The sequence below is a fragment of the Hoplias malabaricus genome, chromosome 6 (assembly GCF_029633855.1).
Source record: "Hoplias malabaricus isolate fHopMal1 chromosome 6, fHopMal1.hap1, whole genome shotgun sequence".
Taxonomy (NCBI): Eukaryota; Metazoa; Chordata; class Actinopteri; order Characiformes; family Erythrinidae; genus Hoplias; species Hoplias malabaricus.
In genome coordinates, this window is record NC_089805.1 from 30,120,639 (window position 1) to 31,109,344 (window position 988,706).

General features: G+C 39.5%; 5 protein-coding genes across 8 annotated transcripts; 4 read left to right on the forward strand and 1 right to left on the reverse strand.

Moving 5' to 3' along the window:
- Nucleotides 1-92,454: 92,454 nt before the first annotated feature.
- Nucleotides 92,455-223,626, forward strand: trps1 (trichorhinophalangeal syndrome I). Its single transcript, XM_066675819.1, has 9 exons — nucleotides 92,455-92,566; nucleotides 97,724-98,041; nucleotides 129,431-129,783; nucleotides 130,701-131,204; nucleotides 134,826-135,413; nucleotides 137,758-138,293; nucleotides 150,972-151,581; nucleotides 213,136-213,258; nucleotides 219,808-223,626. Exons 2-9 carry the CDS (start codon nucleotides 98,029-98,031, stop codon nucleotides 220,960-220,962), a joined length of 3,882 nt encoding a protein of 1,293 aa, XP_066531916.1. The 5' UTR covers nucleotides 92,455-92,566; nucleotides 97,724-98,028; the 3' UTR covers nucleotides 220,963-223,626.
- A 114,308-nt stretch (nucleotides 223,627-337,934) lies between these two features.
- On the reverse strand, nucleotides 337,935-338,773 carry LOC136700204 (uncharacterized protein PF3D7_1120000-like). The gene is made up of 2 exons (XM_066675485.1): nucleotides 338,258-338,773; nucleotides 337,935-338,180 (listed from the first exon to the last, which is right to left on the reverse strand). Exons 1-2 carry the CDS (start codon nucleotides 338,771-338,773, stop codon nucleotides 337,935-337,937), a joined length of 762 nt encoding a protein of 253 aa, XP_066531582.1.
- Nucleotides 338,774-470,652: 131,879 nt separating this feature from the next.
- Nucleotides 470,653-955,070, forward strand: csmd3b (CUB and Sushi multiple domains 3b). 3 transcript variants are annotated; one of them, XM_066675840.1, is made up of 70 exons: nucleotides 470,653-470,748; nucleotides 552,596-552,818; nucleotides 609,061-609,173; nucleotides 645,647-645,841; nucleotides 689,202-689,409; nucleotides 727,533-727,645; nucleotides 741,455-741,532; nucleotides 761,123-761,210; nucleotides 764,008-764,132; nucleotides 773,443-773,564; nucleotides 787,013-787,116; nucleotides 787,405-787,517; nucleotides 796,221-796,403; nucleotides 797,711-798,037; nucleotides 799,438-799,632; nucleotides 800,435-800,573; nucleotides 801,087-801,274; nucleotides 802,722-802,910; nucleotides 804,719-804,835; nucleotides 806,792-807,007; nucleotides 808,332-808,520; nucleotides 824,492-824,661; nucleotides 825,126-825,282; nucleotides 829,263-829,454; nucleotides 832,172-832,298; nucleotides 833,351-833,553; nucleotides 833,831-834,022; nucleotides 835,176-835,314; nucleotides 839,020-839,207; nucleotides 840,340-840,534; nucleotides 841,643-841,759; nucleotides 862,710-862,823; nucleotides 863,493-863,588; nucleotides 866,728-866,931; nucleotides 869,745-869,869; nucleotides 870,199-870,295; nucleotides 872,032-872,136; nucleotides 873,245-873,363; nucleotides 874,797-874,866; nucleotides 877,627-877,743; nucleotides 878,352-878,561; nucleotides 879,461-879,649; nucleotides 881,258-881,435; nucleotides 883,556-883,701; nucleotides 886,330-886,410; nucleotides 888,149-888,262; nucleotides 889,362-889,550; nucleotides 890,427-890,573; nucleotides 895,189-895,377; nucleotides 898,724-898,909; nucleotides 899,571-899,765; nucleotides 900,223-900,396; nucleotides 901,278-901,451; nucleotides 904,249-904,422; nucleotides 905,046-905,231; nucleotides 906,179-906,352; nucleotides 917,048-917,230; nucleotides 920,969-921,145; nucleotides 923,125-923,304; nucleotides 926,402-926,575; nucleotides 932,854-933,027; nucleotides 938,846-938,919; nucleotides 942,861-942,972; nucleotides 945,613-945,792; nucleotides 946,940-947,005; nucleotides 948,208-948,366; nucleotides 949,430-949,542; nucleotides 950,336-950,423; nucleotides 951,259-951,394; nucleotides 952,461-955,070. In XM_066675840.1, exons 1-70 carry the CDS (start codon nucleotides 470,682-470,684, stop codon nucleotides 952,618-952,620), a joined length of 10,701 nt encoding a protein of 3,566 aa, XP_066531937.1. In that variant the 5' UTR covers nucleotides 470,653-470,681; the 3' UTR covers nucleotides 952,621-955,070. The 3 variants fall into 3 exon arrangements, with proteins under 3 accessions (XP_066531937.1, XP_066531935.1, XP_066531936.1); XM_066675838.1 differs by having other exon boundaries at nucleotides 689,346-689,409; nucleotides 890,427-890,585; XM_066675839.1 differs by having other exon boundaries at nucleotides 689,346-689,409.
- A 12,288-nt stretch (nucleotides 955,071-967,358) lies between these two features.
- On the forward strand, nucleotides 967,359-981,596 carry rad21b (RAD21 cohesin complex component b). Of its 2 annotated transcripts, XM_066674334.1 has the most exons (15): nucleotides 967,359-967,467; nucleotides 968,614-968,802; nucleotides 968,976-969,105; nucleotides 969,362-969,461; nucleotides 969,555-969,661; nucleotides 970,012-970,221; nucleotides 970,329-970,454; nucleotides 970,558-970,689; nucleotides 970,922-971,145; nucleotides 971,570-971,723; nucleotides 972,363-972,407; nucleotides 973,942-974,087; nucleotides 977,485-977,646; nucleotides 977,833-977,916; nucleotides 980,271-981,596. In XM_066674334.1, exons 2-15 carry the CDS (start codon nucleotides 968,659-968,661, stop codon nucleotides 980,460-980,462), a joined length of 1,956 nt encoding a protein of 651 aa, XP_066530431.1. In that variant the 5' UTR covers nucleotides 967,359-967,467; nucleotides 968,614-968,658; the 3' UTR covers nucleotides 980,463-981,596. The 2 variants fall into 2 exon arrangements, with proteins under 2 accessions (XP_066530431.1, XP_066530432.1); XM_066674335.1 differs by lacking the exon at nucleotides 972,363-972,407.
- Nucleotides 981,597-985,544: 3,948 nt separating this feature from the next.
- Nucleotides 985,545-988,220, forward strand: mterf3 (mitochondrial transcription termination factor 3). Its single transcript, XM_066675346.1, has 7 exons — nucleotides 985,545-986,047; nucleotides 986,202-986,354; nucleotides 986,430-986,619; nucleotides 986,743-986,890; nucleotides 987,090-987,161; nucleotides 987,288-987,449; nucleotides 987,972-988,220. Exons 1-7 carry the CDS (start codon nucleotides 985,726-985,728, stop codon nucleotides 988,164-988,166), a joined length of 1,242 nt encoding a protein of 413 aa, XP_066531443.1. The 5' UTR covers nucleotides 985,545-985,725; the 3' UTR covers nucleotides 988,167-988,220.
- The last annotated feature ends 486 nt before the right edge of the window (nucleotides 988,221-988,706 follow it).

A 988,706-nucleotide genomic window follows, 5' to 3' on the forward strand; every position in this document is an offset into this window, starting at 1 on the left:
AGGCTCATTTCCATGCCACAGCCATGAATAAATTGCCCGTGACAATATTTGCACTTTGTGAGTAAACAGACACAGTGGTGGCTCCTCGTTTGCATATCATTAATTTGTGGGTGTCATGGTGTGTCTTGACAGCGCTGGTGGACCCCCGGGTCAGCGCCCCCCTGCTTGCCGCCCGCTGATGCTGTAGCATTTCTGTGAGAAATGCCAGGCCATGGATGTGACACAGAGTGGACAGGAGCTCCGGCCGGACGGGGGTCTCACTGCCAGCGTCTCAACGTGAAACTCATACAAATTGAAAGGCTTTCTGATACGCCCCCGTGGCCCTGATGAGGCACACACTTCTAAAATAAAAATGGATGCTGAGTTCAATTTGGAGCCCTTGTTTCTGATTTTGTCAGGCCAGGGGTGGATATGACAGTGAAGATGAGGCCAGCTGTCAATCTACTAGATCAAGCCTGCTGTGTTCTTGCCCCAGCAGTACTGTAACACAGTTTACATCACCGGCTTAATCTAACATTCCAAAGGAGGGAATGTTAGAACCTAGGCTTTCAGTTTAATAAAACCAAACTTCTTACAAAACCCGTTCATTTTAAGCAGCTCCATGGATTTTACCAAAGGTAAGTAGTTTCTGGTTGCACTTTAGCTCAAATCATTATGTTTTCCTAGTAACAATGCTTTTCCTGGAGTGTGACTTTAGGCTACTCTGCCCACCTGATGCTATTGTTGATTACAATCACACCAAAATCATTTGTTCTACAGGTCAGGATTTGTGCAAACATTGTTGTGGCCAGCTGAAGTGACGTTGCCTTCATAGTCAGAACTAAATCTTGTTTTTATAATTATAATTGTACTATTTGGAAAAAGAAACAAGACTCAGTCATAAACAAGGCCGGATTGGGACAGCTGGTACTACTCAGGTCACATGTGTACTCACAGCTACTGTATATGCATGAATATGACTAGTGTGTTTTTTTTAATGTGTATATTAAAGTAAACAATATATGCTTCATAATTACCCACTCTTTAATTACCAGCTAATTTATCAATTAATTAGAAATGTATATTTACATACAGGTGGCACAGTGGTGCACAGATGGTGTCGCTGTAACACAGCTCCAAGAACCACCTCTCCTCTGTCTATTTAAGCTGCGCTACACACGAACTGGCCAGCTTAATTGAGTGCGTGAATGTGGATAATTTTTATGTTTTTGATCATTTTTATTTGTTTGAACCACTGTGTTTTTCATACCAGCACCACCTGAGCTTAGACTTTTAGTGCATATGTACAGCACTGCGCAGAAGTCAGAGACCACACATTCATTTCCTGTCAAAACATTAAGAACAATGATACAACAGAAACATCCCCCAACAAAAAAATATTAAAACAAACATTCTGATACAAAGTTTGTTTTTGATATAGACTTCTGTAAAAACCATTCTGATCAAAGCAACCTCACTCAAATCTCATCTCCCTCGTTTCAATGCTGTCCCTAATCACGGCGCCATCATCTGATGTTAATTTCCAAAAGTGAAGTGGATGGAAACATGATCCATTTCTCTTTTTGTCTGCATATATCTCTTTACTGTGCATCATACTTGCTACATTTTTGGATGGAAAGCCTTGTGTTTTCACAAGTGGTACTATGCTGTTGAACTCATCAAAAGCATCCAGACCAGGTGACAGGCCAGGCCACTGGGAAATCTCCCGGTTCTCCTGATGGTCAGTCCGGGCCTGGTCATAAACATGTAATTTCTGACCATTTCTACTGGTCCATTTATGATGGAGCATTGACATAATGTTTATTCAGGTGGACTTTTCATCTTAAAAATATTCTGACAGCAACAATTTGCTGTAGTATCTAATTACAGCCATTTACCACCAACTTGTATTCCTCAAGATTTGAAAGGTAAATCTGAAATTCAAGTCACACAGTTTAAAACTAGGAGCTACTAGTGATCCCTGTTTCTGAAAGTCTGATAGTGGCAAATATTTCCTCAAGTGCTATGCTGTCCTGCAGCTAATGCTTTACAGCCTCAAAGTGTATTATATTGCTGCCTCAATATGAGTCTCGCTGTGAGAGTGCTAATTAAATCATTCACTTAAAGCACATTAGCATGCAAACTCCCATATGAATCAAACATAATTCTGCCCATATGTTCCTTTGTGGCTCATTGCATTTTTCCAGCTCCTGGGCCTTGGCACACCCCCGGATTTTATCTGGTGTTGTTATCTGGCAGGAGAAAAAAACTCACTACAACTCAGCAACCCACCTATTTGGAAGCCTAAGAATACACAGTTAGACTCATTTAGTGTTTCCCCTTCTTTGAAACTACTCAACACCACCTTGCTGCATTTTCCTCCGCCAGACACTCAGCCTTTCTTCAATGTCCCCTCCTCCAAAACATTTTAGTGGTTGTTTCTTTTCACCTGGTGATTGGTTTTAGTGCCGGCTTTCTGCAATGAGGCTAGTGAGTGAATGCCATCCCACTGCCTCTCCCCATGCGGAACAGCATTAGAGCAATAAAACCCTCACAGCCACACTTGTGGCCCTTATTGACTTGTCAAAAGAACGAAGGGCTATAATACAGTACACTCTCAACAACATGATAAAGCCTGGAAAAAGTCACTCGCCAGAAAAACAACCCAGCTTTTATGACTTTCCAACAGGCTTTTGACAGACATGGCGGTTTACTTTGATCGTAGCTATTTTTCTGTGGGGTTTGTACGCACAGGGTCAGCGAATGAAAAGCATTTATTTCAGTAATTGAAAGAAAAGAGAAAAAGAAGCTAAAAGAAATCTTTACTTTTACAAATGTATGTTTGGCTTGAATTGAGAGAAAGAAAGCCATATGACCATTACTGTTGAGCTCTCCACTACAGCTGAAGAGTGGACACTGATAGAGAGACTGGGTACTCTATGTTCTGTTGAGGCATAGAAAGGAGTTTGTTTTGTTGTGTGTGTAGAACCTAAATGACGTGAGGCCGACTTAGTGTATTTATTCTTCAGTGCCTTTTGACCTCCTGCCCAGAGACCAAATGCTTACAGACCAATAGGTTTAGCACTCGAGATGGGCTTATGAAACCAGGAAGGCAGGTAAGTGAAGGGCCAAGTGGTTTTGTTTGTGTGTGTGTGTGTGCGTGTGTGTGTGTGCGTGTGTGTGTATGTACCAGGAATACAATGTATATAACAATGTTGTGACCAAATCCGGTTTACACACTCACATTGTGTACACACTTTCCCTCTTGTGGGGACCACCAGCTGATTCCCACATTGGAAATCATTGCATTTTAGGGTGACATGTCTTATGGTTAGTACTTATGGAAAAACTAAGAGGAAGCCGTGGCCTTGAAGTTAGGGAAGCAAGCTTGAGGCCAGAGGGTTGCTGGTTCAATTCCCAGGACTGGCAAGAGAAAATTCATTCACGGCTGAAGTGCCCTTAAGCAAGGCACCAAACCCCCAAGCTGCTCCCCAGGCACAGAGGTGGTTGGCAGCACCTTGCTCTGGTTGTGTGTGTGTGAAGCTCACTATCGTGTTTGTGTGTTGACTACCATGGGTGGGTCAAATGCAAAGAAGCAATTTCCTCAAGGGGATCAATAAAGGTGTTTCTTCTTCTAATGTTAAGGTTAGGTGTCTAGGTTATGTCCCCACAATTCATATATACAAGATTGTGTGTGTTATTTTGTGTGTGCTATATATATGTATATTTTTTTATATATACTTTATTCATCCATTCTCTGTAACTGCTTTATCCTGTTCAGGGTTGTGGTGGATATAGATTATTCATTGCTTAAAACACTGGTTCTCAAAGTTTTTCTGCAGCGCTCCCCTTTTGTAGATATGAATATTTTTGGACCCCCCCCCCGACAAATATGTGCACATTTTTTTGCTACTACACTGCACTGAAATGTATTTTAAACATGCAAAACCTTTATACAAAACTGCAAATTCTTATTTAACAAAACAAAATTTCGTGACAAATGTGACAATTTCAGTGACAATGAACATAGGGTATTTTGCAGCCCTTATGAACATACGGTGGCACAGCAGGCAGTTTTGAAGTCACACAGCTCCAGGGACCTGGACCAAGTCCCACTCCAGGTGACTGTCTGTGAGGAATTTGGTGTGTTCTCCCTGTGTCCGCATGGAATTCCTCCAGGTGCTCCGTTTTCCTCCCATGGTCCACTCAAACACCCCCAGGGTGTGTTCCTGCCTTGCGCCCAGGGTAGGCTCCGGACCCATCGCGACCGGAACTTGATATTCGGTTACAGACCATGAATGAATGAATGTATCCATGTTATTCCATAACTTAGACAGCAAAGTTATCCTGGCCCCAGTCTGGCCTACTCAGATTGATGGCACTTGGGGTAGGGGACCACTCAAACTTGCCACATGAGGACTATATAATAAAAAAATTCAGAAATGTCTTTTTGGGCCTTTTTTGATTCACATCCTATTTGCTATGGCAAGCACAGTCATGTCTTGCCAGAAGTAGGCCAGACCTATTTTGTGAAATGTGAGCCAAAGGAGCATTTTAATATGTAGGTCATTTTAGTTCATATGCAGGTGTGCCATTATCAAGAGTGGGCCAGGGGTATCTTTGCCATAATTGGACCACATCCGAATGATATCTGGAAAAAAATAACATTTTTTAATCATAATGTGTGAAGGTGTGTGTGTATTCTGAAAAAGGTTTGCAAATGGTGCACAATAAAGTTTAGAAATTTTGAACTGCACACTTTTTCACCTGAGTAACTGATCCTCCTTATGATGCCTTTTGGCCTGCGTTGTTGTTTTGTCTCCAAATTAGAAGTGTAGGATTTCTCCTTGTGTGATGTGGATTTACTTTCCAGAGGGCTATTTATAATGGGCCTGAAGTTTTTGCCCAGACAAAAAGTTATTATAGGAAAAAAGGGTCACTATGAAATGCCTCAGAAACTGTCTGTCCACACCATTCTGCTCAGTATTGTTGTCTGTGATTTACTTGCCATCTGTAAATGTGATGGCTTTTCCAGTGTAAATGTCCAGCCAAAAACATGTAACTGAGACCTCTCCTTCCCACCTCATACCCATAGTATTAAAAAGGGCAATTTATGATATGATTTTTGACTACTATAACTTTCTATAAGACTGGCATATGGGAAAATATGGCTGTGTGTTTATTCCCAATAATAGAGTGTGCTGCTGTCTCTAAACACTGATAAATTCAAGCAGAACTGAGTCAATAAAAATAACAGTGGTCCTTTAGATGGCAATATTTCACAGATATAATTATTGTCTTTTTAGGCCCTCATAGTGGTATGCAGTAAGCTGCCATTACTCTAGTGCCATTTTTCTTCTTGCTGCAAAGACAATGGTTCTGATTAATTAGCAGGAACATGGAATATCAGTGGCAGCCACATTTGCTTGACTTGTGGAGAATAGGAAGTATGTCTGAGACCCTGCATGGTGTCTAAGTGCAGCTTGAAAGCAGCTAATTGGCTCCCCGGGTTTCCTACATTTGCCTTTGCTACTTCTTTCATCGCACTGCTCCAATGCCACTGCATCAAACAATTAAGTGTTGGCTTTGATGACATATCATACAGATGCATTGGCAGAACACACCCAAATGCAGCATGATGCCTGTGAGTGTGAGGAATGCCTATCACTGCCTCCCTAAGGGCCTGCTCCGAAATTAATAAACACCTTGTCTGTTTTTATTGGGATTTTTTTGTTGCAGCACATGTGAAATTCTTGTGAAGCACTTGTACTGATTCCTGGACTTTTTTATTACAGCCTGTGGAAACCCTCACTTATATGCAAATGACAGAATTTTTATTTCTTACTGTTGTCACTCATTAAGAAAAAAATCATATCACAACACTAGGTAGTATTTCTGACCTTAATATTAAAATCATTGTGATGTAATAAGGAGAACATAGCTAATGAATGTGTCTCCCACACAGGGGCAGCCATGTTTAAATAGCTATAGAATGTCTGACACTTTAGATGTGAGAATAAGTCTTGTTACACGATGGGTAGAGAAATCATTGGAGAAAGTGACTGATTGCTCCTTGAAGCTATTTTAAGGCAGAGACAATGCTAACTCACCAAACCAAGCAAAGACCAGCAGTAATGAATGGGCTTTTCTTGTTGGTTTAGTCACCAATGAGCTATGAGACATGGGTTGTTTACACTTCAGAGTCTTTTAATTTACCCTGTAAAAGACCTCCTTCTGTATGTGAATCACTGATGTCAATTAGCATGTTTAATAGGGGTCTGTGATTAATACCTCTCAAAAGTTAATGAATAATTCATTTAATTAATATCATCGGACAACTACCCAATAAGTCAAATCATGTTGTGATTATCAGGGAGGTGATTTGTGATGGATGGTGGAAAAAAAACCTCACCTAAATAGAAAAGGTCTGCTGAACAGGCCCCTGTTGCCATTTATCTTACTGATAAGGAACTAGACGTTAATTGCTCACATTATTAAATACTGCTGAACATATGAGATATTTGTGACGTTTCTTCTTCTTCATTTAATTTAAAAACCGCAGCTGTCCTTTAAAAGAAAACTTTCAGAATGACTCTGATTTTAATTTTATTACATTTATTTTCTGTGTAAAACTCCAGGACTGTCTTTCACTCATTCATTCTCTGTAAGTGATGTATCCTGTTTGGGGTTGTAGTGTGTCCAGAACCTACCCGGAATCACTGGATTCACGGCAGGGACAAACCCTGGACAGTGCCCCAGACCACAAATACTCCCTCTTTTAGATCACATAAGGTTTTTATCTTTAAGAAACAGGAGAAAACCAAGCTTCATTCCTGCTCTAGATCTGAAAGTAAATAAATAAATAAATACATACTCAGATGTTTCTGTCTATCCTCTGACTGAGAGAACACACGACAACACTGTGGGACTGCAATGTAATGCAACAGTCAAGACACTGTGAATCTGCCTATGTCAGAAAACATTAGATTCAATGGGTCATTCAGAATATTCTTCACTTCTCATATCAGCAGGGTGTTATTAGAATTGCATACCCAATCAGTCACAGTGCTGGAACTGCTTTTATGTGAAAGCACAAAGGCGGGGTTAAGTGGCATAATACGTGTAAACGTGGACGAATATAAGTACTGATAAAACTGTGAAAACAAAAGATAGAAACAATGGAGTAAAATAACAATGAGAAAAGTGTCAGAAATAACTATTTCTTCTCATCCACTTCTCGCTGCTATGCTCTCAGGGCTGTGTTGAGCTCAATGTGTGCCTCATTGTCATTTAAATACATAGGTCCAGAATCCTGCCATTTTGAATAGGGCTGTTTAGACAGGAGGAGGATGGTTCTGAGGTTCTGCATGCTTTTGGTAGTTTGACCAAAGCATATCACAGACATTTCATTAAAACCACATGGAACTTGGTAGAATATGTCCTCTTTAAGTAACAAACCCTTAATCACTAACTTTGAAATAAGACCACCCAGTCAGCCTCAAATCTCGAAGGCTCTCTCCGTAGCAGTAGAAACAGTCGTACTCTTTATAAAGTGATGAATGTAGACATAATTTATCTTGAAAGACCTTTTCTCAGCTGCTAGTGCATATTGTGATAATCTCTGATTAACTTGAACTTTAAAGGGAGCATATTTTAGTTTAGTTCTGATGACTTTAATCTTTCCTCGTGGAGCATTCAGACCTCATCTCAGTGTTGTGCTATCTCTCTTTTCTTAAATGCTTTTCTCGAGTGTAAGTGCACAGCTGTTCTATTAAGTAACTCTCTGAAGCATGAGCAGTGCAGACTGTTTGTAAAGCTGTGTTGTTTTAACCCTAGTTTTTCCTAGCTCAAACAGGAGGATAGTTTGTTCCCTGTTTCTGAGGACAAACGGCCATTTTTATTCATTGCTTTCCCTCAAATATCACACATTAGTCATTCTGACATGAAAGTGGTGGGTAGGATTGATGTCTCAGAAATGTCCAAGTCTCCTGTTCCACTCTCTGAACTGTCACTCTGTTTGTGTCAGCCTTAATGGTTACATATTGCTTTCTATTGTGATGTACTCTATCCACGGTTCCTCTTACTTCACAAAATGGACAGAGGATTATGTCAGACTTGTAATGATCCTGAGGTGAATGAACTGAAATGCATAGTCGCCATGGAAGGACTCACTCACAGCAGTGTGATTTGTGTAGCCTAAAAAACGCCTGTAAATTGTACATGAACATACAAGCTGTAGTATATAATATTACTGTACGACATTTTACAGATATCTTCCTTTCATTCTATGCACATTCTGTATTATACACAGTAAGTGCCACTTCTATCACAAACTGAGACCCATTGTTTCACTAATTCCATGATGCACTTCTTGTAGAAAAACCAGCAGAGACACACTAAACTACTTCACCCTATAGATACTGTAGCTATAGCTCCACCCACTACAGCTCATGTGCAAAATCACTACTAAAAACTGTTTTGGAGGCAGCACAAATGTATTTGGCTACCAGCCAACAGGTGAAGATGAACTTAGAGGTTAACACACATTGAGTGAAGGTTTTCTATTACATTACTATAAGCTGGTAAAGTTACACCTTGTATGAAAGATGCTTTATAATAAAATTAGCCTTGTCTTGCCTAGACCCCTGTGTTTGCCTGCTCTCACTGCCAGAAATACCTCTAGAAGAAATGGGTGCAATATCATTTCCTTTTATTTACTGACTTAGTTCTCTTTCATATTTTTTTTAGAAGTGCTGCAAAAACTTAGTATTGTGTTTTGCTTGATTGTAACTTCCTGCCTTTAAGGGAGCTGCAGATTGTTATAATCTTTGGGCCAGATTCTGTAGAAGTACATTCCTGCTGATTCACTGCCTCCACTTCTTATTTTTATACAGAAACAGAGACACACTTTTCACCTTGATGGGTATTATTACAAGTTTCCATTATGTGTAATGCATTTTTTTTGTTTTTCATTCTACTTCTATAGGAATTGCAGGGAATTTTGGAATTATTTTGCATGAAGCTACATTCAAATTATCAACCAGAATTCAAAGCAAAATATAACAGCATAGGATATTTTGAGAATACAGCATCCTATTGCAAAAGCAGTATTGTAATGTACTGTACAATTACAGCCATTATTTACAGCACAGTGATAAAGCGGCTTTGTTGGAATCCAGGTAAAATGTTAGACTTCTGTCAGTAAATTGCCTGGATTTCTCCCATGCAGACAGCAGCGTCTATAAGCACACCTGCTAGACTCATTAAGCCCAGGGGATGAAACCGTTCCAAGTCCCAACAATTTGACGATTTAATGGTGATCTATAAAAACGTGTGAGAGGGGCTCTCTGGGAGTGGCTCTATGGCAAGGCTACACTGAAAGCAGAAACAAATACTGGTTCATTGCCTGGATATTATAGTCCAGTGGAGCTCCAGACTGCTGGCTCATGTCTCAGTGACTACCCTGTCTGTCTGAACCTGTCCACACCATTCTGTCACATAGCTTTCTGCTTCGTTCCTACTTTTCTTTATCTGTCTGTTTTTTCTCCCCTGTGATTTCTCAAACTAGTTATGTTTTAGAAAAAAAGAGATTTGCAGTTTTCTTACAATGCATTTACATGCTTGAAAGTTTGGAGACATCAGAAAATATTAGATTTGCATTAATAATGTGATAAATAGTACCTGCAAAAGTTTTGATCAAGTCATGAGTTTTGAAGAGATATGAAATATGTCCTAAACACGATTTGACAGATGTCTTTCCAAACTGAAAACACAAATATACAATCAGCTGAGTCCTCATGAGTGCTGGAATCACACTGAGAGGTAAGTTATGCAAATCCATGCTTGAAAAGTTGGTTGTACACTTTTGAGTTAGCAAACTATATAATTGGAGTAAAGTTTTATTTATAAAGCCAGAAATGTAAGGCCAGAAAACTAGAGTAATGAGGAGGAGTACTGTCTTTGTGTACGAAACGTAATAAAATCTAAATCTTCAGTACATCATTTTGATTGACGGACAACACATGTCCACATGCAGAATGGGCAGCCCCAGCAGTACATGACAAGTCTTTCCCAAAAGGCCAGAACAAACAAATGTGTGAGAGGACCACGTAAAGAGTGTTATGTGTTACAAGCGAAAATGTTTGAAATGAAACATTTGCGTTTTTAAAGATAAAGAGAACAATGTGTTTTTCTCCACACATTTCCAATTTCATTTCCACTTCAAACCCCGGCGGCACATAGCTGTGGTTAATTGTGATCTCTTTCCCATGGTTGGTGGCCAAAAACAATTGCTTGTAATCTTTTGCGATGAGTTGAGAAACAGACGTATGAACACCCACATGACTTTGTTTGCCTTCAAAGGCCAAACTTTTTGGAGAGATGGTTCTGAGTCTCGCCCACAAAGATGCAGAATATGTGTTTGATTTGCAAGCTTTGCTCATGAGTCCATGCATCTTTATTATCCTGTGTTTTGCCATCACCTCTGATGCTTACCGGAAAATAAAAGAAAAAAACAAAGAAAGTAAAAGAAAAACAAAACAAAAAAAAACACCCATGAAGAAAAAATTAACAACAGAATTGAGTGTGAATGTAAATCTTCTTTAATCTAATACTTTGGGCTTTTATGTAAGGGCCCTGCTTTTTCAGAGAAGCTGTCACATTGATTTGTCTGTTGTCTGAGAGGAAAGATGAGACCCTGTCAAGCGTTTATCAAAGGATCAATTTCACTCCAAGTTGTGGGTCCATAACTCAGAAGATAATGGCTGCAGGACGGTGTGTTTTGTACTGAATCTTTCTGCTGCCCGCCGGGATCCGGAAGCTCTGAGCTTGTTAGAGTTTCAGCAGGATTAATTAGCTGGATAGCTGCACAAGTGAGTAATAGTTGGTAGTGGACAGACATCCTAGTGTTTATTGTTAATTGAGGAGCTTCATCGATCGCTGAGAGGTGGGAGTTAGAAGTTGGCAGACTCCTCGCTCGATTGATGCCACAGACTCGCATTGAGTGTAGAGTGTAGAGCCGAGATCCCTTTTCGTAACCTCTGCCACTTTCTCCCTTCCTCTCGCTCACTTTCTCTGTTTCTGGCACTTTCGTATTAAAGAAAGGCCCTCCGGGGCCTAAAGGTTAGTTCTCAGCATCAAATTTCACCATCAGCACGTCTCCACAGCACAACATCATCCATTAATGATGACCACAGGACACAACTTCTTTTTTATTTTTAAAACATTGGAGAAGAAAGTTGGATCAATTCAAGACATTTCTGAGCAGAGTCCACGGTGTCCACCAGTACATAGCACTTCCATTAAAGTAAAATGGAGATTAGATTTTTTTGGAGATAGCCTTCAGTGATTAATAAAGATAACAACGACAAATTGATCTGTGTGTAAGCCACACACAAATGCACATTTTCACAACATGCTGCTAGGTTGAAAAGGTTTAATAGAACAATAACAAAACTTCAGGTCACTTGAAATCGTAGCTATGTTTTTTGTTAAAAGACCTCCATTTTGATTAAGTAATTATGGGCTACACATGGATTTTTACAATTTTTGCATATCTTCATAAATGTATCTTTAAAAACACAATGTCCCTACATTTCATATGAAAATGTTTAGAACAAGCTCAGCTCTGACTGTAATGAAGCCTTTTTTGACCTACAACACTGTAGTCAATCTGTGCATCTGCAATGCATATCATTGTTACATTTGCCAGTCTTTTTGACCATGTCAGGCCCAACTGATCATACTGTGCCTCTTATAGAACTGCTGAAGGGTTTGTTATTTCTTATTTTACTTACCACATCCCAAGATCTACTCTGTCCACGTCGTAAGAGTCAGTCAGTACTTGCACCTGCGTATACAAACGAAAGCAGCTAATATGGCTAAAATGTAAACTTGATTTCATTCTTCTAAAGGGTGCCATGACATGGTAGACTGCATTCATGACTGTTTTATTCAGCCTGCAGTGGAGCCCATTTGTATGATCTAGTGGAGTTTGTATTACCATTATTCAATTAAGATGCAGTCTGGCTTATGGTGGCTGAGCTATCAGAAGCCATTAGTTCAATGGCTGAAGCACACTCTGTCTCGCTGCCACATGTTTAAGCACACAGTGAGAAATTCACCATAGCTCTGTGCTTCCACATGGGGGCCTCTCTCAGCCAGTGAGACTTTACAGTGGGTTGCTAGGGAACCATTGTAACATGAGCCTGAAATCAAACAACTTTGCAGATCAGAATTAAATGCCATTCTTTCTCTCTGTGGACTGTCTCTGTGTGTTGAGGGAAGAGAGGATTTTGTGAGCATATGTTGCATGGTACACTACATGCTACAATGAAAAGCTGCATTACTGAGTTGAATTAGCCTCTAAAAATACATCCAGAAGTTAGCCTCTTTTCTGCTGTAAGCGTGACAGATTTTGCCTTCCTGTCTAAGATAGGGTAGCCCTTTACAGCATGGGTAGCCCTTCTCACTATTACAGGCCATCCAAATAAATACACAGTATCTAAAAAAATGCCAGCTTTACAGGAGAATGCAGAAAGTGTCTTTACCTCTAATGGATGTTAAGAGTAAGTGATTTGATTTTCCAGGTCATTTTGGAGCATTTTTATCCATTATTAATGAAACTTTCACACAATCTCTTTACACAAACATACATTGTGCTCAAATAATCAGGAAAATCCAAGATAGAAAAAAATTGACATACATGACAGAAGTAGCTGAAAGGTAAAGTGAATTTTTGTGGACAAGGAGAACACAAACTGGTTAGGGAAACACTGTAAATGTGTTAAATCCACATGGAACTGGTGGCACTGAGCATGCATTAACTGTGCCAATGGTGCTAGCTTTAGTCACCAGTGAGGCCAGTTTGCATTTACGGTTGTTGATGGTTAAGAATATGATATGGTTGTAAAGCTAACTCAGAGGGTGATGGGTCTGGGATGCCTGACTTTACTGTGGAGCCTTCCAGAGGTGGGTACAAATGAGCTGGGCCCAATGAATAGGCTTTGGTTGTAGGTGTTGCTGGCTGCTGTTTGGAACATTCGGCCACAGGCCAAATTAGTTTGGGATACGATTTAAATGGCCAAACGTAGATAATTACAGGAATGTTATGGTTGCGGGTAGGAAGAGAGTGCTGGGGGCCCTATATGAAACTCTGATGTATTGGCGTAGGATATTACACATCTTATACAGTGTGTAATTATAATTGGACAGTGGTGATACATACAAACCACAAATGCCAAATGCATGTAAAACACAGTATTGCTGACCCATGTTAGCTTGTAGCTCAGCCATTCTTTGATTATCACAGTTTTTTTCTGCAAAAATTCTGCCCACCTTCACCATTTTTAAGGGTAAATCTGGTAAACTATCTGTAAACTGTGCAGATTATGTTTACAAACAATTAAATAGGTTATTATTGATCATAAATGTTTTCATCATCTGTGCAGAATCCAAGAATACTAACCCATGACTACACCAATTATTATATGAATAGTTGTTGTGTTTAATATGTCCTTCACTATATGCCATTTTCCAAGAGAATTCTCCAAGTGACTTTAAAGTTTTCAACACATTCAGGGTTGTTGATGTCTGGGCTCTTGGAAGGACATGCCATTGTTCTGAGAAATTCTTGTCTCTATCTTCTTGAGTGTTCCACATCCTTTGTGACCCAAAGTGTTGAGGTGTCTAGTGGAGCTTGATATTTGAATGAGTGCTACCATTACTAATACATATCTACAGTTTTATAAACACTTTTTTCCCTTTGGAGTTCCCTTTTCTAATGAAGAATTTCCAACTGCCTCAGAAATATGTCCTGAAAAAAAATATAAGGTGCAATAAATAACTATTATTACTGAAAATGTGAATTAAATGGAGTTCACCACTGTACTGTTCTAGATAAAAAGCCCATATTTTGAGTGTACAATATTGTAGTGGCAGAGATCTTCACTTTAACTATGAAAATGACAGAAAACCCTTGATCTGTGTCTAGTGATATGTAGTCATGGTAATATTCCTGCCGTAGCTCCTTTCTTGCAGTGCTACAGTATGCTGATATTAGGGATATAAATAGTTACTATGGAAGTCTATGATTTCACTTGCTTTTTTCAAAAACACTGATGTAAAACACTGTTCTGCTTTTATCCTCATCCAGCTGTATGTGTAAAACAGGCTTCATTTCACAGCAGCTGGGGAGTTGATGGTTGAGATAGCCTGCAGGTTCTTGTGTGGTTGACATGTGAACTTCTCTAGGATAAATCTTTGCGAGGCACACACTTTCTGACAGAGCTGAAATCCTACACAGAGGCGTACTTTATTACTTTTGTGACAGATTAAATCGGAGGATACATAAATACTACTCCTGTTTATCCATAACCCAAAGCGTGTGGAGAAAGGGTGCAGTGTGACAGCGCTGCAACAAGTGAGTGAAATGCAGACTGACAGTAAACTGGACTTCTGGCTGGAGCTGCAGATATTCACCAGCCTTCCACGACTTCACCCATTTCATCACATCGCCCTCACGACTTTAGAAAGATGGGAACATTTTTCTCCTGGTGACGGAAAAAGGCACAAAGAGCTGATTGTGTGGGTCATTAAGTTAACTAGTCTATTTTGCCTCCAATAGGCTCTGCTTTGAGTTAAGGTGAGGTAATGTTTATGTACCATTATACCAAACCACTTTTCCGAAACCCAAATGAGCACAATAGACATATTCACACAGGCTGCTTCACGGGACAGAAAAAACGCGAACACGTAAAAAGCAAAAAGATGAAGGAAAAAACTGAACTAGTGAACAGAAATGAATCCTATATTTCTGGGCTCTAATAGGCCTAATTATATTGCTGATATGGTAATGTGGAGCCGCTCCCCCCAAGTCTACTGCTCAGGGAACAAAGAGGCAGTTGTGCGACGCCGGTGAAAATCAGATGTTAATGATATTTCAGGACCTTGTTGAGTCTGGACAGCGAGGCTGGAGCACCTACAGGGGAAATGACTTCCATGCCTAACCTATTCCAGCAAGTCTGAGTGATACAGAGGGGAGTACAGGAGGGTTGGGGGTGGTTTAAGGGGAGGGAGGGCATGTTGGCAACAGATTCAACCCTTTTTTTTTTTTACAATCTGGGCGAAGTGTGAAGTAAGACTTTCAAGACCATTTGTGAGCTTTTTCCCAGCCGTCACAAAATTTGCAAGATCTTGCTTCACTCCTTAACTGCTTTTAATTTCATGTCAGTGGGAGTGGGTGAGAAAGGGAGAGAGAGAGAGAGAGAGAGAGAGAGAGAGAGAGAGAGAGAGAGAGAGAGATGGGAAAAGACTCTCAAACAAGACCACTGCATGCACCATGCAACCCAAGTCAAATAGTTTGCACCATATACATTTTTTTTTTCCTCATTTTCATTTTTTTTCTGGAGATCATTTGCACTTGGCACAGTGTCATTCCCCAGTGCAGTGAATGCCAGATGGATTTTCCACCGTTCTCCCCTGGACGGGGCGTGTGCTGGACGGTTCTTGCCAGAGACAAATCCACTATGAGTTTCTGGACCACAAAGGGCACTACTGTTCCATAAAGCTGCAGCTCAGAGCCCTGTAAACACAGTGAGGCACGCTCAAGAGTGAGAGAGAGAGAGACATTCCACTGCACATTTACATACAGACTGAGACATTTACCGTAAAATATAACCTCCACCCTGAAGGAGCCGATGATGAAAAGAATTAAAGTCAAAACTGTGTTTTAATTCGAAAAGAGCCTGCTCAGATTTGAGTCTGAGGGTGTTAAATCTTTTAATGTGTAAGATAATATAGACTTCTCTCAAAGAAAGCTTGAAACAGTCTCTATAAGTCAAAGATCTTTAGAAACTGGGCTTAGTCTTCTACAGCGGTGGGCTGAAGTAGTGTCTGCTTTTCACTTGCAGGGCTTGTGTTTGTAGAGTAAGCAAAACTTGAAACATTTCAAAAGCACACCTTGAAAAAGGTTTCTTTAGTAAAGGCAATGGTTCTATTCAGATCCATGAAGTTGTAAAGAACTATATGAATGCATACATTTTTAAATGTAATAAGTAATAAGATGGTAATATTTTAGTAACATATTCATAATATAGAATCAAATTAAATGTTTGGTAATTAGTAGAAAATACTCATTCACTTTGTTCTGCTTTACTTCTGATCTGATATGTTTATAAATGATCAGGTACAGTGTGATGAACAGACACCAGAGTTACTGCAGTTCACATCAAATGAGCCTCTAGTCAATAGTTCTCAGTGAACTGTGCATTACCTGAGCAGGGTAGTGAAATGTAGTCACTGGTTCTTACTGATCAATGTTTTACCTGAGCAGGGAACTGAACCCTAGTCATCTGTGCTTTGATGCCGCAGTACTGTAGATGAACCCTACAGTCTTCTGTGTAGAAGTCACTGGCTGTACCTGCTATATCAACCTCACAGTACAGCAGTTCTCCTCTTTGTTTTGAGGAACCGATTTTGTTACTTGATGATTTATGCTTTCACAAAATGGAAGAATTAAGTTTGTTTTTTACAGCACTACCTCTGTGTATTATTAGGATAAATCCAGATATTCATTCATCACACTCTACCTAACCATTCATAGGCAGAACAGATTAGAAACAAAGCAGAAACAAGGTAGGGATTCTTCTGCAGCACTTATACCACATATTTTCAGCAGAACTACCTCATTGTGTAAGTCTAATATTACATGAGTTTTTGCAGAAGAAATTACAGAATAATTATTTAATAAAAACTAGGGAACATATTAGGGTACATATTTATGGGTAAATATAACTTGTGGCTATAATATTAATATATTATTAACTACTTAGTGCATAAATAATACATTCATAGTATATTAAAACATATAAAATCAAAACAGGTTGAAAATCTTTGCTTTAAGAACTGTTTAAAATAGTTCTATATTTATTACCAACAAAGGATTCCACTATTGCTACATTGTCAGTGCTATAGAGGAGCCTTTTTTGCTGAGAGTGTAGATTTCTGTTTTTCTGATTCTGTATTTCTTCTTTCCTGGTTCTTTGTATTTGTGAATTATTGACCATTAATGAAATTAAAGCAAATCAGTTTGCTATTTATATTTAGAAATACATATACTCATATACTTAGAAATTTAGACATTTTAGACATTTTTAAAGAGATGTCACAGCAGGTCCATTGTATGGTTCTTTAGGGAAATGAAACGGTTCTTCTATGGTATTAATCAAAGAACTATTTGAGACTACATTATTTTAAATAACAGTTAAGGTCATTGTAAAATGTCTAATTTTAAAACATCACTTCACATATTCCATATGAGGATACTGATTAATTCACAAAAGTCACAAAAAGCTAAGTCTGTGTAAATTACTTTTGAAAATCACATGTCTGGAAAGTTTTAGTAGGACAGAGGAAAGACTGAGATGACATTAAAACATGTAAATCATTCATCTGAAGACAGCTCACATAAGCTGCCGGTAAATGTAGAATTTATTTCAGCTACTGTGATTCAATTCATTCACAGTGCAGAGCTGTTAAAAGGCAAGAACAACACTATTAACATGCCGGTTTGTCTTTCTGCACTGTAAAAATAGGCTTGCCGCTTTGCCTCATTTTAGGAGCGGGACATTAATGGTTATTTTGGGTTGTAATTTGCTGGAGAAACTAGATGGAGAATGTGTGCTTTTAATCAAAACAGTCATTCACATTATCTCATGGGCTAAAAATGGCAAGCACTAGCCAGCCTCAACAAATAAACCCAATTTTACCCTTATTTACTTTTCGTGAGTTTAATAATTCCAAGCTGAAAAAGAAAATCGGCAGTGGTTGATTGAATATGCCACTGCCTGATAGGTGTGATAACTGCCAGGCTTATTTAGATATTTTAGAAAATGGGCACCCTGTGTGCCTTAAATTAAATAAAATGTTGCTCTACAGTGGAAGAGAAAAGCATCTCTGAGGAGTTTATTGGCTGGGTATGTACTGTAGTGGCTGGCATAAATGTGATTACATTTAACTAAAAGACCATTCCAATGATTTGTACGTGTAGGAAAGATAATTGCCATGCATGAAATGAGTACTAGTTATATTCATGTTCATGTGCGGACATAAAGTTAAATGCAAACCCTGATACTAAACCTAAACCTAACACCAAGCTTCCAATAGTTAGAAAAAGCAATGATTTCTGCTGGTTTAATGCCATCACTAACAGCTAACCCTAACCCACATCTACTCCATCCACAAAACAGAAAACTGCACTGTTTTTGTAGCTCTTCTTTGGGTATATAACAGTGAATTGTAGAGTATTTCATGAAATAGCACCACCAGTGGTCGGGATCTATATTACTGAACATAAACTCTCAGAAAAAAAGGTATGATAAATGTACATTTTTTCCACTAAAGGTACAAAAGTGTACCTTCAAAACTACAACAGTGCTTTTAGAGTCCAGTTGTGTTCCGAAAAGTTACACTACATTTTCATCTGCAGAAGGAGAGGTGAATATTTGTTTCATTCAACAAAAAGTCATAAGTTTTCATTATAGGACTGTGTAAAATAGAAGGCCATGCTATTTACAAAATAAGTCCTGTGGATGAAACAGTATATATGAAACATAGAATATGGTACAATTATGTTCCCTAGCTAAAGTTACTAAATATGTAAAGGACACAGAACAGTGACAGCAAAAGGCACAGTGACAGTTTTTCAGAGAGTGTACAAACTACAAATTACAATGAAGCAAAACACAGAAACGTTATAAATATCTGTAGTGTTCTTTTTAATAATATATGCTCATTTTTGGAGATCTTGTTTCAAGCTGCAATGTGTAACCAAAAATGACTGAATGCTATAAACCTGCAGATGTGTAACACAATGTGTAAGTATCAAGTGTAATTGTAGTTTTACACAATGTATATCAGATTAATTTGCGAATGCAACAATATACAATGTATCATCCAGATTCACTCATTACAGAAAAAAAAAAAAACATTGTAAATCTACCAGATTGTCTAAAGAATTCCATAGATTTGGACCCAGTAATAAATTGTAAATTAATGTCAGATTTTCTCCCATTGGTTTGTTCTTCAGGAACTAAGCTGAACAACTCTATTTTAGCTCAGTCTCAGTGGTGAGTCAGTGGCATGGAGGTGAGACACTCAGGAGCTTGCAGAGGGGTCAGTGAAATGAGCATGTTCTGGGAGGATGTGTTGGTGCAATCTCATGGTCAGAGCTGGAACAGGCGACAGACAGGCGAGGACGTTCTGCTCGGACAATACTCTACAATGCTACAAAGTGTTCTTTGCATGATGCCACACAAGAACCACTTTTGGTTACATAAAGAATCAATTTTTACTAATAACATTTAGATTGGGAAAGACCTCTACAAAAACTCTACAGGTTTCTTCACATTCAGACATCACTTTAACAAAGCTGGCTCTTTATTCATTTAAAGAACACTTTGTAGCAACATTAGGTGTAGATGGCAGAAAAATACAGAGATAGTTAGGTCCGAATATATGTGCATGAACCCCTAGATATGTACCTTTTATATGACAGGGATCTAATTATCAAAAAGTTTGGCCAAATTCACTCAAACGGACTGGACGTTTCTACAAATATAGATGTATTTAAATATAAATATTAGCTGTGCAAATATGTGTTAAAGCATTTTTAATTTATTTATTTTTTGATGAGTCATAATTGTAATTTTAATAATGCAGACATTTTCACAATCGTTATTAGATGGTGATTCGGACATTTATGATCATGAACATAGCATATAAATACTTCATTATTAGTGTGTTCATGAATAAAATAAAAATTGTCTGTTTTTTTTTTATATACTACACTACACTTACTAAAAAATGACACAAGAGCAGGGGAACGTTTGAAATGTTTATCTTTCTAAAAGTCCTAGATCCGTGAATATGGGTGGTATCCTGACAAATGGATATGTAACGGCTCTGTGCCAGGGAAGGTGTCAATGTTAAACTACAATAATGTAAAATATATATGACATGGAATGTCTTTTATAAGCTTTAAATTAGCTTAGAATGAATATACCTACGGAAACAAAAGTCATGGATAATATCATAGATTTAAGACCTGCGTTTAATAGTACTGCAGGAATATTACACGGTGCAGTAAGCATGAACGATTATAATATTGTTTTTATGAAACAATAAAGTCATTCTGCAGTTTCTTATTTTTTATTGCAGCGGTTTTTCACTTGTACCTTCTCTATTTAAGGCCCACTCAGCCCAGATTCATTCAGGATCACAGTCTGTCTGAATAAGCTTTTACACAGAGACCAATCCTAATCTGCCACTTCATTTAGAATTGGGCCTAGACTTAATCTATATGCCTGCGAGTCTCAGGCTCACTCTGCTTTCAGTTTGGACACGATGCTTTCATGTGGCGCATTGTCTGGTGCACTTTGGAAAGCGAAATGCATTACACCATATGCTCTGCTGTAACTGATTAAGCCCCATGTCTGCTTCAAAGGCCTGTGACAGATTGATCCTCTGCTCTAAGCCTAGCCTGAAATGCATTGGAGGCAGGAGTTTGAAACAAATAAATAGGGTTTGAAATAGCTGAACTTTAAGTGATAATGCTGCCATTACCACCAGTGAATGCTGCACATTTGTAATGAAGGCCACTGGCTATATTACATGGCCTTTCCACAGACCTGTCTCTTCCTTTGTGTTTCTGTTCTCTCTCTCTCCCTCTCTCTCTCTCTCTCTCTCTCTCTCTCTCTCTCTCTCTCTCTCTCTCTCTCTCTCTCTGTCTCTCTTTCTCTCTGTGAAGAAAATTGTCAGTGAAATTTCTTAAGAGGCACACATCACTGGCTGTGCATAATTTATGTACACATAACTGTCCCACACCTGTGAGTGTGACTGGCAGTGTGCTTTCTGCTCACAGACACTGTTTTAATGTGTGTGTGTGTGTGTGTTAACATGCTCAGGACAAAAACTTAATTTTGTATAAAAATCTGAAAAAAACTAAAGTCCACAGTGTTAAGAAAAAAGTCACAACTATCACAACCATTTCTTTTCAATTATTATGTTAAATATTGTTGCTCTCAGATCAAAAGCTCTATAAATGTAACAGGTGTAACTGTAATGAGGAGAAGAAAAAACACCCTCTTAAGTTAAGATAAATGCAGCTATACAATATATTTGAAGTCAATTTAGAGACAGTGTATTGGTTAATTTCTGTGACATTTTGACATAGTAAATAAGTCAACAACTGATTTAAATAAATATAGATACAAAATATTTGGAGTCGACAGAAAAAATACTACAGGACATAATATTACACAACTGTTCTTATATGTATCTATAATGTACATGGGTCATTATGTATATGGGTACTTATGTGTATATTGATGCTGTCAAACAAACTAACCAAAATAAACTAAGTACTACATAATTGTAACTTCATAGTAGAAGGGAAAAATCTTCTGATCCTGTGGGAGTCAGTGTAAAAAGGTTTTATTCCAAGTAATTTTGGGGTATTTCTAGTAGGAAGGACAGCTGCTGAGTTTATGTAGTAAACAAAAAATCAACAAAAACAGGGATATCTCTTTTTCACTGGACAGCGATGATATCCAGCATGTCCCATGATGACTATATGTGTAAAAATATATTAAACGAATATTCATGAAAAATATGAATATATATATGTGTGTGTGTGTGTGTGTGTGTGTGTGTGTGTGTGTGTGGACAGCAGGTTCAAATGTTGCAGGTGAGTATGCTCGTGTGCTTGTCCATCTGGTCTCTTTTAGAGTTTTGTTACTCTACTGCTTTTACAAGCTCATGAAACACACACTCAGTGAGAACCATGTGACTCTACTGTAAACCTGTCACAACCAATTGCCCTGCAAAAAGCATATCAGTTCCTCATAAATTTCTTTAAGAAATATACAGAATAACATTAACTCTGCTACCATCTGGTCCCATGCTATTATTAACACAATGAATACACTGTGATTACACTCATTTTAATAAGTGTGCCTTTCCCTGTCATAATAGTAAAGCCCTGATGAAGGTACAAGGGTAGTACTGTATGGGGCCTGATTTTACATGGTATGCAGTGAATATACTTGAATAAAATATAATGTAATATGCCCACTGGAAAGCATTTTTAATGATTTGGCTGGAAATTTGATAGTCTAAATATTATTTGGATGGTATGCACAGTGTAACACCTGGGAATTTTCATAGCATTTCGTAACCTAGAAGATTGAAGCAATGACCTAATTCTCTGAGGTAGATCACTTTCAGAAAAGGAATAAGACGTGGTGTACACAGCTAGCAAACTTTTAATTTGTTCATTCCAGAGCATGCAAATGCTAAAATATCAGATAAATGAAAGACAACTTTGCCTAATAATCCACCGTGGCATTGGGCTGACTGAGAGAAATTCACCATGATATGTGGAAGATGCTATCTACATTAAAAGAAACAAAATAAAAGACAAGAGAGAGAAAGAGAGAGAGAGAGAGAGAGAGAGAGAGAGAGAGAGGGGAAAAAGCATCTTTATATTTGTTTGTGTGTTACATAACATTTTCACCACAACTCAGAATATCACTTCCATGAGGTTACATCTCCCAAAATGTATACTGTTCCAAAGAATCTCAAAAAGAAAGGCTGGGAAGAAATGAAGACCAATACAAATATGAGCAATATAAATATAAGTAACATAAAAAAGATGTTATCAAATTATGATGTCTCAGAGCTATTGGTTGGTGGGTTCCTCCATTCATCATAACAAGCACAGGAAAAATCAAGCACAGGAAAAGACTGAAGAACAAAGATGAAGAAAAGAAAATATCAAAATCTGTCTCTGTTCAATACGGCTCGATTTATCCCAGAAATGAAACACTTTTATGTCTTTACACGCAAATACAGGCCTTTGCGGGGCCTCAGCCTGGCTGCTCAGCGATCGTCTGACCGCATGTGGGTTCTATTTGGCCTGTACAGTAACATGCCATCTGTATTTGGGCTTGTAATTGTGTGATTAATACTGGGGAGGAACATCACACACTCTGGCTGAGGGATTCCGGCAGGGCTATCAACATGCACGGCTCACTTTGATGTATAGATCGGCAAATTGAAACCAAATGCGCTAATGATGTGCTTTTGAAACAATTCCTTATCTTTTATATGTGGTTACTCGTCTCCAAACAATAGGAATCATATGAGGGTTTTTCTTCTCTATGGCATTTCAACTGAGCTGTGTTCTCTGTTTGTGTTTTCTCTCTCTCTCTCTCTGTGTGTGTGTATGTGTGTGTGTGTGTGTGTGCTATGAACAGCAGCAGATCAGAGAAGATCAATATGATTCAGATTTACTGTAATGTTGAAAAGGTTAGGCTGAATATAATTGTTTATTGGCTTGTTAAAAGGTCACGCTAGGCCTTAGACGCTTTCACCAGCTTCTCCAGACGTTCCATAGTTTCGGCAGATAATCGGAATTGTCATAGATGTACTATGTATTTCTGGAAGCTGAACAGCTGTGTGTATTTACCACAACCCAATATGTGAAATGAGCCATATAATAAAAATACGGTGCTAAAGCTACCTTAAAATTCTGTTGGCTCTACTCAGGTAATATCCCATTTCATGCTGTATATTTTAAGGTCCATATGTTGGAAAGCAGAATTTTACTTGCTTTTATGAAATTAATGTTTGATGTATAGAAATGTTATAACAGTTTAAGTGCAAATTGTCCAAATTAACCCTAAACCTAATTCTGAATCAAACTCTTACCATACCCAAGATTTAAACAAAAATCTAAATCATAAACCTCTGAGCTAAATGTTAATAAACTGTAGTATTTGGTGCTTGTTAATGATACCATTAATACATAACCATAAACCCCCTACTACTGCAAGGAAATGAACTGACATGCAAAAGGTCCAATGACGAATCTTGTGATTGGCCCTTTTGCGTATCAGTCAAATTATTTTCCTGCAGTAGTTTTGGCGTATGTGTAGATCGAGGCACATAGCCAATCAGAATGCAACTGGCAGAATCCTGACAGTGAGGCCAGCTTACCGCACTGAATGCAGCAGACTCTTTCAAGGTGAGGGCGGAGCGATTGTGACTGGGACTATCCCTTACCTAACCGTATATGCTTCTAATATTAGAAACAGTGTTTCTGCTTTCACAGACAAAATGCTGGTCCAATTCTATAGCCCTAGCTTAGATACATAACAAAGAGTCTGAGTGGATTTAGTAAACAATATTCTTTAGTCAAACTTTTTATTGTACAGCAAACTAAAAGTGCCCATTCTTGAACATTTTTGATATTTTGGCCCATCCCCAAATGTCCCTAGAGAATGTACAATCACGGAAAAACGCAGGTCTCTCTGATTTGTTTATGCTCAGCTCTGCATCATTCAAGCTGGAACAGTATGTTTGAGTAAAAGAAAAAACATCTAAAAAATTCCAAATGCCTCAGCCATGAGCAGAGAGACCGAAAGCCTAGCATAGCAGAAAGAGAAACTAGACATTTTTACACATTTACTGACACTGGGGCTTCGTAAATACATTAGACTGCTTTCCAGCACGCAAACAGACTGGAGAGTAGCAAATGGTGAGGAAATATCTTCTGAATATTATAAAAAGTGTTGTTTTTTTTTCTATTCACGAACGTCACCTTTAATAAATCAACATTTTCAGCCTTACATCAGCCCTTTCCATTCCCATTATCACTCTGAAATTCTAAGAAATGTTGTTCAGTGCAAGTCAACTAACCAGAATGGGGTTCATTAATATATATCAAAGATGTAGGATATGGCCCTTATTCAGGAATTGATATGGCCCTTATTCATGCTTATTGAATGTTTGTGTCCGATACCAAAACACATGAACAAGACAGAGGTTTTTTTTGTTTTTTTTTTGGAGGCTAGAAATGTGTCTTATTATCTGGTGTTACCCCCAGGCAGATGAAATAGCCTATTCTCAGGGTCTTTTCATGAACTCCCTCTTATGCCACAAAATAACTAGCCTGCTTCAAAATACCTAGCCACAACCAACATTGACAATATGGGTAATTATGGCATCCGGTCCATTGAAAACTCACAAAACCTGCCTGGCACTTGGGAAGCCTGAAATCAGTAAAATCAGGAAAGTAATTACAGCTTTTGAACAAAGGGCTGTATCTTTTGGAATATACTGTAAGATCCTTTGCAGAGCGGGAAACTTGAGATTACGATGTTTGCAGTCACTCAGAAATCTGAGAGAATGTGGAGGAGGCAAATATCTACAATGGCTTGCTATAGCCCTGCACTCTTTCAAGACAATGCTTCTGAATAACGTCAAAGCAAGCGGCTCTCTGCCAGGAGAACAGACTGAAATTACACCTCTTTGTGTGACTGTGCATGAATGTGTGAATGGAGGGGAAAGAAGAGGAGCAAAGCATTACTGGAGGCCCTTGTTCAGAGGGTCTGGCTCAGAGAAGTGTCTCAATCAGAGTTTACAACAGAACAGGATCATTAAAGCCCTGTGATCTTTACTGGTGGACTTCAAAAATTAGACTTAGTATCACAGCACTGCAATATTCTATGTTTGGAAATGTGGGTTTATACAGAAAACAGCTGTCCAATGCCTTCTGATCATTCTAAAAACAGTCTGGACTGGATATTTTAGTAGTTATTTCTGAAATATAGTTTGCACTTTGTGGCTGTACCTGTGAATTTGAGGCCAGGATTCAGCTAAACAGTGATAAGAACTTGTTTAGTGATCTTAAAATATCTACCAATTACAACAGATTATAGTGTGCAAATATTATGAATCACCAGGCTGCTCATTTTAATAGTATTCATTCATTAATTAGTTTGATTGTACATTAATTAATTAATTAATTTGTTCATTTTCTGTAACCTTTTCCATCTTGTTCAGGCTCACAGTGTGTCTGGAGCCAACCCCAAATCATTGGGTACTAGAAGGAAAAACACCTCGTATGGGGTGCCAGTCCATCACAGGACATCATAAATTCGCTCTCAATCACTCACGCACTCAAACATATTGCCACTTGTTGCACAGACAATGAACCTAACAGCATGTGTTTTGGACTGTGCAGAACACAGCAAACTCCTCAAAGACCAGATCTGTGGTTCAAACCTACAAGCACAAACCCTGGATTTGTCATAATACATGTATTAATTTTTGGATATCTTGGATTTTAAAAATCATATTGTGTCTTTAAGAGTACATTTACCTGGTTAAAATTTTATTTATATATATATATATATATATATATATATATATATATATATATATATATTGTAAACCATGAAGCTATGAAGCTATAGATGACTCAAAAGTAACAAAAATTATAGCAGTCATTTGACTTACTGAACCTTATGACGTGGTTTAGTTTCTGTAACTTTAAAACAATAAAAAAAAGGTATGTGTAATCTGTGTGTGTTTACCAACCTGATAATACAACTCTTCCTGTGTTTCAACCTTTCACTTTTAAAGTAAAGTGATTTATGTATAGTAATTAACTAATGTCACTTTCAGTTATGATCCTATTATAAGCAGCAGAGTATTCTGGACAGTTCATTTTCAAAACTTCTTGAACTCGAGGTCTGTTATTGTGTAATTAAACCTTATTAACGTATATCTTTTAGTACATAGTAATGGATCATTGTCAGCACTGCAGTGACATTGACAAAGTGTGTTAGTGTGTGTTGCACTGGTACACACTCTTTCAAATATCAGAATTTTTTGTATGAGACATTGCAGTGCTCCTGGTGTTTTTAAAGTATTGTGCCCACTCACTCTCCACTAGACACACCTTCTTTCATGGTCCACTTCGCAGAAGCAAATTCAAACACAGTAGCTCATCTGTTGCTGCACAGTTTGTGTTGGTTTGACTTGGTTCTTGAGCAGTGGACAAAGGACCCTTCCTACAGGATGCATTTGGTTGTTGGATGATTTGGGTGGCAGATTATTTTCAGTTTAGTAGTGACATTAAGGTATGCAGAGCAACATCTTGACTAGCGTCTGTAAGTCTAAAACAATGATATATATTTGTGTACCTCCATGGACAATGAATGTAGATAGGAGGTGGGTTTATGGGCAACTTTGGTGTATCTATATCTATGAAACTGAAATTTAACTGAGCACTAAGAAAATGTTCTCTCAGTTTTCACTGACAAACCTTAATGTATGTCTGCAACACACTCAAAAGAAGCAAATTTTAACGGAAAAGTTTATACAAGTAACACCATTCTGGAAGGTCCAACATTTACCTATTTAACTGGTAACAAGAGAGGTTATCAAGACTGAGTATTAAAAGTGTGTGCACCAAAGGCTTAGTCTTTGCAAGCAAGGGTGAGTCTTAGTTCACCACCTTTGTACTAGACTTTCAGAGATAATTGTCAGTCTTGTCAAAGACAAAGTTTCTAAGTGCAAGTTTGCAAAGAATTTAGGTCTTTCACCAATTACAGTTTATAACATCATGACAAGATTCAGGCAGTAAGGGCAAGTTCAGGCCAAGGAAGGGAACACCGGCTGAATTTGCATGACCATCAAGCCCTCAGACGGTACTGTTTAAGAAACTGTCATGCTGCCATGATTGACATAGCTACATGGGCTATGGAGTATTTAGGAATTCATTGTCACTTAACACAGCCCACAGCTGCATCAAGAAATGCAACCTTATAGTATAATGTGTAAACAGAAGTCATATGTTCATTCTGCAAGGAAATGCAGGTGAGTTCTCTCACATGATCATCATGTTTCAGCTGTTTTTGGAGAAAATTTACATTGGATAGCATGTACTGAAGGTAAAGATAAAGAATCCTGAAAACCAGGACTTTTTTGATGTGGGGTTGTTGGGGGGTTGGTGGTTTAAGCGGGGGTGTTGGGGGTGTAGGGGGGGGGGGGGCACACACACACATATACAACTAATGTGCAATTTCTAAGGTAGACCTTTATGTCTGCATCCATACATGCAAACTCCCTTTCCATTAAAAAGTAATGGGATGTATGTTTTTTCAAACATATTAGAAAATATGAATGAAAATGAACACTTCGGCCCTGTCCAGTGTGTGTTATTGCTTTTTGATAGCAGTGATTCTACACAATTGCACAAATATTACATGTTGTACATAGGTACTTAACTCTGAATGCACAAAGCCTTAATATTCAGTGTCAGAACGTTTGCCCGTTGTCTTTACTGGAGTGAAGTTGGTCCTCTGCAGAAAACCAAGAAGAGCTGTAGTACTCTGCATGCAGCAGACACACTCTGTCTTCTAATGTGTGAGCCTTCCGCTTTGTTCAGGCCCACTTTCAGGGGGGTGCATGTGTGTGTGTGTGTGTGCACGAGGGGGGATTGGCTTCCAGGGAGCATGTTTGCCAGCCCTATCGCGTTTCCAAGAAACCTCAAAGAACATCTAAAACATGTTTTCTCTCTCTTTCTCTCTCTCTCTCTCTCTCTTATATATATATATATATATATATATATTTATCTTTTGTTGTCTTCACTCCTCAGTTAGGTGATTGCACATCCCTCTCTCTCTCTGTCTGTTTCTCTCTCTCTCTCTCTCTCTCTCTCTCTCTCTCTCTCTCTCTACTGCAATGGATGGTCTCTCATCAACATTCATGACCTTGAAAGACTGGATGTTGAAAAAACTCAATTGGATTGAATTGGGTTTTCTTCGCTGTGTTGGTGTGTGTTGATTTCTTCAGATCGGCTTTAATTAAAGCAGCATTAACTGATGGCTGCGGTGGGACAGCAGTGGTGGGGTGCATTCATTCATTTCCCTCAACAATGCAATGCTTTTGTTCACAAGAGACACTAACTGTGATGTCTGGATAGACCAAAGAAATGTCCTCACAAAGCTATAACAGGAGTTAAAAGGACCAGGCAAGATCACATGGAAAAAATACTACAATAAAAGCCAGTCTGAAACATTCTTGCTTTTGCCTTTGTCTTAATGGTTTCCCACTGATTTGAGAAGAGAAATTTATTTTAAACTGTGGCAAGGGTTCTGAGGACTTTCATTCTGCTGCTAATAATTAAAAAAATTATTCATTCTCTTTGACAAATTCTTTAAAAGGTCTTTAAATGTCTTTACACTATTCTCCATTGTTCTGGACCCCCACAGGCCCACCACAGAGGCGATATTATTTGAGTGGTGGATCATTCTCAGGGCTGCACTGACACTGATGTGGTGGTGGTGTGTTAGTGTGTCTTGTGCTGTTATGGGTGGATCAGACACAGCAGGGCTGGTGGAGTTTTTCACTGTATCACTGCTGAACTGAGAATAGTCCACAAATGAAAGATATCCAGCCTCTGAGCTGAAAGACTAGAAGATGACTTACACAAAAAGCATTTGATGTTGTCACTTCAGCACTGAGAATAATGCACCACACAAATAATAGATCCTCTGTGGTGGTCGTGTGGGTGTCATGACAATTAAAGAACAGGGTAAAAAGGGGATTAAAAGTATTCATACAACATATGGACTACAGTCTGTAATCCAAAGTGCACCTGTATGATAGGTAGAGGGAAGAAACAAGTTTGTGTTAATGTTATGGCTGGAATGTTTACTTTCAGCTGCATCTGGAGCATATGCAGTTATAGAGTATAATTGCTTTCATTTGTCCACTTTACTTTAGTGCACCAACTTCAATTTCAACTTCTCTATTTCTGCCATTAAAAAGCCAGCAAGTTACTGCCGCACCCTGCAACTAACACTGCTCCCAACAGGAGTCACTGAGGTTATGTTTCCCCTCAAAGACACTCACAGTCACACAAACAACCCTCAAACGCCTCAGCTGCCTTTCACATTCCTGCAAAAGAAAAAAAATATCCATTTATAAAAATGTAAAAAAAAAAAAAAAAAGAAAGATACAAAACAGAAACAATAACGACCAAGCAACAGCTGATAAGGTCTGGAAGCCATTACTGAGACAAGGGAATGAACTCTCTTTTTGCTCTAAAAAGCTCTTATAAAAGAAAACACCTGAATTTATAAGTAATTGAACTACTACTGAGGAGTGAAAGAATGTTCCTGCAGATCTCCTTAAAAAAAAAAGAAAGCAATTCTCGTAAAGAGAGCTGTAGCTTTAACAAATGCACACAGTGAACCCTGTGAATGTTGGAGAAAGTTAGATTCTGTTTAGTCACTGAAGCATCTGTAAACTTATTTTTTGAAAAGCAACATCTTCCACCATGACTGCTGTCAGATTAAAACCAGGCATCATTTCATACAGGCTTTAAACATCAGGCTTCATCCTGCATTCTGTCAATCACTGACTAAAGGACCATAACATAGTCCAATAATTAATCAAACTAACCATGTGACTAATCTATATTTGTATTATATTAGTTACTTGATTAGTTTGATTCATTAATTAACAGACAATCAAACTAAACTAAACTAACTAAAATGCAACTAATGTAATACACCATCTAATAATTATACATTCTAAAAATGATTTATCCTACCAACTGAAAATATAATTTAATATTAATAACAAGCATAATAATAATAATAATAATATTTAATTAAATAATGAGTTATTAATAGCTCTGGATTCCTCCCACAGTCCAAAAACACACATTGGTAGGTGGATTGGTGACTCAAAAGTGTCCGTAGGTGTAAGTGAATGTGTGTGTGTTGCCCTGTGAAGGACTGGCTCCCCCTCCAGGGTGTATTCCTGCCTTGCGCCCAATGATTCCAGGTAAGCTCTGGACCCACTGTGACCCTGAACTGGATAAGTGCTTACAGATAATGTTATTAATAGCATAACTAATTAACCAAATAAAAATATTTATATAAATAAAAATATTAAATAAAATATTTATACTGAATCTAATGTAATAATAATTATAAATTAGAGATTGTATATATATAAATAAATATTAGTTAATAAATATTACTGATTTTGTTAATTATTAATTAATTAACTATGTTCAAAAATGAGTTAACTAAACAATTATATAGAATTACCAGCCTAAAAATAAAATATTATTAATAATAACTACAATAATAAAAATAAATACAATAATAATATTCAGTTATAGTAATTCATATTGTGGCAAGAATGTCTTATATTTACATATTATACATCATTAACTAAATAAAATTAGTCTGACATCTAATGTAATATAATGTAATAATCAATATAACGATTAATAAATTAATTCAGAAACAAATAAGACTGAATCTCATTAATCTAACGCCTAATCCACTGTCTCTGGGTGTTGTGGGTCTGGACAGAATCTGACCAGAAGGCATAGGGAGGGTGTAAGCGTCTCTCTGAAATGCTGATGCTGAAAGGTCTTTGATGAGTGTGTCGAGGTGTGTATGAGGCTCTGGGCTGGTTGTTGTTGTATTCATTGTCCTGGACAGTGCACTGTTGTAAATCTCCAGTGAAGTCTCAGACTCACCACAGAGCTCTGTATTCACAGAAAGATGAAGTCCCTACACAGGCCCAGGCTCCAGATAAAGGAGTGAACCATCTCCCAGAGTGATTAATCTGTCCCTGTCTCTCTCTCTCTCTCTCTCTCTCTCTCTCTCTCTCTCTCTCTCTCTGTCTCTCTCTCTCTCTCTCTCTGTCTCTCTCTGTCTCTCTCTCTCTCTCTCTCTCTCTCTCTCTCTCTCTCTCGCTTTCTCTCGCTCTCTCTCGCTCTCTCTCCTCAGTGTATCTCAGTGTCTCTTTCCCAAACCAGATTATCATAAATGTAACTTACAAATTTTAAAACAGTAGTGAACAGAGGACCAACCCCCCCCCCACACACAAAACACTGAAGGAAATAGAGGAGAGATGCTGAAAGAGAAAAAGAGAGTGACAGGGAAGGAAAGAGAGGGAAGGATTGAGAGAAACATGAAAGCAGACAGACTGAGTGAGAGAGAAGAACAGAGTGAGAGGGACACGGAAACAAGGATTGAGAACAAGAGAGAAAAACGAGTGCAAGGAGGAGACACAAACAGAGGTGAGAGAAAGAGAGAGCAAAAGGGAAGGAACAAGAGAGAGAGAGAGAGAGAGAGAGAGAGAGAGAGAGACACAGGACAGACAGTGAGTGATGTATAGCCATAATTTGAATTCCGCCTTATTCCTGACTCTGAAAAATGTTTAACATCAGGCTCTTAAGGAGTCATCGCAAATCAATAACTGGTTCAGAGGAAACGTTCTGGAAGCCGTATATTCCTTCACACAGGCCTCATTTTATTGCCTTCCACTACCAGACTGTGCAGCAGGTCACTGGAGCTGCCGTGTGATCTTCAGCCATGGGTCAGCAAGTTCTGGTCTTTCACAATTGCTTCATAAAAGTCTTTATTGTCTAATTAAATCTGGTGTGCTACCAAAAAAAGATTATATTATCTGAACATCAGTAGACAGGGAGGTTTCATTGTCACTTTCAAGTGGTTGTTAAAAAAAAAAGCCTTTCAAAGCATTGTTTTGGTGGAAAGGTTCTGTTCTTTTAGAACAACAACAACAACAGAAATCTATATTTTGGGATATATTTGGTCTATTTCATGTGGTAGATCGAGTCTGATAAATAACTCTCATTCTGAGAACTTTGGGTAGTTTGTTGTAGAAGGGACTGTCTGGAAGAGACTGGCTTCTGCTTAGGCATCCAGCTGCAAGGAAACTGTCAGTGCATTAGCTCATCAGTTGTGTGCTGATTGAGGTCACTGTGCTATGAGAGCAGGATATGAATCAGTGCTCAGAACGCTGGAATATATACACAGTGAGGAGTTCTCGTCATAAACGAGGATCCATATAGACACAGCCGGATGAAGACCTTTAATGGAAACCATAATAAGATCATAAGTTGCCGGCATTCACGGAATGATGAATGACTTATTAAGATTTTACCATAAATGTGTGATATGAGCCCATTTTCAGAATAAAAGTGGAACGTTCTGTAAAATGGAATAAAAACAAGACGCTATGATTTGTTAACTCTCTTGCTGGGGTCTGGAGTCGTACGCTCAGTGCCCACTTTGGAGCACTGTCTGTGAGGGTTTGGTGAATTCTCCAGTTAATGACAGGATTTACTCAGCGATTGACTCCCTGCAGCCTGAGTTCCTAAAGCTACACCAGAGATCAATAAATGCAGCGGATCTTAATTAGAAGCTTCTTTTAAGACGCAGTGGTTGGTCTTGGGCAGATCTCCTTCCTTACATGTCAGATAACAAATTATGAAGTGTTCAAACACAGATGAAACAAGTTATACCAAAAAAAAAAAAAAAAAAAAACATGTTTAAACACACCCTGTCTGACAAACACGTCCAATGGAGGACACTGGTTGTTTTAAATGTGAGCAGTTTTTCATTTGACCACTAGGGGCATATACACATACTATATACTGCAGAGGGAGAGAGGAAGATTAAGATTAAGAGAGAGTGTAAGATGAATACAGAAAAGAGAAAAAGAGGAAGAGGTTAAAAATATGAGCATATGAGGTGAGAAGAGAGAAAGAAAGAGACAGAGAGAGAGAGAGCGAGAATGTATACAGTGTATACAATGTCTATTAAGACACACACACACACACACATGATATTTGCATTCATATTCATCAAACCATTCATATTCATAATGCCTACCGGGAATACACCCTGGAGGGGGCGCCAGTCCTTCACAGGAAAACACAGACACTCACACACACTCACACCTACGGACACTTTTGAGTCGCCAATCCACCTACCAACGTGTGTTTTTGGACTGTGGGAGAAAACCGGAGCAGCCAGAGGAAACCCATGCAGACACAGGGAGAACACACCAACTCCTCACAGACAGTCACCTGAAGCAGGACTCAAACCCACAACCTCCAGGTCCCTGGAGCTGTGTGACTGTGACACTACCTGCTGCGCCACCGTGCCGCCCTGTTTTGACAATATTGTAGTTGAATATGGTCATGCCAGTAAAGCTTACTGATCTGAGAGAGAGAGAGAGAGAGAGAGAGAGAGAGAGAGTGAGAGAGAGAGAGAGAACACATTAGATGGTTGTATGTTTATGCTTGAACTGTGTTAAACCTGCTGTTTCTCCTAACTGTGTATTGACCTTTGGAGTGGGGTCTAAACACTTTTCTGTGCTTTCCTCTTGTTGCTGTGAACCAGACACTCATTCGTTGGCTCAGTGGATGCACTCTCTGCAAATACTATGAACACTATCAGTGCCCTGCTTTATATTTGTTTTTTCCTTTCTCTTCTCTGAACAAACTGTACCTGCCTTTCAGATATTTGCTTTCTCACTTTCAGCAAGCATGGGGCGTTTTCTGGACCATTGAGTAACACCATCTACAAATACACATGTTAAAATACACAGTTTTCTTACAAGGTTTTTATCTTTCAACCTACTCAGTTATTACCAGCAGGTGAGAGGGGTGCAGAAGGTGACCTCACTACTTCCAAGTGCGAGAGCACTGTATTAAATTTGTCTTCTTTTACTTGTGTTTACACCCATCTGTCAGCCCCAAACTGAAGGGTGCTGCGAAGGAAACGTTTTGTGGGGTCCACCTTTATATGGTTTAATGGCCCCAGTGGCCAACCACTCTCAGAGTTTTTGGTAAGTGTCCACCCAAGCGCTGTAAATATAGTTAAAGGGCAAGAGCAGGGGCTCCCAAGTAGCACAACAGTCTAAGCATTGCCCCATATCATCCAGAGATTACAAGTTTGACTCTTGGTGAAGTTTCCTGATGCTGGTTTTGCTTAGGCTGGGTAGGACATCCCCTTTCCCATCTCTGCCTGTAGTGCTGGCTGTTCATTTATATTTCCATCCACAGCGGCCATTCATAAAGAAGAAGAGGGCTAGCCTGTAGTGTCTTAGAGAAAGCATGTGTTCACCTCCAATCTCCCAAGACCGGTGGCCCATTTTGTGATCGAGGGGAGAGTCACTTAGCCATTTACCACCAAATGAACTCTGGTCTTTAAACAAGTTCCATGCAGGATTCTTAAATCCTTGGTCTCATCCAGGGAACTGGCCTACATTTCCACCTGTTTTGAAGTGAACTAGGATATGACATCAGCAGGGACACTGTGGGGATCCTCCATTCCAGCATTGCCGTGTCTGAAATCAGCCAGAGAAAAATGAGTCAGGACAGAATCGTGGTTTATCCACTGTTTATGGTTTACGAACAGAGTGATATAAGATACATGTGTAAATGATGCCAAACCCTGCCTGGTAAAACTGGCATATTTTGGTGTACAGAAAAAAAAAACTATCACTGTGGTGGTGCTTTTTGCTGGCAAGCGAACATATTCTGTACTTTTAGTTCTATTATAACTGTAGATTTTAAAATGGTGTTGATTTCACACGCCCCGTTTCATCTCTAGGACATATGTTCTTTTATTTTACACAGTTTTATAATAAAAGATTTCAAATATTCACCTCTCCTTCTGGAGCAGAGAATGTAATGTACTTTAAGGAACAGAACTGGACCAATATTGTACTTTAAAAGGTACATTACAACTGTTTGTACCTTTAGTAACCAATAATGTACCTCGATTGTAACTCCAGAGACATCCCGCTTGGTTTGTGAATTGAACAGTGGAGAAAAGTAGTCTAAAAAAGAATGTCCCTAGTGTCAGTCTAGCCCCAGAAAAACAGACAGAGCATTTCCCTCTTTTTATTTCCTTGTGGTGTCCATGCTTTGAGGAGCTTGTTTAATTTGACATATCCACAGAAACTGTCATAATTTGCACTGATAAACTTTATTATTCTAGGTTTCCAGGGAACAAACTTTTCTGGTTCTTGAAGAACCTATTTTTATTGATGGAAATGCACTAAACTGGTTTCACGTAGCTAGAAAAGGGTTTGAAAAATGGGTGTAGTTGGAGGGTACGGGAGAAATTTCTGCAAAAACTGATGAAAAACTAAATCATTTTAAAAAGTGTCTTAGGGCAAAATATCTGCAGTCAGTGAAACATCTGCAGCCAGGGGTTGGGTTACCATCAATATGATAATCTCAGCACTGAAAAACTCTTCGCATGTGAATGATTCTCAGGCCGTCAGTTGGTGGGGCATGAGTGGAGGGAACAGAGGCAAAATAAATTAAAGTTGAAGGCATGGAGAGCTACATGCTCGAGTGATTGGGCTCTGATTGGGGCCTGACATATTGACAAGGACATTTTCTCCTGGGCTCCTCCCATGGACGTGGTACGGCGTCACAGGGGAGAGTGACGTTAGCCCTCATGAAATTTGAATTCTCATCAAATCCCTGCACTTGCACAGCTGAGACGGGAGAAGAATGTACCTCGCCAGATGCATGGCCTGGCTGCAATTCCCATCATCAGGGAAGATGAATGGCAAATGAGGCGCTTATGGCATTTGTCCTCTGCGTGTGAATTCACTCATCTGTGGACAATCCTATTGATATTCCATAGAGTGATGTGAACCAGCTAAAGCCAGCGGGCTCCAACCTGTATATATTCTGCTATACTGTATGGCATGGTGTGGCCTGTGTGGTCATATATAGCATATCTAATACCTTCCCCTGGAGAATTTATCAACCCTAATAACAATGGAGAACCATTTCATTGCATTTTATACTAATAAGGTCATAAGGAACATGATGAGTATTAAATCCACTCTTAAGCTTTTTCATAACCTTGTCATTCATGGTCACATTTCATGGGATCCTTTTGAATATAAATATATATAGAAACATCATGACCCTGCAGGTAGACTTGCTCCCACACAGCTCCAGGGACCTCATCTGATCACCATATCAGAAACCATGTCAGTGAGGAGCCTGTGTTTTTTCTTTGTGTCTGTGTGTGTTTCCTTTATATGTTCCAATCCCCCTCCACAGTCCAAAAAATGAGTTAGAAGGTTGAATGGCTATGCAAAATTGCATGTTTGTGAACAAGCGTCCCAACCACTGGTGGTGCAGTGGCATGAATGGCATAAAACCTGTGCTGTTGGATATGATCGCAATAATCTCTTAGTAGGAGTAGCTGGAAGATGAAGAAGAGAATATTTTTTTAATTGTTATTATCAACAGCAACAACCACAACAATAATAATAAATAAATCTTACTTATAAAGCACTTCTCAAGAACCCAAAATGCTGATGATATTAAGACACAACAAAGAACTTCAATGGACAAATAGACTCACAGCAACACAAAGAGCACAAAACAGCATAAAAAAAGTACATAGAAGCCAGTGAGCAGCACAAACTCACAGGGCTAAAAGGCTGACACTCATTGGAAATATACGGTATATATTCATTCATTCATTGTCTGTGACCACTTATCCAGCTCAGGGTCGCAGTGGGTCTGGAGCCTACCTGGAATCACTGGGCACAGGGTAGGAATACACCCTGGAGGTCCTTCACAGAACGACACACCTGGAGGAAACCCACGCGGACATGGGGAGAACACACCAAACTCCTCACAGACAGTCACCCGGAGCAGGACTTGAACCCACAACCTTCAGGACCCTGGAGCTGTGTGACTGCGGCACTACCTGCTGGGAGGTGTTTATTGTATCTATGTTCAAGAAACTGTCTAATGTTAATATTAAGTCATGGCAATGGCTTAACTGTCGTCTTCTAATACTTTAAAAAGTTGTGAAAATATCCAAACTGTCTTGTCTTGTGCATTACTTGTGCATGTACTTTTGATAAATCCCATTTCCACAACGGTATATGCATTATTTTAAACGAAGCTACTAAAATGGATATGAATATGATTACTTAATTGCGATGCTGAGATAAGTATCTCCACATTCTCCACAACATTCTTTGGCCAAGGACTGCTTTCCTAGGTCTTACAAAGATGTCCTCATGCTTTACTAACTCATGGCCTTGCATTGGGCTAGAAACAGACTTGCAGTTTTTCCATGAATTTAAGTAGACAACTGGTTGCTATGTATGTTACTGGAGTCTTTCATTAGAGGGCAGACCACTCTGTTTGTCCAGCAAATTCTGCCATTCACAAATGTAATGGTCTCAGATTTGTTCCATTTTTGCAGGTTTCCACATGAAATTTTAAAACAATTCTGATCATCCAGATGTGCGCTACATAGGAAATAAATAACAGAAATAAGACTTCTGTTTATTTGTGTGATGAATGTGTGATACTAGTTAATGTTTAGTACATTCTGAAGCACTTTGATCTATGCCTATAGATGATATAAAGCTCACTGAAGTGTCTCCCTCAGGCCCTCCTCTTTCTCCTCTCCTACTGTCTGCAGACCTCCTCTCCTCACTCCTCTTCACAGATGCTATAACAGGCCGGAGGAGTGGAGCTGTCAGCGTGGCCCCAGAGCACGAGTCCATAAATGTCCCGGGACTCTCCGCCACTCCGATTAAAGAGCCCTCCATTTGCACTTATTCATTTCTCTGATTTATGTGTCGCCGCTGAGCGGCTGGCTTCATATTTTTTCTTGCACCGAGGAAGAGAAGTTCATCTAAGGACCTCTTACGCTCCATCTTCCCTAAGTCAATCCATGAAGTAGCAGCAGTAGTAGACGACTGTTAATAGCATGCTAATAACCTCGCCCTGAGGAAAATGCTCTCATAGCTACTCTGAGCGTGTGAATGACAATAACAAAAAAGCCTCTGGGATGGCTGCTAAAAGTAGACAGCTTCCATTTGCTCTCCAAGCCTCTTAATATGTTGCTCCCAATTGCCTTCCTTTGACACAGTTTGGCGAGCCACACTACAGGCACCTGTAGATACTGCAGGAGTGAGGCTCAGACAGATGTCTTTTACCCTTTGCCATTCACATGACAGAGCAGAGATGTCTCTGCGGCATTGCAGGACCCCAACAGGATCGCTTTAATTTGAGAAACTGGCTGAGAATGCTCTTTTATTGTGCGACGGCCAAGATCATCAATCATTTCCCTGTGATTTCAGATGCATATGAGATCAATTTAGTGCCTCGCAGCAGAGATTCATCCGAACGCTTTGCGTAATCCTCCAGTTACGTGATACAGTGCGAACTGGAGACCAAGTGATATTTTGGCAACTTGACTGATTTGTGGGAATTTACCATTAGAGAGACGAGACTCAACAGACGACACAGCTTCCCCTCCGCTGACATTTATAAAGTCCCTTTCACATCCAAAGCATAATTAAATTCACAATGCTGATAACCCACACGTAGTCGCACACACGCAACTGAATCTGAATGGATGAAGATTCACTGCGATTATGGAGCGTCTGCTGGGCCTTTACTTTTACTGACCTCTGCTCCTGGCTTTATGAAGCTTTCTCCTGGCTCAAGAAACTGGCGGAGATTAATGTCAGAGCTAAGGAAAGAGTTCTGTGGACTGAATGGGTGAGGACATAGGTGTTATACAATAAATTTTAAACTTCTCAAACAATGTCATCTACTGTAAACACAAACCTGCACATAATACATAATATAAGTTAACAGGTTCATTTACAGTGTAGAATAGTAAATGTTTACTCTACTGGCAAAGCGTGACCTTTTACCAAGCATTCTGTAACAAAATCAATTGTCACCTAATGCAACTGATCTTAATATTTTAACATTATATAGATATATTATAATATGAGTAAGTGGCATGGTTTGGTACAGGAAGTGTCATTGCTATGGCAACACGGCTCCATGGTCCCGGGGTCCTGGGTTCGATCCTTTACTCAAGTCACTGTCTGTCAGTTGTTTGATGTTTTCTCCCTGTGTCTGTGTAGGATTCCTCCTGGTACTGGACTGGTGTCCTGTCCAGGGTGTGTTCCTGGACCCTGCTGGCCTCATCTACATACCCTGCTTAAACAATTGTAAGTGACCTAAAACCCCTGGGTGGAAAGAGCTTGAAGCTTTGTTTTTTCCACATTGTACATGTGTGGAGGCTTATATGAAATTTTGTTGCAAAGCTTTGCAGATGTAACAGGATGCTGCCTGATGTTATCTGATTGGAGGATTTCACTTTGCCTCATCTGATATGTCTGTACTTACACCATTAAGTTTCCATGGCCTGGCAGTTAGGGAACTGGGCTTGTAACCAGAAGGTTCGATCCCCAGAGCTGGCAGGTCATGACCTTGGCTAGGGCTGCCCACCGCTCTGGGCATGTGTGCTCAATGCCCCCTAGTGTTCACTAGTGAGTGTGTAAATGTGTTTCACTGCACGGATTGGGTTAAATGCAGAGAACAACCACAGTGGCCAATAAAGTGAGCCTAACTCTAATATATCTAAGGTAGACTGTCAATGCTGATATATCATAGCTGGATTTTATACATCATTGTTGCTTTACATGAGCATTTCACAATGCCTGGACTGATAGAAAGGATAAAGGATTGTGTGGAATAAAATTATATTTAATATTTATTAATATTATAATTATGTTCAATTTTTCCATCACATTTGAAGTCCTTTTAAAAGATGTGAGGCTTGAATTTTGAATCTAGTATATAAAACATGTTAAACACAGACCAGCTTGTGTAATTTCATGAACCAAATTCTTGTCAGTCTTTCAGATATACTCTGTTTGCTTCCTCTGTTTCTCTGCTCCTCCCACGTAGCCTGTGAACAGAGGTAGGCCGGCTTTGTTTTGGTGTATCACAGAGCGCTCTCCTCATGACCTCAGCGCCTACACTGACTCCTGCTGTTGAAATATTAATGGAGAAGCCGGCTCTGTGTCCAGAATCGGGCCTAATCAGTTGCTGGTCATGGTTGTGATTGGACCCGCAGCTCGCAGTTGGGAGTGAAGCTGGGTTTTGGCTTCGTTGAGAGACTGGAGCGCTCTGGCTAATCCAATATAGCAGGCCAGTAAAGGAAGCGGAACTCTGGGTAATTCAGCTCAGCAGCTGCGAGCGTTTCCATTTGAACTGAGGCCCGTGGCTGGCAGAGCATAGGAGTCCTGCATATCCTGGGTCTGCAGGACCGCGAGAAACTTGGGAAAAATAGCGCAAGGTCCAGGGCGTCCAAAGAGATCAAAGCCGCTCCACATCCTTCATGGCTTTTGTTTGGGTGCCATGTTAAATGCACAATCAAAAACCAAGCGGAGGGAAAGAGGGATGGAGGGGCCATGAGAGGAAGCTTTTTAAAAGAAAAGTCTGAGAGACTCGACCCCTCTTCCTCATCCCCTATATCCTCCATCTCGTAGACTTTGAGCAGTTCCATATTTCATTGGGTGTGTCTGGATGAAAGTGAGTGCCTGGCTCCAGGAGAGATCTCTCGTTTCTCCCGTTGTGAAGGGAGGTTTGGTGGCTGATGGCTCATGGTGGATTCTGTGTGAAGATGGAGGCTCTGTTTTACTTTGTATCATTGCTTGTATTTATGTGAGATTTACTCCAGGACACTGTGCCCTCTACACTGGGCCTTTTTCTGTTTATCAACAAGTAGGTATGAGTAAATGAGAATCCAATGGTCTCCACTCAAGCACATCTGACTAATCAAATGTGCTTCAGCAGACAGATGTAGTCTACTGAGTCTAAAAGGGAATGTAAAAGGCATAGTTTAGCAAGAAATCTAATTTTAGCCCATTGCACACGGCATGGTCTTAGACCAGATTTCACAGTTGCAGACAAATGTTTGGGTTCTGCAAACCACTCAGCTTGGTTACAGCTTCCTGCATAACTGCCACTTATGGCATGTGAACAATTTAGTAATGCTCTTTTTCTAGCTTCAGAGCTACACATGGGACTGAGGTCAACATATGCAAAGCCAAGTGTTCAAGGTATAAGGCATCTGCAGAATCGATCCAGTACATGGGATGATTTAGATGATATATCAGGAAGATCTGTACTATGTTTGAGTGGCTGAATTAAATCACATTTAATATGCATATCATCACTGTCCAGAAAAAAATTACAGAAGAAGGAAAACACTTTGTTAACTTTCAATGGAAGCCGATGTAAAAAGATTTAATTCCAAGTAATTTTGGTCTATTCATCATGAAATGTTCAAATAATTTAATAAACTAATAATTCTCAAAAATAGAGCGTGTTTTTTTTGTTTGTTTGTTTGTTTGTTTTTTTTATTATTTCTTTGTACAGTGATTATACATTGATTGCATGGTCAAATAAAATCTTTTTTGGATGCGAATTGTGGCTGGGCACGATGGGAGACATTTGTTTATGGCGGTTTATGATCAAAATAAAACACTAGGTTGCTATCAGCAGTGCTGTGATGCTGTGTGCTCAGAAGTCCTGCAGGAGGGTTAGTTAACAGTTTGGCAGCAGACAGCGCCACTGTAACTGCATTAATTTAATATAGTAGGACCTCAGATAGAGAAAAACTGGCAAAGGTTAGAAAGCTCATTATGTGCAAAAGATCAAGCTTTTAACATGCGTGCAGGAAAAGCTATTAAGTAATGAGTAAATGGAACACATTTAGGGCAGGGGGAGCTTTGTTCCTCATGTCAGAGGACTGAGGCAAGCGATGAAATGAACATAATTTGTTTCAACTGGCTGACACGAGGCTTGCAGCGAGAGAGAGAGAGAGAGAGAGAGAGAGAGAGAGAGAGAGAGAGAGAGAGACGCCCCTGCTTAGTGGCTGTTGGTGTTGTTTAAATGAGCGGTTGATGGTAGTGTTATTGTCACTCAGCTGTCATAATGCGATATTGACTCCATTATCATACTGATCTTCAGAGACCCAGGATTTTACAAAGTGGGCTTTCTTCCTCAATTTGTGATGCGAGAGGGACTGCTTGTAAAGTAGCTCATATTTGTGTGTATGTGTGTGTGAGTGTTTGTGGGTGCTTGTATCTTTGCCTGTTAATGTGGGTGTGTTAGGGTTTAATTCCAGTCTATAAACATGCATATGTCACTTGCTGGGGCCTACATACATAATCTTAGGACTATCAGCCCAATCTTTCTGTAGTATAACAGCACCATCCTATTCAGTGCTATTTCCTACATCTTAATGCTAGTGTAATAGTCTTTTTATAGAAAGTCTTTTTTATTTTCACCAAACAAGCAACAAACCTGAAGAAAGTGAAAAGCTTCTTTATGTGCTCAGGTCTAGGAGAAGTCTTCTTGAAAATAAAAAAAGGCACTTATGCAAATTAGGACTTTTCTTGGGGCAATAAGAAACAACTAATCTTACTATTAGTAGTATTTTAAAGCTACCATAAAATTAAGGTAGATTTGATACTTTTTTACAGCAAACAAAACAAAATAGAACTTCTCAGACATAACAAACAAAATGAAATATATTTCTTTGACAACAATTCTGCTCATTATTTTTAATGAGAATTGCAGAGGTGGGGACATCATGACACCGGGCTATGTCTCTGCACAAGGTACTGGTTAGAAATTGAAAATAAAAGCATAGGTTGAGCATGTTTCAGGGAGATATTATTTTATAGAGTCTAATTTAATTTCATTGGCCTCTATAACTCAACTTAAATAAACAAATAAAAGGCCACAAAAACCTAATTACTTCCCACAATAGATATCATGAATCTGCATTTGCCAACAAACTACAAAATAGCAATGATGCTGGAATATTTTGGTCCCCATCATGGTCATGAATACATAATGTTTTGTTTCTGTTCTTAGGAATAAAGATATTTTAATAAAACATAACACAAACAAAAGTGAATATTTAGTTCCTCCACTGTCAGCCTCCACAAAGCAACATTTGTACCAAATTTGTCTATTTTACTCATCAGGAACAGTGCCCATTAATAAGCAGAATGAACAGAACTGTAATTCCAGAAAAGGCTAATCTGGCCATATGTTCAGAAGCAATTAAACAGCACATGTTAGTCATTTTATCCAAATAATATTATTTTAATGCAACTGTTCACTTTTTAAATGGTGAGAAGGATCTGGCAGAAAAGCTTTAATTCAGTTAGATGCTTTAATTCAGCAGATGTTGTCACAAAGCCACTCTGAGCCAAGTTCCTAATGAGCAAGTCTATGGAAACAGGAAAAAGCTCCCTGAATGGTGTTTGGAGATCCTGGTTTTGGGCTTAAATGGTAGTTTGATGCTTTCTTGTTCCAGAGCCAAGGTGTTTGAAGCTTGTGATTGGGTCTTTATATGGTATTTATTATTTAATTATGTACATTTTATGTCAGAATATATTATTCATATGCCTGTATTATTTATTGATGTATGTATCACTGCAGAGTGCCAAAGGGAAGCGTGAAGCTTTTGATTGTGTAATGTGACTAACTTACATATCCAATAAAAAAACGACACTTTAGAAGAGAAATATTTCTTCACAGTGTCCTGTAATTGAGCAGCGTCTAAAAGAAGCAGGGATGAGCACATGGATATGCAGATTAGCCTAATAGACAGGAACATGTTTGAAGATTTCATGTGAAACCCATCCAAAATCCATTTCTCATGCTTTTCTTCAACGCTTTCCATTCAAATGCCCAAACATGTTTTGGACTATCCACCAGATGCTTCCCTCAGTTTATATTTGTTTGTGGAAAAAGTCCACGCTCTGATGCCAATGGACGAAAACTACAGGGCCGTCTGCTGCTTCTTAAAGCTCAAAAACATTTCAGAGCTTTAAAAGCAGAAGACTGCTTTTCATACAGTAAGCCACAGAACAAAGGACAGTTATTTGATGTTTGCAAACACAGCAGAATTGTTCCATTTGAGCCACTGAGGAGAAGAAATATCCTATAAAAGTATTTATAAATATTAAAACTTAACCAGAGTGGCATTTGATGTGTATGAGTGCTTCACAGAGAGTTTGAAGTCAAATAGTCTGAGTGTCACCACCAAGCCCAGCAAGCTCCTGTGGGCATCAATTCAATTCATTCAATAATTCATGTACTTTAAACATTTCATCCTGTTCAGAGTCGCAGTGGGTCCAGAGCCTAGTCGGAATCATTGGGCCGCAAGGCTGGAACACCTAGATAGGGTGCCAGTCCATCACAGGGCATTACACCCTCACCTCGTCTCTCTCTCTCTCTCTCACACACACACACACAATCCATCAATTCATATAGCATGCATGTGTTTTATATTGCAGGTGGAAACCAAAGTACCCAGAGGAAACGTATGCAGACGTGGGGAGAACACACTGAACTCCTCACAGACAGTGACCTGAGGTGAGAATCGAACCCAGGCTGTGGGACACTGACACCACATGTAGTATCACTGTGCTGCTCCATTTCAAATTGATTTATTGTGTGGTACTTTTTACACCAGACAAATCGAGACTATATTATTCCAGCCACTTTTTGGGAACATCAGCCATTGATAATTATATGGGTTTGGACAGTGAGTTCAGTCACCCAAGATGTCCATAATCACCCACAGTGTTTCTCCTGCCACTGTGATGTGTTGATGAAAACTGTTGAAATCAATTCTAAATTTGTGAGGTCAGTTGGAAAGCACCAGTCAGTGGAAACAAACAGTCTACCTTTCAAACTGTGTTTACTCTTCTGGTAGAAGAATAATAAGTACAGAGTGTAAATGTTTTGGTGAATGGTTATTAGCTTGTTAGGCATGTTTAAAGCACAAACATCATAAGAGCTTAAGGAAAGGTTAATCGAAATCAAAGAAGAGCTACAATGACTGGCAGCCATTTGCCCAGCCGTCATGCCTCTGGCTTTGGGCGAAGAGAAAGACTGACAAAGGGGAAGAGGAGTTTAACTAAATGTTCCCCAAAGAACTAATGCAACTGTACCACCACAAGTTCAAATGCAACATTTCCCTTTGTAATGGATGTTAAGTTACTGCTCTAATTATCATCCCATGGCATTAATTGACAGAGATAACGGGGCACACACAGGAAAACGAGGCAGGTGATTTGGAGTAATTACTGTGCTTTTTGTGTCTAGAACATTTTGATGAATCCATTCAGCTCTAATGGAAATGATTAAAGGCCATTGGTTTACTTAATGATCTAATGAGTCCATTTAATTATGCTCAGGAAAGGTTTATGACAGCACTGTGCACAAACCTGAGAGAACAAATGAATTTAAAGACAATAGAACACGCGCACTCTGAGTGGACTGATTTACTGGGGTAAGACTGGTTTTCTTCAGGTATAAACATGTCTTCCTATACGTGCATATATTTGCTCCTCTCAGAGGAATTTATAATAGAGAGTGCTGAGGTGCTGTGGGAAAGCACTGTATGTAAATATCTTAGGGCATGCGCTGTCTTTAATTTCTCTTATTGTAGTTACATCAATCATACGCATCTAAGCTACCACTGGGAAGAATACACAATAACGAGAATTTATTAACGAGAGAGTAAATGCATATTTGTAATCAATAATATGAAATGTGAAAAATTATTTCTCTACAGCATTTATCTTGCATTTATAAGCATTTTAAAACATGCAAATATATTCTGCATTGGAATTTAAATCTGGCTCATGACACTTTTTTGAATTCATAGATATTGGACTAAAAGACCATTCCCAAGTTTCAAAACAAGTACCGCCCCCCACCCCAACACACACACACACACACACACACACAATCACACACACCCCACATTTAACCATGCCCATAACACCAACCTTAACCAAAAACATAATCCTAACCCTTAACCAAAATCCCAGTACCGTTAGAGACTGTAGTGTTAACCACCCTCTGGTCCCTTATCAGTGGTCAGATTGTGGTAAGAGCACTGTTACTGTTGACAAGATCATTTTGAAAGGTGTACCATTCTCAACCTAGCAGTGAAACCATTTTGTAAAAACCTCATTGACAACACTGTGCTGGCAGTCCTGTTGTCAGAAACAGGCCTGTGCTGATGAACCTGGCCAGTCATGAAAGGGTAGATTTATAATGTGGAATTATTTGTCTTATTAATGTGTCTGCCCTGTGAAGGACTGGCGTCCCCTCCAGGGTGTATTCCCGCCTTGCGTCCGATGATTCCAGGTAGGCTCTGGACCCCCCGCGACCCTGAATTGGATAAATGGTTACAGATAATGGATGGATGGATTAATGTGTCTTCCGCATTTAACCTATCTGGGGCAGTAAATGCACACTGGTGGACAGCCATCCCGGGCGCCTGGGAAGCAGTCGTGGGTTCGGTTCCTTGCTCAAGGGACTTTCACCCGTGGGTTGAGAGAGAAGGACAGTACTGTTCCTCAACCCGGTCTCACGCCTATTTGTGATATAGTCACATATATAGGGAACTGCAACTCATGATATAGTTGCATATTTTCCACATTTTATGCGACAATATCACGATCATAAGTGAATGGGCAATTACCATAAAAACCGTCATATCCGTGCCCCGTGTTATGCGACAGTAACACTCCTCATTAAGCCGTCATTACCATCCGTTAATACCACGGTCTTATTTTTATTTACGGAAAATATGACTTTACTAAATCGTTATTAAAATATTGAAGCAAATAATGGCTAGAGAAATGTCTTTTTCAGTATTAAACTTTTGAAAATTAGTCAGAATAATGTTAAGTGAAAGAAATGTTCTCGTTAGGACACCAATAATAAGCATTGCTTTGGAGAAATATTATAATAAAATAGTTTATGCCTTTGTTGGAATAAGAACCTATGATATGTAATTCGCATTATGCCTTTTTCTATGTTATAAGCAATGACGCCTGTAATGAGGAAGAGTTTTCATGTTACTGTCGCATAGTATTTCTATGATAATTACCCATACACTTATGATCGTGATATTGTTGCATAAAAAGTGGAATTGCAGTCCCTTAACATGTGACTACATCACGAATAGGTGTGAGACCAGGGTGTGTTCCTTCACCCCCACCACCCCCAATGTATCTGCTGGTTGTGGGAATCGAACCAACAGTCCTAAGACCTCTTCTCTAACCATTAGGCCACAGCCTGTGCCAGATTACAGGGCTAAAATCAGTAATTCTGCATCTGTATAGTGGACTGTGATGATGTCAAGACACTAGAAACATCACCACCTACGGTACACTAGCTCCTAGTGTTGTTGAGATACCAAAATTATGAATTTCGATACAATACCTGCCTAAATATCTTGATACTGACACTGAAATTATAACATGGCAAAAACCCAAACCATCAGGAAAAGTAATGTAATTTCTCTACAAGCTGAAGGCGGTCGGCAAAATCGCTGGTATCTGGTTATTAATTGTGAGGCCACACATGACTTTTCCCCCATTTCTGGGTCCAATCGCGCCTTCGGTCCCATGTCATACATTCATAAGACGTGTTTACAGTTTGAATAAAGCTCTCAATCAATTATGTGAGTATATGAGTTCAGAGACAGGAATATGTTAAACATAAAAGGAAGCAAGTGTCTTTGGCAGCACTTTTTGCACATTCACAGCTCATTCTGATCTGTGTGAGCTGCCGTACGAACAGACTGTGCTGGAGCAGAGGAGGGAGCTGAGAAGCCGCAGAGAGAGAGAGAGAGAGAGAGAGAGAGAGAGAGAGAGAGAGAGCTGTCTCTCCTCCTCACGGTTAGTCCTGGTGTTCTACCGAGCTGTGCTACCGGCGATTCTCTTCTATAACAAGTCGCTAGCTAAGGTTTGTACAGAAAGTCGCTGGTGCTGGCTGGTTTTTTATTTTTAAATAACTCGCTAGAAGGTCTGAAAAGTCGTTAAAACTAGTGGCAAAATTATTAAGGGAGGGAGAGGAGGCAAAGCGCTGCGGGCGCACACAGCCCCCCTGTTGCACTCGCTGGACCTGCGGATACTAATTATATGGAGCATTGTACCGTTATGAATGACAAAGTATTGTCATTCATACTTTTCTAATATCGGTAAACTACTAACACGACTTAATAATAATATCTTTGTTTATATGAAGCTATAGCTAGGAGTAAATGCTTGCACCTGGAACAAGATAATTCAGATAAATCGGACGTGATTACTGACCTGGATTGTTAGCTGGGTGCATCCTCCGGGTGGCAGCACCTGCAAGACTGTGTGTTGGGAATAACGATATAAGTGATACCCTGTCTTGCTGTGCTGATCCTGGAGACACCTACATTCGCCTACAACACCGCATGGACCTTTAAAAAAGTAGAATCTCATGAGTGGAAGCAAGATAAACATGTTTGGAGAAGTCAATCCTGACCGTCTAAATTAATCTCAAGCCAGTGCAGTTTGAAACAGTTGGTTATCCTATATTTGGTACAGTATATATGCTAGGTAGGTAGTGTGCTAACCCAGGTGACGTTTTGAAGAAATATGATCTGAAATATCTGAAAACTTAGTTAAATCAGTTAGATTTGCTTGCACCTAAGGTCCTGTGTGGTGCAGCAGTCTAAGTGTGGGTCTTATTATAAAGAGTTTGCTAGTTTGATCCAGGGTGATGCCTTTGTCAAGGCCAGGTGTCCAAGAGACAAAATTGTCCTCAATTTTTGTGTGAGTAGGATGGTCCTCCCTCCCCCTGTCACACAAATACAGTGCTGAGCAGCCCAGGCATCTGTTGACTGAGTTGATAGATCTGGGCAGTTGGCATTCTCCTCCAGCATGTGGAGCTGTCCAGTGGCGTTTGTGCTTGCAGCAGTTTAAAAACAGGAGTTATATATATTATATTATTATATATATATATATATATATTTTTTTTTTTTTTATTGTTTTGCATCAAAATGGAAATTTTTGCTCATGTGCTCCCCCTAGAATTTTAGATTGTTATTCACTTTTCCAGCACAGTCGTAATATCAAATCACAATTGTCTGGTCTCTTGCTTTCAGTCATGCTCTCTTTTTTTTCTTCTTCACTTCCTCTAAAGTTGTTAGTGTATATGGCTTGTGTTGTGAGAAGTTTCCTACCCTCCGACAAAAGTCTCAAAGTCTAGTTTTTACTGTGCTGAACCTGGAGTAGCAACAACATAGGCGCTGATCTCTCTATTACAGGTCACTAAATCATCTGTTATTTTGAAGCTGTAATTTTAAGATATAGAAATGTTACATAAAGATGACGTGGTGGCACAGCATTTAGTGTTGCAGTCACACAGCTCCAGGGACCTGGAGGTTGTGGGTTCAAGTCCTGCTCCAGGTGACTGTGAGGAGTTCAGTGTGTTCTCCCCGTGTCCGTGTGGGTTTCCTCCCATGGTCAAAAAACGGATGTGGTGAAAACAGTAAAGGTGGACTCATCAGAGAACAATACATGTTTCACATTGTCCACAGCCCAAGATTTGCGCTCCTTGCACCATTGAAACCAACATTTGGCGTTGACATGAGTGACCAAAGGTTTGACTATAGCAGCCCGGCCGTGTATATTGACCCTGTGGAGCTCCCGACGGATAGTTCTGGTGGAAACAGGAGAGTTGAGGTGCACGTTTAATTCTGCCGTGATCTGGGCAGCCATGGTTTTATGTTTTTTGGATACAATCCGGGTCAGCACCCGAACATCCCTTTCAGACAGCTTCCTCTTGTGTCCACAGTTAATCCTGTTGGATGTGTTTCGTCCTTCTTGGTGGTATACTGACATTACCCTGGATACCGTGGCTCTTGATACATCACAAAGACTTGCTGTCTTGGTCACAGATGCGCCAGCAAGACGTGCACCAACAATTTGTCCTCGTTTGAACTCTGGTATGTCACCCATAATGTTGTGTGCATTGCAATATTTTGAGCAAAACTGTGCTCTTACCCTCTGCTAATTAACCCTTCACACTCTGCTCTTACTGGTGCAATGTGCAGTTAATGAAGATTGGCCACCAGGCCGGTACAATTTAGCCATGAACCCTCCCACACTAAAATGACAGGTGTTTCAGTTTCATTGTCCAACCCCTGTAGAAGTGTCCATAGGTGTGAATGTGGGAGTCACCCTGTGTAGGACTGGGTGTGTTCCTGACTTGTGCCTAGTGATTCTGCGTAGGCTCCAGACCCACCGCAACCCTGAACTGGATAAGTGGTTGCAGACTATAAATGAAATGTTACAGTGTTGCTTTAAGTGTTCAGCCCACAGTAGAATATAGGGAGTATTTCACACAGAGCAGCAATGCAATAACACTAAAATGCAAAAATACAATTTAGTTGGAAACTCAGGAAGCTGTTTCTAATAAATTGTTGTGTATACTGTACATATTCAGTTAGGAGTTTTAACAACACCTTTATATGATCCCCCCCCCCTGCATTTCATTAAACTGTGTCACAAATGCAAGTCAGGAAGAAGCAAGAGGGAGCTTTCCGTTATTAAAATTAAAACCAAACGTGGCACAAAAAAAAACAAAAAAAAAAACACAAGCACCAGCTAACAGCAAAACTAGAAACATGGCAAAGACAATAACACAAAGCATGAGACATTCAAACACATGGAAGCATTCAAGATCTGACAAAAGAACACCAAACACGACTACTCAAACACAGACAGAGGAAAATGCTGATTAAGGGGAAGAGAACGTGAACTGAAGCTGAAGAGGGTGGAGCCAGGACATGGAAACTGTGACCTCTAAACAGGTACTTCTTAGTATACAGGAAGAACCTCCTGTGTATCTAAAGTACTCTTATCCCAGTGATTAGAAATGCTGAGTGCAGCATGAACATCTGTCCCCTGTTCATGGTGAAGGCCTGAAGAGCGCCATGTGACAGGGTGGCTGACTGCTGGAAATGAGTTTGTGTGTGAAGAGCAACTCCTCTGCTCAGATATAGACACCACCTCGGCCTGTCCTCGCACAGGGCGCCAGATGAAAGAGACTTCACTGTGCTGTCCTTCTCCCTGCTGCCAGCGGGGGTGAGGCCATGTGACAGGGGCTGCTGGATGAACCGATGCAGTGTATATGCGTGTGGCTCAGAGCAGGGATGTGCAGTCAGACGATAAGGCCACATCTTGGGGCTAGGGAAATTAATATCTCAACATGGGAGGCAAAGCTTTGAATACTGAGATGGTGGATGACATTTCTGAGGTCTTGGAAAGAATATAAAGCCACGTGTGCGCCAGACAGAGGGTGGGATTTACTTCAAAGCCTTTACAAGCAATATCAACCCAATAAATGAGAGTTACAGCTAACTGCCTGCATGCAGAGGTGGGCAGTGTAGCCTGAACCCATACTTGGCACACTGGCTTCCAGGAGAGCTGCTTTCACATGGCGTATGGCAGAAGACATACTACTTGCCCTCCAAGGCCCCCTCCAGAGTGCAGCAGAACCCGTGCTGTGAGAGTGGAGGTCTGTCCCAAAACCTAGTGATCTACCTAGGTAGGTACTGACTGCATAGACAGCGTTCTAACGGTCGTCTGTCCCCATGAGGGAGATTATTGAGACGCTCTAGTTAGAGAGAAATTGCGTCACGGCTTGTTCCCGCCCACCGCACGCAACCGGTATTTCTTTTTTTTTTTTTTTTTTACATCAGCAGCTAGCGTCGCCTCAGCGTTTCAGCGTTGTGGATTGTAATCGTACCGTTTTAATCGCGATTTTAATGATTTTGCTCTGGCGGAAGAGCGAAATGGACGGGAAATGTTCTTGCGTTGCATCCTGGGATTGCCTTCGCGTCTAATGAAGGGTTCAATGCTGCCTTAAAATTCGGCTAGAGTTAGATAAGTAGACAGTATAATGAGGTGTCTAAGAATTGTTACAGCCTACGTGTTGGGAGTGCGCACACTCTGATGTAAAATGCTCTCCAGTTAGACACCTCACTATGTTTTGGGACAGACCCTATATGTGGGCTATGCTGGAGGAGCAAGGGAACTGAATATTTAGGTCCCAGCTGAAAGTGGCTATCGAAAGATTGGCAGATATACAACAACCCCACCACCCACCCACACACACTATCCCCCTTTTTATTTGTTGCTCTAAACCAATTCTAAATGATACATTTATACACTTCATATCCACAATTTTGTAGACATTACTTATATTATTGTGGACACAGATGTTCAGTTGTACCCTCACAGCTTGAATCTTCCCCAAAAAGAAAACGAAAAGCATGAAATGAAATGGGATGCTCTGAAGCAGCTGTGCTGTGGAAGTCAGCATGGTCAGTGCCAAGTGTTGGAAGGAGGGGTATGAAATCCCTGTTCTTTGGAGTGATGGAGCTCTGTCCAATACCTCTGGGATGAGTTGGGGTGGCTTTTGTGATCCAGAACTAATCATTCAACATCAGTACCTGATTTCCCTAATGCACCCATGGAAGAATGCCATCAAATTCTCACAGAATTTTTCCAGCATCTATTATAAAGCCTTCCTAAAAGAGCAGAAGCTGTTGCTGCTGCCATATCTGGCTAAACTCTATATTAATTCCCACTGTTTTGGAAGAAATGTCGGATGACAGACTTAAAGGGAATGTAGACGATGCCAGGGAACTCCTCCCTGTTCATATACATTCAAAAGCTCTGTATTGTTTTCAGAGTTCTGTGGTCTTTTCACTGTCCAATACACAGAGAAAGCCTGAGTCATTCCAATGCCCTTCATTTTCTCCTATTTACTGAGCTGGAGTTGCATACAAAGACAGGAGCTTTTTTCTCATGTGCAAACAGACCATCCATTGAATTTTATACTAAGTGTTTTTGGATTAAAACCGCAAACATCATCTTAAACCATCTACTACATACTGCCAAACTGAACTTATAGGACCAGCTACACTATTATTGGTCTGGGCGTTTTCACTATTGTCACTGCTCAATTGAACTGGAGTAGTTTGTTGTATTGTACTGTTATACATTTTGAAAGAGGGCTCCAGGTAACTGCATTTGCACAGAGCCTAGAACGTTCAGGAAGTCCCAGCATGTGTCTGAGAAAGTGGTTATTCAGGACCATGAAAAACTCCCTGAGTTTCCAGCAAGAGCAAGAAGACTTAATCCACTCCATCATCACAGCACTGCATCTCTGCCTCATCCTCTTCAGGGCATATCCGAATGGCAAAAACAGCAGCAATCAGTCACATCCAGCATGCAGAAATGACACCAGGATCTGAGTAATGAGCGGCACACAGCCTCCAGCCACCTCTACCTGTGACCACGCTGAGCTGTCATCAATACTGCATGGCTGTGCCTCTCTTTACTGTTTAACATGTAACTGAACCTTCCCACAGCCTGTTTACACTTGTCATGTCATACATTTCCTGTCTAGATAATGTCCAAATAATATCTGACCATTCCATTTACATCAGGCCTCACAGATGTGCCTTTTTTAGACAGAGAGCATTTCAATACAGTTTTATTAGCCATTGAGAGATAGAGTTCGGCGTAAGTGTAAGTATGTTTACAAGCAACATGTTTACACATAATATGTAAATCTTTTTTTTTAATTTTTTTGCAAAATCTGTAAGTGTTTTTAAAACACACCATGAGCTGGCACCACTGTAATATACTTATTTACATTGATGCACCAATTGTGGATGCAGACATTTATGACTGTAAAATGCAAAAACTGCACATTTTTAATTTGTTTTTGTAGTTACAAATACAGACACATTTACTTACATTTTATGAGACAGAGTGACCCATGGCTCATGTGTAGCTTCCATAGAGCATTCTCTTTCTTTTCATGCTCTTTTGTAGAGATACAAACTGTACATGTTCAACTAAATATCTGTGTCCACACTGTGAACCTTCGTACTGTTCCTTGTGGTAGCTTAATTAATTCGTAATATGTGCTGACATTATTTGGGCAGTGTTCTGTGACCACTGATGACTTACACAAACTATGCAGCAATGTCTCTGACTTTGCATCTAAAAGGTAGATCAAAAGGTGTGTGTATAATTCGGTAGCTAGTAAGTGGCACATCTGCCACTCCAGCAGCCTTGCTGTGTCTGATCCATTTATACCAGCACCACACACACTAACATCCTGCTCAGTGGTGGTCCTGTTGAGTTCAGACCATTAACAAATGGAGACATGGGGATAAGAAAATATGTAGAGCAATTGTAGAACTACAAAGTGCACCTACACTATATTCATTCACTCATTGTCTGTAAGCGCTTATCCAATTTAGGGTTGTAGTGGGTCCGGAGCCTACCCGGAATCACTGTGCACAAGGCAGGAACACACCCTGGAGGGGGCACCAGTCCTTCACAGGGCCACCTGTGACCGTGACCGTGGGAGGAAACCGGAGCACCCGGAGGAAACCCACACGGACACAGGGAGAACACATCAACTCCTCAAAGACAGTCACCCAGAGCGGGACTTGAACTCACAACCTCCAGGTCCCTGGAGCTGTGTGACTGTGACACTACCTGCCGCCAACCTACAGTTGTAAATAATATTATATCAGACTGATGTATGTGAATAATAACATTACTTTCATAATAAAATCTAAATATAAATACTTTCTGAGATAAAATATTAAAATTATAGACAATAAATTGAAAGTTTTGGGAAAAATAAAAACACATGTAAATGAAGTTTAGAGAGGTCCTGTTATATATAATATATGATAAACAATAAAATTAAATATGAAATAAAGATTATGGATACATACTTCGCGACACCATCTAAAGGTCTCATTACATATCAGGTCTTTGTCTACAGTCTTAATGCCTGAGCTGAACATCTAATAATTAGATGTATATTAAATGTATTTGATGGATTATTATCATCTTCAGGTCTGATTAAAAAACCCCCAGAACATTTATGATTGTGGAGAAACAAAGTTCTCTCTGGTTTGTTTATGTTCAGAAGCATCACGTCTTTTAAGGTGGAACAATATGTTTTTTTATTTATTCTTTTACAGACCCTGTGGCTTTGTAAACACATTAGACCTGATTCGAACACACAAACAGACTGGAGAGCTAGCAAAAGGTGAGGAAACATCTTCTGAATTTTACAAAATGTGTTTGATTACAATTGTGAATGTTGCCTTTAATTCAGGGCTGCATTAAGCTTGATGGAAGGATGTGATACCAACACTGGGAAACTTAACTCAGAAAACGGGATATGACTGGAGCAAATACATATTAGGATGCAATATCCTGCCTGACAGTCCAGATGTATCACTCGGTGGGATGTGTGTGACTCTCTAAATGACTGTGAACTCTGCACCACTGCAATGTGGTAATGGAATGAATGAATAATGTGGAGTGCAGAGTTACAGTGTAACGGATGTGGAGGGCTCTTAGCAGCATCAACATCATCACCCTCACACTTATTTTCACATACTTAGTTAAATGTGTCCTAATTGAGCTCACTGTACTCCTTCAAAATTGCAGGGGCATATCACTGCCTACTACCCAGGGCTTAGTGTCGTGCAATTAATTTTGGATCAGACTTGTAGCAAACGTAGCACACAGTATTTACAACAGTGGATATTTATTGTTTTAACATTTGTCTATAAAGAGGCTGAGATGAAGAATGTAGTTGCTTTGTAGTCCCTGAATGGAGTATTTCATGCTCCTTAGAGCATATGAGGTAGCCGTAGTATATAAATAGGTTTAGTACAGAATCTCTGACACATCCAAGTCACTAGATGTCAGTAGTACAAGTGAAAGAATGCTAATTTAATATCTCTGAAGTTTAATCAAGACAACAATGAGATGAAAACAAATGCTTTGGCTTTAGTCTCCTGTTGCTCAGACGATTCTTTTCCAGACTTATAATAGACATCCCACTGAAATCACACAATGAGTTCAGATAAAATAATGCTTGCAAACAAAATAATAATAACAACGGAACAAAAGACAGGAATTCAACCATTACCTATCCCAATGCCAAGAATTTACTCATTTGTAATTTTGTCAATAACTATTATCCTTGGGCAGAAGTATCTCATGTCTCATTGTTGCTGGATGCTATTTCTCAGATTGAATTACAGGAGACTGACCGGTAAGTCTCCTAAACAGTAAATAAGCAACTTTTGAGCAATCCGATTTTCCTCTGGGAGGTTCCTAAGGCCTCAGACGCTGATTGTGGTTTGTTCTTATAATACATGCTCAGTCATAAGTGCAAACTTGGCATGATGGCTGAGAAATGGAACAGTTTATGTGGACCGAAGGTCTCTATGGTAACAGCAGCTATGGGGACCGTGGTCCATGAGCTTACTCTGTGGTCAGAATGGCAGTTCTCCTTGACATGGCATGACCTCATAGCCACCATTTGCATAATGCAAGGCTAAAAATTCTTACACAATTAGAGTCTCCTTTCCAAACGAGTGTGGGCGAAAGAAAATATAAGTATATTTAAAAAAATAAAATAAAACGGGTCTCTCCGGTGAGTGTGTGGTGTCTTGGTGAGTAGGACTGTTGGGTTTGGCATGATGAGTGTGTGAGAGAGATTGAGTGAAGCCTTGTGCTCGCTCACCCCAGGCCCACTCTCTCTCTGCTCCTCCTGCTGCCATTAGTGTAAAAAAAAAGAAAATGAGCATTCCTTAACGACTTCTCTCCTTTAGACGCAATGTTTAATGCTCCACTACTGCATACAGGAGAGTTTGAGAGTTAGTGACCAGTGCAATGAAGTGCCATACATATACATCTCCCCTTATTGCTGTCCAGAAGTTAGCATGACCTCATCTGGTGTACAGTAGGAGCTCCTTCACCATACATCACTGCCCATTAGACCACTTCATTAGTGACTAAAATAGTTGTGGTACAAAAGTGGCCACAAAGCTTTCTCATAGAGTCTTGGAAACAGTCGTCCTGATTTATTATCGCATTCAAGCTTTAGAGCGCCATGCCGCAACAGAATTTTCCGAATATCATGAAATGGCTACATAATACTCCATTTCCACAAGTATCGGTGGTTGAAAAGCACATGAAATGACTGGCACCCTTGGGGGCACAATTTCCCAGCTACTTTTCCCATGCTCACAATGTTGTTATAAATAAGAAACTGATCTGTACCACAGTCCCGTCCAAATGGATGAACGTCAGTCAAGCATTAGTGGCTGAATGAGTGCATGGACATTATTTACTTGTTCTGCAATCAAATGTAGCCCTCATTTTCCTGTTGCTCACTGTTCTTTATGAGCCCTGCCTTACAATTGCATCCACACTCACTCAGATTACCCTCACATGAGGACAGCAAACAGTGGGCATTGTATTTTTTCTCAGAAAAAGGACTTCTTTTAGAGAGTTACCATACAACCTTGAACATAAAGTATGGTCCTTGGCTTGGACATGGTCATCAGAACATTTTTAATTGGTTTAAAAGTGGTTATATAAACATATTTGGAATGTTAAAAGGTTTTTCATCTTTGTGTATATCACCAATAGAACTCCAAATTTAAACTGTGTATTTGGGTTTAGTAGGATAAGAGAAAATGCTTTAGAACTTGTTTTGATTGGTCGGAACTAGAAATTCTCATTCCTGGTCGTGAAGTATCACACCAATGAATTAAATAGAAATACAGCAGATTTTTTTTATGTTTTTCATAAATATTAAGTCATAAATCAGCATTTGACTAATGTGTCTTCAAAATTGTGCTGAGAACTGAGAACCTGGAAGACCTTATAGGACCTTAAAGGACCATCCATTTGGTTCTTTAGGGAATTACAAGTGGCTCTCCCAAAGAAATTTTTTAGGCAACTAAGAACATTTATTCAGCTTTGTTTGAAGCCTGCTTGTGGATTATATGTTGGCTTGCTTTAGGAAAAAGTAGCGGCCTTGACGACGCTGAATGTCTAATTAGTTTAGATCCTGTGCAAAGAGATCTTTGGTAAATTTCTCTGAATGTTGTATTTGAGCAGACTGCGTGTCTTGAGCTACTTAAGTTACTTATGTTTTAGTGTTATGTAGAGCTGCCTGTAACAGTCCTCTTCTCAGAGCTCGAATGTAAATAAAGACAGAAGCGAATGTCAGAGCGCAACATTGGCTCAGAGAGATGTGGTTTTCTTCATGGATATATAATAAGTTAAAGATGAAGTTTGGCCTCCAGCTCCCTTCAGATCTCAGTACAATCAGTACTGCTCAGAGTCTGTAATTCGAGTCCTTCCAGCCCCCCTCTCCACTCCTCTCCGTCCCTCATTTCTCGCTCTCCTCTTGTTTTATGTGAAAGCCACATTGGCATTGTTTTCGTGACTGTTTGCAATGCTGGGGCGCAGAGCCTGGGCAAAGATGGATGAACTTAATGACAGTTTGTGAACATTTATGGAATTTCCTCTGAAGAGGCCCCAGTCACCAGGCCCTGCTTCTGTGAGTTATAAATGACTTGTTAATCCATTCATCACTGTCAGTTCGGCAACATCCCTGTGTATCACTCCATCAGGAGGACTAAGTGAAAAATATATTTATTTCTAAATATAACAAACAGGTTTTAAAATTCAAAGACACCTGTGGAAAGATGATGATTGAGGGATGGAATATTTCTGAACACTTCACACTTACAAATTAGACCACATTCTGATTTATCAACACACTTCCAAGAAATAACTAGTGCTAGGAAACCAAAGTCAACATCAGCAAATCAAAGTCAATCATGTTCTTGAAATGTAAATGGTTACCTATTAATGCACCATTTAACCCTTTAAAATCCCAGAGTTCTTTTATCCTAAGACTGGGGTTCTCAGCCTTTCAACCTTGAAGCCTACCTATAGTATTTATCACTAGTAATTATTTAAGTGGAACTTCTTTGCTTAAAGGGATTGCCTATGATTGTAGCTCTAAGCTCCGCGTCTTTTAATGTGGTACGGTAAGTCTGAGGGAGAATAATGATTGCTGATTGTATGTGGCTGAAGTTTAACTTGTCAGTAAGTTTTTAGTCACTGTTTGAATTACCACAGAATCTCATTTGTTTAGTTTTGTAGCACTTTCGGTAATACAATTAGCATCCCTCTAGTTTGGAGACATTTCCACATTAAATGATCCGAAACTACCACTGAATAACTACAATACGGGAACAAGCTGGTATGACTTTTCATTTATTTGCAGACACTGGGGATTCGTAAACACATTAGACCAGTCTTGAAAACACTTGAGACACAAAGACTTGAGAGCTAGCGAATGGTCAGGAAAAATCTTCTGAATTCTATAAAAAAAATTTTTTTGATTACAATCATGATCTAAACCTTTAACTTTTAATTTTTTAGAAGCACTAGTGTGTTTCAGGGCGGCACGGTGGCGCAGCAGGTAGTGTCGCAGTCACACAGCTCCAGGGGCTTGGAGGCTGTGGGTTCGATTCCAGCTCCGGGTGACTGTCTGTGAGGAGTTGGTGTGTTCTCCCCGTGTCCGCGTGGGTTTCCTCCGGGTGCTCCGGTTTCCTCCCACAGTCCAAAAACACACGTTGCAGGTGGATTGGCGACTCGAAAGTGTCCGTAGGTGTGAGTGTGTGAGTGAATGTGTGTGTGTTGCCCTGTGAAGGACTGGCGTCCCCTCCAGTGTGTATTCCCGCCTTGCGCCCGATGATTCCAGGTAGGCTCTGGACCCCCCGTGACCCTAAATTGGATAAACGGTTACAGATAATGGATGGATGGATGGATGGATAGTGTGTTTCAGAAACACAAAATATCAACTGCGGTAAACTTGAAATGTTGGCAAATTAAGGGGCAGCACTTTTTTTAACCGGTCATTCACAAGTGAATAATTAAACATCTAGGAACTTTTTATTTTTACAGGTGTGAGGTGCAAACTCTAGATGAAGCGACCTGCACCTTCACTGCAGGGCTTGTACTGATATTCTATTCAGTTTCACTTTTTCAAACTCTCCTGCATACCAAATTATTTTTTTTACTTATTGTTATGACAAAATGTTATATCCAGCCCACTATAGACTATTGGGTTACCCTTAGGCCTGAGGACTACCAGACTTCCATGGGTGAGAAACTCTGTCCTAATACATAATGTTCAGGAAAACTGTAGGCTGCAATAACTATGTACTCTAACCTTAAACTCATTATAGTGTGATGTGTGAAATAAACGTTTGGACCCACCAGTCATTTAAGGGGATAATGAGTACTGTTGACTACTGAAAGCTGATTAAATACTGTAGTTGTACATCTGATTACCAGCCAGCCCCTTCCTCCCATCCTTTCTAAGAGGGTCACCACCCAATACTTTCTTTGTATGCTCTGATTGTATGTTGCTTTTGAGAATCTGAGAATGGCCTCTTAAGAGAGGCAGCATACCCACAGATAAAATCCAATCATGGTGTTAGTGGTTGGAAAGTTTTATGGATGAAAAAGCGCTTTGGCTCCAGAAGAAAAAAAAAGCAACTGTTGTGTTTTGATCTTGGGGCATGGAGGGAAGAAAGAGAAGAAGATGAAAAGACTGCATGGTCGCTTCTAAAGGAGAACAATGCCAACAGTGCCAATCCAAATGCATTTGTCATGTCAAAATATAGATGCCATTAGAATGTAATGTGTGCTTTGAGGCTAACATCCCTCTTTATTTACTTTTTAGTAGAACCAGAGCCTTGCTTGAGAATGCTTTCCAAGACGATATGTGCTGTTTATTTTAAACTTTTAAAAAGCCTAAAAACGATTTTGTTCACACTAAGTACATAAGAGCTAGATTCATTTTAAACGTATAAATCTGTCCAATCCAGGGTGTAGTACCAAACCTTGTGCCTCGGGCATTTTAGGTTTGTCTAGGGCCCCTTCTCCCACCCAGCCTTCCTCTTAAGAAAGGATATAAAGAAACAGAAAAAGAAAAATGCATAATGTATTAACACCAATCAGCCATAACATTATGACCACCTCCTTGTTTCTACACTCACTGTCCATTCTCTCTGCTTCACTGATCATTGAGGAGCCCTTTGTAGTTCTGTTTACAGTCAGTGTCATGTTGTTCAGTGGTTAGGACTCCCACTAGGCTTCCACAGTCCACAATGGATTGTTGTCAGTGCTGCAGTGACACTGATGTGGTGGTGGTGTCTTAGTGTGTGTTGCAATGGTACAAGTGGATCAGACTCAGCACTGCTGCTGGAGTTTAAACCACTCAGTGTCACTGCGGGACTAAGAATAGTCCACCAACAAAGAATATCCAGCCAACAGCATCCAGTGTCTTCAAATGAAGGACTAGAGAAGGAAAAACACAAACTGTGCAGCAAAAGATCAGCTACTGTCTCTGACTTTACATCTACAAGGTGGACCAACAGGTAGGTGTGTTTAATAGAGTGAACAAGGTGTTTAAACCCTCCAGCAGCACTGCTGTGTCTGATCCACTCATACAATCACAACACACAGCCACCATGTCAGTGTCAATGCAGATCTGAGAATGATCCACGAGCCAAAAAATTACCCACTGTAGTTCACTATAGCTAAGTTTAAATTGCTTCTCTGAAAAGAGAAAAACAGCTGAGAAGGCAAGTGTGCTTTAAATCAGTAATAACAGTTGTTGAAGCAGGGATTTTGCACTTGCTGTCTGTTCAAATGTTGCCACACCTTTGATACAGCTAGTGCACACTGTCTGCATTATTAGGCCATTTGTTTCCCAAGATAAATTCCACTGCCAGGTCTTCTTTTTGGCAATGCCATTTATCAGACCACTGAAGTCCAACATTTTGCTAACTGGTTTTCAGTTGAGAGGAGTGCAGACTGCTCAGTCTATCTTATTTTAATTACCCCAAATGTTGCTAATCACTACTTAGATAGTTAGCATATATCACCCGGGCATATTTAAAATTTTCAGGTCCCTTTTAATCCTGAGAGAAATATGTCAGAGGTGCTCTTTTCGTTCTCTCTCTCTCTCTCTCTCTCTCTCTCTCTCTCTCTTTCTCCCTCTGCCTCCCTTCCTGATTTCCGTCTGGGGGATTTTAACCTGGGGTTGTTCTACAAAGCAAGATTTATACTATATGATTTTTGTTGTTGTTTGTTTTTAAATAAATAAAAGGCTGGGGAGGGGTTCAGATTCAGAGAGAAAAAAAAATACCCATATTTAACATGCACATAAAATGTAGATGAAGGACACCTTGCAATTGATTGCATCTACGGTTTGCCTAGCTGCTACTGTTCAAACGTTAATTCTAAATAGAGAAATGAATAGGTTAACATTCACTGCCAGTATCGCTAAAAGGTTCTTTTGAAGAAAAAGACAAACTGAGAGAACGGCTCCACAAGCAACTGAAAAGGTCTATGATCCTTCCAAGCAAGCAGGAGAATGCAACAATGAGCTGTAAGTTAGCAATGTTGCTACTGGTCCAACCAAGAAAAAAACAAAAATCGAGAGTGAGGCTAGATGATTTTTTTTTTTTTTGGATTTGGATTTGGTAAAGTAGTCAGAATGAATCAAGATGCCAAGCCAATGTGCTTTATTTGTGGGGGAAAAGCTGGTGAAACTCTAAAGCCAGGGAAGCTACTGTTATTTAATCATCCATCATGGAGGTCTGGCAGATAAACCGTTGTCGAAAGCCCAAGTAATGCAAATGTCAGATTAGGTGTTCAGTAGAGTGCTGTCACACAACATAATGCAATTACGATCACATATATTTTCCATATTGTGTGCCCCACAGAAGGCTGCAGAAAAGCTAAAACAGATTCCTCTTAGAGATAATACTGAATCACACGGAATTGAGAATATCAAACAGAATATCCAGACATCTTGCTCTTCAGCTGGATGAAATCATTGATATTTCTGTGTGCTACATTGTTCACATAAGAATTCACTGTTTGCAGATTTGTTGATAAGAAATGGCTGCTAACTTTTTGTACATTGCTGATGTATTTATGCTAATATTATTTTATTTATTTTTTCATCCTGAACCCAAACTTCCAAGGACCTGACTGTCTTTTCAGACACTGTGAACAAATTCAAAGTTTCCAGAAGTCAATAAAGTTGTGGCAAATGTGAATCAAAAACACATTTTCCTACATTTCCCAACATGAATAAACACATTAAAGAAACTTTCAAAGAAAGTGGTTGTGGGCTTTGACGCACTTCATTGAGACACATCTGGACAAACTAACATGGAATTTCATGCACTGATTTTAGCCTGGGAAGTTTGCCGATAAGAATAATAAGCAGAGGGTGAAAAACCCCTTCGACTCTGAAACAACCAAGATCAATAGGATCGCTAAAGCTAACCCCTCATCAGGAATCAGAAATACTCTAATTGACCTGTGACAGAACAATGAAAACTCGCTACAAAAAACAACAAAAAAAATTATCCTAGTTTTGGATTGGCCTCTTTGGTCAACACCCACTTCGCAGCAAACAAATATTTTATTGCTACTGAATTTCACTGCGATATATATGTGTGAGGTGGGATACTCAGTTGAAACCGACCAAAGACTAGTCCTGACATTGTGCATTGCCGTCTCTTCTTGTGAATCACAGAGAGACCTGATCATATAGATATCATTACAGAACCACATACACAAATAAATAAATAAATAAATAAAAAGCATTGTACACAATAGATATTCATATAATCGCTGTCCAATTAAAAAAATCTCCCAAAATAGTAACTATATAGAAGAAAGAAAAAATGTCATATTGGAGCATTTCTATTAGTTGATTTTTTATGAAATTTTCACAGCTGCTGTTTCCAAATGATGTAATAAACTAAAAAAAACAGATCTTTAGTTGGACAGAGACGATATGCATTGACAGCTTACTATTTTAGTGAAAGGGCTGAGTCTGGTCATGCAGTGGAAGGGACCAGATCAGTGAGCTTACACACAGAACTGGCTCAGCATCCATTTTGTTAAAGTACTTGATCTTGGTCATCTGTCTGGTAAGTGGTAAACAAAGTTCTCACCATTTTCTATGGCTACCTGGTTTTGTATCTTGGAAATTGGAAAGTGGTTTGGCAAATTGGTTTTGGATTGTGGGTGGAGGTGTATGTGCACTGCTTCAGATTTGCCCACGTCTTTTTTTTTTGCCCACTTTTTTTCACAAATTCATTTGATTAAAATTGAATTGTGAAAACTAGAATATATTGTGTAATTAACACATGAAAGTTTGGATTTTCAATTTTTCAATAGTTTTTTGTTTAGATTATTTAACAGACATTTTCAGATATCATCTGGTGTACCCCCAAATAATGATGTACCACAGTTTGAAAACCACGGTCCTAGGCTATTGACAGGCTCCAGGTAATATATCCCACCATTGCCTGATGCCCTGTTTAACATACTGTTAAATTACTATAATGTTAATAATAACCCTAAATGCAAATGATATAATAAATCACTACTGTGGAGTCAAACACTTGTACCTTCACTTTTAGTAACTCCAATGTTACTCCAATTACATTGTGCTAAAATGTTCTGATGAATGGACCAATAGCAATACTCCATATTTACTCTGAGGAAAAGAAAAAAAAAAAAAAATATATATATATATACCATTAAGTCTCACTCAAAGTTAAGACATTTTTCTAACCTGTGAAATTTTTTCTTACTGAGAGACAATGTTTTTTTCACACAAATTATAATCTTTTTCATTATGTTCATTATTGTAACATCATTATTATGTTCAAGCAGGTTATTTAATAATAATAACATTGGCATGTTATTATTATAAAAAACATGGCATTTACAAGAGCTAGAAAACAGTGTTTTTGACCTTCATGTCTTTCAGCGCTCTGAGGTCCTGTGTGCATGTCTGAATCAAGTCTTTCTCTGAGTTTTCCATTGCTGGAGTCATGGAGGTGGCGCGAGAATAAATTACGATGTCAAGAACACAGAACTGTATTTCACTATTTTCTCTGGGGCTGCCAGCCTCATTTATACGTAATGTAAAACGACACAGGTCCAGGTATAAATCCAGGCACTTCTGAGCAGAATATTTATAATACACACCACCTGCCTCTACATACTGACTCCCTTTAGAGAGAACATTTATAAGTCATAAACACACAAGTTTCCACAGCTGATAGCAACAATCAAGTGGTAGGACTTAACAAAAAAAAAAGAAAGAAAAGACAAAACACCCCAAAATAATTACTCTCACATCACAGAAAGCAAAGGTCAGTAAATCAGGCCTAAAACTACAGTAAAAATATTCAAGGCGGTGTCCTTTGTGGAAGGTCCTATTTTCCAAGAGCTCTATACCGTTGTGTGTCATCTCTTTTTAGAAGTGAAAACTCTCCAGATATTTAAAATCTAAACTAATGGTGTTTTTTTTTCTTAAACAGAAAGTATAAAGTCCAAGTTAAAATGCTGTTGTAATGGGCCTCTCATCGTCAGTAAAATCCAAGAATTAGGAATTCCTTTTGTCAAATTATTTGAGGAGAAAATAGTATGAATGAAATATATGAAAAGAACACATTACATCTTTGCCTAGTTGTAAATATGCCATACTCCTCCACTGAAAGATATCACAACTAGTATTCTAATATTTATGTCATAAGGCTATAATACACTATATGGCTGTTATTTTTTTAAAACTTCTGAAATGTAGATAAAGTGTTTTTACTTACATTTTTGCAGTGTGTCCCTACTTTTCTGGGAAAGTTTTACAATAATTGATTAAATATTTCAGTTGTTGCAATTAGATGGCATCATCTGTGTGGTCAGGAACTGATGCTGGATGACTTATTTTTGAATCAAAAGCCCTACCCAAATCCACAAGGTAATGAATGATGCTCTATCACGCCAGAAAACATATTGCTTCTGCTTTGCAGCTCAGTGCCTACACTTGGCAGTGTGGACCATTCCATTTTACTGGTCCATGCTTTTTTATATGGAGGAGCTGTGTGTGCACAATTGAACATCTGTGTCCACAATGGGTGCACAAAGTAGCTGAATTTATGCCTTATACTTATGGAGGTATCATGAACGGATATGATATTTATACATGCTTTATGATCTTCATACATTTCATAGAGCTGTGATTCCACTGTGTCTTTCAACAATAAACAGTGCCCCCGACTTTCTAACCAAGCTCATAAAATGCCATATGCAGAGAGTGTATTTTGGCACTGAGCGACTCTGATTCACACTGATTCACTATGCTTAGTCATGATGGAGTAGCAGAATGCAGGGCTGAGTCATTTGTCAGTGGCTGGCTGTGATGTTGTATGAGTCGTGTTCTGTTCAGTAAATCAATGCAGTGTTTAATATTGATTCATTATGCATTCATTCATGTCCACAGACATTGCGGAATATTCTACCAGAGGCGCAGCTCTAGAAATTGGAAAGAAGACATGGAACCCGAGAGAGTGGGAATCATGAGAAATGTCATGTTTTCAGTCTTCAGGCTCTGATCAATTTCCTGAGCTGTGTATGTGAATAAACTGTGTACTGGGAGTGCCTTATTGACCAGGACTGCCCAACACAGCTCTGATTTTACCACTTAGGCACATCTGATTTACTAACTTGTTAGAAAATCTCTTATCTCCAAATATGTTTGCATTGGTTCATTCATCATGACATCTGAACACGGTTTAAAGAGCAGTAGACATTTCTGAAGTATGTGAAAACACGAAAAAACTGCAAAATTGACATTCTTCCTCAGTAAACAAAGACTACATTAAAATGTGGATTCAAAATATAATTAACTGCATTTCCCTGTAACCATGCAAGTTTTAAAACTAAGTTAAAAACAGAAAATGGTTCTTCTTAAAGGGGAAATTTCATTTTTCCACACAGTTCCTTGGGATGTTAATGAAACATCTGTCACAAAAAGTACAGCACATTTCCTACCCTGTGTATATGCACTGTTCTGAAAGACCATTTCAGTGCCTGCTGAGAACGAGCCTCTGTTTTCTCTAAATGCCAGAGAGCCCAGCAGTGAGGTGCGAGTAGTAGAGATGCAGTTTTTTTAGTCATTTTCACGTTGTTCTTCTTTTTGCCATTCTCATTTTCACCAGCCCTCGTTGTATTCACTTTGCTCAGTTTAATCTAGTCTTTGTGCTGTCACACATGGGTCCAGCTCTGTGGTTGGAAAAACTTGGATGAGGAGTCAAGACAACTCTGAAGTGCCTGATATCTACGTGACATCCAGCACAAACTTTGAACCACTTGTTTTATCCCGTATTTCAGACTTTGGCAGATCATAATAAATCAGCCCGGTCAGTTTTTTTAGTTGGTATGTGCTTTAAATCCCCAAATTACTGTGTACAGGGACTGAAAATGTTATCAATAAAGGCAGTTTTCCACCAATCGAACTGTATGCGGCAAAGGCTTTCACACTTGAACTGTCTAAAAAAAATCTACAATAATCATTTACATTTTAGTGGAAATTAGAATTCCTCTGTGGCTTAGTACCTTTCGCCAAGGTACATTTAGTACTTTAGACTGTTTCATGGCAACTGCTGAAAACTCATTAAAACAATAAAAAAGCAGGACATTAAAGTAAACAAAATGTATTAAAGTTTGTCATCTTTGTATAATAATAATAATAATATTTATCATAATCAACAACAACAAATGACTACCACATGCTATGCAATAGAACAAAGAGAAAAAAAGTAATTTGTAAACAATTTCTGACTGAAATGACAATGACATGCTATTAATGCTACTATCTGCAATACCTGCCGATCCACACAGTCCCTTCTTGTGTTGCTCATTGGCTGGTTATGCATTATTTATTTATTTATTTTTTGTATTGTGTATATTACTATTTTAGGCATTTCAGGATCTAAATGTACAGTATTTAAATGTATAATAATAATAATAATAATAATAATAATAATAATAATAATAATAATGTATCACTATTATTATTATGGAAACCTAAATGTATATGTGGGAAATGATGTCATTACATTTTTGTACGAAGCAGATAGTTTGAGCTGCTTGTAGCAAAACCTGAAAAATGTATTTAAAATACCTTGAAATGGAAACCTGCCCATTGATGTCCGAATGTTTACTTTCCTGAATCTGCTAACCTGTGGTAAGCTGAGCTCCCTGCAGGTGATTTCTGTTCGAGAAATGGAGGGTGTGGTATAGAGAAGCAGGAGCTCAGGACAGATGGTTGTACTTTTGATCGATGTTCACAGCGTCAAAAATGTGCCGCTTCATCTTCTCTGGATTATTCCGCAATCAACAAATGCAGTCTCACAATGAAATGCTGTCATCAGCGATTTCTGGACACACTTTCTTCACATAAACAGCCAAGGGGGAGGATCCCGACCCTCTGAAACACACAGTCCATCACCAGCCTGTGACCAGAGCCGAACACTCATTCTTTACATACATGAATAAAACCATTCCTTGCTCTGCATCCCCTCAGCTCTGAGGAGGTTATGGCCTTGATGTTAAGCCATCCAGACAGTGGGAGATACACAGGAAACTGGTGTCCAGTGCCAGCTGTGGGGCACAAAAACACACAGAGAGAGAGAGAGAGAGAGAGAGAGAGAGAGAGAGAGAAAGAGAGAGAGAGAGAATAGTGCACATGTGCTTAAACTCTTTAGGTGACTAATGATTAGCAAGGAACCATTAATTATATTTTTTATAAATTGTCTCCTGGGAAAGGGGTTTCTTGTTTGATATTTTCTAACCTGCAGTGATGGACAAAAACATATTGTACAGGTACATGTTTGTTCTCTAAATGTACAAAGAGTGGAAATGTGTAATTAAAAGTAAAACGGTGGTGTTAAAGTCCAGTTGTGTTCCGTAAAGGTACATTATATTGTAATGAATATTTGTAAGCTATCTTTATAGAACATTGTTAAAAAAAAACTCTTTAAATCATGAAATCAGTGCAACATAAAAAATCTACAGTTAATATAGAATATGGTACAATTATATTCCCTAAGTAACAGTACTGAATATGTAGTCTCGCACTGCCAGACTCACTAGGGAGAGTCTCTTATATTTCACCACTTAATGTGGCCAAGGACCGCCTACTACTGCAGGAAACGGAATATGACTGACACGCAATAGGACCAATCACAGATCTGCTATTTTGGCCTGATGTGTAGAAGGAGGCAGAGAGCCAGAATCCGGACAGTGAGGCCAACTTAACACACTGAAAGTATCAGACTCTTCACCAAATTGTGGGCATCCCACCAGAGTGATTTCAGATGGTACCACCACAGTGACAGTTTTTCTGAGAGTGTAATATAGCCCCCATGGTCAGTATTCATTTTTTGCATGACTTGAAAACCTGAAAAATTCAGTGAAACACATTCAGTGTTTTGTGCAGTTTGCTACAACTTTAAAACTCTGCACAAGCCTAGCCAACTGCAACAATATTTACCAGTGTTTCAGCTTACTAAAATGTACCACAATTCTGTACAGTATTTGCAACTTTTAGTTTTTCTTTTTAAATCACTACTATACATTGTCTTGTTGGACAAAATTAATGCGGATGTTGCCTCACCACTGAATTTGGGTTTTCTCTTTTAAGTCAAGCCTGTTGACAGCTCCACTATATCACTGGTCCTTTAAACACTTGTGTTTCAAGAGAGTAGTTAGTAGGCATTCCTTCTCACAGTTCCCAGTCATCTGCACAGCCTTGGGAATACAAAGGTCAATTCCAGTTGCACTGAGTGCATAGTGTAGCCGCATCCAGGCTTTGTGAGCTGCACCTGTGCTTGTACACATCTGGCCCTCTGTACTGCTTATGTCTGTAGTCCCACTAGGCCACTGCTGCTGCAATTGCTGAGAGGGATGAGAAGCGATTTATGGACACAACAATCTGGTTGCTAGGGCAGAAGGTCAACCATGTTATCAAAGATATCTTTCATTCTGGATTTAGGTTTATGTTATCCAAGCTTGCAAAGCCTAAGCCATTGTCGGCTGCTTTCTCAGCACTGTCTGTGTTGTGGTGAGTGCTGTGGCGAATTGTTTTCCTGTAGCTTGCTGTCCCTTGTGTCTAGAAGTGGCCTCTCCTCATCGCGTGACAAGCCGACTGGGTTCAGTTCATGCCACAGACGACAACAATAACAACAACAACAACAACTACTACAAGGGATCGACATTTCATATTGTAAATTTTTATAACTTTATCATCTTCCTGCCATGAACGATCTGCTGGACTATAATTATTACAGCAGGGACAGTGCGTAGAGCAGGCCAGTCGGTTAGCAAATGCTACCATCACTGCTGCTGCGACTGACCAAATGATGTAGCGGTCAGCTCTGTCGCCTGGGGCTGGAAAGTTGTGGGTTCCCACTGCGTGCCAGGTTTGAGTCAGCCCAGTCCTAAATCTAAAAAAAGGGGACTTCTCGGGCAGACAGGCTGACCACAGAGACATCAGTCGGCCCAGGGTTTCCCTGCCTTCTCATGAAGTCCTGTGGCCTGCCAGGCCTTAACAATACAGGTTCAAACAGGCCAGCGATACTCGCACTGTAAAAGACATTAGCTGGGAATAGCCGTGGTTCCCGAGCAGCTGCTCGTACGGCAACGAGCGATGGATGGCTTGGCTTTGGGGAGAACAAATACTCCATCTCTCTTTCTCTCACTGTTGTTATTTCCTGCTTCATTTTTTCGTGCGAGGCCGTGCCTGCCTCCCTCTGCTTTCTGGCATTTTTACACATGCCTTGTTCCTTTGAACATGCCTTATTTGTTGAGGTTTCCCTATTTGTTGAGGTTTCTGCGTCGCCCCATTCTCCAGGCTGTTTAATTGGTCCCGTTAAGTCTTTTTCCAGCAGTACACTGAAGACCCAGAGCAGAAACCAGGGGCCACTTCTGCCCCTCTAAGATGCAGCCGAAGCAGCGGTCAGGCCCTGCGTGCATGGGTGTATCGCCTTTCCCCTGACCACAGCTTCTAAAACAGAAAAATCCAAGGGAAGGGAGTGGAAGAGGCTCGGCAGAGATAAAGTCCCGCTGCTGCCTCTGAGAGAGATCAGCTCTGTCTGCCAAACACAGTGTCTGGGCCCTGGAAAAAAAAGAAAGTGAATGGGGCCCCATACATCAGAACAGATGTCTCTGAATGCGCTAAACATTTCGCAAACTCCCAAGACCAATCACGGCACCATTTGTCAAGATAACTCTCATTAAGAAAGCAGTCAGCTTTTTTACACCTTGCAGCATTTCAATCATCCTCCTCATCGCCAAAACTTCATCTCCTCTTCTGCTGAACGAGGGAGAAGCAGGAACGTATTACCGTATGAAATGCAGCGTTTTTGATTCGCCGAATTACTTGCGGCTGAGTGTTTTTCAAAACATTCAGGTTTTTTCCCCCTCAAATCAATTACGACTTGACAAAGTAACTAACGGCACAGACAATCCCCCTGTTTGGTGGGCGTAATTCACTTTGGCAGGCCTGCATATTTCACTTGGCTCTGCGCCTGCCTGCTACAGCTGTGCAGGAGACATTTCCTAAAAAATCTCTCTCTCTCTCTCTTTCTGTCTCTCTTCCTCTCTCTCCCTCTTTCTTCCTTTCTTTCATACTCCTTCTCTTTCTCTTTCATTGTCTTTTTGATGTCTGCCAGTAGATATATGGCACATACTCCATGTTCGCATCATGGTCCCAGTACTGCAGTACACCATGTCCAGAAAAATGAATTGCCCCATCACTTCGCAGGCCTACCCTGGTGGTGCATTATATAACATCGATGATGGCAATCTCTCCCCCTTTGGACGTGGCCAATGATTGATACTGGAAAGCATCCATTTCATGCTCAGTCACTGACGCTTACAGCATGAAGATGATATTTCTCTCAGTCTGCATGGTTGGAAAATAGGCCTGTGTTTCTTTCTTTCCAATTATGATCCAAACCACCCGCAGAATGTTGCACTCAGCAAGCGGAGGGTGAATGTATATGGACAAAGGAGGGAAAAAAAAAAAAAAATATATATATATATATATATATATATATATATATATATACATATATATATATATATATATATACATATATGTATATATATATATATATATATATGTATATATATATATATATATATATATATATATGTATATATATATATATATATATATATATGTATATATAGTTTGGAAGACATAAAGGGAGGCCGAAAGGGACATCAAATCCTTCTACCCATCTGTCAACAAGAACACTGACGTCTCTGAGCTAATTGTGCGGATCAAAGAACAAAGGAATCTGCTAGGACATGATTGAATGGAAGCAGACCTAGAAAACCTGTTTCAATTACCGTAAGCAGGGACATTCCAGCAGCGAGACGGACGCAGAGAAACTGCCCCCAGGGAGATGGCCAGCCATTGAGAAGAGAGCAAGTGCTGAAGGTGCTGACCGGATAGGCTATCGCACACATCCATCTCTCGGCCAACAGGGCTCGGCCAATAGCAGGTGACATAAAAATGTGACGGGGTCAGAAGTGAGCAGTAAATCACTCCAGGCCATCAGCAGCTGAAAGGCCAGTCACCGCCATTTATTTAAACCAGGAAGAAGGGCGATAAAGGACGCAAAGCAAAAGCATACAGAGGAGGATTTATTCCGAATAAATATATATATATAAAACTAGCAACGACTGGTGACTTGTTTCTGTTTTGTATGAGAAATGGTTCAAGGTCAACCTCAGGATAATCAGTGATTTACCCCTAATGATCGGTCATAACATTATTTCAAGATCACCTCCTTGTTTCTAGAATCGCTTCCCATTCTCTTGGCTCCACTGAACATCCAGCAGCACTTTGTAGTACTACAGACTTTATTCCATTTCTTTCCTTGCATACATCTTTAGGCCCTCTTTCACTGTTTCACTGTTCTGCAATGGTCAGGACCACCACAAAGCAAGTATGATTTGGGTGGTAGATCATGCTCAGTGCTGCAGTGACTGTTATGTGTTTGTGATGGCATGAGTGGAGTGGGGTAAATGGGGGTAAAAGTGGGTAAACAAAGTATACAGAGCAACAGATGGACTATGATGCATAATTTTATAAATACAGAGTGCTAATGTGTGGTCAGTGGAACTAAGAGAATGAACAGTGAGTGTAGAAACAAGCAGGTGGTTATAATGTTATGGCTGATCGGTGTACGTTGACACAGAGTAGTACAATAATAGCCAATTAAACTATAAAATGGATGACAACATTTATTGTATTAAAATCACTATCATTATGACAATGCTACCTTTGATTTGCAGCTCTTTGATATTTACAACACCACAGTCATCAAAATCATTCATTCATCCTGATTAAGGTCAGCTCCGCCTGGACTCACTGGGAGCAAGGAAGGAACATAACCTAGACGACAGTCCATAGCAGGGCACAATACACTTGCCCAGTCACACACACACACACACACACACACACACACACACACACACACACACACACACACACACACACTTAAACAGCCCATCCACCTACCAGCAAGTGCTTTTGAATTGTGGGAAGAAAACAGAGCATCTGTAGGAAACCCATGCAGGCATAGGGAGAACAGACAAACCTGTCAAAGGACAGTGCCCTGAGGGGAGGATTGACCCCAAGACCCTGGAGCTGTTTGGCAGTGACACTACCAGTTGCGCCTGTGTGCGGCTTAAAAGGAAGAATAATTAGCATATTTTCACAGGTTCCTCAATCAGTTTGTAATAAGTTCTGTGGCTCTGTGCTTTATTATGGACACATCTACAATCTCCTCACATTTTTTACCGGCATGTGTAAATGCTTTATGAATTATTTGAAACCTGGGATACAGCAAATCTTTGGATCATTGCATGTTATTGCAAATTATGATTCCAGACTTTTGATCAGTTGTGTCCTGTAAGGGACGGGTTCTTATCTGGAAACCGAGTTATATGTTGGGAAAGCCAAAGGGGAACCTGCTGGCTTGTTCTTGGCAGAAATATGAAATGACACTTGTCCCAGCGTAAGAGTGAGTTAGAACACTTCCTTCCTTCCCCCGGACAGAATGGAGGAGAAAAAGATGGGAAATTCCTGCAGGTGACAGGAAGCTCCAGATGCTGTTTGCTATCAGGGAGGAAGAGGCCCAGCATGATGACATGTCCCTTAGAGCAAACCCTGCCACTGATATAACACACACAAACACATATACACACTTTCATGGATCTTCCCTTCACTTCCTCTCGTTTGGCTAAAAGTCTGCTCTGAAATGTGTCTGTATTGGTTTAATGGATTTGTCAACTAGATGTTGTAAATATGAACAAACAGTATATAAACTGGTATTCTAACAGCACTCGACTATCTAAAACTGATTTATAATGATTACATATCCAACCATAATACACTCAGCTGTTATTATTTCACCTGCCTGTGGAGAAATCCAAGTTTACTGAGTGCACTGAAGACACCCAACTCTCAGTTTGTTCATATTTACAAAATACAACCAAGTTGTTCAGTGAAAACTTTGGAAATGTTCTATTAGTAATTTGCTCAGTTAAATAAAGCTTGACGATAATTAACAAACCAGATTCTTGTTTGTGTTGCATTTCAAAAAATCCCAACTTTTTCAGAAAAGAGATTTAAAAAAATGGTGAAAAGGTGTATTCTTCCCTATAAACCACTTTAGTCGGTGTGGAAACAAAACATTATTCCCCTAAACTCTTCCCCAAAGAAGCCCAAACCTATTGTTTATTATGTTTATGCTAATTGCAGGATTTACCAGTAGGATTAAATAAAACAACTGAAGACATCACGATGATGAGGCAAAAACACACAACGTTAAATTACCCCACAACCCAACAGATGTTGGGATATGTAAGGTTTCCTTTGGATAGATATTATATACTGTGCTTTATAAAGAAAAAAAAAACCCATATATGATATTTGAGTACTGTGTTGTAACACATATTATACCCAGAGAAACTGGATAGGTTATTGCTTTCATAAATAACTTTTTAATTTAAAGATAATTTGGCACTGGAGATATAATATAACCAGGTTTATCAAACCTCAGTGTTACCTTGTGCCAGCTCATAGTTACGGGTAAACAGAATCATCCTGAATGGCCAGGTTAGTGAGCTCAAAAATAGTTAAAGAAACCAAAGTGTCTCAAAACTTTGACGTCGTCAGGAATGTTCTATTCTAAAACGTTATATATGTCCATCAGAGCCAATAAAAGCACCCTGCACTGACTAATATGAATCACAGTTGTACGTCTTTATAGTTGTTTTAAGGTGGAATTTCTCTCTTTGTGTGCGGATAGAGAAGACAGGGAGTGAGAAGAGGCCCATGATGCACAGTATTATCATGGGGCATATCAGTTATCCTGGAGTTCCTCCATAACTCAGTTAGTGTCTGGAGGGTCTGGAGAGTTGGCCTGGCAGCTACTTAACCCCCTTCCCCCAGTCCTCTCTGAGCTGCAGCAGCTGAGAGCAGATCTTCTGCATTAACACAGACGTGTGCCTCCGCCACTGCTCAAGATCCTAACGCCTGATCCTCCACCATGACCTACACCACAAACTATTCACCACACACCAGACACTCAGCTTAATGACTATCAGAGAGAGAGAGACAGAGAGAGAGAGAGAGAGAGAGAGAGGGAAGGGGGGAGGGAGAGGGGAATTGTAAAGAGAGAGAGAGAGAGAGAGAGAGAGAGATTGGGAATCATTCTCTCTGTCTGTCTGGCTCAGTTTTCTTCTGTTCCATCTGATTTATATTTCTGTAACAGTCAGTCGCAGGCAAGGATGGACACTCTCTCTCTCTCTCTCTCTCTCTCTCACACACACACACACACACACACACACACTCACACAGTTTGTTTCCATGCATTGTGGGAATTTACATTGATTTGCCTTAAATTACTGTTGACATATCCTAAACTTAAAGATTACCACTAATTGTCTAATACTAACATTAACTTTAAACATGTTTTCACCTTAAAATATAACATTTTCATTGTGGAGACAGCACAACGCAAATGTCTAAATCATGTTTTTCCCCAGAACATTTCTGGAACCTGGTAAACACACATACACACACACACACACACTTACAAATGAAAGAAAAAACAACAATCCATATGTCTTTGACCACTGACTGTATGTCATTCAAAATTGTTTAAGAATGAAATTTAATGAGGCTGTGCGCAGCTATATGAAGTTTTATAAACATCCTAATGGCACAAAATGTCTCCCCACCACTTCCCTTTACAATATTTCAGGCAAAGACACACACTCATGTAAAATAACACAAATTCAGCAGTCCTCCTCTCTCTGTGAGATATAATATGTGTGAAAATGTTGCCGAGTTCTGAGCCGTCCTGCTGAGCTTGTGGACAAACCAATGCCGAGCCGAGGCTCTGGCCAACGCGCATGCTGTCGCTCCAAACACAGCCCCAGAAACACACACAAACGGAGCTATAATTCAGCCATGGTTCGTGCTGAACAACCTACTCTACTCTGGTTTTAGCTGGGAACTAATTTTTCTGGCTTGTGAACCAGTTTATGTTGGTGGAATCGTACAATGGTTCCAAATGGCTGAACTAACAATAGACGGTGTATTAGCGCCAGCTTATGTTCTCTATGTGAAATACTGCTGAACTAACAGTTCCTAATCCCACATGCGGGTTTCAACATTAGGAGTTAGTCAGTCAGTAAGCAAAAATGCTCTTCTAGGATGGCCTGGTAAGCGGTCGGGCAAAAAATAGGTCAAATTGCATAGCTGCATGTGTGATGTAATACTGGAGATACAGAAACTGTTTCAGAAGCATCTAGATTACCAATAGATTTAACAGCCATGTTGTAAAATACGTATAGTAACTTAAAATGAACATAAAACGAATTAACAATAAAGTACTGAAGTGTAATAACAGTGTTATATATTAATTTAAGTACTGATGTGTAATATATTAATTAGACTCTCTCTCTCTCTCTCTCTCTCTCTCTCTCTTTCTCTCTGTGTGTCTCTGCTTGCCTTTGGATAAATGCGTGAATGGAAAGTGATTACTGGTAGAGATTAGCACCCAAGTGCAAAGACAACAATAATATCTTGAAGGATGTGAGTCAGAGTCTCAATTGACTGTTGAATTGCAGATTACCATCATTTACAAAAAAGTGCTCTGATTCATGTGCTGCAGTTCTCATTGTGTAATGTATAGGACATCTCCTGAGGTTTGTTCTGTACTACTCTTAAACAAACTAAATACAATTTCAGATGCGATTTCTTTTATTCACCACTTGGTGTTTATTACTGATAACTGGAACTAAATGTGAAGTATTACATGTATGTGTATTCCTTGTGTCAGAAAGCTTAATTGGATGCTATTTATTGTGCTGCTTTGCCCCATATGTTAGCACTGTAGCCAAGCCTGGTGATTTAATAGTACAACAAATACAGCAGTGTTGCTTTATTATGCTTGGGAACTAGCCAAATGCTAAGCAACTTTCACTGTCCCTGACTGAACCACTCCATATAGTACCTCAGCAGCATTGATGGTCTCTCTCTCTCTCTCTCTCTCTCTCTCTCTCTCTCTCTCTCTCTCTCTATCTATCTATCTATCTATCTATCTATCTGTATCTTATATCCAGAGACACTATAAATCCAAAAGTTTGTAGACACCTTTGTTCAGTGTAATGAGCTACTTTAAGGTACTGGGATGCTGATGTGTACAGGCAATGTTTACACACTCAAGAAAGGCCTTCAACTCTCACCCCCATCCACACACTTATGTATTTGGTCATCCAGAATGAATAGACTTCAATACATTAATAATGCTCACGTGGCTGAATGTAGAAAAGAAATCTATGCTTCAAAATCTCCTGTTGAAAACTGTCTTGAAAAATAGAAGCCAAATCTGAAGCAAGGGGAGTGGGGCAAACTACTTATTACTACTCTCAATTTCAGAGCAAGTGTCCAGTCCACAAACTTATGGTCATATAGTGTTTCTAGATTATATGTAGAGAGGGAGAGACTATAATGAATCATTTATCTTCTTCAGATAATGCTGTTGCATTATCTCATAACTTATCATGGCCTTTTTGCATAAATGTGATGAAGGGTGTGAGTGTATGTGTGTGTGTGTAGCCATCTGTCATATCCGCACACCTCCATCATTAAGAAGACGAAATATGACGAATCACCCACTGGTCTCACTATTTACATGCACTTCTCTCAGCTCCACTGGATCAGAGCTCATAATCTTCCTGCAGCTTCAAATGTGGAGATGCCTAAAGAACAAAGGATGTAGTGATGCAGCTGCTGGCAGAGTTGGGGAGAATAGCTAAAGTCCATACTTGGTAATTTATTACTTAGATAAAATAATGACATGTAGTAAAACTATATGCATCTTTCTTTAAAAACTTAGTAGAAGTAGAAAAAAACCCAGTAGAAATATTCAAATAATGCTTCAGCACCGATTCATTTAGTAACTGCAGAGGAACTTCCATCCAGTATCCATCAGCAGTGGTTCTAAACTCTACAGCTTTATTTAGTTTTTGGGTGGTAAAAATGTACATTTAGGCACATGTAATTTAGTAAAATAGTAATGGAGTTATACTTTCCTTAGTATTTATTCAGTTAGACTTTCAGACACATCTCTGGTTCTATTTTTATTTTCAGTATTTTGGTCTAATTTAAAACTCTAAAGCCACAAAGTGAAAAATGAGATAAAACATATCACAATAAATAAATAAATAAATAAAATTGGGATTATATTGTATACAAAAAGGTTATTAGTATCTACATATGTGTGTCTAAAATGTAAAAATAATAATAATAAATAAACAAAATATTAAGATTTCAGAAAGAATCCAGAAAATACATATTTTTCATATTTATGAAGAAAATGTTTAAGGTATAAGTCACTAGCAGATTGTTCATTAGGGAGATGTGGTGAAGTATCACTAAAAGAGCAAAGGATGACATTTTTCACATCACATTTCTACCACAGTGTTATACTAGCTCTGCCAGTTCTAGATGGCTGTTCCTGCCTCTGAATATCAGCTGGTTTCAAACTCTGATATACTCTCATATTTAGGATCTTTGTTTGTACTGCAGAGGCTGCAGTAAGTCTCTAAGGGTTCTTGGAGGACTAGCCCTAACATGCTTTTGTCCTACATAAATCCGTAATCCCTACATTACTCACTATATTGTGCATTGTCATAAGGAACTGAATTCAGGAGGGTAGGAATCTTTAACTGGTTGTTACAGTGGTACTGCTACATGAGGTGAAAAAAAATCAAAGAAAAAACTGTTCAGTATTATATGACAGTGTCAAGCAGGGCTGCATTGAATGATTATTTTTCTACATGATTAATCTATTGCTTACTGACTGACCCTTTCCGAACACTTCCTCTTTCTATAGGAATTTTCATTACAACATGTCAAATGTTCTGGGTTAAGTCTGGCTTTCTGTTTTGGAAGCTATATTGCCTGCTGTAAAAAACAGGCTGCAGATGGTGTTGATGTGCCAGGGATACATATGTAGGACAGAGCAGGATATGTTCTGAGTCATAGAATTAGCTGTTTTGGAATCAACTTCCCATAGTGGGAATTTGGGAGACAAATGCGACCAGCGCACAGTGTAAACAAATGCAGCATTTAAAAAAGACGAATCAAACATATAGCTATAAAAATCTTGTTAAGTTTGAGGATTTAAAGGAGACAAAGGTGCAGGGATCTAAGGTTCATTCAGAGTTAGTTGCTCTATTTAATGTGTTTCACTGATACACACGTAAACCAAATAGAACTTAATTTCTCTGTGAGATAGACCTTTGTATTAAAACAAGCACAGAATCACACAGATTATATCATGTTCTGTAAACTGCTAATCATGGCCATTGTAATGTGCTAGAGCTGTGATTTTAACACAGCAGTTTGTTTGAATGTTGAGAAAACTGTTAGGCATGCAGACTCTTCTTGAGTGTTCATAGTTTATTATTAGCACTACTCTGCTGGTCCCTCACGGCGTGGAGATAAATCTATTTAAAAATATAAACTATACATATTTAAAGTGAGTAGGCTTGAATATTTAGAGGGGGGGTGCCCACAGTAATAATATTAGTACTAGCCACAGCCAGTGTTTATACCTGCTGTGTCAAAGCAGCTGCACATGGCCAGAGTGACAAACAGAACACTGATATACTCTAGAATAAAAAAAAATAGGCCAATTTAGAAATGTCAATCTTCTCTATACCACATTTCTAATCGATAATGAAATTCATTGCCAACTATTTCTATAATGGATTTTTATTGATTAGTTGTTTCAGCCCTAGTGTCAGTCTGTGTTCTGATTCTTTTTTTATGTCAGTGGTCTAGATTGCTAGCTCTTAGTAAGCTTAATTTACCCATTGAACCAGAAAACTTAACTGTCATGAGAAATGTGGCAGAAGCCACCACTGGCATAAGGGGATATACAAACCCAATTCTAAGACCCCAGACTGTTGAGCAACTGAAGCTATACATCAAGCAAGAATAGGAAAGAATTCCACCTACAAAGCTTCAGCAACTAGTATCCTCATTTCCCAAATGCTTATTGAGTGTTGTTAAAAGGAAAGGTGATGTAACGCAGTGGTAAACATTTTTGGAATATGTTGCAGGTCTCAAATTGAAAGTGAATATTTGTAAAAAAAAACAAAAAAAAAACAATAAAGTTTATCAGTTTGAACAATGAATAGAGAATAGATTCAGATTGATGAATAGAGATGACAATGACTTTTTAGGGGTTTAATGTGACTGGACAGGATTTTTGTGTTGGATTGAATCTGAAATGCTCATCAATATTGTTTCTAGGACTGTAATGCAGCAGCCCAGTCTTCTACTTCAAAAAAGAACTGGAAACATTCATTCATTCATCGTCTGTAACTACTTATCCAGTTCAGGGTTGCACTGGGTCCGGAGCCTACCTGGAATCTTCGAGCGCAAGGCAGGAACACACCCTGGAGGGGGTGCCGGTCCTTCACAGGGTGACACACACATTCACTCACACCTATGAACACTTTTGAGTTGCCATTCCACCTACCAACGTGTGTTTTTGGACTGTGGGAAACTGGAGCACCCAGAGGAACCTCACACGGACACAGGGAGAACACACCAAACTCCTCACAGTCAATCACCTGGAGCGGGACTTGAACCCACAACCTCTAGGTCCCTGCAGCTGTGTGACTGCGACACTACCTGCTGTCAGATATTTACAAATATGTTAATGAGGGCATTCCATTTACAAAATAGGCATGTGCTGCATATTTGCCTACTTAGGTGGACTGTATGTATACTTAAAAATAAAAAGAAATATTGGTATTAATGACAACAATGTCATATTCATATGCTGTCGCTAGAATGTAACTGCTGGACTTTTAAGATGGAACTAAAACAGAGCAAGAAAGCAGAAGTCAACTGCTGCTATTTTACTATTTGCTGTTTACATTTGCAGTGTGCTTTATGTACATTAGAGTAATATATTTTATCTTACAGTTAATAAAGTAATAGATCTTTTTTTATGTTTCAAATAACTGCTTAATTCACTTAAATTCACTGCTTTTATCTTTTAATGAAAACTTCACTGACTCTCAACACCATTAATGCAATAATAATTATGCTGCTGTGTTTTTAACATGTACATTGTCATTTATGTATATAGATATTTTTCACTTGAGTTGTAAGATATCTTGCCACTTGTTATTTAGTGCTATACCTGCTACGGCTGCTCTTGTGTCATATACAGAACTCAAATTTATATAGACCCTCCTCAATTTTAATATATTGAGGTTCATAGCACTGTTGTACCAAACATTTTTCCTTTTATCCCTGTAACCCACTACTATATCTCTGCATTATTTATAGTTATTTCTTTCTGTATGTTTTTTCTTATGCACTATGTACAGTACTGTGACACTACAATTTCCTTCAGGATCAGTAAAGTGTTATCTTATCTTAAATTATCTTATAAGGATTTCAGGAGTACTATTCTTGAATAAATATATCTGCAACCCTTATTTGACTTTTAGGCCCCATAGTGTATGGTGCCATCTTAAAATCTTTATTAGGCTTCATATAGATACTGACATAACTGTACACCCATGACTCGGAGACAGGATCCAGTTTCCCAACAACATAACTCAACAGTTAGCTTCCATCAACACTACAAACATAGCCTTGATCTCTGTTTATCTCTCTGTTACACAGAAAGAATCTCATCCATGGAAACAATTTTCAATAAATGCTTCAAAACCTGCAATATGATACATTCCTTGCTTAATACACTCAGATATAACTCTAAATAGAGAGTGTCGTATTAGTATTTATTTTAATATTACACGTTAACAGAGCAGTGGAATGGCCTCACCATCATTTTTTTTTGTTTGTTTTACAATGAGTTTTTATATTTTAACTTCATTTATGGAATTCAATTTTCATAAGTGGGGATCTTTGTACTTGTGCTCATCTGACTGTAGTTATATGACAGGAAACTGGAGAGGTTTGGTGTTAGTGGAAGGATCATATTACGTATTGTTTTTGGTTTATGTGGAGTGAATCACCTTATTGTTTTTAATGTGGGAGGTGCATTTTAGGCTTCTTTTTTTTACACTGGGATGATGTATTTAATGTGGAGAACCCCAGCCATCAGACAAAAGTTCAACTTGAAATGGTCAGGTAGCCCTAATCATGAGCATTTATTAAGCAGACTCATCTAATTAAAAGGAAGGTTAGTCTTTCTCATTAAATGGTTGAGGTTACAAAGTACCTAGAGATTCTTATATCATTGATTACAATCAGTGAACCTTAAGTCCAGAATTACAATTACAGAAAGAGAATCAGTTGGAATCAGTCACAGAATAATAATCACAGCCCAATCATGATGATAATGTATAACAAATTTGTAACAAAAATTGTAATTTTACAGAGGATATATAAAGCATTGTTAGTGGTAATGTATGTTCATGCTACCAGCTTTTATCATAAATGCATTTGGGTCCTTTCCATTGGTACATTTATCATTAAATATTCTTGTAAAGAGAAGCTGGTGTTTTTAAAGAGTGCAAAAAGTAAAAACAGAGTTATGAGATTTTGGAATAACACCAGTGACATGCAATAAAACTCGAATAATTGCTAGTTGCAAAGTTTCATTATGACTGCTTTCTTCTGGATGTACATAAGTCCACTTCCACAGACAAGAAATGTCAGAGACTTACAAAATAGAGGCATGAGAAGGAGCTATCAAATATAGTGAGAGATCCAGAGGAAATGTCAACTTCTAATATTCGGCATCTGATCAGTATCTCCAACAGAGAACAGATGAGCATGAACCATTCTTTATTTCCATCTATCTTGAAGTCATTTTGGCCAGCATTTGTCGATACCATTTTTTTTTTTTTTTTTGCAATACGAATGCCGGGATGTAATGCTGTTTGTGAGTCGTCTCTACCAACACTGTCAAAGTCACATTTCCCAGATCAAGATAGTATGAAATTGCACAGTGTGTTTCTTCCCTTCATGTCTGTCCTTGTGGCTATCTTGCTGTTCAGGGTTTGAAGGGAAAAAAGTGAGAGATACAGAGAGGGAATGTGTCACAGACTCAGGAAGACACAGCCACAGCCAACATCTGTTGGGAAACATTTATATTTGAACGGTCTTATTTGAGTCTCTCGATTGAAATGATGCTATCTGAGCTCAGAGTGTGAGATGTAACTGAGCTCCATTAGCCACCGTTCTCCTCTGTTATAGGCCACATTCACATTATTGCTCAATTCAGATTTTCTGGTCAGATTTGAAGATCCACATTCTATTTTTTTTTTTTTTTTGCCTTATATAAACTATAAGCAATTTTTGTGCTCATCCAATATCTAATTTAAAATTAAGGATAATCACTAGGTAATTTGTTCCCTTCTTCCCCCAGTAACAGCTTTTATGCTACTGGCATGCTTTATAGTAGATGTGAGAATTTGATTGCATTCAGCTGTTATAGATAATGATGATGGGTTCTTTATTACCAACTCCAACTCATCCCCAAAATAATGAACCAGAATCGAAACTACAATTGACTCATTTCTGGTTCAGTGCCTCAGCACGTGACCTTAGGAACATCCAGTAACCCCTCAGAGAAGAAAGAGGTCAAGATGAAAATGACTAAAAACCAGCATTTCTGTTCCTCATGCCTCAGTGCTGAGAACTTCACATTTGAAGTTAACACCTGCTCATTCTCATTTATAGGAAGTCTTTCTGAATAGGGCTGTTTAGATAGGGGGAGAACTTCTGTGGTATTTGATCCTTGTGTTATTTGGAACAAATCACGTCAGAGGTGTTACATTAAGAAACATTACGACCCAAGAACTGTGTAAACACAACGGTGTAATATGTCACTCACATTTAAAATAGCTGATTTCACTGATCATAAAAGATACTTTGGGCATGCAGATTGTTTGGTAACTGTTATATATAAAACCCCCCTTGCCTATTCTTGGAACAAAAATGTGAATCTAAAAAAATATAAATAAAAAAATCATAACATCAGCTGCTGTTTACACTGTCAAACTTTTATAACAAACAGACCACTAAAATGTTTCAAAATCAAGATCATTGTTGTGTCTGTTGTTCTGCTCCAATAAAGTGGTTTGGAGATTGGGTGTTTTTTTTTTCTTACAGTGATGAAATATTTGATGTGCCCAGAATAAAAGTAAAGATGATAAAAAACTGATTTAAATGTCAAGGCGTAATTATTCAGAGAATTACTTTAAATATATTCTACAGGCCTTCTGATATCGTATTACCGTTAAAACTATACTTAAATTATTACTGAGAAGGATAACATCAATTATTATGACAAATGATTCCAATCTTTTAAGGAGTAATGAATTATGCTGCATAGTTTAAAAAAATAATAATAATAATTAAAAAAAAATAAAGAAACATATTTTGCAACTCTGTCTTTCTCTCTCTCTCTCTACTTTTCTCTCTCCCTCTGCTGTAATGAAAACGTCTGGTTAATGGCTCCAACGTACATGGAATTTCTTGACCTCTGGAATGGTGTGTGTATGTTTGAGAGGGAGAGGCATAGAGCAACAAGTCTAAGAGTTAGTTCATGCTATGATTAAGCAGCGTGAGAGCACTTTAAGTGCCCATCCCTCAGTTCCAGTCACTTGGGTTTAAACACGGACAACTTTTCAGAGTAGAAGCACTGGCAGAAGGATGAGACACAAAGACAAGCTTGTTATATTCCGTATGGAGGAATGGTGTTCTCCTTCTGTTCCGCCTCTCATTAAGAAGAGTGGGATGACCTTGGGGGGCATCATTTTGTCAAGTGACAGAGAGAGAATACAGAGGAGATATGATTTTGTGCCTATTTTAATACTTCCTTTCACTCACAAGGTGAGGAACTTTGCGGGGGTGACGGGTCCATGGAGCTCCGAAAGCAATTTGGCAGCAGTTTACGTTCACTCCCTTACAGTGTAAATTGCTCTTGGATCAATTTGAATAATTCAAAGTCTTTGAATGTTTCTGACCTCTTGTGGAGGTCTGGCAGAATCATCTTAGCATATTCAGGCCTTCTATAGCCTTGGGTGGAAAATGCATTATTTTATATGGCTACAATTCCATGCATAGTCATGATTTCTACAATCTTATTTCTCTCTTTGACTTTTGACACTAGCAGCGCTGCACCCATTGAAGGAGGTACATTTTTCGGATACTGCTCTAATCTCTCAGCTGGTGGAAGAAAATTAAAATGCATCTCTCTCTCTCTCTCTCTCTCTCTCTCTCTCACACACACACACACACACACACACACACACACACACACACACACAGAGACAGACGCTCTCTGAGAGGCAATGAACTAATTGTACTGTTATTCTGATCTTGTTGCAATTTTATTGCAATCTCATCACAGAAAATATTGTATTCTCAAGCAGTGCAAGATGATTTGGGTAAAATTTACAGTTGTGATCTTCCTTTCCAATACTGCGATTGAGATTTAAATGTAAATTATTTTTTGTAAATAAAAGGCCACGCTTCTTTAGCTAACAATAGTTCCACTGTGATATCATGATTGCTAAAGTGGTATTCCATGATTAAATAGTTAAAGCACGTTAGTGACATCAGGGATTTATTTATTTTTTTACTAGAGACACAGCGCCATTATAACTTTGTTTTGAAGACCTGGATGAAGATGAAATAATATAAAAACAACATTTATAAAGCAAGAGAATTAGTTTAAACACTTCTATGTGATTTGTAGGATTTCAGCTGCTGTTCCTTACTGCAGTGTTTTTATATTTTTCCTTCTGCAGAGTTTCTTAGAAAACAAACGACTGTGTTGTGGTTAATGTATTGTTTTCTCTTCTGTTATTATCTTAATTTAATTAATTGATAATTAAACCTTAATTAAACTGTTTATTATGTGTTTATTATCTATCATTTATCATATGATCTCAGAAAATAAAAACTGCTGTTACCTTGAAAACTCCTTCATCTTGAGATGGTCAGATGACTAATTTGTGACGTTGACTAAATGTTATTTTTTAGATCACAAGAATACTAAGATGTGATCTCAAAATAACAGTAAGTTGAGATCACAAGATAATAATATATTTATTTAAATTACTCTCAGACTCTTTTTGTCTGTTCCTCACTCCTTTTTCCTGTCCTTTTTCTTCAGCAGCAAATGACTATACAGATTTCTTTACACAGCAAAAGTGATTTAAGTCTTAATTTGGGTCCACCTTAACTGTGATGTCCTTAAAAAAGAAATATAAAAACTATATAAGCTTTCAGTAACTTCCACAGAATGTAAAAAATGTTTACACAGTATAATTCCAGATTTTTTTTTAACTATTAATCTTTTTTTCTTTTAAATAGTACAGAACAATCAATACATTTGTAGCTTGTTTGGACTCTCTATTTTTGTTCTCATTTCTCTAGCTCTATTTGTCTGCTCTACATTCGGGCTGTACCCAGTCACACTCTCTCTCTCTGTCCCTGCATAGTGCCACTTGTGCGAGGTCTAAAGAGAAAAAACAAGAAGCTGCTGCGTCGATGGCTCCCAGACAAACCCACACCAGGGCTTCTGCCTGTAGCAATAACTCATATCATCTCATTTGTTTTTCACAGGAAAGAACATCAGTATCTTTTCTTGCAGAAATGCATTGCAATATAAAATAAATAGCACTGTCTGTGTTCAGGCCCCTTTCTTAAAATCACTCACCTTTCTGCAGTGAACAGTTCCTCCATTCTGACTTCTTTGTCTTTCCTTTTATTTAAAAGTTACAGTCTGTGAGTTCCATTTAAACTGCATGGATGGAGGCAAACATTAAAATTGAAAACTGCTCATTTATGAATTGGATTTGTTCTGGATATACAGTTCCATAGGAGATGCACTTGGAATAGCTATTTATAGAGAGAGGATAGGCCTGCATTTTAGTGATTCTCTCTCTCTCTCTCTTTGCTTCTGTCTTTCAAAATCTGACACTCTCTGTTTCTCTCCCTCTTCTCACTCTTATTTCTCTCTCATTTTTCTGCTTTTTCTTTTCTTTCCTTTCTTTCTTTTTCTTGCTCACGTATAGTCTCTCTCTCTCTCTCCCTCTCTCTCTCTCTCTCTCTCTCTCTCTCTTTCTTTCTTTCTTTTGCCTATAGGCTATTTTGCAGTGTGTGTGCTTGCTGAAATTAAGATCAAGTTTGTTTGGACATATTCAAGCCCAGATCCCAGATTTTCTCATTTTGATCATGGGTTAACCTCCACACTGGGAGTCTTTTATCAAGTGGCTGAATTCCGAACTGAATTAAAGATTCTTCACGGACTCAAATTCAATTTGCACTGTGCTTTAATCAAACCCTTTTATAAAGGTCATCATTATCCCTGATTTTCATATTGTCGTACCCTACGCTAATTCCAGCACAGGGAAATCATTTTCGTCTCTCCCTCTATGTTTTATTATTTTCAATATTCCGTCCTACACCGAGTTTATAAATGTCAAAATGACTCCCCCTAAGCTTTTTAAATACGCCATTCCATTCCTTTATTTCTCTGTGAAACAGTGTTCATTATGAAGCCAGGCAGGGAATACTATAAAAGGAAGAATATTCACTCTCTCTGTGTGTAACAGTTGGATCTGACTGATAATCCAGGACTAAAATTTTAAATTTTCACACGGGAAACAGTTAACTTTTATTCTGTAAAACCTTTATTTCCAGCACACAAAAATATTGGAGGAATCTGTATCTGAAAATATCTTTCCAGGTCTGTGGTGCAGAGAATTTCCCCTTCATTGTTTCAGTTGTGTTCAATTGAATGATCACTCTGTATGCAAAATAAAAGCCATAAATTCTGCAGGTTTAAATAATACCATAATCTGTGTTATAACACAAAGGATAGAACTGAACATGCCCGATGCCTCTTTAGGGTAACTGTAAAAGTTTATTTCAAAACTGTATTGTTTTTATCATAACACCACATGTGCAAAATGATGAATTTACTGAAAACTAATTTAATTCGTTTTATTTTACCACGTTATTTCATCTGATTTAGTTACAACTTTTCTTCACACATGTTTAGCACATCCTTTCTATGTGAACAAATCAGCCAGTCATTACAACTGTCCCCACTACTGGAAACACAGCGTTGTTGCACAGTTCAACACACTTTGAGGAGAACCCTTATTTGTAGTTCTGTTTTGTCAACTAGAAGAAAGGCTAAGTGTGTAAGCTAAGTTAATAATTTGATGAAATGGCAAGAAGACAATTTTAGAGCCTTTCTGTTGATTCATTCATCATGAAATACATATGAATGTGATTGTATTGGGGACTGAATGGTTTATACAGAAGATAATTTGCCCTATTAAATATATAAGAACAGATGGAAGTGAACATTTGCAAAACAGCTTCTAGCCCTGGTGCTTATGGAAAGCAATGATGAATACAAATGTATTTATTTATTTCAGAATACTTCTAAAGAGGGTTCTCCAAATGACAAGTTAGTTGTTCCATTGCTCAGATAGAGACTGGGATGGAATAAGCTGACTGTTACCATTCATAAAGTGGTTAATCACTACTTGAGCTGAGACAGTGTGTGGTATTTTTCGATCAAAATAAAGTGTTCTGTGGGAGGCAGTGAAAAGCTCAATTGAGGGCAGTCACCTACCCATGAGGAGTTCTAAATATGACCACATGATGTGTCTGGCTGTTAACATGGACAGACGAAAGGCAATACTGAAAGAGTAGTGAGCTGTGATAGGTGACAGTGGTGAGCCAGCTATCAGAGTATGTAATGTATCTTGCAGAATATAGCCACCCAAACTAAAAATATAATAGTGACGGCCACCTCGTGGCATGATATCTCGAAGTGAGATAAACAGCTTTGATTTCACTGCTCTAGTTTCCTCTGGCCAGAAGTATGAGCACCATAGCTCACAGTGTTGGGAGATTATCAAGGGAAAAAGCAAAGTCTTAAAAGAATAAGGACTGGGACTTTGGGTTTGGATAGACTTTCTTAGTGTGTTTTGAAATATATCCATGGAAACATATAATCAGGTTTCTGGAATGCATATCGACTTCACAGAAGCATCATTTTTCGTTAGGTTCCCTAAAGCTGTTTTTTGCACTATAATCAGTTGGCAGAAGTGGATGAGAATTTTTCTGCCCAAGTTATAAGTCCAGCACCACCGCCACTACCAGCATGGACCGAAGAGAACAGAGGGATATTATACAAAACTGCTGGAAAAGATGAGAGCAATCCCCCCTCCTCTCTGTGTGCAGCGTAACTTTCCCATCATTTAAAGTCCCAGGAAACAAATTGTGTGCTTGAACGTCATCAATCAAAACCAGCCAATGTGGAGAATTTTAATGCAATTCATTTTCTATATGGTCAGCTGGATTGAACACAGACAAAGAGCTAGAAAGAATGAAAGAAAAAAAATCCTTAAAAACTTTTATGTGCAAGTATTTAAAAAAAAACTAAACACATGTGTAACCAGGGTATTACTCCACTCGTTCTTTGCCATTTATTCTAAAATGAAAATGCTTATATTCTTGCTGGTGTGGCTGGGAAAAGAAAAACCTGGTGCCCCACGCACCATTTACTTTTCCTTCTTGCTGAAAAATTATTTCAGATTTCCTTAATACAAAGAATGAGTCAGTTGAGGAGGCTGAAAATGCATCAATATTTGCAGAATTTCACCCAAAGCTTACATTAATCTCTTACTTCACTCTAGGTTTTTTGGGGACATTTTTAGAGTAAACACACTGTGGGTAAAGGAGATTTCTGAGCGTCTGTTTTGTGCATGTCGATGTAAGAATTCTGGCACTTTCAGATATTAATATTGCACAATATATAGCTTCAATCTTAAAAAAAATTGTTGTAGCTATTTCTGTGCTTTTTATGCTTACAAATCATTAGAATATGAAGTGCCACCTCACCATTTAAAAACATTTGTTGATAATCACCTAACTCTCAATATCAATATCTAAATATCAGTCATTTAACTCTCTCTCAGAAAATGTTATCAACATACACATTTAAATCAAGTTTTGTAATTTGTCATTTTCTGTTTGGGATTTGCTAAGTTACTCTTTTCTCTCTCTCTCTGTCATATATATATATAAATATTGTAGTAATATAAATAATCTAGTTAGCCACTCTTGAACTCCTCTTGAGGTGACACTGCTGAGTCACCTGTTAGCATTATGTATTATTTGTAAGCTTAAAGGCATTAATGTTTGGACTGGATTACTACTGGATGTAATAAAACATTAGCAAACTTAAAAGGGAACTCCATAATGTTTTTAATACATTTCTACAAAATGTTAATATTAAAACTCAACTAAATCTTTTTGGACTGGTTTAAAGTTAAATTGTCCACTGTAGATAAACATACTCTCATTTATTTATAATGTTGGGCATATAAACGAGTGGTTGTGCTGTTTACAATTCAAATGTGTCCTCTCCAAAACAACCAGTGCAGCCAAATGCCTGCTGGTTTTTTATTGGCAATGCAGATAAAGGGCGAAGTCGTAAAAGTAGTACTCTTTGGAACATATTTTGCATTAGAATCCCATACATCCCCTCTGCCCTGTACTGATTTACTGGATGTATCTTTAAATATATTTAGACCAAAACCTCATCTCAGGAAGTATTGTTCATAAACATTGTGTAAGAACGTTCAGGTGGTTGGTTCCAATCACTGTGGCAGTGAAAAAAGAACTGACCCTGTGGCATGGAGCAATTGACATATAACTACTCTGAAGTCTATGTTTACACCTGAAGCTTTTATTTCTGCGGCAATAAGCTGGAATTCCCCTATAAGGTGTCAGCACACTCGTTCGTAATGGAGTCAGAGAAGAAACACTGAGGCTGGTGTTCGAGGTTCCACGTGAAGAGAGGGAAGCTGTTTGAATGTGAGGAGACTTTCACTGTGGATTGAGACAGTGATGGGAGCCGGGGTGGAGGAGTCTTCCCCTTTAAGAGCGCCCGCTCTAGGGTGGCGCTTCCCTCCGCAAGGGCTTCTTGATATTAATAGTGTTGGTGTCTTGAAACTGACGTAATGCTTAGAGTCTGAGGTCCTGACAAGCGATAACATTTCTGATAAAAAGAAAAGAACTGAGAGCACTGCAAAACTCCACCTTGCTTATTTTATTTCTTCCAAACAGACTCAGGTGGGGTTTTATTATAGCAATTTCATATTTTCACCCTGGTTTCACTTCAGGAGCAATCTTAAATGCCCACAAACACAGAGCCAGTGAGAGAGAGACCCACACACACAGAGGGAGAGCGAGACAAGAAACAATTCCCGAGATGAACAAACAAAACAACACAAAGACGGTGTCAATGGCTCTCGCTAAACCCTCCATCTTTCAGAGCGCGAAGCCAAATGCAGTTTAATCAACAGGTAAGAGAAAGCGAGATGAATGAGCACGGCGAGGAGGAGTAGCACAAAAACACGCGTCGTGTGGGTTATTTCGGAGGGTTTGTTTGGTCGCAGTATAGTTCCTGAACGGTGTTTCTTCTTCTTCTTCTTCTCGTCGTCCAGGCGAGCGTTATGTAATGCCGGTGGAGGCTGAGGGTTTTTCGCGACTCACTTTAGGAGCTAGTTTCGCAGTGAAAAGAGGAGCAGAGAGGCGGCTCGGGTTCCCCATGCCATTTAGCTTTTGCTGGGTCAAACGCGTGAGAAATTGAAATCGGCTGCTTTCTGCTCGGTGCCCCCTCCTCCTCTTCTTCTTCTTCTTCTCCTTCTTCCTCCTCCTCCTCCTCCTCCCGGCTGTGGGGTCATGTTCACACACGGGGGAAGAAAAACATGACTTCCAGTAGGTTTTTACTCCTTTTTATATAAAAAAGAAAAAGTCCGACTGTTAAAAAACGCCGACTCTGTTGGTCTCGTTTTCGTAGCGACGCTGGGTTTGTTTTTGTTGTTATTGTTGTCGCGCGCGGTTAGCATGCGTGGATGCTAGCAGGTACTTTGCTGTGTGAAATGCGCTGGAATATATGTGTGTGTGTGAGAGAGAGAGTGTGTGTGTGTGTGTGTGTGTGTGTGTGGGATGGGGTGGCTTTGTGCCGCAGCGTGGAAACCCTTCTCCTTCTGCTCCTTTTATTGTTTGGAAGGAAATGCGTGTTAGTGGGAGAGTGCAGTTCATATCAAAAGTAAAGTCCGAGCGAGTGGCTAGTTACTTTTGCTCTGGGACGCCTCGTCTCGTTATTTCTCAACGTTAGTATAATCCCGTTAATCCTGGACCCGTTACGCTTTTTTTCCTTTTTAAAGAGAAACTTTCCGTAAGTGATGTAGTGGTGATAAAGTGCGGCAGCGTGCTGAAGGCAGAACTGCGAGAGAGTGAGAGTCGTGTGTGTTCTTCTGATGGAAAACTAAACTTAACTAAGGGCACCCTGAGAAGTTTGCCTTGAGTGGATTAAGTTAGCTCGTTTTCTAGGATTGTTTGTAGCCTGTGTGAGCTGAAGTTTGCTGGGAGCCGTTGTTGTAGTTTCCTCGAGACCTTCGTGAGTGCTACAAGTTTTTTTTTAAAGAAGTTTCTGAATTTTCTGTTCTGGAAAAGGAAGAATTGTAAGTTCCACACGTGATTTAGGTGGATGTGTAATGGTTAGCTTGCTGTAGGACTCTAGACATTTCTTGTAAACTTCTTTCTGGATCACAAACTTAAGCTTCCTATCTAACACGTGTCAGATATTTTCTTTTAATGTACGGACTTGTTTCACTGTTTACACTTTCAGACTTCTTTAATTGTCACCCTTCTCTTTTTAAAAATAGGCTAGCACCTTATTGTTATGTTAATGTTTTTTCAGTGCAATCTGTCATATATTTATTGCACAACTAACTCAACTAAACAAAATATTCCATGGTCCAGAATAAGAAGATTATCTTTATTGTAGTTACGTTCATGTAATTACATTGTGTAACAGCAAATCAAATTTCACGACTTGTGGCTATCAGTACATTTAAGACAAGATTCCATGTAATAAGACATTAAAGAAGAAGACAGTGTCTTTTTGTCATTTTGGACTAAACCATTACTTAACTCAAATAGTAAAGATAACAGTCCATGAAATTTGATTGTATTTCAGTAATATAAATTGTCCAGATTATATTTAAACGTGCATTTAATATAAAGTGTACTTCAGTAAATGTTATTACTGCATTCTGACCCATGCAACAACCGTTTAATCAAAAGTTAGTTTGTAGTAGTACTTTCACTGTTTTATGCTGTAAAGAGCACTGATAGTGTGACCTACTGACTAAAGAGGCTTGTTTTTCAATGATCCAAAATATGTGAATTGAGGTTGAAATGTTATCAACTCGTCTAGTTGCTTTTATATCAAGTGTTGCTTTGCTAAACTTTGAAGAGTGCCAATTGACTGGCTTTTACGGCCCTAACCCACACTGATCCATTATTGGTAGGTTTAAGTGGGCGGAAAAAAGAAACTAACAACACTATTTTACTTTAACCTGAGATAAAAATCACCCGCCTTTTGTGGCACTGAAGCATAACCCATATCTGATTGTTATGACACAAAATTCCCAAGTTGGTTCCAGTAGATGGGTTGTACTGTTTCCTGTAAACTGTGAAAGCAGCCACACTCAGGCAGTCTGGAAATGATGCACACACAGCCGCTGAAAGGGCTGCTTTCTTGTCAGTGAAAGTTTCTTAATGACAAGGCCTGTGCAAACAAACGCCGCTCATCATTTGGTGAAAAGAAGAGAGACACACAGCTGTAAACAGAGTTTCAGATAGCGTCAACAAGGAACCACTGTGTCATGGGTATTGTTCCGCACTTATAGCCATGCTGGCTTATGGCTTTTTGTGTTTTCAGTGTGCTAGTGAATCTTACATTTAAGAAAACAGAATGCTTCATTTTTAATATTGCAGCCGTTAAACCAGCATCTTATTACTGCTTAAAGGAAACTTTAACATTTTTTTTTTAAATCCTCGCCTTTGTTCAGCATATCATTTCACTTCTCCAAGTTTGTCTTTTCACATACGAGTCTTGATGTTGAGCTGAATGTATTGAGACTCACATTGGCGCTTTCAGTTCTCTTTTTTTAAAGAGAAGAATAAGATCTGCATGGGTTGTCTGATAAGGGCTGTTTGAAGTGATTGAAATGGCTGAGGTAGATTTGAAATGTAAATGGGTCCGCATCTGTGAGCCCTTTGGGCGGGATGCAATAGATCAGCGTTGTATAGTCAGGAACTTTACGGCTGACAGATGAATTTGGGCCTGGGCTCTTGGAGAAAGCACCAGTGGGGGGGCTTGCATTTGTTCTACATGGCTTTTGAGTTTGCACAACTTCTTTTTTTGGACTCGCTTCTTATCACAGCAAGATGAGCCCCACACTTTGTCTCTTCCCTGCAGATTCATGTGCTTGCTGTTGAATGAAGAGGCTGTTGAAGAAAAAGGAATTTTTGAGATTTTCCCTTTTTTTTTCCTTTTCTTTTTTGTGAAGAGGTACGTTTGGCATATTTAAGCTTCTGGACAGTTTTATAAAGTAAATATAAATGAAGTTCCTTTGCCCTGCTCTGTTTTTCTCAGCTTGAAAAGATTCATAAGTGGTTATTGTGTATTACTTGTTTGACGATATATCAGTTTTAGATGTGCTCAAACAAAAGTTGGTTCACACACATGCGGTGCAAGGAGTTACGGAATATATGACTTTTGGGTTTTTAATATTTGTTTGAAACTTTCAGCTAGGATTTTAAAGGTATTATTATTATTATTATTTAATATTTTTATTATTATTGATTTTAAGTTTTTGCAAACCTCAAATTTTCTTGCTGATGACAGATGTTAATACTTTTAAACATGTTTGTAATATGCACTCCAGCATGAAGATTACTGTTGTGATGAAGGCTAATTCTATACCAGCAAAACTAACAAGATGCTGTAAGTTAGTGTTGCACCGTTGCACTCTATTGCAATTATTTTTGTTTGTTTTTAGTTATAACCATTTTCTGTAGGAGTTACAGTTATAGGACTGCAGCTGTCTAAGTGCTAAATAGTTTTCACTAGTTGATCAAGTTTTCAATACGTAATCTCTAAGGTATTCAGATACTTTTTGTACGTTTTGTTTTCTGACATACCAGTGTCTGCACCGACAAAACAGATTCTGAGTACATCTGAATCATCCCAGTGTTTTTCTTTTTTTCTTTTCTTTTAGTTTTGCAACACGAGTCGTAGTTAAAGGCTTTCCTGCTCATTTGATTATTCTTTAATGGTTCTTTGTGTGAGTGACAAGGCAGATATATTTGTAGTGCTGTATGGTGTTATCTTGTAATATTAACTGACCTATGTTGTTGTCTTCACTAAAAAAAGTCTGCTCAGTAAGAGTGTGAAAGGTTTGTGTTAGGGTGAGCGGACAGTTTCCTGAAGTGAGGTGTTATATGAATGCAAGGTTGTTGAGATGTCTGTTTTTATCATCCGTGTGTGTGTGTGTGTGTGCATGTGTGCATGTGCATGAGAGAGACCAAAGGTGTTATCAGTGTAATGTAGCAGAAGTTATCAGGTCGGCCTTGTGTGACTATCCACAGGTGGACTGATATTGTGACTGATTTTGCAGTTAAAAAACTTTATCTTTTTCTGTTTGTCATTATGTATTTCCAGCTTAGTCAAACTCTAGAAGCTACCGTGATGATCTCTGATTTGACTGATCTAGACTAATCTGAAGTATTTCAGTCTTCAATCGTTAGTGTTTTGTTTCCTTTTGTGTTTTTGATCAGAATCAGGACCCTTGCAGCATTCTCACTTTCTTTCTATGAAGTGATTTTACTGATTTGGAGTCAATTTTTTAAATTTATTTTATTAATGTGTTTTAAGTGCACACTGAATAAGTTAAGATGAGATAAAACTTTACTAACACCCATAGTGTTATGAAAATTAGTAAATTCTTATGGACAAATGAGCTTATCCTTATATTTTCTGCACTTTTGTCATACATGTGAACTTGTGATGCCTGATAAATAAATAAAAATGTCTTGTAAAGAGTGTATTTCATTTTATGTATAAATACAGTTTTTCAAAACCTCAAGAAAACATGAAAAGGAAAAATGAGAATGGTGGAAGTACTCTGGACATATGAAGTATTTACTAGCCCAACAGTACCATGGGTCTTTGAGAAGTGACTGGTGCGGTACATCAACGTTTGGCTGGGGAAACTTTTAGAAAAGTTTTTTAAAATCTTTTGTTTTTCTCCAACTGTGCTTCCTCTCTGTGGCAGTGGCAAGTTTTGTGTGTGTGTGTGTGTCCGATTGCTGTGTACGGCCTGCGTTCCTCTGGAGCAGCGATGAGTCAGTTTAGCCTTCTCTCCTGTTCTCTGAGTTGTGGCGTGCGTTCCCTTAGCACACTTTTTTCTTTTTTAGATTTCCTTTTCTCTCTCTCTCTCTCTCTCTCGTGCTGTCTCTCTCTCCCCCTCATTGTGGCTGACTATTCCTTCTCCATCTGTGTGGTCTTGGAGGCTTGTGTCATGGCAGTAACATAGACTCCTACATTGTTGGACACAGGTCGGACAGAATGAGTTGGAGGGAACGTTGACGGGGTTTGGAGAGGGGGTGGGGTGGGGGTGGTGAGGACGGAGGAGTATTCCTTCAGAATGTTTGTTTTCCTGTTTCCAATTTGGTCGGCCAGAGGGCCTGTTCTGTCAGAGATCCCATTCATGGACTCCGCCATACAGAGCAGCGCTTTTCTGTCTGGATGTTTATTGTGGTCTCTGTGCTGTAGTTTTCATGACGATGCCTTTTGAGTTGAGCCAAAATTGTTGTTCTCTGTCTCTGATTATATGCTTACAGAGTTTTACGGTAGGCCAAAATGATTTTCATAGCAAAGTCCTGCTGTACACTTTCTTATAGTTTTAGCACCAGAGCTCTGTTTGCCTGATAAATGTAAAAATGTGTATTACAAACAAATGCGGTCATTGTTTTTGTTTGTCTTATTTAATCTATGTCTTTTTCTCTATGTGTGTTGAGGCAGATTTTACTGCAAGAGCAGAGAACAGTGTGATGCAGCCCCCCAGTCCCATCCAGGATCATCTGTGAGCAAGGTTGAAGAACAGACGAAGAAGGAGGGCATATTTTGTAAGAAAAACGAATGCGGAAACAACCCCGATACGAATGAACTCTGCTCAGAGTGATGGTGACAATGGAATAAATTTGAAGTCAGCATGGACGTGGAATAAAGGATACCTCAGAGGCAGGGCAAGGGCTTTGGATTTTTTCAGCCAACTTTGATATCTGCCTCCCTGTGGAACTGGTACTGATAATGCTATAACCCAATGCTCAGCAGAGGTATGTATATGTATTTTTACATGCTGGAAATACTCAGGGTTTAAACACTGTATGTGTGAGTGTCTGTCTGAGAGAGAAAGAGAAAATGAGGTATTATTTGGGTTTTTCTCAATTGCAACTCAAATCCGAGAGGTCTACCAAAGTGACCAACAGTTTAGCAGACACCGCAAAAAGCGAGAAGTTCTTTTGCTTTGCTAAATTCCCACATTGTTATGGTGGTCGGCTAATTAGGGTTATATGATGTTCACATGGCTTTCTAAACTCCTTTATGGTCACTTCTAACCCAGTCTTCCTGTTCTCTGCTTCCTCTGTCATCTTCACCGTTAGAGAACTCAGCCGTTAAAGTGCTTTGATCCTGAGCAAGACCATCGTTCCACGCTTTAGGGTTTATGTGGAGCAGACGTATTTCTTGATGTTCTTTTTCTTGACTGTCAGGTTTTCTTTTTTCCTTAGTATGTAATATTTTACCAGCTGTAGGATGTCTCGGCCTGTGGACAAACTTGCTACTTTTGGAGGTTGGTTTCAATGCATGACATTTACAGTTATCGGACTTAGTAATAAATACAGGTTATTCCCATGCGCTACATAAATGTAAAGCCTTATTGAGCAATATCTCCAATAGTCAATTGCTTGTTGTGGTAATTTCATGCAATTTGGTGTTCTGAAATCCTTGACGTGGTTTTCAGCGTAACACAATGTTCTCCGTTGTACTTTGTACATGTGTTTCTGGCTTTAGTCTTGAACTAATAATGCAAAAGCAATGAGCGTAGAAATCCAATAATCTTATTAAGTTCCAAAACTGACCGCATGCTTTGCAGTCTAGATTTCCAACAGTAGTTGATCCTAAATAAAGTAATGTGAAAGAATGTCATAGTCGACTGCTTTTCTCCTGTGCGGACGTGCATATTAAACGCCCTGTAACGAGCGCCGATTACGAGATACTCACTTTGTTAACGCTGCAGAAATGGAGGCTTCTCTGATGTGCCATGCGATTTCAGCAGATTAGCGTAATGTTAAACATATGCTATCTTTTCCACACTGGGTAGGAAAATCTGTCTGTGCTTTTGCACTTGCAATTACCTCCTCTGCTCACGTCTGTGTAATGTGCTTTGGCTGCTTGCATTTTTAGATCTGGCGAGTTATGCAGGAAGACTGAGAGGGGATGTAGGGATTAACCTTCACGAATCCCTCGCTCACACAGTCTGACAATGGCTCCTAGGTTGAAGGTCACCTGACATCTCTAACTACTAAGATGAGCACCTAGAGGCCCCTGGTGTCTCTTATTGAATGGCTTTGTGTTTGATTGCTTGCCAAGGAGAATATCTGTGACATTCGAAGTGATGATAATATAAATCACAATCTGAGATGGATGATCTTAAAATGAATTCAGATTATACCATAGTTTGGTGATTGGTAATTGTTGGACATTAATAGAAGTTGCACTAATGTTTGTGTTGATGCGAGCAGACCAGTGCACTTTTAAGAGACATTCAGTTTTAGTACTGTACTGCATTCAGTCTGTCTTAGTAAAAGTACTGTATTACTCCATGTACAAGGAGTAAATTATCATATCTGAATTTCAGCTAGACCAACCCTGCCTAGAATGTAACTGACCCAGATATCCACACACATCTGTGGTTTCTGTTTGTCTGTGAAGATGTACAGTGAGTGTGAGATATAAATGTGCATGCTAAAACTTGCCATTAGTATGAGTCATATTTATTTAATCATTTACTTTCATCATTTAAGTGGTTTGTTCTGAGTTAGAGTGCCTTTTTTATTTATGAATACACATCTACTCACCCTTTAAGGTTTGTCTTGTGTGGAGAGATCTCCCTTTAGCATCCATTTTTAAGACTAAACAACATTTTATGCCTAGCATTTCTGTCGTGCTTATTATCTGTAACCTTGCACTGTGCAATCTGTGTGAATTATGTGGAGAAAAGTGCTAGTGGTCTGCATAGTTCCCTTGTAGGTGTCTATGTGATCTATGGTGTGCGAGTGTACCCAGAAACTATCGGTGCCAAATGATGTTGTAATGCTAATGGTAGTGTCTAAACTTTAAAACTCTTAGAATTCTGGAGTAGTGTGGTATTGTGGGCTTACTGCTTCTTAAACCAATGCAGAAAGAAACGATTTTCAAGCTTTTTCAGGCTGAGTTTAAGTCGCACAACCCTGCTTTGGTTTAACTTGTGGCATGCCATGGCAGTGTAAAAGCTCACAGCAGGTGAGTGTCAGAATATATTTGTGACTAATCAGCTCCCAAAAGTTGTCAAGTCTGGGTTTCTTTCAGTTAGGGCTTACATGTGAAATTTTAGCTGGTGGAAAGTCCACTTCTATCTGTAGGCCTGTTTCAGGTCTGAACACAGGCCTTAATTAAGTAGCTCAGGCTTCAGCAGTGAGCATTGTCAGTTCTGAGCATGCTTAATGAGGCATCCAGGTATTCTGTAGCTTACCTCCCCTATGGCTGCATCTGTTAACTTGCCAAGATTGTGGTAAGCTAAGTAAGTATGAAATTTGGAGACAGTTGCAAAATGACAGTAATGAGTGCTGGTTGGTGGGTGGGGTGAACCTGCTGGAGAGTGAGGAGACAAGGCCTGCATCTGCCAACCAATTAAGCCTATATTTCCCTCCTTACACGGCACCTTCTTGTACTAACCCCAAACCCACCACACCAACTAATATAATTAGATCGAGAGCAAAAATCCTGCGCTATTGGCAGAATGCAAAATAAGGGAGTCATTCATCCTCCCGTGGTGTTTTTGAAAAAGAAAAAAAAAAAAGGCGGCGGCAGCGATGGTTGAGCGCAGGCCTGTTGTTTTTAGCGGATTGTTTCCGAGAGGCCTGCAGCATATGGTGGTGGAAAAAGGGCCCTGAAAGGGGCTACAGAAAAGGGGCCTGGACACAGCAATGAAAGTGCAAACAAAACGTCTCAAGTTGGCGAAATGGAAGGGTAATGGTGAACACCAAACACTCAGGGCTTGTTTATTTAAAAAGCTGAACAGCATTAGTCAATGTCTTTATCATTATATTTGGCAGATTGAATAATGAACTATTTTCACCTATTTTTTCCCCTCTTTTTTCTTCTTTCTTTTTTTTTTTGATAATTGCCAAGCCAAAGAGTAGCTCTGACAAAGAGCTCCCAACCCCACTCTTCACACTTGTGAGTGATGTCTGCACAGCATCAAGGCGCAGCACTGCACTGCTGGTTTAGGGCCCAGAATCCCACACTGTACCCTCTGCACTGTGTAACTGGCTATTTGGAGTCGACTCTCGGGTTTTCTTAAAAGGCGCAGATTATGTTGCCTGATGCAGAGGCCTGCTTTGAACTACATGACCAAGCCTGCCACCTTGACAAGACAGTCGCTGGTTGGGTCATTTGCATCTCCCTCTTTCAGGCTGTGGTTTGAGACCCTGTGTTGTAAGCCCCGGTGGGTGAATTCAACCTCCTTGAATAGCAGCCCGAGGCCATTGAGAGTAGCTTCGTGTATCCAGGCCGTGTCTTTGGCAGACACAAACAAGGGCCTTCAAAGATCTCCTCATTTATTTAGACGAAGTCCCAGAGGCTTGTCTCAGTCCCTCGCCCCCTCCTCGTGTGGTTATCAGATGTTTCTCTTTTACAGGGAAAGCAATTTACAAATGTAGGTGTTGTTACAGTGCAGATGAGACAAGAGGCATGGTGTCAAACAATGGTGTAGATTGCTGCAAGGCCTACGTTTCTTTTCTTAATTGAAGGGATCAGATAGTGAAGCTTCTCTAGGTCTGCTGCTCAAAGGTATGATCTAGCATAGGTAAGTTTAGCATAGGAGAAGCCTCTGCTAGGTTTCAGTTACTGTTTCTCAGCCTGTGCTCGATTTGAAAGGGCACTGTTCAGATACCATATGTGCTTGTGGTCACATGCAGCTTAATTTGAGCTCTGTGATTGCACAATCCATCGTAGATGATGGAATAGTGAGGTTTCTGTAAGTTTACCATTTAAGTAAACACAGTCGGCTTAAATGCTTTCTTTCTGATTAGTATTAGTATTTAGGAAGCCACTGCTAGAAACGTCAGGTCAGGGTTCTTAATTAGGCCACAGATTTGGGGAGATGGGGAGATAAATAAATAGAATATCCCATGTATCTTCAGCAATGGGGAAGAAGTAGATAGTTCTCATAATATTTTGACTTTCCACTAAGCTCCCACAGGCCTGTTGCTAGCCCTTAGCCGTCTACGGTCTGGTCTGGACACAGATAGTCATCAGGCCTCGAGGACAGGCAGGCAGTAGAATCTTGTGTAAAATGCAGTGTTGAACAAGCCCATCCCCATCTCTCCCAACCTGAACCCTAGTAGGCTGCACTTTATCTTTGTCGGGGGAGGGAGGGTGGGGGTGTAAAGGAGAAATTTAGCTGGCCTCCCTCCCCTCCTATCCTTTGCTGTGGTCCATAACTCTTCAGCCAGGCTGGGGGAGCTAAGCACAGAGCCGGTCCCCCCCGGCTCGCACCGCTCGCCACTCTCAGCACCTATTATGGTCATCGGGCCCGGGGCCCTGTCAGGCCCTGCTGCCTTTTTGATTCACCGCTAGCCTCGGATTCCGTCTCATTTTTTTATTTTTTTTTCTCTCTCTCTCTCTCTCTTTCGCCGTGTCCTCAACTTCCAGATAGGAGATAATATATCCATAAACAGCACTTGAAAGAGAATGTAAATGTTTATAGGCTTCCTGCAAGACTTATCTGATATTGTTCTTATTTATATGTCGGGGCCAGTTGATTTGGAGGGAGACGGGACTGGCCGATTCTGAGCCAAATGGCTTTAAGTGCTGCCTCAGTGCAGCTTTGCCAATGTCTGTCGGGGTAGGAGGGTAGGATGAGGGGGGAGATTTAAGTGGACAGTTGGACGGTGGAAGAACTAGCCAGTGACACCAGGCTGGAAAGAATGCATAGACAGTACAACACTGATTCAACTCAGCTCCTCTGCCTAGCTCCGAAACCATGAGCAAAGTTTCACCTTTTGAAAGCCTGTACCTGTGGCTTCGGGGTGTGTGTGAGATAGTGAGCTTACCTCTGCTCAGTGGTCCATTTCTTTTTCTATTTTTTTTTTTTGTTTGTTTGCAATCAGACAACCACTAAAAATGCTTTTTGAAGGTTATGTTTTGTTTCTTTTAAGTCATTACTTACATCGACCACATCAGGCCAGAATCCTGACAACTTCTGCCTGGGCTCTTGGGATCAGATTTGAACCCCTCGTGTTTTTGAACAGTGCTTAAAGCTTCACCAATTTCCCAGAGAGCTCAAGCATGCAGTAAATCAGTGCTGTGTTGCCATGGAGCAGCATAAAGAGTGACTGGGTGGGAGGCAGTGGTGTGGAGAGCTCTGTGTTGACGTAGGTGGAAGGATCACACGCTTAATGCTACCTTCGCTCTCCTATTGATGAGTCGGTGCATGCCCTCAGCCCAGAGAGCACCACTCACTGTCAGAGGTGCAGTGCAGACCTAAAACAGTTTTTAGGAAAATGGGTTTGGATTGGTTCACATTCGTAATCAACAAGACAAACTTGAAAAAAAAACATCATTGTTTTACTGGCCAGTTTACTCTGGTGGATTTCAGTAGTTGATTATTAGCTTTTAATGATTAAGCAAATGTATTGATCCGTAAATTTTGTATTATCTTGTTTATTTTTTTTCTGACATTTGTGAATATATGGTGTCTTGTGTGAAATGAGTCTTATGTTTAGACACTATTAAGTGCAGCTTTTGTTTTTTATTGTGTGTATGTATATATGTGATGAATACTGGATTATACATAATATATGTTGAATGCTGTCATAAGCTGAAAATGGACGATGACATTTTAAATATGAGGTCCTTAAACTGGCTGTAAACCATAGAGTAATGAATTCATTTTCATTCATTCATTTTCTGTAACCGCTTATCCAGATCAGGGTCACAGCGGGTCCAGAGCCAGCGCAAGGCAGGAACACACCCTAGGGGGGGTCCCAGTCCTTCACAGGGTGACACACACAAACTCACACACTCGCACCTATGAACACTTTTGAGTCACCACTCCATCTACCAACGTGTGTTTTTGGACTGTGGTAGGTAGGAAACCCACGCAGAGAACACACCAAACTCCTCACAGACAGTCACCCAGAGCAGGACTTGAACCCACAACCTCCAGGACACTACCTGCTGTGCCACCGTGCCGCCTTGTCATATGATATAATTTACATAACAAAATGTATATAAATTAAACATTTTGCACAGTCCACTTGGGCTACCAAGCTTGTGACTTTTGTGGTCAAATTTAAAAAGGTCTGAACTGACAACTTTAAAATAAAGGAGCCCTAGTTAGTACCTTTACCTTGAAACTATAGCTTTAAAATCATTGAAATGCTCCATTGGATTGTAATGGGGAGAACGGAACCTCTGGATTTGCTACTCCAGGCTCAGCACTGCAGAAACTACACTATGTAACTTTTGAGGGAGGGTGGGGAATGGTTCATTAACATAATTAGTTCAGTGTCCAATAAAACTGAGTGTATATATGTGAGGGCATGATCTGGTGATTTGTTAAAATGGAAAAAAAAATTTTTGTAGTGGCCACAATGTGAAATGACATTATTATAAGCATATATTTATCCCTGATATTTACTGATTAATTAAAAAAACACCCAAAGACTATTAACAGGTACTTATTTAACACAAGTTCTATACAGTGGAATTCATAGCAATTCTGCGTTATCTATTTCTTAAGAGATTATTGTTTATTTATAAATACAGCTTGCAAGTGTACAGGTCTGCAGTATGTGTTTGATGAGTGGCAGAAATCTGCATTTGGATGTAAGTTAGTGTTCTCATATCCGTTTTTCTGCTAGGCAGTCTTTGTGTTGTAGAAATGACGTAATGTTATTTAAGAGTTCAACATTGTGGCTGAGCTTTCTCACCTAGGCAGATGGATAGATAGACAGGTTGATAAACAGATTATCATGCACTGCTGTGAACAATGCACTAATGTCATAAATGAGTTTGCATTTGTTTATTGGCAGTGGTTTTTTTATGATTCATGTATTTTTTCACCTTTTGCACGTAGCTACAATTTGTGCAGAATTCTGTTGTTACAACTTAGTAAAACCAGCAATGATTAAATAAAATTTCAGAACAACAAAGATGCAGAAGAAGAGCTTAGAAGAAAGCTGTTGTAGAAGTGACAGGAGTCTTCAGGCTTACCTTATGAATGTCTTGGGTTGTTCCCATGATAAGCAAGATATTCAGGCACACTTTGCTGTTATAGCTATTAGAGATGGTATAGGTCAGGGTGTGGTTGTTTTATCAAACATGTTGGGATGACTAATCAGTCCTAGGGCTATATGGCATATGAAAGGAGAATCTTTGTACAAAGCAAATACAGGAATCTTGTAAAACCAGTGGGAAGCCCTTTATGCTTCGAAAAACGCCGTGCAGCTTCTCTAAATGCTGCACTTTAATTCTTGTAGTATGATGCCTCTGCTGTGATAAAGGGTTGATAAAGAGTGTTTTGAGGTATAGGTACAGTGTTACACAGTAGCAGAGGGAAAAGCAGGACTTTACACACCAGAGAAGAGATACGGGCTGGGCAGACTGGATGTTTATCACACCCCTATCGGATAACCAGGCAAGTGTCTCCTCTCCAGTCTTTATCTCAACCTATCTGTGTCAAAATCTGCAAACTGATATTTGCAGAGTGTTTGCTGAGGTATTAGAATTGTTTGGTGAATCAGACAAGAAGTGTAGCGTGACTGTTAGACAGGACCAGAGCTGTGGATGAAAGATGATCTGCTTATTGACTGTGTATTCCTCTGTGTGTGTGTGTGTGTGTGTACATACACACCTATCAACCAAAACATTAAAATGGCATCCTTGGTTCTATACACATTGTCTGCTTTATCAGTTCCATTTAGGATTGCTGTCCAAAAAAACATGCATCTCCATTTGGGTCCATTTTAAGTTGGCTGCATTATTTAAACACAGCAGCTGTCCTACGCATTATGTGAAATTTTCATGATGAATGGACCAATAAAAATGCTCCAAAATTGGAATAAAATGTATTTACGTTCACGTCTATTAAAATTTACGAATTTTGTTGTTTTTTTTCCCTTTTTTTTCTTTGTCCTTTAAAGTTACTCTTTTGAGAGATGCATGTTTTTAATTGGACAGTGCCGATATGCTGCTCTGCTTGCTTTGTTAGCGCACTAATACCCTGTTCTTCAGTTGTCAGGACCTTCGCAGGGCCATCAAAGACCAGGGATTTTTCAGGTGGTGCATCGGTCTTAGAATTGCCGAGACACTGGTGTTAAGGTGACATGGTGCATTGTGTCGCATGCTGGAGAGGATCAAGCACAGCATTGCTGCTGGAGAACCACGAACATGTGCCAACACTCTTAAAAATAAAGGTGCTACAAAAGATTCTTTGAGCAGTGACATGGAGTATTTTTGGATTCCATAAAGAACCGTTTTTTGCTAATATGTTTCAGTAGGTAAAGAACCTTGAGACAGAGTGATCTATTTTTAAACCTGAGTTCTTCACACTCACACCTTTAACACCTTAATTATTGAGTGTGTACTTGGCGCACACACACTATGTTGCAGTCTGATTCTGTGGAGGAGACAGAATTTGGCTTAACACGTGGCTTCATGCTGCATAAAGCTCGAGAGTGAAATTTTGTTCGTATAGATGCATGTGGTTTATATACGTTGAGCTTGTCTGTCAGTTCATCTAACTTTGTCCATCGGTTTATACAGATAGAGTGTAGATAAACAGACAGGGTGTATTGTATAGTGGATTAGATGTTTGCTGAGATTAAGCAAATGAATCCCTCCAAAGTTTCTACTCTAAAATCTCTAAAAGTAGCAGAAATCACCGACCACAAAGTCACATTTCTAAATGGTATGTGGAGATGCACTCTGCCCTTGCATGATACTATGCAAATCTTTGCCTGAGGTGCTGGTTGGGTGGTGGCAGGCCTAATTTCCTTCACTAGCACGTTGCTGTGTGTAGGATCTAATCACATCAGAGGAAGGTTGAGAGCACAGGGGCGAAAATGAGGCAGCACATTACCTAGCACTGACGCTAGGCCTTATCACGTCTCTCTCTCTCTCACAACCCACCCCCTTTATTCACATGCCCCTTTGCTTCTGCTCCTCCGGGTTAAATGGTGAAGAACATTACTTTAAAAACAGATTGCATTTTCCTGCTGTGGCTAGACAAAGTTTTTTTTTTTCCCTCTCCCTCCCTTTTTTTCCTCTCTTCTTCTTTCTACATTCACTCCCCATCTCCATGTATTGTGCTGCATCTTGCCATGAAATATTCATTCAGACAATCGGGCATGTAATGCCTTGTGTTTTTGTCCTTGTTTTGTGTGGTGAGCTGTCAAGAGTAACGTGTGTGTGTGAGAGAGAGAGAAAGTGAGTGAGTGAGAATGCTGGGGAGTGGCCTTGCTTTGAGATGTGTCCCGTCAAGAATTCTCTCCATGGTGGAGAACCTGAAGCGGGTATTGTTAAGCATTTTTGCTGAATTTGCGTAGTTCTAAAAACGTGAATTTCTGTCTCTTACATATGTGATCTTTACAAGATGTGATGTAAAGTAGCCTTTCATATTATGTAATTGACTTGTTAGCTTTACTCACATCAGGAATGTGAAAGTGGCCTGGAAAATGCCCAGATCTTGAAAGACTGACTACTTTAATGGTGCACCTTGACAACTTCTTTATGCACATGTACACAAGTCATTATCATTTCCAGATGTTGGAGACTTGCTTAGTTGTTGTTGTTGTTGTCCTCCCCCCGCCCGTCCTCCCCACACACACAATGCAGCGTGTTGTGTTAGCTTGTCTTTGTGTTGGGTTGTGTTACAAAGCTGCATTAAGTGGCTTGAGCCTGAGAATGAGGTGGCTGTGTCTTCTTTAGAGAAGCTATAGAGCCATGTCGCAACATTGTGTGATTTTTACTCAGAGGGGAAATGCATCTGACGCTGCGGTTTGCCGTCGGTTTCACACTGTAGCAGCAACGGTTCACTATGAATCGTAGGAAAATTGTTGCACCACAGCAGGGGAATTAACGTGATTTCAAGTTTTTGAATTTTTCATTTATTTTTGTAAATGCTTTGTTGTCATTTTGAATGCTTTGATTTTAGTGGCTCCCCTCCTACCCCTCCCCTAAAGAAAATCACCTCAGAACCTCAAAGTCATAGCACCTTCTTATCACTGGAGGCGTGCTGCAGTGACGGCACGTTTGCTGGCAATTAGCCGTTTCCTCCTGGCTAGGAATGGGAGGGGGGTGTTAGCTCGTAAAGAAAAACAAAAAAAAAAGAAAGAAAGAAAACCCTCATAACATTTGAATCACCAGGTAGAAAGACCTGCAGGGCCATCGCAGTGTCTGAAAGAGCCTTCACTGAGCAGCTAACAAGCAGATCCATTTGGTACTAAATCCACAGCAGTGTGTGATTGGAGGTGGAGTTGTAGAACATAGGTGCCCTAGCAGATGTTGTTTCCCATCAGCAGCACATGGCAGCGCATTGAGCAACACTGCCATCACATCAGGCTCTTTCCTGTTGCTAAATGCTTGTATTTTTAGGTAGGGATCATAGCTCTGCTTGAAGTTTTTTTTTTTAACAAAAGAAAAACATTCCCAACGTTTGTTCTGAAATATAGCTTCAAAATATGAACTAAATGAGAATAAGATTGATGCATGCTGTGAGCGTGATTGTTAAGTTATGATTTGCAGTAAGCATTTTGTAAAACTGTCCTTTTTGGGACCAAAATAATTTGCAAAAAACAAACCACCTGGTTCAGAAGGAGCTAGTAAGAGTGCTCACAGCACACAGCAAATTAAAAGCTGTAATACAGATACTTATATATATATAAAAATAATATATAAATTGTGAAATCAGTTTTCAGAGAAGTTTTTTTCCCTTTTCCTTTCCCCTGTGTTTTCTGTGCATTCTCTTTATTTAATAGATATTTAATAGATCTCACAACAAACTTGGGACAGAGGCATGTTTATCACAGTGTGGTACACAAATGGTTGTATGCTCTGTTTTTAATTGTTGCAAATAGGATTTGTGTTTTGCTTGATATAAGACTATAGCTGTACAATAGTCTTTCACACATATGTAAGTCACCCAGGGCATGGGCACTGATGTACCCCCATACAATGACAGATGTTGGTTCTGGCATGTTTTGCTGATAAAAGGGACTGCATGATCCCTTCCGAGAACTTGACATAATTTTTCCTGAAAACAAACTGAAACATGAGCTCTTTTGACCACAACACATGTTTCCACTGTCTTTGAACCATCTACGATGAGATCGGGCCTAGAGAACTTTAAAGTGTTGTTGTGTAGATTTGATTTTCTATTTCAATAATTCAATGCCTGGTTGCATTTCCTGATGCAGCATTTAAATGTCTTTAGAGAAGTTAGCTCTGTTTAACAGTTGCACAACAATTACACATGCACATACACTTTCAATAGGGATTCCTAGCCTTACCCTACACAGACTTACATTTCTTCAGATTTACTGAAATCTTTCACAATGCTATGTTTTGTAGATGGTGACACATAAATTTTTGCAATCTTGTGCTTCTTAAAACTGTTTAATAATCATGACTTTAAGAACAACATGGTGAGCCACAACTAATATGTTGTTGCAAAAACTAAGCCTTTGTGGCATGCTGCGTTTTAGACTTTTTATTTTTATTTTCACCTGTTCATAGTGCAGTATTTAAAAAACATGGTTAAGCATGGAGTAAATACATAAATATTCTCTGAAAATTTCACTCTTATTTTGCCTGTGTCCCAACTTTTTGGAGTGTGGTGAAGACCTGAACCTAAAAAATTACTATCAATGTGTTCCACCAAAACATTTTTTTCTTTTCGTGCTTGTCAGTTAAATAAGTGTTTTGGAAATTAATAAATCACAGATTATTCATTTAATTGAATTCTAAATGTATCCCAACTATTTTTTTAAACCCTGAGTACATCAGTTGTTACGCTGTAAAATCAAATAATTGTATAGCATTTTGCAATAACACTTCACACTTGCTTACACATGAGCTATATGGCAAAGACAAATACTGTAATAACACTACTCAAAACTATTGATAGATACACAATTCATGGGTTTTGAATTATAACATATTAATACAATACAGGTAAAGGTATATTTTGTCACTGGCCAAAGAAAACTGTGTCATTACTGCATCAAAACTGCTGCTGTTACTCATTAAGTGAAAATTTCATAATGAATGGACCAACAGAAATGCTCCAAAAATATTAAATACTTATATACTCCAAATAAAATATTTATACATTTGACTTCCATTGAAAGTTAAAATGTTTTTCCTTCTCCTATAAAATTAACATTTTGGAGATGTATGTTTTCCTTGGTCAGCGATGATTGACAGGTAGTGCTACAGGACTTTAAAAAGTGACCAAGTCTCAAAGCATATACAGCAGGAAATTACTGTAAGTATTTTAAATATATGATTTATGAGTTTAGAACTTTTTAAATCTTACATTTTTCAGTGTTGTTTAGCTTTTAGGATATTAATCTAGAGTGTATATGATGTTGAACAAAAAATAATCTATTATTATGATTGAGAACTGGTCAAACTTTTGAAAAGATCTAAGTTGATCAGCATTGCAGATGCATTTGACAAATGTGATTAAATTGAATAAAATTTACAAAAATGGCATTGTAGCCAAGTATTGCTTATAATTAAAGGTTTGTTTTATCCAAAAGCGATGGTAGAATCATCAGGTTTTGGTCTCTAAATTCTAAAAGAGTCTGCTGCTGATCATTTTTAATGAATGATTACCTGCTGGCACGGATGTGATTCTGATATGATCTTGTATCATTAATATATAGCGCAGTCCTATGCTGTATTTTCTTGGCTCTAATCAGATCAGTTAAATCATAAGCGATTCCTGCACTCAGTTGTGTGCTAAAACAGGAAGAACATTGATGCAGGGCAGGGGTACTCTGCTGCTGCAGAGGAACTTCTCTGAATAGAGGAACTGGTTTAAAGTAAGTGGGTGAGCAAGACCCACTTTTATCAGCCCTCCTGGGTAAAAATTTTTATACTTACAGACAGTGATGCAACGAGAAGAGTTAGTTTTTAAAGTCAGCTTTTGAAAGTGTGTCTCTTGCCTATTTTATGTAATGAAAGAAGTCAGCTTCCCAATTATTTGATGTTTAATCAATATCGCTTTAGCTGCCAGACTTTTTGAACTGTGATAAAGTGTTAGAACTCTACAGAAGCTGCTCCACAGAACGAACACACACACACTCACACACAATGTCTCCGGACCCCTGCAGGGCTCAGTTTTCTCTCTTTCCTTCATTCCTTTCCACCCTCTTCTTCACCTCTCTCCCTCTCCACTTACTTTCTCTCTTCTTATACACTCTCTTTTACTGTTATCTGTCTCCCCTCTCTCTCTTTTACACTTTCTTTCACTCTTCCCTCTGTTTCTCTTATGTGATTTGTCCCTAACCCTTCTACATCTATCTTTTTCTCTTTCACTCTCTCTATGTATCTTTTTACTCACTCTCCTTCCATCTCACACTCTTTATTTGCCTGTATCTCTTCATCAATGTCTCACTCTCTCTCATTGGTTTTCTCTATTTATGTATCTCTCTCTCTTAGTTATCGGCTTCCTCTCTCTGTATCGCCCTATCTCTGCGTATCTCTTTCTCTCTTAGTATCTCTGATTCTTCGATTGGTATCTCTCATTTTGAGTTATTCTCTCTGTCTGTCTGTCTGTCTGTCTGTCTCTCTCTCTCTCTCTCGCTCTCGCTCTCTCAGCGCGTGATCTCTGGCCTGGCTGGCAGCTCCAATGCTCTGATCAGAGGAAGTGGAAGGGAAGCAGTTGTTGTGTGTTGTCTCCGGTTCCAGTGTGTGCTGATTGAGTGCATAGAGGCCAGGTCACTGAGACAGGAGAAGGGGGAGGGGACATCAGGGGTGCAGGGGGTTCGAGAAAATGAGTCTCCAGAAAGGCTGTTTTTAGGTTGTGTGTCTCCCCCCCCCCCCCTCTTTAATTACCACTCACCATTGGACAGGCTTTGAAGTGCACGAATTAGGCAGGTAGTCGTGAAGCGGTGCAAGGACGAGGGTGACTCCAGTGTAGCGCAAGCTGACGTCACGTGCTGAATGAAAGGCCCGTATTGTTGCTGGTGTGTGCAAACTGGTGAGGAAAAGTTTCTCCCCTGAATGTGAAGTGATTTCCATGCAGGGGCTTTTACAAGGCTTTTCACTGGCGCCTCTGAATTCAGGCCCCTGCTAAAAGAAGGTGAAGAAGCTTTGCACAAATCACACTGATAGAGCTCCCCACTTCCTTATCTGCATTCATGTTGTGCATGTGGGGTTGTGGTTTTGACTTTCTCACGCTGGACTTGTGAAAAGTATTACCAGAGTCATTTCTGTTTCAGGGCTTGTGGCCTGCTGTAATCCCTCATATTCCCACCTCATGCCTTTTAGGTTTGGGTGAGTGTGATTGAGACTTATGACACTTTCACATAAAGGTTTTAAAGTTTTATACTAATATAGTAAAATAATAATAATACATAAATAAATATAAATTTCATAGTTGTATTTCTCTCATTGGTTGATGTATTAGTGTAATAAGGAGATCTTTTCATAATTTAGAAGTTTTATTGTTTTTTTATTTTTTGAAAAATATTCCAGGCCAGTGTTTAGATTTACAAATATATCTAGTCAAGAATTGATAACATATTTATTACGTCCCAGGAGAGCAGAATGTCTAGCTGATACCACTCTGCAGTGCTAAGTCTCTGTAATGCTTATCCTAGTAGATTAAATTCATATTTTTAAAATCTATCGTTCACTCCCCAGTCCACTCAGGCCACACATGGAAGTGATAGAGTTAATTTTGAATTCATTTTTGCAATGACCTGTAAACGAGCTCATCAGTGTACATGCGCTCGAATTCAGCCTGCAGCATGTTAGTTCTGCTTGTACATGCTGAAGTTATACGGAGTGTTTTATCCATTTATGAGGCACAAAGCGTAGAAGTCAGTCAGAAGAGTCGCGTTGTGAAAATGGTCCTGTGAAATAAGTTAACAACACACAAACTTCAGAACTAGACCTTTAGGTGAAAAGTTGGAAGATCCTTCAGCGGGGAAATCTGCAGTGTAGAATGAGTAGGCATTTTAGTTAAAGAAAAGTTATTTAAAACGTTCGAGTAGTTTTTCATTTTTTTCCGGCAACCAACAAGGGCTCAGCATATGTGGAACTTTTTCAAGCCTGTTAGAACAGTATCCCAGGTGGCTCCTCATGAAGCAGCTTGAGCAAATGCCAAGTGGAAGCAAGAAGAAATCAAGACAAAGGCGATAGAGTAACATTTGTGTGAGTTTTGATTAGTTTTGTGATTAGTTGGCTTGTTTGGTAACTGCATAATGAAGTATTTGTTATTGTTGAATTATTAAAATTATTCTAAAACGTGTAAAATAGGAAAAAAAAAGGAAACCCTTAGGAGTGGGTGTGTACAAGCTCTGTGTGTGTGTTATGTTGAATGTGAGGGTTTTGGAGCAGCGACGAGCTCTTGCCCATGCAGCTGAAGGCACAGTTCTAAGCAGCCGCTCTTTGATCTGAATGTGTGCTCATGAATAAACATGACTCGTCTTGCTTGTGTGACGAGTGAAGAGAGAGGTTGGGAGAGAGAGAGATTGAGGGAGAGACTGTTTTTTTGCATTGTACTTGATGACATGCTACATAAAAAAGTCACAGAGAGGCGGTTAGTCACGGACCCTTCTTATTGAGCACGGAGGCATCTTTTCACACTCGTGCAAGGAAACTGGGGGGAAAAAAATAGTGGTATGAAGAATTATGGGAAAAGCTCTTTATTTTTGACATGTCGTCCCCTCCTCCTCCTTTGCTCCACGAGCTTTCATCCTCCTCTCCTCACAAAACTTTTCTCACTCTCATTCTGTCTCTCTCTCCCTCTCTCTCTCTCTCTGTCTCAAACACAGACTTTCTCTTTCTCTCACTTTTCTTTGAAACACACTCTCTCACACAAACCTATTCATTCAGTCTGCTTCCTTTTATTTATATATTTTATCCGTTTTAGGCCCCGTCCACACGGATAAGTTTTTTTTTAAAAACTGAGATTTTCCTCTCTCCATTTTTGAAAATAGCTCCCATTATCCTGCCAGTCCAGTAGGGGGCCATAGTATTTCTTAAAGAGAGGCATCAAAACACCACGATGCATGAGAGAAATACAGGTGTTAATCCTAAATCACTCCATACTCCCTATGTAGTGCGCTACTGAAGTCATGAAATTACTGAATCTAGATCTTAATAGCGTGTTATATAATTCAAATACAGCATCATTTATATTTACTCATATGTGGGGATCTGAAATCTAGTGCTAGCTGCATGTTCATTGTAGTTTAATGACTTATGTACTTCACTATAGAGGGAGTGAAGCCAGAAACATGTGCACTTTGTCACATTAGTGTTTCTGAAAATATCCATTTTCTATCGTCCACACAAGAACAGTGATGCTGACCCAAATGGTGCTTTCATGTGGACGGGAGGCCAAAACACAGGCAAAAACTAAACTAACAGATCTGTATGGATCGAGCCTTACTCTGAATTACATTCTTTCTGCTTTTACACATGGCACATTCTCTTTCTGATTCCCTATTGTTTAATTCTGTCTCTTTTTCTATCTCTCACTTCCGTATGTGTTTATCAATCATCTACATGTGCATTCACCCCCCCCCCCCATGTTTTTTATTACAGAATGTTTTATATATATATTGTATAAATCATCGTTTGTCCTGTTTTATGCTCCACCCCAAATTCTCTAATCCTTTGCCTTTATTTAACTGTTCCTTTTGTGCAAATGTTCTTAATCTCTATTTAAATAAAAATACAATAGAAAAGATTGCTCTGGATTATTAGCTATACAACCAGAACCTTCACGACCAATTAACTGCACAAATCTAATTAAAAACAACATTAGGAAAGACTTGTAATGTAAATTTTCATTTGGATTAAGAACACTTACAAATGAAAAAGAAACTCTCCTGTAGAAAGTAAAATAGAAACGCTTGTCCAAAAGAGGTATCGTGTGTTCCAGTTTCCTTTCTTTTCTGTTCGTCTGTTAATGAGTCCGAACCAGAGTTTGACCAGTGTGAACACAGTTTAACAGATGAAGATGCTCAACTTTTAAATATAGCTTGCTTTTATTCACACAAATAAAACTGTTAGGTGTATTATCGCTTCATTTTTCAATCTTTTATCTTAATTCTATATTTCCACTTTGCATATCGAAAATGTATGTATTTTTTAAATGAATGTAAGAACACAGGCTTGTGATAGATGAAACTAGCGTGTATACCTACATCCAAACCTGTATCTTAAAACATATGCTTAAACGGAACTGAAGTTCTCTGATTTGTTTACAGTCAAAAGCTCCGTTTATGAACGGCATGTACTTGGCTGAAATTGAACTTGTCTGGAAGGTTTACTCACTGTTTGAATTACCAAAGAAACTCATTTGTAACTGGAGTTTAGTTTTGTAGTAATTTTGACCAGTTTAGGTCCATGTAGTTGCATGTCTCCTGAATTTGGAGATATTTCCACCTTAAATATTCAGAAATGGCAAAATAAGTAAGTGTTACTCACCTAAGGAGCAGGAATAGAGCATTATAGTCATCGCAGTTCGTGCTTTTCAACGTTTGGAGTTCTTTCTGTTGTCTAGATGCTGCCAGGAGCAGAGAGAGAGAGAGAGAGAGCCTTTTATTTATTTATTTATTTTTTAATTTAAATTTATTTTTTTTTACATGTTTACATTGATCTGGCTATCAGCAAACCCCTTCATATTTTATTAATTGTGATAAACTCGACAGATAAATGCTTTTAGATGTTAACATTACTTCACAAGCGCTGTAGTGTGGGTTTATTTATTTATTTTGTATTATTAGTTCTTTATTAATTTATTTTTTAAGGGTGGGTTGATATTAGAGTTTATCTCAATAGTAGTTTATTAAGGTATTATGTACCTGTCTGTTTGATTCTATCTTTCCCTCTTCCCTTGTGTCATTCTGTATCTGTCTATTTGCTATACTCTCTCTCTCTCTCTCTCTCTCTCTCTCTCTCTCTCTCTCTCTCTCTCTCTCTCTCCTCAAATTACAGACAGATTAAGGTAATGGGTGTTCCACTGTCACTGACTGTATTATCAGACTGTGTGGGCTCGGCAACAACCTGCTCTTGGGGTGTGTATATGTGTGTGTCTGTGTGTGTGTGTGTGTGTGTGTCTATGTGTGTTTGTGTGTGTCTATGTGTGTGGGGATGGACCATTCCAACACAAACACACAAAAATGAAATCCCAATCATACCCTGCAGGCCTCCAGTTCTCTCTCAGCTTCAAAGGCAGTGTGGTGGTTTAAGAACAGTGAAGGAGGCCGGAGCATGTGGGCAGGTAGTGAGAGTGTTGGAGCCAGCAGATATTGCCTCGTGCTGGAAACACACACTTCTGAAAGTTTTTGGCTTGACCCTCAGTCCGTCTCGCTCCACACTTCCATTTCATGCCTCACTCAGAGCTGTGTGAAGTAAGTATCACCCATGGCTCACCAGTGCAATTCCCTAAATTTCATACATCACCCCTCTGACATGCGTTAGCGCCTGTTTTTGAAGTCTCTGTTTGGGCTACGAGGATTGCGCATGTAGCTTTTTTCAAGTCTAGTTTCCTACTCTGCTTTTAACCCATTCCTGATAAAGCCTAGCTTTTACTGCGGATTTATTACATGTTAAGAAACACAGTCTTTTCTTTGAGTTTTCTCTCTCTCTCTCTCTCTCTCACTCTGCTCCCCCCACACACACACTTTTTCTTGAGCTCAGAGATTTCCAAGCATGTGGAACACTGGGTGTAGCGCAGACTGGTGTGTGTTGGGACGTCTGCAGAGACAGATTTTGGCAGTCTGGGCCTCCTTCAAAGGCGTCAGTGTTGCAGTGGCAGTGTTGGATGTATTCTTTCTTTCTCTCTCTCTCTCTCTCCCTCTCTCACTCTCTCTCTCTCTCTCTCTCTCTCACTCTCTCACTCTCTCTCTCACACCATTTAGTTCACTCATATATCAGGATTGCATTATTTTTAGAACAGTTTATGACAAAAATAAAGTGAATATAGATATTGATTAGCACCTACACCTGTGTATTCCAATATTTATTATCAATAAATCAGTTGTAATTAGTAATAATCAATAATATTATGATCATTTTCTCTCTTATCTTCCTAAATTATCTTGTTCAGATTATCTCTCTCTCTCTCTCTCTCTCTCTCTCACACACACACACACACACACACTCTGAGACTGTATGTTGTGAAGAAAGCTGTCTCCTCACAGGCCTGTCAAGTAAAAGTCCTGGGAGTTATTTTGGTCTCCAAAGAGGCTCTGAAGTGAGAAGATATCTCCTCAGCGCTTGTTTACATTAGAGGCTGAGGCTTTACTGAGTGCCTGCCTATATCTCTCTCTGCTCTTTATTTGATTTTCATGCTCTAGTGCAGGATTGGCTCACTTTGGAGCTGCCACAGAGCCGAACATACGGGCTAATCAGAGGAGACACTGCCGAGATGTCTTTGTTGCAGGCTTCTTTTTGCAAAGGCAAGCTAGGAGTGATTCAGCAGCAAAAGCAAGTAGCAGGGCTTTCCTCAAAAACAAAATTACAGTAGCCAGGAACAAGGTAGCACAGCCCACAGAACAATAATAAAATGTACCAGTGAATTTTGAATGCGGGAAACATAGGTTAAGAAATGTTATTTTCTCTGGGTTAATAGATTTGAATCTACTTTGACAACGGCTATAATTGTGATTATCATTTATTTATTTATTTTAAATGAGTTGGGAGAATTGAAAGCTTGAGACCAGCATGCAGGCCCTGAACTAGCATTTAATAATGTGTGTGATGATTTTGCTCATGCTTACGGACACGTAGGGCTGGCTGGGTTTAATTTGAACATTTTTCCTGATTAAAATTTGCAGTTTTTTTTAAATATATATTCCTTTTTGCTGTAACAGTTGTCAGTGTCATTGAAATTTAATTTACCACAGATTTATAATCCTGTTGTTCATTTATGGATTTACTCCATGCATTGCAAACTAGAGCAAGACATGTTTTGGGATATCCAGCAATACACAGATGACTCAATCAATAAATATGATATAAGATCTATTAAGTGTATTCAGCTGGTGTCTTTGTTATTCCCAACCTGCTTGCTCTATCTGACGTGACTCCCTTTTCTTATCACAGTGGATAACATGCTAAGGGTTTATTGACAGCCAGATCAGTGCAGATATGTCTTGCCACTTGTAAATGTGCAAATTGCTTGATTATAGATTTTAAATGACTGTGTACTGAGCGTAAACAGCGTGACTGCTCGCTTAGCTGATGGCTACATTCAGTTACCTTTAAAGTGGCATTATTCTTAGGAATATTCAGACATTCATAAGAAAATGTAAGGTTTTGATATTCATGATGGAAATGTTGATTTTGCATAATATAAATAAGCCAAATTAGACTTTTATTTGCATGAATAAAGTACAGTTGAGCTTAAGCAGCTTTGTCAGTGTCTGAACTGTTCAACTGCTGGTTGACCAGGACCTCTTTAGTGGAACAGAGCTATATGTATGAACGCCAGCGCCTCATGAACTGACACACACCTATTTTTGGCTGTTACAAAGTGGACTGCAGTATAGAACAACAATTAATAGTTTATACATTTAGCCATTTGTTAACATTATCATCGTAAGCTTATTTGTGACGGATTGCTGCAAGTTCTGGAACTTTTACTCTGTTAATATTTGGACACTAAATGGTTTTCCTTCTGGGAATGAGCATTTATTTTAAAAATAGATAAGATGTCAGAGCACATCTGAGCTTTTGACAGTGGGTGAAGTTGGACTGTAATTTGCAGTTTTTCTTGTGAAGGGCTGGGAGCAATTTAAAAGCTGAAAAATAATCAACATCTACGACTGTTTAATGTGCTGTTAGCATTTTAAAAAGAATCCGGTCACTTCATCAGGATGATTAATAGAGAGTTTAAGCGAGAGAAGAAAGGTCTTTTTCTACTTATGGGACTAAACGCTCATCCGTAATGTGCTGAGACAAAAGGGGTACATGCATTACACTGACATGCAGCTAAAGCATGATTATCCTGTTTTAGAGGCCTTTGGTTTTTTGGAGCATAGGCAGATTTTAGCCCAGGGTCAAGTTAATGTGACACATGGCCACAGGGTGAGTGTGTATGAGTGCGTGTGTGTGTTTCTCTGAAAGTTAGAAAGAGTTGCAGGGAGGGGAAGCTGAGTCATAGCCTGATTCCTCCTCCTGACGTTTGGCTTAATGATAATTAATTGCAGCCCGTCTATCTCGCATCTCGCCTATGTGTTTTCCGTAGACCCTACACATGCTCATCGCGTTACTTCTCAGACACTAATGTGATTTATTCTTAATGGTCCAAATGAGATTAAACACCAGAGGGAGACAGGCCGAGCCGCTCTGAATGCTGTTCCACCGCAGACTCCGCTGCGTTGACATCATACGAGACAACAGGAGCAGTCAGTGAGAGAAAGACCCTGCAAGGTGGAATTGTGGGATTGGCAGGGGGAACACTTTTATGGCGGTGTGCTCTTAGACGTGACTGCACACATATGGTATGCTAGACTAACTGGAGAGGGGGCCATTCGCCATGTGTGCTGCTCAATGTACCATTGTTTTAAATAGGTGGAGGGGGCCTGCTTCATGCAGAATGCATTTTTGGTATAAGCCTCAATGTCACCCACATGAAGTAGTGCAGTCTTAAAGCAGTGGTTTGGCAAAAAAGAAATAAATGTATACATTTTTCTCCTTACCTTGTTGTAACTGATTAGCTATTTATTTATGAAATCTGATTCAGCTTTGATTCTACATCATTCGTTTAGCTTTGACAGTAATTCAGCTGAGGAGTAATGAAACACGGAGCTTATAGGGCCTTTTCACACCCGTAGTTTGTTTGCTCTGGTCTGAATCAGAGTGTTTTCTCCTTGGTTTGGTTTGTTTCCACACAAGGGAAAATCCAAGCGCATCACTGCTAACCACGTAAGAATGTTCTCACTGCTGATTGGTCAGAACTGACTTAAGCATAAACAAAGGAAAAAGGTCCTGTGTTCTGGACTAGTGCAGGTTCCTGTTCTATTTCTTTGGTTAGAGTCTAAACTTTTAACCAGTTCTCTTTTTACCCGCTCTGCTGCGTCCGATACGCGAAGCACTCCTGGCTGCGGGAGCTGTTTAACGCCAACTTGCTTGTTTAGCTTGTTTAGGACCGGCCCGAGACCATCTCCTCTCGAGACAACTACTTTCACACCTGCCCAAACAAACTGCATCAAGGGGGAAAAAATGATCCAGTTTGATTTAACTAGACTAAAAAGTGCAGGTATGAAAATAGAAGTAGATCCAATAGAAGTAGAAAAAGCAGGATTAAATATCCAAGGAAATCCAATCTGTTCCCTGAGCTGTGTATTTTTTTCTGTGGTATTGTAGTGTCTGAGCAGTTTGAATGTAACAGCCTAGTTTTAGCTAGTCCTCTAAAGTGCTTCAGTTAAGCGTAGCTAATTTTAAAGCTTTGTAAATGAGGGAAAAATTGAATAGTGGGAGAAAATATCTAAAAGCTGATATTTTCAGAATGTCAGCATTATATTGGTAATGCAAATGTGGTATTGTTGCATCTATAATGGAATGATTTAACAGCATGTGCACTGTCTAAATGCATCCCTGAATCACACATTTGTTATCTAGCTTTCTGTTTAATTACTGATGTCTGTATTTGAGTTGTGACCCTCGGTTCCTGTCAGCACCATTCCACATTAAACCACCCTGTGAAATATACACCGTGAACCTATTTAAATTTCCCTTTGAGTAATTTAAGTGTTACGTATTGTCAATGTCCAATTAAAAAATGCATATCTCAACTAAGAATTCACAAAAATGGAGATACGTGATTTTAAGTGGACATTGATGATATGTAAAAACAGTAATGCAGTCATTTTCTATACTTTTGTGAACTTTTAAGCCATGCACTTTGCATAATGCTACCTGCTGGTTATAACCTTCCGTTGCTTGTTAGCCGGAATAGGACTGTAGTTCCTGTGCAAAGCCAATTAATATTAATTAATTAATAAATTCATATTAATATTAATATATGAATAAAAAAAGAATCTGGCAGTGGATCGACCACATTTTAAAGAAAAGGGGATTCTGTTGATTTAAATCTTTGCCGACTGAAAATGTTTGTTGCGCCTTTGTCCTTTAAGTAAAATCAGTAACTGTAGTTGGAGGTGTTCTAATGGCGTTTGCTGCTTTGCTGCATGTCGACTGTGAGGTGATTTCTCTTAAATAGCATCAATCAATAGGTGAGAAAGTCTTGTTTTCATTATCGGAAGCACAGGAGTATGTCTTTCCTGCAGCACCGGGCACATAACCCCAGAGTCACATGTTGACACTGCATGAAAGTGTAGGCAATTTTAGAGCCAGGTGAAAATAAGGATATGGTTCACCAAATTGGTGTTTCAGTTCTTTTATATTTTAGAGCTGCAGCTATGATACTAAGAGTTATTTGTTTGGAACCGTGGCACCGTACTCTGTGCCGTCTGCCTGCTGCGACAGAATGCAATCATGTTTTATTTCTTTATCGCTTCAATTTAGGAGACCAGTAAATAAAAGATGCAAAATGAGTCCCATCATCTAAGGAGTCTCGAAGCGCAATTCTCTGCCTGACTGATCAGGATAGCTGTGTGTGTGTGTGTGTGTGTGTGTGTGGGGGGGGGGGGGGGGGTAGTTACAGAGAACGTTTCTGAGATCCCACCCCTCCTCCCCCTCGATGCATTTAAAGTACTGGGCTGAATTATGAGGGTCTGCTTGTGGTAATGTAGTTTTAATAAAGCCCCTCATGTCCTGGGCAGCTCCATGGGGTCCTCTAGCTGGAGATAGGACCTTTCTGCTCTTGTTGTTTGCTCCCCCCTGGGGCAAATGACAGTACTGTACTGGAGTTGCACAGTGAGACTCTGAAAGTCGAGAGTCACTTGTTCATATATAGATATATGTTTATGAACCAAACACCAAAAAGTAATTGTTAAATCATAAAGAATAAATGATATCCTGTTGCGATTTATTTTAAAACCACAATCTCTGTCCGGAGAAAAACACGTATTTCCAAAATAGTAACTTTACAGATTAAAGAAAAAATAAAAATAAAAATAAAAACTTAAATTTCAATGGAATGCAGTGTCAGAAGATTTTCTTCCATGTCATTTTGGAGCATTTCTATTGGTCCATTCATCCTGAAAGTTTTACACAATGTGAAGAACGTCGTCAGTGTTCAGATTATTTAGCAAACAAATTGACAAAATGGAGACACATGTTTTTCTTTGGAAAGCAACAATACGAAGGGTTCTGTATATTAAATAAATTACAGCTTCGTTTATGGTAAGACTGGGCATATCTCAGAATAATCATTTCAGTTACAATTTTAGCTGCCAGTGATTATAAAAACAGGATAATCATTCTGCGTTTAGTTTCGCAGCGATGTTCTGTGTCTTGAGTTATAATTCCAGCGCACACATTTCCTTTACAGCATTGAGCTTTCACCCCTCCCGAAAAACCCCAGTAAACTCGGTCACCTCAGCCACTGTTCAGTTAATGCATGATGCTTACACAGTCAGTGTGTAATTGAAGAACTGTGGTCTGAAGATGAACAAATATATTTGTGATTATGACTTATTATGACTTATGACTTATGACCTTAATCAAGCTTCCCATTGACTGTTTTGAGCTTGTGAAGTAGTGTAGAAAGAAGGAATTCCCAATGATTTATGCATATTAGCTTATACATATATAATTGATAACTGTGTTTGTAAAAGTGCTTGTTGTGATAAAAGTCTTTTCAGTGTATTGTACTTAGGTCTAAAGGCAGTTTACTCTTTAACAATGCAATACGTTTAATTTAGATGCAGCTATTTTAAAGCCATCTCATTTTTGTCCTGATGATAAAAAGCATTTTGTAGTGCCTGCAAGTACGTGGTCAAGCACATTGCTGTGTTTAGAATAAAGTCAACCTACTGCATGTGAACGCCTTAACCTCTAGCATCATAGTTTTACTATCAGGCTATAACTCTCAATCCACTTTAGAATGGATGCGGGACGGAGGATTGTGCAGTAAATGTCTTGATTTACTCACAGCCCTGAGTGCTCTTAATGACCTTAGAGGCCTGCAGGCTAATTCGGAGCACCTGGCCTTTGTCTGGGACACGGCTGGAGCCACAGACTGGCAGCAAAGCCTGGGACCCTTACTGACACGAATTAAAGCCAGCACAGAGAAAAGAGCTCAGCGGACTGGGCCTGGCCCACTAAGGAGATCCCCTCCATTTGTTGTCGTGTGGGAAGAGAAGCAGTGAAACGGGAGCTCCTAAATGAGTTTGACATTTAAGATGACATATTTGGAATTGAGCTGCCTCTTTGCAAATGAGGCTGTCTGTGCCTCGGCTCAGGCCTGCGAGCCCGGGGAGAAAGAACAGGGGACTTTAGCATGCCTGGACCATTTAAACAAGATTTATTGCTATCACGACATGGCTTTCAGGCCATGACACTCGTACCTGTTCCTCCGATCACTGCGAGCTTTCAGTGCATACTTAGATATGTCTTTGAGGCTGTGTCAACACGTTTTAGTGGCCAGATAAACATTCCCTCTGTTTCATATCTTGTTAATTTGGCTGCACATTGGGTTAAGATCTGTGCCAAGTGCATCTGAGGTGACAAAGCCTCTGACAATGAAGAGGAGTTCCTCAGATACTTTTTACATTATTCAGAAATGAGTGGCGCAGATGGAAACAGTGGTCATTTGACAGAAATGGTGCAGTTGTATAAAAACTAAAGGAATGAGAATAGCCCACAGCATTGATCGAGTTTAAGGCCTTTTAAAACTACGTCACGGAATATTATAATATGAAATAAGTACAGATATGTTGCTTTATACCAGATATAATGTTGTATAATATGTTTGAGGTGAACATTTTGTCAAAGCCATCAAAATATACATGCTGTAGGACAAAATAGCACCGGAAATGATTTTATTCATATTCCCACTGCATATTTATATTACAAATTATGTAAATAAATAAACAAGCATAAGACACATGTAGTAAATGGCTTATATCTATATTGTAGGCAAAACTAATTGAGTATATCTACAATATGCTTTTGATCATTCTTAAGCAAGATATATTTACATCTTACACATTGAATTTGTCAAAAAAAGTGGGGAGAACTGCATTTGTGGAAAAGTAGAATTTATTTGTAAAAGAAGTATCTGTGTTTCGTTAACTCCTGGACTATTATTTAACAGAGAAGTGTTAAAAATTGTTTGTACTAACGGACTAGATTTATTTTGTAAATACAAATAAATTTAGAATGTGATGCCTGCAACATGCTCAAGTTGGGGCAGGCAAAATAGGATAAAACAAAAAAAGAAAAATCAGTTTACACAGTTTTTTAAACTTTCTGCTACAAGCAGTTAAATATAAAATGAAAGAGTAGATGTAAATAATAGATATGAATAGATTATCCTCAAAGCCTCTGTCTTTTCATTTTTTCCCTCACTGCCAAATACCAATGAATTTAGGTTTTAACAGTACTGTACATAACCTTGTGAAAAGACTCAGGAGATCTGGAGAAGTATTTGCTCGTGTAGGGCAAGGCTGGAAACCACTGTTGGATGTGTGTGACCTTTGAGCCCTCAGATGGAGCTGCATGCTACTGTGAGAAATACGGCCACATTGGGCTCAAGAGTACTTTTCAAAAAAATCGTCCCATATAAGACAGTCTGCTGCTACATTAAGAAATGCAAGCTACCACTCTATTACACAAGGAGATGCCTTAGATGTGGAGATTAATATTGGGATTTAAGGGAGATATGTCCTGTCATCAAGGCAGCACTTTTCCTCTGTGTGCTTATTTCAGCAGGACAACGTCAGGCTCATTTTTCTGATGATACAATAGTGTGGCTTTGTAGACACACTGTTTTTGAGTGGCCTGTCTGTAGTCCAGATGTGTCTCCAATGGCGCATCTTTAATCAAACAACAGTGACACCAGCAACCATGGACTGTTCAGTAGCTAAAGCGCTGAAGTCTTGTATAAGGCAAGAATTCCAAGCAAGGGTGTAAATACCATTTGAAACCAAGTGTAAACATGGACATTACACAGTGGTAAACATGCCTTTGTCTCAATTTTGCATGTGTTTTAGGAAATACAATTTAAATTAGTTTATATTAACAAAATTAAATTAAGTTGGTGGGTGAAATAATTTATTTTTTAATTTTCATTAAAAAAACAAAAAATCCATTGTTTCTGGAAACGGGATTTGTACATATCTTTAACCACCCTCAAGTAAAATTGAACTTGAGGGGGTGTGTTTTTCTCTATCGTCTCAAGCCCATTATAATAAAAGATAGAAAATATTACTTTTGAAAGGAGCACTTGTGTTGCGTCAGACAAAATGCAAACCTGCTTTCTTTTGTTCTCCTGACAGAGCACAAAAGGATAGATCAGAGTGGAGAATATTTTCAGGGCTGTTGATCTTGACTACCGAGCTTTTGACTTTGTGTGAGCTTCGAGTCGCCTCATCGTCAGGTTTGATGGGTGTGCACGCCTTTTGTGCGCAAAAGTAATCCACAAGAATGCCTCTCTTTTCACCCTGTCAGCTGCGGCGATGATGAAAAGCCTGTCGGATTTTCCTCCTGATAACGTGTGTCAATGTGTCACGTGCTAGCTTTAAATCTTAAAGTACCTCCACAAAGACTGGCATGCCAACCGCCCTATCTTGTTAATTGAGTCCTCAGAATGTGACGCCAGATCACTTGGTATTTTGCTTTTCCTCACCCTAAACTAAGGGTGTGCCATTCTAGGCCTAGAGGGCAACTTAGGCGAGGTTTTCTGCTCAGACCTCATTTTCTAAGTGGAGTAAATGACAGCTGAGATTATTATTACTGTTATTGTTACCTCTTTTCCACCAACCAATGGAAGTGGACGTGGCCTTTTTTGGTAGCTCCTATACTCTTCTTTTTTTGTTTTTCAATAAATATATAATTCGGGTTAGAGTTCTTTGTGTCAAAAAAACCAAAACAAAAACCCATAATTAATACTCCACCCTGTAATCCCTTGCAGTACTGGTTCCTTAGTTCCAGACCAGCAGGTTTATTAGGTCAGAACATCACAGATCTGATCAGCTGTGGGGCAGTTTTTATGGTGAAAATGATCAGAAAGTTAAGAGCACCAGGGTCCTCCAGGAAACTCTGCCAGTGACACTTAGTTGAAGAAGTCACGTATTGAACAAATAGTTGTTTACTTAAAAGTAAAGGCATTCTGCACTGCTCTGTAACGTTCATATGAGGCATGTGGTCGTTCTGACTGATTATGCTTGTTTATGTTGCATTATAAAAAAAGGACTGTACTATATTTGCAAACAATTGACATGTGAGAAGAATCGGAGGAAAAGACTGCGACTTCATTAGCCATATAACTGAGTAATAGTCCATATATGACTCTATTAATAATCAAGAAATAATTATTATTTACATCCCTGCTGAGTGCCTCTCTTATGCAGATTGTGGCAGAAAGAGCTGTGCCAGGATGCCCTCTGATAGAGTTGTGATTCATGTCATTGATCTGCATTAGCGCAGTTGTAGAACAGCACTTCAGGGACAGACCTGAGCTTTGTATCTGCCTCTACCCTATGCAGACGAAGGCAGACATCAATTCATCCCTACCACCCCCCTCAATTTTAATTAAGAAAATTGATTGTACCGTCCTCTTCAAAAAGCATATTATACTTTATTAAGTAAGTTCTTGAGTAGGCACAATAACAGATGAGGAAGAGTATAATGTAGGGGTGTAGGGGAGACCTGAAAGTGAACCGGTGATTTGAATTGACTGGTACAGGAACGCGGTGAATGCCTAGGGGCTATAAAAGTAGATTATTCTGTCTTTTGATGGGGGATTGGAATGGTAATGTCTTACTTTTCCCCTGAAGTTTTAATGTAATTGCGTGGCATATCAAGGATTAAAAACTTTTTTTCTTTTCTTTTTTTCTCCTCTACATTTCATGCTAAATCACCTTCCCTGGTGAAGCCCACTGCTTAGGCGAACTCTGATGTTGCTGAACTTCCTTTTTGAAATGAAAAGAGAGAGAGAGTGAAGTAATGAGAAAAAGACAGTGCTTCTGCTTCAGGTAATGAACAGTGCCTTAAAAGATTACTCCGTCTGAAATGTGATTAAAGTTGGTATACAAATTTTTGGTGGGGTTACGCTGATCCAGAGTTTATTGAAATAAAAATCCTGGCTAGCCATTTTTTTTTCCAAGGGGGAGCTGGAATGAACGTTGTGTTTATGCACAGCATTCTCATCATTACCAGCCATTTTAGATCAGTCATCATGGCACTAATGTGGGTTTATCTTGCCCTGCAGATAGTGCTTTAATACGATAGTCTGTGGCAATGCTTTGTGCGATGCCACTAATGATGTGCTTTATGACGGTTTAGGAATGCAAGCTTACATCAAGAGAAAATAAAAAAAATTCAACCTTCAGTAAGATATTACTCTTAAGTCATTTTGAATATATATATATTTATTTATATTAAATGTGTATATATAATCATTTTCTATGAGCAGAACTCTACACTTAGAATCAATGACAGGTTCTGAAAAGAGTTATTTTCTCTTGTTTGATGTAGTAGAAACAAAGAGTGCTATCAGAAAAGGCCCAGAAGAAAAACCAGCCTGTGTAACAGATAAAGAGAAGATAGAAATTGATGATGTAAAAACGAATGTTTTTATACATAAACCCCCAAAACATTTCTTAGTAAAAATATATGTAACAAGAAGATATATCTTCTAAACTATAACTCTAAGCTTCTGTAACTTATAAAGCATCCCCTAGGTAAGGTTTCACATGAGTGTGTTAGTACTAGAATTGAGAATACAAGCTTAGAACTTTTTCTGGCTCCATGTCTTTATCATGAAAACTGGCAGAGTGAGGAGGGACTGGCAATGTCGTAGTGATTTAAGGGGGTGTGGTGAGATTTGTGAACTGTTGGTTCAGATTAGTTTTTCCTAAAGCTTTTATTAACACAGCCCTGGTTAAGGCGTTGTCCCTTTAGCAAACATAAATTGCTTTATTTCATACCCATTTGCTTTACAGCCTAAATTAGGAAATTGCTCTCGATCGCTCGCAGTAGAAATGAGACAGGCCCTGATTTTGTTAAATTATGAGAAATGGTAACTGCCCGACACACACACACACACACAAATGCGTGCACGCATGCAGACAATGTAATAGCAACTAAATTCAAAGCAGTTTTCAGTTGTATTCACTCTAATTCTGTGACATAAATTGTTTCAGTGCACTTTGCCATGACAGACCTGCTTAATGTAATGTTTCTGAGTGGGGGTTAAATATTTTGGTCCACTCAGAACCAACATATGAGCTCATAGAAAGCTGATGGTAAGTCCTGTTGATGAAGCAGGTTATAAATTTCATTTTTCCCCCTTTTTTGACGTTGATTTGATACACTGGGTGAAATATGTCCGTAAGCCACATCCGTGACATGAATGAGCACATTTTATTCATTAAAATATCATCAAAACAAAAAGAAAAAAGCCAGGCGCCTGCCATAGTCACTGATATTAGGACGACGGAGCTGTTTATGGCTTGAGCTGGAAAGACAGACTGGAAGGCCTGTTGTAAGCAAATTGCTTCTTTTGAGAATGGTTTTGGGAATCGAAGAACAATCGAGAAGCTTTTATGGAGTATATTGTGCGAAGACAAAAGGCGCCACTGACTGCCTGAACATCTGAGCAGACGAAGCCACACGCTGACTGTTTTCACTTTAGCCCCGAAAAGACACTAACTCAGTGCTCAGCCCTCAAAGAAGCTTTATTGACTTAACAGTATTAGGTTACAGTGTTGCTGAAGCATCTAGATTTCTTTATCAGTCTGTTAATTATCCAGTGTATAGATCATGTCATATCTTTTTAAATGTTAGCAGTACTGGAGATTTTAACTGTGAGCATTATATTAATGTTAATGTTATTGCTGACTCCATGGTGTTTATAGGTCAACACACATTCCTCAGGCTGTATCCTTCGTGTGTATAGAAGGAGCATTATGCCATGCTAAAGGAACATTAGGTCTTACTCTGAAGAGTATTCTACATTAATTTAACATTTTTATGAAAGATGTGCTTTTTACACATTATCAGTATTCAGTATAACTTCACATGTCTTGTGTGAACTTAACAGAGCATTATGCTGTTTCTCCATTTCTGTGTTTTAGATATGGTGAGGAAAAAGAATCCCCCTTTGAGAAGCTTTGGCGGTGAGGAAGAGGAAGGTGAGGTGGTCGCGGCAGAGGCAGCAGGAGTGGAGAGTGGCGAGGCCGGTAGCGAGGCCTCAGAGCCAGACAGACTGATGGCAGAGGAGCAGGGGGAGCCAGGTTCCCCTGGCCCAGACAATGCAGAGAAACCCGACTTTTATTATGCTGCAGACACTGCAGCACTGGACACAACTACGTCCCCTGGATGCTCTGACCCTGGTGAGGCAGGGGACAGAGTCCAGAGTCCATCCGAAGAGGAAGAGGTCATAAAGTCTGGGACTGAGGGCCAGCGACCTGGCTGCATTATTGTTCAGGTAGAGATGGGAATGTGAAAATACACTTGTTGTGCTATTTTGAATACTTCTTTATTACATTAGATGTGAATGTTTGATGAGCAAACTTTACTTAAACAACACAGACCAACATTGGGGTTCTTTACAAAAAGAGCCTACTGTCAAAATGAATATTCATAAGTATTAAAGCATGAATATAACACACACAAAGGGTTCCCAATAATATCGTCATAATTCTTAAAACAATTTTAAAAAGTCAATATTCTATATTATTATTCTATAATATTCTAACATGTTTACCTAACGACATCATGCAGTTAACCGTAATATGGCATACAGTCTTTACGTGAGTCGTTTAGGCGCAGTGAAGTGTGGTGGAAGTGGCTCTCAGTGATTGACATTACATTTGTAGTCAATAAAACATTTCAATAAATAAAACCATTTTATACTTTTAATATATATTACATATGTTTAATATAATTACTAATAAATAATAACGTATCTTTTATTTTTTTTGTTGCAATAGTGTGTTCTTGAAATTAATATAAGTATTTTTCATTGTTTCATCATATTGCCAAAGATATCGTTATTGTGAAAATACCCTCAAATATTGTGATATTATTTTAGGGCCATATCACCCACCCCTATTAATTAATTAATTAAATTTTTTTTAAGGTTGTTCTAGAGGATTGTTACTAAGAAAATGATCTAAACATATCATTGGAACTTTGATGTCCAAGCTTTTGCGTGTGACTGTTATTAGACATGCTTAATTGGATTTAGTGCAGAACATACATATTCACTTTATGTGAAATATTGAACAATCCTTTTGCTTAGAATTGTTGATGGCAATATAAAATGGATCTACTTGTGTAGTGTCTGTGTGTGTCAAAATACGATACATCTATGCATTATGATATTTTTAATTCTGTGTTAAGGGCTGTGCAACCAGCAACGGAGATGAGCGGGACCCCTCCCATAGCCCTCTGGTGCTGCTGGCTTCTGATGGTCTCCATGGAGATGTGTTGGATGGCTCCAAACTTCCCCCTGTCCCGCTGCACCCACGGAGGTCCAGTGATGGACCTGAGGAGGCCTCTAGCCCACTGGGAGCTGAAACTGGAGCCCCTCCAGCCTCCTCTCCCAAGCTGCAGGACTTCAAGTGCAACATCTGTGGCTACGGCTACTATGGAAACGATCCCACTGACCTAATCAAACACTTCCGCAAATACCACCTCGGCTTGCACAACAGGACACGGCAAGATGCTGAGCTGGACAGCAAGATACTGGCCCTGCACAATATGATGCAGTTTATGGGCCAGACTCAAACCCAGAATCAGGCCAAAGACTGCTCCAGAGCTGTGACCCTCACCCCTGGCGGCGGAGCTGGAGCTGAGACAGGATCACCTAGAGCCTCACTGCTCAATGGCACCTACGATGTTCAGGTAAAAGGCTGCATGCTATTGAACAAATATATTTGTTTGATTCTTCAGTGATTTAAATTTTTATTGTTTTTTTCTTTAATACATTTTTTTTGGTGCCCGTCTGCCCCATTTATGGAATACTGTCTATTAACACAAAGTTTGTTTTTTTTCTCCCCAATTAGTGAAGTGAGTTTCCCTTTAATTACTAACAGAAGAGAAAATTGCGGGATGATTCTAATCGAAGCCAGTGTGCAGATTCTTAATTCAGTTTGCCAACAACAATCACAGAACGAAAGAAATTTATTCTGAACATTCCATTGGTTTTCAATCATCTGTGGTCTTGGTTGATAACACGTTGATAACATTGTTGTTAGCTCTCAGGAGCATAAATATGAGAATCATGTTTTTATAAGTAGGGCTGCAAGAAAACAGGAGAATAATTATAATTGTAATGAATAAATCATGAACCTCATAGTCGCACACTTAAACTTAACTTGAAATTTATTTATTTATTTATTTATTTTAATGTTAATAAAATCTCATATCAGAACATTCTATCTCTCCCTCAATCACTTGGCATTTATCTACTGTGAGCATCAAATTTAAACATTTTCAAAACTTGCTTCATCAATGTACGCTGAGGTTAAATGATTGTTTCCCTTGTGTAATATGTTTCTGGGAAGTTTTGCTGACCAATAGAAATATTTTTATATTATATTTTTTATTTTATTTTAACCTTTAATTTAACCAGGCAAGTCATTAGGGACATATTCTTATTTACAATGGCAGTCTGGCAAGCAGCAAGGGCTACCTGAGGAAAGAAGGACTTAAATGTTTATTTACATAAAGGGAAAAGGAAACTAAAGTTTCCCTAAAACTAAAGCTAAAGTTTAAAACAGTTGCTACATGATTAGATACACAGGGGTAAATGTAAATATACTAACAAAAAAAAGCGCAAAAATGATTAGTTTTCCAAAGTTAAATGTAAGGACAAACAACATTAAAAATGAGCAGAGAAATAAAATACTATTTAAGTCCATCTCTTTCTTTCTTACTGTTCAGAAAGTAACTAATGACTAACGCCTCTCTGTTGAAAGAGCTTTTACTTGATTTGCTCTTGGAAGGTGCTATTTTCGTTATACCTTCTTTATAACACTTTACTGCCACTGAACAAGTGCACAGTGCTAACTGTAAGTTTGTATGTAGCTACATAATTTGTATATAGTAAAAATATGAAGCACATGTATTCCTGCTATAAGCAAAACTAGATTTTTTCCTATTTCTAATTAGCCTGGATACAGCTTTGCTCACTCGTGCCATTCTCTGAAACAGCTTTATTAGGACATATCATGAGAAGATAATGTGATCTTCAATTCAAGCTGAGATTTTATTGACCTTCTGAACTTCATACCTATTTTTTTAAATAACAATGTTAGGCCTATGATTTAACCATATGACTTTAGATAAAAATATGTTTTAAATGTTGATTAACTGTGCTCTACATTTTTTTGTTTCGTTCGTAGATAGTTATTTATAGTCCCATCTTGTTGGGAAAAAGTAGTTACACAATAATTTATTCATTACTATTACAAATGTGAATGAGAGTGATTTTAAGAAGCCATTTTGAGCTGCTGCCAGAGTGTTCATTCAGTTTTATACACACTTTAACAAGCAGGTTGAATGCGCCGACAACCTATGTATTATGCAGAAAGGTCCTGGAGCTGCATTTTTTCACCTGTCAAACTTCTGTGCCCTCAGTCTTTTTCAATTCAACCTCTAGACCTCGAAATTTTCATTATACTTTGTAAACCTTAAAAAAAAGTGGGGGGATAAATGAATCTTTATTCAGTATTCATTCCTAGTGGAATTTTCCATGCAGTAATATCGAAGACCGATTTCTCATTTAATCTATGAAAAGGGGGGGAGGGAAAGAGCACAGGGGCGTCGGGCAAGGGGTGCCAGTAAAAACAGGGGAGTCGATTTATTTTAAATGATGGGTAATGAACAGATGTCATAGTTATTTATCTGCCTAGCTTTCACTGTGGTTTCACTCTCTGCTTCAACAATGTCGTGTTTACAATTCTGCTGGCGTATTTAACTCCAGTGTTCCTTCAGAACGAGCTGCTTTTGGAGGCGTTTGGCTCTTGCCATGCAGGGCCCATTTGGCAGCGGCTTGGACCAACAGGCCATAATGGCTTTAATGTTGCTCTCCTCCTGAAGGCAGCGAGTCTTTGCCCACACACATTTTTTTTCCTGTAGTTTATCAAGACTTCAACATTTTTCATGCATTTGTTTGTTTTGGTTTAAGGTTTTTGTTATATTATAATTTTATAATGTTTTATTATGTATTTATGTATCTGTGTACTTACTATTATCCAGAAGTTGATAGGCAACTGTGCCCTTCATGCCTTCAAGGAATGCTGTTAAACTGACAAAACTAGAAGTCATCTCTAAATGCCTTGAAGCTTTTAAATGAGACGACGAAAGAATGTAAATGAATCTGGAAAAGTTGCCTTTTGCAAAGTTTTCTCCTAGCAACAGCAGTTTCTGGACTGCTGGACATGTGTGTTGGTTACATTGCTAATGGTCCAGTGTTGCTTTACAACTGAGATATGCCCAAAATACTGTCAGTAATACAAAGATTTTAACAAACCTGTCTGTTATCAAATAAATTATTTCAGTCGTTTTTAGCTCTGTGTGGAAAAATACGGTGAATCTGTTTTGTCTCAATTAAGGTGTAGTGAATGAATAACTGCTGTGCATTTGCTAGTGGACTCAGTCCAGACATCAAATTAGCTCTTTTAACTTGGATGTTTGGAATTAAGAGTCTGTAGCAAAGTACAAGTGGGGGTGATTTGTTTAATCAGCTACTGAGCATATAGCTGTAGGGCTGCTGGTGGGGGATACATACCAGTGTTCTGTCTAGAACTCGACAGTGGGTTTTCTCGGTGCATATGAGGGTGAAAGGCTCACGCTTCAAGCTTCATCAGTCTGTCGTTGCTAGGAGCATGTTGCATAAATGTTACACAAAAAGTTTTTTTGACATTTAATCAAATGTGCAGAGTGATCTATCATAGTGCATTTTTAAATTCTTCACCTTTTTGAAGTGAAAAGTAATTTGTCTTTTTGTAATTATGTAATTTTTTTTTTACTTTTTTCAGCTAAATAGGTATGAGTTGAAATTAGCATAGTCTCTTTTTTATGTGGTAATTAAAAAACCTGCAGGCAGTTTTGGAATGTAGAAGAATTATCTTGCAGAGATCATTTCAGCACTTCCTATTTTCAGTGTGGCGTATAATACAACCGAACACCATTTTGCCTTTTCATGCCCTGTTGCTTTGTTCCTAAGCTGTATTCCACAGATTTCCTATTTCTCCCACCCGCTCGCTGAATGCTTTTCACATTTTTGCTGCTGAAATGTAATAAAAACATTAAAAGTGGCATGATTTGCCTTTGTGTGGAGATAACCGCCGCCTTCCGCTGCTAAATTGGGAGCTTTATTGAAAACTATCCATCTGTTGTCTTTCACATGTCAGAGCTGTTGTATTTCCCCTTATTTTTCACTCATGGATCATTTATTCTCCATTTCTGTCTCATTTTATCTATCCTTCATCTTCCTCTTCCTCTTCCTTTCTCTCTCAGGTGACATTGGCTGGTACCTTCATAGGCATAGGCCGAAAGACGCCAGACTGCCAGGGCAACACCAAGTACTTCCGCTGCAAGTTTTGTAACTTCACCTACATGGGCAGTTCCTCTGTGGAGCTGGAGCAGCATTTCTTGGCTGCACACCCAAACAAGATGAAGAACCCACCTCCTGCTTCAACTAACGCTGAAGAGAAAGTTCAGGAACGAAAAGGAAATTGCCTGTCCTGGCAGGGGTCTGAGGAGCAGGGCACTTGGGCAGAGCGAGTGGCTGTCAGGGCAGAGGATGACTCTGTGGCCGGTTACTCAGTACCCATCCGGCCTCCAGACTCCCAGAGCCGTCCTTCGGGAGACGTCCCAGTGGCATATTACTGGTGCAAGTACTGCAGCTTCAGCTGTGAGACTCCCGGCTCCTCCAGGCTCCTGGAGCACTACGAGAAGAGACATGGTCAGGCGGCTGTACGAGAGGGTAGTCCTAGAGAGAGGGAACGCAAACCACAAGACAGAGGAGACCCCCACACCAGGAGGAAGGAGCACCAGGTTGGCAAGGGTGACACCGATAACATTGTCACCAGCTACAACTGCCAGGTTCATATAGATAAGGTTTTATTTTGTATATTTATTTATTGATATTGATAATATTTTTAATGTCTAAATCGAGAATATGCTTTGACAATTGTTTCAGACTAGAGCAAGGTCTTAAATCAAGTTTCCTGTGCACAAATATTCATGGAAGGTATTTCATAGACCATGTTTACATTTGAGCATCTTTTTAACATTAAGAGTAAAACACCATCATTATGAATGTAGCAGAACTAATTTTGTGTGGACATCCTCTGGGGCCTCCAGTTTCCTCCCACAGTCCAAAAGCACAGTGAGTGTATGATGTCCTGTGATGGACGGTGTGTTCCTGCCTTGCACCCTGTGATTCCAGTTAGGCTAAAACCCACTGTGACGCTGATCTGGGTACTAAGGCTGTCCTGAAAACCATTTTTAGGGCTTTGGAGCTTCGGTCACATAATTCGGCGAACATTTGAATATTCGGTGTGTTTTGTGGCATTTGGAAAATCCGCTCACTCGCTCCATAACTCGCACCTACAAGGTGCAGCTAAGGGTACAGAGTACATCAGTTAACCAGAGCATTTTGGAGGTGATCTAGTCTAATTCGAGGTATAACGCTAACAAAATTAACTGTAGCTTCGCAACACTTCGTTGTAATAGGTTGTTGTTGCGTGTTTTAGGCTTCATTCCGGACTTTTATATTGACAAGGCTGAATACAGGTGGAGTGCCTGGGGAGTTTTTTTTTAAAACCACTGTAGAGCCTGAATAGGGGTGGAGTGGAGAACTGCCTTTATCAATAGCCAAATTTTTCCAAAAAAATGAATTCCCTAATCTCGAAATTATAAACTGAATACCTACCCAACGAATGCATATCCGCACAGATGAATATTCAGGGCCAGCCCTTCTGGATACATGGGTTACAGTATATGAATGGGATATGAAGGATATTAAGTTATCATGGAATGAATCTTTATGAAACAGCTGAATGCATGATTTGATTATATTCATTCATTCATACATTCATTCATTGTGGTCTGTAACCACTTATCCAGTTCAGGTTCGCAGTAGGTCTGGAGCCTACCTGGAATCATCAGTCGCAAGACAGAAACAAAATCTGGAGGGGGCGCCAGTCCTTCACAGGGCAACACACATTCATTCACACCTATGGACACTTTTAAATCGCCAATCCACCTACCAACGTGTGTTTTTGGACCGTGGGAGGAAACCGGAGTGAACACACCAAACTCCTCACAAACAGACCCGGAGTGGGAATCGAACCCACAACCTCCAGGTCCCTGGAGCTGTGTGACTGTGACACTCCCTCTTGCACCACCGTGCCGCCATAATTATTATCATATGATACCGAATTAACTGGTAGACATGTCGTGTAATATAGAAAACAAAAACGTATTTAAGATGATCTTGTTTTACTTTTTCAAATATCCTGAAATTATTGTGTTAAATATTATTAGGGCAGATTACACTGAATGATCAATGGATTAGGAACACCAAACTGTATCTATAATCTCTGTTAGTTTTTTTCAGCTCCATTGATCATAGTGGAGCACTTTGTGGTTCAATTACAGACTGTTGTCCTCCTGTTTCTTTGCATACTTTCTGATCCCCATTTCACACTGCTCTTCAGGGGTCAGGACCCACAAAGGACCACCACTGGTGAGCAGGTATGATTTAAGTGATGGAACATTTTCAGTGCGGCAGTGACACTGGTGGTGGTGTGTTAGTGTGTGTTGTGCTAATATGAATGGATCAGACATAGCAGGGCTGCTGGTGTTTTTAACCCCTCAGTGTCACTGCTGGACTGAAAATATTTCATCAGCCAAAAAATATCCGGTCAACAGCATCTGGTGTCCACTGATGAAGGGCTTGAGTGCGACCAACACAAACTGTGCAGCGACAGATGAACTACTGTGGACAGTGAGGGGACACTGTTTAAAAACCACACACACTAGCGCAACAGCACCACCTCAGTGCCACTGCAGCGCTGAGAACGATCCACCACCCAAATCATACCTGCTCTCTGCGGGTCCTGTGGGGGTCCTGACCATTAAAGAGCAGGGTGAAATGGGGATAAGAAAGTATGCAGAGAACCTAGTGGACTACAGTCTGTAATTGTAGAGCTCCTGTATGGTCAGTGGAGCTGAGCAAATGGACAATGAGTGTAGATACAAGGTAGGCGTTCCTAATCCAGTGACTGTTCAGTGCATATTTGATGATAATAATTGACCAGAATTTCTTAAGTAAGGGAAGTTGAATTGTCAAAGTTCAATTAGATGAATCCTATTTATTCTTCATAGTAGCTGTCATTTGCTTTGATAACAGCTTCCCACACTCTTCCATTTTCTGACTCAGGGTGGAAAAGGTGAGCCAGACACAGTGGTCACCAGCTACAACTGCCAGTTCTGTGACTTCCGCTATTCCATGAACCACGGGCCGGACGTGATTGTGGTGGCACCCCTCCTGCGCCACTATCAGCGAGCTCATAGCATCCACAAGTGCACCATTAAGCACTGCCCCTTCTGCCCCCGTGGTCTTTGCAGCCCGGAGAAACACCTGGGTGACATCTCCTACCCCTTTGCCTGCCGCAAGAGTTCCTGTTCACACTGTGCTCTGCTCTTGTTGCAGCTGACTGCTGCTGGAGGCAGCAACACCCCTCCTCCTACCCCAAGAGCCTCAGTCACTCACCTGTGTGACCAATGCTCTTTCGCCTCAGCAGACATAGACCTTCTGCTGCTGCACTACGACAGCGCCCACGCACCCCATACACTGCTGGATGTGAAAGCGGAAGAGGAGACCACAGGGGAGGGGCGGGGCCAACAGGGAGAGTACACCTGCACCAAGTGCCACTTCTACACTGAGGTGGAGGAGGAGATTTTTCGTCACTACAGGTAATGCCATGTTTTTGAAGCTCACCTTTTGTGGATTACACAATTACGTTTACCTTGTAAACCCAGTCTCGTTTTAAATGTGTGCCAGCCACTCACTGTTCCATATACAAACAGTAAATTATTAAAAAAGCCCACTTGTCATTTCATAACCAAATCAGCCAGCCTATTGCAGTATAAAACATTTCCAAAACACAACAAGTTGAACTTAATCTTTAAATGTTTTCTGCTGGTCATTTAAAACTGATTATGTTTGAACAAATTTACTTCTAATGTTTTAATCCATCCCTAGTAAAATAGCCCCTTTTCACTATTTTTGTTGTATTCTGGTGAGTGTAGGAGATTATTGTACATTCTCAGAAAAATTGCCACTGTGGTGGTGCCTTTTGCTGTCTCTGTGTTGGTACCCTCAAGTGGACACATTCAGTACCTTTAGTTAGGGAACATAATTGTACCATGTTCTATAATTATTGTACATTTTAAATTTGAGTTGATTTCATCTCCAGGACTTAAATTATGTTTTTGTTTATTTTACACAGTTCTGTAGTGAAATTCTAAAAATATTCACCTCTCTTTCTGCAGAAGAGAATGTAATGTACCTTTAGTGAACACAACTGGACTGTATAACCACCGTTATACCATTAAAAGTACATTTACACTCTACCATTAGTGGGTCCATTACCTGAACTAAAATCTAGGGCCCTATGAAATGCATTTTAATTTTAATTTCGCTTTACTTATGTCACCACTACATTCTGTAGCGTTTAAATGTTTTCTTTTCTTTAAGAAAATAATCTGTGCTTAGATACACAATAGCAAAGTGGCACATTTTATATTGAAATCAATAAATTTAGCATTAGAGTTAATGATAAAAATAAAAATTACAAACAGTTCTGGGTGTGAATTTTATAACTGTAAAACTTAAATATTTAATCTACCATTTGCTTATCCCATGCTGGTCATTGTTCAGCCCAGAAGCCAGCAGCTGACTGCTTCAGACTGGAAAAAGCAGATGACAGACATTCAAACCTAAACTGCACAACCTCCAGCTCACAAATATGAAATTGCTAAAAAGCAGGCTGGAGGAACTGAGGCTCATGACATATCAGAAAAACATTTCTTTTAGATTTGCAAATTCTAAGTCTTTATATCTGAAACCTGAAAGTTTTTTTTTATTCCTCAAAATCATAGGGTCCTAATAACACAGCCAGACGTCTATGCTGATGCAGATCACTGTGATTTAACACAATTTTACAATGTAGCTGTGGAAGTTTGTTTTTTTTCTTTCTGTTTTCTAAATTCCAATGAACATTAATGAATTTTGTAAACTAAAGCCCCCAGCATTCAGAGCCTGCGTGTGCAGGAAGCTAAAGCTTGGGTAATTAAATGTAATTAAATCATGTATTACATGATTAGCTTATCTGCTGTTGCTTTCTCATAAATAAGCAGCAGATTTCTGCTGTTGTTGCATCATGACTTGTATTGAGAAACTCTGTTGCATATGTAAGGTTTAAATCTCAGGTAATCTTATCAGTCTGCTTTGATTCATTTCTTTCCTTGGTTTTGACTTAGCTTGTCTTTAATTGTGTGCCTGTGCGCGCATGTACGCGGCTGCGTGTTTTCGGTATGTAAACAATTAAACCATTATATAGTATTCCTCTTCCTTGTACCAACAGTGTGGTGAATGCTGCTACCGAGGACAGGCATCACAGTCCATTACCTCAACATAAGATCTCAATTATTGGGTATTTTCTGTCGTACATTACAAGCATGTGGTGGATTGATTTATTGATAGAAATGAGCTACGTGCACTAGTGCTGTGCTTGACTGCTTGATTTTGGAGCAGAAGCATCAGGAAGAGAAATGCACTTTGCTAAATCAAATCTACATGTTTCATAAACACATCAAACCACCCCAGTGCCCTATATCTTTGATACTAAAACACACCATTAGTCAAAAATATTTCTTCTAGCACAACTGACATCTTGTTTATTTATTGCTCTATGTATTATTTACCACCTAACAGATTTGTATACATAGTACATACATGTGTTTTCAGTATAAACATTTAAACATTGATGTTTGAATATTTAATAAAGTTATTTGCGATACACTTTTTGTAAAATTCAACAAATGCTTCCTCGCATTGCGCTACTGTACTGTTCCGTTTGTATGTTGGAAAAAATTCGAATGTACATATCCAGCCCCAGCAGGAAGCAGAGTGGCTCAGAACAAGAAACACAACACAAAACAAAGCTTCTGAAGCAGCATTGAAAGGAGGGGTGCATTTGTCCCACTGCTGAATTCAAACATCAACAGTCATTTACCAGAATGTTATACAATGACTTTAAGTAGTTACATAATTTATTTTGTGGTTATAAAAATATAGTGAAGCAAAGGTAGATGCCACCCTTCAGAGCCGAGTTGTTTATATATTTATACACTGAAAAGTAAAATGAAAACAGTCACTTATTTATCAATCATTCAGTCACATTTTCTGTTTCAACAAGTTCAATGTGGCAGTGGGGCAGGAACAGACACTGGGCTGGGTGTCATACCGTCACAGAGCTCCACACACTCACATAGTCACACTCTCCCTATTGGATATCTTTTGAATGGCTAATCTAGAGGAATCTGAGGAAGCAGGAGCACCTGGAGGAAACCCACACAGATACGAGGAGAACACACACACACACACACACAGGAGATCCACTCTGCATTTTGGTGTAATTGCATATAAAGTTAAAGTATAACAAATATAGGAAATGTATAGTTGTAACTGAGGATTTATTTAAAACAAATTTTTGAATATATGTAAAAGAACATCAGCTGTGATGCCAAATACCAGAGTCCAAGTAATACACACTAGCTGCAGGGTGTCTGTGTGTGTGTGTTGAGAGGTGACTGTTTTGTGTTTCTGACTGTTGGTGGTGTGTGCAGCGTACATAGTGCAGAATAGGGCCCTGCTTGTATTCAGAGCTTGTAGCACGGATCCCGGAGTGGATAAAGCAGAATATGACCTGCACAGCCTCCCTGGAGGCTCCACCCTCTTCACCTCCAACTATATAGCATCAGAAATTAGTCATGTATGCACATAGTCCCATGGGCCTTTTGCTTTGTTTTGGCTTTAACCTCAATTATGCATGTGTTTGTACGTACCGTGTGTAGTTCACTGCTATAGTGTGTGTGTGTGTGTGTGTGTGTGTGTGTGTGTGTGCGCGTGTGCATGCAAGAAAGTACTGCTTGCTGCTGCCTGTGTCAGAAAAATGACTATACTACATGGAGGAAATGGTATATTGCTGTTGTATTTTTGAATATTACTGTTGCAGTGACTTTGTCTATATTTAAAATACATTGCTGTGCCCTTAATATGGGGTGATTTAAAAATGGGCCTGGAAAAGATTATTTATATTTGTTTCATCAGCTTGCTTCATCAAAAAACCCACAGGAAGCTCATGGACGTCTGAGCTTGAATCACAGCACACAAACACGCGAAACTGTGATTTGATATAGTGCTCATTTGCATATTATATCCCTCTTTACTATGAGTAATGCGACACTGTGCAAAAGTGAGAAGCCACATATCATTTATTGAATATCTACAATAAACTATTAATTTACCATTAAATTATACAATTTTCCCTGAAGCTCAATAATCACAGAAATCATATTAGAAATCAAGACAGAAGATTCAGTAACTAAATCTAATAAAAAACAGTTTTAATCCACTTATTTATTTATTTGTTTATTCATTCTTCTCTCAATCACACATTGATCATGACGTATGATTAAATTCCAGGACCTTGGGTGTATTTTCATCCTTTTTCATCCTAATAAAAATTCCCGGTCTATACACTCCCTCCAACACCCCACCCTCCTTTTATTTATTTATTTAATTATTTATTTTTAGGCAAGTAGTTTATTTAATAAACTAATCCCGTTATGAACTGAAAAATGGGCATTGTACATAATGACTGTAAATTAAATAAATAAAGGAGGGGTGGAGTTTGAGGGGTGGAGTCTATAAAAATGGTCTTACAATTACACTAATCAAATGATATTTTGTGAAGCCCAAGCCTGAAACTTTATTAGCATATTTGAGTTCATTATGTGCATATGGCTGGTAGGGTTAGTTTACAGTCATGTATGTTAATTTGTGGTGTATATTTATGCTTTGTGTGAAATATACATGAGCGTACAGGTGCAATTTCATGAATTCCCAAGGTGGAATATTTTCTGCACGTGTTTTTATGTGCTGGGGCAGCATGTTCCTCTGCATGCTGCAGGTTTAGTGGAGATTTATGAGCGGAGACCTGACCCCTGCTCTCTATCCAGCCAGCCACCCACCACGAACGTGAACCTGATACTGATGCTGCAGCCTCCTACAGCCCACAGCATGCCCAATATATCACCACTGCACCACAGAGAGAAATTTTAACTAGCAAATGGATATAGTTATTTAAATATCCAAACATTTATACAAACAGCCTTTCAATTACTCACTGAGAAAATGTTTAGATATTTGAGAATAAAAATTAAAACACAGAATATTTACTGGTCACTTGTTAGGCAGTAAACAGATAATTGCTCTACTTTATTAACGTATCTGTTGCTTTAGGCACATGTGATTAAAACCTTTTAAATATGGAACTGTAAATAATGTACTGATTTATCTTATGTGTTCTTCTCATACGTGCTTCTGCTTAGATGTCCTTAGATTTAGCTTAACGTGCGATCTGGACCTTGTGTCGCATTACTCCCAGAAGAGTTAAAATGGAAAACTTATTTACAAAAGAACCTGTAATGCACTTTACACTTGTGCATTCATTATTTCAAATAAAAAATGTGTGTGTATATATATATATATATATATATATATATATATATATATATATATATATATGTGTGTATATATATAATGTGTGTGTGTGAATCGGTACTTTATAAACACCCACCTGTATCAGAAATGCTATCTGATATCCATTGTAATACATCTTGCAACCGGTCACATTTAACTTCATAATATGCCATTTAAGATGACTTGGGTAATCATTTAAAAAAAGTAAAAAAGAAAACCATAGAAATCCTGTCTAATCTTATATCATACACATGACATTTTGCTTATGTTAACACCCATAATTTTTATGGGATTTATACCATGCTTGTGGCTAAAGATTTTAACTGTGCTCAGAAAGTCCCGTCATTATTTAGACAGACAGTTTTTAGTTTGAAACATTAATCTGAATCTAAAGTACACTCAAATTACACCCACAGTTTAAGAGGAAAAAAATCCTTATATTTTTACAGCTGTTTTTGTATCATATATAATTGAGTATTACAGAATATTTTCAGAGAAGTCGAAGTGGTTTTTCTCCTCTCCCTAAAGCAAGAAAGTCAGGTGGTTCTGTGCGGTGTCCAGATACCCATTTCCTGCGTGATGTCATGGGGCTGAGGTGCGTCACGCTGTGGTGCTTCAGAGGGGCAGCTCCACTCCTGTCCTGTAAAATGGTCGTATTGAGCAGGTGCACTGGTGCATGGCTAAAGGGGTTTTCATTTTCAAAAGCCCAAATTACTGCCACTCAATACTGTTATTGGCATGGATGTTGGTCGAGGGACGTTTTTTTCTTGTTTTTGCGCACTAAATCAATGTGAGGGTTTTATGACTCCGACTCGAGTGTGGTTAATATAGTATGAGTTTTCAACTGAGATTTTTTGATATGCGTGCATGAAGAAATTGTAGTGATGAAGTTGTTAGTGTCAGACTTGCTTCAGTAAATGCACATACACACATGCTCCTAGACTTAGGATGAGCTTTTTAAACTTTTAGGATTGTGGAAGTGATGTTGAGACTCAATCTGTGTCGTGAATCCTGAATGTGCCGTACACATACACATACGTCCTGAAATGGAGTATAGGAGAGTGGGAGTTAAAGTGTGGGCTTGTGCGGCAAGAGAGGAGGGGTCCTGCATTGTACACTTGACTTTTGCATCACTGTTTCAGGCTTCAGAGAGTCACATGCAGCAATTCAAATTTTATTGTAATAATTTTTTTTTCCATGTGAATATTGTGTAGTTTAAACACGTAAGAATTAATAAAACATAAGACGTATATTTCTACAAGCCCCACTGTATGTTTTCCCCAATATATAATTTACAAATAAGCAGTTATTGTGAATCAATTAATTAACGAATGTGCACATACGGCTTCTGTGTAGATGTGCATTATGTATTTATTCTTTTATTACCCCCCCTCCCCAACTTTTTCTTTTCATTTCTTCCATGAAACGTGTAATTTAACCAGGGACCTGCATACATAATCATTGCTTTTCAAACAAAAACATGTCCGTTTTTGTTGGTTTTTAGTTTACATTAGTTTAGTTTACTTTACAAAATAAAATTACTCCAAAATTACTTGGAATTAAATCTTTTTTTAAAAATGACTACCCTTTAAAATTCTGAAGGTTTTTAATTCCTTCTCCTACTCTCTCAGAAAACAACGTTTGAGGTGCATTATTCTTTAATGTAAATGTACAAACAGTGTAAATGTACCTTTTTAAAGGTACAACAGTGGGGTTAAAGTCCCGTTTTATTTTCTAAAAGTACATTATATTCTCTTCTCCAGAAGATTTTATTAAAGAATTGTGTCAAATAAATGAACATAATAGAAGTCCTGGAGTTGAAACGGGCGTATGAAATCAACATGATTTTAAAATCTACAGTTATAATAGAAGTCCAAATATGATCCCTTGAGGGTACCAACACAGTGATCATTCTTCTAACAGTGTACAGTATAAAGTTACCGTTTTAAAGATAAATGTTTTTCTTTGGATAGTGAGAACATTTTAAATAATAAAACCAACCTTAACAGGAATATAAGTCACAGTTCAAAGGCCTTTTTTTCTTTCATTAATTAAACAATTAATGATTTAATAGTCTGGCTTCTGCATATCTTTCTGACTTTATTTTTTATTTTTTTTATATGGTCCCTCTTGTTATCTCAGATCTTCTAACTCTGCACTTCTTAATGTTCCTCATTGCACATCCTTGAGTTTGTGAAAGGTGTTGTGTAAGTTGAAATAATCACTAATAATAAAAATGACTGTTTCTTAATTTTAGTGCTACTGATAAAACTTGTGCAATTATATTTATTTATATGTATTTCTTTTTAAATAATGATAGAAGCCACAGTATCGCACACATAGCTACAGTTCCTAATGCTGATACATGTCATGCTGTACTGGCTCTGTATTTCATGGGCTAGTGTTTTTATTTCTAGCCCACTGATGCATGTGGAAAATAATGACCAAGGACTAACTAGGTGAACTTTTTTTTTTGAATGATTATAGCATGAAATGGGTAAAATTCCTTCTAAAATGTCTTCAGAACTCAGAATAATTTTTTAGACAGCATTTAGTTTCTGCTATATTTGAATATACCATGTCCAGTTTATGTTTGCAAACATATAGACCAAAGATGGATTTAAGTGTCTAGAGGTGTGTTTCAGCTGGCTGAGCCAAACATGTCTGGGCCCTACAAGACACACGCACACCCTGTCGCTCTCCAGACAGGCCAGCGATCAATTCCCAGTTTGGGGGTCAGCGAAAATATTTGTGTTTCTTGTCAGTGGGGTTGAGCGAGGAGGCCAATTTATGTTGGAAGGGAGCCGTGCTTTGTGCGAGTGCTTATTGCAATCGAATGTTTGGAGAAGATGGAGAACAACAACAACAAAAAAAGCAGCGACACAGGAGTTGCTGCTGTATGTGTGTGTGTGTGTTTGTAAGTATATAAACACTAATGATGAGAAGTCACATCTAAAACCAGCTTCGATACTCATAGTTCACTGTAATAAGGCCTTATAAAATATCTCAGAATGAACTGGAAGACTTTCTCTTTCCTTCCCATAAACTGTAATTGAATTTGTGAGTGATCTCTGCTGACATGGGGGGTAGATTAGTGTGGACAAAATCTAACAAATGACTTGTTTGTTCTGCATTAATAAAATGTCACCCAGACCAGGAGAAAGTCATGTGCTGAACATCTGTGTGTTTTGCTGTAGCTTTGTATGTGGGTGTGATTGTTAGGGTTGGGAGATGTACTACAGGAGCAAACACTATTAGTGTTCAGTGACATGAATTGAATTTATTTTGGACATTGTTATGTGGTGTTCACTAGGTAGTAAATCTGATGTTTTAATTCCTTCACAGTGGTGACATTTAGCACTTTTGCCATAAAGCAGAGAAAGCTAAGTTGTATGTATATTTGCTTTTATAAGGTTCAGAAAGGAAATTGTATCATTTGTTAATCTTGAAGGGATTAGCCGCTTTAATTATTTCCCCTTTTTTGACAATACATGTAAAACTTTTTTTTTTGTTTTCTCAAATGAGAAGAACCTCACATAACTCACTCACTCACTCACTCACTCACATACTCATGCAGGTTTAGTCTGAAACTCTCCATTTGCACACCAGTTACTCACATTTATAAAGTGCTCCAAATGAGTGCTATTCTTTGCTTTTTTCAAAAACATTGTGTCCTTTTTAAAATTATTACTAATACTACTACTGTTCTACTACTTCTGCTGCTACTACTACTGTTCTACTACTTCTACTGCTACTGCTACTGCTGCTGCTGCTGCTGCTGCTACTACTACTACTGCTGATGCTACTACTACTATTCTACTACTGCTGCTACTACTATTACTGTTCTACACCTGCTGCTGCTACTACTACTACTGTTCTACTACTGCTGATACTACTACTACTGTTCTACACCTCCTGCTGCTACTACTACTACTGTTGATACTACTACTACTACTACTACTACTACTATTACTGTTCTACTACTGCTACTGTTCTACTACTGCTGCTGCTACTACTACTGTTTTACTACTACTGCTGCTGCTACTACTACTGTTTTACTACTACTGCTGCTGTTGCTGCTACTACTACTATTCTACAACTACTGCTGCTGCTGCTACTACTGCTACTATTCCACAGCTGCTACTACTCTTCTGCTGCTGCTGCTAGTACTACTACTGTTCTACTACTCCTGCTGCTGCTACTACTACTGCTACTGCTATTATTCCACAGCTGCTACTACTGTTCTACTACTACTATTCTACTGTTCTTCTACTACTACTACTGCTACTGCTATTATTCAACAGCTGCTGCTGCTACTACTACTACTACTACTACTGTTCTTCAATTGCTACTACTGCTGCTACTACTCTTCTACTACTACTCATGTTATTCTACTATTACTACTACTATTACTACTACTGCTACTATTATTCCACAGCTGCTACTACTGTTCTACTACACCTACTACTACTGTTCTACTACTACTGCTGCTGCTACTACTACTACTGTTCTACTACTATTACTACTACTCTCCTACTACTACTACTGCTCTACTACTACTACTACTGTTCTACTACTATTACTACTACTCTTCTACTACTATTACTGTTCTTCTACTACTACTACTGTTCTTCAATTGCTGCTACTGCTGCTACTACTGCTACACTTCTACTACTACTCCTGTTATTCTACTACTACTACTACTACTGCTGCTACTATTATTCCACAGCTGCTACTACTGTTCTACTACTATTACTACTACTCTTCTACTACTACTATTACTACTACCGTTCTTCTACTACTACTGCTGTACTACTACTACTGTTCTCCAATTGCTGCTACTGCTGCTACTACTACTACTCCTGTTATTCTACTACTACTACTACTACTACTACTACTACTACTACTGCTACTATTCCACAGCTGCTACTACTGTTCTACTACACCTACTACTACTACTACTCTTCTCCTACTATTACTACTACTTTTCTACTACTACTCCTACTACTACTGTTACTCTACTACTGCTACTACTACTACTACTACTACACCTACTACTACTGTTCTACTACTACTACTACTACTACTACTACTACTGTTATTCGACTGCTGCTGCTGCTACTACTACTACTACTACTACTACTGCTGCTGCTACTACTGCTGCTGCTGCTGCGACTGTTCTACTACTTCTGCTGCTGCTACTACTACTACTGTTCTACTGCTTCTACTGCAATTACTACTATTACTACTACGTCAACTGATGATACTTCTATTGCTACTGCTGTTAATAAAAATTATAGCAATGCACTAATCATAATATTTCCTGCTGGAATTGATAGCCAGTCATTTAGCAATAACATGGATACAGATACCAGAAGTTTAGTTGTTTTACATTTTACTTATTTTATTTTGTGTAATTTATCTACTTTTAAATGCAGTTTTAAAATTGTTATTTTTTTTAAACTGATATTTGATGTGAATTAAAATGCATAATGAATATAATCATCAGAATATTCCGATTCAGGAATATGCACAGATTAAAAAAAATAATTTAGTCCATATCCTGGAAAATGTAATGTAAATTTTAGTAACATATTTAGTGACGACATGTCCATATGGCTGTGTGTTGTGTGCTTTACAGTGAATTTGTGGGCAGTTACGAGCTTCAGAGTTTGAGCTCTTGTGTGTTGGTGACTGCATGGAAGACTAGTGTGCGGTTTTTGTGATATAAACAGTGTTAGGGAGCCTGGTGTGTGTGTGTGGTGGTGACGGCTGTGTGTACACCTTGCTGTATGGCTCTGGGTGCTGGAGCGTTTGATCTGGCCCTGTCGGTGTGTGCCTAAGCAGAACAAATGAGTGCAGTGTGTGCTGGGAAGGGTGGGCGGCAGCGCTGATGAAAAGCAGTTTTCCTCCCTGTCCCTCATTTGGTGCTGAGCAGAGCGGAGATGGTGTCTGGCTGTTCAGCCCCCCCCACATACACACACAAACCCCCACCCCGCCCCCTCTTTCCAGTTAATATGAGTGTGAGCGGGGAAAGCCAATTGCTGGATAACAAATCTCAGTTGTCACTTATTTTTCTTCAGTCGACTTCAGTCTCTCTTTCTCTACCTCTCACTCTTTTTGTTGATTTATCTACAGTATTGGATTTATTTACAGTATTGGGCAACCATGAGAAGTCCCTTTAGAACTTTTAAAATACAAATACACACAAACCTCAATAAATAACTTAAGCCATTTATCCATATTTAGAATATGCATTATTTGTTATTGTTGAAGCCACTTTTCTTTTTGATGCACTTGCTCTCAGGTTTGAAGCTTTCCAATGTCCTGCATTACTTGTTATATATATATATATATATATATATATATATATATATATATATATATATATATATATATTAGATATGGCAGGCCATAGTGAGCACATTCTGTTACATGTTCAGTTAAGGACATTAAGACTTGAAATTAAATCATGCACAACTCAGTGCTGTTTTCTGATTAATGGTGTTCAGAGATGGGTATAGTGATGATGAAGTGGATTTGAGCATGGCTCTTTAACTCTGCAAAAGATTTTGATAGGCATCGCTGCAGCCTGTCCATTTCCCTTTGGTCGCCTTTCACTGAAGTCATGCCTTGAAACGTCTCCACTGCAGCTCTTTCAGGTTCAGAAGTTAGATATCGATCAGTGGCAAAGGTCCAAGCGTACCCATTGATGCATTAAATATAAACAGAGGCTAGATGCAAAGCCAAGTGTACGACTTTTTTTTTTCTGAATGTATATGAGAGTTTAGTTGCATTGTTTTGTGGTGGTCGATGGCACACAGGAAGACTGAGGTTCATAGGAAATCGTTTGGATTTCTAGTGGGAATATTACACTCATTTACTTAAAGTTCAGCAGACTGTTCATTTACTGCATGTTTGTGGGAGTTTAGGTCTGAATCTCTCTCTCTTCTCTCTCTCTCTCTCTCTCTCTCTCTCTCTCTCTTTCCCTCTCCTTTTTCCCACTCCCTTCCAATCAGAAAGAAATGGAACAAAGAGTCATTACACAGGTGAAAAGAGCTGACCAAGCTGTAATTATACTGCATTAGAGAAATCCAGCCCTCAGTTATAGAGGCAGGCCTCTCAGCTAAAGCCGCACTAGACGTATTCAACAACGGACAAATCATTTACTATGTGTCCCTGGTGGCACACTGGGAAGAATAAATACTTGCACAGTGCAGGAGTGACTGATGTTCACGCTCACTTTTTGCTTACCGGAATGTGAAGTGTGAAAATGACTGCAAATCTGTATTCTGTTTTAGAATCTTTCTCTGTTTTCTGTGACAGATGTTTACAACACCCCCCCCAACACACACACACCCTTTCACGCATTCTCTGTCTTTCTCTCTCAGTCTCCCTCTCGTTCTAGATTTTTCTTTCTATTTCTCTGTTTATCACTCACTCCTGTTTTCTCTTATTCTCTCTCTCTCTCTCTCTCTGTGCATACACCTCTCGATTTCCTCGATTTCTCTCACCCTCTTACATTTTCTTTATTTTTTTTATTCCATCTTGGTATTTTTTTTGTTATTCCACTGTCTCTCATTTATTTATTTGTTTCTGAACACTTTTTATGTTTTTGCATAGAACTTTTCATATCAGGGGAAAAAAAAACAGGATTCTCATTCCAGTCCACGCCTCTACTTCCATTCTCTCTATCTCTTTCAGTCTCACTTCAGTTCTGCTTAGTTCAAGAATATATTGAACTAAATATACTCAACAGAAATGCATTCATAGAGTTTATAGTAATTAACAGTAGCAATTCTTTTTTTGCTTTTTTTTTGCAGGAGAGTTCATGGCTGTTGTCGTTGTCGCCACTGCAGTTTCACAGCAGCTGACACCACAGCCTTGCTGGACCACTTCAACTCCGCTCACTGTCAAGACCCTGTTGACCCCACCTCTGCCCCAGCCAATGGCTGCTCTGCTCCCTCCACCCTGCGCATCAAAGAGGAGAGCAAAGGGGACCTGAAGCTCTATAGCCTAGCGCCTCCAGAAGCCAAGCCAGCTGAGGCTGTGAAGAGCGAGGCCCCAGACGAAAAGGAGAAAGAAAGGGTCTGGGCTGAGGCTCCGGGGCCTGGGGGACGAGGCACAGGGCGAGGAACGGAACAAACAGTCCCAGGACTGGTGTGGGTGCCTAAGGAGAGGGCAGCAGAAGTCCTGAGGGGTAGCCCTGCCCACTTCCAAACCCAGGGGGCTTTGGGCCTGCTGAATGCCGTTCAGGAGCAGCAGCAGCAGAAGGTTCTTCGAGACTCACCAAGCCTGGTGTTCAGCCTCAGCACAGATGCTAAAGGTTACCTGCAGGGGACGCCAACAAGCACCACAGAGAAGCCAGGGCAGCAGTACCCCAGCTCCACAGAGAGCAAGAGCACTAAGGAGGAGTCCCAGTCACTTTTACGGGTAAGTACTAGTTCATTTAGCTTTATTTCCTGTTAAATATTTGGACATTTGGAATGTTTTTGCTTATAATTGGAATGTTTTTTTCTGCCGATACACCACCCCTTAACACGATGACTCGCTTTTTATGCTAATTATGCTTCTGTTGGATCTACTTTGCAGTTCAAGGGTAGTTATGCACATTCCTGTCTGAGCCGTCTAAACATAATGGCAAAAAAAATAAGGCAGAACCTTATCTTGAGGAAAACCAAACTTTCCTGGGATATTTTTGGTGATATTTGTTACAGCAATGACACAATTTATATATATATATATATATATAATGTACACACACACACACAGAGTATATATATATATATATATATATATATATATATATATATATATATATATATATATATACTTTTAAAGGTACATTTACACTCTTGAGTACCTTTAGTGCCTCTACCATGCCTTTTTTTCCCTCAGACTGTAGGAATTGCAGGCTTGGTTTCTGGAGAAAATTGGAAAATTGTACTAATTAAAAACTGATGCAAATTAAGAATAAAGTATAATAAAGTCATGTCAAGAATTGTACAGCATTCCGGGTGTGTTGCCTACTGACTTATAATAAGAAGGTTAAAAGTAAAGCTCTTTATCTTCATGATACCTTTGTATGATATATGTATCTTAACAAAAATAAAAAAAATACAAGGGTTCACTATCTTACAAGTGCCTCTATTTGACCTCATCCATGAATGATTATACAGCAACATGCACACATTGACTGGGACTGCTGGTGAAGCAGGGAATATTGTCCACAACAGAGAACACTTCCCAACAGCAAGGGATCATTGATTATTTCTGTCTGACTAACACCTGGAACTGTTGGTTCGGGAATGTTGTGTTATTCTAGCCTAGGTGTTTTTTTTCTCTCTCTCTCTATGTCTCTCTCTCTCTCTCTCTCTCTCTCTCTCTCTTCTCTCTCTCTCTCTCTCTCTTTCTCTATGTGAGGGAACGTCCATCTTTAGGTCAGTGTTTTTGGAGGCCATTTGGAGCTCTGTGTTGGCTTCTTTTAAAAAAAAAGCATGCCCAGAGAGCAGTAAACCCACCAATAAAGCTGCTGCCGATAAACAAGCAAATAATCTGCACATGACTTGTGCCCTAGCATAAAGGCACACAGCACATAAATGGAAAAAGTGGACTGGTGTGTGCTGTAGACTTGATGTAGATACTCTTTTTGTTTTGTGGCTAAACCTTAAAGTGTTTGCTCCTGCTTTCAGGTCGCTACCTAGATGTAGAGACTTGTTTGTGAATAAAAGATAATTGGACATAAAACAGATGTGCCTTCTTTTAAGGAAAAAAAAATCCACATTTGTGACTGTCTTGGCCGTCGTCATATTAATGTAAGCCAGCGTGTTACGAAATTCATGTGACTGCCGTCTGTTGTGATTCATCCCACAGGCTTAGTGGCTGCTGTATGAACAGGGTGATGCGGCCCTGCTATAGTGCTTATGGCCTCATTAAGTCAGGTTTGGTGAGTTTCATAAATAATCCTGCCACTGAGTTTGGAGTGTCAGCAGAAGTGCTGGTGGAGACCCTCGGCTGTTAAAGACGAGCAGTCGCAGGATGGCAGGCGCACACTACCTTAAGAAGCAGCGTCTAGCAAAGACATGCGCTTCACACAGGCTTTTATGTACCCCATTCACTTACTTGACATTTGCAATGGAATTGGCTTCTGCTGAAATGCCCCCCCCCACCCCCTTAAAAAAAATAAAAAATCCAAGGTCATTTGGTTGCATGTGTACAGATTCAACATCTCGGTGACATGTTATAAGTATTTGTGCGCTCTAAGCATTGCACTCCACCTTTGATCTGCCTGTAGACTGACAGGGTTAAGGATGGGCTCTCCCACAAAACTCTGACATCATTTCCCGCTGTCCGGCCTCTGAGCTTTACCCACGTTTCAATCCGAGTTGCTAACACAGAGCCTGTGAGTAACGGGGGTCCCCACTGGGACGCATGCTTCCTGGCCTTCTTCCCCTCAAACCCGTCACTGTCTGATGTAACGAATTGGCTGGAAATGAAGAGCGATTTCTTCCTATTTTTTTTTTTTTTCTTGTCCACTTGGGGAGTGGGGGTGGGAAGTGGGTTGTGAAACAGCAACTTGGCCTAAGACTGGAAAGGCATGGGATGAATAATCACTATACAAAGTCCCTTTTTTTTGTGTGCTGTCTGTCTTTGGCACTTCGTTGCCGGCCTCGGTGGACTCTTCTGGAAGCTGGCTGGCAGGCCGGGGCGTGGTGCTCTTGGTGGTTAAGTCATTAGCTGAGGCGTGCCGGCGAGTGTGTGAACGGATTGGAGCCGGGGTGGAGGCTCTGCTTCAAACTTCAGGAAACGTTGAATCAGATTTATTTATTGAGGTGGGGGCAGTGATGGACAGAAAGCTTTTAAAGGAACAGTCCAACAACACAATCAAATTTACTCAATTTTTCCTTTGCACAATATTTAGTTGATTTGCGTGTGAGAAGAACTTCGGTGAAATTCGGTGCTGGATCTTGGCTAATTCGAGAACTTTTTAGATACACGCTTCCAGTGAGAGAGTTGTTGTCCATCCTATAATGTTGATGGTCACACTATAGCCCACTACTCTAAACTTTCATAAGCTATTGGATTGGTTTAGAAAATACATTCAGTTTCCATTCCTACATTTTCATCCCTTTCTTAGGATTGTCATGACAGGCCACAAAAGACTGTAATGAGTTAATCATGCAGTTTCCATGATGCTTATAGGTATAGTGTAAGCTTTTATCTTGTTAGCTACATTAGCCTTATATTTTCAATGCGGTCTGATCAACTGGTGGAAGGAAAAATGCTCTAAATGATATTTTTCACCAAAACTGTTCTTTCATAGTACTCAGAAGGGCTCTGAGGTTCATCACAATATTTTTTAAGTTGCCATGTCTGAGCGCATGAGTCACTGCACACATTATAAAACCAGACTCAACCAGGGAGGGGTTCCTTACTGAAAGACCTGAAGAGCCCAGTCTGGAGCCAAGGCTCCTGGAAGCTTTACGAGTGTGAGACGAGCACGGCTGCGCTGAACTCATTGAGGGATTAAAATGTAATCGTAGTATGAACATCCAGATAAGAGACTCTGTGATGAGGCTTGGCCTGGGAGGCGCCCCACAAAACCACATAGCCGCTTCTTTCTTGTCTTTTTTTTTTTTTTTTTCTTTTCCTCCCTTCTTCTCCACCGTGCTTTCTCTGCATTCCAGATTCAGGCATTCTTTTGGTCAGAAATTTAATATTAGACACTCTTTGAAAGCTGTGATGCACTGCATTTTGTGGAAAAAGATTTGGAATAGTTTCTGGAATTTTGGATCATAGCTGGTGAATTCTGATATTAAGATAACAAGCCACTGAAAGCAGCATTTAGAATTTTTTCCGGACAGACACCATCAAGATCTAACTTTCCACATTCAACATTCTTGTCCCACATTCTTTCAAATAATTCCCAATTCTTATAAATTCTTATAAATGAAAAAGTTTACCTCCTGCCCTTAGTTGAAAAGGCTGGCAAGGGCATAAGAAGTAACCAAAACCTTCAAATAAGCTCTGTATTACAGGACTAAACAGAAGAAAGAGAGCCTAATTTAGTTATTCATCCCCGAAGGACTCTTCATTAGAAAGCAGGCTATTGGCTTTTAATTATGTTTTGTAATGCCAGTGTTCTTGCTCATTACCATTTGCTCATTCTGTTTCTCTCTATCCCTCTCTCTCGGTGGCAATGTGTGATATATTCAAACATTTATTATCTGTTTCTGCATGATAAAATGAAGTTATTGTATCCGTATTGCACATCAATGATTCCATTACTCCTCCAGATGTCCTCTCTTCTCTCTTGCTCTTCCCTGGCCACTAGAGTTATTGGGTCTCTGAGGAAGGAGATGAATTCTGATGGATTTGGATCTTTTCTTGTCTTGGTGCTTACTCCCTGCTATTACTTACTTTGGCAAAGATAAGGGCTTATTTTAAGCTTTTGTCTTTCCCTCCATTTCAAGGCTGTGTTAAAGCAGCTAATTAGCTGCGTATTCTTTAACTCGCAGCATTTTCCATGTTGCAAAAAAGGATTAAAGAAATAGTCTTTAGATTATGGCTCATCAGCATGTGGCAATATCAGAACTTCCCCTAGTAAAGAGCAGAATATTTTACTTTGATTACGAGGCAGAGTTTCCTTTAAAAGATGAATCACTGAGCAATTTGTCATGGCAACCAGGCAGCAGGCTTATTGTTTCTGCCAGCTAAGCTGTTGGCATCATGTGACTTGATCGTTTCCCCAATCACAGTGTGCATGATAAAGCTCTTTGCCAACTGTGTGTGCAGACTTTTTTTTTTCCTTTTTCCCCTCCCAGCAAGCTCCCTTAAGCAACATTTCCTAGGACGTCAACAGTCTGTCCCCACCCCCCAAATTCACCCGTCAATTTCGGCTGCATGATGTGCATCTCTTGAACTGAACATCGTGCCCCTGAGGCCTGCTGTGCTGCTCCGTTGCTCTGGAGGCCAGTATGCTGCAGTTTGAGCAGTGCAGGTTGGAGCTTGAAATTTTCAATAAAAACTTAAATGTAGCCTTGCCATCAAGCAAGTGTGATTTAGGGATTACCAGTCGGAACCTTTCTAATATTTCAGTATCTGTGCGAATGAATTAGTGGACTTTTTGATAAACTTTGGCACAGAATACAACCCAGATTATAGGGATACAAAAAACACCTAATTGTAATATCTCTCTCACACACCATAACAACAAAGGTTTCAGCCTTATTTTTTTCTAATGAAGAACTACATATATCTGACTGAATTTAGTATTTAAACACTGACACCTGAATTAGAAAACTCAAATATTCAAGTACCAATGTACATTATACCCACAGAAGTAAACTGATCAAATAAAGGTTGAAGTAAGAGCTATGAGAAAATTAGACGTGACATTTGAAAACTACCTAAGGCTGGCAGTATATTATTGCTATCTTAAAAAGCACTTTCGCTTTTAAAAATGCCATTTTCTTTCCTCAGCATTCACGGAGAAATCTTTACAAATATATAAGTTAAATTATAGTCTCTTTTTTAGTTTCCTTTGAAGTCTCCTTTGACAGCAATGATTTGTGAAATGACATTCAAGTCACAGTAAGGTACCGTCAAATTTGGACATGTGTTTCAAGCTCTAGTGTGGGCAGCCCAGTGAGGGGAGCTCGCCTGCTGCCAGAGCGTTCAAAGCGCCGGTGTGTATTGCGGGCATGGACCTGTGTCAGAACTTGTTACTCCTAGCCCTTTCTACCCACTGGCACTTTCTCCTTACCAACCAGTTATTACAAATGAACCCCCCTGGGGTGTGGCGAGAGCCCCAAACCCCTGCTTAACTGTCTCTGTCCAGGACTGTGTTCAAAAGGATCTCTCTAGTTTGCAGTTGACCTCCGGCTGCTCATGGGTCACACTAATTGCCCTGGATGGATGTTCCTGCTGAACTTAGAAGCCTGGATTCAAACACCCTCCAGAACAAAAAGATATGGGTTGTTGCGTCTGCGATGACTAATCGCTCGTTTAGCCTTTTATGTTGCCTCTTAGTGCACTTAAGCAGCTCTGAAGATAGTGCTATTGTTATTTAGCTCATTAAAAGCTCCCTCTACGGCTTCATAGACAATGCTGAACTTGTTCCCAGAAAAACTAGCTGAGCTGTTTCTCGGTGGCTTGGAGAGAAAGTTGCTTGACTCGACTTTCTGTGCTTTAGTGGTAAACAGTCAGAGAATGGAGAGATCCTGATTCTTCAATAACATCTTCAACATGAGTTTTGCTTTTTGATGCAATCTGCATCTGAATTCTGCCCGAGGCCATCCCTTATCACAATGTGTGTTTTTTTTTCCATACATTTATTTGACTATAGTTTTCTACATTTCCAAAGCACAAGCAAATATATTCACGTACCTTTTTTGTAATCAATTATTTCTCTGTCTTGTCCTCAAAGCCCTCAAAGAAAAGACCATGGGGTGACAGCTAGGCAGCAGTTTACTGAGGAAATACATTTAGCTTTCTGAAATTCTAAGCCGTTTTTGCTTCAACAGCAACTCTGCTCAGTCTGAATTCAATCAAAAAGTAGGGCTGCAACATCTAATAGAAAAATCCATAAAAATCTATTATAAAAATGGTCAGCAAAAAAAAATATCATTATCAATTATTCATTCATTCATTCATTCATTATCTGTAACCACTTAACCGTTCAGGGTCGCGGTTCATTATCAATTAGTTGGTCTATTATTTATTCCATAGTAGCACTGATAATCTCTCTGTTTGTCACTGTGGCCATGTGCGACGGTTTTGACATGGTAGTCCCAACACGGGAGGCATAAACCGACAGAGGTTGTTGCTAATACTAATGTTACTACTGTGGGCTATTGGTGACATTTTGGGGTTCAAGATGGGCATCCCCTCTCTCTAAATATTCAAACCTACTCATTTTAAATATGAATTGATATATTTCATACATTGACTTGTCTCCATGCCACGAGGGAGCAGCAGAATAGTGCAAAGAGTCAGCAATATGTCTGCGCAGCTAACGCTTCACCCTCAAATGAGCTCTAAATCTAGCCACTAAAAATGGCCTCAATTAGCAGAGTCTACAGAAAAGAAAGCAGTCTGTGAATTTCTGTGTTTGTTTGAATCATGAGACGATTAAACAGTGAAATGAAGCTTACATTGGTTCACGTGGGTAAACGAATGCGAGCAATGAGAAGATTCAGAGAGAAAAGTGATGCACACTGGATGAAGAAACTCAAACTGATATATCCTCATACAACTGTGCTTCTCTCTATTGTACAGGTGCATCTCAATAAATTAGAGTAACATTAAAAAGTAATTTTATTTTCAGTAATTCAATTCAAAAAGTGAAACTTGTTGTATAGATTCATTACAAGCAGGATGATCTATTTCAAGCGCTTATTTCTTTTAATGCTGAAGATTATGGCTTACAGCCAATGAAAACCCAAAAGTTATTATCTCAGAAATGTAGAATATTATATAAGACTAATTTAAAAAAGATTTTTAATACAGAAATGTTGGCCTCCTAAAAAGTATGTACAGTATATGCACTTAATACTTGGTCAAGACTTCTTTGGCATGAATTACTGCATCAATGCGGCGCGGCGGCGATCAGCCTGTGGCATTGCTGAGGTGTTATGGAAGCCCAGGTTGCTTTGATAGCGGCCTTCAGCTTGTCTGCTTTGTTGGGTCTGGTGTCTCTCATCTTCTTGTTGACAATGCCCCATAGATTCTCTATGGAGTTTCAGTCAGGTGAGTTTGCTGGTTATTAAACCAGGATACTGTGGTTATTAAACCAGGTATTGGTGCTTTTGTCAGTGTGGACAGGTGCCAAGTACTGGAAAATGAAATCCACGTCTCCATAAAGCTTGTCAGCAGAGAAGCATGAAGTGCTCTACAATTTCCTGGTAGACGGCTGCGCTGATTTTGAACTTGATAAAACACAGTGGACCAACACCAGCAGGTGACATGGCTCCCCAAACCATCACTGATTGTAGAAACTTCACACTAGACTCCAGCAGCTTGGATTGTGTGCCTCTCCACTCTTCCTCCGGACTCTGGGACCTTGATTTCCAAATGAAATGCAAAATTTACTTTCATCAGAAAACAAGACTTTGGACACTGAGCATTAGTCCAGTCTTTTTCTCCTTGGCTTTTGGTGTTGTCTCCGGGTCATGAGTGGCTTGACACAAGGAATGCGACCCAGTTGTGGGCCATGTCCTGGATACGTCTGTGTGTGATCCACTCCTTGTGAATCTCCCCCAAATTTTTGAATGGCCTTTTCTTGGCAATCTTTTCAAGGCTGTGGTTGTCCCTGTTGCTTGTGCACCTTTTTCTACCACACTTTTCCTTCCACTCAACTTTCCATTAATGTGCTTGGATACAGCAGCAGGGTGTCAATGACTGCCTTCTGGACATCTGTCAGGTCAGCAGTCTTCTCCATGATTGTGTAGCCTACTGAACCAGACTAAGGGCTTAGGAAACATTTGCAGGTGGTTTGTGTTGATTATTGTAATTTTCTGAGATAATGACTTTTGGGTTTTCATTGGATTTAAGCCATAATCATCAACATTTAAAAGGAATAAACGCTTGATGAATCTATATAAGTTTCACTTTTTGAATTGAATTATTGAAATAAATTAACTTTTTGACAATATTCTAATTTATTGAGATGCACCTGTATATACTCAGAGTAAACATGATTTTAACAGATATTGTTTGATTTCTCCCGTTATAAAACACTGTTTATTTACACTGCACACTTGTCTCGCTTGTCACCCAAGTGTGAAAATAATGGGGAGTCCATTCCAAAAGAGCTGTCTTTGACTCTGAATGTGTCTAGCTTCGTTCTACTTTTGTATCCCAAGCATTTCAGTACCGTCTGCGGCCTCTTCCAAAACAGAGCCAGCCTTAGCTCAGAACCTGGAACATGTTATAATTTTTGCTCTGTCATGAAAATTACTGTAGGACGAGGAAGGAGTGGATGATTTTTAATGTGTGGATGTGTTCATCTGTGTCACCAGTGCAACCACAGACATTCCGCATAGTACAGTTGTACCTCCAACATTGGCCAAATATTAATGACTATATAAGATTTGGTAGATAATGAATGATGCAGGACATAATGTAAGTGTTGGCTCATACAAAATTACTTTTTTTTTTATTTATGTAACATTTATCATTTAAAACTTTTACCTTGAAATATTTTTGTTTATAACAGAAATAAGAAATGTAAATGCCTGTTTACACAAAGTGCCAGTTTACATTTTATGTTTATCATTTTTGATTGATTTAAAAAAATACCATTGTTTATTAAATTTTCACTGAATTGCCAAAATAATTGTAAATTATTTAAGTATTGTATTTCTATTTCTATATATTTTTTCAATAAACCAACTACTTGACTGTTGAATGAAATATGGATTATAATAAAAGATTGATTATAAAAATAACCAGTAGTTGCAGCCCTTTGCATCTGCTCCATCCTGTTCGTCCCATACACTTCTCAGGACAGACAAAGCATGGAATTTTTCCATGTTCTGGATCCTGGACCGTAAGATATCCCCTGTGATGGGAGCTTTGGCCTTAAAGACTTGAGCATAACCCAGTTACAATCTGTTTGAGTCATATTGAGTGAGCGTGATTGTGTAGACATGGATGAAGTGTAGAATTGGCTAGGGGTCTGTAGATCCACTCTGGGGTCTGTCCCTTCTGGCGTATTAAAGGTGTCCATCTCCGTGTGTGGTGACCTCCAGCGGTGCTTTCTACTATTTATGTTTTGCAGCCCTCGGTTCCATTTAGATGGGAGCCAGCTCGGCCCGCTTTTGATCCTGTTGGAAGCTTGGGCCTGGCTGCCGATTCCATCACCCATACTCCACCTCCTAGCCCACATCAAAGAGACACAATGGACCCCAATGAACACAATCTGCTGTTTAATTTGTGCTGTGTTGGATTACCCCTGTCTTTGAGGAAGGTGACATTTTTTTTTCTTGCCCTCTCTGTCTTTCGCTCTCACTTTTTTTTTTTTTCCACATGCATTCCTACACTTCCCTCAGCGGCGGTTCAGGCGAGTTCAGCCCGGCGTTTAGTGCACATTTAGTATGCTGCTGAGATAGACGATGGGAGAAGGAAAGATGGAGGAGGAAGGGAGGGGGTGCCACTGATGAGCGGCTCTGTGCAGCCTAATGAAGAAGCGGTCCGCTTATTAGTCTAGAGAATGGGAGAATGACGAGTGGCAGGGCCTGAGGATTTGGGCGACGGCACAAACAAATGCAGCGAGAGAGACGAGCACCGCTTCCTCCCTACCTAATGGCCTTCCACAGCACTGTAATGAGAGCCTCTGATGCCAGCCGTTTGAGGTACGACTGGAGGGGGGGACTCTGCGTGGAAACCGAAGAAGGTGGGGGAGTGTGCTTATTCTCTAGTGATGGCGAAGGGGAAGAGGAGGGGCAGACGTTTCTAAACAAACACACAAACAAGCAGCAGCTGTGGCTGGCAGCAGGCGAATTCCTGATTGCCTAACGGAACGTGGCCCAGCCGTGACGCAGGGTGATGCCGGTGTGTGTAAGGCAGACCAGCTGCTGCGCTGATCTGGGCCCAGGTTCACCAGTCACTCACCCTGCCTCTGGAAATGTATTAAACAGGACAGAAAAGTTTAGAAATGATGACGGCTGCTCAAATACATATGAATATCTAAGCTCTAATTAGTACTTCTTTGCTTAGTAAGTATATTTAAATAAGGAAATAAAAGAAATTGGGCCTTTTGATATAATACTGATAAATGTGGGGCACAGGTAGTTGATATAGTAAGCTGTGTATGGAAATATTTTAAACAATATAAAGACCATTTTGTACAGTCTAAGTAAGTGGTGACTCCTATTATGGCAAAGAAATCTAGTCTTAAAAGTCTGATCAGGGTCAAATTTTTCCTCTGGAAGGTCCAGCCTTTTTTGTTTGTTTGTTTTTTTCTTTAATTCCTATGATTTTCATTTATTTCATAATTAGCTGACATTGTCATCCATAGCTGCTAGACTTTATATAGACTACATACATATTTTGACTAGTAAATCCACTATTTATCATTGCTTTAGTTATGGAAAGTTTGACTAGTTTGAATGCCTAGTAAAAAAAATACTATTACTAAATTACAAAAAAAAAAAAAAAAAAAAAGCTAGCCATGCCACTTTTAATAATGAAAAAATAGTTCACAAAATATTTGAATATAAAATAAAAACTGATGTGAATAGTGTTATTCTATTTCATCAGTGCTCTTAAATTGTACTCTGAAATACTCAAAAGTGTAATGATCAATAATGATGCTCATAAATTTGCAAAAATCCCTCACCCTTTGCTAACTGGATATGTACATTATTTGAATAGAAATATCCTTTAGTTAACTGAATATAACAGTATGTTTAGTTTGAACCCTGCTGTCAAACCCAGGTTTTCCTGCTTAAGAAACTTGCTGCTTGACCTTGTTTGCAGAGCCATTGTGCTGCTGTGACCAGTTTCTCACCCTTGAGCACTGGCACAGCTAAAGCCCTGTAGATTACTGTGCAGGTGAATGTGGGAGATTGTTAATGAGTAGCACTGTGTGCTGTGTAGCTGGCACTGTCTAATAGCTGTGAGATAGAAGCCTGGTGATGGAGGTGGCCCAGGTGAGCGTGCCCAGCTGTGCTTCTGCAGACAGATGGTCCCCTATGTCCCAGAGGGTGCAGACCCAAGCAAGCTAGTGCTCCCAACCTCTCTCACTAAGTTCTGCTGCTTCTGCAAGCTCAGACATCTCCAGAGCTTCTCGCTGACGCTGCAGCCAGCTCCCATACCCTTGGCTGAAAGTGAAGGATCTGTTCTGCCCACCACAGGCCTCAGGCATGGACCCCAAGAGCTTTTCTCCCACCTCCCCTGCAGGTGACAGAGACTGGCCCAACTGGTGTCGTCTTCTCTCGCTGATCCCCACAACACCAATTAATTTTTCCTCAGTCTGCTTCTCCGGGACCTGGGTGTCTTCCCAAGAACCAGCAGCAGCTCCAAACTTTTGCACCAGTCTGAAGAAATCAGTGGCTCAGCTCTTAAACATGCCTGTGGGCCTCTGCATACACAATTATCCACAGCACAACAGAGTCGGCAAGCAGCAAAACAGGATGCAAGGGAGTGCAGTATTAGTAGTTGTTCCGACTGTGTTGTACATTTTTGAGAAGGCCTTTTTAAACTTGGGCTCGAAGCATTTAGAAAGAGATATCTGCCATTATTTTATTATGTTTACTACTTACATACTGGAATTAAAGTTTGTGGTAGAGTTGGATATGGCCAAAATTTATATCACAATATTTAAATTTTGTTCAATATATAATACAACTACTATATCAAAATGAGCCAAGAACACCCACAATGGGTGTCTGTTCCTTCAAATATCTTAAAATAAGTGACAAGTCTACAAAACATCCGTCTAATAAACTATATTTTATATATATATATATATATATATATATATATATATATATATATATATATATAGGGCGGCACTGTGGTGCAGCAGGTAGTGTCGCAGTCGCACAGCTCCAGAGACCTGGAGGTTGTGGATTCGATTCCCGCTCTGGGTGACTGTCTGTGAGGAGTTGGTGTATTCTCCCTGTGTCCGCGTGGGTTTCCTTCGGGTGCTCCGGTTTCCTCCCACAGTCCAAAAACACATGTTAGTAGGTGGATTGGCGACTCAAAAGTTTTCGTAGGTGTGAGTGAATGTGTGTGTGTGTGTCTGTGTTGCCCTGAGAAGGACTGGCACCCCCTCCAGGGTGTAATCCCACCTTGCGCCCAATGATCCCAGGTAGGCTCTGGACCCACCGTGACCCTGAATTGGATAAGCGGTTACAGATAATGAATGAATGAATGAATATATATATATATATATATATATATATATATATATATATATATATATATATATATTATTGGTAAAGAGAGAATGAAATGTAATGTTCCATTGTGTAGTTGCCATTTGTATTTATACTGTATCTAAACTTTTGCCACATAATTATATCATTATTACAACCAAAATACAATTCTACAATTTTACAATTTCTTTCTATGAAGGACCTTTAATTTGAAACAACTGCACTCAGTGCTTCTAGTGATAAAAACAAACCAACACACACACAATCTGGGCTTCTAGTGTTTAATTCTCTTTCTCTCTGTCTACATTGTGTTAATGATTGTTGGATTCTCTTGCAAGTCGTTGCAGATCGTCTTTACTTTGAGTTGGTCAGTATGCCAGCTTGGGTGTTTGAAGGGTTTATTGGAAGCAAAGCCAGTCTTCAGTGCACATGCTGAAATATTCTGAAACAGGTATGAAATAGTTGCCTGAAGGGAAATGACCTTCTATCATTTTCTGCTCCACCTTATTCCAGAAAACATTACTTTATTTTCTTTAATAAGTGATTTATGATAAACCATGCACTTTGCTGGGAAAGGTCTGATTAGGCTGATGTGCAAAGTGAAAATCAAAAGAAGCACAATGTTCCTAGATCTGTGCTAAGAAAAAGGAGCCATAATAAACCAGACGTCTGGTAGAGGCAGGCCTGAAATCAAATCCATTAGTTCTGCCACTGTTTACATTTCCACGTGCTGCTGCGAATGATATTTTCAGACAGCTGCTTTGATAGGCCGCAGTGCATCTCTGAAGTATTCAATTACATTTGGAAAATTGGAAACTTTTTCCCTCCGAGTGTTATGATCTTTGTAGCTTTCTCTTCGCCCCATCCATTCTTTATCTCTGCTGCTAGTTTTGCCTGGGGAGAGATTTCATGTGAATGTGCTTTTGCCTTATTGAAGCCGAAGCATAAGAGGGAGGGCCAGTCCTTGCTGAGCAGTAAAAATAGTATGATGAATCCTTCGTTTTTGCTGATCATCAATATTCTCCATTGGTAATTACTGATGACATTTACAGACGCTTTGGATCCTCTAATCCCCTTCCTCAGCCAAGAGTGTCCACCAGAGGTTTTACCTGCCCCTCCTAACCCCTACGCCGCTGCCCTTAGCCCCCCCTCCCTGATTGGCCTGTGTACAGACCAGCTTCAGAGCAGGAAGTCTGAGCAGATGTTTGTAGGCTTTGTTCAAGGTCTGTCCATTTAAAGCACAGGCCACAGGATGCAGGGTGGATCTCCAAGCTGACTTGGCACACAGGGGTTTGTAACGCTGGTGTTTTATTATAGTGCTCTATTGTGGTTCACTGACCGGGGAGAGACATGAAATAGAACATTTTCATGAATCGAATGACCTCTCAGCAGCGGTGTATACCTTTATATTACGCGCGCATTGCTAAATTTTATATTTAAACCTGAACAAGGTTGATGCTCTTAAATTACAATGTGGTGACCTCCATGAAAGTTACCTTTAAATAAAAAAGTTATTTAGATTATTCAACCCAGTGTTGTCTGTCAGGATGTGTTCATTTTATTTTAAAGCTTTATTTTGCATCGCATTTGGAGCAATTGGAGTTTTTCCAAGAGTGTGTAGTTGGCCTCCACACAGCGCTGAGTGCTTGGCAGGTATATGGCTGGCCTGCCCTTTGAGGGAGTGGGCTTGATTGGCAGAAAGATAGCTGGGTTATTTTCTTGGGTGGTAATAAGTGAGCACTTCTATAGATCAGGGAGCAGTAATCGCATATCTCAGTCTGGAACCCATTACTTTGACTTTCTTTTAGTAGGATCAGCAAGGAGGGGGCAGTTAGGAGCTGATTTGCTCTGTGGTCAGTGCTTGGAAGACCATGGGGCTGGGCGGTGTTCATTGAGGGCCCAGTGGAAATAGCCAGCCTTCCACCGGCAGAGCTTAATCTGAGAACAAGCTGTACCCAAACAGAGGCAGGAAAATATCTGTATACAGACTGCTGTGCTGAAAAATCTTTTTTTCCACCTTTTAAACCATTAAAATATTAGCAGCTTGTATACTGTTTTGCCAAGAATGATTTCCCATTAGTATTTTCTCCTTTCCTTTCATTCTGAATATTTTTTCTGGCTTTTTCTCTGACCATCACACATCTAAATATGCAGCAGACCATGGCTGACGTACGCAGTGGTGTTGGTCATTTAGAACCACTTTTTTGAGCCAATGCACCATCCTCAAATTCCTGACAACAGCCCCGCTTGGATGTGTTTCCCTACCAAAGTGGAACCAGCCCTGTCATTTTGAAGAAACGGGAAGCATGTTTCCAACCTAAGCCAACCATTTCACTTTATTGTATGAAATCACAGCAAGACGAGGCCTGACTACCTACCATGAGTCAGTTTCTCTTCCATCGTGCGCAAGGCATGCTAGCAATCAAATTCACTTCACTCAGTTACACAGTGAAATTGCAGTGTATCCAGGTGGCATTGCCGGAATCAAGACTGACCTAGTGTCATCCTTATGGAGTAAGTCACTGACCCTCACCTCTTTTATTAGGGAAAATAACAAGTATGTCTTGAAGACCTGCTGTTCACACTGCCCCTTACAGGTTTGGGGGAACCTATTTTTGTTGACAAGCAAGTACTCTTTGTTGTTTTACAATAGCAAAATACTAATCATATTATAAACTTAACCCCACTAAAAGGAAAATTTTTCCAAGTCTCCTCTAAGTCTTCCATAAGTCTTTTGAAAATTGTTTCAGTGGATGAGTCTCTTGAACCACAACTGCAGCTCATTAGAGAATGACTAGTCCTGATCAACCTGGCACAACAGCCCACAATGTGGCTTTTTTTTAGCCTGCCGTCAGTGTAAACAGTCTTCAAACTTTTGCGGCTGTATTATTTGATTCCAATTTTTTTGTAGGGGGCTTCTTTGGTGCTTTATTGTTTTTTCCTTCGGACGTGTCTACGCTTGCTTGTTTTGTTTGCCGCAGTGTTGTGTGCGTGTTTACGTTTCTGCTACGGTCTGCCGCTGCGTTTGTGTGCTCAAGCTTGCTGGCTAGCGCTAATGCTGCTCAGACAGGAAGTGGAAAAGCTTCCAGCGCCACTTGCAGCCGAATTCTGGAACAGAGTGCCACATTTTATGGGCAGTGGGGAAGAGAGAAAGAGGGGGAGAAAGAACTGAGTACCTGCCCCAGTCTGCAGTTTGCAGGCCAGAGGATTGCTGTGGATGACCTCACCGTCTGAGGGGATGGAATACAGTGAGCCATTTCAACCGCCTTCCAGGACGCCCCTGTTTATTTTTGTCTATGGGATGATGGGAAATTTGACTGCTGCAGAAACAAACTGACACCCCTGTGCAGTCAGCCAGGCCAGGCCAGACCAGGCAGGGCGGGGGTGGGTGGGGTGTGCGTGTGTGTATGTGCGTATGCTCTGTTTCTGGGGTTTGGCTGTCCTGTACTGGAAGTATAATGGAAAAGATGGTGAGGCCATGTGCAAAGTTTGCTGTTCCACAGGCCATGATGGACAAACTGTTTAAAGTGAAAGAGACGTGGAATGTTTAGTCACCTCCAAAAATCAGGGTCTTCGGCTCACAGGTAGCCCTTTTTATAAAGAAATTTCCAAAAAGTCACTTTTTAATATATATTTATGTACTTAAAATGAACCCAGTAAGCCCAGGAGTGCAGAAAAATAGGAGCTGCTCATGAATCAGCTGCTGCACATTCACTCCAGTCCCCCCCACACACAACATACAATTCAGTTTGTGTTAACTATATAAAAATACAAATTTATGATAAAATTTCTGAAGTTAGTCCTTTCTTAGATCACATTCTGTAAATAAACTCCAGGACAGCATTCAGAAATCACATTATTAATAATTAAAAAAGTGTTCATAGATTGTCTTTATATGTAAGAGATTGTCAGACATTTCAGCGTCTTTTTAAAGTCTTCTAGTGTATGGTTGGCATAGCTTGGAAGAAGGGCAGTTTGTGTATCTGGAAGCCCTCAAATACATATCGTACCTTTGAATAAATCCAAAGAAAAAACATTGTTTGTATTTCTTAAGTAAAAAGAGACATTGATGAAACCTAAAGATAAAACTCCAGTGGAGTTCCATTTACTTCTGTGTACTGAGGTGTTCCCTATGCGTCCTTCTACGTTCTCTCCATTGCTCTGTCTAGTCTAGTGCATTTAAATGCATAGATAGATGACAAGCCAGCGACCTGCCTTCTTACCTCCCACGTGTGCTTTGTAATGTTAATAAAGTATGCCTACTCAGACCCCCCATTCTGACTTATTTACATTCAGACCCAAGGAAAATATCAAATGAAAAGAGTAACATTATCTAGGCCAGGATGTGCCATGCAAAATAAGGGCGCCCCAACACGTCTGCTGGCATAATTCAATCCACGACTGGATGGAAACCATGGAGTTATTTTTAATGCTTTAATTGTATAATGCTGTGTGTTTAATGTGAATCACTCATTACATTCAATTGGTCCAGACATCGCGTTTGTTGCGCTGCGTTGGTGTCATGGTGTGCTAAAGCTGTGCGGTTGGTTTGGTTAGGGGTAGTGTAAACAGACCTGTGTGTTCTGATGTGTTTTTTTTTTTCCGAGTGCTCACAATCTGCATCTTGTCTGTCCTGATTTGGCTTTATTATTTTTTCACCCTCAGCAGGAACCCTTTCTGCTGCCCCATTTCATTCCTCAATAACATGAAGATTGTTCATGTTTTAAAGATATCCAACTCTGTTCCACCAAACCATAGATAAGACACCTCTAACCATATCTCATCACCGCACAGATTTCATCTCATCCTGTGCAGGGAAATCTATTATTCAAGATATAGCCCTTTTTTTTCAGCAGCATAACACGGGGTCTGTGGATTACACAGTGTTTTATCATATGTTCCCCTCACAAAGGCTCTATTCTGCATATGAAAACCACATTAATCCCTTTCCTGCTCTAATATGGCCAATCTGAGCTGAGGAGATTATGTATGGCTGATACAAAATGGCAGAGGAAAAAGGAAAATGAGAGCCCCCCCCCCAACAATTGTTATTTAGGCCTTTAAAATAGTCTATGCCGAGGCAAAGCTAAATGTGGATTGACAGCTTGTCACAAAGGATCATACCTCAGGGTAATGAGGAAACGATCGCCTATGCGGCACGTCACTCAAAATGGGGTCCCTTCCCACTGGTCCTGCCAGAATCAGCCAGGTGGCCCTAATAATCCGAGTGGGGGCTGAAACCAGAACCAAAACTGAGTTATTTATGATCTGGAAAAAAATGAGTGGGGAGAAGGGGCAGTTTATTTTGAACGTTTATATGAATTACGCATTTGATTTGGTGACCAAAGCGGAGCAAGTTACTTGTTTGACCACAGCAGCTCAGACTGTTCTTCCTCACTCAACTGCAGTAAGTCTTTTGTTATAAGTATGTGCAATACAAGTCACTGACCTGACAGCGATATTAACAGCCTCCCCATTCATTTTTTTTCCCCCCATCCATATCCCTCTCTCAATCCTCCTCTTCCGTGTAGCGCTGTGGCTCTCAGGCTGTGGTGTCAGACAGCAGCTCCAGAGGGGAGGGAGAGGTGCCTTTGCGTGTAGATGAGTCGTTGTGCTGCGTGCCCGGCTGCAAATGAACATCTGGCCGGCATATTGGTTCCATGTGTGAAAATGAGATCAGCTCGAATAATGACCAGGCTCTGGAGAAAGACGAATGCACACTGGCCCTGATTTGCTCGACAGCCCAAATTGGCAGCACCTTGCATAATTAGGGAGCAATTGGCTGAGATTAGACGGGCTTCGGACCCTGACCAATCGTTAATTTGGACCCCCGTCTCCAGGCCCCATACACACCCCCTCCTCCCCTTTACCCTGATAGCCCCCTTCAGCATTTGCCAAAGCGCTATCAGCTGGTAGCTATTTGTCAGAGACCCCCCCGCCCCACTCCTTTACACACATGCTTCCCCCCTTACAAGTCTTAATTGTTTTAGACAAACAAGCAAGCTTGTGGCCTAGGCTTTTTACACAGGAAAGACATGACTTCTTTGATCCATACAATATTCCTTAGCAGGGCCTTGGAGCTATTTACCATAGTGATTTATCCACAGACAGTGGAGGGACTGTTCCAGGTTGAAAATGGCCACTTTACACTGGGGAGAAGAAAGATGCCCCAAGAGCCTTTAGCTTTAGCTCTGCAGCCTCCATTAAGAGCAAGGGAGAGAATTACAGGGCCCTCAGTTATAGTCATTGTGTGTTTTCCTGTTTTGCTTACATTAAACTTATTTTGGAGATGCTTATTTTCAGTCATGCCATTTTTCATATTTCTCATTGCAGGTGGCTTTTGAGGTGTGCATGGCATAATATTAGCTTGGACGCTGACGCTAGCAGCTACGCTTCATTAGCCACTATAACTGCTTCTCTTGTGAAGAGGTGGAAAAAAGTACCTTCCCAGTATTTGGCAGCGGAATCTAAATAGTAAGTCGATGATAGCAGTGACAGTTTTGCCTGTTATCACTATTCTGCGACACACCCAAAAGTTTAAGCTGCCAAGGTGTAGGGATTATGTGGGGGTGGGAGTGGGGGGAGCGCGGCTCGATAGGAACAAGGCAATTTTCGGGTGGGGATAAGTATATAAAGTGGGATGTCTCATTTGTGTACAGTGGTTGCTTGGAAACGGCGATGGTGTGAATAACAGAGCGAAAGGCAAAAGAAGCCTGCATTCCGCTTCTGCCTACCACATGTAGCATGGCCGGCCTGAAGTGAAGCGAGCAGGTCCATGTGTGTGATTGTACATGTCTGTAAACAGCTTGCAGGCAGTCACAAGTTACAATTACTGACATGAATACGAGGGTAATCACAGCAAGATGGACCCACAGCAAAACTGAGTGGCTTCCCACCTCTCACTGCATGTCAGCACATCTGGGAGTTCACTAATGGTAATTGGCATTTGATGAATACTGACATTTATGACGCGTAGACTTAGAGAATGCTCCTGGAGTCTAAAAGCAATTCTTATAAAACCAAGTGTGTGTTTGTGTGTTACCAAGTAGAAGTTGAGGGAATAAATGAAAGCTGTTTTGTTTGGGATACTCTGATTAGGTTTAGTTTTAGGCTTACGTATAAAGTTACTATTTATAATGGAATATATATTTTGAATAGATTTAAAACTTTCTACCTCAAATTCTATATGAATACAATTCTATGGTGTTATTTTAATCACAAATTTCAAATTTAGTCAGTCCTTTTAAAAACCTACCACTATTTTCACCCTCGTGTCCAATTATTGTGTATTAAATGTCCTATTTTCTCAGTAACAACTTATTCAGAGCTACACGTCCTTTCAGACCCACTGAGTTGCCTTCTCACAGTTGGGGAATTGACAGAAACAAATGGAGTGTTATAATCTAAAGCAAGAGTGGGGCTTAATTTTCTCCTATCTCTCAGAGACAGAGGTGCTGTTTATCTGATTCTGTAGTCTGTCAAGTTTTGCATGGTTGTGGGTCCCATTTATTTTCCTCATGCAGCTGAATGATCATATCTAATCTCCTCACAAATATCACTTTAAACATGAATAATTTATGGACATTTAAATAAATGGAGTGGTCTTTTGCACAGTACTATAGAATATATTAAGATTACTTATACGCATTTATAGGTACTTATAAATGTGTATGACTGTACAATCTGACACTGCATACAAATGTGTGTGTGTTGTACACATGGCTGTTTGCCCATGTGCTGCACTACCGTAATCACCTCCAGCAGGCTGCCTGCTCACTGCCTGTTCCTTTCTCTCTTCCCTCTCTCTAATCATTTAATCCTGCACAACCTCTGGGCCAGAGGGCCACACCTTTAACTGAGCTTTTGTATTCTGAGTCCTGCTCAGGTAGTAGCTTGTCCCTGCTCTCTTCATGTTGTTTTCACTAACACCCCGTCACACACACCCACCTGTTCCTCTCTCACTTTTTCTCTTGCTCGTTCAATCCTTTCTCTGTCAGTCTAATAACAGGAAAAAACCCTTATACTTGGTCCTGTGGAGTTCTCCCTCTATTCTCCCTCTCTCTCGCTCCTATCTCGCTCCTTTGCTTTGTTTACAGAGGGGCCATGGAGACTGGGTGAGAGAAATAGAAGGAGGGAGCACTCTGTTTTTGTTATTAAAAGATGCTTTCACTGAGGAATGTGTGCATTAGCTGTAGATTGTTTCCTATTAGCAGCTTATCTCCCAGGATTTTGGCTCAAGGGCTTGGCCTAGGTAGTGAGCGAGCAAGGGAGAGAGGGAGAGACAGAGTGAGAGTGAGAGAGAGAGAGAGGAGAGGGAGGCCACATGTAGAGCCTGGAGCCTTTGGGAATTTACCCATGCTACCATAGAAACTGTTCTACTCAGTGGTGCTGGCAGCTTAATTTTTGACGTGGCACTGATGGTGGCTAACCAAGCAGTCCTAGAGTGTACATCTAAAGAGGTTAAAGAGATAGAGCTGTGTTTTGGAGTACTAGGGACTTGGCGGCTCTACACCGCCCACCCCCCTCCTTTTTTTATTTTTTTTATTTATTTTTTTTTTAGCTAGTTTGAAGGGCTTAGAAGATCCATATTCTATCTCTGGGAATGACCAAAAGGACACTGAAGGCTCATATATTAAAGATGAGATCACACTGATGCACCTGTGGTGCATCTTGTAAACAACTCCATTGAGAAACAAAGATACTAAGCAGAGGAAGAAACTTGGATGCATTCTGAAGAGAAACTAAAAGCCAGTTTGAGGTTTGCCAGACAAGTGTCCTAATAAAATAATGTTCACTATAAATTATTACTATGTGTACCAGGGCAACAACACATTTTTTAAAATAAATTCTTTGTTGATTTTTAGCTTTCAAAATGGGGTTCTTGCATGATCACACCAGGGTGGGAAAGTGAATTGATTATTCAGTGCATTGTACTTCTGTACATAGTCTTCATGAATGTTATTTTCAGATTTTCATCTAGGTTTAAAGGAATATTATGTAAGAAGTGGCTTTTTTATCCCATGAGCTCCTCCTACATGTTGCTGAGTGTAATACACGATTACAGTACCATCGTGAAAACGCCCACACTCTCTCACACATGCCCCTCTCTCTCTCTCTCTCTCTCCTCTCAAAGACAAGTGCACATAGAGCCTCTGAGCCAAGGAATATTCACATCGGTCACAAATGGCTCTTGGGGCTTCAACTCATAAACACAATTGTGGTTTGTAGTGATACACACACACTACCTCAATGCTGAGCCTGGGGAATGTGTGTAATCTAATATAATGAAGTTGACTGCATGTTAAAACCTATATATCCCCTCATATTCCCTCATAATATACAATGGACTGTGTTCTTACACCAATAAAGTTAGGGGTACTCTAGCCGTTAAAACCACACAGCAACCGACAGAAAAGGACTTATTACAAGAATTGATAAATTCTGCTAAAATATGAGCTATTATGGCTAAAGTTAGCAGGCGCTGGCACTCACCCTCTTTCATCTGTAACTCTCTCAAACCTGATTCTAACAATGATGTCAACAGAGATTGGATTTCAGCAACACAAAGTGTAATTCTCGCCATTACAGCAACCAGTGAACAGCACTTATTACCAGAATTGATGTCTAATGCTAAATAATGAGCTAAACTGGCTAAAGTTAGCAACTGCAACTGGCTCACTGCTCAGTTACTCTCAAAACCTTAATTAAAACCCTTTTATCAACAAAATTTCCCACTAAATAACACCGCAACTCACAAAGAACGTGCAGCAAGAGACTTACTAATCCAGTTTCAGCTCACTCTACTGATTAACAGCTGCTTTCCTCCTGGCTCTCTCTGCCATAATGTCTGTACTGGGAGACCAAGCTAGATTCTCTTGTAGCGAGGTAAACACCCCTGAGCAATGTGCCATAAAGCGTTATGCATTTCTCACGAGAGATCTCTGCCCTGTGGTTCTGAAGTTGCATGAAGTTGCAAGTTTTTTTTAAGAGGAGAAGCCTTGGAAGCAGCGAGAGAGGCACTGTTCTCCCTATTACACGTCAAAGAAGCTTCCCAGTCCTTTTTGAAGCTGTCATTTTTAAGTAATAATACTACATATGTGTGTAGTACATACGAAATATGTGTGTATTTTTGTTGTTCTTAACATTTCCGAAAGTAACTTTTTATTTTACTTAGAGGAGTTGTTAGTAAAACATGAAAATGTGGATCTGCAGACCTAACACAGTAAAGGCAGCATATGAATTGAACTTAGCTTACCTTAAAAGTCAATGAATGGCATAGAATTTGAAATTCATGCATGAGAAATCATTTTATATTCTCATATTGAAATCAGTTCATAGTGTTAAGTGTGTAGAATTTTCCATGTCTGTGACTCATCTTCAAGTTCAACTTACACATCATGGAGGTTGTTGTATTTAAGGTTTTTGACTATGATTTTGACATTTAACTGAATTGCAGACAGTATTACACAGAGGCGCCATATTACTAAACCTAGTAAGCAAGGTTGCAGCAAGAAATGTTAAGAACTACTAGTCTAAGTGCTGTTTGATTGCTTCACCTGCTGAGCAGAGAGAGAAAGTGGGGGATTTTTCCATAGACTTCTTTTGTGGGACATGCCAAACGTATATTAGTATGATGTCATCTGATTATTAAAAGCTCACTTTCTGGATTCCAGCTGCAGGGAAGGCTGTAGTATTTCTGCAGATGTCCTCTGCATTACCCAAAGGTAATTGTAGCTGAAAATTGGTGGTATTCCCCTTTAAAATCTCATAGCAATCTTATTTTCCCATGACAGGGAAGCCAATGAGGGTTATCTTGGAAACAGAAAAAGCGAAATATGATACGAAATGGCACCAATGCAAATATTCTGTTACCTTATAACATTTACACACAGTTAAGTTCGATTCGAGCGTGTTTTGGTGGAATGCAGATTCTCTAGTATTTAGCGTGCTATGGCAAGGAATGCTGTATGTTGTTGCACGTATGGTGTTCCGTTGGCAGGTTTGGGGAGCCAGAATCGCACACTTACCATGAGCCAGACTCTGACCCTCCAACAGAAGTTCTTGAGAAGCTTGTAAAAGCCATTCCTGAACAAATGTGAACACAATTCTCAGCATTCCACCCTGCTGGAGCACGTCGGCTTTGGAAAGTGCGAGGCTCTAAAAACATGGTGTTCATTTTCACTTTTATAGAGGGCCTCATTAGGGACTTGTGTGTTTTTACAAACAGGTTGTTCATGGATACAGATGTTGAGCTTCCTCCATGTTTGCTAAGCTTGGCCCATGGGCTTGGACTACCGCAGACTGCAGCCGTGTTTGCACAAGGCACCGTTTCCTGCTCAGCTAACAAAATGCTGCCTCATCGCTTCAGTGCCCTTTTTTTTTTAAATAAAAAGTAAAAAAAAAAAAAAGGAGGTGGGGGGTTATTTGTGCATGCAGCCCAGGAGTACAGTATTTTACAAGGGGCTTGTTGATAAAAAGACACTATTTATAAGACAGAATTGCTTTTAAGTTGGTCTTGTTTGGTCAAATATAAAGAGTGGCACTGCAGCGAAAGTTGTCCTCACATAGCCGTCCCTTTTGGGTGTGGTGTAGTGTGCTAGCATTAAAGTATTCTGGGCACAGCTGTGTGTGTGTGTTGTGTGTGCATCTGTGTGTCAGAGATGGGTTCTGCTTTTAATGGGACCCCTGGAAGATCCAGCAGGAAAAAATAAGTCCGGCTGTGTCGGGCCCCTCCTGAGCTTCTGCTCTTATTTTTAACCTCATTGTTGTGGAGAGGGGGATCAGTGCTGGCTGCCCTCCTGCCAGCTGCTCTTGTATCTGCTAAGACTCTTTTGGGGGAAAAACATGTCCACCAGGCTTACAAAACAACCGGTGCTTTACGGATGCTGAAGCACAGCCTGTCCTTGTGTATTTAACATCAGTCCTTGTTCACATCCCTAAAACCTTTCAACAATGAGATAAAGTAGATGCAATTATTTCTCATTGTACAACATATAACACAATATGAAAACACGCACCCACCCACACGGAGTGGCAGGCAGCCATCACCAGTGCCAGGGGAGCAGTTGGGGGTTAGGTTCCTTGCTCGAGGGCACATCAGCTGTGGACTGAGGGAGGAAGACAGCACTGTTCCTTCACTCCCCCTCCTGCCCCAATTTTCCTGCCGGTCGGGGGATTGAACAAGTGACCTTCCAGAAGAACATTGGATATGGTGTCAAACCTCAATCAGATCTAACAATTAATCAAAAAGCAAATGTGTCTTAGTTGACTTGATACATTAATGAAACTACAATTTGAATTTGAAAACTAGTTACATGTCAGTTTTTAATGTTTTCTCATGGAAATAAGCTTGAGGTTAGATATTATAAGATATTAGCCTTTTATCTCCACTGCTAAACTTTTGGACACCAGAAATATCTTGGCAAGTCGTGTACATTGAGAGAACAGTTAAAATTTAATCTTTCTCCAAACTAGCACCTTAATTTGATACTGTTCACGTCCATCTCTTCATTTCTGTCCCCTGGAGTAGCGACCCTCTCTTGGTAAGCTGCTTGTGTTGCAGTGGTATTTGGCTTAATCCACACTTCGCCCACTCCAAGGCGAGCTCCCCACAGATGTCCCTCTCACCACTCTGCCGTGTGGGAAAGTCACTGTGAGCTGAGGACGTGCTCTGTGTCTGCTGAATCTCAAACAAAAGGTTCTGTTTTAGCTGAACTTACCGCTCATACAAACTCCATGGTTTGGGAGCACTTGAAATCAGCTTGTGCCATTGATTAGCCGCAGCGCTGCTGTTCTTTGTCTCCGACTGCATCACGGTGACAGCTCCTGTTATTTCTTGGTACTTAGCATCTAAAGTGCTGATGTGGGCTACAATATTAACTGCTCAAGGATAGTCTGCAGTTAGTCTGCACACTTGAAGGAAGGTTAGAGATGGAGGAAAGGTTATGACTGGCTCGCTTAGTCTACAAAGGTGGTGTTGTCAGGCAGATCAAGTTTAAAAATAACAAACGAGTTTGTGCCTCTTAACGCCATTCGTTTGAAAAGAAAGGTTAAGTGTGGATTAAGCAAATTGGTTTCGTTTTAATCTTGATTGCTTTTCCTCTTGATTTTTTTTCCATTGCTTGTAATTAAACAGGGGGAATGCAAGGTGAAAACGAAATCAGTTCTACTAACTGGACATCAGTAATAAGATTTTGCACTCTGGAGGTTTGATGCTTGCTTTTTGATTGCTCATTTGATTGAGTAGATGAAAAAGAAGGCTTCCCTGAGGAGTGTGGGAAATGATTGGAAATGAACGTCTCACATGATGAACTGCATTGCGTCAGTCAGTCAGAATGACCGTAGTGTTAGTGCTCGTCTGGTTAAGGATTACAGAATTATTCAATATTGCGTATATTTTTCTCGTAGGTAGACCCCATTAGAGCGCTCATTTGTAATATTTCCACACATATGTGTCAACTCTCAGGTGCAGGGATGTTTTTATGAATATGGATGGCCATGTGTCCTTTCCCAGTCCACAGTGGGCCACTCCTTATCCGCATTTCCAAAAATGGCAGGCTCCTCCACCTCAGCCTGTTCTCTGAGAGCCTCTATCGTTCTCTCCTTTTTCAATGCTGTCTGCTGAGATAGTGCTGTCGGGCTGAGACTGCACAGGGTCTGTACTTCCAGGCCAGTTCAGGCTCACTCAAGCAGGAGAGAGAGCAGGAGGGAGGGGGTCTAGTGGGTGTAGAGGGGGTATCTGGATTAGGCTGAGATGAAGGGAGAAAGTCTGCAGGATTTCTAATGAGGTGTTTGCCAGGAATTGGAGAGTCACAGAGTCATCCTGTGGCTGCCTGGCTGTGTCCAGATTTAGAAGGTAATGGAGCATGGTTCTGTTCCGGAACAGAATACAACCAGGCTCCTTTGGCTTTGGGTCTGTTCCTTGCCTGGTCCGAATCAGGGCAGTTTCCGCCTCTTTAGCCACCGTGGTGCGGATGTGTTGGCACTGGGAGATGTGAAGCTGAGTGTGTAAGCATAATGATCCCTCTTTAATTCAATTTTCAGTATGAAGTAGGCTTGGGTGTTACTGTGATAATAATACAATTAGAGTCAATGTTTTTCCAGCACTAGTAAAATGTCCAAATGATTTTATTTATTTATTTTGTAAAAATAAAATGTTTGTGCTGTTTTAGTATGTAATGCCGTGTTAGCTTTAATATATTTTGAACTGATGGTTGCTACTCTAAGTGCCAATGTACACCTTGGTTAGGTGAGAACAGAGAGGAAGTCTAGCTATTCACTCACAGCAGTGTGTTGTCCCTGGGCAGTTAACTAGAATATTGCAGAGTGAAAAAAGGTTGAGTTTGACGGTAATATCTCAGAAATAAAGTATCTCTGTAGTGTGGATTGTGTAGGATTGTAGGATTGTGTTATCAATTAAAAGGGGACAAAAAAAGTTCTTGACTTAATGGTGAATATCATTTTAACGTAAAGTTAAAGAAAAGAAGCCTGTGAAGTGTTAGTGTGGTAACGGCTGCTGTCACACACTGACACTTCCATACATTCAGACAGTTTCTTCGTTTCTCTGCTCTGGACACTGTGCTTGGCGACACAGCCTTTTGTGAACCACACAAAGAGGTTTCCACTCAGGTGTCGGGACAATGGTACATAGTGTCTCTGACAAGAAACTGCGCTTCCTTTTACATCTTTGCTGCTGGATTTGAATTCATTATGATGTGTGTGTGTGTGTGTGCACACTCATGTAAAGCAGTAAATTCTTCAGGCAGCCCTCAAGGCCAATGCCATGGAAACAGGGCAGATTATCAGGCCGAGGTGTTGGGCTCAGATTTGTCACACAAATGCTCACACTGCCTCCATTTCTCTCTTTCTCTCTCTATCTCTCTCTCTCTTTTTTTTGTCTTTCTCCATTCAGTGCAGTGTGGTGTACTCTATACTACCTACATCCAATTAGCCTGAGGAACATCTTATTCTCTGTCTCTTTGTTTGTTTAGCTTTCTCTTCCATTTCCCTTTTTTCCTTCACAGTTGTTTGCATGGTTCCTCACTCTGTATTGCTATATATATATATATATATATATATATATATAAAATATAGTGTGTGTGTGATGTTTATTTTTCCATTTTATTTTTTTATCAGACTTACCACACATGACATTAACTTGCAGCCATATTTTATCAGCACAGGGAAAAAAGCCCAATGGTCTTGAAACTAAAGCTGATTGATACCAGACAAGCCTTGCTGTTGAAAGCCGTGTTTATATTACCCTAAAAATTCTCCCAGCTCTGTGGCCTCGTGGGCTTCCAAGATGCCCTTAAAGTTGGCAAAATGGCATTCAGGCTTAAGTCTCAGAAAAATGCTTTTACTGAGGATCTGGCACACTTTATTTAAAATATACATACTCTTACAGTGTGTTATATTAGCAGTATTTTCTTTCCCGTTTCCTTATCTTCACTTGTGGACGAACTCTTAATGGACCAAAGTGAAAAGTTATCGTATAGTGCTCAGACATTTTAGCTGGTTTATTTATTATACCTTCCATGCATTTAACATGCTAAGACTTCTTTTTTCTTACACCCCCATCCCATGGTTAATGCTCATATTTCATGTATGTTTTACCCTGCTGGAGCCACCGCACCGTTATATCCACATTTCCTTTCCTTTACATAAAGCTTCAGCTAATACCAGATAGCTTTAGGCAGTTTAACATATTTTAATAGTTGGTTCTGTTTTATTAAATAGTCTTTACATCCATTTTTCTTTACATTAAAGTTTCCCTTGGGGTCTTTGTCATCATGTGGTCTTTTGATTCATACGATTCTGTTTTAACATTTTTATCCTTATGATGAAATACAACTGTGAGCTTCTGGGCTTGGAGAACACAGTGAAAGAACACTTTCATGATTACTGCAAATGACCCATGAGTTTGCGCCTGTTGCTATGGTGACAGGTGCTATGCAGAGACATTTGCAGAAACAGCCAGCCAGCGTTTCACAGTTTACCTTGGCCATTCACACTGGCCGAAGCTGGTGGGTTAAACGCCGTTCCATTTGCCTAGTAACTGAAATTTGACTTGTGTGGCTCAGTGCAATCAAACGGCCCTTTCAAAGCGATGTCCTGTTCATTTTCCACTCGGTCCATTCAAACGTAACAAACCCCGCCAGCTTACGACTTCCCTCGAATTACAATCAGGCCTTTAGTATCAATCTCTGTCACCTTTAACTGACTAATTACAATTGGTCCTATTAATTAGACCACATGACAACCGGATTGCACATTAAAGGGAATGCGGCTTCTATGGTCTGCATGCCTCCAGTGCCGCAGTCTCGCACGTTCAGGGAAAATGAATGGATGAATAATTGAAGAGAGAGCAGAAATTACTCCCCTTGCCTAGAGGCTCACTCTTTCTGCTTTCTCTCTCCAGAGGTCGCCTTAACATACTCAACCCTTTTAGAATGCAGTCCATATGTAATGTCGCAGCATATTTGCAGAGCCTTATGAAGGTCTTTATTGACTTTGACTGGTAAGGGGCAAACACAAAAGAGGCATTAACTTGCCTCCATATAGTACAGTCATTTTGATTTTAACTTTGTTCTACTGTCCTATGCCTTGCCTCGCGATCCTCCTTTAACAATTTAAAACAGATTGCTTCAGTAATGTACTTTCACGTGACTTCTTAATAAAACGTATTACACATTTCCCATGCACAGAGTGTCCGTAAGTAAACCACGAGTCTTTTGAAAAGTGCTTATGTCAACAGCCGCACATGTGTTTGCCATCTGTGTACGGTACACTAAGCAACTCAGGTGTTTCATTACACTGCATGGACCATGTGGATGCGGGGAGCTGATTTATTTCAAACGGTCACGTCGCATTGCTTCCCTCATCGTGCATTTCCTTCTATGAGGCTTCGCTAACTTGTTTTCCACCTCACAGTGATGAAACGCACATTTTATTTTAAGATTCTTAATTGCATTAAACGATGCGTTCCTTCAGCTCAGCTCCTACTTCAGAGACGGTTAAATACTGTGCAGGATCTCATTTGGTGTATGTACACATACTGTAATATAATAAAGTGCCTACAGCAGAGATCTACACAGACGTATGCACAATTGCATGCACACACAAACATGCAAAGCCCCTGCCATGCTGAAAATGAATCAGCTAGTGTCTCCAGATTGATGGAGCGATAAAGCAGCGTTTTTATTTTTTTTGTTTTTTTTTTTAAGACGAGAGCGAACATGTGTTTTGAATAAAAGCTTCAAGGCAAAAGCCCCATAGCCAGTGTTACATTACAAGAAGGAGAAGATTAAAACACAGAGAAAAACATGTTTCAACATTTTTCCCCCCTTCTTTTTTTATCATTCCTTATCGCGTTCCAGCTGGAGGTCCGCTCTGCTTAAAGTCTTCACTGCGAACCCATCGCTCTTCTTTAATCAGCGCAGAAATGATACATGCGCGCATGCACTTCGAGTGGAACTCCACAAAGCTGCGGCTGAATGGAAAGACTATACACTCAATCCTCCTTTTTACCTCCCTCTGTAGCTCTTAAGCTCCTGTGTGTGGGTACCGGGCCTGCAGGCCAGAGGAAGGTTATATACAGCCTGCAGATAGAGAAGAGTGGGTGGGGGGCTAATAGGTTTATACACAATTTCTTTTTTTTTTCTCCTTTTTTTCTTTTTTTTCCTCTCTCCTATCCTTTTTTTCTCCATCAACTTTTTCCTCCCAGTCAAAAGGACGGTTGGGAGGCACACTATCCATTTTCATCGTCGAGAAGTAAGAAGGGAGCTTTCAAAACAGTGGTTCTCCTACAGATGGGAGGAAAGCAAACTCCTTTCAAGTCTTTCTCATATAACTCACTCAGTACCTCGCTCTCCATTGATTCATAATCCATTCATTTGCTCACTTGAAATCCATTTGTTTTATTCACTCCTGTACTGTACGCGCTCGCACTGATATGTCGGGATCAAGATGACTTGTTAATAATACATGCCCATCAAGGGTAAATGCTCTTGTGAAACCTGGAGGACAGTGTGAGAGTGTTAGGAGGGATTTTTTTTCTGTCTGACTACAGACGTATAGGATATACAAGCGTTTCCGTCTGTGCTCGGCCTATCCAAAATTTGGGGACACTGCATTTTGTTATTTACAGTCAATACCAATATTAATGCTGCTACTAAAAATGCTTTACGGTTAGCAGTTATACTGAGCTTCATTTTTCAAAATACTAAAAATAAATCAATTAAATAAATAAATAAATAATAGAGGGTGGTTTTTGGCGAGAAATATACTGAATAAGCTGAAACTTATAAAGAGCAAAGGAAAATAGCAAGTCTTTATTAATGTCTTTAATCTGAATTGAATTCACCATCATGGAAAATGGAGAACACTCTGTTGTGATTTGCACATGCCTCATGTTTTCACTGTTTGGGTAAAAATGACAACTTGAATGTTTCAGTATAGCATGAGGTATGTCACTGTTCTAAAAGTTAGATGGAATTGCCTTGCTTTTCATCACTTTAGGATGTTTTAAAAGTTATTTAAAAACTTAATTACAATTAATTTAATAATGTTTATTTGATTAAGTTTTATTGGATGATGCTTGAGCCTAAAATGATATATGAATTAAAAGCTGAAGTTAAGTACAGATTTTACTCTCTAATTTATTTTAGACGTGTGGGCAGATTGACCTTGATCAGAATTGATTTATTAGTCATTCAGGAACATTATTTTTAACTTGCCTAATGTTTGTTCTAGCATAACATCTCTAAGACATGGAACATTTCTCTTATAGAGCAACTTAGACGAAAACAGTTTTCTTTGTTTTTGTTTCATTTAGGTTGTGTGGGTGTTTTCCAATCTGTACCAAGAAAAATACAGCAGAAATATCAAACATTCTTTCTGAGAAAAGCTCACTGTACCAACAGGGGTTCTGATCAGGAAGTATGAAAGTAATAAAATAGTAATCATCCAAATAACACTTTTACACAGAGGCTTTTGCTGTTCATATTTACATATTATTTGTCAGTACCTTGGGTTAAGGCACTAGTTTTGTGGCACTTGTGCATGACCTTTTCCATGTTGCAGTATATACGTCAGATTTTCCAGTAGGTAGCTACAGATTGATTTTGTTACCCTGCTGCTCATGAGCTTGGTAAAAAAAAAAAAAAGTTAGGCCAGTATCATAATATTGAACACTAAGCTGAAATTCAAAGTTGTGATATGCAGAAGATATTTTGAGTGCGATGGTGTCACGGGACTGTGTGCAGTCAAAGGTAGACTGAGTCATCTACTGACCTGTAAACCTGAGAAACGAGCTGTAGAGGGGCCCCAGAAATGTGTGATGGAGGTGTTTTTACATGATACAACAAGATTTTCCAGGGATTTCATGGCCTTCATGAGGCAAGCGCTGCTGGATAATGGTCAAGGCAAGGTTTCTTGGGTAGGAGCTTTCATGAGTAGATTTCTTGGGTAGGTCCACAATGCTAGTACACTGGAATATGTAGACTACCATTTAATAAGATGATGATTCATCACCCAATACAAATCACTGGGGGCACATATAATAACATTTTTAATAGGGATCCACATATTGTCAAAAGACAAAAAAATAAGATTGTTTATCCTTTGTTTACTATATATTTATATAGACAATTAGGCATACAAAAATGTTGCTATTTCACAGTTTGTGGGAGAGTTTTTCGTAACATGTCCTCTCTCCCCTTAAGATTAAAGATTGCCCACAAGAGGGCGCTATTAATGCTAACACAGATTGTGTGCATAATTGAAAGAGAAGAAACCAGCATGACCGTATATTATCAGGCTGTTTCATTTTCAAATATTGTGAGAATGTAATTATGGTGCTGTGTGTGTGTATATGTGCACAATGCAGAGAGAAAGAGGCAGGCGAGCAGCTGTTCTTTTTCAAATAGAGGTGGATATCACTGTTGTGTGTACTTACAGTTAGCTTCTCTGATTCGTGTTAAGTGAGGTTTTCACACTCACAGTAAAATGATCCCCCAGTAGACCATTCCAGCAATGTGCACGTGAGCCCACTGCTGACATTTCAGAGGATTAAGGCTTGTTATGGATCTGTTCTGCCTTCGTGAAGCACTGTATTTGCGTAAAGTTTAGGCTTTTAATCAGCATGTCTCATCTCTTATCTGTAGTTGTTATCAAAGTGACACTTGCATTTGTCCAGTGTAAATCGTGTTGTACTGAGAGTGGACCTCAAATGTAAACATTGTGTAGGTTGGAGTGGAGTTGAGCCAGAGAGTTTTAGCGAGAGGAGGATAGAAGGCCTGCTCACAGCTGCTATATTTCTCTCTTGCTCTCTCTCTCTCTTGCTCTGTCTCTCGCTCTCTCTCGCACTCTCTCTCTTGCTCTCTCTCGCGCTCTCTCTCTCTTTCTCTCTCTCTTTCTCTCTCTCTCTCTTTGCTTGACCACACTTCAGGCTTTGGCTGGCTCTGCTCACACTGTCTGCTTTGTGTTGCCTGCTAATGAAACACTTGTTCTCACCATGCAACAATCTGCATTAAACCAAAGCTCTGTGCACGTGTGCAGAGGCAGCCGGTGGCAGGTGTATTTAGACGCTGTTTACGCTTAATAACTCAGTTACTGACAGCCGTTGCCACACGGACTCAACTCCAGATGCCTTTCCTTTGTAGAATTGACGGATTTAGGAAAAAGTGGAAAATGGAGAGGGGGGGGGGGTCTTGTTCCAAATGACGAAGCACTGTGTGGACTACTGTTGAGCAGCTGCTGCCTACCAGCACTCATTCTCACTTATATCACAGAGCTGTCAGTGTTGACGTAGATTCTCCAGGGATTCCCACTCTTTTGTCATAATTTCCTCTGTATACCGTAACACCGCCCATTCAGATGAGATATGTGTTGGTGACGGAGTGAGTTTACACTTGCCGTTAGCCTCTCCTTGTCAGGGTAATCCGCCCTTGTTGACATCATTTAAAGATAGGGAAGAGAGTGGAGCTATATGACGAAAAGCAATATTGACAAGCTTGAACCACATGCCAGAGTGCATAGTTGGGCATGGCTGGAATACTCTCTGCTAGCCCCGAGACGTCAGAGAAATAAGTGCTGTTTATTTATAAATGTATGAATCATCTTTTCCCCCTTTGTTTGTCCTCCAAATTCAGCAGTGATTCAAGGGAAAGGTCCGCTTAGCCAGAACTCACTTTAATCCCACTGAACGCTAGCTTGGGCTGTATTTAATGATAAACAAAAAGAGGGAAGGAGGAAAGATCAGAAGGGTGGGATTGGTTTGATTAGACTGAAACTCGATGCAAACCAAATATAGCAGGGGAGTCGTGCAAAGAAATAGGCGTAAAAAAAAAAATAATAAAAAGGTTCGTAAACAGCCTCTCCATGTCAGCTGTGATTAGACATCCTTTTCTAATAAAAGCTAATTAACATAGAGTTGCATTGAGCAAGTCTTTTTATTTTCAAACCCCCCCACCCCCACAAAAAAAAAGGCACATCACAAGACCCCAGCTGGAAACATACCTCAACACCTTGTGGTTAATTGCGCATTATTACCTTTGTTTCCAAAAAGGTGCAGAATGTTAGAGGGCTGCATTTTTCACATGGGATGTAAATAAACTGCAGAGTAGCGCTTAGCAGCTGTGAAAGCTTGGAGGTCCCCCACACACTCGCACAATCACATTCTGCTATTTTCTGTTTATTTCTGCCTCAGCAATCACAGAAGATGGAGTATGATATTTGGAACTTAACAACATGAAATAAGTTAGAGAAACCAGTTCTGACAGTAGTTGCTTGGTAAGTATTTTTAAATGACAGAACTTGAGGCTTGAATACAATTTAAGTCTATTTTATACTTTTCTCAAGACTGCTTCCAGCTCCTTTTCTGAGGGCGCCCACATCGTTTAAAGGAATAGCTTTGTGAAAAAAAGCCCTACAATTTTCTCTCAAGTTCAGATCTACTCGATCAGCTAAGACATTTTCATTTTTTTCTGAAGTTTGCACGTTTGTTTTGCCTTGGGGCTATAATCGAATCTAAAGCTAACAAATAGTGGCTCCGATTAGTGTAAGACAGGTTTTCTTAAAACCACGTACAGACTACATGACTCGGCACGGCTCTTTTGCTTTTTTCACTGGCAAAATCTGGTACTTGGTCCCAGGAACCAGGTACTTTTTCAGTCCCTGCTGGTGTCGGGTGCCAACCGTGCCGAGTAGGTTCTCAATGATGATGTGTAAACCCTGCAGAGCACTGACTGGCCAGAGAGACATGTCAATCACCACAAAATATAGAGCTCATTCAGAACCAACGCAAACTACACAATGAGTAAGTAGCGGCTACATTTAATGCCATTGTTGTTGTAGTTTTCAAAGCCTGCGATTCCCATTAGAGACAGGGTTTTGCAACGTCACCAGCTCCATTTTGCGGTGGAGCTGTGCTAGTGGACAAGTTACTAGCTTTAAGCGAGCTGAGCCGTGTCGAGTAGAGCCCGACCCATGTGGTGAAAAAGTACCATTAGTGGCACAGTGTATGCATGAGTTACCAAGCGGAGTCGCAGTGCAGCCTCTGGATTTTAAAGCAGGTGTCAGGTGCGGATTTCTCTACAATTTGTTTTTATTATTATTTATATGCTATACTCTAGAAAATCAGAATAGTTGTCTATTTTTAAAATACTGATAAATTACAAAATTAGCAAAAAAAATATGATAATAAAATGAATAATAATATTTATAATATTAAGTTTCTATTTACATGTGGCATGCGTGCAGGATACTTTGAGCACGGGGGAGCTACCAGTCCTCTTTTTGGCTCAATTGCCAATAGACATGACTGTTGAAAGGAACAAAATTCACTTCGGCCAGCAGTGGAGTCTCCCTCGTCAGCTCTTCCACAGTGACCTTGTCAATGCGATGGCGCTCCTTGCTGCACATCGTTAAAATGACTTCTGGTGTGGTTTAATTCAGACACAACTTGGTCCATGTGGTCAGGAAGAGCTCTGTCGGCTGTTTCTTATATGCTGTACCCCTGAAGAGCTCATTGCAGTTTCTTAGTCTGACCTTGCTCCTCAGGAGCCTGGAGAGCAGTGCCATTTATCATCTCAAGGTCTGGTAGCCGTTTGTGGAGTACGGGCAGAAGAATTAAAGCAGTCAATGCACAGATCAACGTTCACCTCCCATAGGTGATCTAAGCCCAACCACAGCGAACACAGCTGATGTCAGTCGACCAGTTCCAGGGGGCTAAAAGTGTGCATGCAGCTTAACTGAGAAAGCATGGCTATATTTCAATCAACAGTGGAGCTAACAGTGGAGTTTTAGATTTAAAAATGTGTTTTCCTTATTCAGTGGCATTGGCTGTTCAGTGTTTGGGGTTGTGGGCAGTGTACCTGTTAAAGCAGAAAACCATTCGAATGTTTTGTAAAGGTTATGTGTAATAATTTCATGTTTCCACTCAATACAGTTATGCGAAGAAACTTTAGATGACATATGCTCCCGTGAACATGGGCTGCATTGAAATTAGGGCAATGGAGAGATCTGAGTGGGTTTTTTCGCTGTGATCAGGATGGATTTTACAGCTGTTTGCGATCTCTTTATGACTGTGCAGCTCAGAGATACCAGGCAGGACAAGCATTGGCCCTCTTTAATGAGAGCTGAAATGTGCATTCCGCCCCGACCACATCCACCATATTCTCCTCTGTGCACCAGACAGTGCTAAAAGAATGTAGTGCACAGCCACTTTTCACACCAGTGGTCTCTGACTTCTGCGCAGTGCTGTATATGTGCACATTAATCTACACATCCATTAAAATAAGAACCTCAGGGTAAGTGGATAAGAGGAAGGAGAATCAAGGGAGTCTGTTAAAAGTATGCAGTTGCAGGGACGATGGCACAGTCCGGCAGTGGATATGAAGCAGCCCTTATGGCTTAAAGCATTCATTCATTATCTGTAACTGCTTATCCAGTTCAGGGTCGCGGTGGGTCCAGAGCCTACCTGGAATCACTGGGCACAAGGCGGGATTACACCCTGTAGGGGGCGCCAGTCCTTCACAGGGCAACACAGACACACACATTCACAGTTGCCAATCCACCTACCAACGTGTGTTTTTGGACTGTGGGAGGAAACCGGAGCACCCGGAGGAAACCCACACGGACACAGGGAGAACACACCAGCTCCACACAGACAGTCACCAGGAGTGGGAATCGAACCCACAACCTCCGGGTCCCTGGAGCTGTGACTGCAACACTACCTGCTGCACCACCGTGCAGCAGGTAAAAGCAGCATGGTTTATTTGGAAAAACCTTATACAACACTCTCTATCACATTTTAGCTTTAGTGAGATGCCTGGACTTTACTACCTTGTCCAAGTGCAGTATGTTTTTACGATATTTGGGAGTTTTTCCCATTCAGGTTTATTTATGGGCATTTCCAAAAGTCCCAAAATACAGGCACTCACTCACAGCTACAGAGAGTTGTTGCACTAACAATGTGTGTCTCCGGACTGTGGGAGAAAACCAGATCACCTGGAGGAAACCCATACAAGCATGGGGAGAACGCATAACGCATAAAATCCTGAACTATCAGTTGTGCCACTTTGCCGTCCCTGGTTTTTCTTCCGGGTGTAGTTCTCTGGACACCACGGTGCTGACAAAACACCTCCATATCTCTCACCGTGAGTGTAGCAACGGTGCAGGCAGATTAACTATTACAATTACACTGGTGCATCAGTGACCAACAAAAACATTACAACCTACTTTTTTTTTTGTAATGAATTTTCTCCATGTTCCAATCATACTTTAGTCATGTCTCACATGAGAGCTTCAGTTTCTGCTCAAGTGGCTTTCCTGTGATGCTGCAGCAGTGGCTGTAATTGAGCAGGCCTATAGTTTTTTAGCGCTCATCCCGGTCGTGCTAATTTCACAGACGGTTGAGTGTCTCTCAGGCATGCAAGCACGTCACCATGCTCTACACAGCTCTCTGCATGTTGCGTTGCAACCCCGCAACTGCCTCGGCTTCCTGTGAGGCACCCGGTGCAGATTCCTTCATGCTAAATCCATTACAGACACCATTATTCATTTGTTAGTCTGTTTTCTCCCTTTGCAACCTCTCACACCGGAATGACAACGACCCCTGTTCCTGCTCTTGAAAAATGGATGCATTTGCCGCGCGTGTTTATTTTTTTTTAATTTTATTTGTGTGTGTGTGTTGCTTTGGGAAGTGGGGTGGGTTGGGGGGGCTGGGAGAAAAACAAGAGGGTGGGGGGGCAACAACAGAAAAGGCCTATTGGCAAAGTGATAACATCTGTTTGGAGGCATTGTATGCCAGGAGTGAAAATGGTTTCCTCTGCTGCGAGCCAGTGAGCGTCTGATGCTGTACAGATGTGCAGCTGGGCCCCAACTGTAAAAGTTATAAGTATTGTCATAACATTGTTCGACTTCTCCAGTATTTCCTGTCTTCTGCTTAGCACTTTATTACTGATTCTGGACAGACTCCAGCCCAGGAACACTCAGAGAGGAAGGGAGGGTGAGAGAGAGAAACGGAGAGATAGAGAGAATGAGAGAAAGAGTTTTCAGAATTTTGTTGGCTGTGCTGGTGTTCAGTTCTTCCTCCTTTTCGTTTGATAACACTACGAGTTGCGGTTTGAACAGTATCGCAGGAGCTGAGATATAGAGTAGCAGAGTGAAGACCAGTGGGAGGGGGGCGCAGGCAGAGTAAAGAGAGAGAAATGATGGTGATAGATGGAGGGTGAGGAGATGAGCAGAGAGGAGCAATAGGGGCCATAGAAAAGTATCAAGTGAAAAGAAGGATGAGATCTCTCTCTCTCTCTCTCTCTCTCTCTCTCTCTCTCTGTGTGTGAGAACAAAAAGGCAAAGAGTGCGGGTGTGATCTCCAGCTGATTCAGGCAGGGCTTGTGTTCATTTCCTGTGGAAGATGCTGTCTGCAGACAAGGAGAGAAAAGGTCCTTTCTTTTTCTCTGGACTTATGCTGAACTCTCTTTCTCTGTCTTGCTCTACTTCACTTAGTCTCTCAGAGTATTCTTTCTCTCGTACACACACACACACACACACACACACACACAGCTTTAAAGAGGGGCAATAAACAGAGGTACTGACATTTACACAAGTAACCACCCAAACACACATTAGCTGCCATACAAATATCTTTCCCACATACATACAGAAAAAATATATTTCTCAGATCAGATATAAGATGAGGTTGTTTTCAACTCTGGACTTCATATAATGGTAAACATTAGCTTTTGAGTATAGCCCACAGGTACACAGCTCCAGAGAAATGGAATAGGAGAACTTTTTCCCTGCTCTGGAGTTCTGGCAGAAATACAGATCTGCCTCTGAACATCTGCTCGGGATGTTTTGAGTGATAAGCATGATAATCCCTGAGATTTTAGTGTAGAATGACGATCATCTCGGACATTATTCTTAACTGGCATGATGTAGCCTTCCTCTTTGGCTGTCAGTCAGGCTTCATGCAAGCAAACGTGATCTGCACACTCTGCGATGGGAAAAGGATGTCACCCTTGGTGTGGCTCTGAACCAATCTCCATTAAAATTCAGAGTTCATTCCTCCCGAGACATCCTCCTTTGTTTTGACTGGTCCGCAGCCTCGGCTGATAACATGATTTAATAATCACACACTTGGTAAACAGTGACCATTAACAGAGGCTAGGAGCTGATGGAAAGTGATCTGTTTATGGACGACATTCAACATTAGCTTTCAAAACAATGTGGCCAAAAGATATTTTCATATAATTGATTATCATTCAAAAGTTATTGTCAGTTATTTAACTGCTAGGTAAACTTTGAGGAGCATTTTGAACTCCGAATAGAACTTTGTTTTTTTTCTGTTCTAAACATCAGATCTTATTTATTATAATACAATTACCACTTGTTTTGGGTCATAATTCATTCATTAAGTCATTCATTTTCTGTAACCACTGTCCTGTTCCGCATCACGTCCAGAGCCTACCTGGAACCATTGGGTGCAAGGAACACACCGTGGGTGGAGCTCCAGTCCATCACAGGGCATCAAATACTCACACAGTCTCTCACAAACACATCTATAGACTATTTGTAATATCCAGTTCACCCATCAGCATGTGTTTTTGGATCGTAGAAGGACACTGGAGCACCCGGAGGGGTTTGAACCCACAACTTCAGAACCCTGGAGCTTTGTGACAGTGATGGTACCTGTTGCACCATCATGCTACTTGCTTTGAATTATAATGCCTACTGAAATTGTTTGTACACTATCTGATTGTTTTATTTGTTTAAAGATAAGCAGGTAGTGTCACAGTCACACAGCTCCAGGGACCTGGAGGTTGTGGGTTCGAGTCCCGCTCCGGGTGACTGTCTGTGAGGAGTTGGTATGTTCTCCCCGTGTCCGCGTGTGTTTCCTCCGAGCGCTCCGGTTTTCTCCCACAGTCCAAAAACACAAGTTGGTAGGTGGATTGGCGACTCAAAAGTGTCCGTGAATGTGTGTTTGTTGCCTGTGAAGGACTGGTGCCCCCTCCAGGGTGTATTCCCGCCATGCACCCAATGATTCCAGGTAGGCTCTGGACCCACCGTGACCCTGAACTGGATAAGCGCTTACAGATAATGAATGGATGGAAGATAATGTAACTTACATTTGTGTTGAAACCATCATGATTACATGATTATCTACCATTGGGGTAAGAGAGTTCTCTTATATATAATAATTTAAAACAAGTAGGAAGCAAGAAAATATCTAACTGCCACCTTGTATACCAAAGTAGCAGTTGTTACATTTTTTCCTGTTTGTTCCTGATTGAGGAATGCTTTGTTTAATTGTTTGAATTTTACTCAAACACCACAATCTTCTTGATCAGATTTGAATCCTTGCTGTAATCTTTGTTGTTCAAAGCTTCTGAGGAAGTTATTTCTTTTGGAACAAAGTGGTTTTCTTTTGCTTGTGTATGCACGAAGTATGTATACAGGCATGCATAACTCCATAAATGAATCATGCCGCTTGTGCAGAATTGGAAATACAGGCAGGTTCACTTTGTTTCAGAAGTGCTGATTCATTACGATAGAGAAGAAGAACGTTCAAACTGCAGCTCCTTCGGCCCTGAGCGGTGCTTACAGTAGCACTCATATGAAGTTCAGCCTATATGTGTCAGTGTGTGGGTGTTTGAATGCGCATTACTCATCACACACACGTGTGTGCTCTGATCCATGGCCTGACATTTAGAGTGCATGCTCTTGTCTTTGATTTCTTTTTTTTTCCCACGACGGACAGTTATGAGGTGAACATTAATATCGGAGGAGCTTACTCCCTCTGATACTGGGGTAAACTCTTCTCTCAATGTGACGTAATGCCTTCTGAATAGTCCTTCTGCAGCTGCACCTTCCCAGCTTTTGTTTTCACAGAGCCTTTTTTTCCCCCTCCACTCCAGTCTCTCTTGTCTCTTCATCCACAAATGCAAGCTTTTTTATTATTATTTTTCTTTTTTTCCCTTCCACATGATGAATATATTGCTGAGGATAAAACAATGGAATTGAACTGGAGGATCTGGGCCTTAGCCAGCTACACCCCACTCCCTCATCCTCTGCTCTGTCTGTTTCCCACTGTATTTCTCTCTGTATTTCTCTCTCCTAGGCCACTCCTGCTGTACAGAAGCCTTGCTGTAAATTGTGTAATAATGCACATATATCAGAGTTCAGTACAATTGTTGATTGGGCACAGGGTTTGGAATTCAATTTACTTTAGCTAATCATGGCTAGAAAATATTGTATTTGATCTCTTAGACAACGTGTACACTGGAATAGGAACATCAACCTTGTACCTACACCTACTCTCCATTTTATCAGGAGCACTTTGTAGTTCTACAATTATTTTGTCCCCATCTCACCCTGCTTTTCAATGGCCAGGACCCCCATAGGACCCCCACATAGCAGGCTTGGTTTGGGTGGTAGATCAAGAAGCAGATTGACTACAGCCTGTAAACTACAAAGTGCTTCTTTGTGGTCAGTGGAGCTGGCAAAAAGATAATGAATGTAGATATAAAGTAGGTGTTCTTAATCCAGTGATTGTTTAGTATCTAAAACAACTTTCCGAGGCTTCCACAGCAATGGAAAAGTCATAATGTCTCATAATTTATATGAGAAAAACAAAGCTCAGATATAAGTAAAGCATGAGTCTTTTACACAGAAAGATGTTTAAAGAAGATCTGATTTTGATAATTGACCATATTTGTGAATATCTGCAAATGAGACCCTTATTAGTATCAGTTATGCAGCTTTTTGATGCACTGTCCAAATGCACATATTCATTCATTAATTCTTTCATTCATTCATCAATTCGTTCATCCATTGAACCATTCAGCACTGAACAACTAAACTCCAAGAAGAATTAGTGAAGAAGTAGTGGACTTGACCAGTCGCAGGATTATTCCGAGTTTTCAGTCCTCTGCTCTTGCGTAAAGAACATCATCTCCACATTGTCTTTGGGTGTAGCTCAGCACCAGAAATAAAGGATGAGAGCTGCTAGCTAATGCGGATTTGGGTTGTGAGTGTATTTTTGTCTCGTCTGAAGTAGTGCATGTGACGGGTGGCTCAGCAGGGCACATGCTGGGAGCCAAGTGGGTGCAAGCTTTTAAAGACGTTGATCAGGCACTTGTGTTTCCAGGTTTGCCCACTTAATTTGGTCCCAAAAATAGTAACAAGGGTGCGTTTGCTTAATAAATGTTCATGCGACCTGTTAGCAAATCCTGTGGAGCTCTTTCTCTGTGGGTGGTTACAGCGGATTTATTCAGACGTAAAGAGAAAGGGAGGTTATTAGAGGAGCTTAACATTTTTAATTTTGCTGTAAGCATAATCATCTTGTAGCTAAATGATGGGTGTGTTGAACAGGATTTAGGGTAGACATCAGCAGCAAGCAAGAATTCACTGGCTCGAAATGGTGAGAACAAACTATTTCTGGGAATGTGCAGTAGAATTAATAGGTTGATGATGATAACGTAGTTACGTATAGTTACAACATAATACATGTTAATTTATGCAGTTGACGAGAACCAGATGGACCCTAGGGCAGTTAGACCCAATAGACACCAAGTATTAATGTGTGGCGTTTATTTGTTGTTAAGAGCTAGAACTTAGATCTGGGCATTAAGGGTAAGTATTTGACAGAAAGAGGCATGGGTAACCCATGAATGACTATTGCAGCTTTTATACAAGCGATGCATGCTCATAATTTTTTAAATAACAGTTGAATAAGTGAGTAAGTGTGTAAATGACATGAGGTGTGTGTGTGTAGTCGCAGTAATAAATGGTCAGTTGAAAACGATTAACTTGATTTTGCCACTGCTTTGCTCCAATTTTTAGTGCCATATACGTGACCCACGTCTTAAACGGCTTCATCCCTCGACGTTGCTGATACGTTTCTGTGGCTCCACCAACATTTAAATACCCATTCAGATTCCTTCTGCTGCTCAGCCCTGTTAATGAAGTATTGAATCTTACTCACAGGAGCAGCAGTGACCTTTCGCTTCTTTATTGATCTGGTTTGACATTTTGGCAGTCGCTTGCTCCAAAGGTGATTCAGGCCCCTCGGGGCAGCATGATGTCACACAGTGTCTAAGCAGTGACACCGACTGCATTGATGCCCAAAATTGACCAGGGCCTGTGTCCTTTGGCCTATCGCATTTGTTAGGGATACAGCCCTTAGCACGTTCTCTCCTGTTTACAGTCTTTTACAGTAAAAAAAGCCAAGCTACGAGAATACTGACAGCTGGCTAAATGCCAGCGTAAGGTATATTTAAAAGGAATAAAATGATTACCACGTGTATTGATTAAGGGAGAGAATGTACTAGAAATGTCCTCCAAAGTTAATGCATTTAGACTGTTGACCGCACGTAGAATTGCTCAGCAGAAAATCTCCTGCAGGCATGTTTGCAGACAGAGAGAGTACTCAGAAGTGATGAGAGTGCCTGCCTTCTTTCATCTGTCTCCAAATTCCTGTAGCAGGGAAAGAAATCCATAATGAAGGACCTCTATGCTTAATGCAGTTGTGAGAATGTCCTGTAAAACACAAGAGGGAAAAAAACCATTTTGCTTTATGTATTAAAAGAACTTCTCGTTTCCAAGGTCACTTTTTCTTTCTTTTTTTCTTCTTCTTCTTTTTTTTTTAATTAGATACTCAAGGTATAAGGGCTGTAAAGATTTAGTCTTGCTTTTACTATAGATGGAAAATGACTAATCTAAGACATGACAGACTGAGAACAATAGGAGTCAGATTTTGAAGCACACTGTCAAAAGATGGACTGAATTGGGTTGTGACACCGCAACATATGTTGTGGCACTGTTCATCACGAACATGGTGTGTGTGGGGGGAGTCCAGAATAAACGTTGTCTTAGAGCTAAGGATGAACATAAGAACACAGCAATGACCAGTAAATGTAGCTGCCAATAAGCAGATGTGAAAGGAATTAATTGCAAATCAAATAAGGAAACTGCTGGCTTTCTCAGAACAGTGGTCTAGTAGCCAGAGCCTAAGGGTTATTTAGATCATTAGAGAGATATTTGCAGCCAACATCTAAGACTGATCTTCCTGGGTTAAAATAAATGTCCCTGCCATTTAATTTGCTTCTGTGTTTTTATGAGTAGGACCATGGGGAGATCCATCTCTAATCGTGCTAAAATTCTGCCCACACTGGTTTAGATCACCGGGCATGGTGAATGCTTTTCGATCCAATCTGCCTTCGCTGTGCCCAAAGCACCACTGGCCCTCCAGAGTGGCCCCTCTCCCCGTGTGTGTGATGAGCACACACTCCCCGTGGGCTTTCAGTGTGAAGGAGAATGTAGAAAATAGAGAAAAACTGTAATTCATTTATTGATTTCTGTGGCAGCTCCTCTCATCTCTTCCTCTAGCTTTGAGAGCAGATTGTGGCTACCTCGTACAGTATATATGAGCATTAGAGCATGCAGGGGTCTGTGACATGGTGCCACTCTATAGGAGGACCTGCTGTATCTGAACAAATAAGAGGGGGTGGGGGGCATGGGGCGGGGGATGACTGCCTGCAGTCAGAATTTACCTCCCATGTAAGATGCACTGGCTCTCTTAATCTCTCAACCACTGAGGCCACCATTAAAAACATTTTAATCACCATCGCCCCAGGCTGTTGTACCACAAAGAGCATATTTAATGAAGAAAAACTTGAATTCAACTTCAGCTTAGTGTTTTTGTATTGATGATTTGTGTTTATTAAGTATGTCTAATTGTAAGTGATAGAAAGAAGTTAGTGTCAACCCTGTGAGTAACTGAAAACCAATTGTGATTTAATCAAGGAGCTATAATTGGACTCTGGTCTCGTGTAATGGATTATCTGCTAGTCATTTTCTATTCCCACTTGTGTATAGATTTTCAGCAGTTTCAGAGCACTAAGTGTATCTCATTAATACATCTGATATCCATCAAGCTCCAGCTCTCTAACCATTAAGGTCTGTTCTAATTAACATGCTTCATAAGGTGGAGATAAACACGCCGGTTACTTCCCACCTGGTGTTTTTTTTTTTTTTCCCCATTCCCATTATCCTATTTTCAGCCTTGTTGGTATATTGACATGCAGTTGTATGGAGGAGTGCAGCTGCATTGCTAAATGAGCTTCTACAAAGAAACAGAGCAACAATGAAATCACTGTTGAAAAACAGGCTTCGTTTGGCAGGGTGTCACTCAGTGGGCGCAGAGCACCCAGTAGCTCATGCTCATTTCCTGTAGCTACTCATTTATGCATCTATTTAACATGCAAGTTTAGTATAGAGGTGTATCTGTCATAAACAGATCAACATTACTTTTTTAATTTATTATTAAATAAATTACTATCAAATTATAATTAAGAAGTAATTTTGTATTCCTTTTGTATAAGAAGAGTTTGTTTACATTCTCTCTCTCTCTCTCTCTCTCTCTCTCTCTCGATCTCTCCCTGCCCACGTCATCTTTTCAAACTGCTCTCAAAGAGTGCCGTATACACACTTGGAAAGTTAAACAAATACATGTGCAGATACTGCTTACTCAGGATGCAAACAAGGTCATTGCATTCTTCCACATAGAATCAATAGATGTATCCCTAGCAGAAGTGCTAGAAGGATTCAAACTAGTGTTGGTTGGTATAAATATCTCAAAATCCATCCATCCATCCATCCATTATCTGTAACCGCTTATCCAATTTAGGGTCGCGGGGGGTCCAGAGCCTACCTGGAATCATCGGGCGCAAGGCCGGAATACACCCTGGAGGGGACGCCAGTCCTTCACAGGGCATATCTCAAAATGAGAACGATATTTCAAAATTATGACTTGTCTGATGTGTTAAATTACTGTTCTGTGTCTGTTGTGAGTTTAGCGCAGACTTTGCCTTAAAAGAAAGGGGGAGGAAGCTGGAAACGTCAGATGTGGGGCTTTATCCTCTAAATATGTGTGATTTGAGCCTCAGTTAACTCGAACGTGGTCTGTGCTGTGGTGTTTGTGTCAGCTCACTTTAAGCCCAACTGACCAACTATGTTCAAAAGTACAGACCCTGCATTATTTCTCTTATTTTTTAACTTTTCTGTTCCTCCAGAACTAGTCACTGGACATTGCTCTCTTAGACATGAGTTTTATTGATAACAGGTGTCACACTGCGCTGCCGGGCTGCACTCTGGGCAAACACTCCAAAACCCCTTCATTCGAAATGATGGGGATGATGGATATGAAGTTCAGTGCTGCCCAACAGTGCATCCCCCCAACTGTAATGTTGTGTAAGGTCTTAATATTTTCAGATGGTATGATAGTAAGAAAAAAGTGGATACCACACATCTCTAATTTAAACCACACTGCCAAACTTGCTCCTCAAATGTCTGTTGTCTCTATAGTTGGTGCAATCAAACTGACTGATCCACCAACAGCAACTTGTACAAAACCTCACGCTGATTAGTTTGCCTTCATTTTCTGTATAAAATGTCTGGGGCGCATGGTTTTGATATGTTTCCTACAATCCTATTGTTCCATAAAACAATGCTTTTTCCTGTTTCCTTTAAGTAAAAGACATTTTATTGAAATTCAAATGTAGTAGAAAGGGTTCAGAATGAGTGTAATAAAGCCATTCTTTGTTGGAGTGCACTCCATGAGTAACCTTCTGAACTCAAGCAAGTAATCATGCTTGCAGGGGCATGCTAATTACCCTTTTTGTATATATAAGACATTAGAAAGCAACAACTGGCAAGCACTGGTGTATACAGACAGGAACTAAGCCATCCTCTCCAAACAGAGCCGGCCTGTGCGTGCTCTCTTGGACTTCCATCCATGCATGGCTGTGGCATAATTGGGGATGAGCTTATTATTTATTGAATTTATAAAAGAGCCCAGCTTTACCTTGCAGGATTAGTGCCCAGTGTTTTATTTTATTTTGATTTTTTTGCACATGCACACCCTGCCACATTTCTGCAATTAATATGTGTTTGACTTTCACCTACCTCATTAAAAAGAAAGTGAAAGTCACTAGATGCCGGTGAAGCCGTCAGTATCCCCGCCTCCTCCCATGTCGGCACGCTTCGATAAGATTTACAGTAGCAGTTTTAATGAAACGACTAGTGCTACTATATTTTAAGGATTGAAGGGGTAATTAACGGTGGCCTGTGCTCGTGTTAGCCAGTGGCAGAGGTCAGGGAAGATGGAGTGATTTGATGTAAGAAAGGGATGGGGGGGAAAGGCAGGCTGCATGTTGTTTCACCATTAAAGGGGTCAGGGCTAAAATTGCGTTAAGCAAGTAGGGGAGTGGACGCACGTATCTTTAGATAGCGGAGTTAGAGAAAATTGGAAACAGGCTAGTCGTTCAATTTGCCGTAGGGCAGAAGGTGGCCCTGCAGTTCAGTGCTCCTCCAGATGGAATTAGTAATAGGCCTCCGCTCTGCTTGCACCCATTAATGCACAGCAGCGTCTGGTCGCTAATGCACAGCCTGTGCACGGTCACTGGCCAATGTACACACCACACTGCATCTGGTCCTCTGTAGAACCAGGCTACAAAGAGTATAGCAAATTAAAACACAAGGTGATTGAAGAATGCCCATGTAAAACCAGGTCTAAGTTTGTGTTGACCCACTGGTAGCTAAACAATGGACTGCATACAACTGCTTTTTTGTTTTTTTGCTTCTTTGATGCATTGCTTCCTGTGCTCCTCTTATCATTTATTGAAAGATGAAGTACATGCTGTAAACATATGACTAAATCAATGAGATTGGCAGAAAGGCACGTTCCGCCTTTGTCCCCTGTGCACCATATTTTTGTGCTCCTGGTATTGTGTCCTGAGATAGATTGTCTTGTACTGGTGAGCGAGTGAAGGGGACATTGCTGTGTGACCTGCCTGCTCTGATTAGCTCAGCGGTGAGGAAAGGGGTGTGGAGCATTGTGGGGGGGCGAGCAGAGCCAGCTAGACCAGCAGGGTCAAGGTGAACACCGAACACAAGCTAGAAGACAGTCAGAATTCCAGCACATTCCTCCCTTGCGTCCCTGCTCTCCGTCACCCTGGAGCTTTTATCAGAGCATGAAGTATTTTTCTTCTCCACAATGGTGGCTACACTTCCTTGTGTGCCAACGTCCTTTAAGAAAGTTACAGCAGCCAACTTTGGTCTTTAGTTTAGTATATGCTATGGTTCCAAAGTGTGGAATCAGGAATTTCAGTATTTCTTGCTAATAAATTTGGGAGAAATTTCATCTGAAGTTAAAAAAATAAAAACAGGACCCACAAATGAAGGCAATTTAGATGTGTCTACAATGAAGAATGCATATAGCTTGTAGTATCTCTGTAGGAAAGCATGAAATGAAACGGCATGTTCTGGAGCTGCCACACACAAGCTGTGAGAGGTCACTATGCCCAGTGCTCAGTATTTTTTAGACAAGCATTAAGTTCCCAAACACTGGGTTGTGACGAACAGGAACGGTCTTTTCTGGATTGTTGGAGTTCCACATCATACGTGGAATGAGTTTGAAGTGGTGTCTGTGATCCAAAATGAATTGCGATCCAAAACAATTGACCTAATGTTTGTGACTGAGTCCCATCAATCCAACTCAATCTCCCAGTACCATAAATTTGTTTTTCTGGTTTCTTAATATTGTCAGCCTTCAAACAACTGTACTGTAACCTGTAAATGTCTTTGGGTTCTTGAAAACACGTTAGACAAGTAATTAACTTATTATTTATTAACAGTGATTCTGATATGATCAATAATACTAGTGTTAAATAATCTGATAAATAGTTCACAGTGTTAGTACACATAGCTGATGTTTCCAGAGGACGTCTATCCCTTGGGGTTCTTTTGTAGCATCCCATGACATGAATTCCCTCCAAGCCAGACCATCCGAACCCAATAGCTAGTCACTAAATCAAGCCTGCAAGCTTTATTGAAACTCATTACCTTCATTTGGTTCTTTCAGGGAAGCTCAGAGTTCTCCTCTGCAGACTGATGGAGGTGTTAGCCCCCTTAACTGAGATGTCTTTTCCATATTCCAGCAATTTAGACCAGGAGTTAATACAATAAAATGCCATTCATTACCCCTCTCCCTGAAAACTCCCATAATTATCCAAATTAAACACAATGAAATTTGCTCCTTGTGTCGCTCAAACCACTCCGCCTCCTCAGCCACTAATTTGGAGGGCTTACTGGTCCAAGGTTGCTAGGCAATTAAGACCTATAGCACTGGTTTTGGTTGCTAAGCGGGTCACTTAAGTAGTGCTGCAGAACACTGCTGTATTCTTGCAGGCCAGAACATTCTGCTATTCTGCGTATAAAAAAATATATTATACATTTTGAAAAATATATTTCACATTTTTCTCTTCATTTCTGTCATGTGGCTTTGTGTAAAAAAAACAAACAAAAAAAAGCGTGTAAATAGTTTTGCAGGAATTGTCCAATTTTATTTTTATCTGTCTGCTATAAACAGACGGTTTTTGTTGCTGTGCCTTGGAAGTTGTCTGAAAACTTAGAGGAAAGAAGTTAGCTGTGATATCTCCATCCCTATATATACTCATTGGCTATGTTCACATTTTTAAGGCAGTCCATGTCCCTTTGCATCACATTTTTTTAAATGTACTTCCTAATACCCGCCACTGCACTTCTTCTGCTCAGAGTGTTTGATCACAGCTCAGTGGTGGTGCTTAGGCTACATTCCCTGAGCTCTACGGAGGCATCATTAGCAGCAGCATTCATTCTCTCTGCCCACCTCTGCATCAATGAGGAATAAATGATGGAGGCCAGTTCTTTGGGTTTGACATTCAAAGCCAAAAACATACAAACCTAGAGAGAAGAGAGTAGTCAAATTTGCAGTTTTGTTTGGTGTATTTGCTGGAGCTGAAAGTACTTGTACTCCCTTTTCTGAATAAAAGAGAAGCCAAATATAGTAAAATGGGTGGCTTATTGTGTAAAAGTGTGTTTTTCTCTATTCTGTATTTCTCTCCATCTCACTCGGTATCCTACTGCATCACCCCCAGCATTATACACCATCGTCTTTCCCTATCCTCCAGCTATTTGTTTTGATTACTGTGAGGTTTTTTTTATTATTATTTCTTCAGTGGAATTCCCTGTGGATTTTGGCTAATGGAACTGAGTCACACACACTGAATGTAAGAGGAACAAAAGGTGGCCTTGGAGGAATGTTTCCTGTAAAATTGTCATGCATTACATCGCAACTGAGTGCAACAGTGTCATGTTTTTCAAACAAACTGTAGATTTAAACCTTTGTGATCTTACCTAATAAAACATTTGCTGCATTCATTTTGTTGTGAGTTGAGGTTGAATCCTTTCTTTTCCAAGCGTGATTTGTTTGAGCGTCAGTAAACCATTGTGAATAAAACTAATGATCTTACAGCGATGATGTAATCTCACTTTACCAAACACATCTCTCTGCCACTGACTGAGCACCAGCAACTAGAGCTTTTTCTCAACTGTGAGAAGAGTTAATTTTCTGACAGGGGATGCTGGAATCTCCCAAAGCCACTCTGGGGTTTTGGGTATCCATACTCTGAGTGAAAATATTTAGTTTTAGCTCCTGAAAAGAGTGCAGACAATCTTGTGTGGAGCAAATAATCTTTCAACATTTGACAGCACTTTGCAAACATAACAAAATCCCCAAAACTGTGTTGGGAACAACTTTTGGAAATGATTACTCAAAGAATATGCAATTTTTACAAGAACTAATCATGTAACTGTTGATTATCATTTCACAAAACAGCTGGTTTTGGTTCAACTTCAAGCATGTTATTTGTTATCTGTTACTATTTTACAGATAATCTGGCCTACCAGATTTTTCTTTAAATGATAGTTGGAAAGTCAATTATTATTATTATTATAATTTTTCCCCCATTACTTTGAAAGGAATTTCTGGCCCTATTCAACACACAGGTCAGTTTAAATTGTCACTTTTCACTGATTGACAGTCCACCTCCACACTGGAGGTGTCTGTCACTTTTCTGAGATGTGCTATAGGAGACAGTGTGAGCTTTTAATTAGCACTTTGTATTATATATTTTTCTTTTTCTTTCTTTTTCTTTTTTTATTTCCTGAGAAGGAGCTCTCTAGTCAGGGTGCTGAGCTTGATCCATCAGGAGCTACGGTGTCTGCAGGTATTTGTTCCAATCATGTAACACAACATCTGATCTCACTAATTAGGTGCTCTTTAGGGAAATCAGGTTATGTAGCATAAGCAAACTGGAACAAATACTCTAAGACACTGCAGCCCTTGACGGATCAGCAGGGTTACCTTCAGGAACTCTGTTTCAGATATTTGATTTAAAGATAATTATAGGATATTTATTATTTCTCGCATGTGGGGGTGTGTGTGTGTAAGGATAAATAAAATAATAAAATAAAAATAAGTATTTGGTCAGCAGAAAAGGACAAAAGGGGTAGCATTAATATTTTAAAAACAGTTAAAATATACATTCATTCATTCATTTCTTAAAATTGCTCTATCTTGTTTAACCCTAACCCCAAAACCCTCGAGCTGCATGACAGCTGCTGTGTTCAAATGATGTAGGAAACTAAAGCAAAAAATCAACAAAAAATTGAGATACATGTTTATCTTTGGACAGAGATGGTGTATTTAGCAGAACATTACCCAGGATCTTTCAAAAATACTATATAATATACATTTGGACAGTAATTAGGGTCTCTTGGTTGCACCTTCCATTATATTCTACAGGGATATTTCCCCAAATATCTTATATTAATTTTTAAATGTTAAAGTTAGGATTTCATGTTCTGCTTCTCACCCTCCAAGTAAACCCAAACACATTTAGTGTTGTTGAGGTCTGGTCTCAATCCTTCTGAGAACACTAGCAGCTTTTGTTTGATTTGCAAATTTTCTTTCTCGGTAACAGCTGCACATCTTTCAACAAACAACTAAGCAAAACTTTTCCTGGGATACAATGTAATGAATTCCTAAATAACAAATTCAGCTTCTGAATACTGGCACTTGTAATAAAGACCTTAGCATTTGATTACCGGTGCACATTCATAGCACCCTCAGTTCCATGCAACTCCAAGCTGTCAACAAGAATTGCTTGCTGACTGCATCTGGAACTGCTGATGTTATTCGTTTCACCTGCCTAAACTCTCCCTGACCTCTGAGGTAGCACTCTTTTTGAACTATCAGTGTGGGCATCAGCGTGGTTGTCTAGCCATAGTGATGAAGAGGTGAAGGCACAGGTATAGATTTCATCGGGACATGACCACTTGCCCTGGACTGAGACAAGCTTGGTGTTTCAGTATGCTCTTTATCAGTCTGGGCTTGTGGCTTTGGCCTGTGATCTCAGCTCTGTGTGGGCCTACATCTATCAGTGTGCTTGTAGTTGTTTTTTGTTATCTGGGTCTCCTGCCACCTACTCATGATCCAGACCAGTGTGCTGTCTTTGCAAGATGGGGCTATGTTGATCGGGGCAAAATGGTGTCACTGCCATCTCTGATCCCACGCAAAGCTCACCTCCCTTCTGCTTACAGAGCATGCCCAGGCAGTAAGCAAAATCTTTTCTTTTTAAGACTTCTGCACTGAGAGGCATATTCACTCAGACACTGCTTTACAATCAATGCCTGATGTAATTCAGTGTTAAGCACAATGTTAGATATTTTTTAGTATAATTCGCCCAGAAGTCATCACAGTACTGTTTCTTCTGTGATATTAATGATAACTCATGAAACCTGACTAGACTGAGTCAGGAAGCTTGACTTGAGAAGGATTTTCTAATAAAACCGCAGTGTAATTTTGTATGCGTTTTGCAGCAAAAATCTATATTTCATTACTGACACCACTTAAATTGTGTATGTTTGGAAATGTGTGATATTTTTTTGCATTGTATATTTGCATCCTACACATATATATTCAAAAGCATATATACCCACAGCAACATGACTTTTTCACTTAGTGAAAATAAGTTAACACATCCTCTACAGGGATCAAATTTAAATGTGATATTTATTTATTTATTTTTAATTCAGTACTCCTTTTACAACATAGAAACTGTATCATATCTCTATAATATTGCACTGAAATCAGCAGATGTTAATTAATTGTAACAGTATTTAGTAAATCATGCACCTGTAGTGGTACATTCTGAACATTTGTATATTCATAATTGTAGCCTGCTTTAGCACATGGCTGAAAAGTTTACACTACAGAGTTCTGTGATGAGTAAAGAGAGATTTTCTTTGTTAGCGAGTGGAACCCCTTGATGTTCACATAACACACTGATCCTTGCATACATACACACACCAACTCTGACTGATGTTTGTGTGCTGCTGCCTTTGTGTTTCCCCTCCAGGGCAAGGTGAAGTGAGGTTTCCATGTCCTCTTTTCCACACCGTGTTACAACACAAGCTATTAAGGCAAAGTGTGCCAGAGTTTACCTCATGGCAGTTCCCAGGGTCTGTACCCTCATATATTTTACAGACAGATTCAGAGGCATTTAACAAAGCCACGCTGTTTACCACAGGTTAAGAGGTTACAAATATTAAACAATTAAAATATGATGTGTGTGTTGGAGGGGCAGTAGCAGTCTGTATTAAGTGTGCTTTTCTGCACATCTTTAGCACACTCTCCTGGGAAACAGAGCACATGACTCTAAGACTTGATCAAACAAAAATAAAATACTTTGTGCTAATTCTGTATTCAACTGAATGTGTGGTTTTATAAACCTGTTAAATGGATGTGACAATGTGCCAAAATTTGATGAGGCTATGATATTTTACATATACTAAAGAAAATTACATTTTTGTTTTCAGCAGTTTTTAGACTATGCATAATTCAGACACTGAGAAGAAAGTTATATCTCAACAGAAATGTGAAGAAAACATGGATCTGGAGCTCTACATGTAGCAATTTCATTTAAATATTTATTGTATGGGAAGAAAATGTGTAAAATAAATGGAAAAAAAGAAACTGCATGCTACATGTTGGTCATAAGGGAATTATACAGTTGTAGCAACACACAGATTGTGTACAGGCTATAATTTGTATTTTTATGGTACATTCTATAAGACGTTCACAGTAATAACAGTATCTATAATATATTTACTCAGAAAAAATGTCCTAAGATGCTGTATATTATGATGGCTGTATTAACACCTTACATAACAAATAGTGAAATAAAAGAACAATGAATGAATAAGCATGCTCTAAATACGTACAGTGAAATGAAGCCCTTAACATGCTTGTCCCTGCCCCTAACTGTCTTTTCTGACACATGAGAAGGTGGTGGTAATAATGATGATGATGATGATGGTCATGATGTCATGGTCAGTCTCCTGGTGGCCTCTGGTTGTCTCTGGAGCTATTATCTCAGGTTGCTTTCTCTCACATCCTGACATCTGTGCCAGTTTGCCACAAACAGCAGGGCTCTGATGCAGGGCTGGGAGGGACTGGTTATCAGTTAGAAAGGCGACAGATGACACATTTAGAAACCGGCTGTTGTGTAAACGGACTTCCTTCCCTTGTCACTCAGACAGGATGTGCCCTTCGAGCCACTGAATGTAAGAGGATACTGCATATCTCAGGAAGCCTTAGATAGGGGACACAGAGTTCATTGATACTTTCCAAAGGCATAATGCCTTCACATGGATAAGTAGAGACTGGAGCATTGTTCAGACGCTGGAATGGATTTTTCCTGAATACATAAAGCCTTTATCTAATAGAGGCAGTAGAAAAGAAAAGATACCTTTTACATGTTGGTTTCCCCTTTTTTCTTTACTAGTTTCTTGATGTTTCCATATGAGATTGGTAATGGTGATTAGTGGTAGTAGGTAAAAGCTCTTGACTGTGCTATACAGGATATCAATTCTGAATAGGAGTCCATTAATGCACATTTCCAGTATCAGTGGCCAAGCAGGGCCCTTGCTGTCTTTGTTGTACATTTACATTTGTGTGCATACAATAGAAACTCATTTTGCCTTGATCTACAAAGTCTTCATAATGCATAATGTATTCATAATGTATAAAAGGGGTAGCTTACCTTTGATCCTGTTCTCCGATTTCACTGATCTGCTCCTGTCAGCCTGGGAGAAGGGTTAGAGACGGCCTGAGTAAGAATGCTCTCATCAGGAGGTCTGTCCCCTTTTGAGCTTCATGGTTAAAACAATTGACCTTTGGCAGAGAGAGAGCTGGCCAGCTGGGCCAGGTGAGAGTGGCAAGAGATCCATTTCTTGGTTCTGACCTTCTACCATTATGGCATGTGTATTGCTCAATTCCAGCCAAGCCATTAGCCCAGAACACCACCGCATGTGACCCATGGTTAAAAAAACAAAACAAAACAAATAAACAACAACCTTGTTATAGCAGTAAGAAAACACAGATAGGGATGTCCTGGTTTTATTTTAAAGATTAAGTGTGTATGCGCTCTTCTGATCTTGCTTTAAATACTTTGACATTGTTCCACCTAAAGCTCCTGAAGAGTGACACTGCCTGCTTCTCTTTTTAATATCACAAGCTCATTCTGCCATGAAGTGTGTCAGGAGCAAATTGGAGAGCAGCAGAAGTGGATTTGAAATGCTTGCCGCTTATTACACAGAGCTATGACCTCCCAAGTCCACCTCTTAAGATTCTAGATTGAACAAATCCTTGAGGAATAAATTAAAAAATTATTTATTAAACTCCAACAGAATTATGCAATTAGGGCTGCAATTTAGCAAGAGACATCAGATTTGTGTAAACCCAGGATAACCTCCTCATGAAGTAGGACTTGATGGTTCGATATGTCTAGAATTGTAACCAGATGTTCTCTGTCAGCACTGAGATGGTGCTGCCTGAGCCACAAAATGTGGATGCTGAATTTCTGAGATTGAAATTGTCAGCAGGGGTTCGCCTAATTTCACTGCAGCTGATTAAATAATTGTTTATTTAATGTAAGAGGGCCTGTGGATTGCCTAAGTGAATTAAATTTAATTTAATTTCAGTGGCTTTGTGTGGATAAAGCACCCCTTTCAAACCACGCTATTACTCCTATCCATGAAGTGCATGTTGAAAAGCTTGTGATTTATTTATCTTCTATTCTTGATTGGTGCCAGACCAAGAGCATCCTCATCGAATTTCTTTCCTACTGTTATCATGAAGAATGTGCATCAACTAAGACATGTGATCATACAGTTTATTCTTTGCCATTGACCATGGAAAAAGCCTGTCAGATCAATGTCAAGATGTTGTCCAGTGTCATCAGTGTAAAAACTAAAGAAGAACATACACTATGCAGACAGAAGTATTGACACATCACATGATTTTTTTATTTTTTTTTTTACTTCAGGTGTTTCATCCAGTCCTGTTACCACAGGTGTGTATAATCAGGTACCTAGCCATACAGACTGCCATTTGTGAAAGAATGGATCTTTTTAAAGAGCTCTATGAAGTCAAGCTTGGTGCCAAAATAATATGCCACCACTGCAACATGTCGGTTATACTGTGAGTGGTACTAATGAACAGTAGGAGCATTTAGCAACCACAGCAACTCAGTCACAAAGTGGCAGCCCACATAAAGTCAGAGTGGTGTCACGGAGTGCTGAAGCGCACAGTTCGTTTATGTCTCCATTGTTCTGCTGACTCCAATAACTGTGGAGTATCTGGCATTAACATCAGCAAAAACACAGTGCACAACTCTGTATTATTTGCTAAAGATTTGTCATATAAGCTTCTGTAACTTATAAGTTAAGGTGTCACTCTAGTTTTGTCTATTTTACTTCACTGTCGGCCCAGCAACTGTTTATGCACTTAATCAGAAGTGAGACTATATCAGCTTCACCTCATCTATTAGATAAACTTCTTTCATTTGCTCATCTTAGATGTGCAGTGCTGTGATTGATTTTTTTGGTGAGAGGTGTGATGGCGGTCTCTCACCTCTCGCACCTGAGAGCAGTAGAGGGATTTTACCGGAACGTGGGAACATGTTCGCTAAATAAATAGATGTAATTAGGTCCCGGATCTAATTACTTCAGATTCCTTTCACGAGGGCCGAATCAGCCAGGATCCCAGGAGCAAGGCATTAATAATCAATCACGTACAAACAGAATGCACCAGGCTACACCCACAGAAAGCGCCAAAGAGCAGCAAGGCCATTCATCACAGGCCTCAGTGCAAACGTTGGGAGTCGACTTGATGTTTGCCTGGAATAAGTGCCTCTAACACCCACTCTACCTGTGCACTGCTCTGCTGCTCGCTGTGCACAAGCAAATTACCCCTGAAAATATAGAACATGGCCCGTAATTACCCCGCCACACACCCCCAAACATTTCGCCGAAGTTTTCAGCCTTGGTGGTGGCAGGATGCTTTATGAAATGCAGCGAGAGCAGAGACACTCAAGGTTTCTTAGGCTGTAATATATCCCTATAAGCCATATGTTTATTAGCGGGTGTAAATCTATGACATCAGTTCCATTTTCCTTTAAATCCTCTAGGAAATGATTCAGTACGTCATGAAAAATCAGTTTCCACCACTTACTCCTTTGGATCTTACTTATTTTATTATTTATTCATGCATCGATTAATTTATCTCTTTATTTGTGAGATTATAAACTATTTATCTCACTATTCAGTTGTTTTTGGGTTTTTGTTTGTTTGTTTTTTAATATGCAGCCCTAGAATTTTTATGATGTCAAAAAAAAAGCATGCATATTTTATTGAATCATTTAATATTATCAGTTCCAAATTCCTGCTGTTGAATCACAGTTGGATAGTCTTGTTTGTAGCATCCTGGTACTGGGGATCCCATGATGGATCCTATGCAGCACCAGCAGTGGTGTAAGAGGGGAAATGCAGTGATGAAGTGAAGCCGGTCAGGAAAGGAACAGGGCCCCGATGCTCTGTGGCCCTCTCTCTGCGCGCGAAAAAACAATACATCACCTCACCCAACGGCTGACGTGGCAGGCGAGAAAAATGGCCGAGCACTTAGGGAAAACAAAGACAATCAGGGCTTTCTCTTTCCTCCTCCCCTCTTTTTTCTTTAGAGAGCAGCTGTGGCTAGCCAGGAGAGCACCGAGTAAAACCTGGCAAGGCCCAGCACACGTTCGTTTTTACAGATGGCAGAGCAGACTAGTTGATAATTGAAAAGGAAGTCTGGGATTATGAGCCATTGGACAGGAGGGAGGCTATTTCTGTGCTTTCCTGTGTAATTGACACTTGAACTTGCTGGATCGAAACCCCCCTCAAAACACAGCCCTCACCCCACCAACACCTCTCCTCCTGTACACACACACCTCCCATCATGATCTTGGCTCTTACTGGCCTCTAACTGCCCAAGGTCCCTATTTCACACACACACGCACGACTAAATCAACACAGCACTGTAGACTGCACAGACATATTAATCAGCTCTGTTTTGGGAAACTATTGCTATGTGCATACATTTAAGTACCACCTGTGTGCGCTTACATGATGTGTAGTTGTACACGGTACCTAATCAGTAGTAACAGATGTAGTCTGTTGCCCTGCAGCTAAAAATATATTATATAAAAAAAAACATCTGAGAATATATTAATGTTTAGAAAGTGGTCATGATCTATGTCGGCGCCTGCTTTTATTTGCTACTCAGGGTGACCCCAGAACTATAAGAGTACTCCATAGTTTTACAGGCAGATTTAAGTTGCTGGTTAAACAACTCAAAAGACTTTTAATCACTGTTATTACTGATCAAATCTGATTTAAATAATGTAAATATGAATCAATTAGATGTGCCAAAGTTAATGCAATAATTATTTTTACACTTGTAATGTTTTCCTCATTTGACTAAGCCAATTGGCACCGTTCAAAGTTCATTGTTCAAAATAGTTTTCCAGCTTCTGTTATGCCATGAACTTCTTCACATCATCGAAATATGTCAGGTCTGAACTATCATTTACAGCAAAACACTGTCAGGATTATCAGTAATGCTGTAAACATTGTAGTTCTTGAATATATAATTATAATACTCATTTTCTGACAGCTACAAAATGAATCCTTTAATATATGACCACACAAAAACACAATGTGTTTTTCGTTTTTCTATTTAAATGAAACAATTATGATCTCTTCTGCACATGTGTTCTGCCGGTCGTTTGAACGGTTTGTTTCTGGAGCTAACAGGCATGTGAAAACCTGGTCTAAATCAAGAGAAAAGAAACACCTTTGTGAGGAAACGCAGGTCGATTGCAGTGCAGTCATGCACTGCGTCCAGTGAGTGTTGGGTGTTGAGTATGGATTTGCTTTAGCGGGGCTAGGTTCTGTTTGATTTTGTTCGCCTTGGCACATTTGGGCCTGGCCTTCTGCAGCAGCTGAACAGTACCTGGTTTAAGGCGCCTTGACAAATGAACAGCAAGAGCAGTGAGACAAATAGAGCCGCATACATCAGCCCTGCTCCCAGTAGCTGTGCTAATGCAGGCAGTAGAGGCTGGGCACAGGGAAACACGTGTGAGTGATTTGGCTCGGCAGACCAGAGGGCCGGAGAGAAAACTCCGCTGAGCTGATGACGGACACTCTGTTTGCCTTGTAATGCTAGAACAGGATAGGAAAGAATAAATCAATCAATCATGGCACGCCTGTCAGACCTAGCATGTGGCCCTCTAAAAACCCCACAGAGATGGAAAAATATATACATTCTAGCTTTAGGGTTGTAAGAAAGCATTGGATTGGACGCAAATGATCTGTAATTTGATGTTAATCTAATTCACTAGTGGAGTTTTGTGGATTTGAGTGTGAGCACTCGAGCATTAGACTCTTACAGGTGCAAGAATATTTGTTGTTGTTGTTGTTGTACATTTATATGGCTTTCGCTGCATTTCAGGATAAATGGTTTTGAATTTTTTTTTCCTTGCATCAAACAACTCCTGTTTACAACCTGCAATTCCTGATGAAAAGATTCCGATTTTGAAGTTCTGTTTTTGTGAAAGTTCTTCCACTCTTATTTTCAGGCCCCTGAAAACCAAACAAAAGAAAATGGTCTGAGTTTGTTTGGAAACAACTTCATGCTTAGTGTCAAATTAGTTTTCGAAAGAACCAATGACAAGCTGATAGTCCAGAGAAGGAGAATGTGCCTATGTCTGTGTTTGGACTCCCGAGATGAGCCCCTGTGGAGCAGGCAGGGGGTTTAGAATAGCCTCTGGCCTGAAGCATGACCAGTCTGAGCAGGACTGCTACGCCTCACTTGAAAAGGGTGATTGTCGCAGCCGCTTTGCACTTGCTGATAGCTCCACTAAAAACATTTCTCCATCCCATTAAATTATTGCCGTCATTTGGAGGCTTTATGGCCATGCGGGCTACCATCCCTCATTCCCTTTCATTTCTTTTCACTTTGCATGTATCTGTGATTAATGGCGGATGTCGAGCGTTAGAGTGAGCAGGCATCAGCGAATGCAAGATCATAATTAGTTTAGCTGACGCGGGGGCCCTCCGATAGCGCTCGCATCTGGATTGAAAAATTACCCTATAGGGAACTGGCTGCTCCCCAGAACTTTTTACTGATACATTGTGAAACACCCGATGAATCAAGTGCCCTATCCCTGCCAAGAAAGCTCTCCGGCCTCCACGCCAAAATTATGTCTGCAAAAAGCTTTCCATTCAAAATGTATCAGAGCACAATTAGGAGCATTGTATTTTTCTGGCAGGGGGAATGTACTCCCTACACAAGTCGTCTGAAGTTAAATAAATCGCACAAATTCTATAAGGCCAAATGAGTTTTACAGAGGCCATAATCTGGATAATTCTCATATACTACCCCGGCTGACTTGCCCCGCTCCCCCCGACCCATGGGATTCACTTGTAGTTTCTGTCACTGATAAAACCAGAGCTCCCCACATGATTCATTTGTCTTTTTTTATTTTTATGGGTCAGTGGATTTGTGGAGAAGACGTCTATTATATTATATTAAATGCAGCTATATATAGAACATCCAAAGATGTTGGGTTTCTGTAGAAGAGAGTTTAGATTCACCCCTCTCTTTAGAGACTTTGGGTTTTAAGTGGTAAATAAGTTTTTGAAGGCAAGCTCCCCCTGAGGAAATGAGTGTTTTAGTTCCTCAGACACAACAGTGCAATGTGTGGCTGACCCAGAGTTTGCTGGGGGGAAGTGTGTGTTGTCACCCCCAAAACAGCGGAACAGTTGTATTTTACAATTCCCATAAATCAGCAGGAGGTTAAATAATGTTATAGTGAATTGTTTTATTTATACCACTATTATTCAAGAAATCTAAAAAAATATATCTGATTCTGGGATTCTGCACTACTGCCCTGAAACATCTGCATTTTACTGCAATCTGAGCAGGCCGTATTTCTCTGTATTTTAATTCCAGCTGGATTGTGTGCCAGTTTCTACTTTTGTGTCTGTATCAATATCACCTTTGGAAAATGTGTATGAAAATGTTCAGATATTGGCATCTGCCTACAATTCCCATAGTGGTGCATATTTCACTTCCTCCATTGCTCTGTTCCTCTTTTTCCTATTCGTTTTACTCTCAGTTTATCCGTCACACTGAGTCTCCCTCTGACGTTTTTTATTTTCCTTATCCATCTATACATTTTTAAGCCCTCACTCACTCTAATATTCTCTCTCTCTCTCTCTCTCTCTCTCTCTCTCTCTCTCTCTCTCTCTCTGTGTCTCTTTATGATTTCAGAGACGGCGGGGATCAGGGGTCTTCTGCGCCAACTGTCTGACCACCAAGACCTCTCTGTGGAGGAAGAACGCCAACGGGGGCTACGTGTGCAACGCGTGTGGCCTCTATCAGAAGCTCCACTCGGTAAGGGAAAGCACTTAGAAAAACAAGCCAGTAAGGGAGGGGTGGAAAGCGGGGCGGACGTCTCACCAGCCCACCTACGAATTATGAGGGGGAAAAAAGTCAAACCAAACACAGAGGTGGTAGTGCAGCCGCTTCTGACCGACCGCTGCATTTCCGTGTTGTGAAGCTAAGACCTGACGGCTACTCCGCGGAGTCGCTGGCCTTTTGGCCTGCGGGGCAGCTAATGGCACTCTGGAAGTAATCTTGCACCCAGCCAGAGTCCTAACTTTCTAAGCACCTCAACTCCAACCCCCCTCCCAGGCCAGACACGATAGCCCTGGCCAGTCCAAAAACCTGGCTTTCTCACATGTGCTTGCATGCTCTTAACCTCCTGTACACGTCTCCTTTTACATTCTCTCTCTCTGTTCTCCGTCTGAGTGTGTTCCACTCAAAGTGGAATTTTCTTCTGGCTCACTGGGAGAAACGATGGCATTTCTTATCACGACCAAGTTATTATGTCAACACTCTAAAGGAGAGATAAAACCTAATTTTGGCCTTATATCAAATAGATACATATTGGTTGATGCACAGGGCAGTCTTTTTATTTCATTTGTTTGTTTATATGAGAATCCTTATAACCCACACAATTGCAGGAAAACAAACCTCTCTTATATACAGACACAGCTCATCTCAATCATGAAAGGACTTTTACAATTGGATTGAGTTTATGGCTTTACAGTTTTCCCCTCTCCAGCTTCAATTTGATCTGAACTAGCAAATTTGTTTGTGTGTGTCTCTCTCTCTCTCCCTCTCTGTGTGTGTGCGCGATCTCCCTCACTCATACTTGCCTGGAATCTTTAAGCATACTCGTGCATCCTTTGAAACAGCATCTGGATAAACACAGCGGGTAAACAAATTTGTCAACATGTGAGGAATTACACAGCTGGAACAGGGGAAGCATTGTGTGTGTGCCCAGAGTCCATTGCTAGAATTTACTCTGGTTATACATTCATACATTTAAGCTTTGGAAATGAGCCTCAGTGGGTTGAGCCAGTATTTTTTTATTTTTTTTCCCTCCCCCCTCCCTTAAAATGAGGAGCATTTGATCTTTGAGGCTTTCTTTCTCTGTGTTGGCCCTGGGCTATCGGCTCCAGAGCCTGGGTGGCAGGGGCCCTGATACAGGGATCTGCCTGAGTCGGTGTGGTCAGCTAGGTTGAGGCTGCACGGCACGGCACAGCCCAGGCCACAAAGAGCTCTTTCAGATGCCATGCTACCTGGTGGTTTGAATGGGCTCAGGGCCTGATGACAGCCCACCACAGACGCTCAAATCTGACTGTCTGTCTACACCACTTACATTTAATGGTGGCTTCATGGCCAGGTTTAGGAAATACCATATTCACGGTTTGCCTTGCCACATGCAGTGGAGAAATTTGATGACTTGTGGTGTTTATTTTTGCACCCCTTTCACCTCTGCTGTATCTTAATTTCAGCCTAAAGTATGAAGAAATGTCATATAAGATAAACGTATGGCACGCTACAGGAGATAACACAATATTATGTCGGTTTCCGCATCAGAATTTTACAAGCAAGATGGGCACAGGATAATCAGTGCATCAGTTTCCTGGAATATATCAGACAGGCCGTAGGATTGGCATGTTTGTCATTTTTTCCAGTACTGTCCCACCCTGCCCCCAAAACAGTTTGGAAAGCAAGGACAGACAGATGGTGGTAGAATGAGGTTTAGAAGCGTACTTTATGTATATTTATTTGTATGTATTTATTTATTTGTTCATAGCACTTCTAAATTACAGTTATTTAGCTGCTAATTAATCAATTTTGACAATTTAATTGATGCCACACTAGTGTAGACTACAAGCCTCTGTCCTTCACTAGGTCTTGGCAGTGCGTTTCCTACAGTATTTTTATACTTTTGAGTAAAACCTTTTATATGCCATGCAGAAATCATTTCATAATAGCACCTCATAAACCCACGCCATAGAGGGCTCTAAATGGAGGTCTGGGCTCCTCATGCTAGAGCACATTGCAACAATAAATGTCTTTCAGATTTTATCTTCTAATAATAGGACTCAACATGCACACTGTGCTGGGCTGTGTCACGGCCCAATATAAAGCCTCTGTCTCCTTTTTTCACACAAGACTCATTGACATGGCCCTTTTATGATGTGGGACATCGACCTTAGGAGCCGAGTATTGCCTGAAAAGTTTTACTCGGCTGCTGAACTCTGTGAACCACCAAAATGAAATGTAAAAAAAAAAGTTAAGGAGCAGGGAAAAAATAAAAAAAAAAACCTCAAAAGCCAAATTGCAAAAAGGTGTTAACTGTGGAGTAGCACCTTTTCATCTTTATGTTTTAGCTTTCCTCGGCATCCACAGCACATTCAAATAAGTGACCTCACACACACACTCCTTCGCGTTTAGCCCTGTAAAAGCCTCCTCGAGTCTTCTGAGCTGTGCTGCAGTGTTGAGGGAGCTTTAAACGGCAAGGAGGCTGGGGAACAGTGATGGTTTTGAAATGCAGAAAACAAGCTCACGCTGAAGGAGCGCTGAAAGGAACTGCGACGTGAGGAGCACAGTGAGGTGCTCAAGGTTGCAGAGGAAAGAGAAGTGTGAGGCTGAAGGTGGGCTCAGTTTTATCTGTTGTCAGCAGAGTCGAGTGCTGTGGTCTGTTGCCTCAAGGCACACCGAAAGCAGTCAAAGAATCGCACAGTTCTGAAAACTTAGCAGAGTATAAGGTATGGTGAATGTAAGTGAAAATATGCAGAATATAAAATATAAATAAAAATTGTTTATGTATGAGGTTCTCCTGCCACAGAAGCTTTAAGTGGGCACTATCTGCTTGATAATCAAAGAGATTTATGATGTGGATCACAGATATATTTGTAGCAATAGGCATGGTTCTGTTCTCCTGGTTATTATTATTTCTTTTTATGATTTGTTAATTTATTGTTTCAGTCTGTTGGGTTTTTTTATTGAAGTTGTAACTTAATACTTTTTCTTTAGTCTTATATCATTTATTTGTATTGCTTTAAATTAATAAAATTATTTAAGAAAATATATTATAATGTGTATAAAAATAGTGTAGGCTTCTAAAGGACAAATGAAAGAAGCTAAACTGTGTAATGTAAAGTATAGTTGACATGCTCTTGCCCTTAACACATCATAGCAAATGTCATACCAGGTTCACGTTAACATCACTTGTAATGGTCAAGATATAGGTCATCATTTTGAGGTCATGACCTCTAATTATAGTATACTTGGCAAAATTTAGCATGTGGTATGTCCAGTCGTGAATTCTAATTATATGGTATGACATTAAAATTACAGGTAGTGGTAACATGAGAAAACAGCAAAATTTGTCATGGCAACCCTTGAAAGCATAAAACATCTGTCGTGACAGGTTTATTTTACTGGACTGGAGAATTGCTGAGAATTTTAGGCTGTTACTTTAAACGTGAGGTAGGAAATGCAGTCTTACAGCTAGAAAACCTAGAATCTCAAATAATGCTGCAAAATGTGTTTAAAAAACGAATGATAAATATATAATTCAATTGAAATGCTTTTTAACTCAGTTATTATACTTCTCAGAGCCCACATTGTAGTGAAGCGCCAAGAGAGCATCAGTCTTTTTTACAAGCAGTCATTTCTGATAAAAGCATCATCTACAGTTGATCACAATGCTATGAACTAAACTTCAATTTTCTTTTGAGAAAGCTCATAATGGGAAAAAAAAAATTGAAAATCTGAATGAAATTTAGCTTGGATAAAGGAAGAGATGGAGAGATGATATGAGGGAAATGGAGAGAGTGGAGTGTGTGCATGTGTGTGTGAGCAGAAGGCCAGAAGAAGTCTGGCAGTAGAGGGCACTCTTTCTTTTTGTCTGACTTTTTGTGTGGCTCCTCTTTTTAGACAGACAGCCTGACAGCTCCCAAAGAGCCAGAGCTTTCATTTTCACACTATCCAGTGTGTGGCATTAAGTGAACTCAAGCAGCGGCATGAAATTTGTATAACCGATTCCACTTTATTCCCCAACCACCAAACACTGCTCAAAAATATACACTTTACATATGGTGCTAAGCCAAATAGTTTGTGGGGGAGAAGCTTTACTGGAGGAAGTATGCTTCTGCATTAATCCCATTTCCTGCAGTTTTTTGTAGTTGGGGTGTGTGTGTGTGTGTGGTGGGGGGTGACATGCCATCAGGGGATAGAAGGATATGTTCTCCCCCTCTATCATCTTCACTTGCTGGGCCTCTCCCTCCACCTCCCTTCTCTTCCCCCCCTCTGTCTTGCCTTCCTATTGCCTGCGCTTGCCCCAGGAGCTTGTCGACGGATCACGGTGCAATAAAGGCAACCAGCTGCCATGCGAGTTTAATGTCCCCTGCTGGCTTTCACTCCTCTCAGTCATCCAGCGACCCGGGCAGGAGGAAATCACAGCACTTTTATTTGCATTCTCGTTGCTTCTGGTGGCAAATTCTCTTCTTCGAATCCCTGCAGTAAGAGCTAGAGCAAGAGGGGGGGGGGGGGGGGGGGGGGGGGGGGGAAGAAAAAGAAATGACTTCACCTTCTTCTTCTGCCTCTGCCCTCCCAATTAGCCATGCCTCCTAGTGGATTGTGGGAGATTTCTATGGAGAGAGAGAGGACGTAGGAGTGTGTGGCTGCAGGCAGACCGGAGTGGAGCTAAACGAATGATGAGCCGTGTCACCTGAGTGAAGTTTGCTGCCCACATGCCAGAGACTATCAGAGGCAGGATGGTATAGGGGGGCAGAAGAATAGATTGCAGACGCGTTATGATATTGTGACCATGGTGATGAAAGAAAGCACAAGCCGTTCCTTTCCCTCCACTTGTAGGTTCACCACCAAGAGAACGATATATTTCTTTACATCTTTCCGACCACAGTGGTTTCCATAGAATGAGATGAAAGGGGAGATGCCATTGAATGAAGCCTTTACAAACTGTAGCCATTCAGTTTGAAAAAAATACATCTAATTTCTGAACTTCTTTTGTCTACATTTTCAGAATATTTCAGAATATAAAAGGTATAGAAAATTTGTTTCATTTTCCTAGGAAAAACCACCACATTCAGTTTCCATGAATGCGTGCAGATGCTGGATTAGACACTTCCACAGTGCATCCAGCAATATTCTGAAAATGTGCTTATTTTTAACCACTCTTTCAACTCACTGTCCTCTCTCTTTGGTATAAACTCAGAGACAGTAGCTGATCTTTTGTTGCACAGTTGGTGTTGTTCATGATCTATTCCGCTAGTGGTCACTAAACCCTGCAACAGACCGCTGTGGACTGGACATTTTTGGTTGGTGGACTATTGTCTGTCCAGTAGTGTCACGCAAGAGGCGTAAAAACTCTAGCAGCACAGCTGTGTCTGATCCACTCGCACCAGCGCAACACACATTAACACATCACAACCATGTCAGTGTCACTGCAGAGCTGAGATAATGGATAGTGTGTGTAAAAACAAAGGTGGTCCTAATGTTCAGATATAAATGTGTATACTGACAAAAACACAGTAGCACGCACAAAGCTCAAATTGTACATCCTGTATATTCACTTGTGGTAAAGATGTGTTCAGGTGAACACCAGCAAACCCTCTGAATGTACTGCTGACAAAAGCCTGGGTTTTGCAACACCACATTTTGGGTGACATTAAGAAATGAGTGTGCGATTTAAGAGTTGACGTTCATTAATATATTTTTAGAAAACAATTCTTACAAATGTCTGCATATGTGAGTCCTTCATAGCTTAGCAGAACTAACAGAATCAAAGCAGTAATAATTAATAGCCTTTTGATGACTGATTATTACGCTAACCAGCCTAATTAGTGGATTGGGTTCTTGGAGTCCCAGAAGACATGAATCATGCAAGTCGAGCTTCAGTGCTCTTTACACAGGGGGCTCTTGGGGTTCTTTAGTGTCACATGAGCTTTTTGGCGAATCACACCTCAATGCTTCATGGTAATCGAGATGCTGAAAGGTCTTAAATCTTGCAGCAGTAAGAGCAGATGGATCTTCACAGGCTAAAGAGATGTCACATATTCTGAACTCTAATATTTGAGCATTGAGCAAAGGTAGCATTATGAGCATGGGGTAAATCACAGTCATTTTTTAGAATGTGTGTTTATCCTGACATTTGAGTAATGTTTTTCTATAAAGCAGTGGGTTGGAAGATTCTTACTGCTGAGTGGGGCAGTGACCCCTCTCAGCCGGTAATGGACAGTTGGGGGGTTGGATGTCTGCTTAAACCAGTCAATTCACCCTCTACACACACAAGTCCTGCTGTGTGATCTTGGCTTTAACTATTGCCAGATAAAGCATTGGGTTCAGTTTTGTATAGTCCTTAATGTATTGTTCTAGTCATTGTCAGCTCTAACTGTAAAATATAATTTGAATGTGGCTTGTAATGTAGTAGTTTGACATATGTTTATGTGATTATAAAAGTATTATTACATAGTAGTTGGATATTTTTATGTTTCCTAACTTGTCTCCATGTTTCTACCTGTCTCCCTCTATCTTACTGCCTCTCTCTCTCTCTCTCAGACTCCCAGGCCGCTGAACATCATCAAACAGAACAACGGCGAGCAGATCATCCGCCGGCGCACACGGAAACGCCTCAATCCAGACAGCCTCCCATCTGAGCAGGTGGGCTCCAAGCAGCAGCGCGTGAGCAGTGAGGAGCGGCTCAACGGCAGCCCACTGGAGCGCAGACCGGACGAGCCCGGCACCGAGGGCCCACTTCCACGTGCCGAATCTGCCCATGCCCCATTGGGCAAGTACGAGGGCTATGGCCCACCGGGGCCAAAAGGCCACCCCAGTCCCCGCTCCACACATGCCTTCCTCCTTAGCCAAACGCTGGAGATCCACAAGCGCATGCCTCCACTGCACATGCACAAGAGCCCCGCCGAAGGAGGAGCTGAGGGCAACGGTCCGAGCGGGGGCTCGCAGGGAGGTCCAGACAGCAAAGGGGGTTCAGAGAGGGGCAGCCCCATTGAGAAGTACATGCGTCCATCCAAGCAGGCCAGCTACTCACCCCCAGGAAGCCCCATCGAGAAATACCAGTACCCTATCTTCGGCCTGCCTTTCGTCCACAGCGATCTACAGAGCGAGGCGGATTGGCTGCGCTTCTGGACTAAGTACAAGATGTCTGCACCAGGCAACCCGGGCCATTACCTGGGCCTGCCTAACCCGTGCCAAAGTTTTGTGCCTTACCCTGCCTTCGGCCTGCCGCCCCACTTCCCCCCGCCGCCTCCTTCTTCTTCTGGACCAGACAGTGACACTCCCCTTGACCTGGCCATGAAGCATTCCAAACCCAGCCCTGTGCCTAATGGCGCCAATATGGCCAAGGAGAAGGTCCATCTGGAGAAGCGGGCTTCACCATTAGCAGACAGGGAGAGCGAGAGGGACGGGTCATTAGAGGCCAAAGAGCAGGACGCTGCCCCGTCACGGCCCGCCAAGCACGAGAGAGTGGACCAGAGTACCCAGGATGAGCTGTCCAGCAAATGCGCCCACTGTGGCGTCATCTTCTTGGACGAGGTCATGTACGCCCTACACATGAGTTGCCATGGCGACGGCGGGCCTTTCCAGTGCAGCATCTGCCTGCACGCCTGTACTGACAAGTACGACTTCACCACCCACATCCAGCGTGGCCTCCACCGGCCCACTGCGGACGGCAGCGCAAAGGCCACGGATGAGTGAAGCCTGCTGTCTAACAGACCTCTCAGCACAACTCGAGCAGTATGTAAGGAACCCAATCAGAGACTCAACAGAACAAAAAAACAAAAAAACAAAAAAAACAATGTACGAATGAATGCGTAGAATATCTTTCTTTTCTTTATTTTTGGCTCAAAACTTGCCAAGATGGTTCCTGGTGCCTCTGCAAACAATAGTCAGCATAGCATTTCTATAAGAGTTCAGACATAAACAAAGTCTTGGCTGTTTTCACTTTTTTAAAGAACTGCTTTTGAGGAAAAAGGTACAAGTAGTTAATTAATTTAGATTTCTTATTTTTCTTTGTTTTACCAACTTTAACACAGATGTTGTTCTGACACAGCTGTTCAGTAAGCTGGGTCCCACCTACTCAGACTGAAGTTCTGTTTATGTTCGGGCTGTTTTCAGCCCTCTGGAAAGTTCTCTTACCTGGTTTTGAACAAATCGAGGATGTGGGACTCGGTGCGTGGCAAAGAGTACGCAGACGTGCCAGTCCTCTGTCACTATGGGAAAAAGCATAAGTGATTATATTTTGTCCTCAAAACAAACATCCTCAGGGAATGTATATGGCTGAAATAGGCAAGACACATTAGTTTAGGCCTTTCTTTCTCTGGTTAACATTATACTAAATATCTTATGGTTTAGTTCTGCTTTTCATTAATGTATTTTCCCCTCCAATGCGTAGCGTTGGGTTACTATTGTTACATGGTTCCATCAAGACATGTTAGCTGCTGCCTTAGTTGCTGGGATGCAAAGCTAATTATCCCTCTAGAGGTCTGGGAAGGAATGGAAAAAAAACCTTTTTTTTCTAAGTTGTTAATAGGAATAATCATATTATCAGTGCCTGATATAATGTACAAAGTATTTTCTACCTGATATGTTAATATGCAACATTAAACTTGCATCTGAATAAGGGCCTTGAGCATGGCTCTGAAAAAGTTTACATTTGCAAATGTAGCAAACAAGGTAATGAAGCAAACACCTGCTAATTGTGGTTTGTATTTTTTTTCCTCACAAACAGGAGAGATATGATCATTCACATTTTGTCGTCTTTTTTTTTTTTTTTTTTTTGTAAGGTGGAACATTCTTTGGCCACCAAAGGCACTATCCATTCCAAGTGTTGTTCTTCATGACTTTGTTTTGCCACCTTACACATGTACATGGGCTTTATAGTTGAACGGCATGTTGTCTTGACTTCCACCTCCCTGTTTTGTCTATGGACATTGAACAAATTCAAGGGAAGTTGATAAGGCTTTATGTGCTCATGGCTTATGTGTACTACAGTTTTACATAATCCTCCTTAGTGCCCCAGCACCCCACCTCGCCCCGTCCAGGTATTTCAACCACCATGAATTCTATTGAATTCACCATCTTAAGAGAGTACAGGATTACCTTTATGCAGTTTCCTATAGGAAACAACATGAAACCCAACCTGCCAAATACTCTGCATTGTGTTCACACATAGAGAACGATTGTCAATACTTAGTAAGAGCAGGTGATTAGGTGCCTTTTGAAGAAGCTTTTTCTTAGAGACGTACAACATTTGAATGCTGTACTGAGCAAAGTACTCTTTGATCTTCTATATTAGGAATAAATAGTAGACTAATACTGATCCAATGTTCTGCCCTGAAATGTCTTACTTATGCATTTGGAAATCATCTGCCATGCCAAAACACAGTGACATTTACTACATCAACACATTAGATTAATAAATGTGCATGCATTTTCATTCTGTTTCATTTATGGAGGCATTTGTTTTCAGAAAGCCTCCGAGTCCACAGCAGCTCGTGTTTTTGTTTGCTAGCAGCTTCAAGATGTTTGTACCCTCTCTTTTGTTCCACTGTACGTTTCTCCTACCCACAGTTTCCTCTTCTTGGCCATGGGCTCAGCAAGCTGGGTTTAACCTGGCTACACACAGACATTATTTATATGAACATGAGAGAGAGAGAGAGAGAGAGAGATGCTCTGGATGTCTCTATGATGTCTCTGCATTTCACAGATCCTCACTTATAGCCTTATGATGCTGCTTAACTGCAAAGCCTCTTGGAAAATTACTGAAATAATTATAAACTGTCGCTTTTCATCTGAGCATTTATACAGTTGGGTATTACATGACGTAAGAGTTTTTTTTCCTGTTGTTTTGTTTTGATTTTTGGCAAACTTTTCAATTTATTTTGTAATTATGTTAATGCTTGCACTTCAGTTATTCTGTTTATTGCCAAGGAAGAAAGATGAAATGTTTTATTAGCATGCTATGACTATGAACAGGTACTGCATTGTAATAAGTGAACAAGATTGTGCCTTTTTTTGTTTTTTTCCTTTTTCTTTGAAGGCCTTGTGTAAGGCTTTACCAACATTGAAACACAAAGGAGTATTTGTTCATGCCTGGAAGCCAGTTTAGCCCTGGTGGAGGCAGAAGGCGAACCTATGTAAATGTTTTAACTATTGTTTTTAGAACGTTGTTGTTTTTACACTTGCTGCATTTAAAGTGCATAGATGATGGTTTAGAATTTCTTTATTTTGGTTTTCTTCAACTGCCACCTTAACTCCTTCTTTTGTGTTGTAGGTTTTTACATGCAAAAAGATACAACAAAGATGGCAAAGATGTCTGTTACATCTAAACTTGAATAATGATGATGATGATAATAATAATAATGATGATAATAATAATTAATAAAGTAATAACAAAACATTTTGGCAAATTTTGCACAGCCTTTTGTGCCTCATTGCGTCATTAAAAAGTTCACCTTGATTCTCCTGCTGTGATGGCATTATCAGATGTTACTTTCCCATGTGACTAGACTGCTGAATCACTTTACAGAGAGAGAGAGAGAGAGAGAGGCGTATTCAGTGATAGGAGTCTGGTCCAGGAACCCCTGATGGTGTAGTGTGGTGTTCTACCTGAGTCCACACGGGCTGGACGTTGGTGCTGATTGTCTCACTGTCTCCTCAGCCACGTGATAGTTTTCCCTGGGTCCTGCTAGACTGTTGGTTAAAGGCTCAATTATATTCCACCCATCATTTCACAGCTTTGAGGATGCCAAACTGCAACAGCAAAATTTAAAGTTATTGCCTTGGCTCTCTTCTCTTAACAGCAGGGCTTTGACTTGACACATTAATTCTCCTGCAAATGTGTTAATTTCTCTCGGCATATCAAACAGTCGCTGAGTATTTGATTAACACCTACATTGTCTTCCTGTGTTCTTATTAATCAAACTGGAGCAATGGTTTAATCAGATGTTGACAAAACTTCTGGTCCTCTGATAGTTGAACTTGCAGGAACTTTTAATGAAACAACGTTATGCTTTAATGCTAACTTTATTAGATTTTATAAAAGATTAATCAGACACAGGAAAGATTGAAAAGTGTTATTAAATAATTATGCTTTTGACAGCCCTGTGTCTGCTCAACAAAACCAGCCATTCTCAGAAATCTACTTTGAACATATTGGGAACAGCTACATTACACCTACTTAAAATTAAAAGGGTTCAACTGGAAGCAGTCAACATAAGGTTCTCCTTGTGCATGAAGTGGAAAAAAAGAACACACAGCAGCAGGTCGTGTAGGAGAAGAACAGATGGAGCTTTTCCACTGCATAGAACATACACGACTCGACTCGACTACACGACTTTTCCACTGGCCAAATCTGGTACCTAGTCCAGCTCACCGTGTAGAGTAGGTAGTAAATAGTGACACGTAAACCCTGCAGAGCGCTGATTGGCCAGAGCCATATCAATCACCTCATAATGCAGAGCTCATTCAAATCCAGCACAAACTCGCCGCTTGTAAAATCTCGTAAGTTACAGCAGCTTTCACATTTTTATCAGACTCCCAGCACCAACTCGTAACTTTACCTTGAGGTGTTTTGAAGAGGTTTATATGCTCATTGGGGCGATGGCCGATGAAAATTTCCAGAGAAAGCCAAACATGCAACAAAAAAAAACTGATCAGTGAGAACTGAGGCAGAGTCGAAAAACCAAAAACAACACGATGAGTAAATGGAGCCTAACTTTACCGCCTTCGTTGTTGTGGTTTTCAAAGCCGGCAATTCCTGTTAGACACTAGGTTTTTCAGCTCCATTTCGTGGGGGAGCCCTGCCAGCGAAAAAGCGACAAGTTTTAGCGTGTCAAGTTTTGCAGAGCCGGACACACGCAATGGAAAAGCACCACAAGTGAAGGGACACAGCACCTCTGTTTTTTTTTTATTACCTGTGTGCAATGGGAACCCAAACACCTATATACATTTGTTGGGGAATGTTCAGTGTGAAGTCATTCAAAATATATTCTTCACTTCATGTTCATCACAGGTCATAAGCCAAGGCCAAGGGATAATAATTTAAAAAATAATTAATGATATTACTTTTTGTTTTTTTATCCCCTTTGGTTCAAAAAGACACCAACACCACACAAGGCTTAAATGTGACAACTTTCACACTTTTTCTGTAAGTTTACACAGTTCTGGGGTGTAAATGGAACGTGACATGCTTTGGTCAGATACCACAAGGATCAAAGACACTAGCACCACCCCCCCCTCACTGTTCAGAAGGACAGTGACTTTTTCACTATTTTTGTATTCCATGCTCATATTTCCCTGTGCTGCTTCTGTGTTTTGTTTGTTTTGCTGTTTAACCTCCATTTTGCTTCTCACATGAAAGTATTTGCAGCACCGTGATTGGAGCGAATCAGACGAGAAGGTGGGAAAATGTCTCTGCCCCTGACGTAAGAAACAGAGCAACAGTTCATTTTATCCCAAGTTTTCAGGCTTGTGCTGGCCATAAACTAGAACACTTTGAAATGACCAACGTCTGCCACCCTCTCACATCTAAAGACGCTATCAGAGCTCTTAGTCACAGACTTTGATTTTGCAAAAGACTTGAGAACTTTGCAGGGTCACTATTTGCAAGACTGCAACTAGATTCCATTTGAGATTATTTCCCATCAGGATTCTGGTGGAAAATTACAAGTAGAGAAACTTGAACTATGAAGCAGAAACAAACAAAGCTTTTGGCCACAGTTGAACTTGTTACTGCAGCAGATTCTTCCAAAAGATAAAAGAAAAGTCTCAGAATTTTGGCATGATCCTGGTAAACTGGAAATGTGTCTGCGAAAGGGAAATCACATGAAAAGTCATTTGGTGCAAGCCAGACATTAGGCATCTCACATATTATATATATATATATATATATATATATATATATATATATATATATATATATATATATATATATTAGCTCATTTATTGCATTTATTGGAGCTAATGCACCACAGTAGTGATTTTCCCCCTAATATGTTAAAATAGCTATGCTTGTTCATTATATAGCCAAAAATTTGTTTACCTCATACAGAATTTTTTCTAAAATTAATATCACTGGATAGTTTGGACATTTTGCTGCAGTAACTGCTTCTACACTTTTGGGAAGGCTTTAAACCAGAGCTGAGTAATCCTACTTCTTTCACTTTTAGCCAAAGTCTTACTTAGTGCAGCTTGAAGGAACTGAAAGTGAATCCTAAGTGTCTCTGCCACCTTAATGTTTAAAGATGTATTGGGACACAGGGCCGATAGTGAAGAATAGTCCAAAATGGGCAATGTGAACAGGATACGCTTTTCCTTTCTCTAAAAATACAACTGTCTGTCTATGAAGAATATTATAATATGAGTAATATATGACTCACCACACTACTCTCCTTACTGTAAGCCCCAGGGCTGGTGCTCATTACCCCAGCTAGTGGTATTGTTTACTGGCCTCCACAGGAGTTCTTGAGACATTTGATTGTGTTGTTTTTCCAGGCTGTAGCTTGGTTAGCCTGCTTTTTTTTTCTTTGTTTAGTTCATGCACAGTCACCATTTTAACACGGCTGCTTCCCTGTCTGCGACAGTTGATATTTAGGTACCGATTATTTGACCTTTTCCACAATTTGCAATTTACATGTGTGTCTGGAATGAGAAAGTCACATTTCAAGTGTTAATTGTAAAATGTCATTCAATGCCTGAAATACCAGAGTTTCATGTTAAGATCAACAAAAAAAAAGGTATGCATTGTTTTTAACAGAGATTTTGTTGCTGCAAAATATGGCCCTCATTTCATTTGTCATTTCCTTAGTTTCATCTTCTCACTGTATAATTTGCTGCTTTCTCACTGGCTACAGATGCAAAGCGAAAGAGACAGCTCCAGTTTCCTTCTTCCTGCTTTTGTCTGGAGGTTTTCTAAAAATGTTTTGTGATGCCAGGTTACAGTGAGAAAAGAAAAAAATGGACATAGGCAGTGACTTCTCTCTTTTGATTTGATCTTTTCAGTGTCAGTAGATTCAATTTCAAACCCTTCCTTTGAGGTAAGAGCCCAAGATGGATACTGTCCAACCTTTTCTGAAAGGACTCTCTTATAGTGGTGGCCACAAATGGACGTTTTAATGGGTGCCCTCTGTTCACCCCTTTCTATCTTCTATCCTATATATGATCTAAAAATGTGCTGCTCACTTCTACAGAAGTGTGCAGTCCTGCAGACTGGAGCTAAAGCCTCAGACCTTGGTGTCCTGTACTATTTCTGCTTGAGGGAGAAGGGGATGATTCCTGTGGAGATAAGGAGACTTTCTCCAGGGTGTCTTTGAAGGCTCCTCGTGGGGTTCCTCTTTTGTGCTGGTGCCTGGTTAGCTCCAGACTGCAGAGGCACGGCTTATTCTGAAAGATGAGGGGCCTCACCAGTTTCTTCTTGGATCATACAACTGGAGTTTTCAAGGCTAGTAAGGCTGGCTATCATCAGGAGTAAAATGATGTAGAGGAACATACAGTTCTGTGCAAAAGTCAAACACCACATTTCTTTTCTTTGTGTTAAAGGAAAGACATTCTTACAATGTTCCGAATTATATTTCTAAGGAGACTGAATAGGTGATAACCCATGTATATTTTAAAATGTATAGAGGAAATTATACTTGGAATGACCATGGAGAACTTGGTAGACCCAAACTGCCCGCATCAGATGTGGCAAAGTACTCTAGACATTGGCCCTGTCCACTAGGAGATCACAGGTTTGATTCCAGGTGATACCTCAGCCATAAAAAGCTGAGTCCTTACAATTTCCCTTGCTCTCTGGGTGGGTGCGAACCTGTCTCCCCATGGAGCTGATGTGAAAGATCTGGGAGGTTTGCATTCTCCTCCAATGTGCTAAGCTGTATGCAGCTGTATTGCATCAGCATGAAATAAATGAAAGGTGATTTCTGAAGTTGACATAGCATTGTAAGTGGATGGTGCTTATTCTTATCATGACACGATGATTGTTAAATTTGTGTCAAATAAGGACAAAGTATAGTATCCACTGTAGTGTTCATGTTGAAGGATTTGATGGCAATATAAAGCCTGAGTAGAAAATGCATTTTATTGGCAGTTGTCCTTGAAAAGCCTTTTAGGTAGGTAATAGATCACCCAACCCAGCACCAAACACAAAGCAAATGCAGGGGGTACCCACTGTGGAAGAGAAGTATGAGGACAGTGGGGTTATCAAATAACTGTCTATCACTTTCCTCATACATCCAGCCACATAAACACAATATCAACCTACACCATAATTAATAAATGACAAAATCTCCTTTCCCAGGGGACATCAGCACGCTGGGAGCTGTTCTGCATAGCCCTGCCCCCAAGGTCCCTACCATATGTGGGGCCCCTATTGTATATTAGCAAGTCCTTATCTTGTGGTGTACTCAATTAATAAGATTATGGTGCAGATAATCATTTTAACCTCCCATTTAAACCCCTCCATGTTATCATAATGGACACATGAGCGAAGACGTGGAGTTTTAAACAAAAGATTTTCTATATGTGAATTTATCAAATTCCATTTGTTCCTCCAGTGCTCTCTACAATAAAGAGCAATCAGGAAGAGGCGCAGTAATCACTCCAGCCAGCCCTTCATGGATTTCCAGCTCATCCGGCCGCCACATCAGAGCAAATTTTTGTAGATGAGAGCATCTCCAGCAACACTTCAGGGAGCAGCTTCATTCCAGCAAGGCAGCTAACCCCCGCCATTCGCCAAGGCCTCACTATCCCACCCATCAAATTAATCAACATGCTATTCACTTTACAATTTCAGAGTTTCCTGAGGGATTCAACCAGAAACCGCATCACCTTCTGCCGTTCCCCACTTCTTCTTTTCTCCGATGTCCTCATTGATTGGACAGCCCCCTTGTCTCATTTCTATTCTCTGCTCGATTTGGGACACGAGCCGATCCCTGAAGTTGAAAGGGTGCCACCCAAGGCTGAGGTTGATTTTTTTGTTGTTGTTGTTTGTTGGCTTGCTCTTCATTAGTGTTGTGCCCTTGATGAGCTGTTCGATTATCTATCAGCCATAAGGGGGGGGTTGCTTTGCATGTAAACAATATTCTATCAAAGCCAGAGGAGGCACTGTGAATATCAAACAATCCAGCATGGGTCAACTTCTCATTTGAGGAGAAAATATGGCCTGTATATTGCACCTGGATATTATTTTATAATACAACTGAACTCATATGAGGACTCCTATTCTCATAAGCCCTCCAGACCCTGAGACTAGCTGCTGTAGGTCTGTATTAGCATACAGCTACAATCGGAAAACTTTATTGCATGAGTAAATGGAGATAAATCTGCTGCAGTGACATAGAGAAGTTCTCTAAAGTTGTTGAAAAAACTATTAGCTGGTGTGGGGAGACATGCTTGGCTGCACATTGGAAAGTACAGCGGCACATTTTGATGGTCCAACTGCAAAAACATTTCTGTTTGTGGGCAATTATCCCACTTCATCCACATTCACCAGACCACTGCTTAACTGTTTGGGGATGGGGTGGAATTGTTAGGTTAAAGGGCCCATATCAAGAAAAAAAATGAATGTTTTTCACTTAAATAAAATAAATAAACAGTCTTGGTTTTATTAATAGGTTTATTTACAGTATTTAGTTAAATAACTTCTGTCCAGATTTTTTATTATAAAAGTTCTTTAATGACCTTGAATGACTTTCTGTTGTTGTTGTTGGTGTTTTATTTTTCTCTCATGTATGCAAACATTAATGTAATATACAAACATTGTTAAAGTGGCAGTTAATTATTTTATTCACTCATCAGTTCATAAATTAAATCCGTCTCATTGTTTTTGTGATGTCATCCGTCTATTCAGCCCACAATAGTTTGGCCTCTGTTGTTGTTCCAGGAGGATCCATATATATATATATATGTATCAGTGTTTATGGCATACCAAACTATTAACTTGTTTAACTGCAGGATGGGGCAGCAAGGTGGTGCTGGGGCTAATGTCACTGTCTTAAAGCTCCAGGTTCCTGGGTTTTTGGGCTCAGTCAACACTTGGCATCTGTGAGGAGTTTGATGTGTTCTCCCTGTGTATTAGTGGGTCTCCTTTGGGTGCTCCAGTTACCTTCCACATTCCAAAAAACACACACTGTTAGGTGCAAAGTGTCCATATGTGTGTGTGTGCATGAATGAATGATTGAATTAATTGTAAAACTTCATACTGGAGACTGAGTATCTAAATATGCATAGCTGTCTCTAGTTAAAGATACAATTTACAAAAAGGTAACATACTAGAAAATGTAGACTATGGGCCCTGTATATGCACTTGAGCAAGTCAAATCAGGCCAGTGCTTATATCTGTTCTTTCTCAGTGTGAGATTGATTTTCCAAAGTTCTTGACAGCTCTTCATATGAACATTCCTCACCTTTGAAGTCACCTGTCAATTAGCAGGACAACCAGGACAGTGTCCTGTGCTCAGATAAGGAGAACTAACTTTCAAAGCCCTCACTGTCCAGTCTCTTTGTGAGCCAGCATAAATACTCTTATCTCCTGCCTCTTGATAATTAAAGAGACACAATGGACATCTGCAGACAATGGTCTTTATCATAACAGGGTGATTGTGTGCTCTGTGAGCAAGGTTTTTTTTCCTTGGCTCTGCAGCTGGCCTTTGGGCCGGTGTGCTAGCCGGATAAGCTCCATCTCTCATTGATATACAAAACACCTTGTTCCATGCCCTTCAGATTTCAGTGTTTTTCCCCCTCCCCAATCCCCTTCACCCCCTCCCAGTGTTCCAATCTCATTATTCACAAGGAATACACAGATTTCACTTGGGCTCCTCCTACCTTCATGTAGTGCCTAAAACACAGAATGTCTGTGACCTCTTTTTGGCAAAATACCACAAGAATCAAACAACACAGCCATGTTCAGAATGACCAGTTTCGGCACCCGCGTCTTTAAATGAGCACCTAGGAGTAGAACCTGATTTTTAGCCATTTTCACTTAGCTCTCTTATTCTCTAATCTCTATTTCTTCAGATTTAATCAGTACTCATGTCTTGGTGTTTGTTGTATTTTGAAGCGATATGGATGTGGACAACTCTAAAATCACTTCACTCTACACCAGATGCAGTACAAAATCAGAACAGCTCATTTTATCCCTTGTTTTCAGTCGTAGGCAGCCTGACTGGGTTGTTTTATTTCACACTTTGTGGAATTGTAAACACCTAAATTAAAGTGTTAATGTACCAGGAAATTGATATGTTTCATCATATGTCCACTTTTAAAAGAAAATCTGAGGAAATTTAATATGTACCAAATTTCAACCCCCAACCCCCACCTCCCCACTCCAAGAGCAGAAGCAGTACTAGAAGCATAAGCTCTACATTAAACCTGACCTGTGTAAGAAAGGACATAATGAAATCTGGAATAGCCTTAAAACCGGTCATTCCATCTATGCTAGCTATGCCAGATTTCCCTATGTTCTCTGTTAACAAGGTCAGGAATCTTTGTGTCATTTTGGACTGCATCAAAACCAAAACAACATGTTTTCATTGTTATCCGTGCTTTTATTGCATCTAGTCTGTAATACGTGTGATGCTGTTCTCTTTGTGCTTCCTGTCTGCAGCTTTAGGAGATTACTGTATGTCCAGAAGTCAGCGTCTAGAGTCTTTACTCATTCCAGACCATGGGAACACTCAAAAATCTCCTGGTTTTCAAATCCTTACCTGGTCTGGCACCTTCTTACCTTTCTGCTCTTTCACCCACACTGTACCTCTGATACTTATCTCTACTCTATTCCCTGCTCCAGCTTATGTAGATTTGGCCGGGGGGCTTTCAGCATTGCAGGCTCCAAACTCTGGAACTCTGACCCACTACATCTCCATGTTTACACATCCCTTTCCTGTATTATTCATTAATTCATTCATTGTCTGTAACCACTTATCCAATTCAGGGTCGCGGTGGGGCCGGAGCCTACACGGAATCACTGGGCGCAAGGCAGAACACAACATGGGGGAGGCGCTGGTCCTTCACAAGGCCCTTTCTTGTATTATAACAGTGTAAAACATAACACATTCAGATTGCATTTTCTAATGCTTAGCTCTGTGATTGTTATGATTCATTCATTCGTGGTCTGTAACCGCTTATCTAGTTCAGGGTCACAGTGGGTCCGGAGCATACACAGAATCACTGGACATAAGGCAGGAGCCCACCCTGGAAGGGGCGTCCCTGGAACTGTGTGACTGTGACACTCTCTGCTGCTCCACCGTGCCACCCTTGTTATGATTGTCATTACTTTATACTGTATACTTTGTTGTGATTTGCTCCATTTTCTAAGCCATGAAGTGGCAGACCACATATAGCTACAGAGTGTGGCCATGTGCAACAGTCACCAACTTCATTGCATGGGTTTCCATGGTCAAATTCAGCTGTGTGCAAGCCTTACATGCATCGACTATGATGCCCCTGGACTCTGGGCAGTGGATATATGTTCTGTGCAGTGACAAATCATGCTTCTCTATTTGGCAGTCTGATGAATGGGTCTGTGTTTGGCGAATGTTGGGAGAATGTTGTCTTCCTGACTGCATTGTGCCAACTGTAAAGTTTGGTGGAGGAAGGAAAACATTATGGGATGGTTTTTCAGGGGGGTTGGCCTAGGAAATTCTTAATGCATTATCATACCAAGTCATTTTGGCCACTTGAATGCCTCCAAATTTGTGGAAAGAGTTTGGGGAAGACACTCTTCAGGTCCAGCATCACCGTGCCCCTGTGTACAAACAAGGTCCATAAAGTCATGTTTAGGTTAGATGTAGTGGATGAACTTGAGTGGCCCAAAGAAAGCCCTGACCTCAACCCTACAGAACAGCTTTAGGAAGACCCAGAATGGAAATTGCAAGTCAGGCCGTCTTGCTCCATGTCAGTGTCTAAATTCACAAATGTTATTCTGGATTAATGTGAAAAAATGTAACCAAACATCACAGATGATAACAATTTTTTAATGCATGTATTACCTTTTATTTAATAAAGAAATAAACACTTGGTGTATTGAATTATGGGGGGAGGGCGGTAAATTCAGCAAACATTTCGCAGCATAACTACACAGTTTTACATAGTGCCAGTTAGTTAATGATCAATTATGTTGCCTAATCATATAAGGCTATTCTTTATGCTGCTTGATAACTGATCAAAGAATGCTATTGAGAAGCAGTTGACCCTTAAGTCCTGGCTCAGTGGCTCTCTCTTTTTGCAGCCACACAGTCCCTTCATCCTCTTTTTTCCTAATTAGCAGCTCATTAGTGTGTGGTAGCTGTACTCAGGTCACAGAGCCTGGAAGCCCTGGCCCTAATGGCTGTATCTGTGCGTGTGTGTGTGTGTGTGTGTGTGTGTGTGTATGTATGTGTGTGTGTGTGTGTGTGTGTGCGTGTGTGTGTGTTTGTGCATGTGATGCAGGTAAAAGGCTGTGACCAGGGCTGATGACCTGAGTCACACACTCCCTCCTGGTCCCTGGAGGCAGTAGCACAGTTCCACAAAGTGAAAGAGCCTCACTGCTGCTACATGAATGATTTATGGAGGACCACAACTTGCCCTGGACTCCTGCAAGCCCACTGATAGCCGTGCTGATGGTGAGTCTGTTTATATCTCTACACTTACAATTTCTTATGGAGTATATGATAGAAGAAAAACACATCCTCTTTATTTTCTTAGTACCATAGTAGTTAAAAAAGGAGGTAGTAAATCATGTAGAAGGTAAACCTTGTCCAAATCTACAAATTATTTCTAGTTCAAATATGGAAACCTGAATCAAATTCATTGATTTTATGGTCACATTAAAACCAATGTATTTAAATATCCAGTCACCCAGTGTGCAGCAGTGTTCACGCCTATAGGCTTCTAGATGAAAGCATAATTCAGGGTAGCCAGTCTGAACAGAGGTCATTTGCATATGTCAGTCTTAAAGACATAATGACAAAAACTTTTCTGTACTAAATGGTTGGAAAATTATCATCTAAAAATTGTCAATAGAGGACAGGGAATATCTGGGTAAATCTAAATTTAACAAATGGCTACAAAATGAGGATATGAGCCCTTTAAAATCAATTAAGTCATAAAAACAATTTTAAGTCCTTGCTGTGGATATTAGCTTAGATTTCCATCACTATGTGAAAAATGTATCTCAAAAATATTAACGTTACAGGAGAAGACAAAATCATTCTTAACGTATGTGAGTTAAAGGAGTATTCAATATTTTGAAACTTTTTATGGGCGTAACTTTTTATTGGTGTAAATCATTGTACAAATACACCCTAGACATGGTGGCCGTGCACAGCAGGAAATCACACACTCACCCAGTCACTCACATTCACGTATGGACAGTTTCACACAGCCAACATCTTCTGACAGGTATTTAAGACAGTGGGAGGAGACCACACAGAGGAACCCCACAAAGCCACAGGCAGTCTCTCCACAGACCGTGAGTGACAGTGAGATGAGGATCCTGGACCTAAGGACCCTGGAGCTGTGTGGCAGTGACACTACATGTAGCATCACTCTACTGCACTGTAAAGGACAGCTCATGTAAATGATGTAGAAAAATGACAAATGGAGATACAGATTTTCTTTGGAGAGTAAAGATCCTGGAGTTTATGTTTCATTCATGAAACTATGTTTAGTGTTTTTCATTCATTTCATTTTCATTCATTATTGTCTGTAACCGCTTTACCAGTTCAGGGTTGTGGTGGGTCTGGTGCCTACCCGGAGTCACTGTGCACAAGGCAGAAACACAACCTGGACCGGCGTGAGTCTGTTGCAGGTTACAGGTTCCCCCTATGAAAATAAAACACGCTTTATATCTTTCTCCAAAGATTCTCAACCCAGTCCTGCATGACCTCAAGCCAGTCCACAGTTTCATTCTGTTACAATTCCCTACACACCTGAGCCATGAAATCAGGACTTAATTGCCTGAATAAGTTGTAGTGGGACCTGGCAACATGCCCTTGAGGACTGGAGAGAGCCCTTTACCACAGATCACAGCGTCCCTGCTAAACCAAGTAATACAGATATTAAATAAAATAAAACAACTGCAACATTTCACAAGTGATTGGTGGTTTTATTATTAAAAACAAAACCCCAAAAAACCAAAAAACAAATACATCAAAAAAGCAGGGCTAATGTACTCATTAAGTCCTTTAAGCACAAAACAATGAGGAGAACCTGTTGCTACAAAAGCTTAAATCCATGTCCAAATCAGTGTTTGTATATATATATATAATATATATATATAAATATATATATATATATATATATATATGTATATAATATATATATATATATAATATATATATATAAAATATATATATATATATATAATATAATATGTATATATATATAATTGGAACATATTGGGTGGACTGGATACTTGTGTGGTTAGAGTAGACCCCCTCATCAGAAAGCTTGTGTCATGAAGTTAAAGAGCTGCTCTAAGCTAAAATGGCTCATTAGAAAAGCAGCCAAGAAGCTTTTCAGCAGCAGAAACAGGTGCCAGACAGCAGAGCAACACAATAGTAACACTGCAGTCAGTAAAAATGGAAATAGGTAGGGGGAAAAAGCCAGGCAGGATATAGCAAGGCAGTAGGGTTAGCTTTTGTCACGGGGGCGTGATGAGCGGACTTACGGAGGCGGACACACTCGCTACAACACAGAGATTTATTATAAAGATAACACAACAAAACGAACTTTGACGAGGGACACGAAATAACATTACTTAGAAACCTAGGAAAGGGCAGGAAACAACACTACAAGACTGGGGCATGACCGAACAAGAAACGAGAAACAAGAAACAAACACTAATATAACAACTGGGAAACAGAACGAAACGACACGACCTGATTTGAACAGAGCAAAACTACAAATGACATAACACAAATGACCGATACCAGGAAGTGACAACACCGGAACTTATATATGTGAACAAACAAGAGACACCTGACACAGATAATGAAGGAAAATGACGAGGAAGCGGAAACAAGGTGGAGCTAGGGTGGAGATATGAACAATGACAGACAGACAGAGCCACATGGAAGGGGAAAACAAACAAGAAAGTGCCAGGATGTGACAGCTTTCCAGAAGCCTATTGCATAATCTTATGTTTAAATTCATTTCTAGAGTTCAATATAGGAACAGTCAGCAGAGAACATCACTTTATAAATTCAGAGTCCTTATGACTTCACATTTGCATGAATATAACAGTCACTTTTAGGGGCACACACAGGAACAGCTTCAGTGCATCTTGGTATAGATTCTGCTAGTCCCTGAAAGTGTACTAGAAAGGAACATCTCTAAACACCTGTTCATCCAAAGTTTCTTCTAAAGTCCAGTATACTAGTGTTGAGTATGTTTTCCTTTGCAGCAGTAATGGCTCCTCTTCTTCCAAAAAGGCTTTACACTTAATGTTGTAACATTGCTGTGGGAATTTGACTGCACGCAGCCTCAACACATTACTGAGGTCAGGTGCTGATGTTGGCTGATTAGTTCTGGACCACAAGCCATAACCAATCTTGTCAAATGTACTGGATAGAGCGCTGTCACTCCAGAGAATGCCGTTCTATTGCTCCACATTCCAAAGCATGGGAATTTGGCATTGGGAATGATGATCCATGGCTCATGATATCCACTCCTCTATGGTGCAGTCAAGCTACCTCTAGTGTGATGGAAAGTCTTTCATCTGGGTTTCGGCTGAGGAACGGAAAAACTCAGTGAGGAATGTTCAAGGCAACAAAGATCCCAAACACACACACAGACACAAAAAAATAATAATCCAATGTATGTTATACAGATGTAAAGTGGCCAACTGGACAACTCACCCTCCTCTGCATAGTGCAACTCCGACTGATTGCTAGACACATCTAGCGCCTCACTCCACAGCCTTCAGTCTCAAACAGCATGCCAGAGATATGTGGATATTTTCTTCATCCGTAGGCCTTCCTCCGAAGTAATTACAATGATATTGAAATCCAGCTTTATTGAGTCAGTCATTTGCAGTCCTCTCAGAGTGGCAATAACTTCTGTGGCCTGAGAGATGAAGGGGGCAAGGCACAGCGAGTTGATCACCTGTTTATCTTGAACTCCAGAGGCCACGAGGAGGCCCATGAAAAATGAGTGGGAAGCTCAACTGCTCGCAGTCTATGGACTTGACATTTGTGAGCAGGGAGCCAATAAATTGTACTCTGTCTGTGTCTGCGAGAGAAACTGATGGGACATTCATTCACCGATTTCTGGGCTTTGTCTGGAATTTTTTGGCAGAGGATGACAGTGAGTTCTCATTTGGAGAGAGGTCTGTCAAGTGTAGTTGAAAGTATAATAAGAGCTATTAGAAATGTAGTGGGCTTAGGCTAGAATGATAGCCACGATCAGGAGTGGTTTAAAGTAAAAAGGACATTAAAATCACATTACCTCTACACTACAGTGCATGTCCAAATGTTTGTAGACAACACTCCTAATGCATGATTTCCACTACTTTGTGCCTTTGTTGATACAAAACAGCTAAGGCAATAGAATGGGAGTCTGGCACAACTGCCCATGAGTCTAAGGTCAACATGTACAATGCTAAGCCTTATCTAATAAGGTAAAGTGACCCCAGCACTGTAGTGTTTAAAACCACAGAATACATCTGTTGAAACATCAGCATAAAGTATAACTTCATCATTTAAACTGAATTGTTAATAATTATCATCCTTGGTGGCATTGCTGCAGGTAGTGTCCATCCCTCACAGCCAGAGGAGCTCTATGTCAAATCCTCTCCTGAGGTCACTGTGAGGTCTGTGAGGAGTCTACTCCCAGTGTCTAAGTGGGTTTTCTTCTGGTGCTCTTGGTTTCTCCCATATTCCAAGAACACCTGTTGGTAGGTGTAATGGCTGTTTGAAATTGCTCACTGGTGTGCGTGAGTGTGAATGGGAAATCTGTGCACTGTAAAACAATTGAAGTAATTTTACAGTGAAATTCGTATAGTAAACTACTGCTTCATTTAAGCACAGAACATTGCTGTGGGCTGAAAGCCTTATGGTTACCTTCACTTCAGAATTTCCTAAGTACAGTAACTTACTGCTAATAGCAAAGAATGCTGGGAGATCTGCTGTTCAGCAGGAAACACTTGTAGCACGAGGAGTTTGACTTCCAATTTAGTTTAGCTCCAAAGCTGTTAATCACTTGTTCATAAATAGGAACTTTGTTAATAAGAGTGTATTGATAAAGGCTCTGAAGATCTTTTCTCATGTTTTCACTTGCATTAATATTTGTAGCAGTTTTAATAGTGTGGCCTTGACAATACTCAAGTCTATACAAGGTTTTTATTTTGTCAAGCCTGAATATAGGTGGGGCGGCACGGTGGTGCAGCAGGTAGTGTCGCAGTCACACAGCTCCAGGGGCCTGGAGGTTGTGGGTTCGATTCCCGCTCCGGGTGACTGTCTGTGAGGAGTTGGTGTGTTCTCCCCGTGTCCGTGTGGGTTTCCTCCGGGTACTCCGGTTTCCTCCCACAGTCCAAAAACACACGTTGTAGGTGGATTGGCGACTCAAAAGTGTCCGTAGGTGTGAGTGAATGTGTGTGTGTCTGTGTTGCCCTGTGAGGGACTGGCGTCCCCTCCAGGGTGTATTCCCGCCTTGCGCCCAATGATTCCAGGTAGGCTCTGGACCCCCCGCGACCCTAAATTGGATAAGCGGTTACAGATAATGAATGAATATAGGTGAATGGGGTTCAAGGAGCAGAGCTGAGAATTGTGCCAGTTATAGCTCTGCAGGTCATAAATACTGGAGAAGTGTAGTGTTGTCTTTATCAATGGCATATTTAGCAAAAAATAAAATTAAAAGTTATATATATATCAAAATTACAAACCTAATACCTACCCAGTGAAAGATTTGGCAAATATTCAGCAATGTGCTTTAATTGGTGCCTTGTCCAAGGTGTGTCCGTTCCTTGAACCCAAAGACCAACCATGACCCTGAACATGTTGGAGAGGTAAATCAATTAGAAAATGATTGAGTGAAAGACTACATGAGTTCTATAATCCTGTTGTGATTAATTGTCTTACATTTTTTAAACCATGGAATGCATTGGAATTTTTGAGAGCCTCCAGATGCATTGCATATAAGCACAAGAACCTGAGCTCACATGGTGAAGAACATCCTGTCACTCTGGGTTCTGTATGTGTGTCTGCTGCAGTATGAGGAAAACGTGCACTAGAGAGAAATCGAGGCTTTGGGTAAGTAGTGGTCAATTATTCAGAGCCTATCCATACAGACGCTGACTGAAGCACATCACAACAGCTGGCTGTGGTGTTCTAGCTCTGAGGGAACAATAGCAGAAGTGGCATTCTCCACTCCAGGAGCTGTTCTCTGCCATATGGCCCACTGGGGTGCATGCAAACAAGCTCCTTTGTTAACAGGTATAATTACAGTGCTCTGATGGCACCAGAGAGAGGCTGAGCTTGGCGTGATCCAATTAAGAGCATAGTTTTAGCGCTAGAATACTTTCGCAGGGAGCAGACATGTCAATAATATCATTTTAGAAGGACACGGCAAGCGGATGGCACAGGCGGAAGAGGATAGATGTCCCAATTTAAAGCTCATTGGAAAGTGCAGTCACTGAATACGTGGATATTACTGGGTTGCACATCAAGATGTGGATCAGTGGATGTGGCATATTGGGAGCTATTAGCCAGAAAAGTCCCCTTAGAGCTCTCATGGAACCCTTCATGTCTATTAACTCTTTACTGGCCACTTAAAACTCTTAGCTACTTTCTTTAAAGTGTATTATTATTATTGTCCTTGCTTCCTCTAGGTTATGTTAGAAGTTCCTTTTTTCACTATCTATCTATCTATCTATTTATCTATCTATCTATCTATCTATCTATCTATCTATCTATCTATCTATCTATCTACACCAATGAATGAGTGAATGAACATGTATTAATAAATATATATATATACTAAAAACCTGAATCAAAAAGTCATTAATTATCTAAACACTTATTATATAACCAATAAACAAATATATAAATAAATCATACCCTACTAAATAAACAACTAATTAACTACATGATTAAAGATATCCCTAACTTACCAACTAACTAACTCAATTAACTCAGGTTGGGTACGCTTTGAAATCTCCCCAAGTGGGCCTCATTAATAGTCGAATAGTTTTTGCTCTATATTCTGCAAAGTAATTAATTACACATCTATGTCACTATCTTCTGTAACTGAGGCCTCTCTGGGTCTTAATGTTCTTTCTCTGACTTGTCTAAGAAGCGGTGGTGTGTTTCTGAGAGTGGATGCTGTATATTTTCCATGGAAGAGCAGGATGCAGTGCAGTGGCGCTACACATTTTTCATCAGGCCTGAGTAAATAGGCAGTGGTGTAATTAGTGGCTGCTGTATGCTGAATGCCAGCATTAATTCTGCCGAGTATTAATGAGAGGTTATCATGGACAAAGTTTCAAAAATCCACACCTCATTTATCTCCCTGGCATCTCTGCAGTCTGACTAATGCTGGATGTCACCGGACTGGAGCTTAATTAAATACTTTGCGTGAGGCTTCTCCTGCTCCACAGCTCTCCCATCTCGACCAGTGACTGCCAGCAACATTTGGAGAAATGGCCCTTTTCCACTGATCCTGTTTAGCCAGCGATTTGATTTATCTGGGCTGAAGAATCTGGTTGCAGGTGTCTGATCTCATCTGCAGAGGTGGAGAGTAAATTAGTGATATTGAACACAATAAAATAGTGATGGATTTGTGCTCAGTGATTTAAATCATGATACTTCTACAAAATATACTTCACAAAAAGAATCCACTTTTGATTAGTTTACATTCCAGTCATTCATATTTCATTTCTAATTTTATTTTAGATTTAACCCTGAGGGGTTGAAGGGCATTGTCTTGATTTTTGCATGTCTCCTTAAACATGCCTTTTTGAGCACTTGCCTATAACTTGAGCCCCTTACAAAGAATCAAACCCCACAGAGCTCCTTTATCTTACTCGCTGTATTCCAAAAACACTGCAGCTACTATAGGAGCAGTAAAGTTTTTGCACTTCATTTGATGTTTCCCAGATGCAGACTGAATGAAGAATGAAGGCTGTCGTATGTGATGGGTAAGTTCTTTAGTGACTTCCTGAGTGTCCCTGGTCACTGGTCAAATTTATATGGACACACAAATGTATTAATTGTACACATTAAAGGGAGAAACCGTGAGCCACATATGACCTCACAAATAGGAGGAACAAAAAGGATAGACACTGACGCGCACGTCTCCAAAAATGAAACTACTCGGCACAGACCGCAACGAGTGCGAATGGTCAGAAGTCGGATGGATATTGTTTATGCAGAAACGAAGAAGTACAGGAACATTAACTCCTCTCCTCCACACACAGAGTTGCAGACAGCAGCACTTTTACAGCGAGAGACTTCCTCAGACATGGTGTGGGCTTCAGGGATGAATAAAAATTTTGAACAAAGGAAATATACGGAGGTCTCCGGGAAAAAATTATAACTCCAAGAGAAGCGGGACCACACTGGAAGAACGTGCCGGCTTTGTATTAGTACTCTCCCGGCACCTTATGTAAACTATGCTCTATCACAATCATTGACCTACTCCCTAAATAGTGCACTTTAAAGATTTATAAAACTAATAATACTACACCACTGCATTGTGTACTACAGAGTGTAGAAGACGATATTTGAGATTGACCCCTAGTGGTGTGGCGGTGTAATTGCAGAGCGACGCAGACACTAACGCAGAAGTATAAATCGGCCTTTATACAGTAATATTCATCTGTGCTGTATTTTCACAAATATAGTAGTAATTACATAGAATAGGATGAATTTGTTGTACCAGAGGACTAGTTTCATTCTTTTTTTTGTGTGTGTGTTTTTTGTTGGTCGGACCACTGTCTTTGGATTTCATCATCATCATCAACTTCTTTTCCGCTTTTCCATTTCAGGGTCGCGGTGGCAAGCAAAGAAGCCCAGATGTCTCTGTCCCAACATCCACCAATTCCTCCTGGGGGATCCCAAGGCATTCCCAGGCCAGCCAGGATGTCCTGGGTCTTCCTTCCAGTTGGACGTGCCTGGTATACCTCCAGTGGGAGGCATCCTGATCAGATGCCTGAACCACTTCAGCTGACTCCTCTCAACGCGAAGGAGCAGTGACTCTACTCCGAGCTCCTCCCTAGTCACTGAGCTCCTCACGCGATCACAGAGAGTACACCCAGCAACCCTTTGGAGAAAGCTCATTTCGGCCGCTTGTATCTGTGATCTTGTTCTTTCGCTCATTGCCCAGAGCTCATGACCATAGGTGAGAGTGGGGATGTAGACTGACCAGTAAATTGAGAGCTTTACTTTATGGCTCAGCTCTCTCTTCACCACAACGATGCGGTACAGTGACTGTATTACTACAGACTTTGCACCTAACCTACGGTCAATCTCACTATCCGTCTTCTCATCACTCGTGAACAAGAACCTGAGATACTTGAACTCCTTCACTTGGGGCAGGTTCTCACACCTTACCTGAAGGGGTTTCCGGGAGAAAACCATGGCCTCAGACTTGGAGGTTCTGATCCGCATACCGATATACTGCTCACGTGAACACTGGAGGCCTCCGTGCGAAGAAGCCAGAAGAACACCATCGTCCACAAAAAGGAGAGATGCCACCTCCTGAGCTCCTTAACAGAAGCCCTCCTGTCCCAGGCTATGCCTCGCAACCCTGTCCATAAATATCAGGAACAGAAGTGGAGATAAGGCACAGCCCTGACGGAGTCCAATCCCCACACTGAACAAGCTTGACTTACTACCAAGGATGCAAACACAACTCAAACTCTTAGAGTACAAGGACCGTATGGTTTGCCGGAGCGACCCTGGCACCCCATACTCCTGGAGCACCTCCCACAGAATCTCATATGGGAACATATGCCTTCTTCAAATCCACAAAGCATGTGTAGAGTGGAGTAGCAAATTCCCACACCCCCTCAATAATCTGTGAAAAAGTAAAGAGTTGGTCCATAGTTCCACAGCCAGGATGAAATCCGCATTGTTCCTCCAAAATCCTAGGTTCGACTATCGGATGGATTCTCCTTTCCAGCACCTTGGCATAGACTTTCCCCGGGAGGCTGAGAAGTATAATGCCACGATAATTGGCACACTTTCTCCGATCCCCTTTTTTGAAAATAGGAACCACCACCCTGGTTTACCAGTGTTTTCCAAAACCTTTTTGAGGCCACACGGAAGTCATTCTCCATGGCCTCTCCAAACTCCTCCCATACTCTGGATTTTGCTTCAGCAACTGCCACAACTGCAGCCTTTTTCGCCTGCCAATACCCATCCGCAGAATTGGAAGTTCCCTGAGCTAGTCAATCCCGAAAAGCCTCCTTCTTCCGCTTGACAGCTTCCCTCACCCCCGGTGTCCACCAACGGGTTCTTGGTTTGCCGCCATAAAAGGCACAGACAAGCTTTTGACCACAGTTACATGCAGCCGCTTCCATGATGGAGGTCCGGAACAGTGTCCATTCAGACTCCATTCCCCCTACCTCCTCTGGAACATGTGAGAAGTTCTCTTGGAGGTATGAGTTGAAATTCATCTGGACAGAGTCCACTGCCAGCTTTTCCCAGCACACCCTCACTATACGTTTGGGTTAATCAGGTCTGTCCGGCAGCTTTCCCCGCCATTGGATCCAACTCACCACCAGATGATGATCAGTTGACAGCTCAGCCCCTCTCTTTACCCGAGTGTCCAAAACATATGGCCTCAGGTCAGAAGACACGACCACAACGTTGATCATTGACCTTTGGCCCAGGGTGCTCTGGTACCAAGTACACTTATGAGCAAACTTATGATCAAACATAGCGTTCATTATGGACAAACCATAGCTAGCACAGAAGTTCAACAACATCACACCACTCAGGTTTAGATCAGGTAGGCTGTTCCTCCCAATCACTCCTCTCCAGGTTTCCCAGTCATTGCCAAGGTGAGCATTGAAGTCCCCCAGCAAAACAATAGAGTCAATGCATGGAATCCCCTCTAGAACTCCACTCACTACCTCCAAGAAGGCAGAATACTCTGAGCTGCTGTTTGGTTCATACGCACACACAACAGTCAAAGTTTTCCTCTCTGCAAGCTAGAGCCGCATTGAGGTGACCCTTTCGTTTACTGGGACAAACTCCAGCTGTACAGCTGCAGCCAGGGACTTGTGAGTATCCCCACACCCGCCTGGCGCCTCTCACCCTGTGCAACTCCTGAGTAGGAGAGAGAACAACCCCTATCAAGGAGTTTGGTTCCAGAGCTCACACAATGTAGAGGTGAGCCCAACTATATCTAGCTGGTATCTCTCAACCTCACGCACCAGCTCTGCCCCCCCAGTGAAGTTATGTTCCACGTACCAAGAACAAGTTTCCACTGACAAGTTCCATGACGCCAGGGGCCCCTTCGCCCTTGCTTTGTGCCCAATGGATATTGCACCGCACCCCTACTCTGGATCTTGGGGGTGGTGAGCCCACGTGATCCTTCCACATTGCCATTTCGGGCTGAGCCGTAGGACACTACCCCCAGGCCTGGCTCCAGCGGTAGGTCCTGGTAACCCTCTACCGGGCAGGGTACACTGAATTTTAATGGGTGTACTCATAAGGATGCTTTTGGCTCTTCACTTCAGACCTCTTCACCATGGGAGACCCTACTAACAGCTAACAGCTCCCTAAGACATCCACTTATCCATCTATCCACTTATATAGCACCTTTCTAGACACCCAAGGACGCTTTACAATCCACACTGCTCAGAACGCTCAATCCACACACCCACACTGGTGAGAAGCGGCCAGAAACGACTGTCCACCTGGAGGACTGCATCAGGCACTAGGAATTCACCCAGGACAGAGTGCCAATCCATATCTTGGCACACACATATTCACTCACACAAACAGACATTCATTCACATACTCACTCATTCACTCACACACCAGGACAGTTATTAGAGAAGCCAGTTCACCTACCCTCCATGTTTTTGGACTGTGGGAGGAACACGGGGAAACACGGGGAAAACTCCACCCAGATGGGACTTGAACATTGAGAGGCGAACGTGCTAACCACTAAGCCGCCCACATAGCCCTGGAGGTCATGAGACCACACAAGCCCTTCTATCACGACAAGGCCCTGATCCAGGAAGGGGACTTTGGATTTGCAGCATTTTATTTCAGACCTGCACTGGGTTGATTTGGAAGAATGAGGGACATATTTTGCACTGAGAGACAGAGTTAGACCAAACTATGTTCTCTTGGACTCTTAAAGAGACTGAGAGAGGCTGAAGCATCACCAATGACTGAACTTGCAATATCTCTCTAATAGGGCCAACATTTAGATAGGTGCATAATTCGAAAGGCATATAATACTTCTACCTGAATATGTATCTAAGCCACTAAACTCACCTCTGCATATCTACATGAAAAAGCAGAAGCCAAACAAACTGTCAGCTTCCAACAAAGCTCAGCTATCAGCAGCCCTGCACTGCTTTAGTAATAATGTGCAGGAAGCTTGTTTAACGAAATACAGCCGCTACAAATCTACCGTTAAACGATTGAGGTGAGGGCTGCAGGTATTAATTTGTTCATCTTTGAGGTTCACTCATTTGTCTTTTGTGATCTAATTTCATCATCTTCACCACCCCCCCCCCCCCCCCCAATCGACAGTTGTATATCCATGGCAGACTCCATTTTAAACATTTATAAGAATGTGCTCATGAAAGTCAAGCAGGCTCCAAACTAGAGAGGAATTGGATTTTCACAACAAATAAATTGGTGCAGAGAGACCGTGTAATTTGACTTGCTAAAAGGAAGTTTCTGTTTCTGCCGAAGATAATTACTCTCCTGATCTGAGTTTTTGCTTTAAATGAGAGTGTGTGCTTTGGGTTGGTCCTGCCTTGAGGCCACAGTGAGACACCACCATTCTGACAACCTTACACTCGGATGATTAGGCACAAAATATGTCTGTGGCTGCTTCGTTCCAGATTATTCTGGTTTTGCTGCCGTAGTTGTCTCAGAACTGTGCTCAAGCTCATAGATTTTTAAAAACAGACCTGCAAATTTTTATAATTGAGATGTAAAAAAAGCTATTGAGTATTTGGTTTGACATAATGTGTTTGGAAATCTGCGTTTTGTTGTTTACTATGGTGATAGGAACCATATCTATAATGCAAAAATACTGCCACTGTCCCCCAAAAATGCAAGTATTTAAATGATTTTCTTAACAAAAATAGAAATAATCGAATAAAAGCTCATTTCTATTTTTTTTATAGAGTGCATTTTATCCAATGTCATAAGGCAGCTCTATATAATTGTCTATATGGATTGTATAGGTGCTGCTTCTTGATCAGAGCTGGTCAGGCAGGGACACGGCATCAGGTCAAATATTAGTTCTGATATGTGTTTCCAGGTGTCTTGGCTTAATAAAAATTAGAGTGCAGGTTGTAGCTCTGGGAGGCCTAATTAGAACAGCATAACTAAAAAGGGAGAAGCAGAAATGTAGCATAGACACGAGGGCTTTCTGGGATATCAGCTCCTGTCTACTTCACTGTCTGCAAACCAGAGTTAACATTATTTGAACATCAGTTTTCTCTACCATTATGTGAAAACCTTACATATAGAAATTGTTCAAAATGACTTAGGATTTAAATCTCTTCACATTCATTTGTATTACACATAAGGAATGTTTTCCTTCATCTGTAAAGTTAGGGTTAGGATTAAACAGAGAATATCAGTTTGCTATCCAAATGAATGCATACATTTATAAATATAAAATATGATTGGTAATGCAATATTGATAATGGCTCAGCCTTGGTTGAGTGGTAAATGCAAATAAAATGCTTTTCTTGAATACATTATTGTTTAGGAATTTTGTACTCCTTGAATAAATATTCAAAAATAATTTGCTAAAATAAAATGTTTTGTGGGAGCTTTCAGAGGCATTCAACTCTGCAGATATCTGGTTCCTATCCCTTGCTCTGTGAACCATTCTGATTCCGTGAAACATTTCTCTGGAATGGCAAACCAATATCCCACTCTGAATCACATAATTTAGCAGAAATTTGGAAAATGAAAGGCTCTTGATTTAGACTGGACACTGCTTCGTATTGTATATTCAGATATTATTTTTTTGAACACACTGTCACAGAATTATTGTGCTGAAGGTCATTATGCATTTTGATGACACCAGCAGAGATATGATTGAATGTGTCTTTCAGTTCTACACATTGATAGAGCCTCGTGTCACCTGTCGCCATTAATATCAGTTGGAAGGAGGGCTTATTTAAACAGGACACTCAGTACTTTATTAAGAACTGTCTGTAGACATTTGCAGGTATAATATGAGAACTTGAAAATGGCCTTAGACATTTCCACTGCAGGAATAAATTTACGTGGATTATTAAGTGGACACATCTTGAATCTAGTCAATATATGTAATATTTCTTATTATGAGATCATGCGTAAGAATAGTATAAGGTTGTTCAGCTAGATAAATTCATGTGGGTTTCCTCGGGTGCACCGGTTTCCACCCACAATTTAAAAACACAAATGGGTAGGTAGTTTGGCTACTTATAAGTGTCCATAAGTGTGAATGTGTGAGTGTGTCACCATATTAAAGATAAGCGCCCCTCCCAGATGTATTCCCGCCTTGTGCCCACTGCTTCGGGGTAGTCTCCAGACCCACCATGACCCATAATATGTGCTACACTTTCACCCGTTTATAATAATAATAAAATAGAACAAGCAAAAACAATGCAGAAACTACCTGAAAAATCTTATAATAGAACTACATACTAGAGCACACCCAGCACTGGGTATCTGCTGTAGGAATACGAGCAGGTGTTAACACAGGTAACCAGAGAAAGAACAGGCAAAGAGAACATAGTGATAATCATAGTTGCTTCTGAGCCAGAAACCCAGGGACAGCAGCCTGGAATAAATCACACTGCTGTCAAACAGGAGCAGATAGAAAAAGCAGGCGCAGGAAATATTTGATCCAGTCCTCAGGAGTGTTTGTTTGGCACCGCTGTATGAGCACCAACATATTACTAAACCACACATACGTCTCCTCTGCCAAATGTTTTATCAAGATTCAGTAATGGCAGAGGAATACCAACATCCACAAAAAGAGCAGAGAAAAAGAGATGAGTTAAATGTGTAGCCACTGTACATCAGCATCTCCTCTAGAGAAATGAGAAGAGAAGGCAGAAAATTGACTCAGAATGAGTGAACGTAATTTGTTTTTGTTTTTGTTTTTTTGTTTTTTTTGATTAGTTTCATAAAACTGACGATATGATTCAGCAGCATTAGATGCTCTTGTTCATTCTTTCTTCATCTTTGCCTTTCAAGCCAGGTAGCATTATTCTTTTATTCTCTTTCATTCTATGGCTGTCTTTGAAGGACTTTTATTTTTTATTTCTGAAATGGACTGCTCAGAAATTCTTCCACACTGTAGTCTGACATACACTGTAGTCTGCATTGGACTGGGGAGCAGTGGAGCTACATTCTATGAAGTGATGAAACCCTGTCCAATATCTTCGGTAAATGTTGGAGTGTCGTTTGTGATCTAACTTGTCATTGAACATAAGCAATTTCCCTCTGGGACCAATAAAATATTTTTGAGGACCTGACCTCACTAATGTTCTCAAGACTGTATACAATCAAATCCTCACAGCAGTTCAAATATCTAGGCTAATGACCTCCCCTAAGAGTACAGAGACTTTATTAAGCACTTTGGGTGATGGAAAAGCACCAAGAAAATATGATTTAAATTAATATATCATTCCATGTCTGCATTCATGGATGACTGGCATGACAATTTAACTTTTATGGATATTATGAATTTGTTGTGGACGGCAAGGTGGCACAGCAGGTAGTGTTACAGTCACACAGCTCCAGGGACCTGGAGGTTGAGGGTTTGAGGCCCACTCCAGGTGTCTGTGAGAAGTCTGGTGTGTTCTCCCTGTGTTCATGTGGGTTTCCTCCGGGTGCTCCAGTTTCCTCCCATGGACCAAATATACGTTAGTAGGTGGAATGGTGACTGTAGGTCAGTAGGTGTGAATATGTGTGCTGCCCTGTGAAGGACTGATGCCCCCTCCAGGGTGTGTTCCTACCTTGCACCCAGTGATTCTGGGTAGGCTCTGGACCCACCACAACCCTGAATTGGATAAGCAGTTACAGACAATGAATGAATGAATGAATTTGTTGTTAAACTTAGTTGTTTTTTATTTGTTGTTAAGCTCAGCTTTATGAGCTCAGTTGGAGTGAGTGAGTGTGACATTTTTAGCTTTTGCTGTCCGCAATGCAAGGTTAAACATGATGGGATGTGTGGTTGAGGTGGGAGAGAGGTTGTGGCTGAAGGGAAGGGCATTGCTGAATAATTGTTTATGCTTAGATCTGAGATAATAGTGTGACCTCTGTTGGCAAAATCTCAGAGAGTGTACCTTTAAAAACAGATTAACAGTTGTCTAAAGATTTTGCAAATACACCAATCAGCCATAACATTAAAATGCGAGGAGTCTGTGAGGAGTTGGTGTGTTCTCCCCTTGTCCACGTGGGTTTCCTCTGGGTGCTACGGTTTCCTCCCACAGTCCAAAAACACACGTTGGTAGGTGGATTGGCAACTCAAATGTGTCCGTAGGTGTGAGTGTGTGAGTGAATGTGTGTTGCCTTGTTAAGGACTAGCGCCCCCTCCAGGGTGTATTCCCGCCTTGCGCCCAATGATTCCAGGTAGGCTCTGGACCCACCGCGACCCTGAACTGGATAATCGGTTACAGATAATGAATGAATTAATGAATGTTTCTACAACTATTGTATCAGAGCCAATTTTCATATTAGTGCACATTGTACTTCTAAAATCACAGACTGTTGTCTATTTATTGCTCTGCATACTTCAACACCCTTTCATTCTGATCTTCAATGGTCCGTGCTACGCCCCTACTAATGGGCTTCTGGTTCTAGGGTGGTAGTAGTAAGGGAAACGTAACAAAATGTGCAGGTTGAAAGTTTGTAAACAAACATTAATTTCATACAAAAGATACTACAACAATAACACATGACGGAAGACAAACCTTACGAGGGAGGAACATGGACAGTACCAAAGAAATGAATATAACAAAACAAGACTAACACCTAAGCTATGCCAATATACTCTATAACTCTATTCTATAAAGAAAATACAACGGGTGGTACCCTCTACCCTGGTGTATCTATACAATACAGAAACTACATGTGCACCATGTAAATGCGCGCACATCTAGCTTGCTCTCACCCTCCTAGGGAGACAGAAACAAACTGAAAACCTGACAGGACTAGGACAAGGGTTTAAACACAACAATATCAATAACCCCAAGGCAAAACAAAACTAATGTAAAGTAGACCTCATTAAACTAGTTTTACAGGCTTCAAGTTGACTACAATAAAATACACAAGACCATACAACAAGACAAAACAATGGCCAACCAAAAATGTGAGCCCAAAGATGGCTGCCTTTCAGACTTCCTGGTGCAGCTCAAAACCTTTAAGCCCTTTTAGGAGCAGTAAGCTGTTGTGGCTGGTTGGGATTGGCTGGAGCTGGAAGGGTTGCCAGGTCAATGAAGAGTGACAGTCCAGCCTACCTGTGTGAATAAGAGAAAGTGAGAAAAAGAAAAAAAACAGGAGAGAAAACAAGATACCAAACACATGCACAAAATTGTTACATGTAACAGTCCGAATTGTCATGTGCTAGTATTAGTGGATCAGACACAACTGTGCTGCTGGAGTGTCCACTGACTGTCCATTTGTTGGTTCACCTTGTAGATGTAATGTCAAAGATAGTAGCTCATCTGTTGCTGCACAGTTTGTGTTGGTCATCTTCTAGCGTTACCCACAGGACGCTGTTGGCTGGATATTTTTGGTTTATGGACTATTCTCAATCCAGCAGTGACACTGAAGTGTTTAAAAACTCTTGCTTTAACATATTTAATGTATAACACAGTGAAAAACCATTCTGTGTTTTTGGATGTTTGAGCAAATTGGACAGTAAGGGAGGGATTTCAAAGTTCAGTGAACTCATTCAATGTTCCCACACAATTTTCCAGGCAGCTGATGAAAAGAGTGTGTGTGTGTGTGGGGGGGGTGATTAACTGATTTAATGTCTAATAAATGCATTATCCCTGTAATCACTGTCAGTTGTGGGGTCAGATGTTGATTGGCTCAGGCTGTGAGCCCCTGCAGTGAGCTACATGCTGACTCTCACCTTTGTGTGCTCACTCCTTTGGCCTTCCTCCCCTCCACAGCCTCCTCCTCCCCCTTCACATCCTCGCAGCAGGCTGGTGTAATTAGGCCTGAGTGTCCAACCGCAAATGTAAGCATCAGCTCCGACATACACACTTTGTTTTGACGTGTGTGGGATACACACTGAGACTGTCTCTCCCTGTATGGATGGTAGTGGGAAGCTGGGTCTGATGAGGAGTGGAAGCAGGAATTAGGGCTTGCTTACTCTGTGGGAGTCTGTAAACATGGCACGGAATGCAACTGGATGCTCAAGCATTAATTAAATCAGGCAGGAGCTGCTGAAGTGGGAAATATGGTGATGTATCGTAATTGTATTAATCACATTATACCTGTTAAATTATAGTTTTTCATTTGATTATTTTGATAAATAAACTATTAAATACATTTGACTATAAGATTGGATTTACAGGGTGAACCTAGCATACATCTAAATTGTCAGAGACTTGTATGACACAACTATAGTCACATAACACTGCAATTTTGACTCTCTGTGAAATAATCATTAATTTCTACATGGAACAGGTTTCTTGAAATGACCAATCAAAACACTGACAATTCATCACATAGAGCATAATTTCAAACAATGTATTGCAATGAATGGGTGGCACAGTGGTACCTCAGGTAATTGCTCTGCCAAACAGCGCCAAGATCACAGAGTCCTGCATTCAATTCTTTCAGGTGACTGTCTATGAGGAGTTTATTGTGATCTCCATGTTTCCTTTGGGTACTATTTTCCTCCCACAGCCCAAAAACACATGTTCGTAGATGGACAGGCTGTGTGAATGTGTCTATGAGTGTGAAAGTCTAAGTGACTGGGTGAGTGTGTGATGCCCTGTGATGGACTAACATGACATTCAGGGTATTCATACATTGTGACCAGTGATTCTGGGTAAGCTGCAGACCAATGTGACCCTCAATGTGATGAAGTGGTTCCAAAAGATGAATGAATGAATTGATTAATAAGTTTCACTGAAATGAAATCTGTTCAAATAATTTTTAACTTTCAGTATAAGATGGGAATGTCAGCATAATTTACTGTACAAAAATTAAATTGTGAACAATATACAATCATTTATTGTATGGTTTAAATAATCGATCATGAAATTTTTACACAATAAAAAGAGTAGCTCTAAATATTTATCATAAATATTTATTTATAAAAATAACTTAATATCTAAACAGGGATTTGTGTACTGAGATCAAAGATAAGGAAATTTGCCTTCCCGTTCATCACTCTGAAGAAATCGTCCACTCTGCTTCTTAAACCATTGCTCTCGGCCACCCAGGCACAGCTGACATAAGATACATTGACAGATTCTGATGGTAGACAAGGTCAGACAATAAGCTTCAAGTCACAGCGCTGGCCTTGTGTATTCCCACTGCTGTGTAAGTGAAATGCCATGAACATTTAGGGGGCAGTGCAGTGGGGGGTCCCTCCAGTGCTTTTCCCACTACAGGCTGTTAGTCTTAGTGAAGGCTCTATTTACTCGTAAAAAAATACAGTGGCTTGTGCCTCACAGAGAAACTCTGAGGCAGCAAAGCAGACGAAACACTACAACTCGCTTCTAAGGTTTTGTTTACATTACCAGTCTTACTGTTCCTGTTTTTTTATGTCAGATCCCATCTTTCTATCTTGATAACATGTGATGTGTCTTAAGCATGAATGAACCTGTGTCCAGAATTTTCCTGCATATACCCATCCTAATCAATGCATCATGTGTCTATGAACAACCATAAGAACAAATAAACTGACTTTAAATCCTTCACCTCTTCATAACTGAAGGGAAATCCGAAAAATATTAAAGAATTATTTCACCCTACAGCCTATATTTTCATTAAAAGCAAGTGAGATATATTGCTGTGTAATAAAAAATGACACTGGACTTGGTATTGAAATATTAATGATTCTTTTCTAACTGCCTAAATAACATCATCAATATGATCAGTTCAGCCTCTGCCACCAGCCTTCTGATTCTGTTTTGATACAGATGTACATGCATAGATCAGAACTGGCGTAAAATCTATGTCAAAATATGCCAGTCAGTCAGTGTTGAAGCCATCAGATATTGTGCTGGACAATTTATGAATATGAAACATGAGAAAAAACAGAGAATTATCCCCATTTTGTCCATTCCTCTTAGTTTTTGTTCTGGTTCCATGTCTGCATTAAAGATGTATGTCTGCTCATACTACACATTCTAGATTTAATGGCAATAAAACATTTAAAAATATTTTCTTTGAGAATTAGTCCTGGAATTTCTAATATTTGCAAAATATTGACTACAAAATGATGTATGTTGTGGTTTGTAAAGAAAAGAAGGTGCTTTTTAAGGCATAGGTTCATAAGTATTATTCTAATCGTGTTTTAAAGCTATGTTGGGTCAGAGTTAGGTCAAGGTGACAGAGTATGATGATAGTTATGCGTGTCTGCATGGTAGAAATAAGATAAAACTAAAAAAAACCACAGAACTTCAGAATGTTGCACAGTCTATAGTTTAAGATGTGTATCCCCTGGGTGCTCAGAGCCGATGTGTCATTTAATGTGTCATTGGATGTGGATTCATGTGTCACATTAAAAGAAATCAACATGGTCAAATGAAATTAGTTTGAAGCTGAGATCAGTTGACCTATTCATGCTTCCAAAAACATATGGTGTTGTGGAACATGCTAGGTTTTGAATTGGCCTCATTTATAACACAAGGTTTATATCTGATCTATCTTAACAGTTTGAGTATTTACACAAATAAAACTATTAACTTTTCATAAATACAAATTGTGCACATAAGTTTATTATTAGGCTGAATGTAGTCTCACATTTAGTCTCTAGGGAGATTCTGGTGTCTTTTACCACTTAATGTGGCCAAGAACCACCAACTATGGCAAGAAAAATAAAATCTGACTCACACCTAGATCAGCCAGTCATAGGCCTGTTATTTTCAAGGACGTAGTCTCAGCCCCAGACTGTTCAGTATGAATTGATACACAGAAGCGCATGAATGTGTACATGCAGAAAGAAAATCAGAATGCAACTGGCAGAATCCTGACAGTGTGGCCATGTTAATGCACTGAAGATATCAAACTTTCCAACTGTGGGTGGACCGTCTGTGGCTGAAACAAGGTTAGATGCAATTTTTGTCAAGTTCTGTAATGTTCCATACTCACAACAGCTGCTATAAAAGGATGAATTTGTGGTTGGAGCATTGACTGCTCAGTTTGCGAGATAAGTGTTTGTGCCATTTTATAAACTTTTATGAAGTGAGTCATGGTCAGTGCACTAAACTTTACTCATTAAGGCTATTTTAAGAATACTCATTTATATTCCGCCAAGATGAGGGGGCTAGACTTTTGATCCAGATTAAGTAATTATATTATGATAATGGTTTGAAGGAATCAAAAGTAGCAGATAAACAGGCAAATTTTATCCTTATCGCTTACAGGTTTCTGCAGTGGTTAAAAAAAGAGCACAAAGTGCTGTGATTGTATACCACCAAAGACATATTTCATCATGCCCAGTCAGTCTCAGCAAAATGCCTTTTTTTTGTTGGGTTTCAAGCTCTGTTCTTTACAAGAGACACATTCTATTCCACTAAAATACATAACGTTTTTACAACATGTGCTGAAATGTTAGAAATGTCCTGGTTATAGTCTCTGATAATAAATGTAGCTATATCATTGTCATATAGACTTTGCTTGGTGGACACACTCTTTTGAGTAATTCTTATTCCAAGAGCTGGCAACACTATGACTTGATTCACATTGTTCACTGTGATTAGTCACTAAACTCAATGTCCTCCTAGTTTTGTAGCTTTTTTGCTTTTATTTGCTCTTTCCTCTTTCTCCAAGGCTGCTTTCTTTGACAGGAGTCTGATTGATAGAGTCCCTGTAGAATAAAAAACTTTCTGTTCTCTGTTTCTTTTTTTAACTCTATTCTATTGTAGAGAACTCATTTTCTTCTATTTTGTTATATGCCAGGGTAAAAGAAATTACTTTTATGGCACTGAATAAAAAAACAATGGAAAGGTAGAAAAACTAAGAGCATGTTACTTTTTCATGAGCTGTGACCACATTAGTCAAATTGTTAAATTAGACAAGAATATAAATATTTTATAACTCTGCATTTTTGAGGCTCCACTGTGGGCCAGTGCCAGATACTAGGAAGCATATACACAAGCAGTGTTTCATAATTGCATCTGTAGGATGGTTTACAAAGCCATAGTAATTTTTCCATAGCCCAGTGACGTTTTGGAGCCTATTTACATATAAATCATTGTGCAGATCATGTTCTGATTGATAGACCCTGATGACAGAACTCAAGATGGATGATCAAACACCACAGCAGTGATGACAAGAAATAACAACTATGAGAAATTATCATGGAGTCCATTCATTTGAAATGAGTTACTCACTCATCTACCAGAGGAGACATTTACCAATGTCAGTGTCCATTGGTTTCATTCATTGGTTTCTCAGTGGGAAAAAGCCCACTTTAATCGTTCTGCATTCAGCTTCAATTTTTGGGCCACAGCAGATATCACTATTATAAAGCAATGTGTACACAAATTACACAATTGGGGAAAAATTTCACAGTTTTATTATTTTTTTAACTATTCAATATCTTTAACTTGATGATGAATGCAAATGACCAGCATTCCCCAAAAGATTTTCTGTAACATGCAATTTAAAATCTTCACTAATGTAATACCACTACACTCAAGAGCTGAAATAAACATCAGCACTATTTTAATTCTATCATGATTTAGAATTATAATGTAACAATGTAAAATAAGAATCCATACATACTATAAAATAAACTGTTTAATCAGTGACATACAGACTATTGGTAATCACATTCTGCTGGAAAGTTTTTAATCATACTCATGTACCCTGTTGCACAATGGAAGTCAATAAATGAATCAAAATGGCGTCACAAAACCTGGAACCAATGTTTCCAATATTTCAATATAAAACCAAGGCCATCATTCTGAAAGCATGTGTAACTGTCATCAATCTGTTTCTGAGAAAAGGAAAATAATTTGATGAATCTAAATGTAATTAAAATTAAACACTGGGAGGCAGGAAATTCACCCAGCTTCAAACATTAAACTCACTTGCTGAAGTGGCTGAAAAAGGTGTGGAAGCTCTTTTAAAGAAAAGGGTGTGAAACATTAAAAGGAACTGCACCCTTTTCATCATTAACGACTGTCAATAAACAGTCAAAAACTTGTGTGGTCAGTTCCACCTCTGCAGTGCCTCTCAGGTTCAACTCTGCTATAGATGATGTCTTTGTATTGAAATGTCACACTATGCAATTTAGTGAGCTAGTGTTACCACCCTGTCCCCGATCCTATACTGATGCTTTCCTCATGCCACATTTTTAATGGAGGACAGCATCCACTCATACTTGCCCCTTGCTATGGCCCCTCCAACTCCAGTGCATTTTTCAATCAGAGCTAGAATTAGCTGAAGCAAGTGTGTGTGTCATCCTGTGAAGGACTGGCGCTGCCTCCAGGGTGTGTTCCTGCCTTGCGCCCCATGATTCCAGGTAGGCTCTGGACCCACCTCAACCCTGAACTGGATAAGCGTTTACAGATAACGAATGAATGAATGAATGCTCCATAGGTGGATAATAATATTGACTTATTTTTTTACTTGTTTTGAATAACTTAAATTGGAAATGTCTCCAAATCTAGGAAACAACTAACTGCATTACTGAATGTGCTACAAAACACAACAACTCAAGTTACAAATGAGTTTCTGTGGTAATTTACAGTTTCATCTTAAGATACACAGAGATTCTGACCATAAACAACCTAGAAAGGATTGTGTTTCCTCACAATTGTAGACCTCCCCTTTAAATTCTGTAAAATTATAACTGATTTCTGCATATTTTTTTGTGTTTTCCTGACCCTGTAAAATGAATATTTTTATTGAGTGGCTATTTAGACAGGCATTGTGGAAGCATGGACTCTGATATTTTCACCCACACTAAAATATAAAATGTAAAAACTAAATAGTTAAATGTTTATCGGGCCCAAAAATATAACATTTATTTGGTCCAAATAGAAACTTTGACTGACACTGAACTACATTGGGCTTTTCAAAATCAGCACTGTGTGAAACTGACATTTGCTTAAACCAGGGTTACTCAAACCCTTTGGTATGCTAATGACAGTTGTATCAATTAGTTCATGGTGATGGATATTATGCACAAATCACAATATCTTACTTTTTTTTTTACATTCGCATGAATAGCATGCAAGGGTGTACTTATTTACAACCTTTACTATTTTGGCAAAACAAGATGCTTATTAAAAGCAATTGAGGTTACACTTACATAAATAGAAGTTCCTTTAAACTCTGACTCATTAAGGAATTCCCACAGAGCAGTCAGCGGACAATTAGCATGCACTGCTGTGTGGAGACACTTATGAGCAGGGCATGTTGGGTTAGGGGCAGTGTAGGGCAGCCAGATCAGGAGAATAATGGGGGAAGCACCAGCTGGTGGGATGGAAGGTTTTCTGGGCTGGCAGGCCTGAGGATGGAGCTGCACATGAAGGATGATGCCAAGCTCCAGTCAAAGCTATTCCTCCAGGACACAGGATGGCAGCAAGGCCGAATGGAGGTGATTAGTGATTGGCGTGCTAGGAGAATCAACAAAACTTCACACATTTATGTAAAATATTTATTGAAATTGCTGTGCTTGAAAGCTCACATTTGCATTAACCAGATTCTCTTATCCAGAGTGATTTATGTTTTTAATCATGGGCAAAAGTTAGTTTAGGAGTTCTGCCCAAGGACTCGTGTATAGTGAAGTGTGGTTGCGTGGATTGGATATGTAGCCCAGCCTGCCACACGGAAAGCTGCAGCAGTGTTATTCACAAGGCTATACCTATTCACCTAAGCTTCACATAGTCCAGTCAATGCTCAAGGTCATGACTTCCCCTATAGTGGCACACTCCAATTGAGAATTGCTCACATAAGCATGGTCTAATCCTCCCAGAGCTAGAACTGAGAGTGTCACGTTTCACCTGGAGGAGTGTCATTTCTTTTATGTAGGACTCTGACTTAACAATGCCTTGTTAAAAAATTATTGACTGGTGGCATGCTGTAAGTAAAAGTCTGATGCAGTTTGGCTGCATCCTTTGGCTGGCTGTGGTCTGCAGGGAGGAGTGAGAGGAGAGCGAAAAATCAAATGCTCAGCACGCACTGTCAGCTTAGCTCAGGTCAATGTCTGTAAATGTATGGTAATGAGCCCCTGATCCCTGCAGAGTTTCTTAATGTGTTCATCATTGATGGGGAGTGATGAACGGCCCTGGCCCTGGCGGAGGTGTATGGAGATGTAAAGAACCGTAAACAGGACACTGCTTTTATAACAGATGACGATGACGATCACTCCTTCTATCTCTCCCTCTTGCCAAAGAAGGATCATGGCGAAATTCATCTCTAAATGGATGACAAGCCTTCCTTCTCTATCAGAGTTAGCCATCGCTTGTGCGGTGCTGCTAGGATCCTGTACGTGCTCATCAATATGCCTGCCATGCGCTCCTCCTGCATCAATCCACCACAGGAGTCGCAACCTCTCCTAATCCTCTAATCCACAGCAGAGATATGTGGCCTTTAGTCATCTCCAGCTCTCATCCTTCTCCAAGAATTGCCTTATTTGAGCCTTGGACCCAGAGGTGCTCTGAATTATGAATGGGAGCGGAGGGGAGGGGAGGTGGGTGGAGGTCGGTGAATGGAGGACAGCCCTTTTTCTCCCGCTCTGCATGGCATGTGTGTGACCTGGTCTGGCCCAGAGAGAGGAGAACTCACGGAAGAGCCATGGAGTTGGCTGGGCCCCGACACCAACATGTTCCACTGTAATATTTAAGCTCTGCTGTCAGCCACTAAAACTAGCAAAACAAATACAACAGATGCTGGGCTTTGAATGATGAATGGTCAGGGTTTTAGGCTTTTTGAATTAGTGCTCCTCCAACCTACACAGAAGCAGAACTACAGACAGAGCTATAGCAATATGGCCCACAGCTTTGAGCAGGCCACTGGCTACATGGCCCTTGAACAGAATTAGAATTCTGCTAAAACTTGGCACCCACAATTGCATGAATGCCCCTTTCTATTCAGTATTGAAACCAAGCTGGACATCATAAAGAACTTTGTCCTCCCAAGCATAACTTTGTTGTAGAATTAAATATTATGTATCCTAACCCAGTACACTAGACCCCAGAATATGAGTGACCAAATATTGTAATTCCAGAAATTTGTTGACCCCTGCTCATCCATTGTTTCTTCAGATGTCAGGGCTAGTAATAATAGGCCAGTTCTCTCTTTGCTGCCATAACAGCTTCTATGCGTCTAGGTCTTTAAATTTAATGTTAGAATAGTGTTGTGATGATTTGATTGTACACCACCATAAAATGAATTTGTGAGGACAGATACAGATGCTGAAGGATTAAATCACTCCAAATGTCACTCCAAGGCATTCCAAATGTCAGGCCTAGTGGAGATCACTCCATTCTACTTCTTTACAGCTCAATGCTTTGGGGCAGAGGGTTTGTATAATTCTCTACCTGACACCTGGCTTTGGGCAGGGAGAAATTAAGCTCACCTGCTCCAGAGCATCCCAGGATAATGACAATTATACAAGCTGTGTGTGCACATTTACACCTGATTCAAGAAGCAGAATTCGCTTGTTACAATTTGTCTGGACATGCTTGAACACATGTCATCACTATTATTATGAAAGCTTTACAAATGTATTATTCATTCTTTTTAATAACAGTCTGTAAGAATGCCATTGTTCTTTATGTTCAGTGTATGGACAAGTCATAAAAATGACCAAAAAGGGCAGAGTTTTTTAAAAACTATATTATTGCAAAGGGCAGAAAGTATTGCTATTAGCCTTAATTTCCATCATTTTTACAGAAACCACAAGTAAAATAGGAGGTGTGTGTGTGTGTGTGTGTGTGTGTGTGTGTGAGAGAGAGAGAGAGAGAGAGAGAGAGAGAGAGAGCTGGGCTGCTCTCCAGCCAAACTCACAGTCAGAAGGCATGAAGCAGTCCCCTCTACACTACATTGCCAGGCAATTTATCATCTGATGTGTTCCTCGTTGCTATGGATACACCATTTTCCTTAGTAGCAGTGATGCAGTACAGATGAGGCATTGTCACGTCTCTATCTGAACTAGATAGAAAGAGATGGCGCAAGGGGAAGTGACAGGGAGGGAGGGAAGGGAGAGGGAGAGGGAGAGGGAGAGAGAGAGAGAGAGAGAGAGAGAGAGAAAGAGAGAGAGAGAGAGAGATCAAAGATCTGTAGCTCTAGCTTTACTGTGCCTGTACTTATGGTTGTATTCCCCTAAAGGCCCCTTGAAGGATGCCTGTTCAAAATCTACTACATCTACAATGTTACAAAAGATATCTAAGTCTATACACACCATGAAAAGTCATTGTCTGCCCATACAGAAACATGCAGCTACATGATTGCACTGCCAAGTGGCCATATCTGTGGCCAGTGAGGGAGACTTTTCATCTCACAAGGGCAATTGTGCATTCGAAAAAGCAGCATCGATTGAAAATGGATATCTGCATCCAGGGAGAGCATGACAGAGAGAGAGAGAGAGAGAGAGAGAGAGAGAGAGAGAGAGAGAGAGACAGAGAGAGAGAGAGAGAGAGAGAGAGAGAGAGATTTAAAAAGAATGGTTTTCACTACACATGTTTTGGGAGTGCCCTGCCAGCAGTAATATTGGTCAGATATTGTACACATGATGTCTGGTGCCACAGGTGTTTATCACTCCCCAAGCACAGAGACACTCCCCAAGCCCTTCCTCCTGAATGCTAATTCTCCACTGCAGGTTTCTTCCTGCAGATCTACTTTCATTTTAGTAACAAAGGCAAAGAGCTTCCTTTTCAGTATTAACACCCAGTGCATGGAAAACTGACATTTCAGATTATGCTTTAATTAAATTTATGTAATAACATAATTTTGAGAGTAGGACCACACCTGAAATCCTCCCCTCAGCCCTATATATAGCATGCAAACTCACATTATTTCCATGTCAGACAAACTTGATTCAGCTCATGGGATGGACCTTGACTCGACTGCTTAGCAATGTGAGCTCACTCCTCTACTCTGGGATAATTTCTGCTGATACTCTACCTCATATTTGGAGCTGTGTTCAGCCATCATCAAGCCCACTGAGCCTCCTATTCCCACCTTCTCCAGGTAAACAGTTATGGGACTGCCTGGTATTTGGGGCTGCGTTCGACAGCTGTCGCACCTGCTTCTCACTCTGACTGCTCTAAACCCTGCAGCACGTTCTGGTCTTTCCAACTCTGGATCTGTGCACAGCCTCTGCTCATTCCTGTTTCCCCTCCCACTGCAACCAACCTTCTGAGTGAACCCCTGCATCTGTCTCCCACACTGGTGCACTGCTTCGAGCCTCCCCTTACCTCCATCTCCGGCTACACTGCAATGGGACTGCCTCATGTTTAGGGAATGCAAATTTGCTGTCGTCATGGCTGCTGCCCCACTGCTCCACCTGCTACAAGTTCTGCAGTGCAGACACTGCCTCTCCTGCTTCTTCTCCTGCTACGAGTAGCATCCAGAGTGTAATCCCATCTCTACTTCCACCGCAGGCGTGGCCTTAAGCCTCCCACTTCCTCTTTCTAGATAACAACCATGGGACTGCCACATATTTGGAACATGATCAGCCATTGTCATACCTGCTTCCCTACTGCTCCCACTGCTAAAAGCTTTTAAGCGCACCTGCTCCCGCACAGACTGTTCTTCTGCTTCTCCTCCTGCTGTGATATGCGTGAAATCTTGACTCTATGTCCATGGTACGCTGCCTCAAGCCTACCATTTCCTCCTCTGTGTTTCAGTAACATGCTCAGAAACAATGGCATCCTCTTTGCTCATTCAGCTAAAGGAAGGAACCCCCCTCTTCTCTCCTGACTCAACACCCCCTGCTGGAGTGTTCCTCACCTTTCTACTCACTTTTCTACTATTTTTCCTGTCTGTGTCTGAGCTGGAAGGCTTAGCCTCAATGTTTTATCGTCCTTGCTGTCTTGCAAGTCGGTACCTTAGGGCTGCTTTTGAAATGAGTATTTTTACCTAAGCTGTATTAGAAAATGGCGTGTAATCTGCAACATTGCTGCACATTACCAGGGCACTAGTTCACCTACAGTGATTGCCAAGATGATTGAATTTTGAAAATATTGGAACACAAAGCAGGCAGCATGTTTAAACATTGATTCTGAATCAATACCTTCTTCGATCTGAACACTGCCTTGATTGACAGCATTGCACCCATTTAGATGCAGCCCCTCTGCTCCTTCTGTTCTCTCTCCTCTCTCTCTACTCATCATCACACCCCTCCCTTTCTCCTCCTCTTCTATCTGTTTCTACTCATCATCCCAACACCCTTGCTTTATTCTCCTCTATCCATGTGTCTCTACTCATCATACCGACCCCCTCCTCCCTTTATTATCCCAGCCCCTCGCTCCCTGCGGGGAAGACGCCGCTCCATGCCTCAAACTTACTAGCTGCTGCAGGCCTGCCTCCTGCCCAGCAATCGGGGACTTGAAGCAGTCTTCTCACTGCACTGCTTCCTTGTTGCTGATTTGCTCTCATCTTATGATCCCACCTTCCTCATCCTCCCAGCTTCTAACTTGACAGCTTGTGTGGTTTGTGGATGTTCATCCCAAATCCTTTACTTTGTGGCTGTCCTATACCTAATCACTAACTTTACAACTCTCACTTTCTCTTTACAGGTGCAGCTGCAGACCCTCAATCCAACCCCTCCCCTCTGCTGCTGTGCTACTCACATTCGCCAGCTTTCTAGCTCATTCCCTCTTTTCAGGTGTTTCTGTGGAACTTCATCAATAATGAAAGCAACTTCACTATGTAGCTGGACACAGTGGTCAGACATTACACACCAGATGCTGTACCGAATTTAAATTCCTATTTCATGCATCTCACACAACTGAAAGTGTTCATAAATACCACATTGAACATAACCACATTGAATGCAATCTAGAGTCCATATGTTAATGTGACATGCATGTTTATACTGGGAAATCACAACACCTTTTGTTAGTGTAGCTATTAATCTGGGTACCATAATGGTACATTCTCAGAGAGTTTGATTAGATTACACTTAAATGATTATTAGGTTCAAAGTATTATCTGCTTTTATGCATTATTTGCTATCTATATGGGGTCCTGAAACAAATCCCCTGTGGATACAGAGGGATGGCAGTATAAACAGTATCATATATATCAAACATATCAAAATAAAATAGTAAATAAGAAGCTTCTAAATATAGTAGTGATGTCGCTTCATAAAAATGACACTATACACTATAAATATATTAATATAGATACAGTGAAATCTAGCACAGTAAAATCTTGCATTTTTTTTGGGGGGTGGGCTTATTTGTTGGAGTAATGCATAAAATTTAAAGCCCCTGGGAACCCATTTTGAAATGTTTTGTTTTCTTGTATAATTTTAAACTTGGGTGTTATGTGTAACAAAACACAAAACAGAAATATGATAATGACCATAACACAAACCCCAGAGCTCTCTGAGAAAGATGTGGGCAAGGCCCAATATACTAATGACCATGTGCGACAGACAGCTTGCTGTCACTGGAGGACTGAATGCTGTTTACGTTACCCCACTGTCAACACAGCCTCAAGATAGAACAGTCAGGTTTTTTTTCTAAGTTTTTATTTTGAACTGCAGTTGTCATTTTACACAAGACACACAAATACAAAATAAAATGGCTTTTTTTATTAACATTTGTGTTAATAATAGTATTTTCATAAATTAATATGGAGGACATTAAAACTATGAAGTAACACATGGAATTATGTAGAAAACAAAAAGTGTTAAACAAACCAGAATATATTTTGTATTTCAGATCCTTTAAAGTAGCCACCTCTTGCTTTGAGGACCGCTTTTGCGTTCTGTGAAATAGTGAATAGCCCTATTCCAACAAAAACTAATGAGAAGATGTGTCCACACTTTTGGCTGGTATTGTATAGAGTGTCTCCAAATTGGTCCTTCCCCGCTGATACTCTGCTGTACATGCTGGCCCAGTGTGGCAGCTATCTCCACAGATACGTAATTAAACATGCCAACCGAGTGTTGCTGCTATCTCTGCTGTACTGATTTAATCCATTCATGTTTGTTCTGTATTGTTTTGTGTTATGTGTTTGCTCTGATTTTGTCTTTCACTCCCTCCCCATAGCTTGGTGAATAGCTGGATAGCTAGCTTGTTTGCTAATGGCTCCGAAGCTTTTGCTCACCAGTCCCTTTGACTCAGGGAGAAGGCATGGCTATGGTAGACTTGTGATTGTTTAGGGTAATGCTGACATAAGCAATACCCACTTTTAGTACTGCCCATTCTACATCGAGAGGAGAGCAGTACTGGTCATAACTGAGGAGAGATTTATAATATACCTATTGTGTGTTTTTTATTTACATTTTATTGAATGCTTCAAATAACAGCCAAGTTTAGAATTATACAAAAAAACAAACAAACAAACAAACAAACCAAAAATACAAAACTTAAAAATGGATTTCCAGGGGCTTTAAGAGACTATAAATGTCTCTTAAATGTTACACAGTCATATGCAATATTAGAACAGAGTCTTGATATCCATAGAAGAATCTTTACTGGCCCTCTGTGCCTAAGATATATTAAACATATATTTTAATAGTGAGTGTGATAGAGGTAATATGTTAATGTGAAGAATAAGATAAATATTTTCCACCACCAGTAGGTAGCAGCAATGGTAACTGATGGCATGGATATATGATTGAGTGAATATTAGAGATGAATAAAAGCCATGTATAGCAGTTTGCTTATCAAGTTTACAAATAAATGGTGCGTACCAATGTTAATGTAGTAACGCAATCGTGTTGTTATGTGAAGGGTTAAATGTCTTCCTTTTAGAGTTCGTTGCACGGGATGATAGTGTCTGCTGGTGCTGGTGAGTCTAGATTGGTGGCCCAGGTCTAGTTATGAGCGTCCAGGCGGCCACGGAGATGTCATTCAGTTCAAATGAATGTAAAATAGACCAATTATATATCATGTCTAAATTATTAGGTTATCCCTAACTTTATGACAAATCCACTGTCGTCTTTGGCCGCAGATATGTATGCTAAGTTAGAGAGAAGCAAAGACGCTAACCACTTCAATCAAAAGGATAGGAGAATGGATTTTGTTTTCAAATAATAAAGGGTAAGTTATTGAAAATATAGGCCGCGGTGCCACGTTTTGGAAATTGACATTATGCAAGATTACTGACGCCAAAGTATCTTTTGCTGTCTTCTGCCTGGCTGTGTTTGTGCTGTAATGAAGTGAAGACTTTGTTAGTTTTGTGTGGCTAACTGTGTGACTGTGTGAAGTTATCTCGATATTCCTCTAAAGTGCACACGGATTTTGTGTGAGGATGAGATTAAAAAAATCTCCAGATTTGATCAGAGAAAAGCAAACAAGGAAATGGCGGTTCAGATGAATGTTCCAAGAAAAAACTTTCTATAACACCAGCAAGTGCTTTTCAGAGACTCCCAGAGACTTCTCATAGTGCTAGTTATATTCCCATCACACCATTGAGTGTGTGTAGGTAACTGAGACAATCTCTGAATTGTGTGGATTGCCACCTTCCTCCCAAGAGTCTCTATGAGACGAGTACATGCTTGTTCCTGGACACCAGCATATTTCGGCTCCAGCAGAACAGAACTGAAGTGTGATCCAAGGAGGATCTTTCTTTCTTTCTTTCTTTCTTTCTTTCTTTCTTTCTTTCTTTCTCTCTCATTCATTTATGCATACATAAATACATACATACACACACACACACACACACACACACACACACATATATATATATATATATATATGTATGTATGTATGTGTGTGTGTGTGCACATTTTGATTGGTATGTGTCTATAATGCTCCTTTTTGGCTGCCTCTTTTCTTCTCTCTGTGCTTATCTCTCTCGCTCTCTAGCGCTGATATGTGTCAGTGAAAATGTGGGGATATGGAGATGTGATGCTCTGAGGTCTGTCAGTTGAAGGCTGGTGTGATGCTCCAGAGTGCCACTGAGACCACCGCTATGCTGATTTATTCATGGGGAACACTTCCCACAGTAACTGGGTTTTGAGGCTCGTCATCACGTTGCCAGTGTCCCTCTTTACATACAGGCTTGAGTGCCTGCTCTTATCACTGTGGAGATGTGTATCAATGTCTAGCCTCTCTGTTAGACTCCCACTGTGCCTCATGGACCCTTTACTGTGGACCCTCTATGATGGGGGTCTGTTTTACTGTCTGCTCTCGCTCTCCGTACATGGCCGCTGGCTGCTTCAGTGTAGGTTTTGTTGCTTCTCAATGCTTGAATTATTCAGCAGCCACTCAGCATTTTAAATCGTACTTTATTAAACAGCAGGAACTCACAGTTTACCCACTATTGTGGTTCAGGAACTGCCTGTTGTATGTGGCAGAATAATAAATAGAGTCAAGGCTAAAGCTGTGTTTAGAAGACTCCAGGACCTGAGTATTATACACTGTGCAGAAGTGTTTTTTTTTTTTTGTACATAAAATGCAAATAGGGAGTCTTTTTGTTTCCATGGCAGGAAAATGGTAGTTCAGTAAAGTTCTGGAGAGACACTATGCAGATCATTTCTGGACACCTGCTCATTCAATATTTTTTCTTAAGTGAAGTATATTAATTGCCAGTTTGTCCCTCTTCCTATATAATATGTTGGAACATTTTTATACAGATTTGATAGTATTCTGCCTGAGAACAATATAATAACAACAACAACATCAACAACAAGCTCCAGGATCCTGGGGTCATGGGTTCAGTCTCTACTGTGAGGAGTTTAGTGTGTTTTCCCTGTGTCTAAGAGGGTTTCCTGTGGGTGCTTAGGTTTTCCCCCACAGTCCAAAAACACATGCTGAAAAATTTATTGGCTGTGTGAAATAGCTCACATCTGTGTGTGTGTGTGATTGTGTAAGTGTATGTTCTGTGAATAAATAGGGCCCTGTCCAGGGTGTTTCTGTGTTACAGAACCCACTGTAAACCTAAACTGGATGAAGCCATTACAAAAAAGGAATGAATAAATGAATGATGATATACATTTATAACATTTTTCAATAACCCATTGATGCTGACAACTAGAGTAAAATGATCTGTCAGAAAAACTGTCACTGTGGTGGTATGTTTTTCTGACTTTGTGATGGTATCCACAAAGAGACATTCTGATTTTTTCTGAGATTATGCACAATCAGTAGCACACAGAAAAACATTACAAACATAAAAACACAGCAATACAGGGAGTACCAAATGACATATAGAATAAACAAGTCCAAGAATCAGGAGCAGCTAACTAAAGTACAAACATGGTGTAAAGCTGCATTGGGTTTGTGTGGCATTGTGTGTGTGAACAGTAAATGTGAGCACTTTCCGTCAGTGTCAGGGTTAAGCAGTAGCAGTAAAAGTGGGCAGCTCCCACCATCACGCAGCAGGGCAGAGCAGCATGGGTAAAATTGGGCTTTCTTCACTGGCATGCAGGGCAGAGCAGAGGCAGTGACATCAGACACACTCGCACAGCAAACAGGGCTACGCAGCTGCAGAAGAAACAGGTTTCCTCAGCCTGCATGCACTGCAGATGGCAGCAGCAATAACAGACATTAGTATGGTACTGAGAATCATGATCTTGTGATCTGCTTTTTTCTACAGAGACTGCACACAAGCTATGTGGCCACACGGGTCACATGTGGGGAATAATCTAATTACTGCCTTCAGAAGATTTAAGTTGGAGTTGAAAAATAAGTTGTTAGATGTCTATGAAATATTGGTGACCCCTGCTGTAGGGCAAAGCTAATTTGCTATGAAACAGTGTGCTAATTGGATGTTTATGCATCAGAATCTATATTCCTTTGAAGTGGTTTTATTTAAGTAGGATACTTCCATAAATCAATATATCCATTCAATTGTATTCAGTAATTCACTGCTAACTTATTGCCTTTTTTAAATATTGCATCAGTGTCTCAAGTCTCAAAGGGACTATATCACATCTAAAGAATGCTAGAACAGATATTAAATTGTCCGGTAGGATATGGCATTGTTAATTTATTTGTCTTGATGTTCATAATAAAATAATTCTTGTTTATAAAGCATTCTTTAAAGTTTGGAGGAATGCTTTTTTTTTTTTTTTTTTTATGATCTTCAGACCATATGGATTTGATGGGAAATAAAAAAATAAATAAATAAATACAGCTTTTGTGATATTTTATTACTTGATTGATTGAGCTATCGATTCTCATTTGTCACTGCGGCTGAAGTCTAGAGCAATGTCACTGGCAAATGAGAGAGGAAAAAATAAAAATCCAAAGTATGAGCAGCGTTGATTCATTCTTCTGAAGCTGTATTCATGGGAATATACATGGGAAGGGTAAAGAAAATGATGCATCACTGCATAATCAGAAACATATGGACGGCTATCCGCACATTTACAATCGTTTTGGGGAAATAATAGGGAGGCAATGCAAAAGAAAAGAAAGGAAAGATTTATCATGATTATGTCAAACACAGATGTATTCTGCATATAATTTGTGAGGGACAGAGCATAGTGTTGTCAGTTGAGGTTGTGGCAAAAGGCTCGGCTTATTCAGCTAAGGCTTAAACGCTTCTAAAATAAGGATCCGAGTCGTCTATTTGAATAATAGGAAGCTGCAATTCAGTGAAGACCCATGACATGGAAGTGGAAGGAGGTGTGATTGTTTGGGTGGAATGTGGTGTGAAGTGGGCATGGAATGTTGATTGGCAGCTTCTTTTTAGTCCTTGGATACGTAGCAGGTCATAAATTCATCTGCCAGGCATTTCAGTGCCTCGGCCAATGAGTTGTTGACCTTAAGATGAGATTTCCTTCAAGTGGTATGAGATCAGTACAAGTGAATTTGTCCTCTGCTTGTATTTTAGGGAGCTCACGTGATTAAAATGGATCCAGTAACCTGTGAAGCTAAAGCCCCCTCAGATAAGCTGTACAGTTTTTAACCAAGGGACAGCAAATCAATAGTGCGCCCTTCTTCCTGCACACATGACACTTCTGTACTCGGGTACCTCAGTGGTCATCATGATCTCATGCCTAGCACTTTGTAAGTCATGGTCTTGAATCTACACTTAACACTGACCAGTGGTGCCACTGCCAGCTCCCTAATGCTCTCTCTAACGGGCTGGTGTGTTCCGTTATTCTCAGTTAAAGGAACACAAGATAGCATTTTTTCCTTAAAATTACAGCTTCAAAATCATTGTGATGCTCCACTGAGCTGTAATAGAGAGAACAGAGCCTGTGTCATTGCTGCTTCAGGATCAGCACTGCAGAAATGTAGTTTCTGGGGAGACAAGTGTTTTAGTCATGTTTTTGAGAGTTACTGGTTAGAGAGTCACTGAATTAGTGGCTGCTAACTTTAGCCAGATTAGCAGACTTGGTTGTACTCTTTTGTGCTGATTAAATCCATGTTATTTACTACTACGTGTTTATAGTCAGGGTTTTGCAGCATATTTTTTCTTGTTAAGGTTCTGATAGCATTTCTGTTGGTTTGCTATGATACAGATTAAACATATGTTAAAAAATAAATTGTCATAATGTTACGTTTATTAATTTCATTAGGTTACTGTGTGTGTGTGTATGTTTGGGGGTAGTATTATAAATGCAGTCACCAACAGTTAGGGAGAGCCCAGAAGCCATTCTTACCTAATGCTCATATAAATGACTTAGTGATCATCGTAATCTCATTTTGTAGCCCATTGTATCCATCCTAGGGCGGTCACACAGCCCCAGGGACCTGGATGTTGTGGGTTGTGGATTTAAATCCCGCTCCAGGTGACTGTCTGTGTGGAGGTTGGTGTGTTCTCCTCGTGTCTGTGTGGGTTTCCTCCCACGATCCAAAAACACATGTTGGTAGGTGGATTGCAGAATCAAAATTGTTCATAGGTGTGAATGTGTGTGTCGCCCAATGAAGGACTGGCGCCCCCTCCAGGGTATGTTCCCACCTTGTGCCCAATGATTCCTGGTATGCTCCGGTCCGACCGCAGCCCTGAACAGGATAAGTGGTTACAGATTATGAATGAATGAATGTATCCATCACATAGTCATGACTCCACCCTATGCACTGACCAATAGCACTATTGCCCTTCTGTGCTCTGTAGCTTCCTCTGATGGATATTCTATTATTCTCATTCACTGGGTTTTTGGTTTGGTTTCGGTTCAAGTGTTAATCATAAAAGGTCATTGTTATTATTGGGCTCTCAGACGCTGACCTTTTATAGTCATATGTAGTGTTTTTACCAGCAGGTTGTTGGGTGGATAGAGTAAACAATAAATTTGCCCTTATTGTGTCCTTCATGGCAATACTGAAATAGCTCTTAGCAGATGATTGAGATAGAACTGGGCTAAAGCACAGCTGAACACTAACAATAACCACTGGGGAGGAAGTGACCCCAATCCTGGCATGGTCTCCGTGGGCTTGGGATCTGCTGCAGGGCATAGAGCAGAGCAGAGGAGAGAAAAACAAGGACACAACACTCCCACCAACATGCCCTTATGATATGTGTTATGTAGACCCCTGTCCAGAGCTTCCCAGAGTAAGCAGCTCACTGAGTTCCAAATTCGTACAACTCAAAATTGTTTTAAAATTACAGCAAAGTGAACCTAAGGGCTTGGAGATCTTGATGTTCCTTTTTCTTTTAGCGTGAAACACATTCATTCTTCTTCAACCAAAACTCAACTTTTAAATATTTGTCCAAACTTTGTTAGACTGCTCTTTCAACATTTCTTCTGAAAGCTAGTCAAGTGATAAAGAGTTATCCCCCTGTGCTTCAGGAACAGATTCTTTTCTTCCTCAAAGGCTTTACACTAGATGTTGGAACATCTGTGTAGGGATTTAAATTGGTTTGGCCACAAGAACATTATTGAGGTCAGGTAATGAATTTGGATTCGTTCTGGATCACAAACTCAACCTCAACTTTTATATATATTTATACTCCACTAGCTGATAACTTGCATTGTGCATGAAGACATTAAGGTCATATGTGGCTGTTTCAGACAATCTCATTACATTGGCAATGCGTTTCTGTTGAGATTATACAAGCTTTGTTTGCAATTGAAGTCCTATGTTCACAGTGCCCCTTGAAGTGCCTGAGTTCACTCTTTAGAAGAGGTACCTACAAAATTTCTGAATAATATTTCTCTGCATTATTAGGTTTGCAATGTACACACACACACACACAGTAATAAAATTACAGCCATTTTAAGGCAACACTTCTCATCTGCTTACTTTTAACTACTTTTATTACTTTCCACCTTGTTTGACATTTTAAGAAATCGTCTGTGAAGCTTGTCAAATGGATTTGCATGCAATTGCTTAGCAGGGTTCAAAACAGAACAAAGACCCAGGTAAGATGTAGTTCTTAGTCACTATGGATTACTCCATTAAGTAAACAGAAATATTACACATAGTTTCTCTGTATTTTTGTCTGTTATGGATACAATACGTGGCACACACACGCCACTTGATCTGATTCTATTTCATTCACTGCCTCGGGCCTTTGCCTTTATTTCCTTTGGCTTTTCAGCTTTGAAGGGCCTCATGAATGTCTAATTTGCTCATTCACTTTTAACTGGCTCATGTGGATTGTTTCCAGGGTGGGTTTCTCTTTGGTTGTTAAAACTGTCTAATAGGCAACATCTAAGAAAATGGAGCATATTTGTCACTGAAAGACTTGAAATTCAGGCAAAACATTGTGTATTGGTAACAGATCAAATTGAAAGCTAAGGCTGTGTACTTCCGCATGTGTGTGCGCTTGCAAGAGAGTGTGTGCCTGCGGGTGCATGAGAGTGTGTGCGTGCGCGTGTTTCTGTGTGTGCATGGTGCCATTGTAGGTTCGAGTCCCACACCAGGTGACTGTCTGTGAGGAGTTTGATTTGTTCTCCTCGTATCCGCGTCGGTTTTCCTTCAGGTGCTCAGGCACCTCCCACTCACGTCATGTTTAGGAGAGTTAGTGTAAGTTAGGGTAGAAGATCAAGCAAAACTGTTCTTCGGGATATGAAAAGAGGGAAGAAAAGTCTCAACAAAACTGAGATGCGGGAACAGCAGTCAGGTAAACCTGTGACTCTTCTCCTCAAGGTTGGATTGTTAATAAATAATAGTCTACAGACACAACCACAGGAATATATTTAGAAGTGGCATGCACTGAGCAGCTGCTCTCCACAACCTTAAAACCTCAGAGCACCCCAGTATCATGAACCAAACTTTGAAACAGAAAAGTGAAAAGTAAACATATACTGATGTTACTTTTTATACTGTCTAGTACTCATTTAAACTTCCCCAAACACATGAGTACACTCAAATTTACTTACTCTCCCTTTCCACCTAATACAATGATGTAGATTCTTTCAAGTTGAGTTCTTCAAAGTTTTGGTTCTACCTTAAATGCTGCATCGATATTCAGGAGGAAGAATACTAGTGGAGAGTCAGGTGCAGCTGTCAAAAAATTGTCATATTTTGGCTCACAGAGTTCAAGTAGGAGGGGCCCTTATCAACATTTTGCTTAAGGCCTCAGGAAAGTCCGGACCTACTTTGTATACAGTCATGGCTGAAGTGTTGGCACCCCTGAAGGTTCTCCAGGTTTTCTCTCAGAAAATTATTGCAATTTCACTAGTTCTGTTATGCAAACACGTATTTCCTTTGTGTTTATTGGAACAATACAACACAAAGTTGATGTAATTTCACACAAAACTATTTGGTTGCACACTAATAAATACCTGAAATCAATCGCTTCCTATAATCATCAACAAGCTTCTTATACCTCTCACCTGGAATTTTGGACCATACTTCTTTTGCAAAAACCCAGCTTTCTGACATTGGGCCCTGCATTGCAACCCAAAATCCTTTGGCAATCTTCAGCTTTCATGATGCCTTGCACACAGTCAAGATACCCAGTGCCAGAGGCAGCAAAACAACCCTAAAACATCTTTGGACCTCCACCATTTTGATTTCCAGCATTTCATTTCCTTCAAATGTTGATGGATAGTTTGCGCTGACACTGATGCACCCTGAGCCTGCAGGACAGCTTGAATCTCTTTGGAACTTGATTGGGGCTGCTTATCAACTTTACAGACTATCCTGTGTTGTCACAATACCACAATTAAGACTTTAGATATGATACCTGCCTAAATATCTTGATACCGATACTGAAACGATACTATGGCAAAAACCTAAAACATCAGGATAAATAATACACTTTCTCTACAAGCTGAGGGGGGTTGGCAAAATCTCTGGTATCTGCTTGTTATGTGATGCCACACACAACATTGCGCTATTTCTGGGTCCAATCGCGCCTTCGGTCCCATGTCATGCATTCATAAGACGTTTTTACTGATTGATTAAAGTTGAATGCCTCAATTAATTATGTGATCTCAGTTCAGGAGTTCGGAAAAAAAAAATACACTCAACTTTTGCAGCTCATTCTGATCTGAATGTCTCTGGAGCAGACGAGTTGTGTTGAATGAGCAGTGTCTCCCAGAGTTCCGTCTCTGGGAGCAGAGAAGCCACAGAGAGATCTGTTTCTCCTGCTCACGATCAGTCCTGGGGTTCTAACGAGTTATGCTTCCAGTGATTCTCTTTTATAAAAAATAGCTAACGTTTGTACAGAAAGTCACTGGCACTACTTGGGTTATTTGTGTTTTAAGTATCTCGCTAGAAGGCTGTGAAACATTGGAAATACCTCTCTTATTTTAAAACACTCCTTCTTAAAGTATGTGTACTCAATATCGTGGGTATTGTACCATTTTTAAGGACAAAGTATTGAGACTTTTCTAGTACCGGTATACCATGCAACACTAGTTCAACCTTTTCAAGTTTTTCTCTACCATCCACATCCAGGATTAGCTACAGTGCAATGGGTTGTAATCTTCTTGATTATTTTGCACACTGGGGACATCAAGATCTCTGGAGATGGACTTGTAACCTTGAGATTGTTGATATTTTTTCACAATTTTGGTTCTCAAGTTGTCAGACAGTTCTTTTCTCCTCTTTCTGTTCTCCATGCTTAATGTGGAACACAGTATATTGCCCACATCTGTTACTTGACACAGGTGAGTTTAAAGGAGCATCACATGCTTGAAACAAAGTTATTTACCCAGAATTTGAAAATGTGCCAATAATGTTCTGTGTGAAATTATATCAATTTTGGCTTTTTTTCCCCTATATTTTTTGTGTTGTTCCAATACACACAAAGGAAATAAAAGTGTATAACAAAACATGTGTAATTGCAATAATTATCTGGGAGAAATACTTAATTATATGGAAAAATTTCAGGGGTGCCAACACTCAGTCGTGTGTGTGTGTGTGTGTTTGTGTGTGTATTTAAACATCTCTGTCTAGATTAAAGTTTTAGATGAATGATTTCTGTAGTTTGAGTTGTTGGTTAGTTAACATGGTCCAGACTGCTGATGTCCATGCTCAGCAGTTAAACATTCTGGCAGTTAAGAGTTGAACTGTTAAGGCTGTAATGTTGTTGTTGTGTTAATGTTGTTGTTGTTGTTATTATTATTGTTATATACTAGTGCTTTTTATTCAGTAACTAAAGGGATTTCAATGCCAACTGGTGGGGCACTTTTTGGGTTTTAGAAGTGTGTAATAAAAGTTTGTCCATTTAAGGGGCTAACTTCACTGATTTTGGAATAAACATGGTTGAGTTGTATTGGTTTTAGCTGTATATTTACAAGGCCTATACTGTTAAGCAAAGGCATGAATGTTTATTTGTTAGCAATAACTGAATAAAGGCCATAAAGTATCACTTGCAACTGGAGAATGAAAAAAACAATTAATGTTTCCATAAACCTTCTTCACAAATTGCAAGCTATAAAATGAAAATGAGAAACAAAAGGTTTGCACTTCCTCCTGTCAGGCAGCTTGTTTCCATTCAAACTGACTTGATTTTACGTGATAAAATGCTTGGCAATATAATAAGGAGTTTGCCCCAGCCCACATGGTATGGTAGAGGGGGCAGGGTCCTGCAGAGAGTCTCCCAGTATGCCCACTGGATAGATTAATAATGACTATAACATGTTTCAAACATATTTATTTATGTAATATATTACATTACAAAAATGACCATTCAGAATCTTTTACATGCACATGGAATAATCGAATGATGAAATGTTTTCTCTGGAAGTGGAAGTGGAAGTGCAGAAAAGTTGAAGCAATAGTGACCTCAAAAGACCAACAAAGAGCATATATGATTTGGGTGGTGTATTATACTTAGCTCTGCAATGACTTTGACATGGTGGTGATGTGTTAATGTGTGTTATGCCGGTACGAGTGGATCAACCACAGCAGTGCTACTGGAGTTTTTAAACACTGTGTCCACTCATTGTCCACTCTGTTAGACCTACCTTGGTCCACCTTGTAGATATAAAGTCAGAGACAGTAGCTCATCTATTACTGCACTATTTGCATTGGTTGTCCTCGAGGGAACAGAGGACGCTGACTACAGGACCCTGGACTATTGGGTGGTGGATTATTCCCAGTACAGCAGTAACACTGCTGGGCTTTAAAACTCAACACACACTGATACACACCCACCACGTCAGTGTCACTGCAGTGCTGAGAATAATCCACCACCCAAATTATACCTGGTGGGGTTCCTGACCATTGAAGAGCAGGGTGAATGGGGGCAAACAGTGTATACAGAGCAACAGATGGACTCCAGTCTGCTATTGTAGAACTGCAAAGTGGAGCTGAAAGAATGGACAGTGAGTGTAGAAACAAAGAGGTATTCATAAAGTAATGGTTGATTAGTGTCTACCTCATTTGCATCCTGGAATTTCTGTCATCATAGATCCTACTGTGTTCATGGAAATGTGTCAAATCAGACTAAAAATGCTGGGGGTTTTCCTCGCTCAGTTGAAAAGCAAAAGAATTTTCCCAAAATTAATGGAATAGTATTGATCATTTATGTTTCCATAGCTAATCATGACACTTTTTGAAGTGTTATAAAAGATATTTGCATGAAAACGCAGCCAGTGTTATCTCTATCAATAGACTTTAGCACAGAAGCAACTTGAATATGACCTGGAATGTGTGCATTTTTACTGTTAATATCTTTTATAAGGTAAATGAAATGTTAATTATGAATATTGTTATTCCAAATTGGTAATGTAACTTTAATATTTGGTGCAATGACACTATATAATTAACAAGTGAGTTTAAGTATTCAGTTTAGATTGTCCAGTCCCTGCCTGGACTAGCTGGGTGTGAATGAGCTGTGTTGCTTGTGTGACACTGTTTGTCCTTGCTTATGCTGAGCTTGGGCTGTGCTCCTTCTGTTTCCTGTGCTGCCGATTCTCCTCACGCAGTCTCATTTACATACACCTCCCCATTCAGATAACAGTGCATAAACAAAGGTGTGTTTGCATGCTAAATTAGTCATCGGCTTTCATTTGTATGTTAACCAGCCCACTGTTAAATCTGCGAAATACAGCAGGGGAATAGGATCCTGGGATGGGCAAATGAGAACAAATCTATATATTTGCTTGGGTTTGACAGTAACTGTTTTCTCGGCCAGGTTATCCCATCATGTGTTGATTTTGCTCTGAATAAGAAGTGCATGAAGCCATTTTGCAGTTTAATGAGACTGAAATCATTTCCCAGGTAAGTCTAATAATCATCCTGAGTCAGCACCACCATCTATATTACTGAAGCCATAATTTACATTTGCTGGAAAGCATTCTCATTCATTTATTCATTCGCTCACATTAATTCATTCATGTTTGTTCAATCTTCCAAAATGTATTTGTCTGCAACTCATATATTTTCAAATTCAGCAAATACATCCTGCCAAGCTACACCGCTTTAAGCAACTTTCACAACAGCTGTCTCGATTTCGTCTTGATTGGCATCAGCACTTTACAGAAAAATTAAAGTATACCTTTCATTTGAACATTGCATCCAGCCGAATTAATATTTTCAACCCCTCTTTTGTATAATCAATTAATAAAAGAATAGCTCAAGTGCCATTTCTAATTAGTTTAATTTTCCCCCAATTAGTTTCAGGTTGTTAGATGATATCTTAATCAATGTTCTTCAGTGGAAAATGAGCTGGGGGCTTGGATGTTCAGGGTGAAAAACTAATCTTTGTGTTCAAGGCCTTTGTTGATATTGCAATCAACCAGGCTTCAAAATCATAATTAAAAGCAAGATATTTCATAAGACCCCCACCCAGCCTCCCTCCCCAATGTGGTATTTTCTTCTCTTCCTTCTATTTCACATAATCTGACAAAATCTGTTTACTAGCCTCCTGCTGTCTTTGATATACACTGACTGTCAACAGCTGCATGATAAATAAATTATACTATTTTCAAAAACTCATTTGTGCACAGTAACACACTCAGAATGGAGAAATGAATCAGGATGATAAAGACCGCACAGCTAGTGGTTGTTTAAAACCAAGACATTGCAGATATTTCTACAGGATCAGTAGCTACATGTTTTTGTATTGCAGGATGTGCCCTGAGAAACTGGGGGTAAATATTTATTTATAAAAATGGCATCAAGCAAATTGGGCCAGAATCTTGTGGTTACATCTTTTTTCAGGCCACAAAATGTGCATAATATCCATAATGCTGAAGCAGAGACGCTGTTGCCCTTGGAAACAATGAATCATGCATTTTTTTTGTGAAATTAAAAGTATTTTTCCAAAAAACGGCTTGTAGTAGCTAAAAAACCTCTGGAGTACTGAACAACTTCAGAGAAACATTCATGTGTTAATGCCCCAAGGATTGTATCTTTATCATATTGCCATTGCATTGATGGACCTGAACTGGATAAAGCAGTTACAAACTATGAATGAATAATGTAATTCCTAATGTAAATAAATTTAAATCTTTTAGTAAATATTGAAACAGTTTGTGGATGCTCACCGAGTTCTTAAAAACCTTGGAAGAAAGTGTGAATATATGCAGCTTACCAAGAAAAATTAATTATTAAGCAAGGCAGCACTTTAATACTGTTAATATATTCTAATATTTCATTCGGAACAGGAAGGAGCCTCTTAACTCTGGTTGACCAACCATTAAAACTGATATGTATATAGGTTGAAATGTTTGCACTGAGATTAGATAAAATGTTATAAAGCTTTTTATTAGAATTTGCCATTCATTTCCTATAGATGGCCCTGTTCCACACCTCCGATATTCACTTTAAAGTTATACCTTTGGTTTTGTCCATAGATTGCTAATTTATTATGTTTGGCAGATTATTATCCACAGCATGCTAGAGAGGAACACTATTAAAATGTTATGAATCTTGGTTCAATATGGTGGTTCTGCCGAAGAAGAGGACTGAAACCCAATCTGTTCTGTGGGGGGGCAGTGTTATTATACTAGCTTTTGGGACTATAAAATATGGATCTTTAAATCAAAATTATTACAGACTTCTAGAAACAGGTAGGACATGGTGCAAATAATATTCACTGCTAGAGAGTCATCTCTTATTCCTCATATATTCTGCATTTTAGATGAGCACTCCTCACTCCTGAGATGTGTGAGCTTGAGTACAAATGAAAGGCTCTAATATGCCCAAGCAGCACCAGGAAAGTGTAGCTAAATAATATGTAGCATATCAAAAATGTCAAAAACTCAGTTTCTGCCTCTGGTGAGATTTACTGAAAGATTTTCCAACTATGAGGGAGCCCATGCTTTTTAAGGGGGGTTTTCATCTTTTCAATCAATAGCTCCGCTGTTGGTATGCCATTATGTTTTCAAGGACTTTAAAAGCGTTTGTATGAAATATGACTCATTAAATCAATCACATGCTACAGAAGCCTGAGTACACGCTATGCATGCCCCTTTCATCAGCATTACAATCATTCTGTGTGCTATGACACTTTCAGAAACACTAATCAAAACAAATTAGCACTTTCCACAGAATACGACAGATTCTGGGAACTACTTCAGTGCACAAGTTTCAGAGTGGGGAACAATAAGTGTTTTTTTCAACCCAAAAAACAAACTACCTTGATTACATGCAGTGTTTTGACATTCTATCAATCTACCACAATTTGGTAGTTATTTATTTGTTTATTTTAATTTAATTGTGCATATTTCACGGGACAGTATGGTTGGGTGGTATAACTGTAATAATGTATACAGTGGTATGTAAAAATGTTTACGGTATCTTAAAATGAGGGCAGTATTTCAAAATACTGATGTGTGGTGTGTCAGATTTCTGTTGTGTCTTTAAGTACAAGGCCAGAGATTGTTCACGTGCATTTAAGATAGTCAAGATAGCAGGTGCTGTGTGAGCTCAGTAACTGGTGATGGTGATGTTACAATTTGAAAACAGGTGGTGGAAAATACACAGACCCAGTAGCCCACTGCAGTTGAGAGTTTAGTGCAGAGTTTGGGTTAAAAGAGAGTTGACGCGTCAGATGCAGTGGTGTAAAGCATGCCGCCACTGGACTCTAGAACGGGGGGTGGGTTATGGTTAGGGGTTATTTTTCAGATGTTGGGCTTGGTCCCTTAATACTGGCGAAAGTAACTTAATGCTTTAGCATACCAAGAGACTTTGGACAGTTTCATGCTCCCAACTTTGTGGGAACTGTTTGCAGATTGCCCCTTTGTGCTCCTACATGACTGCGCATCAGTGCACAAAGCAAGGTCCATAAAGACAAGGATGAGTGAGTTTGGTGTGGAAGAACTTGACTGGCCTGCGCAGAGTCCTGACCTCAACCCGATAGAACACCTTTGGAATGAATTAGTGCAAAGACTGCCAGCCAGGCCTCGTCCAACATCAGGGTCTGACCTCACAAAAGCCCTTCTGGAAGAAAAATAAAAAAAATTCCCGTAAAAACACTCCTAAATCATGTGGAAAGCCTTAACAGAAGAGCTGAAGCTGTTATAACTGCCGACCTCATATTAAACCCTATGGATTAAGAATGGGATGTCACTCAAGTTTATATGCATTCGATAAGAGACGAGCGAATACCTTTGGCATAGTTTATGTAAAAAATCTAAATTTCTGGTTAGGGATGGCCCTCTTGTGGCCTGTTTCTATTGAAGGATGGAACAAAATGGGATATTCAACTGTGAACCTCATTATTGTACATCCTATTAATGAGCAAAGTGAACTTATACATATCAACCATACCTTTATGACCTCCTCCTTGTTTCTATACTAACTGTCCATTCTCTCAACTCCATTGACCAGACAGGAGCACTGTGTAGATGAAAATCCATCTCTTGCTCTCCATACTTTATTTCCATTTCACCCTGCTTGTTAATGGTCAGGACCACCACAGAACAGGTATGATTGGATGCTGTATCATTCTCGGTGCTCCAGTGACAATGACCTTGTGATGATATGAATACAGTGAAACCTTGAATTATGAGTAAATCAACTTATGAATTTTCCAAAATATGAGCCGTCGCTCTGTTGTTTTTTTGCTTTACGATGTGAGCCAATATTTGAGTTACGAGGGAGCCAGCTTATGCCACCTGTCACTAGGTCGCCCAGCGAGCGTTCAGTTCACTTGGTTATCTTGCCGTGCATCTCTATCATATCGCTGTTTTTTGTAGCATGGTAGCGAGTGTGTAGTGATAGAGTGTGAAAAGAAAACCCCACCAATCTCCTCCACCTCCGCCAGTGTCTTCAATGTAAATACACTTAATAGAACTAATTTATTTCTTTACATTCTCTTTATTATGTATTATTTTTTAAATACATTTTATTTAAAAACACACAAAAATTGGTGTGGTTTTGGGTGACTATGACAGACTAATTTTAATTGGAAAATTTAGATTTGAGATGGTCTGTGAAGAGTTTGGTGTGTTCTCCCTGTGTTCGTGTGGGTTTCCTCCGGGTGCTCCAGTTTCCTCCCACAATCCAAAACACATGTTGGTAGGTGGATTGGTGACTCAAAAATGTCCATAGATGTGAGTGAATGTGTGAGTGTGTGTTGCTCTGTGAAGGACTTTCGTCCCCTCCAGGGTGTATTCCCGCCTTGCGCCCAATGATTCCAGGTGGGCTCTGGACCCTGAACTGGATAAGCAGTTACAGATAATAAATGAATGTGAGGAGTTTGGTGTGTTATCCCTGTGTCCACATGGGCTTCCATGGGCTTCCATTCAATAAACTGAGTGATCAAGGGAGAGGGAGGACCTTTCTACCCAGAGGTCGATGTCAGTTGTGCTGTAGTTCAGGCAGCTCTCAAGGATGGGGCCAAAAATGATTTGCCCCCATTAGGAGCCTGTATTATTTTTTTAAGTAAGTTAGGTGTGACATATATTGCTATTTGAGCCACACTCCCTAAAGAAGCCACATTTAATTACTTATTACTTTGCTTTTGTTAAAAATAAATGACATCTATTTGTTGGTTGTTTTCAAATATCTCACTGGGGTGTTATTAGAGCATGTGTAATAGCATGTGGACCTGGCAGCAGTCCAAAAGACAAATGTATTGACTTCCTGCAGCTTTCTCAGCATGAAGTTTAAACAAACATAGATTTTACTAAGCACTCATCTAAATGTGATATTCTTATACACCTCAATAACAAGGAACGGCACAGAGGAGAGGAAGGAAACTTAAGGCTTGTGGATGGCACCATGCCCAGGTTCTTATTGATGGAAAAGATGAGCATGGACCCTAACAGAGCATGACTGACTCCAAAACATCCAATGGATCAACAGACCGATCGATCAACAGACTTTAAAGTGCAACAGTAGACCCAAAAATACCTAATCCTGGCCCCTTTAGGGGCCAGCAGGAGCATATCACCTCAGTGCCAGTCCCTGGCAGAACATCGCTGCAGTGCCTAGAATTACACAGGGCAAATAATGCAAGTTTCAAGATGTAATTTCTCACAATAACACCCTTCCAAGCACACAAACACGGGCGCACACTCACAGACAGAAAGCCACACTTCCCATCAAACCTGGCTTATTGGATTCATTAGAAACATGTCTGTAAAGAGAGAAATATAGAAGATTAGATGTCTTTTGAGAAATCTCTTTATTTTTTGTCTTGACACATAATAATTTGCCTGAAAGTGAGAGTTTTTGAGGGGATAAGAACACATTCAAAGCCAGGAGACAGCATTCTATCTCAGTGGGTTTTTATATCAAAGCTTGTGCATGGTAAACATTCATAAACTTTCATTATTATGTATTTCAATTCAGCAAATTTTAATTGCTTCCAAATCTCTTAATGTTTTATTATTTAATCTTGGATTTATGAAACAGACGAATTAATGTTTTAATTCATTTTAGCAAACTCACTTATTGTTAAGCCTAGGAAAAATGTGCAGTGGCAGGGTGTGACCAAAGACAAGGCTAAGAGGCACATTGAGGAGTCATGTCTGGACATGTATTGACTTGCAAATTTAGAATTTTAAACTTTATATAACAGGTACAGCTTATGAGCTTGGGGAAACGGAATTAAAACTCATCTTTTACAGCACAATCAGTCTCTTTTAACAATACGGATCAAACTATTTAATATTCAGGTACATTCCCCAGTAACAGTGAATGTGAAGAACTCCACTTAGCTGGACAACACTAGTTCAGATTCTGTCTCACACGTTACATTACCCGTCACACTATATCAATATTAAATATCAATGGAGAAATGTTGTAATATACCCACTTAGCTTGTTGTACAAACATGGGTTACCCGCTAGAAATGTTCCAAGTAGTACAGTCCAGATTACCCATAATTCGAGGCATCTCTATAAAGACATGCTCAGTAAGCCTGCACTTCCTCTAAACCACCCCCCACTGACCCACGTGGCAGACATGGCTCCTGGGAAATAGACAGATATGTCAGCAGAAATATTATGGTGAGATCAATATAAATGTTAAAACTGGCTCTTCTTTACTAGCGTTCACAGCTAGTATATAAAGGATAAGTTTAAAAGATGTTAGTTATTGATCATTTTCATGAAATATAGGATTTGACCAAAGATTTTAACCTTGTACATACTGGTCACTTTAAAGGATTTTAATGAGAAACAGTTTGACTTTAAACTGAGTAAATATAACCAATGTATCCATTCTGGGGCAATCTTAATATCAGAGCTAGAGCTATTACTGCAATGCACCTAACACAATTGACAATGTACTCTGGAGTTGTGCTGAAGAAATTGAACTTCATACTTCAATCCCCAAACACACTACATCCCTTATTCATCGTAACATTTTAAAATAGGGGTACATTTAGATAATGCCATTAAAGACTGTATTAAGCTTTATGGCAGGAAAGTTTTGTTCATATTTCAAATCTATCTATCTATCTATCGTTACACTTATATAGCACCTTTCTAGATACCCAAGGACGCTTTACAATCCACATTGCTCCGAACGCTCAGAACACTCAATCCACACACTGGTGAGAAGCGGCAGCCAAACGTGCACAGCGTACTCTCGACCAGGAATGACCGTCCACCTGGAGGACTGCATAGGGCACTAGGATTTCACCCAGGACAGAATCCATATCCACACACATTCACAAACACACAAGGACAGTTATTAGACAGAAGCCAATTCACCTACCCTCCATGTTTTTGGACTGTGGGAGGAAACCGGAGACCCCGGAGGAAACCCACGCAGACACGGGGAGAACATGGAAACTCCACCCAGATGGGACTTGAACCCAAGTTCCCAGCGCTGGGAGGCGAATGTGCTCACCACTAAGCCACCGTGCCGCCCCGAATGATCATTAACTAATGACAGCATGGGACACTAACGCTTTTTGATAATTACATATAGGTATTTAATGTCTTACATCTGGGAGACATTTTTCTTCTTCAATGTCAGTCAATATTAAAATATTTTGAGTCATTTAATATTATTTCAAATCTGAAGCACATTCATATGGAAAAAAGCAATGTATACAAGGATTGTTCCCTTGATGTCCATCCCTGCAGAAAATCTATGTCCAGGGCAATCTCCAGTAATCCTAATTCATTCATTCATTGTCTGTAACTGCTTATCCAGTTCAGGGTCGCGGTGGGTCCGGAGCCTACCCGGAGTCATTGGGTGCACTCGAGTTGTTTGCCATTGTTTTTGGTTAATCACTTACTTAAATGTCTTAAACAGGAATTTGATACTTTGTAACCAAACCCCCTCCACACTACGGAAATCACTCTTTTTTTTTGGAGCAAATTCCTTTACCTCAGAACCACTTTCCACTGTACTTCGCTGTGCCTAAATGACTCAACTCATGTAAAGAATGTATGCCATATTATGAGTAACTGCATGATGTCATTATTTAAACCAGTCAAAATATAACTTTTTAATGTTTAATGTAAAAAATTAAGATATTATTTCAAACAATACGATATGAAACAGCCCTAATATATATGTACATTAAAATGGTATGTTGTGCTATAATGTTTTATTATTATATTGTTATTATTATTAATGTTATATTATTACAGTAGTAATAATAAAATATATAAATCTTTTCCTATTAACATCTTACAGAACCCACACATGTTTCTGTGCTTTGAAATCTTGTTGACCAAGTTGCATTGCAAGGATTAGAAGTGGGGTCAGTGCCAGTGGAGTCCCTCCATCCTGGTCCTATATCCAATTCCTTTTCAAATGCACCGTTCAAATCCCAGCACATCTCCCATTCCCTTTCACCCAGCACACATGGCTCTAAGTAAGACAGATGAATAAATCAACAAATGAATAAATGGATAAATAAATACTGCTCTGATGAAATGGAGGATGGCACATTGTAAATAAACAGATAAGTGTATGTAAATTAAACCAATGTACAGCCTGATGAGGGGAAAGTGTAGGCCATGCTTCACATATGGGACTGAACAGTGGAATGGTGAGATGATAATGTGTATGGAATTAATCATGTATATGCAGTGAATTTAAATGAAATATGTTGCAGGGATTTAAAGGTTTCCACTGATTTTGGCGCCCCCTGGACAGGCAACACCAAAAAAAAAAAAACTTTCTTTATCTAGTGTTGCAAATAAATTGCCCTTGCAATGGCATGTGTTAGTAGACAGACTATACTTTACGATCCAGAAGACATCCACATTGGATGTTGTTTATATGTAGTAGAAGACAGAGCTGTCTTCTGTTTAAATGCTCTTTATTTCCAGCTTTTCCTTTGCAATCAATGGAAATAATATGGGGTTTGCTGCAGTAAATTAATATATATGTTTTGTTTATTGGAACATTGTTGGGAGGCTTTCAGTGCATTCAGTAACATAACCATTAATTACATAAGATTATGAATGCCTTGGTCATTAATGCATGCACATTACAGTAGCAGAAGAGGTTTTTGAAAAATCCCCCAAAATTTTGAAATAGTGGCCATTCACATGATGATTTTCAGTCTTGCTTTGCCAGGCAGGAGTAGTAGAACTGCCTACTCCTGTAAAAATAATTTGACAGACATGTAAAAGGACCAGTCACAAGTTTGCTATTTTAGCATGATCCGTAGAAGGAGGCGATTCACATCGGACCGATACAAGAGCCAACGATACGTGGAAAAGCATATACATGAATGTACAGAGAGCCAATCAGAATACAACTGGCAGAGTCCTTACAGTGAGACCAGATTAGGGCACTGAATGTACCAGACTCTCCGACAACTTGTGGGCTGGGACTAAATGAAAAGTTTTTTAATGTTTTATATAAAGTTTGTAATAGACATAAACACACAGAGTCTTTTTAAACAGTTTTACTTTTACTGCGGTATAGCTTTAGCACTGTTTTCCATTTCTTACCTCTAATACAAGAGCCTAACCCGTCAGTTACACACTGAGGAGAAGAAACACCCAAAGAGGTGGTCTCAGTCTGATTCAAACTGACTGGTTTTGACACTGCAGGGGGCGCCACATTCACTCACACATAAGGACACTTTGTATAGCCAATGTAATGACCAACGTGTGTTTTTTGGACAGTCACCCGTGCCTATAGCTCAGTTGAACCAGAGAGGCACTGCAGAGCCAGAGCTGAACACACTAAAAATGTTATTTTGAAAGTTTAAAAAAAGGTTGCAATCTTAAGCAGGACTGGTATTTTTTTATTATAACAGACCAATTCATTTCACATGTTAATAAAAATTCTCTTCAGCCATGAATTCAGACAAGTACTACAAAACTTGAAGATTAAAATACAACTCTGATCATTATAAAAAATATTAAAAAGCTCAGAATTTATCTCACTTTGGGAGAAGAAACCAAAAAGACCTGCTAAAAAATACAGTTTGCAATTACATCTATTCTAATGATGGTCCTGATTTCCACCGACAAAGCCCTGAAAAACTCTGCTCTATTACAACATTTATAAATGTTCCCTAATGGTAATTTTCCAATTAAATCTAGGCCATGGTTCCGAGGTCTGTCTGGCACATCTTAGGTAGAACAGCTCAACATAACATCCTGGTATTATGTGAACCCAGTTGAACTTGGGAGAAGACCATCACGCCATTAGAATTATTCACTACTGAGACCATTTTGATAAAGACAGATAATTTACAGCAAGCATAATCAATATCATTCAGCCACAATTGAATATCTTTCAAGAGGATGTGATTATATCTTTATGGTTGATTGTTTTTTCCTCAATAAATGGTCAGAGGAGCACTTTACCTTCAAACAAGTCAGGCCTCATTAGCTGTCTATGGTATAAGTATATGAAAATAGATTGGAGTCTATGTGCAATCCCTCAATTGTAATCTCTAGGTTCATTCTTTGCATTAAACTCCTGGGAGCCAGGCTCAGCAGACAGTGCTGTGTCAGCACAAACTTAAGTAATGCTTTGTTTTTCTCACTTTAAAACACTACTTAGTGTTAGGAACAGATTTTCAGCCGACTATCGTGGTTTGTAGAGAAGGTTTTTTTTTTAAATGTCTGCTTTAACTGCATTTAATACTTATTTTATTATGCCTGTTTTATTTATTTTTATCCATTGCTTCATAGCTCATGACTTATTAAAACCTCTTTTTGGAAAATGCAATAAAAACAATAAACTACTTCATCTCTACTCTTGAACCTGCAAGTGACATCTATGATGAAGTTTTTACTGACTACAACATTTTGGAAATATAAGAAATGTTTTATATCACCTTTCCATTTAATCACACATTGTTGTCTTGCTGAAATAACCATGGATTTCCCAGAAATAAGATCACCTTGATGACAGTATATGTATGCCTTTATATTAATAGTAAACTTTCATTCATTCATTATCTGGAAGCGCTTATCCAGTTCAGGGTCACGGTGGGTCCAGAGCCTACCTGGAATCCCTGGGCGCAAGGTGGGAATACACCCTGGAGGGGGTTCCAGTCCAGGGTAACACACACACACACACACACACACACACACACACACACATTCACTCACACAGTCACACTTACGGACACTTTTGAGTCCCCAATCCACCTACCAACGTGTTTTTGGACCGTGGGAGGAAACCGGAGCACCCAGAGGAAACCCACACAGACACAGGGAGAACACACCACACTCCTCACAGACAGTCACCCAGAGAGGAATTTGAACCCACAACTTCCAGGTCCCTGGAGCTGTGTGACTGTGACACTACCTGCTGCGTCACTGTGCCTCCCCAATCGTGAACTTGGGAAAGTTTAAACACAGAGTATATATATCATTTTTTGCTTGTATAAGAGAGTTTAAGGTTGCATTTGTAGGTGTGAGGCAAACTGGTATACAATACAATTTTATAAAATTCCTCACAGATTGCTAGCACTCTGGTCTGCTTGCATGTTACAAAAATGGTCTGGTGTTTATACCCAGCCCTGGCTCAATAAATGGAGAAAGAAACTAAGTGTCTCAATTTGAAAGAGGAAAGTTTTTTTTTTTTTTAATTAATTAATTTTGCTGCTTAAGCCACGATCTGGAGGGAGGTGTTTGGACAGCTTATTATTCGTAAAAAAATGCATACTGAAGGAGCTACAAAAGTAAATAGCTTGAGTTACAAATTAATTTTAGTGGTGAAAATAGGTAGTGAATAAAAAATTCATGCTAAAACTCCTTTAAAACCACCTTTAAAGATGATGAGCTTACAGGAGGAGGAGTTTGTTCTGGTGTGGCAACAGTAGTTTTTTAGAATCGTCTGTGTTGGCTTTTAAGTGTCAACATTTTTTCAAAGGACTCTCAAGGCCAACTTTACTACAGTAATATCACAATTTCTCATGCAATGCCATCTGAGGTCTCAAAGGATGCAGACATTGAACAGTGGAGTCTGGTTTTACACACACTCTTCAAATTTCCTGAATCTTTTCACAAAGATTTTGTAGAGAACAAGTGTTTTAGGCATAAACATGAAATTATTTTCTTTGTACATTTGTCAGTAAAATACACATTCAAGAGTATTATTAATTTTGCTTTATTTTAGCACATTGAGCTTAAGGTATTAACAAACACGCATGCGCACACACACACACACACACACACACACACACACACACACATATTCAATGAATGAGCTGCTTAGTCAGTGACAGCAATGCAGACAGTTTTATCTAAAGTAGACAAGCTTGTGCCTAAGGGTTGACTGGAGTGGAGTTCAAAGTGAGAGAGAATATATATAACAGAGCATATGTTTCTTTAATAGTTTTATAGTTTTCATATATATAGAGAGAGAGGTAGGTGTTCCTCATCCAGTGATCATTCATATTAAAGCAGCTTGTTCTGATTAGAAGAAAGTGTATTGTTTGAACTCACAAAGTACAAGCAGATCAAAACGTATGCCCAACTACAATGTACCTAGTTAATACCAAACCTTAAGAATGATATACTGTATCAAAGATTAAAAAGACACACAGGTTTGTTATAAAGCCCAGCATTTGCTGTGTGTGGTAAAATGGAAAGCCAGGATGTGGACTGGGCCGTTTAACCCATATTGTATTAGCGCTCCAGTTGATTAAATCCTGGCAGCTGCTGGAACACCATGGTGGAACGGAAGGTGCTCTCTCAATCACCCGGTGAATTTCCTCATGGTTCGGATATCCAGCTTTCACCACAAGAGATGCACATGGATAGAATTAGTAAATCACCTAGGGAGCTCTCTCTCTCTCTCTCTCTCTCTCTCTCTCTCTCTCTCTCTCTCTCTCTCTCTCTCTCTCTTTCTTTCTTTCTCTCTCTCTCCCTCTCCCTCTGTGTGCGACAAAGAGAGAGTCACCCGTCTCTGATCACCCCTAGTGGATTGATTTCTTTATTAAAAGCACTCAAGTGAATTATGAGCAATTAGAGTCATGGGTGGCACATTAGCAGGGGGCTCAGGAAACCTGTGTGTTGGCCCTCTTTCTGTAAACAAACCAGTGGTCCTGATTAGAGTGTGTGTGAACTCTTCCGTAGCCTTTTCTCAGGGCTGGAAAAGCCATCCACATTAGGAGAAGGATCGGCTGCTGGAATGCTTGAGTTTGATCTTCATTTCACCTCAATTAAAGCTTGGCTTTTGGGTTTTTGCTGCTGCAGAGATAAGAGAATGAGAAAGCAGCAAGTGTACACATTTCCCTGCAGCTCCATGTGGAGGCTTGACTCCTATCAGAAAATAATGACAAAAGCATGAGAGAAGATCAAGGCCAGTGATGCTCCTGGATTAATAATTAAAACATCTCTATTAATATTTGCTTTAGGGCTAACATCCAAATAAAGACAGTTCTCAGAAGCGAAATCTGTTCATGGTTCAGGACCAATTCAATAGAAAAACAGTTGCACCATTTATGTCCACAAAATGTAAGAACACGTATGGGATTGTTTTTCAAGCTTAATATTTTGAGTTCTTGCAGTGTGACACATTTAGTGAAAACTAAGTCTGGAATGACAAGAATTATCTCCTCTATTTAAAATAAATCTGTCATTAAATGTGATGTTTTTAACTTTATATATGGTTATACAAACTTCATATCCAGCTCCAAGATTTAAGGGTTAAGCTGGGAGGATATTCTGTTCACTGGAAGGCCAAAATTGTTTAATTGTTAAAATCCTGAATTCCCTAAAGATGCTCTGTGACAGTTGTAAAAAGTGCTACATAAATAAAAATTAATGTAATGTATGCTTTTATGGCTGCATGATATATTGCTTTTGCATCGTCATTGCGATAGTCACATTGCAGGGCATGCAATGGCACGAGCAGTGTGGACGAGGCTGGCCATACATAACTTGGTCATTTTTGTCTTACTAAGAAATGGAAAAGAAAGACCGACTCTCAGACAGAGCAGCCAAGGGGAAGAGGCAGTGGGGAAAACGCAGACAAAAAGCAGAGAGGAGACTGAGAGAAAGAGACTCACACAGCACCTGTCTGACGGCGAGAGATAGAGGAATACCATGTGTCTAACTGTGTAAACACACAGTTTTTAAGCTGCTGTGCTAAACAGCTGGCCACACTTCCTTTTTAATTAAATAGTTTTATATGGCTTAATTTACAACTTTTGTTGCCACTTGACACAAAAGTAAAATTTGCACCATTCTCATTCTCCACGACAGAACAGATATCTGCCCAGTATTATTTATTTTACTGCATCCTTGAATACACAGATTGTTGCTGGTTGTTTTGAGTGAGCTGTGCAGTGTAAAGCTGCTCTTTTTTTTTGTATAGTTTTAGAGGATCATTTAAGGTCTGCATTTTAACCCATTCACTCAAAATATAAAGGACATCCTTGAAACTTACTGCTGAAACACTAATGGTAACTTTGGAAAATAAAAGCCAGTGTGGTGTTCAGTACATCATGCAATATTTAACAACCTCACCATCCACTCCTGCACAACACCATTATGATTGGTCAAACAAACCTAAACATTTCTAGACTGTTTTCTAATATAAAATTATTTTATTTAGATTGTCTTATTCTACAGAATGGGCCGTTTATATAGATCCACCTTAATAAAATGGGAATGGTTGATGATATTAACATCCTGTTAGTGGCACATTAGTATATGGCAGGGGGGAAACTTTTCAAGATTTTCAAGCACCTGAAACTACAGATACTGGAAGTCTGTGCTAGCATTTCTCCTGCGGTGTTGCTATCAGTGTGTGAGGCGTGGGAGAAGAGGGTTGCATTGACAATCCAACACAATGGGCAGCACTTTGAACACATTTTATAAGTGGTCAGAAACTTGTAAATAACTCATGAATGAATAAAGTTACGTTAAAACCAAGAACACCATTGTTTTTCTTGTGAAATTTCCAATAAGTTTGATGTGTCACATGACCCTCTTCCCATTGAAGAAACCAAAAGTTGGATCCACAATGGCCGACTTCAAAATGGCCACCATGGTCACCATCCATCTTGAAAAGTTTCCCTCCTCCCATATACTAATGTGCCACAAACAGGAAGTTAATATCACCAACCATTCCCATTTTATTAAGGTGTATCCATATAAATGGCCCACCCTGTAAATTAAATGATACTTTAGTTTTCATCGATCATCACATAGTGTTTTACCTGGTTCCAGATTAGTTCTGTTGCAAGTTTATATATATATATATATATATATATATATATATATATATATATATATATATATACACACACACACACACACAGAGTACCAGTCTAAAGTTTGGACATCTTCTCATTCAATGGTTTTTCTTTGTTTTCTATTATTTTCCACATTGTAAATGAATAAGAAAGACATTAAAACTGTGAAGAAACACATATGGATTTATGAAGTAAACAAAAAAGTGTTAAACAAACCAGAATATATTTTATACTATATATTCTTCAAAGTAGCCACCTCTTGCTTTGACGACAGCTTTGCACATTCTCTGCGTTCTCTCAATCAGCTTCATGAGGCTGTCACCTGGAATGGTTTTCCTTGAACAGCTGTGGCCTCGTCAAGAATTCATTTGTCGAACTGCTCACCTTCTTAATGTGTTTGAGACTTGAGTTGGTGAGCCAGGGCTGGTACAGAGTTCTATACAGTGAATAGCCCTATTCCACCAATGACAAGATGTGTCCAAATGTTTGACTGGTACTGTATATAATGAAAAAATTTCATTATTTAACTTTTCTTTCTGGAAACTGATATATTATGATTTCAAGGTACACAACTGGACTTTCTGTATCTTTAATCAACAAAATCTACCTGCAAAGATTTATACAAACAATTAGACATAGTGTAGTTACATAATATTTAAAGATAATTCATGCATGTTTTGTTTAGTAGGCAGATCAATAGTCTGGTCTGTGTTAGGGTATACAGTTGAAGATATATACTGAAGTTCTTTGTGATCACAAAACTGAAGAATTCTGAGAAGCCAACAGTGAAAGCTAAAAAAAAAAAAAACGCTGAAAAGTGTGGATTGTTGATTGTTTTAGACACAATGTTAAATATTAGAACATGGTGGATAAGGAGTTCAGTATGAGTTTAAGGCAGGATGACTTCCTTAACTTCCTTAAGCAGGTTATAAGGTCATAGTGAAATCAGCAGCCAAGAGGCTTTATGAATCATAAAAGTAGTTCAAGGGGGGTGTGATGATAAACTATTTATTAAAATTTCCAGGTGAGGTTTTTCATTACAGCAGGGAATTGAACGGTGTACATAGAAAGTGTATATAGACAGGTCAATATAATATCAGTAAAGTGCTATAGTAGGCTACAGGTAAAAACAGCACAGCACTTGGAGCAGGTGCACACAGCAGCTCTAAACTCTTATATCAGTATGTGAAGGGAGTGCAGCACTGTTAAACACTATTTTATGACTCAATGGATGTGACGATCGGCCATGTTGATTTCCTTCAGCTGAACGTTTTCTTCAAATTTGTTTTCACATATACACCATTCTGGCTTTGTTTCTATATTTGCCTCTAGAGTTTTACCTCATTTCTAAATTTGCCTCTAGATTTAGTGTTCCAAAGTATTTATTCAGCTTGGTCTCAGCTTGTATTTTCCTTTTTTTGTTTTTTTTTTTTAATCCATTTTGCCCTTTTTGCAATAAAATTCAAATAGCTCAAACCTGTCTCTAGTCTTTGCTTATGTCCAGTAAAGAGCTGAAACTGGGCATTCTTTACAGGGATTTCAAAATGCTGGGTAAATGCTTTTTTTTTTTCCTTGGAAAGAAAGAAGAGAGGAAATGCTGCCCCACCCTAGATGCAGTACTGTTTTTTCGTACCGTATGTTGTATCTTCTTATTTATTTTTTAACACAAACTTATTGTACTAAAGTCTAATTATAAAAACTGTGATTGCTTTATGTACCACCAGGGTTGGGTTGTATCATCATCATTTTATTTTCCTCTTCTCCATTTCAGGGTTGCGGTGGGTTGGGTAGTATAATGATAATTAAAAATATATTAAAAAATTTGGACAGTATCTCAAAATGAGGATGGTATATATATGTGTGTGTGATGTGTCAAATTTCTGTTCTGTCTCTTTAAAAGTCAGCTAAAATGTTCGTGTGCATTTAAGAGAGCCACAGGGAGGGGGGCACTGTGGGAGCTCAATGACTGCTGATGGCACGGTCTGAAAACGGGTGGAGAAAAACACAAGCCCAGTAGCCCATTGTAGTTGTAAGTTTAGCGCTGAGTTTGGGTTAAAAGAAAAAGGAATAAAGCTGTAAACTGACAAAATTGTTAGAAAATCCTTTTCTCGACTTTGTGACCACAAGTATATGGCTTTATTCTTTAAATATGTGTGTTTTGAGCCTCAGTTCGCCAAAAAATCTGCTGTGGTGTGCTAAACCACAAGTGCCTGTTAGCACCAGCTGTGCTTCTAAACGGTGTGGAACCGTCTTATTTTGTTTGTTTTTGAACTTTTCCATTCCTTCAGCACCAGTTGCTGAAATTTGCTCTCTCTCAGAAACGTGTTTTTATCGTCAACACGTGTGTCGATGTGTTGGGCTGTGTTTAGCCAAATTCACATGACCTTGTGCTCAAAGATATAAGGCTCAGCGCAGCCTGACAGCACCCCCTCCCCACAGTAATAACGTATACTGCGATAATATTTTGAGACGGTATGAAAAATGTGGATACCACCTATCCCTACCATCAATGTTACACATAAAACAGTTTGTGAATCCTTGGTTTAACAAAAAAATGTGTATAATGTATTAGTTACTGATTTATCTTGTATGTACATTTTCATTGATAAAAAAATGTCAAAAATATGTTTTAGATTAAAATTATTAAATTATAATAGCATATTGTGCTGTGTCTTAGGCATCAGAGAATATATTCATAACAAGTTGATTTTTATATGTGTAATTTATAATGATTTGAATGACACAGGTGAGGTGTGGGTGAACCATTCTGGTGTAGGCCAGGCTGGTCCCTATGCCTCACTGGGGCTTTAAGTGGGTGGGTGTATGGAATGTTTTATTTGGTCCACTGTATGTGAAGTACATTAAAGCATTTATCTAAAAGAAACATGTTGTGCTCACCTTATTTGACTGATTTGCTCAATTATGATGTGAAAATTACACCGGAGGCATTTAAAAACGCTAGAGACCGAAGTAGTCATGGTGACAGGCAAATTGTGTCAGATTTTGGAAATAGTTGTGAGGTAGTTGTGATCTAGTGGCAAAAAATAAGACTATAATTAGAAATTATTGGCACACAGTCTATGGCTCACTTGGTAGAGCAAGTTCACAGCCAATACAAGCAGCATGGGTTCGATTTAGCAGTCACAGTCTTAATGGTATTTGGCCTGCTTCCTAGATTTACAAAATATCTTTTTTGTTTTTTTGTTTTGCCAAATGTAAATGTAGTTATTGTTAAAACAGCATGACAACAGGTTTTTAGGGAGTACACTGATGGCAGAAATGTTTAAAAGGATCTGCAGTACCAAACAGTATCCTACTGTAGTGAAGGCTTTTAATAGCAGGACAACATAGCACTTTAAACGTATAATGCTATTCACTGAACTGGTGACGCACCAATAACCTTGAACAAGGCTCAGAAATGTCCTATCGTGTGCACCCACACACACAGAACAGCATGGAATTCACTATGGGAAAGGACAGTAGATTACTTGCACCAAGCCTCGCACATAATGCAATGCAACAGCAGCACAAATGCACACTACTACTAAATTATGGCTATAAAGGCCAACGAAAAACAACAATAAACAGCACAATAAAAATTCTCTCCTATGGGGGCGGTGTGGGGACATACTAGGAGCCACTTAACATAGCTCTGCCCCTTTACCTTCTTTGGACACTTTGGGGAACCTGGCATATACTACAATACATTTTACAAAAACTGAAAAAAATCACTAGGGTCAAAAATTGCAGGCAAACAACAAACTACAGAACACACACACTCACCTGAAGCAAGAGAAACAGACTGCAGCCAATAGAGGTATATACTATGCACCAGACATGGAGAAAAACCCTGCTTAAAAATTAAAGCTGGAAAATGAATGCAAGAATAAGAGATATACAATTCTGGAAATTATATGAGGAATATAAAAGTGAAAGTAATACATTATAAATGCATAAACCGCACCTAAAAACTCCTTTGTATCCCTGCCTATAAAATCAGCAATTATAGTTTTTATTAATTATATATAGTATGAGTCATAGCAGATACAAAGTTCTGATTTTAAAGCTATTTTAATATTGTGGCACTGGTCAGGACTTGTTAGGGGTTTCAGGCCTATAGGGCCTTGAGACAGTTGTCACATTTGCATTGCTCCTGCCCCTGCATATTTTGGCCTCTCTTAAGGCTATTTGCCGCATTAGCTTAATGTTCCATGCCTGTTGGGCTGTGAGGGTGTGTGTGTGTGAAGAAATATGTGGCCTTCCTAAATCTTCTACAATTAAACAAATCAATCCTGTTCTGTCCCTTCTCTAGCTGATACATAGCTCATACAATTTCTCTGGTCATGAGTAATATTATTCTCACTGAAAATAATTTTCAGATATAGTCCAAACCCATGTGGCTATTTTTATCATAGTAGCATATGGGTTTCTCAAGCAATGCCATCTGAGGACTCGAAGGTCATGATTAATTTATCAGTGCTTTCCAGCCTTAGCCTTTCTCAGATTTCTTGAATATGTTTACACTATTATGTAAGGTAAATAGTTAAAGACCTTACTGATTTTGCAATCTTGGGTTGAAAAATGTTCAATTTGAAATGGCTGAAATCAAGATGTTTGGCACAAAATGGTAAGCTATAAACCATCTTTCTATTGTGATTTAAACCTTTTATATTCACCTGCTTATGTGGAATGCTTCAAACTTGAATATTCTTGAATCTTTTCATTATTGCTGTGCCTTTGTCTCAACCGTTTTGGAGTGTGTTACAGGCAGCACATTCTAAATTTGTTTATATTTACAGAATAAAATCAAGTTGCTCAGTGCAAACACTGGAACATTTTACTTTGTACAAAAAAGTGGCCATGCATTAAAACCTAAGAGAATGAAGGGAAAAAAATCTTCCAAGCCTTGGCCCCATCAGAAAGAAAATATACACATGCTAGACAAGAATTGAAATGGATCACCCACAATGTGTATTTTGCTGTGTTATTCTGGCAAATGAAAGTTTAAAACCAGTAAAAATAATTCATCTAAAAATTAGACCAACTGGAGAGAGAGAGAGAAAGAGAGAGAGAGAGAGAGTGAGAGAGAGATTGTTCACAAGCATGCCTCTCCTCAGATTGGCTGCTGTGACATGCCTGTGGCCCATGTAAGATCTGAATGTCTGACACATACACAGACTGCATTTATTAATTATTTATTTTTGCATCACAATTTCTTATTGTTCTATGACATGATTAATACTTGAAGGAGATTAGTCATGACAGTATGCTGTCAAATCAGTGGGCTGGGAAAAATCAGTAGGGGGTTACAAGACTTGAGAATGACTGGTGTAAAGTACTGTGTCCTATGGCATGTCTAACTAAGCATCTCATTAACAAGGTGAAATGGGTGTGTTAGCATAAAAAGCATTAAACATAATGCACAGAAGTATTTCAGTATTGGGAACAACACACATCCAGAACCTGAAAATCAGAAATCCAAACCTTGGCCCACTGGGCTCTGATTATTTTGGGGCTTTATCTGCTCCTAACACACCTGATCCAAATAATCAGATCATTAACAACCCCTACTGAGCTAAACTTTAATCTGGAGAAAGTGATGCAGGGCAGTACATCTTCAGGATCATGTCTGCAAAACACTGCTTTATAATGTCTAACATAAAAATAACTAAATAAACTATACATATTCTTAAGGGAAGTGGGAATATGTGTGAAAATATGGCAGAATCGTCTGTGATTACCCTAATATAAATGTAAATAGAAATGAATTAAAGTTGGCATCCAGCACATTAAACTATAAATAATTTAAGTTCAAAATACATGTTGAGCTCCTTTGAACAAAACACATGCTGAACCACTGATTTAAAATAACAATATGTCTAGTATATTGGATGTCTAATAGTCTTTTACGTTTAATGATAAAAACCGGCAGATGCCATTTTAGCTTATTTTTGTGCTCTATGTTTACTTTAGTTTATAATATACATAAAATCTTAATTTTGCAGTTGCAATCAAAAGAATAACACAACTATTAAGACTGAGGTATTCTTTAGAATTTCCAAGTTAAAACCATGCACAAACTAAATGTTATGCTTTTCTGGTAACCTGAAAAATGATACTATTTTAGCTTCCTAAAACTATCCAGTGTGTACTACTATTATTACAGGGCTAGAGTGATATTTCACAATGATCCATCAAACAGCAAAACTGTAGGTCTATTTGTTTTGCAGAAGCCAATGTATCATAGCAACCCCCCCCCCCCACGCAATTCTTTATTATTAAGGATGTCTTTCACTGTACTTTACCTAAGGCTGTCAATAATACAATCATTATTTCATTACCAGCTCTTTTGATCTAGACTATATAGTCTTGGAGGAATGCAGACTTAATTCAGAATTCCTCAGGGAAGTTAGACTTGGGGGTTTGGTACTCAGTAATGACCCTTGATTTATTTATTTTTTCCTTAAAGTGGTATGTGGTTACAGAGTCTTTTAAATGGCTATAAAAATTGGAAGGGAATGTTTACTGTGTTCTTTTATTTAACATTAAAACATTAAAACATATTTTAGCAGTACTGATATTGATTAAATTAGAGACATGAAATGGTTATGTGAAAATCAAATAGAAAGCAGCAGCAAATTCAGTCTTAAAATGACAGGAATATGCCCAAAGAACATGTGTCCTGTCCTTCTGTGAGTCTCAATATGAATTATGCCATATTGTTACCTATATAAATTGTCAGCTCTTAAGACACTCAAACCCAGATGGTTCTCTGCAGCTCTTTCCCTAATTTCTTTCCATGCAGTGAACCATTAAGGGGCTCTTTACTGCATCTCATGACAAGAAAGATGGTCTACAACCGTTTAGAAGAAACAAACAACAAAAAACCTAGTAACGTCTACTCACATCAGAAAGACCTATTGGCCAAATGCATATTGGGACACACGAACAACAGCACGCCTATTACAATGCCATCCCACAGCATGCTGCTTACATCTGTAGGCATTACTCCGTCAGCAATAACACAAATTCTGATTCATTTCTTGACAAGGTCAAAAAATTTGCATACTCCCTACAGACCACATGTCAGAGGTTAGCTCAAATAGTGGTGTGTTATTACTGGTTTTTACACTAGCCATCTCATAAAACAAGCCAGAATGTGTTTTAATGATGGGGCTCTGATTAGTCATAACTGCTTTAGCTTTGACCTCCTCAATCATTCCTACTGTTCAGGCTGAACACATGTGGTGTAATAAACTTATTAGGTCAGGCTCAATGACCACCTAGGATGTTATTCAAGAAGAGGTTGCAAAAAGTTTTTACACCCACTCCATCTTCTTGTATGAGGTAAAAGGCCATATGGCCTTTGCAATAATGGCCTCCATGTTTTAGGTAGGAAGCTATATTTTCTGTCCTTAGCAGTTCCAAGGATCCAGATGTGATCACATAAGTACATACATCTGGCAACAACCTTCAGAAAATCTGGCTTACATGCAAGTGGGAGACCTATAAGAGTAGAAATAAAATGAATGGGTGAATACATAGGGTGGCACAGTGGTGCAGCAAATAGTGTCGCTGTCACACAGCTCCAGGGTCCTGGGGTTGGGGATGTGAGTTCGAGCCCTGCCCCGGGTGATTGACTGTGAGGAGTTCGGTGTGTCCTCCCCATGTCCACATTGGTTTCCTGCGGGACTAACACAGATTGAAAGTGGATTGGCGACTCAAGTGTCCCTAGTTGTGAATGTGGGAGTGAGAGTGTGTGACCCTGCAAAGGATTTCCAGTCCACATCTTTTCGGCAAAAGTTCTTCTGGGTCATCATCATCTACTTCAATGTACAACTTCTGGTTCAGAACTCCCCCTGTCCATTTTCACCATGCTCAACAACTCCACTAATACTTGTGCTCTATTCCATGTGTGTTTAGTGGCACAGCAATGAAAAACATCCCCTGTGAAACCATTTACCACTGCGCTGCGTTCTGTACATGGCTAGGCTTTTTAAACCAGTGTGGCCGGTATATGAAATATTCATATCATAACAAAAATAAGAAACGATTTTCAATTAAAGTCCAGTACATTCTCTTCTCTTCAAGAAGGAGAGGTGAATATTTGTAATCTTTCAATATAGAACTGTGTAAAATAAAAGAACATAATATAAGTCCTGGAAATGAAATGGGGCATATGAAATCAACACCATTTTAAAATTTGCAATTATAACACAATAAGGTATTGTTATGTTCCCTAACTAAAGTTACAAATATGTACCCTTTGAGGGTATCACCACAATATCTTTATAGTGGAAGTCATATAAAAATATTTTATTCCAAGTCAATTTGGAGCATTTCTATTTGTCACACAATGTGAAGGAGAGCTGCTATATTGAAATGATGTCATAAACTAAAAATCAACAAAAACAATTAGACATATTTTTCTTTGAACAATGGCAAATTGTGTGTGTGTATCGGGGTTACCGTCCTGAAGAAGGGGGTTTTTGAGCATTTGGTGTCCATGTATTTTGCTGCACAGCAAGCCCTGTGTTGTTCATTGTTCACTTTCTTCTTTCTGCCTAGTGCCCTTTTAAGAGCACTATAAATGTTGTCCTGCCTACGGTGATGTCTCAATACTAATGCTAATAATATAAATAATAATAACAATAATAATGAGCAGCAGTATAGTGGTGCAACAGACAATGCTCCTGTGTTATAGCTCTAGGATCTCAAGGTCTTGGGGTTTGTTTTTCGCCCTAGGTCACTATGTCTGAGTAGAGTATTGTATGATCTCACTATGTCTGTGTGGATTTCCTCTGGACATTCGGGTTTTCTCCCACAGTCGTTCTTAACACATTTGTAGGTATGAGTGACCGTGTGCCCGCATGATGTTCTGCAATGGACTGACTCAGTCAGAGTCGGATTCCTCTCTAGCCCTCAGTCATTCCAGGTAGACTCCAGACCCACTGTGACCTTGATCAGGATGAAGTGGTTACAAAAGATGAATGGATGTTTACGAGAGCACCCTCCTCATGTAATAATAGTTTCACTTCTTTTTTTATTATTATTAATTAATACATTTGTTCGTTAGTTTGTCTCACAATATTTGCAGTTTGTTCAGGTTGGTTTGATGATGCTTGTGGATTGTAGTTTTTACATAGTGCAGAGTCAACCCACGATTAATATAGGGCCACTGAGGGCCACTGACCTCTCAAGAAGGTTCTCTTATAGTATGTCTGTGAATTTGTGCTTGGGTGTCTTTCCCATTTTGTAAAATGCTTTTGTGTATTTTAGTCTGTTACAATTTCTATTATAGCAGGGTTCCCTGGGGAAAATAAGCCTTCTGATTTGACACATAATTTTGGTATTAAAAGTATGAAAATAAAATGAACAGATTCTAAATAATATTAACACCTGTTAATAGCCATCTGGGGAGCTTTCCTTCTGCTGTTACAGTACAAACTGAAAGGCACATTTACCACCTGTGCATCTCATTCTTCATATTCTCATACAGCTATATTTACTAATAATGTTTACTTTCCACATGATATTTTCTTTCTGAAACGTACAGTACCATTTAAACACCATGTTAGTGATCAGGATATAAAATGCTCATGTTGTATATCTTTCTGTGAAGTACAGTAAGAAACTTTTTGAGTACACATTTAATGTTTTTGTAAAATTGACTGCATTTACTGTAATGCATTGTTCTTAAAGTCAAACTGAAAAGGACATTTTTATCTTATTAGTTCATGACATAGTTGACAGTAGAACATGTAATTGTTCTATAATATTTAAAAAAAAAAAGAAAATTTACTTTTTGAGCACATCACATCTTCATTTGGTGATGCACCTGTCAAATGTCAGTGTGAAAAAAAAGAAGACTTATTGAATATTATTAATTTAATATATATTGAAATGTAGTAGTAGTGGGTTGATAATTTGCCTGGAACAGTTGCTGTCAAAAAAGTTTTCGGTTTTCTGCCGATTATTTTGTTTACTACATCATTTGAACTTGATTTTTAGTTTACTACATCATTTGAATTATTGTGAAAGACACAGATTTACACAGATGGTTATGTAATGTTGTTGTTCATGGAAGATCTAAATGTAGTTTTTTTTAATCTGCTGTACAGTAAAGCCATGCCAGTATTTCAGCATTTCAGTTAGCAATAGTAACAGATGAATTCCTGCTCTTCAATCAGTATTTTCAGGTCAAATCCTACTGTGTCTGATAAGCCATGTCTAATCTGTTGTTGCCTGCCATTCCTACCAGCATTCTCTGGGCCCAGTCCCCACTATTTCTCAGCCTATTTCAGTAAGTGGGGTCCTGGCAGGCTTAGCCAGCCTCCCTAGCATCGCACCTCAGCATACCTACAGCAGTCTTGGCTTGGAAATTCCCAAGGTTCTGGCACTGTACACCCTTCTCTTCCTCCAAGTTCAATTTCCCCTACGTATCACACTGCATTATGGTGTAACTACAACATTATATATATGTATATATATAATATATATATATATATATATATGGTATATATATATAGGTCTGTAGAGCATTCTTATGACTTATTGATTACATTACACTTTATAAATATATTTGATAATTTATGGTTTAGCTTATCTTCCCCTCCCTGGATCATCACCTTATCGTGGAAGAGGGGTTTGTGTGCCTATGTGAGCCTAGGAGCTTTGTTGTCTGGGGCAATAGCTTCTGGTAGGGTCTCCCAAGGCAAATTGGTCTTATGTGATGGGCCAGACAAAGAGTGATCCATGAGACCCCGATGAAAAGAAGAGCAAGGACAGAGTTCCCCTGAGTAGGGTCACTGGGCCCACCCTGGAGCCAGGCCTAGAGGAGAGGATCTTTGGGAAGTGTCTGGTTCCTGGGCTTTTACTCATGGGGTCCAGCCGGGCTTATAGGCCCACCACCTGTGGGAGAGGTAGTAACCCAGGTCCGGTGCAATGTGGATCGGGTGGCAGCCAAGGGCCAAGGACCCTGGTCTTCTGATCCTCTGTTACTGAACCTGGCTCTTGGAACATGGATTGTAACCTCGCTTATGGGAAGGGAACCTGAGCTGGTGTGCCAGGTTGAGAGGTACCGGCTAGATATAGTCAGGCTTACCTTGGCACAGTACGGGCTTCGGGGGTGCTGGAAAGTGCTCATTCTGGGGATTACATTGTCCTACTGGGGGACTTTAATGCTCACATGGGCAATAACAGTGAGACCTGGAGGCACGTGATTGGGAGGAATAGCCCCCCTGATCTGAACCCAGGTGGGATTTCTGTGTCCGTTACGGCCATATGATCTGGACATAGAGTGAAGAAAGTTGCTGATCTGTCAACTGATCAACACCTAGTGGTGAGTTGGATCAGATGGCAGGGGAGGATGCCGAACTGACCTGCCAGTCCCAAATGTGTGCTGAATGTTTGGCAGTGGATCCTGTCAGATCCTGTCAGTGGATCTGGCAGAGCTTCGACTGCATCCCGGGGGAGGCCGGTGACATTGAGTCCGAATGGGCCATGTTCTGGACCTCCATTGTTGAGGTGGCTGACTGGAGCTGTGGCTGTAAGCTTGTTGGTGCCTGTTGTGATGGCAATCCCTGCACTCGGCAGTGGACACCCTGGGTGAGGGAGGCTGTCAAGCTGAAGAAATGTCCTATCGAGCCTGGCTGGCTCAAGGGAATCTGGAGGCCGCTGACGGGTACGAAGGTCCAAGTGGATTGCAGCTTTGGCTGTCACTGAGGCAAAGACTTGAGAATGGGGGGAGTTTGGTGAGAATATGGAAAAGACTTTTGGTCAGCTCCAAGTAGATTCTGGCAGGATGGGAAGGCAGTTTTCCACCAACACTGTATATGGTGGGGTTTGGGTTGCTCAAGCAGTTCACATGTGATTTGTGGATCTAGAGAAGGCAGAAGGCAAAAGATCCTGCCTCAAGTGGATGAGTTCAAGTATCTCAAGGTCTTGTTCACAAGTGGGGGAAAGACATTAGGCATCTGCAGTAATGCGGACTCTGTACTGGTCCATTGTGGTGAAGAGCTGAAAAACAAAGCAAAGGGTTAGGAGCTCGGACATCCGGGAGAGATTCTAAGTGAAGCTCCTTCACATCGAGAGGAACCAGTTGAGGTGGTTTTGGCATCTGGTCTAGATGCCTTCTGGATGCCTTCCTGTTGAGGTGTTCCAGGCATGTCCAATGTGGAGGAGGCCCTGGTGAAGACCAAGAACATGCTGGAGAGATTATATATCTCAACTGTTCTGGGAATGCCGTGGTATCCCCCTGGAAGAGCTGAAAGAGGTGGCTAGGGAGAGTGAGGTCTGTGTTTCTTATTCGGATTGTTCCCCCGCGACATGGTCCCGGATAAACGGTGGACTAACTCTTTAAACCACACGGTAGAGGTCATGGCTGTCTTCCCCACAGCCTAGAGCTTCATCCTCCTTTTTGTCTCTGGAATTTGGAGTATTTGCTTAGTATTCACTATATTACCTGTCTCTTCTGGACAATGGCATTGTTATCCAAAGTCAAAACACAAATAGCCTCAGCCTCCAATCTCTGTTCAAAGCCACGGGTTTAAAAATCAATGTGTCTCTCTTGTACATTGAATTTGAATTTCTTAATTAAAAGTCTGGTAATAATCATTAAAATCTTTTTGCTTATTTGAAATGGTCACATCTGAAATATTCTGACAGTGTAGTGGCCTCTGATTTCTGCTCACCTATGCATTTTTACATTATTATTTATTACAGCACAATAGGCTTTTGATCAAACCAATGTAAGCAGCAGCTGATTCTTCTTGGCTGTCTGCATACTAATTCTGTGTTGACTTGATTTTCAGGGTAATCAAGAACTGCAGAAGCATATTTGCTATCTTTTTTTTTTTCATTTTATTCTCTTTGTACCTTTTTGGAAAGTCTGAATAATTTTGTGTGCTGTAGAGGGGGAAATTCATACACACAGTAGGCATACCACTAAATGATAACATTTGGCTATCATGGAGTTATCTTTTAAATGAGAGAAAAATAGCTCCCCTTGTCTCCAATTATTGTAAATAGCAGAGGACAGTGAAAACCAGGCACCTATGAGTGTTCCTCATTTGCACATAATGACACTTTCAATTCTGAAATACCTAGCCCTACAAAACTAGATATACACTGATCAACCATAACATTAAATACCATATACTAGTTTCTTAGCTCAGATCATACAGGAGCACTTTGTTGTAGTACAACTTCAGTCTCTATTGCTCTGTACACTTTGTCTGCCCAGTTTCACCCAGTTCTTCAATGGTCAACACCCACAGGGCCACCACAGAGCAAGTATGATTTGGGGGATGAATCACATTCTGCGCTGCAGTGATACTGACGTGTTGGTGCTATATTAGTATCTCATGAGTGGATCAGACACTGCAGTGCTGCTTTAAGATTTTAAACCCCTCAATGTCACTGGAAGATTTAGAATATTCCACCAGTCAAAAATATATAGCCAATAGCCTCTTGTGGGCAGTGCCCAGTGCCCATTGATGAGGGACTAGATGTTGACAACCACCAACTGTATAATCAGGGGAGCTAAGAAAATAGACAGTGAGTTTAGAAAAAATGAACTTACTTTTATTGTTGACCAGTGTGTTTGTGTGTGTATATTTTTACAGGGTGGGCCATTAATATGGATACACCGTAACAAAATGGGAATGGTTGGTGATATTAACTTCCTGTTTGTGGCACTTTAGTATATGGGAGAGGGGGGGTGGACTTTTCAAGATTGGTGATGACCATGGTGGCCATTTTGAAATTGGCCATTTTGGATCAAACTTTTGTTTTTTCAATGGGAAGAGGGTCATGTGACACATCAAACTTACTAGGAATTTCACACAAAAAAAACCCAACAACAACAGTATGCTTGGTTTTAATGTAACTTTATTATTTCATGAGTTATTTACAAGTTTCTGACCACCTATAAAATGTGTTCAAAGTGCTGCCCATTGTGTTGGATTCTCAATGCAACCCTCTTCTCCCACTCTTCACACACTAGTAGCAACACCGCAGGAGAAATGCTAGCACTGGCTTCCAGTATCCACAGTTTCACATTTGCAAGTTACCTTCTTAAAACCAATCATTGCACACCATTGTACAATCATTGCACAATCATTGCACACCTATTTTTTTTTCCTGAAATATCTCTCTCAGTAAGGTATATATATATATATATACCTTACTGAGAGAGATATTTCAGGAAAAAAAATAGGTTTAATATAGTTTTACTTATCTCACGATTAAGATAAGTCAAAAAAATAGGTTTAATATAGTTTTACTTATCTCACGAAGAAGATAAAATCAGCTTTAACAAGAGTAGAGCTTTGAAACATGTTCAGTTAGAATAGTCTTTCTGCCTTTAGGTCTTCCACATTTGCATGTTTTCTGTAAATGCATAACATAACTCTTTTCAATGTACAGTCTATACTGCCAAAGCTGCTGTAACTAATTACTTTATTTCTACTAACTCATCGGGCCCAGCACTTTACTTGGAATCAGTTTTGCCACAGACCTAGGCAGTGCATTTTAACATTAAAACAGTAACAAGTACCTTGACCAGGTCACAATGAAAGTTACATAAGACAGACATCAGACATCAAAAAATTGATTATGAAAGCAAAGGTTGATAAGTGTTATTCCAATTTTACAGCTTATTACCTGCCTGGAAGGTGTGTATTGGTGTGATGGATTTTATTCCCATTTGTGCATGTGTTGTAGCAACTGGAAATATAACTACTTCAAGCCCTGCTGACATTACAGAAAAACACAAGGAAACTTATGTGGCCATACAGTGAACACCCATAACATTAAAGCTTCTATTGTCCATTTTTCCAGCTCCACTGAACTATAGGTTCTACAATTACAGACTGTACTGCATCTGTCACTCTGCATACATTGTTTGCCTCAGTTCACCCTATTCTTCAATGATCATTACACACACAGGAGCACCCCAGACCTGACAGTTGAAGAACAATGTGAAAGGGGCTTAGCAGATTATACAGAGCAACTCCATCTATGTGGCATGTGGAGTTGATAAAAATGAAAAAAAAGAAAATAAGAAAATTTCTTGCTGCCCTCCTAAAGTTACATAGTGTAGTGTCTGCATTGTTGAGCCTGGAGTAGCAATTGCTCTAAGTTTCCTGTTACAGGTCAATGAAGAATCTCAGTGATTATGAAGCTTATGAATATTAAGGTAAAAAAATATGACCTACTGTTGCTGAAAGTACATTTATACACAGATTGAGACAGAACAGAACCTTTGGATAAGAAGCCATCTTTAGATATGTTTTAAAGTTGAAGTAACACTCTGGCTTGGAGTGATTTGAATGCAGTTCTTCTAATGACATCTAATGGTGTATTTTTAAATGAATATGTTACTTGGCTACTACTCATAATGACTGACTAATTTCTGCTCTTTAACAACATTTGTAGATAAACTGACTGGTTCAACAAGTCGGAGTAAGTATGTTTTTTTAATTTAACAAAGTTTGAAACACCTATCGTAGATGAAGAGGTTTGAACCTGTATGTGTCAAAGAAGCCATGTCACTAAGCTTGAAGCTGAACTTTTGAAAATGTAGAAATCCAGCATTAAAGCCTTGGGGATAAAATTGATATTTCTAAAACTACACTGCAAAAGGTCATACTTTTTGTTCTAAAAGTCAGTTAAAAAGCTGAATAATAGATCTAGAGTTTTTGGCAGTATGACTGATCCACTTCAGTTTTGAATGCCTTCATTTTATGCAAATTCTTGCATAAGTCTAACACTGGGGCCAAGGACCAGATGAGAAAAAAAAAGTATTCAAACAGTTTACAGTGATGTGTTCTTTGGCATACAGACAAAGATGTACAGTACATTACTAGTCATTCCAGCATTGCTGTAGCATACAGTAGCCCAAAAAGCTTGCCAACTGCTGTTTTACTATATACTACATATAGTGATGGATGAGGCAACTCCCTTCCAGAGGATTTTCTAGATACACAAGTGCTGTATACATGTAACTATCAACTACACTTAAAGAAGGCATCAATATCATGATGCTTGTAGAGATGAGTCTGCAATGATGAACAGATGTATTAAAAGAAGCACTGCCTTAAATCAGTAATCTGTTCTTATGTTGAGAAGATGCGGGATATGAGCATGTCATCTATCTCCAGTTAACACGAGAGACACATACAGAGTGATGTGAATCATGACTCTTTTGTTTCACCAGGGATTATATCCAGAACTCTCCAAACTTAAATAAGATTTTGGAAGATTTTCTTTGGAAGTTTTCATAAACTCTGTTGAACTACTACCTGTTTTTCTCATTTCCACTGGTTTGAGAGTTACATATATGTATGTAGGCATTCTGTCCCTAACAGATGTTAGAAGATGCTATACAGACATCTTAGACATATTTGAAAATTTCATATTAACAGTTTCCATGAAGCCTATTTAAATTAAGAAAATTAGTCACTCTGCTGTTTGGCATCATTGTGTGCACTTCATAGAACTCTGCTTTGACCTGGAAATAAAAAAACAAACAAAAAAACAACAACCCAGTTTTAGGGTTAGGGCTTACGCAGTTGAAAAAAGAAAAAGAACCAACTAACATTTCAAGGCAATACAAGATGAACTCCTTAGTCAAGGTAACTCAGCATCCTTCATGGAAGAAAGCCCAAGAGGACTCCACAGTTGAAGGGCCTTTCTGAATTTGCTAAAATGTATATTGACAAGTCATATCATCTCCATGTTCACAGGTAGAAAATTAAGCTTTGAAAGACGAGAACACCAGACCTACTGTGAAACCTGTCAGCCATGTTTTGGGACTGCTTTGCTGTGTCTGGCACAGGGTGTTGTGAATCTGTGCAGGCCACAATAAATGTCAAGAATATTCAGGCATTTTGGAGTGAAATGTACTGCAAAGTGTCAGAAAATTCTATCGCAGAGTAATGACACCAAACACACAGCTAAAAGCACTCAAGGATGGCTAAAAACAAAACATTGGACTTTTCTGAAATGGCCAACTCTGAGCCCTGATCAGAAACATATCGACCCTCTCTGGAAAGAGCTGAATTATGCAGTCTGGACAAGACACCCTTCAAACACGACACAGCTGGAGCAGATTGCTCAGGAAGAGTGGGACCTGTTTACAGGTGCAGACGTCTCACTGACAGCTACAGAAATGGATTAAGGTTAAGCAGCTATGTAACAGGTAAAATGTCCCATCATTTTTGTCCATGCTGTTTTCATTTGTTTTATTATTTCAAATGTTTCTTAATCAAAAAACGGTGTATGATTTTTATTAACTATGGAATGATCAGTGATAGATGCAAATTCCTTTAGTTAGTTTCAAGTTATATGTGATACATTTGAGTTTGTCTTTTTGCATGGAACGATACCAACAGGCATTTTCATGTGTGCATAATAATAATCATAATAATATGTTTTGTGTTGCATACAAAGTCAGCTCAATGAAATGTATGTTGATTCTTAAAAAATATGAAAATATGAAGTAAAGATGATTAAAAGTTATTACAAAACAAACAAAGAATAAACTATTAAAAAAACAGAAAATACCAAAGGGTAATATCATGAGTAATGGGTTTGTTACTTCTGTGGGAAGTATAGTTATTCATTGCTGCTGTTTTTGCTGTGATCCTCATTGTTTAATGGTACACTCTCAGAAAAATGTACTGTACAGGTATCTTATTGTCATTAATTGTACAAACAGTCTAAATGTACCTTTAAAATACAACAGTTAAGTGCGGTTTAAGTCCAGTTGTGTTACCTAAAGTTATGTTACATTCTCTTCTCCTGAAGGAGATGTGACTATTTGTAACCTTTATGGAACTGTGAAAAAATAAAAGAAAATAATGTAAGTTCTGGAGATGAAATGAGGCATAATGACATCATTCATTCATTCATTCATTACCTGTAACCGCTTATCCAGTTCAGGATCGCGGTGGGTCCAGAGCCTATCTGGAATCATTGGGCACAAGGCAGGAACACACCCTGTAGGGGGCGCCAGTCCTTCACAGGGCAACACACACACTCACACATTCACTCACACACTCACACCTACGGACACTTTGGAGTCGCCAATCCACCTACCAATGTGTGTTTTTGGACTGTGGGAGGAAATAATGACATCAACAAAACTTATAAAATAAAAATAAAATAAAATACAAAAAAAAAAAAACAATAATTAAAAAAAACATGGTACAGATCTGTTTCTAGTACTGGATATGTCCGCTTGAGGGTACCACCAAAGTGACAGTTCTTTTGAGAGTGTAAATGGCAGAAAAGGAGTTAAACAACTTTACCCTATGACACCAGGGCCCCACCCCTTGACTGCTTATGTCACAGGAAAGAAGGTCAAAGACCAGCAAGCTAATGGGGCCAAAACAACATCTCATATGTGTGATAAACATTTTTATTGTGGTGGAAAAGCATGGAACCATGTGAGTGTCTGGCGTTTGATTAACTTTTCTGCTGTTGTTAACTGTAATATTACTAGGTCATCTAATAGCTCTGAACATGAAATATCAGGGGAAGTATTAGAAGTAGCAGCTGCCCAGCACTTCCTACTCATCAAGCATTTCACTTCTAAAATCAGAATATACTGTGTAGTAGAATTTTTAGACCCTTAAAATCCATATTGGACACAATTTCCACTGCTTAGGCCCCATCTGGGATTAAATCCTTGGCTTGGTGTTCCGCCTGCAAGGTGTATTTTATAGACAATTTGAACTTGATATGGGAACGTATAAATCTGTTTAAAGCTGATGGGTTTCACCTTAATATTGTTGGGACAGGAATGCTTGCAGCAAATCTGCTTTACAGCATCTCTCACCCAGCCGTAGCTGTTACCAGTAATGGTGTCGGCAACAACAAGCAGTGAACCCCCACAGTCTCCCCTTAGATCAATTGTTCACACACTGGGAAATAAGACATAGGAAATGAATGAACCGGGCAGAGCAAGCAAAGCACCTCAGGATCTTAGCCCCCCATTACTTCTCTACAGTGAACAGTGGCACTGATACTTGCCCTACAGGAATATCATGATAATTTTTAAAAATCTATGGTCATTTGTCAAGGTAGACCCTGACTGAGACCTAAGCCTTCAATTATAACATGTTAAAAACCAAGAAAGTAATACGTTTTATCATAGAGCATCACTCCATCAGTGGTGAATATATGCTTATCAAAAATTTACTGATTTGTTATGCAACCAACCGAGGAAAATCTGTAGACAGATAATTCCAAACACAAGCATGGTGCTCCTAACACAATTGTGTGTGGGAGTGAGTGGGTATATCAATCAAACCTGCTGATAATGACTCAGTCTGGCTTGAAAGTCTAATAACAAGCAGAAAAAACTGCACTAATTTAAAATACAGCATGTTGTATGCTTGCAGGTTCCTTAGCTTTTTAGATTTGTTTATTCGGTAAGCCGGATATATTCTAAAACAGTGATTGTGTTCCATCTGCGTGTAGTTCCACTGTAATACAGAATTATTAACAGAGTATTATTTTACTTTATAAACACTGTTCATTTATTCATATACCATAACTGTGATTTGGTGTTCTGTGTTTTGAAAGATGTGTTCTGTTTCCCCACGTTGGGTGCCTTAGCCATGCCCCCGTTTGGTGTTAGACAACATATTGTGACTGAGCTCACAGGTGCATCTTATAGAGTGTGTTTATTTAAGCATTTTTTTTGTGTTGTCCTGCTTGTTCCTTCTTAGTTTGTTTATTTGAGCGAGTGTTTGTTTGTCCACCTGTTTGTTTATTTCTAGGTGGGCTTGTAGTGTTTAGGTTTTGACAGGTCCAGGCATGTTACTATTCACTGAATGTTTCAACCACATCTGCACATGCTTCTTCTACCATCTCATCTCCTTCCTGTTATGGCATTTTTCAAAACTGCACTCTCTTGGTTATTTAGGTGTCCTTGTTTTGTTCTGCTTAAACAGCCAGTGTCAGTAGATCTGCTTCTTCTGCTTCTGCTTCTTCTTCTGTTGCTGCTGCTTCTGCTTTGCCTTATTCTTCTGTTGCTGCTTCTTCTTCTTCTTCTTTTTACTAATTACTAAATAGAACCTATTATCCTGGTGATTGGACTGGGTCAGTGCCGACCTCAGTGGATGTTTGCTATTACTTTGTTCTTTTTCATCTGCTATTATGGTGAAGTGAATGCTCACAAAATGAAATGGAAAAGCACGGTGCATTTTATCATACTTAGTTAGCTAGACTTCTGAGAAACCATACAGCATTATATACTGAACATGATGTACTTTGTGTTTGAGTTGGTGTGTGATTGTGCTTTGGTCGCTAAAAGTGTTTTTTCTCAGAGTTTACATTTTACTTCTTTTTGTTCAGTATCATCTTAATAATAGTCAAAGTACAGCATGTACAAACCATAGAAGCTGTGTTTTTCTTTGGTACTAGCTGTTCAAGTCGCTTGGTCGGCCTCTGCATTTAGGTTGCTTCCATGCGGCAGATAGGGGCAGAATCATATAGCTGGGTGGCATGGTTTTAAAAGGGACAGTACATGGAAACACAGTGGGGACATAACAGAATTAAAAAATAAACCATAAATAAATACATTAACAAACACTTAAAAATGTATATAACCGATATAGACAAGATTATGTTGATTAGAAATTCTAAATGTCGATTTCGATTAATTTTCAGTTAATTGTCCAGCCCCAGCCACCAGGTTACCTCATCCTAGTCCTTCTTTGAACTGTTGTCAGGATAGAGATGCCATTCTGATTCACTTAGATGCTAGCATGTATAAGGAAATAACCACATCTGTCACTGGTTGGGAAGCTATGCTGGCTTTTACAGGCCTGCCCGGAAGAGTCTCTGTGAGTGAAGTAAACAGCTTTTCTCCATCTGTCGCCTGGCCTGCACCAGCTGCTTTACTGTGGACAGTTCAACAACAGCGCTTTACACCTGGGACTGAAGAGGGGAGAAGTAGCAATGAATAGGTGCCAAGATTTTCTTTTTTTTTAAACCCACGGCTAGCAGGGCAGGAGAGTGCTCAAGGGACCTTTTTATATCACTTCTAGTGCACTCTGTTTCTATAACAACAAAAGTTTTTTTGTTTCACTGTTTCTGCTCTATGGAAAATTAAGGATTCTCTGTACTAGTTTTGATGCAAAAATAATATTTTAAATGTTACACTATAAAATAAATAAAAATAAATAAATTTTCCATCAAGTGCTCTTTCCAGAAAATACTTTTCAAAGATACTTTCTGAAATTTTAGATGCCTCCACTAAAGCGTTCCCCTGTGTATTCAGTGTATAAAAAGTGCCCTTTTGGTTGGTGCGTGTATGACCTCTATCATTGTTCATGATCTGTTTCAGGCTGTAAATATCACCCTGTTATTGGAAGTTGTGGGCTGGCACAGGTTCTTTAAGCTCCATCACACTTGAGTATGAGGTGATGGAGTGGAGTGGGGAGGTCATAAATAGTTGGACTGTACTGTTCTGTAGATGTTAGGCAACACAGTGCCACTGTATGCTGGTAAATTTTACAGTATTTGCCAGCCTTGAACAAAAACCTCAGTGTTCTGTGAGGTTCTTTTAACAAACATGAATAATCAGTCTCTCTTAATGAAAGTGGTTCAGAATTATGGTCTATATGGTAATAGTTTTGGCAAGATCATTTGTGGAGAGCAAGACTATGAATAGTCAAGACTGACTTGAAGAAGAAAAGACAGAGTCCAGATGAGAGTGAAGCAGAGACAAGATTGAGGTCAAGCCCAGGGGGCTCCTCAGTGGCCCATTGGTCTTAGTTTTGACCCTGTCCTTGGGAGACAACTGGTTTCATCCCTGGAGATGCCTCCACCACAATTGGCTTTGCTCTCTGGGTGGGTTGGATTGCCTCCTCCCCCTCACAGGATATAATTCCAATATTAATATGACCAATATAACAGCCACAGAAAACCTGTCAAGGACAAACCAGAAACACAACGGCATGGGCCTTTGTTAGCTGATATGACAGAGCTGGGCAGACAGTGCTCTGTTCCAGAGTATTGGTCTGTGTGATGAAGTTGTCTTAGTACTAGTGCAAAAAGAGGCAATTGTTGATATCACAAGTTTTGGAGAAAATAATTGCTTGTCCTCACCCTCCCATGGTTGGTGCCATTGTGTGTGATAGGGAGAGTGCAGCTAAGAGTTATAGGGGTGGATTTAGAGATAACAAAGGATGAGGAGAATATTCAGCACAAATTGGTATAAGAAATATAGATTTCTTATATAATTATAACAATATTAATCTTTGGTTATGCATGTGCATATAAAGTCAAGTACCTAGGGCTGGAGGATGTGCCCAATATTTATATAACAATGTATTTCTAAATTTAGTTTCAGTCAACAGGATATAATTCTAATATTAATATGACAAATATACCAGCCACAGAAAACCTATCAATGACCAGAAACATGACATCACCATTAAACATTAACATCTTGAATTTAAATATATTTAAGCTATCTTTGAATTTGAGTGTAATGAACTGACAGCAGCTCTCCGTAATGAGCATCAGAAAGTGACAGATGCTGTAAATAATGTATATTTAAATCATGATCATATAATTGTTTTTGAAACATTTTAAATTGTGATATATATATATTGATATTGGATTATTGTTCAGCCCTACATGTAACTTTCAGAGATTTTTCTTTACTGATCACAAAACCTCTTGCCTTGCAGGCAGAAATATCCCTTGAGACCATGAAGGGCAGGATGTACTCGAGCTTCCACTCTCCATAACAACTACATGGATCAATCACAAGTGATGAACCAATCATCAGTGTGTTGTGAGTTCTTATAAAGTGTTACTCCACATGACTACAAAGTGCCTTCTGCTTCATTTACAAGGATGATGACTACAGATCTTTGGCTGTGGCGTCAGAGTAGAGGGGTTCTCTGTATAGCTACAGTAGGTTAGATGAAAGCAGTTTTCAGACCCTTCATATTGTACAGTCATTGTCATAGTCAAAGCTTAAGCAGTAGTTGATTTCAGGCTTCATGTTCACAGAAACCATAAATCAAAATTGATATCACTGATACAAAACAAATAATATGAATACACAAGGAACCTACATGATTGATGAGATTTTTGTGTTACAGGACTCAATTAAAGCTTAAACAGTTACTGGAAAACATCAGTACTGTGCCCATGCTGATCTCAAATTTTTTCTCTGCAGTGGCAAACTCATTTCTCATTCACTTTTACTTTTCTTTCTAAAAGTACAGCTTCCTTACCTCCAATACCATTGACATATGCTAATCCTTTTTCCTCAGGCAAAGTTCTACCTGGGTTGACCTAAGTACCTTGTTTGGATTCCCCACTTGAGGTTCCTTTTCTTTATTTCAACAAGGTTGGCACCATTTCTCCCCGACAAATATTGAAAGCCCAGCTCCCTCTGACCTCCACATTAATGTCTTTAGTATTTTCCTACACCCTGAGATATTTTCAGTCATTTTATGTTTATCTACTCTCTAGTTTTACTAAATGAACAGTTATGCATCTACCTTAAACATCTGCAAACATTTTTCTCTGATGGAGTCACTAACACAAGGCTTCTCACAAATAAATTGACTACTTTCTTGAGCTTAAATACTGTAGCAGGCCAGAGTGCTTCTGCAGATTGGATGGCATCCAATAGAAACTTGCATTATTGGTTTGTAAATGCAATGTTCCACAAAATAGCAGAACCTCTAGTCTGGTTCAAGTTCCAATAAGCACTGTGTTGATTTAACACTAGTGAATCAGTGATCACCAGTCACTGTCATCACAGTATCAATGATGTCTGCTGACTAGGGTTTAAATATCTGAGCATGTTTCTTAGTATGGATCCTCTCTTGCTAGTCCAGCAGATGTTTTGTATCTGTGCAGTCTTTCTACCAGCACCACACAGCAAATTCACCAGTGTTAAATTAACACTATTAGTGTTAAATGAACACTGTTAGTGTAATAATTTAACACTCTCGGTGTTAACACTAATAGTGTTAATTTAACACTGGAGAATTTGTTGTGCATGTCTTTGTGTGAGTCTATTGGTAAAATGAAAATCAGTTGCAATATTTTTTCACATATACACAGCCTGGCCTACTCCAATATTCTCCAATTCTGCAATGTTCTCAAATATTCAGCTCCTCTGACCATTCAGGTGCAATTTTTAGACAGTTACAGCTGTTATCTACCTGTTTCTCTGCAGTTTTTTTTTTTTTTTGATATAATTTTTTTTTTACTTTCAAAATTATTACTTTATATTTTTATTAGTACAATAGATACTAATAGGTTTGGGTGATGGATCCTTCCCAGCTCTAGAGTGACACTGAAGTGGAGTTATTGTCACACTGGTACAAGTTGATCAGACCCAGCAGTGTTTCTAGGGATTTTCTATATGGTGTGCTCACTCACCAGCCACTGTATTAAACATAACAGCACTGCTGTCTGATCCACTCGTACCAGCACAACACGCTGTCACTGCAGCACTGAGAGTGCTTCACCACCCAAATCATACCTGCTCTGTGGAGGTCCTGACCATTAAATATATTGATTAAATGGGGCTACCTTATTATGAGGTGTAACGGATTACAGTCTGTAACTGGAAATAAATAGTGAACCTGTATGGCACAAACCCCATATTTGTAAAGCTGACCTGAACTATCTAATATCAACCAAGAGTGGCATCTAATTAAATATTGCCATTTATTTTTAAAACATCTCAGTTTTAGTATTTAAAATGTTGGAATGTTGAAATGTTCAAATAAAATATATGGGTTAAATTGTTTGGAAATGGGATTTTTGAGTATATTCTCTTGAGTATATATATAGAAGTGTGTGCACATTTTTATATTTCCTAGTGCCTGCAGTGATGTTGGGGTCTGAGCTCGGGGCTGACCAGTACACTGATCCAAACAGAACAACTTATTTGCATGATTTGTTAATTCTCTTAGTATAGTTTATCTGATAGTAACAATTTTCTATAATCTATCAGGTCCTATTTTTTTCATCTTATAATTAATTTATTCATTCATTATCTGTAACTGCTTATCCAGTTTAGGGTCACGGTGGGTCCAGATCCTACCTGGAATCATTGGGCACAAGGCGGGAATACACCCTGGAGGGGGCACCAGTCCTTCACAGGGCAACACACACACACACACACACACACACACACATTCACTCACACACTCACACCTACGGACACTTTTGAGTCGCCAATCCACCTACCAGCGTATGTTTTTGGACTGTGGAAGGATTTATTTGACCTTTCCCTTTATTACCCAAGAGAATCTCCTCAGAAAAAAATGAATAGCAAATGCTTAATTTAATCTTAATGCTAAGAGATAATAAGAGTAATGAGTCTTTTCATGGCTTATTTTATAAAACAGCAAGTTACTACTGTCTAAAACAGAATTTATAGAGGCTTTATAGTTGATTTCATAAGAATTTGCTCTGCCATGTTTGTCAGATTCCTATAGACTTTTTCTAATTTGAGATTTAGTCATTCTGTTCCAGACCTCTGTTTCCACTGCATACACAGTAGTAGGGTTGCCAAGAACTAATCATTTGCTGCTTCCAGATAAACAAACAGGATTATCCAGAAGGATTCATTTGTGAATCTATATTAGTTTAAGCAACACTCATGAAGAATGTATTATAGCAGCAATTATTTCTTATCGTTTGTTCATTTTTTGTATGAGTTGTTTTGTGAAAATTGTTACAATTTTGCACTGATGAGAAATTATCCTTTTGTGGCAAGTGGCGTGAATAATAACTAGATTGTTCAGTCTATTTTATGTGCTTATGAGGAATGGTTTGGAAAATTAGTCCCAGTGTTGAACTTGTATCAAATTCTTGTATCTTCCATCTCTAAATTGCATTTGGATTGACTGCTCTCATACACAGTTGCATACATTATGACAGTTCTGCACAAAAAAAAAAAAGATCCAAATAAAGATTCAGCAGACACAAGCTCTTCGGAATGTGAATAGATTTTTTGAAAGGCACAGCTACTCAAAATGATTAAAGTCAATATTAAATATGAAATACATGTGTCATACAGTAGGGTTTATTTCTTTGGGTATAGGGACATGTTTGCAACATCATCTACATTAATCTAATGATATAAAAGCATGACCAGGTTAAAAAGTTTGTACATTTTTATATTCACTGTATGTTTAAATGCTTAAACATCTCTTATAATTGATCAGTTTGATATGCATTGTGCATACAGACATTCAGTTGATCATGTAAAGCTTGTATACCCTCCATAGAAAAACATTACATTAAATGAGACTTTCAAGAGCAGCTGCACAAGCTTAACATGACTGCACTCGATGCCGCATGGCAACTAGAGAAATTCAAGGCCTTCATCATTGGGCTTTTTTTTTTTCTGCCATGACAGCGCTTCTATACATTTGGGATTATTTGTATGGCATTAAAATAAAACAAAAAACTGGACCATAACCGAGAAATTTAACTTCTGGAAAGGAAAGGACTATTAATATCAATAATTTAAAAAAAAAACACTGTAAACTGAATATTTAATCGTACGTTTTCTGTGCTGCATTCATAAATATTCTGTTCTCATATTCATCATACTCTACCTCCATTACATGTCTCTTAGTCTGGCTTTAAGGTCGAAAATCTTTGGCCCTGTTTTTGACCTAAAGACATGATCTAGTCAGTTATTGAAAGCTGGAGATGACCGCAGCCTACAGTGGCCCCCCAAGTCTCAGCCCCACATTTACAAAGCATGCAAATACACTCCCAGGAACCTTTCAGAAACATTGCATTTGAGAAACACTATTCATTCAGAAGCTCCTTCCTTTTTTATATACAGGCTATGGTTCATAGCGGTCCAATGGCCTGTTCACATAGTCTTTATTTATAATACAGTTTATTCTTCGCCAATATTTTGCTAATCTCTTACATTACATTTAAATATATCCTTCAGATTTAACTTATTATTCATTTTAAAAATGATGAGATCACACCCTAGCAATTAAACGGGATGTTCATTGTTTTAAGCCAAAACAATTTTAGAGATTTGTTTTACCATTTGCTAGCTCTCTGCTCTGTTTGCACACTAGAAAGTAGTCTGGTGTTTATACACTGGAAATAAGTGTCTTGGTCTAAAATGGCTCAGGCTTTTTTTTTTTTTTCCTGTGCATCGCTGGCTGAGCCACAACTGAGAAATGGAGCAACCTTGGAATGTTGAAAAGCATGAAAAGAGATGAGGATGTTGCTGCCCCATACGTGGCTAATATTGTCTTTTAACAGAATCGTTGCTGATTCAGACATAAGGGGGAACTAACTCCATATTTAGAAGATTCACAGAACAAAAGTGACAAAAATCTAAACAAAGCAAGTTGCAAATGGGATCTGTTGTAATTCAAACAGTGAATACAGACTTGCAAACACATTAATTTTCAGCCACATACGTGCCACAGTCAGTTTCTTACTCGAATATACCTTGCATCTTAAATGATGCAGAGCTCCTGAATGAGCACAGAAGGCAAAGCTAGATTGTTTTTCTGTGAGAATAGTAGTTCTCCAGAATCATCCATGTTGCCTTTAATGACTTAAGTGAGATTGCTCAGCATTTTATATTCTTGAACCTTAAACTGCAGGACAATTTAAGGTGGAACTAGGAATCCAAATAAGAAGCGGGCAAGTAAGAATAAAGTCAGCCGTGTGTTCTAGAAAACTATGTTACTTACTGAGATGAAATGACCAGCTTTCTACACATTTAGTTATCAGTTTTGGAACTGAAAGCAAGACTGAGAGACACATAACTGTGATAAAGTGTAATGAAAAGTGAAAATGAATTTTTCATGAAAGTAAAACACAAAATTAATGATTAGATTGATTACAAATGATCTGTTTACAGCCCTTTTCATTTTTTTATATTGTTAGCAGTCCTCTCATTTACAATTATTTTTTTCTTGTTTATGGATTCAGCTTTGACAGGTAGTGTCACTGTCACACAGCTCCAAGGACTTGGGGTTTTGGGTTCAAGCCCTGCTTCAGGTGACTGTGAGGGCTTTGGTGTGTTTTCTACAGGTGCTCCAAAAACATTGGTAGGTGGATTGGCTACTCAGAAGTGTCCATAGGTGTGAATGTGTGAGTGTGTGTTGCCCTGTAAAGGACTGGTGCATTGCCTCCCCATTCCCACCTTGTTCCCAGTGATTCCAGGTATGAATGAATGAATGGATGATACATTTTGGTTCTTAAAACATTTGGCCGTATTTTTGAAACCATAGAGTTGCAGTGGTGTTTGTGATCCAAAATTAAACAACTACTCAACATCTGTACTTGACCTTAATATTTACTTTGCTAAATGCATCAGATCTTGGTACTAAATCAACAAAACAGAAATGTTGCAATAATTTAATTTTAAAGCCTTCCCAGAAGAGTAGAAGCTGTAACTGCAGCAAAGAGGGGGAAATGATCTATTAATCCCCTTGTTTTCAGGAGACATGTTGAATGAGCAGGTGTTCACAGACATTTTTTTGTTTATAGTGCTTTTAGTGTTTCAGGTGCCAGGTGTTCTGACTCACTCCAAAGTTAACATGGGAGCTAATTATTGTTCGTACTGCAAACTCTGTCCTGTGCATGGATGCAGATTCAATTTTACTGCTTTCTCAGAGCCACACTAAGATTTCTGTTATTTGAACACAGTACATTCGTCATAATTAAAATTCAGTAATTATGGTATTGTTTACAATATACTAATACTAATATTACATGGAAATGTAGATGTGGTGCATTGTAGAAAACACTTTTAACAGTATTGGTAACCAGGGGTCTCACACAAATATCTACAGCACACATATGCCTATGTTACAAATAAAATCTATGCCATGCTTCATGGGAAAATGAGTGGTGGGTGGGCAGCAAGTGCCATGAAAGACTATATATAGTTAAAGAGACACTTAATGACCTGCATACTTCTTATCTCAAGAGCAGTGAAGTAGTGCTATAGTTTTCAGTGTACTTCAGTAAAATTAGCTGCAGGATCAAAGTAAATGAAGGTCATCTGCTTGTTGCTATGCACTTACATTCCATTTGTCCATTTCAGAGCGTTATTAAAAAATAGAGGCTGCATGTTACAATTGTGCATTTGTACAACTGTGCAAAATATTTTAAAGTAATATTAGGTAAGATTTGTATTTTGCTCCTGGGTCTCCTCCTAGTGTAAATCATATTTACGGCACTGTGCTTATATCAATGGGGTTGAAGGGGAAGGTGTGGTTTCAAAAATTACATTGCACATTTCTGCAGTGCTGAGCCCTGAGTAACATCAACAGAGGCTATAGCCTCCCTAATATTATATATTATGTTATTCTCTCTATAAATTAAATTATAATGTACTGTCTTTTAATTAAATCAAGTTTTAAAACAATTACATGGACTTCCAATAAGAATCACTGGGTTAACAGCTAAAAGGTTAAAGTAATGCATGAAATAAATGCTATTTTTATACTTCCAAAAGGCGACAGTATTTTCTGTCATACATCACCCATTAAAGGTTGCATCCACATCAGAAGTGAATTAGAGAGGCCTTGGGCCAGGTTTGTAGCTTTATACTGCTTCGGTCAACGCTTGTTGTTGGGCCTGATGACCTTAGGTTTATGTGAAACTGCTACAGAACATTCCATAGAAAACCATGAAATGAAATAAAATGAATGCTTTTGCTTATGGAGGTGAAGTACGGGTTGAACAAAAGTCTTTGAATTCAAACTTACTGATTTTTATGTGTGCAGTTGTGCAATTGAACTAGTTTGTACTTTAGAGAGAGAGAGAGAGAGAGAAAGTTATTTGGGGATTTCTTACCTATCTATCTTTTTTTTTCTTTTCAATTTAACCAGGCAAGTCATTTAGAACAAGTTCTCATTTACAGTGGCAGCCTAGCAAGCAGCAGGAGCTCATGATTACACATACATACACATACATACATGATTATATATACATACATGCACATACATATACATACATATATACATACACATAAATACATATAGGCGATATAAAATGATGAAACAAACTTTCAGTTAGTTTTAAAGCAGGTGCAAGATTCAATACATATCTTCTTAATGCAATTCTTAAATCTATCTAATCTATCTATCTATTATCTCTCTCTCACTCTCTCTCTCTCTTTTCTGTGGATCTCTCATTGGACAGAGAAAGCAGTCATATTGGGGGGGATAAAATAACCTGTGATGTAATCCTCTGGTTCTTCTCTAATCTGCTGCATTTTCTTTGGGTCCCAGCTGTAACAGAGTAAATAACATTGGATTCATTCCATTGAAATTTTATGGCTGAAATCATTGAATCATTGAAACCTAAAATTAAATTACAGGGACTGAAATAATATTAAGCGAATAAAAAATATGACATATTTTCTTTCATTTATTTGCACATTTATTTCAAATACTTTAGCCAATGAAACACTACATGTGTCCACACACGATTCAAGTTAAATTACAGGAACCAGTCATCAACAGTACATAACTAGGGATTTTACAGAACAGGTGTTTCCTGTAAGGCTCATCTAGCATTCAATTGTCGCCATTTATGCACTGTTTTAAAGTGGAATAGAGCAGAAGTGGATATGAATTATTTTGAGGATTGAACTGATATAAAATGTTGCTTTTGTTAATTTACTTTGTTTATTTTGCTTTGAAATATCTCTTATACAGAGGATTTATTTTAGGTGAACAGAACTAGTTAAATTGCTTTTTACTGCAGTATATAATGTCTTTTACACTGAAACCTAAACCTTTATACATGCTTTTGCAAACAAGTGTCAATGGATGCCTGTATTAATAATTGTTGCTTTACTTAAGATGACTTTTACTGAGTATTGTTCTGAGAACAGCCCAAAAACATCCAGCCATTGATGACCTACAGCCACCAGAAAAGTTTCTTCACTGAGTGATTCTTCAGGTCGTGGTGCTTCGGTCAGTGGCTGAGCTTTAACTTAAACTGTTTCATCACTAAAATTCCTCCTCCAGCTCTTGTGAAAACCTGTGAAAATCTCCTTTTCCCCGGAATATTCTCCCACATGTCAATTTGGATGGGATTAATATAACCTGGGGTTATTTCTGCTGCTAGTTTTACAGTAGGTAAAAGGCACAGGAATCTTTCCTGAAACGGGAGCGTGCGCTCCGGGAAAATGACTGAAATTGTCTATTCGGACAGGATTAAAACAACTCTGGTAATAATAACTTTAACTCAGGTCCACAGGGAAAACTAATGCTGTCTGAATAGGGCTTTAAACAGTAGAAAACTACAGCATTCTGGATGAAACACAGGCAAATGTGTATGTCACTAATTTTAATAGGCTATAATGAAACGTTAGTATGCATGGGGTTTACTTACACAAGTGACACTTTTAACACAAGAGGGATATTTACAGTCTGCTTGGGCATACATTCACTGTGATTTGATAACACAGTCCACTCCATTGAAACAGCTCATATGTTAACAGAACATGGGCCTACTGATTTGAACTTGTTGCAGTTTTGCACTAAAGAGCACAGAACCATTGCTCTTCACGTGAAAGTTTTATTAAATTTAGATTAGGTTAGTTATATTGTTTTTACACCTTCCTCAATAGAAACATGTATAAATATAGTAGGTTTAAAGGGTCATGCTGATTTGTTGGTGTTCCACTGAAGAAGCCCTGATGCCAAGGCTGCAACAAGCTTCAACAAGGGGCCCATAAATGTTCAGTCACTCCAAGGGTTAAACAGACTTTATAAGCCATATGGAGTCACCCCACATTTTATCACTGGCTTATGTTGGTATATTTTAGGCTATTATAATATGTTTTCATAATCTTCAAATGGGCTTTTCATTGTGTGCAAAATTACTATGATTTGTAATATTAATTAGCTAATATTAATTAATTAACAGAATGAGTTAACAAGATGTGAGTACTTGTTTAAGTTTTAATATCTATTAATATATGACACTGAAGCAGCATATTTCATTATTTTCTGAAGTGTTAATCAGGCAGTCATTACTTTCTAATTCGGTCTTATGTTAATTCCTTGTGACTGCAGCTTTACTTGTAGTATTAATGCACACAGTGTTAAAGTGAGGTGTTACCATAACAGCCACTAGACAAAAAAATAATGATGGTTTTCTAGCAGCACGTTGCACTGTTGGATGTATGTTGGTAGTGTGTTTATATGCTTCACTACAGCAGCAGGGGTAATGCATCTCATGATGTCAGCAATCCGCCTGCAGTGATATTGTGACTTATGACAGCAGAGATGTATGTAGCCATTGCCGTATGAAATATGAAACTTTCAAGTTTCTGGGGATAAATCCACATTTGATCTAATTTTTTTATCGTGGAATCTCACTCCTCACAGATCCAGTCAGTTTTGTGTTTGAGCTGGATGATGGCTCCCTTTCATGTGTCTTTTCTCTCTTTATCTTTGGGAGTCTTTGGGAAACCCAGATTCAGCCTTACTTTGATCACTGGCTCAAGAAATATGTAGATAAAAAGGTTATGGGATAAATTAAAAGAGTAGGGGATGTTTAATGGGTTAATTAGATGGTACCTTATGGACTTTTTTTGCACCAGCTTACCCTGTGATGTTGGGATGAGACTTTCCAATGGTAAAGTTAAAGATATTTTCTGCTGTTTATCAGGACTCTACAGAGCTGGAACACTTTGCTCTCCTCCATGTCAGCATGACTGTCTCATTGTCAGTATTCATTTCTAACCACTGATGTTTGTGCACTTATGTAAATGAGCACATGAATATATTATGCTTTTGTCCACTGAGCTTTAAAATGACAGACTTAAAGGCAATGGGCCTCATTCATGAAACCGAGCAAACTGTGAGTGTACACATAGTTCCCCCTGCTTCCTATAAAAAAAAAACAAAAAAAAAAAACATGGCACCAACCTGAGGGGAAAAACGCAAACCTTAAATAGAGATGAAACTTTGTACCTCATATCAGAAACAGTTTGAACATATGCTACATAACCATTCTGTTTGGGAAGATGTATTTCAAGGATTTAGCCATGGATTGAAAGGACTGGTTTGTTCTGTACTTTATATCTCTAAATACTTGCAAAACGCTCCTTTACCATGAGATGTGGTGGAATAATCACCCAAATATTAATTTTCATGGGATTAATTTAATCATTTAATCATTTAAAAGTGTAATTTGGTGAAGGGGAAAAGAGTGAGAAAGACATATAAATAGATTAATCTATTTTATTTCAGAAGCCCTGAATGTCCACACTAAAGGGATTAATCAGGATTTTTTTTTGCAGATTCTCTCATGAACATGTGGCACCATATGGATCGATCTATAATATCTCTCATCTCATAATTTCCTTTGTTGTTGCAGGTGGGGAGAGGGGCGGTTCCCATGAAAAAGTTGTACTGTGAAAAAATGTTAAAGAATATGCCAAATATGCACAGGAAATACAACCACCATTTTGTACTCTGATACAAATGTACTTAGGTGTGCCTCTCTTACCTTACCCAATGAGCCATAAATAATCAATCCACTCCTGCAACTCTTCTGTACAGAGTTAATGGAGCTGGTAACACAAAATATACTCCTGTAAATCAGTAAGGAAAAGGTATTAAAGAAGCTGGGGGAAACAATGCATCCCCAAGACAAGACAATAAACAAATCTATGATTACGCCGTCCTTCCTCCTGTCTAATCTTTCAGTTTTCCTGGTGGAAAGGGGCATGTTTATGCATTTTCATAACTTAGCGTTTTAAAAAGGAGGAGTAAAATAAAAAGACTGGAATCAACCAATAAGGAAGAGATGCCTCCTAAATTTATACATAACATTTCAATGTAAAATCAAACTTCAGCAAAATGTAACTTGTTGCTTTTCTATTCAGTTAAATACAAATGCTCAAGATTCATAATACAGAGGTTAATAATTATGATACTTGTAGCATTTCATTTCTAAAACAAATATATTAGACATCTGGAAAGTAATCAAGTCCTCTTCATTTGTAGTTTGAAAAACATTACAAATTAAGCTCTTTTGGGGAAAAAAAAGCAAAACAAAGAAAAGGAATAAAAACATTTTTTCAACTCATCAGTTGATCAGTTTAATAGTAATGTGGCATCGCTTCAGTCCTAAGAGACTGAACATCAAGGCATGTAGGGTGACAGTCAGTGAAGCTACGACAGTCAATCATCACAACTGTCGGCTTTAGAAGTCTCCATGACTTATGTATTTACTTATTTACTTAGTTATTTATTCTGCTTGTGAGATCTTTCACGTGTGTCATAGTCAGAAGACTTACTTGTTTACTGCTAAATGTACATTGCATTGGGGATAGTGTGTGTGCGGGTGTTCGGACCATGATTTAATATAGTAATTATGTTTGTCAGCTAATTAGCGTTGAGAACGTTGGTGGTGTAAATGGAGACAGACGTGGGCACCTCTGCTGTTGAAGGGGAACAAAATGAACTGCTCTGCCTTTCACGTGCCAGCTTCAGCTTCCTTAATTAAACTCACTAAGAGCAGAGGGAGCACCCTAATGACTGCAAGTGACATTGCGTCAAATCCAGCACTCAGAGGCTTTAGCAAGAATGTCAGTATGTTTTCTTTTGTTCTTTAGAAATCTCAGTCCTTAATGACTTTCTTTGCTCTGTTGTACACTTGTATGTTGATACTGTCTTGAAATCATTCATTATTTGCATTTTAATTATCTGTTTTTGCATATTTTATTCTCTATTACTTATTAAATATAACCTGCAATCTCACTTTTAACATCTTGGCAAAAACTTCACTACAGTTTACTTCACTCCCCCCTCTCCCATGACACTTTATATAGAGTTCCACTGAAGTACTTTGAAGATCCACCCGTGGTTGTTCTATGGCTGTGTTTCTTGAACTGTGGGTCTGTCGCAGGTGTTGTACTTAGTGTGTACAGTATGTTTGTCCAGTTGAGAACCCTGGGAGGAGTTATCAAACTGTAATGTAGATAAAAGTGTGGTAAATTTGACAGGACAAATACCAAGTAGAAAGAGGAGAGTGGAGGACTGGTGGCAGCCAATCATTAAATGGTTTTTAGCATGAATGCCCTAACAACACCTTAAATTACACACTATTGTTTCTAGGTTTTGTTATGTGATTGATAAGCTACGCACTGCTAATGTGGGAGTGATGGGTAGATTAACGCTGTCAACCATGTTAAGCAAATTTTGTAGTACAATGACTAAGGGCCAGCCGTATGTACATATGCAGTAACAGTGTGAATTGTGTCTCAGTGTGACCACTGAGACCACTTATATTTATGGTTTTTGGTTGATATAGTGAATATGTTTCAATATTTGTAATTAAAAATGATGGGGTGTTTGGAGGGTTCCATAGAAGAAGTACCTTTCATTCTCAAGAGGCCTGTCAGTTGCTTGACAAGAGAGACTGAACAAGACTCAGCTACTTCTGCTTGGTCTTCACTGGTCTTTCTCAGTAGACCATCAGAACTTGTCGCCAGGCCTTAGCAGGGCTTGTGACGTCAGTTTTTTTTTTATTATTATTTTTATTTTTTTTTATTTTTTTTGTATTTCTCTGAAGGCCAGTACTGTGGTGCAGCAGGGAGTGTCGCAGTCATAGCTCCAGGGATCTGGAAGTTGTGGGTTCGAGTCCCGCTCCGGATGACTGTCTGTAAGGAGTTTGATGTTCCTCTGGGTTGCTTCTGTTTCCTCCCACAGTCCAAAAACACACATTGGTAGGTGGATTGGCGACTCAAAAAGAAAAAAAAAAGGTGTCCATAGGTGTGTGTGTTGCCCTGTGAAGGACTGGCGCCCCCTCCAGCCCAATGATTCCAGGTAGGCTCTGGACCCACCGCTGAAGTACCTGCTAAATGCCGTAACAATAAATGTAAATGCAAGAACAATATTTACTAAAGCACTTTTCAGTTCACTTTTCAAAATCCTCTTAATTAACTCAGATTGTTCCACGGTATCACCTCATTTTTGGCTATTTTAACAGTGTTATTCACACCAGATCAGCAGTAATAGACTCTGTTATCATGAATCCTCGCACTGTTTTATATGTTTTATGGAGAGTTACAGTGACAAGTTGTACACAAACATTAGTCCTTTTTTTTTTTCAATTGTACTTTGGTGATCTAGTAAGGGAAAACAACATTCCATGCACCAGCAAGCTGTTTCTTAATTAACAAACTTATTTTTGCTATATTGCTATGATAAGACTTGGAGAGCTATGGAGCCAGTTTGCTTAATTACAGTGGTTTGCATCCTGAGTGCTGCTTTAGATGAGTAAAGTGGTAGATATATACACAGTCAATCAGAGTACTATACACAGCCTTGTTTTACTGCTGTTATTTATGAACGTAAAAGTGCTATTATTTGTTGAGCTCAAAATCCATACAGCTCTTACAGTCACTTGAAGCAAAGCTTGATCATGCCTCTAATGCAGAACTTGACCTGAGCTACTGATGCAGGGCTTTACTTTGAACATTATAAGATCACTCTGAGTGCTTCTGAAGAACTGTTATACAGTCAGTTAGGAATGAGAATGCATCTGGATTGTGTAACTCATATTTAGAAATGGATTAGTGGAGCTCAAGTCACAGTGACTTAGACTTGAGTTCAGCAGTGTAAACATAGCTAAATGCAGAAATGATGGTACAGAATTGATGGAACAGATGGTAAGTTTGACTAACCTGGCAGCCTTTAAACAAGTTGGTTGAGGACTAGAAACAAACACCACATAAAATATTCATACTATATTTTAATAAAACAAATATAATTATGATATATACTTTTGCTATTGCTGCCTTCGATATAAATAAGATTGAGTGGTTCAAAATCACCTAAAGAAGTTATGCAAGTTATGAAGGTTTTTTGTTCTGTAGTGTTGCTGCTTGTTAACTGCCTCCACTTTTCAAACACAGGGCCAATATCTCATTTTACTCCGTCTCTGGTCATGGAAATTTTGAGAAGGGCAGTGGGGCTTTTTGGGTCTGGTAAAATATAACATTAACTATGTTAATTTGGTCATTTCATGGCTGTGAGACACTGTTTGTAGACCTGGCCACACTGTGGACTGTAAAATGACTGTACAGAGGGCAGGAACATAGGCAGGACATCGGAGGGCGTGATCATAAGAGTTCTGCACTGGACTGGGCACTTCTCGAGGAGAAAATATACTGCTTCCTTAGTCTATGATCACACACCCTGGACATTTTTATTACTAAGTACAATAAATATCCTACAGATTGCTCCTTTAAATGCCTACTGTTCCTAGTGATATATTTTTCACTGGCAATGAAAAATTAGGCTGCTGTGATAGTGTCATTTGCTTGTGTTGCCCTCTTTCAATCCTCTTCTTGGGTGCTGTCCTGGCCAGTGCAGATTCAACACGCTTTATGGCCCAAATAGTGCTGACAAGAGCTGAACACAACCAAAAATGTGGATTATACCACACAACTCATAGATGACATCACCATCAGACACTAAGTGGGTTTGTGGTGTAGGAATGAGTGTAGTTTTATGTTTTGTACATGATGCTTTGTACTGTAAATGTATTGAGTTTCATTTTAACGTTTGAAATTGTTATACAATAATAACTCTCCATAATTATTGGCACCCCTAGTTAAAATGTGTTAAAAGCCATAAAATAAATATATTTTTTTTATTACAGAAGCATAATCTTACTTTAGAAAAAAGCAACCTTCAAGTAAATTGGAAAAAAAGAAAAAATGCTGACTAAGAAATAATTATTTCTCTTAAAATGATCTGTTCCACAACTATTGGCACCCTTAACAATTTCTTGGAAATAAATGTATTTGAATCATTTATGTAATTTCTACTGTAGTGTATAAATTGGATCAAAGTATCTAGGAACTTTTAATTAGTAATTCATCACTTCCTGTTTCCCTGGGGTATAAATATGGCGTTACACAGAGGCCTATTTTTCTTACTTACTCTTAAACATGGGAAAGACAAGAGAACAGAATATTCAAGTAAGGCAGATGTGTGTCGACCTTCATAAATCAGGCAGATGCCCTTATCTACAGTCAGAGCAGTCATCAAAGAGTTAAAAACATCTGGAACTGTGACAAACAAACCTGGAAGAGGATGCAAGTGTATCTTGCCAGCATGTACAGTGAGAAGGATGGTAAGAGAAGTAAAAAGTTTCCAAAGCTCACTGTAACAGAATTGAATCAAATCGTAGCATCTTGAGGACCTTGCACCTTGTAAGGACACATGGGATCATGAACTCTTTGAAATATAAGGACATTTTGAATCAGAATCTGGTGGCCTCTGCCCAAAAGCTGGAGAAGGGTCATCACTGGGTCTTTCAGCAAGATAATGACCCTAAACATGTGGCCAAATCTACTCAAAAATGGTTCACAAGGCACAAAATCAAGCTCTTTTCATGGCCATCTCAGTCCCCAGACCTCAACCCAATAGAAAACCTGTGGGGTGAGCTGAAGAGGAGAGCGCATAGGAGAAGACCCAGGACAGGAAGATTTAGAGAGGTTGTGCAAAGAGGAATGGTCAAAGATCCCTGTTTCTGTATTCTCCGATCTTGTGAAGAGTTATAGGAGAAGATTAAATGCTGTGTTGTTGGCAAAAGGAGGTTGTGCAAAGTACTAACACCAGGGGTGCCAATAATTGTGGCACACATGATTTCATTTATAAGATTTATTTCTTAATGTGTGTTTTTTCCCCCCACCAAATAAAGGCACTTGAATTAAAGCTTACATTTTTCCTTTTTGCATTGTTGTCCTATATTATTATTATTATTATTATTATTATTAAGAATTTATTAGAAGCCAAAGAACACTTCTTAACCAGGGGTGCCAAAAATTATGGAGGGTGCTGTATGAATAATGTTTTTTATTATTATTATTATTAATTTACACCACACAGGCACATACCTAATTAGTACAGTACAATTTCTGTTAGCCGTACTCTAGTCCTACATCAGTGGTCTGTTTCTGACACAAGGGTTAATTTGCTGAATGTTTTTGGCTACTAGAGTGATGCAGTGACTCTGCGGTGTTTAATTACCATGTCAATGTCACTGCTATAATGAGTGACCCACCATCAAACACCTGGTCGGTGGTAATCTTATGGCTGTCTGTGTCCATTGATTAATAAGATAGAAGATGTGCGTTAGTGTATAGCAACAGATGTGCTACATTTTTTTTATGATAATTTTATCTGATTAAATGGCCAATGATGATAATAGTTTCACAGTTGCATGTGATGTTTACTTTGTAAATAGTCTGTACATTTTCCATAGCAAGCACTGATTATGCACCATTTTTAACTATAAAATGTTATAATCTTGTGAAGTCTTTATTAAATTTTTTTTCAGATATTCCACAATAAAACAAGTGCAGAAAAACTTAGCCACCAATAACTGTATTATTAAACAGCATCTGAACACAGCCAAGTAAATGCCTGTTGTGTACTATCCTCTCAATTATTTTATATCACCCAGAGGGAAATGAATATTTAATCTTCAGTGAAAATCAATGGCAGCAGCATCTTCAGTTTTTGGCACTTGTTCTCTCTTTTTTTTAGTGCTCTCTCTCTCTCTCTGAGAGAAGTGTGTTTAATAAAGTTGCTAGTATTTATCATGTGCTTTATTATAGTAAATAATTCAGTTTAAATGCTGACTTTTATCGGAGAATGTGCCCACATTTATTGCTATTTTAGTTTTTTTTTATTCATAATAATATAATAATAATATTATTATTTTTGAAAGGAATCTTGAAATCAGTCAGCTCGAGGGAGGAATAAAAGCAATCAAAGAGGCAGAATCAAGGTCTTGTTCTTTTATAAAGGAGAAGTTTTGTGCATGTACTTATGTAACATTTTGTTTGTTGCACTTGTATCCAGCTTCCAGTCCACTGAGCCTCTTCACGCAAACGCACAGTTCTATGAACTCTGCCCATTGCTTTGTTGGACCGTCTGTCTCTCTGTCTCTCTCTTTCTGTTCTTGTAAAGAAAGAAAACCTGGCTTATGTGAGTGTGATGCAACATGTGTTGATATCTCAGTGGGCCACACGCTGTGTTCTTCTTCAGGTCTAGTGGAGCGCTGAGAGCAGGTTCAGCTGATGCTCCAAGCCCCAGGTGATGGTCACTCAATGACAAGGCAGAGCCAAGTCTTTCTTTCTCTCTCTCTCTCTCTCTCTCTCTCTCTCTCTCTCTCTCTCTCCACCATTCTCCCCACCACTACTATCTCTTTCTGCCAATTTTTTTCTTTAGCCAACTCCCCTGTCCCATCACCCGTGAACATTTTCCCAACTTCAAAGATAACAAAGCTCCTCTCACAATAGTTTGCCCCAAAACACCTCAAAGTACACTTGAAATGAAGTGTATGAAATGAAAGGGTACTACAAATGAGTCATTATGTAGATTTTGAATTTACTTTCCACTATAGATGCTATGTGAAATATAATGTAAATGTGCTTATTAAAACAATGTATTCAAATGGCAGTTGAGTAATTTTTTTTTGTGTCGAGGGACTAAGTAGGACATATGCATTTAACAGAAAATTAATGTAGAATAATTCATTAATTCATAATTCATTGTCTGTAGCCACTTATCCAGTTCAGGGTTGAGGTGGGTCTGGAGCCTACCCGGAATCACCGGGTCACACCTATGGACACTTTTGAGTGGTGCTTTTGAGCCCACCTACCAATGTGTGTTTTCGGACCATGGGAGGAAACACACGCGGACACACCAAACTCCTCACAGACAGTCTTGAACCCACAACCTCCAGGTCCCTGCTGTGCCACCATGCTGCCCATATATATATATATATGTATAGAAAGTATATATATATATATATATATATATATATATATATATATTTTTTTTTTTTTTTTTTTTTTTTTTTTTTTAGGCCAAGTCTGGGGTATGTGAATGTTCCTAAATGGTCAATGTGAATGCGAGAATAGTCATCTTGGAATACTCAACCAGGACCCATTTCTGCAACAGTAAAATGTAGAAGTAGTACTTGCCTGGAAGTGATGCGTTTTTCAGTCACAAGCCACAAAGCACGTGTAGACTTTCAGCTATAATTCTGATGAGAATTTCCTGTAGACTGGGATTTTGCCACTACCGGTTGACCCATGACACTATGGCCTTTGGCATACACAAATGCAATCATTCCTAGTTTCCCATCATTAACATCACCTGTCACCACTCCTTCAGTCTGTGAATCCCATCGCACACCTTACAGGTGTTTATAGCCCGATCATCCTTGTTCAACGCCATCTGCAGGATCCTGAGGTTATTACCACACTAAAGATGCAAGGTGACTTTTTTTATTGTCTCCGGAGGGTATGATGGACAGTACGGACTGTGACTGAATGATTTTGTAATTAATGTTTTGGCTGTTTAATTGCTTACGGACAACATCACACTCTTTCTCTGTTGCCCACACTGTGAGCCTGTTCATTTTCTATCACAGTGATTAACTGGAAATATTCTTTCTTCAGTAATTGGAGAAAAGGTTCCAGTTCATTTCAAAATTATTCTGTATTAACACATCTAATTTCAAACAGTGTGCACTAGATATAATTGCTCTGATGCTGATCGACAGAGCACAACCTTAATTATTATTGAAATAATTAAATTTACACAAATACTATGTGCTTGCTACTCTCTTCTGAATGTAAGTATCTTATGGATAAATATCATTCTAATGACCTTCCATACAACCTTAGTAGATTTGGTATGATTCATTTGATTAACCCGTAGACTAAAGTAGAAGTCTTCAGAGGAAAGACGCAGCCAGGACCTTGGCTGCAGCATTTCTATTTTTGTATGGGGTTGAATCACATCACTTTACATAGTAAATAGCAGCTGGTTGCAATTTTAATTGACACTGTTTTAAAATATGAGTGGATAACATTATCACAATTGTATTATTTTCAGAGCACATGCCTGGGTGATTAGCTTTAGCTGTTATTTAGGTAGGTTATTAATTCGTTTTTTATGTTGTAATCAGGGGTGAGCAATATTTCCGGGTATTTTGGCGATAACAATGCATGAAAAAACGCTGAAAAATACTTTATTAATTTCCAGAACACACTATTGCAACAAAATGAATGATATATTATTATTAATTAAATTCAAATAATAATTTATTTAATTTCTTATTAAAATTATTATATATGACATTTTATTTTTGTACAAATCTCAAACATTCTGAAAGAACAACAAATAAATGTGTAATCATTTGCTTATTTTGTGAGCAACTGTAACTTCCCAAGATTCTGACATTGTATAAAATATATATAGAATATTTATATTTTATTTCCAAACCACCTCCACACGACTGAAGTCACTTGTCTTTTGGAGCAAATTCTCTGAATGCAGAGCATGTAATGTGTAACTGCATAACGTCATTACGTAAACAAGTCAGAATAGCATGAAAATCTCAGTGTTGAATTTTTTATCATTTGAAACATTTTTATGATATTATTGCGTAATTTTACTGTAAGACATTTATAGACACTGAGTTACTGCCTCTGTTCCTTTCTTCTTTGAGCTCCGTGTAGCATGAATAGATTTTAAAGGTGTACTACTCAGAGGTCACACTAGAGCATCTGCATCCAACCAAAAAAAAAAAAAAAAAAACTTCCTATTCAGCCCCACCCATCCCTTCAGCCATGCCTTTCACTCCTGCTGTATTTTTGGCAGCTTGTGGTTTTCCCAGTCAGGTTTATGAGACTGTAGTTAGCTTCCCATTCAATGTTCCTGTTCCACCAGAAAGCAACATTCATGATTTCAATCAAAAAAACATTTTTAATAAAATTTCGAGGATGTTTCCTCACCATTTGCTGCTCTCCAGTGTGTTTGTGTGCTTTACGAAGCCCCAGTGGCTGTAAATGTTTGTAAATAAAACAAAGTGCTAGGTTTCTCTCTGCTCAAAGCAGAAAAACAACATTTTGGTAGTTTTTAGACAATGAATTGACCTCTATGAAACATGTCCCGAGATAAGAATGTTGCTTTATTCCTGCTCAGTTGGTGAGTAATATTGATTTATTTAGGAACTGACTCTAATTTCAGGAGAGCGCTAACTTCATGAATCTAAACACAAACCAAAATAGCTACAAAACTAAAAAGAGTTACAAATTAGTTTCTGTTGTAATTTACTCCAGCACCACATACTATTTTGTGTGCACCTAATGCTAGAGTGACCAGAAGGTTCTACTTATTCAGCAACAGAGACTCTTAAGTCAGTACCAGATACTTCTCCTCCACCTTGATCTCCTCCTTCTCTGAACACTGTAGAACTGCACAGCACCTTAAACCCCTCTTTATTATTTTCACTGATGTCCCCATCACCTCCCCCTCAACCACCAGTGTGTGGTGGACATGTGTTATTATTATTATTGAACGGGAGTGCACGTTCCTCTGTGGTCGGGCCTGTACATATGTGAATACACATGTGTGTCCAGTCAAATAGGAAATCTTTTTTTAAATGGTCAGTGATTTTATTTTTTTTTTAACATAAACCTGAGCCAGGGAATTTGACCCTTGCTGGGACTAGATCACCTCCGCAGAACCAAGAGGCTACAGAAAGTCAAATAATGGAAGAGCAAGTTTTCTCAACTAATTGGTTTGTAAGAAAAGACAATTTTTCTTTTTTTTTTTGGTTACAGAAATGAAACATTGAACACATTTTAACATTTTAACCCCACAGCAGTGTTTTTATCAGTGCTGTCTTATCAGCTCTACTGAGAATGATAGATTTCAGCCCTTGTTCCTTTAAATGAGAATGAGCCACCGGTCACTTCAACAGCCCAGGAGTGAGGAGTGAGGAGCAGAAGCTGTGGCTTTCTTTTTAAAGAAAGCCACTTAAAAAAGAAGAAAAGAGAAGTTTCTGAGTGTCACGCCCTTGTCCTGTCGTGTCTGTTGTCCCTGCCATGTGCTCACTTGGCACATGGCTCTGTTTGCTATTGTCCATGTCTCTGCCCATGTCCTGCCTTTCTTCCTCCTCCTTGTCAGTGTCATTTGTAAACCTGCCCCCCTTATCAGTCCAGGTGTCCCTTGTCTGTGGTGTTCATTTAAGTTCACTTGTCTCTGTGCTTCTTTGTTGGACATTCCACCTTTAGTTTGCTTTCTACCGTCGGTTTGATTCTCCAGTCTGTCTGTCTTGTCTGTTACTCATTCCCTTTAAGTAAGTCTTTGTATCTCTCTTGTCTCAGGTCTGTTTGTGTCTTTAGTCTGTTTAGCTTTCTCTGTCTGTTTAGTTCCCTCTGTATTGTTTGTCTGTTTAGCTTTCTGTGTTCAAGTTTATTCTGTTTAGCTTCTTTGTCTAGACCCCTGTTAAGCTCTCCATGTATTGTCCTTCTTTTCAGGTCTCTCTGTCTTGGTCTTTCTTTGTTTCAGTATCCTGTCTCATTATCCTAGTCTGTCTATCTGTTTGGTAGAAATAAAATTGTGTTTTAGCAAGTGCGTCCGCCTCCGTCAGTCCGTCCCGCGTTCATGACACTGAGTATGACTTTATTACAAAGACCACATCAACGTGATTAGGTTTTAATAGATTAAAGTATTTATTAATTACACATTAATCAATAAAAACTATAAAACCAAGAGCATCAATAAAATTAATATGTACAGATTCAAAAATTTAGAAACAATACACATTAATCAATAAAAGCAATAACATCAATGAAATCAATATTTACAGATTCAAAAATTAAGAAAAAAAATTCACAAACAAAGGGTAAAAAGTGTTTTTTTTTTTTTTTTTTGTTAATGAGCTATACACTAAACAATATAGCTACAATATTATCAATGAAATCAATATGTACAGATTGAAAAATTTGGGAGTAAAGTATAAAGGGATTTTATTTTCTTTTGAAGCTGATGTTTATGTCCATCTCTCTGTCCATCAGCTCTGTACTTTTTCCTTCACTGGGAAGTGGTGGTCGTCATGGAGGAGGAGGCTGTGAGTTTGAGAGCCTGGACCAGAGCTAAACAACAAAACAACAGCAGAGTAAAAATGACACACTGACCACAAACACAAGCAAGTGGTCAGTTCACTTTGATCACATGACATTTTTATACGAATGAAGAAACATTCCTCCGTGTTCATGACGTACCGTTCCTCTCATAGAGTGTCCTGGCCCACCTTCTTTTTCTATCGCAACACCAGTCCCTCTTAACGCTGACCATAACTGTGGTCACCAGAATGTCTAGGAGAAGAAAACCCCACATGAACACACTCTTCATGTCCAACACCACTGTGTCCACTTTGTGAATTCTGCGTCCTCGGTTCAGTAGCTGTGTTAAAGCTTTGGTCTCATAACTCAGAAGGACTCACCACTTGTGTCTCCGCGGTCAGCATCGTGGACGGTCACCTGCTGGTAACTCTGGAGGTGTGAGGACAGAGGGTGGGCCGGAGGCTGAGATGGAGCTACAACACAACAACAGCAGAGGGTTCAACAACCAGGAGCTTTTCATCTACTGTGAGTAATGAAATAGGGTTAATAACATACCATTCTGTTCTGTGGGTGTGACCTCCTCCATCACCTCCTTCTCGTCCTTCTTCACCTCCTCCATCACTTTCTTCTCCTCTTTCTCTCTGACCTCCTCCACTACATCCTTCTCCTTCACCTCCTCCATCACTTTCTTTTCCTCCACCATCTCCACCTCCTCTCTGCACTCCTCTGTCACATTCCTCTCCTCCTCCTTCACCTCCACCTCCCTCTCTATACACTGTAGGTAGAAAGGTTCCACCAAAGCACACTTTAATTTAGAGCAGCTGTGTTTACACATGAATTACTGAAGAATGACCCTAATGTAACAGTGAATAACATCTCACCTCCTGCTCCTCCTCCACCTTCACCTCCATCACTCTCATCTCCTCCATCACTTTAATATTGTTTGTGTCCTCCTCCTCCTCAACCTTCATCTCCATCTTCACTTCCTCATCATTCACTTCATCCTTCATTTTCTGTTTGACCTCCTCCTCCTCCACCTTCACCTCCATCACCTCCTCCACTTTCTCCCCCACCATCTTTTCCTCCTCCTTCTCTCCAAACTGTAAAACAAATTCTCCAGTAAATTGTTGTGGAATGAGAGCAAAGATATTACACGAAACATTGAAGGAAATCTCACCTCCTCCTCCTCCACCTTTAGCACTATCTGCTCTTCCTTCTCTTCTCTCATAACCTCCACCACATCCTCCTTCTCCTTCTCGTCCTCTCTGAAGGCCTCCTGTTCCTCCTCCATCTTGTCTTCCACCATCTTTACCTCCTCTAACACTTCCGCTTTCTTCTCCTCCATCACTTTCTCCTCCTCCTTCTCTCTGTCCTTCATCTCCGGAAGAAGCTTAATCTCTTTCGTCATCTTTTTTACCTCCTTCTCTATGAGCTCCACCTTAACCTCCTCCACCTCCAACACTTTCTCCTCCTCCATCGTGTCCTTCTCCTCAGCTCTCACTTCCTGCTCCTCCTCCACCTTCACCTCCTTAACTTCCAACTCCTCCATGCTCAACTTCCTCTCCTCCACATTTCTCCACTTCCTCCTCTTCTTATTCTTACTCTTCTCCTTCTTAGAGCTCTTCTGTTTAAGGTGGAGCTCGTGGTTGGACTCGTCGTCCTCAATTTTTGGTCGAAAACAGCAGAGAAACATTTTTGCAGCTGGTCAGTGTGAGTGGACAGCAGCAAATGGCCAAATCTTCGGAATTTTGTCGATGTCACAGACGTTTGTTTACATGTTGCCGTGGTGATAGTTTTTTTTTTTTTGTTGTGGTGTTTGTAAATAAACATGATGCTGTTTTGATTGAAACATGCATCTACTGTTCAGTCCTGACCATATATGGTCATCTTTAACACATCAGTCAGAGAATGTTAATGAGGGAGAGACAGTGATAAGAGTCACATCACACAACATGCATATATTGTGTATAATATTGTGTGTTAATATATATATATATATATATATATATATATATATATATATTGTGTGTAATATTGTGTGTTAATATATACATTAAATCAGGTATTATTGTCATTATTATAATTAATACATTTCATTTTATATAATACAATTATTATGAATATTAATGTTTGTCCCATTAATAAATATATGTTTTTTTCATTTTAAATACAATTAATTAAATAATTATTTTTGGGGTTGTGTTTTTCATAAATATTACTGAAATGATTTTATATTTAATTAAAGTTTTATTTAATTGAGCTCCCTTTAAATAATAAATAAGTAAAGAAATACAATTTATTATTTAAAAAATAAAAATATCTTTCTCATTAGTATTGTTACATATTATTTTTCATATAATTCAATTATTATGACTAAATATAGTCATTTTGCCCCCTTAATAAATAATATAATTTCATTTTAAATACATTTTTTAAAATGACAAGTTAATTTAATTTTTGTATTTTTTAATTATAATAATAATTACTAATATGTATTTTGCATATAATAACAATTATTATTAATATAGCCTCCTTATGATGAATAACTTCAAATTAATACATATTTTTAATACATTATTATTATTATTATTATTATTTATAATATTTAATTTACTATTTAATTAAGTTCTTTTGAACTTTACATGAGCCCCAGTCTCATTCATATTCCTCCCGAGCTGCAGTACAAGTGTGGATCCTGCAGCTGCTCCTCACTTTTTACGTTGTGCTGTTCGAGTGACGAGAATCTTATGCTGAGGTTTTGTTTTAGGAGAGATCTTGTGAGTACACTATACTGTGTACTCTTTTGTGAGCCCCATATACTTTTAAACCGTGTATAAAAGATAAGTTATATGGGAGGCCGTCTAGGGCAAATACTCTGAAACACTTGCGCACTACATTGAAACATTTGCACACTACACTGAAACACTTGCACAACACACCGAAACACTTGCGCACTACATTGAAACATTTGCTCACTACATTGAAACACTTGCGCACTACATTGAAACACTTGTGCACACTACACTGAAACACTTGCACGCACTACAATGAAACACTTGCGCGCACTACACTGAAACATTTGCGTGCACTACACTGAAACACTTGCGCGCACTACATTGAAACACTTGCGCGCACTACACTGAAACACTTGCGCACACTACACTGAAACACTTGTGCGCACTACACCGAAACACTTGTGCGCACTACCTTGAAACACTTGCGCACACTACACTGAAACACGTGCACAGTACACACTGAAACATTTGCACTACACTTCACATACACTCGTATATATATTAAACATGACGTGTGTGTGTGTGTGAGAGAGAGAGAGTGAGAGAAGATGCACTCAGCTGTGTAGCACAGGGTACAATCTTTTATGACTAATTCCTGTGCTCTGTGTCTTTTCAGAGATGAACAAACATTTGTTCTTATTATTTTTTATTAGTCTTTTTCATATTTGATCAGCCATTGCGTATTTCTGGTAACAGTGAGGATATCCGTAATTTTTTGCGTGATGTCCTGCGTTGTGTGGAATCCATACAAGATGACCCGCTACACAGACACTACACTGAACTGGAGCACCACACAAGAACCATTCAGTCCATCATACGTGTAGTTGGGCGCAGAGAAGGGCCTGTGGTGAGAGAATGCACAACTCTTTTGGAGTCTTTATATCAGTGTCTAATTCTCATTTTACAACAATCTCCGGGCCAAAGACATCAAGGCAACAATATTCTCATAATTCCTCCAACAACTTCCAGTGGCACGTCCGGTCGCCCACGGTATGATTTAACAGCAGACCAGATTATCCACTGCCTAAATCTGGGATTTAATTGGCAAAGAATCGCTTCCATTTTTGGAATTGATCGACAAGTGTGCAAGTGTCTCAGTGTAGTATGCGCAAGTGTTTCAGTGTGTCATGTGCAAGTGTTTCAGTGTAGTGTGCGCAAGTGTTTCAATGTAGTGTGCGCAAGTGTTTCAGTGTGTAGTGTGCAAGTGTTTCAATGTAGTGTGCGCAAGTGTTTCAGTGTATTTGCCCTAGACGGCCTCCCATAAAGTTAACCCCCCATCTCTTGCTCATCCCACTAGTAAGCCTATTACTGAGAGGATTGACATCTCCCCCTAGGGGAGGTCTCGGGCAGCTTCAGCTCCTGTTTTAGTTAGCTCTAGCTCACAGGAACAAACTACAAAAATGTGTTACTCTTGTATAAAAATAATAATACTGCCATTAAAACTATAGTGCAATTGACACCCCTACATTTTGGGAAAAACAAAAAATAAACTGCCCTTGATATTTTGTTGAAATTTCCTGATGAATTAATCAATGGAAATTGCATAAAAATAATGTCAGTTATAAAGGATGCTTTTCTCCTGTATTGTTTGGAGTTATAAGCTGTTGCTCTGAAGTAACAATATATTTATCGTGAGTACAAGCATGCTCTAATGTAACTCTCCAGTAGAGCTGCTATACTCGTGCTTTAACCTTTATTGTGTGCCTTTGTGACTTTTCCCTTAATGTCTGCAAAGTCAGGTGTCCAGGTTTAATTTATGTGTAAGTATCAGCAGCTATATCAGGAGCCCCTGAAGCAGAAAATCCCTTGTATAGACAAGTTCGTCTCGCGGAGGTCTTAATGGAGGATTAGAAGCCTTGCCTGGCCAAGGCAGTCATCTGCATTTAATCCACCTTACAGGATTACCTTTAATTGTCATAACCTGATAGAATGGAAGTGCATGGAACAATGACCGGTGTAGAGCTGTGAATGAGCCGTGGCGACTTTAAGCCTTTGGAGGAGGGAAATTACACTTGTGTGTGTGGTCCTGTTCAGAAAGACTATATCCTATATATAAAAAACTACCAACTTACATTGATGCTTCTTTTATTGTATCCTCCTTGTATCTCGTGACATAGACAATTGAGTGACACATGCAGAGCTGTGTGTGGGAGAAAAATGGTAGAGAAAAATGGTAGAGAGAGGGAGAAAAATGGTAGAGAAGTGTTTTATGGTTCCCATAAAGCACTTCTCTCAGTTATTTAAGGGATTTTGATGTGTTAATATTTGGTGTTTACAGATGTTTAGGTGCACTGTGCTGTATTTTTATTCTGCAAAATGTTTGTCTGTTTGCCTACTTTTGTGCTATTCGCTAAGTTGTTTTAGGTTCCCTGTTGTCAATACCTCCAGTGTTCGCCTGAGGAACTGTAAGGTTACACCTAACAAGTACTTTTAAATGTTGTAAGTGAGAAGCAACCTAATAAAAGAGGATTTGCAGCCTGTCTCAGCATCATCTTTGAAAACACCACAGTATATATGTAATACTACAATGCACTGGTGCTATAGCATGTATAACACTTGACAAAATGCTGCTGAAAGATTTATGGAAAGTGTTTGTTTCTCCCCACTTCTGCTCAAATGCAGGGATAGGGAATGTTCTGGCTAAAGGCATTCATTAGTGCATGGGGACTGCAGAGGATACATTAGCCCAGGCTCTCTAGGAGTTCTCCGTAATACAAGTCCTGCAGCCGCCAGATAGTTAGCCCCTTGACCTTCCCCTGATTGGAAAGGAGTACTGGGCTATCATAAAACACCACTGCAAAGTTATTCTCCCACTAAACGCTAGCGCTAAATGAAATGGCAGAAATTACTCTGCTTAATAGGTGGTTGGACAGCCATGATAATGCACTCTAATGTGATGAATAAATGCCATCTTGGACACAGGCGAGTGCCAGCACGTGTCCCCTCTACACAGGTGCATGTTAAAAGCATTTGCACACCTATCAACTGCAGCTTCCATTGTCCTTAAAAGAATACAAATCCTACTTTTTATGCCTTCCATTCCTTCATTTACTGAAAGCAGGTTTCCTTAAATGGATCTCGGTTTAATTCTCATTTGTATTGAAGCCCTGGAAGGCCACAGAGTCACATTCATTTAGTCTGTTTGCATGTGATAAGGTCATTTACATTTGTTTTCAAATAGAGATAAAGATGTCAACTAATTTGTCATTATTAGAACATAAACATAATTTTTGCACACAAAAAGAAAAATTGCTTCTGTTACCTGCCCATGTTTAAAAAAGTGCTACAAAGCCTGGATTTATTGTTTGTTTTCTCAAGATCTTCAATCATTCAATTTTAGATAACCAGTTTTCTTTTGTTCATTTTTGTCTTTCACGAATGGTGCAAGTGTTTTTTGATCTATCTCTAATATCTGTAGTCTGTAGTATCTTTATCATTTTCTCAAGACCTCACTCTTTTTTTTTTGAGAAAATGTTTTTGTTGTTACCTTGGGAAAATAATGTTTATGTTGTGGCACTGTGAAGGACTGGAGCCCCCTCCAGGGTGTGTTCCTGCCTTGTGCCCAGTGATTCCGGGTAGGCTCTGGACCCACCGAGACCCTGAACTGGATAAGTGGTTATAGACAATGAGTGAATGAATGAATGAATGAACGAACGAATGAATGAAAACAGTACATAGAAAATTCAAATACACACACACATACACACACACACACACACACAATTTACATTCTTTATATTAGGATCACTTGATTCTTTTTGGTTTATTTTCTTCAGCTTTCTTCAGTTTGTTTGGGTGGTGTGTGTGTGTGTGTGTGTGTGTGTGTGTGTGTTTGTGTCCATGTGTCAGAGGGTCTAAAAACAGAGCTGACTCCTGTCCCCTGTGCTGTTGTCTTGAACTCATGTGTTTGATGTGTATTATTAGAGACTGAGACTGAACTCACAATATGATGGAAGCCTGCAGAACACACTCACACATTGAACCAAAATAATGATGTCATGCCACATCCCATGAGTCACCTTATGATGACATCTTCTAATACCAAAATGTCCTATTTCATCGCTCTAATAAATGTTCGCTTTGCAATTAAAACGTAATCATTTTGTCATTCAAAAAACAAACTAATATTTGAATGGCTAAGTTTGACCACAGTCTTGTTTGAAACAAAGCTTTTTCAGTGCCACAATGTGTGTTCTTTTCTAGGTAAAAATTTGTGTTAGGGTGGGACAAAAATGCCATATCAACACATCATTGCTAGTGGAAGAAAATCTTAATGAAACACAGTATTTAAGATGTTGTCTTTAATAAACATACTTTAAATTAAAATCAACAGAACATGTGAGGCACAGAGGTGCTACTGCTTGTGTCCTGTGATGCTGGGTTCAATCCATGCCTGTGAAAATAAACTACGTATTTCAGTATGCTATTTGTTGTAATACAATATAGTATTCATGTTATAGATTAGAAATGCATTTTATGTGTGCCTATATGTGTATAGGCATAAATAATATTTCTATTATTTTGCAGAGAAGACTTATTGGTTATAAGAGGAGAGAAAAGGGAAAATTCACTTTCCTCCTTATATTTAGGTAATGCCCTCGCGACAACTACCCAGAAAAACAAATGTGAATATGTGACTGCACATTCACCAGAGCCACATAGTCACCACTTTATTCTTTTTTATTTTATTTATTTATTTATTTATTTATTTATTTATTTGTATCTGCTACTGTTTTTATCAGTGCCAGATCACAAATGCTAAAGTAAGTACATTTCCTATAGCTTTTTGTCACGGATCACGGGGCGGACTTACAGAAGGACTAGAGTAATAACAAACATAGCCATGTGCTAAAAGAGCACATGACCGGGGAAAACAGACATGACGAGACGAGTGCGTGACACTTAAGTACATTTTACTATACCGGTGTCTATAAATAGCGTCTTAGAAGTCTATTTTAAAAACGCACAAGACAAAAAATAATGAAAAAAAGTATTCCACATAAACACATAAATTTTGTAAAAGCATAATATAGTACTGATCAACTATAACATTATTACCACCTCCTTGATCTTGCACACACCTCTCAACTCCACTGTCCACAGGGGCACTTTATAGTTCTACAATTAATGACTGGAGTCCATTTGTTGCTGTGCACAATTTGTTCTCCCCCTTTCACCCTGTTCTTCAATGGTCAGGACCCCAACAGGACCACCACAAAGCATGTATGGGATCATTCTCAGAGATGCAGTGACACCATCGAGGTGATGTTGTTAGTGTGCGTTGTGCTGGTACAAGTGGATCAGACACAGCAGTGCTGCTGGAGTTTTACACCCCTCAGTTACACTGCTGGACTGAGAACTGTCCACCAACCAAAAATATCCAGCCAACAGCCTCCTGTGTCCACAGATGAAGGACTAGAAAATGACGAACACAAACTGTGCAGCAATAGATGAGCTTCTGTCTCTGACTTTACATCTACAGGGTGGACCAATGAGGTAAGTGTGTCCAACAGAGTGGACAGTGAGTGGACACAGTGTTTAAAAACTCCAGCAGCACTGCTGTGTCTGATCTACTCATACCAGAACACCACACTAATACACCAACACCACGTCAGTGTCACTGCAGCGCTGAGATCTTAACCATTGAAGGACAGGCTACACAATATGTAGAGCAACATGTGGACTATGATCTGTAATTGTAGAACTACAAAGTGTTCCTTTATGGTCAGTGGAACTGAAAGAATGCATTGTGAGTTTAGAAATAAAGAAGTGGTTATAATATAATGGTTGATCAGTGTATGTAGCTATAAAAATTACACCACTGCCTTTGATTTTATAGTATAATAATCACTGCCATTCTTTTCTAAAATTACAAACTGTAGCCCATCTGTTATTTTGCATACATTGTTCAGTGGTGGACAAAGGGTTAGGGTTAGGGTTAGATTGTCATTAAATAGACTGACACGGAACACAGCAGAAATGTCCAAGTATTAAATACAATGAATGGCTGATATGCACCTCTCCAGCAATGTAACTTGTCACATCTACGCAGACCACAACGACTGTGATTGGTCTGCAGTCAGAAGAACATTGTCCAAGTTGCTCAACTCAAGAAGTCCAGAAATATTAATTCCTCTATACTTCACTCCCTAAATAGTGCACTTTAAAGATTCGTAAAACTAATGCCACTAGACCACTACATTTTGTATTATATAGAGTTGAAGATGATGTTTAAAATTCAGCCCTAGTTGTTTGGCGGTGCAATTGCAGAGAGATGCTGATGCCAACGCACAAGTATAAACTTTCACAATGGCATAGAACATTTTTGTAGTTTATGACATAAGCTCTGCACTGAGTTAATGCAAAAGCATAAATTGGCTTTTAGGTGGCCTCTTTACTCTTTTAGGGACACGGTACGATTTGAGGGTTTTTTTCTGCTCCTGGGGCTCCTCATAGTGCAATCAACTTTTACAGCACTGTACTGAAATTGGTATGGAGGGGGAGGGAAGGGTGGTTTCCTACCCTCCTCTGAATTTTACATAGTGCAGTTTCTGCAGTGTTAAGCTGAGAGTAGCAATGACAGAGACACTATTCTCCCTATTAAGATAAGATAGTATATCTTTATTGTCATTGCATCGTAACAGCATTGCATTGTAACAATAAAGATCAGACTATTTATTATACCAGTTCAAATAAATATCAGAATAATAAATGTACTCCACATTAAAGTGACTTGTTGATGTGCAAATGTTGAATGTGTGGCCTTGGCTAGTGCTTAGATTAGTGTAAGCCCGACTACGCCACCTAGGGAATTTCACCCTAGGAAATAACCCCAAGTACTTTCCCAAAAGCACACAGGTACGTTCCGAAAAAGAGAAGAGACACGAAATGGAGTTCAGCGTACAAAGTCCTTTACTCTCAGTTGTCTTGCAACATTTAAAATAACGATTTTATTAATAAGTTTTAAAAAAAATAATAAAACAAAAGAATGCAGTGGGGTTTTACCTACTGACTACTAAAAATAACCCCTACAAGGTTATTAACTAGATTCGCTCATCATAATGATCCTACCATTTGCGTACATTTTAACTGGGTTCCAGCAGACGCTATCCTATACAGAGTTCCAATACTAGAGACTATACAACCCACACACAGGTTACCAAAAAGAACCCCCTTGGGGTAGTGACTTCACACACAACAGATCGAGTGCCCAAGAAAAAGGAAAAAAATGTACAAAAAGGATAACCAGTCAACCAAAGGGACACTCATATACCAGGTTGCTCTGCAAGAACAGGTAAAAATACACAAGTACGTTAAACAGGCAGATCACACGCTTAAAAGGACTGTAATACCCACAGCCCAAACACCATCCAAAATAATAACCAAAATAAAAGGGTTAATTTAAAAGGCAAGAAAAACAAAAGAACTCAATAACAAACAAGAAAAACCCACAAGGGCAAATAATCAAAATAAAAGAGACAACCAGATAAAACAAGATAAAAGTGGTTCGACCCCACAATGTATCCACACAGGCAAAACAGCAGGAGACTAGGAGAAGCTCTGCTCCACACCACCTGGGCCACCTCCGATGGCGACACCCCAGAGCACCTTGATGCAGCTTGAAAGCCCACTCGTTCTCAGGCACACCAACATACATCAACTGCCTTATATGCACTGTCCCGGATTAGAGCTGCCGCTAACGGCAAGCAACGTGGTGAATCGACAGGGAGTGTGGCACCTGTCTTCTTTCCAGTAAGATCGTCCAAGACACTCAGCAGCAAGCACCGCAGTACCGCGACCCAAAGAATAAAAAGTGGGAGCTTAGCCTACCACATGCTAACTGCGTGTATATATACACTGGAGCTAATGAGCAACAGCATGACCCAGGAGAGAAAGGGGAGGGGGGGGGGGGGGGGGAAGACTGCTCCTGAACTACGGTGGCTGCACAAGCCCAAAAATAACTAATGGCCCAGTGACAGCTCTACCTGCTACATTCTACCCCCACATTTTGTGTCGGCGTCCCGTCGACAAAATATTACCCAACACACGGACTAACACCAGGGTCTGAAGTGTACAACAGCCATACTACCTGAATCAGATACCAAAGGTGCCGGGTTAGGAGCTACACTTGCCATGGACATTGGCAGATGATGAGGGTTCCTATGCTGGCCTGCTGTTACTCGAGTTGTTCGTCGCCTCTCATCTAACACTTGCTCAGCAACTTCTACCTCAGATATAACAGGGGAACCCGGACCACTAGGTCCAGCCCTGGAAGGAGGACTGGCTTCAACTGGGTTAACCCCTGGTGGAACTGGAATGGGCAATGGCTCCTGGGACCCAGCTTGAGGATAACCTACCACAAGCCACTGACCTAACTCTTCCTCCTCTGACTCTGAACCATCTTCTATGTTTGGGTTCCCTACTGGAGGAGATGCTGCAGAAGAGTTTGGAGAAACTAACTTTAACATTACCCGGTGTACCTGCCGGACCTGGCCCAAGTCTTGCAACGGGGCCACTGAATACACCACACCCCCAGGTTCAGGTACTTTTACTACCTGGTGAACAATGGCACTCCAAGCATCCTGGATTTTCTTACGTCCACGAACAGAATGATTCCTAAGATAAACCAACTGGCCTACCTGCAACTGGTCAGCTAAAAAACCCTGATCATGACGTTCCTTGCGCCGCTGTGCTGCTACCAACAACCTCTCCCTTGCCCCTTTGAAAGCAACCTGGAGACGCCTCTGATGCTTCTGAACCCAATCACCAACTGCTCTACCCTCAGTCTCTGGGACCCTACCCAACAGGAAGTCCACTGGGAGTTGGGGTTCTTGGCCAAACAAGAGAAAATATGGTGATTCCCCTGTAGACTGATGAACAGATGAATTATAGTTAAAAACTAACTGAGGCAAATAATCTGGCCAATGGCTCTTCTGTTCCTGGGATAATGTGTGCAGCAGGTTATGCATTGTCCGATTAAATCGCTCACACTGGCCATTGCCTTGTGGATGGTATGGAGTAGTTCGTGTCTTCTGAATTCCATACAAATCGCAGAGCTGATAGACAAGAGAACTCTCAAAGCTTGCACCACAATCTGAATGTAAACGGGCCGGGACCCCATAACGATAAAACCAGTGCTGAACAAGCACCCTGGCCACTGTCTGAGCCCTTTGATCTTGAGTAGGAATCACTTGAGTAAACTTAGAGAAAACATCAGTTATAACTAAAACCTGTTCAGTACCATCCCAAGCAGGCTCCAGAAAAGAGAAGTCAATGGCCACTACCTCATTTGGTCTCGAAGCCAAAAGGTGTCCCATTGGAGCACGCAACTGTCTCTGTGGGGGTTTAGCGATGGTACACCTCTCACATTGCTGACACCACTGCTTAATATCATTAGCCATTCCAGGCCAATAACACCGCTCCCTTACTAATGCTGTAGTACGCTCTACCCCTTGATGGCCATGCTGGTTGTGCAATTGCTGCAGCACATCCTCCTGCAGGCATTCTGGAAGCAAAAGCTGCATAATCTCTTCTCCACCATCTGGCTTTAGAATCCTACGGTACAACAAGTCATTACGCTGGACAATCCTATCCCATTGGCGAAGGAACCCCTGAGTCCGGGTTGACAAGTCTTCCCTCACACTCCGACTAGGTAGTCTATGCTCCTGCCAAAAAGAATTAAAACTGCGGATAGCTGGATCGGCTTCCTGCAAACACTTCAGGTCCCCAAAATCACGGGAGGGAAAAGCAGAAATAAAAAACTGAGCTACTGATGAAGGGGCTGCCTCCCTACCCGGCTGCCGAAGAGCCAGAGGCAATGTCACACCACCCACTACTGAACCCTGCAGCTCTTCTGGCATGGGCATTCTCTGCCGAGATAAGGAATCAGCATTTTTATTTATACGGCCTGGCCGATAACGGATAATATAATTAAATGCTGACAACTGAGCAACCCAACGCTGCTCTGTAGCACCCAACTTGGCAGTATTCAAATGGCTCAGGGGGTTATTGTCAGTCCAGACAACACACTCCTGACCCCAAAGATACTCATGAATTTTTTCTGTCATTGCCCACTTCAAACCCAAAAACTCCAGCTTCATTGAGCTATACAACTTTTCATTAGGGTTGAGGCTACGACTTGCATAGGCCACGGGACGCACTCGACCATCCTGTTCCTGGGAGAGCACTGCTCCCAAGCCCCGGTGACTAGCATCAACCTCTAAAATAAATGGAAGCGAGAAGTTGGCAAAGGCAAGTGTAGGTGCGTTCACAAACTTGGACTTCAGTGTCTGAAAGCTGGTCTCACATGGCTCTAACCAGAAATCTGACAACTGGGAACCAGGGCCCTTCCTAGTCCTTGTCCCACCCAATTCAGCAACTAAACGGTGCAAAGGAGCAGCCATTTTTGAAAACCCCTTAATAAACCGCCGGTAATAACTAGCAAAACCCAGGAATGAACGCAACTCTGAAACAGACGTGGGACGGGGCCAGTTAGCCACAGCAGATACCTTCTCAAAATCTGGGGATACTCCCTTATCAGAGACCAAATGACCCAGGTACCGGACTTGGTGGCGGAAGAAACAACATTTCTCCAACTTGGCTTTCAGCCCGGCTTGATCTAGTCGATTTAGCACCAACTCCAAACGACTCAAGTGCTGATCTAGGTCAGAAGAGAATACAATAATGTCATCCAGATACAGCAACACTGATTGGCAATTCTGATCACCGAACATCCTTTCCATCAGTCTCTGAAAGGTGCTAGGGGCATTACACAACCCAAAAGGCATGCGATTATATTGGAATAGACCAAAGGGGGTACAAAAAGCTGTCTTTGGGCGATCACCCTCCGTAACTGGAATTTGGTTGTACCCACTAGCTAAATCCATTGTCGAAAACCACTGGGCACCTGATAGGGCATCTAAAGTCTCCTCAATCCTAGGCAATGGAAATGCATCCTTCCTGGTTTTGCTGTTAAGCTTATGGTAGTCAACACACATCCGAAGGGTACCATCCTTTTTTCTAACCAGAACAATAGGCGAGGCATAAGGGCTACAGCTTTCCTGAATAACCTGATTCTCAAGCAGCTGCTGAATGTGAGCCTTAACAGCCTCATAGTCAGATGGCGGGATGCGTCTGTATCTCTGTCTTACTGGCACCTCATCCAACAAAGGGATGTCATGGGAAATCAAACCCGTACAGCCAATATCCCCTTCATAGGAAGAGAACACTGCAGCATACCTACAGAGAAGGGACCGCACCCTTCCCTGATCTATTGGGGACAAAACAGACAGATCCAATGCGTCAATTTGGTCCAAAATTGAACTGGGCTGAGCTGTTTGAGCCTGAACCTGGGCAACCACCATAGGGGGCTCACTCATTTCCTCTGTAACTCCAAGAGGCAGACTCACAACCTGTGCGCTAGTCAACAATCCTAAGGGACGGCGTGGGGCAAAACAACCCTAGAGCAACCCACATTTACCAAGGGGACATACACGGTCCCTCCGACTACCTTGACTAGAGAAACAGCAACCAACAGGCCATCAGGTAAGGCACCTAAAGTATCAGGAGGTTCGAACAAAACCCCAGTAGTGCACTCACTGAGATGACTGGAACAGGTGGCAGCAACCATCTTGAATGTACCTGCTGGTATATGAATAGGTCTCCGCCCCCTAACCCTAGCTACCCCTGTGTCTTGTATAGAGGACCTATCAGAAACCTGATGACAATACTGCAGGGCTTGCTGCCAAGGTGGGGATGCGTGCACAACTGGCGGTAGGTCAAACAATGCAGGACCATGCTGACAGAAGAGTTCCTGATAACACTCTCGAATGACGTTCATACCCAACACGCCAGGGACTATAGGTGAGGTACTACAACCTGGGGGATCTTTAATTACCAACCAACCACGGTTAGGGAGGGATTTTCCAAGTACCTCCACGGTTAACTCAACGTAGCCCACATAGGGTATTTCTAGCCCATTAGCCGCACGAAGCTGCAACCACCGGCAAGAACGCAAATCACCCTGAATGTGTTGACGAAAGAAACTCTCAACTATGGTTGAAACCATCGACCCTGTATCAAGCAAACAGTTCACCACCACACCCCCCAATTTAATAGCCACTTTTGGGCACTGCCCAACTAAGGACGGACTGGTCAACTGAAGTAAAGCAGGCTGTGAGGTAGAGCCAATACTGTCCCCTCCCACGGTGTGGCTCTGCACCTGGAAGGGAGCTAGTTTTCCGCCGGCTGAGAATTAGGGGCTGCACGACTCTGAGGAGTAGTCCCTATTGGGTGCACTGAAACACGTTCATTATCACAGTCGCTGGCGTAATGCCCTGGTTTTTGACAGCGTCTACAGATAATATTAGGCCGGCTAGGACCAGTAGGCCGAGAAGAGGCACCTAATTTAGCAATGCTCTGGGCTAACTGATTAATCTGTTCTTGCTGTTTAAACAGCATAGCCCTTAATTCTGTCATCTCAGAAGATTTAATATTATCTGCAGCACGCTGAGCCTGATAAGACTCCCCAGACATCTGCAGTGCACACATAGAGGGGACAGAATAGCTCCTACCTCCCCCATTATCAGCTGGCCTACTCTCACGCTCCCATCGAATGGCCGCTGCCCGCACCTGCAGCATAGAAAGTGCTGGTGTCTGACGGATCAACTGCTTTAGCTCCCTACACAAGGCAGAGTCTAGAACACTCTCCACAAACTGGTCACGAACCAACGTATCAGCATCCGGTACTACAGAAGGTGCACACTGCTTTATTTTTTCCATAAGGGCTAAAAGGGCATGAGAGTACTCCTGTAAAGATTCCCCTTCCCATTGCTTACGGCGAAAGAAACTCTCCTGCAGGGCAATATATGACTTCGAGCACCCATATAGCTCTTTAAGGATAGATAGAATCTTCTGAGGATCCTCCCTTTCCATTCTAGGCCTATACCTTATTTCATCCTTAGCTTCTCCTTCTAGATGATCTAACATAAAATAAGCCTGATCAATAGGCGCCAAATGGCGTGCCCGAATGCTTGCCTGTACCTCTTCACTCCACTCTTCTATACCTATACCAGCCCTGCCTCTGCCACTGGGCATTTACGCTCACGAGGAAGGTACAACACCCTTTCGACTGGGGTAGGGTTACTCACCAGCCCTCGAGATTCACCACCACTACTGGGACCTGGCTGAGACTGGGAAGAAGCCCTTTCCTGTAAAAGGCGCTCATTATCTGCCCGGAGCTGTTGCACCAAATCCCTCATTTCCTGAAGCTCACTGGCCATCATAAGGACAGAAGGGAAAGAAACAAATAAGAAAATGAATTAGCTTAACACCTCCTTACAGGCACACAAGTACAATCCTTGTGACCCAACGTCAACTGCTGTTTTGCCTTTGAATAAGAACAACAAGACAACACAACTGAACTCCAAACCACGTCTCTGTTTCTGGATCCTGCCGACTACGCCAAAAATGTGGCCTTGGCTAGTGCTTAGATTAGTGTAAGCCCGACTACGCCACCTAGGGAATTTCACCCTAGGAAATAACCCCAAGTACTTTCCCAAAAGCACACAGGTACGTTCCGAAAAAGAGAAGAGACACGAAATGGAGTTCAGCGTACAAAGTCCTTTACTCTCAGTTGTCTTGCAACATTTAAAATAACGATTTTATTAATAAGTTTTAAAAAAAATAATAAAACAAAAGAATACAGTGGGGTTTTACCTACTGACTACTAAAAATAACACCTACAAGGTTATTAACTAGATTCGCTCATCATAATGATCCTACCATTTGCGTACATTTTAACTGGGTTCCAGCAGACGCTATCCTATACAGAGTTCCAATACTAGAGACTATACAACCCACACACAGGTTACCAAAAAGAACCCCCTTGGGGTAGTGACTTCACACACAACAGATCGAGTGCCCAAGAAAAAGGAAAAAAATGTACAAAAAGGATAACCAGTCAACCAAAGGGACACTCATATACCAGGTTGCTCTGCAAGAACAGGTAAAAATACACAAGTACGTTAAACAGGCAGATCACACGCTTAAAAGGACTGTAATACCCACAGCCCAAACACCATCCAAAATAATAACCAAAATAAAAGGGTTAATTTAAAAGGCAAGAAAAACAAAAGAACTCAATAACAAACAAGAAAAACCCACAAGGGCAAATAATCAAAATAAAAGAGACAACCAGATAAAACAAGATAAAAGTGGTTCGACCCCACAATGTATCCACACAGGCAAAACAGCAGGAGACTAGGAGAAGCTCTGCTCCACACCACCTGGGCCACCTCCGATGGCGACACCCCAGAGCACCTTGATGCAGCTTGAAAGCCCACTCGTTCTCAGGCACACCAACATACATCAACTGCCTTATATGCACTGTCCCGGATTAGAGCTGCCGCTAACGGCAAGCAACGTGGTGAATCGACAGGGAGTGTGGCACCTGTCTTCTTTCCAGTAAGATCGTCCAAGACACTCAGCAGCAAGCACCGCAGTACCGCGACCCAAAGAATAAAAAGTGGGAGCTTAGCCTACCACATGCTAACTGCGTGTATATATACACTGGAGCTAATGAGCAACAGCATGACCCAGGAGAGAAAGGGGAGGGGGGGAGGGGCGGGGGAAGACTGCTCCTGAACTACGGTGGCTGCACAAGCCCAAAAATAACTAATGGCCCAGTGACAGCTCTACCTGCTACAAATGTTCGGTTGGTATGGTCAGAGATTGATCAGTCTGACAGCTCTGTGGAAGAAGCTGTTTTTCGATCTTGTGGTTCTTGTGGTATTACACATTCAAATAAATAGATATTTCTTAGTCTCAAATTCACACAACAGTTGATAAAAAAGTCTGCCTTTGGTATTATTGGTTTTAGGCGGAGAAACAGTTTCACTTGTTTTAGCGTGGCTACTGTGTTAATCCGTCTCCTAGCAACGGTGCCACTGTGTGTCATGCAGAGAGCTGTGCGGAGCAGGGAGATTTGTTCAGACACGTTATGGTTTTATTCACACATAAACCAAAAAGAACAGCAGATTTTCATAATGTAGTGGAGTAAAAAATAAGATATTTAACTTTGAAATGTAGTGGAGTTATGGTAAAAAGTTGCCAAAAATGGAAATACTTCAGTAAAGTACATTCATTCATTCATTCATTATCTGTGACCCCTTATCCAGTTCAGGGTCGCGGTGGGTCCAGTCAGTAAAGTACAGATACATGAAAAATAGTACTTAAGTACAGTAACTATTTACATTTACTTCAGTACTGTCCACCACTTACATTGTTTCCCTCTGCTCTTCAATGCTCATGACCCCCACAGTACCACCACAGAGCAGGTATGATTTGGGTGGTGGTTTGTTTCTGTGTGTGTTGTTTTGTTACGAGTGGATCAGACACAACAGATATAAAGAGTGGCTGTTTTGACTGTGCAGTCACATTCTCATGCTTTATTTCACCATCTTGTCTTGTGAAGGACACTACTGAAATCAAAGAAGAAAAGAGAGTTTTGCTGTTTTGATTGTCAGCTAAGTTTATGCCACGTGTTGGTGTGCCGCTGGTTATGGGTCTTGCCACATGGCTAGCCACTGTGCATGAATGTCACTTTTTTTTTTTTCGTGTTCAAAGTCCTACAGGGAAAAACGTAATTTCCCAGCCTTTCTGTTCACATCCCCAGGTAACATTTCAGACTTTCTAATAGCAAATTCAACATATTTTTCCTCAGGGAATTTAGAGACCGAACCAGTGCACACCAAAAAACCTAGATGCTAAAAACTGTAAACTCTGTGTCTCTTTTTGACTACAACCTTTCTCAGGCATAATCAATAACCAATGTTCATGTTTTAATGGTGTAAAAAAAAACGATTAATCTATTAAATTAGGACTGTAATTAGAAAAGAGACTTTCACTGTTTACCGATGCTTATTCGTCAGGCCGTACACACAGAGGATGAAATTCATTCATTCATTCATTATCTGTAACCGCTTATCCAATTCAGGGTCGCGGTGGGTCCAGAGCCTACCTGGAATCATTGGGCGCAAGGCGGGAATACACCAGTCCTTCACAGGGCAACACAGACACACACACACTCACTTTTTGAGTCACAATCCACCTACAAACGTGTGTTTTTGGACTGTGGGAGGAAACCCACGCGGACACGGGGAGAACACACCAACTCCTCACAGTCACCCGGAGCGGGAATCAAACCCACAACCTCCAGGTCCCTGGAGCTGTGTGACTGCGACACTACCTGCTGCACCACCGTGCCGCCCTGGAGGCTGAAATTGGCTTCTTTAAATTTTCCATTCCACCTTAAATTATACAGAAATTACAGGACCCCAGAATGTAATTACAGCACCAGTTAATATTGAATTAAATATTTGAAGTATATGCAGACAGATAAGAAACAAAGCTCGAGTAGTTGCACTAAACCTCCTAACAAACTATTAAAATGGATTATATCACATTAACCATCAGTCATTTAAGGAAATCCTTATATATTTGTTCTATGGGTGAGCACTAAACGTTAAACACTGAGTATCAGCTTGAAAATCAAGCTAAACTAGATGTATATGTTGACCTTTTTTTGCAACAAACACAGAAATAGTAATTTTAATTCTAGATGAATGCCTTTGAGAATGCAAGATATCACATTTAGAGCTGGAGAAATAATCACGACAACAGATTTTCACAAACATAATGGCTGTCTCTGCTGTTCCTATTTCTTATTCTCACTTTTTTGGGGTTGGATGACGTTACTCTGAAATGATGCACCAGGGTCAGTCTTATTCTATAAATCTTTACTCTGCCTTCCTTGTGTTAGTTTTACAGACTTTGTTTTGGCCTTGTCTGAGTCAGATATTACACACTGCCAGAACGACATGTTTCCTTTCAGCTCACAGGGCAAAATCTGACTCATATTTTCTGTTCATGATTGGTTCAAATTAAAGAAATACTTGCTGTTCTCTTATTTGGGCTTAGAATTGGCCCATTTCCATCGATGGGCAATCAGTGTTTTCTCATCAATTATCTCCAGTCAGTTCCACAAGGATTACTTGGTTGGCAGATTTAGCTCTTTGGGGAGTGTTGCTGCACTGAGACCTGGTTTTGGTACAATGGCCCTTATTCATCAGTGGAGTAGATCTGAGCCCAGAGTCAAGCACAAACAATGACAAACTACTCCATGTCTGATTCATAAAACTGTTGCATAACCTCAAATCAAAGAGTGATTTGCGTGCAATTAGTGAATAAGTATCTGTTGCATGGAAACATGCTCCCTGTATGTACGTTTTATTTACATATCCTTGTCACACCCTTCACCTTTAAAATCTATCACATCTTTACTACATGTTACAGATACAAGGAATTAACACATACATTGTACAAATGTATGATATGTAACCTATTAAACAAACAAAACACCTGAAGTTTTACAGTGTTCATGCAAAAAAAGATATTAACTAGGCAAGCAGGAACTGAACTGCATTATTGGTACTGCAATAAAGTTTTTAAGTCAAAATTAATAATCTAACATCAGTGCTTGACCTCAGTAATGTCTATGTGGCTGAATGCAATAAAATCCTTGAACTAACATCTAGTTTAGAGTCTTCTTGGCAGCGTATATGCTAATACTACAGCAAAGGTAGTTGGAGGGACTGGACACATCCCCCCGAATGTCCCTCATTTTAGAAGAAACATTGTGCAAGTGGGTGGCCTCAGTTTCCCTGTGCAATTATAAGCATTACTTTCTATTTTAGTGGTTATTGTTGAAAATAATGATATAGGTGATGAATTGGTTAAGAATACTATACTAAATATTGAATAAGGTATAATTTGATAACAATAGTAATGTGTGTTTCCCTACTGCTGAAGCAATAATACAGTTTAAGAAATAAATAAATAAATATTAAAAAAAACAAACATGTAACTCATGTGTAGCGTTACAGTTCACATATCTTTAAAATGACCTGGAACCAGGAGCTCAACACACAATGGGCACACTAATGAAAAGCTAGTTTTCAGAAGGCAGAAGAACAAAGAGAAAATCAATCATTTTTTTATTTATTACAGGGGCAGGGATTAGCATAAAATACTGCTACAGACATGATTACCCCTCTGAAAGTGGCTGTGCCAAAGCCAGTTGAATTAGGGCTTTAATTAGATGGGTTCTGACTGATTAATTAACATATTGGTCCATTTGTCACGTACTGCACTTGGCATCAGCATCACATGACAGAACGCTGTCCATCTTCCAAATACAAACAGACGCTGTGAACCTGGGTTAGGCCGTGGTGTAGGCAAATCATGGGTGAAATAAATGTGTACACAAACAGATTAATCAGTGGGATTAGTGAATGGTTACACCAGAAAATCTTAGGTAATATTATGCAATGCAGTTGTCATCAAGGTCAGATCAAGTAACACATTTCCACAAACAACACCAACAGGTCAGGATTAACAAATGATGAATAGTATGAGCATTGTTTATAAAGTTATATAAGAGAACATAACCCTAGTATGTATTGTTCTGGTTTTCAGTTAGTAACTGCTATAACTATAGAGATAAAAAGCATTGCCAGTGTGACAGAGTGACAGTGGGATGGTTTTGTTATAGAGGAGGTATTTAGAGGTTAAATGAGCTCTGGTTCTGGATTCAAAAGCTGTAATTTTACTGTGTGTTCATGGACATTTGGTGCAGTTTTGAAGAGCTGCCTGTTGCTATTGTATTAGCAGATGAGCTAAACATCAATCATAATGTTGGAGAAAAGTTTTATTTTCCATTACTTTTATATTATTATTATTTTTATGTACTTACAGGGGGTGCTGCGGCTCCCTCAGTGCCTCTGCTATCCTTTATTATCAAGTACTGAGGATAATTGTTACCATCATTGCTGTCTATTCAACTAATACAACTATATTCTAAAGTATTTCAAGCAACCTTTATGTGAACTCAGCAGTTACTTGTTATTTCACATGCTAAGATGGGGGGGGGGGTAATTTTTTTTGATCAAGCATTTTACATTCTGAACAATTTTTTTTCCTCTTCTTTTTCTGTTCAGTCCAATTAGAAGTCAACATAAAGACAGTCATTTAGTGACAGATTGTTAACATTTACGAAAGACTAGTGGCTACTTTTGCCATAGGGCAAAGTCTTTGATCTCATGGATCCATATAATTTTGGTATAGCCCAAATCATGGGTAGCTATACCAAACATTGACCAACTAGCTTTGAGGATCCTGGAAAAAAAAAACAGCTAATTGACATGTTCAGGCCTACAGTATTTTCTGTGCTTTGCATCAGAGAAATTGTGCCTGCAGCACAGCAACAAATGCGAAGTGAAATCATGTTAAATCTAGTTACCTATCCTTAGTATGAGAAATGTGGAATATACATTTACAATAACATTATTATTGCTGTTATTATGATATAATCTGACTCTCCATTTAAAGCCATAGTCAGACTTGACATACTAATCTATAACCTTATATCAGTTATATATTGTTGCTGGTTTATAACCTCACAACAACCTTCAGCAGTGGTGAAATCACTACAGTGAATGACCAAGTATTGCTTTAATATTATATAAAGCCATTATCATATCAGTTCTACAATGCCATGTTTTGAAATGATGGCAGAGAAGTGCTTTGTTTGTACTGCCATTGTAACAAATGGAATCAGATTCAGCTTCATGTATTTATGATGTGCTGAGTTATGAGATGAGGCCATGTAGGAAGGGCTTTAGAATGAAGAAATAAAACTGATGAAAACTGAGTAGCTTTAAATTATTACAGCATGCCGTTTAGCACAATCCATTTCCATGAATATGACATGGCAGCTCAAAGCCCAAAACAGTATCTGTAGACCTCTGTCTGGTGATATAAATATGAATATGAAATAGTAAGCAACATCTTCTTGTAACTAGCAGGCAGAGAGGATGTTCATTGACCTAGACTTGTCTATGTTACACATACAGATCTTAGTGTTTATGAGCAAGTTTCAGTGCAATATATGTGTGCATGAATAGGGACGGCACAGATGGCTCAATCTTCTTTAAAAATACAAACAAACAAATAAATAAAATATTTTAAAAATCAGGAAAGAGGGCAAGAGTGAGGGAGAAACACACACTTGGCAAAAATTTTACTGGAATACGTGGCTTTATTTTCCTCCACACATAGTCCTCTCCAGGCAGGATTAGTTCTGACATGTGGGCCAGTGCACTGCCGAGGCTGGCACTCATTAAATGGGAACCTCGAGAACGTAACCATGGTGAAGATGGGACTGGGGCTGACCGGCCTTGGCTCTGGGGACCGGCCAGTAACATGAAACGCTGAGTTTGAGACTGGCGGTTACCTAGGCAACACAGTTGTGTCCGATGAAAAAGAGAAGAATCCGAGAGGAAGAGATATTAAAGTGTCTGCATGATGTTCAGATGAGAAATAGCGTTGACAGTGTGTGTGTGTGTGTGTGTGTGTGTGTACGCATGCGTGCTTGCTCTGTTTGTTTGGTGCAGATGACATAAATTAACATGAATTATTTATTTATTTGTTTGGAGCTTGTACTGGCTGTGAATTGTGATGCAATTATATATTTATGTCATGGTGAAAAAGCATATAGATTGTTCATCTCATGCTCCGTCCAACTACAGAATTCTTACATAGTAACTATTGCCAAGTTGGACAAGCTTTAGAAAATGCTGGCTAAAGTATTTTTCAGCATAATGAGGAATGTTTGCAAAACTAGGTACTTTTAAAAAGTGTTCGTAATTTGGTGGTTGTTTCACATCTTCACTGTCATAACAAATCTGTATCTTGAAAACCATAACTTTACAAGAAATGGAGAAAAATGTATCCAACTTTAGAATAGAAGATAATAGATCAGATTATTATGTTGTATTGGAACACTTGGATTGCTCAATTTATGAGGGCATTTTTAAAGTTCTGTTTAATAAAAGACAAAAATAGCTTCAAAGTTTTGTTACTTTGAAGCATGCTGTGAAAAAAAAAAATGCATTTGTGAGTAGTGTACGAAATTGACCCTCAGTGACTTCCATGCTGCATTTACCCTGTTAAAACCGTAGCTCGGTGCCATTGCAGTATATCACCAACAGCAACATTCAGCCTTAGAAATGTTGCCAAATAACAGCGGTACCAACACAACGATATGATTCTCAGAGTATAAAGATCAATATTAAACAACACGACGCTCTGGGGTCCTGTGGTTCTGTTAAGAGTTTGGTGCATTCTCCCCATGTCCATGTGGGTTTCCTCCCACAGTCAAGAAACACACGAATGTGTGGATGTCTGTCACCCTGCAAAGGACTGGGGGCACACCAGGGTGTGTTCCCGTCTTGTGCCCAGTGATTTCTGGTAGGTTCCAGACACACCGCAACCCTGAACTGGATAAGCGGGTACAGACAATGAATGAATAAAAGTAAACAATATGCTGATATACTGCTGTCATCACTGGCAGTTTGCAGTTGGTCTGCAGATGTTCTTTCATAATGTAAACACAGTATTAATTTAAGGATTAAATTTAAATTTAAACATGAGGCTCCATAAAAATGGATACACTGTGGTCCATAAAACCATAAGAACATTAATGGTAAAGGCTCATTACAATCACTTTCACATGAGAAACTGCCTATCTATCTGTTTAATGTTTTTTTTTTTAATGGAAAGTTACAAAAACTAGTAGAACCATTGCAACTTCAAAATAACTGCAATTGATTATGGTACAGTTATGTTAGAAAATGTAAGGTACCATTGTCCTTTATGGTCCCTGCCTTGTGCCCAACAATCACGGGTAGGCTCCAGATTCGATGCAAATCTGATCCAGATAAAGAGAGAATAGAATAGAATAGAACAGAACAGAATATTGGCTAGTTACTGTGGGCAATGGCCAATATTTTATTCTGTTCCATTCTATACTCTAAAAAAAAAAAAAGAGGAGGTACTAGGAGGCCTGGCAACAACACAATGAAGGTGCATTGTAGCTGAGAATTGAGCAGCCTCCGCTGAAACTCCAGGTGGCTGACTTAATCTTCAAATAATGAATGAATACAAAAAACACAGGCTCCGAAATGAATGGTCTCGATGGTTGCAATCAGTGGCCCGATGAGACAAAAGAGCATTGTCTCATTGTTGACAGCAGGGTCAAGGGGGACCTCTCATATGTTTGTAAAGGAGGCAGGCAGCGTGCATTAAAGTCCTAAGAGTGTGTGTGTAAACCGTTACTCTGGAAGCAGACAATATGGTCGCTGCGTGATGGCCAATAAAGCACACCATCTGTCATGTTTGCGAAGTGGGATAAACTGATACAGTTATTCATGCCTAGCCTGCACAAGGCTTGGACTAATAAAACGAGCTGCTCTGTAGCTGCCTGGCAGTGCTGGGTGTGGGGTAATGAAACGCCATGGCTCGTGCTGGCTTGGCAAGACCCTGTGCAGGCCTACGAATACTCTACGATGGCTTTATATGTTGATCCTTGGAGTCGAGCATGCGTGCAGGCACACTAGATGGAAAGGGGAAATGGGGAGAGCGCAGTATGTTTTGGAGTAGAATTGGAATGAAATTCTCTCTCTCTCCCTCTCTTTCTCCCCCTCTCTCACTTTCTCTCTGTCTGTCTGTCTCTCTCTCTCTCTCTCTCTCTCTCTCTGCCAGCCTCCTCTCTCCCTTAATGATGATGGATTGGATACGAGGACAAAACAATGGCAGGCGCTTTCGACAGTGTCGGCCTGTTTTCCATTTCCCCCTCGCTCCTCGCTCGCAGGGCAGACTGAGAGTTCTTTTTTTAGGGCCCTTGTTTGTGTTGTGTTATGTGGGAGTTGTAATTATGGTAATGTCTTGGCACTGTATTCCTGTGTGACTTGGATGCGGATGTTGTAATGTTGCTTAAAAACAGATCCCAGCATTTCAAGTTCAAAGACTTTTTAATTGACTAAAGTACTGTCAGCCGGCATATGGTCGACGGAGCCACTGAGGGAGAGGAGGGGAAAAAAACAGAAAAAGGAAACATGAAATAAACAGACAAAACTTTTTTTCCTGTCATCCCTTAAATAATAAAGGCAGAATTCCATCAGAGTGGATGCAAGATGGCGAGCACTTTATCTTCCGATAGAATATATATTCCCATAAAGCGGAGTGAATTATGGATGATCGTGCTAATGAAAGTTGGCAGCAAATGGCCTGAAGGTCAAAATGATGTTGGCAGGGAGATATTTGAATATTTATATTTATATAATTATTTATATGTCTTCACATTGAGGCACATATGTGTTGCAGGCTAAGTTTGGGTATTCAATACATGCACAAAAGAATGCCCATAAGAAGATTTGTACATTAGCATTTGAATTAGATTTATGTATTAACTCTGGGGCTGCTATATATTCTATTGGTGATGTCTGTCTCAGGTGGTCACTCTATATCCACAATGCTATTTTTGTGCCTCAGAGAATCAAATGTAATTTGCCATACAGATTTATGTAACAACTACAAATTGAAAATATTGCTGTTGGGACATAAACCTTATATATATATATATATATTTTTTTTTCTTGACATTAACAAACAGACCAACAGAAGCAGTCCAAAATGACTTTAAACCCCTCACCACTGTAAATCTATGTTTACCTTGTTAACGCAGTGTGTTTTAGAAAACATATGGCTAAGCATTTCCACATTGAAACTGCAGTGTTCCAAAGACTGTATCAGATGACAACCAGGGGTTTCTTACGTCATAAACCAATGGAAGCCATCCAGCCATTTGTGAGGCAAAGAGTGGGTAGAGACAGAGGTTATTTCATAATCATAGCTCCAGGAGTATGAAATAATGTCTAGTTCTAGGACCATATTATGGAATTCTGTTGCAAAAAGTACATTGCAATTAAGTTTGTGGGGTTTTTTTCTCTCATTTTAATGTGATCCAATATTTCTGTCTAAACTTCCATTTTACTTATTTCATTGTTAGACCTGTAGTGTAGGGACATTGTATAGATTTCCCTTCATTTTGTGGAGACTTACCATTAACTTTTCCATAAGTACCACATGCTTAATTTATGTGGTCCGCACAAGGAAAACAAGTCCCAACAATGTATGGTCCTCACAGTGTGATATATACCTGGGAGACACACACATTTTATAGCACTTTATTTGGATTTAATATATAAAATAAAATATCATTAAAAACTCAAATAATGGAGTCATTACACAGTTCATGATTAGGTTCACAATATGCATTACTCGTGGGTACAGATGACAGCATGTTCTCCAGATAAACAGGCTCTGCAGAGATAGAGCAGAAAAACACACAGACACACACATACCCAATGAGAGGCTGTAAATGGCTATAAAAGGGTTTCTGCTAAAAGCAAAACCCTCCTCAAATATGTCCATCTTGCTTGTTTTGATGCTTGTTTTGTTCTAATGTTTTCAAAAAATCCTATATTGCACATAGCATTTGCGAAACCTTAGAATGGAGACCCAGCTTCGGGTAAAGCCAAAATCGGGTGAAGGCACTGTTAATGCAGAATTATGCAGGTTTGAAGTAACATGCTGCCACACAGACAAAATGTATTTTAGGGAAAGCATTGCTTATTTCAGTAAGAGGCCAATCCACCTTCTGCATGAATTACAACAGCATGGCTGCTTTGTAACAGTGTCTGGTTCCTAGTAAACTAGTCCAGACCTGCTATTTTTTTTAATGGGGTTTGCAATTTCTATATGTTTATTTCTAGAAATACATTCACATTCCACACTAATGTAGCTTTCAAGTGCTGGTCATTCTTTCTCTGCGGAGAAAGCCATTGATGTGGCCTGTGCGTTCATGTGGTTTATGTGGGTAATAAACATCTGGGTTTTGTTGTTTATTAGTTATCTGGGGGTTGTAATTTTGTCTCTATATGGGTGTTGTATTTCATTAGCTAGTAAGCATTCATCGGTTTTAGTGTGTTGTACCGATGTTTTAAATTAAAGCAAAATAGAAATAATACACGGGTTAAACATAGGCCTGTGTCTAACATTTTCAGCAGCACCGCCAGCACTGATACATTTTTATATTATGTCTTGTTTGTTTTTCACTGATGGACAGGTCAGTACACTCCTATGATATGGTGAAAATAGTAGTGATGTCACAAGTCTGCTAGTTTAGTGCAGCATGAAAACATTTCAATGTACCTGACTTCAACATCCACCTTGAGGGACATTCATGTGGTGAATCCTGCTGTGAAATGTCTTTTCCCAATAAAATTGACACCACTTGACAGCAGTATTACATTGATGTTCATAATGTTTTTACACATCCTGTGTGTTATTTCACCTACCCTTTCTCAGTCAAAGAGCAGACTTTTGGACTTAACACACTCATGCAACATTTCTGTAAACACTACAACAGCCGTCTGCAAATGTAGGAAGGTGTTACTTGGGGAGGTGGGATCAAGTAATTTTATTATTTGGAAAAACAAACCGCAGGATGTTTTTTTAATCCACAGGTTAGGAGATTAGGAGATTAACCAGATTTAACCACTTTTGTTGGCGCTCCCTCACTTGAACTGTGTAATAATTTGAATGTGTTTGTTGTTGTTGCTTTAAACTGTGTTATTGCTTTTACTTATCGTTGCAGTTGTAGATTTTTTGATCTATAAAAAGTCAGATGTGTTGTATGTGCATTTCTACAGCCATATTTCTGGAAAAATGTGCATATTTTTCATATCTGAGTATCTGACCTCTCACCTGTTTATTCCCTCATTGCTCACTAGCAGCTCAACACACTGTCACAGTATCTTACAAAGAGAGTGAAAATGCTGCAATTAATCAAACAACAGTGCTGCACAGTAAATATGTAATTTCTCTATCTTGGTTAAACCATCAGTTTACATTTTACTGGCAGTTTGATCACTAGGGAAGCTGCAGAAAATGGTTATTGACCGTTAATGTTACAGTTTAAATATATATGTAAAATTTACTATATATGAATAAATATGATTGTCTTTTTTACTATTTCTGTGGTTCTCTGAACTGAGACATGTTTTTCTCAGTTATCCAGCCTCACTGTCCTGTTAAGATGCAGAATATATATTTAATATGTTCACCAGAAGGAAGTAAGCTAATGTGATTGAATGGGTGAACACTGCGTAATTGTTGGAACCTATGTAATATATAAAATGGTTCATTCTCGGTGGTGGGTCTATTCCAGGCCATTGTTGTCATAGCAATTTCATTTCTGCTATTCATGTGTAGCCCACTACTTCTGTTTCCAATGTATCACCACATCTGTCCCCATAAATCCTGAAGTGTGAAAAGAAAATTCTAGTGTTGTAGAAAATAGACCTTTTTTTCCCTCACAACATCTGTTCTACAGTGCAAGATTTATTACACTGGATGTTTTTCAGATGATTGACATAACATGGAGAGATGGCACAAACATACTGTTTATTTTTTTTTTTGAAGTGTGAGTTAAATGATTTAACCAACTAGTGTTAAATGCACTGCGTTTTCCCCCTTTTCCCACTTCACCTCAGCTCTAACAAGGTCAGCTTGTTCAAATTCAGCTCAGTTGACACTCAATTTAAATGCTATTATAGAGCTTTCCTGTCACTCCACCTCACCCCCGATTAATTGCCACACTTTGTGTTATCAGAAATGTGGTCAATAGGACACAAGGGTCTAAGAACAGAACTTCTGTGATTGCAGACCCCAGTCACTCAAATTTAAGTAGGTAGAGCAGACGCATATATTCAGTTAGAGAAGGTATGTCTTAAAAAGCACACTATAGGCTTTTTTTAATGTACTTCTTTATGCCAGGAACTTCTGCATAATCACATGCATTCTTAAAAATCAAGGTTTTTTAAGTGGCTCTTGTCTGAGGTGCGCAAGAAAACTTTAAAGTGCTATAGGTCCTTAACAATACGTAGAGACTCTTTAAACTTTAAAGAGATTCTTCACATGCATGTATCTCCATTATAAAAATACTTATTCAAAGAACTTTTGTAGCTGTTCTTCTCTGGATTATTTTTGGGTTTTGTAACAGCCTTTAAAGAAACACTATCTAAAATTTTTACTTTGAAATTTCAGGTTAAAAATTATTGTGATCCTTCACTCACCTGCAATGGGGAAAATTGAGTCTCCTCTGTCATTGTTACACTGGATTAATCCCTGTAGAAACTATGCAACTTTTGGAGGAGGCTAGAAAATCAACCCCTTCCCTTACTATCCTCATTGAGTTTAATACAGTACTATATAATAAGTAAATAATAAGTATTTATATAATAAGTATATAAATAAAATTAGCACTTAGAATACTGTGACATTGCCATTTTCCCCACTGCACATGTTTGATCATTTGACATATTGCTATCTGAAGATATGTGTTGAGATTAAAGCAACTTCTGACAGTCAAAGAAAGGCTAGACTATACTGACTGGCTAAGTCCTCTTTCACTTTCATTGGATTTTGGCTTGTTCATTGCTTACATAAGGAATCCTTATGTGGCACAGCAGCACAACATGTAGTTCTCTGGAAGGCTTCTATCACCTCTTATATTCCCCTAAAGTGTTGTGATTCTTGAGATTTCACTTTCGCTGTAACAAAACAATGTGGACAGGTTTGATCACAGCACATTAGCTGCCATGCTTATCACCAATCACACAAAAACCTAAATCCGACTTACCTCAACAGTGTGGCCTTTCCTTTAGCGTGACCTATTAATTTGCTCAGTAAACAACAGTAGAGTTCAAGCTAACTCAAAAAATCTTTTTTTTTTCTTTTCTTTTCAGTTTAGCCATTGCAAAGTCGCACCCTCAGGCTAGGACCCCGCCTCCTGCAAGATGCCTCCAGGCTGAGAGCGTGAGGGTGAGTGCTTCTTGCTTCATGACTCCTGCCATGGAAGATGTGGCATCATCAGGATTTGAACTCCTGCTCCTCTGATGATCAGAGAGATGTACCACACAGGAACCTCGGTCTTGTGTCCAAAGAAGAGTGAAACAATAAAAGAGTAATTGGAAATGAAGAAATGCACAAAATGTAAGTATTATGACCATGGCTTTTGAGTTTTGAGAATGTAATTCTTGCCAACTTTCCGTGACGCTTGTCAAGCCTTGCTTTGAAGGCTGAACATGGACATATCTTCACACTTTTAAAAACAAGAGAGTTCCAGGGTTCCTTTTAATCAAACTAAACCTACCATTGAGGGTTTAGTTGCTTGAGGTTAGATGCTTCCACCCAGATTCCTAGACATGGTTTTCCCAGAGATTCAAAATGAATCTGTAGACTAGTGTACAGCCCTACAATAGTCTTACTCTAAGTAGCACATCTCTCCATGCTTCCACACACCGTAGCCGTTAGCATCCTTCTGGCACCTAACCTGCCCTGTGAGTTGGGCCTGGAGGAGCATGGCCTCAGGGAGGCATTTCCCTCACCGTCATCCTCATTAGCAGTCCCTTCTTTTTCTACATTTCAGACCACCACGGCTGAAGGTCAGGGAAATGTCAACCTTTCTGGATGTACGCACTTTTACTGTGCTACTTCATTAGTATTCGCACATTATTCACCAGCATCTATATCTCTGAACATCCCCCTGCCCCAGTCCTTCTCCCTCCATCACTCCATTCTGCTGTTAAAATGAATCTGCACCTGTTATCAATTAAGCTATCCAGAAAAGAACAGAGGGATCCAAAACCATGTTCTGGCTTTCTGAACATTGTGTGGCTAATACCGATTGAGACAGCAGCACTGACATTAACTGAATAAAATCTGGTTGAATGGATTAACAGGGATTTTTATAATACATGCTAACAAAAGCTCTAGTTAAAATGCAGTGTGTGATTCCTTTACAGTATCCTCTAGACCCCCTTTCATAAAGATGCCTGCTATTGAAAGGTCTCTAAGTACTGTGTAAAATGATCATATCAGCTCTGCTTGGACTCTTAAACGGTGAAATACATTTGTCTGTATGTACGCTTGGCCCTTGGTATCAGCAGGAGATGGAGATACACCCCTGTGAGTACCAAAATGTAAGGATACCCAAATCTCTTATAGAAAATGGGCATCTTCTTGTATACTCAGTCACCTCTGCATTACTTCTGGTATGAATGAGATGAGACAAAAGGGTAACAATACTCCAAAAGGGTGTGCTGGAGAGAAACTGGGAAATGGCAGGAGGCTACAGCAAGGCATGTCTGCATATCACTGTGTTTGGGTTTATTCGGTGTAGTGCTCAGTGTGCTGCAAATTCAGGTTTTGTGTTTTGGGATTTTCTTATATATTTAATACAGTATTTATTAATTTAAGGTTTGTTGGCTGGTGGAATTCAAGGACACAGAATCCACAGACATGGGGCCAAGTGTCTGTCTGTCTGTCTGTCTGTCTGTCTGTCTATCTATCTATCTATCTGCAATTCTAGAGTTCTTTATATACTATACACATTGATACTTTCAGCATCCTACAAACATCCTGCTCAGGGTTCCTGGTGGCATGTGGTTTATACTAAATGACTAAAATGCTCCATAGCAGCATGGAAACTTTAAAGAATGCAGCATAACCTCTGTAACAGTGGTCTAGTTCTTCTGTCAAATTTACTACCTCTAGATGTGTTCTTCAATTCACAGAGGACGACATATAGGTAAATTGTTTTAATTTGCAGAAGAATGATTACATTCTAAATGGTCAGTAGCTATGAAGATCTCTTACATAGCATTACAATGGTAAACAACCTGGAGTGGAGACTTTTGAAAGCCAGAACTCTTTGGCCATACCTTATTTTGATCACCCAATGTAGATATTTAACCCATTTGTATATTTTCACCAACAACAACACAGTCTGTGTAATGTGATACTAAGAATATTTCAAACTGTGATCTTTGTCCTAACTCTAACAGTAGTTCTAATCCTGAGCTTAAAGTTTCACTGGAATGTTTGGTAATACCCTGATCATCTCCTGAGTACCTGTATAGGACTACCCATATAAAGAGAAGCCAGAAAGTTTAATAGTGCATAAAGACATTTATTATTTATCCTGGAATAAAGTTATTGCTTTAAATTCTAGTACAAAGGTTGGACAGTGAGGCTGAAAGAAGAGGAGGGGAGCCTGAGGAAGAGAACAATCAATATTCTTTCTTGTGGTGCACGTCACTCATCCACATTGACGTGACCCTTGGAGCTCCACTGGAGATGAATTGTCAGGGGCTCATCAACACGTTATTCCAATAACATCTTTATTCTTGACCTGCATGATGCATTCCCATTCCACATGTCATTAAATGTTACCAGAGCTCAACAGACACAATTCTCCTCCAGCCAGACAGACACCAACCGATGTACAACCAACTGTCCATTGAGAATTATTCTCTTTTCATTTTGCAAATCAGACAGAGGAGGGAGTAAAATAACATCAAATATACCACCTCCTTTAACATGTCATGTTTAATAAATTGGTTTTTGTCCTGTTAGAAGCTGAAATAAAATACTAATACGCTATGCTGCACCCAAATAACCTGGTTGGTATGTTTGGAGAAATGTGCATTTTCAATATGTGTCCCCAGACAGACAGTCAGTCTGAGAGGTGGAATAAACATTTGCCTATAAAAAGCCCAGAGGAGGAAAGGAATACAAATTCACTTTTGATCACTTTTCACACTCTGTCTGGAAGTGTCTTTGATGAAATTGAATAATGTCTGATAAAAATTTGAAATGTGGTATTCATGATCCAGCATCATTTAAGCTCACCTAAGCCTTCCAGCATCAACTGTTAAACTTCAGAAAATATTAGATGCTGTTACTGAAACAAAGGAAGACAAATTTCATATTTAAGAAATCTGAAATGAATGAGCAGGTGTCCACAAACTTTGGGCCACATTGTGTATGTTTTGAGATAAAATGCTGATGCTCTTTGGATATACATCAAAAGTGAGCTAAAAGTCAGCTCACTTAAAAAATTTAAGGGGACCAGCTGCACAGAATATCTTTCAGACCCACCCTTGTTAGGTCCTAACTTGCATTCTATCACAGCATCTCAGTTTGGAAAGCAATACAGTCTGCCCTTCTCAATTCAGCCATTACTAATTCCTAATTCCTACCCTCAGGCTTTGAGGCCTCTCTACTGCTTCTTGCCCCCAGGGCTGACGGGGTGAGAGCGAAGTGCTTCCTGCTCTGGGAGCTATGGAAGTTGTGGCCAGATTTGATACTTTTGTCCAAGAAATAATGAAAAGGTAATTCATGCTCAGAGTGACACATCTAAGTGACCCATCATTCAGAACTCAAATCCCACTGATGCCATATTTTTTTGCACAGATTGGAATCCAACATTCAGCCATCACCCCGCTGACATTTTTCAGTGTCATTGTTATTAGAGTAGTGCCTACTGAGGGACTCATTTGAGACAATGTACAATCTATGGCCAAACACTAAATGCAAGGCTGGATGGTGGGACATGGCTGAGAGGATTTGATGGCATTCAGACATATAAACTGGAGTTAATTCAATTACTGATGTTGGAAGATTAGTTCTGCATTACACACACCACTCTACCACATCACAAAGTTAGTGGAAAGAGCTACATCACTTCTAAGAATACAGTTCCACTGCTGCATAGCCTATTGCTGGGACGGCTTTATACCAATCTAGGCCATGCCTGGCATTGAGCAAAATGATATTAATGTGACTAATGTGCCATGGCTCCAGAGCATCCCATTGTATTGGTAAAAACATTTCTATGGAGATTTTATAGGCTGTGTATTCAACTGGGCAGCTGTTTCTGCAACAGGTGCACTGTTCAATTGTGATAAGTCCAAATCTTTGTAATCTAGTAATTATTCATCTCTACAGTAGAGCATGAATAGGAACTAATGCTATTCAAAGTAGCATTTGAATGAATTCATTTATATAGTGATTTTTTATAGCACTGTTCCTTTATGCTGTGGGTAACTTCAAATGCATGTGTCCTTACTATGACCAAAGAATTTCACCCTGCCCTAATATTCCACTGCAAGAAAGATGAGAAAACCTCTGCGGCGAAACTGGGCTCTGCATCTAACCGATCCAATTACATCTTGTCTTCGGGAGCTTCAGTATTAGGTGCAGTGTCATTATATTTAGAATACTTATTATTGTTGCCATGGTGAAGAGCAAAACTTTCCCACATTCTGAGCAGATCATGGCTGAAGATGTTCTCTAAGGGTAAAAAGAATAAGACATGTCAAGGATGTACTAGGGAGAAAGAGACGGGTTACATATTGTACAGAAAATCTGTTTGAAATACAGTATAATATTTATTAATGCATTCATTGTCTGTAACCGCTTATCCAGTTCAGGGTCGTGGTGGGTCTGGAGCCTACCTGGAATCACTGGGGGCAAGGCAGGAACACACCCTGGAGGGGGCACTGTACCTTCACAGGGCGACACACACATACATATATATCCACTCACACATTCACACCTTCTGACACTTTTGGGTCTCCAATCCACCTACCAACATGTGTTTTTGGACTATGGGAGGAAAGCGGAGCACCCGGAGGAAACCCATGCAGACACGGGGAGAACACACCACAGATAGTATCATATTTACGGATACTAAAAACATGACTCCAGTATGTGTCTCCTTGACATGGTTTATTTATTGTCCTTAACTTTGGAGAGCATCTTCAGCCATGATCTGCTCCGAATTCAGGAAAGTTTTACTCTTCTCTTTCTCTCTTATTCATTTTTATTCTTATGTCTGTGGTTATCTTTTGTTTCTGACCTGTTTCTGTAGTTCCTCTATAGTGCTGATCTTAGTTTAGATGTAGTTTATGCATTTAGTGTCATTGTTCCTTGTTTTCACTGTTAGTCTCTATTTTATTTACCTTGTTTACCTAATTATTTTGCATTTATTTATTATTTTTGCAGAGACTATGTTATCTCTGTCTCTGTTCAGCATTATAGTTCTTTGGTCCCACTCTGTTAAGTGTTTTGTTTCTTAGTTTTAGTTTTCATATGATCTCTGTTGTTTATGTTAATCTGTGTTTCCTTCTCGTGCTGCTTGTGTTCAGTATTTATTTTGTTTAAATCTCTGCTTATACCTCAGTTCCTAATCTTTCGATGAACAAGGAGAAAATCCTTTACAAGAAGTAAATTTCATAAGTGTCATCTCATTATACATTAAGACATTTTATGATATCTCTATTGCCAAACATTATTATTTATATACATTATTATAAAAGTATTGCCCCTAGAATGGGACCCTCTGGAAGAGCCACACTTGAGCTTAAGGTCTCCATCCCCAGAGCTAAGTGTCAGCATATAGGGTAGAAAAATGAATAAAACAGCATGGCACTCTTGAGCAGTAGAACTTTGGAGTGATGGATAACCAGTGCATTTGGAAAGAAATAGAATGCCTTTGTGACACACAGAATCAAATCCTCACAGCACAGTTCCAACTTATAATGTAAAGCCTTCCTAGAAGAGTAGAGATAGATTCTAGAGGGTAGACGAAGTTCTCACTGATGCTCTTTTAGGCAGCTGTGACAGATGTTAGTGTAGCAGGTCTGGGACCATAAGGTTGGTAGTTGGATCCCTGGACTTATTGTGGACAATTAGTGCAGAAACAGTGTTTTCCCCTCCCTCAATATTCATGGCTGATGTGTCCATGTATGTGCTCACAGTTACTAATGTGTGTGCTAAGATTGCACACTGTTGTGTGTGTGTGTGTGTGTGTATTCACTGTTAGAGATGAGTTAAATGGGGAAGCTCTGCTGTGACATGGAAACAAAAACACCTTTCTCATTTTGATTGCACAAGAAACATTGGATGAGCTGTTTTGTAAGTTGCTCTGAATAAGGGTGTCTGCTAAATGATGTAAATGTAAAAAACATTTAGCTGTAGAGTGTATTTCAATACAGATACACAGTGTCCTTGAAATGCCTTGAAATGTTGAAGTTTTTGGAATCAATAATTGTTGATACAGTGATTTCTTCTTCTACATTGCACATACTGCTTGGAAATAAATCCATTTAATGTTCTAAAAACTGTTGCTGAGAGACAGACACTCACATCACTCTTCCCCACTGGACTTCACTAGACAGCTGGCTAACTGATCTCCTCCATCTTGTTTGACAATAAGAGATTCTATTATCAGGAATATTAGAGCAAGCTCGTCCTGTTATCCTCAGGTGCTAAGGTTTGTGACATTTTTCTGTGGCTCTCTGTCCTCCTGGCTCAGTTGTTTGTTGTCATGGTTATACATGTTAGACCAAAGTTTGGAAGTCTTGAAACAGGATTTCACAATATTCTTTTAAGATGTGAAGCACATCACAGAAATGCCTTGTACTTCCCTCACTCACTCACTCACCCATTCACATACATACTAACTCACTCATTACTTCACATATTCTTACTGGTTTGCTCACTCACTCACATACGTGTTCACTCGCTTTCATACTCACTCATCATTAGGAATTGCACCAGAAGGAGATGCTATATCTTTCATAGTCACTCACATTTCTGGATTCTTCCACAATGGGGTGCTATTGTGTTTAACAAGAGTGATACTTTGCTCATATTTAAACAGACACAAGTGTTGAGAAGATGTGCTTGTCTGGGGCAGCTCCTGCATGTGCCCTGTGTTATCTGTACATTTTATATGTATTTTAGTTTTGCCTTTAATTCTGTAGTGCACTGAAGCATCCTTACCAAGCCTCCATCCATCTCCCCTTCTGGTTGCAACAGCTGTACTTACCTTAGCAGGAATGTTGCAGAACTCAAGGGCAGGATCATCCTTCTCCACAAAATTGCAGAACTGCTGGACTCCATGTAATGACAGCACATGTTATAACTTCCATGGCTAATACAGAGGTAAATTCGGTTCCATCACAATAAAAATGATCACAAAAAAACAAGATAATACATTTTTTTTTATCAGACCTTGTATTTCCAATATAAAAAAAGGCAGATGGATTTTTTACATTAAATCAATAAAGTATTATTATTATTATTATATCAAGGATCTGCTTTATAGTGTTAGCACTGATAATTAGGTTTGAAAACTAATACTGGTAAAGAATTCTGTGAAAATGCTTGTGATGATATTCATATTTTCTTAAATGTAAAATTTACTGAGCTGAGAGTGCTCTGATTTCTCCAATATGGATGTGATTTTTTTTTTATTATTATTTAAAAAAGTTACAAATCTGAGGGTCCAGTGTGTGTGTGTGTGTGTGTGTGTGTGTGTGTGTGTGTGTATGTGTGTGTGTTTTCAGAGTGTGAAGGCTGCTTTATTAACAGGAGAACACTAATTATATGGTAGAAAAGAAGGGTCAGCATATAAATGAACAGCTGTGGGTGGAGGGAATAGGAACAGAAATACTCTCAAGCATTAGAGAAATGGTGAAGCCTTGAGTGGCCGCTGAGTGAAGGAGGGGACAGAGAAACAGAATGTGGACTGTGAGAGACCCAGAGGCTTAGAGAGACTTCAGGGTGCTGGTAAACTGAAGAGTGTGACAGCTCTAATCCAAAGGTGAGGATGATGTCTTAAATGGTTTTTGGATTTGAGTAGTGTGTGTTATTCAGATACTCGGTCATGTGAGACTAGTAGCAGTTTTATATATATATATATATATATATTTATATATATATATATATATATATGGAATCTACGCTGTTTTGCTTTTACACTAGCCAAATCGAGTACCTTGTCCCTGGAACCTATATATATATATATATATATATATATATATACTATTTAGTCCCTGCTCATTCCTGCTACGAAGCAAGCCGAGTAGATACTAAATTTGACATGTAAATCTTGCAGAGCGCTGACTGGCCAGAGATCTGTCAATAACCACAAAATGCAGAGCATGCCAGCACAACCTAAACTCTAATAAAGTCTCCAGTTTACAGCTATGGTCACATTTGTTTTAATCCCACTGACAACAGCAGCTTGTACTCCTTGGATTGGTGGCTAACCAAAACTCCAATGTTACAAGTAAACTCTGCTGTGACACCTGGGCAATCTGTAAGAACTTGGGCACAGAGCTATGTTGAGTCCAACCCAACCCCCCTCACCCCCAAAAAAAAAAAAAAAAAAAAACATGGAAACACAACGAGTAAACTGTGCCTAATATTACTGCAGTCGTTGTGGTTTTCAAAGGCTGTGGGGGAGTTGTACTAGTAGAAAAACGACCAGGGGAATGTGCAAAGTTAATCTGAATAAAAGTGTTTGCCAAATGCCAGTCAAATAATTTAGCATTATTGTGTTAATATCCAGATTTTTTACTGAGTAACTACTAATATACTGACTTAGAAAATACAAAGCTGGAACAAAAACATGAGTTTTATTGCTTTTTTTTTTATTTATGGTCTTTTGTACGGATGGATTAGTGTCTTAAACATGAAAGATTGAACAGGAATGTCTAAAAAACGCTTATCTCCACTTTTTACATCAGGGCTGAATAATATGAGTCATATCAGCACTGGCATTGTTTAACTCATTGCTTAAAATCCCAGGCTTATTGCGTTCCTATCATTAATTCATTACATGTACATTCAGACTGACTGAGTTATTACATGTTTATGTAGCCAGGGGATCCTGTTTATTTAAGGGTCTAAAAAAGTATATGAAAAGTGAGCACCTCCTTGTAGCCAGAAAGGCTATTTTATTTATCCAAGCACAAAATGCACACACACACACACACACACACACACACACACACACACAGAGAGAGACACACACACACAGCTTTAGCACAAATACTGAACTAACTAGAAAATGCTTTTCACTCAAACAACTCACAGCTTCTCAGTACAGAGAAAGTGCATTATTGAAAGTTACCCAGGAAAGGAGAAATCCTAACGACGCTGGCTGCTAAACTACTGATTATAACTTGCCTGAATATGAAAACATAACACAGCTATTTCTGTTTAATATAAATGAAATGGAAGCTCATGAGGTCTCAACATCAAATATAACACCAAACTATTCACCTATAACCTATTCAACTGTTAACCTTTAAAAAAGTATTTGTCAGTGGAGAATAAAGTTGACTCACAGCGTGCAGATTAAATGGCCGTGTCTAAAGATGGGTTTGGCTGAAGAATTGGAGAAAAATAAATAATATGGTCAATAATATAGGAACAAGGATGACTCAACTGAAGCGAGCATTTTCAGCAGATTGCTGGGGGTGATATATCCTCCAAACAACTGTCTGAATTAAGTGACTCATGTAAAGTCAGTGGTGTTGAAGTGTTGCAGATAATGTTTTGTTTGCTGAGTTCCATGGAGATGATTAAGAGTTGTGCAGCTATGACTGGCTGGAGTGAAATATGTCTACTTTAATGTATTAATGTGCAGGTTTTTTTACTCAGTATCTACTAATAAATTGATGTGTAAATCTTGTAGAGTCAAAGCTACAAAAGTACTTTTTCAATAAAAAATTAGGGAACAATGAGATGGTTGTTTACTAATGTTGCATTTTTTTTAAAATATAAACCAGGTCTCAAATCACTTTGAAATTGAAAGAACGCATTTTTCACATTAGTAGAGTATTGTATTAGGATGTGTAGCAGTAGTGAATATGATATTAGAAGTAGAATATGAGTATTCCTGTCAGTGCTTTAGCCAAAATATGAGAAGCAAGAGATTCCAGTGGAATTTCATTTTTCCCACAATCCACCTGATGCTGCACTGAAAATGAATGACATTCATAATGAAGCAAACTTGTGTAACTCTCAGTATCAGGAGATCCAGAAAGGACTGACAAGCAGGGACAGGAGACATGAATTATTAACATGTCAGTAAGACAATAAAATAATTCTTGTAGATCATTCTAGGTGAAAAGGGATGCAGCGAATGAAGAAGTAAAAGAAATCTAGAAGGGTTCACACTATGCCATACATTTTGTAGGAATAAAACTAAATAGAGGTCATTGATGCTGGTTCAATTTATGTATTTTGTCTGGAACTACATTCCTAAAAATGAATAAATCAACAGAAATAAATATAGGTTGAAAGAATCAGGTTGGATCTTTTAGTGGTTGGTTTTAAACAGTTTTTTAACATCTATATAGTATGTGTGTGAATGAAGAGCCAAATAAAAGTTTATAATACACATAATGTAAGGTATTTTTAGGTAGAAACATTTACCTAAACCAAAAGCTATTTAAGAACATTTATGTCATGATATTTGGGATATTAATGCAGTGAAATTTTATTAATTCAATTTCTGGCACTTCTGACTATAAAGAAATGCTCAAGCTCATTCAGTCATGGCTAATATTCTTGTGGCCACTATTTGTATGGATGTAAAATTAGCTTTACGCTGCCTCCAGTGGTGATCTTCAGTATGGCACAATTACTACAGCACAAGGCAGAATCTGCTGTAATGTAAATCTACATCCTGTCTGCCTGGTCTAACAAAAAAAAAAAAAAAAAGAATAGCTCTATCAGAATAGCTTGGAATAGAGTGTGTTTTAAGTTAGGTTGGATTTGGACAGGATTTTGTTGGGCCTGGGTTCAATACCCAACACTGTGTGTCGCTTCGGTTCCCACCATCATTAAAAATAAAAAAGTTGTTAAACTAATCTGCCTACATCTAACAGGAGTCTATCTCTTTCCCTTTGGTTCTTTCTGATTAACTATCCCTGTGAAAACACTACCAAGCATGAGGTTTGATCAGTAAGATCTGAACCACACTTCTACAAACAGTCTGAAGTATGATGACAACAAAAATCCTTTCAGAGTGAGATGTAACTGAAGTACTGAAAGTTAACATTTTCATGAGCTTTCCTGGAAGTATATATTAGCAAATCCCTGTGTTCATCAGTGCTTACCAGTTTCAATCCTACTTGTAAGTTCCTTGTATCTCAGTTACAAGAATTGCTTTCTTACCGTTTTCTGAAGAATAGTTGTTCATGTTGGATATCTGTCAAAGGGTGAGATTCCTGCAAAGGTTTTTGTAAAAGTTAAAGTCACACTATATAAGATTTGGTATTGGTATTCTTGCTCCTGGGCCCCCTTACAATTGCAGAGAGTAATTCACTTTTACTGTCAAGAAATCAAGTCAGCCCTGCGATGGACTTTCACCCAATCCTGGATGTGTTCCTACCTTGTGCCAAATTATTCCGGGTAGGCTTAGGACCTACTGCAACCCTGAACGGATTAAAGACATTATAGATTACGAATGAGTAATTATACACTCAACTGTTATATTATAAGCTAACTAACATAGCCTGCACACTATGTTGCACACTTAAGGTTGCACACTTAAATGGTGTTGTCAGAACTAAGTTTTTTAATGATCAGTCCTTTAAATAATCATATTTGTAAATGATTAAGTAATGATCTTCCAAGGTATAGTCTTCTCAGTTCAAACCATGGTTTAGAAACCTTCATTTTTATTTTGTGACTTGTTTTCCACAAGGTTGTGATTTCTGTGTCTGTGTCTAGTTTAGTGCAATAAATTAATTATACTCTTAAAGCATTTCATACAGATTCAGATTTTGTCCATATATGTGGACTGTTTCACATAGTCATACAAACAATCAACATGTATTTTGACATGTGGGAAGAAATTGGAGAACCCAGAGGAAACCTACATATACACAGGGAAAACACCACAAACTCTTCAGATAATTATCCTAGGCCAGGAATGAATCAAGGGCCCTGAGATCCTGGATCAGTGTTGAAGCGACACTACCCTAAGCCTTTAACTCATTCATTTTTTTTTCATGTTAATCTGTATTCATATAGTGCATGTATCATTTATAGTGCTCTGTCACTAAGGAATCATTGGGTCATGGTAGCCCTCTCTTCATAAGCGTCTTCTGAAGGATCATGAGGTCTATCTATGATCTGAGCAGGTGTCTGTAATTACTGCCTTACTGACATTTACAGTCCAGCTTCAGGTCAATATTCACCAACAGCATCGTCCAGCAATTTCACTGTTGACTCGTGATCATCTGCCAAATTCAGAAGAAAGAAGTTACACAAATATAAGGGACAGTTGTGTTGGGAAACATCACCTTGCTTTCTCCCATGAAGCTCATACATTATTGAAGACATTAGTCTTTGTGCATCTTTCATAACCTTGCTCATTTATGTATGCAGGTGTACATCTTTAATCAGTCTTCCTCCAGTTTAACTCAATCTATTCTTCTCCTCAGCCCCTGCTTTACACGTTAAGAACAGATATAGTCTGCTTTGTGGTGGTTCTTTTAAAGCCTTATTCAGCATTCATGCTGTATCTACCCTGACGGTGGTTTGGGATGTTTATATGCAGCAGGGTTGCAGGTATATGTTTGAATATCAAAGGAATATATGAGTATGAGACTTTCCCAGCAAGTCATCTCTCACACCTCAATATCATTAAGTCATGATCGCAATTTGTTATGTGGCATTCAGTGTCTGTTATATAAGATGTTGCCTATAGAGGAGATGAAACCCATCCTTAGTCAGCTTCTGGAAGATAAATGGATGTCCCTCAGAGCTCTTGAACCATGCAGTATTCTGAATACAAAACAATTGCCACAGAGGAAAGAGGAATTTTTCACTTGTGGATTCTCCAAATCTCCAGTTTCTTATGCATCTTTAAACAGCCAGGAGAATCTATCTCTTAAGGGCGTGCTGTGAGCACAGACAGTTGGCTGTGAGTAATGGAACACACACTTAAAAATGAGTCTATTTTTAAATGTTTACTGGTTGCTAAAGCAGAACCATGCAGCAGGACTTTTTTTGTTGCAACAGTATTGGTCATGGTGGCTGACTTCAGCTGAATTCAAGGTATATCACATTACCCACTGTGTGTTTCTGTAATTTAACAATGTCTCTGGAGAAAATGTGCTCATACTACATTGCAGAATATCTCCTCTTATTGCAAGCGATACATGAGAGAGGAGACTGTGGGAAAACTACATGTGGTAAAACTAAAAACTAGTCAAGTCAAAAATGTAATCCATTTACAAATCATCAAATTAAATTACTTTACTCATGACTTCCTATGAAAAAGTAGTATCAATACTCATTACTTTTATGCTGCTCATTAACACACCAAGTTAAATTGTACTTTTGTTAGTTCATTACGTCGGATTTGACCATATGTGAATAGCAAAAATTGACTTTTTTGACAAAAATAAATGTTTAATGTGCAAGGTGTAGTGGCATCTAGTAGTGAGGTTCCTGAATACCCCTCACTCTCCCCTCCTTTCTGAGCTGCCCCTTTGACATAAAAATGTCAAAGGCAGGCTGTAGCGCACTGGTGTGTCTCTGTTGACCCCCTTAAATTTATTATAAACATTGTAATTAATTTACAGTGACATTATTGGCTGTGATATGCATTATATATGTAATACACCTCAGTTTGGGAAACACTGCTTACTGAAAATTTCCTGCTTATTATGTAGATTTGAAGGACTCATTCTAAGCTAAAGAAAACATGACAGTTTATAGATACAGGTGATTATACACTAATAAAAATATTGTTTTGTATACTGTTTTCTCTTACTGCTAAAGGCCCTCCACATGCTTACACAACCAGTGGGGAGGGGACAGAAATGAGACAAGTAGGGACAAAGCAGGCATTCACTGATTCTTAATATCCACAAAGGGGGGCTAAAAAAGTTGCCTTCGAAGAACTATATACTTAGGAATATTTTATTTGGGGAACTAAGTAGAACCATTTCTGGGATCTTCTTTAAGATTGTCTTACCCATCTCTGCTGTTGGCCGCAGGACTGTGATCTAACCAGTGGCATTCTTTGTAGTACAGAGTTTGGCCTAATTGGTATTCTGTCATCAGAAGTGTCGTTGGCTGCAGCCACAAATAGCACCGTGTTGAAGTGACATTCAGTTTAAATTGTGCGAAACAAAGAAGACACTCATAGGGAAGGCCTACAGTGGCACCACTTCTGCTGTCACACTGTGATCGAAAGTTTTGTTGTCACCACTTTTTGTCATCCAACCCAGCAGATGACAGAATATAAACTAGCCTTATAAACCGTCAGTACGACAAACGAGAACACAACCCATCAGATGACAGACTATAAACCAGCCGTTAGATTAGCTGCCTTCATGTTGGGGATGATTTCTCTATAAATCTGCTTTCTCTTTTGTTTTTGTTTGTTTGTTTGGCCATTGAAAGATTTCATCTCTGAGAAGACTACAATGCAATGAGAGCCCATGTATGCCACAACTTTTTAAGTTCACATTTTATAAAATTTTCATTGTGTTTGGTTTTATATTCTCAATGATCTCTTGGGGTTTTTGGTTCAGTGGACCAGCCCCCACAGAACGTAGATCATTCAAAGTATTTAGATTGTATTATTCAGATTGTCAGAAGCTGAAAATGAAAGTAAATTTGCATTATTGGATTTGGAGGTGTGGAAAAATATTCTGGCAGATTATTTGAAAAATTGAGAACAAATCGTTCATCTTCTGTAACTGCTTCATCCTGATCCTGAATATATCTGTCCTCAATATAACAGAAAGTTCATGTAAATAACATATTTGATTGTTGAGGCCTCTGTTTAATTTTCTGTTATATATTTTCTGATTGTTCCTGATGCCACAAAACTAATGATCTATAATATTTTGATTAGGTAAATGGTGGCCTCAGACTTGTTAAATGAACACTGGGTAGTATTTTTACATTAAAATGTAAGCTTCAGAATAATTATCAGTGCCTCACTGACCTGTAATACAGAGAATAGAGCTTCTGTCTTTGCTACTCTGGGTTCAGCACTGCAGAAACTGCACTATGTAACTTTTGCCCAGGAGCAAAAATACCAAATATGACTTAGTATTGCTTTAAATATGCACATATTTTCTTGCAAGTTTGAGTATGTTGGAAAAAAATCTTATTAGTTGCTGACACTGTGTGTATGATCATAGAAACCTGTTATTTTCTGCTCATACAAAGCTGCAAATCTGAAACACCGTTTTGAGATAACATTAAAGCAAATTGTTTACCAGAAAGAAGTGAGATAACATTTACGTTTTTGAACATTTCTAAAACCAAGCACCTTAACATTTTATCAACCAAGTAATCTATACTTGATAAAGGAACAGGGCATCCTTGGATATAGATATTTATTACTGGCTTACATTTCTATAAGGGTCTGACTGATAAAACGATGCAAATTCACAGACTCCTTTATTTTGAGTAACACCTCGCTCTGGTGTTCTGGCTTTAATAATCCTGAGATTTTGTCTATTTTCATGTAAAGTTAAACAAAAACTGCAGATGTGATTCGCTCATCAGAAAATCAGTAACTGAGATATCTTTGTATTCATGTTGTTATAGGGACAAACAAGATGACTTTATGTTGTTTAAATATATAGAATAAAACACATGTCTGGTTCACAGAAACATTCTCCAAACATAAAGAAGAGACTATGATAAATATTACTTCAACAACGTTCAACACATTTCTGTTTGAGCCTCCAGGAAAACAGTGAGCTGCTCGCTGTGGTGAATGGTGGAACTACAGCGCTGAAGTAGTGCGACCGTGTCCCAATTTGGCTCTCAACATTCTGACCCCTTGAATACGCATTTTTCGGTCCAAAAAGAGCACTTGTCCAGGGAAAAGAGGACCTTGCATGGCCATAGAATGGTTCCAAATTTAATTCACAAACTGGACTGTGAAATATGGCTGAACTAACAGACGGTGTAGTGGTGTAGTAGAGCCACCTTAAGTTTTCTCTGTGAAATACAGCTGAATTAATGGTTCCTACTCGCGCATGTGTGTTTCAGCATTAGCTGTCAGTCATTTAGTAAGCGCATATGCCTCTTCTAGGCCGGCCTGGCAAGTAGTCCAGCAAAAATCGTGAATGTCACATTTAATGTTTATTCATCAAAACTTGGAAAAATAAGTTTGATGAAATATAGGAAAAAATCAATCTGACACATAATACCCACCCATTTTAATTACAAGATTTGTGATTTTTATGACCACAGCAGGAAGAGTCACATCATAATAGACTGTTAGTTTCATTTGTGGTTTGAGTTGTGCTCTGCTTTGGCCTGCAGGTGGAGAGTCTCTGACGGAGTTGTCATTGGGAATTTATTTCTGGGGTAAAGACTCTCTCTTTCTCCCGCAGAGCCTCAGCAGCTGCTCCTCCAGAAGCGTCTCGGGGGAACGCAGACACTATTCATCATTTGTTAATTAGCCAGTTAACTCCACTAATGAACTCTCTACCCACAATGATTGAACTGGAGAGGCTAGAGAGAGGAATGGCATCTCTCTCTCTCTCTCTCTCTCTCTCTAATAACTATTGCCAAAGCAATGCATAGAGTACTTGCTATTAATGGACATAAAAATATTCCAGAACACGATAAACACACGTCCATAAACACATAAACCATTCCGTTAATCAATTTTCAGTTAATACAGTCATTAATTGCAAATCAATTATTTTTATGTTAAGAGGAGCTAAGATATTAGGTACTTCACATACGTAATAAAGAGTAAGGTTAAATAAAATAAGTGGAGAAAATTCATCAAACAAACACAACAAAATCCCCAGAACTTGAGTTATGAAGGTAATAAAAACAAAGCAATTTGGACTCATAACAACCATGCCATCCTGGTCAGGATTGTGCTTGGTCCAGAACCTACCCGGTATCCTTGGGTGCAATGGAGGAACACACCCTGGATGGGGTGCCAGTCCATCTTAGGGCACCACACACTCACTCACCCACTCACATTTTTTTTGGAATAACTAATCCAGGTGGAGGAAACATGTAGACACTGGGAGAACAGAACAAACCTCACAGTGACACGAGGTGAGGTGAAATGAATTTTGAGATGATCTGTATTCTGTTATCACAACTGTATCCAATAAAGGCAGCATCTGGCAGCATATTTTTTTAAAGGGCAGCTACATCACAGGGGACACTGTCAGTGTGTCAAATGTAAATATGATTGATAATGTATCTATTTATGAATTGTTGAAAAAACATTACAACCTTTGCTGCATTAAGACACTATAATTACTGGTAATGTTTATTACTACATAAACAACCCATTTTTAAATACATTAATTCAACAAATCAATTATTCAACAATATATTAAATCCCACTGAATACTAGGATAAGAATAGCACAGGCTATATATTCAGATCTTTGTGCAGTTATTTTCCCCTCAAGAGCACAACCTTATCTCCTTATTACCCTTATCTTAAACTACATATAAGGGCAAAATTTAGAGTCCCCATGAGTCATGCAGAAGTTAATGTGAATGAATGTCTGCAGATGTGTTTAAAACTGATGTGCCCAAATATTCAATTATGCCTTAGTGGCCGGGATACTATGCCATACATTAGTGACATTCATAGGTCATGGGGAATGCCTGGAATGCAAAAGCAGATGAATGTGTAATGGCCTGGCAGGGAGACAGAGAAATCTAATCACAATAAGCTGTCACAGGTATGAGCCAGTCCTGTGCCTGATTTATATTCCGATTCCATTTGATTGACATCAGCACTCAGATTTGGCCATCATCTGTTGTATTGCCCACAGATCTGTAGGGGGGATACAGAGTGACAAATTGTGCCTCATAAGTATAATAAATATTGAAGATAATTAATTAAATGTTAGAAGCCCACATTATTGCTGGTTATTAAACAGGGTGTAATTCGATATTTATTATTTCCTACTCATAACTCATTGCAATGTGCGGATATATTCTGTCAGATTCTAAACCTCATTTGTGCTTGTAAGTGGAAGAGGAGATATTTTATTAGGAGTTGAATGTGATGAAAGTAACTTGCATTACAGACACATTACTTCTTTGCACTAAAAGACTCCAAAAATGCACCCTTGGATTTTGATGACTTCATAGACAATGTAAATGTAATGTCACTGTTAGGGATGCACTGATGTGGACATTGTCATGTACAATTATCATGTACATATTTGCAATCATGCGGCAGGTAGCGTCGCAGTCACACAGCTCCAAGGACCTGGAGGTTGTGGGTTCAAGTCCCACTCCAGGTGACTGTCTGTGAGGAGTTTGGTGTGTTCTCTCTGTGTCCACGTGGGATTCCCCGAGTGCTATGGTCCCTCCCATGGTCCAAAAACACACGTTGGTAGGTGGATTGGCGACTCAAAAGTGTCCATAGATGTGAGTGTGTATTGCCCGGCAAAGGACTGGCACCCCCTTTAGGGTGTGTTCCAGCCTTGCGCCCAGTGATTTCAGGTAGGCTCCGGACCCACTGCGACTGTGAACTGGATAAATTGCTTCAGACAATGAATGACTGAATATTTGCAATCATAGTAAATGTAGAAACTGGGCCCTCATCCACCTGAAATCGCATTTTACAAACATGCTATAGCATACCAACCTTCCACACAACAGAATAGGGCCCATTTCCGGGCTTGAAAAGGAACATGCCACAACAGAAATCCTTGGGCATGATGCTTAGCTGCATGGTTGAGCATAAATCATAACTTTTGATTTAGTATGAGTAGAGTCATGGGGCTATATTGTTTATTTGGAGTGAAGCTATCATGAGTGTCCATAGCTTTATTAAAGGTAGACTTTCACACTTGGCCTGATGCAATTGAAATTCTGAGTTATTCTTGATGCCTACTGTGTATGATACAATAAAGTTGAGCAGTGCTGCTGTTTTTGTAGTTATTAATTTCATATATGGATTTTCTTTATTGATTAATTTTCTTTAACAATGTCAGACCTCCAGTCCATTGCAGGCACCACACACAGGGGCTTGAATCCATGCAGGGCACCACACAGTCACTCACACATTTTTTTCCAGGTACCAGCATATAATTTTGGACTGCTGGAGGAAACTGGAGTGATGATATTTCTCCTTGCTGTCCAAAGAAAAACAAGTATCTCCAAAAATAGTAACTTCATAGGTGAAGGAAAAAACCTTCTGTCAGTGCAAGTCAATATTTTTTCTTTATTCCACATAATTTTAGAGCATTTCTATTGGTCCATTCTTCATGCCATTTTCACAAAATCTTAAGGACAGCTGCTGTGTTTCAATTATGTACCAAACTAAACATAGACTAAAATGGAAGTACATGTTTTTCTTTGGAAAGCGGCGATATCTTATAAAAGATTTGCAGTACTGCAGAACTTTTCAAATTTAAAGAATCTCCACATGACATGAAAGGCCTGTGCCTGTTAAACTTTTTCTTAGAACCCACAACTATTGAAGATCAGAAGTCAAGCAGGTTTCCCTTTACTTTGGCAGAAACATAACACAGAGAATAATTAAGTTTGATTGGCACATGACATGCCCTTATACTCATGCCATCTTTAGCTGAGTGAATGTCAGATTCAGTCCTCCAGGTCAGATTCAGTTCAGCTCCTGCAGATTACAGAGTCCTGAAAGGGACCCAACACTTAAGGCCTTTTACTTTCTGTCCATGCCCAGATGCTTGGCAGCATGTCCATAACTGGTGCATGAGAACAGCAGGGAGCAGGGATTTATGCCTAAAGGAGAATGTTTTCAGCAAATTCAGCTGTCATTTCTTATTTATAAAGACATTATTGGGCTCTTCCTTTCAAAGATTTTCATACACTCAAAAGATACTTTGCGGATTTTCTAAGTTAAAATAAGTAAACACATCCTCTACATGAACCAGACTTAAGACGTATCTCTGCAGTTCTACATTTTGCATCTATATTTGTGCACCTATTATGTGTGCAAAAATGTGTCATTGAATGTGCACGTATTTTCAGAAAATCTAACCGAAGCATATAATTTGACCAGGAGTCCCTAAGCTTTGCTATTGCGCATGTTTTAAACAATTTTTGACAAGGTACACAACTACTGGACTATCTATTTCTATGGCATTGCTGTTGCTAATGACATGGTAAGCTTTCTGAGCTTACTAGCTTTCTAATTGTTCATTTGTTAATCCCTTGCTGCCAGAATGCATTTCATAATGAAGACTCAGAAATGAGTGGCTAATGTCCATTTGCTCTGATTCATGCAGAAAGTAAATATCTCAATAAGATCTGTCTATAACGATGGAAAACTACAAAAACAGCTCTGAACCTTAATCTGAGGTCAATATGAATTGCTAGCCTTGAGATCAAGATCTTTAAACCCTGATTCAGTCCCAGGCTTTTCACTGAGAAGCAGTTTACCACTCTCTATCCCCAACTCAAGATCCAGTTCCTTCTGACCATGACCCTTATCTCTAGTGTAATCCAGATCATGATTCAAATCCCAACTTTCTTCTGTTATCCTGATCACAGCTCTAAGGACTTCATTTCTCAGCTTAGCTTCTTTGATGCCTCACAAATAAATGTTCATAAACAAGCTGTGTTTTATCTGAGTGTCTTTTTTTTTGTAAATACATAATTTCATGCAGGACCAGCTGCTGTTATTATATAAGAAAGCAGTGACATTTTTCAGCCACAAATATAAAATAAATTTTGCTAGATGACTAAACTCAAGTTCCATGGCCTCCAGTGCCTCTTTTATCAGTCAGACAGCCTCTTAAGGTCTAAAGGTAAAATAATTATGGTTGATGTTTTCACATTTCATTTCTGGTGGTTTCATTTGTCAGTTTTGTTGTGCCACTGACAAAGTGTGCTTTTTACAATATATGACTTATGACTGCTAATTTTGGAGTATGCTCTATGCAAAGCATGTAGAAATATATAAAACCTGTTCTGGAGAGAAGAACACCATGCGGTGTCACTGGCAGGGGTTAGAGTTGGCTATGTGATCCAGAGCTAATCATCAATCAGTACTTGACCTCACTGATGTTTCTTAGTAAACTTCACCAAATTCTAAAAACCACCTTTCAATAAATAGATCACAGACTTCTTCAAATCATACTAGCCTTTACTACAGTAAGTACTAATACTTCCTGTTACTACCCTTGATTTCAGAAGAACCATGGGCTGAGCAGATTTTACTAGCCTTTGCCGAATTAATGTACTTGTGTATTTGGCCATCATACATGAAATATGTCCAAATGGTTGTTGGCATTTGTTCTGAAATGGATATTAATATGGAATTTGTGTCTGCTTTACTGCAGTTGCTGCCTCTACATTTCTGGGACGGATTTGATGGCATTGAGCCATGAGAGAATTAGTGAGTTCAGGTGCTAATGTGGGATGATTAGCTCTGGAACCAAAATGCTGCTCCAACTCATCCCAAAGCTACTGGATGTTGCTCTGCCATTACAGAGAACAGCAATGGATGCACCTTTAAGCCATTTCTTTCATCATAAAATGCAGTTCTACTTGTTTGGGAGGTCCAACAAATATTTTTTTCTTTAATTACACAGATGGGATACATTTTAGTAGGAGGGTATTTGATAACTAGAAGTAAACATAAATCTGTAAAGGTCAAAATTTATAAACATATTTTAATTTCAGTTAATTTTTTTTCTTTTATTGCTGGATATACACATATCAAAAGGAAGTTGCTGTCTGTTTTTGTAGGTACGACAATCTTTGTGGCGTAACTTTTTTGTAAATTAGGATATATTTGCCTCTCATTCCCTCACCGCTCATTAGGAGCTCAACAAAATCCTAACAATCACACACTATGAGGCACTAAAGCTATGAGGAAAAATGTTCTATTTGATTATATGAATAAAACTTTACCGGAAATATAAATCCATTCCATATACAGAAAACTGAATGTGAATTTACTATATAGCAGTTGATTTTTTTTTTAATGTGTAGTGTAAATAATTATAGAAAAACATACAGATGGTGAATAGGTAAGTGTGAGAACAGTGAGAAGAAACAGGGCAGAGGATAAAACAGTTTTTGGAAAAGGCATTTAGAGATAAAATGGAGGTTTAGAAACAAAGGCATTAGAGAAATAAATAAACAAAGATTATCTGCAGCACAAGAGAGAGCTAGTGTGAGAGAGTTTCTAAAGCATTGGGAAGTGAAGAAAGAAAGAAGGTACATGAGATTGCACTGGGCACACAGACATTTTCTTTCCCAGAGAGAGAGACTCTACAGCTCTGGGAGGTGTGGGAGAAAAGTAGGTACATGGGATTGCACTGGACACACAGAGGGATTGTCTTCCCCAGAGAGAGAGAGAGAGAGAGAGAGAGAGAGAGAGAGAGAGGCAGTTGAGAAGCTGGCAGGGTGTCCAGGCTGGCATACAAGCAAGTAACAGAAGATTCTCCTGGCTCTCTCCTCTAACCATTCACACTGGGGAGGAATCTGTTTCACAAAACATTTGGCTCTAAATAGACATGGTCATTCAGGTAGTCACACGTGAAGTCAGAAGAAACAAATACAAACCCACTCCTAATAATATCGTGTGTATAAGATTCCATTCAGAGTTGAGTCATGTCTCCAAATAAGGAAGATTTGTTCTCATTTTTATAATCTACATCAATGTTACATTGGGGAACATTTCTGTAGTTTGAATCACCATGTAAAGGACAGTATGATGTTATCAAATGTTTGGCCATAACATTTCCAGTAGAGCTTAATATATGAAGGCAACTGAACATCTGATTCCAAAAATACCCTACAGCAGCAAATCCGAACAAATTAGAAACACAGCCTTTCAGTAAATATGTTGTGATCCAATAGCTGGCCCAGTCTTTTTGAATAGAGTAATTGGGGGTTGGGGATTTCAAACTCTGGGGGAGCTTCCTCACTCAGGATACACTTCAACCCCTGCAGCATGTTCCACAGAAACCCTGGAGGCTAGAGACCTACCACTGAGAAGCAGGGGGGAAAATGCTTTAATTTGCTGTCACAGTATGTTATAGTTTTGGCCATATGATCAGACTAACAGCCTCTAGTGTGACAAGCTGTATTTAAAAGACTTGTGTCATGTGTGACTAAAGCACATCACTCTGGGTTATTAAATGCTATGTACGTTGTCTGACCTTTAAGTAATAACGGTAAACACACTTGGTTTCTGCACTGAAACACAGGTTTTACAGAAACTTCCTGCACAGCTGTACATGAAGCGAAATAGAAGCAAACAAGGAATCTTGATTCACTGGGGGGAAAAAAGATTGGCTTGTATTTGTAACATGGTCTTCTTCAAAATCCATTGACTCATTGTAATTCAGAAGGGGAGGCCTCACATTGGCTGAATGTTTCTTTGGAGTCTTGCTTCAGTTTTTGGTGCCAGTCTCACTTTGTCTTGCTTTCTGAAACGCTGAAGAACATTAAATGAAGTCGTTGACTCTCAATAAGAAGTTTGAACACAAGTCTTCATGAATATTCAGACTCAGGGGCAGGTATACATTGTCTATGAGATTCACTGTAACTCTGAGGTGAGTCATAGTTTAGTCGCTGCAATTAAAGTTTATATTTGTCGAGGCCAAACCTGTAATCTAACATCATATATCTGATTCACAGACATTATACTACACTACACTTTATTCATGTGCTTAGAGATAATACAGCAGCTCTGTAGTGTATTGGTTATGTGCCGTTTGTAAATGATATAGACATTATGTTTTGCTTGCATATATGCTGTATTTCTATACGGTTTTTATGTATTTTGCCATTCTCCATGGGCCCTTGATGTGCTGGAGAGCTTGAAGGCAGAGCTTTGGAGTGTAGCTCCCAGCATGTCCCTCAAAGGGACATAATTTTGCTGCTGTTTATTGTTAATTAGTAATGTGTATTTGATGTGGTTATTTTGTGTATTTTGCGTGTTGTTTAAGTGTTGGTCTGGGAGCTGTTCTGAGTCTTTGTAAATGCTCATCTGAAATTACCTGTTCAATAAAAATAATTTAGCCTTAAGGCACTGTGCTGTCATCCCCTTCTGCAATGGCTTTGCTACAATACAGTGTTATTATGCTATATTTGTATTTTTCTGGCTATTATTCTGACAATTGACAGTAGGTACTAGTAATAAAATGCTTTGTGTTTAAATTATGGTCATTATGTCATTGATTTGAGATGATGCTTCTTTTTAACAGTTAGTGTCTGTATGATTAATGCCTATTCTAAACAGAGGTAAATCACAATATGGTTTAGTGAAAATGAACTAAGAATCTCTGAAAAAAAATTCACTGAAAAAAAATCAGTACAACAGAATAAGACCTATTATCTATTTAAAGAGAGAGAGAGAGAGAGAGAGAGAGAGTTTGAATTATCTAAAAAAGAAAAGAAAAAAGAAAAATAAATTCCTACATGTATCTGAGTAGAAACTGTATTGGCAAGGCTCCATTTCAACATGTCCAATTGCTTTTGTCCCACAGAAAGCAAAGCTATCAAAGTAGCTTTAACACATGTTTGTTCAGAAGTCTCTCCTCTTTTTCACAAACACTAAGATGGACTTGAAACTAACACTGAGAAACAAGCCTAATGTCTATGTACTAGATAGGATGCCCTGTACTTTTAAATGTTTAACTACTCCACTTTATAAAATATATTTCACATTAAACATTCAGATGGGCTGGATTCAGTGAGACATTGGGCTGTTGTTATGGGGGAACAGTGCTGTAGGCATCTGTGTCTGTAAATGTAGTTATCTATATCCCCACAAGCTGTGTAGCCCCCTGTGTAGAAAGTGTGTAGCGAATGAGTATACAGTGGTTATAAACACCTCTAGTTGTGTAAAATTCTGTCAAGTGAACATATATGTGGAACTTTTGTAGAACTTTTGGTATGTGTTAACTATAATGTAGTTAGCACTCTCCTGGATATGGAATGAGTTTCACCTTAAATACTCTTTAGCAGCAAAAATAAGTCGGTATTACCCACCTGTGGAGCAGGAATTGATCTTGATACATTTCATGCTTCTTAGTGTTCTGTGGACCCTCCGCTGTCCAAATGCCTCCCAATGCAGTTTCTCATGGCTCAGCCAGTGATGCACAGAGAAAAGGCCCTAGCCATTTCGGGCAAAGACCCTTACATTTTCCCCCATTTACTGAGCCAGGTCTGTGGGCTGTAATTTGACTTTTTTTTAAGAATATATATTTCTCTTTCTCTCTTTCTGCCAGCCTTTTTTCTGTATGACTGATCTTTCCAAACACACATTTCTCATTCCCTGTGTGATGTCAGTCAGAGGCTGAAAAGAGAATTCCTGCTAAATGTGGAGCTTCTGGATTGACTGTGTGTGTGTGTGTGTGTGTGTGTGTGTGTGTGTTTGGGTGTTTGCTGTGGGCCTACTTCACAGCATTCCCTCAGAACACTACTGTGGTGTTCAGCAGACACATGACAACTACCATAACCATTAATTACTTATTTATGTAGTAAATCACATGTCCTGAACCTAACGAGTACAAAGCACCATGAAACAAGGCTAGTGCCTGTAATGAAAGTAGCCGACTATGTCCTTCTCTGTAGGTGCACTCTAAATAATTTTAAAGGATCTATAATTACATTCAGAACTACAGTGAATTCCAAATAGTAGCTGCATTCCTTATTCATAAAAACTGGCAGTAGCAGTCACTTGCACAAACTGTCATACTTTTAATTCAATTTTATCATCTATAATTATGCTCAGAAGTACAATGGATTTGGAATGTAGTTGTGAGTTTATTTGTAAAATGTTTGTAATATACCCAGTAAAAACCACATACTTCTACTGTCAATGAAATGTGCAATTATTAATGCCATGTACAACAAAATGTGTCTTCTGCATTTAACCCATCTGTGGCAGTGAAAGCACACACATAATAGTGTACTAGGGGCTCTGCAAACGCACCCAGAGCAGCAGGCAGCCATACCCGGCGCCCGGGGAGCTGTTGTGGAATCTGTGCCTTGTTCAAGCTCACATCAGCTGTAGATTAAGTGAGGAGGACAGTTCTGTTCCTTCACTCTTACCACCCCCAATTTTGTTGCCAGTCATATGGGAATCGAACCAACTGACCTAAGCCCTCTTATCTAACCATTAGGCCACGGCTGCCCACAGTCATACCCTGTACTTACTCTGTACACCTTACTTAATGGATACTTACTCTGTACTTATGGTGTGTCTTATTTGCCAAATATTTGTAAGATACCCATTAATAACCACATATTTCTAGTATCATACCCTTTACTTATTCAGTATTTATTTTATCTTACAGCTAACTTAACAAGCACTCACTCTGTACTTACCAAGCAATTAGTGGGCTGTAATTTAAAGTGTTTCCTAAAAAAGAAAATCCAGTATTTAGTCTGTCTACCCTTTCTGTGCAACAGTCAAGCTTTTTCAATCTATGGGGATATTTAATTTTATCCTTTTCACAAATCTAGTAATTTGCTCTGTGGTGAATAGTCAGTTGTTCTGACAACAGCACCTGTTTGGATTTTTTTTCTATTTTTTTTTTCTAAATTTCTTTTTCTCATTAACAGATCCTTGACCACTCTACATCCTTTCGGTTCAACAGTGTTGCATTGTCTTCCACAGTGTAAGGATGGGTAGAAATGTGTGAAGATCTTACAAGAGTTTTTTTTTTTTTTTATAGTGCTAAAAAGTGAAGAAAGTTTTGGTGGTCTACCAGATCATGCATGATTCTTAGGAGTTCAAGTTTAAACTTTAAACTTATTAAAATCAATAACTATTATCTATATATCTACTAATATCTATTCAAAGGCCATTTTGACTGCAAGTTAAGTAAATGAAGTGTGGTCTCTGGCATTTGCAAAATAGTGTTCATAGCACAAATGCTATTTATAAACAAACTTTTTTGTAACAATCCTTACTGTCTGCAACAGAATACTGATATAACATTGAGCTGATCCCTGAGGGCCCTGGAAGCTGTTGATATCAAATTTCCCCAATGCCTAGAGCACTAGCGGCTCAGCGGATGAGTTATCTTCAAATTAGAAAAAAAAAGACAACTGGAGTTTCAATTAATCCATTTGAGATTCCATCTAAGCCAAATGCTTTGGAGAAAGAAATGGCATTGGCTTTGGAAGACACTAGATAGAACAGACAGCATGAATGACATGGGATTTGTGACCAGTGATTGCTGCCATATCTGACTTGTAGGATTGAAACATTTGTGAAATAGTTTAAACCCTACACTGTTTAAAAGAAAAGAAAATGACAAAGAGGATGGAAGTGGTTCACTGGTACTGGAAACTGTGTTTGGGGAAATTGATAACACCCAAAAGATAATGAATTGATTCTGTGATTTACTCTCATGACATTAACAGAAATAATCAATGTAATATTTGTTAATCAACGATAAAAAAAAAGGCTACACAAACACAGCACAAACTAACAGCCTTAGGAAAACAAGATGTAAGAAGACAATGGTTGGTGTAGACTTACAGCAGTACAAAGCACGTCAAGACACCAATTAACAGGACACTACAGCAAGCACCCTCATACAATAAACACTAAACTCACCAACACATTAAACACAAACACAGAAGTCACAAACAAAATAAAACAATGACATGTCTATATAATATGACATAACTAAAGTGACTCTATTAATAGTTCTTTGCAAGGCTCCTAGCATTACACCTGCCTGCCTCTGTAACTCAATCAGAAATGTGTGTAAAAGCTTCTGCCAAATGCTGTCTGCAATGTGAAGACACACTGATGTCACTGAAAAAATGAATGAAAAAATGGAGCTGTCCATCTGCTTTCTTTTTCTTGTTCCATGAGTACTGATATGAGTACTGATCTGTGTGATTATGTTGTACAGTGGAACCTTGGTTAACGACCACAATCCGTTCCAGAAAGTTGGTTGTAATCCGAAATGTTTGCTATCCAAAATAATTTTTCCAATAAGAATTAAAGGAAATGGAAATAATTGGTTCCCAGCCCCTATTGATTAGCTAATATATAAGTGTTAAAGGTAATATAGGTATGTTTTGTAATGAGAACAGTTATAATACAGTTCATAAAGAGTTAAATAAACATACTAACATTTAAGAAAGCATTTAAACATAAGAAAAATTACCTTTTTGACCGCAATGTGATGGTGTGAGTGGAGGGAGGTGTGGGGAGGAAGGGTGGAATTACTGCTTGGAAGAGGAATCCCCCTCCAAGAGAACAACTGGCATTGCGAAATCCGGGGTGACTTCCCTTTTCTGTCACTTTGAGATCGAAGGAAAAAACAATCGAAGGAAGCAGAATGATAACGAACCGAACGTAACTGTGTCTCGAGTGCGAATGATGCTTGGTTTGAGATGAACGGACGCGCGGGGCTGACGCCATCTGTACGCAACCCGAAATTTTCAAGTACATATCTCTGCAGGCCGGAGGCCCGCAAGTGGGCGGAAACCAGCAAGTGGGAGGGGCGTACGCAGCAAGTGGGTAGAAACCAGCAAGTGGGGGATCTAGATGTTTTGTGGGAAGGCGAATGTAGGAAAAGCAGCTTTGTGATTTGAAACAAGGGCATAGTTTATCTCCAACAGAACTAGATACCCTCTACTAGTTATATAGTTTAAAATATTAGGTTTCAGTGAAAACGAAATACATAGCACTTCTGATATTTTAATGATATATTTTTGGTAATCTGATTATGGGGTGAACTGCAAACTTATGAAATCCATTAAGTCTCTCATGTCTACAATCATTATTTTAACCCCCTGGAGTCTGAGGTGTTTTCAGACACCTTGGTGTAGTCTGACATGCCTTGATTGTTTTACAAATTGTACGCATCTGAAATGATTTTTTCTCAAAGTGTTACACATGCATTTTTCAGAACTATCTCTGCAACAACAATGTTGAATCAGTAAGAGTGTCATACATCTATATTTTGATTAAATTTACTCTAAACTTAGACTTTCCAAAAACCTATTTTCAGAAGTGCTGATATACTGTGAAAAAACACGTTCTAAACATTTCTCACCGGGACCTTTGAGGTCAAAACTTTGTGAACACGGGTCTTGGCAACACACTGCTGATTCTACTTTTCATAAATTGTATGTAATTTTATACTTAGGACATAACAAATGTGAGGTGACACTCTGTTTTTCTCAGTCACTGGCTCCTACGTTGCATATGTATGAAGATAGGTGCGAAAACCGAGGTGCGAGGTCCCCACCCCACTGCCTAATGAATGGCCCATTAGCTGTCACTGCCACAGCTGTCAAAAGAGAAGAGACCAGAGGCAGAGTTTATCAGTTTATTTCAAAAAAAGAGAACTAAACAAGCAATAAAAACAAAAAAATAAATAACTGGCATGAATTAAAATAAATGGAAAATGTGTTCACATGTAAACATAGTGATAATATACTAAAGATAGTCATACTGTATATCCTTGTGTGTGTATATATATATTTGAGTCAGTTCAACAAAAGATGCCAGTCTCTAAAACAGTTTCTGTCTGGCTGCATGCAAAGGTAGACATCACACTGTTCACATTTCCATGGAAAACTGTTCCAAGAAACAGTTTTCTGTACCACTTCAAAGTTTTGTGCTGAGTTGTGTAATGCAAAATGCTAAACTTGCAGAGCAGATGTGGAAGGACCATGTTTTTACACGTTGGTGGTTGCAGACTTGGTTGACGCCGTCGTCTTTGCTTGGAGGTGGAGTATTTTCCACATTTCTGAAAGAAAAATAATAAGAAATGTGAGCTTCTGAGCAGTTACAAAGATTAGCTATTCATGCCAACAGTCACTACAACTAATAATTACTTGTATTTCAAATACAGTACTTACATATGACCTATGTATAGCAGTACATAGCATAACAAGCTACATAGGATGACACTATCACATTCACACAGGCCATTTACACATGACATTACCACACTAGGCTAAACATATACAGCCATAAGCCACACTTATGGTACTGGAGCCTCGCATGCTAATGTTAGCACTCTCAGCATGCACACTCAGATTAGCAACAGGCTACACTTGAATGTCCCGTTTACACAACAGCAGTTTTTTTTTACATTCATTTATGCTTTCATATACAAAGTAATACTTATTTAATTTATTCTTTGTTTTAATTTATCCGGAATTCGCGGAGTGTACACAGTGAGCGCGAAGCGTGGGTTTGTTTCATTTGAAAGGAAATATTTCACTTACCTATCACAAAAACCCTCCTTCGGATCAATCCGCATCTCAAAATAAATCTTTCTTCGTCACTGTCCTCCCCGCTTTCGTCAGATGAGCTGAAATCCTCTTCATTTTCCAGAACAAAGCTCTCCTCCGCAGCTCCCGTGAGTGCGACATGACGAAGCTCCACGTAAACAATTCCGCGACATGTGCTCTGTGTTTGGGCGTTTTCATGCAAATTATCAGCCAATGATCCTCCACTAGCAGCTGCCGAATTACCATAGTGTTAACATATGAATGGCAGAAGGCGTCTATGGGCGGAACAAAAAAGCTTGTGCCTCAAAAATGTGCCGGTTGTTATTTACGCTTCTCTCACAAGAATATAAATATATATATATCGTTTCATCCTATATATAGTTGGAAAGTAGACCCTTCAAGGTTTCCGAGGTATGTTGTATTTTTTTTTTAGGATAAAATCTCGCAGAGTTATATACGTGTTTATGTGGAATTTCAATTTTATCCCGCCGGGGATAAAAAAACCTCAAAGGGTTAACTTGATTACAGAACTATAGGACTGTTTTATATGTTTTGTACTCAGCACAGTATTGGATTATAATCAGTTTAAATGTGTAAACCCTTAAGTAACACTATAGAAAATGGCCCACTATTCAAATAAATATTTAAAGCAGCTCCTTTCCACTAATGGACATAGGAGAAATGGTGCTAATGATTTGCAAATAATTATAATATTCAGCAAACCTACCATGAGCACTCAGTCATAGTGGGTGTATATGACAGTATAGTCAGTGCATGTAGCTACAAGTGAGGTGAACTTAATAAGATGGAAATTCACTGTAATATAGTTATTGTTTAATGAATTCTGAGATGGTGGTGCAATCTTTCAGGAAATTTGGCTCAACTTAAAATTAAGAATATAAACAGACATTCAGAGAAGTTCACTGTACTTCATCTAGTTTCTTTGCGTGGTTTTAAATGATTCTTTATAGAAGTATGTCCTTGTTGTAGAGTATTATGTATTACTCTTTGCGTTTAGATGATCACACATGCTTTGATTTGGCATCAGAACCAGGTCCTGGAACACCCTACTCACAAAATTAGTTGAATCAAGTTTGTTTGAACAGGTAGAATAGGATCAAAATTGGATAACACTGGCTTAGACTGTAAGAAAGCATCTCTTTATTATTACCTGGATTGTGCATGTGAATTTGTAAAAGGACTATCATTCATTCATTCACTGTCTGAAACTGCTTATCTAATTCAACTCCTAACAGACCGTCACATGGAGTGTGGCACAAACCCACAACCTGGAGCTGTGTGACTGCAACAGACTACCTGCCGCACTACCGTGCCACCTGAAGGGCTATCAATTTATTTTAATATAGTTCATTTATTCAGTTTAATTTATTTCAGAAATACACCATATGTACACCAAATATTTGAGGACAAATTTGTAATGAATATATTCTACATTAAGCTGCAACCGTTACTAACACAGATGTGCACACACTGCCTCTCTAATCCCTGTAGAGAAATACTGACAGTAGAATTGGATTCTCTGGAGTAGAGAAACATGAACCTAATGCCTCATGTCTCTTGTTAGGTAGTGAGTAGTAGCCTATATGTAAGCAAACATTATCATTCTCAGTACATGTGGTCTCAGATAAATGGTTATTCTCTTTATTTATTGCAAGAATTTCACATATTAACCCAACCACAAACAAGTCTGTAAATCACATAATGCTGGAAATGTACTCTATATAATGTACTCAGTGTTTACAAGGTACAATATTAACACTGAAAACAGAACAGTTATTACATGGTCACCAGGCACACAGCTGTACGTCAAAATACACAATAATCTAACACAATGTCCCAAAGAACTCACTGACATTCTCTTAAACTTCCAAACAATGCTCAAACAGAGCAATTTGAGCTGCATTAGTTATAGAAATTTGTTAGAGGAAAGAAAACTAGGATACCTATTTTGTGCAGGGCATTTTACACAAAGCAGGACATCACAGTTAAAGACAGCCTAGGTTTCTAAAAGTATCAAACTATACACACTGTCTGAACTGTGGTGTGTAAGGTGCCCTGCAGTCTAGTATCTGTGCCTTAAGAATTGACGTGAGGGCCCTACAGTCCAGTTTACATGCCTTAACAATTCTGGGGTGAGGGCATGGCATAACCACAAACATCGCATTGACCCTGAGACCCTGCTCATCAACACAAGCTTTTAGAAACAGCTCCATATCAGCCCTGTTTTCAAAAACAAATAAAAAGGGTTCTTTAGCCTCTGGGTCATCTCCAGAGCCTTTATGCCAACTACATATCTCGAAGCCAGCGATGTACTTGAGTCGTGCTTAAAATGTTCTTCCGCGCTCACTTGGAGCTGTACGGCCCACTTGGAGCTGCCTCCGGCCTACAGAGATACCCTTCTCGAAATTTTGTTCACTAACCGGTACAAATTTTTATTACAATTTTTGTTCGTAACCCGATTTTTTTCACTAACCTAGGCGTTCGCTAACTGAGGTTCCATTGTAGTTGGAGTGGTGATTTGTCAAGAGAGTGCCCGTGTTTATTTTCACTCATACTCAGTAGTCATATTTTTTAGTGTTGTATTTTAATTTAGCAAACAATGAATGTTAATTCAGTAGTTACATACAAGAATAATCTGAAACTCTGGAATATTATTTTGTGAATCTCCACAGCACTGGGCTGTTGAGCAGTAGAGCAGTGTTCTCTGGAGTGATTGAGCACCATTCAATACCTGTTGAATTAGTACCACGCTTCAGTTATGATCATATGGTTGAATGCCATCAGATCCTCACAACAAGGTTTCAATATCTAGTCTAAAGCCATTCCAGAAAAGTAGAAGCTATTTCTGAAGCAAAGAAGGACAAACTACCTATTACTACTATTGATTCAGGGGAAATGATGATTGAGCAGATTTTTGGCTGTGTAGTGTGCATTTCCAGATGAGAGTCTTAAACTAAAATCACTGTGGTAAGACTTTACAAAGTGAAGAATGTGACTGGGTATAAATAGATTTTAGAAACTGTTGGTAATGACCTCAGGTGAGAGACACAGGTGTTGATGGTTAGAGGAGCGGTGACATTTATAGGTGGTGGGCCATGGCAGTGTGACTGGAGCTGTGACATGGATATGCTCGCTGAATCTGTGAGAGCTGAAACTTTCTTTTACAACAATATGAAACTTAAACTGAGGTACTATGAAGGTGCAAATAGTTTACAAATTATCTCACACATGACATTGCATTCATATGAGTGCAGCAGGTCTCACAGCTCCAAGGATCTAGAGGTTGTTGGTTGAAGTCTCACTCCAGGTGACTGTCTATGAAGAGTTTGGTGTGTTCTCACTGTGTCCACGTGGGTTTCCTCTGGGTGCTCTGGTTTCTTCCCACGGTCCAAAAATACATATTAGTAGGTGGAATGGTGACACAAAAGTGTCCGTAGGTGTGAGTGAATGATTGTGTGTGTATGTGTGTACGCCCCCTCTAGAGTGTATTCCTGCCTTGAACACAGTAATTCTGGGTAGGCTCCGGACTCACCGTGACCCTGAACTGGACAAGCGGTTACAGATAATGAATGAATGAATGACTTATGTGAAACCTGGATTTCCACAATGTGGAAATCTTGTGGAGTCTTGTGGAGTCTTGGATTAACTTAATGTTTTCTAGTCCAACCCACATTAATCGTTTCAAGTAGCCTTTTCTGTTTCTCTCTTCTGACTTCTGACCAAAGCACAGTGAACGTTCCTTATTAAGACACCTACAAGTTACACTCGCAGGAACTTCAATGACATCACTTTCTCACTCCATAGTCATTAATATGTGCCCCCTTGGCGGATATTACAGGAGGTTTTGAACTCTGCACTTATGGAGTCAGCAGAGCATTGTTGACATTTACGCACTGTGTGAACTTACTCTAATTTTATAATTTTCATAATACTTTTCACAGCTGGTAGTGGAATATCCAGGAGAAAAGATATTTCACAAAATGACTTGTTGCAATGTTGGCATATTATTACAGTGGAACATCAGAAATGTTTGTCTAGGTAGTATACACATGTAGCAACGGGACAGAATGAAACACCTGAATTCAACGATTAAGTGGTCTATTCCAATACTGTTGTCCATTTTGCGTATCTGTGCACAAATCCAGATTTTATATCAGTCAAATAAGTCTGTGACTTGATGTATTTCACTGCTTTTAATGCAAACATCCTGCTCACAGGAAAGATGTCTTCCAGAAATGTTCTCACAGAGACACAGGTCAACATCTTGGATCACTGGTCTACAGCTTTATGACACACCTCCCAGTGATGCGGTCAGTTCTTATCAAGCTCCTGCCTCAGGGAAGCAAACACACAAAGAAGCAATGAGCAGCAACACACATGACCAGAATTCTCAAACTCTCCTTGAATATACACTACATGGTCAAACACCTGTTGTTCTCATTCCACATTTCTTCTGAATTCAAGGGTGTTATCTAGCATGGTGTTTCATGTTTACTTCAATAACAGCTTCTGCTAATCATTGAAGTCTTTGCATGACTTACTGAAATAGATATGCAAAGATTTCATCATATTAAGCCATAGGGGTATTAGAGAAGTCGAGAACTGATGGGAAATGGTTAGTTCTGGATCACAAATGAATTTAACTCACCCCAAATGTACTGCTGTGTTCTCCCTGTGTCCACGCGGGTTTCCTCCGGGTGCTCCAGTTTCCTCCCACACTCCAAAACATGGGGGTTGGTATTCACCTTGGGTCACTATCTGTTTGGAATTTGATATGTTCTTACCATGTCCACTGCCCATTTGCTGGGGGTTGTGTTGTTCAGCGTGCACCTAGTGCTGGTCCCAAGCTTGGGTGGAATGGGAAGGTTTTCTGTGAAAAGGCATCAGTGTAAATGCTGTGCAAACAGAGCAGGAGCATTTTCTCATAGGAACATCTGTGTTCTTGATGAGTGCACGATAATATAATTGAAGTATAGCTGATGTTTTAGGCTTTTAGAGCCATACCACTTAAGCAGTCTTTGTTTTTTGAGTTTTAAAATGACAATCTTCTGAACAAAATGACAGAAGGCCACCTCCTTTTAGTAGAGGAGAGGGACATATGGTAAACTAAAAGAGCTTTGAGGTGCCTTTATTTTTTAATTAAATACATCATAAGATATCATGAATAGTGACAGTAAATAGAGCTTCTCTGAACTGACACAAACAGTGCAAATGTTATAAACACACCTTTAGAAGTACAATAGGCTTACAGTTTAAATTTGTATTTTCAGGGTGCACTGCATTCTCTTTTCCAGATGTTTTGATAATGTACCTGTTATTAATTGAAAAAAAAAAATCCTAGGGTCATACGCAAGGTATGAGGTATATGCAACTTCAAAATCTTCAAAAATGGAATGGAATACAGTAAAGTTCTGGGCTGGATTTCCCAAAAGCTTTTTAGAACAAAGACGATTCTTTGTGGTAGATGTGGTAGAGTGAGCATCACACTGAACACTCTCTCCTTGTTAAAATGACGTTAACACTATGATGTTTATGGAAACTGCTTGCTGGTCCTGAACAAAAGGTTTGGACGATGTCCCCTTGAGGGCACCACAGCAATGGTCTTTGTCGTTTGCCTGTTGTGCTTCAACAACTCACTTCTGGCACACATTGAAATGCATATACTAGGTCTCCACTGGTACACAAACTGCCCCCAATTAGGCCTTCTGGCTGAGGGAAAAAATACTAAGTCACATGACATAACATATCCTGAACAGTCATCATTACGGTTTTATCCCAGTATCATAACAAGTATAAGGTGTTCTCTAATCTCCTCAGAACAAACCTAACAAGCCACCTTGGCTTTGACACTGTAACTGTGTAGAGTTCTGGAAATAGAATACAAATGCAAAAATACAAATTGTGATCATATCAAACATTCTAAGTTGAAACTAAACACCGTGGGTGGCATAATACAATGAATGGCAAGGAAAGCATGCAAAGTAAAAGCAACGCCTGCAGGTGTTGTGCTAAATGAGCACATGAGGTTAATGGTCCAGGGCATTGCAGGGGGAACAAATGATGCCGATTAAGATATCCACTGATCTCATGAGACAGCGTACAATTAAAGCCTGCATAGAACTGAGCACAGCTGCCAAATGAATCCGTAGAACAATTATTTAATAAGTCTGTCACTTAGTTTGTGTTTTTCAATCACACTGGAGGACGATAGATGGATAAAATGGCTTGTGCATTAGCGCTTGATAAACCACAGCCAATGTTCCATGGATTGGTGGCCACATGTGCTAGTTTATGCTCCATAGAAGCACAATGATGAGGCTGTATATAGCATTACAGAACAGATGAGAAGGTAAATGTTCTGAATGGTTTAAGGGATATAAGGAGCCAGAATCATTGCTTTTTTGAGCAATAGATGCTTTAAAGGTGATATTTGGGATTTTAATCCATTTGGATCCGTTTTAATGCACTTTTTAAATATAAATGTCAGAGAATGTTACCTCACCAATTGCTAGCTCTCCATTGTATAAATACAGAAGTAAAATGACTGTTAATTAGCTAAGTTAAAACTCTAGGCACAATTACCTAATGCTTCAATATATATTTTTCGGTTTGTATTATTATTATTATTATTTTGACCGTCATGCTTACTAAATTAATATTTGTTATCATTATCGTTGTTTACTTTTTATTAATTAATTATTTCATTCATTATCTGTAACCGCTTATCCAGTTCAGGATCGCGGTGGGTCCAGAGCCTACCTGGAATCATTGGGTGCAAGACAGGAATACACCCTGGAGGGGGCGCCTGTTCTTCACAGGGCAACGCAGACACACACACTCACACCTACAGACACTTTTTTTGAGTCGCTAATCCACCTACCAACGTGTGTTTTTGCACTGTGGAAACCAGAAGCACCCAGAGGAAATTCACGTTGACACAGGGACAACACACCAACTCCTCACAGATAGTCACCCGGAGCGGGAATCGAACCCGCAACCTCCAGGCCCCTAGAGCTGCGACACTACCTGCTGTGCCACCGTGCCGCCCTGTTTACTTTTTAGGTAATTTTTTTACAGTATTCATTTTGAAAACCTACATACTAAATACTACAAAAATATCTGAAATAGTTCAGGTTTTCTCTCTCTCACTGGCTAAGAAACCCATTAAGTAGTGTTTGGATGGTGTAGAGATGTTGCTCTATGTCTGCTCTATAAGTGGTTAATATTGACTTATTTTTGATGTTTCACATGTATTATTTAACTTAAGGTGGAACTGACTCCGACCGCTAATTTTCCATGAAAGTAAATGCCTATGAACGTGTTACAGAACTAAACAGATTGAGTTCTAAAGTCATTTAAACAGTGAATATAAATTCTGAGAGTTACATACTGTTCCGCCTTAATATATATATTTTTTTATTACAATGCAAAAGTGTCTTTGTTGTGCACCAAGCAAACAACTGGCCATTGTAAATACCTTATAAAACAGTGAGTTAATGTGAACTAAAATGGAGCCAAAAAAAGTAAAATGTCCACAGAACATCCTGTCCACCACAAGCACCAAGCAAATTGCCACCCTTCTATCCCTTTGGAACACTACTGCAGTGTCATTTTAGCTGTATTTTGATGTAAGAACATATAGAAGGAACTTTGGTACTAGTATTGTATTAAAACGTCCGCTCCAGCTATGAGACCAAAGAGGAACTAAGTCAAATCAATCACATTTAATCACTACTATCAATCTTCTACCATGTACGCAAGTATTGTACTGAGAAAGACCACCACTGCTAAGAGACCAGAGGAACTAACTCAGATCAATCATGTTTAACCACTAGTATCAATCTCTCGTCCTGCTGTCTGACAGTTATACACTGTGTGGGTGATACATCTCAACTAACTGGAAATCTCAGTCATGGCTGCCATTGTTCCATACTGCACAGAGATACACTCATATGGGAGGGCAGTAGATGAGTATGAGGATGTTGTGAAAAAGTCATTGTACACTCTCAGCCAATCACTGCATTAGGAGGTAGTGAATTTTTTATTTTTTTTTTTTTTTTTTTGTAAGACTAAATTGAATGTATTCTACTAGTGGCTACCTATATTAGAGCAAGGCCTTCAACTTGTGCTATACATGTGAAGACACTCTAGAAAGAAAGAAATCATGCTATGTTCTACTAGTACCCCTCATGTGTGGAGCCATATATTTTAAACATTCAGGGCTTAGCCCAAATGTCCAGAACCATGCTCACCTCTGGAGATATATTTGCCCATTTCAGCAGTGATATTAACTACTTTTCTAGTCATGAACCCTTTTTCAAGCCATCTGAGACAAAAGAATTCCTAAACAAATCAGTACATTCTATGTGCAAAACATAATAGTTGCTGACTAATTTTCATTTTTGCCCTAAAAAGAGGAAAACGTTGTGGAGTGAGACTTAGGGGCAGACAAACCTCAGCATCGCTTCTGTGTCAGGACAACACACACTAACACCACATCAGTGTTACTGAAAGTCATCCACCAGCTTTGTGGTGGTCCTGACCATTAGAGATCAAAGTAAAAAAGAGCCAAATATTTGTAATTGTAGAACTACCAAATGCATACGCATAGCACACTTCCCTTTTTAAAGCAATATATTTAGTATACCAGCTGGGCTGTGCAGAGATGCAGTGAAAACATTAGGATAGAAGAATAATTATTTACATTTTAATTATACATTTTGCCATTCAAAATTTACATAACATTAATATAAGTCAGGCACAAATCTTACAAGCCCCAGTTCTACATCTAACAGTTTAGTACTCAGTAAATCTTCATTAACATTCAGATTAACTAGAGCCCTATCTCAAGGGTTCTGACCTTAGCCAGCGAACTAACCGCAGCTAATGTTTGTTTATTACATCTACCAATTCACCCACTCACTGGTGTGGACTCTCCTCTTCAAAAATTTTTATGTCCGTGTTTATCCATCACTATCTATCCATCACTACTTGCTCAAGCTTGTTTACTGAGGTGAGTTACTGACAGGGTTGCCAGGTCTAAAGTTTATCTGAAGTCCAGCAACACTAACCAGCTAAAAGATCCTCTATGATTGTTTTTAAATCTTGTGTTAATATATCTGAAAATGTTTTGGGGTGGGGGCTTTTGGTAATTCTTCCGGCCACCCACTCTCTTTGCCCCTGCTGCTCAATGGGAGCTTTAGTACCATGCTAGTGCTAAGTTTGCAATGATACACAAGCTCATATTTTGCCATTCTAGGTTGTTTATAGGCATTTGAAACTTGTTCAAGCTCACATTTCATGTTGTGTGTAGCAGTTTTATAGTGACTCCTTCAATAAAGATTCTTGGCAGAACTCTTGTGCTCACTCTCCATGAATCAAACTTGAAGTGGTTTATTTTGCTTTCCGATGCTAATGATGTTAGTTAATGTAAGATGGTAGGACCAATCTTGGTTGTGGAGACTTGTCCTAACCAATAGGAGCGCTTACTTGAATTTATTTACCTATATACCATGGAGAATACATTTTGACTAGACATTTTTTTTAATATTTTAAGTGTTTTAAACAGTAATAAATGTAAAGTCAAATGTATAAAATTTAAAATAGCAACATAAAAGGATGTGAAGAATTGTTTAATGGCTAACATAATTTTGTGTCCTTAAAATTTAGACACACATGCCATTAGTGGTTTTGGAACAGATATTTTACGTTCAGTATAAGTCTATCTGGCCAACCAGTAATCAAAATGTCTGAAATATAAGGCAAACTGGGTTGTTTCTGTAGATACTAATCATTAGGATCTCAGTGGAAATCGGATGTCAGAATAGCACAGATTGCTGTTAATGAGGAATAAAGGGTGGGTGTTGGCAGTAAGAAGGAGGTGCTGGGAAAGTCTAACACTGTAATAAGTACCTCCATCAAAACAACTCACAGATACTCATGGGTACTCATTTTGGAAAAGCTGTCAATTATATTACTTGTGTTCACACCTCTAGGAAAGCACTTCTCACAGGCTTTAAATGGGATCGTTTTCAGGAAAGGGAAAGGTGCGCTTCAGTGTGATGAATGAGTTGATGTAAAGGTAATTAGATTTGTTAGCTAAAGTGCTGCCACAATAGGGAGAATGCAGGAAGGAGTTGGAGATGGTGTGAGTCACCTGCTTGTGTCACATTTACAGTAGCTCAGCAGTGCATCTGTGCTGTGACTCTGCTGGATTTACACAGTGAACGGGGGGCTTTCCTTCATTACCCACTTAACACCTTCACCATTCACCCAGGGGGTCACACTGTAAGTAACTGGACAATGACATTTTCTGCTCTCTACTCCAGCACGTTTCAATGAGACAAAGACTATGAGGTTAATGTGCAATGTACCAGCTTCAGTACAAGGTGTTTCCACAGCAGTGGTGTAAGATCAAAACACTGCGACCTTACTGGTTTAAGGTACAGTGTTTCCAAAGAATCTGTTACTTTGCAAACTGTGTGTACTACATCTACATCTCTAGTACACTGCAGTTACTCCCTGGAGTATTGATCATATATTAACTTGTAAGTCCTTTGCAGTTAATGGCTGTCTTCTCCTTTTTTGATTTCCTGCCAGGCATATAACGCAGCCACTTTCTAAGCTTTTAGAGAGCTTTTTGAGGGCTTTTGACAAAATATTACAGGTTTTATATAATTAAAAATATTGGCTCCAAATTTTCAAAATGAAAATATATGTTTTAGGTTGTGGTCCGAGTGCAAGGTGATTTTCCATCCACTCAATATAATGTGTCTGAGCTGTTAAGATGCTTCCGTATATTTCTGAATTCATCCTGCTACTGCTGTCAGCAACGTCATTATCAATGAAGTCAAGCCATACATGAGCATACTGTTATTTTTTCACAGAAGTTGTGCTAGCTTTGGATCATTAACACTGTTGTGGGTTTAAACCTCACTTTCCTCATCCCTTCACTCTGGTATGTCTTCATCTTTATCGTATCTGTCCAGAAATGTTTAAAAGTTAGGTTTTTCTTTTTTCCTGAAAATTGGCTTTTCTTTACCTGTGATTTTGAATTCTGTTTCTAGTTCTAAATCCTCATTAGTACATATTGTTACCAATTATTCTAGACCACTCATATAATTTTTACAAGTACATAGATGTGTCCATGTGGAAATAGACAAACTGTGCCCAAACTGCTTGTATAATCTCCATAGAAAAGCATGTGGAGCCACTTCTTAAAGTTATCATGCTTAATGCAAAAAGTAATTTAGCAGGGTATAAAGTTCCCCCACGTTGCGCTGTGAAGAAATGGAAGTGTATACTCTGGAGTGAAGGTATTCCATTCAATACCTTTGAGATGAGGTTGACTGGTTTCAACAATAGTACCAGACCTTACCGAATGAATAGTTAGATGTTTTATACTTATCTTGTAAAAAAAAAAAGAAAAAACAGAAGCTGTTACTGAACCACTACCTTTTAATACCCTCAGAAAAGCTGGTGCCAAACATCTGGACTATATGAATTAATATGATCTGCTTTATTATTTTTTAACGTGTCATTATAATAATCATTATGCTTCATAGTGCAAATTTTAGATAGTCTGGTAGAAGGTTATTAATAAATTAAACAATTATGACTTGCAGCATTCGTCATTCAGCTAAACCAGAGCCAGCAAGATATTGTTTAGTCCAACAGCAAATTTAACCATTGATTTAGAAAGCTACAGTAGCGCATGATCTTATATCACCATGATATTCGGTCCCAGAGCCTGTCAGTGTAGAATGCATTGTCTCTCCGACACAAGACATTACAACCACCAAAACAAACAATATGTATGTGTATTCTTCTGTCATTAGAGGAGGCATGGCTAATTCTCCGGTTGCTAAGATGCTGACTGAGCAATGTAGCTACAACAAATAAAAAGTATGGTAAATTAAAGAGTGAATAAACAAAATCAACATTGTAGTAATTTTATGTAAACAGCAAACCTACATTAATTATAAAACCTAATATGTACGACAGTTAGGATGCAGTAGACAAAAATGCTACCAATGTTAAATCTGTTACAGGAATACTATGTAAGAATGGGCATTTTTGACTCCTGGGCTCCCCCGACATATTGCTGAATGTAATTAATGATTACTGACATAAAATCAAGTCACACTCCTCTTTCTTATACACACAAACACACACACAAACCTACCTATTTCTCTCTCCCACGCACACATACACACAGATTCAGAGTCGAGTGATAGTCACATCAGTCATGACCACCCCCCCCCCCTCTCTCTCTCTCTGTTGAGTCTAGGGGATGTGTGTAATAATATAAAATGAAGATGAATACATGATAAAAGCTATGTAATGCTCAAAAAAAGTTGCTGCTAAAAAAGTGAGCTATTCTGGTTAAAGTTAGCAGGAACTACCACTAGCCCTCTTTCATCAGTAACTCTGTAAAACATGATTATAACACAGTCATCAACAAAGTTTGGGTTCCACATACAAGTGTAACTAGCCATTACAACCACACAGCCACTATAGAAAAGCACTTATTACCAGCCTAAATGTTCAGTAATCCAGCTAAAGTTAGCAACCGCAAACTCTGGCTCACTTAAAACCCTAACTCTCAAAAACCGATTATAACACTTATCGCTAATTAACCCAGCAACATGTTAAAAAAGTGCAACAACATGTTATTACTAACTAGCCTAACAAAAGGCAACTGAGGAGCATCACAATCCTTTTGCAGCTTTAATTTTAAGGTAAAATTACCACATAGTGATCATTTAATGTTAATAATAAAATAAGTATGTTAATAATTTTTGGGATGGTCAAAATTTCAAGAAAGACTTGACTTTATTGTCTCTGATTATGCTTGTAGTTATACCATTTAGTGGTCCCCACAACATTTAAAACAACACCTTCAGTAAACTAAGAGTCAGTGGATATGTCCACAATTGATTTGACTGAACCGGGTAAAGGCTATAGAGACAAAGCCTGTCTTGTTACATGTGGTCCTTTCAGAAGGTGTAAAATACAGACCTAATGGAAGTACTTTAAGGTGTGCTAGCAGAGGGTGGTCCGAACAGGTCAATACAGTAAAAGATTTATTCAGAAACTGCTTGTTAGGAATGTCAGAGAGCTGAGTCTGCTGTATTCCAGTGATTTTACCTGCTACCTTAACAGAGCTACATATTTTCATTGACTTCATATGAAGTTTGCCATTAAACTAAAATTTGATGCAAAAGTGTCAGCATGTCGTTATGCTAGTGTTAAAATAATGTTCCTTAGGATGACAAGATGCTGTTGTAATTTTGTACAAATGAAATACTCATTAATCCAAAACAAAGTTTGTTGTTAAGTTTTTATTTGATTGGGCTAGACAGGGGAAGCTGGTCAATAGAGAGTGCCAGGACCTCGCCCCTCCTGGTGAAAATATATTTTTAGTTGATTAAATAAACATTTCTGTATAAAATATTTTTTATTTTTATTATTTGAGCTATGACTATATTACATATGTAAAAGTATAATATATAAAATATATTAAGATTGTTTTTTATTTATGTTGCTAATGGGTAGTGTTTCCACCTCTGCTTTGCTTGTACAGGGCAACATTATTAGCACCTACTCTGGGTGGGGATTCAACAAGAAGTTTCTCTTATCCAAAATCCATTTGAATTGAGAATATTTGTGACAAATCTACAGGTTAAATAACCTGTCAAAATTCACACAGATGCATGTGTGCACGCACCCCCCCCACACACACACACACACAAACACAGTCTTCTTTGAATATTCATGATCCAACAATATATGGCATCCTAGAAACTCTTTATAATTGTCTTATTAGTGTTTCTGCCGACATATTTGTTTGCTGAGTGTTTAATGCTTGTTTGTTTGTTTTTAAATACCAGCAGCTCCACTTAGACTTTTCACCTGCCACCACTGGAGCTAGAAGAATATTTCCTAAAATCATCAACCATGGCTTATTTTATTCAGCAAATTCAGATAAATGAATGACTGGTTATTCAATGAAACAATATCATGAGTTACAGCACTATGATTATTGTCCTGAAATCATAAATGACTAATAATCACTGTGTCAAATTTATAAAGTCAATATTTTCATGACTGATCTGACATTGATAAAATAGCATATCAAGATTAATGTTTAAAACGTTTTTTTTAAATGCCATTTGGTCTCCTGAACTGATCACCTCAGCAACTCAGCTGAGTTTATTATAAAATCCTCAGGTTTTTGGCTCACAAATTAAAATTAAGTATTTCATCATTATCAATAATAATTATTGATTATAATTAAGTTATAATGCATGCATATTATGTTGTACATTTAATTTGAACATTTTATTGATTCAGTTGTTATCTTGAATTCATTTAAACTGATTTATATGAAGGGCAGCACAGTGGCACAGCAGGTAGTGTCACAGTCACACAACTCCAGGGACTGTATGTGAGGAGTTCTCCCTGTGTTATCCCTGTGTCCATGTGGGTTTCCTCCAGGTGCTCTGGTTTCCTCCCACGGTCCAAAATCACACACGTTGGTAGGTAGATTGGTGACTCAAAAGTGTCCGTAGGTGTGAGTGTGTGAGTGAAAGTTTGGTGTGTTTGTGTGTGTGTGTGTGTGTGTGTGTGTGTGTGTGTGTCGCCCTGTGAAGGATCTTGCACCCCCTCCCTTGTGTTTTCCTGCCTTTTGCCCAATGATTCCAGGTGACACACCGTTACCCTGAAATGGACAAGCGGTTACAGATAATGAATGAATGAATGATTTATATGAAACCTGGATTTCCACAATGTGGATTACGTCTTGGATTAACTTAATGTTTTCTAGTCCAACCCACTTTAATCGTTTCAAGTAGCCTTTTCTGTTTCTCTCTTCTGACTTCTGACCAAAGCACAGTGAACGTTCCTTATTAAGACACCTACAAGTTACACCCGCAGGAACTTCAATGACATCACTTTCTCACGCCATAGTCATTAATATGTGCCCCCTTGGCGGATATTACAGGAGGTTTTGAACTCTGCACTTATGAAGTCAGCAGAGCATTGTTGACATTTATGCACTGTGTGAACTCACTCTAATTTTACATGGACTTTTTGCTGTGAGTTGCTGTTGTTCCAAAGCATTTTTAGTAATACTTTTCACAGCTGGTAGTGGAATATCCAGGAGAAAATATATTTCACAAAATGACTTGTTGCAATGTTGGCATATTATTACAGTGGAACATCAGAAATGTTTGTCTAGGCAGACTTCATGGTTAAGTACTTGATTACTCATATACACATGTAGCAACGGGACAGAATGAAACACCTGAACTCTATGATTAAGTGATCTATTCCAATACTGTTGTCCATTTTGCGTATCTGTGCACAAATCCAGATTTTATATCAGTCAAATAAGTCTGTGACTTGATGTATTTCACTGCTTTTAATGCAAACATCCTGCTCACAGGAAAGATGTCTTCCAGAAATGTTCTCACAGAGACACAGGTCAACATCTTGGATCACTGGTCTACAGCTTTATGACACACCTCCCAGTGATGCGGTCAGTTCTTATCAAGCTCCTGCCTCAGGGAAGCAAACACACAAAGAAGCAATGAGCAGCAACACACATGACCAGAATTCTCAAACTCTCCTTGAATATACACTACATGGTCAAACACCTGTTGTTCTCATTCCACATTTCTTCTGAATTCAAGGGTGTTATCTAGCATGGTGTTTCATGTTTACTTCAATAACAGCTTCTGCTAATCATTGGCTTTGCATGACTTACTGAAATAGATATGCAAAGATTTCATCATATTAAGCCATAGGGGTATTAGAGAAGTCGATAACTGATGGGACATGGTTAGTTCTGGATCACAAATGAATTTAACTCACCCCAAATGTACTGCTGTGTTCTCCCCGTGTCCACATGGGTCTCCTCCGGGTGCTCCAGTTTCCTCCCACACTCCAAAACATTGGTAGGTGGACTGGCGACACAAATGTGCCCATAGTTGTGTGTGTTAGTGGACATGTGGTTACAGACAATGAATGAACGATTGCATGTGTGTGTGTGTGAGTGAATGTGTGAGTGTGTGTGTTGCCCTGTGAAGGACTGGCGCCCCCTCCAGGGTGTGTCCCCATTTTGCGCCCAATGATACCGGGTAGGCTTCAAACCCAGTGCGACTCTGAATTCTATAAGATATACAGATAATGAATGAATGAATGAATGAATGAATAAAAGTACTTATGGGAAAATGGTTAGTTCTGGATCACAAATTAATTTAACTAACCCTAAATGTATTAAGTGATGCTCCATCACTCCAGAGAATGCAGGTTCAGCTTCTCCACAGTCCATTGCTGGTAGGAGAGAAAAACACTAATCTGAGTGAGACATTCTTGTTTGTTTCTCAAACATAATGCAGAAATCAGTTTTCATGTTTAAGTTTTGACTGATTTCATACAGGATCATGAAAAAGTAAATGAGATTAGACAGCACTGTTATTTAGAGTATTACACAGCAAATTAACCAGTGTTAAATCAACACTTTTCTTGTTAAATTAACACTGTTAGTTTAATAATTTAACACTCTCGTTGTTTAGTTAACACTAATAGTGTTTATTTAAAACTGAAGAATTTGCTGTGTACCCACAATTGCTTTCCTTTTGGTACTTACCAACATTTTAAACATTTTGTGTGACCACAGAGACATTCATTAAAGCTTAACTATTAATCTAGCCTTGAATACAAGGCATTGTGAGATCATTTAAATTCAGAGGCCCACCGTTGTGGAATTTTTTTTTTTCTCCAGTGCAGAACTAGTTCATCATTACACAAGAGTAACCTGGGCCATGACTAATGGATCAAGGTAAGAATGTTTTGAACTCAGCCACCTTAACCAAAGTCCCTGAATCTTTTATTGAGTGAAATGAATCTGACCTCAAAAAGGACAGCCTCATATTCACTCTTTTTAATATCCATCACCATTCAGTTAATTACAGTGGCAAGCTTTGCTTCACTGTCATTGCTAGTTTCTAGCTGTTTGAGAGATTGACATTCTGAGCTTGAGAAATGATCCAGTAGGGCTTAAATAGGCAAACTAGACAGACTCAATAGACAAGGGCATCACATATAATCAGACACCATAACTATAGATAAAAAAATAAATGAATGAATAAAAAGTTAGAAAGCCTAAACAGGTTTTTACACTAAATCACTTTGCAATTTGTGTACAATTTGAATGACCATTAAAAGTGACATTTACCATCTTAATTGCTGTCTCATTACCATATAAACTCAAATGAAATAGTTTAAATGGCCCTCCTGGAGGAGCAATATGTCAGTTCAACAAAAACACAGACTTGAAAGGAACATCTACCATTGTGTTGAAATGCAGCTGTAAGCTCTGCATCTTTCAAGATGGAACTGTATGTTTGAGGGAAAATAATGTGGTTGAAGTTCAACTTGTGTGTAAGTTTTTATTCACCATTTGATTTACCACAGAACTCGTTTGTAACTTGAGCTATTTAGGTTTTTTGGCACTTTTGGTAATGAATTTAGCCATCTCCTAAGTGATCCAAAGCAGCAAAAATATGTCAATAGTGCCCACCTATGGTGCAGAAATAGAGCAATCCTCATTTCAGTTCATGCTTTTCAATGTTTGGAGTTCTGTCCCTTGGCTAAAACAACTCCAGATCCCTCTGCCATGAGCAGAGAGAGAGAAAGCATACCGGACCAAGCCAGTTTGTCTCAGGAGTGTTAAATAGATAAGTTGTAGCAGTAAAATAATTGAAATAGTTGATAATTCATTTATATTAGTTTATATACAAACTAATATTCTATGGATTTAATTAAATTAAGAAATCATATTCAATTTTCATCATTAAGAAAATAGCTGTGAGAAAAAAAAGTATGTGGTGCCAGGCCAAATAATTATTTACAAATTGTATTCCTCTTATGCTCAAATGGTTTGTATTACTGTTTGTGTAACTAGTTGATTAGATATCTGAGGCAAACCAAAAGGCAAGTTTCTGTTGAAGAAATCCATTCATTTTTGTTCTCTCCATCCCTTGTAATGTGAGTGGCCATTTTGTAACATTCATGTTAGGTATTAGAGGTGAGATGGCTAAGAACATGGTAAAACCTCTACTGATATGGAAAATTAATCTTACTCATACCTATATTAATATATACATCACTTTTATACTACATTATTAACACAATTTTATATGGAGAATGTAGCACACTAGACACTAATGAACATTATTCTGCATATGATTTTAAAGACTACTATATTTGCAACAGCATGATGGGAGTTATAGCAGACTTAGCAACATCTTGTTCATGAATATGCACAACAAATCTCTCATGTGTGCTGGAGGTGTGGAGAGCTGGTGCACAGTTTAATTGTTGCAGGGAATGAGACATGTTTTACTATGTGGGGCTAGGGTCCTATATAGAATGGAAATGGTGTGCATGACCTTTTCATGCCATATTTAAGATGTTTTACAGTGTGTTGATGAGTCCTCCAGGATATGGTGTCCTCAAATGATTGGTGGCTTTTCTAGAGCTGTAAATGAAATGAAATCATGATGAGTGGATTAGACTTGGAGATTGTTCTGATTTGGGGCTGATATCACTGTTTCATTCATCAGTTAAATATAAACTCTCATTCAGAGAATGCTAATTCATTTTTTTCTTTCTTTATCTGCCACTGCATACATTCATACATACACATACACACACACACACACATACACACAGGGTTGGGGACTAACAGAGTACATGTGATGGTGTTATGTATTTAGAATACAAAATATAAGTAACTATATTCCATTACTGTTACAATGAAAGAGGTAGTATTCAGAATACAGTTACATTTGTAAAACTTATGGAGCATTTTAAAGTATTTATCTATTTTGCACAAGAATTAAAGTTTGCAGCCACAGCGACAGATTTCCTTCACAGTCCCTGTCACCTGCCGAGACATGCTTTTCTGTTTTGATGTGTTTAATTTTACTCGCTGGTCTGATGAACAAAGGATAATAAAAGTGAATTACAGCTTTGAAATGCAGTAGAAATCCCTGTTGATGGTAACAAGATGGAAAATATGGACAATCTTGAGAATTTTAGGGATCCTATGTTAGTTGTCAAAAAGACAATTCTGGGAAAAGTCAGGAGGGTATTCTGAAACATAATGCAGCGCAAAGGACTATGCGTCTAGGTTGTTGAATCAGGCACAGTGCTTCTAGTGAGAATCATAGCCCCTTGCTCCAACATCTTTCACCTCATCCTCCACTTCTGGTTTCATAGTTTGAGTATGAGGTGTTGTTTTATTTACACAGTTGAATATTTGTCAAATCAGTTTTATTTCATATATCTTAAAAACAGAATTAAAGTCACACGGAGGCAAAAAAGAAAAAAAGCTGAAACAAATCATATTCTTCCCTTGAAACACTATTGGTAGAAATTATTACATGTGCAGAAATATCATATACATATGTATGTATGTGTGTGTGTGTGTGTGTGTGTGTGTGTGTGTGTGTGTATATGTGTGCAGTTTTGGGATGGTTACTTTTAAAATAGATTATGTTACAGAATATAAAATACATGCCCTAAAATGTATTTTATAACATTCATTTATTCATTCATTGTCTATAATCACTTATCCAGTTCAGGGTTGCGGTGGGTCCAGAGCCTACCCAGAATCACCCACACCTATGGACACTTCTGAGTCGCCAATCCACCTACCAATGTTTTTGGACCGTGGGAGGAAACCGGAGCAGCCGGAGGAAACCCACGCAGACACGGGGGGAACACAAGAAACTCCTCACAGACAGTCACCCCGAGCAGGACTTGAACCCACAACCTCCAGGTCCCTGAAGCTGTGTGGCTGTGACACTACCTGCTGCATCACAACGCCGCCCCTATTTTGTAACAATTATAATAACAATAACAAAAAATAAATAAATAAATAAATAATAATAATAATAATAGGCGGCACAGTAGTGTAACAGGGTAGAGTCGCTGTGACACAGCTCAGGGTGACTGTCTGTGACTGTCTGTGACGGCATGGGTTTCCTCCGGGTGCTTCGGTTTGCTCCCACAGTCCAAAACCACACATTGTTGGGTGGATTGGCAACTCAAAAGCATCCATAGGTGTGAGTGTTTGTTGACCTGGAGGACTGAAGCCCCCTCAAGGGTGTGTTTGTGCCTTGGGCCCAGTGATTCCGGGTAGATTCTGACCCACCACGACCCTGAACTGGACAAGCGGTTACAGACAATGAATGAATGAATGAATGAATGAATTATTATTATTATTATTATTTTTTTATTTATTTTTTTATTATTATAACACATTATGTAGCATTTTCAAGAACTCAATGACACTCACAATCAATCAATCTGAGTATCGTATTCTCAGTTCTTTGGAAAACTTCAACTTTTTCTGACATTGTGAATGAAGCAATTACAGGTTCCTCACTTAAGAAGAATATTCTGTTTATATTCTTCTACTGTAGTGACTAGCTGAATGTATTAGAGCTGTATTAGGATGTAAATAACATTAGCTGTAATGATGAAAGACTATATATATATATATATATATATATATATATATATATATATACTCCTCCTTGGATCACCACCTTAACGTGGTGGAGGGGTTTGCGTGCCTGCGTGAGCCTAGGAGCTATGTTGTCGGGGGCAATAGCCCCTGGTAGGGTCTCCCAAGGCAAATTGGTCCTAGGTGATGGGCCAGACAAAGAGTGATCCATAAAGACACAGATGAAAAAGACAACGAGGACACAGCCTCCCTTGCCCGGAGCAGGGTTACCGGGGCCTCACCCTGGAGCCAGGCCTGGGGGAGGGGCTCCTTGGCGAGCGCCTGGTGGCCGGACTTTCACCTATGGAGTCCGGCCGGGCTTAGCCCGAAGGGGATACATGGGTCCACTCTCCCATGGGCCCACCACCTGTGGGAGAGGTAGTAATCCGGGTCTGGTGCATTGTGGATCGGGTGGTGGTCGGGGTCGGGGGCCCTGGCGTTCCGATCCTCGGTTACTGAAACTGGCTTTTGGAACATGGAACGTAACCTCTCTGGTGGGAAAAGAGCCTGAGCTGGTGCGCGAGGTTGAGAGGTACCGACTAGATATAGTTGGGCTCACCTCGACACACAGTATGGGCTCTGGAACCAATCTCCTCGAGAGGGGCTGGATGCTCTTTCACTCTGGAGTTGCCCAGGGTGAGAGGCGTAAGGCAGGTGTGGGCTTACTCATAGCCCCCCGGCTTAGCGCCTGTACGTTGGGGTTTACCCCAGTGGACGAGAGGGTAATTTCCCTGCGCCTTCGGGTTGGGGAAAGGGCTCTGACTGTTGTTTGTGCTTATGCACCGAACAGCAGTTCAGAGTACCATGCCTTCTTGGGGACCCTAGAGGGAGTGCTGGAGAACACTCATTCTGGGGACTCCATTGTTCTGCTGGGGGACTTCAATGCTCACGTAGGTAATGACAGTGAGACCTGGAGGGGCGTGATTGGGAGGAACGGCCCCGCTGATCTGAACCCGAGTGGTGTTCAGTTATTGGATTTCTGTGCTCGTCACAGTTTGTCCATTACGAACACCATGTTCGAACATAAGGGTGTCCACAAGTACACCTGGCATCAGGACACCCTAGGCCGCATTTCGATGATCGATTTTATAGTCGTATCATCTGACCTGCGGCCATATGTTCTGGACACTCGGGTGAAGAGAGGCGCTGAGCTGTCAACTGATCACTACCTTGTGGTGTGTTGGATCAGATGGCGGGGGAGGATGCCGGACAGACCTGGCAGGCCCAAACGTGTGTTGAGGGTTTGCTGGGAACGTTTGGCAGAGGAACCTGTCAGAAAGATCTTCAACTCCCACATCCGGCAGAGCTTCGACTGCATCCCGGGGGAGGCTGGTAACATTGAGTCCGAGTGGGCCATGTTCCGGACCTCCATTGTTGAGGCGGCTGAACGGAGCTGTGGCTGCAAGGTTGTCGGTGCCTGTCGGGGTGGCAATCCCCGCACTCGGTGGTGGACACCCCGGGTGAGGGGGGCTGTCAAGCTGAAGAAAGAGTCCTATCGAGCCTGGTTGGCTCAGGGGACTCCGGAGGCAGCCGACAGATACCGAGGAGCCAAGCGGCTCGCAGCCTCGGCAGTCGCTGAGGCAAAAACTCGGGTGTGGGAGGAGTTCGGTGAGAACATGGAAAACGACTTTCGGTCGGCTCCGAGAAGTTTCTGGCAAACCGTCAGGCGACTCAGGAGGGGAAAGCAGTTTTCCACCAACACTGTATATGGTGGGGGTGGGGAACTGTTGACCTCGACTGGGGACGTCACCAGACGGTGGAAGGAATACTTCGAGGATCTTCTCAATCCCACCGGCACGTCTTCCGCAGAGGAAGCAGAGCTTGGGGACCCCGGGGGGGGCTCGTCTATCACTGGGGCTGAAGTGGCCAAGGTGGTAGGGAAACTCCTTGGTGGTAGGGCCCCGGGGGTGGATGAGGTTCACCCCGGGTTCCTCAAGGCTCTGGATGTTGTGGGGCTGTCCTGGTTGACACGTCTTTGCAACATCGCGTGGACATCGGGGGCAGTGCCTCTGGACTGGCAGACTGGGGTGGTGGTTCCCCTTTTTAAAAAGGGGGATCGGAGGGTGTGTTCCAACTATAGGGGGATCACACTCCTCAGCCTCCCCGGTAAGGTCTATGCGGGGGTACTGGAGAAGAGAGTCCGACCGATAGTTGAACCTCGGATCCAGGAGGAACAATGCGGATTCCGCCCCGGTCGTGGAACACAGGACCAGCTCTTTACCCTCGCTAGGATCCTGGAGGGTGCATGGGAGTTTGCTCAACCAGTCTACATGTGTTTTGTGGATCTGGAGAAGGCATTCGACCGTGTCCCTCGGGGTATTCTGTGGGGGGTGCTCAGGGAGTATGGGGTACTGGGCTCTTTGTTACGAGCTATCCAGTCCCTGTACAAACAGAGCAGGAGTCTGGTTCGTATGGCTGGCAGTAAGTCCGACTGGTTTCCAGTCGGAGTTGGACTCCGTCAGGGCTGCCCGTTGTCACCGGTTCTGTTCACAATTTTTATGGACAGAATTTCTCGGCGTAGCCAAGTGGCGGAGGGTGTCCGGTTTGGTGGTCTCAGGATCCCATGTCTGCTTTTTGCAGATGATGTGGTCTTGTTGGCTTCATCGAGCCGGGACCTCCAGCTCTTGCTGGACCAGTTTGCAGCCGAGTGTGAAGCGGTAGGGATGAGGATCAGTACCTCCAAGTCCGAGTCCATGGTACTCAGTCGGAAAAGGGTGGAGTGCTCTCTCCAGGTTGGAAGTGAGATCCTGCCTCAAGTGGAGGAGTTTAAATACCTCGGGGTCTTGTTCACGAGTGAGGGAAAGATGGAGCGTGAGATTGACAGGCGGATCGGTGCAGCGTCAGCAGTAATGCGGGCTCTGTACCGGTCCGTTGTGGTGAAGAAAGAGCTGAGCAGAAAAGCAAAGCTCTCGATTTACCGGTCAATCTACGTCCCAACCCTCACCTATGGTCACGAGCTTTGGGTAGTGACCGAAAGAACGAGATCGCGGGTACAAGCGGCTGAAATGAGTTTTCTCCGCAGGATGTCTGGACTCTCCCTTAGAGACAGGGTTAGGAGCTCGGACATCCGGGAGAGACTCGGAGTGGAGCCGCTGCTCCTCCACGTCGAGAGGAGCCAGTTGAGATGGTTCGGGCATCTGGTTCGGATGCCTCCTGGACGCCTTCCTGGAGAGGTGTTCCGGGCATGTCCAACGGGGAGGAGGCCCCGGGGCAGACCAAGAACACGCTGGAGAGACTATATGTCTCGACTGGCCTGGGAACGCCTCGGTATACCCCCGGAGGAGCTGGCGTCGGTGGCTGGGGAGAGGGAGGTCTGGGTTTCTTTGCTCCGACTGCTTCCCCCGCGACCCGGATCCGGATAAGCGGTGGATAATGGATGGATGGATGGATATATATATATATATATATATACAGGGGTTGGACAATAAAACTGAAACACCTGGTCTTAGTCCACAATAATTTATTAGTATGGTGTAGGGCCTCCTTTTCCGGCCAATACAGCGTCAATTCGTCTGGGGAATGACATATACAAGTCCTGCACAGTGGTCAGAGGGATTTTAAGCCATTCTTCTTGCAGGATAGTGGCCAGGTCACTACGTGATGCTGGTGGAGGAAAACGTTTCCTGACTCGCTCCTCCAAAACACCCCAAAGTGGCTCAATAATATTTAGATCTGGTGACTGTGCAGGCCATGGGAGATGTTCAACTTCACTTTCATGTTCATCAAACCAATCTTTCACCAGTCTTGCTGCGTGTATTTGTGCATGGTCCTGATACACGGCACCGCCTTCAGGACACAATGTTTGAACCATTGGATGCACATGGTCCACCAGAATGGTTCGGTAGTCCTTGGCAGCCCATCTAGCACAAGTATTGGGACAAGAGAATGCCATGATACGGCAGCCCAAACCATCACTGATCCACCTCCATGCTTCACTCTGGGCATGCAACAGTCTGGGTGGTACGCTTCTTTGGGGCTTCTCCACACCGCAACTCTCCCGGATGTGGGGAAAACAGTAAAGGTGGACTCATTAGAGAACAATACATGTTTCACATTGTCCACAGCCCAAGATTTGCGCTCCTTGCACCTTTGAAACCGACGTTTGGCATTGGAATGAGTGACCAAAGGTTTGACTATAGCAGCCCGGCTTCCTCTTGCGTCCACAGTTAATCCTGTTGGATGTGTTTCGTCCTTCTTGGTGGTATGCTGACATTACCCTGGATACCATGGCTCTTGATTCATCACAAAGATTTGCTGTCTTGGTCACAGATGCGCCAGCAAGACGTGCACCAACAATTTGTCCTCTTTTGAACTCTGGTATGTCACCCATAATGTTGTGTGCATTGCAATATTTGAGCCTCTGCTAATTGAACCTTCACACTCTGCTCTTACTGGTGCAATGTGCAGTTAATGAAGATTGGCCACCACGCTGGTCCAATTTAGCCATGAAACCTCCCACACTAAAATGACAAGTGTTTCAGTTTCATTGTTCAACCCCTGTATATATTCCTGACAGTAAGTATTGTTTATTTCTAGGAATATATCCCATCTAAACGAATGTGTACATTCAACAGTTTGAAGAGAAGCAGCAAACTTCTATTTCAGTTATTAATCTAATTTTTTTTAACCTTCAAAATTATTGCTGACTGTGAGGGTGAAATTAAATAATATCTCTCTGAAGTTTCAGAAACACAAAATGACACATCTTTCCACATCTAAATGAAAACAAAACCAGAGCATTTGCGTTTATGCAATTCACCTCTGTGAATTGCACCCAGAACTCCAAAATCAAGAAGAGCCCAGCATTGTTGTGCGAGATTTTCTTCCCTAGCTGAGCACCAATGGCACTTCCGTGGCCCAGTCATTTCTTCTGCCACAAGCTGTGTTGCCATGGCGTCTAAAGTGTGTCACCCAGGCAATTCATTACAAGCGCATCAAAGCAGAGCTGTGAGTCAGTGTCTGTTGGAGTAAATGAGAAGCCAGCCTCACACCTGGGTGTCTCCATCATTTCAAAGGGACAGAGATTGGGAGGAAGATGGACAACAAGCCTGGCACTCTCACAGTTAAATCTGTCACCAGTATGGTGGGTAATTACCATTAATAAAAATGCTCCGCTTGTGTCGAGGATGATGTAAAAGGTGGGTTGGGGAATTTTCCTTCTTTTACTATGCTCTGCATTAAATTTTCATGAAACAAAATGTACATAGGCCTAGCATTCATTAGTGTATTCATACTCTTCCAGCCACCATGCAGTGCAAAGTGGCAACAGAGGTTGGGTCTGTTTCCTTTTATTTGTTTAGGATTTTTATTTTTCCCCTAGTTTTGAAACCCCCAGTGTGTAAGCCAAAGGCGACAGTGGTGAAGAGAAACACATAAATGTAGCAGTTCACAAAAATAGATGAAAAATAACGGGCAGTCACCCAGACTCATTTGATGACTGCTGCAACTGACATCCCACGTAATATGAAGAGAACATTTTGAAAAGATGATCTCAGAGCTGTGTAGATATATATAACCCTACATTACCACATATATACAGCAAGCCTTAACTGTTCAAATGAACATATTGTTGAGTCAAGGCCATTTTACCTCACATATTGCAAAACTCTTGTTCTCAAGCTCTCCTGAGGGCAGTGCGCCTGTTTTTATAGGTGCCTATGAAGTTAAAGTTGCTTTAATGGAACAGTGTGATAAAGATTATTATGCAGTTAAAAATATTGTAATGTTTTTTAATGTTGCTGTAATTACTTTAAGTGATTATTTTTAAACCCATTCATGGAATTAATATTATTATGTGCTAATTAATCGACCACCACTCTTATTTTGTAAAATTTTTATGTCTTTGTTCCCATGGCGATGCACTGAGCATTTAAATAATTACACTGTGATAGAGTTTAAGAAATGTTGACCTGGTTAAATAACTCTGGAGCCCTCTCTCTCATCCGGCATGGGAACTCTTAACTTGTATTACAACACGTTTGTAATAATGGTACATTTATATTTGAAGTATTCTGAAGCTGGGAGGAGGAGGTTTTAATCGTTCAGACATCTGCCTTTGTTACTTTTTTTGTCCTGTAGGCCGATCATCACTGATTACACTGGAATATTGGAGGCTCTAGATTTTACTCTTAAACTTGTGTAATGAACAGACTCTTCATTACTCAGGTGGAGTTGACTCACACTCTCTCTACATAAGACTCTAGAAACTATTAGGTCAGTAGCAATGCCAGGGATTACACAAAGGTAGTGGAGAGTAATTGGTGTATTAATATATGTACAGTTATGTACTGTGTATATACATACACAGTCCTGTGCAACAGATTTAGGCACATGCAAAAAATGTTGGAAAGTAAAAATGACTTCAAAAATAACAGAATTGATTCTTTATTACTTGAAAGAAATACACAATGATGCACCATAAACAATAATAAACTAAAGAAAGTCATTATTATATGTGACGACCATTTGCTTTTTTTTGTTGTTGTTTTATTGAACGTAACCTTTTTTAATAAGCTGCTTTCCTTACAGACATACAACTATTGTTTTTATATATATATATATATATATATATACTTTACCAATACCAATAATAGTAATATATATACCAATAATAATAAATATTATGTATTATTTCATTAGTATTTAATTAATTATCAATAATAATCAGGTACCGACACTAACTGCAACACCACCATGCTACCATTATATAAAATTATTTATTTATTTATTATTATGTAATTGTAGCATGGTGGTGTTGCAGTTAGTGTCGGTACCGGATAGCTCCATGGTTCTGGTGTTCTGAATTCTGTCCCCGCCTTGAGTCTTGTGCTATGTTCTCCCAGCATCTGCATGGTTTTCCTCCAGATGCCTCTCACAATCCAAAAACAAATGTTGTTGGTGGTGGATTTGCTGTGCAAAAAAGTGTCCCTATGTGTAAGTGACTCTTTAAATGAGTAAAGGGTTGTTGATTGTGGATTATCAGTAGGCTCCGGACCCACTAGGACCTTGAACAGGATGAAGCAGTTACAGTAGATGAATGAATGAATTATTATCTAGACACATTTGGTTTTAGTGAAAATTTTGGTAACTGGCTATGTGACAGCAGTCATGGTCAGTTCTTACAGATAGAAGGATGGTAACCTCTGAGGTGTTGGTTATATGGAATGTGTGATTCTACAGGTTTTACTTTTTCAAGATTATACAATCCTGAATATGTTGTCTGTGACTGAAATGAATCCATATATATTTACTTTCAAAGGTACTTTTATATACCAGCCATTTTTTCCTTTCACAGTCAAATCATGAAATGGAATTCATTTTACGAGCACTGGTAATTTTTAGAATTTCTAGTAATAAACATAAAGCAATTTTGTAGCTGAACATATACCAAAGTTCATTGTGGGTTTCTTGTTACTAAGCAACAGACCAAGAAACTTGAGGATGATGGTGGCTGGTGAGCATCTAAAAACAAACTTTTCATACTGATTGAAGAATGAAAACATGAACAAAGAAATGTGTAGCCTAGTTTTGAATGTTTTTCTGGGTGCTCTTCCCTGAAATGAAATCATATTTAGATGTTCTCAGCTAAGTGTAAAAGGCCAGCAGTTAGTTTGTTGGTAGTGTCACAATCACACAGCTCCAGGGACCTGGAGGTTGTGGGTTCAAATCCTGCTCCAGGTGACAGTCTGTGAGGAGTTTGGTGTGTTCTCCCTGTGTCTGTGAGGGTTTCTTCCGGGTCCTCCAGTTTCCTCCCACGGTCCAAAAGCACACACTGGTATGTGGGTTGGTGACTCAAATGTGTTCGTAGGTGTGAATGTGTGAGTGTGTGTCACCCTTCAGGATGTGTTCCTGTCTAGCGCCCAGTGATTCTGGGTAGGCTCTGGAACCACCTTGACCCTGGACTGGATAAGCAGTCACAGACAATGAATGAATGTTCAACTTGTACTGATATAAAAGAGAAAAAGGCATACATTTTGATCACCAGCCTTGTTAGATCTGACTAAATCCATTGTTACTTTATATGCATAATGCCAAAAAATATTTAGTATTTAGTGTAACTAATTGTTGTAGCTTATATTTTCTATATAGGTGGCATTTTACACTACAGTGTGGTTGTCACACAGCTCCAGAATCCTGGGGTGTGACTTTAAACCCCACCTTGGGCCATTGGCTATGAGTTTGGTGTGATCCCCCTGTGTCTGTGAGTGTTTCTTCCAGGTGCTCCGGTGACACTGAACATGATGTGGTTATGGAAGATGAATGAATAAATGAATGTAAGTGAATTTTGTCTGTATATTTGCTGCACTAATCATAACAAAACATTGCATTATAATGAATATATGGTAAATGTTGTCTTTGGACAAAACAATGTATCTCAGTTTTTGTAAATTTTTAGTTTACTACATCATTTGAACACAGCAGCACTCCTTCACATTGTGTGAAAATGTCATGATAAATGGACCAATTGAAAAACATAAAATATTTATTACATTGACTTCCATTGGAAGTTAAAAAGGTTCTTTCCTGTCCAGTAAAGTTGCTATTTCTGTGTCATGGGGCCAAAAACTTTTTTTTTAAACGTGTCGCCATGTGTGTCCTTGGTTTTGTGATGAAGAAGTTGGGGCTTTAATAAGTTCTGAACAATTGCAAACCAAACCTTGGAACAAAGATTTACATAAGGGGGCAGTTGTGTGTACTTCAGGTCCACAGAGCTGTCTGACTGAGATTAATACTGGATCAGTCTAGAGTTCACAGTCAGAAAGTCAACTCAGAAGTTGATGGTCAGGGTGCTGAGGAACACTCTCATCACAAAATAAGTCTCTACTAAGATGAACTCCTCTCTGCAGTCAGATCAGAGCCTTTGATATCCGTGGTTCAACCCAGGGCAAACATCAGGTTCCTCAGAAAATCATTCAGACACTACTAATAGGTCAATTGTCCAAAGGCATTTCCTGGGGCATGGTTCTGTGTTCCAAAGAGTAATCTTCAAAGACAACCTAAATGTCTTTATCACACAACTAGTGCAAAGTTCTAAACATCCTTTTATTATAGTATTGACAAAAAGGGAATAAAAAAATAGAGATTACAGATTAATTTAACTTCTATAACAATGTATCACTTCATAACATGTCTTAAAATGTTATTTATAGGATCTTCCTTTAACTGCACTGAAATAAATGAAATAAAACAGTTGTGTGTGTGTGTGTGTGTGTGTGTGTGTATTGAGTATCTCAATAAATTAGAATATCAAGTTAATTTATTTCAGTAATTCAATTAAAAAAGTGAAACATATTTAGATTTACTAAAAACAGAGTGATCTATTTCAAGTGTTTTATTTCGTTTAATGTTGATGATTATAGACTGAAAGACCAATTAAATTTAGCTAGCCTTGCTTTCTAAGGATGACCCCCTCCCCAGTGCAGGGATGTTTTTGTTATGTTTTCCTAGCTTCTTCAATGATTTGTGTTGGCAACACATAATAAGCTGTGACTGCCTTGATGCCTCAAATGAAGTATGTGCTTTGCATTCCCACCTATACAGATTGGTTCTGGATGTGGTTAAAATAAAAATAAATAAATAAATGTTTAAACCTATGTTAGCTTATTAGCATATATTCACAGCAGAAAATATATTGTAATGAGTATACATATAATATTTGGCTAAACGTAGTTGGGATCATATGTATTATGTTGTGATTTGTAGTTCAAAGTGGGTGGTGATTGTGCAGTCCGTAATACTGTCCAAAGCACTGCAAAGTATGTTAGCATGGTGGAAATGTCTTACCAGTCTCCTCCCACCTCTCACACACACAGAAAATTCAAAATTCAATTAAGTATGAAGACAGCTCTGTACAGTGTCTGGGGGTGGTCAGGTCACATCAAAACCAACCTGTTTCATATTGCCATATTTAATTTAGTGAAAGAAAATAAGTGAAATCTTCTCAACATCAGAAAACTGTAGTGTCTGAGCTTTTACACCCAACGGCATCAACACATCTATGCCCTCTGGTACAACAGCTCATAATTGCTTTAGAAAGTGTCTGAAAGCTAATTAAACTGTTAACCAACTCAGTGCTAATTCTCTGTAGATGATTAAAAGCTATTTGTTTTTGTTTCCTCATTAATTAGGTCCCATAACTTGATAAATGAACCTTAAACTCTTGGGCGATTGATTGTACACGGTTCATCTGCAAGCTGAGAATATTACGAGAGAGGCAAAAGGAGAGTCAGGCGCAGATTCGGAATGATGCCGCCGGACAGGAGTAAAACAGCAATCAGAAAATCATTGTTTAACCGCAGTCCCCACAATTAAACGATTACCTAGAACCTGCAAAGGCAAAGATCAAGAGGTGGCGGAATGCGTTTCCATTTCCACCAATTAGCTAAACAGCAGCGTTTTCCGCATTTGTTTAATGAGTCAGAGCTGTGCATTGACTGAGTTCTGAGCAGACAGGGGAGATACAGTGACAGGCTATTCCCCTCTGAGCACAGTCTGTGCATGTGTGTGTGTGTTTGTGTATATGAGTGTGTGTGCTGGTTATGTGCAATGATAACATTGCTATGAGGTGGCAGCATGTCTTTAGAAAGCTAATACAGAATAATCTTCTCTGAGTTACAATTATAAACTCTAATCCATCTCTTGTTCAGCATACTGTGTTAGCCCACTTTCATGCTGTCCTTGAATGGCAAGGACCTCCGCAGGACCACTCCAGCACAGGTATTATTTGGGAGGTATGTAATTCTTAGCACTACAGTGACACTGAAATGTTAGTGGTGTGTTAGTGTGTGTGCTGGTAAGAGTGGACACATTTAAGTTGTCAGTGGTCACAGAAAGCGAATATGTTTGATTGGTGGAATATTCTTAGCATAGCAAACTGAGTTGTTTAAAAACTCCAGCGTTACTGCTATGTCTGATCCACTTCTGATGTCTGATCTCAAAATGTGCTTTTACTGCAGGATAATCATTAAAACTCCAGCATCAGTGAGGTTGGCTCGATGTCATTTATATTTATGGTCCTTGCTCATTACCTCATAGCAACATTTGTGAAAATATTTACATCTATGAGCTTATTCTAATATTTTTGACTGCACAAATAGTTAATGAACAAAGCAGTGTACACTGTGTACTGTGCATACTCTAATATGAGTTAACAAAAGAGCATAGAGTGAAGAGGCTGAATAATTGGCCCATGTGGATAATGGCTCCATGCCTGTCCTCGGGACCTTGACTTAGGCGAACTAACTGGTACCTGACCTCAGAGACAAGCGGCCAAGCCTTCAGGGTCCACAACACAATGCCTGGACTGTGAGCAATCATTCCCTCTACGTACTCAGAGGCATAGAGACTGCTGCAATTTGTTTCCAGGGAGGTTTGTGTATTCAGCAAATTAATTTAGCAACATACTCAGCAGATGAATACAAATGAACACAGGTCGTTCTCTAGGGACTCAGCTTTTGGGGAAGACCATCCTATAATAGACTGAGTCAGTACTGGCAGTCTAATCCACACTGACCTCAAGAACTGATTCTGACCCTTCCAGAAAAACTTGGCCCAGAATTGTAGCCCACATGTTCAAATTGTAATGTGCTTCAGCAACAAAACTATATATATATATATATATATATATATATATATATATATATATATATATATATATAATTTATTAATTTATTAAATGGCATCCCATTAAATGGTGGTGTTCTTTTTGGTGTTGTAGTTAATATTGTTTCAAAGTAGTAAAAATTACCATAGTACCTCTTTCTTTTCTTTCCTTTATGAATATGTAGGAGAAAACAAAACAAGCAAGGGGCAGAGAAGCTGAGCAGAAATGTAGCAGAAAAGGCATAGTTCTGTTACAAATATTTTTTAAATATCAGGGTGAATTTACTTCTATAACTTTTGCCACATCACAGCTGACACTAAATCAGAAATTAACTGTGTTAATGTACAGCTTAGGCTTGATGTTAATCAGTCCCATCTTTAATAGTTCTTACATTTCTCATGAAAAAAAAGTGCAAAATAATCAGCTCCTAGTCAGATGCTAGTAAAACACAAGTAAACTATATGGAAGGTGAAAAGTCTTAACTTTTATTGTCTTTGAACATGAGGAGCGTTTATCCCTGGTATCCAACTTATGCTGACCCTAAAATTATAGAGGGGTTAACTTTTAGTATACTCTATATGTAAACATCAAATAGGTTTGTGCAGCCAGCTGCATGTACTTTACCACGTGTTAAATGCATTGCATTTTAAGTAATGTTTAGAAGTTTGCTCAGCAGTATTACACTATTGGCCACTACTGTGTACCCAGTATAAATGACAGTTCTATCTTCTCTGTCCAAGTAGACTTCCACTTTCACTTGCATGTTGCAGCCTGATTCCAGCCTGTAGAGATTCCACCGCTCTAACCCTCTAGAATTTTCAGTCCAACTATTGATCAAGGAATTGTCATTAAACCTGAAAAAAGTGTCCAGAATCATTAGGCATTTACATTATGTGGTTTTCGGTTTGTAGAATATTGAGGATGGTGCTAAATGGTAAGTTACATGCCTTTTTGATCAGGGAATACTCAGGTCACGGTACTATAACTGCAGCGTCACTTGTTGTTAATAGCAATGTATGCACACTTGAGAGAAATCAATACTGTGACACTCTCATTGATCCATCAAAGCAGGTGTTCACCATTAGATCCTGAGCAGATTGTCTCGTATCACTCCTGATCAGCATGCATCTCTCTTGACACTTGACACTAGTTGTCTTGTCCACAACATTGGATCACTCTAGAAATGTCTGTTCTTGAATATGTATTGGTTTCCAAAAATCCTCTAGGACTGCGATATTTAATAACTGTTAGTCAGTTCTAATTGTACAGTCTAATTTACAGACAAGGACATTGAAGATTTTACGTGTATATGTTTGATTATATGATTAATGGTACAAGTTATTTTGCAACATTTCTCTCTGTATTCTCTGGATGGCTTAGTGAGCCTGAATTTTAGAGGCTTCAAAACACAGGATATTACACTTGATTCTAAATTACTCTCAAGTACTTCTTAAGAGAAGCATGTATATTGTGGACCCTTGTGGGTGACCCTATTATGGAAACATCAATGACAAATGTGTGACTAATGCTTTGCAGTGGATGGTGGTCTGGCAAATATAGGCATTTTTTTCTCAGTATTAATGATCTCAGACTGGAGTAATTAAATACATGCTTGAATTGAAGGAAGGCAAATGATGTACTATCATGCAAAACCCCCTCTAATTGCATATTATAAGTAATAAATATCCAATATAGAACAGTCAGATATGTTTCTCCTAGGACTTTTTATTAGCTGCTTTATGAGTTATAGGATTGTAATGGCAGATAGTTCTATAAAAGCCACCATAATAATGAAATACACTCATGAGAAACTTTGGAGTGCCCATAAACCTCATATGCTGTGCAATATTGGTTGAGAACCACTTCTCACTTTGATACTTTTTTTGGTTAATCCTTTTTCACAACACCCAATGGAAAATCATATTTCTACTTATTTTAGAGGTGCTATTGAACTGTCTTTTCATGCTGTTTAAATGCTATTTTAATGTAACAGGGCGTTTTGTGACACAACATTTCAATAGTATAAATGTTGGAGTTCTCCCTGTTTTATCTTGGCACATGCAGCCTTTGTAGAAAGTGTTTTTTCTCCCCAAAAGCAGAAAAGCCTTCCCCTTCTCCTCATTGCTCAGTAGCAGCTCAACAAAATCACAACGAACTGATTGAACTGCAGTGAGTCAAGACCGTCCCACTCAATCTGGTAACTTAATTCTTGGGAAAATGGTGGATCTTATGATACATATTAAGAATGCCTGATTTCTGTTCTGTTGAAGCCTTAATTTGAGAATGGACTTTTAGAGTTGCTGCAGTAAGAGGCTACACAAAGGATGTAGGGGTTAGGGTTAGCTCTTAACTCTGATGAAAGTATTGCAGCTGGCTCTTGTAAACAAGTAAATTTGCCCAGTGTGATATCATTATAGCTCTTACGATACCACTATGTTCACAGGGCCAGAGCTGAACTACTGTTTCTCAGTTGTGTGCTATTTCTCTGTTAGTGTTTCATCTGTAAACTTAGTGTTTTTCCTTTATTTGTTATTTTTGTGTCATATACATGATGCAACTAAGCACAACAGACCCAAAGCAGAGACTTTAGATTCGCATGTACTGTATAAACCATAAATATTTGGGCAGCAAACTACATATGCTGTTTTAGCTATGTACTGCACTATGTATTGTAATTTGTTTGATGTTAAATTTGAAGAAGATATTATGAACATAATCACTTTTTTCTGATCAATTTTTTTATTTTCTTTTATCACATATTCATAATGTACAGATACCTGCAGTATAAACCGACACAAACCAGTACATACAAACCTGGAATATATACACAATCAGTAATCAATGAAAATACACAATGTTTGCCAAACTGTGTCAATATAGTAGGGTGGTGTTAAATCTGTAAGAGCTAGTTTCAATGAATTCCATGCCAAAATTGTGGCTGATTTAGCTTTGTTTTTCATTGCAGTAGACTTCTCCAGGGACACAATATCGTAATAGAATATTAACCAGTCATGTATTGATGTTGAACCAGTTGTGTTTAATTGTCTTTTTAGCTGCAGTCAAACCAGGAAGGCTAATATAGCTATCATCACTTAGTAAACAAAACAAGGATTTTTGTCAAAAAGAAGTCGAAGCAATTAGACTTTATGGATAAATCATATTCCCAAAAGTTAATAATCTTCCTGCAATCCCAAAACATATATAGTGTCAACAGAATCATTATTGTATATAGTACAATATGGCATGGAGGCACTGCCTATTTTGTGTTCTAAAATGAGGTGTGAAGAAAACCGTATGTATACATTTAAAATTGATCAGTTGATGAGCAAGATTCTTAGAGGTAACAATGGTCAAGTTAGACCATATGCAATCCTATCCAGGATGAACTCTATTGTGATTCAATGATTTTTCCCACTTAGACATTAATCCTAAGGAAAAATAAGATTTAATCAATTTAATCAATTTAATTCTCTGTAAGTGCTTATCCAATTCAAGTGGGTCCGAAGTCTACCCGGAATCATTGGGCGCAAGGTGGAAACACACTCTGGAGGGGGCGCCAGTCCTTCACAGGGCGACACATACTCACACATTCACTCAGACCTGCTACACCATCGTGCCACCCAGAATAATATTCAGCTTATAGATAAATATATACTTGTTATATCTGGAGCTCCTACCGACCTACAAACTGTAGGCAAAAACAAGAACTAACAAAAAGTGAACCAAAGCAAAAATGATTTGAGCCACATTTCCTCCTGCCAAGCTCCGGAGCACATTGCGTTTAAAAGTATACAGGATTATTATCAACAGGAGCTGAAACGGGTCATTCTGGACTGTTTAGACAGTGTAAGAAAAGGGCAAGGAAAGTGCTGTGTCATTTGATCCATGTGGTAGTTTGACAAAAACATGTCACAAATGTTTTATTAATACCCCAGGGAACTGTGTTAACTTGTGAAAAAGGGGGTATAATACGTTCTCTTTATTGCTGAGATTGTAAGGTTTATTTTTAGTATACTTATATATATATATATATATATATATATATATATATATATGTGTGTGTGTGTGTGAAAATAATCTTAAATCTAGTCCAAAAATATAATCTTTGTCATTATGAAACAATTGTAGAGAAAAATATTTTTATTTAATGCTTCATATCAATGTCTTTGTTTACATGTGGATTTTAATATGTGATCGTGTTGAACAGAAATATGAAGGGCAGGTAATGAATGCAGAAAGGAAAAAAGGAGCACAAAGTTGTGTTCATAATATATAACACCATCATCAGAGTTTTTCTCGTTCATTTCATTTAAAAATAAATACTAGATGATCTACCACCAAAGAACAAAGAAGACCAAGAACATTTTGTAGATTTTAAGAATTGCTTAAGAATTCAATGTAACAATGTTAAAGCACGTGACGTTTACTGAGGCTGTGTGCAGCTATATGGAGTTTTAACACACTAAAACCACAAAATGTCTCCCCACAATTTCCCTTTACAATATTTCAGGCAAAGACATACATTCACGCAAAAGAAGACAAATTCAGCAGTCCTCCTCTCTCTGTGAGATAGAATACGTGTGTAAATGTTACCGAGTCTCGAGTCATCCTTCTGAGATTGCGAACAGCGGGGTAACATTACTAACGCAGAGCCAAACACATCCCCAGAAACACATACAAACGGAGCATGTTCCTGTTTTATTTCCTATTATTTATTTATATGACACTTTGCAAATGACCCCATTCAGTTCAACTGGGCGATAACACTGAGATACTGAGCACTTTCTTTAGTTACTGAACCTCGATAGGCCCACAGACAAAACCACTGTTCACACTGAACCTACTCTTCTTTGGTTCCAGCTGGGAATGTATTTTTCTGGTTCATGAACCAGTTTATGTTGGTGCAAAAGTGCCGTATGGCTCCAAATTGAATTCATGAACTGGAAACGTTCCGGTTCCTCGTTGTTAAAATAGCACTATGTGAAATATGGCGGAACTAACAACAGACAGCATAGTAGCGCCACCTTGTGAAATATGGCATATGGCTGAACAAACAGTAGAATGTGAAATAACGTTCCTATATTTCAACAATACCTGAAAGCAGTTACAGACGATACAAAAGAAACACACACACACATTCATTATCTGTAAATGCTTATCCAATTCAGGGTTACGATGGGTCCAGAGCCTACCTGGAATCATTGGGCGCAAGGCGGGAATACACCCTGGAGGGGGCGCCTGTCCTTCACAGGGCAACACAGACACACACACACACACCTACGGACACTTGTGAGTTGCCAATCCACCTACCAACGTGTGTTTTTGGACTGTGGGAGGAAACCGGAGCACCCGGAGGAAACCCACACGGACATGGGGAGAACACACCAACTCCTCACAGACAGTCACCCGGAGCGGGAAACGAACCCACAACCTCCAGGCCCCTGGAGCTGTGTGACTAACTAAAAATAAAGACAAATTTGGTACAATTTCTACGATATACCATTGGTACAGTTTAGTTTGTTATGGCATTATTTTTTATGTGTAATATGCTTTAACTCCAGTATTCTTAAATGAGTAAAATTAAATTAAATATGAGAAATGTCTAGAAATATTTTTAATAATACCAATAAATAACAACTGTTTGCTTGTCAGTGTTTTATTAAGTGAATGGTGCTCCTTTTTCTGATGGCTGTAGTGTCAGTGTGTGTTACAGATGCACTGCCCCAGCTTCAGTCAGGAATCAGGATAGCACTACTGCATGCACTTTCATGAATGCATAAACAGAAGGATGAAGGAGTGCAGGGGAAGTGAAGGCAGGGTGTTTTTCAAGTTATGCATAAGTGCACAATACGAATCAGTTCTTTATTCTCAACACCATGTTGGACAGGGCTATGTCTCTTGGTATTTTCCTTGTGAAACATTCACACAGTGTAAAGGCTGGGTGGTGTTATTATTTTTATTATTTTTTTTCACAAATTTGTCATTGGAGATGCTCACTATGTTTTAATCATTGATAAGTCATTTCCTACTTCCAGTTTCAACATGTCCAGTCATTTAGAGGATTATAAAGGCCCTCAGTATTGGGTTATGGAAAATGGAACTATGTTCATTCATCAGTTCAGGGTTGCGGTGGGTCCGGAACCTACCCAGAATCATTGGGCACGAGGTGGGGACAAAACCTGGAGAGGGCCTTCACAAGACAACACATGCCATGCCTTGAGAACATGCCAAACTCCTCACAGACAGTCACTTGGAGGGGGACTCGAACCCACAACCACCAGGTTCCTGGAGCTGTGTGACTGTGACACTACCTGCTGCGCCACTAGAAGTATGTTCTGTGAAGTAATTGAGCTGCACTGTGTTTCTGCAGCTGATTGCTGAATGTCATTATATCCCCACAGATATTTTCCTACATTTAGTGTAAAGCACTTCCAGAATAATAGAAGCAGTTTCTGCAGCAAAGGTGACCAAACTACCCACTCATGTGCTTCATTCCAGAAAAAAAGTATACATAGCAGGTGTATGCAATTTTTGGCAACGTGTAGTAGATGTACACATCAGCAAGCTTTGTCAGAGGTAGTAGTTCAGTGGCTTTGGTAATTATAGACTACAGTTTGAGTAGCTGGTGTAATTGTGTTGACATATACCAGTACACTTACTCACATATAGCCTCAAAAAAAAAAAAACAGTACCAGTTAAATGTTTGGACACGCTGACATAAATGTGGACAACTCATTCAATCATTTTTCTTTGTTTTATTAAAAATATTTTCATTAATGAATAAGGAAGACATTAAAACTATGAAGAAACACGCATGGAATTATGTAGTAAACAAAAAAGTGTTAAACAAACCAGAATATACTTTATACTTTAGATTCTTTAAAGTAGCCACCTCTTGCTTTGACAACAGCTTTGCACACTCTCTCTTTTCTCTCAGTCAGCTTCATAAGGTCGTCACCTGGAATGGTTTTCAGTGAACAGCTGTGGCTTCGTCAAGAGTTCATTTGTAGAACTGCTCGCCTTCTTAGTGTGTTTGAGACCACAAGACAAAACACATGTGTTGGTACACACTTCTATACACTTTTAACTGGTACTGTATATTGGTCCATTTATTGTGAAATCTGACACAATTTAAAGCTTATGTTTAGAGATTGCACAAGAAATTGAACATACAAAATACAAGGTTTTGTTCTGACAAAGTTCTTCAGGATCAGAATATCCAAAAAAGCGTAATACACATATTCATTTAAAATACCATTATTTTGCCCATGAGTAGAAATCCATACTCGTATTTCCCATATGCGTTTTCCCCAGCGTTAATGGAGAATGTAAAATCAGTACTCTGTTCACTGTACTCTGCTGTTCCGTATAATTGTCCTTCCTTCAGTACACTAGCAGCCAAGATACTGAAGAGTAAGGTTCAAAAGTAAGCGTCTTCAAAGCACCTAGTGAAACACTGGGCTCTCTGAACACAGATGCTGAGAGCTGTACGCCGGCGGAATGTGTTACATGCCTCAGTGAAGGAACAGAAGCTGAGATAATTGTACCAAAATGATACACATGCTTTTTCCCAAATGCAGAGTTTTTTAGCCATCTGTTGTGCCTACAAACTCTTCAGTGGGGGTTCCTCAGCCAGTGGATTCTTCTGCATCAAAACCAGAAGAGCCTGCTGAGACCTCTAAGACTACAGTGAGACCATCACTCAGAGCTGGAGACATGTATGTTGACACACATGTTTTTGTGTTTTCTTTTTTTTCCATTGTGTCTATATTTTTTCAGCCTTTCACACGCCTGCCACTTAATTGCATTTTTGTGCTTGAGGCAAAATAGCAAAGGAGTTTTTCGACTTTGAAAAATAGATCACATTATACCCATATGTGTACATGTTTCCAGTGCACTGTCTCAAATCACTACGGTGACAGTAGAGTTTTACCCACACCTCTCCACAACAAAGCATTCTGTATCTTCTGTTCTAGAGTTTTCTCTGTGTAAATAAACTCTGTGCTAGTCCCTAAGCCAGCAGCATGTTTACCATTCTTTAATGAGACTTTAAAATCTGTAATTTGGCTGTATATGTCTGAATGATTTGTTGGGAAATAACTGTATTCTGGCTTTTTCTTATATTTCCATTTTTCCTGAGGGCCCTTTGGCATCATATGAAGCTTTGTACTGAACAGTCATAATTAATTTTGACATTACTACTCCACACTTCTCATTATCCCATCAAATTAAAATCTTTCTGCATGTTGCCTTTAAGAGATATTTATTTAAATTACACATTTCAAATTATAAATACAGAAAGCAGTCTTTATACACCATGAAAACATTGTTGCTCATCTAGTATTTCTTCTGAAATTACTTTTTTTTTTATTTTTTATTTTTATTTTTTTACAAATTTAAACTAGAATGCTGTGAGGATTTGATTGATTGATATAAGTGACATGAACATTATTGAGGTGAGATATGTTCTGGATAATGCCACTCCAACTCCCCTTAGATGTACTGAATATTGCGCTGATTAATGTGACTCCATAAATAATTTATTATTCATGTAAACCTGGTGGTTATGTTTTATGCTGCATTTAATTTCTGTTTATGGCAATATGGGACCAGGGTGTAAAAGCTGTTTACAGACTACATCAGCCTCTTAGTTCAGAAGGCCAGTAAAGGCTGGGGATGTTGGTTTTTACAAAGTGACAGCCAAGTGAAATAAGGACGCTTACATTTCAGTTTCTTGTATCTCATTTTATTAACCTTTTATGGGACACTGATGATGAAAACCTTAAGATGAAATCACACAACCTGACGCCCTTAGATGCCGCATCCTTCTCTACCCAATGGCAGGGATTAGGAAATTCGGTAACCAGGGAAATGAGATTGTTTCTGCCGCCACTGGCCCAAGACCAAGGGATACACAAAAACATAATCCTGATGTGTGTCATCACTTTGTTGCCCTGCTGTGGCATCATCATTCCCCTGCTGGCATTCTTTCTGAAGCATGCTCACTTAAAGAATCCAACCGCAAACTTCACAATCCATGGGGAATACATTACAAGCAACTTAAAACAGTGGAATTCTGGAAGATCTTTGTCAGGGTGTTCATGGTTAGAATAGAAATGTACTGTATTTAGACACGGATGGCATTTCCTGAGCCTGGAAAAGAAAAATAAAGCCATGTCTGAATATGCCAGGAATTAATGGTATTGTTAAATCCTAAGTAGTCATTACAGTCTTTCCAGGTTTAATGTTTTCATTATGGAAGCTTGGTGCAGCTGTAGGATCAACCAATAAATCAGCCACAACAGAAGGCTGTGACACAAATGACTGAATGTAAAAATCAATATGTGCCCACTTAGGCCTGAAAACTATAAAATGATACACAATGCTTTATCATTACACACAATGGCTTGAAGAGCGATCTTAGTTAGAGATAGCGAGGTCAGGGCTATTTCAAGTTTTGAAGTGGGAATTCAGGTGAAGGAGCTAAAGGAGGGGTCGCAATGAGGTTAGTTTGAGGTGTGTTTAAGAGAGTTTCCACTTAACCTTTTCAAAAGCGTAAGGCGCTTATAGGAACTACTCTGTGTACAATTAGCCTGCTAAGTTCATTTGGGACAATTGGATTAAGTAGGAAATCTTCATGAGCTGATGGACTCTCAAAGCCTAGCTGTACTACCTCCCAGGAGACTTACTGCGATGATTGACCACCTATGTAGCGTTGGCCTTCGATTGCCGCCACTGTTTTGGTCAATCTGTCATCCTCTGGCAATCAGTCACCTGTGGAGCTTGCGTGTATGAGCATTGGCCACCTCCAGTCTATCAGTGGCTCTGGTGCGTCCCAGAGCGCGGCGGCAAAATCAATCAACTGATTCAGTCCTGTCAGGGGAAATCTGATTCCATCTGATCAATACTCCACTCTTAGAGATGCTCTGGTGGTAAAAAGAGGAGAGAGAGAGAGAGGGAGAGAGAGAGAGAGAGAGAGAGAGAGACCGAGACCTATGGCTTGCAATGTGATTCCTGCACCCATATCTTTACAAGCACCAGAAGCGTGCCCTGTGTTCACAACACTGTGCTTAACACACAGCCTTTGTAAGAAAGGCCACCCAAGTCTGACAGACTTGTTGTTACCTCAGTGGAAAGGTGGAAGTAGCTAGTCATTATATGTCACTCAGTCTACCCAGACAAGCTATTGAACGCCAGACCACACAAATCACACCTCATCTTCTTAAACTTTGGTCTTAAAGTGTGTACTCACTGTTCCCAATTCTCAAGATCTGAAATCTGGTCAGTGAGACTAAAGCTCTCAAAGGGTTACACACTGCCAATACTCTTTGCAGCATTTTGTGTGTGTGTGTGACTACACCAGGTATTATCAGGTATGTGCCGCATTGGATTTTGCCAATAACCTCCTGTGATTCAGTCGACACCTAACATCTTTTTTCTTCCTCCTGCACTTTTGATGCTACCTTCAGTCTTACATTTTTTAAATTCAGCTCAATACAGCACTTCTTAGGCCTATGCATTATTGATTGTGTTATCAGACGCATGGCACATAGATCTTACACCTTCACTCCTCAAAAATTTTATCAGAACTTCTCAGGTATAGACAGCTAGAAGTGAATAATTAGATTTCTGCTCAATAATGTAAAACTTGCTTAAGACATTTCTTTGTGAATGTAGGAGGCGTTGTCTGGTGGAAAGATTTTTTCCTTCAACATATTAATCTTAAACAGTGCTAAAGAACAGTAATTACACTTTCTTTGTTTTCTGTGCTTAATTTTAATTTACAACTTATATATTTTTTCAATGTTAAATAAAGGCAGGAAGCCTATATTTAACAGAACATTGTACAAAAGCAATTAAGTAAAATATGAAATCGATGTTGTTTGTCTATTCTTTATTTTTTTAACTGTATTTCAACTACTTTCCAATATTTAAATCACCATTTTGCAGGTTTTTTTAAACAATTGCTGTTCCTCGAGATCAATGACCTTGTTCACACAAGCAACTCCCCACACATACCTAAGCTGCCTTCCACAACTTGCATCTGTATCTAAAAGGCTAAGGCTGTGTTCAAGCTTGATTTTAGTCAGTGAATTTGAGAGTGAAACCCTATTCACTTTAATAGAAAGTGTGCAGTATACCACAGACATATCCAGGGTGAATATATATTTTTTCGAGCAAACCTTTGCACCAAATTCATGTTGGTGAACTAAGACATGCATATTCACATCAATAATGCAAATAATACTGCTGCTTCAGCCGAGGTGGGCTCAAGTAGCAGAGCTTTGCCCAGCAGAGTAACATAAATAAAGTTATTGAATTTGTAATAAAAGCAGTTCTAAATAATTTGATATCGCATTTAATTTTGATACCTCTTGATAATATTTTTCAAAGATTTTCTGTCATTTTTCTTGGACATCATGAGGATGATTATGAATAAACAATATTTTATAGTCATTCAAGTGGAAATTAAAAGGCACAAAATTGTGGGAATTTTGCACTGTATGGTAATTACTGCGTTTGTAGGAAATCAGAAGCAATTGAACAATTTATTAAAACTAGTAAATCCATGAGTTCAAAAGAATTACATGTTTATATATAAAGTTTTACTCATTAAACATATGTTATACATATACATATAAACATAAACATTATGGATGGAATATGTGGACCATATAAAAATTAAAATGTCACATATTGACAATAATATGAAAATGTTTAGTCACTAATCTCTATGAGTAATTTTACAAAAGGTGATAATGACTGATGTCTGCATGCATTGATTGTGCTGTTAACAATAACAGAATTTCCCCAAAATACAAAACAAAACAAGCAAACAAAGAAAGTAACAAAAACCCTTGACATAAAAATATCTCGTGTTATTCAAGCTTTGTGCTGATTTTCTTTCCCTTTCAAGCTACCTCAAAAGCTGGATTAAGAGGTCCTGCTAATGAAATTTCATGCGCTGAGTGGTATGTATTGCTTTCTACATCCTGCTTTCCTCCTAAACCCTGTTTTTATCCACCTGGGCTCTGCTCCTGGGGATGGCAGATATGAGGGATTAGAGAATTTGATGAAACATACTCGCTAACCTTGCATTAAGAGCAGTAGTAGTGAATAGACACACTATCTGCGCATTCAGTAAATACATAAATGCATGCATATTGATTTTTTTCTAAACCACTGTGGGATTATTTAGCTTTATTTCTGCCCTTTGTCTTCCCTGATACATGTTAACTCACATATTCTGATTCCATCTACCATCTTGGTTCCATTTCTGTTAAAATTTAGCTCACTAACGGGATGTTATGCTGCACATAGCATCCTGGGGAGAAAAAAAAAAAACACTCCAAACCTTTTTGACAATGAACATGAATTCACACAGATGTGGTCTGTTAGCTCACCCTGGAAAAAGGTTTGTTGGATTTTGTTTAATCTCTTTATCTCGATTCTGTGGGGGGGGTTCAGAATAAGCCTTTAAAAAGCTATTTTTTGAATAAAAATTGTGGCGGAATGTCCAGAAAATAAGCCATTTAAAATGACATGGAACCCATAAATGGGGCAGGTTTGCATAGTTCAGAGAACAGAACAGCCCAATTTTCATATTTTCACTTGTTTGATTTTTATTCAGTTGAGTGTTGAGGGTTAGAGTGAATAGCTTAGAAGCACTAGCTCAGGACACAAACCAAAAACAATATGAAAATCTGATGTTTGCATTTAATCACAGTGACATACAATTTAATTATTACAGAGGTGGACAAATATAGGGCGAGGTATCAAATTTGTGTAGCATAATGTGCTCACCTGAGCAGGGAATTGAATCCTAGTCTGCTGCTGTGTAGGCAGTAGGATTACACACTAAGCTATATGCTCTACATGTCTCTTTCTACTCTGGATCTACAAAGAGATTTGGGAAAATATAACATGGAATATCAATACCTTATCTGTCTCTAAAGAACACGAGGAGTGTCTGAGAGTTGAAATAGGCCAAGTTCAAAACTTGTGCTTCCATCTAACCATTATGACTACAGCAATTTGTAAAGGAAATCTCCCAACTATGAATTTACATGAGATTTTATAAAGAAGAGAAAAATCAATAAATAAGAACAAATATTACATTAAATAGTGGTATTCTGTATGTGTTGAATGTGAATGTGTTTGTTTAAATCTCCCTTTGTGGCAGTCCAGTACTACTTGAGGTTATCATCCACTACCTAATTTTACATAGTGTTCCTTTAATGGTCAGTCAAACTGTTAAGTGTGTGTGTTTTATTTACACAGATAAAATAAAGAGGTAAGGAAAGACAAAGACAAATTACAGAATCATCATCACGTAGACAATGACCCACAAGATAAAGCTTTAAATAAAAAGAAAAAGAACTCCTATGAACTTTGTCACATGACCACCAACAGCCCAAAAGTGTGGAGGCTTGGCTCGGGGAGGACACGGAGAATGAAACAAAACACATTAAAAACCATATGGGTGAATAAGCACACGGACAGAGCACAAGGCAGGGGCAGAATGTGACAGGTCATTCCAGTGCAATAGAAAATCTGCTGTCTGCTTCAGTCCCACACCCCAGCTGACAGATTGAGATTTTGATTGCTCCTGCAGTTAGAGTCTGTTGGTGTGGTCAAACTGAATTATTGTATGTAAACCTATGTAAATTTTCTGAACTCAGTGTGAATGTATTAAGGATTTGCTTGCTCACCCATGTTCATGATGGGTGGGAGCAATTTCATAAGGGGAAAAAAATCTCACTTGGCATTCTGGAAGTCCTAGATTTATCACTAGCTGCACAAATCAGCCTTAGCCTGCGCAATGCGTTTCAGTCTGATGTTATAAATGAAAATCAGAAGCAGCTCTCCACCAGAGTCTCTACCACTAAACGTGTCACTGTAAAACTACTAATATTACAAGGTATATATGTTAATGTCTGTTTTATAAAACACAATGGGCAAAAAAAAAATTTGGAACTCATTGTTAGCTTGGCTCTAACCTAGTTATAGAACCCTATGGGATGCTAACAATAAATAGCATTAGTGCAGTGGTGTTTCTTTACAGCTTTTTCCTAATATTTTCCCAGAAAATTAATCACTGGCAATTCCCCCTAAAAGCTTATTAGAACCCCCCAGTCACATACAATGCCACTATCCTGTGATGGTGAAAGCAGTCACATATTTTTAGCACCTTTTTCTGCTAACACATACACCCCTGGACAGGTCCGCACACAGGAGAACACCACCCTACAACTAAGCAGAACTGTCAGAAAAGCCAACAGTTTCCCACATTGCATAGTACTGCGTTTTTCTGAGAGGGAGCCATCCCATGCACCCAGAGAATGAGGCCCATTGTGCTGTCTTGGACACTGCCTTGGACGACTGAGGTATCACGAGGGATCAGACTCGCGAACTCACAGGGATAGGGCTAACACAAACCAACAAATCAGCACTGTGACCACATTCGGCGTGAACAACGAAGAAGAAAAGCTGTGGCCTGTAGCTCTGACTTTGTGTTGTGTTGACATCTTTGTCAAGTGTTCACAATGAACATGCCATATTCAATGAGACTCAAGAAACTGCACAGGGAGAAGACATTTCGCAGAACACACCCTTGGCATCGCCCAGCTTCTGAGTAGCCATAACACCTGCTCACATTTGGACCAGTCAAGAAAAATCACATCATCAGCAAGAGGAGGCACAGCAGTTCATGCTCTCTGTCTTTGCTTTAAGTATGAAAGGCAAGGAGAAAATGGCATGATGCCCATGTCTGTTACAGTGGTTCTCAAACTTTTTCTATCATTCTACACCTCAGAAGAAGGGGAATTTCCACATCCCACCTGTCCTATATCACCCCAAAGAAATGGTAATACACATGCAAGTTTACAATTTTCTAATTCATTGAGGTAACATCAACTATCTCTAAAGCAGTAGATTAATATTATAACACCAGATAAAACATTAACATCAGTGTTCAAAAATACTGAAAATTGGCCGACTAATTAAATTGTGCTTCAGTTTTTCTCATTTTTCAATCTGCGCAAAAATTAGCAAAGGCAGGTGCAAGGGAGTAGGAATGAGTTTGATATTTTGGGAGGGGGGGCATATTTGTTGGGTCAAAGCCCACCCCATTCCCAAAATATTAGATATCTATAAGCTGATTCCTGTGTAGATATGGTTGTAAAATACTGCGTTTTTAATGATGTGGAACAGCATTTGGTTGACATTAATTTTAGAGACTATACATACTATGGAGCTATGGGACACGGCCAAAGACTAACGTTAACTTGCTGCACATTTAGAGTGCTTTCTCACAACCTGAACAGCTAATATTAACTTTAACTAACTCTCAGAACTTCCTCTGTTTCCCTAACAGTTACATACAAGCCTCTTTCACAACTGTAATTAGCTGTCATTGTTATCTGTTGTGCTCTCATTACTGACCTCAAGCCCAGAACTGGTAAAAACTATGCAAAAAAATGCAACTGATATTGTGGGGGAAAGTCCCCAATGCCCCTACACCAATGGGCAAGTGAACAAAAGACTATTCCTTATCATAGTTTCAGTGACTTCAATATGCCTGTTTTGCACTAAACATCTTTTCAAAACAGGGTTGTATGCTTGATACTGCCACTCTCAAGTCATAACTGTTATACAGACGTCTAATGCCCTATTGCACTATTTATATTCTTCCGCCGCAATTAACATGCCGACATCAATTATAATTTTTCACGCTATGGTTCCAGGCAAGCTACAATATTCTGGTCTTCTATCAAATGTTCTTTTAACATGTTTCATGGCTATTAATGAATCCATTGTGTGTGGGTGCTTTTTATTGAGCAAGTTTTATTGACAAAACAGGAAGATGGTGGATTTGCACTCGTTAAGAAATTTCAGTGAAAATAACAGAGATGGGAGTGACTGTTCAATTCAAACATTGTCATCACACAGTGTGGATCCAACACAGCAGAGCTACTGGAGATTAAAGACAGTAATTCCTGTTCTGAGAACAGCCTACCCAGCAAAAACATCCATCGTTGAGTGACCTTATCTTCTAATCCTTCAAAAATGGCAATGAGCAAGAAGTTGGAAAAACTATACTAATCCTTCACACAGCTGTTATAACTGATATTATAAACCATTTAATGGTAACTTAAAGAGTAGGACACACTACGTGTGGGCAATATAATATCGTTCACGATAATACCAATATATTTTTAATTCGATATGTCATTTGCCATATCACGATATTGTGATGTTTTCAAACGCAGGCGCGTGAATGTGACGAACTCAAGCTACAGCTGGGAGATATATCGCAAATATCTACATTCCATGGTATTTTTATATGATTTTGAAAATGACCATATTCATCATATCCAGGATACGCAGGTTTACATCTGAGTACATTTAAAAAGGGGCGCAAATGTCCCGTTCATCTGTTTTCATCTGCTACCATTGTTCGTGTATGCCGCTCGAGCAGTTCTCAGCACATATATCACGTGCACTCAGGTCTACCTCTCTGATAACTGTGAGTAAGTCAACAGTGGACAAAAATGAAGCCAGTGGCGAAGCTTTAATTCGCTGCTCTCCCTCATCTGGAGGGAGGGGCAGATAATCTACGGCTCCTAAATAGAGAATGCGCTTCTCATTGGTCAATACTTTTATTAAGCTGTCCATCATTCAGTGCTGCAGCCAATGGAGTCACAGCCCTGCGCACAGGGGATTGTTGGTTTTATGGCAACGCTGAGAGAAACAGGTAATGTTAAGAACGTGTTTTTTTTTTTTTCCACAATATAGCAGCACTTCTGAAAATAGGTTTTTGGAAAGTCTAAGTTTAGAGTAAATTTAATCAAAATATAGATGTATGACACTCTTACTGATTCAACATTGTTGCATGTGTAACACTGAGAAAAAAAAATTGAGATGGGTGTAATTTGTAAAAATGTCAAGGCATGTCAGACTACACCAGAGTGTCTGAAAACCCCTCTGTAATAATGGGGGGTGTGGGGGGGTTGTTATAGGAGTGGTCAAGGAGTAAAGGAAGGAAACTAAACAAAGGGAAGCTAAACACAAGAGCAAAACACAGAGGCTAAACGCTAAACACAAAGGACCAGGTTAAACCATAAACAGGGCTAAACACTAAACACGGAATCTAAACTTTAAACAAGACTAAATATTAAACAAGGACTATACAGAATATACACAAGGCAAGGCTAAGGAACAACGACAAAGCACCAAAAGCAAACATACATACAATAACCCACTAACAGGGACCACTGACAAGGACTATATAAAGACAACACAAACAAGAAACACCTGGGCACTAATTAAGACACATGACACTAGAAACATAAGGGAGGGTCACATGACCAGGGAACAAGCAGGAAGCAGACACAAGACAGGGGGAACAGTCACGTGACAAGGGGAGCACAAACAAGAAACAATACAGAACACAAAACTAAGCGCATTACACCCTCAGACTCCAGGGGGTTAAGGTCATTTTGTGGATTTGAGCATGGTGCACCATTCTTTACTTGAACTGTATATTGCATCACTAACCGCCTCATCCAGGTCCTCCATTCTTTAAAATAAAAACTGCAAAAAGCTTCTTTAACCTGGAATATGACGGAATGTTCGCCCACACATCAATTAGGATGGGATTAATATAACCTGGGTTTATTTTTATGACTTGTTTTATAATAGGTAAAAGATTCAGGAATCTTTGCTGAAACAGGAGCGTGCATCCAGAAAAAATGGCTGAATTGACTCAAGTAATAATTACTTTACCCCAAGTCCACAGGTAAAACTAATCCTGTTCAAATACGGCTAAACACACATGCAGTAGTGATATCTTGCTTCCACAGGATAGAAATATTGGATGTTCCTTGTTTCCTTTCTTTTGACCTTGGTTGTCTTGTCGTATTAGTTAGATTGAGCATGACGCCTGAAGGCATTGATGTAAGTGATGTGATACTCAGGAAAGCGTGGAACGGGCGTGTTCTGTTGGGGATTCGTAGTCACTATCTGAAATGGATAGGGACCATTGAGACAAGAGCGTGAACACTGATTCATCAGACTCAGTCAACATTATTCTGCCTTCTCAAACCTTTAACTTATGGATTGTTTGTTTGTGTGTGTGTGTGTGTGTGTGTGTGTGTGTGTGTGTATGTGTGTGTGTGGGTGAGAGAGAGAGACAGAAAGAGGGCTTAACTCCGAATCGGTTAATGAATAGTTGGAGTCTTTCCTGTTGAAAACTTCCCCTGTGTTCTTCTTGTAAACACCTGATTTTACCAGCATTGCATCACAAGTCCAGCTTCCAGCTTGCTTTGGCCCATTGTCTGCAGAAGTGGGAAATGAGAGAAATAGCAAGAGAAAATTGTGACAGGACAGGAATCCCTGAAATGAACTATTCCTTCTCAGAAACATAAGAAACAATGTTTTAACTCCTGCCAACAGAGGGACTGAGCTCACTGTGAAGACAAGCTACAACACCAGCTCAACTTCATATACTGTAACTGCAGAGCAGGTTTGCATAGGAAAATCCCAAGCTTAAAATGAGTTATTATGATGTGTGACAAACAGCAATAAAGATGAGACTGTTTCTAATAAAGGTGTCTGTTCGAAGACCTGATTCCAAGAGGCACACACACACCAATCTGTCAGATACAACACAGAGTGGCCAAACCACTGCCAAACTACTGATGAATTTTCACATTTAAATGCTTTGAAACATTAGTCACCCCTTTCTCTATTACTGTTTATTCATCACAGAATGTGTTTTTAGATCTTTAGAACACATTAAAATTCTACACCAAGAGCACCTTATCAAACACAAAACACATTTTATAGCAATTATTTCATTTGTTTTATAAGCAAGGAGATCTATCATATGAATTACCCATGTGGAAAAGTGACAAATAACTAGTTCATGACCCTCCTTGGCAATAACAGCTCCCAGCATTTCCTTTAACCCAATCTCAGCCTTTCATATGTTTGTGAAGGATTTTAAGCCCCTTCTTCTTTTTAAAATTAAAATGTATTTAAAAATTCAAGCTTGAGCTGTTAGTTTTTAAGCTCTGCTACAGCATCTCTACAGAGTTCAAGTCAGGACATTGACAAGTCCACTCCAAATCTGTTATTTTCCAGTGATACATGTTGTGTATTGGTACATACCCTGATTATGTTTGAGGTTCATGACAAGATCAGAAGATCAGACATTACATTTTTTGTTACAGAAATTAATTTGAGGATATGTGGTTCCTTCAAAGCAGCATAAACATCCACACATCTTACCACTGTTCATTGAATGAACATATGATGAATCTATTTTTAAAATGAGTCACTCTGTTCTAAATTTGGAGATATGTACTCATTTAAAATTGTGTTATCAAATCTGTGGACATACAACAATCAGCCAAAACTTTAAAATGACTTTGTTTCTACAGCTGTCTGTTTCATAAACTCCAGTGACCAAAGTACTGCAGTTTGTAGTTCAGAAATGACAGACTCTAGTCCACCTGTTGTTCTGCATACTATGGTTTTACCTGTTAACACAAATATAGCACATGGTTATGTGGGATGCTGGTACGATAAGTTTGAGTAGCATATAAATATGTATATTGCATAGTGTATACAGTAGCAATCTAAATTGTTAATTAATATTTTGTAATATTGAAGGGGATCAGCCCACAAGGGTGTAGGGTCAGAACCCGTCCTGTACCGCTTTAGAGCAGGTATTATTGGAGTGGTGGATCATTTTTACTGCTGCAGTAATAAAATGGATGATGAGTTTAGAAACAAGTTTTTTAAAAGGCTTGGCTGATGGGTGTTGATTGTATTAGTTACTATGAAGGCTGTCATGCTGTAGGAGTGGATTACTGCTTTCAATACTAGCCAAGACATTTAAGGACAAATTGAAGTAATTCGTGGACTTAAATGAAGAGAATATTCTGCTTTTACTCTCGAAACCTCCTGCCTTTCCTCCCCATTGCTCTCACCCCACTTCAAATAATGTCTTTAGTTCAAAATCTCCTCCCGCACAGCATGGGTCCGTCTTAATGATTGAAGCATTGCACATCAAATTCATTATCTCTGATTGGTTTGTTAGGGGGCCCAGCCAGTGCTCTAATGGCCAGTTTAATGAATATTCAAACGCCCCTTCTCACCACTGAGCCCAGCTTTTGGCTGTGACTCCCCTTTACCGCTGAGAGTGAGAGGACAAAGCCAAGTTGTTTAACAGATTGCGAGGCTTGGCCACACTACCTAATGTCACGAGGCAGAATCCACACATGCGGTGACTACTCACATTTTTAAAGTCCACTCAGTAAACAGCAAATTGACCTTCTTCTTCTATTTTGCTGTGCCATTGTTTTCTTCCCCGTTTGAGAAAAAGTTTGCTAACACACATTTGTAAAAAAATAAATAAATAAATAAAAATCAATGTCGGTAACTTAGGTGCTCTTTTGGAATTGAGGTCAATCATGTTTACTTCCAGAAGATATAATTAATTTCACCACATTTACTTCTTGGGAACATTTCCTTCTTCCTCTTAGCTTCTGTGTCTTGTTACACTCTGTGCTCTGAAGGACTACTTGCTCTGAAGCACAAGGTCAGGTTTTTCTGTGAAGTTTTTGGAAAAGCCTGTTTTATTTCTTGGCGCATGTTTTAAAAGTCTGGCATGGGCTTTACCTAAAGCAGTCTTGGGCCTTGCCCACACAAACCAGTATATTTTAGAAAAACTGAGATTTTCACTCAATTTTATATTTAAAAAAATCCCAAAAAGGGAAAACGCTTGCATTGTCATGCCAATCCAGTAGTTGGGACATATTACCTCTTAAAGAGGGATGTCAAAACACCACTGAGCATGAGGTTTAATTGCACATCATTCCATATTTGCAATACTCTCAATTAATAAATAAATACTGTAGAGGTACATTATTGTCACTGAAGGTACAGACAATGTAAAACATTGTTGTTAAAGTCTAGTTGTGTTCCCTAAAGGTACATTGCGTTCTCTTCTACAGAAGGAGAGGTGCATATTTGAAATCTTTCATTATAGAACTGTGTAAATACATGTATGTATACATTGTAGTTTTGTGAGATATGATTTCACTCTATATGGAATGATGAGCTCAGTTTTGCCCATAAACACTACACCAGTAGAATTCATATCTCCAGCTAGGAGAGTATTTTCAAAAACATTTCAGTGACCTAAAATTGTTGATGTGAGACTAAAGCACAGACAAAAACCTCAATTTTACAAATATCCAGATACCTGTGGACAGGTCTGTGCTTACAATAGCAGCACATAGTAGTGACAGTCATATTGTGAAATGCAGAACATGCGTTCCAGCAGATACAAAGTTACATCTATGATTCAAAATGTTGCACTTCAGGCTGGTCTGGCCTACTCAGGAGAGATCTGCAGTTCATTAAATGTTCTTCTGGAGTTCAGCTTTGGGGGCAGCTGAGAACGCTTTGGGGGCAGCTGAGAACGGAGCGTCACGGATTCAAATCCATGGACAGGCAAGAAAAATTAATCCATTACTGAAGTGCATTAAGCAAGGCACCTAAACCCCAAACTGCTCCCTGAGAACCATGGCCTAGCAGCCCACTGCTCTGGTTGTGTGTGTGCTCAATGCCCCTAGTGTTGGTGGTTGCACATTTGGTCACTAGGGTGTGTTTGTGTGTTCATTATCATGGATGGGTTAAATGCAGAAAATCAATTTCCTGGGAAATTTCACCATTGTTCAGCATTGAATCTAGGGTTTGTTTCTTTTGTTTGTTTATTCATTCATTTGTTCTGTAATCAGGGTCACGCTTGGTCCAGAGCCAAGACTGGACAGCAGTCTATTACATGGTGTCTGTTCCTAGGGCATATTCATTGCACGCTGTTCTTATGGACTGACCACTCCTAAGGACAAGGTCATGTTTTTCTAAGGAGTCTGAAATTTCTCATTTATTACATGCCCCACACTTCAAAGACCTGGCAGATAGTAATCACAGTATAAAGCGTGTAAAGTTAAATTCCCAGCCTTTTACTGGCCTAAGATATAGTGTGTTAGGGCCAGGTGTAAGTGCCGCAGGCATACACTTTTTCTTCTGATGGAAGGCTGATGTGCTGCAACGTTTCATTCATCTTTAGGTTCCTATGCAGTACCTGTGCTGTAAGATGTGCATCTTCCTCCTCTCAGTCTCATCCCCTCGACCAATCCGTTAAGCATCACAGCACCTGCTATCAAACCCTACTGCTCCAGAAAAAAGGTTACCTGCTGCAGCCGCCTTCAAATAAAAAAAAATAAAAAAAAAAACCTTAAGGAATTGTCACTTCCAATCACAAAACTACTCCACTTGATTCAGTTTCTGCTGAAGTCTCATGTTCACCATCTCCACAGATTGTAGGTCCATCTAAAAAATGTGGACTGTGGACCATTTCAAAAGTTTCCTTCCTTTAAATAACAGAAGGCAGCATAAGTCATAGCCCTTATTCTAAAGCCTTGGGTAATTCTCTGATATATGAATGAGATTTTCAGGTTTTATAGGTTTCTGTAGTGATATCAAAACATTTAGTCATATTTACCTTGTGATATTTTGACACGTCCTACCAATGAGTGCTGTCATCATTGGTCTCTATTGATCTGTATTGCCAGCTTATCATATGCACTCCAAGTACAGTGTCATATTCACCCTTGAGGCCAAACTTTGCACCTCATTAAGGCAGTGTTACCTGCAGTCATGTGCATTGCGGTGCAACTTGTTGACTGTGATAAATTTGTTTAATATCCTCTCCCATGGAACCAAAGCATAAACAAGTGGACGGACGTCTAGCAAATTTTCGATTGTAATAATGTTTAATGCAGTTTGTCATTTACGTTACTCTGGGCGAACGTGAGTTCAGCCACATCAATCAGTCAGTGAGGAAGGGATAAAGGAAACCAGCTGCCCAACTATCAAGCTTCTTAGAGACCAAAACATCCCTAAACTGCTGCACTAAGCTCCTCTAATTCCTCGCTGTGTTATGAGACAGCGGCTGGAGCTAATATAGCCACACTAAGTCTTGGAGCCTGCATGGAACAGCTCTGTCATCAGCAAAAGGAATCCTGGTCATTTGTCAAAAGTTGGCTTTCTTTTGCTTTTTTGCAAAGTCTAAAGGCTGGTGAATAAAGAGGAATAGACTGCTCTGTGTGGAAAGAAAGCTAAAGGAATGTGGAGCGATTATGATGCCAATAAGCGATATATTTCCATTCCATTACGTGCCAGTTATTAGGAACTAGAACAGCATGATCAGTTTTGACAGCATCTGTGCATTTGTTTACAGTACGCTATACAGTATTTCTGTTAGAGTTTGCTTTTGTAATATATTTCTCTTTAGTTCTAAGCAGCCTGTTCCTTTTGTGTGAAGGAAGACTCCAGAGCAGAAATGAATATGCCTTAAAAGAACAATTCTTCTCCTCATGCAGGGTCACCCAAGGTCGTGAAAGCAGTGGGTAGCAATGTGTCAGCCAGACTTCATAAATAAAGGAAGAAAGCAACCCACAGACCAAAGATAAAACAGACTCTGTGAAGAAAAACTATTTCCCTTCTGCCGACTTGAATACGAAATACCAAACACTCCATTTGTCTTATTTAAAATCAGCCTCGGACGTAAAAGACTCCGTTTTTGCAATGCACCCCTCGATCGTAGAGCAATGAGCAAAAATATCACCTCATTTTTGAAATTGAACCTTTCATCATAGCCAGCAATTTATGGTGAAATATAGCGGGGCTATCAGCTTTCCCCCACACTCTGGCCCTTGTGAGACGATTCCACCCAGCAGCTCTGTGACTTAGCCTTCAGAATTCTGTTGAGTGCACATGTGAGCCATGGTATCGACTGATGAACATGTGCATTTACTGTAATAGCTAAAGCTAACCATGAAAGATCTCCAGTATTTCCCTCAGCCACTAGAACAACCATTTGGAACATTTTCAGTAGAGTATCTGTTTTTTATTTTTCCTCTTTCTGCAGCCCTAGTGTGCTTTATACTGATTGGATGGTAATGGATTATGGATGTTTTTGATTAATGAAATCAAATGAAATATTTCCCCACATTATTAGATTAAGCAGGACATAGCATTGAGCTGCTAGTAAACAATGGGTACAATTTTTTTTACTAAAATTATTGTTCCAATGAAATACAACACAAATGCAGATTTATTGACACCAAAAATGTGTACAACAGTCAAAATTTGAAAAAATCAAATATAAATAAATAGTCTAATATGTTTGGTTCTGTGTTATTGTAGGGAAAATGTGTATTGCCTCAAAAAGGGACAACCAAAACTAAAGGATGTAGCTGGTGCTTTTGGTAGCTACTATAAAAAGGAAAAATTAAAGAAAGTGCTACAAAAAAAAGTTGGAGTTTTTTATTACGCCTACTGGCTCTACATGTGTGTTCGGAGTTAGTGCTGCCTCTGTAGGAGATATCCCCTCCTTCCTCTGTAGATATAATTATTCCATCAATCTCACCGTCCCAAAGGTCCAGAGGTATATTTAGACTCCAGAAAGAAGTTTCCTTTCCCGTAACTGTGGTGCTGGTTCTCTCACCATCACATGGATAATTACCGACCAATTTACTGTAATTGACATGTTCAAATTAATTATGGGCTGGAAACATTTAATAAATCCTCTCTTCCCTTGCGAAGTGAACTGCGGCAGCCCACTAGAGGTTCACGTCTGAATTCTGAACAATGTCTGGAAAACACTGGCTTGTAAAAAAAGACTGTGAATGTTGTCCATCAGCAGCAATGACCTCACACAGACACGGAATATTATAGGTTGTGATCTAGCCACCGCGCCTTCAATCAGTAAAAATACCATTTACTGCTGAAATAAAATCTAATCCATTATTCAAGATTCCACAGGCTGCTCTGGAAAGTCAGGCTACACTGTCAAAGCACAGACAACCTGCTGCTGTCTCTGTGGAATAATTCTTCTTCCACAAGGCACTGGACCTACATAAAGAACATACATAAATTACATAAAGAAAGAAAATACACGTCTCCAAACTCTCTTTCCTAAATAGCAAAATGAATGTTCTGTAATTACTAGTTCAACCATCACATCACTTTTTTCATTCATTCATTCATTATCTGTAACCGCTTATCCAGTTCAGGGTTGCGGTGGGTCCAGAGCCTACCTGAAATCATTGGGCGCAAGGTGGGAATACACTCTGGAGGGGTCACACACTCACACATTCACTCACACCTACAGACACTTTTGAGTCACCAATCCACCTACCAACGTGTGTTTTTGGACTGTGGGAGGAAACCCGAGCACCCGGAGGAAACCCACGCAGACACAGGAAGAACACACCAACTCCTCACAGTCAGTCACCCGGAGTGGGAATCGAACCAACAACCTCCAGGTCCCTGGAGCTGTGTGACTGCGACACTACCTGCTGCGCCACCGCGATTTTCATTTATCACATTTTTTTTAATGTCAATTGATTCTGGATATTAACATTAGTTATTGATTAATTCTCAAAACTAGACAGCATGTTTAGTTATTTTATAATCTTCTACAACTTAATTAATATAGAAATAAAAAAATGCTTAATTTTTATGTACGATTTACGAAATTCATCAAATTCATTTTTATAGTGCTTTTCACAACTGATTTTGTCATAAAAGCAGATTTGCATAAGTCCAGTAGCAGCATTAGTAGACAATAGATGTATGTATGACGAAACAAAATGTGAGCAAGCCAAATGTGACAGAGGCCAGGAAATCTTCCCTCCATGCTGCAGGAAGAAATCTTGGATCCAACAGAAACCAAGATCTCCTCTGGTAAAAAAATATTTTTAAATGATTGGTCAGAGTACCATCACACTAGTCTGTTGTTATGCTCAGGTGTACTGTAGTGTGTACTAAATTGTGGTGATAGTAAAAATTATTAAATGTAATTCTGATCAATGTAATACTGATGAGAGCGTTAATAACTGGAGTCTATGTGGACTTTAATGTCAGTAATGGTGGGTGGGCCGCTAGTCAGAGACAGCTAGCAGTAGATGACTGGTGAGCAACAGGTCTGTGGTGAATTGCAGTAGACCCCAGCAGACAGCAGGCCATGTGGACAATTTCTCAGAAAAGAGTGAAGAGATAGAGTTAGTTTTGTTTTTTTACATTTTCTGTAACTGCTTCATCATGCTCAGTGTTGCAGTGGGTCTAGAGCCTGCCCAGAATCATTGTGTGGAAGGCAGGAATATTCCCTGGACAGGGCGCCAGTCACACACAGGCATCACACATTTACACATATGGATACTTTTCAGCAGTTAGATCAGTGTGTGTTTTTGGACTGTGTGGGGGGATACAGGAAGAACACACATTGTTATGGATGTGAATATTAGACAATAACAAAGCAGAGCAGGAAAAATCCTGTCCAGATGAGGGCTTGAGTCAAATGTGGCCCACATCTGGAGTTCTCTTATGGCCCACATTTGGTCTTCAATGACTGCTGCCATCATCTTAGCCGCAGGTCCACTTTATAAGGGCCAGATATCACTTTTGTGGACCTTTATGGACCTTTGGCCCATGTCTGGCTAACATAACATGTGCCGTAACAAAAGGCAAGCCTGGGTCATTAGTCTTAGTGTCAAGAACGCGGAGTCGGACTGACGGAGGTGGACGCACACACTAATAACACAGACGTATATTTAAACAAAATAACAACACAAGCAGACTTGAGGGCAAGCACGAAGCGAGGAACAGATATGGCAGACTAGAACAGAATACGTGACAGCTGAGAATCGAAACAATACTAGGAATAGGAACGAGAAACAACACAACTAGGAATTGGAATGAGAAGCAATATGACTAGGAATTCGAACAAAACGAATGACCAGGAAATGACACAAGGGAATTTAAATACATGATACAGACGAGACACACCTGAAACAGATAACGAGGACGACGGACAAGGAGGCGGGAGAAAGGCGGGACATGGGCGGAGACATGGACAATAACAAAACAGAGCCATGTGCTGAGAGAGCACATGGCGGGGAAAACACACATGACCGGACGAGGGTGTGACACTTGGCCTGTGTCTGGCCCCAGAATGTCTGGCCCCCCTATGTCTGGCAACATAAAAATTCCCTTTGCCGTAACTGAGTTGTAATTCGCTTACCCTCTCTATCTCTTCCTGCAAGTCCCCCCATCACCTTACTGTATTCAGCTTGTAGTAAACAGTCAGTAGATTCCAACCTCTCTTTCTGTTTGTTATAAAACAAAAAATGACCAAGATATTAAAATAAACACAGCACCTGTTCCATCTTGTGCACTTTTTTTACATTACTTGTGTATGAGAAGGATTTTGATCAAATCACATTTAAATTATTATATCTTCATTTCTACTTTGTCTGTTCTTATAAAACTAAAACAAGCAGCATCAAGGCATGAACTTTCGACAGAAATTGGCTGCAATACTCAGCGTGACTTAATTTTGACGCGTCCTGCCTGAAGCATGTCATGAAGCGATGTAGTGTGATAATTTCTTTGGAGCTGGTGAAATGTTTCTTACCCAAATCAAGCATCCAAAATAACCAGACTGGTACTACTGTGTCTTATTATGGCTGTAATAAAAGAACCAAGTGGAACAAGCATGGATACTGAGTTAAAAACTGCCCATATAGTCACCAGGAGTACAAATCGACCTGACAGGAGTTCACCCCAACCATAATGGTCATAATCATGGTCATTTCAGTGCCAGCACAATCTTCAGAGTCAGAAAAAGAAGAAAATGGGCCTGTTATTATTAAAAATCATCATTGGAAACAAACAGCATTTTTTTATTAAACTACATTCTGGGCATTATAACACTGCTGCTGTAATAAATTGAGACTGCACAGCGTCCTTTCTTAAGCTTTTAAAGAAATGAGTGCTCTCCACATTTAAGGAGTCACATTATAGACACATTACAAGGAAGAGCAACTTGGGGCTTAATGTTGTTGACTTTTTCATATAAACCAATTAACCATAACATGTAAATTACCTCCTTGTTTCTACACTCATTGTCCAATATATCAGCTCCACTTTCTATATCCTATATTCTTTGTAGTTGTACAATTACATACTGTATTATACCTGCTTTGTGGGGTCCTGTGATGGTCAAGAAAAGGATAAAAAGGCGGCAAACAAAGTGTACAGAGTAACAAATGGTGTACAGCCTGTAATTGTAGAACTATAAAGGGCTCTTGTATGGTCAGTCGAGCTAAAAATGTTTAGAAACAGAGGTCATTTGAATGTTGTGGTTCTATTTAAATAAATATGTAGTTGGATGCACCTTATGTTGCTTTGCAGATGTTATACATAATTTATGTGAACCGCTAACGCATCACAAACTTGGAATGATACAGCTGACTATAATAAGAATTTTCCCAGGGAACACAGGATGTATTATTCCCTTAAAACCATATTTTTGTCTTGTTTTGAGCTCTCAATCTGTGTTGGCCTTTTAATGCTAACTGGAGCAGATCTATGGCCTTCGCTGCAGGAGCTGGGAAAAATATTGATGTGTGTGACTCTAAAACCTTGACTCTTTTCAGTCTGTCAACAAGACATTAGTCAGTAGAAGGTCCTGCTGCTAGTGCCCAGTGCAGCTCTCCTGGCAGAGAGAGTGGTCACTGATCAGACCACAGTCGTCTCTAGCTAACGCATTATTTCACTGTTTCTGCAGGCTTGTGAAGAATGAACATGATGAATTAAGATTCTCAGTGTGGTCCTGCACTACAAATAGCAGTGCAAAACTACGGCTCTGGGTTCTCCCTGTGGGTTTCCTCCAGGTGCTTGAATTTTCTGCCACAGTCCAGAAACAGTCCAGATGTTGGTAGGTGGACTGGCTGGATGAAATGGCCCATATGTGTAAGGGTATGTGAATGGGTGAGTGTGGAATGCCCTGTGGTGGACTGGTGTGTCCCTGCCTTGCTCCCAATGATGAGACAAAAATTAATGAATGAATATCAATATCTGAATTTACTTACATTATCAAGGTCTATGAGAAGCCATATACATTTATATATTACTTATTTTGCATTATGTACTTAATAATTACCATTACCAGTAGTAGACTGGTGGTATTGCTGTAATAGATCGATAGATTGATAGATCTATAATCTACATCTCTAATGGTCTATTAATTATTAAATTTGCACATAGTGTAATGAGCAGCTTTACTGTTTTGATCTGTCTTTATTTCATCACATGAAGACTAATGTGATATGACAGATGTTCACAAATTTTTTTTCCCTCCCAAAGATAAACAAATGTATTTGAAGAACTCCCTCTTTCCTCCGGTTTTGAGCAGCTGAACATTACACAAGCTTTTCACGGATGTTAAACAGCACACAGTCAGTATTTACTATCGGTCTTGGTAAACCAGAGCAGGTGCTTCATTATAATAATCCTGTCCCAGTCTTCTGAGCCTTGAGAGGGAAACTCCTGCAAATGCACTTGCAGTGAAGTGTGCACGACTCTGTTCTTCTCTTTGTGGATGCTCTTTTTAGGTCAGTAGTAAGCGCTTAAGCTCCAAACTCAGAGCTGTGACCAATTGCAAAGCAACAAAACAGAAGAAAACACCTTTCCTGTCTAGTGCCCTGTCCTGTCAGGTCCTTCTCCTTTCTTGTCTACTTTCCGGTATTGCATGTTCTGTCTGTTCTTTCCTGTCCCGTGTCCCGAATAAACCTGTCCTGTCCTCTCTTGTGTCCTATCTTATCCTGTCTCATCTGGTCCCATCTTGTCCTGTCCTGTCCCCTGTCTCGTTCTGTCCCCCTCCTGTCCATGATGGATGGGACCTGCTGCTATGTTCTATGTTTGGCCTCTGAAGCTCTGAGCACTTTCCAGAAGAACCTTCTCATTTCTCTCTTCATGCAGTTAAGCCACAGAGCTGGCTTGGGGGAGGGACATTGTTAATGACAACATTCGATAAATAAGAGCCCTCGGGTCGCCTGGCTCCTTGAAGGCAGGCAGTGGTGGTGGGTTAATGAAGTGTGCAAATGAGGTCATGTTTCCAGTCAAAAGCAAAAAAAAAAAAAAAAAAACATCCAGAGCCTCTGGGCAAGATTGATGCATTGGGTCTCCTCAAAATGTCTGAAAGAGATGTTTCTGTATCTCATTGGAAAATGCCCTTGGTGTTTTTAGCAACTCACTCAGCTCCAGTGTCACACAGTGAGCGCTCAGAGTTCACAGAGTGCTGTTTATTGATTATTCAGTTTCTTTTCAGGAAATGAGGCTGTTGGACCCAAATGAAGCCCCCGATGCTGAGGTAAGCTCTATCAGCAGTACTCAGGTTTTCAGTATGTGTTATGGTTGGACATTAGTTCACACAGTATCCAACTGGCTGCTTTCACCTCAAGAGGGAGGGGTGGCAGGGACCGTCTGTCCACCATCATAATGCCAATCAGGCATCATCATGGTCGTGTGGCACAATCAGGAGCTCAATCATCTCTTCCACAGGAACTGAGCTATCATCAGTGCCACACGACCAGCGAAGGAGACGTGGCATTTATGAAACAGAAGTCTGTGTACCAAAAAGTGTAATTATTTATATTTACATAACCATTTTCTAAACTCTCCTCATTCCTTAAAAAGAAACATGCCACTTTTATAACCACACATTTAAAGAGGCCATGTGGGGACATATAGTGATGTCAACGGAGGTGGGAAATGAGACAGCCATTACTGTATCTAGCAACCTTTATTGAAGCATCCTTTCCAGGGCACTAGGCAGAAAGCAGCAAGTGAACAGGCAGTAGTCAGGGCTTGGCCTAACCAGCAGACCCCCATTCAGTGCCACCCTAAATCCCCTTTATGGTGGGGTATCTAATGGGCCTCCTGGGCTCCCTGCCCTGCCTAGAGTAGTATTTATTTATTTATTTATTTATTTATTTATTTATTTATTTATTTTTATTTCAGTGCATGTGCACATTAATTTCTGGAGCTGCTAACAGCCCACACAGTGTGAAATGAAACAGCCTAGCCAGTCGTTCTATGACCTGCCTAATTCTGAAAACAGTTTCAGCGCTGGACCAACATTTAAAGCACAAAGATGAGGTTAATCAAAGCAAAACAACACAAAGAGCACAGAGAAACAATAGCACTGATTATTCATTCATTCATTGTCTGTAACCGCTTATCCAGTTCAGGGTCGCAGTAGGTCCAGAGCATACTTGGAATCATTGGGCGCAAGATGGGAATACACCCTGGAGGGGGCGCCAGTCCTTCACAGGGCAACACACACACATTCACTCACTCACACACACACACGGACACTTTTGAGTCGCCAATCCACCTACCAATGTGTGTTTTTGGACTGTGGGAGGAAACCGGAGCACCCGGAGGAAACTCATGCGGACACGGGGAGAACACACCACACTCCTTACAGACAGTCACCCGGAGCGGGAATCGAACCCACAACCTCTAGGTCCCTGGAGCTGTGTGACTGCGACACTACCTGCTGCGCCACCGTGCCACCCAGCACTGATTATATATGACAAAAAATGGAGATGAGATACTGAAGAGAACCACGTGAAAAGGAGTAAAATAAACAGTGTTTCTGTCTTCTCATGCCACAAGGCTGGGCACCTCACATTTGGAGTAAATAGAGGCTCTTTGTCATTTTAAGGAACAAATGCTGGAACCAGTCCTTCTGAAAAGGGATTTTTATACAGGGGGAGAACAGTGTTGTGTTGTTTGATCCCTGTGGTATTTTGATCAAAGCATTGCAGATGTTTTATTCTGGGAATATGGTGTATTATGTCTCCTTTAAGACTAATGCTGAGGTGCTGTACCAATTAAATGTGCTTCCTTTTGCCAAGAAACTGGTCAGAGTTAGCAAAGTAGAAGAAAGGCAGAAGCACAACACACACACACACACACACACACAGAGAGAGAGAGAGAGAGAGAGAGAGAGAGAGAGAGAGAGCGAGCGATAGCCAGTCAAGCATAGTGCAGCTGGGGTTAGGTGCCTTGCGTATGGGCACTTTAGGCATTTCAGGATAAGAAAGCATGGTTTCCTCACTCCTCCCACCCCTATTTTTCCTGCCAGTCCTGGGAGATGAACTGGCCACATTCTGGTCCCAAGCATCTTTTTCCAGGCTTTCCAGCCCATGGCTGTCCCCCTAAACACTCCCCTTCTGCATTCTCAGTGGTTGCATTTGAACATTCCTCATTCACTGATGAGAGCAGATATAACTGTCAGTCTACATGAAAATAATGGCTCAGTACATTAAAGCTAAAGTACAGACATTCCTGCACAGCGCATAGTGGTCATGCTGAGTCCACCTGGATATGTTCTGGCTTTGTGTGATTCCGGGTAGGCTCCAGATCTGAGTGAGTGAATAATTCCTCTTGCATACGGCACTCTATTCCATCACAGTGAATGTCAGCCCTATTTATATTCATAATAAGGGCAACACTAATATCGACACCATATTATCTAATGTATCTTTTGTAATGAAACGTGTAACTAGGGAGTGTCCTCCTTTACTACATCAACACCTATATCTATTAACGGTAGTTCTTAGTTTAGATTTTCGAATACTGCTGTGAGGATTTGATGGCATTCAGCCAAAGAACAGATATGGACAAATATGCTTTATGATGTTGGATGATTAGTTCTAGATTTCAAAAGCGGTATTCCTCTCGAAGATATTGAAGTGAACTGTTATTATTCCAGAGAATGCATTTCCACTGATCCACAGTTTTATGACCTTCTAACCCATTCTTGACAGTGGGCATGGTGACCTTAAGCTCACGCGGAGGTGCCCTCAAGGGTGCCATTTTTTTTCATGTGTGTGCATCTGAGTGCCTGTGTCAGCAGTGGGTGCAATGTAATGTCGATGCAGAGCAACAGATGGACAATTTAAATGTGCAATCTGACATTTTCCACATATTGTGAATGTATAGTACCAGTAATAAATTTGGACATCTTCTCGTTCAATGGTTTTTCTTAGTTTTTTTTCTACATTGTGAATGAACATGGAAGACATGAAAAAACAATGAAGGAACACACATGGAGTTATGTAGTAAACAAAAAAGTGTTAAACAAACCAGAATATACTTTATACTTTAGATTCTTCAAAGTAGCCACCTCTTGCTTTGACGACAGCTTTGCACACTCTCTCTTTTCTCTCAATCAGCTTCATGAGGCCATCACCTGGAATGGTTTTCAGTGAACAGAGTTCATTTGTAGAACTGTTCACCTTCTTAATGTGTTTGAGACTTGGGGTGTGCAGAGCCAGGGCTGGTTCACAGTTCACACTGAATAGCCCTGTTCCACCAATGACTAATAACAAGATGTGTCCAAACTTTTGACTTGTACTGTATATAGTTAAAGGTAGGCAACCTGATCAGAGAAACAAGCAGCAAACTATCTGTGTGTGCTGTTCTCTACTTGTTGCTTTCATAGCTAGGAAACACACACAAACACACACTCCCGTTTAGACTACTCTTAATACTCTGATCACTGGCCTTCCTTCTAAGACCATACATTCTCTTCAGTGTGTTCAGAACTCTGCTGCTAGAGTTCTCTCTTATTCAAAAAATCTAGCACCCAAGCTCTGGAATTCTTTACTGCAAAGTCTTCATCTCTGATCTTCATTTTCTGCCTTTAAATCCCAGCTAAAGACTTACCTCTTCTCTCAGTACTTCTGCACTCTGCAGGTATAAGTGACTTCCCTTTTCCTTTTTTTTCATTACCTCTTTGTGTAAATCAACCTTGGGTATTAGAAAGGTGCTGTATAAATGTAACTTATTATTATTATTATTATTATCATTATTATTATTAAATGGAAACCCCAAAAGAACACATACACAATGTATGAAAGATGGCAGAGTGCAGTATGAAACATTCAGGAGAAAGCATCTGTCTATATATTTCTCCATCTTCTGCTAAAGTCACCTCTGACAGAGAACGGATCAAAACAGGACTCAACACTGAACTGGCTTTTCCAAGAGGGAGTACAGTAAGAGACCAGACCAGGCTCTGAACAAACATTTGTGTTGTTATTACATTGTTTACGTTTGATTTGGTAAGTGTTGGTTTCACGCTGAAATTTAGTGAGTGAACTATAGCACGTTGTTTTCAAACATTTGTTTATTTACCAGCTTCTTGTTGTATTTGTTCCACATTAAAATGCTGACATTTTGTACTGAACTTGTCACAAATCACACTTGCCTGCACGTTACTTTCTGTAATACAGAGTATTTCTGATAATGGTGCAGTATATTTTTAAAACCTAGTGAGCCTCTGTACTGTTTGGAATAAAGCAGAATTAATGCAGTAGGAATTGCATTTGGTTCAGTTTTAGTGTTTATTCATGTTTACTGGAGTTGCATGACAGAAATACCAAGACAATCAATGTGTGAGACTGAGAGATGTGTTATATGTTATGTTTCTGTCATGTGTAAAACTGACTGTTAAAACATGCAGAACAACTGATAAAAGATTTATATCAAATGATGTTCACTGTTTTCACTTTAAGCAGCATGGTATTGTTATGGTCATTAATTGACAGTTACATTCAAAGCTTTTACTATTTATTTATTTATTTTTATTGTTTAGGTTGGCACGGTGGCGCAGCAGGTAGTGTCGCAATCACACAGCTCCAGGGACCTGGAGGTTGTGGGTTCGAGTCCCGCTTCGGGTGACTGTCTGTGAGGAGTTGGTGTGTTCTCCCTGTGTCCACGCGGGTTTCCTCCGGGTGCTCCGGTTTCCTCCCACAGTCCAAAAACACACGTTGGTTAGTGGAATGGTGACTCAAAAGTCTCCGTAGGTGTGAGTGAATGTGTGTCACCTTGTGAAGGACTGGAACCCCCCTCCAGAGTGTATTCCTGCCTTGCGCCCAGTTGGCTCTGGACCCACCGCAAATCTGAACTGGGTAAGCGGTTACAGACAACGAATGAATGAATGCTGTTTTTTATTGTGTGAAAGCAGTGAGTGAATCACCTGGTCATGTCCATCTCTATCATTTATGCTGCCTCAACTTCCTGTAATTGGTCTGAAAGTCCAGACCATACAAAAGAGAAATATTTCACACTGTACAAGAACCAGACCAATTGATGCACATTTCACAGCCCAGAGCAAAGAAATTAGCACCCTAAAAGCTGCCGAAGGCCTCTAACATGACTCTGAATTGGAGTTTCTTCTCCTCAGTGTGTAAGTAACCAATGGTTAAATAATGTCCCATGTCTATTTTCATGAGGGACTGTCTGGGGTAGGCATGACTTATGGAGCTCAACATCATGTGTGTCGTTTGCCTGATGGAAGTAAGAAGGCGTGTCTGAATATGCAGCGTTTGTTTTGCTCTGAGATTCTGGTGCTCTATAGCGCAACATCCACTGGCGTAAAGTTGAATAACACACCTTTAATATTTAGTCTGATTGGTGTGTAGTGTAATTTATGTTTTATAACCAGTCACACGGTGGCAGAACACATTTTGTTGCAGTCACGCAGCTCCAGGGACCTGTTCTCCTTGTGTCCACGTGGGTTTCCTCCAGGTGTTCCAGTTTCATCCTACACGGGCCAAAAACACACGTTGGTGGATTGGCGACTCAAAAGTGTCCCTAGGTGTGAAGCTGTGAGTGAATGTGTGAGTGTGTGTCGCCCTGTGAAGGACTGGCGCTCCCTCTAGGGTGTGTTCCCACCTTGTACCCAGTGATTCCGGGTAGGCTCCGTACGCACAATGACCCTGAACTGGATAAGCGGTTACAGACACTGAATGAACGACTGATATAGTCACTGGATCTGCTGGGTGAACACACTGTATCATCCAGTAAAAGATTTTGGTATGGTGAAATGGGTCTATACAAGGGTGGCCCAGAAGAACCCTGGTTCCACGGCACCCATCTTGGTTCTTCAGTTGTTAAGAGGTTGTATAAGGGCAGATGCAATTATCTGTGAAAATGGAGAAAAATTAGTAGGAAGCCATTAAAATGACATAGGTAGCGGAATATAAGGCTGATGGCACCATCATGTTGGCCCCACTGCACAGAATCCCACATAAATGTCATAGTGCCAGAGTAATATCACTAAGGGTAATGACCTGCTCTAAAATTTGAAAGTTACCAATGTCTGGCAAATTATGAAGCTCTCTTTCATTTGTGTATGAATGTCTATAAAATGTAGACTCCCATATGCTCTCTGGCCCTCAGTCACATTCATTTCCTCTGATGTTCAACGCACTGTGTTTATACCTGGATATTGCTGATGTCTTATTACTCCTCAAAAAATACCTTACAGGAGAATTAACATTCTTAAGTCTCAGTGTAAATTAATGTAACAAAACACTGAATTTTAAATCTTCTTGGATCATTTTACTGTTCTTTCATCATAATGTTTATACACGTGTAAGCAGCAGGCCCAATTTTATTATATTATGTCGTAAAAAGAAAAACAATCACATCAAACAAAAACATCAATGTAGGTATGTGTGTGTGTGTGTGTGTGTGTGTGTGTGTGTGTGTGTGCAGGACAAAAAGAGAGAAAGTGGATGACAATTTGCATCTTGTGATGTTCCAATGCCCATTCTCTCTGTTACTTAGTGTTCCATGGCTTTAATGGTTTGATTCCCATGACCGGCAGGAAAATTGGGGGCAGTGGAATTGAAGGAACAGCACTGTCCTCCTCCCTCAGTCCAGGGCTGAGGTGCCCTTGAGCAAGGCACTGAACCCACAACTGCTCCCAGGGCATTGGGGGTGGCTGCCCACCACTTTGGGTGTGTGTTCACAGCCTGGTGCATTTGTATGTGTGTGTGTTTTCACTCCCACAGATGTGTTAAATCCAGAAGATGCATTTTATTGTACGCTGTACAATGACAAATAATATTCATTCATTCATTCATTCATTATCTGTAACAGCTTTTCCAATTCAGGGTCTCGGTGGGTCCAGAGCCTACCTGGAATCATTGGGCGCAAGGCAGGAATACACCCTGGAGGGGGCGCCAGTCCTTCACAGAACAACACAGACACACACACACACACCTACGGACTCTTTTTGAGTCGCCAATCCACCTGCAACGTGTGTTTTTGGACTGTGGGAGGAAACCGGAGCACCCGGAGGAAACCCACGCGGACACGGGGAGAACACACCAACTCCTCACAGACAGTCACCCAGAGCGGGAATCGAACCCACAACCTCCAGGCCCCTGGAGCTGTGTAACTGCGCCACCATGTCGCCCCATGACAAATAATAATTGCACATTATTTGATGTTGTTATTCTGCTTATAAATGTTGTTTGAAATCTTGTAAGTTTGTGTCCCTTTGGCTGTTTATGTGTGTTTACTGCATTTTGTGCCGTTTACATTTCACATTGTTGTACATTCCACATAGTCACCCAGCCCCTGCTCCCACAGCTCAGAGTGGGCAATGTCAACTTGACGCTCGTCAGTGTTGAAAGTGTGATTACGTCATTAAAGAGCCAGTGTAAGGAAAAATCCACTACTCCAGCATTTTTTTGTGTGAGAATGCTACAGTACGTCAGAACTGACAGGAAGAAGGAGAACTACCCTTTGGGCTTAAAAACAGTGGAAAGGATTTGATAAGCTACAATTTCCATACCCTCTCTCTCTCTCTCTCTCTCTCTCTCTCTCTCTCTCTCTCTCTCTCTCTCTCTCTCTCTCTCTCTCTCTCTTCTCTCTCTCTCTCTCTCTCTCTTTCCCTCTCTCTCTCTCTCTCTCTCTCTCTCTCTCTCTTTCCCTCTCTCTCTCTCTCTCTCTCTCTCTCTCTCTCTCTCTCTCTCTCTCTTTCCCTCTCTCTCTCTCTCTCTCTCTCTCTCTCTCTCTCTCTCTCTCTCTCTCTCTCTCTCTCTCTCTCTCTCTCTCTTTCCCTCTCTCTCTCTTGCCCCATGACAGTCAAACATACAAAGGTCACATGCTGATGACTGCATTTGATTTGCTGCCCTTTGCTTCCACATGAGTATGGACCTGGACAGCAAATACATGGAAAAAAACATGAATGTTTGCATCCATTTTACAGAATGTGACATACAAATAAACACTTCATAGGGAAATATTGGTTCTTTCATGAATAAATAAATAAATAAATAAATAAATAAGGCTCAGGCTAAAGTATTGTGCTTGTGCCACAAAGATGACATGGGACCAAGAGAATAATTGGCTTTATCATTTCTGCAGAGCAGCTCTGAGAGGGAGTCATAATGAGCACAGAGTTTGTTAGTGTCATGCTGTGGTTCTACCTCTAAATAAGCAGGCTAAATGATTGCCTGCAGGGATAACTGTGTGGTGTCCACTCTAATGCAAGAGCGTGCCACAGCTAGCAGAAGAAAAGCAGCAGTTAGCCTACTGGACAAAGGAAGATAGAAGAAAGAATGGAATGATTGTACTGTTTGAGTCTCAGTCGGTCAGCTCCCTGAGAGTTTTGTGGAAGCACTTGGTGTCCCTGTGCAGTGGAAGAGCCAACAGCAGGAGGCTACCAGTAATGTAACAAAAAACTTAAAAATAAAAACTGAAACATGTCTGGAAGGTAACTTTTTAATTACACTAATCAGCTGTGCTTACTAATGCATTTATGCACATGAAATCTACAAAAAATATATTAACATGTGTATATGCAGTTATACTGACATAAATTATGGCAAAATAAAAAAAAAAATATTACAGTTAATACTTTGAGGACTGTGTGGGTCTAACTAACTGTAGTAACTGTAGAGGATGGTGGCTGGGAGCTGCAAAGACGACAGTTTGGTATTAACTGTAAATGAACTGTAGGAGATCCCCCACACAGTGACTCACCTGCAAAGAGAATAGTGTAGCAGTAACTGCTGAAGAACCCATTAAGGCTAAAAGCTGCTCTGAGCACAGTGTGACAGTAACCGTTCAAGAACTGTTGTAGGACCTAATATGGCTGAGTTCTACAAAAGCACAAAGGGTTGAGAACTGTAGATGAACGGAATCTGACGAGGCTGAGGGCTACCTCACTGTGATTCTAACTGCAGAAGAAGTGGAGAGGAACCTTTTATGGCGTACAGCTGCGGTAACCCAATGGGAACAGTGAGTTGGGAACTACAGAAGCTCGAATGCTTCAGCACCTTGGAGAGCTCCACACGTTCAAACTCAGTTGAAATGCCGGTGATACCGCAGCCCAGAGACAATGTGGAACTGTAGACTTACATCAGCTGGTAAATATGAAATGGTAAATAAGGACTGTCAGAAAGAGAAGCCCTGTTCTAAAGAGTTCCTGGGGGATACTTTCTTGGAGAGCCACCGGGGAATAGCCCGCGTTTCTCGTGTAGAGAGTAATTGTGGATTCTAGATATGAGTCTCGTTAGATTGCGTTGCTGCAGGTGGATCGTTTGTAGATTTTGTTCAATCTGCATTCCAGGAGTGTACGCCAACAGCCTACCTATGATGTGTGTGTGTGTGTGTGTGTGGGGAGAGAGAGAGAGAGAGAGAGAGAGAGAGAGAGAGAGAGAGAGAGAGAGAGAGAGAGAGAGAAAGAGAGAGAGAGAGAGAGAGAGAGAGAGAGAGAGAGAGAGAGAGAGAGAGACTGTACTATAAGGAGAGAATTTGACGGGTATTTAGCCTGTAGATGGCAGGAGCGTCCTGCAGTGCAGCCCTCAGTCGCCGGGAGAAAAGAGCGATTCGCTTCAGAAGTTTCCTAAGACTCTTAACATTTTACTGCATCTATTTCTACCTGAGGAGAAATAAGCCGGAGAAAGATCGAGAGTAACATGTTCACATTCTCTCAGCCACAGCCAGAACCCAGAGAACCCAGACTCGGTTTCAGATTATGACTGAGACGCAATACCATTCCTCCATTCCTTTCACTTAGTCCTTAGTCTAAATCCGGATCTCACGACTGGACCCCGGGTTTGGAACGGATCTGATCATTCAGTGAATGATCCGCAGGCCTGAAGTTCATCCCCTTAACCCAGAGGCTTCTCTCTTCCACAGAGGATGTATAGAGGAGTAGTAAAGCCTTATTTTTTACATCTTTCCATAACTACAGACCAGAGATAAATGCTGTTTGTTTATTTGTTCGTTTGTCAATAATTCAGTGTAATTTCATTCTATTTTAATTTATTTTAATTTATTTAATTTATTTTTTCCTTCTAGTTGAGAAAATGTTAACTTTAGAAAAAGCAAGTGGTCGGATAATTTATTTATTTAATCAATCAATAAATCAATCAAACAATCAATCAATAACCAAGGGAACAGCGGAAGAGTGAGTCCATCCATTTACAAATGTTACCGTACTGTAGCCTGTATATTCGCCTCAACCCAACGACTGAACTTTTGTTTGTTCATTTGTTTGTGTTTGTAATTAATTATTTGTTTATTTATCAGCGTAATTTCATTCATTCAGTTTTTTTTACATTTTCCCGCGCTTCCTTAAAGAGCCTTCAGTTGTGGTTCGGTAAAAAACATTTGAATATACGAAAAGGTATAAAAGGAAAAAGAAAAAAAAAAAAAAACACCGGGCGGTTGCGTGTGCGTGAGCGAGGTTCGCCCCCTCCCCCCTCCCTTCCCCTCCTCTCCTCGTGCCCCTCGTCTGCTGCTCAGATGGTTGAGTCCTCGCTGAGGTTGCCGCGCCTCCAAAGCGCTCGCGCTTCACTCGGAGCCGTAAGCGCGCGCCGAGCACACGCAGCCGCCCGCCGCAGGAGAGCATGAGAGCGCACAACGCCACAGCGCCGGACGGCCCCAACCTTTCCGCGAGGGCATGGATTAAACGCGCCAGCGTGGACGTCATGAGGATTAAAAACGGAGTTACGCTCGGGGGTCTCGTCTTTTTCATGCTGGTCACGTGCGCGCGCGGTAAGTACACGGAGAGGGAAAAGACACGGGGAGACTGCAGCTAGTTCAGGGGGCTTTGGAAGAGAGAGCGAGGTGATGGTGTGTGTGTGTGTGTGTGTGTGTGTGTGTGTGTGTGTGTGTGTTTGCTTATTGGGGCAAGCGGACGAGCTCGAGATGCTCGATGCGGGCACAGAGAGTGTGTGTGTGTGTGTGTGTGTGTGTGTGTGTGTGTGTGTGAGAGAGAGAGAGAGAGAGAGAGAGAGAGAGATGCTGAAGACTGTGAGGGAGGAACAGCAATATGAGTTCAGTGCAGAGGCTCGTTCCCTCGGTTATTACCCCCTCTCTCCCCCCGGACGTTCATCAGCCTCCTCCCGTGTGGAGCGGGGCTGGAGGCAGGCGCACGCTCCACAGTGAGTAGAGCGCGCAGCAGAGGAAGAGCCTCTCCGCCGTTCCCTGCTGAAAGAGCCGAGGCTCTGTCTCTCGGTTACTCCGTGCACTCTGTGGAAGCGGGAGGGGAATCCTCGGCACAGGCTAAAATCAGCTCTCACGCGCTGCTCCCAAACGGCCGCGCGTCCACAAACGGAATGTGCGCGCGCTCTGGGAAGGGGGGGCTTGGCCGATTGAACTGTTGCGCTCGTTTAACTCTGATACCACAGCTGACCAAATGCTGACCACAGCGAGCCAAATGCCCGCGAATGTATCTAACGCAGGCCAAGCTGAAGCGGACCTCTCCAGGCTCCCACTGAAACGTGTGTGTGTGTGTGTGTGTGTGTGAAAGAGAGCGAGAGAGCCTCTAGAGCAGGGGATCAGGGCTCCTTTTGAAGTTGTCCGTCCGTGATCAGCTACAGAGCCGCGTATCTAAGATTGTCAAGTGTGTGTGTGTGGAGGAAGGAATGGGGTGAGGGGTGGATGAGTCGGCGATGACCAGGGACAACATCATCATCACTGTTTGACCACTCATTACCATGCGCTATTTAATTTAGCATCAAGCCGTCTTTCAGTGTAAGCCAACTGGTGGGCAAGAATAGAGCATGCGTCATCAAAAACGCACATACAACTACCAATTGACTATCTGCGTGTGAGTGTATGTGTAGGTGTGTGTGTATATATAAGGTTCTTCCTCCTGTCCATTAGCACTGAAGAATATGGAAGCCATCATGCCATTGAGGATCAATGGGACTGAATAAAAGCTCCATAGTGGAGGATGAAGCTGCTGCTGCAGTCTGGCTGATAAGGTGTCGCGTGGTGGCAGTATGAAGATCCCAAGGATAATTAATGCCATCCAGCCTTAACGTGTGTGCGTTTGTGTTGTGAGTGCTGTTGGTGTGGCAAAGAGAGAGATAAAGAGAATGAATGAGAGAGAGAGAGTGAGAGAGAGTGAGAGAGAGAGAGAAAGAGAGAGAGAGAGCAGCTATGCACTTTAATGGGATCCCCTCACAACCGTATATTGTTGATTATGGAGAGCAGCGTGATGCTAATGGAATGATCCAATTTAACATCAATCCATTCTGCTGAGACTCGGCTAAAGAAGGAGCCTGGAGAAGCACAGCCGACCTGCCTGCATGAATATCCCTCGAAAACCAAAGCGGCAGCTCAGGTTCAGCTGTATGAGTGTGTGCAGATGGAGAGACTATGTCGTCCAGCTTGAAATCTCTCTCTTTCTCTCTCTCTGTCTGGAATACAGCTCTCTCTGATTCTGTGTGATGAGCTGTAATGACCAGAATGATGTAAACGATGTATCCTCACGACAGGCATCTTCATCATTTAATCCCACTTCCGGATCGAGCTAGCCCAAAGACCCAGGTGTTTCTACACGTCTGCCCTCACTGGCTAACAGTGACTATCACTGGAGTTAATGAGGGTGAATGTCTGCTATGGACATCCAGTGTTAGCCATGGTGGTCATCTCTGATGTTCAGGTTGACCTTGTGCTCTCAGGGTCTTCAGGGGGTCCATCTATATGAGCTCTCTTTAGAGGACAATTGAGACTTATGTGCTCAACCAAGGACATGATTCCGAATCCCGTGTGGTTGACTTCTTGCTGGAACACACAGAAAGATGTTCCCTGCTCTTGTGATTCCAATGTGCGCTTCCTTGCCACAGCTTTAGGAGCAGTGTTGTTGTTTTTTTTTCCATCTGGCCTCCTAATATCTATGACGAGCCAACTGCTAAGGCTGACCCCTGATCAGAAGCCTGGCGGCGGAATGTGTCTACACCATGTCGAGCATACGGGCCCGCTGAGGAGGGGCCCCAAGGGGACAGATTAATAGCAGGGAAGAGGGATCGTGTTTGGGATCAGTGCTTTGTGCTATGGGCGTATGATCCAGGACATTAGTGTGTGTGTGTATGTGTGTGTGTGTGTGTGTGCGTGCACTACTTTTTTTTCTCTTTGCCTGAAAGAAGGCTTTCACTCTCCATGAGCTGAGCTGGCTGCTGGAGCCAGGTGCAGAGCAGGCCTATTAGACTCCCCAGATGTCTGCAGTCAAATAGATTTCAGGGGCCGCTGCTACTGAGGGTGGGGTGGGGGGGGGGTGTACATTGGAGTGCGAGGGACACTGAAGTGCAAGTCACAAACTGGTGTGTTTGTGGGTATGAGATCACAGGCAAATTTCCAGTGGCTGAGTACAGGTGTGCAAAACTGTTATGTCCCAATACGTCCACTGTGTCTCAGTACCTAGTGAGCTCACTCAGTGAATAATATTTGAGAGCACAAAATAGCTTTGTGAACAGTTCAAGTGTTTACATCTGAAGAATGCTAGCTTCGCAATCTCACCCTATAAGCTTACCACTCAGTCCTACCCTTCCATTTTGCCTATAGGGTTAGGGTGCTTCAGATCTTGGTATGAAGAGGATGAGGGCAAAATGGTATGGCTATATAGCCCTTGAAACTGCAGCAAACTCCAAATGCAGTGTTATGAATGCCTTGTGAATCACCACCAAAATGGCTCTGATCAAACTCTATTTTCTCCTTTAAAAACTTTGGTAAGCATTATATTATCTTAGTTTAATGTACCTTCTATGTATAATAACCCTATACTTCATAACAAACACAAAACATTACTATCTCTGTAGTTTCCAGTTCCACCTTAAATGAGGAAGCAAATACATTCTGGTGCCAGGAGCTCCTGCAACATTTATGGTGGAACTCTGATTAAAAAAGCTGCTGAATAAGAAGTTTTATTTTGGGTTCATATCTGAGAAGAGTTAGGAGAGGGCGATAGTAGATAATTGTTGAACACTTCTGAAGGAATATGATGTTTTAAATTTAGCACAAGTCCAGCAGGGCTCCTCCGATATCACCGATAACCACTACATATTTTGACTTAGTTCCAAGTGGCAGGATGACCCTTGAAATTAAAGCGTAGGGGTAAAAATAAGGAATGGGTTTTATTTAAAACTATGCAGTTAAGTAGCTAACATTTTGGTTTGTGCTTAATTGTTGAAAGATGATATTTGAGATTTTAATTCATTACCTCAGAATGTTGAAAACATGAAAATGGTTGAATATGTTGCTCTGTTTCTGCTCCATAGACGAGTAATACTAACTTATATTTGTTGTTTAAAAGTGTACAGAAACCTATAAAAATAGCATTCCACCTTAAAAGCCACTGAATGAAAACAAACAGGAAATGGAGTTTGTTTTGGTGTGAGAACAGCAATTATCCAGAATCATCAACGCTAACCTTATGTATAGACATTACCCACTGTTCTCAGAACAACATATGGTTAACCATCATATATCACAATGGCAATTACTGAATGTTATGTTGCCCATCTCCCTGCCATAAGCATGTTTCTTTGTGTCTGTTTGTGAACGCAAGCGTTTAGCATTTTCTATCGATTGACAAATGGCACGCTTCACTTAGACTGGAATTAGGTCTGGTGGGAAGTTGAACACCCCCAACAAAATGAATCTAATTACCCTGCGCGTTGCTTCTCTTGTCCCTGGTGAGGGTGACATAAAGCCTTAGAAATATTGCTTGTGAAGAAAATATGCAAGGGGGACAGCACAAGTACTTCCTGTCCAGTAGAACAGCTCTCGTCCAGTTCCCACGGTTGCAACCCGCATAAACATGCATCACCTCTTCACCCTTGGCGAGCACAATCGATCCAAGTACGAACGATAGTCTCTTGATAGCAGGGCCTTGCATGAACATTCTGTGCTCTGTGGCTCACTAGCTATACATCACTAGCGCTTTTGGCTGGTTGTGAGGTCAGAATCATTAAAGCTTCTCTGGAAAGCAGCCACTCTGTTCCAGCATTTCCTCAAGACCACAGATTTATAGGTCAGAATGGAGCTACTGGCAGTGGTAGCAGAAGATACTCGCCCTTGATGTGTCAGACAGTTTAGTTTCTTTTTGGTTATTTCTTATTTTTGGACTCGTAAGACTTTTTAGTCTCTTTGGGTACTGTGCCAAGGTCAGAAACCTTGTTTAGGTATTTAATTTCCAGTCAAGACAACAATTAACATTTGATTTCAGGGTGGGATGGGGGTAGCTAATATAAGATAACCCACTCACAAAACAGGAAACGCTGTCACCATCAGATAAACACTTTATATGTTCAGAAAAGTTGAAAAGATCAAGCTCCATTCTGCTTCTGATCTGAAAATATCAACAGATGTTTCAGTTTCACATCTGACCATGGTGATAAGACAATTCAGCGCTATGGGTCTGAAAGTGTGTGTATCTGTCAAGAAGCTGTTAATGAGGAAAAATAAACAGACAAATAAATATATTCACTGAAAAATGATGGGCGGAAGAAAAGAAGAATGGTAGATTTGAGTGTGTTTGAAAATACAACCAAACTAGGACTGAACTAAACGTTGAAAAACATCCAGTTTCTTTCATTAAAAAAATGTGAGCAAGCCCCTGTAATATCTGTAATAAAGGCAAAGGGTGGTCTCTGACTTTCACACAGTACGGTCCATCAGCATTCTATTATCCATGGATGAATAGTCAGTCTGAGGTTGCTTTTTAATGACATGATTTTCTGTCTCTAAATTCCTATGTATTACATGTCAGACTGCGTATTTGCAGCCAAGCATTCAAAAATGGCTTTTCAGAAATGAATTATTTATGACTGGACAAGAACGGAGCAAATTGTAATGGGTTTAATAGCAAAGCATGATGAGGACACTACGATGCCCACTGCTTTCTGACTATGTGGCTATTTTAAGAAAACAGGCCACACAGCTCCTTCAAGAAAGCATTATATCCTTGTCTACCCTGACATATCCTCCGTCCACAGGTTTTTAATCATTCTGTCTTCAGGGACGTCACCTGCTGCCCCTAAATACTGCTTCTCCTTTCGCCTTGATGGGGAAGGCCAAGGAGTATATCTTCAAGACTGACAGATTCATATTCAACATTGTGATTAAAGAGAGGGAGTCACTCACAGGCTGCTCCCGCAGGTTTCATTAGGATACTGTGTAACAGTTGTCAACAAGTATTCGTGCTGTTAACAGTGTAAAGTCGGACTAGAAGAACTACATCTCTATTAGGCAAAACCAGGGAGAGGATTAAATAGAGAATGAAGATTTGTACAGTTATGAATGTGTACGGATGTCAAACTGGAGGCTGGAGCTAAAGCTTTATCCTTGGTAAGATTAGGTTAAATATTGCCAGTGTCATTTTTTAAAACCAACACATTGGTATTCTTGGTGTAGAACACTTCAAGTTTCATCAAGGAGTAACTATCACTTAAAATGTGTGATGCATTCCTGCTGTAAAGTTATCAAACATGCACAGAATTGCCAAGATTTTCTGAAACCAACGCCTTAATCAGTAGTTTGTCCCCTCACTGAGATAGGAACAGTTTTGTGTAGCTACACTCTCAGAAAAACTGTTACTGTGGCAGTAACTTTCACTCTCACTGTGGAGGCAACCTCAAATGTACATATTCAATTCCTTTATATAGAGAACATGCAGGTGCATCTCAATAAACAAGAATATCATCAAAAATGAATGTATTTCAATAATTTAATTCAAAAAGTGAAACTCATTATATAGGTTCATTTCAAGCGTTTATTTCTTTTGATGCTGATGATTATGGCTTACAGCCAATGAAAACCCAAAAGTAATTATCACAGAAAATTAGAATAATCCACACAAAATACCTGCAAATGATTCCTAAGCTTTTAAACCAGCATTTGGTCCCTTAGTCTGGTTCAGTAGGCTACACAATCATGGGGAATACTGCTGACTTGACAGATGTCCAGAAGGCAGTCATTGACTCCCTCCTGCTGTATCCAAGCATATTAATGGAAAGTTGAGTGGAAGGAAAAGTGTGGTAGAAAAAGGTGCACAAGCAACAGGGGTGAAAATAAAAGGACTGGACTAATGCTCAGTGTCCAAAGTCTTGTTTTCTGATGAAAGTAAATTTTGCATTTCATTTGGAAATCAAGGTCCCAGAGTCTGGAGGAAGAGTGAAGAAACACACAATCCAAGCTGCTGGAGTCTAGTGTGAAGTTTCTACAATCAGTGATGGTTTGGGGAGCCATGTCATCTGCTGGTGTTGGTCCACTGTGTTATATCAAGTCCAAAGTCAGCACAGCCATTTGCCAGGAAATTGTAGAGCACTTCATGCTTCCCTCTGCTGACAAGCTTTATGGAGATGTGGATTTCATTTTCCAGCAGCACCTGTCCACACTGCCAAAAGCACTAATACCTGGTTTAATAACCACAGTATCAATGGCTATCATTGGCTGTAAGCAATAATCATCAGCATTAAAAGAAATAAACGCATGAAAAAGATCACCCTGTTTGTGATGAATCAATAATTCACTGAATTAATTTATTACTGAAATAAATTAACTTATTAATGTTATCGAGATGCACCTGCAATTGAAGCAAATTCTGCATTAATTGTAGTTTTGTAAGTTGTGTTATGCACCCAGTGGTATGTCCAGGTATTGAAAGCTTACAAATATTTACACAGCACTTAAATTAACACTGTTAGTGTAATAATAGAACACTCTCGGTGTTAAGTTAACACTAATAGTGTTGATTTAACACTGGAGAATTTGCTGTGTAGCTTCCACATTCTGAAAATAAGAGAATGCAGTGTACCTTTAGGGAACAAAACTGGATGAACCTTTAAAGGTACATTCATACTGTGCATACCTTTAGTCACAGTAAGGTATCTGTACAGTAGCTTTTTTCTGAGAGTTTATAGATTTGATGCTGGAACATTTCTATGAGGACTTGTTAGCACTGATACACTGCATATACGCTGCTTCATGTCCTTGTCATAACAAATACATCTGTAATGTAAATGTTAAATAATTGGGCTTGGGATGGGAACGTTTTGTCTTCTTCCTCAATGTTAAAGGCTGATGTGTCCTTGAAGTGTGTCACCTAACCCCCAACTGCTCCCTATGTACTGTGACTGGAAGACTGCTGCTCTGAGTGTGTGTGTGCTCACTGCCCTTTGTGTGTGTGTGTATTCACTGTCACAGATGGGTTAAATCCACAGTCTCAATTTCCCTAGGAAGAGTAATAAAGCATCACCTGTTCTTACTCAGCCTGGAGTTTACAGTTACCTGGATGAATCTAAAGAATCATTTGTGAGTTAAGCCAGTGACTCCTGTTTAAAATGTAGTGGGAGGATGTGGCAGACCACTGCTTCTGTTCGACCCACACAGGATGGTAGATATGAGAACAATAGGTAAGGAGTTCAGTCTGAGTGTAAGGTAGGATTACAATGTCCATAAGCAGGTTAGGAGTTCATGCAAGGATTGGCAGCGTAGAAGCTAATTACAAATCATGACAGGAGTCCTAGAGGAATGTGATGATAGACTATTCATTCAGTCTCTCTGGGGCATCCACATGAGGGCTTTTCTATAGAGGAGTAGGGAGAATGGCATTTAAATGCGGGTCCAGAATTCAAACAAGGGATACAAACAGGATGAGTAGGAAAACAATAGCCCAAAAAAAGAGTAAAGATGAAAACAATGAACAATTTAGTGGAGTTGAAGAGTGCTGACTCTTTATAGCAAAAAAATATATAATTGTTTTGCCACAGAGCTAAAATGTCCACCTTATTAAATATTACATATATAAAGTTTTTGTTTGTTTCTTTGGCTAATTTGCATAACAATGCACCCATGCTACAACCTGCTTTCAGCGCAGAGCTTGTTTTGTAACAGTAATAATTGTACACAGTGTAAATGGCAGCTGACCTTTTCAAAAACATGGAAATAAAAAGGGTTAAAATATAAAGGAAGGATTCAAGGCTGTGTTTGGTCAAATTAGTGGCCCTTACATTTCACGTTGCATAGGGTCAGGGTCATACTTATGCTTGAGGTGACAGGGTAGAGGTGAACGGCCTCTGGGGGAGTCTTTATGACAGCTGTGTTGGAAATGTCATCCAATTGGGGACCGGAGAGTTAGCTTGGCTCAGGTGCAAAAGCACAGAGCTGTCTCTTCCCACCATTCATTCACACCCTCAGCTGTCATGAGCAAAGAACCCACTCTTCAATCTCATCCTGAGGTTTCACGACCTCTCATTTTAGCAGCACTGTAAACAAGTAGACCACAACTCGTTTTTTTTTTTCCAGCAGTCAGGGGCACACAGGCAACTCCAACCGAACTGAAACCGATACCGAGAGCAGGCTGTAAAAGCATTGTCTTGTACATCTTTCATGCTTTTCGGAACAAGTTACTGTCTTTTTGCTGAAGTGTGCTGCAAATCTGTGAGGACAAAGGCTGGCATATACATCCTTAGATTGAGTAGGCAGTTAGATATGTCATGTTTTAGGTTGTACCCTTCACGCTGCTCATCTCCAAAACCACCAGTGGGTCTACACATGGCTTCTGTGGTGGTGTCTGAGGGTTTATATGGAATATCGGTAATGGATGTTTTAATGTTTTAATTTTAGGATCCCCATTAGCTGCTATCTCAGTAGCCACCATTTTTCCTGGGGTTCAACAGATATACTACACAACACAATGCAATAACCAGAATAATAATAATGAAAATACAGAAAATGTTTCTACATAGAACCACAATTTATGTAGAGAAGCATTGTGAAATTGTTCTTGTGTTTATGGGCCTATATAGCACTAAAAATGTGCTTCTGTTGCAACAAGTTGGAGATCATTTGGGGAGCTATACAGAACCATTCTCAAATAGGTGCTACTTACAACCACTTTATTTCACCATTCTGAAGAACCATTTCAACAGGAATAGGAGCATTTCTGAATGGAAATAGTTCTGTGTAGAACTCAGTTGTCTCACTAAGTACCTTAGAAAACCCCTCTTTTTAAAAGTGTGGGCATAGAAGAACAATTAATGAACAATGTTAAAATAGTGATACACAGCTTTTGTCCCTCTTTGCACTGAAAAGATTTTTAAAATATGCTTTAGGCCAACTGTGTATCTCAGAGGCGTCATTGTCGGTTTATAAACGTGTTGTTTACACTTGCATCTATGTGACGTTTCAGTGACTGGAGGTTATTCATTCATTCATTCATTATCTGTAACCGCTTATCCAATTCAGGGTCACGGTGCGTCCAGAGCCTACCTGGAATCATTGGGCACAAGGCAGGAATACACCCTGGAGGGGGTGCCAGTCCTTCACAGGGCAACACAGACACACACACACACACTCACACCTACGGACACTTTTGAGTCACCAATCCACCTACCAATGTGTGTTTTTGGACTGTGGGAGGAAGACTGAAGGTTTTTTATGTGTTATTGAGCATTATTAAAGATTTAGATTGTCTGGTCCCTACCTCCACCAACGTGAACAACTCAGAAAGGCTAATCTGCTCTAGAAGGATATGATCCATAGGGGGTCAGTCCTGGCCTTAAGGTTAGAGAAGCAGGTTTGGGATTGGGAAGTTGCAGGTTTAATCCCCTCGACCAGCAGGAAACCAGGACACACGCGGTGAAGGAAGCGTGCTGTCTCCTCCTTTAACATTCACAGCTGAGGTGCTTTTGAGCAAAGCACGCAACCTCAAATTGCTCCCCAAGTGCTGGGATGGCTGCCTGCTGCTCCAGGTGTGTGTGTATGCGCACTCGCTGCATCTAGTGCACTAGTAATGTCTGTGTATTCACTGTCACGGATGGGTTAAGGTCAGAGGCACACTTTTGTTGTACAGCTGTGCAAAGACAAAAAAAAACACATTTCACATTTCAATCCACTCTGAATGACTTTGTTAATCTCAGTCATTTTATTAGCAGACATTCTGACATAGAAACATGGCCAGGTTTTCCAAATATACATACCTCAGTACATATATCGTTGCTTGTTCTGACCTTTTACAGAGCACTACCCCAAACCTTTGATGCTTGCACTACATGCTCCAGACTGAGTGTGTAGTTTGCGTCTCCATGTTTTTTGCTGTAGCAGTAATGCTACACACTGTGCATAGTCGTGTATTATATCTTCTGACTGTGTCGAAGGGATGTTCAAATGCGCTGGAGCTGTATGTGTCTGTACCGTACATCAGTGAACCGTGCTATTTTTAGCAGATTCTTGGCAGACGTCCTAGACTCGCTTGACCTAGACCTTTGTCCTTTCCAGAATGCCCATGACCATTTTAACACTGAGCCAGGGCCGGCTTATGACTGCCAGGCTTTTCTGGGTCACCAACTCTGGGCGGAGACAGGACACAAGGCCCCTTCTGAAGAGCAGTAGGCCAGGACGGTGAAGACGTCATCCCTCGCAGGCTGCCAGTGATCAGCATGGCATGGCTTCGCTGGGGGAAAGGTCCAGGAGGCGTTCGCTGGCCTTTCCCCTTGAAGAAAATGGCTGGGAAGTAGCTGGAGGATTGGTTGGCTTTTCTCACCTCCTGTTTTCTGCTCCATTGTTGTGGTCTGAGGAGCGTTTAGTACAGTCAGTGATATATCTTTGCCCTCATTGTTTCATGAGGGAGCCTTGTTTGCCGTCTCCGCTCACGCTGGGCTGCTCGGTGAAGGGGGAAAGCGGTTGTCAGAGCAATCTGGACTCTCTTAAATCGGGCCTGTCTCATGTCGTGTGTCTTTGCCAATTTTTACAAAGCTCATTTACTCTCTTCTCCCAACAGCTCCTCCCATCAAGCCTTGTTTTCCTTTCAAAGATGACAGAAATAAATGATATCTCTTTGGGACATGTTTCCACACATAGCTGAAGCTTAGTTATGGACTAAATTTCTAATTTGCTAATGCAGATTTTCATTCCATCCCCAGTCCAAGTGTACGTCTCAATGGGTGTCTGGGAAGGCTGGAAATTTGGGGTTGGCTGTAGAAATGTCAGCAGAGCTGTAGCTGTGATGTCTCTGTAAAGCCTATAGGGAGCAGCAAATGGAAAAATCCTGACTGGGATACCTGCTGGCGGCCAGCAGCCACAGCTGGGCAGAGCTCTGGACAAGACTGGCCCCTAACCTCCTGCTTCTGGGGTTCTTGTTTCGACAGTGACCACAGCTGCTTACCCTATGTTCCTATTGGATCCTGCCATAAATTAATCAGGCCTGGTTTCCAGTGTCGAGGGGCAGGTCAGCCTATCAATTCCACGTTAATGGTGCATTAAATAGGAATTCCACTGATTCAGAATTCCTGCATAGTAGATATGTAAACAAAGTTTTCCTGTGCAGTGTCAATAAGCATAAAGTGGTGGTAAATGATACTTTGGAGACTATTTTCCTCACACATGCATCTCACTATTGTTAATGGATATTTAAAACAAAAAAATCTTTTTTGGCCAAAACTATGTCTTTTACATGAGACAAACCTATGTCTCTTACATCTGGCGGTGTATTTATGACCATGCTATGTAATACATTTCTCTGAGGTGTTTATTTTTTTGGGTTATTAATCATTAGAGATTTATGGTTCCTGTCACTGCAAATGTAACGAATACTAATTGAAATTTGAATCTAAAAACCACAATGAATAGACAATATGTATATAACCTGAACAAAAATATATAATACAGACTTTGTCTATACTTAATGAAAAATGGTCAATATGGTGGTCCATAAGGAACCAGGAACATAATACCATATTTAAATTTGAAGGTGGGTGGCACAGTGGTGCAGCAGGGAGTGTCACAGTCACACAGCTCCAGGGACCTGGAGGTTGTGGGTTCAAGTCCCACTCCGGACTTGAGTAGATAGGTGTCCACAGGTCTGAGTGTGTGTCGCCCTGTGAAGGACTGGCGCCCCCTCCAGGGTGTGATCCCACCTTGCGCCCAATGATTCCTGGTATGCTCTGGACTCACCGCGACTCTGAACTGGATCAGCGGTTACAGATAATGAATGAACAAATGAATTTGTAAGGTGAATTAATTTCATGAATCTCATTTCTTCTCCAGTTTATTTTGCTTTTCCTATTTAATGCAGTTTTGAAAACAAACTGATATTTAACTGACCTTCTGAAGAAGTACATTTCAAGGAATTTCAAGGTACACAATCCCTGCTCTACCTTAGAATGGACATCTACACTGTCCTTTTACCTAACTGTCCCAAACAAATGAACACACAGCTAGATTCACCATGTCCTTGGCTGCACTACTTCTGAAGCTCTTCGTATGTTGTCTTGTATAATATGTGAAGTGTGTTTGTGTGACACACGCTGGTCTTGTAGTTGTGTGTGATTGGCTCCTGCAGTGGATTTATACTGAAGTGCCATTTGAAAATGATCTAACGGTGTTCTTAGCATGACTTCTTTATCATCACATATAAAGCAGTTATTCTGATTGAGCTTCACTGCATGATGTCTTGTGTAACGGTTTTGATGAGGGTTTGGAAGATTTTTCGAAATGTCAGGCATTGAATTATGGTCATACGAGGTCTGCACGCGCCGTGTGTTTTAAAAGCCATTGAGTTTTTTAGGTTCAAAGTGAAAAGCATGGAGGTATATGTTTTGTCAGATATATGTTACGCCATCAGTGTCCGTCCGTTAGCTAGGAGAATAGGAACCAATACAAAAAAATGTTGCTATATTGAATTGCGGTCCACTACTCTGGAGAAAAATTTCCTGCAGTTCCACAGCCCAATGTTGAGGGAATTTAAACCCCTCTGGCCCACACTTGTCATTGGACATTGTAATAAAAGGCTAATGTCTTGACACTCCAGAGCATCTTATTTCATGGAAATTAGGAAAGTAAAATGTGTGCATTTGAGGTATCAGCTTAAAGTAGCTGAACTGACATATTTTAAAAGTGTCTAAAAAACTAAAACTATTATGGAAAAACAAATTTACCTAAGCACCTATGTTCCAATTTCCTATCCAAAAATCCTCCATGGACTAGTGCACCACCAGTGAAGTTCCAGAAAGCATGAAGCATAGTCTTTTGCCACATGAGCTGGCTTTGGTTTATGGCACTGTGCGCAAAGCAGAAGGGTAATGCGATCTTATGTGGCCTTTTAAAAAGATTACATTGGAAGAATGGTGGCATTTTATGGTCTGTATGGTTGTGAGGGACTTGGCCGTGTGCCCCTGTAAAATATGAACAACTTGAGGCAAAGATAACTTTGCCTGCATGTTGTATTATCCAGAGAGCTACAAATCTGATTAGATTCATTTTAATGGCAACATTTTGGAATCACTACTCTGCTTTCCCATGGCCCTCCAGCATTTAGGCTGCCAGCTTAAAAGGCTTCATGAGGCATCCTGCACATTGATGTATGGCAGCACTGCTTAACTACTATTCCCAGCCCTGTTCTGACATTAGTATAAGCTGGAAAACATTTGCTGTTGATGGATGCACTGAGTGGGTGTTCACTGGCTGACAGCTTTTTAGAACTCAGCAATGCAAAAGAAGTCAAATATTCAGTAACATTTCCTTTTAAAGTCTGCAAAGCTTTAGGTCTTAACCAGGTATGATGCACGCTTCATAAATAATCATTCTGGGGAAAGTAATGATGAGTTCAAGAAGTTTCATGAAATTACATACCAATGCCTGATAGGTTGTTGATAAGGGCTGGGTAAGTCTGAGGTACACACTCTTCAGTACTGTGTTGCAACTTTGAACAGAAAAAGAAACAGATATATCAATTTACAATATAATTATTTTGGCTAACATGATGGTACGTCCTAGGTTTGGACGGATACCATATACCGCATGTATTTAAAATTGTGGACAGTATCTCACAATGAGAACGGTATTTCAAAATGATCAAGTTCATGTGGTGTGTGTTTCTGTTCTGTGAGTTCATTCATGTGCATTTAAGAGAGACGCAGGGAGGGGGCACTGTGGGAGCTCACTGACTAGTGATGTCACACTCTGAAACCAAGTGGAGATAAATCACAAGTCCTATGGCCCACTGCAGCTGTGAGTTTAGTGCTGAGTTTGGGTTAAAAGAGAGAGAATGAAAAATGAAAACAAGCAAAATACTCAGAAGACACTTCACCTGACTTTGTGCTCACCGGTATGAGGCTCTATCCTATAAATATGTGTGATTGAGTCTCAGTTAGCTGGAAAATCATCTGCTGTGGTGTGCTAAACCACATGTGTCTGTTGGCTGACCAGCTGTGCTTCTAAACAGCGTAGGACCGCCTTATTTCAGTTCTTTCCTTCAGCACTAGTGGCTGTAATTTGCTATATCAGAAAGGTTTTTTTCCTCATTACTGTCAGGCTGTTCTGAGCCACACACATATATATGCACATCCTGTGGCAATAACATATACCGTGCTATGCACTTTACTCCACATAACCACATTTTTTTAGATCTGCTGAAATACAAGACATTTCAATGAAATGTAGTTTGAGTTTGTTATTAATTCCAAATATTTCTGAAATATTTTGAGATATTTTATTGAGTTCTTTATCTGCTTAATGGTAGTGGTTATTAGGGAAATTAGTGTAATTCAGTTATAACTGTGGTTCCATAATCATGGGGTGCAGTTTTGTATGTATTACAGTGTTTAACATAAATTCCAGTAGCATTTGGAAGCTATAGACCTGAACATATTCTCAACTACCAAAGCGGGGGCACTTCAGAATATATTTGGGAACCACTGAGTTAGAGTATCTGGAAAACCTCCTTTTAAAACCTAAAATTATTACATAACATGTTGTAGTTTGGACCATACCTTTACTTGGTTAATACCTTGATCAAGAGTCAAAAGAAAGCATTACTAAATGGAAATATTTCAATGCAAACATTATTGTATGCTCCGTGGTTGTATTTTCCCTCATGCATTCATGTGTTTTTGGAGAAATGCGCCCAGAATGTGCCTGACCTGTGCCCAGAGGCAAAACAATCCCGAGCCTCGCAAATAGGAGAGAACAGGTTGGGTTGTGATTGCGAGAGGAACAGCAGGGGTCTAGAATTTTAAACTGGCTCTGCTTGTGCAGCTACCAGACTCCCTCCTCCCTGAATGCATTTGACTCTAAAGAATTTATTCTGCCTCAAACCGTCAATAGCCGTCAGAGCAGCGGGAAAGGCTGAGCTACCGCTGTGTTAGGTAATGTGATAAACCCCAGTGGGGGACGGTGGGAGGGGGGGCAGTGATAGAGAAAGTAAACAAGGAGGATAACTCTGGTCCCCTGATATGTGTCACAGATACAGTAGCGGGGAAGTGTAAAGAGTAACAAGCGTGGGCCACCTCTGTTTATAAAAAAAGAAACAGATACATGTTGCTTTTCATGAGTGGGAAGTTGCAAATCCCTCTAATTACCGAGAGAATATTTGACATTTCTCAACAAGTCCCAAAGGTTTGCCTTGGCGTAATTGCCTGGTGTGGCTGCATGGTGGTGAGGGGATCTTGCTGATATTAGTCTTCATGAAAATAGATAAACTTTGTCTTTAGGTGAGAAGCCCAGAGGCCACGTTGTTGATGAGGTTGATTTTCGCAGAGCTGACCTTCCAGGACATTTGGCATTTCTCTAAATTGCCCTGCTGATAATTCTGATAATTAGGAATCAAAACCACAGTCATTCCGGTTTCTAAATAGTGCCTGGGCTAATCAGCTTTTCATGGTAATGCTGTTTAGAGAGAGGTCCTTAAAGCTCAGCACTAGAGCGGCCGTCGGTTACCGGGGCCACGGTCAAAACTATGCATAGAGAACTGTAATAATCCGATTTGTCAAAGAGACCAAGTGGATGGCATCTGTGACTTCATTAAGTCTATCTCTGAGTGGCAGACTGTGGTCATTTTCAGGTCCCTGCTTCTAACTGACCTTTGAGTTCTGGCTAAAAAAGTTGATAAGACAGGAATATTTCGGCCTAAGCCATTCACAGCACTGCTTTTATATTTTCTTTATACCAGTGTTTTACTGTGACTTTGTAGCATGTTTTTAGCACACTGAAACCCTAATGACATAATTGCAGGGTCTGTAATTGCTTCTTGCATAATTATAGCCATCCTCAGACACATATAGTAAGCAATATACACAGCAGCGCCCCTATATCTTTATTAGTTACAGATATTCAGTCATTAGAAGTCAACTCATCCATAGCAACTGCCACTACCAGAGCACATTAACACCCCCCCCCACCACCACCACTCTCCCTCACCCCAGCCCTTCATCCACTGCCTTAGGACCTCTCCCGTCTACTAAACCTGAATTTCATTTGTTAGTAGAGAGTAATAAGAGAGTATGCAAGTGTAATTATTGGCAGAGTTGGAAAGCTTTCATATCCAGGAGTTATGTCCCTATTTATAATGGTCACACATATTTTAGCTATGGAATTTTACTGTGCCAATCAATAGGTTTAGGCAGATTGAATATAATTATACTTCAGAGGTTGTTATGCTTTTGTAAATAGCCTAGGGCCTGGTTTTCTGTCTAATGCATGATGAGGAATAACAAGGCTCCATTCACCTTTCATCCATGAATTGTTTAGTGATATTAGTGGAAAAGGCTGAAGAGATAACCATTTCAAATGAACATTTCTGGTCCATTTTTGTGCTTTTCATTTACGCAGCAAAATAATTCTCATTTTCATGTTTGTTCCTCAAACCAAATGTGGAGCTTTGATAGAGAAACAAAAACCTGTTCCCGACAAAAACTGGTGAAATCTAAGAGACCTGTCAACCCCCCCCCCCCCCATCCCCCCCCCCCCCCCCCCCGCAACTCTCCTCCAATCTGTGTGTGCTGGGGCTTGGGGTAAAGCCTGGTAAGTATCAGGAATTACTCCAGCATTTAAACCCAAATGTCATTCCTGCAGCGCCAGGACACTTAAGGCTGAATCACGCTGCTGTCTTCATTGAGCCCCTTAACACAAATGTAATGTTGCATTCAGCGTTTCTGTGGGGATTTTCAAACCCCCGTTTAAATGTCAAGTGCTCCAGCTGGAGACGCATTGCTCTGCCCTCTGAGCTGTTGCCCTCTGCTCTCTCTCTCTCTCTCTCTCTCTCTCTCTCTCTCTCTCTCTCTCTCTCTCTCTCACCCTCTCATCTCTCCCTCTTTTAATTACTCTATTTTGGTCTCTCTCTTTCTCTCTCTCTCTCTCTCTCTCTCTCTCTCTCTCTCTCTCTTTCTTTCTCTCTCTCTCTCTCTCTCTCTTTCTTTCTCTCTCTCTCTCTCTCTCTCTCTCTCTCTCTCTCTCTTTCTTTCTCTCTCTCCTCATCTGTTTTACTCCTGTCACTCCTTTTTCAGTCACTCTCTCTCATCTCTCTCTTTCAATTACTCTATTGTGCTCCCTCTCTTTCATCTCTCTCTCTCTCTCTCTCTCTCTCTCTCTCTTCTTTCTCTCTCTCTCTCTCTCTCTCTTTCTTTCTCTCTCTCTCTCTCTCTCTCTCTCTCTCTCTCTCTCTCTTTCTTTCTCTCTCTCTCATCTGTTTTACTCCTGTCACTCCTTTTTCAGTCACTCTCTCTCAATCTCTCTCTTTCAATTACTCTATTGTGCTCCCTCTCTTTCATCTCTCTCTCTCTCTCTCTCTCTCTTTCTCTCTCTCTCTCTCTCTCTCTCTCTCTCTCTCTTTCTCTCTCTCTCTCTCTCTCTCTCTCTCTCTCTCTCTCTCTCTCTCTCTCTCTCTCTCTAAGATTTCCTCACACTCCTCACGTGTCTGCTGTCTTCTGGCTCACTCCTAAGCAGATGTTTAAATTACATGCTGGAGCTGCTGCATATAGGCCTTTGGAGTTTGTAAACAGCTCGGGTATTGATCCGTGTTTTCCTCCTATGAGGACTGTCGTGCTGCGTTGCCTTAGTGTCAAGACGCCACGTGCCTTTTTTAAACTCCTCTACCTTTAACTCGGCCCTCAGAATCAAATGCCGCTTTTGTTGGAGGATGCATTAATGAGAGGAGCCAGCTGCAGGACAGGCAGAATAAGGCCTATTCCAGCAGCATAGGCTTTATCTTCCACCCATCCTCTCCCCCTCCTTCCCTCCCTCTCTACCTCCCTCCCTTCCTCCCTTCCCCTACTCATTCCACAGTGCCCTTTCACTGATATGGCTGTCTGGGACATGTTATGGCTTCTCTCTGCAATGGTTTTCAGGCCTAAAAAGGCTCTTTTTGTTCCGTTTGATTCCCTGCATCATGTTTATTTCATGAGCTTCTATGAATCTGTAATGGTCAGCCTGGCCCAGTGACTAGTGAAAAGTCATTTTGCTTTTATGATGGTGCCAAATTTTCAGCTGACCCCTCTGAGACGTGGAGTGGGTCTTAAGAGGTTTGGCAAGACTTTGTGGACAAGTGGCCACACAAGTCTTTAGCCTCACAGATGCGTAAGGTGAGAGCAAGATAATGGGCTGAACCTGTTTCTCATGCCTGACATCATATAGTTCAATGAAACAACAATGTGCAACACGGAGGCACCCTGAATGAGCCACATTTACCACGAGTCAAGTCTCTCTTTGTGATGGGTCAATCTGCTTGGCACTCAATTTTGTATTTTGATGTGCTGCATTGTGATGCTGCTGCGTCTGATTGCCCTCATTCAAAGCAAGCAGCATGTTTTAAAGCTGCACCTGACCGAGGGGCCAGATTTAACATGAATTCAAAATGGAATCAAGGTGAAAACACAATATTTGAATATGACATTTCTGGACTCTTCTGAACTCTGTTTGGTTTGGTCTTGAATATATTGAAATATATATATATATATATCATATACAGTACCAGTCAAAGGTTTGGACACACCCACTCAGGGAGGGTTTCCTTAGTTTTGGGCCATTGTCCACATATTGTGAATGTACAGTACCTGTTTTCTATTATTTTCCACATTGTAAATGAATAAGGAAGACATTAAAACTATGAAGAAACACATATGGAATTATGTAGTAAACAGAAAATTGTTAAACAAACCAGAATATGTTTTATACTTTAGATTCTTTAAAGTAGCCACCTCTTGCTTTGATGATAGCTTTGCACACTCTCTGCGTTCTCTCAATCAGCTTCATGAGGCCGTCACCTGGAATGGTTTTCAGTGAACAGCTGTGGCTTCGTCAAGAGTTCATTTGTAGAACTGCTCGCCTTCTTAATGTGTTTGAGACTTGGGTTGTGCAGAGGTAGGGGCTGGAACACAGTTCTATGCAGTGAATATCCCTATTCCACCAATGACTAATGACAAGATGTGTCCAAATTTTGACTGGTACTGTATACAGTGGAAAGTTCCTTATCTTTGTGCTTGATATTTTTGTGCAATTATATATATATATATAGAATGTTGATATACTTGAATGTATTCATTCAAAAGAACAAATGAGCGAATACAGGATCAAGTACCAGTGTTCAGTATATATATATATATATTTGCTTTATTACAAATGTCATTGAATCAATGCTCCTCATGTTTCCAAAAAAAGCATTAAGTTGCAGATGCACTGCAGTCGGTTGTATGTTTGAATCTTAATATTTGTGAAAGATATTAATGAGTGGTTAAAATGTCTGTGAATCGTGTATGTGCTGGTTTTATAACACATAGTGTTGGGGCTTCTGAGTGTTGGCTCTATATTTAGAAGATCACACATCTGATTCCCCTTTAATTCCTCAACCATCTGAGGGTGGGAGTCCGAGAGAGCACAGTTGGCCTTGCTCTGTCTGGCTCTATCCCCCCACTCTCCCTTCTTTCAACAGCATGCTAGCTGGGCTGAGTTACTGTTCTCCTACAAGTGTGTTGAGCTCTTCAATAGTACCGTGTTAGCAGCAGTTGGCTGGTTTCATGTGTCTCAGAGAAAGCTTGTACTAGCTTTAATCCTCCTTGCTTGGTATTATCATGTGAAGAGAAACAGACATAGTAAATTGGTGGATTTTACAAATGGTTAAATTCAAGGTGAAATATGAGTAACAATTAAAAATGGGAAAAATATAATAAGCACCTTGCTGATCAGCCATGTTCTTTTTTTAATCAGTGAAAAACACATGTAATCTTTGAGCCCTGAAGCTTGTAGCGTCCACATTTAACCACTTAGTGGAGGTCACAGTGAGCCATGCCAATCTACACCACAATCTTATCCATGAGCCATGAGAAGCCATGTTGCATCCAAACAAAGTGGAACCGTGTGCATGAAATCTATGGAGCTGGTCTTATCTATAGTTCATTAGCATAGATGACCTTGGCTATCAGACGAGGGCCGGCTAATTACACACGCCTGCTCTGATGTTGGACACTGGCGTCTGGACAGATAAGAGTCCCGTCTCCTCAAGGCTGGGCGATTAGGACCCGGAGCTGCCACCGGTGCTGAGATTAGGACGCATTTGCTTAAAGTCCACTTCCTCAAGAGTACAATCTCCCTCTTAATGTATATGGAGGTACACTTAATCCTTTTATCAGTATTCAATTAGCAGGCTGTCAGTGAAGCCATGGATACAGTGGTCTTGGCCGGATGAAGCATTTAATAAAGGACGTGAACTGGCGATGCTAAATGAAGCTTTTGGAAAGGACTTGGGCAAGAAAATGGCATCGCTAATGGACCCTATCACATGCTGACTTTATAGAATAATGCTTTGGATTGTTTTGAGTCGAGCTTTTCAAATCAGGGATCATTTTACAGAGATGAATTCGGCCTTGTGCTCTCAGGGGGAAAGAAAAAAAAGATAAAACAAAAATGTTTAAACCTCTTTTCTTTGTTTGAAGTCATTGAAAGTTCATGTGGGGGCTCTAGAGAGCAACAGCTGCCTTAAGTGGTATCCCTCTACTTAGGGGATTGTTAGATCAGTCACTAGTTATTGCTTAAGAGATTACAATTCTCTTCACTCTGTCTGAGCAGATATGGCCTGCCATCCCCAGTGTACTGTTTAGTGTTCTCCTCCAAGCATTCTGAGCTATCTACTGGCATTAGCTGGCATTAAGTCTCAGAACAGCCTTGCGCTGCAGCCTTGTGCGATATCATTCTATGCTTTGGTTTCCCCTCAGTGGGTTGGCTGACTGGCTGTATGTAATTTTTCCATAGGTATAAGTGTGTGATGCCCTGCAGCGGATTGTCCAGGGTGTGTTCTCGCCTTGCACTCAAAGGTTCCCTGTAGGAATTCCATCAATGCAGACCCTGCTCAAGATGAAGCGGTTACAGCAGATGAATAAAAGAAAACGGAATTAAGTGTTAGATATATTTGCTCTTTCTTTTGAAAGGTTTTGTTTTATTGAGTAGCTCTTTTCTTGGAAAGTGGAATAGCCACACAGTCCCAGCCTTCTCACCCTCTTCTCCACAATCCGAGGCTGGTCCTGGTCCTTCTGGGCTCCATCACTTTGACAAGTTTGGAGAGTTTCTGTGCTTATGAGAGAAAGTGTGATTGTTAACTGTTTGACACACAGCAGCATGTGTTCATTGTGACAGCGCTTGTTACAAACTTCACTGTCCCATCTTCCCTCAAGTACTCTGCCCAGATTATGACAGCAATTTGACAACATGGATCCCGGGCAGATGTGGACAGCTACAGATTTTACACTCGCCCACTGGACATTCCGACTGTTTTCCACGGCCCTCTTTGTAATGGCCAATGGCCAGTATGTGTCTGCAGGACAGAACTAGGTCAGGATGAAAGCTTAGTTTGATAAAGATGAATACTGGCTCACTGGACTCATCTGTAGGACACCTTTACTGTGTCAGTGCTGCAGTGAGGTTGTAAACCAGCCAAATTGAAAATTGATTAATGGCATATTAATGTCCCATAATTACAGCCAGGCTGAAGCAGGAATATGAGAGGCAGCTTGAGGGTTATGTTGAAGTTTTTTCTCTCTCTCTCTCTCTCTTTATAAAAGCAATCATCATTTTCTAAAATGTTTTGGAACAGCCATTATCCTGACACCTTTTGGCCTGGATGTAAGTGCGGGTTTGCACCATAACTATATTAAACATGGCCCTTGTGTGGGGAACCAAGTTTATAGAGCATTAACAAATGTAATAAACAAATTTATTTAAGGGCTACAAAATAATTAGATGCTTTGTTTGATCTCATTGTGTATTATAAAATACAAAATATAAAATGAAAAACATGTCACTGTCACACAGCTCCAGGGTCCTGGTGTTGTGGGTTCAAGCCCCACCTCAGGGCACTGTCTGTGTGGGTTTCCTCTGGGTGCGCTGCTTTCCGTCCACAGTCAAGAAACACACACTGGTAGATTGGTGAACGTGTGAGCGACTGTGTGAGCGTGTGGTGCCCTGTGATGGACGGGTGCCCTATCCAGGGTGTGTTCCTGCCTTGCATCCAGTGAGACCCAGACCAGGATGAAACAGTTTTGGAAAAAGTTGGAATGAATGAATGAATGAATGTATGAATGAATTATAGAAACAAATATCTGCCATTACAAAACATAGAATCTGGTATTCTATAGAGAAGACAGTAATGTCCATTATAACAGCTGGTAATATAACACACCATTATGGGCTGTGTCTGTCGATTCATTCCTCATGAAATGTGTAGACTGTGTAGAAGACTGAGGACATTTTCAAAAAGAAAAGAATAAACAAAGGAGTAAGGTTATGATACAACAGGAACACTATAAAAACAAGCAGTGCACCACCTTAATCCTCCACTTCTCCAGCGGTTCTTCACTTCACACTTCCTGCTTCTGTATTGTTCCCCTGGTTCCTCCGGAGTGCTCCTGCAGTGTGGTGATAAGCTTTTCACCAGCTTTCCCTTCACACTCCAAACCATTCTACTCCTGTTCCTCCCAAAGGCTGCACCAGTCTCAGGTCCTGTCAATACCTCCAGCTGCCGTGTGTAAGTGTGTCTGTGTATGTATGCAATGTATACAAGTTTTCATTTACATTGTGGGGACCAAAATCTGTTTACACATTCACACTGTGTGGGGATGTTGATGATGTTTTACAGGTAAAGTTAGGAATGTTCTGTTGTTACGTTTAGGGTGTAGGTGAATGTAAGTCCCCACAATGCATGAAAACCTGTGTATGAGCTTTGAATATATCTCACTATGGTGAATAAATCATGTTTACACACTCTCAGTGTGGGGATTCACCTTCAATGTGGGGGCCACAACATGTAAATCATTGCATTTTAAGGTCAGGACACTGTTTTAAGTCTTGAGTAAAGTTAAGGAAAGTAAGGGTTAGGGATCATGAAGTGATGTGGTTATGTAATTCTCCACAAATTGAATGGAAGTCAATTTGAAGTCCCCACAATGCATGAAAACAAACGTGTGTGTGTGAAATCTAGGTCCACACCAGCACACACTCCTTGAAAAGCTTCTTTTGTGAAGTCAGTGGTTTTAATGCATGTGGAAACTGCAGAGATCCATTTGAATGGTATTTAATTATTATTTACACCAAGATGATGATTCATACACATCTGCCTTTCTGGTTGTTAGAGTTGCTGCAATAAATTTATGATGGTCAGTTAATATATTCCCTGTTATTACTGGGTAGATATCTGCATCTGTTTTGAATTTTTATAATTAATTCAAATTTCTCTGAAGTTAAATTAGCCTCTAAATGTGCATTTCTCTGTTAGCACTAAACTAAAAAAAGAACTAAAAAAATATATATTCCTTGCTATTTAAAAGTCCAAAGAGCTCCTCCTGTATCATACTGAATATCCAGAGGGACACTAACTGCACACAGCTCTGTACAGCTAGCAGTGAATGTATCCAAATACACTTGAGTTATATGTAACTGCAATTAGCATGTTCTCACCACCTACATGTTTCTATATTCAGAAAAATGAATGCATTGTATATGAGCACAGTATTTTAATCTACAATATATCTGCAATATGTTATTAGTGCATATGGAATAGCAAAGGACTGTTACAATGCCAAATTAGTCTAAAACAAGTTCTTTCAAGGACATTTGAAAATTAGATTTTTCTCATAGGTCTTAGAACCCAGTGTTGGCACTAGAACCTTCTGTGATAAGCTGATTTCTGAATCTACTTTTCCTTATACTGCATACGAAGCTGGATGTTGAAATCGAATGAGGTGTTTTTTTAATCATGCCGGTTCTGTGTGTGCTGTCTGCGATTATTAAACGCTGCTGGGGGAAAGCATTGCAGCCGTGCTGGAATCTTCTGCATGAATAATGCAAGTGACACTGACACAAAACGGCTGGACGTGCAAGTCCTCATTATAGAACCTTATTGTTGTTGGGGGTTGTGTGAAACACAGGGGTTTAATAATAAATGGAATAAACTTGAGGTTGCTTCATGTTGCTGGAGCTGCTTCTTGATTTTGATGACACATGGTGCGCTGGCCTGTACATCTTCCGGTCCCAATTTTTATTAAGCTTGCTAGTTTAAATTAGATATGCTCTTAATTAACTGTCTGTAATTACAGTGTATTTACATATTAGTAACAAGTGCAAGATTAACGTGACAACTAGTAATGTTGTTGTTACCTTGTACTAGTACCTTGTACTACCTTGTACTTACCCTGACTATGTTTGAGACTGGAACTTGCACAGTTGTTTACAGTCTGGAGCTTTGGGAAAATCATTGCTGTTCTGCATTAAAATGACTGTTTAATGCAAACATGGAAAAGTCAAGTATACGTCACGTCTGATGTCCGTCTGATGCTCAGCTGGAGCGCTGGGAGAGTTGATTTAAGGGCACAGGGTCAATGTGCTAGAGTTCATGAGGGGCTTTTTTCAGAGGAGACTTCTTCTGCATGTGAATCAACCCTGCTCTGGTGAGACATGTGCACCGGTGGAAAATGCCTTGTATCAGAATGCGAAGAATGAAGGTAGCTTAAGCCTCATGCTTTTTTGGCGGCACATTAGAGCTCTTCCAGCCACACCAGCACGCAGCAGCCTGCCGTCACTGGCTCGCCTTCAAAGTGAGCTCAGGAAGAGTGCCAGCCGGCTGGGAAACGGCGCATCAGCACAAACGCACACAATCAGCATTAGCCCAATGCTAATGGTGAGGACAATGGTGAGAAGGGCTGGTGTGTGAGGGGTGAGGGGTGAGGGGGGTGAGTGTTTACCCCGGCTTGTACTCTGCTCCACAGGGTGCATGATACCCACTTACTCTCAGACAGGCTTTTTACATCAAAACATTGTAGACGCCACGGTAAAACGCTGCTCTCGCTCAGCGCGCCATCATCAACCCTTTTACCCTTTTATCCAGCACTCACAGAGGCTCCAGCACCTGTTTGAAGTTCCTGCTCTTATGTATGAGGAGTAATTGCATGATTATGGCATCAGAGTGATAAAGTGGCTCAGCTCCTCAGAAATGCTTCTCAGAAATCACACACAAACACACACACACACACAGAGAGAGAGAGAGAGAGAGAGAGAGACAGAGAGAGAGAGAGAGAGAGAGAGAGAGAGAGAGAGAGAGAGAGACAGAGAGAGAGACGCAATGAGAGAAAAACAAGAAGCATAAGTGGGAAGTAAATAAAGGTAATGAAGAGAAACATTGATAGAGTGAAGGACAGTAATGGGGAAAATTAAAAGAAGGAAATGACAGAAAACTACAAAAGAACAAAGAGAGGGAGAAACAACAGACAATAGAAAAAGACAGCAGAGATAGATAGAGAGAAAACAAGACAAAAAGGGAGAAAGAGAAATACAGACAGAGAGACAATCAGGCTGAAAATTAAGAGACAGACAATCAGACCAGAGAGAAATTCAGAAGAAGTGTGTGTGTGTGTGTGTGTGTGAGAGAGAGAGAGAGAGAGAGAGAGAGCGAGAGAGGGAGAGAGAGCAAGAGAGAGAGAGAGAGAGAGAGAGAGAGAGAGAGAAAGAAAGAGAGAGATTCGCTCTCCATGGTGCTGAACACCACTTAAGATGCAGTGCCGTTTGGTTTGCTTATCCCAGGTCTAAGAGCTCAGATCCTGCTTGTGTGTGTGTGTGTGTGTGTGTGTGTGTGTGTGTGTGTGTGTGTGTGTATGTGTGTATGTATGTGTGTGTTCACCATGCAGGTGTGTCTGGGTATGTGTGTGAGCCTAAGTGCATTATCTAATGCGATATTAAAAGAGTGACAAGATGGAGTGTTTTTAGAGTCCAAGCCCCATTGTGCTCAGTCAGCAAGCAAAGCCAGGTGAAAATTAAAGACAAAAGGCTGTCGAGCATCATCCACAGTGCTCTGTGAAAGTAGGGATTCATTGGGCTCAGCTCTTATTTATCAGTATGGACTGATAGTGACCCGGCACTTTTATGAAGATATATGCTCTTCTCTCCCTCCATTATTTACTCGCACAAGGACAGGAGAGTGGGGATTTGCTTACTGTGCTCAAATTCATCCCTGAACAATCCCCTCACACTGGGCCGTTTGCTTGAACTGGAGAGTTATTACTATTATATTACTATATTATTTAAATGTAATTATACAGTTCATTACAAATGTAGCTTCTAATGTCTTACATTGGCAAATCCTGAGTGTGTCATTGTGTGTTCTGGGCTGGGCAACATTGGTCAAACACGTCTATACCTTTGTCTACACCTACCCTTAACTATGACACAAGAATGGACAGTCCTTCACAAGAGCTGCACATGAGCCTAGTGTCACAAAGCCCAATGTTAAATGTGGGCTAGAGATGTATTAAAGCCCCAGGTTTGAACTGTGTTCTCTAGAGTAATGAAGTATCATGAAGTACCCTTTGGAGCTGAGTTGAAGTGTCTCGTGATCCAGATCTAATCACCTAACACCCAGAACCTGCCCTCTGTGTCCAAGTGGCTGAATGCAATCAAACCCTATCAGCAATGGGTCAACATTATGGGATAAGCATGTCTATACATGCATGGCTTTGTATGTATGTTTGTAATAAGATATCAGAAAGGGTTAAAAGCACATAGGCCAGATGATAATGATGATGATGATGATGATGATGATGACGATGGTCATACAGAAACAGTGGGGTGCTGGCTCAGTCTACATATATTCAGATATATTCAAGGGCTCTTTACATGGCAGTTCATCAGGAGAACATGTTCATGAAGTGTGTTCAATACTATATTCAGCTCCACTTTAGCTTAAATTACACACATCACAGCTTTGATGTGTTACACTAGGCTTTTTCCCAGGGTCCAATTGCTACTTACACTCTTGTACCCATGTGTCCATCGAGCTTGTTCTCTTCTGGTTTGTTTCCCTCTGTTCTCTTTCCTACCGACCATTTAGACTAAAACACTGCTGTGCTTTGGGAAGATAGTGTACCTCCTGGATGTCAGAGGTGGAAAATAACAAAGTACAACACTTCCTCTACAGACTTTTATTTCCTGACACTTACTTCCAAAAGAAAAATGACATTTCATAACTCACTTATTATCTATCACTGATGTATTTTCAGAAATGATAAGGAAACCTTGAAGTAGTGGATTAAAATCCAAATTGAAACATTAATGAATGCAGGGGCTTTCTTTCTTTCTTTCTTTCTTTCTTTCTTTCTATAAGAAACATTTATTGATATGATTGGCAGCAGTATAACTGACAGTTCGACCAATAGGAAGCCAGTAAATGGGGGTTTATGGAATTAAGTTAATGCACAAGTTAATGCAGTTCTGTTGGGTCCTAATGAAACATCTGCAACATGCTTTGGTCAAAACACCACAAATATCAAACACTTTTTCATTCCCTGTTCTAACAGCCTGGTTCAGAACAAGCAGTTTCAGCACCTGTTGAGAACAGGCCTCTGTTTAAACCAATCACAAGGTGCCCAGGTGAGAGGAGTGAGGAGAAGAAATGCAGTTTTTTAGCCATTTTCTCTTGATTCTCTTTTTCCCAGTTCTTCTTTTCACAATATTTAATCAGTTCACTTTTTTACCTGCATTTTTTGTTAGCTTTTTTTGTCCTATTTAACCTCATCTTTGCAGTCCCACATAAACGACTCAAACGGGTTTGACCCCATGGTTGTGTAACCAGCACTTTACCTATACTTTAAGAATGCCTAGGCAAGACTTTCTACACTATATTTGTCTTACAAGATTAGAATTATAAGCTGCTAGTGATCAGGGTGTACATTTTTAAAGCCATGATATTTGAACTGGAGCCTTAAATAAGCTAATTTGTGATTCCATATAGTGACATTGACACATTAACAGCACACAACAGTGCAATTAATTGGGATGTATGTTCGTAATTGAAAAATGGTTACATTTAATTTAATGAGGAAAAACCAAAGTGGATACCAACATGTGTTTACTGAAGCTGTAAAACTGTTATTCTTCTGTAAGACTGCTACAATACGAGTAGTTACGCTGTTATTATAGCATTGTTAATATGTAACTACGCAGTTATTGGACATGCTTACTTTAAAAAGGGGCCATTCTTTCTTGAACAGATTGCAGACCATTATTCTGCTGTTTCTCCTGAAGCCGAGAAGCTCCTGTTTAAACCTAAACACGTCTCCTGCGCAGCCATCAGTCTCCACTGTAATCAGATGTGTCAGTGGATTGGTGAATAAATCCTGCTCTGTGTTAAGAGTGCGTTCCTCTCTCAGGCTCTCATTAGGCTGCAGCTCTATGTGGGCCGTGTTGGGTAAAAGGGTGGGAGCTATTTAAAGGTGTTCAGATGTTTAGAGTTGGATCTCATTTAAAGCCCTCCCTCAGACCGATGCTTCAGCACTTTTCACACTGGACCACACACTGGTCATTGGACCAGCTTGTCCAAAGCCCTACCAGCAACAGCACACAGCTATTCACAGGCTACACAGTCACATTCTCTCTCTCTCTCTCTCTCTCTCTCTCTCGCTCTCTCTCACTCTCTTTCTCTCTCTCTTGCTCTCTCTCTCTCTCTCTCTCTCTCTCTCTCTCTCTCGCTCTCTCTCACTCTCTTTCTCTCTCTCTCTCTCTCTCTCTCTCTCTCTCTCTCTCTCTCGCTCTCTCTCACTCTCTTTCTCTCTCTCTTGCTCTCTCTCTTGCTCTCTCTCTCTCTCTCTCTCTCTCTCTCTCTCTTGCTCTCTCTCTCTCTCTCTCTCTCTCTCTCTCTCTCGCTCTCTCTCACTCTCTTTCTCTCTCTCTCTCTCTCTCTCTCTCTCTCTCTCTCTCTCTCTCTCTCGCTCTCTCTCACTCTCTTTCTCTCTCTCTTGCTCTCTCTCTTGCTCTCTCTCTCTCTCTCTCTCTCTCTCTCTCTCTCTCTTGCTCTCTCTCTCTCTCTCTCTCGCTCTCTCTCTCTTTCTCTCTGTCTCTCTCTCTCTCTCTTGCGCTCTCACTCTCTCTCTCTCTCTCTCTCTCTCTCTCTCTCTCTCTCTCTCTCTCTCGCTCTCTCTCTTTGTGTAAGGTGAAGAGAAGTGTTAAGCTCTGTAATTTAACATAGTCTTCAGCATGCTAGCTGCTAGGAGTAGAAGCAGCTGTGTTTATAATTATCCTGGATGGTCAGTGGCCCCTCTGTCCCCCTCTCGTCCCGGCCTCCCTCTCGCCTTGCATTTGTTGTGCAGGAAATGATTAGAAAAATTACAGCACTTCCATCCCAGCACCGCTGTAAGTACACACAATTTTTTTTCTGTGCAATTTGTGAGTGAAGTGTCCGAGTACGTCACCATGGCATTGTGTGCTGAGGTAGGGGCCAGTGGCTTGGCCTTTCAGGAGCTGTTACTGATGTGCTGTGGCATAGCGAAAATCTGGGGCTTGGAAAATAAGGCCTGGGTTCAGAACAAAGAGACAAATGAGCAGCACTTCACTTGGTCTCCGTTGCCAGTTTCTTTCACTCGTCGGTGCCGTCCCAAGGCTGCGTGACTTTGACTCAGCTGGACACGGAAGTGTGTTTTTCCTGCTCCTCGGGCGAGGCCCCTGTTGAGTCCTTTCTGTCTCTGATCATATGCTTTGGCTCTTTCTGGCTCACAGACAACGGCACCTCTCACCTGTCTGCCTCATAACTGCAGAGGCTTATTTTTCTCTTTTTTTTTACCTTCTATAAAGTCACACCGAACATCTGTGGTGTCAACTATCATCTCCCCAGAGGGCTCCTTCCACCGTGTCCAACTGACACCGTCACTGCTTTGCCACTGGTTCTTCATAGTGGCTTTACTCTGTGAATATCTGTTAGATCTTTGTAGATTATTCATATTGTATATATCTGAGTAGTGCACGTTCCTGTGTTAGCTCTTTATATCTGTATCTCTATCACTTTTTAAGATAGGACCATGGGTGTATGGTATATATCTCAAAATATATTTATATTAATATAATAATAAGCAAAATTAGCAGGAGAACTGTCAGATTGCCCCAAGGAACCTGAGAACTATCTCTTGTGCATACATTCATTCATTCATTATCTGTAAGCGCTTATCCAGTTCAGGGTCGCGGGGGTCCAGAGCCTACCTGGAAACACTGGGCAGGAATACACCCTGGAGGGGGTGCCAGTCCTTCACAGGGCAACACAGACACACACACATTCACACACTCACTCCTACGGACACTTTTAAGTCACTAATCCACCTACCAACGTGTGTTTTTGGACCGTGGGAGGAAACCAGAGCACCCGGAGGAAACGCACACGGACACGGGGAGAACACACCAACTCCCTGTTGTGCATACATTTTTTTTTTTTTTTAATTGAGATTTAAAAAGCTATTTATCTCAGCAGTAAGTGTTTATTTGCTAAAAAAAAAAAAACATCAACAAATAATTCTCAACATTAGAATGAAACCAAATAACATTATTCCAGTGAGTGTGATATTGTGTGTGAGAATGTGTTGGTTTAACTTGTTCCTTGTAGCAGTCCGTATTATTTGAGGTTATCATCCAATATCTAGTTTTACTGGTTAATGAATAATGATTTTAAATGTGTGCTGTTGATTTAACAAATTCATGCAATCAAGAAGAATCTGAGCAAAACATTGTTCTTCAAACTCACTCACACCTACTACTTTATGGGAAAAAATGTATTTGTTTTTTATTATTATGTTTTGTATTTACTGTGATTTATATATAATTTTTATACAAGCACCACGCTTATTGAAAAGGCATTAGTTTAAATATATATAATTATCTTAGGTGCCTAAGACTTCGGCACAGTGCTGTAGATATGAGTCAGAGGAATTCATTAGTTTGAGGAGCATTTTACAAGGCTTTTTAAGTATTTTATCCTTAGAAACGTATTTACAAGCCACAAGCCTGGGGAAAAAATTAAAAGCACGTTAAATTAAGAAAAGTTTAATTTTATATTTTTACAGGGATGCCCAGCGCTATAGGAATCGCAGCACTATCAGGATATTATTCCAATATCAGCATCTCTATTCGCTTTCAAACAACTACATTTTCAAATAGATTCCTGTGCAAGCACACTGTGGTTGGCTGAAGGAACAGACAGTGCCCCTTCAAGCGTAACGCAGGACTCTTAAAATTCAATTATGTATCTTGAAGGTACAGTACACTCTCTTCTCCCAAAGGAAAGGTGACTATCTCTGTTTTTCATAATAGATTTTTTAATAGAAAATAAATAAAATTTGGGATAGAAATGAAAGGTGTGAAATCATTTTAACTTCCAAATTCCAATAAAACCGGGTCCAATAATTTCCTAAATTAATAGATATTAAGACGTACCATTGAGGGTCCCATCACAGAGACAGTGAAAGATACCACCACTGTGACAATTTTCCGGTCAGTCGTAAGCCGACAGAAATGAAGGTTGTATTACACTGACCTGCTGATCCAATCTCTACCTTTTAGACAGTTTCTCACTTCCTTATAAGGATTCTTCTTCACTTGGGCCTACTTGCTGGTGAAGGCACTGCCTTGGCCTGGCGGTTAGGGAACTGGGCCTGTAACCGGAAGGTTGCCGATCCGATCCCCAGAGCTGGCAGGTCATGACTGAAGTGTCCATTGAGCAAGGCACAGAACCCCGACTGCTCCCCACCCCTCTGGGCATGTGTGCTCACTGCCCCCTAGTGTTCACTAGTGTGTGTGTAAATGTGTTTCACTGCCTGGATTGGGTTAAATGCAGAGAACAAGTTCCTCAGTGTCCAATCACAGTGAGCCTAGTTCTAATATCAGTTTAACCCTAGAATTTAGTTTCATCTGAAGTGCCACTACCAACTGTAGCTTCTGTAACATGTTAGAATTCCTTATAAACATTGATCCTGCATCCAGGAGGTTTTGCTGGTGAAGAACTGGGTCATTACACTGCAAAATGCAGCATTCAGGTTAGTCCGTTCATTTCAGCAGTGTGCATTTCTACAGTTCATTAAAGGCAAACATATGTTGGAGAACAATTTGTGCTGCTTTGCCACGATAGACCCCCTCCCCATTTCACAGTCCAAGAAGCCAGCAGAGTTGAATCTGATTTCAGGACAGTGTTGGGAGCTTTTCTATATGCTTCCAGTGGTGCTAGACTTGGAGAAGATTCAATTGTGTCGTATTCGAACCATTTCAATAAGCGTAATGTACATTGGAATAAAGACTGGAGCCCGATTCGGATGCATAAGGTAACTCTCCTTCAAGCCGAGCAGTGCTTATGACTGCGGTGCTGTTTCCTCTGATCCTACTTGCCCCATGCTGGGTAAGTGATGTGTTTGAAGTGAACAACAAATTGATGCTGAACTTACAAAACAATTCTTGTCAGAACAGTAATTGAACATTATCCACCTTGGCATTGCGTAGAAACCCGAGGCTTGCCACAGTTGCCCACCCTTAAGAAGATCCGAACCCGTTTGAAGTCAAGCCCCGAGACAGCTCTTGAACTTTTTCCGTGCCATGTGTGGTTTTATTCTGTAACTAACCCAACTCTGTGAGATACAGCAGGGTCAGCCTGTGTTTTTCTGAATGACAGACAGCAAGCTGCAGTCCTTCTCATTGATCTGGGTCTGGGGGAGGACGAGTGGGCGGCGGTCCGTCTGGTCAAATCTGACCCTCCGGTTTGGGCCATATGAGAGACTGGAGCCGGTTCTCATAGCAACTAATGAAAAGAACACAGACTTGGAGATGCCTTTGAACACCAGAGCTGTTTGCACATTCGTTTTCAGTGGATTAATAAAGGCCAGTGTAGTTGTGTGAGCTTTGGAGGGATAGAAAAGGACAGGCAAAGTCATGTTATGTTAATGTGGTGTATTTGACTTCAGATATTACTCTGAATTATAATTATAAGGCTGAGGGCTAGAGGGGGCAGATATAGACTGGGGCCAGTTTAACACACTCAGATCAAGCTTTTAGTTTTTCAAACCTTGTCAAGGTCCTGGTCTAATGGTGTTTTACTGTAAACCAAGAAGCCATTGTACGTTCTATGGCTGTCTTTTCTTTCTCAGCAGGGACATTAGCCTGTTTGAATACTATGAAGTACACTCTCATGTCCAACCTTCCACCCTCCATTTCCTATGGCCCTGACAAACTGGAAACCTTATTATTATTATTATTATTCAGCTGCTATGAATTATTCCATAAGCCCTATGGAACTTTATGTAGGTTCTGATGTTACGCATGAGTGAGATGGAAGTCTGGAGTCATCAGATGTTTCTTGGTGTTAAGGGGTTAACTGAAGGGAAGCAACACCCGGTTGAAAGAAGCGTGAGGACGAGGCGGAGAGTGCTCCTCGAGCTGTTCTGTTTCAGTGTAGCTCAGACTCACGCGGTGAGCTGTGCTGATGGAAGCTGTGGTCTGATCTAGTGTATATTCCCTGTAATGATAATGTCTGCGGGGGCTCCATCATTCATTAATAAAACACTTTCAAAACACAGCCCTCGCCGTGGGCTGGAATGTTGTGTAAGCCATTGTGATTCCTAGCTCACTCTTTCAGTTCTGTCTCTCATTGTCTCGCTTTGCCTTTCTCTCACTGTCTATTAATGCCTGCCTTACTACTATCTCTCTCTCTCTCTCTCTCTCTCTCTCTCTCTCTCTCTCTCTCTCTCTCTCTCTCTCTCCTCTCTCTCCCTCTCTCTCTCCCTCTCTCTCTCTCTCCCTCTCTCTCTCTCTCTCCCTCTCTCTCTGTCACACTTAACATTTTTGTCTCCTCTTTCCTTTCTCTTTCTTGCTCAGTCTCTTTCTCCCTCTCCCTCTCACATTTACTATCTTACCCACAACCAACCCCTCGTCTTTTATTTCTCTCTCTCTCTCTCTCTCTCTCTCTCTCTCTCTCTCTCTCTCTCTCTCATGTATTATTACCTGACCCTTTGTTTGCATGGATGACGCTATGTCAGGGTTTTTGTGCTGGTGAAACTTTTTTTTCATCCTTTGTTTTGGGCAAGGTTGAGAGCACACGGCACAGCGGAGAGAGATAGAGGGAGGAAGGGAGGGAGGTGGGGGAGCTCGTGAAGGCTCGTGGGCTGTCTGTGTGAAGGCAGTGGCCTTAGGGCAGGCAACACGATGCAGAGCAAACATGCTTAACAACTGAAGGAGCAGCTGGGGCCTGCCACTCTCTCTCTTTCTCTCTCTCCCTCTCTTGCTTCTCTAACTCACTCATTCTCTCACACTCTCTCTCTCTCTCTCTCTCTCTCTCTCTCTCTCTCTCTCTCTCTCTCTCTCTTTCTCTCTTACTCTCTTTCTCCCAGTCAGAGATTTATGTGCTGTGACACCACTTCATATTACTGACCTGGATTTGCTGCTCTCCAGAAGCCAGTCCACGTGCCCTAAGCAGTTCCACTGTGTTTATTCCGTACCTGCATAACCCTGACCCCTCCCATTTCATGCTCTTTTTTTTTGACTCCCATTCAACCTCCCTCTCTCTCTCTCTTTTTTTTCTCTCATTCTCTCCTCTCTTGTTTATTGATGGCCCGGCCAGGTTTTGCTCAGCGGGGCCGAGCCGAAGCGATTGAGGGAAGTGGGCAGAAGAAAAATGCCTGCTGCAATAACAATAAAAGCAGCAATGAGGCGATAATATGCAAACAAGGTTATAGTGATGGAGGGGTGCTTGCTGGAACAACAACCAAAAAAAAAAACGTTTTACAGTCCTAGGGGGAGCAAGAGAGAGAGAGAATTCATGTGTGTGTGAGTCTACATGAGATCCTGCTGTATGCCTAGACTTCTGTGTTTGTGTGTGTGTGTGTGTGTGTGTGTGTGTGTGTGTGTGTGTGTAAAGGTGTTATTTGGTGCCCTATAAACCCACTCTGTACTGATTTGTTTTGACTGGCGGTGAGGACAGTAGACCAGTGAGAGGCAGTAATTACGTCCGACAAGTGAGAGATGCTGAAGGATGAGGGAACAATAGAGGAAATGGAATGTCCTCTTTAAATGGCCCACGAGCATCTGTCCCACTCACCCACAGTAGCACTCCCATAAAATCAGAGACTGGTGGACACTACAGCCACAGATGGTCCTCTGATGAAACCTCCATCAATGAGCTCCAGATAGACGTCCTATTGCTTTACTATATTTCCTATCAGGAACCCACACAGCAGACATAGGTTTGATTCCCACATAAAAGTAAGAGTCCTTGGCCCAGACTCCTAACTCTGGAAAATATTGTCTACCAAAATATCATAAGGGGACAAATTAGACTCTCCACAAGTTAACATAGGTCTGGGGTCTTAATGAAACCTATGACAGGCTTTGGTCGAAATACCACAAGGATCCAACAAAACAGCACTTTATCTTCCTGTCTTAATAGTCCCTCACATAAACACAGGTGCAGAGCTGTGATTGGAGAGACTCAGTCAGGCGCAGAGCTGTGATTGGAGAGACTCAGTCAGATGCAGAGCTGTGATTGGAGAGACTCAGTCAGGTGCAAAGCTGTGATTGGAGAGACTCCGTCAGGCGCAGAGCTGTGATTGGAGAGGCTCCGTCAGGTCCAGCGCTATGATTGGAGAGACTCAGTCAGGTACAGCACTGTGATTGGAGGGACTAACTCAGGTGCAGCGCTGTGATTGGAGAGACTCAGTCAGGTGCAGCACTGTGATTGGAGAGACTGCGTCAGGTGCAGCACTGTGATATGAATTACATAAACATTGTTATTTTTAATCTTAATTGTTGTTTTTAAGCTTTGAATTTTAAAAAGGATGTCTTTTCAAGGGTTCTGCATGGTAAAGGGGTTATTTTTGTATTGAGACATTTGTTCAATGGCAATTGTGTTGTGTATGATTCTATACAGAACCAGAAAGATTTCTACTGTTGTAAAACAAAAACTGGACATTGAGACAGTAGGGGAACTCTGTTTTTGGTGCCACAGAGAACCCTTTTTCATTTACGACACATTCTACATCAGTCAACAATTTCATCATGCAAAGAATATTTGATCATGCAAATACTTCTAAATCTTCTTTTTTCTGCGTAGATTTACTGACTGATAAAGAACTCTCTTTATTAAGAGTGTTGGCATTTAACGGGTTAACGTGTTTATACTTAGTAAAATCCCCAGTGTTGAATTAACACATATGGCTATCATTTCTGTCCGACTGGATACAGATGAGCAGTGTTGGTTTTAATTCAGTGCTGGGGATGTCGCTGTTACTCTGCAGTAATAAATCACGGCAGTATCCCGGGATGAAGAAGGGGTGGTTGATTAAACAGAATGTGCATTGTTTTATCTTTTGTAATTTCCCTGACAGGAGCTTCAATTTGGGCCTGTTTTACTATTTACCATGTGTCACTTTTTGCAATTTGGTTCTTGGAGATTTTTGTTCTGACTCACGGCACCACTTATAAATAGCCTCACCTCCGAAACTCATTTCCGCGTGCATGCCTGGTCAGAACTACTAATTTAGCAGCTTTTTAGTCTGTCAGTTCACCATCTGGAAGTCAGGTTCATTTTATCTCTCTAATGATGTTCATCTCCAGTAAATTGCCATGGAGTTTGAACATCAAATAAGCAAGCCGTGAACTCACTGCGTGTGTACGCATGTGTGTGCGTGTGTGTGTCTCACCTTACAAATCACTGCTTGATGTAGCAGACACAAGCCATGGCCACATGAGTACCACTCTTTCTCTTCCTCTCTCTCTCTGTGCTTCTCTTACTCAGTCAAGTAAGCTCAGCCAGCAGAGCTCCGTCAGTCAAAAACACGGAAAGGGGTCTTCGAGCGTGATTTATGAGGTGTGCACATCTAAAAAATGTACATTTTACACTAAGGCCCTGCTCTGTCTCATATTGATGTGCCTGTGATTTGAAGACAAAAGTGCTTAGGCTGCAGAGCCAGGATCTACACTGGAGCTTTGAATCTGCAGGAGTTCATATTTCCCCCAGTTTCATCATGCTTTCGTCTGTCTATGGATCTCCATGGTCCAGTAAATCTCTCCCCCACTTCTTTTTATGGGGTAAATATGGCAGTGCTGACAGCGAACTGCTTCCGCTATCGTTATAATTCAAACAAAACTTTCCCTCGTCATTAATCCCGCTGGTTAATTAACAGAAGGACATATTGCGGGAAAAAAACGGCCTCCCCGCGAGCTGCTAGATAACTGACATTTTAAATGTCGGCTCACGTAGCATGTTAATTGTGGTCAAACTTAGTTTTAATTAATGAACATAGGTAACGTTCCTCGTCGTTTCTCGCCTCTTTGTGTTTTTTTAGCTAATTATCACCAGAGAAGTGTTGCACTAAACTAGACATCGTGCCCAGAGTTAACTGTATAAATGATCTTGTGATTGAGTTTGGAGGCGGACTGTGTCGGCGTATTATTTTATGAAATAATGGCTTTTCATTTTAACCGTGACGGCCCGCGCTGGTGCAAATGACTTCAGGGAGCCCAGTGCGGGCCTTGATCAGACAGGCATGTTGAAGCGGCGATCGATGCGCCTTCAAAGAGTGCGGTGTGCCCTTTTTAAGGCTTATCGGCAGGGATCCGCCAGCCTGTTGTATCACTTTTTGAGATGTAAGCTCTTAAGACCAGGCTAAGGCTACAGGATGGAGCATAATTATTCATGAAGGGCCTAATGCAGCCTGCCTGAGGCCTCAGCCGCCGTCCTAAAACAGCCAGGCCGATTTCCACTCAGGGCTTGCTTGTGGGACTGTGTGCAGCGTGGTATCATCTGTCATCACTTCTGTGGTTGTTCTTCTGTTGTTCTTTTTACTAATTTTTGAGGTGTTGGCTTGGTGCAGAACATCGTTGTGGGATACGGGAAGAAGGAATGCGATGGACACATTCACTGCCCATGCTTTAGCCTTGAATCCAACAGAGGAAGCTGGATGTGTCTCTTCTCTGTCAGGGCACCCTTAGTTCTGTCAGACATGTCAGCCATGATGCTACCAGAGACTAGCATGAAGAGGGGGGAGTTGTTAAATCAAATAAAGCACTTCTATCCTCCATCCTCTGGTGAGTCAAAGAGATATTACACGTCCCGCTGAAGCTTCCAGTGGAGCGTTCCTCTCTGCGCTATTTAAAGGTACGGCGGAGAAGGAAGGAGAGCCTTTGATGCGTCTCAGGTCGGCACCGTGACTTCAAGTGCAATGCTAAACTGCTGTGAACAAAGAGGAATCAGTTTGACTAACTTCCAAAACACCTTGACTCTTTGATCAGTGGTCCCGTGTGAGAGAGAGAGAGAGAGAGAGAGAGAGAGAGAGAGAGAGAGCTGCACCCATTTTTAGTCAAGCTTTGCCTCATGGGAGATGCCAGCCCGCTCCGTTCCTGAGCACATCAAAAGGATGGAGCTTAAAGTTGAAGGCGGCACTCGTGTTGGCATGTTTGTGGAACTGTGTGGGTTTAGGAAGGTTGGTCCTTGACCCACTTACTCACCTACTGTGGTGGGGAGACGCTGATTTTCTTAAGCTTTGACAGTAAGAGAAATGGGAGGGTGGGTGGAATGAAAATGAAGAGCTTGGGGGATATAACCATCTTACATTAAAACTGGGGTGAAGTTCATAATTAGTGTAGATTTATATCCAAGGCTTAGTTTAAGAGAGAGATTCCAGGGCATGCTGCTATCCTCTGAGTCATAATACACCAAACATCACCCCTACTCTAATGCCTCCTTCATATCTATATCCATTACCAACCATTCCCTTAGTGTCAAATCATACCTGCTCTGTGGTGGTCCTGTCAGGGTCCTGGCCATTGAAAACAGTCAGAGGGCAAACAAAGAATACAGAGCAACAGATGGACTAGTGTCTGTAATTGTAGAAGTACAAAGTGCTTTTGTGTGGTCAGTGGAGCGGAGAGAATGGACAGTGAGTGTAGGAACAAGGAGGCGGTCATTATATTCAGATCTGACTGTGTAACTTATGAATGATTAATTGTATTCTTTTCTGCAATTACTCATGATTAATTGCCTTTGTCTTATGTAAATGCTCAAATTTGACCCTGAAGTCTAGTAAGAGCCACAGTGGCTGTATGTTCAAGTTGCTCAACAGCCGTAGCTTATCACTTTCATTCGGCTGTGTCCTGTCTTGTTTAGAGCTGGACCAGAACCTTTCACTTTACTGTTGCTTTTGTTGGTTTCTCTCCCAGAAGCTCAGTGTAGAAAATTCAGCTGGATTACATCACTCATTTTACTTTAATTTTCATCTGAATTGATTATGGAGATCATGTGTGATTTTACTAAGAAAGGCATATTTTTTAAAAATAAAACCCATAACGCACTCTATGTGGCAGAACCCTGGATGGTACATTAAATGCCATTAAATGAAGTGTTGTGTATCATGATTTATCACTCTGACTATTAAAGTGTTAAATATATCTGATAGAGGGCTTTCCCAGTGCTCAGAATTGGATTATAGCTGTGGTTCATAAAGCCCACCCCCATAAACATCCCTATATACTATATATCTCCTTTACAGTTGGACCATTGTTTATATCCAGAGACCCATCCTAACAAAGAAACGCTGAGCCCTGGTGCTAATGGGCATTATGGGGAAGTCTTGATGGATCTGGCTTTTATTTCATGGCAGAAAAATAAACAAGATGGAGAAAAGCTTTAGATCAAAACAAAAAAAAAAGTCATAAGCACAATGTGAGTTTCACCTCCCACTGATGACATACATAAACCAACGCTTCTGGCAAAACTGGAGCTAAGTTCCCCACTCAATCTGAACTGGAGCTGAGAAGATTATTGTAAGGAAAAGAAGAAAAGACTGCTTCAGTCTCCATGCTCATCAACCCAAACAGAATAAAAGCATTATCAAAAGGAAAATCTCAGTGAGATGAAAGGGTTAGCTAAGTGCGGAACATGCTACAGTTTGCTGTATCTGTGCTGTGATCTGCTGATATCTATACCACTGTTACATGACTGAATTATAATGTGGACACTAGAGACTCTGTGGCTGGATAATTATGCTTAGTTTTTGTTTTTATTATTATTTAATTATTTTATATAATTATTTATTATAAAGATGAAAGCACACCTCAGAATCTTACACTGGACAAAAGGAGAAGAAATACATGTCTTCGTAACTCTATAGTTTATCCAGATCAGCCATGACAGGATCAAAAACGTGCTAATTAGATATTAATGCTCCCCTGCTAATTAAAATTCTATTCATCTTTTTCTTCACAGACCATCACACAACAAGGGCTGGCAGCTTGACAACTGACAGCGCTCTTATGAATGTATAGAGTTGATGCCATTGAACTGAAAGGCAAGGTCGTGCCTAATTTCATGTGTGGTTTATTCTGATCAGCACTAAGACTGGCAATTAGGGTTCTCTTAAAACAAAGGCAACAGTAAAACATACAGCACTGTGCGAAAGCCAAAGATCCAACAAGATCTCCTGAAATTAGATTATATTTGACCAAAAATGACAACCCCATATATTTTTGACCTTTCTAGCTTGGGATTTGTAATTATTTGTAGTTACTGTATTTTACATTCACCAAACGATCACACATTCACTGGTGGCACTGTTTGGCTTTATCTATACAATCATGCATGTTAGGAACCTGTACATGTCAGGATTAGGGCTAGGGCTATAAACCTTTCTCTGGAGCTACACATCCTTTCAGTGGAACACTGGTGAGTTTTTACAGCAGTGAAGTAGGAATGGAGTTTAATTCTCTCTCATCTCTCACTCTCCAAAACATTTCTTGTACTGTTTATGTGTGTGGGGGCCAGTTGTGTTCTCCGAGGTCTCGAGGATTTCCAAAGTGCGCACACTTTTAAGTCAACAAAATCTCCAAGTGAAGGCAAAGTGATTGTTAAATATGGGCACCTGGCCAGTGTTAGGACTTTGGAAGATGATTAAAGGCCACCTGGCCTTATTAAAATCTCGTCATCAGCACTGGTAATGCCCAGGTGCTCTGAGAGTGTTCCTTCCAGTACATTCTCTCTCTCGCCCTCTCTCTCTCTCTCTCTCTCTCTCTCTCTCTCTCTCTCTCTCTCTCTCTCTCTCTCTCACACTGGCTTTTTTTTCTTTCCATACCCAAAGTTGTGTTTGCTGATTCTCAGAATTAGTAAAATCTCTACTCCACTTTTCCATCTGGAGCCTTTCCAGCGCTCAGACTTGGAACTCGGTGCAATTTCATTTCAGAATGTTGACTCACAGATAATAAGCCCTTGCAAATTATGCATTTTTTTTTTGTTTACAAAAATTCTTTTGGACTTTTGTTGTCTGCTCTCAGTGGACATTCTTGAGCTAAACATACTCTCTGTGCGGACTGTAGGTGAATACTGTGGAACAAATGAAAGGTTTTTTTGCTTACAGCACTCACAAATGGTGGTCTGTTGGAATATCCAGGCACAAGGAGGTGCATGGTCAATGAATCAATAAGTGCCACAATACAGAGAGAGAGAGAGAGAGAGAGAGAGAGAGAGAGAGAGAGAGAGAGAGAGAGAGGTGCCCATGGTTTAGCATTGATCTGTTGCAGTACTTTTGTGTGCAATTGGTGGCACTGCTTTGAGCAGATAGAGATTGTTAATATGGGTTTTCTAATGGTGCAATGTTTGTCGTATATTGTCCAGGTTTAATTACGACAGACACATTCTTCTTCAATTTTGGTCCTAGTCCTGGTAATCGTTTACCTTTTAATGACTGTGCTTCCCACAAGATCTTCTTTTCTGCGGCCTTCTGAAGTTCGTAGCTACAAACATGCACACAGCGCACCATGGACATCATCGGGACATGAAACACAATGTCACGCTTGGGAGGTATCTGGTCACGCTGATTTCTGTGGCCTTATGTTGCTGTTTTTTATCTGCCTTGCCAGGAGATAATTCTGAATTCTGCACCACTGCACAAGCATGACGGCACCGTGGCTAGTTTTGTTCATGCGCGCATTTGTGTGTGTGTGTGTGTGTGTGTGTGTGTGTGAGTGATTAGTTTTTTTTTTTCTTCCTTATGCAGATGTACAGACATGTTGATCAAGCTTCTATCTAAAACACAACATACTGATACAGATTTAAATGAATATTATTATTTTTATAACTTATTTACTTCATTATTAACTGATTTACTGTAGTATTTCTAGGCACTGGTATGCGCACAAATACTTGATTTACTGAAGTGACAATCCTCTACAGAGAACACATATATTAAACGCAGGTATTCCAGCTGTCTTTCACATTGTGCAAATGCAAATTTCATGACAAATGAACCAATAGAAATGCTCCAAAATGACTTACAATAAAATATTGCAGTCACTTCCATTGAAAGTCTAGAAGTTTTTTTTTTTCGTTTTTCTGTAAAGTTGCTGTTTTGGAGATATATATATATATATATTATTGGACAGTTCATTTCAAATTTGAAAAAAAATCTGAAAATAAAGAAATGCAGTTAAATTAGAATTGAGGAAAGTTGCTGGTTCGATCCCCAGGACAGGCAGGAACATTCATGGCTGAAGTGCAAGTCACTGAACCCCTAAATGTTCTCCGGGTGCCAGGGATGGCTGCCTGCCGCTCTGGGTGTGTGTTCACAACCCCTAGTGCATTAGTGTGTGTGTGTGTGTGTGTGTGTGTGTGTGTGTGTGTTCACTGCCACAGATGAGTTAAATGTGGAAGGCACATTTCATTGTACAATAACAAATAAATGCACATTATAGTAGCATTTAAAGTAGGACCTGTAGATTTGTCGTTGTCATTGTTATTACTCGTGTGCGTCGTGTACGAGCGTCATGTACGGCAAATACCTTTCATTCTCATCAAAACTCTAGCCCTGGCTCTGCTTTATTCCCATTGTGCCTTAAGTACATCCTGTCCTTCAAGTTCTGTCCATCCATTGTGCCTATTATCTAAGGATACGGCTTAATAGAAATTCCCTCGTCTTATATATGTCTTGTATAGGATTTATTACATGAGTCAACCCTGCTCTTGAAGCTCTGCCAGTCAACAACAACCTCTAATGGCCAGGACACTAAAAGCAGAAGAGGGGCAGGCTCGTTTTATTTCAGCATGTGTATGGCTTCAGGACTATGGAGGGTTAATGAGCACATACAGAAGAGAACAGAGTAAAGATTTTTTTTTCCCCTCCAGCTTTTCTTATCCTTTATAAACCACCAAAACTCGCCCATCTACCCCTCTGCTAGCCTTTGTCTGGTCTTTTCAGAGGCCTCTTTTACTTGATTCATGGTCCTCCATGGTTCCTGTGCTGGTGTTGGCATAGAGCTCCAGGGACAGATCCCTCCACTCCGCTTTGATCCATATCTGTCAGCACTTAAGAATTAAGCAATCCCCCTGCCCACCCTTGAGAAAAACAGGTTAAAGAGAAACGCTGCTTTTATAGAGTATCCATGAAGGGGAGGTTAGGAACGATATTTCAGAGTGGGCTAATTGCCGATCTAATTAGTTTACCACACAGCAGCATCTCTGCCCAGAGCTCAAAATAAAAGAATAGCTTCCATTGTGTTAGTGTGTTAAATGACATCACTGATAGCTATAATAATTGCACTCAAAACAAGTTCATTTTTATATCTACCTGATATAATCCCCTGGTGGAGAGGCAAAAAAATATCTCAAATCTCAACTAAATGGAGGGGCTGCGCTTTTTGCTGCTGCAGGAGAGGTCCCGGCTGGTGCTAATGTATGCATGGAATTAGCTGGCAAAGGTTGGACTACCAAACAAAGAGGCCCACATCCGAGTGTGGACCTATAGTGAGTGCTGCTCATTGGTGTGTGAGAGCAAGTGCAGCTAAAGAATCATTGGCTTTGACCTGAACATATCCACCCACTAACTGACCGCTGTTTTTTGGCAGCTCTAGACAACTGCATATTGTTTAAATGGACATCCAAGTTAGTGTTTTACTCATTAATCTAAATGATGGAGAGGTAGTGGGAGATTTCACTTTTCTTTAAGGCGGCGTCTTTGGATTCCTCACATGCGGAATGCTGCAGTTCCTCCTGTTTTTAATGTGAGCTTGGGATTTGGATTTAGATTGGGTCTGGAATTAAAATAACTGCCCGTATTTGAATCTGCATTGTATTTTTGGGACATAATTATGCGGCTTAATCTCTTTCTGCATGTCCCTTAGCAAATAGTCCTGGAGATTTATACATTATGATAATGAAATAATTTACTACTTATTCCCAGGCAACCAGAATGACTATGTGTTTGCTACGTTTGCTAACCCAGTCATATTTGTCTGCTGTGATAAGGGGTTAATGATAATGTAACTTGAGGCTGAAGTGTTGGTGAAATGAGTCATCACTAAATCATACCATTTTTAAATTGGTGGATTTGTATGAGTTATCCAGTCTCTGCAAGACCGAGGAGTCACAGGTCAGATGGACATGAGCAGTGCAGAAGGAAGGAGAACAAAGTGAAAAAAAGCACACACAAAAAAAAAAAAAACATTGTGCAACTTGTGATGTTATATAAGCCAATGGGAATGGTGCCGCTGCTTTGCTTAGTATGTCGGCAAATGGCTGCTAATTGGGCTTGTTTTCAGTGTCTGTGTGGGAGCAGTGCCATGGCTATGTTTCTCTCTCTCTCTCTCTCTCTCACTCTCTCTCTCTCTCACTGTCTCTCTCTCTCACTGTCTCTCTATCTCTCTATTTCTCTCTATTTCTGTTTCTCACTCTCTCTTATTCTCCTTTGCTCTCATTTTTTTTCTTTATTGCACTTCAATGCCCTTTACACACTTCACCAGCATTTATATCATTTCTCTCCTCTTGAATCTTTCTTTTAACAGCCCCCCCCAAAAAAAAAAAAAAAAAAACATTAGCAGGCTGACTGGCACAGCGAAAACCCAGCCCTCGGTTACCGTGGTAACCAGCAGGGTGTGTGTGTGTGTGTGTGTGTGTGTGTGTGTGTGTGTTTGTGTGCGTGAAGGGGAGAATTCATGTTCCAGAAAACCACACACACACACACACACACACAAATAGTGTTGATTCAGAGCCTGGTCCGAGTTAAATCAAAAGAGATGGAGTGCTTTGACGCACATATGCATGTCCACCCGATCTTATCTCCGTCTTTAATCCGTGTGTCGGTAGTGCGTGTGGTGTGAATGACAAGAGCCCGGAGATCAGCTGAGAGAAATCCTCTCATTACATGACTAGTGGAAATGGAGCTGTAAAGACTTAAAGCTGGACAATAATGGAGGATTACTGTTAATGAATGTGCTTATGGAAGAGTAATTTGATTCAGTGTGCTCACATTAGTGTGAGGGGGCTTTTTCAATATACAGCAATAAGTCAGGCTATGGATAAAGAGAGCGGTGGAATAGATTGAATCTATTTTTCACTCTCGTTCCCGGGCAGATGGGAAATGGGTTGAGTGGTTGTATGTGGAACGAATAAAACTTTACATTGGGCCAAATGTCACTTTCTCAAATGCCAATTTAGGACCAGTGCCCACACCTCTGTGTGTGTGTGTGTGTGTGTGTGTGTGTGTGTGTCTTTCTTTTTTTGTGTGCTACTTCCCACCTGTTATTCTACATTTCATATTGGCTGTTGAGTGCTGTCATCCCTCTCCCTTCTCCTTCTCCCTCCAAGTGCATTGTGGACACAGTATGAAAAATGGATCACACTGAATTCCCACAAGAAGCGTGGCCACACTGGTTTGTAACATGTGTCAAAGCTATGTGTGTGATGTGCCATGGTTTCTGTATGAGGCTTAGCTGTGTCATCAGAGTATCAGGACTGGCCACTCAGAGATGCAGCACAGATGGAAGAGGCTCTCTGGAGGTGGGCAAATTCCCTATGCCTAGACAAGACACACACACACACACACACACACACACACACACACACACACACACACAGATAAATGCTCTTTTACTAATAAAAGTCCCAGGAAGAAGTTGTACACGCTTGATTCCTGAAAGAATCTTTTGATGAATGGATTTTTTAAAAAACCCTTTTGTAAATGAGAGGTTTAAGTGATATATAACACACACACAAACCACACACACATACACAATGTTAAAACTAAAGGTCTATCTCCTTGCAGAGATCAGTCCCAACCACAATCTGCCACATCTAGAACAGTTCATGTTTGGCAGGAAAAAAATCTATTATAGGTAGAAAAACTATTTAAAAAAGAAAAATATTCATTCATTCATTATCTGTAACCGCTTATCCAGTTCAGGGTCGCGGTGGGTTCAGAGCCTACCTGGAATCATTGAGCGCAAGGCGGGAATACACCCTGGAGTATTCACTCACATTCACTCACACCTATGGACACTTTTGAGTCACCAATCCACCTAGCAACGTGTGTTTTTGGACTGTGGGAAGAAACCGGAGCAGCCTGAGGAAACCCACGCAGACACAGGGAGAACACACCAACTCCTCACCGACAGTCACCCGGAGCGGGAATAGAACCCACAACATCCATGTCCCTGGAGCTGTGTGACTGCAACACTACCTGCTGCGCCACCATGCCACCCAAGAAAAATATTGTTTATTTTATTTCATTTCATTTTTTTATTATTTTGAATTGGAATATGTGTGAAACATGTTGCTGCCACACAGTTTATTTGTTTGTTAATGTTCTCTCTGTGCCTGTATGGGTTTCCTCCAGGTGCTCTGGGATCCTCCAAAATCTAAAAACACATGTTGATAGGTTAATTTGCTGTATAATTGTCCAAAGGTGTGAGAGTGTGAGTGGCTGAATGAGTGTGATGCCCTGAACTGCTTTCACGTTTTCTAAGTGGAATGTAGCCTACACCATCTCAGTGTTTGCTCATTTTTTGACATGCAATTTATTTAATTGACATGCAAATTAAATTGTAGACACTAGAACAAATATTAAAAATTCTACCTATAATGTAGGTGTGAAAATATGTGCCTTTACAATTTGTGCCATTTAAATGAACCTTTTTATATATATCCAAAGTCTTAAAGGGGTTGGGGATTACTGTTTGATAGCAGATATATCTATGACACCAAGGACCATTTTGGAACCTTCTGTTTTAAAAATAAAGGTGCTACAAATGGTTCTTTGAGCGATGCCATAGAAGAACCAATTTTCATTCCATAACGAACTGTTCCTGGTAATATGTTTAAATGGGTGAAGAAACTTTAAAAGCTTCTTCACACTCACACATCTTTTTAGCAAAGTTCTTTATGGAACATAAAGCGGTTCATCTATGGCATCACTTAAAGAACCCCGTTTAGCACCTTTATTTTTTAAAGTGTATACTCACACACTTAAATGCCTTTGAGAACACACAAACTCACACTCACATGCATGAGCACACACACATACACAAACGCACACACACACACACACACCAGCGAGTTCAGGGACCTGCCTGTACACACAGCTACTCAACCACAGAGGTTAAGAGGATGTTAATCCCAAGTGTGCTGGGACAAGTGACGGAAAGACAAACAGGAAAATAGAGTGTGTGTCACCACAGCCAAGTGTCCAAGAGAGTTCCACACTCCTAAATATAAAGGTGCCAAAAAGGGGTCTTCTCAAGATTCTTTCATAGGATGATTCTCTGGAGAACCATTTTTGTAAGTGCAATGTGTGACTGTGAAGAACCTGTTTAAAGTTTAAAAACTGGTAAATAATGTAAAAGTTCTACAGAGACGGCTCAAACTGGAATAGAACATGTACATTATCTGAAGGGATTTAACCCATAGCAAACATACAGATCTCTTCCTCAAGCTTGAGAAACTTGAGATTTTTTAGGGGAACCAAATGTGTCATTTATGCTGGTGTATTGTAGAGGGTAAAAAACATATAAATGCTATTCATCTACCTTTTTATTCATTCATTCATCCATTATCTGTAAGCACTTATCCAGTTCAGGGTCGCGGTGGGTCCAGAGCCTACCTGGAATCATTGGGCACAAGGTGGGAACACACCCTGGAGGGGGCGCCAATACTTCACAGGGCATCTACCTTTTTAAATATTTTTAATTACTCTCATTTTGCTCTCTTTACACAGCAGCAGGTAGTGTCGCAGTCACACAGCTCCAGGGGCCTGGAGGTTGTAGGTTTAAGTCCCGCTCCGGGTGACTGTCTGTGAGGAGTTAGGTGTGTTCTCCCTGTGTCTGCGCGGGTTTCCTCTGGGTGCTCCGGTTTCCTCCCATGATCCAAAAACACACGTTGGATTGGGGACTCAAAAGTGTCCGTAAGTGTGAGTTAACGTGTGTGTGTGTGTGTGTGTGTGTCGCAATGTGAAAGACTGGCACCCCCTCCAGGGTGTGTTCCCACCATGCGCCCAGTGAGTCCGGGTAGGCTCTGGACCCACCGTGACCCTGAAGCTAGTTAAACACATAAGAATTCCACCTTAAGTAAACAAAGTAAAACCTTACTCTGTTAAAATGGACTATATTCTGAATTTTACTAAGAATATCATCTCTATATCTAAACAGTTGAAGTGAATTCATTGCCTGCATTCTCTTTATCTGTATTTTGTAAGCTTAGCTGTAGTGTTAGCATACAATCTTCTAGACAACACTATGGAAATGCTTACATAAAAAAGTGGATGACAATCAGGGGTAAAATAATAATACAAGTTAGTGGAAGGTTAATGTAGCAATTCACGACCTTAAACAGCATTTATGTATATTTGTATATGTGAATTAACATCGGCTCACCTTTTTTAATGAGGGTTTATCACACTAATACTACATTACTGCTTCTATGGCACCTTTATTTTTAGGACTGTGGAATTCTCTTGAATTGAAAGTGGTAACACATACAGCACACACCTTATTTTTCTGTTAGTATTTGTGCCACTTGCCTCAGTTTAATATGCTCTTAAGAGCAGGGCAGGGATGGGGAGATAGTGTCATATGAGTTGCAATTCATTGTTAAATTTGGACAGTCACAATATGCACTAAAGTGAGTAATTTCTTTTCCTGTATGATTCAATGCAAAGAAATCTACACTGTCAGAAAAACATGCCCTTTACTGGTTCATTGTTGTTGCCTAAATGTACAGACAGTGTAAATGGCCATTTAAAGGTACAGCATGGGTCTTAAGATCCAGGTACATTACATTCTCTTTTCCAAAAGGAAAACTGAATATCTGTATTTTATATTAATTGCAGTTTTTTCAAGTTTAATCAGGTGAATGCAGGGCAACACAGTGGCTCAGCAGATGTCACTGTCACACAGCTCCAGTGTCCTGGAGTTGTGAGTTCAAGCCCTGCTCCAACTGACTATCTGTGAGGAGTTTGATGTGTTCTCTCAGTGTCTTCATGGGTTTCCTCAATGTGCTCCTAGTTTCTGCCCACAGTCCAGAAACACACGTTGGCGAATTGGCAACTGAAAAATGTCCATAAGTGTGGTGTGTTTGTGTGTTGCCCGGCGATTGACAAGTGCCCCCTCCAGGGTGTGTTCCTACCTTGTGCCCAGTGATTCCGGGTAGGCTCCGGACCCACCACAACCTTGAACTGGATAAGCAGTTGCAGACAATGATCGAATGAACAATTTAATACATCCCATGTCAATCAGTCTTGTATTGTTTATCAATTTAAAACAATTCTATTTTGAATATCCAGCACCAGTCAAAAGGTTGGACACACCATCTCATTAGTCATTGGTGGAATAGGGCTATTCACTGCATAGAACTGTGTTCCAGCCCCTACCTCTGCACAACACAAGTCTCAAACACATTAAGAAGGCGAGCAGTTCTATAAATGAACTTTTGACGAGGCCACAGCTGTTCACTGAAAACCATTCCAGGTGACAGCCTCATGAAGCTGACTGAGAGAATGCAGAAAGTGTGCAAAGCTGTTATCAAAGCAAGAGGTGGCTACTTTGAAGAATCTAAAGTATAAAATATATTCTGATTTATTTAACACTTTTTTGTTTACTACATAATTCCATATGTGTTTCTTCATAGTTTTAATGTCTTCCTTATTCATTTACAATGTGGAAAATAATAGAAAACAGGTACTCTACATTCACAATGTGTGGAAAATTGCCCAAAACTAAGGAAACCTTCCCTGTATGGGTGTGTCCAAACATTTGACTGGTACTGTATGTTACAATAAGCTGAGGGTTCTTAGATATACTATGAAGGGTCACACCACAGTGTCAATGAAAGCTACCACCACAGCCAGAGCTTTTCTCAGGGTGTATACATTTTATTGTACAGTCCAGTACAAGAAGCTCTGCAAGGACTGATAAGTACTGGCTAAATGCATTCTATACTGTAAATGCAAGGACCATTAGTCTGTAAGGTACAAAAAGAATGTTCTCTCTAAGTCCACTTAATGACTAATGGCATTAAGAAGTAAGCACCTTTGCATCAATGAAGCTGATGTAAACAAAATTATTAACAACTATCAACATAACTCTGTGGGAGTTTATTCAAAGTCAATGACTATATTATGTTAAAAGCAAAAGTTTAATTTGCACCAGCCACCTGCACAGGTAGAAGTATTAACCCTATACTCGCCAATAAATGGAGCCTCAAATGAACATAATGAAGTGTAATGCTTCCAGGCTCTGAGGCTCTGTGGTCGCCATTGGAGGTCTCTTCATGTGGCTCTAGATCTCCCTCAGTCAAAGACAGAGTCAGTGCTTATTAGCGTTTGGAGCGGCTGTATTAGTAGTGCCCCTGCTGTGCAAGGACTATGCTTAAAAGCCCTGAGCGGAGCTTTCATCACAGGCTTATAGTCCCTCACTATACAATCACCTCCACAGAGCAGCCACAGTAGCACAGCAGCAGTGACATATTGGTCCAGCCGCTGTTTACTTGGGAAAACATCAACAATTTCTCCACCGCTGAGTGGCGAAATAGCCAGAAATCATTTTCCTCTGGCCTTGAAGGAAAATGAAGGTGCATCCTTACATATCATACCCATAGTCTGCATTTCCTCTCTAATGACATCAATGCAGGAACAGTGAAGCTAAGGGAAAGGTCGATAATTACTGCACCTGTGAGCGCACCCAGGAAAATATGCTGCTCTTCAAATTATGTTCAAAAGCCGAGCCATGTGTGGTGACTTAGAAGCAAGGGCTCTCCCAGCACAAATGAATTTCACAATCTGCCGACATGTGATTAACCCATAGAAGTCTATGTTACTGCTGGCAGCCACAATAGCTTTTAATGACTCATAGTCCATGGAAAGATATTGTATGGGTAACATTAATAACACAGGTCTATACCATATTGTGTTCATTGTAGCATGGTTTGTATTTGTTGTTAAATAGTACATTTAAATTAAACCTTTTTCCCCCTTTTGTCTTAATGAAATAATTGGTCAAAGTACCACAAGGACCAATCAACACAACACCATTCTCCCTGTCTAAAGAGCCCTCTTCAGAGCAACCAGCTTCTGCTCCTGTTCCTTTAAATGATAATCAGCCACAGGTCTGTTCAATTTAATGAGGAGCAAGGAGAATAAATATTGTCTTTAACAATATTTAATGAGTACTCTTATTTCTGTGCTCATTGTGTTTGTTTTGCTCCACTTAACCAAATCCTGAGTCTCGTGTAGCCTCATATAAACGCGAGGCCAGTTCTGTGATTGGAGACACTCAGACGAGGGGCTTAATATAACTCTAAAATGCCTGTACTCTACATAAGTGGAAGCACAAAACTCCTTTTATTCCATGTTTTCAGATTTAGGCAGCCTGCAAAGAACAGACTGGGTTGTTTTGATTTATAGTTCGTGAGTTGGTATCTGCTTCAGATTCCCAAATGAATGTGTTAAGGCGTTGAATAGAGATTGGTCAGAAATGTCAGTAAGGCAGATTTAAATTTGTTAATATAGAAATCAAATGCATGTTATTATTATGTAATTACAGTGTAATTATGCAATAATCAAATAAAAATAGGAAATATTTTTCAAATGCGTGTAATGAAAGGAACATTGCTGAGCTCACACTGAGGGGTACACTGAACAATTCTTGTCCCTGCACGTAAGGAAATACCTCCTACTATAGGCCATAAAATGCCTTCACTTTACTTTGTGAGTCCTTATATAGATCATGTTAGATCATGGTTGTGAACAGAAAGTGGACGTTTTTCCATGTAATTGATTATGACCTTTGAGTAAATCTGTTTGTGTGATATACTGCTGCATATGGAAGTGTGAGGGGTGCACTGATGTAATGGCATGGGTTTACATAAGCCAATCTTTACTCTGAAGCAGCCTCAGCGATCTAAGGGCTGCTGTTACCTTGAGATCATCTGGGATTATTTTCTCAGTCTGTTTCTCTCTGGGAAACTACTTCTCCTGACTACTCCCCTGATAAACTGGTAATTGAGGAGGATCAAAAGAGCACACACAGCAGCTTTCACATAAATGATGCCAAAGCGATGCATTAGTCAAAGTTACCTTGATTCACAACAGTGTTTATCTTACTAGCCTCTCCATGGTATCCAGTACAGGGAGACTGCTCGGGTCTTCTGGAAGGAAAGAACAGGTGACGTGCTATAGGTCAGACAGAATCATATCTCTTACTTTAGACAAGATTCTCATCAGGGGAAGAATTTTAAACCCATTGAATGATGTAGAACAATTTTTACTGCATTGTGAAATATTCTGGAGTTCTGAAAAAAAAATAGATTGTATGTGTGGTTTCATGCCCACTCACTGATACAGAAATATGTCAGCGAAGAAAGGAATCTCAAGGGAAAAGGAAACCATGGAGAGGAAAGGAGCTCCTGAACTCCATTTACCAGGCTTCAATCCAAGAAATGAACATGACAGACTTCAATAGTCTTTGAAATTCTCTTCTTTTTTGGCTGCTCTTTATTGAGAGTCTAGGTAGTTTTGGATGAACTAAAGGTAATCATTCATGGTAGATTTCAAATGCCATTCGCTCTACTTTTTTTTTTTTTTGCCAATTCTTTGCTCAACGTGTTTGGCATCAACTGTACTCTTTATATCACCTCTCTTCTTGGCTCTTCTTATTGGGAATTTCAAATAGTCTGGGATCTCTAAGGGCAGATGCATAGAAATAAAGGAGGATGTAGAGGCAGAGATCATCATTTCATTCATTCATTGTCTGTAACCGCTTATCCAGTTCAGGGTCGCAGTGGGTCCAGAGCCTACCTGGAATCATTGGGCACCAGTCCTTCACAGGGCGACACACACACACACAGACACACTCACACATTCACTCACACCTACAGATACTTTTGAGTAAACAGACACACCAAACTCTTCACAGACAGTCACCCGGAGCAGGACTTGAACCCACAACCTCCAGGTCCCTGGAGCTGTGTGCCTGCGACAAATGAATGAAAACAAAAAGAAAATATTAAAAACAAGACAGGAAACTGAACCCAAGACTAAGGACTAAGGAGCTTGGCATAGGACTGAAAAGAAGGCCAAGTACAATACAAGAAACAAGACTTCACAGGGAGGCTACCATAAGAACAAGCAGAGAACAGAACAAGGAAAGTACAAACTAAACAGAGAGTGGTGAGGTGAGAACAAACAAAAACCAACTACAAAATTAAACAGAGCCAGAACATAAGAAAGTACACAGGGCTCATAGCTTCACATAGAGCTAACATGGAGACACAGACAAAGACAAAACATGAAAGAGACGAGAAGACCCAAGACTGGGGGAAGGAACAGCAGGAGCGATAATGACCCACATCCCACAGCGCAGAGAGACCTTAAACACCTAAACAAACCAGAAACACCTGGGGTAGGACATGTGAAGTGAAGGGGTGGAGCTAGGGGAGAAACACAGTGGAGTAGAGCCAGATAAAGAAGGAAGGAAAACAAACAAAGCGGGAGGAGAAACTAGAGACAGAAGAATGGACCAGTCATGACAGTGATCAACCAGAGGAAGGATTTGTCATGTCAGTCCTCTCATGGATACTTTTTATTAGACTTCTCGGGAAGTTTGGGATTAAACAATAGAGAGATTCTAAAAGGTATTCATCTCAGTCTTCATTGTGTTTCTGCTTCACTGACATTGAAAGTAGTTTGAGATCAGTTTAAAAATAAAATGTAGAATGTAAAGGGTTTAAGTCTTTTTTAACTGGCTTCTCAGCTAGTTTGTGCTCAACAAAAGAAAATAAGAACTCATGGTTTATCGCAAATATCTTCATAACGTTCATAACCTCGGGGAGTCTGGGATCATTTATGCTTTGATGCTACTGTTTCCAGAATCTGAAATGTAAATATCATGCACGGATGAAAAAACAAAAACAAATGACTCATTCAGGGCCACAGAGCTGACTTCGTTGTTTGCCATTTTTTTTCTTTGTTTCCTTCTTCTTGTTCCTTAACTTGGGATATTTATTTACCTCTTCCCTCAAGCACGAGGAGGCATTTGGTATTCAGAGATGGGTGGAATTGAGTCACACCAGCTGCTCTGAATTACAGTTAAAACTCCACAGACATCTTGCATGTCAAGTTGTGGTGCCAGCTCTCATCACCATTGAATTTTAGGATTTTGTGAGTGGAAAACCTAATGTATTGATTTGTAAGGTGGGCCTGATATACCTGCACTGGGCTCTCTCTCTAAAACTGGTGAAATAGTGCTATGTTATCCATATATTTTCATTGTTTAGGCTTTTCGGGTCCCTTCCCTTTTGGACCTTTCCAGTGTTACAACGCACATTATATAACCATTTTATATGTAAGGACACATAGTACAACAAAAAATCCATAAAAATGTACAGTAAAAAAATATGGCAGCTGGTTTTGCCAAAATTTCACGGTCAAAATGTATACGATATTACAGTATTATTTTTGGCAGTCGTAAATTTTACATTCAATAACTGTTTTGTTTACAGTACTTTTCTGTTTAAAAAACACATATCCACTGTAAAAACCCCATAGTATTTTATATAAAAAACAGAGAAACATTGTTTTTCCATAAAATGAACTAGTGTGACAAATGAGAGAATTGGGACTGAGATATAGCCACACCGCATTCTATATTCAGCCCTTAAAAGGATGTATTGCTGAAAGGAGCAAAGAAAATTGCGGTATCTGGGTGCCACACTCCAGCACTCAGAACACAGGCTGATGGTGAACTTTCCTGACCAACACACACACACACACACACACACACACACAAACACATCTTGTCACAACATGCACAGAAAAACATGCACAAATACACAACATAATTGCCCCAATTTAACCCAAAATCAAAAAGACTCAAAGACAGAGAAAAACAAAGAAACTCACAGAAAATATGGAGCAGCAATGCATGCTGGGAGCTCCCTAATGAGTCTCAGCTCCTCCCAGTTGGACACTTATATCGCCCATAATGGTCTGTGCATTTAATAGTGAAATAACGTATTTTTTATAGTAAATAGATGTAAAAATTCGTGTTTTGGCTGATAAAAGTATTTACGGTATTTTCAACATTTTTACAGTCATTTACTGTCATGGTTTTATAGTTTTTCACCATAACATTTGCAGACATTTTTTACAATTTACAATGTTTGACTTCAATATCCTTTTATGTATTTAGTAATGAATGGACTGTTATAAATTATACAAAATAGCTTGGAATCAAGGGCACACTCTTACTGATGAACACCAAAGACTATGAGTACTGATAGTGCTCTCTTGTAGGGAATAATTAGCCTGAGTGAGCAAAATACACACCATGTCCATGAGAGATTTATTAAAAAAAAAAGTAAGAAAACAGAGAATAAAATCATTACGATCTTGCATGGAAATTAGCATAAATAAGGAAAGACTTCTGGCTAGCTGAAAAAAAAAATAAATAAATAAATCCAGCTCAAGAGCAGGACACTGAGGGAATGAAACTCTGCAGTGATGAGAATGCATTAGAATGAGTGGTGTGTAAGGAAACAAAGACATTTTTGATTCAAAAGGAAAAAAAATCATCCCCCATAGGCTCACAGCCCTTCGCTTCCACAAGAACATAATGATGAAAACACATCCTTAGCTCTTGTTACAGTTTTTACTGGGGTGGATATTAGGCTGGGCATATAAGGCTCTGGAGGGAAAAGAGAGAGAGAGAGAGAGAGAGAGAGAGAGAGAGAGAGAGAGAGAGAGAGAGAGATGGTAAATGGACTAATATCGCCGTTGTATTCAGTAGCTGATAAAGAGAGGAGTGGGGATGGGCTTTTTTCTCTTGTGCTGTCTCACCACAACATTAGAGAAGCTTTGTTGTTGAAACACAGGAATACAGAAAACGGAAGGATATGAGATAAGGAAAACATGCCATTATTCCATTTTAAAATGTCCAGTGCAGATATTCTTCAGTCATATTGAGAAATGCACTTAAAATTTGTATTCATTTATCAAATGCTGTTTCTGATTCACTCATACCAGCACAACACACATTACCATCACGTCAGTGTCACTGCAGCACTGGGAACGATCCACCACCCAAATCATGCCTTCTCTGTGGTGGTCCTGTGGGGATCCTGAGCATTGAAGAGCAGAGAGAAAGGGGGAAATAAATGAACTACAGTCTGTAATTGTAGAACGACAAGTGCTAATGTGGTCAAAGAAACTGAGAGAATGGACAGTGAGTGTAGAAACAAGGAGGTGGTCATAATGTTACAGTTGATTGGATGAATGGACCAATAGAAATGCTCCAAAATTACTTTTTACATTGACTACTGACTTTCAAAGCAAATTTGGGAAATACATGTTTTTAATTGGATATATATCTAACTTATTTCATGGAGGACCAAATATGGGGAACTGCACTTCAGATTTGGAGCACATAAGGCATCCATTTCTGCAAATGATCACCTTCTCATAAGCTGTCCAAACACGTCAGGTTAGGAAGTAGGGGGAATGCAGCCTGAGTTGTACAGGCTGCTGTCTAAACACAGTCTTGTTCCCCTTCCTCTGTGTCAGTATCTCCATTCGTCTCTTCCTCCCTCTCTTCCGCCTCTTCTCTTCTCCTGCCTGCGTTTGGGTACAGTCAGTGTCTCTGAAGTGGCAACAAGGGAGATTACTGCAAGCCAAGGAAGAGAGGAAGAACAGAACCATCACAAAAATGAAAGGATCCCTCCCTAAAGAGGATAAACTAGGGGAGAAAGAGAGGGTGGCAGAGAGAGAGAGAGAGAGAGAGAGAGAGAGCTGTATGATTTTGCAGGATGTAACCAAACTAAACAAGCTAGAAGTGGCTTAACAAAATGAAGGTGAGCGAGGTCACAAAGCTCGACATTGTCTGAAAAAACAACTCACTTGCTGGTGCCAGGCCTGAAACTCCAGAAGTCCTAGGGGAGAGTCCAGTCCAGTAGTATTTACCTCAAACACTGTGAATTCCTCATGTAATGTGAGCTATATTGGAAAAAAAACAGACAGAACTACAGCAACTGGCAAATGAATCCCAAATCTAACAAAAACACACACACAAAAAATGTCATTATTGCTACAGCCTTTGAGCACAGCATCTGTCCACTACACTGTGTCAGAAATTCACATTCAGTGAATCAATAGAATTTATCTAAAATTAAAAAAATAATTGACATGGACTGGCATTAAAGGTAAGCCTCCTTCTACAAAGATAGTATTTTGAAAATTATTTTGGTTTAGGTTTTGTGATGCTATGGAGGTTTTTAAAAATTGCTTGATTGTTTATGTAATCATACGTGATATTTTATTACTATATTATTATATTACTTTTTCATTCACTCATTATCTGTAAGCGCTTATCCAGTTCAGGGTCGCGGTGGGTCCGGAGCCTACCTGAAATCACTGGACACAAGGCAGGAGCGTACCCTGGAGGCGGCACCAGTCCTTCACAGGGTGACACACACACACACACACGGACACTTTTGAGTCATTGTGTTTTTGGACCATGGTAGGAAACTGGAGCACTCGGAGGAAACCCACGCGGACACTGGGAGAACACACCAAACTCCTCACAGACAGTCACCCGGAGTGGGACTCAAACCCACAACCTCCAGGTCCCTAGAGCTGTGTGACTGCGACACTACCTGCTGCACCACTGTCCCAGTATATTCCTTAGAAATATTATAAATATTGCCAGTCATGCTGACTCATGCTGTTTCAGGTTGATTTTCCATTGCAAGCTTAGGGCTCAGGTCAGGTTTAGCTTTGTTTCTAATTCTGTGTTTTATGTTTATTTCAAACCTATGTTCCCAAACTCTAACATGTTCTAATACATATACAACCAAGACGCCTCCAGTCACTGTTTACCATGGATAGAAAAAAGCTTGCTGTTTAAAATTCCAAATGATTCTTGAAGAATTTATTATCTATAATGATCTGGTCCCTTATCAGGGACGTTGAGTCCCAAAGGAGGCTGGTATTTTCTGAAAACTGAATGTTGTATCAGTAAGAGGCTGCAGGATAAGGCCAAAGACTGTGAAAAGACATCTTTTTTGAAGAACACTTCATTGCAAGCATTCAGGCCAGTTTCTTTAGCTCAGAATAAAACGCCCGCATAAGAAAATCCCTAGTGTTGACTAAACACCTACGGTGATCATTTAAGTCCAACTGGATATAAATGAACATCATAAGTGTTAATCCAGCACTGGGGGATATTTGCTGTGTGGGCATTTGCACCATATGTAGTATAGGGGAAAGGCTTGTTTGGGTTCCCTTTGCCTTTCTGCTGCTAATTTTCATTGCCAGGCTAGCCTGCTGTCTCCACACAAAGCAAAGACATGGCATTGTGTAGCAGCGTGTTTGTAATCATTATAAAAACCTGAGGAGCATCACCACTGAAGACCTGCTGCTAATGAGCCGCTGTCAAGCACGGTCACGCTGCCAGGCTGCCAGAGCTTACTGCAGCATGTGTGAGGGACCAAGGTGTGTGTGTGTGTGTGTGTAGCAGCCAGCCAGAGGGGCTCTTGCCTGGGTTATTAAACGACTGAGGAGGCTTGAGGATCGATCAACTCCACCAAGAGGACACGACATGTAACCGATGCCCGTTTAATTAATCCTCATCTCTAAGCCTGACAGACCCACATACACACACACACACACACACACACTGAGTCAGAAAGAGAGGAAGTAGTGGGATTCTAGTGCTGACTCATTGGCATGTATCTCTTTCTCTGATTATTGGATGGGAGACTTAGCGAGATGTGACGAGCAGCATACAGTATTTAAATCCCGACATCAGCCGCTCTAATTAACTCCTGCCTTTAGCTGCCTAGAAGGCCTGCAACCTGATATATCCCTCTATGGTGCACTTTAGCACATAAAATAAGCCTCTCTGAGGATAAATATTGGGTCTAGTTCTTCCGTGTTAAATTCTGAGTACTGTTAAACAGAGTACTGGTTGTTGTGCTGGGGTTGAACCTGGTGGTAGTCTACAATGATATATCACAATAAACAGCCTTTACAGTCTTATATACTTACACTGACCATCAGGATGAAGTCAATGGCCAACATTTCTGTTGGAATTAATGACATTTGCATGGTTTAAATCACAGGGGGGTTGGAGATGTGTGGGGTGGGAAACTATATATATTTCCCTCTTACCTGTAGTTGTATATCTTACAATATATGTGCCATATTCAGGCATGGAAGAATTTTGTAATATGATTTCTGACACCACTGTCTGGGACCATACTATTTCTCAACTTGTCTAACTGCTTCAGTCCCATTATTGGTCATTTATTAATTAAGGTTGCTGTTGTGCAGCCAGAGAAGTCCATGTATGTTAATGCAAGTACATTCATATCTAGTTTGTTTTATACACTTTAACTTGAGGCCTTCTGAATTTTGTCAGTTGCATATGGATAAATGCTATCATCAGCTAGTTTATTAGTAGTTCCCAGTGTCCTATATTAACAAAGTCCTCTCAGTTGGGAAGTCTTTAGACTAGCCTTAGATGAACTTTTGTGTGCGGATTTAATAGCCTTCAGCTATGAAAACAATAATGAGGTTAGGAACTGATGTTGGATGATTAGTTTTACACCACAACTCCACTCTGACTCATACTAAAGATTTCAAATGGTGTTCAATCACTCCAGAGACTTCCACAGCTCCACAGCAAAATGCATGGGGTATTTACCCTTCATGCCCATGTTTCGCATGGAACATAGTGACCTTAAGCTTGTGTGTACACACAATTATGACCATGCTTCATGAAACTTGTGTGCAAAATCACTACTCAAAATGGATCTGGAGGTAGCACTGCCTTCAAAGCAGAAGGAATGTAATTGTTTACAAGCCAAAAGGTGAATGTAACACACATTGGTCAGAGATTTACAAATGTCATGCCATAAACCAGTAAAGCTCCACCGAGACCTCTGTGTTTCCCTGCTCTGACTGGTAAAAATGTCTCTGGAAGAAATAAATGTGTAATATAAGTTTCTTTTTTTGTTACTGTAGACTTAGTTCTGTTTCTTAATTTGTTGGATGTGCTACAAAAATATCAGTATTGGTTTTGCTTGAATGGAGGATAATTTAACTGCCTCTAAGGAAGCTGCAGAATGTTGTGTAATAATGCTCTGCTTCCTCTGCAGCACTGGCTAAGACAAAGTGCAGTAGCACATGATTGCTGCCAATAAAGTGTAAAGTAAAAAAAAAAGTTTTAGTTAGCTTAGTTAGCAGTATTTAAAATCTTAGCCGGGTTTGTTATGCTAACAAATCACATTCATATCGCCTATTGGCTGGTAACTAATTATATTTGTATAATTACAGTGCTACCTCCAGAAACATTCTGAGTAATGATTTTGAGCAAATTTTGAAGGCCGATTTCAAATACTTTTTATAAGTGAGAATCTCTCACAGAGGGCAAGTTGAGGAAAAAAATGTTTTCTCACTAGCTCCTCTTTCTGCTATTTAGCTATTTGCCTCTTACAGCTGTACTAAACAAGTACTATTAGTACTATTAGATTACTAGTTACACTGGATTGTGAGCATATACACAGATCAGCCATAAAAATAACAGCACCTCCTTGTTTCTACACTCACTGTCCAATGTTGCAGTCCAGTAGCACTACAGTGTGTAATCCACTTATGCCAGCGCAACACACATTAACACATCACCACCATGTCAGTGTCACTGTAGAGCTGGGTATAGTCCACCATCCAAATCATACCTGCTCTGTGGTATGTGGAATGTTGTAGTCCTGACCTTTCAAAAACAAGGTGAAATGGGACGGACAATGTACGCAGAGCAACAGATGGACTACGGACAGCGATTGTAGAAGTACAATTGATACTGTCAGTGGAGCTGAGAGAATGGTTTGTGAATGTTAAAACAAGATAGTGGTGATATTGTTACGGCTTATTGGTAAATGGTGTATGGGTCCTATGTCCAGTCAATATTCATTTATTGAGATATGTTTAATGATTAATAGAGATTTGTGTTATTCTTTGTGCAACACAAGGTAAAGTCTGTGGATCACACAGCGTAGGAAATCCAGCTGATTGCAGTGCAGTTACACGACTAGTGTGATCATGTATGCAGTGTATGTTACTGAACTCCTCAGATGTAGAGCAATCTGATGTAACACTGCGAGCTGTGGATTGCCAACAGGATTTCCAGGTTTAAGCCTTTGTAGAAGAATCCAACTTAAGTATAAGCCTCATATTTGAGATCAAACTAAGAAGCAGGCTGTATGCATAATGTAACAGATGGCTAAATTATTTAGTACATGATTAAAATGTAGCAAAAGATCTAATTGCATGTTTTCAGTGCTGGCAAGAGCTGTAGAACTTGATGTTCACATGTGATGATGATGGTAACTAACAATGGCTGCATAATTCTCAGTGTTTGATTGAAATGCGACGTACCTTATAGCATTCCATCTGTAACTCCTCACGTTGCCTGTCTCGTACTGCAATAACGGAACCTGTCTGATGATGGACAGTTTGATTGGCTTCTCTGCTGTCTCTTTATTCCCTAGTTTCTTTCCCATCATGCTAACAGTGTGCTCTCAGAGGGGGCTGTTCTCTAATTCCTTGCTCGCTTTTCCTTGCCATCACTCTCTTTTTTTTTTTTTTTTTTTTTTGTAAAATGACCTTTACTTGCCCTAAGCCAACAGGGGGTGAGTACATGCTAAACCTTACAGAGTGACCTTATGTTCTCTCATAGTGACATGTTGGAGTAGATTGCATGCCAGAGTGATAAAGGTTAGATGACTTGAGGCATGACCAGCAGAGGACAACACTTCTCATGGAAAGAATTATAAGGCAATGTGTCGGACATATCACCCTTCAAAGCTGACATGAAAATATGGCTATTTCCTGCAGTTCATTGGCTCGTCACCTGTATATGTTGGTTTATTTTGGCTTTTCAAACTAGAAACATGAATAAAAGGGAGTACAGGAATTTTACAATACTGTTGTAAATAATCAGATCCTACAGTCTACAATGAGCTGGTGTACTGACTCACACTGTATGCAGAAATAAAGAAGGCCTTGTACATCTTTAAAGAAACACTAGGTAAGATTTGGTGGTTTTGCTCCTGGGCTTCTCCTCTAGTTGCAGAGTATAATTCATTTTTACAACACTGTTCTGAAAGTAGGGAAGGGGAGGGAGGGTTGGTTTCCTACCTTCTCCAAAAGTTACATAATGCAGTCTCTGCACTGCTGAGCCCAAAGTAGCAATGACAGAGGCTCTATTCATGCTATTACAGGTCAGTGCAGAATCTCAATGATTTTGAAGCTTCTTTAATACAGTGATAGAAGATGACATTCATTTGCACTCTCCAACACATTTTACTACGGGATTCATGCACAAATTTACAGCAGATTTTAAATTAATTGAAGGGGTCATTGTTTTATTCTCAGGTCGGATTGCTGGCAGGACTAATCAGTAGGGTTAATACATCAAGGGTTATCATCCTACAAGCTTGTGAATATTTAATTCAGATTAAAAAGGACAGCTCTTCTTATGAATTATGGATTAAGTTTAATAGGGGTTAACACACAAGCAGTTGTCAACATATTGTTCAGAGAGCCAAATGCATTATTTACAGTGTAGGTTTATATGGTCTCTTACAGGCGCTTGATGCTAGTCTGGGACTCAAGTATCGTTCTAAGTTTTTTTTTTAAATAACATAGAAGGTTGAATTAAAGATAGACAATGTGAATGAATGAAGGATATAATTAATTACTTGTATTTTATGTGCAGCTTCTTCCCACTCAAATAATGAATTTAATTACTGTGGAGAATTTAAATGTAAAACATTCAGTGCATCAATCATAACACATTCAATCTACCAAAAAAATCATTATTATTATACATTCATTCATTCATTATCTGCAACCGCTTATCCAGTTCAGGGTTGGGGTGGGTCCAGAGCCTACCTGGAATCATTGGGCGCAAGGCGGGAATACACCCTGGAGGGGGCGCCAGTCCTTCACAGGGCAACACTCATTATTATTATTTTATTGTTAATATTTCAGTTCACTTTCTTTCATTTTACAATTTTCAGTAAAATATTTCATCTAAAAATTCAGCCTGCTACAGACTGTGCTTTACATCTATGACCCAAAGGGAAAGCAGCAGAGTATCCATGGCACAGAAGTAGGATTTCATCATAGATCATTTTTATTGCTGGCTTCTCCATCCACTGAGGCGATTTACAGAAAGATCTTCATAGCAGTTATAGTAGCTGTCTGATTTCCTTCGGCATTAACCAGATTGGAGAATATATTAAACCATCTACAGGGGGCTTTCCTACTCTTTAAACTGAGAAATCTCACTTTGGGATCATCATGGTACTACTGTAGGAGGCAAGTATTGATGTTTTAACATTTGGGAGTGGTTGAGGAACATTGTGGGTTCAGGTTTGTGAGGTTTCATTATTTGAAATCATATTTTAACATTAATGTTTAATTAATAGTTTAGTGGGTAATATTGTAAATGTAAGCTACATTACTACTTTAGTGAGTCAATTCAGTTTCTTTTATTCACCCTGATCTTTTATTAGTGTTTACTTCTATTTGAAATGTATTTCTGATTGATCATAATGGTGTGGAAGAAATTCTGTAAAAGGTTGATGTTAAGGCTAATCTCCATTTTCAAAATCTGTAAAGACTTGTACTGAACAGTATTTTTAACATATAAGAGGCCAACTTCAGCCCCATCATGTAGTGTTTACCCAGCTTATTTAAACTGGCAATTTGCCATAAAAACAGATGTTTTGGTCAGGTGACATTGCTTAGGTAAGTTCAGAGTTGGAGTATGTCTAATTACTCATCAATTGAAATTAGTCTACCGATCAGATCCAGGCACATATCAAACTTTTACACATAAAAGCAAGATGGAGGGAAACTCTCCTATAAATATCCAGACCTGAAAAATTAAAACGGGTACATCCTGCTATGACAACATGTCATTTTCTTCCTACGTCAGTCCTCCGCCCTCAAAGTGTTCCTTCCACAGACATAACCACACTCAAAGACTGCCGGCGTCGCTCCTCACTGTTCTGTCTTTTCTTGGAGGATGTCTAGATTAGACACCGAGCATCTGAAGTCTTGCTGTGGCATATTCCGAATCTTCAGCAGTGTGGAGACAATGAGAGATGACAGTGTTCCTGCTGGCTGCCTGCTTTCTTAGTGTCAGAAGTGGAGAGGAAACATGTAAAGGTACAGTTCACAAGAAATTCTGCTTGTCATGTGCTTCCTGGGCCCCTAAGCCTGGCTGTTTATAATGCCTGCTGACAGGTGCAGTATCATTACAAAAGAAATGAAAGAGGATTTAACAGCTTGGCTGGAGGAAGGTTAAAAGTCCACTTTTGAGACATTTATGTCAGCTGCTGGACCTCGGTGTCGTCTGCAATTGGCCGTTTGAGTTGATTTGCACTCTCACAGTAATTGCAAATCTTCCCATATGCTAATGACTAAGGTGGTAAGGTGTAGTGCTGATGTTCTCCTGAGTGGAGGATCACTCATTCAGCCAGGGCATGGTACTGGCTTTCTGAAAGCTCGGAATTGTGGTGAGCAATATGTATTTTATCCTGCTTCACTTGGCATAAGGCAGCCACAGTCTTCAGGGAGGAGAGGAATTCAAGAGTTCATTAAAGGGGAAGCTTCCCTTCTTTCTGAAATCTCATATATCTCTATGTCCTATTTCTTTCGAGGCTATAAGGATCTCGGTTGGTGCCAGGCAGTCGGTAAATCGACACTGTAATATAGTAAAAGATGATTGTATTGATTTATTGTTTTATTAACAGACTCCTGCTGGAAGGGGCTTATAAGGCATAATACTCTGGGTCTTTTTCATTGCCTATGCTAGGCTTTACATGATGAAACTTTCACGGAGCTAGTTCCAGGCTGCTAGATGCATGTGTAACGTAGTCTCTATGTGTCTTGATGGCCCGGGCTCATTCATCAAAGAGATACGTAATCTCAATAATATTAACCTACCCTAAAACATTACATAATGCAATTAAAAGAAAGCATAACACTCAAACCTGTAACTGTTCAGGGTAGCGGTGGGTCCGGAGACTTTCCACTAAGGCATGAGGTGAATTAGCATATCAATTTAGCTGTATAAAATCATATGTAGTGTTTTACTTAGCCTGAGCTTGTGTCTTTGTATCATTATGTCAAGACAGGAGAAAATGAATTTACTAACTATGTAGATCACAGTAGCGCTGACAAACAAAGCAGAACAAGTGGTGGCACAAGCAGCTTTTCAGACAGCTGTCATGGCCAGCTAGATAATGAATCTAACCAATTATCAGCACATTAACAGCGTCATTTAGTTTACTATCTGTGGGTAAATCTTTTATAACACTTGATTCACAAATGTATATATTATATACTTAAATATATATTGGTCATTTTTAAACATTTTATTGTTTCTTGCAGCTGTTGTTTAACTTATAAATTACAATCAAAATTACTTTGAGTTACTATGTTGTTTTTTTCCCTGTAGTGTACAGGGGGAACTGTTTAAGAGCTGCAAATATAATTGGATTTTGTTTTGGTGTCTGACTGAGGCAATTGTACTCCCGTCTATGTCTCTGTTCCAAAAATGATTATAAAGACAACGAAAAGTACCAGAGAAGAATCTGTGGTGCTAAAATCTGAGGTGATTATGAGAGCTGGGTTTGTAGTTGAGCTGAGGAGAGTCAATGCTGGTTGCATGCAGTAGAGTGAATGAAGGTGATGTCATTGCTGTCTAACAAGAGTGTCCTATAAAGCTGAACATCAGTTAGAATGCTGACTGCTTAGACAGCTGTGTGGTAGACAGTGGCTAATAAAGAGGCTCATGACCAATTGAGACACAATCAGCTTGCTTCCAGAAACAGTGGAGGGTGGTTGGGAGGTGGGGGCATTAAAAGAATTTTCCTCCTCTACCTGGCAGAATGGTCACTCTCAGGTCAGCTACAGGGTTATATTTATTTAACATTTATTTATTTATTTTTTACATTGAAATTACATTTGGGTGCAGCAGGTAGTGCCGCAGTCACACAGTTCCCGGGACCTGGGGGTTGTGGGTTCGAGTCCTGCCCCGGGTGACTGTCTGTGAGGAGTCTGGTGTGTTCTCCCCGTGTCTGTGAGGGTTTCCTCTGGGTGCTCCCATGGTCCAGAAACACACATTTGTAGGTGGACTGGCGACTCAAAACTCTCTGTAGGTGTGAGTGAATGTGTGAGTATGTGTCGCCCTGCTAAGGACTGGTGCCCCCTCAAAGGTGTTTTCCTGCCTTGCGCCCAGTGATTCCAGGTAGGTTCCGGACCCACGGCGACCTTGAACTGGATTAGCGTTTACAGACAGTGAAGGAATGAAATTACATTTTGTTTCAGGTAGGTTTCAAATGGCTTAGGCTCACCAGCATGTAAAGCTAGTGGGGGAAAAGTATGACACAGAGTACTGTTCACTCTTTCCTCATTTGCTTGGCGCGTGACTTAGGGACCAGTGCACAAGGGCTTGCGTTAAGCGTTCAATATCGGAGAGATTTTGGAGATTGTCTTAGGGCTTAAAAGCTGAGAACTGAGATATGTTGTCACCTGCAGTGGTGACGGTTCAGCTTCTGTGCAAAAACATTTTTCATTGTATGAATCCATTCACTCACTTAAGCAATTCCCTTATCCGGAGTGACTGTAGGTATTGATGGAAGTCTCCAAAAGCCAGGGGAGAGAGAGTGAGAGTGAGAGAGAGAGAGAGAGAGAGAGAGAGAGAGAGAGAGAGAGAGAGAGAGAGAGAGAGAAGGAAGAATAGGTGAAAGGCTCACGTCAATACTCCTGTGAGTGTATGCTTGGTTAAAAATGGATCTATTTTTTTTCTGGGAGAATGTGTTGCCAGATTACTCAGCTGCTTTGTCAGCAGTAAGTAAGAAAGTTGTGTGGAAACGGTGACGAGTCTTTGTTGTAAATACTGGGTGGCAGACGGCAGAGCTCATGGAATACAAAGAGAGAGAGAGAGAGAGAGAGAGAGAGAGAGATTGGAGGTGGGCGGCCACGTGCCAAGGTAAAAACGAGACAGGTGTCTGTGCCAGCTGAACGTGGCAGAGGGGCAGGAGGAGTGAGAGAGGAGTGCCGTCTCAGCTCTCTGCTCACACGTCCAGCCTCCAGAGCTCCACACACACGCACGTCTGCGGAGTGTCAGCATCCACACACAGCATGGGGGAGGCAGGTGCCATACGAAATGTTACAATTAATCAGCTCTGCCAAAAGGAAGACCTGAAATGGAGTCCTAGAAATAGACAACAATTCTCCATTCAGGTAAACCTGTCAGGCCTTAGTTAGATCCACAAAAGACAACATGGAAAACTGATTTTTTTTCTCAGTTTCTTTTAAAAACAAGAAAACTAGGGAAGCCTAGTTTTGCCGGACCGCCATTAGCCATATAGTTATTGTCACAGAGGTGTTTCTGCCATCTCAAAAACAGGAAAGCCCAGAAAAGGAGGACAGGTAACAAATGCAGAAATGAAAAATTGAGCAAAGTTGTGTTCATAAAATATAACACCGTCATTAGAGTTTTTCTTGTTCATTTCATTTAAAAACAAATATTAGATGATCTACCACCAAAGAACAAAGAAGACCAAGAACATTTTGTTGATTTTAAGAATTACTTATTTATTCAATGTAAAAGGTTAAAGCACGTGACGCTTAATGAGGCTGTGTGCAGCAATATGGAGCTTTATAAATATACTAACGCCACAAAATGTCTCTCCACCACTTCCCTTTACAGTATTTCAGGCAAAGACACACACACACATGTAAAATAAGACAAATTCAGCAGTCCTCCTCTCTCTGTGAGATATAATATGTGTGAAAATGTTTCCGAATTCTGAGCCGTCCTGCTGAACTTGTGGACAAACCAACGCCGAGTCGAGGCTCTGGCCAATGCACATGGTGTCACTCCAAACACAGCCCCAGAAACACACACAAACGGAGCGTGTTCCTGTCTTATTTCCTATTATTCAGCCATGGTTCATGCTGAAGAACCTAATCTTCTTTCGTTCCAGCTGGGAACAATTTTTTCTGTTTCGTGAACCAGTATATGTCATTGGAAACACTCCAAACAGTTCCAAATTTACTTCTGGAATGTGAAATACGGCTAAACTAACAGTTCCTACACACACGTGCATTTCAACATTAGAAGACAGTCAGTCAGTCAGTCAATAAGTGAAAATGCCTCTTCTAGGCTGGCCCAGCAAAACAGACTTTGGTTCATAGAACAATGAAGTCTCAATGAAGCACTTGAGTATAGTAATCAACTGGTGCTGCACTATTATAGATTATAAAAATCTGTTCATATTTGTTTTCTTTTTAACACTGCTTTCTATATTCCAGACACCTTATAGTGCTGTATATTAAGATTATGCTGTATGTAAACACTGAGCCCATACAAGGAAACAGCCTATTTTGAATGTACTCTTCCTGTGATGTCACACACATTAACATGCTTAAATATCCACCTGATATTGTCCACAGTACTTCAGCCCCATTCATTCAGTTTAAATACATAAGGAGTGTTATAACCAGGACCTCTTTTTGAATATGCACAGCCCATATTTGTCTCTGATTTAAGTTCAGTCACAAAGGGTTCAAACTATACAGTTTGAGATGGCATTGGTTTTACAATATTATTAACCTTGTCTTTTGTAGAGAGAAATGAAGGGTAGCACGAGGCTTCTCAATATCAGTCTGGAATAAAGGTTTTGGTAAGAGACATTAAGTGACAAACAGAAAAAAAAGAGCAGGAGCAGTTTACAGTGTCTATCAACATGTGAAGAAAGATGTAAGAAGAAGATGTCAGAAGGTAAATGACTTTATCTGGGAGAGTATATTACAAAGCTTGCATTCATCAGTTCCCCAAATGAGTTCACAGCTCCTCACAGGGAAATAATCACAGGAGAAATCACAGATATGTTTTCTCCTCTACCTGCTGGAGATGAGTTTGGTTGAGATTGTTTCATGTGAGTTGCAAGTGGCTTTATTTTGTACAATGTACGTGAAATGTACTGTATATTTTTTATTTATAGGTTAGTGTAAGTGTGAATAATCATGTTATTGTAGTTTTTATGGTCTATGTATGGTCCCTGTGGTCAGTTCAGAAATCAGAATTGTTCCATTTAAAATGACCAAAGTCAAGTTTCCTGAATATGGCCTGAACTTGACGTTATGCTTGAACTAAGGCCAATGCCAAAGGACATTTACCATAACAATATCTTATCATAGGCTTAATCTAGGTCTGAGAAACTGAGCCAAACATAAACATTATTCATTAACATGGCTGATTGCATAAAATCTCCAAAATAATCTTAATTGTTTCTTAATTAATTTTGAATGGAAGTTAAGGGAATAGAGGAAACTTTATTTAAAGAACACCTTTTATACACAAGAGCGATTCAAAGTGCTTTACAGTGTCTAAAGAAACAATAAAAAAAAAGAATTAAATTAAGAGTAAAGAGGTTATAGTTTGTTGGTAAAAGTAATAAGCCAAAGCTAATGTCCAATTTCAAAATCTCTAATCATCTTTAAACAGCCTCAGAGGCATAAGGGCTGTTTCAATAATAAAACTGTGAAATACTTTTTTGGACCTGACTTTGCTAAATTTGGGGTTGGAGGTGCATTACAATCAAAATTATGATATTCACTATCATTTTAATGACCTTCAGTATTGGTAATTAAATTGGGCAGAGAATGTTCTCCAAACATTTGTAGTCCATCCATCCATCCATTATCTGTAACCGCTTATCCAATTTAGGGTCGCGGGGGTCCAGAGCCTACCTGGAATCATTGGGCGCAAGGGGGGAATACACCCTGGAGGGGGCGCCAGTCCTTCACAGGGCAACACAGACACACACACATTCACTCACACACTCACACCTACGGACACTTTCGAGTCGTCAATCCACCTGCAACGTGTGTTTTTGGACTGTGGGAGGAAACCGGAGCACCCGGAGGAAACCCACGCAGACACGGGGAGAACACACCAACTCCTCACAGACAGTCACCCGGAGCGGGAATTGAACCCACAGCCTCCAGGCCCCTGGAGCTGTGTGACTGCGACACTACCTGTTGCAACATTTGTAGTGTAAACACTAATTACATGTCAACATAACTGAAGCAAATTTTTAATTGATATTGTAATATATATATATATGAAAGAAGCTACATCGGTCTTTCGTGTCTTCTCTTCATGTTACATATGCGTCTAAACATTTGCAACAGCAAACACTGCTCTGTAGAAAACAGGGGTTCAAGGGACAATTTTGAAAAAGAAAAAAGCAAAACAGTGAAAGACTGATGTAGTAGTCACAAAGTCTGATCCTATCTGACTGATGGTTGATTCTGGAGTGATTCTTCTGTTGTCATTTATAATCTGTAGAGAACGTGCTTCTCATTGTATACTGCTTTGTTGCAGACATTTTCTAAATCAGCTCCTTTTGAAAAAGTCATATCTATTGACATTTTCCGATGGTAAGGACTGCAGAAAAACACTTAAAATATGTGTGTGTGTGTTTGTGTGTTTATGTTTTTGAAGAAATATTAGTGGAAAATAGAAAGAAGGCGTGTAGAAGTGTGTGTAGTTGCGGGTGGAAGAGCGATGTGCAGTTTTGTGGTCCATTAAACATAATTATTTAATTGTAATTAATCACTGTATTTGCAACTGTAGCAGCAGAAGGACAGAAAGGCAGATGGAGAGAGGGAAGAATAAGACAGCACTCAGGCAGTGCTGAGGCATGGCTCTTGGCCTTGAGAGAGAATAAACTTGCTGTTCATCTGCAGCGGGTGTTGGAGCTCAAATAACACAAACAGCCTCGCTCTAATTGCTGGCATTAAAGATTTGGCCTGTTTGGCTTATTAACAAGACAAAGATTGTTGACAAACAGTAGGGTCCCACATTTCTTGGAGTGCAGTCACTGATGGGCATTCCAATGACTAAAATTAGACTAGCAGCAAAAAAAAAAAAAGTAATACTAGCACTTCCTGAAATAATGTTATTCAGGAAAAAAAACACATCTCAGCACAAACCTTAGTTTTAGGCACCTTTTTATACTGCAACTTCTGCACAAAACATGCCCACTTCAGAAAGGTTTCATTCTCTGAAGGTTCACTGGCTCTTCTTTGCAAATTCTAGCTTTTGAACAGATCCGTTTTTTAAGTACGAGATCTGACATGTTTCTTTCATTATTATTATTTTATTTTATTTTTTTATATTTTTGATTCTGTGGCTTTAAGAGTAGCCTATGTAAATGAACTCTGTTCTGAATTACTGCCTTGTGTTGCAGGTGACATTAAAAATATCCCACTAAACTAAGACTAAAGCTAAATTAAACCTAAAAGTTAATTAACAACTAAAACTCTTACTTCACAACCTCGGACATAGGGAGACTTCACCCTTTCACTGGAACATGACTGAAACACATTCAACTCACATAAAAGGGATTAACATTAATAGATTTTGCCATCCATCTGCTATTATTTCTGGACTGGTGATATGAATATGTTTATATTAATTCAGGCTCCACACACTACTAATAAAAAGTGAAGTATACCTTTATAATTTTAAAAATGGTGTTTATATTCCACATCATTTTCCATGTTTAACACCCTTTAAGTAGATTATCCTCTTCCCAGTTCTTCAGTGATTCACAGAGGTATATTTTAGCAGCTCCTGTTCTGACGTAGGTGTGTTTTATATTAAACATTCCAGTAGAAACCCATACCTACAATAACGTGCAGAAGCGAAACCTTCCCTACTATGCTGATGATCACCTTAAATAAGAAAAAAAAATCATTAAAATCTTAATAGATCTCTGTGAGTCACTTCTTTGTTCTACTGAGCTCGTGTAGGTATCTTAAGTCCACAAATCTAATGCTGTAACATCACTCCTCTTCTCCTCAGTTAATTACCTCCTTAAGGGTTTGTGGGAGATAAATAGTAAATCTTAATTAGGCTGATTGTTCATTATGGCTGTGTGTGTTTTATCTGTGGATTCTGGGTGCACTAGCTATGCCAGCTTAGCCAGGCTAGTGGGCAGAAGATGCTAAATCTCTGCATTAATCGCATTGCTGAGGTTAGGGTGGGAACAAGACGGTCATTTATCTCAGTGTTCTCTCTCTCTGGTGCCCCATCGCAATCAATTGCAATGTCCATGCCTTATTTCCTCATCACAACAATGCTTACCCTCAGTGGTTGCCATTTGCTTACCTTGTTAACCCGCATTGCTTTTACTGCTATTCTTAGCATAGCGCAGTACTTTGCATTATGGCACCCTGGAGCCCCAAGTGCGATATAATGTTTTACAAATAATAGCTACCTTCAGGTCATTGCCTTGCGGTAACCTAAAGCTGAGAAGAAATAGAAGGACTGCCAGAGCGACGCGGTGGTAGATAACACAAAGTCGATGCTTTAGACATGTGAATGCTAAAAGTTTGCTAAATGCTAAATGTTTGAAGATCCTTGTCCAACATTTGTATTGAAATCCAGTGTATAAATAGTAGTTTGCCTCACGTTAAAGCAGTAACAATCTCTACCCTTCTCTGAAGGCTTTAGACTATGTTGGGACATATCGGTGAGGCTGTTCAGTCACAAGGGCATTAGTGATGTTGTGTTCTGATGTTGGCTGATTAGTATTAAATGACACACAGTGCTCTAACTTGTCCCGAAAGGATTGTTGGAGCTCCATTACTCCAGAGAATGAAGTGGCACTGCTCCACAGCTCAGTGCCTGGGGGCTTTATACAATTCTAGGCAACAATTGCATCTGATATCGTGATGATAAACTCATGTGTAATTGCTCCAGAGCACCTCATTTCTTTCCATGCTTTTCAGTGGAGATTGTACAAGCCGTGTGTGCCCAACAGAAAGTGGGTCAAAAAGTCGTCAACCTTTAATTAGTTAAATTCACAAAATATAAGACTTGTCTATGAACCTTTCACCTCACTCATGCCTCATTTACAAAGAACCATTGTATAAAGAGCTACCATTTTATTGGTCTTGGATTTATGTCTGGCAGTGACTTTCCTGAAAGAGTTCGTTGGTATGATGGGCTCAGCTCACATCTGTACAGCAGTGTCTGAGAGTTGTCATGTTCAATCTGGTTTGCCTTTCTTTCTCACTCCCCCTTCAGACTGAGACATGTTAACGTCCCCCACTCCTGTCAGCATATGTCTGCATACATGTGTCTAACTGACTAACCTCTATCAGTGCTTCAACAAGCCTCTTATTGTTGTGCATGCTTCATTTTTTATTCCATGGTGAAATATAACTAGATCTCCATGTTAAACCTGCACACATCATAATAGGTGGAACCAGAGTTTCCTTGTATTTCTCTCTACCTCCAGATTACCAGCCTTTTCGATGTGTATTGGTGGTGTAGGATTGCGTATTTGAGATGCCGTGTTCTCGTTTCACACCACATAGGCGCTAATCTGCCATGGCAGCTTGCAGTGCAATTAGGGCCTGGAGTGCCGTCAGCCTTCACAGCGAATCACGTTTGAGCATCTGAGCGATAAGGAGTGGCAGGCAGCAGATCGTACACACGCCCAAAGTGTACGCCGCTCGCTGAACGAATCTGTTAAACAGCACACAAAAACACACTCGCATACCTAATGCAAATTAGGGCCTGTGCACAAAACAGAAAAATGAGCTTTGATGATTTAAGTCTGCATGATGACATCAATCATCCAGCAAAAGTAAACATTTGGGTTTTTACAGAACATGGGATCTACAGAGAGTAAGAACGAACCAGACAAATGTAAACTGGGAATGATGAGTGTGCACTTACAAAAAGCATACGTGTTTAACTGCATACACTATCCATTAGTAGGAATGATATGAAAAACCGCTACTATCCTAAACATTCTAAACATTCTAAACATCTATATGTCTGTGGGGCAATGCAACAGACTTTACCTTTTACTGTGATCTTGCTGCAACTCAACATACTAGTCAATAAAGTTTATGATTGAATCCAGTGCTTGGCCTTCTCCTCTGAGCAGATGGAACAATTCTGCAGAGCCCTGCTGGTGACATTGACTTGATAATAGAATTAAAGGATGCAAATGACTTAAATAGTGTGTGGACAGTGTGTAATAAGGCATGGGGAAAAACGCATTAAGACTTGGGAGGGATATTTAGGAATGAGCAATGGGAGTGAATTGTCTAAATATCTCATTGCCACACATTAAATAACTCATTCCCCTGACTTATTAACTTGGTCCTGAGCATTATTTAGTCATTCCAATGGATTATTAAATTGTTTGCTTATTATTCTTAACAATTGCTTGTTAACTTTGTCATGAAGGGCAGTAGGGCTCTGTACAAAATTATAAAGTATCTACAAAATATTTAATAAAAATAAATAAATAAATAAATAAATAAATAAAATCCTAATGTTAAATATTTGCTTCTGTTGGTGTTCCCCACAAGAGGGTGCTATTAGCAGTCAAGTAGTAGTTTATGCAGCATTTATAGGCTGAAAATCACATATAAACCCACACCTGTTAAACATATACACTAATTTTTATGGCCCAGTTTATGATTTTTAGCTTATTATACTCAAATTAGTATTGAGAGTGATACGAGTGGATAACTGTGCATTATTCAATATTTTGCTAATCCAAACACCATGGGCACAAATGGATGACAATAAACTGTATGGTATTATTGCTTTTACACACCGTTTGCCGGCAACCAACTTGGATTCTGACCTTAGTGAGGTTCTCCTGCGCTGTGTCAGAAACGGTGCACTATTCACTATACAGTGCACTATTTGGGGGTTCCGCCATTTTAGTGGACAATTTTCAGTGCACTCAAACAATCCCACAGCAAAAAAGTAGTGTACAACCCATGTACAGTAGCATATATCAGATTACCCATAATCCACTGCATTATTTGGTGAAAATACACAAGAGGAAGTGTTCAAAATCATTCACCACCCTCCTGAATCCAGTTCCCTATATTAGTGCACTATATAGTGAATAATACAGGGAACAGTGAATAGGGAGCCATTTTGTACACAGGGCTGATTTTCTGAGTAGGAAATCCAACTTGTGGGAACATTCCAGTTGAAATTTCCTAAAGGCTAAAGATGAGTCTGGTTGGGGGCTTTGGAAGTGTAGAACAAGTAGTTCCCATCATGAGTCTTGCCACTTCACTGGAGGAGACTGCGTGTTTGATATCATACAGAAAATAGAGTGCACGGAATGCATGGAATGTTACACCAAACATGAAGGTTTTTTCACGTGTGCAACTGTGATCTTTTTTGAATTTGCAATGGATTTTACTTCCTAGGAAGTGTGACAACACTGTTCACCCTGTACGTAACTGAGATATGCATATACAGTAAAACGCAAAAAATCTTCAAATCAAACCCAATATATTTGACACATAAGTCCTAAAAATACACATATTGATTGTTCCACCGTCCTAGAAAACTAAATCTAAACAGACTTTCAGTGTTGCTGGGTACAAATTTCTCTTGTAGTTCTAACTGATGAAGCTTGCTGAACTGATTTATTAGTCGAAGCATTTTGCTGAATCTTGACTCTGCACCTGGGTTACCAGGAACGAGAACAAGAGTAGTCTCTGAAATGGAGTTTCACTTGAGATGGCACCCAGATCTATTCCTCTCCTAATGCAGTAATAAATTACCACTTGAGTGTGTTACTTACCAACAGCCAGAAAATACTAATATATGGTACTGTAGCCTGCGACTCCAGGTCTACAGCCGTTTTCAAACAAAATCCTATGCCAAATCATTTTCCCCCTGAAAATACAGTGTACAGTATACAGTGCCAGTGACAATTTGTACAATCATGAAATTGACTTGGAGTCCTTCAAATGGATTCTGCTCTGACTATCTTAAGTAGAGCATAATTTCTATAAGGATTTGTAAGTATTCAATATCATATGCCGTCAGTACTACAGATCAGAATAGCCAAGTGTGTAATGAGGATTTCTCATTTCCACAGTAGCTCCTAATTGAAGATGGCTTTAATTATACAACTGTGATTTCTTTCATTCAGTATCTCATTGAATCCCATTGAATGCGAGGAAGCCCTGTTAGAAATGACTCACTGTTTCCCAATGACGAAGAGAATAGTCAGGGATGTCCAAATTATGTAAGAGTGTACTGGCCATCTGGACACTCATCAGCGGTGTCTTTGGCAGGACATTTTTAAAGAATTATTTATCTTCAGGGCACATTTCAACAAAATACTATGAACTGTAATTCAGGTGTTATTATTCACAGATACACAATGCCCTACACACTTGGTATTAAAAGCTGTTTTGAATGATCTGATCATAAGTGGGTAGTGAGATGAATAACTGTTTACACCTGCTCTTTCAATGTGTCTCTGTATATTTGCTGTAGGCATGTGATTTGATTTTGTAATTCGGGAAAGGGTGTAAGTGCCTACATACTGTGTTGACTGGGTCTGAAACCACACAAATGTCTCTGGAATCCTTATTGGACATGTCCAAGCTGTTACAAACATTATCAGGGTTGGACAATCCCCCACAAAAGGCTGGTGTGGCTGCTAGATTTTAATATTCAGGCCAGAGCACACCTGATTTCACTTTAGTAAAACAACTGATCATGTGACCTCCTGATTGGTTTGAACAAAAACCAGCAGCCACACAGGGCCTTTGTGGATAAGGTTGCCCACCCCTGATTTAGATCATGCCTTTTTTGCCCAGGTGTGAATGTAAGCCTATGTTGATATGCGGGTAAAGTCGATCTGCCAATTTACTTGCACAAGACCTGTGTAAATATAGACTGATATATTATTGAATAACTCACAGATGTCTGTATCCCAGCAAGCCTCCGAGTTTTTGTGAGGATTTAGTTTAACTTCTGTGTGTTTTTGTTTAGTATCAAGTGAAAACTCATGAGTCTAGAGAGAAGTGGTAAAAATCAATCCTTCCAGTGTGAATGGCTGCTTCTCTACACTAGTGATGCAGCATAATTAGCAACGCAGAACATTGGTGTGACACATTGGTTTTTACACTCAAGTAACACTCTTTGACAGTAAAAACGCATTAGTACATTTTTATGCAAGGTTCAGAGATGAAGAAACTATTGCCCATTCATGAAACCAAGTTCAAGGGCTTGATGTGGGAATGATACCATGCATTAACATTAACTATGAATGTAACTCATTAATGTCCTGGGGTTTGTTCTGGTAAAAATGGCTTTTGATTAGAAGGTTCTTCATTGCTGTTGGGGAGGCACTTAAGTACTTCAGCATTCGCACTTAATTTGTTTTGAATGTTTAAAGTCAACACAGAAAACAGCATTCACATGGTTTGCTGATATGCTTCAAAATAACTTGCTTTGACTTCTAGATAGACTTGACTTGAACTACTTGGCTCTACCCACTCAACGTTCCCTCTGCTTCTTTATGCAGAGCTGCTCTGTTTGAGTGACACTGGCATTTGTTGAAGCTAAAAGTCTTAGTGCCTTAGTAAAAGGAATGTAAAACAAACTACTGGAATTTTGCAATATTTCTAACAAAGCCTACAGTAATGAAAAGGAAATATATTGAACCCATGTTCAATATTCTGTTTACAAACCAGTTTTTGTAACTCTCAATATTAATGACAGTTTTCTCAATTACAAAATATCATTTATTGGTTATGGATTCATTTTTTTTGGTTCTCAGAACTTTACAACCTATTTTGATGCCATACACTTCCATCAAACCCATGCTTTGTAGTGATTAATTTGCATATGAGATTAGTGCAGGGCTCCTCTGTTTAAGTGACCTTGGCATTTGTGGAAGCTTTATTAATTTGGAAGAGTTCTGAGCCAGGTAATGTAACATGGCTTTAATTAATAATTAGACATAAATAAAGGCAGACTTTTCTAATGCCCGTTAGCTTACATTAGCTAAGTGTTTGCTAACATTAGTTAAAAATAATATTAATAATAAAATAACAATCAAAGGGGCATTAAGAGCTTTGAATTTGTTTAAAACTAAGTTCATCTTTGGCTAAAACTAGTTTTAAAACAAGAAAATTTAGTGTCTATAAGTTTTGTGAAAAAACTTGGGATATAAAACATTTGCATGAAGGTTAATGTAAATTAATAAAATCTAACTTGGTTTTAGTTACCAAAATCCTGATATAATATATTCACTTTGGATCATGAATGCCACTCATTTTTTATAACTCTACACATTTTCCTATTTGGACCATATGAACACCTGATTTTTGACAAAGCTGCAGTTAGCTTGTTTGAATTAAATGTTCCAACATTTTAAGGGACAGGAGGCAAGGCGCACATTCTGTTTTCATTTTTTAATTACCATTTAAAGGCTAAGCACCAGCTATATGAAAGTGTCAAACAAATAAATACAGTGGAATTTGAGTTCCTAACTTGTGTTTATTGATAGTCAGAAAACATGTTATTTCTTACTAATTCAAGGAATAAAGTTTAAAAGACCGTTGGTCCCCCCCCCCAGTGGTGTTGGGAAACTCTAATAGGCGTCTTGTCTATGACGTAGACGGTGGACAACAACTCTAGAAGTCGCACTTAATTTAATGCAAAATGACAAAAAGGTGTGCTGTTTTTGGCTGCAATCATTCAATGTACAGTGGGACATCTGTGCACAAATGGCCCAAAGATCCCAAAATATCCAGAAAATGGACTAAATCTGTCAACTTTAAACGGGCACTTTGGAAAGGACCATCCGCTCACTCCGTTATCTGTAGCTCATTTCACTGGCGCTTTTCCAACAATATGGGCATGTAAGGACACCAACGAAAGGTGTTCAAGAGCCTCTGTAACATGGAGGTAAACAGGGTAAGGACACTCACTTCGCCTGTTTTAGTTGGTGTTAGTTAACGTTAGCTTGACTCGCTAAACTCGGTGGCTCAGATTATACTCGGCTACGTAGCTGCATTACGGAGGTTTATAGAGTCGGATGAATTCGAGTTCGACTTCGATCACATTTACAAGAATAACGGTGCCTCTAAATTTGAGTTTAGCTTATTGCTAGGCTATTGTCATGAATAATGTTGGTTATTTAGCTAGATACTGTCATAACAGTCAGTCATAACGGTGTTTTACCGCGGCGTTGTTCAGCTGTTGTCCACCAGTGACGTCACGGTTGCGTTCAAGAATTTCCGAAGCGAGCTCACAGCCTCAGACGAATTTAGTAGACTCTCCCAAACGCACGTTGCTATGGACCTCCTACAGTCTTCTGAAAAGTAAGGTAACTATGGTTGAGCAAACAGTGAAACGAGGACGTTACTGCATGTAGGTCAGAAACAGGCTTGAGGGCAAGACAACCAGAGCCGTATAGGGAGAGAGTTGAGTCAACTGTTATAAAAAAAATATTATTTAAACATTTTTAACGCAGTCAACAACAGGCATATGCCTGTAACTGAGATGATATAGTATACAATGTACACACGAGGCAAGTAATGTCAGATATTCATAGTAATCCTGGAATAGTTTTTATTTCTTTTCTTTTAAGCATTTGTAACTACATACACATGTTGGTGTGCTGTAAACAATGCATTTATTGAAGACTAATGACCAAAAACGTGCAATTTCTCTCTCTGACTCTATGCATTTAAATTGGCCACCTACAGCTTTCTGGAACAATTTGGAGCCTGCATGAGTCACATGACCACCAAGCATCATGGACTTCGGTTAGCACAACTCTCCCTCTGTGGCTCTGAGGACAACAACCTTAAGTAGTTACAGACAATGAATGATGATTCTGGTTTTGATGTTTATGGATGAGTAAATGTATAACTGTACCCTTTGCAGATTTGTATAGAATACTTATCATGGCTAAGACAAGATACAACAGCTAAGGCAATGTAGGCTCTGACAACTCAATCAATACTCTCTCCTCAATATTACTTTAAATAGTGTTATTGGTCTTTAATAGACTAGTATATGTCCCTGCAATCAGACTGTCTTCATAAACAGACGTGGCAATGCTAATTCAGCATACTGGAGGGAGGGCTTTTATGCCTAGTCAATAGTCCTGCAAAGTGGTCAATGATTCTAATATTCTGCAGTTCAGTTATAATGGACTAGTCTTTTTCTGTCTCAATACAACTTCAGCCAAATATGAGCAATAAATGTTGTGGTATTTAAATTGGACCCTTTTTTCACCTCGCTGATGGACTGAAAGGCAAGGCATTTTAGAGTTGTGAACCATTTAATGGTGTCTGTGGTTTAAATAATGGTGATTGAATGCACTTATCTCCATGGTGTTGTGCAGAGGCAAAAAATAAAATGTTTTGATGTCTACATATGGGATGCAGTGTAGATCTTCACTAAGTGTGAGTTAAGTATCTGTTATTAAATTTGTTTTTCATATAATCTGTTTCCATTCTCATCTAAAGCAGTGGTTCTCACACTTTCCAGACTGATTACCGCCCATTATCCATCCAAAACCTCCAAGTATCACCTTTGAGTCTTATCACGGAAATATGCGCACCTCTGGTTTGTCCTCTGTTCCGGGGGCAGTTGGGGGGCACAAGGCAAAGTCTTAATTTTGGCATGTTTTTGTTGCCTTTTTTGTCAACTCTGCATTCCTTACATAAAAGTATTCTAAAATAAAAATATAGAGGTAATACTTTTTATGAAAACATGTTTTTGGTAAGTGGTATAAAGTGTTTTGAAAGAAATAAAAGTGAGAAGAGAGAGCAATTTAATAGGACAACAGGATAGGTGTTGTCCTGCAGTTTTAAAAAGCAGTGGCTATGTGAGGAATAACACCCCTTGAGATGCATTTCCTTACCATGAGGGAGTGTCTATGTAAATAAGTGAATTACAAGTCAGTTCCATGAGATTCTTTGCATCTAAAACTTGTTCAAATCCATGTGGACAAATACATGACAGGCTGAAGCTCGTTGGATCATTGTGGTTTATGTACACTTTGTTCCAGAAGTCTAAAAAAACATGTCAAAACAACGCAGCTTGTTTAAGTTTATTGAATATTAATTTAATGTGTTACATGTGTTCTCATGTGTTTACATGGAGAAAGAATGGTATGGCTGCAGCTTAAATTAATGGTAATTTTAGTGATATCCTGTTCAGTTGTTTAACCATTTTTAAGGCAAATACATTTCTGAACATTCCTTTTTAACTCTTCGTTCTTACTGAATACTACCGAGTACTCTTGGCAGTTTTTTTCTTAATATTCATGTGATTGTTAATGCTTTGTTTCTATTTTTTCTCTCTGTTGCAGGTTTCATATATACATGTGGAGGGACGTTAAAAGGGAGAAATGGGACCATTGAAAGCCCCGGTTTTCCGTATGGATATCCCAACGGGGCGAACTGTACATGGGTTATTGTAGTGGAGGAAGGCAACCGCATTCAAATAGTCTTTCAGTCATTTGCGGTGGAAGAGGAATATGATTTTTTATCGCTGTATGATGGACACCCCCATCCAGCTAACTTCAGGACAAGGTGGGTGCTGTTCATATTGTAGTGCCAGCAGATTGGTCTTGATGTCAGTTTCTTAATGATTGTGCATTTAGTACATTACAACTTCATTGAAGCATTATGATTACCCATTTACTATGACATTGAGAACAACCTTGATTCATTTAGGCTGTCCAAGGTAGAAATAAAGTGGAGATTTATGTGCATATGAAATTACTGTTTGAGTTTGGTGTTAACTGGGTTATGGATAATGGTTTATTTAAAGTAGCTGTTGGTTTAGCTTCCCTTGGTGAACTTCAGGTGATTGGGATAAAGTACAAGACCCTCATTCTCTGAGAATTCTCTGACTCTTTGAATATTTATTGAATTAGGGAATCAGTTCTGTATAATTTACAGTGTGTATGAAAACAAGATGTGCTGTAGCCTGACCATTTTAAAGCACTGCCAACAATCCTACTAATAAAATAAAAAACGATATAAGCAGAGGCTTGTCAGGTGTTATGTTAGAAATAATGGGTAGGGGGTGGATGTGCTTAAGTTAAAAGGTCTGATCTGTTATACCTCAGACAACGTAAAACGTTTGGCCTCTTACAATAGTTCAAGCTTTAAAATTAGAATACAATTAATACCCGTTCTGCTTTGTTTATTCCCAAATTAAAAAATGTTGAAACACTTTTGCAGGTACTTTTGGTATACGGCTGAAAATGCCATAGTAGTATAATGGCATAAATGCAAATAGGTACGCTTTTACAGATTGTTATTGTCATTGCCTTGGTGTTTGATGGACATACAATTACACATAGACCTTTTTGAGCTCTGTTTATCTGATAGGCTGTATGAGATGGATGTTGTAACAAGGATGAAGGATGACCTTGTTACAGGGGGTTCTATACTGATGGAGCAAATCCTTAACGAGTAATGTTGGAAACAGGATAATGAATATTCTGTGGCTTCAGGAGAAATGTGTCAGTCAATATTTTTTCTATTATTATTACACATGCTAGTGTCCCCAAACTTATGTTTGAATTCTGGGCTTCTTGTTAGTCTGTTGTTGCAGTATCTTTCCCCAACAGGTTCCGCAATGCATGTAATTAAGCTTTCTGCAGAGACTTTCTGGTCACAACATTGTGAACATTTTTTTTTTTACTTTGTATAGTTACCCAAACATCAGTCATGTTATTTTCCCAAGACAAAATGTGTAGAAGGCTAATTTATGATTTCAAAAGGCAGACAGCTTATTAGAGCCGAGATCAGTATATTAAATGCTTTTTGACTAATATAGCCCATGTTTCTTTTTTCCTGAATAGTCATTGTAATGACTTTTCTGTTTGATGCAATCTCTCCTCAAAATTACTTACTTGGCTCAAGCTGAGGAAGTAGCCTATAGAAAGATAATCTCACGTACATTCAATTTCTGCACAGTAGAGCTGCAATTCACCCTTATCTGTCATTTTTCAACTTTCAATTAGTCAGGGTTTAAAAATAAACAAAAATGAGGTGGCAAGTTTGCGATTCTGGTTAGAATGCATTTTTTAATGAAACCTTTTTACTAAATGACTAAATCTGCACATTTCTACACCATTCTGGTTTTAAACAGACTTCCCTAAAGTAATTTTATTTATTTGGGTTAAAGTTTTCTGTCACTACAATGGATTTCTGTTATAGCCAGCCATTACCTGATCAGTTGTGTCATAACTGATGAAGTTCTGTGTGTTTTAATATGTTAATGCCGGAGAAATCCCTGCCGATGGCAATTTCACACAAATAGGAGATATGTCTGTTTAATACTAGCATTCACATGAATGATTTCATGAATTTAGAAATTCTAAGTTATAAAAAGAAAGATAAACCGGTCAAAGGACATGTGCTCAGCGCTTATGGGTAGGTCAACCAGTCCTAGTTAGACTTCACAGCATCGTTCTCCTGATCGGCCACTTCTGGAGTCAAAGTCATGACACCTGCAGAAACAGCCCTGAAACGGGTATCAGGTGTAGCAAAGCTTTGGGCCCCATCCGCACTTATCTGTTTATTTTTAAACAGATTTTCCTCTGTGCGGTTTTGAAAAATCCCCATCCAGACGAATACAAAAACGGCTGCATTATCATGCCAATCCAGTAGGGCAGCTGTAGTAGCACTTAAGGTGAGGTTTCAAAACATCATGACGCATGAGATAAACACAGGTGTTAATCCTAAATCACTCAGTACTCCCTATGTAGTACACTACCCAAGTCATGAAATTACTGAATCTAGATCTCAGTACTGCATTATATAATTATATAATTCTAATACGGCTTCATTTATATTTATTCATATGTGGGAATCTGAAATCTGGTGCTAGCTGCATGTTCATTGTAGTTTAACAACTTATGTACTTATTTGCATTTTAGCCAGAGAAAAGAATGCTATGTGACATCAACTTTTCTGTTGCTTTTATAATAGGTGTAGATCCAAACATGCAAATGTGTGTACTACACTGTTGATTATCAATCCACTTTAATTTAATAGATTAAGAACAGCATTAAAATCACATTATTTAAATATTCAGGTTCTAAGGAAAGCATATGCTTTACTATTTTTTAATTAAGTGTGGATTAAAGCCTTTTAAAAACTTGATGGCTGCTTTGGAGTAGCAGGAATGGTTACGTGGGGTATGGTGCAGAAATGTATTTTGACTTTTTGAGCAAGTGCTGAGGGTTCAGGTTGTGTAAAAAAAACTTCCACAGTTTTTAGCTCCAAAAAAAAATTCAGTCTGAAGATATTTTTTCTCCTTTAGCAATGTGTCCTTTAGTGAGTGGGGCTGATACTGGGGCTGGATTTGTTTTTGTTTGAGCCCCTTCTATTGTTTTACAAAGGTGTCAATCACTTCTGACCCTCTAGCTAATAGCATAGCCCTTTATAGTGATCCCAACTCCAGAGCGTCGCTTAAAGTCAGTGACGCTCATTGGTTCAAAGAACCTGTGGAATGTAAAAGAGCACCCTATGCATTGAATTCACAAATTCACTTTATGTAAAACTTTTCATTGCTTGGTGCCAGGAGATCCAGAATGTTGCAATTACGCAGGAAATAAACATGTGCTTATAACAAGTGTTTACCCCCCCCCCCACCCCGTCTGCCTGAAATGTGATTCATTTTTGACTTTGTAAACTATGAAACAAATTTGTACTAATATACTTTGTTAGGTGAAGTTGCAGCATGATCATTATTTGCACTTTAACTGACCACGCCAAGTGGCATTTTCAGTCATTAAATGGAAAAAAATAGTTACCTGTGAAAGCATAAATCAAATGAAGTGCTACTTTGAAAGTAAGAGTTGACTGCATAATTAGCACAATGAGTCATGCATAATTATGCCACAACATTTTGGTACAGGTTTTGAATAAAACTCTGTCGCGGGTGTCCTTGTGTGCTGTAAGTATTAAGTGCAGTGCATGATTAGCTAAATTGTATTTACAGTCTACAGGTCCCAGGCAGGTGTTCCTTCTTAAGCTTGGGTTGTGAAGCAGAAACAAAGCAAATGCCCAACCAAAACAAAGCCTGCTCTGTTCCCAGACTCATCCATTACCTGATCTGGAGGCAGAAAGCATTAACACTGAAGGACGTATAGCTGTGTTTGCTGGAAATGACTTGTCTCACCTGTGTTTGTATTTGTGTATCTGTCAGCATGTTTCATGCATGCTCTAGAGGCTAAGTGAGTGGGGGTCAGGTTTGCCTCTAGGAGGTCTCTTGGGATTTAGAGCCCAGCTTGTGCAGTGGTTCTATGCCTGTCAGCTTCCAGCTGTTATGCAGCCGGCAGTGGGCTATTGTAGGAGTCTCCCCAGTCCTTATTCCATTTTCTCTTCACTTTTGTGTGTTTATCTACCCAAGAAATTCTTTATTCCTTACAGTCCCAGAATATAGCAATCACAATAACGTTCTAACCTTGGGATGCAGTGATAGCATTCTTTGAATGGGCCACAAAAACAAAAAAAAGTTCTGTTCATATAGCATGCATATCCATAAAGCTGTTTGTGTTGTCATGCTGTGATATTGACTTTATGTATTTTGTGGTATTAAAAGGTTTTATTTAGTGTAGTGTATAGCCTTTGCAAGATCAACATTTATAAAATATTAATCAGTGTTTTCTTCTTGAAATCAGGGAGTCTGGTTATTGTTTACATTACCGTTAGAATCCCTTTAGTGTAAGAAACAAAGCTGAACAAAACAGTTCAATCAGATCAACTTGTGGCACTGTGTAATTATCGAAAGCAGCTACGGTGGTTTATATTTAATTTTTAAAAATATTTTCTATAATCCATTTCTGAGAGTGCTTCTGTAGGGTAGAATACTCCCCAAATATAAACAACACTACATAAACATTTTATTAGCACATCTTTATGGTTTTAAAATGTAACCATTGTTTTATATAGAGTCATATCAGAATATTATGACCACTTCCTGTTTCTACACTCACTTTTTATTCTCTCAGCTCCACTGACCGTACAAGGGCACTTTGTCGTTCTACAGTTACAGACTGTAGTGTACCTGTTGCACTGCATACTTTGTTTGCCCCATTTCACCTTGCTCTTTGATGGTCAAGACCCCCAGTGTCTGATCTCCTCATACCAGCGCACACACACACCGCCACAACTTAAGTGTCACTGCAGCGCTGAGAATGATCCACTGTCCAAATCATTGCTATTGTGGGTCTTCTTGATCATATGAGGAACAGGATGAAATGGGGTAAAGGATGTGTTCAGAGTAAGAACAGTGGTCTGTAACGGAGGTTTTAATGTTATGACTGATCAGCTTATGTGTATACATTTATATAGATAGATAAAACCTGTATTTTACACTTTGAAGGAAATGGAAACATATTGGTGCATCTGGTAGTGGTAGAATTATAAATTTATCACCCAGTATTTGGAAGAACACGTTTATGCTCGTCTTATTCTTTACATTCTCCCGCTCTCAGGGAGGGGAACTAGGAGAAAGGAGGCGGAGTAATGATAGAGCTTAATTAAACAGTTCAAGAGTAAATAATGCAGGGTTCTGCAGGCAATACATTTGTGCCTTGCTTCGCCATGCTCCCTGGCATTGCAGACAAATTGCATGTTGCTATTCTACCTCACTAAATTATGCACCACAATTAGAGACTGCTCTCCTTGTGCTCCCTGTCTTTCTCTTTCTCTCTCTCTCTTCTCTTTTGAATGGAGAAATATATTGGCGTTTTATGGCCACCCCAGTCCTCCTCAGAGATCTGACACAAATAAAGTGCTGTGAATAACAGTTCATAACGATTTGCTCATATCCCCCATCCAACAGGGGGTTTATATTTTATGATGTAGATTAATACGTGAATTTATTGAGATGTGTAATTTTAATGATCATAGAGTCGTCCTGTGGTGGAGAGCAGCAGGGACGTACTGACTTAGTGTGGGGATGGATTGCAGGAGGAGGTAGTATGAGAGCTGAATGTGTTTTGCATGGTCTGTATGTACAAGTTTACAAATTCTGGAGTGCGTGGGTGTTTCAGCTCCAGATCCAAATCCTGATGCTTGATTGATGCTCTCTGACCTGGTTTCACATTATGATTATTAATGTGACCTAGCTAACAGTCTGTGAGGATTGAAGCGTTAATAACAATAAGCTAACCATGCTAGGAGCTAAAGGCCACATTGCTGCTGCACACATCTGATTAATTCAGATCCACTTGTACGCATTTAGTGAGCACGCTTATCCAGGGTGACTCTCAGACTGAGCAAGCAGTGGCATCCAAGCTGATATGAAGTGCCTAGAGGAGCCACAAACTTTCACGAGTCTTGTCTTAGGTTTGTGAAATCTAATTCAATCTGTAAACACTAATGTTGGGCACTAAGGACCGTTTGATGCTGAATGAGCCCACTTGTATTTAGGGCATTTTAAGGGTTCTTCTCTTCCTTTATTTATTGATTTGTTTATATGTATTTTTTACTTGCTTTGATTGCTGTTTGGTTGCTTTCGCATTATGAACATGCCTTAATCTTAAAGAGCAACACCAGTAGTCTTTTAGCCTCATCTACTGTCTTCTCACTCCTTCTGGTTCTGGGGAACAGCTGCTGTCCTTCGTGATGTAATCGTGGCAAGCCATTTTACAGGAAGGCGCTACTTAAACAGCATAACATTAAGTAGCATGGATAGTGTTTCTGAACAATGACCTGGACCCTTCAGAATTCAGCCATTTAAACATGTCTGATCCAGTTTGTAAAGTTAATGGACATTGAAGGACCAACACAAAGTCCAGTTAATTGGTAAGTAAACTTGTTTAGTGACAGCTGTAACTACATGTCAGAATTTAACATAAGATTCTGACTGTGCGGCAGCAGTGGTTGTTTATTCCTGCATCGTCATCAGATGAGGCCTGTTTTAAATGGTTAACGTTAACTTCCACCGGTAGCGATGTAAAGTGTTTGACAGTAAACGTCCTTGGAAAAGTAAAAATGCACAATTTGTGTCCCTGGCTCAGAAATTACACACAGATAATTAAAATAAAAAAAACATTCTGCTCTCCCTGGGCACTGTGACCGGCTCACTGCTCATGTGTGTGTGTCTCACTGCTGTTTCATGTTGTTCAGCCCTGCCCCGGGTACTCTGCCGTCACAGCACGTAACTTTAATGATCTGTTAAAGGGAGGCTTCTAACAGAGAATTGTTTGAGAGACATCTCTCACATCACAAATAACCAAAAGAATAAAATAAATCCTGTTTTTGTTACATTTTTAAAAATCTCACTGGTGTTGCTTTATAAGGAAGGTAAAGCTAAGTCCTAAGTGTGCGATGCCCTGTGACAGACTGGTGTCATGTCCGAGGCGGCGTCTCGCCTCGCACCAAATGATTCTGTGTAGACACTGGATCCTGCTCAACTCTTAACATGAATCACAAAAGATGAATGAGTCGGGGCTAAGTTTCTCCAAGTTGATTTAGATTGACATGCGGTTTGACATGATGAAGCCTTTGAAGCTTAGAAGGCTAATTCCCTTTCAAATGGTCATGTAGTCTTGCACTACAGAACACCTGCCCTTGTATTATTTTAGCTAGGTTAAATTATTTACAAAACTGCATGAAATATTCAGTGATGCTCAGAATCACTCAAACCTGGTTTTCAAATGAATTACAGACGTGTCTAAATTTCAACATTTGGTTGAAATGTGATTTCTTTTTTTCTTTATTGTATTATAGCGATTTACCATAGGTCCACTCCTTTAACATTGCTGACATCATTTGCATAGTAACAGCTTACCTATGACACTGCAGTCAGTGTATAATTTAGTATGCAGGCTGCGATTAAAAGCTTTCTTTTTTTTGTAGCTGGTATAGTCCTCCTTATTGTTGTGAGTGATGGTGTGTGTGTCAGCGTGTGAAAGAGACCCTGTGAGCAAAACTGGTGCATAAGTGTAGACTCTTAGCCCTGTGGCGCTTGCAGCATAATTAGCCTTCAGTGTGTGTGTGTGTGTGTGTGTACGGAGGTAGCTTGAGGAAGCCTGAGCAGCCATCAGCAATTATTCATCACTGCTGTGTCACTCAAGGCTGCCCGTCTCCATAAATCATTTTTCAGTTTTGTGGTGTCTGATGGTGCCTGTAGAGGATAGTTTGACAGGATCTCGCAGCTTTTTGGAGTGACGTAACGACACAATGTGAAATTCATGAATTGGTTTACTGCAGAGATCAAGAGAGCGAGAGTGAGAAATGGGTAGAGAGACGCTGAAAGACTGAGGGAGAAAGAGATACTAAGAGAGTCAGGGAGCAAGAGCAATGCTGAGCTTTAACCTAAATCCCTACGCATGTCCCTATTTCCATCTCATACATATGCATGACATATTCCCTTTCACTGTTTGGGTATAGCATATGTATTTGTTTGTCCTGTATTTACATTGGTGCTCACAGCTGTCATCGCTGCTCCGTAGGTTGTGGGAAATGATCTCCGTGACAGAGGAAGGTAATGACAGGACTTGCTTTTATATAAGGCAAACAGATGGCAGTTTTAAGACATGGCAGTGGTAACTCTTCACAATATTTAACTGCCTTTCAGCCCTTAATCACTGTACAGCTTGTAAAAGTCCCATCTCACCCCTTAGCACCTGCTGAATCACGCACATCACTCAATGCACTGTGAACCAGTGTTGAAGCCAGAATTCCATTATGAAGGACGAGTTGAGGGGACCTGCTAGTAAGCGTTATGCACCAGAGCCATTGCTATAGTGAGCACCTCATGCTATTATTTCATTACCTTGATTAATAATTACCCACCACTTTTTAAAATATTAAACACAAGATGACCCAAGTGTTCATTCCTTGTAGGCTCCAGATCTACCACAACCCTGAACAGGATGACGCTGTTACCAACAATTAATACATTTAATTAATTTAACACAAGATTGTATAGCTCACTTACTACTGGCAGCATACCATGGATAAAGCTGCTTCTTATTCATCAAATGTTCTATTCTGTAGACACTTGTGTTGTCTTACTGGGAACATCAATGATTGTAAGCTCTGCGTGGAACAATGTGATTAAGGTGAAAAAAAAAACGATGTTGTTTATACGTTGATGAAGTTTAATTTGTCTGTAAATTTTTATTCCCTGTTTGAATTACCTGAGGAACTCATATAATTTGAGTTGTTTAGTTTTGTAGCACTTTCAGTAATGCAGTTAGCTGTCTCATGAATTTGGAGACATGTCCACCTTAAGTGATCCAAAACAGCAAAAATAAGTCACTATTGCCCACCTATGGAGCAGGAAGGGAAAATTCTCTTAATTTCAGTTTATGCTATTCACCGTTTGGTGTTCTCTCCATTTTCTATACAAGTGCATATGCCTCTGCCATGAGCAGAGAGAAAGAGAGTCTAGCATACCGAACAGAGCCATGTTTACGTAACTTTTATTTACAGACACTGAGTGTTCGTAAACACAGACACTTTTGAGAACGCAAACAGACTGGAGAGTTAGCGAATGGTGAGCAAGCATAATCTGAAAATGTATCGTGAACATCCTGTTTAGGTGTCAAAAATGACTCAACACTTTGTTTCAAAGAAATCCCACTAAATAAACCCTTTTCAGCTTGAAATGTATCAGTTCCTTACACAAAAACTGAAACTGCACCTTTTTACATATTTATATGAAAGCTGCACACCACCTGGGTCCAAAGAGTACAAAGGGTTAAGACGGCACTAGGGTTAAGATAATTGCTGCAACATTTATGGAGGAACACACTGAAAGAAACAGCAAAGCTAAGCTCTTCCAATCAAAAGATCCCGTAAATCAAGATAATGCTGTGTTTACATGTTAAAGGCTCTGCGTAGTTGTTTAATTAGTGAAAAAGAAATACTATATCTACAGTTTGATAGATTTCCGTCACTTTCATGTCTGTTCCCCAATAATGACATTAAATACAGTGTTTACTTTATTTTCTATTTATTCTGCTGCAGTTTACCAGTTTGCTGTGTGGGCCTGAACCCCAGCGAATTGAATAACAGCCTCAGTGTCAAACGTAACCATCCAGTTAATCAGTATGGCTCAGGGTGGAAATTGGATATCATTAAATCAACTTGTATGAACCTGAATAGGAAGATAAAACTGTGCCAATAAGTTTATACAGTTACAATCAGGTCTTTACTCGGGTCAAATTTTGATTAAACACAGTATATAAAGTCAAGAGTTGACACCTTGAATGAATTTGCAGTTCCACCATTAACGGGGAGGTAACAGCTGTTGCCATTTAGGGTTTAATGGACAGTTCTAATCAACTGGTGAATGACAGTTGCTGACTAGCTCCAGTTCTTCTGCCGTATTCATTCAACAGTCTTAAAAGAACACTTTAATGAGGTTAGTCATGGTGGAAAACAAGTAGTCGGGCTCTTTTGAAGTTTCTGAACCTCTGGTGAGTGAGTTAACTGTCTGATTAACCCTGAGAAAAAAAGGAAGGATAATTTCAGAAAGGTTTTTCATGCAGAAATGCAAATACGTTCTATGTTCTACTGAAGTAGGTGCTAGTACAGCAGTTTTTTATTTTAAACTGTGTATGTGTGTGGGGGACAAAAGGATGCTGGAGCTTCGCTCTTTTTGCCAATGACAGCTTTGCATTTTTTAACAACACTACAACAATTTTTAAGCATCAGAAAAGTGTGGGTGGTTGGCTTAGGTCCCCTGTAGATTCTCTCCTGCTGTAAATTCAGTCCAATAATTGGGAATTGAAACTCTGAGTAGTTTGAATTTTAAGAGAGAAAGGTGGCAATATTTAGTTCCACAGGGGGGGAAATGGTTTCTTTGAAGACCTTTTTAAAGATCATTGTTGTAAATGAAAGCCTCGTGAGAACATATTACACTACTGTTCCTCAAGTTAACACAGTTCCCTGGTCTCTTAATGAAACACTTCTAACATGCTTTGGTCAACATACAACAAGGGTCAAACACCACAGTACCGTTCCCACCCTGTTTGTAACAGCCCTCTTCAGAAAGACCAGTTTCAGGAAATGACAACTTTGTGAGAACCCAACAGCGAGGAGCGGAGGCTCTGGTTTTAAGCTATTTTTGTTTGGTTTACTGTCTCCTCCATTTCTGCTTTATATAGTGAATATTGTGTGTTACTCTGTTTAAACTCATTTTTGCTTGCTCACTTGATTGTGTTCCCAGCGCTGTGATTGGAGATACTCAAACATGGAGGCGGGACATCACTCTGCAAATCCAGAAGTGTTTGTTTATCCCGTGTTTTTGGATGTAGGCAGGCCTTTAACTAACTGTCTGGCCTCATTTCACAGTTTGTGGGTTGTTGGCTGCTCCAGATACACTATTGTTCAAAATGCACTGAAACAATGATTGTTATTGTTATTATTTTCTTTTAACATAATGTCCTTTTGAAGCTGAAAGTTCCTCCACATTACATAGCATTCAAACTCCAGTTTTGCCAAAACTGTATTATTAAGATGCCATGTATTATATATTATTGTATAATTAAGATACAGAGACCTTACTTGATGTCTATATCCAAGTGAAGAACTGGTTAGGAACCTTTTATTGTTGGGAGTGTAGCGTATGATTTCCTCTGAAGAGGTGTCAAACATACCAAGGAACTGAATTGACAGACAGAAGCGCAGGTACTGTGCGCGCTCATCTAGTGGAAATGAGCAAAAGGCAATGTGGGCTGTTGCTGTGCAGAGCTGTCTGCCAAGAAAAAAGCCTCAGTAGTTGAGAGGAGGAGGAGGAGAGCAGCTCTCTTGCTCTCTCCAGCTTGAGCTACTGACATCCTGTGGTGAAAGTGTGAAGTGCTGCACAGTCATCGTTTACACCCAGCAGAACACATGCTTCTGTTCTACACGGTAAAGACTGCAAATACATGTTTTTTAAAGATAGTTTGTATTTCATCCACATCCAATGTTAACTGCAAATATATCCCTTCGTTCATGTTTAAGGGCTCTGTGAATGCAGTTGCTTCTCCTGAGCTAATAACTGTAATAGCCTGACACAGCCGAATAGTGTTATGCCCTGTTGACTACGTTGAAGTTCATTGCATGAACATCTGTTAAATACGGTTGCTGAACATTCTGCAGTCTACACCTGCTTAATTTCACATTCATAGAACTCATGTAGGCGTGTCTACTGGATTATAAACTCTATATGACATTGTGGGACTGTGTTTTCATGGTCAGTGTTTTTAATCTACATATCTGCTGATGTTAATACATACACTTTTATAAAATGTAGATGCCTTCACTGGAATGATTTACTATTTCATTTGTGGTACTGTATAACGGCATTAAACTGATGTTTTTCTAGTTAACCCAGAATCATATGGACATGCTCTTCCACAGTACATTTAAATATCTAATAAATATTGGCCGAATTCAATTGTTCAGTGAGATGTTTCCTCACCATTTGTTTATTCTCCACTCTGTTTATGAGCTGGAAACCGTTCTAATGTGTGTACAAAACCTCTGTGCCTGTACATGTGGAGGAAAAAAAAAAAGGAATGTTGTTCCGGTATGCTAGGCTTTCTCTTTGTCTGCTGTTGGCAGAAATGGCATCTGGAGGATTTTAGACAACAAATAGACCTCCAAACTTTGAAAAGCATGAACCAAGATGATGATATTACTCTATTCCTGCTCCATATGTGGGTAACATTGACTTATTTTTGTCGTTTTGCATCACTTAAGGTGGAAATGGCTCCAAATTCAGGAGATGGTTAACACATTACCAAAAGAACAAATTACAAAACTAAACATCTTGAGTTACAGACATGTTAAACTTCAGCCATTTACAAACAACAGTCTTTTTTTCCCCCCTTCCTCCTCAAACATACAATTCCACTTTTAAGACATGGATATTCTGAATGTACACCAACCAGACAGAATGGTTTCCCTGCTATCGCAACATTCCCTTTTAATTTGAGCAGTATTCGTAGATGACATACAACCCCGCTTAACTGCATTGAGAGTAGTTTGTTGGTTGCTACAGACAGAAAGCTGCTAAAAACACAAATTGGAGCAGTACAAAGTTTCTTTTTAATGTACATTTATAACAAAAAAACAGTGCCAACACTCATATCATATTTGGGTCTATCTTTAGTTATGCAAACCAAAATATCTGATATCATCATAATTCATCAGCACCTCTCAATGGTGATTCAGTAGGGCACAGGACTGAAGATACACTAGATTCTAGTTTTGTGATTGAATTGTCTTGGTTTAGTTCCAAATTAAGCTAGTTTATTTTCAAATAGATGTCTTAAAAGCTTTACAGATTCAGGACAAATTTTCAGAGAACATGTAAAGCTGATTAAAGACACTTTCATGAAGTCTCAAAGCAGAATCACTTGTTTCAAGACTGTGGCATTTGATGACTTTTTCTTATGTTTGTTTACTTTTGGTTTTCAGTACTCTTCTGTGCAAGTTTGAAGGAAATATTTTAGTGCTTCTTTAGCCTTCTTGGATATTAAGGCTTGTTTGTGTAGGAAGTATTGGAGTCGAGCAGTGAAGCTAGCTCTTGAACACCTAGCTCCTAGCTGACACAGAGCAAAGCCAATGTAAATCAAGATGAAGCGTCTTGGCACCTAGTCAAAGCTGTTGAACTGGAGCTACTGGACCATTGTGATCATTCACTCTTCCACTTGTCCCTGTGCCCTTCCACTTACTGCAGCCATTTTTACTTTTTTTAGCACCATTTTTTTAAGAGTGATTTTCACTGGTAAAATGACAATCCATAGACCAGTTCTACTACATACATGTTGGACTAAATGCAGTGTTTTTAATGCTATCAAAGAGATGATTCTGCACAGGAAAACTAATCCTACATCACAGCATCAAACACCCTACATCTTCCACCAATCCAGAAACACTTTGCAAACACTTACATTTGTATGTTGAGTTCTTGGGCCCCAGTAGGACCATGTTGAGACTACTAGGGTGCTTCAACTCCCAGGTTAAGAAAAACGGAAATGAATGGTCTCTGATATTTGCAGAGTACTTTTTATTGAACTGAGTGTGGGTCTGTCATTTTTTAGCAAAAAACAATCTGCTTGCTTTGATAACCCATTGGCATCTTTTCCATACTCTCTTATTATTATCCTCTTATTCTGATCTTGCCAATAGCTTTCCAATATGATTGCAAAGACCTTTGTTAGAGTCTTGTTAAACTGGGCATGGAGCCCCTTTTGAAGTGATTGTGAAAAATGTTTAGTGGTCTTAAGACGGTTGCTAGTGTTTACCCCTCAGAAAGCAATGTATCATCTCCTGTTCAGCATTTATTGCAGTCCATGTGGAGCACAATGATGTCCTCAATTGGAGAGATTTCTCCTGTGGATAGGTGAAGGAAGCAATAGGGGCCTGCATTTGATATCACTTACTGTAGCACTTGCTTGGTTTGTGATAGTTGATATATTCCATCCATCCATTATCTGTAACCGCTTATCCAGTCACGGTGGGTCCAGAGCCTACCTGGAATCATTGGGCACAAGGCGGGAATACACCCTGGAGGGGGCGCCAGTCCTTCACAGTGCAACACAGACACACACACATTAATTCACACACTCACACCTACGGACACTTTTGAGTCACCAATCCACCTACAAACGTGTGTTTTTGGACTGTGGGAGGAAACCGGAGCACCCGGAGGAAACCCACGTGGACACATGGAGAACACACCAAACTCCTCACAGACAGTCACCCGGAGTGGGAATCGAACCCACAACCTCCAGGTCCCTGGAGCTGTGTGACTGCGACACTACCTGCTGCACCACCGTGCATATATTTGTTTTATTTAATTTTTTATCTTTACGAGTGATACAGTTTGTAAATACATTCTGATTGGCTTCCTATGGCAGAAACACTCCCTGGACTGAACACTCTACACTGAACACAATTTTTGTAGGCTGAGCAGACAAATATGTAAATTAGTTGGTTTTTTTTTTTTTTATATTTATTTATTTATTTTTGTGACCACAGAAATTATGTAAATCTGGTGTTTTTCAACTTGAACTCCGTAGATGGACTGTCCAGACATTGCTTGTTTACTTACAATACATTGCATTCTGTGGACTTTGTTGTTGTGCTTATTGCGTTTCTTCCTGCCTTACATCCAAAGACTCCAGACCCCTGTGCCACTGGAACATAATGAAGCCTTTTACAGGAAATGAATGAATGCTTCTGGTCACTTTCCTTATGTTCCTTGTTACTTTTTTTTATAAAGCTGACATTTTGAAGGTTATATGCACATATTCCTACATTTCCTCCTTTTCATATACCCACTTATTCTGTATTCTTTATGCTTGACCCTTTAGAAAAGAGCGTAATCCCATATGGGAGCCATTAAACTTCACTCACTCACCCAGAGACCTTGGGTTCAAACAGACTTATCTATTATTGGAAAAACTTTAACCGTATCAGATCTATAAGCTTATACAGTTACCCCTAGGGAGAGAGGTCAGGACCTACTTTGCATTGTCATTCCCACAAGTCTTGGATGATTGACACATGCAAAAATGTCATGTTACACACATGATGGACATCACCAAAACCTGGGAATTCTGCAGTCCCTGTCTGTCTAGCTTCAGAGGTTAGGGATAATGTGAGGAAACACTTAATTTTTTTAAATATAGTCAACTGTTTTATTTAGTTTTGCAGTTTATCAGGGTTTTTTTTTTTAACATTGCAACATTAACAATGGAAACTTATTATTATAACTTGTTAATCTTATTTTATTATTCTGGTGTCTGATCACAGAGCAGGACAAATGCAGTGAACCAGTGTCAAGGTGCATTTTAAATGTCAATGAAAAGCCAAATAAAATCCCACAGACTTGAAGTAGTAGGAGATATTTAAATGGAGAGGTTCAAATATTCTGCCATTCTTAGCAATGAGAATTTTAAGTTTGGAGGTAGAAAGGTAGGGCTTCCTCTTGAAAACTGGTCTAGATGAAAAGGCACTTTTGGGTTCATTTCCTGTCTGTGACCATTTGTGTGACCATGGAATTGTGTAATTTATATATTTGTTAATGTGTGAACATGGACAGCTCTCTTGTTAATTACCTTTATGTTTGCATTTTGGATTAAAGCATATGAAGAGAAAAATAGGCCAAAGCAAGTGTTGGCCTCACTTTAGCACCCACTGGTGGTCATTTCTTTTCTGAACTGCAGTAAAGTATAACTAGCAATATATAAATCTTCTATGTGGCCAGCAGTACTTCAACTCACATAGAACTCTATGTCCAAGACTGGCATATGTTTTTATGCTTCTAATTTTAGGTGAAATATTAAGGCTTGGTTTCCTCAGAAAAGAAAATGGGATGGATTTGTCATACATTTAAAACTTCTCATTAAACTTTTACAATTAAATTAGTTCTAAGGGAAATCCAATCTCATGTTGGAGCCATATTTGAAGGTTCTACTCATACATCTTTAGTGTTTATTTGCATAGATTTAGTTGTATAATTGATTCCTCTCTTCAGGGCCCTGTAGAATCTTTGAGGATTGAGAACATGAGTTTGGGCAGCTGTGGTAGAATATATTTGCATTTTTGAAGTTTTTTTCCCCCAAATTTCAAGTATTAGTTACACCCAGTTGAATTTCAAAAGCATCGGCATATGCATGTCTAGATATCTGAGGGAAATGCAAAATCTTGAAAGAGACCTTTGCAACTGCCTGCAAGTGCAACATTCATAGCTTACTTTAATATATTCTTCTTATATTTATTTCAGAAATGTTGCCTGTATTCACCAAACTGGATCCATGGTCAATCAAGTTAAGGCTCACTAGAGAAAATGCTGAACCAACACTGACAGAAAATGCTTCAGACACAAGTAGCCCTCGCTGATATGAAACTATATTTTGAGGCGGCTGATGACTAGGCCCTTTATATGCACAAGTTCACAGATAATGAAACCACTACTAGCTCCATAAATCAAAATGTAAAAATCTGAAAAGCACTACTTGCAGTGAAGAACATCACTGAGGCTTCTTGCCTCATATGATATAACATACCCTTTGGGCTCTTAGATTCATTTCAGCTGAATTCTGCTCTAGGGACTATACTTTCTACAGCCGTCGCTCTTTGTGTCACTCTGTGTCTATCCTTCTAGCCATCCATACGTTTGTGCTGTCTAGGGACTTTTCACGAATGACAAAATTAATGCATTTGCATTAGCTGTGCATCTTGCCTCCGGCGACCAGTCTAGTCTATTTTTAGCATTCATTTTCTAGAGTCAATTTTTAACACTAAATTAATTTTGTTTAAGCCTTAGAGTAGGCAGTGGTGAAATATTTACACAGCCCATGCTCTCCTTACTGCCTTTCTGCCAATTCTACATTTAATTAACATTCCTTATTGGCTTGGAGGTGTGGTTCTGGAGGAAAATAAAACAGCATAAATGTATTTATTTATTTTTTATCTGTAAAGAATATATATCATTTCTAAGAAAAAAATCACTTTAACTTTAAAGCCAGTGTATAAATATATAAAAATGTATATAGTTTAAAGAAGCAAACTGTCATATATTTACTATATTCAGTCATAAACGTGCAGGGTGTGCTTTAATTGGTTAAGGAAACAGTCTAATTTGAATCATTGGCATTCATGAGAGCAGTGCTGAAGCCTGTAAATTCACTTTGAGGAATGTCCATTCCAGTGTGGAGCTCTATTGGAGTTTCGTCCTGAGATCCCACTGTCTAATCACATTACAACCCAACCCACCATTTTGCCAGTACACAGATATGGCTTACACAGATATGGCGTCTTTTGGCAATGAAGTGACGAAGCGAACAGAGATTATATTTGATTTTATTGAACCTAGAAAGCCTCAGTGCCCAGACTCCATGACCAAAGACAGAGTAAAACAAAAGGAAATACTGGCCATGTGTTTGTAAGATGGAGGCTGCTTAAAAATCTACTCAAGAATCTACAAAATAGATCCGGAATTTGCTAATTTTGTCCTGAACAGATAATCATTTCCGGAAAATGTAGAAGCACAGATCCCTATGTATTGATCAAAGGTGCAATCCATAGCTTGTCTGTTTTATATTAAGTCAGGGATGGTGATGATTTATGGGTGTAGGGACAGTGTGTTGTGTTTTATTGTTATTCACCTTTGTATTTGATTAAGTATATACACAATAGTGTTTTTAATATATAAAAAATTGAGTCAGATTGTGTTTTACTTTAGTGTGTGTGTGTGTTTTAAATTAATTAAGGACTAAGAGTTGTTTGAAATACGCTTTATATATTCACCTGTGTAAGGTGGAATAGAGAACTCATTGTGAAATGAGCATTTCACTAGGGTAGATAGATGCTTTAGTCACCTGATGTACACTTTTGTGTGGATAAAATTGGAAATAAATATGGTTTCAAACCATTCATTCATTCATTATCTGTAACCACTTATCCAGTTCAGGGTTGCGGTGGGTCCAGAGCCTATCCGGAATCACTGGGCGCAAGGCGGGAATACACCCTGTAGAGGGCGCCGGTCCTTTACAGGGCAACACACATTCACTCACACATATGGACACTTTTGAGTCGCCAGTGAGAGCACACCAAACACCTCAGAGACAGTCACCCGGAGCGGGACTTTGAACCCACAATCTCCATCTGTGTGACTGTGACACTACCTGCTGCGACACCGTGCTGCCCGGTTTCAAAACAAATTTTTCTAAAGCCCAGCACTATATTTAGCTTCTCATAGCCATTTATTTTATGTGGAACAGAGTATTTAAATAGGAAGCTGGCAAATAGCACCATTAAAACTTTTAAGCAGACCCATTTATGGTGGAACTAAATGTTTAAATACAAACTCTGAAATAGAAGCAAGGATCTGCCTCTTAAAATAACACTTACGGTTGAAGGGAATATAATAATAACACACCTTGTCTAGTCTAAACATTTTAATATGGATTTAAATGTGTTGACTGCCACAGATAGGTATTGTAAATGAATAAATAAAGTATTGTAAATGCAGGAAGGTGTAGGCTCTCTCAGTTTTTCCGTTTCCCCAAAAGCAGAACTTCTTAAATGTCAAACAAAAATAAGAACTGGTAAACTGATTATTGGTGTAATTGTGAAAATTATTGGTATTTTACTAATTCAGTAATATATTCTTTGCTTACAGTCCACACTTCTTTTTTATTTCCCATCAGACATTTGAACTTTTTCATTTCTTGATGGTGTTCTTGACAGTTTAGATAACTTGATTTTGAGCGATTCATTTACAGTTGTGCAAATATATATGGAATTAAAACCTATACCCATAAGAATACATCTTAAAACTTGAATACCTTCATTTTTCTCCCCCACTAGAGTTCCCAGAGTCTTATTTAGCACATTATTAATCATAGCCCCAATGAAATCAAAAGTGCTCTAGCTACATGTGCTCTAAATCAGGAGCTACGCTGCCGCAAAGCCCAATGTACAGAGTCAGCAACTTTGGCCAAGTCGCCCGAGGTTCTTTCAAGCGGTATCACTCAATGAGCCTGACTGCCAGTTAATGCCTTTTGCCGTAAGAGCGCTAATGAACAAGTTAAACAACGGTGTAACATTTGGACTTCACATTTGGGTGGGGCTTTGGTGAGAATCATCTTCCAGTTGGAGGAAACGGCACAAGTCCCTCCCTGTTTAATTCTTTCCCTCTATAAATACATTTCTGCTTGAATCTTTTATGGGAAACTTGTTGACTGTGTTCATTGATGCACCCAATCCTGCTTGTTTCCGTCTGAGTGTTTTCTCATTCTTCTTCAAGTTCCTTCATTGTGCGCAGACTTTTGTTTATGACTCAGAAGAGATCATGTCTTCTGTGAAATTGTCATTCCATCCAAGACAAGTCAGTGTATTCCATTTCTCTTTTCTCTGAGCACCACACCACTCTCCCATGACATCCTTTATTCAAAAGCGTGTCATCTCCCCTTGAAGCGCGGCCTCAGATGGGGTCTCTGCATTATTAAAAGCACAGCGATTTAAATATTTTGCCTTGAATTTCATTAATGCTAAAGGAAATGGCTCCCTGTATGCAAACCCCAAAACTCTGCAAATTTCCGGACACAGTCTTATTGTAGAGGAGGAGGACATGGCCCAGGCTTTTTATAATGTATGCTGGAAGGGAGTAAACGTACTGTACATGTTTGATTAACTTTTTAAAATGATTGTCATGGGACGTCCATATCACTCCAAACGCAGCGTCTATGATGGCAGCGAGTTAATTGTAATTTCATGCAGTAACATATGCAAATGATCTCCCACTCTCCCTGTGCTGCTTTTTTTTTTTTTTTTTATATATTGGGTGGCCTGTATGTGTTTGTTTTGTCTGTCCATGTCTTTGCTATATGTCATACATGAAAAGCAAACAATAATAGTGCGATAAGACATGCTAGATTTCTCTCCAAGGTTTGTCACTAGAATTAGATAAAATTTAGCATCATGCCACACTGCTCTTATGTGAAAACTGTCCTTCCTTGTGCAATTACACAACTGCTCTGAATTTTATAAGACACTGTTTCTCAACCTTGGGATCTACCAGATGGTCCAAATTTTGTTTGGCTCCGAGTTCACCTGAATCAGGTTTTGTTCTTAGTAGCTTGGCTGAATTCCTCTGCCTCACATGAGAATGTTGTCTGTTATACATTCCTGAACACCTATCAGTCTGAGGCATAATTAATTTCTGTATATAATATGCGTGGGACTCAATAGTACATAAGCACTTGGTGACTTTGTTTTTAATATTACAAACACATCATTTTCCAGTGGTCACTCTGAACCACTTTGTAGAAAATTGGTATGTTGCCTCCTGCTCCTGGCCATGCCAAAATAATCATGCATTTCAGGCTGCTCATAGGTGGTTCTCAACCACGGTGGGGAGCTATATAAGATGCTAAACATGTGAGTATCTGTTTTATGAACTGGGATCTGTTTTATGAGTCAACAAGCATGTGTGGCTTCCTGGTGGATTTATGACTAGTCTGAGGAACACTTCTTCTACAAGTTATTTTTTTTATTCCTGGTTAATTATGATCTCATTTGCATGCACACAATCATGATACACTTAACTTGCATGAGCAACTGCCAGCATGAGTTTCCTGCTGTTTGAAATTGGTATCCATTTTTGCCTTCCACCTGAATATCTAATGATGCCTGTTTTTGACACAACATTTCACATTAGGCAACAAATGAAAGTCTTTTTCAACTATTATCACATCTGTTTACATTTGTCATTAAGCAATTATATCTGTGGTACTGTAGAAGACACTGCAAAAATGGAGCAGTAATAAGTGTCCTTCCTAATGTAAATAGATGTAAGTAGGAATGCACCAACTGAACTTTCTCAATATTGAATACTGATCCAATAGTGATGAATTACTTAACTGCATGTCGCGTTCTTTTAACGTGATGTTATGTGACAGAGCATGCCACCACAGTTGGGAAGCATCATGAACCCACTTCCTGTAACCATCGCTTCAAGTTTAAAGCGCTCTGTTTTATACACGGATCGGTTCCATGGATCTAAGTCGTACTGTAGAAGAAAGGCTACTACATAGAAAAGATTTAGTAACTTTAATTGTGCACAGGCAAGTTACTATCACAGCTAAGCATTTTGCAAGATGTCAGATTTTAAAGGTCACAACACTTTTCAGATTCATCTCCCATTCAGTGTTGTAATAAGGTAAGTCCACATTTAGATGTCAGTAGTATTCTCCAAGCCCTGTGTGATTCACCTAATAACATAGACTTAATGAGAAACACAGAGCTCTTTTGTGGAGTACTGGCTTCTGCACATGTGCATAAAGCCCCCGAGAGAGAGGGGGAGAGAGAGGGAGAGAGAGAGAGAGAGAGAGAGAGAGAGAGAGAGAGAGAGAGGCAAAAAGTATGTGATTGTGTGAGAGTACAGGAGTAGCTGAGCATGGAGATGGCACACTTACCTTTTTTTTCACAGTTTCAAAATCTTTTCTGAAAGCCCCAGAATGAATTAGTCTGGTGCATGCTTCCTGACAGCTGCCTTAGTGCTTGAATCTTACATTGATTTATTTATTCATATTTTTAATATTGCTCTAAACATCCTTGGGCACATTACTCTCTGCCTCTCAATGCTCTCAACTCCTTGCTCTAAATATTTTAAAAGAAGGCAAATAGTGGTGGCATGCTAATGTCCGTAAATGAGTCCCGGTCTGTAATTTCCTATGACTGACTTGGTAACATCAAAAAACTGCTTTGCATTTATTGTCTTGACTTTTATATTAGTCCAGCCATGCCTGGTTTACATTGCACAATATTGGAAATAAGGAGTTTCCAAGACCAAAAAATCCAGAGAAAAGTTAATAGTTTATAGTTTTACGGCTAAGGATCCATTCAGTGTCATAGTGTGTTTTGTCTTCTCACATTGGAAGAATGAACAGAAACACTGTGGATTTATCTTTTCAGATCTGAAGCAAGAGCTGAGTTTGATTTTTCTTTGATCTTTCAAAGATAAAGTTTATCTATTGTTTACATCGTGTTGTGAGTTTATCAGGTGTGGCATAGTTGTCAAAGCTAATTTTTTTTTTTTTTTTTTAACTCCGATTTTGGTAAATCTTGTTTTTTTTTTTTTAAGATATTTCTTTGTTTTTCCCCTTCCTTGTGGAAGTGGATTACCTTGTAGTTAATCTACTCAAATATCTCCTTTGGTTATTTTAGATGCACAGTAGAAAGAAATTTGTAAACAGAGGTTTGCTTGGGTAGTTGCTTGCTTAATGTGTCTTTTGGAAAAGTTGTAAGTTGTGTTTTTAAAATAAAATAATTCAAGGAGGAGTAAAACTGTGTGTGTGTGTGTGTGTGTGTTTATGTACAAACGCAAACATAGTGTGTCTTAAGAGTAAGGAAACGGCCAAAAAGAGCAGCAGGTAGACCAGTCGTACAAGCTGTAGCTTTGGAGGAGGAGGAAACCTGTTGCCTACATGGTCCCAATTTTGGATTAACCTTTAGTTTTAAATCCAGGACCTTGGTCAGCAGCATCAACAGAAATGTATTCAGCCAGATGTTTTTGTTAAATTTCATTAGGAATGTGAGGAAAGGATAGTCTTGGCGCTTGAGCAAGGCGCATGAAACATTTTGAAGTCATTGTGGTCAATTTTCTGGGTTTACATAAAATCCCTGTTTTAACACGAATCTGAATAACATTAACAGGAAACATACCACTGATTTTCTGGTGAAACTGAGTTTGAAGTGTCACACATTTTCCTGTTGGTAAAACTGAAGTTGCATCAAAAATTTAACATGGTTCATTCTCAGAGCTGCAGTCACACTGATGTGGTGGTGTTGGTGGTAGTGTTAGTGTGTGCTGTGCTAGTATGAATTGATCACACACAGACACACTGTGCTGTTAGTTTTTAAACCCTTTAGTGTCACCGCTAGTCTATGAACCAAACATATTATCTACTCAAATAATACCTGCTCTGTGGAGGTCCAAGGCGGTCCTGAACTGTGTTGACATACCAAGTCTGTAATTGCTGTGGTTGTGATGTCATGGCTGTAGGTACATATATGTATTTTCCTCTTATTTTCCTTCCCCTCTTTCTCCTTCTAATCTTAACCAAAAATTGTGGATGTATATAGTTCACATGACAATTGTAGCATTTTCACATACATTCCAAATACGGATGCACCGATACCACTTTTTCCATTTTGATGCAGATAATTCATGTTCAAGTATATGCTGATACAGAGTACTGATACCAACTGTATTTATTTAAACTACTAGATAAGTGCCTATACATCCAGATATTGCTGTACTTACAGTGTTTATTTTGTTAAAGCAGTGTTCTGTATCGCTGATATGATATAATAAGCTTGAATGAACAACATTTACTTCTTTATTAACTGCACTTTAAAAGCATGTAAGTTGTAGAGCCATGAAAAAATATATAAATCCACAATGTACTAACAAGTACAAGTAGGAAGAGTCTAGCCTGACTGAACATCTTTTACCACTGTCATGAGAATATTTGCCACAACTGTAAAATGCACTTTCCAAGGACTGACCTGTGTTAGCGGCTTCTTTGCGGTTGCTTGAGTAAAGTCAGTGTACTTTGCTGGGGTTAAGCTACATGACTTTTAGATCGATTTAAAAAATTTTGCCTCAAAATCGTGTTTCAGATCAGTTGCAGCATATCAAAAGTTAGATACTTCTTTTCCACACCCAACTTTGGTCGTAGTCACGTAGTGTAAACTCTCCACCAACTCAAGGCTGAATGAGTCCTGTCAACAGCCAATGAGAACAGAGCTGAGAAAGTAAACACGGGCGTGCAGTGGAGCATGGATTAAATGATAAAACTATGAAAAGCTACAATACATTACGTAGAGCTGGATGCACATCCCCAAATAAAGAGCATTACCTGTAGGAGAACACAGTGAGCCACAACACATGCTTTTACAGCATTTATTCCAACTTTATTTTAATTTTCAATTCCACCTTAAATGACACAGCACAGTGGAGCGCACTCTGGCTACTGCTAATATTTCTGAGCCATTTAAGGTGAACCGGTGCTATTCTATTAATCTCCAGCCCCCGCTGTTTTCCCATCCACTACCCAAAGACATTTTTATGTATTTTTCTTTGTGAGCCTACACAATAGCAGCGCATACAATAGCTGCAGCAAGTTGTACGTCCGTATTTATGTGTCTCCTAGGAAATATGAGTTGTGTGTTTGGTTGGGGAGTTTGGGGTTGTGTAGTGTTTTATCTCCAGTCGTATAGTGTGTATGTGTGAAATTTTTCCAATCTCCATAAAAATCGACAAACAGTCATGTAGTGTGAAATACCCAGTCTGTTTATTGTTTATAATCTGTCCCGACTTTAAATTCGAGCTGCATCTAGCGGCACGCATGTACGTCAGTATCTGCTTCATGGGGTCTGTACCACGTGTACTACATGTAGGGAATAGTGAGTAAGGGGCCATTTCCTGGGCTCCCTGTAACCGATACCGATCGTGTGTTTAAGTGCCAGTTTCGGTGACAATACCAATACGGCATCAGTATCAGTATAACCCTAATTCCAAAGAAGTTCCATTAATTGTTCTTTTGCATAAAGGTCAGTACCTCCCTTAATGGTCAGGAGCATGGGACCAACCCCTTTGCAGAGAGGGTAAATGTACAATGTAAATGTACAACTCAATTTCAGTACTGATGTTTGTTGCATGATCAAATCGGCCAAATGTTGAGAAGAGCAAACATAATCACTGTATATATATATATATATATATATATATATATATATATTTTTTTTTTTTTTTTTTCTGTCTGCTGTAATTTACAGTCTGAGTAACTGTCAGAAAACAGATCTGGGTTATTGCCCATGGGGATCCCTCTAGTGTAATTTGTTTTTACCACACTGTACTGAAATAAATGGGATGGGTGTTGGTTTTCTGCCCTCCGCCAAAAGTTACATAGTGCAGTCTCTGCAGTGCTGAGCCCAGAGTAGAAAGTGCAAAAGTTCTGTTCTCAATATTACCGGTCTGTACAGAATTAATTGGGTTTTTAATCTGTAATTTTAGGGTTGTTATATTTTGGGGTTAATTCTGTTAAGTTCCCCATTGTTTGTTTGTGTACTGTGCCTTTAAAACCGTAGGTAGTCACTTGATGTTGCCCCGTCCAATATGCCACATGGAAGCGAAATGGAGGAGAACATAAACACAGAGTCAAACTGAGCAACTTGAGCAGTGTATTCCAAAGACGAATGTTGATGCTATGTGCCATAGTGCTGTTTCAACCTTTAAAGCGCAATCACATTACCAGTTATGAAAAGTGCATGCTCCCAGCAACATTCGAAAAAAAAACTCCAGCTTTAATACTTGAGCATAATTACAGTGCCTGCTTTGTCAGTGGACTATGAGGGCAGGGGAGAAAAAATTTCATTAATCATATTTGAGGTAAAATGTTAATCGTGATTATTGACTTGCAGTCATATAACCCAGCACTTTGATACTATGGCTATCTCGACTTTCTTCTTCATTTAGAGTTACTATCATGTGATGGAAAAGAACACACACATTTGCCCTTCATGTTGGCAACTGGGAACATTTTTACAGAATCTAATTTACTTTCCATTTTCTTCCACATAATTTGTTAAAGATGTTACCTATCGGGTAAGATTCCAATAATTTGACTCTGAACTGTCTGAGTCTTTCATTTTGTTGACTCAAGACAAACTGATTGTTTTCGACAACAGTTTGTTAAATTGCTCTCAATCATGGTGACTGAGCCCCCTGTTGATGCGTCCTTTCAGAGTAACCAAACAAATGGAGGGAGATGGGGCAGAGTAGGCTCACGGCTCAGAAAGAAAATTCAGTGTGCTGGGAATGTGCTAGTTTTCATTCTAGTCACTCTGTCTCTATCTATCTATAGTTTTTAGATTTCACTCACCCAGATGGGCAAGAGTAGTGTTGTAGGTCGTGCAGCAGCATCTGGTTCTTCTGTGTGTTCGTAGTATCTGATTAAATCTGTATTGCAGCATTAGTGCAATTACTTTCTCAAATAACATTGAATGTTGAAAGCTACAAATATGCACATGTTCTTGTGGAAGCTAATGATGTTACTCGGTGTATCAGGAATATTTAAAAATAAATGAGGATTGAACTGACCTTTACATTGGCCACTGAGTGAAGAGGAAACATTACATCAGCCAGATCAACAAACTTGCTTTTTTTCTCTCTCTATGTTAACAGAAGAGCCTTGTGGTATGTCGGTGGGAAAGAAAATCTAATAATAACACTATTTCAACAAGCTATTCCTTCACTGCTGAACTCTCATTTTCTCTTTTGTCTTGAGTTTGTTGATGGTCCCATTATTTCACTGCAGCTTTTGAACGTGTGAGTGTGGGCAGGGCTATAAGCAGTAGACAGGTCTCTATGCAGCCTTCTGCTAATCTAATGTTAATTTCAGTTATATTGTGGGTTCAAATCATGGTCTCACAGTTTATTGCATTCATCAGGTGAGCTGGCAAAAGACTGGTTTGCTTGACAAGAAAACTCTCAAAAGCTGTCAGAGGAATATCATTGGTGCAAATTAATTATGAAGCACATGGGAGTGTTAGGGATGTACAATTCTTCAGGTTTTAAGCTAAATCTATTCTATGAAATTTCAGCTTGGCTGAGTATATTCAACTAATTTATGAGGGCGATAATGTGTTAACATGAGAAGAATGCATGGGGCCTATTTTGATGAGATTCACATGTGAGATGGAATAGGAATTCATCTGGTGTAATGATCAGTCTGGGGAAAACGGCAATCATGCTGATGTTCAGTGGGATTTTTAAGGTGCACTTGTGAAGATGATACTTCTGAATTGTTTGAGTGCTGAAAACAATGTCTTGCTTATTTCTCTCAGAACCAATTTAATAGGAACCTTTGTTTTTGTAATTGCAAATATATTGGGTTTAGGTATATTAGCAGCTTTAGCTATCTGTATGCAAACCTTTCAAGAGAGGAATGGTGTACCTTGGAAAAAGCTTTATATATATATATATATATATATATTCACTCTCACACTCTTAATAGATGAATGGAGTGAAATGCTGCACCAAGCAGCTGTCATGAAACTTTGTCTTTCTTTTTTTTTCACCAAAGGGAACAAGGGTTTTGCCATGGTCTGCTAGTCAGTTCATTACATATAGGACAGAAATACAAGGATTCAATTAAAGTTGGCTGTCGTTTGACCTGTAGTAGTTCTGTAAGGGTGGGGGGGTGAGCAAACAACTTGACACCATGGATAAAGTCGCACACATTTTACTCATAGGTTTCTTGGGCACCATCCTTCTGATAAACAACATGCATGCATGTTTTATTGACAGCCAACTGGGCAAGAAGTACTAACTTACAAGTTCCCAAAATATAGAGAACTAGGGCTGTAGAAGCAGGGCCATGAACAGAAGCCTTGAAGGTACTCTCAGCTTTGACAACAACTGCTGCAAATTAGTGCCAAACCCACTCACATACACAGAGTAAAATTAATTAATGCCAGATAGATTCAGTGCCTTACTTTGTTGCTTAGCACTTGAGTTAATAAACAGAATATTACATTCTGGGATGAACAGTTATACAAATCTGTATTACACTAACTGTTCCAGCATATGTTCTTGGACTAGATGATAATATATGGCAAATGACTCCATGCATGTTCACTGTGCTACAGTTCCTCTTGCTACTTTTGCTCCTGCAGAAACACTTGAGGCAAATGTAACACAGCAAGAAGAAAGATCTTCTATGACCTTTCACGTAACCCAACACATCATCCATGGTGTCCCTTACTGATGTTCTGATGAATTTGTCCATGATTTTTGTGCATATCCATCCACTTCTCAGAGCTATTCTGAAAGTTAAACACCAGTGGTTCTGTATTAGTATAAATCTATGGGACCCATTTTTTCTCCTGCTCGTAAAGTTGTGACCCCGTTTTATAGAATTCAAAATAAGCAAATTTATATTAAAAAAAAAAATAATAATAAACCTGTCACCTTTTAGTCAAATGTTGGTGTTACCATGACAGGCCCCTAGCTAACTGCATGTTACAGTCAGATAGCAGATAAGTGTGCATTTAAAATAAAACTGTATCGATTGAATGACCCAAAACCCATTCAGAACAAGTTCAGGAACTGCCAGTTGACAGTTATTGCTATAGTTTTTAGAGAAAGAGGTGGGATGCATGAGAGAAAATGTATAGGTTTGCACAAAATGTACATAAGCATGTTTTTTTTTTTAGAACTACCATAGAAAAACAACTTATATTTAAGAAAACAAAAATGAAAATGCACCAGATGAAGATGGAATAATGGTCTGAAACCCTTTAGTGATTTAGCTTCATACCTCTTCATTTTTGCTAAACCATTATACTGTATCTACTGGGAATACTACACTCAGAAAACAATTCCAAAAACTGTGATATATTGTAGAGCCAGTTACCAAAGAAATGCGCTACCCTTGCTGTGTGTAAATGATTGCTTATGGATTTACCTTATGATGGGTAATCTACACAGCATGGTGCGGATCTGCAGATTGTTTTTCCATTATCTGTTCCAACCGCATGCATAGCTTGTTTGGTGTTTTATGTAGCGCTAACTGTGGACTCATACTCATAACCTAAAATGACGTATTAAAGGATGATAAAGCATTATCTTTTGTCACTTCTGTTGGTGCTGCTGCTTTGGAAATGAGCACATATTGCAACAACTATCCCCATACATCATAATTTTCATCCTGTAGCTATGAAGAATGTAAATATCAAGTATTGCTTATAATAGAGTATTGTACAAAAAATGCACTTCAAGGTTTTGATTCTGTGCTGGGAGTTGGGTGTTTTTTCTGTTTTAGGAGCTTTAGAATGTAGCAAGTGTTTGGTTTTCTGGATACTGTACTGATATTGTGACAATACCACATTTTGCTTAACTGAGTGCATTTTTCACAGTGGGATCAAGGACTTTCAAAAGCAGTTCGTTAAGAACTTTTTAGTAATGACCTTGTTGAAATGCACAGGTAAAAGGACTGGCTACAAAGCTGCAGAAACAGAAGTAATTAGGTCAAGTGAAGTTCTGATGTTTCATGTAGGTTTGGTTCTTTGCTTGTGATATTGTTAATAATATGTTCATAAAGTATTTTGAGGAAATACAGATCAAAAACAAATATTTTGATTATTTCAAATAAATTATTTAAATTCTAGTGTGTTTTGAAGTAGTCCTCCTGCTCAGGTTATGTATTTAAGTTATTCAGGTCTTATATTCATGTTCGTATCTAAACAGTTTTATATTTAAGTTGTTACAATCAATAAATAAATGTTATTTAAAGTAAACAAAAGCAAAAAAAGCAAACCTTTTTTTTCTCAGAAACATGTTGAAATAATTTGTAAATATAAAGTCAACAAAGAACACACTGATATTTCCAAATGCGCAGCTATTGTGAATAGGTTAAAATCCTGTTGAATGCTTAAAAATGAATACCTTACCAATTTTACAAACACTAAATCACCTTTTTAACTACCACTGTGATCATTTTTTTTTTTTTCATATTTAAGCTTGTTTTTGTCTTGCCTTACTAGGGCCCAGTGAAAATATTTCCTGGGCGGTGTTTATTATTGCCCCAGATTACTTAATTCATTCTGATTCTAGTGCTTCACTCCTAATTGCCACACGGAACCGGCCTGAACTGTTCCTCATGCGGCTGCTCCATGACTTTGTGTTGGTGGAGGCAGTTAGGTTTTGATAGCTGGATTATAGATAGCTAGATGAAATCTCAAACTTCTGATTTCCCTGTTTCACAGCAACATTTCTGGTACAGATTTTGCATATTGCCTTGTCCAAATTGCCAGTCTCTCTCTTTTCATTTGGTTGAAAGCTGAAATGCTCCTAAACTGTCGAAGTTGCATTTGGTTTTGTGACTAGGTTTGGTGCCATTGTGTTCATTTTATAAAACGAAGACTGACACTCAGCCTTCCAGATGCCAGCAGTTGGGAAAACATTCATTACACATACACACCCCAAAGTGTAAAACAAGAAAGACCATGCAATGAAAGGGAAAACGTGTATAAACTTCAGTGATCCTTGTGGTTGGCTGGTTAATAGTGTGATATTACCGTATTGCGGTTATTGCCCTATGCCCTGCATTTACCTGTATCACATAATAAAACCATGTGTGAACCACAACAATGATATGAAGCACAAAATCTCAAGACCTCCAATAAAGAGTATGTGTTTTGAACCCTACTTACCCAGTGTTGAAATCCCAGAGACAACTAACAAATATGCAGCTGATAGCAGTCTGACAAAGCTAAGCTTGCCTACTCTATGGTTATCTTGGAGTGTCCAGATATGTACTTCATTGTGAAAAGGAAGCTAATACATCAAATACATCCAGAAAATTAAATGGATCAAAACATGCCTTGTTTGAACACATTAAAGGTGATATGTCCTAATTGCATCTCTCTCACATTCCTGGTTCACACTTATCTAAGCACCAGCTGCTACCTGGAATTAAACCTTGTAGGAAATGTAAAGTGGTAGCCAAGTAAAACAAGTGCAAAGTGCTGAACAATTTACAAAAAAATAAGTAAATAAATAAAACAAGACCCACACAAAAACACATCTACTGGACCTCCAAGCTCATCAGTCATTTTAGTTCTGCTGCTTCATATTGCCTCAACTATTTCTGTGTATCCAAGCCTAGAAATGAAGCACACAAAGCCAAAATGATACAAATTATTGATAGTAGTATTATTATAAAGTCATTTGTATTCGTTGCAGTTGTTTGGGTATGTTTAACATAGTAATGTTCAACCAATAGAATGTAAAAATTAAAATCTACATCCATTTTCATCATCATCAGGCTATTCAGTGCTGTGGAAACATGACAACTAAACGTAAAACAGCCTTTTATTGTAATGGTGCCATCTAAACACTGATATGCCTCAGATGCATTATATTTGAAATGAGGATACACAATGGACCAGGCCCAGAATTAACTGTCCTTTGTTCTGCTCTTGTACATGGAGTATGACCAAGTCTAAGGATGCACACAATGATCTCAACCCCCGCCCGCTCCCAAATGGACCCAAATGAAACTAAGACCATGCCTAGAGGTGGTTTGAGTTTAGTTAATTTGGGGTTAGTTTGTGGTCGGCTTGAATTTTGCTGCGTGAAAACAAATTGACCCTGGTCAGTTTTATGTTTTGATTTTTGGGACTTGAGTCTTGCCATATAGCCTGCATTGAAAATCTTCACGGAAGAAACAAACCACATGAATTTGAGAATAATGCCTACTTTTAGGATTGTGAGGTTCAGTGGCGGATGCTGGTCTTTCAAGGAGGGGAAGCTCAATTTCGGCCTACATCATAAAATGTATCATTTTATTTATACGTAAATTCTTCCGTTCCTTTTTAAGAAAATGATCTGTGACCCTGTCGTACCAACAACGCGTCTTTTCCAGTGACTTGACTAGTGTCCTCTCAATGGCCAGCAAAGCTAGGCTGCTCAAACGGCCTTGGCCCATGTGAAGTGTGTCCGCCTGTGCTCCCACGGATCTTTACACCAAAGGATCGCTGATTCGCTCATTTCGCTGTCATTCAAAAAGGGATTCAGCCTCAGACAGATCATCTAATCATCATGCAGAAGCTGAGCGTCCGGGCCAGCCGAGCCCAGCCCACTGCCCCATAGACCCCCAGAGACGCTGAGCGTCCGATGGGCGGGACGAAGCCCAGCATTTATCCAATGACTCGTCTCGTTTCGCTGCACTTCGCTGCTTCGCTATTGAACTCTGTGGAGCGTCCACACTGTTTAAAGCACTGTGAAGCTCTGGGAATGATTGAGAGGAAAGCCGCTTCTTTACCAGTGATAAGAAGCTGATTCTGAACAAAAGTTGAGCGCGTTGTAGTGCATATTTATTCAATGACATGTACACACAACAGTAAATATTTGATCACTTATTTTTTTACATTTTAGGGGAAGCTGAGCTTCCCTTGTAGTCTTAGAGCAATCGCCGCTGGTGAGGTTGCATACAATATTAGAACAGGAGAGGAGAACCACCACAGAACAGGAGAACCACCTGTAAACAACCTCAGTTCTGTTTAAGGTTCATTCTAAACTATATGTAAATACATTTCTTATTTCACATTTCTATATACGTAGTTATTATGACTATTATAAAAGCCTCTCTAAAGAGTTTGGTTTCAAACCATCAAACATTGTTGTAAAATAACAGGGTACTTCACAGTTCCTCATGTTGTATTGCTCTAGAATATCAGGGATTAAAAAGACATGCATAAAACCTATCATCTGTGTTGATCCAGAAAAGATTGGTTTCAAGTTGTTGTTTTTTTTTCCCTCTTCTGTTATTACCATCAAATGCACAGCAAAGTGTTTTTTAGAGTTTCTAGTGGCAGCATAAATGCCAACCTCTAACTTGTGACAGTGTATTATTTTCTGCTTTGGTTCAAACCAACAAAACTGAACTGCACATATAAATATGTGCTGGATAAGGCAGAATTGACCATTTATTCTCCTCTGCAGAAAGGGGTTATCTTTTGATGCTCTTTTGTGTTTGAACCACTGTCATGCTGTTGAGATTCCTCTGTGGCAGCTGTAGATTGACTTAAAACTGACCTTCGTTCTGTCCCTCAATGTAAAATGTGTATTGGTTTGTTTTGATTTTGTTTTTTCCTCTCAATCCTGGTCACTTGAGAGGTGCTTTATTCTCTGTATGCATTGTGGATGAGAAAGAAAGAAAAAGACTTGAGGGAAAACCCATGGGAACTAGGCAGAAAGACAGTTTACCCCCAAATATAAATCAATACATTTTTTTGGCCAGACCATTTATGTTTTTCTCAAAGCACTTTTTGTACTTGTTCAACCAAAAACACTGTTTAGAGCAGTCTGTATCGCAACAATAAACTGAAGAACTCAGCACTTGTTCAGCATTGTATTTAGTTCTAATTTCCAAGCGTAGCCAGAGAGTGTGGAAAAAGAAAATGTGCAGAATTAAAAATGAGTTATTCTCTGGGTTGCTGTATGTGTGTTGGTCAGTCTTATCCTCAGCACTATTGATTTGAAACTTCTCATGCAGAAAGGGTGTTGGCTGCAGATCAGCATGAACCTGAAACCTGCCAAAGCAGTAGATCTATCTACCTTGGAATAACTAATTGTCTGCTGTCTTCAGAATCAGAATCAGAATCAGAAATACTTTATTGATCCCAGGGGGAAATTGCAATTATTACAGTAGCAGCCAGTTGTAAAAGAATAAACACTCTAATAAAAATTTAACACAAAAGGAATTTTTTACAATATGTACACATCTATAATAATAAATACGGATATACTGTATACAGCAGTATGAGTATTGCACATTTGAGTTGTTACACTCATAATTAAAAAATTTGTTCTATTGTTATTACTGTACATGTGAAAGGTGTCGTGCTTTAAGTGTGGAGTTATAAAGTCTGGTAGCCACTGGTAGGAATGACCTCCTGTGGCGCTCTGTAGTGCATTTTGTCTGAATGAGTCTTGCACTGATTGTATGTTTGAGGCTACAAGCGTATGTCCGCTGGAAATGACCAATGCTGCTTTTTAAATATATTTTTTATTTACTTTATCCTTATAAGAAATATACAAAACATTGTGCTCCATCCAGTCAGTTTGGATATCCATAATTGGATTGATTGATTCATTCATTATCTGTAACCACTCAGAATCACTGGGCACAAGGAGGGAACACACCCTGGAGTGCTCTTTCACACACTCACACCTACAGACACTTTTGAGTCACCAATCCACCTACCAACATGTGTTTTGGACTGTGGGAGGAAACCAGAGCACCCGGAGGAAACCCAGGGAGACACAGGGAGACACAGGGAGAACACACCAACTCCTCACAGACAGTCACCCGGAGCGGTCCCTGGAGCTGTGTGACTGCTGCACCACCGTGCTTTCCCATGTATAATTGATCTGTAATTAAATTTTGAATTAAAAATGTTTACTTCTTATTTGTTTTATTTATATTAAAATGTGCTAATGCTCAGAAAATGTTACACTTTTAACCTCTCAGATATGTTTGAGCAAATCTCTTGCTGCTATATAAAGAACACAATATATGGCATTTAAAATGACATGTTTAGGCTTTTGTACACAGTGTGTGTTTATCATATTAGCTAGAATGAATGTTGTATCTGTTTTTTCGGCTAGAACTTAGTGAATTGCTGTGTTTTAGAAAATAATATCTTAATATAGCTAGTGTTGCTATTTTTTTTTTTTTTACCAAAACATGAATTAGTGAAATATTCTATTAAAGTTTTCAGCTAACAGAGTTAATTACAAATACAAATTTGTCTGTTAGAAGCAATTAAAAATGAATTGCACATCAACATAAGGCCAGCTAACTTGCCTAGAGTAAAGAAATGTGAATGAAGCTGATCCAGCATTTACTTACTTTTTTTTCTTTTTTTTATTGATCATTTTACTGTATGTTGTTACAGAAAATATGTTTAATATTCAACTTCCTTCATGTGTTACATAGTACTGTCTTCCAATATTAGTTGTTCTGTGTTTAATAAATTAATTAATAATAAAATTTTCAGATGACAGTAGGTAGGTGTTTGCTCTGTGAAGGCAGTTGCCATGGTTACCATGTTAACCTTCACTGGACACTGGCCTAGGAGTGATGCTAGAAATATGGAAAAAGGTTGAGATTTTGAAGTGACAATCAATTAGTGACATTTTCAAATAAGTGACCAATTATTTATTTTTTCCCCCTTTTTTTCCCCAGAGTAACTATTTGGCTAGTGGGAGAGAGAGATGGGGGGAGGGGTGTGTGAAATAAATATATATATATATATTTATTTATTTTCGTTATTATATAATATATATTTTTTACCTTTACTGTTTTAATTTTTTATATAAATAAAGTAGAATGTCCTGTACGTTTCCCCACCAACCCAAGCTACCTTAAGACTGGCTGTATCTCTACTACTGGGAGAGAGGGCTTTTCCTTCTGATGCCCTTGTGATTCGCTTCTGTTATCTCTCTACCCAGGCTTGCTTGTGCCAAGTCTTTTTTTTTTTTTTCTCCCCCTCACTATTTCTTGCTTTATTTATTCAGTGGGTGAATGGTTTGTCCTCTGATGCGGTGGCTGCATGCGCAAGGGTGGGAGAGGCCACCGGGAGAAGGAAGAAAGCTCTCTTTGTAAGCAGAGATCTGAGCTCTGAGCAGTAAGGCAAAGGTCCCTAACTCAAAAGGGCTATCTTAGTCTTAAGCTCGCCTGGCTGTTAGAGAAGAGCACTGGCTTGCTTCTAAATCTCAGATTTAGTGTTATTGCCTTGCTTCTTAGGAGTTGATTAGGTGATAAGAAACTGCAGTTAGACAGAGCTCTGTAGCTGGAGCAGGTGTGGAGATCAGCCATAATCAGCAGCCTTTTTTTTTCTATCTGAACCTTTAGAATATCGGTCATCTTTTAATCTGGTAAAATCAAATAGAGAATTTTTCTGAAGTGCAGATATTTCACATGATATTGCATTTGTATGCTGTCTTGTTTTGTGGTAAGAAAGAACGTTCTTAAATGCCAACCAACAGAAATATGATGTGAATCATTTGTACATGAACAGCATGTAAAGGCATTTGAATTGTTATGCAAACATAAGCAAATCTCTATATGACTCAATATAACCACTAACCTGGAGCAATGAATGCTACCAGGTTGAAAGCACAACATCTGCTAGACAGAGCAGCTCTTTTCCATGTCCACTGTTTGGCTTACGAACTAACACAATACAGTTCTTTTGCTAAAGCATCGCTGTTTCAGAGGGAATTCGTGACTGAGAAAGTCTCCCACTGTCTTATGTTTGAACACAGACCTCTCTTCTCTCTCGCAGCCAGCTCCAGCGCAGCAGAAAGTGATACCCTTGATCAGTTTCAGCAGAGCTATTCAGCTGGCCTTGTAAAACCCCCTCTGTGCCATAGCGATAGCTCCCCTCCAAGCTCCATCCTCCAGGGCTCACTATTGGCCAAGTCTCAGGGCTCAGTGAATATGTTGATGGGAGTGCAGCCGAGGTAAATAGTTGACGAGAGATTGCGCAGATTAATTAGCTTTGCCTTATTGTCTCTGCTAATTTGGTCTTTTGCATGACCAAGCTTGAAAATATTAAATTGCAGGCAGATAGTATGGGTGTTTTATGCTTCTGTGTGTAGATTGCAAGCTTTCATGCACTTTACATTCTTCTAGTCAATGCAATTGTATGTTGCGTTATTGAATTTGTCAACATTTAGGGAAATAAACAGGATATATGTACTGTCTAAAAGTGGTGACAGTATTCTAGTATTTATTTATTAATAAACAAACCTGCCTTCAGAGGGTTCAGAACCTAAATCCATGTCTCTGTCTTCATTTTAATCAGTGTAAGGTTATTATGTGCATTTATTTGTTTAGGACATGGCAAAAACAATCTGTTTAAACTGATCCCATTGTTGTATACCATACCGAATGTTGGAAATTTTAAGGGTCATTCAGTTCCTTGAGTCATTTCTGTTTGGACTGCATGGAAACAAATGATGGTGTAGAATTGACCGGAGAGCTTTGATGAATGTCTCACATTTCCGTTAAATGACTGTAGTCAGGCACACATTAGGGCATAATGGCAGTGACATTAAATATTCAGCAGCATTCTGATTAATGCTCTCCCCCTCATCAAAATACCAATCCATGTCAAGAGTGATGGAAAGATTATTTCAGTTCATTTTTTCCCTCTGCATGTCCCTACTTTTCCCTTCATAAATGCAGGGCTGGATAAATGAGGGGTGATTTTTCGGGTCAGCTCAGTGCCTAGCTTTTCTTCGTGCAAGTACAACATAATAATTTTGCCCATTTGTTGTGGCTGAATTTGCATGTAGGTTTTCTTCTTGTATAAAGAATTCTCTGCTATAGCTCAGTGCTAAAACTGGGGGAGGAGCTTATTATGGATGTTATTACAATGCTCTTTTGCTAGCGGTCCTTGGTAAATTGAGATCCATCTCCAGAAAAATCGAGTTTGGGAGATTTTTTTGGACCAAATTCAACCCCCAAATTTAGATTCCCAGGATTGTCGAATTTGTGTTTGCAAAGCTTGTAGAATTGGGAAAAATCTTTTTTTTTAAATTATTTATTTGCTAACATTTTTGTTTATTTACTTTATAAATTGTTTTTGTCATAGTTTTGTAGGACGTTACAGCTCAGTTTTCCAGATTTTCCAGTTTTCCAAACCTTTCAAACTAACATTTGTAGTTAATTCATGGTATTTACCTTATTATATTTTATCTGTGTTTGTTTTAATCTGTTTAATTCCCTAAAAAACTAAAGTACCTATCAGTTTTGGCGTTCTGCACCAGTGCTGCTATGCAGTAATAGGCGGTATCTCCCACCTACTTCACTATTTAAACAGTGGGTTCAGAGCATCACATTTGCATCAAACGCTGCTGCCAAAATGTCACCCCTCTGTCTTTGTTCAAGCTCTCTGCGATAGCAGCAATTGAAATGAAAGGTAAGCTAATCCTTTGCAGTCACCAGTCATATTTTTATCTTGATGGTCAGGGTCAGTGCCCGTGTTAGGATCTCTCTCATTTTAGGAGAGATGATTGCCCTCAATGAAGGATAAATCTGCTGCTTTATGAAGTATTGCAGAACGTTCAGATGGAAAGCCGTAGTGGTTGGGATAGTGAGACTAATTGGTTCTGAAGAAAAATCAGATAATTTTAATTTCCGTAGTCAATATTTGACCAAGCCCTTTGAAGTGGTATTGCTTCAAGGTCTTAAAGTCATCTGTGCAGATTGGTCGAGGAGAGAAGGAGATGGAGGGCAATGGATATTGTTGTACAGGTTTATTAGTCGGGTCTCTTTTTCCTCTTTCCTCAAATGGTTTTTCACACATTTTGTAAATGATTTACAGTAGATCATTACTTTAAATTAAATTTTATTACCAGGCTAAAAGTTGCGAGACACTTGCTGTGTTGTAGATTGTTTTTTTCTTTTTCTGTGTCTCCGGAAAGGTCACTTTTGATCATTCCTTGTGAGGCTACTTGCCCGAATCAGATCAGTTGTGTATGAATCATATCAGTACTTCTTCCAAGCCCACTGCTGAAGTGAAGATCATGCAAAATTGGAATTGTAAATGAAGCAAGCTGATTTTTGCTAGGACATATTATAATATTTATGATTATAATTATTCCCACTGCCATTACCTGCTTTACTTGTTACCAGATTTGCTCCTGTAAAGCTGAGATACCGGAGGAGAATCTAAAACTGAGACACGTAACAGAATGTAGCATATTGTCAAAGTATATTCTATCAAAGTAGCATTTCTTGCACTGTCTGGCTTTTATCCCCCCACACTGTCTCTTCACCTCGGGTTATTTTTGTATGCCCTGTGTTGTTTAGTAAGAAGAGTAGCTAAAAACAGTGGTGTGCAAGAGTCTGTGTACTCAAGTGCAAGTAATGCAGCTAACCGAGGCCCCAAACACACACATTTAGAGGATAAAACCTCATACCTATGAGCACAAAGTAGAGTGAAGTTTTCAGCTTCATTCATCTCTCTTTTTTAATCCGAACTCAGCATTAAACTCATTAAACTGGGTTTGTGTTATATTTCCCACCAGTTTTCAAAGTGTGACATCACTAGTCAGTGAACCCCCTCCCTGTGGCTCTCTTAAATGTACATGAACGAACTGTATGGCCTTTACTTAAAGAAACCGAACCGAAATTTAACACACCACACACATCATAATTTTGAAATACAGCCCTCACTTTGAGATATTGTCTACATGTTTCAATACCATGGTATACAGTAGTAGAGGAACAGGATCGCCAACCCTACTCCATCTGTGCAAACGTAAGTAAAGAAATGCAGAGGTGGTACATGATAACTGAAATTAACTGTGCCAACACTACACTACTGGAGACAGAAAGAAGGGGGTTGTACCAACCTTTGATATGGTGTTTTTTTTTTCCTTTTCTTTTTTTTCCACCTCTCCTTCATAAGTGTTGACTATGTTTTTTATTTTAAGTTATTTCTGATTCAGTTGGTCACTGTCCTTCACCTGATTTGCAGCTGACCCTACAACTTATCCAGACTTGATAGATTAAGTTGGCTTTCAGACATTATTAAGCTGGTCTACATAAAGGTATGGCAGTGCCTGTTGATGGCCCTCAGGTCACGGTGAGAAATGGTGTAGTCCTGTCAGAGCAGGCAGCAGGTAGCTGAGCTTGCTGTAATGAATGACATGTCAGCAGGGCTCAACAGGGCTTTAAGGGCCCTTGGCCTGCCCCAGTCCTGCCCTGGACTACAGCATTTACACCCCTTCTCCCTCTACTCCTCCAGCATTTATCCATCACTCAAATACTGGAGCTTAGCGATCCAGGCCCTTTCTGACACAAGTGCTTCATTTTACACAGTTTTCAGGGATGCCATTGTATCCCTTGTCACCGTTAAGGCTGCGAGGGATCACACCAGTTCATAATCCAGCAAACCATGTAATAGGAACCCAGCATTTTCAAGTGTGTTTTTAGCACTGAGTGCCATTAATTCAGCTTCAAAAACTTGAAGGTCCCCTGAAGTGATTTTAAATGAGCCATATCCTGTTCCTCGCTTAAGAGTTTGATACAGTATGCCTTGAAGACACAAAATGTTTCATTCACTCTTTAGTCCATATTGTCCATATTCAGAAAATAAGCAGCAGGTGCAACATAACTTTAACATATATATGTTTTGTCCTCCTGTAGATTTAGATAGACTCCAGCACTCCAGAGTCTTCAGTCTCATGACCCTCAAAATATGAACCACTTTACCACAGACTTTGGTATGATACGCTATATAAAAATGATTATTATTAATTTGATCTGTTCTAGTCTTATCATTTACATTGAGGCTACAAGAAGTGTTTCCTCTTGAAATGGGATTTTTATTTATTTATTTATTTATATCGACCAATCAGGGCAAATATTATTTACACATATCTGCTTTATTGGTATTCTAAAAAATGAATTATTCCTATCTTTGTTACATGTACTTGCAAAATGTTAAGTGAACTACTGTATTAAAAAAAGCTTTATGAGAGATGAGGGATATGGCCCCATGGACAGTTTTTTAAATGCTGGTTCTAACAGTAATTGAATATTGAGGGCACCCCTGAAATGGAGTGGGATCTCTTGTGTTCACAGTAATTTAGGACTCAGTGAAAAGAACATGGTGGGACCTCTTAGTTATTCATTAAATGATTTCGGACTGTGGCGCATCCTGTGTTGTTCTTTGGGTAAACACACAGTCTGCCCCCTGATGTTTCACTGTGAAGATTAGTTACCTAGACCCGAGGTCTGTGTGTTTTATATGGAAGGCGGCAAAGCCAGTTTCAGTCTTACTGTCTTCTAAGGTCACATAGTTGGTAAGACTTGATCTCCCCTTACAACCTCCATACACTCACACCACACCACCTGCCGGCTTTTCTATCAAAGCTTTCCTGCTTGATTGCCTCTGATTCGATTCTAGATTGTGTCAGTCAAATAGTAGTGTGAGTGGACAATTCTGTCCACTTCCTATATATGAGGCAGGATAAAGCTGGATTCCAGCAGTGGCCTTTGACTTTTTTACCTTCTGCTGGGAAAACTGAGTGTGAATTCTCCAGGAAAATAATGTCTAACACTAATGAAGAAACATGACATTTCATTCCCAGGCAAAACAGAGAGAAAGTACAATGTATTCATTTTCAAGATGAAATAGAAAATATTTAACTGAACATTAAAGAGAAAAACCTGAATTCAGTTTAATGTAATCAGTTATACATGAATACCAGTTAATCTCACACAAATGCAGTAATGTTGAGCCTGGCTTTCAGATGGGCCAGCTCATGGTTTCAAAATCTTTTTCATTTTTTTTTTGTCTTTCATTAGTGGTTTCTAGAAATCCACACATGATTTAAAACCCATAGTTTTGTTTCAGCACAGAGGAAGGATGGACAGACACATTTGATTTGACATCCTTCAAAATATTGTATGAAAAATGAGTTACATCAATATAATATTCTCGCTTCAACCTGAGTGCGCAGTGGTGAACTGTAGCACTTGTCAATTTTTTGTGGTCCTCCTTATTCTCTGTTTTTTTTTTTTTGCTTAGTACACTTGTTTATCAGGTCTCATTTTTGATAGGTTCTATAATTTCTCCACTGTTGCTGTACCTGTTTTACACGGTTAAACCTCATTTTTGCACTGTCACATAAACTAGCTTTTGGTGCTGTGATTGGAGATAGATGAGGGAGTGGTCCAATCCTAAATCCACACTTCTTAACATTAGTACTGTAGCAAAATCAGAAGTGTTCATATTGTTCCATATTTTCTAACTTAGGCAGCCAACAGAAAACCAATGGGGTTGTTTTTCCCAGTTTGTAGGGCTGTACCGAATACCATTTTTAGGGCTACAGAGCTTCAGACAGAATATTCTGGGTGTGGGGTGTTGTATATTGTTGTCATTAACAAAATCTGCTTCCAACCCCTGCATTAATATCCTTTGCGCCCTAGCTATGCTTGCTAACCTGTTAACTAGCTTGCTAACTAAGGGCACAGAGTATACACAATTTAACCAGATTGAGTGGAGGTGCTCTAATTTCAGACACAAAGCTGACAAAATGAACTGTGGTGTCACCTCGCTTCTTTTTAAGTTTGTTGTTTTAGCATGTTAGGCTGTTTTATGTTGATGTGCCGGAATATGGTGGAGAGGGGAGAGCACTGTTTTTACTACTGGAGAGCCTGAATGTGATGGAGCGTTGCCTTTATCGACAACCACATTTATCCAAAAAACTGAATATCTGAATCTCAAAATTAGGATATCCAACGAACAAATATCCGAATACCCGAATAGCCCTACTGTTCAGAAAATCACTCACTTTAAAATGAAGGTTGCACTGTGGCTCCCAGCATGGCTCCTCTCGCAGAGTCATTCACTAACTTGTGCACACACGGTGCCACTAAGGGGACCGAGTGTACACGAATAAACCAGAGCTTCTTTGAATTGTATAGCTGAACTGTAGTTTTGCCATATTGTTAGCATTTTAGGCTTCGTTCAAAACTTATGTTGACAAAGCTGAATAAATGAATATGAAATGAAAAATGAATATCCGAATCTCAATTATAAATCGAATTCCTACCAGTGAACGAATAGCTGAATATTCGGGAGAAGCCGTGCCAGTTTGTGGGTTGATTGAATCATTCCAAGTAGTCTACATCTACTCCGGGTAAATTGATATGCAGATAAGGTGTCCGTCCATCCCCCGTATCCCACCCCCTGTAATGTCTCCTTTAAACACTCCTGCCTGTGCAGATGAATGCTTACATGTCATATATGTGGACAAATATATCTGGGAAATGTGAAACTCATATGTAATTTGTTCCCCTTCTGTGACTTTGTGCACACAGCGGGGTATCATACAGGCTGTTCCGAAGTGGAATTAGCCTCTGTAAGCAAGAAACGATTAACTTCACTTTATCAGCTCGCAGTCTGTTGCCTCTATGCCTGACTAGTAAAATCCCAAGCTCATTAGCCAGAGGAGTTTAACCATGTCTCTCTTAGTGAACAGACGGTTCCTTATAAATAGCAGGGTCTGAGTGCGAGAGTGGAAGTGTCCTCAGCAGCAGATTGTAAAAGCGGGGGAAAAGCAAGCAGTTCGGTCCTGCTGGGAGAGGGTATGCTGCTGAGAGAATGTGCCTTTTTGATAAGGAAGTGTTCTTGTGCGAGTGGTGCGTCTGGCTGGGTAGATATGGAGGGAACAGAAGGCCTTTACTCTGGGTTACTGAGCTGCACTATTAGCAGCTGGACTGTGCTACAGCCAGCTGAAGTTTGCCACACACATTTTCAAGGGAGACTGAAGATGCAGGAGGAGATTTTCTGAGTAGATTTAGAGGCCTTCCTCTCAGATTCAGGGGAGGTGGGGCTGTGGAGTGATACCCTTAAAAAGTTTTATAGTGCAGTTTCTGCAGTGCAGAGGCTGGAGTATCAAGGACAGAGCCTCTGTTCTCCCTGTTACAGATAAGTGAAGCATCACAGTCATTTTGAAGCTGTAATTTCAAGGTAAAAAGTCTCCCTACATATTATCTACATATTATTCTTTTAAAATGTGTATGTTTTGGGGGAGTGTTTTAATCAAAACAAATATTTTTTGCCATAGAATCACAGACACACACCTTCCATTACCTTCTCAAAGAGTGTTTTTGGTTCATTTGTATAATTAGAATTTTGGAGATATAAAGTCTTGTGAAGACAGTAACAATATTTGACTGCATTGGTGTTTTAGTCTTTTGTAAGTATTTATTTATTTATGCATATAAGTATAATGAATGTTTTAAACATAGATTTTTGTTTGTTGAAATGGTTCACAAGACACATGTACTTAGTACAAACCATAAACTTTATTATTAAGAAAGCTTATATTCCTATGTGACACACCAAAAACATCGGGTACCTATAATTTTAGACGTCTGGTTGGTTGATTGATTGAAGGAAGATTGAGCAGGGACTCTCCCTGTTACTGGAGCGGCTTCCAGAACCTAGCATCATTTTTTTCATTTCTGTTATATTTATATGTTTAGGTGCGGTATGATGACTGCACAAAAAAAGATATTCTCACATGAACAACCTAAACACATGCCCACTTAAGATTTTAGGAAGGATTCAGTGACTGTGGTGATGCCATGTTTAATATTTGTTAATGTGACGTGAGCATGTCTACTTGGGGCATTGTATTCATTCATTCATTATCTGTAAGCGCTTATCCAGTTCAGGGTCGCGGTGGGTCCAGAGCCTACCTGGAATCATTGGGCGCAAGGCGGGAATACACCCTGGAGGGGGTGCCAGTCCTTCACAGGGCAACACATGCACACATTCACTCACACACTCACACCTACGGACACTTTTGAGTCACCAATCCACCTACCAATGTGTGTTTTTGGACTGTGGGAGGAAACCGGAGCACCTGGAGGAAACCCACGCGGACACGGGGAGAACACACCAACTCCTCACAGACAGTCACCCAGAGCGGGAATCGAACCCACAACCTCCAGGCCCCTGGAGCTGTGTGACTGCGACACTACCTGCTGCGCCACCGTGCCGCCTGGGGCATTGTAATTTAGATTAAAATTTGCAATCTGCAAACAAAATTCTCAGAATCAAGAACAGAAAGTACATGTTGTGAATGCAAAACACATAAATGTCCAATGTTTTTATTAAAAATACTAGTTTACTTAATTACTCTTTGCAGTTGTTTAATACTTATTTTTGTTTACATTTTGCCAGTCTCTGGATTTTTCTGGTAAGGTTTTTGCTTCTGACTTTTGGAACACTTTTCACGGGTGGGAGGGTCTTAGAAGAAGGTGTTCACCTTCAATATCCGTTGGTCATTGTGGACTGACAGGTGCTCTGAAACATCCTCTGGGACTGAACCACGCCCACCATGTCAGCTTTTAAGTGTTTTCAAACATTTCCCTATTTGTGTCTCTTTTAAAAAGGAGTAGGGGCTAAAATTGACAACTAAATATTACCTAATATATTGATGCATTGTGATCATCCTTCAACATTGACTCTTTCTTTTAGATTACTAAAACTTCTCTTTCCACAGATAAACATTTATGGATTGTTATGTTCACAAGACAGATCTTTAGGATGTTCCATGCGATCATGGGTTTCAATTTGGCTGGATGCAGCACAAGATGGCTAGGTTTGCGGTAATCATATTTAAACACAGTGTCTCTCATGACAGTGTGCAAAGTGACATTAAAGTGGAGGTAGATGTATGGCCAGAGTCAAGGGCATACTGCAAGCCACTCTGAGTCGTAGAACAAGCTGGACCTTATCGACTGTGGCCTGTCTGTCCTCCGTGACCTGCTGGCAGATTACACCCACCCCCTGACTGCAGAGATGGAGGGTGGATGAGCAGTGGTGCACATAGGGGGCTTTTTTTATTGAGGAATTCTTGTATCAATTTGCCTCTTCTCTTAGTTTTAAAACACTTTCATGTTTATAATATAAACAATGCATGACATACTATACGCATTTGTACACTACTTTCGAGCCAGAGGATGTTGGTTTAACTGTAACAAAAGCTGGAGTTTTAATGTTATTACTAAGCACCTCCAGGTTAACGAGTTTTTAAACACCGTGTCCACTCACTGTACACTCTGATAGACACACCTACCCCATTGATAGATGTAAAGTCAAAGACAGGACCTCGTCTATTGCTGTAAAGGTTGTGTTGGTCATCCTCTGGTCCATCAGTGGGCACAGGAGAATTTAGGTGGGAATTAAACATGCTAATACAATGTCATGACCCCGATAATAGCGCTAAATCACTAATAAATTATTTTTGTTTTTTGACACTATAAAATAAATCATTTCAACTTTGTTAACCTCCAACTGTTTTATAGGATATTCATAATTTTCTGCTTTGTATATCATAGTTGTTTTACATAAATACATATTTCAGTATTCAGAGTTGTTTCTTTTTTGCTGTGTAAAAAATGCTATGCTTTAGCGCTGTCTAAAGTAATACGCTTCTCCTTGCTTACTGCAGAGCCTGCATGTTAAACGCTAACAAACACAATAAGTGTGCCATCACAGCCATCATAAAGACAAAAGATTGTGTCTTATCATCGCGATCAGTATGCAGGTTGTCTCCAATAATAGCACGTTGCCAGAGGAAACTAGTTACACATCATCAAAGACCAGAGAGAGGGGAAAGAAACAAAGGGATATGCAGACAAACTTTTTGGAATACAAATGTGGTAGAATGCCATGGGTTATTTACCCTATTTTTGTGTGTTGTGTGTATGATGTGTTAGATTCCAGGCTTGAGTGATTCTCTGTTTTGGCCTTTAATTATTTATTTGTATCATTGTCATATTAGAATTTCAACTACTTAGTCACTTGAACTAATGAATCAGCCTGGAGTTTGAATACATAGGGTTAGAACATGCACTAATAACTCTTGAAAGTCAGGGTATGTTCATGTTCAAGGTTTTATTTATTTATTTTTTGGGGGTTAAAGTCTCACTTTAATATTAGGTCAGGGTTAGGGTGAAATATTTTTCTGTATGTTACTATGCTGGTATTGTAGTAATACTCAGACTGGAATTCAGGTATTTGTTTCACTGCACATGCACATTGCAACATTGGTTAACTTTAAATATTTGTTTCAATGCATCTTACCCTGGCTGTATCTGAAATGCCATATAGTGCCAATATGCTGGTACTGTCCTTCTATTAACTTAGCATTGTGGACAGTGATGATACAATATGTATTTCATTCTTAACCTCAGATTAGTCTGCGTAGTTCACAGTATACATCAATAACCATCATGTACAGTGTGGTTTACTACAGGGGAGGGGTGTTAATAGAGCCTGCTATCATCAGGGGCAGAACCAGTCATACTGATCCCAAGACACTCCTCATTTCCTTAGCCAGCCCATTACGGCTTGGCAACTATTGATTCCCACTATTCAGCATTTCCCATGGATATATCATGGTCGAAAGATGCCTCGGCTGAACTTTTTTAACAACACTTTTTACCCTGACCGTGTTTCTACCCATGTCCATTTTGATTTTGTCTGTAGTCCACCTACGTCCCGGAACACCAACGGTACTGTGCAGTGTCACAGACCTCCCAACAACCAAGTTGAATGTGTTTCATATGGTGCTCTGACAGTCCTATATAGACCCTGATGTTTTTTATTTCTCTCCGTTTTAATATACTGCTCACATGAGAGCATCATATTCTCTTTGAAATGTGTGAGAATCAATCCTGTGATCTTGAGACCGCAGGCCTGCTTGCAAATAATAAGCAGTTACATGAAGCCCATTGTATTATATTACAGCAGCAGATGAGGCACTCTTAAATCCATTATGTGTGGCCCACTTATTCTGGTGACAGCCAAGGCCCTGTGAGTTTCCACCTTAAATTGGTGTAACACTCTGGGGTTTCATAAAATCAATGACTGTCCTTTTCCTCTGATTGATGACCTGGCCCCTGTTGAAGTGTGGGAATGCTTCTGGTATTTTCATCTTAAACAAATGTATGAGCTCTCTAGGAGGGAGGGGCAGTGCTACTAGAGATTTTGTGTGTGTGCCTGTTCACTGACCACTGTATTAGATACACCTTCATTGTTGGTTCATTGTAGCTCATCTGTTGCTACAGTTTGTGTTGGCCATCTGCAAGTCCTCCACTGCCACGCCAGTGTCACTGAAGTGCTGAGAATGATTGATTTACCATCCAAACAGCACCTGCTCTGTGGGGTCCTGACCTTTTGAAGAACTGGGTACAAGGGGCATACAGATTTTACAGTCACAATTTTACAATAGATGGAATACAGTCTGTGATCTACAAAGTTCTTCTGTATGGTCACAACATAAACAATGAAGGTTTGCTGGTAATATGGGTAATGGGTAATATTGTTATTTTGTATTTTTTTGAAGCCAGGTTTGGTATATTTTAGGCTATAAACAAATGCCTTTAACACCTATGCTGTGGTAATTTGTTGGAGTTTTATATCTATGTTATAGTTTTCAGTTTTTGTTCTTTGTTTCTTTTATTTGTATTAGATTTATAAAAGAGTGTTGTATCTGTTTTCTGTGCTTCAGTTTGGGTTCTTTTAGTTTTAGGGCCTGGTGTCTCAGAGCTATTATTGTTGTAATCAATCTTTCTCTTATCTGCACACTCGGTACTTGCTACATAAAGTGTTCGGAGGTTTGCCCTTGATCACCACACCATAGAAGTGCAGGTTCTTCTGTCATTTTTTTTTCTCTAACCAGGCCCAGGACCAGCAGATTTGACTGTTTAGTTCTCTTCCTTAAAGAAATAAGCTGGCTATTTCTGAGGACTTTTGTGAGTCATCTACTAAATGCTGTAATTTTATTGAAATTAGTTGTTGTGCTCAATAGTTCACTCAGTGTCTGCTTGCACAACACAAGGTAGGAAGATATCCACATTTGTTCACACTGTCATACCGTGTTATTGTAGCTCCTGTTGTCAGTTTGAATCAAAATAAAAAGATCTTTATATATATTTGATAAATAAAAAAGAAATAAATAAAACATTAATCAGATCAACTTATTTTATTTATGGAAAAAAGCCAACAGTGTGGCTGAGCTTGTAATGCTTATGACGTACAACAAAATGCATGTCTTCCGCATTTAACCCATCTGTGGCACTTAACACACACACTTGTACACTAAGGAACACACACCAAGAGTGGCAGGCAGCCATCCCCAGTGGGTTTGGTGCCTTGCTCAAGGGCCCCTCAGCTGTGGGTTGAGAGAGGAGGTCTGTGCTGTTCCCTCCCACTGCCTGCACTTTTCCTGCCTGTCGTAGGAATCGAACCAACGACCTTTCAGTCTTAAGCTCTCTTCTCTAACCATTAGACCACAGCTGCCCACGACTTATATGTAAGCTCTCAGCATTCTTCATCCTTCCTTAATGTCAAACCAAAATGAGTTGCTGTCTTAAAATCTGAGGGCTAAAACAGCCAGGATTAACACAGCTTACATAACTTCTGTATTTGTTTAATCATGGAAGATCAAATAGAGAAGTAACGCTAGGTTTGGCTTACATGTTTAAAACTACGCAAGCAGACACCAATACATTGAAAAATCACAAAACACACTGGATCAGAAGGAACTGGCCTGCGTGAACTGTATACACCTACACGTTTGCATTAATTTTATACCCTTTAGGTGAACCTGATCTTGCAGCTATTTATGGGATTTCGCTTGTTGTACAGTGATGTGTTCATTTACACTATGTTCTTGCCTCTCAAATTAAAGTAGTGGTGGAGTTTCAGTAGCATTTGGGAGACAGGGTCAACTCCTAGGACTTTAAAAGTAGCTTGCTGTTTAAACTTGATTTGGATAAAATATATTATTTCATTTAATTTTATAATGTATATTTTATACTTAATTATATACTATTTGAGATTTCCTACCACGACCCTGACACAAGTCCTACATACCACTCACAAGTGTAAAGATCATTTGTAACTACTGCAATCCAAATACAAAAATATATTTAAAAATGTTGCCAGCAACAGCAATACCTTTTCCACACTTCAGTTATAGCAATTGCTGTAAGATAACGTAGACAACAATCACATTCAACATAATTGTAAACTGTAGCTCAGCTGAAGTATGTTTGTTAACTATGTATATTTCCAGCACTTATTAATTAATTAATTAATTCATTCATTCATACATTATCTGTAACCTCTTATCCAGTTCAGTGTCATGTTGGGTCCGGAGCCTACCCAGAATCACTGGGCGCAAGGCAGGAACACACCCTGAAGCGGGCACCAGTCCTTCACAGTGTGACATTCACTCACACTACGGAACATTTTTGAGTCGCCAATTCACCTACCAACGTGTGTTTTTTGGACCGTGGGAGGAACCCGGAGCACACGAAAGAAACCCATGTGGACACAGGGAGAACAGACCAAACTCCTCACAGACAGTCACCCGGAGCGGGACTCCAACACACAACCTTCAGATCCCTGGAGCTGTGTGACTGAGACACTACCTGCTGCAATGCCACTTCAAGCATTTGATTCTGTTCCATTATAGCTGTATTTTCTGCCTGTTATAGGTCAGACTGTTAAGGAAACCATTCTGTAGTTAGATGACAAATTGACCCATGGAAGTGCTTCATGCAGTTCTTTACTCATTTAGCTAGCTGATGGTTCTCTATATTTGCACTCCTTTTCATGCTTTGTTTGAACAGTATTTCCCTTCAGTTATGCAGTTATTATTTGGGTTTTGTATTTGAGCCATTATTAGCATTGTGGCAATTTTTATCCCATTCAATCTGTTCAATCTTATGTTTAGCAACCGTAACGAAAAGCCTGTTTGTGTGAACCTTTTACAGATTCTCAAAAACACCACAGTGGTCCACAGTATGAGCATGCTACCATTTTTGTAAGGTGAAGTATTTCTGCAGAGGTTCTGTAAATACCTGTCCTTGCCAAACCTAGCCACAGGAAAGTGCTTTTGCTGTGGAAAAGGTGTAGAAATATTACAGTATGTTTGAGGGTAACCAAAAACTTTTTAATGCATGTATGCAGTGGAAAGTCTTTATTCTGTTCCCACTTTAGTAAAAGTACCAGAGACTTGCTGAATGATTTGACTTTAACTATTGAGAGTTCCACTTCAAATATGAATAGTTGTAACTGTACGCTACATAAAGTTATTTCTAATAACGTGATATATTAGGGTACACTATCTTCTTTGCAGTCATCTATATTAGAGCCCCTCAGCTTAAACTATTGTCCAGAAATTCAATTTTGAGTTTATACACGTTCTTGATGTATTCAAGGAAACATTGTACTTTGTTGTATAATGGCACTTGGAGAGCTTTAATCCTGTAATTGGAATCCTATGTCCCTCGAGAAAGGGCTGCTTATAATAACAATACAAAACAAAGTAGCTTTTTCTGTAAGAGCTCCCCATTGTGAAATCCTCTCCCATTCAGCGTTGAAATGGCTCTGTTTTAAATCTCGTTTAAAGACATGCCTGATAAGCGCTGTATAAATAAACTTTTATTGTTATACACTGTACCACTTGGATTGCATTATCTTGGAAAGCTGGGAGCCGTCTATTGAAGGGTGGGGGGAATCAAGTAGTATGACTGAATGTTGCAATCTGTACTGCCAGTAAAGGCGAAAGTACTTTTAAAGATGAGTTTCCACTTATTCAGTGCGCAAAGCAATTTCGCCCACTCCAGAGCCAGCTTAGACTCTGTCTCCTGCAATCAGTCTGAAACACATGCCACCAGAGAAGCATTCTGAACGGGCCCCTCTGCATCGCTCTCGCTCCAATCAAACCTTTAATGGTGGAGGCAGCCATGTAGCTTCCCAACAACCCCCTCTCCTCCCACCCCCACCTGTTATATCTGCTACTGAATAGGCACCTATTGCAGTCGGCACATTTAGCGTTCACGAGTAAGTGTTTTTCCTTAAGCGAAATGGAGAGACGGAGAGCAAGAGAGGAAGAGAAATCTCATCATGGGAATAAACTGGTACATTTGGTGAAATGTAATTACTAGATTAAAAGGAGGAATATGCCAACTGTGAATACAGTGGCTTTAGAAGCAGGGGTGTAATGGCTCCTTTGTGCTGCTTGTTTAGTGTTCTTCAAGCTGAGGATCAAAGTGTTTTCCTCCTCCTAAAACAGGGAGATCTTGGTAATTCAATTCCAAGCAGGGAGCATTTTCTGACAGCAGAAATAAAAAATGACACATTGGAGATTTCCCATATTACCAGTTCTAATTGATGGAGCCTTTAAAACTACAAATCACTGTGGGTGTTGTGGTTATGGCTGTGCAAAACATGATGTGGATGTGTACGACTGGAACTTGAGAAGTAACTTTCTTATTGCAGTAATGGTCAGTTGGAAGCTTAATTGCCTTTGCAGTAGTCCTATATGTAGCGGAGAAGTGAGATCCTTATGATAATGGTACAGTTCATTTTCTATGGTTTTTGAGTCTCTTCTCAGTTTGTCTCATGTCTGTGTAGCTCAGAATGCTCCTGTGGATTGTCCTTTTCCTGATTTTGTGCATTTAACCCATTCGTGATAGTAACACAGAAACACACACAAACCAGTGTAGCACCCAGGGATCAGTTGGAGCCTTATTCAAGGGTGTTTTAGCCATGGTTATTGAGGGAGGAGAAAGCACAGCTCCTTTACTCCACCCTCCCCTATTTTTCCTGCTTGTCTTGGGGGCTGTACTGCTGACATTAAGCCCATGTTGCCCCTGAAGGATTAGCCTTTCACTAGATGGTTCTTGAGAGAACCAGGTTTGAAAACATGTGGATGTGCTATATTTTTTTAAATTTTAACAATTCTAGAACTGTTCATTCATAATATATGATTTGTTTATGGTTCTGTGGTGGTGTTACAGAAGAAAGACCAGTTGTAAATCATCCATTCATCCATCCATCCATCGATTATCTGTAAGCGCTTATCCAATTCAGGGTCACAGTGGGTCCAGAGCCTACCTGGAATCATTGGGCGCAAGGCAGGAATACACCCTGGAGGGGGCGCCAATCCTTCATAGAGCAACACACACACACATTCACTCACACACTCACACCTACGATCACTTTTGATTCGCCAATCCACCTACAAACGTGTGTTTTTTGCACTGTGGGAGGAAACTGGAGCACCCGGAGGAAACCCACACGGACACAGGGAGAACACACCAACTCCTCACAGACAGTCACCCGGAGCGGGAATCGAACCCACAACCTCCAGGTCCCTGGAGCTGTGTGACTGCGACACTACCTGCTGCACCACCATCTTGCCCCAGTTGTAAATTAGTGAAGAAATTTATTATTTTATTATTATTTTTCTTTTTAAGGATTGAACGAGCCTCCTCATATAGTAAGAATTCCAGGAAGACTCCTTAAATTTGTGAAGACATGTGCATGTGTTTGTGTGATACCTGAAGCGGAAGCATTAGATTCTTTTTACACAGTCTTCAATGTCAGACATAGCCAACCAAAAGTTCTGCTACGGCATCTCTCAAAAATCCCTTTGTGGCACCTTTTGTTTTTAGGAGTTCAAGCCAAAAGCCATTTAGGAACCTTTACTTTCAAAGTGTAGCTACATGCCTATTAGAGCATATACAGCTGTATCTGAAATGGAAAAACACTTGAGGCGAAGCGTTTGATACTGGAACACTCAGCCATTTCTCCTACAGGGTTCCTCCATTTTTTTTCTTCCAGTTTCTTTTTTAACCAGCCCCTTATTCCACACCACTCTGACAGTTCTGACTTTGACCCAGTCAGTGTAGAGATGATAAAAGCATGGATTTCAAGCTGATTGGGGACTGGAGGTTTTTTGCAGAGGAGCGAGGAGTCAGCTGAATGCTTTCAGGCTAAATGTGTACAGTGTCCAAGCGATTTAGGATCTGCTGCCTGTTCCTATAACTGGAGACAGAGTGAGTGATGGAGGGTGAGGGGGAGAGGAGACTGTTTGCCTTTCTTTAGTGTTTAGTGTCATTTCCCTAATTGCAGTTTTCATAATTCTTGTTTGTTTGTTGTAATTTTGCTCTTTAGTGGAGATTAGAGATCTATTCTTGATCTGTGACACACATGGCAGAGACAATATTATACATTAATAAATTAAAATATTATAAAGTGTCACTTTGGTATCTTTAATCTGAAATATTCATTATAATTTGCTGAAAATATAAATTATATTTTGTGGCATTTTGGCAAGTTTTTTGTGATTTTTATTCAAGCAATAAACCAGGGCTGGACACCGATATTAATAAAAAATGATATAAATGCACCCTAAGAATATTTGTTCATAAAATTCTGGTACACAGCTTATAACAGGCAGTTATTTCAATATGTATTTTTGGTAACACTTATCTTTTTTTAATTGACCAAAATACCTACTGTATATTTATCTTTTCTCACTGTTAATACCTGACTCTAAGACTCACCTTTATATCTAATAAAAAATTAATCTTGACCCTAATCCTGCTAGAGCTGAATGACTGATTTTATATTACAAATTACAATTTGGAAATAGTGGCTTTTTCTGGTATTAGAAATAGATATTTTATATTTACGCCTTAACTTTTCCCCACTTAAACTATTTAAGATTATGTAACTGGCATATGGTAACTCAGAACTTAGCCCTATTAAAAAATAATAATAATATTTTTAATAATAATATTTATATAATGCGTGTTAATTTGCTGATCTTGTTGGGAAAGACACATTTAATTGCATTTAAGCCCATATAACTCTGATTGTTTAGCCCTAGAGTCTTTATCAGAAAGTTAATAAACTGAATTTATGTTGATGTAAGCACCTGTCTCGGTAAAATGATTTAAAAAAAGTGTTTGACACTGACACTAAGCATTAGGGCATGGGGCTAAGGAGATTAGGACACAGTACTGTCAGCTTTGCGTTAAAAATAAATGTCTAAGTTTTACAACAGTTTTCATATTTCCTCAGTTGAACTATGTTCCTGCATCCGCAGAGTGTTTTAAAGCATGCGTACCTTTTGCCTCATAGTGCATCTGATGCGTAACATCCTAAAATAGACCGTGGTGTGGGCAGAAATAGAGGGCGGCTGTTAGTGAAGGCAAGAGGCAAAGCAGGGAGCAGCAATGCCGGAGGTGCTGGTGGAGGATGTTAAGAAAAGAGGGCAAGCTGGCCAAAGGGAACTACATATTTTTAATTGGCAGAGCCGGTGTGTAAGATGCTGCAGAAGAATTCCTTGAGGATGAGCCGCTATTCTGTGACACTCAGACTGCAAGATGTTCAGAGTGTAGGGACTGCTGCTGAAGAGTACATGAGTCATATACATGAGTAAGATGAAGTGTATTTCAATAAAAGGGTAAAGTGCTGATTGGCATCAGCAGTGTTCATTTGTGCTTTTTGTTTGCTGTTTGTTGTGTGTGTGTGTGTGTGTGTGTGTGTGTGTGTGTGTGTGTGTCATTTTGTTTAGCTTGGGGAAGCTATTTATACAAAAGTAACATTTAGGTCAAATGAGGGTTTAAATGAAATTCGGGTGGATTCTTATTTTAAGCCATTTTCCGTAAAATTCTTTGAAACTTGTGACAAGTCTAAAGGTTAATAACATTAAAGGCAAATCTGGGTAATATCCTGGGGATATTATGCATAGGCTTTTATAAATATTTCAGCTACTGTGTGAGTGTATTATCATAACCAAAGGCGGTCCTGTCCACTCGGTCCTCTTGCAGCCAGTGCACATTTCTAGAGTTGTGAATCTCTCCGTTTTTTTTTTACAGGCTACTGTTGGAATTTTCCATTGAGGTTTAGGCAGTGCCACTCTAACATGCCCTTGTAGAACTCTTGACAGTTCTCATTCACAGCTAGAGGTACCTGTGGAAATGCAGATATTGACTCTGAATCTGAATATATATACACACCTAGGCATGATGTAATACTGCTTTGTAAATCCAATTATGTCTGGGACTCTTCAAGGCCACGAGGAGCTTTGTGGCATCATGACATCTTGAGCATTGTGTGAATGCATCCACATCGGGGATTATTCTGGTCTATTCTTCAGTTTTGCCCGTTTTGCGGTGACTTATACTAATCAGTAGGAGAATCTAATGTGTATTCAACTGAGGTATGATATTTTATGCGCACCATGTAACAGTGAATAATTACCTTATTACAAGGAAACTTTGGATGTGCTATCTGCAAGGTTTGCCAATAAGCCTGCCTGTCCATCTCAGAAATGGACACAAATAGGCTATATGCCATGCTATTTAGCTTCCGCCTTTTCAGAGGCCTGTGAAAGAATCTGTCACTTTTGATTTTGTGGCAGTTAAAAGGAAGATTTATTATACACCAGAGACCTCTGTAAATCGTATAATTGTTTGGTGTGGTCGGCTTTCAGACCTCCTATTCAATCAATTTTATGCCCTGTACCTAATTTTTGTTATGATGTCACAAACACATTGTAAAACTAATAATCTTTGTCAAATTGTCGTCGTCTTGTGTTATGGACCCTGCAGCAGCAGATGTTGCTAGTCATATCTTTTGCCGGTCTCACCAGACATCTATTCTTTTTTTCTTTTTTTTTTTCATTTCGGCTGTAAGAGGCTTTCATGGACATGTTTCATCCTCAGGAGATCAGCAGGCCTGCAACAATCTTTGAGCAGATCATGCTGTTTGAATGGGTCTCAATGGGAGCGAATCCAGACTGTACGCTTGATCTGGAAAACAGACATTTCTTGGCCTGGTCTCAGGCATGTACTCGAGTTTTATCCTATTCTAGCTACAATAAAGGGCTGGCTGCTCTTAGCGATTAGAACTGGATTCCTGTTTCACTCGCCTTGGTCTTCAGAAGCAGTAAGGACAAGATACTTTTATATAATTTCTCTCATAACATATCCTTTACCTCAGACTTTGCAATTGAAGTCCACAGGAGCAATTATATTGGCTCCTTTAGCGAATAATGTAAATAAAACGATGTTTTGAAAAGTTGTGGGAAAAAATGACATGATGTAAGTGGTCTCATTTACTCAGTGTCATTTTTAAGGTTTGTAATGCTGGTGAAAATCTTACATTTAATCTTCAGAAAAGTAGTAACTTGCACTTAATGGCCTTTGTGAGGCGATATGATTTCAGGGTGGCCTGTAGCTTTTGCATGGTAATATAAGGTTTCGATTAGCCTTTCGTCCTGTCAGCTTTGCAGTGTGTTGTGTGGTGCATAAGATGAATAGCGCTCCAACTATATTTTCCTGTGTTTTTCTTACAGGTTAACAGGTTTCCAAATTCCACCTCCAGTCACAAGCACAGGGTCTGTGTTCTCCCTGCGGCTCACCAGTGACTTTGCCGTTAGTGCCCACGGCTTCAAAATCTATTATGAAGGTAAGGTGCCTGTGTATGTTATTCTTGGTCTGCTGCTCTGCATTTTATTGACATTGCCTTGCACCTAATAAAATCCACAACATGCACATTAATTGGGAGCCAGGGCATTTTGACAAGTCAAAGGACACTCCGCAAATTTTGCAGATCATAATCATGGTTATTGGAGCCTGATGAAGAGCTGCGCTCTCACAAAAGACCTCATCAGTTCCCTTCACAACTGATCAAATTACAGGCTGGAGACCTATCCTGGAGCTAGAATATTCCTGTCATCAAACAGAAGCACCGCCAGCCAGGGAAAGAACTTCAGACCCAAGTTTCATCTTATTACGTGAATGCATGCTTCAGATAATAGATAGTACCTGCCACGACTTTAACGCCTTTAGTCTTTTTTTCTTTATTAATTATTTAATATATTTATATTATTTTTAATCCCCTGGTGTGAGCTTTCTGCAGAAATGTCTGGGTTTGTGTTTTTAAAGATTAGCTGGCTGTTATAATGGAAGGAATAAACAGCAGAACAGATGCATAGAAAGGTCTAAATGTCTGGTTTTAGACTCTTCTGTGTTGAACACTTGCTTTCTAGTGGTTTAGGAAATTCTGTTCATTTAAAAAAGAGACAAGGAAGTACTTTCTGACTATAGACTAACCCCAGACATTTAATTGTGTTTTTGACATTTCTGCTAAGATAAGACGGTCAGCGATGCCTTTTGATGCATCCTTATTTACTCCATTTTCTGTTTGCCTGCCTGAAACAAGGCTGGTTATCTTCAGAACTTGATGTTGCATATCTGAATACATGCTCATTCTCTATACATTCACATTTATCATTCATCCCACGCAGCAGTGTTCCTGTCTGCCCTGATTGTTATCCTTCTTAGCAAAGCTCCTGTCTTCTCCTCACACTGCAGGTCTCACCCTGCACCATCCTACCATCGTTCTACAGAGGAGCACTAGTGTACACTTAGTTCTGCAGTACAGAATACACTGTCAGCGACAGGGCAACCTTGATTTCTAAACAACAGCTATTGTGCTTGGAACAACTGTAATATCACGTAGAGACAGGGACATGAGTCAGTGGATCAGGTTCATGACGATTGACAAGTTGGCCTTGTACTCTTACAGGCTTAGCTTGGACTTCCTTTGTACTGATGCAAAACAAGTCAGTTCCCATTTGCTGATTTCAAGTCATTGAGTCTCAATTTCCCTTTTTCTGGCTCTCTACTCAACTGTGAAGTCTTTTCTACTGACTCTCAATTCACCTCTGATTTCTGTTTATTCTGACTCAGAATCATGAAGAATTTACTTCCAGTATCAGCTTGTTTCATCTAGATTACCATTCCACTTTTTATATAATTTATTTTATTAACTGTATATATTTGTTTTTGGGAGATTGATGTTACCTCTTACGGTGAAAATCATACATAAGCTGACGTACAGCTGGATTCTAGGTGCAGTGCATTTTACAGAACTTTTCCTCCTCTTCTCAAACCAATTCGATTGGATATAGAGCAATGAACTTTGAGGCTAAATGCGGGATGACTTTCTCAGTATAGATATTCTCAATATAATTTACAGTTGCACACTTAATCCTAAAGGTTGACAGGATTTTAAATGCACTACAGCACAGAACCAAAATACAACATGCTCACTATCTCATAAACATTGAACTCAATAAACATTCTTATAGCCGGTAGGCAGTGTTTTATTGTCTCATTGTTTTGATGTGTGTACCATTTGTAATAGATAAAAATTGTGCTTTCACTGAGCAACAACTATTGCAACCTCTTTCTACCTTGAACTGAGTGTAGAATGGTGAGGAAACTGGTAGTATTTAAAAATAAATAAATATAAAATTTAAAACCTGTCAAAATTACTCAGCCTTCAGGTAATTCTTATTTGAGACCCTTACCCACAGAAGGGTTATCTTGTGCCGGTGGGAATGTGAGGAATGTTCACCAAGGAAACTAGTCTTTCTGAACCAGAGTCAGCATTTCTCTTCTATCCCCTGCTGCTGTAAATACATGTGCCTTAAGCCATTGTTCTCCTGGGGGCCAGCACAGGTGAAATATTGCGTAAAGAATGCACATGCTCAACAGGAAAAGCTCCAGAAAAATCTGCATGCTCGGCAAGTGTGATTAGTTACAGTGCTGGAAGAGGATGAGGGCTCTCAGAGGTGCATGTGCAGGTAGATGTGTTTATGAGAAGTGTTAAATCTGCTCTGAACTTTTTATTAAACATGTATACTGACCTCATTCAAAATAGATGCCAACTACGACTGAGAAGGATTGCTTTTCCGCTTGACTGATCGCTATAAATAGGAGCTAAATCAATATATCACAACACTGGAGTCATGTAACAGGCTAGAAAAAAAGCTCCTCAGCACTGACCATGTCAATAATAAAGCCAGGTAAGTTGAGAGAAGGAAGGCCCAGTGAGATTGTGGAGCTGTGAGGGCACAGGGGTGTAGCTGTGAGCATTACGATTACGCTCAGTCCAATAAGTCAGTGTAAAGATGTCGCTTGGCTTCACTAACCTCCTACGGAATAGTCTGGTCTGTCTGAGAGTACCCAACGCATCATATCAAAATGATACATGCAGGCTACTGATACCATAAACGATATGTTCATTGATTTATCTGCATTTACATTTCCAAATTGACCACAACAGTTCACAATTGTAATCAAAAATGCTTTTTATAAAATTCAGATGTTGTTTCCTCACCAGACTTTTCTCTCTCTGCTCATGGCAGAGGCATCTGAACATTTTTTAGGCAATGGAGAGAGTTCCAAACGTTGAAAAGCACAGTCTTAAATGTGGATATTGCTTTATTCCTGCTCCATAGCTGGGTAATATTGAGTTCTTTTTGCTGTTTCGGGACACTTAAGCTGGAAATGTCTCCAAACTCGGGAGACGGCTAACTGCATATCTCCGCTCAAATAAAACCTAGACAAGTTAAACTTCATCCTCATACAAACAACTGTTATTTTATTTTTTTTTCCTCTCCTTCTTCTCCCCTCAAACACACAAAACACTACAACTTAAAATTGTAGACGTTCCCATTAAGTGCCACTCTTGTCTAACAAGTTTAATTTAATATTTAGGTTTTTAAAGGAATTTATTATATATAATTTACAATTCTATGATACAAAGTTGTAAAAAAGTGATAATTCTCCTCCATGCAAACTTCACCTCAGTTATGTCTGACTGCGGGCATGAAAATCCAAACTGTTGGTGAAAACATGAGACACCCCATATTTTTCACCTATTTTACCATGTTGAATTATTCATAGTCATCAGACTCCCCACACTAAACAATCTGCTGTGAATGAAACCCTACACTTTTTCAAATTACGCACGCCCAACCCACAGCTCCAATCCCCAAAACCTTGCTGGACATGATGGTGAAACCATTGAAGTGCTAAAGGTCACACGAGAGAGTTGACATCCACACACTACAGGATAATCTTGGGAGAACATCTTTACAATCATCGCCCTAAAATGGGAAATTTGCTGATTGTCGGGAGGAGCAATTTGGCCTCAAAATAGGCCCAGTTATCCTGTAGTGTGGACTAAATGCCTCAAACTAACGAACACACAAAAACTAAACCCCTTTTACCTTAGCAGTGATGAACTTTGACCATCAGAACTCCCTTGGGACAAAGCTAATTTCTGCAAGTGCCCCTGTGGGAGTTTACTAATATGCTGGTATGGAGTATGCTAAGCTAAAGGTAGTTATCAATGTATTCAAAGCCTGTAACAAACACATTACCATGCATTTTACGTTATGTTGTAGTTTTACAGCAAGTCTTTCAGCAAAGAGATTTGACGTATAGCTGCTGCAGCTCTTTCACCTTTCTTACAATCTTAATCCAGGTTAGACTCAGGTTGGTCACAATTAGTCACTCATGTTGATCTTCCAGGAAACATACAATGGTTTTATTTGCATGTTTTTGTTTAGCTTATACTAGATTAGTCCCAAATTTTGTTTATATAGGGAGAAAAAATAAAAGGTTTTAGGATTTATTTTAATGCAACAACCTTGATTATACTGGAAATCAAAGGGATTAATTAAGCAAAAAAAAAAAAAAACTATATCTAGATGGCGCTAAGAGTTCGCTACTGGTTCTAACCAGGTGATCTTTCTCTTACACACACCCGACATATAAACCACAACCCCCAAAGTATCAATAATTGTGTTGCGTGCTGCAATTTGTTCTTGGAAGGTGCTAGACAAATAGTAGCTATGAAAGAACAAATTTGGAGGCAGGGTAGGTCAATTTTCAAGCGGGGAATACTCAGGGAATCTATGGTTTTTCACTTGCATGTGTCTACATTATTTATTTAAGAACACTAATGTCAGAGTCGCCCCAACCCCACCACTTGGACACAGTTTCAGTGACTGACCTCTTATTGTTTCTAGCCCACAGTGTCTGAGGGCTTCAGCAGAAACAAATTCACAAACAAAATACAGCACCAACACTGAAATATGCTCCAGTAAAATGTGCCTTTGTCTCTCCTTTATTCATGGCATTTAATTAACTTGCTACTGCTTCCAAGCGCGTTTGACTTAATCAAAAACATTCACACTATTGCCTGTGCTTCCAGGAAGCCATCAAAAGCCTCCGGACTACATTTCCCCCTTAATTTAGTGGTATCCTGTTTTGCCTGCGTTTCTTAATATCCTCACTACAGTCTATTAATATTATTATGTACATCTTCCAAACACAGTTTAATACATTCACATTTCAGTTATGTCTGTCTTTAAGACAAAAGTATGAAGATTACTTTCTCTTAGCTTAGAATGTTTTAGCCAAAAACGGTACTGTGTTATGAGCCCATTCTGAGTGACAGCTAACTGTCTCTCTTATTTTGCTATGATTAACTCTGGGCTAATGGGAAGATGTTCAATATCTCAATGTATAACCCACCATCTGCAGTTGTTGCTATTTCAGGAATTGGTTATTTGATATGAAGGCTATGTCTAAGTGCACTGATGAAGACTGGCAGTAGATGGGAAGCTGGATGTTTTTAATAGTCTTGTAAGTGTCACACTGAGGTGAAGCTTCATGGATGTGTGTTGTTAATGAGAACTTTGTCCTATAATATTTTATTTGAACTCTCAAAAACCTTATTTGAACTCTCAAAAACCAATTCACCTTCCCTCACAATAAAAAGCTAATTGATAAATTCATATGTCTGACAAGTCCTTCATCAGACTGACATTAGTGTTCATGAACCAAAACAGTATATCACATACAAGCAGTTCATGTTCACATTCATATATTAAAAAATCTCTCTAACCTTTTGGATTATGCCTTTAAGGCTGGTCTGTATAAAAGACTTGTTCTGATTGGCTAAATAAAAATAAAAAGACCAATCTTTATACATCTTGTATTCTTATAATTTCAGAGTGATAGGCAAAGACTACACCACTGATGGTTGAATGATTATTTACCTTAAAACATGCCCCCAACCTCTTTTTGTAACACTGCCAACATAATCAATGGAATACCTTTATTGGGTTAATGAACATTCAAAAAGTGGAGTGTTTTGTTTATATTTTATGTTCTACAATACAAATCTACTGTAAAATGAAGAACATAACTTAGTTATTTTGGCAATTGCAAATAGAACCTGATTGGAAGAATGTAGTACAATCTCAGCACACCCTCTACAATGCCATTACTCCTCTCATATCTTTAGTATTCAGTTTAGAAAACATGGGGGATTCTGAATACCAACTTCAACAAATGCTTATACTGATGATAATATGATGTAGTGGTAACACAACAAAGGTGGTTAATCCCTTAACTGAAATAGAAGTAGACAAATATTCACACCTAAAGAATGTTTACCCTCTGTTTTCCATTTTATTGTAGTATATTTTTCCCCTCATCCACTGTCCACCGCTGTGGAAATGACTAGCTGGTTTTGTACTAACAAACTAAGAAATGCCGTTTCAGTGATTAAAAATCATTTTTAGCTTCTATTTCTCTCACTAGTAGAGAAACACATAATCAAACACATGAATTATGCTTATAACTTTAATTTATTTAATTTTTAAAATTTTATTTAGTGCACCATAAATACAGACAATACAATACAATAAACAGTAATAGTTTAAAAAATTAAGTGTTTGCTCATTAATGCAGTATACACTGAGCAATATTCCATATGCTCAGAGTCTGTGCTGGCTAAGCTACTGTGCTGAACTCCCAGATGAATCTCAGAAAAAAAACGTTTAGGCACCTGTTAGTGTTTACATATGCTGTGAGAGAAGTCTGACAAAGCTATTATAACCAGGATATATTTGAAATATTAAAAAACTAAATTAAAAGAAATATTGCCCAAGCTGTCATATAAATGTAATATAATTAAGATTTCTATATTACATATGTCAGTCTGAGCTCAGTGCCCACTTATATAAAAAATATTATATATATATATATATATATATATATATATATATATATATATATATATATATATATATATATATATTCCTTTTCAGGCCAGATGCAGATCCATTGTTTCTCTGAAAGTTTAGTGATTTGGAGAAATTAATGAATAATTACTTTATTGTCATTGGACACACTTTCGGATGACACTAAAAACAGTATAACTGATAAAGCTTGCTTGTGAGACTGATTAAATAGAAGTTTACATCTTCATGATGTCATTTTCAAACTTGACCACAGCTAATGTGTTTATGTGAAAATGAATATATGTTCATCTTTTCCCAAAATGAGAACTGATTTTATGGTTTGTGGAGTTCATGCTTTTAAGAGGAGCTTGTTAAATTCCTCCATTAAAGAAACAATAAACTGATTGCTTTTATGGGTAATTAGTTTATTACAATTGAGGTACATGATTTATTTTTTATATATCTGATCACTTCGTTTGGTTACATTGTTAATGTAATACTTATTGAAGAAATGTTGATGATTAAACATGGGAAATTGTTATATGCACAATACTACAGCAAAATCTTGTTGCTGTATTTGTAATTCATTTTCCAACTGTGCTTATCCCAAATTAACTTGACTTGTGCTGATGCTAGCTTATAATCACCACATAAGTTTGCTCTGTAAAAATGTCTGCTTGGTGTATGGCATTAGCAAATCTTTACAACATCCCTACATTTCAACTGGATTTATTTGACTTGGAGCACTAATCAAAATGCCATTGGTAGGGCTATGTCACTGTATGCTCAGCCACTGTGAAATCGTAACAAGAGCATGGTAAACAGCAGCTATAATAACACCTGCAAGGCAAAAGCTAGTTAGTTACTGCTTTAGCAGTTAAAGTATTTAAAATCTGTAGTTAATGTGAATAACCTTGCTCAGCTATGACACAGCAAACTGCCTTTAAATGGTCTTCTAAAAAGCAGTTTAAATGAAAATAGCCTTCCTTCTTCAAGTCCCGCTGATTGGTTCTTTATCTGCAGTATAGGCACTTTGTCAGGCAGTTTACATGGACAATATGCAGGAGAATATTACTCTATTACAGAATGTAATATATAATGGTTGTCGTTGCACTCACAGGTACGGCAGTTTAATATTCTAAATAGTCCTAAAAACTTCATAGATCAGCCTCCTCAGCCGTTTAGAGCTAAGGTCTAGAGCCACCACAGATGTGTCTTACGGAATTAATTAAACATGCGCATGATAATTGCTGCCGTTGAATAAAGATCATTTGCCCTGAAGGGGCAAAATTAGATGCACAGTTCAATTGAAAATCTTTACTTGTCTGACTTTGCCAATTTGAAAAGCTGCACGTCACTGATTACTTGGCTGTTAAGAGACCACTTGACCTCTGGACTGAGGATGGGGGGATGACATGTTGATAGGATTAGGTATTTAATGGATTCTGAAAAAGATGACCGAAATGTCAAGTTTAGTGGTAGATGTGCAGAGAATCATATTTGATGTTGATATGTAATATCACATTATTTTGAACTGTATGTTGTACTGGTATGCAGCCGTCATGCTTGTTTCAACGTGAAATAGCTACACAACTTCTTTTAAAATTATGGCTGTGTACATACTACAAGTAGATAATAAACTTAACTAATTTTCAGTGTTTTTCATTTTCAGTGATGTCACAATTATTCAAACTATTTTCACATTCACAGTCATGTTTAATTGCTAATAGTGTTTTGTATTGCACATTTTAGGCCTGAGTACTTTTTGAATTAGGCACAGCACAGAGCAGCCAATCAGAACAAAAATCATTTACATATCAGTCTTAGAGGCACAGTTACTAAAATGGCCGATTTAACTCTAAGGCATTGTGAGTGGTTAGAAACCAGTCATTAGAAATTAGTCATTTAAAAAGAAATGGACTGAATTGGTACATCACCCTGTTTGTCAGGGTGGTGTGATGAGGAGATTCAGGGAGGCGGACACACTCGCTATAACACGGAAGGTTTAATAAAGGGGAATAACAAAACAAACGGACCTTAAGTTAAACACGAAAACACGGAATAACACTAAAATGGACTGGGGCAGGAAACAGGCAGGAGACAACGAACGAGGCACAAGAAACATGAAACCCAACACACAAAGAAACAAAACGAGCAAGAGAAACAACAGAATCCACAAAGAAACAAAAACTCAAACTCAAATTCAAATTCAAATTCAAAATGACCGATACCAGGAAGTGAGGGAAGAGGGCTTAAATACATGAACTTAACTAGACACACCTGACACAGATAACGAGGGAAAAGAAGGCGGAACATAGGCAGGACAAAGGCGGAGAATGAACATAAACAAAGCCATGTGCAGAGACAGGAAAACAGCGAAAAGAAAGCCCAAAAGAAAGGAGAAAACAAACCAGAAAGTGTCAAGGTGTGACAGACGCCCCCCCCAAGACGCGCAACTCCCGGAGCGCGAAAAACTAGACTCTCCAGGAGCTGGCGCAGGAGGGGGCCAGAAGAACAAGACAAAAAACGAAACTAGAAAAGACTCAGGATGGAGAAGGGAAACGAGAGAAGACAGGAGAAAACACACGTGACTGAACCTTTGATTGAACACTAAATGGGGACTGAGACGGAACAGGAGCAGATACACGTGACAAGACAGGTGATGGGACTGGGAACTGGACATGGGTCTGGACAGAGGGTTTAATTTGTGACTGGAGAGGACTAACAGGGAATTTGACATGAGACTGGACAAAGGGTTTAACTGGAAACTGGACTGGGCTTACAGGATACTGGACAGGACTAGGCAGGGGAACAGGAACTATGACATTAACAGGAACTGAAACCAACACGGTGACAGGGACCGGAATAGAAACAAAAACAGACAAAGGCACAGGGACAAGGACAGAGACAGGAACCAGAACAGGAACAGAAACAGGAACAAAACCAACTGGGTGGTACCCAGGACTGGCATGTGTCTGTGGGACTGTCCAAGGTGCCAGCCTGGGTACAGTTCTGGGGATTGGCCTCGAAGTCCTTGGGGCCGGAGCCACAGTCACAGGCTTAGAAACGGCCGGGGCCACAGTCACTGGCTTAGAAACGGCCGGAGCCACAGTCACTGGCTTAGAAACGGCCGGAGCCACAGTCACTGGCTTAGAAACGGCCGGAGCCACAGTCACTGGCTTAGAAACGGCCGGAGCCACAGTCACTGGCTTAGAAACGGCCGGAGCCACAGTCACTGGCTTAGAAACGGCCGGAGCCACAGTCACTGGCTTAGAAACGGCCGGAGCCACAGTCTCATGGGCAAAAACGGCCGTAGCCACAGTCTCGGAGATAGGAGCAGCTGAGGGAGCCGTACTCACGGAGACTGGAGACCCTGCGACGACGTCCACGGAGACAGGAGAACCTGCAGTGACGTCTACGGAGGCAGACGGAACTGCGACGACGTCGTCCACGGAGGCAGACGGAACTGCGACGACGTCGTCCACGGAGGCAGACGGAACTGCGACGACGTCGTCCACGGAGGCAGACGGAACTGCGACGACGTCGTCCACGGAGGCAGACGGAACTGCGACGACGTCGTCCACGGAGGCAGACGGAACTGCGACGACGTCGTCCACGGAGGCAGACGGAACTGCGACGACGTCGTCCACGGAGGCAGACGGAACTGCGACGACGTCGTCCACGGAGTCAGACGGAACTGCGACGACGTCGTCCACGGAGGCAGACGGAACTGCGACGACGTCGTCCACGGAGGCAGACGGAACTGCGATGACGTCGTCCACGGAGTCAGGAGGATGTGCGACGACGTCCATGGAGGCAGAGGAATCTGCGACGTCGTCCACGGAAACAGAGGAGGCGGGCGTCGCTCTCATGAAGACAGGAGAGGCGCGCGCCGCCTTCAAGGAGAGCTCCAGGCGTGCCATGAGGCCTGTAAGCTTCTCCTGAATGTCAGGAGTGGACGCAGAGCGGTGCTTGGGAACTGGGGTCCTAGCGACGACGTCCACGGAGGCAGAAGAATCTGCGACGTCGTCCATGGAGACAGGCGCGGCCGGAGGCACCGCGCTCAGGGAGACAGGCGCGGCCGTAGGCGTTGCGCTCATGGAGACAGGCGCGGCCGTAGGCGTTGCGCTCAGGGAGACAGGCGCGGCCGGAGGTGCCGCGGGCACGAAGAGAGGCGCGGCCGGAGGTGCCGCTCTTTCAGGAACAGGAGCGGCCGTAGATGCCGCTTTTATGGAAGCAGGAATTGAAACGCCCAGCGAGGCAGTTGCTCGTGCTGCTCTCCGAGCACAAGTTGTGGCTCTAGCGGGTTTGGGCGCACTCTCGAGGGACTTCTTTGAACTTAGTTCCCCCGGAGATGCGCCTCTGTTAGCCTCATCTCCCATGTCCTGTGATCTGAGGCTAACAGCCCTTGTACATAACGCCCCCCCAAAAATCTCTCCGGACCTGAGGGGGTAATTCTCTGGAGCTGGGTTTTCAGCCTGCTTTGTCCTCCGGCTCCGTCGATTCCCGCTGAAGGAATCACTCGATTCCTGAATCGAGTCTTCTGTTCGGGTGAAAGGAACCACACCGGACATGCGCTGAAGCCGTTGACTCCACTCCGAAGCCGCTTTCAACGCCTCCTCCACGGGATCTTTGCGGAACGGAGTACGGCGAATTACACCTCTCTTAAATGGGTAATCCGTGCTAGCTGTGTCCATTTTATGATCGGTCATTCTGTCAGGGTGGTGTGATGAGGAGATTCAGGGAGGCGGACACACTCGCTATAACACGGAAGGTTTAATAAAGGGGAATAACAAAACAAACGGACCTTAAGTTAAACACGAAAACACGGAATAACACTAAAATGGACTGGGGCAGGAAACAGGCAGGAGACAACGAACGAGGCACGAGAAACATGAAACCCAACACACAAAGAAACAAAACGAGCAAGAGAAACAACAGAATCCACAAAGAAACAAAAACTCAAACTCAAATTCAAATTCAAATTCAAAATGACCGATACCAGGAAGTGAGGGAAGAGGGCTTAAATACATGAGCTTAACTAGACACACCTGACACAGATAACGAGGGAAAAGAAGGCGGAACATAGGCAGGACAAAGGCGGAGAATGAACATAAACAAAGCCATGTGCAGAGACAGGAAAACAGCGAAAAGAAAGCCCAAAAGAAAGGAGAAAACAAACCAGAAAGTGTCAAGGTGTGACACTGTTATATAATGTATTTCAGGAAATAATGAAAAGGTGGGGTGCGGTATGAAATCTGGGTGCTTTTAAAGGTTAGCAAAAACAGATCCATTATAGTGATTACACTCAGAGGTCTCTAACCTTATGCTCACTTATTGTACTATAATTATTCAAAGCAACTAACCACTGCAGCTTATTACAGTAGTGTACAACTTTGCAGTCTGCGGTCTAGGAACTTTGTACTCCACATTCCAGTGCTGTAAGGAAAGTACCTGGCTCTTTTCCAGGCCATTAATCTAGCCCTCCTCATTAGCACAGATTATACTTGTTGACCTGTTTTCCTCTAGGCTGTGTCTATCCCCTCACCTTACTGTGTTCGACCCTCCTCGCTTGAGCTTGTGGGTACAGTGGAAAGTGACTCCACTCATCAGACGCTGTGTCCACTATCCTCCATCTGTTAGAGGGAGCCTTGCCAACACCTGAGAGCACACCTGCAGATAAAGCAGCAGTGCCCATTCAGGATTAGAGCCAGTCCTTCAGGGCATCGCTTTCCTGCGGTGCTCACATCCAGCTCACTCGGGTCTCTTTTGCTGTGCTCTGCTCTGCTCTTATCACCGCACCCAGTGGCAAGAGCTTTGGTCATCACATTATCAATGAACTTACTTTGAAAGTTTGTTAAACCGTATGCACATCAAGAAGAGAGGGGATCCTTTTAGGTTTATTAGTTTTGAGCCATGCATCACTGTGCAATATAGTATCGTTCATGATAATATCGTCATAAATTTTAAAACTATAAAAAAATCAATATTGTGATAATCATGACATTGTGATTCATTTATGTAATGACTCAGCATAGCAGCTATTGTTTGTTTCGTTATTTACTCTGAAGGTTACTTTTTGTCATTTTGTAAAGTTTTCTGCATTTTGATTTATATTTATAATGTAGATTTATATGCTACATTATTTTCTACAAAATCTGAAACTTAGTAACTTACAGTTTACAACAGATTATTATTATTATTATTTTGGGAATGTTTGTTAAATTTGTATTAAAATGTAACTTTTTAATAAATGAAATCATTTAATATAATTGATATATATTAAGTGTATTTAGTTTACTATATTTAATATTAGTGTAACATTTATTTTGTTTCAGTAGTGTGTTCTTATTGTATGTTCTTAGTGAAATTCATAAAAGCATTGTTCTTTGTTTCATTGTTCATTTCGCTAAGAATATCGTTGTCGCCAAAATACCCTGAAATATCATGATCTTATTTTAGGGCCATATCATCCACCCCTAACTCTAACTGCTAATGACTCCTCACATTAAACAGGACAAGATAATTAAAACCTGAAATTCCTTTGTCTTTAGAAAAAAATGTAAGCACTTATACTTTTCAGATTGTACCATACATCTTGTGTCTTCACAGCATATACAATTGCCTTCAGATGACCCCAAAGATAAAAGTCTAAGGGGGTCAGATCAGGAGACCTTGGGGGCCATTCAACTGGCCCACGACGACCAATACACTTTCCAGGAAACTGTTCATCTAGGAATGCTCGGACCTGACACCCATAATGTGGTGGTGCACCATCTTGCTGGAAAAACTCAGGAAACGTACCAGCTTCAGTGCATAAAGAGGAAAACACATCATCATGTAGCAATTTTGCATATCCAGTGGCCTTGATGTTTCCATAGATGAAGAATGGCCCCACTATCTTTGTACCCCATATACCACACCATACCATCAAGATGTGCAGCACCTGAAACTATGGATACTGGAAGCCTGTGCTAGCATTTCTCCTGCGGTGTTGCTATCAGTGTGTGAAGAGTGGGAGAAGAGGGTTGCATTGAGAATCCAACACAATGGGCAGCACTTTGAACACATTTTATAAGTGGGCAGAAACTTGTAAATAATTCATGAAAGAATAAAGGTACGTTAAAACACAACCATTGTTTTTCTTGTGAAATTCCCAATGAGTTTGATTTGTCACATGACCCTCTTCCCATTGAAAAAACAAAAGTTGGTTCCAAAATGGCTAACTTCAAAATGGCCACCATGGTCATCACCCATCTTGAAAAGTTTCCCTTGGATTTTGAGGCTTTTTCATGGTCCATCTAAATTATTTTGAGCAATATTGTGTGGGCCATTTTTCCAGATCTAATACTTACTTCAGACCAAGCAATGGATTATGATCAGAAGTTCTTTAGCTGCAAACCTAGCATCCCAGTGTTTTCTCTCAGTATCACAAAGCAGCCATTGAAGCTGTGTGTTGTACCTTTTGTGGTGTGGAAGTGTGGTGTAAGTGCATTGGTTTGGTGTAAATATAACTTGAATTGATGTTGGCTAGCTGGATTATTAAGGAGCTCAAACTCCTGTTGAGAAGAGAGATTATTTAGACATATTTATGGAAACAATATGATAATTGCTGTGGTGTTTGTTAGACTTATTAAAGTTGATGGGCATAAATAAATCCACTCTAACAGCTCCTATTGTTAATTTGATGGACTTGGTGTGATGACAATGTGTGAATACTCTCCAGAAACACTGCAAAACATGAGCTGCCATTGCTTTACCATCAATAACACTCGTGAGAAATGTCAGTTTATGGAGCTGAGGCCTGCCAGCTTCAGGGCAGACAGTTTATTAACTCAATAGGCCGGGTGACTTGGAGCAGCGGTGTTAACTTTAGCTGTTTTATTTCAGCACATAGTGAGGCTGGTGGGAAGTCACAGTAGGGGATTACAGTCATGTCTTTAAGCTATCTGAGTGTATCTCTTACTGTGAATGCATTTGAACCCTTGGAACACAGCAGACTCCATTCAAAGAGCCATATCATCGTGCTTCCAGCAAGTCGGGCTCATAGTCTTTTGCATGCTTGCTGATATTTTATGACCCTGGTTTAACCAGAATCGCTACTCATTGACCAGTGGTGCTTGCCTGGCAAACAGACCAGACTTTACCAGTTTGTGATGAGGCCAATGAAAGCATCTTTAACACCTTCCTGAGGGGCAGTTGTAGCTCTGCTGAGCAGCAATAGTAAACATGTCAATAACGTGGACTGAAATGAACCCACTGTTTCCCGTTATTTACATGCCACTAGGTCTTATTCATAAATTTGACGTGCCTCAGTACCTTTATTATTGAAGCTATTTACCATAATGGCCTGATTGCCCAATCAATATGGCAGTGTTAATGGTACTTTGCCAGTTTGCCACACACTATTACTTTAACACATTAAAGTATGATGGCAGTGATTTGCTGTTAATAATTGAAGAATGTCTGCCTCGCTTTAGCTTTGATTGTCTGGGTGGCAGAGCTCAATGAGAGGTTCATTCAGCTTGATTTAGGGCAGCAAATGCTGTTTAGTCAGGCTCCATACATAATGGGTCTGTCCCAAATCCTAGTGAGCTGCCTAAGTAGGCACTGACTGCATAGACAGCTGTTTAAGTAGACAGCGTTCTAACAGTTGACTATACTCATGAGGTAGATTATTGAGACGCTATAGTTGGAGAGAGATTGCTTCATGGCTTATTGCCCCCACCGCACACAACTGGTGTTTACTTACCTCAGCTGCTAACGTCACTTCAGCATTTTAGTGCGGTGGAGTCGCAATTTTAATCATTTTTGCTAGGGGAGAAGAGCGTAATTAATGGGAGTTGTTCTGGCATTGCATCCTGGGATTGCCTTCACGGCTAAGGAAGGGTTTGATGCTACCTTAAAATTCAGCCAAATTAAGACATCTTAGTAGACTAGAGGTATCTAAGGCTGTTTCTCAATACAAAGCAAGTCAAGTTCTAACTGCCGTACTTGGTAGTACAATCTTTGCGAGTTCGACTTGAGATTACACACTCCCAAGGACGCTGAGTATTTGGGCTGTACTTGAGCTGAGACTGATAACGTTTCCCAAGGACACGAGAATGCAAGTACAGACAAGAAAACATATTGAGAAATGGCTTAAGAATAGGGACATATGGAAGGCTGTTGGGCACAAAACATGTTGACACATGCACCTTAACATGTAATTAAAATTTTGCGCGTTAATACGTAACATTTAGTGGTGATCACATGGCCAAAATATATATTCATCATATGTGAGTTATGCTTTAAAATGTTCAACAATATAATGTTTATACAAAATCTCCCAAAAGGCATTGTTCAGAACACATTTTTTTTCCATTATTTGGCAAGTTAATTATTTATGTTGTTTCAGCAATAATGCCATACACCAGTAGGTGGCAGTAAATCATCATGATTCACAAACATCATGATTCCCCACAGCGAAAAAATTCAAATACACAAACTTAACATTTTAACACACAAAATAATATCATGTTAACACATTCGAAAAGCATTAACATGTAAATACGTGTTAACACGAAATTATACGCTACGTGTTAACACAGAGAATCCAACATGTTTTGAGCCCAATGGTGTTCCATAGGGACAGCCTTTGTGTTGGGAGCACGCACACTGTGACGTAAAATGCTCTCTACTTAGACAGCTCACTAGGTTTTTGGACCAACCCAATGTATTCACATGATTGTCCATTATTTAACATTTCTTCTCAAGTTAGGGACTTCCTTTAGTTCCTTTAGAATGTTCAGTGTCCCCAAATTAATATTGTTGCTGTGGCAGCTGTTAATTACATATCTGAAGTAAGAATGATGTTGTAATCATACTAAGATATATTTTAAACAGCTCACTTTGGTATTCATATATAAATTTTTTTGGCCAATTTGGGCTTTTCAATCAGCAAAATAATTATAAAATAAATAAATAATACAATTTTTAAATGTGCGTTGTGTGGTGAGTGAATAGCGCAGATAAGTGCAGGTTCTAGCAAACTTATAATCGCAAACCGGGAATCCAAATGTATAGAGAGGCAGAGATCAAAAATGCAAATGAATAGCAATTGAATCAGAAAGGAAATGGGCAAAAGAGGAAACCAGGGCAGACAACAGAAATTAGAATCTCTAGATAAATGTAAGACTTCACAAACACACCTAAAACACACCTGCATCATACCCGTCCCCGTTATTTTTACACACTGCGCAAATCATTTTATGCGATTTTTAAATTTCCAGTGTTTTGAAAGGAGCAACCATCATTCAATCCATTCAAACCTCTGCAGATATGACTGGAAGTAACTGCTTGGATTGTTGCCAATATGGCTGTGGAGTGGACAAAATGTTCTCATAAGGACTTTGTAGTTGTTGCCAATACCACCTACTTACTTTGGTCTCCCCAGATCACATGATGCTACCAGGCTGGAAAGGTGAAGTAGTAAATGCTTCTTCCAAAACACCGGATTCCAGTAATCACATCTTTTCCTTCCCGCTGGCCACGCAGGGTCTTCAGACAGCTCAGGATGTTTGGAGGAGAAGCTTACTGAAAAGGCTCTTCATTCATACAGAAAACCTCATTGGCCACCATTTTGTGATGGGAGCATCCAGAGAGAGCAGGGCTGTTTAAGGACTCGCTGTCTGTGCTGCTGTTTGATATTTAGCTTGTGATCTGATGTCAGGGCCACAACTTATGAGAGCCCTCTCTGGCAATGATCTGTGATGTTCCGTGATGACAGCTTTAAGACACCAAATTAAACCAGAGTGACAAAAGATGAAACAAAAGTGTACTCCAGCGAGGAAGGATAAGGCCTATCTCATGTTAAACACTGTGTTGGAAATAGACATCTTGAGAAATTGGAAAATAGAAGACAAAGAAGAATTGTGAATATTTTGAAGTGGCATGAAAGCCCTTTAGGTATAAACCTCTGTGTATCATGGAGTTGGGCACTTCAGCCAGTGTGTGCTGCTGGATACACAGGTCTAGAAATGGACCACACACTTTACACTGTGAGACCACAACAGCAGTGATCAATGCTTTTAGACAAATGATGCTACTCTATGTTGCACAGATATGAAAATACATTGCGGTTCCATGTCTCACAGCTGTACCGTGGCTAGGAATGAACTGGGAATTGTATCTCTGTCTTTGGCTGTTTTATTTTTTTGGTAAACCAAGGCAGGTTCATTTTTGCAAGCAGGATCTATGTTTAGATGTGTTTCTTGCGCTCTCTCTGTGTGCAGCTATTTCTGTTTCTTTGTAGCTGTTTGTTTGGGGCTCTCTTTTAGCAGGACTGTGTGCGCTGCAGTTCAGGATGTTACTGTATTTGCTGTGTCTCACGCTGTGTCGTGTCTTTTACTATTGCTGCTGGGCCCTGGCTGCTATTTCTGTGTTATTGACTTGAGCAGGGCTATTTTCTATGCAGCATGCTAAAGCTCTTTAGCAGACTGTGCCAAGCTACTGATGCATGCAGATGAGGGTCAGACAGGAATAATTAAACTGGAGGGGCCGCCGTGCAGGAAGCTCTGAGCCTAGCCTGGCCTCAGCAAGGTGAGACTGCAAAACCCTCCCCACACCGTCCATGACTCTAAAAGCCAGTAAATCAGCGCACTTGGCAACTTTAGTAAGGCCTGGCTGTCCCGTTGAACTTCCAGTTGTTGGTTGTGGTGTTCCAGCTGGGAACGATATTCGTGCTCTATTCCAGACCTCCTCTGCCTCCTCCTCAGCAGGCAAGTGTGTGTTGACGCCAGCGCTGGCCATGCCCTACAATACGATTGCAAAGGGCCAGGGCTGAAGCGCTGCTTTGATTGATGGCGATGCTGTGGGAGTGACCTTGCGGGTGGTTGCATTCAGAGCCTGTGTAATGAAGAGCCCACACTTTCTCTGCATGTGTGTGTGTGTGTGTGTGTGTGTGTGTGTGTATGAGAGACAGAAAATGTGGATGTGTATGGGAGGCCCATCCATCAGCCTCTTTCACACTGAGACCAAGGGCTTGATTTCCCCCGATAGAAAATCTCTCTCTCTCTCTCTCTCTCTCTCTCTCTCTGTCTCTGTCTCTGTCTCTCTCTCTCTCGCTCTCTCTCTCTCTCTCTCTCTGTCTCTCTCTCTGTCTCTTTCTCTTTCTCTTTTTCTTTCTCGCTCTCTCTCTCTCCTTGTATCATTTGTACTCTTACCCCCACACTTTTGTACTTGCTCTCTATAACTATTCCCCTCTTTCTTTCTCTCTCTCTTTCTTTAACTCCCACTTTTCCCTCTGTTCTTACACTTTCTCTCCATTTCTATTTTTCTTCTTCTTGCTGCACCCTCTCCCTTGCTTTAGTTTATTTCTGTTTTTTACCTTCTCTCATTTTTGCTCTTGCTTTTCTGTCCTCCTCTGCTCATCTGTTTTCTCTCACCCTTTGGATATTTAGAAAAATACTGCATGTAATGGATCAATCAATTTTGCCTTTCTTCGATTATTTTTTTTCATATTTTTACTCACTTTTTCTCTCAGATTTTGTCCATGTGTCTCTCCTTTTAGCTTCTTTTCTTTCTTATATATATTCATTCATTATTCATTCATTGTCTGAAACCACCTATCCAATTCAGGGTAGCGGTGGGTTTGGCGCCCATCGAGAACACACCCCAGAGGGGGCATATATATATATATATATATATACAGTGGAACTTCTACTTACGAACTTGATCCGTTCTGTGACCCGGTTCGTAAGTGGAAAGGTTAGTTTCTCAAGTCAATTTTCCCCATTTAAAATAATGGAAAACCAATTAATGCGTAATTTGCTAATCTTAAAAGCTCACTCAAGTCTGGGCGCGCTGGAAGACTCGCCTACTGGGGTCAGTGGCCATTTGCAGCCGCCGGCTCAAGTCATGGTTCGTTGGTGGAGACAAAAAATATTCAGATGCCCGGTTCATATCTTGGAAAGTTTGTAGTTAGTAGAGGTTCCACTGTATGTATGTATGTATGTGTGTGTGTGTGTGTGTGTGTGTGTGTGTGTGTGTGTGTGTGTGTGTGTGTGTGTGTTGCATGTTAATATGCATTTGCACAGTGTCGTGCTTCTTTGGCTGGGAAGTTCTGCACTTGGGCGTGTTTACCTATTTATTTAAGAGCAGCAGCCTGGTGTCGGATCCAATTCAAAATTCGTGAGCGCAGAAAATTATGTTTGAGGAAAAAACACGTCAGGCAATGAACAGTGCTCTCGCAAATAGGAAAACATTTCCCAGGAGGAAAATACACTTTGAGTAAAGAAAATCCCTGTTGGAGGACAGTCAAAACAGTGTGGCATACTCACTGCTCTCGGGCTCTCCCTACAGTCCACTTAGCTTGGCTTGCCTTCATTGATTGTGAAATAATGTCAGATCGCCGTTATTTTGACAAGGTATCGGATGTTGGTATTGGAGCTACGTTTGAGATTATGAGTAGAAGAACATGGTATCGGGCAAATGCCCAATACCAGTATCGGTATCCATGCATCTGTAGTGTGTGTGTGTATATATATAAATATATATACACCTCTGTTGTCATGATGACTGTTTTATTGCCACACACTCCTGTGTATTTCTGCATGTTATCCATGGTCATCCATGTCTTTCTCTCTCTGTCTCTCTCACTCACACTCGCGAGCACACACACACACACACACACACTCACACACTCCTGCCTCTGCAGGGTTATCAAAGCCTGGGTGCACTATCTCATGGGACAGCTGATGCCCGTCTTCTGCAGTTCCGGATGACTGGCTGCCGACTGACGCTGCTTGCTCCCCCATCGCATTTAATATGCAGCTCCACCAATTCTTGGAGGGGCAGAGGAACCGTATCAAAGAAAGGCAGAACTGCAAATATTCATCTGTTCCTTCATATGTCCTCTGGCATGAACCTTCTACACTGCCTCACTGCATGATAACAGGGAAGATGACGGACACGGTAGTAATTATCATTCATTCCAACAAGTGACATACATACATGAATACATACATCGTCCCATTTCTGCCAGAGAACTGATAATCCTCATACGATGTTTTACAAATACTTTATCAGATATTTCATTCCGTTTGAGAAAGAAAGCACGTGGAACATGCAGCTGTTATTGATTCATCTCTGGGGTATCAGGAGCAGCCCTACTCTAATAATAATAATACAGCATTTTACATGCCGTGCTGCTGTGACCCTTTTAAACCCTCTTAAAATGAGTGTGTACTCCTGTTCTTGTCTGTGTGTTAGATTTGAAAGCCAAATTATGATTCATTGTCTTGGAGTTACACTTTCAGCCTGGAGCACTGACACCATCCCACACTTCATAAACTTTATTTATGACTGTTCTGCCTTCATATATCTGCTGGGTGTATTACATGGAAGCTGTATTATGCATGGAAAACAATGAGGGGATCAGCTGCATCTATGTCTCTAACAGGGCTCTGGCTCTCTCTAGGTTTATGACTGCGCCTGCTCTCTTAAAAATAGAGCCACCGACAAGAAATCCTTAGAGTTTTGCTTCCTTAAAATAAATAAATAAATCCCTTTTAATACCACTCATTTGACTTATTCATGGTCCTCCCACAAATGCATTCTTCCATAGCAACAGTTGCTAAGTTGATAAGTCTTTACAGAACATTGGCCAAGCTCTTCTTCATCTTAATGAGAAACTAAAGTACCAAAGTCAACAAAGATAAATTTAGAACACCTTAATCTTTTCAAACGCTATTTATTTTGTGAGCTTTGTGAAAGGTCGCCCTGCCCACAGCAAACATCTGTGAATTCTTCATTTTAACTTTAAGGCGAATAACTCTGATAACTCTGTATCAAAGTAGCATTTCTTTTCTGATTTTGCAATAAAACTCAGTGACCATGAGGCATCGGAACTTCAACATTTAATTTTGCAGCTCTTTGGAACTTTACCTAAGGCATGGAATACTGTATAAATAAATAAATAAATAAATAAATAATCCATTGGTGTTTTGATGATTGTGGGTCTCTTGGTCTACAATCTTCTCCAGATGACCTGGCACATGAGTAACGAATATGTTTTGTGTCATATCTGTTACAACATATATTATAACATATATAAATGATAATCCCCCAGTGATTAGTTCCCCACCCTGCCTCTTGTGTCCTTGCTATCTTTAGTGTCATGATCACCAGCTTGACTGCCATTTTAAGAGATAATAAAAATTTCAGAGATGGGAGTTACAAATGACAATGATGGACTCACAATTAGCTTTAATCAGAATCAGAATCCTAGTGTTTGCCAGTATCTATAAAGGGAAGATCCACTGCCAATAAACAGTGAAGTAAATATGTTTAGATGCGCTGCCCATTTGGCCAATAAATTAAAAAAAAAAAGTCTGTTTGAAACTTCTTGTGGGGTCTCTGTGCTCAGATTTTTTGGTTGCTATCAGACTTGCCAGGGGCCCTCAGTAAGAGCACTTACAACCACTAAGTGAAGATGAAGTGCCATTTCTCCCTTTCCTTTCCTTTTGCTTTTTAAACGTATATATTTTTGGCCAACTCTCATTTTATCCCAGTGTAGACACTGCCATTAATCTTTGGAGCCGGTTGCCTGTAACCTCTGTGGGGAATAGGAATCAGTTTATGTGCCATGCTCGAAAGCAAGAGGTCCTGATTCTAAGCTGCAATATCAGTGCCGGCCTCCATCGTAAAGGCCCTGGGTGCTGTCCGTGGTCCTGATTGCCTTTCTGCCTCTCAATGGTTCTTCTCAAAAGACAGCAACCTCAGTTTCAGTCATTTTCTCCTGGCTGACACTGAATGATCCATTACTTACACTTATTTGGCCCTGTGATTTTCTGTTGGTTGTGACCAGAGGGTGAAATTTCAGTGCTTTATATAGAGATTACAAAATCTAGTGCTGCATTATACAAAGGTTTCTGCTATTTTGTCTGTATAACAGTTTATTAAACACTATTTTCTTTCACATTTATGTAGCGTAATAGTACAATCCCACTTTTCTCAAGACTCTAAACCATGCACTTTGAATGAAATAACATAAGCCTGTGTTTTCATTTAAATTTGGTTGCTGTGTATTGTCTCACACTCTAACAAGTATAACCCTGCCCAGAACACTAACTCCAAGTAGATGACCTAACTTAACTGCAGTTGTAATGACTTAAATGTACTTGTGTTACACATCAGTACCAGTGAAAGTTGAATCAACTTTCTGACACCAACGCTAATTTACCACTATAGACATTTTGTCTTCCATCTCTTAGTTTACTTAATGTATAAGTTGAAATTCAATTTGCTGAAGATGGAGTGACAAGCACAAAAAAAGCAGACAGTTGGACGGATTGGCCTGGGTAAAGCACTCTTCACCATTGTTGTCTCTGACAGCCTTCCATCTCCTCTCAAAAGCAGAGGACTCATTAAAAATGACATCAGAATAAACAGGTTGCACCATTTCCACCAGCTCCCTACTTCCTGCTTTACTCCTCGCCTGTGGAGACGTCATCTCCAAGTGCACAGGATTCTCTTCACACTTCTTACTGCACCTCTGATGTGCCTTAATGCATACCAAGCCCTTCTTCTGCCATGATAAACACAATTTGTATTATCTTGTTTAAATCAGTTACTTTTAATGCAGCATGACTAAGTTGGAGTGTTTGTTGTTTGTTTGTTTGTTTGTTTGTTGTAAACAAATGGTGTCTGCAGCCACTGGGAGGAAAATAGGAGTTGAACTTAAGAAGCTCAGCAGTGGCTGACAGGAGCAGACAGGGTCAGTAGATCTCAAGTGTGGGGATATTTTATTAATCTTGATTTCCTTCAGTGGGACAGTAGTTTCCCACCCTTTTCCAAAAGTTAGAGTGCAGTTTCTGCAAGTGCTGAGCACAGAGAATCAAAGACAGAGGCTCTGTTCGCCCTGTTTACAGGTCTGTGAATCGTCACAATGACTTTGAAACTGTAGTTTTAAGGTAAAAATATGTGTTCATTTAAGTTCCCGCGTAGAAATGTCAACACTGGCCTTACATACCTTTAAAAAATAACAACAATTTGGCCATTTTGCTCATTTTAAACTTGCACACATTGTGTTGTCTTTAGCTGTATATTTATCTTATGGGGCAATAGTGTTTTCGGGTAGTTAAGCATGATAGCCTACTTTTATATGCTTACATGCATTAAGATTGCTCATTTAAAGCTTAGTTGTTCTTAAAGAAGACATATGACATATTCCACAGATCTCTGTATCAGCTGGTACTCTGCGTTTTTTATTGGAGTATATTGGAGTATTGTGTTAGGTCTGTGATTTACAAGAAAAAACAGGATGTCTGGTGATAAAATCTCTCGAGAGATTATTTGGGAACAAATGTGCAGTGGTAAAGACTCCACTTGATGTGGAAGTTATAGTGAACAACTAGCAGGGTGCTTGGTAAACTGTAGTTAGTTGACTGAAGTGTGGTAGTGACACTAAAAAAGTTTATGTGCAGGTTCATAGTTGTAATACAGTTTATGGGTTGTTTTGTTGAAATAAACCCACATTTGAATTGTGTGGCAGCATGGCGAATGGTGTTGGGGACCAGAACGTTCTGAAAATGTACTTTTTTAATGTATTTATTTATTTTATAGTAATCATCTTGTTGCTCTGGGCTCTTGATTGATTAGTTGCAGTTCTGCAGACTGCTGAAATCAGCAAATAATTAAGAACAAATTTAGCCTAAATATTTTATGGAACGCTACATCAGTGAGTAAACAGCGATCTTGAAATGCTTTGTACACTCATTCAGATAACTTTAAACAGAGAAGCGTCTGGATATATACACTGCGTAATTTAATTTTGTCAGAACTGTTCTCCATGCTTTTAATCAGGAAATATTTAGCTGTTTGGGGCTCTTGATAATTCATCACTGGAGTTGATTAATTACACCTACGCAGAGTGCAAAAAATCCTCCAGCAGTCAAAGGATAGAGCACTGGCATTTTTATTTATTTATTTATTTATTTTTGCCAGGGCTTAAAAGAAAGGCAGGCAGGTTCTCTTTTGATGAGAATCAAAGGAAGTGGCGTTGCAGTGGAGGTGGGCAGCCGGTGGTGGGGCCCATTAGTGTGCAGTCTGTCGCTCTTAGTCCGAACCCGCCAGCACAGCCCATCCATACCAGATTAGGCCTGCGATCAATACACAATTGAGCTGCAGGCTGATCTTTAGGTTCCGCTGATGACATTAAAGCGGTGGGGTCAGAATTTCATCAAAGTTTATGAAAGCAGTCTCCCAGTCCTATAGCTGCATGGGGGATGGGTGGACAGGGCAGAGAACATAATCATATTGTTTGTTTATTTATCCCTCACCCACCACATTCTTTAATCTTTTGTTCAGGTTAGTTTACAAAAGCAATCTTTCCTTGGTCCCTGTGATCTCAGCAGGCGGATGATCAAAGAGTGTAAAGCTTTGGTTTTAGCCATGATGGATAAGAATAGACGAGGGGAGTGTCATGCCGGCCGTGTACTCAATAATCCATGTGTGTCTATTACAGCGCGCACATAAGCAGCCCACACGACTGTGTAAGGCTGTCAGATCTCTTTTTATCTGTTCCCTAAGATGACCTTTGACATGTGCCATTGTCTCTTGTGTCTGCGATCAGCAAAACATTCATGTGAAGCAACAAAATGCAGCAGAGGTACATTTTCTCTAAATTTCGAGAGTCATTACGAACATTACAAAGCCAAAGGTTGGTCGAAGATGATCACTTGTCAACCAGAGTTCAGGAGCTTAGTGTGAATTGGCCTTTTTCCTCTCCATGGCATTAGCTAGAGCTAATAATATAAATCCTTTTTTGGTTCTCATCTTCAAAATACCAATTTCACTACAGAGGCCCTTAGTCCAAATACCTTTTTAATTTTTTTTCCAATCTCCTGGTTTGCAGCGTCATCTGTCTCAACAATAAAGTATGACTGAAAGTGTGCCTGGAAGGCCTCTTTTTCCACATTCCTGCTTCTTAATTTCTATTTTTACTCTGCCCATACCTGTCCAGACAGGGCTTGTACTTATAATTGCTTACCTAGCGATAATAATAAGAAGAGAAGAAAAAACTGATACATATCACCAAAAGACATGATCCAAAGTTTGCCTCAAGCTGCGTGGAGAGAGGGAGGGCAAGAGAATCTGCAGCTAAGGGCCGATTCAAGAAATTGTGCTGGTATTTTCTTCTCTCTTCCCAAATAGGAGCGTTGTTCTTGCACAGACAATGAACAGTGCTAGACTCCTAGATTTATTAAAGCTGAATTTGAATACTAATGTTTTGTGTCTCAGCAGAGCCTTGTACCGTCGCAAGGCCCAGAAAACCTGCTGGTCCACCTCTGCTGTTGACTAGTGCAGTTCGCTGACCATTCCTTTGCTTCTGTGTCCTGGGGGGACTAGCTGTTTGTTTTTCTCTTGCTGTGGCAGAGCTCTAGTTGAGCCCTCTTGGACAGTGTAGCAGAAAAAGCCAGGGGCACAGCGTCAAGCTCTCTACTGAACTTCCATGTGCTGCCATGATGGGAAGAGACAGCTGTTCAAGAAAATGCCGCTGTTGCCTTGCAGTGTGTGGGCGATTGCTGGGGAGGACACTTGAGTAATTATTTAAAGAATCAATGTTAGGTTTTTGTTTTTTGTGTGTGTTTATTTAATGCTGTTTTCATTCTCTTATACAATATTCAAGGCGACTACATTTATGTTACAGTGAGCTGTTATGCAAGTTATTTTCATTGGTTTTGTTTGCACTTGTGCAAGTATGTTGTGCATGGAGTAAACAAGGGGAACTGCTGAGACGTTACAGTACTGAACTGTCCAGTCTCCTCTAACAGTGTGGATGCAGTAAAACAAGTGGGTGTGCTTCTGCTTGTTTGGGATGAAACCTTCAGCCACACTGAGCCTTTGTGGAGATGATCATTCATTCATTATCTGTAAGCGCTTATCTAGTTCAGGGTCACGGTGCGTCCAGAGCCTACCTGGAATCATTGGGCACAAGGCAGGGACACACCCTGGAGGGGGCGCCAGTCATTCACAGAGCAACACACTCACACCTACGGACACTTTTGAGTCGCCAATCCACCTACCAACGTGTATTTTTGGACTGTGGGAGGAAACCGGAGCACCCGGAGGAAACCCACGCGGACACAGGGAGAACACACCACACTCCTCACAGACAGTCACCCAGAGCGGGAATCAAACCCACAACCTCCAGGTCCCTGGAGCTGTGTGACTGCGACACTACCTGCTGCGCCACCGTGCCGCCTGGAGATGGTCATGTAAGAAAAAAAAAAGCGTCTTCCCTTTATGAGGCGTATTTATGCTGCTGTGTTAAGCCTATGCTATAAGTCAATTGAGACAGACCACAGTGACTGTGATTGGTCCTCAGTTGGACAAACATGGATCAAGTCTAGAAACACTAACTCTTCTTCTCCAAACTACAGATCTGCAGACAGCAGCAAAGGCATGGAGAGAGAGAATGAATAATAGGTGGAACAACAGGGAAAAACACATGCTTCAAAAATAAATAAATAATAAATTAAAAACCTTGGTACAAGGAGCAGGGACCCAGGTGGGGAAAAGTGCTGGTGTTTGTTTTCTTGGCACCTCTTGTACGCTACACTCTGTTCCGAACAGAGCCTTAGTCCTACCTAGTGCACTTCACAGATTATAAATCTTAACACTGTTACACCACTACATTTGTACTCCATGGGGTTGAGAATGATATCTGTTATTCAGTCATAGAGTTTTAGTTAGTGATGTAATTGCAGAGCGAGGCAGACTCTCTGATGCAGAAGTATACGTGCTCATAATGGTGCTGTGTTGAGTCAAAGTGCCTTAAGTTATAAAACAGCTTTTAGTTTCTTAGGATAGTGCACACTTAAAGGACACATGAAATGGTCTGTTGGTGTACCATAGAGAGAAGGTCCTCAAATCCTAACATTTTTCCAAAATTAACTTGGAATTGTTTAATTACTTGGAAAAAGGCAAGTAATTAAACATTTAGACTTCACTAAGTAATTAATGATTGAAGAACAATTGTTATTGAGATGTGCAAGGGTGCAAACATTTTTTAATCCCTATTTCCATGCAACCAATCAGGAGCCTTCATTAAAATCATCATAAGTCCCACATGCTACACTGGTTTTTGTTTCTGCAGCGAAATCCCAGTGAAATCGGCTCATACATCTTGGATTCCCCTGATGTCCAGGAGTGTTATAGCGCAGGAAGATTCCTGCTGCCCTGATCGGCTGGAACAAGGTTCTGCCATTTACAGAATGGGCCAAGGTACTCTGAGGTTGAAAAATGTAATCGATGAACTCCATAGCAAACACAGGGAATGGAACATTGAGGGGAAAATGCCCTGTCACCAAAGAAGAGTCCTGCGAAGGTCCAGCATATCGCTGCACACGTCGCAGCAGACAGAGATGGATGGCTGGCCCAAACAGGGCCCTGCAGATAAGAGCAGGGGAGAGAAAGGGAAAGTGTGAAGTGTGTGAGAGTAGGGCTAGCTCCAAAGCTAAGAGGCCGTTTCCCATTCCAAGCCCAGTCAGACCCAAGGACGACTGCAGTGATCACAGATACAGGAGGCAGTGTGTGAACTGTGATAGACATTTCTTAAAGTTCTTCACCTTAAAGGATATTTAGCTTTTCTCTAATACAGGTTTTCTTTCGCTTACTGAGACTGACAAGTGTAAAGAGGCCATGCCAAAATGTTTCTCTGGTGTTGAGAACTGACATTTTCCAGAACAGTAGTGGGAACCAACAAGCACGTAGGTGTCCATGGAATAACAAACAAGCAACAGCAGGGTTATAAACACATAACCGAGAATTGTTTACGCAAGAGCAACAACATGGCAACCCAACGACTTGGGGCAAAGGCTAAGCAAACAGTATCACTGTGCAACCCCTAATGATTTTATAAACATGGTGCACTGGTGAATCACAGCTGGGGGAAATGATAACAAGGACTGGTCACAAACTACAAATGAGTTGGGCATAAGGCGTCAGAGCTAGGGTTAAACATTGAAGATGACACCAGGGCAAAGAGGAACCGAGGCAGAACCTGGCCAGGGGAACCATGACACATTCACAGCGTGAAGTCATTTATTGTCTCATAATAAACATATTAACAATCCACAAGGGTTGCCGTGCTGTAGTTCAGTTCCTCTGTAGGATTCTGAATGTCAGATTCTCAATCAAATTTAAGTACTGGAGGAGCTAAAAGACTTTTCCACGTGAATATCACAGAGCCACCTGACATATAACACCTCCCTCACTGTCTGCCTTGGGCTATTCTTTCTGAATGGATGTGTCCTGTTTAATTTTACATTTGCCAGCTTGGAGAGTTGAAAAATATGTTCATGTCGATTTTCTGACGCTGTGACCTTGATCTCTTTATTAAACCCATCTCTTGTAGTATTGAAACAACTAAATGGCCATTTTTTTTGCTCTCATAGCTAGGTTAGCATATTCATCTGGAGTTTTTCTGTAATTCTACAGAAGGTGTCGGTCTGTGATATTAATCTTGCAGTTTAAATTTTGTTCCTCATATTAATATTTTTAGTTTCTTATAAACCACTACAATTTGATTGGGATTCAATTAGTTGTAAATAAAGTTATTTTAAAGCAATTTGATTATTTCCCCATTGTTTCACTATTATTTTAAGATTACCATTTGAATATAATTGAACTGTAATATTTTGATGCGTTTTGACAATATTCACAAGTAGCTTTAGCTAAGAATCCTACACACATCACACCCATTGCTTTTATAGGCATCTTAATTCATCTTCTAAATATGTCAGTTAGATATGGGGTGGCACGGTGGCACAGCAGGTAGTGTCGCAGTCACACAGCTCCAGGGGCCTGGAGGTTGTGGTTCGATCCCCGTTCCGGGTGACTGTCTGTGAGGAGTTGGTGTATTCTCCCGGTGTCCGCATGGGTTTCCTCCCACAGTCCAAAAACACACGTTGGTAGGTGGATTGGCGACTCAAAAGTGTCCGTAGGTGTGAGTGAATGTGTGTGTTGCCCTGTGAAGGACTGGCGCCCCCTCCAGGGTGTGTTCCCGCCTTGCGCCCAATGATTCCAGGTAGGCTCTGGACCCACCGCGACCCTAAACTAGATAAGCGCTTACAGATAATGAATGAATGTATATATTATTGCACCTTTTTTCACATTTTATCCTCAAATTTAACATTTAAATCACATACAAACCTTAAGCACTAAGAAATATTGTGCTTGCAGGGATTCGTCTGGTTTCAAAATCTTCTAATTGATTCTGACACTTTGTCCAGAAGCTGTGTGGAGCAGCAGTGATTCTTCATGGAGACTCTCTTTAGGGGCATTGAGGGGATTGTGATGGGCTAGTAAAGGGCATTAGCAAGCTTAGTTGTTATCCCGCTGTCATTCTAGAGCTTCCATTCTTCCTGTGTGGAGATGTAGGATCATCTGAGAAGGCCCAACTGTCCCTGAAGCATGGCACAGTGTCACTGCTATTTATCAAGGAAGATTACTCAACAGTTTTACAACATTAATCATAGTCAGCATCAGTAAAAGCTTATGCAGGTACTAAACAGTTTCACTGCTGACTTGACACAGGTGAAGCTTTTATCAAAAATAAATGAACATGTTGCTATAGCATGCAATTGATTGAAGATGATATGAAATGCAGGATACATATTTTACATGGTAAAGGAAGGAAACGGCTTAATTAATCACAGACCTCACAAGGTTGTTAAGATGTCAGTTTCTGTTTTTTAAATTCTCTTTTCTGTTTAGTGTAATTTCTCTGTGGTTATGTTGTAGTAAAATTCATGATTTAGCATAGCCATAAATGTACATTTTTATTTTGTTATGGACAGGAAAATCAAACATCAGTAGCAGTATACATCAAGCTTCAGCTGCCTTTTATGTTTACTGTGATGAAATAGGTCAATCATAAGCTCTAGATTTCCTCTCTGATTTATGTATCTAACAGTACACCAGCACTGGGCTTATTTAAATCATAAAAGAAAGCCCAGTACCACACAGGCTCCACATCATTTACTATGCGGGTGTATCACCTCCCTAATGGAGAGATTTCTGAATTCATCAGTGATTGGAGTTTCAGTTTCATCAGGTTAAGTTTGTGCAAACTGTTTTAGTCACATTTGATCTGATCCTCTTTGATGTGCGTTTGGATTAACACTTTAGATATTGCCTAAACACTGTCTGGATTTTCTTGGTCCTTTTCGTGAGTGTAGGATCTTTTTTATTTCATTGGCATTCCCGTCAGCCTCAATGATAATGTGCGCTATTCATCACGGCTCTAAATGGCAAAATTGACAGGCCTCAAGGGCTTCAAACGCGTGTTCTGCTGACACAGGATTATCACATTCATCCATTTTATTTAATCATTCTGATGTGACTGTTTTTCATATCCACTACATTGCAGACAATTTGGATGTTGCTTCCTAAGAGCTTTTATCTGTGACTTTATGCCCAACATTAAGTGCACGATTTCTGATCAAGATAAGAATAAGCAATAAGGTGTTTCAAGTTACATTAGCTTTTATCCTTTACAAGCACATTCTTTAGTATTCAATCCCAACTCTGACATTGTCTGCCTATCTTAACAGGAGGGGAGCATGCTCTGTACCTGAATGAAGGCATTAATGCCAGGCTTTTCTTAGTAGAAGAGAACAGAACAGAACAATTGCAGGGATCTACTACTCCACTTTGCAGGGCACTGTGCAAGTCCAGTAGAAAAAACCTCTATTTCTTTAGCGTAGCATCAGTTGGAAACTATGTAACATCTAAGTCCATCTACCAATGTATTTTTATTAATAAATAGAGAATTGTAAAGAATTTGGAAAATTACTTTATTTGATTTAATAAATTCTGATTATGATGTCACACAATGCTTTTGCTTGTATTTATAAAGTTTCTTTGTGTAAACATATATTATATACTATACTTGAAGTGTGTACAAGCTAATACAGTCTACATTTTATAATAACCACATAGTAGTTAGTTTCTTGGAAGCCCATATGCCATTTTATTCCATTTTAATGAAACCTTGAAATAATTAATTTAGAACACACAATTTTCATTCATGAACACAACTGTCCTCCTCATATCCACCCTGGGGAACTAAATGGATTGACAGAGGAAAAATATTGAAGCGGACATTTTTAATTGGACAAAATGCAAGAAAAAGACAAATAGGAAATGGAATCAAAATAAAAGGCAAAAATTAATCTTATATTCATTTCCCACATTCCCACGTTTAGTGAATGTATTAATTATTTGGTAAAATGTAAATTCTGGAATGTGAGACAGCATATTGAACCTTAGTATTTAAGGCTCCATCTGCACAGATCCATTATTTCTTTTCAAAGCTGGGATTTTCCTATCTCCGTTTTTGAAAATAGCTCATCCAGACGAATACACGGCTGCATTATCATGCCCGTGCAGTAGGGGGCCCATAGTACCAAAAAACCACGGCATATGAGAGGAACACAGAGGGGTTAATTCCAAATCACTTCATACAGCATGACTTATATTTATTCATATGTGGGAATCTGAAATCTAGTGCTAACTGCATGTTCATTGTTGTTTAATGACCTATGTACCTCACTATATCGGGAGTAAAGAGGTATTTGCATTTCAGACAAAGACAGAGGCACTGTGTGACAAAGGCGTTAATGAAAATTTCTGTTTCTTTCGTCCACACGAGCACAGCATCAATGGTGTTTAAAAAATCTATGTGCTTCTTATAGAAGGGATGCCAAAAGGCAGACAACAACCTCTGTTTTAAAAAATAAATGTATCCGTGTGGACAGGGCCTAAGAGTCCCTAAGAGTGGATTTTAATATTTTTTAAATGAGTGATAGGCTGTCTTAGTTGGTCAAGTCTTGAGACCAATCAGACGCATCACCATTTTTCAACCTTGTAACTTTTAAATAGCTAGCTAAATGGTCTTATAGGAATAGACCAAAATTACTTATACAAAGTATGAGTATAATAACCCTGCATTGCTTTTTCCAAGTTTTCCAGTTGGACAGTGACAGCTCATTAACATAATTACATGCAACTCTACAGCAATATGTAAAATAACGATCTTCAACATACATGAGTCTATGGATATAGAGAGTGCAATCTGCATGTGCTGGAGTGATTGTATGAAAGTGGTGTGTTTTATTGTAGATGGTTTACTCTGTATGTTAATGACTGGTTGCCACCTTGGTCCATGCAATTCTGTCTCTTGTCATGGACCAATGGCACTGAGATGGGTAAGCATCTTGTGGAAACATTTAGGCTATAAAGGATAATGAGGTTCAGCAGTAAAACTAACCATGTGATGGCTTCTAAAAATGTAAACATGTGCAGAAATGGTATGGTTGAGATGTTTTAAACTAGAACCCGCATCTCATGATGAAAGAAATCCTATTGGGCAGTGTCCAAGACCCGAAGGGGGAGAGTCTTGTTCACAGAACAACAAAAGCACAATTGCCCTTGTTTTCACAGATTAATTTCTCAGTTACCCGGGTAACGAGAGTCCAAAGTTCAGAATTATCCACTTTGTCAGTTGGGTTTAAATTTAGATTGAAGTTATAAGGTTAAACTGAGAAATCGTGTTTTGTTGGATACCACTAAATGTGGAAACCATAGGAAGATTCAGTAGATTCAGACAGGACTCTCCATTCAGAATACTGCATTGCCTTGAATTTGCCTAAATCCCTGTCCAGAATAATGGCCTGTGATTTATATTTGGAATAAGGGTGTCTCATGTTGTACACTGACAGTTCTGAGGGTGCGAGTTTGATAAGATTTTAAGGTTCATTTAACGTGCTTTAGAAAAAGCATGTGTTCACTCTGTCTTTAAAGAATAACATAAAGTAGGGGGAGATGAGAATTAGCCATGAGTAATATTTAGGAAATGTGGGAGAGCAATGGATTCAATTCAGATTTTTGCTGTCATTGTGTTTAGAGCATCATAAGTGGAATCACCTGACCTCATGAGGCGAATGGGTGAAAGGGACATTCAGGATAGTTTAGGAGATAGTAGTGAAAAAATCCGGTTCCAATGCTACTGTAAAACCCTGAACTTTGGTCGAAGTTCATAGGAATGAATGTATTTTGTGAAAATGTTTTTTCTAAAGCTATTTTGAAAAGCTTTATCTTGTTTTTAATAACATTGGAAAAGTGAGAGAGATGTGTGACCACGAAGAGCCTGTGAAGTTGCCATGTTGGTCTGTGAGGAAGTTCATCAGTACACTTTCTGCACTTGTGAAGGGCAGTATTGAATCAGTTCTGAAAACCCTACATCAGCTGTGACTGGGACAGTGTCTTAATTACTGTTATTTCTGTTGATGGTTGGCTCACTAGACATAAAGACTTGATAAGCAGTATAGTTTATGGCCCGTAAATGCAGACATAAAAGCTTCAATTGCTACGTTTGTTAAAAGAGCCTATTTGAGGAAGCCTTAGTTAGACAGGACAAGGCGCTGTGTACTGAAGACATTGCTGTATTAACTCTTTACTTCAAGAAAGATAGCTGCTCCCCAAGCACAGTTGCTGAGTATGGTTTTTACCTGAATGGCTGCTAAATCTTTTATTCTATGGTCTTTATTGCTTTAATCCAGTTCTTTGTGAATAGAATTTTGTCTGATTTCACCTATATATATAATATAATATAATATAAAATTTCTGCAAATGATGTGACTAAATTGATTTTTTACATTACATTTACAAAGTTATGTATATTTTAGCTGTCCTCTAATCATTGCTTTGTTTCTTCAGAATTAAAACAAATATTTAAAGCCCAGTCTGATTCAGTGTTTTGCCTGTAAAAACATTTCTGTGATTGTCTGGCTGCACATCTTAATTATGAGTATTGGAAATGGTATATAAAAAATTGCAGGGCTTTAGACTTTACAACATGTAATTAAAATGTCTGATTTGATATGCTAATCTCTGCCTTGTATGTTTTGACACTATCTGACAGATTGTCTTCATAGTGTTAAGTGTCATAAGGTCACTATGGATTGCTAAATCCACCATGTCTGTTTTTATTAAGTTCTCATTTTAATTGTATTTACCACAGTGTTTTAGCTGTTATTCTATTTCTTCTTTTATTCCCTTTTATTCCTTTTATTTCATTATGTGCTGCAAGTTACTCAAGAGCTACACAGTAACAGTGCATTTAGTTTAAACTAGCCATAGAGTAGAATAATACTGACCAAATCTTGTAGGACTGAAATGACTGAAGACTGAAACAACAAATCTACAACCGTAACATAAATTTTCCTTTAATATATTTCACAGACTTATATGCATAAATAAAAGAAGAACTAATTGGAATAAAGGTCCAACAATGTTTGCTTAATAAATGAAATCTTCCTCTTTTGCAAGCTGTTCTGTTTTTACTTTCTCAAAACCAACATAATGATCATGGATTTTCACAGAGGAAGATTGTGACCTTTTGCGCTACCATCTGACCAGCTTGTTACACTGAGCCCTTGTTCTGTTTTATTTTCTCTCGAAAACAGAAATAAATAGCCGGTAGTCTCAAGAAATGTATGGTATAAGTTGGCTTGTTTTCCAGTTGTAATTTTAAGATGTGTGTGTATGTATTTATTTATTGTGCAAGTTATTACCTAAAAAATCTATTACATTCAAGGGTTTGCAAGAAGCTTGCATATGTGATGGGCAGAGACTGTACACAAAAAAGTTCACAAGGAACTGGTGGCACTGACCATGCATTAACGGTGCCAGTGGGGCTAGGTACAGCCTTAGTCACCAGGGAGGTGAGGGTGGATTTACGGTTGTTGATGGTAAGGGGTAGCACTGTAAACCTGGCTTGGAGGGGGGTGGGTCTGGGACGCCAGACTTCACAGTTGAGCCTTCTGGAGGTGTCATGGGCTTAATCCAGTGAAACACCAACAAGAGGAGATGCCTACCTGATGACCCTTGTGAAGAGCTAGCGATGCAGTGAGTGGTTTGGGTACTCATGGGCTGGGCTCAATGAGTAACCGTAGATGTTAAGGGTAGCTGGTTGTTCATCGGATCATAAACGGCCACAGCAACCCTAGGGGTGTAGCTGTAGGATTGGAACAATAAAAATTGTGGCTACTTTAGGAAGAGAGCGTGGCCGGCCCTGTGTGAAACTCTAATGGATTGTCATAGGATATTTTACATCTCATCTTGTGCATGATTATAATAATAATCCTCCTGCTCTGCATGTTTTAGTATTTGTAATAGTGTTTGTTATGGTGGCTTTTATGTCGTGAGGAGGCTTACAGCTATGAAATACGAAATGTACATGCAGAAGTACATTTTTGCATTTCACGGTATGTAGAGGAGAATTTTATTGACTCCTGGCACTGAAGGTGGAGGAAGGGAACAACATGGATAATGTTGTATTCTGTTCTGCTTCATGAATAAAAACCCATAAGACTCGAAGCCATCTCATTGGGGTCCTAAAAAGTTATCGTGTTTTGTAACACTAAACATGACCTGCAGCAAAACTTTCAATTTGAGTTATAGAATTGCATGCATAAAGAATCTCCTTGATGCTTTCCATGTCTGTTCATGTGTGGGAGTACTTTGTTGACTGCGACAGGTCATCATGAAAGGTAAATTCCTGTAGTAAAACCGAAAAAACATAAAGCTCCAAGGCTGCGCCTCAGGCGGTTATAGCCGATGACCTGAGCAATGTGTTGGGTCATTCTTTACAAGGGTGTAAAACACATGGGTGGAGATTTAGAACTCACACATTTAATCATGTTTATCAGTCTGAAGTGTCTCCACAATGGGAAGCTGTTATTTTTTGGTGACTCATACCTTCAGAACCACATGAATGGATGTGTTTACAGTAGCAACTTTCAAAATGAGGTAAAACAGTTTTCAAGAAATTTAAATAAAGGCTTTTTTATTAAAGATTTTGGGGATTATTTTGTTTTAATAAATAGTTTTAAATTTCACCCAGGTGACAAACATCTAGGGGACTGGTAAAAAAAAAATAAAATGCTTTGACACTGGATTAGAATTTTGTTATATTACCATCTCCTCTTTCCTTTCCTAGAATTGCAGAGCAGTTCCTGTGGGAATCCAGGTGTTCCACCCAAGGGCATCTTGTATGGGACACGCTTCAACGTAGGGGACAAGATCCGTTACAGCTGTGTAACGGGCTATGTTCTGGATGGTCATCCTCAGCTGACCTGTGTGACCAACGCAGGCAATGCAGCAGTGTGGGACTTCCCTGTCCCCATCTGTAGAGGTAAGCACCAAGATTGTCAGCTCTTTATGATGCATGATGAGATGTTTACAGTGCATTTTGTGTGTGTATGTGTGTGTATGTGTAATGTAGTATACTGTGTGTGTTTTGACCAGTGGCATACAGTACCTTGTGCTTCTAGGCCGCAGTGTTACATCGTATCACCAAATGGTAGAATGTATATACCTGTAAGGTATCATATAGTCTATATATGAAATTTATATGAAAAAAAATATATAAAATTATATATTATTATTTATTAAATGAATATATGAAATGCATACCATTTATATACCAAATAACATGATTTACCAATACGCTATTGGTCCATCTTTAGGTGTTGCTATATTTAAACTGAAGAAACAAAAAAATCAAGCACTAACCATAGTGTAAGAATGCTGATACCAGGTGCACTCACATACAAATTTTAAATGTCCATTAACAAAATTTCCACAGTTTGGGTTCCAGAGAGCTGAAAAATTGAGACAAATGTGTAATTTTCAGTCTATTCATCCTTAAACTAGCTGTTTTCACTGCCAGCTTTTTTTTGAGCAATTTTTAGGACACTATTAGTTTTTGGACATCACACAATTGCACTTTGTCGTTCTGAAAACCCTAACAACGGGAGGGATTTAAGATATAAAATTAACGTTCTTCTACATTACAGCTCATTTGAATAACCCAACTGTCAAATGGAAATGTAAAGAATATCATATATGATCTGTCAAAATGTAAAACTTTCCAGCACTAAGATATAAGGTACATGTAAATTATGGCATTTTATTAAAGTCACATATGTTAAACATATTGTACTGAGTATTTTATAGATGTTTGAGGAACAGCTGCAGTATGGAGACGGATGTAGAATGCACTTGACATCTTGAAGAGTTCAGTAAATAGTCTGCACTTACCGGAAAGCCTCTTTTCATCTGATGCTTCAGAGCAGTAAATGCAAACCTGGCCAGGAAATTGATATTTAATAAGCTCATTTGAATTTCAGGGGTCAGATAAAATGTGATTGTGAATGGAGATTCAGTTATTAATACCGCAGAGCTCTTTTTATGCACAGCTTCATTTACAACATTGTTTATGTGTATTATTCCACTGCTGGAATAAATTTCCTCCTTTTGGGGAACATAATAAATACAACTTAATTTTTCCTCAATTATTCAAATTATTGATATGAGCAGTGTGCCAGCAGTTGAGCTAGTGTTGGTAGAGAAGATGATAATTAATACATGGTAACATGCATGTTAAAACTTTTATATACATGGGTAGAAAATAGCAAAGGTAAAATATCAGCCTTAAAATTGGCAGGGTTCCAGACTCATATTGTTGGTCAAAGAATGTTTCTGAAAAATGAGCTATACTCTGCAATATTAAAAGTTTAATTTAGATCCAGAATCAAGAAACTTCATCAAACCTCCTACTGACATGAATAAAGGACTTTTAATATTTAATTTGTTGAATATTAACATAACACTGCTTTACAGGCTGATATATGCAAATGAGGACTCTAATGAGCAGTTGCATAGAATGTTCTACATGTCAAGCTCAAGCCTGAGAAGAAACTTAGCATGCAAAATTAAGCTTCATGATAATATAATGTAAACGCACCATTAAGGGTATTCCAATCTCAGTTTCACTGATACAGACTATTAACATTTCCAAGGCCTAGACACACATGGCAGTAGGTCCCTGTTTTTGGGTGCTGTTTGTGTGACGTCATGTATGATGTGCGTGCTTTCTTGCATGGGCTCTTTGATGTACATGCCCACGTCTTACTCGCCTGTGTCTAATCTCTTGAGTGTTTGCATTTGAAGGTTGTAACGTGTGTGTGCGACAGAGAGAAATGAAGTGAGAGAAGTCTGAGTACCGGAGTGTGTACCTGTGTGTATGTGTGCAATTGCATGAGTATTTTAATGCAGGCAGGGTGGAATAATCCTCAAATGTATAGCAACTACAATTTAATACCTTTTAAAAAATGAACAGATCTGGACATTTGTCAGGTGGTAAAGCAGCATTTCCATGTTCTTTCTGCCCAAACACACTCCATGTTTTTCCATCCTTCTGTTCAAAAACACACTAATTAGATGGAAATGAGTCTGGTGGTATTCATGCTCCGATTCCCTGCAGTGCAACAGGCTTAAGAGTCTGTATGTGTCCTTGCTGTAAACATATCAAGATTTATTGTCCCATGTTCAGGCCAATTATAATGTGCATTAGCCATGACCATCCTGAAATAAGCAGTCTGTTTTTTTTCTGTTTTAGCACTGTGCTTAATAGGGAGGCAGGAAATGACAGCACGTGCATCATGTTCGTTTTGGTTGGACGCAAATTGCCAAACCCACTGAAGTGGAATGTCAAATAGCCTAAAGTGCTAAAATGTGAAGCATATACCTAGACCTGAGAGTAGTTTGTATGTGAAGGAGTGACCTGATTTTTAGAGGGTAGTGTGTAGACATTTTAAACATTTTGGCAGGTTCAAAACTGCCCACCATCACCGAAATCCTGTAAAGAGAGACACCTACACTAGCTCTTCTTGAATATTTGCTTCAGTACTATGTTTCATAGCAGTCCTTTATTGTAATGACTATCTGTGTATCAAAAACACATTGAGACCAGTTATGAGCATGTTAATAACCAGTGTATAGTAACTGCCCATATAGCATAGCAGTAGCATGTAGCTGATTGGACGTTAGCTCATTATGCCATAATCTAATCATTTATGAAAGGACAGTAACGGTTTATTTTTGTAAATATTACTTTAGAACGCTGTGCTTTTTTCATGTCTCTGTCTCGTAAGGTGAATTTTGTAGTTTATATGCAGTATCTGCTTCTTTCCTGTTTCCATGGGTTTATCAACATCTTTTGGTACAGAAGTTGGATTTTCTTCCCTCAGATGGATTGAGGGGGAAAAGAAATGCACAGAGAGGGAGTGGCTGACCTAAATTGTACACCTAATGCAGATAAGGTAGAAATATCTGAATCCCCTCTTAAGGATGGAGCTGATTTGTTTTTTCTGAAGCTTGGTCGTTTGGTTTAGACTTTGGGAGTTATTATTAAACTTGTTGATGTGATCATTGACAAGTAAACGAATATCAGGTGGGCTATTAAATAGGGGGAAGTGGCATAAATATATGCTGTGTAGACCTCTGTGAAGGACACAATGAGATAGAGAGTAAAAGCAGATGAGTAAAAGAGGTCTAATCAGGTTAGATTATTTTCCCATATCTTCATAGCTTATTTATAGAGTTGTTTCTAAATTGAATCCCACCTTCCTTGTTTGATTTGTTAAGCCATTTTTTTTTTGTATGTTTGACCATACGAAGTACACACTAAGCACTAAGTAGTACAGATAAGTCATTCCACTCCTTACCAACCTAATTTTCTTTTAAAGAAACACTCCAAAATTGAATTTGCTATTCTGGAGCATGAAAATAAATAATAAACATATAAATAAATGAAGTTATCATTCATTAGGCACCAAAGCCCCATTTAAAGCTCAAATCAAGGGACCTTTAAAAATGCAGCTTCTGCAAATGTCAAGGTACATTCACAGTCAGTAATGTATGCATCTCTGGACCCATGCTCGGTGAGGTAAAAAAGCACTCAGGAATTATTTGTTGTACTCTGCTACTTTATTTCCTCCACTAATTGCATGATGGATGCTTTCATTTTCTTGCTTGTTAATCTGGATTTGTCTGCACTGCACTGTGGCCTCAGAAGTGAACATTGCAGTGTGCTGTAGAGCACTATAAATCCTCTTCCACAGCTTTGTGCTTTGAATTAGAGATTTGTGCTCAGAGTTACGAAACACATGTATAAATGGTAAGGCTCATTTACACGTATAAATATTCAGTCAGTGTTTATCAGTGAAGATTGAATATTGAAACCTGTTAATGCTCACATAAATCTGAAGGAACAAGATAAGGTGCACATAGCGTGTACCTTAGTATTAAAAATTGCTCACTGTAGGAATATGAGCTACATAATGTATTAGGGAAGCTTGGCCTATATAATATAGATGACAAAAGAACTTGTTGCTATGTGTGGGTCATGGCAGAATTGTTACTGTTGATTGTATTAGTAATCTGGTAATCCCACCATTTTATATATGTATACAGATGTGTCAGGGAAATCAAATTCATCAGACAAACGACAAAGCAAAAAGATTCCAACATACTGGACACATTTTGGAAAAAATAATGGAAATAATTAACATAAGAATGACCAACTACTCATTGCCAGGTCCACATTTATCAGTCGCTGAACTGGCGTTTAATTGAGTAATCAATGACTCTGGAGTTATGTCTACAGCAAGCCCTAAGACAGGAAAGAATATTATTAGGATCCTCAGCTTGGGAAAATGTCCAAATATTTTACAGAGTTTTCAGGAATGTTCAGCAGTGTGTGCTCAGTGCACCGTTGCCCGAGGCAGATTTGGTCAGTCCATGGCGTCAGAGTATGAAATCGGCATGACAACGCTGCTGCACAGGTAGCTTGGTCAAGGCATCACATTCAGAAATGTCTGTTCGACCTGGATGACAACTCTTAGCCTGGGTATTAGGAGGCATTACCATCAATATATGTCACACACCCCAGGGTGCACTCCAACACACCATTTTTACAGTTTTTATTGTAAAAACAACACCCTACTTTCAGCTGGTAGGTTTTTTTTTTTTTTCTTAAACTCTTAACTAAGAAGTAAAGCCACAAAACTCAATACACCTAAGAAAACATTATTTCTGGCTTTTGTGGCCTCAAATATAGACATTTTTTTCTGGATATCCTCCAGGCAAGCTTTCAGGGTGTTTTATTAACATTTTGAGCATGCTACTCTAGTCCAATAAATTGTGAGCTTCTTATAAATAAGTGGATGTGTTTTCAGATGTAGCCTGCAGTAGAGGTCAATAGTAACAGGCCAGTAATTCAGAGAAGTAGATCTTCATAATGTGAGGTTGCTGTTCTCTTAATCAGAAAGCTATAAAATGTTGCAATCTCAGTCCCTAGCGTAGACCTGGAATCTGAACTTTTGAGTTCAGTTAAACTTCCCTCATAAAGGACTAATACACGGTCAAGTGGATGTTTGTCATTGACTGCACTCGATGCATCTACATGCGCCAAACACCCTTCTGAAGAATCAGTGTTCTTCTAGATAGTATACGTTAGTGATGCTGATCTGATGTACTGGATCACTGTTGATTAGTGATGCGCTGATTTGATATACTGGATCACTGTTGATTAGTGATGCACTGATCTGATATACTGGATCACTGTTGATTAGTGATGCACTGATCTGATATACTGGATCAATGTTGATTAGTGATGCACTGATCTGATATACTGGATCAGTATTGATTAGTGATGCACTGATCTGACGTACTGGATCAATGTTGATTAGTGATGCACTGATCTGATATACTGGATCAGTATTGATTAGTGATGCACTGATCTGACGTACTGGATCAATGTTGATTAGTGATGCACTGATTTGATATACTGGATCAGTATTGATTAGTGATGCACTGATTTGATATACTGGATCAGTATTGATTAGTGATGCACTGATCTGATATACTGTATCAGTATTGATTAGTGATGCACTGATCTGATATACTGTATCAGTATTGATTAGTGATGCACTGATCTGATGTACTGGATCACTGTTGATTAGTGATGCACTGATTGGATGTACTTGATTACTGTTGATTAGTGATGCGCTGATTTGATATACTGGATCAGTATTGATTAGTGATGCATTGATCTGATTTACTGGATCAGTATTGATTAGTGATGCACTGATCTGATATACTGGATCAGTATTGATTAGTGATGCACTGATCTGATGTACTGGATCACTGTTGATTAGTGATGCGCTGATTTGATATACTGGATCACTGTTAATTAGTGATGCACTGATCTGATATACTGGATCAGTATTGATTAGTGATGCAATGATCTGACGTACTGGATCACTGTTGATTAGTGATGCACTGATCTGATATACTGGATCAGTATTGATTAGTGATGCACTGATCTGATATACTGGATCAGTATTGATTAGTGATGAACTGATCTGATATACTGGATCACTGTTGATTAGTGCTGCGCTGATCTGATATACTGGATCAGTATTGATTATTTATGAACTAATCTGATATACTGGATCACTGTTGATTAGTGATGCGCTGATTTGATATACTGGATCACTGTTGCTTAGTGATGAACTGATCTGATATACTGGATCACTGTTGATTAGTGATGTGCTGATTTGATATACTGGATCAGTATTGATTAGTGATGCACTGATTTTGACATACTGGATCACTGTTGATTAGTGATGCACTGATCTGATATACTGGATCAGTATTGATTAGTGATGCATTGATCTAATATACTGGATCACTGTTGATTAGTGATACACTGATCTGATATACTGGATCAGTATTGATTAGTGATGCATTGATCTGATATACTGGATCAGTATTGATTAGTAATGCACTGATCTGACGTACTGGATCACTGTTGATTAGTGATACACTGATCTGATATACTGGATTACTTGATTAGAGATGCACTGATCTGATATACTGGATCACTTGATTAGTGATGCACTGATCTGACGTACTGGATCACTGTTGATTAGTGATACACTGATCTGATATACTGGATCACTTGATTAGAGATGCACTGATCTGATATACTGGATCACTTGATTAGTGATGCACTGATCTGATATACTGGATCAGTATTGATTAGTGATACACTGATCTGATATACTGGATCACTTGATTAGAGATGCACTGATCTGATATACTGGATCACTTGATTAGAGATGCACTGATTTGATATACAGGATCACTTGATTAGAGATGCACTGATCTGATATACTGGATCAGTATTGATTAGTGATACACTGATCTGATATACTGGATCACTTGATTAGAGATGCACTGATTTGATATACAGGATCACTTGATTAGAGATGCACTGATCTGATATACTGGATCAGTATTGATTAGTGATACACTGATCTGATATACTGGATCACTTGATTAGAGATGCACTGATTTGATATACAGGATCACTTGATTAGAGATGCACTGATCTGATATACTGGATCAGTATTGATTAGTGATACACTGATTTGATATACAGGATCACTTGATTAGAGATGCACTGATCTGATATACTGGATCAGTATTGATTAGTGATACACTGATCTCATGCACATTTGAAAACAGCATTTTTTTTTAACATTGTTTAAATATTTCATGATGAATTGAACCCATAGAAATGCTTCAAAAGTACTTGGAAGTCTTTTAACATTGATTCCACTGAGAAGTGAAAATATTTTCCTTCACTTATAAAGTTACTATTATTTTATTTTTACTATATACATGTATTTCTTTGGACAGTGACAATGTAATGGATTAGTATTCTCCTAAAATTATTGCAGATGTGATATGACCACTATATGTTGGCATCTACTTTATAGTAATATGTATGTACTTTGCTTCTACAACAAGGACAGTGTCATTGTGCTTGTTGTTAAATGTGAGTAAATGGGTCTACGTATGTAAGTGAGTTGTAAGTCAGATCCATAAGATGCTTTACATCTAAAAAACAAGTTTTAAACAGAGATTTTTTAATCAGATCAGCAACCTGCCTTGAATTCAGAATTAGTTTCCAGAGAGGGAATATTGGATTGATGCATCCCATGTAAATGATCTGGGCTGGTAAAAGTTATACTCATTCAGTGTAATACAAATTAACAAGTAAAATGCTGAAGTGAATTTCCATAGGATCTAAATTGATGAAGTGTGGAGTAAAAAAAATGGGATTGCCCTTGCACAGTCTGAAGTGCAGTAATTCCATTTCCTCATATGCAGATGTAATAGAAGACACTACTGCTGAGGTATGCAGTTTGGCCATGGCCAATCTAAATCTAAATATCCTGACAAAGGTAACTGCATAGTGCTGAGAGATGCAAAAATAGCGTTAGTGCCGAAAACGCACCTCGAGGTGTAAGACATTAATGTGGGTTAGTTACCCATCTGTAAAGTCAGTGTGCAGTGTGTCAAGCTTGGCCTGGACCCTTGGTTGTGGCCACCTGTGTCCTGCCCATCTTCTAGACTGCACTGTTGCATTTTAGTGCTCAGGAATAAACCTTGGATTGGCACAGCTGAGTTCAGAATGCCAAAAATATCCCCTTTTGTCAGATGGAATTCCTCAAGGCGTATTATGACGCTGATAATTTGACGCCAGAGCTATGAGCCTTAATGACAGGCTTTTGATGTGCTAGACTCTAATTTTGACAGGCTCTTAATATTAAAGAGGTTAGAAAGCTCACTGCAGAAATCATGTCTCTCCTTGCCGCTCCCTGTCTGGCTTTTAACAACCATGGGGACCACCTGCTTAAAGATGTAAATCCCCAACCAATCCCACAGCACTCTGAGCTGTGCTGTAGTAATAGGATATGACATCCTCACCCTTCATACATGCAATCCTCCAGCCAGAGGCTGCATATTTGCTGCACATATTGCTCGAATGAAACTGCTCTTAACCGCACGATTTGCAGCCGAGAGTACATTCTCATGTTGGGCTTGAATAATTGATTATTGACATAGTAAATGTACTATAATGACCTGACATCAATGGTTAAATGTCATGGCTGTCATCACCAGGTGCAAAGTGTCCCCTTACAAAAATATGGCATGCTTGATTGGAAATTCTCCTGGGGCTTCTAACAGACATTAGGTGAAAGACATATGTCAATGGAGAAAACCTTTTCTGAATAAGATCCTTGCAGTTCAGGGGGGCAGCAGATAGTGTATCATAGTTTGTGAAGATGTTATGTTTATATTGTTGAAAGTTCAATCCCTGTGCTGTTTGTAGAGCTACATTTCACACTTTTCTTCAATGATCTGGACCTCCACAGGACCACCACAGAGCAGGAATGATTTGGTTGGTGGATCTTTCTCAATGCTGCAGTGACCCTGCTGGTGGTGGAAGTGTGTACTGTGTTGGTATGAGTGGATTAGACACAGCAGTGCTACAGGGGTTTTAATTGTTCACCAAAAACTAAAAAAAATCCAGCCAACAGCGTCCTGTGTCCACTGATGAACACCTAGAGAATGACCAACTCAAACTGTGCAGTAAATGATGAGCTACTGTCTGTGACTTTACATTGACAAGGTGGATTCACGAGGAAGGAGTGTCTAATGGAGTGGACAGTGAGTAAATAGTGTTAAAATATCAAGCAGCACTGCTGTGTCTGATCCACTCATATCATAACACACACTAACACAGCATCGCCCAAGCAGTGTCATTGCAGTGCTGAGAATGATCCACCGTCCAAACTAAGTTGCTCACTGGTGGTTGATAAAATGGACAGTGAGTGAAACAAGGTAGGCATTTTTAATCCAGTGATCGTTCGATGTGTATTACTAAGACTGTACTCTTTTTTTCTATACTTGCATAAGAAAAACATTTCCGAACATAGTTAAAGCATGATTTCGGTGGGCACACTACTTTGTCCATGATTGACTGCTGAATCCATGACAGAACTGCAGAGAGCACTATACACAGCCGTTGTTTATAGCTTGTGAGATCAATGGAGAATAATAGATTTATGTTTTTGATTAAAACAGCAGTTTTAATTTCATCTTATCAAGAGCTGGACAAGTTTGGCTTCAGAACATAATGGTCCTGCCAGGTTTTCCATCCACCTGTTCACTGAACAATGTCCTGAACCAATATGCTATGCTTTGCTTTCAGGGATGAATTTGTAGACATCGCATATATCTTGTGTATGTACGAAACATACTAATATGACTCTGTTGGAAGAGACAGAGATATTCATAAAAATGACCAATGGAAAGTAGATTTCTGAAGGGAAGTAGTATTGATTATTTATCTGAGGCTTCTCTCTTGTTTCAGCATTCAGTGTGGTTGTCCTTACTGCCTTCATTCTCTTTTTTTGAAACCTCCAGGGATATTTTCACACACCTTCAAAACTCAGTTTTGCAATATGGTGGCATTTTCTGCTTCCCACAGTCAAATTAATCTGAAATATATATTTGATAATACTAAAGAGCACCTGCTGTAGCTGCATCTTCCTCTGCAAAAGGCTGGAATATAATACATTTAATAGAAGAAAAATTAGACAGTAGTTGTACTGGTAGACATGGGTGCATTTTGCCAGACCATTCCTGCTGAAAGTTCCATGAAACTGTAGCATTTATCCATCAAAGGAATGTGGTTTAAATCTTAAAATAAGTGGGATGTGAAAAATCAAATGTTTATTGATGTATTCTGTAGCAGTGCACTGTGTTTTGTTCATGTCCAGAAACCTTAGTTAAATGCTGAATGTGTGGTTTGCTTTGGGAGTGTAATTGACAGCCTTTTGTGGTAGAATCCATTTATGGGCTTAACAAAATTCCAGCTGCAATCAGAGTCAACTTCCCCATGCTGACATCTTCAGAGTTGCAGCAAAGAAAACAGGAATACAACCACAGAATAATTGAATTGGCATGTCTCAGCACTTTCTGAGTTTTCAGGCCCAGGCTCCAGGGCCAGAGGGGAATATGCTCTTACAGCATTCACAAACCAAGTGTCAGTCTTTTATAGATGTAGTTTGCTCACAAGAGCACACCCTCTTTTTTTTTCTTGCTCCAAATCTCTTCATTTGGAAAGAGCTCCCTCTCCAATTCACCCCCCTCCCACCCCTGAGTCCCAAGTGCAAAAGCTAACAACCTGGAAAACAGCAGAAATAGACCTGAGGGTGGGAAGTGCGCATAGTAGCTTCCATAGTTACTTTTAAATGCTCTTAACTATTGTTCAATGGAAAAAATATCTCTAAAGCAGTATATTCCAAAAGTGTCCATTCTTTTTAGATTGATATTATTAAAAATGTAGTAAATTACATTTTATTTGTATAGCATATTTTAAATACATATTAATTTACTGTAAATCAATTTTATGTACACTGTAAAAAAATGCTGTAAATTTACAGCAAGTCTGCTACAGTATTTTATTGTAATACTCAATTACAGTAATATGCTGTAAATTTGAAATACAGTAGTGTTCCTGTAAAAATACGGTAAATGGCTGGGAACTCTGCTGCCAGTATCTTACTGTAAATCGCAGTATTTACAGTAAATTATTATATTATTCAATTACAGTAATACGCTGTAAATTTGAAATACAGTAGTGTTCCTGTAAAAACGGTAAATGCCTGGGAACTCTGCTGCTAGTATTTTACTGTAAAATTTACAAGAAATTTTTTACAGTGTATTATTACTGTGTTTAAGTAATGAAAGCTTGCATTGTCTGGAGACTTGAAGCTTTTATAAAACAGCAATGAAATATGTGCAGTCAGCTAGCATGCCTTGTGTGTAACAAAACTCTAAAAACACATGATGCCTGTGAGCACACATATATATATATCTTTGCTTGTACCCGTTTTTGTTCCTGTTAAAGTCTCCTAACAAAACCCTGAAACAACAGGAAACTCAAGAAAGCACTGTTTTGTGGTTAATCTGCTAGGCTCACACAGAACGGCTCACTGAGATGCAGAGGGTGGCCACTGCATGCTAATGTAACTTTTAAGCTTTGTAAATCATTTGTTCCCCTACAAATATAACCAGTGCACAGAAGTGCAGATGGCCTGAGCCAGTTTAAGTTCCTTGTGAGAGGTGAGATTGAGACCTGTGGTGATTTTACTGTGCAGTTTACATCAGACCATCTGTGTACTACTGTGGTCCGAGTGCCTGAGGCTGAGGCTTCAACAAAAACACCCTACTACGTTATATTTTTCTCATTCCACAAAATGAAGCTTCTGCTGCTAGCTGCTATTAGATGACCACCAACAAAATGCATTTCAGTGTTGTCCTAAGCGTGTATACTATAGACTTGTCTTTTTGTACAGTCTGATTGTAGGCTTCTGCAGCTTTTGTCGAAAACAAGACCCACTAAGTGTTTTCCGTGCTCCGACACACCTGATTTAACACATCAGCTAATGATCAAGGCCTTCATTAGTGCAGTCAGGCGTTTGAGAACACGGAAAACAGTAAAGTTGTGCAGTGCTCTGACTCCATGGGACTAGAGTTGGAAAGCCTGATCCAGGCTATAATTTCAAACAGTATTTGGCACAAATGCAGGGTGTTTTTGCAGACTAATTATGTTCTGTCAGCTGCAGGCTATATACTACATTGTCAGTTATTTGCTACAACACACTTATGAAAGAGTTTGAAGATTAGGTAATGGTTAAAAGCTTGGCAGGATATACCACACCAATCTGTGTTCTCAATTCAGTCTTTTTATTCATCTTTCATGTTGAAATTATCACATTGTTTGTATTTATGTAATGAGACACAAGGAATTTGGCTGAATAGAGTTTTAAAATTTGGCTACAGTCTACCCAACATCTCAGTGATATTGTATTATCCTTTTCACTTAGAAAATACATTCAGGGGAAAACAGATGAATTCAGAGAAATAGAGGCTCCACATAGTCTATGTTCATGGGAATGACACATTAGAATGGAAGTGTGGTTGTGTTCCTCCCCTTGGTGACAAAGACATACATCAGTTCAATACCTTTCATTTAGGAAGCCTATAGCATGCATGCATCACATTTTAAACATAAATGCCGTTGATTTTATGAGTAGACCCTGGGTGTTATATTCGTCATGCATTCTTACCTGTGACCCTTAGGGATTATTTGCAGATTGGGATCCAACATTCTTAATGTGGATGACAGAAATGAATGATGGATATATTGCTCATTTAGTAATATTTAAAATTTTATTATAAGAATAGTGTTTGAGCCACAAGGGAGGGTTTGTGTGAGGGATCACGTTTGCTGACTTGAATGTGAAATATTCAAGATAGCAAATCAAATAAATTATAATACAAATGCAAATGTAGAGAATCGCATACAGCAAGCAATGCCAAACATCTTTTGTAATGGGGAAAACATTTTTAATAAATTATAATTATAGTAATTATTGTGGGTTCACATCATTTGGGCAGGGGACCATCTTTAATTTTTGGGAAAATACATGAATAATACTCCATGGTGTTTTGCCTCTTTGTGGCTATTTCAGACCCTGCCTTCTAATTTTTTTTAATTTGTTTACTTATTATTTAAACTTAGATACTATTTGGTGCTTTTCCACTGCATGGTATCACTCATCTCTGCTGTGCTGTACTCTGCTCTTTTGCTTTTCCATTAGTCTAATCCAGTACATGTGAAGTGGGTACATTTTTTTAGTCCCTGCTACTTTGTGGTTTCAAGTGAACCGAACAGGGACTAAATGTTGCCTGTAAACACTGCAGAGAGACTTGTCTACAAACTAAACTAGCAATTTATTTATTTATTTATTTTATTAATTAAATCTGACTCTTAATGGTAGCTCATAAAATCAAGTCTATTGGTCTGTTGAAGAGGTTCAAATGCTCCTTGGAGTTGTGCCTTATGAAAGAAACCAGTGTGAGCCGAATGGATGTTTAATCCCTAATAAGAATAACACGTGAATACATAAGTAAACGGTACCTAACCTTACTTTTGCCATTGTTGTGGTTGTGTAAAGCCTGTGGTTCATACATGTTGGGGCTGGGGGGCTTTACAGTGGGAAAACCAATCAGGAACTGTGCAAGTAGAGTACAGCAGGTACCGTAAAGTGGAAAAGCACCAATTGACTCAAAGTACCTCAGATGAAACTCAGTTCTGTCCATCAGCACAGTGTTCCTGTACCTGTGTCTCACTGGCTTCTTCAGTAACTGTTGCATGTTATGACAGTAACTAGTGATATTTTTGAGATAAATCTAACACCAATGGTGCTGTGAACCTTTGTTTTTTTTCCCCATACTTAGAGATATGTTGAAGAAGTGTTGGGGGTGGGGGGAGGGAAAGGACAGGATGTTTGTCAGCTCTTTAATGTTAGTGTTGGCATGCCGTCTGCTGTGTTTGGATTGAGCTCAAGACAACTATGAATAATTCACTCTGCCTGAACCTGCTTCCATGTGAGTGAAAAATTCAGAAAAAACCCGGAAGCTTCCGTGCTCCTTTTATCTGCTTTAACAACAAGGCCTTAATCACAGGCAGACATTATATTTAGGAACACTAATATTAGAAATAAAGAGTGACCCCGCAGTCCTTTGATCAGCAGGAAACAAATCCCTGCTCTCAGTAGTTCTCCTGCTGTGTTCCTCTCTCCTCACTCTCTTAGCTACTCTTAAGTTTAGCTACTCTCATCATCTACTGCAGTCCCTCAGACAGGCCTTCTGTGCATCCCATCCATTACCACAGCTCACTCAGTACCAGAACTCCAGAGGTGTCTGTCTGCAAGCTGATATTATAGCTGTCTTATGGTTGGTTAATGATGATTGATGGCTGTGCGGCTAAAACACTTTAGGAAATTGCTGAGATTCGTTCTGTTTCTGATATTTTTGCAGTAAAGTGGTCTCCTATTTCATACCAACTATAAATCATAGCAGTAAGCAACTAGAGCAACTAGAGCTGGGCAATCCAGTGAGATTATATATATATATATATATATATTTTTTTTTTTTTCAATCACATAAATTTACGGAAATCTAAATTAAAATCATGCAGGTCTTTTATAAAATGCCAACATATTGCATAGTAATAAACTAAACCTGTTCAATAATTTTCACAACTCTTTGTAAATAATGTACATGCCCGACAACAATTTACAACTGTCCTTACTATAACTAAAGGCAAAAGCAAGTACAGCAATATATCATCCAAAGTATTTCAAACTACTTGTTCTAAATGTGGACTAGAATTATATTCAACTGTGAAACTTTCTCTTCCGAATGCACCATATGTTCGTGATCAGTTTGTGTTCAGTTATTTTCAGAGTAGACATAAGTGGAAAAGTTCATTGAAAGTGGGTGGAAGTAAATGACATTTTTCGGAAATAATGGTAGCTCAAGTGCCTTTATAGTTATGTGCTTATGAATTAGTCAAAATGAAGAAATCAGGATCTTTTTAAAAACATTGTTTTTATCAGGGATGGTAGAGTGAATTGTACTTTTTCATTTTCCTGAAATAAGCCAGGTCAGAGTCCTTCAAATTGATTTGACTGTCAGTTTTTGTGAGCAGAATGAGTGCTGAATTATTGCAACAAATCATTTTAAACTTGGAGATTCTAACCCTCTTATTGAAGCAATGTAAAATTCAAAGGCTGTCCTGTCCTCGAGGCTATAGCTTCTTTCTGGACTCCTCTCTGCCCTCCTCCACTGAATGATAATTGGGGACAACAGTATTCTGACATTTTAATGCCCTGCTTGCCTAAGCTGTCTAACGGCAAGCAACACTCAGCTGTCAGAGTTTCACCTGCTGACGTTCCACAGTGAGTACAGTTGGATATTAAGCTCTCAAAAGGTCAGTCATATGTTTTATTGATGGATTTCCTCCTACGCACATGTAGGATGTTAAGAAGAAAGGGAGAGAATTTCAGAACTTTTGAAGGTCAGGTACGACTGGCTGGTGTTGAGGAATGTCCCTGTAAATATTCATTGCATGAGTGAGAGGATCAATAAGTCTCTAAGGACATTTTACCCCTTTATTTTGACCAGCAAGCTATTTTAGCCAGTTGAGCTCAACTTTTTTAAAACTAGAACTCACATATAGGCTTTCACACAAAATGCAACAGACCAGAACAGATTCCTTGTGAATGCTGCATTAAATATTAATACGCTATTTTGGATATTAAAGTCAGTGTATAGTATTAAAAATTAAGGACCACATAACTACTTTTGAATGTGCTGCAGGGTACGATTATAGCCCAGCATATACATTTTTTTATTTTTTTTTATTTAGCTTACAAATGAATTCTTAAATAAAATATATCTTATAAACAAAATGTTGGAGTGATTAGCCTGGCACAGCATGTCTCTATTATTAATGATAATGTGAATTCATCAGGATAATGTGTTATGATATGAACCAAAACCATAAAAGCGCTGTATAATTAATGAACTTCATTCTCAGTTGAGCTTATGAAGGATAAACAAATACGTATAATGTTATTCATTCTGGGCAATGGAACTGTAAATGTTGGAGACAGCGTACTATATGATTATACCTAAAGGCAGTTTGAGAAGCTGGTTATTTAGGCTGTTTCAAAAGTTTTTACATTTAACTTGTCAGCAGACTCATTCCTGATCAAGTGTGAAACTCTTCCACCAGTTCTGACTACTGTGTAAACACTGCATCTTGTGGAAGAAGTAGGTTTCTTTTGTGGACATCGACACCACCATCATAGCTGTAAAGCCATAAAAAATAAAATAAAAAATAGTCATAGGCAACAGGTCACACAACATTATCAGCTCTTCACCCTGAGGAGCGGATAATTTGCCTTAACTAATCCCATCTTCTGAAAGAATGAGCATAGCTACAATACTTAATTGATCTATAAGGCTCAAACCTACACACTGTTTACCACGCTGTTGACTAATTCATGCATAACTGAAGGGATGCTGCAGGATGCATCAGATGCACAGCTGATTGCTGCGGATGCATTAATAACTGTTGGAAAATGGAGCAATGATGTAACTCTTGCTCAGTCTACTTTGATTTAATGAAAAAAATGTATTACAGGTTTAAGTAAGTTAAGGTACTTTAAGTAACTAATTTGTAACAAACTAGTTATAAAAATAGAAGCTCAATGTAATATGATTCTAAATGCAATTAAATAGTGTGTTTGTATGTGTTTTCCCTAACTAAAGATTCTAAAAACGTATCTTCAAGCCTACCACCCCAGTGACACATCAGAACTGTTCTTTTTTCTTTTCCTGAGAGTATGGATATTAACAATGAGAATGCATTATCAATCTTAACCCGTCTCCTGCAGGAGGTAGGAAGCTTTTTCTCTCACCACGGCTAGACTGATATAGGAAGAAAAATGTAAAATCATTGACAGAGCTGTGGAGACAGCAAGGCAGCACGATTTCACCAAAGCACAAGACTCATTCCTCATTCACGTGTTGTCATTTCTCTATTTCTCCACTCTTTTGTTTTTTGAAACCCTTCCCCGAATCCGCTGTGAATGTGTAGGGAAATGCAATTGTTCTAGATCTCGTCCATTTGACTTTTAGTATTATTTGGCTCAGGTCTTCACAGCCATAAAGGCTTTGTCTGCCAGCTGCAAGAAAAAGATGAACTTACTTTATCTGTTCATCTCCAGCTCGGAGTATTCACCACTCACACCTGATGAACACTCTCAAAGCCTTCGCTGAAGACAAAAGAGATCAAAGACTCATTCAAGGTTCTCTGTTATTCAATCCTGGAGAACTCTGCCTCGCCTGCCTTTGTTGAGGACTCAACATGGCAGCTGTCTCTAAACGTCCATATTCAATTTTCATTCGACTCATCGCTCTTAATTGTCATTTGTCATTCACTGAAAGCGCGTGCCCAGGAATCTAATGCATCAAGCGGGCCAATTTAGTGGGCCATTTGTCTCTTTTATCCAACCTCATTTATAGTGTGGAAATCAAACCCTGCTCATGGCCTATCAGTGCATTGTTCCAGCGGCACTGAAGCCGTATCTCCCCCTGCCATGGACTGATGACATTATATTCACAGTATGCTGCCTATGCATAAGCAAAAAGGTTTAATAAACCCTTTGGCATTGGGCATGTTGAGTGCGTTGGGTCAAGGAGAATCCAGTGTGAATCATATTAATGATCTGCACAGTGGATAATAATCTTTATGTTGGGCAATAAATCTGCTGCAGCGCTGCGTGAATGAGCGTCAGAGCCACGGATGATGAGCAATAATGAAATTTCAATGTGGTGCATTATTAGAGTGATAGCTGAAAAGATTTCAAGATTAAATTTCCAAGATTTCCATGAGGGAGATGCACTCCAGTACTCCTGATTGGAGTCCGGGTCTGTGACAAACATGAAAAGCAAGCTACTCTGGGCACATCTGTATTCGGTCCTCGTGGAGGTGACAGTTGCGGCAAGAAAATTGTCCATAAAATCTCAAGCAAACTACACACTGCTGAAAAATCAAATATAAATCATGATGGACTGACCTTTTTGCTTTTTCCATTTTTATTTCTGCTGTAGAGTGCACAAATTCAGAAAGATAGGCTACGTGCCCATTCGTCCTTTTTAATTTGTTCCCTCTGCAGGAAAAATGGAAACTTAAAAAAAAATGACCAAAAAGGTCAATGATTTATAATTTATGCGTTATTTCTGAGGTATGCTCAGGCTTGCTCTGTAACAGAAAAAATGTAATGTTGAGACTGCACATTTTTATAATAAAAAAATGCTGTTAAACTGATGTTTGTAATCCATGTTTCACTCATGTTATGGCATATACAGTGCGTGAAATAAGTTTTGAAAACGTCATCAATTTTCAAAGTACATACATTTCTAAAGGTGCTGTTGACATGAAATTTTCACCAGATGTTGATAACAACCCATTCATTGCACACATACAAACAAATCAAACCATAAATATTCATAAATAATGTGTATAAACAGATCATTTATTTCATAGTTAACAGATCCATTTGAGAATGCAGTAGATGAAGCATTCAAAAGGACGTATGCAGACTTGGCGGCTGAGGTGAGGGGAATGCGGGTCGCAGGCACACATAAGACTGGTGGAAAAAAGTGTTAGGGGAAAATAAGGGCAGCTGTGAAGGAGTTATCAGAAATAGCTGAAAGGTCTAGTCGGTGGTTGTGGATAAGGAGAACATAGATTACCTGGGGAAATGCACTGTAGAGATGCTATTGTGGTGAAGTAGCACATAAAGTTCACATGGAACTGGTGGCACTGAGCATGCATTAACGGTGCCAGTGGGGCTAGGTACAGCCTTAGACACCAGGGAAGCCAGTGTGGATTTACGGTTGTTGATGGTAAGGGGTAAAGTAAAGCTGGCTTGGAGGGGGGTGGGTCTGGGACGCTAGACTTCACTGTTGAGCCTTCTGGAAGTGTTGTTGGCCTAATTCAGCAAGAAATGTATGAAGTGAGTTGCCTACCTGATGACCCTTGTGAAGAGCTAGTGATACAGTGGGTGGTTTGTGTACTCATGGGCTGGGCTTAATGAGTAACCATAGTTGCTAAGGACAGCTGGTTGCTGGTTGGATCATAAATGACCACAGAAACCTTAGTGCTGAGGGGTAGGATTCAACAACAGTAATTTTATGGCTGCAGGTGGGAAGAGAGTGTGGTGGGCCCTATGTGAATCTCTAATGGATTGACATAGGATATTTTACATCTTATCCTGTGTATGATTGTAATTAATAATGAGAAATGAACCTGGGAAAAAGTATTGAACATGCTTACTGAAATGTATTTAATACGTTTTACAAAAGCTTTTGTTGGCAACAACAGCTTTAAAACGCCTCCTGTATGGAGAAAATAGTTGTATGCATTGCTCAGGTGTGATTTGGACCCATTCTCCCACACAAACACTCTTCAAATCCTGAAGGCTCCGTGGGCTCCTTCTATGAACTCAGAGCTTTAGTTCGTTCCATAGATTTTCAATTGGATTCAGGTCCGGTGATTGGCTGGGCCATTCTAGCAGCTTTATTTTCTTTCTCTGAAGCCAATTGAGAGTTTCCTTATCTGTGTGTTTGGGATCATTATCTTGCTGAAATGTCCACCCTTGTTATCTTCATCGTCCTGGTAGAATGTCTCTGTACATTTGTCCATTCATACTTCCTTCAATTATATGAAGCATGCCAGTGCCGTATGCTGAAAAACAGCCTCACACCATGATGTTGCCACCTCCAAACCTCACTGTCAATATGATGTGTTTGGGGTGACATGCAGTGCCTTTTGACGTCCAAGCATGATGTGTATTATGGCATCCAAAGAGTTTGGTCTCATCTGACCACAATATATTCTCCCAGTATTTCACAGGCTTGTCTAAATGTTGTAGAACAAACTTGAAAAATGTTTCAACATGCTTTTTCTTCAGTAAGGGAGTCATGCGTAGTGAGTGTGCTTATAGACCATGACATTTGAATGCATTACTTATTGTTTTCTTTGAAACAATGGTACCTGCTGATTCCAGGCACTTTTCTGATAATTCTTTTCACTCCTGGATTATGGCGCCCACAGCGCTCACTGGAACCTTCAGTAGTTTAGAAATTCTTCTGTGACCAATGCCATCAGTATGTTTTGCAGCAATAAGGTTGCGAAGGTCTTGAGAGCACTCACTCATTTTACCCATCATGAGATGTCTCTTGTTTGGCACCTTGGTAATGAGACATCTTTTTATAGGACATCAGATGAACCAGCTGATATTAATTTGCACTAAGTGGCAGGATTGCTTTCTAATTATTGATAGATTTTGGCTGCTATCATGACTTTCCATGGCTTTTTGCATCTCTCTTCATGAGTTCAATTTTTCCCCCCGTGTCATTTCTCATTATTTATAGACGTCTACGGTTTGATTTCTTGCATGTGTGTATTGGATGGATCGTTACCGATATCTGGTGAAAATTTCATGTTAATAGCACCTTTCTTCTCAGAACTGTATTTACTTGGAAACAATGGTTTTGTCACAACATTTACTCTCAAGCAATGGATTTGCCACAGTATATTGTCTGCTCTCTCACAGTACTTTAAAGATGAAAACCACCCTTCATTAACTTAATTTCTTTTCTTGGCCTTTAAGTTATTTGATTTTCAGTATCATCAGTGTGATTGTAGAGTTACATGGAATATATTTTTTATGTATAATTTTTTGTGTTTGGTCTCTGATCTCTTCTATTGTGAGTTATTTTTGCAGGGGTCTATTTCTTCTCCCCAGTAACAGCTTCTACAGCTACATAACCTTTCAGACGACCCATTTTGTCTTTTCTTTTAGAAGGCTGCAAGGAAATAAAATGTAGATTTTTGGAAGATCTGAAGCAAGAGTAGAGCTGCATTTTTTTTCTGCTGTTACTCAAAGCTATTTAACTGATGTTGACAGTTTTGATGATCTTCCAGGCACTGCATGTGTGTTTGTGTATTTTTTTTGTAATCTACTTCCACATAACTTACACAAGTGGCTTCTCATATCTAATTCAGTTGATTTCTATTCATCTGTATCACAGATGACGTCACAAATCAGATTTACAGAACTCCAGGTCCTAGCTTGTAGTGAGCAGGCAGAGGCAATAGTGGCAAGGAAAAACTCCCTTGCAGCATAAGATATATATATATATCATATATTTAGAAATATTTTTTAAAATGGGTCTCTTACACCTAATGGATGTTTTGAGGAACTGAGCAGTGGTCTCTGACTTTTACACAATGCTGTATGTCTGCAGGAGGAAACCACTGCTAGTTAGCAGATAAAGTATGATACGCTTATATTCAACAAGATAGTAAAAGACTGGAATATATTGCTCATGGTTCAAATAATACAAAATGGTTCATTTTTAGGCATCAGAGCAGTCACAGATGAATAATTTCATGGGCCTGCAAATCAAAAGCAGCGTAGGCATAATAAAACATATGCATGGCATCCTGGCAAAAGTCAACCCCCTAATGAGCCCCTAATGGAAGTGAGATCTTTGTGAAATGATCGATCTGAAAGCTGAAGAGAACAATAGCTGATGTTTGGGTGGATGCCAGAGGCCTCTGCAGAGTGCTTCTAATCCTGTTGCTCTTTGCGTATAGTTAGGGTTGTTTGATCCTGCCTTTGATGGTGGGCAGGGTTCCCTACACTGCTCTCTTATGGAGCATTCACTGTAGTCACTTCAAGCCCATCATCCAGTTATCCTCTCCAGCTATCGACATTCTAATGTGGGAACCGTCTCCAGTGCTTAGGCCTCAGCTGCAAATGAATAGATTTAAATTTTCAAGGGGGCTGAATCAGAGGTGAAATGAGTGAACTAATAAAAGTTTGGCTGTACGGTTATGGCTTTTCTTTTGAGGGGTTCCCACTCCTGTACTTTGACACTAATTGCAATATGGTCCATCAAAAGTTTTTCCTGTTGCGGCTTATTGGAACACCTATCAGGCAGTGGTCATGTCAGCTGCTGCAGGTAAATGTCTGACAGAGCACAGCGGTATAAATGTTTATAAAATGAGATAAAGTGGACAGTGGAAACCTAATAATAAGAGATGGGAAGCCAAGTTCTCTGAAACGAAAGCCATGATGGATCTGACTGCTGCACAGGAAATAATACCATGGGTGCACAAGCAAAGGACCCCATGGCGTGCAGCTTGAGTAGAAGAAGAAAACAGAAGAGAAGAAGAAAACAAGCACAAAAATGGCATGAGATATTTTTCTGAGCCACATTGAAATTTAGGAGCAGTCCCCTGCAGAGATTCTTAGAAGCACATCCCACGCACTACAGCACTTTCCTTATACGCATGCCGTGTTGATTTTGGAATTTGCCAATCCTATAAAACCTGAATCAAATCCTATTTTACAAAAGGGACATGTTTGTCTTCTATGATTAGTGGCGTTTGTTGACGTGCCTGTACAAGCTAAAGAAATAGCAAATTGCAGAATTGTACATGGGGATATAGTAACGCTGGTGGGGGGATTACGGTATTGTGTGTTTGGCTTGATGCTGAGAGTTGAAGCTGTGCCACCTATTCATTCCCAAAAAAAAAAACGAGAAGCACCCATCTTCAGTGCACAACGTGTGTCGGTGGTTTCCTGGACGACGGCGGGGTCGCATGCGTCTCACAGGCCTGTCAGCTGATAAGAGACAATAGGAGTGGGCCCGAAGGTGACAGGAGGCAGCAGCAGCATGCCAGTGGAACCTGCAGCGAAAGAACAGAGACACACGCTTCAGCTTCTTCTAAGCTTTAAGAATGGAAGACTACAGAGTGTAGAATTCAGACAAACTGGAGAGGATATCTTTGAGTGCCACATTGCTGATGATGACAAAAGTGATCTCGGCTGGACCGGAAGAGCATGCAGCTCGGGATCAGTGTGTAGAGCGTGATGTGGAGTGTCAGAGGCTGCCTGAGAACGGTGATGATTAGCCTTTAACTCCTTTCATTTAAATATACTGTTGAAGGCAACATTTGGTCAAAAAAACAACCAACTGAAACACCCTATATACGGATAAAACTTAAAAGGGGCATTTTCTTTGAATCCTAGATGTCACATAGTTCACAGATGTGAGGAGGAGGCAGGCTGTGAGTGTGAAGGTGATGTGTTTTATGAAACAAAAACAGTACAGAAAAAAATACAGGGCAATTATTTAAAAAATGGCAAACTTAACAAGGATAGTTCTTACTTTACGAAAACAAAAACCTTATTCTTCTAAATCCAAACTGGATGATAAAGGTCTTGCATTCTTTACCAAATAAATAGCGCTAATTAGAGTATAAATTGAGCAAAGTAAAGAGCGCTTTGGATTATTTTGACCTAGAACTGGGCCGACTTGAGGCTAGGCCGAGCGCCCAGAACAGAGGGGAAAGCTGTCCTTTCCTGAAAAGCCTTTGATGGGAGAGACATTCATTACTGTAATGTGTGGAAGTGTTATTTGCAGATGGAGCAGCACATATGACAAAGAGAGTGGAAAGCAGAAGGGTTTGGAGGAGTGCATTTTCTGCGCAATGCTGTGTGTCACAGATGTTAGGGTCAGGAGAGCTGTTGCAGTCTGCAGAGATGAAAGAATCAGAACGTTTTAGGAGCATTCGGTGAGTTTACACAAGGCATGAGGGAGCAAAATCACAGGCCTCCAGTGGTTTATAAAAACTAGCAAATAGAAGGCGTGAAAGATGAGAATTACTGGCTCAAGTGAGACATCAATTCCAATGTCCAACTGTACAAAACGTTTAACTGAACCCAAGAACAGCCTGGGGAAGTTATACTGAACAAGCAGGAAAGAAATGTTTCTTGAAATGACCCTTTGCCCTTGAACAAAATGATAGTGGGAGATCTCCGCAGATGCTCTTCATAACCGACTGCACTCTTACAATTAAATCTCTTCATATAAGCACTTGGCAGCATTTGACCTCTGGGCTCCAGGCCCTGATATGTAGAAAGAAATAATAATTGGGTGGGTGATTTTGACAGATGCTGCAGATATATGAAACCTATCCTCTTATAACTTGGGTCCTTAGGAATGCAAAGACACACACAAGCACACACACACACACACACACACACACACACACACACACACACACACAAACCATAGCATTATATTCTGAACACCCATACAATGTGGTTGTTTTTTTTGTTGTTGGTTTTTTTTTTTCAAAAGCATGTTTCCTACATATTTTGTTAACGGTTAGGTGGTTATTTTTGGTAACAGCTGTAATTTACAAGGTAGAGAACAAAATTACTTTAAAACTCCAAAACACTGTCTGATTAGTTTGGATGAATGGAAGCAAAGCCAGAAAATGTCAAAACACCTTAATTACACAGAAATGTCTAAGGTTTTAGCTATTAAACTCTTATCAAATAAACACTTATTACATAATTGAGATTATGTTGACTAACAATTCACGTTTCAACAATTCAATCTTAAGCAGCAGAAAATCTGTACAAAAGCATGCAAAGTACACATACATCTGTTATACGGAGTCAAAACTAACGGTTTGTCCTAAAAGCCAGTGAGCTGTCTACATAGAGAGCATTTTATATCATAATGTGATCGCACAGACACATAGGCTTTCCCAGTTCTTAGATACCTTAAATTTGCTGCCTACAGGGATACCTTTATCTGGCCAAATTTTAAGGCAGAATTTAACAATTCCTCAGTAGCTTAGGCAATCCCATGATGCAACACAAGCACAACTCATATCTATTTTGCTTTTTTCCAGAGCTAAAATAATTAAAATTGCAGTAGAAACGAGAAAGCAGAATCTGACGCTGAAGCGACACTAGCAGCTGAGATAAGTAAGCAATTAGTTTAGCATAGGTTTGCTAGATCCTTGTTTGATTTCCTCCCCAATTAAAAACCGTAGTAAGTTCTCCTGTAGTTGTAATGGTGGTGGTTCTATAACCACCCAAAAATTCCTTTCATTGCCTGGAAAGCACAATATGAAGCAGGAATCTGCATTAGTCTTCCCATATATAGCTTCACACATTTAGCTTCTGTGGTGCCATTATGCTAATGCTGCCATTACCTCCAGTCCTGCCTTTCACTGTCCTCTTTCTTTGGTCTGTAATGAAATGAACATTTATGAAGGGAGGAAAAATGGTGGAACTCTCAATTACAGCTCCCGATTCTCTCAGGAGTAAAACAACCCTGCACAGTGTGTTAGGACTGGTTGATTACACCTCTGTAAGCACTAATTACCTAACTGTGTATGTGGGCCTGCGTTGTGGTAAATGTGTGGCTGCAAGAACTGCAGAGGATTGTGCACAAATAGTTTTAAAAAATGCATAATCAGGAGGAAGGCAGTCCAGAATGGATTTGGAGGATTTAGGATTTAAACAGTTAATTACACATGTGCACGACCAGTGCATTCTTTAAATTCGTCTTGCTGTCATGATTCATACACTTGAAAAACATCTTCAGAACTCATACCTTGAACCATGTAAACCACCCCACCCCCAACACACTGTCAGAAAACACAATACCATCATCAGAAACCTCTCTCCTTTACATATCTGTACCATTAATCTAATGCATATTTACATTGATGCACAAGCCATAATAACTGCTGGTCCAAATAAAGATGCTAGGTTGATAAGTCTAGAGTATACATGATCCCCCCCAGAGTTGAACAGCTTGGAAGAAATGAGTCCCAGTGCAAACAAAAGAATAGAGATGGTGGGTTGGTTGTCTGTGGAGATGGGTGTGTGTGGGGGTGGCAATTCTGAAATCCAGTAACAAGCTGTATACTTTGTCAATACTTTCTCATCAAGGGCACTGAAATAATGGGATTAGTGGGCAGCAATAAAATATCAACAGCATGCATGCATAATTACTGCTGATTCTCTCTTGCTGGAGTGGAGCAGGAGGCTGAAGGTGACTTTCTGGAGTGGCTGCGAGTTAGATTGGCATGCCATTCCTTTAGTGGTGATAGTTTAATTGTGGCTCTGTTTTTAGCCATGTGGTCCAGTCTTAAAGAAAGAAGACTCTGCTGCTTATCATTAGCTGTGAAAGCCCCCAGTTCCATCAGGCAACTTCCTAAACAGGTGCAGGAGTTCTACTTGAAATCAGCATTAATAGAGAGGCGTAAAATGTTTTTGTTCTTGACATTCAGAAGTTTTGAAGGTGGTCACATAGTAGTATTTAGTCAGAGCCTGGGCTGAAATGAATGTTTGGAATTACTTTGATCACCAGTCTTCTAAGAAGGAGCTTGTGGAAACTTGGTGTGGGAACATTTGGGAAATGCAGAATTTCTTGATAAACTAAAATGAATATATGCATTACTAAAGGCAAAGGGTAAACAAATTAATTACTGGTGGTGTATTATTGTTGCACAGTATACAAATACTAGAATGTGTCTTAATACTTTGTCAATTAAAACGGTACAATACCCAATATATTTTTAGGGAATCTTTAAGGAATGTTTTTAAAACAAGAGCAGTATTTCCAGCGAGTGCCACAGGGGGGCAGTGTACGCACACAACGCTATGCCTCCTCTCCCTCCCTTAATGATTTTGCCGCTAGTTTTAACGACTTTTCACACCTTCTAGCGAGTTATTTACAAATAAAAAACCAGCCAGCACCAGCGACTTTCTGTACAAACCTTAGCTAGCTACTTGTTATAAAAGAGAATCGCCGGTAGCACAGCTCGGTAGAACACCAGGACTGACCGTGAGCAGGAGAGACAGCTCTCTCTCTCTCTCTCTCTCTCTCTCTCTCTCTCTCTCTCTGCGGCTTCTCAGCTCCTTCTTCTGCTCCAGAGATGGAGCAGCACAGTCTGTTCGTACGGCAGCTCACACCGATCAGAATGAGCTGCGAATGTGCAAAAAGTTATGAATGTATGACACAGGACGGAAGGCACGATTAGACCCAGAAATGGTGACACGTTACATGTGGCCTCACACTTAACAATCAGATATCAGCGATATTGCGAACCGCCCTTGGCTTATAGAGATTACTTTTCCTGATGTTTTAGGTTTTTGCAATAGTATAATCAGTATCTGTATCGAAAATCGTAACTGTGGTGTTGTGACAACACTAGGGTGACCGTTATTGGTCAATAAACTTCTCTGTAGACATTTAATTGGTCAGTCTGTACGTCAGTAGTCCTTGTTTACGTCAGGCAGAGCTCATGTACCTACCCTCGTCTCGAGCAGCTATTCCAAAACGTAAATGTAAGTTCTCGGATGAATTAAAAAAGAAATTCCCATGTTTTGTGTAGCAAATAAAAGCACACACAGGTTCAGCTAAGCATAAAACGGCAGCGAGGGGCGAGAGCTCTCCACCACACCCCCATTTACCCCCCTGGTAAATGGATAACTGTATTTAAGCATTTTGATTGGAAATTAAATCAATCATGGGCGGTCTCTGACATTTGCACAGTAATGTTCATTTACCAATGTTAGCATAACAGGAGAGAGGGGGAGTAGGAATAGAGAGAGAGAGAGAGAGAGAGAGAGATGGTTTGTGCACTGTGATTTAGTGAGCTCAATAAGGGCTTGTGTCAAACACACAGTGCCTTGCGTGCAGTCATCCATCACATTCCACAGTGAGGCAGAAACCTCATGTCTGACCTCATTTCAGTATTCCTTATTAGCCTGTGGGTCAGTGTAATGACCCTTTGGACTGTCCACCCGTGACCACTAAGCCTCATCCGTCCCCTGTACTGACGGCAGGATGGATTCTCACCTAGTACAGAGTATTATTGGGTCGTTACTCACTTTACAACTGTCAACTCACGCAACATTTTATTGTCATTTAAGACTGGATGGATTGAATCATTGATTTGACTGATTCATTCTTTCACATAATTGTAGGTTAACTGAAACCTGCCATTTTGAATATTTCCACACAGGATTTAGCAGTAATGGCCTTGCATTGTAAAGCCAGAGACAAACACAGTTCATGTGTTAGACTGAGGGATATTTGGACTGTGGTGGCTAAGAATATTTAAAGGTGTTAAACACACTTTAAAATATATTTAGTGTTATTTATTGTCTGCAAATTATAATGGTCATGCTAATAACTGGGTAGAAAAATGTGTAATCGTGGGTACAGCACTATGTTTCAGTTTCAAGCTTGTGGCCAGTTTATTGTGGTCTATGATGCATTAGTGAATACAGGGTGTGAGTTAGCACACAATTTAACCTCTACCATAGTGTCCTCTCCATGAACACTAAACTATATCACAGAACAAAGTCCACAGAGAGACATGTATAGAGACGTTCATCACATACTAAACCTCTAACCTGATGCTAAAAAAGACATATAATTTTATTCTCTGACCTTAGCAGCGCTGCAGTTATTTAATGACCAGTCATTTGGATGTACTTCATTTTCAGACAAAGGCACAGTGCATTAGATAGGCTTTTGATGATGATGGAGTGTAATGTGTTCTTTGAAGTCTGCTATTCCTTCATTGTCATACAAATGAATAACAGCACCGCCTCCTCTGGAATATATAAAAATCACAGATTTTCAGGTGGCTTTTTTTTATTTAGCAAAGATTAAATATTCTGGTTTTTAATGTTGTCTCTGCTCCACAGTCCAGGAGGCGCCGGTGAATTACGTTAATTATGTTAGTGTAGGATGGATCATGCTCCTGTCGGTCAGGGCTAAGCTTGTAATTAAGTGTGCTAATTAACAGCTGTTGTGGCAGGATCAGGATTTCCAGTGTTTCAAGATTGATTAGGGGTTAAAGATTTGACGGACTTTCCTGTGCCATTCACTCATTCTTGGCTGTTTAGGATAGCTGTGAGGGGTCCAATTAAGTCCCTCTTAACCTGCTTTACCTCATCAAATAACCAGCATCAGTGAAAGACTCGGGCCAAAACAAACCCCTGTTCCAGAGCAAGAAGACCTCGATGATAAAGGAATGGTAAGGCACAGATAATGGTGGAATGGGTGAAAATGAGGAAGGACAGACTGGTGCAGAAGCAACACCCTCAGGCTGGGGGGGCTGTGCTTCAACAGCTCCAGCCCACAGAAGCCAAAGCGCCAAAGCACTCCCTGCAGTTGCTGAGTGCAACTCTGTTGTAGATCAAGTGCAAGGGAAAGATGGAAGAGAATTATTAAGAGCCTGGAGAAAAGATACCCCCCCATGGAGCTGCTTGATGTGTCTAGAGAAATGCGGGAAGCATAAAAAGGAGCCAGTCCCCATCCTCCCACATCCCCGGAATCCTCCGACCCTCAAAGCGACCTGCCAGCGGATTCAGCTTTAATTGATTGTGTGATTACCCTTGAACACGTGCTGCGCTGTCGATCAGCTGCCGGCACTTTCAGCACCACCTTCCAAATTCATTGCCCAAGCCGGAGTACAGATGATGCCTTTGTGAATCCCATTGGTGCCCGCAGCTTTAAGCCTGCAGCAGCTCTGCTGAGCCAACTCATTTCTCCATTTAGGAATGATTCTGCAATGATGACTCAGCAATTTCACCTGACTCTGCACATTCAAAGCAGCTCTGCTGGAATACAGTGTGCTGCGCTAATTTGGTTCTTCCCAATGTATCCACAGCAAAAGAATTTAAGTTTTGTTTGCCTCAAGCTTCCTTGCAGACTTCTTAATGTGCAGTCTTAATAATGAATAAGATTCTGTTTGTAGCGTCATGGACAGCGCAACATGTATTTGACTGGTAATGGCTGTTCTTGGCACCCCCCCCCCACCCTGCTACCCATCCTAACGAGTTATTTTTTATGCACTTGTCATTGTACTTGAAGACTTGTCACCTAGATATGTTACTGTATGACCTATCTATATTTTTGGTAAGGACTAAAACTGCTGTTTGGGTTTGATAATATTTTGCAGCAGAAGTAAATGTTTTAGATGATTACTAGAAATGAGTACTTGACAAGGATGTACACTAATATTAAGAAGATGTTACTTAAAAAAAATTGCTAATGCAAACCAGGCCACAGGTGTTGCTGTTTAAGCTTAATTATACTAGCTTAATTCAAACAGTAATTAGTCAAATTACATGCTTAAATGTTATATCAAATGAAACTATACATGAAAATTGTGATGATTTTTTCTGCTTTCCCTCCAGTATATCTTCGCTGTCTAATTGAAAACATGCATCTCCAAATATAGTATATTTACAGGAGAAGGAAAACTCCTTAACTTTCAATGGAAGTCAAAAGTAAAAAAGTAATGATTACAAGTCATTTTGGAGCATTTCTATTTGTCCATTTTTTAAAAGAAGGACGGCTGCTGTGTTCAAATAATGTAGTAAACCAAAAACCCAGGTACAAAGTTGAGATACATGTTTTTAAATGGAGAGCGACGATATGGGATATGAGCTAGCACTTGAACTGTATGTTCTGCTGGTTCTCATTATAGTGGGTTCTTATGTTTTGTTATCTGTTGCTGCTAGAATAATACAGTCTTCTTGTTGGGTCCATGTCTAGCCTTTAAACTGTTGAATGTTTATATTGTGTTTATAGCATTTTTTAAAAGGATGAAGAAACTTAGAGAGAGTAGAAGAGACCAGAGTAGGCCAGGAGGTCAGGGCTGAAGTTGTCTAAGTGCCTATGGGGTCCTGTTTACACGACTTCTTCCAGGCTTTGTTTTGACATGGACCATTGCTGGCAGATCCCCCAAGCAGACCTGTGATGAATTGAACAGCTAGGGAGCAGATGATTTGGCCCAGGCTAGCAAGCCCTCTTATATCACTGTCCTTGCTCCCTTTGCTGCAGTGATCGTGATGTGAAGAGACACACAACAGCGCATGAGTGCACTCTGCATATGGCCTTATACTTCTTTACACAGAACATTTATAGCTTTGTCTATAACCCTTTGTAAATGATGACAGCTTCACCGTTGCACCCCGCCATGCGCACACTGTTTATTTAGGATTTCATCATCACAGTGATTTTCCACTCTGCGCTACGAAGGTACACATGCTGGAAAGAGATCTTAAAAGTTGGAATGAGTTTATACCCATGGGGGGGCTACAAAGCATGAAAATGTGTTTGTATGCGCACATTTGTTGAGGTTGTCAGAGTTGACATTTTAGAAAGCTCCTCGGAGGGAGCGTGGAACTGCAGTGTTCTCTGTCTGAAGCGCTCTCCTGAGAACCCACCTGAGACTGGGCCGCATGGTTGCCCCAATTTTATTTCCCTTCCCAAGGTCCACACTATCTCTCTGTACGCTGATTTCTTTAGGTCTCACTAGCAAAGGATTTACAGATGCAACCCTTTTATTTATACTGTGCTCTTCAAGAGAAGGTAAACCTTAATGTCAGTGTTTGTGTAATACCAAGACCACGCGGTGGAACCTTCAGGACTTTTTGCAGGCTTGTGTGCTTGATTTCCAAATCCTGAATGGTGGGTAAATGAAAAATCTGTGGATATTAACCTTAAATGTATTAAAATTAGTGATGTCCCGATCAAGTTTGTTTTGTCCCTGGTCCCAATCTGAGTCTTTTAATATTGAACATCTTCTGATACAGAGTCCCGATCCGATACTTATATTCTCCTAGATAATACTGTTACACAAGTACATTATAGTTATTAAACTTAGCCCAGTGTATCTGCTTGACACTGAATATCTCGCATTGAGAAAGAAATTGCCTGCACTTTTTTTTTATAACAAAGTGAACAAAAGGTGTCTTTACAAACAGCTCATAGAAATTCCAACTAGTGCAGAATTGCAGTAGTAAAAATGGAACATTTCAAAACAAGTAATATAATTCCAATACTACTTTGAAGTGCTTGGGTAGCTTAATATTCACAGTCACAACAAATAAAACAGCTGCTCAGTCCAGCAGAGATACTGCTGCTTCTTTAGACTTTTATGAAAACTCCGCAGAGGGCTTTTAATTTAAAATGATGGGCACAGGAAGTGGAGACAGGATGACGCCCAACTGCGGTGGCCAAAAGAATCAGATTACAAAAGTATTTAAAAAGCATGATACAATTTAGAAACACAAGTGCTGAGGGGAATATTCACATTGGTCACGACCGGCTCAAGGAGGAGGTGGTGGTGGAGGAGTAGGTAGTGTGAGCCTGCCGCCTAGAGGAACCGGAGGATCGGACTTAAGATCTAGCTCAGTAGAACATATACAGATCAGTAAAATAATGCTGTGATCAGCACCAATGCCCATCTTTTCCATCAGGTCAGGACATCCTTAATAAAAATACATGAGACAGCAGTGGTTCCCAACCTGGGGTCACAAGGGGTGTGCCAGTCTTTGTCTTCCTGGAGGTGCTGCGTGTGTCTCAAGCTGATTAGCTTACTCCAATGCGTTCCAATTTTTCCTGCTGTCAATTAATCACTGTTTTATAAATAAAACATGTCTGAAAAGTAATGATGACTCGTCAGTATCAAAAAGAAAGTAAAGCAATATTTCGACAGTTATGTTAACTTCGGTTTCATCGAAGGACAGGACAGAACACGACCAGAATGGTAATTATGGTGACAAGCTAGATAATTACAATGTGAAGCCTAGCAAAAGAAACAACAACAGGAAATGAAACACCATAAGATTATTGGTGAAGATCCGGAATTGTTTAAGAGGAAAATGATGACTGAGTTAAAGGTCACGTTCACTCTTTTCCTCAATAAACACTTTTTTTTTTATATACATTTCTGAGAATGTTTAACAAATTGCTAGCTCTTGAAACTGGTCTAATGTGTGTACAAAGCCCCGGTGAATGGCTTAAAAACACACACACACAAACAAAGAGAGAACAGCATTTCCATAAAAACCGTAGATGTTTCCTTTAATACATGTGCATTATCGGAAGCTGCCCCAATTCTTGTTCATTTTCAGTTTCAGCTTTCCTTAGACACTAGGAAGGGCATAATAAGGACAAAAAGGTTGGGAACCACTGGTATAAAAGAAGAGTGGAAACAGCTGCTTAAGAGTGCCATAAGGACAATTGCAGTACGTATAAGGTCAGACAAATATTATGTGATATTTTTTGATTAAATGATTACATTTGTTATGGACAGAAAGGCGCTTGGTGACACAAATTAATTTCAGTCCCATTTTAATTCTCTATCCACCACTTTATTTATTTATTTTTATTTTAATAGTTTCTCAGATACAAGAATCCACATTACCATAGGTCTTCCTTTCATAGGACTTAATTTAATGTCTTTCACCTTGACTTTTTTGTTCTCTGTATGTATAATAAGCTACATGAAGGGACTCAGTCAGATTTATTGATTTCCCTTGAAAGAAATCCATCAAATTTGACATTGGTGTTTTCCTATTCATGTATGGCAACACACCTTTGCTTAGTGAATAAATGTCATATGACAAAAGTGTGAAATGTGGCCTAGATAATGTTGCCGTGCTCACCAACAGTGTTCATTTTACCTGCTAAGGTCATTTGTTTGATGGGCTGCAGGCAACAGTAAATTTTATTCTTGACAAATTGTATGAACCGGAGGCAGGGCTAATCTACACTGCAAACACATAGCTTTTTCAAAGAGCAAATATTTTATGGCAGTGCCCCCTTTTTGTAGATAATGTTTTTGAGACACTTGCTGCCCCCAACTCCAACATACACTGCTCAAACATGTCTCATTCATATATTTATATTTATTCTGCACTGTTTTGCATGAGTTGCAATAGCAAACTAAAATTTGTATGTTTTTACAGTTTTCTGTAAGGTACCTGATTTGATTAGCACCAAAAAAGGCTAGAACTCTAGATAAGACTTCAGACTTTGTTTTATCTTGGACTGAAGGGTCCATAAATAGTTTACCCCTTATTTGTCACGTTACGGCTAGTTACTGATCAAATATGAGACGCCCTAATTACAAAACAAAAGCGGGACAGAACATAGTCCATAATAAAGTTTTGAGACCCATAAGACGGCGTCTCTCCTGGGGGATTAAGCAGTAAAGGCACATGGTCTTGTCCGGCTGTTTTCTATTGTCTCCCGGTTTGCTCTGATCAGGGCTAATTCAAAGCCTCAGCCACTTCAATAACTCTTAATTGGGCCGAACGTCAACCATTTTGTGTTGAGGGCAGCATCTGTTCCAGTTTATTGGAATGACATCTGGGAAAATTCGCTCACTGAATTAAGGTCAATACTTTGATCACCATGGTGTTGTAAGGTCAAGTGTACATGCCCCTTACGTGGCAGGTTTTTTAATTTTATTTAGCAGATTGTGGCTGTAACAACATTTATGCAGAATATACAGAAGAATTTCAGGGTAGATTTTAAAGTGCATCCACTTGTCAATGTCTCAGCAAATCATTTTAGTTCCATTTAAAAATATTTAAATAAACAAATAAATAAAAATATAAAAAAAATACATTATACATGTTAGAAATGTAAAAATGATTAGCAGACTCTATATATATATATATATATATATATATATATAATTGGCACTTAGATCTTATAGCAGTGCATTACATGGGTATAGTCACAGTAATTGGTGTAACAGACTGCACACTACCTTCTTACCTTTGGGATCACACAAGGCAAAGGTAAAACAGCTTTTAAACCTTTTAGAACACTTGACCTTTCAAAGCTGAATGATTTCCTCCCAAAGGTTGATTCTCTAATTGTTGATTTTGAGTACAAAGATTCTTGTCTCTCAGAGGAAATATCTGTAGCAGATAAATCAGAATTCTATGACCCTGCTTAGAGCTCAGTGCATCATTTAATTTCATCAATTGTTTGCCACCGCAGTTAAACCACAGTATGTATGCCTTGGAAAGACATTAGGGAAGTAAGAGTTATATGACCACAGACCAAAGTCTTATTTTGTCCTCACACATTTTTGCTCAGATCTGATTTTTCGGAGCTGATCAAAACGACAGGGTGAGTGACCTGTCAGTGGTGTGAACGTATTTATGCCTTAAAACACATTCATATCTGACAAGTGTGACATGATCAACATAAAAAGGACTAACAGCACAAGTTTTTGTCTCAAAGCTAACATTCATTATATTTTCAGCTGTATATAGGAAAAAACCTGCGATGTATTGCAGACGCTGCTGCCGTTAATGCTGAAACATGGTCTAGTGCTGTCTAGTGCAATCATTTAAATAAGGTTGTATGGCCATAACTCAGATATGCATATTGGATCTTGGAACACACATGAAGGTTAATATACAGATATGAAGTGTTTTTTTTTTAATGGTATGAGTGACTTTTTGATGTATGTCTAGATCAGATGCTAAATATGTGGTCATGGAATCATCATGAAATTATGCCAAATTAAATGTAGGTTTTGTCTTTCACTATGTATCAATATTACTATCTATATTCAGTGATTGCAGCATTGCAGCAGCGGCTAACTTAAAGTTCTGCCAGAAAAGTTAGGAGAATCTGACAGTTTCACATTCTTCCCCCAACAATGAAGACCTGAGAAATGTTTGGAGCTAATGATCTCTATGATGAAGGCTTGTGTTGGTGGTTTGTTTATTTGTTTGTTATTCTTCAGGATTTACATGGTGTTGATTAGGATGTGAGCATTATTTTCTGAATCTGTTCATTCCATGTTCGTAGGTGGTTTCAAATCTGATTCAAATTGGGTCTCTGAAAATGTGAAATCCGATTTTCCCTGGAGTGCGTACAAAGACCTATACACACAAATGTGTATCATCAAGGTAGAAAAATCAGATGTGAGTTACAAAATGGAAATGAGCAATTAGGCTTGCCATGCACTGTGAGTGACTCTGATCATGTTTGAAAAGATCAGTTATTTGTGTCCACACCATTCTGAAAGAAAACAAATCCACGTCATTGAGTTGAAAAACAGATTTATGCCCATTGAGCCTGGATATCTGAACTTGGCCTTGCTGTATGTATGTATTTTTACTATACAGCGAGTTGTTTCCTCTTGACAGGCATTTCCAGTTTTCTTGTGGCAAATAAAACATCTTGAGAAATGTGTTTGGTGGCCAGAGTATTTCATGGTCTAACTTGGATTTAAGAGCAGACACCAACATGCAATATATTTTTCGCTTGCATGACCAAATTGAGTGTACAAAGCATGCACTATATATATATATATATATATATATATATATATATATATATATATATATATATATATATATATATATATATAATTCAAATGATGTATGCACCTGCCCATGCATACAAATGCATCCATAGACCAGCTCTCCATCCCCTAGTCAGCCTCTGTCCCTTCATTTGTGGAGCTCTTCAGTGAATGAAATAGAGAGCAAAGGCACTGGAGCTGCTCGGCACAGTTCAATCACCATATCCCACCCTCTTGCCTGTCACATCACACGGATTATACGGCATCTCCATCAGGCTTAGATTCCACCTCAACTGGCTGACAGCACGATGCCCCCTGAGTACACAAAATGTGGATAGACATGCCACCCACCGAATGAAGGCAAAATTGGAAAAAATAACCGCTGCCAGAGAGAATTGTCGCAGAGACAAAAATAGTAAAATTATGTAGCCAGCTTGTATGCAAGCTCCTTTACCAGTGTTTACATCATCTTCTGATGAATTAGGCTCCCATCACACTGGCTCCAAAAGGAATTGCTCTTTACGTCGAGTTTAATAATATCTGTATTTTAGTACGGTTAGAACCTAATTACATAATGAAATACATTATTACATAGTGGAAACTCAATACCATTACATTTGACTTGCATTGAGCATCAGCAACTTGCTTCTGCACTTCTGTTTTCATGGTTAAAAACATGATGAAAATGCACATAACGTTTTCTTTCTACAAAGCAAGGCTTTTTGCTGACTAGGCAGCAGGAATGTTTCTAGACTACTAGTTGAAGTGGGGCACGCACAGTTTAGAGGGTCACAGCTGTATCCCTCTGCTTGCAAATCAGTCATAGGGGCACAGCGGTGCATCTTGTAAAAGCCTGCTGAAAACACTAATAAGATTACTCTGCCATGGATGAGAAATAAACAAGAAAAATGAAAATCAAAGAGGTCATTAATTTTGTTTATGTGCATTTTCTTGAAAAACACTGAAAACAATGTTTAGATGAACAACATTTCCTCTGACATACATAAAAATGTGAGAGAATTGTATAAGTACTGTCCTCCTGCAGTTCCTAATTTAATATGACATTGTCTAGAATTGAATGATTAACATTAAAATGTTTATTGTCAGACTGGTTCAGTGCTGTAATATTTTTGGTATGTTATATGGTTATAAGTTGCTATAACAAAAACATTGGGCTCTGAGCTATAATTACCTCGTCTGTTGCATGCCTGGCTTTGTGTTAAATATTTGCCAGTGTCCATTACTACACGTAAGAACTAATCTTCCACTTACTGGAAGCATTAGCTGCTCATGCTTTTGGAAAGATACTGAGGGATTATGGGAAAGGTAGTTCTTGTAGTGAATTTGAATGGTGTGTTCTGTACTCCTGCTCAGTAATCTAGGATAAAAGATACTTTTTATTGCAGTGATTTTAGTGAAGCGCAGCAACATTTTACTAGGGCACATGCCCGAGTAAATTGGGTCTAATTACGCCCAGGTTGGGCAGTGATAACTTTTCAGCAATTCTGAGTAATATTAAGACTCATTAATACAAAACTCAACCTCTTCTATAAACCTCTCAGGTTCAATACTGTTATACAGTTATATAAATAGCTTATATATGTTCATTATAAATAAATGATGGACTGTGATAAAGGGAACAACAACAACTGTGTCTATAGCCTGTATAGGGACTGTTATAGGTGGTGAGTATAACAGCTAATTCAGCTTTAGTTACTTTTAAAGAGTAATCTGTAATGTACAAAAACAGCTCGATTATCTGACAACTTCATGTATAATAGAATGAGGTGCAGTGAAAGAATGGGTATTCCACACTTCTCAGGTTCTGAGCATTGTCATCTTTAATGGTCCACTTCAGTCGGCTGTGTCCAGCACCAGGCCATGGTTGAGGGCTTGGACAGGTAGAATGGTGAGCCCTTGGGGCCGAGCTGAGCCACTTCAGCTCATCATAAAGGCTCTCCTCCATTGCTGTGTGACAGTTGTGTGACAGGCCCTCTCTCCACAGCCTCTGCCCATAGCAGCTCTATCAGCCCTGCATCTCAAACCAGCTCCCCATCTCACATTCCATTGTCATTCAGACCAGCTGGCATGCAGGAGATAGGAGCCATGGTTTTAGAATTTTACTTTCATTCTCTGTTCATTACAATCATCCAAGCTACAAACACAGTATTTTTCTGCATTTTTCCTGAAGAGGTTTCCTGCCCGAGCGTACCATACGAGGAACATCGTTTAATAAACCTTTTGTTGTCTTATTACCATCTGATGATAACCAACTGTGTTGGCACCAGAGCCTGACTTGCCTGCAGCCCCTGCCTCATTTACCTTCTTGAAATTTTAATAAAGTTGAATCATTTTAAATTAAAAAGTTTTGTAAATTCCACATATAAATTTGTAAATTAATACAATCCCTGGCAAAAATGATAGAATCACCACATCTAGCATATGTTCAGCATTCTCTACTCTGTAGTAGTAAACAAATTACAGATATGACACACTTTTTTTAAATAACTGAAGATTATGACTTTTTGAAACATACCTTATACTGTTAAATTAGTTATTTCTAAATAATGGCATTTTCATATAGCTCAAGAAAAGGAGAATCATCCACCAAAAATATATATAATATTGCTATCAGAAAGAATTGGACTTCACTGATGAAAACAGCATTCTATATCAATCCAGTTCAGCTTCCTCAAATTATTTTCTATTGATACAATCTACATCGCCTGCTGAGTTCATTTCTGTCATTTCCCCTGGTCCCATACTGACATATATCAGGAATGAGTGGGGACATTTGATTGTTTATAAGGCAGCCATTAGAATGGCATCAGAGAAAAGTTACAGCATCATCTCTTTGGCCATCCTATCATCTCTTGTGGAGAATGTACTGACTTATTGCATCTCTGCATGGTTTTCCAGCAGCACCAGAGCACACAAAAGGTCATGCAGAGGGTCATCAACAGTCTTTGAACCTCTGCCCTCTGGCAGACATTGCAGACAAATTAAAATAAGGACAAACAAACTTTTACAGCAGGGCCATTGCTCTGTTAAATACAAACACGTGCTGCCCCATTGAAATGAAAACTGGTGTAAGTGCAATTTCTGATTTATTCAATGGGTAAATGTACAATTCAATTTTAAAAATTTTGCTTCAATGGGTCAGGTGTCTTGTTTTTTTTTGACTGGGGATGTGTATATAGTCTTTATTTTATTGTCTTGTTTCCTGCTTATTTAGTTGTATTTATTTATTTGTTTGTTTCTTTGTATACAAGTATAGTGTGCAGTGATAAAGCATTCATTCATTTATTCAATGCAGGTACGTGATTCGTCACTAAATATCACGCTTATCCAACCATCCACACTCTGACTGCTGCTCTTAAGTCTACAGTACCCTTGATTTATTCAGTTTTTGGTTTTCTATCTGTAAATCCCATTTTATTCAGACAATTTCTTACAGTTCTGTCACAGACATTGACTAATTTCAGCTTTTTTCTTTCTTTTTTTTTTTTTGTTTGTTTCTTTAATGTGTTTTCTGTTTCTAAAGTCTATCCTGATACTTTGTCCTACCAGCTTTTTTCCTTTTTGTTTATACTTTCCATTTTGTTTATGTTTACAACAGTTTTTTAACACAGCTGGTTGGGAGCCAGCAACATCTTGTATCACAGACTTTATTCATATTGTTTATAAATATTTTTATCATCCTTTTCACTGAAAAACTTTTACAAAGCCAGAATGTTCAGCTATAAAACCAAAATCTGCTACAAAGTAAAAAGTCTGGATGCATGTCCTCTAAATGTGGAGATTCCATTATTTTTCCCACGGGTAAAAGGACTGGTGCTTCACTTCAGTAACAATACATAGACAAGCATTTGTTTTATTTCTTTTTCTAAATGTCTTCAAGATCCAGGCAATAGAATTTGACTGGGATTAAAAACCCTGTAGTTTCTTGACCATTTGTGTTGTTTTTTCATGCCACCAAACCTTTTCGACTGGCTTCTGTTGTATCAGAGCTGTTGTATCATGTGCAAGTGCTTTAGGGTCTCCAGCAGAAATGAACACTACTGTAGATGTGATAATCACATAAGAAAAGGCATCCTATAATGGTTTTTGTATTAACATTTCTATATAATGATTAGGTCACACTGTGCTCACACTGTTATGAAAATGAGGGCTCAGATATTTCATGCTTTGTTTGTACAGCTGTAAATATTTCATGTAATGCAACCTTTTAATAATCAGAAAAAATGTAATCAAAGAAAAATAGTCAGATGGAACAATTTACTCATGGGCTGGAGTTTAGTCTGCTTCATAGTCCTGCTGCTTATTGTGAAAGTAATTCCACATTGTTGCATAGGAATGAAGTAAAAATATATAATAATTGTCTTTTTGTCTAGATATTTAAACTCCAGAAACAGAATAGGACTTGATTCTGAATATTTGTCAGTTTCATATCATTGAGAGCTTAAAAGCATGGCTGTTACACACAGTAAGCAGTCAGCCTGGCTTTTCTCACTGTTGAGTGACTGGCTATGTTCCATTCTTCTAAATGGTGCTTCATTTTAGCACTGGAGATCTAAATTGGTAGCATCCTGTACCCAAGACACAATACAGTAAATGTGCTTCTCATAATAACACCCAAACTTTTCCAGCGTGTGGGCGTAGTGAGCACAGCAGCAGAGAGAATTGGCTATTCATTATTCTCAGGAAAATAACAGACACTCTAAAGACTGTACACGTGACCTCAGGTTTGCTTTCTTTAACTAAAACTAAGGTGTCTTTAACAATATGATTGGGGTGATTTGAGGTTATGTTTACTGTGTACCACCACACTCCTAAAGAATGAGAGAATTGGGCCTATTTTTTCACCGCTGCATGTTTTTGTGTTATTATGCAGGATTAACTGGAATGCATAGCTGCCTGCTTTCAGGCGCTCTGCTCTTTGCTTAGGCCCAGTGGTGAAGGATGCATGGAAATGCGGAATTGATTTACAAATGACTGACACAAATGTTTCCCAGAGGGAATCTATCACAGCGCCACAGTCAGTGGCTCCACACTTTCAATACTAATGTCAAGGCTGAACTACCCTACAATCTGCTGAAATAATTTTTTTGCCATTATGCTGTTTATTACTAAAGAGCAGTGACAGGGAAGCATTCCAGGTAATATGCAAGGATTTGCATGTGTTCAGTGTCAGTACCTCTTTGTCAGTTCTTTGCATAGCAGACCAACAAGGCCGTTCTACTGGAGTCCCTCACAGGGCACAGAGGTTTTGCATTTTCACTGAAAGCCAGCTTTTAAAATGAGGGGGAACATGTGAAGACAGTGCACATAAACATTCTGAATATAGAGATGTATACAAGTGGTATATGCTGCAGTTCAGGATTTTTTACAGTTTGTAACATTTTTTAAGGCTAATATTTAGAATAAGCCTGTTCTCCTATTAGTTTGTTAATGATTTACTGAAAATAATCTGCCAAATGACTTACAGTAAACTCTTTCTATCTTATTTTCTGTCTTTCTCTCTCTTATCTCTTTGTCTGTTTATCACAAAAATTTTACAGACCATCATTTTTTTTTATCTGTGTCTGTGTGGGTCATCTATATATCTCTCTCTCATTGTCTCTCACACCTCTCAACCTGATTTGTGGTTTTAGAGGTTTTGAATTGTGTGGAGAAATGGGTGGCAGGACTGTATGTTGACAGCAACACCCATGAGAGCTTATTCTGTTTTTACATCAACAGAAAGCTGTTATCTTACAGTGAACTTTGTACATATGAAGATTTTGTCTTGCCAAGTCCGCACATATTTGACGTGAGCCATAATAAATTAAGCAGAGTATATAACGAATAAAAGTATCAGGTGATTTTTGGGGCTGAAATCATAGGTAATGAATAATATAGATGGGAAAGTAATAGGGCGTTAGATTGAAAGAAGGAAAAGCTAATATAGTTATTATTATTTTTTTGTGTAACTTAATACAGAACTCTGTGTTCAAATGATATAATATTATATTAATATAATCGAATTATAAATTTGAGAATGGCTTCAAATGTGGCTCAACTTACCAGATTTTAGAAGAATTCTTATTTGTAATTACTCTGTTAGATGGCTACTTTAATAGGTACATTTCACTACTTGATGCCTTTGTTACACTGCATATGTATGCCTCTACAATGAGAGTGATACATTACAGCACACATTGTATTGATTTGTAAGTGGGACAAATTTATGGCTAATGTATTCATGAGCCTGTTTATGGTCAGAGATGTAATTGTGTCTTCTACTAGTGACATTTTGAAGTTTCTTTGTCTGTCTTTGAATGCATGTGTGTTTCTCTATTTATGCCTGTACGTGCATGGTACTCAGTCTTCTCCCCGAGTGTGTATATGTACCTTATGTGTGTGCCACATTGACACAACTCCTGCCTTGGACTTGTCAGTGTGTCTCCCTTTTAAATGTTTCCATGTATTTCTCTCTGTTGTCCGGAACTGAGCACTTGATAGAATGAATGATCCCCCCCTGTAAAAGTGATTCTCCACAGCAGAGCATCACTTTCTACACTTTCTGCGTTTATATGTATGCACTCTATGTACATACGCACGGCTTTGAACCGTGTCTGTATGTACATATAGCTGGATGCTCGTTTTTGTATAAATTATATGTATATAATTTATCATGTTTGCACAGACTAGTCCATGTGTCTTTATCTGTACATAACTCTAATGTATACCAATTTCTTTCCTAAAACTGAGGAAAAATTAAAAACAAAAACAAAAAAAAACCCTCACAATTTCAATCTGGTACAAATTAATTGAATTGGAGATCATTGAGCAGAATAGACAAGAGCAGAGCTCTGAGTCTGTTGGGAAATGCAGCTGGGACCTTGTAGAATTCACACGAACCCTTATAATGTTTCGACCCATTGAAACCAAGAAAAGAGAATCATATTTTTGAAACTCCAGAAAAAGTCACTTACTCATGGAAAAAGGTCATGATGTAAAAATGTAGTGTCAAAGGGAGTTTCAGTGAACAGCAGTAGATGCTGGATTACTAAATGTAGTGCAATCTTGATTGAAACCTTTAAGTATTAAATTGCTAATAACAGCCAAACTAATTCATTAAACACTATATGTACTGGCTAATTTAATCAGGCATCTATTTTGAATAGCTAAAACACTTTTGGCAAATTTTGTATTCCAATCAGGCATACATATTAAGTGGCCTTGATCCGACCCATTTGAAAGGTTCAGCTGTCATTTTCTGATGTATACTTTGTGTAGCAAACAAAGGCCGATTCCTAACAGAAGTCTTTTCATGTTTGGTTGACAGCTGAGGACACATGTGGTGATACTCTGAGGGGTTCAAGTGGCATCATTTCGAGTCCCAATTTCCCGAGTGAATATTACAATAGTGCGGACTGTACGTGGACCATACTTGCTGATCCCGGAGACACCATCTCCATCATTTTTACAGACTTCCAGACGGAGGAAAAATATGACTACTTGGAAGTGGAGGGGTCAGAGCCGCCGACAATATGGTGAGTCACAGCAGCTGTTCGTTTTCTGTGTGTTACGTGTACGTGTGTGTGTGTGTGTGTGTGTGTGTGTGTTTGTACGTGTGTGTGCCTGTGCATATGTGTGTGTTGTCGGCTCAGTCATGCTTTTTCATGCTCGTGATTTATTGTGACGTATTGTGTCTTGCTTCATACAATATGTGGACTGAGAGAAACAGTAGAAAATCCTACCTTATTTACTTAAGGTGGTGTTATATTGAAAAAGGTAGCCCTTTACCTGTATGATTGTTTTACCAAATCTACACAATGCCTACATAACTGTCATGACACAGACCTATATATAAATGTGTTCCAGTTACATGATGTCAAGCATGCCATGTCAGTATGTATAGTGAGTTTCAATTGACTATTTGTACATCAAATAGGGGCCTTTATTCCATAGTTCCTTGCATATGATGAGAATACAGGTGCTGGTCATAAAATTAGAATATCATGAAAAAGTTGATTTATTTCAGTAATTCCATTCAAAAAGTGAAACTTGTATATTATACTCATTCATTACACACAGACTAATATATTTCAACTGTTTATTTCTTTTAATTTGATGATTATAACTGACAACTAATGAAAACCCGAAATTCAGTATCTCAGAAAATTAGAATATTGTGAAAAGGTTCAAAAATAAAGAGACCCGGTGCCATACTCTAATCAGCCAATTAACTCAAGACACCAGAAAAGGCCTTTAAATGATCTCTCAGTCTAGTTCTGTAGACCACCATAATCATGGGGAAGACTTCCGACTTGACAACTGTCCAAAAGAAGACCATTGACACCTTACACAAGCAGGGCAAGACACAAAAGGCCATTGCTAAAGAGGATGGCTGTTCACAGAGCTCTGTGTCCAAGCACATTAATAGAGAGGTGATGGGAAGGAAATATTTGGTTGGAAAAATGTACAAGCAATAGAGATAACCTCACCCTGGAGAGGATTGTGAAACAAAACCCATTCAAAAAAGTGGGGGAGATTCACAAAGACTGGACTGCAGCTGGAGTCAGTGCTTCAAGAACCACCCCGCACAGACAAATGCAAGACATGGGTTTCAGCTGTCGCATTCCTTGTGTCAAGCCACTCTTGAACAAGAGACAGCGTCAGAAGCATCTCACTTCCAAAAAGGACTGGACTGCTGCTGAGTGGTCCAAAGTTATGTTCTCTGGTGAAAATAAATTTTGCATTTCTTTTGGAAATCAAGGTCCCAGAGTCTGGAGGAAGAGAGGAGAGGCACAGAATCCACGTTGCTTCAGGTCCAGTGTAATGTTTCCACAGTCAGTGATGGTTTGGGGTGCCATGTCATCTGCTGGTGTTGGTCTACTGTGTTTTCTGAGGTCAAAGGTCAACGCAGCCATCTACCAGGAAGTTTTAAAGCACTTCATTCAATTACTGAGTGCTGTACATGTTTATACTTTTCAGTTAGCCAGCATTTCTAAAAACCCTTTTTTTTGTATTGTGAAATATAAGTAATATTCTAATTTTCTGAGATACTGAATTTGGGGTTTTCATTGTCAGTTGTAATCATCCTGTTAAAAAAATAAACACTTGAAATATCAGTCAGTGTGTAATGAATGAGTATGATACACAGGTTTCACTTTTTGAATGGAATTACTGAAATAAATCAACTTTTTCATGATATTCTAATTTTATGACCAGCACCTGTATATAACCGAACCTGTTAAAAGTGATGTTGTTGTCATTGTACATCATACAACAAACCTTTTCCTTTCGCATTTAACTCATATGTGGCAGTGAACACACACACACCCATTGTGTCATGCAGCCATCCCCACTGCCTGGGTGCCTTGCTCAAGGGCAGCTCAGACATGGATAGAAGGCGGAGATAGAGTTGTTCCTTAATTCCCCCTGCTCCCGGCCAGTCGGGGAGGTCAAACCAGCTATCTTCCCGTCCCAAGCCTGCTTTTCTAGCCATTAGGACATGGCTGCCCCCAACAAATGTATAATTTGCTCAAAAAATCAGTACAACACGTTTTTCCTTTTTCACCCCTTCTCCCCTCAGCACTGTTTTTCTACATGTATTGAATAATGAAATGGAAAAAAAATACTTTCATAATACGGACCCTTTAGGATAAAACCTCAGTTGATTCCTAATCAATGTAATGTTGCAATGTGTTATGCTAATTTACAAATTACTCTAAATTTCTTTTCTGTTCACCCAAAAGTAGTTTCAAGAAGCAACCCCGTTGATACAAAACAACTTGACATCAGAACTTACAAAGCAGCCTATAGAGTCCTGGAGTAAGTTTTGTGTATGTTTTTGTCTGCCCCGTTGGGCTTATGTAGGTGTTCTGTAAAGTGTTATGGCTGAGAACAGCTGTTCATCTTGCAACAAGAGGTTACTGAAAGTGCGGAGGCTTTTAAGCACTTTCAGGAGTGGGCTTTGTTAGTGTGCGTTTGTGTATCCTCTGTATATTCTTGATGTTGCTTTGATGTTGCACCTCAGTCTGATGTTTTGAGCTGTAGATAATGGATGTAATCATTAGTTGTATTGGAATCGCCTAATATTTTCTAATGTTCTCATCATAACAGTATTTCATCTTTGCTGTCTTATTGATTGTGCTCAGATTAGTCTATTGATCTACCCCCTCCTCTGTCCATGTCCACCAATTTCCCAGTGACCATAGATACAAGGACAGATAATTACTGTATCAAAAACTGGCTGAGACGTCTGATGTCTGACAGCACATTTTTGGTTTGGGGGTTTTATTAAGTTATGGCAAAGTAGAGCACCGCACACACAGTATGGGGAAGAGTTAGCTAGTAGATTCATTAAGTGCCCTTTCTGTCATGTGTGGATTATGGATTGAACCCTTGGCATATTTTAATTACATTTCATTTAGAATCGGTGGCCCTTAGATCAATGAACATTAGCAGCTCTGTGCATTAAGCACATTACAGCTGTAAATGTGTCTGCATCTGAGAGACCCCCCCCACACACACACACACACGCACACATATGCCCGTTGAAAACCCAGGTTAAAAGCTGGAAATGTTTACTTGTTCTGAGACCATTTGTCGATGAAGTAGGTCCGGGGTTTCAGGTTTGCACCAATGGTGTGTAAACACACTATTCACAATGATTTATTCGAGATCATCTCATACCAGATAGCAATAGGATGTCAGAGTTTTGTTTTTTTTTAATCGTCAGTGAGCTGTTTTGAATATGCATGATATGCAAATAAGCAGCCAGTCCCTCTCCTTCACTGATTGTTGCATAAATAAAAGAGCAGCGGACATCTGAGGCTACTGCTACACACGGCACCGAAGGCACAGAGTTCTGGTGCCATGAAGAGTGTTTGTAGTGCTCATCCATCCGAGACTGGATCCACAGATGAACCTGCCTGACATCACTTAATCATCTGTATCATTAGTTTTGTCTTGTATTAATCTCTTCTGTGTATAATTAATTTGTACTGGGAAAGCCTGCCTGCCTGACATTTGTGGGGACAGCAGTAAGGCTAAAGGAATCTTTCTCATTATATTTACAACTCACTCTTTAGCACTGTTTCTCTCTCTCTCTCTCTCTCTCTCTCTCTCTCACTTTCTGTGCCTCTACCTTACTATCTTTCTTTTCTCTCTCTCTGTCTCCATCTCTGTCTCTGTGCTGGACCTCTGCCATCTCTAAGTGAATGCGCCCAATTAGATTATTCAGGTAGCAGACACAGAAGGAAGTCCCGAAAAAAAGAGATCAAGATATCAAATAGCTCTTCTTCAGTGCACAGCAGAAAGGTTTAAAAAGGGAAGGGTCTATTTTTCTTTGTGGCAGTCTTAATGCTTTTTTACTGGTTGGGTTATTCACTAGAGTGCTTTTGTGCTTCAGGTAAGTTTCTCAGTCTTTCCTCCAAACAGGAATTCTATCTCATTAGTGTCTCTGCGTGGGGGTGGGACGCCCCGTGAGCACCCCGCTGTTTTATGGAGAAGAGGGAGCATTTGAAACTTACAGCAGCCTCACAACCTGATTACAGGTGCACTGGAAATGTGAAATAGTCCAGATTGTGCTTTAGTTGTATCGCAGGCTCTTATTTTGCATCAGTTTGCATCATGTCATCAGAGTGAAGAAAAACCGTAAGTAATCACGAGGATGACAAGAAAATAATAGTGCCAGTAGCTTCCCATAGAAATAATATAGTGTGCTGCTGTTGTTCCAGCTGGAAGACGCCCAGTGTTTGAGTTTATTTTTTTAAAACTCATGTTTCTTATTTTCAGAAATCTTCCAAATTTCAACATCTTCCCATGTCTGTCTACACTTTGAGCTGAATAAAGGAACAAAATAGCAAGGCTAGGTCAACCAAGTTCACACTTTTAATGGTAAATTATGCAGGAACTTATTATCTAATTTCGTGGTCCTATTAAATGCTAATTGTGTATTAATGCAGTTGTAAATAGGGCATGATTAGTGTGGCCTGATATAATTGAAAAATGTAACATATGCAGTAGACTCACATTTTTTTTTCTTCCAATCTGCCAGTCATAGTGTTTGCAAGGTTACAGCTACACATTCAAATACCAAAAATACATTTTCATGTAGTATTTGCAGTATTTGCACTTTATAGCTGAATGTTGCCAATTTTATTTACTTACAAGAAAGAAAATGCAAGTACTATTCCGTAAGATACTGCAGAACAGAGGCATAATTATTTTGACAGTTGCTGTGTGATGGTAAAATGGCAATATTTTTGTAATATACTAGTATACATACAAATGCCAGGATATTGTGGGACTATATACAATGCAGTATTTGGAGCACCCAATCTTTTTTAATGGGGTACTCAATGGCAGTTTTTATATCTTCTACAGATGAGGAATGTGTTAAAAGTAATGTTCAGAATTGCACCATTCAGCTGATACCTAGGACTCGTGAAATTTGAAAAATAATAATTTTTAAATTGCCTACATTATGGAAAATGATATAGGAGATGGAGCTACAGAAGATGAGAATGCTGTTGCGAGCTCTTATTGAAATCCTTATTGACAGAGTTGATGAGGCAGCTGTGTAGAAAGAGTTCAGTGAAGATGGAAAAAGCCAAAAGATAACCAAAGGAATGGGAAATTAATGATGGGAGAAACAAACAAGACTATCTTGAACGTGACAATTCCTTTAGGACTCTTGCACTCAAAGCAGAGGTTTTGAAAAGTTTGAAATGCACATTCTCTGAGTCATCACTTCATTCAAGGCATCTGTTTAATTATTGTGTATTAACAGACAATGAGTTGAAATTAACACTCTGAAATTAAAGCTTTAACACTGCAAAGTCATGAGTTATTGTCACTGCTTCTTGGGAAGGCATCAGAGACAAAGACACATCCGCTGATGACCTTTTTTTAGCTTCATGGCCTGTGTTTTAGGACAAACGCTCAGCAGCGGTGGAATGGTGTTAATAAATTGTTTGCTCTTTACACCGACATAAATGTACATAACAAACTTACTCTGTGTAAAGGTAATCTGTGTACAGTACTGTGCAAAACCTATAAGCCTCATTCACAATTGACATTAACAGGTGTCCTGGGTCATCTGATCATAAGAGGCAAGCATAACGTATAGGTGTGAGCAGGGTACCATACATGTCGAGGACTCAAACCACATTTAGAAATGGTCAGTAACAAATGACGGCATTATTCTTGTAGTATAAACACCAAAGCATCTCAATGCATTAGCAGCGTCAATAAGCACTGCATGAATAAACAGTTTCAAACTGTGTGTGAGATTATGGGTTGGCCAACATAGTTTGTGCTCAGGCCCCTTAATTATTTCACTCACAGTGATTGTCAAGTAATCCAAGGTTTTTCATTCAACTACTGCTTTAACTTGAAACAAACACATGTCTGACTCAAGCGTAAGTGCTGCATGACCAAACAATGACCCTAATCATTCATGCAGGTAATCACAAGAAACCCAAGGGATTTGCCTTTTTTAAGCCTTTTACTGATTCCAGGGGCAACTTCAGGGTTAATCTCAGCTGGATAACCTATAGAGAATAACATATATTCAACTAATATACAAAGTAGAGATAAACTGTTACAAAAACTTTTAAAACATTTCAATCAAACAATTGAAACACCTCTGTGGTTAAGAAGCGGGTCACATGATCAGTTTCCTCCTATCACAGCTGCATTCCAATAAACGATCTCACAATTACCTAAAACAAAAAAAAATTATATATATATATATATATATATATATATATATATATATCAACATGTGCATATTTGAAGAGCAGACCATTCAGAATGTCCAGGGATTTATGTTTCTATAGAAAAATACATTTTCTCATGTGAGTTAATTGTCTCACCCACTATAGCTCAGACTCCGCCATGCCTCTTCTCCAAATATGAAATGTGAGAAATACGTTTCCAAGTGGTCACAGGAGACCCATTTAAAAGGCAGGTGTGAACAGCCATGTGCAGGGGTCACCAATCTTATCCACAAAGGGCTGGTGTGGCTGCAGGTTTTCATTCCAACCAAACCAGAGCACACCCTGTATAACTGTTTAGAGAAGGAGACTAGTGGCTCAGACAAGGAGAATCAGGTGTGCTCCTGCTTAATTAGAATGAAACCTGCGGCCACACCGACCTGTTGTGGATAAGATCCATGGCTATGCATTTTTTGGCAGTCATTTATGATCAGATCACTAGAGACACACATTAATGCCAGGTTTGAATGGAGTCTTAGGCACCTAAGATGATGATGATGATTATAATTTAAAATAATTTATCTTTTCAATAAGCATGTTGCTTGTTTAAAATATGTAATTACAATAAATACAAAAACATAAATTCATGAAAATTGAAAGTTAATAGCCCTGTGAAGGATTGGCACCCCCTCCAGGGTGTATTCCCGCCTTGCGCCCAATGATTCCAGGTAGGCTCTGGACCCACCGCGACCCTGAACTGGATAAGCGCTTACAGATAATGAATGAATGAATGAAAGTTAATAGTAGTTGAGATGGTATGAAGAACAAGTTTGTTTCCAGATTTTCTCCTTGATCATATTGGATCCTTAAAACATCAAACATCGGTTACAACAACTGATTCATATATTCATTATCTGTAACCGCTTATCCAGTTCAGGGTCGCGGTGGATCCAGAGCCTACCTGGAATCATTGGGCACAAGGCGGGAATACACCCTGGAGGGGGCGCCAGTCCTTCACAGGGCAACACAGACACACTCACACACACCTACGGACACTTTTGAGTCGCCAATCCACCTACCAACATGTGTTTTTGGACTGTGGGAGGAAACCGGAGCACCCGGAGGAAACCACGCAGACACAGGGAGAACACACAAACTCCTCACAGACAGTCACCCGGAGCGGGAATCGAACCCACAACCTCCAGGTCCCTGGAGCTGTGTGACTGCGACACTACCTCCTGCACCAATACTTGTCCTGGTGGGGAAATTGTAGTTGCTCAAAACTCTTCTCATAATGCTTTATAAAGACCCAGAGTTATAGTCCCACAGCCAGACCTATGCATTCCTCTGACTGAGTCAGACACAATAAAGGACATTGCTGTCAGAGCAATGTGTCACAAATGTAACATTTCAGGAAAAGTAAAACAAAATGTTTTAATGTTAACATAGGAAGAATTGATTCTATGAAACTGCCCCTTTTGGTCCATTCTTAACGAAACTTTGACTTAGTCTAAAGAGTAGCAGGGTGTACATAAGAGTTTCTCTTCAATAAATGTATCTAAATGTATGAATATATCTCTTTTAAAGGCATAGAAACTAACGAGTATTAATTTTAATGAGTAAGGAGAAGCTGACAAATGTTTGAGAGCTGAACATGAGGATAATCATGAGCTGAAAAGATGTACTGGCCATTGATGGCCTTTGCTAACTTTAGCTACTGAAGAATGAGCTTGGGAGAAGTTTCAGTAACAGGTTTACTCTTCCTCTCGTCACCCTCTCTGTGGCAGTGAGATCAGTGGTGCTAAGCTAGTGCTGATGCCTGTAAGTGTGATGGCAGACCCTTGTCCTGATCTGTCACCTAGTTCTGGGCTCCATGGAGGTTCGACGCTGCTAGCTTGTGGCGAACAGCACACGGACGCGTGGTACGAACACTTCCCAATCCATCAGCCTGTCAGAGCTTCAGCGAGGCCTCAGATGTGCCTCAGGTCCACCGCAGCCCCGCTGTGGCGTGATGGGAAATACAATGTGCTTCTCACTGCCACAGCCAGAGTGACCTCCACTAAAGCGTCACTGATGTGTGATGCCTCAGCGGATGGCCACGCACAAATGCGCATCAGTTCTGTATCATTTCCCTGAAGTTTTATCAGCTGAACCAGCCAAAGCACACACTGCCAAGTCAAAACCGATGTCTCAGTCATTTGAGACATAGAGGGAGTTTAACAAAGTGCCTGCTTTCTAGAAAGAGATAATTCATGCAGCTACCTGAAAGAGGGTCTTCAAGACTGTTAGCTCTGCAAAAAAATTATATATATAATGTTCTTGTTTGTGACCGGGGGGTGGTTGACAACAGGGCAACAACTTTGTAACCGCCCCATGCGCGCTCCTGTTGCTCAAGAAACGAACTGTGTCTTCTTTCGGTGTTATAAAAATTCACTGATATTTTGGGAATTATGAACTTACGATAGTTGAGTGTAGAGTCGACTCATTGAGTGAGTTCAGGAATGGAGTGCAAATTCAAATCAATTATTCAATTATATATTGTTTACAAGCATGGACTGCACATGCTCTGACCTCGTGTACACACATCAATTGGGAATCTCAGATGACACACAGCTCGCCTTAAAAATTGTATTATTCTTCAGAACGCGTGTTTGTGACTGAAAACTGAGGAATAATGCATTAAACCAGTCACGGAAAGTACTTTGGAATGTTGAAAAGGATCCCTTATTATTGAGTGTTTCTACATTGGATTGATTAATCACGGATCACTGGACATAGCTAAAGCCACGTGCAAACACATTGGAAGCCTTGATAAGAAACTGAACGAATTGCACAAAACTAATTGTGGGGGTGGGGGGAGGGTGGTGGATGATGTTGTCAAGATGGCCGCCCTAACTGTAAAGCACTGCGGGAAACCCTGTATAGGGCTTGTCATTTATGATAAGGCTGGTGTTTCTTCCAGACAATGTCTCCCAAATCTCCAGTGTATATTAAATTCACTATTTTCACATTGCTCTCACTGAGAGTTATGGGGTAAGGATAAACAGCAGACTTGTAATACTAATACAAGTCAAATTATTGGGAGGGAAAAAAATCAGCAGCAGCAGGTAGTGTCGCAGTCACACAACTCCAGGGGCCTGGAGGTTGTGGGTTCGAGTCCCACTCTGGGTGACTGTCTGTGAGGAGTTGGTGTGTTCTCCCCGTGTCCGCGTGGGTTTCCTCCGGATGCTCCGGTTTCCTCCCACAGTCCAAAAACACACGTTGGTAGGTGGATTGGCGACTCAAAAGTGTCCGTAGGTGTGAGTGTATGTGTTGTACAGTGAAGGACTGGCGCCCCCTCCAGGGTATATTCCTGCCTTGCGCCCAAGGATTCCAGGTAGACTCTGGACCCACCGTGACCCTGAACTGGATAACGGTTACAGATAATGGATGGATGGATGGACAAAAACAAAGGGATGAAGTTTGTAAAAGATATATCAATATATATTACCTGTAGACGTTTTACAGTAACTCCTGTAGTAAAGGGTTTCTGCCACTTCTCAACCCACACCTACTGCATTCAGCTGGAAATATAATGAATTGTTTTACTCTATGCTATTAAAATGGTTTTAAAGATCTAATCAATCAAATAATTAAATAAAAAAATAAAATGTTTAGGGTCTTGTGCTGAATTCCTCACAAATTTGAGGATGCCTCCAGATTGTTTATTGAGTTTTGAGTACTTACAAACAGATTTGGTTTGAGGTTCACTTATAGCATGTTAAGCAACATTAATTTGTTGCTCCAGGAGTCAACTAAAGAAGCAGAATTTGCCAAACATGCCTCTGCTGATCAGCTAAACCTGAGGTAAATGGAAATGCACATTTTATTAATGTATGCCCCCCCCCCTTCAAAAAATCCATAAAGCCACTTGCAAATCTTAAAAATACTATAAGGTTTTTTTTTCCCCTCTAAGAGTTAATTAATAGCTGAAGCAGCGTTTTTGGTGCCTCTGTATTCCAATCTCTCATTCTCTGTTTAACTAGATCATTGCTCATCCACCTCATCATTCTCAGAAAATCGCTGTGCTTGTCATTATTAGTAGGGTCAATGGATGCTAGCTCACATGTGATTTAAAGAGCTTGTAAGTTTGTGCTATGTCAAGGATATCTCTGAAACTTTGTTGACTCTGACTCTCTCTTGGCTCAGTCATACACTTTCCCTTGCTGGCATTCGTTTTTGACTTTCGGCATTATGAATGTATTAGTAAATTCACTACTTTAAAAGCTCTCTGGTAATCAACCAATTTATAGTACTTGACTGCAGTTGTGATGGAATGTGTCTATGAATTTTGTGATTTAAAATCTTAATCTCAAGTAAGATTTAGGGTAAAGAATGAACACAGTTACTCCTAGGTGAGTTATTCAACTGAGACAGCGTCAGACGTTACTCGTTCGGAATATAATAACAGCTAAGCATCATGCTTGCTAAATAGAGTCTGAGGAGTTTTCAAAGTGAAACTAATTTCAGGTTTTTAGCAGTGTGTGTGTGTTTCTGGACCTCACAAGCAGTAGAAGATCCCTCCAGTGACCAGCGTGCTGTGATGGAGTCAGAGGGGAGCATAATTATGTGTGGCCTTTAAATCCCTTGATCATGAGGAAGGCTGACATCTATCGCAGGAAAGCTGCCTCACTCTCAGCTTGCACAGACAGCTAGTAGTTAGGACTTAAAAGGTGGTCTTTAATTGTCAACTTCTAATTATCTTTTTGAGCAGCGTTTTTGTCATGCATGCTGGTAGCACTGAAGATAGAAAAGGAAGTCAGTTTTTTTTTTTTTTTTTTTTTTTTTTTTTTGCTGGACAGAGATAAAGGACATCTCAGTCTAGAATTGAAAGTGCTGTGCAAAAATCAGGAACAATCCTTCATTTAGCTCCAGTCAATTATTGTAGTGCTGTTATTTTTAACAGAACACATTTGCTTTTCACTTATTAACATAACTATTATTTACTGAAACTGCACTTTTAGTCGTGTTACACCATGCTTTTATTCTTTAAATGTTGTATTCATGACTAGGCATTAAAACACAGACTGTCTTGTGTGTCTTGATAACTGTTATCATGGTCCTTGAGAAGTACTTGGAAACGCTTGGCGTGTTGCCCACCCAGGGACATTTCCATTAACAGAGGTTTCTAATAAAACCTGCAGCAAATTGGAAACCCTTCATGTAAACCCCAAAAGCTGCTCAGAAAACTGCCTCTTCCTGGCTCCAAAAGCGTGGTTCATCACCAAGAATGGCGACCCCTAGGACACAGTGGGAATGAAATGTTGATTTAAGGTACCGGGGTAATTTACAGTACAGTTTCCTCTAGGAGATCCTCATAAATGTGTCTGATAGGAAATTGGCTCAGGATGGTCCTTGTTTAATCCTCTTATTAGCCTGATATAAAGATGATAATTAGCATTTTAATCCATCATAAATATCCTATAAAGAGTCCCACTGATTGAAAACTCAATGGTAAGCTGCATAATTTGTGATTTTCGGTATTTCCTTTGCAGAGGCTTAAACAACAAAAGTGTGAAATAAATTGAACATCTACTTAAAGTAATGTTATGCATTCCACGTTTCAATCAATTTTGCTGGCACACTCCTCGACGCGCACTTCTGGGAAATCTACTGCACCAGGATGGAAGCAGCATCCCGAGCAGGAAGTGCCTGTGCTGTGACCTTGAGCTGTATGGATGTAAGAGTTAGTCCACACACACGTGCGCACGCAAATTAATTAAACGCGTGAACACAAACGTCATACTTTACAATAACTGTACACTCAGTTGTACTGTACACACAAATAAGGTTTCAGAACAGCTTCCTGCTGTGCTTAAGGTAGTCAGCTTACCTTCCTAAAATATTTATGTGACAGTATTATAAGCCTGTTTACGGTTTGTTACAATTAAGCTGTATTAAAAATGACAAATTTTGGAATTCTTCAGGGACCCCTAGTGTGGACCAGGCCCAGTTCTAGACTGCTTTGGTTGAGGGGGCAGAAAATCCTAATTGGTGAGCAAGTCTGGGTTTGATTTGAGCAGGGATGCCAGGTCAATTCAGGGACAGCATACTTCGAAGGACACATTTATAGTTTGATTACATCCCAGCAGTGCGATTATGCTGTCTCATTTCACAGACTCCTTTGTATGTGGCCGACAAATGTGTCCAGATTAAGTTAAATTCTAGTCGGTTGAATCAGAACAAGCAACAAAAACAATATGCATAAACAACTGCAATAGAAACATTCCCCAGTTTCTTTTACTTTGGCCATGTTTTTTAATGGTCTTACTCGTGTATGTGTATCAGAAAGTTGGTTCAAGTCTTCTCTACACATGCAGACAAACTGTGCAGGAAAATCTGTCTGTCAGGAATGTCAGGAAATGCTGTACTTCTAGCACATTCAACTCAAAATAAACAATGAATCCATACATGGCAGTTTTTAAGCCTTAAATTTGTTTATTAGAACTGTTAGCCACAATGCTAATCCGTGCAGACACTTAAGGTTGCTAGCAACAAGCTAACAACTGAACCAGATATTTTATCAATATATATACTGCATATACTTCATATACCACTAATGCTCTTTTTTTTCTCACTCCCTTTCACTTGCTTGTAAGCATTTTGAATGTCTTTCAACATTAACATTTCCACATAACAATTTATTTAACTAGCAATGTCTAAACTCACCTAAGCTTTAACAGCTTTCTAAACAGAAAGGATCCTAATAATATCAGAAACACGTCACGAGCTCCTGAGACAGCACACAGTGGGAGGGAAGGATAGAGGGAGGGATAAAGTTTAACGTTACATGAGCTTTAGAGACAGGCTCAGAAACAGGGTGCTTAATTGAACTGGGGTTACATGTGATATGTTTTTTTTTTTATTGTTAAGTTTATTAAATGTCTAAAGAATATGCATAAATTAAAAAAAATTGAAAACACTTCAATTACAGTGCAATGTAACAGAGTAGCTGACACTAGAAGCCAAAATGATATTAAAAGAGATATCAAGCAAACATATCACTAATAAAAAATAAGCCAACTCTTCCATAAGGATTTGGGCTTAAAGTCTAATCGCCCTTTTTAGATCACTACCTCTCCTATTCACAGTGACAGAACCTGTCTGCTCTGCTGAGCTGCACAAGACAGACTGTCAGTTTTATATGACTCAAAGTGCCAATCAGAAATAAGCAAAGGAAAAAAAATTGGTTATTTGGTTGGCTGAGCTGGCTTTAAGTTTGGATGGACAATGAGTAATTTTGGGAGGGCAATGCCCACCCCTGCCCCCCTCTAGAGCGGGCCCTGGTGTGGACCCTAATTGAGGAACCAAAAATGGTTCTTATGTGTCATCACTCTTGAAACTCTGGCAACGTTTAAGAGTGTATGTCCAGTGGCTAATTCTGCTTACAAATGTGTGTAATATAAAAATAGATATCATATTTGGGCTACCTGAGCCAAACCCCATCTTCATTTACTTTTCCTTCATTATCCATATATCCATATTTAATGCACTTAAACTGGGTCTGGAAACCAAGTGCAAAACCAAGTACTGTTTAATTTTTAGCAGACTTTTCTAACACTTAATTTTGACAAAGTATATATCCTATCATATATAATGCATGCTGAAATGTTTCTGTTTATTGTTTAAGAAGTATTCTTTCTAAATTTCAACAGGGTTTCATTTCAGATATCCTTTGAACTCTTCTGAGTTCTTGATCATCTCCATGAATACAAGCTCACTGACAGCACTGTAAGGTAAACGGTCTTAGACTTTCCACCACTGAACTTGACGGCAGCCTTAGTGTAGTTTGAATTCTTGCCTAGACTTTCCCCACAGAATTGACTGTCAGTGTGATATTGCATTGAAGGTATTTTTCTCTAAAACAAATAGTCTTTTGTTAAAGATTTTCTTTGCCAATAGTTAAATGGGTAATGTCAGTACATTTTTGGGCCCAAATACATAAACCTAAACCTATTATTCAGCCCACTTCAATAACACTTGCTAAACTGAAGAAAGCTTACCATGCACTTTTCTTGCTCTCGTTTCTTGTGTTCCGGTAAGTCTTTTTTTTTCCACACATGTATTCACACAGCCAATATAGTAATGTAAAAAATTTTTGAAAGTGGGCAAAAATCGTTGAGGCTCAAATCCATTACAGCGTGTCCTGTCCTAAAGTGCTTTTGGTGTGCAGGATATTGCAAAGTCCTGAAAGTTGTGACATTCAGTGGGCCAGGATGACCAGTGCAGGGGCATTTATCTGCAGCCATGCAGCCATCAGGCAGCTCCGGAGGCTGCCTGCCTAAAGTGGAGGTGGCAGGCGACCAGAGGCTGTCAGCTTTGCCAGGAAAGAGATAAGGAGGCTGGATGGCAAGGGCTGGCAGGAGCAGCAGTCTTCTCCAGCGCCTCTGTCCTACAGGACAAGGCCTGCAGAGGGACCCGTGCCAAGCACCCCCCATCACCCCAGGCTGCAGTCAGGTGGGATCGCACTAATTCGGCTCAAGATCCTACCCATTCTGTACCGCCCACCCCCCGAGGGGCTTTACGGCCTAGGCCTGTTTGTAGGACTTATTATCTCGGTTTGTAACAAACCCAGGGACAATTAGCTGGAAGCCTTGTACAGTATGTAGGCTCCATGGTGCTATTTTTTTGTATCTCCTACTCCTTCTGGTGCTTTGCAGGTTTTCTGGAGGAGCAAACTAGCTTAGGGGTTGTTGTTGTTCTTGTGTTGAATTGTTCTTTGCAATATCTGAACATTTCCTCATGAATAGACCAATTTGTAATTTTCCAAATTAGATTAGTTTTGCGTGTATACAGAGGTGTGAGTACTCATGCTGCCTGACAGAGACAAAGAGCACCTACGATGACAGTGTTGTGATGTTATGTCAAATGTGTTGTCCTTCTCTGCACACAAGGATTATGTTCAATTAAAGGCGATGTTAACGATTTTAATAGAAAGAATTGCATGTGTGAATGGCACAGACTGGCTGACTTCACATTATACATTTGGATGCTGTGCACTGTTTGAGGCAACCCCCGAATGTTGCAATGAATGTAACGCACTTGCTGTGCACGTGTAAGCTTATAATTCCTGCAACATGTTTGGCTGGATGATGACAATGTTGCATAATTGTTGGCACGGTGACTTTTCTTTGCCTTTGCAGGGAAGTGTAGTGTTTGTGTATGTATATGAAAACAAGGACACAGCTCTTTATGAAGCACTTTCTGAGTATGTGTGAGTGAGTCAGTGATGGATAAGTAGAAGCCAGTGCCGCAAGGTGCTTCACATCTACAATGACCCAAAAGAAAACACGGTAGTCATTATAACACTTCTGTGCCTTGATGCTGCATCACGTGATCTGTGCCTTTTGTGCCAAGTTGGAGAAATATCGCAGATCTCTTCTGGCTTGCAGAGATTCTTAGTTTCTGCTTTAAAATGTTGAAACAGCTTTAGCTACGTTAATTACAGACATTACTATTCATAAAATAACTCTTTGAAAATAAACGGAGCCTTTAATGAAACTTTTTTTGGTCCCTGTCATAGATATGGGGCTGCAAGGATTATCCAGATTCATCCACATCATCACCACCAATTAGTTGATGGGAATTGCCATAGTCAGGGGCACAAGCACGCAATGCACAGTGTCTATATTACTGTTTTGGGACAAAATCAAAACAATGCATCCAAGTCGTCCAAAAGTTTGACTAATTTACATGTTTAATTAGTGATTTTCCCTCTGCAAAAGAGATGGTGTGAATTTTCAGAGTTAACTGTTGTCTAATACAAACTGTAAAAGTTGATAGAGCCCTCACTAACCCCTCAGAATAATAACAACACATTCAGTTAAAAGTAGCAGTGCAGTGAATTATCTGAGAAAGTAGGAAGAGAATTTAATGACTAAAAATGACTGCTAATGTGGTACCACATCATAACCAAATGCATAAATAAATAAAAATGATGTCCTTATTGTGGAAATGTGAATCCCAGTTGTGACAGACCGTGTGTCATCTGTAGCTTGGGGTCTCCAAGAATACAGTTCTGTGATTTTGTTTTGATTGCAGAGCAGATGTTGAGTCTAGCAATTGCTTGGTCATATCACTTAGTCAGATGTTTAGACATGCTCAACAATTTCCTTCAGCTGCGAGTGATTACAAACAGACCCCCCACATTTTATGCAAGGGTGCCCTACCCTGCCTCTGAAAGTCTGGCACAGAGAAATGAGTCCAAATCCTAATCTAATCTTGAGAACAAAAGAATGTTCTTCTTATCTGTACATTCTGCTGTACATTTCACAGAAGAACACTATACTTTTTCCATAGCTGTGCCCTTCTTTTGGAACTCCCTGCCCAAGCTCATCCGAGACTGCACTGACCTGGCTCCTGACTCCTCAAAACTCACCTTTTCAGATCTGCTTTTAATATGTGAGCTAATGTTGTTCTTTTCAAAGCTTAGCTTTACAGTTTTGGCAGTTTATTGTTTGAAGTAGTGTTTTATTTTGTTTTATTTTTCTTCTCTTATTTGAGCTGTATTTTATATGTCCTTTAATGTTCTATGCACTTAGGTTTTCCCTGATTTTTTTTTTCTTGTAGCTGACCCATTTATAGACTTGCACATTTTCTATGAAATGTTTTACCAAGAGAACGTGACACTCATATGTCAGTTCTTTTTGGAATGGAATGACATTAAATGCTATTTATGATCCAGATCTTATCATCCAATATCAGTACCTGACTTTACTCATGTTTTCTGTGCACATTTACCACACATTCTCAGAAAAGTTAGTTTCTGCTGATTTATATCAAAAGTCAGGTGTAATGGTACCTTCTGTGTGATAGTTAATCTAGCCTCCTGCTAGCACCTTGTTTCCTGTGTGTACCACAACGCCACAAGCGAATACCTCTACTGAAAGTCTAATATCAGCACATTGGCTCCTCTCTCTGATTACTTCTGTGCCCACCAGCGGCAGAGCGTGCCACCCAGTTGCTCGACTGAGGCATGAATTTCATTTGGAGGCCTGTTAGAGCCCAAATGGCCACCAGGCACAACGGAAAGTCACTGAGATGAGGCCCTCCAGCTCAGGAGCAGTCAACAGATTCCTGCACTTTACTTCATTTTTAGCAAAGTCTGTGAGGTTGCTCAGTGAAGGTCTGCATTTATTCTAGCTCTTCTTTATTAAAGTTGCAATGTAAAGTTGTGCTAAAGTGCTAATGAGAAAATGCATTTGTTGCCGTATGCGAGTTTAAGGCAGTGGTCAGTCTTTTTTATTTATTTATTTATTTTTACATTACAACTTGAGGCAGCTGCCAAGGACATGTTTCAATACATATTTATGTTTATGTTCATCTGTTACACTGATCAGCCAAGATTTCAGATTTTCCCTTTAGTTCCATGATCCAAATTATTCCTGCTTGTTGGTGGTCCTGTGGGTGTTCTGAATACGGAAGAACAGGGTGAGAGGGGGCAAACAAAATTTTCTGAGCAACTGAAGGCAGTCAGTAATCTTAGAACCACAAAGTGTTTTAGTTTGGGCAGTGGAGCTGAGAGAATAAGCAATGTTTGTTGAAACAGAGAGATTATTTCAAAGTTTTGCCAGATGGGTGTGTAATTAATATTGTAGAAAATATACTTAACAGCAATGGTGATTATTCATCAGTAAGGACTGCCCTATATATGAAATATCAAATATTCCGCTCTGTTCCGAATTTTCCTATGACCACATTAGAATGTGTCCTGACCCAGAAATGAAAATTGGATACGTTTTCCTTTCATTAAAGTTTGATAGTTGAATATTTGAGTAGTTAAATGTTCCAACATCTATATGTTTAAAACAATTATTTACCACACAGAGTTATTTTTATCTGTACAGTGGGAGCAGTCTGCTGTGTAGCCCTCACAAAAACAGAACTAACTTTATTAAGTGTTAAGTGCAGTTTTAATGTAAATCAGGATTAATTCAATAAAAGCAGGTAGACTTTTCAGACAACAGGGACATTTTCACAAATTAACACTATCAATCTATCCTCTAATATACAGCAATGATTTTTATGGCATTGCTTTCCTCATGGGGATAGGGGGAGAGTTTTACCTTCTTCTCTAGCCATGAAAATAAAACCCTTAATCCATTCGATTCATGCAAATTTGAAAAATGTGCAACTAAAATGGAATTATATTAGAGTTTTGTTCTCTAATAAAAAGTATCCCTGAGGGTATTTTCAATCAGAACAGTGAAAATTCTAACCTTTAGTAGCTAGAAAAAATAGCATGCAGAGCTCACAGTCTGCAGTCCTTGTACTAGATGGATGTCATAATTTGTTTTTGCCTCAAATGAAATGTACAACTGCAATTATATTAATGTCTTTTGAACTCGAGTTTAAAGTCGAGACTCCCAAAATCTCTTGCTATTCATTTGTTTTAGGGTCTGTTTCCTGGCTTTTGAGGATATGTAGACTGGGCTTTCATCTTTTGTGCTTATGAAAGCAAATTGGTTCTTGAAATTCAGTTTCAAAGTCAGTAAATTATGGCACAAATATACTCAAGTAACTCTGGCCAGGGAGAAAATCTTCTTTTGAACATTGGACATTTGGTGGAGGTTGGTTTTTTGTGTTTATTAGACTAGCGGGGTAGGCTTTTTTGGCCTGCTATTCAGTCTTTCCATTTCAGAATAGCTTCCATGCGATGCAGAGCCTTTATTGTCACAGCTTCCAAATGCTGGAGCTCACTTATGCAAAATATCTATATTTCTTCATTTCCTTCTTTCAGTTTTCACTATTAGCAATGAATAGCTTGAGATCCAGATTACTCTAAGGCACCCCACCAGCCTGACCATTACAGCTGACCACAGAGCTTACAGCTGAGTGCAGAGGAACTATCAGTAGGATTCTAGTGCTCATTACCAGCTATGCAGACTCCACCTTTTCTCATTCGTATCAGGTTCAGACCATCGTCTGGATGGCATCCTCTGCCTGCTGAGAGAGGCTTGCTAAAACATGCGTGCTGGAGGATGGTGAATTTAATCTGCCCTTGTTTTGAAGTATGACTGTGTTCTCTCAGCTGGTTGCCCTGAAACACGGAAAGGGGGTTACATCAAGCCTCGGAAATCATTCCCGACTTGATGCATGTCCATTCCTTTTTGTTCCATCAGTAAAGGAAAAACCAGAAGAAGCCACTCTCTGCTTTTTGAAACAGATGATGAAGCCAGAATACTTGATAGAAACCCTCCAGGCAGACGAAATAGAAATGGTTGAAGAAGCTCACACTGGCCACTCACTGCCACCTGCCTGAGCTAGAGTCACCCCAGCATCTTATCAGACTTTAAGAAGGCTGGAGTAGCAAAAGCAGACCCAGTGAACTAACAATTTTCCACAGGTTTCAGATACAAATTGTACACATTCTGCACACATCACTAATGGAACTAATGGAGTATCTGGAGATTAAATATACAGTCCATAGGCTTTGTGCATGGGGAAATGAACAATGAATTTCTTTGTAAGTAATGTGGTTTTAGATTAATTCTGCTAAATGTTAGAAGATATTTTATGCAAAGCGGACACTACACCTGGTTTTACATCAAAAAACAGATGTAATTTGGGTTTCAGAGACATCTTAATGATGGCAGCAGACACAAATGGCTAAATTGAAGTATGGGCCTTAAACATATGCTGGAATACTGCTTAGCTTCAGAATAGATGTCTGCATGTTAGAAATGGGCAAAATATGCTGGTTTCACAGAGGTAAATAAAGCCTCTATAGTATTTGTTGCTGGTAAATTAGTTCATTTGTTTATTTACCCTGCCGTCTCTTCATCACAACCCTAGTCATTTTGTGCTTCTGGAAGAGTGTATTTCAGATTTGTTTCTGCAAAACACCAGAGATGAAATGAATTATTGAATGAATTGAAGGAAAGTTTGAGCTTCTATGAATATTGCAAAATGTGTGTATGATTGCATCATTGTGTGTATCATGCATTGGTCAATCGTTTATAAACTGGCAGTGAGATGGAGCACAGGTCTAGGCCAGTAGAGAGTGAAATGTAGAATATACACAGTTTGCCTGTAAGTGGAATAGCTATTGTTCTGACAGATTTCATTTGGGCTCAGTTTTTGTGCCTCTCTAATACAGCCCAGTGTTTGGGTAAGACCAGCCACAATTTCTGTTCATGTGTTGATCTCCCTGGGAATGCTAAACGGAAATCTAATAGCACATTCCCTTCCTTTCAGCCAGCTGCAAACCCACTCACTTTCATTAAAGAGAGGCTGTTTTCCCCAGCTTTCTCACTTCCTCTTCATTCCCTGTTTCAGGTTTTGTTGTGCTGACGTTTATGACAATGTAATGCGTGTGGCACTAATGAGATTGTACTGTATGTTGCTTTCAAGTTCAAAGCAGTGCTTTTGATCATCCTTGAAAAAATCTGCTGACTGTCTGTTGCCCTAATTTCTCTTGATTAGAGTGCATCAGCATGATATCATTAGCATGTTGCTATTTGCCTTTTATTGTATCCAGCCTTATTAACATAGAGTAATACCTTTTGTAAATTAATGTATGCTTTTCTCATCCATTTGTGTTATAATTGCCTCTCCAGAATAAAGTATGAATCAGAATTCAAGGCAGAGCTTTCTCATATTTTATTGCTTTCAGATAAAATGATGAAAATAGAAATTTAATACGGAGCAGCTTTGTAAACTCAGGAATTTTTATTGGTATTCTGAGGCATTCCGAAGGAATAACATATTTTGATATAATAATATCATTGTTTTATTGTCCAAAAACCACTGACATTTACGCTGTTCATTTATTGCCTAGTTCCCTTTTATTAATATAAGCACCGACACTCATCACATGTCACAGAAAACCAAAGAGCCCCTTTGTCAACAAAAGTCTGGATAGATCTTACAGGAGTTACTTATGTCATTTTGGAATGCATTTGATGTATATTGAATTTGTGTAATAAGAACAGTTATGTATTAGTAACAAAACATTTAATTTACATTCTGTAGCAAGTCTACACTTCTCTTTGTTATTTTCAGAGTCAAAAGAGAAAGTAAAGGATGAATTATTTTTGCCAAAGACTAGGTACAAAATCAACTGTAGAGCTTTGTTGTTGTAATGAGCCACAGTTCTGTGCTCAGATTTAAGTTTGGGGAAAAAGCAGGAGATAAAGTGGCTGTTGTGCATGAAATGAAATGATCAGCCAATGATATTTGGATTTGAGATTTTATTTTGTGCTCATGTTTTAGAGGTGTTTTAGTAATTGTCGGTTAAATGGGTTTCCTGATCTTAAAAAGGCTACAATAAACTTGTAGTTTGCTCTCAATGGCACTTTAAGGAGATTTTTGGATTCTTAAACTCAGTAGCAGTGTGTCCCACCATTGTAGTAAATGGCTGCCTTGACTGAAGAAAATGTAAAGAAAGTCTGGTCTTTAACTTTTACACAGTACAAAATAAGCCAAAACTGAAGCACATTTGTTATGGCCAAATCTATGGGTGACTTCTAAGAGACACATCTGAATGGCATGCAAAAGCAGTCCCAGTTTCTCATCACTTACACTGACACAGACAAATTGGAGAAACTAAAGTTGGATTGTCAGTTTCTTTGCTGTGTGGGACAAATGCCATTCTTAGTAAGCAGCAGACAGCCAGGAGAGTCGTGTACACTGTTAGAGCACAGGATGAGCCAAAAGTTACAAATGAGCCAGCAGTGTCATCACAGCAGACGCCCTTAAATCTGCAGAGCATTGAGGCGAGGTGAACAACAAAGGAAAAGCAGCTCTTGCTCATCTGCCGTACAAAAGGCCTCTCTCGGAATTAAGATGTGTTTGGCATTACTCTGTGGCTATCGATTGCTGAGGAAGGTTGTTGGCTCCTAGATCTCAATGTGAAACAGTGATTCAGAAAGCCAACAATGAGGGACGAGGCCTCTCAATCACACAGCCACCGCCTCTGCGGAATGATCATTCACACAGATGCACCTGGGGCCCTGCCACTGACCATGCAGACTTTAAAATACAGAGATGATGCACTACATGGTGAAGTGTTAGAACAGAGGAGTCACCCAGCCTTGGTTTACACTGGCGTTGGAGGGCTCAAATGACTAAAAATCTGTTTTGTTTTTTTTCAATTTCTAGATAACTACCTAGTTCTACCATACTTTGTTAATTAGTCTTTGAGATCAACATAAAGATATGTATTGCACAAGATCAAGCCAAAAATATGATCAGAATTTATGCATCTCATACATTTACATCACACTTTACTATGTATTTTATCTGTTATCACCCAGTGATTGTTACTTTATGGTTAAGGGAGCAATAGACAAGATTTGGTGTTTTTACTCCCGGGCTCACCTTACAGTTGCAGAGTGTAATTCATATTTACAGCACTGGGCTGAATTTAAGGGTGTGGCAAGGGGATGGTTTCCTACCTGCTTCCATGAGTTACACTGTGCTGGGTCTGCAGTGCTGAGCCTGGAGTAGCAATGACAGAGGCTCTGTTCTCCCTATCTTTGGTCAGTGAAGTATCACAATGATTTTGAACCTGTACTGTTAAGGTAACAAGAGCAAAGAGAAACTAGGCAAGCCTAGTTTTGCCGGACCACCATTAGCCATACAGCCATTGCCACAGAGGTGTTTTTGACATTTCAAAAACAGGAAAGCCCAATATATAATAACCCTTGTCATTGGAAGGTCTGGAGAAGCATTGGTGCCTCATATCAGTGAACCTACTCTTCTTTGGTTCTGGTTGGGAAAGAATTGTTCTGATTCGCGAACCAGTTTATGTTGGTGGAAACACACCAAACGGTATCAAATTTAGATCACAAACTGGAATGTGGCTGAACTAACAACAGACGGTGTAGTAGCACCACCTTAAGTTCTCTCTGTGAATGCATGAGCGTTTCAACCTTAGGAGTCAGTCAGTAAGTGATGCCTGGTAGGCGTTCCAGCAAAAATACTACCTAACATTGCTTATAATAATTTCTACTACACAATGAAACATTGAGAGTGATTGGAATCAATTAATATTTGTAGCATGAGACAAAAGAAAACAGTGATGATAAAGACCTTGTCTTCTTTCTAGACTTTCAGGAAGAGGAGCACTTTGAAAATACTCTATATCTATGTACTCACAATCCCCCCCAAAGCTTCTGAGTGATAGGTCTGAACACTGTGATCAGCAGAGTGTTGAACATTGATCTGTTCCTACAAGTTCCTGTAAAGCTGTTTACAATCCTCTCCGCTCGACATTCAACCTTTATACAGAAACCCGTACAACAGCAAAAACAAGCGCTTGGACCAGAGAATGGGGAAGTCCAAGTGATTAAACTTGTATGTGCTGTGACGGCGATGGGCTTTTTCAGATTCTGGACAGGCTTATGGCTGATGGAAGAGAGAGGGATAGGGAGTGGGTAACCATGCAGAACTAGGCTGTGCAGGACTAGCGCAGTGAAGAAGCATGGTGCCAGCTACAGGCATGCTTACTGCACCTACAATCCATTTGGGTGGCTAACAAAACTCCCTGCCATGATACTGGCTTTTACACACACATTAAATGCTAAGTACATGTGTACACAACTCTGTACCGGTCTCTGCGTTCAACTGATAGTGCTGTGGCTTTATGATTTTGCTAATTCAGATGAAATGTCAGCATGTTGTACAACCACTACAGGTAAATGCCAGATTTTCTACACCATGCATGCAAAGTTGCTCTGAATTGGGCCTCACGTAATACACAGACAAGGCTGAAACTCTTCTCATAACTTCAACATTAACTCATTTTAAACCTACCTTTTATAGGAGGTCATTCAAATTGCAGTCCAGGCTTTTAACTGTGATTTATATATAATAGCCCAGCCTAGACTCACAATTTAGATTATTGAGATATTGTGGCAAATGTATTTAAAAATTGCAAACACTTTATTTAAAGGTGTGGATAGTTTATTTGGTTTTTGAAGCAGTGAAATTACTGGCCTTGATAATATGGAACTTATGAGCAAATTGTGTCCTATTTGTGACACATTAGGAGCATGTACTTTCAACTCTTATACTGGAGCACAACAACAACATTACAGTCATCTTAGTCCAAATGAAATGTATGCAGAATGCAGTGAAGACACAGGTGACTAGTAGGTGTTGACTTTTTTTTGATAGCTTTTTTGCTTGTGTGTAGCTGAAGGACACTTAGGACACTCTATAGCTTAGAACAGTTGTGTTGATTGATTTAAATGTGATGTGTAGTGTGTGTTCAATTGTGAGAAAAGGACAAATACAAGCTCAAAACAGTCATTATATTAACATCACACTAATAGTGATATTCTAACTGATTTACATAATGAGATCATGCAGGTACTCATAATATAGCCTACATTCTTTACATTAGTCATTAAGGCACTGTGACAAATACAGTGGAAAATGGCTCTGAGGTGGAGATTTGCTCCAACACAAAGAGTGACTTAAGTCGTGTCGAGGTGCTTTGGTTACAAAATGTCCAATGTACAATAAACCAATGTATTATGTGTGAATATTTTTAATTTAATGTAATTAATATTAACATAACACTTATTTTGTTGCAATCGTGTTTTTTCTTAAAATTAAAAAAAAAAAAATGTTTTTCAGTCTTGTGTCATATCGCCAACAATATTATTGACAAAATACCCTGAAACACTTAATAACAAAAATGTTTAGAGCACACACTGCTCTCTTTGTAACATGTCCCCATTTGACTTACAGACTTGTGAAAAGATATAATTTGACACCAAAGCTAAGAAGTTGGATTCCGAATTTAGAAACTCTTCATATTTCTTGTGAATAACAACTTTCTTTCATGACTGTCTGTTGATAATTTTCAAACACAATGTAGATAGACACCTTTTACTTTCATCTTAATAATCCCAGTTAAATGGAATAAAAAGAACAGACTCGCCAGATTTAGGAAATGTTTGAAACATATTTAAAGTTCACATGCTGCCGTAGACTGAGACTTATTCAGCAAAGCTGAGAAAACTAATTAATCTTGATCACTGATCCTGACATTGGTTTGTAGCATAGATTCTCATTGGGTTAGCAGATGACAATACCCATATATAGTTTAGCTTGCCTTAGAGAACACATACTTTGTCTGTCTTACAGTAAAAGAGTGGGGGGAGGGTGATACATCACCACCAACAACAACAAGAAAAACATAATTCTTTTGAATGAAATGCTCAGAGATGGATTTAAGTTGTGATTAAATGTGTCAGACATTGTTATGCAATTGCCAGTTCAGTTGATGTGTGCAAGTATATATATATATATATATGTATCCATGTAGTCCCCGCACATACGGTTACCTTGAAAATGATGAAGAAGTTACAGAAAATGAATGAATGCAATATGTGTATCATTAGCTATTCAGTCAATAACTCTACAGTTCTTTTTTTAATTATTATTCCTTACATATTTATTTTGAATCACAATCATAATGCAGTCAGAGCACCCCTAATTATTTATAGAATCAAATGTGTGTGGAAATACAGCAGACTGTAGTTAATGCAGTTAGTGGTCTCGCTGAGTATTCATATGATCCCCCTGGAGATTTTCTCACTTTAAATCTCCTCTCCTATGGATAATTTGGAGTTCTCATAACTGCAGTAAACAAATATATATATGGTGCATAGTCTTGCACATTATGCAGTGGTTAAATATGATAACACGATTTTCTGTGTGTGTGTAGAGCATAGAGGTGATGGAAATTTACCCCTCCTACACTGATTACAGGTACATCGCTCCCAGGGGGGACTTTAGCAGCTCTCAACATTGTAAATTTTACTCATCACTCTCTTTAAACAAGCTCACACTGCTGAGGCTGTTGTCCATCAGCTGGGCCGTGCTACAGCATCCTGTTTGTTTTTTACTCGGTATCCATACTTCTGTCTCGGTTCCACTGCTTGGGTACCCTTTGTTAAGTACGAGGGACTTCAGCTTAGAGACAGAGAGATCTGCATAATCCATTGCATAATGTAACTCTGAGGGGGATTTGCATTCTCATACACTGTAAATGAATCATGTATTGCTTGATGTATGTTATTTGGTTTTATTTTATTTTATTTTAGCACACACTACCTCTTGCAAACTATCTTCGTTTAAAAATGAACAAATCTGATTTTAATTGGAAACATGAAAGGTAAATTTATTGTTATTTTGTGACATCACAAAGACAATTTATTCAAAGCAGATTTTTGCAGTGGTAAATAGTAAGTTCAGACTTAAAAAACAACTGAAAAGTTTGTACATATCCTAGATGTTAACTGTTTATTTATTTATTTATTTTCATTGAGATTTCTGTAGTTGTAAACACGAAGAACAGTCACTATATAAACAAACAGCTTGTTTTTGTGCCTTAAACACTCTACATAAATGTCCTCTTTTGATTGGCTGTGCTGTATTGTGCCTCATTCACAAGCTGTCTCAGCCGTCCCTTCTTATAAAATTATGAATGATGTGATGTGAATTGCAAAACTGCTGTAAACTAAAGGGCTGGATGCATCACAAAAACTAGGCCTAATTCCAAAGGAATTATGTCTGTATCATACACATTCACAGAGGAAAAGCAGGTTTTTCAAGATATGGGCTCTTTAAGATTCACTTCACATTTCATCACAGTGTAGCGATCGGCCTGTGGAATCCCATTTCGATAAAACCAGATTTCACCATGAGCTGTTCCAGAAGTGAATTTCTGCCTGTGCTTGTGTTTTCTTATGTGAAATCCCTCAGCTTTATTAAGAGCATGTAGTTTCAGTTGTACTTTATGAACTAAAGTGGGCTCTGTGAGCCTGAAGCTCCACTAAATCAGGAGATATAATGCTGCGGCCTGTGACTCCAGCTCGGGTGACATTTGCTGGAGTCCATCGCTCACTGTAAATACATGCTTTATTGAAATGGCTTTTGCGGGTGTTGGGTATAAACCTGCGGGTGAAATATGTGTCTGGGTAAAAGCATTGTGTGGTCATTAGCCAGAGCACTGGTCCATTTGTTCTGCTGCATGCCATACCGCCGTCCTCCCCACGACCCCCCTTCAGCCCTTCTGATCCTCAAAATGGAGGTTCTGGGCTCGGGCCAAGTCCAGCGCTCATGTACACATGATCTGACCAGCAGCCTCAATATCTCACCCTCTGCTCCATCGGAGTCTAAACTGACCAGGCTTAGGCTTAGAGACCAGTACAATCATGAACCAGGTCTTTAACAGTGTGGAAAACATTTTCATACACAATGTAATTAGAGAAGCTTGACTGTCAGAGAGACTATTTATCGCCAAAGCTTATTATTACCACACTAATAAACTGCTCTATCCAATAAAGCTGCTAATTGTAGCTTATAGTACACAGGCCTGAAAATTATTAACTCTCATAGAATCTGATTTTTTCCCACCCAATACAAAGATTAAAAGCTCAAATAAAATCTATATTGACACTGTAACAAAACCTCCAAAGTGATTAGGTGAACAGCTACTGTCAGATGATGCTACTAAACTGCTACAGTGAAGGCGAGCTTGAGCTCCCTCAGACACTTGAAGAAAGCAACCACATCTTTGCATAATGCCACAAACACAATGTTGTACATCTCAACACGCTTGGAGGAGAACCACCCATTCTGTTACCTCAGTTATCAGCTGCCCAGGTTGATTAACATAGTGCTGCATGACAGGAGAGGGAGGGCCTTCCTAGCCACCTGGAGAGATCAGTGCAGCCAACACAACAACACTTTCACACTATAGCTGTAGTTTTGAGGTGAATGCATCAATCAATCAATAAACAAATATATGATCTATTGCTAAAAGAAGACTAATATTTCACCCAGCAGATCTTGGTACTGTGCTGCTACACTGCACCACGGTTCACCTCCTCCTTCCATTTCATCTTTCTTTTCCCCTCCCTGACATGACCTGCCACAAAAACAAAAGGCACCCTTCAGTGTTTGAGCAGTGTTGCTTCCCTCCGTTGTGTTGAACTGGATGAAATATGTCTCCCAGAATGCAGCAGGATGGAGAGGCCTTGACTCTATGGAGCAAAGAGTGAGAAGGGGAAGATGGAAGGAGGGAGGGGAAGAAAGAGAAGGAGGGAGGAGGAAGGTGGGCTCGGCTACAGAAGGAGTGCCCGTGGAGAACACTGATTACTTACTTTCAAAACATCAGTTTGATGGAGAGACGTGAGCGCCTTCCCCAGCGGTCCCCCATCCGTCTGCTCTGCAGCCCCCCGTGATTGATGAGGCGGCCGCCAGTGAGAGTGCCTCTCTCTCTCTTTCTCTCTCTCTCTCTCTCTCTCTCTCTCTCTCTCTCTCTCTTTCTCTCTCTCTCTCTCTCTCTCTCTCTCTCTCTCTCTCTCTCTCTCTCTCTCTCTCTCTCTCAGAGCCTTCTCTCTTGAGTACTCAGGTATACAGGAGGTTGATGAAGTTTCTGCCTGAGTGTCTGTATTTGTGTGTGTATGCTCTTGTATGTGTATTTGCATCCTCACCTAAACACCAATGCATATAAGCCCCACCACCTGTCTTAATTATAGGCCTGACAATTAAGACAGATTCTCTGATTAAGAAACAAGGTAACGGCTGTCGTTCACTAATAATGAATCTCTCCTTATTTCACACTGAGCCACTGAAAGGTATTGATCCTGGGATGTGACTCGAATGGCAAAAGCTTAAAAGCTCACTAAAGTCCATTAGAGTCACTGACGTCAGCCTTTTAGATTTCTCTCTTTCTCACTCAAAAGCCTCTCTCTCTCTCTCTCTCTCTCTCTCTCTCTCTCTCTCTCTCTCTCTATCTCTGTCTCTCTGGCTACTTTTCTTTCTGGGGTCCTTCTAGGAGGGAGTGTTTGAAAGTGCTGAACATATGAAAATGAAGCATGATGATAGGTTTAGTGGAATTTCTGCAAAATAAGTTGCCACACTTGCTGTCCATTTCAGCGCTAGTTTAACATGTGGCCTGTCCCAAAACCCTAGTGAGCCCTCTAACTAGAGAGCATTTTATGTCATAGTGTGCACACTCCTGACACGTAGGCTGTCCCAAATTCTTAGATACCTCATTATGCTGTCTACTAAGATATCGTAATCTGACCGAATTTTAAGGCAGTCTCATTATGCAACGGCAGAATATCTCCCAACTATTTCGCTTTTCTCCCAGAGTCAAAATAATTCATATTGCGAATAAAATAGGAAGAGTACAATCCACTGCGCTGAAACATGGAGGTGGCGCTAGCCGCTGAGGTAAGTAAACATTAGTTGCGTGCGATGGGCGGGAACAAGCTGTGACGCAATCTCTCTCTAACTAACTAACTCAATAATGTCCCTCATGAGGACAGATGACCGTTAGAACGCTGTCTACTTAAACTTACCTACCTAGGCAGCTCACTAGGTTTTGGGACAGACCTATGGTCTTTCAGACTTACAAAAGCTTATCACATTACTGCTTGCAGCACAAATGGTGGAGTGGGTTTTTCAATAATCAAATTGTCCTCGTCTGGGTTAGCCTCATTCAGTTAATTATCTAGCTAAACTTTGTAAAAACTTTTCTCTCTCTCTCTTTCCATTTCTTGTTTGGCTTTAAGTTCAGAATGAGAATCAGAGTTTTTTGGGCTTTATCCGCTGTGGTAGCTGTCACCTACTCTTACACTTACAGTTATATAGTGCCAGATTTTTTTTTACATTCTTTGGAACATTAGGAAGTCACATCAACCACCACCAGTGTTCAATGTTCATCTGGATGATGCAATTGCAGCCAGCGCATTCACCACACATTAGATGTGTTTTAGCTGTGCTTGCCAACTAGCTAAATAAAGGAACAGATACACCAAACAAGTGGAGTCTTTAATACCAACTTTAATGCTAAAAGTCATTATAGGTTTGAATTTGTAATTATCTTATTTATTTTGTTAGCATTTTTTGCACACATTTATAACCATTTGTGGTGGTTTTCCACTGCATTGTCCCTACTATTCAACCGGGCTCTTTTGCTTTTCCATTAGGCACATCGGGTCCCTGGTATCTGGATCCAGGTACTTATTTAGTCCTGACTCACTCCTGGTGTATAGTGGAAAACCAACCAGGTGCCTAGAGAGTAGAGTCAAGTACAATTGAGCAGAGTAGGTACCATAGAGTGGAAAAGTGTCATTAACTACAAAAGTGTCAGTAAACTTATCGGCTGCTTTATTTTTGATGTTGTTGCACCATAGCAAGTGTTGTAACAGTATGTCACGCCTTCGTCCTGTCAGTCTGTTGTCCCCGCCATGTGCTTTATTCGCACATGGCTATGTTTTGTTTATATCCTTGTCTCCGCCCTCGTCCGTGTCATGTGTCAGCCCGTCCTCGTTATCTGTCCAGGTGTGTCTCGTTTGTGTCTGTATTTAAGCCCTCTTGTGTCACGTCCTGTTGGTCGTACATTTCTCATTTCACTTTTCTCATGTCTAGTCGGTCGTGTTTTCGAGTCTGTCCGTCTGTCTCCACAGTTTCTCCGTGTCTGTTTCCCTAGTCGTTGTTTCGTGTCGTAGTTTCTTTTCCTCTCTCGTTCCTTCGTTTGGTCTTTAGTCTGTCAGTCCCGTTTGCCCTGTTTAGCTCCCCTTGTTTAGTTTAGCCTGGTTAGCTCCCTGTTTGTTTTCGTTTTGTTAAGGTCTCTGTTTTGTTGTTTTCCTTTATTAAAAAGCTGTGTTTTAGCGAGTGCGTCCGCCTCCCTCAATCCGCCCCTCGCTCCTGACAGAATGTACGACCCACAGGACGCAGCTAGCACGGACTATTACCTTAAGGGGTGTGCCGTTCGCCGGACTCCATTCCGCACAGGCCCCAAAGATCCTGTGGAGGAGGCTTTGAAAGCGGCCTCGGAATGGAGTCGCCGGCTCCAGCTCCTGCCTGGCGCTGTTCCGGATCCTATAGCGGAAGAGTCGACTCGGGAATCGAGTAGTTGCGCCAGCGGGAGTCGAAAGAGCCGGCGGAAGAAGTGTGCTGGAGTTCCCCCCTCGCTGGAGGATTACCCCCTCAGGTCCGGGGAAATTTTTGGGGGGGCGTTAAGGGTAGGGGCTGTTAGCCTCACCTCCGGAGCTCTGAGGTCTGAGGCTAACAGGGGCGCACCTCGAGGTGATCTAATGGGTGCGCCTGTGAAACCCCCTAAACCCTTTACAGCTCCAGCGCGAGCCCGGCGAGCAGCACAAGCCCCTGTCTTCGTTAACGCGGCGCCTCCAGCCGCGCCTGTCCTCGAGAGTGCGGCGCGCGCCTCTCCTGTCTTCGTGAGCGCGACGCGCGCCTCTCCTGTCTTCGTGAGCGCGACGCGCGCCTCTCCAGTCTTCGTGGACGACGACGCAGATTCCTCTGCCTCCGTGGACGTCGTCGCACGTTCCCCAGTCTTCGTGGACGACGGCGCAGACTCCTCTGCCTCCGTGGACGTCGTCGCACGTTCCCCAGTCTTCGTGGACGACGGCGCAGATTCCTCTGCCTCCGTGGACGTCGTCGCACTGTCTCCTGCCTCCTTGGACGTCGTCGCAGGCCCCCCTGCCTCCTTGGACGTCGTCGCAGGCCCCCCTGCCTCCTTGGACGTCGTCGCAGGCCCCCCTGCCTCCTTGGACGTCGTCGCAGGCCCCCCTGCCTCCTTGGACGTCGTCGCAGGCCCCCCTGCCTCCTTGGACGTCGTCGCAGGCCCCCCTGCCTCCTTGGACGTCGTCGCAGGCCCCCCTGCCTCCTTGGACGTCGTCGCAGGCCCCCCTGCCTCCGTGGACGACGTCGGAGGTTCCCCTGCCTCCGTGGACGACGTCGCAGGGCTTCCTGTCCCGGTGATGGCGGCACCCGCCGCTCCTGTCCCGGTGATGGCGGCACCCGCCGCTCCTGTCCCGGTGATGGCGGCACCCGCCGCTCCTGTCCCGGTGATGGCGGCACCCGCCGCTCCTGTCTCGGTGATGGCGGCACCCGCCGCTCCTGTCCCGGTGACTGTGGCTACGGCCGCTCCTGTCCCGGTGACTGTGGCTACGGCCGCTCCTGTCCCCGTGACTGTGGCTACGGCCTCTCCTGTCCCCGTGACTGTGGCTACGGCCTCTCCTGTCCCCGTGACTGTGGCTACGGCCTCTCCTGTCCCCGTGACTGTGGCTACGGCCTCTCCTGTCCCCGTGACTGTGGCTACGGCCTCTCCTGTCCCCGTGACTATGGCGGCACCCGCCGCTCCTGTCCCCGTGTCTGTGGCTACGGCCTCTCCTGTCCCCGTGACTGTGGCTACGGCCGCTCCTGTCCATGTCCGTAGGTCGGCCCGTAAGACTTCGAGGCCGATCCCCAGAACTGTGCCCAGGCTGGTTCCTCGGACTGCCCCACAGACATTTGCCAGCCCTGGGTACCCACCTGTTGTTTTGATTCCCCTGTCTGTCCCTGTCCTGGTTCCTGTCTCTGTCCTTGTCCCAGTACCCGTGTCAGCTTTTGTCTCTGTCCCAGTCCCGGTCACTGTGTTTGTGTCAGTCCCCGTAAATGTTCTTGTACCTGTTCCCCTGCCAAGTCCAGTCCAGTCCCCTGTCAGCCCTGTCCAGTCTATGTTTCAACCCTCTGTCCTGCCTCATGTCCAGTCCCCTGTCAGTCCTGTCCAGTCCCCGTTCCAACCCTCGGTCCTGTCTCAAGTCCCGTCTCCTGTCCAGTCCCCTGTCAGTCCTGTCCAGTCCCTGTTTCAACCCTCTGTCTTGTCTCACGTCCAGTTCCCGTATCCGTCCAATGTCCAGTCACCTGTCTTGTCTCCGGTCCAGTTTCCCTCCCAATCCCCTGTCCAGTCTCCAGTCCCGTCTCCGTTCCAGTCTAGTGTCATGTCACCTGTCCTGTCTTCTGTCCAGTCACGTACCCCTGTCCAGTCTAACGTTCCTATCCTGTCCAGTGTCTTGTCACCAGTCTCTGCTCCCGTCCAGTCCCAGCACCAAGTTCTGTCACCTGTCCCGTCTTCTGTCCAGTCCCTGTTTCCATCCAGTGTCATGTCCAATGTCAAAAACCCTGTCAAGTCCCATGTGTCCACTCCTGTCCTGTCCAGTCCGTTCTCGTCTCTTGCTGCCCCCCTTTGTCAGTCTCCTGTCATGTCCCATGTCCCGTCTCGTATATTCGGTCCTGTCGTGTCCCCAGCTCCTGTGTCTGTTCCCGTCCTGTCCTGAGTCCTGTCACCCGTTGGTTTGTTGTCCTGTCTTGTTTTCCGTGCCCTCTCCAGTGCCAGCTCCTGGGGGGTTTAGGAGTATGCGCCCGGGAGTTGCGCGTTCTTGGGGGGGGCATCTGTCACGCCTTCGTCCTGTCAGTCTGTTGTCCCCGCCATGTGCTTTATTCGCACATGGCTATGTTTTGTTTATATCCTTGTCTCCGCCCTCGTCCGTGTCATGTGTCAGCCCGTCCTCGTTATCTGTCCAGGTGTGTCTCGTTTGTGTCTGTATTTAAGCCCTCTTGTGTCACGTCCTGTTGGTCGTACATTTCTCATTTCACTTTTCTCATGTCTAGTCGGTCGTGTTTTCGAGTCTGTCCGTCTGTCTCCACAGTTTCTCCGTGTCTGTTTCCCTAGTCGTTGTTTCGTGTCGTAGTTTCTTTTCCTCTCTCGTTCCTTCGTTTGGTCTTTAGTCTGTCAGTCCCGTTTGCCCTGTTTAGCTCCCCTTGTTTAGTTTAGCCTGGTTAGCTCCCTGTTTGTTTTCGTTTTGTTAAGGTCTCTGTTTTGTTGTTTTCCTTTATTAAAAAGCTGTGTTTTAGCGAGTGCGTCCGCCTCCCTCAATCCGCCCCTCGCTCCTGACACAGTACTTCTACAACACAAGTTCTATAAATGTTTATATGGGTTTGGTTAAGTCCTTTATGGTGACTCAAACTTCACTTGCAACTTCAATTTAACAGCTTTGAAATGGCATTTAAAATAACATCTGAGATTCCCCCAATGGTCCGTGAGTGCAGGAAACAAATAGCATTGTTCTGAGGCAGACTCGTCTGACTGTCCTGATTCGTAGATATTTTGGGCAAGTGCTTCTACTGAACTCTGTGTAACTTTAATTCAAGAGTAAAAATTCAGTCACTACTTTTAGTTTCCCCCAAGGCAGAAAGAGTCATGTTAAATTTTAGGACTATACAGATCATGGCTGACTTCATTGAAGACAAAGTGGTGACACTGCTGTCGTGTAGCTCCTCGCTGTCTGTTCATTCTTAACTCTCGCTGTCACTATCAATTCACTGGCAGTTATCTCTGAGACCTTGAAGGCCTTTCACAATGCCGGAAGACAGGAAAATCATTGTAAATGCCACAGTGAATGCAGCCTTTCCCTGGCCCTTCCTCAGCCACTGTTTGTCTCTTTCTAACCCCTCTCTGTCTTTCATTAGCCTTTTTTTCCTAATTGTTTAGTTCTTTTTATCATTTCCATCTGTTATATATTCAACTCTTTCTGTCTTTCTCTTCTCTCAGGCCTCCCCCCGCTTTCCTCAACCCATCTGTTTCCACATTCCCTCTTCTTGTTGTCACTCTCTATTCTATGGGAATTTGCATCATTTTGATCTCAGTAAATGGCAGTGTGCTCCAGCTTAAAGTCCAGACTGGAGGGTGAGGTACAAGTGTGGGGATGTGATCAGTTTCCTCCTCCTCCTCCTCTTCCTGTCTCCGGAGACACAGCCTACTCTGCCCGATGCCTCACAGTCAGCACATCCCTGAATCCTGATCAAATACAGTTAAAGCAGGAGGCAAGGGCATTCATCTTGCCTATTATAGCATCCTGGAACAGCCTGAGGGACAGTGGTCATCATGCTGAGATAAAAGAGGATTGCTTCACTCTTGGATCATCATTATAGTGATAGGCATGCATGTGTCCCCTGTGCTTTAGGTGGACTGTGATGAGTCAGAGTCTATAGGCTGTAGCTTGTGTCTTGGCCGGATGGCCAACAGAAAAATGTTCTGTGCCCACAAGCTGTCGGAGGGAATGTGTGCGCTTGTTCTCTCTAAGGATTTTGACATTCAGACTAGAGGTGGGTGTTATGAGTATGTTGTTGGTGTTACAACAACTACAATGTGTTACAATAAATTGCATGAAACCCACTAAGTGAATTTGAGCAGGAAAGTATAATATTGGCACCTAGAGCACAGGGCAGTGATGTCACACTGTCAATACTCTGCATATACAAACAATAGTAAATTTGAATTTGGTCTATTATGCCATTATCTTTGACTTGTATATTTATTACTCTAAATTTTCCTTGAGCAATGAAATCGTAGCTGTTTCTTCTTGTTGTGTTTAATTGTATAATTTGAGAACTATTCAAACAAGAGTTTTTGGTTTTGGCTGTGATAATGTTGATAAAATAATTTTCTTATTTGGAAATGACACTCAAGTCAGGGCATTTCATTTTCTAATGTAGTATTTATGGTACATTTCTAATGGCATTTTTATAGCAAATTTTGAATTTTTAAAATGTTATGTATGTGTTTTTAACATTTATAGTTATTTCAGCATTGTTTTTACTTATGTTTTGATTGGATAATGACCTCTTGCCAGAGGCTAGCGAGTATGTGCTTTGGCACTTGGTAAAGCACTCACCACATGCACTTTAGAGTGGGCTAGGAAACTTTTTGCCTCTTGTTGTGAATGATTCAGAAGAACATGTTGGGAATGTGCTGCAGCTGAGGTTTGAACAGTGTGTGGGCAAACGCTCTGCCAAGCAAGCCTTCCAGTTCATGTGGAATAATGTTCCAGCAGAATACCAACTCATTGCATTAAAATGCACATTACAGATGGGCAAAACACACACTGTCTGAATAAGTATTTCACCACTCTAGTGATGTACCGGTTTTTACTTGTACCACCTGGGTCTGGATCTCTTACATGATGAGAACAGACACAACCTCATTGTGGCCGCCACATAGATGCTATAAACCACTAAGCCATGTCAAATCATGCAGTGTAAAACATGTCATGTTTTGTAGTTACTGTACCATGTAGCGTGGAGGTTCATACAACTTTGATGTAAAGACTGTGTGTTTCAGTATCATGAGTGGGAGTGTTTGGATACTAATGCCATTATCGTTTGCACTCAACGTCATTTGGAAAAAGCTCACCAGACTGATTTGTAGCTGTATCAAGCACACTAACATGTGAAGGAAGCTATTGGCCATTAAGACGTGTGTGTTATGAATGTATCCCAACATTGACTGTTGATTCTAAATTTAGTACATTTCACTCAGTGAAAGCATTCTGCTGTATAATATACGAAGTTTTATCGAGTTCTTATGTTAGTAGAATTCATATGCACGTGAACAACATTTTCATTCCTAAACGCCAGACATGATCACAGCGAAAAAGCATAGCTAGCTAATGATAACATGCCTAATTCAAATTCAAGACCATTTAGGTTGTTTGGTTCCATTCAGTCTGGAAATTGTCCTGCAGAGCCTTGCTGGTCTGAAAGCCATTCTGACCACTGCTGACAATGAGAGTGCAAAAATACAGCGTGTAATCCATAGCTAAACGGATTCCTTTTTGAAGTTTTAATAGCCATTTTTCTGCCTCCTGTCCCTCCACAGGATGGTCAGTCAAAACCTAATTTAAATAGAGGCAAATTGTGAATCTGACTGGGCTTCTACTCCCTGCTGCTCCCACACTGCCATCACCCCAATCCAACAGTTGTGTGTGTGGCTAGTGCTGGTGTGATAACAGTAATGATATGGCAGGGCTCCAGCCTGCGAAGGCCATTAAAGAATGATTCATGTGGCCATGTCCTTTTAATGACATCTCCCGTCAGACATCAATAAAATGGCACGGATGGAGTGGGGGGTGGGGATGGAGGGTGCACTGTGAGCAAGTTAGGAGAGAGAAGAGGGGGTGAGAGTGTGACCTCTGTCCTCTGTTGCAGCTCTCCAACAAATCAACTGCAAACTCGTCACGTCGTAGTGATGCGTGGGTCGTATCTTTTATGATCTTCCAATCCCAAACTGACAGCCTTCACTGTAGCTGTAACACAGGACAAGATGGCATTTCCACAAATGAAAATAGCATTATGGGCTGGCAGTATACTTTAACAGTAACTTAGCTGGGTGGAGCTCTGAGTGTTGGACAATAGACCTGCAAGCAGGGGTTGATATTTTATAGTTTGCCATTAGCATCCAAATGAGTCCTGTGTATAAGCTGTTTTTGTCTATGGGGAAAATGAATGTAGAAAAAGCATCCCTATCAGGTTTGGCAGATAATTTCCAATAGCTATTGGTTATGATTTGTGTATTTTTTTATTTTTTTAGACCCAATGTAGGACTGTATTTTCAATGTCAAATAACAATAATGCTAGAATCATGCTCCAAGATAGCAGTCCTGCACTTTTAACCCTCTTTACAATAGTCATCACTGTCACATTCCCCAGTTCAGCTCAGCTTACGTTACAGGCAGAGAACTAGCAGCTTTAAATCTGATAGCCGGTTTAGAGGGCTGATCAAGAAGACATGCAACCTCCCCAAAATAATCTTTCTAAGCCAGTAAGGATGATTAGTCTAGTTAGCTGTAGTTAGTAAAAGTACTGAAGTGTATAGTAATATTGTATAGTAAGTATGGTACAACAGTCACCTTACTTCCACATAACTTGATAATGTCATTAACTGATATAAGGAAGATTAGTGTGCTTTGTGTTGTCTGGCTTTGTAGTGTGAATGTGACACTCATTTTTGTATCTATACTACTTAATGATCTTGTAATGCAAATGATCCTGTGACATTCAGGGGCAAAAATTACATGTACATGACAGCATATCAGATGATTTTGGTTTAGTGCAGGGTGCAATAGGGGCCTATCTTTATTTGGACACTGACCACAAAATGACCTCCAACCTCGAAGGCTAATGGCTTTAGCCTGCTCTTTTCAGCACAAGAGAAATAAAGCACTGTAAGTGATGTTAAAGTGTTAGTGCTAGTTTTCGCTGATGGGTTGTCTGCTGTAACAAGCTTAAAGATTTCTCCCCTTTGTTTCCTGTAGGTTATCTGGAATGAACGTGCCATCCCCTATTGTCAGCAACAAGAACTGGCTGAGGCTACACTTTGTAACTGACAGCAACCATCGATACAGGGGCTTTAGCGCCCATTATCAAGGTAAGCTGCCATTTTAATCACTCCACATAGGCCCATATAGGGCTTCCAATAATCTAGTCCTTCGAAACAATTCAGCCAAATCATGTTAGCCAGACCTTGGATGCTCCAGAGCATCAGTGCAGGCCGACCACTCCTCCATTACTCACAACCTGTTTTTCCCAGATCTTTTCTTAATGTCTGTGATGGTAGAATATTACAGATTTTTTTTCCTTTTTTCATTTTTCTGTATTTGTTTTGACCAGTTAAATGATTTGAATCATGTAAATGTTTTAATTTTCTTTTTTCAAATGTCTACTCAAAACAGTAAGAGACAAATATTTCTATTTAGTGCTCCTTTTCCAACATGTTATGTTTTTGCTAACTATTTGGAAAGTGAATTAAACAGAAAGTTATTTTGCTGCAAATGCTTGCATGTTATTTTATTTATTTAGTTTTATTTTCCCTACCCAAATGATGTCCTTTAAGAACAAATCTCCTTTTTTTTTTAACTCCTTTTTGGAAATAACTGTCTCTTTTTCTTCTTCATTCATCAAAAGCTGCTCTACATGTGTTTACGCTGTAATAGGTCATTCAGTGCCATAATCTTCTCATGTGCTTGGCTGTGTATTGTATTTGTGACCAATGTCTGACACACATTTACCATAAACCTAGTTCCAGCTTCTCTACTTCTTGATTATTAATTTGACTGGCTGTATTTTGAGTGGAATATGAAACAGTTTGCCGACCCTTACATACTGAAATATGTGATTGAGCGTAATTCAAAATGAATTATTTTGCAATTAACTTAGCAGTTAGACTTATTCATTCTCTAATTTGTAATTTGATAATTATAGTAAAATGTGAGAATTCACTTTAGGTCATTCTTCTATTGTAAAAGCTAATTGCATACCTCAAGTTTAAAGCTGTATTTAACCTTGATGTTCATGAAAAACAGCACATCTAATTAGAGAACTCGGATACAGAGATGTCATTTGTATTAGGAAACAACATTTTGCTTGTTTTCCACTTTCATAAATTTAGAAAAAATACTGGCAGGTTCTTGCAAGGATATCTTGAGGTAAGAAAGACTCATTAATTTTGAACTAATAATTCAGGAAAGCTTTGATTTTAGTAACTTGCTCAGTGTTATTAATGATTGCTATTAGGTTAATACAAAAGAATGTGCTTTATACTTGAATTTCATATCACCATTTGTATCCTATTAGCACATTAGTGGAAAAGGGTCTTTTCCTGTTAATATTCCAGTTGGTTTAGGGTACATGCCTTTATCCAGATCATTTGGGTGGCGTCTAGGCCAAAATAAACCATTTTCATTTGTTATTCATTTCAGAATATGCCATAAACACTTTTAAAACAAGGACAACGATCAAACATATGCTCAGTCATTCATCCAGCAAAGCCAGTCATTTGTGTAAGACTCAAAAAAGCTCCAAAGAGAAAGTGCTTCACATTACGTTCTATCTTCTTAGTAATGAGCAGGAGTGGTGTGGGGTTTTTTTGTTTTTGTTATTTTTTTGTTTTTTGTTTTTTTCCCCTCCCTCCCTGACTGTGAAATAGCAGGTTCACACCACCTGGGGAGTGACAAGCAGCGGTGTTTAAAAAGTAGCAGCTGCACAGTGTCTCAGGACACCAGCCCAGAGAAATCCAATTTAGCCTACTGATATGTCTGAAAGAGATGCCATCGAAAAAGAAGCATGTTCCATTTCGGATGGCGCCACTCTTATTGACATTAGCCAGCTGTTGCTCCCCATTCAGAATGCTCATAGAAGGAAGCACTAGTCTTTGGAAAATAAAGCCGTTATTGGCAACGCTGTCTGGCCTCTGCTTTCTACAGACAGATGCACTCTACACCACCCAGCCAGATAAGAGTGGAGTTGCCTGAACGCAGCTTAATCAAAGTTTGACTGCACCTTTGAGTCCAGACAAGTAAGCATCACAAGAGCATCTAGGTCTAGCCTACAAGTGACTGAATAAGAGCAGAGCTAAAAGCCTTAATGTGATAATGGAATTTTTGGATAAGATTAGACATGACTTAAATATTGAATGATTTAAACAAAAATACAACGACTTTTGTTGTCTACTTGAGAGAATTTGCAAACATTAACATGACATCTCCATATATCCCTGAAGTGAGATAAATTACAGACCTTTGTATCTTTACACAAACTGATTTTTCCATTGATCAGTCAAACAATTTCAGCCTTGACCAATCTGTTAATGGTATGATTTTTGCAAGTGGTGCATATGGAGGCAGAAATATAATTAGGTTTTTAAATGTACTGATTTATGCATTATCACCACTGTGTATTAACGTGAATAGTTCACCCCTATACAGCATCACTCTTGATGGATCAGGGATCCATTTCAGTCACTCCACCTAGGTCACAATGGTGATTTATAGAATGCGGTGGCATAGCTCTTATTCTCACTCTTCAGAGCAGGTCAGTTAGAAATAGAAACCTCAGAAACCTCATCTTTTTAGAAACAGAGGAAGCTTTGCCACAGTTTTCTGTTCCCTGGAGTGCCTGCCATGGCTAATAAAGTCTTTCTTTGATGGTCACTCCTGCCACCAACTCATTAGGCTCTGGGGAGAATGTAGAGGCATGTTCGTTCAGGATTCACCATTGGCTTGAGGGAATAATTAATTTGGCTGGACTCCACTATGTCTCTGTCAGACATGATTCTACAAGCATTTGCTTAAACTATAATGCCATTAGTGCTAATGTGTGTGCCGCAGCAACTCAAGCACACAATTTGTTACCTAACTTGTGGAGTCTGTTTTCCTCCAGTTAGATGTGCTGAAAGTTCTGAATGTCAGATATGTGTTAGATCATTCTGAAGTGCTTTTGAGCAGTGTACATTTTTAGACCAGGGCAATGTTTGTGTAAACAAAATAAGCCCTAAAATTGCACAGAGACCCAGCCTGCTGACTTTGTTCCCAGGAGAACACCATGCACCCCAACTGCACAAGTAAAAGAAGCACACCACAATATGATTGTTCATACCGAGAACGTACACTTTAATAGTCTTGTGTTGTGCTCAAGACCCTTTTGACCGAATACAAACGCAGAGTACAAAACACTAGACTGTCTTATTGTTTTACATTATACATTCCCAACGTACATAAAAAAGAGGAAACAAGTAGCTTTGCATTGTAAAGAATATATTTATTCAACACTGAAGTCAAAACATGACACCAAGTGAAAATCACACCAGCTGCCGTTGCATACAGTGAGTTTTAAAATAGTTTTATCCTTATAACCTGCTAGCTCAGATACACTACTCTGCACTTTATCAACTGATAGTTATAGCAGGATTCAAGTCCTCCTGCTGAACCACAGCTATATATATATACTCACTGTTTAGAATTGGCAAAAGCTGTAAATTGCTTTAGGAATAGTTTACAGTATGCATCGATTATAAACATAGTTATGTTTGTGCTAAATGTTATTAATGTTCAATAAATTTGTTTGGAAATCATGCAGGACTAATTTACTAGTTTGTTTTTATAACAAACATTTTTAAATATTAACATGTGTTAATTAATATTAGAATATATTTGTGATAGCTTTATTAACAAATAGTTCTGTAATGGAAAAAAGAAAGTTATGTTCCTCTTATTTAAAAAAAAATAAATAAAAAAAAGCAGGAATGAAAGGTATAAGAAAAAGCAATAAAATGAAAGAAATGTCATTTCTTTTTGTGACAGTTTTCTATAATAGCTTTCACAATGTTGAAGCTAAACCGGTCCATGCTGTACTAACAATCGTTTGTGAATATTTTTTTGGCTTCTGCCACAGCCTATGATTAATTACATTTTTTGTGTAAACTGTAAGTAAGCCCCAAAGATTTAAAAATTTGCCAGACCACAAATGATTTTCAGTGTTTAAAACGGGATTAGTTCTAACTCGTGATGATGGGTCACCACAGTGAGTTTGTCGGCTGAGGCATTTCTATTTTCCCCTTGTTTAAAATGCAGTTTTCCATTTTTTTTTTATTAAATTATGTTTAAGCCAGGACCACAGGCTGACTGTCACAGTGAGTGGGAGACACAAAGTCCCTGCTTCAGAGTTCAGTATTAATTCTCATTACACTGATTAATAATTAGCACACATAGCAAGCACAGTCTATTTGTATGTAGTGCTTTATCTGAGGCTAATTCATTAAGCTAGCTACAGCCCTACCATAGAGTTGCCATACTGTATTAAAGCAGTTCCCCGAATATGCTGCTTATCTTTGATCTTAAATTTAAGCCTTGCACACATTAAAATGGCAGAGTAATTAATCACTGAGAAATGGCCTTTTGAATAATATGAATAATGAGAAGGCATGAGACCAACGTACTTGTTCATCAGCCAGACAAATTTAGAATCATCATTTTTAAGCTTGATTGCTACTTTTATATTATTTATTTATTATATTTTTTTTCCACAATTGGGCAAGCTGAATAAACAGTCAATAAATATGGGGAAGTTTTAACAAGGGCAGATTTCCTCAGGGCAGGGTCAGAAAGACCACCCATTTACCACTCTTTTCATTCCGATAATGATTGCAGTTATTAGCTGCCCCCTTGCACAATAAATAGTTCGCTCATATGATGAAATATTGTTCACTCATCACTGTTAATTCAGAACTTCACTAGGTCTTCCTCTCTTCCAGTGTGTAGCATGTAGTAGGGTAAGATGTATCTGAATCCTTTAATGTATCACAATGTTGCAGTTAGTTCTAGACTGCCACAGATCTGAATAAAAAAATCCAAGGGTTTATTCTCAACTTCCTTTAGAGATGGGGAAGCTTTCAAATGAAATAATGTTATACAATAAAATGAAATAAAGTTTTATTTATCGTCCACTGTTTATTCATTTAAAGGAGCAATCTGTAATATTGACACCAAGCATTTAAAATCTGAACTATATTACAGTTTCAAGACAGTTGATAGAGCTGTCTGCCTCCACCCCCTCCTCCCCAGACGTGAAGCTCATGCAGGTTGCCAGTTTGAGGAAAAAACTGAAAAAGCAGAAGATTGTGACATAATCAACGCATTTGCACAAACTTTTTAGAGCAACTGTTATTCTACTTTGTTCATTAAAATCACACAAACCAATTGAATAAAATACCTACCTACTAGAGAAACGCTTATATTTGATGTGTACTACCATGCTTGATTTTTCCATTCCACCTTAAATAGGTGAATATGCAAGGCTCTTCAAACACAATTATTACTTCTCAATTTGTTTAAAACACACTCACCACAGAGAAACACACATTAATCTGCACCAGTTTCTTTAACACAAACAAACAATGGAATTTACACTTTTCAACCATGTTGTTATTCACCTTCTTCGTATCTTCTTCCTAAAAACTTTAAAACATTGCCATGCCTCACTTTATATATCTATATATATATATATAATATATATATATATATATCCATCCGTTCATTATCCACCGCTTATCTGGGTCCGGGTCGCGGGAGAAGCAGTCCAAGTAAAGAAACCCAGACCTCCCTCTCCCCAGCCACTGCTTCCAGCTCATTCTGGGGTTTGCCGAGGTGTACCTAGGCCAGCCGAGACATGTAGTCTCTCCAGTGTGTTCTTGGTCTTCCCCGGGGCCTCCTCCCTGTTGGACATGCCCGGAACACCTCACCAGGAAGGTGTCTAGGAGGCATCCGGACCAGATGCCTGAACCACCTCAACTGGCTCCTCTCGACGTGGAGGAGCAGCGGCTCCACTCCGAGTCTCTCCCGGATGTCCGAGCTCCTAACCCTGTCTCTGAGGGAGAGTCCAGACACCCTGCGGAGAAAACTAATTTCAGCCGCTTTTACCCATAATCTCATTCTTTCGGTCATTACCCAAAGCTCGTGACCATAGGTGAGGGTTGGCACATAGATTGAACGGTAAATCAAGAGCTTTGCTTCTCTGCTCAGCTCTTTCTTCACCACAACGGACCAGTACAGAGTCCTCATTACTGCAGACGCTGCACCGATCCGCCTGTCAATCTCCCGCTCCATCGTTCCCTCACTCGTGAACAAGAGCACAAGGTATTTGAACTCCTCCACTTGAGGCAGGATCTCACTTCCAACCTGGAGAGGGCACTCCACCCTTTTCCGACTGAGTACCATGGACTCGAACTTGGAGGTGCTGATCCCTACCGCTTCACATTCAGCTGCAAACTGGTCCAGCAAGAGTTGGAGGTCCTGGCTCGATGAAGCCAACAGGCCACATAATCAGCAAAAAGCCAACGTGGAATCCTGAGACCACCGAACCAGACACCTTCCGCCACTTGGCTACACGGAAAAATTCTGTCCATAAAAATTATGAACAGAAACTGTGACAACGGGCAGCCCTGACGGAGTCCAACTCCGACTGGAAACCAGTCGGACTTACTGCCAGCCATCAAACCAGACTCCTGCTCTGTTTATACAGGGACTGGATAGCTCATAGCAAAGAGCCCAGAACCGGGGCTCGCATTGTTCCTCCTGAATCCGAGGTTCGATTATCAGTCGGACTCTCTTCTCCAGTACCCCTGCATAGACCTTACCGGGGAGGCTGAGGAGTGTGATCCCCTATAGTTGGAACACACCCTTCGATCCCCCTTCTTAAACAGGGGAACCACCACCCCAGTCTACCAGTCCAGAGGCACTTCCCCCGATGCCCACGCAATGTTGCAAAGACATGTCAGCCACGACAGCTCCACAACATCCAGAGCCTTGAGGAACCCAGGGCAGACCTCATCCACCCCCGTGGCCCTACCGACAAGGAGTTTTCCTACTACCTCAGCCACCTCAGCTCCAGTGATAGATGAGCCCTCCCTGGGACCCCCAAACTCTACTTCCTCTTTCGAAGATGTTCTGGTGGGATTGAGAAGATCCTCTAAGTATTCCTTCCTTCACCAAAGACATCCACAGTCGAGGTCAACAACTCTCCATCCCCACCATATACAGTGTTGGTGGAAAACTGCTTTCCCCTCCTGAGTCGCCTGATGGTTTACCAGAATCTTCTCAGAGCTGACCGAAAGTCGTTTTCCATGTCCTCACCGAACTACACCCTGGTTTTTGCCTCAGCGACAGCCGAAGCCGCAAGCCGCTTGGCTCTTCTGTACCTGTCAGCTGCCTCCGGAGTCCCTTGAGCCAAACAGGCTCGATAGAACTCTTTCTTCAGCTTGACAGCCTCCCTCACCCGGGGTGTCCACCACAGAGTGTGGGGATTGTCACCCCGACAACCTTGCAGCCACCGCTCCGTTCAGCCGCCTCAACAATGGAGGTCCGGAACATAGCCCATTCGGACTCAATGTCACCGCCCTCCCCCGGGATGCAGTCCAAGCTCTGCCGGATGTGGGAGTTGAAGATCTTTCTGAAAGGTTCTTCTGCCAAATGTTTCCAGCAAATCCTCCACACACGTTTAGGCCTGCCAGGTCTGTCCGGCATCCTTCCCCGTCATCTGATCCAACTCACCACTAGGTGGTGATCAGTTGACAGCTCAGCACCTCTCTTCACCCAAGTGTCCAGAACATATGGCCGCAGGTCCGATGATACGACTATAAGTCATCAAAATGCGACCTAGGGTATCCTGATGCCAGGTGTACTTGTGGACACCCTTATGCTCAAACATGGTGTTCGTAATGGATAAACTGTGACGGGCACAGAAATTCAATAACTGAACACCAATCTGGTTCAGATCAGCGGGGCCGTTCCTCCCAATCACGCCCCTTCAGGTCTCACTGTCATTACCCACGTGAGCATTGAAGTCCCCCAGCAGAACAATGAGAGTCCCCAGAATGAGTACTCTCCAGCACCCCAGTATATATATATATATATATATATATATATATATATATACAGGGCCTATTTTTTCTCAGTTTACTCGCTCTCTGGTCATGGAGATTTTGAGAAGGGCAGTGGGACTTTTTGGGTCTTGTAAAATATAACATTAACTAGGTTCACTTCGTCATTTCATGGCTGTGAGCCACTGTTTGTAGACCTGGCCACATGGAGGACTGGACAGAAAGTGGGAACACATACAGGACCTCGGAGGGCAGGATTACAGGAGCAGCGCTCTGGACTGGCCACTTCTCATAGAGAATATACTGCTTTAGTAATGCTGTGAGAGGCAGCAGTGTTTTAGCTTTGACTGTTTCCTTAATCTATGATCACACACCCTGGACATTTTATGACAGTACAGTAAATATCCTACAGATTGCTCCTTTAAATGTATTAATTCACTTATTGTTTTAATTTATTAGATGACTTTGCACATCAGCAAATATGTAACAATTCCAGTTACTTTAAATCTTAACATTTTTCATGCAGTGTTTTTTGTTTTGTTTGTTTTTTAATTTGGATGATGTTTCTTGTATTTAAGCATGCTGTGATGACCAGTTTTAGGAGTGGTGTATGAAGCAAAAGAGATGTAGATGGATACATTTTTTGTTTACTACATCATTTGAACACAGCAGCTGTCTATGCATTGTTTGAACATTTCCTAATGAATGAGAAAATAGAAATGCTCCAAAATCACTTGGAATAAAATCTTTTTACATTTATTTCCATTGAAAATTAAGGAGGTTTTTTCCTTCTCCTGTAAAATTGCTATTACGTACAAGATACGCGTTTTTAATTGAACAGTGACCAATATGTTTATGGCCTCCCTAGAACTGTGGCATTAAAAAAAAAATCACTGAATTGAATCAGACTGAATGTCAGAATTTGCTTGGATTCAACTTGAAATCAGAACATCCCTGAAAAAACGTTTTTCTTATAACAAAAAGCCCATTTCCAGATAAGTTAAGACACTTAAAAAATGCAATAAAATCTAGAAACCAGTTTATTAAAATTGCTCAAATGTTTATATGATTGTTTAAAGTACAAATAAACCATTTCCAGTTTTCTCACTAAGAAAACTGTTTTTGTGAATATACAAAATGGAACATGACACCTGCAATATAAAAAAATGAAAACACTTTTCAGGAATGTTGCACAACTGACAGATCTGGTATCTGGTAACAGAAGAGTTAATTAATACTGAATATCGTCGCTGTCCCTCCACCCCCACAATGAGATTTAGACTGGCATGACTATACTTAATCACAATAAGAATTACATATACTGATTTCGATCAAGTATCGTAATGGTAGACACTGCTATAAGACTTTTGCTAAAACATGGATTCATAGCAGCAGTGTTTTAGGAGAATACACTCATTGGAATCCACAAAAAGAAATCTGCATTTGTCAATATTTGCTGACTACAAGACACAAGTCCATTTTACATATGAAATCTTTGCACATGCATCCCAGTAAAGATCATTTTTATATTTCTGAACTGTAATGGGTATAAATTGTATTATCTGTGCTTTATTTTTACCATTACCATCAGAGAAATATAGTATTTTCCTGTTCCTGAAAAGTTAGATCTTTGGAGATGCATGTTTTTAATCAGATAGCAACAATATAAAAAGAGCACTCACCAAAGGTTTTGTAAGCAAGGATGTGTCATAAGTCCTCAGTTGTTCGTACATGGATGAAGTTTAACTTGCCTGTAAGTTTTTATTCACTGTTTGAATTACTACAGAAACATATTTGTAACTCAAATTGTTTTGTAATACTTTAGGTCTGTGATTACTTTCATGCAGTTAGCGCTCTCCCGAATTTAGAATCAGTTCCATCTAGAGCAAAAATAAGTCAATGTTACTGACCTGTGGAGCAGGAATAGAGCAATATCAGCATCTCAGTTTATGCTTTTCAACATTTGGTCGTCTCTTCATTGTCTAAGATCATCCAAAATGCCACTTTTCTGCCGTAAGCAGAGAAAGAAACCCTAGCATACTGGACAAGAAAGACACTGGGTGTTTTTTGCCCATTTACAGACACTGGGTCTTCATAAACCAGGTTTCTAGCACGCAAACAGGGTCGAGTGCAAGCAAACGGTGAGGACATAAGCTCATAATTATATAAAATGTGTTTTTTAGTTTAAAAGTTAAGTTTAGGTTAGATTAAGCTTGTCATCTAAAACTATTTTTTTTCTTTTTTAAACAAAGGTTCGAGTATGTTAAGAAATTACAGATATCAGTTTTAATGCGATTCTTAGTGTCCTTACTTGTCTGTATACGAGGTTTATATTATTAGTGTGAATATATGTCTAATCTATAAGCAAAGGCAAAAGTTATGACCTGTGTCTGTCATGATCATCCAGTATAGTAGTTCACCTGGAGGTTAAGGGCTGCAGCGCTGCTATATACGGATATCCCACATTCTTGACTTAATGAAAGTGAATGAAGGTTAAGTAAGTCTCCTGAAATGATTGCATCACTATTTCCTTCTTATAGCCAATAGGCCAGCACAATTCCCATTCGCCTCTGAACCAGAGAATAATATAACACGTGGCACAAAGGACAATTACAGTAATTTATCCTTGACAAGATGGACATGGGATAGCATCCTGAGGTAATAGTGATGGAGAGATAAGAAGACAATGCAAGAATTCTGCCAAGATCAAATTGAGGTGACTTAGGAATGTGTGGAAGTACAAAGGCTCAAATGGACAATAAGAAATTGAATGCCTTCAAAGTCCCCCAAAATATTTAAAACAGAAGCCTTTTAAAAGACTCCTGGTATATCAACCTGCAAGTACCAAGTTAGCAGTGGGTACCTTCACCTCTCCTCACTGGGCTTAATGCCTCTATTTCACTGCTGTTTAAACACACTCTTGAAATATGTGGAGCTTCCAGCAGACACCCAAATAGCTCACATTCTTTACCTTGTTTTGAAATTTTACAAAGAAGCATCTCTTAAAACTTAACATATATTAATAAAAATCTGAACACTCTGTTTCTCGTTTAAATGGAAAAATAAATTCTAAGCTGATTCATTAAGAATTTTACTTATTATTTGTTTAAGTAAGTAATTGGCTTTAATTGATAAATCAGGACAATTAAGTGACACATCGGTTACATTCTGATTCAGACCAAAGTCTAAAGTATCTATCTCACGTTTTCAGTGTACTATATTTACTTGTAAGTTCTTAATTGGTAATGTGCCAAATGTCAAACATATTGCAATTAGTTAATTTGCATTGCTTAGACATCAGAAAATGTCATAAACAATACTGGCCTGATTCAATCTAAGCATTCTTTTTCTTTGCAAAACTAATTGTACATTTGCATGACAGATCCAAATTAGAAGACAGCAAAACCCCAAATTTAGCAAAGCTTCCCAGAAGAATTATTGGATTACTACAGCACTTGGTAAACCAAAGAATGGTTCTGTCATTATTAATCTAATATAAGAAATTGGGTAAGTAATGGGGGTCTTTATATGGCAGTAAAGCAGGGTTCTGAGCAGTTAACACTGCACTGTGCTAAACTGTCGGCTTTGATGGGTTTACAACACAGCCATTGTTACAACGCTGTTAAACTCTGCACACTTATAGGCCTAAATATCTTAATAGGGTCTTAATTAAGCCATATCGTTTTAAATAGATTGCCCTAGGTGTGTAATCATCAAATTCAAATTGGCTTTAAATGGACTCATTGACATAATGTTTTGCTCAAACTAAATCATTTGGTTTTCCCATTTGGTTTTATTTATTTCTGAAGATGAGCTGACCCAGAGGGCGTCAAACGGAAATGGTAGTAATGAAGTCAGGTTTTGCTATTAGAACTATTTGGATTATTTTTTTATTTATTTTTCTTTAACTTTTCATTTTGCAAGAATGCCTGAGGTGTATAGATCCAGCATGTGAGCGTTTTCCTTTCTGCATATTTTCAGCTCAGGAAACTCAGGAATATGGGAAGGACCAATTTAAGGTTCACAAAAGCATACCATCTGTGTGTTTTTCAGAGAGGCATAATGCAATATTACCACTGGTCATATAATGGGGTGCAGTAGGTCTAAAATTAAAATAAACTAATATTAAAAGAACCACGACCCTGAAATGGAAAAGCGAAAAAGAAGTTGATGATGATAATATTAAAAGAAAATAACAGTAATTTGTCCTTGAGCAGTTGTATTACCTCATTTGTATTATTTCTGTTGGCTAGATTCATTTATAATTTCTCAAAGGTACACAGTCATGTTTTTAGTGCTTTCATAGTGAATTCACTGATTTTGTCCACTTGTTGTATTGTACTTGTTCAATAAATTTAAAAAAAAATATATTAGAGGTAGCTTGTCATTATGTAAGGGTGGGCAAACATCTTGTTTCATTCATATCCATCTCCATTTTCAAAAGAAAAAAGTGAAGACTTTGAACAGTAACAACAGATGATGGAATAGATCATAAACAAACATAGAGACAGGAGTGTGCTTCACTATGCAGACTTTGCCTTTGTACACTTGTGTGCCTCTATAGTTCTCTCTCTCTCTCTGCCTCTCTATGCCTCTCTCTCTCTCTCTCTGCCTCTCTCTCTGTATGCCCCCCTCTCTCTCTCTGCCTCTTTCTCTCTCTCTCTCTCTCTCTCTCTCTCTCTCTGCCTCTTTCTCTCTCTCTCTCTCTCTCTCTCTCTGCCTCTCTATCTGTATGCCTCTCTCTCTCTCTCTCTCTCTGCCTCTTTCTCTCTCTCTCTCTCTCTCTCTCTCTCTCTCTCTCTCTCTCTCTCTCTCTGCCTCTCTATCTGTATGCCTCTCTCTCTCTCTCTGCCTCTCTCTGCCCTCCTGCCCCCAAATGAAAAGATGGAAACTGTTCACTTTGTCTTATAGTCCTATGTAGCCCTTCAGTTTAAGGGACCTACGTTGAAGCTTCATCATATGACGCACTAAGTGGTTCAGTAACAAAGTCCTGGTTGTCACCCCCTACTATCATTCATAGACTTTAATAACACTCTGTCAATTCAGATTAGTTGTATGATTTTGTTTTACAGCTTTTAATGTTTGTCCCTTTTAACTCAAGCGCTTCCCAAATTCCCAACACCTTCATATCACCTTGTCTATTACCAAAGCTGGATGTCATTTCCAGATCAGTGTACATAAAGAATGTAATGCCAAAAGGAGTCTTTTGTTGTTGTTGTTGTTGTTTTTGCTTTTATTTTGGTTTGTTGCTCTCATTTCTATCTATTATCTATTAATTGCACTCATTGTGTTTATTCACTGATTTGTTTACACACCTCATTTCCAAAGGGAAATAGTGGCATTGAAACAGAGAAAGCATTTCTTAAAATGTGAATGTTTTCAGAGGTTCTGAGTTGTTTATTATTATTATTATTATTATTATTATTATTATTATTATTATTATTATTATGCCTGACACTCCCAACAGGACTTCTGTCTGACCTCTGAGATGATGGGTGCTTATCCATTGACTTGCGTTAGAAGGCCTGTGTGTGTGTGTGTGTGTGTGTGTGTGTGTGTGTGTGTGTGCGTGCGTGCGTGCGTGTGTGTGTGACAATCGGCCATTTTTATCAGTAAGGCAACTTTGACAGATGACTCATGGCCCTAAATACCCTTTAGAGACCTTAGGCAATGTCTGATCCATATCAGATGATGTGGGCATACAATTTGAAACTCCCCATCAATTTCAAGGTTGACAAATGAACAGAAGTCCTGTCCTGCTGCTTCTTTATTAATCTTCTTCTCCTTCCCCACACCCCCCTTTCATTTTAGCCTGCTATTTTCTCTGCACATGCTTCGATTTCAGTTTGCAGAGCACACTGGGAATTATTACTGCTGCTATGATTTATTTATTATTTTAATGTTTCTCATAAGCTTGATGACAGTTTCTTTCCTCAATGCTGACAAATTTATTTGTGATCTGTTTCACCTGATATCATGTTTCTTTCTTTTGTTTTTCTTTTGTTTTCTTTTCCCCCTTTTAACTAGTGAAAAGGTCCGTAGATTTTAAATCTAGAGGAGTAAAATTATTTCCTGGCAAAGACAACAGCAACAAGTTTTCTATCTGTGAGTCTACCCTTTGTTACTCTCTTATGGTAAATCTGTGGTATGCCTTTTTTTTTCTTTTTTTGATTTAGTTTTTCATGTTGTGTTGTTGGTGTGGCTCATGTCTTCAGTTTCAATTCATTTCCTCATTGCTTTGTTTGGGCATCGTAATGTGCTGATGTTGCTTGCATGAACAGTCCATCTTGCCATCTCCAAACCAGCGATCTGAATCTGTGATAACAGCACAATACAAATAGAGTTAATACTGTGCAGTTCTCAATCAATGTGTTTTTCAGTGAGAAACATGCATTACAAACGCAAGTAAGACCTTGAAAATGCCTTAAATCTGCATAAATTAGGAGTGTAACAATGTTTGCAATACCAGAAAATAAGAAAACAATGTTCAAATACATGTTGGTGCATCCCTCCTCTGAGTGTCTCTCATTTACTGTCTTGTTTGAAAACCACTGTCAATCATCAAAACTAGGCATCTGAGTCCGTCCAGTTTTGTATTGTTTAAAACTGTTATATTGTCTTCCTCAAGGACACGCTGCTTTGCGTTTTTTATACACTAACTTGTTTGCAGTTCACATGTTTGGACACTGGATGTTGTTATAAAAAGGGCCCTCCCTTTAGAGGCCAGTGCCAACAAAGTAGTAATACATATATTATTTGGCATGGAAGTAGGGCTGGGTGGTATGACAGTAGTAAGGTAGGTTTTTCCTAGCGTACTCTAGACTTTGCTAATCCTGCTCCTCAGGCCACCGTAGGGCAATTAAACTGTTTTTGTGGACCCTCTGAGATTTTGTTATCTCATGATAGCTCAAACTCAATATGAAAACCCACCTGGAACCTGTGGCGGTCTTTAGTGTGAACTTTAGTGTGACACAAAATATCAAAACTCAAATCGAAGACTGACCTCATGGTCAAATGTGACCTAACAGAGAAAATAATCATTTGTGGGGTGTAAAGATGCAGGATTTGTATTATTCTGGATCTTTACGTCCCAAAAAATGCTCTTCTCTCCATTAGATCCATGTGCATTCTTTAAACTACAGCTACTACACTGAAAAATCATTGGACACAATTCAATGTTCAGGACACCCACACACAAACAACACAGTAACACCACCACCACATCACTGCAGCACTGGGAATGATCCACCACCCAAATCATATCTGCTCTGCGGTGGTCCTGTGGGCATCCTGACCGTTTGAAGAGCAGGGTGAAAGGGGATAAGACCGTATGCAGGAAATAATGTGGACTACAGTCTGTAATTGTAGAACTACAAAGTGCTCCTGTATGGTCAATGGAGCTGAGAGAATTGTCAGTGAGTGTAGATACAAGGTAGGTGTTCTCTATCCAGTGATCCTTCTGTGTATTTAAGTAGTGTGAAAAATTTTAAATGGTTTGCTATAAATTGTGAGCAGGGCAGCTTTGGTAAAGCAATCTACTTGAACTGGTGACAAGACCCTGAGCTAATGACACTGTGATGGCTTGGGTCATTAGCTCCAAAAGCATTTCAGTGACTATAGTGTGAGCTCCTTACTCCTCCACAAAACCCTAAAATGAAATGGATACTATTTTTTCTTTATTCTTCCATTTGTTGGAATGTGGAAAATGTTGAAGCAAGGTTAACAGCACCTGCAGGGTCAGAATGTGTCACTAGACTTTTAATAGCAATTTGTGAACTGTTCCTGGAAAATTGTTGGATTATAGTTGTCCATTAGAGTGACCTTAGAGTGAACCCTCTGCTTTAGCTGGGCTACCAGCAAGTCAAGTAGAGGCAAGGACGTTCTGCCAGAAGAACTAGCATCATGTCCCCCTCTATTGTTTCCGTAATGAATGAGTATCAATGATGCATTTGCACTCCCAAAAGCACTTATGTTATTTTATTGTAAGGCTGATGTTCTGCTGCACTCCAGATCCACTGGCTTTAATGAAATGCCACACTGTGTGTGAGCCTCAAAGGCTTATTGTCTTCAGTCATGGAGAAAACCATGCTTTATTGGACTGAGTGTAATATCGTACAAGGAGCAAAAGTTAAGAGGGAACTTTTTTTTTAACCGGCTAGTGGTCCATCATTGGCTTTTTATAGGCACAAAAGCAGTTCAGCCGTGCTATACAGAACCTTTACTACAGCGTTCAAGGCGGCTAACTTGTTTACCGCCTTGAGATTTCCCAGGATTATGTGTGTCAAATTTCTTGGGGATTTTTATAGCTGGGGAAGTAAAAGGGAATTGTTTAGTAAATATATCACCAGATAAAAATGTCAATTGAAGTGCAATAATATATTATAGTATAAATACATAATAGCTTTTTAAAAATGCTTTATGCCAGCTCTTTGTAGCCATCACTTAACAAGCGAAGAGTGTGTATGATTTGTTGTCTTCTGTGTGTGTTTTCTGTAATTGTTTGGTATCACCTGTGACAGCACTTCTGTACACTTTTTACAATAAATTTGCAAATGGTCTTTATCTAACTCCCTGTCGGGTGTTAATGCAGTAAAACAGGAGTTACTTACATGAATTGTAATAAATAGAGACATTTTCTGACATTGATTACAAACATTATCTCACATGTTGAGGTCCAAAATAGTTTAAATGATTTGTTTCCTTTTAAAAGTTTATAACCTGGCTGCCTTGTTGATAATTATTCTGTTAGCTTAACATTACAGGTTTATGGCCCACAGGCCTTTAAGGCATCTAGGTTAGTTCCGTTTTTTAAAGATGCTATAAATGGCCTTTTATTGTATCCACTTTAAGAGTTTTAATAGGCCATATTCCTTTATATCGCTGGTTTCAAAACAATGCTTTGAATCCTTTTATCATCTTTAACAGAATGACCATCAGACAGGTACTGTCCAAAGTTCCTCACATAAACATATATATAAGTATAAACTTGTTACATACATTGATGTATATTGAAGGTTTTTGTTTGTTTTCCCCACATGTAAATGTATTAGAATAAATGTTTCTGTTTTGGGAGCAACAATGTGCTGAATAAATTACAATCAGTTACAACAATAACAATGAGGCAGGTTAACCCTAATAATATTTGGAAGTTCTGCCACAATAATTCTTCTTTTGATTACTTCAGCTTTAAAACCCTGTGTAGGCTTTTGGTGGTGCCAGGGCATTCATCAAAATCCAAAATTTGTAAGACTGCAGTATTAGTAAGACATATTAAGGTGACACTGTGTTTTTGCATTTCACATTGCCTCGCAAAATAGGCATGGCTAAGATCCGAGACGAAAATCAGCTGTGTAAGAAGTCCTCTGTTTTGATCTGCAGTTTCACAGAGGAACAGCACTAGCATGGTATCTGTCGGCTCAGACAGATGCTTCATAGGTCTCATAGCCAGAGCAGCAGCACTATTGGTTGGGGGAAGTGAATTTGCCAGTCAAGGAAGTCGCCTATGCAAAATCGACAAAAAAAAACGACAAAAGCTCAACGTGACAGGCCCTTTATCCAGACACACTATTCAGTATTTTACTGCAGTTTCCACATAGGTCGCTTTGTTAGGACTGTGAGAACACTTATTTTTGGCTACTCACTAGATGAGCATGGTTTGAGCAGGGTTTGCACAGTCCACTCTGTCCACTCTTGGTGTGTGGGTGCATGCAACCATGTGCTTGTATCTTTGTTTGTTTGCTTGCTTGCTTGGGCACTGTTTGTATGTATGTTTTTTCTCTGACCTCCCCATGTTTGCGTAGCTTTGTGCATGATGGGATGCTGGGACGCGGAGAGCTCTGAGAGAGCATGATGCACCAACAGAGATTTGGGCAAAAGTCTCTTCCTTTCTTCTGATGTACTATACATGTATTATGACTACAGCTTTGTTCAAATGTAATTGATGAATGTGTCCAATAGATGTGTAATAGTTTAATATGCCATTCACTATAATATAATACACATTTTTCTTGTGAAAGTTGAATGCCAGGTCTTCAGAGAACCGCGTGAATGTGACTGTTTGTGTGAGTGGTTGGAACTGAAAAAGCAAGCAGCTATTAGGGAACATGAGAGAAAACAAGTCTACATGTTTGTGTGTGATTGTTTTTCTTATGATCCTATATATGGATGTATTGTTATCAACACTACAGTTTGTGGGTAATGCAAACTAACTAGCTAACAAACAAAAGCTACACGAGAGCTGAAAGCTACAGTTTCTTCACTCTAACAAGATTTCACAAACTGTATGAATAAGAGCAAGAGACTACAGTGCTACATATTAACTGCTTATGTGACATATACACACAGTCATTGGTGGCCACATATAGCCAGACTGCTGGGTGTCAGTGATGAATACTGGAAACCATGTTCATTATTTTCATACTGATGTACATGTAAACCCAGCGTTCACGTTATTCACATAATGCATTTTTGAATTACTGAAAGTCATAAGTGCATCTTGATGAAGCTAACTCCATTCAGGGTCATATTTGAACCAACAAGACAAATGTTAATAAACACAATGCTAATTAACTACACAAAATTAATTATTTAAAATACTCCTGTATATTAAAAAATGTGAAAAATGAGAAATGTGCACATCCTGCATATCGTATCAAATCACATCAGTGTATGTTTATGTGCTGTAGCTATTATAGGGAAAGTGAAGTGATGCTTCCTTTGTGTGTTTGTGTGTTGTGTATATTTTGACCATATCTGAGTGTTTTGTGTCTGAGAGCACACACTAGCTGTGAGGCACTTGAAGGCCAAGTGCTGTGACTAGCTGTTTACAGGACCCTGAAATCTCCTAGGTTTCATACTCCACTGGTCTTGAATGTGTGGAAATAAAAGGCAACTTTTTTAAACATAACAGACAAATAGGTCTGCAGGAGAAGAGAAAGAGCTAATGAAGTGTACCAAAACAAGCCAAACATTCACACCAAGACATCCACCTTTTCTCCAGCTCAGAGATAGTGAAAGGTGGAGCATGACACTTCAGCTCAGAGCTGTTATGAGCCAGAATTGAGATAAACACAAAAAAACACACACACACCTTCCTGCACTAGAACAATAGGAAATACAAGTGTTTTTTTTTATTGTTTTTTTTTTGTTTGTTTGTTTGTTTTGTTTTGTTTTTTTTCCAGCTTCCGTCTAAAGGCCCTTTAAGGGGCAATTGGATGTACTCTGGAGACAATAGTGCCAGCTTTTCTTAGCTAAAGTTTAGTCTGTTTCTTTGTGTCTCACCTATTTAGACTCTTCTCCAAATCACAACCATTTTCAGTGTCAAATTTGTATTGTACACTGAGGAGCAAAATTCTCTCTGTGCTGCAGCTGCTGCTTCGCCTCCAGTGTTGTGCTTAAATAGATAAGAAGGGAAGAGCATAAGTGGGAAGAAGTGGAAAAGTGAACAGCCAAAAAAAGACCAAATGCTCATAAGATATATCCTATTTATCGCTTTAAACATTCTTTACCTGCATTTTTTTATGTTCTGTATGAAGTAATCCCACACTGCCCTCAGCATAAGGCCTTTACTGACTCTGAGAACCTTCACTTCAGGGGTACACATGAAAAACTTCTGCATTATGTGAAATGTATGTTTATTTACAGATCTGTGTTTGTAAGATTGTGCCTGTAGAATTCTCATGGCTATGGATGTAGACTCCTTCTGATTGGATTTTTTAAAAGTGGACAGCTGATAAGCTTATCGTTAATATGTTATGGGACATAAAGCACAGTAAATTCACTTGCTGCTACTCCATCTAGAGCCTAGGGAAATTTTTGTTCCAGAAGCTTAATTCAGAATTATACATGGTCCCTAAAAGGTGCCAAAGGGGACTGCACTGGCTTATACTGAAAATTGCAACAGTTAGTCTAACTCCAGTTCAGTGTTTCCCCTCAATTGTGTCTAGTTGTACACCTGTCTCTTCGACATGATTCTGTGCTTAAGACTGTGTTGAAATCAAGGAAGCAAAGCAGACCCCAACGGACTTGACAGATTGTTGCTCTTTCAGAAGTTTTAAATGAGAAAACTTTGCACTTAACATTGAAAACCTGTCAATGTTTGTAAAGATGCTGTTGCATGATGTGAAATATTAAATGTAAATTATTGTTTTTCACAACAGTCCACTTATGCTTTTATATACTACAAAAAGTAATTCATATTCACATGACCATTATCCAGCTCCTCTTTTTATCAGTTAGAATTAAACAAGCTTTTTAGTTTATGTTCTTTACATAGAAATATGTAAAGGACATCTGTTTTTTCTGCATTTTATTATTCTTTATTATACCAGTTAGTTCCAACCCTGCAATTTGATTGGCTGAGAGACATTCCAGGAGTGCCAATATTACATAAAAATGGCACTCTGACCGAAGGTCTTCAAGTATCCCTCAGAAAAGTACATGTAACCTAGCAACGCCACCTGCGCTTACAAAACAACACTGTGCCTTGACTTTTTTACCCAACTGGGAATCGGTTCAGTTTCATTTTGCGAATTTTATTTTGAACAGAGTAAAGAGTTGGCACATTGGACCATTACCTGTTCCTGATTTGTAAACAAAAGAAAATTAGAAATAAGTAAAAGTAAACTGCTACATATATGTGGTTTCTGTGATCACGTTTGACTAGAGTTAAGGCGCATCTTTTTTTCCAGTGGCTCTCGTTCACCAGCTTCGCAGCACGGCTCTGGAGTGGTACTCTAAAATACTCACTTTTAACTTATACAGAGAGAACTTGGCATCGTTTATTCATTCATTCATTGTCTGTAACCGCTTATCCAGTTCAGGGTCGCGGTGGTCCAGAGCCTACCTGGAATCACTGGGCCCAAAGCCGGAACACACCCTGTAGGGGGCACCCGTCCTTCACACACACACACACACTCACACACACACACACACACACACACACTCACACCAACAGACACTTTTGAGTTGCCAATGCGCCTATCAACGTGTGTTTTTGGACCGTGGGAGGAAACCGGAGCACCCGGAGGAAACCCATGCAGACACAACAAACTCGTCACAGAGAGCAGGACTTGAAACCACAACCTCCAGGTCCCTGGAGCTGTGTGACTGGGACACTACCTGCTGCACCACTGTGCCACCCTGACATGGTTTAGTGTATGATATATACCACTACAGTCTGAATCCAGTGTAAACAATGGTTAAACCATGATATTTTATTGACTCCCCCTCGTGTATTATTGCTTAATTCAAATAAGTTCAAAACACATATGGTCATAGGATTATGACTTTGTGACATAAAAAAAAATAACAAGCTTTTTTTGGACAGCATGGAATGGGGGGGTGGGGGGTGAATTATATATTTTCCTATGTGTTGTTTAAACTTTAACAGCATTGACATAGAGCATGAAGTTCATGCTATACAATTTTATAATGTTCTCAGGGTTGCATTTGATTCCCTCTCTCTTTTGTCTAGAGATGATGAGTCCTAGTTTACCATTATGTGTACAGTCCAGGTTGGCCAATATAATGAGTTAATCACACTGGATGAAAACTGAGTGTATCAATGATGGCCATTGGCGTACTCACATAAAAATGGCAAAGCTTTGTGTGTAGTTTCTGACTGAATAAGCCAAAGGCTTGGTCTCTAAGGTTATCCTACTTATGTTGTGCAGGGACCCTCTATAAAATCATGGCAATTTGCCTCCAAGTAAGTTAACAGCCTCATTTACATCTCCCTGTGCAGCTTCTGCTTGAGGGAAACTGACTTTTGCATCGTAAGATGTAGATGTAAGTAAAGCAGCCAAAATCCATAGTCCGTTAAAAGTTTTGTTACTTGCATAAAATAATGACCCAAGTAAAAATATCTTACCAACAAACAACTTTGTAAAAGTACAAAATACAAAGTAATTAGTAACTTACAGAATTGTGCTGGAACTTCTTAATACATCATATTGCACACAACACAAGATTAATCAACAGAGGAGCTGACATTTAGTCAATTCTATCCTTATCTGTTTAGATCATTTTGGTCTAAAATAAGAAGATAACACTCCAAATAACAAAGCAGCTCATCTACAAATCAGAACAAATTTCAACACAGAGATATGAGTAACTAAATATGAATGCCCAGATTTTAAATGCATGAACAGAATATTCCTATACTTATTATTAATATACTCTTTGTTGGGATTTCAGTTCTTTTCACGCAAAGCTATTTTTAATGCAGCAGATGGTGATTGTTTCCATGTGTTCTATTATCTTTTACTTAGTAGCCAGCTATGGCTAAAAAAAGTCACTTAGAGACATGTTAAGGCTCATCTCAAAAGAGAAGTATGACTACTGGGTCACAATCTTCGGGACAAATTGTATATACATTAGAATATTTCTCATATTTTGTTTTTCACAAGATTGCAACCTGGCAAATGTTAATGTCAAGCCCTATGTTACAACAGAATCTCTAGACATTGCTCTAGGATAAATAAAATATATATATTGTAACAGCATGTATATAAACTAGCCAAGTTGTTTTGTCTCACTAATGTGTGTCAAAGGCCATAAGCCTGTTTTGTGTTAAACTCTTAGGCCTTTGGATATGAATATACACCATATCCACTAAATAAGAGTGAAAGTTTCCTTAAAGATTATTCTCTGTTTTTCTGCTTACAAAACACATTTCCAAGAAAGTGTGTCATGGACAGTGTTGGAGCACACAGTGTAAACTGGTGTGACAACTATTTTCCCAGTAATCCCTACAGGGTACAGAATATGTGACCTAAAAATAGGCTGCATAATTTCTGAAATTCTAGATGCAGTGAATCAAATGTAATTTTATTGCACTCGGTTCTTCCTTTTCCATGAGCTGCATCCCCAGGCTAAACAATTGTATTTTTTGCAGTTCACTAATTTCCTGTAGTACGTTGGTAGTGGTCAACTGTGGAATGAAACAGTCAAAGCTTGAACAAATATTGTTTTTGATGTAAAGAATGCCCACTCTGACCGCTGTGGGTGTGGGAATAAAAATCAATCAACATCATATTGGCTGTTGATATTTGGAATCTAGTTACCTGCACTCCCATTGGCCCCATGGGGGCACTGAAGCTATAAGAGCAGCCTGGAGAAATATAGTGCATGTTATGATTTTTGAATGCAGTATATATTTTTAGACCTGTTAGGGTCTCATAGAAGAGCTCAATAAATTAATTATTTCTCCTTTTCTGTTTTTTAACCAGCTACTACTTGCTTACAGAAGTTAACAATCTGGAGAGAACTTGGTTTCAAACATATTTGGAGCACATATTAAATTATTTGCATGTGGCTACTTCTGCATGGAAATGTTTGGGAAGACTGGATACAGTTACAGGGTGGCACGGTGGCGCAGCAGGTAGTGTCACAGTCACACAGCTCCAGATGATTCCAGGTAGGCTCTGGACCCCCGCGACCCTAAATTGGATAAGTGGTTACAGATAATGGATGGATGGATACAGTTACAGATCCACTGAGCTGAACTCCCTTAATAGTCTTCTACAGACCAAAAATAATACAACATAAGTATATACATAACATTAACACGCTAATGGCTTTTAGAAGTAATAGCATAACAAAAATAATATGGGAGAGTGTACAAAGGCTTAAGCATCCACAGATTTTGGAATTCAGCAGGGTGCTCTGGAATCCGTTTCTTTCAACACCATGTAACAACCGTATATTTGGTGTTTATTAATGAGACTCATTAATAACTTATTGAGATTTTATCACACGTCATTTTGGAATTATTCTACGGTTCCATTGTGTATTTCAAATAAAAGCTGTAATGAGGAATGACAGTAATGAAGAACACAGTGAGAGTATATAGAGTGCATGCCATAAGTAATGTGACGGTGACTCAGCTTTTCACTCTTCTAACTCTGTATTCTGGAACATTGGATTTGAAATGAGACAATGAGTGTGAGGTTAAAGTGCAGATTGTCAGCTTTAATTCAAGGGTATTTACATGTATATTCAAATTATTTATGGACTACTCTGTATATGCTGTGTCATTGCATGCTTCATTAGATAGTGATGGAAGTGCTGAGCCTGGCTGGGCTATGCTATTATTATTATTTTTTGAGTCTCTCTGTCTCTCTCTCTCTCTCTCTCACTCTCTCTCTGTCTCTCTCTCTCTGTGTTTGTTGCAGAGTAAGCAAATCCTTTAAGCTGTCAGATGCTGTGATGCACACCTTCAGAAAGGTCGTTTGACATGACATATTGTTTACTGGTGTGATCAGATTGCCTTTACTCATTTATTAAACTGTGTCCAGGTGCCTGCACGGAATTTCAAATTTCAAGCAGTAGTTCTGTCTACTAGCATAAACACTGATGTTCTTAGCTTGTGATTCATGGGTTTGTTTATCCTCTCCCTCTCCCACTGCCCAGCAGGAGCACTGATTCTGTTATGAGCACTTTGTGAGCTAGTGTCAGCTACGGAACATTTCCTCAACACTAGAAAGGAACATAAACGTCATCTTTGTGTTGGTATCAGCCACTGGGGGCCAGTTAAGCACTGTTAATAAAAGCTGGCATACACACTTCTGCTCCTTAGCTCTCTATACAGTCACTCCTGTGAGCTTGACACATTCTCTGTAAAGGGAGAGTTATACCTTTAGACTTTGGTTATAAGTACAATACAACAATATATATATATATATATATACATATATATATAGGGATATGATGAGTGAGTATGTGTTTTCTTCAGACTTTCTGCATTAGCAGGTACAAACGTATACCACTTACTTAATTTTGTGTTTGTATTAATGTTAATTGTTATATATGAAACATACTTTTATTGTCATTGAGCAGCAATGCAATGAAACTGAGCCTTAAACCCATTCATGGTTGTGAACACTGGTGAACAATCCTCTCTCACACACACAAAGGGGCAGTGAGCATACACCCAACTGGACTGGAGTAGCAGCCACTGCTCAGAGGAAAATTGTATGCACATCCTTAAACCACATTCCAATCAAAATAATTTTGGACAATATAAAAGTAATGGTTACATTTCTTTTTACACTCATTAACAAAATATATCATGACAACCCTTCTAGCATATGATTTGACATGTTTATATCATGATTATGTCAATTTTATTTAACAGTGTACCCTCATACTACGGAAACCCTGAAGGATCAGATGAAAATAAAATTTGAATTAAATTGAATTGAATTTTCCTTAGTTAAAGTTCCACAGGTTTATTTTTTTCTACCTGTATAACATACCAGACACTATTTAATACTATTTCTAGCATCACTTGTACAATTTTTAAATAAAGAATTTCTTCTTTTTTTGTACTACTAAGGTGCACCAGAAGGATAACATTATATGATTGAAAGAAATCGCTATTATAATCATCATTTATAATAAAGAACAGCTGAAAAATTTGTACTCGTGCGGTTGTCTCTGCAGTAGCAGTCTATTGAGTTGGAACAGCGTGCTAATTCTAGCACTAGTTTAGCACTCACACAGACCCAGGGTCCTGGGGTTGCGGGTTCCAGTCCAGCTCTGACTGACTCTCTCTGAGAAGTTTAGTGTGTCCTCACTGTATCCATACAGGTTTCCTCTAGGGGCTCTAGGTTCCTCCTAGACTCCAAATACTGTGGTGCCCTGTGATGGAATGGCACTCTGTCTAATGTGCGTTCCTGCTTTGTGCTCAGTAATTCTCTGTAGGCTTCAGACCCACTATGACCCTGAACTAGATAAGCGGTTAGAGACAGTGAGTGAAATAATATTAATAAATCCTCCACCTCTTGTGGTCAAAGCTGGTGCAGCACACTAATTTTTAGCATTTAGCTCCCCAAGTTTGCATGCGTGCATGTCTGTGCTGGCTAAAACTGGTGCCACATGCTAAGTGTTAGCCTTTTTCTCTTTATACATTTTTTTTACTCTCCTCATGCACATAGAAAAAACAGAGGGGACAAAAAGTTTTTTTTTTTTGATGGGCACAATTGTACAAATGATGCTTTTTGTTGTTGTTACAACAAAATAAAATAAAACAAAATAAATATGGAACTTTCAACATTTTTTTTATCTTTTCCTTCAGGGCTTGTGTAAATATCCCTTGTTTTTCTGTAAAACCTTTTCAGCAAACATTTTGACAGAAGACTCTGTGAGAAATCATAAAATTACAACATAATTATGTAAGTGCCAATAAAATGAGATCTTGAGGGGGGTGGGGAGGGATGTAACAGTTTTCATTGCTTTTGTGTCAGGTCTTTGCTGCTAATCCCCATGAACTATGCAAAGTATATAGCAACTGGTTTACTTCCCAAGCTACAAAAATGTACAGTTATCACCCTCTCTACCCACACATGCTAAAAAAACACTGTAATCTTGCATGTTCAAGTAAATGCACCTATTTTAAGCTTTTCAGTCCTCCCACGCTGGCAAAATTATTGAATCCTATTTCATATTCTCGTATAAATCCATGAATAGCTATAAACTATGTCTGTATTGATCCAAGGACATGTGCTGTTTTCCCTATACCATAGATATTGGATGGATGTATGAATGGACGAGTGCCAGCAATCACCCAGTAGTTTCACTACAGTATGAAAGTCCTTTTTTGTTTTCCACCCAGTTTAGTCATCACCAGTTTCCAGTCGTATTAAGTCCCTTCACATATTTTACAACAGTTCCAGCAGTGTGGTAGAAAAAGGCTGCACACAATTCCTTTAGGGTATGTGAGGTCTGCTGCTGCTTCTACCAAACACACTGGGAACTGGGAGTGCAACTGTGAATGCAGCCAGATCCTCTGGACTTCTGACCATGAGCAGCACATGGTACAGATGGGATTGAATCTGAGCTGCTTCTCCTGGTTAGGCAGGTTTTACTGGAGCACCACTGCAGAGTTATTTCTGCTCATATTGTTTATATTGTTTGCCGTCCCTGATACCAAAATGATTCACATTCTAGAATTTACTGTGAACTTTTCACTCCCCTAGTTCTAGTCAAATCTGTGGGTTTTTAATGCTGCTCAATTTCCTAAAGAATATAACTAATGTTAAATATGCATGATGCTAGTTGTAGCTTTACTTCGATATTCATAATTCCAACAGCATGCAAGCCAAAAGGCTGTGAAGAAAATTATATATATATATATATATATATATATATGCGCATCTGGTGTAGTTTCCTACAGTGGCATATGCAGCAGATTGGAGGGTAGAGGAGGCCAGTGTCAAAGAGAAAAGTCACTACATAGTCATGCATAGTTTCTGAATGGTAACTCCAGAGAAACTGGGCTTGAAATTAATTTCCAACTGAATACCTGGCAGGCTATTGGCCATATTTTTTTTTTTTAAAAGGCAAGATTATGCATCAGACAACGTTGAAATTCATCAGACCCAGAAGCACTTGAATGGCTGGAATCCTCAAGCCAACTCTGAGGCCATGGATTTCCCTCAATGTAGGTAGAAGTACACAAGCAAGTGTGTGATAATTTACTCACTATGAACTAATGTGTACTAAACTCTCTTTTTTAAGCATTTGGCAACCTGACTGCATTCTAGATTCTGCCATAGCTCTGGATATATTCAACATGTCCCAGAATGACAGAAATACTAGGTGCAAACAGACAGGCTTCTGTATTTATATTCACAGTTGTTAAATTATATCTAAACACAATGTTAGAAATGTTCACTTCTCCTGGATCTGTTATACCTTTCATTAAAATCCTGACTTTTTAGCTAGGTTGTTTACTGCTATGATGCCTGTGCCTGTGTTAATCTAAGCATTAATGCATAAGAAGCCCTCTTGACAATGTTTTATTTGTGTTTCTCTTTGTAAGTTACACTCCCTATATTTATGCTGCAGTAATTAGGCAACTCCAACAGGAAACAGAGCAGAATCTGGTGCAGAATCAAAATAGTTTTGATTGAATGGAAACAGAGGTTGCCAGTGTTCAAAAATGTCAACCTCTGAAATTACTGTGCACCAGTGACTGTGTTTATGATGTAATAGTCCAATAGAACATTGTAGTCCATGTGCTGCCAATTTGACAGATAGACAGCAGGGATAGACCTTTCCTCAGCTTTAAATTGATATATGACAGACATGTTTCTTTGGCAACTGTCCTGATACTGTAGTACTCGCAAAAACCAAGGACAGACACTGAAGTCCGTGTTCATCCAGTGTTACATCTAGACAGATTTGATGGACCTTGGACTTTACCTCAACTCTAAAGGCAGCCATGACGGGCTGAAATATACTTGACTGATTTCAGAAATCTGAGGAGCATGTGACATTAAGCTTACACAGATGATGCTGAAAGGACTAGCTCTAGTCCTGATGTTACTTATGACTCCGTGCCATGTGGCTGGTGATACTGAAGTATAAGAAATACAGTGTCCGTCATTCATGAAAGATTCCTTTGGTCAAATCTGATCGTAAAATTTGTGCGCATTGACAGACTGTGTTAAGAGCCATCAGTTTAATCTTTTTAACTTTTTAACAAGTTGGGAAAAATGCTTGATATGCAGTTAAACAATGAAATATATCAAGAACAAAAATGTATGGAATATATATATAAAATATACATCTATTTTTATACTACATCTACACCAGTACACGGGTGACCAAATTTGCTGATACCTGTCTATTAAAAAAAATAATAATCTACAATTTTCTCTAAAATGATAAAAGTGACTGGTATCCATCATTATTAATTTAATAGAACAAAGGAAAGTGGCTTGGAAAAAAAGTGACCTTTAACCTAATATTTTGTTGCTTAACATTTGGAGTCAATCACTGCAATCAAGCAATTTCTGTAACTGTCAGTGAGACGTCTGCACCTGTAAACAGGTAGCCTGTCCCACTCTTCCTGAGCAGTCTGCTCCAGCTGTGTCATCTTTGAAGGGTGTCTTTTATATACTGCATGAGTCAGCTTTTTCTAGAGAGGGTTAATATGATTCAGATCAAGGCTCACAGTTCAGAAGAGTCCAGTGTTTTGTTCTTAGCCATCCTTGAGTGCTTTTAGCCGTGTGTTTTGTGTCATTACTCTGCTGGAGGACTCATGACCTGAGACTCAGACAGAGCTTTTACCGCAATAATTTCACTCAAATACCTTGAGATTTTATTGTGCTCTGCACAGATTAAAGACACCCTGTGTCAGACGCACCAAAGAGGCAGCCCCAAAACATGACGTACATGGTTCACATTAGGTTTGGTGTTTTCATCTGTGAACATGGAGCTGATGTGACTTGCCAGAAAGCTCCAGTTTTGTCTCATTTCTCTAAATGACATTCTCACACAGGCATTGAGGTTTGTCAACATGCATTTTAGCAAATTACAGTCTGGCCTTTTTATGTTTTTCTTTCAACAGCAAAGTCCTTCTGGGCCTTCTTCCATGGAGCCCACTGTCACTCAAAGTGACGGATGGTGCAGTCAGACAATGAGGAACCTTGACCTTGGAGTGCAGCTTCAGAACTTTTTCTACCATTCTGTTCAGTCTGCAGTCAATTTTTCTCTTGAGGCCACATCCAGAGAGGTTGGCTAAGGTCTCATGGAGCTTAAACTTTGCAGCTGTAGTTCAGGAAAATCAAGCTGCATGGAGATGGTCTTATATAGCCTTTACCTCGAACTTCCTTGCTAATTTATTTATTTCGGTCCCCCAGAAAACATATTACACATCCATCCATCCATTATCTGTAACCGCTTATCCAATTTAGGGTCGCGGGGGGTCCAGACCTGGAATCATTGGGCGCATGGCAGGAATACACCCTGGAGGGGACGCCAGTCCTTCACAGGGCAACACAGACACACACACATTCACTCACGAGTCGCCAATCCACCTGCAACGTGTGTTTTTGGACTGTGGGAGGAAACCGGAGCACCCGGAGGAAACCCACGCGGACACAGGGAGAACACACCAACTCCTCACAGACAGTCACCCAGAGCGGGAATCGAACCCACAACCTCCAGGCCCCTGGAGCTGTGTGACTGCGACACTACCTGCTGCGCCACCGTGCCGCCACATATTACACAGTGTTTTAATTATATACTGCTGATATAGACCACGAAATAAAACATACACAGCCAATAAAGTAAAAGCCATCTAAAACACTATTTAAATGTATTATTTTAGAAATATTAAAACACTACTCCATCACATTTCTCTACTGTCTTAAATGGATTGAAGTTTTGTTCATTTGCCATTTTTCTGTCGCTGTAATTTTGACACTAATGTTTGGTCAGCAGCAGAACTTCACCTTCAACCACAACCTATCTTACCTCTGGTCCCAAAATGAATTTGACAAGTGTACTTCAGCTTCTGTTAAACAACACCACCACCACCACAAACTTACAATAGGTTCAGGTAATTTTTTGTTTTGCTTCAAGTTGAGGCATTGGGTTGAAACTGAGTTGATTTCAGAATTCATCTGCAAACATCAGCTCCTGCTATGTACAGTCATAATTGAGACATTTTCACTCTCAGCCATGCAAGCCCATGCCACTGTGTTACAGATGAGACGATAGCCTTGGATGATGGGTTTTTGAAACCACACATTCCTCTTTCCAAGTTAATCTTGGCCTCATCTGTCCCTAGGACTTTTGTGAGAACTATTTTTAGTAAGTTGTAAGTTGGCTTTTCTGCTTCTGAGACTTCCCAGTGGTTTGCATCTGACAGTAAACACTCTGAGGAAATGCTGGTATATTCTTCTCTTTGTGGAAATCTTTGACACTTGTGTGTGTACTTTCTGGGTAGTGTTCTTGATCAGTTTAGAAATCTGTGAACAGCGTTCTCGACATATCCAACACCATCATCTTCAGGCAGGTTGTTTGCTTTTCCTATTCCTAAGCTTTTTTTTTATTTTACTTCCAACCTGTGTGTCAATGGCTGCTTGTGAAACACCTGCCTAGTAACATTTTAAATTCATTTATTCTGATTATTAAGGCTTACAGTGACTTGTTTTACTGGTTTTTGACATTTAGTTGGGCCTTGCTGTATATATACTGCAACATATACAGTGGATTATGTTCTGCCCCGTAGTCCGTTCACAGTGTACAAACATACAACACTGTATAAAACCTTCATTAAGCGCAAGCAATTGATGTTTCAACCTCAGGAATAATCTGTAGACAGTTTAATTAACAAAAAGTTTGTCTGAAGTATCAACAACAGAACATGATTTATTTTTTCTTAATGTGTTCTCTCACTGTCACTGGTTTCCACTCTTTTTGAGAGACTTACTGTCATTCTTTAAAAAGACATTTTCGGACAGGCTTCTTGTGAACAGCTCCAGAGTTCAGACTTAGAATTAAAAAGGTTTTTTTTTTTTTTTGTTTCTTATAATCCAGGTGATTCCAGGTAAAAATGCATCACTTCATAAAACCTTCACATCTCATACAGAAGTGGCAAAAGTAAAAATGTAAAAACCCTGTCCCGGATTTCATTCCAGCTGCCTCGCTTCTCTGATCATCTCAAACCAGTCTCAGAAGTGTCAGAGAAGTTTTGGGAAAGATTTTTACTTTTTGGACCTTTGAGCTCAAATGACAAATTTTGGTGTTCTACTTCAAGTTTCTTTCAGTTTTGATCTTGTTTTCTCTCCTCAGTAACAGCTTCTTTAAAAGTCCACATCCTTTCAGATCCATAGCATCGAGTTTCCTCTAAAATTTGAATGAAGAATGTTAGAAGCTCCATATGAAGCTTAATATTCTCTTATTTCTTTTAATTTATATTGGAATGGTTTATATAATTTCACGTTTTGTTGATATATCCTTTTCATATACAAGTGAATTATCATATGATAATTCAGTGAGTCACATCATATCTAATATCTGCAGCATAATCTCTTGGAACCTGACTTCATCCCTTTTTGAGTGTAAAATATATCAGTGAATGATGGTCTCTGATTTTGGCACAGTATTGTTCATTCTCATCACAGCAGACATTCTACACTTTAACTTCAGCCATTTTAAATCCAAATGAGTGGGGGGAAAAAGTGTATTAATGTCTTATGGACAGATATGAATGTTTGTGTAGACCATAACGTCATTACAGTTTAAAAATATAAAATGGACATATAAACTGTCAAATGCAATGTGTCTTCTTATAAACTAAGCTTATATTTTTAGGCACATTTAAGATTCTCTGTAGCAGTCGACTGAGCTTTACTGCATAAGAGTACTGACGTTGCTGTGCAGCGCTACAGAGACTGACCCTCATACTATAGAAAAACCTGTGCTTGTGTGACTGATGGGTGAAGTATTTAAATGGTATATCTTAAATTGTTGTTATTAATATTAATATTTTTATTATTATTTTACTGTGGAAACTATAAATAAGTACATCGTAGACAGTGCCAATAAAAGTGAAATATACTGTAAATTAATCATAAGGTTGTCTTTTAGCAAGGGAATGTTTTTGTGTGTGTATGTGTTTTATGTGTGTGTGTGTGTCCAATCAGGGATGTCAGATGGCCAGGGGCAGTGTCTTTGCAAGTGTGTGTATGTGTTTGAGGGCTAATGGGCTGCATTTGAATCGAGGTTCACTCAGTAAGAAAATAAGAAGTGACACGCCCTTCTTGGATTCAGATGGAAAGTGATCAAACTGAATCATCCTCATTCTGTCTGCATGGCTCACACCTACCACGCTTTTAACTCCCTCTTTTTTCCTCACCCCTTCTTTTCTTGGCTTAGATCACACAGTAATGTGCCGAGCGACACTCAACTTTCTCTTTTCTTTTTTCTTCTTTCGGCTTAGTCAGGCTAGCTGTCTAATTTAACGCCAAGGCCAAGTTTTTCTTAAAAAAAAAAAAAAAAAATGGAAAAAAAAAAAGTTTTTGCTCACTATATGTGTCCGTGCACTCTTATCAGAACAGGCTACATGGACTTTTTGATGGATGTCCATTTGAGTACACTTACAGCACTGTACAAAAGTTGGAGACCGCTGTTTATTTATTTTATCGATGTATTTATAAGTCAGATACCCATTAAATACAAGTTATTTATGTATTTATTATTTAATGATGAAGTAGTGTTCATTGTTTTGCGATCACAAGCACAGCATGTTTGTTGTTTTTTTTTTTTTTCTTGAAGACAAACAAATTCTTTCTGATTTCAAGCAAGAATCTAGCTGGTTTAAAGTGATTTAATAAATTTTTTTAAATTTTGTTTTTCTTTTATTGATTTTTAAAGTTACTTTTGTTTAAAGTTCATTCCTTGTGTAAGTATAGTATCTTATATATAGTCTTCTCAGAAAAAATCTGGAAAATACAGTGACGTTTACATTATGACACTTTTGATTGGAGATTCAATAAGTCTCTAAATGTTGCACAGTACTGTATATGCACTATAATCAAGGACATGTCGGTGGGGTCAGATGTAGTGTCTGACTCGCTTTGCAATATTCAAGTCCAAGTCCAATATCAGCATGGAATGAAGCCAGAAGCAGAAGATTTTTTTTTTTTGCTTTTTTCGTTAGCTTGTGTGTGTGTGTCTGTGTGTTAATCTGTATGTGTGTACGTTCTTTTCCTTTCATTGCCTTTTCAGCAGTGTTCACTAATTTTCTTGTGACTGCTCTTCAGTGAGGTGAGGTTGCTGGCATGTAGCTTGTGCGTGTGTCTGTGTCTGTGTGTGTGTGTGTGTGTGTGTGTGTAAGAGAGCGAGATTGTGTACGTTTGTGTGTATCTAAGTGTTTGCTTTGTTCTGACTTTGCAGTGAATGAGGGCGGAATTAAACAGGCCTCTAACTCCTGCCCGGACCCTGGGGAACCGGAAAACGGCAAGCGCATCGGCAACGACTTTAGGTAATCACCTATGGGCACTGCGTGTCCCTGCACTGGCCCCTGAGGAGGCCTGGGCACTAGCCAACCATTGCTGAATCTGATCTAGTGACTGCTGCACTGGTGCCACACGCAAGTGTGCATGTGCATACACAAACACACACACACATACACACACAGCTCGTAGTGAGCAGAGGACAGACAAATAGGGTGCTTTCTACACAGACATAGTCATTGAGCATGAAAAAGCTAGTTTTGAATGTTCTGTATTTACGTTGATTGGCATACATTTCAAATATCTGCTCAAGTTTGATTGTTATACACTCTGGACAAAAATTATTCCTGACTGAATTTATGAAGTAAATCTGTCCAATATTTCCAAATAATAGGATATTTCAAAACATTTCTTTCTTTAGATCTCGATGTTATTATTGTAAAATAGTTTATACAAAGTGGTTTTATTCTCCATATACAGAGGTATTTTTCTGTATTTTATCCAGTATTAAGAATTTTGTGGATTGTTTATATATTGAGTAACTGTAAATAATACATTGTCATTTTGGTCAGGTTTATAGACACCTACTATTTGAAACTCGTGAAGAATATTGTAATGAAACCATGTGTGTTTCTGGAACCAGACTGATTTTCTATTACTGAAGTCAGTGATTCCAAACATTTCAATTTCTTGCTGAAACACTCTGAAATCTTCTTGGGGATGAATTATCTCAACTAAGGTGACAGGAACAGGTCTTCGTAGCACTTCATCATTCTAAAACCTTTATTATATAAGCTGAAAAACCTAAGCATATGATGTCGGCTTCAGTTACCGAGACGAGAGAAGTTAGAACTTAGTGAAAGTAGTGTTGTTGTTTTCCTTATATGTGACATGCAGGACACAGCTGCAGGCCAATCTGTGAGTATTCTCTTTTACTGTAATTTATTGGAAGGCATTACAGAAAGCACCACCAATTTGATAATGCTGCATCTCCAAGGACATGCCTGAGCTCAGGCCCACAGCTCTTTATTTGTCTCTGCAGTGGTTTGCCCAGTTGAGCACTTGAGTTTGTTTACTCGGTTTCAGCCAGCCTTCTCTGCTCAGTCATGTCAACTAGCATGAAGTGTTGAGCGTTGAAGGGCACTGCCCGGATGAGAAGCGGAAACGTGTGGCTGCATTATGGATGCCGTGCCTCCAGACTGACACCTGTCATTAATATTGGTGGCACCTGATTACCTCCACACCCCACGTCCAATACCTTTGGTGAATATAAATCACCTTCTCCTCCACCTCCTTCCACTAAGAGCACTCGTCCCAATGTCATGCTAATAATGGCGCGACAGGGAGGCTGACAACATGCGTATGGAACACAGCGCTGCAGCCAATTAAGCCCAGCTAATTCCTACTGTGACACTGATGTAATCGGTGTGAAGTATTTGTGTAAAGCCGCTACAGAATGGCAGACAGACAACCAGAGTGAGCGCTTGGAAGCATTAATGCAGGGAAAAGTGCCAGTTTTCACAGTATCTCGCAGCAGCTTCTCAGTCTACCAGTTGTTTTATTTACTGTTACTCTGAGCTCACTGAACACACAAGCTCCTGTAATCCTTGCCATAACAGCCTGGATTTCAAACCATTCCACAGCCACACTGTGGACAACAGAACTGAACTGAATTTTAAAGAGCCTGTCTTACATCAGGGAAACCTTTTCAGAAGAGTTTGTTTAATGTTGAATGCTGCAAACATTTAAAAGGCTTTATGGCAGCATGGAATTATGTTTTATTTACAGTAGTGTGCCTGCCATACTTTAATATATTTCAGGTTCAAACTGTTATTTAATACAAGGGTTTTTTCAGCATCTGGAAAACATGCAGAAGACAGGTTTAACAACAACAAAAACATCTAAACTACCTAAAATATCTCTCTTCAAGGTCACTTCTCAGTAGCTGGTTGCATTTACTGCTTCTCAAGATTCAAATGACTGCGATTACTTTTCAGTCAATAAACACTTACCCCACGTTTTAGATGTCCAGTTTCAGCTTTCTGGTGCTAAATGTATTATTTTTCTTTTGTCTTCTTGTTTCTTAGTAACAGATTCTTGACAGCTCCACATCTATTCAGATTTATAACATTGAGTTATATATGGACAGAAAAACAAGTGATTTTTAAAGCGAGATTAGGGCTTCCTTTTTATCTTTTGACTAAACATTAAATGGTCTCCATCTTTTGCACAGTACTGTAATTTTCTTGTATCAATTATAGTGATTGTTCATAAGGAATCATAAAAAAACAAGAAACGTTGCTTTCTGAACTTGAATTGAAATATTTTATATAGTACATTATTGCATTTAAACTAAGAGCACAGCTACAGTGTATGTAAAGCACGTTTTTCAATTCAATAAAACTATATTGAATGTTGCCTCCTTTCATTGTATTCTTCAAGAGAAATTCCAACACAGTTAAGTGGATGAAATGCCCAAAGTACACTTTTTCAAACTAAATCTAATTTAATGTACTTTGATTTTTATTTCCGTTGAGGAGACACTCTAGATAGAGCGCTGAAGTTTGCCAAAGTGTTTTTGTAGAGTGCTGTCAAATCATGGGAAGTGCTTGTAGTGAAGGCACTTCCTCAGAGCAGAGCTGGCAAAAGAAGCGCTCTGTTTATATTTCCTTGTATACTTTTTTCCCTCTAGACTTTTATTTGAAGAGCTTTTTATAGTTTGTTTTTATGCATGTCTTTGTATACTTTTATTGAATCCATTATTAAATTCAAGTACTTGTGTGTGTGTGTGTCTCTTTGTGTGTGTTATTTTTGTGTTCTCTCCAGCATTGGTGCCACAGCCCATTTTACCTGTGACGAGGATTATGTGCTTCAGGGTTCCAAAAGTATCACGTGTCAGAGAGTGGCTGAGGTGTTTGCTGCCTGGAGTGACCACAGACCTGTGTGCAGAGGTGAGTCTCAGCATTCCACTGACCACTCCTGTACCAAACGTCCAATACCAAGTACTTCCTATGGCCAGAGAATCGATCAAGCGTTTGAGATTTGATTAGCTCAGCCCTTTGACCACCTTGCAAGCCAATCAGTGCTGTGTACAGCTAAAATTAGCACTTGGCATTACAACTACAGAGGAAAGTACCACAAATAAGGATCTGTTGGTGGTGTCTGTAGACAAATCTATGGCACAGAACACACTCCATAATTGTTATAATTAGAAAAACCACAGTGAAACCACCTTGTGTTTACTGATACATTCTACACTCATATATTGTGTTTTTTTTTGTTTGTTTTTTTATTGTTGCTGCTGCTGTTTTGTTAGTCTTTCTTCCTTTTTTGTAAGTGACCGTTGTGGTTTGTTGTGCATTAGAGTGTCTTTTTCCTTCAAGTCTCCCTGAGAAGGGTGCTTATCCACTCATGCACAACAACTGTGTAATGGCTGCACATTTAAATTTTACTTGTGTCTAGTTTAACTGTGCCTTGGTGTTTAAACATTGAAACTGGCAGCTGGTTTAACCACGGCATTAACACTGGCATTGCAGATATTATAAGTGACTTTTACAAAATTTTTATTTTCCACTTACCATGCCACATTAAATCATGGTGAAAACAGTTGCACAGGGTCTCATTGACCTCAACCTGTGGGCAGCAGTTTATTACCAATACATTCTGCTCATTTTCTTTCGGTTGGAACAGAGGAATCAGTTCTTGTAAATTTAAGATACTTTCTGTCCTCACGATCAGTTATGAGTTGAAACACTATCCCTTTTAAATCCCGATTTTTTTTTCCAAACTAGGCCACTCATATGTTTTGCGTGGTGGGAAATGTCACTCTGTCTGACTGAGCTCAGCCTGTAATCTGTTGCTTAGTGGCGTGTTTATAAATGAGGGCAAATCAGGGCTGATAACAGCTGTTTAGTGAGGCAGAGAATGTGTTCTTTAGAACTATTAAAAGCTTTAAAATGTAGAGGGCAAGTGGCAAACCTTATTTGGACTTAAAAGGGGTGCTGCCCATAACCCAGTTTTTCATAGTGTGAACTTTATTCCTTTTGATCTATTTTTTTTCTTGTCATTTGTCTGGTGGAATTGGATTGTTCATTTGCAGTGCACAGTCCCTTTCTGTGAAAACTGAAGTGGTGTCAGGGTCAGTGCTTGTGATCAGATCCAAATGTTTGAGGGGACCCTTGTGGCACCCTCTGTGTCAGAAAATGTTACCCACAGAAGTCAATTCAAAATGTCAAACTCAATTTGTAGCAAGGAGAGTTCGAGTAGCCAGGGTCTAAAGGGACTTTTTTTTTTTAAACACAACATTAATTCTTATTTGGTTTTAATTGGTTTGTTAATGCAACCGATGTTGCAGCCAAGGGAAGGAATAAATGTAATTTATTTATTGGAAATCCTTGGATGAATGTAATATCTGTATCCATTCCATATTATAATCTTTTAAAAAGCTGAATGCAATGTTTTTAGAAAAAAAAAATTTCTAAGAATGCTTTAGAAACACTCATCCACTAAATAAAGTTAAAAACATATAATATTTGAAAGGGGGCCATTTTACCACTTTTCCTAATGTTTGCACAGTTCCCTTTGGGTCATAAGGAAATTACTTGCTTTTGTTAAAATACCAAACGTATCAGAACGAGTCATTATCTCATGTTTTCAAACTTCGGCAACCTTCAAAAAACTGACTGGGTTGTGCTGTTGCGAGTTTTGTGCATTAATAGGCTCTTTATATTCCCGTATGCAAGGTTAGTTTGAGTTGTCATGTTTGCTGGAGAGAGTTGAGTTTTTAGAACATGAGACAGGTGGCATTCTGGTTGGGGTAGTGGAACATACATTGGATTCAAGTGTATGTAATAAGAGCAAAACAGTTAACAAGATACATACATTAAGAAAACCAGGGACATCCACATAGACGTCCACAACAGTACTGCAGTTTGTGCTCAAATACCTTTTTAAAAAAGCTTCACACATTTTTATAAGGAAAAAAAATTACTGGATACATGCAAGGTTTATTTTGATTAGGGACAATGTGAATTATGTGAATGTTAGAAAGTTCTCATGCTTTACAACACTTGTTAAAGCATGTTTGATAGTGTTATTGAACACATTTTGGACAGTATAGTCTATATTCAGCCATCATTACTTATACAAAGTATTGTGCTCTGCACTGACAAAATGAGCTTATAATAGCTTGAGGCACGGGAGATGCTGCATAACACACAGTTTTTAGGACAGAAGTAGCTGGCCTGGCAAATATGGTGCTGTCCAATAAAGAATCTGGGTATGCTTCAGAATCTCACTGATAATGTACTGTAGCTAGCGTCCTCAGTGCTTAGTGTGCTTGGTAAAACAGAGAGCCCAGTCAGAAAGCAAGAATAACATTTGTACTGAATCTTTTCAGAATGTATAACAAAATATCTAATTCCATTAACCTAAACCATTACCATTATGTAGCTTCCAAATTGCTGAAACCTTTCCATAAATGACAACTTGTCTTGTTGTACAGTGCACGGAAAAATAAAACACAGAGCACTGACAAAACTCATGTCTTAATTTATTAAATAAATATAAAAACATGTATAATAAATGATTGTAAATATGACTTGAGGCTGAAAATGTTTTACTTTAAAGTGGCAGTTCTCTACCCGACACCACTCGAGTGATGCTGTGTACATAACACTGAGTGCCACCTGGCTGCTTTGTGGAGAAATGCAGTGATCAGGAGGAGAATCGAGCTAAGAAAGTAATGGAGCACACATTGCTCTTTGCAGCATAGTGCAGCTCTGTGGCTGCTGACCTGTGCTGGGCTAGTGTTAATTAACATGCATCTTCTATCACTCCTTCTTTAAATCTGTTCTGCATCGAAATATCTCCTCTGACACTTTCCATTAAGTATCATATCTGGCTTAAAGTACCATTATAAATATGGATCAGTCATTGGAACAGGGGTAAGTAGTGAGCTTTAATTGATGTTGTGTCAACAGAAAGAACATTAATTACTCTGAAGAGTTTGTTTCTGTCTTTTGCGACAAGTGCATCCATCAGGAAAGGAAGGGCTTACTTTTTTTCATGTGGGAAGAAGCCCAGTTTCCACGGCAACCACAAAAATTGAGCCAAGATGTGTTTACCATATGTGACATCATAGATGCTTCTGCCTAACCAGTAACGATCTTAAAGCGACAGTGTGTCGTTCATGCTACACCGTTAGGGGCAAACTAACACACATTACACTGTTGCTGTATTTCAGGCAAGACAATTTAATTATGCATAATTAGAGCTTGAAATGAAGTAGAGCAACATGGATGACTCCGAGGCATAATTATTGTCTTTGAGGAGCATGCTGGGAAATCACACAACTGCTTTATTTTTTTCCCCTGACCTTTGGTTTTGTTCACCCTCATTGGTAAAATATGAATTTGTGATGTTTATTTCTGTTTTTCTAAAACAGTCAGAGGTGATTGGTTGTGTTTTTTATGTGGAATATTATACCCCTTTTCCACAAGTTTACACAGTTTTCTATGGTTTTAATAAAATACCTGTGGCAAAAAACACAAGCATCAAACAACACAGCCCCGTTCTCCCCCTCTCTAAACAAAACTGTTCAGAATGACTGGTTTCAGCACCCATTCTTCTAAATGAGAATGAGTCTCCCTTTGCCTCAGAGAGAGCCCATGTTCACTTGGTTCTCTCTACTTTTTTTTAAAACATTCCATCATTTCACATATTTTCTTAATTTTCCTGCTTGTTTTTTTTTTTTTTTTTTTTTTTTAAATTCCTATTTTTACTCTCACATGAAGGTGCATGTTATTTTTGCCCAATTTGTTGTAATTGCTTAAAATTGTCACCAAGTAAACAGAACCAGAGAACCACAGAAACTGGTTTGTAAAGGAAATTACCATGCCCCATTAATTTGCCAATTAATTAACTTCCTGTTTATTTCCTTGTGCTAGGTAGCTGTGTTCTCCTATAATATGTTTAGATTTCACTAATGAATGAATGGGGAAGCTCTATGTATTCAATAATTGTTCAAAACCATGGAGAATTTTTATTATTTCGCTATCAGTATCTTTACATGAAATATTCTTACACTGCTCGGACACAATTTTGTATTCTAGGGAAGCCAATTGGGTGGGTATGAAAATCCTGGGTATTCATATTAAAAATGTATTGAAACTGTGTAAATGTACAGAATTGTTCCATTAATTTTTCAAATGTTTTCTCTTGTGAAACTTATGAAGTTAAGTCAGAAATTAAAAATCCTCTCTTAGATTTTGATCCAAATTTGTGGCTTTTAATTTATCTCACACCTGCAGCAGTGGTTTCCTGGCTGACAGAACACAATTCTGGGAACAGTTTTAACTTTTATGGGTCTGAATTTACCCACCTCTGGTTTGCATAGCAGGGATTTCGTATTCATCTGAATAACTTAAGCCAAAAGTAAGGATGGCCCAATAATATATCCTTATTGAACAATCCTTATTTTGGCTTCAGTTAACTGGTTAACATGCTTTGTGAAATATCCTCATGCTTGATTTTCTGCTTGGTTTCACAGCTTATGTCTAATTCTAGGTTTGTAGTCCTTCTGGTGTTTGGGAATTTGTAGACCCTAAAAGCAATGATGGCAGGCCATTTAAAGTTACCTGAGCTGAACTGTGAAAGCCTTTTTTTGGAGTGAATTAATTGGTCCAAAAGGTTTAGGCTGGCCACAGACTCTACTTTATTAGCTCCTGTTCCTTTTTACTGAGCCTTTCATCTAATTCTGAGTTAGTCCAAAGTTCTGGTAGAAGTTAAATGACTGCTGAGGAATTTCAACTCTTGATGTCCTTGTGTCCACGAATGACTTCTTCAGCTTTGCATCTAAGACATTTGGGCACGTGAGGCAACACAATGCCATATGGCCACATAAAAAAAAGGCAAACGAAGACAGATGGTGCAAGCATGCCAGGCGTTTTCTGGACATTTGTCAGCAGTGTCCTGACAAATATGTTTGTTTTTCACTGGATGTCTTTGAGGTATGACTGATGTGTGTGGTGAGTTTTCCACACAAGTTGTGTTTATGCATATGGTGAGGTCTATTGGAAGCACCAGAGATGCTGGTTGCACACTTCCCTCCTGGCAAGATGGTAGTACTGAGTAATATAGCCAGCATCAGAGAGAAAATAAACTAACACACGCACTTCTGTTTTTACTGGGCCCAGCTGGTCTGCTTTCCTGGCCAATAAGAAAAGTGTAATACGATGGATGCAAATATTATTCAGAAAGGATAAAAGGGAATATGGTAGCAAAGCCGGAGACATGAGTCAGTTATGCAGTTGTGAGGGTATTGAATAAGGCTTTCTAGAAAATTACAATCATATCCAAAACACAAGGCATGATTCTGAAACTTGAAACGGTACTTAATTTGCATTATTAATTCTGTGCTCTCTTTGAATATATTGGATAGATGTCCAGCATATTAAAATAATAACCAGTATAGGTATCCAGTCATCGTCAGCAGATCTTGGACCAGATATCAAAGGAATGGAAGCATCTCATATCTGTAATACCACTGAACTGCTTAGCAAAGAGTAAAAACATTCTAGTGTGTATAGTGAAGGGCATTCCTCTAAGTTGTAGACCTGGTCTGGCTTACAAGTTAGTATTTCATGCAGAGTTTTACACAGCTTGCATTGGAAGTGGAAGTAACTGTAGTCCAAGTACTCTGGGCTTTTTATTAAGAAGAAAAAGTTACATTTGTTCTTTCCTCCTGTTCATTCACAGAGGTTCCATGTGTGTTATATTTCAGGACTCTTTCTCAACTTTCTGACATCGGTCCACTATTATGCCATATATATTAGTCATCTCTTCTAGGAAACCTCTAGTGTGCACTAAGATGTGTGATTGCAAGTCTCACTGCTGTTAGTCTAGTGACTAACATTAAGGCCAAGGCAACTCTAGGGAAAAGAGGTGAAACACTTGAAGCCAGGGTTAATATTGTCATTGATCATTGTGTGTGGCAATTGTTTTACCTTTAAAAAAATTCCTTTGCATTCTCAACCCTCCTAATCTTTACGCTGTGTGCTGAGTTGGCTTATTTTCTCCACAGAGGTCAGCTTCAATATCAGTAAGCATAAAATACTGAATATAGAAGGGGAAAGGAAAAGTGATACATGAAGCGGGACATTTTATCAAGCTGGATGGGCAATTATCTTGATGCCCAGAAGGAAATGCTTATCTGTTGGCCGGCATCCTGCTTGGAAAGGCCGGCAATAATTCTCGATTAAAAGGGACGATAGCACAACAGCCTAGCCCGAAAGTTCAGGCTAATGTAATTTAAAATAACTGACAGCGAATGACCGAAAGAACTGGAGAATTCAAGCATAAAGAGGGCACACTTCTACATCCTTTTCAATGACTGTTTCACTTTTTGTTTTCAGCACCATTATCTCATTCTTAATCTTAGCTACAGTCAGAGGCTCGTGCCTGATTCTTGTTGAGGCCAGGATCTTGTTTTGTGAAGGTGGGATAGGAACTGACAGGACATTGTTGTGCAAGTAATCAGTTGTTTGCTTACCCTCCTTTCCCTTAATTTTAGAGATAATTTCTCTCTGGCAGCTTAGCTATGGGCGAGATGTGCCCAGCCAAGGCCATTCATTTAGTAGGCCGTAATTGAGCTGTCAGGGACGGCACAAGCATGCGCAGATATACTGTATGTCACATAGAATACAGAAGCAGCCTGCTGGAGCAGCTCCCTGAACTCTTAAATCGCCCACTCGTCCATAAGTTCTTGATGCTGCTTTAACTTGATGGAAACACTAAAGCAACCTGAGAGATGGAGATAGTGAGAACAGGGCTGTGAGGTGTTTATGGAGCCCTGGTATCCATTCCTGAGAGGTAACAACGATATTGTAGCATTCTAGAGCTCTGAATGCACTTGAACTAATCTTTGCAGTGATTGCATGTAAACAAAAGCTGCTTTCAGAGTGAATTACAAGGATTCTGCATTTAAAATTCATATGTAATGACACACTTGGGTGCTCATGACTTAGTGACATCATATTTTAGCATAAACAAGCTTAAGAACTCATGTGTACGATGTCTATACTGTGCAGCAGTTGTGGAGATCTTCACTACAGAAATGAGACCCCTCTACTGAGACTGTCCATGATAGTAGGTGTCATTAATATAAAAAAGATCAGTATCAAGAAAATTACCTGTTTTCACAGAGGAATGAATGAGTTAATATAACAGATCATACAAATACTTCATTAAGGTCTCCTTCATTTAATACCCTTTACTGTTAGTGTGTACAGGAAAGTAAAATGCCTCTTCTGCTTTAACTGACTAACTTGCCGATTGAAGTACCCTCTTGTTTTCATTTACTGCTTGGCATCATCCAAAGGTAGAATTTGTTTAATGAACACAAAGACTAGGCTAACTGTGGCTGTGATTGTGTACATGTCCTAAACTAATTTGGATAGTCTTTCAATTTTTACTATTATTGCATTTGATTGCTGTACCCAGTGGCAACAAGAAGAATAAACAATCAACGATCTCTGTGTGGGACTTTGGTTTTATAAAAACTTAATTTTGTCATATATTGCCATATAAATTACCTCAGAAATTGTAAACAGGTGTATGTGAGGGGGTTAATCTCAAAGTGCTTGGCCATCAGCTTGGTCATAATTGTGTGTGTGATCCATAAAAAAGTGTTGTTTATTCCGTACGGCAGGCCATTATCTGCCCGATCAGTTTTGGGTGCACCCTGCGGCCTGTCAGGAACAGCTGCCCTCACCACTGGCAGCCTCTGTGCTCCAAGAACAGGACCACCCGCAGCTGAGGCTAATATAAAGGAAGATCCCATTCTCTCAATACCACTGCCAAAGCCTGGCCAGTTGTACAGTGCGTGGGTGAACAGTGTGTATCAGCATGGGTCCAGGCCCCCCGTCGCTGTCTCTTGTCATACACACACACAGGAGGTTTCCGGCACTTTGTCTCAGTGGTGCTGTGACCTTTAGCTATGCACTAAATCACTAGCTTCATGTCACCCGTGTGTCTGTTTGTTCCCGCGGCTACAGGCTGCACAAACTAATTAAGAAGATGCCACTTGAAATCATGCAGAAAATTGCCTAGATCTATATTTTCAGGACAGCCCAAGGGTATTCTCACTTAATCATAAATTTCTGTTCAACCATTTATAGGAAGTTTTCTCACCGATACTTGTATCTTTAAAAGGCATTGTGGACCCATTGTCATGTTGAAACTCTCTGCCAGGTTTGCTCAAATAATTAATTTAAATTTGATAGACAGCAAAATATTATTAATAATGTAATTGGCTAGATTTTTTTTTATTCATTTAGACCAGTCACTGAAATGTGGTACAATAAGAAATACAGATACTTAAAAATGACAGTTCTCTGGGTTTCAGAAATCTTGATCCTCCTCTTGTGGATTTTCCATATTGGTGCTTGATGCTGAGACCCTTTTGGCCCAGAATAAACTTTACGTCAAACGAGCCTCTGTGAAAGGGCTCATCAGAGGATACTGCGCTGATGCCTTGACAAGCAAATGACTTTCAGAGGAAAAAAAACAGCTTCTGGCCCTGAAGGGGCCCTCTGGTTCCCCTGTTCTTGCCTGAGATAATGAGTTATTTATTTTCAAAAGCAATCAAGATGTCAGAAGCCGATAGCAAAACCTGCTGCCATCTGAGATAATGCCTCCTTGTCTTTCATCAAATCCCTGTCACTTTGGCATCGGCAATGATAAATGTGCCAAAAATACAAAGGGCCGGATTTGGGGATGCAAAAACCCGTCTCCTTCAGAGCGTGCTAATTTTAAGATATCACTGTCACTGGCTCTGGGAGAAAGAGACCAGAGCGTGTCTATTTAACAAATTATAACTGGCATTTCTCTATTAAGATGACGAATCGTGCCCAAGTGTATTTGGCTGAGCCCCTCTCTGAATTAACTCGTTCAGCTGCCATGAAGTTAGTCGTCTGAATATTTGATTGGATTGCTAATCGTTGACAAATGGAGGCAGTTACAGCTGAGTGGTTAAGATTTGTAGGTAATATTTTGATATTTATCATGTAAACTCAGACATATTTTAAGAGTGGTTAAGTGAAATTTTTTTTGCCCTTTGTTATATCAGTATTCAAAACCTTTCGGTGGCATTAGTATCTGTTGCCAATGAACTGACTGACTTTATTTTCAGCAAATATCATTTCCAATTTGATCATCATTTTATCATCTTATTTCCCCTATTCTCTGTCTCTTTCTTTACAGTAAAAACCTGTGGATCAAATCTGCAAGGTCCATCAGGAACCTTCACATCTCCGAATTTTCCTATTCAATATGAGAGCAATTCCCAGTGTGTGTGGATCATTACAGCTAGCAACCCAAACAAGGTAAGCGGTCAAAACACATGAATATATGCATGAGTGCGGCAAGTGCCAATCTCCATCAGAGGAACATGAAATACCCTGAAATATAATGTGTCCTGTTGTTGTTATCTGCAAGACAAGGAGCCTTTCTTCTGTGAAATATGTGTGTTTCTTTTGTTCTGCAGCTGTGGTACACTATCTTAGAATGAATGATGGCACGAATAATGTCATCATGGCTACTCCTTAGTCAAAGCACCAAACTGAAAGGAGTATTTTAATTGAGTATTTTAAGCACTTTCCTGAAATTAACTGTTTAGCATGGAAGGTAATTGTTTAAAGCCGAAACAAGAAAAATTATTTTGCTCACAGGTAACTAAGAAACTGAGGTTCAACAACCTATGATTAGTTTCTTAAAATAATAATATGTTTAAAGCTTGTTGTGTAACAGTAACTATTTTCTGTTATTATTTTTTGGACTAGTATTAATTTTTATTTTTTATTTTTTCTTTGTTACACCCACAGAAACTGGAGTACAGAGACTAGAGTTATGCCAAGTTATTCAGTTCTGACTCATGCATCGAGGTCTGATCATTTTTAGCACTTTAGTGTGTAGTTCTCTCTGACATTTCCAATTCATTATTTGGAAATAAGGTTAATACGCAGTGTTAATAAGAAAATTGAGTTGGACAAGTTAGTTCACTAAAAATAAAAGCGATGTAAGTTGCCATTTCAACCAGAATTAATCAGGTAATCCCACTTCAAAAGGTCATGTATGCTTCCTCATTATGCATTAATATTCACATTAAACACTGGACAGGGACCAGACCTAAAGGCATAATGTTGGTTTAGAACCTTAATGCCATTTGATCAAACCATCCATACGTTCTCATTAAGTTTGTTAAAATAGCTCAGTGTGTGTGGTCTCTTCTTTCTGAAAACACAGTTGCAAATACATGTCTAGTCAAGATACAGTTGCCTGCATTTTGTTATGCATTACCATAGACACATTTATTTTATTATTAAATCCATTAAAACGTACAGTAGTTTTATGTTCTTTGGTCACGTACATGTTTTTCTAGCACAGCTAGTTGGTGTTATAAGTAGTGCCCTCCTGTGGTAGCACATTATTCCTTAGTAGTAACAGTAGAAAACAGTGTCATTATCACTGCGGCTGTTCTCAGTCTGCCATTCATAGTACTGCACAATAAATATTTGCTAATCGTTACCACATATTTGGCTTTTTCAGTATGTTATACTTTATCAAATTACTTGTTATGGTTCTTTACAGCCCCAAAAAGGGTTATTTCATTCTTACAGTGTCAGGTGTGTTACAATAGAGGAATTTTGAGGCTGTATATACATTTTTTCTAAAAAGTTTATCTAAAATCATATACAACATATTCTACATCTACCTGAAGGACCATTTCACCATGTGAACAACCATTATATTGGGCAAATCGTTTTATATATAGGACTATATAGAATATATAACCACTGCTTTTAATAAACCCTTAAAGAACCCTCTTTTCACAGAAGGTACATAAAAACACACACATCATAAATGGACTTCAGCTGGACAAATATATTACTAGAAAAATGTTGGACGTGACTCACAACACATCGCCATTGCAGTATGTAGCATTGTAATTGCAATATAGTATATTGTCCACCTTGTACAGCCTTGGCCATTAGTATTCCAGGTGTAACTCTCCCAGCTCCTGCTTCAGGGTCAGCAGTGCTGGTGTTGCTGGAGCATGGAGCACAGTGAGAGTGTGTGAGCGTCAGCTTCCCCTGACTGCCCCGTTCCTCCTGGCCTTCTATTTGATGGCTCTCTGCCTCCGTTCCTGTCCTTTTCCACATTTCTGTATGGCCTTGCCCCAACCCCCTACCCCCCCCCCCTCCACATACACACGCACACCCACTCTAAACCCGTACACTTTTATGGGTGGTCGTATAATGGGTTTTGTTAGTTACTGTGTGTGTATAGGTGGGCTCTGTCTGCTTCATTTGCAACAGTGTGGCTTTTATAGTCACACTTTAGTTTAATTTGCACATCTCAATGCGTGCTTAGACTGAGCTTGTGAAGGAGCTGAATTTAAAGCCTTTATTGTAAAGTAACCTTTTTTCTCATAGTTGTCTCCTTTTACTTATGAAAGTAATTAAATTGATTACTAACTTTTCATTAGCCGCACCTATAGTAATTGTATTTTTCATAGTCTTAAAAACAGCCCCTCAGTTATCAGGGAGAGAAACTGCGACATATAATCAGTAGGCAGTCAACCACAGTGAGAAAATCCTAGCTCAGACCTAGTCATTTCTGCTACCAGAGATCCTAGCACCTTAGCACTAACACTCACTGCTTTCACACTGAAAAATTTCCTGGCTCAGGTCTCGTCAACTCCACCACTGTGGTGATAAGCTTCTAAATCCACAGCAAGAACAGCTCAAAAAACACCACAGGAAGAAAAGCTCTTGACTGAGACAGAGGCATCTCTGCTACCCAAATGGGTAGGTCCCACAACAATGAGTTACAACAGTGAGAGGATCTGAGGCTCAGGCCAAGTCAACTTTTGTGATGCATTGGGACAGTTCCTGTCTCAGGACTAGTCATTTCCTCTACCGTGGTGATAAGCTTCTCAGTCCATAGGCAAGTCTGTTCCACCACAGGAGTGAAAAAATGTCCTTGGCTAAAGCCTAGGTAACTCTGATTACCCAGATAAGGGCATCCCCAGCTTGAATGCTACCACAGTCAGTTGCCACAATGCAAAAGCCTTTGGCTTAAGCATTGTCAGCTCCACAATCACAGTGTGACTCAGTCCTTGGCTTGTGGCTATTTAACCCAGTTACTCTTAGGGAAAGTGATGAAAAAAAATAAGCATGAACACATCACAAATAATACTAAAAAGAAAATAAGTTGACTTTCTAACCACACACACACAACCATGTGCACAAACACACAATGTGCTTTCTTGGATAGTGGGCTTGCATAGGTGGACACGCTGCTTCATTTCATGTGGCTTTCAGAGTCTCACTTGAATTTCATTTGCATGCCTTGGTGTGAGCTTGCACTGAGCCAGTGGAGAAGCAGTGAGTTGTGTTCATGTGAAACGTTTGATCACATGTGTATACACACACGTGTTTAAGTAGTGTCATTGTCCTCTCTTAAACCTTCAGTGCGAAAAGCACACAGAGAGTGAGAGAGATGCTACGACATTCAGGACAGAGTGTGGTGGCATTCAGCAGGGGGCTCATATTGATGAACAGGCGGTGGAGTGGCTCAGGACATGTGGATTGATGTCCCTCCAGCCCACATTCGTAATAACAGCTGCGACAGTGCTGCGGCCGTCTCTGTCTGCCCGCCACAGCGCCTCGTAATTGATTCGAGTTGATTTGAGTCACTAACGTTGCAATTCATCTCCAAATAACTGACCTCCCATGTATAACAAACAAGATTCCCTCTAGCAAATCTACTCTGGTCAGCTTCAAAGCCAAGGCCTGGGAGAAAGCGAGAGATGCTTGAGCGATTCTCATGGGCAATAAATCTAAGAGAACAAACCATTTCACCTGCTTAGTAAGTGGCTTCCATTGACCTTCCCTGCACCTGTCTGCACCAAAGTCCATAAAGAAGTTTTATTTCCAGTTCCAGATGCTTTCTGGAGGCCGAGTTCTGTGCCCATTGCCACGTGCCCACAAATGTCCAATTAAATTCCTTACACTCACTACTTTTGCCCATTCACCCTTCCATTACCCAAACTCCAGCCAGGGCCAGAAATATGGCTCCAAGGTTGAAGCTGGCACTTGTTTCTCTGTAACATGTCATTCTGCGAATCAGCTGAATGTTCAGAAGCCCATTATGAAATTGTCTAGACAATGTGCCACCGTATGACAGATAGAAGGTAGCATGAAAGAGCCTTGTGGCCTCCTTCCACAAAACCCACCTCCCAACCTGGCCACCATTTTATGGCTTTGAAAGGTCTGGGACTCTGCCAGCCAAATAGAGAAACTTGTTTTTCTATTGTTTTTTCCTGCAGCCTTGTCTTTGGCACACTGTCTTCAATAAATCAGAGACAATGTAGATGCCTCCTTTGAGAAGGTGACTGTTTTTTCATACATACTTATTTTATTTATTTATTTAAATAAAAATGGTTAAATTGTGGAGCCGGCCGGAACACCTGGTAAATTATTTGAAGGTTTGCTGACATTGAATATGTGAACTTTGTAAATGATGATTATAAATGAAAAGAACAGTGTGATTTGCAGTACTTTGCATTGCATTTTAGAACAGTGGAGACACCAGCAAGGTTATAACCATGTTCTTTGAATAAGAATCCTAAATGTTACTGTGATGTGTAGCTTGAAATAAGTCATATCCTGTGTACATCCAAATTCATGATTTATTACATCATAGTCCAAGGCACATTGCCTGGTTTAATAATCACTGCCACGTCTTTCGTGCCATTCGTGAAAGTGTAGCTTTGATTTTGTTGAGACCAACATTACTCAATTATGCTGTAAAAAGGAAAAAGTCATTGTGGCACGAGTTAGATCTTTGATGGAAAAAGGAGCACTTAAGGAGACCTGAAAGTGATTGCATTAAATTGGAGCCTCTACAATGTTGCCAGATGTCTCTGCCCTTCTTCAAGTGAGGGATGGCTAATGGCTGCTTACAGCAGAGAACATTATTGCTTCATTTATTTTTGGCAGACACAATTTTAGTGTGCCAATTTATTTATATTGCGCTCCCTGCTTTAACCTTGGTGAGAGGGAACGCTAGGGTGTCAGGGCTTAATTCAATTTGGAGACATTAATGCTTGACTCTTCTGCGGCTTTTGCGTGGACCGAAGGGTCAGTGGTTTGGACTGAAAGGGCACTGACGTGTGATGGCAATTTTTTTCCAGGACAAACCAGGTATCTAAACCCTGCAAGTTAGAAAGTTCCTTTGAAGATAACTGTGCAACAAGTACACTTACTGTAAATTCTTGGAATTACTGGTACGTGTGACAGTATCATAAGCACAGCCCCGATATATAGCCTAATTAGTCCTGGAGTATAAACCACTGCAGCAGAGTGCCGTCAGGGATGGCTGTAGATACTGAAGAATGGCTTCAGGCTTGTGTTTCAATGTAGCATAGCTCCTCTAAAGTGTCCTTTTGCTTCTACCTCTGAAACATCCCAGCAAACTCAAGCAAGTTTATCACTTATCACATCTCTGAAGTCAGACTAACTCACTAGACCATTGTCTTCATCCTGATCTGCAAATATGAAGAAAAATCTTGTGCTCAATTTATCAGTACCCAGACTAAGCCCTAGTCATACACAGATTGACTGGGACAATGGGCAAGCATTTACATTCAGATTCTAGACAGGGCTGTAATGACAGGGCATGTAATGAGTTATAATCCAGCGCTTGAGAGGGGTAGTCAAATATGAACTTCAATTAAAGACAAAAATTCTTATATTGCTTGAAGTTTACTCTGCTTTATTTTTGTTCTATTTTTGCACTCACAGACTTGTCTGCATATAGCCTACAGCTTGTATTTTGTTCCAGCTGTGTGCTGGCTACTTAAAATACCCAAGATGTATAATAATTTTCATGGTGATATAATCATTACTGGACTCCTAGATTCACTGTTCAGCCCTCCTGGGGAGTTGTTTACTCTGGTTATTATGATTCAAATATTAAATCAGACTTTGTGTTGGGCATGAATCAAACCTGCCTTGCGCCCAATGATTCCAGGTAGGCTCTGGACCCCCGGCGACCCTGAACTGGGTAAGCGGTTACAGATAATGAACGAACAAATGAATGAATGAATGAATCAGACCTGCCATTTAAATGTATTTGGGCTAGGCTTCACACTGGGATTCAAACTGTACTCTTACAGGTGGCTGGAAATTTTCGAACAGAGGTCAGGTAGCTCTTGAGCAGCACAAGCATATGTCTGGTGGTTCTTTTGGCCTTACTCATTATCCTCCTCTGAATATATTGAGATGGGCGAGGGTTCACAAATTGTGTGTGTGTGTGTGTGGAGGTGAAACAATGAAATAACATCAGCTGAGTTGGGACAACAAAATAAAATAGATTCATGTTTACAGATATTCAAGAAAGTAAATGCACAGTGGTGCATCATACATATCTAGTTTAGGAGTAAATGCCTCCATACGGAGCTCTGTATTGATTGCTGTGTTGGGAAATAAGATGCATGAGACAGACAAATAATTACCTAAGGCTTTTCACCGACTCTGAGCACAACCCCTGACTGTTCTTTCCATCGCTAGCAACAGGCTTCTCACACACATTTTATGTATGCTAAAGTGTATCCTAAGCACATGGAGAACCCTCACTTTCTTTTTGAATAGTAATGGGACTGGTTTGGATTTTTTATAAAAAATCTTCCCTTATATATCTTACCTTATTGACAGAAAAGTTAAAAGTACTATTTTGAGAAAGGTCTTATCTGAAATACAGGATGTATGTTATGTCGCCTTGTGGTGCCCCGGTATTTAAAACGATGGTCTAAAGCATAAAGCTGGTTGTATTTACCAGACTGTATTTGTCAGGAGGATGTAGTTACATCTGCAGATGGAAAGGTCAGCCTGCACACAGGTCAGTTTGCTTTGCAGCAGTTTAGCGATTAAAGTGACGAGTTTTAACAAACATGTTGGCTTGCTTTCCTCTAGAATGTGAAGCCCATGTTCACAGCACACTCCACTGATGCACTGGCCCAATATGCAAAATGCGGGGCATTAATATGGGGACAGTGATGAATCCAGAAAAGGAAAAGAGCAGGTGTTCAGATGTTTTCATTATTACAGACGAGGCCTGTAATCATTCAGGCAGATTATTTTGCAACCCCACTACATTAAACAGCTGTAGTGCATTAGATATTTATTTATTTATTATTTTATTTTATTTTTTAAAGCATGTTAAGCATGTTATATTTTAAAGCAACTTTCATGAAGATCACCTGGACTACCTTAATGAATCATGGCAGCTATGAATGTAAATTAAAGAGAAGGTTACGAGCAAATGGACTACAATTCTGTTTGTTTTACATTTTTTTTATTATGTTCACAGTGCTATGCCATTTATCTATGCAACAGTCAACAATATGCAATTTTTTTTATTTAATTATTTCAAAACCCCTTTTTAGTGGAAAATCTGTATAGCCCTGTGTAGTCATATGAATATATACAAATATGACAGCAAATTCTGGTTTGCCTCTAGTAGTTAATGTCCAATTAGTTTTCATATATATATAAAATTTCATGTAGATTAGTTCCCACATATAGCTCATTTAAATAAGAAATTACATATAAACCGATTGCAATATTTTATTTTATTTGAAAATGTTAGTATGAACGTCTAAGTTAATGAAAATAAGTCAGCTTCATTTAACTTTCTGTTTCCTTAATGTGCTATAAATATATCTTTTGAGTTGGCTGAGAGTGTTCCCAGAAGGCATCAGGTATGAGCTCAGAAAAAAGCCATACTGAGTCATAGATTTCCATAGGCAGCAAACATGGCCTTCTATAAGAATAGAAACAGAGCCCTTAGCTTCTTCTTACCTAGATCCAGGAGACAGTCCAGAAGACCTAGAACACCTTGTCTTTGAGGATAAGAGAAGTCCTGTGTCTTCCTGCCTAGCAGAAATAGACTTAGGATAGTGGCAGGTCTAATCACCACACATGTCTTGTTCCTATGGAGGAGCTCACTTGCTTGTGCTTAAGGTTCTCAGAGGTTTAACCCATTATGTGCTCACAGTTTTATCACATAGAAAATGCTGTACTTTCACCTCATTGATCTTCCTTATTGGAGATATACGCGTAGAAAGGACATTAACCTCAAAGGAGAAGCTAAGGTCAGCTGTATCTCCACTCTCTTAATGTGGTCATTCAATTAGAGTGGACTTCCCTCCCCCTATTTTGGCAGGCTTTATACCAAAGAAAGATGGAGGCCTGCTCTCAGCTTGCACAGGATATCATGGGGAAAATGCAGATCATACACAAGATAGAATGTCCTTGTGACCTTGAATTATTAACCCATGCAAACTATAGGGCTTAAAATGTGTTATTAATAGTTTGATAAACGTAGCTACAGAAGGCTTTATCAATAGTGTATACAAATTATGAAATTATGATGAATTATGATAACTTTGGGATTATTGTTTACATCTTACCCTTTACATCCCTGACCACATTCATTTCATTATAATGGGTAGTTCCCAAAATATTACCTTGCTTATTTGCAGTGGAATGTTTGTCCTCAGTGTTGATTAGCATTGGACACCCAACCTTAAAGCCACTAATAGATAAAATAAGTGATCTGTAAACGTTATATAATCTCTAATTCCTATAATTTGGGTAAATATTTGTATACAACACTTCTGTCAAAACACACTTCTGTGTTCTTTGCACTCTGTCACTCGCACTAATTTTTACATCACTTTAATTTTACAATTCATTCCCAACTGTAAACTGTGAACCCAGGCAACACTAACATTTTAACTAGATTATTTTGTCTCTGAAAGCATATGGACAAGTCATTGTCTCCCACTGTGTCGGTTGATTGACAGATGAATCTGTGCGCACACTAGGGGGGCAAAATGAATTCATTGCTTCTTTTTCCTACCCAACTGTTTTAATGGCTTCCTGGAGGGAAGAACAAAAGAAGACACATACTGATGCCTTGAAACAAAAACAGTATATTGAATATGTAGTTCCAAAGTGTTTACATCCCACCAGTGCAGCAGATTTATATAAATCACTGTAAATCTTTGCTATCAAAGCCTTGTTTACTGCATTGGAATTTGTACCCCAAAATTGTAAATAGTAAGGATGATTGTGTACACTTTTCTGTAGCATTTATAATAATAATAATATAACTTTTATAAAGGTCTTTTCAAAAACCCTATTACAGTTAATATGGATAATAATACAATAGATAGAAAACATGAAAATAAACTATTATGGTACTAGGAGGCTAATTGCAAGGAAGAAAAGGTGAGGTTTTGAGCTGAGATTTGAAAGAGAATACGGAGAAAGCATGTGTATTGTTGTGGAGCTCTTTACTGTGAGAGAATGTGGCTGCTGTCCGTTTGAGAGCATGACTTTTTTTCATCAGTGTCACTTGGGTTTCGCATAGCTGTGAGATGACAGTCTGCTGTGAGCAATAGCTGCAGAGCTGGAGGGGAAGCATGATAGTGTTAAGGCGCCTCTGTGGGTGGATAGCTGTTCACCCAGCCCTGTCTGAATAATGTGCAGTGTATGAAAGCATGTGCATTGTGGCAGAGTGCTGATTGCCAATTTGCATTTTGAGGTCTCTGAAGAAAAGCCCTGTAGTGTAGGGTCATAGGTCTAACAAAACCTTTTAGCCTTACTGGAGGAGAAAAAAATATATTTACTTCAGTATATGTTAAAGCAGTAATTCATCCCATTTAAGGGAAAAAAACTGTATTAGTTTGCGATTTTGATTATTTCCTTCTTCCAGAGTTTTCACTGATCAACTTGACTTTAATCAAGTTTAATATCAGTTTTGAATTTGATGCCTGCAACATACTGTGCAGAGTGAAAAGTTACACCATATTGAATCATACCACATCAAGAGAATTGTGAATGTCTTCAAAAACAACAATTCTCAATACAAGGACACAACGAATTTAGGTCTGTCACCATCTACCATACATATTACTGTGATAGATCCAGTCAGTTTGGAGATATCTGTGTGTAGGGCAAGGTTGGATAATAAATAAACATACATATAGATGTGCTCAGGATTACTACAGAAACCATTTGTCCAAAAGACAATGGAAATGTGTCATGTGGTCGATATCCAAAAGAAAATAAAACCTCCTGTTAGTAATTTACAGAATGTCATAAAGGAATCAGGCGGCAGCGACCAGAGAATGTTGAGCAACTGAAGTCCTGGATTAAAGTAAAATGGGCAAAATATTCACCTGCAAGACTTGGATACAAACTCTCAGTTCCTAAAGGATTCTAAAGTATAATAAACAGGAAGGTGATGTAACACAGTGGTGAACATGCTTCTTTCCCAGTTTGGTTGTGGTTGTGAATGTTCATGTTGTTGTCATTTTGAGCATGTTGCAGCCATCAAATTCTAAGTTTATTTATATTTATAAAATGTTTTCCATCTTTTACAGACATGGGATTTGCAAATGGAAGTTGGTGTTTTCAAATATAGCGGAAAAAATTCTAAGAATTTGCAATGACAGTTATGTATGACTGGACGCAGTAATGCATGTATCCGGTGGTAGTAGAACATGATTTGAAGGAAGCTCATGCATGAGTTCTTTTTCATTCCAACATCTTTGTTCAGTGGACAGTATGTAGTTACGTGTGCACATCACAGGTTGTAGACTGAGCCGGTTCTACGGTGGTGCACCAGCTCTGAGCTGATGCTGATTGTAAATTCCAGTAGCAGAGGGTGCAGCAGGTGGAGCAGAAAGCTGGGAGTGATCACGGATCCCATTTCTGTAAGCCTAATCTGGGGAAAATGAAAATATGGATGGCCCTAGGGGACCCAGAAACCCAGCTTATATATTCCTCCATTGACAAGGTACTTGATCACACCCCCTTTTCGTGCGTGTGTGTGTGTGTGTGTGAGCAAAGGGTTGTCAAGCTCCCCCTTAGATCTTTTTTCAGGGGAAGTGGGTGAGTCAGGGTCCTTTGCTCTATATGGCTCCTTTCAACATTGCTGCTCAGCTCTGTGCCCTCTTTGATTTTGTTGAAAGTAATGACATATGTTAAAATTACAGCTGAAGTGCATACGACCTGTCCCCTCCATCACAAGTGCATATGGACATTTATACTGTGTGTATACGTCCATGTGTCAGCTGCCTTTATATTACTCATAAACAGACTGGAAGGTTCATTTCTGGACGCGCTGGTTCGTTTAAGGGCTGCTCAATGCTGGTGCTTCAATACCAAGTCCCGTATCATTGGTTACCCCATTCAGTCTGGCTGAAATAGATCGGTCTGACTCAACCTCATTCTCCACACATGGGGATGTTTCATAGTCCTGGCTGCTTTATTGTGAAGTAATAATTCTGCTCGGTTGGTTCATAGCTTTGCCATTCAATACTGTGCTTCACTGGCTTAATTATGGCACATGCATTAGTCTGACTTCCGAGCTAATACTCATGACAGCAACAGGCTGGCTTCAGCCTTCTGCACCTCACTGAATATTCAATAATTTGGACTTGTTTAATGTAATTGTTCAAGATCAAATATCCCTCTGACTCAGAACACACTTATAATGGGACTTATTTAACTGTTGCTGAATTCTGAAAATAAATAGCAGTGAACAAAATATGGAGCACTGTAACTTGAACTGTGGGATAGGATACAGTATCAGTGCTAGGCTAAGACTGAAGTAAAAGAGCAACAATCCTGGAGGAGGAAGTATCCAGTAGCAGTTATGTTGGTTTTGTAGCGGGCACTGGACTGGGAGGTTCTGTGTTCATTTGCAGAATGTAAAAAAATAAATAAATAAAATAAAAAAAAACATCTACCTCTGCAATCAAATACTCACACACACACACATGCACGCACAATAAAATTACAGAATTTTAATTGCTGTAATTATGCTTGCTATTGTTTATCAAGATGTCTTCACCATTATCAGCCCAAGTGGATCTCATATATATGTGACACCCATGAATCATATGCCATGCTAAAGTGCTCATTACTATGGAAACTAGTATTAGAAATTTCTCTCAGAATCACTCAATAGGGAGTCGAAATGAAAAGTTCAGACCTGCCAATATTTTAGCCCTATGAACCTTTTTCTTCTTTTTAAGCCTCATTTTTACCTCTTTGACTAAATCCCAATTATCCAGAAGCTGTTATAGCCTTTTAAATAACTAAATTGGAATGAATCTATTGATTCCTGAAACTTTAATGGATGTAACTAGTCAGACTGCTGTTATTTTGTCCTCAGTTTTTTTTGCCATATGGTTGAGTTCCCCATCAGACACAGAGAAGAAATTGGGAGACGCTGTCTGTGTCCTGGGGGAGAGAGGAGGAGATAAATAGGAAAATGTCCTCGCAGAGATGCTAATTACAGAGAGAGAACTTTTCACTTTCCAATGGGCTGAAGAGCTTGGCTGGTGCTGCCCAAATCCACAGTCACTCCACTAATAACTTTAGAGAAATAATGAGCTGTACATGAAAAGTACTAATGTTTGACTGTCCTCTCAGGAGAGCGTTGTTTGAATTCTTTATTGGTATGTCTTTGATAAATGATATGCCTTCAACAGAGGCAATTATATTAGTTACTGAACTGTTAATACCATAGAAATGAATGTAGACCTATAATTCTGTGACTGTCTAGACTTTTCTGGAGTTTAACAAAACCCAACTCTCTATCTGATGACATTCATAAGCCAGACCTGAACATCTGTACTGTGTTTTATGATGTTGTTGCACCCACCCCCAGTCCAGTCCCCTTGCCAAATGTAATGATAAATATATTTAGACACTATTTCAACTATTTTACACCTTAGGTAGAATCTTATGTAGAAAGTACCCAAACTTTCTTTGATGTACATCACTGAATTGCACCCCTTTGTGAGGCAGTTCTTAAATTTGAGTTACTGGCACCACCTTGTGGAGAATTTTATGATCACTGGGCATGAATGAGTATGTTAGTGAGTTACAAGCCAGTTTTTAGCTTTGTGTCTAAAAATTGAGAAGGCTGGTGCTGCAGTACCTGAATTCCATAGGGAGTTGGATGTGATCCAGCACCTCTCTCATTGTGTTTTAATTGGATTAGACTACTCCCAGTAGAACCAAACCCTTACCCATACCCTAACCCTAACTCCCCATGAAGAAGTAGTTGGATGTGGGCAGAGCTGGATGGGATCCACGCCACCCTGTGAATTTCTGGTTCTGCAGTGAGGAGTACTTGTAAAATTTGGCTTCATATTGTGCTGCTAAACTTATCAAACTGGTGAGTGAAGTTAGTGTAAATAGTCTTGCAGTTGGGGAAAAGAAAGTGCGATAGCAGCTTTAAATTAGCTTGCTGAGTAACTAGGTGGGGCTTGTTAACTACACGTGAAATATATTCACTGTAATACTTAAAAATCAGACTTTGACTTTTGAGACAGGTTTCTGGAAATGTGGATGCCAAATTCAGCACTTCACTCTCAAAATAAATATTGCATCTCTTTTATTTTTTGTTTGTTTGGTTGATTGTTGTCAATGTTCGCTTCTAAATAATAATACTGCAAAAAAATGAATCTATAAATGGTAAAATATTCTTTCTCAGCCAAGTCATGGCTTTTATTTTAGGGAAACTGGAAATATATGTATTCTAAATATGCAATAATTAAGTGATTTTCCCCCCTCTGTTTCAGTTTTATTGCAGAATTTGAATTGATATGTACATGAACCATAAACTCTAATCCTGGTCATTTCACGCATCATTAAACATTATGCCTTATTTCTGTGTACAGGTGATTCAGATTAACTTCGAGGAGTTTGACCTGGAGCTGGGCTATGATACACTAACCATTGGAGATGGTGGAGAAGTGGGAGACCCCAGAACAATCCTGCAAGTGTGAGTGCCTCAGCTTTGCCATCTGTTTGGAAGCCAACATTTCTTTAGTGTAGCTAATTAGGATCCAGTATCAATGCTCTGTTCTCTTGCCCGCTGCTTAGTTTGATCCAGGCAATTTGTTTAAATAACGATTTTCATTATCAAGGTAAGCTTAACAAACAACTTACATAAGCTGCTTTGTGATTCTCTTGAAGACTCAGTTCAATATGGAATTTTATTTTATATTTTATTTATGTTACTTTTCTTCATGTGTTTAAATATGTGCCATATATTTCTCTATTTACATAGTTTGACAGGCAGCTTTGTTCCTGATCTTATCGTCAGCATGACCCATCAGATGTGGCTCCACCTCCAGTCTGATGAAAGTGTGGGGTCCATAGGATTCAAGATTAACTATAAAGGTAAAGGCAATGTGAAACATTTATTTCTGCTTTTTTTTTTTGTGAGCGAGAGAGAGTTGGAACCTTTTGGAGAATAGCTTCCTACTTTGACAGGAAGAGGCCATATGATTATTATATAAATAAACCTACTACAGATCAGTTTTTAGTTGAAGTGCAGGTATAGATATTAATGGTAGCAGTAGAAACACATTTACTTGCTACCAGCAGATTCAAACAGCTCCTTAAAAAGGCTGTGATCCCCTGATACCCCTGAACTTTGCGGTTAAGTCAGGTTAGAAACTTTGAATATGTTATTTAATTTTGATTTACGTGTAATAAAAGACAAGAATATGAGTTGTTTTTCTTGCTTTCCTCCTGTATGAATCATGTAAAATAATTGGCTTTCCAGTTCCCGCAGCAAGACTGAACCAAGATCAAGTGGAGAACTATGTAGGGGCAGTGATGCTTATTTTAGCTCTAGAGTGTTTTAATCAAACCTATAAAAGGACACAGGCTTGTTGGGGAACGGCGTTTTAACCTTTTCTATCTGAAGTTAAAGTTCAGTGGGACTTCAGACATCAACATCGCATTCACACTAGCAAACAAGCAGCAAGAAAATCCTTAGCGAGCTGAGACCTTGAGAGAGAAGTAGGAAGAAAGAAATGAGAAAGTCTTGAACAAACAATCAGATTGGTGCGTGGAGCAGATGCAATCGAATGCTGCTGTCAGGAGAGTGATTCGTTCATCACACTTGGCCGAAGAAGTGAAAGAGGACCAATATTTCTACCTCTGTCCACAGGTGTGTCGGGACACAATAGCAAAGGCGACTGGGCTGCATATGGTCTATATGCTCCAATAACAGCTTTGGACAACTATTCAGCTTTAAGAGCAAGGCAAAATAGGCAGTTCACACATAAGGCCACTCGGATGTGTCAGTGCCATTCGCTGCATGAAACAGACTTGCATTCTTCCAACTTGTTTCTCATGCACTCGATGTGAGCAAGAGTCCCTACAAAACCCATATCTTTGATTATCTCTCCTGCCTCAAGGTTTAGTAATAAATTAATGTCAGTGTGATGAACAGCATGCCATTCGGGGTAATGAGAGGAAGGAAGAGGGAGAGGAAAACAGGAAAAGAGTCAGTAGAACACAACAGATATGCTATATGATACTTCTGTGAGAGATATGTTTAAAAAAAGTCTCTATACAGAAATAGTCTTTTATTAAAAAAGATCAACCAGTAATCCCAAAGAATATTTCACAGGACAGGTTAGTGAATTTTAATCTACAATTTCATTTCTTTCAGATGAAATATAAGGGAGAAAGTTCTGGGTTTTTTGATGGAGAGTAGCTGCAGCAGTGTGAAAAGACACTTTCTGAAAAGAAATTTCCCTGCTGTCATTTGACTAGCTGCAGTTATTTTACTAAAGGCCCCTGGCTTGTGAAGCTCCAGTTGGAAATGTACCATTCGTTGGTGTGTGTTATTATGTCATTCAGCTAGAACGTTAAAATGACCCCTTTGTTTCTATACACACTGTCCATAATTTCAGCTGCACCTACCTTTTAGGAGCACTTCGTAGTTCCACAATTACATAATGTATTAAATGTGTTGCTATGCATATCGCATTTTGCCCTGTCATCCTGTTCCTCGATAATCATGCTATCTAAAGGACCACTACAGAGCCGGTATGATTTGGGTGGTGGACCATTCTCAGAGCTGCAGTGACACTGACGTGGTTGTGGTGTGTTAGTGTGTGTTGTGTTGGTATGAGTGGATTAGGCACATCAGTGTCACTCAAGCTAACGTTTTGCTCCACCTCATAGAAAGAGAAATCAAAGAAAACATTTTACCTACTACTCTCTGTGGTTGTTGGTGTTGGTCTCTGTTGGATGGATATTTTAGGTTGGTGGAATACACTGGCACTAAGCGATTTAAAAACTCCAGCAGCACTGCTGTGCTTGATCCACTTGTACAAGCACAACATACATCAACACACCACTGCCCAAATCATACAGGCTCTGTGAGAATCGTGTGGGGATCATGTCTATTAATGTCAGAAAAGACAATAAAGTACGCAAAAGAACATATGGTAACTGGAGCTGCAAAATGTAGAGCTACATTAAGTGTAAAAACAACCAAATTTTAACGTTCAGGACTGAGGTTTGTCAGTGTTAACGCATATACGCTTGGGAATAATCTGGAAACCTTAACACATTGGTTTTAGGTTTTTACGCAAATTAATCATATTACATTTTGATTTTGGTTAATTTCTGTTTGTACGTTCATTATGAAATTTAACACGATGTGAAGGACAGCTGCTGTGTTCAAATGATGCAGTAAACTAAAAATCCACAAAAATGGGAATAAATGTTTTTCAATGGACAACAACAACTTATTTAAAAACAGTCTTTTATTTAGGCCTTTATAAATTGGGAAAACTATATTTTATGTAATCGCATACAATCAGAGCTACCTCTGTGGCTGCTGGGAAAGTCAGCAAAAATATTCCCTCATTCACAGTTGCTCATACAAATTACTGTACCCTAGCAATCACAAACCTAGTCAACCAAAGCACAGCTTATAATATAAGCAGTTCGTTACATTAATACATATACATAGGGCTGTATATAATATGGAGCCTACCTAAAATCACTGGGCGCAATGTAGGAACGCACTCCAGTTCATCACCGGGTTTCACAAAGTCTCAGTCTCTCTCTCTCTCTCACCTTTGATCATCACTCACACTTTCACACCTACGTCCTAAATGTACGTTTAATTTACATGGCTTGAATGTGGGGAAAAACATGAGGGATATTTGCACCATGGCCTGTTCTGTTCAGTTAGGAGTTTTGCATGGAATAATTCTTCCTACTAAAATCCATGCAGAAATTAGCAGTAGTGCCTCAAAGGCATTTTATTTTGAGACTTCATTTACAATAGCAGCATCCACAGCAGCTAAAGGAGGCACACAAGCCTTGAACATGTGTTGAAAGAAGAATTACAAAATATTGCTGCTTCATTTCTTAAGGCCAGATGCATGCATGACATAAAATATGGCTTGTTGTGATCACAATGTGCCCTCACACACACTGTTAATTTTTCACAAATGACATCCTTTTAAAAAGTGTTAGTAGTAGTGTTAAATATATTTATTATTACCATTGTCACCTGTTACCCTTTCATCACTGAGCTAGCACAGTTTTTGCACATTTTTAAGTGATGTCCTTGGTTGATGTAAAATGTAGTTCTTTATACCATACCATACCATAAAATAGACAATTCATTTTTTTCTGTCATCTCTGAATTCTGCTTGGTGTTTATCTAATTGAAAAAAAACATCAGTGTTGTGATTATATCCCTGTGCACCAACAGGCAGAAAAAATCATGTTAACCAGTAATATTATTTCACTTACACTTTCTATTATTGTGTGAAACGCTCAGCTAGCTCAAGGAAGTTGATAATGATACTGGACTTAAACATTAATTTCACCAGTAGTTTATTTCTGAAATAAGGTTCATTTCACATGCATAGTAAGAGCATATTGTAGTTTCATGAAAGCATGTTTTGTGCTTTTCTTTCTCATGTTGTTATTTTTGGCCCAGAGGGTTTTGCTCAAACGTTCAAATATGTTCAAATATTACCAAACGTCCTCTCTTTGTCCTAAAGGCAGTATATGCTTTTTACTGGAACAGAAAATTATGAACAGTTACATCAGAATAGTTTTTTTTATTTATTTACGTTCGTTAATTACATCTGTTACATCTTACATTAAGCATCTGTCAGGCTCTTCAGTGCCCATTTGACTTATACTCTGGAACAGGTGAGTGTTCAGTCTCATTTAAGTCTCATATCAGGCTCTGATAAGGTTACTAGGTTTATATGAGGATAGAATCTGAAACAGATTTGATTGTCCATGGAATGGACCTCTATAGATTATGGCAATCCATAATGTGGACATTAACCACCCCTTTGAAGTCATCTTAAATTCATTTTGAACTGTATTGAGGTGTCCTATTCATCTCATCTTGCCAATTCATCATCTGTCAGGCAGCAAAATTTTACACAATGGCGCAGATTTGATGTCAGATACCATGCTGACATCTTTTATTTGATGCTAAAAGATGAAGGTCATTTTTCACATGATTACCAGCGCAAGCAGGACACTATAAGCTGTGAGCTGGGGTTCACTAATCTCTACTCCACTGCATTACCTTGAGGTGCAGAGGAACAGAGAGCATGGTGAATATTATCCACATTGTACATTTCAGAGGGGAGTGTTGATGTTATTGCAAAGTGACTGTTGTTACAGTACTAAACAATTGGAAGAAATCAGCAAAAAAAACTCCCCCAAAAGCAAGGTCTCATTACATAAGCTGTGTTCATATTTGATGTCACATGTTATTGCTGCGATCTATTCTTGAATGTGTTGTGCGTTGGCTACCTCAGTAGTTGCTTACTGCCTGGGTTCTTATTTCTAGTTCTTAAGTTCACTGTATGTTTCGTCCTGTGAACTCATTGAAATATCTAATATTTATATGTATGTATGTATGTATACACACAAACACACACAATTTTGACACCAAAAACTCAAACAATAGACTGCATCTAGTGCAAATGGAAATTGGTAAAAAATGTAATCAGAGACTAGTTTGACGTAATACTAAGCCCACATAAAAATGTGCTGATACTAACATTTTTTCAGCCAGATTTTTTTAAAAGACATTTTGGGCTCTTTGGTTGTTAAAGAAGAAAGATTGCATGTGCATGTTCCGTACTAATTCATGGCCCCCAGCCATTCAACAGAACACATTTGATTTCAGAACGAAATGCCACTAGCTTTACTTTTAAGTCTGATTATGACACTGTCTCAATGTTGGCTGCGTTCATGTCTTGAATGCGTTATTATCTTAGACCATTTCTCTTTTACAAATAGGAGACCATAATGTTTATTGATTGTGGTTATTGACCCTTATTTTGAGATTAAAATTTAACATCAAAAACAGTTTGTCATACATTATGTATGATTTTCTATTCAGGATACTGTAAATATGCTTTTATGTTTGAAGACAAATTGTATTCCTCTCTTAGTGTAATAGCATTTTGTACTGTCCTAGGCAAAGTGGTCTTATTGGTCTTATCCTGATGTATTATCCAGTGCACAGCTTCACAGTCAGAATGCTCATCAGCGCTAGGCTATTACAGAACTCAAACAGGGGGTTTTCAGAACCCTGTGAAAGCAGGGTTTAAAGAGATACACGTCTTTGATATTCTTCTTATGCATGACTCTGATTATTCCATACTGCAAAAAAAAAACAAGTATAATAAAAAGCTCATTTGGAATGGAGTGTTTGGAATGATGAAGACCTGCCATCCAGTGTGTCTGGTCTGGTTTATGTGTGCTTCACTCTTATCTTTGAAAATCTCCTTGTGTTTTGTGTGGGGCTTTTTTTTTTTTTTGCTTTCCTCAGATCACACTGGAGTTAGTTTCAGAAATGCTGAATGGTTGGACACAAGTCGGTGACTGTAATTGAGTTTAGGATAACGAGGCCTTCTTAGAGATGCATGAAGACACAATTATTGAAATGGGCCATTGTCCATGGGACCAAGCAAAAGAACAGATGAATCACTATATATTCACTGTCTATATCTTGAAGAATGGATCTAAATTAAAGTGTGTTTACTGACTTTTATATGAAGGCTGGTTTAATGAACCCAGCTATAGTTCAGTTATAGTTCACGGGTGGTGTTACATGGTAATTACTGCTAGAAAAACATGGGTCCATCAAAATAACCTTTGTAAGCTTTGTGTATGTATTCACAGTTTGTACACTCCTGTCCACTCAGTGAAAGGGCGCTATATAGAAGGCAAGGCAAGTTTATTTATAGAGCAGCTTTCATACACGATGGCAATTCAAAGTGCTTTACAGAGCAGTACAGAACAATTACAGTAAAAGAATTAAAAATGTAAAAGATAATAAAAGTGATTGCAAAGCTATTCAGTTAGAATTAAAATTAACAAATTAACATATAAAAGACAAATAAAAATAGAACTAAAAAGGGGCTCTTTGACCATAATAAAAATTTACATGAGGTGGTTCTTCATGGCGAAGAAACATGTATAACCAGGCAAAGAATCACTTAAGTATTTAAATAATTCTAATCCTTTTCTAAAGAACCCTTGAAGAACTACTTTTTATAAGGGGGTATATAATCTGTTGGCCTGCTAACTCTATTGGGGTTTTTTTTTCTGTGACTAGCAGGGTCCTGAGGCACATGAGCTCAGAATGTCTGTCATGTTGAGGAGCGCTATTGCAGCTCATGGATTCCCAGCAGACTTGCTGACCTTTCAGTTAAGCATAGCGTCGTCCAAGATTATTCAGATGCTGTGGATTTCTTCAGGCAATTTGTTCTCCATTTTCCCACCGTTGTACAGCACAAAGCAGTAAATATGGCCTAACCTTCCCCAGCCCTCCATTCAGATTGAACCAAAGAGCGGGGGCATTGTGGCACTCATAAAGAGTGTGTCACGCAGGAAATTAATGCCATACATCAAACACTGGCCAAAGACTTCCATTACACCTAAGGAAAAATCCCCTCAATGAGTGCTAACATTAATTTGGCCTTAAATATAATTTACTGGAGTTATTCTTAACCCCCTCCCACCCCCCCCACCCCCATTTCATATGAGAATACATATGAGAAGCGCAACAGGGTTCACAGTTCAACTCGCTGTGGCTGTGAGGTGTCCACTAAGATGTATAGCTCTCTGCAGTAGCCTGCTGCTCCACGTGGGTTTCTATGTAGGGTGCAGTGGAGGTGGAGTGAGCTCAGGTCAAGCTTATGCGGGAGGGGTTTGATGCGTCTTGCCTGGCTGGCTCCTCCTTGTGCGGGGGCCATACTCACGCCCCCGCATACCTTCTGGAGTCAGCTTTATCTAGCTGGTGCAGCATATTCTTCTGGCCTTCACGGGCTATGGAAAGTGAACAAACTACTAGATGCTTGTTAGACACTTAACACTTTGAAGTTCAGACTATTCAATTATTCAATGATTAACCTTAAGCCTTATTACAGCAATAACTCAATGTAGGTGTAAATGGGGTGAAAATATACATGATAACCAGTGGCGGATGCTGGTCTTTCAAGGAGGGTAAGCTCAATTTCGGCCTACATCATAAAATGTGTCGGTTTATTTATGCATAAATTCTATCCTCCGTTCCTTTTTAAGTAACAACAAGGCGTCTTTTCCAGGCACTCGACTAGTGTCCTCTCAATGGCCAGCAGAGCTAGCCTGCTTAAACGGCCTTGGCCCATATGAAGTGTGTCCGCCTGTGCTGCCACGGATCTTTACACCAATGGATCACTGATTCGCTCATTTCGCTGACAATCAAAAAGGGATTCAGCCTCAGACAGATCATCCAATCATCATGCAGAAGCTGAGCGTCCGGGCCAGCCGAGGCCAGCCCACTGCCCCATAGACCCCCAGAGATGCTGAGCGTCCAATGGGCGGGACAAAGCCCAGCATTTATCCAATGGCTCGTCTCGTTTCGCCGCCCCTCGCTGCTTCTCCATTGAACTCTGTGGACGCTCAGCGTCCGCACTGTTTAAAGCACTGTGAAGCTGTGGGAATGATTGGGAGGAAAGCCGCATCTTTACCCGTGATAAGAAGCTGATTCTGAACAAAAGTTGAGCAAGTTGTAGTGCATATTTATTCAATGACATGTACACACAACAGTATATATTTGATCACTTATGTTTGATATTTTAGGGGAAGCTGAGCTTCCCTTGCAGTCATAGAGCAATCGCGGCTGATGGTAACTATATAAACCTTCTAAATATTAACACAGGATTTGTTTACACATCCACTGAGTTTGTGGACGAGACACGTTTCCTTTAGAATCGATAGAATTAGAACAAACAAGTGGAATGGCTCCAAGTTATCATTTGCTTCTTACAGAACACACAGATGGTGAAACTGGGCTGGAAATAGAACAGAACAAAGTTTTCTTCCATCTTTTTCATGTAGCTCCGATGTCCTTATCTCTGTTTGAGTGATTTTGGAGATTTTAGCAAGATATGTGACAAAGCAGAGGTTAAACTCATCCTCTAGATGTTTATGTGAAAGTCCTAGTTAAACGGATTCAGGCTTTAGTTTTGGTTGCTATCTTTGTTAAAATCTCATTCTTGGGGTTTTATGGTAAAGGTTTTTGCAGTGATTTAACCATGGTTAAGGCAATGTTGTTGGGTACAGTGTCAAGGAAAGTATATGGCACCCTCAAACATGCTTAAAGACTGCACGACACAGCTTTAAAAGGCTTTTAGCTGAAGTAAACAGTGGGCACACATTCCAAGATAAACTAGAATGATGCTCTGTACATAATTTCAGTTCAGACTGGGTTAGTGTGCTGCCCAGTGATGGACTATTGCCCTGTCAAGGGTGTGTTATTGCCTTCTAAACAATAAATATCATGAATGCTGTTAGTACACACAGCAACATGCTGCATAACAAGGAGCAGTTTGTTTAGGAAAAGAGAAATTAAACAGAGATTTTTATTTTTTCAGTTTAAACTAATCCTTTACATGTACTGATTTGTGTTAAACATCCTGAGCTACTGAATTTCATACCATGAGTTATATAGTTACAATAAATGTTTTTATTAATATGCAGTATGACTTTCCATGTGAATTAATAAACTTCAGCTGATATTTAGTTTGTACTTCATAGAAATTGACAAGGAGAGCTGTGGAGACCCAGGAACACCTCTCTACGGCATGAGGGAAGGAGATGGCTTTTCTAATGGAGATGTACTGCGCTTTGAGTGCCAGTTCGGCTTTGAGCTGATTGGAGAGAAAACTATATCCTGCCAGAACAACAACCAGTGGTCTGCCAATGTCCCAATCTGCATCTGTGAGTAAATATTGTAGATAATAAGCTGAGAAATATTGCCACATCAGAGGAAATATCCTCTCTTATGTAAGGCTAATATTGTCCTAAACAATATGCATTGATGGCTGCTTGGAGACTTTCTCTGTAGAGTAAATTATTCTATTTTGTATAATGGACAGCCTGAATAAATGGTATAGACTTCCTTTTTATTGATTTATTTTGCTGTGTCCTCAGAAGGAACAACAAGGCCTAAACTAAAATAGTGCTGTTTGGCTTATATATTTCCTGCTGGAAGTGTTTACTTATAATGACAATATATATATATATATATATATATATATATACACACACACACACACACACACACACACACACACTTTTCTTTTGGAATTTTTGCTCTTAACTGCAGAGCCAAAATTACTCCCATGTCTAATTGAAGTAACAAGCAGATGAGGCCTATTTATAGCCTGTAGACCATACATGGCATATGCAACATTAATATTTCAGATAGATTGTGGAACCTAATTGCCTGAGGTTTGGGAGCTTCTGCATGTTCCGTTAAACTAATGGTTTTGGTATTTTTCTAAGTAAGTATCGATTTTTAGCATTAGTGGAATGTCTTCCTTCCTCAGACACTTTATTTTGATGACTGGATCTATATTGAGCAAGATTATACAGCCCGGAGACTCCCGTGGCAATATTTCACATACACACTATGTCCTGTATTTCCTGGACATCTGCCTGTCCAGCATTTCATCTAAAAGCAAGAGCATTAATAGATAACTAACCCTTGCTTTTGCTTCTATAACAGCTGCTATGTAGTTGGGAATGCTTTAGACTAGAAATAGGATTTTTTTTTCTGTGAGGATTTAATTGCATTCAGCCACAAGAGCATTACTGATATTTGATGATTAGTTTACAATAAAAATCTCTGGTCCAATTCATAAGAGAGGCATTGAATTGTGCTCCATCAACTCAAATAACATAACTACACTGCCTCCATAACCCTCTGGTCAACACTCGGCATTTGGCATGGTTAGGCTTTTGTGTATTATTACTCATAGTGTTGTTAAATGTTTTTCTCTGGAGATTATACTAATTTGATTATACATATTCAGGTAGCACTCTCATAAGTAGTGTTATTTGGATACTTTTGGGCATAATGTATGAAAAACTAAAACGACTTATTTATTTTAATTCCATCATAAAAGTATAGTAGAGCAGTTCCAACATTAATGGGATACCCTAATGTAGACCACTAAGCGACTGTCATGAAGTGGTCAATATAAATTTTTTTACTTATATTAATTCACCCTTCTTTTTTCTAGTTCCTTGCCTGTCCAACTTCACTGCCCCTATGGGTACAGTCCTCTCTCCGGATTACCCAGAAGGTTATGGGAACAACTTGAACTGTGTGTGGCTGATTCTGTCAGAACCTGGCAGCCGTATCCACCTGGCCTTCAACGACTTTGACTTGGAAGCTCCCTATGATATCCTGACAGTGAAGGACGGGGAGATGCTGGACTCTGCTGTGCTGGGCCGCTTTACTGGGACAGAAGTGCCATCACATCTGACCAGCAACAGCAACATCCTCCGTCTGGAGTTCCAAGCTGACCATTCCATGTCTGGCCGAGGCTTCAACATCACCTACAGCAGTGGGTTTAATTTTCATCATCTTCTATAATCAGACCATGGGCTAAAAATCAATATAGTACTTTCAGCAACAGAAAGAAAAAAAATAAATAAATAAACCAGTGTCCATAGAAAAACCAAAAGAAAATACATTAATTGTAGATTTAAAAACAAGACAGTGTTTTAAACATCTTTAATAGACCATTTAACTTTTAGCAGAGGCAGCTACCACTTTCAAATAATATTAAACAAAAAAACAGAAAATGTTCTTATGAGAGTGAGAGTCACAGAACGTCATCAATCATTTTAGTCATGTGATTAATTATAGAGTAAGTAATAGTCATAATTAATAGGTTTATTTTCATGGGATGACTAATATGACAAAAGCCAGTGCATAGTACTACAAATCTCCAATGTACAAGCTTCTACAGAACAGTATATCTCTCAGCCATCTCTGCAGAAAGCCAGTGTTCCTCCCCTTTCTCTTGGTCTTCAGCCCATGCATGCATGAATTTAATCTACACAGTGACTCCGTAATGTTCTTTCTTAAAGGAGACACAAAATGTCACGACGATCCATCAAAGCCTCCAGAAGAACAAGGCTGGGCTTTTTTTTCTTTTTTCTTTTTTTTTTCAGTGAGCATATTACACTCCTCTCATTAGGAAGGACTGAAAGATCTGGCCTCTTCAGTGGACTGACACGTTGCTCCTTGTTGTCTGTAAAGAGCTGTCAGGAATGTGATGGAGCACTGTTAAATCTGTATTCGTTCTGACAAACGCTGTGTCCTTCTTGCAGGCCTTTCCTGTCACAAGACATCCATCAGGCAGTCAGACAGGCTGTTTGAGTTCTCTGAGGGCAGCAGCCTTCCAAGCCATCTGCCTCAGGGTCCATTGTACGCTTCATAAAGTTCTCAAAAAAAAAAAGTGAAACACAGCTAGGAGGTCAATAGCTCCAAGTAGATTAATAAACAATGCCCTTAGTGGGAAAGTGTCTGGAATGTTGGAGGCTACTGGAGTCTTGTTGCAGTACTTGGTGTGAAAGAAAAATTTGAAAAGAGAAACTGCAACATTGCAGCCCTTCACTTTCTCCTTGATTCCTACTGGTGCCACTGGCAAGACAAAAAAATGGAAAAAGGAATTTAAAATGTATATATTTATCACATTTATAAACTGGATTTTGACCCATCCTCAAGCACAATGGTGAAATCTAGTCAACTGAACATTTTGCTCATGCCAAGATGTTTTTTTTTTTATTAATTTTTTTTTTTTTTTTTTTTACATCGTCATCATAAATTCTTAAGACTTTTGTAAGACCATCTTTCTTCTAGCTAGGCAGCCTTTCTGGGACTTTTTCTACTATGAAAAAGTGTCTTGGGATCTAATTACACCTTGCTTTTTCTCTTTTTTTCCCCTCCCCAAAACAGCGTTTGGCCATAATGAGTGTCCGGATCCTGGGATTCCTCTCAACGCCCGGCGATTTGGTGACAACTTCCAGCTGGGCAGCTCTATCTCTGTCATCTGTGAGGATGGCTTCATCAAGACCCAGGGAGCAGAGACTGTCACCTGTGAGCTGGACAATGGAAAGGTGATGTGGAGTGGCCCCATCCCAAAATGTGAAGGTAATTATCTCGTCTGCCGCACAGGGAGGCATGCAATATGGAGGACAATTACTGCTATATCACTTCATCCCTATGCAGAAGGCACGAGCATGTGTGGTCCACTGAATTAGGAGTGGTGAGCAGAGGCTAGCAGACCACCTATCTCCTGACATTAAACTTCCTGTCAGTCTCCCGTTCTGCACTCAGTGTGAACCTGATTATGTTGCAACACCTCTCATATGGTCAGGAGAGCAGAGAATGGCTGCCTAAAGGGCCGATATCTGCTGCTCGACACTGACTGAAAGACAGTTATTACATTGTAATGGTGAAAATTGCAACAGTAACGTTTTGGTGGTGCTACTTCATTGTTTTGATCTTTATTTATAGACTGTATGGCCACTGTCTCAGGTCTGCTGCATTCTAAAGAGTGTAATAGTAGTCAGTAAAGAACACAGACAAATTATTTGACCTCATAAGACCACATTATATTTATGTTTATGGTAATATGCCCCTATTATTCAGATGTGCATTCCCTGAGATTATGGAGTGTAAACCAGATGAATAATTATTTATAGCGCATACTGGCAAAAGGTTCTTTCTTGTTTATGTCATATATTAAAAGCACTAATGATAATAAGCACAATTTACTAGATGAATAATAATAATTTAGGTTATGTAGAGTAGATAAAGATAAATATTTATTTTCTGAATATTATATACAGTATATTTTATTATATATTATGCTTTGAGTTTTTCTTTCAAATGTTCTTGTTTTTAAATTTTATTTCTTTTTTAAATGCTTATTTATTTGTTCTCCACGTAGCTCCTTGTGGTGGTCACTTCTCAGCACCTAGTGGGATCATATTGTCTCCTGGGTGGCCAGGATACTACAAAGATTCTCTCAGCTGCGAATGGGTCATAGAAGCTGAACCCGGACGTTCCATCAAGATCAGCTTTGAGAAGTATGAATTCTCTCTCATGCTAAGTAGATTTTCTCAAACTCCAATCTCAGAATGGTATTTGCAAGAAATTGCCATATGGAAAAGAAATCTTTCATATTGCTGGATATTAAAATTCCAGTGTGCTTTACCGTACAAGACAGGCCTCTTTCTTTTTTTTTGTTATTTGATTTAATCAAAATTGTGTTATGTTTGGAACAGTCTGATCATCCAAGAAACACTAAGACAACCTCATCTGGGACAGTAAAAATTGGGGGCAGTTTCCTCTACAGGATTTAAGACTTGTTCTTGTTTGCACAAGGGTCTGTTTGTAGGTTCCCTATTAAAAATCCACAGTAGTCCTTAAATAGGCTTAAACACTATAGAGAATCTAAATTGTAAGTGGATGGATGCCCAATTTATTTGTTGTTAGCATTGGTAATACTGTTGTACAAGTCATTATTGTAATATTGATTAACATTTACAGGCAGTAAATTGTGAAGTGTTATGTTCTTTACATGCGATGTTGTTACCTAGGTTTCAAACAGAGCTGAACTGTGATTTTCTGGAGATCCATGATGGGCCCAACCTTCTGTCTCCACTGATCGGCTCATTTAACGGCACACAGGTGCCTCAGTTCCTGTTCAGCAGCAGTAATCACCTCTACATGCTCTTCACCACTGACAACAGCCGCTCCAACAGTGGTTTCAAGATCCTCTACGAGAGTAAGAGCATCACTTTGGCATGGTTTCAACATGCAATTCCTCACTGTCCAAAGAAAAAAACATTTATCTCCAAATTAGTAAGTTTACAGGAGAAAGGAAAATATAGATTCAGTTTTGTTTTTTTTTTTTACCTCAGTAATGTTGTTTTTATAGTGACTGAACTGAAGGGAAAAAGAATAACTTCATGTGTTGGGTGCTGATACCTTTTCATGAAGATGTTCAATCATAAAAGTCTGGTTCCCCTACTTGCCCTTCTTGTAAGTGAGAGAGGATTTTGATAGAAGGGTGAGAAGGGTTTGCACTCTTTCGTACAGGTCGTCTTGGCTCTAAATATCCTCTGAATCCTAATCCAAATGTGAAAATTTGTCATATCATGAAAGTAGATTAGTTCCTTATTGGAGCGCAGAGGAAGTGTGCAGTGGAAGGGCAGGATTCTCCCTGCAGGGATCTGATCCTCTGAGGAAAAAATATGGTTATCGATGTCACACAGTTTACTGCACTGAAGCAGCCACATGCCACAGATTCTAGAATTCTGACCTTATTTTTAATCATCTTATTTACATTTCTTATCTCCTTTTCACAGAGAACCCTAGTTTAATGGGGTTTATGTTTAAATGGTAATGTTTGAAAAACATTCAGCATCAGAAATTCTTTCATTTAATTTAGTGACCAGGATTTATTCTTTGTTTTGTTTGTTTTTATAATTGTTGTTAGCTTTATGCATGAACATGTACAATGTACATTATATGACCTAAGGTTTGTAGACCACTGTTCACCCAGCATTCTGAAATTAAGGGTACACTTCATAAATCTGTGAGAATTTGATTGCATTCAGCATTACTAGGGTCAGGTACTGACACTAGCTTAATACTTGATTAATTCTGAATCACAAACATACTGAATGGCCACAAAGGTGTCCCATAAAACTTAATATTTTTCTGTGGACATTATACCAGCTGTGTTTGGAATAGTGAATGACTTTGTGTGCACTTTACAGTAGCTGAATTCATTATTTACAAAGCGTCTTAACACTATAAAGTGTAGATTTAAGTAACAAATTTATCCATACGCTAATCAGAGAATACCATTTAACTCACACCTTCTCCCTAACAACTGAGACCATGAACTCTTAATCTAAGAGTTTTAGAGTAAGGAAATGAAGAACATATTGTAAACAATCATTATAAATAATAAAGGGGTAACAATGTATATTTTCAGCCTCCAGTTTATACACATGTTGGTGGTTTGTTGTGTGGCATCATGCAATCTGGCTACAAACAGTTCCATGAATATTATATCAAGGAAGGACTGCATCCATAAATTAAGCATGGATTGAAAGAAGAGTTTAGTTTGCCAACAGAATGCTAAGATTTTCTTCAGAGCTGTAAACACCATATATCTTTGCTGATTGTCATTCTTAATATCTTTTGTGTATCCTTGCTCATAGGTGTGACAGTAGATGCTTACTCCTGTTTGGATCCAGGAATTCCAGTCAATGGGCTCCGATATGGCCAGGATTTCTCCATCGGTTCCACTGTTTCATTTGGTTGTGACTCAGGTTATCGGCTCAGTCACGAAGAACCTCTGGTCTGTGAGAAGAATCACTGGTGGAGCCACCCTTTACCCACGTGCGATGGTAAGCATCCAGCAGGGCATGAACCTGTCTCTAGGAGTGTAAATTATAGATAAACCTTAGGGCACTTTCACAAGTCATTTTGTAGGTTATTCATATTCTCTTTTAGGACACATTAAGTTTTCTTAAAACTTCAAGTTAATTACTGCTTTGTCCCTAGTGATTCTAAATAAACCCCAAACTCAACATTACTCTGATCAAGTTTGTCCTTTGAAACAGCATTAAATTTCTGATTATTATAGATGATGGTCATATATTCTAACAATACAAAATACGCGCAGTTGATTTACCACCTTCAAACCTTGACACACTGATGTTACCGGCCTCAGTATTTCAGCCTTGTGCTACAACTAACGTTGAGCACAATATTATTGACAAATAATTAACAAATCTTCAATTCCGTGACAAAAATCAGACGAGATTTCATTGGTAATTGGAGTGAGGTCAGTGCCTGAGGAATGCTGAGGTGGAGTTTGGCAGCAGGTCGTTACATTACAGAGACCTTGTGCATGTGTTGACACTCCAGGTAAATCGTGGCCTGATGAAATAGGTTACTCGTGTCAAAGCTTCTTAGGTCACCTGTCCTTTTCCTTTCTGATTATGTTGACACTTTGCCTTCTGAGCAGACAAAGCTAAGACAATGGGAGGCTATTAGGCCGTCAGTGAGGAGGTTTGTGAAAGGCTGTTTACCATGATGGCTGCTACAGCTGATAGAAGCTGATCTGCTCACCAGATTAGTCATTCAGCAGCATTCTTTACCAACACCCCCTACAGAGAAACCTACTTTGGGAATCAGCATGGGGTGACCATACTCTAAAAGAGCTGCTACTGCTAACAGCATTGAGCATTTACACACATCAATAAGACGTATTAACAGCATTTGTAAAAACCAAACTCTGATTTATTTGTAATTTTGCTTACTGATTTCTGAAGTGTTCTTTTTTCCCAATAGTGTTAGATACAAACTCTGTTTGATTGCATTCAGCCACACAAGTGTTAATGAGACTAGGTGATAATGTGGGACTGATCTGGATCATTGGATATCTTGGCCTTTTGACTGGAAATGGCCCCAATATCAATGTCTGGTTTCTTATCTTTAAGCACATCGCATTTCAAAGTGGATTGTACTCTACAGCTGCACTTTTTGGTTTTTTCTCCCTAGTTTTAATATAAAAAGTTTACAGAATCGTATAAAGAATTTCTACATTTTGAGAAAACTATGTGTTATAAAACAAATGTAGCTCTTTTTTGGGTTCAGCATGACTCTGTAAGCAAAAACAGTTATAACCTTGAGTGCACAGGAACTCTTCTAAACATGTGTTCCAAAGCAAAATGCGGTAAAGAGAATGAGGCTGAGGCTATGAGTAAAACAGAATTTTCGTGAAGGACGAAAGTAAGAGAAGAGAGTAAACTAAGGTGAAAGAGGAGAAAGAATACATGAAAAAAGATGGACTTGAGAATCTCAGGGATACTGAAAACAAAGGAAGATTGGAAGTAAGTGTAGATTTCTCCTCTCCTAAAACTCTGTGCTTACTGTTAGTTGTCATTAACTATGCATGTTTTACTCTCTCAGACAGAGCAGTGGAATAGTTGAGGGGTTGTTTCAGTCCCTACAGCAGAGTCAAGAGATATAACATGGTCTCTGAGAAATCCATTCATAATTGACTTTCTTGGCTTGCTTTTCTGTTATCCAAAGAGGATCATTTGCCAAAGAAATTTAGTCCTTAAGTGTTTATTATTAATGCACAATGTGTTTTGCTCTATTAATAAGAACAAGTGATGTTTGATTCTCTGACTGGTCTTAACTACAGCTTTGTGTGGGGGTGATGTGCGAGGACCTGGGGGCACCATCCTGTCTCCAGGTTACCCTGAAGTTTACCCCAGTTCTCTCAACTGCACCTGGACTGTGGAGGTCAGCCATGGCAAAGGTATGACCATGTAACTTTTTATGCTTAATATGCATTTTTTACTCAACACATAATAGTCAAATATTATTTATTTTTGCTGTGCTATTGATTTAATTATAGAAATACATAGTAATTATGTAAATACATGGCGAATTATTCATCAAATTACATTTACGTATTTTACTTTCTGTATCACCAGACTGGAGGGACTTAATTTCAATATGAAGCAAAAATAATGTTTTTAGTTTTTAGAGTTTTCTGTTTCTCTAAAAAAGAATATTCAAAGAAATACAATGTCGTCACATTTATTTTAGAATAAAACATTTGATGAAAATGAATCTAATAAAATTATCTAATTTAGAATTACCTAAATAAATTTAGGATTAAAGGAATTGTTCTGTGTTTTTTAGGTAAGTCAATTACAAAGTAAGAAAGCACTTTATTGATTAAATTGGGATAAGGACAAAACTATGAATCAATTTTTGCAGAAATAAATTGTGGCCAACTATTCAAGCACTATTAAGACCCAAATGATCAGAAAAATCAACTCTCTAATCTGAAAAATCTATGAAAATAAACGTTAAGCTTGTCTTTAAGAGAATGTGTGTGTTGCTAAAGGATCAGTGTCACAATCTCTTTAACATCATTATCTTGTTTCCTGTAAACACACATCACTGCAAAACACTTGTGCCTTCAGAATGAACTTAAAATCTACTCATTTACATCTTACTAAACCTTTTCACCATTCCATTAATCCCTACAACCACAATCTTCTAATGCACCCATGGTCCTCCTACAGCTTCAGTGTAGTAGAATAAGAAAAACTTTTAAGGCCTTGATAATGCCTTTGCCATCCCATATTACCTTTAACATATTAGAGAGTCTGCCCTCCAGGTGGCCTAGATTAACTTATTGGAAGAGGAGCGTAAACATTCTATTTTGATTAATCTAATGCTGGGGACTTGTACGTGGGTGAACTGGCAAATAAATGGAGTACGAGCTCCTGGAGTCTATCAAGTGGTCCTGCTAAAGCCTTCCTGAGGATAAAGTGCAGTGAATGCAGATTTACACACGGCTCTATGCCCCGTTGTATGAAATATCATTGCAGACGCTTTGAGTTCAGAATAATGAAAGTTTCTCTGAATTTTAATTTCCCAGGGCTGATAAAGCATTCAGTATGGGAGATCATTATGTTTTGCTGAAGAATCGTACAGAATTGAAATGCTCCTCCTTCTGTCTTACACTGTTATCAAAAAACCAGTAATCTAAGGAAATCCTTGTATCACTTTGTAAGGGCTTCACCCTAAAGTGTAACCGATGCTTCTTTTTTGCTTCTTACCCCTTAGAAGTTATTACTGCCTACTTGCTGTTTTTTTTAATTTAATTGCTATTTAAATGCTGTTCTTTCTGGGGACATATTTGTTTTTGGTTTTTTTTTTTTGTTTTTTTTTTTGTATTTTTGGAGGGTTACACTTCTAAAATGTTATTATCAATTCTGCTGTACAGCTGTGTAATAAGTATTGTATTGAGACCATGTTTATTTTCATTCCAAATCATTAAGCACAGCTTATTCATTTTTAAACTCTTTCAAAAGCCTCAACATATGAACATTTTCTGTATAAAATATACACCATGGGTCTTATATATATATATATATATATATATATATATATATATATATATATATATATATATATATATATATATATATAAAATTTTATTTTTTTTATATGTTTATATGTCATTCTATCATCCAGAGAAGGTCTGGGCTCAGGACTGGCTGGTCCATTGGGCAATGAGAACCTCTTCTATTCTGATTCCTTTTCTCAGTAACTGTTTCTTGAAATCTATGCATTCTTTCCGACCCCTAGAATATACAGCAAACCTGAATTTTTTTAAGATCTGGGGCAAATGTGGAGCCTTCTCTCTCAAAGAAGAAAACTTTTCAGTTCTCTCGTGGTTTGTTTTTCCCAATAGGAGTACAGTTCACCTTTAACACCTTTCACCTGGAAGATCACCATGACTACCTGCTCATCACAGAGAACGGAAGCTTCGTCCAGCCTCTGGCTCGGCTCACAGGGGCCGAATTGCCCTCTCCCATCAACGCTGGTCTCTACGGCAACTTCAAGGCCCAGCTGCGCTTCATCTCTGACTTCTCCATCTCCTATGAGGGCTTCAACATTACTTTCTCAGGTCAGTCCTGTGACTGATGGACCTTGCACCCTGTGAATGTGGCTGGCTTGGCTGTTTGGCACTTTTTACACACCAGTGCTCTGTCCTTGCGGACTTGTTAAAACTTTATGGTGTTGTTATTAGTTTGGAGCTCTTTAATATGTCCCTGGGTACAGTTGGCTTCGCTGGGGCATATCACTATAATTAATGAAGTGATCCTTCCATTAGTAGTCAAAGGTCATTTGTTTAGGTTAAAAAATAAAGTGGTGTGAGTCAGTGATGCATATTTGAAGTGGCACCACAGGGTTTTGTTTTGTTTGTTTTTTAATAATCATTTATTAAACCAATACTTTACATTTGTCTTTTAATAGCCACTTATGCATTTGTATTTCCTAAAATGATTCTTTTTTATATTTTATATATAAAAAATATATACTGTGCTATGCAAAAGTTTTAGGCACCCTATTTTTTAGTACAAATTCCGTTATAGATATTTATTTTATGAATTGTGCGTTATTGAGTACATAAACATTTAAGATTTTCTTTATCAATAATAATAATGTTAAAAAAATAAAAATGTTATATCTGTAAAGAAAGCAACTTATTAAGAAAGAGGTGACGTTCAATTAAAAAAAACATAATGAAGGCTCCTTGGTTTTTGCATGAACAAATACATGTGACAGTCCAACTTGTTAAATGAACTGTGGCAGATTCTCCAAGACGCTCAGTAAAACTACCATCTAATTTCTTTATAAAACTGTACAAACTGTACCTAGGACTAATATTTAAGAGGAAAAAAAGAAAATGGCCGTCACTGTACTGACATTGTGGCGCAGCAGGTAGTGTCCCAGTTACACAGCTCCAGGGGCCTGGAGGTTGTGGGTTCAATTCCCGCTCCAGGTGACTGTCTGTGAGGAGTTGGTGTGTTCTCCCTGTGTCTGCGTGGGTTTCCTCCGGGTGCTCTGGTTTCCTACCACAGTCCAAAAACACACATTGGTAGGTGGATTGGCGACTCAAAACTGTCTGTAGGTGTGAGTGTGTGTGTTGCCCTGTGAAGGACTGACACCCCCTCCAGGGTGTATTCCCACCTTGCGCCCAATGATTCCAGGTAGGCTCTGGACCCACTGCGACCCTGAACTGAATAAGCGCTTACAGATAATGGATGAATGAATGTATATTTAATGTTTTTTAAATACATTTGACATATTTTTAATAACATGAGAAATTATACTTTTTGTATTAAACTTAAAGCTGGTGACAACTTAAAGAAGCATTCATTATGCATTCACAAAAACATAATAGCACACAAGTCTCATTATAACCTTATTATTTCATCATTTCTTAGAATACAACCTGGAACCATGTGAGGACCCAGGAGTGCCACGGTTTGGTCGTCGTAACGGCTACAGCTTTGACATTGGGGACACACTCACATTCTCCTGCAACATGGGCTACCGCCTGGAGGGTGCACCAGAGATAATTTGCCTGGGAGGGGGCCGGCGCATGTGGAGCGCACCTTTGCCAAGGTGTGTGGGTACGTTGTCAGCTGCTTTAATTCATTTCAAACTTTTCCCCTTTTCTTTAAACTTCTATTAGCTACTATTCTGTACTCCACATGGACATTCTCTGTACACTGAAAGTTTGAACTCATTTGCTTTTTTATATGATTATGGTAAAAGGATTCTATCTAATTAGGCCCAGCAGCCTGAGTTCATATTTGCTTAATTATTATTTATAAAAATTAAATTTGTGATCGGCCTATTTTTTCTTTTGTTCCGCTATGGCATTATCTGAATGTACCTACCTTTAAAAAATATTTTATGAGATATTCCTGTAAGTTTTTTCAGCCAGTTTTCTGCAATTCTGATAATGTTGATTTGCCATGTTATATTATCACTAACAGTCATGTACGTTTTCTTGTCCTACATAAGATTCAGTAGAATTTGTGGTACCAGTTAAAGCCTTATTTTGAGCGTGGAGCTTATGAGTGCCATCTATTGACCTTTTTGTACAGCATGCTTTACGTGAATATGATGTGTAAGAGATTAACCATGTTCAGACATTTGCTGTGTAAAAAAGAATAATAAGCATTAATAAGAAGGGTAGGGGGCGGCACGGTGGTGCAGCAGGTAGTGTCGCAGTCACACAGCTCCAGGGTCCTGGAGGTTGTGGGTTTGATTCTCGGTCCGGGTGACTGTCTGTGAGGAGTTGTTGTGTTCTTCCCGTATCCGCGTGGGTTTCCTCCGCGTGCTCCGGTTTCCTCGCACAGTCCAAAAACACACATTGGTAGGTGGATTGGCGACTCAAAACTGTCCATAGGTGTGAGTGTGTGAGTGAAAGTGTGTGTGTGTGTGTCTGTGTTGCCCTGTGAAAGACTGGCGCCCCCTCCAAGGTGTATTCCCGCCTTGCGCCCAGTGATTCCAGGTAGGCTCTGGACCCATCGCGACCCTGAACTGGATAAGCGGTTCCAGATAATGAATGAATGAAGAAGGGTAGGTGGAAAGGCATTAACATACAAGCAGGCGCAGGACATGAACAAAAATGTTGAAGAAACCAAACAGGGCAAATGAGAAACAGGTTGGTACCCAAGTGAACATTCATCTGTGCAAGACATTTAAAAATGAAGATGTAGCTGTAACCGTAAGTGTGTTTCTATAAATTCAAATACGTGGTGGCTCACTACAGTGTTGTGGTAGGTGTTATCAAGTTTCACGGGTCCCAAGGTTTACTGCAGATCTCCATTGGCCCCGTGGTGTTTGTATGTGGCACTGTGTGGGTTAATCCAATCTGAGTGTAGCAGCCTCCCTGTTTGTACACTGAAAGCTTGGTTACAGGAGGATGAGTGAATCCCATTTAAGGAGGATGGTGGAATCCTACTGATTCTCTGAACGCATTCCTCATGGAGTGGACATGAAGGTGTTCTATTATGCTATAGACCATATTTCAGTTCTCATGGCTGTGATCTAGCCTCGAGGCTAATTCTAGTCTTCATGGCCACCTTCAAATTTATACTAGCTGGACACCTGCTGAGGGCTAATGCAATGATTTCTGACTACTGCTGTCCAGATGCAATGTTTCAGGGTGGCATTTGCTAGCCGGCATCAAAGTGAAGGAGAGTGCAATTATGAAGCATCCATCATGCACAGACAGCATGGCCTGAAACTGCATCTCTTGGAAGTTATCCATGCATACCTGGAGACTGTGGCATAAACAAAGTGGCAATTACAATAATGGAGAACTTTCCCAGGTTTCCTATAGCATGCTAGGTGTTGTTTTGTCCCAGGCAGGAGCAGTCACCAGTCATTTTTCACATTAATTGAAAAAAATAAATTATGTACATTCATCATCACTGTTATTATTTTTGTGTTTGTTTGTTTTATACTTTCTGTTAAAGTTCCTTTGCCCTTGTACAAATAGCCATAACACAGCATCAGTAAACCAATGGTCAGTTTAGTAGTATTAGGATCAAGTGTTTTTTTTTTTTTGTCCAGTTAGAAATGATCAAGTACGGATGGAATGTTGTCTTCTAACTTTAAATATTTTACTATAAAATACAAACTGTAAATATGTACCCCTCTCCCAACAACATGCAAAAGAATAAATTGTAATAAGTTGTACTCATACGACTGTTCTCATACCATGTTTGTTTATAAAAAAAGAAAAAATTAGATGAATTGAAAATGTATATAAAACCACCATAATAATTCATATAAGTTACCTGGAATATTATATTTTTACTAGGTAATAAATAAATGACTAAAAGTATGACTAGTCTTAATTATTTTACATTTTTACATTCTATATACCAGATTGCAGATGATTTTACCCATTATGATATCAATTGTGTAGTGGGTACAGTAGATCAGAGGCAAAAATGTCATGAAAAAATCACTTTGATTTAACAAAAGTCTCAAATTCCCCTCTCATCGATCACATCTGTTGACTTCCACAGTCCAAACTAAAAAATAAATACCCCCTTATTTCTAAGAATGAGAAAAAGGGAGGTTATGTAGCTAACTTAGACGCCTGGAGTAAGAACCAGATAAAGTATGCAAGAAACAAACCCAACAAAACACTTCTGGCCTCAGTGGCCACAGAGTAGGTCATAACAAAGTCAAGGTCTTATTGTGTGCTCAAATGTGGCTTAAGTTTAGCTCTAAGACTTTAAAAGTTCCTCTAGTATGTGTGTGGAGAAAAAATAATCACACCGATCAGCTTTAGGGGAGATGCATCCACAGCTGATGGTGAATCCAAGAGAGAGAGCCAATACTTTTCCTCCTTGCTAACTTTAATCTATTCCTCAAGATTAATCTCTGAGACAGTAAAGTGTGTTGCAGCTCCCAATCTATCTCTTATAGGGCCATTAATCAAAAGCAGGTGGCGTTTATGAGGACAGCCAAGCCCATGCAGCGGGCTGCAGTATGAGCTACATTACTGACCGCATGGAGTTTTATACTTTTTAAGGAACAACGTAGGGTTTTCTTCTTCACTTATATGTTACTTAAATTCTGATGTGAATTAATTGCATATTTTCAGTTGCTTTATGCTTCTACACCATCAGTGTAGACCATTGGTTTTATTAGGTGATAGTTAACTCACACTGGAGTCATATCCAAGGCTGGTCAATATCGTATACTGACAGGCAAGAATTTGAAACATTGAAAAATTGAGAAAGCACTTTGGTGGGGGCATCGAGATCGATGATTTGTTTGTTATAAAAGCATGGATTACATTAAGGATGCCTTTTTACACTGGCCATTGTGCTGTAAGTAATGACATTGTGTTTAGCAGGTCCTCATCTCTGTGTGTGTTTTTGTTTAGCATGATATATCACCATGCTTTGTCTGATGGCGCCCCAGGCAGAAGTTAGTGGAATAGAGAGAGGGCCAACAAAACCATTACCACACAAACTATTCAGTCAAAGTCACAGTGTAGATGAGGTGAATTGTAAAATGTAATCAAGAGGGATGCTTGGTTCAAATGAGGAGAGGGGGCTGTTATTGTCAACATGTTTATTAAAATTGTATTTTTTTTCAGGTAAATATCAAGTTTTCATCAAAAATGTAAGTTAGCTTGTTCCTCCGCAAGTGGATAGAAAAGTCTGATCCATTTAAACTGATCAGTTACCTCCAGTACATTCACAGCTCAGCATCCATGGCTCTTACTTACACCAAGCGTATATCACTCTTTCAGCATTACTGCACCCAAACTATGGAAGGCTATGTTCCTCCTGTCCTTCCTCATTGTTTCAAGTTTCCTAACTATTTTTTTCCCTTTGTATCCTTCATATCTCCCACCGTCCCCTAAGCAGTAGACCCTGTATGCGTCTGAGTCTACCAGAGTGAGTCCTTTTGCTGCTACATGTGTTTCCACTGAGTATCACAGCATTAATATCATGTTCACATTCTGTGTCTGGGCACAATGTGTGAGCCCACTTCTTCAAGCAGGCCCAGGCACGTTACAGATTACCTAAAGTAAATAGACCCCAAGACAAGGAAGAAATAAAATAAGACACATAATAGGAGCAGATTGCAACAGTATCACTCAACTTTACAGGTGTATTCACCTTTTAATAATAAGTTAATATTACACACTGTTAGAAAAACTGTCACTGTGGTGGTGCCATCAAGGGTACATTTTTGTACCTTCAATCAGGGAACATAATTGTACCATATTCTATGTTATTGTAGATTTAAAGTTGATTTCATATGCCCCTGTTTAATCTCCAGGACTTGTATTATGTTCTTTTATTTGACACAGTTCTATAATGAAAGATTACAAATATTCACCTCTCCTTCTGGAGAAGAGAATGTAATGTACCTTTAGGAAACACAACTGGATTTTAACACAGCTGTTGTACCTTTAAAGATACATTTTCACTCTTTGTAACTTTAGTGATCAATAATGTACCTCTACTCTACCTTTTATTGTGAGAGTGCAGGCGAGGTTGTTTTAAAGAGGAACTCCACAACATCAGCTTCTAGCTTTGGGTGGGTTTACATCCTTTTACAGATACATGGACAAGATACAAAGCAACTGGCCTACTATAGCAGACCTACACTAAGCAGTAAGCTAGCCTGCAAATCAAATCTCTGCTGGATTAATATTCAGTGTAACAGCGTGCTCTCTCCTGATATTGTTTAAAATAAAGATTAAGAGAAATGAAATTCTGTTTAATTAACACTACAGCTTTTTTTCCATTTTTAAAGGAAAGGCTTCACGGTACCATGAGGACACCATGTTTAAGCATATTGTTGTTTCTACTGACTCAATTATACTATTTTTTTTGTTGTTGTTGTTGTTTTTTTTTGTGTGTGTGCAGTTTTTACACAAATGATTTTCCAAAGCAATGTGTAGATGATTTCTTATGGTTTTTGAATTCACAGAGCATGAAAACGTTTCTTTGTTTCCTCATGGGACTTGGCAGCTTGCTTGGCAGTAATTTACCATGAATATGGTTCTTGCTTTTTTAGAATAATGTGAGAAATGTCAAATTGCAGCTGCGTTTGGCTTTACATATTCAGCAGTTTTAAAGACATGTTAATAAATTGTGCTATGAGAGTATTTGTAGCCACGTCCAGTGTCTCATACTAAGGATGACAATGCCATATGATTCTGGAAGAGCTTTATCAATTATTAATGGAGCCTATCATTTAGGATCGTCTACTGTAAAACATAGTCAAAAAACGCTTAATTGCTGTTGTAAAAACACTAGAAAATATTGCTGACCATTTTTCAACCCTGCAAAAGTTTTGTTGCTGTCCCATTTTTCACCACGCGTTTCTTTTTACTGCACTAAAAAGATCATTAGCATAGATATTAAATCTGTGTTCTGAGGCCAGTATGAACTCCACATTAAAGGATTCAGGACTGTTTTGCACATTTTTAATGATGACGAGTAGAGTGTCACCACTGCAAATTCCCAAGACATTGATTTAGTAGATTCAGAAGATTAACTGTATGACTGCTTCAAAGTTGCAAAATATGCAGGGTTTGGTACAACTCATAAGTTTGTAATTGAATTTTGCTATGTAAGATATCCATATTGCCTACATACTTACACAGCAAGGTAAACTTCTATGTGCTCAAGTAAAATAAGCTTTCTCCTGCTTGGACAGAATGTAAATGATGAGGTGACTAGGCTGATGTTAAGAAAGCTGTTAAATGCTGACAAATGGCTGGAAACACTTTTAAAAAGAAAAAAAAAACACCTTGATTCCACTACGAGCCAGTGTAATGACGTTGTTATACCTGACATCCTTTAATTTGTCTCATGCTTTACTGACCCACAGGGCACTACTGCTGAGTGTTTGCAAAATACACAGTTGGATCAAATAGTAGTAGTTTTGTCTTCGGTATAATAGCAATTTTTCATTCCAGCGAAGCATTAGTTATGGTGAGAAATATACTGCATTAGTCCTTAAGCACTGGTTGGGATAATTGTGATTGCAGTGGGGTGTCCGGCAAGAATGCACAAAGAGGCACGCGCAATAAATCTCTTTCCTCTCTCTCTTTAAGACTTCAGACTCCACCACTTACTTTATTATTGTGTATCGGGAGGATGTAGGAGAATGTGTATGCGCCTCTATAAAGAAAATAATAATGAACATGAAGCTACAATGAGAATAAATAAAATTGCTTACAGTTTCAACAGAATCCAATGAGAAACAGAAGTAATGACAATGATAAACATTTTCTGCTGTCTCAGTCGTCTTGGTGGATTCAGCAGTCTAATACATGTTGTCCATTTGCAGAAAAACAATGAAAACACACACACACAGAGTTTGGGAGCGTGAAAGGAGACAGCCAGTGAAGCTCAGCTTGTTTGCACTGTGGTTCATGTAGGTACTAAATAATACACAATAGCATGTCAAAATAATATTTAATTGTGAATGTAAAATTAGGAGTTGGTGTGTTCTCCCCGTGTCCGCCTGGGTTTCCTCTGGGTGTTCCGGTTTCCTCCCACAGTCCAAAAACACACGTTAGTAGGTGGATTGGCGACTCAAAAGTGTCCGTAGGTGTGAGTGAATGTGTGTGTGTGTCTGTGTTGCTCTATGAAGGATTGGCGCCCCCTCCAGGGTGTATTCCTGCCTTGCGCCCAATGATTCCAGGTAGGCTCTGGACCCACCGCGACCCTGAATTGGATAAGCGGTTACAGATAATGAATGAATGAATGTAAAATTATTTATCTGACACAGCAGGAGCCAGCCGTTTTTGACATTCAGAGTCTATTATACCAGTTGTATAAAAGTGATTTATTTATTTATTTGAGTTACAGACTATACATCGGTGTGTTCCTCACTTCCATCCACCCTGTTCTTCAATGGTCAGGACCCCAACAGAGCAGGTAGTATTTGAAAGGTGGATCATTCTCAGCCCTGCAGTAAAACTGTTGTGGCATTTGCGTGTTAGTGTTTTTTGACCTGGTATGGTAGTAATGCTCCAGCCGAGCGTTTGTGTTTAACTGTCTCTGCCATTCTTGTTCCTCTGTGTAGATGTAAAATCAGAGACTGGAGCTCATCTGCTCCACTGCTGGTGTTATTTATGCTCTAATACTTCTTCAGTCCAGAGGTGACACTGAGGGGTTTGAAAACTCCAGCAGCACTGCTGTGTCTGATCCACTCATACCGACTCATCACACACTAACACACCAAGAAGGGCAGGTATGTCTTATACTGTGGACAGCGAGTTTAATGCTTGCAATACTGCACTTCCTGCAAGTAATAGTGCTAAAACACTTCTAAACAAAGAGCAAAATTGAAGGTTATCACTGTGTTCATGCTCATAAAGGATGTCTTCACCTTCCCCGCTGTAATAACACAGTTTTATGAAGTTTGTTATACTTCAGCTAAACATTTGGGTGTGTCTCGGTTTTTCATCTCTTCTCAGAACTCTAATCTGCCAATAATGTCACTGACACTGCAACACTGTTAGTGCGAAAGACTATATGCACCCTTTGTTTATACATCCATGTCTTCAAAAGACCAAATTTTTTTATATCCTTAGTTCTGATTCTTAAAGGATTTATTTGACTCGACTCTGCAGGAGCACTGACACTTTTCTTCCTGTTGTTTGTGTGTGTTTTGGGAACAAGAGACTTTAACAAAGACGTGAATCTTTGAAGCAGCCTTGCTGACTTTGTTTAGGGACTGGAAAATGACCACAGGACGAATCACAGCAATGCGGAAAACAAAAAGCACAAGGATTTAAAGGTTCTGGTTCAGATTGCTTCTCGGGTTCCCCTCTCTCGCTTTTTCTCTCTCTCGTTCTCGGCCTCCTCTTATTTCCCTCTCAGCAGTACACTCTTAAGAAAGGAGTCTTGGTTTAGATGTACAGTTCTAAGAAGAAAAAATGAAATTTCTACTTTGTGAAGATGTCTTAAAGGACTTTTCACACTCGGATATCTCATTTACAAAAAGACATGCCAGAAGAAACTTTAAAGACCAAAAGTAGCTCTTCTGTCATATTTGACCAGGTTGCAAATTTGTTCTGAGAAGTTGGGGCGGCTCTACATTGGGAAGCTAAAGCCTACATACCATAATCCAAAAATCCAAATATAAAGCTAGGTGAAAAAATCCACCTGCAAAAATTTGATTAATCTCTTTACCATATGTCAACAGAGGTACCTACAGAGGCAGTGAGTCTGCTCGTGTAAGACTCAAACTCCTGAATATGGTCAAACATCTCAATATAAACGAGGTGAAAACAAACAATCAAATATTAGTAAACAAGGTGTCTGCTACACAGATCTCAAATCTTGTGAGCCTTGACCCTCTAAAATATATTTTAGAATGCTTTATTCTGTCTGACTTTAATTGAAGTGTTCTGTCCTAAATGAATGTTCTTTTATTCATTCATTCATTCATTCATTTATTCATTATTTCAGCAATAATAGGCTCACATACTTTCTAATATGCTGTAACTAAATAAGCTGTTTCAAGTGGCAGGCCTTCTCTGACTATTCAGTTCCTCAAAGGTAAGATACCTTGTAGCTTCTTGTGATACTCATGTGCTGATAGAAATATGAGCTGCACACACAGACTTAGTTTAGTTTACTAAGAGACATGGAGTGATCAGTAATATAGGCTTGTAGGTTATGTGAGTATCATCATAAAAGCACCTCACATTCCTATCATGCTATTTTAAATGTCAGTGTATTGCTCCAAAGAACATTTCTAGGAGCTTTTTTGTAAGAGCATAGCACTTTTCATTTTATGTTTATTTTAATTATTTTTTTAATTTTAATGTTTTTTGCCTTTTTTTATTCACCATGGCAAATGTGCTGCAAGGAGAAAGCAATGCACAGCTGCACATGCTCTGTTTCCTTCATGTAACAGCCCAGCACTGCTCTAATCAGTGTAATTGGGTTACATTACAGTTAGAGTGAACTTTGGGCCTATCACACTTATGGAAAATGTCAATATTGCCGCCTTTAATATTCCATCAGCTGACAGCAGGTTTTGGGAGCGATGGCTTTAGCGCGGTATCAGACAGCCCCAGAGGGGTTAGAGTGGCACAGGCCTGACTTGCGCTGGCATTAAGCAGTTTGCTTTTAATTTCAGGGTAAAGGGATGGCAAAAGGATTTCCATTGATTAACATCAGGGAAAAAAAAATATCTGCGCTGGCTTAATCCTGCTTTAATGCTGAACGAAGATCAACACGACAGGCTAGAGAGGAGAATAAAACAGAACCAAATGACAAGGTGAGGGTTCAGCATAGCTGTCATATCAGGCCTGCTGTACATGTTGCTCACATATACGCTGAATAAGTCCTCTCTGCCATCTGTCAAAATGAAACAGGGAAGTAGAGGACAAGAGAGGAAGAATATGTCTTGTTAAAGCTAGTGTAATGGTGCAGTACGTGAACAGGTGAAGAAAAGGTCTGTCACAACGGAGATCAAGCTGAGAATCTCAGGAAATGCAACATACCCCACATCATGAGGTGATTTATTTATCAGATCATGCTGAACATTTACGAATCTGGGGCCAGTCCTGGCCTCAACCCGCCATTAATATAAACCTATGCATCTTGATACAAAGTCTAGATTTGTTGCCTAAATTTTATGTCTTTAAATTTATATAATTTGTTTGATTGTAGCGGCACGGTGGTGCAGCAGGTAGTGTCGCAGTCACACAGCTCCAGGGACCTGGAGGTTGTGGGTTCGATTCCCGCTCCGGGTGACTGTCTGTGAGGAGTTGGTGTGTTCTCCCCATGTCTGGGTGGGTTTCCTCCGGGTGCTCCGGTTTCCTCCCACAGTCCAAAAACACACGTTGGTAGGTGTATTGGCGACTCAAAGTGTCCGTAGGTGTGAGTGTGTGAGTGAATGTGTGTCTGTGTTGACACTGGCGCCTCCTCCAGGGTGTATTCCTTGTGCCCAATGATTCCAGGTAAGCTCTGGACCCACCGCGACCCTGAACTGGATAAGCGGTTACAGATAATGAATGAATGGATGTTTGATTGCAGCTGGCAAGCACACTGTTCTTTGATTATTGTAATTTTTATTCAACACTGTTCCACCTTGTTCTGCTTATTGGCTTTCATACAGCTTTTGGTAGGTGCTATAAGTTTTCTACAGTAAGTGATCAAAAAATATTTCTAGACAAAACACTCCCATAGGAAACTAAGAAACTTCTTTAGCACAACAATTGCTTTAAAATCCTTTAACCTAGAAATTTCAGTTATAATTTAAATGATAGATAACCCCCCCTTTCTAGTGCCTTTAAATGTAAAACCGTTCCACAATACAGTTATGGGCATTTGTTTGGCACTAGGGAGTCTACAAAGCCCAGTGCAGTTCAGTGTAATTTACCTGTGACTGAGTAGACTCTTTTTCAACATGTTTTTTTGTTTTTAAATTCCTATAAAACAAACAGTTCTGGCTTAATCTGCACAGTTTTTGCATTGAATCGATCGTCTGTGTCCTTGCTTGTATAAAGATATTGGTTAAGCAGTTTTTAAATATTTTCTAAGCTTTGAGTGTTTGTTTCTAGTGAGGAACCAATCTGTTGTTTCAGGCTTTTCTCAGTTCATTTAAAGAAGACCTCCTGCTCAATCAGTTTAAACAGTTCCTTTTCATTCAGCTTTTAATTTTGAAACACCAAACTCTGCAGGATTGTGGATAAAATTCCTAAATGCAGTGCTTGAGGCTTTCTCTGTGATTTTGTGTTCATTTTCTCTTCCTTTTGTGATTCCAGTGTCAAGCACTTGTCTGTGTAACAGTAAAAATCAACATATTACTCTGTTTTAATATGATTACAGTTTCTTGTAATGAAGTGTATGTAGTTCAACCGTTTATATTCTTATTACATTACAATTACTGGCTTAATAGGAATGTTACTCATGTCTCAATCAAAACAATACTAATTACACTTGATGCATTTAAGCTGAAATATCTACTGTGTAGTTTATCTCTGCCTATCCTTGTACATAATTCGCGTGCATGCATGTGCTAACTGCATGAATCATGAATATGAGAGGTGCAGTGCAACCTCAAGAAGTGACTTGAACTCTGATTTCTTATAGTGCATCATCTAATCTAATAATGCTTCGTGATTAATGCAAGGTGACATTCATATATAAGGGTGTTATAGTTTTTATTTTAGTTTAATAGAAGACATTAATCTACTCCCTTATGCGTGTTTTTTTTATATATAATAAATTGTATACTGGGATCTGTCCAAAGAAGTTGATGGATGAGTCCCATCCTAAGCGTTTTGAGTTTTTAAGTCTCATTGAAAGATTCATGTGCAGTAGAAGTGCAGTAAGGGGTGGAGTGTGTATTTATGGAAGGCAGGTATGGGTGTGTGATTGGTCACATTGTGCATATGAGGTTTGTGTGTGATTATGGAAACCCTGTCTGCACCTGCTCCCCAACACATGGATGCACATAAACACCCCCCCCCCTTCACACACACACCTACGCACACACACAAACATCTTTTTCCTCTGTGCTGTGAGAACAGGCGTGATGTGTTTGGAATTTAAATCATGCTTTAGAATTCAGCTTGCCTGATTATCTGTCTGGGTAATTTTAGCTTTTGACCAAAAGAACTGCATTGCAGATTCATCAGATTTCATTCCCCTTCAGTTTGGTTTCTTGTGGATCAGAAGGTCATATTCCATCATAAAGCAATTTCTTCAACGTTTCGCCTGTGTTACTGTTGCATTCCAAATTGATTTGTTTTTCCCCCAAACACCCCATTCCAAATGGGCTTGTTTCACATGTTTACAAGGGCCCTAGTAAATTTTGAATTCTCTTGATGAAACAGCTAGGCACAGAGAGGCTTTCCATCCTGTTTTAGTGTTGGCTTGAGACATTATACTACTTTAGTGAAGCGCTGTCTTGACGTAAGGGCTATTTTGACAAAAATTTAGGAAATATTCTTTCAGTAATCTTTTTTTTATCTATAGTTCTGCAGGAATACTCTGTCCCTGCCTGATAATGACCACTTGAATGGGTGATTTTGTAAAATAGTTCACACATTACACATGCTGTTGCTGTTACTATTACTTCTATACTGCTGCTTTTCCTACTAGTTTTGCTGCTACTTTCATTACTATTACAAGTGCTCCTACGTCTACCACCAAATGGCTACTCGTGCTACTATCATAACTACCTATTCATGTGTTTCTATTACTACTCCTACATCTACTACAGCCACCATACCTGCTGTAACCACTTTTGCTACTATATCTACTACTATTTATTACTTGACCTAACATTACATCAGCTGTTACTACAGTTAACACATTTTCTAGTATGATGGCTAATACTATTCTGCTAGTACTATTTCTATTACTGCAATGACAGTGGAGTTATAAGTACAATTACAATTACAAGGTTTGCTACCATTACAGAAACACTGTTTTTGGCTTATCTAAAACGATACACAAATATGAAATAATTTGTAAAATGATATACAAATTCACAAGCTAGGAGATGAAGAAGCAGCAATCTAGGAAATCATTTTCAGCCGCATTAAAAAACGTTGTTGTTAATAATTGATGACATTCATATTATAACTAAGTTTTTTTTTTCAAATATAAATATTTATATGTCTTTTAAAAATCTATTTTGAGATTTGTATATATAGTGTGGAATATAAGTTGTGATAAAAGTTCTTTCATTTAGCATTGCATGTTAAATGTGGTGAGTTAGAACAAGTCATGGACAATAAATTCATAATGACTCTAATAGACAGTTTAAGAATTCATGTGGTTTCATATCCTTCACCATGGCATGACATTGTTCTAAGGACCCAAATCTACTACTTATTTCCATTAGTGACAACCCCATCCATCTCTCATTATGAGGAAGGCTCCTGAGCTGAGTAAGCCAGGCAAAGTGGCTAGATTGCTTCCCTTGGCTCTGAGTTGGCTTGCAAAGTGGTGGAAGTGGTGGTATATGGAGTATGTTGAAAAATTAAATCAGTGTCCTTTATCTTTCATGATAGTGACATGATGAATAGAGTACAGTATGTACTGTAAAAAAACACTTACAATACATAGTGAAAAAGATAAAGGCACATTTCTCTTGTAATACAGGAGCAGCTTTCTCTTATAGGAAATAGCTGATAATATGCAACACACTGAAGTGTGCAGAGATCTAAAGCATTGTATATACTTGTATACTTGCAATGCCAAGTAAACCTCCCGATTCAAATCTAGCAGTCCAGGATGTAAATCAGTTTTCAAAGCTAGGCCATGTCTGACGTTTCATTAACTGAACTGATTGCATTTTGAAAAAAGACTGCAAAAACATTTGTTTTATTCAATAATAAAACAGAGAAACAGTGAACAAACTTGTGATGACAGACATTAGTGCTGTACCCTAAGGGCCAGGAAAATGGGAAATTTGGAAATAACCATATTTAATATTGTTAACATCGTGTTTCATTTTTTGCTCTCCATCTATTGTTTAGTCTGTCTCACATTTACTCTCAGAATTCGTAAAAAGACACTGTTAGGGCAGAGCCACAGCACACTGCAGCCTCCAGACAGACTAAACACATCCGCCAGAACCAGACGCCACAAAGCAGACAGACAATGAGCATTCACCTATAGCGCTGTCTGATAGCAGCAGATGTTTGTTTCCAGGCGCCTGTTTCCAAAACGCATTGCCAGTTGAGTGACGCACTGAGGCATTGATGAGGAGACAGGGAAAATTGCTTCAGTCAGCACATGGGACACACTCTTTGTGCCCAACAAATGACGTTTGCCAACAAAGAAAAGTAAAGCTGTTTGTCCTTGGCCAGAGCAGTTCTTATCAGATTGGCCTTTCATGCCACCAAGTGACTGGATTAATGAAATCTGTTCTCCACATAAAAAGAGCATAAGGAAAAAGGGCATAAAGGAGCAGTTTCTACTGGTTTACAACTGCGATTGGTTAATATCCCTCTTAAAGTTTCTTATAAAGCTTTAATCTGTGATTAAAATGTCTTCATTATGTTTAATGTTTATTTTTTTGTATCAGCAATAAACAGATATGCAAATACCTCAGAATAGAATATGGAAAACCATGACTATTTATTGTATATTGTGTTGTGCATTGTGAGGAAAGCACAATACTGCAAAATGTCATTGCATGCATTGATGAATACAAGGCATTCCAAACCTAGAGCAGTTCAATAGTTCACGTCGGGGACCTTGCCAGGTCGTTTATTCACAAACATTAGGCTGCAAACATGGCAGACACCAGAGATTAAAGCCCATAATGATAGCACCTCAGAGACTCATGGCAGAGGCTGGTCTCATCTCTCTCTTTCCCTCACCAAGGCAGGCTTTCTCTCGCCCGGTCTTTTCTGCCATGCTTGACGGATTCTTCTAATGGCCGAGAGGTTTGGGCAGGTATCGCACTCTCTCCAGCTCCCACCAGCTCACTGCTGGGCCACTCAGCTCTCCCCAGCTACACGCCCACTGCTCGCTCACTCACAGCCAGCCTTCTTACACACACTGTAGCCCCACTCGTGCTCCCCTTACAGCAGTACATGCAAATGGACCTCTTAACCCTGTCTCGCCTAACATGTCGTCAGCAAAGTAGAGTGTGTTTTAACCCATTCAAATCCACTTCCTGAGTGGTTAGAACTTGTGCATGTACACACTGACTATAGTCAAACAGATCAGTCTGTGCAGTTGGGGGTATTTAAATGTCGATGTGTGGGGCGTAGATATGCGTGCATTTCCATGAGTATCACATTTCAAATAAATGCTCAAACAGCACTGAGAAATAAATTATATCAAGGCTGAAAGTGTATCAATATGCACATTCAGAAACTGGGGTATTAAAGCTGAAGTGATTAATATGCAAAAATATACTTTTTTTTGTTGCCTGTCAGCCTGAGAGTTAATGTTCTTTGTTATGTTAATCATAATGGAATAGAGCTCTTTGGAGTCTGATGGCCCTCTGATGGAGGTGCCTGTCAGTTTGGATGTGAATAGTCTCAGATTGGGCACCAGTAGGGAGTCTCTTTCTGGAAGAGAAAGAGGGTCGGACTGAGATGACTTCCGACATTATGCGCAGGGGGAGTCCATAAACCAAAAAGCTCAGCACCATTCCTTTCTAGCGCCTGTCCCTTGTCTATTCTCCAGTACCCTCAACTGTAGCCTGTGTTTTAAGTCCTCAAACCGAAAAAGGAGGGGAACAGTAAAGTGCTTACACTTGTATCTTTTCTGCTCTGTATCTGAAGGAATAGTCTGATGTATTCAAATTACATTCAGCAGATTGATCGGAGCATGAACCCCACGGGGTCACATGCAATACTCTAAACAAGAGCTCTTTTTTACACTGCTTAAATGAAAGTGAAGGGAAGGGCAAAAAAAGGGAAGAGAGAGAGCGAGCGAGAGAGAGAGAAAGAGAGTAGAGCTCAGTTCAAATTCACATCATGTCTTAGGCTGGCTCTTGGAGGGAAGAGTGTATAGGTAATTTACTAAATGGAGGCAGTAACAGCAGTGATTTATTCAAAATATGACACTGGTAATATCGTCATAACATGGCACAGTGTAGAGGGAAACGGCGCAGGGGCATTAAATAAATCAGCCTGGCTCTGCTGCTTTATGTGCCTCCCCGCTCCCTGCCACGATGCATGATGGGTATTAATACATCTGTTTTTACTGTCTGTTGTTCCATTAACTCTACCTTTGACTGTTATTGTTCACTGTCAGACACGCGTTGCACAGGATGGGGAATTTTGAACTAGCTCCGTTAACGCTGCGACTTTACTCAGTCGATAGCTCTTTTCAGATACACCATCCCTGCTCATTTTACCTTGTCCACACCAATCAGCCTGAAAATGACAGACTCATATAAAACCTCATAACAAGCTTTTAGTGTCGCCAAATGTCCATGTGGTGTACTTATGAGCTTCCTCTTAGCTCTATAGGATGAAATGTGACGTATATAATGGTAGCATAATAGAATATCTTGATATCACGTTGGTATCTGGCATTTCGATTACAGAGATACTGCATTTCCCCCCAATGTTCCTTGTTTTATTCCCCATTTCTAGCTGAGTGCGGCTCGTCCGTCATCAACAATGAGGGGATTCTGTTGTCACCAAATTACCCTATGAACTACGACAACAACCACGAATGCATCTACAGCATCCAGGTGCAGGCTGGCAAAGGAATCAACATATCTGCTCGAACCTTCCATTTGGCCCAAGGGGATATCTTGAAGGTAATTGCATTTTCTCTGTACAATTCTTGGCCAGAAAAACCATTTATATGAGGATTCTCCACACTCGTAGCATTTGCATACATAATACGTCAGTGTTTGTGTTTGTATTCCCAGAAATTTACTTTACATTTTTATTGTCTGTTCCCTTGAAATTGGCATTGGATGGCTGAAACAACCTCAAGAGACACTCACATTTTAATCGCTCCTCTATGTATATCAGTGCAGTGCAGTAGAAGTAGTATAAGCAAGTTTCTGAGATCAAGTATGCATGTCTTGAAATAGTAGGGATAATGTATCAAGGTAAAATGATATCTAGGTTCAGCTTGCATTTTATAGGTCTTCTAAAAATGTTGTGTTGTTTTCAGATGAATGTGGATGTTGAGAACAGATTTTGTTATTTCACCTCCATTCTGTTCTCCTTTAGCTTTGCTAATTTATTTATTTTTTCGCCTATGCTCTTTCAGATCTATGATGGTAAAGACAACACTGCCCATGTGCTGGGAGCCTTCACAGGTTCAGCAATGCTGGGCCTGACCCTCATCAGCACCTCCAACCATCTGTGGCTGGAATTCTTCTCTGATGCCGAAGCTACTGGAGAGGGCTTCAAGCTGGTCTACTCCAGTAAGACTTTTACCTGCTCTTCACACAGTATTTGGCCTTGCACACCTACCATTAGCTCAGGCTTCCATAATCGAACTCCATTGAACATTTGAGCAAACTCAGCATGCTGTTTGTTGATGTTTATACATATGTTAGCGTTGTATTTAGGGTATTTGTATTGATTCCTCAGTTTTTTAGCAGGGTTTATCTCATCTTCCTTTGATGCTGGTATTTATCAAAGGTCAAAAATGAAAGTAAAGGCCAATTGACACTGAAAACCTTTCTGAAACATTTTTAGCCATTTGCTTGATGAAACAGATATGCCTTTATTTTAGTCAATGTTTCGGCCAACACTGACTTGGCCCGATTCCCATCTTATGTCCATCAAAGTTTGAGCAACATATTTTTAGGCCTAGAAGAGGTATTTTCCCTTGACTGACTAACTCCACATGTTGAAATGAGCATGCGTGAGCAGGAACTATTAATTCAGCCATATTTCTCATAGTTTGTTAATTAAAATTTGGAAACGTTCGGCGGGTTTCCATCGACATAAACTGGTTTGCGAACCAGAAAACTTTGTTCCCAGCTGGAACCAAACAACAGTATGAACCATGGCTTAATAATAGGAAAGAAGACATGAACACACTCCATTTGTGTGTGTTTCTGGGTCTGTGTTTAGCATGAGACCATGCATGTTGACCAGAGCCCTGGCTTGCCGTTGGTTAGCTACATTTCTCTGCATTTCACAAGCTCAGCAGGACGGCTCAGAACTCGGTAACATTTACACATTCTTAAAATAAACAAATTGTTCTTGGTCTTCTTTGTTCTTTGGTGGTGGATCATGATCATCATCATTCTTTGTGTTTATCCATTTCAGTGTCACGGTGGTGGTATATCATCTAGTATTTCTTTTTAATAGATACATATTTTATGAACAATTTTTTCATTTCTGCATTTATTAGTCCTGCCTTCCGTATTTCTGAACAACACAATCACATAATAAAAAACACATGTAAACAAAGACATTGATATGAAGCACCAGATCTTCTAATGACAAGGGCATGTATTTTGCCTCATTTTCTTTTTTCTTGTTTAGCATAAACATGCATTCAGTGAAGCATAAAAACTCTCATTGTAGCAAAGTGGACTACATTTAAATGATTATCCTCAATGTTTTCATCAATTCACCAAGACTACAACTGTGATGATAACTTACATTTATTATTTTCATGTATTGGCTCAGTTTTATTTCTGTCAGTCTTACAGCACTCGTATTGTTGATGTATCAATGTGCATGGCTCTGTTTTAAGTTTTAAAAATAATTAAATGTTTGAGGCCTGTGATCAGTTCAGTTAGATCTGCAGTGTCAAATGCTTCTGATCTAGCTACTCACCTGGAAAATAGAAAGTGACAAAGAATGTCATATCAGGCTAAAACCTGTGTAGTTCAGACCTGGCTTTACAGCGCACTTAACCGAGAGTGACTTGATCCTAGATCAGGATGTTGTTTCTTACATATCTGATAACTTGCAGAGCTACTTTAAACCTAAAATAAATGTGGCACTGGATAAAAGAAGGGGTGTTTACTCAAAATGTCATCAACAAAAGCATTCCCTGGAGTCTTTTGAGATGCTTTATTTAATTTAGCTTTGTATCTTGGACCTGTGCCAGCATATGCAAACAAACTGAGAGACACAATATGTTCCAGAAAAGTATGTCTTTAATATGATGTGCTATCTTGAGTTTGAGAGGAAAAGAGCAATAATTTTGATGTGATTTACCAAGGTGTTGTTAATAACATTTGACCCTCCATTCATGAACAGAATGCAATTCGTATAAAGCATCACACAACAAGTTGCAGAAAAGCAAGAGCACACTTGAAACACATGAAGCTTTAGCCAGCTCAGAGGGATTAAGGAGAAGTGGACTGGGAGAACGGGTTGCTCTCTTCACTGACCTTGCCTTCGTCCGCACAAAGGCAGTTGAGCAGGCATCCGGTCGGCATTGGGCTGGGTTTAATACTATTGTGTCCACCGTGTGGGATTCAACAGGGTTTTAGTTCCAGTGAGGGAGAAGGCATTAACCTGCTGGTGAGCTATCTCATTTAAAATCGACTAAATCCCTGTCTGTCTGCGATTCCATTCCACCTGCAGGATTAGCTATTTGAGTGCATAATAAAGGTCAGAGAAAGCTGCGAGAAGGTGAGGCCACCACCGCTCACCCAGAAGCTGTAATTTAGCCACCAAATGAGGACAAGGGACTGAATGAAAATGGATTAAAATGGCTTCTTTTATGTAGTCAAGTCTTTTGTGCTTCCTGAGAAAGTGCCATGAGACAATGACCTGTAATCAACTCATAATCAAGGCTAGGAGGCAGACAGCAGTGGTTTAGGATGCTCGCAGCAGGACGCTGTCATGGCTGTCCATAGTCCCCATGCTGCATAATAGGTCTAGGCTGTCCATTCCAGATTCAGGTGAGATGTTGCTTGGAGATGTCCATTATAATGTGCGGCCAGTTAAGTGATATCTGACGGGCTCCTGGTTGCATGTTGCAGTAATTGTGTGTCACAGTGCAAGAGTTTATTTACCACAAGATCACAATAAAAATTTTGGGTAAGAATGATTGTTGGGTTTATTAAAAGTAAAACACAATAATTGTGATTGTGTTGGTGTGAATGGTGACACAATGAACGTTTGACAAGAGTAATGATTATGTAAGTTAATAGGAAGTGTTGCACAGCAAGTGGGCTTGCGCTGTTCTGGATGCAGTTCCATTAACCAAGCACTTAATCTTAATTGTTCTGCCTGCTTAGCAAGGGATTGTCCCTGCCTGCGCAACACAGCCAGATCCAAGAACAAATTCTCACCCATAATGATCGCCCTAATGACTGACTTCTTCAGCTCTGATGTCATGTAGCATAATGGGACATGGTGACAAATTTTAGTGACAGTAACAACCAGCCAAGAAAAAAATCAGTGTACACTAGCTGTGTAAACTTATGACATGGGCATTAATTTTATGTATCTGTGAACTCATGTTGAATGAAAATATAAGAAAGACCATACAAATAATCATTTTCTGAGTAAGACTTTTAGCCTTACCACATGAGACCAGACTCACTGTATATTCGCTGCCACACACACACTTACACACAATTTACCAAAACAAGGAAAAAGAAAAACTGAAGAAGTAACCAAGTCTGCCTGCTAATGATAAAAATGAAAACTGGAAATCTTAGATGTGACAGTCAGGTCGGTTAATTTGCTGTGAACTATTACTTTTTCTGTCAGCATTTGACATTGTTCACCTGCACAATTCAAGATGCATTTGTAGTTTTAAAAACCTAATTAAAAAAATACAGTGAAATACTAATAGTAGAATAACAAGTGTGAATCAAATAAAGTAGGAATTAATAAAAGTGTTGCAAAATGTTCAGGTTCTAATTGTGGTGATAAGTCTATTGGCAGTTTATAATATACGGTATTGGTTAAAAACAGTATTCTGTCGAATAAATGAGGTCTGATATTTTTATATAGCTCCTCTTAAAGTGCTCATCATGGCACCTCATTTCTCAAATTTTCCACTGCTGTCCATCATATTATTCGCATATGAAAATAGCTGAAAGTGATGCAATATGCAGAACACTTCCTGCTGTATCAACCATGACCAGTTTTACACCACCATGCCAAATTTGAAGTTGAATGGGCTGAAGTTCTGCCCATTCTAAAAGTCTCATTAGCTGACTGTTTACTTTAGCAAACCAGTGCTATTCCATGTGAGGAGAGGCCACAGATAAAATCCCTAAATCATAACCAAAATAGAATCTACACTCTTGTGTTTTCATGTGTGGATTTATATATAACCCAGTGGGAAATCTTCCAGCTCGCTTGGTTACTTACTTCAGCTTTGATAAGGGGTAATATAGAATTCGTATCCCAATGACAGGCAGGTAACACAGTAGGCTTTATTTTGCCCAGTTTAACTTTTGTAATGTCTCTTCAGGTTTCGAGTTGTCTCACTGTGAGGACCCTGGCGTGCCCCAGTTTGGCTTCAAAGTGAATGACCAGGGCCACTTCTCTGGCAGCACCATCACCTACAAGTGCAACCCCGGCTACACACTGCACGGCAGCAGCATTCTCAAATGTATGACTGGAGAAAGGCGCGCATGGGACAACCCTCTGCCATCCTGCATTGGTAAGTGGCACCATGTTTAGTTAAGGACTGTATTTTTGCACAACAGGAATACATTCCCATGAACAATAAATAGGATAATTTCTGGAATTTGAGAATTGGGACTATTTTAACATTTACATAAAACAGTAATGTAACACCATCAATTGGCATATACATATACAGGACAGGAGAATGCAACAAGAGTCTTTGGGCACAACATGTTGAAAGCACTTATTGTTTGGAAAGGTTCTGGATAAGACTCTATGCTGAGTGAATTAATTTGTTAATAATTCATGATATCTGTATTAGTAGAAGAAGACCAGAAATTCCAGTTCATTAAGCCAGTCATTGTCAGTGCTCTGTCTCTGCTTACAAACTGATAAAAAGTGATATAATCTTGACTCCAGCTTAAAAGTACATAAACAGTGCAATACATCTTCTAAAGTCAGCTCCAGTAAATTCTTTTCTATCAGTCCTTTCACTACATTAGACCAAAAAATGTCTACGTTTGATCCCACCCTTGTATCACAGTTAACATTATCACTTAACTGTTAACATTTGAGCACCTGAATGCAGAACTGGAGCTAATACAGAGCCGCAAATGAGCTATGGAGGAGACCCCACTCTACACCAAACTCACAGGGGCTGAGACAGGGCCATGTGCAGCTATTACTTCCTTCATTTTCCTGATGGATGGTAATTAGGAGGAATTGGCCTCGGAAGAGTCAGATATTGGTATACCCACTGACCCAAGATCAGATTTGCTCAGTGTTAGATTTCGTTTTAATGAGGAACGATTAACGCCGAAGCTCTCATCCGAATCCCTTTCCCTAGGCCATTGGTGGATGTAACCCATGACAGCACACAGACATTTCATTCTGGCCCTCAACGTGTTCTTGTTAGAAGAGGACGAAACCAGGGGAAATGTTTGTTCAGACTCATGTAAATGAAGTTCAATATCCCTCCCTCAAAATGGACAGTGTGCTGAACCAACCTAGAGGATTTCGGACTAATATTTTTAAGACTTATCTAAACGCATTAATAATAGATGCTTAATAATGTGGAGGGCTAACTTATTTCCTTAGACTTTAGAAAAATGCGGGTCATTTGGCGTGACCTTTTGCAAAGATGTGGGAGGACTTCTCATTCTATCTCCCCACCTTTTTATTGCAGATGAAATATTTAATCTTTTTTTTTTCTCCATCCACACCCAATAGAGTGAGCTGTGGGTGATACAATGAGTGCATCTCTAAATCACTGTCGTTTTTTAAAGGAAAGAATATGAAAGGCAAGGCAGGTCATTTCTCAACGTGGAGTGAAGTGGGTTAAGCAGTAAGATGGTAGTAGATCAGCGGTCACACATGCAGTCGGCATCTCCGCCCTTACACGGCTCCCCCTGTCACGCAGTGATAATTGAGTTGGGAAAACACGGAATTGTCTGAGGCTCAAACTGAAATCTCCATCAGCTCTCCAGCCCATTGTGGAGATTTTCAGCACCTCTGAGTGGCCAATCAGGGGTGATTGAGTGCTGGTGAGCGCTCACCGACGTGTGATTGAGCAGCTGCCGTGATGAGCGATGAGCGTGGCTGTGTGTTGGTTTAGGGGGAGGCCGCTCCAGCCCGGATGTCTAAAAACCACTCTAATGTTCAGATTAATCAAGTCGCGATCTGAACCCCGTTATTCAGGCTTCATTGAACTGTGCGTCCATTGTTTGTCATGTAGATGGCTTATGCAAATGAGGCTTATTGAAAGAAAATGCTGATGTGGGCTCCATTAACAAATGACACCCACCTACTGAAAGGGCTCCTGTCTAGAAACATGCACTGAGAGAGAGAGTGCAAGAAGGAGTAATTAAAGGGTAGAATATGAGAGGCATCCATCGAAGTTTCTTATTAAGCTACTTTGTTCAAGCTTAGTCCTTAGTAGTTGCAGGTATCACTGGTGATAACATAAGCATGTTATTATTTGTTATGAATTAGTAATGTGGAATATAAATTTTTAATCAGCGAGCATTTATGCTCATAAGTGAAACAAGTTTTACTTTGAAGTAATGAAGCCAGAGAAAACCTATTGATCTGATCTATAATACAAATGGCACGATGAATGTCTGCGAGTGGATCTTTTAAAGACACGCATGTGTGCAAAGTGTGTAAAACACTAAATTTAATAATAGCATGATAATCATGTCCTTCTGGTTGCATAGTATAACAAAAATCAACTATTTTAAAAGTTGGGGTAAAGAAAGCAGAATAATGTGTTGCTGGGTTGTATCAGGTGATACTGAGCTACTCGTATTTGTTTCTGACTGATGCTAAGCCTTGTGGCTCGAGTGCAAGCTAGCCACTGATATGAAAGAGAGAGAGAGACAGGTAGAGATACAGGGAGTAGCTGTTTGCCTCTGGTGCCTTACTGAAGTCTACACTTACTCTCACGGGGTTGTATTGATTAAGGCGGATGATTCACGCTGCTTTGTATTCTGCTACTCCAATTTTGTTATTTGTTTTCTAGCCACCCCTAATTATTACAGAGGAGTTGAGCACAGTTTCAGGAGGCGTGATGTGTTTGTGTGAATGTGAGGGAGGAAAAAAAAGGAAAAGATTAAAAAAATCACCAGATGTTTGATCTCTTATCGTGCTGTCTTTTATTTCCCCTCCTGCTTCCTTCTTATTCTGAATCCCCTCCACTGATTTCTTTCTTGTATTCTCTTTCCTCTCCTCTTTCTGTTTCTGTTTCTTTAGCTGAATGTGGGGGTCGTTTTAAAGGAGAATCATCTGGGCGTATTCTCTCTCCTGGCTACCCGTTTCCCTATGACAACAACCTGCGCTGCACCTGGGTGATTGAAGTGGACTCGGGTAACATTGTCAGGTACTGATCAGCATTCCTCCTCCACATAAAGACATGCTCCAGCACTTCTCACCACCCAGATCAATACCTCAGCAACCCAACTAGGCTCCAGAGTCTGTACATGCCCATGGCCTGAGACAAGCGTTCTTTAACTATTTATACACCACTTACAGGCCAAACATGAGCATCAATACCTCATCTATATGGGGACAGGGCGGCATCATGGGAGTTGATGTCGACTTCACACATCTCTCTGGTTTTGATTTGGGAGGCATCACTGATGCATGAGCAGCAAGTGCCATTATGAGCACTAAAATGCTGTCCATACAGCCAATCGTTACAGCTTCGCAAAGCCAAAAGCAGCGCAACCTTGAAGGCAAGATAATTTGTCCTTCTGCGAACTCTCACAGCAGCAGAAGCCTTTCTGAAATCAGATATTCATTCATTACTTTTTCATCTGCCCACTGATGTCTCATTCAGACCATTTTGTGGAATTATTATGAAGAGCCACAGCATAGGCAGCCAATGCAATAGTATCACGCAATTATTGCACCCCAGGGCTCAATGTTGGTGATAGCATAATATGAAGGTACTTCAGTCTGTTGCAACGGGCAGAATTTTGATCTTGTTTTTTGCTCTCATAGAAGTCTTGAATTTCTTGAGCACTCATGAACACTTGCATGACTTTGAACAATAAAAAACCAAGGCAAAAAACATTCACTGAGGTATAGATGTTCTTTTAACTTAATTGTTTTAGAAAACCAGAATACCATCAGTTGATGATAAATATATATTTAGAATGTCTATTAAAATCATCACTCTGATTAGAAAACTGTTTCTGTTATTTCCATTTTTTCACAGTGTGTTACAATATATACAATTTTATGATGAGTGTTTGATGAATGTATCATTAGAAATGCTCAGAATTTGTTGTAATAAAAAAGTGCATTAAAAAACATTTTACAGGAGATTTCTGCAAGAAATAGAGATATTTAATAGGTTTTCTCAAGGCAGAACCTAGCTTGGTGGACATATAGTCAAACTCCTTGTCTGATCACATCACTCTATAACAGTTTGCAGTTTCTGGCCTTTGATACGGAGGCATCACATGACATCCTGAAGGTGTGGGATGGCCCTCCTGAGAATGAGATGTCTCTGAGAGAAGTGAGTGGCTCTCTGCTGCCAGAGGGCATCCACAGCACCCTCAATCTGGTGACCATCCAGTTTGAGACAGACTTCTACATCAGCAAGTCAGGATTCGCCATCGAATTTTCCAGTGAGTCCTATCACTCCAACACCCAGCAGGTGTTCACTTTTGACTGACAGGTTTAATAACACTAGCCTTGGCCAGTGTTTAATTCATAGGTAGTAATATGTTATTAGCTTGCTTCATCCCTTTAAACGGGCAGACATGATTGGAATGTTTCCGTGCCCTAATTGACAGTTTTGGTTCTTGTAGTGTCTGCGAGCTCGTTTTGACTGACAGCTCATATTGGCCAATCTTGACGGAGTGGATCGACTTGGTGTTAATTGGCTGTGTTTGTGATTGGCAGGCTCTGTTGCCACAGCCTGCAGAGATCCAGGAGTACCCATGAACGGCAGTCGCAATGGAGATGGAAGAGAACCTGGTGACACTGTGACATTTCAGTGTGACCCAGGATATGAGCTCCAGGGCGAGATGAAGATAACCTGTATTCAGGTGGAGAACCGCTACTACTGGCAACCTAGCCCACCTGTGTGTATAGGTGAGTTTTTACTCTACACATTTATCAGTCATACTCTTATTAAATAATGAGGTTTTGATCTTGGCTGGGCATTCCAATCTTTAATTGGTACACGAATATTACATTATGTGGCGGTTTCATAGGCTCTCTTTGCAAAAGCCCTAGCAGCTACCCAGTCAGTGCATTTAACATAGATATTTTTATTTAATACAGTCAAAATGTTTCTCCCCATATCTGTTGTCATCAGATTAAACAGGGACACTGTTGGCACTCTGTGTGTAAAATGCCATGCTGTGTGTTGAGCTGCTAGTGGCCAATGAGGGGTGTACCAGTAGAGGTGAGAACCTCTTTCCATAAAATCAGTCCACAACACTCTTCAAAGAAATCCATTCTTAGAAAAATGGAGTGCCCTTTCATAGAAAATATCTTTAAGGAAGAAATGAATTTATGGGGTGATTTTGAAGCACATGTGTTCACACAGCTTTTGTGTTAGAGACATTCCCAGGAAAGCACCATACTTAAAGCTTTAAAGCTTCAAGCCTAGTGTGCTTAGTCATTATAAGTGTTGTCTAGCATGACTTTGAATATGTTCCGCTGAAAATTCCATTTAGTTTCAAGTGTCTGCCCTGCATGGGCATCCTCCAGTGTGTTAATTTGCATTTTTGTCAAAAGATACTCAAGAGTTGTGAAAGCCAAGCAGCACTTGAGCCAAAGAGTCATTCAGGCAACAGTCATGATCATGGCGATGTGAAAGTGTGCAAAAATTAATGAATATCAAATTACGAGATTTGGATTGCCTTCCCATTCTCAGAGATACTTCAGTAGCAAGCAGAAAAATGTGGAGGAGACACATTTTGCTGCTTCCTTTCATGTACTCCCAGCTAATTATCCTCTCTCTATATATCATTCTCTGACTTTGTCTCTTTCTGCAAACCTGTATCCTCTCTCTCTCTCTCTCTCTCTCTCTCTCTCTCTCTCTCTGGAATGAGAGGTGTACAGTTCAGTTTAGCTGGAGAGATTTGATTCTCATAGTTTTCCACACTTCCACTCCACTTCTCCAGTGCTGGGCTCCCGGGGTGCACATCTGCCCAGCTGTGTGTTCTAATGAACCAGACCCTTCATGTGTTACACATGTCCATATGCTCTTGTTATGAATCCTCTCTACTTTTCACAGCTCCATGTGGAGGGAATCTGACTGGATCCTCTGGCTTCATCCTGTCACCAAATTACCCTCACCCCTACCCTCACAGCAAGGACTGCGACTGGCTCATTTCGGTCAACTCTGACTATGTCCTTTCACTGGCATTCATTAGGTAAATACTCAGTCTGATCTTAGCAGATTTAAATGCGTGGTTATAATGGTTTTCTAACATTATTGTTATAATTTAGTGAGTAATAGCACCACTTGGTCATGCTAATATTTTATGTACTGATTAGTTTTAGTATTCTTGCACATGAACACATTTTAATGTTCTTGCAGCTAGAAACAGTGTAATAGAAAAAGCTTTTGATAAAAACGCCTCAGATATGGCATTTAAAAATGTCACTTACCTTGTCGCAGACACAAGACATCCCATTCAGAGACTGTTGGTGTGTAATTTTGTTTATAAAATGACAGAATGATGGGTTTGATGTGAGGAGCAACAGTTTCTCTTTTCCCATCAGCCCTAGATGTGTAGAGTAATTATGTAACAGTGAGGGCTATCAATGTCTGAATTAAAATGCATTTCATGTCCGAGGCAGATAATGAGCCCAGCTGGAACTCTTCGCTCATTTTGCTGGTAATGAACTTTTTCCCCCCTCCCTCCCTTAGCTTCACTTTAAGGTGTAGCTTAGTGCCTGCAATTTGAGTGATGTGACTAATTAATAAAAAGGAGAGTTGATATATGTGCTTCACAGCCAAATAGTATTGCTAATTGTGTCCATTTTTCATTCAGCTTGTGCATAGCGAGCTCAGCGGCACTACAGGGGCTCTCTCTAGGCAGGGTTGATACAAGGTTAAGATAGAGCAATGTCGGACCCCAGGATGTGTGACGGATGTGCAAACCTTCTGTTGGATAATGCTAATTGCTAGGCTAACACTTGTAAGAATCTCCTCAGCCTGTGCCAGGTATTTTGAGGTCCTGAAAATACTTTAGAAATCTTTGACAAAGTCATAATGCTTAAATAAATGCCTCCTCTATTTTAATGAGCATAGTTATCCACAGAGAGTCAGGTCTGCTGAGTAAGATACAGTAATGTGGAACATTTAGTGGTTAATTAAATGGTTAAGCCTCCGTTTTAATGCACATTGGAAAGCTAGCAACTAGAGTCAGAATGGCTGAGATGGGTAGTGTACTGTGGGAAGAACCTAGATTAGACTAAGTACGACTTCTACATGATTTGCGTATCTTCTTCACATTGTCTAATGTAGGTGCACATCAGATTTTTCTCTCAACTAAGACATTCAGGTTACAAACCTCCCCACAACCAAGACTGCTTTAACTGTGTGTAAAGCTTATTTCATATACAGTAAACTGGAATATTGAGTAATATTAGATTATTATGTATAATATTAAATATGATAACATAATAGTCCTTTTGAAATGTTTACGTTCTATGTAAATCTAAAAAAAAAAGCATAATCAAAATTGTTACTAAATTAAGCACAGTTGGTTTCTTTGCACAGGATCCTTTCATTTATATTGTATGTAGTATTATAGGTTGTATGACAGTATCAATAATAACCAATGAAGTGTAAGAGTATTGTTACTTTAGAATAATATGACTCAAGTAAAAGTACTAAGTAGTCACCCAGTTAATTACTTGAGTAAGAGTAAAAAGTACAAAAAAAGTGAAAGAAACTACTCGAGTACTGAGTAATTCCTGAGTAACTTCTTTGTTTAATAATCAGGACATCAAATAATACACCTGCATGCACAAAAATATAAAACACCAATGAACAAATTCAGAGCCGGAGATGATCTCTTAAACAGCTAAAAGAATAATAAATTAAATCTTTATAAAGTAAAATACATTCAGCCACAATTATTTTATAATAAAATGGGCTCAATAGGAAGAGGTGATAAAGAATAAGAAAAAGAAGGCAGTCTCTATATAAGTTTATGTAAACCATAACCTGTGTGTGTGTGTGTGTGTGTGTGTGTGTGTGTAATTCTGTGTATTTACGCGTTCACTAACAAAACAATGGGCTCAATAGGCAGAGGTTATGTTGTCTATGCCATTGTATTGTGCCTCTGTGCACTTTTGCGCCTGTGTTTGCCGCAGGGATTTTTTGTGCAGTCATGTGACATCTTGGCTCTGTTTGATTGGTCAAATGGAGTCAAACGTCGCTTTAATTTCCCCTGGGGATCAATAAAGTATCTATCTATCTATCTATCTATCTAGTGGCTACATTTGATTGGTGACATGCAGTCATGTGACAGAGCCTCTTTTGGAACTCTCGACAAAACAAAGAGATTGTGCATTGAACTAAAAATGTAGCTCAATGTAACGGAGTAATAGTACTACTTCTTCTTCACAAATATACTCAAGTAAAATTAAAACGTATGCTAAAACTACTTTTATAAGTACAATTTATCCAAAAAGTTACTCAAGTAAATGTAACAGAGTAAATGTAATGTGTTACTATCCACCTCTGGTGATCATATACCAGTTAAGTTCATTCTCTGTGAAGCCTTTAATATAAGTTGTTAAAAGGGAGAAATATATGTCAGCCTCAAGCCAGACAGCGAAGCTTAGTAGGCAGCATCATTGCCCAGGTTTGCCTTTAAATGTGGTCTAGCCTTGTTCTTATTTCAATTTTTGCTCCTCTGGTTCTGTTATTTAAAAAAAAATGCAGTTCGGCAGCATTTCAAACAGGTTTCTAATGAATGGTGCTCAATCAGTTCCATCTCAGGCACTTTCATTACACAGTCCATTACTGACATCATTCTCCTTTAAAAAAAGACCACAGTATGAAATATGTCCCTGGTGAAAACAGAAAATGAACAATACTAAATAAAAATGACCCCAGACATTCTAACACTACAGACCTGCTATCTCTTTGTCGTCTCTATTTAGCATTAGCATTATCTGTGCTAGCGCCCAATCCAATTACCACAAAGCTAATTGTTTGCTGATTGACAGCTCCAGAGGCTAGGCAGTGTAGGGGAGAAAAACTTCCAACACATCTGGTTATCAAAAATTAATTACTTTTTTAATGTAGTGTAAAGAATTTTGCTGAAATTCCCATGTTTGGATTTCTATTATCTCCCACTGAGCCTTGAGCGATAGATTCTAAGGCAGTGGAGTGTGTCGAGCACACTTAGCATTCTCTCACAGCATAATGGGGAGAAAAGGAAAGTAAATCTGATGCAGTCACAATCCATCTCATGCAAATGACTCGTCTGATGGGGAGACCTAACCGTCACACCTTATTGAAGATGAAAAGGTGTGAATGTTTATCTCTGTCTCTGAGACCCAAGAGCATGGCAAAGCTTTAGATAGCACCTATTGTGGTTGAGGGATTTCTTTTTTTTTGTTTTGTTTTGTTTTATTTTTTTTCGTTTTACTTCCACAAGGATGTTTTAATGCATTGCTTGCCACTCACTTTTGGCATGTATAGATTCTGTGTTGGCAGCCCAAGCCCACAGAGATTAAAAGATGATGAGCCAAGCCTCAAGTGTAATGTAGCTAATGCTCAGCAAGAAAGCGAAACAGATCGGAGGGAGCTATGTCAAACTACTGTGACCACCATATTAAGCACCCTCAAAGTCGACTTGTGTGTCTCATGGAATAGCAAAGAAAATCCATGAGCTTTTCTTGGATGACATACAGATGTCTGTATTTTTCTTGAGCACTCTACACTCTGTCCACCTGCTCTAAAAGGCCGTCTCAAGTCCCATGCTTTTTTTTTCTCTCTCTCTGTCTTCCCTCCTGTGGGTGAGAGTACCTCATGCCATCCTTTGATCGTATTGAGTTGATATTTGAGACTGCTCTTTGATCTGCCCCTGTCTCTTATTTTCACCTCTCTCCAGCTTCAGCATCGAGCCCAACTACGACTTCTTGTACATCTATGATGGGCCGGACAGCAACAGCCCTCTGATCGGCAGCTTCCAGGACAGCAAACTTCCCGAGCGGATCGAGAGTAGCTCAAACACCATGCACCTGGCCTTCCGCAGCGATGGCTCTGTCAGCTACACAGGCTTTCACTTGGAGTACAAAGGTAGGCCACTGAAAGCTACCTGTCATTTACTCTTACAAAATGACACTGTTCACTGAGATGAAAGGTTTTTTTTTTGTTTTTTTTTTAAAGCCCTCTTCAGACAGTATTGGTTTTACGTGGGGAGCTGGGGCGATGTTATTTTACCATAGTACATCAGTAATATTTATGATGGATTCACACTGAGTAAGATTTGTGGTAGTAAATCACAGATTGGAGAGGCTACTCAATTTACACATAATAGTGAAATGTTTTTTATAGTGTGGATCAGACACGGCAGTGCTATTGGAGTTTTAGACGGTCAATACTGTTTTGAGAACAGCCCACAATCAAAACATATCCAGCCCTCAATGACCTTATCTTCTAGTTTTGCATAGAAGATATTCATTCACAGTCCTTCACATAATCATTATAACTGATGTTCATAACATGTATGTAGGTTGCTGTTGTGCCCAGACTTACCTGTAGTTTCCAGCAGTTTCACTCCTCTGAGTGATCTTTTGGGTCGTACGGATTCGAGTGTGATCCATCGTTCAACACCTGAGGTTCGCCACTTGAATGACTCATGTCACTGGTGCTGTGCATTACAGCATTAAATGCCTCCTCCAGCACCTCCTTTCCTGAGAAAACCCACAAAAAACTCTTTGGGGTTCCTTATAGGACTTTAATCATTATGGAGTGGGTTGGCTCTACAGTGTAGGATCAGTTACCACAGCCAGCATATTCCTGTAATTTAATAAGAGAAGAAAACATTTAGACTCAAAACACATAAAAACCAATGGGAAAGTCTGCCCATAGACATCTGCTATAACTTTTACATCATCAAGGTCTCTTTTACAAATTTTGATATCATTAGGTTCTCTGTTCTTTTATTTAAAAAGAGAGACAGGATTTATGTCCATTGTAATCAAGCAGTTGAAAGGTTGAATAATGTTGGAGTACTTCTTTAATGTTGGAGGATTCAAAGTCTCCACTGATCTTCTTTGAAGTCAACAGCTGAACATTGTGATTAAAATAGAAATATGTGGTTAGCTTAAAGGAATGAGTTTATATTACTCAGGGTTTAGCCCAGTCTGTGGTTATCTGCTCCGAATCTCAGCTTCTCCACTTTCTCCTTTTTACTTTTCCCATGCAGCCAAGCTGAGGGAGTCTTGCTTTGACCCTGGAAATGTAATGAATGGCACACGTCTGGGCAGTGACTATAAGCTGGGTTCCACAGTTACGTTCTACTGTGAAGCAGGCTATGTCCTTCAGGGCTACTCCACCCTCACCTGTATAATGGGAGATGATGGTCGGCCGGGCTGGAACAGGGTCCTACCAAGCTGTCAAGGTAAGCACCAAGGGAGTAAAATGTGCACTTTTTATGTACATTTGTGCTATATGTGAAATTGATCTAAAATCACAGTTATTCTCTGCTCTGCAGGCAATTTATGATTTTATCTTTTCAACTTTTGCCAAAAGCTCTACATACACTATAAAAATGTGTGTTCTAGCTGTTATTAACCTGTAACATTTTGACAGCATAATATGTGCATTAAAGAAAAAAGAAAGATAATAAACTTTTTATGATCATTATTTATAATGGTTTAAAACCATTGTTTCTGGTTATATGGGAGTGCAGTGAGAGAGTGCCTTTTGATTACAGGTTAGTTCTACAAAAGGTCCATAAAGAACCATAAATTGTTAAAAATCCTTTACATCAAGTGAATGTTCTTTAACCTTTAAAAGGTTCTTCACATTCATACACCTCCTTGAACAAATATGGTTATTTATGGAACCAAAAGTGGTTCTTCTATGGCATCACTCAAAGTACACTCTTTATTTTTTAAGTGTAGGATAAGCTCTTATTTTTTATTTGGACGGAACATCAGTTGTATTGCAGGTTTTTCAAGAGTGCAGAGGTTTACGAGAGCTGTAAGCTAGCAAGCAATGTTAAAAATATACTTGACATCTCAGGGACAAAACATAAGTGTAAACAGAATATTTAAAGGAACTGGAAACGTTTTGAAATGTAGAGACTGCAATTTGAAAATCTGGGAGGATGTAACGAGCCATGCTCAATTGATGGAACCACATTTGATGGATCTTTTACTTACAGAAGCCTTTTTGAAAATAATCAGTTCTGTAAACTAAATTATGTGAACATATATTTGTAAACTGTTTCTGAATTTAAACATGGTATATGTGTTCTGCTCCATGTTGAACAGTGTGTGTGTAGACTTGATGTTGTGTATGTGATTTTATTACATTTTATCAATTAAAAGCCATGTATAAATAATAATTTGTCATTAATCAATAAGTGTGTTACATTATTTTGTGAGGTAAAATGTAGTCATAAAGATATCAGCATACGTAATACAGTTTTGAGGTACTGGATATAAAATGCTGTCATATATGTGTGGTCTTGAGCTAGCCTGATATAACGTATGTTTGTGCAGCACCTTGTGGCAGTCGCTCCACGGGTTCAGAAGGAACAGTTTTATCCCCAAACTTCCCCAGGAACTATACTGCAGGCCACAGCTGTGTGTACTCCATCTCCGTGCCGAGGGAATTCGGTAAGATTCTTTACTTTGTTTAAAATTAAAATTGTATTCCTTAATTTATAATGTGCTGTGCTATTTGTGAGAGCATAGATTATTAAATAAGGTTTGATAGTTAGAGATCAAGTCATCATTGGAAATGCAGCATTGTCTTGTCAGATTCATGTTTGGTGTTGGTTGAGCAGTCAGAATAAGTGCACTGTTTCATTCAACCATACAAAATCCTCTATGTTCCAAGTAAGCAGGCTAGAAATTCCTGTGTGGATTACACACCCTCTCACTCTGCATTCATTTGGGCTCATGGATTTACCGTTTCCAAGAAAGGAAGTACTCAGTGGTAACTTGGCAACTAGCTGCCAATATTCTGTCTTACACTTGAAAAGTTGAAAGGCATGCTGGGTGCACACTAGAACTGAAGGCTTCTCTACAGTATTAATATTTAATGGCCTGAGAGTGTAAACTGGGCTCAACATCCCACTGACACTCCCTAACTACACTTTAAGCCTTTACCATGCCTGGTAAATTATACCAACTCATAATTACTCTAGAAAAAAATGACATGTCTATGATCTATGCTCAAAAGCATTGCCCATAGAAGTATAAATGTAGCTTGATCCATCTGTTTCAAGTGTCATTCAGGTTCTGATGTGCCGTCATGTTGGAACAGGAAGGGGCCATCCCCAAACTAATTCCCACAAAGTTGGGAGCATGAAATAGTCCAAAATCTCTTGGTATGCTGAAGAATTGAGTTCCTTTCACTGGAACTAAGGGGCTGAGCTCAACTCCTGATAAACAACCTCACACCATAATCCCCCCTCCACCAAACTTTACACTTGGCTTAATGCATTCAGACAAGTACCATTCTCCTGGCAACCACATAGAGTTGCTCATTGGATTGCCAGATGGAGAAGCTTGATTCGTCACTCTAGAGAACGTCTCCACTACTCTATGGTCCAGTGGCAGCAAGCGTTACACCACTGCATCCAATGCTTTGCATTGCACTTGGTGACTTAAGGCTTGGGTGCAGCTGCTTGGCCAAGGAAACCCATTCCATGAAGCTCTCTATACACTGTTCTTCAGTTAATTTGGAGGCTCCATGTAGTTTGGAGATCTGGAATGATTGACTCTGCAGAAAGTTGCCTACCTCTGTCATTTTAAGTGGCCTACCACGTCATGGCTGAGTTGCTGTCGTTCCCAGTCACTTCCAAAAATCTTTGCTAGACGTTACATTTTAATTACATATTTAATACATACATAGTCAGCTCTTTATCACATTCAGCAGTACCCTCCTGATGTTAAATAGGTTTTTCACTGTCAACTGCCAAACTTCCTTTGATTAAATTATTGTAAATGCATAAGTGAAAGGATTTTATGGTGTACAGATTTTCAGTGGTGTTCAGTTCAGCTGTCGAGCCTGCATTACTCTAGATGTCGGTGTTATGATTTCTTCAGTGGTCCAACCTGAAATCCCCAGTACACAAGCCATAGGCAACACAGGCAAGGAAACAACAGACTAAGGAAGAAGCCTTGAGATAAGCCACGACTCTACATTCTATTTCATGTTTTACTGACCCAGTATTTGTAGTTTGTGTTCCTTGAAGCCAGTCCAAGTGCTTCCAAACTGTCTATCAGTGAAAGATCACAGCCACTGTAAAGTGTTTAGTGCTCGTCTTGCGGTGGTAACAGATAGAAGTTGGGCTAGGGGGGGATTACTCCAAATATCTCTTCCCTGTGACCCAGTCCTGTCACTCAGCCCAGTATACAGTACTCAGCACTGAAGCCTCTACACACCCTGCTAAAATGCAGCAGCTTTGTCCTTCAAAGCTTGCACAAAGGCTGCCACTGTTCTCAGAAGGTTTTATACTCCTAGGGGATCTCAAGGCGTCCAGGCTAAAGAACTCCCTCAACGTCACACTCTGTTTTCATAAGCTGTTATGGGTATTCCAGATCCTCCTCTCAGGCATCGTTTACGACTGTGTGGGCTGCATGTGATGGCTCCCTGTGGGGCCTTTTCTGGCCATTGGCCTATTCACAGACTAATGCAGTGGGATGGAGGGCTCTAAACAAGACTGATGTTATTTGAAATGAAGACGTGATGAGAGCAAAGTGAAGGTGAAAGGCTGATGGCTTTGCAAACGAAAAGTGTGAAGAGTGAAAAATGTGTAGTTGCTGCCTGAGGTGTCCGTTAGCCTTCTCAAACACATCCTTTATTCACATCCTGGTTATATCACACACCATAACTGAGGCTGTGTACCATAAACCTTTATTTAAACCCACCTTCACTATGTAAAATTGTCACAATCCTATCACATACATAAGAGTTTATTTTTACACAATTTAAAAGCAGTGTATAAGCGTTTTATGGTAAATGGGCTATGGAAAATATTCTAAAATGCTTGGAATAAAGTTTTTAATTAACTTAGAAACATCAGAGACCACCACTGGTTTCTATAATTTCCAATTGAAAATGGATATAAATGCAAATTATTCATTTTTCATCGTAAGGAATAAAAGAAATATATTTAACTGAAAATTTACTAGGTGTTTTTGTGTGGGTGGGTGTGTTTTTTCATTCTTTGTATTTATTTATCTTTTGTAAACTTGCTTAAGGAAATATGCAGGGAAGTTTTTCTACACGTACATAGTTCAGTTTTAGTTGGTTGTATTTCTTGTTTCTCATTGTCAATTAAACACATTCTGGAAAATTGAGATCTGAGCTCAATTTCATTTTCTTTTTGCCAGTAACAGACTCTTGAAAGCTGTCAATGCTTTCAGACCCATAGTGGTAAGTTGTTTTGACCCAAGTGTGGAGCGTAGTTTTCTCCTGGAAAAAAGTAAATTCCACTTTTGTTCCAGATGTTGCATATATTTTAGTTCCAGTTAAAATGCTCATTCAGTACCGTTTATCTGAGGTTCTCAGTTTTGGTGGTCTACCAGGTATTGCATGGTTCATATGGGTTTTTACCTTTAATAGTTTTAATCATTCTACATCTTGGAATTAGCTGTAAATGTTTTCCTCTGACTTTCTTTTTCTTCATGCCAATGCATTAATTACACCTATATTATTTTACTTAATTTGTGTTTCACCTGGGCACCACGGTGGTGCAGCAGGTAGTGTCACAGCCACACAGCTCCAGGGACCTGGAGGTTATGGGTTAGAGTTCTGCTCCGGGTGACTGTGAGGAGTTTGGTATGTTCTCCTCATGTCCACATGGGTTTCCTCAGGGTGCTCCGGTTTACTCCCACGGTCCAGAAACACATGTTGGTAGGTAAATTGGCGACTCAAAAGTGTCCATAGGTGTGGGTGTGTGTGAATTGCCCTGTGAAGGACTGGTGCCCCCTCCAGGGTGTATTCCTGCCTTGCGGCCAGTGATTCCAGGTAGGCTCTGGACCCACCGCGAGCCTGAACTGGATAAGCAGTTACAGATAATGAATGAATGAATGTGTTTTATCTCAAAATTAAATAAATTAAGCAATATACAGGAGAGGTGGAAGGGGGAAAGATACAATATTATACAGTACTGTAAATTAAAAGCAATAATTAAGCCACAGTTACAGAGATACAAGGCTTTGCTGTTAATGCGACAGTGTTTGTATTTATATTATATTTACATGTATGGCATTTAGCAGCCTTTTATCTAGAGTCTCTTAATAACTGACTTGTCACAAACTCAGAGAATGCATCATAGCCAGTACAAATAGGTTCAAATACCACTGAATTTAGACTCCACTAGATACAGGAGTCTATTCTGATAACTAGAAAGAGAGAAATATGAAATAAATCATACAATCAAGTACAATACTTTAAAATTATAGGTTCTGATACCTGGAAAAGAGAAACACAGTGCAGTTCAAAGACAGTCATTGTCACTGCTGCAATTTTAACATATGACCTTAATTTGCACTGAACATGTACGAAATACATGTTATCATGTCAGAGTGGGCAAATGTTAGTGAATTGTTCAATTCTCACTTGATATTCATTTTGTATTTAGGAATATTTCATATCTAGCTTTGTGAAACTGGCCAAGTGTGTATTCCAGTGGAGGTTTCTGTGACATGCCCATTGAGAAATCATAACCCTTAGGTTGTACCTATTACATACACTGAGGTTGTGTTTTAGTTTTTGAAGGAGTCAGCACCCAAAGGCTTTGGTGTGCATCAGGGTATTGTTTTGTAATACACTTGCTCCAAGGATTTTCTGATAGCTGTCAGGTTTAATGAGCTGGGATGACATTCTAGGTCTCGTTTTTCGTCTTACTGTGGTATCTAGACCATGGCAAAGCTTGTTTTTTTCCCATGGGAGCACCAGCTACATATCAGAACAAAAGATCAATAGGGACCGAAATAGAGTGAGGAAACACAAGCACTGTATGTGCTCTGGTTTCAAGTTGGAGTTTGGTGGAGAATACAGAGACAGTGAGAGACATGCTTCAGTAAATTCATTGGATTTTCAACTCAGGTACAAGGCATCGTGTATTCAAGCATAAAACCGGCCTTTTCATCTGTCACTACGTTTTCTGCTATTAGTGGTGATTGAAGGTCAAAGAAGAATGAATGAATGAAATACTTGCGATTTGAAAACAATGGGTGACGTATGAAGTTGTTTTTCTTATTTTTAATGGAGAATTATAAAAATTCATTATATAACACATTCAAAAATGTTATTAAAAAACGATAGATATATATTGTACAGAATGTGTTTGGCACATACAGTAAAAATCTGTTAGATTGCAATCAACACCACTTTCATTAGAGAAATAAAAGGTGTTTTCCATTTTACACCGACACAGTACTAGAGTTATCTGTGACTATGTGTGGGAAAGAGGGAGAGACAGAAAAGGACAGTGGAGAAAGAGAGAGTGAGAAAAACAGGAGGGACAAACACATAGCAGTGGGAGGGAGGGAGAATTAAAGGAAGAGAAATATACGTAGGGAGAGGGACAGATTGAAACAAGGGTGGAGGGTTAGAGAAACCAAAAGCAAGTTATGCTGGTATGGTCCTCTGTCACTAAGCCTCTGTGTGGTGGACTCCTGGGGGGGGGGGGGGGGGGGGGGTTGTGTATTATCATGCACCTGAAGTACTGTCAAACATCTAGGCCGAGCGAGGGAGCGATTAAGGGCTTAATGTGTCTTCTACAACAAAGCCAAGCCTGAGCGTGTATAACTGTGCAGAGATGAAAACCTTAGCAGTGTGTCAGAACGGGTTTAACTTGTCGGATATAAAGACCGGCAGTGAAACACATCATCTTACACAAACTATTTCAGTTTAGGAGACTTGAGGAGATTTGAAAATAGCTTTCTCATTTTCAAGGGGGTGGTCAACCGAGCTTGTGGGTGGCTCACATGCAAAAATGTCTGATTAGCTGAAGCATTAAATGGGCCAAAGACTATTACAGAAAAAATGTAGATCTCAATCACATTTTTTTTTTTTTTTTTTTGTGACCATTCAGAGATCCACAAAATCTCAGATTGTTTTTGTAATTGGACATAAAACCTGCAAATCTCACTTGTTAAAAAGTATTTGATACCTTAAAGTATGTTTTATCTTAAGTAACAACTACTAAATATTTCCCATAATTTGTTATCAGCTTTTCATGTTCTTTTAAGGAATGCAAGCCCACTTTTCTTTAAGGACTGCTGTAATTCAGATACTGGTGTAGTATGGATTGCTTAGTTCATGCTCCAGAATTGACTTTGTTTTTTTTAACCGTTTAAACAATGTGAACTGTTTAAAATACTCTTGTGCCTAACCTGATTATGTTTCAGGTTCAGGTCATAGACAGAACAGAGAAGAAGTTCTCTGATTCAAAACAATTAATCAATAACAGCAGTTTGACCAGGTCCAAAAGCAGTAAAACATCCACACCATGACACAGCTGTCACTATGTTGGTGAAGTATGTTGGTTTTGCCAGCATTTAGCTTCACACCAAATTTAAAGCAAGTGTTTCAATTCAATCCATTCTTCCTGGAAACTCATCTTCACTTTGGCTGGAACGTCTTGAAGGTTGACCAATAATTTCATTAACTGCACTGCAGGTGATTATGGGGTTGTTCTTAGAGAGCAAACGGGTGTTTTATTTTATAAAGTGAACAGTTCTATTTGAAGAAGATCTTGATGGAGATTTCAAAGGAAGAAGTTTACATTTTCGTATTTTGTGACATGTTTGGTGGGGATGTACTAGGCCAGTAGAACGAGCAGGGTTTGTAGCAAAGTCTGCTGCATCCTGGTTGATTGAATTTGGATTTAGAGAGGCTAAGGACAGCCTTAAAGCAATTGTCACAAGTAACTGAAGGACAGTTCGATGTTTGTGGATAGGAAGGGCACAGGTTTCCTGTTAAAGTGCAGTGTAAAAGTAAAACTGTTGCTTAAGCAGTGCTTAATTGGTAGAGTCGGATTCTGCCAGAACAACATCTGGCACCTCTTGTATTTGCAGCGCATGAATTCTGGAATCTATTCACATGGATCTGGCACTTCTATCTGCTTTTTGTAGAAGAATAGTGCCCTATAACCCACTAACACCCGGTCAGTGTATAGCACACCCCCCATTGGGTCCATTTACAGGAACCCTGTATAGGGTTGGGCGGTATAAAGGGGAAACACACATCCCAGTAGTAGCCACATGCACAGCCCGGGGGAAGCCCAGTAGTCCACTGCATGTTGTGAGTTGAGTGTTGAGTTTGGGTTAAAAGAGAGAAGAACGAAGCTGAAAACTTAGCCAAAAGAGAACACTTCACTTGACTTTATTCTTACAGGTATGAGACTTTATGCTCTAAATGTGTGTTTTGAGCCTCAGATCACTGGAAAATCATCTGCTTTGGTGTGCTGAACCACATGTGGCTGTTAGCTGACCAGCTATGCTTCTACACTGTGTAGAACTCGTCTAGGTTTTTTAATCTTGACACAAGTTAGAGTGCACTGTCGACTGAGCTGAACCAAAAACCCGTCTTTGTGCTCGCAGATATGAGGCTCCCACGGACGGTTCTAGACACGAACCCCCCCCCCCCTTTATATTGTATACTGTTTTAATATGTTATGACGACATGAAAAATGCGTATACCTCCCATCCCTACCCCTGTACTAGAATAATATTAATGATATTCCAAAACTGATTCACTTGTTGAAATTATATTCGCTTGTTGATATATTTCAATGTCTCTGTGTATTTTTACATCCTTAATTTACTATACAAACTCATGTAAAAAAAAAATACATTCAGATAAACTCCCTCAAGATTCAAGGTGCCTTCCAGCTGAGTTCCCTCACAAAAGCAGTGCAGCCACCTAGTCATTTTAAACTGACCTGATATTTTCATGGAGATTGTGGCACAGTGTTGACTCACAGTTCGTACTTGAGGAGATAACAATGCATGGTGGAGATGTTGTGAAATGAATCCTTAATAATTTGGGGCTCTTTTTAAAACACAGTGTTGGCAGGGTGATGGGAGTTCCCTGAGTGCCAGATACACACCACTCACCAGCAATCACACACACACACACACACACACACTCCAGTGACCTGTGAGCAACTCTGTGGAACCAGATGTCTTTACACATCTACAAATCATGGCTCTCACCACTGCAGGTGTATACCCGCTGCCCCAATACACGCATCCGCCCATGCCTCCCTACACCACTCACACCCGATTTCATCAGCAGCGTAGTGCTACAGCGCTGCCGTTAAAAATGCAGCATTCCACAGCCTTTTTTATGTTTCATTATTCTGTCAGAAAGAATGATAGCAGCAATATTTCAGACAATGACAGGTTTGGTCTAAGAGATGCATTATTCAGCACAGAGAGACCCAAACCCCTCCCCCCAAGCTCCATCATTCCATCTTTCCCCCTTCCACCTCTCCAGTCTGAGAGTCAACGTGAACTCCATCCTCAGTCATGGCCGGTGGGGAATGAGGGTAATGATCTCTCGCTGTTAAATATTGCACACAAGCAGTGGCAGCGTTCAGTCGCTAAATTACAGTTACATCAGCTACTGGTGTTTCTCAGGCGGCTTGCTGCAGGCTTTACATGTTCGCTCAATGGGGATTTAATTGTTGTTCAGAGGATTGAGCCGAATGCAGTGTTCATGACTCAAGACGGTAAACAATACTTTAGCACAACACCACTACATGTTTCTCCAGGTGAAAGTAATGTGACAAGTTAAGGACCTTTCTTGTGAGCTGTGAGTTTGATTTTGCTGTGTTAATTAATGTGTTAGCTTGTCTCCCTGTCCTTTAGGCCAAGAGCTGCGTTTAATCAGCCATGAGCCCACACCCTTTTTAAATACATGCTCTCTTCTTTGTGTAAGTTTGATTCTTGTGCACTGCACTCTGTCATGTCTCAAACCGGCTTCTCCTCTGTTGTTAATGGATGCTTTTTTGTTTCTGACATTTTCCAGTCAGGTACCCATTACTTCCACTGCCCCTTTAAATGTCAGTTAGTAGTGATTAATACGCTGTGTTAGATATTTTTTTCCCCTTTCTCCTCCTGCTCAGTGTCTAAGAGAAGAAGAGACTTGCATCTTGAGTGAACCCATCTAGTTTGAGCCAATCAATCCAGAGATGATGAAACAGGAAAAAACCCTATCCTTTATGCATTAGTATGAGGCTTCCATCCTCCTTCATGCCTGCTGCAACTTCACTCGTTCCGGTACCCTCCATAATCCTATTAATGTTTCCTGGATATTTTTAGCTCGCTTTATCATTCCCTCATGGTAGAAGCCTTGTGTCAATCATGAACTTGTGCGGACTTTCAACTGACTGAGAGTGAAGATCCATCCCACAGACATATTTTAAATATAGGCGGAACGTGCAGGCTTGTGGAAAAAGAGAGGAAAATAGCCTCTGCTTTGCATGTTTTTATCTCCTTCATACCAGTAGAGAGGCTACAGAAGTGTGGCCTTTGCTTTGTGCTACACTGGTGAGGCAGAGAGGTCTTTTTTGTTACTTGGCTCTGAGTAACGTTCAGAATTGCAGTGCCTTCATAGTTCTTTGAGGTGGAGGAATCTTCTTTCAGCCTACTTTTAAGTTTTATTCTAGGTAAGACTTCATATGGACTATTGTCCTTGAGGATATGAATCTGCATTGGTTATGCTGTTTTCTAGCAGGCATGAATCTAGTGATTCAGCAGGGAAGAACTGCTAATGAGCTCAATTCACTTTCATTGCACTGCATTAGTGAGAGAATATGGAGCTACACCATTTTCTTTAAGAGGCAAACATATGTCTTTTTTGTGTGAAACATGAATACAAAACAGCTGCTGTGCATGCAGCACTTTAGCCGATGATATTTTGGATGGACCGTGACAGAATAGAGGAATGTGTACATGGTCCCACTCTTTCTGTTTGACAGTAACTGGACAGATTAATGTAATCTTAAGTAAAGTTGTCATGTTTATTGTTTTTGGTTGTCTACCTGAACACAATATATCCAGACACTGGTGATGCTGTGCCAGCTGTGTAATTTAACCAATTCAGGTTTTTCCATTTAGCCTAGTCTTCCACTTTAGCCTAATCAGTGAAGCACAGGTTCAATAGGACTCTATTAGCGTCAATAGGATGCTAATATAGATTACTTGGCCAGTGAAAGACACTCCACTTTTTGCAAGTAAAAATACCTTAGTAACTTTTGTAGCATAATTCAGATTATTATCAAGCTGCAAGGCCAGGCATCATCCTGTCAGGTAAGGCTTGTGTGGCTCTTATAACATTTATTTATTCAAAAGAATTTATCAGATATTTAGATATATTTAGATATTTGCAGTCAATTTTTTTATTTAGTGAAATAACTGCATGTAAAATAATATATATGATTTTTGGTGACCTTGGTTTTTTATTTTGCATTTACAATGTGAAAATAATGCATATCCTCATTTTTTTTTAGTATTTATATATATATATATATATATATATATACACACACACACACACACACCTTACAATGCAATGTAATAACTGGTTTACACAATAAAGCATGTGAATATAATGGCTGCATTGATATCTCCACCTGAATAATACCTAGTGTCTGACAATGTCTTATATAGTGTTTAAACATGACCATTTTAATGAGTACATAAATTTGGCATATTATTTTTTTATCTTTAAAGCAGAGGAATTATTTATAAATAACACTTTATTTATTTATGGTTTACTCACTAAAGATGCAGTTGAATTAATGTTGACATCAACCTCATAAAGCTGCACTTCAATCTCATTGTTTCAATTCAAGTCCAGTGTGTTGAAGTATAGAGCTAAAGCTAAAAGACTTTGTATCACTGTCCAATTATTTTACAAGCCCCTCTATACTCAGAAGGGCTATGAGAAAGGTATTCCAATGCACACTGATTAAACCACAGTGTAATCGAAGAAAATCTAATTTCTTTACTTGCCTATTTGGCAAATGTATGTGTTTTTCATCAGCAGTACAGAGGAGGCTGACACATGAAATGACTGATCTGCTAAGAATCAGTGCAGTATTTTGGTGCTCACAATCACAGAAATTCACTTATAATTGAGTACTGCTTATATATATATATATATATATATATATATATATATATATATATATATATATATATATACAGTGGAACCTCTACCTATGAACTTGATCCGTTCCGTGACCCGGTTCGTAAGTGGGAACGTTAGTTTCTCGAGTCAATTTTCCCCATTTAAAATAATGGAAAAGCAATTAATGCGTTCCAGCCCATCCCAAAAGTCACCCTTCTTGCAGTGATATACGTTTACAAAACTCTCAAATTAGTAAAAAAAATGCATGTAGCATTACTAAAAATAAAAAAGAAATACAGTGGTAACAATAATAAAAAAGAAATAAAGTTTTAAGTGGTTACACATCGCTACCTTGAAGACGTGACGACTGACTGGAGCAGTAACACAGGCACTGGCTGTAAGACAGGAGGTGGGGGGTGGGTGAATGTGGGGAGACGAAGTGTAGATACGGCTTAACTTAGCACGAATTTCGATGTCTGCTATTTACCCTAATGCTAAATTGCTAAAACTACAATTTGCTAATCTTAAAAGCTCACTCAAGTCTGGGCGCGCTGGAAGACTTGCCTATTGGTGCCAGTGGCCATTTCCAGCCGCCGGCTCGGTGGAGGCTCAGGTTCGTTTCTAGAGTCATGGTTCGTTGGTGGAGGCAAAAAAATATTCAAATGCCCAGTTCGTATCTTGGAAAGTTCGTTAGTATAGGTGTTCGTTAGTAGAGGTTCCACTGTATATATAAAATCTGGGCTGCCTAGTGGTGGGTGGCGTAAGTTCACTCGCTCATAACTCAGATCTCAGCTCGCATCTTAAAGCAAAAAATCGACTGAGCGACGACTCATGTCTCTGAAAATTCATAAGTGATTCACTCGTAACTGTGTGTGTGTGTGTATTCTCTCCCCACATAGTCAATATTTATCATACTATAGCTGAATTAAAAAAAATTTCTGTGGTACAGACATTCGCAAAATTTTGGGAACCCTGGTCAAATTACATTTGTAAAATACATTTTACAGTTTGTTGATTGCATTGTTGAACTGCATTGTTTTGGTTAAGGTTAGAATTATTATCCTCTACAGAGAACTCAGATTAATACACAGATTATTTGTTTACTTTAACATATTAAGGTGGGTATAATGTATAATGCTAAATAAAATAATAAAACAAATGTTGCCTGTGCAGATGTCTTGGCATATATACTGCTCTAGATTAATTTTTTTCTAGTTTGTTAATCTCAAAAAATAAAAATAAGTGTACTCAAAAATATAAGTAATAGACTACGTATGTTTAAACTTGACTTAGGCCTTCAAGTATAATAAAAGTAGCATTTCTAAATATTTTTACAAAATATGTAATACTTAATTGGTATCTCATAGTAATGAAAGCCTTACTGGGAGAAAAATAAATAAATAAATATATGTGCACCTGGTCTCTGTTGACATGTTGAAACTGCCCTCGCTGACCCCTCTGTATTGGTAGAGGTATAGGAACATATCTGTATTCTGATTTACTCTCTCCAACACATCTGGGAAATCACACAGTATGTCAGTCAGCCATACAGACGTGGCATCATGTTCTTTCAGAATATATTGTGAAGTCATGCGCAGTAGCACAGCACAGTGCAGGCCAATGGGACCACTCTCTATGTTCACATGAGGAAAAACAGATCTGATTGGAAGTCTAGGTTATTAATTATTCAGAAGTCAGAGAGAATGACTTGTGCTCTGTGGGCTACATCAAACGTAGCAGTCAATGTAGACTGCATAGAAACAACAGGAATTGATAAGGTTTGGAATTGATTTCATTGTTTGCCATTTTCAGTGTAGTATTTAAAATTTTAAAATAAATTTTATACTGTATACACTTCCATGTACCCTAAGGAATGGAAAAGTTTGATATGACAGCTAAGATATTACATGAATGTAAATGTTGACTTAAATTTTTAATTCTGCACTGAAAATCAATAGCAACAGAGCATCCTGCAAGGTGTAAAGTGAGTTAGATTACATCACAGACAAACTCTAGCCTCCTTGGTTTATTTGAACAATAATTTCAGAGAGATTTAAAATTGGAAAAGTAAATTATTTTTAAGACTGTGTTGTGAATCCTTCATGATGTTTTAACCTAAGTAAATGAAGTTGTTTATTATACTGCACATTTAAGTAGCCCAGCTCAGTTGCTGTTGTTTATTCTATCAAATCCAAAGTAATCCCAAAGCATTCTGCCACATAATTATCTTGCAGGATTTACAACACAGATACAGTCATCACTAAGAAAGCTAAATCAGACATTGTGTTCATATTAATATGGATAATCAGCTTCATCTATTAAGCAGGGTTAACTTGTTTATGCCGGGTAGAAATATCAACTTTCTGGTAGTTTGAGAAGTGTATTTCAAAATTTGATCAAATGCCATTATACACTGTGCTGTAATGTTTAATGCGTATTTAAGACTTTCCTGTTTTTTGTCTCTGTCACAGTGATTTAAAAACAGGAGCAGCTGCTCCAAGCTTAACATTATAAAAGAACAGGAATAATTATTGAGGTCAGAATGATGCCATTGTTATTTGATAAAACTTTAGTGCAACTTCCATCTTTGTCAACAAAAAAGAACCAGAGATAGTTTGACGTAATTTCAGGTCCAGAACTGACAAAGAAGAATGGAAAATGAGATTTAATTGACATAATTAAGCAAGTGAAACAGAAGAAATCGGGCTGTTAGTTTTAATCACATTTTCATGTTACCATTATTCCACATATAATTGGTGTTTTTTACCATTGCTTACACTCATGGGCCACACAAATAAAGACACTGCCTGGTATTTTTGTACTGTTGTCTGTAGTGTTTATTTTAGCGAGATTTTAGAATAGCTGCAGTGTATTAATTGCATTTAAGAACCACAACATTTGCACTGGAACAATACCTTCATAACCTACTTGTACCTGCTCTTACACTCTCTGACGAAGATGAACAACTATCCCTTGTATGTGGAATCAAATGATTATATTAGCATAAAATATAGTTTGAAATATTGTATTGTCCTACAACTCTTTCTGAGACATAAAGCTTAAATTTGACCTTTGTGCATATCGCATGCAAACTTGTCTCACGTTCACACACGTATTCTTACTGTATATTTAAGTGTGCATATGCATCTAGGTGCGTGTGAACATATGTTGGGGATAATGTGCACACACACCCACACATAAAATGAGCTTCCTCTCCAGTGCCAGTGGAATGACCTCGAGGTTGCTGAGCCTCAAAGAGTGTACGTTAGACCCCTGTCCCTCAGGGCCTGGCTATTGAAGTCCAGGCAGAGTTCCAGACCAGCTTCCAAGCAGAGAGAGTTTAGCTAAGGCTCAAGGGAAAGTCCCTAGCCACCTGGCCTGGAGTGAGGGAGAAGGCCCTCAGGGTAGGAGCTCAGCTCAAGGGCCAATGGAGAGTTGGGTCATGCCAACAGAGCAAGCACTGATTTGAACTATGAGAGAAAGAGAAGAGAGCAGGTGAGGGGTGAAAGAACAAAAACACTAATGTTTCTTAGAATCATGTCTCTAGCTGCTTCCAGAGATGATTGCACTAGAACTTTCCCCTGACCAACTGGTCAGTTCTGAGGAATTAAAGCCAGTGACAGTATGAACTAGCAGTTAATCTTCTTAGAAGGAGTACAAGCTATATGTTAAAAAATAAATAAATAAAATTTCAACAGACTCGTTGGAGAACAATATCAGCAGAACCATCTATTTTTCACATCATTTTTTGCTATATGAAATTATACACCCATTTGGCACTTGTGGAAATTGCATGTTATCGTTCAGTTGCACAATGTCAGTGTGTTACAGTTCAGCGATTCCATTTACAATATGAAATAGTAGTTAAAGATCAACTCATTTCAACAATCCACTGGTGCATGCGGAAATATATAGAAATGAAGAAAAATGATTATAACCATAATGGCAGTTATTGAATGTGTCAGGTCAGAAGTGAGGGCTCATGGAAGTTCATGAGCTAGGAAAGTATGTCAGAACGAGCAAGGTTGAGACAAAGATAAGAATAACGCAAAAAGCACTATTACATTTTGCTATTTATCTTTGTTGCAAGGAAAAGCCGATTTAATCCCTAGCCATTACTCTTCCATTACAGTGCCTTCAAGACTAATATGTAAATGACCTCGGTTCAGATTGGCTGCCCTGTATTGTGCCTCATTCAGAAAGTAGTCAAGGCAGAAAAGTGCAGAGCAAACTGTTACATTTGGATTGAACTCTTCAGGGATGTCAGAAAAAGTACATTTCAGGCACTCATTTAATTATTTCCTCTCTCGCCTCCCACTGCGAGAATTTCCCCATAGCGACATTTCCGATCACTTCAACAGGAATCAGCAAGCTGTGGTCTGAATGGTCTGTCACATCACAGCCATGATGAATTTGAAACAAACTGTTTCGACAGCTTAGTTTACGTAAATGGCCTCAGACATAAATAAATGGTTCACTTGTTACAGCAGGCATCAACCTTTTAATTGATCTCAAATTCAAAGCAATGAAAAATTAGTAAAACCTGTAAACCCTCACTCTACAGCAGCACATTAAATCTCCTGATGAGTTAAAAAACTGTGCTTTCTTCATATCAAGCCAGATGCTCTTTAAGGCCAGACAGCTCAAGTGAAGTATACTCAGTGGCAAACTGATGCTGAGCTGCTGCTGTATACATCTCCAGGGAAGAGGGAAGCAAATAAGAGTACTGTCCAGCCTCACTTCTCGCATCCCGTCCCAGACCTGAGAGAGTCGTTTATCAGAGCACAATCTAATGACTTGCCAAACAGGATGGGTTATATCTTTGACCTCACAACTCTTCAGCAAGCTGAAGGAGGAGGACTACTTCTAAGCCTCAGATCAGCTAGCCTGTAATTTCCCTTCAACACCAAGCAACCAGGAGCATTGCAGGCAAGAGCTTTGATAATGAATTCATTTTAGCACATCTCTCTGAGCCCACGATAATTAGTCCTTTCCCTGGCTTTCATGAATACTGCAGACAGCTGATGACATCTCAAGACCCATGTGTGCAGCTAGATTATTAAATATTGCATCACATTAAGCAGGTACATTACAGCACTGTAATGTATTCCATGTTTAATGCTTGGTCTGGGGTTATGGATTACATATGGGATCTGTTTTGACTTTTTAATTGCAATGTATTTGCACACTAGAGGCGTAAAATATCCTTTAAAATATTTTAATGTTATCTTTGTGGAAAGATTCAGGTGTAGTCCTATGTGATCATACGTACATTTCACCTCTTCACAATTTGCAGAATATGAAAGTAGCTCACTGTTAAGATACTCAACCTGTAGATAATCTGTTGTCATGGTATATAAGCTCTACTCTGATTTTACAGAAGGGTACATTTAGGGAAAGTCATAGTGATTCATTTATTATTAAATATCTTGTTGAGGTACAGAACTACTTTCATCTCCTTTACAGTGTATAGTGTATCGCTCAAAGATTCCTTTTTCCTGCATAAAAGACTAAAACTAGATTTGGCTTTTAATGAGCCATTTAGCTGTTTTCACTCTGCAGGGCATTTGTGTTTCTTGTACTTAAAAATAGAGGTGTATTAGTTTGTACTTGTCTTCACATGTATGACTGATATCCCAGCATCCTCTGCAGAACATGCCAGCAGCATGGCAATGAAGTCAACCCACTGTCCCTTTGGCAAGTTGCTCGTTCATCTCAGTGCCGAGCAAGAGGAAAGGTGTGCATTTTTCCCCCCTTTCTTCCTCATTCTCCGTCTGTGCTCTGTTGCTTTTAAATAACAGGATGGAAATATCTCTGCGGTCCAAAACCCAGCCCAGGACACAGTGATAGAGAGAGATTCAAGGACAGTGAGAAACAGGAAGACTTTTTTTTGTTTCTGAGTTTCTTCTCAGGAGGAAAAAAAATAAAGAAATGTGAATTAATCACAGGCCTTATTTCCATAGGAGCTAGTAAGCATCTGTCAGAAAGTGTTAAGTGTAAAGAGGTTGCATGGAAAAGGGCAATCTTGTTGGGGGTTTGTGGTCTATGGAATAGAGGAAGAAAAATGGCTGAAACAAGTTGTTCAGCTTTGTGAAAGAGCAACCACATGTTGAGACCGACCCAGCGTGCCAAACCTGGTGGAGGAAATAGGTTCTCAGTGTGCTGCTGCAAAAAGTTTCTGACCAGCAGGAAAGCACAGCTTTGCAGCTGGCACAAGGGGGCATTTTAGACCAATGGCCATGAAGCTGTGAGAATGGTGCACACCTTGCGAGAAAATATCTAAAGAGGGTTTTCACATCAGGCTAATCTGTCGGAATCATCTACAACAGATGAGGTCCACTTTTTCATACTAAGCCTTGGCTGAGGCCTGCTGGGTTAATGCAGACACCACTTCAGAAATATTTCCTTAGTCAATAACTCTATATAATACCAATCTGTGAAGCTGCCCAGTAGTTTTTAGGAATTGGATACTAACAGCAGATTTAGCCACACTTACAATCTTGGTATAAAATTGGTACAGTGAGAGGAAACATGTTCAGATGTTTCTTTTGATGACATGTAATACCACAGCAAGGTTAAAGATGTGAGGAAGCTTAGGGCAATCTCTGCCTGAACTGGGAATCAATCCATGTTTCCCCCAGATAAATGGTCTCCCCTTGCTGTCTGTAAATGGCCTCTGGACTCTGTCAGTGAAGTACAGGTGCTTTCTTGCCAGTGAAAACACAACACCAAAGGCATTAGAATTAAAGTATTCATGCATCTTTCTGAGGTCCAGGCACCTCCCCCTAGCCACTCAACACAAAAACAGTCCCCTAGTGACACTGCCGTTCCATCTTGATCTTTCGTTTTTGTTGCTTCTGGAGGCACAGATAAATGGCCCGAGTTTTCACTGCAGCTGTGCCATTTAGGCTTGACTTCATGAACAACTTTTAAAATGCACTGCCTTTTTATGCTTATCCCCAGTGCTGTCATAGTTACATTTACAACTCTATCTAAAAATGCTCACATTACTTGTTTCATTACCCTAAACTGACCCGTTTCCGACCTGTCTGTCATTGAGATACAAACTGATTAATGCAACTCATTTGCACAGCATCATTTCATTTTGCTTCTCAATTGGCTCGAGTTCCCCAAGCATATGCCCAGCTTGTTAAGTGTGTAAGTGGTTGAAACCTGAACAAGCACATTTTTTTCTTTGACGCTGAGTGGTGATTGTTTTGGTGTCACCAGAGACTCAGATGTGGCTAAATTCAAGGATAATGTGCCATGGGCCTCAGCACCTCTCCTATTGTTCTTACCATACACACAGGGGGTTGAACTCACTGTCTGCAAGTTGACTTGCCATAATGAGTTATGGTTCATTTTCCAGCTGACGCTATCAAAGAATGGAAGCACCATCAATAAGAACCTGGTTTGTACATTCCGGTATGCCTCTGCTGCCAGCCAGCAGAAGTTATCCATTAGGACAGAGGCATAAGCAGCACACATATTCAAACTTTTATGACAGTACCCCTCGGCTACTCATATGAGTCACTCTTGGGCTGTTTTTTTTTTTTTTTTTTTGGTGTTTACACACTGAAAGATGTTAAAGCTGTTGCAGCATCTGTTCCACAAAGCACAAAGTGACAGATTCCTGTATACTTTCTGGTGTTAATTATCTTACAGTTGTTAGTAATTAAGATGCAGTTAACTGTAAAGTGAGAACACTGTACTTTAATAACTTCTGATTTCAAGATCATATTGATGCTGTATGTCAGAAAGATGTGATGTGCTCTGTCTTTAAAAGCTCAGCAATAGTCAATAGACACGTGTGCAAGACCAGCAGATCTAATCAAAGATTTTTTTTTTATTATTATTATTGGCCCAGCCCAATCAAATTAATTTTGCTCTCAGTTGGTTTGTTTGATTACGTAATTTGATTACGAGGCTGCATTCTCAAGACAGGAACACAGTAATGACGTGGAGGATGCTCTGCACTAAGTAGGCCTCTTTTAGCTGGCAGACCCCTACTGTTATATTAACATCTTCAACAAATTTCTTTATGCCGCAAGATAACAGCACTTCAGCAATGGCTCCATGCTAAACACGGGGTGGTCTTCAATCCATGAGTGTGGGTAATCCTGTATGTGTGTGAATTTGTTAATGCTATTGTTAACACATAATAGTGTTATAATAGTGCTAATGCGCATGATTGTGGATGTGTAATCCTCATATATTGCAAGTGCCTTTTAAAAACATGAGTTCAATAACCAGTTGATCAGTGCTCATGTATAAAACAGACAGCCCCCTTTTTTACAAGGCTGAGCCATGTTCAAAGTCATAAAATACAGATACGCTAAACATGCTTAAAACCAAAGCACAGTGAGTGACTTGTTGAGCTGCTCACATGGATCACCAAATGTATTGGTAATTGCAATGAGAACCTATTTTTATTTAAACTGAGGTGCTGAGGACTTCATTCTCTTAGCTAAAACACAGCAAGCTGAACAGGCGGAAGGATGACTAGCTCACTAAAGGCCTCCTGCCGTGATATTCATTTTTAGACTTTGTACTGAACTAATTAGGGGATGTTTCATTGTAAAACTGCAGTGGTAGAATTTAAGAACCTAATTCTCATCTTTTGTAAAAGCCACAAATCCATGCATTAAAATGATAAAGTAGTGTTTTGTGTCTAAAAGCCCACCTTACCTTTGATAAACTCACAGTAAAAGACAACATTGCATGGCTTATTGCTTTATTTAACCACCCTCATGCATAAATGTACTTCGCTAGAACTTCCCCATGGCAACAGCTTCTGTACCAAAAGGATCAGTGCTTGGAATTAATACATGTTCTCTCTCTCTCTCTCTCTCTCTCTCTCTCTCTCTCTCTCTATGTGTGAAAACAATGTTATGATGTTATGTTAGATTTTCTTCTGACAGAACTTAGCTGAGGGAGATGGAGGCCATGAACATTCTGTAATGCTAATGATTGGAATGCTAATACATTGCTTCTGCTTGATGATGCACTCCAAGCAGTAGACTGGAAAATGGGTGGATCACGTGTGTACACTAGCTCACTAGCTCAGCTTGCTCTCTCACAAAGTCACCAACACACAAAGAGAGCAATTTCAGCGAGGTAGCCAATTAAACAGATTTAAATAAACATACAGCTTTATTACCTCTGGGGAGCCTCCTTACATTTAAACGCGCTGATCTAATTGAGAATAACGATGTTCTTGTGCAATGTTATTAGCTCATTGTAAAAACAATTGGGCTATGATTTGTGTAAAATGAAAGAAGACCAGTTTAAGGCGTAAATCTCTGGGGAACAACTTTAACAGTTTTTGTAAACTGCCATCGGAGAAAATCAGGGCACACAACAAAATCACATCACCAGTTCAACACGTTTGTTTACAACCAGTTTGTTTACTCAGTTGTATAAAAGCAGTGTTTCTGTCAAGTTCTTGCCCTGGCTTTTTAAACTTTCCCCATCTTATTTCTCAGGTCTATTTGCCAGGTTTTGCAGCAGTGCCACAACAATGTCCCTTATAGGCCTAAATATTCTGGCATTATTATTATTTAGTGATAATATCCTCAACTAACATTAAAAGTTTTGTTTTGTTTTGTCATGTGCACTCAAGAAATGTAACCGCTTAGCAAGAAATTTAGTGTAGCATTTCTTATGACAGAAAAAGAAAAAAAAAACAGACTTCTGTAGTATATGAGGATCTTTTATAGCTTATTCTTGCAGTTTGTGTTTGTCTGCATAGTGCTGGGGAATGGGATTCGTTTTTAATTCTGTATTTCTTTTTATCCTACCATTTGAGCTTCATATGAGTACATTTGCATAAGTTTATGAATGTGTACTAGAATGCTGTGTGCACTGGGGTACAGAATGTGCTGAAAACAAAGAAAGATTTGTTCATGTCTTTTTTAAATAAAGTTAGTTAACTTTGGTTTCTTATGGTTTGGGTCTTGTCTCACTCCCAGTGCTACTGATGAACCAGACAGCATTTGGTGAGCAAGAGATGAACATGTTGTGACTTCTGCTGGCCTCTGCAAAAGCTTCAGCTTGAACCCATTCTGAGTATGACAGATAGGTTAACCTTAAGATATACTTTCTTTGATTTATTAATATCTATGCTGTCTTTTCAGAATCCATTAATTTTGAATTCAGCATTTTTGAAAATCTACAAATCTTTGCCCCAGTGTCTAAATTATGTATCTGCTGTAAACATCCTTCATACTTCATCCTGTTCAGGGTCTCAATGGATCGGGAGCCTACCCTGAATCATTAGTTCCAAGGCAGGAACACACATTGGACAGGATGCCAGTCCATCATATTGTGTCAAAATTTATTAAATTTTTTTTTCCTCAGTTACCTGATTACATTGTTAGACCTGTCAGCAGGCTTAAAAATTGAATATTGCCTTAGCTAAGCCTAACCCTAAACCCCATTTCTTTCTTGTTCTGTCGTTTGCAGTACTCTTTGGCCAATTTGTCCTGTTCCAGACGTCTCTCAATGATGTGGTTGACATTTATGATGGGCCTACACAGCAGTCCCCTCTGCTCTCGTCTCTCTCGGGTTCTCACTCAGGTAAAGCTCACTCAGAGTAAAGTATACCTGTGATTATGTCAGACATTTGATTGCACTTTCAATTTTGAAGGCCTTTAATTCTGATGACACCTTTCTGGCTGAAATATAGTCATTGCTGCTCAGAGCTGAAAAGGTTCTAAAGGTTTCAAAAGATTCCCACTGACTGCTTTTCTAAATCTATGAAGTTCCTGATATCAGCACATTGGCTTTAGCCTCCCTATCCCTGTGACTAATAGAAGGTGTAAGTAGCCGCTTGGCATGGTGTGTGCCACAAGGAAGAAATTATGGAAGGCTGAAACTAAGAGAAAATGGCTAATTTTCTCTCTTCTTATCTTCTTCTAGTGGCTTTATAGATGAAAAGCAGTTAGTGCCATTGATTGAAGCAATAGAGCCTTAGGGAAGATCAATGAGACACACACTATTTATCTAAGCTCTTTTTATTCTGCTTAATATACTTTGCTAACACACAATTCTATGAGAAAGGAAAAGCTCCATGAAAAGACCAAGAACCTACTTAGTAAAAACAATGATCAGATCTATTGGCAGCAGGCTGCGATGTGCTTAGTGAGGCCTAAGCCAAGAGATGTGAGGTGCTCAGGGAAGCCAAGCTGCATGAAGAAAAATCTCACAGTTCTGCTGTTTTATTTGTTGTGCTTTTCTGTCTTCCAGGGGAGTCATTGCCCTTGAGTACTGGAAACCAGATAACTATCAAATTCACCACAGTTGGACCAGAAACTGCCAAAGGCTTTCACTTTGTGTACCAAGGTCAGTTTAAAACTTCAAAACAAGCTGCAGATTAGCATTTACATACAGCAAAAAACCAAGCACACTCGTTGCTCCTTCTGACACACACAATCCACAGAAGAGTGCAAGCATTGGAAAAGCCAAAGAATGTTTTGTAAGAATTTCCTTTGGCCTTGATGAGTGCTTACTAGAGTCAAAAGCCATTTTATAATGTTGTTTTTTGAAAAGTTTATACATTGGGAAATTGCATGATTTGGCAAAAAATGATTATTTTCAAACCAGAAAATTCTGAAACAGACAGAATCCAAAAAGAAAATGTTTTTGTCTCATAGTATTTTGATTCTGCTTTTGCAGCAGTAAAATGTTATTTAAAACGGTGTGTTCTTTTAAAAAGGGCATGTAAATACCAGAGGTATGCGCTTTAGTACAGACAGAATCAGCTTCTTCATAAGGAGACAGCTGCTAAATGAGCACAGGAAGGTTTAACTAACATAACAGGGAATTGAGTTACCATTTTAAATATAGAGTTAATAACCCTAAGTTAGAGTTTATAAGATTAGACTGTTTTGTCCTCTGTCACTTGAATTTAACTTGGGGACGTTGTATAGACTGCTGCCTGTTTTGCTTAATAGTTTTGATCATATTTGTAATTAAATATATGGCAGATTTCTCCATCAGTCAGTTGTGCTAAGTATTTACAGATCAGTAGAACTTTCTGTTTATGGGTACCCTGAAGTTTATGGGACAGTGCAGTCGGTATCACAGATAAATGCCTCTTGTTAAAATAATCCTGCTTCCTCTAAAATAAATTTGAATACAATGAATGTTGAAAAAACTCGCCGGATATTACATTAGAGGGCAACCTGAATAGCTGTGTGTGTGTCTGTGTGTGTGTGTGTGTGTGTTCGTGAGCACGCTGTTTACTATGTTTACCGCGAGTCATGTGTAAGTTTGAAAGATTGCTTGTGTTGGAACGCATCGTTATTCAAGGCTGCACAACTTTCCCAGAATCATCTGATTCATGCCTCTGGAGTCTGCTGAGCCTTGAAGGCTTTGGAGGGAAGGGTTTTGTCAGCTTGCTGTTGATGATGCTTACCGACTAAAAACCATTACTCAGCACTGTTGGGAGACATGATGCTGCGCCGCTCAGCAAACGTTTCAAATCTGCTCAGAAGCCCCAACATGATCAAGCTTCTTATAATTCTACAAACTGTTCAAATTTCCCCTCCTAAATCTCTTCAAAGAGCCACCCAAGACTCTCAGGCACAGAGGCAGCGTGTCCTGAAGCGCTGCAGAGTTCTGAGTGTGCTACAGTCCCCCGCCCATGTTTCCCTTCACTGCCCCACTATGTTTTGGAAAGCCTTTAAACATTGCTTCCAAGTCGCCTGTGACTCAGCTGGTTTTGTTGCTGAAGACTAAGGGCGCTAATCTGCCCCTTGGTTATTAACTGGACAAGCCCCGTTTTGATTTATTTTATAATATAACTGTGAACGCCTCTTGAATTCAAGATCAGTTTACAAGGTTTTAGATGACAGACTGCTCCAATGTTTGATTGGGCTGAAAGATGTTTTTAGCTGGCCATTTTGAAAGAGAAACTACACTGGTAATTGCAGCGCTGCAGCAGAAAGAACTCAAGAGCACAGGGCTGCTGTATGACTCACAGCCTGACATTTCCTTAAAGGACTTTAAGGCGAGCTGAGCTCCCACTCACTGTTTAAGGCTATTAAATGAATTCCAATAATGCACCTATACTGTACTCTGTTTGAGAATATTATTAATGGGATCTGTACCTTCCGAATCCGTGTTATCAGCTTCAGCATTTTTAAAAGAGTTTTTTCAAAACTCGCTCTGACTTTACACATTTGAAGGCCATTGTTTTAATGGAGCTCTGCAGTAACACAGCGGTTGCACCTTGCAGAGCTTTCAGCTGCAGTCAAGGCTGATCCCTCAGTAACCAAGAAACCATTTTAAGTCTTTCTTTCCACAAACGAGGAGGAGGAATGACTGCGGACTGGTTTCATCCTTCTCTGACTCCTCTAGGCAACTCATTACTAAACTTATAAACATAAACTCCACACTATAGCTTGGGAAATTGCCCCCATTTATTTTCTTCCACTGACATGTGGCTGAAATAAATCATAAGCCAATTCCAATTGCAGCTGTTAGACATCTTGCTTACTGCTTAGAATTCTCTTACAGTAAACCTGTGACCCCTCTAACCAGAACACTGAAATAGAAAACAGGGTTGGAGAAGAGTCTTCTGAAAGGATTTGTTTGTTTCTATGAAGTCTACAGTCATGTTGCTATAATTTTATGTTTATATAATAAATGCAAAAATGTAATTAATCACACAGTCTAAGGGTGCTGGGTTCAAACCCGGCCTCAGGTCACTGACTGTGAGGAGTATTGTGTGTTCTCCAATTATATGGTGTGTTCACCAAAGGTGCTCCAATTTTCTCCAAAAACACATATTGGTAGGTGGATTGGTTATGCAGAAATGTCCATAGGTGAGTGTGAGATGCCCTGTCATGGACTGGTGCCCTGTTCATGTGAGGTTATATGCTCATGAAAATAATGAACAACATGTGTATTTCATAATTTCAGATTTGATGTGCGTGGATTTATTTGTTTTGGGTTCTCAAAGGTTAAAATATGCTTTTAGTTACGTCTAAATTATTACGTCTAAATTACGTCTCATATGCATAATGTGGGTTTAACAAAAATAGTTAACTGAAGTATTTCTCTTTTGTCTGTTAAATTTTCCCCACATGCCTGGATCAGGCTGATTGGATAATAATTTAATTGGTTTTTGGTTTTAAATTATGTATCATGACAACTCTGATGTTAGTAGGACAGGCCTTGGCTGCATGTTACAGACTTTAAATATTTGTTGGGGAAACACCCAAATATATATATTCAAATTCACTCTTGAAACTATTATTATTTTAGCTTTGATATCTTCCAATATTCAAGTGACGGAAAAAGAAAAGATTTTTTTGTGACATCTCTACAATCAACAGGTCAAAAAAGAAAGACAAGTGCAAAATGCCTGTCTAACATTTCATTACATTTGACCCTATAAATGCTTCTTTTTTTTGTCTACACCATGAAGCAAAGGTTAAATTTAAGGTTAAATCTCTTCTCCTGCTGCCCTCCACAGCTGTGCCGCGGACCAGTGCCACTCAGTGCAGTTCTGTGCCTGAGCCTCGATTTGGTAAACGCATTGGGAACGACTTTGCTGTGGGTGCATCCGTGATGTTCGAATGTAACCCTGGATACACACTGCATGGTTCTAACGCCATCCGCTGTGAAACGGTGCCTGATGCGCTGGCACAGTGGAACGACACACTGCCCACATGCATCGGTGAGTCTCCACCAGTCTATCGACACACTGTCCCATATGGATCACTTCAGCCTTCATTATATCTGAACCAGAAATAAATGACATGGCTTTAAAAGTGCAATTTTAGCAGCTCTCAGCTGTCTGTGTCTGTCTCGGGTGGTTTATTAGGTGAGCTGCGGGGGTGTGCAGACGGAAGTAGGCCCAGCTTTGGGCTGAAAAAGGGGAGAGTGAAGGGGAGGGGGAGTGGGAAGGTGCAAACTCTGCAGTCCCCTAATGCAAACAGACAGGATGTTTCCCCTTGGCTGTGCACTCAGTCAGGTTTAAAGAGCGTGGCGTTGAAGGTGGGGTGGCTTGATGAGTAGGCAAACTTAGACAAAGTGCTGCTGCTTTTCCTGCTCCCGCCCTCTCTCGCACTCTCGCTCTCTAAAAGCTGCGTGATGTCCTCATAGTTTGCTTTTATGCTTTATGGAGATTAAGATAATTTATTAAATTTCATTTTGACTTTAATATTTTAAAATAATTTATAATTTTTTTTAAACTGGGGATTTGTTTTGTCCACATTGAAGCAATTTGTTTCTGTTTACTCCATGCAAAATGTGGACTCGTGTCATATTTATATTTTTAGTATTGTATATTTAATGATGACTTTTAGATTCAAAAATGGAAAACATTAACCTTTGATTTTAGATATTTTATATAACATTTCAAAAAAACTGAGCAAGAAAAACTTAATATGACAAATAGTATATTACTGCTGTCTGTCTTGGGATTTAAAATATTATTATTTTTTTTTATAATAATTCTGTACAGTTGCACAGTCACTTATGTATCTTCTAGAGCTCTATTCATCCTGGACACTGTCTTATTTGAAATTTGCACAGAACCAGTCCTAATGTGTTATAATGGTCTTTGTGGTGTGTTTTTCTGTTTATAAAACTGCATCCATACAAGGAATAAGGATGTAATGGATAAAGAAAGAAAGTATGGAGAAAGTAAATAACAAAAGAAGTCATCTTTTTTTAGGAGTCCTGGTGGAAAGGGCTGAGTATTGTGAAGTATTTTATCTTGTCTGTGCTCTTGTCTCCTCGCAGCATTGCATTTGTCTGGCCTTGTTTTGTTGTGCTTCTATCCTGATGTTTTCCACCTGAAAGGGCAGAAATATGAGAAATTTCGCTTGATTACCTGAGCACATGCTGCATCCTATATATCTCTGCTAAAATATGAATGAGTCTGAAATTGCTGCGAAGTGAATTTGTTTAATAATTTAAGCATCTAGCACAGATATATTGAGCCCTCCTCCATATCCTGTCTTCTGTTCTAATCTCTCTCTCTCTCTCTCTCTCTCTCACTCTCACTCTCACTCTCTGCTTCTTCCTCCCCTTTCTTCTCCTCTCTCTCTCTCTCTCTCTCGCTCAGACACCTATCAGTGTGTTCCTACCTGCTTTCAGCTGTTTAAACAAAGTGATTGACTTTGACCTCTAGATTATCCCCTTGTCCTTGACAGATAGCATCATACCAGAGCTGGTGCAAAAAAAAAAAAAAAAAAATAAGAGAGAGAGAGATCTGTCCTGGCAACTTTAGATAGCAGCCCACGCTTTTTTATTGACAGATCCTCTCTCCAGCTTCTCCAGGCACACAAGACAATAGTTGGCAGGCCTTCAACACACAGGAGAAAATTGCTTAACCTAGCTTCTCCACAGCTAGAAAAGTATGTCACTCATATATGCGTGGCTTTTGATTTTTTTTTCTTTTTGCACTCTTTTAAATGTGCCAAAGAAAATGTGCCACAACATAGAAACATGTTACAATAAAAGTATGATCAAGATGAGCAGTTTGGACAGGATGTGTCTGCCACCACCAGCAAAGGCCTCTAAACCCAGTATTCTTTAACATATTGGGTGTTTGAAATGTAAATGTCTGTTTCAGAAAGGAAACGAATAACAATGCATCAGACATAAAACAGCAGGAGGTTGCCTCCAGGCCAGAAGCGTTTGTTTTGTATTTACTATACAGCATATTCCAAATTAAATTTCTGTACAATGACTTTTTTCTTTAAAAGGAACAGATTAATCATTTTACTATATCTACTACTAAGCGCAAACAGGTTAACATCAAACCGTATCAAAACATGTTTGTTCTGCCAGGATTCCTGAATTATGATATACTAAAGGGCTGCATGACATATAAACCACACACTCTTCATGATACACACAATTAATCATGAGAGAAGGGACCAGTTAACCTTATATATTTAGAGCTGGAGTGACAATTTACAAAGCCCATTTTCACAAAAATCTTCCACCTGTTATACAGTTACACGAGTTATACAGTCACAAAAAAGGTGGGACAGGTTCTTGGGAACTGAAGACCAGCATCTGTAGTTTTGGAAATTAAATGCTTTCTCATTCTTGATTATTACAGGATTTTGGCTGCTCAACAACTGTTTGAATTGTTTGTAATATTTTAATGTCATAATTCACCAACTGTTTTCAATGGGTGACTGGTCTGGACGAGTTTAGCTCCTGGATTTTTTTTAAGGAGTCATGCAGTCTTAATCCATGCAGAATGTGTAATTATCTTTGCTTTTTTTGTTTATATATCATTGTATATAATGCTCCCATTGTACTGCCGTAGTTTTACTGTATCATTAGTTTGCTTTCCCAGAGTGGGTAAGACAAGGTGCAGTCATATCACATTCATTCTTATAAGGTTTGTTTCAATTAGTTGTCAAAAATAACATGTGCCTTGAAGGAGTCTGTTTGTGTAGTTTGTGGTGAGGCCTCTTGTGACATTAAAGCATGCTCTGACCATGTCTCTGTGTTTTTTCTTGGCAGTGCCTTGTGGAGGGGTTCTGACAGCACGCAAAGGGACCATCCTGTCCCCAGGTTACCCTGAACCTTATGACAACAATCTCAATTGTGTGTGGAAGGTCTCTGTGCCCGAGGGAGCTGGAATCCAAGTGAGTGAAGAAGATTGTTTGAAGTCCCTCGGATGAAATGTTGTATATTAGGGCTATCGGCGGTGTAAAAAGTGAAAACCTCAATAAAGAGAATTTTTAATATCTGATTAATTATGTATGAGGCAGATGTTAAATTTACAAATGAAGGGAACCCATTTTTGTTCTGTCTTTTCATTTGGTTTTATAATTATGTTTGTTGAATTATGGAAAGGTGATCTGTCATGTTTGTAATTCTCAAGGCTTCTTCTCTGTTGTGTAATGAAATGCAAGTTGTTGTCCGTCCTTCACATTCACTGCATTTTCCTTTGTGTTTTTTTTTCACTCCCCAGATTCAAGTTGTGAGTTTTGCCACCGAGCACAACTGGGATTCTCTGGATTTCTATGATGGTGCTGACAACAATGCCCCCAGACTGGGCAGTTATTCTGGTAAGATGAGCTGTATAGCAAAACCCAATTTTGTAGAGGTCAAAGCAGTTTGAAGTACTGGCTGACTTGAGTGTTGCTGTTTTTGCCAATTTTCTCAGCATTTTGATGTGAGCCCTTGATTCCACAGTACATTTATGCATTTCTGACCCAATTCTCAAAACAATTGAAGCTGTTTCATCCTAATATTAAACAACGGGGGCCAAAAAGGTTTCTAGAATTTAAGATGATATATTTGTTCTCACAGTATTTTCTCTACAAACAAAAGCATTCTCCCAAGACTCTAGACTCCTCAGTCCAACCTTTCAAAAACTCATAACCAGCCGAGGCCCAGGAAAGCAGATCACGTTGTGTTTTGCTGGCTAATTAATTCCCCTATCTCATGTAGCCACTATCAAACGGCATACCCAATTGCACTCTGAACTTTTTTCCCCCCACACAAAGCATGCAGCTGGGGCACGTTGATGCCACAAGAATGTCTGTGGCACCCTGACCTGGTCAGGGGCTGCCTGGGTACAGCAGAAGTGGGTACAGTGATTAGCCAGGCCTGTAGGGATCTGCACTTTTATCAGGCTAAGAGCTAGCCTCCACTTTTCTACCACTGCCTGGACAAGCCCTGGTCTATGACTCCCACTGGCTTAAGCCTGTGCAAGGTTAGAACGGTGGGAAGTAATGGACAAGTGGAAAGAGCAGAGATATAGCAGCACAGAGGGTGATCTCAGTGGATAAGTGATGTAGTGGAAGGAGGCATGTTGGCTACTGAGTGACTGATTTTTGAGCTCTCAAAGTTCTCACTGATGAACTTGCAGCCTTTAGACAGCTCACAGTAGAGACTCTATTTTGAAGGGAGCATTTTTGTGCCTTGGAAGGATTTGTATGAGAACAAAGAATTTAACAAGAATAAACCAAACTGTTTCTGCTAGTACCGTTGTAATTTGTTTGTAATTAGATTTCTGGACATCCAGGCACCACTGTTGTTTATTCAGTTTCCAGTCAAGTGTCAAGTCATTTTGCAGCGTTAGTAAAAGGAGGAACAACACATTTAACCCAAGTTACACATTCACCTCCAATACTATGTAATAAAACATAATTTAATGTGCACTATTTACTTCCCATCCTTTCCATTTTAAGACCAAATCAATGACAGCTATGCTCTCCCAAGATCTAAAGAGAAAAACGTTCATGAGGAAAAGGCATGCTAAAAAAAATAAATAAATAAAAAATTACAAAGAAAATTTTCTATGCAAGGACTGTATCTTTGTTAGAGAGGCAAAAATCATGCTGCACCCACGCTTCAGATCTAAAACATCCATAGGCGTTTCTGTCCATCATTTCACTATGAGTGGATCATTCAAAACTATGGGTCTGAATGGATGTGGAAATGTAAAGAAACTTTAACTGAGAAAAGGAAATGAAGAGTCTAAATTGGTTATATGAAGATATAAAGACGTAATATTTACACAGACATGCTGCTGAGATCAAGACATACTTATTCAACATGCATCTGTTTGATCTAAAAACATTATATCAGTGGGGCGGGTGAATATAGATCATGACCTGTAGCATGCATACACACACACACACACACACACACGCACACACACACATACATGTACAGTTCAAATTTCATTTAAAGGCAAGAGATTTGCACACTTGAATAACTGATTGTAATGTCTGATCAATTCTGTTATGTCAAAAACTACAGCAAGTGAGGCATGATGCTATCTCTTTCCTCGCAGGGACGACCATTCCTCAGCTGCTGAACAGTACATCCAACAATCTTTACCTGAACTTCGTATCAGATATCAGTGTGTCTGCAGCAGGCTTCCATCTGGAATACACAGGTACAAGCAGAGGGCAGCTTCATCCCTCTCACATCCTTCCACTCATTCCTTATTAAAGCGATGGCCTGCACTAGAGTAGACTACAGGTTCAGCACGTGATGTGACTGTAGCCACAGAATGTGTAGTGAGAAACACAGAAAAATAGAGCTTGCTCTTGCTTCTTAACTATGCATAGCACATGGAATGCAACTTCCCCACCCTGTCACGCATCAGTGTGCAGGAGCCAGATTGATTGTCACGCCAGTCACTTGATAGCAGAGCCCTGCTGCCCTCTTACACTTCTCCATGCAAACACATTTTAATGGACATATTTATATACTTTTTACTATCTCTTATTTAAATAAAAATGGTTTTGCCTCGGCACACTTCAGGTGATTTGACATGGCCTGGTCAGCTTTTTTCCCAGGAATACACATTAGGAGTACGTTTAAAGATGTATTTATGGCAAAATTACAACTAGTGCACTGGCATGGCAGTGCCTCAGTCTAGATTGTGTGCCCTGAAATAAAGAGAAATACGCTAAAATACTTGATGCCAAGTCACATAGTTTTACCCCAGGTTTTGGCCAAATAAAATATCTGGCTTCAGGAGTTTAGAAAGCTACACCTGCTGCACACTGAAATCTGCCAGGCTTCCACAGTTGTGTCTACAAAAATAATTATCTGGAATGGAGCACTTCAATTTTGGATGCCTTAAAGTTCCTCATATCCTCAGAGGCACTGCAGACAAAGCTGAATAAAAATCCAGTATGTTCTGTACTTAAGTTCAAGTTTAATCCACCTCCTGATTTAGTTCTGGACTTTGAATAATACATAATAGAAAATACATTATCTAATTAAATAGGTATATAAGATTGTTTTATGCCCAGAATGCATCTGTGTTTAGTTACAAATTGTATATGATTACCATTATCATGGCACCTGCAAATCTGTTGCTTGTAACATGTTACATTTAAATCTCAAGTCTCAGATCAACTGCAGAGTCAGTACAGACAATTCAGGTCCCGTGTCCTATAGAAGGCAGTACATTTTCTTCTGCCATATTCATGCCAGTTTATCACAAAATCATTTTAGGGTTTAAATTAATTGACTATGCTTTGTGTCTACAGCAATTGGACTTGATTCCTGTCCCGAACCACAGACACCAACCTATGGGATTAAAGTGGGAGACCGGTACATGGTGGGGGATGTAGTGATGTTCCAATGTGAACAAGGGTATTCTTTACAGGTAAAACTTTAATCTGTCGTAAGAGTATTGACTCAGCATGTTTCAAAGTACATTATTTAATTAAATTTAAAATATACAGGTACATCTCAGTAATTTAGAATATCATCAAAAAGGTCATTTATTTCAGAAATTCAATTCAAAAATTGAAACTCATATTTGGATTTCTTACAAACACAATGATCTATTTCACATGTTTATTTCTTTTTATTGTTTATGATTATGGCTTACAGCCAATGAAAACCCAAAAGTCACTATCTCAGAAAATTAAAATGTTATATAAGACCTGAAAGTATGTACAGTATATGCACTCAATATTTGCACTAAATACATTTTGCATACTGCATCAGTGCAGTGTGGCATGGAGGCAGTCAGCCTGTGGCACTGCTGAGGTGTCATGGAGGCCCAGGTTGCTTTGATAGCAGCCTTCAACTCGTCTGCATTATTGGGTCTGGTGTGTCTCATCTTCCTCTTGACAATACTCCATAGAGGATCTAGGTCAGGCGAGTGTGCTGGCCAATCAAGCACAGTGATACTGTGGTTATTAAAGCAGATATTGGTACTTTTGGCAGTGTGGACAGGTGCCAAGTGCTGCTGGAAAATGAATTCCACATCTCCATAAAGCTTGTCAGCAGAAGGAAGCATGAAATGCTCTGAAATGTCCTGGTAGATGGCTGCGCTGACTTTGGACTTGATATAACACAGTGGAACAACACCAGCAGATGACATGGCTCCCCAAATCATCACTGATTGTAGAAACTTCACACTAGACTCCAGCACAGCAACTTGGATTGTGTGCCTCTCCACTCTTCCTCGAGACTCTGGGACCTTGACTTCCAAATGTAGTGCAAAATTTACTTTAATCTGAAAACAAGACTTTGGACACTGACCATTAGTCCAGTGTTTTTCTCCTTGGCCCAGGTAAGACAGTTCTGGCGATGTCTCTGGGTGGCTTGGCCTTTTCTTGACAATTTTTTCAAGGCTGTGGTTATCCCTGTTGCTTATGCCCCTTTTTCTACCACACTTTTTCCTTCCACTCACCTTTCCATTAATGTGCTTGGATACAGCAGGAGGATGTCAATGACTGCCTTCTGGACATCTGTCAAGTCAGCAGTCTTCCCCCAGATTGTGTAGCCTACTGAACCAGACTAAGGGACCGTTTTACCAGCTTAGTAAACATTTGCATGTGTTTTGTGTTGATTATTCTAATTTTCTGAGGTTAGACTTTTGGGTTTTCATTGGCTTGAAGCCATAATCATGAAAATAAATAAATGCTTGAAATTGAATTACTGAACTAAATTAACTTTTTGATGATATTCTAATTTATTAAGATGCACCTGTATATACTAAATTACATATATACCAAAACCATTTTCATTACCTTTTATTACCTGTACGTAATTTATTTTCAATATCTTCTCTTTTGTGTTGCTCAGGGAAATGCTCACATCACATGTATGCCAGGACCAGTGAGGAGATGGAATTACCCTGTGCCGCTCTGCCTTGGTATGATCATTAATGGAAAGAAAACACTGTGAAACAACATTCCATATATAGACTAGGACTTCAAATTCAATATTTAATTTCAGTTTCAGGATTTCATCACAATCACCTAAAATCTTATTTGTTAGATCTTCCATACTCTTTAAGAAACTGATGGTGTACAGATTTTATTCCAGCATTGATTGATCGCATGTCATAAAAGGTAGTTGGAGTGTTGCACAGGTTTGATTTGTTCTTAAGCAACCCATTGGTCCTCCGGCTTTTACCAGAGTCTCACCTTAAAATGTAGACTGTTGCTCAAATTCTGAACAAGTCACCAAAGAGCATATTGATGGATGGTCTGCTGTTTATTCCTGGGGCACTTTTTAAAATGGAGCCCCTACTGAAAACTTCATGTCTCTGAGATTTGCTTCATTTGTCTTTCTCGGGCCAACACTTTGAGCCGCAGCCAAGCTTAAAATCCTGAAATGCCCGGCTCAATAATTAACCACCCAGCTGCTAACTCATATCTTTAATGAAAACACTCCCAGAACCCACTATATGACTTTTTTAACACTCATTTCCAAGTGCTTTCTGTTCAGCTTAGATAAGGGGCAGCGTGTCTCTGAGCCTGAGTGAATATGAATAAATGAAAAAAGCACAAAAAACTAAAAGCATATTTTTCTAAATGGCTGGCTAGGTTACGTGAAATGGGTTTCAGTGACACAAACGAGGTTCATTTTTACGCAAGGATGTATTAAACTATATTAGTCAGAGTCCTCCATGTGAGGTTATCTTCTCAAATTCACAATTTTTCAGTGCAGGTTTAATTCCTAATGGAGACTTGCAGAGGTAATTCCTTAAAACAAGGGATAATCACATACTTCTTGGAAGTTTTCATGTACTGGAGTGTATTGGTAGGGTTTCACAAGAAATATACATATCCTTTTTTTAACATTTAAGGAGCTGTAAATAAATAAATAAATGAATACAGGCCAGTTTTAGAAGAAGTCTAATATTGGGCTGAGAAGGAATTTTGGCTGAAAAACCCTCAGGCAGTGTAATATAGCCCCAGCCTATGTTTCCAAACAGCTCAGAGGGTTTAACTACTTAACAAAATTCATTTAAATTATGGGAATGATAATGCACCTGCTGAAAGTGTTGTCTGTATGAACAGATGGTATGAGGAAAGAAGTGATTTCTTTAGAGATAGGTGTAAACATTCATGGAGAGCGAGCTGAGATGAATAAATGATCAGTGACAGCTGCGTCAGCTTGAAGGTGCAGGGGAGTTGGGCTGGAATCCTGACAGTTTTACTTGCTGAATTTTATGCCACAAATGATGTGCTGGAATGTTACATGTGAACGAATGGGTAAACAAGAATCATGAGGCTGATATTCACTTTAATTGATTTGTGGAGGGAAGGAATGCCAGGGGGCTTCCCTGGTGTAAGCGGGATTTGACCACTTTTGCTTATGCCTCTGGTCTTTCATATTTTGGGTACAGTTTAGCAGAGAACAAGGTTGTTCACGCGTGTAGGTTTAGTCCCATGTTTGCTTTGAATGCTCTGATTTCACTCATGTGGAACTCTAACATGAAATCAGCCAAAGCATAGAAGAGTCATTCAGCCGTTTAGTGTTGGCTCTCAGACTGTAAAGAGGCTTTCTGAAGCATTCTATGTGGATAACAAGGTCTCCCCTTGAGACCACCTGGCTCTGTTCAGGGCCCAGTGGATGTTTTTGAAAAGTTTGTCACTGATCAAGGGCATCTTGTTTATGGTCCCAGGTCTCCAGACGTGCGTTGGATTGCATTTTGTCCTGTGTCCTGTCTAATTCCCTCATGTTTTCAGTACATTGAAGGTGTGTTTTCAATATGGGGATGTGATCTAACACATTGCAACTCATCTTCTGCCACAGTTTGACTTTTCTGAAGGAACTTTCCAGCTCTGAAGAGCCCTTTATTTCCACTGGAAATGCCATTTAATCATTCCTTAAACATTTCACTGCTTTTCTATTGGGCAAATCCTTCATTGTCACAAAGCAAGCCACGGTGATAGTTTTTGGCTTTCCTAGGTGCCAAGTAAAAGGCGGCAAAAAAGGAAAATCGTCATTCAGATCAGAATTCAATCAAGTCCCAGCGAGTGGCTGTACTTTTTGTTCCTGTTTAACACTCCTCTGGCTTGCTTTAAAGTGCTGCTGTTTTCATTGCAGGATTTGGCTCTCACCTATTTAGCATTTAGGTTCACTTCAGAATAAGCAGGGTAGGAGAGAAAGGAGAGCTATGCTAATGTCACAACTGGAGTGAACCGATCTGTTACTGTGATAGATGAGCTGTATTTTGTTTGTCGGAGGCCTGCCAGCCCTCTTTGAAGTGCTGTTATCTAACAGCCTAATTCAGAAGTTGTGAGGCCAGCGCTTTGTGAATCATCCTCAATTAGCCATTAGCTTTACTATTGTGCAGTATACAGTACATGACCTCAGAATCCAGAAAAAGATGGCTCTAACGTAATGAAAAGAGTTGCTGGCATTGATCTCCTGATTGAAATCACCAAAAGAGTTGTTTATCTCCTGTGTTTCTTTTATGACTCATGTGGGGGATAAAATAATCTTTTATGAACAACAGCAAAGACAAAGCACATAACTATTAACAAGAAAGTGCAAGAACACCCACAGAAAACACCTTTTATTTATTTTCAGAGAATACAAATATTAACAAAATATAAATGATCACTGCTGTCAGTTAAATGAGCGTTTGTGTTTTTTGTTCCCAACCCCCTTTCTTCAGCTCAGTGTGGGGGGTCCATGACGGAAGTGAGTGGAGTGATTCTGAGCCCTGGTTATCCGGGAAACTACCCCAGTGGTCTCGACTGCACCTGGACTGTCACCTTACCCATAGGCTTTGGTAAATCTCTTTGACCTACGATAGTATTGATTTAAAGTAAGATCAGATTTATTCATTTCCAAAGACTTTCCAATTGTTTTGAATCACAATTTGGACAGTATAACCACACTATAAATGTAAATCCGATATTGTAAGCTGTCATATATGACGTTATATAAATTATATTTAAAGGTTATTTAAAGGAAAATTGCTGGAATGTTTTTTTTAATGTTGATAAGGTTAAAAGTTTGGTAATATAATTATACACAGGATAAGATAATTATGCACAGGATAAGATAATAATCACACACAGGATAAGATGTAAAATATTCTATGCAAATCCATTAGAGCTCACATGTGAAGCATATTCTTAAACGGGCTTGTTACTCACTTACTCTTTATAAAATGCACAAGATCGGGCATTACTCAGTGCTTCAAAGGCTTTTTTACCACCAACAACAAAAATGGCTGGTAAAACAGTTGTTAATGAATTAAAGCAGTCTATATATTCATTGTTGAAAGAAGTTATTACAATGTGAATGACCAAACATTAACCACAAGGAAACATGGATGTAGGAAATATGAGGCTGTAATAAGTGTCTACTGTTAAATTATTGTTATTTCTTCAGGGATCCACTTGCAGTTTTTGAACTTCTCCACTGAAGCCATCCATGACTATCTGGAGATCCGGAGTGGGCCGTCAGAGACCAGTACTGTAATCGACCGGTTCAGTGGACCGCAGGTGCCAGAGCCACTGTTCAGCACCACTCATGAGACCAGCTTCTTCTTCCACAGTGACTACTCACAGAACAAGCCTGGCTTTCACATCACCTACCAGGGTGAGGCCCAATTTTAATTGTCCTTGAAGGCATTCCAGCTAGTTTAATGGATGTTTAAAGAGCTGTTAAACATTACTGAATATTTAATGTTGGTTAATTATGAATTTGGTATATATCTGATTAAACCAACAATTGAAGGTGTGGTAAGAAACATCCTCTGTTAATAAAACTGATCTTTTTAAACTCATTCATTTGAAATTTCCTGGCATTTCGTTTAATTTTAATAACAACAATCAGTTGACTGTCATGCCTTCATTTAAATGCTTGAATTGGGTGTTTACATTTGTAGTCTGAACAGATGTGTCTGAGAAAGTATGTATTATATGATGTTAAGACTCAGTTCTCTGTAGAGCACATTGCACAATGTTTATTTTAAAGCTGTGTCACAGGAATCGGAACACATGATCTGAAGCATATTTCACTGCTTGCAATCACAGTATTGGACTCCTAAACATTTTATGCTAGTAGGTTGCACTGGTTATCAAGAAGACACTAATCTTTAAACTGTGCAAGGTCATTCACATAAACATCAGGCACATTTAATGTTCTCTGAACATTTTTTCCTCTGTTCTTTTGTCTAATCCAATAACCTAAATATTATCTTGTCTGATGTTTCCCCCTGTGCCTTTATAATAGATGATTCAGGATTTTTATTAGACCTGCAAAGGTCCAAGGAACTTTATTTTGGTTTGATTAAACACAGAAGCTTCTGAAATAGCTTGTGAAATCAGTTATTTATTTATTTTCTTTTAAATATTTCTTGTTAAAAATATGCTCTGTTCCTATTATCAGAACCAAGGCTTTTATTAATACTGTTTGGTACATTTTGCTCTGGTATTTGCTCAAAACAGCTAGTAGCGCTCTATAAGATTACACTGTTGTTTGTTTTTCATTTCCAGCCTATCAGCTGCAGAGTTGTCCAGACCCCCGGCCCTTTAGGAATGGCATTGTGATTGGCAATGACTTCAGTGTTGGCATGACAGTGTCGTTTGAGTGTCTGCCAGGCTACTCCCTCATTGGTGAAGCCTCTCTCACCTGTCTTCACGGAATCAGCCGGAACTGGAACTACCCAGTGCCACGTTGTGAAGGTGAATATTCCACATATGCCACATTAAACTCAACCATTCTGATTAAACATTTGTAGTCTATTTGTTAATGTTGTCCTCTCACGAGTCACAGTCTGCTATGAAAAGAGGGCCTTGGCTCATTCAGTGCTTTGATAGGGTTCTGAAATTGAATGACCCTAGTCCTGTGAACTTACTGTTTTTTATTTTAAAGGGATACAGAAAGATGCCATCACTTACTCCTTGTTTATGAAATACCAGGTGGTGGGGTGACAAAAGAAATATGCTTAAGGCTTAGACTCTTATTCTGATCTCTGATAATAGAAACCCAGCTCTTAATGCTGAATGATGGCATGTGTCCTTATGATAAAAACAATTGCCCCCTGGTTTATGTGGCAACAGCATTTTCTTTGTCTTTCAGAGCGTAGTCATAGGTGAAGTTCTGATGTACTAGATCATCAGAGCGTTTCATTTGTAGACTTTCTAGGCTGACTTTTCAATACATGCTCTTTCACCTTTTGTCTGTCAAAAATGAGCTACTGACCACCTTGAATGTGACTTATTTTATCATTTACACTGGCAGAATAATAAAATCTTCTTCAAACAAGCACTTCAATCTGTTGACATGCTAATATTGTGCTCATGTAAATGTTGAACCTTCAGGGACAAAAATAAATAAATAAATAAAAATAAAATAAAATACAAATCATAATAAAAATAAAAATAGACAAATGAGAGGAAATGACCAATGTATTAATTTAATTTTGTGAATATTGGATATTTAATGTAAACACACATATACAGCCTTTTCTTGTTAAGTGCATTTTATCTTCAACACTTTTCATATCTGTAGATTTCCTCTGTAGCTATAAACCAATATATTTTGTTGTGTGTCTATACACATTGAAAGATATGTTGGATATCTTAAGATTAGCTAGGAAGACATCAGAAATAAATAAAGGCACTTAAAAGTGCAGTGACATTTCTGAATGTGTAAATTTTATAATGAATATACAATCATTCATTATTTTTTAGCTATGGTAGTCTTATAACTTGAACACAATAGTTTGGTGGTTAGCACGTTCGCCTCTTAGCAGTGGGATCTTTGGTTCAAGACCCATCGGAGTGAAGTTTTCATGTTTTCCCTCTGTCTGCATGGGTTTCCGGTTTCCTCCCATGGATGGCAAGGTGATTGGCTACTACAAAAACTCTCCTGGTGTGAGTGGTCACCATGGTGTGTGTGCGCCCAGATATGGATGGTCACTCTATCCTGTGTGAACCCCCCAGTCCCTGATGCAGTCCTGCAGATGGATGGTCGTTCCTGGTTCAGAGTACACTGTGTGCCTTTGGCGGTCACTTCTAACCTTAGCGTGTGTGTGTTGTTTAAGTGTTGAATGTAATGCCTTTCTGTGCAGTGTTGATTGTAATGCATTTTTGGGTGTCTAGAAAGATGCTTTATTTATGTGTAACTATAAAAAACATCAGTGGAAAACTGTAAACTTTTCTTGGTTTAGTGATATGTTTGGGATAAGGAGAAATTGTGAAAAACAATTTTATTTTTTTAACGTTTGGCTGAAACACTGTTTTAATGGACATCAGTGATAAAACAGTGATTTGTCTGCCATCAAACAGCTCTGTGTGGAGGAAACATCACGGCCATGAACGGCACCATTTTTTCTCCCGGCCATCCTGCCGAGTACCCCAACTTCCAGGACTGTGTGTGGAGTGTGAGGGTGCCACCTGGGAATGGCATCTACATCAATTTTACAGTCCTCAGCACTGAGCCCATCTACGACTACATCACTGTGTGGTAGGAGCTCATATACATCTTATGAATATGTAATGACATACTTAATAGTGAACCAATTAATATTCATCAGCCTGTGATCAATAGCAAGTGGCACTGTCGGAGCAGGTTTCTGTGCTAATAACACCAAAGTGAAGTAGGCCAGCCCTGCTGAGAGATTTGACTGATAACAGGGCTAAAAGTGTTAATCGACTTTCAGCCTGGAGGAGGAGCAGGTCCCGAGAGATCCACAGAAACTTCCTTGAAAGGAGGAAACTCTCTGTAGAGCACATCCAACAATTTTCCTGTAAAGGCCCCAAAGCCACTCCCTCATGTGCCTTAGAAGGGGAAATGCATATTCAACAGCATATCTCCCATCCTGTAACCAGGATACTTTAGACACTTTGGCTTTTACATTGTGTTGGTTATCTTGAGGACATGGGTGTTTTAATAGTTCGGTTGAAGCAAATTCTTAGAAACATCAAGCACCGTGACTGTTTAACTGTGAGATCCCTCCAAAGGATATTTCGCATCCATGAATACCTGAAGTTAACTTCCACTTATCTACTGTTTTCTTTCTTATTTATTCACACACTTTAGTGCTGAATGCAGTGGGGCAAAGCTTCAGTTTGCTTTAAAAGTGCTGTTCCTAAGAGCTCTGCTTTCCATTTTGTTTTGCATTAGAATGTGTGGAGGCTTTAATTAAACAAGTTTAAAAATCTTTGCATTCCCCAACTTATTTGAATTCCTTTCTCCACTGAGCTTTGTCTCTCTCTTACCCTTTAGGAAAAAAACTTTGCCAATTAGGTGTACTCCTGACTTATTACCATAGTCACCACTTTTTGTCTCTTTATGGTAAAATGGCTCATTTGGTTTGCCGCGTTAGTCGTGCAGATCTAAAGATAACCCCAAAGGGGTAAAAGCAAAAATTCCTAGGATTTTCTTTTGTTGCCAGAAAGTAGAAAACAATGAGAAAGCTATGTGCAGTGATTAAAAAAACAACGAGGCGTTTAAGTGAACAAAACAATGATCTGGCCAATACAATTCACAGGCATTTATATTCCATTCTATTGTTATTCTCCTTTCTTAGCCCTGAAAAAGAGATATATAAGTTTTGTACCTGTAGTCTGTGGTAATAAAAAGGTGAGTGTGAATCTGTCGTCAGATTTCACTTACACATTCAGACCTGTGCAGCTGGCTGTTTTGTTGAGAGTCATTCTTTTTTGGAGTAATTGTCCTTCACAGTGCTTTGATATTGCTATTGCGTGGGATTTGTAATAATAGACTAAATGAAACCCAGCATGACTGTCAGTAATTAATGTCCATCCTGCTCTCTTGTAGCAGAGGTCCCTTTTGTTAGAGACTAATTCTAGAGCGTCCCTTTAATGTATTATTGGTGTCTGCACACTCTCTCCTACAGACACGTTTAAATAATGCATCTTCAGCTGGGCTTGAGGCTGCATTGTTGGGATTTAATTTATTTAACGTCATCTCAATCTTATTTATGTTGTTTGTTTCAGCTTTTGAACACTTCAGACATTTCAGAAAGCCAAGGTGGACAGTGCAGCATTCCAGCACATAGATGCACACGTGCGCACACACACAATTCTTAGTGCTCTCAGGGCACCACATCAGCTCCTTCATGTGCTGCTCTTACTGACCCATCGCATGTGTTAGAGGTGACCTAGATAAAACAATGTCTGCTAGCTCATTAGTCCAGTCAAAAAGTACATGGACAAAGCACAGCCTCTTCCAGGCTGGGGCTTTTCTGCTGTGTTTGCTTAATACACAGCCAGAGCACAGGTGGGCTACCTGACCTGAACCAGACTACCTCCAGCTCTGTCAGATCAGGTCTCATTTTTAACATCAGCATTTTTGTTCTGATGTTATGTCGTGTTTAAAGTCATTCATCTCTGAATGGTTTTAAAAAGCTGATACATTTCATACTCTAACCTCTTCTAAAACGGATGGATTAAACTGTTATCTTTCTACTAAATGTGATTAATAGCTGGTGTTAACACGTTTCAAGATGAAAACAATCTCTTAAAATGGTAAAAAAGGGTAGATATCCATTATGAGATAACAATTATAAGCTCTACTCTTATTCACCTAGATTTAACATGTTTAATTTCTGACATTAATAGGGATGGTCCAGATCAGAGCTCACCACAGATTGGTCAGTTCAGTGGGAACACAGCCCTGGAGTCTGTCTACAGCACCTCCAACCAGATCCTCATCAAGTTCCACAGCGACTTCAGCGGCAGCGGCTTCTTCGTCCTCAGTTATCACGGTGAGAGGCCAGGCTCAGTTCAGTCTCATTGGCCTAATTTTCTGTCTAATTTTTTTAGAGGTACATAATTGGTCAAGGTACAAAACGTCTAAATGTACCTTTAAAGGTACAACAGTGGTGATAAAGTCTAGTTGTGTTTCCTAAAGGTACATTACATTCTCTTCTTCAGAAAGAGGTGTACTACACTTCCATTGACAAGCACTTGTTTGTACCATCCACATGTTTGAGCCACTACACACTTCCATCTACACAAACAACAGCACTCGAGATCAGGCACAGAGCGCATTGACACTGATTATGTTGACATAAACAGATTAGGCAGCTGAGCAAGCTCTTGGACTGATCTGTGTGTGCCCGTATTTATAATTTGCGACATGCTCCCGAATCGATCCTGGGACTGTGGCAGCCGTCCACCATGACTAACCAGTCTGACACTCAGAGAGGGGAATTGTCTTAAGTGGCACTCTAGTTGTTTAGACACACCACCACACCAGTGCCAGCCACATTGAATACATGTTTACATTTTCACACATTTACCACTGTGGATGTGAGTTAATTTTGTTTATTTCCACAAAAGTGCTGTAATACTGTGGAGGTTTGTCCACTGAAGCACAGTAATTTATTCTCTGTGGAATTGATTCAAACATGAGATTAGTGATTACAGTCTACAAATTCTATTTTGTGGTTATGCCAGAGCATAAAGACAACTTTTATTAGGTGTAATATTTGAGACATTACTAGTTTCTGAGTTGAGATATCATGCTTCAGAGCCTACACACTAAATCTAAAGGTTTGTACCACCAGCACTTAGCAAGAAAATGTACAGAACATGATCAAGAGCTTCAAACACACTTTCAAATGTGCCATCCCCCCAATCAGCCAAGCTCAAAGTACATTAGAGGAGCTCTGCAACATCCCAAACACAGCCGACACCCTGCTTTAATGCTCAGTTCCACAGCTTCGTTCTCTGTGGAATTTGTCACATTCGGAAGAAATGTGAGAATAAAGAAGCAGATGTAGTTTCCCCTCCTGAGCTCTTGGACTGTGATTAGAGAGTGAAATGAAGAGACCCTCATGGAGACTAATGGGTAACTTCAGTGCTGTGGCTGTGGATCAGAAGCTCCGCCTTGGCTCACCAGGCCGCCCCTTTTCTCACACTTCCATATCCCTCCTCTGCTTCAGGAATAGAAGCAAGCCTCATCAGCAGCAGGCAGGTTGAGCGGAAGACGCATGCTAAGTGGGCCTCAATAGTTAATTAGTGTTGTTTCAGACCGAACGTCTGGAGCTTAAACTTGGCTCTCCATTAGCCGAGGCGAGACAAAAGCTGGCATACAGCTCTTCTCCTTTGCCTGCTCACGTCCTCTACATCTCCAGTAAGCGCCGCTTGAGCCTCAAGATCTCCATCTTAATCAGCCTGATGTTTCCACAATTACAGCTCTGCACAGAACCTCCAATCTGCTTGAGGCCCTGCTCATGGAGTTCATTAACACTGGAATAATTAATGCTCAGAATAAGTTGTGTGGTGCTTATGGTAACATAAACACTGACTGTTATCTATATTTACCGAGGGAGAAGCTGTGGTGTAAGAAGAATAAAATCTTCAATTAAATCCACGAGTTACTCCATTTGTGTTTAGGTGTCATGGAAAACATTCAGTGACTCCACTCTGTAATTTGTTTTCCCACCCTGGGTCCTCCATATATGAACTTTTTCACCTTTGCATAGTTTTATACTACGTTGGACTGTTTGATGTGAAGTCACATTCTGGAATTCCTGGTCATTATTTGTTTCTTTAGTTTTCCCAGGTCCCCTGTGACTTCCTGGTAGTTTTCCAAGGTTTTGACCTTTCTGTCCAGTTCTCTAGTTTCATGAATATGGATAAGGCTGTGGTGGTCTGTCCTCTGGATAATGTGTAGGGGGAACATGGAGGACAATGTCCCCCTTAGGAACAATGGCCATTTACTGTAAGCCATATATGTACATGATGTGAGCGAGTAAAAGATGGTGCATAAAACCAACAGGGAGTTTTATTGAAAGAGGAACAAATTTTGTTGTTATATCACCAAAGATGAAAATATTGTAACCTATTGTCTCCTACTAGGAATGGGTAAACGAAGTGACTACACTCTAAAGTCTGGGTTACGGTGTAATTCCTCTGTGACTGGTTAAATGTGCTGATACACAAGTTGGTATTGGCTTGTGTTTAGTTGAAGCGCTCTGTGGTCAAGGCACTGCTATCTGTCTCTGTGCTGCACTGTAGTCTTCCTGCCATGCATTGCAGTGTCACCGTATTTAATCACATCATTAGCTGCCTCTGCAGGTCTCCCTGTCATTAGATCTGCTTCAGTGCCAGCTCAGCGTGGCCTCCACTTCACCTTGCACAACAGCCTCATGCAAATGACCAGCTTAGGAAACAGCAGCAGCGGAGTGTGAGACACTTCCATTTCCACACGACTGTTTAGCCGTCTCATTTTTAACTCCTTCTATTCCTGTGGGCCTTTTCGTGACTCTGGAGATAAATCAACAGTCATTTTAAGCTTTTGCAGATGGGGTTCTCAGGCTGCATGCTGTGTTCTGGGTCTCTGAAAAGCTTTATAAATTTTCATCATCACTCTTCTTCATCCACAGCTTACCAGTTGCGAGTGTGCCAGGCGCCACCAGAAGTGGCCAATGCAGACGCCCTAATGGAGGATAATGAGTTTGAGATCGGTAGGATTCTTTTTTTCTTCTTTCCACTTAAAAATGGGTTTGAGCAAAAGAATTTTCACACAGCAGACCTGCAGAGTCACAGCACAGACAGTGGCAACCTGTGATTTGGCTCATGATAAAAAGGCGTGATAACCGTTTGAACAAAAATAGAGGGTTGTATATGATGCTTTGTCAATCAGTGCCCGATCAAGTTTGACACCATTCTGTCAAGTGGCATGTATTCCACAAGACCTGTGGGAGAAGGATGCTGTCAGGGTGCAACTAACTGCACTGCGTTCCTCATGGGCATCTAAGCTGAAGAGCAAAGATGCCTTAGAACTCATGGGAGCATTTAAAGTAAACACACAATAAGAAAAAAGAATCTGTGATAAGAGGTTGGTAAACCAAGGAAACCAGGCAAACAGTGCTTCCCGTCTACCTCTACCAGTTCAGCTCTATCACACAACCACTTCAGAGAAAAATATTCGTTTTATCCTCATTTTGTCTGTAATTAAATAGTTTTCAGTTTTAAAACCGGAACAAGACCTGCAGGACTGTTTATTAAGAAACAATACCAGTGCAAAAAGTTGAATGCTGTGTTAGATTTGAGTATGTAGTACATAGTGCAGGAGCTGCTGTGCAAATGCCACATCAACAAAACCATAAATGGAATAAATTGTTTGTAAATGTTTATAAGCATAAAGTTGTAGAGATTTGATTTTCCATGTTACTCTTAACACAGAGGTGAACAACTCCAGCATGGTTGTCCAGCGAGGTGTAGTCATTTTTCTGCTCACACACTCCTGTTTCAAGTCATCTGCCAGGTTCAATTGCCATGTTCAGTGAGTGTGTTTAACTGGAAAATAACCAAACCTTGCTGAACACCAGCCCTCCAGAACCCCTCCTCTAATATGTGGAATTTGTAGACCATCTTGGATGCTCACACTTAAGAGTTCATAGGTTATAAATGCAATATGCTGTGTTCATTTATTTTTTGTTACAAAGTCTGTTGCCCCAAGCTTAGTCAGACCTTCTGTTTCTTTCAAATTACGACTGTACAACACTACATAACAAATTACCTTTCAGTTGCAATGGTTCTGAGAGAACATGAAGAGAGCATAAAAGAGGAACAATGTGGTAGTTGTTCTGTAATGGTGAATACATTGTGTACAGCTCCATCCTCATGCCCTCTGTCATGTGAGTAAGTGGAGGGGTGTGTTCACAGCACAGGAACAGCTCCTCTGTTTTAACGGTGAAGTATCAGCCTGGCTACAAAAAGTGGGCCATTACAGTAAGCGAGATGGATTCACCTTGTCCATTGTCCAGACACCGGGCCAGCCATGTGCGCTGTTCCGCACAGAAATGCTCCATACATCATCCCACTCACACTCGCCAGCTGCTGACATCTGATTATTTTTAGATTGGAAGGTATGGATGATGGAGGCTATGAAGAAGATTCATGATCTTCACTGTGGGATTTTTTTTTAATCATGACATACATTAGAGAGAAAGAGAGGAGCAAGTAAAGAGTCATTGTGACCGACGCTCCTTTACAGCTCAATTATCAACTTTTCATCTGTAAATTAAAAAATATATGCCACCTCTATATCTGTGGCATCTATCTCTATTAAGACTGTGCAGGTTAGCTGTCCCTGTTAATTAACCAGTATCTTAATCATCTCTCTCTCTCTTTCTCTCTCTCTCTCTCTCTCTCTCTCTTTCACATTCACTGTTATTCACCCTCCTCTCTATCCTGTAGGTGATATTATCCGTTATCGCTGTCACCCTGGGTTTACTCTGGTGGGGAGTGAGATTCTTACATGCAGACTAGGGGAGAGGCTGCAGATGGATGGACCCCCTCCATCATGCCAAGGTGTGTTTCTAAACATTCATCCAACAATCAGGAAATCATCTGGTTACACACACACAAACACACACACTGCAACTCAATTTGAAGATCTAATGATGTGGATGAACAGATCTTTCTGTACTGTTATGTTGCAAGTGTAATTATATATGTGAATGAGAGCTAACGTTTTCTGCTCAACTTCTCAGAAACAGCTATAATTTGCTGTTATTAAGATGTGCCTTATTCACAGATCTGTGTGAAAGTAAAGCCTGATTAAAGACAGAGTTTGTTTAATGGTTAGAGAAGCTCGTCCGCCTGAAGGCTGTCAGGCTGCGTCATGTTTCCTCCATTTTGGAGGTGTTGTGTGACGCGGCTCTCACTGTGTTTAGTGGCTCAAACAGCTGCTGCCATTAATCTTTTATAGCCCACTGTTTCCCCCCATGAGGGAGCCCTCACTTTGAGAGAGTTTGTCCTCTGTTCAGACTGGCGAGAGTGCCTGCTAACAGTGAGCCCGCTCATTTAGCTCAGTCATTGGTTTTGGTCATTAAAGCAGAATTTTAAAGTGGGATAAACAAAAGGAGACAAAGTGAAGTGATTTGTAGCAGCAGTTTCGAACTTTAGGGATAAAAATAAATGTCTGAACTAAACAAGTGTACACAGATATTTTCAAGGGTGGTTTATCTTTTAATTATAAACATCTCTGCATTTCTGCATTCAACTTGTGCTCAAACTGGGAATGTGTGTCACTACACAAAGATTAGTTGGTTTTAATATTTGCCAGTTGAATTGTATGCTGTGACATATTGAGATTATATACTAATTTAATAGTAAAGCATACATTAATATATTGTTGCTGTCTAAATGTAAGGCAATGTAACACAATTTCATTTTGAATCATTGGTGTAGGTACATTTTTCATAAAGTCTAAATGGCAGCTGGTATATACAGTGCATGCCAAAAAAAAACAAATTCAAGGTTTTAATATAACTGTGACTATTTACAGGCAGCATAAAATATAATAATTAGTAATAAAATTCAGTTTTTCAGAATATAAGCTCTCTGAGTTGTTTCTTTTCCTGAGAGCTAATGAGTGTTTCTTTTCTTGTGCTGTTTGCTCTGGCAGTGCAATGTCCTGCTCATGATGTGCGCTTTGACTCGACTGGAGTTATTCTGAGCCCTGGATATCCAGACAGCTACCCCAACCTCCAGATGTGTTCCTGGAGCATCAATGTGGAGAAGGGCTACAATATCACCCTGCATTTTGAGTTCTTTCAGACAGAGAAGGAATACGACATTCTGGAAGTCTTTGATGGTACATTTATACCTGGCAAAGTGCAAACTTTACAGCATATCACAAACACTCCCAGTTGCCTCATAATGGATTTCTAGATCACAGAGGGGTTTTTTTCTTTTCACTTCCTTAAAAACAAACAAATGCTTTGCTCTAGATTATGAATACCTATGTTATGTTAAAAGGAGGGGGGGGGAATCCAAGAACCATTTAGTGAATATGGGAAAGTAATTCATCGAAAGTTACATCTTAAGTCATGCCAACAATATCTAGCTACTACAACACCCCAACATCTCCTAGCTGCTGTATATTTAGATGATTATAAATGTAGATACACAAATATGAATTTAAAGTGAGCTACAGAACAAGTGCCTGTGGCAACTTTCTGCTGTAGTATTGTGTGGGTAGTCTTCCACATGAACTCACTTCTGAGGGAATTATCAGACATTTTGAAAAACCTGTAGTTGTTCATACCATAAACTATGCTGAAAATATAAAAGTCTGCTGTTGTGGAGTTGGAGTCCAGATTTATTGCACATTCAAACATCTCATCTACTCTGGACAGCCGAGCTATGTTTTATACTCCACTGCAACTCTATAAAAGGACTAAAGATAAAATGTGAAACATGAATTGATAGTAATCCAGCTGGAATGTATTTTGTGCTAGAACATAAAACAGACATGTTTAGCCGCAAAAGGCTTTGATATTAACAATTTTTCCTGGATGTTGTGCTAAACATTAACACAAGATTCTCAGACAGACAAAGTCAAACTATAGGAAAGAAAAAAGCCTTTTATATTTTGTGGATTTTTCTTTTTAACACAGTGACTTCACAACTTGCTGTGCTTCCTTTTTTCTCTCTCCTTACTTTTTTTTGCGTGTGTGTCTGTGTGTAGGTCCAACAATCCACAGCCAGACACTGGCCACTCTGAGTGGTGACCTCTCCACCCCCTTCAACATCACTACCACTGGTCACCAGCTCCTGCTGCGCTGGTCAGCTGACCATGGCACCAATAAGAAGGGGTTCCGCATCCGCTATGTCGGTGAGTATCAAAGTATGTATCCATTTAAATCACTTTTCAAATTGCACGTTACTTTCCTGCTCATCTATCTGAGCAAGCATGCAGATATGAGCATGGTGTGCGCGTGTGTGTGTGTGGGTGTGTGGGTGTGTGTGTGTGTGTGTGTGTGGGTATTCATAAACAAGCAGCTCAGAGCAAGAGTGCCACAGTCAGGGAAGGGTTAAGTTTGAGGACATTAAATGAGGTAAAATATGTATGTAGTGAGTATACACGGTGTGTGTGTCTTTGTGTTCGCTCCCACTTGTGTGTAAGTAAATTTGAGACTCATGCGGCATGCTACATGGCTGGTTAAATTTGTGTGCGCACTCCTGTGAATGATTTTGCGCTTTTTGTCGTTTGTACCCAAGAGAGCAAGAGGAGTCCAGGTACTTAGCTTTAAAATGTCAGTATGTGGTTCAGCTGTGGCTTCAGTGGTCCAGGCTTTATCCGCTAAGTGTATACACACACACAGGCGGGCATCACAGTGACGGGGGGACATGGGGCCATGGCCCATTGGCCTTGATGTACGCTATATTAATGTTACTACAGATGCCACTCGAGATGTCAGTCAAAGCCTGGGGACTCCTTGTCCACACACTACTCTCTCCCGCCATTCCTTACTGCCCCCCCCCCTTCTCTTTCTCTCTCTCTCTCTCTTTCTCTCCTCCTTCCACATCTCTGGGTGTGTGTGAGTGAGTGTCAGAGAGAGAGAGAGAGAGACTGTATGCCTGAGGTGAGTGTTCAATCATGTGCATGCATAAGAGAGTGAAGAAAGTGTTGACTGTCTGAGTCTTTGTGTGGGTGGGGAGTGTGTAAGCTTGTCCGCTCTGAGTATGTTCTTCTGCAGAACAGAGGACACAGTGAGAGTGGATGTGATGACTGGGTTAGTCTCTGGTCATGTAAGACCTATGAGATGCCCAGTGGCTCTGTGGTTCTCCCAGAGAGAGGCTAATATAGTGCACCTCTTTAGGGAAGCATAGTTAAGAACCCAGGTATATGTTCTGAGCGTAGTGCACTGAAAAATATAGATACAGTGAAGATACTCATTTTAAATATGGACTTTCTTCATGTTAATAACATAAGTAACAATGTAAATGTAATTTATCTTGATATCTTAATTACTTTTATAAATATATATAAGGTATATACATTGGTCAGTCAAAACATTAAACTCACCTTATTTTTTCACACTACAATTACAAACTGTAGTCCATCTGTTGTTCTTCAAATGTGGTTTGGCCCCTGTCACCCTGTGCTTTAATGCTCATGGCCCCCACATGACCACCAAAGAGGAGGTACGATTTGGCTGGTGGATCATTCTCAGCACTATCATGACATTGATGTGGTGTGATAGTATGTGTTAAGCTGGTGTGATTGGATCAAACACAGATCCTGCTGGAGTTTTTAAACACCTCACTGTCACTGCTGGACATAGAATAATCCACCAACAATTTATAGCCAACAGCGTCCTGCAGACAGCGTGCAGAGTATGTCCAACACAAACTGTGCAGCAACAGATGAGCTACTGTTTCTTACTTCACATCTACGAAGTGGACCAGCGGAGTAGGTGTCTAATAGAGTGAACAGGGAGTGGGCATGGGGTTTAAAAACGCCGGTAGCATTGTTCTGTCTGATCCAAGCCTGGAGGGGTAAAAGAAAACTTAATCTGCTATCTCTTTCTGGTTAAAACTGGTGTAACATGTGTTAGTTAATTATGTGTTTTGTTTATTTTTGCTCTTTAAAAAGAGTGAAATATACAGGAGTTGTGCTTGCAATGCATCATGGGATTGCCTTCGCTTCTGAGGAACGGTTCAAAGCTGCCTTAAAATTCAGACAGATTAAGGTATCTCAGTAGGCAGCATATTTAATATATCTAAGAATTGGGACAGCCTACATGTCTTGGGCACACACACTATGACCTAAAATGCTCTCTGTGAAAACTGCTCTGTAGGTTCTTCTCAGGTACACACTTACTACTTTACACAGATAGTTCACATAATGTAGATATTCAAATTAAGATGAACAAAACAGCCCTTTTCTAATTATTTATGGTTGCCACAGCCATTAACACCTTTTCAAATAACAGCCTGTTCTGCGTATAGCAATCACCCTGCTAGTTCATATTGAAGTAATGAGGAGAGTTGTTTCCATAGATCATAGTTTATTGGAGAGTCATTGAAATGTGTGAGGAAAACAATTAAAATTTCCCTCAGGAGAAAATCAATATTTTAAGTTGTTAACATATCCAAGTGGTGTTGTTTATACACTAGAAGACCTATCATTCACAAAATAAGCAGTCAGTGCCATGGCTGAGGATTACTGCTTTGAAACTGCAGTGTACCAAAGACACAGTCAAACAGTTAATGTGCTAACCCTAAGGAACCACTCCTGTCAACTTGTGTTTTTGGGCGCGGATTTCAGTCAGCCTGCTTAGCTTTTGAAATTGTGCAGAGAAGATGTCAGCCAGTCATTGACATATATCAGTTATAAAGCACCATATCAGCTTGAGGAACTCACAGCATACAGAAAGAATAGTAGTCATACATATAATGTATTAATGTTTGTTAACATAAACCAATGAACATGTAAGAATTGAGCTTGTGGGTAAAGTAAGACAAGAAAATGTCAAATTTGGCCGCTTAAAAGGAACTCTAATTTTGGACTGCAGTATATCCTCAGAAAACTATAGGAGTAGTTGCAGTGGTAGCAGTCCAGCTCTAACTGACATTAAATCCTCTCATCTTGGGTGAAGTTCAGTCCAGTCAGATAGTGTGTTGACTTTGACCGGAGGGGGAATCGGGCCGAGAGGGAGAGACTCATCCTCTTCGCTCTGACAAAAATAGTTCCCTCACCTATATTCCGCCTGAGATATGCTTCATGATCGATTAAGGCATGGGGAGCCGTGTCGGGCCCAGTGCTTTGGGCTCCGTCCCAACCCAGCTCAAATGTGACATGACTGCACATGTTAACCACGCTGTTCAAGCGCACTGCCTTGCTGTCGATTGTTTTTGCTGAAGATGGACATCTCCCTTATTGTCATACAGCCTGAAAAGCAAACAGTCTCTTTAACATGTTAATGCAGAGTCTGGATTCAATGGATGCTCCATATTAATTCTTCTCCTGGCCTCTATACAACGATAAACACGAGACAATTCCCAGCCTTTTAAAACTGTTGAGTGCTCTCTTGTTCAGCCGATGTGCGTGCTTCGCTTTAAATTGTCTTGTAGTATGTACCTGCATACAGGTGTGTGTGTGTGTGTGTGTGTGAGTGAGAGAGAGTATGAGTGTGAGAGAGAAAATATATGCATTGCATGACTGCAGACTTAAGTGTTTTATTCCCACAGATTATAGGGTATGAATAATTCAAGATTGCATGTTATAACTATGTGGGGGGCAGGTCTTGCTTCTAATAACAATAATTACATTTGAGCTTCTGAAACTTTTTATATATTTTAAATCTAATATTATTATAAAATGTAAAAAAATACCTATTTTTTAGGTGTAAAAATGTAAGATTATGTTGCTGTTTTAAGATTGTCTCACTGCTTTATGAGTGTGGCTGAAGCAGTGTCATCATGCCTTCAGTTGTGTTAATATTGTCCTGCTGAGCTTCTTGTGATAGCTCAATCAATTCTAAACAAAGTCCAGTCACTATTTTTGCTAATCACATTCCAGATACTCTTCACCGTCAGATAGAAATTTAACATTGTGATATATTTCTAGACTATTTTGGGATTTTTATGAACCAGAGCTTGAAAATAAGGCCCTCCATGAGATCACACTGGCTCAAGAGTGTGTTTAGATATCATGTAATTTTCTGTAGGGCTGTAAATAGACTTTGGAGTCAGAGGTTTACAGCCCTAGAAAAAAATCACTTGATATGTAATGTAATCAAACCAGATGTTGTCAAGACATGTCTTTTTTTGTTTTGTTTTTTTTTCCCTAAGAAATATGGGCATGTCTTGATTACATTGTTTTTTATCCCTGATTCAAGAGCATTTTAAAAATGAGCACTAGCTTCTGATATTCCTATAAAATACAAAATGTGTTAAAGTGGCAAAGTTTATTCTGAATTAATTTGATTTGGATCTTAATAGCTGTTCTTTATGTTGTGTGAATTTCATGATGAATGAACCAGTAGAAATGCTCCAAAATTACATTTAAATAAATCTTTTTACACTGACTTCCATTGAAGGTTACTCCTGTGAAGTTACTATTTTGGTGATACATATTTTTAATTGGACAGTGACGAAATATTAGGAGTGGGAATGGAGGAGTGGAATTTTAAAACATTACCAGGCATTTTCAATCACTTTTAATAATAGACAGTGAATATTATTTTGGCCAAAAATGATACATTTCAAATCAGCAACATCAGCATGACTGAATCAATAAGATCTCCACATTTTAACTAAGCCAGCTTTACATATCGTAAAATCCACAAAGCAATAGTTGTTTCCCAGTGAACCCTTCGAGTGTGTGGAGCACAGCAGAAGGCATGCTGAGATGACCCAGGGCACAGGTGTCTGTTCTAGGTAGTGATTAAGGAGCTGATGGGGTTGGTTCTCTGTATGTCTGTGTTTGTATGTGTGTACAGCTCTGTACTGCAGTACTCCAGACTCACCTCTACACGGGTCTATCAGCAGTCAGACAGGCGGTCATCTCAACAGTCTGGTGCGCTGGGCCTGTGACCGTGGATACCGCCTAATAGGCAAGAGTACAGCCGTCTGCAAGAAAACACCCTATGGCTTCTACGACTGGGATGCGCCTGTACCTGCCTGCCAGGGTAAGAGCTCCTAATGGTACTGTTTTCAGTGGCAGTGTTTTCCAAATTACATGAGTTTTTACTGTTGGCATTGTTGAGAGTTGTATGTATTAAGGGATGTATTGAAAGATTAATGGAGCATACTGGACAATGCTGCTGCCCAGTGGACTGTAGCCTGGTATTCAATTTCTAGCTCAGGCAGGAACAACACATTTCAGGATGAGTCCTTGTACAAGACACATAACACTGCATTAGTCTGCACCTCTCATGTGATTAAAATTGTGAGTTGCTCTAGATAACAACGTCTGTGAAGTTTTTAAATGCAAATGTAATGTTTTTAGATCTTACTCACTTGGGATTCCCTAAAAAAATCTAATTTCACACATTTCACTGAAAATGGCTGCAGACAGTTCTCATCTGTTTCAAGGGTTCTCCTCATCCACCCACACCTTCTTCCCTTTTCATCTTCCCGTTCCATTCACAAAATGTGAAAAGACCCAAAGAGATAATATAACCCTGCATGGCTCTGTGGATGCTATAGCTGTGCTGTACATTTCAGTGACAGCAGAGAATCCGTGTCAGACCTATTATTATTGTAGCTTTTGTACTGGCTGAAAGTGTCTAAATTATGCACATGAATTTCATGCACAAAAAATATGTTAATTCCGCAGGCAAGTGCACAGTTGCCAAGAACTGAAATATCCAATCAGAATCCATACATTAACTAGTTTTTTGTTTGTTTAATTGTTTTTTTGGGTTTTTTTTAACGAATATAAACACTTTGTTCACTTCTACAAAATTACCAGCTTCAATTCTCCAGAAAATATTGGTTTGATGGAGGGTTTTGATTTTTGTCAGTGACTTTATATATTAGATAATGACATATGTAATTTACTGAAATCATATGGTTTACAGACTGTATGAATAAAAACATCAGAGGACACTAAGATGAAGAGTAGCTGATATGAAATAATAACACTATAATGAATGAATATATTTACACTATATATATTATTAAGCTACTATGAATTTTAAGGTTTAATAATCTTTGTATTATTCACTAAATTCCATTACTAATACTAAATCTGATTACTTAAATGCAAACAAAGTGTGAGATAAAATACACTAGTAGATCTATAAATAAGTCTGCAAAAGCACAAGTATAGATGGATGTTTTATTGATAGAAGCTCCAATTTTAGTTTATTGTGGAAAAACTATAGAGAAAAAAATGTTTTTTGCTCTTCAGTGTTTCTTTTGCCTGATTGATCATTTTTGCAGTGAAAACAATGGCAGTAGAACAAATAAAGTGAAGTATTAAGATGATCAATGCAAACCTGTCAGGTAAAACATTATTATGTTATTGGACACTTACAAAACCCTAAAAGTAAAACATTGTTATACCAAAGAGTTGCTACTGAAATGTTTACCGATGTTCAATATGTAGCCAGCAATGTGGAGCTCCTAGTAAACTTTGCTTCTTTATGCCTTTCGAAGGATTTAAGATGAATGCTACAGACTATTACAAGTATCTTCTTAAAATATGTGCTCAATTTGTCTTCCTCCACTTTTAAATGAGCTTTTAAAAATATTTAGCTTTTTTTAGCAGCTGAACTATAAAGTACTTTAAACGTATTTATATACTTCTGAAATGAACAGAAATTGCAGTGAAGATGTTACGCTTGTGTCCTAAATAGTGGCATGCTATATCCTAATTTCAGTAATACACAGTCATTGGTGCTGTACAGGGCTGTTTAATAACATTGGTTATTAATTCAGCACTGGACGATACACGGCAATTTCGCAAGTCCCCACTTTCCAGGAACTTAATCCCCAGCCTCTCTAACAAGCTTTTACGGTCAGTGATAGAGATGCAGTAATTACTCACGCTGCTCTCTTCCTGATACTGTTTATTCATGATCTGTTTGATTTGTCACATTAATGACTAATCTGCACAGTTCTCTTCTCCATCTGTGTCATTTATACTGCACCACCTCTCTATCTGTGAGTGCAAGGAGCTCCTCTGAGTAAATGTTTTCTGAGCCAGTCAGTCCGTGGCCTCCTCCCTCTGCTCCCGATGCGATATCAGTGGTCCTGCCCCCTTTTAGACCTCTGGCTACCACACCACTAACAGTCACTGACACTTAAACCACTACATAACCTTGCGAAGTCTTCCAGGTAATTCGGATTTCTCCATTATTATAAAGCAAACCACAAGCCAAAAAAAGACTTGTATCTGGCATCCTGGCCCACAAGAGTAAACACTTCATTCTGTCCTTTGATTTTAACCATAAATCGTATTGTGTTGTTCAGATCAGTGCAGTGGGTTGGGAAAATTCTTTGTCTTGTTAGATTTTTTTAATTGTATGATATTTATGATTTTTGTTTTTCCTTCCAAGTCTGAGCTTGGAGCATACAATTAAATTAGGGGCATCCATCTACAATACAAGAAGATGTATTTTAACAATATGAAGCTAATTTAAAAAAAAAATGCCCAAGGTTTTAATCAAATGTTGAATAACTAAACTACGTTAAATTTCATTTAAATGTAGTAGTAAAGATTGATGTTTGAAAATGTTAAGAAATATACACTGTCCCCAAACATTTGAGAGGCAGGATATGTTTCAGTGGCAGTTATATAAAAGGAGAAGGGGCAGCTAGCAAGATAAGAATTTCCATTTGCCGGTAGGCTGGACAAGGCCATGACAGCAGCACAGTGAAAGAAAGCAATCGAAGCATGACTTTGTGAACTTCAAGCTTCTCTAAGACTTCTGAATGCCCTTTTGTGTATGATTTTTCAGTTGTTCTTTTAAACATGGTGCTGACCTTTTACAGAGGGTTTTGTGCATCTGCACATGCTGTAAAACTTTATACATGAAAGGAATTTTGAACCACACATATTATGAATTACGGGAGAATAGCTCTAGAGGTGAAGGAGCTCTGGTGGAGAGGCTCCATAAATGAAGAAGTGATTCATTCATAGACGTTTAGTTTTTTACTGTTATTTTATAGTGAATATATTAATTCAAATGTAATTATTTAAGTATTTAAATACACATATGAAAATGGAATTTGACATATGGTTAATTAAGATGGGTATTTATAAGTCTGCACTTCTTGTTCCCACTTGTTTTTAAAAAAATTTTACCAACAGACATGATTACAAGTCCACCTACGTCAAATAATGATTGAAGTAGAAGTTTTAAAAATTAGATTCAAAACTAATCTGGAACATAAAAATGTATTAGTACTTAAGTGTCAAATGTTTTAATGAACTCAGTAGACACTTACAATGTTGAACAATGCTCTTGAAATATCTGAAAATACTAGTTATTTAAAGTTAAAGCTGCCTTCCCTCCTCCTACCTAGCGGTGTCATGTGGAGTGCCCAAGGCACCGGTCAATGGGGGTGTGCTAGCTGTAGACTACTCAGTGGGAACACGTGTGACCTACTTCTGCAATGACGGTTACCGGCTGTCCTCCAAGGAGCTGACCAGCGCAGTCTGCCAACCTGATGGCACTTGGAGCAACCACAACAAGATTCCCCGCTGCTCAGGTACCAGAAAAACTCACTGCACAAACACACTGACCCACGAGCCCACTTACTGCCCATTTAAATCTCTCGTCACACACAGTAGTCCCATAACCAGAACTTCACCTCTCATTTATTTATGAGCAGATTATATTCTCAATGCCAAAATGTTATTACACATTAAGGTTTGGGCACAAATGACTTGGCCACGTTACAAAGTGGTACATAATGAGGTCACTGCTTTTTGAAGTGTAGGAAAAAAGGCTTTGAATGTTTTATGCTTTAGAGCTCAATTATGGATAACACTGGGGGCTGATTATATTGGCATGTTCAGTGTGGTGCCAAGTGACAAAGTATTTGTTCATGACAAAACAGGGCTTTAGTAAGAATTTACATTGGTTTATTTGCTGTTAAATAATTTTCTCTTATGAGCTCTGAATAGCAGTGAGCTAATGATTTCATTTAAACATTTAAAGATTACAATTATCAAATACAGTTAAGTTAGCTTTATTTGGTGTCAGTTATAGATTATAGGTTTAGTTCCTGTGTTGCACAGCTGTTGAATGAAACAGAAATAGAAATATAGATTTTTGCTAAAGGTTTTATGTTTTGAATGTTTACCCTAGGCTGCACATTTCTAATTTTACTGTGTACTGTGTACTGTGTACTGTGTGTGTGGGCACAGTGGTTGTTTGTCCTAGCATTGGGTCTTTTTCCCTGGAGCATGGCCGGTGGCGGATTGTGAATGGTTCGCATTATGAATTCAGGACCAAAATCATCTTTACCTGTGACCCTGGATATTACCGCCTGGGCCCCGCCCACATTCAGTGCATGGCTAATGGGGCGTGGAGCTGGAGGAACGAGAGACCTCACTGTCAGAGTAAGACATATTTATGACTATTGGTGGATATTAATGTGTCGCAACTACACACATTGTGACTTTTATTTTAGTCAATAAAGAATAACATTCACAATATTTAAAGGTTTTGTGGGTTTATCAGAATAGGTTAAAAAAAAATTAAAAGTCACATAATTTTATGTGAACTTTAAGGAATGCTAAACTTGATGGAAATGATCATGATGGATCAAATAATGATAAAAAAAATACCTGTTTTATAACAAAAAATGTTATATATTAAATTGCTCTGCCACAGTGGAGGTGAACATTTTCAAATGATTAGTTCACTTCACATGCACTTAGCATTAACTTTATAAACCAAACATGTTTTTAATAATCTGCACTTATTTTAGTCATTTAGAAATTGTAAAAATGGCTATAAATCATGCTCTTAAACCCTTTTTCCACCTCATTTTGTCTCCTTTCCTTCCCTTATTAGTCATCTCATGTGGGGAGCTCCCCACTCCTGCCAGTGGGAAGAAGATTGGGATGCAGACAACTTTTGGAGCCACAGCCATATTTACATGTGACATTGGCTTCATGCTGGTGGGCTCCACAGTGAGAGAGTGCTTGTCGTCTGGCCTATGGAGTGGAACAGAGACACGGTGCCTAGGTAGACAACTTCACACTGCTACTGTCTCTTGAAAATACAGTACTGTTGCTTGTGGATATATTTCTTCTGTCCGTTTAGATATGGATTCACTGACCTTTGCTCTTATGTTTAAGATGTGTGTATGTACCCGATATCTCATTTTAAAGGTAAAAATAAGGACTTGGTTTAGTTACTGCAAAGTAAAATCTAAGTTGCTTTCCGTCTGATATATGATGTTTAATACATCAGAAAAAAATTATAAAAACAATTTTAAAAAGCTGGGCATCCCAAACTTGGGCAGACTGTATACAGTTCATGAAGAGTTTTAATTGGTTTTCAAGTTTCTATTTGACATCTAAACTCAATGTGCACTCAGATATCTCTGCTATTAAAAGGGTCAATAATCACTAACCACTTTCACCTTAAAAGGCTCTCTTCTTTAAAAGGAGCCACAAATAACCCCTTGACTACTGAAAATGCTGTAGTAGAACGGTTCTTCTGGGAACAAGATCTATTCACCAGTCAATGATTACACCAACAGCCCTTTATCCTCTTAAGGGTCCTCTTCAAGTAATATCTAAGAGTGTTTATCCTGTTTCTACCTGAGTGTGGCATCATTCTAAATATGTCTGTAAAGTCTACAGTGTTAATAGAGAAGTCAAAACCTTCTCAATATGTGTTGAATGGGGAAGAGAGGACAAATTCAAGATTTTCCTGTTCAAACTGGTTGTTTAACCTCTCCAAATATATCTGCCATTTAAAAACGCATCAAATTGTCTTTCTAAAAATGTGTAACATTAATTTTGCAGTGCTGATCTCTTCAAATGTCTCTTTTTAATTAAAGTGTGGCTCATGCCTCTTTCTTTAAATGGCAATTTCCACCATCCTGTCTCTCCCTCTAGGAGGTCACTGTGGGCTGCCTGAGCAGATTGTGAATGGTCAGGTGATCGGGGAAAATTTTGGCTACCGGGACACCGTGGTGTACCAGTGCGCCCCAGGTTTCCGCCTCATTGGCTCCTCCGTGCGCATCTGCCAGCAGGACCACAACTGGTCTGGACAGCTTCCCATCTGCGTCCGTGAGTCTGGGCTCTCACTCTCTCTCTCTTTGACTCTCTCTCTAGTTTGCAGGAGAAGATCAAAAACTGAATGGGAATCCTGCTAACCCTGGAACTGTATTTTGGAACAATAAGAAGCTGGAACTGTAAGTGCTGCCAGAGCCAGTGGTCGGATCTTCCCCCATAAAAAAGAAAAAAAGTATCAATGCTCCGAATATAAATGGTTAGTTAGGGACAATTTGCTGTTGAAAACATCCCAAGGAAAACACCTCAAATCTCCAAGCCTGAGAACTGTCCTCTTAGGGAATTTCAGTCAGCTGCACTTAGTGTGAAGCCAAGCAAGTTGCACCATAGCTCTGCCACCTCTCATCAAAAGTTTGTGGAGGGAGTTAAAGTTAGTAAAGTGTTGTGTAACTTTTAGAACGCAAGCCCAGTCACGTGTGTTTGTGTGAGCCGTCTCTACTGCAGATGAAGAGCTGTCGGTATGCTGTATCGGCCCGAGCAGCAAATGTGCACAAAGGAGCCTGCGTCACGTCTCGATGTCATCACCGACTGAGGTGAAGTGCTTCTGCAGAGCGCTCTCTTCCACCTCTCAAAGGGCACTGGCATTTGAAGAATCCACTAAGCTCCGCGAATAAAAGAGCCTACTCCGTCTCAAGGGGCATTTTTAATTAACAATTCATTGTAAGGTACAGGAGCATAGTGTCACAATGAGCCTACACTCATATCGCCGAGCATTACCCCCAAAACTTTAGCTAGGAAATCCTGTAAAACATCTAGTATGGGGGTTTATTTTTTTCAGGAAGACTGAGATGGAAATGAGCTGAATGAGAAAGCTGCCTCTTTACTGAAACTAAGACTGAGACATTTTAAGGGACTAATATATTCCAACCTGCACATGTGTGTCAAAAGACAGCATACTTGATATTTATTATAGAACACTTTTCCACCAGTCAGGCTGAAGCATATAATTCATGGTAATATGAATAATAAAACTATTCCACTAGGGTTCCACACCAATGTACGTATTCCCATAATGAATCTAAATAATAGTAATAATAATAATACACTTTAAAGTACATAATTGTGATGTGCATTCGCTAATGAACAATAACCTAGCAGTAACTGTTGTTTAGGGGTTTAAAAAAATATTGTACAAATGTGCAATTATGTTGGTGGAAATGCAGCCAACGGTTCTGGTTCCTTGTTGGTGGAAAAGCACTACAAGAAGCAGAGATTTGTCAGACCTCACAGACTGTCTCCAGCTGCTAATATTTTGGGGTTTAGCTCTTTTAACTTGCATGTTAAGGCTTGCATATTGTCTGTGGTCTTACCTGCTTCCTTCAGCAAACCTAGCACAACAAGCTGCAATCATTATCATGGGAGGAGAGAGAAAGCGTGAGGGAGAGAATATGAAAGAGTGGCGGAGAGGATGAGTTTTCAGCTATTTTAACCCGCAATGATTTGGTTTGAAATTTTGGGCTATGGAAGGTGCTCAAACGAAGGGGAAATTGCCTTCGTGCAAAGAGAAACAAATTACATCTGTAATTATGCAAATGAACTGTGGTTGTTTATGAGAGCAGGGGAGATGCGTGATGAGGAACAAAATGTGCTTGAGCCGGCAAGAGGAATCAAAACCCTCCTCTGAATATGTGGAATGAGTAAGAGAAGTCTCCGTTCTTGTACATTAGGAGCTGCTCTTCAGCCGTATGGACTAAATTAAGAGGCTTATAAATAATCACATCATAATGATAGACATGCCTGGAATTAAGGAATGGTACCTGAAAACACAAGAATGAGAACTGAGTGTAGCTTGAGAATCACAGAAAACAATATTCATTAAGATAACAAGGTCTTTGAAGTATATCCATTTATGGAATCACATTTTTTTTACAAAACAAAATGCATCTTCACTTGAAATTGTATGTACATGAGCTCAAGGCTAATTACAGTGTCAAGCCAACCTTGACATCAAAACGACATCTTGCCTGTGGACATGGCTCTGCAGCTAACCAGTAGCGTGTATGAAGGGTCCATTTACTGTGCACACACCCGCCAGCACCATACAGTTAACCACCCATTCAGTATCACTCTGTGGACTGCAGCTGAGCACAGATAAAATGGTTTGGCCTATTGGCAAGATTATAGTTCTTTATTAGACTGGATGAAAGCATGTTTGCACATAAGCATTTCATGTATATATGGCTGCTATTCAAGTCATTATTTTCAGATATAAAATCCTGTAAATTCCAGGCTTTAGGTTTTACATTTGATCACATGTTTATATATATTTGCATTTCCTAGAAGTAGAATGAGTTTAGTTACTTGTTAGTTTGGTCACACATCTTCCTTTTGGAATCCTGCTGAACTGCAGATTTTAGTTCATTGAGGTATCCACTCAATGTCCTGCCAAAATGGCCATTAAAGGGGCAATAAGTCATGTTTACAAGTGATACATTTTTTTATGTTATGAAACTGCAATTATAGTGACACCTAGTGGCCTGGATGTGTCAGTGATCCTGTACCTATTTTAATCATGGCCGTCCCATGCAGTAAATCTGCTCTGTGGTTGTAATTAAAGCAATTAGAATCTTAATCCTACGTGGGTAACTCTAGAAAACAATGTAAAACATAATATTCACTTTCATAAAATATTATTTTGTGATATTTGTGGTGATTAAAAAATTACTCCTTCCTTTATGTATAAGCCATCATTTATCAGAGAAAAAAGACTCTGTTTAGATATCACCTTATTTTAAATGAGAAACTCTGTACTGCTGGTCAATACTTTCATGTTTAAAGTCACCTTCTTCTGCAGCCATCAGCTGTGGGCACCCAGGCAGCCCCATCTATGGACGCACTATAGGCAACGGCTTTAACCTGAACGACGTGGTGAGCTTCTCCTGCAACATGGGTTATGTGATGGAGGGCCCCGCAAGGGCCCAATGCCAAGCCAATCGCCAGTGGAGCCAGCCACCACCAACATGTAAAGGTGGGGAAAAAAGTTAAGTCTTCTATTCACATGGAGCTTTGGCTGATCTGCCGCCTGCCAAAAAAACACTACAGTGCACTCTGGGTAAGGAGAGGCAGCCACTGTTGCTGTGGCACCATGTCACTGGCTGCACATTGTGGGGTGGATAGGGGAGGGGCGGAACTTTATTTATAGGATTTGGTAAGATTGGCGTTTTATGAACTGGTGACATTTTCATTCATTGGAATATGCTGGAAGTTTTGCTTTACAGTAGCATGGGCCATTGTGTTTGAGTTTGCATGAGAGTGCATTAACAATTGCATGGGGTACGAATATTGTTGGGTTGAGTTTACTGGGGATTTAGCACGTGCCATAATCAAAGTTTTATCAGTAGTTGTGGTCTGTGACTCTTTCTAAAGATTAATACGTTTTAGTATCAATATCCATGTCATGAACATTTTCATTTCCTTATCTCCATTAGTGTTCTCAAATCAGTGTAGACAGTGTGATTTCATGTGTCTAACTGTTAATGATGATTCAGAAGAGACTGCCTAGAAGTCACTTGTTCTGCCAAATAACACATGTACCTCTTGCTCCGTCTTTCCCCTCCTTCCCTCTCTCCCTCCCTTCTTCCCTGTGTTCAGTGGTCAATTGCTCTGATCCTGGGATCCCTGCCAACTCCATCAGGCAGAGCAAGATCGAGCATGGCAACTTCACCTTCGGCACAGTGGTCTTTTACGACTGTAACCCTGGCTACTACCTGTTTGGCTCCCCTGTCCTAACCTGCCAGCCCACCGGCCAATGGGATAAGCCTCTGCCTGAGTGCATTGGTAAGTTGTGCCATGCATTCAGCCCTTTCAAACGAATGGCCCAATCTTGGCAGAAGAGTTACGCTGTTTAATTAGCATCATTCCCATAATGGAGGCGGAAACAGTCGAGTGACCCTCTCCTGCTGCTTTAGATCAGTGCATTAATTGAGGGACAGGTGGAACACAGACTTTTAGGAGGCAGACTAATTAGCAATGCCAGCTTCATGCCTGATCTCTGTCTTATTGGGTGCACATCCTGTGAAACGCCAAACATCCTCCACAGCTCTTCGGCTCAGTGAGGTGCTGTGTGCACCAGCTGCAAGGATGGTGCAGCCTTAGCTTAGTTTTTACTCTGGGAAAAAAATGCTCACTATTAAACCTCACTAATCTGAGGAGGCCCCCGGTCGTGCTCTTTTCCATATCCTTTGACAGGTTTGAGTTTGTTAGGAAATGTTTGTAATACTAATACAAGGCTTCTGATCTGTTGCTACAGCAAGGGAGCCCGCTAATCCTAAACAAGACTGGCATCAACACTGTGTAAATATAGAGCTCAGTCTGCATTCTGAATGCTGAGTACCTTCTGAATGAGGTGCTAGAAAATGGCCCAAACCCCATGAAAACACTGATGATACACTGTTGACAGACATTGTTGAAATTTTAATTGGGGTGGAATAAGTTAACAATCCTCACACTAACACTTCCTTTAAGTTTAACTTTTCTTTGAGTTAAACTTTTAATCATAATTTTGCCAAGCAGTTTCACAGACGGTGTGCTTTATAAACGAAGCAGAAATGCAGCTCCACAATCTGATGATGGCAGCATTCTGAGGGGAAACTATATTACCACCTCACTTATTGTGAAATCGACTAGGACTGAGCTGTAATTAAACTTAGTGACAAACCTAGTTTGAAATCCTATTGTACTGTTATTATACACATTAGGGGTGTGTGTGTGTTTGTGTTTGGCAGTTGTGGATTGCGGACATCCTGGATCTCCTCCCAATGGAGTACTGAGTGGGGACAAGTTCACCTTTGGTTCCACAGTACGCTACTCCTGTACGGGTGGCCGGCAGCTGAAGGGCGAATCCTCTCGAACCTGCCAGCTCAACGGCCACTGGAGTGCACCAATGCCCTTTTGCTCAGGTACACACTCACCTCACACAGATAACACAAGCACACACACATACACACACACACACACACACAGTCAGTAACCCAGCATAGCCTTTAGAGTTACACACACTCCCAAAGCAACCTGTTTAAGAACAGTCACTTCTATAGTACAGATTTTATGATAATATGGGTGCCTTGCTTCATAATATCAGCTACAATTCCAATGATACATTTGTCTACACAAAAGAACATCACAAGATTGAAAAGTTGCACATAAAATATCAAATTTATGCTGTCAAACATATGCTATTGTACATTTCCCAGCGATGCTTCTGCTGTCTGTGGTCAGGAATTCAAAAGAGCACATTTACCTTTGCTTTCATTTGATGGGTGGAATGGCCTTCATTCTCACCATTACTGAGCGTGATGTTGCAGGAAATGAAAGAAATATCCAGGGGAGAAAAGAGCTCTGAACAGCGTCTGTTTGAGCTAAAAAGCTATGCTCCACCTTCTTACATGGGCAGAGATATAACAGAGAGGCTGGAGTGAATGGGTTAGTGGAGTGCAAATCGTTTATCAGAATGTAAAAAATGAAATATATAGGAATTAAATTTGAAGGAGCTCCAGGCACGGCCATGACCCCAGGTTTTGTCTTTTTTTTAATATATATATATATATATCCTAACTGGATACTGGAAGTATTTGTTGAATTATTCCACTGGAAGACTTTCTCATGAACGTGTGGGGCATTGAAGCAAAATTCCCCTGTGCTTCTGGCCATTTTTAAAATTAGCCCCAGTGAAAGCTGCTGGAGGTGAAGTTCACTGGGGCCTGTGTGTGGGTAGCAGTGTTCAGTCTCTTCAGCCCTGCGTGGGCACGCAAAGCAGTGTTGCACGCTTACAGCAGAACACCAGTGTCTAGGTCCTTGCCCCAGTACAATGCAATACACACTCTTACATCCACTTCAGCCCTCCTTACCTAAGAAAAGTGTTCTCTCCTCTTCCTAATGTAGCAATCCATATACAAACAGATTTTTAGTGTGGCAGTGTGAATGGAAAGTGTTATGGGACTGTATTTGATTAAAGATGACTACGACCCCATGGGGAGAAGAGTGGAGGCATTTGCTGCAGAGGCTTGTTTTATCTTTTTCTGCTGTTAGAATGATGCGACTCTCTTGGCTGTTAGGCCTGTGTGCTAGTGCTCCACTGGGATGGAGTGCAAGCCTTGATTTGGTAGGGAATTGATCTGTGGGTTGAGGGTGGCATTTAATGTTTGCTGTCCTTTTTTTTTTATTATTGAGATTACATGCCATCTGCATTAGGCTAGATACTGCAGAGGAAAGGACACACAGAAAAACAAACATACTTTGCACTAACATGTGCAGTCCATAAAAGCAGGGACAGGCTGACAAACCATACTCTGGAAACTACAGTCACTCTGCAAAGACAAAAACAAGAAAGGATGCATCACATAACTCACTCATCCTTTCTTTTCTTTGCCACTGCTCTTTTTATTTGCAAAATAATGACATGTACCTGCTCAGCAAAACTTCCCTGGGTCTTGCCTTACAGTTAGACAGCCTCCGAAAGCTGCCATGGCCTCGTAGCAGACCCGCGTAGACACTTAAACCTTCCTGCAGCTTCCCACTCTGGCAGGGCACAAACCTGGCACCAAACAGTTCTGAAATAAACGTACCGAAAGTGGCCAGGGCTAATCTTATAGTTATTAGAATTCAAGGACCTCTCTGCCAGGGATCACCCAGGTCCACACTCTTCCTGAGCTGGGTTTCGAAACATTACATCACATTGTCCTTGAGACTTTTCAGAGGGGAATTAATTATGAATGCAGAGAGCATATTGCGGAAAAGAATACCTGAGCTGCTGGCATTTGGAATGTGCTCTGTAGCAGCGTGGTACACTGAGCTCCACAACATTTTCCTCAAGACCTTGATGATACAACAACGCTAGTGCCCTTTTAAAAATATGTGGCATGCTGTACATCTACAGAAAGTTTTTTTTTCTTTTTTTTTTTTAAAGTAAAACCTTTTTTTTTTTTAGAAATGCTACAGTACTCTCTGCCAATACTGTTTACATTTTTTGAGTTCATATTGTCAGATTAAAACATGCTCATCCAATAATGATTAATTCAGATCTAATCAACCTATTAACTCTCTTCAGTATGCAATGACATGATCATAAGGAAAACAATGTGTTGCTGTTTTTTTTCACTTGTGTGACTTGCCTCTTCATAGCCAAAAACCACCTGTAAATCTACTTTTAAAGACTTGACACTTAGCAAGGTGTTTGTTGTTATTTGTTTGGAGGGTTGCCTTGACATCAGACACAGAATGCTGAGTGTTTGGAATTAAATGAAAGTGCAGATTTAATGGATATTATCCTATGCAATATGGATCAGTGAACCATGTACTAAATCTGTACTTCCAGCAGTACATATGTATTCATGTATGTGTATATATAAATTCTTTCAATTCTCAAAAATCACCTAAATCCAACCTGTCCTCATACTGTAGACCTGTTTAATGTGAATGGAATTTTATTTAATTGCATAACTATCAAGTATTGAAAACACTAGGTTTCATTTGTAGTTAAATGTAGAGATTAGGGAGAGCTGATCCTGTAAACAAAAAAAATAAATAAATAAAATAAAAATCCAGCCTGAAATAGCACATGTTTAAATTGATAGCCTGCTTTTAGATGATCATCTTAAGGGACATGTTCAATATAAAATAATTTTTATTTAAATATATAATAATTTTATCCTTAAAAATTTATATTTTAAAGCCCCTGGCATCTCATTCTGTATTTTTTATTTTTGTGTAATACTAAACTTATGAGGCATTCAGCAAAGATTTAATGAAAAGCACACAGCAGAAATGTGATAAATGACCTGTACTGCTCTCCTCTCACACAACACCCAGGTTTAGAACAATACAAGAAAAATCTAAATTTCAAAATGGGCTCTTATGCCTCCCATGGGCTTTAATGCGTTCACTTTTCCATGACATCCATGGTCCATGTGTTGCATAATTTGGTTCTTTACATTTAAAACTGGGATCCAACTTAATGTCAGTTGTTCAATGAAGACTTTTACACTTAAAACAGCAGTTAAAACATCAACATTTTATTGTACCTCAGGGAAATTGTAGAGTGCACCTCGGTGAAATTGAAAGGATCTTGTAGCTTTGTGGACGAATCTGTGCACTGTATGTAACAAGTCTGGTGAACAGCATACACTTTTTGGGGTCTTTTCAGTTTTTTTTCCACCTTTTTTTACCTCCTTTTCCACACTCAGCTCTGCCCTATATTGCACAGTTCCCCTCCATCTACTTATTCCCTCAGCACCACCATGCTGTCGCCAGTACAGCTCATTCTAATGTATTACACTATGTCTGACACACAGAAACAAACACACACACACACACACACACACACTCACACACACACAACACAGTCACCTGATCACATGTCTCTTAGATTAGACCTTCACTGAGTGCTTGTGACCCGTAAAGGGAAAATGCAGACACCGGCTCATTCCAGCTCCTGTGTACACACACACTCCCAATCCTCCACTGGCTCCATGACCCAGAAATAGTTCGGGAAAGTGAGAGGAAGAAGTGAAAGCAAAAGGCAACTTTCTGCCTCTCTCTTTCTTCCCTCTTTCTCCTTTTTCCATCCATATCCTCAGGTCCTTAGAGACTTTCCATGCCTTCCCCCAGTGTGCTTGTGCCTCTAAGGCTTTGTGGTTTTCCTGGCGCATAAAAAGAGCAGGACAAGTTTAGTTTCTATTCCTGTGTGTTGCAAGAGGTTTCACCTACATTATCGGTCAAATGTTTGGATACACCAACTCATGGCAAGATTTTCCTGATATTGAAAACAGCTATTTTGTAATAGTAACACTAGGCTTCAGACTTATAAGAATTATAAAGAAACACATATAGCACTATACAGTAAACAAACAAAATGCTAAACAACAATAAAATATCTTAATTAATATCTTATTTATTTATTTTCATAAAGTCATTAAAATAGACCCTTTTTTACTTCAGTGCAGTTTACTTGAAAATGTTTCACATATACTGAGACCCTTTTCACATCTGAAAAATATACATACATTTATTCACAGTTGCAGTAGGTCCAGTGTCTACCTAGACATTTCTGGTCCCAAGGCAGGAACACTACCTAATGTGGATTTGTGGTCTGATTGTGTGTTTAACTGTGTGCACATACAGAAGCACCTCCATGCCAACTCAGTACTTCTATGGACATACATGCATAATTAGCAGTAATTACAGGAGTGCTCACCAGCAAATGAAGACAGGGACCCTGTTTATATGCATATATCTGTGTGATTTGCGTCTTGTTAGTTCATATGTCTTGCATGAATTGCGTGAGGTCAGCAAAGGGCACAAAAGTATGATTTAATTTTTCCCCTTCCTCATCTTAACAAGCATAGTCCTCGCCAAGCACAGTCATCATGAATGCTTGACCCTGTCAACCACCAGTTCTAATTGCCTACATGCATGCAGACCCCATTTTCTCAGTTTTATGACTGGAGAGCCTTATCTGACCCCTCTCTTCTCTGCTATAGAGCCATTTACTCTCTGCCCCTGACCGGCCTGTGTTCCAATTAGCAGCACACAGGTCAGGTGGAGTCACAGTGTGCTGCAGTGTCCAGCCAGTGGTTGGACTGTGGTCTCTCCCCAATCTCACCGGAACTTCCACTGGCCCAATTAAAGCAGCAACAAGTCTAGATAAGCACAGCAGCTGTAGTAGCAACCCACTGCCGAGAGGCCCTCAGTAGAGTATACTAAGCAGCTCTGTGCTAGCTCATACAAATGGAGTCTGCACACTGCCTAATGCTTCAAACCATAGGGACTACATTTTTCGTACATTATGGCTTACTTGAGTTTACTCTTAAAGTCTAAAAGTTTCTGAAATGTGCTTATTTTATTGTATTATTTTTTTAAGCATTTGCATGATTACATTATCAGTTTCAAGTTACTTGATCAACTACAAGTTACTTACTATTAAAAAAAATTAACTACTATTTTACTTGCATGTACTTATATATTTAAAAAATATATACAGGTGCTGGTCATAAAATTAGAATATCATCAAAAAGTTGATTAATTTCAGTAATTCCATTCAAAAAGTGAAACTAGTATATTAAACTCATTCATTACACACTGACTATTTCAAGTGTTTATTTCTTTTAATTTGATGATTATAACTGACAACTAATGAAAACCCCAAATTCAGTATCTTAGAAAATTTGAATATTGTAAAAAGGTTAAATATTGAAGACACCTGGTGCCACTATAATCAGCAAATTAACTCAAAACAGACTGCTGACTTTACAGTTGTCCAAAAGATGACCATTGACATCTTACACAAGACACAAAATGTCTTTGCTAAAGAGGCTGGCTGTTCACAGAGCTCTGTGTCCAAGCACATTAATAGAGAGGCGAAGGGAAGGAAAAGATGTGGTAGAAAAAAGTGTACAAGTGACAACTGCACCCTGGAGAGGATTATGAAACAAAACCCATTCAAAAGAATCTCCACGCACAGATGTATGCAAGACATGGGTTTCAGCTGTCGCATTCCTTGTGTCAAGCCACTCTTGAACAAGAGACAGCTTCAGAAGTGTCTCACCTGGGCTAAAGACAAAAAGTGCTGCTGAGTGGTCCAAAGTTATGCTCTCTGATGAAAGTGAATTTTGCAACCTTTGGAAATCAAGGTTCCAGAATCTGGAGGAAGAGAGGAGAGGCACAGAATCCACGTTGCTTGAGGTCCAGTGCAAAGTTTCCACAGTCAGTTATGGTTTGGGGTGCCATGTCATCTGCTGGTGTTGGTCCACTGTGTTTTCTGAGGTCAAAGGTCAACGCAGCCTTCTACAAGGAAGGTTTAGAGCACTTCATACTTTCTGGTGCTGACCGACTTTATGGAGATGCAGATTTTATTTTCCAACAGGACTTGGCACCTGCACACAGTGACAAAGTGACCAGTACCTGGTTTAAGGACCATGGCGCCCCTGTTCTTAATTGGCCAACAAACTCGCCTGACCTTAACCCCATAGAAAATCTATAGGGTATTGTGAAGAGGAAGATGCAATACGCCAGACCCAACAATGCAAAAGAGCTGAATGCCACTATCAGAGCAACCTGGGCTCTCATAACACCTGAGAAGTGCCACAGAGTGATCGACTCCATGCCACTCCGCATTGCTGCAGTAATTCAGGCAAAAGGAGCCTCAACTAGGTATTGAGTGCTGTACATGCTCATACATTTTATGTTCATACTTTTCAGTTGGCCGGCATTTCTCAAAATCCTTTTTTTTTTGTATTGGTCTTTGGTAATATTCTAAGTATCTGAGACATTGAATTTGGGGTTTTCATTAGTTGTCAGTTATAATCATCAAATTAAAAGAAATAAACACTTGAAATATATCTGTCTGTGTGTAATGAATGAGTATAATATACAAGTTTCACTTTTTTAATGGAATTACTGAAATAAATCAACAAATGGTTGAACTTAAAAAGCCACTTCTGAGAGGAAGAAACAAACCAAAATACAAGGACTGGGGTAGATAGATACTTTGGACTGATAAATCAGATCTAGTTTTCTGAAGGTTTCTTGAAGGTGGGTTTGGGGTTGTGTTTTCATATATTGAGCTGGTGAAATGGTCAAAATGATTTGCCCCTCATTGCTGAGTCAAGTCCCATGATTATTCTCCAGCATGACAATGACACCAAACAAACAAACATAGCATGCAAAATGAAGAACAAGGAGTCCTACACCATGTGATTTTGAGCTATTCTGGGATTACATGGAGAGAAAGAATCCATCCATCTTCAGAAAACTGTGGTTTATAGAAAAGTTCTTCAAGTGCTTTAGAACGATTTACCAGCTGAGAAACTTAAATTCAACCCAGTGAATTGATGCTCCTTTATAAGCAAATGGTGGCCACATCAAATGTTGATTTGATTTAAGGGACTCTCTCACACACGCATGCACACACACACATATACACACACACACACACAGTGACACGCTCTAGTTCCAGTATAGGAGTAGAACAGCACCTGTAGGACCGTTATTACTGTACATCACTACCTTGTTTACACAGCACTGAGCACAACACTCTCCTGGGATGCATATAATCAGGCAATTATTTCATGTCACATTTTGAGTACTTTTTATGTGTTAATCATAAGTCTTTATCATGCTGTTATGCTGTTATATAGATATAGTAGCATAACATAGTCGTGGATAAACACAGTTTTTCATGTGTCATCAGCTGACATTTGTCAGTAAAATATTGCATGCATCAGCAATTCAAGGTTTCAAACACGAGGGAGCTTGACATTGAGTAACTTGTTTTCTTTGCATAGTTTTAGTCATGTCTTTCATCTGGAAACATCAAGATGGCTTTCTGTGAATGGTTTGAAATGTGCATTGTATTAAAGACTGAAAGCAGTGGCAGTGGCTGTAGCTCCATCAGGCCACGTAGGAACATTGTGGATACTCATAGAATATCCACAGAGGTACAAAACTTTTTACTGAATTATTCCTGTTATATGGTTCAACGTTTTTTGTTTTGGGTTTTATTAAGAAGTATCACTTGAAAATCACATTATAAACAGTAATTGCTATTTCCATAGAAATGTGTGTTATCTATTACCATGTCTTTTCATCCACATTTTTTCCCTTCTTACTTCATTCCCCGATATAGCATTTGATCAGGACATTTTTACTTCTTAATATAAGTAGTGCCACTTTTAACAACCACCTTTGCTCTTTCCCACTCCCCCTCCAGGCTTCAAGCAGGGGCAAAAAAAGATGCAACATGTTTCACACAGGTCTTTTATGAATATGTACTGCCCTGAGGATACACTGCACCACCCGTTAGATTCCATTCTTCTCTGAAAATAATACTATAACATTTAGAATTTAGAAGCTTCCAGCTGCTTTTTGTCTTTTGAAATGGTTGTTTGTCAGAACACAAAGTCCACGAGTGTCAAACTGTGCCCTAAGGAAGGTCTGACTCCTTCACAGCACGCCTAGAAGAACAGTCTTACCCTAGTGAGGTGTGCCATGGGAGAAAATCTATCAGACTCGCTTAACTTCAATTTTACAACAGCACCCATAGTCCCTGTCTGTCCACAGGTGTCAATGGATGGTCTACATGCAACGTGTGTGGATTTATCATATCATGTAATGAACATGACAGCTGTGTGTTACTCATGAAAAAGAATAGTGCAGTACAAAATCAGAGATCACATTTTGTATCATTTTTTTGCAGTCATTATTATAATTAAGTAAACAGTGTTGTTTACTTTGAAATAAAAATAATCTGATAAACAGTATGTAATGCTTTCCTCTTTAAGTAGGAGGTGACAATTAATCTCCTTGCTTGCTTCAGATCTGAAAAAATACACTGGTGTTTTTTGCCATCTTTCTACTGCGAGATGAAAATGTGGCTTGTAAGGGTCTAATAGGATGTATAGCTGTTGTCAGGAAAATAAATAGACTAAAAAGAACATTAACAGTTCAAACTAAGAGGGTGCTGGTCTCAGAATAACAATTAGTTAATGTTTGGAATTATTGGATTGTGTAAAGTAGCAACATATAAGACAGAGCCTTGGAAAAGTCTGAGGGAAATTATTAAAAAATATTGAACATTTTTTGAAATGCTGAAAGTAGCTCCTGAACAGAATGGAAGCTGTAATGAAGGAACATTGTAGACATGCTTAGTGCTGAAAATGGTCTAATATATTTAAAATATATATATATGTATATATATATATAAAATGGTCTAATATATGTTTGAGGCTTCTGCATTATTTTGCCTGTAAATATGTGTTTTGGAAATGTAATAAATGAAGGATTGTCCCTTGCACAGTACTTGTAGGATTCCAGCACAGGTTCCAGAGCAGCTGGCTTTCTGGTATATTAATAAGTCAAAAGAACAGCCTGTAGTCCTTTAATAACAACCATTTTAATCTGTCCCCAGGGCCTGCTGCTCCCAAGCCTGCATATATTCTCTGTTCTGAGTGCTCCACTCACTGCTGCATTAGATCAAGACAGCTTCTTTTTTTATGCCCTACTATGTTCTTAAATAAATGATGACTTATTTATGGAGGTGGACAAGTCCCCTGACATAGGCTATTTTCCGATGTTGACTCACCTGATATGCGAGGGCGGTTAAATATCAGGGCCGGTCTAAAATGCATGGCGGCGTGTTTACCTTTGCGCTTTGTGCCGCTCTTGCTGTGTGTGGAGGTTCAGCGCTGCAGGAAACTTCTCAGCACCCACTGAATCTAATGCCAGTGTTATATTACTTCCTTCTGTGCCGGCTGAGGTCAGGTGATATGTGACTTGTTTCCTTTCCTGCCTGTGGTTGCTGTTGTAAACTTTAGTGGCCATATCGTCTCTCATGAGCATTGTACGTAGTAGCTGTTCCTACCAAAGCAAGCTAGTTTGAACATGATTGGGTTCAGTATGGAGGTGTGTGTGTGTGATAGAGAGAGAGAGGGGGAGAGGGAGATGATGGATGGTGCTCTAGGTTAGGTGAAGTATAGAGCTACACAGCTTCAGGTATACGGAAGCCCCTAGAATCAATCAGCACTATCAATTTCCTGAGAGCTTTGAGCATGGGGAAATGTATCAGCAAAATGGTGACTGCCGCGATCAAACTCACAGGTCAAAAGGAGGTCATCTAGCTTCACTCAGTTGATATAGAATAAGTTTGAGTCTATATTTTACAAGAAATCTGGAAGAAGTATGTTAAATGAATGGACTTTCCCTTGCAATTTTATTGCATGTGGTTGTGACAGACCTGTGATGCCATGACATTTCTCATCTGGTATATTTTATTTGTAAAACATGTGTAAATGGCTGTTTTTATAAATTGGACATGTGAATTTTATGAAATTTGTTATGTAATTTTATGTAACACAACTTTCCTGGTATCAGGAGGATAATTAGCGTTGGTACCACGCTTGGTACAAGACTTAAAATAAACATGTTAGCTGTGTGTCCAATGTGTGAGATTATGCCTCACTCCATGAAATTACTTCTTTTCATATAATATTTATTATCTGTATTTGAAGTGCAGTGTGTTAAGACAGATACACGCCTGAACGATATTGGCAGCCAGTTGTTGCTATCTCATATCTGTTTCTTGCTGTCTTAAATATAGATCATTGGACTGATGAATTTTGAAGCCTACTAATTAAATCAGAGGGATTAAAGATTCTTGAATTTGGTCCTAACTGTACTTCTCTTCCATATCAGAACATGACACAATGTGTGCCAATAGTAGATTAAAGACCAATAATAAATATATATATATATATATATATATATATATATATATATATATATATATATATATATATATATATATATATATATATATATGTTCAAGTTTATCCTAGAAAAATATATCGGACAATGATATATATCATGCACATTTTGACATTTTCATTAATCTGGAAGACTGAAAACCATCACAAACATGGAATAAGATGATTTTTCTGTCCTTATTTTGTGGCTTATTTTTCTCTTCCCTCTCCCCTTTGCTATCTTGCTACAGCTATATTCTAAATATAATTTTTTTCCCTCTGGATTTATATCTCTCTCCCCTCTCTCTCTCTCTCTCTCTTTATCTATCTCTTTCTTGCTGGCTGCTGTTGTGTGTGCAGGTGACTCGTCCGGGACATGTGGAGATCCAGGTGTGCCATCTCACGGGAGTCGTGAGGAGAGTGATTTTCGGATCCGCAGTAAGGTGCACTTCACCTGCGCCACAGGCTACGTTCTCTTTGGCTCCTCAGAGAGAATGTGCTTACCCAACGGCACCTGGTCTGGCACTCAACCCTCCTGCAAAGGTAAGCAAACCACAGCCACAGAGCCTGACGCACCAGCTCTACAGCAGCCTACTTTCCTCTGTCACTTCCAATCCCCGATTACTTCTGTCTTACTCCCTCCTCTTCGACACTCCCAACCCCCACCAACACACCTCAAACTGATCTTAAGGGTAGAAACGTGAGTGTGCTTCTCCGGTACAGTCAGGCTTATCTCAGTCTCTTTGATCTAGCCTTCTGAGTGAAATTCAAAGGAAAGGAGATTTAATATTCTATTTAATCTTTGATTCAATTCAGCAAATTTTATTGTAGCAGTTACAAGGTTGCACACACAGTGTTGCCAACAATGAGAAAATTGCCTACTTTTTCAGACTTCATTGTCTTGTTCATCATAATCATTCTTTTTGGCTTCATTTATCCTCTGTGGCTTATGTTAGACAACAAAATGGGGAAAAAAACAAATGAAGACTGGGTTTGAGAAATATATTTTGTAGTGTTTAAAAAGACTTTTATTTTGGAATAGACAACACAAGTTTATTTACAGAGCACTTTCATACACAAGGGCAATTCAGTAAAAACAGTATTAAAAGAACTAAAATAAAATACAAACTATCTGAAAGTATTTGTCAATACACACACATTTGATGCATGGTTGTGTGGAACACTGCATAAGAGTGCATTTATTGCATATATATTTATTTTATGTTTTATGTCAGTATTCATTCGTTACAACACCCAGCATGATTCACACGGCTATGTCATGCAGCCATCTGGAGTCCCTGACTGCAGTATATAATCTGCATTGATAGCCTTTAGCCCTAAGCAAACCAACAACTTCTTATTTACTATAAAAGCATTTTTACATCATTAGCCAGTGCCACAACTTGCCTTTACATGTTTCACTATAAAAAATTGTCTGCCATTCAGACAGCTACATGTGGCAAACCAATTGCTATGTCCTCTGCCTCAAGTGTGAACCCAGTGTTGTAACTATTGTGTTTTGTGAGGTCCAGCAGCATGTATAGCATCTACAGCGAGCTTACCCACAGGATCTATTCACAGAAGCTGGAATCAGTAGAATCCAGCAGGGGGACACAGGCCTTGTTTGTGACAGAGTACCGAAATGTGCCGTCTTGTATTCTCGTCCCAAGACCCTAATAATGGTATTTTTCCCCGAGTCTGGACCTCCCACTGAGCACAGACGCAACAGGAGACTGGCCATTGTGCTGTCATCATTTTGTGAGAGTTGGCGGTGGGATGCAAGATCAGTGTGTAATTGAGGGGGAAGGTGTTGCGCTGCAAAGTGACACACTCTGAGGGGTTCACAATGGTCAACGTGTCATCTGGAGACAAAGGGAGTGCTCAGGTTGCTTGTGAGGGGAAAATGCATGCTGGTCCCATCTCTATCTCTGTCGTGACTCCAGGGTGACAGCCTGCCATTCAGATTGGCGGCTACATTCCACATCGCTCTTTCAAGTGAAAACATGGTTTGGCTCTGCACTTAAATAGGTACAGATTGTTAACCTCGCCAGCCTCAAGGGGAATGACATCTTACCAGGATCAGATGGGCCTTGCCCGTGCTCTCTCTCTCGCTCTCTCTCTCTCACCCTCCCTCTGCTTTAGATTTGATCTAGAAGCAGAACTTAATTTGTGAATTTCAAACTAGTCAAAAACACATGCACAAGAGGCAGCCTAACCATAGGGCTTTGAAAATCCCAGAATGCCCAGCATTACCATTTAAAGCCCTGTATGGTTTAATTAGGCTGTTAGGGTGCACATTCGCTCTAAAGGGGCAATGGCACTGAAATCCAACAAAGTTCCATGCTGAAAAGCTTGGAGCCTGAATTTCCTCAAGTCTCTGCAGAGCACAAACACACACTCATAGGGCTTGACTGATTGCTTTTGCTTCCCCTACACTCACTGGCACATATTTTGTCCAGCAATATCACTATCATGATTTGCCAGCATATTTTGGTTTTCCAAAATACACCAAACCCTCCAAGGATATCATCCTCCCTGCTGGTCTCACCCAATCTCAGAGGCCTATCTACTGTATAACCTAGCACATTATCAAGGAGCTGCTTTCTACAGGGTGTGTTGTAATGTTATACACTGGCATAATCTGATATTTCCAGTACTTTTTTCTCCATAATGAACAACAATATACATTGTTACCTAAACACATTAAAACATATATTTAATTTCTTATGTAAATGTACTTTTTTTGGAGAGAAAAGGTTTTGTTCCAACAGGGATGCAGATCAAATACCATGAGCCTGACTATAAAGGAGAAATTGCAAATTAAGCAAAATAATAATAAAAAGTACCATTTTTGGAGCATTTCCTAAATGTGAGTTAGTTTGTATATGAGTCTGTAAGTGAATTACAAGTCAGTTCCATGAGGTGCTTCGCATCTAAATGTAATTAGGCGACCACAGGTTCTGTACTGTATCAGCGTCTCATTTCCCAGAACACAGGTGGCCCAAAATGTATCTGATTGGTAGAGGTTTAAAATGTTTCTCAGAATACTGTATCAGCGTCTCATATTTCCCAGAACCCAAACTCTCGCTGTCAGAATTGTCACACTTAAACCCATCAGAGCCTCACCTAAGCTTCCCTCGGCCCTTTGAGCCTAAAATCTCTTCGTGTTCAGACTATAGTGTCCTCTCCCAGCTGTCACAGTCGGCACTCTCCAGTGCCTACTTCCAGTGACTTCTTTCTCTCTCAGCCTACTGCCTCACTTTAGTTGTTACACTTGGCTAAAAAAACTTATCTCACCTAACCTCCATGTTTCTGGATTTGCATGATGTTTTATTCAAACCTCACAGCTCAGACCACAGTTTTGATGTTATGAAATCCAAATAAATTTATTTGTATAACACTTCCTTAACACATATATTAGCACATAAGTATGAGATGATTATGTCTTTAAAAGCTTTGGTTATGAGGAAAAAACATGTCCTTTTCTGGTTGATGCTTGATAACACTTCCGTAGTTAAATTATTTCTTGGCGTACTGTTAACAGAGTGTTATGAGAAACATTTTAAACCTCTAACAGTCTGATAAATGTTTTTTTTCTTTAGATGCTAAGAACCTCATGGCACTGCTTTGTAACTCTCTCACTCACATTTATATCCATGTTTAGAAATGTCTCACAAAGAGCTACATTCAGTGCATTGCACCAGTGATGGTGTTTCTTGTTAGAATCGGCATAACCTTAGCCTCAATCTTTTTTCTTGGGCAGAGAGCTTTATATTATCAGTTGGTCTTTAATAGCTTATGGATCTAAACCCAAATTTTAAAAGTTTGTAGTTCCATCCATTATCATAACTACTAATATTTATGCTGTATATTACATCTACAATAGTTTGAAAAGGAACTCTCAACCTGTTCAAACTCTGTCCAAGGCTTCATTAAGGACATGCAAACTTATCAGTCCGGTTTACTAATTATTATGCTCTAAAAAGTCACTAAATGTGTGGGCAGTTATTTTAGAATGCTTGTGTTGTCTAATTCTGGCTTTTTCCCACGTGCACCTGCACTTTATAACAGGTTTGTTTTGGTGTGTGCTAATGGAAAATTATTTAAATGTATATTTAATCCACATCATCTTTTCATAACAAAAGAAGCAAAATTTAAACACCAAAATGTCTTTGTTGATTGATGGAAATATTTATATTTTTATCCAAAACAGATGTATGATCACTATATGATAAATGATGGATAAAACTTATACGTCTTTGTTATTGTTGTTTGAAACAGCGGTACAGTGTGGTAACCCTGGAACCCCCAGTAATGGGCGAGTTTATCGGCTTGACGGCACTACCTTTTCCCACTCTGTCATCTACTCCTGCATGGAAGGCTACCTGCTGACTGGGTCCACAACACGGCAGTGCCAGGCCAACGGCACCTGGTCGGGAATAGCACCCAACTGCACCAGTGAGTGGTGGATTCTCTCTAGAAACCTACACTAGTGATAATGTTCGCAAACTGTACACTCTCTAGGGAGTATAAGACTTAAAATTTGACTTGCTGATGATGTAAGTTAAATGAAGCTTCTCAATTCTTACTGGAGCTGAAAGATATTGTGAATAGAACTACAATAAAACTTTTTTTTTTTTGTAGTCACCTATCACACCTCAATTGATAGCTCAATTGATAGATAAAAAAAGATGCCTTTGAGGAATCAGGACCTCAACTTCATGAAAATTAAATATGGCTCTCATCAAAGGAGTAATTGGAATTCCTTTGATATCAGATATAGAGAAAATTTAAGCGAATTGTCTCATTGATGTAGGCCTAGGTCAGAGTGATGGAGCACAGAAAAGTAAGCTAGGTAACTCTAAGGTAGCAGGCGGTCTGGTCTATTCATGAAAGGGGGAACAGTAAGAGGGAAGGGCTAGCCTCGGGTCCCCAGGGTGATTCACATAAAGGAATCAATCACTCTTATCTCCCAGAGGTCTTCTGAGGATTAACATTCTTTTCCTAGCTCCCTTATTTTGGTCATAAAATCCACCTCTTTAGGCCTAGAAGGCAGGTTGATTTATATCTGGTCCTTAAGCGTTGGGGTCTTGGGCTTTTATTGGCACTTTAAAGGTCTACGAAGTTGACTTTTCCTCAAAAATAAGAGGAAATGTCAAGAGAGCTCTCCAAAAAATACTGCATAATTGGAATGTCCAGTTCCTCCTGCAGAATATTTGCCTGTCTTAGCAAGCAAGCTAGGGTTGGGATTAAACTAATGATATATTCTGCAACAGTGAATAATTATTTCAGGGCTCAAGCAGCTGTCTTGGTGATGAATAGGAATAATACTGAAAAGCAGGAAGCGAAGTTAAATAGTCCAGTCTCCACTCCATGTTTCAGAGAGAACTTTGCTCATTGTAACGCTAGTAACATCACTCTTGATCATCTCTCTCCACTTCTAACAGTGAAGCACTGAAGCCATAACCCTGTTCTCTAATGCCTGTAATAGTGGTGACACCCCAAAGCACTGCAGATAGATGTTGTTCTACACGTGTTTACTTAGTCGTTCTAGAGTCATGATGCATGGCTATGTCATAGGGAGGAGTCACATTAACATTTTGTGTTAGCAATTTCTCACGATCACGACACGTTTATGTCCGAAGGCCGCAGATAGATTTTATGCCATCTCTTTGCCATGTTGTTTCTTTCCCCACCTCCCCTCAACCCCAAAGAGACAAAATGAATGGAGAATCAAGGGTGTAGAATAAGTAATGTCTCCACATCATAAATCAGGAGTAGAATTTAAGATGTTGCACGGCAGAAATAATTAAATAAATGCAAGAATGGAATGAGGTCTTGTCAGCTGCTGCAGTGCAAACTGCAAATTTGTTTCTTTGGCATTTCATTGGGAGTCAAGGCACTTCAGAGGTGCAGTACTCTTTCTCACATTCTTCCTTTGTTCCCATCATCTCTCTGCTTGTTTGTTCATTGGAAGAAAAGGTAATTGTAAAAGATCTGCAGAATTGATTCTAGGTTAAACCTTGAGGATATCTGTGAGGAAGAAATGGTGCCTGCTCACTACTATTGATTTCTCTACATAATAGTGATATCTATCATCTTGAATAAAAGAGTCAGGGGTCCCAGTGATATCTCTGTTACAGCATAAATGGGTTGTTTAAGATGATTTGTGAATGTGGCTCAATGAGCTTAGTTTCCATAGCTTGAGTCACTTTGCTCACTAGGTTGCAAAAAAATAAAAAAGACCATTAAATGGATCATATTATGTTTTCTGGCCTGTTTGAATAGAAACTGCCCCTTATCTTCAAGTCTACAAAATTGCTCTGAGTTTTAGCTCAAGCAGACACAAAGGCATGAGCTGGGCTCGCAAATCAAGCTGTTTGCCATTATTGTGGTTTTTGCAGTTTGCCCCATTGATCGACTCTGTCTTCCTGCAGTGATTAACTGTGGTGACCCCGGGGTGCCAGCCAATGGAGTAAGGTACGGTGAGGATTTCACCATCGCACAGAACGTTACCTTCGCATGCCAGCCCGGATACACCATGGAGGCAGACAGTTTCTCCGTCCTCACCTGCACCGGAAACGGCACCTGGAGTGCACCAATGCCTTCCTGCAGCGGTAACAGCTTCTTTGTTATTACAGTTTTTGTATGCAGTTAATTTTCAATCAACCTAGTACAACCCAGTTGCACAGTCAATAAAAAATTATAAAGAATATATATATATTAACATACATGCACACACACATATATGTATGTAAATGTATATACATAATAATTTTGAAACATTTTGCCTTGAAGTGTACATACATGTTATAATGTGCTTTCCTGCTGTAAAAAATAAATCTTTTGGACTATCACAGCATTGGCGGCTAACCCAGTTTAGCACGAATAAATGGAGCAGCACAGTTTCTTTGATGTTTGGAGGAATGGAGCTCTGGATTCCTGCATGTTGGCCTGCACTGCTGGCTCTGCACATCTGGACACCACTGCCTCTGGCACTGGCAGATGCTCCTCCTGGAGTTGAGCGTCCTGCTGTTAGCGTTGTATAGACTGTGCTGTGATGGATGTCATGTTTGACTGCAGTGCTTAAAGATGAACCACTGCTATAAATCATGTTTTATACGATGCAGCAGCAAATGATAAACACTGCTGTTTCGGATACATGATACCATGATACCATCAAAACACCATGACATGACAATCCTGGAATAGAAAATAAATAAAAGGAGTGTAGGTTTGTATTTGCTGACATGGTGTCTCCCTCTCTCTGCCTTTTTCCTTGAGGATATTAATAACACGGACAGTCTCTACAATGCAGTCCACTCACATTCATTGTAATTAATTTTGTGACGGCCAAAATGACTCCTGTCATTATGCCATCAGGAGGCAAAATTGAATTGAGTGTGTCTGTTGTCGTTTGTGTGTGCTGGTGATGGGAAATTGTGTGTGTTCTGCTTTGGTCATTGCTTTCTCTGTGCTCACAAAAGGCCCCAGCCCTGAATGCCATTATGCTAAGCTTATTATGATAGACGCAGATGTCTCATTTATTCTGGAAGGCAGTGGCTGCCTCCTGCTTCTTAAATGATGTTGTGTGGACAAATCTGATGCAGTCTGAGCTTCATGCCCTCACTGTAATCTGCTCTGAATTTCACTTTCACACATCCATGAATATGTATGCTAATATCACAGAAAATGAGCTGACCTAAAACCAGTAATGAAAAAGGCTCTCATCTGAAAATCAGGTGTGTGTGCGTGCGTGCATGTGTGTGTGTGTGCATGTCAGAATGTCGTGTGTAGGTAGATATCGCCACTGCATCTCGCTCACTCTCTCTGTCTTTCTTCCTCAATAACTGCTTTTGTTTTTGCTTTTTCTGTCTACATTCTTTTTCACTTTAGCTTCCTCTTTCACTCTAACCCTCTCTTGTTCTTTCTGTCACTCACTTTGTTTATTTCTGTCTCTCGCTCCATTTATTTCACCCCTTTTATCTCTTTCAGACTCTGCCTCGTTCTCTTTTTCCCTCTTTACATCTCTCACTTTCTTTATCTCTTTGACACTGAATCTCTAACAAGTTATTTCTTGTGTTCTCTCTCTCTCTCCCTCCCATCCTCCCTTTCTCTCCTTTTCAATCTTTCCCTTATGCCCTTGCTGTATTTCTCTCTTTCCCCCTTGCTGTCTCAGCCTCTTTTTTTCATATATATTATCACTTAATGCTGCCTTCTTTCTCTCCTTTTTTGTCTGTCTAAATCTTTCTCTCTTTCTCCTTCTATCTTGCTCCATCTTTATGAGAAAACAGCTGAAGTTTTGAAACAGCATGCATTTAATATTCATTAGCTTTGAAGCACCAAACCCTGTGTCCAGTCCCAATGGATGTGAACCAGGTCATGTCTTACACCAATTCAGAATATTAGTACAGCTTTCAGGGATTTATTACACATTTATAGCCTTTATTATAACAGCAAGGGGATGACAGCAAGATCATGGGGTAATAGAGAGTCGGGCTCAGCTGGACATATTTCGCTGTGTTGGTTTTGCAGCTATAACTGCGGTGGTGCCTGTCCCTCCTAGTGTCACCTTCTCAATTAACTATTACATGGAAAACTAACTGGAAAATGTAGATCCTGCTGTGTCCCAAATCTATCACATAAACTTTAGCCTCACCTACAGTCACAAGTCGCCGTAGCAGTCCTGCAACCCTGGGCCTCTGTAATAAGGGCTGATCCCACACAGGCTGCTCATTGTATCAGCAAATCCATTTCATCCACTATTCCGTTTCTTCATGCTCCTGGCTTTGTGGCACAGAGTGTGAATGAACAAGAGGCCTGTGTGTGTGCCCGCGTGTTGGTGGGGGTGGCAGTGGCATCATGCCTTCAAAGGGGACATGAGTCATCAAAAGCATCCACTCAAGCGAGGCGTGAGCTGAACACACAGACACACACGCATGCACGCACACACACACACTAACAAAGCCATGACTTTGACTCTCTCCTGCCTCCACACATTCTGCACAGCATGAGTGGGTGTGTGTCACTGTGTAACTTGTTTGTTTAGAAGGCAGTAGGATGCAGCGCCTGGAGACTGATAACAATAGGAGACAGCTTAGTGCACTGCTGTCTGAAGGTAGATGAAAACACTGTGCCTTAAACTCAGATAAAGCCAGCCAAGTGGGTTTAATTGGGTTTTTGGTGGCAATAACCAGCTGTTAATTAATTAACCTGTATACTTGGTAGCACAGCAACAGCAGAAAATCCGCTGCCCTCCTCTCTGACGTGTCAGTTCTTTTACAGAATTAAACAAAATTTCTTTTAATTTTTCTCTCAAATCTCTTACTGAAGAAAAATGATTGTACACCCTGCAGTGAAAGCTTAAGCACTAAAGATTACACATGTTGAGAATAAAAGCAATGTGCACCCGCCACTTAGGGTGACAGTTTGTGCTTAAAACTTTTCAAATAAATAACAAATTTTAAAAAAGTATTCATTTATCATATTTTATTATGATATTATGATTATTGTGTTAATTTCATCAGAAGTGACTAATACCATGTTTATGGAATTCATTGGAAAACAATGTACCACTTTTCTTTTTTTATTTGTTTATAACATTTCTTTATTTTTTTCAAAAATGTTATGAAGATTGTTGAATTCTAATTCCACAATATTCATTATTATTATACGTTTTCTTGAGCTGATTATGCTTCCATGCTTTCTCACCAGCTGTTACCTGCACTGCCCCACCACCCATCTCCAACGGGCTGCTGGAGGGCAGCAACTTTGAGTGGGGCACTAGTGTGAGCTACAGCTGTTCCCCAGGTTATGAACTTTCCTTTCCTGCCATCCTCACTTGCGTAGGCAATGGCACCTGGAGCGGAGAGGTGCCCCAGTGTCTGCGTAAGTATATTTCTCTTAAAATCATGCCTTAAACTAGACGTCTAAGACCCCGAATAGAGTTTCTGCTGTTCTTTCTTTTGTGTCCATTTATGAATAAATACAAAAAAGTTAAAAATAGAAGTTAAATTGAGTGATTTGTAAAGTCACTTTAACATAGCTTTAATTTACTTATACTTTACTTAATAGAAACTGCTTTACATTAACTCAGCATGTAGTGTCCACATTCGTTTAGATTTTGTATAAATTTCTATCAATTTCTGCAGCTTTGCTCAAATATATTTAGAATACCTTGGAAGATTACAATCATTTCAAATTTAAGCACTGGGATTGATTGTCCGATCCATTGCAGACCTCTAATGCAATTATGATAATGTAATGATAATGTGCAATTATTTGTCATTGTACAATGTTCAACAAAATGTGTCTTCCGCATTTAACCCATCTGTGACAGTAAACACACACACACACTAGAGCACTAAGAGCTGTGAACACACACACACAGAGTGGGGGGCAGCCATCCCCGGCACCCGGGGAGCAGTTGTGGGTTCAGCGCTTTGCTCAAGGGCACTTCAGCCTTGGATGTTCCCACCGGTCCTGGGGATTGAACCAGCAACCTTCCAATACCAAGCCAAGCCATTAGGCCACGGCTACCCACATTAGGCCACGGCTACCCACATTAGGCCACAGCTGCCTCTAAGCCCTGACCTAGTGCATACCAGTCCAGTGTTGGGCCAGCAAGCCCAAAAGCACAACTCGGCCAAACACCATGACAGATCTCCAGCCCCTCTTGTCTAAAAAAGAGGGGCACCCTTGCTGAGTGCAATGTTGCAGTGGTGTCAAGGGACTTCTGGAGGCCAGCTGCCTAATGATTTGTATTACTGCTTTTAGACAAGGTGGCTGAGTTGGCTGACAGTAGAGGCAAGAGCCAGCTGTGAAAGTTTCTGAATGTCGCTGCACTGCTTTGGTGACATGTGTCAACCTCACAATATGGAAAAGCATAAAAAAATCAACCTTTTTATTTTTTCCATAAATAAAAGTCTGAAAACTGTTGATAAATGTGAAATCATGCATGTTGCCTTACCTATAAAATACATTTATTAGGTCTGCAGTTGGGTTTAATTGATTATATATTGTAAATCAGATCCATAGCCAAAGCAATTATTACTAAGATCTAAAAGTCAGGGATTGAAATTGGAAAAAATTCTTTACAACTCTTAAGATTCAGTTTATTGCCTGTGATGTATGACCTTCTTGTAAATGTAAATAGCACAGTTTAGTTAGTTGTTTTCTCACACAATAAATGACAACTGAGGTTGAACCTTCTTTGACACATTAGAGATTTAGACTGTGCACACATAATTGAAGAATCCCTTGAGGCTAGATTGCACAAAGTTGTCAAACATTTTATACCATCCCACACTGAACATAAAAACAGAGAGGAGAGGGAGTGTGAGGAAACTGAGGTAATCAGCACTTACAATTAGTGCCATCTTATCTTCCTCCCCTGACTCTAACTGGGTCTGCCACTCTTCAGACACTGGAGCTGACTGAGACCACATTTTCATTTACATAAAGAGCAACTTACAATTTTAATTAGGATGGTTGTGTTAAGAGTGTTGCCCAAGGACTCTTACATGTGTAGTGTGGTGTGCTTAGTGAACAAAGAACTGACAAATAGTCTGCAGTGTAAAAGTCAGTAGTATTACCCATTGTAGCACTCTAAGCAAATACACAGGGAGTATTCCAAAATAATGCACCCAAATAATAAAAAATTCCTTCTTAAAGAATTAAAATGTGGAAAAGTTTACACAAAATTAGAGACCCATCTACTAATAATTTAACTTTTGACCCAGAGGAGATTCAAACAATCTTTAAGAACTATTATAAAACTCTGTACTCCCCATCAAATTTTACAAATGAAACCGAAATTCGAAACTACTTGCTGAGACTGGATCTCCCAACAATAGATCCAAATTGGAGTGAAGCATTAACTTCTCCAATTACCAAGGATGAACTGGACAAAGCCATTGGCAAACTGAAGGCCAACAAAAGCCCACCTTTCACCTCTACTGTTGGAATCCTTTAATTGGTCACTTAAGAATGCTACCATCCCACCCTCATGGAGGGAGGCGGTCATCTCCGTAATCCCCAAGGAAGGCAGAAATAAAGAATATTTTGAGTCATATCGACCAATTTCAGTGCTCAATGTTGATTATAAACTCTATACATCGATATTAGCCAAAAGGATGGAAACGCTACTACCCTATTTGATTAATGAAGACCAGACAGGATTTATAAAAAACCGTCAGACTCAGGACAATATCAGAAGGACAATTCAAATTATAGATACAGTCAACAAGCAAAAAATAGGTACTGTCTTGGTCAGCCTCGACGCTGAAAAGGCCTTTGACAGAGTGAGCTGGCCCTTTCTGTTCGCAGTTATGGAGAGGATGGGCTTCAGTAGCCAATTCATAAGGAATATACAAGCCCTCTACAAGGAACCAACAGCTAGATTAAAGATTAATGGCACTCTCTCATCTAGGTTCAGACTCTACAGAGGTACTAGGCAAGGATGCTGCTTAAGCCCCTCACTTTTTGTCTTGTTTATCGAACCATTGGCGCAAGAAATTAGGCAAAATAATGATATTAAAGGAATAACGATAGCACAACAACAACATAAAATAGGATTATTTGCAGACGATGTTATCACATATATCCAAAATCCAGACTCATCCCTTCCTAAGGTCTTTACAATCCTAAACGATTTCGGACAGAAATCCGGTTATAAACTTAATATCATGAAAACACAGGTACTTTGTATCAACTATACTCCAAATAGATTAATTAAAAAAAAGTACAAATTAAAATGGGACTTGGAAGCATTAAAATATTTAGGAGTTAAAATTGTAAAAGACTTGAATAAACTTTTCACGGCAAATTACAGAAACATCAACGGCAATCTAAATAGAGATCTTGCACAATGGTCATCCATCCCTATGGATTTTAGCTCCAGAATCGAAGTGATTAAAATGAATGTACTCCCCAGATTGTTATACCTGTTTATCTCTCTACCAGTCCGAATCCCAGAATCCCAGTTCACAGCCTGGGACAGACAAATATCGAGGTTTATCTGGGCAGGCAAGAGACCGAGGATCAAATTCAAGACATTGCAGTTGGGGAAAGAACAGGGAGGACTTTCTCTACCAAATTTAAGAGAATACTTTTACGCCGCCCAATTGAGATACATTGTATGTTGGTGTTCTTTAGTCTATACTGCTAAATGGAAACAGGTAGAAATGACCCAAAGCAAAGTCCAACCTCAGGCCAGACTGGGAGAGAATTGGCTCAGATACCAGGGGGATGATAACTTTACCGTAGTAGAAACATTAACAATATGGGCGGAAATAGTAAAGAGATATTAGCTCGAGGGAGACTGCCGATTACTGCTGTGGCCTTCATACACTAGTACTTTCAGACCAGGAAGCACTGACCAGACTTTCAGCAGGTGGACGGAAAGAGGTATAACAGCAATAGGTACTTTGACTGAGGCAAATACTTTTAAGTCATTCGAAAAGGTTAAAAAAAGAATTCAAAATAGAAAATAAAGACTTGTTTCGATATTTGCAGCTGAGACACTTTTATGACACCCAGGTGAAATCGCAAATTTTAGATAACTGTAAAGGGCTAGTGCAAATGATGCTGAACTCAATTAAAAAGATGCCCTCTAAGACCGTTTCAAAACTTTATACATGCTTTCAAAAATGCAATGGGAATAATTCATATTATGCAATAATTAAATGGGAAAAAGAAATGCAAATGGATATATCAGAGGGTGATTGGCATTTGATGTGTAAAACACAACTCAGCTCCACCAGCTCCAGAAGCTGGAGAGAATTTGGATGGAAGAATTTATTAAGATATTTCATTACACCATATATTAAAAGTAAACAAATCAAAGTAAATCAACCTTGCTGGAGAGAATGTGATCACATGAATCCCAATCACCTACATGTCTTTTGGTCATGTGAGAAATTACAACCATTTTGGTCGGAGGTGGTGAGGATAATAGACGGAGTCCTCAATTATAAGGTTCCAAGAGACCCAAGGGTTTTATACCTTAGACTGATCCTAGAGGATGTGATTCGAAAAGAGGACGTCTACATCTTTAAAATAATGATTGTGGCTGTGAAGAAAGTTATTACAAAGAACTGGACGAAAAAAGAGCCACCAAAAGTAAAACACTGGATGGAAATAATGGAAGAGATCTATAAAATGGAGAAACTGACATTCCTGCTGCGGCTCAAAATTAACACCGTTGAGTGTAACTGGCGGAAATGGACACTATATAACAACCCAAATGCAACAGGTTTACATATTTGAGAACTGTCACCCCAATGTTCATGTTTTTTGTTTGTAATTGTTGTTTTTGATTACGTTCTACTCATGTTTTTGGAAAATAATGAAAAGCACTAAATAAAAAGTTAAAAAAAAATAAATAAAAATAAAAGTGGAAAAGTTGTGCCAGACATAGTGGTAAATAACTATTTCAGATCTACATTTCAAATACACAGTTAAGGAACATTATCTGAGATGTTTTGTAAGAAAAGAAATCATCAATAATTTTCAGTCATTTGATTTAAAAAGGCTGTCCAGCACTGGTCGTTGCTGTTGTATTTATACCACACTAGAATCTTGCTGTAGGCAAAAGGCTGTCACTCAGTTCTCAGTGGTTGAGTAATGCTCTATTGACAGGACTCACTCTTCAATAATAAATGCTTATTTGATTCTTAGTGTTTATCATTTTATCAGTATAAAAAAAGTATAGTACAAAAGCTTGAAACTAATAATTAAGAGAAAATCAATGGTTTGAGTCAGTAATTTTCATTTGGCTACATCAGAAGATATCAGGTGTTCATTGCACAGACGTAAGCAGCAGCAGAAAGAGAGCAGAGAGAGCTTGTGCTCCTGCAGGAATGAAAGTGTGCCTCGGACTTTGTAGTCTGTGCACTGATTTTTTTCTCTCTTTCTGTCCCTCTCTTTCTTTTCCTCTCTTATTTTATATCTTGACAGCATATCTATAATTCATCAAGAAGAGTCAAGTTTGTAGTGCAGGATCTTAGCGCAGGAGTCCGCCCGGCACATTCATTATGAATCAACCTTGCCCGTGACGTCAGTTCCCACACTTATTGATTTCCCCTCCAGAGGAGCAGTGCTTGCTGGACAGTGACAGGGTCACAACTAATGCTTGCCCTGGGAACCCTCAGGCCTCTCATTCTCTTTCTCTTTCATTCTTCTCCACCTCTCTCTCCAACTCCCTCACACTCTCAGATGTATTCAGTGGATCTGAATGTAAAAATGCTTTGAATTATCTGTGGGATTGGAAATTATAGGACTGTAAGGGGAAAAATCATATTCCTTCAGCAGGACAATCAGGCAAGGTTATATTAAGGGCAAGAAAGTGACACACTATTCTTTAATGAGAGCCCTTGTCTGTTGTTTCTCTCTCTTGATGCTTGGATTTTGATCGCGTCCAGTGCCTCTCTACCCAAATCCAACACGTATTCAATACAGTCTCCATCCTGCAGGCACTCACTTGGCTCTTGTTGTGTGTGCCAAAATGTTTTTTTTTTTTAATGTTTTTGTAGATTTAGTTAGTTAGTCTCCCCTCTTTTAAGCTCCCATATGGTCACAGCTGTGAGATTACCTTGGATCTATGTAACTTTAATCTTGAAGAATGAAAAATGGCCTGTGTTATCATCATGAGCTTTAGGTGTATTCAGGTATTAATCTTAAGAATGGTTATTTGGTAACTATTATTCATTAATGACTAATGAATATTTCTTTAATGCAGATGCAAGGCAGGTCTATATTTGCAGATATCAATGGTTTTTGCTTGATAATTGGGGAATACCCTGTAATTATATCCAACATTAAGAAAGCTTTTAAATGGTAATAGAAAACACAGTATACTGAAAGGAAATAAAGCTTAAATTCTACAAATGCATTTTACTTGGGCCAATATAAATGTGAAGTAATTGTTCTGGCGCCAGACTAAATAGAGTTTAAGGAACCATCACCAAATTATCAGAATGGATCACCAGTGAGATGCTCAGTTTGGTAACTAATAGTGTAAGGAACTGAATTGTGGGCTATAAGAACTTAAGGGATATAAAATTGAAAAAGGCTGTCTCCTGAAAATTTGTTAGCACATATATCATGAAATGGACAAATTATGACGAGGGCTGTTGATATCTTCATATACTCTGTCTCTCTTACAGCTAAGTTCTGTGGGGATCCTGGAGTACCTGCCCATGGATTTAGAGAAGGCCGCAGCTTCATTTACCAGTCAGAGGTGTCCTTCAGCTGCAGTGCCCCCTACATCCTGGTGGGCAGCACAACACGTATTTGCCAAACTGATGGCACCTGGAGCGGTTTCCAGCCTCGCTGCATAGGTACATCACCAACTCTGATACCAGCACAATACATGCCCTACTTATTCCCAATCAATGCTTAGAAGTCTGCACACTATTCCGATGATGAACGGGCTTTGAAAATGATGGAAGGGAACTGTAGGGAAATGTGCTCTTGCTTTTCTTGATAAGTGGGATCAGGCTTGTTATATTGGCTTCAATGCATTAGTTTGATCATATTAATTCAACAGGACATAAGGCCTTCATCACTGTCTGCTGAAAAGTGATATGGGTCTTTCCACAATAAATGTGCTTTTGAAAGGTACCTGAATTCATCATAAATGAATGCATTCTTCATCCCCAGCCTTCAGCCTAATTGTTTGGAATAATATGAAAAATGACAATATGAAAAATGAACATAAGCAAGATTGTTAGAATCACGTGTGATGTGTTTAAATTTTTCAAATAGTTTGATTTTGGTCAGGCACCTAGGCCTGAACACTAGCAGTGTAGGATCAGTCAGGTTTTATTTTAGAACAGTTATAGCTGATATGGGTGTACATATATGAGTCTCCAAAAAAAAAAGAGAACCTTTTCAAAATCCACGTAAGTATTGCTGAAGTTGGATACTTCATTTTGGATCCCACACCAGTTCATCCCAAACACATTACACTGAGAATCATCATTCCAGAAAATACAGTTTCACTACAAAGCCCAAGGCTGCATTCTTTGTACCACATTCTTGGCAGTGGGCATGGTAAACTTAACCTTATGTTAGGCTGCTTCACAGCACCCAATTTCATTTCATAGTTTTCTTTTGAAATTAAAAAACCTTTGTGTGCAAATTTTGAAGGTCTAGGTCCACTATTCACTATATAAAATTATAAAATTAACAGTTAAACCATTATCACACTATTCATTTAAGCATTAACTTCCAACTGTCAAATTGTACACTAATGTACACTAATACATAATGAAATGTTTGCTGTTAGGAATAGGGCATCCATGCTGTGATGATTTGATACAGCTTTTAAACTACTCTAGATCTTCTACATCTTCCTGTGTTACTCAGCTTTGTTCAAGAGATGTATAGCTTCATTACACTATTGCTAAGAGGGGGAATTTCTACATTTACTCATTAATAGTTATGAGTTTTTAATTAGTATATTCAGTAGCACCACAGCATAGGCCTATCTGCTTCTCCAGTGACCACTGCACTGGCCATGCACTATATTGACATTTCCAAGTTGTCATCATGTTACAAGTCAAAATGGCCATTATAAAGAATAGGATATTACATAGAAGATCTGAGCAGATTAAAGACAACATTATTCTCTTGTAGAAGTTGTACAAAGTACAAAGGAAATATTTGAGGGAATTGCAGGAAACAACACTTGAGTTAATACATGTTAGAAAATATATCGCTAACAACCATGAAAAATATCCCAGCAGATCTCTATGAAAAACTGACAGCAATCTCCAGGAAAGACTGGAAGCTGTGATCAAGGCAGACACAGTAAATACTGTTAATGTTGTTATATTTAGCTGTGGAGACTTGTGTATTTGTTTGATATCTGTTTTCTGCTCTGTCTCTAATTTTTGCTCAGTACTGTAAATATACTTAATAAAGTAGAGTGTCAGTGTTGATCCCAATTCATTAAATATAGCTTGAAAATACCATATCGCAAAATGATAAATGTTTATTCTGCTTTCCCATTTTAATGAATGAATACATTTATATTGCCATTGCTCAGCAAAAGTGTGGCCAATTAGGTTCACATTTAAGAGCTGGACTTTGTGGCTATACTATGTTGTTTGTGTTCTCAGTGAAATCCATAAGAACAAAATGTCCAGGGCTATGCTCTGCTGATGCGCTCACAAACAGATCCAGCTTATACCATCCACCCAGCTATAAGGAAGTACCAATCACACTCACAGGGGATGAAGGGCTGTGATATGACTGTGTGTTATTTCTGCATGATATGGATAAAATATATGCCATTGCGCTACTTCTTCCTGCAGTCAGTGTGATTCTTCAGTGAAAACAGATACAGACATGGCTCCACTGTGTAACACAAATTGCAATTTTATCAGACCATGTTAATACTTTTGATCCCTCAAAATACACTTAAGAAATATGTTGTTAGCCAGCGATGCTTGAATGAAACGGTTGATTCTGAAGTGTCAGCAATCACAGAATATCTGTATGTGTGTGCACACATTTATATACCTTAGCATAAAGTGTATAGTGCACATGGAGGCTGGCTGTCTTAAGAGCAACAAAGACTTAAGTCTGTAAAAATATTTCATGATGAATAATATCAACTGCTTCTTCTCTGTTATAATTTGGATTTTTTATTTACTCAATAAGCCAAATTGCTCAATTAGAGTCAGTAAAATAATTAATGTAAATAACTATTTACTGCTATTTCACTTCAGATTAGTGTGTTTATAAGAGCAGAAATAGTTGTCAGGCTTTTTTTAAGACCACCCCAAGCAATTTAGACGTCTTCCATTAGTACATCAGGTTTCTTCCCAAATAGCACTTGTCAGTAACTCTCCAATTGAGCTTCATTATTTTGATCACCTCCCGCCATGGACTTGTGTTTTTCTTATTTATCACCAAGCTTAAGAACAAGCACAACAATGTTTAGCGACAGCAACCCCCGAAAAAAATCAATGCCCTCCTTCTGCCTCAGCAGGCCCAGCCCGCCGCTGCCCCAAACTGCCTCCATGCTTTATTGATAAAGTTATTGTGGAGAAGAACAAGGCCATTCCTTTTAGTGGCCTCGGAGGGAAGGAGCAGTTGGCAGACGAGAGGAAGAGAGCTCAGATATGAAATGTGGAGCTGTGGCCAGGGGAAGTTAAATTGCATCAGAGCCATAGGCATCTGCAAATTCGACCCTCCACAGCCACCATTGCCTCTTTTTACGGTGCCACTGTCTGCTGGGCTTTGCTTAATGTCACTGAAGAAGTCCTTTTCAGACACAAGCGGAGGGAGGCTGAGGGTTCTCAAATTAATTATTTAGCCAAGCAAGACAAATCTTTTGCAAAAGCAAACATGGCTTGTAATCTGAGCCAGACTGCTCCATTTAAAGGGAGGAGAGGGTTCAAACCAGCAAGAGTGGGCAATGATCCGCCCTGGATTCATTATCACTAGGTCCATTTCTCGATTTTTGGAAAAAGAAGAATGTAACCTTTTCATGTTTTAAAATGCCTGGATCACTATGCAGGCACATTCTTTGTTACTTATTCCCAGAACTACAAATGATTTAATTTAAACTGTTTCCAATTAGAGGATATTATTCAGTTTTTAAGGCTTATTACTCCATATTTTCTATGAACATAAATAATAGTAGTGCATAGTACATTTGACTCAGTTATTGCTGTGCAACTGTATTGTAATATATGCAATGAGAGAAAAATGAATTGATGTCTGAAGCCTGGCTAATAGGATATAATAATAATGGTAATGACAATAAAAATATAATAATAACAATATGTTATATATTTTATATAGTACCTCTGACATACTCAAGGATGACTTAAAAATTGAGTATAAAAAAAATATCAGAGAAAATGAAAGTATTCAGAAAACAAGATAGGATTTGAACCAGGCTCATTCATATTGGAATAAAAAAAATTTATAAAAGTAAAAATCACAGCAGCTTTTGCAGAAATCTTTATGTAAACTGTCTTTCAGCATCTGGCACCAACTCTGGCAGTGTCTTACTGAAGCTTGTAATTCAACCCATATTTTCTCACGTATGTGTAAAGGCATAGTGTACTTTTATCGGTCCTCTCCATTTTGTGATGTGTAATTAACCAGCACACTTACTGTCCCCCTCAGAGCTGCAGTTATCTGATTACAGTTTCCTGCTTATATTTCCCACATGATGCCATTCTCCTGTCATCAATAAGTGCACGCATAATTGTTTTTAATTGAGTAAGTAATTGAATAATTTGTCCAAGCATTTTTGGAGTATTATTGAGGTGAGATGAATGGCCAGCAGGGGACCTGGGGCCTGAGTAATATGAGCTCAGTATTTGTTTAGAGCCTTCAAGGAGCTTAAAACATTACATTAATACAGTCTAATGACACACTGTGGCCACTATGTTAATAATAATAAGTTTTACAACTAATCATGACCATTGTTTGATAAGGAGTGCATTTTAGTGGACTGAAAAAGATAAAGCAAGTATTTAGTTGTTAAAGGGCACCCGTCCTGCTTTTTGCATAGAAATAATTCTTGCATGTTTTTATGACATGTCGTACACCAAATGACCTACTTAATTAAGGAATTTATTTATAAGTGAAAATCAAAACATTTTATGTGAAATTATGTAATGTTTCACAGTTTTCAAAATGTATGCCTTAATGAAAAAACACAAACATACAACAAATACACCATAGTTGATCACATAGTTGCATGGTTTTTCTTTTTTTATTATTATTTATTTATTTATATTTTTTTGCTTGCGTTGGTCATGATCAAATAGGTCTCATTTTATTCAGTTGAATGATACACATTTCTTACTTAACCTTTATAACATATATTTGCTAACTGACTCTTCTCCGATTGGCTGCTCTGTACTATGCTGCTTCAGAAGTCTGAGCTAAACCACTCCTATGTACACTTTACTATGAATTTGTGGAGCTAAACTGCTCTAGGCTGAATGAGGGTCTATTGAAAGACCAGATTTTTCAGGTAGATTTCCATATATGGACTGTCTGGACTGAAGAGTATTTGACGTGCTCAGTGCTTAAATACTGCATTTAAATTTAATATAAATAAGAAAATTGGCCTTCCTAATGTTATAAAGGTAATACTGCACAAAGCAAGGACACATACCACTCACTTGTGACGCAATCTGAATGAGATAAAAATGCTTGTACTGTCTTTTGTAGGATCTTTCTAGGAATTACCGTTAAAAAAAAAAAACTAGAGAAGAATATGAGAACTAGGTCACACTGCCCTGTGTGTGTGTGAGCGAGCGAGAGAGAGGTGCAGGGTGGGGTGGGGGGGGTACAGGCTTGTGTGACTAGGTGCACGTAGTGTTTGGTATTTGCATCTTAACCAGCCCCTGTGCTTGCACCAGTGGAAGCTTTGTGAATGCTCCCACAATCTCGACCCCCTCTGTCTATGACAATACCTAACTGCATCTTCACAGGTGGTGATTTAGGATGGGAAATGTTTTCGCCAGAGTGCAGAATACAGAGCAACACGCTTGTATAAGGCTTTGCAGGCCATCCTGCCGTTTGCACGCCTGCATTGAATCCTCGCTCTCTGCGTCAGCTCGCCGATGTGCTCCACATTCCAATTACTGAGCAGCACAGCTGGCTAAGAGCCCCCCACAGCTGCAGCAACATTGCCCCCTGCTGGGCCTCCACACATTGCCTATAAAAAAAATCACTGTTTCAACACTGCTGCAGTACTTACATAAACACCCGCTCAATAACCATCACAATAACATAGGTCCTAGCGCCCGAGAGAGAGAGAGAGAGAGCTGAATGTTTATGAGCAACACCCATCATTATGCTACACTGTTGTGGCTGCTGTACTGTGGGTTGATAGGGAGCAGGTATATGAAGTGGCTGATCAGATCTTGATTTCTCCCCCCCCCCCCCCTCTCTCTCTCTCTCTTCTCACCTTGCTACTTTTCTCTTTCCTCTCACTATCATTTCTTATTTCACCTTTTCACACTCTTATGCTATCTTTCTCTCCCACTCATTTTCCTCCTCTTATTCTAACACAACCACTCTCTTTCCATCTCTTCTTAAATTCATCACTTTTATTATCCCATCTTCACCACTAAACATTTGTCTATATGTCTCTCTTTCTCTTCCAATCTTTCTCAGAACCGACCCGCACCACCTGTGAGAATCCCGGGACACCACGATACGGTTCTATGAACAGAACCTTTGGCTTTAAGGTAATGAGATAAATAACGCTCACACTCACTCTCACATATCAAGTGTTAAAGGCCCTGTATTCCTCAGTTTACATATAAGTCCTGTTGGAAAATATTTACTTTGTGCTTAAATGGTTCTGCAAGAGGTTAGAATGGTTGATTTGTTCAGGAAAAATGTGCCTGTTTAATTTCCCCCATCACAGACTGAATCATCTGGACTGACATGTTGGCACCACTCTCAATAACAATAATAACACTCAAGACACCGCCATGTCTGTTTGTATTGTGTGTTTTGAGGGGGGTCTGTAGGAATAATTTAATTATAACGTATAATACTATTATACAGCATTGCCCCCGGTAAAACTAATCCAGTTCAAGCAGGATTTAGTGCGTCTATAAGGGTTGGTATAGGTGAGCTTTCTGTGTGTTTGGCCTGTTATGGTTTGATTGGCATGTTTATTTGTACTAATACAAATGAGCTGATAAGCTGCCAAAAGCTATTGTAACAAAATTCAAGAACACAAGCATGTGTGTGTGTTTGGAGAGTGAGTGCTCCACACTGCAGACACAGCAGGACTAGCAGACACATAAGTTCTGCTTCATTTTGTGTCTCTAATGAGCACAGAAATGGGTCTGTTACCCAGAACTTGAGAAGTGTTTATATTGGTTTATACTGATAAACGGGGCCACTATGAGGTAAATTACCTTCTTTCACACCAAAAAGGAAAACAAATGTGCTCATTGGCTGCTTGGCTTCTGAATTAAATGAAACAAATGCAACATCAAAACAAACAAAAGGAGTTTAATGCTTACACCAAAGGCGCCGGGTAATACACCAACATGTATGTGTGTGTGTTTATGTATATATCGTATAATTATTTAGAAGACCAGAGAGTGAGGCAGAGGACTACCTCCAAAGGGAAACACTGCGGGAAATAAAAGCTACAGTAATAGTTCTCACTAGTGCAAAAGAGTTGTATGCATATTTTTGTCAAGGGACTGTGATATGGGCCAAGGTTCACAGAAAGAACACCAAATGGACAGGTTATTTTAACCTAGGAAATGTGTATTCAGAAGGGATGGAGAGAGGGGCTGTGTAAGAACAAGCATATTTTGCTTGAGATGCTCCTGCATTAAGAATTCAAGTCCCTAATGTAAAGTGAGGGTCAAGTCGTGGTGAGGCTTCAGAGGAGGGAGAAATATCAGGCATTCCCGCCTCATAAATCATTTGTCTGGAGTCTGTAAAGCCCTTTTGCTAGCCCACGCTTAATGATATTGAAGCAGAGTGAAGGAGATATTGTATCCCTCAGATAAGCGGCAGTGTCTGCAGCTCGTCAGCCATGTTCATCTCCAGAAAGAACGTGTTAATCAATTAATGCGCCAGGACCATGTGTCAGTCCATGACACATTTTAATATTTCACTCCCTCCACTCTGTCAGTCTGCTTAATGTCAGCAGAGAAGAGCCTGCTTCCCTAAGTGCAACAAGAATAGCTGACCCCAGCAAACACAAAGCACAATGGGATTTTTTTAATGCCGTCCATAATCATGACACACACTGGACATGAGACTTTAACGTGCATTAGAGGACCAGCCACCCCTTTCAATCATTGTACCTCTGTAATGGTTAACCCGTTTTATTGAAGCATGCTATTTACCATAGAGTCCCTAAATTTTTGCACAAGATTCTCCTTTACAAAAATGTAGTTAATCAGCCAAGGCATATTCATGTACCCTGTGTGGTTATTAAAAGTAAAAAGGAGGCTCTTAGCTGCTAGATTAAAGCGATAAAAACAGGTCAATAATAGTTAGACCTTCAGAAATATTGTTAAAAATGTCAAAACCAGGTCAAAAGTAAGGGGGAAGACTGTACAATAAAGCTTGTTTTTGCCAGTGCCATAGAGATTGTAGTAGGATTTAATGCTACGTAAGTGATTTACATTACAAGCTTTTTTGACTCTTCTATAATTAACTGAAAGCACACAAAAAATGACTTGTTTGCAACAGACACATTTAAGTCAGTGTACCTTACAGCAGTTTTACACTCACTCTATACAAAGACTTGTGGCACAGAGCTGCTGATGTATTTCATTTTAAGTTTTTTACTGAGTGAAACCAATCAAATAATAGCTATATTTAAATACTTCCAAAATGCCTAGAATGACATTATATGAAATCTGTCCCAATTATTTTAAATCAAAATATGACTGGTTGATTCCACTGTCAGTTGCTAATTATGTTGGTGATTAATCAGATGCACTAGGCCTTTTAAGTTAAATCTTGTCAAATCCCAACCAATGTGAGAGCTCAAAATCTGTATCAATTTACAGCAGACAGAATAGAAGAAAAGAATTTTCCACTGAGTATTTCATGTTTTTTTAAAAAAAAAAACACCATTGTGACCCTATTATGGAGTTCAAGTATAGCAGGCCTCATTATTACATTACATAGAAACAAACTAAAAATGAGACATTTCACAGAAATCATTAAGCCTCAAAGGCCCCTAGGGTTCCCCACTGATGCAAACTCTGAACTTAAATCATTGCACAGTTGCCTCAAGCTGTGTCAAGTTGTTACATAATCTCATATAGGCTTAATTATGTGGGTTTTTTGTTTATATTCTATGAGATGATGTTATTTATAAATATGGACAAAAATACATAGTTAGGAACAGTAGCAGTCACATTAAAGTTTTAAGAATTGTTTTTGCCAAATTGGTTTTCTTTGATTTTTTTTTTACTTGCATTTTATACCCTAGTGCAGTGGTTCTCAAACTGTGGTACATGAAGCAGCTAGGTGTGGCATGCCAAATGGCCTCGAAACATTTACTTGAAAAACTATTTTTTATGTGTAAATTATGTAATGTTTCACAGTTTTCAGAATTTATGCCTTAATTAATGTACTTTGTATTGTAGAAAAATACAACATGCTGCACATACACCGTAGTTGATTACATCTTTAAGGGAATGGGGGGCAGCAATCTTCCGCTTTTTTTCCTGGAAGGGAATGCAATCCCCCAGTTTTTGGAGAAATCTGTGTAAAGAAAACCCTGTTTCAGTTGCTTACTGGACATAATTTGGATGAGCAATTTGGATTTTATTAATAAAAGAAGCAAAGCAAAAATGAGAAAAACAAGCCGAGACGAAGCCCGAGAAATACTCAGAAGCCCAGAAGGACTAAATCCAGAGGCAAAAATAGAGAAAAACTAAGCGAGAATTCTGTACACATGCAGGCAAAATTGCAGAAAACACTCAGGTGAAGGAAATCGTGGCTGTTCTTCACATTACAGCCCTAAAACAAGGTTTAAAATAGCACCGCCCCTCCTTCACCTACTGCTACAAGCACAAAGAGCTGCTGTGAGCCCCTGCCCCAAGCCCCCGCCGCGCTTTTCACCTGTAGCCTATTAAAGCAGATAAATGATATTAGATTGTCCTCTTTTCATTTTTTATTTCTTTCAAAATGCTTATTGCCCTTAAGTTTTATAAGTTCTCATAAATGTATAATCGTGTTTAAAACATTCAGTCTAGACCTAGTTATTTGTATTCTCTCTATCATTTACAGTAATTATTTTAGATAAAGTTGTGTTAAGTGTGCAAATTTCAAGTAAATAAAAAGCAACAAAAACATGCAAAAATTCAAGCAAGATTTTTGCCTTATGCCCCGAGAACAGAGGAAGACCCAGGGGCGTACATGTTTCTGTGGTAAAAATCATAAGTTTTGGTTTGATAATGGGTCGTACTTGGTCTAAAAAGTTTGAAAACCACTGCCCTAGTGTGAGTCAAACTATGACAGTTTGCTCGTCTGAAGTCAAAAGGACATGAAATAATATGGCATGGTAGCCTATGGCTTGCACCTATAAGACAGATTTAGAATTACAAAGTATATTTTTTCTGTTTGAAGTGGAAGTTATTGAGGAATTACAGAAAAAGAGTGTGTGATGTTGTTGTTTTATATGACACTACAGGTTGGAAGCATGGTGGCTTTCCAGTGCCAACCAGGCCATTTGCTGCAGGGATCAACCACACGACTCTGTCAGGCAGACCTCACCTGGAGCGGAACACAGCCAGAGTGCATCCGTAAGTTCCACTGAACCAGAGTCAGGAGTCTAAGAATGAAAACAAATATTTAAAAATGGTTTTTACTTTGAAAGTGCATTAAATCACTGGAGTTCTCCTCTGAACCATATACAAATAGGCACTGAGAAAACATAGGGCAGCGTCTTTATTCCTTTGTCTCTATGAGTGTGTGCTACTCCAGCAGTAGGATTCTCTGTAAGTGATAATGATATAGCCCACCGTTAAAGAAGCGCTTGGCTGCTGGAGAGCCAGAAGCCTCGTTATTTTAACTGATGAAGTATATATTCACAGGCGCATGGAGATTGATTCACATTATTTGAAGCCGAGAGGTGGATAATTTTCTGCTTTTTCTTCACAGTGGGTGTCTCGAGTTCATTCTGAATTGTGTAAGAAATCAACTCATGAAATCTAGGCTTTAAGAGTAATCTAGTTTGTTCTTTGTACTTAAAATTTAATTTTAAAATGCCTAAGACTTAGGATGAGGTGCCCTGATATTGGAAAGAAATCAAGTTATTTGCATGACACACATTAGTAGGGACATTGATGGAGTAGATGCATGGTAGTGTTGGTGGTACTGGTAAAAATGTATCTGCTACAGGGGATTTCTCTGGTTTTGTACTCGTATTTGCTCAGTCAGCTTTCACGGGCAGTACTTGTATGCACACATTGCACACAGTTATGCTCCAAATGCATTTTGTAATTAACATTAATCATATAAACCCCTATATGTGAATAACTCTTATGTAAATACAAGACTTGGCATTGTAAAGTGTTATGCTATTTTGTTTTGAAATATAAGTAATCACATTAATGTGATTAAAACATTATTTTGTATTGCATTACCCCAGCACTATATATAAGATGAATAACACAGTGGGGCTGCACAATTGGGCCAAACTCTCAAATTCTGCTGATTAGGTATAGTTGCTGTGAGTTAAATATTTATCTGTGAATTGGTGTTTTGATGGAGTGGCCAGTTCTGATTTCTAAACAGTGATGTTGTCATGATGAGGAGTGTAAGCCAGCTGTGGTGATTCAGCAGTTTTTTTCTGTGTTGCCACCAATCTGGTTGTGTGGTCAAGCAGCGGCATCAAGCTGGACTCTACTGAGATTTGAGGCCCTTGCTCAGAACGCGTCTGCTCATCAGCACAAGCTCTAAAATCAACAACATTAAAACAGCTTGGAGAGACTGGGCTAGCAAGAGGAAACAGCTGCCTTCCAATTTCACAAGACAGATTGCCATTCAGCCCAAGCATTTCAAAAGCTAATTACATTTTGCTTCATATGTCACCACCCCAGTGTACTGTCATTGTTTTGCAAAATTAGGAGATTGAGCAATGGGATAGCTATAGGGGAAAACCGGGTTTGCAGCACTTTAATTGTATAGCCATGATTAAATGCCCTTTTGTAAATTTCTGCATAATCATGCCATTCTTTGTCTCTTAGAGTAATCACAATTATTTTTGTAATTACATCCTCAAACTTTGTTTACATAGTACAGTTGGCTACTTACAAAGCTAGTGCTAGCTCTACATCAGTTTTCCCTCTCATCTAACACTACTGGAACAGCCCAATATTTTTTAGCATGATATTTTCCTTTTTTGTTTTGTTTTGCTTTGTTTTGTTTTTTTCTAAATGTTTTACCTACTCTATTCATATTTCACAATGTTCAAGACTATGAAGATCTCATTGCCCAGTAAATTACTACATAATTACTGTACCTATAGTAGAAGTGTGAGTTATAACACTCACTCTAATATAATGTTATAGAATAATTGAATGTCTATTAGGCAAAATTTTGATGTTGTAATTTGTGTCAATTAGCGAAACAGTATAACCTGTTCTAGTAGCAAATATTCTTTTATTGGTAAAGTATTCAGCACCACTTATATACTCATCGATAAGAGTTGTATCAAAGTGTTAGATGAAAGAGTGAATCCTGAGTGCTGAGCCAATGCCTGATCTGGGCTACTTTTGATCAAAGTGGAGTTGTGCTGGAGCTCCTAAGATGAGTGAGTGAGCATTGGCTGGTGCTTGATCTGCTGTTGCAGTGACAGGTAAAGGTGTACTACTCCTCAGCTTTACATGCCAGGACGCATCAATGTCTGCCATGCTCCAAGCCCTTGCTGCCTGCTTTTGGAGCCACTGGGATTATGGGGGGTATTCTGTGCGGATGGGGAAGGGAAATGACAGATTTTAGGTAGATGTGCAATGGGCTAAATTGTCTAAAGAGTTTAAACTTAATTTTGCAGTGCTCTTTGTTTGGGGTGCTGAGACAGACGATGGGATTGTGCAGATGGTGTTGAAGACAGGGGAACTCTGGCTAAAACTGTGCTTGGTTGATATTTGCCAAAACATACTCACAAGCCAGACTTCTGGCTGTGGTGCGAGTGTCTTGTGGATTTTGTTGCTCAGCATAGCCAAGATCTGCCTACGTAAACAGGAGGGGTGCCGTTTACCTGAGAAGTAAAACAGCCAAATACAAACTGTTGTTCTGATGCTACAGCAAAAGTGGTGCTGCAACCACAGACCTCTGTGAATGACCTAAAGGCAACTGGGTGTTGTGTGTCAGTACCACCAGAGAAGTCTTTTCAGTTCATTCTGTATTTTCTTGCCTGTTGTGTCTCTGCCTCACCGCAGCCCATAACTGTAAGCAGCCAGAGAGCCCTCCCCATGTGGAGGTTATTGGCATGGACCTGCCTGGGTATGGCTACACCCTCATCTACACCTGTCAGACCGGTTTCTTCTTGTCTGGAGGTTCAGAGCATCGAGTGTGTCGGTCTGATGGAACATGGACGGGCAAGATGCCAGTGTGTCGAGGTAAAAATCCAAACGTCATTTACTGTTTCATTAACACACATTTCATCCAGCCCTTCGTAGTGCTTATTTAATTTCAGCAACTTAAAACACTGGAGTCATTTTTTGCTATAAAGCAATACTCAGTGCACTGAAAACAAACTAATAGCACTAAAATTTTATATTTTAGATTATTTTAGATTATTTACATTGGTAATTTCATATTTCTCTAATTTATTTATTTATAGTAATTGGTTTATGTTTTAAGTTTGCATGCCCTTCTGTATTTTCTGCATTTGTTTTATCGTCAAGAAATGACAAACTAAACAAATTAAAACCACAATGAAACATTTCCTCTTTTGTTCACCAATGCCAATGTAATATCTGTTTGAATTTTATTCACAGAATTATTTTAACAAACTATGAATGATAAATTAATACAAGTTCTCAGCATGATTTTATTGGCAGCTATAACAGTGTAACAATGCGTGTGCAAAAACATGAACAAAGAAAAAACTGTTACAGTGATTTGTTGAGGCACTTAAGATCCACTAGATGTGGCAAAGATAATGCACATGCCGTTAGTGAACTGGGCTGGCTGTTAAACTGTGCTTGTGAACATGTGTATTTGTGGTATGAGAAAGTGCTATGATGTGCATGGCGTCTGCAGCATGCTGTGATTTCCTTCCCCCTGCAGCTTCAGCGCTGCCATGGCTCCCAGCCCGTGCCGCTGTCTGGGCACACAGCTGCACACCTCAGGCTTCCTAATAATTACCACGCACAAACAGATGTGAAAGGCAGCAACAAAAAAAAGAATCAGTTCACAGCGTGCCGCCCAGTTCTACTCTAGGTCCATTTTTATTATGCCCCTTGTTTTATTTCTCCCCCCGTGCCAGTGTCCCAAGCTAGTGGAGGCCTTTGCTTGCTGTTTGTTGTATAGCTTGATGTACTGGCAGTGTCATCCTCCCTGCTGTCTGCAGTCCTTTGATAAATTTTCTTTTTGAAAAAGGAAGCGAGGGGAGAGAAGCTGCTGCTATGAGATGCTACTGCATGCATGGCAATAAGTACGGGATTCTAGGAGCACTGCCAGTACTATCTGCCTATCTGGTTTTTGATATGAGAACATGAAAAATGAACACTGCACTAATACATTTATTTATTTACATTCTAGCTGGCTCCAAGCTATCAGAAAAGCCCATTAAGCCAGTCCCTGGGACACCAAGTCCCAAGCTAAATGGTGAGTATATAATGACAGAGGGAGATAATAATGTAAGACCTTTGCGTGCACTATAGCATTTCAAAGACTACACACGTAGGTCCGCTCAGACTGAATGGTAAAGTAATAGCTCAGAGGTGTTGCATTTTGGCAGTCCAGCGCTACAATATCTTGGACACTCCATGTCCTTGATGTATTCTGGAAGAAGATGTCTCAAAGAGAGGCAGCTAATAAGTAGAAGAGTGGTTCCAGTCAGTTTGACAGTAAAGCACCCTGGCAGTCTGGCCACTCACCAACTGTTTGGAGAAGTGAGATAATCTGCCCAGCATTGTGCTTGACCTTCATGAGACACAGCACACATCTAACATTTATGTGCTCTGAGAGCCAGCACTGGAAATAGGAGAACATGCTGGACACAAAGTGTAAAATTTTGTTGTGTAGCTGTTCTCAAGAGCTGCTCTGATGTGTGGGAACATTTGTGCTGAAGTCCTCAGAGCAAGAGTATGGATCAAAGGTCAGCTTTTCTGCCCTATTCTCATCATAATTTAAAGTATAATCAAAGTCTGAAATCACTCTTGCTTCATTTAATATCATGTCAATTTTATTATTATTATTAAAGTATTTCAGTGATTTCATTAGATATTCCACTTGCATAAAGAACACAGATGAACAACAACAATTCCTAAACCCTTCAAAAAAGATGGCACTCCTGTCTGATTGGGTGTTGCATAAGAATTGTAAACAGTACAAGCTCCACTCTTGATGGAGATCTGAAATATTTCACAGGTCTTTCTGTCCATCTGCTGTAAGAAGACTCACTTCTTTTGGTCTGAAAGAAGGGGTAAGACTAGTATTTGTCTTAAAGGTTTAAGCCAGTACGCTTCTTTATGGTGTCCTCAGAATAATGCACAATCTGCCCCAGAGCCCCAACCTCAACATCACTAAATGCATTGAGTTTCCCAGGATTGAGAGGCACAGAAATTTAAAACTAATTTCTGAGACCTGAGAGGTGTGGAGAAATATTCCTGCAGACTTTCCTGCAATTTTCCAACATTCCCAAAAAGGATATGATCTCTAACAAAAAGCAAAATTATGATGTTTATTTTTTCAGTTGGTGTTGGAAGATACACAGAACTGTATACTGATTGATGTGGTCCTAGTTTAGCATTATTAACATTATTCTTTACAACACCCTCTTGTTTTTGGGTTGTTTTTTTTTCCAGTCCCAGATGATGTGTTTGCGCCAAATTACATCTGGAAGGGCTCATATAACTACAAAGGAAGAAAGCAACCAATGACTCTGAGTATCACAAGCTTTAATACATCCACGGGTAGAGTTAACGTCACGTTAACCAGTAGCAACATGGAGCTGCTGCTTTCAGGTTGGTTTACCTGCTGTTTCAAATGTACAGTTTGATTTTAGAACAAGCAAAGAGAGGCTCACTAGAAGTAAACATGAAGAACTGAATGCACATTATAATAATTACTTCATGCTGTAATTAAGATTTAATATGCCCTATATGCCCAAAAGTATATAGACACCTGCATATCCAATATTTAGTCTAAAGTCAAGGGTCGTAATACTGAGTTTGTCCCTCCTTTGCAGCAGTAACCTCTGCTCCTCTGGGAAGGCTTTAGCCGAGATGTAACATTGTCGTGAATATTTGATTGCATTTAGACACTGCAGTAGTAATGAGGTCAGACAGTGATATTGGACTCTTAGTCTGAATTATTTTTGAAAACATACTGTATACTTTAAAAGATAATAATAATCGGTGTTATTCAAGCTGCATTCTCTCTGATTTGTATACATTTTCATGTTTGTATTATTGTGACTTATCCAGGTGTTTTTTTCCCTACATTAGCAGAAATCCTATTTTCCCCTTAATGACCCTCTTTAAACCACTCAGTATAAAAGCTAGGCCAACTCTCTGCTGTGCTCTAATGTTATATGATTAAATATTAATGCCATTTGATAGAATTTTGACACATTTCTCACTTGTCAGACTTAGACTTAATCTTCCTTCACTGCCCTGATAATTGAGACTCTGTGAGATAGTCTTTGAATAGCTGACACTGGCATGATTTACATCCTTTAATTAATCATGGCTATTTTAACTGGCCAGCAATTGGCAGTATTTACCCTGAAAGGTGTGCAATGGTTCACTCTTATATGTGAGAAATGTGATTTTAAAATAGAAATGCAGCCCCACCACTGAGGTGATACTGAATGTAAAAGAGTAACGGATTCTGCTTTTGGGAGGCAGTGGAATACAGGAAATTGTATTATTATGTTCAGTGTTGGGAAGAGTATTAACTAGGCAATTATTCTGTGTTCAACATGACCTTTTTTGTAGGAGTGGGAGGATAACAGATGTATAATTTTTGCTATAGTGACGTTGGTGCTGTGTGTAGGTGCTGACTGTGCTTTACTGCCGGTTGCAGGTGTCTACAAGAGCCAGGAAGCCAGGTTGATGCTGCTCATGTATGATGTGAAAGCCACCTCTGCTACCACGCTGAACAAGATGAAGGAGGAGCAGTGGTCACTGGATGGTTTTGTATGTATAGATTGTCACTGTATAATAACACAAAGTTACAAGCTAGTAGTGGCAAGTCTTGTATTAACAGTAAATAGCTGTAAAACCAATTTATATATAATTTATCAGTAAATAACAATTAATTAACAAGTATATTCTGACTTCCATAGCAGTACAAGATCTGTTATATATGAATTCTGCTGCACACTTATGGATCTCCTGTTAAAATTATGCAACTCAAATTGCCAGTAAAATGTTTCATTTTTTTTTTTTTTGCCAAAAATTGGAAATGCAACCTCAGGGTGCCAGCACTTAAACGGTTACTGATCCAGAATAAGACTTTAAAATATGAAAACCTAAAATGTCATAAAAATGTCTTTTTAATTCTTCTTTGCTGTCTTACGCCATAAATCTGAAAATTTCTTTAGTTTTAATTTATTTCAAGTTCATTGAACAATTTCTATTGATCTATTCACTGTGATATGGTGAAAGGTAAAGGGGTCATTATGTCAAAAAACATACAATTGAGAAGTTTTTCTTTAGCAACGTTATATCAACATTATATACCATATGTACTACACTATACATCTGAATGTTTGGAAGCTTTACATACAGCAGCATTACAGTAGCCTTCACTGTCACTATTTTGTATTATGGTGAAATTTCCCCTGGTATTCAGAAACTAACAGCATATTCAGTACTGTAAACTGCTTTCAGTGGCTGATAAATAGGTGTGAATTCAGCTAGTTTGAGCTGAATGGGTGAGCTGAAGGTCACCCATTTCAAAGAAATGTCTTGCCTTGTCTTTTTGCAGGTGTCTGCAGAACCTGATGGTGCCACATATGTCTTTCAAGGCTTTATACAGGGTAAAGACTATGGCCAGTTTGGTCTACAAAGGCTGGGTAAAGTATCTTATTTATATATTTTTTTTTTATTTAAAATTGTATTGTATGTTATTATGCATCTTAAATAATTTGGAATTTGATATGATTTCATTTTCTGCCACCTCAATTTTCAGTCTTAAACACATCTGTAACAATAACAGTATTTCTCTATTCGCATTGTTGCTTTAGCGTACATATCAGCACATTGGCCAATTGTAAATTCAAAGTGCACTCTGAAAACTCTTAGAGAGTTGAAAATGATCGGTCTCGCCAATGAATGCTCCAGCTGAGAGACACTCCACAGCAGTTAGCATTGTTTTATTGACTGCATTTCAAAATGTTTCATGTGATTTGTTTTAACGACTGCTTTTAAAAACGCTGACACACGGCTTGATGTGTGTTCTTAGTCACATTTCTGTTGTTTCTCATAAAAACAGTTTCAGTTCATCAATTCTAAACAGATATTTAAACCGCTGCCTTTACTTTCATTCCTATTAATTAAGCTTAGTCAAGAGAACAGCTACAAATATAAAGATGCATATAAATGAACATGCAAGAAACTTGTATCAATATCTGAATCTGTATGACTTCCAGGCCTTTCTACAGCTAGGTGATAAAGCTCAACTCTGAACACCTTGATGTTTAGTGATAATTATGTCAAAGCACTGGAAACCTCAGAGGGGATTCTCCTCTCCTGAAAAGCTGTTGTTTCAGAGAGAGGGGTTTGGCTCGCAACAGCAGTGTTACATTATGTTACTCCCTTCACAGCTTAAAATTTCATTTTAAAGTGTCTTACTCTTTAAGGAGAACTATGATTGTGTTCTTAATATTTTCCCCCTTTCGCCTCCCACAGGTTTGAACATGTCAGAAAGTAATAACTCTTCAAATCCACCACATGGTACAAACAGTAGCTCTGTGGCCATAGCAATCCTTGTGCCTTTTTTCGCCCTGATTTTTGCAGGCTTTGGCTTTTACCTCTACAAACAGCGGTAAGTGTACAAGGCAATTTGTTGCAGTAAACACTTATCTTAAGCATTTCAAAGGCTTGTTTATTTTATAAAATGATTCATAAAAGTGCCACTTTAACTGGAAGAAGAATGTTGACTTTCTATTGTTAGATTTAATTTCAGTGAAAGCATTGTGAATGATACTAAAGCTTTTCCCACAGAACAATCAAGCTGATGGAATATGTTTTAGTACATTTGTGAGTACTAGAGCTCATACAAAGAAGCACATGTGCAGACCTAATCAGACTGTAAAAGACTTTTCAAATACTGTCTATACCACAGATGAACTGTTACACCTACCTATTTACACTGTCTGGTTTCTGCTTTTGAGCGTGCCTGATATTAACATTTTGGAGTTGATTGTGTTTTTTAGGGATTACCCTTTTATAACCATTAATATCTTCTATATTCAGATATTTATATTTTTATGTTTTTCCTCCAGTAGTTTTCGTTAAATGTAGCAGACATGATGGTTTAGGCAGATGAATGTGATTTCCAACTCTGAAAAACAACTTATTTTTCATGTAAGAGACTGTTGTCATGTCGTGTAAGAGCTGTTTTAAATAGCATTAACACTCTGTCACTGAGGGTGGGACTACACAGGAAACAGTGGTTAACAGAGAGTAGAGGGCAGTCATACTCCACCTGTGTTGAATAAAAGCAGGTTTAAGCTGACGGTTTGTCCACCTATCGATGTCTAGCATTTGGTAGAAAAGCTGAAAAAGCATAAATTGGTTGTGAGTAATAACTGGCCCTGGCAGGTTGATGGAAGATCATGACCAAGAATTTCTGAAGCATTTGCCTTAAAGTTTACCAGAGTTATTATTGTGGTTTGATTATGATTATTATGAATTTGACTGACTCACGAAGTCAGAACACTTTCCATTACGGCTTTGAGCAATGCAGCTGCAGCAAATGGGTTCTTCTAGAGCAGTCATGCCTTTTAACTCAGACTCTGTAATGCAGCCTAGAGAAGAGGTTTCTCCTAAAGTCTTTTATTGCTTTTTATTAATGCTCTTGTCTGCATGGTGTGTATTGGTTTTTAAAGGACTACACCTAAAACCCAGTATACAGGCTGCTCGGTCCACGAGAACAACAACGGGCAGGCGGCATTTGAGAACCCCATGTACAACACCAACGCAAAGTCAGTGGAGGGTAAAGCCGTCCGATTCGACCCCAACTTGAACACAGTCTGCACAATGGTATAATGAGGACCACTGGACGCAAGGACAAAAGTTGGATATTTGATTTCTCATTTTCACTGTTTTGTTTTTTTTTTTAAGAAAAAAAAAAGAAAAACCATGAGTGGATATAACACATCTGAGGCAGGGATGGATTTCTCTCAGACTGTTAGAGAACATCCAGCGGACGCTGTGTCGCCCTTCCTCTGATATTTAAAGCACACACTTCAGGAACCATGATTTGACCATGTGTGTCTACAGAGGACATGGAATGCAACAATGACATCAAAGGGGTTTTTTTGGGAATCTGCCCCTAAAAAAAACCTAAAATCTTCAATCTTCACAGCCAGAGGCATGGAGAACTCTTCTGCGATTCTATTTGCACTCTGTGAGTGCTTCTTCACGCTCAACTGGGTCTTTTTTTTAAGGAAAAGGGATCTGTAAATCTTATTGCATATATACGAGGAGCATTCACCACCTATATTTTTGTGATATGTACCACATGGGAGAGGTAAGGGGAGAGAAAGAAATTCTATCGAGTTTATGAAGAAAATCTAAAAAAGTGTACTGTTCATACTGAAAAACAAATGAATATTTGTGGGTTCATTCTTCGGTGATACAATGACATTTCGTTCTCAACTGTTTAACAGCCACGCTCTTAGCTTTTAGTTCTCAGTGTGTACAGTCATATCTTTGTTTGGACATTGAGGAAGTCTGTGACGTGACGTGTTCCAACGAGAGAGCAAATGTGTCAAAAACTGACATTAAGTGTTGTGTGGAGCACTGAGGTGTTTTTTTTAACCTCCTCCTTTAATTTTACATTTTTTTCCACTGCTGTCATAATCGGTATCTGTTTCTATGTTGGTATAGAACACTATGACCTCTGGGACAAATGTCAGCATTTTGGGCCTGAAGTCTGCAGAAAAGACATGATGTTCTTGACAGTTTCCTGTCCGAATTATTCTGTCAGTGAGGAATGTCATTGTGCTCCATCACTTTTCAGCTAAATATATCTAGCATTTTGAAAATTTTGATAATTTGTTCAAATTTATCATATCATTCATATTAATGATTATTACTGTTATTATGAAATTTGTATAAAACATAAAATGCACTTGGCATTTGTAACATAGTCTTTTATACAAACTCGGACATCATCATTAAGGAGCATGCATGTTTGTTGAATATGTATAGTGACAACAATGTGATCATATTTATCTAGTACATACGGGCCATGGAGCACTGTTCCGATTCAGTCTGACATTGGCAGGATATTGAGGAGTAAACAGTTAGCATAGTTTACATTTCTTAAACCAAATTTGGAAAATTAACTCTGATTCCAAGCAGTATATACTGTCAAGATCATATCAGGAGTTTTGACATCTAATGTTTAAGGCAACATCCCTCTTATTTGTTCCGTCATAGTTCAGTGATGTCATTTCTCTGGTTATAATTAGTGCATAAAGAAAACTGCATTGGAGCCAAATTTGCTATTCCTCCCAGTGCTCTAGTCTTTCAACCGTTTCTTGACTGTCACTCTGGGCAGGGTCAGACTACCTCAGTTCCGTGCTTTCAGGCCCTCAAGCTGTGAGATTCATTCCAGTGCCTTCTGATGTACTGTACCTCTCATTACACTATCCCGAACCAACAGGCCATACTAGTGAACTTCTTAAAGATGAGCTCTTCACTGTGGGCAGGACAGAAAACTGCAGACTTCAGGGAGCCTTTTCTGACATCACTGTCCAAGTCCACCCAAAAAAAAAAAAAAAAAAAATCCAAACAAAAAAAAAATGATAATAAAAAATCAGTCTGTAATCTTTGGAACATGTTTTTATCCTTTGTTTTGGATAGTTTTTTTGTTTTGTTTCGGCTTTGTTCTGTTTTTTATTGTTTGTTTGGAATCAACATCAGTCACAGGAAAACTGCAGCATTGCACTTCATATACACTGTACATATATATTATACCAGAGTTTCTTACCATTATTAGGTTACCTAAGTGGTGTTTTTCTTTATGACATGGATGTTTTTTACACAGTGCCTACCAAAAAAAAACACATGACCCAGGTCTGCTGCTTCCCCATTCTCATACTTAAGTCGTTCTTCTGTCTCTCCATTTTTCTCCATCTTAACTGAATCTGTGGGTCAGACAATTTGGACATCACATGTCCTAAAGCCACAACCTCCTTCCCCCAAAACAACCCAGATCAAGAGGTCCTACCCTTCCCCCAACACTCAGAGCTGATCGGCCACCTGTCATTTCCTCTGACTGCAATAAAAGAAGACACCCATACGATCAAGGAACAGACTCCTTCCTAACAAGCAGATGAATATTTGCAGTACAGCTGGGTACTCCTCCTATGTTAATGCATTCAGAAATAGATATAAAAAAAAAAGAAAAAGATTAAAAAGTTTTTTGTAAAGAAATATATTTTTATGAAGAAATTATTTGTAAAATGTATGAATCTATTATGTAAATTTTCAATGCAATGTAAGATTAAAAAGGCTAATTCCTTTTGTAAGGTGTGCTTCTTGTCTTTTCTGCCGAGCAATGTGAAAATACCTGGGGCTGTGCAAAAGAAGCCAGGGCTTTGTAGGGACATCTAGTGCTGCTTATGAAATGTTTGGGGACACAAAGTGATTTAATTTGCATTGAATGGTCATTATATTAGGTACACTTTAGGTAGTTTGTCTCTGCACTAATTTCCCAGTTACTGAAGTTTGAAATGATACTATTATAGTATGTAGTCCATCTATTTATATGGATAATGTTTGCTTCATTTTCTCCATTCATCAGTGTCCAAGGATCCAAAGAGGACCACCACTAAACATGTACTATTTAGATGGAGATCATTTGCAGCGCTGCCGTGCCACAGACGTGTCAGTTTTTTTGTAACTCAGCACATTGAAGTATCACAAGTGGAAGTAGTCGTGGCAGTGCTTCCTTAGGTAATAATAACATGTCAGAACTCATATTTCAGTGAATTAGGCAAAAATGTGTCAATATGTGACTTTTTACGCTACTTTAAAGTCATTATTTAGACAAGACCTGGTACAGGAGCCGGAAACTGAACATGCTGCAAAAATTATTCAAGGAATGAGTAAATAACTTCAATCAGAAACTTCCAAGATATATTTCTAATATGTTCAAAATTCACAAAGAAAATACCAAGGAGTCCAAATTTTAAAGGGCACTGCTTAGCTTGCTTGTCCATGGTATAAATAGGCTCGTACAGTTTTGTGTGTTCACTGCAGTACCCTAGCTCCTGAGTTTTCTGTAAGCGTCGCAGTACACTAAACATATCAAATGACAGTTTTATGGTTCAGTGTCAGAGTGAGATGCTTTCGGGATGTGCACAGATACTGGAACGCAGAAGCTTGATTGACATCTCCTGTCACCGTCTGATACAGCCAGAGCAGAAAGGAGAAGCTTCTGGAATCCCTTTTGGGTGGGCCCTCCTCATTTCCCTTTGACTCAGCCTTAATTACACTGGCAGTGCCTGGAGCAATAAATTGTCTCCCTGGCTCCACCTGTGACAGCTTGGATTGATTCATCAGTCATGTGACAGTGGTTTTTGCTGAGCTCATAAATGACCAAAAGGGAGTGTTGTGAATGTTATGTATGCAGATAGCACTTCATCCTTTCAGAGCATTCACATGAACAAGGGTTTAAATTCCTGGAGCCAGGGGCTTTGTATCTTGAAGCCATGATGTAGGATCTTATGGTTGATCCTCAGGTTTGGCAGAGATGGTCAGACATCTAGGCTAAATCTTTTCACCATCTCTTTGTAGTGCATATTGTACGCCACGATACAATTGTTTCCACACCCATATAGTGCATTCTTTGTCTCAAAGAACAATATTTAGACTAAGCTGCCTGACAACAGTGTAGTGCACCATGTGGAAAAAGTAATCATCTGTGCTGTGCACTTCATGGAGACAAGGAAGCAATTTGAAGTTTGAATAAACCTTCCTTTTTGCCTGCCTTGATTTTGAATGTGTTATATCCTACGAATTACATTGGTAGACCTTCCTAACATGAGACCAACCATGTCAAAATCGAAAAAAAAAACATGTTATGGGAAGGAAGCCTACAAAATAGCCCTGGGCAAAAAGCAGATAGTGTGAGAGTTGGTAAACATAAAGCTGTTTCATACTCTGCTGGTGAAGATTAAATTGTATAGAGCTCAACTTCCTGTAATATAGTTGAAAAGAACTAATCAGACAAATGTTTCCAAGCTAAAATTCTATGTGGTTACAAGCTCCAGTTAAAGATTTAGCATTAAGTTAATTCTATAGAGAATTAAGACTGACTACTCTTTAGAAGATTTATGTATTTTGTGAAGCTTCTTTTTGTTCAGCATAATAATAGTTTACTGATTTGGTAAACTATCTTAAATGCTGCCTACAGTGTAGTTAAATGCAATTTGCCAGTGGAATATCTATTTGAAAACTTCATGCCTTCAAGTGATTTGAAAATTCGTAATTTCTCAAAACAATGTAGGCATTTATTCATACACCAGCTAGGAAAAAATCAGGCAATTCAAACCGAGCATACATAGATATTACTCTCTGAACAGATCCACAAAGGCCAATAAAGCTAATCTGGTGACATCTCATTTTTCCCTTTGTTCCAGTTATAAGCACAATAACTACACAATTAAACCAGAAATTTTATCAAACTCTCACATTATTTTTGAATTTTTAAGTATGTAGACAAACGTACCCCAGCCAATATGGAGTTCTTTAACAGATGGTGACCTAAAAGTAATTTTCAAGCCCTATAAAATTATAAAAACCCTTGTGCATTAGTTTGTTTGCTCAAGGGTATAGTGTAACGACTTTGTTTCATCATGGGATTGGATGTTTGGCCTCTTTTGGAGGAGAAAAATGGAACTCAAGGCAAGCAACAACTACAATGTTTAAAATTGCTGGCCAAGCCAAGAAGAGATGTTTAAATACATGAATATTTGGTTGTTGCTAAATGACTCAGGAAACCAGCATTAGCATTTGGAAAACAGCCAGTGAAGTGGAAAACTGAAAAACTGTACACTGTATTTAAATAGGATCATTTTCAGCTCTTGATGAGATGAAGAAAGAAATAATAATGAGAGAAATACTGATGACGAGAACTCCATTTAGAAAAATTATGGAGATATCTGACAGCATACAGAGAGATGATAGCCCTTGCCATTTGAAAGAGAGATAAAAGAGAGGAGATGAAACTAGCTTGTGGATAGACAGCAATGAGGCTTTGGCATTTGGCTCTGCATCACAGCTTCATTCAGAGAAATTCATGTTTCCAAAATCACACAGGCCCTGTGCTAATGAAAACTAAGAACGGTTTTGTCTCTAGAGTAAAGCAAGGACAGACTGAATGCAAAGTGAATAGCACAAACCTGCTGCTTTGCTTTGGAAGTATGGAAGAAGCAAACTGGCAGATAGTTTAGTGTTTCTTACAAAATTCAAGTTCCCTTTTTGAAAATTGTACATGATTTCCATGTGCTTGGCCTAATCTTTCCATAAAATTCTTATCATTAAGAGCCCTGTTTCTAACCCCATATGACTGTGTGCTGTACAGCTTGCATCTCCATGTTCCAGTGGACATGAAATATAAGGAGCAGAACGTCCTTTCATCATTTGACCATCGTTTTTCATTTCAGCCCCACAGCTCAGAGTACATGAGAGTGCCTGGCAATTTCTCTCTGTTTCTCCATCCTTCCACACCAACTCTAAGATCAAGGGCAATGTTAATCATCCTGTTTTCCCACCGTGAACCTGAAGACCAAACCACTGCTCTTTGTAGTGCAGCACACAGACCTGGTTTAGAACCGGACACTGTGGAGGAATGCAGAAAAAGTGTGTGTGTGTGTGTGAGAGAGCGAGAGAGAGAGAGAGAGAGAGAGAGAGAAAGAGAATGCATCTAGCTATGTAGACACCGTAACAGAGGTTCAAATCATTTAAGATGGAACTGTGACAGAGATTTACTAAATTCTCTAAATCTCAATCATAAAAATAATGCTGTTTCTAACTTGGAAATGTGGTGCTATGAATGGTCCTTGACCAATTGTACAGTTCCATGAAGAACATTATTTTTATATATAATATTTATATATAAGTTTCTTCTGAATGTTTGAGTGTGTGTCACCCTGTGAAGGACTAGCGCCCCCTCCAGTGTATGTTCCACCCTTGCACCCAGTGATTCCGGGTAGGGTCCAGACCCACCATGACCCTGAATTGGATAAGCGGTTACAGACAGTGAATGAATGAATAAATGCATACGTTTCTTCTTTGAAGTCAGTCCAAAATTCCTTCTTGGTTTAGTTTGGCACAATAATAGACTGGACATGAGTTCTATATCTCACAAATGCTTCCAGACAGTGCTAGGTAATTTACATGGTGATTTAGACTGTTCAGACACATTCTAACAAAACCCTTCCTGATTTATTTAGAAAATTATGACACTTAATAAATGCTACTTTACAGAGAATGCCAGTCACTGCTTGAATCTCAAATTACCCATTATGCCATTTCATCTCAAACTAGCAGAAACAGGCGACTCAGGCTTTGCCATAGTTGACGTCCCATGTGAAAGCTGTACTCATGTCCTTTTGACAGATTCCATACCGATGCCTTAATTTCCCACTCACTGCAAATACAGATTGCAAATGCACCCATGGCTACACAAGAGAGTGGGTGCAGATGTCATGGGCTTGTTCCTTACCCCTGACTGTGTCTTCCTGCTCCACAGAGCTGATGAGTTCCTCAACACAGCAACTCCACAGAGCTCCAGTCATGATCAGGCAATGTGAAAGATATATCTGTAAGAGGGAAAAAGCCCTTTCAGCACTGATGGAGAAAGAGTACAGAAGCAAGAAGCTGATCTCAGAAGCAGTGTGACAGGAAGCACAGAAGACTCAAGATACAAGATAGAAGAGAAAAGGGGGAGAGAGATGTGGAGAGTGGGAAGTTTCCCCTTTCCCTTGTCGCTCAAGGTCACTTTCCTTTCTGCCTGCTGGAGAGAAAGTGTCTCCTGCCTTGAGATTTGATGGATGTCTCATTCTGGGACGACATTGTGGGCACCGTATGAGAATGAACGTACGCCAAAAGGCTTCCGCAGTAAAGCTCACGAGAGAGTTATGATCATTTCCAATTAAAAATAAGCAGTTCAGTTGTCAGGGAGGGGTAATGGAAATTCATACGCTTCAACTCCAAATCCCTGTGCACAAAAGGCAATGTGGTCGAAATGGCTGTTCCCATTCATTACCCAAAGCACCCGTGATTTATGCAAAACACTCGAACAGGGGGTGCCAGCGTCATTAGGAGCAAAAGGACAGCGTAAGGGCAGCAGCGTGACTCCTGTGGATCAAACCTCCATGTGAGGTGAGAAGGACCGGTTGCATCAATTCTAATTTGATCAGGCCCATAATCCTAAAGAAGTGTGGACTTACATACAGGCAAACCATAAACCGATAATTAGAAAAATTACTTCCTTAGTTGGGCTTTAGTTTAATGATTGCAGAATGGAAATCTGTTTTGAATCTTTTATCTCCTGATGTTCCTTTGTGCCATACTGCACCTGTGTAAGTCATTCAGACTGTCTAATTAACATCTGCTAACATCTGCAAAAACTCATGTTTTGATTCTCATTGTTTACATATAACTACCTCTCGTTTTCAACAAAACTGGCTGTGGTATAGGTGTAAAATGTGGAGTTACATGTCAAATTTAATTCAAAGCTCTCTGTATAAGTCTAAACTTTTCTAAACCAGAAGAACCCAAACGTTTTCCATTTGGAATACAAAGACAATGTTTGTCGTGGGCAGAAAAAAAATGCAAATACAGAAAGGTTCAAAGTTTTTACAAATATTACACTACATTTTGCCATTAAAACACTTTTACTCTCAAATCTCTTTGTAAATGTCACTGTAGCCCCACACCTTTTGAGAGAACACTGTTCCAACAGACCTCCTCATGGGCTGGCTTTGACCCTAAAGCCCTTTTCTAGACAGTTTAGATTCTTTAGGAGTTTGTAAGTAATGTTTTGTCCTGAAATCCTCTCATATATTTCTCAGCCATCTACCCGCCTTCATGTTTATGTAATGTCTAACACATACAGGCAGTGTGCTACTCGTGAATGGCTTTCAAGTTTAGGGCTGGACAGATGGCCAGTTAGTGTGGCTGATTAGTCACTGCTCTGCTTTTACAACTCTACCATTTTCTTATTGAACAACAGAAGTTACAAGAGTTTCTGTCCATCTTCTGGGAATTGCTGAAACTCTAGGGGGAAAAATGAGGCACAAGATGTATCCTGGTTGTCATGATCTGTTCATTCTGTTTAGTTTGCATTGCTGATATTGTCATGATTCATCCATGATCATGATTATTGCCACTGGAAAAGCACATCCTCTCTTTCTTTTAAGATTCACCAAATTTTGTATCCATAGACACTCATTATGAAATGTGTAATATATAAAAAGTTTGTAGACATGCAGAATGAACAGTGAAAATAGATACTTAAGGTATATGAAGCTACCCAGAACTGAGCTGTGGTGCTGTGGAATTGTGTTCTCAGGAGTCAATACCTTTGGGATGTGTCGGAGTGGAGTTTGTGGTCCAGAACTAATCATCCAGCATCACCTGATCTCACTAACGCTCCTGAGGCAGAATACAAAAATATGGTGCAGCATCTGGTGTACAGCCTTCCAAAAAGAAAGAAAATCCTAATCCTAAATGCAGCAAAAAGGGGACAGTTACCCATTAATAGCTTTGATGAGCAGGTATCCAACCTTTGGTGTCACAGTGCATATTCCATAAGTTTAGATGTTACATTAGTGCTGTGCACAAGGTTGTGGTGTTTAATAAAGCCTACTCTAATAAAACACAGACTAAGGTCTTGTATATTTGCACACTTACTTGACTAAAGATTAGCTCCAATGTCATTGGCTCTTCCTGCTTTTAACTGGCCATGCAGCAGATGTGTGACACTGAGGGAAGGTGGGATTTGACTTTATCTGGATGGAGGCAGGACGACACCTGGTGGATATACTGACAATGACATAAGATCAAAATGATATCTCAGCACTTTAAAGAATTTCGTCATTTACAGGTATTCACAAAATAATTTTGACCTATGACAAATGTTGACTTATAATAACATTTTATTTAACTCACATAAACAAGTGACAAAAGAATGTAAGATATTGTGGCAGAGATCTTAATTACAACAAAATGTAAATAAAAACAGAATGCAAAGATGTGCAAATCATTTAAACCCTATATTTAATTGAAAATAGAACAAAGACAATATTTCAAACGTTGAAACTGGGAAATGTTATTAATTCTTGAACAATATTTGCGCATTTTCAATTTGATGCCAGCAACGCATAAAAAGTCATTAATTGGCAATATGTCATTGACCTGGGCAGCACGGTGACGCAGCAGGTAGTGTCGCAGTCACACAGCTCCAGGGACCTGGAGGTTGTTGCTTTGAGCCCCACTCCAGGTGACTGTCTGTGAGGAGTTTGGTGTGTTCTCCCCGTGTCCGTGTGGGTTTGCTCCAGGTGTTCTGGTTTCCTCCCATGGTCCAAAAACACACTTTGGTAGGTGGATTGGTGACTTAAAAGTGTCCATATGTGTCTATAACCACTTATCCAGTTCAGGGTCGTGGTGGGTCCAGAGCCTACCTGGAATCATTGGGTGCAAGGTGGGAATACACCCTGGAGGGGGCGCCAGTCCTTCACAGGGCAACACACACTCTCACATTCACTCACACACTCACACCTATGGACACCGTTGAGTCGCCAATCAACCTACCAGTGTTTTTGGACTGTGGGAGCAAACCCAAGCAGACACAGGGAGAACACACCAACTCCTCACAGACAGTCACCTGGGAGCAGGAATCGAACCCACAACCTCCAGGCCCCTGGAGCTGTGTGACTGTGACACTACCTGCTGTGACACTAATCTTAACTGTTATAATTTAATTTTCCACTGAACAAAATTGGAACAGGGGCAAAAATAAAGGAGTATATTTGTAGAATATTCAGTTTACACTTGAAACACTGCTCTAAGCAAGTGAAAAATCTAAAATGAGAATTCACCAACGACAACGTTGTAGCTTGCCAATTTTTACAAAACTATTTTACAAAACTACTAAGATTATTGTCAAACAGTTCAAAAAGGATATTGTTTAATGCAAGACTCAAAAGGATTTCAGTATTTTACTATCTACCTTACTTAACACTGAAAACGTTTCAGGAAATCTGAAGAAATTTCAGCCTACGTAATGGTAAATCTGGAAAAAACTGTTGAATGAATGCTACTGTGATAAATATAGTCACATGGGCTCAGGAGTATGGCTGAAAGATTAATCGTAATTATATTTAAATCACAATGTTATAGAGTGGCCCTGTGAAGGACTGGCTCCCCCTCCAGGGTGTATTCCCCGCCTTGTGCCCAATGATTCCAGGTAGGCTCTGGACCCACCGCGACCCTGAATTGGATAAGCGGTTACAGATAATGAATGAATGAATGAATGTTATAGAGTGCAATTTACAGCTCAATAACTGCAATTTTAATTCTAGTCAACATTATCAAAAAACAATATGCTAAGCTTTACATGAGAAAGTTTAGAATTATATTATAATTATATTATAATATATTACAGAATTAGAAAAATCATTGGGTAAACTATACTGCATACAAATCAGCCACAACTAAATGACATTGTGGCACTCTACATTTAGTGTTGGCCTTCTTGCTAATATAAACAGGCCTGAACTTGGACCTTCATTTATAGAAAATAAAAGCGATTTGATTCACGGTCGGGTGGCACGGTGGCACAGCAGGTAGCGTCGCAATCACACAGCTCCAGGGGTCTGGAGGTTGTGGGTTCAATTTCCACTCCAGGTGACTGTTTGTGAGGAGTTGAGTGTTCTCCCCATGTTTCCTCTGGGTTCTCCGGTTTCCTCTCACAGTCCAAAAACACATGTTGGTAGGTGGATTGGTGACTCAAAAGTGTGAGTGTGTCTGTGTTGCCCTGTGAAGGACTGGCGCCCCCTCTAAGGTGTATTCCTACCTTGCGCCCAATGATTCCAGGTAGGCTCTGGACCCACCGAGACCCTGAACTGGATAAGCGGTTACAGATAATGAATGAATGAATGATTCACTGTGTCAAAGACCAAATTAGATAGCTGTAACTTTTTCCAGCTGCAGCTGTTAGAATGCCTTCCATAACAAAAAGAACCAAGAACATCACTCCAATTCTCAGGTTACTCCACTGGCTAGCTTTTAAGTGCCTTGGGCCAAAATATTCTACTGATCTTCTTTTAGTATTTGAACCAGTAGGCCCCAGTAGGCACTTGGGACAGATCAGCTAGTATTGCCTAGAGATAGAACCACACAGTGGGAGGCAGCTTTTAGTCATTATGCTGCCCGTTCCTGAAACAAATTCCCAGATAATGTCAGTTTTGCCCCAAATGCTGCAATCTTCTACTCCAGACTAAAGACAGTCCTGTTCTCCTGTAATTTTTTAACATTGTACTTGATGACAGCATACATTTTTTTCTTTAAACTTGTCTTAAATTTATTTTACTGTCTTTTTGCACTTTTTTTATGATGGAGTTTTAGGGCCACAGCATTGAAAACCAAAATAAGATTCTGAGAATAAAGAATTCTGAGAAAATTTCAGAATAATTCTGAGAAAAAAATGTCAGTATAATTCAGAGAATAAAGTCTGAATATTTAGAGAAACAATGATTTGGGTTATTATTTATTATAATATGTAGACAGACTCACCGACTGTGCGCCATAGAATGAGTTGTGAAAGAAGCAGTCAGTGAACAGAATTATTTATTTAACGCATCCACACAACATGACGAATAACCCTGTCAGTGCAGCCACTGACTGCAATGCATATGGCTTTAATTCATTGTACGAGTACATAAGCCATAATGCGATGGAGCCTCATGAGCACACTGGAGTTCCATTCCCTCTGGATCAATCATTTTTGATCATTAATTGTAACCTCTTCTGAATAAACAGGTTTGTGCACAACCAATTTAGGGTGTAAATACTAATCATAATCTGGCCTTGATGTGGCAGAGGACTGAGTATTTATTCCTGAAATATATACACTGAAGTATACACAGCAGTACACTGAATTCCTCAATACTGTGGTTGTGTCTGCCCCATTAAACGTGCAGCGAATTATTCCAACATTATTCTCAGGAATATTCATTCATTCATTATCTGTAACCGCTTATCCAGTTCAGGGTCGCGGTGGGTCCAGAGGCTACCTGGAATCATTGGGAGCAAGGCAGGAATACACCCTGGAGGGGGCGCCAGTCCTTCACAGGGCAACACAGACACACACACATTCACTCACACACTCACACCTACGGACACTTTTGAGTCGCCAATCCACCTACCAACGTGTGTTTTTGGACTGTGGGAGGAAACTGGAGCACCTGGAGGAAACCCACGCAGACACGGGGAGAACACACCAACTCCTCACAGACATTCACCCGGAGCGGGAATCAAACCCACAACCTCCAGGTCCCTGGAGCTGTATGATTGTGACACTACCTGCTGCGCCTGCTATGCCGCCCATTCTCAGGAATATTCCGACATTATTTTCAGAATTATTCCGACATTATTCTCAGAATTCTGACTTTATTTTCTGAATCTTTTTTTTTTCTTCAATGCCATGGCCTTAAAACTGTCACACTTTTTGCACTACTTTAAAAGAAGCTATGAAAATGGATTTGGACTGCCTTTTATGTTTAAGCAATTGTGTTCATTTCTCTTTATATTTTGAATTAAAATATTTAATCTAAGGGCAGCATGATGGCGCAGCAGGTAGTGTTGCACTCACACATCCTGGGGTTGTGGGTTCAAGTCCCGCTCCGGGTGACTATCTTGAGGAGTTTGGTGTGTTCTCTCTGCATCCACATGGGTTTCCTCCGGGTGCCACCTCCGGTGGTTTCCTACCACAGTCCAAAAACACATGTTGGTAGGTTGATTGGTGACTCAAAAGTGTCCGTAGGTGTGAGTGTATGTCGCCTTGTGAAGGACTGGCGCCCCCTCCAGGATGTGTTCCTGCCTTGCGCCCAGTGATTTTGGGTAGGTTCTGGACCCACAGCGACCCGGAACGGTTACAGATAATGAATAAATTAATTAATTAATTAATTCATATTTATTCTATTACTTTATATTTAATATACATTAAATATAGCTATGTGCCTTCTGCTGTTTATTTTACAACTGTTCCCAAAAGGCAAATCCTGTGCACAAGAATCCACTGCAAATCCATTTTCATAGCTTCTTTGTTGGAGGTGATCTATATTCGTAGTCTCTTTGCTAGAGGTGATTCATACAAATGTACATCTTCAGTTTAATTCCTGTTTCATAAAACAAGAAACATCATTTAGGCCTATCTCCCTTGCCCAGAAGATGTGAAGATTTGCTCTGTGTAGCGCAAAATAGCAGAAATGTCTTTAATTTTCTATTATTTTAATTCTTTTATTAGTTAAAGTTTTTCAATAGTTGTGTATTTTACTTTATTATTATTATCTTTTTTGTTTTGTTTTATTTTATTTATTTATTTATTTTTGTATATCCTTTATTCATTTATGCCATAGTGAAAAAAAGGTGGTCTGTATATAGCCTTGTCTTGCATGGTCAGAAAAAATCTAAATTAGATATTTTCCCCAAATCATTCAGCCCTACACAGGACTACTTAGTAAAAACATGTTATATGTAACAGTCCACTGCTTCATCAAGAAATTAACCTGAAACTCAAATATGCAAGGAGAAAGCACTCAATCAATTCTGTGCAGAAACCCTGCCAAATTCTCGGACACCTAGCGCGCCGATTGCCCAAAACCAAATTACTGAAATGAGTCCATGTTTCAGGGCTTTTTGTTTGTTTGTTTGTATTTTAGGGGGGTAGCTAACTTCCGTCATGATTTGGCTTCATAAATGGCCTTGCTATGTGATTTGCATGTGTGAAGACATTGACTGATGTATTAGAGATGCTGCTAGGACCTCCATGTTTATTTTATAATACCAGGCCTCATTCAGCACATGCTACAACCACCTTTGCAGATAAAATGTTTAACTTGAGTGACATTTCGAGAGTTAAAAAATTGTCTACTGGAACTAGGCACATAATGAAAAAAGCGAATAATGAAAAAGCGACAGCAACTAGACATGAACAGTTCAAGTCTTCTATAAAGCAAGAAATAAAAAAGAAAAATTCTACATGCAATAAAAATTTTATAATAATTTTTACCATCAGTCCTCAAATGAAGGGGAAAATTTTAATTAAAAAGATATTTGAAGTAACACAAAGTACGCATCTGTCCCATATCTTGTCAGTTAAATTTTAAGAGAATCACTGAAAGTTTGTAAGCTAATTATTGTACACTTACAAATGTTCAATGAAAACCTGATTTTGCATTATATATATATATATATATATGGGGATAATTATATATATATATATATATATATATATATATATATATATATATATATGTCTAATTATCCCCAGAATGATGTTAAAATCTGACCATATAACGTTAATTATATCAAGAAACCTTGATATTTGTATTGCTGGTTATTTGTTCAGTGAAAATGGATTACCAGTCATATGTTACACGTTTATAAAGGGGGTATAACCCTCCTTCTCTGAGCAGTTTCAGGCTGTAAACATCGTCCTGTCTGTTTAAACCAAGCGGAGGGCGGGCGGAGAGAAGGCGCCATTTTGTTTGTTTTACCCACAGAATGTATCATAGGAGAAGGGGAGAGAGGGGGCGAGAGAGACCCTTGTATACAGCTGCCAAATAAGAGAATCTACGATAGGAGCGTTGTGTAAGTAACACTGGGTGAAAGTAGCATGTGCATTTCTCTTGTACACTGGATTTAAACTGTGATTCTGATGTTATCTTACGGTCGGTGGTCTTCTTGCTGATTGACTGGCACGTAACCAGTTAAATGATTTGCTAGCAAAGCTAGCACTGTCATGGACTGGAATAATGTTATTAACGTTAACATTAATTCTGTTTTTACTCTTAATATCGGCACTTAGCCTAGTTATCTTTAATTTTTGTACTATATGCATTGACATAAGCAACAGTGATATGCCATACCTATATTTTCTAACGATGGTTGGTATCACTATACTAAAGACCAAAACAGATTGTCGCGAATTTACAGGTAAGGTTGGTGCAGTTAATCAGGACCGTTATGCGTGCAATACAAGTGGTGCAGTCAGTCTGTCAGGCCTTTAACATAGCTGTGTTTGACAGGTCTTCAGTCACTCCTACACACACATAAACACACACACTGCAGTCTGTCAGTAGCTGGGCAGTATCATTGTAGAGATTTTGGCTCTGCGGTCCAGCACAACTATCATATTACTTTGCAGTCGGAAGCTGTAAAATGGGCACAATAAATAGAAACATTTGTTGAATTGCAGATGTCAGTTATTCACATAATATAAATAGATACATCCAAATAAAAGGAAAAATAAACCAGATTGACTCATAAACATCTTCAGATACTCTCCATCTTTCCTGGTGATGCTCTTGCAGCCCTTTAAATCATTAAAAAATGTCTTCAGGCTTATTTCTATTATGTAAATATATGTATGCATGTTCAGTTAAGTTCTGTTTGTGTAATTCACTTGTGCTTCCTAAACAAAATAAATAAATAAATAAAATTAATTGGTTGTATCATAAACAGGTTATAGTGAATGATAAATTGCCTTTTGTTGTCAAGTGGTTTTTGGACTATCCTACTTTTTTCCCTTCTCTGACACTGTCATTGATTTATTGGATTAAGGCACAACATAAGTACAAAGCTTTTTTTTTACCACATGAAAAGCTGAAATTTTACCTTTGCTCAGAGCTGACTAAGTACATCTGAACACATACACTGTTTATCTTGTTTTAGCTTTGCTAATTATTTGGGGTATCATCTGTCCAAAAATAACATTTAGCTGTCTATAAATTGCAGGATTGGCGTCCCCCACCACCTCACTTGTGAGAAGGTGCTGGGACGATGTTTTATGCCCACTTTGTGCTCAGCAAACGTGGGCCGCTGGCCAAAATCTGGCTGGCGGCCCACTGGGACAAGAAGCTGACAAAAGCACATGTGTTTGAGTGCAACCTGGAGAGTAGTGTGGAGAGCATCATCTCGCCGAAGGTGAGGTTGGATCAGTTATTTGTTAAATATATCAGTCAAATCACACTGCAATTATATAGATGAATAAATGCAGTTTATAATTAGTTTAAAGTAATGTGCAGAACATTGTAACGAAGTATCAAGTTATTTAAAAAAAATTATTGAAAAATCTGAATGTTTCTTTTTTGGGTTAGGTAAAAATGGCTCTCCGTACATCTGGTCACTTACTGCTGGGTGTTGTGCGGATCTACCACAGAAAAGCCAAGTACCTGCTTGCTGACTGCAATGAAGCATTCATTAAGATCAAGATGGCTTTTCGTCCAGGTATGGATTATTTACGGATTATGGTTTAAATTAACCAAAGACAAATATAGTTTTATGTCTCACATAGTTATTGACAGATGGGCTTTTTACACTACTGCATATTTAGAAAGAGCCAAGAATTGTGCAGCATCTCATCTCAAATATATAATAACCGTAACAATTTATTTGTAGCATTTGCTATTTTATTTACGAAGAATTTTTTATGTGCTGACTTCATAGATGTTGAGCTAGTTTGTATACTCTCCTTTTAAAACAGGTGTTGTCGATCTGCCTGAGGAGAACCGAGAAGCTGCCTACAATGCCATCACCTTACCTGAGGAGTTCCATGATTTTGACCAGCCTCTTCCTGACCTGGAGTGAGTGCTTCTAGGGTCAAATGTTTATATTATTCTGGCAAATTGTTGTTTTGAAAATTTGAGTTTAAAAATTTTCCATGTTTTCTATTCTAGCGATATTGATGTTGCCCAGCAGTTTACCTTGAATCAATCTCGTGTGGAAGAAATCACCATGCGGGAGGAGGTGGGCAACTTGAATTTGCTACAAGAAAATGATTTTGGTAAGATACTCTTTTTTTCTTTTATAGGTCTCACTTTCTAAAAAATGTGATGAGTTGGGGACAGTGTTGGTAAACTAGTTTTCCAACTAGTGTTTTTTTTTTTTTTTTGCCAATGAAGCTGTTTAAAAAGAATTGTGTGTGTGAGAGAGAATTGTGATTTCACAAGCATTTGATGTAATTTATATTGTAAGTAATATTTCAGTAATTTAGTTTTTACTTTGCTGAATTTTGTAATGAAAAATGCTGCTGTCAAGGAGTTGTAATTTTGACACTTAAGGATTTAATCCTTTGAATATGGAGCTTACTTAATGGAGTCTGTAAATAATACGTGACTGATTTCCATTCCACAGCTGATTTTGGAATGGATGACCGAGAAATGATGCGAGAGGAGAGTGCGTTTGAGGTGGACATTATCCATGGAGCTTCTGCTTCCAACCTGCTGCTTGAGCCAGAGTCTGGCAGTGGGCAGATGACAGATAAGTCCAACCACCTGGAGTACGACCAATACAAAGATGATTTTGGAGACAACCCTATGGAGAGCAGTGAGGGTGGTATGCTGGGTAAGTTAGTTATAGCAAATATTATTACACATTAATTTACATAATAATTACTAGCTTGTGATTAAGGTACACTGTTGATCTACACTCCGCTATTTTTCTACTTACAGTGGACAAGCTGCTTAGTAATGAGGATGGGGGCGGCATATTTGATGACCCTCCTGCTATTACAGAGAGTGTCATGATGCCCCAGGATCATGGTGGAGATGACGATGACGACTTTGACAATCTGTCCCGTAAGAGACCCAAAATGTATTTTTTATGCTCTACTATTCTGCACTTAATGTGTTCTATTGCAAGAACAGTAGACATTGTAACAAGTGGATGTGTCGGGTATAGCCGCAGGAGGTCCAGATAGTCCTGACTCTGGCCCAGTGGAGCAGCTCCCTACCATGACTGACCAGACAGAGCAGACTACCCTGGTGCACAACGAGGAGGAAGCTTTTGCCCTAGAACCAATTGACATCACAGGTCAGTTAGTGGAGTACAGTTTCTAATAGACCGCATATTTTAACTAAACTTAAACATAATTTTGGTGACATATGGATCAAAACTGCATATGTAGAAGATGCATCAGCATCATTACTGTCTTTCAACCTACAATGGCACTTTATTCACAATTGCCATTAGTATTTCTAAATTTATTCACTTATCATTTTTTTTATTCTTATCATAACATTTTCCCCATTGTTGCATGTCTCAGTGAAGGAAACTAAAGCTAAGAGGAAGAGGAAGCTGATTGTGGACAGTGTAAAGGAATTGGACAGTAAAACTATTCGGGCACAGCTGAGTGACTACTCAGATATTGTCACCACTCTGGACCTCGCACCCCCTACTAAGAAGCTGATGATGTGGAAGGAAACAGGAGGGGTGGAGAAGCTCTTCTCCCTGCCTGCTCAGCCTCTCTGGAATAGCAGGCTGCTTAAGGTTAGAATGAGTCTGAAGATCAATCTAGTACTACTGAAGGACTTAACTAAAGGATTAGAATAATAGAAGTGACATGGAGCATTTCTTTTCTCTCTCAGGATTTGTCAAAGGCCTTTTAAAAAGTCTTGCATTACTTTGCCCTTCACTGAATTGTATAACGTATCAACACAAGTAATTTTTTACTTTGAGGATGGACCAAAACCCACAGCTGTCATATCAAGATGTGCAATGGCCATTAACCCAAAGTACATGCTCTAATTTTTCATTTTCTTCTGCATTCCTTTACATCTGTTATATTGCAGTGCTGTAAAGCAAACTTCATCTTATACTTTTGAATATGTGCAGCAGATCTATGTTGATTTAAATATAAGTAAATATAAGGGCCAAAACGGTCTCTTAGCTGACTTTGTGACTACCACTGCAGATGTTCACAAGGTGCCTGACACCTCTTGTGCCAGAAGAGCTGAGAAAAAGGAGGAAGGGGGGTGAGGCAGACAGTCTGGATGAATTCCTCAAAGACCTGGAGAACCCTGAAGTGCCCAGAGAGGAAACCTTAACTCAGCAGAGAGAGATTATTGGTAAACTGGATTTTCTTTCAGTAAGAAGCGAAATATGTGTATGCATGTCTTATTTTTGGCTTTAGTGTAATATTATATTGTATGGACACTACCTTAGATACATTAGTTATATTCCGCATCTAGTAGCATATTCAAAACAATTTCAAAAAAAGAAAGTGGAGAAATAATTATGAAGTCTTGATTTCTCCTGCACTACAGGATATCTCTAACTGTCTGTGGGCCAAACAGATCTAAATGTTCATAAAGTGAATGATGTAAAAGTTGTACAAAGATTCATAAGAAGGGCCTCCAGAGCTGGCTAAGAAATGTGTGTTATCACAGGGACACAAATTCTAACCCTCACAATGGCAAGCCTTTGTACTTCCACAAGTTTAAATGTTCACAGCTTTTCTTGCTCTCTGGGTGGAAGGAACGTTGTAGATTTTTTCTATAAATCTATAACAGTTCTGACCAGCAATGTATTTCCAAAGATGCACATAAATAGAACTTCCCAGCCACTGCTGTCTTCGAAGTGTGTACAGTTGCCCTTTAACATTACAAAGAATAGCAATTTGAAAGATATACTTGCAGGTTTTATATGTCTCAGAGAAAGCATGTTCTTACCTTCACAATCCAATATTGGTTGATTCTGTTTTATAGAGGAGATTCCGACAGCTGGTGGGAATTTGCAGCTGCCGATATTAGGTAGATAAATTTTACATTCTAATAGGTAGTGCCTCATTTTGGCACTCCATTGCAAACAATGTGTGATTCTTTTAATACCTAATACATTTGAGTATTTGAAACTGTTTATGTTCATTCATTCATTGTCTATAATGGCTAATACACTTCAGGTAGGTCCTTAACTATGGCGTCAAATCCATGTAAAAAATCACAAGCGCTTAAAACCATTTTGCGCAAAAGTACACTCGTGAGTGTTTAAAACCATTTTGCACAATGAAAATTACTCTAGTGAACGAGGAAATTGTATTTGTACTCATTCATTCATTCATTGTCTGAAAAAGCTTATCCAATTCAGGGTCGTGGTGGGACCGGAGCCTACCCTGAATCACTGGGCGCAAGGCGGGAACACACCCTGGAGGGGGCGCCAGTCCTTCAAAGTGTGACACACACTCACACATTCACACCTACTGACATTTTTGACTCACCAGTCCGACTACCAACGTGTGTTTTTGGACCGTGGGAGGAAACCCACGTGGACACGGGGAGAACACACCAACTCCTCACAGACAGTCACCTAGAGCAGGACTTGAACCCACAACCTCCAGGTCCTTGGAGCTGTGTGACTGCGACACTACCTGCTGTGCCACTGTGCCGCCCTGTACTTGTACTCACACGACAAATTCACTTGGCAAATCCATGCAGGTGTTTAGCGTGTCTGTACACAACTAGAGCGGGTGGAATAAAGACCATTTACTGATGAGGAGTCAACTCCAAAAAAATCACAGATTCTTTAAGATGAAAGTTGAATCAACTTTGGGATTTTAAATTAGAACTTGGCATTATTTCCACAAGTGTACCATATCACGAATATGAAACTGATGTAAACACTGGGTAAGCCATGGCTCCCGGTTAATACACACAGCAGCGCTGTTAGAGCAGCCGAGAAAAGTGCCTCCAGTCGGTCAGAGCACTGTCCTGCTTAATTTCTTTGTGAGTTACTTTTCTGTTTTCAAATCAGAATGTGGATATAGGTAAACTGTCTCCTGTTTCCCATTTTCCCCATTTCAAAATGTGGATCTCCATTTCATTGCACAAGTGTACTTCTCATGATTTTTGACAGGGATCTGATGCCATACCTTAACCTACCTGGAATCACTGAGCACATGGCAGGAACAAGCCTTATACAGGGTGCCAGTCCATCACAGGACATTTCACACAGATTCACTCGCAGCTATGGACACTTGCATGGCCGGTCTACCTACCCACATGAGTTTTTGGACTCTGGGAGAAAAACTGAAGCACCTGGGAGCCCCAGGACCCTTGAGCTGTGTGACAACACTATGTGTTGTGCCACGGTGCCATTCAGACTGTTTCCAGATAGTGCAGTGTTCAAGAGTTTGTCCCTTAAAAGATCATTCTGATGTTAAGCATTCTATAAAACATTTATTTGTGTACCAAAGCAGAACATGCATTTTTCCACATAAAATATACTTTAACTAATAATTGCCTAATGCTTCTGTTTTTTGTTTGCATGTATGTATCTATATCGCTTCAGACCAGACCATCCTTGAGGAGCCAAGTGTATTACAAGCTTCTGCCATGGAGGGCAGTCGTACCACCTTGGACGAGTCAGTCATGCCTCCTCCCTCAGGGCCCCGCGGCCAGAAGCGCAAGGCACAGGACACAGAGCCTGCCCTACCTGTAAGTCCTCCACATATCTTTTAGATCAGAACTGCTTAATCCTGGTCCTGGAGATCTACCACCCTGAAGATCTCAGATCCAACATACCCAGCTCTCACATTTAATTGTCACTAAAGTCCTTCGTTACCTGGATTAGGTGTCGTTGATTAGAGTTGGAGCTAAACTGTGCAGGGTGGTAGATCTCCAGGACCAGGATTGGGCTGCCTGTTTTAGATCCTTTCATGAATCATTTCTTGAAAGACACCTGTAATCTTTCTGTGTGAGAATAATTTTAATTGTACATTGTGCTGGCCTGTGTCATCTGCAAAGGTCTTTTAAAAAGTTGTTGTTTGTAATATATGGAAAAATTAAAACAGATGTACATTATATCTGCATTATTTGAATACAGCATAAATTCATGTATGACATCCAAACTACCTCACTTCTGAGTGCAGTAAATGGCACCGCCATGGTGAACTAAGAGTGAAGATACCTGAGCCAGTTAGAGTACTTTTAAGTAAAGAAAAAAACACTATTGCGCATGCACCCATCTTGATGACAGTGCTTAAAGGATATATCATGCATCCCTGGTTTAAAATTTACCATAATAGTATATACTAGGGATGTCACAATACACATATTATAATGTATTTTTAATATATGGTGGTTCAACACAACACGAGTTTGAATCTAACGCCCGTGATACTGAGTTGCACCCATCAGCAGAGCAGAACATAGTCCTGAGGCATGCTGTAGTTCCATGCGATTTCTAATGTCACGGTGTGTAATAGTAATGCTGTGTTTCTATGATAATGCTGGAACAGTATTTAGAGCTACTGGGGAAACAACGCCATGCTGTTGTTTTGGTTAGCCTGTTGGACGATTAGCTGGATGCGAAAATGTAAACGGAGAGAGCAACCCTCTGTCTAAAATTGCTCCCTGTTCACTATTCTCTATATTATTCACTATAGTGCACTATTATAGGGAACTGAATTCAGGAGGGTAATGAATGATTTCGAACACTACCTCATGCAGTGGATTATGTGTAATCTGATATCTGCTAGTGTCCATGGATTGTACACTACTTTTGCAATGAATTGTGAGATTGTTTGAGTGCACTGAAAATTGTCCTCTATGTTTTCGAACACTACTATAAAATGGCAGAACCAAAAATTGTGCATTATATGGTGGATAGAGCACAGTTTCAAACACAGCTCAAGATCCCAACCAAAATCATCTTCGCATCTATATCCTGTTTGGAAATATTTTGGTTTCCCAGTTAGTTACAACAATGGTGGGCAAAGAATGTTGGACCAAATGCTAACTGTGTGTAAACTTTGCTCGATTATCAAACATTGGTGCTAATACCTCCAGTATTCAAAAAAGACACCTTCCAAGCGTGTCACTTACCAAGCAAGGAGAAAAGACGAGTCGCAACAGTAGCTTCTCCTGACAACGTTTAAACAGCCACTAAATGCAGACAATGAATGGGCAAAGCAAATTAATCACACCATAGGGACGTTTATAGCTTCTGATTTGCAGCCCTACTCAGTTGTAGACAATCCTGAATTCCGCAATTAGCTGGGGGTCATTTAGCCTCATTTTAAAATTCCCTCTTGCACTCGTTTTAATTTAATCAAATTGTCATACTTATTAATTTTCATACTTATTAGGTTTTTTGTTTTTGTTTTAATGAAAATTACCATTTACCAGTCTAAATATACAGTTGCATTGGTATTGGCCTCTTTGACCTCTACATCAAAAAATAAAAGGAAAATTAAAATAATTTTTTTCTCCATGTTGTATCAAAATTTTATTGTATCATATATAGCAAAAACAGCAGTATGTATTGTAATGTGAAATTTGTATATCGCTGCACCCCTAGTATATACCAGAGAATGATATATGTAAGTATAGTAAAGGCTAAAGGGCTGCTCAGATGGGTTCTGCTTTTCCCCACTTCTCCCTAGCTCAAATGTACTCTCACAATATCAGACTCTATAGGGAAAGTGGTGCCTTTTTGCCAGTAAATGTGGCCAAGAACTGCCTACTAATGCAGGAAAAGAATTTTGACTGACACCAAAGGACCAATAACAAGTCTGCTTTTTTACATGATGTAGAGAATGACCAGTGCCAGAGCCAGCACAATAAAATATATTGTTGTGCTTATACGCGGAGGAACAGATAGGCAGTCAAAATGTAACTGGTAGAATCCTGACAGTGAGGCCAGTTTAACAAACAGAATTTGTCCTTCTACTTGTAAGCAGAGCATCTGTGGCTGAGACTAGCTTGGATATGACTGAGCTCTGCTCAGCCTATTTGCAGTTTCAAATGAATTTGCAACTCACTTAACTCACTAAAATGAACTATATATCAATCTTTGATGATGATAAATAAAGAAAATAATATTTTTTATTTATTTATTAATTTGAAAGCAGCACAGTGGTACAACGGGTAGTGTTGCACAGCTTCAGGGTCCTGGGGTTGTTGGTTCATTGTTTGTGAGGAGTTTCGTGTCTCCCTGTGTCTGTGTGAGTTTCCTTCAGGTGCTTTGCCCACAGTCCAAATAAAAAAAAAGAAACATGCTGACAGTGAGCTGGTTACACAAAAATTTTTCCATAGATGTGAGTGTGGGATACCCTGAAGCACTCTATCCAGGGCGTGTTCCCACTTTGTATCCAGTGTAGGCTGTGAACCAACCAAGACACTGAACACAATGAAGGGGTTTTACAGTTGTATGCAAGTTGTATGTATCTTGGATACCCAGACCCAAAATTTTGCATACCCTGGTACATAAGCTGTAATTGGATAAGGAAACTCCAATTGTGGCTTCTATGGCAGCAAGCTATTAATAACATTTCAATGACTGTTATTAACATGTTCCTTCTTTTTGTATTTTTTAAACTGTAGCAATGAACATACTTTTTAAAATTATGATTGATTAGAACTGTAAATATTACTGTTTGTAAATATATTTCTAAGTGTATTAGAGTACTTATTCGGATATATGAGTATTTAAAACCTGTAAATTAAATTAGAATTAGAATCACTTTACTGGCCACTGTGCTTGCACACAGAGGTATTTTTTCTCCATATTTAACCCAATCCGTGCAGTGAAACACACATTTACACACACACTATTGAACACTAGGGGGCAGTGAGCACACATGCCCAGAGCAGTGGGCAGCCCTAGCCACGACACCTAGGGAGCAGTTGGCGGTTAGGTGCCTTTCTCAAGGGCACTTCAGTCATGACCTGGCGACTCTGGAGATCAAACCAGCAACCTTCCTGTTACAAGCCAAGTTCCCTAACCACCAGGCCAAAATGCTATTTGGACTCATGATAGATGTGTAGTAAACAGTTTGCTGTGAATTATTACTTCCTGGGGTACTTGCTGATAATGTTTATGTGTGTTTAGATGCTGGAGGATGACCGCTCATCTATTGTGTCCACACGACTCAACGTTCAACAGGTGGAACTCCCACCAGAAGAGCCTGCTAACATCTCACAGCTCATTCCTGAGCTCGACCTTCTTGGAGAGAAAAGCAAGGAGAAGAAGGATGATGATGATGATGAAGAGGTAACAGAGTTTCTATGTGGGAAATTTAGCTAATTAATAATAGTTACCAAAAAGGGCTTACCTTATCCAACCCTGCTATTACAGTGTAAAGATTTATCCAGATGAATGTGTTTTGCATGGTTTTTTGTTTGTTTGTTTGTTTGTCATGTAGTAGAATGACAAAAATACGATTCCTGTACTTTACAGGAGGAGGAGGGCCAAGGTGGCGACCAAGACCAGGAGGAGAGGAGATGGAATAAGAGAACACAGCAAATGCTACATGGCTTGCAGGTATGGCCAGAGTTTTTCTCCATTCTATGTAGAATGACACAAATCTCCCAAAGGAAAAATTAAAATGTCTTTAAGCCACAAAATATAGATGGATAAAGAAAATTGTAAATGTATTTTTTATTTAAATAAATGTACAGTGTCATTGAACTTTGTAATATAAAAAATGAATTACATCCGAAGAAAGTTCGAAATACAAATAATCTACCCTAATTAACTCCACAGCCAGTGTTTACCTAAATGGTGTACAGTGTATTTTTTCTATATAATAATAACATCAATAATAATAATAATAATACTTTACAGGGGAAAGTTCATTTGAGGCTTCGTGTGTAAACAACAGGATGTTAAAATGACTACAGTAATTAACAGGGAGCAAGTGAAAATTTAAAGGCCAGGTGTAATGTGTTGTTGCAAGCAGGTGTGGTTAAGAAGGCAGGCTGCTAAGTTTTAAAACATCTGGAGCTTATGGAGGTAAGAGGAATTAATACCAGAGAGGAAAGGGTTACAGTAATCAAGACGGTTTTGCATGAATGAGTTTTTCAGCAGCAGAATAAGAGAGGGATGATCTGAAATGAGTATAACTCTATTACTGGTCCATAGGTGTGTAAATATTTACTTATTTTTGTTGTTTCGGATCACTTAAGTTGGAAATGTCTCCAAACTCATGAGACAGCTAACTGCATTACCAAAAGTGCTACAAAACTCTAATTACAAATGAGCTTCTGTGGTAATTCATACAGTGAATAAAACTTAAAGACAAGTTAAGACTTCAACAATAGCTGAAATTTCTGTCAAACATATTGTTCCACTTGAAAAATTGAGACCCATGCTCAAAGGCAATACATGACAATATCTTCATATATTGTTGCCTTTTTTTAGAGACTCAGCAGCCTGATTTTCTTAATCTTTTTTTCTAATAAATTAGTTTTCTTTGTACATTTTGGGAAATTGGTATATTTAGGTTGGTTTAGGGTGCACGAGGATGGGTGAAGGTGGGTGAGGGTGAGTGGGAAGGTGTAATTGTAATGGGTGGAAGAAATGGCTGAAAAGTGTATATATGTTGGACGTCTTCTTTCGATTGTGTCAACCTTTGTATCTTTCCTACCTCCCGATAAACAGTTGTCAAAAAGGAAAAACTATCATTCCACCTTAAAAGGAACCAAGCTTGGAGCTGTTTCCTCACAATAGTACAGGGTTCCTGTAAGAGTGGAATCCAGTATAACCCCTGTGTTCTGAACTGTATTGGAAGGAGCCACAACAACATTGCTAATAGAGAGATAGAAAAGAATGATTTTGTTAAGATTATATATGTCAGGTCATGAGCCTCAGATTTGTGAGTGTGGGTAGAGTTAATGGTTTTCCACGTTGTGCAGTTCAGCTCAGCACTGCCTGACCGTTCACACTAACACACGTGTTGACAATAAAAACCCTGTTTCAAAGAGAGCTAATTTCAGCGACTTGTGCTGGAGGAACAGAAAAGATTGTAAATAAGCTAAATAAGACAGGCTCTAGATAGACTAGGCTCTGGCCAGATAACAGGCACTTGTTGTTTAGCACACTACAGCAGAAGATTTTCCAGCTAACTGAGGCTTAAACAGATATTTAGAGGATAAATCCTCATACCTGTTAGCATAAAGTCAAGTGAAGGGTCTTCTGAGTATGCTGGTCTTCAGCTTCCTAAATATATATATATATGTGTGTGTGTGTGTGTGTGTGTGTGTGTGTGTGTGTGTGCGGAGAGAGAGAGTCTTACAGGTCATGTAAGTAAAATAAACAACTATCTGGAGACAGAGCAAGTGGTTCATGGAAAAAAAATAACTGTCATGTAAAAGTAGACAGCAGGCAAGGACTCTGGAGAAATACATTAACCAAAACAATATTATAACAAGAGAACAGGCACTGGAAAAGAACCAAACACAGACTTAGGATAAATACTCTAACTAAATACACCAGCAGAGGTGGAGATTACACCAACAGCTGTGAAGAATTAAACACATGAGGGGGCAGAGAACAATGCAGGATCTACACAGAAACAAATAGGAACATAAGGATATAGCAGAGACAAGTAAAGAAAAAATGAAAACACAAAGCTTTGGTGAAAGAAACAAGACAGAAACATGAGAAATAAAACCAGAAAATCAAGAAACATATCCTGTCCTGTAAACTGACAATGAACAGGACGGATATGTAACAATAAGATGTTTAGATGTTAGATGTTTTGTACCAGTGGACACTTTCTGTTTCTGTTTACACTTTCTTAATTTCCATACGTTTCCTTTTAAAAACTAATTTACTTTAAATCCTCAAATGTCTGTACATTGTATTTACTTTTTATTTTCACATTCTGTAAATAGAGGGTGATTGCCAAGACTGGAGCAGAATCAATCAGCCTGCTGGACCTTTGCAAAAACAACAATAAGAAGCAGGCGGCAGCCAAATTCTACAGCTTTCTGGTGCTAAAAAAGCAGCAGGCGGTGGAGCTGAACCAAGCTGAACCCTACAGTGACATCATTGCTACTCCTGGCCCACGATTTCACATCATATAGACTACTACTCTGTACGACGGTAAAGTGACATTACACTGGCAGTTTTTATTATTATTTTATTGTTTTTTGTCTTGATTTGTTTGTTTTTGGTTTGTTTTTTCTTTCAATTTTATATAGGATGTTACATTTATGTCCATGTGTGTTTTTACGCAACTTGTGCTAACTGTTTCTCAAATTGAAGATGAGATTTTTATGTCGGACCAGGTTTTGGATGTCTTATTTTACATAGAATTGTGATGCAGTCGCTTTGCATAACTATGGACACTGCAGAGAACAGTAGTGTGTGGCTTTCGGCACTCATTTGAAAAATGATGTTGCTTCCTTTCTAATACATCACTAAATATTATTTTGTCATCTAACATTTCTAATTTGTGTTGTGGAGAATGGACTAAGTCCACTAATTTTGCATGCTCCAAATAGAATATGTTGTCTGACATGGGTTTGTGTGCATTTTCATTTGTCTGATGGTTCTCCTCTGTATAAGCTAACAAGTAACAACATTCATTCTCCAAAATAATTTCAATTGACCAAATGCTGAAATTATAAATTCCAGTCAGGAAAAAGAAAGCAACATAATTTAGGTGGACTTGCCTTTGTTAAAAGCTGGTCATGGCTTTAAGAATGGAGCATGTCTTTCTTACAAGGTTTACATGGAAATGCTTATAGCCCCAAAGCTATCAGAGCAAGAATGTTGTGAACATGCACCTAAGGGCAGCTTCGAATTTGTCATGGAGACAAAGTTGAAATGAGACTGATTGTTATTTACTGTGATATGCATTAGATTAAATGCTATATTGATATTGTGCCATTTGTTTTAAACATGTTTATTACCCTTATCCATTGTGAAAGCACTCTGGAAAAATACATTTTGTTGGTTTCATCATCTGTTACTAGCCTTATGTATGAAAATGCATTTTTAAAATGTAGGTACAGAAATATTTGTTTTTTTATTCTACCTAATATATGTAATCATGTCCTGTTACAGCACATCTTTTCTTCAGATTGCCTTGTAATTTTCATTTGTTTGTTTAAGTGAAAACTGTTGAAAATACTAAGTATTGCTGTCATACGTTTTTGTTATGAATATGCCTGTAGCTCTGAACATGTGTTATCTAATTTTTGTAATAAAATGATGAAAAGTGTAATTGACTGTAATCACTGTGTCAGCTGGAGTCCTGCAGGATGTTTCTGTACTGTCGTTTTGAAATATGCACAGGTGTCCCGAGAAAAATTATCTTGAAGTCAGTGCATTTATGTAAGTTACCATGACACACCCTGATCAATCTAAAGAGCTTACTAAATAGGATTCATCCATTGCAGCAAAAAGCGTAAAGTTGCAGGATAGGCTCACCATGTGCTGAGGTGCTAAACTCAGAGTTCCACACCTACTCTGGCATTAACATCATAACAAAAACTGCGCTGGGAGCTTCATGACTTGGGTTTCCATGGCTGAGCAGCAGCATGCAAACCTTACAACTTCAAGTACAATGCCAAACATCAAATAACAAGGTGTAACACACACTGCCACAGGCCTGTGGAGCAGTGGAAAAGTGTTCTGTGGAGTAAGTCAAGTCACATTTCTCTCTCTGGCAGTCTGATCACCAAATCACCAATGGCAAGAACATGTTACTTGCCTAACTGCAATCTGTAAATTGTAATGATTGGTCAAGGACAGATAATATAAGGTTGCTTTTCAGGGGTTGCCCTAGGCCCCTTAGCTCCAGTGAAAGAAATTCTTAATGCTTCAGCATACCAAGACAGTTTGGACATTTGTATTTGTATCTGTTCCAGGATGAATGTGCACCAGTGCACAAAGCAAGGTCCATATAGATATGGTTGGGTGAGTTTAATGTTGAAGCACTTGACTCACCCACACAGACCCCTGACCTCAACCCTATCAAACACCTTTGTGATGAACTAGAACAGAGCTTGCAGGCCAGGTTCTCTCGTCCAACATCCTGTCTAAATTCACTAATGTTCTTCTGGATCAATGGCCAGGAATTCCCATAGACACGCCCCCAAACCCTGTAGAAAGCCTTTCCAAAAAAGTGGAAGCTATTCACACTGCAAAGGGAGACCACCTCTTTATTAATGTCTATAGAGTTTGAATAGGATATCAAAAAAGCTCCTGTAGATGTAATGTGTAGGTGTCCCAATACTTTGGTACATGTAGTGTAGCAAGAATCTGGATGGTTTATTTGATCCTGAGCACACAGATGCAAATAGCCAAGCTGAACACAGTAGTGGCTTATCATAAATAAGATCTGAGTAGCCACTGCAAAACAGTAAATCTCAACCAGCCAATCAAAAATCAGAATTCAAACTGACATTCTGAAAACACACCATGTATATCCAGCAAAATGAGGCGATGTAATTGTGGAACATTCACCGAAGTGTACATGATGCACACTTGCAAAGTGAATGTGGGATATACCCCAAGCAGTTACACTCAACCAACGGCAGGCTTTGTACAGAAAATCAAAAATAGTTACTTTTGGCAATGCAAATCTGTAGGTTCAAGTAATGCAGTTGTTAAAATCCACTTCCTGTCATTGGTTAATAAAACCAGTTTATTTCTTTACATTCTCTTTTATTATGTATTATTATTTTTCATACATTATTTACACATATAAATGTATTTTCTTATTTAAAAACATGTAAAATATGTGTTGTTTTTGGGGGCTGGAACAGATTAATAACATTTCAATTCATTTTAATGGAGAAATTTTAAATTACAAGCTCGTTCACAGAATGAATTAAACTCGTAACTAAAGGTATTACTCTATTCATAAAAATTCTATATTTTGAAGATATATACAAGACAATCACCTAAAGCCTTAAAGATACCTTAGATGTAACTACACTTGATATATATATATTCAGTTAGCCTGACCTATAAATATGCACTAATCCACCCTGTCTCTATTTCCACTTAATCCTACATCGCTTACATACAGCTCAAAAGCCTGGTGCAATACATGTTGATGGGATTGGTTGCTTAGGTTTATGCTGTAATTAAACCCTGCTTGTCGCAATCCACCCATTTCAGATTATATTTGGAACCCTGCTGTTTCAAAGCAAAAATGCTCATCTGTTAGGCTGACTGCTTATTTCACACGTGACATGCCTTTTTTTCGTATAAAATCACGTCGATCATTGAACATGGTAGAAAAAAATATACACTGCTCAAAAAAATAAAGGAACACTTAAACAACATAATGTAATAATATTACAATCACACTTCTGTGAAATCAACCTGTCCTGTTAGGAACTTTCAACTTCTGTTGTGCAAATGGAACAGACAACAGGTAGAAATGAGAGTCAATTATCAAGACAACCCCTATAAAGGAGTGTTTCTGCAGGTGGTGACCACAGACCATTTCTCGGTTCTCATCCTTTCTGGCTGATGTTTGGCCACCTTTGCCTCTGGCATGAGGCAGTGTCTACAACCCACAGAAGTTGCTCAGGTAGTGCAGCTCTTCCATGATGGCACATTAATGGGAGCTGTGGCAAGAAGGTTTGCTGTGTCTGTCAGCACAGTGTCCGGAGGAGATGCAAGGAGACAGGCCAGTACACCAGGAGACGTGGAGGGGGCTGTAGGAGGGCTACCCACTCCTTTGTGCAAGGAGGAATATGAGGAGCAGTGCCAGAGCTCCAATGGGCCACTAATATCCATGTTCCTGCGCAAACTGTCAGAAACAGACTCCATGAGGGTGGTATGAGGGCCCGATGTCCACAAGTGGGGCTTCTGCTTACAGCCCAACACTGTGGAGGGCAATTGACATTTGCCAAAGAACACCAAGATTGGCAGATTCACCATTGGTGCCCTGTGCTCTTCACGGATGAAATCAGGTTCACACTAAGCACATGTGACAGACGTGACAGTGTCTGGAGACGCCAAGGAGAATGTTCTGCTGCCTGCAACATCCTCCAGCATGACCGGTTTGGCAGTGGGTTAGTAATGGTGTGGGGAGGCATTTCTCTGGAGGGTCGCACAGCCCTCCATGTGCAAGCCAGAGGTACTCTGACTGCCATTAGCTACTGGGATGAGATCCTCAGACACATTGTGAGACCATATGCTGGTGCAGTGGGCCCTGGGTTCCTTTTGATGCATGACAATGCTAGGCTTCATGTGGCTGAAGTGTATCAGCAGTTCCTGCATGTTGAAGGTATTGATGCTATGGACTGGCCTGCCCATAAATCCAATCAAACACGTCTGGGACATCATGTCTCATTCCATCCACTAAAGCCATGTTGGACCACAGACTGTCCAGGAGTTGACTGATGCTTTTAATCCAGGTCTGGGAGGAGATCCCTCAGGAGAACATCCGCCGCCTCATTAGGAGCATGCCCAGGAGATGTAGGGAGGTCATACGGCACATGGAGGCCACACACACTACTGAGAATCTTGCCTTGAGGTTTTTCAACTGAAGTTGGATCAACCTGTAATTTGATTTTCCACTGTTATTTTGAGTATGATCTGGGGTGACCAGATCTGAGATGGTTTAAAGGAGGGCACGTCTCGGGGGGGCGAGGCGACTACTGACGTGCAGACTGACCAATTAAATGTTTACAGAGAAGGTTATCGACCAATGACGGTAGCTCTACAGTCAGACCGTCCAATCAGAAGATTGTAGGCTACTTTACCACTCCCCCTTCTCACTCAAGCGAACCAATCGGAGTAGGGGAGGGCGGGACTCGTTTGTGAACGAAACGCTTCTCGAAATTCTATGTAAGCTCTAGAAAAACAAAATACCGGAAGTTTGTGAAATTCCGCCCGGACATTTTTTTTAAGTCTAAAAAAGAGGACATGTCCGGGTAAAAGAGGACGTCTGGTCACTCTAGTATGATTCCAAATCCAGACCTCCGTGGGATAATAATTTTGATTCACATTGAACATTTTTATGTTATTTTGTTCTCAACGCATTCCACTATGTAATGAATAAAGATTTTCAACTGGAATACTCCATTCATTGAGATCTAGGATGTGTTATTTTAGTGTTCTGTTTATTTTTTTGAGCAATGTATTTTGAATATAGAGGTAATGCAAGTGCCCACCAGTCCGTTAGAGGGCGATGTGTATTACACATTGGTCTGTAATATGAGCAAAGGCGTAGAGCAAAACACTGAGTGCTGCGTGGTTAGGCACACTGAGAAAGCTGGAGTTTATAATATACTCTATGAGCAGAAACTAGGAATACGTTAGTGGAAGTATTAGACAGAATTCAGTCGTCTGTGCTGTGTGAAGAAGTAGTCATTAGTTATGTTTGTGTGTCAGCGCTGTGTGTGTGTTCTGCGCTCAGTTTTACCTCCGCGAGCTGTAGCTGAGTTCAGGTTCCTGTCCACACTGAATACATCCTCTAGCCTCAGGTTTGTGTCTCCTATTCGCAGACTCCTCTCCTCGAAACACAGAGAGAGATGGAGTTGGAACGGTGTCCGGAACCACGGAGAGCAGCATAATGTGTCCACACTGTTTCAGAAACACAGCAGTGATGTAGTTACCTCAGAAAGACCGGCTGAGCTCCCCCACCTGCATAAACCACACAGCACACCAGTGGTTTTCCCTGAGGCTCCGGCCTCCTGTGGTATGTGTTCTTAATTACGTTACATTTCATTTTTATCTACATTCTTTGCTTTTAAAATTCTAATCTTTATTTATTGTTAGCGTTAGATTCATGCAAAAATGCTGCCCAGATTCAGTGGTGGTGTTTTGCTCTAATATCATTGTGTGTTGTACAGATTTGAATGAACTTCCATGTCCGTCTCCATTTAAGGAGATCAGTGAGGAGGATGCCCTTCAGATCACTGTGCCTTCTGACCTGCCACCTGCCACAGTTACCCTGAGGGACTACGTTGACCAGTCAGAAACATTAAGAACTTTGGTTCAGCTAGGTCTGTTCTTTTGATTTACTTTCTTTTAAATTGTGAGTTTCTTCATACATGAACGTGGACTTGTCCTCTTTTCAGGCGTTGATCTGTCGAAACTGGAACAGAGGCCAAACGTGGGCTCCATGCTTTTGAGACTGGACTTCCAAACTGATGTGTCACCACGACTCTTTTTCCTTAAAGACCTGGGGATTGAAGACTCCCAGCTAGGGCCACTAATTACCAAAAACCCCTTTATATTTACAGAGACCGTAGAAAATCTTCAGGCCAGGTCAGTAAAAATTGCATTCATGTAAAGATGCTTTAAACTAGCGGTAACTTTTCATCTTATGTTATTTCTATTTGGTAGAATGTTTCTCAGAAGGGTGTCTGGCTTGTAATTCTGATTTTAAAGGGTCTCATATCTGAAGTCAAAAAAGTTCAGTTCAGCATCAGTTGCTGCCATGGTGAGCAAAGCACCGAATCTGCTCAACTTCAGCATAAAGAGGTTGGACAACCGCTTGGGATTTTTTCAGGAGCAGTTAGGCCTCAGTGCTCAAAAGGTGAGAATTAACTTTGTAGATATGATTCATTTTTGTAGGTTAGATAAATGCTCATATATTCTAGGAAGAAAATATTATAAATGTGTGATTCCTTAAATTCCTTTGGAGTCAGAAGAAAAAAATGTATTTATACAAACCTGATATCTAGTATATTCTACGTATATTGAAATGTTGATAATGTGTCTTTATGCGCTTTCAGACACGTGACGTTATTACTCGTCTGCCGAGATTACTGTGTGGCAGTTTAGAGCCAGTAAAGGAAAATCTGAAGGTAAAGGGCATCGTTTATATATAATGTGTGTTGCTGTAAGGAACTAAATTTTGTACTTTCCAGTTGTTTATTTAGCTGTCTAGCCAGCCTTAATAGTTAACAAACAAAAACACGCTTTTCATCCAGGTGTGTGAATTAGAGTTTGGCTTTCGAAGAAATGAAATCCAGCACATCGTTACCAGGGTTCCAAAAGTCCTAACAGCTAGTAAGAGGAAAATGACACAGGTGTTTGACTTCATCCATAATACAATGGGTGTTCCTCATTCCCTTATTACAAACTTCCCACAGGTATGTTATTACTGTACCACCTCTCCACAAAAATATGACACACAGCAGGGAGTTAGTTTTAAAAACAATAGAAACATTAGTATTAATAAGTCCCAAAAAATAATATGGACTTTCCTTTGAGATTTACAAAAACCAGTCATATATCAACCAATATATTTACCATATTCTAGGTGGACTTTAAGGTTCTGCAATTATCAACTGTAGTCCATCTTTATTCTGCATATTAATTCTGCTTTTCTAGCACCCTATTCCTCAAAATTGCAGTTAAACCACAAGTCACTGCCCCACCACATCAAATAATATATGTATGGAGGCCCTAAAGGCACCTATATGATAAGTGGAGTTTCTAAGCTGGACATTTATTTTGTGTGTGATCTGTGTATTTAGAAAATTGTTTTCCTTTGATATGCACTTTCTGATAACATTGAAAGGATATTATAAGATTTTGGACCTCTGTTTTATTTAGCATTAACTTGTGGCATGGACATATCTACATATAATAATATCTTTTGCTTTCATCAGGTCCTGAATGCCAAGTTTCTCCGCATAAAAGAGCGACACTTGTTCCTTGAGTACTTGGGCCGAGCTCACTATGATCCAGCTCATCCCAGCTACATCCCTCTGGAAAGGATGGTGGTTCTACCTGATGAGATATTCTGCTCTGAAGTGGCTTTAACTTCTCTTGAAGATTTTGAACAATTTCAGAAAACATTGTAGTGAACCTGGTGATACAGAGATATTTCTGGAATTAAACTTATTTTCACAAATGTTCAGAAGAAACTATAATATATTATAGTTATAATAAACATAACAATGTGAAATCACTTTTGTTATATTTATTCCATCAGATCTCATCTGCAAAGCACCACAGTTCAGAATATACAGGCATAAGAAAATAAGGAACAATAATTATTGGCCAGTTTGTTTACTTCAGCTAGGTCTATCTTTTTGATTTGCTTTCTATAAATTGTGTCCATATATGAACATGGACTTGACTTCATTTTAGGTGTTGACCTGTCAAACCGGTACAGTAGCAAAATGTGGGCTTCATGCGTGTGAAACTGGACTTCCAATCCAATATATCACCATGAATATTTTCTTTAAAAACATGGGGATTAAAGACTCCTATTTAGGGCCACTAATTACCGTAAAGTCTCATTTAGGACCTCCTAATTGCCAAAATCCTTTATATTTAGAACTTAGAAAATCTTCTAATATGTTTGCGATGGGGCGGCACGGTGGTGCAGAAGGTAGGTG

Excerpts from the sequence above, each read along its gene's own strand:
- rad21b (XM_066674334.1), top strand. The coding sequence starts at position 968,659 with ATGTTTTATGCCCACTTTGTGCTCAGCAAACGTGGGCCGCTGGCCAAA. Across the intron at positions 969,106-969,361 it reads CAAGATGGCTTTTCGTCCAG|GTGTTGTCGATCTGCCTGAG; the intron begins GTATGGATTATT and ends CTTTTAAAACAG. Across the intron at positions 972,408-973,941 it reads TTTGCAGCTGCCGATATTAG|ACCAGACCATCCTTGAGGAG; the intron begins GTAGATAAATTT and ends ATATCGCTTCAG.
- trps1 (XM_066675819.1), top strand. Across the intron at positions 135,414-137,757 it reads TCACCAGCTACAACTGCCAG|GGTGGAAAAGGTGAGCCAGA; the intron begins GTTCATATAGAT and ends TTTCTGACTCAG. Across the intron at positions 213,259-219,807 it reads TCTATCAGAAGCTCCACTCG|ACTCCCAGGCCGCTGAACAT; the intron begins GTAAGGGAAAGC and ends TCTCTCTCTCAG.
- mterf3 (XM_066675346.1), top strand. The coding sequence starts at position 985,726 with ATGTTTGTGTGTCAGCGCTGTGTGTGTGTTCTGCGCTCAGTTTTACCT. Across the intron at positions 986,355-986,429 it reads AAGAACTTTGGTTCAGCTAG|GCGTTGATCTGTCGAAACTG; the intron begins GTCTGTTCTTTT and ends TCCTCTTTTCAG. Across the intron at positions 986,620-986,742 it reads GTAGAAAATCTTCAGGCCAG|GGTCTCATATCTGAAGTCAA; the intron begins GTCAGTAAAAAT and ends CTGATTTTAAAG.
- LOC136700204 (XM_066675485.1), bottom strand. The coding sequence starts at position 338,773 with ATGTTTCTCTGCTGTTTTCGACCAAAAATTGAGGACGACGAGTCCAAC. Across the intron at positions 338,181-338,257 it reads TAAAGGTGGAGGAGGAGGAG|TTTGGAGAGAAGGAGGAGGA; the intron begins GTGAGATTTCCT and ends TTTGTTTTACAG.
- csmd3b (XM_066675840.1), top strand. The coding sequence starts at position 470,682 with ATGAGGATTAAAAACGGAGTTACGCTCGGGGGTCTCGTCTTTTTCATG. Across the intron at positions 470,749-552,595 it reads GCTGGTCACGTGCGCGCGCG|GTTTCATATATACATGTGGA; the intron begins GTAAGTACACGG and ends TCTCTGTTGCAG. Across the intron at positions 862,824-863,492 it reads TCTCTCGGGTTCTCACTCAG|GGGAGTCATTGCCCTTGAGT; the intron begins GTAAAGCTCACT and ends TCTGTCTTCCAG.